Raw genomic sequence first — 975,175 nt, 5'->3', positions numbered from 1 at the left:
GTCGTTTTACTGGCTCTGTGAACACATCTCAGAATTATCTAAGAATCAAAACAGACTCCTCTAGATCTTGCTTTTCATCCCCATCTCTCTTTTCTAATACTTCATAATTCTCAAAATTCCTCTATTCTTTATTTAGACATCTATTTCTTATTTATCTTCTTAGTCTCAAACTCTTGCCCAGCTAAATTTCGTGGTTACATTCAATGAGAACAACATACAGATTTTAGATGGGGGAAGGCTTCATAACTGACACAGCTTCTGCTTGGTCCTCCAGTTATCAAACTACATAAGGTTAAGGAGTTACATATGGTTAAGGAGTTAACCTTACATAAGGTTAAGGAGTTAACTAGTCTTTCCTTACTGACATTCCTCTATAGCAAATCTTTTTCTCTGCATGCATATTGTCATCACTGTCTCATTTAATTGTTAAAGACGCTCGAGTTAATGTTTATGTGTATGTGTTTTCATAAAAGAGAATTCAGTGTTAGTAGGAAAGGTAGAGTCTTTCAATACTCATTCTTTTACAGAGTAGATGCATTTTAATTCAGATAACTGAATACCACTCAAACTCTTTGACCTCAAATCTGACAAATAATGAATCTTTAATGAGTTATTAATACTCTTTGCAAAGTTTTAAAAGGCCTTGCCAGGGACTAATAAAATTATTAAAATTTGAAAAATTAGCCCTGAACAGATGAGTGGGATATTTCACTATCTTGTCAGGTGGATAACGTACTTGCATGCTAGGCTGCAGGACTGTGCCACTTTGCAAAGGGTGGCATTTGCAAACATTTGCATGAAACTCTTAAGACCATTTATCATCCAGTGCATAATCTTTTCATGTTTCCAACCAGATTTGTCTTACTTTTAATTTTCAAAAATATAGAATAGAGGAGAAAAAAATACATAAAATCCGAAATAGTGCAACTATACAATGCTCATTACTCATTATAGAGAACACATAGTTCAAGTTTGATGGCAATAATAATTTAAGAGACTAAATATAACTGGAATTGGCTTCTTTACTATTTCAACAATACTGTAATATTTAAGTGGGCATCATTGATTTCTGCATAATTTTCCAAGTTTGAACAAGATAATAAATGTAAAAATATTTTGTAAAGAATAAAGTATTAAATAATTTTTAAATAATATGATTATTAAAGATATAAATCAGACTACTGATCATATAGCCTAAATTATAGACATGGTCTTTGAAATGCAAACTTCTATGTACACTATATATGAACATTCTACCACCATCATTTTTCATTCTGCTAAATTTAAATTAAAATTTAGTAACATACACTTGAAATATACAGTGGATATTTTCAGATTCTATTGTGTAATAAAACATATTTTCCTGGTAATAGCTAACACACATTATCCTTGTGGGAATACATAGGCAATTTCAATGATTTTTCAAGATTTGAAAAATATCAGGCTGAGGTTCCAAGACACATTTATTATGTGGATATGCTCACAAAGGTAGACATACAGGAAGTCTGAGTTCTTTGCACTGTGCTAAAGTAAGGCACATTAAGTGGTCTACAGGCTTTTTTTCCTTTCTTCTTCATATGCAGACAGTTGATTAATGATGGCACAAAAACAGTGAGAGGGACAGCATCTTAAAATAGCAGAAGAATTTTTCCCCCCAAGTTTCTCTGGCCTGTCATTTTTGTAATAGAAAAAAAGCAAATACAGTATCTCAGACTGAGCATCACTATTGTCTCTGAAGCCAACAGGCAGTTATTTATTCCAACTTGGAAATAACTACCATTATCAATCAGCCATTTAAAATTGAGCCACTTCAAACTGTTTGAAAATTGATTAAATACACATATTTCATCAGATTTTCCCTTCATATTCGATCTCCCTCTGGGCCCAGGAGATGGAAATTATTCATAATATAGTCACAGACACTTTCCTTCCATATATTTCTAGAAAATGAACTACATAAGAAAGCTATAAATATATTATAGTTATGTAATTCTGTGTCACCAGTTGTAAGACACTCCCTAATTTCAGAGATGTTAAAATGTCAAAGAATTATAACAAAGAATGCATAATATAAATATGCTATGTGTGTAAGTAAGAGTGTGTGTGAGGGAGAGGTGGAGAGAGAGGTTGAGAGGGAGAAAGATAAATTAAGACTTGACAATAGAAAAAAAATTCAATGAGTTAAAACAGTTACTTTCAGAAGTATCTATCAGTACAATTATTTAAATATTCTTTGCAAGTTTTATGCGAAAGCAAATTTCCAGGTATTTGATTTCATTTCGATTATTTTTTATCTTTTGAGACAGTCTCTCTCTCACCAGGCTGGAGTACAGTGATGTGATTCCAGCTCACTGCAACCTCCGACTCCCTGGTTCAAGTGATTCTCCTGCCTCAGCCTCCCAAGTAGCTGAGATTACAGGCACACACCACCACACCCAGCTAATTTTTGTATTTTTAGTAGAGGTGGGGTTTCACCATGTTGGCCAGGATGGTCTTGATCTCCCGACCTCGTTATCCGCCCGCCTCGGCCTCCCAAAATGCTGGGATTACAGGCATGAGCCACCGCACCCAGCCCTCATTTCAATATTAATAACTCTCATGGATTAGAATCCTTCCTACCATGATTACATTGGACCTGACCTAAAATGTGAGAGATTGAGATTGAATAAGATTCATCGATAGGCAAATGACACAGGTTGATGCCCAGGAGAGATAATGTATTTTGCAGAGTCAAAGAAGACTTTATAAACATTCCATTGATAGAGAAAAAAATTGATTAGCCATTTTGTTTGCTTCAATATAAAACTTGAAAAAATTTTCCTTACTTTCCATTTGTTTCTTACCGCCAACATACATTCCAATCTCTTTCCACTGAATGTGTTTTCTATTTTTTTCCCAAATTACCAAGTTCTAAATCTAAATTCCTTCACGAGTCCTCCATTTTTTTCTTTGTTTAAGCAGCAGGTGAGAGAGTGATTATCTTTTCTTCTTGAAAGCCATCCTTCTCAGGAATTTTATATCTGAGTTCTCTTTTCTTTTCCACCTTTCTAAAGCAGGAATCACAAATACAAGTCCCTAAGGACCAAGCAGGCGACACACAGGAGTAAGTAGGTGAAGTCTCAGCAGGCAAAACACGAGGGAGTGGTAGGGACCATGACCGACCAGAAAGCACCTGCCCTACCTAAAGAAGTAAGAGTTCATTCAATGTGGCCATTTGTTCCCACACAGGAACATGGGTCCAGTGTTCCTACGTTTTCTGGTCTTTTTAAATATCGAATCACCTATTTTAAAATGAATTTGCCTGTCATTCAAAACACATCTGCAAGTCAAATTTAGTTTTAAGGCTGCGAGTTTGTACGTAAATCTTGGTTTCATTCACTGGTCTTTCTTCCTACATATCCCCCTAAATGTAGGGAACTTATTGAGTTTCTGCTCACGTGCTCTTGGCTTTCTCTTTTAGAGTTTTCTACTTAGTCATCTCACAAACCTGTATCTATTACAAAGCTTCCATGTCTACAATCCTAGTTTTAATCTTTCTTTGGAGTTCTTTGGAACTGATTTTCCAATATATTATTGTTCACGCATGTTCTGCTCAGCATAACTCAAATGATGCTACCAAATAACTTTTATTTTTGGTTTATAGCATCACCCTGTTTCTTGTACAGCTTAAAATGCCAGTCACCTTTATCTTCTACATCTAGTCACTAAAACCTGTTCAAACATGTGTGCATATGTGTACACTGTTTTGAGAGGTAGCATTGCACAGTGTTTAAGATCAGTTATGGGAATCAAAGCACGTGTGTTCCAATCCTAATTTCCTCACTAACCATGTGGCCTTGAGTAAGTTAGTTTATCTCTCCATGCTTCACTTCACTTACTTGACCTGGAAATTGGGATAATGACAGTACATACCTCATAAGATCATGAGGATAAAACTAGTATTGACTAGATAGTAGGATACAGAATGGATGTTTTTTGTTGCCCCAGATTTCCAAGAGAAACCTGAAATCAATGTGTGCCAGACAATTTATTCAGGTCTCGCTAAGGACTGTTAGTCTAGTTTTGTGATTCTTAGCTTTTCAGCCACTTTGAAGGTATATAAAAATGCTATGGATTAATTTTAAAAGATTGGTAGGGATTTCATTAAGGAGAGAGTTTCTTATTAGCCTATAACTTAGTGTGTAATACTATGTGCTGAATGCCCTTCAAAGAGTACAACATATATGAAGCTATTTAATCCTCATAAAAATCTCCTGAGAAGTCCTTTATTAGTTCCGTTTTAGAGATGAGGAAACTAAGGCAAGTTAAGTACCTATCTAATTTAACAGAGAGCCTAAGTGAAGAAGCTGGGAGAAGAGGGCAGGTGATTTGATCCCCAGCTGCAGATTTTCATTACCATGCTGGACAGCACCTTTGGAGTTGTCAGAGGACTGCTGATTTCTTCTTCCCCTCTCCATGCAGTACTTTCCTCTTGCCTTCAACCAAAGGAGAGGGCTTTGAGAGAATCACTCTGAGAGCTTAATATGAGCCTCCTGGAAACTGGAAGATTCATGAGCTGGTATCTGACCTGCTTCTGAAGATAAGAGACTACATAATGACACTTCAACAACCTGCAAAGTAAAACAGCACATTTCCTACAGGTTGGATAGCGGCCCCACAGAAGTTATCCTTGAAGAGGACGTTCCTAGAAAGGGGTGGAGGACAAGAGCCGGATGAGGCCAGAGTGAAGAAGTCCATCATTTCTTTCTTCCCCACTTTTGAGCTTGTGATAGGCCTGGCTAGCCAAGGGAACAAGCTTTATATTTGATTAGAAATTGAAGTTTTGATATTTTTAATTGAATTATACAACAAAAATTGAGTGACTAGAAAAGTTTTGTGAGTTTTCTGGAACTTTATCCACAACCAGAGAAGCAAGTATCAACAGAGATGCTGAACAGAGCAGAGATACAATGACGTGCTGCACAATGTGACTGAGTTCATATTCATTTATCCCACAAAAATACTTAGATCCTTCTCATTACTTTCAAATCAAAAACAAAGCCTAAATCTCTTAATGTGTCATCCAGGGCTTTTCATCATTTGACCCTTATTCTAGGCCTTTTATTTTCATTTCCCATCACATACAAACCACTCCATTTATATCTTATATGTGCATATTTTTTCACACCATTAGCCCATTGTTCATGCTAGTACCTCTACCTGGGATGAACTCTATACCAGCCCACTCTCGTAATTTTTACCCATCCTTTAGGGTTTGGATAATATCCTGCCTCTTGAAGAAAGTGTCAGGCCTCTGAGCCCAAGCCTGCACGTATACACCCAGATGGCCTGAAGCAACTGAAGAATCACAGAAGAAGTGAAAATGGCCAGTTCCTGCCTTAACTGATGACATTCCACCATTGTGATTTGTTCCTGCCCCACCTTAACTGATTGATTACCTTGGTGAAATTCCTTCTCCTCGACAATAAGTCTCAGAAGCTCCCCCACCGAGCACCTTGTGACCCCTGCCCCTGCCCGCAAGAGAAAAACCCCCTTTGACTGTAATTTTCCACTACTCACCCAAATCCTGTAAAACTGCCCCACCCCTATCTTCCTTGCTGGCTCTCTTTTCAGCCTCAGCCCACCTGCACCCAGGTGATTAAAAAGCTTTATTGCGGCCAGGTGCGGTGGCTCACGCCTGTAATCCTAGCACTGTGGGAGGCCGAGGCAGGTGGATCACAAGGTCAGGAGACCGACACCATCCTGTCTAACACTATGAAAACCTGTCTCTAATAAAAATATAAAAAATTAGCCAGGCATGGTCCCTGTAGTCCCAGGTACTCGGGAGACTGAGGCAGGAGAGTGGTGTGAACCCGGGAGGTGGAGCTTGCAGCAAGCCGAGATCACACCACTGCACTCCAGCTTGGGCGAAAGAGTGAGACTCCATCTCAAAATAAATAAATAAATAAATAATAAAATAAAATAAAGCTTTATTGCTCACACAAAGCCTGTTGGTGGTCTCTTCACATGGACGCGTGTGACAGAAAGCCCTTAGGTGTTCCCTCTGGTAGGATTAATAACAGTCTGCTATCAAACATCTATTATTTCAATATCTTTTAAAATATAATTAAAATAAGTGATTTACACAACTTCTTTCATTAAATTGTGCACGAATTCCTTGAGGGCAAGATGTTGTCTTAACTTTTTTAGTATTTCATATAGTGGTGGTCCCCAACCTTTTTGGTACCAGGGACCAGTTTTATGGAAGATAATTTTTCCATGGTCTGGGCCAGGGTGGGGTGGATGGTTTTGGGAAGATATAAGTACATTACATTTATTGTGCACTTTATTTCTATTATTATTACATTGTAATATATAATGAAATAATTATGCAACTCACCATAATGTAGAATTAGTGGGAGCCCTGAGCTTGTTTCCTGCAACTAGATGGTCCCATCTGGGAGTGATGGGAGACAGTGATAGATCATTGGGCATTAGATTCTCATAAGGAGCATGTAACCTAGATCCCTCACATGCGCAGTTCTGCAATAGGATTCATGCTCCTTTGAGGATCTAATGCCACTATTGATCTGACAGGAGGTGGCACTCAGGCAGCAATGTAAGCAATGGGGAGTAGCTGTAAATACAGACGAAGCTCCACTCACTTGCCCAACATTCACCTCCTGCTGTGTAGGCCTGTTTCTAACAGGCCACAGACAAGTACCAATCTGTGGCCCAGGGGTTGAGGACCCCTCCCCCATATATACTTAACAAATAATAGGTACATAAAAGACTCAAGAGATAGTAACAAAATTAAAACTTAATGGTTATTATGACCTGAGACCTTTCTCGCCTTCAATGTACTCTGAAAACTTCTCAGGAATATTGACACCATATGGACATTTTTAGGGTGTTTGCTTGCGAAAGACACAATGATATTTATACACAGTGGCATTAAAAAAAGAAACACTTAGAGAGAAAAGAGTTCTATATGTCAGACTGGTCCTTATATTTGAATATTAAGAAATTATGGTACTAGAATGAATAGATGCCAAACAAGTAAATATAAATCATAAGTAGATACAATTGAATCATAAGTAGATAAAAAATTGCAGAACACAGTGGACTGTGAGTCCAACTCACAAACAAAGGGTCTGTGTCTATGTCTATATGAAAGGTATGTGTATTGGAGGGCAACTTCTGGATGACTTGCCTTGTAGAAATAAGAATTTATTTTGCGCTTTGCCAGATATTCAATTCAGGACTCTGGAAGCAAGCAGGAAGAGTAATCACAGATTACTGTAGGCAGCTAGCCAGCTATATTTACCCCAACACACAAAGAGGCTTTTAAACACAGTCAAGATTGGGTAGCCCTCTAAAAACGAAAAAAGACTGAGACAACTCAGCATCTGCAGAAGGTAGAGAAAATTTGTTAGGTCATTAGGTTAGGTGAAGAACTGGATATATAATCAACTTCTGTTTTTGTTTTTGTTTTTTGAGATGGAGTCTCGCTCTGTTGTCCAGGCTGGAGTGCAGTGGCATGATCTCGGCTCACTGCAACCTCTGCCTCCTGGGTTCAAGCAATTCTTGTGCCTCAGCCTCTGGAGTATCTGGGATTACAGGCGCCTGCCACAACACCTGCCTAATTTTTGATATTTTCAGCAGAGACAGGGTTTCACCATGTTGGCCAGGGTGGTCTCAAACTCCTGACCTCAGGTAATTCACCCACCTCGGCCTCCCAAAGTGCTGAGATTACAGGCGTGAGCCACCGCACCTGGCCCTATAATTAACTTCTGATATACAGCATCTGTCATCAGGCTTGGTCCAGTTGAACAGGTAGGGACATTGGCTGATATCAAGGTCCCACCAGGAAACGCGGTGTACCAGGCAACTTAGGCTGTAGAAATAGGTTGGATGTGCTATATAAGGACCAAACAAACAAACAAACCAAACAAAACAAAAACAACATCCCTCCACCATTAAATTGAGTATGGGCTATTAATAGCATTTGACATTTCAACAATGTTTTCGGCTATGTTAGCAACGATTTTTGCAATCTGCAAAGGTGGGGCCAAAAATAAAACAACCTTAAGGAAATTTCTTGACTGCTTAGGTTTTTTTCTATGGAATCTTAAATTCCTTTATTTTCTCTCAATTTTATAAGCAGGCAGCTACAAAATTAATATTAGAAAGCACTGTCTCATTTGATAGATATATAATATTGGTATGTACTTTACTGATTATCTAGTCCTCAATTATTAATTACTTCAGACAAATTACTTAATTCTTCCTATATACAGCCTCCTCGTTCATGAAATGGGGATGATAATAGTACCAAATTCAGATAGTTGTTCTAAGGTTTAAGTGAGCATACTGATGGAAAACACAAAACACAGTGTGTAATACAGAGTAGATACTCAACATGAGCTTTGAGTAATACATCACTATACAGCATGTCTATATTTACTACATAATGTTATTCTCTATACATTGAATTATATATTATATAATTATATAGTCGAACTCTTTCCTTTTATATACAGACACTAAAAGCCAGAGATATTTGTTCACTTTTCTTTTTCTTTTTTTTTTTTTTTGTCGCCCAGGCTGGAGTGCAATGGCGCAATCTCAGCTCACTGCAACCTCTGCCTCCCGGGTTCAAGTGATTCTCCTGCCTCAGCCTCCTGAGTAGCTGGGATTACAGGCGTGTGCCACCACTCCAGGCTAATTTTTGTATTTTCAGTAGAGATGGGGTTGGCCAGGCTGGTCTTGAACTCCCGACCTCAAGTGATCCTCCCGCCTCGGCTTCCCAAAGTGCTGGGATTACAGGTGTGAGCCACGGCGTCCAGCCTACATTTGTTTACTTTTCTAAGGTAACTCTGTTGTATTTAAAAGGAATGATTGCATACATTGAAAGTGAGTATAGAAGGAAATAATCTGGACTCTTGAGATGAAGCTAAGGAATCATCATTGTCTGATGTTAGTCTTCTAATCCATTGAAAAATCTTCTCATGAAAAGTGTTTTCAGAAATGGAGTACAGACCAATAAAGCTGTGGTGCTACAGCTTTCTTGATTTCCTCTTGCTATATTAAAAGGCTGAGTAATTCAATCCAGTTTAACGAGTATTGGTTACTGGGTATTTTTCAGTATCATAAACGCTGTGTTTTGCAAGTTTTTTTTTTTTTTACTCAGTAAATTATTTCGATGGAATTTTAAGTTGTCAAAAATGTTCTTTAATTGAATCTAGCAAATCTTTATTGAGTACCCCTTGTATATTGAAAAGTGGGGTGTACAAAAATTAATGATAAGCAGTCTTAATAGCAGGCAACTAATTATAATACAATATGATTGGTGCTGCTATGGAAAGAAGGGCTCTAGTATTTTGTTTACATATACTGGAAAATAAAAATGCTTGAGGAATAAATGCTTGAGGGAATAAAAATGGAAGAAGAAAACATGTATTACAGGAAAGAGCAATGAACAATGGCACCATGTTTTAAATGTACATGATGTTGGGGGAATGACTAAAATATGTAGGGTATACGTAAGCATGGTCAAAAGCTGGCTAGAGACAGGTTGATGATGGGTCTTTAGTGCTACGAACTTCATTATGAACAGTATCAGTAGCTCAATGAGGTTTATAAAGTAATGACATGATTAACTTTGTTTTTAATGATCTAATTGAGACACTGGAAGGTGATCAAGTAGAAAACAGAACAATTCTTGGCCCCCCTTTAGCAGGTATGTACTAAAAATGACAGCTAATTTGAATATTAACTTTTCAAAAATACAGATAGGAAGACAAATCTTCTACAGACCAAATCAACCGCTACTCAACTTAATGGCTTTATATCAGCTGCACCATGACCCCCTCTCATTCTCTTGGACGATGGGGGAGATGAACGCATTGGTAATGAAATACCCATCAGTCCTCAACTACATCCCTATTTTAAAACTGAATTTGCACAATAGCTTTTTGAAAGGCCTGTCACTGCTGCACTGTTGCCTCTGTCGCACTTCTCTGTGGGAGCTGACATTTTGCTGATACTTCATCGGGCTGGACCGCCTGCTGAGAGCCAGATTGGTAAGGGAAATGCATCTCACTGTGGGAAAGGATAGGAGATGTATTATTTAAATACAATTTATTTTACAGCAACTTTAAAAATCTGATTTACAATTGTTTCAGAGAGGAGGAAGTATCTTGTTGTACCTTAGCTCTTTATGTTTGGTAATATTTCAGATTTTAATTGTTTTTCTAATTTTTAAAACTTGTTTGCTGTTTTGCCTTGCTTTACACATACTCTTTTACTTCTACCTTGGATAACTGGTAACTGTCTTTTCTTTTTCTTCTTCTTCTTCTTCTTTTTTTTTTTTTTTTTTTAACAAAAGTGTGTCACTAAGGAAATACCAGCCCTCATTCGTGCTGGGTGTGGTAGAGGAAGTTGGAAAACAGCTTAGAGGTTGTTAAAGGATTCTCTAGATTGAGTCAAAACCCCAGCTATATGAATTCTAGAGTAAAAGACTGAGGAGACTGTGTTTACACATAAAGCAACTCAATACCTTCTTTTGTCTGTTTTTTGAATCTTGAATCCATTTAGCCAAACAATTGATTTTTGTCTTGAAAATAAAATAGCCTATCTAAATAGCAAATTTTTGTTGGTTGGAACTATTTATTGGTTAATTCAACCAAAAAGGTCAATCGGGTTATCTGTTTAGAAACAGTAAAATAAAACTGATACCTGAAAAGTAATAATTTCTTCATATCAATAGAGAAAGTAAAAGTTAAGAAATTGTTTGGTGTGTTCAGAATACAAATATTTGCCAGCCAATGGTATGCTGGAGCCATAACTACCGGCTCGGGAAAGCCAACTGCTACATTTTCAGGAATTTTGCAAGCCATTTGAAATCACATTGATTGCTTGAAATCACCACGGTAGGAGTATTATACCTTGGAAATCGGCAAACACTAAAACTCAGTGCTTTTATCTTTCACAGAGCCTGTTAAACATTTGCCAGCTTAGCACTGAGGAAGGCTTACACCTGTGTTCATTATGGTTTTTATGAAGTTTGATCAAATAATATTTGAAGCATGGATGTATTTGGAATTAGTATCTCCCTTCCCATGTCTTTTCTCCTTTCTGATTTTCTCTCCTTTAATAGTGAAGGGGCCTGTTTTGTAAGTGCTCCTGAAAAATAAAAGTAATCACTAAATGACTAAGGAATAGAAAATGAGGTTTCTGACGAAAGGGAAATAAAATATTAGGAGGAAACGTTACTATGTTCTTTTAGGTGTTTATTTTTCAAGAGTTTTGGTAGTGCTGATGAGCTATGGTTAATATTCACAATAGGAGAAAAAGGAGAAAATGGTCTAAAATTAAAATAGCAATAAGTTAAATATGACTGAAGGAAAAAAATATCTTCACTATTATGGGAACAGTTTAGGCCAACAGAGAATACTTTAAGAATAGATAACTATTTTTCTTGGATATTTAGTCACCAATTGGTCTAAAGATGATGCCATTTTTTTCTCTGATTCCTAAGGAAAAAGTAGTAAACTAGTAAATATGAAAAAGACAGAAATGTATAAAGGAGAAAAATATTCACCCATAGTCCCACCATCTAGAGATGGACACTGTTTAAAAACTGCTGTCCTTTCTTCTACAATTTCCCATATACATACATAGCTACATGTTCTTACAAATTTGAATCATTCTGTACATATAGCTTTTAACATCAACTCAATGTCAATTTTTCTGACATGACATATTCTTCTAAAACATGAAACTTAATGGCCTCAGAAGAGTCCAGTGATATGCTGTATAATTTGCTCAATCATTCTCCTTCTAGTGGGTATTTAGGTTGTTTCTACTTTAAGCTTTTTTTGTTGTTATAAATAATGCTGGGATAAAGAAAAGGCTGGGAGCCCTTCTCTGATTATTTGCTAAAAGGCCTGACATGTAAGATTTAACTGCCCTTCACATAGATGATGCATTCTTATCAAGGGTGTGAGAGTGCCTGTGATTCCACCCCCATGGCCATGCCACACCATACACATACTGTTTAGGAAGCAAAAACAAAAAACAGCAACAAAGTCCAATCTACCATAATCCAGAGGATTTTTTAAATACAGTGAAATAAAAGATTTAAAAAGATTTTCCCCAAGTATTTGTATTTATAACTTCCAAACAACAGGATTTATTAAAAAGCCAATATATTTAAACGTAGCTTTTTGGTCTTTCCTGCCTCTAAAATATATTACTTATATAGCCTATGAGTATTTTTACAGTTCATTATGCAGAGTAACTAGGTTTTAAAATTCTGTGAGCACCATAACGGGATATTTAGAGAAATGTTGTATGCTTTTCTTCAAATACATGCCACTTTTAAAATGCCACACACATTTTTTGTGAGGTACGCGTGAAGCATTTTTAATGAATTCTATCATTTGGCTCCATTCATTTTCCTAAATATCTTATTATGGTGATTATATAATTTGTGTTTGTGTCTGTGTGTGTAAAATCAGATAATAGCATGTAATACTAAAATTGGACTGGACTAGGAGTCAGGGAATATTTTTGCATATTGAATTCAATACATGTATCATTATCAAGTTGCCAATAAAATGTAAATAGTATTACTTATCACTAACAAATCTCTCAGGACTATCATGAAATGTTTTTCTGGGATTTGAAGTCATAAAAGGAAAGAACTGTAACATAACTATGAAAATTAATATCTTAAAGAATGAGGAGTTTATCTTTTTCTTCACTTGTTCTTAAATGGTCTATTTATATCACTTGACAACTGGAACAGTGTAAACTTTATCACTATCTGCTTAATAATTATTCCATTAAAGTTGAGTTAGACAAGAGAAAATGTCACTTCACTGTGGAAATAGCAAGTAACTACCTTTTGAATATGTAAATTCTTACCTTTAAGAGGTATTTTTTTTTTTTTGAAGCAAACAAGTAGGTTAGGGATAGCCAACTGCTTCTCCAGTAAACTATTCTACTGTTTGAAATGCTTGTCAAAAGTGCCAGAATAATGGTTCTAAAATAAAGTATCTTGCTATATACAGAAAGTCATCAAAGATCTAGTCCTGTAACTTTTGCCTGAGGGTTCTCCCTAGGGGCAGCAATATTTCCCAAAGTGATCATATGATTAGCTCAGTGCTAAATACTATCTGCTTACATTTTATATATGGTGTTTCTGATTTTATATATTTGTTGGTTAATGGAAAGGCCTAAGCACTGAAAGCTAATTCAAATCACTGTTCACACTTCATAAAATGATAATCACAAATGTTTGCTAATCTTTATTAGACAAATAAATAGTAATGTAAAAAAAAAAGTATAATTACTATCCAGCCCATAGTTTTCCTCACATTCTCAAGTCACTGTGTTTCATTGTCAATGGAGTAGAGAAGGTGATACAGGCAGGGTTAGCACAACTTACAAATAATCACAACCAGAAAAGGGTACAGCGGGATAGTAGTTCTACTGGCTCCTTGAAACTAGTTCGATGTAGCTAATCACTTTCTATCACTCTCTAATCTGCTCCCATCTGACAAGAATGATAATTCTAGTCTAATAGGTTCTTAAAGTGCCTTTCAGTATAAATTTGAATAGCATACTATGGTAGATTGCTTCCAAAAATGGCTGCAACCATATCTCTCAACTTGAAGGTCTTTTGCAATAAGCTTCTGCTACTCTTCTCTTCAGAAGGTAGAATCTCTTTCTCCTTCCCCTGAACTTGGCTTGCCCATGACTTGCTTTAACCAATAGAATGTGGTGAAAGTGACAATGTGTGGCTTCTGAGGCAAGGCTTTTCCACCTCACATAGCTTTTGCTTGCACACTTTTGGAATGCTCCTTCTTTATTGTCTTAAAACTGTCACGCTATAGGAAAGTCCAAGTTAACCTTGTGGAAATGTTTTGTAAAGGAAAGGGCAAGTTCCCTGGTTGAGCAGCCCAGCCATGCCCAGTCTGTTCTCAAATATCTACCAGCCCAAGCAGTCACATGAGTGACCCCAGGGGACACCAGCAGTATAATCGCCTCATCAAACCATAGAATTAAGGGAAATATTAAATCATTGTTTTAAGCCACAAAGTATTGGGGTAGTTTGTTACACAACAATAAATGGTGGGAACATGCATCCTAACATAGCAATATCTTGTATAGCAGGAAAAAAAAGCATTTTTAAAGTTAACAGTTTTATTAACTTTGTTGGTTATTTCGTCTAGGTTTATGACTTACATATGGTACAGGATTTTCTTGTGTAATCAGGAGTGCAGTCACAATTTCCAGTTTTTTTGTTGCACTGACCTCCATTTTCACAGGGTGCAGAGGAGAACCAGCCCTCTGGTCCCCAGAGGCCATCTGGGCAGACATAAAATAAAAAGAGAGAGAGAGAAAGAAACGTAGACTTGTAAGAAGTCTCAAAATGGTCCAAGATTTCTACTGTTGCCTAACCAAGTTGGAAAAGTGTGTGTGTGTGTGTGTGTGTGTGTGTGTGACAGAGCTGCAAAGAAAGAAATATCCTAGTAGCCTCCAAGGATTTATAACACTTCCAAAAGTATTCCCTGAAGAAATCAACATGATACTATATCTTGTCACTTTGAAAACACAGATACAGAGGTTGGCTTTTTGCTGAAAATGTGGTTTTTCAGACAGTAACAATGGAAGCAATTTTGATATATATCTTTAGCAGCAGTTGCACAGAACAAAACCTGAAAATGAGATGTAATTTGTAAAGGAAGCTCAGGAGGCGTGGCACTCAGGAAGTTGCCCTCAAATTGTTGCCTAAATCCTGTTCTCTAAGACTGCTTCTTTTGTGAGCTAAAATAATCACACCAGAGGTTTATGAACTGTGTACTTTATGAGAGTGTACAGTGCATAAGGTGGGAGAAGAGAAAGAGTGATCTGCTTTGTTGACTGTTCTTTGAACTAGCAAAGGACAGTTGATGCTGCAGGGACCACTGAGGGCTCAGTGAGAGGTTTCAGTGTGTGTTCTTCCATATAAACCACTGGAATTAGAAACCCGGTGGAAAGCATTTTTTTTTAACCCAAGGAAAAAGGTGGAACTTTCTTAAAAATATAACACTTATGAAAAGTTACATCAAATCAAGTTGGGCTGTGAAGTATCTTCTTGTCCTACAGAATTATAATATTTTCTGGGATATTCATACCCGATCTGTTGATTACTAACTCTGTTAAGCACTTTATGTAAATTAGCTCATACTTCCAAAAGAGAACCCTATGGCATAAGCAAATTTATTTCCATTTTATATGAGAAACAGAGGCTCCCACAAGTTAAGTGACTTACTCTATATCACAAAGCTTGAACCCAGATCTCCTGGCCTCTGAAACTGGTGCGCTCAGCCACTACACCCGAATTTACTCTACAATACTAGGTACTCAGCATCTTTCAGGCCAATTAATCTGCTCTTAAAGATTCACCGGGTTCAAAATTCGAAGTTCATCTGATGTGGAACTCTTCTAAAAAAAATCTTTCTTTCTTATCATGATCCAGGGGTTGTATAGTGTCAAGGGGCCAGCTGGGCCAGAGTCCTCTACATTCTGAGGTCTGCCTGCAGTGAGTGTGCAAAATACTCTAGGCTACAAACTAATCTAAACAAGGCAAAGACACCGGCTGCTTTACTTTTTCTTTCTTTTTTTTTTTTTTTTTTTTTTTTTTTTTTTTGCTATTTCACAGGTTAGTTGTAGAAACCAGCTCTTCTGTTCTTAGAAGTCATTGCTGATAAGCTAAATAAGGCCTGGTGCTGATTGCGGAAAATACTGTTCATTAGTGCCATTGAAACAATTTCCAGTCTTTAATTAACTATTCATCTGCAATCTAGACACAGGTCTGGAGTTAAGATTTTTAAAGATATGTCTGTCTCTAGGAGCACTTGGGCTACTTCACTCTTTTAAAAAAGAGAAAGAAAAACAACAGGCCTGATTTTCATCATGCACAACTCTTGGAGAGCTCTTTTTGCCTTGATTTCAACTGCCAATCATAGCAACCCCATTCACCTGCTGCAGTCTGATTCATAATTTCATTTTGTGGTTAGACAAAAATATCAGAATTGGACAAAGTTATCTGATTGAAAAATAATATGTTTTCCAGAGATTATGGTGACCTCTCTATTTTGCTGATTTACATATACTTTCAACTCATTTTCCTTCACAGTGGGAATCTCAGAAGCATTTTCCAATAAAGTATATTCAGCAGCTGCTTTAAGAAAATGTTATCAGAATAAATTAAGTTTACCCAGGTTTGTTATATGGCATTGTCTCCTCATACATTGACTTCCAGGGCATGACTTCTCCAGGAGGAAAATGAATAAGGGGTTGACTCTGGGCTTAAAAATCATTTGAAGCAGGAAGATGTTTAGAAATTGGCATGGGACCTACTCTCATACCACATTAAACCCGTTAGTGTCATGTTAGGATTCTATTTCCCCAACTTCCTTTCCCTAATGTCTAGAAAGTCACAATCCAGCTACCTAAGTAAACTCTGTCCATGAAATCTAGATGGACATCACTGTTCACCCTCTCCAGTTCTATAACCACTAGACAACCTGGAACAGAGAAACTCCCCTGTCCATCCAGCTCCAGAAAAGCCCTGCAGATCCTCTGAAGATGGCATTGCAAGGAGAAAGTGAGGATACGTGAGTGTCAAAGACCATTTTCAATCCTAGTGCCTGCCTCTGTAAGTGGCCCCAAAGACATGATGGTTTCCTTTCGAACCTATTATCTCCTTCTGATTTTACACAAGGTTGTACTAAAGAGAAAAAAATGCTGTGATATTTTCCTCTGAAATATAATAATAAGTGCTTAATGCAAAATACATGATAATACAAGAAAAATGTATAAAGAATAAAAATGCAAATTTATGTATTGATTTAAGAAAATATTTATTGAGCAATATCTGTATATCAGGACTGTTTCAGAAGTTTGGGGATACTTGGCTGAACAAAATTTTTAGATACCCTTCACTCATGGGGTTCTGCTTATAGCAGGAAAAGACAGGCAATAAATATTTGACATCATAATTAGAGTATGTGCTGTATTAGAAAATGATCAGCAGTATAAAAAAAGAAAAAAGTTTGGAAACTTACAAGTTACAGTTTTAAGTAGGGTAGTACTGACAAGATTCAGTAAAAAAGGAACATGAGACTTTTTGAAATGTGAAAGAGTTATGTAGGTACCTAGGAAAGAGCATCCCATGAATGCACAAGCCAGAGATAGTCAATACTGGCATCTTGGAATACCTTTTTCCAAATGGTATATGCATCTACACACACACACATATATACCTATATATGTTACTTGTAATTGTAATCATACTATACAATAACTTTTATATTTATAAAAAATGTAATACATACAAATTTGAAAAACCAAAACACCAATAACCATATTAAAACTTTTCAAAGTTTTTCTATGGTTAAGCATTAGCATCTTTGAATTACATTTGTTTGAATGATCAATCCTTAGATATAAAGAAAACAATTCTAATTCTGGAAGTTAGTAGTGCCTTGGGTTGATTAGTTCAGTTTAAAGAAGCAGTTGTCTAGCTTTAGTCTTTCTGAATATAATTATCTGCAGTGTGATCTTTCTTCTCTTGCTCAAGCTAACAAGGGGACAGGAAGCAGCAGAGGCTAAGAAGACTGCATTAAATAACTCTATTGCCCTATGTCTCAGTTTCCTCACCTGCATATAGGGGATTAATAGAGCTTACCCATCTTCTGAGGGCACTGGTGGATTAACTAATTAATAATCATATGATGCTGAACAAAGGCTGAGGATTATTATTAAAGAAGAAAGAAAATCTATCATCAGAGCATACCTTTCTGGCATCTGTTGCCTTGGTAACCAGATTTGCAGGTGCAACTACCATTTTTGGCACTGCATTCCAGGGTATTCTCCTCCACACACTGACATTCTGAAGTGCAGCCAGCTCCGTAGGCATCCTCGAGACAGTCTATAAGCAAATAGAGGCAAAGCGGTCACCTGAAAACCACGCTTTGTTTATTTTAAATTGTTAGTGCACAGGCATGTAGTTCTGTGGAGCCTGATTATGGGGAAAACAAGAGGATCATCCTGACTGCCAAAAAAATGAGGAAACAAATGTCTTTTAAATCAGGCAATTCATTTGCTTTTTGGCAACTGGACGTGAACAGTGAAGCCTGAACTACTTAAAAGGCTTTGGTGCTTCCGGGAGAGAAATTGCTTCTCAATGTGCTCCATTGGTGCCTATAGTTAATATTCTCCAAAGAATGCTAAGGCCTGCCAGGCCCCATATTCATCCTGCTGCAGCATGGAGATGACGGACAAGCACTTATGAGAAGGCTGGCCGTTGTTTTCATTCCCTTCCATTCTATGGTAATCAGAAATAATTTTACATCATGTAGGATAACATAAAGGTTTCATGGTGACAACAGCGTTATCTTGGCCACATCTTTGGCAAATGGTACTTGCCTTCCTTTCATTATTTTCTCTTTGCCATTGAGTGTTAGGGATGGAAGGCAGCACAGGAATTCTAATATGAAAAAGTCACACCTTTGCATTCAGGAAAACATACCCATAGTTTTCTCTTTGAGGAGTGTTACAGTAATTCAATTCCTTTTCTGAAATATCCCTCTGACATTATTTTCTCCCCTATTACAGATGTCCAAGTGACATACCAAGTAAAAAATCCTTCAAGTGGCCTCCAGGCTCAAGGTAATTGCATTGTGTGCCCACATACGCTTTGCTGTAGAAAGCTGCTTAGAGAGAACACTTGACTTTCCAGTGGATGGAAAGAGACATTAGTAGAGATCATTCAAAGTGATGGTTATGATGCCACCATGTAGGGCCATCCTAGTCCCAATTGCCAGGGATAGTACAGAGCTACCTCTAAAGTTAACAGAGTCCTTTTCAGGTTTCCCAATGTAGATAATAACTTATATGATCCTCTATCTCCTTTTCTATGGCTTCCAAGTTTTGGATCCTTTCGTACACCCACCAGGTCCCAGGGTCTCTCAGGCTGTTGCCTGCCTTAATGTAGGCCTCTTCTTGCTCATTCCTAAATCCTCACTCAAAATTGTCCTTCATGCCCTATTCTTTCTGGTTCAGCACATAGAATTATGGTTCAGAAGACAACACAGACACAGAGGAATGCTTAAATGTGACCATTTGTATATTAAGAACATATCAGTACTGGAATATATTTGGAAATACGGAAAAGTGGGGTTTGTAATGCATTGAAATGTGTCCACCAAAAATTCATATGTTGAAGTTCTAATCCTTCAGTACTTCAGAATGTAAATTTATTTGAACCTGAATCATTGCAGACATAAGTAGTTAAGATGAGGTCATACTGGAATAGGATGGCCTCTAATTCAATATGACTGCTGTCCTTATAAATAAGCAGTATTTGTATGCAGAGACATGTACCATACGAAGATTGAAGTTAAGTTGCCACAAGCCAAGGAACTACCAGAAACTAGGAGAGAGGCCTGGAACAGATCTGTCCCTAGCACCTTCAGGGGGTTGGGGACACCTTGATCTTGGACGTCTAGCTTACAGAACTACAAGGCAATGCATTTCTGTTGTTTAAGCCATTCAGTTTGTGGTACTTTGTTATGGTGGGACTAAAAAACGAATATATAGAGTTGCAAACTCAAGTTCCTGAAGACCAGGAAAGTGACATTAATAAATAAATCTTCAAGTCCAAGCAATAAGGGAGTTGCAAAGAACTAGAATGTATCATTTTTCCCTAAAGATAGTCATATTCAAAATGCTAACCACCACCACCACCACCAACACAACAAACATGTTTGCTGATTTTTTTCCTGTGCCTCAACTCCTCGCAGCATGCAAATGAATAAATATGTGCTATGCCAATATCATTAAACCCTAAAAACTTCAACTTGATGTTTCTGAAAAGTTATCCCTTTACATTTTTGACCAGATCAATAATGATTCAATTTTTTTTTGCCATAACATCTGATGTAACCTTTTTAGATATTCTAAAGTTAATACTAAAAGTGGGATGTGTCTTGTTACACTACAGGAACAATAATACAAATATTATCCTTGTTTCTAGGTCAATCTTCTTCTCTTGGCATATCCTAGGAGGTATATAACATTCTGGAACATACCATCTGCACCTCTATTGCTCATAGTTTCCCACACCTTTCCCCTTCTCTTCTATGTTGCTTGTCTAGGCCTAATGTTTCCTCATGCTCCAGGTTTAGTGTTCTATGATGACTTCACTGGATCTCTTATTGGTATATTTATAATTTATCTTTCCTATGGACATGGCTTTTATAAAATAGACGAGAATCATGGATATTCATTAAAATAAAACATAAGACTCTAAAAGGTGTCTGTTATCAAGAGATGGTTATGGTATTAAGTGGTTCTATGGTTAGAATGTTTTTGTCCTCCCAAAATTCATATGTTGAAATCCTGACTCCCAGGGCTATGGTATTAGCAGTGATTAAGTGATTATGTTGTGAGGATGGAGCTTTCATGAATAAAATTAGTGATCTTAAAAGAGACCCCAGAGAACTGCCTTGTCCCTTCCACCATGCATGAGAACACAGTGAAAAGATGCCATCTAAGAACCAACAAGTAAGCCCTCCCCAGATACCAAATCTGGTGTCTTGATCTCAGTCTTCCCAGTCTCCAGTACTGTGAGAAACAAGTATTTGTTGATTATGTACAACCTGGCTTATGGTATTCTGTTGTAGCAGCCCAGATGGACTAAAACACTGAAGTTCAATCAGGAAAGATTTTCAGAGGCATTAGTCTGTTAACAAAAAGAGAAGAGGATGTGAAATAGGTAGAGGAGCAGGGTGAAGATTTTTGCAGGCTCATAGATACTTGCACATAGCATCAAGGTGGGATGGAGAACATTCAGAGTTATCCCACTGGGAGAAATTCTAAAAGTTACTGCTGGGTTGAAGTATTTGTTAGTGATCATGTTTTCTTGCATCCTTTGAAAAATGTGATTAATAGTCAAAATGCAATATTAGAAATCTTAGAGAATGAGACTGCTTCATTCTGGAACAGAGAAATAAAAGAAACTTGTTCTGGCCCGAGGTATTCAACTTTGGTAAAGTATCAAACATCTACTTAAAGAGACTATTAACAATCCACTCCCATTAATTAAGGTAAACATTAATCAGATGTAAAACAAAATTAGAAACATTTTTCTTTCATTCATTAAAATCTAGATTCTATAAAGAGGCTAAAGGCTATAACATATTTGTCATATATATAAAACTATAGAAAACATTTTTTACTCTCTTCCTTTGTCTGACAGTAGTCTCTGCACTTTTCTGTGTCTTCACGCTTTACACACAGAGCAAATTAAGTGCCTGCAAGTTACTCAGATGACAAAACCTCCCATGGCGCCCTGGCTCACACATATGGGCGCCATACATCCTGTGGCAATGGCCATTGTTGGCACAGTTACATTTCCTTTTGCAGTTCTTCCCAAAGAACCCTTTTGGGCATCCTGGAAGGTGAGAGGACAAATGAAGAAAATATTAAACCACATGTAAAACTTGCTAGAGTTATTGTTATAGGAAGTCAGGAGACTGAGAAAGGTGAAATGTTTCCAATCTGGTTGAACTGAGGCTAGAGAGATCTTTTTAAAACCACCAAGATGATTCTGTATCCTCTGCTTAAAAATCCTACAATGACTCGTCATTGCTGTCTGGTCAAAAACACCAAACTTAATAAGACTGGGGCCCCTGAGCTTGCTGACCTCATGTTGCACTACCGTCTCCCTGTCTGCCTGTGCTCCGCTCCGCTGGCCTCTGCAGGTTTCATAGAGCATCCCATGCCTTCCTACTGCCTCTTAATCAGGAAAGCTCTTTCCTCACTCTTCTCCTGTTTTATCTCTCCACATTTTGCAGGCTTTTGCTTAAATGTGACTTCTCCATAAGTCTCTCTCTCAGGCTCATACAGTCTGCATTGTCCTCATGGTCTCACTTCCAACCACATATTAGTACTGGTAGGTAATCCCTACCAGTATTTGTAATTTATGGTTGCCTTGAACAAAATCGCAAGTTCCACATGGAAGCATCATAATAGCTTTTATTTCTTTTTTGTTATCATATCATAATGTCTGGTGCCATTCCTTGCAACCATTTAATGTAGTTTTTAAATAAATAAATGAACATTGCTCACAAAGATAAGTAACTGAAATGCCAGCAGGGACCTTACTGCATCTCAGAAAGTGAAGTAAACTTCATTTCCAGCTCCCCAATTCTATCAACTGTGAGAAGCTAATAAACTCCTCATGATTTCTGGCCATCCCTAGAGACTTACATCCTCACTGACTCTCTGCCTTCAGCTTTTGTGCATGTGCAAGCAGGTTCTTTTTTTTGTGCTTTATTAACCCATGTAGGAATTGTGGCCTCTTCACTGGTTTCCACACACACACACACACAAAATCTATGCACAGTACTCATTGGTATTTTGTGAGATTTTTATCCATCATCTCTTTTTTTCTTTTTCTCTCTACCTCCTTCCCTTTTCTTCTCTAATTTTCATCTGTCTTCCTCCCTGGTTTCCCCAAGGAGCTCTATTGTTCTTCATTTTGTTATGCAGAGAAAATAACTTCTCCTAAGCTCCTACATCTAAACCTATATACATAATTGTAACTTTTTGCTCAGTAGAAGAAAAAGGCTTTCTCTGTAAGAGGATTCGTCCTGCTTAGATCACAGTTGGAGATTTAAATATCACTTATTTCGTTGTTACACATGTCATCAGTCAAAACAATTGTACTCTTTTATATATACAGACACAGCTTTCACAGTCTTTTACTTCTTCAGAAAAAGGCCATTTTGAAAAATACACATGCAACTTTCACTTAGTTTACTTCTCATTAGAAACCCCAAGAACTTAACTGACTGGCACCAGACATTCCTTCTATCTTCACAAGTTTTCCCATGAACCCCTGGGGGGCTCTGGCAGTGCCCAGTCAGAAGATCACAGATGCCTCCATTCTGACAATTACCGATGCTGCCACATTCTTTCTCACTGGTCTCTGGGGAATAAGCTATGAAGAAACTAGAGAAGATGAACAAGCAATGGAACATACGTGTTCTGATACAAATGGAGGGAAAAAATAGCTTCTCTTTCTATCAGGATAGATACCAAGTAATTAAAAACTCAGTGGCTTACAGACCCAGGAAAATTTTCTGGCATGTTCCTAGTTTGTATAGCATAATCACTCCCGAGGGGATTACTGATACAGCTAGTTAAAATAATGATGACTGAAGAAATTGCTAACAAGTTTCAAATGCAAAATTTATCTCATTTCTTAAACTCTAACCCTCACACTTTAAAAGCTACCCAGACAACTTTGCTGTACAATTCCAACCCTAACGAGAAACAAACTGCATCTTCTATTTTGAAAACTGAGGGAAAAATGCTTTTAAAATGTCATGTATTTTTAACCAGGAATGAATGCAGCTAAGGTTCTCATGGGGGTCCCAAGGTAGTTTGCATTGCCAAAGATAAGACAAAGTCAGGCAAACAACAGTTTTCATTAGGTTGTTGGTATTTTTGTGTTTAGTGCTCTATAAAACAATAAATTGGGAAAAATGTCGGTGACTTTATATTGTAATGTAAGCAAATGTAGCTGTTGAGATAATTTCAGTAATAACTGTAATTGACATTTTATCATAATAGGCTAAATGTTATAAAATTACATTTATAAAATCTGCTCCATTCATCCCCTGCTCCCATTCCAGATGCTAATATGGAACTTGGCTTCTTATTCACCCTTTTCTTTGCTTTCAAGCCATAGGTTACTATGAAAGGGAAAAAAGGAAAGGATAAACAAAAAATGAGAGACTGGCAACAAGCATTTGTTGTGGCCTATATTATTAATTTACATTTTGTTAATGTTTGCATTTTAACAGCAACTACAGAAGGGGCAATTTTTAAACACTTAACCTGTAAAATGAAGCTAAGGAAGTTTAAATGGCTTGCACAGCGTCTGGATTATGGCGAGTCATCAATATAGACAAACCGACACTATAATTTGACACTCCCTCACAAAGTAAACTGTGATTATCATATAGTCTATAGATTTGCCAAATACTTCATTAGATCAAACAGTGTAGAGATTCTGGGGAAGAAAAATGTAAAACAAACACGTCCCAAACCATAGCTGGATGATGTAAAAAAAAAGTCATAAATCTCTCCTCCCATGTTTTAGTCTACTCATTTGACATATGAAAAATACTCCTATCTTTCCTTTCCACCAGATACAGTCTCACAATAACAAATGATCTCGATATGAAACCTTTCATAAGAAATGGGGTTCTAAAAGTGTGCTTTTAAAATTAAATAATATGTGGTCATTTTAAAATTGTTTCAATATATTTATTTGAAGAAACCTCTAAGAAATCAAAGTAGATATTTTCATTATAGACTAATAAATGTATTGGGCTAGAAGATCTACTCAACGGGAAAACTGACTTCTAGATCCCTGTTGAAAGTTCTTTTTTCATTTATTTTGCTGCATTTGAAAAGCTGGCAATCTTAAAAATATAGCCAATGAATAACTGGTCTCTGCTTATTGTAGTTTAAAGGGATTTATTCTTATTCTTCTTCTTATTATTATTATTTTTGTAGAGACTAGGACTTGCTATGTTGCCCAGGCTGGTCTCAAACTCCTGGCCTCAAGCGATCTTCCTGCCTCAGCCTCTCAGAGTGTTGAGATTACAGGCATGAGCCAGCACCCCTGGCCAATAGGGATTTTAAAGAAAATATTCCCACTCCTTCTTTTTGTTAAAAAAATATGAACAATTGTTTTTTGTTTCTCCTAAATAGATTGTTCTGTTTTCATTGTTGTAAAAGAAATAAGAGAAGGATATAGAGAAAGTACAAAGAAGATAGAAGTTCTGCTTTCAGGGGTAGACTCCCCTTTATTGCAACATATAAATATTTGAGAGATCCCCAAGGTTTTCTAAAGCCAAAGAAGATGCCATCTCATTTCTATTTTATCAGCAAGCTCATTTTCAATATTTTGGTATTAATTTTATGTCAGAGATATTTTATTCTTACGTGTTAGAGACAGATTTTTTCATTATTTTATTTTTTAGTTTTTAAATTTACTAGTGTGTAAAATATTTTTTATATTTTTATTTTTTATTTTTAAATTTTTATTTATTTTATTCTTATTTGTTTGAGATAGATTTTTTAGTTTTTTTACTATGTTAGGGATAAGTATTGGGAGATGCATATTTATCAATAAAACTTACAATATAAGGTAAATATTGACTTACTAGTGGTCATGCAATAATATTTATTTGATCCCAATTTTATGTATTTGAGTGTGCCAAGTTGCAGGTCAATATAGCTGGGAGTTTCAACACCAAGTTTTATTCATGTGTTCATTCATGCACTGGATACCTCCAGTGTGGAGAAATTCACAATGAATAAGCATGAATAGGACCTGGCCAGCAAGCTCTCAGTCTAGTAAAGAAGATAGAAAATAATCCAATGTAGAGAGAGAGAATTTTTTTTTAATCCACCAAAAACATAAATAGCTGTGTTAGACTGAGGCCATCAAATAAAGCTTCATGCAATAGGCAGAAATAGGCCTTCAAGGATGACAGTTTAGCAAAAGGCACAAAGATGAAAAATGCAGCACATTAAGTAGTGAGTGGTTTAGTATGCGGGAAATAATAGGTTAGGTGAAGCGTTAAGACTAGGACAAAAAGCCAAAAGGATTTATGAGAGTCTGATGGCCACTAGTGACTGGGTAAGATGTATACACTTTATGTGAAGGGAAAGGCACAAAGCTTTTCAGCAGCAGAGAAACATGATCAGAGGGATGCATGAGGAAGATCCTCAAAACCCTAACTAGTAATCTTGGTTAAACCATTTCACTATGTTATGACTGAAGTTTTGCATCTATATCATATAAGAGTAACAACAGCTGTGTTCCTCCCATATGTAGAGAGTTCAAAAGAAAATCTGTTCATATCATCTTCCAAGCCAATCACAAAAACTAAGACAAAACACTTATATAAATAGAACTCATAAAATGAATTTAAAAAGAGAAAGAAGAAACAAAGATAGTCAATACATTTTATCACTTGGAAGTTTGAACTCCTGAAAGCATACCTTCATTTAAAATATAGAGGAAAGGAATTTTGGGCAGTATCATTTTTAAATCTTTGAACTTACTCATGAGAGACTTGAATAAAAAAATTAAACCAGTGTCATTGGCTGTGTTTACATGTTTTTAAAAAGAAAAAGAACAAAAAAGTACACAAAACCAAGTAGCAAACAGTCAAGCAAGTCCATTTAAATTGCACTTTGTAGCACAAATCCTTTCCTTTTTTCTTCATTGGGAATAGCTTGTCAGGGCCTAATGATTTATTTAAATGGAGGGATTTTTATAGGCCTAGAATATTAGGATCCTTTATTAACTTTTACATTCCATGGATAAACAAGAGACAGCATGTTGAGTTTCCTAGGGAACATAAAATCTCCTTTTTAAATCACATATTCAGTTTAAAACTTAAAGCACTTCATAAGCATTATTTATGCCCAACAAATAAATTGTCTTCTCATACTTATCAATTGCTTACTTTATTAAAACATTTTGGGGAGAACATATGTAAAGGAGTAGTTTGGAGCACTTACCCAATTCTCAGGGTGTCACTTACTTTCATTACAAAGAATGACACGGCAACCTGCTGGGCAGGAGCATTCACTCTTTCCTTCCTGGCACTTTCCTCCATTCATGCAGTCCTTGCAGCTCAAGCTGCAATTGTGTCCAAAGATGTGATCTAAACAGACTGTAATGTGATACCATCTTAGTTCGTCCATAATTGACTACGTAACCAAAAATCAAAATAAAACCCTTAATTTCCTAAAAAAAAAAAAAAAAAAAGATCTTTGAGCATAGTTCCTAAAGAATCTTTAAAAAGGACAACAGCAAGATATAGCTTTTAAAATAAAGCTTATTTTACTTTTTCCAATTATTACATTAGAATATTGTCCCTAAGAATACTTAGAATCTTTAGGAATTTCTTTTTTAAAAAAGAAATTATCATTGATTTGAGACCAAAAAAAATTCAATGTTCCTGAAATTTTGATGCTTTTTCTTTCAGAATTTTTTATGTGTATTTTTGTTTTCTGAGTAAATCTTTTTATTAAAATTTAATACACAGAGAAGTGTACACAAATCTAAACTGTATACTTCAAACTTCTTTTCACATTGTAAATAACTCATGTAAATGCCACCCAGATCAAGGTACATAATATTACTAGCAATCCAAAATCTCAAAAGTGACTTAATAATTTTCAATCATTAATTTCATAAATTAAGCATCGTGGTGATCTCTATCACCACAGATTATTTTCCCTTTTTTGAACTTTTTATAGGTAGAATTGAAAAGTATGTACTCTTTGGTGTCAAGCTTCTTTCATTCAATATAATGTATGTGAGATCATACACATTGTGTATGCGAGAGTTTATTTTTTATGGTTATACAGTATTCCATTGTATTAATGTACCACAATGTATTTATTTATCCATTCTGTTTTTGAGGGAAATTATCATATAGAATAAAGGTGGAGAGATGTGTATTCAGTTGTTTAAGGCTCATTCCATTTTAACTTTTGTCCCTGTTTCTAGGGTAGGGACTTTAAGATGCCCTAATTGAAAACTTGGCATATTTACCAAGGCTTCTCTCCTTTGGCAGGCCTGAGCTCCATGTTCTGCCTCCCCAACATCATGAAACTGCTGATAAATGTGCTTCACTCTTCAAGCTCCTAGCAGCTATCTTTCAGATTCCTGGCACAACCCATTAATTGGCAAATGGCTTGAGGAGAAAAGCATCTGAGACCATCCTCCTTGTCTGGTCTTCTCTTCTTTGCAGATCTTGGCAACTCAAGTTCTGACTGTTGTTGTTGCCGCCCCCAACTATTTCTCTTCTGACTTTGATTAGCCAAAGCATCAGGAGTTTAATTAAGAAACATTAAAGTACTTCTATTTTTATATAGAGACACTTATTGATGATATTATGATTTGACCACTGCGTAAAAATATTTCTATTTTTCTGAATACATTCTAAAGCAATCATCAAGCTTTGATATTGTTAAAATACAATAAATAGAGGGAGAATAAAAAGAACAGCTCTGTTTTACAAAGGAAAAAAAAGAAGCAGTGGACTGGCTGCAAACAGTTACTTTTGATAGAGATTTACTTTGATCAGAAGTCGACGCTTGAGTTCTGTTGTTTAGATATATAAGAAAAACTGCTCACATTTTGAAGATTTTCTGGTCCATTTAAGCATATTAACCAATTAGTTCTCTGCATTTTAAAACCTAGAAAGGAACTACATTTTAGGGCTATTTAAGGTAAATTTTAACTATCTAAGGTGATTTCTAGTGAAATTTTAATAGAATTATAAGATTTCAATCTTTCTCCCCATTATGCTAATTTAAAGATATTTTTCTGCTCCATTTCCCTGTATTAACTTCAAGAACACCCCTCCACACTGCACTCCCACTTCTACAAGTACCTACACAGCACTCCTTTATTGTACAAAAGGAAATAAAAAAGACAAAAGATGATGGATTTCATAGGAAGCTCTGAAGAAGTGACTTTGGCCCTACTTTTCTTGCAAACTTCATGTTAAAACATATGATGGCATTAAATATTGATAGTAAAATTGTCTACAAAAATGTAGTAAATTATCTAAAAATAGAAGTAAGTATAGTAAGGTAAATTCTTTTACACACCAAAATTGTGCAAAGCAGTCAGTTCTCTATGAATATCTTTTTCCTCTTCCTCCTCATCTTCTTCATCTTTGTAGGTGGGAGGCAGAAAAGTAGCAACATAATGAAGCTGTTGAGGTGGGCTCTTGAATAGAAGACCTGGAAACCTCACAACTTCTCATTCCTCTTCTTCTTCCTCTAGCTCATCATCATCTAAAGCTAAGGCCATAGAAGAAAATGCGAGGTTTCAACTTGGTTAAAAGAAGGAAGTACTGTGCAAAGGTTGATAGAGAAATGAGAGAGTTTGAACTAGACAGCCAAGGCAGGGGGTAACAGAAAGGTAAAATGCTTTGAGATGGCCATTTCAAAAGTCTATTGTAAATGAAGGTGAGAAGCTGCCAGCACAAAGTTAAAACTGTAGCAGAGAGAACAAAAGAAAATAAGGAAAGATCTTAGTCTGTGAAGACAGAAAGGGGAAGGCAGGTTGAGTTAAGAAATATGTGGCCTCCATTGCTCCTGAAGAACAAGATGAGGCTGGAAGTAGTTTAGAAAATATATTAATACAATAAAATTCTTCAGTGACTTACAGGGGTAAGTTTTTCTGTCATTTCCAATTCTGTAGCCTTCTTCACAACTACATTCGTATGTTCCCACAGAATTAATGTAGTTGGTCACAGACTATACTGACATCCAGACACTCATCCACATCTAAGAAAATTTAAACAATATCTGCTTTTAGGCATTGAGAGATAAGATAGATCTTATGAAATAATAGACATATTGGTGTTCCTCTTGTGACCTTTATTAAACAATAACAATGTACTGCCACATAGAAAGCAAGCATAGCCCCCACATTCTTTCTCAAGTACACTTGGCCAATTATTTTTATTTCACTCATTTTCAAGTTTACTCTACTTCATCTACACAGACAAGGTATTTCTGAGACCTTGTTTGTGAGGTTTAGATGAAAAACTTAAAATAAATTCAGGCCGGGTGTGGTGGCTCACGCCTGTAATCCCAGCACTTTGGGAGGCCGAGGCGGGCAGATCACGAGGTCAGGAGATCGAGACCATCCTGGCTAACACGGTGAAACCCCGTCTCTACTAAAAAATACAAAAAATTAGCCGGGCGTGGTAGCAGGTGCCTGTAGTCCCAGCTACTTGGGAGGCTGAGGCAGGAGAATGGCGTGAACCCAGGAGGCGGAGCTTGCAGTGAGCCGAGATCCCGCCACTGCACTCCAGCCAGGGCGACAGAGCGAGACTCCTTCTCAAAAATAAATAAATAAATAATTAAATAATTAATTAATTCAGTGGTCTCAGGCTGTGTACCCTTTTGTAGAATGTTCATTCACTCTCGAATTATTCAATATATATGATAGAAAACTTATTCTAGGTACAAGTCAGTACAAGCTTTGTGGACAATTTTAGAGAAGAAAGAATTTTAGGCCTTGATTGCATGCAACTTACTAGTTTATGACCAAGTCTGAGTCCAGACTTTGGTCAATATGTTCACAATACTATAAGTTCATGTATGAGCTTCTAAGCTTTACCTCAGATTGTTGATGCCTTTTCCATTTGCATGCGTGTATGCAAGTATGTATGTTCATGCCATACAATCATCTCTTGGCTCATTCTGCTTAAGAGCAGATGGTACATGAAATTTTAAAAATGTTTTTGGCTCTGTTAATTGGATGTAATGTGGTAAATGGCAATATACGCTACCGTGTTTAGTATATATAGATATCATAGTTGTGTGTTCATTGCTGTTATCTTCATTGCAAGGTTGGGGGAGCTTGGCTATCTATCATCTTTGACAGAATTCTGAAATGTGTTTCTTTAAGCAAAGAAAAACTAATTTCTCTGAGGCATTACAGTCTTATATAAGTTGATTGTTATTAGAATAGATATCAATCTTCTAATCTTTGATGTTAAGAAAAATTTGGTTCAAAATAATGGTAATAATAATACTAAATGAAAATTTAAAGATTAAATATTTAAGGTAAACTTTTAAATTACAGCAATGGTTATATGAGCTATTCCTAACTGTATAAACAAAGTCAACAAGCTCTACTCACTAAATTCAAACTCTTATATCAAAAAAAAATATATACAAGCAAAAAATCACCTGAAAGGTAAGTGAACTAATTTTAACATGTAAGTTAAGAAATTGTAAATGACTCATTTTAAAACTTGCATTAGCTATATTAATATCAGATATGTATGGGATTCTGGTACAGATTTAGACTGTGGCTTGTGAACTGATGGTCCTTTTGCTCTCTAACTAAAAAAAAAAACAAACAAACAAACAAAAAAAACTCATTCAAAATGTCTTCCAGTAACCAGCTTTCTCATTCCAGTCAAGTTTGCCATGGGTGGTTCCTTTGACAGTGTGCCTTTCAGAATCTCTCATTTGCCTTTAATATACATTAAATTGTGTGAAAGTGATTATGGACCAATAAATATGATAACAATAATAGCTACTTTTAGTTATTTTTCTATGTCAGCCATTGCACTAGGCACTTTACATTTATTACTTTCCTTAATTTCCCCACTAATCCTATTATTGTCATCACTTTACTGATGAGCAGCTAAGGTTCATTGCAGTTAAAGTCGTCCAAGTTTATTATACGATAGTAAATGGTAGAACCACATAGAAAGTCAAGTCTCTTTAGTGTGAAAGCCTTCCCTTGCCCACCCTAGCCCTCTGCCTCAGACATTTCTCTTCCTTTATTGCCCTGTCACATCAATTATTACTTGTTAAATCTCAGGAATTTACCATCACATTCACAACCATTGGAAGTGATCTGAAAGCCTTCCTGACATCTGCATTTGTAGCCTCCTAAATAGTTGATGCAGAGCTGGGCACAGCAGGCTTCTCCATTCTCACATTCGTCAAGATCTGAAGGGGGAAAGAACACTGCTGTTATTGCAGAGATAGGAATTTAACGACCCTATAGAAGCACTGATAAGCTACACTTCTAAATTAAAACTGTTTTACTAATCATTTTCTATTTCTCAGGCCATGTAATACAAACAGCGAAGAAACCTTAACACAAAAATAAGGAGACCTACTTTTGGTTTATGTTTCTTCATGCTTCTTCTATGCCTGTTATTTATTTTAAAAGAATGTAAATAATCTCCAAATGCATTTATAGGCATAGGAAAAGTGATCTCTGCTATTTTTCTAGTTTAAACAGTAATTGGACTGAATAAACAGAGAAGTTGAAGAACAAAAAAACAGCCTAAGAAAAAAGAGCCAAAAAATTCCATTTGGTGAACATTTGACAGCTGCAAAGAGGAGACAGTCTTAGACTCCATAACATGTTTGTTCTTCCAGAACTTCAGATCAAAGAGTGTTCGCAAGCAAGTGTTCCCAACTGCCTGACTGGGAAGACAAGTGGCAACTACAGTTCTGAGAGAGGGCAGAAGACTTATTTTAAGTATTATGTTTTAAATTATAGACCATTTCAGAGCATTTGTTTGAATATTTAGATTATACTGTGACTGGGATGAGTGAGGTCTGGGGTTTTTTATTCCATCTGTGACATCATTACCCTGAAATGTCCTGTTAGGTGAGCAGTTTTCTAAGTAAGGATCTGTAAGCCTTCTTTAGCACTGTTATTTCAGAATTCTACAATCCTGAGTGCTTCTTATTAAGATATAACTGCCCTGGGGAAAATAGAAACGCACCAGAAGATGTCAAATTGTAAGTTTTCAGCCAAAGGATAACCTATTTCACCTGAGTTTTGAGGCGATCATTTCTAACATAATTGGCCAAGGAAGTAGCAACGGACACTTTGCCCTGCTTTCCTTAGGCCGAACACCTGGGAATTATTTGGTCAGGGTTTTTTTTGGCTCTAGGCCTTGGTTCAATTCAAGCCCCTCTGTTGTTGAGCTGTTAAGGTGGATGGCCTGTCAGTGCTGAGTTTACAAAATCCTACTATGCCATAACTACGTAAGCAGCCACAGATAAAAAGGGTCAATGTCTCAATTAACCCTGGAAAGGGTATCAACTCAAGAAAATGAAGACAAAAGAAAGAAAGGAAAGAAAATACAATCAATCAAGGTGAAGGGTCACCATAAAATATCTAAATGAAGGTCATTTAGACATAAAACATTCTTTTTCCCACAAAATGTCAAAAGCAGAACTACTCACAAAATTCTAAATGATATTTTTTCCTTTCTAGTATTAAACCTTCCTTTTATTAATCCTACTGATTAAATAGTATGATGTAGAGAATAAAAAACTTTTAAAAAAATTCATTTTCAAGGCTGGGCATAATAGCTCACGCCTATAATCCCAGCACTTTGGGAGACTGAGGTGGGAGGATTGCTTGAGCTGAGAAGTTCGAGGTTGCAGTGAGCCGTGATTGTACCACCTGCACTCCAGCCTGGGTGACAGGGCGAGACCCTGTCTCAAAAAACAAAAAAAACTACTCATTTCTAAAGACCAATTATTCACTAGTGTAAAGGCAATTATTCACTTGGAATGTACATATACATATTTTACTTATTTGTCTGAGAACAGATTAATGTCACAGCTGCTTCATAAAAAACAGTCATGCATGAAGGAAATCAAAGGATTTTCTTTTTATCATATATTAGTATCAACTTTGAAAAAATATATATGCGAATGTACAAAAAATGTAAAAATAAGTCAGCCAGTTAGCACATAGTTAATTAAACCTATCCAAAGGCAAAAACTTATTAGGGCTAAAACCTAGAGATGTGTTAACACAATTTGAAAGACAGGTATATAAAATGCAAGTGTCTGACTAGCAATGAAGTCACTAAATTTAACAATTGGCCAGTTATTAGAAAATATTTATTATTTAACCTTATTCAGTGACTATGTATGGGGAAGAGATACAGAAGATCAAGTTTTTCACTTTTGATGCTTTTCTGAAATCAGAGCTGAAATGTTTCAGTGTTTTGCCTGGCTGCAATTGGTCCTCTACTTTTGATTAAGGCTAAATTTTTATGTATGGATTAATTTGGGTACAATGGTAAAATATTTGGCATATTGGCCAATTTAGGAAAAATATGATCATCAGAGATGAGGACAATTAAAAGGGAAAATTAAGCATAACAAAAGAAAAGGAAATATTAAAGAATATTGAGGAAATATTAAGCATAACAAAAACAAGCAAATAAGGTATCATAATTCCTGAATGATGACAAATCACTGCTTTAGGAACTTGGAAGTATTTTCAGAATCAGGACACATAGTAACGTAGTTTAATACTTGCTATTCCTATTTACAGTAGCAAGCAAAGATCTAACAAAATAAAATTTGAAAAGAAATTTAGAAAACAGGTGATTTAACAGTTGAAGTGGCAAGACATTTTAAGAAAGGCTTGTGATGTAGGAAGAACGGGGTTTCAGATGAGTTCCAAATGAGGATGGTATACATGGGACAAACTAGAAATAGCCCCAGAGGAATGTTAATAGAAAAAGAATCCAAAATGGATCACTAAATGATAGACTGAGGGACTTGTTTTCCAATTGTGTAATGCAATGTTGCTCCTTGCTATTTGAGAACAGGGCATCTTGAGACCGATATGCTCGAAGTCTTTGGTGGTATCTGAGAAGACTTTTTAAAAATCTGAAAAACTTTTAAAAAGCCTAAAAAATAATGTTTTAGATGAAATGAAATTGAATTATTTATTTACTTATTTTTGAGACAGGGTCTTGCCCTGTCATCCAGGCTGGAGTGCAGTGGTACAATCATAGCTCACTGCAGCCTCAATATCCTGGGCTAGAGCGATCCTCTCACTTCAGTCTCCCAAGTAGCTGGGAGTGCACCACCATGCCTGGTTATTTTTTAAATATTTTATAGAGATGGAGTCTCTTGAAGTTGCTCAGGCTGGTCCCAAACTCCTGGACTCAAGCAATCCTCCCACTTCAGCCCCCAAAAGTGCCAGGATTACAGGCATGAGACTCAGTGCTTGGCTTGCATTTTCTTTTTCTTGTCGGAAAAATGAAATTAACTTGAACCATAAACAATATAACATTGTCATACTGACGGCTGAAATTTCATAAATATGCACTTTTCTACATTTTGACCCTGGCAGATGCTATTTTTTTCTAGCTGTAAATAAGAACTTTACTGAATGGTATTTTTCAAAAAATAAAGAAAACACCAAATTTAAGTCGCAAAGAAACAGTTTGGCAAAATTCCAGTTTCTCTTATCAATACTCAAAAGAGGAACAAACAGAGAGATAGAAGGAAGGAAAAGAGGGAGGGAAAAAAGAAGCAATCAAGGAAGAAAGCCCTTAATTTTTTCTATGGTTACAAATCTTATCAAGGTAGGAAATAAAAGTAAGCATATTTTTCATTAAATAATAAGAGGTGAGGAAAGCAACTGGCTTCAATATGTTACCCACTGTAGATTCTGAGAACAATATTGAAAGCAATGTTGCATAAATAAATACAATGGCATTGTTTTGAATTTATAAAACCAGAATACTGCAAAATTTCTTGAGTTTCATTCTGTGTCATCATACTGCCAAAGTAAAATGTCCTAAATATTTAAACCATTGAGTTTTTCATACTTCAAATTGTCTCTATCTAACCATATTGAGTAGTATGAAATGGTCAAAAGATTTTGTATTGTAATTTTTAACGGAGGAAATATTAAGCATAACAAAAGAAAACAAGCAAATAAGGTGTCATAATTCTTGAATGATGACAAATCACTGCCTTAGGGACTTGGAAGTGTTCTCAGAACCAGGGCACATAGTAATGTAGTTTGATACTTGCTATTCCTATTTATAGTAGATACTCCTTTTTCTCAGGAATGTTTCATTATGAAGCAAAACTAGGGTGGAATTTTAGTTTCTTCATTGTCTCAAATGATATAAACTCCAATAATATGTTGAGAAAATTAGCAATTAAAAATGGATTTGAGCTGGGAATTCCAAAGAATGAATTTTTTTAAGTTGTCTTTTAGAATATAGCTACTTGTCATATCAAAGTTGAACATACATCCCAAACATTATCAAGTTGAAAACCAGTGCAAATAATTTCGTTTCTGCTTGAGGTAGAGAACTGAGGTATGTGACAGCATTTGTTGTTGGAATTACACATTACATCACATAGTTGGATAGATCATGGAATATTTTCCTGAAATAAATCTATTAAGGGCATATATTTCATTAAAGTGTTTTAAATCTCCTTTAACTTCAAGGTAAATATCTAAATGTAATGTTGTCTTCTGACAGGTAACCCTTCTTTTACATTTATTCAGTAGCCAGAGACACTCTTCAATTTATTTGTCTTTACAGTTTGAGAGATGTGGCTCACAGTACAGCCGTAAGTACTACAGATTAAAGGGCTAAATGAATCCAGAGCAACTTTTGAATGAAATGGCATTTACCAAACATTACCTATGCATGTTTTCTCATCAGAATCAAGCTGGTGTCCATGGTTACAGGAACAACGGGGAGCACCAATTTCATGTTCACGGTGATGGGAACAAACACTATTGTTCTTTTCACAGCTATTGACAATTTCCAATTCAATCCCTTTCCAAAATGAGCAAAAGAGGATTATTAGCATAACAGACAAACCTGAATATATGTCAGTAACGGACACATTCTCTCTGTTGAGAGGATGACAAACTTTATTAGAAATCCATCAACACTCTATACACATAAAAGTAAAAGTCTGAGGGTTATTAAGCATTGTAAATGCCTATATACCACATTATATACTAATAAACATATAAATAATGTTGAGTGATACAGAAAGGTAATGATGAATACACCACTGGTTATTAAACACTTACCTTAAAGGAAACATGTTTTGGGAATTCTCAGTATTTTCAGGATATAATAGATGTAATATATATACATATATATTAAATCAATAATCAGAAATCAAATAGGTTGTTTGCTAGCTGACATTCCTGTTCTTGAGCTAATAGTATGTTATTATGCGTCCTTTTTACGGTCTATAAGCACATGAAAATACTGTTAAAAAATAACCTTGGAGCAAAGGTGTAAACATAAACCCAATGATTTAGTTGATCATATGTAACTAGGGTCATGTTGATGCACTAATGAGCTTTGATTTATACGAGAATCACTTATTACATAAACAAATTATTACTGTGAAAATCAATTTGGCTGGTACATGCTACTAATTTCAGGCATATTGGTGGGCCTGAGCCTCAGCAGATGAATGCCAATTGTCCTGAGCACACAGGCATTATAGTCTCTCATTTTCTAAGTGACAAAATAAGAATTATAAAAATGTTTAGAATCCATGTTAAAATATGGACTTTAGATACTCTGAATGCCATTTTTACCACAGAAGGTCTATGGGTCTTTATTTATGTTGTTTGAACACACCCCCTCTTACTGAGAGTGTCTACATTGATTCATTTCCTCTAAGTCTTAACTTATGAATCATTTAGAAGAAAAAAAGCTGGAGGAAAAAAAAAAAAAAAAACAAGACAAGAGTCTTTGGGATTGTAACACTCCTTGAAAGCATATGTCACCATATAAACTGCCTAGACATCCACTACAGTTCCAGAAATCATCCGGCCTACTCCCCAGCAGCCAGTCCAGGGCACAGAGCAGCCTCAGATGCTCCCAAGCACCCAGGGCACATCCCTGTCATTGTGCCCAGCCCACTGCGCCATCATCATCTTGCACTCCCCAGCTCATAACAGATGTTCAAAATAGGTTTCCAATGATTGAATAAACAAAAGAAGGATTATGCTAATCAATTTATTGTTAAAAATAAGAACCCCTTTGGGTTTAGAAACAGCTAGTTTAGGACTAAGCAAAATTAGAAAGCTAAAGGAAAGATTAGTGAAGGGAACTGATATTTTTCTTGATACATTAACATATACTCTTCAGAGAAACCTATTTCAAATGATGTCTCTGGTTGTGGTGACAGGGACACACAGATCTTTCTGATACAGAATTGAAGTTTTTTTCTGACATATGCTTGCTATTGCCATTCTTATAAAGAGACATTTTTACCTATTTATGAACCATATGTGGTATCTTAGAGTCTATCAAATTAATCTCCATCATTGCTTAGAGAGAAAAGTAAGGTCAATTGACATGAAATCACTTCAATAACATTTACGGCACTGTTGGTTGTAAAAGCCAGTCTATATTATGCAAGGTATCATATGTGCTTATTAATCTAAATATTATAAGTCATAAAAGTAACATGATTTTTGCTTAGGATCAGAAAACTGAGGTTCAGAAAAGATAAAAGACTTGCCTAAGGTAGCAGGGCTGGTAAGAATCAAAGCTTTCTAATTCAGAGATGTTTTCCTATATAATATCATTTGTAAAGAGAAAATAGCTAGGCCTGGTGGCTCACACCTCTAATCCCAGCACTTTGGGAGGCCAAGGTGTGCAGATCACTAGAGCCCAGGAGTTTGAGACAAGCTTGGGTAATATAGTGAAACCCTGTCTCTAGAAAAAAATATAAAAAATTAGTTGGGCGTGGTGGCACGTTCTTGTAGTCCCAGCTACTCAGCAAGCTGAGAGGTGGGAGGGTTGCTGGAGCTGGGGAGATCAAGGCTACAGTAAGCTGTGATCTTGCCATTGCACTCTAGCCTGGGTGACAGAACAAGCCCCTATCAAAAAAAAAAAAAAAAAAAAAAAAGGAAAGAAAAAGAGAAAATAATTTGACAAGCATGTAATCTATTTCACTGAAATGTGGTGTAATATTTTTCCTAAGAAAAGTTAGTGTGACATAATAGAAAAAGGCACAACATTTAAAGTTGGAAGATCTGACACTTTACAGCTGTGTAATCTTCAATTATTTTAAATCTCTGATCCTCAGTATTTTTCCCACTGTTAACAGAGGGATTGAGTTGCACTAAGGTTTGGAAACTAGTGGCCTGCAGTTATATGGGATTTGATTATCAAGGTGTTACAAAAGTTAAGAAAATATTAGGATTTCCACCATTTCATCACAAATTAAAGGTCTCCTATTTTTTTTTTAAAGCCAATAACCCATGTTGCATCCATTCCAAAAGATAGCTTGGGAGTTTCTTATAAACTTAAATATACACCTATCATATGACCTTGTGATTCCAGCCCTAGGTTTTTACTGAAGAGAAAAATCTTTTTTAAAACTATGTTCATATAAAAACCTGTATACAAATGTTTATAGCAGCTCTCTTCATAATTGCCAAAACCTGGAAACAACTTAAATGTCCTTCAAAGGGTGAATAATAAACCAACTATAGTATATCCATACTCATCAAAGAATAGAACTCTTCATATGAGCAACAACTTGGCTGAATCTTAATGGCATTATGTTGAATAAAAGGATACACACAGTTTAATTCCATTTATATGACATTCCCAAGAAAAGAAAATTCCAGTGAGGGAGAACACATCAAGTAGATGTCAAAGGTTAGAGACGGGGAATAAGTGACAAGCCAAGGGTAGCACCAGGGAGTTTTCTGGGGTTGACAAAACTATTCTTAATCATGATTCCAATGGTGGTTACAGAAATCTATATATTTACAATTAAAATTGATATGATTATATACTGAACATGTTAATTTTACTGTCTAAGTAAAAAATAAATTAAGAGGCAAGATAACCCTCCCTAGATTCCACATTGTTCTCCATTTACTGCCACATTGCCTAATCCTTAGCAGCACTTGATACCATTGACCATTTACTTCTCCCAACTTTTTTTTATTTTATTCTTCAGAAAATCACATTATCCAAGTTGTCCTTAAACCTTACTGGACATTCTTCTTCAGTCTTTCCTGTCTCTGTGTCACATTTTAGTTACTTAATGTTGGAGTCTACAGTCTCAGTTTCCTCCTGCTTACTCCTCCAGACACCCTCCCTTTGTAAGTGACCCCATTCTTGCTCATGGCTTAAATACTGACATTTACATCTTGACAAGCTGCTCACTCAAGCTCTGACCACCATAAACTTCTAGAATTTTCTATTTAGTTAGGAAATAGATAGAAACTACCTACATGTTATTTCTACTTGGCTCCTTAAACTTCACACAGCAGAAATAGAAGTTATGATTTAAACATACCCTATATCTCACCTCCAAACCTGTTCTTCTATTGGACTCCACATTTTGGTAAAAGACATTCGGATTCACCTGTTTCCTAAAGCCCCAAACCAAGAATTATTCTTGATTTTTCTTTTCCTCACATCCACATTAGGAATTCATCTCAGCTGTGTCTACAAAATAAATCTCAAATCTACTGCTACTAGCTTAATTAAAGCCACCACCACAGCTCACCTGAATGACTCTAATCTTGCTTTTACAGACACTCCCTACTGTCCATTCCCTAGGGAGTAGCCACAGTAGTCCTTAAACAGTGAAAATCATATGATATTACTGTTTGTTCAAAACTACCCAATGCCTTCTCGTCACATTTGGAATAAAATCCAAACCCCTTGCGACGGCCAAGTCTGATTCTTCCCTTTCCCTGCCTACTGCTCTCATTGACTGTCTCTACACCTTGTTCACTCTTTTCCAGCCTACACTGGTTTTCTGTTTCCTAAAACATCAAGCTCAGCCCTACCTTAGGGTCTTAGTTATTACTGCTCCTTTTTCTTGGATCTTCTCATTGTATATTAACACTATATAAGGTGATAGTATACATTTCTTTGATTAATTTCCTGTTTTCTATCTCCTCTATAGGAATTTAAGTTCCATAAAGGCAGGAACTTTTCCTGACTTGTTTATCATTGTATCTATAGTGTTAGGAACAGCACCTAGCACATGGTAGGTATTCAGTAAGCACTTGTTGAATAAATCAGTGGGTCTAGTACACTGGCATCACACTCCCTCTAGGTGACAGTTAGCTGGAGGCAAGCAATCAAGCAATAGCTGTCCTCTCTAGGCCCAAAACTCCCTCTCCAGTTCAAAACAGTCCTTACAATTTCCTATCTTTTATGCTTAGCCTGTCTTACACATTTATATTTATTGCCTGTCTTGTGTTGGTGTTAGAGTTTTGATCCCTGGATTAGGTTATATTTAAAATACTGAAAACTATAATAAATTTCTAATATTAATTGATTTTTTCAGGGGGGAAGAGAGGTGAAAGTATCCATTTGACAATTTTTACATAGGCTTCTCTTATTCATGCTCTTTTCCAGTGATATTGCATCAATACAGCTTTAGACTGCTGGTGGTAATTGGATTTGAATATAAATGATACCATGGTCACTTCTTTAAAGATATATGGAACTAAAAAAAGTGCAAACTCAGATCCATAACTACCTACCAGATGCAAGCTGAGATTTTGATTCTTTGATTCAGATGATAAAAAATGTTTTTATTATAGTACTTTAGAAATCATACTTAAAACATTTTTATAAGTAGCAAATATATTGTTTGCTTGCTAGATAAGATGTACATTAAATATGTGTGAAATAGTTAAACTATATTACATATTGCTTGGTAATTTGAAGGAAGTGTTCTGTATGTCAAATTTTCCAATTTCTAATTATAAGACAATGATAGCTAATTCATAGTACACTATGAAGATTCAATGGTTATACTGCAAAGTGTTTTGAGACCTGTTGAGAAAAAACTACATAAATATAAAACACTGTTCTCTAAAAAAGAAAAAAGCATCATTTCAAAACGTACTTTAGATGATGGGCACATAATTCATTGTTAAATATCATCATACTCGGCTGGGCGCAGTGGCTCACGTCTGTAATCCCAGCACTTTGGGAGGCCAAGGCGGGTGGATCACAAGGTCAGGAGATCGAGACCATCCTGGCTAACACAGTAAAACCCCGTCTCTTCTAAAAATACAAATAATTAGCCGGGCGTGGTGGTGGGTGCCTGTAGTCCCAGCTACTCTGGAGGCTGAGGCAGGAGAATGGCGTGAACCCGGGAGGCGGAGCTTGCAGTGAGCAGAGATTGTACCACCACACTCCAGCCTGGGCAACAGTGGGAGACTCCGTCTCAAAAAAAAAAAAAAAAAAAAATATATATATATATATATATATATATATATATATATATATATATATATGACATCATGGTCTAAAAGGACTTATTCCATCTATAGGTTTTGAAACAAGTCAAAAGACCAGTTTTCACTAGGAAAGGTTTGTATTTCAGTTAGTAAATATAGGTCTGGTGAGGACTGCAGAAAGAGCTTAGCCAAATATTCACAGAAGGAAAATAAATGTAAAAATAAACTTCTACCAAATGTATTCAACTTGAGAGCAAATTTCTTTCCCAAGTAAATTCTACAGAAAACTTGTATGTACCTCCTAACTTATCAATAATGACCCCCTCTTTCCTGATAACTGAGGAAGCACCAGTCAGATTACAAGAGGTTTAATTTCATACACTTGTAAAATATACTCATCCCCTAAACCTCTGGTCACATTAAAGCCAAAATACTTAAGGCAAAGAAAAATCCTTCCACACTTTTCTCGGCCTGAAAGGACTCCTTAGGGCATTAAAAAAAAAAGCCTGACTTCAGAGGAAGTTGTATCTTAATTAGTAGTCAAATTTCTCTCCCATCTTATTTAGTTTGCTCTTTAAAAGGCAAATATCACTGTAGCAAAAATGTAGTCTTTAAGCAATAAAAATATACCAACAGACCTTAAGGAGCGTAGAATTAAAGACACATAGAATTTTATGTCGGAAGGAAGAATGAGGAATTTAGTTACTCTAATAATATCTCTTCATGAAAGAGCTCAGGTAAGAAAGCTTAAATATTTATTTTATATATCACCATCTTTATTTGTTCCTTCATTAAAACTAATAAAGAGACATAACGTATATAAACACATGATGAAGCTGAAAGGATATTATATCTGAGGCAGGAAGACTCTAGGTCAAATCCTAGTTCAGTCACTTATTAATTTTCTGTCACTGAGTTCTTGACTTTGTCACTAAATGGATGATTGATTAATATGTGAAGAACTGAGAAAAGGCTCTTTGGGACTCGGACTCAAAATCAGCATTTCTGTTTTGGTTCTACCAAGTGGGAAATGCCTACCAGTCATGCAGGTAGTGATGCGGAATAGTTTGGTATATTCATATGTAGTTAAAAGGAGAGCAGTTGGATAAATTTTACATTGAGAGAAGGGCCAGAGATGGAAAGAAATACTAGAAAAATGTAGTAACACAGAAGTGAAGAGTGTTTTGAGAAGAACTCTTTTGCTCTTCTTGAACTCTTTTGTTTGTTCAAAACTACCCAATGCCTTCTTGTCACATTTGGAATAAAATTCAAACCGCTTGCGATGGCCAAGTCTAGTATAATCTGATTGTTCCCTTTCCCTGCCTACTGCTCTCATTGACTGTCTCTACACCTTGTTCATTCTTTTCCAGCCCACACTGGTTTTCTGTTTCCTGAAACATCAAGCTCAGCCCTACCTTAGGGTCTTAGTTATTACTGCTCCTTTTTCTTGGATCTTCTCATTGCATATTAACACTATATAAGATAATAGTATACATTTCTTTGATTAATTTCCTGTTTTCTATCTCCTCTGTAGGAATTTAAGTTCCATAAAGGCAGGAACTTTGCCTGACTTGAGGGTAGTCAGAAGTGTTGAAAACTACTGAGAGGTCAATTAGGATAAAATTGAAGAAGCTACCATCCAATCTGGTAGCATAGAGGTCATGGGTGACAAGTGGCAGAGTAGAGATGAAAACTTGATTAGTATGGGCTGATGAGAGAATGCAAGATGAGAAAGAGGAGACATTGGCTATAGAGTCAGACATTAGCTTTTATGAAATATGGACTCATGTGAAAGTACTTTAAAGACAGAAGATACTTGGCCATGTTGTTATGCTGATGAAAATGATGCAGAAGAAAGAACTGATAATTCAGAAAAGAGGGAAATAATTGCAAAAGCAAAGATCTTCAGATGTGAAGAGAGAATGGAACCCAAAGCTCCATGGAGAAGATGACCTTTGATAGTAATAGGGCTACCTGCTTCATATTAATAGGACTGAAGCCTTTCCATGTGAATCTATGGGAGACTTTGGTTTAATTGTTACCTTGGATGACAGTTTGCATTTATTATTTGATGACCTAAGAGATGAGATGAGGACAAAGGTCAAAAGGAGGGTGATATAAAGTTTTGGAAGAGATGTTAAACACTTATTTTGATGAGGGTAAAAGTAGACATATTCTGACAGTATGTTTGTCCACCAATGCTGCTTAATCATTTAAGATTTATGATCCTGAATTTAAAGCAAAACCAGTTAGCATGGTTATGTTTTCAACATAGTAAAATTTACCTGGTAAAGTATAGTCGTGAACTGGAAAAAGAAGGAAGAAGTCACTGAGAGAAAGATAGAGTCTGAAGATGAAGAAGAAGATGAAGAAGAAAAATGAATTGTTGATGTACCAAGACCTCTGTCTCTTGATGTACTGAGACAGAGATGGAGAAATCAGCCATAAAAATAAGAAAAAAAAATCTGCCATTTAGAAAAGGACAGAAGTAGAGATGGATGAGGATGGCAAATGTTGAGGTAGAAAACATTGAACTTGAGGAAATTTGTATCAGATAGATTAAAGCTTAGTAAAGTAGAAAGTGTGCTCATCTACAGATTAAGTAGTGGACCAGTGGGGATGACGTGTGAGGAGAACATAGTTGTAATAGCAACTATAGCTAATCGCTCAGCATATTAACATTTTAATATGTTCCTAAAAAGGGATATATTTAGTTGTATAACTGAGCCTAGGGAGGAAGATGCTAAGGTTATATGATATGGATCATGAATGTTTTGAAGAGAAGGGATAGGGAAATGAATCAGTGGAAGAAAAGACAAAGCAGGAAGCAGCTGCTCAATAGGCATAATGAAAGGAAATGAGGGAGGGAGGGGGAGGGCCAATGTGGAAGATTCTCATTAGAACATCCAATGCATGAGGCATGGTATTGCAGCTTAGAGCTGCTTCTTGTACGGTGGTTCCTTCACTCCTGCTCTTTCCTTTCTCTTGAGTTTTACAATGGAGTTATTAGTGTTCAATAAATATTGCATGGCAGAACTGATAAAGGAAGGCAGAATTTTCACAAAGATCTATGAACCCAACAAAGCCCCAAGTCAGAAAACCTGAGGCTTAATCCTTGCTAATGACACTACAGATTATTTTGCAAACCATTCTCCATTGACTCTGGGCCTCTGTTTTCTCACCTATAAAATAAAGGGGTTGGATTTTTAAGCCTCCATCCACATCCTTCTCAGGAGCTCCTGCTTTAGCAAGACACACAATGTAATTCTCTTATGTATTACTCATGTTTAATACCTGTAAAATGCCACACATTACCTGGGCTGTGACTGTTGCCAATTACTGTAACATTGTTTTCTATCAGCTCCCAGCTCAAAGCCAGTTTGGCAGGCACAAGTGAAAGATCCCATAGAGTTTACACAGCAGTGGCCACAGTAAGAAAGACCTTCAGCACACTCATTTATATCTGCAGGAAGACAGACACAACAGCTATGTCTTAGGAGCTATAATGATGACTTTTTGACAAACTACAATAATGGACCAATGCACCTGCTCCCACTTGACCCCCACCCCCAACATCCACTGTAACAGTAAGTACCACATAGGTTCCATATTCTTTATATAAAGGAGTATTTGTGAATAAGCTGACTGCTTATGACATTACCACTAGTGTTGGTCTTATGCTCTCAAACACTTCTATTAGAACCTAATAGTATCTATTAATAAGAAAAAAAGAGAAAATGAAACAAAAATGGGCCTAATCTATTCCTTATAATGCAGGGAAGAAGTCATTGTAATTTGTCTTTAGGACTATCTCTTTGATTTACATTAGTATGTGTGGCCACGGGCAAGGCAGATAAGGGGCCTTCATATTTAGCAATCCATGGTTTCTGTTATACATGTGATTGTCACAAGGGAATGCCACTTAGACACTGATACCCTCTCTCTCCTGATATCAGTAGTCAATTCTATTCAGTGTGTGTAACTTCAGTTGTGTGGCTCAGGCGATCTCTCCTTCCTCCCTTTAAGGGGATAGGTCTCACATTTTTTTAAACTGGTTCTTCCTCCATACTACATATCATCCCCACCAGGGTGCTTAAGAGAAATACTCATTCTTCTAATGTATTTGTAATAGAATAGGCAGGCAGTAATTCTGAGGATAGATTTTCTATAAATAATGTATCAGATGTTAAAATAGGAGTGTGAAAGTCAGTAGACAGATAAATATACATAACTATATCTATGTCTGCAAACATTTGTCAGTTTTCCTCAAATATTTATTTAAGATGATCCTATTCTGTGCCAGGTGCTGAGCTAGATAGGTGCTGTGGAAACAGAGGACCAAAGCAGAAATGTTCTCTGTTAGAAAAGTGTGTTTAAAAAATCCACAGAAAATATCATCTTAATTTCAACCTAAAGAAAAAAATGAAAACACAAATTTCCATTACTAATTATTTTTCGTAATTTTTATCAGTCCCATAAGTCATAATTACTTTTGTAGTTACTCCAAATAAATAGTTTCTCATTTCATGAAAATATCATGATAAAAATGGTTTCTCATTTCATGAAAATATCATGATAAAAAAAGTGATTTCTCAAAAGTTATTAAAATGAGACTTTTGACAAGACTGCCCCAGAGAAATTACTTAATGTATCAGTTCTTGTGAGGGAAGAATTTGTCACTTTCATCTTTGAATTAAAGTATGTCTGTTTTGCTAGTTCTAGGAAAGATAAATGTGTGATTTTGTATTTATAGAGTTCTTTCTTTTTTGTTTTAATTATTCCTGACTTCTGAAAACACTCATTTACATATACTTGCTTTTCAAAGGTTATCCCCACCTTCTGTAGCCTATAATAAAAAACTTCCTGTGTGGCTATAGAAGATTTTGAAATATTAATTCTGGAATTCACTTCAGAATGAGAAACAAAACGTATTAAGTCTGGAACTATCCTATGTCATTTTTTAAAATGTTACTAAGAATTTCACTGAAGTTTTATGGTATAAAAATAGCTTTCAAATGATCAAATAAGAATTTAAATGTTCCTTTTTAAGAATAAACGAAAACACCTTTTCTCCTAGCTGTTCTGACTATTCAAAACTGAATTACCACAAAATTTCAAACAATTACACAATTAATCCTTCAGTTTCAGTCTCCTACCTTCACAAATGTTTTTATCTTCAGGCAGCTGGTACCCTGCATGACAGGCACACCTGGCCGTGCCATTCTCACTCTGACATATGTGAACACATCCATTCCCACCTGTGCAGGGGTCCATTTCTGAAAGCAATTAAGCAGCAATAGTGTATAATTCATTGAGTTCAGAAAGATGTACAGAGTGAAAGGATGGACTAAGAAAGGTAAAGAGACCACTGGGACCAATGTGTTTCTCACATAAAGATGGTAAAGACTCCAGAGAGTCCTTTCCTACTTTCATGTGAAACCCATTTAAAGCAAGCCTTTTAAAAATGTTTGCACAGCTGTTATTTTTAGTTTTGTTATTTATTTGTATATAACAGTTTTACATATTTTGGGGGTACATGTGATATTTTGAAAACTGTATACAATGAATAATAACCAAATCAGGGTAATTGGGATATCCCTCACCTCAAACATTTATATTTTATTTGTTTTGGGAATATTAAAGTTCTTTTCTTCTAGCTATTTTTAAAAATGCAATAAATTATTGCTAACTATAATTTGCCTACTGTACTCTTTTACACTAGAACGTATTCCTTCTATCCAACCATGTCTTTGTACTCCGTAACCAACTTCTCTTCATCTCCCCATCCCTCTTCCCTTCCCAGTCTACCCTCTACCTCCATAAGACCCCCTTTTATAGCTCCCACATAAGAATGAGAACATGTGATATCTGTTGTTGTGAGCCTGGCTTATTTCACTTAACATAATGACCTCCAGTTCTACACATCCTGCTGCAAATGATAAGGTGGAAATTTATGCTCATGAGTTGAGAGACTTAATATTGTTAAAATCTGTATACAAGCTCAAGCTTGATTCCAATGACATTCTTCACAGAAATAAAAAAAATATAAAATATGTATAGAACCACAAATGTCCCTGAATAGCTAAAATCATCCTGAGCAAAAAGAAGAAAGCTAGAAGCATCACAAGCTCTGATTTCAAATTATACTACACAGCTATAATAACCCAAACAGCATGATATTGGCATAAAACAGACACCTAGACGAATGCAACAGAATAGAGAATCCAGAAGTAAATCCATACACTTACACTCAGTTGGTTTTTGACAAAGATATCAAGAACATGCATGGGGGAAAGGACAGTCTCTTTAATAAATGGTGCTGGATAAACTGGATATTCATATGCAGAAAAATGAAACTAGATCTTTATCTTCCACCACATGCAAAAATCAACTAACAATGGGTTAAAGACTTCATTACAAGACTTGAAACTATGAAACTACTAAAACACTAGGAAAATGCTACAGGACTTTGGTCTGAGCAAAGATTTTGGGGGGTAAGATCTCAAAAGCACAGACAACACAACAATAGACAAATGGAATTACAATAAGCTAAAAAGCTTTTGCACAGCAAAGAAAACAATCAATAAAGTGAAAAGACAACCTACAGAATGTGAGAAAATACTTACAATCTATTGGTCTGACAAGAGATTAATAACCAGCATGTGTAAGGAACTAACAAATCAATAGCAAAAAAAAACAAAAAATCAATGCAATTAAAAATGGGCAAAAGATCTGAATGGACATTTCTCAAAAGAAGATATACAAATGGCCAAGAAGTATATGAAAAACTATTCAATATCACTGATTGTGAGGGAAATACAAATGAAAATCACTAGGAGATATTACCTACCCCAGTTAGAATGGCTGTTATCAAAAAGACAAAAAGTAACAAATACTAGTGAGGATGTGGAGATAGGGGAATGCCAGTACACTGTTGGGAGGAATCTAAAGTAGTACAGTAACTATAGAAAACAGTGTAGAAGTTCCTCAATAAACTGAAAATGGAACTGCCATATGATCCAGCAATCCCACTGCTGGGTATACATACTCATAAAAAGGAAATCAGTATGCTGAAGAGGTACCAGTATTCCCACTTTTATTACAGCACTATTCACAACAGCCAAGGTATGGAATCAAACTAAGTGTCTATCAGTGGATAAAAAGACAAAGGAAATGTGGTTTACATATATAATGAAATAATATTCAGCCATAAAACCCTTTTTCATTTTGGATCTGAACCCTCAAATGTGAACAAATTAAATGTAGATCAAAGCTGAAGTGGCGTTTGCTTAATTGCACTCTTCTCCAAAGTTTATCTCCTGCCCTGTGGTACCCAAGTTAGGTAAAGAGTCAGCAGGAACTCCTTCTGACTCCTCTGCTCTTTTTCCCAGTCTTTCCCTATCTTTTCTCCTTTGCACAGCAGGATCATTCATAGATAAAATCTACTACCTTCTCTAGGTTTCCTCTGACTTTGGATAAGAGGTGACAGTGTGAGGAAAAGGAAGACTGGAGAGATGTGTGAGGGCCCTCGCTACAGCTGCTGTGGGGATAGTGATAAAGAAGTTAAAATCCCATTGGATTAAGTAAGCTAGCCTTTCTCCCCTTTACTTGTTCCTGTTTCAATGGATGTTAGTAATATTCTCTGGAAGTTCAAAGTAATGGGCGGCCACACATCCTATGAGGATTACCTCCACACACTGCTTATTTGTCAGTCATTCTAGTCTGATTCTATGAATCCAGGCTTGTCTATCTTACAGACTGCTAGAGTGGGGCAAGATAATTTCCAATCCTGCTCCTCTCCCATACTTTTAAAAAATAATGCAGGGTGTAAAAAGAAAAACAATATATATAGTCAACCTGCCCCACATTTATCCAGTTTCAACCCAACTATTATGATACATAAATGCTTTCATTAGTTTCTTGTGAATGTTTCTAGACATTCTTTATGGAAATATAAGTAATACAGAACAATATACATTGTTCTACTCCTTGCTTTTTTTGATAGAGAGGGATTGAGTTGAATCTGCAGATTAATTTGGGGAGTATTGCCATTTAAACAATAGGATGTCTGATCTATGAACATGAGATATCGTTCCATTTGTTTAGATTCTTACTTCAGAAATGTTTCCTAGTTTTCAGTATATCACTTTTGCACTTATTAAATTTGTTCTTATGCATTTTTTTCTTTTTGATGCTGTGGTAAATGGAATTGTTTCTTAATTTCACTTCTGCATGCTCTATGCTAGTATATTAAAATATAATTTTTGTGTTCATCTTGTATCATGCAAATTTGTTGAATTTTTATTAGTTCTAATAGTTTTTAAAAGTATATTTTTAAGAATTTTCTATACACAAAATCATGTCATCTGCAAACAGATATTTTATGTTTCTTTCAATAATGATGCCTGCTATTTGTTAGTTTATTTATTTATTTGTTTATTTTGACACAGGGTCTCACTCTGTTGCCCAGGCTGAAATTCAGTGGTGTGATCATGGCTCACCACAGCCTCTATCTTCAGGGCTCAAGTAATCCTCCCACCTCAGCCTCCTGAGAAGCTAGGACTACAGACATGTGTCACCATGCCCAGCTAATTTTTGTATTTTTTGTAGAGATGAGATTTCTTCATGTTGCCCAGACTGGTCTCGAACTCCTGGTCTCAAGTGAGCCACGCACTTTGGTCTCCCAGATTGCTGGGATTACAGCCATGAGCCACCCTGCCCAGCCACATGCTTTTTATTTTCTTATCTCATTGCTCTGTCTGGAACCTCCAGTACTATGTTGAATAGAAGTGATGTGAACAGACATCCTGTCTTATTCTTGATTTTAGGGGGAAAGCTTTGATTATTTCACAATTAAGTGTGATGTGAGCTGTGGGTTTTTAATAGATTCCCTTACCAGGTGAGGAAGTTCTTTTATATTTCTAGTTTTTTCAGTGATCTTATCACGAAACTTTGTTGGATTTTGTCAAGTGCTTTTTTCTGTATCTATTGAGATGATCATATGGTTTTTGTCCTTTATTCTATTGACATGGTGTATTACATTGTTTTCAGATGTTGAATGAACGTGTTTTCCTGAGATAAAATCCACCTGACCATAGTGTATAATTAATCCTTTGCATATGTTGTTAGATTTAGTTTCCTAGTATTTTGTAGAAGATTTTTACATCTATACTTATAAAAAATATTAGTCTGTAGCTTTTTTTCTTGTGATATCTTTGTATTATTTTGTATCATGGCAACTTTGGCCTAATGGAATGAGGTAGGAAGTGGTCTCTCTTCTTCTATATTTTGGAGAAATTTGTGAATAATTTATATTAATTTTTAAATATTTGGTATAATTCACTAAAACAATTTGGGCCGGGGTTTTCCTTTGTGAGAAGTTTTAAAATAATTAACCCAATCTCTACTTATGATATGTCTAATCTGAGAAACTAATTTCTCAGATTTTCTATTTCTTGAGAAGGTAGTTCCAGTAATTCATGTCATTCTAGTAATTTGTTCATCTGTTATCTAATTTGTTAACCTACAATTGCTCAAAGGATTCCTTTTTCCTCTTTTTTGTTCTGTATGGTCAGTAGAGAGGTCCTTTCATTTTTGATTTCAGTAATTTGAATCTTCCCAGTTTTTAAACACACATCTAACTTGAGGTTTTGCATTTTACTGATCTTTTCAAACAATGTAATTTTGCTATCATTGATTTTCTCTGTTGTTTTTCTGTTTTTTACTTTATTATTATCCATCTATACTAATCTTTATTATTGCTATCCTTCTACTAGTTCTAGGTTTAGTTTGATCTTGTTTCTCCAGTGTTTCAGGGTGGGAAGTGAATTGATTGATGTAGAATCCTTTTTCTTTTTTACTACAGGCATTGGCAGCTATAATTTCTCTTTATCACTGTATAGCTACATTTCATAAGTTTTGGTGAATTGGGTCTTATTTAGACTCTTCTGAAAGTGTTGTCTAATTTTTCTCATGATTTCTTCTTTGACTCATTGCTTATTTTAAAATGTGCAAGTTACTTTTCTTAGGTGTTATTTTTTTAGAGCACTTTTAGTTTTGTAGCAAAATTGCGAGGAAGGTACAGAGATTTCCCATATACCCCCTGCTGTCACACATACATACATACACACATACATAATCTTCCTTATTATCAACATTACCCAACAGTATGGTACGTTTGTTACAATTGATAAACCTACATTGATGCATTATGGTCACCCAAAGTCCTTAGTTTACATCAAGGTTCACTCTTGGTGTTGAACATACTTTGGGTTGGGATAAATATATAATGCAATGTATCCACCATCATAATATCATACAGAGTATTTTCACTATTCTGAAAATCCTCTGTTCTGCCTCTCTGTTCCAATCACTGATCTTTTTACTATCTCCACAGTTTTGCCTTTTCCATAATATAATATAGTTGGAATCATGTGATATGTAGCCTTTTCAGATTGGCTTCTGTCACTTAGTAATATGCATTTAAGATTCCTCCATGTTTTTTATAGCTTGCAGCTCGTTTCTTTTTAGGGCTGTATAATATTCCATTGTTTGGATGTACCACGGTTCATTGATATAATCACCTATTGAAGGACATCTCGATTGCTTCCAAGTTTTGGTAATTATAAGTAAAGCAGCAGTAAACATCTATGTGCAGATTCTTCTGTGGGTGTAAGTTTTCAGCTCCTTTGATTGGATATAAAGGAGCATTATTACTGGATGATTATTGCTGGATCATGTGGTAAGAATATGCTTAGTTTTGTAAGAAACCACCAAATTGTTTTTCAAAGTGCCTATATTATTTTGCATTCCCACCAGCAATGAATAAGAGTTCCAGTAGCTCCACATCCTCATCAGCTATTGATATAATCACTGTTTTGAAATTTGGCCATTCTAATAAGTGCGTAGTGGTATTTCATTGTTGTTTTAATTTGTGTTTCCCTAAAGATATGATGTGAAGCATCTTTTTATATGTTCATTTTTCATCTGTATATCTTCTTTGGTGAGGTGCTTCTTAAGATATTTAAACCATTTTTAATTGGGTTGTTTATTTGCTTATTGATGACTTTCAAGTGTCCTTTGTATATTTTAGATAAGTTTTTTAATCAGATACATCTTTTGCAAATATTTTATTTTAGTATTAGCTTATCTTCTCATTCTCTTGACATTGCCTTTTGTAGAGCAGAAAATTTCAATTTTCATACAGTCTAGCTTATCAATTATTTCTCTCATGGAAGATGTTTTGTTGTTGTATCTAAAAAGTGATTGCCAAAGCCAAGGCAATTTAGATTTTCTCCTATGTTTTCTTCAAGGAGTTTTATAGTTTTGCATTTTACATTTAGATCCATGATCTATTTTGAGTTAATTTTTGTGAAGAGTGTAAGGTCTACATCTTTTATTTTATCTGTCTTTTATTATTATTTGCATGTGAATGTCTAGTTGTTTCAGCATTATTTGTTGAAAAGACTATCTTTTTTTCATTGTATTGCCTTTGCTCATTTGTCAAAGGTCAGTTGATGTCTTTGTGTGGGTCTACGTCTGGACTCCCTGCTCTGTTTCACTGATCTATTCATCTATTCTTTTACCAATACCATGTTATCTAGAATACTGCAGCTTTATTGTAAGTCTTTAAGTTGGGTCTTGTCTTCGTCCTCCAATTTTGTTTTTCTCCTTCAATATTACATTGGGTATTTAGGGTCTTTTCCCTCTCTATATACATTTTAGAATTAGTTTTTCAATATCCATGAAATAATTTCCTGGAATTTTTATTGAGATTGCATTGGAACTTCATCAAATTGGGAAGAACTAACATCTTGACAATCTTGAGTTTTTCTATCCATGAACATAAAATATTTAATTACTTAGTTCTTTGATGTTCATCAGTTTTGTAGTTTTCTGCATGTAGATTTGGTATTATATGGTTAAATTAAAATTTCACTTGTTCATTGCTATATATAGGAAAACAATTTACTAAGCTTATTCTTCATATTCTGCAATCTTGGTATAATCACTTATTAGTTCCAGGAGAGTTTTTTACTCTTATTTTGCATTTTCAACATTGATGATCATGTCATCTGTGAATGAAGACAATTTTATTTCTTACTTTCCAATTTGTAGACTTTTTATCTGCTTTTCATGTTTTATTGCATTAGCTAGGAATTCCAGCACAATATTGCAAAGAAGTGGTGAGAGAGGATCCTTGGTTTGTTTTTGATATTAGTGAAAAAGTTTACAGTTTCTTATCATTAAGTATGATGTTAGCTGTAGGATTTTTGTAGATTGTTTTTATCAAGTTGACAAAGTTTCCCTTTATTTCTATTTTACTGAGAATTTTTATTATATTGGTTTTGTCAAATGCTTTTCCCCCAGTCTATTGATATGATCATGCAATTTTTCTTTTTTAGCCTGTCAATGTGATGGATTGCATAATTTATTTTCAGATGTTGAACCAGTCTTGCCTGCATGCAATAAATCCCACTTGATTGTGGTGTGTAATTTTTTATACATTGTTGGATTCTATTTGCTAATGTATTTTGAGGATTTTTGCATTTATGTTTATGAAAGATATTGGTCTGTTCTTTAGTTTTCTTTTCTTGTAATAATCTTATCTGGTAATGATGGTCTTATTGGAAGAATTAGGCTGTATTCCTTCTGCTAATATCTTCTGAAAAATATTAAAGATAATTTGTATAATTTCTTCTTTAAATGTTTGGTAGAACTCACTAGTGAACCCATCTGGCCTACTGCTTTCTGTTTTGGAAGGTTATTAATTGATTCAATGTTTTGCTAGACCTGGGACTATTCAGATTATCTATTTCTTCTTGTGTGAGTTTTGGCAAACTATGTCTTTCAAGGAATTGGTTCATTTCATCTAAGTTAGCAAATTTGTGCATATAAAGTTGCTCATAGTACTCTTCTTTTTTTTTTTTTTTGAGATGGAGTCTCACTCTGTCATCCAGGCTGGAGTGCAGTGGCCCAGTCTCGGGTCACTGCAAGCTCCACCTCCTGGGTTCACGCCGTTCTTCTGCCTCAGCCTCCTGAGTAGCTGGGACTACAGGGGCCCGCCACCACACCCAGCTAATTTGTGTGTGTGTGTGTGTGTGTGTGTGTGTGTGTGTGTTTTTAGTAGAGATGGGGTTTCACGGTGTTAGCCAGGATGGTCTTGATCTCCTGACCTTGTGAGCCACCCTCCTCGGCCTCCCAAAGTGCTGGGATTACAGGCGTGAGCCACCGCGCTTGGTCTGTTCATAGTATTCTTTAGTTATCCTTTTAATATTCAAGCAATATATAGTGATATCCCCTATTCCTTTTTGATAATAGTAATTGATGTCTTCTCTCTTTGTTTTTAGTTATCTTGACTAGAGCTTAGTGATTTTATTGATCTTTTCAAGAACCAGCTTTTGGTTAAATTTTTTTCTTCTATTGATTTTATGTCTTGAATTTCATTAATGACTCCTCTAACTTTTTTATTTCTATTTTTCTGCTTACTTTGGATTTAATTTGCTCTTCTTTTTCAAGTTTTCTAAAGTGGGAACTTAGATGTTCGAGTTTAGATCTTTCCTTTTTTCTAATATATGCATTCAATGCTGTAAATATCTCCCTGAGCACTGCTTTTGCTATATCCCACATGTTCTAATAAGATGTGTTATTTTACTATCCAACAGTGTAAATGTATTAAGTTGTGTTAGACTATGGATATTCAAAGTGATTATTTGTATACTTGAATTAATATTTGCCATATTTGTTGCTGTTTCCTTTTGCTGCGTTTGTTCTTTGTTCCTATGTTTGTTTTCTGCTCTTTGCCTTTTGTGGTTTTCATTGAGCATTTTACGATTCCATTTTCTCTTCTTTCTGAGCACATCAGTTATACTTCTTTCTTTTTACACTTTTTAGTGGTTGCCCTAGTTTGCAATATACATCAAATCCAAGTCCACTTTCAAATAACACTATTCTGCTTCACAGGTAGTATGAGTACCCTATAATAACAAAATAATCTTGATACTTCTTTTCCATTCTTTGTATCATTGCTATTATTCATTCCAATTACACATAAGCATATAAAAATCTATATATATATTAGAATACATAAGCAAATACACTATTGCTATTATTTCGAACAAACTATTATCTTTTAGATTAAGAAGAAGAAAAATGTTTTTATTTTACTGTTAGTTATTTTTTCCAGTGTTATTTCTTTCTTTATCATGATCCAAGTTTTTGAGCTATATTATTTTCCTTCCCTATCCTTTTCTTGCAAAGCAGGTCTAGTAGCAATAAACCACTGTAATTTTTGTTTATCTGAGAAAATCTGTATTTCTCCTTCACTTTTGTAGTGTAATTTCACAGAGTACAGAATTCTAGGTTGGCGAGATTATTTTTTTTTCCCACTCAAGACATTAAAAATTTTACCCTACTCTCCTCTTGCTTGCCTGGTTTCAGAGGAGAAGTTGGATATAATTCTTATCTTTGTTCCTCTAAAAATAAGGTGCTTTTTTCCTCTTACTTCTTTCAGAATTTTTTTTAATATTTGATTTTAGCACTTATCCTGCTTCATTTTCCCTTAGCCTTCTGGATCTGTGATTTGGTGTCTGACATTAATTTGGGAAAAATTCTAAAGCATTATTGTTTTAAATATTTCTCCTGTTTATTTCACTTTTTTTCTCCTTCTAGTGTTCTGTTTCTGTTTATGTTACACCTTTTATAGTTGTCACACACTCCCTGAATATTCTGTTCTGTTTTTTTTTGTTTTTTTTTTTTCTATTTTTTGGTTGTTCTTGAAGCAGCATCATTGTCTGGGGTAAATACCTAAGGTTCGTTGTCTCATGCCAGAGAAATCTAGGACAAGAAGTGAGTTTAACAGTGGAAGTTTAATAGGCAAAAGAAAGAGAATAGCTCTCTCTCCTGCAGAGAGAGAGGGGCTCCCAAGCGGGTCCTCCAGTTTTGTGATGAAATGCACAGGTTTTAATAGACAAGCTTGAGAAGGCGGTGCCTGATTTACATGGGGCCCAAAAGATTGGTTGGTTGGACCAGGTGTGTCATTTACATAGCACATGAAGAAGCTGGCTACCCCACCCTAATCTTTTTATCATGCAAATGAGTTCTCTACCTGGCCTGTGCCATTACATCTGTTCCTTACAGTTCACACAGTTGACAAAGGAAAGGGAAGATGGAGTCCCATGTTGAACATGCCTGGCCTCCAGGTAGCCTTTTTCTATTGTCAAAGCTGCTGGCATTTACCCGTGAAAGCTTCTAGCTTGCTTTTCTACATCTGCAGTTTGATTTTTCAGGCTGCATTTTGCTAGAAACAAAAATGATTTGAGGCTGCTTTTTGTTAAAAGGGAAGCCTTACAGAGGACTTTCTTACTGTGATGGTTAATACTGAGTGTCAACTTGATTGGATTGAAGCATGCAAAGTATTGATTCTGGGTATGTCTGTGAGGGTGTTGGTGTTGCCAAAGAGATTAACATTTGAGTCAGTGGGCTAGGAAAGGCAGACCCACCCTTAATCTGGGTGGGCACCATGTAATCTGCTGCCAGCGCAGCCAGAATGTAAAGCAGGTAGAAAAATGTGAAAAGCCTAGACTGGTTTAGCCTCCCAGCCTACATCTTTCTCCTGTGCTGCATGCTTCTGCCCTCAAACATCGGACTCCAAGTTCTGCAGCTTTGGGACTCAGACTGGCTTCCTTGCTCCTCAACTTGCAGATGGCCTATTGTGGTACCTGGTGATGGTGTGAGTTAATATCACTTAATAAACTCCCATATATATATACACACACATATATATATACACATATATATACACACACATATATATACACACATATATATACACATATATATACATATATATATATACATATATATATTTCCTATTAGTCAGTCCCTCTAGAGAACTCTGACTAATACACTTACCCTCACTGCCTAAATAATTTCTTTTTAGCTATTGTATCATCTTCATTACTTGTTGTTTTGAAGGTTTTTATTGTTATAGCCTCAGGCTCAGAGATTCTTTCCTCAGCTGTGTCCAGTCTACTAATAAGCTCATCAAAGGAATTCTTCACTTCTGTCACAGTGTGTCTGGAATTGGTGGGTTCTTGGTCTCACTGACTTCAAGAATGAAGCCACGGACCCTCGGGGTGAGTGTTACAGCTCTTAAGGTGGTGCATCTGGAGTTTGTTCCTCCTGACGTTCGGATGTGTTCGGAGTTTCTTCCTTCTGGTCGGTTTGTGGTCTCACTGGCTCAGGAGTGAAACTGCAGACCTTCGCGGTGTTACGGCTCATAAAGGCAGTGTGGACCCAAAGAGTTAGCAGCAGCAAGATTTACTGCAAAGAGCGAAAGAACAAAGCTTCCAAACTGTGGAAGGGGACCCGGGCGGGTTGCCACTGCTGGCTTGGGCAGCCTGCTTTTATTCTCTTATCTGGCCCCACCCACATCCTGCTGATTGGTAGAGCCTAGTGGTCTGTTTTGACAGGGCACTGATTGGTGCGTTTACAATCCCTGAGCTAGACACAAAAGTTCTCCACGTCCCCACCAGATTAGCTAGATACGGAGTGTGGACACAAAGGTTCTCCAAGTCCCCACCAGAGTAGCTAGATACAGTGTCGATTGGTGCATTCACAAACCCTGAGCTAGACACAGGGTGGTGATTGGTGTGTTTACTAACCTTAAGCTAGATACAGAGTGCCAATTGGTGTATTTACAATCCCTGAGCTAGACATAAAGGTTCTCCAAGGCCCCAACAGAGTAGCTAGATACAGAGTGTCGATTGGTGCATTCACAAACCCTGAGCTAGACACAGGGTGCTGATTGGTGTTTACAAACCTTGAGCTAGATACAGAGTGCCGATTGGTGTATTTACAATCCCTTAGCTAGACATAAAGGTTCTCCACGTCTCCACCAGACTCAGGAGCCCAGCTGGCTTCACCCAGTGGATCCAGCACCAGGGCTGCAGGTGGAGCTGCCTGCCAGTCCCGCACTGTGCGCCCGCACTCCTCAACCCTTGGGTGTCGATAGGACTGGGCACTGTGGAGCAGGCAGCTGCGCTCCTTGGGAGGCTCGGGCAGCACAGGAGCCCAGGGAGGGTGGGGGGTGGGGTGCGGGGGGAGGCTCAGGCATGGTGGCTGCAGGTCCAGAGCCCTGCCCCACGGGAAGGCAGCTAAGGCCCAGCGAGAAATTGAGCACAGCAGCTGCTGGCCCAGGTGCTAAATCCCTCACTGCCCGGGGCTGGTGGGGCTGGCCGCCACTCCGAGCACGGTGTCCGCCGAGCCCACACCCACCCGGAACTCACGCTGGCCCTTAAGCACCCACGCAGCCCCGGTTCCCGCTCGCGCCTCTCCCTCCACACCTGCCCACAAGCTGAGGGAGCCAGCTCTGGCCTTGGCCAGCCCAGAAAGGGGCTCCCATGGTGCAGTGGTGGGCTGAAGGGCTCCTCAAGTGCCGCCAAAGTGGGAGCCCAGGCAGAGGAGGCCCCGAGAGCGAGCGAGGGCTGTGAAGACTGCCAGCACACTGTCACCTCTCAACAGTATTTTTGATCTGTAGCATTTCTTTTTGTTTCTTTCCTAGGATTTCCATCTCTATGCTTACATTTGCCCATCTGTTCTTGCATGCTGTCTACTTTATCTGTTAGAGCCCTTAGCGTATTTTTCATTGTTGTTTAAAATTTCAGGTTTGATCATTTCAATATCCCTGCCTTACCTGGTCCTGATGCTTACTCTATTTCTTCTAATTCTTTTTTTTTTTTCCTAGTAATTTTTTCTTCATAGTCAGAAATGATTTACCATGTAAATGGAACTGCTGAAAATAGGCCTTTAGTAATATCTTGTTAAGGGATGGGGGGAAGGAAACCATTCTGTAGTCTTATGATTAGATCTCAGTGTTTCAGTGAGCCTCTGGACTGTGTCTCTGGACTATGAACCTCCCAATAGTCTCAATTTCTCAGCCCCCCTTCCTTTTCCATGAGATAGGATGGCTAGATTTGGGTATTTCCCTTCCCACATGTCAGTTAGGCTACAAAACCTCAGCAGACAAGGCTCTGTTTGAATAGCTTCTCCTGAGGGCAGGCCTTGTCAAAGAGCAGTGTACTCTGGTGTATTTCCTCTCCCTGTACTTGAAACACAAGGGAAGTCTTCCTCCAGTATTTACTATGAGAACCTGGTCATACTCTTGCAGGTTAAACTCACATACCCCACCTCTTCTTGGCAGGATTCCATTGGGATATACAAGTCTCAGATTTGTCCTCTCTGAGTCTCTAGCAATTTATCAATTATAGTTCAGGTTTTTATACCTGGCACTGGTTCCTGCAGCAGTTTTGCTTGTAAGTCTCTGCTGTGGTAAACCCATGACTCCCTGTATTAATCTTATTATCTCTCCAATATTGTGGGAAGCAGTTTGTTCTATATCCTCACCTCTCTGATGAATCCTAGAAAATTTGTTATTTTTCAGTCTGTTCTGTTTTTTTACTTGTTAGAAAACTGGATGGAGTGGTGACTTCCAAGCTCCTTATATGCAGCATTAAGAGCAGAGATTTAAAAACTGTTAAATCCTTCTCCTTGCTTCCTTACATAATATATCATGGAGATCCTTTCACTTTAGAGCATAAAGAAGACTTTATTTTAGTCTGTTTTTAGATTTGTATTACCTTCTGTTGTATGAATATATCATCATTTATTTAAACCTTCACCTTTTAATGGATATTTGGGTTGTTCCCAGTCTTTTGCTATTACAAACAGTGGTTGAAAGAATAAATATGTCTAGATGTAATTTTACATACATGGAAATATATATAAATTAAATTGCTAGGTCAAACATCAGAGGAAATACATGTTTGTAATTAGATGTTTGAAAGTTTGAATTTCTCTTGCTTGTAATTGTACATATTGACCTTTCCATTAGCAAAGTAAGAGTGTGTTCCCACATTTTGACAGATTCTGTTATTAAAATTTTATGGTTTTAAACATCTAATAAATAAAAAGATATTTCATGGTAGCTCCAACTTATAAGTCATATATTTAGAGTGACATAGAACTTATACATCTAATAGTTATTTTTATTTCCACTGTATGCCTCTTGGTGTCTTTTGCATCTTGTTTGATTGATTACATTATCTTTTTCTCTGATTTTTTGTATTAAAGGGATTAGCCCTTTTTGATATGAATTGTATTGCAAATGTATTCCTAACTTGTTCTGTTGACATTATCTTATGGTACATTTTGCTGTTGAGAAATGCTCTGTCTTTTCTTTTAGCTTTTATAGGAGGTATTCAATTTTTCTTCTAGTACATTTAAGATTTATTTATTTTTTAACATTAAAATATAATCCATTTTAGATGTATCTTGTTAGGATATAAAGTAGAGATTCAACTTAAGTTTTTCCAAGTGGCTATCCAAGTTCCCAAGAAAACTGAGATGTCATCTTTATCATATGTTAAAGTATATATATATATTCATATTAATTTTTATACTTTCTATTTTATTCCTTTATTCTTTCTCACTATTTATATCCTAATATCACATAAATTTAAATATTAGGCTTTATAAAATATTTTAATATCTGAAAGAGCTAATTTCCCTTAATTGCTCTTTTTCAAAATTATCACTTTTTGTTGTTTATTTTTATATATGATCTTTATAAAAAGTCTCTTTAGTTTGAATTTTTCAAAGGGTTTTCTTTAATGTGTTCTGTGCAACATTTTCCTATTGGCAATTACTTTTTATTTGATGGTAAATATTGTTTCCCACTTCTATACTCTTCTCTTACAATAAATTTCTGCTGATGCTTTTCAGATTCTTCAATATTAGCCTTTACTTAATAGCAGCCTTTATTTGCTAGTATATATTTACTTTATTTACTATTTCCTTTGTTAACTTTTTTTCAGGAAGTTCTGGTCAGGGTAAGGGGCCATTGTAAACTTCCAGGCTTCATAGTCTAAAAGCTCTCTCCTTCTCTATTGCCACACAGGCAGATTGCTCCTCAAATACATGGCATCTTTATGTGAATCTCTGTGTGCCTCATTTTCTGTGCTTCTCCAAATCAAAACAGGTTAAACAGGCTCTACCTTGGCCCCTTTCAGCCATCACTAGAGCAGCTGGGATGCAGGGCACAAAGTCCCTAGGCTGCACACAGCATGAGGACCCTGGGCCCACCCCATGAAACCACTTTTTCCTCCTAGGCTTCCAGGCCTGTAACAGGAGAGGCTGCCATGAAGACCTCTGACATGGCCTGAAGACATTTTCCCCATTGTCTTGGAGATTAACATTTGGCTCCTCATTACTTATGCAAATTTCTGCAGCCGGCTTGGATTTCTTTTCAGAAAATGGGATTTTCTTTTCTATCACATTGTCAGGCTGCACATTTTTCAAACTTTTATGCTCTGCTTCCCTTATAAAACTGAATGCCTTTAACTGCACCCAAGTCACCTCTTGAATGCTTTGCTGCTTAGAATTTTCTTCCACCAGATGCCCTAAATCATCTTTCTCAAGTTCAAAGTTCCATAAATCTCTAGGGCAGGGGCAAAATGCCACCAGTCTCTTTGATAAAACGTAACAAGAGTCACCTTTGCTCTGGTTCCCAACAAGTTCCTCATCTCCATCTGAGACCACTTCAGCCTGGATTTCATTGTCCATATCGTTATGAGCATTTTGGTCAAAGCCATTCGACAAGTCTCTAGGAAGTTCCAAACTGTCCCACATTTTCCTGTCTTCTTCTGAGCCCTCGAAACTGTTCCAAACTCTGCCCGTTACCCAGTTTTAAAGTGGCTTCCACATTTTTGGGTATCTTTTTAGCAGCATCCCACTACTCATACCAATTTACTGTATTAGTCCATTTTCAGGCTGCTGATAAAGACATACCTGAAACTGAACAATTTATACAGGAAAAAGAGTTTAATGGACTTACAGTTCCATGTGGCTGGGGAAGCCTCACAATCATGGCAGAAGGCAAGGAGGAGCAAGTCACGTGTTACATGTATGGCAGCAGGCAAAGAGAGAGCTTGTGCAGGGAAACTCCCCCTTATAAAACTATCAGATCTTGTGAGACTTATTCACTATTATGAGAACAGCATGGGAAAGACTTTCCCCCATGATTAAATTATCTCCCACCAGCTCCCTCCTACAACATGTGGGAATTCAAGATGAGAGATTTTGATGGGGACACAGCTATATCTGTGGCTATATCAGATAAATTAGATCTTAGAGCAAAAAAAAAAGATACCAGAAATAGGAAGGGACATTTTATAATAATAAAGGAGTCAATCAACCAATGAGAGATAACAACCCTAAATGTATGTGCACCAAAAAATAAAATAGTGAAATATGTGAGGCAAAAGCTGTTAGAAATGGAGGAGAAATAGACTAATGCACAATTATAGTTGGGGACTTCAACAGCACTCTTGTACCAATTAAAAATAGAACTAGACACAAAACTAGCATCAACAAAGAACTCAATACCGTAAGACCGTAGGATCTACTTGACATTAACTACTCTACCCAGTGATAGCAGAATACACATTCTTGTCAAATGCTCACAGAATATATACCAAGATAGACTACATCTTGAACCATAAAACAAACCTAAAAAATGTAATGGAATTAAAATCAAACCACAATGGAATCAAATGACAAATCAATAACAGAGAGATAATAGGAAAAGCTCCAAACACATGATAACTAAGCAGGAGACTTCTATGTAATTCATAAGTCAAAGAGGAAGTGTCAAGGGAAAATAAATACACTTAGCTGAATAAAAATAAAAATACAATATCAAAAATTTGAACTCACAGCTAAAACAGTGATGAGAGGAAAATGTACAGCATTAAATGTTTGCATTGAAAAAGAGGAAAAGTCTTAAATCAATAATTTTAACTTCTACTTTAAGAATTTAAAATAAGAAGAGCAAAATCAACCCAAAGAAAGCAAAACAAAGAAAATAATAAAGATAATACAAGAAATCAATAAAATTGAAAACAGAAAAGCAATACAGAACATTATTGCAATGTTGTCAATAAAATTGACAACAAAAGATTAACAATGAAAAAAAAAGAGAAGACACAAATTACCCATATCAGGAATAAAACAAGGATATTACTACGGACACCGATGATAATAAAACTATAATAAGGAACTACTACAAATAATTATACACATAAATTTGGCAACTTAGACAAAGTGGGCTAATTCCTCAAAAAACACAAGCTACCACAACTCACTCATAAGAAATAGATAATTTGTATAGCCCTGTAACTATGAAACAAATAATTCATCATTTAAATAGTCTCAAAAGAAAAATATCTAGACCCAGATGGTTTCACCGAATAATTCTACCAAATGTTTAAAGAACAAATAACAATAATTCTACAATTTCTTCCAGAAAACAGTGTAGCTAGTATTTTCCTGATACCGAAATCAGGCAAAGATATTAAGAGAGAAAGAAAGAAAAGAAAAAAGACAGACAGACAGACAGATGGACAGACAGAGAGAGAAGAAAGAAAGAAGAAAGAAATTCTTATGATGATTTGTGTATCATCAAAATACACCAATGTCACTCATGAATAAAGATGCAAAAATCCTTAACAAAATACGAATGAAACTTTTATACATATATATACTATATATGTACTATATATGTATATACTATATATATATATTTGTACAAAAAATATGCAACATGATCAAATGGAATTTATTGTACCATGCAAAACAGGTCAATATTAAAAAATCAATCAATCTAATTCACCATAATCATAGAATAAAGAAGACAATTCGTATGATAATCAATCAATGCAGAAAAAACCATTTGGCATAATTCAACACCCATTCATACTTTTTTTAAAATCTCAGAAAAAATGAGAGTATTGAAAACTTCTTCAACTTGACAAACAGTATATTCAAGAAACCTAAAGCTAACATTACAGTTGTTCCTCAACATCCATGGGAGATTGGTCCCAGGACCCCTCATGAATACAAAAATCCATGGATGCCCAAGTCCTTTATATAAAATGATGTAGTGTTTGCATATAGCCTCTGCACATTTTTTCATATACTTTAAATCATCCCTGGATTACTGATAATACCTAGTACAGTGTAAATGCTATGTAAATAATTGTTATACTGTATTCTTAGGGAATAATGACAAGAAAAAGTTCTGTATACATGTTCAGCACAGACACAACGATTAAGTTTCTTTAAAAATTTTTGTTCCATTGTTGATTAAATCCACAGATAAAATGCCACAGATATGAAGGACCATCTGTATATTCAATGGTAAAAGACCAGATTCTTTCCCTCTATGACTGACAGCAAGGCAAGAATGTTTACTCTCATGACTCTATTCAATGTAGGGTTGGAAGTTCTAGCCAGTGTATAAAGGCAAGAAAAGTAAATAAAATAACAACAGATCAGAAAAGCAACGAAATGGTTTCAATTTGCATATAATTGTCAGGAAATCTTAAGGAATTTATAAACTCCAAAACTAAAAAACGAGTTCAACAAGTTAGCAGAATAAAAGATAAACATAAAAAATCAGTTATATTCTATATATTAGTGACAAACACATGGACAGTAAAATTAAAGGGCAATAATATTTACCATAGCTCAAAAAGAGAAAAGATGTAAATCTAACAAGATATTTATAGATCTTCTATACTAAAATCTATAAAATACTGATAAACAAAATTAAAGATAGATAAATTGAGAGATATATTGTATTTGTGGCTTGGAAGACTCAGTGTAATAAAAATATGAGTATTTTCCTGAAATTGATATACAGGATTAATACAATTCTTATCAAAATCCAAGCAACATTATTTGTATATAACCAAGTTTTTCCAAAAAATATATGAAAAGGCAAAAAGTACAGTAGCTAAAACAGTTATAATAAATATGAGTAAGGTAAGATCATTTACTTGATTTCAAGACTAATCAAGTCTATGTCATATTGGTGAAGAGATATATGCATCAATCAATGGAATAAAATGGAGAGCCCATAAGAGAATTCACAGAAATATTCCCACTTGATTAATGGGAAAGGTGCAAAAGGAATTCAATAAAGAAGGATAACCTTTTCAACAAATGCATCAGCAAGAATACATCTCATACTTTACCAAAAATATTAACCAAAGATGGATCACTAACTTAAATGTAAAAGTATTAAAAACTTTTCATAGAAAAAAGCAGCTTTATTCATAACTGCTGCAACTGATATCAGTCCAAATGAAAAACGTTTAAACAAACTGTGATACATCTATATCATGGAATACTACTCAGCCATAAAAATGAACTATTGTTACATGTAAAAACCTAATAAATCTGCAGGGAATTATGCTGGATGAAAAAAATCCAGTCCATGTAGGTTACATATTGCATGATTCTATTTATATAAGATTCTTGAAATGACAAAAATTATATAAATGGGGAATACATTAGTAGCTTTCGGGGTTACGGAGGGAGTAGGGATGGAGAAAAGTGACTGTGGCTATTAAATGGCAACACGAGAGACCATTGCAATGAATGAAATATTCTGTATCTTGATTACACCAATTTCAACATCCTGTTTGTTATATTGTATTATAATTTTGCAGGATGTTAGCATTAAAGGGGATTGGGTAAATCATACATAGGCTCTCTCTATATTATTTCTTACAACTGGATGCAAATCTAAAATTATCTCACAAAAGTTTAATGAAGACAAAATAATCAGAGCCTTCAGTGACCAGTGGAAAGTAGCAAGAAGAAAATGTCACATAACTAGAAAATCTAAAGGAGAGAAGACAGAGTAAGAGAAAGAAAAAAGTGTGAATAATGATCGAACATTTTCAGGGGAGGAGCCAAGATGGCCGAATAGGAACAGCTCCAGTCTACAGCTCCCAGCGTGAGCGACACAGAAGACAGGTGATTTCTGCATTTCCATCTGAGGTACCGGGTTCATCTCACTAGGGAGTGCCAGACAGTGGGTGAAGGTCAGTGGGTGCTCTCACCGTGTGCGAGTCAAAGCAGGGTGAGGCATTGCCTCACTCAGGAAGTGCAAGGGGTCAGGGAGTTCCCTTTCCTAGTCAAAGAAAGGGGTGACAGACAGCACCTGGAAAATCGGGTCACTCCCACCCGAATACTGCGCTTTTCTGACGGGCTTAAAAAACAGCGCTATCTATGACAAACGCACAGCCAATATCATACTGAATGGGCAAAAACTGGAAGCATTCCCTTTGAAAATTGGCACAAGACAGGGATGCCCTCTCTCACTGCTCCTATTCAACATAGTGTTGGAAGTTCTGGCCGGGGCAATCAGGCAGGAGAAGGAAATAAAGGGTATTCAATTAGGAAAAGAGGAAGTCAAATTGTCCCTGTTTGCAGACGACATGATTGTTTATCTAGAAAACCCCATCGTCTCAGCCCAAAATCTCCTTAAGCTGATAAGCAACTTCAGCAAAGTCTCAGGATACAAAATCAATGTACAAAAATCACAAGCATTCTTATACACCAACAACAGACAAACAGAGAGCCAAATCATGAGTGAACTCCCATTCACAATTGCTTCAAAGAGAATAAAATACCTAGGAATCCAACTTACAAGGGATGTGAAGGACCTCTTCAAGGAGAACTACAAACCACTGCTTAAGGAAATAAAAGAGGATACAAACAAATGGAAGAACATTCCATGCTCATGGGTAGGAAGAATCAATATCGTGAAAATGGCCATACTGCCCAAGGTAATTTACAGATTCAATGCCATCCCCATCAAGCTACCAATGACTTTCTTCACAGAATTGGAAAAAACTACTTTAAAGTTCATATGGAACCAAAAAAGAGCCCGCATCGCCAAGTCAATCTTAAGCCAAAAGAACAAAGCCAGAGGCATCACACTACCTGACTTCAAACTATACTACAAGGCTACAGTAACCAAAACAGAGATATAGATCAATGGAACAGAACAGAGCCCTCAGAAATAACGCCGCATACCTACAACTATCTGATCTTTGACAAACCTGAGAAAAACAAGCAATGGGGAAAGGATTCCCTATTTAATAAATGGTGCTGGGAAAACTGGCTAGCCATATGTAGAAAGCTGAAACTGGATCCCTTCCTTACACCTTATACAAAAATCAATTCAAGATGGATTAAAGATTTAAACGTTAGACCTAAAACCATAAAAACCCTACAAGAAAACCTAGGCATTACCATTCAGGACATAGGCGTGGGCAAGGACTTCATGTCCAAAACACCAAAAGCAATGGCAACAAAAGCCAAAATTGACAAATGGGATCTAATTAAACTAAAGAGCTTCTGCAAAGCAAAAGAAACTACCATCAGAGTGAACAGGCAACCTACAACATGGGAGAAAATTTTCGCAACCTACTCATCTGACAAAGGGCTAATATCCAGAATCTACAATGAACTCAAACAAATTTACAAGAAAAAAACAAACAACCCCATCAAAAAGTGGGCGAAGGACATTAACAGACACTTCTCAAAAGAAGACATTTATGCAGCCAAAAAATACATGAAAAAATGCACATCATCACTGGCCATCAGAGAAATGCAAATCAAAACCACTATGAGATATCATCTCACACCAGTTAGAATGGCAATCATTAAAAAGTCAGGAAACAACAGGTGCTGGAGAGGATGTGGAGAAATAGGAACACTCTTACACTGTTGTTGGGACTGTAAACTAGTTCAACCATTGTGGAAGTCAGTGTGGCGATTCCTCAGGGATCTAGAACTAGAAATACCATTTGACCCAGCCATCCCATTACTGGGTATATACCCAAAGGACTATAAATCATGCTGCTATAAAGACACATGCACACGTATGTTTATTGCGGCATTATTCACAATAGCAAAGACTTGGAACCAACCCAAATGTCCAACAATGATAGACTGGATTAAGAAAATGTGGCACATATACACCATGGAATACTATGCAGCCATAAAAAATGATGAGTTCATGTCCTTTGTAGGGACATGGATGAAATTGGAAACCATCATTCTCAGTAAACTATCGCAAGAACAAAAAACCAAACACCGCATATTCTCACTCACAGGTGGGAATTGAACAATGAGATCACATGGACACAGGAAGGGGAATATCACACTCTGGGGACTGTGGTGGGGTGGGGGGAGGGGGGAGGTATAGCAGTGGGAGATATACCTAATGCTAGATGACGAGTTAGTGGGTGCAGCGCACCAGCATGGCACATGTATACATATGTAACTAACCTGCACAATGTGCACATGTACCCTAAAACTTAAAGTATAATAAAAAAAATAAAATAAAAAAATAAAAATAAAAATAAAATAAAATAAATACAAAAAAAAAACACACAAAAAAACAGTGCACCAGGAGATTATATCCCGCACATGGCTCAGAGGGTCCTACACCCACGGAGTCTCGCTGATTGCTAGCATAGCAGGCTGAGATCAAACTGCAAGGCAGCAGGGAGGCTGGGGGAGGGGCGCCCACCATTGCCCAGGTTTGCTTAGGTAAACAAAGCAGCCGGGAAGCTTGAACTGGGTGGAGCCCACCACAGCTCAAGGAGGCCTGCCTGACTCTGTAGGCTCCACCTCTGGGGGCAGGGCACAGACAAACAAAAAGACAGCAGTAACCTCTGCAGACTTAAATGTCCCTGTCTGACAGCTTTGAAGAGAGCAGTGGTTCTCCCAGCAAGCAGCTGGAGATCTGAGAACGGGCAGACTGCCTCCTTATGTGGGTCCCTGACCCCTGACCCCCGAGCAGCCTAACTGGGAGGCACCCCCCAGAAGGGGCAGACTGACACCTCACACGGCTGGGTACTCCAACAGACCTGCAGCTGAGGGTCCTCTCTCTTAGAAGGAAAACTAACAAACAGAAAGGACATCCACACCAAAAACCCATCTGTACATCACCATCATCAAAGACCAAAAGTAGATAAAACCACAAAGATGGGGAAAAAACAGAGCAGAAAAACTGGAAACTCTAAAAAGCAGAGCGCCTCTCCTCCTCCAAAGGAACACAGTTCCTCACCAGCAACGGAACAAAGCTGGACGGAGAATGACTTTGACGAGCTGAGAGAAGAAGGCTTCAGACGATCAAATTACTCCGAGCTACGGGAGGACATTCAAACCAAAGGCAAAGAAGTTGAAAACTGTGAAAAAAATTTAGAAGAATGTATAACTAGAATAACCAATACAGAGAAGTGCTTAAAGGAGCTGATGGAGCTGAAAACCAAGGCTCAAGAACTATGTGAAGAATGCAGAAGACTCAGGAGCCGATGCAATAAACTGGAAGAAAGGGTATCAGCAATGGAAGATGAAATGAATGAAATGAAGCGAGAAGGGAAGTTTAGAGAAAAAAGAATAAAAAGAAATGAACAAAGCCTCCAAGAAATGTGGGACTATGTGAAAAGACCAAATCTACGTCTGATTGGTATACCTGAAAGTGACGGGGAGAATGGAACCAAGTTGGAAAACACTCTGCAGGATATTATCCAGGAGAACTTCCCCAATCTAGCAAGGCAGGCCAACGTTCAGATTCAGGAAATACAGAGAATGCCACAAAGATACTCCTCGAGAAGAGCAACTCCAAGACACATAATTGTCAGATTCACCAAAGTTGAAATGAAGGAAAAAATGTTAAGGGCAGCCAGAGAGAAAGGCCGGGTTACCCTCAAAGGGAAGCCCATCAGACTAACAGTGGATCTCTCGGCAGAAACTCTACAAGCCAGAAGAGAGTGGGGGCCAATATTCAACATTCTTAAAGAAAAGAATTTTCAACCCAGAATTTCGTATCCAGCCAAACTAAGCTTCATAAGTGAAGGAGAAATAAAATACTTTACAGACAAGCAAATGCTGAGAGATTTTGTCACCACCAGGCCTGCCCTAAAAGAGCTCCTGAAGGAAGCGCTAAACATGGAAAGGAACAACCGGTACCAGCCGCTGCAAAATCATGCCAAAATGTAAAGACCATCGAGACTAGGAAGAAACTGCATCAACTAACGAGCAAAATAACCAGCTAACATCATAATGACAGGATCAAATTCACACATAACAATATTAACTTTCAATGTAAATGGACTAAATGCTCCAATTAAAAGACACAGACTGGCAAATTGGATAAAGAGTCAAGACCCATCAGTGTGCTGTATTCAGGAAACCCATCTCACCTGCAGAGACACACATAGGCTCAAAATAAAAGGATGGAGGAAGATCTACCAAGCAAATGGAAAACAAAAAAAGGCAGGGGTTGCAATCCTAGTCTCTGATAAAACAGACTTTAAACCAACAAAGATCAAAAGAGACAAAGAAGGCCATTACATAATGGTCAAGGGATCAATTCAACAAGAAGAGCTAACTATCCTAAATATATATGCACCCAATACAGGAGCACCAAGATTCATAAAGCAAGTCCTGAGTGACCTACAATGAGACTTAGACTCCCACACATTAATAATGGGAGACTTTAACACCCCACTGTCAATATTAGACAGATCAACGAGACAGAAAGTCAACAAGGATACCCAGGAATTGAACTCAGCTCTGCACCAAGTGGACCTAATAGACATCTACAGAAATCTCCACCCCAAATCAACAGAATATACATTTTTTTCAGCACCACACCACACCTATTCCAAAATTGACCACATACTTGGAAGTAAAGCTCTCCTCAGCAAATGTAAAAGAATAGAAATTATAACAAACTATCTCTCAGACCACAGTGCAATCAAACTAGAACTCAGGGGTAAGAAACTCACTAAAAACCGCTCAACTACATGGAAACTGAACAACCTGCTCCTGAATGACTACTGGGTACATAACGAAATGAAGGCAGAAATAAAGATGTTCTTTGAAACCAACGAGAACAAAGACACTACATGCCAGAATCTCTGGGACGTGTTCAAAGCAGTGTGTAGAGGGCAATTTATAGCACTGAATGCCCACAAGAGAAAGCAGGAAAGATCCAAAATTGACACCCTAACATCACAATTAAAAGAACTAGAAAAGCAAGAGCAAACACATTCAAAAGCTAGCAGAATGCAAGAAACAACTAAAATCAGAGCAGAAATGAAGGAAACAGAGACATAAAAACCCTTCAAAAATTAATGAATCCAGGAGCTGGTTTTTTGAAAGGATCAACAAAATGGATAAACCGCTAGCAAGACTAAGAAAAAAGGAGGGAAGAATCAAATAGACACAATAAAAAATGATAAAGGGGATATCACCACCGATCCCACAGAAATACAAACTACCATCAGAGAATATTACAAACACCTCTACACAAATATACTAGAAAATCTAGAAGAAATGGATAAATTCCTCGACACATACACTCTCCCAAGACTAAACCAGGAAGAAGTTGAATCTCTGAATAGACCAATAACAGCATCTGAAATTGTGGCAATAATCAATAGCTTACCAACCAAAAAGAGTCCAGGACCAGATGGATTCACAGCCAAATTCTACCAGAGGTACAAGGAGGAACTGGTACCATTCCTTCTGAAACTATTCCAATCAATAGAAAAAGAGGGAATCCTCCCCAACTCATTTTATGAGGCCAGCATCATTCTGATACCAAAGCCTGGCACAGACAAAACAAAAAAAGAGAATTTTAGACCAATATCCCTGATGAACATCAATGCAAAAATCCTCAATAAAATACTGGCAAACCAAATCCAGCAGCACATCAAAAAGCTTATCTACCATGATCAAGTGGGCTTCATCCCTGGGATACAAGGCTGGTTCAATATATGCAAATCAATACATGTAATCCAGCATATAAACAGAACCAAAGACAAAAACCACATGATGATCTCAATAGATGCAGAAAAGGCATGTGACAAAATTCAACAATGCTTCATGCTAAAAACACTCAATAAATTAGGTATTGATGGGATGTATTTCAAAATAATAAGAGCTATCTATGACAAACCCACAGCCAATATCATACTGAATGGGCAAAAACTGGAAACATTCCCTTTGAAAACTGGCATAAGACAGGGATGCCCTCTCTCACCACTCCTATTCAACATAGTGTTGGAAGTTCTGGCCAGGGCAATTAGGCAGGAGAAGGAAATAAAGGGTATTCAATTAGGAAAAGAGGAAGTCAAATTGTCCCTGTTTGCAGATGACATGATTGTATATCTAGAAAACCCCATCGTCTCAGCCCAAAATCTCCTTAAGCTGATAAGCAACTTCAGCAAAGTCTCAGGATACAAAATCAATGTACAAAAATCACAAGCATTCTTATACACCAACAACAGACAAACAGAGAGCCAAATCATGAGTGAATTCCCATTCACAATTGCTTCAAAGAGAATAAAATACCTAGGAATCCAACTTACAAGGGATGTGAAGGAACTCTTCAAGGAGAACTACAAACAACTGCTCAAGGAAATAAAAGAGGATACAAACAAATGGAAGAATATTCCATGCTCATGGGTAGGAAGAATCAATATCGTGAAAATGGCCATACTGCCCAAGGTAATTTACAGATTCAATGCCATCCCCATCAAGCTACCAATGACTGTCTTCACAGAATTGGAAAAAACTACTTTAAAGTTCATATGGAACCAAAAAAGAGCCCGCATTGCCAAGTCAATCCTAAGCCAAAAGAACAAAGCTGGAGGAATCACACTACCTGACTTTAAACTATACTACAAGCCTACAGTAACCAAAACAGCATGGTACTGGTACCAAAACAGAGATATAGATCAATGGAACAGAACAGAGCCCTCAGAAATAACGCCGCATATCTACAACTATCTGATCTTTGAAAAACCTGAGAAAAATGAGCAATGGGGAAAGGATTCCCTATTTAATAAATGGTTCTGGGAAAACTGGCTAGCCATATGTAGAAAGCTGAAACTGGATCCCTTCCTTACACCTTATACAAAAATCAATTCAAGATGGATTAAAGATTTAAATGTTAGACCTAAAACCATAAAAACCCTAGAAGAAAACCTAGGCATTACCATTCAGGACGTAGGCATGGGCAAGGACTCCATGTCTAAAACACCAAAAGCAATGGCAATAAATCCAAAATTGACAAATGGGATCTAATTAAACTAAAGAGCTTCTGCACAGCAAGAGAAACTACCATCAGAGTGAACAGGCAACCTACAAAATGGGAGAAAATTTTCGCAACCTACTCATCTGACAAAGGGCTAATATCCAGAATCTACAATGAACTCAAACAAATTTACAAGAAAAAAACAAACAACCCCATCAAAAAGTGGGTGAAGGACAGGAACAGACTCTTCTCAAAAGAAGACATTTATGCAGCCAAAAAACACATGAAAAAATGCTCACCATTACTGGCCATCAGAGAAATGCAAATCAAAACCACAATGAGATACCATCTCACACCACTTAGAATGGCAATCATTAAAAAGTCGGGAAACAACAGGTGCTGGAGAGGATGTGGAGAAATAGGAACACTTTTACACTGTTGGTGGGACTGTAAACTAGTTCAACCCTTGTGGAAGTCAGTGTGGCGATTCCTCAGGGATCTAGAACTAGAAATACCATTTGACCCAGGCAACCCATTACTGAGTATATACTCAAAGGACTATAAATCATGCTGCTATAAAGACACATGCACACGTATGTTTATTGCGTCACTATTCACAATAGCAAAGACTTGGAACCAACCCAAATGTCCAACAATGATAGACTGGATTAAGAAAATGTGGCACATATACACCATGGAATACTATGCAGCCATAAAAAATGATGAGTTCATGTCCTTTGTAGGGACATGGATGAAACTGGAAATCATCATTCTCAGTAAACTATCACAAGAACAAAAAACCAAACACCTCATATTCTCACTCATAGGTGGGAATTGAACAATGAGAACACATGGAAACAGGAAGGGGAACATCACACTCTGGGGACTGTTGTGGGGTGGGGGGAGGGGGGAGGGATAGCACTGGGAGATATACCTAATGCTAGATGACGAGTTAGTGGGTGCAGCGCACCAGCATGGCACATGTATACATATGTAACTAACTTGCACATTGTGCACATGTACCCTAAAACTTAAAGTATAATAATAATAAATAAATTGTAAAAATGATCAAACATTTTCTAAATTTGATAACTAAAACCACATATCCCAAAATTTCAATGAACTCAAGGAGGATAAACATGAGAAGAAAAGCACCACATTAGGCCACACACCCACAACCATCTGATCTTCGACCAACCTGACAAATACAAGCCATGGGAAAGGACCCTCTGTTCAATAAATAGTGCTGGGATAACTGGCTAGCCACATGTAGAAGATTGAAAATGGATCCTGTCTTTACACTATATACAAAAATCAACTCGAGATGGATTAAAGACTTATATGTAAAACCCAAAACTATAAGAACCCTGGAAGACAACCAAGGCAATACCATTCTGAACATAGGAACAGGTTTTCATGATGAAGGCACCAAAAGCAATTGCAAGAAAAGCCAAAATTGACAAATGGGATCTATTTCAACTAAAGAGCTTCTGCACAGCAAAAGAAAACTATGAATAGAACAAAGAGACAACCTATGGAATGGGAGAAAAGATATACACGTGGCCAAAAAGCACATGAAAAAAAGTTCAATATCACTAATCATAAGAGAAATACAAATCAAAACCACAGTGAGGCAACATTCACATCAGTCAGAATGGCTATTATTAAAAAGTCAAAAAATAACAGATGCTGGTGAGATTGTGAACCCTGGCATCAGGTTGGCGGCCATAGCCCCAAGTTCCAGACCAGCACGTACAGGTAAAGCCTTCAGGCCCACTCCAATGCCAGGCAGGACCCTACAGCCCCAGGCTCCAGGCTGGACCCCACAGCCAAAGGTTTCAGGCCTACCCTAGAGCCAGGCTAGCTCCAGTGGTTGTCTCAGGCCTCAGACTAGCATTAATGAATCTAGGCTTCAGGCCTCTGGCTATAGTACATCAGGGTTCAGGTCCACCCCAGTAGACCTTAGCACCAGGCTGGCCCCTATATTCCCAGACTCCAGAACTACCCCTGTGAACTCAGGCTCTAGGCTAGATCCAGAACTAGGCCAGCCCCTATGGACTTAGGCTCTAGGCCCGTTCCCATGGAAGCAGGCCCTGGGCCTGCCCCTATGGGCCTAGGTACCAAGCTATAATCCCAGTAACTCTAGCTTCAGGATAGTCCGTACAAATTCAGGACTTGTGAATATAGCTTCCAGGCCTGCCCCTGAGGATCCAAACTCCAATATGACCACTCCCACAGACCCAGTAAACAAGCGCACTGCAGTGGATCTCAGCCACAAGCTGAGCCCCAGTGACTCAGGATTCAAGCCCACCGCAGCAGATTCAAGCTCCAGACTCCAGAGTGGACTCAGGCTCTGGGCTCAACCCTGTGGACCCAGGCACTAAGCCTACACCTGTGGAACCAGGTGCTAAGCCTGCCAAGCTTCTGACCCTACACCAGGCCCCAAGACTCTAGCAGCAAGTCTACCCATGAACCCTGCAAGATGGTCTTCCAAGAATCTTTGGATAAACTGACTAGTGGAACTTTTCTTTCCAAAGCCTGTCTGTAAAGACTGAAATAGGTGCTTACTTTTTCATATGTGCACATACTAATTTATGTCCACATAATCATAAACATCAGGAAAACATAATACCACCAAAGGAAAAAAAGTAAAGCACCAGTAACTGACCCTTCCTTAAAAAATAGAGGTCTGTGAACTTCCTGACAAAGAATTCAAAATAATTTTAAAGAAGCCCACTTAGCTACAAAAGAACATAAATAAAAAAAAAATAAAATTAGGAAAACAATACATGTACAGAATAAAAAGTAGAACAAAGATATGCTATAAAAAATAACCAAACAAAAGTTGTGGCACTACAAATCAATGACTGAACTGAAAATTTTATACAAAGCTTCAACAGTGGACTCAATCAAGCAAAGAAAGAATCAGCAAGCTCAAAGAAAGCATATTTCAAATTACCCAGACAGGGAAATGAAAAGAAAAAAAGAATAAAAAGGTGTAAAGAAAGCCTACAGAAATTCTGAGAAAAGATCAAGTGAAACAATGTATGCATCATGGTAGTTCAAGAAGGGGCAGAGAAAGATAAAGGGGCCAGAAGAAATAATGATTAAAAAAACTCCCCATATCTGGAGATGAAAATGAATCTCCATATCCATGAAGCCCAAATAACCCAAATAGATTAAATATGGAGAGATCTTCATCAAGACACATAATAATGAAATTTTCAAAAGTCAAACATAAGACAGAAGTTAGAAAACAAGAGAAAGACAACTTGCTACATACAAGGGAAAGTTCATAAGATTATTAGCAGTTTTTTCAGCAAAAACATTACAGGTGAGGAGAGAGTGGGCTGATATATTCAATATGTTAAAATGAAAGAAAGAAAGACAAAAAGGCCTGTCAACAAAGAATACTATACCCAGCAAATCTAATTTTCAGAAATGAATGAGAGATAAGTAAGGACTTTCCAAGACAAAGAAAAGCCATGGGAGATTATTACCGCTGGAATTGTCTTACAAGAAATGCTAAAGTGAATTTTCCAAGTTAAAACAAAAGGATGTCAGCCAACAACATGAAAAATATGAAAGTATAACTCATTATAAGGTAAGAATATGGTCAAATTCAGACTACTCTGATACTGTAATGGTGGTATGTAAATAAACCTGGTGGTTTATAAATACAAAAAAAGTATTAAAATAACTGTATTTACAATAATTTGTTAATGGACAGGATAAATACAAAAAATGTAAATTGAGACATAAATAACATAAAACATGCAGGAGGAAAAGGTAAAGTGTAGTTTTTGAATGCCAATGAAATTAAATTGTTATCAGCCTAAAATAGTCTGATATAGCTATGAGATGTTTTACATAAGCCTCATGGTAACTACAAGAAAAAAAACTGTACAAAATTCACAAAAAGTTAAGAAAAAGGAAACAAATAATACCACTAGAGAAAATCACATATCACAAAGAAAGACAATAATAGAGGCAGAATGGAACTAAGTAGTCAGGACAATATTAACAAAATGGCAGTAGTAAGTCTTTACCTATCAATAATTACTTTAGATGTAAATTGATTAAATTCTCCAATCAAAAGACACAAAGTGTCTACATAAATAAAAAGATAAGATTAAATTATGTGCTGCCTACAAGAGATTAACTTGAGTTTTAAAACCCACATGTACTGAAAGTGAAGGAATGGAAAAAGACATTCTATGTAAACAAAAGAGAGGAAAGGTGGCTATTTATATCAGAGAAAATAGATGTTAAGACAAAAACTATTATGAAATACAAAGGAGGTCACGAGAGTCAACTCACTAAGATTACAGAATGATTATAAGTGTATATGCACCCAAAAAGGCACCATGTAAATGTATAGGGCAAATACTAACATGACTGCTGGGAGAAGTAGACAGTAATACAATAATGGAAGACTTCAATAGCCAACTTTCAACAATGGATAGATCATCTAGATAGAAAGTCAATAAGAAAACAGTGGGCTTGAACAATACTGTAGAGCAAATAGACCTATTAGACATATACAGAACACTTTATCCAACAGCAGCAAAACACACATTCTTTTCAGGTGCATATGGAACATTGTCCAAGTAGATCATATTAGGTCATAAAACAAGTATTAAGAAATTTAAGAAGACTGAAATCATATCCAGTATCTTTCCTGACTATAATGTTTTAAAACTTGAAAACACTAACAGGAAGAAAATTAGAAAATTCACCAAAATGTGGAAATTAAACAACACCTATCTCAACAATCAATGGGTCAAGAATAAATGAAAAGGGAAATCAAAAAATATCTTGAGATAAATGAAAATGGATACACAACTTACCAAAACATATGGCATGCAGCAAAAGCAGTGCTAAGAGATATGTTTATAGCAAAAAAGACGTACATTGAGAGAGAAAAAAGATCTCAAGAAAAAAAAAAAACTAATTTATACATCGAGGAACTAGAAAAAGAACAACAAAGTAAGCCCTAATTCACCAGCAGGAGGAAAATGAGAAAGATCAGAGTAGATATAAATAAAATTAAAACTAGGAAAACAATAGAAAAAGCTAATAAAACTAAGATTTGCTGTTTTGATAAGATGATGAACCTTTAGCTACACTAAAAAAAGAATATGTGCATAAAATTATAAATGAAAGAGACGACATTACAATTTATAGAACAGCACCATAAAGGATCATGAGACACTACTATGAAGAGTTATACTCCAATGAATGCAACATCCTAGAAGAAATGGATAAATTCCTAGAAACACAAAATCTATCAAGACTGGATCATCTCAGAAATAGAAGATCTGAACACACCAATACAGGGAAGGAGATTGAATCAGTAAATAGAAACTTTCCAAAAAAGAAAAGTCCCATATTTGATGGTTTCATTGGTATATTTTATTAAATATTTTAAAAACTGGCACCTATTCCTCTCAAATGCTTCCAAAAAGGTGAAGAGGAAGAAACACTTCCAAACTCATTTTATAAAGCCAACATCATCCTGATAGAAAAGTCAGACAAGGACACTTCAAGAAAGAAAATTACAGGGCATAAGGGCTCACACCTGTAATCCCAGCTACTGGGGAGGCTGAGGCAGGAGAATCACTTGAACCTGGGAGGCAGAGATTGCAGTGAGCTGAGATCACGGCACTGCACTCCAGTCTGGGAGACAGAGAGACTTTGTGTCACCAAACAAACAAACAAAACAAACAAACAAACAAAAATTACAGGCTAATATTCTTGATGAACATAGATGCAAATTCCTCAACATAACACTAGCAAACAAAACGTAATAGCAAATTAAAAGGATCATATGCCAATTCTGTAAAGAAAGTCATTGGTAGCTTGATGGGGATGGCATTGAATCTATAAATTACCTTGGGCAGTAGGGCCATTTTCACGATATTGATTCTTCCTACCCATGAGCATGGAATGTTCTTCCATTTGTTTGTATCCTCTTTTATTTCCTTGAGCAGTGGTTTGTAGTTCTCCTTGAAGAGGTCCTTCATGTCCCTTGTAAGTTGGATTCCTAGGTATTTTATTCTCTTTGAAGCAATTGTAAATGGGAGTTCACTCATGATTTGGCTCTCCATTTGTCTGTTATTGGTGTATAAGAATGCTTGTGATTTTTGCACACTGATTTTGTATCCTGAGACTTTGCTGAAGTTGCTTATCAGCTTAAGGAGATTTTGGGCTGAGACGATGGGGTTTTCTAGATATACAATCATGTCACCTGCAAACAGGGACAATTTGACTTCCTCTTTTCCTAATTGAATACCCTTTATTTCTTTCTCCTTCCTGATTGCCCTGGCCAGAACTTCCAACACTATGTTGAATAGGAGTGGTGAGAGAGGGCATCCCTGTCTTGTGCCAGTTTTCAAAGGGAATGCTTCCAGTTTTTGCCCATTCAGTATGATATTGGCTGTGGGTTTGTCATAAATAGCTCCTATTATTTTGAGATATGTCCCATCAATACCTAATTTATTGAGAGTTTTTAGCGTGAAGGGCTGTTGAATTTTGTCAAATGCCTTTTCTGCATCTATTGAGATCATCATGTGGTTTTTGTCTTTGGTTCTGTTTATATGCTGGATCACATTTATTGATTTGCATATGTTGAACCAGCCTTGTATCCCAGGGATGAAGCCCACCTGATCATGGTGGATAAGCTTTTTGATGTGCTGCTGGATTTGGTTTGCCAGTATTTTATTGAGGATTTTTGCATCGATGTTCATCAGGCATATTGGTCTAAAATTCTCTTTTTTTGTTGTGTCTGTGCCAGGCTTTGGTATCAGGATGAAGCTGGCCTCATAAAATGAGTTAAGGAGGATTCCCTCTTTTTCTATTGATTGTAATAGTTTCAGAAGGAATGGTACCAGTTCCTCCTTGTACCTCTGGGAGAATTTGGCTGTGAAACCATCTGGTCCTGGACTTTTGTTGGTTGGTAGGATATTAATTATTGCCTCAGTTTCAGATCTTGTTATTGGTCTATTCAGGGATTCAACTTCTTCCTGGTTTAGTCTTGGGAGGGTGTTATGTGTCGAGGAATTTATCCGTTTCTTCTAGATTTTCTAGTTTATTTGTGTAGAGGTGTTTATACTATTCTCTGATGGTAGTTTGTATTTCTGTGGGATCGGTTGTGATATCCCCTTTATCATTTTTTATTGCATCTATTTGATTCTTCTCTCTTTTTCTTTTTATTAGTCTTGCTAGCAGTCTATCAATTTTGTTGATCTTTTCAAAAAACCAGCTCCTTGATTCACTGATTTTTTGAAGGGTTTTTTGTGTCTCTATCTCCGTCAGTTCTGCTCTGATCTTAGTTATTTCTTGCGTTCTGCTAGCTTTTGAATGTGTTTGCTCTTCCTTCTCTAGTTCTTTTAATTGTGATGTTAGGGTGTCAATTTTAGATCTGTCCTGCTTTCTCTTGTGGGCATTTAGTGCTATAAATTTCCCTCTATACACCGCTTTAAATGTGTCCCAGAGATTCTAGTATGTTGTGTCTTTGTTCTCATTGGTTTCAAAGAACATCTTTATTTCCGCCTTCATTTCGTAACAGACACTTCTCAAAAGAAGACATTTATGCAGCCAAAAGACACATGAAAAAATGCTCATCATCACTGGCCATCAGAGAAACGCAAATCAAAACCACAATGAGATACCATCTCACACCAGTTAGAATGGTGATCATTAAAAAATCAGGAAACAAGAGGTGCTGGAGAAGATGTGGAGAAATAGGAACACTTTTACACTGTTGGTGGGACTGTAAACTAGTTCAACCATTGTGGAAACAGTGTGGCCATTCCTCAAGGATCTAGAACTGGAAGTACCATTTGACCTAGCCATTCCATTACTAGGTATATACCCACAGGATTATAAATCATAGCTGCTATAAAGACACATGCACACGTATGTTTATTGTGGCACTATTCACAATAGCAAAGACTTGGAACCAACCCAAATGTCCATCAATGATAGACTAGATTAAGAAAATGTGGCACATACACACCACGGAATACTATGCAGCCGTAAAAAAGGATGAGTTCGTGTCCTTTGTAGGGACATGGATGAAGCTGGAAACCATAACTCTCAGCAAAGTATCGCAAGGACAAAAAGCCAAACACAGCATATTCTCACTCATAGGTGGGAATTGAACAATGAGAACACATGGACACAGGAAGGGAAACATCACACACTGGAGCCCATTGGGGGGTGGGGGGATGGGGAGGGATACCATTAGGAGATATACCTAATGTAAATGACCAGTTAATGGGTGCAGCACACCAACATGGAACATGTATACATATGTAACAAACCTGCATGTTGTGCACATGTACCCTAGAACTTAAAGTATAATAAAAAAAAATAGGAATAGCAAAAAAAAAAAAAAAAAAAAAGGATCATACACCATGGTCAAGTAGGATTTATCCTTGGAATGCAATAATTGTTTAATATATACAAATTAACAAATGAGATATACCACATTAACACAGTGAAGGATAAAACCCATATGGTCACCTCATTGGATGAAGTAAAAACATCTGAAAAAATTCAATATCCTTTCATGAAAAAACTTCCAACAAATTATGTGTAGAAGAAATGTATCTTGACTAAGTACAGGCTATATACAACCAGCCCACAGCTAACATCAAACTAACCAATGAAAAGCTAAAGGCTTTTCCTCTAAGATCAAAAACATGATAAAGATGTTCACTTTCACCACATCTATTCAATATAGTGCTGGAATTCCTAGACAGATAAATTAGGCAAAAAAAAAAAAAAAAAGAAAGAAAGAAAAGATATCCAAAATATAAAGGAAGAAATAAAATTGTCTCTATTTGCAGATGACAAGTTCTTATATATAGGAAATCCTGCAGACTCTACCAGAAACTGCTAGAACTAAAAAACAAATTAAATAAAATTGCAGGATGCAAAATCAGCACAAAACATCAGTTGCATTTTTATACTCCAACAGCAAATTATTCAAAAAATAAATCAATCTAGCAATTCCACATATAATAGCATCAATAAAAATGAAATACTTGGCAAGAAATGTAACCAAGGAGGTGAAAGGTCTGTCCACTGAAAACTATAGAACATTGATGAAAGAAACTGAAGACAACACAAACAAATAGAAAGATATCCGGTGTTCATGGATTAAAAGAATTAATACTACTGAAATGCCCCTACTACCCAAAGAAATCTACAGATTCAATGTGGTTCCTATCAAAATTCTCATTGCATTTTAAAATATTTCCCACATTTTTAATTTTTTTATTTCCAACTTTTATTTTAAGCTCAAGGACACATGTGTAGGAAGTGCAGGTTCGTTACATAGGTAAATGTATACATACCATGGACATAGAAAGAAATCCTAAGATTCATAGAGAACCACAGAAGACCTTCAATAGCCAAAGCAATTTTGATCAAAAGGAATAAAGCTGGATATATCACACTAATTGATTTCAAAAATACTACAAATCTACACTAATCAAAACAACATGGTACTGGCATAAAATACACAAATAGACCAATGGGACAGAAAGAAAACCAATAAACTAATCCACAAATTTATGGTTAATTGATCCTTGACAAAAATGTCAAGAACACCTAATAGAGAATAGACAGTATCTTCAATAACTATCCACATGTGTACGAATGAAATTGAACCCTTATCTTACCCCATATACAAAATCAAACCAGAATGAATTAAAGGTTTAAGTATACGACCTGAACTGTAAAACTATTCAAATAAACATAGAGGAAAAGCTTCTTGACATTGGTCTGAACAATTATTTTTTGAATACGTCCTCAAAAGCACCGGCCAAAAAAGCAAAAATACACAAACAGGACTGAGTCAAACTAAAAACCTCCTGCACAGAAACAACAACACAACAACAACAACAACAACAAAACAAAACAAAACAAAAAAAACACCAATGAACAGAACGAAAAGACAACTTATGGAATGAGAGAAAATATTTGCAAATTATACTTATGATAAAAGGTTAATATCTGTCTTAGTTCATTTTCCTTGCTTATAACAGAGTACCTGAAACTGAGTGATTTATTTTTAAAAAAGGAATTTATTTATGATCCATTATTCACACTTCAGGGTATATATTCAAGGACAATTAAATCAGTATGTTGAAGAGATTACTGTACTCCCATGTTCAATGTAAGTGCCCATTGACAGATGAATGCATAAAGAAATGAATAAAGAAAAAAGACACCCACAACAGAATACTATTCAGTCTTTTAAAAGAAGAAAATCCCGTCATGAGCAGCAACACGGATGAACTTGGGGGACATTATACTAAGTGAACGTCAGGTTCAGAAATACTGTATTATCTTACTTATATGTGGAATTAAAAAATTTGAATTTGTATAAGCAGAGAGCAGAATGGTGGTTTCCAGGGCCTGGGAAGGGAGGTAAGGGAGAAATGAGATGTTGGTTGAAGATACAATATTTCTGTTAGAAAGGATAAATAATTTCTGGAGAGTTATGTTGACTACAGTCAATAATAATATATTGTAAATTTTAAAAATTGCTAAGTGAATAGATCATAAATGTTCTCATCACAAAAAAAGATAAATATTTGAGGTGATAGTTATGTTAATTAGCTTGATTTAATAATTCCACAAAATATACATGTATCAAAACCACATTGTACACTGTAAAAATACACAATTTTAATTTATCAATTATACCTTAATAAAGCCTGGGGCCTGGAGGGGGTGTAAAGACCTTTGAGTCTAATAAAAACATTGAATATTCTTTTTTTAAAAAATCAAAACTTGGCTATGATTATATTTATTTCACTTAGTCTTCATGATATATTTCTACTTTGCAAAGATTGTATTGTATGAAGAGCCAGAGAGATATTTCTGAGTTATTTATATAACAAAACATGTACCTACCTTGTAAACTATAATAGCCAATTTACATTTCTGAAATTGCAAGAAAAAAAACACAAAAAACACCTCTTTTAGAATCTGTGAAAGGTTTACACTGGAGGCAGCTAAATGTTATTTTATTAAAATCAGCAGCACAAATTTCAAGCTTAAGTCCAGAATACTTTTTTCCTAAAAGATGCCATATTACATTTTTCCTTAGCGCTGGGCACAGTGTCTCATGCCTGTAATTCCAGCAGTTTGGGAGGCCAAGGCAGGAGAAGCAGTTGAGGCCAGTAGTGTGAGACCAGCTTGGGCAATATAGTGAGACCCCATTTTTACAAAGTTTTTAAAAAACTAGCTGGGCATGGTGGCATGCACTTGTAGTCCAGCTACTCGAGGCTGAGGTAGGAGGATTGTTTGAGCCTAGGAGGGCCAGGCTGCAGTGAGTGATGATTGCCCCCTGCACTCCAGGCTGGGGGACAGTGAGAGACCTTGTCTCTAAATAAAAAAAAATTAAAAAAATTAAAATTAAACATTTCTTTAGGTTTTCCAGCAACCACTCTTTTGGAAGTTAGATGAAAGGATTGCAGATGACATGGAAAGAATCTGGCTAATTCTGACCTCAGCATGACTACCTCCCAACACACTCATGTAATGCTTTATTCAAATCACTTTCTTTAAAACATATGCTGGTAACTTCCATGCATACCTCCATAAGCCCCAGAGCATCTGAGAAGGTGTGTCACTGGTCAGAGTCTCTTGATTTCACCTCTCTAGATTCTCACTTTTTGATCTTCAAAGATGCTCTAAAGCCAGTGATTCTACTAATAAAGTTGAGGTGTCTATGTTTAACGAAGTCTTCATGTACTTAAACAATGCACATGTTCATATCTAAAGATACAGTGGCATTTTACCAGACAGAGAAAATGTTCTAGTCCTAAGAAAAAATATTTGGATATATTGCAAATAAAAATATCTACTCTAAAATCCCAATAGCTTCTTTAATTGTTGATATATGAATTATAATGGGATCTCTATCTGTGTGGTAATCCTATATATTGGGGATGTCTAGACATTGGCATTTTTCTTCTTTGGACTGATTCCTACTTCTCTTAAAGTTCAACTCAAGTGTCTTCTATTAAAAGCCTTTTCTGAACCCCCTTTCAGGTGGCATAGATGCTACCCACTGGGGTTCCTTTAATATAATATACACATCTTTACCACTGTGTTGCTATATTCTCTTTTTATGCAATTGTCTTCCCCACTAGACCATGAGCTTCTTGAGGGCAGAGACGTTTGTTTTTTTGTATCAAAGAACTCATTTCCAGCCCCAGTGCTTGGAACATAATGGGAACTTGCAGAAGTCCCTGGCATGAAGGAAATGAATGACAAAGAAATATGTGAGAGAATGGTGAGGAAGGTAAGCAGATGTTCTGTCTAGTGAAATAACAAATGAATATCCCAAGCCTGAAGAAATTCTCAAAGCAAAATTATTATAAAACAATAATTTGCCACAACTTCCTTAAAAGGAAACAGAACCCCCCAAACCTTTAGATTTTCCTTTCAAGTTTTGCTCATTACTGATATTATTCATTTCATACACACTCTATATCTATTCAAGTCCCTCAGAGAATCAAGACTTATTTCTAGCACAGCCTTATGGATCCCTTTCATCTAGTCCTAGATAAAATGCAAAAAACCTATATAGTTCATGGAGAGATGTGCAGCTGCTGTTGGAGTTTCTGTAAGCTTAATGAACTGCATGTTCACTGTAAAAGCTAATCCAAACCAACTACAGTTAGGGCCATTATGAGGCTTATACGGGTGTTCACACATGAAATACTTGCTAAGAATCTAACTGAGATTCATAATTGACAGCATCTCAGTTTTTGGGACAGTAAGATTGTATTCATTATAGTACAATATAAGACTTTGTATTGACTGACTGGAGAAACTAGCCACATTTTCCTATGCTGCTACAGTTTAGTCTAGCTGTCAATTTGGCAGTTCCTGGGTTGCAAACTGTGGACACTATTGCTTAGCATTCATGTCTGGTTCACATCCCAGCAGTGACAGTTCACCATCTACAATCATGTTTCCTAACTGCAGTCCAGCCCAGCTGCAGAGCCAATTTCCAACACCATTGCAGCCAGCTCAGACAAGAAATCTGGTTATCAAATGCCACATTCTCTGAGGTACAAGGAGACTATGTGCTTTGAGAAGCATTAATAAATGCAGTTAGAGAACCAATGGATAGAAACTAGACTTTCAAAGAAAAGTTAAGACATATTATTAAAAATTATATTCCTCAGAATTGCTATAGTAATTACCATCTAGAGGCTGGGCGCTGTGGCTCATGCCTGTAATCCCAGCACTTTGGGAGGCCGAGGCAGGCGGATCATGAGGTCAGTAGATTGAGACCATCTTGGCTAACATGGTGAAACCCTGTCTCTACTAAAAATACAAAAAAAAAGAAAAAAAAATTAGCTGGGCGTGGTGGTGGGTGCCTGTAATCCCAGCTACTAGGGAGGCTGAGGCAGGAGAATGGCATGAACCCAGGAGGTGGAACTTGCAGTGAGCTGAGATTGTGCCACTGCCCTCCAGCCTGGGCGACAGAGCAAGACTCCATCTCAACAACAAAAACAACAAAAAAATTATCATCTAGAATATTTATGTTAACATTTAATATGGTAAACTTTCAAAATGGCATAGAGAAAAGATGAAGGAAACATGAATTTGTAGCCTGATTCTGGCAAAGCCAGTAGCTCTGAGACCTTGGGACAATAACTTGACTTCCTAGGGCCTTAAGTCCTTTATCTGTAAAATAAACATAATAACAATATTTCATGGGATTATGTAAATATTAAGTGAAATAATGCAGGTAAAACAACGAATACATTGTCTGGAATATTGTAGGCACTCAATAAATGTTAGGCATTATTAGTGTAAGTATAGTAAATAGAGTAGAGAGGAATTAAAATAGATAAATAATGAGCTAGCATTAGAAAGACAGATTTTACAATTTAAGATATTTGAAGTAAAACAACTATGAGTGGCATGAAAATCTAAAGTGTATTCAGGTTTGTGTATAGCAAAACCTGAGTGGAGTTGAGGAAATTTAGAAACGAAATTCTTCTAAAAAAGGAGTTTATGTCCTTTGCAGGGGTATTGATGAAGCTGGAAACCATCATCCTCAGAAAAGTAACACAGAAACAGAAAACCAAACACTGCATGTTCTAACTCATAAGTGGGGTTGAAAAATGAGAACACATGGACACAGGGAGGGGAACATCACACACGGGGGCCTTTCTGGGGATAGGGGGAAAGGAGAGAGAGAGTGTTAGGACAAATACCTAATGCATGCAGGACTTAAAACCTAGATGATAGGTTGATGGGTGCAGCAAACCACCATGGCACATGTATACCTATGTAACAAACCTGCACGTTCAGCACATGTATCCCAGAACTTAAAATAAAAAATAAATTAATTAATTTAAGAGTTAAAAAAATTAAAAAATACTAAAGTCAGAAAAGATTTACTAGATTCCTACTATGTGCAAGATACTAAGAGAAAAAAAGCAAATAAGATATTCCTACTGCCCTCAAAAAGTTTACACGATGTGGAAAGGTGAACAAGTGTATTCATATAGGAAGAGATATAGAAGAAGATTAAGTGTTAGAAACAGAACCAGAACTAGGAATGAATAGGGTCTCAAAATCCAAAGAAAGGGACTTTCAGGAAGAAAGTCTAGGGCAAATTAGGTCAAGTGCTGAGGGGCTGAGAATCAAAAAGTGTAAACTTTTTGAGGGCAGTAGGAATATCTTATTTACTTTTTTCTCTTAGTATCTTGCACATAGTAGGAATCTAGTAAATCTTTTCTGACTTTAGTATTTTTTAATTTTTTTAACTCTTTTAAATTAATTATTTTTTATTTTAAGTTCTGGGATACATGTGCTGAACGTGCAGGTTTGTTACATAGGTATACATGTGCCATGGTGGTTTGCTGCACCCATCAACCTATCATCTAGGTTTTAAGTCCTGCATGCATTAGGTATTTGTCCTAACACTCTCTCTCTCCTTTCCCCCTATCCCCAGAAAGGCCCCCGTGTGTGATGTTCCCCTCCCTGTGTCCATGTGTTCTCATTTTTCAACCCCACTTATGAGTTAGAACATGCAGTGTTTGGTTTTCTGTTTCTGTGTTACTTTTCTGAGGATGATGGTTTCCAGCTTCATCAATACCCCTGCAAAGGACATAAACTCCTTTTTTAGAAGAATTTCATTTCTAAATTTCCTCAACTCCACTCAGGTTTTGCTATACACAAACCTGAATACACTTTAGATTTTCATGCCACTCATAGTTGTTTTACTTCAAATATCTTAAATTGTAAAATCTGTCTTTCTAATGCTAGCTCATTATTTGTTTATCTATTTTAATTCCTCTCTACTCTATTTACTATAGAGGCTAGCAGTTTATGAGTGTTTCCCTGTGCCCCGTACAGTTTCAGGCTTTTCACATTTTATTCAATACATCATTTAGGTAAGATCCGTTTACTGGATGGTAGCAGGGAACAAAAGGATAAATTTGGAAGTGATAACTTAGCTATGTTTGGAATTCTTTAACAAATAATAATAATAATAACAACAGATAATATTTATATCGTGCTTGATAGGTTCCAGGTGCTATTTGCAAGTACTTAACATGCATTCATCCATTTAATCTGATCAACAACTCAATTAGGTAGGTATAATTTTAATCTACATTTCACAGATAAGAAACTGAAAGCAGAAAATGTATTCAAGGTCCCCAAGCTAAAAAGTGGGATTTGTGGAAACAGAGAACTTCAGACTTAAGTAGTATGGCTTCAGAGCCCATTTCTTAACTCCTACACTATAATGGAGGAGGATCCTGGGCTCTCTCATGATACCCATAAAGATAGGATGGTTAAAAGACGGATTATAAAGGGTGGTGTACCCAGCTGATAAGAGCTTCAGAAGATAAGTGATAAGAAGACAGAATTAAATTGGGATGGCAGTGATGACTAAAATGGACACAAATGTAAAAGGGGAAATGAAGCTCTGCTCCTGGAAGATAGGAGAAATGACACTGTAGTAAATGTTTGAGGTTGTACAGAATTTGATTCCTAAAACTCAGTAAGCAAGCATTGAGAGCCAGCAAGGAGATCCTGAGAAGGTTGTACTGGATAGGGTATATGAATTTTGAACATCAGATTTGGTGTTATGGATATGTTTGCATTCCAATTCTGACTTTGTCAAGAAACATCTTTGTAACACTGTAGCAGAAAATACACTACTCTGTGCTTTAGGTTTCAAGCAATTTATCTTGAGTCAAGCAACTTACTAAGCTCTTTACATGCATTGTCCTACTCAAGCTTCATTCACAACCTTATGACATATGTATCATTAATATCTCCAAAATCACAGATAAAGAAATAAAGGATCAATGAGTTGAAATAGCTGCTTACCATGACAGTGAGTGGGGAATCTGGGATTCCAACCAGATCTGATTCCACAGTTCTTCATACCACTATGTCCATAATAGTTTTTTTTTTTTTTTTAAATAATCCAATATTACCAATGAGAAAAAACAGATTTTAGAATTTTGTACTCAACCTACAATTATGGAGCATTCATACAGGAAGAAAGGAGGTTGAGAACAATAGCAGCAGGGACAATAGGGGGTCAGTTATTTGAAACTGGCTATGTGTGCAGCCCCAACCTTCAGTACCCAGTTGGAGTGCTGGCTAGGGAAAACCCATTTCCAGCATTGTGCACAATGTTTTTAAGGAGGAGGCATAATGGGTGGTGGTTTTGTAACAGAAATAATCTGGAGAGAATTTGATAACAGTTTATTTCAAAAATGAGAAAAAAAATGGAAATAAGTCTTTATTGTTTAGTCTTTCCTAAATATGGATATTATTTTACAAGAGTTGTTCTTTCAATAGTGCAGGAGGAATGGTGGAGTACTGGTTTGCAACTTAGGAACTAGACTTTTCTAGAAAAGTCAAATTTTCAGGTACATATATAGATGTCAGATTTTTAATTTTTGGCTTGGAAAATGTTAAACTGTAAAATGTTCAAATTGTTTTCAATGTGTTACCATAGCTTAATATCTGCCATCAATAATTTCCATGTATTAAAGCATTTGCAGACATACTAATATTGAAAACATGCATGCCAGGAAATTCTATTAGGGCAATGGTAGATATAAATGGTTGATGTATTTGCAAAAGTACAGTAGGTCACCAAAGACCATTTGACCTTAATTCTCCAATATGTCATTTATTCTGCTTCCAGATAATTTCTGTAATTATCAAAGGATTCAGGTGAACATTTCCTTAGGTGAAATATCACAAAAATAGAAAACACAGGATTGTTTCCAGATCTGGATTAATGGGTCATCAAACCTCTACTGAGAGTCCATTATATATATTCAAAGCACATTTCTAGGTAGAAGGTTTTACCTTAAAACACTTTCTAAAAGTTACTTCTTAAAGATTTTGTCAAATCTAAGTTCATAAGAATCGTCTTTTAGACTTTCAAAATATTACATAACTCTAAGGTTAAAAAAGGATTATTAGGCTTACTTCCCACAATATACACAACGGTGCTGAGATCTGCTGGAAATCATAAAAGAATTTGAATTTAGTATTCTATTACTTCCAGTTTCTAGTCTATGCTGGCTCGACTTGGCTGCTTTTAGATTTTTGCAAAAAATATTGATGCATAAATTATGCACATAACTGTTGGACCATACAATTTTAATCACTGGCATTTGTCATTAGGAAAATAGTGTATATGGAACCAAAGATTTCACTGGAAGAATTTTCATTGTTTCTTTAAAGCAATAAAAGGTATAAATTTTAAGTACCCAACATTAGAAAATTGTTATAGTGCAATTGCAAAAACAGTGGCATGCTATATATTTATACAGTCAGCTTGAAAAATCTTGGGTTCTAGAGTTAAAAGTCCCTGGCTTCAAGTCCTGGTCTGTAACTTCCACGGCATGAAACCCTGGGCCAATTATCAAACCTGTACTGTGTTCCATTTCCCTTTTTATAAATTAGGGACAGTAACAGTATCAATCTCCTATGGTCGCTGTGAAATTTCAGTGATACAATGCATATATATGTACTTTCAGTGGTGACTAGCACAAAAATTTCTAAATAAATTTAAGCTATTATTTTAATGCCATCATTTTAAGCATCATAAAATAGAAAATTATAATGGAAAATTAAATAATGACATCACAAAATGTTTTAAAAACATTTTAATAAATCAAGTTGTAAAACAAAAGATATAGTATAATCTTATTCCATAAAAGTGTTTATACAAATAAAATACTTGAAAAAATATACACCAATATGTTAACAATTATTACTTCTGTGTGATGAGATTATGGGTGGTCTTATTATGTTTCATTTGTGTTATTTTATTATCTAATTTACCTCAAATTTCCTTCAGTGAATACTTATTACTTTTATAACAAAGTCTAAAGAGATGAAAATAAAATAAATTGCATGGCATATATTGATCAGTGCCAAAGTTAAAAGGACCTCAGCAGAAGTTGCTGCTATCAGTATGTCAATGGTTTCCAAGGCAAGAGATGCTAATGACAGCAAAAATACCACTGGGAGAAGGAGAGGTGTGGAGGGGAACTCAGTGTATTCAATATAAAGTAATGGAATTTGAGGTTGATGACATTAGGACCAAAAAATCCATTTCTACTGAAAATACAAAAGGTACAATTTCAACTTTTAAGGCCATTGCCATTGAAGTAGAGAATGATTGTTTTTAATGCTTTGAAAATACAGTGCCTTTACCTTGAGTGCAATATGTAAAGTCCTAAATAAATTTATTAATTTTCGATGCTTCCTTGGGGTTATCTTCACTTTAGTTGTTTTAGAGGTCATTTCAAGGTCTGGATAGGTTCATTCCCATTGTGGAAGGCAGAAGGACACAATTCTGGGAGAATCTTTAAGCCAAATTGCTATAGGTCTAGGATCACTTCAGTTATGAACTGCATGTCCATTGAAAATTCACAGGTTGAAACCCTAACCCTTAATGTAACGGTATTTGAAAGTGGGGCCTTGGGGAGGTAATAAGGTTTAGATGAGATTGTGTCTGGAGTTAGTTCCAGCCAGTGAGTTCATGGTCTCACAGACTTCAAGAATGCAGCCTTGGACCTTTGCGGTAAGTGTGACAGCTCTTAAAGATGGCACAACCCCAAAGAGTGAGCGGTAGCAAGGTTTGTTGTGAAGAGCGAAAGAACAAAGCTTCCACAGCGTGGAAGGGGACCAGAGCGGATTGAGGCTGATGGCTGGGGTGGCCAGCTTTTATTTCCTTACTTGTCCCCGCCCATGTTCTATTTTTGTCCTATCAGAGTGCCCTTTTTTCAATCCTTCCTGCGATTGGCTACTTTTAAGATCCTGCTGATTGGTGCATTTTACAGAGTGTTGATTGGTGCATTTTACAGAGCGCTGATTGGTGCATTTTACAATCCTCTTGTAAGACAAAAAATTTCTCCAAGTCCCCACCCGACCCAACGTCCAGCTGGCTTCACCTCTCAAGATCATGAGGTTGGGGCTGGGCGTGGTGGCTCACGCCTGTAATCCCAGCACTTTGGGAGGCCGAGGTGGGCAGATCACGAGGTCAGGAGATTGAGACCGTCCTGGCTAACATGGTGAAACCTTTCTCTACTAAAAATACAAAAAATTAGCCGGGTGTGGTTGCAGGCGCCTGTAGTCCCAGCTACTCAGGAGGCTGAGGCAGGAGAATGGCGTGAACCCTGGAGGCGGAGCTTGCAGTGAGCCGAGATCGCGCCACTGCATTCCAGCCTGGGCAACAGAGCGAGACTCCGTCTCAAAAAAAAAAAAGTGATCATGAGGTTGGGCCCCCATGATGAGATTAATGTCCTTATAAGAAGAGGAAGAAATGACAGCACTCTCTCCTTCCACCATGTGAGGACACAGGGAGAAGGTGGCTGTCTGCAAGGTAAGAGAAGTCTTCTTACCAGGAACCCTATCTGCCAGCGACTTAACCTTAACTATTTAGCCTCCAGAATTGTAAGAAATAAATGTATGTTGTTTAAACTACTCATTCCATAGTATTTTGTTAGAGTAGCCTGAAGTGACTAAGACAACATCTATACCCTCCCCTCCCCAGACGTGTGTGCATGTGTGTGTGGGCACGCATGCACACACACACACATGCACACACACATACAGGAGTACCCACACACACATATACACAGACTGTCTTCCCTAATGTACCTTCTTTAACCTCTTTGGCCTGTTAAATCCAATTAACTTCCAGAGAACACTTAATTTGATAACTGAACTAGACAATCTTTAAAATTCTATGATTCTGGGTCTCTCAACAAAGGTTGTCCAGCTGTTCTCCTTTCTACTCTCCAACTCTCAACCAGTTACCATGATCTGACATTCTAATTCTTTCAATATTCAGCTCATTAGCTCATTTATCTTATACCTTGGTTTTTCTAATGCCAGAAGTGGAAGCCTGATATTTCTTGATGATTTCCTGGGGACAACATGAAAATATTCTTGAGCCTTACACACCTGTCCATTATTTAACTTGTAATGGGCCCTCCACTTGGCTCCTACCTTCACTTCCCTCACCACTATCATCTTAACTAATCAGTCCAAAAAACTTCTCTTTATCAACTTCCTAGTCATCACAATGATACTTTTGTCATTCCGCACTCCCAAATGGGAAACCCTTAAAATCTCTCATCTTTGCTTTTAATCTCTCACTATATCTTCTAGTTTCTTCCTAAACTTAGTTATAATTAATCCTGTTACATCTTTGCTGAAACTTATTTAATCATAACTGAAACATTGCAACAGATTCCTTAATCATCAATCAATTTTCATAAAATGCCAACTTTACTGTTTCACTTCCAACCTGACAACAGAGATAAGCTTCTCTAACATTTTTTCTTCCACATCCAGTCCAAACTCAAACTGACTTCCAAGGCTTCCTAAACTTTGGTTTTTCTACTCTCCCCATCATACCTTTGCATTTATAAATTACAATTTTTATAAATTATTATATATATTTGCAAAATAAATAAGAATAAAAGTACTCTGTGCTGGTAGATATGAAAAATCTAGCCCTCTTACATGACTGTGGAACTATAAATGGGTCATCTTTTCCTGAGGACAGACTAGTAAATAATATCAGAAGCCTGAGAAATTACATGTTTTCTACTCAATAATTCCACATTTAGAAATTTATTCTAAGGAAATATCTGACCATTATTTGAGGAATATGTACTAGGACATTGATTTAAGTTTTCATTAACTGATATTGGTCAAATAAATGATGGCAATCTATACAATGGAACACTATATATACATAAAACATTGAAATAAAACTTTATAGTTTCATCTTTACATAGTAGAAGTTTTAAATATTTGAAATTTATGATTAAAGATTTCTGCATTTTAATTAATTTTAAAATTCATATTTTGGTGAATATGAAGTATTTTAAAGTAAAAATTCTATTTGGAGAAAAATGTGAAGGAAAAGACATTACACAAAAGAAAAAAACTTTAGAATGGCAAGAAAAACTTCCATCAACTATGTAAAAAAATCTAATATTAAATTGGGGAAAATATTTGAATATATTAACATTTAAGGGGTTCATTAATGTTTAGAATATATAACAAGCTTCTGTATATTAACAAAAAGCACGTCCATAAAAAATGGCAAAATGACATAAAGGGGCAATAAAATACAGAAAGTGTTCATATGGTCAAGAAATATATAAACAAATTTCAATCTCATGCATAAAAAACAAGAGGTAAATAAGAACAATAAGCAGGTATATTTGAGCCTGTTAAACTGGTGGGTCTGAGAATAAGAAGATACTTTTACAATCCTGGTGGAATGAAACGTCACTTCATGAAAACTATCCTTCTTTTGTATAACTACAAGTGGCATAAGAATGATGCCTAGTCAAGGAAACTCTAGGGTATGTAGACCATATCTTTGATAGTAACAAGGCATGAAAAGGGGGAGCAGTGATACTGAACTACAGTCCCAATGGGGATTTATAAAGGAGAGCTTTGTTGCCAGGGTGGAGACACACTGATTGGGAGAATAGAAGTAATTTGAGATAGAAAGTTGTAAATATCTGAAGAATGAGCAGCAGTAGTCCCAGAAATTCTATACAGAAGGATCTTAAAAAAAATCTGTTCAGAAAGAAGTGCAGTCTTGCAGATGCATTTTTCTTTTTCTTTTTCTTTTTTTTTTTTGAGACAGAGTCTCACTCTGTCGCCCAGGCTGGAGTGCAGTGGCGCGATCTCGGCTTACTGCAAGCTCCGCCTCCTGAGTTCACGCCATTCTCCTGCCTCAGCCTCCCGAGTAGCTGGGACTACAGGCGTGTGCCACCACACCCGGCTAATTTTTTGTATTTTTTAGTAGAGATGGGGTTTCACCATGTTAGCCAGGATGGTCTCGATCTCTGACCTCGTGATCCAAGATGCATTTTTCTAGCAAGCACAGTTTATATTTTGAATGTATGCTACAGATTAATAAAGATATCAACATTTTAAAAAACTATTTTAATTACATTTTACTTAGGACTGAGAAAAATTTATTTTCCATACTAATAAATGTATTTATCATTTGGTGGATGCCACTGGGGAGCAAACGAAGATTATGGGAGGAGGTCTAAAGCTTCCCCACCTTGCCGCCTCTACTGGGGATATGAATTTAGCCTTCCAAGTCTTTTCAGAGAATTTTAATTAATTAAATAAAAATAAAAGAGAGAAGACATATTTTTAATCCAAAACACTACCATGAATATATACAGTGTTTCTAATGAGTCTTCAGTATCAAAATACATACTGATGCTGAAGAATCATTTTGATAGTGAAGAATAAAAGCCCTCACCCATCCTGCTTAGTTTGTGCATTTACGCATTTTCCAGAAATCTTTGTTTGGGATTTTTTATAAACTCAGTGAGATACTTAAAATCACTTTAAATTCTTGAATTCTGCCATAGTTCACCACCATGAATCATATTGCTATAGTTGGGTGTCCTCCCTCCAAAGAGAATGGATACAAACTTACAGCCACCAATGGATTCAGAGAAAAAAAGGAAAGAGCTGTTAATCAAAAGCAATCCATGAAGTAGACTGCAGGGGAAAAAATATTCTTTCAAACCCACAATCTTACAAAATGGTACACAGTGTTGGCAAAAGTTTTATTGCTCTCAACATGTTGTTCCTTTGCAGCAGGTAATATGAGCTTACTGTGCCTTCCTTTCTCAGTGTTTGCCATCTCATGTCAGCTGGTGGTATGGAAGGAACCAGTGCCTGTAGTGTTCATGAGTGATCTGAATATACTTCAGCTCATAGCCCCCATTGTTAACAGAGCAAGAGCTGACAGCTTGAATGCTGGAAGAGGCAAGAACCAAAATAAAACAGATGTCAAAAAATGGGCTTGACTAGCATGCTGAGGAATCAATTGCTAATGGGTATACATTTCTGCCTATTTCCCACCTACTTCTGAAGGTCTTTGGCTAATATATTTTGACATTATCTCCCTCCCAAAAAGAGAACCATCACATACATAGTAATCTCAATCTCAGGACAAACCATATAATCATTATCTACAACATTCTCATTCTAATAAGATGCATTTCTTCCTTAGTGACAGTGTTTCTTACATTTTGAGAAAAATATCTTTTCAAAACTCAGTAATGACAGAAAAAATTTCCAGCTGCTGCTACACATTGTAGCACATATATGCCCACTACAGATATGAAAACACCCTTCACAAAGGGCTTTTATACTGCTTTATTAGAAATAATATTCATGATAAAAATAAGTTTCTAATTTTATTTTCACCGAGTTCATAGTTTCCTGCAAACAGTTGTCATTTAATAAATTCTGCTATATGATTATCCAAAGACATGGCAGTTCAAAAACTACGTTGGCGATTGGGAATAAGTACAAAGTAGTGAAATTTCTAAAACCAATTTTGAATTAGTGAAGCTAGTAAGGCACTATTAAGGAAATAAATTGTCACTGTTCTGCTTTTGTCTACATTGAATCTGTGAGTTCCACAAGGGAAGTAACCATATTTGTTTCCTCCCCACTACAGCGCTAATACCTGTCATAGTGTATATGGGTTGTATTTAGTCATGGGCCAGGTTTGCGGGTGCTCAAACTATGCAGTTGCAAAAGGACTCACACTTGGTTAAATGCTTTGCTATCACCATCTTGAAATTCTTAATAAATTTTGAACAAGGGACCCAACCATTTCATTTTTGTACTTGTCCCTATAAATTATATAGCTGGTTCCTCACTTAGTACCTGTGTGGAAAGAATAAAAAGCTAATTAACAAAAGCAGTGATTATCTAGATTTTTCACTATGAGCTCCAAAATTTTCAATCATATTTTGAGCTCTTCAAAGTTAGGCTCTATAATGTCCCTGAAAGTCAATCTAGCCTAAATATTGAAAGTCTCATCAATGACCTCTCTTTAGAAAAAAAAAGAATGAAAAGTACATATCCATATGCTATTTCAGTGTATTTCAATGTATTTTTTTCATACTTTCCTACCACTTTGTGAGGTATTCTAGATATGACTTTTAATGTAGAGAAATCAAGAACCAAAGAGATAACACAGAAATGAAATTATAATCTTATTCATTCAACATTCAAAAATATTTGTTTATGTTGTACCATGTGCTCAGGCCTGGGATAGAAGAGATAAGGAATTTAAAAAGAAACATGCAGCTCAATGGTTGTTTTAAAAAGTTGCCAATCTGCAAGGGAACAAGGTAGTGAGGAGAAGAAAGAAGACAAGAATATGACACTTTCAAACATCATTTAAACATTTGTTAAAAGGCAAAATGCATAGAACAGATGGTCAGAAGTGAAGAAAAATGGATGTTTCCACATAAGCGAAAAAGGCATGAAAATTTAGGCATCTAAGATAATAATGACATACTCCTGTATCTATAAGCTGATCACACTGTGGCTTACTTAGTTCAACTGGACAGTAAGCAATACTATAAAACTATAATAATTCAGGTAATGTGTTTTTGACATATGTATAAACAGGTTAATTGATAAATAGACTATTGCATAGACAAAATCTGGCATATAAAGAACTGAATATATTATATTGGAAGCATAAAATCACTAAAGATGAGATGGATCATTCAAGAATGGTGCTGAGATAATTGTTGAACTATCCAGAAAACATACACACACACATAATTTACATTCTTGCCTTATACCATGAACTAAAATAAATTCCAAATAATAGAAAATATTTAAATAAAGTAACACTATCGAATTACTAAATAAAATAATCTGTATTTACTTATAATCAGGATAAAGAATTCTTAAAGCTCAAATGGTAGAAAGAAATGCAAAAGGGAAGGAAATATACCATACAAAATATAAACATGGATGTATCAACGAAACGAAGATACCCCACTGACCATGATGTGACTGTTATACACTGCAAGCCTGTATCAAAATATCTCATGTACCCCATAAGTATATGCACCTACTAGGTACCCATAAAAATTAAAAAATAAAAGAAAGAATGACAATTGAAAAACAGAGCAAATATCTTCAACATACATGATAAGAAAACATTATTAACACAGAAAAATGAAAGAAATATTCAGGGAATTCAAAAAGAAGTCATGTGGTTCAATGACATATCAAATAATATATGGTAATAATGAGATGCCATTTTTTTTTTTTTTTTTTGAGACAGAGTTTGCTCTGTTGCCAGGCTGGAGTGCAGTGGCGTGATCTCAGCTCACTACAACCTCCACCCCCCAGGTTCAAGCGATTCTCCTGTCTCAGCCTCCTGAGTGGCTGGGATTACAGGCACACGCCACCATGCCAGCCGATTTTTGTATTTTTAGTAGAGAAGGGGTTTCACCATGTTGTCCAGGATGGTTTTGATCTCTCGACCTCATGATCCTCCTGCCTCAGCCCCCAAAGTGCTAGGATTACAGGTGTGAGCCACTGCGCTAGGCCGAGATGCCATTTTTAACTACTGTAATAGATATCATGATGTGTTGCTCAGATTCCATTTCAGGACTGAAATGCTCATTCCCTCAGCTGCTATGGTATGACACCTGACAGATTTCAGCTTAGTTTCTCTCTCTAGGAAATGCCATTAACTAAAGAGAGCCACAATATCCCTTACATTAGAAGAGCCTGTGTCTAATGACTGATCCAGTGCAAGAGTATATAGTCCAGCTACATTGTGCCATGGTGGGGTCAATCTGAAAAGCTGTTGCAGCTCTGAAGTTCTCACAAAATTGAATGAGGTCTGTTGCAACTGCATTTCAATTCAGCTCCTCTCTCTGCCCAATTCTGCTTCCCTGCCCCCTCACATGTGTTGTTCGCAAAAGCACACATGCTTCAGTAAACATCCTGTATGCACATCTCAGTCTGTTTCCCAGTGAGCCCTATCTGAACAGTCAGTAATAGAAGTAGGGTAAGAGAAATACAGACTTGTAATGAGATATGTTTGGTGTCAGTTGCAGCATCAAGACCAGATGCGCTGGCTGGGATTGTATGTAGTTCACTTCACTAACCTTCCTCTTGTAAATTTTCCTGAAAACTAAACCAACCAGAATCCGAGAGGTGCTGTTCCCACTAATTATTATACAAAGTAAGTGGATCTCTTGGAGAAGAGGCGCTAGCACACCACTCAATTTCTCTTTTCAGAAGAGCATTCATTCCTCAAGTGCTGGTCCTGTTGGCAGCACGCAGCTTATGGCTAAATGTTTCTCCAAGAGTTGCCTTCAGCTGAAAACAGCCTCCTCATCCAAGGTCACACCCATCCTAGGGCAGCTTGCAGGGTGTTACAAGCATATCAAGTCCTACCCCCTTTTATTCAAGGCAGGATGATTTTGAAGGAACATCCCAGCTCTCGAGTTTTTATAAAGATCAACAGAGCCCTTGTTGAAATTGTGCTGCAGTTTTATTTCTCCCCCTGCCTTGTCCTGCTTCTCTAACCCCTCACTTGTGTTATTCCCAGTAAACCTCTTGTACAAAAATTTTAGAGTCTGTTTTCTAGGAAATCCAACCTATGACACCTATCGTATTGGGGAAAATGATAAAATAAAAGACAGGAAGTCCCTGACTTACATGGTTTGATTTACAATCTTTTGGCTTGACAAGGTGATACACCTTCAGCACACTCCTTGACTTATGATGGGACTACATCTGGATAAACCCACCATAAGTTGAAAACATACAGAAATAGTCAAAAATGTACAGGGACTGTGAAAATATATCTTCAACTTACAGTATTTTCAATTTACAATGGGTTTATCCAGACATAGTCCCGTCTCAAGTTGAGGAACAAGTATAATACGCAATGTATAGGTTTTGCGTGAAGAACATAAAAAAGGCAACATAGATCATGTCTCTATGAAAAAAAATAGATTTTTCTAACATATTGATGATGAAAATTTAAATACATACTTTCTGGAGGACAATTTGTAACAGGATTATTTCTGATGTAAATAATCACAATAAACACAATCCTATGTGTGCTGATTGATTCTATGGAAATAACCCTGAAGATATTCAAAGATTTGGCTCTAAATGTGCTTATAAGTGACTGTTCATTATACAAAAGACTGAGAGAAAACAGACAAAACAGTCCACAAACAGGTCAATCATCAGTAAAATGATATAAAGTAGAATATGTCATTAAAAATGATTTTATAAAATATATAATGGCAGGAAGAGAACATATATAGCCAGTTTTCTATATCCTTGGGTTCTGCATCCAATGGAAAAAACATTTTTTAAATGGATGATTATATTTGTACTGAACATGTACAGACCTTTGTTCTTGCCATTATTCCCTGAGCAATACAGTAGAACAACTATTTACATAGCATTTACATCATATTATAAGTAATCTGGAGGTGATTTAAAGTACACGGGAGGATTGCATAGGTTATATGCAAATACGGCATCATTTTATATAAGGGACTCCAGGATCCATAATCTAGGGATATCAATATCTATGGATTATCTGTCCATAATCTAGGTATTGGATCCTAGAACCAATCCCCTGAGGATACAGAGGGACTAATGTATTAAATTTTAAAAAGAGTTTCTAAAAATCCTGTGAAGTCTGATTTCGTTTCTGTTGGAAAAGAAAAAGGATATGTTAACTCACATCCAAAACGCTTCAACTCTGACATTTTTCTTCCTTGTGGGAAGCAAATGAGATTAACAGACTGAGGACACTGTCTCCTCAAGGCTTATGTGTATTGCTTGAGAAAATGCTTAAGAAATTTAAGAAGCTTGTACATGTAAAAAGAAATTGTTAGATGTACAGTAAACATAGGGAATTCTGTATAATCTGAGTGGTCCTTTTTGAAAATTGATAATCATTCTGGTCTAAGTATTATTTTCAGAATTTTCTCTTTGAGATTGATACTTTTAGGACTCTTTAAAAAATGTATGCATTTCTACATAATATCAGGGAAATTATTATTTACAAATGTCCCAAAGTTTAAAAATACATTAAGTTGATGTCACCATGGGTCCTTAATTTGTTTGCCCTGAATAAAACCAGATAAAAAGTCAGAATTTTATCTTTATTTGAACAGTTCTTTGGACGTCCTTGCTAGAAAACTTCTGTGTTTACCAGCCCAGCTGCCAAAGAACTTCTATACCAGCTCTGGGACCCTGAGAAAAATCCCACTGTCAGGTAATGTTTATGTCAGGGACTGTGAAATGTGGCATTCTTAGGATTAGAGAATAGAGAGAAGTGGAATATTTTGATGCATCTCTTTTCCTTGGAGTCACCTGCTTTACATTTCATTACAATCTAGAAGACTGAGGTACAATGTCATCTTCTGAGAAGGGAGGAAATGCAGCCCTAGTTCGAAAGCTCTTACAATCCTATAGTGATACGGTGATGATAGACAGATAGTAGTAAAGCAAATAAGAAAGAGACCATTAGCTTGAGGTTGTCTCTGTACCCAGAGTTCTTATGTAAGCAAATCATAAGTAAACTTGGAGACATTTCTTGTAACTGATCAAAGAAAAAGCTGAACCAAGCCTCAGCTTACCGCAACAATCAACTAGCTGATATGTTAACTGTGACCTCCCATTGAACCATAGCCAAATCAGGTAAACACCTCGCTGTAGCTAATAAACCAACCAACTTCTTTGCTTTGCTTCTGTGGTCAGCCTATAAAAGCTTGCTGCTTAAGCCACTAGAGTGGAGACCATAATCTCATTTCAATTTGGTGCTTCCCAATTCATGAATTGTTCTTTACCCAAATGAACTGTTGATTCTTGTTTTGTCTCAATGTTTTCTTTTGATTGACAGCAAAAGTGCTGGAAGCACATGGTATCTTTATTAGATTTGTTTGTAGTTCTGGCCCATAGATCTATCCAGGCCCAAGTACCTTAATTGCCACCTAGTATAATGAAAAAATAATGGTTAACTCTGAGTGGTGGTGTTGATGATTTTTCCCCTGTTTAATTTTTTTTAATTTATATATTCTAAACTGTCATACATATATATAAACATACACAAACACATGTACACATATAAACACACATACATACATATTGTGTTTTAATTTTTTACTGATATATAATAGTAGTACATATTTTAGGGACACATGCAATATTTTGATACATGTATACAATGTATAATGATCAAACCAGGGTAACTGAGATATCATTCACCTCAAACATTTATCTTTTCTTTGTGTTAGGAACATTACAGTTATTCCCTTCTATTTTAATTTACAATAAATTATCATTAACTATAATTTCCCAGTTGTACTATTAAATATGAGAACTTATTCCTTCTATCTGACTGTATATTTGTATCCAATTTTAACCAACTTGTCTTCATCTGTCCAACACCTTTCCCCTCCCAGCTTCTGGTAACCACCATTTTAGTCTCTACTTTCATGAGATCCACTTTTCTTTAGCTTCCAGAAATGAGTGAGAGAATGCAATATATGTCTCTCTATGCCTGGCTTATTTCACTTAACAGAATGAAATAAGTTCCTTCCATGCTGCTGCAAATGACAGGATTCTATTCTTTTTTGTGGCTGAATGATATTCCATTGTCTATGCATACCACATTTTTTATCTATTTATTCATCGAGTGGCACTGAGGCTGATTCTATATCTTGACTATTGTGAATAGTGCTGCAGTAAACATGAGAATACAAATATCTCTTCAATATACCAATTTCCTTTTTTTGGAAGTACTCAGTAGTGGAATTACTGGATCATACAGTAGTTCTATTTCTCATTTCTTGAGGAACCTCCCTAGTGTTTTCCATGATGGCTATACTTCTTTATATTGCCAACAACACTGTATAAATGTTCCCCTTCTCCATATCCTTGCCAGCATCTGATATTTTTGTTGTTGTTGTCTTTTTGATAATAGCTTTTCTAACTGGGGTGAGATGATATCTCCTTTTCTTAATGTTTAGCATTTCCTCATAAATTTGTTGGCCATTTGTATGTCTTTTGAGAAATGTCTATTCAAGTCTTTTGACCATATTTTAATCATATTATTTGGTGTTTGCTATTGAGTTGTTTTAATACATTATATATTCTGATTATTAATCTATTTTTGGGTAGTTTGCAATTTTTCCCCATTCAGTAGGTTGTTGCTTTCCTATGTTCATTGCTTCCTTTGCTCTGCAGATGGTTTTTAGTTTGATGTAATCCAATTTGTGAATTTTGGTTTGTGTTGTCTGTGTTTTTGAGGTCTGTCCCCGAAAATCTTTGCCCTGGCCAATGACCTGTAGCATTACCCCAATGTTTTCTTCTAGTAGTATCAAGTTTCAGGTCTTAGATTTAAGTCCTTAATCCATTTGGGGTTGATTTTTGTAAATGGCAAAAGATGAGGATCTAGTTTCATTTTTCTGCATATGGATATCCAGTTTCCCAGCACCGTTTATTAAACAGGCTCTCCTTTCCCAAATGCACCTTTCTTGCAAATCAGTTGACTCTAAGTGTGGATTTATTTCTGAGTTCTCTATTCTGTTCCATTGTTCTGTATGTCTGTTTTTATGATAGTACCATGCTGTTTTGGCTATTATAGCTTTGTAGTATACTTTAAAATCAGGTAATGTGCTGCCTCCAGCTTTTGGTTTTGCTCTGTTTTTCTCAGAATTGCTTTAGCTATTCAGGGTCTTTTCTGGTTACTTGTGAATTTTATGATTATTTTTCTTATTTCTGTGAAGAATGTCAGGGGAATTTTGATAGAGACTGAATTAAATCTCTAGATCACTTTGGGTAGTACAGAGATTTTAACAATACTAATTATTTCAAGCCATGAACATGGGATGTCTTTCCAATTTTTTTGTGTCTTCTTCAATTTATTTCATCAGTGTTTTATAGTTTTCCTTGTAGAGATCTTTTATTTCTTTGGTTAAATTTATTCTTAGAGATTTTAGTTTTTGTAGCTATTGTAAATGGGATTACTTTCTTGATTTATTTTACATACTGATTGCTCTTAGTGTGTAGAATACTACTAGTTGTTTTGTACATTGATTTTATATCCTGTTAATTTCCTGAATTCATTTATCAGTCCTAAGAGCTTTTTTGCTGGAGTATTTAGATTTTTCTACATAAAAAATCATGTCATCTGCAAACTAGAATAATTTGACTTCCTCTTTGCTTATTTGGATGCCTTTTATTTCATTCTATTGCATAATTTCTCTGGCTAGGAGTTCCAGTACTATGTTAAATAAAAGTGGTGAAAGTGGGTATTCTTATTTGTTGCAGAACTTAGTGAAAGGTTTTCAATTTTTCCCATTCAGTATAACATTGGCAGTGGCTTTGTCATATATGGCCTTTACTGTGCTGCAATATTTTCTTTTTGCTTTTTGTACCCAATTTGTTAACTTTTATCATGAAGGATGTTGAATTTTATCAAATGCTTTTGCAGCATCTAGTGAAATGATAATATGGTTTTATCTTTGATTTTGTTGATGTGATGTATTGCATTTATTGATTTTTGTACGTTGAACCATCCATGCATCCCTGGGATGAATCTCACTTGATCACAGTAACGATCTTTTTAGTGTGTTGTTGAGTTTGGTTTGCTGGTATTTTGTTGGGAATCTATGTTTATCAAGGATATTGCCCATTAATTTTGTTGTTGTTGTTGCGACCTTGTCTGTTTTTAGTTATCAGGGGAATGCTGGTCTTATAGAGTAAGTTTGGAAGTCTTCCCTCCTCTTCAATTTTGTAAAATAGTTTGAGTGGTGAATTAATCATATATGGCCTTTATCAAATTGGTGTTAGTTTTATTTAAATGATTTTAGACTTTAGCAGTGAATCCATTTGGTCCTGGGCTTTTCGTTGAGGGGAGACTTTTTACTACTGTTTTGATATTGTTAGCCACTGTTGGTCTGTTCAGGTTTTCTATTTCTTCATGGTTCAATCTTAGTAGATTATAAGTGTCCAGAAATGTATCCTTTTCATTTAAGTTTTCTAATTTGTTGGCATGTATTTGTTCATAACAGTTTTTAATAATTCTTTGTATTTCTGTGGTATCAGTTGATATATCTCCTTTTTTGTTTCTGATTTAATTATTGATATCTTCTCTTTTTAAAATTAGGATAGCTAAAATTTTGTCAGTTTTGTTTGATCTTTTCATAAAAATGAACTTAGTTTCATAGAGATTTTATATTGTTTTCTATTCTCAATTTTTTATATCTGCTTTTATCTTTATTATTTCTTTTCTTCTACTAATTTTGGGTTTGGTTTATCATTACTTTTCTAGGCTTCTGAGGTGTAGGTAGGTTGTTTATGTGAAATCTTTATATTTTTCAGTATAGGCATTTATTGCTATAAACTTTTCTCATAGTACTGCTTTTGCTGGATCCCATGGGCTCTGATATATTGTGTTTCCATTTTCATTTGTTTCAAGAAATTTTTAAATTTTCTTTTTATTTTCTCCATTGAATCATTGATCATTCAGGAAGGTGCTAATTTTTATATACTTTTACAATTTCCAAATTTCCTCTTGTTATTGATTTCTAGTTTTGGATGTGTCTATAAAAATGTTTGATATGATTTTGTGTGGAGACTTGTTTTGTGGCCTAACATATGTTCTATCTTGGAGAATGATTCAGGTGCTAATAAGAAGAATGTATTCTGCAATAGTTGGATAAAATGTTTTGTAAATGTCTTTTGGGTTCATTTGGTTTAGAGTATAATTTAACTTCAATGTTTCTTGATGGTATTCTGCCTGGGTGATCTGTACATTGATGAAAGTCAAGTGTTGAAGTCCCCTACTATTATTGTGTTGCAGTCTTTCTCTCCCCATTAGATCTATTATTGCTGTATATATTTGGGTGCTCCAGTGTTGGGTGTATATATATTGTGATGTACTCCTGCTGAATTGACTCCTTTTTCATTCTATAATGACATTCTTTGCCTCTTTTTAGTTTTTGAGTTAAAATTTATTTTAGCTGATATAAATGTAGCTAGTCTTGCTCTTTTTTGATTTTAATTTACATGGAATACTTTTTCCCGTCCCTTCACTTTCAGTCTATGTGTGTCTTTAGAGGTCAAGTGAGTTTCTTGTAGACAGTGTATAGTTGAGACTTGTTTTTTAATGAATTCAGTCACTCTATTTTTTTAATTAGAGCATTCAGTTCTTCTACATTCAGTGTTATTAGGGGTTGGTAAAGGTTTACTACTACCATTTTGTTTCTTATTTTATAGTTGTTTTTTTTAACTCCTTTCTTTCTTACTACTTTCCATTGTGGCTAAGTGATTTTCTCTGGTAATATGTTTTAATTTTTTTTTTTAGTGTATGTATTACAGGTTTTTGCTTTGTAATTATTATGAGAATTAGAAAAAAACGCTATTATGAGAATTAGAAAAAACATTCTGTAGTTATAAGAAGTTATTTAAAACTGATACCAACTTAACTTATTGATTGCAAAAAAGATACAAACAAACCCTGTACGGTTTAACTTCTTTGTCTTCTCATATTTTAAATTTTTGGCGTCACCATTTACATTTTTGTATTGCCCATTTCTTTAAAAATTGTTGTAGTTACTATTATCTTAAGAGTTTTGTCTTTTAGTCTTCTTATGAAGGATGTAAGTGGTTTACATACCATAATTACAATATTAGTGTAACAATCATGTTAGCATCCTTTTCTTTCAGTTTAAAGAACTCCCTTTAGCACTTCTTGTAAGAATGTTCTGGTAGTGATAAATTCCCTTAGTTTTTGTTCGTCTGGGAAAGCATTTATATCTTCTATATTTATAAAAGATAGCTTTGCTCAATACAGTATTCACAGTTTATTTATTTTTTATTTTTTTCCTTCAGCACTCTGTATATTTTATCTAACTCCTTCCTGGCCTGTAAGATTTCTGCTGAAAAGTCTGCTACCAGGCATGCTGGATCACCCTTCTATATTATTTGCTTCTTTTCTCTTGATGCTTTCAGAATCTTCTCTTTGTCTTTGATTTTTTAGAGTCTGATTAGGATATCTCTTGGCATATGTTTATTTAGGTTGAATCTGACTGGTGACTTTTGACTTTCCTGTACCTGGATATTTATATCTTTCTCCAGGTTTGGAAATTTTTCTGTTATTATTTCTTCAAATAAACTTTCTACCCTTTTATCTTTCTCAGTTCCCTCTTTAACTCCAATAACCCAAGTATTTTATCTTCTGATTTTGTCCCATAGATCTTGTAAGCTTTTTTCATTCCTTTTCATTCTCTTTTCTCCTTTTATAGTGTATTCTTAAATAGCCTGTTTTGAGCTCACCGATTCTTTCTCCTGTTTGATCAGTTCTGCTGTTGGTGCCCTCCACTGTATTTTTTATTTCATTCATTGTATTTTGAACCTCCAAGATTTGTTTGACTTTTAAACTTATTTCAATATCTCTGTTATTTTTTTCAAAAATTGGTTTTTTGTTTGTTTGTTTGTTCTTTTTTAGTTCACTGAATTTCCTTGAAACAGCTATTTGGACTTCTTTGTCTGAGAGTTAACATATCTTCATTACTTTATGGTTGGCCTCTGATGCCTTATTTTGTCCAGTTGATAAGGTCATATTAAATGTTCTTAATTTGTGGCAATATCTCCACATTGAAAGATAAGGTATTTATTTCAGTCTTTGCAATCTGGATTTGTTTGTGTCTGTTTTTCTTCAGAAGGCCTTCTAGAAATTCTAAGCGGCCTGACTGTTATGTTCCCAGAGGCTGTGATCATTGCACCTGTCCCAACGCTAGAGGAAGTGCTATGCCCAAGTTTGCCACAAGTCTCATGAGGGCTCCAATTTTGATGGAGCTTTCTGGCTAAGCGGAGCTGGGGAAGACCCAAGGAGAGTACTGGAGCTGTGTAGACATGGCTGGGATCTGAGTCCAGGAGACTGCCTCCATGGCCCAGATGTGTATGCCTCCCCACCTGTTTCTGTACAGAGAGGACAGTCCCCCATCTTCAGCAAGAGGGTCCACAGCTGAGATTGGGCTGCTTCAGGATCTGATGTGGGACACAATCTGGAGATCCTATCTCATTGGCTTAGACAGACACACATCTCCCAGCAGGTTTCAGTGCAGATGAGATAATTCCTGAACTGAAACAAGAGAATCTGGAGCTGAGAGTGGCCTCCTTGGAGTCTGCTGTGGGGGTGTCTAGTGAGCCTGGTATCATTGACTCAGAGGGGTGTGTGTCACTTAGCAGGTTGCTGTACAGATGGGATTTTTTCCCCCACTGCAGCAAGAAGCACTAGAGCTAAGACTGGGCCCCCTTGAGACCTGCTGTGGGACAGTCACTGGAGAGCCTGTCTTGTTGGCCCAGACAGGTATCTCCTAGCAGGCCTCAGCACAGATGGGAGAGTTCCCTAACTGCACTGGAAGGGGCTAGTGCTGCAACTGGGTCCCCTTGGGATCTGCTATGCAATAAAGGTTGGAGATCCCATCAGAGAGATTCAGCAGAATTCCAGGCTGTGAGATATGGGCATCCCCTTCTAGGTCCTTGTGCAAGGACCTCTGAGCTGAGACCTCAGACAAGGAGTGTTGGAACAGAGCCACAGGGCAACTTTCAGGTTCACTGCCAAAACAAGTATCAGCAAGCCTTCCCACCAAGGCACTAGTATGTACGATTCTTTCTAGACCTCTTGGCAGATGGTTTTGGTGGCAGACTCAAGGCCAAAAGTGGCTGTAGCAAACCCCCTTGGGGGACTAGGCCATTTCTGGGCTTGAACTTGGGAGCAAGCCGGCAGATCAGCCAGCTAGGTGCTGGTCTGCCCTCTCAAAATGACCCTCCTTGGTCTTGGGCTTTACCAGGGTTTTAGAAACTCCTATCTGAATCCTAAAACTCCTGCAGAGAAACTTTTGACTATAGATAGGTACAGAATTCTTACTTTTGTCATGGAACATGAGCATGTTTTCTTCTATTCCACGATCTTGGTGACTTCACTCCCTATATTGCTTTTATGCTAAAAAAAATGGCTTAAATATAATATGAGCTCAATTAAAAAATAGCAAACCATGACATGTTTGTAGCAAAGATGACAAAGGATTGTTATGCTTGCTTTATAAAGTTACACATATTATATAATATATAATTTACATGTGAACTTTCTAAAATATGAAATTCACAATTAAGAAAAAATTAGGCAAAGTACCTTAGCAGCAAACTCATAAAAGGATATACAAATGATGAATACATTTTTAGAATTGGAACTTACTGAAACAAGTAAAAGAATATACATAATTTTACTTATCAAATTAGTAAAGACTGAAAGGGACAAAGAAAAACTTGAGGCCAGTAAGGATAAGACAGGAAGTATTATATAGTGACGATGGATCAATAAATTGTCTTAAAATTTGGAAAAACATTTTGACAATAGGTATCAACATTTTTTAAGATCCATTCTTTTAACTCTTTTAAACTTTAATCCCTTTGGTTAAAATCATCCCAAGGAAACAAAATATCTAAATGATATACACAAATTAATATTAATATCTATATTGATTAGAAGAGAATAAAAAAGATACCATGATATACATGACTATATAAATAAATACATACCAAAAGGTTTTTACCACCATTATAGTGAGTTTAATAAATAGTTTTAATGTATATTGAGAAGCATGTGTGAATGTAAAATATGTGTTCTGTGTATATATGAATATATAAAAAGGTAGCATAGTTTCAATTATGAAGAAATATGTAGACAAAACACTGGAACAAAATAAGTGCAATATTAACAATGGTTGCCCCTGAGTGGTGGGATTATGATTGCTTTATTCTATCCTTATTTACCCTTTTTTGTAATTAAAAAAAAATTCACCCTAAGGATGTAATCCTTAGAAAATCAGAAATAAAATAGTAAAAGAGCAAACAATGATTTTAAAAAATCCGTATATTATTTTCATTAAATGTGTATTATTAAGCCAAGGAAGGTACTATACAGTAATTATGCCAATATAATATTAATCAAGATATCTGGATTTTAATCCTTGTTCTGACAGTTTCTAACAATGTGACTTTGCTCTCACCTATTTACTGATTGTTTGATAATAGAGGATTTATTTAATTCCTCTGAGCTTCAGTTTTCACATCTTTAAAAGGATTATAATGAGTATTTCATGGATTGTTGGAGGGATTAAATAATTTTAAAAGGGAAAGTACCAAGCAACGTGCCTGACACCCTCTAGGTGTTTCATCAATGTTTGTTGAAGGTAAAACAGCTGGGTGGTTCCACCATTGGAAATTACATTTTTTTAAGTGTAGAAACAGCCTTACTTCACAGTTCTGGGTCATAATCTCCTACCAGACAAAAGAATATCCTAAAAATATCTGTGCCTCTGGGCAGTAACCAACTCAATGGAGCAATGCCAATGAGAATATTAGTCCTGTCTGAAACCTTTCTTCTTTTTATTTTCTTTTAGCCTTTTTTATATTGTTGTTTATTTGATTTAGAGAATGATATTTCAGCCTGAATTATTCTCCAGGATTTGTTCTTTTATTTGTTTATAGAGTAATTAACAGTGAGCTTTAATTCATTCCACATTTGAAAGGATATTGTTCTATGCCTTAAATTCATATGAAAACTTTTTTTCTTCAAAGAAGAGGAACAAAAAATAAAAAAGGAGGGACATCTGTAGTAAATTCTGGAGAAGGATGGACATTTTAGACATAGTAGTTCCAAAAAACTGCAAAGCAGAAATTAATCCCATTGCCTGTGGAGTTCTGAGGATGCGCAGGGCAGCGGATCTCATTTAGAATCCTCCTTTGCCATCTATTAAGAAGTGAGCATGGCAGAGCTGGCCATGGGGGAGACTTTTTGATTCTCAATTCCTCTGAACACTGTCAGTGTTTAATCAATAGCTAGTCTGGGCATCATTAAACATGTGCTCTCAGTTCAAGGTCCTCTGATCGGGATGGTTGCGGGAATTGCTTAGTTTTGCTGTAAAGTGCAAAAAAAGGGTGCCTACATTCAGGTTAGCCTACTTAAAAGAGATACAATTTGAAACAGTATTGCCTTAAATAAGACCTATTTTAATGGGTCACATAGAATATCAATTATTCTTGATCTCATAATTTTTGCTTCCAATGCAAGATGTATCCTACTGAATCTGAGATTCTGCACTTACTAATTTATGCTTGCTACAAGGAGAAGGGTTAGCAAATATGTCAGTCACTGGAATGAAGGAAGCCTATTCTTCCACATCTTAAATTTTGTAGTTCAATGATTCCATACAAGTTTAAATTCCTTATACCATGGGCTTAATCAACTGTGTAACAAAGGCAGGGCTGTTTCAACACTGTGGAGTAAGGCTGCAGAGGCCTAATTTTTTTTTCTTCCTAGTTTTAATCCACTGTTTTTCCTCCTAGTTTTAATACACTGTTCTGATATGTATATGATACGGCACTTAGCAAAAACTTCACTAGTCTTATGGAAATACTAAGAGATGAAATAGTGTAGTTCTTATACCACAGGGTCTCATAAAAGTTATAATGAGAAATAAGAAATATTATTAAATCTTTTTTTTTGGAAATAAGACCAGATTGAAATTAGACTGTTTTCAAACTTAAATAATTTTTTAAAATGTGAGTTGTAGAAGTCAGGTCATTCTCCATAGACAAAAGAGGCCTAATTAATTGGCTCAGTATAAAAATAAATTTACATTTGTCCCCTGAATCCAGGAGATACACTGAAATCTTGAACATTTTCCTGACATACAATATGAAAATGTTAGAAGCAGGAAATCAGTCAAACCATTCCATTGCAATGATTAAAAGTTTGAGTAACATACTATATTCACTTCTAAAATAAATGAATGTGGGCACTGGGATTATGACCAAGCAGAACAGGCCAAGACACCTTTCATGCTATTGGTTTACAATCCATGAATCTTATTTGGTGAGAACCAATATGATGAAGGTTTTAGCAAATTCAAAACCATACAATATAAAAACCTTCAAATCCAATTTTAAACAATGTCAAATACAAATAAGTCATGGAACCTGTTTTTTATTATTAATCATTGGGTTATTATTAAACAATGTAGCAAAGTTTTAGAACTTGCCCTTTGAATGCATACTGAAATTATTGTATTGACTTTGATAAAGCTAATTTTAAATGTTTGTGAAAAAATCTAACTATGAAATTTTATGTGGTCTATATAAAACCTTTTTTTTGGTAAAATAAAATGTTTATGGCTAAGTATGCATAGGAAAAGCACTGCAGTTTCTTGGCATTCAGTCCTTGATTATTATCATTACCCACAGTGCCAGAATTTTTCACTAGTTCCATCTTAATGCAATAATCTCTTTCTCAGGCTCCCTGATTCTATACATAACAAACTCATTTTCACACAACACTGCAACACACTGCAACACTTTTAACACAACACTTTATATTTCAATTGGTGTCTTTCCCTTCCTTAAAAAGCTTTAACAATAAAATCCAAGCAACCTACTTTTGCATAGTTATGGCTTTTGTTTGTTTTAGCACAACTGGATTCAATTGGTCATCTCTGCTCAAGACATATTCAGGATCTACCACTTAGAAGGTGTGTGACCTTTGCCAAGTTATTTAAACTTTCTAAGCGTCATTTTTTTCACAATGGTAAAATGGTGACAACAATATCTCCCACCTCATAGGGTTTCATAAAGTTTAAATGAAACAGTAGATGTGATGCGCTTAACACTGTGCTCCTATAGATAACAAGTACTCCATAAATATTATCCATTGTTATCATTTAACAACATCCCCACGTTCACACAGCTAGCAGGTGCAAAGCTGGGATTCTAACTTAGAGCTTCTTGGTGCTAAGGCTCATGATCTTTCCGCTATGCACTCTGTATATCGGATGTCTTAAGGGAGATTTGGATGAATGCTGGCTCCCATTCAGTTCAGTCAAATCCTCTAACACAGACCTGTAGTGCAGAATTTCTATATTGTTGATTGAAGTGAGAGCCATAAGATTTACACACCAGACACTGGGGAGACAAGGTTGACATTCCATTGTAAAAGCTTAAGATTCAGACTTGTATTCCTGCCCAGACAGAAGGCCAACCCACTGCAGTCCAGACAAAACCAGTGGGGGAGTCTACAGAATGAGCCAACTTTTTATTTTCCAAGAGGAAACAGAGAGAATCTTTGTAAACTCCCAAACTTGGGATAAAATAAGACTTAAATTACCATATCATATAGCCTGGAAGAAAGAATTTTAGCAAAGATTGCATGGCAGATGTACCCAACCATCTATCCATCTTCTTTTTTCCCTTCAAAAAGTATAAAACACACTTGAATACACTTCCCTATGATGTTTATTGGCTTAAGAGCAGTAATCTGTGGGGCTATAAACCCAAGTCTGTGATTCCACAGCTATAATATTAACCTCTGTGTAACCCCATTTCAATATCTTTAAAATGAGGATCATAGTATTTCTCCCTTTATTTGTTGTGAGGATTTGAGATAATATTTTTTTAAAGTCACGGTAATTTATTATTGCTAATGGACATAGCCAAAATTATCTGCAAACTACTGTTATCTCAATGCTAGAATGTGAATCTCTGGGTTAATTAAAGTTAAGTCTCAAGGCAGAGTACTTAGACCATGCTTGTTCAGCTTCTTATTAAGATGTCAACCCAAAGACTGAGTCTTGAGGAGACCTGCCCTCCCCAGGGAATGTTCCATATCCTAGCAGTCTTTGCCCACTCACACTAGAAGCCTGCAGGGGAAGGAGATATACAGTCCTGACAGTCAGGTCAATGGTTATATTTTTTTTATTTACGACTACTGAAGAGATGTTCCCTGAAAAGCTTTCAATGTCAGAGATGAAAATCTGCTTCCTGCTTGTCTTTGGCTCAACTTTTAATCCTAACTTGGTTTTATACTTGTTGACACCACTTCTTCCATGCCTTTTGTATTAGTCTGATTTCACACTGCTAGAAAGAACTACCCGAGACTGGGCAATTTATAAAGGAAAGAGGTTTAATGGACTCACAGTTTAGCATGGCTGGGGAAGCCTCAAGAAATTTACAATCATGGTAGAAGGTGAAGGAGAAGCAAGGCACCTTCTTCACAAGGCAGCAGGAAAGAGAATGGATGCAGAAGTAACTATCGAACACTTGGCAAAACCATCAGATCTTGTGAGAACTCACTCACTATCATGAGAACACCATGTGGGAAGCCACCACCATGATTCGATTACGTCCACTTGGTCTCTCCTTTGACAGGTGGGGATTATGGAGATTATAATTCAAGGTGAGATTTGGGTGAGGACACAACACCTAACCATATCACCTTTCAAACTAATTTTCTGAATTTATGTATACTGGTTTATGATTTGGTGTTCAGCCTGAACTTCTGAATGGTGGCCTCAGTCCTTTTATGTATGTAGTGTGTCCCTCTCCTTGCTCTTATTCTCTGATAGGAAATGATATCCAGGACTCAAACCACAGCTTTTCCCTTGACTGTCATTAATAACAGTGGCCTCTCGGCACCAGGATCTAGGCTTTATGAAGTAGCCTCTTTATGAAGTGGCCTCTCAGCAACAGGCTCTAGGCTCTGAGAAGCCCTAGGCATTCTTCCTATTCCTGTGGTGTGGTGTCCAGGGTTCGTCCTCCTGTCATGCTCTCTCTCTCTTGTGCCCTGGCAACGACAGAAAGACTCAGAATTTCAAAAGACCAATATGCAAACCACCCAACTGAATAGCAGGTTTATATCTTTGGTAAATCTCAAGGTTTTTATTTTTTATTTTATATTTTTTAGACAGAATCTTGCTCTGTTGCCCAGGCTGGAGTGCAGTGGCATGATTTTGGCTCATGGCAGCCTCTGCCTCCTGGGCTCAAGCAATTCTCCTGCCTCAGCCTCCCAAGTAGCTGGGACTACAGGTGTGCACCACCATGCCCGGCTAATTTTTGTATTTTTAGTAGAGACGGGGTTTCATCATGTTGGCCAGGCTGGTCTTGAACTCCTGACCTCATGATCTACCTGCCTCAGCCTCCCAAGGTGCTGAGATTACAGGTGTGAGCCACCGCACCCGGCCCTGAAGTTTAAACTATTGTTAATGATGTCACTTGTTGGTTTTTGCAAGGAACCAGGTGATAAATCTAAGCTTGAATTTATTTTTACTACATTTATATTCCATTTATTTCCAAAGATGATTTAAGGCAGTGTGCAGTCTAAAACATATCTACAATAGAATAACTAATGCTAAGGTTTAAAAGGAGGGGGAAAAGTACAAAAATATTCATTGAAGAAAACAAGAACCATGTTGTGAAATAGGGTCGAGATGATAGTTAAATTAGGAATATAGACTAAGTAGAATCCCTGAAGTTAAGCCTTCAACTTAGTGTAGGGTTCCTAGGAGCCAAAGCCATGTATTATATAATTCCTCTTATCAAATTAAGAGAAGTTCACAAGAGAGACAATAAGCTCCTACTTATAAACAAAGCATAACTAATTGCAAAGACCTTTATATTTTGAACACTGAAAAATAGTCATTTAATAAAGTTAAATGCTTTATTTCAGTCACATTCTAGGTATTGAGAATATAGGAGAGATTAAAGTCTAGTGCAAGAGACACACAAAAAGATAAAGCTTTATAACCCACTGGGAAAAGTTCTATGTTAGAGATACATCCTAGCTCCATGTGGTGATGTATTATAATATTTCCCAAGTGCTGTCCTGATCCAGTTTTGAATCATGGCTAAAAACCTCAATTCCCCTTCACAGGCAGTTTGCTAGACCCAACCCCAACTACTTACCTTGGTGAGAATCCAACATTCCTGGGATGCAACACACACATACCCAACTGCCAGAGTTTCCTGGATACCTAACACCCATGAATAATATCACTATCCTTGGGCTTGTGGAATTATTCCCAATCCTCAGATAGATGGTGATACTTAGCCTGCCCCTACCTTGTTACCATACATAAGCTGCCTCCTCCAGTTCTAGCTTGCTGTTACCCTAGTCCCAGGTATAACTCAATGTATAGCCCTGCATGGCAGCTCTATCTCATTTGGAGCTGTAAGTGGCAACAAGCCCTGCTTTTCGTCTGCCTGAGTGTCTTTTTGTTGTGCTCTGCCATCAAAATAATATTTAAATTTTTTAAAACAGGTGGCAAATTTGGTTTTGAGTATGTTAATAGATCTGGGAAGTCTTCTCAGGAGAGGTGAGTCCACAGTAAGCTTTGAAACACAAGTAGAAGTTAGGGACAAAGAAGTAGAGAAAGGGAGAACTTAAGAGAAGGGAGTGTTGATGTTTATCAAAACTACTGGATGAACAGATGCAGAAGCAGGTGTGTTTGGCAGATAGAACACTAAGAGGAAAAGTGTAAGGAATGTGGATCCCCTGAGTACACTTAGGGAGCTGCAAATTTTCTGGGTGTCTGAGCCTGTAGTATAAAGTATGGAGCAGAAACTTGTTACGTGCGACAGAAGTAGCCAGAAGTCAGACTCTGAATCATTTTGTAAGCCATAGTAAGGGTTTGGGGTAAATTCTAAAAGCAATTCTAAAAACAATAAGAGGTTTTAAGCATAGTAAAATAATTTTTAAATTACATCTTTGGCTCTGGAAGTAGTTTAGATAATGAGTTAAGGGGAGTAAGTATGGACGATAACCCTGGTTAAGAGGCAATTGCAAAAACATTTCTGTAAGAGATTATGAGGGCCTTAATGTAAGCAGTCATAGTGGAGATAGCTCTTGGGGAGTGTGACGGAAGAAGAGCCTATTGGTTTTACTGGAGATTAGATTTGTAAAGTCAGAGTAAGGAGATGCCATGACATTAATCTATTCATGGAGGCAGAGACCTTATGACCTAATTACCTCTTGAAGGTCCCATCTCCCAATACTATTACATTGGCAATTAAATTTCAACATGAATTTTGGCAGAGACATTCAAACCATAGTGACTCCTGGTGTACTACACTGGCCTGGAGAATAACTGGCCTGGGGTGCTGCCACTCACTAAGAAAAAAGAACAAAAGAGAAGAGAAAAGTTGGGAGCATGTGGGAATGAAGACGTGTTGAATTTTAGACTCACTAAGTTTTCCTTGCTAAGGGGACCTCCTCAAGAAGAAGCCCAGGCAGTAGCTGAGTCTGTGGGTCAACAGACAAGAAGGATTTGGTTTAGTAATTTGATTTGGACATCATTCCCTGCTAGCTACTTGTAACAGGTAAAGCTTTGCAAGTGGAAGAGATTACACAGGAGGGAGAAAAGAAAGAGCCAAATTTAGAACACTGAAAATCATTAAGATTTTGAGGATGAGTGGAGGGAAAAGACTCCATGAAAGAAGATACGCCATCACAGAGATGGGAGGGGACCAAAAGAAAGTTGTGTTCTATAATCCAAGAAAGAGAGAATGTCAAGAAGGAAGGTGCTATGGTTTGAATGTCTCTGCCAAATTTCATGTTGAAATTTAATTGCCAATGTAATCGTATTGGGAGATGGGACCTTCAAGAGGTGATTAGGTTATAAGATCTCTGCCTTCATGAATGGAATAATGCCATTATTACAGGAGTGGGCTTTGGATAAAAGGATAACTTTGGCCCCCATTCACTCTCTGCCTCACATGCCCACTTCTGCCTTCTGCCATGGGATGACCATTGCCAGATGCTGGTGCCATGCTCTTGGACTTTCCAGCCTCCAGAACTGACAGCCAAATAAACTTCTGTTCTTTTTAAATTACACCATCTCTGGTGTGTTGTTATAGCAGCAGAAAACAGACTATGATAGAAGGCAAGATCATTACTTTCAAGATATTAAGCAAAATAAGGTATGAAAAGTACTCCTTGAATTTAACAGTGTATAATTTATCAATAACCTTGGCAAAACTAGTTTTAGAGAGAAGTTTTATTTTAAGATAGAGATAAAGAAGATGGTGATAGAGGAAAAAGAAGCATGTAATGGAGCCATGTTCTAAGGAGGAGGGCAGCTGAGATCCTATCCAGAGATGGGAAGATTAGCCTGAAATTACAGCAGAGCACTTTTTCCTCAGAGTGAAGAGCAAAGTAGGCAGAGCTTAGAGTTAATTTTAAAGTTCTGGGTGGGAGTAAAAGTTGGGAGGTACCTTAGCTAAAAATTTCTATTTTCTCTGCAAAATAAAATATGTGTATTCAGTAACAGATTATGAAATCACTGAATTCTCCCCCCACCCCCCAAAAAAGATGTCTCTGTGACTTGTGTCAGAAAAATGCAAACTCTGAAATCATGCTATTCTTTTCTTGTCAGTAGCTAGAAGCTATATTGGGATACTAAATTTGGATTTAAGTTTTCTGCTCATATCTGCTATTTGCAAGCACTTATTCCTTCTGCCTCTTTTAGATGTAGGCAATACTGTTTTATGTTTAATGTCTTTCTGCACTTTGTATCCTGTAAAAATGCATAAGCTTCCTGTAGCTTGCTGCCTTCAGTGCTTTTGGAAAAAGGGAGATATAAATCTTCAACCTAGGGATAAATGAGAATGGGAGTATGTTATTATATAGTCAAAACATAGTTGTGAATATTGCTCTAAAACTCAAAAAATATCAAAAATATAAAGAAAAGGGGGGATTGTTGAAACAGTCAGTGAATGTATGCTTTTAAAATCTACTATCTTTGTCTGTTTGGCTGCTATAACAAAATACTATAGACTGGGCAGCTTATAAATATTTTTTCACAGTTCTAGAGGCTGAGAAGTCCAAGATCAAGGTACTGGCTGATTCAGTGTCTGCTAAGGGTACATCTTTTTTGTAGATTGTACCTTCTTGCTGTATCCCCATATGGTGGAAGGGGTAAACAAGCTCCCTCGGGCCTCTTTTTTATGAAGGCACTAAAGCCACTCATGAGGATTCTACCCTGGTGACTTAATCAACTCCTAAAAGTTCCCATCTCAAAATACTATAAACCTGGGGGTTAGGATTTCAACATATGAATACTAGGGTCACAAACATTCACACCATAGCAACTACTAACAAAAATGCCTAATAGAAGTAATGTGATCACCAAAGCCAATTTATACTTATGGTTTCTGACCCTTCATAATTTTACTTAGTTCTATGGCTATAGCCAAGTTCCAAGGTATGGAACTATACTAATAATATTACCTAATATTTTTTACTTGCTTGCTCTGTGTCAGGCACTGAACTAAAGATTTCACTTGCATTGTTACTTTTCCTCAACTGTCCCCTTACATATGGAGAAGCTGAGTTATTAAGCAGTTATGTCATTAGCTCAACGTCTAACACCTTGTAATATAAAAACTACATGGTAAAGTTGATCATCAGAGGAATGCAAATCAAAACTACAATGAGATATCATCTAACCCTAGTTAAAATGGCTTTTATTCAAAAGACAGGCAGTAACAAATGCTGGCGAGGATGTGGAGAAAAGGGAACCCTTGTACACTGATGGTGTAAACTATGGAGAACAGTTTGGAGGTTCCTAAAAAAAAAAAAAAAACAAAAAACACCTAAAAATTGAACTTCCATATGATCCAGCAATCCGTCTTGCTGGTATAGACCCAAAGTAAAGGAAATCAGTATATCAAAGAGCTATCTGCACTCCTATATTTGTTGCAGCCCTGTTTACAATATATACGATTTGGAAGCAACCTAAGTGTCCATCAACAGATGAATAGATAAATAAAACGTGATTCCATATACACAATGAAGTGCTCTTCAGCCATAAAAAAGAATGAGATCCAGTCATTTGCAACAATATGGATGGAACTGGAGACCACTGTGTTACGTGAAATAAACAAGGCACAAAAAGACAAATGTTGCATGTTCTCACTTATTTGTGGGATCTACAAATCAAAACAATTGAACTCACAGACATAAAGAGTAGCAGGATGGTTACCAGAGGCTGGGAAGGGTAGTTCAAGGCTGATGGGGGGAGATGGCGATGGGTGGTACAGAAAGAATGAATAAGACCTACTATTTGATAGCACAAAAGGGTGGCTCTAATCAATAATAACCTAATTGTACATGTTTAAATAACTTAAAGAGCATAATTGGATTGTTTGTCACTCAAAGGATAAATGCTTGAGAGGATGGGTGCCTCATTTTCCATGATGTGCTTATTTCACATTGCTTGCCTGTATCAAAACATCTCATGTACCCCATAAATATATACACCTACTACGTACCCACGAAATTAAAAAATAAAAAAACTAAAAAGAAATAAACAAAAACTATGTGGTAAAGCTAACATTGTTACTCTGAAAGGGGAGGAACTTTTTTCCCAAGATATACTGTTTTCAGATTAGTATCATTTTTCTCTCGATCCTAAATTCCATGGTATATTTTCATGAATGAATAATTTAAAGCTAAAGTCTTGGATTTCCAGTGGCACACAATGAAGAATCTCCCATTCTCAGTATCTCTGTATTGAACGGGTGTTCAGGTTGTGAGAAAATAATGTAGGAGTAGATACATAAATCATTAATCTAAGCCACCATTTATTGAGCATTCACTGTGTGTCAGTTACGACTTTAATCTCTTCACATGTAAGTTTATGCTATATGGTGGGTATTCTATAATGCACTATGAGATTACTTAGGGAACACAAGAAAACAAAATTAAATATTGCTTAATATTAGGGTTTTATCATTTAATGTCATATATTTTATAAAAGGAACTAGAAAAATAACTTAAAAATTATTCTGAAGGAAGACATGTAAAGATACTTGCCACATAAAGAGAAAGAAGTACAAAAAGCCAATTACCAAATGTGAAGACCACTACGCAAACATTTCATTATTTTGTTTTGTTGTAATCTCCAGTACAGAAGGTGGAGTTCATCACACCACAAGGACATTCCTTATCACTCCCTTGTCCTTTTAAGAGCCTCTCTTATTTGTTCACTTTTAACCCCAGAGCCCACTCTCAATCTTCCCAATTTCCCATGGATGATCATTATAGTATGTTACATACATTCTTCTTTATAAGGTATGTGCTCTTTCACGATGTACAACATGATTTTTGTGAATTATTATCCTGATTTTAGTAGATATAGGTATTCACATAGACATAGAGATGATATGGACTCTGAAAATCAGGGACACCCCGTAACTGGGCTAAGATCACACAACTCTTACGTGATACAGTCAGATTCAAACCTCAATCTGTCTTTATCTAAAATTGTCAGTCTTACCTTCCTGAGTCTGCAAACTGTACAAAAACTACAGAAAAAAAAGGGAAGATTTCTTAATGTGTTCCTGAAACTCAAATAGTTGTAAAAAGTTACTAAACTGGGTTAACAGTCGATGCTCTGGATGAAAAACTTAAGTTCATGATTTTTCCCTAAGGCCACAGATTGAGAATGAGACGGGCAGAGAAAAAGTGTTCCTTAAATTTAACTTTTGGGAATTAAGTTTATCATCTGCCACACAAAAGTGCTTAATCTTGAGAGGGTGATGAATCTGATAATGATGGAGAGATGCCATCAATCTGACAAACTAAACAATTTTTTTAACCTGACATGGCCCTGTTCAAGACATCAGCTGTCATCTGAAATGAATTCTGTTTCTAATTTGTCTTCATAAATAATGCAACTAATTGAAAGGTAGTTACAATGAAAGTCTTTAACCTCTTTCATATCCTATTTGAGGGCAATCTCTTTGCATTCCCTGGAAAGAATCCTTCCTCTTATCAAATAAAACTTAGACATCAGTGATCAGAACACTGAGATCAAAAACAAAAGAACTCATTGTGAAGACCACCACATCTAATAGTTTTCTCAATCTTTTTTTAAAATTAGCATTATTTTAACATGTCAAACTCATAAAAATCTGATATAAGAAAATTTATTCAAGCTCAAAGTTTTAGTAAGGACATCTTTATTTTAATCAAGCTCTTGCTGGTACACCTACCCTCTCCTTGCCACACAACTTCTGCTTAATTATCATTAAAGTATCACCATTGACTGCACCATGTCACACACTTGACCACAAACAAAATATCTAAAATCTTTAGATTATATTTTCTAGGTCATCTTTCTTCTTTTTTTTTTTTTCATTTAGTGAGACTAAAAAGGGGTCACTGGGTTCCATTGTGCAATGAATATCACATTGGACTTCTAAAAAGAGACCATTGAACAAAAACAGATCCTGATCATTCCCTGCAACTGGAAATAAAGAATTCTTGCATCAGAGACTGAAGTAATTAAAATGTTCTTTATCTAAGGTTTCTCTATGCAGACATCAGATTCCATTTGTTTATTTATGAATGCAGATGTTAATAAACCTATGTACTGAAAGCATGAAAGCAGTAAGAGAACTATGCAAGCATTAAAACTTTGAATCATTTAATTATTTCTTCCCTCTGGGAAGGCCAATTTCAGCAAATACATCAAGGGAAGAACATGATTATGAATGGAGATCTGAGCTGAGCATGTTTCATAAGGTTGTTATTAAAAATAAAAATTCAAGAAAGATTTTGTGAGGTATATCAAATTATAGCCTTACAAGTTACTTAAAATGTAAATTACACAGTTAAATACTGAAAATACGGGTAATATAAATTATTTTGGCATGTAGCCCCTGGCTCTTAAAAAACATCCTCTAATAATAAAAGCAGTTTAGTCTACATTACCATTACTTCTCATATTTAGCTATATCTACTAGCCCCTGCCTCTCAACCATGGAAAAAAACCACCATTTAACAGCTATCGAAAGACAATGTACTTTATAAAAGAGAATATCAGCAACGTTCCAAAAGCTAGAAATACTGGAACAACTTTGTTTTCCCTAACAAGCAAATCCATCTGGGTGAAGTCCTTATATTTTTTATATTCTAATAGGTTATATTTAAGTAATACAATGTGCAAGGGAATATTCTAACTATTTTGCAAGTACTATGTATAAAAATAGAAGAGCAAAATGAAGATAGACTAGAGGAAGGGTGAATAAAGGAGAACAGAGGAGAGACACAGATGATAACTCCAAGTCAGAACCCTGGTACCCAGAGTGAAAGTAACAGAGAAGCAGCAATTGAAAGTGAAAATTGCACTGTCATGAACTCAAAAGGAAGATTTAGAAAAATTAGTGGTTAACAGCTATCAAGAAGAGAACGGAAAAGATTCCACTTGAAGTTGACAATTAAAAGGTCATCAGTGTCTTTCATTTAGTCTGAAACCCAATTATACATTCATAAGTCTATATATTATGATGTATTATTAAACCAACACAAATAAAATTGCTTGATATTTCAGATAAGAGAGAATGCCTTTGGCTGTTGTAACCAGAGAAAGCATTACAGGTCATTTGACATGGAACATAGTAAGTGTAGTTTTGATAGGCAAAGACTTGGGGGTGAGCTAATTTTTAGGCTAAGAGTAAAGCAAAGTGCAGAAGCAGAAAAGGGCATGGCTTACTTAGAGAACTGAGAGTAGCCAGGTTTTGTTGGAGCATATCACAGAAATGTAGGAGAGAAGTGATAAGATTGAACTGACAAGAGATGATATAAAGTAGATTTATTTCTTCAGTAGCTACCTTAAAAATACATTGTTTTAACCCTTAGCTGTGTTTACTAAAATGTAATGTAAGAATTTCTTTTAGCAGTGCTTTCATGATTTATCTTAGTCTTTTAAAACATATTGAACAGACGAGACAGGCAGATCACATGAGGCCAGGAGTTCCAGACCAGCCTGGCCAACTTGGTGAAACCTCATCTCTACTAAAAATACAAAAAATTAGCCAGGCGTGGTGGTGCGCACCTGTAGAAAAAGTGCTTGGGAGGCTGAGGCAGGAGAATCACTTGAGCCCAGGAAGCGGAGGCTGCAGTGAGCAAAGATCACATCATTGCACTCCAACTTGGGTGACAGACAGAGACTCTCTCAAAATAAAACAAAACAAAATTGAACAGAAGTTATTTGAGGTCATAGGATCAGGAGTGAGATTAGCCAGGATTTCCTGAAGACTAAATTTTTCTTTCTCACAGTAATTTACTTACTTGATCTCTTTCTCTCTCAGACTTTCTATCTCTAAGATAGGAAATTGGACTATCATAATCCTTGGGTCCCCTCCAGATATTATTCTGTGATATGGAAAACAGTATTGTCACAAAAGCACCGAAGTTTTTTTTTTTTTTCAAGAAGAAATGCAAGTTACTCATTCATTTTTATTAAACTAGATCACAAAATTCTCACACTGCTTTTATGCTTGTACTCTATAGAGCTGAGTTATTTCAACACTTTTTAAATAAAATTAGAGCTCTATAAAATAGTTATGCCTGATTCAGTAGAATTTTTAAAATACAAGTTAGCAGATTATTTATAATGAACTAGTAATTTTAGAAACTGTAAAATTATAATACCTTAGTGATGAAGTAATTTTAAGCCCAATTGTCCAATTTCTGTTTTGCACAGGAGGCAGCCAGGGTGTAGAGAGATTAAATGACTTGCTTAAGCTCACATGCCAACTTGAATTTTATTGTGCCACAGTCCCGAGACCACATAGATGAGATTCAGTGTTCACTAATCTGAATATAAATTTCTCTGTCTTTCTGATGATTGCTAAAATCTATTTTCCATCTTTTAAACTGTTGGTCTCCACATAAAAGAAAATTTAAAAATATAAAAATTATTCCATAATATGCATGTTAAGGGAGAACACCAATAGCAAAGCAAATGTGGCAAGAATTCCACTTTTGTTTGCTTCCCCATGCTGTGTCTGCACCCTTCCATCAACAAAATGCAGCTACTTTCACTTGCTGTGATGCTCCTCATACGTGGGGCATGCTTTCAGGCTGGTTTTCCTGATGTTCTTTCAGGAGAAATGACAGTGGGTCAGGAGTCATGCTTCTCAAGGACAGGGACTGAGGTTCCTAGCCTCAAATCCCATTATAAAGAAAGCTGTTGAGAGAAGCATTCACTGCACAACTTTGCATCAGACTATATGACAGTATCATGAGACAATAACATGATATAACAATGTCATGAGATCCTTCTCCTACATACTTTTTAAGAAGTGACATCATAATGACAAAAATATATGTGGGGTATTTTGGGGGTGCCATAGACATCTTAAAGAATCTGAGCAAAGGCCCTGGCCTCCAAAGCAATGACACATTCCAAAAATTTGCTGACAAGTCCATGGGTTCAAACTGTGGTCCACTAAACAAAGATCCCCAGATTTATTGCAATCCCATTGTATCAGCAGTCCAAGCAACTTGTATGGTGAGCCACATGCCCCATGCACTCATACTTCCTGCCACCTTAGCCAGCTGCCATGGACTCCTTCCCTTACACCACTCTATGCTGCTTGATTGTTCTGACGGAGGCTGACTGTTCTGCACTGCACACACACCACTACAAGAGCACAGCCCTGAGAAAGGAGACCCTTTTGAAATGAAGTCATCTGAAACTCTGTAAGTGTCTGTGTGTGGGGAGTTTACTTTATTGTAGCTTTGATGAAGATAAAGTACAAAAAGCACCAGAGGCTCTAACTCAAAAAGTCACACTAGTCTTATCCTATGACTAATAAGCAGAATGGGGAAAAGGAAAGAAAAGAAGGAAAGGAGGAAGGAAGAAATGGAGGCACTTAATTTCAAGTAGTCTAATGTATGAAATCACAACATTTCATAACTTTATCTTCTTCTCTGTGACTCTACCGTGAATCATAATAAACTTCCATCTACTACAATCTCCCATTAAACACCAACCACCATATTCAGCTTTCTACCAGGTAAAAAATCTCAACGGAAATGTGAGATAATTCAATGGTTTTTTTTTTTTTTTTTTTTAAATCACTATTAGTGGAGAGCAGTTTGGAGATATCTCAAAGAACTAAAAGTAGGACTATCATTCGACCTAGTAATCCCATTACTGGGTATACACCCAAAGGAAACTAAATTCTCCAACCAAAAAGATATGTTCACTCGAATGTTCATTGCAGCAGTACTCACAATAGCAAAGACGTGAAATCAACCCAGATGCCCATCAGTGGTGGACTGCATAAAGAAAATGTGGTACATATACACCATGGAGTACTATGCAGCCATGTACAAGAACAAAACCATATCCTTTGCAGTAACATGGATGTAGTTGGAGGCCATTATCCTAAGTGAATTAATACAGAAACAGAGAACTAAATACCACATACTTTTCACTTATAAGTGGGAGCTAAACATTGGATGCACTTGGACATAAAGATGGGAACAATAGACATGGGGAACTAATTGTTGAGGGGAAGAGTTGAAAAACTACCTGTTGAGTACTATGGTCACTGCCTAAGTGATGGGATCAATTGCACCCCAAACCTCAGCATCACACAGTATTCCCATGTAACAAACCTGCACATACCCCATGAATCTAAAATAAAAGCTGAAATTTCAAAAATAGATAAATAAATTAATGTAAAAAAAAAACTTACCCTGTTTACAAGATAGCCTGGAATACAGACCAGCCTGAAAGTCAATTCTCTGCAATAAACCCTTTCTTTCAGAACAAATAAGCAAATAGTTATTGTTCTTAATCTTACACATTATTTATGTTTCAATACAAAGTGCTTAAGTTATTCTTGGGCTCCTTTTAAAAAGACTGCTGTAAATGTAAGCTGTATCAGCTGAAATTCTTAAGACCACCCTTTGAAACCAAAACTTCAGTGTATTAAGTGGAAAAGGCATCAAAATTTTTGCAAGGGTCAAGTGCTGGGCTTTTAGTTCAGTAACTTCTGTAGAATGGTATCAAGGGGTTAAACACTTTAAATGACGGCAATCATTAACTCTACATTTCTTAATAGCTTAATTCACTCGAGATATATATATATATATATATATATATATATATATAAAATGGGAGATTTATATGTGTTATCAGTATGCATATATAAATTTAATTTTTCCCTATGTTAAGATTCTGCATAAGGAGATCAGCATATGGAGCTGCAAGTAAGCTATTATCATAGTGCCCATGTATATGTACAATAATAATTAGCTTTAAAGGAATAGAAAGAGAAAAGATAACCTACAATATCCTTGTCAAACTCCACTTTTGACCTGATGTCCTTAAAAATTTTTGAAAATTCAAGGACAGTGATGGAAAGGAATAAGGGAAGAGCTTAATGATTTTACTAAGAAATAACTAGGAACTGCCAAATTAATTATACCTATAAATACAATTTAGTTGGTGACTAGAGTGTTTATTTTGCCTTATCACAAAGACCAGATATTGTAGATTCATATAAATCACTATTTGGCAAAAAATTTTTAAATCAGAAACAAAAATTTACCAGGTCAACTTTTACTGATAAATATCCCATCTGCATGTATCAATAATCCTGCTGCTCTTATGTATTTTGTGATTGAGAGACATTATGGTGGCAGTTTAAAGATGTTACTAGCTGGAGACTTTACAGATTGGAAATGAGGATGGAAAGGGATTCTTCCAGCTAAAACCAGTAATCCCACAAAAAGAAAGGGTTGTTTTGATTTAAACATGCGTGTATTAATGTCCCCCAACCTGTGCTTGCTGTCGATACAATCATTATGATATTGAGCTCCTTGAAGCCTAGGATATGACTTTAGTTTGTATCTTCACTTGACTTCAAGAATTTTTTTTCTTTTTCTCTCAGAACCTGTTTTCTCATATCAAAATCAGACCTACAAATAGGACTTCTTTACCTGTTTGCATTGCCTTTTTTTTTTTAATTTCTTAAAAGATAGGCTAAGAAGAAGAAGGAGGGGTATATGTTATAAAGCTAGTTGAAATTGGCTGATTTCGATTCCAAGTTTCATAATTATCGCCTACATTGTAAGATACTGACAATTTTGTATGGATGAACTAGTTAACAAACTCTATAAACAAAAAGCCAGTAATTAAATTGTGCTGTACAATGTGCTCCTTTTTTAATATAAATATTTTCAAAAGGGACCTGGAGAGGAAGTTAGAATGCAATTTTATGTGATCTGAGAATCATCACTTAATGAAAAAAGAATATTTATGTAAATTACTTCAGTTAAAACAACAAGGAGCATTTACAAGTCATACAGGAAACATAGCATTTTTAAAGTTTTTTTTCTGTTTATGAAAGTCCCATATGCTCATTTTAAGAAATTTAGAAAATTCAGAAAAATACAAACACAAAAAATAATAATCCTACTACCCACAAATAGTATTAAGAAATTTTGATGCACAATGAACATACAGAATTTCAGATTTCACATGTGTAGTTTTAACTGAGCTTGAACAGTCCTAATATATTTGGCATATAATCTGCTATAATTTTGCTGGGGCTTGAATTCTAATCGGGGGTTCTGAGTCCAGTTCTTTCCAGTCAGGGGGTTCTGAGTCCAGTTCTTTCTAGTCTAAAATGAGTGACATTGTTGCTAGTAATTATAATGGCCCAGTATCTTCACTTTATTGTAGTTCTGTGCTGTGCTTGTATATAAGCAACAACTAACAAATGTGTACTCTACTGTATATGGCAGAAATTACATGCTACAGAAATATTTACATATTTGGGGATTCAAGGTTTGCTTCTGAATGTTAATTTCTATATCTCCTTCCCCACTTTTTGTCTGGTAGTCTTTTAATAGCAAAATATATTTTTTAAAAAAATCCTAAGGGATAGAATTGTACTCAAAACTGTCAGCTTCTATAGATATTTTCACAATAGAACAACCTTTCCTTCCTGCCTCTACATGGGCAGGTCGATTTTCATTGAAAACAGCTTCAAGCTGGTTCTAATATTTACTCACTTATGCAGGTGCGTTCATCAGCATGCAGTCTCTATCCCGTATCACATTCACAGTGGAAGGTGCCCAGAGTGTTAATACAGCGCTGCTGGCAGCCTCCATTCACCACTGCACGTTCATCGACATCTAGAGGAGGAAGACAGATGGTCAGGATTACAATGTCGTTCCAATGTCAGCTTCGAAGAAGTGGCACAATATTTCTTTGATACACAGTATGTGTTATATTATACAAAGGCACCATCTCTGTTGCCACAAATCTTTGCTTGTTTGATCCATTTTGCTTCATCGTGTAAACAAGAAAATGTACCTAGAAACTTTATCGAGCTTTTTAAAGCCCATCAATGATGAGCATAGGGATTGCTCGTAATTTTCTATTCTTCAAATATTGGTTAATTAGACAGATCTGAGATGTAGGTATTTCCTTGGGGAAGGAAAACTGGAGGGGAGAATTACAATAAGCTACTCTATCAGGAGCAGCACACGCTGGTAGATAAACACCTATTATTGGTCTGGCACTGCTGAATAAAGCCAGTAATAGAGTCAAGACCTTGAATCTCCCTCTCATGTGCTATGAGGAACATCAGGGCAGAGATAGATAAATTAAAATGAAACCATGGTTTGGTGTTCTTAAAAATATACATTTGTGTCATTGATTCAACTTCTTCCTTCTCACTCAAGATGCCATTTTCTGAAATACCATGTTTATATGAGTGGTTACTTTAATTTTATAAAAAATAGCAAGTGGTCAAGATTCATGATCACCTATGTCTTATGATCAGCCAAGGTCATGATAAATGAATATGATCTTCATCTTCTGTTAGAAAAGAAAAATCAATTTCTCTCTCAGAAGCTACACTTCCTTGTACCCTGTGTAATCAGTACTTGTGTGTCTAAAATCACAAAAAGAAAATATCCATAAACCTAGGGAGGTATTTTCAGGTGGCTGGTGGATAGAGAAATTCTGAATGTTCTTGTTTGGGGATTTATTTTTAAATAAAAACCTATGGCTTTTGACAAGTTTCAAAGAAATAATCATCTTTCAGGAAGGTGGAGACTTAGCATAGGAACGCATGTGTCTAACGGATAGAATGCCTGCTAATGGATAGTATTCCCTGCTCCCAATCTCAGATATTCCAGCAAGAATATTGGGAATGAATATTCTTCACTAAAATATAGTCAGCCTACTAGACAATCAGCATTACAACGAGCAGCATTAATTCCACACGGCAAGATCCTTATTCAAGAAGACATCAAAATGGAGAAGTATTACTATTGCAATGACTCATCATAGCACCTTTTCAGGCTAAAATCCTATGATCTGTAATGAGTGCTTTGTACTGTAATAAAGACTAGAGGATATGACCTGAGGGAAGCAAAAGAGTTTTCTCTTAATTGGCATTGAATTAAGAGACAAAATATATAAAAAGAGGATATTAAGTCATCAAATAAGTCCCATATTTAAAAACTACTAGTTCACTCTATTTTACAATTTTATACAATTTAGTATTTTCCTTCAAAAAGTAGATATTCTGGTATAATTCCTGATATTTTCAAAGGAATCTTATTTTAAAGATAAGAATTACTGACTTTACAAAGTGCTAGGATTTTTATTATGTTTTGAGTCTGTGATAACCAACCTCTAGGTCTTTTTCATATGAACTAATGTTAAACCAGAATTCTCTATGTGTTACTTGTATTTTTACGCAGGGCTCAATATTTATGATGGCTAAATTTTTATCTTTCTGACTTTATGGTATTATTCTGTGGAGTTAAGATATAATTTTGAATCTTAATTTTGTCAACCCCCGAATTAGATATCCTTCCCAGGTTTTAAAATTTTAGACATAAGTAAAACTCTTAATTTTCAAGCATACTAAGCTTTAGATCACAAATGATTTTTGCCATCCTCAAGAGTTATTGCAATGTGCCATATATATTTAAATACATTGGGAAATGTCTTAAAGGATGCTACTTCTGATGGGGGAGAAAAGGTGTTCAAACGGGTTTAGTGCAGGGTGTGCATGGGGCTGTGCTGGACACAAAGATTTTAGTCATATCTATGATGTTCTAATTTTTTACAGGAAAAAGTTATCCAGTTGTTATTTATGCAATGAAAACAAATTTTAAAGAAACCAATATAGTATGACCACCTCCCTTGACCCACCCACCGAACTTCAATAGTTTTCTGACAAAAGAAACAAAGTTAGTGAAAATAAGAAAAATCACTGAGTCCATTCCAAAGGTAAGAGTGGGCATAGATTTTGAGAATGAATGTTCTTTTTAATATGTTTTAATGTGTTCATATTCTTTTTCTTTTTTTTTTTTTTTTGAGACACAGTCTCGCTGTGTCACCCAGGCTGGAGTGCAGTGGTGTGATCTTGGCTCATTGCAACCTCCACCCACCGAGTTCAAGTGATTCTTCTGTCTCAGCCTACTGAGTAGGTGGGATTACAGGTGCATGCCACCACACCTGGCTAATTTTTGTATTTTTAGTAGAGACGGGGTTTCACCATGCTGGCCAGGCTGGTCTCAAACTCCTGGCCTCAGGTGATCCACCCAGCTTGGCCTCCCAAAGTGCTGGGATTACTGCGTGAACCATTGCACGCAGCCTAACATGTTTATATTCTTAATCTGTCCTAGAATTTTAATTAAAGTACTATACTATAGTTGAAATAAGCATGCACACACACACACACACACACACACACACACACACACACCAAACTTCCTCTGTATTTTGAGTCAAATAGTCTTGGGAAAAACAGTGTTCGAACTTATTAGCCAGTTACCTTGTCTCTCTGAGACTCAGTTTCCCCATCTATAAAATGAGATGATAGTGATGGCCACATGTACTGTGCTGTGATTTTTTTCCTATTCATATGTAAGATTTTGGCATATGGTAATGCTTGAGATTATATGTAGAAATTAAATAATATTTTTATTCCACTAACTAGTAGAGCTAACAATATAAGACCATGAAGTGAGAGTGCATGGCAGGAGCAGTGAACAATATAGAAATCCAGAGGCAAGAAGTCCATTAGGCTTAGGGGAAAAATGAAAATTGAGTGCATGGAGAGCAGGGTGGACAATCCAAAAGTACAGTGGTTTATCTGAAATTTAGCATTTAGCTCTGTCAAGCTGGAGAATAAGGTCACCAAAGGGAAGTAAAATTGAAAAACAAACGTAAGTCTCCTTTTATTTAATTTGGATGGTAAAGCATTTCTCTTCTTGATTTAAAATACAATACATTTCTGGGCAGGTTGAGACATAATAGGCTGTGTTCACACCATAGCAAAGCAAACTTATTAAAAGTTAAAAAAAATCAATCATTTATAGAGTGGGACCAAATACTAAGTAATTGGTTTGACTTCTTTTTTCTTTTTGCCCTTTCAGAATACACTGAATTTACTGATTGGGCATTGTGTAATCAAAAGTCCTCAAACTTGGCAGCACATTAGAACCACTTGGTGAGCATCAAAAAATACCAGTGCCAGGGTCCCACCCTTACAGGGTCTGATTTAATTGGGCATGGCTAAGGCCTGTGTATCAAAACATTTTTAAAGCACCCTAAGTGATTCTAATGTGTAGTCAGAGTTAAGATTGCCTGGTGCAGTAAGTGTTTTAATTACCTAGGGATTTTGTTAAAATGCAGATGCTGATTTAGTAGATCTGCAACTGAGGTCTGAGATTCTGCATTTCTAACTAGATCCAAGGTAATTCTGATGTACTGGACTGTGGACCATAAATTCCAACTAGCAAGAGTGTAGAAAGTAGTCTGTTTAACCTCAATGTCACATGAATCACAAATGTCATAATTTAGCTAGATTTCTCAGTTTAATTAAATTAGACCAATTCAGTCCAAATTCCTAAATCTGTACTCAGACCAAAATATTTAAATATATATACGTATTAGAGTAAGCAAAACTATGCAATTTCAAGACAATTTTAACACGATCTGTTACGAGAAATGATCTACTTCTGTTAACCTGAAGGAAATGTTACTTCTTTTCTGATCGAATACTTCTGATATAGGATGAAACTGGGTTAAATTGCTATGATATTAGACCCTTATTCTGGAACTGTCACAAGTGATTTTCTTGGCTATCAAGATTCTGCCCAACAGAGTTAAGAATCAGAAATTTCAATATTACATTAAAATGTTATTATCAAGTATACTTCATGTGAAGAAATAATTTTTCAAAAACTCTCTGAGTTATATCTTCATGCTAGATGCTTATGGAAAGCCTTACTCTTAGAATTGGAGTTCCAGGACACTGCTGGGAATAAGGATAAAGTGGTTAGAATTTTCTCAGCATTACCACTGTGATATGGACCCAAGATTTCATGATTCTATGCTATAAAAGACTGTCAAAAAGAATAAACTATGTCTGCTATTTTTCCTTTTATGTCCTTTCTCTAAATATTTTTGCTTTATGTATCCCTCAAAACTATTTCCTCAGATGGACATACAATATAATATCTTAAAAGAATGCATATTATTAGCAAATGTATTTTGTACTTAAGAGCTCCCTGAGATTGTTTCCAAACAATCAAAATCGTTTCATTTTTTTTTTTAGATTGTGTGACCATTTAACTGAGAACCAGAGTAAGATAAATTATTCTTCCTTTGCCTTTTAATATACTACTCTCAGATACTTGTTGATTGAAAATAAAGTGCTCCTAGGGTGCTTTATGTTGGAGATTGCACTGTAGAAGTATTAGGTTTGGAAGAAATATTGAAGAGTTTCATGAAGACTCTGCTAGGTTTTCCATGTGGCCTTATTTTCCTGTGTTCTACTATAGTGGCAATCACTCTATATATCAAAATTGCTTATTTCTTCCTTAAAATTCTGCAGTGCCTGATAGAATGAATTTCTTAAGGGGTTAAAGATCCCATTGACTTAAATATTTTCTGGCATAGATTTACACCCTATACATGTCATAGGGATGAATGAATGAATGAATGAGTAGTTTGAGAGTCATCCACACCATTCAATCTTCTAATGCATCTATACTCACTGATGGAATTTCTCAGAATTGGGCTCCTTGCCTCTGTTTACCCTCTTTTCACCCTCGCAGCAGACTCTTGATATTTATTTTTGACTACTCACAAGTAGCTTGAAACATCTGGATTACAAAATAATTTCTAAATCTTCTGATGAACAACTATGAATTGTGTCTGTAGTGAGTATTGACTGGTTGCCTGTTTGGGATTCATCCATTTTCCTTCTTTCATACTAAATAAACCTGGGGGTTCCCAGGTTTTCTTTAGGGAAATTTTACCTCTTTCACTTTAGAGATATTATGTAGTTTATGTGGGATTGATAAACACTGCCCCTCTTCCAAATCCAGAATGGGCTTTATTTGGCATAATCTCATCTCTATTTACCACAGTAATTTGATCAGGTAGTCCCTTCATGAGGAATGCATGAGGCTTTCTCATGAGGAATGCATTACTTCAGATAAGATCCAGTCAGTAGGAAGCTCAACATATAGGCTGGGGATCCTGGGACATAGATGCTCTCTTGCTGTGGAAACTATAATGTATGAATGTGAGCCATTTTGCATAACCACTTTGCTTCCATGAGTGAAGCTACACTAAAGATAAAGTCAATCAATACAGGACAAAACTGAAGAACTTACAGAGAACTGGAGTTGGAGCCCTGATTAAACTCTGCCTGAAGTCCTCCCTATCTCTGAACTTCTGTTAGGTCATCCAATAACTCCCTTTAATTATTTTTTAGTTCAATGACTCTGTTGCTTGCAAACAAAATTATCTTTACTGATGCATGTGGTAAACTGGAGCAGCTTACAGTGGGAGAAAATCACCAAGTGCAGCTCAAATGTAACATCTACTTTTTAAAAAGATTTGTTGTCCTCTAGCCTGTAAAATGACTTAATCTGTATTTCATAAAGTACATAAAAGTCATACTTTCCAGTTGTTCCCTACAGAATTTATTGGAGATATTATATTCTGTCAAAATTATAATGAATTTGATGGTTCATCTTGGTTCATCTTGACTACAAATGTTTAGTGTTTATAAAATTGCCTGTACAAAGTCATGATAAACCTGACAGTGGCAGGGATGGTAAAGCTGGCTTCTTGAATGGTTTCTTCATGGTGAATGATCTCTCCTTACTTTTTTTTTAAAATCTCATCCTTTATCCTGTGTGTTTCCTTTTGTTCTTTTCTTGGCAGCTACAATCTCTGGTATCTTGAAAGTCAGATCTAATTGAATAGGAAATAAATGCATGCTGGTAACTCTGTGGATTTTATTTCCCTAATTTCTGCTATTGCTGCAAATAAAAAAAAAAGTTACCAATTTTCTAGCACAGGCATTCACCAAGCAATAACAAAAACCACTTAGTTTAGAAAAGAGGCGAATAGGACTTTTGAAGAGAATGACAGTACTGAGAAGGAACAAAGCTTAAAGGACTTATCTTTTGCTAAGGATAGGAGGAGAGTATGCACGTTCATAGAATATGCAATTAGTTTGATCTCTCTAGAGGGAGAGTTAAAGTGGAAAAAGATTTTGCTAGAGATGTGGCAGGGGCCTGATCATGGAAAGTCTTTTATACTACATTAAGGAGTTATGACTTTACTTTATATGCAGTGGGCACTAACAGAGTGAAGAATAGATAAGAGGGGTGGCAGACTGAAGGCAGAGAAGCCAACAAATAACTATTGCCAAAATCCAGATGAAAGATGATGAGGACCTAAGCTAGTAGCAGAAGAAATAGAGAGATGTGGGCAGATATAAAAGAACTTAAGAAGAATAAATCAGTATGACTTGGTTATTAAGTGAATGTGATGGAGAAGAAAGAGTCAAGGTCAATTGCCTTGAATAATTGGATAGATGGTTGTGGCATTCACCAAAATAGCACAAGAGAAGAAACACTGCATATTAGATGAATAGATCAGTTTTAGAAATAAATATTTTGATGGGCAAGTACATAAGTCAAAAGACAAATTTTGTTATCTACTTGTTATTATCTCTCACGGCCAAAAAAAAAAAAAAAGAAGAAAAAGAAAAACGCTAGTTAAGCATCCTCCAGTAAGTGAGGAAAGGAGGACACTTACCTGCTCAGGAACTATATAAAACGACAGTTTAAATACATACTGGGTCCTTTCTCTCCACCTGTGTAAATGTGGCTCTGACTAGATGATGAAATATTATCAGTTTAAAGTTTCTGGTTTTATCTCTGGCTTGCCTGATCACCAAATCCATTTTCTTTTGAATTATCAAAAGAGATGAAAAGTTGGGGATATTATTAGGCAGTTGAATATGTGGACTAAGATCAGGGGAAAAATGTGAGCTGATTTTTCAACTACCATCTATCTACAAACACAAGCCTGAAACTTAGAAGTCATCCTTGACACTTTCCCCTCCTTCATACTAACCAACCTAATACCAAATTTCACTGTATCAAAGTTACCTTCTAACACGTGTCAAATCTTTTCATTTTTAATCTCCACTGTCACCACACTAATTTAAACTATATTGATGGTTGCAGTAACCTAATTACAGCTGTCTCCATGTCCACCATGGGACCCTCCAATATCTTCTATATGCCACACCACAGTGATCTCTCTGTCTCCCTCTACTACTATATAATAAATACATATATATACACACACACTAAATATATATTTACTATATACATATAAATTTAGTATACTTTAGTACTTAGCATAAAAACATATATCTACACACACACACATATATATATTTACTTATTTATTTACTAAAATCTGGTACCAGTTGAGTCACTACATTAACACAGTTTTATATAAATATATATACAGACTATATACAGTTATATATGGTATAATAAGTATATACTATATAGTATATTACTACATATAATTATAATATATACTAGTATATAATATAGTATACTCTATTTTACTACACTGATAATTTATTTAGTATATATAGCTGTGTTAGTGGAGTGGTTCAATTGGTACCAGATTTAGTGGGCTGGGTTGACAAAGAAGAGGGAGATAAAGGAAGAAAGACAGGGAATTAAGACACGCCTAGTAATAAGTTTGACTGTTAAGGAGAGGAGGTTGTAGTTGTACAGTAAAGTGTGGTAGTGGAAGAGGGGAAGTTTTTTAAGGTGAATGACACTTGCAGAAGTTTACTCATTGAAAAGGACCAACAGAGAGATGATTTAAAGATACAAAAGAGAAAGGGAATTCTCAAATTACTGAGACTCTCAAATGATAACACATTAGTGCATTCTAAAATAAAGTATATATTGGGAAAGAATTTGCCACAGGCCCTGATTATCCCTACATATTCTTGCTGTGTATGCTAAGAATTCAAGGCTCTGATCATCTTTACCCAAGCCATTTTTCAGGGCTATAGTTCCACAGAGAAATGAGCTAACATCTCCTTTGACAATAAAGAATAGACTTGTTTCCACTAACTATAAAAGTGGTAGATGCCCTAAGCTCAGTGTTTCCCTGGTATAATGTAACTAATTGCAGGTGCAGGCATCCATAATGGGCTGTTTGTGTGTCCTTGTTGTGAGAGTTGGGGGAACACGGGGAATTAACACAAACAAACGAAGGCCTGGCTGCTTCTTTTGCCATGAGTAATAATGTCTTTTGTTTCTGACCCAGGAATCTCATGTCTTCTGTCAGCAACTGTGAAACAGTAAAAGCTTGTTAGTATAAAAGCAGGGTAAAATCTCAAACATTGCACAGTTCTTGACAGTAGTATACAGAATAGAAATCACACCCACGGGCCAGGTGGAGTGGCTCATGCCCATAATCTCAGAACTTTGGGAAGTCAAGGCGGACAATTCACCTGAGGTCAGGAGTTTAAGACCAGCCTGGGCAACATGATAAAACCCCGTCTCTACCAAAAACACAAAAATTAGCTGGGTGTGGTAGCAGAGCACATGCCTATGTAATCCTAGCTAATGGGGGGCTGAGGCAGGAGACTCGCTTGAACCCGAGAGGGGGAGGTTGCAGTGAGCTGGAATTACACCACTGCACTCCAGCCTGGGAGACAGAGTGAGACTCTGTCTCAAAAGAAAACAAAAACAAAAACAAACAACAACAACAACAACAAGAATCCAAACAAACAAACAAAAAAAACACCCATGATCATCTACTACTTGGGGTTAGAGAGAGCACGTTCACTGCAGAATGGAAGGACCTGGGGAATAGTAGAGGATGTTCCTGTCTTCTTCTTGTTCTATCAATGCTTGTTGATTCCTTGTAGCCTTGAAATTATCAGTGAAGCATAATTCTGGGCAGATCTCTGTCTTCCTGAGGATTCAACCACTTGATCCTTTGTGTTAACTCAGAATGGGGAAGGAAAAGATGTCATGCTGGTGTGTCTTTAGGTGATTTCTAAAGAACAGCAAGGACACAAATACCCAACCCAGGAAACAACAACTATTGTACTATATTCTTAGCTTGCTGAGTGCAGAGATGGTATTCATTTTTCTTACCACTGTGTTTCTAGTACCTATTTCATTGCTTGGTCCATAGTAAGTGGGACAGCCTTGGGACTTTGTACAGCTCTGGGTCACTGGGGAGCTGGGGGAGCAGGATGAGGCTCCACAAGCTGGGAATTAAAAGTCAGAAATGGTGTTCAGGAATCAACCTCTTTTTCTTCCATCTCTCCAACGGACCTTACTCCTTCTAACTGACTCCACTCCACATCCCAACCAAGCTGGTCAAACTAACTAAAATAACCTGGTTATTTCTTAACACACAGAAACCTTACAGTTTATATTATGCTTAGGAGTTTGATAAAAACTGTAATAATGATGAATGAATACTGACTCCGAAAGGCTCTAGTAATGCATTTACCTGCACAGAACTTTTTTACTCCTTTCTTTTCCCTGATTATAGAACTCCTCATATGTATGCTGGGATGAAGTGGGGGGCTATTCCCATTCCCGTGCCCCAGGACCACCACAAAGTCACAGGGCAGGCACAGGGGCCCTGGCTGAGACAACCTAAGTGTGGGTGGCAAGCCACTCAGGTGCCGAGGCAAGAGACTGAGGACACGAGCTGTTCCAGTATAATAAAATATAAAACAAGAAGAGTTATACCAGATATAGATCTCAGATATGATTATATATGAATATAATTAATCATTAGTTAGTAGTACTTATTCTTTATTCCAATATAATAATAATCCTCGCTCTATAATCATAACCTAGGAAAAACCAGGCCATACAGAGATAGGAGCTGAGGGGACATAGTGAGGAGTGACCAGAAGACAAGAGTGCGAGCCTTCTGTTATGCCCAGACAGGGCCACCAGAGGGATCCTTTGTCTAGCGGTAACGGCAGCGTCTGGGAAGACGCCCGTTGCCAGGCGGACCGTGGTCTAGCGGGAGCGTAAGTATCAAGGAAAAACACCCACTACTTAGCAAACCGGGAAAGGGAGTCTCCCTTTCCCCGGGGGAGTTTAGAAAAGACTCTACTCCTCCACCTCTTGTGGAGGGCCTGACATTAGTCAGGCTCGCCCACAGTTATCCAGAGGCCTGTCTCCCTGTGATGCTGTGCTTCAGTGGTCATGCTCCTAGTCCGCCTTCATGTTCCATCCTGTACACCTGGCTCTGCCTTCTAGATAGTAGTAGCAAATTAGTGAAAGTACTAAAAGTCTCTAATAATGGTGTAAATTGTTTCTCTCTTTGTCTCTTTCTCTGCCTCGGCTGCCAGGCAGGGAAGGGCCCCCCATCCAGTGGACACGTGACCCACATGGTCTTACCTATCATTGGAGATGGCTCACTCTCCTTATCCTGCCCCTTTGTCTTGTATCCAATAAATATCAGTGCAGTCTGGCATTTGGGGCCACTACCGGTCTCCGTGACTTGGTGGTAGTGGTCCTCTGGGCCCAGCTGCCTTTTCTTTTATCTCTTTGTCTTGTGTCTTTATTTCTACACTCTCTCATCTCCGCACACGGGGAGAGACCCACTGACCCTGTGGGGTTGGACCTACACCTGAGGACTCCATCTTTTTAGTCACATTCAGTAGATCAAGAAAGGGCATGTGACCCAAGCCAAATGAAGTAAAATTCTATCAGGGACTTTTGCTAAGGCTGTTAGGAAACAAACAAACAAACACCACTACCTTTTCTCTGGAATCATCCATTACAAGAGACAGTGAAAACTTTCAGCTTCCAGGGGATGTGTTTTCCACCATAGGATGAGTCTACCTGAGAATAAAGACAACCTAGAGAAAGGTAGAATCAGGAGATGAAAAGAGACAGCCCTCTGAAGATAGCGTTTATGTGCCTGGATACAATTCTGCCTGAAAGCTGGGTAATATCTGCATTTTTCAGTTACATATTATAATACTTCCTCCCAAAAAACAACAGCAGCAATTTAAGCTGATGTTAAGTAAATTTCACTCAGTTACAACCAAGAGTCTTGATTAATCCAGGGTTATCTCAAAAATGAGCCCACCATCCTGGATGACTCAAAGAGCATCTTTAGAGAAATGCATCTGCTATTCCATATTCCTGACATAAGACAAGCCACTGCTTTGTTCTTCCTAAAACCCTATGAGACAGGAATTATTATTCTCAGGATATCTCTAAGTCATTGTTCATGTTTATGTTGAGCCAGTAACTGTATGCTTTGGGTAATATTTTGGGAGCTCCCATATGCTATGACAACGAAAATATTTATCAGAGCAGGTAAACATTGTTGACTGTTACTCCATCAGGCCTGTCTACAGACTGTTTTATGGCCAATGGTTCTACATTCTGGGTAATCTAAGAAAGAGGAATGGCAGGTAGGGAACTGGTATGTTTTGGCTTCCTACCTTGTTTCAGACTTTAATTATTTTTGTCCCCTTTTGTCCTCCCTGAAACTTTAAAAGATAAGAATTACTATGAATTTTAAAGATAATGAAATGATTATAAGACTCCAAGAAATTAGGAGATATGCACAAGTCCTGTTAGTGATGGATCTCAGATTTGAATTAAGATAAAAAGTCAGATAACTTTGAGTCTGTGGTCAACATTCTTTTAAATAAGCATGCTGTTCATGTTTGTGACCATTGCTGATTCAATAATTTTTGCTTTGCTCAGATGAGAATAGCATAAATGGCTAGATGACAAAATGTCTATGGAAGTTCTGATAACAATTTCCTTTACACAGAACCCTTCCCCTCTCTCTCCTTCCATTTATCCCACCAAATGCCTGGTTTGTTATCTAATTCTAGCCACTAACCAATCAGGTGTCAAATGATTAACTAGACAAGAGAAACATCCTCTTCACACAGCGAGAGACAAAGAATGACTAAGATGGATGGGAGAGTTGACGGGAAGGCCGACATAACTATGATAGACCACTCCACATGATTTTACTTATATTGTCCTGTAGTTTTAGTTTGTATTTTTATGAAAAGAAATAATTTCCATGTACCAAAACAAATAGAATGATGTATACTTCTTGATTTTCATGGCTGATTTCATGATACTTCATGTTCTATAACATTTATTACATATTGTTTTTCCTTTTGGGATACTAGATTATCATTGGTGGCAGAGAGATTATAAACTGTGGAAGAGAGGTTGTCTTACGAGGACTAGGCATGTACTTCTTCTCTTCAGTAATCCATATATCCCTTTCCAACTTATGTTCATGCATTTGACTACTTACCTTTTATTTTATATTTTAAAATATTTTGCTCTGTTATTACTAGTCATACAGTCTTCTCTCTCCCCCCCTCTTTTATTTCTCTCTCTTTCCCCCTCTACCTCTACAATGTTTGGTGAATTTTATCCAAATATAAGCTTAGTATCCTTTTCAGCAAAATGTAATAATCAACTAGCTATTTTTGCAGTCAGTTAGAAATCAGAGGTCTGTATATTCTGAATGCCTAAAGACATATTATTTAGGGAAATCTGACATACTCCTCAAATTACCTTCCTATCCTGTAAGATTTCTTGTTTCTTTCACAGGTAAGAGGATAGAATTTCCAGGAAAGTGTAGGAGATATGAAACAACTATGTTTTCTTTTTTTTGTTTGTTTAAGAAAAGATAGCAATAATTTCTACTTGCTTGTTTTAAAGAAATCTTATTACTTTCCCCCCACTCTTAGATTCAAAAACACATCAGTGACCTCAGTTTTTATTGATTTTTCTCTTCACGATGAGTCATACATCCATGCTTTCTTGCATGCTACTAATTTTTCATTGGATTCCAGACACTGAATTTTACTTGTTAAACGCTGGACAGCTCTGTATTCCTCTAAATATTATTGAGCGTTGCTCACAAATGTAGTTGTTTCTTGGAAACAGTTTGATCATTTTGCATCTTGCTTTTAAGACTTGCTATATAAGACATGAATAGTTTTCAGTCAAAGGCTAATAATACCAAGGAAAGCCATTGACTATTCATTCTAGTGTTTTGTGCGTTTTAAGGTTTTCTTGTCTGGTTGATGAGAAGAGGGACGATTCCTATCCTTATGTGAGCATTATTGGCAACTGTTTGTTCTCTCTAATATTTTTGAGTGCTCCTTTCTCCAGCCTTGTGTGACTTCCTCACATGCATGTGTTGATCAGTACTCTGTTAATACTTGAGGAAAACCCTCTGCTAAGTTTTGTGTCACTATCATAGCTGCCCACAAGGTGCAGATACGAGCCTGCCTGCAGGCTAAAACACTTAAAAATGGGAAAATCACTGTACCCTCTTCTTCCAACTTGATTTCCTTCTACAATCTCTCTATTTTTGTGCTGTCAGGTAATTTAAAACAAAATAAACAACTATGTAAATATTGAGTTTATTGTTATTTGTGAGAGTTTCATTCTGATTGGAGCTTATACAGCCATTCTAAAAGTGGCACTTTCCCTTCCACTTAGATAATACCTTTGTAGTGTTGCCCCCAGATCTTCACTCTATCACATTACCAAATACATAGAATTTAGTGACTGAGAACATCAACAAAATTAGTTGTATACCAATTAAAATATATAAAATTATAAAAGTGGGACTCAATTAAAAATTCACATCATTTTCTTCTAGTAGACATAATCTGTTTTATTCTTACATCAGTGAAAAATGCCAATTGTTGATTCTTTGTAAAATTATTTTAGAGAATTAAAATATTTAAACATCCCTTATTTATCAAATGATGTTGTGATTATTGATTTCATGAGAATAGAATTTGTCTTTCATTTATTCTCAAATATTAGCTGTTACAGTGTTTCTTTAGCTCCGTCACCCAGGCTGGAGTGCAGTGGCGCGATCTCGGCTCACTGCAAGCTCCACCTCCCAGGTTCACGCCATTCTCCTGCCTCGGCCTCCTGAGTAGCTGGGACTACAGGCACCTGCCACCACACCCGGCTAATTTTTTTGTATTTTTAGTAGAGACGGGGTTTCACCGTGTTAGTCAGGATGGTCTTGATCTACTGACCTCGTGATCCGCCCACCTCGGCCTCCCAAAGTGGTGGGATTACAGGCATGAGCCACTGCGCCCGGCCTACGGTGTTTATTTTCAATGAATATTTGTTGAGTGAAAGTAAACCACTGGTTATATACTTGACGAAACAGTGAAGTTTTGACTTCATTTTGTCACTCTTTGGATATTGTCTAATTAGGGCTTCCTAGACCTTAAAATGTACCCAAACTACCTAGGAGTCTTGTTAAAATGATTATTCTGATTCTATAGGTATGGGGTAGGGCCTAAGAGTCTGCATTTCTAACAAACTCCAGGCGATGTTCATGTTGCTGGTCATGGATCACACTTTGAGTTTCAAGAGCATAATAAGTAGTACTTAAACTTGGGTGCATAAGAATAACTTGGGAAATTAGTTTAAAATGAAGATTCTTCAGACTTAAACTCCACATTTTCTGATCCAGCAGTTTCAATGTACTGGGATCTGCATTTTAGCAAGCTCTCCAGGTGATTCTGATACTGTATTCTAAGGACCACACTTAGGAAAAGATCTAAACTGTAAGATTTAAGGTAACTGTATATTAAAAGTTCCCAAATAATTAAGAAACTAAGTAGTTTTTCATTTACTTAATGCCTCAAATACAGGCTAAGGTTTAATAACAAAATAAAAAGGATGCCTGAAATTCGCTCTTTATTTATATTACAAAAGCTTGAATTTGCTTTACATGTTTGTGAAGATAAATTGTGTCACTTCTAATGCCATTTGTTTTTTTCTCCTAGTAAGAAATTTTATTAATAACACTAGAAATCTCACTGATTTATCCAGTTGCAGGCTTTGAAAGGACCTTAGAAGATAAACTACTCCAAACGATACACTATAGGAGTCGCTTCATCAACATTTTTAACAAATGGCTATTCAGACTCTGATTAAATACTTCCAGCTGTAGGGAGCTTGCTGTTTTATGTTTCCTATGTCTTCCTATCCCTCCTGCTGCTACTTCTCCTCCTCCCTCTTGTCTTTCGGTATTTATGTAACATAACCACATTACACAACATTTGAAAGGGGGTAAAATCCATAATTATATGGTTTTTGAATCAGAGAAAAAGAGATACTTTAAAACATAAAAAATTGCATATAGAAGATAGAATGAATAAAACAATGCAATATTTTGCTAATTAATTTATGTAGTAAAATTGGTGCCTCTCTTTGATTTGTACTTTATTGCTACCAAGAATAGACATTTTATGTTTGTTTACAAGTTACACAGTTAGTGAGATGTCTGTTTATGTTTTTCACCTATTATTAAATTACATTCTACTGTTCTTTTTTCTACCTTTCTTTGTCTGATGTTTACCAAAACTAAAAACACAATCTTTTTTTTCTTCTTGCCAACAGCTTTTAACCAAACCTCCAAGAAAGATCAATTTAATTGAAAGTGCACCTCTAGACTACCTAGGACTTAAGCATTTAATTAAAAATCCATTAAAATAATTGTATTCCCTTTTAATGTAGTCACTTAACCTGTAGTTAAATATGACTTCTAATATTATAAAGTAGCTCATATATAATCGGATGCTATATTGCTTAAAATAATTCCAGAAACATTAGCACTTATAAATTAAGTATAAATGTGCTGAATTCAAAACCCTAAAGTTACTGTGCACAAAAAATTGGTGCACTGATTATATTTTAATGTCCCAACTGAAACGAAACAATATTTCTTTTTCTCATTGATGTTGTTAATCTCAGTCAAAAAATTAGAACTAAAATAATGTAATCTAGAGATCTTTCCATTTCGAAGTTTAAGAATAATCTAAAATGTTTTCCTAGAATTTATTTCCTAGGGAATTAATTTATTGATGACAATATAGGTACATATAGCAAAGCAAATGAATAAAATTAGACATAAAATAAAACAGTCATGTGGCAAATGACTGAATTTTATCTCTAGACAAAAGCATGAAACCTTTTCATTTTTGAGTAGTTCAACACCAAAAGACTTAGCCCATTTCTCCATCTGACCCCAAACTTCCATTTGACAACTTACCTCTCCTTTCACCGTGGCTCCCAATTCATCATTCCCTCAAGTACTTACCTGTTTTCACCCAGCCAGGATATCATGCTGTCCCCACTGGCTCTCCAGAATCCCTTCCCCTGATCCTATTATTCAAGTACTGTGGCATTTCTGACTGATACCCACTATCCACTAGGGCCAACTTATCCATCAGGTACTGTGCCTAAAACCCACAATACTTTTAGAGGCCCACATATATGTTTTAATATCTTTAAATCAGAAGAAAAAAAATTTAAGGTTGAAAAATATTTTCATATATAATATTAACATATTCACCCTTATACCAATGCAGTTATAAATCATACATTTTAGTTTTTTACTATGGAGAAAGAGGTCCAGTAAAATGAAAGTGCCAAGTGCCCAGGGCCCACAATAATCATAATGTGGCTCTGCCATCCACTTATTCTGCTTTAACTCCAAAGACACTCATGAATTACAGCATTATTGAAGGAACTATGTATTATTTACCATTCAGCACATGTTGATTCCCTATTGAATTCTGCAGAATGACTATTCTAAGCTTTCAATATGTGCTGCCCTTAAGATACATCCTCACACACACACCCCACACACATGCACGTGTGCACAAACACAACATATACTCAGCACTAGCTTCATGAACAAGTGACTGGTGCTGGGGGCCCTGAACTTAGAAGGGCCCTGAACTTAGAAGTGTCCCATGCTCAGGGTTTGATGGCCCCTGCTCACCGTCTTGAAATATCTATTAATTTTATCTTGGAATTTCCTTTTATCTTGGAACTTCCTTTTAGTCAGGTGGGACAATGGAGCATGCACGAGGGACTTGGAGCCTCAGTTCATGCACAATTCCACCTCCTCGCATCTCTTCTCTCCTCAGGGCTGCCCATCATCCCTCTCCCCACTGCCAATCAGAGACTACTGTTGCTCTCTGCTTCCCTCACCCCTTTGTGAGGGAATGGGCACAGTTGCAAGAGGGCCAAGGTGGTGGACGTTCTCCCTGGTATTTCTGCAGATTATGGCAGCAGCCAGTCTCAGTTCAGGTCACAAAGCATTTGAAGGGTGACATAGTAGGGGTGACCCTCCCACTGACCCTCTATCGATTCAGTACTGTGTGAGTCACAGCTCAGAGGCTGCAATCCTTTGGGTTCCGTCCATCCATTGTGGGGAGAGGAACAAGCTGGTAGGGAGGGAAGATTGGCTTTTCTGCCCCAAATGAGGGCAGTGTGCTGGTGCTCAAACACTCCTGAGCCGAGTTGCAGGGCACCTGTGAGTCTCCACACCCCTTCCCACTATTAGTATCCCGATGTTCAAAGAGCACAATAACAAATGAAAAACACCATGACAGGATGAAAGAGAGAGAGAGACAATAAAATATGTTTTCTATTTTATTATCTTTAACAAATCTTTCCTGCCTTTTGAACAAGGGGACTGTAGTTCTTATTTTGTATTGGTCATCCTGAACACACTTCTCACTTTCCAGGAACTGGGAATCTTTGGATTTTTTTTTTTTTTTTCAAATGGAGTCTCACTCTGTTGCCCAGGCTGGAGTGCAGTGGTGCAAACTCGGCTCACCACAACCTCTGCCTCCCGGGTTCAAGTGATTCTCCTGCCTCAGCCTCCTGAGTAGCTGGGACTACAGGCACGTGGCATCATGCCTGGCTAGTTTTTGTATTTTTAGTAGAGATGGGGTTTCACCATGTTGCCCAGGCTGGCCTTGAACTCCTGACCTCATGATCTGCCCGCCTTGGCCTCCCAAAGTGCTGGGATTACAGGCATGAGCCACCATGCCCAGCCTCCCTTTTGATCTTATTGTAAACCTTGGCTAGGTAGTGAAGACTCTCCTAACTTCCCTCTTTGTGGCACAAAATGCCTTGTTTCCACTCATTTTCTTTTCCTTGCCATGGGTCCTAAAGTAAATTTGACAAGATTATGCCTTCCATCTGATTCCATTTCCATCCTTCAGGCTTCATAACATCAGTTACTCCCTTCAGCATATATCTTCCTCACTCCTTTACCACTGGTTATTTTTCCTTGTCTTCCATTTTGCTCACTCTGTTCCCTCATTCTGCTCCCTCCTCCAACTGCAAAAGCCAGTGGTCCCCCACTCAGTCTCTGCTCCATTGCCACCATTTTCTGCTTATGGAAAAATGGAAAGATCACTCCAGATGCAGGGTTTTAAATGAGTTAGGGCTCCTTCAGCAGTTCAGCCATCCTGGCCATTGTGCTGCTAACACTGCTTTATCGAAGGATACCTGTACCTCGCCTATTCTATCAAACTATCGACCTTTATGTCAGAGTTTCATGAACCAATGTCTGAAAGTTATTGGTTGTTTGCTGAAAACTATTAATATGTTGGCAAATTCCCATTTCCAGTGTGTTCCTAATGTCTTCAGGATGGACAGCAAACTCCTCACATCCAAGCTAGTTCTCCAGCTCTGACCCTCCTTCCAGACTAACATCTCACTACTTTGTTTTCTGTGCTCAGGGCCTGAATCAAACTGTCACTTATTATTGCAGAGGCTGTTTGCTAACTCTATGCCCTAACTCATTTAAAACCCTGCATCTGGAGTGATCTTTCCATTTTCCATAAGCAGAAATTCTACAATTTTTCATGTCCCAGCTGAGATTCTTCATCTTTCATAAAGACTTCATTAGATCTAGAAGTAAATGACCCCTGGCACTTACCATAATATCTTGGGAATAGTAGATACCCAAGAAAGATGTATTAATTAAAAATGAATAATAATATACATACTTGGTAACAAAATAACTTGCTTAACCTAAAAGAGATATAATAAAAAAAATCCACTTATCAAGAGACAAATCTTTGATCCCAAAGAGGCAGTGGTACCAAGAATATATTTGGCGGATGTTAGAAATATTTCAACAAATGTCACAGGATGGACCAAGATTTAAGTCATTCATTTTTAGAGAGTGTATCTGATTCCAAAAGGGAGAACTCTGTTAGCACCTGATGTGACAATGTTAGAAAAATACATTTTCAGGCTTATCATTTAAGAGTTTCTGACTGCAGGCAAACAAGACATAGATGAGGTTCTCAGTGAGAATTGAACAAGGAAGATAAATTTGTAAGGGCTGAAGTGCTTTAGTAAAGAAACATGCGTCTAACCCCTGTGCTCTTTCTTCCACTACTGTTCTGAACGTGATTTTGTGGATTCACAAAGGCAGCACAAATGAAAGAGATGGAAAAGTACAGGCTAGTAACATTCAAAAGGAAGCAAAAGCTGTCTGGATTCAGGCTGATAACGCTGAATTTGTATAGGGATGGATTCTCTTGAAATTTGCACTTGATGCTCAAGAGGCTGTACCAAGAATTATCAGCAATAAGAAGGCACTCTAATTTAGCTTATGAAGCAGTTATTGCTGTGGTTGAATGGACATTGATTAGAAATTGGAAGAATGTGCTGTAGTAGGTCAGAGTTTTATCATGTATGTTTCAAAAATTGGAAGTTCAACCCAAAATATAAACTATATTTAGAGGTAAACTTTAATTTATAAGATTGTACCTATTTATGATGAACCTGGCATTTGCTCTTATATAACGTTGTAGAGGAACTTGCATTCTCAGAAAAGAGAAAAAGCACAGAAGAAGCTGCTTCAGAGAAAAGGAAAATATAGACGAGAAGAACATAAAGTTACTTTAAAATACATAATAGAAGATTTATTTTACAATTAATATTCTACTCAAAATATTAAAATAAAAATGAAATATTTAAACTTTTGCAAAATATAATAATCAAATGTGGAGAAAAAAGGAATAAACAAAATAATACAAAATTACCTATTTAATAAAATTAATTAACTGTAACAAGTTAAATATATCTTAAATAACACAATTTATATTCTTTTACATGCTTATATATAAATGGTAACTTTACCCTACAGAATATTGTGCAGCAGTTTGAAAAAATAAGTTTTATTTCAATGTGCTGGAATGAACATATATCTATGTCATAATACTAAGTCAAAGAGAAAGACAGAAAAGAGTCCATGCCCAATATATGTGACATGACATAGATGACTGTGTGTGTGGATATATAGATATACATGAAAGAGAGAGAGAACCCCTTATCTGGAATGCTTGGAATCAGAAGTGTTCTGGGTTTCAACTTTTTCAAATTTTGGAAAGTTTACATTATACTTACCAGTTGAGTATCCCTAATCCAAAAATCTAAAATTGAAAATGATGCAATGAGAATTTCCTTTGAGCTTCAAAAAGTTTCAAATTTTGGAGCATTTCATATATCATATTTTCAGATTAAGGATACTTGGATAATCAACCTATGTGTGTGTGCATATACGTGTGTGTGTGTGTATGCATCTAAGTAAATGTTTTGAATCTATACACACACACATATACATATATATTTTAGAAGGAGACCACTAAGACTAAGGATGCCCACAGAAATGATAACAGCAGTTAAATCTAGGCAATGGGAAGGGTGAGCACAAAAGGCAGAAAAAGTTACTGAAGAAATAATTTCACTTCCTCTTTATTATACGTATTATAATAAGAATGCATTGCTTCTGTGCTTTTAAATTTACACGAATTGTGTCTCTAAAACTGGACATCTGAAATCACCAACGGCATGTTGATGCTAATCTCTATCAGACAGTGAATATATAACATATTCTATATATAATAACATTGCTGCAATTACGCCTTTCCAGGGTTTTCTTTAACTTCTTCACTAACTTAAGATGAGCTAGAAGCAAAGCCAATTGCCCACATTTCAGAATCTAAACTTCAGAAAAAAGCATCATTATTTACCACACAGAAAATTTTTTAATTTTTTTTTTTTTTTTTTGAGACCAAGTCTCGCTCTGTCACCTAGGCTGGAGTTTAGTGGTGTGATCTTGGCTCATTGAAACCTCTGTCTCCCGGGTTCAAGCAATTCTCCTGCCTCAACCTCCCAAGTAGCTGGGATTAGAGGCGTGTGCCACTACACCCAGGTAATATTTGTAGTTTTAGTAGAGATGGGGTTTTGCCATGTTGGCCAGGCTTGTCTCGAACTCTTGACCTCAGGTAATCTGCCCTCCTCAGCTTCCCAAAGTGCTGGGATTACAGATATAAGCCACCATGCCTGGCTAGGTTTTAATGTATTTTTAAGTACCTGCTCCAAACATGTGGTAGAGTAAGTTATATCTGATATCTACACCACCATACAAAAGTACCTCAGAGATATTGCAGGTTCAGTTCCAGACCACTGCAATAAAGTAAATATGGAAATAAAGTGAGTCACATGAATTTTTTGGTTTCCTAGAGCATTAAAGATTATATTTATACTACACTGTAGTCTACTAACTGTGCAATAGCATTATGTCTCAAAGACAATGTACATACCTTAATTAAAAATACTTTATTGCTAAAAAGTGCTAATGATCATTTGAGCTTTCTGTGAGTCATTATCTTTTTCCTAGTATAGGGTCTTGCCTTGATGTTGATGGTTGCTGACTGATCAGGGTGGTAGTTGCTGAAGTTTGGGGTGATGGTAGCAATTTCTTAAAATAAGACAACAAAAAAGTTTGTTACATCAATTGACTCTTCCTTTCATGAAATATTTCTCTGTAGCACACAATGCTGTTTGATAGCATTTTACCCACAGTAGATCTTCTTTCAAAATTGGAATCAATTCTCTCAAACCTTGCCATTGGTTTATCAACTATGTTTATGTAATATTCTAAATGCCCTGTTGTCATTTCAACAACGTCCACACTCTTTCAAGATTCCTTCTCAAGAACCCACTTTCTTTGCTTATCCGTAAGAAGCAACTCCTCATCCGTTAAAGTTTGGTCATAACATTGCAGCAGTTCAGTCACATCTTCAGGCTCCAAGTCTAATTCTAGTTCTCTTTCTATTTCCACCACATCTGCATTTACTTCCTCCATGAAGTCTTGAACTCCTCAAAGTCATCCACAACAGTTGGATGAAGTCTTGAACTCCTCAAAGTCATCTACAACTTATTCCAAGCTCCTGTTCATGTTCATATTTTGAATTCCTCCCATGATCACAAGTGTTCTTAATGGCATCTAGAATGATGAACTCTTTCCAAAAGATTTTAAATTTATTCTTCCCAGATCTATCAGAGGAATCACTACTTATGGCAGCCATCGCCTTATGAAACATACTTCTTAAATAAATAAGGATCATTGTCCCCCTTGATCCACACGCTGCAGAATGGGTGTTGTGTTAGCAGGCATAAAATCATTAATCTATTTGTACATCTCCCTCAAAGCTCTTAGCTAACCAGGTGTATTGTCAATGAGCAATAATATTTTGAAAGAAATCCCTTTTCCCTGAGAATTGTCTCAACAATGGGCTTAAAATATTTCATCAACCATACTGTAAACAGATGTGTTGTCATCAGGCTTATTTGTTCCATTTATAGAGCACAGGCAGAGTAGATTTAGCATAACTCTTAAGGACCTTAGGATTTTTGGAATGGTAAATAAGCATTGGCTTCAACTTAAAGTCACCAGCTGCATTAGCCCCTAACCAGAAACTCAGCCTGTCCTTTGAAGCTTTGAAACCAGGCATTGACATCTCTCTAGCTATGGAAGTCCTAAATGGCATGTTCTTCCAATAGAAGACTGTTGCATCCCCATTTATAATCTACTTTTTAGCATAGACACCTTTATCAATTAGCTTAGCTCTACCTTCTGGATAATTTGCTGTTGTTTCTCTGTCAGCACTTGCTACTCCACCTTGCACTTTTATGTTATGGAGACAGCCTTCCTTAAACCTCATTACCCAAGCTCTGCTGGCTTCCAACTTTTCTACTGTAGCTTCCTTACCTCTCTCAGCTTTCAAGAAATTGAAGACAGTTAAGGCTTTGCTCTGGATTAGGCTTTGGCTGGAGAGAATGTTATGACTGGTTTGATCTTCTATCCAGATCAATAAAACCTTCTTCATACAGCCTTAAGGTTTCTTATGATTCATGTTTTCATTGGAGCAGAACTTTTAATCTCCTTCAATAACTTTTTTTTTCTTTTTTGCATTCACAACTTAGCTAACTGTTTGGTACAAGAGGCTTTTGACATGCCTTTCTCACTAAGCTTCATCATTTCTAACTTTTGATTTAAAGTGAGAGACATGTGACTCTTCCTTTCACTTGAACACTTAGAGGCCATTGTAGGGTTTTTAATTGGCCTAATTTCAATATTGTTGTGTTTCAGGGTATAGGGAGGCTTGAGGAGCAGGAAAGAGATTGGGGAGCAGCGGGATGGTGACGTAGTCAGAACACACACAACATTTATTGATTAAGTTCACCATCTTATTTGGGCATAATTTGTGACGCCCCCAAACAACTATATTTATATCGAAGATCACCGATCACAAATTACAACAGACATAATAATAAAAAATGTTGAAATATGGCTAGAATTACCAAAACATGACACAGAGACATGAAGTGAGCACATGCTATTGGGAAATATATGGTGCTGATAGACTTGCTTGACATGGGGTTGCCACAAACCTTCAATTTGTAAAAACTGCAGTATCTGCAAAGCACAGTAAAGTGAAGTGCAATAAGACAAGTATGTCTGTACTTTTTTTTAGGAGGGAGTCTTTAATACTTTCATTAAGATTTTACCACAAATTCTACAGAAAATAAAAAATCCAGAAATAATTATTACATGTAATTCCAAACTGATTACTGTTGCTTCAGTTTTTTATTTTTTAACATCTGAATCACATTTGATAGTTGGCTAGTTGAACATTCTTTTAGCTATTCCACAGACAATAATTATCCTTACTTTTATTCTAAATCTTTATGCAAACCATATGGCACATTTAGAAATTTTGCAGGCTCTAATTAAAAGTGTCCATTCAAATTATACAAGGTCATCAGAGAAACCATATTGAAATCTACCCTAATATTTTAAGAAAAACTACACACAGATAGCAATATAACAGACCCACTGTCATTTAAATCTATGAAGTCTTCATATTTATTTGTAACACAAAATATCAGAAAACAAAGCACATCACTTGTTGGTTTTCGAAATATGCAAAGAAAACTAAAACGTCAGGGATTCAAGCAGGTAGGCAAAGAAAGCAGCAACTGCTCAATTACGTGTGCCAAGTTATGAGAGTCCCTCAGCTCAAAACAGCTCAATTTGCACTCACTAAATGTGTCAACCTCTTCACATGATAGGCTACTGTAGTGGATGCTATCAGATCTACCACCCGGATCTCCTTTCAGTAACGAAGGCTTCCACCCCACGTGCCAGGAGTGCCGCCAGTCTACAGCCTTTAGCTGTCACCCCTCCTTGGGGTGCTTTTGCTGAAGATAGCTCCCTTATCCAAGGACATGTTCCCTTTCTGGGACAGCACAAATCAAATGACTGGTTCATGTGGAGTATAAAAACCCAACCCCTGGTCCTATGTGAGGACTACTGTGAAGGGCTATCCCAGCTTCAGAACTTCCCCTAAGATGGGCTGAAGCTTTTGTGTGACTGCATCACCCTCCATTTTCTCCTGTCCATTCCTGTTTCCCCGCCTTTCCACCCACTGTTGTTGAGCCTAAGGGCACTCCCTATAAAATGCTGGCTCATTTATCTCCATCTCAGAGTGTGCTTCCTGGGAATCCACCTTGTGACAATTCATTTAAAAATCGGGCTTAAAACCAAATATGAAACAAAATAATTCACAATAAAAAATTTTCAAAAAAATATAGTAAAATGTTAATGTTGGAAATAATTTGGCTTCCAGTTTTATGGGAATATATAACGTATTTCTGAACATGTAACATGTTTCTGTAAAACAACATTTTACTATTAATTTCTAAGGATGAGTCTATTGGTGGAAACTATTGAATTTCTTCTCTGAGGCTCTCCTGAGATTAAAGCAAAAAAAATGTTTAATAAAGAGAGATAAAACTGTGGTAAAGAAAAGATGTTTACTAAATGCAAGTAAAATTATGGATAATTGAAAATAAGTGGAAAGATAATTAAAATGGAAGCCTGCACTCAGAAACCTGGACAAAATTCCACAGGCATTGTAACTGAAAAAGATAAAACACAGCAAAAGAGTGACAAATTATTTAGTTACATAAAACAACATCAAGAAAAGATAGTTTTTAAAAGGCAGAGCTTTAATGTGTTTTCTTAAAAATAATAATGGCAGATAAATTTCTGGTTAACTGAATCAATAAAAAACAGGTATTTACTAGTAATATGACTCTGTGAGGTTACGTGGAAGACAAAAAACATTAATGCTCAGCCCCCATCATCAACAAACTTCAAATGCAATTTACTGAAATTTCCCTAAGACAAACCTTTTCTTTTTCATTTTTTTAATTTTTAATTTTTGTGGGTACATAGTAAGTATGTATATATTTATACAGTACATGAGATGCTTTGATACAGGCATGTGATGCATAGTAATCACATCATAGAGAATGCCGTATACATCCCCTCAAGGATTTATCCTTTATGATACAAACAATCCAATTTACTCTTTCAGTTATTTTAAAACATACAACTACATTAATATTAACTGTACTTACCATGTTGTACTATCAAATACCAAATCTTTTTTACTCTATTTTTTTGCACCCATAAACCATCTCTACCTCTCTCACAACACCCACTACCCTTCTCAGCCACTGGTAACCATCTTTCTACTCTCTATGTCCATGAGTTCAATTGTTTTGATTTTTAGATCCCACAAATAAGTGAAAACATGTGATGTTTGTCTTTCTGTGCATGGTTTATTTCACTTAACGTAATGACCTCCAGTTCCATCCATGTTATTGCAAATGACAGGATTTCATTCTTTTTTATGGCTGAATAGTACTCCATTGTGTGCATGTGCCACATTTTCTTTATTCATCCATCTGTTGAGGGACACTTAGATTGTTTCCAGATTTGGGCTATTGTGAACAGTGCTGCCACAAATGTGAGAGTGCAAATATCTCTTCGATATACTGATGTCTCATTTTTTTGGTATATACCCAGTAGAGGGATTGCTGGATCATATGGTAGCTCAATTTCTAGTTTTCTGAGGCACCTCCAAACTGTCTTCCACAGTAGTTTTACTAATTCACATTCTCAACAACAGTGTATAAGAGTTCTTTTCTCCACATCTACACCAGCATTTGTTATTGTCTGTCTTTTGAATAACAGCCATTTTCACTGAGGTGAGATGATATCTCATAGTTTTGATTAGCATTTCTCTGATGATCAACCAGCTTTTTCTTAAAGAAGAAATTCTAAAATTCATAAATTTTGTATGCACTTTTAACTGAAGCTGTAATTTTTTAACCAAGTGGAAAGTTGTATAAAGAAAAGATATTCTTGCTCAGTTTCATCTAATTTTTAATTTATATTACAATGTGAAAAATGCTCTATTTTTTGTTATAATCACCTTTATTTTGATTTGCTACAAATGCTTAATAATTGTTCCATATATTTCACTCAGTATAAAGGAAAACTTTAACTGAAATTCTAAGATTCTAATAAACTCTGAACAAAATACCTTCAAGATTCTCTCAAAAGTTTCTTTAAGCAAGAGTAATAACATTTGGTATAATACTTTAAGTATAAGTACAGAAATTACAGGATAAGGATATAAAAGTTTTATTTTAAAATATATTATTTTGAGTATAAATTTTGACATTTAGTATCATTTTCTTTCCTTTAATAAAAATATATTAGAGATTTTTATAGTAGAGATTTTCAAATTTAATTGTTCAGAAATATATTTTGAGCCCAGAAAAACTTTCTATTACTTTTAAATATCCTCACATCCAAATGTATCTCTAATATTCTCATGAATATTTTCACAGAAATTTAATACATATATTTCCCATTTAAATCATACATTATCAAAATGTCATCTCAAAAGTAATGTGCTGAATCTTTCTATTATCAACCTATGAAAGATTTTCTTTTGATTAAGAGCAACATACATATTTAAAAGCTACTGTTTATTTCCTCACACCAAACTCACAAAGTTCAAGACCATAAACATACTTTCTTTTTTACATTAATGAGGTGAAAATGAATAATCTAGCAACTGGTCTTAAAAACATTTCTAAACATAGAAAGGAAGAAGCAAATGAGTTTTTAATACAGTGAATACAGTTCAGTATGCTCATTAGCATCGTATCCAAACCTCTTAGAATACTGTATTAAAAACCCTGACAATCTCCCTAAGGGATAGAGATAATAAGTCTTTTTTATATATACTCATTTCCTGAAATATTAAGGGACAGCAAAAAGGGTTAATTTACTTTCCACCTCCCCTATTCCCACCTCTTCATAAGATGAAAGACAAAGGTGACTTCGGCTGATAAATTCTTGGGTGATTCTAGCTCACTAAGATTATTTTTTTCTGATATTGTTGGTAACACTTACTGATTCTAAAATCTACTTAATATTTTCAAAAATGTCAGTGAATGAGTTCAATGAAAGAACAGGGAAGTGAAGAAGACCCAGATTACAGATTGAATACCAGGATGAAATCTAAAGAAATTACTTTATTATCTGGAGGCCATTAACTACTATTTTTTACATTAAGCAGACCCTATACACGTGCATTTTTGTTTTCAAAAAGAGAGAGAGGTGTGAATAATCTTGTCCAATCCATAATGAAAAACCTCAAATTCACTTATATATATCATTGTGTATCAGCATTAATATCCCTGTAAAGGGTGACACAGTACTCTCTTCTCCTCTAAACAAGTGATGATAGGTAGATATTATAGATAGATAGATAGACAGACAGATGGATCTCAGAATTTTAAAACTAGAACTTAAACAATCTTCTTAATCTAAGGAAATAGGTCCCTACCCTGTTCTCAAGCTTACCTCAGGCATAAACATTTTAAAATATGATTATAAAGATAACATATTACTATAGTTACAAGATGGAGACAACAGGAAATAATTTTTCAAAAGGAAATTAAATATCCCAGAAAGCCACTCTTCGGAGAGACTCTATGTTAACATCTTGGTGTATTTTTTTTTTCTAGTCTTCACACAAAAGTCTAACACTTTTTATATTTTCCCAAATTCTTTCCCCACTTAATCTAGTAAAATTCCCTTCAAGTTGTTTAGGCTTTCAAAACCTGCAGCATCACAACCACTTTGTGAGGCAAATGGATTCAAAATCCAGGGAAGGTGTGCCTAAATGTAGGTGAGGAGAGTAGATTAGATGAAGAAATGGGTGGAAAAACCGGTTTATACTTTCCAGACTCCTAGGGCCATGGTAAGAAGAAATGCATTACTATTGTGATATACTATTCTACTTGCCATAATTTTAAGTTAGAAAAGATTCCAAATGAAAATAATTTTGTGCAGAAACAAAATTCTAGGAGGCTTAGTTATTCTAAATGACTAATTCCTGGAGACGCTAAGATTGTCTTGGCATCGCTGTAGAATTTTCATAAACACAGGGACATTGACTGATTGCATCCAAAGATACATCCCAATCACTCAGAATAGAATTCACAGACCACAACAAATAGTTCATTTGACTAATATTCCTGAAGTCACTCGGCACACTACCATTTGCATATTGTAAAAGATTTAATGAAAAATTCATAGAGGACTTGATTACACTAATGACTTTAGTTATATTGGGCCTTTCTTTATAAACCTGGATAAAGTAATGTTAATAATACTAGCCTACTTCTGTGCCACGCTTTACAACACTTTCAAATGCAGCCTGTTTTTTAAACAAGTGCTGCTGGAAGGAGAATTAGCAGATAAGATATTGGTAAATGAAGGAATTAGGGTAATTTAATGCATTGGTTCAGATCTAAATTTTTTTAGCATATTAGTGTTTTGCCCAACCAAGTGCCAGCAGCTAAATGTACACTACACAACTTTAGGACTACGTACAATGCCTCCCTTACTCCATATTCTTCCTCTTAACTTGGGTTAACCAAATCCATGCTCTTGGAAGCACATACCCATTGCACTTTGTATATTTTGACCTGCCTTCCATAGCTCAAAAGCCTCAATCCTTCCTTACCCCCTTTTATCAAGCCAACTTCTCTCTCTCTTTCTTTCTCTCTCTCTCTCTCCTTTTTTTTCTTAAGGCAAAGTTCTATATTTACTGCAGAATTGATTTATTAGGATTTCATTTGTCTTTGAAATTGCAATAGTATTGTTATGAGTATGGTCATTTTAGATAGAGCTCAGGTTATAAAGTTGCATTTGTTTTTAGTATTGTGCCCTTGTTTTCATTAATGATTTTTAGGGCTGTGAGGTTTTCTAGGAACTCATATTATAGTAGAAATACCTGTACATTGTGTTTTTTGTTTGTCTAAACAAACTTATGAGGCTCATAATCTTGTGAAATGAAGCTTCATCACCGTGACTGACAATAAATGAATAAATAAACTTATGAGGTAGGCAGGGCTATTTCCTCCATTTCACAGATGAAGAAACAGGTCCAGAGAGCTTAGATGTTCATCCATCAGCACATGGCAAGTAATGGTCAGAAAGAGTCTGGAGCCCTGGCCTGCTGATTCGTATTCTAATGCTCTTGATACAGTAACACACTCAACATTGTTAATAACTATCTGCATACATTGTTTTATTAATTATGACCTGCCTTATAATGTAGTTTCACAGATTTAAATTAGTATTTCAAAATTTGATGCTTATTTTTTTTAGGTGTTCAAGACTCGTCTGCTTAGCTACTCTTATTTGTGATTCTCTTGAATGCCTTAGAACATAGTAGAAACCCTTGCTTTTATCCTCCATTCCCCACTCCCATCTTGTCCAAAACAAAAAAAAAAAAAAAAGAAAGAAAGAAAGCACAATACATCAGCTGCATTGCTGAGGGATTGAGGTCTTAAAAAGAATGCTCTAATTCACAAATAAAAATCCCATGACTGCACATTGGTCCTGGTGTCTCAGAAGACTAATGTTTGCTGGAAAGGTATTACAGGCCTTTCTACCCAAGAGATGAGAAAACGGACCTGGTTAAAATGGGCATGTGAATAATCAGATCATCCCCAAATACAGCTACATAGGATGATTCATTATAGATTCATCCATGACTATGCAGTGCACATTTACTGAACACTTTTCATGTATGACACATTTTTAGGCACTGAAACACAGAAACAAACATAACACAGCCCCTGCCCTCTAGCACAAAGGAAAAAAAGACTGGTGAGAAGTTCCACTAGAAAGGCTTGGAAGTGGTTCTCAAAATTAATGGTATCCAATTTACCTGGAGGGTTTACTAAAACCAATTGGTTAATTAAAACAAAAAGATTGTTGGGTTTCACATTCTAAGTTTCTGTTTTTTTAAGGTCAAGAGTGGGGGCTGAGATTTTGCATTTGTAACATTCTTTTATGTGATGCTAAGGCTGCTGGTTACTTAACCTTGTTAAGCTTTTATTATCTGTATAAAATGGACCTCAGTAATAGTGCCTAACCCATAAGATTGGTTTGAGGATTTAAAAAATTGATAACAAAGAGCCTAACACATAGTGAGAAGCCAATAAATGTTAGCTTCTAATATTATTTTCATTATTATTAAGGTGTTTTAGGAGGATCCTTTCAAATTATCTCTCCTAATTCAAAATATTTGAGATTTATTTACCAAAGACAAACTGATAAAAATTAAATAAAATTCTGAGAGAGTTTACTTTTAGTAATACTAAGAATTAAATCAGCAATAACCTATTCTTCCCTTATTCTGCTTTTGATACGGTGGAGACCACTGGGCATCTAAGACGAGTTGATAAGGGTGAAAGTATTATCCCGAGGAGAAGATAAAAGCAACAACAAAAAAGAGCTTGAAGTAAAATAGTCAACTTAAAAATCCTCTTGTCTGTCCTATATCCCCACTTAACACACACAAATTTCCATGCAGGAACCAGAACTCCATCTACACTTTGCCTGTCTCTGTAAAAGCCATTATTATTATAATAGCAGAATCATTAAAGAAGGAAATATTGGACTCCTTTTTTCAGTTGTAGGTCTGCTGTTTCAAAACTCAAGCTGTGTCCAGTTCTGTTACATGACAAGCCTCCTGAACATGTCCTCAGCAGGACACGACATAAGTTGAAAATAAGGTTATTGGAAAAAAAAGTACAGAAAATAATGATTGATCGCCCATGGAAAACAGCTGCTTCTTGTTAGCAGTTAAACAAGTGCTCTCTTGCTGGGTTTTGAATATATATATATATATTTTTTAGACTGAGTCTCGCTCTGTTGCCCAGGCTGGAGTGCAGTGGCACAATCTCAGCTTACCACAACCTCCACCTCCTGGGTTCAAGCGATTCTCCTGCCTCAGCCTCTCAAGTAGCTGGGATTACAGGCATCCACCACCACGCCTGGCTAATTTATTTTATTTTATTTTTTTCATATTTTTTAGTAGAGACAGAGTTTCTCCATGTTGGCCAGGCTAGTCTTGACCTCCTCACCTCAGGAGATCCGGATTACAGGCCTGAGCCACCACACCTGGCCAGGTTTTGCAGAAATCTTAATGCTAAATACAGAGACATTCCAACAAAGGCATATACGGTACGAAAAGAATACAGAAAATGCCTTTCCTTAACAAAATTTCTCTGAAACTTCAAGTACATAAAAATCTCTAAACAATTAATACCCAAGCAAGGTGAGGCCTGCCTTAGGCCAATTAAAAAAATGAAATATTTATTACAGATGGGTTCTTTACTAAACATAGGACAATACAGGAAAAAAAAAACTAAATCAAAATTACCTAAACATTAGATAGCAGAAGCAAACTAGTATAGTATCCATGTGATAGATTATTCTTTTGTTTGTTCCTTGCTAAAGGTGTGATGCCCTATTCAAGTAAACAAAGAATATGCTTTCATTGAATTTGTGAATATCTCTTCTAAGTTTAAATTTTATTAATGATGCTCTAAGCTTTAAAAAAATCAAAGAAGTCATTACATGGAAAAGATACTTGCACACACATATTTATAGCAGCACAGTTTGCAATTGCAAAAATGTGGAACTAACCAAATGCCCATCAATCAATGAGTGGATAAAGAAACTCTGGTATATATACACAGGATGAAATACTACTCGGCCATAAAAAGGAATGAATTAATGGCATCTGGAGAGACCTGGATGAGATTGGAGACTATTATTCTAAGTGAAGTAACTCAGGAATGGTAAACCAAATATTGTATTTTCTTACTCATAAGTGGGAGCTAAGTTATGAGGATGCAGAAGCATAAGAATGACAATGGACTTTGGGGACTCAGGGGGAAAGGGTGGGAAAGGGTGAGGGATAAAAGACTACAAATATGGTGCAATGTATACTGCTCGGATGATGGGTGCACCAAAATCTCAAACATCACCACTAAAGAACTTACTCATGTCACCAAACACTACCTGTTCTCCCAGTAAACTATGGAAATTAAAATAAAAATACTACGATCAATTAGGAATATAAAGATTTAAAATGTGCCATTAAATAAATTACCTAACATTTTAAAAAATCACTTTATGTTTCAGTGAACAAAAATTTACAAAAAATGGAAGCATACTTTAATTCCTGGATGACGTTTTAACTATTGTTCTTAAGGGGTTGGATTTTTTGCAGTCTCCTGGTACAGAACTCACAAATGATGAGCATCAACTGTGTATTCTTCACCACTTTAAAGATATTGCTCCAGTTGTTTTCTAGATTCTACTATAAAAAAAACTATGGCATTTTAGGCATTCTGTCTTTTCAGCCTTGCTGATTTTAGAATTTTTTCTTTATTCCTGATGTTCTGAGGTTTCACTAGAGGTGGTATGGCTTTAATTACCTCTATAACAGTTAATCTTCACTTCTAATCTGAAAGTATATATCTTTCTCTAATTCTGAAAAAAAAAAAACATTTTTAGCTGTCCTCTCTCCAAACATTCCTTCTTTGCCATTTCTCCTGTTTCTGAGACTCCTAATACCCATGTACTGTAACCCCTCAGTAGATCATCTGTGTAGCTTAACTCTTCTTCCATATTTTTATCTCTATATAATTTGGCTGTGTGCTATAAATGAAATCCTCAGCATTATCTTTTGCTAATTCTTTCTTAAGTTATATCAATACCTATATGCACAATTTTGACACTTTTGATGCCTCCTCATTTTCGATTCACAGTTGCCAGTTTTTGTTTCATTAAATTTTTAGTATTCCTTTTTCTGTCTTTTTGATGATTTTGACCGTAGTTAATTACAAGCCATTTATTACTATTATTCACTTGTTGATGAAACTAAGTTCATCTTCTAATGTTGAGGGTTTCTTTTTTAAGCTTTTTTCCTTGGCATTGATTGTTTTTTTGTTTGTTTGTTTGTTTTGTTTTTTGTTTTTTTGGGACGGAGTTTCGCTTTTGTTGCCCAGGCTGGAGTGCAATGGCATGATCTCGGCTCACTGCAACCTCCGCCTCCCGGGTTCAAGCGATTCTCCTGCCTCAGCCTCCTGAGTAGCTGGGATTACAGGTACCGCAACCACACCCAGCTAATTTTTGTATGTTAATAGAGACAGGGTTTCACCATGTTGGTCAGGCTGGTGTCAAACTCCTGAACTCAGGTGATCCACCTGCCTCGGCCTCCCAAAGTGCTGGGATTACAGGCATGAGCCACCGCGCCCAGCTGGCATTGATTGTTTTCTATGTGCCTTAGAATTTTAGTTGGCAACTTCGATTTGCATAAAAGCATTTTTTTTTCTTCTGCTCTCTCTCTGAATTCATTCCTCCCTTCTATCATTTTGCAGCTGCCTGCATCTGGACTCTCTAGGAGAGGTATTGCATGAGGCCTATGCATTCCAGAAAATGGAACTAACACAGACTGTCTTGGAACAATCGGGTGGTTTGGCCTGGTTCTGAGTCCTTCTCGCCATCCAATGTATGCAAATTAGAACAAACAGCTTAAGTCAGCCTCCTTTCCTAGCCCCTAATTCCCTGCAGTGAGTTCTGCCCTGGTACCCTGACGTTTTGGGTTGAACTGTGTCCCCCACAAATTTATACATTGAAGTTCTAACCTCTAGTATCCCATAAGGTGACATTATTTGGAAAAAGTGTCATTGCAGATGTAATTAGTTAGGATTAGGTCATATGGAAGCAAAATGAGTTCCTAATCTAATAAGTCTGCTGTCCTTCGAAAAAGAACACCATGTGAAGAGAAAGACACTCACACAGGGAGAACGCCACATAATAATGAAGTCAGAGATTGGGGTGATGTTTCTGCAAGCCAACATTCAGCACAGATTGCCAGCACAACACCAGAAGCTAGGGAAGAGGCCTGGAACAGATCCTTCCATAGCACCTTCAGGAGCATGGCCCTTCTGGAACTTTGATCTCAGACTTCTATCCACCAGAATGATGAAACAATAAATTTCGGTTGTTTAAGCCTTTATTTTGGCAACTCTAGAAAACTAACATATCTACCATATGTGGGGTTCTTTAAGTCTCTGTTAGGAGTTTTTATGCCTTGACTCTTTCCAGAAATGGAGCCCAAAATATCTGAGATTTTAGCTATGTCCGTCCACATCCACTTACAACTCCGTGATTCTGTTGCTTTTTTTGTAACATGAAAAAGTCTTTTTTTTAATCTTAATTTTTTTAGTTTGGCTTTTTAAACCTAATTTTAAAAATATATTTTACTTACCACTAACATATCTCTGGACAGAATAAAAGAGCTTAATATGGGAACTCACATTACAATAATTCCCCAAAATATCTATTTTCTAAGAATTATATAAGAAACATATATTCTTTTATAAGTGTAAAAAGGATTTTAAGGCAAAAAGACACATTTAACAATGTATATTTTGATCCATGGTTTTAACAATATTTTACAGAGGCAAGAAAAAAATATGAAGAAATGAGAAAGTGAAGAAGCAACAACAACAACAAAAAACCATCAAAAAAGGAAGTCCATATTGCTCTAAGAGGATAAGTCAGGGTTCTCTAAACACAGATTCCAAGGAGCAGGAAAAATTTTTTTTAAATCAATAATGAAAAATCGATTGCTATTTCTATTTTCCTTTGATTACTATTAATATTTTCTAATCCACTGTTATAGATATAATGGTTCCCTTAAGTCTTTCACTGGCTAGCTTTCACCCACGTCTGTTTAGAGAAAAAAACTGCAACACTAAATCAGAGCCCCTAAGAAATGGGTGTGGGTGGCACCAAGTTTCCTAGTAGGTCTTTTAGGAAGCTGGGTGGAAGGATACGCTTTGCTGCCTGGAGACCAACATTCAAATGCATTTGTGCTATTTTTTCTGATGAACAGCTTGCGCTGTTAAAATAAACTGCTAATAAAACCTTTCAATGATTCCCCATTCAGAGTATCTGCAAACATCAGCCATGGCCAATAAACCAATCAAACAGCCTAAAAAATTGTAAACAGAGTTGAAGTCAGTTTGTAACATACAATTAAAAATATCCAACAAACCTAGGATCTAGGTCATGCACATAAAAAATAGACAATAATTATATAAAGCAAGGGCAATTGAATTATCTCCCACACAATTCTTATCACATTTTTATTATACATTTTTTAAAAGCATTTCTGGTATATAAGCTAACACATTTTCAATGTAAATTCTTCATTGGAGATATTATAAATATCTTTGCACAAGATGTTTATGGGGTAGGTGTCATTGTAGAAAGAGTACTAGATTTGGAGTAAAAAACAAACTGTGGTGCCATAAGTTATTGACCATAAGAAAATTTTAATCTTTCTGAGTCCTCTTTTCCTCAGAAGTAGAAGCAGGAATAAAACCTCTTTCCTTACATGGTAGATTATGTCAATAATGAAGTGTTATTTAACAATTTATTTACATTACTATAAAAACATGGGGAGAAAAATGGCTGAAGAACAGAAAAAAAGTAAAATTCAGCAAAAACGAATTATCTCCTTGAAAAGTAAAGACACATCATGGCATCGTTATTTCAACTTGTGAAAGAATGTACACGTGTCTAGTCATAATGTGCAGGCTGACTTAAGTGCATGGCTTGGCCTCAGATACACTGGCCCTGATCTTTTTGCTTCATGTTTTCAATCACTATGGTGGAGTCAGAGGTTTGAATAATATTTGGTTCACATAAAGGGTCTGATGAACCAAACCCACACAGGTTCAACTGAATTCCTATTTATGGATATATTAGTGGGTAAAAAACCTTGGACTGTTCTTTTTTCACAGTGAATCATGTTCCTGGTGAGTAGATCTATTCAAGAAATCAAATTATAGATGGGAAAGTAGACTTTGCACTATGAACAAAGAAAGTCATGAGCCTTTACTGCCATCAAGCTGAACAAGCCCAGTGAGACTTGCGCTCCTCTGATGGGCTGGAAAGCAGACTCTTCCTTGGGCAGAATCAGAAACATTCAATCGGCCAATATTTATTTTCTATGAGCCAGCAATTTGTTGGACCTTAGGTAGTATACAGATGTATGGAAAGGACGCTGTACTCAAGGAATGCTGAGTCTAATAAGACAAACATGTGAACCCCTAACTATAATAAAAATAAGATTGAGTCTTGTGTAGATTTTATGTGAGTGTGCAGTGAGTGATGGAAAAAGAAATGAAAGGAAGCAGGCCAGGTGTGATTGCTCACGTCTGTAATGCCAGCACTTTGGGAGGCTGAGGTGGGCGGATCACCTGAGGTTGGGAGTTCGAGACCAGCCTGACCAACATGGAGAAACTCTGTGTCTACTAAAAATACAAAATTAGCCAGGCATGGTGGTGCATGCCTGTAATCCCAGCTACTTGGGAGGCTGAGGCAGGAGAATTGCTTGAACCGTGGAGGTGGAGGTTGCAGTCAGTGGAGATCACGCCATTTCTCTCCAGCCCTGGACAACAAGAGCGAAACTCCATCTCCAAAAAAAAAAAATAAAATAAAATAAAGAAAGGAAGAAATGGAAGGAAGAAGGAAGCAAACGTTGGGGCACTAGGAGTGTCAGAAGAGTAGGCATCTTCCATACATTTTCCCATTCAATGTAACCTTCCCAACAGTTCCACGAAGTAGAGATATCACCCATATATTAGCTATGGTCAATTTGTCCTCAGGAAATCTAGAGAAGATTAGCTCCAATAGTCCTTTTGCCATTAGTTGACAGGGACAGTGGATAATTAGGAAATTATACCCTCATTTGTGGGAAGCTGAGAAGTCCTGCTACAGGGCACACAGAATGGTATGAATGTCCTTGCTGCACTGATGTTTTCATTTATCCTAAGTGATAAATCAGAAATATTTGTTTTATGGAATGTAATAATTTTTTATGTTACAATATTTATAACTATAAAATTTTAATTATTTAAGCACCTCCCTTCTCCTCCCTTTATTCTCCAAAGTGTCCTAGTTTAGGCAATCAGTTTAAGTGGAGCGGTGTCCTTGTCTATGGTAAATTCCCAAGGTTTGTTGTCTCACTCCAAGGGAATCAAGGACATGGACACATGAGAAATGGGTTTAGGAGCGGAGGTTTAATAGTCAAAAGAAAAAAAAAAAGAATAGCTTTCTCTCCTGGGAGAGAGAAGTGCACCTGAATGGGGCCTCCGGCCCCAAGGAAGAGTGCACAGGATTTTATAGACAGGCTTGAGAAGGCCGTGTCAGATTTACATAGGGCCCAAAGATTGGTTGGACCAGGTTTGATGTTTACATAGTATGCGAGGAAGCTGGTCACCCTACCCTAATCTTTTATTACGCAAATAAAATCTCTACTTGGCCATCTGCCATGTTGCCTGCTCCTTACTGTGCATGTGGTTGACAAGGAAAGGGGACAATGGCGCCACCATGTTGGACATGCCTAGTCCCAGTTAGCCTTTCCTATTGGCACAGCTGCCAGCATTCAAGCAAGCTAGAAGCTTGCTTGTCTATGTCTGCAGGTTTATTTTACACACTGCTTTTTGTTATAAAAGAAATGATTTGGAGGCTGCTTTTTATTAAAAGTAAAACCTTACTGAGGACTTCCTTACCTTCACTATCTGCCTAAATCATTTCTTCTTAACTCCTATATCATTACAATTATTCTATTCGGTGATCCTGGTACTCACCTGGCCTAAGTGCACCTATGCAAAAGTGTACAGGGATACTACTTGAATCATTGCAACTGTCCTTCAAGTTCCACCCAGCCATGAGACCCAGAATTTCCTCTAGCAATATCTGACTGTAATAGGGAATTGCCAACTAGTTCTCCAAACCTTAGCAAAGATAAGAACAGACTTCAATTTTTAGCCAGGCCAAGAAACTCCAAGCAGCTACCTAGGCAGGCTTAACCTGTCATCTCACCAACCTCACCGTAAAAAGCAGGATTTTATGCCATTAAATCTCTAAAATTATTTTATTATTATTATATTTCATATTATTTACTTTCCAGAAAGAAAATAAGAATATTTCCTGAACCAAATTTTGAGAAACATTAATCAACAATGTTTTATTTATAAATGTATTCATATAAAAATGTTATAAAAATATATATATACTTAGTAACACCCTTAATAAATTGACTTCATTAAAAAGAGAAAGCTCACATTAAGTCAGGGTATGCCTAGAAAAGTTGGGTTATGTCCTCAGTTACTTAAAAAGAAATAATAATACCAATACTTGGGAATAAGTGGTTCCAAATTATAAATCAGGTGATAGATCCTCCTAAATGATTCTAAATTACTTTTCTCTGGCTTTAGAAAAAGAACAACAACCTATATATAGAGATAAATCCCCAAATTGTCTGATGCCTCATTAGTCTGAAAAGAAACGTTTTGACTCCATTATATTTAAAATAGCAAACTATAATTAGCATGAACTGAGCAACAATTTTTTTAAAAAGACATTGTAGGCTTAATCATAGAGGATATCTTCACTATAACAAGCAGGAGTGAGCCGTGCATAAAGCATAATTTGAAAAGTCCAGGTCCTACTTGGCATATGGAGATACCATATAAGCCAGTGCTTGAAATATAACAGTTGCAATTAACAGCCTGGGAGTAATATCCAAAAAAGGAAACAGATATATCAAAGTCAAAAAACAGGTCCTGTAATTATTACTTTACTTGGTGAGGAGACCAGGTAGCTCATTGCTGTCTGAGTAAGTAAGTAATTCTTCCAAGAATACTACAGGGAAACCTGTCCCTTATTGAATTGTACCCATGAGCCCAGGATGTTATTTTATCTCATTTTGTCCCCCTTCTCTCATGAAGGATTAGATAATCATTAGGGATAAAACAAGAGAACAGTGAATGGAAAGAGACAGAGAGATAATTTCAAATATGATATGTTTCTTACTTTAACCTACCTCTGGCCTAATGGTCTTTGGAAACTTAAAATAATTTTAGAGAAATCATAATGAACAAATACATTTAGAAGTCAGACATGTGATTTGGTATAATAAAATGAACAAGAATATATTATTGATGCTAATTTCAGTTCTGTAATTCTAAGTACTAATATTTGATCCAAAATGGCTATCATGACTTAAATTGTAAACTAAAAACTAAGAATGTTGCCAAATTTACTGCCAATCTGGTGTTAGATGTTTAAGCTATATAACAAAGAATGAATATTAACTAGTATTCCACTAATATGTTTAGTAGAGAAGGATGACTAGTAGCAAGTATGTGAAGTCTTTTTGTGTATATTTAAAAAAAATTTACTATGAATGCTAGTGGTCTAATTACCATAGCCTGGTTTTCTTTCATCATAGCTAATAATAAAACATTCTTGCACGTTTTAAATTTAACAAGTATATATTTTATCAAATTTTTCTCTTTGAATAGTTTTACTGGATGTAAAATAATGTTAAAATTTGAGAAAGCACAATAGTGCCATTTTGAAAATATTTTGTTTTTATTATAAATGTATCCCATGTTCAAGGTAAGAAAAAAGTATAAACAGTGCAGAGAAGAAACAACTGAAAATAAAAGTCTCCCCCTTTTAATGACCCCCTCATATTTTCCCAGACACAGAGGTTATAATACTGTTAATAACTTCCTATGAATTTATCCAGATACCTTAAAATACCAGTTCTAACACACACATACACGCAAGGGTTAATATAGTGTAGACAATTTTTCATCTGTATATAAGTAACTATTTTATTCTTTTTGATTATTACCTTATGTTTAAATTTGTTAACATTTATTATTAAGGCATGAAAGTCTAGGTAAGTAAATACCTTTGTAAACAGGTCTGAGGCACAAAGGATATCCTCCCTGATAAAGAAGCCAATGGAAAAAAGACAATTACATATCTAAGAAAATCACAGGTGATGATTTTGCTCATTGTCTTTTCTGTGAACATCATGTAGGCCAGAGGCTCTGGCTTTTTTATTTTATAGAATATAGTCATTCGAGGAAACACTATTGAGCAAGGTGTCATTCGTAAAACATTTGTGTTTTAACAAGCCAAAGGGTATTTTTATTTTTATCAACTCCTCTCATACAGAATCACTTAGAAACACTGGCATTTTCAATGAACTTCATATTCCAGGAAATGAATACAAGCCCATACTTTGAAAACAGAACAAAATGCAATTTTGTTTGTTAAATTACTCGAAATAGCAATCTAACTGGATTTTTGAGTAATTGAGCTTCCTTTTTCTTCAGCTACTAGTCTTTTAATATTAAACAGCCCCACTAACATTTTGTAGATAATCATGCCTAAAGTAGTGCTTAAAATTGGGCTGTTAATGAGAGTGCTGGCAGATCTGCGGTTCTTGCAAAATCTATTATAGATTGTTTTAAAACTTTATTAATGGTATATCAGATGGGTCCATAAAATACAGGGATGTTTCAATACAGAATATGACTTTTATTAGTTCTCCCATGAAAAACGGCATCAGTTTGATTCGAGATGGCAATAAAAAATATATAGCCTGTTCTAGGGAGCTCCATTTTCCCAGATCTTGAGATTTGTGATTAGCAGGCAAAGAATTCATATCACATAGCAGGTAAGGTAATGGACAAAGTAAGATTTACCATGCCAAAACTTTCCATAGAAAGTCAAATCCATACAACCTGGCTGATGTGGCATTCCTCCTGATATTTCCTTTAAGCGCATTCAAGGATTACATACACACATTTTTGATGCTCAGTATTAGGAACGAGATGACCCATTTATATATAATAGTTATAGTAGGTTATAGTTATATAATTATAAATATATAATATTTATATTTTATATAATATAAATATTATATACATAATAGTTATAATAGATTAGTCCGCTCAAAACTACCAGAAAATGTCTGCGAGTTCCACACCTTCTTTAAGATATCTTAAGAAAAAAAAGAAGTTAATGCCATTGTAATTTAGAATATGTTCAATTTTCTTAACTTTCTGGGTTTTTTAACAAAATAATTGCAATATCCTGTATGTTATGACAAAGATTCCTATGCTTTTAGGTTTATGTGCCAGGCATATGCTTCTGACTTTCATAACACTTACTCCCCCATCCCATTCCCACCTAAAAATACATTCCTTTTTCAAAAACAATTATTGTTTTGTTTAGTTTTAGGAACTGATGTTTATTTTTCATCAACCTGATTTCCATCTTGTTTAAAAGTCTGTAGAAAAATGGCTTAAGACATTCAGTGGTTGTTTCTACCCATTCAGTGGCCTAAGCAGTGGCAGCTGCAGACCAATTTTCCATGGTAGGCTGTGTTATGGTCTTCAATAGGGAACTGCTGAATAGGCACAGAAGGCATCTGCATGCCTTCAAACCAGACTGCAACCTCAGGTTGAGGAGCAGTAAACTCAGGAGCTGGAGCAGTCCTTTCACCCTGAAATTCCTCCTTGGTTACAGCTTTCTCAGAAGCAGACTGCCCTTCCTTTTAAGGGTCTTTGCAGAAGTAGAAATCAGACATGACCTTCCATGGGTGTTCACAGGAGACGGTGCCACACATGCACAGAACTTCCAGGCCAGCACCCACCATATCAGACCCACTCAATGAGTTCCCTTGTTGTTGCTTGGATGGCAATGTCCACACAGTGCAGAGAAGAATCTGTGTTACACAGAGCAATGGTAGGTATGTTAACATAACATGCTTCTGTGAGGGGCTGGTGGTCAGCTCTGGGATCAGTAAGCACCAGAAGACATGGCTCCCAGAAGGCTGCCTGGATTTGGATAGTAAAGGTTCCAGAAATAGAGCCATCAGCAACAGGAGTGGCTCCAGTGGCAGCAGCAAACTTCTCCACAGCCCACTGGCCAGTATTCCCTGAGGACATGACACTGATATCTGTTGTTAATGGCAACAATGGCACGAGCTGCCAGCAGAAGCTTCTCCCAGGTCTTCTTCAGATTTATGGTATAGATGCCATCGCTTTTCTTTTTGGAAATGTACTGTTGCATTTGAAAGTCAGGTTGGTGCCATCTAAGTGGGTTTCTGCTGCAAGGAATTTGAGGACATCCTTCTTCATTTGCAGGACATTAAAGACTCTGGACATGGTGAAAGTTTCCCTTTAATTACAATGGGAATCCAGAACAATGCGGTATGGGCCCCTCTCTGGGTAGCAAGGAAAGCTACTATTATCTTCTGAAGCAGAATATCATAGTTGTTTTAGGTCTATTTTTAAGAATGCATAAACTTAAACTTAGGAACTCAGACATTAGAAATTAATTATGCTTGCTGGGCATGGTGGCTCACGCCTGTAATCCTAGCACTTCAGGAGGCAGAGGCAGGTGGATTGCTTGAGCTCAGGAATTTGGACCAGACTGGGCAACATGTGAAAAACCCATCTCTACCAAAAATACAAACAATTAGCCAGGCGTAGTGGCAGGCACCTGTGGTCCCAGCTACTCTGGAGGCTGAGGTGGGAGGATCCCTTGAGCCTGGGAGGCGAAGGCTGCAGTGAGCCAAGATCGTGCCACTGCCCTTCAACCTGGGTGCAGAGTAAGACAACGTCAAAAAAAAAAAAAAAAAAAAAAAAAAAAAAAAAAGAAAAAGAAAAAGAAAGGAAAGGGAAGTTAATCATGTTTTCCAGGAGTCTCCTGAGAGAATATTTCAATCATGTCTACAGACTAATTTTTAAATTAAAATTTAATATAAAATTTGTATTGTGCTGAATTCTGAGAATACTTCCTTAGTATTTAAGAAGTGAAATACTTGATTAAAACCTTACCAAATCCCATCTCTTCCAATGGCTTTACTCTGATCTATTTTGTGCCCATTCATCCTTTCACATACCACTCAGTATAAATCTACTACATGCCAGGTCTTGTGCAAGGCAGCAGTCTGGGCTACTACACAATTAAGGAATGATCCTCACCTTCAAGACATCTATAGTCTGATGAGAAAGACAATTTAACAGATAAATGTAATACACCATCTGAAGTTCTAATAGTAAGTTTGTTCAAAGAGTTCTGGGATCACAGGGAAACAAAAGGATTAAACTTTCACTATACACTAGAGAAAAAAAAGTCCAGAAAAGTTCAGAGAGAAGATGGTTGTGAGCTGGTTATATTCCCTCCATCCCTGTCTCCCCACCTCCAACCTGCCATTAAGCGTCTCTCCCATCATTCTATCCCTTCCACTTTTAAATGATAATACCACGTGGTTGTTAAGGAGCTTTCCCATAGTAAATTTCTCTACTGTGTGATCACATTCCTTTTTTTTAAATAGGAGTTGGGGAATATCATACGTTCTGATAGTCGAAGTTACAATCAGGTTATTAATGACTTCAGAAGGAGAAATTACATTTCTACCCACCCTAAACTTCAAGATCTGTCCTAATATCTTCTGCTTTTTCTGTAGTAAGATATATTTTGAAGATCACTCCTCTGATTATTCCCTTGGCTAGGTTCCAGGTTCAATGGCATTTAGGAAGACATTAACATACCATCAACCAATTATTTCAGGGCATCAAAAAATTTCACATTTGCAAAGACCTTTGCTATTGACATCTCCTTTTCACCGTGACACTCAGTTTATTCTCAAAAAAATCCCATCTCACGCCTGTAATCCCTGCACTTTGGGAGGCAGATCACGAGGTCAGGAGATCGAGACAATCCTGGCTAACACAGTGAAACCCTGTCTCTACTAAAAATACAAAAAATTAGCCAGGCTTCATGGCAGGCGCCTGTAGTCCCAGCAACTAGGGAGGCTGAGGCAGGAGAATGGCATGAACCTGGGAGGCAGAGCTTGCAGTGAGCTGAGATCGCACCACTGCACTCCAGCCTGGGTGACAGAGCAAGACTCTGTCTCAAAAAAAAAAAAAAAAAAAAAAAAATCCTTAAGTTTGTTTGGGCATATGTGATTATTCCCTTTTTAGAGATGAGAAAACTAAGATTCTCCATGTACAGTAGCAGAGACTGGACTAGATTCTGTGGCTATTTTCTATCTCCTCATGTTTCTTTTCATGCACGTGCCCAAATTAAATTAGTTCCAGGACTGATCATTACTGCAGAAGGAGGGTTTAAAAACTCTAGTCAATATTTTTGAATATCTACAGGAAGTAATAGTCCTAGCACTCAAAGTATTAGCACTGTTTCTTTTCTTAAACGTATATCTTATATACATGCTAATATTTGACCTATGCTTTTAATTATTTAGTGATCATAGGAAGTAAATTCTTACTTTTGATTTTAATTGAAAAAAATCTTTTTGAACAGCAGTATGATTTTTCAGCTCAATAAAGGCTGAAATATCTAGCCTCAGACTTCTTTATGTGTATATGTGTGTGTGGCCAGTTGGGGATGCTCCAAGATTACCAAATATAATAATAATTATAATACCAATTATAGTTATAATGAATATTATAATAGTGAGTTAGAAAATTATTTTCTCCTAATAAATCAATGAGTGAAAAGAAAGCCTATGTTAATATGAACTATGTGTTGTTAGACTATAGTGACCGCTGAAGAAGAATTTATATAACACTATTATCAAAAACAATTTTCTTCCACAGAAAGTTGTGTAGAAGTCTACCAAGTCTCATCAAGAACAGCAGTTTCTAAAGATAAACTTTAGACAACAACCCAGTGTCCCAAATGATTAGGGGACATTTGATAAAGACCAGATAAAATGAAATAAATTATAATCTTTGCAGCAAATCATGAAAACCGGCAAAGAGAAGAACAACAGCCATGTAGAGAGGCCCTATACCTTAAAGAAACTATTGACAATAACTTTTCCATCTCTAATCTTCCACCCAATGATTTATACTCAGGCAAGTCTGAGATGTCATCTGGGAAGTTCTGGCTAGCTGCCACTGAAGACTTCTCTCAGGATGAAATGACTATGATGAATTCTCTTCAATCTAAGGGGGCCTTGTCACTTCATTTTATCTCCTTGCTGCAGACGAATAAGTAAAATCAGAAAATGACCTAATGGTTTATAGGTCTTAATGCTGCATTATCATGATTAGCCAAACAGAAATCGGAAAGTTGGTTGTCAAGCATAGAAACTGCATTAGTTGGCTTTTGTTGTAATAACAACCCAAAGGCTAAGGGGCATACAACCACCAATATCTTCCTTGCTTAGAGGTCTCAGGTTGGCTGTCGCTCTACTCAGCTCTGTACATCATTCTAGGACCCAGATAAAAGAGTAGACTCTGTCTGGGACTTGCTTTCTTTATGGCACAGGGCAAAGATGGAAGAGTTCATGCTAACCTATGGACTCACGTTTAAAACATCTGCTCAGAACTGGTGCTATATCACATTAATTGCTATGCTATTGACCCAACCAAGTCATAAGCCCAAGTCAACCAATGGATGGGAGAAATACCTTTGCCTTCAGGGGAGTACTCAAATCTACATGTATTTATAAGGGATGAAGGACACATTTTTATACGTCTCTTATGGAGCACAGGAAGCATAGCTGGGAACTGTGCTTATTGTTGATTAATTGCCTCCTATCTCCAAGTTCATTATTTTTGCCTTCACTGTGAAAATGGATCTGGGCCCTTTAATTTCCCTTTGTCAGCAGGCACTATGTTAAAACTTGCCAGTAAAGGACAACGGAAAGACATTGTAGAGTAAGCATCATCCTTCCTGGCTCCAGTGTACTTTTCTAGACAGGCTCCTGATGCAGCTTCTCTTGTTCCTGGCTCCCCTAAAGCAGACGACTTCTCTAGTCCGGCTCTTGGAGCCTGTGTAGCCTTTTCAGTGTCTGGCTCCCATAGTTCAGGTATCTTCTCCAGCAACTGGTTTTCTCAATGTGTCCAACTTTCCCAGCACCTAGCCTTTGAAATGCCTTCTCCAGCCTTTGGAAGGCCCTTTCTCCAGCACTATTCGCCGGCAGTGTGGTGGCTTCTAGGGTTTACAGCTAGGTTGCTACTTTGCACATAGCTTCTTCAAACCCATCTTCTACAACGCGGCAGCTTCTCTGGTGCTGGGCTCCTGCAGCACATGTAGTTTCTTTAGCACCTGACTTGTGCAGTCACGGGTGGCCAGCAGCATCCAATGACCAGCAACTTCCCGACTCTCCCCTTGGGCAAAAGATAATTTACCTTGAACAGTTTTCTCCCACCTCCTAGACTGTAGATTTCTGGCAAGTTCAAGAAGCCCGATTTTCAAGTCCTGCTGGTGTGGCAACACAGTGACCTCTCTGCCATTCAGTGAACCGTGGTTGCAACCTTTCTAACTAGGTCTGGATCTCAGCCCTGGGGGAGTCTCTTCTTTGGGTGAAATGGAATCAGTTCACCCCTAGAAGGTAGTAGTTGAAATCCTGTATTTTTTAGCATTCTCTTTATTTCTTATAGGCCAGTTCCTTATTACTCCAACCTCCTGTTATAGTTAATTCTTTATATTAAACTTCCCATGTTCAAATTACTGTGCAGTTCTTTCTCTCCTGATTGGACCCAGACTGATGCAGGAACTATAATATAAGCTATCACAGAGATCTAACAAATGGAATCAATGAGATGAAACTTGCTGTTTAATGGGATAAAGTAGCCTAACATATTCATTTGCACATAGGACAGGGATTCTCAAAGTCTGTTGGTTAAGGCTTCATCTTTCCTGGGCATTCCTGGGTGGTTTTTTCTCTTTGTACATCTCTGTATCTGACCACACTTGATTGCCAGGATCCTTCTTAAGCTCTATGAATACCATCAGATTATAGTCAGGCTCTTTAAGCCTCTCTGAGAACAGAATTAATTCTCCTGATTTTTCTCCACTTGATTTTGTGTTGAATTTTAAAAGACATCTAATTTTCTTTCTTTCTCCAAATTCTTGAGCTTGGCCTACTGGCTCTCTCACTTAGGCCAGTATCACATACACATTAGAAAAGACCTATGAAGAACAACATTTTAAAAAGCACCAATCCCTTAAAACTATAATTGCTACATCTCTGTTCTGATAAGCTTAATAATCTATGATAACTACGAACTTAATTATCAGAGTGTGTGAAGTATATATAGAAATCCAAGGATAAAATTTGTATAAGCAGTTCTGTTAAAATAAATATCATATATCACACAAAATCATGTAAATTTTTATCATTTAAAATTTATTTTCTGAGAACCAGCACAGCAAATGTAAACCATTTTATTGGGCAAAAAAGAACCTAACTTGCACTTTATTATTTATTTATTTATTTATTTATTTATTTATTTATTTATTTATTTTTGAGACAGAGTTTCACTCTTGTTGCCCAGGCTGGAGTGCAATGGCGTGATCTCGGCTCACTGCAACCTCTGCCTCCCGGTTCAAGCGATTTTCCTGCCTCCCTAAGTAGCTGGGATTACAGGCACCCACCACCATGCCCAGCTAATTTTCTTTCTTTTTTTTTTTTTTTTTTTTTTGTATTTTTAGTAGAGATGGGGTTTCACCATGTTGGTCAGGCTGGCCTCGAACTCCTGATCAGGTGATCCACCCACCTCAGCCTCCAAAGTGTTGGGATTACAAGCGTGAGGCACCATGCCCAGCCTGTAACTAGCACTTTAAATTAATATGTGAATATATTTTTTGCAGAAGTATTTGAGACTGCAGCTATTCCTCTCAATTGAAAAATGAGGAAGTCAAATAATTATTTGAGAAAACATATAATGTTTTATTTTCTTGTCTAAAATCTCCTCTAAACTGACTACTGATGTGGATAATTGATGACAATAAGGTCAACATGAATATATTGAATACAAGGTAGGTGTCTAACACTGGGATAGAACTGGGGAAATCTAAGAAATGTTTTTGGGAGAGACACAGAAACAAAGAAAGCCAAATGGAAAACAAGGTTACCTTAAAGCTGTGCATAAAAGGCCAAGTAGAATCCACGGCTGCTGTAATGTGTGATAAAATTTAATTGCTGCTTTTGCTTTGCTCTCTTCTAGCCTCTAATGTGATATAATCTCATATCTTACTAGATACCATAGGTTCTCTGTGTTAGCTATAAGGTTCAGAAAAGTAGTTTTTATGTGGTCATTATAACCTCTAAAAATCTTTTCCTGGCCTCTTGCACAGAATTCCAGCTTTCGAATTACACTTAAATTTGTAGATTTACGCTTGTGAATTACGGCATTTACAACCTGAAAGAGACTTTGAAGATGTTCCATTCCTAATGTCTCATTTTATAGATGGGCAAATTAAGGCCCAGAGAAGTGAAGAGATATATTCTGGGTTATAGACTTGGTGGTGAATCTGAAATCACTAAGGTTTCATAATGCCTACGTTAGTGATCTTCATACTGCCTAAAGTCATGCGGACAAAAAGAGTGAATCTGTTTTGATATCAGAGAGTACTACTTGTAAAAATGAAGACTTGAATAGCTATAACTGAAAGAAAAAGGCTGGCCAGGGGGCTGTCTTCATGCTGTGTGTTATGCTGACAATGTGTGGCTCCTCAAGATCCCCATTTTTACCTAATTTAGGAACTATTACCCATATATGGCATATTCATCCTGATATAAACAGGAGCATCTAATTAACACTCTGAGATTCTGAGTGTGTCTCTGTGTATCTTTTAAGCAAAATTTTTTTCTTTCTTTTTTTTAAGCAAACATACTTTTTTGTTTGCTTGCTTACTTATTTGTATATAAAGAAACTTTTTTTTAAAAAAAGAGTTGTTGCTCACTTCTCTTTGCAAACCATCTGGCAATTTCATTTTCCAATGACATCAAACAAAAGGGAAACAGTAAATATAGTAACAGGAGAAAAAGTAAAGACAGTTCATCTCATCAATGAAAGAAATTATTTACAACCAGATTTGAGCAGTGCTAAATATTATGCTCCAAAAGCATAAAAATAGTAATATTGAGGGGAAGTTTCCATCTTTATACTTACTTCTCATTAATTTGAAATTGACATAACTTTTGATTTAATGGGAAATAGACACCAGCATAAAAAGAAAGTCTAGGTTCATAATGAAGATAATAAGCAGATTCTGCCAGATGGCAACATCAAAACCTATGGCAGGGCACATACAGAAATCAAGTACTAATTTTCAAATAAAAAAGGATGAATAAATAGGTCTTCGTCATTTTTATATAATCATTTTTCTATAATGTCAGGAAATTTCATAAGATATATCTGGTTGGAATGTGATATTTCTGTTTAGTGCTTTTAAAGATGCACTTATTCTACATACTGCATTTGGCATTTCTGCTATCGATAATAGATTTATTATTCATCATCATCTTACTTAAAGAGACTTTGATATGTCCCCTTTCCCTTGGGTCCATTGTGTCATCAGAATTAACTGATTCTTCCCTCTTTATACAACTTATGGATATTAATAGCTAGGCAATTTCACTGGCCCATAAATGGTATCCCTGTCATTTCCATGTCTTTTTGTCTTTCTATAACATCCTATGACTCATGCCCAGAACAACTTTCAGAAATCACATTTCCACCCTATTATTCCTCTACTCAGATGTCCTCCATCAGAAACCACATTCCTATCCACTTACCTAGGGGATTTACCTATTGAGTTGAAACTGTCCTCTGTCTAGCCCCAATAAATCATCCACTAGTTCCCTGAATATACTCTCTGCCCTATCCAATAAGTTTTCTATTTCCAGAATATGCAATTAAGCCATTTCTCAAAATGCTCTCTACTAAATCCTTGAATTTTAAACATTTTGCTTTTAAAAAATTTCCAGATGAGTAGGTTGCGAAAATTTTCTCCCATTTTGTAGGTTGCCTGTTCACTCTGATGGTAGTTTCTTTTGCTGTGCAGAAGTTCTGTAGTTTAATTAGATCCCATTTGTCAATTTTGGCTTTTGTTGCCATTGCTTTTGGTGTTTTAGACATGAAGTCCTTGCCCATGTCTATGTCCTGAATGGTAGTGCCTAGGTTTTCTTCTAGGGTTTTTATGGTTTTAGGTCTAATGTTTAAGTCCTTAATCCATCTTGAATTAATTTTTGTATAAAGTGTAAGGAAGGGATCCAGTTTCAGCTTTCTACATATGGCTAGCCAGTTTTCCCAGCACCATTTATTAAATAGGGAATCCTTTCCCCATTGCTTGTTTTTCTCAGGTTTGTCAAAGATCAGATAGTTGTAGATACGTGGCATTATTTCTGAGGGCTCTGTTCTGTTCCATTGATCCATATCTCTGTTTTGGTACCAGTACCATGCTGTTTTGGTTACTGTAAGCTTGTAGTATAGTTTAAAGTCAGGTAGTGTGATGCCTCCAGCTTTGTTCTTTTGGCTTAGGATTGACTTGGTGATGTGGGCTCTTTTTTGGTTCCATATGAACTTTAAAGTAGTTTTTTCCAATTCTGTGAAGAAAGGCATTGGTAGCTTGATGGGGATGGCATTGAATCTATAAATTACCTTGGGCAGTAGGGCCATTTTCACAATATTGATTCTTCCTATCCATGAACATGGAATGTTCATCCATTTCTTTGTAAACTCTTTTATTTCATTGAGCAGTGGTTTGTAGTTCTCCTTGAAGAGGTCCTTCACGTCCCTTGTAAGTTGGATTCCTAGGTATTTTATGCTCTTTGAAGCAATTGTGAATGGGAGTTCACTCATGATTTGGCTCTCTGTTTGTCTGTTATTGGTGTATAAAAATGCTTGTGATTTTTGTACATTGATTTTCTATCCTGAGACTTTGCTGAAGTTGCTTATCAGCTTAAGGAGATTTTGGGCTGAGACAATGGAGTTTTCTAGATATACAATCATGTCATCTGCAAACAGGGACAATTTGACTTCTTCTTTTCCTAATTGAATACCCTTTATTTCCTTCTGCCTAATTGCCCTAGCCAGAACTTCCAACACTATGTTGAATAGGAGTGGTGAGAGAGGGCATCCCTGTATTGTCTGACAAAGGGCTAATATCCAGAATCTACAATGAACTCAAACAAATTTACAAGAAAAAAACAAACAACCCCATCAAAAAGTGGGCGAAGGACATGAACAGACACTTCTCAAAAGAAGACATTTATGCAGCCAAAAAACACATGAAAAAATGCTCACCATCAATGGCCATCAGAGAAATGCAAATCAAAACCACAATGAGATACCATCTCACACCACTTAGAATGGCAATCATTAAAAAGTCAGGAAACAACAGGTGCTGGAGAGGATGTGGAGAAATAGGAACACTTTTACACTGTTGGTGGGACTGTAAACTAGTTCAACCCTTGTGGAAGTCAGTGTGGCGATTCCTCAGGGATCTAGAACTAGAAATACCATTTGACTCAGCCATCCCATTACTGGGTATATACCCAAAGGACTATAAATCATGCTGCTATAAAGACACATGCATACGTATGTTTATTGTGGCACTATTCACAATAGCAAAGACTTGGAACCAACCCAAATGTCCAAAAATGATAGACTGGATTAAGAAAATGTGGCACATATACACCATGGAATACTATGCAGCCATAAAAAATGATGAGTTCATGTCCTTTGTAGGGACATGGATGAAATTGGAAATCATCATTCTCAGTAAACTATCACAAGAACAAAAAAACCAAACACCGCATATTCTCACTCATAGGTGGGAATTGAACAATGAGAACACATGGACACAGGAAGGGGAACATCACACTCTGGGGACTGTTGTGGGGTGGGGGAAGGGGGGAGGGATAGCTCTAGGAGATATACCTAATGCTAAATGATGCGTTAATGGGTGCAGCACACCAGCATGGCACATGTATACATATGTAACTAACCTGCACATTGTGCACATGTACCCTAAAACTTAAAGTATAATAATAATAAAAAAAATATTTCCAAACATGTTTGAAAAACATGTTTGGAAACTTGTGTTAAACAAAGTGAAATGGCTCCCCTTTTGCCTGATTTAAGAGAGCTTTAGCATGTAGTACTCTCCAAAATTATTTGACCATGGACCCTTTTTCATGAAGCCAATTGTTTGATACAGTGTGTTTATATGCACACACATATGAACATTTATGTATTAAAATCTTTCTATTTATCTAAATTAAAAGCTTCAGAAGAATTAAATGTATGGTTACCATATAATCCAGCAATTCAACTCTTAGGTATACACCCAAGAGAAATAAAACTTATCTACACACAAAACTTGCAGATGAATGTTTGTAGTAGCATTAGCCGTAATAGCCAAAAGGTGGAGACAACCCAAATGTCCATCAACTGACAAATGGATAAACAGAAAGTGGTATGTCTACACAATGAAATATTATTTGTCCATGAAAAGGAATGAAGTACTGATACAACATGGATGAACCTTAAAAACACTATGCTAATTGAAAGAAGCCGGTCACAAAACATTGCATATCATATAATTCCATTTATATAAAAGTATAGAGAAATCTATAGAGACAAAGAGTACATTTGTGGTTGCTTAGGGTTATGGGAGTGATGGGAGTGGAGGGAAGTGATCCTAAAATGTATAGGGATTCTTTTTGACATGATAAAAATGTTCTAAAATCTACTGTAATAATGATTGCATATATTTGTTAATATACTGAAAACTTCTGAATTTTACAATTTAAATGGATGAAATGTATGGGCTGTGAATTTTATCTCAACAAACTGGTTTCTTAAAATGTTTCAGAATTGCAGGCACCACATTTCACAGCATTTTGTATCCCTTCTCTATGGCTGTATTATAATTAGCAAATGCTTAATTATTATCTGACACATTGAGAGAATGAGCTGACAAAAGCCTTTTTACCCAGTGTGGTCACTGGATCAGCATCATCTCAAATCCCAGGAGCCTGGTAGAAATGCAGATTCTTAGGCTGATCCCACACCTGCTGAATCAGAATCTGCATTTTAACAAGATCTAAGGTGATTCATATGCACATTAAGTACTGAACTGTAGTATCTTCTAATTGTTGAGTACACTAAGCTTTTACACAGCTATTTTGCTTTCTCATGCCTTAGGGTTTTTTACAGGGATTAAATCAATTCACTTTTAATAAAGACAGCATCGAATGAATTATAATTAACCTAATTTTCCTAGCTGCAGTTTTAATTTGTTTTCCAAAGCTCAGTCAGGCCACCAAAATGTGATGATTATTTAAAATAAAAGAAGTGATATAAAAGTAAATAGACCAGTGATTTAAATACAGAAAAATAAATATAAAATAAATATATTTAAAAATAAATATAAATATGTTATATATTTATACAGAAAATTTAATTACAAAAGATTTGAATACAGAAAAATAAATATAGATATAAATATATTTTAAAATAAATACAAAAATAAATAGATAAATGATTTAAATACAGAAGCTTCCAGTTCACTTGTTCAAAATTATACAACAGATGATTTTAAATCAACTTATTTTCTCACCAATGAAAAGCAATTTATAAACAACTTTTTTCTTATTCTTGTCTACATTTTTTGATGGATTACCACAGGGGTCATCTTAGTCATGCTAAAAAATTATTAAATATACATCAAGCAGAGAAAAGACATTTTGTTTGCACATCTCATCTGGATGGTTTATGCTATTGCTGAGACCGCTATAAGATTTGAAGTGTCCCACTTCAGTAAGCTTGTCAGAACTACAGAACTTTATAACTTAGAAACATGTGTTTGATACGGCATAAAGTATATATGTATAAAATGCATTCCTTTACATGATTATTCTTGTCTCTCCTCTCTCCTGCCCTTCTCCCCGACCTCTCATGCCCACACAGACAGAGAAACCTAGGGTATCTTAGTTCTGCTCTTCTCTATCCCAACCCTGAACTGGGAGTCACTAGGACCCAGTGCCAGTCTGAGACCAACCAAAGCTAACACCTGTTCCCTTCCTATGTGTGTTCCTAGCCAGCAATGACCTCCTACAGTATGCAGTTCCCTTCAGGTGGTCTATTACTTGAGTATTTTCAAATGGCTTTATACAACATTAACTGCCTTTCTCATTCTGCAAGATAGACTTAAAAAATCATATTTGAATGACAATAATTAATTTATAATCACTCTGTGTATTTTGATAATCACAAAAGCCTGTGATTTCATACAATGTTAGAGACCTGCTATCTTCCTTATTAAAATGAGAACAACACTTTTTAGAAAAGTTCTCCAGATTCTTTTCATATATCTTTCCTATTTATAGGAAATGTGAAATATAAGACATTTGTATTTGTAATAGCATAAAGAATTCTGTATGTTTACAATATTACTATTCTTAGGAATATGCTCTTACCAATGAGATACTCATAGAGAAGATATAAAGTAAAAATACAAATAAATATGCATACTCTCAGAAGGTTGGGTTTACCAGTAATACATGTGGAATACACGCATCACATGCATCCATTGGGACAAATAAAATGAGTGCTATCCTTTTATTATGATCTAAATTAAATTCAAGGAAGTACAGACCTGGCCTGTTGACAAACTCAGAATTGGAATTAATAATAAAAACAGAAAATTAACTTGAATTTATGAACTACAGTATATAGTTTTTTTCAGAAATGAGTACCTTCATTTCTTTCTATGATATCATATGCTGAGGATGACTGGTCATCAGAAGGCCACTAAAAATACAAACACATGAAAGTCAATAGCAGCAAAATAACAAATCAACTTTAACTGACTTATTTCCTGATTAAAAATCACACATATGTATTCATAGGCTCCCTTAATAAGTCCTTATTGCAAGAAAAATAAGTCTCCATTATTTAAAAATTGATGAAGGAATTTCTTATAGCAAGAAAATTAAAAAGTCAGTCATCCGTAACTACTTTTATGATAGTAATAGAAAGGAATATGGATCTTGTAAGGGCAGGAACCAACCCTCTACATTTCAGAAGTCTAAAAGGATCATGCTTTAGAATACAGGATCACACTGATCTTTTGGTAGGTATGATTTCATAATACAAAAAATACCTACAAGGTAAACACACATCTGAAGAATTCAAGCCAGGATGCATCAGTTGGAAAATATTTCTGGGAAGTAAATATAATAATACAGTCTTTTAAAAATATCAGCTCATTTTTAAGACTACTAAACAGAAAAACTAAAAAATAATTGTGAATGAAACTAAAAGTTTTATTCTTCAGAATATAAAATATTTTATGCTTCCCAATTTACAGTAAAATTTAAGGACCATGAGCCAAATTTTGGTAAGGAGGTATCTTGCTGCTCACCACATTCAGACAGCTTCACACAGCCATTTGCCCTGATTGGCTGCTTCTGCTTCATTGTTTTTGTAGTAAGAGTGGCATGGGCTGCTGAGGCAATAAGAAGCCTTTTGATGTCTTGCTTGTCAGCCACAGACCTCTAAGACGTCTTTTTTTTTTCTTGTCTGCCTCTTTTGGCACTACCTGTAGAAGCCATAACTGCCATAAATCTGCACATCCCTAATGAAATCTGCTAAGTGAGCCAGCTCACCTTGGGGAATCTGTATGAGCTATAGTCTCTTCCAGCTCCTCTCACTTGTAGATACTCTGTTGACTACAGTTAAGTGTTAGCTGAAAGCTGAGGTATTGAAGGAATTACTCAGGATTATTGGGGGAGAAATGATGGACTTTATTTAAAAGACTGGCTTAACTATAAATAAAGTTGATTTCCATTTTCATAACAGAGTTTCAGATTTGAATTATATGTGTTTTCACTCTAGTCTAAAAGACACATATATCTAAGAATACTCTCAGAAATTTCTGTAAGGAATGTCTTGGGAACAGCAGTAGCAGCTTTGTTGTTAAAATCCCGGATGCCGTCCAGTGTCAATCAAGAGACACAAGAGACAGCAGGACAAGTCATATTGGGCAGAACTCCACTAGGGAATTTATTAAGGAAATTAAAGAAATGGAAGGTTGGTTGTTCAGTCCCAGGGCTAAGTGATTAGTGTCTGTCCCAGTTCCTTGCAGCCCATTTTGATTCAACAGTGGGTTATCTTTTTCTCCTCTTAATTCTCATAGCACTTGTGCCTGCCTTATATTTACTCCTGCTATCTTACACTATAGCTGTTTGTGTATCCATCTAATCTCCTTTATTGAACTGGAAGCTCCTGGGAGAGAAAAAGATAATATTGTACATTTTTTTAAATCTTCAACAACAAATAGCATAGGAGGAAATTAAAAAAAAACTGGAGAGAAATAAAATTTCCTAAGCATTAGGCAAATATAAAGTGCTACTATTTTGAGGGGATACAATAACAAATTCATGTTGCCTGCCTGAATTTTGAATTAATTGAGATCTAATTCAAAATAGGCATATGGAGACAAAATATCCATTTTATTTTTGTTAAAATTGAAACTGGATAAGAGAATTTAAGGGTGCAGCAACAATGGGCTTCCCAAAAATGCATGCAGAATTAGACAAACTCTCCCACTTGGTCCCAGGTGTAGATGGAAAACCTGTCTTCTTCATGTGGGGTCCTGGCATGGTGAAACTTCCATTTAAGCAGAGAAGCAGACCAGAATGGTCACTTTTTGCAGGCATTTGCAAGCCCCAAAGAGAAAATATGAATGTGAGCTAAACCCAACAGACCAATTTATTTCCCCAAACTCACCAGTGAGGTATTTTCACACCTCTTCTCTTGGTAAGAAGGGAGTGGGAGATGTGGGGTGCAGACAGAGGTCAAGAATGTTACTAATAAACAATCCCTCTTTAGGTGAGCACGAAACAGGGGAAAGAAGGTTTTCCTACCATCAAGATGCTTTCAAACTACATCTTATTTGATCTTTCAACCTATATAAGGCTAAGTATTATTACTCTGGTTTTATAGATGAAGGGAAAGCCCATAGATACTAAATAACTTGCTCTAAGTCTCACAGCTAGTAAATGTTAGAGTCAATATTTGAACCGAAAATTTGTGCTCTTTGTTTGACATGGAGCACAGTGTAAGGGTCTGATACGTGCTTGGTGAATAATAAGAAAAAAAACTCTGAATACAATTATGAATCAAGTAGATAAATCCCCCACATTTTAAGTGGTTCAAACCTTTTAAATGTAGTTATTCTGTATTGTAAATGTGTTTCTATAAATTCAAAATGGACAATCTTTAGTATATGTAGATAGACTATATTGGATTTTTTTCAAATTATTCTTCATCTGTATAAATTTCAATGGTTGGCAATTCCAATAGTTAACTACTCCAGTATTTGGCTAGCTCTTTGAGGCCAGGGAACTGCTGTTACTTTGCATGCTCCACAACACCAATAGAAAGAGGTACAGAGTTCCTTTATAAGTGACTATTAAGAGAAGCAACATGCAGAAGTAGAAAAATTCTTCATAATGATTTCAAGTTTTCTTAATAAACTCAAAATAAATATGCATGTGTATGTGTATACATATATCATATTTTATTCTTCAAGTGCCAACAGACTATATTTGGCACAATAAATGTTTTTACTAAGTTGAACAACTACACATTAGTGTGCTGTAAGTGTGTGGAGAATTACTGATTATTTAAGTGTCTCTGAACTAAGAAGAAAATAAAACACACAGGCTTAAACGGGAGCAATATAGGTGACATATAAGGAACGCTTTCCTGATCACAAGAGTTATTAAAAGATGTCCTCCCTTGGAGATCTCTAATACTAGGGTAAACAACTAGCTGGTTTAGACACCATGCTGCTTGGAGGCAAAGAGCTAGCCTGAGTGAACTCTCAAAGGATATAATATAATTACTTGACTTTCATGTAAAATATCACACAATCATTTTATATTCAGGATGCTTAATAATACTGAAACTCTGTGAAGAAATAAACCATACTCTGTACTAAAATATGGGTTGGGTATTCTCGAATTACCCAGCACAGTGCTGGACATATAGTAGTTACCCAATAAATGTTTACTGACCAGATTGATTTTTCAATGAAGAAGAATGACAAATGGGAAAAGGGGAACTGGATTCTGTTTTTTGCTTTACAAATAAATTGTCTAGGACTTGGAGGAAATCAGTCAATCTCTCAGGGTCTTAATTTCCCTCCTCTGACAATCATGGCTTCTATGAGTTGAGGGCCTCTCTACCCCCACAACACTGTGACCCCACAGTCAGACTAGTCTGCATCCGGTTCATGCTGCCCATCAACCACATCAAAGGGAAAGGACAGTGGGTAACAAATAAGAAAGTTTGGCTTCTGGTGTCATTTTGCTCATCAACTAGCACTGTTACCTTGTCCAAATCATTTAATTTCCCTGGAATTCCAACTATAGAAGCCTTTTGGAAGCTGAAATATTCTGTAATTCCACCACAGTGGCATGCTGAATTATATTCTCTGTTTATTCACTTAATCATGTCCATATGCTTTAGAAAAAAAAATCCAAAATATCATTAAAATTACTTTAAAATATTTTAACAATCAATTATTTAAACAATATGCCTTTATCAATGTATAGTATATGTTCATTTATTTCTCTCAAATAGAAGAATTTATCTCAAATGTCCAAACAATGTTCACTATCTTTCTAAGTTAATTTATTAGAATATATAGTAATATTAGTTACCATTTCATTTAGAAAACTTCTTTGACACCACAAGATTACCGTGCTTGAATAGCCACACTACTTACGTTGTGGCACCAATAATTTAGACAAGCCATATGAAGAAACTTTTCAGAAAGCTGAAAGCAAGCCAAAAGTCTTTGATTTGCTCCCTAGAAACAAAAAAATGTGATTTTTCCCTTTCAAATGACTTGTTATCAGCAAATACTTACATTAAGACCTACTGATAACCAAATAGTTTAACTAGTCAAACTTTAAGTGACAATTTCAGCATGATTAGAATCTGTAGATAAGGAAATGAATAAAATGAATAAAAGCCATATTGACTGTATGCTTGTATGTTTGAAAGGATGATGGTATTCATTCATTCAATAAGCATTTATGGAATCCCCCTATGTGCTAGACAACTGTGTGCTGGGGATGAAAAAGTGATAAGACATGGTTCTTTCCCAGGAGATATCCCCAATCTAATTGACAGTACAAATGTGTAAATAAGTACAGTGCTCTGTAAGAAGTTATGGAACAGAGGTATTAGTGTATATAACATGAAAGGGAAGAGAGTGTAACTAATGGTCCTAGAAATAAGGAACAATAGATTTAGACCTTCCACAAGGACCCCAGATGCTGGATTCAGATATGGAATATAGAAGGCTTATATGTGAAATAGCAAAAGAAGATAATACAACTATAAAAATGAGCATACATACAAAAGATAATCTATAAATTTGAGAAAAATGATATTTCTAAAACATAAAGTTAAATGGTTGAAATCTGAAGCAGTATAATCAGAATTACAGAAGAAGGGGATGTTTAGCAACATTCTGACCTCCATCCACTAGATGCCAGTGGCACCTACTCCCCTCAGTCGTGAAAATCAATAGTGTCTCCGAACATTGACAAGTGCCTCTGGGGTACAAAATCACCCCAGTTGAGAGCCACTGCCATAAAGAACATATGAGAAACAAAAATTACTGGCCTATTTCACTCACAGTTGTGGATACAACATCCTAAACAAAATAATAGAGAATTGACTTTAATAGCAAATAAAATGATACCAGTTGAATTTTTTCTGAAGTGCAATTATAGTTGCATATTTGAAAATCTATAAAAATAATCACTCACACTAGCAAATGAAAGAAGAAATTTACATCCTTTCAATAGATAAGCATATATACATATACATACAAGTATGCACATATATAGATCTATATATAGATCTGTGTGTGTGTGTGTGTGTGTGTGTGTGTATGAACCAGCAGTTTCCAATTTTTTTGGCACCAGGGACCAGTTTTGTGGAAGACAATTTTTCCACAGACCGGGGTAAGGGGGATGGTTTTAGGATGATTCAAGTGTATTACATTTATTGTGCACTTTATTTCTATTATTATTACATTGTGATAGATAACAATTATACAACTCAACATAAGGTAGAATCAGTGGGAGCCCTGAGCTTGTTTTCCTGCAACTAGACAGTCCCATCTCGGGGTGATGGAAGACAGTGACAGATTATCAAGCATTAGGTTCTTGTAAGGAACACAAAATCTAGATCCCTTGCATGTGCAGTTCACAGTAGGGTTTGCATTTCTATGAGACTCTAATGCCATGGCTGATCTGACAGAAGGTGGAGCTCAGGTGGTGATGTGAGTGATGGGGAGGAACTGTAAATACAGATTAAGCTTTGCTCACTCACCCGCCACTCACTTCCTGCTGTGTGGCCCAGTTCCTAACAGACCATGGAGCAGTACTGGTCTGTGGCCCGAGGTTTGGGGATCCTTGACACACACTATGTAAATATTTTAATATCTCCCACAGCATCCAGTGGAAGGCATTTTTTCCCTTCATTTGCTTCTTTAATCTATATCTTGTAAGAATCAATCTGCGTGTGAATCAGAAAACATTCTTTAGATTCAGTGCTATGCCTGAAAGAAGGGGATACCAGTGAAACTGAGCTAATCAAGAGCCTTCTCCACAAGTTTATACCTCTTTATAGAAAAAGTTAAAGAGTAAGATTAACTAACAAGATTGTTTATAAATGTTTAAATTCTGTCCACTTAAGGACAGACTCTAGATTTATTATTTATTATTTATTATTTTAGAGACAGGGTCTCACTCTGCTGTCCAGGCTGGAGTGCAGTGATGTGATCACAGCTCACTGCAGCCTTGAACTCCTGGACTCAAGTGATTCACCTGCCTCAGCCTCCCAAAGTGCTGGGATTATAGGCGTGAGCCACCATGCCCAGCCTAGATTTATTTAAATAGTACAACAAATGCCCATTAAAATGCTGGTCTCTATATTTTAAAAAGCAATTCAAATAACTTAAATTCAATTTATATTAATGCAAAGTAAAAGTATTTTTAAATGACTGTTTAATTCAATGCTGTAGCATTCAACTAAATGGTCTTTGAAACCAACTGACTTCTACTGTTACCAGCCAGTAAATAAACATGAATGACTCATTTCTACACTCACATGAATGTTCATTTGCAGTGTCTTTAGAATGCACTGGATTTCAAAATGATCTCTATTATATTTTATTTAATCATGTATATAAATAAACCTGAGATGATTGTATGTTCAACAATCAAGCAAGCTGAATCTCTAGCAGTACCATCTCCAGCAAATAGTCATTTAAGGAAATGAAAAGAAAAAAAAGATTCTAACATCAATGAGACTGAGAGAAGAGGTTCTTTGCAGGTAAGCTGCTCTACTTCAAACCACCATCCCTAGTCCTGGGAAAGTAGGAAGTCAGTGTTATCTCATTATATCAAACTCTGGATTCTTGATTATCATACTCTTGATTCATACAAATACTGACCTTAATTGTATTCAGTTTGTACAAATGGACTCAGCTAAATAAAACCATGGAAATCATTTCTCTAAATACCTTGTCACTTATATGAGTGACCATGAGTAACTAACTTCAGTTAAAATAGGATATAAGTGAAAGTAAATGAACCAGTGGGTGCGAAGTCTAACATGCCTTATTAGCCTAATAGCTATTATAAAAATAATTATTATACCTAACAATGGTGAATTGCTGTGATAGGTGCTTCAAATATATCTATAATAATGACAATGATGATACAGCAATAATAATACTCAGTCAAAGAGAAATAAATAGCTTGTTGCCTGTCAGATGAAGGGAGGGTTCATGAAAACACTATTCTCATAGTACAGACCATGTCGTCTTCAGTGGTCACCATCCCACTTTTACCTTGAACACAATGCAGTCCTTGACTCTTCTTCTGAGATTGAATCAGTACTGGGATCACCATTGCCAAATAATTTCATCCAGAAATAGAGATTATTGCACTTGAATGAAAAAAGAGCCTGGGTGAATTTAGGGTTTGCCTTTGTGAATTTACACTTTTCCAGGCAGAGGATGCTTCCTGAGATGAACCCTGTCCCAGGAAGGTCCAGACATAGTTGCCTTTAAACATCTGGCTCTCTACCTGGAGCCCTTCCTATTATTGCCTGCACAAGCCCTGCTGGGAGGGAATGATAAAGGGAAATTGATACATTTTCCAACCTACTCACACCTACAATTTGTCTTGCCTTTGGTAGTCTCAATGAAACCCACAACCCTAGCCTCAGGTGCCTTCAGTGGGGATATTTTTTGTTTGTTTTGTTTTCTTTTACCAACTTATTCATACATGCCCCATCAGGAATGAACTTTGTTAAGGGAAAAAAAGAATGTGATTTTTTAAGATCCGTGATAGAACATAATCAGAATAAATGCTTTTCTACTGTTATCTTAAAACAAACAAACAAAGATGCCTGACTATATAAAATTCTCAGGCATTTTAGTAATATGGCCAGATAGAAAAAATTCAGAAAGACAGTTATAAGGCATGGTAATAGTGATCCTTTTAATCTATTATGTTCCCTTTCAGAAATTAAGAGAAGGAAGCAATCTCTGTCCCCCATTACATTCCCAAGACAGGCAGCAACTAAGTTCATAAATGAGAGTACCACTTATAGTTATCATTTGAGCACCACCCTTTATGCTAAGTGCTTTAGATGCATTACCTTATTTAATTCTCACAGCAAATTTTGTGGTTTAGAAACCACCATTATTCTAAATATTATCAATGAAGGAAGAGTATTAGCAAAATAAAATAACTTGCCCATGGTAACATAAATCATAAGTGACAGAGTTAGGTCTCAAACACATGTCTCTTTGAATCCAATGCACTTACCGCATGCTATAATGCCTAAAAATACCACTTTGTAAGGCTTGGGCTTATGTTTCAATCTTTGCTTCTAATCAGTGAGCTCCTTCAGGACATAATTTATTTCTCATTAATTTTTATATCTCCAGAGCATGGAATAATGCCTGATACAGAGCAGAAACTCAATGATTGTCAAATGAATAAAATGATGAATTAATAAATGAAGGAATTAATTTTAAAAGGAAACAGAAAATTGAGGTTTGTGCAAAAAGCTAATTCTATACCAAGAATATTATTCCTGTGGTTAGTTTTGTGCCCCTCCATTTACATTGTAGCAACATATGAGTATTTTATGATAAGTATCATTTTTACTTTAGAATTAAATGAAATGCTTTAAAAAATATGTACTTTATCCAGGGATTTAAATGAATGATTGAAATTCCATAATCAGAACATGACACAACCAAACCAGCATATAATCATATGTTTCCCATAATAAGCTACTTGAAATGTTCTTAGGGTTACAATACTGTAATCTAGACATGAGAGGAAGATCTGTGCTCTTGACAACATTCAACACAGGCACTTCAACTGGCTCTGGATAAAAGACAACCTCCTCTTTTGCATTACATAGATGTTCTCTCTTCCCTTATCAGTAAGCAGACAGTCCTGTTACCTTCACATCCTTTGCCATCTTCCTCCAGCTTCTGGCCAGCTTGACATTTGCAGTAATAACTGCCAACTGTATTACAGCATCGATCTTGACAGCCACCATTGTCAATGGTACATTCATTTATATCTGCAAGTGAATAGTCAAACAGAATTAGCCTCTTGTAACTAGACATACAAAAAGAAACTTCGGTGGGTCTCTGTTAAAAATGAACCATCATAGAATGACATCATTATTTAACCTTGGATTAAATGAAATAAAATAATATTTCATTTTAATTAGAATGAATGCACTCTAATTTTGATGTGAAGAAAGAGACAAGTCATAATTTTGGTATCTGAAATATTACTTTTGAACAATAAACTAAGGTATTTTCTAGTCTTACAGATTTGGGAAGCTTATGGTACAGACCCAGAAATTTTACATAGAATCATTTGAGGATGAAATTGAGAACAATGAGAGAAACTAAACTAAGGTCAGGACACTAGGCCACCTGCTTACCCATTAAATATGTTGTTATTGGCTTCTCAAATAATTATTAGTTACCCACCACTATATATATGCCATTGTAGTGGACAGTGTGAGAAAGGTAAAAGGGTATTTCTGTGGTTTCCAAAGTTTAAAATGTAGCTGGAGTTGAGGACTAAACAGAAATGTGATTTGGTTGAGTCCATATACAGGATATGCCCACAGACCACTCCTAAACCTGTGGCCATAAGTCATCTTTATAGACAGGACTCAATTTTATGTATTTATCCAATCCAGTTAACAATTGGCGAGTATTCCAATCCATCTTCAAGTTTGATAGTGGCCTGTGAGGTGGCTTGATTACGGTTCTGCTCAAATGAGGTACCTCTTCTGCATGTTGACTAGCTAACTTGATAGATCCTTGCCTCATGAGATGAGTGTGGCTGGAAGAGGGGATGGAGTGGACAAGGGGGAGGTATGGAGGGGCAGGGAAAAATGGGAGAAAGAGGAAGAGGGAGACAGAGGGAGACAGAGAGAGACAGGGAAGGGAGAGAAGGGTTTGGTCAGGAACAGCAGAAGAAGTAAAGTAGAAGCATAAGCAAAGTCGCACCGAAGTGTGGATCCATCAGAGCAGAAAACAACTGATACTGAAGGACCAGTCAGGTAATAGGCAGACTGAGCAACAATGCATCTTGACTGAATGTAACTGATTTTGTCTGATGTCCTTGCTATGCAGCTTTGACTGTTTTGCTCAAGTTAACTTTTCATTCAAGTGTGTCTGGCTTCTCTCATTCAGCATTGTTTAGGATATACATCCATTTTGTTGCATATACTTGTAGATCACACATTCTTATTCCTGTGTATTGTTCCCTTCTGTGAATATACTACAATATTCATTTCACAAAAGATGAGCATTTAAATATTTTCTTATTTTTGGCTTTTGTGAAGAGTGCTGCTATGAACATTCTCATGCATGTCTTCAATGAGCTTACCAATGTGTTTCTGTTGGATAATACAGTTGACCCTTAAACAATACAGGTTTGAACTATACAGGTCCATTTTATATGTGGATTTTTCTAAATACAGTGGACCCTCTATATCAGCAGGTGCTGCATCCACAACCAAATGTGGATTCAAAGTACAGTATTCACAGGATGTGAAACCTGCATATGTGGAGGGCCTGTTTTTTATATACTCGAGTTCCACAGGGCCAGATGCAGGACTTGAGTATCCACAGATTTTGGCATACACAGGTGTCCTGAAACCAATATACCCCTGCAGCTACTGAGGAGCAGCTGTACATCTAAGACTGGACTTGCTGGGTCAAAAGGTCTAAGGTGTTGTTTAGTATTTATAGACAAATGGTCTTCTTAAAAGGCTATTCTAATTTACACTCCCACCAGTGGTATATTAGAGTTCAGATGCTACTCATTCTTGCCAACATTTGGGATATGCTGGGTTTTTCATTGATCTATTCTGGGAGTTTAATAATAGCATCAGCTTATGATTCTAATTTGCATTTTCCCAGTGATTAATCAGATTAAGCACATTCTCATGTATTGGCCATTTGGATAACATCTTGTTGAAATGCTTGTTCAAATAGCTTTTCCATTTGTCCAATTCTTAAAATATTCATTATTGTACTTGTGGGTCCTCAAATAGGATGCTAAGAAAAAGTGGTGGCAATGGTTATCCTTTTCTTGCTTCAAATCTCAGGAGAGGTTTTAATAGTTCAAGGTAGGTATGATGGGTACTGTAGGGTAGATACAGATAGATATAGATAAATGTTCCTTTCTAATCCTAATTTCTTTCATATTTGATTCATAAACAGGTGTAAAGTTTTATTTACCACTTTTTTGAATCTATAAAGATAATTAGATGTTTTTTCTTATTCTGTTAACATGATAAATAACAGGATTGATTTTTGCATCTCTAAAATAAACCTCGTCATGATACGCTACTTTTTTTATATATGCCTGAGTTCACTTAGGTAATACTTCATTTGGAATTTTTATGATTTTTTCCATGAGACAGATTTGCCTGTACTTTTTCTTTTTGGTAAATAGTCTTGCTTGATTTTGACACCCAGGTCATACTAGATACATCAAAAAAAAAGTTAGAAGTGTTTCCTTCTTTTCTATTGCTGAAATAATCTGTGCAAGATTGGTATAATTTATTAATAAAATGTTTGAAAGAGCTCATTTATGACACTACCTGAGGCCTGGGATTGTGGGGTGCATATGTGTGTGTGTGTGTGTGTGTGTGTGTGTGTGTGTGTGTGTGTGTGTGCAGGCTTTCAATTACAGATTCAATTTCTTTGATATAATAATATTCAGATTTTTATTTAAATATGTGGGATAAATCATGTGTTTCAAGGAATTTGTCCCTTTCGTATTAATGTTCAAATGTATTACTGTTAAGTTGCTCATAATATTCTCATACTACTGTTTTAAATGTCTGTCCAATTGTGCTGAGGTCACCCTTCCTATTCCTGAAATTCATGTGTGTCTTCTCTTTTGTTTCTTATCAGTTTTGCTAGGAATTTGTGAGTTTTATCTATCTATCTTGGCTATCTATCATCTATCTATTTTAGTCTTTTCCTAAAAAAGCCCTGTAGCTCTACTGATTTTTCAGCATTGCACATTTTTCCCACATAATTAATTTGTGCTGTGATCTTTATCATTGCCTTTATTCTACTTCCTTGGGTTTCTTTCACTGTTCTGCTTCTAAGTTCTTAGATGGAAATTTAGATAATTGATTTTCAGTCTTTCTTTTAAAAAATATTCCTGGTTATCTGTAAACATGTAACCAATCACCTTAACACTAAGTGGCTTAGAAAGACAACTTACTATTATTTTCCACCTGTCTAGGGATTCTCAGGTAATAATCAACTGGTTGGTGCTCATTTGGGGTCCTACAGAAGGTAGTAGTAAGGTGACAGCTAGAGGTAGACCTGCATGGAGGCTTTGACACTCCCATGTTGGGATTTGGGCTGAGATGGTCAGAACATCTGGGTGGCTAGTCAGATGTCTCCCCCTCTCTCCATGAAGCTCCCCACATGCCAAACTCCTGCTTTTCTCCTGCTTGGTGTCCTCAGGGTGGAGGACCGGTGGCTTACCTCCCCCAGGGAGACTATTAAAGCAGATTTAAAGACAAGTTGCAAGGTTTCTTATGATCTAGCCTTGGAAGTCACATAGCCTAACTTCTTAGACTTTTGTTAGTTAAAGCAGTCACAGGCCAGCAGAGATTCTGGAAGGGTGGAGAATTCCTCCTATCAATCAGGGAATTGAATACACTGTGTCAAAACAAGGAAAAAATTGATGGCGGCCTTGTTGGAAAGACCACATCACACTCATATGTTTGTTTCCCTAAAAATAAAAGTATTAGCTGCACACCACAGATTTTAATGTTTCATTTTAATTATCATCGACACAAACTATTTCCTAATCTACATAAATATTTCTTCTTTGGGTTATTTTGAAGTATGTTTTGGGATTTTTTTTTTACACATTTGAGGAATTTTCAATCATCTTGTTATGAAATGCTAGACTAATTCCATGGTGAACAAAGAATATACTCTGCATGATTTCAATTCTTTACAATTTGTTAAGGCTTGCTTTATATTTTAGCACATGGTCAATTCTTTTTTTTTTAAAAAAAATCTATATTTACTGGAAAATAATGTACACTCTTCAATGGTCAGATGCTATATTTTCTGTATGTACATATGTGCATGTATACAACATATACTTACATATATTATACATGTAATATTTCAAATATGTACAAATATGTAAATTTATTTGATTTGTTAATCATGATTTTCATATCTCTATATATTTAATAATTTTTTCATATGCTTGTTCTATCAGTTAGCAAGACAAGCATAGTGAAATTGCTTTATTTAATTTTACATGTGCCCTTTTCTGACTGCAATTTTTGTTTCATATAATTTGAAGCTCTATTATGAGGGGCATACAAACTTAGGATCCCCACATCTTCCTAGTAGATTAACACTTTGTTATTATAAAATGTTCCTCTTTAAATCTAGCTATGCTTTTTTCATTAAAGTTGAATTTTTGATGTTATAGCTGTATCAGTTTTCTTTTGGTTAGTTTTTTGTTGTTGTTGTTTAGTTTTATTATTATACTTTAGGTTCTAGGGTACATGTGCACAATGTGCAGATTTGTTAAATATGTATACATGTGCCTTGTTGGTGTGCTGCACCCATTAACTCGTCATTTACATTACGTATATCTCCTAATGCTTTCCCTCCCCCCTTCCCCCACCCCACAACAGGCCCTGGTGTGTGATGTCCCCTTCCTGCATCCATGTGTTCTCATTGTTCAGTTCCCACCTATGAGTGAGAACATGTGGTGTTTGGGTTTTTGTTCTTGCAATAGTTTGCTGAGAATGATGGTTTCCAGCATCATCCGTGTCCCTACAAAGGACATGAATTCATCCTTTTTTATGGCTGCATAGTATTCCATGGTGTATATGTGCCACATTTTCTTAATCCAGTCTATCATTGATGGACATTTGGGTTGGTTCCAAGTCTTTGCTATTGTGAACAGTGTCGCAATAAACATACGTGTGCATGCACGTGCCTTTATATCAGCATGATTTATAATCCTTTGGGTATATACCCAGTAATGGGATGGCTGGGTCAAATGGGATTTCTAGTTCTAGATCCTTGAGGAATTGCCACACTGTCTTCCACAATGGTTGAACTAGTTTACAGTCCCACCAACAGTGTAAAAGTGTTCCTGTTTCTCCACATCCTCTCTAGCACCTGTTGTTTCCTGACTTTTTAATGATTGCCATTCTAACTGATGTGAGATGGTATCTCATTGTGGTTTTGATTTGCATTTCTCTGATGGCCAGTGATGATGAGCATTTTTTCATGTTTCTTTTGGCTGCATAAATGTCTTCTTTTGAGAAGTGTCTGCTCATATCCTTTGCCCACTCTTTGATGGAGTTGTTTTTTTCTTGTAAATTTGTTTGAGTTCATTGTAGATTCTGGGTATTAGCCCTTTGTCAGATGAGTAGATTGCAAAAATTTTCTCCCATTCTGTAGGTTGCCTGTTCACGCTGATGGTAGTTTCTTCTGCTGTGCAGAAGCTCTTTAGTTTAATTAGATCCCATTTGTCAATTTTGGCTTTTGTTGCCATTGCTTTTGGTGTTTTAGACATGAAGTCCTTGCCCATGCCTATGTCCTGAATGGTAGTGCCTAGGTTTTCTTCTAGGGTTTTTATGGTTTTAGGTCTAACATTTCAGTCTTTAATCCATCTTGAATTAATTTTTGTATAAGGTGTAAGGAAGGGATCCAGTTTCAGCTTTCTACATATGGCTAGCCAGTTTTCCCAGCACCATTTATTAAATAGGGAATCCTTTCCCCATTTCTTGTTTTTGTCAGGTTTGTCAAAGATCAGATGGTTGTAGATGTGTGGTATTATTTCTGAGGGCTCTGTTTGGTTCCATTGGTCTATATCTCTGTTTTGGTACCAGTTCAGGCTGTTTTGGTTATTGTAGCCTTGTAGTATAGTTTGAAGTCAGGTAGCGTGATGCCTCCAGCTTTGTTCTTTTGGTTTAGGATTGTCTTGGAAATGTGGGCTCTTTTTTGGTTCCATATGAACTTTAAAGTAGTTTTTTCCAATTCTGTGAAGAAAGTCATTGGTAGCTTGATGGGGATGGCACTGAATCTATAAATTACCTTGGGCAGTATGGCCATTTTCACGATATTGATTCTTCCTATCCATGAGCATGGAATGTTCTTCCATTTGTTTGTATCCTCTTTTATTTCATTGATGACTTTGCATGTCATTTCATTTTCTAAACTTTAGTTTTTCCCTTTTTTTGTATTCATATATCTGAGAAATTCTCTCTCTATATATAAATATACCTGTATATACATTATTTTAATATATTTTAAACATCTTTGACTTTTAGCTGTAGTATCATATCATTGACGTTTAATGTAATTGCTAACATATTTGGATTAAATTTATCATTTTATTGTTTTTCTAAATTCCCCATAGATTTTATATTACTTTTATGCTCAACTCTTACTTTTCTCAAAATTTATTTTCGGTGTTCTATTTGCCCTTTTTATTAGACTGTCGGTCATATATTCCTTTGTTATTCTTTTAGTGGTAATTCTAGATATTAAAACATCTATTATTAAAATCTAATATAAATTAGTACTTTAACCGCTTCCCATATAATGCTAGAACCTTACAGTTTAACTCTTTTAAAGCTTTTCCTACCTATTATATTATTGTTATTATGTATTTTATTTTTGGATATTTAAACCCCATAAGACATCATAGTTATTATTTTATATATTCAGAAGTAATTTAGGTTTATTCACATAGTTACCTTTTCTGGCATTCTTTATTGCTTCCTTCATTTCTGTGCTTCTTTCCAGAATAATGTCCTTTGGCCTGAAAATTGCTCTTAGTATTTCTTTTCATATGGATCTGCTGGCAACATTTTTTTCATATTTAGTCAGGAAATGGCAATATCAAAAAAGGTGATTTTTTTACCTTAATTTTTAAATAAAATATGTTAGCTTTTTTTAGATTTACAGAAAAATCTTAAAGAGTACAGAGTTCACATGTACTCCAACATCCCATATTTCACTGTTTTAAACATCTTATTAGTATAGCACATTAGTTATAATTAATAACCTAATATTGATAGATTGTATTATCTAGTGCATATTTAAATAAAATTTCCTTAGCTTTGACCTAATGTTCTTTTCCTGTCCCAGGATGTCTCCCAGAATTTTATATTTAGTTGTCATGGTCCTTAGGTTCTTCTTGACTATGACAGTTTCTCAGACTTTCCTTAGTTTTGATGACTTTGATGGTTTTGAGAAATACTGGGCAGGCATCCTATAAAATGTCTCTCCATTTGGATTTTTGTAGTGTTTTTCTTATTTTAAACAGGGATTGTGGGTTATAAGGAGGAAGATTATAGAGGTAAAGTGTCTTTATTACCTCAACATGACTTAGCACTATTGATGTTGACCTCGATCCCTGGCTGATGTAGCATTTGTCAGGTTTCTCCATTCTAGAGTAACAAAGTTACACTATTTTTTTCCTCTTTCCATAGTCTTTGGAGCAAAGTCATTATGTACAGCCCACACACAGAAAGTGGAGAGAAATGCTCCCTCTTGAGGGCAGAGTATCTAAACAAATTATTTGGAACTCTTATGTAGAGATCTGCCTCTTCTCCATTTATAGTTACACCTGATGTTTTCAATAATATTTTCAGTGGAATAGAATTCTAGAGGTTTTTAAAAAGCTTATTAGCAGTGTCATTCTATCATCACTTAAATTTCCTTTTGAAAGTAATCTGATTGTTTTTCTCTGTGTGCTTTTAAGATTTTCCCTTTGATTGGTTAACGAATACAACATAACAGTTAGATTGGAAGAATAAGTTCCAGTACTTTATTGCACAGTAGGGTGACTATAGCTAACAATAAATGTATTGTATATTTGAAATGGCTATACGACAGGATTTTGAATGCTTCTATAATTAAGAAATGATAAATGTTTAAGGTGATAGATATGCTAGTTACCATGATTTTACCATTACACAATGTATATATGTATCAAAACACATTGTGCCTCATAAATATGTACAATTATGCTGTGTCAAAATTTTACTTTTGTTATTTTTCTACATATATTTTACTATGATGTACCGTGATGTTTTTCTTTGTAGTTTTCCTCCTTGCAATTTGTAGTGCATTTTGATTTTGTAGTTAGATGTCCTTCAGTTTAAAGAAATTGTCTCACCAGTATCTATTCAAATATTGCTTTTGTCTCATTTTTATTGTCCTTTCTTTCTAGTACTTCCATACACAGGCTTATGATACCTATTATCTATACATCATTTGCTTCATGCTATTTTCTATTATATTTTATTATTTTTTGTTGTTTGCTTCAGTAGAGATAGCCTACTGACCTTTCAGGTTGTCAATTCCATAATAAGTTGTTTATAATATGCCATTAATCCCATCTATTACATTTGCTATTAAAGTTATTTCCTTTTTCATTTCAACTATTTGCAGTTGATTCTTTTATAAATCCTACTTCTCCAGTAAAAATTTCCATCTTGTCACAGCTTTTCTTGTTTTTATAATTCCACTCTTCTCTGTCTTGCTTTATGATAAATACAGGAGCTGGACCCTGTAAATATTTCTCCCTTGCCAGCTTCTTGTTGAGCCTTCTTAGCAGAGGGCTCTGGAGGAAAACTGCAAGAGGAAGAAAACTCTCACTGTAGTATCAATATAATTTGTTTTTCAGGCTTGTGCATTGTGGCTGCCAGCTGGCCACTTTCTTGTCAATGGGTAGCTTCTTCACCAGTGAGCAGCTATTTTGCCAGTGGTATACAAAAAACCTAGAAGTGAATACCATTAAGCAAGTTTTACCAGTCCTCCAGTAGGCAGCTTCCCAGTGAATTTCAGTGCCACCCCAGTGGACATGTTCCTGCCCATCATCCCTGAGCAGCAGCATTTCAGAAAACTTTCCTGCCATCCAGTGAGCCATAGCCATACCCTTTCCAGTGAGATTTGACTTTCAACCTGGCCAGGGAATTGACAGGATGCTTCCAAGTTTGTTTCACTCTTGGGTACTCTCCTCCAGTCCTAGACATGGTGGCCACTTTCTACATATGCTATTCCTATATTCTTCAACATTCTGTTTACCCCTTTTAGTACTTTATCTTTAGTTCTAATTCATAATTCTTCATAGTATTTTTTTCTCTGACCAAATCAATTTGTGGTTTCTGTCTCTTATGGATTCTCACTGGTACACCTTTTCTCCAGTATCTTGATCCTTCAGATTTTGGCTTCTCTGGTAATTCTGAATTTCAGTTTATGTCTCCCCAGCCTGCTGGGACTGCTGACTGTTCAACATACCTTTTCTTCCTACTAGCAGCCACTTTCTTCCTACCTTTTCAGCCTTTTTCACTGTGTCACTCATGAATCAATCCCTTGATAAGAAAGCTCACCTCAGTGGCTTTCCTGGCTGCCACAATATTCTCTAATATCTTCAGATGTGTGGTTTTTTTAATATTACATACAACATTTCTAGTTGTTGTCAGCAAGATAATTGGTCTGCTACTACTTATCCCATCATAGCCAGAAAGAGAAGGCCTAGTCACACTATTTCTTGATCCTCTTTACTTTCCATTACAATATTCCAAAGAAAATTCCATTAACTGAAACTTTATGTGCTTGTTTATTTTGCTTACACCTGATTCTGTCAAGAAGCCAGGCATTCATGACTAATAAACGTGTAGTAATTAACAAAGAATATATGGCTTTATAATTAAGTCCTATGCTTTGTGCTGCAGAATATCATAGAGAGAAAGATCAATAAAGGCTGATTACCTAAGGGAAATTGGAGTATAAGTTTACATACAAGTTTAGATATTATTTTTTAAACTTAGTTTGTTAAAGAAGGGGACAGGTGTTGGAATAAGCCCAGTTTCAGGAATCCATATCTCCACTCTTAAGAATTTATCCAAAGATATAGTCCAAAGCAATTAAACTATGTTAGATACCTTCCATACATAATATCATGCAGGCCTCATAATGAACTGACAAGATCATATGAAGTTATTCAAAAAAGTATTGTCATTAAAAGGAAAGTGAAGAACACACACACACACACACACACACACACACACACATCAAGCAAAAACATTGGTAACAATTTAAATGTTCACCAATACGGAAATAACCAAGTAAGTTAAACGTATTACTTGAACGCAGTTATTAAAATTATAATTGCAATGACTTATGCAACAATATGAGAAACCGTTTTCCTGAAATGGATTACAAATTGTTTCTGTGTTTTAGTTGCAACTACAAAAGCTACCTATTCTTATGGAGAAAATCTGAAAAGCTTTAAGAAATAAATAATTTGATCTAGAACAATGGTAGAGTTATGTCATTTAAAGTCTTCATTTTTGTTGTTATAATATTGCTTGTGCCATCATTATTTTAAAAAAATAGGTCTGAGATTTCTGATAGGTAATTTTAAAAAGAGAATAAAACAAGAAGTTATATAATTTTCCATGACTGTTGAAAAGGAAATATTTGTTTTTCAGGAGGGACAGACTTTATGGACATTAAATTCCATAGGAATATCTTACATGAGTTTTGAATATAAGGGTCATTGGATAAAACAATGACAAAGTCTCCAAAAGAGGTTTTTCAAAAAATGTGAAATATTTCCTAATTTATTTTTTTTTTAAATAATGGTGACCTTTACTAAAACATAAGACCTAATATAACAACATACTATGGCAAAATTACTTTAATGGACAGCTAGGTTAATATAGTCCAGTCAAATTGCTTCTGCCTGGCTTTACCTGAAATAAATACAGAAATTTTAAAACAAAAGTAATGTCGGGTTTTCATAGTCCTGAAAAGGGCTTCAGAAACTAATTTATACTTTTGGATCAAATACATGTTTACTATGTCCACCAGTTTTTTCCACAACTTATTCCATCATACTGAGCAACCTGACTCATTTATTTGACTGGATCTGACTTTTACTCTTCCGAGCTGAAAGACTGCGCTTCATATCCTTAAGGATTCAAAGAGCTGTCTCAGGGAGTGCCTAGACAGAGACAGAGTGTAGTGTGAGACAGAGGCCCACCCTAGCATATAACCAATTCAGTAAGTGAAAAACTGCTTTAATGTGTTTTACATATTGGATAGCTCTCAATTTAGAATTTGTTTGAATAAAGTGGTCAGTTTGATTGATGAAAATATTTGAAAATTTCTTCCTTAGGCTGTCATATCTGGTATGGGAGAATTGAAAGCAAAGCCTTTTACTCATAAGGAATGTGAACAACTGTATCTCTGTGAGATAATATTAGAGAAAATTATCAATAAAGATACATTAAAATAATGAATATCATGTATAAGTGTCCCTTTCCACATATGTCTATTTACCTTAAACCTAACAATTATGCACATTATTAACAAATGTCAAATATCAAATTAAATTTGGCCATTATCAAATCAAACTGTAAGATCGGACAGACATTGGCAGATGTTAAGAAATAAAAGACAATTAGTGGTTTTGTTGGTCAAAATAATTAGTAAATAAAAATAACATTAAAAAGGACTTAAAATATCCTTTCTGCTTAGATGGAATTTTAGTAAAATATAAAATAGCTATGGATACTTTAAAAATATTTTTTACATTTTTGGAGCTAGAATAACACCATGGTTAAAAAGCATAAATGGAAAGGCTGATAAACTTCCCATGTAAACTTTAGACTCTATTATTCAGAGTGACCAAAACTCAAAGATAAATAAGAAATGAAGAAAACAATATTGACACACATAAGGTGAAGGGTACATATCATATATATCTATACATATATATCTATACACACATATGTAAGATTTATATTAACTATATGTATATAAGGAAAAGGTAAACATTCACAAACAGAAATTGAGTCTAATAAAAGGAAATAAATTGATTTAAAAAGTCAGAAATAAAAATGTAAAAAAGATGTCAAATGCTGTTGAATCTTATTGGTAGGTAAAAAAGTAAAACCAAAATAAAATTAATCCTATTAATTCTCTATGAAATTTATAAAGATGAAAATCAGTGCTGCTGTAAAGGCAGTAAAGGTGTGGCAAAAAGGCCATACCATACTTTGCTAACAGGAGCACAAAGTAGGAACAGTTTCTGAAATTCAAGTGGTTACAAATATCAGAATATGCATATACTTTTCTCTGCAGCAATTCTACTTTCAAGAAAATATATATTTATTTATTTATTTTAATTAATTAATTTATTTATTTATTTTTGAGACAGAGTTTCGCTCTGTCGCCCAGGCTGGAGTAGTGCAATGATGCAATCTCAGCTCACTGCAACCTCCGCCTCCCAGTTCAAGTGATTCTCCCTGCCTCAGGCTCCCAAGTAACTGGGATTACAGGTGACCACCACCACACCCAGCGAATTTTTGTAGTTTTAGCAGAGACAGGGTTTTGCCATGTTGGCCAGGCTGGTCTCGAACTCCTGACCTCAGATGATCTGCCCGCCTTGGCCTCCCAAAGTGCTAGGATTACAGGCGTGAGCAACCACACCCAGTCTCAAGAACATATCTTAAGGATATAATCACAATGTGCATAATGATTTATGTATTTTTAATATCACAGAAAAAAATAGGAGCTATCTAAATATCAGTCGAATTTTAAGTAGATTATGACACATCCAAAGAACCATTATACCATAATTAACAATTAGTCACATTCTAAAGTAATATTTATTTACCTCTGCCAATGTCTTGACATATTAAAGATGTGTTTATTACTTATATTTACATTTACGATGGTGATTCCATATGTATCTGCTTATCTATCAATATATATTTTTGGAAAAAAAATGAAAAGAGATAGTCAAATATGCTAACAGTGACTATGTTCATTTGAAAAGACTGGTCAGGCACGGTGGCTCACGCCTGTAATCCCAGCACTTTTGAGATGCCAAGGTGGGTGGATCACTTGAGACAAGGAGTTAGAGACCAGCCTGGGCAACATGATGAAACCCCACCTTTACTAAAAATACAAAAATTAGGTGGGCATGGTGGTGTATGCCTATAATCCCAGCTACTTGGGAGGCTGAGGCAGGAGAATCACTTGAACCCAGGAGGGGGAGGTTACAGTGTGCCAAGATCATGCCACTGCACTCCAGCCTGGGTGACAGAGCAAGACTCCATTCCCCAGCCCCCCTCCGCCAAAAAAAAACGACTAAGAATGGTTTTTGTTTTGTTGTTCTGTATTTGCCTGTTTCCCCAACTTCTTTGCAATAAGCATACTTTCAGGAAAAATTGCACAACAAATAAAACAAACATTTCCTAAAGTTTCATACTACCATCTTTCCTTTTTATAGACTTTCTGCCATGGTGCACAATTTTATCACTTTTGGTACAAAATCTGTATTCACCTGAATTTTAAAATATGTAGTGTGGTTTTCTAAAATGAATGATCTTCAAGATGTTGCTTGTTGAGTTGCTTTCTAAAGAGCTTAAAGCTACTCCATGATATGGAACGTCAGTATTCTATTTAGTCAATTTCTACAGCCAAAGTTGTATCAATCTATCAGTTGATTGCTCCATGCCTGACAAAACAGCAATGCACATGAAGGCTTCCGATCAGAAGAACTCTTCACATTCAAATTATAATGACAGCATTATAGAATACCGTTAGTGGAAGTTATAGAAGAGATCATGTATTCCCCTGAATACTCAACCCACACTTATACACTGAAAGTGTGATGAAAAGAAAGGATGTCACACGTCCATACCAGAAAACTGAGGAAAAACTCTTTTGGACATTGGACTGGGAAAGGATTTATGACTAAATCCTCAAAAGTAAATGCAACAAAAACAAAAGTAGACAAATTGAACTTCATTAAACCAAAAAGCTTCTGCACAGCAAAAGAAATAATCAACAGAGTAAACAGTTTACAGAATGGGAGAAAATATTTGCAAACTATGCATCCAGAAAAGGACTAATATCCAGACTCAAACAACTCAACAAGAAAACAAACAAACAAATAACCCCATTAAAAAGTGGGCAAAAAACATGAACAGACTATTTTCAAAAACAGAGATATAAGCAGCCAACAAACATATGAAAAAATGTTCAACATCATTAATCATCAGAGAAATGCAAACTAAAACCAAAATGAGATGCCATCTTATAGCAGTAAGAATAGCTACTATTAAAAAGTCAAAAATCAACAAACGTTGGTTAGGGTGCAGAGAAAAGGGAAGGCCTATACATTGTTGGTGAGAATGTAAATTAGTACAACGACTAGGGAAAACACTGATTTCTCAAAGAACTAAAAGTAGAACGACTTCAATTCTGCCACTCAAAGGAAAATAAGCCACTATATTAAAAAGACACCTGCACTTGTATGTTTGTTGCAGCACTATTCACAATAGCAAAGACATGGAATCAACCTTAGTATCCATCTAATGAATGACTGGATAAAGAAAATGTTGTATATATACCATAAAGTACTATTCAGTCATAAAAAAAGAACGAAATCATGTCCCTTGCAACAACATGGATGAAAATGGAGGCTAATATCCTGAGTGAAATAACTCAGAAACAGAAAGTCAAATACTGCAATGTTCTCACTAATAAGTGGGAGCTAAACATTGAAATCATGTCCCTTGCAACAACATGGATGAAAATGGAGGCTATTATCCTGAGCAAAATAACTCAGAAACAGAAAGTCAAATACTGCATGTTCTCACTTATAAGTGGGAGCTAAATGCTGAGCACACATGAACATACAGAGTAGAAAAATAGAAACTGGAGACTCCAAAAGGTGGGAGTGGGGATAGGAGTGGTATGGGGATGGAAAAGTTACCTGTCAGGTACAATGTTCATGATTTGGGCAATGGGTGCACTAAAAGTTCAGACTTCACCACTAAGCAATATATCCATGTAACAAAACTATACTTGTATTAACCAAATCTATAAAAATAAAAATTTAAAATTAAACCCTTTCAAGAAAACTAAATTTAACAGGCAGGCAGCTTCCCTGGATAGGTGACAATTCCAAATGGAATGGCTTTAATATGGCTTAATTAGGTCTTGATCTACTACAGCACAAATGAGCACAAAGTAAACTCCTTTATGAAATATTAGTCCCTAACTTTATAAATCTTAATTTTGTCATCTCTATAGTAAGGAGAAACAAAATAACTACTTCATAAGGCTATTGTGAGAATCAAATTAGATAATTCTTTTAAAATGCTTAGCACCGTTTCTAGCATAAACTCTATAAGCAGTAGATTTTAGTATTATAATTATTAGCTAAACACTAGCTATTGTTATCACATGCTTGAAAATTCAAACCTGGTTCACAGAAGGTGCTCAATTGCTTTCTTATTTAATTTGTACTGAACATAAATTCAGTTTTAATATGGATGGAATTACAAGTTCATAGTAACATATGCCACATTTTTGCTCCAAAACACAGAAAGCTCAAAAACAATCTTGCTTTTTCACTGACAGCACTATTACTATGCAATTTTGCTGCATGTAAGTATAAGCTGAGATTTTTAAAAAATTCACTGAATAATCCACCCAAAGATAAACTCTATTACTAGTATATTTTCACTAATCAGTTACATATTGATATTAATAAATAACAGACATATACATGCATTTCTCATTCTGTTGTTTCTCACTTAATTTAAAAAAATAGGAAAACATGGTGCATGTTTGGTGGCCTCTGGTTACTCAAGGAAAAAAAAAGAATGAAAATACAAAGTTGTTACTATCCACTGAAAATCAGTGTTTATAAGTAAACAAATTGAAAGTCGTTGACTTTGAAGATGGTTCTGAAAACCAGGTCAATACTTAGTATTTTAAGTAGCAGTTTTATAAGATATTCACTGCATGATAGATTTCAGGCTGTTTCACGTGCATGTGTCCAATGTCATTCAAGATTGTAAATAAATCTGGCCTTTCAGAAGCAAAATGAATGACAAAAATTTTCTGGCTTATAGCAAGTCTTCCAGGTTAGGCACGACAAAAGTTCAATGATATCATCAAGGCTATCAATCCATCTGTAATGGCATACTGCAGTCTCTTCAACAATTAAATATGATGTTTGTAAGAGCAGTGTTGCATTTCTGCTTGTAGGACAAAAAACACAATAGAGCTGCAAACACATAAAAGTTCTGTTTAAATTAGCTACACAAATAAGTTATTAATTTTTATTTTTAAAAAAATGTGTGGATTTGGGATCCTTAATATTTGATCATTTTCCTAAAACAGACTTCTATTTTAAGTTGTGTGATCCATTTAGTCTGTGGTTATACAATTTTAGTGATAGCTTATACTGCTTTCAGGGATGTGTCAAATAAACAGAACAGAGGTGGCACAACATAAAATGAAGAGGCAAAAGGAGAAGAGTTTCAATTTAATTCACATCCTTCTCCAAACCAAATATATTTGATTCAATTTAGCATGTATATTTTTGCTTATTTTTTTAAAAAAAGATTGGGTGTATTTGCTTTGTGAAAATTATCCAAAAAGTGCAAACACATCTTATGTATCATAGTCATTTTCAAATCAATAGACTTCATGAAGTGATGACCTAAGCTTTTTGTTGCAATTAGCTTTTCAACCAGTCAATTTCTCTTTAGGTCTCAGGCTTAATGTAATTCTCTGTAGGTTAAAGTGAGCTATGGCATTAATCAACATCTCTAGAAAATTCATATATGCCCACAAATAATTGGGAAGTGCATTTAAACAATGTTTTGGTCTTTATGCTCTCATTGTTTAGAATATAAAATTATACATGAAGTATAATAAATATATTATCTGTTCTGAAGAATTTAGATAATACTAATGGAATAACTGTTATAAATGGTTTTAATTTTAGGATTTTACTTAAAATGATGTATATGCAGTTCCATTTCAAGACCTGAGTAAGTTGTTTTATTCTTAGTCACTAGGGACAAACTGAGAGCCTCAAAAAAGAAAAATCTTGACCTTCATGAGTCTCCTAAGGCTCAACCAACTTCCTCCTTATACTATTCATCATTGATAGTGGAGATAAAGAAAGGAGGAATGGACAATCATAGTTACCAGGCAACAGAATGTTGAACTTCAGGCACTGAAGATATAGGTTTGAATTCTAGTTCTACCACTTCTGTGAGATTCTGTGCAATTCACTTCACTATTGTGAACCTCCTCTTACTCATTTGAAAAAGAGGATGATGATACTTCATAGAAATATTAAGAAATACAACTGTGATACTACCTATGAAAATACCTTGTAAATTTTGAAACCCAGCATAAGTGCACTCACAGGTACTAAACACAAATGCTTTATATTTTTTCTTTCATATTTCTACTAGTGGACTTTTAAAAGAGTTGCAGCAGAAATTCACCTAATAAAGGGTGTTATGGAAAAAATCAAGTCACATTTCGGTAGGAAAGAAACTTACATTAAACTATGGCTACTTTAAATAAGTGAAACCAGAATATTGAAAACTGAGCTATTATATGATAACGTAGCCACAAAATGAAGCCAACATTTCTAAAGATAAAATTATTTTTAAAGTACTTTTCAAAAGGTGATAAAAACACTAAAACTAAAGTTATGTTGACTTGAAGCATATGTCATCTCTCACTAGACTTGTAACAAATCAGTAAATTAACTCTAAAATGATTTACCTTCTTACTGTAGTCTTTATCTGTTAATAATTAGGTTATATTTAAAATATTTGGGGTGTTTTTTAAGCTATTTTTAACTGAAATTTTCAGTTAAATTAATAATCACATACTAACTATTGTGACATGCTCAGGGCTATGGGGTTTGGACTGCATCTGAAACTGACATTCTGTATTTACTTGGATAATTCACTTATTCTTTTTATTCTTCAGTTTCTTCATCTGTAAAATGAGTGTAATAGAAATCATACCTACTCCATAAGTTGTTGTGAAGATTAAATGAATTATTACATGTTGAATGAACAGTCTTAAAGTAAGGACTCAATAAGTATGACATTAATACTGTTATCATTGTTTCCCAAATGTTAGTTACATATGAAACTTGTTCTCTCTCTTCCTTTTTTTGTTTTCTTTTTGTCTAATTCATAGCAAGGAAGCTTTCTGTATTAGTCCGTTTTCATGCTGCTGATAAAGACATACCCGAGACTGGGCAATTTATACAGGAAGAAAGGTTTAATGGACTTAGAGTTCCACGTAGCTGGGGAGGCCTCACAATCATGGCAGAAGGAGGAGCAAGTGACGTCTTACACGGATGGTGGTGGGCAAAGAGAGAGAGCTTGTGTAGGGGAACTCCTCTTTATAAAGTCATCAGATCTCGTGAGACTTATTCACTATCACGAGAGCAGCACGGGAAAGACTTGCCCCCATGTTCAATTACATCTCACCGGGTCCCTCCCACAACACCTGGGAATTCAAGATGAAATTTGGGTGGGAACACAGCCAAACCATATCATTTTTCAAGGAAAATTGCCTTTAATTCAAATTCCTCATGAACTTTATAAATAATTCTCATTAAGTAGCTCCAAAAGCTGGGTCCACTGTGTGATGTGGTGGAAGGTTGCATGTTTGAAGAATGTACAGTCGCAGTGAATTCTCAGCTTTTCTCCATAAAGGCAAAAAGTCACAGGCACAAATTTACAACACAACTAGCAGAAATCTGATGACATAAATTCAATTAGCTCTTGTGGTCTATATTTTCCTTACCTTATCAATAACACAAATTAGTTATAATGAATAATTACAATTACCAATTATATATTGTTTCACATAATCAAAATTTGTATATTTGCTTCATATTTTCACATTTAGGGTTTCATTTGAACTTCACACATCAGGGAGGTAGAGTAGGTCTTATTATTAATAATAGTGGAATATAACTTTTCCAATTGTGGTAGCCATAATTGAGAAACTTGTATCCCACAAGAGCATTAAAAAAAAAATCACATGAGCCTCTATAGCCTGAAGTAAAAGGAGATGTCCTAAATCTATCTTTCAGCTGAATTCTCAAATCCTCCTTCATTCATGCATCATTAGAAGACAATGGTAGGAACAGATGTCACATTAGTGCGAATAATATTTGTTTTAAACATGACATTTATCTATCCTTCAACATGTCAAGGAGATACATTTTAAATTCATTTATTTATGAAGTACAAGACTCTTTATGTCCTGGAAACTTTCCTGGTCTAAGGTATGACAAGCAAACTCAACTAGTGAGTTACATTTTATAAATAAGAAAACTTAGGGTCTAAGAGATTATAGTCATTCCTTCACTTAGTAAATATTTATAAAACATCTTCATGCTGGACCCAGGTTATCCAAGGATCAACCTCACTATTATTATAAAAGATAAGCCCTCATTCTCATGCTAAGTAAGCTTACTGGCTAGTGTGGTATATACAATTCAACGAGTTGCTGTAAACCAAGCAAATGCAATATTAAAATTCAAAATCATTAAATCCAAGCTTTCTGGCTCCACAGTAGCTTTAGTCTTCCCTACTCCAAGCTACATATTTAGAAATTATTGCCCCTCATTAAAAAAAATTATTGTTTCCCCTCCCTATCTAAACAGCCATATTATTTTAATATGGTTGAAGTCATTACCCAGATGATGCAATATATATCTACCCAATCACTGGACAGTCAGCTTTTGCAATTGTGACAACTGACATGTTTATGAGCCTATTAAACATTCTCTTATTCTTACTTCATTTAATTTTCAATCATAAAAGGAAGAGCTCACTATGCAAAAACATTTTCTGTGCCTCTGAATATTGATTTCAAGAAGTGATTTTTACACACATTCATGTAACATGAAGGTTTTTACTTAAACCTGAAGGAATATCCATAAATCTTCTTAAGACTTGTTTTCTGGCATAGGAGTAGGAGAGGAGCTCTGGAGTCAGAGTGGGTTCAAATTTTGGCTTTCCCACTTATTAACTGTGTAACTGTTTCTGTTGATATTGCTCTGCAACAAATCACCCCAATATGTGGTGACTGAAAACAATGATTATTTTGTTATCTTACTGTTTCTGTGGGTCAGGACATTGGGACAGGCTGGGCTAGGCAGTACTTACTGGCTCCAGAACTCTCATGCAGTTGTAATCAGTGGCTGGAGCTGGAAGGGCAGTGAGGAATTAGAGCTTTTGAGGGCTACCCAGACTCACTCACTTACTCTTTCTCGCTCTCTCTCTCTCTCTCTCTCTCTCTCAATCTCTAGCTTCCCCTGGTGGCTTCTCATTTAGGCTACTTTGGGCTTGCTCCAAGCATAGCAGCTTGGGGCTCCAGCAGTATTCCAGTGATTAAGGTGGATGTTGTATCTTCTTTCCTGATCTAGCCATTGAAGTGACTTCTTGTCATTTCTGACACATTCTGTAGGTTTCATGCCAGTCCCAAACCAATACAATTCAAGCAGAAGACCTAGACCTCCCCTTTTACTGTGGTAATGGCAAGGTTTGAGAAGAATTTAAATAGAGAGAGAGATTGTTACAGCCATTTTTGGAAAATAAAATATGGCACAGAGAGCTTGGTCAAGTTACCTAACTTTTCTATGCCTCCATTTCCTCATCTATAAAATGGGCGTAATATATAGCACTTCATAGGATTTTCTTGAGGTTTAAAATAATTACTACAGTTTAATTGCTTAGAACCTTGCCTGACACAGAATGCCACCTCATAACCTTTAACTACCATTAATGTCTCCAAGTCTCAGAATAAATATCACCTCTTCTATAAAGCCCCCCACCACTACTCTCTGATTTTTCATTTTCTCTTCAAACTTACCATTGCTTTATGTCTTTTCTAATAGACCTTTTCCAGTTTTATTTTAATTATGTGTTCACATACCTACATCCTTCAGAGTACTGTGAACTTATCAAGAGCAGGAACTGAAATGGTTACTCAGTAATATTGGTTTGTTTATTTGGGAATGACTCAGTCCACAGTATGGACATAAACAGCAGCAACAAAAATGCAAATTAAAGAAAATTGTGAAAACAAAGTAGAACAACACAAAATAAAGAAGGTAGGATGTATACCATAGTGACTCATTTTCAGTTAGGTTTATTCTTCTATCAAAGCTTTAAAGGTTACAGTTGTTTTAATAAAGGAGATGGAATTTCCAGGTGAGACAACAGAGCTGTGAGTTGGAAAACTCTGGTCTCAAATTAACATCTAGAAAGTAGATTAAATTTGTTTGTAATAGACTAGCTAAAGTTTAACTAGCTTTCTTATTACTGTAATTTCACATTTAAAGTGTGCATAATTAAAAACATTTGCTAGAAGAAAACAGCATTTGAGAGTGAACAAAAGCTTTGAACTGGTAAGTGATGTAAATCTGTAGCATTTTATTTTTAGAAATTAATGTCAATCTAATGCAACAAAAATATATATCCTTTGATATCTATATAAATCTACAAAATCTTTAACAAGAAAGACTGCCAGCTTCTTTTACCAATAGGAATGTACCTACAAATCATAGGAGTGTCCTGCAAAATTTTAAGCAGGACTTGGTCTCCGGCTCCAAGAGTAATCATTTAAATTCAATTAAAAAAATCATAGTACATGAAAATTTCAGAAAGCCATTCGTGAATAATACAGCCCTGGAATTTGCATTTGTCTTCCTCCAACTCCCCAAGCAGAGAGATGGTTAAAAATGAATTTTGTAGTTGAACTCTAGGAATGTCAGATCTCAGAAACAACAGACAAAGAAACTCTAATTAGCTGTGATGAATGTTGATTATAAGCGTGGATATAACAATGATTACAAAAGGAAAAAAAAAATGATGCATTGGTCCCGTGTATCAAGTATAGTTGTGTAATCAGAGAAATTTAATCACAGCAGGCAAATGTGATATATTTGTATTTATACAATTTTGTGGATTCACTGGCAGAATTGTCCTCAGAAAATACAAAAGCAATAAAAGCATTCCTATTTTATATGCTTTATCTCTAAGCCATTTAATTCTTGAAGGTCTTTTTTTTCTTGGTCATTTTTTTACCTCCTCCCCAAATCCCACAGAAAACTCATTTTTGTGGGATGTCACAGCAAAATACTCAGTACTATTACCTTATTAGAGTGTTCTTTTCAGTCTGTCCCTAGTTGATTAGGATTAATAGAAGACACATATGCTCTCAGGGAAAAATAAGCTGTTTTATCTGAAATGTTTGATTATAAGACGCGGCCCTTCATTTGAGTTTCTGAAAGGGAACAGGATAGAATAGCTATGTCTAAAGATGAAGCCATGAACAGCACTAGTGCTGTCAAGTTCTGTGACATTAGCCAGAGCTTTGCTGGCTCATGAATAAGTTCTCAAATATAAGAAGTCATGTGGTCAGCTGAACTCCCATAAAAGATCTAGTAACCTGTTAGGAGGTCATAGAGTTTATCTTGAACAAGAGTCTGGCTAGGAGCTTGCTGTCTTTTGATTTTCTGATGAAGTGATGGATGAGAAGAAGAGGTCACCCAGGCAGTACAAAGCCAAACCACGCCAAAGCAAAAAACCTCACAGAAACCTTAGCTGGCCCACATTATTCGCAGCAAGAGATTTCTGCTTTGCACTGATTACTCATAAAACCTTTTTCCCTGAGCAAAATTTATTTTTTGCTACTGTTGTTCTATAATTAGGTGTTTTTGCTGGAATTAGAAGCAAACGTGAAAAAACCGTTCTCACAATGCATTTGAAAATGGCATCTGAGTTATCATTGGTGAAGCTGAATTAAACTACATAATTTATCATTATGACTGTATACCTGTGTTTGCCCTGGAAACTCCACTTAAGTATAATAAAAAAGAGAAAAAACATGAATCATTAGACGGTTACACACACACACACTCCTTATACATTAGTACTTTGTATAGTTTCTTTAACATCTGTATATAATGATTTTTCTATATTCAACCTGATAGAATGCAAATATATTCATCCATATAATAATGTTACCTAAGATATTCAGAACTCCATCATCCTACAATTTAAACTGCAGAAAAGTTTCTCTTTGATAAAAAGTGAATCTTGGTACAAATATATTGTAAATGGGAAGAAAACATACCCAATTTTCACCTTCATGTACTAAAGAATCTCAATCTGATTTCTAATTCCTTTTTGTGAGCATATTCATAAAAGAAATTAGATATCATTCTTCCTCCCCAAGACACACAAATAAACCACATCTATTTGAATAAACTTTTGTACTTGACCTGGGAGTCCAAATGCCTGTTGGGACAAGGCAGTCAACAGAAATGAGTGAAGCAGGCACTAGATGCAAATGACCAGTCTACACCATGAGTGGTGGGCAAGAGTAAGATTGTCCACAAGAAGAAAGCTGGCCTAAGATTGTCAGATCTTCTGCTATGTTAAGAGAAGCTGTAAATTTTATATAAAATCTCTTTTTTTTAAAAAAACAGGACCTTGCTCTGTTGCCCAGCCTGGAGTGCAGTGGCACAATCATGGCTCACTGCAGCCTCATCTCCAGAGCTCAAGCAGTTCCCCCACCTCAGCCTCCTGAATAGGTGGGACTACAGAAGCACCACCACATCTGACTTTTTTTTTAAGTGAAGATAAGTTCTTGCTATGTTGCCCAGGCTGGACTTGAACTCCTGGCCTCAAGTAATCCTCCTGTCTCAGCCTCTCAAAGGGCTAGGATTACAGGCGTGAGCCACCACACCTGGCCCTGAAATCTCTAGATATAATTTGGATGTGTATACCCTCCAATTCTCATGTTGCAATGTGACCTCCAATGTTGGATATGGGCCTAGTGGGTGGTGTCTGGGTCATGAGGGTAGATCCATTATGAATGGCTTGGTGGCATCTCGTTGGTAATGAGTGAGTTCTTGCTCTGGCAGTTCATGTGAGAGCTGGTTGTTTAAAAGAATCTGGGATCCCTCCCTTCTCTCTCTTGCTCCTTCTCTCACCATGTGATATGCTTGCTCCCTTTGGCCTTCTGCAGTGATTGTAAGCTTCCTGAGGCTTTCACCAGAAACACACGCTGGCACCACGCTTCTTGTATCGCCTGCAGAGCTGTGAGCCAAAATAAACCTCTTCTTTATAAATTACCCAGCCTCAGGTATTCCTTTACAGCAACATAAAATGGACTAATATGTCTGCTAATTTTTAAATGTTGGCATAATTTATACGAACCAAACAAAGCATTCTTTGGGCTGATTTGGCACACAGGCTGATAGTTTGCAAACTGTTCTGTACTACGGCTGCTGTCTGTATTATCAAGTCCAGAGGGTAAACTTCAGTGACAGGCTATGGCCAGAAAGGGGCGACAGAGGGTCACAGAACCAAACCAGGCCTATTAGATTCATACTCCCAGCTGCCACTGGGAAAACCTGTCCTGGGTATGGGGCGCTCCCAATTAAATCAAGCCAAATCAATAAGTTGGAGGTTGCTGGATACGAGGCAACAAGTAGAGAGAAATTAGGGTGAGGGGGAGATGCCAAGGAAACCAGGTTGTTTCAGAGGACACTGGTGAGCTAAGGGGCCCAAAGAAAACTGTTTTTTCAAAGACGATCAGATATCAAATAATATTCACAAAGGGAGAAATGATGAAGTTTCAGGAACAGCACTGAGAATGAATGAGCTCTTACAATGTTTATGCAAAAGTCAAAATCTTCAAGCCACCTATCTTGGCTTCTTAAAATCACCAGAATGGGCCCCAGAAAAAAAGGGCCTAATAGAACATGTGCCTCTGTGAATAATTTAACTAGTGTCACAGCAAGTACATATTTTGCTAGCTGATAAATTAATAAAGGAACAAACAAGTTTTGTAGTTTAAGAGTTGGTATAAATTATTGTGCAGAAATGGCAACTGAAATGTACAAGAGTCTTCTATAGTAATCCATACTTACTTTACTGTTATCCCTTAGATGTTTAAACATGAAGATAAAAATCAAAGCTCTCAGTTTTATGTTAATGTTTTTCAATACTCTCACCTTTAGCTGCAGAAATATGGCATACATGAAAGAAAAATGGGGCAAAACCTACTATGCCACCTTCAGAACCAACCCATTACATGTGAAGAACATTCTTTCAATAACTTGAGAACCTTCTTGAACCCCAAGTTTCGCTGCCTTGACACTTTGAGAAGGCTGGAGATGATTGCTAGCCCAGAGAACAATGCTCAAAAGTAGGTTCAGCATGAGGTCATCAGGAGGATGTGTTGGGCTGGGTAACTGTATTTAACTTAGAAGATGAGCAAGGGCAAGAACACCACCATGACCACCTCCAAGGTAGAGAAAAATAACTTTGTTTCCTGAAATAATCTGTTATTTAAAGAGCGAATGAGAACTGGGTGTCTGGATTGGGAGGCAAGGCCTGGCCAATAAAAGCAGTAAACAGAAATTGTTACTCTGTCTAGAAAATAGCACCTAGATTTTAAACCAAACTACTTTGCAAAGCCTGAACTATACAGGGAGGAAGGAAACAAAATCAGATTCCCTATGGCCCTCCTTCAGCCAGCTTTAGTTCTCTTTCACAGTTCCAGCATAATATGGTTTTAAGAGTGAATAGTATTCAACACATGCTTTGCATAAGGACTCATGCTTTCTTTACCATAATCCTGGCAGACTTTAGGGTCTACATGTTTCAAAATGGAAAATGTAGCTCAGTGAAGTTGTCATTTGCTCATGGTCACTGAATTGGTAAGCAGAAATGGCAGAGCTGAAACCCAGTAATTCTTTAGATTCTTAGTGTAATGATATTTTAACTGCACTTACATTTTTTATGCTGTGTATGTATATATTCTTTCATGTTCTCCCAACTGTTTGTTATGTTCTTTATCCTGATCAGTCTGATTTCTCTGATCCTGCTGTCATGGGGTAATTGCTCCTCTCTCAGTCGAAGACACCTAATGATGCATCATTTGCTGATCATGATATTGCAGGCCAAGGTTACGATCAACTACTAAGGGGACTTGCTGGCTTGCTTCCCATAAAGTACAGGGCAGTGTGAACCCTGAGGATCTGAGACAGGTCTCAGTTAATTTAGAAACTTTATTTTGCCAAGGTTGAGGATGTGTGCCCGTGACTCAGCATCAGGAGATCCTGATGACTGACATATGCCCACGGTGGTCAGAGCACAGTTTGGTTTTATACATTTTAGGGAGACATGAGACATTAATCATCATATGTAAGATGAACATTAGTTCAGTCCAGAAAGGCAGGACAACTCCAAGCCAAGGTGGAACAACTAAAAGTGGGGAGGGGGCTTCCAGGTCATACATAGGTAAGAGACAAATAGTTGCATTCTTTTGAGTTTCTGATTAGCCTCTCCAAAGAGGCAATTAGCTATGCATTTATCTCAGTTAGCAGAGGTGTGACTCTGAATAGATCAGGAGGCAGGTTTACCCTAAGCAGTTCCCAGCTTGACTTTCCCTTTAGCTTAGTGATTTTGGGGCCCCAAGATTTATTTTCCTTTCACAAAAAATAGGAATAACAACACAAACAAATCCTCAAAATGAAGAAAGTAAATTGTGATACTGTCACAACAATAGAACTGGAGAAAAGCTGGGGGAGTCTAGCACTGAAGACCAGAAGAGATAAAAGCTGGAGTGTTCAAATTTGAAAGAAATCAGTGAATTTCAGAGAAAGGGAAACCGACATGCACATGATAAAAATTAATTTCCATTTCTTGTTTTATATGTCCCTAAAGTAGCATCAGGGAGGAGAAGCAATTTGGCAAATGTATCTTTTGTGTTTAAACATCAATTTGATTTGTTATAGATACTTGTCTTTCAAATATTACATTTTCCATAACTAGAAAAGACTAGAAAAATAAACTTTCTAAACTGTTTATAAGCTAAATTTTATTTTGACTTTTAAAACAGAAAATTTCAGTAAGAGTAAAGATCCATAATAAAAGGAAAAAATAGACACTGTTCTTAATCTTTCATTAACTAAGACCAGGATCTTTCATAAACATAATTAACTAGAATTGGCATATGATAGATCCAAATGTAAATGATCTTCAGTAAAAAGGAGCAAGTAACCAAGAGAAATGTGACTTAGAACATACACCTACACATATAAACACACACATATAGTATTAATATAGCAGGCTAAAAATAGGAGAAGACACTTGCTTTTTGGAAGCTTGGGAAGTGAAAAGTTCCTTTCACCTTTCACCTGCAGCCTCATCTCCCACATGATAGCCACTATGGATCACGATCCATTGTCTGGTGCCCAAAAGCTAAAAGCCAACTAATTACTGCTGATGGTTGAAGAATTCTATTTGGGCAAAGGAAAGTAGTTGGATTGAGATCATTATCCAGTAGCTCACAACTCTTTAAACTGCTGGTCAACCTGCATGTCTTTGAAACTAAACATCTAAAGCCTTTTATAATTGCAGAGAAAGTTTTGGTATAAAATTCAGCTCCTGCTATGTAGGCAGATTAGTTCACTTCTGCATACATGCTAAGTGCCCATCCTTCCAATCTTCTTCCTCCAGCCCATCTCTTTCTAATACCCATTGACACTGTAAATTCCATTCCTGCTGGAGACAGCTGTGGCTATAAAACTTGACTCATGAAAATATTAGTGAACATTTCTATTTTATCTCTGTGCTTTTCTTCCAGTTTCTTTATGCAAACCAAGAACTGGCTGCTTCCTGCCTTTAAAAAGGGAAACCAAAGAATCTCCCCATTTACCTCTCTTATGGCCCTTGTGAAATATCTGTCACTTGGGAAAGTAAACACATTTACAAAATTTATCATAGGAAATCGAACCATTTGCTGAATCCCAAAATATAAGATATGCCTAAATATTTAATAGTGAATTATCTAGGCTTAGAAGTTAACTGGTTAGGGAATGGACTTTTTAGGATCTCTACTCAGCAATTTGAATTTTTCCCCAAAGTCACTAATTTAATTATTGAAACATACTCATCTTCATTGTGTATAACTCTTGTAGTGAATTGCTCATGTCTTTTCTAAAAACTGGAAATAATGTTGCTTCTTCCTCTGGCAACTTTTTAAAAATTATTTTTCTGTTTCCTGCCTCAGGCTTCATTCCTTATACCCATTACATCTATTTATATCCCCAGTAACTTCCTTTTCAAAGTCCCCTCATGTTGACAGCTATTTCCATACTTTTAAAAATACATTCTTCAAGTTACCAAGTCTCCTTATTGTGAGCCTAATGGCCTTTTCTTCACTGTAATTTACTTTGAATCACGCCAGGTGAAAAAGAAGGCTTCTGAGTTGATGCCAGATTCTTCACATGATACAAATGCTGTCTCTTTGTCTGTATGTTTTCATTCCGCCAAGCCCATTTTTTTCTTGGTTTCCAGACTAATTGTCCTTAAAAGGCATTTGCATCTTATTATTCTCTTGCTCTGTCGATAGCTCTCCCTCTATTATTGCATCAAATCTAAACTCCTTTGCTTGCCTTGCATGGTACTCCAACAGTTTGTGCACAAAGTTACTTGTTGATTGCCAAATTTAAGCAAGATTAACCTGGCAGCTTGCGTGCTGCAGCCATTTCTCATGAAGAATGAGAATATATAAAATATTAAAAGAGATGAAAAATGCCTTATTATATTTCAGTTGTGTTCATTTTTAAACTCAAATTTCAGGTTATCATACATTAGAATTTCAGTCCTGATAAAATACATTACTTAAAGGGGGAGAAAAGGCTTATGGTAGCTGAAAAGTTCATCGCCTCATTTTGCTAAGTTATTTATTATAGGTTTCCCCAGTTGCCTTATTTTTAGAAAAGATTTGTTGGCTAAGAGTGATCAGATGCAAAGCTCAAAACTACGTATACATAAGTTATATGTTATCACATATAACATAGGGAAATGGTTACCATTATGAACTCAATTTATTTGTTAATATTTCATTAATTTCACGTTAGTATTTCTTCCTCAAAGCCTAACCCACAGAGAATTTCATTACCACTACCATTCAGATATCAAATCTCTTTCTAAAACAAAGTAAAGAAAAATCTTTTATAAAAATGGATCTTTAGTTTTATAGACAAAAGAAACTGTGAAAAAGAAGATTAAATCTTCATCAGTTTAACTCACAAAGCAAACGCATAGGGAAATAGCATTATTCAACATTTAAATTGTTTTAAATCAGTCTTGGGAGTTTTTTAGTCTATCCAAGGTAAAGGAATTCTATACCCAGTTATGCTAAATTCCTAAATAGTAGATTCAAGTAAATCCTCCATTGAAAGAAATAAATCACTTCTGTGCTGAGGAAGCTCTATTAAGATACAATCTGAAAGATCTATCGAGACCTGAAGTGAAATACATACATTTTTAAAAGGATAAACATAGGGGGAAATGTCTCTAATGCTTTGTAGTGAATATATCCACCCAAATGTTCCAGAGCTCCCTGATTTATTCTCAAGTAACAACCTTGGCTCTTTAAACATTGTTTATGATGGTCAAATGAGAACATATACAGAGTTTCAATACAAGCTATCTGCCTAGTAGACTTCCTTTTGAGAGTAAAACACTCTTAAAGCATCATTTACTTTCACAAACAGCATATGCACACCATGTGGCACCCATTCTTGTTAACACCAAAGTAGCAGTTTGAGCTTAACAGCTTGGGAGCTCTGTTTATAATAATAGTAATACTCGGTGTCAAGTCCTCAGAGTTTCAGATGTCAAAGGTGATCATGAACATAAATGCAAATTCCCCAAATCTGCTCTCCTGGGAAAACGATTCTTGCCAAGGCCAAAGAAGTCAGTAGACATACAAATACTTGGTCTCCAGCTTCTAATAAGCCCAGGAATTGTCTTTCCAATTTCACTGCATCACCTTCATCTGGTTCTAATGTATACACATGTCTAGTGAATTAGTTCCCCTTGGGGGAAAATTTTGTTGTCTCAAGAGCTTGAGATTTTCAATGAAGTGCCAATGATCTGATACAAATTGTTGAATTTTTTATTATAACTGTTCCCTTCTTTTTATACGAGCCTGTTTACTTTTTGAGCACCCTGAAACCTTCTAGCATTTCAGAATAATGTTTAAAACATTGCATTATTAAGAAACTTTAAAATTACAGCTGTGAAAACAGACCTATGTCATTATAATCAGTGAGAAAGTCCCTTAACTGGGATTTCAGAATATAAAAGGAGCACCTGCAGAGAATTGGCAGGGTGAGAACCAAAGAGAAAAGAGAGAAAGAAACAGGAAAAAAAATTCATCAAGCAAAGAGAATGGGGTGTTTCTATTCTTGACAATCCATTTGAAAAAATGAAAGTGAGTCAGTATTTGAGAAGAAAACTTATTTTATGGGGGAGGGAGGGTATAGTTACTTACTGCATTAGCTTACACAATCATTTACTATATCTATTAAATCACTTATACTTTTCCATTTTAAATAGCTATTAATCTATCTGTTTTACCTATAGACTGTGAGCTCTTCTAGTGTCACAGCGTGTGTGCATCTGACAAACCAGCACCTAGTATATAGTAGATATTCAGTATTTGTAGTTGAATAAATGATAGAGACTAGAAATAATATGGAAAACATATTTTTATCAGACTAAGATACAGAAGTAGGAAAATGTTCAGCGAAGGAAAAATATTCTTCCATATAAGCATTGCATTAATGGAAAAAAGTGTTCAATATGCATTTACATGCTCTGCTAAAACAACCACAAAGAATTAGCAAATTCTGTAACACTCATTTGGGGAACCCTCATGTCTCAGGATAGCCTGTGTGTGTCCCACAGTGTGCAGTTTTTCACTGGTCATTGAATTCCCTGGGTTTTAGGAGTAAAGGAGGCAGATAATAGTATTACTGTTTCTGTGATTTGGTTTTGTAGAATGTTGTCCTGATAAGTGAGGAAGATGAGACAGGCAAAAGTCCTCCTGAAAGCATAGTTCAGATAAGTCCAACTTATCAGGAGAGAGATTTCAAAAAGGAGTTGTTGGACTGACGGACAGAGCAAGTAGTGTCCAATTTCAGTTGAGGCCCAAGCATGACCTCTTATGTCTCTTTGCCTGTCCTGGTTTGTCAAACTTCCCAGTCCTCTCAGAGTTGATAAGGCATCTTCTTCGGTTTCCTCGAGGTGTATAAACGATGGCTGCTCCTCTTACATTCTTCCATGTCTTCCACCATGAAAAACATGACCTCTTTTTAGTTTGTTCCCATTATAACATGGTCATTTATTTTCTTTTCCTTTCCTTTTAATCCAAACTTTTTTGGCTTAAACTTCTCTACTTGCCCATCAACATTTTACTTTTCTACCCACTGGGCTCTGGCTTCCAATGACCTCCTAATTGCCAGATCTATGGACACTTTTAGTACTCATTGTAATGATGTCTCTGTTGCATTTGATACTGTTGATTCCTGCTTCAATCATTATACAAAAACGCTGACAATAACAGGCTAATTATGAGCATTCATATAAGTGCTTAGGAGAACTTTTTAAAAATAGTATGGGTTCTACAAAATGTTCAATATTATTATTATTTTATTCAGTTATCTTTGGTATTCCTTTGTGTCCATCCTTTTGATTGCAGGTGTCCCTCATCTAGTGTCCTCATCACCCACACACTCTTGCTGGATAATTTTATCAGTCTTTTGATTTCAAGAACTATTGTGTTATTACTACCATATATATATATATCTTTAGCCCAGTGCTCTGCTAATCTTTATATTTATATATCTAACTTCCTGCTGTAAATCCCCATCTCGACTGGCAAATGTCTCCTGGGGGTACAGTCGTTCCTTGTTGGAAACCACTAGTTAACTCATACTTGGTTATTTGTATCTTTCCTCAGGTGACTATAGACGTCCTGTGAGCCAACACAATGTCTTCTTCATTCCTATGTTCCTCAGACACAGCACAGAGCCACACGAACGGAAGCATAAAAACAACTTACAATTCTCAATTTAGAAGATCTTACTTTAATGGGAGCTCATATTTATACTCCTCCCAAGACACACACACAATAGTCTCTGTACATACCGTTAAATTTAGTCCTTTTTTCTTTTTCAAAAAGGAAGCATCTGGAATGCTTCAATAACGAAAAAAGTACATGGTAAGTGGATGGTGACTGAAATTTTGAGATAAGGGCATACCGTTAAATTTAGAAATCAGATGAAACTTTCCTTCAGAAAAGATCTGAATAATAATATACTCTATTAAAGGAATGATTTGATGTTTTTAAAAATAATCCAGGGAAACAGAAACTTCTAAAAATTTCACAGCAGCCTAAGACTTGAAAAAAATAATAAAGTGCTAAGGCTGATATGTCTGAAGCCATCATATCTATAGCTCCATGTTACAATGGTAAATGTGCCACAGAAACAAATTTGTCTTGGGAATTTTCACAGCAAAAAATATCACAGTCTGGTGACAGTGAAATGGGAAAGGTTCCCTTGTCCCCCTGGCAGGGCGTGCGATGGGGGAGTGGCTTGCTTCTTCAGTGCCAGGCTGCTCAAACCTCTAGGGAAGCATACATACGGGCAGGTCATGGGGCTTCCACCCCACAGCAGTGTCTAGGAGTGAATGTTTGCAGCTGAAGCCCCAGTGGGCGTGTGTTACAGGGTGCTCTTTTAGTTGGCCATCTATAGGCAGCTTGTGTTAACCAGCTCAATTAGAACCCCTTCCTTATCACAAGGACAGAGGGATTCTGTATCCCGGAGTTTCTTGCCTTGGTTTACCAGAAGAATTGGATCACACATAGGCTTGGAGAATGAGTGCAAAGTTTTATTGAGTGGAAGTAGCTCTCAGCCTGATGGGGAGCCAGAAGGGAGGGGATCTTCACCTGGAGTTGGGCCACTCGGCAGCCCCAGCTCTCCTGGCCAAACTCTGCCTCTTCCAGCACCTTGATGGCCTGGCAGAGTGCCTGTGTTGGTTGGTCAGTGTGCTCTTCTGTCTATGTGCTCCCCTCAACATCCTCTCAATGTCCAGCCGCTTGTCTTCTTCCGCCAATGTGTCCCTCTCACAGTCCAGCAGCTTCTGTCTGCCTTGCTAGGGTCTCAGGTTTTTATAGGCACAGGAGGGGGGCTTGGCGGGTCAGGGTGCTCTGGGAAAATGCAACATTTGGGTTGGAAGGCAGAAGTGCCTGTCTTCACCTAGGCCCATGGGGTTGGAGCCCTAACCAGGGACCACGTCCTCCTCTCCCCAGCACTTCCCTTCCAGCCTTCCATATTATTTAAAGGGACCATGCTCTTCCCTTCCCAGCACTCCAACAGTAGATGGAGTTATAGATCACACCCTCACAAATCTGAGACATAGTTGAGGGGGTGTGGCATGTGTAATACACATTAGCTGGGGCCTTCAAATCTTTTCATGCTTCAAAAACCAGACCAAATCGGCAAATTGCAGAACACATTTAAGTTGTCCTCCTAAGCCACACCCCAGCTGATTGTGAAAGACAAAGGATCTAACTGAAAGCAGATCTTCAAAACAAGGTGATAGAATGGAAATGAGGACCAATACTAAAATAATTTGATGTCAGAATTAAAACATTTATCTTTATGGTGTGAAGCTATTTAAATGGAATATAATTTACTAAGAACACCATCAATTAAAAGATAAAAAGTCTAGAGTCTTAGAACCTCTAGGTTCCAAATGTGATATATTACTAACCTCTGACTTAATAGCCTTATAATTTTGGTTCTTCTCGAACATCTTTCATGATTCTTTCCCTTGCCTCATCCACCCCTTGCCAAAAAACCTTGGTCATACTCCCTTCTTTCTTTTATAAACTTTTCCCTTCTTCCTTTGAGTTCTTTATTTAACAAATATTTATATTCTGAACAACAGGTCATATACTTCACAGGCATTCTAAGAGTCATTAATGGCCTTGACTTCAAGGAATTAATAATGCATTGTTGGAAAAAATAAAGTACAAAATAATCATCAAACCAGGAAGAATGTGAAAGTAGTGTAAAAGGGAAAAATGTGTCCTCTCAGAGGAGGACACCAGGATTCTTAACAAGGAAGGAATCTTAGCTGAGGTGATATATTACAAGTAAAATCTGGATTGGGATAATTCAGGAAAAATGAATCAATCATTTTTTAACTTATGTGAAAGTATAAAATGCAGTGCTTGACTCATGGTATGCATTCAACAAACATGTATTTTTATTTTCTTTCTTTAGGAGTTTTATGGGCTAAATTTTTTCCTCCAAAATTCACATTTTGAAGTCCTAACCCCAGTATTTTAGAACATGACTGTATTTAGAAATACGGCCTTTAAAGAGATAATTAAAACAAAATTAGATGATATGGGTGGGTCCTAACCCAATTTCACTGGTATCCTTATGAGAAAGGGAGAATATGACACAGACAGACAGACAGAGAGGGAGGAACCTATGAAGACACTGACAGAGATGACCATCTATGGGCCAAGGAGAGAGGCCCTTGGAAGAAATCAATCCTCCCAGCAGTTTGATCTTGGACTTCTAGCCTCCAGATCATAAGGAAATAAATTTCTGTTGTTTAAGACACTCCATCTGTGTTAGTTTGTTACGGCACCTCTAGCTCACTAATCCAAGTGAATATAGGCCTAGGAAGGTAACTGGGATCTCTATTAAGAAGCTGGCATTTGGGGACTGGATTTGTTAGTTAATAGGAAGTCAAATGAGATTTTTGAGCCAAAAAAGTCCCAATGACCTAGGTTTAAATGGAAAGATTTGGCTTTTCAGTTTGGAGTGTAATGGTGTGGGAGACAGATTTGGAAGATCACTTTGGAGAGTATTGGATCATTGGATCAGCCTTAGTGCAAAATAGCAGGGACTCAAACTGACTCATTAACAGTGAAAAAGGGATTGAAGTGAAGAGCATTTAACTTGGAAACTGATTATATAATGGAGATCCAGAGAAGTAGAAAGTTCAATGGTACCAAGCGTTTAGGATGGTGGAAACATTAATAGTTAATAAGGATGTTAATATAATTTTCAAAAAGTTAAAAACATGACTCTCCTGCAAATTGAATATGTTAAAGATTTTATTCAACTTATTAACAAACCAGTAAAACACACACACACACACACACACACACACACACACACACACACACACACATAGATAATCAGGAATCCTGAAATAATTTCCTAATATATGCCAAGCTGATTCATATCATGTAAAAGGCAATACAGTGATTTGGATCATCTTTTCCATAGAGGAGAAATCAATTCTGTCTCAATGGGACAAAAGAGGAATCATTTGCATGGCTATCAGTTTTCTAACAACTTAACTTCTAAGCTTTCAGAAATGCTTAGCGCTCCACTGAAAGGATAGACACCCTATAATCTTTTTCACCCATTTCCAATCTTGGACTATTTTTTCTGACAATAAAATACAAGGGAAGTTATTTTTCATTTTAGATATGTTAAATATGCAGTGCCAAAGAAACACTCGGGAGAAAGTCCAGCATGCAATTGGAAATTCAAGGCTGCTCATCAGTGGAGTAGCAAGTCTGAAAACATTTGTCAACTCTGCTTGATCTTTCCACATACCTCATCGGTGAGTTCAGAAAATTGAGACAAAATAATAGGTTGAAATTTGAGGCAACTGTTCAGGACTCTTTACCTTTTCCTCCTCCTTGCTTGTTAACAGTCTGCTTTACTGTGATCCCTGTGTCTAACAGAACTTAAAATCTTAGTTTTGTGTTCTTGACCTGGATTCTCTCTTTTGGCTCCTTGTTCAGCTCCTTTCTGGTAGCTGAACCTCACCTTTTCTCTTTTCCTAGGCTGGCCCCTTGGGCCCAGATTTCAACTGATACTTCTGGCAGAAAATGCTTGTACCAGTCTACGCCTAACAATAAAGAACCCAGTTCCCAACTTCGACATTTGGCTGGTGCTCCGGTGACGCCTGTCCCAAAAGAGAAAAGCCAAAGAAGTAAATCTGAGTTACCTGAACAGAAATTAAAATTTCCCACATAAATAAATCTCATGATTTCCAATTTTCTCTCTTGACTTTAATTTCTGTGGCTCACTGGCATTGAGTCTTTTTTTTTTTCTTTACTATCTGCATCCTGAGTATTTCCCATATGATTTGTAAATGGCTCTAGTAACCTCTAAGTAAACAAAGTGTTCATTCATTCAGCCATTCTTTCACTCATTTATTCACTCATCAAAAATTATGAAGTGCCTTGTATGTGCTAAACATTGTGTTAGGTGCCAGAAGATATATAGATAAATAGAATATATCCTTGTCATCCGAAAAGATAACAATTGAGGGCTATATCGCAATGAACACTTGACCTTTTCTAGTGCATTCCAGGTTTGCACATGTCCGCTCAGAGGCCCTGGACATAAAGGAGCCATCTGTCAAAACAGACTAGACTGTAACCTTGAAGAGCTGGGAAACAGAGCTGAAACTCAGGAGTTCTCCTCAAGTCAAATCCAACCATTACCTTCTGGATTTTGACAAAGTTATAAAGAAACTTTTGTCTAGTAATAAATATTATCCCACAGTCTTACCTCAAATATCTCAGTTTCTACAAGGGAGTGAAGATGGTGAATTAACTGACCTGTAAGCTACTATTTTAGCCCTAAAATTATTCGCTTGCATTGAGATACGAACTTAAATATTACATTCAAAGAAAAATATCAATAGCTTTTGTTTCTCAGAAATGTTGTTGATTTACCAATTCTCTAAAGTGTTCAACTCAAATCTCTTATTTAATAATTTCAAAGCACCTTTAACAAAAATATGTTTATTCTTATTTTACAGAATTTTATTTTATCAAAGATGTGGCAAGCAACATCACAAAATTAACCAGGAAATCAAAGACAAAAAACCAGGAAAAGAGACAAAAGCATAAATGATTCTTCATATTTGATATAAGTTCATTGAAGAAATATAAATTTCTTTTCAATGAAGATAATTGGTGTGTTTCAAATAATATAAAAAAAATTGAAAGCCAGGGTCTCACACTAGTTAGATAGTATTCTGTAGAGAGATAGTATTCTTAAAGAACTAGACTGTTAACTATTGCTCACAAAATTTAAACTTTGGGAGCTCAAAGGCAGTAGAAATGCCCAATAGCTCCTTCATAGTAGACACTTATTTCTTCCAGAGTGTTTCCAATTCAAATATCTTGATGACCAAATTATATTCAAGAAAACCGGGTGACAGCTTCATTTGGAGCATCTCTGCTTCATCTGAGGCTGCTAGAGTAATGGTAGAGCACAGCCTACTGGTGTGCCCCTCTACCACACCACCCTCCCCTCCCTGAAAGAAACATACACACAATATATAACATATGTAAACATTTAACATTAAGTATTATATAATATAAAATATTTAATATATTATATATAAATATATAGTTTATATATACTTTATATTTTATATAAACAATATATTTACTATATATCTTATATATAATGTGGCTTTTGGTTGTTGTACATTTGGGGGCAAGCCAACAAAGGATTTTAGAAAAACAAATTTCTCACCATGGTAAAAAAAAATAGATTAAAAAAATCACCACTAAAACAAAAACACCTTGTTTTGTAACGAACTCTAATATAAAATGCTTTGGGCAGTAGACTCAAAAGTGGAAGAAAACCAAAATGTCCACATTTATTTGGAACAATATCCTTCTGCTTCTTTTTCTATAGGTATCTTTTAACCCTTAAATAGTTACTTATTTTTATAGATGTAATAACATCATATCATCATGGAAACACCACATTTTCAGAATTTTATTTTTTAATGATGTCCAAGTAATGGAGTTACATGGATGTCATTCTGTCCCTTAGCATGCTTGAAGACCTAGTAGGTAGCTTTAAAAAACATACATATATAATGGGGGCAGGGGACACATTTTCAAAATGTACCAAGGTCATTAATGCACCAAATGTAAATGGTCTCCCATTTATCAAATGCCCCAGAGAAATCAGGGGATAATTGAAATGATAGATGAAGAGATGAAATTCTAGGCTAATGGGTTGTATATCAATGAATCAATGTCAGATTTTTGAAAGCTTTTGGAAAATGATTCCTATTCTTTGCTTATTTTTAAAGTTTTAAAGCCTAGGAAGACAAGTAATAGGAGAACTGAAAAGCAATTAAAAAGAGATCCCATCGATCTATCAGAAATATTTCTACTATGATTTTTCTCAGAGTGATTTGCATTTCCCTACATTAATTTTAACAGAATTTATCATTATCTCTACCTTTTTGTGTAATACTTGTGCCGCCTTTCTTTCTCTTTTTGTGTAATCATCAGTTTATAAAATTACCTCACCTGGAGATCAATTCTCCTACTTCTTCCTTCTGACAAAGTTAAAGGAATTTTATGTTAACCATCATTCTAAGCAAACTATCACAAGGACAGAAAACCAAACACTGTATGTTCTCACTCATAGGTGGGCATTGAACAATGAGAACACATGGACACAGGGCGGGGAACATCACACACCGGGGCCTGTCGGGGTGTGGGGGGCTGGGGAAGGGATAGCATTAGGAGAAATACCTAATGTAAATGACCAGTTGATGAGTGCAACAAACCAACATGGCACATGTATACCTGTGTAACAAACCTGCACGTTGTGCACGTGTACCCTAGAACTTAAAGTATAATTTAAAAAAAAAAGAAATAAATAATTTAAAAAAGCTTGGTGAGGAAAACATTTTAAAATAAAATATTTTTTCAATTTGATTAAAAATGGAAACAATTTTATCGACCGTAAAAATCATGGAGACGTATTTAGGGTGGCTTAAAGTTAAACTTCCCAAGAAAAAATGAGACAAATAAGAGCTGAGCATGGTGGCATGCACCTGTAATCACCAGCCCCTCAGGAGCTGGAGGATCACCTTGAGCCCCAGAGTTCAAGTTCAGTCTGGGCAAGGTAGAGAAAACTCTATCTAAAATGAGAAAGAGAGAGGGAGAGAGAGAGAAAATAAGTGGAAACTTACTTTATAGAGCAGGTTATTTACGGTTAAATCAGGCATATGTTCTGTAGAAAACAAATGATGCTCAGAAACAAACGATCTCTGCTCCCAAAAGTGACAAAACAAACAAACAAACAAAACACTAAGATGAAAATCCAAATATTAGATAAGGGCAGATGTGTTAAAATACAAATGTAGGTGAAGCCATTAGCGGGTTTAAGGAAGCCTGCTGGAGATCAATTCTCCTACTTCTTCCTTCTGACAAAGTTAAAGGAATTTTATGTTAACCATCATTCTAAGCAAACTTTCACAAGGACAGAAAACCAAACACCGCATGTTCTCACTCATAGGTGGGAATGGAACAATGAGAACACATGGACGCAGGGCGGGGAGCATCACACACCAGGGCCTGTCAGTGAGTGTATCTTCCTAGGGCAAGTGGAGTTTTCTGTCCATGGAACAAATGTGTGTTTTGACACCTTTAATGAACAATTTAAAAAGGTGCCTATGGTAAGTGGTGTTTCCTCCAAGTCAGGCCCAGATTTTGGGGCTCAGCATGGCTATTAGAGCTGCTCAGGAACTTAAAGAGAAGCACTGATAGGTGGCTGTGGGCACAAGCCATCAGCCTTAGAGGAGGGATTCAGAGGAGGCCAGCAGTCCTAGGACAAGGTCACTATCTTGACAGCTGTTTCTACCAGGAGCAACATGAAAATGATCTTGTTAATCATTTCAATAGGCCAATGGAAATTGCCTCTCTTAGGACTTGTGCCGGGAAGCATGAGCAACCAAAGTCAGCTGAAAGGTCAGTCCGAGGATCCTGGGACTCACAAAAAAAGGGACAGCAAGAAATTCCTGGAAGAACTCTCTCAAAATTAAAAACATTTGGATTCTAAGCTCTGAACAATACTTGGGAATCTGAAATCCTGGGCACAACTCCCCAAATAAATTCTCTGAAATAACTTTAGCTTCTTCTATGCATTCCAGTTGTTAAAATATTGATATATTTTTATACTGACTGGAAAATAGTCTCTGTCCTGAGATCCCTGAGTAGCACCCACCTTCAGGGCTGCTCTCACCCGCTGTCCAGGACTTCCCAGACCTCTCCCAGTCCACCTTTGGCATGTTAATGCCTAGTAGCAGACAACCTTGAAGACACTGGCAGCTCTGGCACCTACTCTGAATTTGTGGATTTTCTGTGCTGTATGGGATATTAAATACTTTTAATATCACTTATGCGTAAATCTAACACTTAAAATGAAACACTGTTCTTTTTTTTTCCATTCCATCTTCACCATAACAGTCCTTCCTTTCATACTAGTTTTCCATACACTTCACAAAAATATAAGCTTTCCTCACCCCCCACCATCACCCTTATCTATAATGCTAACAAAATGGAATATTAACATTACTGTTTGGCATTGAATTCAAAGCTTCAATTATTGTTTCCAATTCCAGTGGCCCTTTCTGAGATTGGCACAGCATGAGATAAAGGGAATATGAGATGTGACTATAACGTGATGAAACTGATTGTCACATGTGGCTTGTGGGATTTCTCAGATTACTTTTTAGTCATGTTTTGTATTAGTCAGTGGGTAAAAACTAGCTTTCTGGGCAAAAAGATTTCCTACATCCCCCAAATAAAATATACATTCTCTTTGTCACATTCGTGAGGGCTCTTTCCATAGGAAAATTTAGTATCTCTAGAGAACTCCAGAGCCTTACTCGTCATTTTTTCTTTTGCACTGTTAATCCACCACTATCTTAAAATATTTTGCTCTAAGAGCAGGATATTTTACCTGGCATAATAGAATACTATCAATGTCTCTAGTGGTCAGCAAATACAAAATGACAAAAATAGCAGAATCACACTAAATACAGTTTTTATGAGGGCAGAATTTTTAAAGGCCAAACAAATTATACTGAGTGCCTTGTTCCTGTGGCCATCAGTTGATCCGTAACTCCAGACAGTGGCCATGAAGTACATTAAGAACAAGGCAAAAAACCCAACAAGAGATTCTGCATGGATACTTCAACATAACCATTTACCCCAAGGTTTTTTTATTGGGATGCACTTTTTGCCTTTCTTCTGCTTAGCTTAGAAATGAATGGTATAGTGTTTTGGGGTGTGTTTGAGAGGATGCTGAGTGCTTCCTGAAAGTTTATCACAAAATTTTGTTAATGGCACAGACAAAGGAAGACAGGAGGTTTGTGTTTGAGTTTCACTTTACTGTTTGAACAAAAACCCAGTATCCTAAGAAAGTAAAATCTGGTGTTTTTATGCTGTTGATCCAACCTCTTCAAAGTAATTTCCCCTAATGCAAATTGTCCATGTATAGTTAGAAATTAGAATCAAGGTAAGAACTACTGCAGGCAGCTACTTAATCCTGGTGTGTTTATGTAGATATATACTATATCCACATGAAGAAAATTAGGTGATCTTCATAATGATGTGTTAGAGATATTTCAAATATTTTTCCTCTGATTTACATAGAAAAAATAACATTTGAGCATAAAACACTATATATTTTTTGTCTTACCAATATGAGGTCATACTGTACCTTCTCTTTTATGAACTACTTTATGTTTTAACTTAATAATATTCTATGAATATTTTCAGGTTATTGACATTCTAAAATCAGTTTTAATAATTGTTATGTAATGCTTGGTTTTTAGAGAGAGTTTCCTCTTTATGAAGCTTAGTTTATTTTTACACTATTACCAATAATATTACTATTAACATCCTTCTAGTTATTTAATAAATATTTGTGCTAATAATTCATGCCTATAGTATGACTCCATAATGTTGCTGAAAACTATCTTGCACAACTGAAGCTACCCTGTCATTTGTACGGCAGTCTAAAGTTTCTGTCTACAAAGGAGACATTGAAAGCATATTCTGAAATTGGTACAATAGTGATTTTAATGTTTTTCTCTACTTGGAGAGTTATTTCAAAATATCTGCCATGTATACCCTGAATTAGACATGAATATCACAATATTTTGCATTTTTAAGAAGTATTTTGATTTTTAGATTTCAAACTGGTTCTTTTGACGAGAGAGAGTGTAGTGTACTCTCTGTAAAATTTAAATCCTGGATAGTACAACACAAATCACAGGGGATGATCAATTATTCAATAAATTTTATTTTAATAAATATTTAGTAATTTGAGGGAAAACCCATTTAGAGCCTCACCTCACATCATTTACCAAAACAGATTTGGCTGGACTATACTTAAATATTTTTTTAAAACAAACTATTGAAAAACTGAAGTTGGATATTCATCAAATCTCTGAAGAGAAGAAGAGTTTTTATAATTACTGTAGAAGAGAAAAATCACAAAGAGGACAAGCAATGACACTGTGCTCATAAATTGTTTTTTAAGCTTTTGCATGTTATAAAAACATAGATAAAATGAAAGAATGAACTGTAATGTTTGAAAATATGTAAAAATAACAGATTGCCATCCTTGTTAAAGAGAACACAATTATTAATGGGAGAATAACTAAGAACAATCTAGAAAGGGGTAATTTAAATCCATAAAAGTTGGCAATTTCCAACTAGTCAATATTTTAAAAACATCATCCTTATTAGAAATCAAACAAAAGCAAATTAATACTATGATTGTGTAGCATGTTTTTACCCTATAAAATGTGAGTTAATTTAAAATATAAGTTAAGGGACAATGAAGCCAGCTTTTTTTTGTCAGGTATCGCTAATAGAGGTAAAATATGTATCTAGGCCAGGCTTGGTGGCTCATGCCTGCAATCCCAGCACTTTGAGAGGCCAAGGTGGGCGGATCATGAGGTCAGGAGATCGAGACCATCCTGGCTAATATGGTGAAACCCCATATCTACTAAAAATACAAAAAATTAGCCAGGCGTGGTGGCGGGCACCTGTAGTCCCAGCTACATGGGAGGCTGAGGCAGGAGAATGGCGTGAACCTGGGAGGCGGAGCTTGCAGTTAGCCGAGATTGTGCCACTGCACTGCAGCCTGGGCAACAGAGGGAGACTCTGTCTCAGAAAAAAAAAAAAAAAAAAAAAAGTGTCTAATGTATTGGAAAGAAATATGTCAATATGAATCAAATGCTGTAAGAAACATACATACCATCTATTAATTGAAAAATTAATAACAACACAAATAGCTTGCTTTTAGTTTAAGTTTGAGGTAGCAGACACTATACATAGGCATCATTGACTCCATCATATGCCAATGTCAAACTATTCACAAGAATTTTTACTGTTAAGGCCAAAAAATGATACCAGATCCTATCTCAGCACAACATTCAGGAAAGCCACATCCAATCCATCAATATTGTATAAACTTGCGTACACTAATGTTGAATGATGTTTCAGAAACTATGAAATCTCACACATATGCATGTATATGAATATAAAATCACATTACATGAAAACAAACATGTTTCTGTATTTGTCTAGAAAAGTGTGCCTAGCACACAGCATATAGCACTCACACAATAAGTACTTGTTGTGTGAGTGAAATATAAATATATAACAATATATAGAACTCCCCTCACCCAAAAAAAAAGAGTCAGGAAAGAAATGCAACAAAATGTCAATGCGTTTGTTTTCTGGGATTATGGGTAACTATTTTTCATGTTCCTAATGTCCTTACATATATATTTTTTACTTAAATGGATTTAAGTAAAATTATGATTACAATAAATATATATTTTAGACTCTGTCCTACCACAGTTTGAACACTTCCAGGTTGTTCTATTTAACACTGTGGTTAGTTCTAATCCTGAGAATGCTCCTTACGGAAGCATAGGAAAGGTCATTTTATGACATTATTTAGGAGGGAGGAAAAAAGCAAAGATTTCTGGAAGGAACTCATGGAAGAGATGGTGCTTAAGAGATGGATTTACACAATATTCTCCTAATAGTTGTACTGATATGCAATGACCTACCTAGAACACTTAAGCATCAAAGCCCAGAGATGGAAATGCATCAACATCTGGGATCAATGACAGATTTGCTGAAGTTTGTCCAGTATATTTGGTGGAAATCCAGATTGAGAAGGCTCCACTAAATTTGATGAGTGCATGAGAAACCATCGGGAGCATCTGAGCTGGGGAGCTGCATGAGCTCAATGCCAATGCGTTTGATAGTATTCTCACCTCCACTCAGAAGTTGCCTTCAGGTTGCTCTTTGAAGGGCTTTAAACGATAATTGACTTCTATTTTATTCCATTGGTACTCCTCTCTTTGCCATGTAACAACCTGGTTATTCTGAACTGATATGTCAATAAGTTTCCCCTTTCACATAACAAGCACATTTTCATGAAGGCCTTCTGGGAATAATATCTAACTCAAGAAGAACAGAGGGATTTTATGTGCTAGCTTTGATGGATTGGATGTGGCTTTCCTAAACGTTGTGCTGAGACAGGATCTGGTATCATTTTTAGTCTTAACAGTAAAAATTCTGTGAATAGTTTGACATTGGCATAGGATGGAGTCAATGATAGCATATGCATAGTGTCTGCCATCCCAACCTTAACCCAAAAACAAGACAATTACTGCAGACAACAGAGGAGAAACACCACACACAACAAATCACATCATGTATGTAACTGACAGTGGGCTGGTAACACACAACAGCTACCAAGCAAATAGGAATGGCATATATGCTTGGAAAAGATTAAAAAAAAAAAAAAAAGCAAATCCCAGATATTCAAAATCCTTCACAGCAGTCTCTCAACATTCATCCCTGGGCTGGTGCTGATCTGTGACCAAGTTTTTGCATGCATTTGCACCATAATGGAAAAAAAAATGAAAAAATATGATTTTTTTTCATAAAGTTTAACTTTTCCTCAACTGAAAGACTTTTAATTTTAAAATTGTATGGCTAATTCTTTTGAGTACTAAAATGACCTTCTATATAAAATGATGGTAAACACGGATGAAATTTTTCCAGTACATTCACATATTTGTTTCCTTGTTAAAAAAAAAAAAAGGTGGAGTCTTGTAAAATCTAAAAGTCTCAGAAACTCTTCTCTAGTGTAAAGTTGTCCAGATGGCCTATCAGAGTTTGCATTTTTACATAATATCACATTTTTAACTATGAAAACAGAAGATAAATCTTTCCGCTATCTCCTCTTTATTAGAAAAAATACTGAACATAATTTCCTTCTTCTTGAAAACTCAGAGGCCACTGTTATGCTCCTTTATTGTACCCTAGTGTAAAGATAAGAAACTTCTTATGTCTATTTTAAATGAACCCAGGCTACCCTATGTCTTGAATTCTTCTGCAGGATTATTCTCCTAATTTTACGTTCTTATCCTTTAGTTTTATCAACTATGAATGCATCAGGTTGGAGCTGGTAGCAGTTCCTTTGCTCTGGCTTCTTCCTCTCCCTGCCACAATTTTGTTGAAAACTGGGCAACACACTTGATGGATGAGAACAAAGTTCAGAATTTTAAGTATCTGACCACTGAAACATCTAATTTTGTTTGGGAGGCAATTACTGGAGACAGAATCTATTGACAACCATTCCCATCCCCTGTCTGCTTTTTTTTTTTTTTTTTTTTTTTTGACGGAGTCTTGCTCTGTCACCCAGGCTGGAGTGCAGTGGCAGGATCTTGGCTCACTGCAAGCTCCGCCTCCCGGGTTCACACCATTCTCCTGCCTCAGCCTCCCAAGTAGCTGAGACTGTAGGCGCCTGTCACCATGCCCAGCTAATTTTGTTTTTGTATTTTTAGTAGAGACTGGGTTTCACCGTGTTAGCCAGGATGGTCTAGATCTCCTGACCTCGTGATCCGCCCACCTTGGCCTCCCAAAGTGCTGGGATTACAGGCGTGAGCCACCATGCCCAGACCCCTGTCTGCTTTTTTACTCTACAGAGCCCTGAAAGGTTTTTTTGCAGCTAGCAGTGGCCATGTGAAATGGTGCCAACTTATGGAATCTAAACAGAAGTCTTTATAAGATTTCTGGGGACATTTCCTAAGACAGGCATTGGGCCATCCTCCTTCCTGCTTCATCTTTAGTAGATATAGATGTGATGTGTGGAGGTGCATAAACCATTTTGAAATCATAGATGAAAAGTATGATATGAAATGAACATTCTATGGATCCTGGAGTGGGAAAATTAAAAGAGCCTGGGCACCTGGAGGCATTTTTGAGTCATTTTGCCAGCCCTGCATGTGTACTTCCCACAAAACCACTTGGAATGGGAAACAAATAAACTGCTAATTGTTTAAGCTTCTCCTGGTTATTTGCAGTTAAACATATTCTATACCATACCTCAGTATACCCCATTTCTCTACATGTAGGTTCCATTGAATTTGTTCTACCTTTAAATATTCCCCAAGGAGATTTCAGAATTACAAAATACAGCCAAGGTCACTTCCAAATTGCTGAAGAAAGTTTCATATGAACAGAGGGAAAATGTATAACCAAAGTACATTAGTAACTTGTACCTCAATTTTCTTTGGAAGAATGAAAAGGATATATAATATAAGGAAATATTCCGAAGGACACAAGCCGAGAGAGAGAGAGAAAGGGCCTTGTGTTACTATAAAATGATTCATTCCTGTTCTTTTACTGTTTCAACAGTCAAACCAACAAATACACCTTCTGATGTCAAATTTATTGTGGATATATTTTGAAAATTTCTTCTCTGGTGCATCTTTAAATAACAAGTCATATACTATGGAAAAAAGTTGTCAGTAATTATCAAAAAGCTCAGAGGCACTTGTTCAGCAGCCAAGAATGAGAAATTCAAGCAAACGGCAGAGAGCTTCATAATGGATTTAATAACTAACAATTTGGTGCAAATCGAAATCAAACGTCCCATCTACAGGATGTTTATCATTGATTTTTCTCCTTTCATTTCAATAAGATGTTAAAAAGTCTGTGTTAAATAACTTTAGACAGCGAAGAGCTCATCTGCGTTGATTTTTTTTAAAAAGAGCTCATGTGAATAAAATAAAACAGAAATGTTTGTGTCAGCTTCTCTTCATTTTTCAATTTATTACCTGATGACTCATGGAGAGCACCAAAAGCAGAGTGCTGTGATCCATGAATGTAGATTTCACAAATAATTGAAAGTGTACACTAACATTTCCCCATTCTAACAGTGAAGGCCTAGGCCATCTTTAGCCTTTTGGAGGAATTCTTTTACTCCTCAGAGGAAAGCTGCCTGCATTGGGTGAAAAGATGGAACCTGCATATCCTGAGTAAAATTAAGAATCTAGCTCATTCAGAAGTCAAACTTAGAAGCAGAAAGAAAGTTTTAAAATATTAGAAAATAGAGGGAAGAAAACCCAGACATAAATCTGTCAGCCTATTAAAAACATAATTACTATACACATTTTATGTATTTTTAATGGTAAAATTTTCCTTTGCTTCTTTTACAAGTGCATTGTGTGTATGTAATTATATATTCTGGTTTTTTAACTGACTTTTTGTAAGGAATTTCATGTTGTCACAGTCATTATGATCATCATTTTAAGAGACTATATTATAATTCATATTTAGTATAGTACAATTTTCTTACTTTTCTTTGGGCATTTAAGTTGTTTCTAATACCATAATATGTTGTTTAAAATGCTACACTAAAAAATTATCATGTTCTCTATTTTAGATTCTTTCTTTAGGATATATTTTCCAAGGTGAGATTACTGGGTTAAAGGGTATGAAGACTTTCATGACACATTATACGCACTGCCAACTTGTTTTATAAAATGGTTGTAAAAATCATGCTCCACCAGAAATACATGAAAACTATTTGTTAAGAATTTATACTGACAGAGGGAATATGACATTCCAGGCTGAAGTAGGTGGGAGCCACTTAAATATCTATTTCTACAATAATATTTCTTTTCCACAGAGTATTCCTAGGAATACTCATTTCTATTGTTGCTTTCTGAAGACGATGTTGGTGATCAAATATTATGAAAGCACATATTCACTGTCTTAGTCCATTTGGGCTACTATAACAAAATGCCATAAACTGGGTAGCTTATAAGAACAGATATTTATTTCTCACAATTCTGGAAGCTGGGAAGTCCCAGATCAAGCAACCAGCTTGTTTTCTGATTCATAAATGGTGCCTTCTTGCTGTGTAAGAGGGTCATGGCAGCTCCTAGGACCTCTTTTACTAGGGCATTAATTCCATTAATGAGGGCAGAACCCTAATCACCCAACCACCTCCTAAAAGACCCCATCTCTTAATACTAACAATTTGGGGATTAGGATTTCAACATATGAATCTGGGGAGGACACAAACATTTAGACCATAGCACTCACTAACCTGTCTCTAAGATATTCCCTTTACACAGTAATATATTCAAAGTTCTGGGATATGCTGCCAGAAAGACAATTCTTTAGCCACTTTTCCCGAACATACCTCCCACTTAGTGTCCCTGCCTTTTGATGGCACCTGCTCTCATCTTACTTTGTAAATATGCTCTAACAAACATAAGAAAAGGATAATGTGCACATTCTATGCAGTTGTTAGTTAGGCACACAATAATCCCTCCCCATGCCCAAATCTGAATCAATTCCAGAAATTTCCTGCTGCAAAATGATGGCAGGAATAGCCTAAGGCCAAGTGCCTAGATATTAGATCTGGATTAGCCCAAACCTAGTCTGTATGGCCCCAAGGTTTAAGATTCCCTCAAGAATTTGGGGAGGGCTAGAAAGAGAAGAAGTATATAGTTATCTCTAGCCAGCTGAGGTTCTGCTTACAAGAAGAATTCTTCTCTTTTTCTTCCCTCATTTTTTCTCTGATTTGTTTAAACCATTCCTGGTTTATGTGATTCTTCTTTTGTAATGAAGCTGCTGTTGTATCACAAATAAGGGCGGAACCATAGGAAAAGGAGAAGTGCTAGTGTAACAGCAACTTTGATAGAATATTCCACATTAACCACTTGCCACAGGGTAGAGTAACAGTCAATAGCACCACTTGCTATTAATAGTAGTATCAACTACACTTATTCCAGGTTAAGAAAAGGTTTAAACCATTTCCTTAAAAGATAAGTTGGCAGTTTCTCTGAATTTTAATTCCATTTGGTATTACCCCACTAACAACAGATAAAAACCACTTCAGGTAGTAATCTTAAATCACTTGTTAACAAGGTGTCCTTGAGGTTTACAACACTAACTGACAGAGGCACTTAATAAAAGTTTGGCAACTAAATGAACTACAATGAACAAAGATAAACAGATCAAGTCTTAGGCCTCTAGAGCAGAAAATAGAAATGGCAGCAGGAACAGAACTAAAGCAACAGAACTGAGCTCACACAGAAGAACAATAGAAACTAAATAAGTTAAACTATTGATATCATCTATAAGTTTGATAATTTGTTCTAGGCGAGAACATGAAACTCTGATATGTGAATAGGATTCAAATCTAACATGAAGATTTACTGGAGTATCAGAGATATATGTGAATAGCACTCAAATCTAACATGAAGATTTACTGGAGTATCAGAGAGATGCAGTCAAAAATATTATTTGGCAACATAAATCTAAAAACCTGTCAACTTTATCATGTCACTCTCTAATAAATGATCTAGTTGAAAAAAAGAATAAAAGAACACAGCTCAAATTCAACAGCAATATTATCGATGTGGTTAAAACTGTGGACTCAGAATCCGGAAAGATTTGGATTCAAGTCCTGATCCTATCATTTACACACTTCCAGGCTTTGAGGAGGACACTTATTTGCTATAGCATACAGTTTTTTCATATGTAAAATATTACCTCAAAGAGTCATTGAGATAATGAAGCATTTAGCACAATGCCTAGGTCGTAATAAATATTCTATAACTATTAACTATTAGTAAAGTATTAACGGATTTTATTTGTGAGCCTCAGTGACAAAATACAGGACCAACTTGGACTGAGACCCACCTTAATTAATAGCTACAGAAAAGAACTGCTGAATTACATTTTGGGCTGAAGCCCAGAGAGACTGAGTGGTTTTCTGAACTGCTGGAACCCAAGAATTTCAATTCTTAATCTGTGTTCTCTTGACATGACCCAGCACTCCTGTGCCTCTGGGTGTTGCAACTGTGCTAGACCTGACTTCTAATGATAGGAGAAATTTCATCAATGTCATCTCAGAGCCATACTTAAGACAGCAAGGCTGGATCACCAATATATAATAAAATCTTTAATGAAATCAGTCCTCCAGGATTAAAGTGCTATTTCCCAATTTTCTCACACCAGACTTAAGTTGGGAAGGGACTACCACACAACATCAAAGGAAAAGTTGGTGTAATGAGCTGATAAGGGATGTACACCCAGAGAAATGGCAGTGCCTTACTGAAAAGACTTCTTACACTTTTCTATTTGATTACCAAAACTTGGTGGCTATGATACAAAAATTAAAGCAGTTCTCACTCTGTATTAGATAAATTTCCTTTATGGGTATTTTCCCTTTGCTTTTTTTTTTTTTTTTTAAAGGAAGGAATAAACTAAGGCTATATTCTTAGAGTTCTAAATCATTAAACATATAACACAGTATCAGACCTTCTTTCCTCCACGTGACTCTTGGAATAAAGTCATTAAGTCAAGATAAAACATCCTGTTTCAAGGATAACAGTCTTGGGGAAGGACCCAGTGAAAAGTTGGCTCTACCCAACACCACCAAAGTCTGGAGATGTGCCTTATAAAAAGTCTATGTCCTGTTTCCTGAAATGCCATAGGTAATATTACATTTCTGCCATTAATGTTATGACCTGGGGTCCAAACCTACTGTTTATTCCATTTCTCCTATAAATATAGAAAATTAGATGCAAAGAGCTGAGCAGTGATACAGGAGGAGTCAATTTCATTATATTCTATTCAACCACATTCATCCACAGTACTCAAATATTATGAGAGGAGACCTGGTGCCAGGAGTACAGGAATGGGGAGCCAGTGATTGGAATCTTCTTAATCTTACTCTTTTGCCCATCAACCAAAAAAAATTGTTTTCTTTTTAAAACATTCACCATTAAAGAATGTTTAATGGAGTCAAACCATATGTGAAGGCTGGAAAAACTGTAATAGACTGTAATCTTTGACATTTTCCACATAAGTCATTCTGCAACATCTGTTCACTGTGGGAATTCCCAAGATGTCAATAATTAAAAATGAGTTCCATATATGAGACTGAAAGGCAGACAGATAGAAAGAGGAGATAAATCAGATATGTAATACCCAAATAAGGATTGTTCTTACTGATCAAAACATGGGAAAATGGAACATTGAGAGAATCTCAAGCTGAAAGGCTACAAGGCCTTGGCCATAATATGTATGACAAGTTGATGGGCAACTTTTCCTGTTGTCCTGGAATCTATGACAAACCCCAAATGCTGAGGCCAAATAGACATCAAGTATTCTGTGTTCTAGAAAGACCTGCCAACGATGAGGGCCAGAGCTTATTAAAAGGGTGTCATGTTAGCACTGCTACACTGGTCATCCCAATCTGTATAACCAGAAGGCTAAGGCTAGAGTGAAGTAGCCTGCATTTCTACCATTTTATAGGGCAATACTGTGGGAGCTGAGAGACTTCCAGAAAATAGCATCCTGGCTGTCTTGTCAGTGCCTCCCCAACACTGCGGGCTGGCAGTTGAGAGAATCCCATCCATAGAGTTCACCACTTAGCAGGAATTAAGGGAAATGTGAGGGTCAAAATTGTCTAGCAGAAGCCAGAATCTATGTCAAGGAACTATGCTTTGAGGAATTCTCACAGTAATCTCCAAAATACATGAAAAGCCAGGGGAGGGGCTCCTACCACATAATTCCTGCTTCTCCTACTACTAACTATGGTGTCCATCATATCTATGTGGCAGAAGCCCCAAATCTGGCCTCCTCATAGGACTCTTGCCTTTTTCCCACAGGTTCTAAATGTCTATCTCAGTACCAGAAGAATCTCAACTTCAAAGAGGATTGAAAGAGAACTCACTTTCTTCTTCATTTAATTAAACTAATTCATTACTTTATTTTTGAGATGGAGTCTCACTCTGTCGCCCAGGCTGGAGTGAAGTGGCATGATCTCGGTTCCTGGGTTCAAGCGATTCTCCTGCCTCAGCCTCCTGAGTAGCTGGGATTACAGGTGTGTGCCACCATGCCCAGACAATTTTTGAATTTTTAGTAAAGACGGGGCTTCGCCAAGTTGGCCAGGGTGGTCTCGAACTCCTGACCTCAGGTGATCCACCGGCCTCGGTCCCCCAAAGTGCTGGGATTATAGGCATGAGCCACTGCACCAGGCCTCACTTTCTTCTTTAAAGCAGTTCCCTCAAGTCTAGGGTCAAAACTAAACTAGGAAGAAGAGAAGAGACAAGATGAGAGTTTTAAATGAGATTGGGGCAAGTATTCAAAAACTGAGCAGGGACTGGAAAAATATAGAAATTGACTGAGATCACACTATAGCTAATACTTACTGAATGCTTACTATATACTAGGCACTGTTTTAATTGATTTAAATAATTTATTGCAACTTTACAACAGCCCTTTAAAGTAAGTACTATCATTCCCATTTTAGAGATGTGGAATGATACACAAAAGGTTAAGTAACTTTTCTGAGGTCACGCAACCAGCACGTGGTAGAAGCAGGTGGCTCAGGTCCTCACTATTAATACCATTTCCTTCTACTTCTCACAATTAAGAGGCTACAGAGACACAAAATGTGCTTTAAGGAGAAACAAAACCATTTCATATTCCTATCCCACTGCTCAATAAACTGGTTACATATCCGTATGAGACACATAAGAAATGTTGACTGAAATGAGTTAATTCTGAAGGGACTAGGATAGATGGGACCATCTATCCCTTATACATATATATTTCTAGATATAAAACAATATTACTGGCCTTATTTTTTATATTACCCTAATTGAAAATAATATAAGGAAAATGTAAACACAGACATGAATGTAGCTTAACGTTTAGGAATTTTCTAAGAAGAAATTGAGTTATTTCACCTAATTTTCAACTGACAAACCAGTGTTCATTACTAATCTATACATCACTGCTTGAGCTGGGAAGAAATGGTCCAGTTTCTAAGCATGAAGATATGTTTTTAAAATATTATTTCCAACATCTTTTATATTTAAAATTAGATACAATGAATTCATTTCTAGCAATTTTATATAGAGGGTGAGGCAGCCCAAAAAGCCTGTGAAGTCTCTGGTTTGGGGAATTTTGTCCAACCCCCTGCAACTCAGTCACAGTTAGGATCACAGAAAAGTAGAGTCTTCTGAAGAATATTCTCGTCCATCTTATTTATCACTACAGGCAATCTCTCTATTGAACTTAGATGAGTAAAGTTTTAATTGCTTGATCTTTCCTTCAGTAACTATTGTTGAGCCTTTATTTGTGGGTTATATTCAATTTCTTATAGATTTTTTTCTTGCCTATAATCTAAAAATAAATACATACATATAAAACCTAAGACTTCTCTTTATCGTTGTTTGTTTCCCTTTCTTATTAACTGGGGAGCCTGTATTTCCTTTTGCCTTGCTCTTGTTTCAAATGTGTTTTAAAAGGTTTTCTCCTTCTCCTTGGTGACCTGCTCTAATTGGAACTCATTTTGTGTCTTGGCCTTCTGACTGCCCTGCAGGCTTCTGCTGTTCTCTTCCTCTCGTCCTTGCAGATCTGCCCTTGTTCAACAGATAATTGCTTTTTGCATTTCAGATATTAAAAACAGACTATACCTTACAGATGGTGGACTCCTATGGTTTCCTTATCTTTCTTTTCATCAGCATGGTTATCTCTATGATTTGCTTTTAATACTGTCATACTTTTTACTTTTAAAGAAATTCCCGGAACTCTCTTGCATCACTTTTCCTCTGAGAGGCAGTGTCCATGGGACAGTCTCCTCAATATGCTAAGCTCTATCATGTGTCTGTTTTATCCCTCTCTGAATTCTGCTTCTTTATTCCTTTGCCTTCCCTAGTATCTGCTATTTCCCCACTATTAGTGACTGATAAGGTGGCTCAGTACTATAATTACTCTACTTGCCATGTATTGAATTACTGGTGGGCTGGTAGCCTCTTTCATTTCAGGCCATTGCTGTGACTTCAAGCAAATATTATTCCCATTGTAATGAGCGTTAAGAAAATAAACCTAGAGGTATATAATCCAAAACACTCTTTTCCCAATGGCTGTATTTTCTGAAATTCTGTTATTTTCCTCACATAAATGTTCTTCTATTACATAAGAGTCTCTCTTCTTTACTCTAGTTCAGCTAAATATTTTATTTTTATTTACATATTTATAAAGGGCTATAGGCACACACACAGCACTTTCAGAGCAGTAAAGAGAACCAAAATCAAAACATGATCTTCACCCCAAGAGCTTAAAATCTATTTTCATATTTCCAGTATTTTTCAGAACTGCCCTAAAATGAGTCTTTTAGGAGAAAGCTTGAATATACAATTGTATTTGCAATATCTGCAGAACCTAGACAACTCAGAAATAAATTTACTTTATCCCAGGCACAGCTATCGGGGTTGTAAATATGTAAATAGGTTCCGGCCTTTCACACCTGAATGAATGGATTGTATACTGCAGAAACCTGCTTGGCTTGAGAGATTTAATTAAGACAGGAATGCAAGAGTTTTCTTGGGACAAACAGAATTACAGCATTTCATAGATAATATGGAAAAATTTATGAGCATATCACAGTCACCAAATTTAACATTAGTTAGTTGGATTTTCCTGTTGTTATGTCTAGATGACTTTTGAATACAGCTTTGAGCAAAAATCATGATAGTGATGAAATTCTTCACAGAAGGGAATGGTAGTTCAAATCAGGAATCTTTGAACAAACTAGCAATTGAGTCCTAGGATTAAATACCCAGTGTTTATTACTAGAAACTTTCCTGAAGCCTCTCAGAGCTAAAAATACCTTCAAAGAAAATTTCTTACAGACGTATGCACTAAAACTAAGAGAATTAAGAACTACAAGCTCCCTGAGGGTAGGAAACATTTTCTATTTCAGTAGGGACAATGTTTTGGTCACTGTTGAATGCCTCCCCCTCTCATTTTCTGTGTGGCTATCAAATAATTTGTGACCTATACCCTACACCACTTGCCTGCCTTGTGTGCCCCAGACACCTGTAATTCCCTAGCATGAAAATCATGCTGCCTTTAGGTACTTCAATTACATCTCTGTCTTCACCACATGACTATAAATTCTTTGATGGTGTCTTTGATCCCTGTATCCACAGGGCACTGCACAGTGCCCAAATGCTGGTTGATTAAATAAATGAATTAAAGGATAGATAGATGGAATTAATTGAACTGAACTAATCATAAATGGTAATTTTATGTTCTGAGCTTAATCACTCTTCACTCTAACTCTCTCAGGAAATCTGTTCATGTTCCTCATTTCTTTTCTCCCTAAACATACAAGCATCTATCCAATGATTTTAAAGGTGCTGTACTGATTACAAATCCTACTTTTGCTCCCAAAATGAATATTTTAAAAGTCCTTCTGTGTCTGCATTGACAAATATTTTATTTTACACCATGAGCCACTGCAACACCATTGAATACTAAAGATAAACAGAAAGGCAACTTTACTATTTGATTATGTACTAATTATCCAGTCGCCTGTCTTCTTTTTATATGAACATGTCTTTTATCAAAAGAGATTCATCTTTCAAATTAAAGTATTTCTTAAATCATATTAAAGTATTTCAGAGGTTAAAAGAGGAATCACTTAATTCCATTTTGCATTTAGAGAATGTTTGTATTAATAGCAATGTTATTAATAGCATTCTTCTATGTCCCCATGTCAGGCGTATGAGATGCATGAGATATAAGAGACTAAGAACAAAGGAAGAGTCAGGCCCCCTTGGATCTTACAAATCCAGTGGTCATGGACAGCGAGATGATGCTCTTGGGGTTTCCCATACAGTCAGGGGCAGAGCAGTTTTCATGCCTCTCTTCCTGTGCCTCCCTGGTGACTGGGACACTGTTTCACCAGCCCCTCAATGTCTATGTATGCCGCCACCTCCAGGCTACTGCCTTCTGCCACACACCAAATCTTGCATAAAAAGGAAAATTAAGCTTTCATTCAACAAATAAGTTTTGAGTAACTGTGAAGGTAAAATAAAGAATGCTAGAGGCATACAGCAGTTTTTCATCAGTCTTTTAATGTTTTCCTGTCAAGCTACAGGACAGAAAGTTAAGGGGATCAGGAAATAGAGGTTTGTCAGGAAGAATACAACTGAAGTCAGAAATCAGAACCAACTACTAAAAACAATTAAATCAGAATGTTTTGTGTTATAAGGAAAATCATTCATGCTTAGTCTTCTCTTAGGAGAATAATCACAAATTTAAGCTAAGACAGAGATAGACGGTGAAAGGAAGACATATTTTCTATTTTTCCCCCTTGGGGCATATATATGAATTTCCTTGTCCAAAATTAATAGTATTTAAAAAGTAGCAAGTGAGTTTTGTTTGCAAAACTGTAATTTGCAAACGGAAGCAGTTATAGTAATACAAAGGCATTTATTGGCTAATCTAGATAATTGAATCACAGTTTAATTTAAAAATTATATATATATATATATCTCTCTCCATTTTCTTACCGAGCATAACTCTTTTCTCCTTAAATATAGGGCACATTGTCCTTTCAGTCATTAAGAAACTAAAACTTACAGATGTGCTCTTGGTGTTTTGCAAGGGCAATTCACCAAAAGTCTTGAAGAAATAAAGCAGTGACCTGTGGTGAAGTGTCAGCTTTTAATACAAGACCGAGTTGCCATAATAGGGAAATTTATCTTGCTTTAAATTATAGATTATCATGGATTCATTCTCATCAAATGACATAAAACACTATCCACAACTCTCCTCATAAAACATTCCCACAAGCTGTGGGAAATACAGCTGGAATGAAATCAGTTACTAGCTTCCTTTTATTCCATCTCTAAAACTCCATGAAAAGGTCAGATTTTTGACGTCCATCCTAATTTAACACAGTGCATGTGAAGTGTGGGAAAAAAAAAAAAGCTTCCTTTGGACCTTCCAATCTACAAGATGAGAGGGCTCACAAATTCAATGATGGTATTACAGTTTTCCCTATAAAGTTCCTGGTTTGAATTCTGCCCAAGTCATCAGTTGTTGGAATTGCTACCAATCAGTGAATGCAGGAAAACATCTAAGAAAAGTAATCACCTCTTTCATTGCAAAAGTATTGGCACAACAGACTACCTTAATGGCAAGAAAAGAGTCAACATGGGCCAAAGAAAAAAAATTAATCTTTCAGAATTATTTCCTTTTGCAATATTCTGTGATGGTAGAATGCTGCACATATGTAATAATTAGTTAACTCTAGTATTTCTATTTAGAAACCTGAGTTCAACCACTTGAATATAAACACTTATCTAATTCTCATGTTGCAAAACACTCAGGAAAGGGGCGGTTCTGTATATCAAACAAACAAGAAACTTAATACATGTGGACCTGACCTAAAATGCCAAAAGTAATCAAGACATAAACATACATATATACATACAAACTAAAAACTCCATGTTCCAAAATTTCTATGGAACTACAAAACACTCCAAATAGCGCAATCTAAAGCAACAAAGAACAAAATTGGAGGCTTCACACTACCTGATTTTCCAATACACTGTAAAGCTATAGTAACCCAAACTGCATGGTACTGGCATACAAACTGACACATAGACAAATGGAACAGAATGAAGAGCCCAGAAATAAATCCATGCATTTACACTCAACTGATTTTTTATAAAGGACATGAGAACACACAGTAGGGAAAGGACAGTCTTTTCAATAAACAGTGTTGGGGAAACTGGATATCCACATGCAGAAGAATGAAATTAGGCCCTTATCTCACAGCAGAGACAAAAATCCACTCAAAATGGATTAAAGACGTAATAGTAAGACCTGATACTACAAAACTACTTGAAGAAAATATAGGGAGAAAACTCTATGACATTGGTCTGGGCAATGACTTTTTGTATATGACCCCAAAAGCACAGGCAACAAACGTAAAAACAAACAAAAATAATTACCTCAAACTAAAATGCTTCTGTATAGCCAAGGAAACAATTAATAAAGAGACAACCCAAATAATGGAATACATTTTTTTCAAATTATACAACTAATAAGTGGTTAATATCTAAAATCTATCAGGAACTCAAACAACTCTACAGAAAGAAAACAAGTAACTTCATTAAAAAATGGGCAAGGGTCCTGAATAGACATTTCTCCAAAGAAGACATACAAATAACCAGGAGGTATATGAAAATATGCTTAACATTGCCAATCATCAGAGAAATAGAAATCAAAACCACAGTAAGTTATCACCTCACACCTGTTAAAATGACTATTATCAAAAGACAAAAGATAAGTTTTGACAAGAATGTGGAGAAAATGAAACTCTCACATATTGTTGGTGAAAATGTATTTGAAACCATTATGGAAACCTGTATGGAAGTTTCTCAAAAAATTAAAAATACAATTATCATATTATCATATGATCCAGCAGTTCCTGCTGGGTATATATCCAAATGAAATGAAATCAGTCTGCCAAAGAGATATCTGCACTCTTATGTTCATTGTAGCACTATTCATAATAGCCAAGATAGGAAATCAACTGAAGTGTCCATCAATGAATGAATAAGGAAAATGTGGTACATATACACAGTGGAATACTATTCGGCCTTAAAACAGAAATTCTGTCATTTGCAACAACATGGATGAACCTGGAGGATATTATGTTAAGTGAAATAAACCAAGCACAGAAAAACAAATACTTCATGATCTCACTCATATGTGGAATCTAAAAAATTTGACCTCGTAGATGTAGAGAGTAGAATGATGGTTACCAAGGGTTAGGGGGAGGGGTGAGGTGGGTGGCAGGCTGGGGAGATGTTGGTTGTAGGATACAAAATTTTAGTTAGACAGGAGGAATAAGTTCAAGGGATTAATTGCACAACATGGTGACTATTGTTAATACGGTACTATATTCTTTAAAATTCTAAGAGAATAGAGGTAAAGTGTTCTCATCACGAAAATGATAACTACGTGCATAATACATAGTTAGCTAGGTTTAGTCATTCTACAATGTGTATATATTTCAAAACATCATGCTTTATATAATAAATACATACAGTTTTATCTGTCAATGTTAGAAAATGAAATAAAGTGAAATTTTAAAAAAGAAAACTCCATGAAGTTTGGGGACAGAGATGTTACTTCCAGTTATGGTAAACAAAATTTTAATAAAGATATAAAATATAGATTAGGCTTTCAATGGGACTAGAATGGTGCTATTTGTGGTTGTAGGAAATGACGGGTAAAGAGGACATTATAGGTAAAAGTAACCATACAGCTACTATGTATTTATGAAGCAGGACAAAAATTATGAATGTTTAAATTTCCTCAGTCTCCTACCACTTCACTTTATCCTTCTTCATCTTTTTTTTTCTCCCAAACTCTGAATAGAATTTTCCAACTACAGGATATTAATTTAATAGAAAAAAAGAAGAGAAGAGACAGGAAAGGATGTGTAAAATCCAGGAGCACTGGTCATAGGGAAGCACGTTTCTCAAAAGCCCTGCAAAGGGGGCTCTTGAGCAGCATGAATCTTGCAGGTAGTAGTCACTCATTTCCACAAGTCCTGTGAGGTTTCATCTCTCTTACAGAGCAGAAAGCTGAGGCTACAAGAAATGGTAAACTTGTGAAGGTTATCCAGCTGGTAAGCAACAGGACTCAAGCACAGGTTAAGCTGATTCTAACCCTGTGATCTTCCCTACACCAAATGCTTTGCATTTACACAGGAAGGAAAGTGTGTGGTGTGTTCTGTGGCTGGAACATCAGGTAGAGAGGAAAGCAGGAGTGTGACTGAGAATGGGTTAGCAGCAAAGGGTCAGAATATCTCAGTAGGAGTAAAAGAAGACAGTTTTTCAGGTATAAATCAAGTAACTGATCTTTCTCCTACATTCTTGGAAAGGAAGAGAATAAGATGTCCAGAACATAGCAACAGGAAGTGACATAGAAAATGGTGTACACTCAAGTAACACAATGGAGAAACCAAATGAAGATTTCTGATATTCTAATGGCATATAAACATTTTGGATTCATGCTTCAAAGCTAGGGATAAATACTCTGTGGTATACTAGCCTAGGCTCCACTGTTGCTGGTTCTCAGATGCAGCCTCCACATTCCCATAGAGATCCCAAGGCTATCTGTCTGGGACCTGCTTTTCCAGTTAAAAAACAGGAAAATGGCATCTGCCCAATGTTGAAGCTTCAAGTACTATAGACACATTAGGACTTAAATATTCTCTTTTCTTTTATGTAAACAGGAGAATCAGAGAAGATGGAAGGAGTGAAAGAAGACACTGAAAAACACAATACTAAAGAAGCCCATTACAGCAACTTCCTAAAGCACTTTGTAAAAGGCACAAATATGTCTAGAATATTTTTCCTAATATTTATGGGAAATTAAAAAAAATATTAATTAGGAATCAGGAGAGTAATCTTTGCAGTAAAACGACCTCATTTCTACCTCAATAACTATTGTCACTCTAAAAATGAGAGAAGAAAACATTTGGGCATGTTTTGGTGATATTTATTGCTTCTGTCTTTACCTGTCATTTTCAAACTCATCTTTTCTGACTTAATGACTTAACTTTGCTTATGGCAAAGGCTCAATACACCTTTTATTTCAGCTGAGATTCTGTGCTTAAAAAGAGACCTAAGCAAAACATTTTACAGACTATTCCTGAGAGAGCTCAGAATTAAATTCTTAAATGTTCTACCATAATGAAATTTTGTGTAATCAGCAGGGAAGTAGCTGTTGGCCATTTATCAGTTTTTCCAGTTGCATTTTTTATGCATGAAAAGCATAATTAGAAGCTCCACAGGTTGAAAGCCTTATATAATAATAGTACATTTTATCAGAATGGTGCTTTTTAACTTGGAAATTTTAGAGCATTTTACAGTGATGATCTATTAGTAATAATAGCTATCACATCTTTGTATATTTAAATATGGACCTGTATGTAGAACAGAGAATGTACTTATAAAACTAACTAGACTTGCCTAGACCTTGTACATATGATCTCAATGACTCTAAGTATATGCAAATAGTCCATCATCTATATTTTATGTATTACAGGATATCCAGGGATGGGAAAACGTGCACTGGATAAAAATCTCGGAAATAATTAAAACTACATTTTCAGTTTTACAAGGACATTCATGTATAGTTCATCTTTTAATCTTAATAATGGCTTTTGTCCCATTTTAGAGATGTGGTAATTCAGACCAGAAATATAATGGCTTTGCCTGAAGTTTCCTATCTGGTGACTCACTCACAACTGAGGCCCACACCTTCCTGAGTCCAGGGACTGTTCTCCTCATACATAGTTACACGCAGGGACTTCCCTATGGAATTTCTGGGTGTTGAAGCAGGTCATCTTACTTTTAAGTCAGTTTGCTAACCTGTATAATGAAATAGTAGTTCTAAAAAAATCTTCTCTCACAGCTGCAAATCTCTACAAATTGTCTAAATTCCCCTCTAAATAGGAGAAAAAGAGCCTCAGTTGCAACGTAAACAAAATTTGTGCTCTGTGAGGGAAAAGAAATGTGACTTTTATAAAAAGTCTTATCACTTTAAAAAATGCTGACATCCCTGAAGATAGATTGCTGGGGCTCTCTTCTCTCCTTGCTTCTCCTCTTTCTCCCTCCCCACCCTTCTCTTTTTTCTTGTTAATTTTTTATTCTTAACATGGAGAAAAAAACTTGCCTCTCTTAGGCAGTATTTGCAGTCATGATATTTTTATATTGTAGTATCATTTAAGTTGGGTCATAACCTACTACGGCTTATGAAGATAATTTAGTGAGCTGTACCAGTATTTTGAAAAATGAAATAGACCCGAATACAACAGACTGTAATAGAAAATATTGGAACACATTCTATTTAAAAAATTAGTCAAATTTGGAAGAAAGAAGTTAAAAAGTTGGGCAGTATATCTTTCTATATCACCCATGGGCATTACTGGCTCATATGGCCCATTATTGTTACAACCAAGAATTATTCAGGGAAATGAACTTAGTTTGACTCACTACTAATAAAGAATCCAAGATTTAGTAAAAATGCATGTTAAATTATACATTTTTATTAAGTATAGATGCAAATTATTTCTGTCCAGTAAATAGATAACACTAAATTTTATGGTTAATTGTCCTTTAGTACATTAATCAGTTTTCTATCTAACCTAGTAATCTTAATATCTTTTCATTAAATTGTTCATAAACATCTAGCACTTCAAATAATCTTATAATCTTAAAATCCTATTGGATGTCTTATTAGTAAGTTAAATAAAATTCTGGATGTGCTCATTTTACTTTTCTATGATGTATTAGTCAGGGTTTTCTAGAGAAATATGACTAATAGAATACATATAGGTATGAGAAGAGGATATTTATAATGAGAATTGACTGATGAGATTATGGAGCCTGAGAAATCCCGTAATATGTTGTCTACACGCTGGAGAATCAGAAAAGCCAATAGTGTAATTCACCTTCAAGGCTAAAGGCTTGAGAATGAAGGAGTGCAGGGGAAGTGGTGGGGGCACTGGTGTAAGTCCCAGAGTCCAAAGGCCTGAGAACTAAGAGCTCTGGTGTCCAAAGGCAGGAGAAGATGAATCTTCCAACTGAAGAAGAGAGAGAAAGGGAGAGAATAAACCCTTTCTCTGCCTTTTTGTTTTACCTGTTCCCTCAATGGATTGGCTGAATAATGCCTGCCTACACTGGTGAGAGCAAATATTCTTGAATCTAGTGAGTAGTCTACTGATTCAAATGCTAATCTCTTCCAGAAGCACCCTTACAGACAGACCCAGACACAATGTTTCACCAGCTACCTAGGCATCCCTTAATCCAGTCAAGTTGAAGCATAAGCATCACCTATAAGAATATTTTAACTTTTTAATATTATACTTTGACAATCCTATATAATACTAGGTAAGTATTGTTTGATAAAACTGGTTTCAATTATCATGTATATATGGATATATAATAAGTAACACTGTAAACTGTATTTCATATTGTGGATCATGCTCAAAAGTGTTTGAAAGTCAATGAATTAAAAAATGTATCCAATGACCTCTTTGAAATCTCCTATATTTTTCCAATTCAAATGATCCTGCTTTATTGCTTTTCTTTATTTTTAAACCTACACTTCAAACAACCAATTTCTTTTTATGTTTCTCTAAGAATTACCTGCAAGAAGTCTAAATTCTAGGAGTAATTTTTAAACTAACTGAGGTGTCAGAGGACTGAGAGCAAATCTCTTCCTGGGGTGGATAGTCCCCTGGGGTGTGAATTGGTGGTTAGGTCTGCAGCAGCAGACTGTCAATTGCTGAAAGGAAGCTCTGCTTCATGGCCAGCTGATTTGCAGAGAGAGACTTGGAAAATGTCAGAAAAAGGGTAAAAGCACAGAGATTACAAACCCAAAATAAACACAGTGTTGGCATGAGGCATTTATTGACTTAGCACAAAATATCATGTGGCATTTTACAATAACAGCAAGATAACTACGTGGGAATTCAATTCATAAGTAACTGCAATCCCAGTAATAAGGACAGAGAAATCAGGGCACAACCGGGCTACATTACAGCCACAGCAAGATGCCTGGCTCAGAATTTCCTCATTCAGACTTGGTTTCCATCTGCCTGTTGGCATCATTTTAACTTTGGCTTCTACATAAAGGCTTTATTGTGGCTTCTCCACTGGAAATACAGTTTCCCTTCTTTGATTCTCCACCAAAACAAGGGGGATGCAATAGGCTGGTGAAAGTTTGGTTGGAAACTCTGTGGCTTTTTCAACTATAATTTATTTTGAGAATCTGCAATGATGGAAATTACATTGTTCTCCCAAAGGAGAAATAAAATAACGTAGCGAATTTTGACTGGGAATATAATGGATGCTTTAGAATTTGCTCTAGTCTAAGTGATTAAATGGAATTGTTTTGTGTATATTCATCTAACATTTCAACTGAAATCTGTTATTGTTCAAGAAATACTCATTCACACTTTTTTCATGTAGTAGCACAGAATGCTTGTAACTGCTATGGGGCAGATTCTAAATCTGAAAATTCGGTACACTGGACAGATACTATTTGCAAAATTCATCAGCAGCATGAACCTTTTATGTTATCAGGAAACAATAAAGGGCATAATTGTCAAGGAATAAAACTTGATCTACTAGATACAAATTACCCTGTTAATAGGAACTATGTATTACTGTCAGTATTTAACAGTGGAGATGGCATTCTAACACATATTTGCTTTGTTTTTTCACTAACTAGTTATAGGACCTTTCATTGGTCAGGTCAACCTCCTCACTTCAGTTACCTCAATTCACAAATGAGACAAACAGTACTAAATTTCATAATGAGACAAACAATAATGCAAAGTAAGTGACAAAATATAGCAATGTATTTTATGTTATAATATGCTGAAAAATATGAAATTCTAATCCATTGGATCTTAAAAATCAATGTCAGTATTTAATGTTTTAATAAATTTATGATTTATAATATTAACCATCAAGATTATAAAGAATACACATGGAAAAGTTATTAGCATAACAATATAAAATTTTAGAAAAGCTATTGATCTCTCAAGAGTCATTAAAAATTAGACTGCTATTTAGAAGTTAAAGGACTCAAGGTCAAATTTAATAAAACATTCATCTAAGCAAGTAAAAAAAGCCTATTTATGAGTTCCCAAAGTCAAACATTCTAAAAGGAGAGAAGTGACAAGCCTAGTGGCAAAATGGAGTCTCTTCTAAAAACCTGGGAGCTTTTGTAGTTTTCACAGGTCAGAAAATGAGATTATATGAGATGGCTGAAGATCATTTGAGTGCAGAGAATTTTACATAATATCTTTCATTATTGAAAAAACTTAAAAATTATATATTATATCCAATTTATTACCTAATGGCCTGGGGAAGAGACATAGACAGTTAGCACTCTAACAAGCCACTCCTTAACTATGGAAACAACCAATATAATGGAATTAATGCTCTCAGGTGGCAAGCAATGGCTTGGAACTTTATAACCTACAGAAACAACCAAGTTTTTACTTCTCTGAAGACAGAGATTCCATTAGGTCAACAAAGCATGACTTCTACAGATGCCCCATGACTGTGTTCTGTGGCATCAGCCACATACTGATTTATGTATAGTAGAATGTTTTACTATAAAAATAAGGATATTCTATAATGCTTAAAAATATGGAATTTGGCAGAGTAGTAGCTCAGATCCTGGTTCCCAAGTTTGCCATGAATTAGTTATAGTTCTAGATTAATGAATAACCTCTCTGTACCAAGTTATAAATGAGAAACGCTGAGTTGTGATGGCAGTCCAAAAGCCAAGAAAGCATATACATCAATACATCTGCAGATAATAGTTTGATCTAGATGGGGTTAAAGTGCTAAGAAAAAAGGGGGGTTTACAGCAACATCTTTAAAAATTAATGTAAATATTTCTCTGAAAATAATGGTGCTTAAAAGAACAATTGTAACATCTTTGGCTGTAGCCCTTTAAAAATAAATCATTAATATACTAGTAACAAGCAGGTTTAATTTGTTTCTTAAAGCAGAAGAGAGAGATCCTTTCTTAGAAGTTGCTGTTTTTATTCTTGCGTTTTGTAAAGATAAGTATCGAAACCACATTTAAGGCTACCCCATCATAATTAATAATATTTATAAAATTTCTTATGCGTGACTACAGAAAAGGAAGCACTATAGCCTTATCTATTTTACATATGTCAAAAGTAAAAATTCAAAAGGAGTAACTTCCTTATGATCATTTAGCTTATGAATACTAGAACCAGCATTCCAGCTCAAATTTTATTCAAAAGTGAACATCCTTTCAAAAGACTCTTGTATATATTAATCTGATTATTGAAGTCAAACTATATTTAACTTCTATGATATTTCAGGGGTATATGGTAATATATAAACTTCCTGACTTCCAGATATTTCAGATATTTTTTACCTTATCTCAAAGGCAGAATATGCATGTTTTGAAAATACTACACCAAGCCTGATGAGGCAGAGTTACTAACATTATACAAGAATGTGTCAACGGCCAGATGTACCTAAAAGAAAATTTTAATTTAATGACAATGAGTTTCTTCCAGTTTATTCATCTCTGAAGATAGGAGCAAGGTCTTTCTTGTTTCATTGTTCCCCTTCTACAATAACCAGAAAGGATATCAATTATTTTTGCCAGACAGGCTGTCACTGCCCCTGGTAAGTAAATACATTTTTAGAAGGTTTCATCTGAAAGGAAGTAAAATATATGTCACTTTCCTAATCAGCTGTCAGGAATCTTTTATTCTAACAAGTCTTCAGAGAGTAAGATATAATTGCCATTTTAAAGGAGTGATGGAAATTTTCTGTGTTTTCTGAGAAAATTATTCAAGAAAAGATAGTCTTCAAACATGTGACAATTGGGACAAACTATTTTTCCTCTCCCAAAGAAGAATAAAGGGAAATAAAAAACTTAAAGGAAGTGTCTAATTTTAGACTAAGATGTGATAAAAGTGGTAAGTGGTAAATCAATAAGCATCTGTGATTTGGTGAATAAAAAAGAGACTACCAGCTAGGCATGGTGGCTCATGCCTGTAATCTCAGCACTTTGGGAGGCCGAGATGGGTGGATCACTTGAGGTCAGGAATTCGAGACCATCCTGGCTAACACGGTGAAACCCCATCTCTACTAAAAATACGAAAATAAAAATAAAAATAAAAAAACATTAGCTGGGCACAGTGGCAGGCGCCTGTAGTCCCAGCTACTTGGGAGGCTGAGGCAGGAGAATGGCGTGAACCCAGGAGGCAGAGCTTGCAGTGAGCCGAGATCGAGCCACTGCACTCCAGCCTGGGCAATGAGCGAGATTCCGTCTCAAAAAAAAAAAAAAAAAAAAAGGAAAAAAAAAAGAAAAAAGAAATTGCCATTAGGCCAGGTGCAATGGCTCATGCCTGTAATCCCAGCACTTTGGGAGGCCAAGGCAGGAGGATCACCTGAGCTTGGGAGTTCAAGACCAGCCTGCCCAATATGGAGAAACCCCATCTCTACTAAAAATACAAAATTAGTTGGGCTTGGTGACGCATGCTTGTAATCCCAGCTACTCCGGAGGCTGAAGCAGGAGAATCGCTTGTACCTGGGAGGCGGAGGTTGCAGTGAGCAGAGATCGCGCCACTGTACTCTAGCCTGAGAGACAAGAGTGAAACTCTGTCTCAAATAAATAAATAAATAAATAAATAAATAAATAAATAAATGCCATTATCTGATTCCCATTCATAATTTGACTGTAAAATAAAACTCAAAGTTCACTATGATCTTAGTTTCTTTTTAGTAATTTAAACTATTTTAATGGGAGAGTAAATTTTTATACGGATCAATGCCTATGAAACTATAGAATGTTTGTTTCCTCTCTCTTCTAAATCCTTGCATGGCAGTGAACAATGGCTGATAAGCAGTTAGAACTCAATCCTCTCAGGAAAGGGGGCTCAGGACAAATACAATTATATTCGTTTGACATATTTATTTCTAAAAACCAGAAATAAATATATATGTGTGTGTGTATATATATATATATATATATATATATACACACACACATATATTTTTTGCTATGGGCAGTTGGTTTTTTGGATTTACCCAGTTTAATCATTTATCCTGTTCTGTTCTTGACAGTCACAGCTGTCAAAAATCCTCTTAAAATTGTCAGTCTTGGGTCAAAATGAAAATCTCTAGATTAGTGAAAAAAGTTAAAGTTTATATTTTAAAAGGGAAGAGGAAATCATGAATATTCTTGGGTCATGCTGTCAATATATTTAAAGGACATTAAATTCTTAGTGGAATCCAACAAGAAAAGGACAATGCTAAGATACCTAAAAACTAGGCTAAAAACTTTGTTTTAGAAAAACAAACTCCATGCTTCAAAGAGTTAATATTACATATATACACTCACACTACTTATACACATAAGTCTCCTAATGCATTACTTCCTACTTCCTAACAGATTATGATAATGGAGTAAAATAGTTTGATGAATAAGCTTTCAGTAATATTAATGAGAATTCTTAAAAAAATAAAGACTTTGTCTTTATTGACATTTTACACAGTTTGGCTTGTTAAGTGGCTGTAGAAATCAAATAAGGATTAAAAGAGGAAGGACTGACAATCTCATTGCAGATCAAGCAATTATATTGCTATTTTCGGGAATCCAGTGACAACAATTATTTCTTTACCTTAGCATATTGCCCCATGGTGTAGCTCACATATGGGACATAAATAGTCAGTGGTGTTATAATTTCATGTTTCCAGTTGTTAGAATGCTCACAGTTTTGGAGACTTTTGATTGCATGGTTCTTCTGTGAAGACAACAATGCCTTATAATCTAGTCTACTGGCTGAACACAAAAAATAGTAAGCACTAAGAAAAAAGTAACACCACAGTGGATTTTGTCACTAACCTTGCACATTCAAAGTGAACAAATACCTTTTTAGTGTAATCAGCATGTTCAGCTGGAAAGCTAGTTTTCAGTTTCATTAGCATTTTTAAAGCTTACACCAAGTAGCACTAATGGCAAATTGATGATTCTGTGTAATGGAGACTGCCTATAATTATATTTTAATCAGTAAATAACATTTAACAGCATTTTCTAACCTGATAAACGACCTTCAGTTAGTTGAGGAAGTCTTCACAGACAAGCTCATTGAAAGACAGCACTTAGCAATAGCAAATCAAATGCAGCCCTTCAATGAAGTTGTTAGACACACAACATCAGCAACTGCTGCCACACCGAGGGTTTGTTAAAAATCGATTCATTCTAGTGATCAAAGCTGAAAAATCGTTCCAACGCCTGCTTCATATCAATAGACAATTTTGTGCAGTACATCACACACACAAAAATAAGGTCTAGTAGAAGTAGAATGCATCAGAAATCTAGCTTCCAAAACAATATTTAAAATGGATTTCTTTGGGATGACAAAGGATGGGCTTAAATAGAATACAGTGTCAAGAAGAAAGGCTGAGACTTTTAACATAATAAAAACAATCAATGAAGTTCTTTTTCTAGTATCAATGTGCAAAAGAAAATGCAGGGGTCTGATTTTTTTAAATGGGGATGTGATGCACACCTCGATATGGCTTTGTATTTTAATGTCTTATCAAGGAATACTTTTATTCTGACTTCTGAGCATGTTTATATATGTGACTGTGTATGTATAGACACACACACATACATAAAATATCAATAAATTAACTACTTCATGGCTGATTATTTTCCTTTATTTCTTATATAAAACAAAGTTCAAATTGTTGAAACTGCCTAGATGTAGCCACATGAAAAGACAAATTAATTTTACAATGCAGTAAGGAGAAGTACATCAGATGTTCAAGTCTGTCATCTTTTAACTATAAGGTAAAAAACAGGTATCTTATACATTTATGTAGAAAATATTCCCCAGTTATTACTGTAAAAGCTTCAACTAAAATGAAACTACACATAGCTATTCCAGTAAGAATTGAGCAATCAGTCATAATTACAGCCAAAATAAACGAATTGGAAAATAGCTGTTTAAAGAGGTCATACATAGTCTAAGTTTTAATTTGAAATTAATACCAGCATGGCGTGCCTGGTAACAATTTCTTATTAAAATTGAATAAAGGCAGTGCCTGGAAGTAAATGTTTTCTATTTCATGGCTTCATCCTCCTGACCACTGGAAAGAATTTGAAGAGGATGGGAGACATGGTTATGGTGCTCTGTGGTCTCTTTCCAATTACAGGATAAAGGAGATTGCGTATGTTAATAATGGTATGGTAAGAGGTAGAGAAATCCTGAGGTTAATGCTGCTATCTTCCTCCCAGAACATCCTGTCTACAGATAGGCAAAACCCCATTATTTCAAAGCCTAGATATAAGCAGTTATGATCTATTTGTGAATATTTCAGGAGAGTCTACCCTTTGAGAAATATGTGTTCCTCTAAATCAAAGAGCACCTGGGCCCCCAACCCCTATAAGGTACCTTTACATTAAAGTTCATCCCAACACAGAGCACTGGCCATGCCTTAAGCTGTTACAGTTGGTGCATAATTATACTTCATGCCTCTTGTTTACTGTCTTTCCCATGGAATAAATCCTAACCATAACTAACTCTTTTCTAAAGCTCTGCATCTCATATTTCTAATAATGGGATACCCAAAACATGATTCTTGGAATTATGTATCTCATATTAATCTTAGATTGGATGTATCATAGAAACCATATTCCAATGAGTATTTTTCAACCCCCTGATTCGTTTAAAAATAGTTGATATCCACTCTACAATATATTAACCAGAATATGTGGTACATGATTTTCTCTTTCAATGTGGTCAATTAGCTGTTTCTAACTTCTGCTGCCTTGTCTTCAGCACTTACTGTGTTGTACTTCTATCTGTTTGTTGGTGGGTTTCTTTGTTTGAGTAGTCTCTGACTTTACTTCAATGTCATGAGCAGACAAAAGACAGAAGTTGTACCTATTGGTCATCAGAACATCAGCAGCCAGGGTAGAGTTTACACATAATAGGCACTCAGTAAATATTTGTTGAGTTAATAAATGACTTTACCTTCTCAAATCTACTTCCACAGTGCAAAAAGTCTATATGTTTATTCTATGGTGGTTCATCATAACTCTCCCTTCCTCTTTTGATGACCTTCCTCCAGCAATTTATGAGCCCCTCCGGATCTGCACCTCCTTTGGAACATTCTATTTATATTATCTGTCTTTCACTCTGACTTATCAACAATCTCCACCCCCAGCTTACTTTCCCAAGGTTACAACATAGTGTAGCCCTGCATGTATTTATCTCATTTGTGTCCAGAAATAGTGCTGAAATCATTGGAATGGTATAATAATGATAATAAAACTTACCACAAAAAAAAGAATGGCTCATGCAGGTAATCCCAGAACTTTGGGAGGCCAAGGCAGGCAGATCACTTGAGGTCAGGAGTTTGAGACCAGCCTGGCCAACATGATGAAACCCCATCTCTACTAAAAATACAAAAATTAGCTGGGCATGGTGGCACACACCTGTAGCCTCAGCTACTTGGGAGGCTGAAGTGAGAGAATCGCTTGAACCCAGGAGGCAGAGGTTGTAGCCTGGGCGACAGAGGGAAACTCTGTCTCAAAAAATAAAAAGAGAGAAAGAGGGAATAGGGAAAGGATCATCTCTGAAGGCTCTGAATGGCAGCTCTCATTACAATTTCGGAAATTCTTTTGAACAGATAGAGAAAATGTTAAAGAGAAGTAGAAGTCAAAACTCAGAATGGACATAGAAGGGGGAAAGGCCAGAAAAAAGCCAAGTTGCCTGACAAAAACATAAAAAGATTTGGTCCTTGTAGAATCAGAGAGTGTGGATGATTGAGGTGCGATATGAGGCTAAAAACCAAGGGATTACTTAAAACCTTACCAAGTGTTAAACTAAATTTGGACTGAAGACACACCCATATTTGAGCCCACACGTAACAAACTGCAACCTAACTTAGTACAGAAATTAACTGGAAGTCTAACGCAGCAGTATACTTTTTTTTTTTTTTTTTTTTTGAGAATGGAGTCTCACTCTGTCACCCAGGCTGGAGTGCAGTGGCGTGATCTCAGCTCACTACACAGCAGTATGCTTTTAAAATAAATAGCTGAGTCTCAGCCAATCACAGTAGCCAAGCTTCAGTCAATCACAGGTGGCCAACCAATCAGGCCACGGCCAAGTGAGACAAATGCAAATCCCAACCAATCAAGCTGTTTCTGTATTTAACTTCCATTTTCTGTCCACATTGTGGAGTGGAGCTTTCTGAACCTCTTCTGATTCTTAGGGCTATGTACTTCATGGATTGTTCCTTGCTCAGTTAAACTGTTAGATTTAATTTGTCTAAAGTTTCTACTTTAACACAACAGAGCTGTAGATCCCACACACACAGAACAGCAAAAGGGAAAAAAAGGATGCCTGGGGAGAGAGAAGAAAACAGAGTATTAGATCTTGGAGATTATCTGATGAACCTCCCTCACTTTTGGAGATGTCCTTCTTGGAAATTAGCTAAACCACACAAGTTAGCATATGTGCTGGGACAGGACTGTTCCTTGCCTCAACTCTGCTGCTAGAATGGATACGATGGTCAGGGGTGAAGCAAAAAGATATCCTCAGATTAAATGATTTTTGAAAAGATGAATGGGCCCTTAGAAGAATAGATGATGGTTTGTGATAAGGTCTGTTTGGCTGTGGTGGACCTCTAACCTCCTCTTCTGTGATAAAAGTTAATCTTTGGACAATTAATAGCAATTTAGTTCCTTTTGTAGGATCTCTTTAGGCAAATGGAGGGCACTCAGAAAGCCTATGCATTTTGCTGTTTTCAAGTGCTTTCAGCACTAGAAAGTAATCAATATACCAAAAATATGTAAACCAATATATAAATTTTGGGGTGATATTTTACTAAATCCTTCAAAGGCTAGCTTTGTTTAATGAGCAATGTAAGCATAATTGTTAAGAACAAGTACATTACGTGAATGTGGCATCAAAGTTTTTTTTTTTTTTTTTTTGAGACAGAGTCTCATTCTGTTGCCCAGGCTGAAGTGCAGTCATATGACCTCGGCTCACTGCAACCACCGCCTCCTGGGTTCACATGATTCTCCTGCCTCAGTCTACCCAAGTAGCTGGGATTATAGGCATGTGCCACCACACCCAGCTACATTTTGTACTTTCGGTAGAGATGGTGTTTCACCATGTTGGCCAGGCTGGTCTTGAACTCCTGACCTCAGGTGATCCACCCACCTCGGTCTCCCAAAGTGCTGGGATTACAGGCATGAGCCACCGCACCTGGTCAAAGTTTTTCAATAAACCAATCATGGTTTAAAAAATCTTTTTCAGAAATTTGAAATTTTGAAGTATATTATGTTAAATTAAGTAATGGATATTTGTGAAATGTCTGAGTCATTTCGAAGTAAGTTAAAATACTGAAACAGTAATTGCTGAACAAGTTTTAAGTATATAATTTTCAGCATCTTGTTTTTTTATGATATAGAAAAGTTAAATATATTTCAGTCTGTTAGCAAACATGAAAAATTGTTCTAGGAGGAAGCACATATTTTTAGAAATTATAAAATGTATATTCATAAAATGTTCATATATGAAAATTCAAAATTGCTTTACTTCCTGGGTTTTCACTATAAATTAACATTACTAAGAGTTACAAATTCTAATCAACAGGTATGGTCATTAAAATTAGAAACAATATAAGGGAAACAACTCTACATGTGAGGAAAGTGAGATATGTTTTTGGTAAGTGAGGCTATGAGGTTTGGAAGATGTGTTTTTGTTAAGAGAAAACAAGAGTATTTTTTTGTCCTAAATTAGATTCACTGGTTGTTCTAAAATGAGAAAGAGAAAAAGTATAGAACAAATAACAAATAACTAAATAACAAAATTATAGAAAAAAAGTATGAAGGGATATAAGAAGGCTGCAGAAATTTTCTGAAAGTGTAATCTTTTGAAAGGAATTTTATGTGTGATCAAGCTGGCTATAATAGTAGAAAGAAACTATTGATGAGTTTTCTAAAAATTGAGCATTAATATAAAAAGGACACTGATGCAAAATTAGAATTTGGTCTCCTGTGCTAAAACAAGTTTTTGGAGTACTGATCTGCTCTTAATAGGAAATTGTGAGAATTTTTTCTTTATCTTTTAAGTAATTGGCCTAGAAAACAAAGATTCTGGGGTTTATCAAGATGATTTCCTGTGCTTAGTGTTGTCTCTATTAAAAACTTAAGGTTTATCCTATAACTATGAAACTTCCTGTGATTGCCTTTGAAATATTTAATTATCACTGGTTAAATAAATGACTATTATTTCATAGTAACCTGTAATGCTATTTTAATCAAATGTTTAAAGCTTTGATATTTTTGACAAACTCCTTCAAATAAAATTTTAAATTCTCTTCTTGATCTCAAATTAACTTTGGGATTTTCCCAATAAGCCCTTGGAACTTCTCAAAGAGATTTGTCTCTCTCCTTATAAAAAGAGAGGTGTTAACTAGTTGGGCTTACTTGGTATATTAAACTATACGAAAAGCATTGTCAACTAATAAGTGATACTAAACTTTGCGTTATATTTGTATAGATGTGTGAGTAGTATGTGTTCTCGAAATTGTATGAAATTTCTAAAAATCTGATCATACCATTGTACTGGGTAAGAATTCCTAGAACCTAATGAAGAAACTAATTTTATAAAACTGCTAACCAAATGTCAAGCAGAACAAGAATTCATTGAAACCAAGGAAATGCTTTGGCAGATTTTCATGCTAAGTCAGCCAGTACTGAAATTGTTAATATATACAATTAGAATGAACTCCATAAGACTGATACAAATTGAAATCCTATTTAAAAAATCCTAACAGAGAGGCCATTAGACTGAGACAGTCCCGGTGCTTTAGGTTCCTATGGAAGCAAACCAGAGCCCAGTATAAATAGTAAAATGAAACTAGAAACTTTACCAATCAGAAACTGCTATCCAATCTCTGACTAGGATCTTGCCACTCTAAGCCAATCAAGCACATTTTATTTGTCTTCCCTCAACATAAAGCTCCTTGCCCATGCTGCTGCAGTGAAGCACTCTGAAAATCTTTTTATTCTGAGTACTATATAATTCATGAATTATCCTTTGCTCAAATAAACTCTATTATATTCATTTTGTCTAAAGTTTTTCTTTTATCAGTTTTGATGTATAAGTGAGATTCAAAGGAGATCTCTGATGATCCCTAGTAAGACTAAGTGACCAGGTGAGGTGCCCTGGGAATCCACCGTGCTCACTGCTCTCTTGTTTGTAACTGAAGGCAGTGGTAGACTGAGTTACACTGATTGTGTTTTGAACTCTCTGGACTTCATCTGACCAATTCTTAGAATGGACAGGGTCCAGAATCAGATTGGATTCAATGATTAACTGGATGAAATTCAGTTAAAGGCCTTGAAAAGGTATTTTTTGATAACAGGTTTTTCTGAATCAAAGGAGTCTGATACTCTACTTTCTGGGACTCCAACAAATATTATGTATAAGAATTATAGACCCATAATTTGTATATTTTTAGAAAAATGGATTAAGCTTATCAAAGATAATTTAGAATTAGAGTATCAGAGTAGCCACAATAAGAAGGTTTTTATTATTATTATTATTATACTTTAAGTTTTAGGGTACATGTGCACAATGTGCAGGTTAGTTACATATGCATACATGTGACAAGCTGGTGCACTGCACCCACTAACCCGTCATCTAGTATTAGGTATATCTCCCAATGCTATCCCTACCCCCTACCCCACCCCACAACAGTCCCCAGAGTGTGATGTTCCCCTTCCTGTGTCCATGTGTTCTCATTGTTCAATTCCCACCTATGAGTGAGAATATACGGTGTTTGGTTTTTTGTTCTTGCGATAGTTTACTGAGAATGATGATTTCTAATTTCATCCATGTCCCTACAAAGGACATGAACTCATCATTTTTTATGACTGCATAGTATTCCATGGTGTATATGTGCCACATTTTCCTAATCCAGTCCATCATTGTTGGTTTTGTTGTTGTTTAGAGATAGAACTTCATTCTGTTGCACAGGCTGGAGTGCAGTGATGTGATGTCAGCTCACTGCAACCTCTGTCTCCCAGGTTCAAGATATTCTCCTGCCTCAGCCTCCCAAGTAGCTGGGATTACAGGTGTGTGCTACCATGCCCAGATAATTTTTGTATTTTTAGTAGAGATGGGGTTTTGCCATGTTGGCCAGGCTAGTCTCAAACTCCTGGCCTCAAGTGATCTGCTGGCCTTGACCTCCCAATATGCTGGGATTATAGGTGTGAGCCACTGTGCCCAGCCAAGAAGGTCTTAACCTAGGTAAAACTGGTCACTTGTGGGGCACATTAAAAAAGAAAGGATCCAAAACTCCTCAAAAGCAATGTGATATATTTTTCAATTGGTACGCAGAAACGTCTACCAGATTAAATGAATCAAAAATTGCCTTTCTAAAATCTTCCTTCTCTAAGGCAAATGAAAAGCTTAAGCAACAAACTGAAAACATTACATAAAAGGACTGTACCTTGACTGAATTAACCCTGACTATTCATTCACTTTGTCCTTACCTATATATTCTGAGTCCACTAACCCTTTTGCTCAACTACCTTTTTACCCTGAAGATAATGGCCAAAAGGAAGTCAAACAAATGCCTTACAAAGTGAAATCTTCTGATCAGTCAGGCCTGCCTTCTGTAACCACCTTTACTCCATGTTCTAAAACTGAGCTTACAGCCATGGCAAAAGACTTCCCTAACCCAGAGGAAAACCTCTAGAAATTTACTGAAAAAGTCAGAATCCTTATTGGAGCATATGATCCAGGAATCCCTGATCTTTATCAATTTATTCATATGATATTGGGACCCTGTGAAACTCACAAACAGATGGTAGAAGTGGAATCGGAAAAACTCAAGAATATTAAAGACCCCTAGAATATCTCCTTGAGAGGAGGGCCAAAAGGAGCTGGAAATAATTGCTGAAAATCTTTTATATTCAGTTCCTAAGAATTTTCCAGATTGATTGGTCCATCATACAATCTTATAGAAAAAAAAAAACAGGATGAACAAGTTTGAACTGGTTTCAGATTACAGTCTGTTTAGAAATAATATTTATTTAACATTCCAGGGGGCCAGGGGGCCAGGGGGCCAGGGGGCCAGGTGTGGTGGCTCATACTTGTAATCCCAGCACTTGGGAAGGCCGAAGCCAGTGAGTTGCTTGAGCCCAAAAGTTCAAGACTATCCTGGGCAATCTGGTGAAACCCCATCTCTACAAAAACTACAAAAAATAGCTGGGCCTAGTGGCATGCACCTGTAGTCCTATCTACTTGGGAGGCTAAGGCAGGAGGACTGCTTGAGCCCAGGAGACAGAGGTTGCAGTGAACTGAGATCGAGCCACTGTACTCCAGGCTGGGTGACAGAGTGAGACCCTGTCTCAAAACCAACCAACCAAACAAAACACATTCACACACACACACACACACACACCACACACACACACACACACACACACACATACTCTTCAGGCTTGAAATACAACAAGGGATGTTTTCTACAAGGATTGAAATAGCCTTAATTGCTCTGTTCATAAATGGACTTTGCCCTGAATTTAGTGGCTTAATTAGAAAACATAAACCAGGATGGGAAATTATATATATATGATTGAATTAGTGTCCCTAGCTGAACATTTTGTACCCTAGCCGAACATTTTGAGAAGATTCTAGAATAAGGGAATAATCAAAAGGCAAATAGGCTCATGTCTTTACAGTTACAACAACTACAGGAACCAAGAGGATTTCTTTGTGTGCATTGTAAATCAAAATCAAGAGGTCCCAAACTTAAGAAACCTGTGGATTGAGATGTCTTTACTGTAAACAGCCATGCCACTGGAACAGAAACTGTCCACTCTGACACTAGCCATCTGATACACCCATTTATTTTTGCCGAGACTTTCTCTACTTCAGGAAGCCCCCTGGGGTTTGACTCCCAGAATAATCACCAACACTGATAGGGCTTCAAGAAATTCTCCCCTAAACTGCCTCGCATAATACCTCTGAATGAACAAAACAAAACTAAGATTAAGATTAATGGGGGAATATTGTACATTATTGATAGAAAATTTATCTACTTTAAACCCCATCCTCATAAATCAATGAATCCCTCAAAGTAAAGAGAATGTTTCTGTGGTGGGGTTTGAAATCAAGTGCAATAGGTCCCTATGTCTGAACCTGTCCAATTGACACTTGGACCATTTTCAGAAGAACATATCTTCTTACTACATGATACTGCCTCAATGCATCTACTGGGACAAGACTTGCTCTCGAAATCAAGTAGTCACATAAAATTTTCTTCAGAAGGAGATAGAATCTTCAAATTTCCTAACTCTTCTAAACCTGAATTTTTCTGTTTCCTATAGGCATAACATGTAGGTAACATGGAAGCTCAAACCTATATAAACCCTGACCTTTCTGAAGTACCTAAGTATTTGTGGGCTTCTTCAACTGAAACAGGAAAAATTAAAGGTGCTGAACTTATAAAAATCCTAGTAGATTATTGTAAGCCCCTACCTAAATTGCCTCAATGCCCACTAAAACCAGTAGCTATTTAGTAGTTCTCACCATCATAAAGGACTTAAATAAAGACTTACGATTTCTTGCACTAGCCCTTATAACACTCCACTCCTACCAGTTAAAAACTCAATGGATGAAATTGTTCAAGATTTCCATATAGTAAATAAGATTGTAATACCAAGATTTCCAGTGGTTCCAAACTCTATTTTTTTTGTCTAATGTAACCACACATTCGAAATGTTTGACAGTAGTGAGTCTTTGCTCAGCCTTCTTTAGTACTCCAGTTGATAGAGTCAGTACTTACGTGTCTTTACTTGGGAAAATCAACAGTGTATTTTGATTGTAATGCTACAGGGGTTTACTGAAGTGCCATCCTATTTTTCTCAGATATTGCATCAGGATTTGGCAAACTTAAATTCCCTAGGAATTCTACTCTTGTTGTTGTTTTTTTGTTTTTCTTTTTGAGACGGAGTCTTTCTCTGTAGCCCAGGCTGGAGTGCAGTGGCACCATCTTGGCTCACTGCAAGCTCCTCCTCCTGGGTTCATGCCATTCTCCTGCCTCAGCCTCCTGAGTAGCTGGGACTACAGGTGGCCGCCACCACGCCCGGCTAATGTTTTGTACTTTTAGTAGAGACAGGGTTTCACTGTGTTAGCCAGGGTGATCTCGATCTCCTGACCTCGTGATCCACCCACCTCGGCCTCCCAAATCATGCTGGGATTACAGGCATGAGCCACCGTGCCCAGCCAGGAATTCTACTCTTAATGAATAAGTAGATGATCTACTGCTGTGCTCTCTTACTAAAGAAGGTCCAGGAATAGATTCAACTTACTTACTACAACAACTAGCTTACAAAGGGCATAAGGCTTCTATGGGAAAGCTACAGTTTTCCAGAAAAAAAAAGGTTCATTATTTGGGAAATAATCTGACTGCAGAAGGAACTCCCTCTCACTTGAAAGTTTCCTAAGAACCATGACTAAAAGACAATTAAGCGTTTCTTTGGACTTGTAGGTATTGTAAGTCTTGGGTCCAAATTTTTTTGTTTGGCACCTCCCTTTTATTAATTTACAAAATACTTTGTCCCAGAGTCTTTACCTTGGGAGAACAACCATGAGCAGGCCTTCAGCCAATAAAAACTGGCCCTACAACAACTTCTCATCTCAGAACTCTCAAATTACATCAAACCTTTCACCTTGCTTATTTATGAACCTGACAGCCAACTTTAGGAGTTCTTGCTAAAAACATGGAGGAAAACACAGACCCATCCATCATTTATTATAGCCTGCAATTAGACTCAGCAGCTATTGATTAAAGGCAGTAGCAGCAGCAGTCAGATTGGTAGAGGTTTCACCAGAGCTAGTTTTAGGACATAAACTTTATTTTCAAGCTCCACATGTTGTGGAAAGACCATTAAATTTCATTCAAACTCAAGATTTCTCAACAAGCAGACTAACATCTTGAGAAATTATTCTTCTGCCTCTTCATAGTCTCCATCTAAAATACTGCAAACTACTTAATCCTGCTACTTTACCATCCTTTTCTAGTGATGATGAGGACCACAATGGTGTAAATGTGAAATCATAGCTATTGACCCCTCACACTGATTTATAGGATGCTCCATTATATAGTTCTGGTCTAATACTTTTTTTTGATGGATCTTAAGCCAAAAATTCAGAAGGAAAATACCAAGCAGTATGTGCTATGACAACTCAATATAAACTAATAGAAAAGGAAACTCTTCCCCAATTTAAGTCAGCCCAACCAGCAGAATTGTATGTTTTTATTTAGGCCTGTGAAACATCTAAGGGCAAAACAGTCAACATTTATACATATAGTAGACATACCTTTGGGGTGGTCCGTAATGTTGTCATATTATGGAAACAAAGAAGATTCCTCACTTCTAGTAGGACCTCAATAAAAAAAAAGTGACCCCAAGTGAATGAGCTTCTTTCTGCTGCTTTGTGGCCCTCACAAGTTACTATTATTAAAATTGAAGCTCACACTCATAAAACTGACCCTGAATATGGAGAAACTGCCCTAGTGAATTTCCATGATAAGTTAGCTATTTCTGAAAGTGTTTGTATATGCCATTTAAATGAATTTCATAAGATTGATTCAAATAACCTATGATAATGTATTTAATAAACAATGTCCTGCACCTAAATTAGAAAAGCAAAGTTGGCACCTAAAAAATACAAACGCAGTACTAAATATGGACTCACTGAGGGCCCAGACAACTGCCTGGTCCTCCCTGAGTCCTTAAAATCACTGCAATTAAAGGCTCTATACTCCACAACTCACCATAGTGTAGACAAAATGGTACAAATTATGAAAAAGTATTGCTGAAGTGATTGTTGCAAAAACAGTTTATAACCAATGTCTGATTTGTCAGATTCATAATCCTGGAAAAACAATTAAGGTTTCTGGCACTATACTACAATCACCTGCTGGACCACTGGAACACCTCCAAGTACACTTCATTCAGCTGCCACCCTCAATGAGTTATCAGTATGTTCATATAATTGTATGCCTGTTCTTGGGATAGATTGAGGCCTTTCCCTGCAGGAAGGTCAATGACACAAAAGAAGCAAAAAAATTACTAGAGAATGCATTTCCCTTATGGAGTGCCCCTGGAAAGATTTTCAGTGATAGAGAAACTCATTTTATTGGACAAATTATTAAACAACTAAATTAAGATGTACAAAATGGCACTAGCATTATCCTTATCATCCCAAGTCTTCTGCAAAGGTTGAATAAACAAATGGTATCCTAAAACTAAAATCGGCTAACAGAATCTATTAGATTTCCTTGGCAAAAAGCATTACTACTAGCTTTAATGGCAATTAGATATACCCCTACTGAAAATCAAAGCACAGGTTGACACCTTATGAAATAGTAAGTGAAAGACCTATGCCCTTAACAATTAAACCTGAAGTATCTTGAAACCTCTGGTATAATTCAGTATTGCAAGGCCTTGATACATATCAAAGTATACTTCCACCAGGTAAAAGAAAGCCTACCATGACCCATTGATCAATCAATAGATTTTCCATGACCTACAACCTAGAGATTGGGTCTTTTGGAAATGATACCAAGGGAAGGCTTCCCTTGAGCTTCACTGGAAGGGAGCATATTATGTTCTTCTCACCACTCACACTGCAACAAAGCTTCAAGGCCTTAAGTCTTAAATTCATGTTTTTCAACTTAACTCAGACTTTTGGAAATGTACACCAGCTGACGATGTTTCACTAAAACTCACCATGAAAATCTCTCCCCAGAAGTAGATGGTACCTTGAATGAAGACTATTTTCCTAAGATCATGGATCAAGAATCTCCTCTCCCTATTATTAAGCCCCTATTTTTTTCTCTCCTATTTCTTGTTCTTCCTTTCTATCTGTGGGTGGCAAAATTATGTCATAATTGGAATATCACAGTCAATAGCTTCTGGAGGAAATTTAATAAAATGCTGGATTTGCCATGCTAAGCCAAAATCCTCCTATGATTTTAGAGATCCTTTAGTTCACATTGTGACTGAATTTCTAGACCCATTTATTCTTTTTTTTTTTTTTGAAAAGGAGAAAGAAAATGTTTATTATTTTTAAATTATATTATCTCCATATAAAATCCAATAAGTTTGGTGTACAAACTTTTATTATTAATAAAATACTTCAGCAGACCCATTTATTCTTATACTTGTTTTAATCTAACCCAACCATGGACTAGGATGGCCAATGTCCAAGTTAGTTGGCTATATTATATGGAGGCTACCTGGTTAAAAAACAACAACAAAAAAAGGACTTTAATAGACTCTTTTGCAAGAATTTGTATACACCTATGTATTTTTGCAGACTTCCAGTATGTGGTAACTCAGTATCAGACTCTTGGTTAGAAATGATCAGTGCCTCCATTGTAACTAATACCTCCACAAATAAAATTACCCAAGGAGAAGCCTTATATGCACCCCTGTGGTACATCTTTATCTGTGGAGGTTATTTAACTCTCAGCCATATGCTTGGGCCACCCCATGCCTTGACAGAGAATGAAAGGCCAATGCACACTAAGTATTTTAATAGTATCATTGTCATACTACAACCAATCAGAAGCTAAACACGGATCCACCCCTCTAAAACTACATCATAGATTAAAAAGAAACTTACAGCAGATGTCAACCCTACCAGGTGGGCATCATTTTTTAGGTATCTTTCCCTGTGGCTTGGGGTGAATGCAAATAACATGATGATCAGAAATTTGTCTTTGACATAAGTTACTATAGCTGACTCTACATCTAAGGCTATGTTTGCCCAAGAAAAATCTCTAAATTATCTTACTTAAGTTGTTTTAGATAATCAGATTGCATTGGACCATCTATTGGCTGAAAAAGGAGAAGTCAGTGCAATAACTAACATATCCTGTTATATCTGAATAAATACCTCTTGTATTGCAGAAACTCAATTACAATAAGTTAACAGGCCACATGGCTAAAACAAGTTGAATCCCTCTCTGGTTGATTCTTTGACTTATTTTATTTTAGCTGGTTTGGTTCATTAGGAACTAAAGAGAATATGTTGGCATCTTGATATTATCCTCCTGACAGTCATCATTACAATCACCTTTGTGCACTGTATTCTCTCAAGAGTCTTAAACACATGTCCACAGCCATCGATGGTACATCAGATGGTCTCACTGCAATTAGAGTACAAAAATGAAATAAAAGGAACCTTTCTTTAACAAGCCTGACGTCATGACTTACAAGTTCCTCACTGAGAAAAAGACAACCCAGCCACGATGGCAGCAGGGAGTGGTGCTTATGCCTATATTTTGGTCAGTCTCATAAATGAGAAGATGAAAAAAGGGGGAATTGTTTCTTTTTTAAAAAAAATCCTAATATAGAAACCATTACACTGAGACAGCCCCAGTGCTTTAGGTTCCTATAAGCAAACCAGAGCCCAATGTAAAGACTATAATGAAACTAGAGACATTATCAATCAGGAACTACTGTCTAACCTCTGACTAGTGTCTTTCTACTCTAAACTAATCTAGTATATTTTACTTGTTTTCCCTCCATGTGAAGAAAGCTCACTACCCGCATGGCTGTAGCAGAGTACTCCGAATCTCTTTTGATTCTGAGCACTACCCAATTCATAAATTGTTCTTTGCTCAAATACACCTATTAAATTTATTTTGTCTAAATTTTTATTTTAACATTACCTAAGATAACTTACTTAAGAGTGCTATGCACCTGAATTGGAGAAACAAAACTGATACTTAGAAGGATGTAAATTCAATGTTCAGCATGGACTTATGGAAAGTCTGGATGTCGGCCTGGTCTTTTCTGAGTCCTTACAGCTTCCATTGTTAAAAGTTCTGCCCTCTATAACTCGTCATGGAGTAGACAAAATGATACAAATTACGAAAAAATATTGGTGTGGTGACTGTTATAAAATTACTGAAATAATTCATAACCAATGTTTGGTTTGTCAAACTCATAATTCTGAAAAGACAATCAAAACCACAGGGGGCACATTTCTGCTACCTAATGGGCCATTTCAACATTTATAGAGATTCCATTTAATTGCTACTTCAGTGGGATATGAATTTTTTTTTTTTTTTTTTTTTTGAGATGGAGTCTCACTCTGTCGCCCAGGCTGGAGGCATGATCTCGGCTCACTGCAAGCTCTGCCTCTTGGGTTCACACCATTCTCCTGCCTCAGCCTCCTGAGTAGCTGGGACTACAGGCGCCTGCCACCACGCCCGGCTAATTTTTTGTATTTTTAGTAGAGACGGGGTTTCACTGTGTTAGCCAGCATGGTCTCGATCTCCTGACCTCGTGATCTGCCTGCCTCGGCCTCCCAAAGTGCTGGGATTACAGGTGTGAGCCACTGCACCCGGCCCTGTATTTTTTTAAATAGTTTATGTTCCCTAGTTGGAACTGTCAACGCAGGAAGTCCAATACTATAAGAGTAGCTAAAAGGATATTCAAAAATGTGTTTCCCTTATGGGGCATTCCTGGCAAAATCTCCAGCAGTAGAGGTATCCATTTTACTGGATAATTTATAAAGCAATTAAATAAGGTGGTATGAACACAATGGAATTACCATCATCTCTTTCACCCTCAGTCTTCTAGAAAGGTTGAAAGAACAAATGGTATCTTAAAACTGAAACTGGCAAAGTTAACTGAATTGATTAGATTGCCTTGGCTAAAGGTATTAATATTGGCCTTGATGGCAATCAGATCCACCCTCAGAGGAAAACATAAGTTGACCTCTCATGAAATAGTCACTGAAAGGCCTCTGTCCTTAATGATGGGACCTCATGTATCTCTTGGTCTCCTAAACCCTGATATGACTAAATGCTCTAAGGCTTTAATGCATTTTGCAAAAGTGTATTTTCACCGGGTAAAGGAAGCTTTTTATAATACACCAACTGAGAACAATCAAATCTTTGAAGATCTAGAACCTAGAGATTGGGGCTTCTGGAAATGACCTCAAAGAAAGACTGCCCTTGAACTCCATTGAAAGGGATCATACCAACTTCTTTTCACCGCCCTCACTGCAGCAAAACTTTGGGGGCTCAAACCTTGGGTCCACATCTTACAACTGAAAATGACCCTCCAGACTCTTAGAGCTGCACACTCATTGGAGACTTTTAGGGAAAGCCGACCAGGGAAGTTTCTCTGCAGAAGCAAATGGCATCCTAGATATGAATGGCTTTCCAAAGATTACAGACAAAGGCTTCTTTTCTATGCCATTATGAAAGGACTACCCTTTTTCTTTTTTCCTCATTTGCTGCTGTCCTAATCTTTTCCTTTTCTCTGCAGAAAAATCTGTGGAACCACAATTTGTGGATGAATTTTTTTTTTTTTTTTAGTTAAGGTTTATGTTCTAGCAAAAAACTGGAGCAATTGTTGGGTTTGTAAAGATAATCTAGTTTCCAATGAGGAAAGACTCCAATGAGGTTACTGAGGGCTCACTCTTGGGTAGTAGTGGAGTACCGGTAGTACGGAATTTGAAACTAATCTGTAAACTGGAAAAAAATCTTGGACTTTGTGGCCAACAAGGCCTCCTAGGGGTTCATACTGATAGAAGTCACTCTCTGAATGGTGGATAAAAACATACATGTTCAGCAAAAAGCACTTAATGAAACATCATGCAGTTTTAGATTTCCTTTTTTGTCATGCTGGGGGCTTGTGTAAGGTATTGAACAAAACTGAATGCTGTATCTATATTTCCCCTTATTTTGCTACTACAGAAAGCATAATTTAAAAGTTGGCTGAAACCTCTGTTTTTTAAAACCCTGACATCAAATAATCAAGGAAATTTCTCAAGAGATAAGAACACACAATGTGTTTATAGGAACCACTAATAGTTGGTTTGTAGACATCCTAAGTGGTGAGTGGCAAGCTTGGCTTTTCCAAGGTTTTCTAATGTTTATATCTTCTAGTGGGTCTCCAGGTGACTATAACTTAAAATAACTGGTTAATGACAAAACTGTATTCCTCTTAAATCAGACCATTCCACAGTGGACTGTGGTCTTTAATCACCATCACATCCTGAACACCGACTATGATCAATTGGACTCAAATACTACTGAACTTTCTATATTAGCTGAACTTCAATGTGCTTGATTTTGATCAGTTCAGTTTGTAGGGGCTTCTGTTGTGCAGTATACTTAAGTCTTTTGGTATTATTATCCTAATGATCATTATATAATAGTCCCCATGATGTGTGGTCTCCTCTCAAGTATTAAATTTTTGTATGCAGCCATCTAGCAATCCTTGAATAGTCTCACTTTGATTAGATCATCAAGATCATAAAGAATTATTGAACTCACTTGGAAATTCCGTACTGAGACCAAATAAGTCAATTTATGATGGTAAGAGAGAGTAGAATCCATGTCCAAGGTTTTGGTCAAATCTCTCAAAATTGAGAGGCTGACCAAAAGGGGAAGATTCTTCAACTAAATTTGGCCTGTGAATGCCTCTGTACTTGACTCTTCACATAATAAAATGCAACCTAACAGCACTGAAACTAACTTGAAGCCTAACACAGCAGTATACTTTTGTAATAACTAGCTGGATCTCAGTCAGTCCCAGTAGCCAAGCTTCAGTCAATCACAGATGGCCAACTGATCAGACCACGGTGAGGCGAGACAAATGCAAATCAAAACCAAGCAAGCTGTTTCTGTACTTCACCTCCATTTTTTATCCACAAATGCTGCCTGCCCACACTGAACTGTACCTTGCTCAGTTAAACTCTGCTATATTTTTCTAAAGTTTTTACTTTAATACAACAGAGCTACAGATCTCCCTTCCCCGCACAGAACAGCAGAGTGGGTGGGGAAGATACACAAGGAGAGAGTAGAGTACAAACAGAGTACAAGATCTTGGAGATCATCTGGTGCACCTCCCTCACTTTTATAGTTGAGCTTCCTGGAAATTAGCTGAATCACACAAGTCAGTATATGTGCAAAGACAGGAGCATAGAACTCTCATCTCAACTCTGGAATACCTTCTACTGTACCTCTGGGTCTCTAGTTTAAGAGGCTTGCTTGCCCTCAATGCTTAACATTTTCCTGAAGAATGATGGAGAGAATATTTTTGACAGTCTCTTTGCTACAAGAGCAATTCATATGAGATAAGAAGAAAATTATTTCCTACTTCCCTGACGAGATTTTTAAATAGTCATGGATCACAAAACCATGCCCAAAAGGCCTTTCTAAAACTGTAAAGAGGTAAAAAAAAGACTGCTACTGACAGGTTGAAGTAATGTTTTTGAATGAACACATCAGTTTTCTAGACTTTGGCATAATGAAATATATACTAGATGAGTTATTTAGAAAAATGTGGCAACTTCACTCGGTTGAAGTTTCCTTAAATAAACGGAGAAGCATATCATCTACCTGAAAGTGTAACTAAAGATTAAAGTAAAAACCCACATAAAATGTTTGAAGGCATCCTTAATACATAGTGTGCTCTTATAATATTAGTTTTTGTTTCCAAATGAATGCATATTATTTTACAGTACTCTGGGCTCTCTATACAGTGAGCTTATTTAGTAGATTAATATTTGCCTTGGAAGACTTTTGTCCTTAAAGAGATCATAGATTTTTAAATTAAAAAAAATTAATGATTATGGGTACATAGTAGTTGTATATGTTTTTGGCATACATGTAGTGTTTTGATACAGGCATATAATGTGCAATAATCAAGTAAATTGGAGTATTCATCACAACCATTTATTATGTATGTGTGTTAGGAACATTCCAATTCTACTCTTTCAGTTATTTTTAAATATATAATAAATATGCTTAACTATAGTGGCCCTATTGTGCTACAAAATACTAGACCTTATTCATTCTACATAATTGTATACCTGTACCCATTAACTATCCCCACTTTACCTTTCCTCCCTACTACCCTTCCTAGCCTCTTGTAACCACCACTCTACTATCTCCATGAGTTCAAAATTTTTTAGCTCCCACATGAGTGAGAATATACAATATTTATCTTTCTGTGCCTGATTTATTTCACTAAACATACTGTCTTCCTGTTCTGTATAAATAAAAGGACTTCATCTTTATGGCTAAATAATACTCCTTTGTGTAAATGTACCATATTTCCTTTATCCATCAATCCATTGATGGACATTTAGGTTAATTCCATGTCTTGGCTATTGTGAATGGTGCTGCAATATATATGGGAAGAAGATAACTCTTTGATATACTTTTTTATATATATATATATACCGAGAACTGGGATTGTTGGATCATACGGTAGTTCTATTTTTAGTTTTTTGGGGGAACTCCATATTCTTCCCCCTAGTGGTTGTGCTAATTCACATTACCATTATATTTATATCAATTTTATCAGCATGAGCTCTTGAAGCAAAAAACAAAATTCCTTAAATCTTAAACAACGTATTTTACCTAGTGCAACTCTCTCTCCAATATATACTGAAATGCCTCAAGAAGTAAAGTGGCTCATCTATTATCATACAGTCAATAAGAGGCAGAGATAGCACTTGAACCTAATATTTTAAGTTCAAGTACAGAGTTCTACATTGCCCCAGTTAAATTAACAAGGTCTCTGCACTCCAGCCTGGGCGACAGAACGAGATTCCGTCTCAAAAAATAATAATAATAATAATAATTAACAAGGTCTCAGTTCCTTTACTATTAAAAAAGATAAAAAGAGAAAAAAGGAATGTGCCAATGTCATGATTCCTTCCAGTATAAAAATGCTAGAACTTGAATAAAAGAAAATCAACATTTTTTAAGCACCTAGCAAGTACCAGGCCCTGTGCAGATTATTTGGAGGATAATTTTACTCCTGTATATGAGTGTGATCCTACTGCTTACTTATATGAGAAATGCAACTATAAATTGCATCATATTTCTTACAGGAAACTTGAGCTGTTTTTAAATCTATATAAATCCCAGCATTAAATGATTAGGAGAACAATGTGGCAACATGAAAAAAATTCTGATAGTATGATATTAAGTGAAAAATTAATATATACTATTGCATATTCTCTACAATTAGAACTCTGGGTACTGACATAGGAATTTCTTGGGTACAGAAGCAAGTCTTCACCCTCATCTCAGTATGCTTGTGCCTATTCCAAGAAGCATATGTTACATTAAAAAACATTCAGTTAAATAGAAAAGAAAATGAGGCTGTTCCTAGTAAAAGTCTGAACAAATACACAAAAATTATAGTGGTTGTTCCTGGAATATCGTAGTATGTTATATATGAATTTTCCTTCTGTTTTTACCTTTTCACTAAATTGGAGGTATAAGAAAAGACTGCTCTTAATTGCTGACTTTCAATTCAACCTATTGAAGGGTTGAAAAGAATGAGGTGTGATGTTTCCAATTCCATATTTTCTTAGAGAGAATATGTCAGTTTTCCTTAACTTTCTAACTGAAAGAAATTAGTCAGGAGCAGGGAGAGTCTATGCTTTTCTAATATGTACTTCTTTCCTATACTACATTATTGTGCATCAATTTTTATTTTTCAAGAATCACAGTGTCAATCAGGAAAGGACACAGCCAACTGAAAATAATGTTATCCTGTAGAAAATGGAATGACATTCATTAAAATGGTCACAGTGACAGATAATGCATGTTTTAACATTTCTTCACCATTTATTTTTAGATTTTTTTTCCATTCAAATGTAAGAAAACAACAATAGAATGAGACAGGAACAAGAAATGTTATAACCAAGCAGAGCCCTAGCCTAGCTCACTATGTCTGCTTCCTCTGGGTACATTCAGACAATACAAAAACATCGTACTGCATGGAAAATCTTATGGCATTAGTAAGAAAAATTATCCAGAACAGACAAAAGAATGGCAGCAAGCCCTTTCAGTGTCACACTGGAGCACTATCAGGCCTGTACAAAGGTGATTTAAGTCTCTAGGGTAGTGTCTCTCAACTTGAGAACCACTGATATTTTGGCCGGGATAATTTTTTCTGGGGGTATGAGAGGAGGCAGAAATAACTGATATTTTTATATTATAGGATGTTTAGCAGCATCCTTAGACTGTATGCTGGATGATGGTCGCACCCTCCAGGTGCCAAGACCAAAAATGTCACCAGACTTTGCCAAAAAACCCTAAGGGGAAAAATTACCTGGGTTCCCAAGAACCAGAAAATACATCATTGTTTTACTTACCATTTACTATTGGTAAGTACCCAGAGTTGTTCTGGGTACTTTTAACTTGTATATTTTTGTCTGGTAGTGATACAAACCATTTCCTCTCTGGTTGAAAATATATGTTCAAAGGTTATGATTTTATTATCCTGTGGGACATTAATGAGCATTTTCTCTAACTCAGCAAACATATTTCATCACACTTTTCCAAACTAACTATACAAATATCTGCTTTTCAAAGTCTCTTTAAAACTGAGTCACCATACTGAGGGTTCTCATCAATGGGTTAAATAAGCTGTGAAATATCCTCACTTGATATTTGTAGGAATCATTTACTTTTCTTAATTTTTAAAAGTATATTTTGACAGCATTCTTCATCTTTAAGAGAAAAATGCATGTCATTCTTACATAAGCCAGAGTTACTAATGTGCCCCGACTGCTCCACCAAAAACAATAAAAGGGTTTTTATTTTTTTGCTTTATAAATGATAAGAATTGCATGTTTGTATATGGAGAGATAATCTATCTAAATTCCATTTAATTACATTAGAAACAAATAGGATTAACTATACAATTACTTTCCCTTGTAAAGGACAAAAGCAACCAGTTCAAAAGAGCTTTGTTTTAATGAAGAAAGAAAATCAGGAAATATACGCCATTATTGCATAATTTAAAAAGTAACCACCATTCCCTAACCCCCGCCACCAACCAATACAGACACACAAATTCATGCAGACATGCACATGAGCTCATGCAGAACTGCAGGTCCATGGCTAATTTCTTCCTAAGGCAGTCACAAAACAGCCACAGGGAGGTCAATAGGAGATATTAGCTTCCACAGTTGGACCTTGTAAATCTCACAATTTTGAAACTGGAGGTGAAGGAAAGGATTGCTCTTTATAGTAATGTAGGACTATGGCATCTAATGTTTTTCCATTACTCACTAATCTCCTTTATAAGAAAGAGAACAGGCCTCTGGCTTAGGCAGACAAAGTGCCTGGCTGGGAATTTATAGCTTAGCTTTTATTTTTCAGGTGTTTACTTCCTAGTTATCTTTTACTTATGACAAATAATTCTGGCCTTTCATTTTCCTTTTAATGAATTTCAAATAAAAAAAGGATAAATAATAGTACAAATGGTAGAAGGATATGAAAAAAACATTATGAATGTGTTGAGTAAACAACGAAAATTTGGGGAACACTCTGCTAGATGAAACTGATATTTGCAATAGAACTCGGTCTATAATTGCTGACCCCAAGCTATCTTTTAATGAATTGTTAAGGACAAACTCCTCCAGGAGGAGGTATAAGGCTAACTAGTAAAAAGTGATCACGAAATTGAGGGTTAAGAGACCTTTATTCAAGCACTGGACATGTCATTAGCTGGCTGTGAAATCTTGAGTGTGTAAACCTGATAAAATACAATTTCATGATTTCTAAAACTCCAAATGAATGATTTCTAAGGGTCCTTTTAACTTTAAAGTGCAGAGATTGGCTACTATGATCCACACTGATCTCTCCCTCATCTATACTCCTATTTTACATAATAGAGTTTAGCACTGATTTATTTTTAATTATTTCATAACTGCCAGTTTTGCCTTTCTATCAAGACTGTAGGATGGCTGAAGAGAGGAATCACCTCAAATCTTTTCTGTAACTTAAAGAATGGTTTATTTAATGCTGTCCAAGTAGTAACACTCAATAACTGTGGGATCACTTGGTAATTGGCCAGCTTTTAGCTTTCAGCAGAAATTTAATTTGTTTTCATAGAAAATAAAGTGGCAACCATATAAATTGTTTAAAACTTGGAGAATTGTTTTAGTTAACTCTCTATTTTGTGAGTAGTTTATTGTATAAGAATGCTATGGTTTGAATGTTTGTGTTGCCCCCAAAATTTGTATATTGAAATCCTAACCTCCAAGTTGATGGCATTAGGAGGGGAGGCCTTTGGGAGGTGATTAAGTCACGGGCACAGACACCTCAAGAATGGAATTAGTGCCACTATAAAAGAGGCCTGAAGGAGTTGCTTGCCCTCTCTATCACGTAAGGACAAAGTGAGAAGATATTATCTAGGAACCATGAAACAGGCCCTCATTGAACAATGAATCTGCTGGTGCCTTGTTCTTAGAAATCCCAGCCTCCAGAGTTGTGAGAAAAAAATTATATAAGCTATCCAATTTATGGTATTGTGTTTGGTTTAGTAGCAGCCTAAAAGTACTAAGTCAAAACACATGGTGATGTATTAAAACTGCTCTAAAATACATAAACTTAAGCTACTAACCAAAACCTAGCAAATTCATAAGAGAATTGATAAAGATGAATTTGGTAAACTTGTAATCTATAAAAAATTATCTAAATAACTAAAGTACTCTAGAACTATGCTCTACAATATAGTAGCCACTGATCACACGCTGCTATATAAATTTAAAAATTTAGTTCATTGGCCATTTTTCAAGTGCCTTGTGGCTAATGTCTGTCAAATTAGTGCAGATTGTAGGTCATTTCTGTCAACACAGAAAAATCTACCAGACAGCACTTCTTTAGAATGTCCAGGGAGAAGCTCTTTCATTGAGATAATTCAAAGAAAACCATGTTTATCCAATGCATTTTCCAAAAAAGGAAAAGCCTTGGCGAAGAATTTGGTTTATTCTTCTCAGAACCTAACAAAATGGGGAAATGTCCTTGATTAATTTTGTGTGTTTATAAATTAAGGTACCTTAAGTGGAACAAAGAAATACCATTTATAAATAGAAAATGTATTACAAATATGAAAGTCAATTAAGGAAATACAAAATAAATCTTTGGAAATGACTTTCATATTTTTCTCACAGCCTACCAAAATCCATGGCCAGGAGATATGTAATATATACTTGGCAGAACTTGCCTTTATAGCTTAATTTTCTGTGCCAAAGATACAGGCCTTCAGAATTCTTGTTGAGAAAATAAAAAGTAATTGTGAAATGGTTCCTCTGGCCTAAGGGATGACAACATACATCAACACCATTATACCCTCCCTACCCACCCACAAAAGTTTTTAAAGAGTATAGAACAAACAAACAAGCAAATACAACCTTAACCAACACCAGCTCAACAGATATAGTCTATAAATTAATTATCAGCAAAGGTACAAAGTATGCAATAAAGTACTTAACAATATACATTTTATTTACCTCAGTTTCTCTACTTCTCTACATCTTACCAGATGGGTTATTTGAAAGAACTCCAATCTCCTACACAAAAAAGCAGGACTCTGGCAGATTGCTAACTAGAGATTTTTGGCCCTATAGGCAAGCATCTGTGAGTGGGGCTGTGTGGGAAACAAAAATATGTTGGAAAAAGAGTTGATAGATGCCCCAGCATAAATGAGGACCCAGCAAAATCCATACTCCTGTCATGGCATCTCTGTCCATCCATTTCTGTTAGTTACCAAGGAACTAGCCCAGAGCAAGGGCAAATGGACCACAATAGCTGGAGAAGTGGGAGAAAAGGAGGTATACCTTGAAGGAGTAAACAGTTTTGGATTTGTACAATGTTTTAAAATCATTAACAGAGACATCAAATCATTAGCTGTCAACCTGGTTCAACTTACTTAGAATACGTGTTTTTTTTTTTTTAATCCCATTGGAACAGAAATGCAATATAATCATGAATTTCATCTCTTATTCTTTATGTCTATAATAAATTTTGTTTTTTCTCTGGAAGTCCTGCATAAACATAAATGGTATTCCCTCTAAATTGCAGTTATTCTCACAGCCTCTGAAACCAAGTATGGGTCGCCTTCCCGTTCTGCACCAGGTCTCACCCACGCTTGATTTCATGGGCCAGGAGAGCACATCTGGCAGATCTAACAGAGGTCTGAAGTCAGGACAGTTAGCTAGAAGGTGATAAAGGAGTAAAGCAAGAGAAGATACAATAAAATCTGTTGTATAAATAACATTTTATGTAAGAACCAGCAAATATAACTCAGGGGAAGACATTTTCAGTGCAATTTTCCATTCGGATTATCTGTACTGTATCCAAGATAATATGTAGCGACAGGTAAACATTCAACAATTCTTTCAAAATCTATTTTGTATATATTTCTTTACTGTCAATTTTCGATCATCTGGAAAATTCAACTATACAGTCTCACCCAGTGTACTTTACACCAATCGTTCTGGACTTAAATGTCTTTCTCCATCATCAAATTGTATTGACAAAGTATGCAGTTCAAGAAAGCCCTTCTAGTTTTTATGAGGTACCAAAAGGAAAATACATAAAATTACAATCTAAGATACCCTGACAACACAAAAATCCACAGAATTCTTTCTTGATACCTAAAACTTCGTATGACAAATTTGGTTTTATAAAATGTAGAGCTTTCAAAAAAAAAGCATACCATAACATTTTAAGAAATTCTAAAGTCTTGAGTAATTTGTTAATTTAGGATCTATAAATTTGTATCACAATTTTCCAACATTAAAAGAAAAATGAAAGCTAAGTAACAGACAAACCATGTTGGCATGATACTTTTAAATTTGCAAAATGCAATTATTGTCCATATAAGATTACCAAATAAAAACAAAATCAGAGTCATAGCATAGCAGAACTGAAAAATACCTCGAAATAAGCTCATAGCCTAATCCCAATAATTTAGAAATGGCAAAACAGGAGTTCTTGACCTTCATTTTAACCTGAGTTTGGAAATGCATCACTAGAGGTTGCAGGAATCAGTGACTTGCGTCAGCTCAATGTGACCAAGCTCTATGCCTCCACATATCCTCCAACAAAAATGAGAAGCTAAGGACATTTCATGACTGATCCTGAGAGTGGCCCAGAAACCTCTTTGCTCCATTGCCTCCCTGCACCTGTTCAGTTCCATTTCTACCTGGTTCCCTGCTCAGCTTCATCTCATTGCCATCAACCCTTGCATCAACACTTAAACTTGGTGTTGCCATTCTGTACCCTAGCTTTACTCTTCAGTGATCTTTTTTTCCTTCCTGAGACAGAAAGACTCATCTTGTCTGGGCCCCCCTATTTACCATAATCACCATGCCTCCCCCTCCCACCTACCTCACGAGCTCAGATCTTGGTGTCCACACGGAGCCTCTCTAGTATGCCAGCCTTGACAGACAGCACCATTGTTAACAATTTCCAGTTCTTTACAAGGTCATTGGATTTAACTCTTCAAAGCACTGTGCTTTAATTTCCGAGTGGCACTTTACCAACATTAACTTCTTTGTGGAAAGTTTTACATCAAGGTAGCATTTGCTCAAAGGGCATGGGCCACATAATAGGGACCTTCCAAGGGACCTTCATTAATGCATAGTGTGGGGTAGAGGAGTGGAACTAGTGATACAACAGATGAAAAGGAACTTTCCAAGTGGGCAATTAAAACAGGGCATTCCAAAGAGAAAGAGAGAAAGAGAAAGAAGGGTGAGCAAGTAAGAAGTATGGAAGATCCAGGAACTCCTGGAAGTTCATTATCACCAGAGAACAGGTAAAAGGGGGGACCTGGTGAGAGATCCAGAAAACTGAGGAAAGATCGGACTTGCAGGGACCATGTTGTCAAAGGCCATGCGTGAGTGCCAGGGAATTTGGATGTTTTCTCGGTAAGTGGTGAGACAGCAGAGGCTAGTTAGAAAGCTGTTGCCATTTTCATGTGAAAAATGAGAGTATAAAATCAGACTTGTGGCAGTGAAGATAAAAACAAACAAACAAACAAAAAACAACAACAACAAAAAACAATGAACACCAATAGAATTTGAGGATTGGATGTTGAGGAAGAATGCACGAGGACTCATGGGTTTCCAGCCCCCTGAACGTGGTGGTTATGACACCATTTACTCAGAGGTAAGGAGAAATCATAAAGAGATTTAAAGAAGGTAGGAAATTAGCTCAATTTTAACCATGGTAAATTTGAAGTAAATAGACTTGAAGATCCTAGATTTTAAAACCAAAAAATATAGTCAGGACAGCACAAGGACAGCATGCAGAGACAGAGTAATGACTGGAGGACTGAAAACCAAGTACTCCAATTGAAGGAGAAAGTTAAGGGGAAAATATCAAGAGAAAGAGCATGCTAACTTTTACACAGACCATGGGATGTCATATTACCCTACAGAAATATTTTAAAGCTTACAAAGTTTTTTGATGTTTTATCAGATCTCAATTTATAACTATAGTTGACAGTGACATAGAAGACATTTGCCTTTTTGCTATTTTAAATGCAAACTTCAGCCTAGCTTATTGTAATACTGCAGTTATTTCCAGCCACACACATGCAGATTCACAAGTGAAATAAATGCTTTAATACAGTATTTATATTGATTTCTATGTAGTACAATTGCTTTGAGGATCTCTACTAATCATTGACTTTACTTTACACTAAGGCTTCATGTAAAAATTGCTTTTCATACATTAACCCTAGAAAATTCTTCCTTGAAATCAATTAGGGAAATACATTCATAAAGCTCATCAAATGCATACACATCACAGAAAAAGAAGGTTATCCCTTGTTCTTGTTTACTCACCATCTTTACTTCAGGATACAGCACTTTGCTCATAATCAGAATTAGGTTTTAGTGTAATCCTTGATAAATATAACAACTGAGCAGATATAGTGGCTTGCCTGGGGCTCAATCCTCCTGTCTTCATTGCTATTCACTGTACTGCTCAGTCTAGATGCAGATCAGTCCCATCAGTTTCTGTATCATGCTTTGGACTCCTAACATTATTTCCAAGGAAGTTTGCTACAACCTTTTTTAAGAGCAGGTGGCCACTACGCAGAAAGACAGAGCTTTAATATAATCTCCCCCATCCACATAAAAGACACCACAGGGAGCTGTCAGTACGTGAAAAGTAATCAGTCACATAATCTTTATTAAACACAGCACATACCTCACCTCAAAGGACAGGAATCCTTAAACAAAAAAGGCCTGTTGTTGCAGATTACTTTAGATTTAGCCTCAGGATCAAAGCAAGGGTAATTTTATTTAATTTTATTTTTTAAATCCTGAGCCTTTACGTAGAGCGTTTTCCTTAGATGGATTTTTTTTTTTTTTAATCTCAATACCGATTCTTCCCTCTTAAAGGCTTGGGTTGAAATGCACAGTCTCACCACGCAGAGATGGTTTTATTGAACCATTTTTCTGGATTCTCTAGAATAAATCAACTCTTATAACTGTAACTCCAAAGATTTCATGTCATCTTAAATTTTTGTATGCCTGAGTATATTCTTTACTCTACCAGTAATTACTTTTTTAAAAAAGAAAGAAATATTATCTACTAGATGGCTTCACCCAGTCTGGGACATTAATATTTCACTTCAGGTACAGAATCAGATTACTCTCCCCACTCACAGTCAGGTCTTGATTTGGGATGACAGTGTGGAGAAATCAAGACACTGTTTTTAATTAGCCACTTTTGCGGGTCAACAAATGAAGAGTTCCATTATTTCTGTCTTTTGTGAGAAGCTCTGATTCAAACACTTGTTCACTTTGGAAAATATCAGTGAGAAAGGAGCTTTTCTATAACAAGCCACATTGCAGTAGCATCAATATAGAAGCTACATTTCTATCCATCCCAGATTACTCTAGAGCCTGGTAAATCCCCCAACTCCAGTCATTAACAGTTTTGTCTCCTATATAAAACAGTGCAACTGGACAAATGGTTTGCATACAATCAGATGTGTTTTTCCATTTCCTGAGAATAATATATTTAAGAATGAGTATTAGAGGATACCATAGCCTCTTGTTCCTTTGAAAAGTCTCACTGACTTCTAAAAAATATCCTTTCAACTCCAGCTATAAGTGAGTTAAAAATAACCCCACTGGTGAAAGAAAGTGAAAATTACAAAGCTCTAGTTATAAATATTTTTCTTTTAAATAGATAATATAAAAATGCATTTGATACATGACAATTCTTATAGCATTATTTTATATCTAGCTATCCCTCCATTGGAGTATTAGTTACTTGGTTCAAAATAATGTGTTGCCACTGGTGCTATTTTGCTCTCTACAAGTATGTTTAAAAATTAGGAGCCCCATCAGAAAATTAGGACATTTTTCTCCTATCCAATCAAACAAGAAGGTAAACAGTTTTTCCACATTGAGGCATTGTCAGTATATCAGCTCTGGCTGGAGGCCCCTGTACAAACCCAACCTTACTATATCATATGCACAAACCTTATTATTTCAAACCATTCCTCCAAATCTCTAACCGTTAAAGCACTGAGTGGTCCTAAATCCTGGCTATGTATTAGACTCTTCCGTAAAGTTTTTTTTTAAAATACAGACACTTATAAACTGTGATGTAATTGTGCTGGGATAGGACTTAAGCATCGACACTTTTATAAGCTCTCCAAGTGATCTAAGGTGCAGCCAGGTTGAGAATCACTGCCGTAAGGAAATGTCTTAGTAGTTGTATCATCCAATTTCACCCAACTGTAGAGCTAACCACTTTCCCTTCACAAACATGGAATCAGAGATCAAATCATGACAGTTTTCAATATATTTCTATCAAATAATTTGAACAATCTCACAGTACTTTCTACATTCAAACAGAACAGTACTTTATATTTTGCATATTCAAAACAGCATATTTGAAAGAAAGTGGTGAAAAAAACAGTAACAAGAAGAAATAAATGTCCACTACACACGCCCTCAAATAGTTAAGTAATGTGATTTCCCCAGCCAGATTTCTACAATCCTTCCTCCCATGCATACTGGCATACTATTCCCCACCGTTACTCATCACCGATTAAAACAAAATAAAACAAAAGCCGATAAGCCGGGGCGTGGTGGCTCAGTCCTGTAACCCCAGCACTTTGGAGGCTGAGGTGGGTGGACTGCTTGAGCACAGGAGTTTGAGAACAGCCTGGGCAACATGGTGAAACCTCATCTCTACCAATAAACAAATAAATAAATAGCCAGGCATGGTTGTGCACACCTGTGGTCCCAGCTACTCCCAGAGGCTAAGGTGGGAGGATCACTTGAGCCCGAGAGGCGGAGGTTGCAGTGAGCCAAGATCGTGCCACTGCACTCCAACCTGGGTGACAGAGTGAGACCTCATCTCAAAAAACAGAACAAAACGAAACACCATAAAATTAAAAATTAAAAATAGAGACACCCATGTTGTCTGGATAAAGATAAAACCAGGGGATAATGGGCTGGACATGGTGGCTCAGGCCTGTAATCCCAGCACTTCCAGAGGCCGAGGCGGGTGGATCACCTGAGGTCAGGAGTTCCAGACTAGCCTGGCCAACATTGTGAAACCCCATCTCTACTAGAAATACAAAAATTAGTTGGGTGTGGTGGGGTATGCCTGTGATCCTAGCTACTCAGGAGTCTGAGGCAGGAGAATCGCTTCAGCCAGGGAGGTGGAGGTTGCAGTGAGCCAAGATCATGCCACCGCACCCCAGCCTGGGCAACAGACCGAGACTCCATCTCAAAAAAAAAAAAAAAACAAACAAAAAAACAAAAACAAAAACAAAACAAAAAAAAACATGGGATAACGTGCATTAGAGATGTGGGGTGGGTGAATCCAATAGGATCTCCTAATGAACCACAGCACCTCATATCCACGTCCTTTGCAATGTGACTTTACCACGCTGCCCATTGAGAAGTAGACTGTATTTCTCTGTCCATTGAAAATGGACTGGCCTTATAATTTGCTTTCATGGAGAGAATGCTATAGAATTGCCATTGTGTGACTTCTCAAGGTAAGCCTTAAGAGACATGCAGCTTTTGTTTTGTCCTTGTGGAATGCTCCCATTATCAATTGAAAAAACATACTCCAGCCTACTGAAAAATGAGAGGGAATGCAGGGGAGAACTCGGGCACCACAGCCAACAGCCAGCATCAACTGCCAGGCCTGTCAGTGAGGTCATTTGGTATTACCCAGCCCCAGCTGAGCTGTCAAATGTCTACAGTTATGTGAATGAACTCAGGCAGGATCAACAGCAAGACCAGCAAAAGAATCTGCTGGCTGAGCCCCAGCCCAGACTGCAGAATCATGAGCAAATAAACAGTTGCTATTTTATGCCAGTAAGGGTTGAGGTGCTTTGTTATATACAAAGAGATAATTCATACAGAAATTTATGTAATATTTCAAAAGAACTAATAACTACTGTCCTTACTTTGATATACACATACTACATGCAATTTATAAATAGCAAATTTTTGAAGTCTTAGCTTCATAAAGTATTTTTCAATTCAACCTCTCCCCCAATAAACTTCACAAAAGTAATACATTTGCTTTTCATTTTACTCCATGATTAGGTGTAGGATAAAAGTAAGTGCCATAGCTATCTCTACAAAAGTCAGGAAACAAATTAGCCTAAACTTGCTTTATAATAACAATGTTTATAGAATTCACTTTATTTCTCCTAGAGAACAAGGTATAAAAAGAAAAATTCCAGGAGGGATTATAACAAAAGTTTTCAAGCTTGGTTACCTTTGATAACTTTTACTTACAAACCACTTCACTAAATATTCCACCTAATGGAAAACCCCCTCAAAAACCTTTCTGCAAAAATGGTGGTAACTAGGATATTTGCAAATATTCTGTAAGAATCTTCTTTGAGCATGAATTTAGGCTATGGCTGAAGGGAAATATGGCTTTGTGGCTTCGTTTTTCTATTTTTTGGTCTTGCACTTTTTTGTGTGATTTGGGGATAGTTTTCTCATACTGTAATAGTTTTCTATTGACTGTATTACTATTCTATTGCTGCTCTAACAAGTTACACTTAAACAAATTTATTCCCTTACATTTCTGGAAGGCAGACATCTGAAATTAGTTTCACTGAGCTAAACACAAACTGTTAGAAGGGCCACTCTCCCTCTGGAACTCTAGAGAAGAATCCTTTTCCTTTCCTTTTCCAGCCTCTAGAATTGCATTCCTTGCACTCCTTGGCTCATAGACTCTGCCTTCAGCTTTAAAGCCAGCAGCACAGCATCTCCAAATCTGTTTGCTTCCAACATCACACCACTTTCTCCTCTTCTGTAGTCTAATCTCCCTCTGCCAACCCTTTTAAGGACATCTATAATCATCTCACTGGGCCCACCTGGATAGTCCAGGATAATCTTCCCATCTCCAGATTTTTTAATGACATCTGCAAAGTCCCCTTTGTCATGTAAGGTAACATCTTCACACAGTCAGGGAATTTGAATATGGATTTAGGGAGGCATTATTTAGCCTACCACACTGCCTTTAGTTGTTTACTGTTTGCCACTAAGGTCAAGATTCCCCAAGTAATTTCTGTGTTGAGCTAGCTCAATTGAGGAAAAGTAATGAAAATTCTTTGTTTACACATCTTCTACAATATACACTAAACTTTCTGCTTAAACCAAGCAATAATTAAATCATCAATTAAGCTTGGCTTAAGCCAAAATCTGACTGGTTAAAAACTATAGCAAAACTGGTCATAAGGTGGAGCTGTTCATTTTTCCAGCATTTTATTCTACTTAAGAACATGAATGTCATCATTTATTTGCCAGGTTGAATAAAAATTTCATCCAAAATGGTTGTTTCAAAGAATGCTGGGTAAATATTGCTTTCTGTTTAAACTTGAACACAAACACAACTTAGTGGCTTCCTATTTAACTTTAACTATCATTTTAAAAATGTATTCTTAACCTAACACAGTTTAATTTTATTAGCAGCATAAAAACAAATGTACACTATAGTTCTTCCACTGACAATGTTGCCTACTTGAAGGCATCATAAAGTTATAAGCATAGATTTATAATTCATACATTATTTAAAAAGAAGATACCCTTAATACTTTTTATCTGCAAAAGAAAGTAATATATTTCAATTGACATTATTGTTATTAGAATGATTCAAGTATGTGATGCAGAGTATTTAGACAATATAACTAGAATATAATATTTACATGTATGAAATCTCATTGACTCAGACAATAAGTAATAAACTACTTCTAATCTGTGCTAAAGGGACTATTTTATAGGGTAAATCAAATAAAGAAAACAAAGCAGTAAATGCAAATACTTGTTAAGATGATAGGGAATCAGATGTGCATTAAAACATCACATTATAGAATAGATAAGACAAATTTAAGAACATAATCTGAAGTACAACATTCAAAAGCAATAGCATGCAAATTAACTATTTTCATTTTATGAGAGCTCAGACATTATTTTTCAGGTTATAAAAGTAAATGATAAATTATTGTAATGGTTTAAGAAGTTTGAGAAAGTAACATCCAAAGTTAAAATACTGTTAACCAAAGGTCAGAACTGATAAAACAATAGTAGTTGACTATACAGCACATTTTGCATTTAAAAAAATATTGAGCAGTTTTCTCTTACTAGTGAGAGAAGAAAATTTCCTAATCTTTATTCCATTCCTTCCCAAAATCTTACTAAAATGAAAATATGGAAATCCAGTACAAACACAGCAGTGTACAGAGAAAAGGAAATGAAATATCAGAAGATAAGGGATAAACTTTTGAAAGAGGATAGCAGATGGAAGTGGAGTTACTGAGTTAGCAAAACCAAGAAACTTCACTGCTTAGGTAAGTAAAGTGGGTTTACCAGGAGGATGGAAGCCAGATTCATATGCCATATCCCTGCCAGGCTTAGAAATTATTTTTCAGGGACCCCTGAAGTCTAGGATGAAGGGTGGGACAGAGCAGGAGTATTTTTGTTTTAAAGTCCATATAAGAGAATACAGACTATCAGAACCCCTGGCTCACTCAGTCAGCTGAACTACTCTCCCTACATAAAGTTTGCTTTCTGGAAAGGTTTAAGGACCCTAGCTAAAGGTGAGGATGAAGTACTACACTAAAAACAGGGGTTAAATATACTCTCCATATTGAATGAGAATGGAGAATTCTTTTCTGGGGAAAATAAGTGGCCCAAGAAAAAAAACCTACAGATTCTGACTGACATTTGCATGTACTCCCTGAAAAAAAAAAATAGCTAGTCCCTGTTCATTTACCCAAAGATGACTCTCTTCTCTCTCTCTCTCTCTCTCTCACACACACACACACACACACACACACACACACACAACTTCCCATCAGCCTTTTGTGTACTTCATTTTCAAATGTAAGTGGACAGTCAAGGATTACATTTGAGAAATGCCTCTACTATGAGAGAAAGACTAAAATAAACAGTGAAAAAAAAATGATAAAAATAGAAAACCTAAATAAGTGTGTTTGTGGTGGGGGGAGGTGGTATTTGTGTATGTGTACTTTCAGAGATAAAAGAAGATACTGTAGATATTATACCTATGTAATTTCATCAGAAAATACAAAATCTTTTAGAAAACAGGAAAGAACATTTAGACATTTAAAATGATTGTTTAAAAATAATCCAATATAAAGGTTGAATAAATCTCTCAGAGTAAAAAAATTAAACAAATGGATGGAGAATAAGAGACTAAAAATACACATATAGTAGAGAATCAATCTAGGAGAATCAACATTGATCAGTGAAGTTTTCAGAAAGATAAAAGAGAGAAAGCAGGGTCAGAAATGACCCAAGAAATCAGACTACAATTTTCCAGTACTGAAGGGCATACACTTCTGGATTAAAAGAGTCATCCAAACACATAGCACAAATAAATGAAAAAAGGCCCACACCAAGACACAACATTATGAAATTTCAGAACACCAGGTAGAAATAAAAAATTGTAAAACCCTTAGAAAATAACCAGATACAATAGACTGAGAATCCAAATGTTATCAGACTTCTCAAACTGGAAGGAAGACAAGAATAGAATGGAGTATTATAGCTTTCAAAATTTCAGGGGGTTATTTTTTTTCAACCTAGAATTCTATAACAAGCTATATGATCAATCACATGTGAGGGTATAAAAAAGAGTTTTTGAGATAGTCAAGATTTCAAGGAATTTGCCCTTCAATCACTCTTTCTCAAGTAACAGACATGAGATTCATAAAACAATATGAAAGAGGCAGAGGCAATTCCCACTGTGATGATGAAGAGAAATCTTTTTTTTTTTTTTTTTTTTTTTTGAGACGGAGTCTCGCTCTGTCGCCCAGGCTGGAGTGCAGTGGCGCGATCTTGGCTCGCTGCAAGCTCCACCTCCCGGGTTCACGCCATTCTCCTGCCTCAGCCTCCCAAGTAGCTGGGACTACAAGTGCCCACCACCACGCCTGGCTAATTTTTTGTATTTTTAGTAGAGACAGGGTTTCACCATGTTAGCCAAGATGGTCTTGATCTCCTGACCTCGTGATCTGCCCACCTCAGCCTCCCAAAGCACTGGGATTATAGGCGTGAGCTACCGCGCCCGGCCAAGAGAAATCTTAAGTAACAACTGTGATTCAGACGTGAGGGAAACCAACTTCACTGGAGTAGTGTCTGATAGGCCCTAAGGAGCTGTCTTTAAAGAGAAAATAGGACTGCTAGATTCCTTCACGAATTTGACCCTGTTGAGATGAATCTATAAGTTCAGAAAGTTTGCACTGAGTTAGTGATGTTTACATAGGAAAATAAACAAATGAAAAAAATTGTTGGCTCCACAGAAAAGTCAGAAAAGAAATTTAATCATGGTACACTGAATGGTTTATCTTTGATCGGTGATTATATAGTTACAAACTATTGAATGTGAATTTAATAAAAATATGTGCCACAAGATTTGGAAGGATGGGATAGAGGAAAAACGTATATAACAAGGTGTGGAGGAAGACATGAAGTAAGGAAAAGCACTCATCATTTCTTGTAGGAAGATGGTAGACCATAATTGAAACTGAAATATCAGAAAACTGCCTTGTGGTCATTACTGGCACAAACTATGAAACTACATATGAGAAGAAACAACTATGAAAGAGTTGAAATTAGGTTCAGTCTAGGAAATAGGGAGAGAGGAATGGGAGTGGTGGGTAAGAAGATAGCTTTTCAAAAATGATAATAAGTCTTGTATTACTCTTTGACTTTAAAAACTATGAACATGTACCACATTCATAAAACGCAATGACAAGTTTACAGAAAGCACACATATAGTAAAAATCTTATAGTCCACTAATGGTTAACTCTTTTTGCTGCTTGTGTTCAAGAGAGTAATACAAACATGTTTTGGTATTACATACCAAATGTTACTCTATTCATTTGATTTCTAGCATTTCTATGACTGAAATTGCAATTTGTAGGGGCTTCACGGTGGCTCTAAGATAATTCCAAAGCTTTCAGTATAAATTGGTCCTCTTAAACGCTGTGCATAAATTTTTCTCCAACTCAAGCTACCAAATGGCAATCAAAATGAAATACAAACAGGATGTTAACATTGCTTTATTTACATGCTGAGCATAGAGAAAATAATAGTAAAATACTACCACCACTCATATCCTCAGAGGAAACAGCATCTCATTAGGACAATTACATGTTGTCAATGCTATAACTCAAATGAAAAAACAAATGCTTATGTATGTTATGTCTAGGTACTATGCTAGGTAAACAGGAAATATGAAGATGCATAAGAAACAGTCACTTCATTCAAGGAGTTTATAATCAAAGAAATTAAAACACTGAAGGCTCTCTTAACTAACCTACATTTATCTGATACACTGAACTAATCTTTACTTAGCATTTCCTTTGTTAAATATGACTAATGTCCACAGCATGTTGAACACTCACACTAGTGACTACATTTTCACCATGAGCTTCTTCACTCAATTGGGTTGTATGCCTAGTCAGTTGTGTTTGCTCTCAAACTCAACTGTCCTTTGTACATTTAATTATAATGATATAAATTTGATTAAATATTATAAAAATCAGTAAGACTTGAGTGTTAAATTAAAAACGAGTAGTTGAAAGTTTTGAGAATCAGACTCATGGTGGAAAGTTGAAAAAGCCTTGTTGAATTAGGTATTAAAAAAAAGCATAAAAACCTAGAAGGATTTTTCACAGATAACTTTGCAAGTATGTTTATATTCTCACTTATTTTCCAAGAACATGAAACTAGAGATGGGAGAAACACATAATGGATGTCATTTATACTAAAAATACAACAAAAAAATGTCCAAGAGAAAACCAATTATCAAAGAAAAAGTCCTGACTATTAATCAAAAGATAGGTTATCTAAAGTATATTTATATATACTCAGTTAAAATAAATGCTTAAGGTTATATGTATTAATGACTTTTGGATTCTATACTGTTACCAATGTGTCCATTTACCAGCTAACTACTGGTGCTGCTTATATTGAATAAGAGAGTTTCCCCTCTTTGCAACAGTCACTTGGGTTTCAGGAGATATATTTATAATAGGATCCCTTGGAGTAGTGATGAATATGTTGTTCCAGTCCCATTTATTCTCCCAACATCTTCAGCTGTAATCAAAACTAACTGATAATGTGCACTTCCAAGATTATTGGCTATGCTTGGCAAAGTAACTGGCCCAATTTTAAGGATTTCACATAATTTCTCAATCTTTTGACAACTATTTTCTAAATTATTGAATTATTAGCACAGGAAACAGTAAATCTTACTAGAGAAAAAAACAATGATTCTCAAGAAAAGACACATAAAATAGAATATTAGAATCTCAGGCTGGAAAGGACCTCAGATGTCATACGACCTAATAAGCTATCCAATTCATTAAAAATGTAGATAAACCCAATGCTGAAAACAGAAGGAGGAGAACAGTTCTAAGTATTCATGCTGGTAGTTATTACATCCTGATTGCAATAAAAAATATGCCATCTCATATTAGGTCAGAGGTTTTTGTTTCAGTCGTCATGAAGTGAGGTTTCAAACTGCAATATGTCCCATGTAATAACTTGTTTTTCACTGAAATGATTCAAAAATGAAAATTAAAATATAAATTATGGATGTTTAGATTTTACTTGGGGTTTTATTTAACTGTTTATAATTAAATTAGAATACAGTGATTCAGATGACTCCTATTACTTATATTTTAGGAACCTCATAACCCAGCGCCATAACATGTAACAAAAATCCTTCACTTTTATAGAATATATCTCAGAAAACTTTATAATATATAATTTCCATTTTCTACAGATTTTCAGTATATAGTCTCACATGGTTAAATACAGAATAGATTGGCTTAAACTGTTTGATGAATTATGGATTGAACCTGAAGTACTATTACAATTGTCATAAAAGAATTTGTTTGGCATCATGAAATCCAGACATTGGTCTAAGACACACATAGTTGCCTTTTCAGGATCTAAAAATATACCCTCATTATTGGTCTTTCCTCTCTTCATGGAGATCCAGTCCCCTCTCCATCCCCAACTTATTGTTCTAGATTTTTCTTTCTACTTTTTTTCCCATAAGTGTTGACTAATAGAGCTAACCTGCAGTATCACAATTCTCTAATGTGGGGTCACATGAAATAGTCGTTTTAAAAAATCTCAACCTGGAGAAGATGCAGTATATTAAATATATATATTTTTAAATTTCTATACATTTTACAGTCTGTGTATTGGATTAGAATAGAGACAATTTCTTTTTAAATGAGAAAAATTTATATTTATATCTTATAACCTAGGACATTTTATAACCTTGTACAAATTTTTTGAAGTATAGAAAAATAAATAAAATTGTAAAATCTCAAGTTATAAGGAAATTTAAAAATCATCTGGTATTATCACTTACACTTTGAACTCTCTTTACAGTTCTCTCACCAAGAAGTTGTTCACTGATATCAATATTCCCCCAAACTAAGAAATTTTACCTTCTGATGCAGCCCCATTGTGTGTGTGTATGTATATATATATATATACACAATAGTTATATATATATATACACACACAATAGTTATATATATATATAACTATTACAGAGTTATTGTGAGTGACAAAAGTCTGTCTTCTTGCCTTTTTGTTTTGTTTTTTCTGTACCTAGAGACCACTTGTGTCTTCAGCAAGGCTAAAAATTCTTCATGTCATTAATGAATGCCATCTCTGTAGCCAAACATTTATTTCCCAAACTTTCTCTCTTCATTGTCCCAGCCACTTAATGAAAGAAGCAATGAAACCTCCAACAATGCTTCCCAAATCCAGTTTTCTGCCTAAGTCTTTAAAAATACCAAAGATACTTTCTTAGAGTTTGCATATATCATTAAGACCTATCCGCCCAACTACATAAAATATGAATCTCAGCAAAGACTACCTCATGTTACCTTTTTCCCTTTGCATGTAATTATAATGAGCTAGTGTTGTTCTGCATCTATGTCTCATTCAAAAGAGACTTTCCAATTACAATAACCTGTTACTAGCTTTGAGAAGATATCAAAACGACATGCTTTTAAATTCTAGAGTATGCCATTCATAATTTAGCAGTTGGTATTTCCACCAAGATATGTAAAGACAAACAGATAACCACTTCTAATGTTGTTTACCATGTGATCAATATAGATGGTTACCAGTGCATGATACTAACAAAGCCGGTTCTGATAATAGAAAATATTCTAACAAGCTGAAATACATGATTGTAAAAAACAAGAATTAGTTGTTTTACAATAGAATTTATCTTGTTCATTGCCATAAGAGTTTTGCATAGAAAATTGTTAAAGTTCCTGGGTTAAGAATTAAGTCTAAAATATTATGATCTTACCAAACATGAATATTCCATTTTAGTAGAATCATATTTATTTAAATAAAGGCAGAAAAAGTTGTATTCTAAAGAAAAATATGTTACTATTCTGATCTTACAATAATAATGTTTTAGTAAATTGTCTCTAAACTGTAAAATACTTAAAGTATTCAAATGTTACTATTAATTTTTCTCAAACTCAACATCTCCTTATGTAGGCTAGTCTGTCTTGCCTATTTGAGTGACTTTGTTTTACATCTTGAATCAGTTTGCATTTAAATCTTTTATCCTACTAAAATTCAAAGTGAATTTGTTTATTGAAGGTTCAAGGTACAGCAACTTGCTCTCCAGATTTTGTGCAGGTTTTGTCATGATTAATTTGCTTCAGGCTTTTTGCTTCGTTTTGTTTTGCTGATTTGGCATCACTTTCTAATTCCTACCTCTTCAGAATGCACTCTATTCTGTCCTGTGTGGATCGATCTACAGAAAGCGCACACCCTAGCAACTGCTCAGGTTTTCCACCTCTCACTGCATAAATTGTTGAAGCAAAACACGTATAAGTTGGAAAAATTGATGGAAAAAATCTTGTATTTTTTCTCCTCTCATCCATAAAATAACAAAAGAGGTATTCAGCCAGAAATGCTTCAGAGTAAGTATATCAAGGAGAGGCACAAAAAATATATCTCATTATAAGGAAAGTGATAAAACCTATTTGATGAAATTACATATCACCTGTTGTGCAGATGTGCCAGTGGTCTAGAAAACAAGAAGTGTGTACAACTATGGTCACAAAGAAAACCTGGAACTCTGTCCAAAAACAAATTAACTTATAATAACTTATCAGTAAAGTCTCCAGTTATTCCTTAGTAATCTTATATTCTTCTACCTAAACTTTTCATTGAGTGAAATGGATTATAACATCATGATGGCAATTCCCATTTGGAGTTGAGCATGAAATCCAAATATCGTAAGAAATTTTACATTTTTGAGAGCAGAAGAAAGTTTTTACTACTCAAAAATGTTTCCATTTCTTTGTATTATTTATGAGAATTATTTCCTTGTTTAAGTGTGGATATGACATTGATTTCAGCATTACTTTTAAAAGACACAATTCAACAATCCCTTTTAGGAGGCTTTAAGAAGAATGTGCAAATGTGGTTCTGCTCTCACATAAAATGTAGGGAAAGGGATCTACTTCAAATTATAAGCATAATATGTTTATGCTGTGCAGCACATAGTGAAAACAAACAATAATATGAGTTTATTGGCATGTGAACCAAGCTACTTGAAACAGATGACAAAATTCACACTACCAAAGCAGTATAGACAGTATAGTTCAGTGTTTAAAGATGAACTTCCATATATAGACCAGAATTTGAATTCTATATCTGCCTCACCCTAGTAGGTTAAATTTAGAAAAGTCACTAAATCTCCCTCCATAAGACTCCGTTTTCCCATTATGAACTGTTAATAACAAAATATACCTCATGTTATTATGAAGACTAAATGATATCACTTTATCTTTCATTTGATCAATATATATATATTATTATATATAGCAGGCAGTATTCTAGGCACTAGGGATACAGCAGCAAAATACAACAGAACTAAAATGAAAGACATAGACCACTGAGGAGGAAATATTTGTGTTGAGACAATGAAGGATTAAAAAAAACTTCCGAGCAAAAGCCTTCTAGAGAGAGAGACAAGAAAGTGCAATGGGCCTGTTTCAGAAGGGGTCTATGAAGATGAAAAACAGAAAGGAGGCCAGTGTAACTGGCAGACAGTAGGGAGTGAGGACAACTTTGGGGCAACAAATAGGACAAATTCTATAGGGCTTTCTTGCTTGGTTGGTTATAATTTATTAGGACCTGCACATTTACTGGCACATAATAAGTTAATACCTTTCAGGTATGAAAATTAATATCATTTTTAAAATAACTTTCAGAGCCATCTATTTTACCCATCCCCCTCATCTTTTCTCTCTCCAGGGTTAAAACTACTCGACCCTTAGCATCAATTCTACCTCAATCTGTAGGATCAATCTTGAAATTGAAGAAGGGGTGTATAACAGCTAGAGAACATAAAACGTCAATACTGGTGACACTTTGTTGGGGCTATAGATTCTGACTGCGGGTGGCAGCATTCCACTCAAGTATCCAGATTGGACCAGTCATACCTCATCCCCAGGAGCAGACCATCCCAGCCACACTGTGGCTAGATAAGATCTCCTCCCGCCACAAGAAACAAAGCCACATATGTCTTGCTGGAGAAGAACAGGGTCAGGGTTAGGTATCTAAAACACTGAACATTTTTCTAAAAGGTACTGAATCATCAAAAAAAGATCATTCAAATTGAAAGTATCAGTGATATCATATGCTGACAAATGTAAAGTTTGTTTCCTAGTCCGTCTATTTCACATTCAAAAGTAGCTCATTGATTCTTGAAAAGAAAAATATCAGAAAAAATCTGTAAATACACTGATAATTGCTTTCTAACACACACATCTTTAAAATTATTTTAATCTGTGTGCATATTATATAACAAAATGAAAATATCACATAAATGTGATTAAACAGAATTTTGTATTGAGAATTCAAAACCAAAAGGCAAAACATGTTAAAGTACTGCAAGCACATAATTTGTTTTGCGAATATTCAGATTTGAATATTAGCTGCTTATTTGTAATAAAAAGGTTTCAAAATTACTTAGGTTTAGAAACAACAAAAATAACATGATTTAACTGTAAAGGCTTTAGACATATAAACTTAATATATAAAAATAGGTAAAAGATTTCTTAAAGGTTAAAAAATTATTTCGTTTGATTTCTCTAAACAATCCAATACATCCTTTCTTCACTCATCTGTAATATTGATATAATTGTTTCAGTTTTTATTTTCATTTTCATAGCTTCTTTCCTCTGAAGTAATCCTTTTCTGGGAGACGGAAGATAACCTAATAGATTTTTCTATCTTTAATTTTGTAGGCTCTGTGAATTTTTAATGCTAATGCTTTAAAGAATTCCTCTTATTTAAATAAGATATTTGATAAAAAGTATTCCAGATAATCTTCCCACTAAATCTTTAACAGCAAAGCATAAAAAAACTTATTACCATATGCTCTTTAATGCCTAAAGCAAAGATCTCTTATGGAATCGAGAATCATAATGAGGTCAATCTCAGTTCCATCAATGTTATGTTCTATTAAAATCAAATCCAATCACATTCCTTATTTCAACCCAGCATGGCTTGGCTTTGAGGTATGTTCAGAAATGCACTTAAATTAGAAGAAAAACATTAACATTTTATCGTGTGAATACCACTAATGGCACAAGAAGATTAATACCACAATCTTCACAAGAAGATTAGTAGTAACACATTCTGGAGACTTCCTCTACTGAAAATGTACCTTTAATAATATTCTCACACACTTAACTGTAACTGTGGGAGTTATGGTTTCAACTGACGAAGTTCAGGAACTCATGCTTAAAAAAAAAAAAAAATGAAAAACAACTCCCACCAAAACAGGTGGCATTTATTCTCTCTATAAATGAAAACCCCTAACCAGTTCTACTTGACATCTTACCAGACAATGATTCTTCATTTACATCGTCTCCAATTAAGTAAAATAAAGTGGGGTCATTCTTAGGTGAGTGGTAAATCATACTAGATAAATTATGAGCTATAACTAATTGTCTTAATTCTAGGAATGCTTTCTTTGATGGGGGTAGGTTCTTTATTGCCTAGTAGGAAATTACACAAATTCATTACAATTCTACTACTATTCTCTGTACTTTATCTGTCTAGACATACAGCTCACAAAGCTCAAAATATCCAGTTATGATAATCTTTCAATTTGAAGTCTAAAGAAGGCTGGTCTCACAGTAAACAGCTTCAGAGTTAACCCCATTCCACACACTAATAGTAAATCACTGAGAACAAGGAAATAATAAAAGATAGTCCTTAATTTATGGCAGAAGTGTATTCCTTTATACTTTATTTCCTTAGAATGAATTTAATTTCTTGAGTGCTTAAATTATAAGCAGAACTCTTCTAGACATGTCAGATATAGAAGCCATGGCCTCATGAAGATTATAATATATAGATATATCTAAGGACCAGGAATGCATGGAATTAAAGACCTTTTAAGCAGTAAATTCTCTCAAAGGTCATGACGAATGAGTCTGTAGTACCTTTCCTTAAACCACAATTAATTAATTGTGGTGAGCTAATTAATATTCTGGTGAGACTAGACTCTAGAAGCCTGACTCTCAGCCATTTCTCACCCTAAATATGAAACAGAAAAGTTGCATGTAGGTAGATGTTATGATATAAAATGTGCATGCATCTGTTAAAAGATAAACTGACACATTAAAATTTAAAAATTTATTTGAACAGACAGCAATTCATGAATTGGGTTTGGTGCTCCACCAAAGGAGTCCTAGGGGAAGGCTTTTATAGGGTGAATACTGAAGCAAGGCAAAAAAAATCATTTGCTTGGTTAAAGTTTGATCAGTTGCCCTATTTGGATTATCCCAGTAGAAAGTTCAAGACAATATAACTAATGTCTACTTGGGTCCCTGTGATTACATGAACTTAATTTTCATTTTCTTTTAAATTAAGAGTTAGGTTTCTGTTTCCTAAAGTAGGAACCTAGGTTGTTAAAGACACCTCCATCTAATAGCCTCCAATTTAATTATTTTAGCATATTGATACTATGGCAATTCAAAATGTGGAAAATACTCAGGGAAGGGCCATCTTATCACTTTGAATTTAAATCACTGGTGAATTGCCTGTTCCTGGAGTCTTAACCTCTAACAATTTAAGACCAGCAGGTGTACCTTACTCCAAATTACATGAAAACAAAGGTGCTACTCATGCACATACATTCCTTCCCAAGTCTGAAAAAGCCCTCACCATCCTCCAGCTTTCTAGAGCTGTGAGCGCAAAAGCTCAGCACATAACTAGACCCTTCTACAATACATGTTGTCACCATTTTAGCTGAAGCCAGGTACTCTCTGCTCTCTGTGCATCAATTCTAGACTCTTTTTTAGGAATATTGTCCCCACAGATGAGTCATAGATCTGGTAGTCACGCATTTGCCATGAGGCTCCATATCTGCTTTATCCTCTGGTAACAAGTGAAAGTACTGAAAGGGAAGGCAGTAGGAAGAGGAAAAGCAAGAAAGGCAGAATTAGGGAACTCAAGCGACTGAAGAAACTTCAGGTATTGACCCCTAAGTTTTGGCATCAGCCACAAACTCTTAAAAAGCGTTTTTAAACCACTGGTTCCTTGCTATAAGGATTACTCTATAATGTTTGAAAAATATAGCATATTGCATCTAGTACAACGGAAAATTTTCTAAAACTACCATTTTAAGGGGTTCAGAGTATAAATAATAAATTAGGTTTATTGTTATTAGTACACATGTGGTGTACGAAATCTTGCCAACCCGGAGTTCTTTATTCTAAAGTCAAATATGGTATATGTGAATTCACTATGAAATACTTGGTTAGTAACGATGAGAAATGGTTCAAATATGCTTAAATGCCTAGTCTTTACAGTTGGAGATAATTGAAACAAGAGCTATTGACTCTCATTTCTAAAAATGATGAAAGACAGAGAACAAATAAGAGGTCTGCATCTCTCACACTCTCCCCATGAAGTCTTGAAGGAAAAAATACACACACACACACACACACAGAGAGAGAGAGAGAGAGAGAGACAGAAAGAGAGAAAGGGAAAGATAGACACATCCACACACACACATAGACATAGAGAATAGACCTGCTAGCCTCAGAGGCATACATACAATGTTACGCTTGGGAAAAAGCAACGTGTGAGACTTGTGTCAAGAGCACAGACAAAGGGCTTTGGAAAAAGCCTGGGACAAAGGGTCAACAACTCTGAGTGATTCAGTCAGAACTCATTAAATGTTGAGCTGGTGGCTAAAAGAGCCGTAACTAACACAAAGCAGAGCACATTTAAGAGTATTGTTTTAAGACAGTGAATGAATACGTTAAATTTACACAATGGGCAAGGGATTGGTAAATGGAAATTCTTAAATATAGTAAATATTTTTACTAATTTTAAGGCCTACAAAATTGTAACAATGTGATGTATATTGTGTGCTGCCTTAATTGTTTTATTTTCACCTTCATAAAATATTTATATAAGTGCATTCAGCGGTTTACTCCTTACCTCTATCTCCTGATCCTATTCTTTCTCATTAGACATCAAATAATTCAAAGACTAAGTTGGCTATTCAGAGGTTTTCAAAAACCTAATCATTATGACAAATACATCTCACATATTTTCTGCTTTGTAATTTATTATTATTGTTTTTGTTAAATTACTTCTGAAAGTCAAATATTCTGTGAAAGTTTTCCTGAGGTATTAAAAAAAAAAAAAACTTCTACGCCTAACCCTTCACTTGCCACTATATTTAAGACATTCATTTATATTATTTTTACCCAGCAGAACATTTATAACCTGTTATTATTTCCTCAATTTCATAAATGGCCAGTTCATATTTTTGTAACTCCACCATATTTTTTGCCTTAATTCAAGGTAGCCTTTGTTAACCTAATGATATTGACAATTTCCAAGTTAATGTCACAAATCTTATGGTACTAAATAACACATTTTAATATCAATGGATAGTTTTCTAGCCACTAATGTGACAAGGCTACAAATTCAATGCTCTGTATTATTTTTGTCCTATGGTGTTTTTACATACCATCAATTATAATGTCAGCTTAGAAAATTTTGTAAGACTAAGAGTGAAATCACTTGTTAAAGACTTCATGAGTCTTAGTGTTTCCAAAGTTTTGTGCCTTGCCATTGTTCATATCCTAGCCCAGACATTTACAATCTAAAAAAGTATTTACAGGGCAAGATCAAGAAAACACATAACCTTTAATGATATATTTATAAAAAAAAAAAAAAAAAAAAAAAAAACTCCACGTAAGTTGAATCAGGCACAATTGATATATACATTAATATGCTCAATTGTCAAAGGGTCAACATTTACTCAAGGCCATCTAAGTAACTGATGGAAATTAAAATAAATGAAAGTTATATATAGCCAAGCATTGCTTAATGATGGAATACATTCTGAGAAATGCATTGTGGGGTGATTGTGTCACTGTGCAAAATTATACAGTGTTGCTATGGTTTGGCTGTGCACCCCCCCAAATTTCATCTTGTATTTTAGTTCCCATAATCCCCAGGTGTCATGAAGGGGACCTGGTGGGAGGTAATTGAATCATGGGAGCAGTTACTTCTATGTTGTTCTCGTGATAGTGAGTGAGTTGTCATGAGATGTGATGGTTTTGTAAGGTGCTTTTCTCCCTTTGCTTGGCACTTCTCTCTCCTGCTGACGTGAAGAAGGACGTGTTTGCTTCCCCTTCTGCCATAATTGTAAGATTCCTGGGGTCTCCCCAGCCAAAGGAACCATAAATCGATTAAACCTCTTTCCTTTATAAATTACCCAGTCTCAGGCATTTCTTTATTGCAGCATGAGAACGAACTAATACAAGTGTACTTACAGAAACCTAGATCATATAACCTACTATATATCTGGGCTATATGGTATAGCTTATTGCTGCTAGGCTACAAACCTGTTCCTCATGTGACAGTACTGAATACTATCGGCAACTGTAACACAATGGTAAGAATATGTGTATCTAACCATAGAAAAGGTACAGTAAAAAAGAGGGTATTATAATATTATGAGACCACTGTGGTATATGTAACCCATCATTGACCAAAATGTCATTATGTGGTATGACTGTAGTTAGAACCATATAGAAGGTACCTTTTTGGATTGGCTTCTTTCACTTAGCAATATGCATTTAAATTTTCTGTATGTCTTTTCATGACTTGATAGCAATTTCTTTTTAGCACTAAATACGTACTACATGTATTAGGGAGCGTACTATAATTCCAACTACATGACATTTTGAGAAAGGCAAAACTATGAGGACAGTAAACATATTAGTGGTTTCCAAGGATTCTGGGTAGTGAGAAATGAATAGGCAGAGTACAGAGGATTTTTAGGGCAGTGAAAGTACTCTATGTAATACTACAATGGTAGATACCTGTCACTATTCACTTGTTCAACCCACTGAATGTACAACACCAAGAGTGAAACCTTATGTAAACTATAGACTTTGGGTGATAATGGTGTATCAGTGTAGGTGCTTTAATTGTAAAAAATGTACCACTCTGGTGGAGGATGTAGATAATGGACAAAGCTATGCATGCATAGTGGCAGGGGATTTAAGATAAATCTCTGTACCTTCTGCTCAATTTTTCTGTGACTCTAAAACTGCTCTTAAAACCTATAATATATACATAAAAGAAAAAAGAGCAAAGAAATGTTACACAGAACATGTTTTCTAAATCCTAAAATGCACATTCCATATCCCAAAATGACATGGAAATACAGATACATATATACCCACATCCACATTACACACTTCTATATTATTCTCAAATTAATTAAATGTTCCTTGCATTATTTTATAATATAGTGTGTTTGGGATGGAAGATGGAATGGAACCCTTCAATACAGTAAACCATTATTTGCTGAAATTTTAGGTAACACCTAAATTTAGGTAATACCTAAGTCTTCAAAGAGCCATAAAGCTTTGCAAATTTTATTGATTTCTTTGATATAAATTGTAAGTTATTCTATATTGTGTCAGGCAATTCTCAAATGGTTCTAGTTGACTCTGCAATGAGCCACTACATGGTCCAAAGCCCTGTAAGGAATATATCACATCCTTAACCTCAAGCAATAAAGCTCAATCTGTCTTGTTTTAAATTAAACACTCCATAAGTAATTGTACTCAAGATTTGAAAAGTTTTTGCTTCCTTAAACAGCATGAGTGTGCACTAATAGCATTGCCTTTTATAATTCTGAGAATAAAAACCATTTTGGGAACCTGAGAAGAAAGGTAGCCTTCAAGGTGTAGGCCTCAAAGCAAGGAATGAAAACATAAAAGCTGTTATGGTCTGCTTTAGACATCTTAGAATAGAGAATAATGGTCTCAGCTCCTGTCCTCATTCCTCCTGTGATCAGAGCTCCATTTACAGTTAATGGGGACTCCTTCTATAGGAGGCCTTTTAGAGGACGTGTGGATTCTGAACAGAATCACAGAACTGAAAAGTTCCACTGAATGTAGCCTCTGGGCTGCTCACCACTTGCAGGTTCATAGACAAAGGAGAAAAGAGAAATGATACAATCAGCAGGTATTCCAAGGAGCAAGCAGTCTCGAGATGGTATGCAAGTGGCACTACGCAATCCACAAAAATACAATCCCTGTGTCTTAAGGTTCAAGGGCTGGCTACGTTGCTTACTAGCTGCATTAACTTGAAAAAGTTTCTTAGTCTCTCTGAACCTTTCTTTACCTGAAAAAATTATGAGGATAATTCCTGCACTGTATGTCTATGGTGATTTTTATGTGTGAAAAAGTCTATAAGACACCAATGACAGCAGTGGGTTCCTTGAAAATGCTCATTAAGTGGTAATTGTAAGATGATGATGGCAATGACGGCAATGAAGGGGATGCTTGCATGTGATGGCCACTCTTACTAGGACTATTCATAGTCCAGTACGTTATGCTGTTTCCTGCTTCAGAGCTTTCACACACTGTTTCCTATGTTCTTTACCAAAATAACACCTCATCAGTCTGAGAAATTAGCCAAATCATTCATACATCCAGGAAGACTTTCCTGGACTCATCTAATTCAGTTCCCATTTTCTACTCCGCACATCAGTCAGAGCATAAGGTGGGTGGCTGGGTGAAAGCCACCTGGAGCAGTTGAGTTCTAACATGGGATTAAAAGATTCTTGAGTTCCCACATATTCCAGACAGTGTGCTAATGAACAACAATAGATAGAAGGATAAAGAAGACATGGTTACAGGCCATAGTAATGCTCCCATTCTAGACTTAGAGCTACACCAAAATTTTGGCAAGAGCTATAACAGAAGTATATATAAAATTCTGTGTGAGCACAGGAGAAAGAAATTAAATCCTAGGAAGACCAAAAAAGAAGTTTTATGGAACATTTCAGTTATGAAATAACATCTAAATTCGACCTTAAAGGGTGAGCACATGAAGTTCTCTAAAAGGATCTTACCATAACAGCTTGTCATTATCTTTAAATGAAAACCACCTCTAAGGAGTAATGGGGACTCAGACAGCTCCCACTGAAATGGCAATAGATTATTCCACTTGTGAGAAAATAAATGACAAAGAAGCAGAAGGAAGGAGCTTATATTTAGCTTTTCTTTTGTCTCAAGGATGGTTTTTAACCAAAGCAAGTCTCAATAATGTGAGCATAGAAGGCAATTTGGGGTGCTAATACCAGCTCAGGTGGTGGTCAGGTCACATTTGCTTCTCAGTGCTGGGATTGTTGGGTGGTTAAATGAATTGATGATTGCAAATTGCTTTGAAAATACAAAATGCTGAATAAATGCCATGCATTACTGTTGTTCAATATACTCACGGGACAAACTTATCTTCAAACAAAAGGGTCTCTGAAAGATGGACTATGTTTAAAGACATTTAGAAGCGGTCTTTTTAATAGCAAAGATAAAATTTTTAGCTAGATTTATTCTAAAGCCATCATAATGCCTAAGGATAATCTTTTTAAAATGCCATTATAACAGAATAAATCTGAAATTGCTCATAAATGCCACTTACAGAAAACTTGAAAAAAAAATTTAACTAAAACAGTTTTGTCTTCTCACTTAAAAATAAATTATAAGACAAAGAAAGCCTCCCATGGGAATGGTAGCTATGACAGCTGACAGCAAATAAGAAGAAACAAATTAAAGCTACATAACCTATATAAAAATATAGACAGATCTATTTTCAAAGGTTGGTAGAAGAACCTATTAGAAAAAACTCACATTTAATTCAAAGAATCAATCAATCCTTACTTCAAATTGTTTTCATCAATGTTAGTAAGTCTCCACCAAGCCTATCCAACACTTTTTAGAGAATTAAATGGAAATGAGATGTTATATAGTAAAAATAATATTGGTAATAATATTGATAATACCTCACATTGCTCTCATATTTCCTAGTTTATACAGTAAATGTAATTATTTAATACTCAAAACACTGTGAATTGGATAGGACAGGTGTTATCTTTCTAAAATAAAATTAAATAAGCAATCGAGACTAAGAAAGGTTACATGACTAGAAAGTATGGAGTCCCAGAGTTGGCAGGCATCAGAATCCAGGAGATATTTCTAGACTAGTGACCTAGTGACATTATTTTCAAACACTGAGAAAATTGTGCAAAAGCTTTATTCACATACAAACAAAGTTTAATGACAGGCTTTGAAAGAAATGGCCAAAACATAAATCTCTTTTGATATCACTATAGAATATTTATAGTACTTAATTTTTAAATGAAAAAAATAAGAAAAACGTATTTACATAATAAAACATAGAGATAACAATGAATCAGAACAGACTTTCTCAAAATGTGTTCTTTGGACTACTCACGCCATAAGATGCTGGTAAGCGATCCATGTGAAAAAGGTTATATGGTCAAACATATTTTGGAAATGCTCAGGTCTCCCCCTCTTTTTGACTCTCAGTCTATACTAATACGCCAAACTCCTGATAAGTTCTGCAGCAAGAAACCTGTTTGTTTAATCCCATGCTTCTCAAAATTCACATATTCTCTACCTGTGCTTGTTAAACTGGCGTTTACATTCACTCAAGTTAAACAGAGACTACAATAGTCTACGTGACAGAAATACCTGAACTGCAAGCTAAAGTATGGTACATACTTCTGGAGTGACAATTTTAATTGTTATTTTATTAAATAATTAAATATGTAAAACATTATTTTTAAATTAAACAAAGAAAAGGTTATTACTTCAAAGCACTTTTGCTTTTGGAAGGCTGCTGTACCCCACACCCAGATTCCACTTCTTTTCGCCACAAATAAAACTTTCATTGAAAATTTTTTAGAATAAATGGGATCCTGAAATCCTGAGAAAACTGGCAGTTTATACACCTTCTTAGGTTTGAATATGGCCATTAAAAATAACCAGAAAAGGAGAAAAAACAGTCTTTGTTAAAGCTTGTTTGCCCACTGTTATCTTCTGCAGAAATCACGTATAATTCACTGTCATTGTGAATGCAAACTGCAGTTATAGTTGTCCATATTTAAACAACTTCAGGTGTGAATCTTTTCCATCCATTTTAGGGTAAGCATTTAATTATGTCAACTAGTAACTTGCTTAGAGTTTGAGATGAATTAGCAACCACATTAAAAATAAGTTTTCATAATCCCTAATAAACTGGTCGAAAATCTAAATATTTAGAGCCATGGATCCCTTTCTTTCTGAAAGGCTTTGTATTTGAAGATAGACAAGGTATGGTTTATATGATGCTTTTCATGTCTCCAGTTTGAAAGTTTTGAGGCTGGGATTGTCCTGAACTAATAGTGGGTAAAAAAGAAAAGGGAATACAATTAAAATGCGCTAAATGCACTAACATGAGGTCCAGATACCTGCACCCTGGTTCCTATTTTGCCATAAACTAGCTGCCATTTAATTTGCTGGTTCTCAGTATCTTTAGCTGAAACATAACAATATTTGCTGAGATGATCATTCAATTTATTCCAGCCCTAAAGCTTTTAATAGTGAAGATTTGGAGTCAGACTGGAATCAAACACTGCTCCCTTACTCATTAGCTATATTTTCCTCTCAAACATGATATTTAAGCCAACCTGGGACTGACTTTGCTGTCATAGTAAAATGGGGATAATAATATAACCTTTTTCATAGTGTTTTGGTGAATAATGACATCATCAAAACACATAAAATGCTTTTCCTGACATACATGTAGCACTCAAAACACGTCAGCTATTGTTGTAATTAGGACTTAAGAAATCTCTAGTAACATATCTTCTTTTCCTTATAAATTAAAGAGGGGAAATTCTATGACAAGATATATATTATTAATCAAACAAAAATCATACAATTCTATGCTTCTCTTTATATTATTATGATAGCATTATAATTCCTTTCTATATTGGTTAAATGGGATAAGAGTACTGGTACAAGAACTTAACAAATATAGATTTTTGCTAATTAAATTCATGATCTGTCTCAAATTAGTTAATTTAAGCAATTTATTCATCAAGCTACTGTCCCTTTTTTTTTTTTTTTTTGAGACAGAGTCTCACTCTGTTGCCCAGGCCAGAGTACAGTGGCACGATCTTGGCTCACTGCAACCTCTGCCTCCCAGGTTCAAGCAATCCTCCTGTCTCAGCCCCCTTAGTAGCTGGGATTACAGGCATGCGCCACTATGCCCTGCTAATTTTTGTATTTTTAGTAGAGACAGGGTTTCACCATGTTGGCCAGGCTGGTCTCGAACTCCTGACCTCAAGTGATCCACCTGCCTTGGCCTCTCAAAGTGCTGGGATTACAGGCATGAGCCACAGTGCCCAGCCAAGCTACTGTCTTTAGATTTTCTGAAAATCCAAGATTTACCAATGAAAATGAAAGACTTCAGAATTTTCAAAAGGGTTTATGCTAATGGTCAGCTTTCTTTAGATGTTCTGTATTTTAATTGCTGTGAGAGTATGCTCTTATCATTGACATCTTGATACTTACTTAGAGTGTACTGTTCTCTAAGTATAATATAATGCAGTTTATTCCATCTAATTTATTCTACTATACCTATTTCAGACTTTCATAGTGAGTTTTAGAGATATGTGTCTAATTTCCCCCTTATCATTAATTAAAGATTACATCACAGAATGTTGGGATGTTCTACAAAAGTAAAGATCATTTCTGAAGGCTGGAACACGCATATGCACACTCATACACACACACATTCATATATACACATATACATATCAAATCTAGAGACTCATTAACTAAGACCTAGGTTTTTCCAATAAATGATCCTCAAAATAGTAAATGGTGTCTCACACACACTAGGCACCCAGTAACCAACCAGTAGTTGAACTTATATTGTGGGAAGGGGCAAATATTTTTAAAAGAGGCACCAAATCAATAAAACTAAAGAAGTGGTGGCTGGCAGGCAAGAAAAAGGATAATAAAAATATAGTGTATGTAGAGATTAGAAAAAAAAAATGAGTGGGGCCTGCTAATTGCTGATAAGGAGATAGAAAAAAATACTGATAAATTATTAATGTGTGGCTTGTGATTTCACACACAAACTATAACCTTTAGGGCCTCAATCAATCTGAAAGAAATTGTTTAACATTAATAAATACATAAATGTAAGAATTAAAAGGAGGGATACAAGTCTTGTTTTGAGCAACAAAAGATTCTATAATAGGAGGAAGGCAGGGGATTTACTTTTTCACAGATAAAATTTTTGTATGGCCTGAACTTTAACTATATGTGATAATTTTTTCCTTTCCATTCCTTTTCCTTTTCCTTTCCTTTCCTCTCTTCTCTTTCTCTTTAGTTATTTTAAACTTGCTAACAAAACCTAGTTTTCAAAAAGAAATAAAATATTTTTAGGTGTTACTGTCCTCATTAGCTGGTTTCTTTAAACAAATACATTTACTTCAATAAATATGGAAAATGTTAAATTCGGGGGTGTTAAATTCAGGGATGAAGTCTGTCATGGATAGACAAAAACTGAATCCAATTAGTCTCTTTCACAAAATAACTGACAGAGGGAATAGGAGAAATCAATAATTTTAGTACCTTATTGTGAGCATTTAAGTCAACTTCTTGGGAGTTTAGGCAACTGCAAAGTTGGTTTGTAAGGCCTCCCTCACTTTTAACACCAAGTGCAAGTTTGGGGATTCCCAAAGCCATTCTTATGATAAATAATTTGCTAGAAGGACTCATAGAACTCATAGAAACTATTATACGTATGGTTACAGTTTATTACAGGGAAAGGATACAGTTCAATATCAGCCAAGGGATGAAGGGCAAAGGGCAGAGTCTGGGGAAGTACCAAATCTGGAGTTGCCATGTTTCTCTCCCCACAAAGTCAGGATGTATTACTTTCCTGGCATTGAAGTGTGACAGCTGACAGAGTATTGCCAGCCAAGAAAGCTTACCCAAGTCTCAACATTAAGAGTTTTTATTGGGGCTTCATTGTATGATTGCCTGATTATCCACATGGTTGATTTCAATTTCCAGGTTGACTGATACCTCGTGACTCAAAGCTGCCATCCTAAACCACCTGTCTTTTTCATAGCACATTTATGACCACAAATTAAATAATAAATATAAAAGTACTTCAAAATATTCTAATTATACCACAGAGAAAACATTTATATTAGCTTTTTTCCTATAGATTTTCTTTTAAAAATATCAGACAAGTTGTAACCAAAAAAAAAAAAAAAAAAGGAGGCGTTATGGCATAATGTAATTCAATTATACTTTAAAAAGCAGAACTTATTTTAAATTGTTCACGCGTGACAAGATGACATTTTTGTAATAAAATATTAATGTTAAAAATTAATAAGTAAAATGTCAGTGAAATCCATTACAATATGATGACACAAAATAACAAAAGCTATTTTTATTATACCTAGCACAATATCTTTTAAGTCCAAAGAAAGAAACAACATTATTGTACAAGATGTAATGACTTCAGCTTCTATCACATCTTTTGATTGTTCATCAAGAGGCTGCCTTTGGCTATTTATACTCTATTTGTACTGTGGGGAAACTGTTAATTTTTAGGAAGGAGAAGGTTGATCTGTCTGAGAAGAGGTAATATAAAAAAGGGAGAAATTTCAATTTAAAAATTTAGCAGGAATCACAGAAGAGTACATTGCCTTGAACCATGATATAACTACAAGTTTCAAGTCATCCATAAATGTATTTATGCCATGTGGTACATATACACTAGGAATACTATAAAGCCTTTAAAAAGACAAAATTACGTCTTTTGCAGCAACATGGATGCAGCTGGAGGCCATTATCCTAAGCTAATTAATACAGGGACAGAAAAACAAATACTACATGTTCTCATTTACAAATGGGAATCAAGCATTGAGTACACATAGACATAAAGATGAGAAAAACAGACACTGGGGAGTACTGGAGGGAGAAGGTAGAGAAGGGGGCAAGGGCTGAAAAACTACCTCTTGGGTACTATGCTCACTACCTGGATGATGGGATCATTTGTACCCCAAACCTCAGCATCACAGAATATACCCATGTAATATACCTGCATATATACCCCTTGGATCTAAAAGAAAAGTTGAAATTTTTTTAAATGTATTTTTCCCTGGTTAATAACATTCTGTTAGAGCTAGCAACTTTGCATTATCATTCCTTCCTTTAACCTGCATAGAAATCTAGTCAATGCTACAGATGATAACAGCTTACAATAGAATCTCTAAATGGAGAAGTGCCCTAGGGTGAGATATAAATAAAATGCATGGCAGAGTGGGAGAGAATACATGCATGTCTGCTTGGGGAAAAAGAAAAAAAAAATCCAGCAATGAAATGAAATGAAAGACACTCAGTGGGCTGGTAGTGCTATCATTGCACCTTTAGATATGCGTTGTCTGAAGTAGCATATAGAAAGGAACGGCTTCAGAGCTAGGGCTTTTTAAGGTCTTTGTCCACTCATGGGTCCAAGACATGAAGACAACACCAACCTAGACAACACCTGTCCAAAAAATGACAGCATAAGACCCAAGCTTATATCTAGACTTTGAATTCCAAACAACACAAAGACTAAGGATTCTTGTCCATTAATAATGATTACTTGGAACCCTAGGCCACCCTGGGTACTGCTGTTTCTGAGACTAGGGTTTTCTTTGTTCCTTCAATTTTCTAAAACACAGCCATAACTTCCCAACAGATTCCAGCAGCATTCTCACTTTTGCTTAAGCAAACTAAAAGTGGTGTCTCATGCCTGAAATCTAAGACCCCTGGCTAAAACAGCTTCTGTATACAAGAATTACAGACAACCACAGTGCTGACATCTTTGGTCAAGAACCTGTTAAGCTAACCAATGCAATTTTCTTCACGTACTTAACAAGAATCTCAGTTCTGTAAGAGATCTAAAAGGTATATGAAGACATGGCTTCTGTCTCCAGTAAACTTTAAATATAGCCAAGGAGACAGAAATCACACATGAGGAATAATCACAGAATTATGAATAACTAAGTTACTAAGGTAAAAAAACAAATCCAATTTTCTGTGCAATAGCAGGTCTGGAAAGGGAGAGAACAAAATAGAATTTCAAAGACTTTCAAAAAGAAGAGCAGGATCGAGTATGGACTATAATCTAAACAAATGGTCCCTCTCATTAGAAGTATATAGAAATGAATTTCACTGAAGAAAAATACCGGTACATACACTTAAACAAAACTAATAAATTCCCATGATAAATGGCTTTAGAGGTATATAATGAAGTAGAAAAAAAAAGAGTTTCCATTGATAAAGACACATTATTAACACACTGGCAGTATTCAGGTTTGCTAAAAATGTTCCACATTGAAAATGCTACCTCTGCTTATCATCAGGCATACCTACCTTGTCCAAAGGGCTTTTCCCATCTTCAGAAAACAGATGAGCCTGAGGATAGCGTGGAAAGGCTACAGGACAGATCCACAGGAATGAGAAGACGGAAAAGAGGACCTACAAGAGAGGAGTAAAAGCGATGAGCTCGTTAAATGTAAGAAAAGAGAAGAGATATAAAAACAGCTTTAAAAAGTGGCATTTCAAATATTTCAGAAGAGATTTGCCATTGATCCAAAATATCAAGTCACAAATAATGACAAACGAAAACAATGAGTATTTACTTTTAAACCATTATGTCCTGCTTTTTGAAGGTAAATAAAGCCTCTTAATTTTCCAAGAGTTTTTTTTTTTTTTTTTTTTTTTTTTGCATACAATTTGTTTTAACTTTCCCCTCAGACATACTTTTCTATAACTCAGGGATTTTAAGTATGGCTTGATTGAAGGATGGGACCACTTACTGGGGCATCAATTTACAAAGGTTAAGAACAGAACGGTAAATCTGGGGAGATTGAGGAAATGTTACTTAACAGGTTTCCTCTAAACCTAAATATTGTATATGATTAAGACATACATCGATAAACAGAACTACTATACAATTTATCATCTGACCTAGGTATTCTTTTGAAAGTTATAGGGGTGATACAGTTTGTCTCTATCCCCACCCAAATCTCATCTTGAATTGTAGTTCCCATAATCCCCATGTGTCATGGGAAGGACCCAGTGGGAGGTAACTGAATCATAATGGCAATTACCCCTATGCTGTTCTTGTGATAGTGAGTTCTCACAAGATCTGATGGTTTTATAAGAGGCTTTTTTCCCCCTTTGCTCAGCACTTCTTTCTCCTGCCACCATATGAAGAAGGACATGTTTGCTTCCCCTTCTGCCATGATTTTAAGTTTCCTGAGGCCTCTCCAGCCACGCTGAACTGTGAGTCAATTAAACTTCTTTCCTTTATAAATTACCCAGTCTTGGTATGTCTTTATTAGCAGAATGAGAATGGACTAATACAAGGTATATTATTAATAATTGTATTAGGACAAGGCGCAGACCACATAAGCATATAGTCACCTTATTGATAAGCCTCTCAGAGAAGAAGGGGGAGTAAGACTCCCAAAAAAGCATTCTAAGAGTAACAGTAGTTAGGACAGGTATTTTTTAGATGATTATTGTGCAAGTCTGGGGTGGGAGCTACATTGCTGGGGAAGAAAGGTACTTGTTCTTGAAGCCAGTCTATGTATGCCTTCCCTTCCCCCACCACAGCCGTCCCTGTCAAAATGTGTTGACCACATATTTCAAGAGTATTGACTTTGAGGGACACCAAAAATTATTAGTCTGAATTTACAATATAAAAAATAAATAATGAATATTAAAAAGAAATTCTAGAAAGGCAAGATATTGTTTTCTTTAAATTTCCCATGTGCATAACTAAGCTTTTTTTCTTCTCACAAATATTTCTTCTTGAAATCCTTCTTCAACTGTGTGCTCACTGAGATTTTATCAGAAGTGTGACACCCCCATTTCATTATGCTCTTAAATCCTGAAGCTACTGAAGAAAGCCCCTTACATATTCACAGCTATACCAAGCAAGGCGGAGCCAGGAGGCTCTGGATATGGTCCACGTTACCTTAACCAAAGAAAACATTTGACACTCACCTGATTCAAACACAGTGAACTGAGGTCGATGTGGGAGTTAGTGGTGGGATGTACTGAATCATCCAGTTTGATTACATTTAGCTGCTGATGCTAGGTAATTTCCAAACCACAACTGGAGTTGTTCTTTCTAGATTTAGCCAGAGACAAAGAGACTGTGTGTGTGGAAACATGTAATTCGCCCCCATAGATAACGAAGGACTCAAAGGTCAATTTGACAGCAAAAGAAATCTCTGAGGAGAAAGTGTAAACTCCACTTGGCTCTAAAGCAAGGAAGCGATCCCCCTGTGGTGAGGAGATCAAGATGTGATGAGACTTGCTTTTCTCATCTCTCCCCTGTGAAGAGGGAAGCAAATGAGTAATAATGGGAGCGTGCCTGATGATTACGGTGGCAATCACCTGAGCGGTAAGCAAACAAACGTGCTTCCAGCCAGAAGAAGGCACATGGCAGGGAGACCTCCGGTGCCAGAAGCCTTCAATTTCACTCACTAATAGCTCTGTAGAAAATCCAAATCAGGAATGGTAGAGGTTGGGTTGCTGGCTTGTGCCCTCCCTTGGTGACAGCTCCGGGCAATTTTACCATCCAGCTGTTCTGTTTTTCAAAACTAAAGTAATTGGAATTGAACTACAGAGCTTTGCTAAAACCCTAGCAATTAACAGTGCGATTTCCCAAATTGCACTGTAATGGGAAAGTGTCCGTCAATCAACCCAGTGAAATAACACATTTTCTCACCAGATGTGAGATTTAATATCTTCATAACTCTCTGGATTTACCACTTATGAATTGTCAGCCTCACCTCGAGCATTGAGAATTAATGGACTACATCCCTGCTATGTAGGTATAGTTTACAGCTGTAAAATATCCCCACCTTCATTTCAGATATATTTACCAAAATGATTTTCTTTAAGATGTAATCAGAAAACATGCTAGATGGGAAAATTTCATTTCTACTTACTATGTTATATTATCATTGTCTAGATAAATACAATTCCCAGAGTCTCAGCCTAGCACACTCTTGTGACAGGAATAACCAGTTTATCATCAGCAGTGAACAATAAATTGCAGTGTGAAGATGCAGCAGCTTTAAGCTTTAAACTTTAGAATATCCTCTATGGTTTTCTGGATAAAGACTGAAAATATTCTAAGTTTCTAAATGTGTCATACATGTACAGTTTCTGCTGACCATCTTGGACTGAAATAATAATTAAAATAACCCCATATATGTTCATTTTGTCACTATGATTATCAGGTAGGTCAGTTCTCATTTTAACTTTCACTCCAATCAAACATCTGAGCCATGGCAAGGATGAAGTTGCCTCCTGAAAGCAATCTGGGAGTATTCCTGTGATGCCAGAACCTCAAACCTCCCAAGTTTGGAAACTCATTCTTGCTTCTACCCACAGAGGGGGACTATTGTTAACAGTGAAAGTCACTTTACAGGTCTCAAATGGACTTAACTCATTTAACAAATTATTCTTTGCTGTGTTTTGGGGCCTTTGTAGTAGTAATATAAGCACAGTGTCAAGGAGAAAAAGAGAAGGAGCCAGGAGAAGCTTCAGATTTGGGCATGGACAGTTGTAGTGGCATTTAGGGAAGGTTCCCTAGAGGAGACCATGTCTGAGACTGACTTTATATCACAAGGGAAATATGCTGTCAGATATTGAGGTTGTCCAAATTATTAGAGTTATGTTAGAATAAAAACTCAGAGAATGTCCACATTATAAGGATATTTAGAGACCATCCATTTCATTTCTTAATTTAATAGATTCATAAAATATTCAACAAAAACTGTCAGTCATACTACTACATCAGCTGATTCAACTCACTTGGCATACATGTTATCCTAAGTAGTCTGTCATTCATTCTCAACTAATATCATTTCATTCTCCTTCCCATATTAGTTGGCTTTAGAATATGACAGTTTTTTAGGGAGAGGGGCAAAAGAGAATATTAGAGGACATGAAGAGATCACCTTGTCTAAATAATAAAGAAATTTGATATATCTCTGTATGATTTATTATATCAGAGATTAAACTCACAAAGCAATAATTACATATTAAGAAAAATTCATAGCCCATAAAGCCAGACTGATGAAATACAACTGAGATTGGTAAAAATCAATTTAAATGATTATATGAATCCCCAACAATATAGAAATAAATTATATTTAATAAATAGTGTTGGGCCAATGTGATAGCAGTATGGAAAAAATTACCTTAGAGTCATTTCTCATACCCCAAATTGTACTGTATTCCAGCTGAGTGAGAGTAAAACGTTTTATTAAAAACTAGAGAATAAAGAACAGGTCTTCTCCAGCGGTGGAGAGGAGATAAATTCCTGATACTAAAGAAATGGAGTGATTAGGATCTGAACAGAGACAAGATGGATAAGTACAGATATGGAAAACTAAAGCATCCAAACTGTAACATGTAAAAAAAAAAAAAAAGCAACATGAGACCATGCAATAAATACATCATTAAAATATACTGTTATATACATACATATATATAGTACATATATACATATGGATGTATATACACACACATCTATTTTTGCTTCCTGTTTTTGTGACTATTCTCTGTTAGGCCTAGAGGTCTTAGTTCCCAAGGGAAGAATGCTTCCATGAGGAGACCCAGCAATGATTCCACTGAACTGGAAGTTAAGACTGCTGCCTGGCCACTCTGTACTCTTCCTGCCTTTGAATTAACAGACAAAGAAGAGAGTTGACAAGGGGGATTGATCCTGACTATAAAAAGGAAATTGGACTATTAATCCACAATGGAGATAAGGAAGAGTATGTCTGGAATACAGGAGATCCTCTAGGGCCTTTCTTAGTATTACTATGCCTTATAATTAAAGCCAATGGAAAAACACAGCAATCTCATTCAAGCAGGACTAGTAATGGCTCAGACCCTCTAGGAATGAAGATTTGGGTTTACCGCACGAGGGTACTTTCTGAAGGCAAAGGGAATACAGAATAGTTTGGAAAACGGTCGTTATAAATACCAGTGACCAGTAACAGAAGCCAGGAATGTAATTGTCATGAGTATTTCCTCCTTATTTTGCCATGAATGCATTTGTATGCCAGATATATAAGAGATATACGAGAGGAAAGGAAGTAAAAATGTTTTCTTTCCTCTCTTGTTCCCCCATCAACTAAAATATGATTTATTGAATTTATATTATAGTATTTTAGTACTCTTAATTTTCTATAATAGTCTTTAAGTCATAGGATATCAAACAAAGAGTAAACACCATTCAAGTACTTTACTTTCTCATCTAGGAATCGAATTTTCAGTTGTATTCAGGATAGTTGTGTCATGTTAGACAGAATATAGCCTTGTTGTCATATTTCAAAGATTAGGTATGGTTTAAGAAGATCTGTATGGGTGCCTAGTTGATGAAAGGTGGACTTGTGATAACTAATTTTATGTGTGAATTTGACAAATCTCTCAGCTTAAACAATTTCTGGGTGTGTCTGTGAGGGTGCTTCAGGATGAGATTAGCATTTGAATTGGTGGACTCAGTAAAGTGGATTGCCCTTCCTAAAGCAGGTGGCATCATCCAATCCACTGAGAGCCTCAACAGCACAGAAGGTAGAGGAAGGAGGAAGTCACCCCTTTTTGCTTCCTGCCTGGTTGAAATGTAACATCTCATCATCAACCCTGGGACTGGGAATTACACTATCACCTCCCCTGGTTCTCAGGCCTTTGGGATGGGACTAAATTGTACCACTGGCATTCCTGGGTGTCCAGGTTCCAGTGATTACATTATGGAACTTCTCAGCCTCCATAATCACATAAGCCAATGCCTCATAATAAATCTCCTTTTGTAATAACTTACTGATTCTGTTTCTCTGGAGAATCCTGACCAATACACACACTGACATAACCAAAGCAACAGTCAGGCAGCACTTTGCAGAGGCTGCTGCCCCCTTCACTTTGCAGAGGCTGCTGCCCCCTTTCTCTGGTGCCTGGCCCTCCAGGTTGTTGTTGCTCCCACTACCATCTGTTGTCAAACACCTAGTCAGTTACACTCACTTATTTTGCCAGTTTGGAAAACTAGGAAAAGCCCATTTATTCGGAATTTGAGTTTGGGATCTATGATTTCTCTATTACTGAAGTCATTAAAAAGTTGTTTGTTCTTTCTAAAAGGCAATCTGGAAATATTTAACAAGAGTTGAAAAGCTATTAGTATTATTTTATATAATAATTTCACTTTAGGGATTTTATTTCAAAGAGAACCAACATGTACCCACTCCCCCCTTAAAAAAATTTACTCATAATAGAGAAAAAAGCAGGAAAAATGTAAATACCCAACAGCACAGAAATATCCAGGTAAACTAAGACACAACAACAGAAGAAACTTCTACGTAGCTATAACAAATGAAAGTAGGTTAGGTGCCTAGTTTGATGAGAATGCACAAAAACAGTTAATGAGAAAAGTTACAACAAGTAAGAAAAACTCCTTAAAGGTCTAGGGATATACAGACAGAGATACGAAGTGAATGTGAAGTGATGTTGACTGAGTTCAATATGTATGAAATATGTTTCACATAAAGGTGTTTAAATCATAATAAAAATGTCTAAAAGGAGGCTATACCTGTGTGCAGCTCCTTATGTTCGTTTGGGGGATTGACCCACATAATTTAAAAAGGTAGTTTTGACTACTTGTTTCTTGAAGACACCCCTTTTAGAGTCCACATAATCCTTTTTGTTTGTTTCTTTTCACTATTTCCACAGCCTGAGAATCAAAAACTTCTTCCCTTCATCAAATCAAAATCTCTTGAGTTTGTTGAAAATGTGTCTTCTCAATTCCTTTAAAATTGGAAAAGATGCAATAACCAATCTACATTCATGTAAAGATATTGCTTATCTTAGAAGCCAGTAACCAAATTCCAATATTCAATGTCTTTACAAGTCAGGGAAGCAGGGGTATATAATGGTTCAAGGCACAGGCTTTGGAACAAGACACACCTGGGTTTAAATCCTGCCTCCAAATCCAAGCCACTTAGCCTTTCTGATTCTCAGCTATCCTGTGTGTTAACAAAGGGGATAATGTTTTTTGTTTCATTAGGAATGTTAGGAATGTAAAGGATCTAATAATTCTGAATTGCTTGGTGTAGCATGTAACCCATAACAAGTTATTATGGCAGTAGTGGTTATTTTTATCAAATCATTCAAGCCGTAGCCTTGCTTTCCTATGAATATTCTGATAAGTCTTAGTTTTCTTACTACAATAATTCTTTTGTCTTCTTAGGGCCTTCTCTAGATTTTTCTTTTTTCCTCCTGCTTTCAAAGGGTGACTTTCACGATAGGGTGGCAAGCATTCTGTAATATTAGCGTCCAACACTGTTAGCATTCTGAAAAGTGAGGCAAAGATTCCATAATAATAACTGTTATGATGAAGGTATGAAAGACCTTAACTTTCAGGAATCTGTTTTACAGAAATGATAAATATTCTAAAGTCTGACTCTGAAGTGGGCTAAAAGAAAATCTAGACCCTGGAAACCATGGTATAACCAGAATTTTTAAATAGATCTTTATCATCACATTAACAAATCAAGTAGGCTATAATTTTGTCCACATACATTCTTTACCTTCTAAGTATTTGGAAAGAAAAGTAACTAGAAAATATAATGTGATATAAAAATATAAGTGCAAAATTATCAATTAAATTTATGTATTTACTTACCATTTATCAAATTCCTGTTTTTAGTGAACTCACAGTAGCCTAACATTTTTTCTTTAATGTTTTAATAAGTAACATACATTACTTTTGCATATGAACTTAAAAATCATTTGATAGATCAATTTTTTCTGTATTAAGAAAAATTAAATGATTATAAAGACTCCAATTGACATTAACTTCCAGTGACTAGAAGAGAGTTGTGACATCTCGTATCACTAACAAGGGTAAGAAGACCCAAGGCCCTTTGGAGGTAAACTTGCTTCTTACATCAAAATGGAAGTATTGGAAGTATCATAGAGATTTTCCCTAAAATTGAAAGGCATGTCCACTTAAATTTTAAAATAATGATAAAAACAACAATGGAGACATTCTGGTTCTTTTCAGTTAATCTTCAGTTTTGTTTGGAGATTTTAACAGAAAATTTTTAGAAGATTAATTTAAGTTTTGTTAGATTTGTGACTGGGAGTAGGGGTGAGTGTTTCCTCCCAAAACAGTGTACTCACCGACAGAGACTTACAGGAGGTAAAATACACTCATTACTACTAAGAGTCAGAAACATGATCGAACACTTAAAAAATATGTGAAACCAGGTATATTTGATACACAAACTAACAACATATTTGTTCTGTGACTGAGTAAAAAATAAAAAGTGACAAAATTTATTTTTGGCAATTGAAAAAAGAAGAGGGAGAATGAGTGCCATCTTGTGGAGAGACCTACACCTACCACGTCCAAGTTCTCTGCCCTAAGCTTTGATTTCTTTTTTTCCATACAAAGCCCATCAAAGTACAAAGATTTTTCCAGACAGACTTTCCTTTGTCTCTACCTACCCTTCTCTTTTCTTCATATAAAGGAAATGCTTTATTTTGTCCAATGGATAGTGCATTGTGAGCTGGGTCAAGGCAAAGGAATACCCCAGGAAAAATCAATACTGTGTCTGACCATTTTAAGGAAGAATTATTCAGAGGGATGTAAAGACATTTTACAATCTAGTATACAATTACCAAAGGAGCAATATTCATTTGAAAAAGGACTGTTCATAAAGGTGAGCAAATAACTTATACACGTGACAATCTGGGTCCCTCAAGAATCTCATCTGTCCTATCACCAGAGAAATTGAGGCAGATTTAGCATTTCCATTTCATAATCATGGGTTCATCAAATAGATGTATTCAAAGCCCCATTCATTTAGCTTGTATTGGCCATATTTAACCTGACGGCTCCATTAGAAAGGAGTTTACTTTGAGTATAAAAGATCATCTGCTAAATCACATAGAAATAATAACTATTTGATTATACTGGTGATAATACTAATGATAATAATAGCAACTATGGTTTATTGAGTACATCGTGACAGGTGATTGAGAGATTATAAGGACCTTCTTAACAACCTTGCAAGATAAATATTACATTATTTTACAATTAAGGAAGTTGAATCTCAGAGAAGTTAGGCAAATTGCTCAAGATCAGAAAGCTAGAAGGAGCAAAGTTGGTTGCAATTTAAATTAAAGGTCAAGACTTTCCTTGACACCAAGTTTACTTTCAGGTCTGAAATTTTTGAGACTTCAGAAGTAACTTCAGTCACAAACATACCATTTTGAAAAATGAAAGCCTTCCAAAATATGGCCTTAAATCCCATTTTAATTATTCTGGCTATGTGCCACTTTCCCAACATCCCAGCCAGGACTAGGATTATGAAAATCACTGTATGCTCCACTGAAAAACAGTTTCATTAGCATAGAATTCAATCTCGTTGTTCTTTGGCAGGAGACAAAAATTACCCTCAATTGTAAAAGCTTGTTAACTAAAGAATGCTTTTCAGTTAACTATATCTTTTCAGCATTCAATAAATGGTAGTTAACTATGAACCATAAAATGATTCAATATTAACCCCTACCTCAAAGCAGAATTTTCCATGTTTCAAATTCTGTATCTGATCATGAAACTATTTTTCATAAGAACAGAAATACCTATATATTAAAATATATATATAAAATTAATTTTCAGTAACAAATTGAAAATGTATAATTCTAGTTCTTTCACCTTTGCTGAAAATATATGTGAAGCCTTGTTTTTGTGGTTGTCATTGTGTCTTTTTTTACATGTGCAATCATCTACCTTAGCAATTTTTAATAATAGAGCACAGTTAGGTAATTAGCATAGGAAATTATTAAAATTATAAATATTATTTATAGCAACAGCATATTTTCTGTTGTTTCTTTACACCAAAGCAAGATAGAAGGATCTCCTTTGAAAAAAAAAAATCTGTAGATACCAGGAAAATGTTAAATTTTGTCTCAAGGTATAGATACCAATACAGACAAATTAGATAATACATTTTTTTAAATTCACACTCTTTTTATTTTATAGTTTTGACCATTTAAACAATTTATTCAGGAATTTCCTGGTGCTTCTTTTTCTCATCTGATTGGCATAGTGATCTTTAACATTTTAGAGTACTGGTTTTCAACTGGTGAGTTACAGACCACTGTAGATATGTGGAATGATTTGTAAGGAATCTAGAATTCCAGTGTGTGAATGTATTTGATAGGTTGGATATATGGTAGGTTATACACTCTAATACATAAACCATACATAGGTAGATACAAATGTTTATAAAATGCATGTTGTTGTTTTAATACAGTGGAAATTCATTTTAAGGTGTATTAGCCTCATCATCATTATTCTGCATATTTTTAGTTAACTACGATTAAACATACAACTATCACAGATGGAGTCAGGTTGAGAAACACTGTACAGGGATGACAGATTTTCTTTTTCCTTGGTGGATATCATTTCAATGTCACCTAGAAAAAGCAAACACATCAGGCTGCCCAGGTATAACTTGATAAAAATAAAAGAGAACAGAAAGAAATGTCATGTATCACCAACTAGAGTGGCACTGCCTCATTTTCTTTTCTATTTCTTCTTCTGAGATGACTCTAAGATCCAGCCAGCTCAAATATCACAATCTAGCTAGTCAAATGTGGTAGTAGTCATTATGGATTAAAATACTCAAGGACTAAGTAGTCCCAATATTTTTTCCATTGCCTTCACACAATGCCCCAAATTAATATTTGGAAGCATTTTAAAATAAAAAAAGAAAAACACCCATATTATCCCCAACTTTTTTCTCCTTCACCCTTTTTGTGAAATCATGGACTTTCAGTTGTTTTCTCCCATTATTCAGGAAGTGATCAGTGAGAAAGTGCCAGAAGAACCAGAGCAGCGGCCACAGTTTGGTTCCGGCAGGAAGGCATAACTGAGCAGCCTGGGCATTTTCAACCAAGGTGCAGAGACCACTGTGCCTTCCTGCTACCATGTGAAACTTCAAAAAGAATCATTTCAACGTAAAAGTTCAGTTGGTGGCTCTGTAGTGAAATAAATTATTTCAGCTGTTACATTTTTGAAGTTACTCTATCAGAATTTTAAATTCTTTTCCATACATCCCCTAAGGGCATGTGAGCTGAACCAAGCCTTCTTTCTGTTTTATGATTTCTAGGCTGACAGGAGTTCACAGCAAAAATAACTTCCGAACATCAATCAAGCTCTGTCCGTCTGCTCTTTCATTCGACATCCTTCGTTTTCATTGTGATAATTTACTCTTTTTACATTTAAAACATGACACCCAATACAAATCACTCATTAAGAAGTTCATACGCAATGCAAACCTTATGAAATGTAGAAAATAGTAGAAACTGGAGGAAAAAAATGAAAGAGCGTAATATACATTCAGTGGAATTATCTCTTATTGTACTTAAAGGGAATAAATACAATTCCAGGATGCTTTTGTACTCTTATTTTAAATAAAGTAAATAAAATGTCTTTAACCAATGTGAAAGGGAGAGAGGAGCCATATTACCAAACAGAATGATCTGGCATAAAAATGGAAAATACTAGGCCGGGTGCAGATGCTCATGCCTGTAATCCCAGCACTTTGGGAGGCCGAGGCGGGTGGATCACCTGAGGTTGGGAATTTGACACCAGCCTGACCAACATGGAGAAACCCCATCTCTACTAAAAGTACAAAATTAGCCAGGCGTGATGGCGCATGCCTGTAATCCCAGCTGCTCAGGAGGCTGAGGCAGGAGAATTGCTTGAACCCGGGAGGCGGAGGTTGCGGTGAGCTGAGATCGTGCCATTGCACTCCAGCCTGGGCAACAAGAGTGAAACTCCATCTCAAAAAAAAAAAAAAAAAAAAAAGGAAAGGAAGAATGTCATAATCTTCTTAAGATTTTCCTAGGTATTTCATAAAATTCCTTAATCTGAAACTTTGGTAGAGAGCCAAAGTGAAGTGGTTACTTCTTGAAACAAAATATTTATCAAACTTCAGGTTGTAACCCATTACTGGGTTATAAAATCAAACTAATGGCATAAGTTAATAAAATGAAATAGAATAAGACAGATCAGAAAATATAGGAGGACATTGCACATAGCAAAGGTAAAATTTGGCGCTTTTTTCCAGCTAAGAATGTGTGTGTGCTAGCTAGCAATATAAAATGCAATATTTACTATGTAACAGATCAAAATGTTTGAAAACTGCACTAGTATATTTTACATCATCATAAAGGTACATAGCAAGCCAGGTTATAGTGACAAAACAATATCTACACCTTCTCTGTCTATACTCAGAAGATAATGATTTGCAAGGTGTTTGGAAATCCTTCTATACCAATATCATTGTAAATCTTGCATAGTGTATATTACTGAATCCAAAGAAAATGTGCAAAACCCAGCCAGGCACTTTAAGAAACAGATTAGTTAAGAATCTTAACTCTTTACTCTTATTTTAGCTAATATATCTCTGGTTATTAAAATATAAATCAGTGTTGCCAACAGACTTAATTAAGATCACATTTGATATGAAAAGGAAAACACAGCATGTTTTCATGGCCACAAGCACACTTCCCATCTTTGTACATTCTCAACAATAGTTAGAGGGTTTCCATTCATCAAAAAGTCTTAACAATCTGCACTGGGAGCCAGTTAACAATCACCAGACCACCCATGTTTCTCAACATGCATGGAATCTAAATTATTCTAGTTTTTAACAAAATATTTGGTTTAATAATGACAATGATGAAAAATAATATGATATGCAGCAAAATTAATAATGGCAACATTTGTTGGGTACAGCCACATTTATAATGCCTGTAACACTAGGGACTATAAATATATCCCATTTAATTTTCGAAACAACACTGTTTAGCAAACTCTATACCTTATATTATATGAAAAAAATGCTCAGAAAAATTTAATAATTAGTGGGAATGTTTCAGGATTTAAACTCAAAAGCCAATGTTCATCTCATTACCTCTTAGGAAAATGAGAACTAACTTAGAAGCTGTTCCTTCCTATAGATTAATATTCTAGGTTTCTTAGTATCTTAGGGGGAAAAGAAGAAAAGAAGGAATAAGGGAGGGAGGGAGGGAGGGAGAGGGAGGGAAGGAGAGGAAAGGAGAGAGAAAGCAAGAAAGATGTACGATTTTATGAAACTATGGTGAAATGTCAGAACCTGAGGGTATGTATTTTTTATAATCACTAATAAAACAATGAATATGTAATCTTTATTTGCTATAGCTCTATTTCAAATATGGATCTTGGTAAATGATAAGTAACTACAAATATTCACAAAACAATAAAATGTTCATTCATAATTATCTTCCAGAAGAGAAAACAGAAGAAAAAAGTGAGGGGAGAAAATGGTTAAGGAGGAAGGGAAACTGCAGGTCAAAAAGCTTTCTCAACAGTGTTGAGAAGGGACTGAGAACCCCACCAGCTATTTTCATCCCAGACCTCTAGCACTCACATGGCCTGAGCTATGATTAGTAGAGCTATTCCTCTACATTCAAGCTTTAATTCATGTGGATGAAGAGGTAAAAGGTAGCCTGGTATGAAGGAGATTGTGTTGGCTGAGAGGTGAAATCAATCTGGGTTCACAATCGGTTGTACTTTTCTCTGGCCGTGGGACTTCAGGAAAGTTAATTGAGTATGAATTAAATGCAGAAATTTTTGAGGAAGTGCCTAGATAATTGTTTGGCATTTAAACACTCACAAACTGGTAGCTTTTATTAATTAAAAGAGAGTTAATAGATAATTTAAATCATTAAAAAGATTTACTAACTCAAAAGCTGTTCCTATATATTAATATTCTAGGTTTCTTAGTGCCTTAGGGAAAAAAGAAGGAAAGAAGGAAGGAAAGAAAGAAGGAATAAAGAAAGGGAGGGAGGGAGGGAGGATGGAAGAAAATGTATTAACTCCTAATATCTAATCTAAAGATTAGTTGATTGCAACCTACCAAACAGCATTTTCCACAGTTTTCTTATCCCTACCTCACTGTCATTATATTTGCCAGTCTAAGTACCTCCTATATTATGGTTTTCCTAATATTTTTTCTTTAAAACAACATTAGTTTTACTTGCATAATTGTTTTTATCATAAATAGGAAACCAGGCATAAAATGTGAAAGATATTTTTTAAAAGAAATATGTAACCATGAAAATAAAAAACAAATTGTTCATCCACATTAATGCTGTAAATCATAAAGAGCCATACTTGAGGAAATTCTATTTGGCAGATTCAGGGAGAAAAGCCATGAATGCAGTAGAAAAACATAGTTTATTTCAACAAATACTGGAACCACCGGATATACAGTCATACCTTGCTTTATTGCATTTTGCTTTATTGTGCTTCACAGATACTGTATTTTTTACAAATTGAAGATTGAAGATTCATGGCAACCCTGCGTCAAGCAAGTCTATGGGTGTTAGTTTTTCAACTACATGTGCTCACATTGTGTCACATTTTGTTAATTCTCATAATATTTCAAACTTTTTCATTATTATTATATCTGTTACAGTGATCTGTGATCAGTGATCTTTAATGTTACTATTGTAATTGTTTTGGAGCAACACAAACTATGCCCATATAAGGTGGTGAATTTCATCAACAAATGTGGTATGTGTGTTCCAATCACTCTATTGACTTGTTGTTCCCCTTTTTCTTTTCCTTTCCTCAGGCCTCCATATCCCCTGAGACCCAGCAATATTGAAATTGGGCCAACTAATAATCCTACATTTAAGTGAATGTAGGATTAAACATTTAAGTGAAAGGAAGAGCCTCATGTCTCTCACCTTAAATCAAAAGCTAGAAATGATTAAGTTTAATGAGGAAGGCAAGTCAAAAGCAAAGACAGACTAAAAGCTAAGCCTCTTATGCCAAACGGCTAAGTTAAGAATGCAAAGGAAAAGTTTTTGAAGGAAATTTAAAGTGCTGCTCTGGTGAACATGCAAATGATAAGAAAATGAAACAACCTTATTGCTGATATGAAGAACATTTTAGTGATTTGGATATAAGATCAAACCACCCATAACATTCCTTCAAGCCAAAGCCCAATCCAGAGCAAGGCTCTAACTCCCTTCAATTCTACGAAGGCTGAGAAAGGTGAAAAAAATTGCAGGAGAAAAGGTGGAAGCCAGTAGAGGTTGGTTCATGAGGTTTAAAGAAAGAAGATGTTTCCATAACATAAAAGTGTCAGGTGAAGCAGCAAATGCTGACATAGAAGCTGCAGCAAGTTATCCAGAAGATATAGCTAAGATTTTGCTGAAGGTTGCTACACTAAACGAGATTTTTCAATATAGATAAAACAGCCTTCTTTTAGAAAAAGATGCCATTTAGGACTCTCATAGCTAGAGAAGAGAAGTCAATGCCTGGATTCAAAGCTTCAAACAACAGACTGAGTTTCTCAGGAGGGGCTAATAAAGCTGGTGACTTTTAAGTTGGAGCCAGTGCTCATTTGCCATTCCACAAATCCTAGAGCCCTTAAGAATTATGCTAAATCTACGCCTATGTTCTAGAAATGAAACAACAAAGCCTTGTTGACAGCAATCTGTTTACAATTGGGTTTACTGAATATTTTAAGCCCACTATGGCAACATACTACTCAGAAAAAAAAAAGATTTCTTTCAAAATATTACTCCTTATTAACAATTCACCTGGTCACCCATGAGCTCCAAAAATAAAATGTACAAGGATATTAATGTCATTTTCTTGCCTGCTAACACACCATCCATTCTGCAGTCGATGGATCGAGGAGAAATTTTGACTTTTAAGACTTATTATGCTGCCAGTGATAATGATCCTTCCGAGGAATCTGGGCAAAGTAACTTTAAGACCTTCTGGAAAGTATTCACATTCCAGATGCCATTAAGAACATTCGTGATTCATGAGAAAAGGTCAAAATATCAACATTAATAAGAATCTGGAAAAGGTTGATTACAACCCTCATCAACGACTTTGAGGGGTTCAAGACTTCAGTGGACGAAATAAAATAACTTTTATATGTACTGAGAAACCAAAAAATTAGCATGATTAGCTTTATTGTGATATTCACATTACTATGGTTGCCTGGACCTAAACTTGCAAAATAATTTGAACCCCTACCTTATGCAAAACTTAACTCAAAATGGATTAAAGATTTAAATATAAGAGTAAAAACTATAAAGCTCTTGGAAGAAAATATAAATGTAAATCTCTGTGAACTTGGACTATGCAATGGTTTCTTAGACCTGACACCAAAAACACAAGACACCAAAGCAAAAAAAAAAAAAAGATAAACTGAACATATCCAAAATTTAAACCTTCTGTGCATTGAGGGATACTATAAAGAAAGTGAAAAGACAACCTATAGAATGGGAGAAAATATTTGCAAGTCATATATCTGATAAGGGTCCAGTGTCCAAAATATATAAAGAATATTTACAACTTATGATTAAAAAGACAAAAAACCTAATTTTTAAAATGAGCACAGAATTTGAATAGACATTTCTCCAAATAAAGTATGCAACTGACCCATAGGTACATAAAAAGATACACAACATTATTAGTCATTCAGAAAATGTAAATCAAAAGTACAATAGATATCACCTCACATCCACTATAATGGATACAATTTTTTTAAGTGGACAATAAGTGTTGATGAAGTAGAGATTTGGGAACATTCATACATTGCTGATGGGACTGTAAATAATGTGGCCACTGCAGAAAGCAGTTTGTCTGCTCCTCAGGCAGTTAAGCAGAGTAATCACATGACCTAGCATTTTTACAACTAGGCATCTACCCAAGAAAATTAGAAACAAATGCTCACAAAAAAATTTGTACACAAACGTTCATGGCAGTGTTATTCATAATAGCCATAAATTAGAAACAGCCCAAATGATCATCAACTGGTGATCAAATAAAATGTCTACCAACTGATGAATGGATAAACAAAATGTGGTATACTCACACGATGTAATGTTATTCAGCCATGAAAAAGAATGAAATTCTGACACATGCAACAATGGAGGTAAACCCTAGAAACACTATGCTAAGTGAAGAAGCCAGGCAAAAGAAGGACACATATTGTATGATTCCGTTTATATGAAATATCCAAACTAAGTAAATCCATAAATCTATAGATTAGTGGTTGCCTGGAGTTGGAGGGAGGTGAGAGTGGGGAAAAATTGCAAATGGCTATGGAATTTTTTTGGAGGGGATAAAAATATCCTAGAACTAGATGGTGGTGATGTTTGCACCATTTTGGAACTATACTAAAAATAATTGAATTGTATACTTTCAAAATGGTAAATTTTATCGCATATAAATTATATCTCAGTTTAAAAAAAATCAGTTTGGGAGGGAAGGAAGGGGAAAGGAAGAGAATCTTGGAAAGCGAATAGTTTGAACAAGAGGCTATAGCGTTCATTAATTCATTCAATGAACCTATTAAGCACCTACTACATGTCAGGCATTTTGATAGTCACTGGGGATATTGAACAGTGGTAAAAAGGCAGTTACTATAAAATTTTAGTGTTGTCATAGAGATCCTGAAATTTAAAACAGTAATGTTTATTAAATGACCAAGATAATTTAAAGAACTTAATAAAAACCTGCCAGAGATGAACAATACACTACATGTGCCTGGGGCTAGCGAGGTCACTAGGTTAAAAAATACATTAAAAAACATTAGTATGGTGAGATTGTGTTTAAAATTTTTCTTTTTAAAAATGTATTATCATTTTCTTATATCATTTTTATAAGCTTTTTAAAAGATGGAAACTAACCTATACATTGTATACATACAACCCTTCCTGAAGCTTTCCTCCAGTGCATTCACCTCTCTGTGGCTTGACTTGTTCCTTCCTTCATGTTGAATGCCAATGCTCAAAGAGGGAGAAAATCAGGGTCGGAGGGTCCTTAACCTTTCTGCCCCACTCCACACATTTTATAGAATAGTTACTGTCTCTTAGGCCACTTAAATAGACAACCTAAAAATGGTCTAGCCAGGTAGAAATATATGTGTGCATATTCTAACATTTAAATTTTTTCCCTCAGTTGCCAGTTGGAATGCTTGTTTCTGGCTTCCTCAAATTGACTTTATTTTTTCCTTTCCCTCTTAAAGAATGTTTCTTAGAGAGAAAAGATAGGGACCATTTTATTTACTGTTGCTTGGCTACAAGAACACTGTATTATGTGATCAGCATTTAGTTATGCACAATTGGTACAAAAGCATCTGTTTTAGCTGCTTAGCAATTGCTCCTAATAACAGAAGTCACTATTGTTCTACAGATAAAAGTGTCTCTCCATCAGTCCAGAGATTCTCTGCTGAAATGCATCTATGAGATAGTTCGTAAAAGGATTATTAGGAAAAATGCTTTAATGCAATATATATTTCAAAAAGATTATAATCATCACCATCATCATCATTCTCTCCTTGAGGAAACATCTGTATACCTACAGATACTTATTTAACGTTAACCATGATGAAATAGATCACTGAAGTTATATATGAGGAAAAGTCAAACAGTTGAGTATTATGCTAGTAGTAAAACTAACAGCAGAAAATAAAAGTCTAGGTTGAGACTAAACTCAAACTGCCTATGTGGTTAATACAACATTCTTGTCCTTAGGTCACTAAAAAGCCAGAACAAAATTTAAAAATATATACATATAAGATGTAAGCTACTGCCAGATGTATAATAATGCTTTATTAATACAACTAACTTTGTTTTTATTCCTCCTCTAGAATGCTTATACTTACATGGATAAATTAGGATGAATATAATTGCACCTTTTGTAGTTCAGTGTGGCAAAGCAAGGAAAAATAGATTTCTACCACATTTTCCTCCTGGGAATTGTATATAGTGTTAAATCATGAAGAGGGGAATGAATATTAACATGAGGATTATAGAAGAAGTGGAAAGTGGAAGTCACCAAATATTGGAGGATCTGAAATCCATGGTAAACGTTACCACTGGCTTTGCTGGGTACTCCCAGCAAACTTAGGCTACCCCATGCTTGCCTTTCCTCTAATACAGAATTGGTTAAGCATAATCTACCTAACCTATTTTAAATTTGCTACGAGGATTTAATTAGATAAACTACATAAAAGCATGTTATAAAACAACAGCAAAAAAAACAAATACAAGCTAACTGGTCATGATATGTGTGAACTGAAAATAAGGGAAAAATCTATTTTCATGTTTCACTCTATTAATTGTAAAACTTATGTTAGATGAGGTCCACAATTTCTGTCTGGTTTAGTTTTTGCTATGTCCCTAATACCCAGAATGGTTCCTGGCACAGAGTATGCACTCAATAACAATTTGCTGATCTATGAATGCGTTGATATGTAAAATATACATTACTTTCCCTTTCATCTTTTCCTAGAATATATATATATATATATATGATACAAAAGTATCACATATTTTTATTTCTATTCTCTATACAGGATAGAATATAAGTGTTTCTGAATTTAATCAATTGCCTGAAAGCAATAAAAGAGCACATTTTCAGTACAGAGGAAAGAAATTTAATGTCATGCATAAATTAGTACTGACTGAACACATGTTACACTAACAAGAAGGGAGGGTTCGAGATATTTTCTAATGATTTCTCTTAATTTATGTATTAGGGTTGACTCTGAACCTGAAATCAGCAGGCAGGGAGAGAAAACTTAGTAATATCTGGAATCTCTACACCTTAAACAACATGCTCTGCTTTTTCTAACAGCTTATTGGAATCACACAAAATGAGTATAACCAGGGTTATGAAAAATTTTTAAAAGGCTTTTCCAGAAAAGGGGGTGTCTGTGAAAGAATTATAATGATAGACACATTCTTGAGAAAGGGAAGCATCTTTATTTAAAAACCATATATAAAAATATATTAGGCATCCCCACGTGCCAATCACATTTCAAAAGAGTTTTTCATGTTACCACACATAAAAATTATATCAGGTAGGCATTTCATTTCAATTTTATACAGGAGATGACAGAGTGACTAACTTATACAAGGTCTCATAACTAGAAAGCAATGGAGCTGGATTTGAATGCCAGACTTTGGCTCTACCTCCCATGCTCCTTCCTCTGCATTTCACCTGCCTATTTATTCGGGGAGAAGGGAACCAGAGCAAATCACCAAGTCACAGCTACCGTGGGAATTATCCCATGTCCAGACAAGTTAGGAACCTTGCATGGACACCACTAATTTTATGGGCCAATGGGGAGCCTGGCTGATTTTGAAGCCAACTTCCAGCTAGATGGGGTAAACCATGGTGCATAAACTTCCTATAAAGGTACAGATTGGTGTTCGATTGCTGCAGGTTATTTTAAGTGCATTATGATATTAAGCTTCTCAAATTGTACCTGGGCTAGTATGGACCCATTCAGTTCCCAGGCTATGAAATTTCCCACTTATCAGGAGAAAGGGAGGTACCGAAACATGACCAAGGAATTTGAAATTAAGTGCAGCTGAAGACACTTCTATTTGGTAAATGAGTAATGGAGCACAAGAGTTTAAGCCAGGAATTGGGAAGCATTTCCCAATGTGTATATCCGGGTATACACAGGTATATAAAAACACACTTCAGTAGGCTACAGATGATGCATAGGAAGAAGCGGGGGCAGGGGGCAAGGAAAGCATTAATGGAGGAAAAAAAAGAAACCTACAGACAGGGGTAGTAGTATCTACCCAGGGAGCAAGGAGCACTTTGTGAGCAGCAAAAGTGACGGGGTGAATGAGGACAAAAGGTGTTAGGAGGACTTGTGCCACAGCTACTGATGTTGAATTTAACCCTTGGTGTTGGGGGTGAGGAGATGAGGGGAAGAACAAAAAAAGGATAAAACCTTGGTTTCCAAAAGACCTTTTTGACATCCAGATATGGTAACAGTGACCTCTGTCTCTGCAGGTATGTGTGGAGGTTCCTGGACTTCCCAGGACTTCTTTGGCAGACAATCCTTACAAATTGCCCTAGTGGTAGACAATCAGCTGTCTGGTTCTTTCTGTGAGGGCTTGTGCTTTTTCTGTGGCCCTCTCAAAGATGCTACTACCTAAGGAGGTAGAAATATGTGGGTATAAAATGAGCCAGGCCTGGCTAGAGTTTAGATCCAGGTTCCTGCACTTGCTGTATGAGCTAAGGCACTTCCCTGGAGCTCAGAATCCTCCTTGTTAAGATGGGGAGATACACATATCTCTGCAGGTCATGAGTATTAAGAAGATAATTCCTATAAAGTGTTTGATACAGTGCCATCTCACACTTGGTATGAGATGTTCCCTATATGGTAGCTCCAAAATTATCTTCACCACAATTATTATTAACTATCAGTAGCTTTAAACGTTGGCTGCATTTTAGAATTACAGGAGGGACAAGAGCTAAATAATGTCAATAACCTGGCACCATCCCAGACAATTTGGGTATTAATCTCTAGAAATCTGGAGCATAGAAATGTTTTATTTAAAAGTCTCCCAGGTGACTCTAACATTTAGTCCTTGCTGCCACTGTTCTATCTTTAGTCCACACCTTACCTGATTGCTACAGCTCTTACTCCTTCTGGAAGGCCTGCCCTTGAAACTGACAGGGGTACCATTTCTGCTTTCAGAGGCAAATTTACCAGGAGGCTTCTGAAACTTACAGTTCAGTCCTCCTCACTTCTGAGCCCCATCCAAGGCCCTGAAACTAATTATGTATTCATAATTTTGTATTACTTTTACTAAAGTCTTTTGCATTGTATTGGCTTCAGGCTCCATGAAACCTGAATGTCTAAAGCCTTGTACCACTTCCCCTGAAGCAAGCAGAGAGCCCAAAATGCTTAACCTGTGCCTGGATTGAATGTGCTATTGAAACTTGGCATTAACTGGGCTGTGTCGGCCTTCCCCTAAATATTTGAAAAGTCGACATTACCTTGAATTCTTATTAGCTCTTACTGAGTCCTTTGTCTCTTTAAATGCACTCTTCTTTTTATTTTTAGCCTGATAAACAGCTGGCCCAGCTGAATGAACTATATCAACCACCAGCTGAGAGCTAGCCTGGTCACCCCATATTTGTAGATTATACCCCCCACTGGGCATCTGGGAACATTTGGAGGACATGTGTAGCAAATTGACTACCACTTCTGGGTCTTTTCCAAAACTCAGGGTATGAATTAACATTTCCTAAAAATAATGCTATTCAGTGACCTCCAGTCCAGCATCTTATTTTCTTATCCCAATAAAAATAATCATAATTCTTTTTTACAAGTAATTTTTCACTATCTACCTAGAATCCAAAATTATCCTATTTCTCTCAATCTTCTGATCCCCGGAAAGCTTAATTATCTTGTTGCAATTAATATTTCTGAGAGAAACTTCTATCTCAAATTTATTACATGAACAATTCACTTATCTCATAAATGCCATTTTGAAAGAGGCACTGTTCTTACCATTGTTACAGAATACAGGGTTTATCTCTATATAAAGTAGTATGTTTTTCAGTATGGTCCTCGAGGAAGAAAAAAAAAATAAAACCTCATCACCTAAATTATTCTGTTATTTCAAAGGCTGACAGTTCAATTCTCTGTAGAGAGACATAGGGTCAAGCTGCACAAGCAAAAGTAGCAGCTTCCAACATAGCATAATTTGTGGGGACAGACGGGAAGAGGGGCAACAAATCATTCCACTGGCTTCCATGGGGACAAACACGTTTATCTGCTGATGCCTTGAATTGTGCATACGTGTTTTTTCAAGGATACAAATATTCATTACAGGAGAGTATCCTTTTATTTTGGAAGCAAAAATTAATAAGCAGAAAGTAGGGAACCTAAAGAACAGGCTCCAAAACAGGTTAAGAGTTAATAGTATCACAAAGGTTAGCAGAGGTATGAAAGTAGGCTTTCTGTATCCTAGCAAAAACAATATTGGGAAAGCAAGGGAATTAATCAGATTAGACAGTGGTTTGGCAAAGTGTCACTATAAATACTTTCATATTTTTTGTCGTTGGAATAGAACATGTTTTGATGACATTCTTAAGAAATAGGCAGTAATTTTAAAAATATAAAACATTAAAAATAGATTTTTAAGGTAATTCCAAAGTGTTACTATAAATGGATGTCTGGTTTTTTACTAAATCATTCTGTGTTTAAACTATTGATATCGTAGTAACTCAGAGCAAATATACCTGTCATTTCATTAAGAAATTTATCCTTAAGGAACAAGTAAATCAGAACTGGACATTGAAATAAAAATGAATACATAAATAATGAAAAATATAAATTTGAATATAAAATAAAAAGATTTACCAATTTAAATTATCTGTCCCATCTTCTTTTTTCTCCAGAATATATCTTTTTGAACAATTATTTATGTCATGTTTTGGCCGGGTGCAGTGGCTCATGCCTATAATCTTAGCACTTTGGGGGGCCAAGGCAGGCAGATAACCTGAGGTTAGGAGTTTGAAACCAGCCTGGCCAACATGATGAAATCCCATCTTTACTAAAAAATACAAACATTAGCCAGGCGTGGTGGCGGGCACCTGTAATCCCAGCTTCTTGGGAGGCTGAGGCAGGAGAATCATTTGAACCCTGTAGGAAGAGGCTGCAGTGAGCCAAGATCGTGCCACTACACTCCAGCCTGTGCAACAAAGCCGAGACTCCATCTCAAAAAAAAAAGAATAATTATTTACGTAATGTTTTTAATATTTTCATTTCATTTGTTATTGTCTTGACTTTCCTTTAGCCAATAGTGTTGCTTTTTCTTTGACTTAAAAGGTTTTCAATATCTGGGGAGCCACTAAATGTCATAGAGAGTATCTGATTGTCTACGCCTAACAAGTATATGACTGCATCTTTAGAAAATGGCATTCAGAGTTTTGCTGAGTCTTGCTGAAATTTGCTGACTTATTTAATTTGCAAACAAATGTTTTTATCTACCTTGAAAGGCCTAATTGACAAAAGTGCAGAATTAGCCCACTAAAAATAAAACTTTTTGTTTTTTTTGGAAAATCTCCTTTTGTAGCTTTTTGCTGCTTATCACCAGGTGACCAAATTATGCACTTACGTGGAAAAGTAGTTTAAATATGGTGCCAGCTGTGGCATATGACTGCCTCAGGCAGTTAGAAATGTTTCCACTGATACCTCTGAGAGAGAAAATCATCACTCAATCTAACCATAAAAGCTACATAGAGACAAAAATCAATCATTCTAAAAGAGCAAAGAAAAATATCATGTATCATAAATATACACTGGCAGGTATACATTAATAATAGGTACTGTACATATTTATATTTCTTAGATTTATCAACTATTATATCTCCAAAGAGCATGCACATGATATGTATACGTATGATGAGGATATGTATTAACAAATAACAAAACATTCTAATACTAAGACATAATTAAGTAAAAAATATATAATTTTATATTTTAAACTGTCTTGTAGATGAGAATAACAGAGATGGAGGCATACGAAGTTGATGCTAAAATGCATATTATTATAACACCGTGTGTGAGTCTGCATTTTAATGAGATCACTGATGACTCAGAAATGTTTTACAAATTGGCTCCAGTCTACAAGTCTTTAAAATTTATGATTATATTCACTTTATTCTGTGTACCTAGGTACTGTTTCAACATTTTAGATGTTTGTTCTTCAGGGGATACAGATTTTAGATTTCTGCAAAGTTAAACTTGCTTATTTCCATTACTCTCAACTTGTAAATCATAAATAAGCTCTCAAAAATATTTTAAACTTAAATAAAAAGTACTAAGTCATTTGAAATCTGTATTTCTTTGATTTCAAATTTCAACAATACCTGATTCCTCATTTTTTGTGTTGCACTAAATAATGTAATTTTTAAATCCTCAAGCTATTTGTCTGTAATTTAAGAAAGTTAAAATGAAAATACACAGACTTTATAAATGCTTATAATGTTAAGAAGGAAATCGTACTTTATAGTAAAAGGTCATTCTTAGATGACCAACACCAAGGAGAAAAGGAAACGCATAATAAATATGTACACATATTTCTAGGTGGTATAAATTTTTGGCCTATAACTTTTTTCCTCTAATTATTCAAAACCCAGGTTTAGCTTATTGCTGTCAATTAGTAGATGAGCAAACAAGAACAATGAAAACACAACAGAGCATTATTTCCAGCCAGAGTTGACCTTACTTTCTTAGAGTTATCCAGGAACATGCGACACCCACACGGAAGAAACTATAAGATCAGAAGGATCTCTTTTCATGATCATAGACTATGTTGTAGAATAGGCATTTTTATCAAGCATGATAAAATCTGTCCTCAAAAGTACTTCTAAGGGCAAGCTGTGTCCCCTCCTTGTGGCCTTCACACAATTAACGTTCTGCACAGCTGAAAGAAGAAAATGAGTTGAGGAAGCAGAGGCACAAGATCATTCTAGGTGAGTTTTATTGCCCCAAACATAGATATTTTACAAGCTACCTTACATTCATTCTGAATGGGGTGATCACTCCTTATTTATGGGGAGGAAAAAGGCAAATTGAAACACCTTCCCACAAAAAAGGAATATTTTATTGGTTTCAATAAACTCACTCAAAGACTAATACTGAAAATCTTCTCACTTATTTTAGAGATTTCTCTTCAAAGAAAGCCACAATAAATAGTGTCCATAATTTTCAATGTTTAAAAATAGTTACTTCTGCTAAGAAGCAATGGAAATGCATCAGTCAGACTTGAGAGAATAAAACTACTATACAGTATTGCTTACTCTTTATCATTAGCATTGGGCACTCTTATAGTTTGCTATTATTCCATATTTCCTTATCTGTTAAGTATGGTTCATTGGTGATAACCTGAGAGATTTCCTTTAAACTACACCCCTAAAAGATAGGTAGGATTAATCATTTTAGTACTTCTCTGTTCTACCTTCCAACACACCCACCTCCTCAACCATCCTTGTCATTCTCAGTGTCTCATAGTTCATGAGGAAAAAATAGATGCAAAAGAGCAGGAACATTTCCATTTTCTCATTATTAAACCTGCTAGGTATTCTGCATCTGTGCCCACATTATTTGCCTTCCTTCTGTGGAAGACACACCTTGCCCCTGCTTGGATGAAAGTCTGAGCCCTTTAGCTGGGCTCATCATGTTTTCTACCCAAACACACCTCTTGGGAACATTACTGCTGAAATCATCTCCTCTCCATCTATCATCATTGTTTTTTATTTTTTCTTTTAAGCTGGAATTTTTCCATTAGCATCAAAACATGTTCAAAGGTCTCTTTTTTAGAAAACCTATTTCTAGTCCTCTCATTCTTCCTTCTTGACCACTGCCCTTCTCTGTTCCACCTTCTCAATAACACCTATCAAAAGAGTGTTCTATCCTTGCATTTGCATTATATTGCCTCCCATTCACTCTCCTGTAATCAGGTTTCAGTTCCCTCCACTCCACTGAACCTACTTTTACCAAGCCCTCATAGTCAGCAGCAGCCAATACTGTTGGCCATCTTCTCTTTATTGAAATATTTTTTTCTGTTGGTTTCTATGACAGAATAATCTTCTGATTTTTCTCCTATCTCAGTGCTTAATGAAAAGTCATCCTTAAACTCAACAAGTAGGGATAAAAATGCATTTGTAGTTGTGTGGCCCTTGCTGAACTTTCCTCTTCTGTCAGAGCTTTAGGTGTCAGACTGCCCCTAGTCTTGGTACTTCACCTGGTTCCTTCTTCCTTTATTCTTTCTGCTGAGGTGATGTCAGCAGAGGTGATGTCAATGAAGCCTATCTTTTGGTGTCTCCTAAATTTATAACTTCAAATTTAAAGTTTAAAATTTTTAAATTTAAGCTTTTATAAGTCTAAATTTAAAACTTCTCAATAGAGAAGTTTTGTCCTCTCTTTTTATTATGTTTAAAAAGCCACACACCTTCTTCATGGTAGATATCAAGACATCAGTGAAACATCCTGTGTTGCAGTGGTCTTTAATCTCCAAATTACACAAAGATTACAAGGGACATGACTATTATTGCATTCATTCATATTCTCATAAATTGAGCTACTAAGACGTAAAAGGTACATGTAAAGACAGATGAACTTTGCCTCTGACACTTCAGAATATAAAGCATATAGTCCTAGAAAGGGGGTAAAATAGTTTCCATTTTTGTTTCTTAAACAGAAGGAAATAAAAACACAAAGAATCTCAAGTAAAAATACTTAGCATCTGTCAAATTCCAGTCACAAAGGTAATAATCTTGCTAGGCAAAGTAATTTTATCCTTGACCTTGATCCAAGCTTTAAATCTAGTCCAAAGCTACTGATGAATAGCATTTCAAAAGTTTTCCAGGATAATTAATATGAACAGTCCATTTTAAGACTCATCTTAAAGAACAATATCATACTAGAATAATAACTTGATTTTCCCCTTCTTTAAAGAATTTCACAGATAAAGGGCATTTGGGTCTCCCTTTCATAATTATCATATAAGCATTGGAACTATGAATAGCATCCTCCATTCAAGTGTCTCAAATGCCTTATCCTCATTAAGTTTGATCAATTGTGATATTTAAGCCTTGACCCTGAACTTGGTGTGTGTGTGTGTGTATGTGTGTGTGTGTGTGTGTGTGTGTGTGTGTGTGTGTGTGTGTGTGTATGGCTGTATTCATTAGTCAGTTTAATAGATTTTCTGTAAGTCACACATATCTTGGAAGAGGAAATGAAGATTGGAGGTTTTTACTTGTGGTAACTCAAAATATTGAAAAAATTAAACAACCAGAATATAAACTCATAAATATTGAAAAACACCCAAACATGAATAAATTAAGCTATTCTCAAGGTAAAAAGAATTAAATTCAAAATATAAGAGTGAAAAAGACTAAGTGATAGTTTCTTGCTTAATAAAGCCCACTACAAAGTAAACATTAGTTTCTACTTCTTTCCTTAGAAAGAATATTTTTGAAGGGACACTAGAGCATTAGTGTTCTCAATTTAGAACTTTTCTTCTCAAATCAGTAAGAAAAATAACTAATAATTTTTCAAAAAGTATACAAATCATTTGTTCATGAAAAAGGATAAACATTAAAACTTCTTAATGTTTCAGACAAAGATAACAGAATTAAATGAAACACTGGGGTAAGCATTTCATTTAATACTACATTGATTTCTAATATTTTACTGCTCATAGTATATATTAGTAAAACACTTATAACAGTTATATGCATGCAAAACACAAAGAGAAAAACAGTACATTCCCTTCCCTTCAGGAGCATGTTACGGCCAATATATAGCATGACCATTGATCAAAACTGCTTTGTAGCTCTATTCTGGAAATATGTAGATTCCCTCCAGTGCATTAGTACTAGTTGTTCATGCTTTATATAGATCATAACATATATAACACAGTATTTGCAGAAAAATAAATCTGAAAGAATATATGATAAAATATTTACAATGATTATTACTATGAGCTTGAACTTTCCCCTATATCACTGATGGATTTATAGTGTGTATAAGAAACAAACATTACTTTCATAAGCAGAAAAAATAATAAAAGTTTTTATTTATTGAAGTGGATAATCTGAATTGTTCAGATATTCTCTGGCCAGGCAATTTGGATAAATTTATCTGTTAGTATTTGGTATACAGTGAAAACTTCTCACAGTTTTTTTTCATAAATATAGTATATGTGTGATTTTGCAGTATTGGAGTTAAAGATTTATTAAGATCTCATTTTCATGAAGAATATATTCATCTGAAAAAAAACCTGCCATCCAAAAGGAAAATCCTGAGAGATAACATTGCCAAAGTCAAAGAGCATATGTGAAGTATGCATTCTCTAGCCAAACTGAAACCTATCCAAGCTGTGGTCTTTGTCATAGTTATATCGCAGCAGAAAAACTTGAGATGTAAAGCTGTTCTCTAGTTTCCTATTTCTTCTGGAATAAAATCAGGGGTGACCTGCCAACCCTCTCCTTTATCAGTAGAGGCAGCAACACAATAAAGTTACAAAATTAGTAAATGTAGGGATGCCTATCATCATCTTAAGAAGAGCTGCCATTTCATAAAAAGAATATACCATAGGCTTCAAACCTCAGAAACATGGACATTTCCCTTAAAGACATAATTTTGTTAACTAAGACCATAATTAGCTGCAATGTAGGAACATAAAATTTGCATGATGCAAGTGTGCTTATATATCACTTTTATTTATATTAAAATTTAGAAAATATATTTTTATTCTGTTTTGGTATTATTATAAGGGAAATCATAATAAAAGCTTCCATCATTAGTAGTAGATTTGTTGAGTCAGAGAATACAGTTAAAATAGGAAAATGTGAAATATGGCCGGGCACGGTGGCTCACACCTGTAGTCTCAGCACTTTGGGAGGCCGAGGCAGGCGGATCATAAAGTCAGGAGATTGAGACCATCCTGGCTAACACGATGAAACCCCGTCTCTACTAAAAATACAAAAAATTAGCCGGGCGTGGTGGCGGGCGCCTGTAGTCCCAGCTACTCGGGAGGCTGAGGCAGGAGAATGGCATGAACCCGGGAGTCGGAGCTTGCAGTGAGCCGAGATCACACCACTGCACTCCAGCCTGGGCGACAGAGCGAGACTCTGTCTCAAAAAAATAAATAAATAAAAAATAAATAAATAAAAGGAACCATGAAATAGTAACCCTTAATAAAAGGAACTGCACACATTTATGTTGAGCCATAGGAAATTTCTATTTTGTAGCTCAAAATTGGTAGCATATCTGCAATTTTAAAAGGCTTATCTTCATAGGGTGAATGGTTCAGGTAGAATGTCCCCCATGTGGGGGCAGAAGGAGGAGCTGGACACACAGGAAGTAAACATGTTGAGCCACATTTGACATGCTTAGGAATCTGGACTTAACTTTCTCTCCACATCAGCATGTCTCATACATTAAGTGCATACCAATCACTGGGGCATTTTGTTAAAATACAGGTTCTGATCCAGTAGGTGTGAGATGGGGCCTGAGATTCTGCGTTTCTAATAAGCTCCCAAAGGATGTCCCCTCTACTGGTCCTAAGACTGCATGTAAGGTAGCAAGACACTAGGGCAGCGAGTCTCAAAATTTCTTGCGAGAATCACCTGGGAAACTTGTTGAAATGCAGATTTGTCAGCATTTTACTGATTCTATAGTTGTAGAGTAGGTCTAAGGACCTACTTTTCTGTGAGTACTGAGTAGTATTGAAGGAGGTGGTCCTTCACTTAGGAGCACACTGAAAAGTGGGGAGTAGGAAGGTGTTCATCCTTGCATTTATAAAAGTCAAAGAGATGTCAAGATGAAGGGAAACTGAGGAGTACTGATGATTATTTCTTTTTAAAAAGGCAAATAAAAATATTAAGATCATGTGGCAATGTATGAGGAGAACCTCTTAGAAAAAAAAATGTTCAGAATAGTAAGAGATTAACACCTCTACACTGCATCAGTAACTCTGACTGCTTTCAAGTACACATAATTTCATGATTCTTCCTTATGGCTGAATCTCTGCCACTGAAATGAATGTGCCAACTTATACTTCAAGACTGGCCTAGTGATCTATGCCAAGGATTCCACTACTAATTATAGCTCATAGTTCTTGGAAAGAAAATATGAGATAAGTGTAAATTTCTGTATGATAAAATGAAGGCACAGATGCTTCTGTATCCCTCATTTAATACTGCTGAGTGTGCTCTCACCAAAGATGAATACTCCTTAGAGTCACATAAAATATCTGCATATTATATGTACTGTACACTCATTTTAGGTTGCCTAAATAAGTTTAGGTTGCTCAATAGATATTATACATATGCTGAATGAGAAAACTTTATGTTACTGTTCTCTAACTTTGAATAAACATTTGTAGCATCAAAACAATACCACTGCGATTCTAAAGACTGAACCTAAATGTGTCTTCCTCTGTAAAGTTCCAGAACAATACCATGCCCAGGAAAGACATGAAGCCAGGCAAGTGTGGGTGAATACCTGTTGCTAAATAAACCTGGTGGCTGTAACGAATCAAGTTCAACAAAGAATTAATGAATACCCTAATTGATGCAGTAATTACCAAGAGGTCAAGCCAAGGTAAGATTTGATAAAATTTAGGCTTTTCAGTGTTCCATATTTTTGAATACACAAACATAAAGTTAGGGAGTTAAATTGACTATTCTTCCAAATCCTAGATTTTATATATTACCTTTATTGAAGTAGAGCTGGGAAGGAAAATATAGTAGCATAAAGAGATTTTGCTATTTAATTTAGCATTGCTTTCATTTTTTATAACTCAGCAATGTAACTTTACCATCACAAAAAAATTTAAAAATGAATAGACTTTTTACAATCAGAGTTAGAAATCACAAGCTGGTAACTCTTAAAAGCCTAGCTAGTGAATTCAAACATAATGAGAACAAACCCCATCTTGAGCTATTTCCTTGACTTTTTTCCCCTTAATATTGTAGTTCTGCCTAAAATGACTTTAAAGGGCTATAACACTTCATGGCAGATTGTATTTTTCAAAGCTAACTGCAACAATATTTTACATCCCACACTCTTTTCTCTAATATGATCCCGACACTCCACCAACAAGAAGTGGAACTTAATTTCTCTCTTGATGTATCTGGCTTGGCCTTAGTGACTTGCTTGACAAATAGAATGTGACAGAAGGAATGTTTTGGAATTTCTAAGGCTAGGTCACAGGAAGCCTCACAGCTTCTACCTGGGTCTCTTGCAATATTTGCTCTTGGGAGACTCTCTCAAAACCCAACTGCCAGGCTCTGAGAAGGCCAAGCCCCATGGAAAGGCCATGCATAGACACTCCAGCTGACTACCCAAACTGACACACGCTTCAACCCCTCCCCTCATACACCTTTCTCCTATGAGCTTTTGAAAAGCATTAGTGACCAGGCCCTCATCTACTTGTCAATTAAATCAGAATCTCTGAGTGAGGGGCCCATGCATAATGTTTATAAAATAATTCCAAAATGATTGTGACTGCAACCTGCAGTGAGGGTTGAAAAGCACTCAATTAGCACAGGACCACTCTCAGATGACAATAATCAGCTTCCTTACACTCTTTCTGTGCCGTCAAACCTGAAAAGCAACTTAACATTCAAGCAGATATTTGCAAATGGTACATGTAAGTATACCATTCTTGATTTAAATAAACTAGAAAATCTGGTTTAAGTAATATTCCTTGAGTCACATATTTTTGTTTTCTGTGCTTGTCCAATTAATAAGCCTATTATTTGCAGTGCAGCAGCTACAAAAATATAACAGAAATTCCAAGAAAGATATCACTCATTTTATCACACTGCTCCATAGATTATAATCTAGTGGGCAGAAATGTTCATAAATAACTATTTGAAACATTAGGCAAATAATACTGTACTTGAAATATGTGGTTCACAACAGAAATAGTGGTTATCTTTAGGGATGGCTTTGTGGGCTTGCAACCAGTGCAGTGGCAAATGGGCTTAATATTCTCCTCTGTGGTAATCTTGAAATTGAGTTTGTGCTTTGTAAGTAAAGTCCAAGGGGCCAATGGAGTATGCATGCAACAGAAGCTTGGAGTTCTGGCACACAATTTGTAGCACCTCCCATAGACGAATTCTTCCTTCTTCCTCTCAGCCTCACCTCCAGCCCACTACCCTAGACACAGGGTGGCAGCGTCTAGGTCTGGTGAAGAAGGAGGACCTGGATGTGGGTACAGGAAGGCTGATCAGGCATGCATCACAGTCAGGTGGCCTGGCAGTTCCATGATGCAGCCAGCAGTCAACTCTTGTCCACCCCGAATCCAGATGTCTAGTGCCCTAGCTGGCAATCCCTTGGAAATCACCTGTCCATTAACTATGGGAAGAGGAGACTGACTTTCTCACCTTCAAGTGTAGGCTTACACTTTTTTTCACTTAGTTTTACAAATTACATAGATGAGCCTAGTGATCTTTGTTTCTGGAGGAAAGAGGCTTATACCAACTCTTTGTGAGAAAATACTGAAGCACCTACTCAGACAAGTCTATATGCAACAGCATTTTGTTTCAATTACATATGTGTGATGCGTTAGATAATAGCATAAAATTGGACTAATCGCTCAGTCACGTTTCTCAACAGAGGTGAGAAAACAAAACTGGATGTACATTAACTGGATGGCAAACAAGTGATGAGAAAGTACAAATCGGGTAGGAGAAAAATGGATAAAGAAATAACTTCTGTTGTTTGGAAACTTACAAACTCCTTTTAAATGGAAATCTGACCTTTTTCTTTTTGCAGCCAGGATAAAAAAAAATCCCAGGCAAACAATAAATCTAAAACAATTCAAAAATCATAGAAAAATTTCTTGTGATTAAAAAAGCTGTTACAAGAGTAATAGAATTTGGTATCTAATTTCTGGTCTTAAGACTGTCCATGTTGTGACAAATCACCCTGTTATATATAGGAAGATTCCCAAGATTAGCATTTACCTTTATCAAAGGGCAAAAAGAACTTTGAGGTCATAACTGAAGTGAGATTCATCCTTGGAAGAAAGAGTATTAAGTATTTGGAATTATATATACATTTTGTCCCAAGATGAAGTTTGGTGTTATGGAACTTTTATTATCTTTGGAAACATTTCCAAAGTTTTTGTGACTTAAAGATACTCATTACAAGACAGTTTCACTTACCAAGACAACATTAAATTGAGGTTTCAGCATACCAAAATATTTCATTAACATTATATCACAGAAGTCTGGATTACATTATTTTTTCCTCAGCTCTCTTGACAAGTTCCCACTTTTTAAATAGTTGTCATTTGTGGTATTAATTTGGAAAGGCAAATACAGCAGGAAAAAAGTTAAGAAACATAAGTTGTATGTTTCTTAGTATCACAGCCAATAAACTGTCTCAAAAACAGACTGGCAGGCATTCTGAGGTGCTACTAAAACAAGAGGCAGTGAAACATGAGAAACCATACAAAGGATGACGAAACAGAAGAGGAAAAAACATTTATTGGTTTTCTCATTCTCACTCCTCAATATGAATGGCAAGTAAAGACAGATAAATGCCTTCTGGGACACATTTCCTAATACGCAACAGAAATCTGTCCCTAAGCAAAGAGATGGCTGCACTTGTCATTGATTAATTAGCTTATAAATCCTGGGAGGATAACCTGTATATTCAAGGACTGCTAAGGACTATAGAAGACAGTGAAGAAAAAATTCAGAGAACACAAGATTGTAAAAAGAAAGAATGCAAAGAGGCTCAAAGTTCCTCTGTTTATCTTCATATCAAATATGAGAATGAGGACTGAAAACTGAAAGAAATTTTCAAGGTTATTCTCTCCCTCTAGCCACTGAGATAGCTCCCTGTAGCCTGCATAATTGCTCTCCCTAAAAAGTGGGGCCAGAATAGGAAAGTTCTTTAGAAATCTTTTATCAGTGCCATCTCATCCAGTGGAAAGATTGTCAACACTTCAAGAACATATTACCTCTAATGAGCTGGGGCACCTCCAACTAGTCTCTAGTTTCCCTTTCTTGGAGGTGTAACATTTGATAACATAGCATGGGATTTCCAGTCAGTTCTGCCACATGCTAATTGGATGACCTTGGACAAGATACCATATTTTGTAAAACCTAAACCATCATTGAATTTAAGATACACTAATATTTTTTCTGTCACTCAGAAAAATCAAACAAAACTGCCAGTTATCTTCATGAGACACATCAATATTAAGAAGCAGTCCAATTTCAAAGATGTTAAAATGTGAAAAATGTGCATCTCAAAATTGATGAAGTATGATTCTTAATTTTCTAAGCCACAACTTCCTCACCTGTAATATGTGGACAGAAGCTAATTTACATTTTTGAGGATTTAATGAGATGAAGCAGGCTGCATAGCAGCTGCATCATAACATTTCAATCAGGTTTAACTGTTGTTGTTGCTATTATTTTTTCTTGAATCTAGTTAGACCCAATGTTTTAAAGAATCTATCCAATAGGTGAGGCAGAATCAATCTACCCTGATCACAATAGACTAGGAACAATCTTGTGAGAATTTCTACTAGCAATCCAGTAAGCATACATAATCTCTCAAGAAAGCCTGTGTTGCAGAACTGCCAGCATGAAGTGTCACAAGCAGAATCCCCAGAAGTGTTTCTGATCACCTCTTGGCTCTCCCACAGGGTCCTCCTTTAAAAAATGCAGCCAGCTGAGCCCCTCTCTGGAGCTCAGAGATGATCATAGCCAAAGGTAGTATGACTGCAGGTCATGATTAATATTGATTCTTTCTTTTTTATGTGGTACAATTGTTCTGTGTGTTCTTTATATGAAACTCTTCTCTTTCCACTTGTGTATAATGTGAAAAGGGAATGTGGGGAGGGGTTGAAAATGCATGAAATTTTATAAAAGTTTTTTTTTTAATTTTGACTAACAGTCAAATTAAATCAGCTAAGTGAATCTATACTGCAGGCACAAAGGAGAGAAACCAGTGTTATTTTCCTGTGAGTGAAACACTAGAGAATCCATGCCTTTGAAATGTACTTGTAAGAAGCATGATTGGTATCAGCTGTGAGGACAGAGTCACCAATATAGAAATAATGAGAAGGAGAGGCCTGCAGGCAGAAACACCATGAAGAGTATGATGAGTATGTGCATGACTGAAGATCAATATGTTCAGAAGATGATGGAATGGGTTTCAATGAGGAGAAAGAATTGATTGAGATAGCTCAAGTGTGTGCAGGAAGACCAAGAAGGACTGAGAATCTGACACCTGTCAACATTGACCTGAATGACATGGTGGCCTCCCTGTTACACGTTGGCTGCTTTTCTGTGTAGGTTAAAGATAAAGCATGATATGAGTACAAATGAATAAATGTGTTCTTATTTTAAGGATCAAAAACTTTACATCTTCAAAATTATTTTCAAACGCTTAATTCTCCTAAAATTACTTCTAATGAGATGGCAAATTTGTCTAAGGCCTGTAGCATAGTGCCTAGTGCATGGACAAGCCTTGGAAAAATGTTTAAGTTTGCCATTTCTTTTACAGTTTAATCCAAAAAAAGTCATAGTAGACTTGAACTATGTCCATAGTAACATCACTATTACATATTCTTCTTACTATCAAAAGCCTCCGGCCTTATTGTGAAGAACTACATGCTTATTTCTTTGAGACCATTAAAAGAAGTGAATATCTCTTGTTGTACCAATGGGCTTGGAGACCCGCTTGGAAAAACTTCTTGATCTAGAAACTACTAGTGTAGACTAGTCAAGTGCCCAACCTATTTTATAGGATGGCTATTTTCCTTCCCTTGATTTTATTATCATACTTTCCCCTAACTGTACATTATACTCCTTATTAAAAATATTTCTGCCAAAGCAATCATAACTCATTAGGAAACTTCCATCTTTTTCCTTGCCTTCCATATTTATACTTAGATCTAGAACCCTAACATGATCATGTAGTAACATTTTAGATAGCTTTTGAAAGTAATTATTTTTCATAATCATCAACTTCCCAAAATCCCTAAATACATCTTTAAACATTTCATCATTGAACTAACAGATTAAACAACATATTTACAATCTTTAGGCATGTTCTTATGACATTGCAAGGATCAACTCTAAATTTCTACTCTAAACTTTTCAGGGAAGAGCTGTGTTAACTTAATGAGGCTTTGCTTGCACTGTGCAAAATGAACAAGTATTGGTCTCCACTGGGAAGATATGAATTATTATTTCAACAAATATATATAATCCCTGACTCTATACAGCTTAAAGTCTAGAGTCTGCTCCAAATAAGTTCACCAACAATTTAAACATAGTATAATAAGTGCTGTGATAGGAATATCCACAGCAATATGTTAGAAGTAACATATCGAAAGGGCACTTCAGCCAGAGTAGTGGTTTAAGGAGAGATTCTCAGAAGTGGCATTCTCTACACTGAGGCTTGCACTAATCATAGGGTGAAGAACACGAGCCTTCCAAAGTACCACTTTGGGTTTTCTGGTTTTCCAGATCATTCATTGTGCCAATCCTCTCCACTGCCTTCTTACTTGAGGAAGAGGTGCCCTCGAAATGTCAGCCAGTGTTCTGGATTTAACTTTTCCTAGTGTCTTATTTATTACTCTTTTGATTAAAAATAAGAGAATCACTTCAACCTTGTTTAATCAAAGAAGATGTACAGGGAAGATGATGGGATAATGATAGAAATCTAGTAGAAGGGAGAAACCTTAGAAGAAGCTCAGAGCAGAAACAGGAAAGCCAGCAGGAATGTGGGCAATATCTGCCTCTCTCTGTCCTTTCCTGTCCGTCAGTCCCTGATTTCTTTATGCCCCTCTTGCTTTTTCTTTTTTCCGCTATTCTAATTGCTGTGATGGGCATACACACAGTGCATTCAGAGCCTGAGTACATACGGCTACATTTTATGTCACCCACAGAAATAAATAAACTTCTCAGGCCCAATAAGAAATTTCTAGGAAAGAGATTCTGCCAGTCAGTATCTGCTGTAGTCAATAGAGTATTGTCATAAAGCAGAAAAGAGGTTCACTGGCTCAACTGAGTAAAATGAGCACATCTCATTGATGAAACTGTGACCTGATAGACCCTTCAAAGAAGTCTACTCCACTCTATCTTCAGGAACATTGCTTTTCATCATTCTACTGGCCTTTATTTCTATCTTTTAAGGATTTCAAGCTTGCAAAATCATGAAATTCATCTTTTTCCCTTAAATAACATTTCACTTCTGCCTCAAATTCCAATACAAACTCTTTTTAACAATTTTTCTTTATCCTTCTCTATTTCCATATCAGTCAAGCAATTTTCACACTGCAAAAACATGTATTTGTTATCACAGAATCCTTCTTTTTCCACCCTAAAACTTCCCCTTCTTTTGGGTGTTGGAACGCTGTGTTAAGGTATTTCCACTCTTCCTTCCCCTTTTATTCCCTTACCTTTTTCCCATTGATCTAATGTAGGCATCTCTTTATTTAAGATAAATTAAGCTTGGTTCTTGGCCTCAAATACTTTTCTCTTGGAAAAAAAAATGAATTTAATTCAATGACATTAATCACCCAAATCTATAAACCTCAACCAATGATTCCTCTGTGCTCCTAGACCCATATCTGAACTTTTATTATTTATTTTTTTCTCATTAACTCCTCACAGCCAGTCACTCACCATGTCTGGCTGATTCTTTCTTTGAAATGTCTTTTCAGATTTTTTTCAACCCACCTTGAGAACCCTAGTCTAGTTTTCTCATTATTGCACACCTGGAGAACAAAACAGTCATCTTTCTGGCCTTTGTGCTTTCATCTCTGTTGTGATAATTCTTTAAAAAACATTCTTATCTTATATTCAACTATTTCTCTGGCTCAAGAACTTACCACAAAAAATTATTGCTTCGCGAAATAAAGCCAAACTCTAAAGAAAGCATAGAAAACTGTACATTACTTGGTTCATTTTATCAGATAAATGATCCTCAATTTCATTCCTCTTAACCCAGCAAGGCCAGACTTTTGATGTCTCAAGGGTCTTTCCCATCTTTGCTGAGAGTCTTGTTTCACCCAACTACCACATCTTTTACATGTCTTTTAAATTCCATTTTGCTCATCCAAATCCATCATATTTTTTAGGACCTGTCTTGCTTCACCCTACAAGGATCATTCCCAAAGCCCCCTATCATGTTTCTTATACTGTGTTGTTAAAATATTGTTTTATGGATATTTTTAAATGTTTACTTCCTCAATTAGATTTAAAAACCATGAGTGAGAAGACACAAACACTCTGCATAGAGTCAGGCATGCAGTATACCAGTGGCTATAAACAGGCAGCCTATGGGCCAAAACAGATCCACTGAGATGCTACGTATCTCATAAACATTTAAATATCCAGAGATTTCACCTAAAATATGGTATCCTAGCTTCTCCAAAAAATAGAAATGCATTCTGTGATAGGCAGAATAATTGCCTTAAATGCTTAAAATGTCCACATCCTACTCTTTAGGACCTGTGAATATGGTATGTTACATGGTGTTATGGTAAATTGTATGTGTCAACTTGACTGGGATAAGGGATACTTAGATAGCTGGTAAAACATTATTTCTAGGTATGTCTGTGAGGGTACTCCTGGAAGATAGTAAGTTAATCAGTGGCCTAAATAAAGAAGATCGCCTTCACCAATGTGGATGGGCATCATTTAACAAACTGAGGGCCTGAGTAGAACAAAAAAAGTGGAAAAGGCATATTCACTCTCTTTTTTTGAGCTGGGACATCCATTCTCTCTTTCCCTTGAGCACCAGTGCTCCTGCCTCTTGGGCTTTCAGACTTGGGACAGGATTTACACCATCAGCTCCTGATTCTGAGGCTTCCATATTTGGACTGAATAACACCCCTGGCTTTACTGGTTCTCCAGCTTGCAAACAAGAGAATCTCTCAGCCTCCATAACCAAGTAAGAGAATTCCTATAATAAATCTCTTCTGATATAGATTTATACAGATCCTATTGGTTCTGTGTCTTTAGAAAATGCTAACACACATGGCAAAGAGAAATTAAGGTTGTTAATAAACTGACTTTAAAATAACAAGGTTATCCTGGATTACTCAGGTAGGCCCAATGTAATAGCACAAGGGTCCTTTACATGTGGAAGGGGGAGGCAGAAGAATCAGTGTCAGGTGATGCAGGGTCAAAGACTTCACACACCATGTTTGACTTAGAAGATGGAGGGGTACAAGAGCCAAGGAATGTGGACAGCCTCTAGAAGATGTACAAGGTAAGGAAATGATTTTCCCTCAGAGCCTCCAGGAAGAATGTGGCCCTGCCAACACCTTGGCTTCAGCTCACTGAGACCCATTTCACACTTCTCACTTTTGAGAACTATGAGATAATAAACTGGTGTTTTGTTTTGTGTAGCCATCAAAGTTGTGGAAATTTATCATAGCAGCAATGGGAAACAAATATGCATGCACGCATTAGGCCCCTGTTGCTGCACAGCATCCTTGGGAGCTGAGTGGTAGGCGCACATTTTCTACTTCAAAACAGTTATCACTCTTCCTACTTTTGACATCATAAGCATTTGACTTCATGACACCTAAAACAGTCATTCAATAACTAGATGACCATAAGAATTACTAACGCTATTATGTATAATATTAAATGCTATGTTTCATCAAATAAAAGCATTGAGAAAATGTGTTCATGATTGAATAAAATTGTAGAATATAATGTCCACAAAATATAGCCTACAAAATCGTAGTTTAAGGTCTGCCTGCAGCTTTAAGTGATAATAGTGTTGCTGAGTAGAAATATTTCGATGCACTGTGGCAGGATGTTAGTGGTGCTAGATAATTTTATTAATGCAGAATGTACAAGCATTATATGGCATCCTAAACTGGAAACTGAAAGAAAAGTTGATCGTCAACACAGTTATCCATAGACAATTGAGCTAATTAAGCATGTGTTCTTCATCCTGTTATTTAAGAACATCTGATAGTAAGTATTGCGTAAAATGAACAATTCCATATGTCCAATACCGTTCATTTATATGTGCCTTACAAGCTTGAAAAGATACTACAGAGTGCTCTTTTCCCTGACCAAATTCAGATGTTTAAAGCTTTTTTTTTTTTTTTTACAATCACAGAACTGCTTTGTTTTAGCTTGAAAGCTTTGGAGAATATTTCTGTTGTAGCTAGTGAAATGATCATTTCAGAATTATTGTGACTTAGAAACAGGTAAAAGGACATTTCGGCTGCAATGATTTTTTTTTTCTTTTTTGAGACCGAATTTTGCTCTTGTTGCCCAGGCTGTAGCACAATGGCACGATCTCGGCTTACTGCAACCTGTGCCTCCCGGGCTCAAGTGATTCTCCTGCCTCAGCCCCCCAAGTAGCTGGAATCACGCCCAGCTATTTTTTGTATTTTTAGTAGAGATGAGGTTTCCTCATGTTGCCCAGGCTGCTCTCGAACTCCTGATAGGTGATCCTCCCGCCTTGGCCTCCCAAAGTGCTCGGATTACAGGTGTAAGCCACCGCGCCCAGCAGGCTGCAATGATTTAAAAACAAAACAGACTCAAAGAAGTAAGACTGGAAACCAATAGGATTCTGCTTTTGTAAGCTGAATGAAACCACTGGATCCCTGTAACCCCAGAAAAGGCTTTCACATCTATGTCTTAGTCACTCAGGATGTGCCACTAGAGATAGGACTAAGCCCAGATGCTGCTCCATCACTGAACTTTTGGATAAAAACTCAGGCAACAATCACCATTCAGACTCTTCTGAACAGTTTAAAGGCAAATTACATTTCAGAAAGAGTACTATTTTGTACAACACCTCAGAATGTAATTTCATAAAACTGTTTTAGCACTTCCTTTCCTCTACAACAATTATTCTCTTGAAAAGATGTATGATTTTTTTTTCTTGAGATAACGATTATGGAAGCCTAATAGATGTCATCATGACGAAATTCCATCCTAATTTCCTCATTCAGTAGTTTAGTCTTAAATTGCCACAGACTTGTTATTCTGTTTCTGAATCTCTCCCTTAGAATGGCTGCCAATCAAGTTAATCTACTCAATATGAAGTTTCTATGATGAAAATCCAACTTGTTCTTTAGCTAAAGGAATCCGCACTGGTGAACTTACCAAGTCAAATATGAACCCAAACAAATGATAGAAATTTGAAAACTCACTGTTTCATAGACCTTTGGTTTTAAATTGAATAAAATATCCCAAGACCTGTTCATGGAGTTCTGTGAGTTTTTCTCCCTGCTGTGAATTCACTTTCTTAAATGGCTACTTTTGAAGCCATTAGCCTTTTTAGTAATTAAATTTGAGTCACCAAGGGAGACTCCAAATTCAAGTACAGAACTAATATTCACTGAATCACTGCTATTTGGCAAGCATTTTCCTAGTCACTTTAAATATGCTTTTTATTTAACAACTTTGATATGTATGTATTATTTTCTCCCATCTGAAGATTAAAAAACCAAGGCCCAAAGAAATCACACAAGCCAACAGGTATATAGAAAGCCATTCTGACTCCATGTTCCTTCCATTATCACTAGTGTAAACCCCTCAGACTATCCACTTTTATATGGATGGTGCTGCAAAGAGCCTCAGCCAATTCTAGCATCTGGACCTTTCAAATTCCTCCCACAAGCTAATGTTGCATTTGTTTCTGCGATTTTCTGTTGGTACATGAAATATTTTATATTATAAACATTTTATATTACAAACAATTTAAAACACAGTTTTACATACAATAATACACTCTCATTTATTAGCTTCAAATAAATACTGCCTGATGTCATTTTCAGAATGAGAGGCCATCATGGATTCAATTTTTTTTTAAGCCTTTACCCATAGCTGAGATTTCTGTATCTTTTTCAAACTACATGCTCATGGTTACTCCATGTTTCTTTCTTTAATATGGTTTTACTTTCAGAGGATTCCAAAAGGTTCAATTCTTAGGAACAATATAGTATAGTTGGGTAATTAATTAGAAATACTGAAATAAGCCTTTTATACTTTCTAATTTCTTTTTATTCACAAGCATGATTTCTTTGACATGCACATACTCTTTTTAAAAAATTATTTAACAATTTTCTTAAAACTTTATTACAATATCTTATAGTTCATGTTTAGTAAAAAAAAAAAAAAAAAGAGAGAGAACAAAAAAGATAAGAAAAATTTAAAATCTCATCACCAAAAAATTACTGTTAATATCATATGCATATCCTGGTAATCCTTCTTCCATATAGATAAATACTTTTTTAGAACAAAATATATAATATGATCTTGTATTCTCCTTTTCCACTTAATTTATCAGAGACCATTTTCCATGTAATTAAATATTATTTTACATCACCATTTAAGTGTCTTAGTATTTTCTCATTTTAATAAAGCATAATTCAATTTCTATTAACCGGCTATTGTTGAAGATAAAGGTGTTACCAACTTTTTGCCATTATAAAATGGAATTGCTGATGCTTCATATGAAAGACACACTCCCAACAGCACTCATGGAAACGATTAATATATTCCACACGCTAACAAAGACTGTCTATTATATTTGTTTAAAAATATTTGTCAGTGTGATCATCCAAACGGTAGTTTATTTATTTAATTCACTTGTCCCACGTGCTCTCCTCTTGCTGACCTATACTTGCAACAGTGACCTACACCTCAGAGCAACAAAAGTGATTTGTGGTAAATCACGACCAAAATACATTTATCAGCCCTTCCCAGTCCTCAAAGTGGAGTGATAATGGGACTAGCAGCCCCGCTGACTCAATGAGGTAGACAGATTAAAAGAAAAAAAAGCACTTAGAAAAACAGATACTTTACGGGGAAAGGACGCACATATGGCTAAGTGCACACCATGCAGCCATCTCTCTCTCCTTTCTTTTACTGAACGGTGCTTTTACTGAATTGACAAAGAGGGCACTGGGTTCATAAATAGACTCTAACAGCACTTTCAGAGCACTTCGGTTCAATTATCATGAATTAACTTTAAAAACAGCATTAACTTTTCAGCATATACAATGCACCCAAGAAGAACAACATAGTTAGGAGTTCGTTCTCTCTCATTGAACTTTTCCCTTTTTATGCTCGAAACCAGTAAGTAGCCTTCAAGAAAAGGCTTCTTGTTCCACTGATAGGTTGTCACTTAGTCGTCAAAACTGTGTAGTGTGCCCAAGACTGTCTCTGGCTTGAAATGGCTGCTTGATTAGACAGCGAGGATTTACAAGGGAAGAGTACAGTCCATTTCTGGACAGAAATGTAGATAAAGAAGTATGAGAGAATAATCAGTTCCCCCGCAACTTCACCTTGATGCTGTGGGTGTTCAGATCTACAGGTTTGAATCTTTAATCACTCATCTGAAGATGATCAGTGATCAGTTTATAATCCACAATTATAGTTTAGCAATTTATACTTTAATAATTCTGGAGTCAAAAAATTGTGCATTTCATTCACAGGCCACCTTCTCGTCATCAATATACTTCAGAAAAGATGGTAATTATGTTAAGCCAATTATTTAATTAAAGGGAATTATACCAGAATCAGTTAAGAAGCTTTTCTTAAACTATTCATCTCTGTATTTTTTACTATTTCACCCAGACTTTCTAGTGTTATCTAGCAACTGCTGACACAAGTATCTGTTCCCCTATGATATGAAGTGGCACTCCTCTACTGTGGTGAAACAGATAAGAATGTGTATTAAAGTATCATGGCAAAGGAACTCAGTTGTTTCATGTATCATTCCAACCAGACTCTAGCAAGAGGCAATGCCAATAAATACTTATTAAGCATTTATTGTGTGTCAGGCATTAGGATAGGTGATGTTATTTAATTTATTACTCACAACTATCCTGTCATGTGATTAACCTAATTTCAAAGATGAGGAAAGAGAACAGAGTTCAGCAATGTTTCCAAAGACAGATGATTAACAAGAGGCAACACGGTACCCAATGCATGTCTCCTGAGTCTAATATCAAGTATTAAGTTAGTTTTATGCTACAGAATATAATTTTCTAGTTGCCGTTTAGATCCACTAGATAGAAGTGCCTTCCCAATTTGAAGATAAATTACTTCTTTACAGTTCTTTCATTTCTAATATGCCTTAATATCAGCCAATCAAAGCACATCTTATTTTAACATTCCCTCAAGATTGGTGAGAATTTATGTGTGTGGGAGGGGAGGGGGTGGTGTTTCTGGAGGTCCTGCAATACCAGGTCAATGCATGGAGTGGACAGGACAAGCTCCTATTCCTTCTCTCTGTTCCAAAAATCCATTAAATATATTGTCCTCAGATAAAGGAGATCTCAGATATTAAACTGATAAAGATAGATATTACACTTGATCTTAGTCAAAAGGTTGAGAAGTGATTGATGAGGAATCTTATATTGGTGATATTTTAGATAGTATCTGGAAGATAACAATCATTTTACTGAGATTTAAAAGATGCCTGACTCATTCTAGGAGTCCATCGGCAATATATGCAACCTCGGCTTTTAGGTAGTAATATATCTGTAGATGCAAATCTCATCATTTGAATAGACAGTTAACTTCATTTTTATCAGGTGACAATTTTTAACTGAGTCCATAAATTCCACAGACACATCTACAATGCCTATACACACTAAACTTTTCAATAAAGCTCTGATTACGAAAATTCTCCACTTTAATCCTGTGCTCTACTCTTTAAATTTGAAGATTCAATATTTTTAAAAAATCTCATTTAGGAGTGATGCCCCTTTTCCATCAAGAAGAAAGTTGCAAAGGTAGGAAATAGCAGGATGAGAAATAAGACTTAATCTCTATATAACACTTAGCCAATAATCAATAGATTACAACTGCAGAATTTTTAAAAAGCAAGGGTACCAATTAATTAGTATATATAATTCATCATTTTAAAGTTTGTCCCTAGTTTAGCAAAAGCTAGTATTAATTTCTCAGCTATCTTTATTCCATTTTGGTAATTTATTACATGCTACACAAAGAGATCCCAAACAACTGCATACAGGACATTTTACCAACCTGTATTAGATTTGGCTTCTGCTGAATAGGACAATGCTTTATGCTTTAAAATAAAAAAGTGTCCCTCAGAAGCACACTTAATAGGGCAGAGATTCTTTTAATTGTAATTATTATTACTAAGAACATATCTTGAGGAAACAACTATCCCTAGTGATAAGTAGGACAGGATTCATTTATTATATGTCCTACCTTGTAGGTCCTTGAGCTCAGGAAAATGAACAAAGAAACTTTCAAACCTTGTTTCAATAAAATGTTATGAACAAAGTTTGCTATAATAAATTTTGATATTAACATGCAAGGTAAAACTCTGTAGAGCAAGACAAATATAATATATTCTTATGAAATCAATAATTACAGTAACATCCTAAAATCTATTTTAAATAACTTTTAATTTTGCTAAACTAATTCAGGATACACTCAATGTCTTCTCTTGCACTTGTCTGATCCCAGGTTTGCACATCGCTTTCTTCAAATTGGGCTTTCCACCTTCTACCCCTAAAATTTAAATATTTTTTTCATTCATTTTTCAGTTATAGTTTTTTTCTACATCTCTAGAACATGATATTTTGAATTAGTATATTCTCCACTTAGGGTCTCTTAAATTTTCTGTTAAAAGTTCATGTATATGGACCAGGCACAGTGGCTCGTGCCCATAATCCCAGCACTCTGGGAGGCCGAGGTGGGCGGATGGCTTGAGCCCAGGAGTTCGAGACCAGCATGAACAATATGGCAAAACCCCATCTCTACAAAAAAATGCAAAAATTGGCCAGGCATGATGGCACATGCCTGTAGTCCCAGCTACTCTGAAGGCTGAGGCAGGAAGATCGATTGAGCCTGGGAGGTCAAAGCTGCATGAGCCATGATCATGCCATTGTACTCAACCCTGGATGACAAAATGAGACCTTGTCTCAAAAACAAAAAGAAAAGTTCATGCATATGATTAAGATGAAGCACAGCACACTCAATCAGTTTTCTCTCACAGAGAGGAAAGTTTATCTTCAGTTCCAACTGTTAGGCATGAGGAGAATCAGATGTGAATGGTAAGAAAAGGTCTTTGTTCATGTGCAATGAAGTAAAATGTTTAACATCACTAAAAGCCACCCTCTCTAATCTTCTCAAGACAAAATTTCTGCCACACTCACTCAATACTTTATAAATTACTTATAGCACATATCATACCAGACATTGTTGCTTGAAATAAAAGAAATGGTCTCAGATGACAGAAAGCATATTCAATTCATCTTGGAATCATAGTTTTTAATAGGTGGCCTAAATTATTAGTTGCGGTTTAACTAAATTATTTTTCTCAGATATTTACTCATAAAAAATAATAAAAAAAATCTTCTGGCTTTTGCTTAAAGAACAAGCTTGTGGCAAGATAGTAATGTGAACAGCATTAATACTATCAGGAAAAATTGGGAAATGCTTTGAGAAATGCAAAAGCACTGCTGGATGTACTGTCTAGTATGCCTTTCTTGGTTACCTCTGCCTTCCATTGTCTTTGAGCTATTTTATAACCCTGTAAATTGTAGAAAACTGATAATAATGCAAATTACTCCTCTCTGTAGAAATGCTAATGGACTGAGTCCTGAGGAATGCAATTCTTTATTGCCTTGTGGACACAGCAGTTTTGCATGTATTTGTACATTCATTTCAGCTTTCCTTATTGCTCATATATATCTTTAAATTCATCTGAATTAATTGTAACATCTTACTGGTTATCTCATTAATTAATGAGTCAAAATCTTGGGCATATGTCCATTTTATATTTGCATGTACTGTAATTTTATTTTTAAATTATCTTTTAACAATACACTTCTAATTTTGTTCCTAGCCACATAATTCAAGTTAAGTGTTTCCATAAACTTCATAAGTAGACTTAGAGACTTTATTCACTTTTTCAGGGAATAGTGAACATATGAGGCTCTTAAATAGTACCAGATTATAATTATTTAATCTACCCTATAAAAGGAAATTTATAAAATATTGGAATAAAGTATCCTTTTAAATGTATTATTTTAGCTACAAATGAGAACATAAGAATCAGTATTTTTAAACCATAACCATCAATAAGAGAGGACAGGCCAGGCACAGGGGCTCACGCCTGTAATCCCAGCACTTTAGGAGGCTGAGACAGGAGAATCACTTGAGCCCAGAAGTTTGTGACCAGCCTGAGCAACATAGCAAGACCCCTTATTTCAAAAAAAAAAAAAAAAATTAAATTAAATAAATTAGTTGGGTGTGGTGGTGTGTACCTGTAGTCAGAGCTGCTTGGGAAGCTGAGGCAGCAGTATTGCTTAAGCCTAGGAGTTAAAGGCTACAATGAGCTATGATCTTGCCACAGCTACTCCAGCGTGGGCAACAGAGCAAGACCTTGTCTGTTAAAAAAAGAGAGGCCAGGCCAGGAGCAGTGGCTCACACTTACAATCCCAGCACTTCAGGAGGCTGAGGCGGGCGAATCACCTGAGGTCAGGAGCTTGGGACCAGCCTGGCCAACATGGTGAAACCCCGTCTCTACTAAAAATACAAAAAAACCCACCAAAAAACCCTTAGTTGGGCATAGTGTGGCGTGCCTGTAATCCCAGCTATTCAGGAGGCTGAGGCAGAATTGCTTGAACCCAGGAGGCAGAAGTTGAAGTGAGCCAAGATCACGCCACTGCACTCCAGCCTGGGTGACAAGAGTGAAACTCCATCTCAAAAAAAAAGACAGAATTCTACTCCAATTCATGTTTGCTGAAAGGACATTCAGACATTTTCCAGATTCATCTCTTCTACTCCATCTAAACACTAAACAGGCCTGTACATTGTTCTCTTCTTATCTTCCTTCTGTAAATGAAGAAGTCTTTTAAAATTTTGTTTTATATACTGTTTTTAATAAAGAAAAGTAGAATTCTTAGGTGTCTGGCACTAATGGTCTACCTGTGAAAATCTTCATTTTGAGAAAGAATCAGCATGATAAGAGACAAATCTCTCTTTTAGAGATCTCCTGTATAATAAAATGTTAATCAGCAGACTCCAAAACCATTCGCCACACAATTAGGTTGATCATGATATCCTGGAAAATTTACAAAGACAGAAAGTAATACTCTGTTCACTATTGCTTGGAGGATACTCTCTTTGAGGCAGTTAACATGTTCTACAGAAGGTGCTGGAACTAGTGTGCATGCATGTGTGTGTCTGTGCATGTGCATGTGTGCAAGATACTCATAGTTATTTTCTCAGGTCCTGTTTTGCCACACTGGAAATAAACTAATCATTGGGAATTGCTTAAAACTGAAACGTACTCTGCAATTTTATAAAGCACCCAGAGCACAGAAAAGGTGCTGCACAAATTCTTTTTCCAATTTGCTTCATTAAGCCAATAAACCATAATGGTCCTTCAGGAGAAATCAAACTTTATTGGACGTAGCCAACCAGACTGAAGACAAGAGGGGCTTATAAGTGTGCCTGAAGTATTGGCATATTTTCACTCTGCAAATACCTACAAAAAGTTTTCAAATTTATGTAAAGCTTCTAGCACAGACATATAAATATTGAACCACAGAACTCGCTGTTTCTACATTTTATTACTTGTTTCATCAAAAGGAGTTTTTGAAGGTCTCTTCATCTAATCCCAAGACAATAAAATTACCACAATTAATCTTTACACTAATAAATTGTTTCGATGTATATGTGTGAGTGACCCAGGGAACCACAATTAAAAAACAAATTTGATGAATGGTTAGCTTTTCGGTAGTCAAACATTAAAGCCAAATGGTAGTGTTAACCTGTTTCATTGTTTAATAATAAATCTTAGACTATAACGTGAAAAAAAAAACAGTAACCCTGAATGAAAATTGGCAGGTCATAAAATATTAGAGGCATAATTTCATCTCTAGATAGCATTTCTAAGCAAACAAAGAATGTTCTCTTTCACCATGACGTGGAAAAGGAGTCTCATTATCTCATGCATTCTGCTTTAGATGGACAATCTCTCTGAACAGCTGAGTCATGAGACATTTCAAAGAGGCAGATGAGCTTATTATCCAAAACTTAGAGAAGGCGATAATGACTCGAGATGAATGTACTGGGCTTCATTTTCTGGGATTACCAACTTTAATTAATAGAAATTATCCAGCAGAACAAATAGCTAACTAATGCAAAAGAATGCACCTAAAAAAAACATAAGACAATGAATTCAGTCCTTGCTCACTATCTAAGCATAGATAATTATAAAATGGAGATAGGGGTTATAGGCTTTGGCCTAATATATTTTGTAAGAAATGGACTTGTACTCAGCTAATTAATATAAGCAAGTTCAATACTGTATTGCAAAAATTATGTGAGGTTTAATGAAAATAATTTCAATATTTCCTGATTGCTATGTGTTTGACAGAAAAAATAAACATATGTAGTTATCCTAGTCAGTAACAAAATAATCTCTATTTTTATTTTAAATGATGTCTTTGAGCTCAGAAGTTGTGTTTGCTGACCCGTACCCCTACTTGAGATAGACTTTCTTTCCTGATCAATAAGGAGTGACATCAAAGAGCATAGAAGATTTAGAGAAAGAAGAAGACATAAAATTAACTATTCCTTCTTTGATCTTGTAGTTTCCTGATAATTATCAAGTAAGAGGGCACTGTTACTTTGTTCTTATAACAAAGAGAACCACTTATAAAGGTCAGCAAAAGGATGGACAAGTTACATACTGAAAAAAAAGTGAGAAAGTTAAATTAAGAAATGATTTAAAAGTACACATTTCAACTGATGAAAAGAAGAAAGAGTCCAAAGGCAATAATGTTATGTGAGTTGTTTTAAAACAACTCAAATGAATCAGAGAATCATGCTGTTTCAGGCACGATTCTAATCACTGTTTTTAGGACATTTATGAAAGAGCTCTTTTAATGTTTATAGAAGATATACATTTGAACTGAATTTCAGTATCAAAATCCACATGGTTTGTATATACTTCACAACATAACCTAAACAAACATTGCTTTAGTAAAACGAAATAAAAATAAAGTGTCTCCAAAGAGTTTTATTTTGGTCGAGTAAAAGAGATGATAGTCTTCCACATCAAATTCATATTAAGAAATGTTACTTTCAAAAATGTATAGTGGTTTCTGTAAATCTAATGAAAATATCTACTCCAGACTAACTGAAAGATTAATAAAATCAACAGTGTTTTCAGTCCTATACAGCGAATATTTATCACACGATTGGAGATGCATTTTCGTTCACAGAAATACTGTAAAACTAGTTAATTGACCTCCTGGCATTGCCAATGAGAAGATTTCATTCATAAGCCCAATTCATTTAATTATTTGTACTTAAAATTGAATTAGAGTTTATTTCCTAGTTCCACCACAATAAAAAGGGAATTGAATATACAACTAAATCAAACTGAACTCTGTTGGCATATATAATTAATTAGCTTAGAAATTATTGCCAAGATGGTTACTTAAACCCAATATAAAAAAGTTACCAAAAATGATAACATAAGGATATAATAATTTCATTAGTGTTGAAAATTTGTGATGAACTCAAAGCCCATGCCATAAAATTACCCATTACTTTTCCTTAAAAAACAATTTGTAGTTCAATAGTTAACTCTACTTGGATTTTAACAACCTAAAAAACAAAAATAAAATGAACCTTCTCCTAAGTTCCAAACAACACAGAGTTAATAATGTTCTAATTTAAGTAGGGGAAAATGAGATTCAATCTCATCCGTTACTTTTTAGGAGTTTTGAGCTTGTTTATTGACTGCTATAAATTCTGACTGGAATCCTTACAGATGTAATCATCATGCGACTAATAGAAGCATCAGGTTTTCTTCAGAATGAGAATTTTTCATTTAAAATAAAACTTTATCAAGTCAGTGGTGTTCAAGCCACTAATAAGCTAGTTTGGCAAACAGCTATATTACTCATTTACAATATATTACGGTAAATAAGCTCCAATATAGACTTCTTAAAACTATTTTATTTTTAATAATACACATTCAATATAGAAAATTTTTAAAACATAGAAAATTGTTTAAAAAGCAAATCTCATCACCCAGTGATAATCACTGTTCACATATGACCATTGAAGAGAGCAATTTAAATTGTTTCATTTTGAATAACATCATTTTGGGGATGGTAAGCAGTTTTTGAGTCTAGAAATTTCCCTTAAGGGAATTTTCCTTCTACAAAGGGCCACTTTTGCAAATCTTTTAGTTAATCAGGCATTTGGCTGGTACTTTTACTGGGAAAACTTGCTTCAGATTGAGGTGTTAGTGGTTTTTTGCAGTGTTATAAATTGGCTCTTTTGGTAGGATTGTCATTTACAGAGTTAGAAAATATTTTGTTCCTCAAATCCACATTTGGATTACCCTATGATAAAATTCATTTTTATTCTTCAGTGCATGCTGTGCTATCATATAAGCATTTGGTCACTAAAAAATTAAGAATTCACTCATGGCAGAAGGACATGTCACCCTAATCAAACCTTAACTTTATAATCCAGGGGATCACAACCTGGATGGGGCTGCATCCACAGTAAAATATTTAAAACTGAATGATGTAGGCTTTGCAAAGAGTAGCATAAATATTATAATTATGGAGGTTATGGGAATCCATGCATTTTCCTTATGAGAGAAAATATCCTATGCAGGAGATAAATGTTTCCACCATCCTGCATCCTGGATCAGGATATTCATGGGCGCTGGACTTCAGGCACATAAATGTCTTCCTCCTCTCTCTGTAACTGTAGTACATTTGGGTTCAGACTTTAGATATGAACCTTTCTAGAAACTGTTTCTGGAAGTTGAACTAGTTTAGTATATGGGGACCTCGTGAGAAAGCAGATATGAGGTAATATTTAGGCTTTAAATACAAGGAGCCGCCATTGATAGAAACAAATTTGTGCTGTAGTTCTACTATTCCCAGGCCTTATTAAAATCTGGAATGATTATGTTGTGGGTATTGGTGAGAGTCGGGACCCAACTCCAAGACTAGAGGAGCAGAACTGGTAACAATAACCAGTAGATGGCAGCGAGTCTCTGAAGACTGGAGAACTCACAAGGTCCATCAACAGTGAGGTCAAGACACAATGTCCACAACAAAGGCCAAAGAAGAACCTGTTACAGAGCGTGGGTAGACTGCCCTATGAGAAACTCTTAAAGATAACTCAGAGACCTTTAAGGGCCCTTCTGGCAGGTTGGCTGGTGTGTAGAAATAACATATAATCACATTATAAAGACCTAGGCAAGTGAGGCTGATGGCATATGAGAATGCATGTATAAATGTGTCGTATTTACTTTCAGTTTTACATTCTGCTTTTTCTTTTCACGCCATAAGATTAGTTTCTATATGTGTAACTGAATTGTCATTGAATATATAATTGTCATATATATATAAATATACAATGTCACATTTGATACATATATACATCAATATCATATACATGTTGAGCATCTCTAATTCAAAAATCCAAAATGTCCCCAAATCCAAACCTTTATGAGCACTGACCTTGTGCCACAAGTAAAAAATTCCACACCTGATCTCATGTGATGTGTCTCATTGAAAACACAGGTGCACAACACACAGTTTATTCAGTGTCCCCAAGGGGGTTACAATACAGTGTACAGTAACCTTTTAATCAAAACACATCATTGCAGATGAAGACTGAAAGGCTACCCTTGTTTGCCATCACTGTTGTTTAACAGCTGATAAGGTATTTTGGTGATGCTACTGTGCTGCTTAGTTACCCTGAACACATTATTTTTTCACTTGTATTAATGGTATGCTATATGTTTTACTGTTAAATATTTAATGGGTTAATAAGTGTAAGAAAATGATTGCTTATCTGAAGATGAATTAAGAATCATGAATTACAGTGATGCCAAAAAACCTGGGTGGCCGAGACAGTGACGTTGCTTTCTGTTGGTTAACTGTATACAAATTTTGTTTCATGCACACATTTTTTGAAATATCACATAAAATTGCCTTCAGCTATGTGTATAAAATATATAGGAAACATAAATAATTTTTGTGTTTAGATTTGGTTTCTATCCCCAAGGTACCTCATTATGTATATACAAATATTTCAAAATCCAAAAAATCTGAAATCAGAGGCATTTCTGGCCCCAAGCATTCTGGATAAGAGATACTCAACCTATATATGACATATAAATATATGTGAATATATAACATGAATACATGTATGAAGATATAACTGTCATAAATATATGTTTTTATTGGTTGTGTAACATTACTTTGTACGGATATTCTGAATACTGCAATTTAATCATTTCTCTTATTGCAGACTTAAATTATTTTTTCCTATTAAATAATTTGGCTATATATATATCTTTGAACATAAATACTCTGCAACATCTGTGATTATTTTCCTAACTGAATCAGCATTACCAACTCTGCCTAAGAGGGGTACTCTAAGTCTATATGTAGGACAGGAAATACTGATATCGAAGGAGAAAAAAAAAGTAGTATGCTGTGCATCATAGGGCCTGAAGGGGAAACAGGCATTGAGGCAACTCCTTAATCTCTCATAGCATGGAATGGTATTTTATTTCTGTTCCTGACTTTCAGTCTTCTGTATTCTCCTGGATTTCTCTGCAGAGCCACTTTATTTGCTTACCTATGATTCTTGTTTCCTCAAATCCAGTTTTTGTGTAGATTCAGCTTCCTTGCACTAACTCAAGACCCAGATTAAGACCAACTTTCTTCTCCCTCCACCTAACTGGAATAGGTTCATATTACTTAGTCAAGAGCTCACACTAAAATATCCAGGTAGTATGCTGGTATTATTTGAGTTCACTACTAGTCCAATCATTTGTGGGCGTGGTCTTGTCTTTTAAGGCTGTTGCTACCAGCTGCTGTGACTCATTATAAATCTGCTAAAATGGAAATTGGATTGAATGTTTACAATATTATATCTTCATATGTTGGGGAATGATATTTCTTCATTTGTTTGAGTCTGAATAAATCTACAACAATTTCTGGAGGATATTTATTACTTATTGAATATTAGGGATAATCCTGGATTTTTCCTGTAATTTAGAAGCGATTCATATCTTCTAGTGGTTGTAGATGTGTGGTCTTCTGAGTTCTCCATTTTGTTCCATTGGTCTATGTGTCTGTTTTTTGTACCAGTACCATGCTGTTTTGGTTACTGTAGCCTTGTAGTATAGTTTGAAGTCTGGCAGCGTGATGCCTCCAGCTTTGTTCTTTTTGCTTAGAATTGTCTTGGTTATATGAGCTCTTTTTTCATTCCATATGAATTTTAAAATAGTTTAATTCTGTGAAGAATGTCAATGGTAGTTTAATGGAAATAGCATTTAATCCATAAATTGCTTTGGGCAGTATGACAATTTTCACAATATTGATTCTTCTATCCATGAGCATGGAATGTTTTTCCATTTGTTTGTGTCATCTCTGATTTCTTTGAATAGTGGTTTGTAGTTCTCCTTGAAGAAGTCCTTCACTTCCACTGTTAGCTGTATTCCTAGGTATTTTATTATTTCATGGCAACTGTGAATGGGAGTTCATTCTTGATTTGGCTTTTGGCTTGCCTGTTGGTGCATAGAAATGCTAGCAATTTTTGCACATTGATTTTGTATCCTGAGACTTTGCTGAAGTTGCTTATCAGCTTAAGAAGCTTTTGAGCTGAGACAATGCTGGTTTTCTAGGTATCGGATCTTGTAATCTGCAAACAAAGACAGTTTGACTTCCTCTCTTTACGTTTGAATATCCTTTCTTTTGCTTGCCTGATAGCCCCGACCAGAACTTTCTATACTGTGTTGAATAGGAGTGGTGAGAGGTGGCACATTCTTGTCTTGTGCTGGCTTTCAGGGGAATGCTTCCAGATTTTGCCCATTCAGCATGATATTGGCTGTGCGTTTGTCATATATGGCTCTTATTATTTTGAGGTATGTCCCTTCAATACCTAGTTTCCTGAGAGTTTTTAACATGAAGGATGTTGAATTTTATCAGAGGCCTTTTCTGCATCTATTGAGAAAATCATGTGTTTTTTAGTCTTAGTTCTGTTTATGTGATCACTCACAGTTATTGATTTGTGTATGTTGAGCCAACCTTGCTTCCTGGGGAATGAAGTCTACTTATTTGTGATGGATAAGCTTCTTGATGTGCTTCTGGATTCAATTTGCCAGTATTTTATTGAGAATTTTTGCATCAATGTTCATCAAGGATATCGGCCTGAAGTTCTTTTTTGTTGTTGTATCTCTGCCAGGTTTTAGAATTTTTATGTTGATTCTATTACATCTTCTGGATAAAGAATCATGTTTATTTTCACAAAATGATAATCATATAACTCCTTTTCAATAATTTTATGTCCATTCTGGCCTCCCATCAGAACTCTACAATTGGATAACCAGCTTGTCACTTGAATCTCTACTTAAGGGCTTAATAAATGTATTAATCTTAAACCACATTTTCTCATCCCTAAGCATTTCCTTTCTCATTAAATGATACCACTATCCATCAAATTTCTTAGCCAAAACCACAGGAGTTATCCTTGATTCCTCTTTGATTCTTCACATCTTCAAATCAATCAGTCTGACCTGTTTTTTATCCTCCATAATATATCCCAGTTGAAACATTCCCACCCTTTCTGCTCTGCCCATGCCACACCAAGCCACATTTATTTCTCCTTTGAACTACTATAATAACCTCCTTACTGGCTTCTCTCTCTTTTGTACCCTTCATGCCCCACAATAAAATGGAGCAACCAAGGTTACCTTTCCAAAATGTAAACCCAGATCAAGCCAAACTCCTTCCTAACATCCTCAAATAACATCTCATTTTTCCACACTGGAGAAAACAAAATCTAATGTCCATAAACAGGCAAAGCTATGAGCTGTAAGGCACCAGAACTCTCCTCTGTAGCAAAAATATCTTAAGAGCATAGATCTCTCAGTCTAGGAGAAGGAGGAAATGGACAGAATTCTGGTATACCCTCAGTGTCCTCATTCCTGATGTTCCTGATGCCAGATATACCTCCTAATTCATACATCATATTATTCGGTTACTTAGGCTAACACAATCTTCACTGCTGCTGGAGCTACTCTGAATTGGGTTTCTCTTATTTGTAATGGAATTTCAACCATTCTAAATGATATGTTCTGTTTGGGGCTGAATTTTTAAAACTAGAAGAAGAAAGCCCTTTCCTTCTTTCTTCTTGAGTAATTTCTAACAAGTATTAGTTTTTCTTTAAAACACAATAGATAAGAAGGTTTTTGGAAACATGGCAGAGTAGGAAGCACCTGAAGTCTGTCTCCTCACCTAGACAAAAACGGTACTGGCAGAATCTGTTTGATGTAACTGTTAGAACTCAGGTGTATACTGAAGGCTTGCAACTTCCAGGGTAAGGCTGAAACCAAAAACTGAGGTAAATTTAGGTCAATTTCATCTATTACCATAGTAGCCACTACTCATCCACTTACCCCTTAGCCCTCTGGCAGGAAACTGTGCATGTGCTCCAGGAGCAGCTTGTATACCACTTGCAGGAGCCAGGGTGGGCACAAAACATCCTGTCCTCCAAATACCATGGATTTGTGCTCTGATCACTAATTGCTGCTTCTGATCACAGAGCCGCACACAAAGAGGCAGTGGCTATTGTTGTTGCAGTTACCCTTTGTTGCAAGTTGCTCCTCGTTTGGTTGAAGTGATTTGCATGAAATTTAAAAAGGCAGTGCCAGTGTCTTTTTTCCTTCTAATTTTTCCCTTTGCCCCCTTTTGAGAGCCATACATTAAAGACTAGGACATTCAAAAGCAGTCACATGTACAGGGGGAATCAGAAAGTTACTGCACTTGTCCAGGGGGAGGCACAGGCTGAGAAAAGACCTGAGAAGACCTTCACTTTACACACTTGTAAAGTGTGTATGCTTGGCACAGAAACAGCCTACACCAATAAAAAAAAATAAGTAAACAACAACAAAACAAATAAAAACCAGCAAACCCTGGGGAAGGAGGATAATCTGATATCCAGAGTTATCATACTACTATACTCAAATATTTAGTTTTCTACAAGGCATACAAAGTATGGCCAATTCAAATAAATGAATAAACAAATAGAAATTGCCCCTAAAAAAAAAACTGATGGCAGATCTATCAGAAAAAGTCTTTAAAACAACTGTCTTAAAGATGTTCAGAGAAGTAAAGGAGATGTGGAGAATGTCAAGAAAATGATGTATCAACAAAATGGAAATATCAATAAAAAGACAGAAAATCTAAAAAGAAAGAAAAAGTTCTAGAGGTTAAAAGTACAATAACTGAAATGAAAAACTCCTTAAAGGTATTTAAAGACATATTTGAGCAGGCAGAATAAAGAATCAATAAACTTGAAAATAGGACAATGGAAAATATTAAGTCTGAGGAAAAGAAATAAAAAGATTGCAGAAAAATGAACAGAGCCTTTCAGTCTTGTGGAACACATCAAGTGGACCAACATATGCATTGTGGGAGTTTCAGAAGGAGAAGAGAGAGAAAAATGGTAAGGGAAACTATTTTTAAAAATAATGGTCAAAATCTTAAATTTGATTAAGGACATGGATATAAATATCCAAGAAGTTCAACAAACTCAAACAAAAAGAACTCAAAGAGAACCACACTGAGACACATTATAATTAAACTGTCAAAAACCAGAGACAAAGAGCAAATTTTGAAAGCAGGTTAGTCTTTTACATGACTAATAATATATAAAAGATGCTCAATAAGTTTATAAAAATTACTTATTAAAACATTTGAGAGCCAGAAATCAGTGGGCTTATATATTCAAAGGGCCAAAGGGGGAAAAAAAACATTCAACCAAGAATACTATATTTATCAAAACTGTTCTTCAAAAGTGAGGGAGAAGCTAAGACACTCTCAGATAAAAAACGGTGAGGTAGTTTGTTACCGCTAGACCTGCTCTGCAGGAAATGCTAAAAGGAGATGGCAAGTTGAAATGAAAGAACAGTAGAGAGTAACTGGAAACTTTATGAAGCAAACAAATCTAATTACAGGTAAATTATTGCAATTATAAAAGCTCTATATGGTGTATCCATTTCTAGTACTGGTTCTTGTCCGAAAATTGGGTCCAGAAATTACTTCTGGCAACCTAGTGACTAACTAGGTGACAGAAGTGTAGTAGCAATAAAAGTAACAAAGTAATGAGAAAATGAACTATAAGCATCTTCAGGACTGATAGCAGGGACAGCTAATAATAGTATGGCAACAATAATGCCAGAAGTTTGGGGATGGCAATGCCTACAGCTGGGGTATAGGAAGAGAGAAAAACTAATAGATTATTTTTTCTGTGAGGCTGCCATATTTTTTATTGTTTTTGAACTGTGAGGTGGAAATAGATGCTTTCTACAATTTGATTTGTGTGTGTGTGTGTGTATGTGTGTGTCCTATGGTGACATTTTATGATATATCATATATTTATGACAGTTTTTCTTTTTATCTTTTTATATTTCTAGAGATGGGCTTTCACTATGTTGCTCAGTTGATTTTATATTTCTAGAGATGGGCTTTCACTATTTTGGTCTTGAACTACAGGCTGCAAATGATTTTCCTGCCTTGGTCTTCTGGAGTACTAGGATTACAGTCATTAACCACCATGTCCAGCCACAGTTTTTCTTTAAAAATGTTTTTCCCTGTCATTAATTTTTAAAATTTTAGGTTTTTTTGATGAAAAAATTTGAAACTTTCTTTAATTTACAAATTTAAAATTGTATACATTTATGGTGTATAATATGATGTTTTGAAATATGTATACATTGTGAAATGGCTAAATCAAGCTAATTAACATATTTATTACCTACTGTACCTAATTTTTTATGGTGAGAATACTTAAAATCTACTTGTCAACAATTTTCAAGTAGATAATACATTGTATTAACTGTAGTCACCGTGTAGTATAATAGATCTCTTGAACTTATTTCTCCTATATAATTGAAATTTTGTATCTTTTATTCAACATCTACTCAACCTGTACCTACTCCCAAGTGTTGGTAACCACCATTCTATTCTCTGCTTCTGTGAGTTTGAATTATTATTATTATTATTATTTTAGATTCAGGGAGTACATGTGTGTTTGTTACATAGATATATTGCATAATGCTGGGCTTTAGGCCTCTATTGAACCCATCATCCAAATAATAAACATAGTACCCAATATGCAGAAAACCTAACAGAGGTAGAGGTGAGGCAGATCACAAGAAGGATTAGAACTTGAACCAAAAGGATCAGGAAGCTGATCAAGGAAAATAGGTTCAGATTGAAATAGATGAAAAACACCGACAATAAATGGAATGGCTCAATAAACTTGAATTTCTATTTTTACAAAAAATTACTGACATTATTCTAAGTTCCAAGTGGATAACTTCCAGAACAGTTGAAGTCCTAGCAAAATTGTTTCCATAAGAATAAATACTTCTACATTAGGATTCTATACATTCCTGCTATTCAGATTGCTATTCACAGGTTAATAATTTCAACCAAAGGAAACCGAAAGGGTAACAATGTGTATGTTATAAAAAATAATGTTTAAATATGGTTTTAGACAATTTAACATATTCAGAGGCACATTCAATAAATTACCTCTTCATAAATATTAGGAGTATTAAATACTAAAATGTAATCATTTTTAATAAGAATCCCAGTTCTGGACTTTAAGAATTAGGATGGCTTGACTGACACAAAACAGCCTGGGTTGTAATTATTGTGTCCTTTGATGTTGCATTCACATATTAATTCTATGAGGCTGTTCATCTGATTCTTGGGTTTAAATGACAACAAAAAGAATTTAGGGTAATGATGAAAAAATCTTTTTTGACAGTTCAAGTTATTAAACACTGAAATAAGTTTAAAAAAAGAGATTACTGAATCATTTTCTCTCAAAGCCTAAAAGAAAGCATAGATTCCCATCTCACTGGGATGACTTAATAATAGCAGCTTTTATGGGAGGCAGATGGAGACGCTGAATAACTGCCAAATTCTTTCAAATTTGATGATTCAAATCCCAAACAGTTTGAAAAAGTCTTTCAATTGTGTGACAAAGTTCTTCATAGGCACCAGAAATCTATGTCTGAAAGCCACTGTAGGGTATTGGTGCTCATCACTTTGTATTTTCATTTATAACTCAGAGCTATATTTGTGCGGTGAAGAAATGAGGAAGTAAAAAGGAACAAAAGAAAAAAAGAATAAAAAGATATTTATTACTTTTTTCAAATTTATCTACTTGGACCTACACATAATCAGATTTGGAAATAGTATTTCATAAGCACAAATTACAAATATATAGGATTCTGTATTTCTGCCTGTGGTATACAGGCTATCCTTCACTGTATTCTTCTACATCAAACACTACTGGTATAATTTTACTTTGGCACAAGCTTTCTTTGAATTAAATAATGATCAATAGATATATAATTTGGGGAGAGAGAAGGAACTCTATAAATAACTGCCAAAAATAATAAAATATCTTAACCTGACCTTACAACATGGATACTTAATAATTTCAGATTAAGTCCCAGAAAACTTCCTTAAGTGAAATCATCATACTCTAAAAAAATTTAAAATTATTTTAGTAAGGAACTGATGTATATGTTTACTTTAATTACTTATAAGCATCCCATGTATATTTTTAAAATAAAATTTGAAATAATTATTTTACTGGTTTATGGAGCATATTAGATTCTTCTAACAACAATTTTTTTTTCTTAGCTCTGGCATCTTTTTTGTACACACTAAGTGCTTGGAAAATTTATTGTTAAAAAGCTATCACATCCATATCTGAGATTTTGATCTTATCAATTTATTCGTTAATTAGGGGAAGATAAAATCCAAGTTTAATAATACCAATAAAATGATTAAAAACTGAATTGCTTTGTGACTTAAATATTAAGCTGAGTCACAAAGACAATATAAATGCAAAAGCAAAAACTGAAAGAAAAGGGATTTCTAATAAAAAATAATTTCAGGTTCTTAGTGAAGTTACGTAATGAATTACAAATGATGTATTGCTTTTCGGAAAAACAGGAAGAAAAGAAAGAGAGAAGGAAGGAAGAAAAGAGAGAAAGAGAAGGAAGGGAGGAAGTGGGGAAGGGAGGAAGGGAGGAAGTGGGGAAGGGAGGGAAGGGAAGAAGGGAGGAAGTCAGGAAGGGAGGGAAGGGAGGGAAAGAGGGAGGGAGGAGGAAGAAGGAAAGGAAGGAAGAAAGACGATGCATCTTAAATCACTGAAGTTTTCGGTACAAGAAATATATAATTTGTTTAGCAACTTTAATATATACTGTCATCTCAGATGGCTTCTTGGAAGCAAACAAATGACTTGTAAATCTTAAGTACACAAAGCTGCCTGTGAACATGCAATTGCAGTGACAATACATAAAACACCACAGAGTAAATGGTGCATCACTCTGATTCAGTGCTTGCTGTCATTTTCACAAAGATACATACACAACCAAAGCCAATGTACAAGTGATTCTGGAAGAATATTGAAGAGGCTCTGAGCAAATATACACAGCTATATAAATCCACTCTCATCCGTGGATAATTTAGAAGCAGAAATAAACCATGTTATTATAACACAATGTAGCTACTCTTGCTACCATAAAGACAATAAACATCAAAAAGACACTTTGAATGGTACTATGAAGTCATAATGGAAATGACTTTCATATGGAAAATGCTCAGGCACTGTTTTCAAAGATTAATTCACTTGAAATTGATTTATTTAAAACCATTTCCAATTCCTGCATCCTGACATGCTTGGTTCTTGGTCATTAAGCAATGAACCCTTTTGATGTTAGCCCACATAATCACATTAGCGAAACTGAAATGTACAGCAAAGAATCTTACTAAAAAGTGTAACTGCCAAGAGACAATGGAAATTAAAAGCATTTCTACCCAATCACTAAAAATTATATTCTCAGTAATTCCCTGGGTTAAAATGCCCAAAACTACAATATCTCTGTGCCAGTATTTAAAATGAAGCAAACAGCATTCTATTACCACTGGCTGGTAATGCACACAGAAGTCTATTGTTAAGTAAGAGAAATTGATTAATATGAATAAACTTGATTCAACTCTGTGGAATATTATCTCAGAATTATAGCAGTGGCCAAGAGTAGGATTTCAGGATCAGGGCAGCATAGGTGTCTCTGTTTTGCCACTTCCTCATTGTGTGACTTCTTGGAAAAGTTACATAAATCATTGTAAGTCTCAGTTTTTTTTCCTCCTTAAAATTAGAGATAATTGTTGTGTCTACATTGTAGGCTTGATGAGAGAATTAAAATTAATAATTTGTATGGAGCGCTGTATGGAGCGCTGATGGCAGAGCCTGGCCTAAAGAAAGCACCCAATTAAAAAGTTAAAATATTATGATTATTATTATAAACCCAATTTTTCTATCAGACAGAATAAGTAACAAAATTTCAGTAACAATATAAGAACTGAAACGCAAAGTTCCACAGATAATTTTTTAGTTTCTTTCTTCAAGAGTTCTTCAATAATCTAGGGGCAAAATTATCTTACAGAAAGCAAAACGAGGTGAGTGAGGGAAAAAGAAAAAAAACTAGTGAGGAAAGAAATATTGACCAAGCATCTGTGTCCTATGTAATAGCCCCCGTATCAGGCACTCATGCATCACCTTGTTTAATTTTTGGAGCAATCTGATATTTGTAGCATGCATAAGGAGCCTCCAAGAAAGGAAACCAGAATTTTAACCAATGTCCCTTATTCTATCCCATGATGCTTCCAGGAAAGAAAATATAAATATTTAATACTGATGTAACAATAAGTAATAAGGAGTGGGGCAGGAAAGTGCTGAGTAGAGAAGGGTGGGATCCCTGGTGAGGCCTCCACCCTTGGGCTTGTGCCCCTGGACCTAAGTGAGAATGGGCACTCCTGTTTTCATGCCCAAATGTTGCAATTTCCAAGAAAACTCTGGTCTACAAAGCCCCTCATCCTGTGCCCATATAAACCTGATACCTTAGTGGGCACAGATACAAGCAGTTGAACATTGAAAGGAACACAGGAACAGACCGACAGGCAGACCAGTGACAGCAGAATGATGCAGCAGAGAAAGAGAAGAGTAGCGACGTCTGGATGCTGAAGGGAACTCGGCCGGGGGTGATCAGAGAAGAGTCCAGCCGCTTGGGTGGCCCAACTCCAGGGGAAGACTACCTTCCCACTCCATAACCCTTCAAGCTCCCCATCCAACTCACTAAGAGCCACCTCCACCACTCAATACAACCTTGCACTCATCCTTTGAACCCAGGTGTAATACAATTTTCCAGTACACTGGGCAAGAGCTCGGGATACAGAAAGCTGTCACGCTGGCCCTCTGCCCTTGCAATAAGGCAGAGGGTCTGTTGTGCTGATTAACACAAGTCATCTGCAGACAGCAAAGTTCAAAGATCCCACTGTAACACATGCCCACTTGGGCTTCAGGAGTCGCAGACACCCACCCCTAGATGCTGTCGTGGGGTTGGAGCCCAAAAGCACTCCCCCATAGCCTCTGCACCTGCCCATCTGCATGCTCCCCTAGGGGTTTGAGCACGGAGATGACGAAAGCAGCAAGCCACACCCCTGTCACACATTGTGCAAGGGGGATAAGGGAACTCTCCTGTTTCATAAGGACTATATCAAACGAATTTTTGAAATTCACAAATCTTACATGCAATAACAAAGATCAATCTATCCCCTGATGTAGTCATAATTTTAATCAACATTAAAGGTATTGCCTAAATAATTAACTACAAGGTTGTAAAGGAAAGCTCAACTTGTAATAGCATTATATTCTGGGAAGAAATGTTTAGCAGCAACAACAACCAAAAGGTAGAAAGGGTATGCTAGATCAGTGTTCCATTGAGTGTCGTCCATGGAACATGGGCATGAATTACTTGGTGTGCCTTCTGAGGCAGATTTGCCAACAAGATAGTCAAGCTTAAGCTTCTAGGATACTTAACTGTGACACTGTACCTAATTTTATCCTTGTGATCTTGTGTTATTTTTCTTTTAGAACGACCCCCCAAACTGGATTGGGTCCTAGACCTACAAAACTTAAATTTTTCTCCTCTGCCTGTTAAAATGCAGATTCATGGGTCCCATGTCAGATATTAATCAGGATCTCTGGCAGTGGAGCCTAAAATATCTTCATTTTTAAATAGGAGACCCCAAGTGATTTTATAGTAACATTACATCTTTTAAAAAATTACTGACACAAAAATGTACATATTTATGGGGTACAACGTCATATTTCAATGCATGTAGGAATATTACATCTTGAGATTCAGTGTTCTAGAGACATACTATGAATTACAGAATACTGAACTTTGGATATTTATTTAATTGCCAACTCTCCATTATTCACATTTCAGCAATGTAAATAAACCCTCACATCAACTTTCATTTACATATCACTTTTTCTCGAACTACTGACCTCAAGTGATCCACCCGCCTCAGCCTCCCAAAGTGCTAGGATTACAGGCGAGAGCCACCATGCCCAGCCTACATACCACTCTTTGTATTGGTATTTATATTTGACTAAGAGTTTGCTTGTTGTCATGGGTTTGATTTGTGCCCCCATAAAAGACATGTTCACCCAGAACCTGTGAATATGACCTTATTTGGAAAAAGGATCATTGCAGATGTAATTAAGTTATAAGGTATAATGGGAGTGGTGGGAACATTGTCTTTTTGGTTAGGAAAGACAGAGGAGAATGTAAACATTGAATAATATTAGATGCTAAATTTAAAAATATTAGAATAAATATGTTTTAAAAATTTAGGAATCATTAATAAAAAAACAAGATAAAAAATCCAAATCACAAAAAAGGATAAAATATTTTTAAATGGCCAATTTTTAAAAAAATCAATAATAACTTGAATCAAGCAAGAACAACAAAGATGGCAACCAGAAAACATAAAACAGGATATTATAATTTTTTTAAAAAAGTAATAAATTCATCTATGTGCTGATTGTAAAGGTAGAGATGAAACAAAATGGCACAGAAAGGTTGAAATAAAAGGATAGAAAAGATACATCAGACAAATGTGGAAAGAAATAAAAAGGAAATATAGCAATACAGTCATCCCTTGGTATCCACATGGGATTGATTCCAGGACCCTCTTGGCTACCTATAATTATCCACAGATGCTCAAGTCCCTTATATAAAATGGCACAGTATTTGCATATAACCTAGGCACATTCTCCCATATAGTTTAAATCATCTCTAGATTCCTTATAATAGATAATACAATATAAATGCTGATATAGTTTAGCTATGTCCCCACCCAAATTTCATCTTGAATTCCCATGTGTTGTGGGAGAGACCACTGGGAGGTAATTGAATCATGGGTGCAGGTATTTTCTGTGCTGTTCTCACAATAGTGAATAAGTCTCATGAGATCTGATGATTTTTAAAGCGAGAGTTTCCCTGCACAAGCTTCTTCCGTTGTCTGTCATCATGGGAGATGTGCCTTTGACATTCCACCATGATTGTGAGGCCTCCTCAGCCACATGGAACTGTAAGTCCATTAAAACCTCTTTTTCTTCCCAGTCTCGGGTATGTCTTTATCAGCAGCATGAAAACAGACTAATACAGATGCTATTTAAATAATTGTTATGCTATATTGTTATTTGTTATATTTAACAAATAAAATACTATAATATTTAATATTGTAATATTTGCAATACTATAGTTTTAATAATTATTACAAAATAAAAATAGAATAAAATATAATTTTGAAATATTTTTAAAATATTCTTTAATATTTAATAGTTTTTATATAGTTTAATAGTTTTAAAATATTTTTTTATTTGAGGTTGGTTGGATGAGGAACCTGTAGATAGGAAGGGATGACTGTACTAACAGTAAATTCAAGAACAAGAAAAGATATGTAACAATTAAATATACGATTGACCAAAAATATATACAATTAACTTTTTTACACCAAATAATGTAGAATTGAAATATGCAAAACTAGGTATACAAGAAAGATTTAACAAATTCACAGTAATACTAGGGGATTATAACCCATACTTGTCAGAAAGCGACAGATCAAGTAGACAAAAAATAAGCAAACAAAGAATAAATTTGAATATGAGGTAACCTATCAAATACGATGAAATGCACACACACCACACTTCTTTGAAACCAAGAAACACAATACCACATAATATTTGCAAAAATTCACTGTGTATTTGGCCATTAAAACATCAAATAATTTCCCAAAGTAGAAAATCTCTGTAACTTTAAACTTTAATGCAGCAACACTAGACATTTTTAATAAAAGAATGACCCCCAGTAGGACTATTTACTTAAGAAAATGCCAAATAATAATAAATAAATTATAAACTTTTAGAAGAGAACAGAATAAAAGTAGCATGAAATGTAGCCAAAGTTATAGTCACAGGAAAATATTTAGATGTACAAGAATTTATTAAGGGAAATATTCCCATATCTTGTGTAAATTGACACCTGACTTCAAAATATATTTTGAATCTACTCATTCACAGTAATACTTGAATGAGTGGATACATAACTAAATATTAAATAAATGATCTATACAGACTTCTCTTATATAATCATTGATAAAAAGCACTGTACTGGGAGCCTAAAAACCTTGATTCTAGACTTGATTCATATTAATAACTTAGACTATATGACTGAACCTGTTACCTTTTCTGTATCTCAGATTCCATATCTGTAAAAGAGGGGTGTCAAAATACATCTTCTTTAGGTTTTTTTTCCAAATGTTAATATCTATATATAGTTGTTATATGTTCCATTAAATAATTTTTTAAATGATTAATAATTATACACTTTATTAAAATATGCCTGTTGCATTGTTTCATATTGTCATATAACAAAGTGAAACTTGGTCTGTGTTTGTGTGTAAATATGTTTGTTTCTACATTGGTCAGTGAAGAGATTTTGTGTGTGTGTGCGTGTGTGTGTGTGTGTGTGTGTGTGTGTGTGTGTGTGTGTGTGAGATGGAGTCTCACTTTGCTGACAAGGCTGGAGTGCAGTGGTGCAATTCTGGCTCACTGCAACCTCCACCTCCCGGGTTCAAGGGATTCTTCTGCCTCAGCCTCCCGAGTAGCTGGGACTATAGGCGCATGTCACCATGCCCAGCCAATTTTTGTACTTTTAGGAGAGACAGGGTTTGACCATATTGGCAAGGCTGGTATCAAACTCCTGACCTTGTGATCTGCCCGCCTCAGCCTCCCAAAGCACAGGAATTATAGGTGTGAGCCCTGCGCCTGGCTAGAGATTTTTAAGACTTCAATTGTCAAATGTAAATCACAGGTTAAACTAACTTAAAAAAGGGAAGATATGGTATTTTTAAATTCCTATGGCTCAAAATATCACTGTTCTCTGAAAGTTATCTAGACCTCAAGAATGAAAAACACAAACACGTGTACTGTCACTATGACAAAGGTGTCAAAAACATTTCCAATGTCAACTATATCACTTTTCCTTCTTTTCAAATTGATTAATTTGATTTTCTAAGTAGTGATATCTCTCTAATCTAACTAGATCACTTATTAGTAAGCTGTTTGGACTACCTTGATGCATTTTTCTTCAGTTCAGTTTAGCCATGGAAGACAGTCACACTTCTTCCCAACATGGCGTATGTGATGTCCAAACCCTCTACTGTTTCCTATGCAAAGTGGCTCTGGCTAACAAACACCTCTTGCTTCATGGCCAGAATTAGCTTCCTCCCTCCTTGTAATGATCATGAAATTAACCCTCATCCTGATTTCAATTCTCAACTTCCACCTCAAACCCTACCATCATCACCACCATCTTCCATCTTTTTTTGTGTGTGTGTGTCCTCAAGAAGAGGGGAAGATAGGACTGGAAAAAAATTGGAACACTTTCTTGGAAATTACCATGGTGGAAAGATACTGTAGAATATGAATTATTATAGTCACAAGCAACAGAAATAACCTCTCTGTTAAATATGGAACTGCTTTTGATCCTTTTATGGCCATTATATTTGTATTATTACCACTTAAGTTTTTATTTATTTATTTATTTTTTTTTTGAGACAGAGTCTCACTCTGTCGCCCAGGCTGGTGTGCAGTGGTGCAATCTCGGCTCACTGGAAACTCTGCCTCCTGGGTTCACGCCATTCTCCTGCCTCAGCCTCCCAAGTAGCTGGGACTACAGGTGCCCGCCACCACGCCCAGCTGATTTTTTTTGTATTTTTAGTAGAGACGGGGTTTCACCATGTTAGCCAGGCTGGTCTCAAACTCCTGACCTCGTGATCCGCCTGCCTCAGGCTCCCAAAGTGCTATATTAAACTAAATATTTAAAGTTTTATGTCATTGTGGCCATTCCTATTTTTTCAAACAAAATGAGTTCATTTACATTAATTACATATGCCAATCAAGTATAATTATGTAATATTTTCAAGAGTCAACAAATAAAAATTTAATCTTGTCTGAATCAGATATCACTAGATATTTTGAAGATGTAGATTTTTAGTAAGAAATAGTTTAGCAAAATGCGGAGAATGTTGAATCAGCATCATCTTTTAGTTTGCTAATAATAAAGTAATTATCTTATGGTTGGTAATTTAATTAGCACTTACTTTTTCAGTATCTACCACTGGTATTCAGTGACTAACTTAATAATATCAAGAAAACAATAAAAGTAATGCCACAACAGCAGAAAAGACAATAGGCTGTATTAGAAAAATATTTTAAAATTCATATTTTAATTTTAATAAAATCTAAATCAGTTTTGCAAGGATGTACAAGTAAAGTTAATGCTGCTGGGGAAAGATAATTATGGGTAGGCTATTCAAGAAAATGTCAGCTCTACGTTTTCCTTCACGTTAAAGATAATATTTCTGGCATTTTTTTTCTACCTCATTCATTCACCAGCAAACATTTATTGAATGATTTACTGAATGTATTGGGAATTACACTTGGTTAGTGGATTTCAAAGCCTTTTAGCAGTGAAACTATTACTGTGCAGATCAATGTATACAACAAGTAAAATTGGACCTACTTTAACCCTGAAACCAAGACAGCTGGACCCCAGGAGAAAGTCCGTGAAAACCTTTAAGGCTCCAAGGAATACACTTTATAAGCAATGAACTTGGTGTATGAAGACAAAGAGGAGCAGATCTCTGCCTTTCAGAAACATTTAACAAATAATAATATTAACATAATCCAATGATTCACTCATTTGTTCATTCAACAAATATATTTAAATGCCTACCATAAGTCAGCCATTATTTTCAATCTGAGGATATATCAGTAAACAAATTTGTTGCAGTCATGGCGTTTATGCTGCAGTGAATGAGAGTGGACAAAAACCAGCAAAACAATGACTCACATGAAGCAATAAGTGTGATGAAGAAAATTAAAGAGGATCAGAGGAAAATAAAGAGGAGTCTACTTTAGATAAGTGACCTTCAAGTAACAGCTTGCATTGAAGAAGATAGTGAACCATTTGGACATCAGTGGAAAGAACAATCCAGGTGGAGGAATCTGCAGGAGCACAAGTGGTGAGGCAAGAGTTTAAATGATGCAGTAAAAAAGAGCAGGGTTGCCAATAAGGATGGAGTGGGGAAACAAAGGGAGAATGGTGGGAAATCAGGTCGGCAAGATAGCCAAGGTCTGGATCATGCAGGATTATAAAGGCAACAATAAGTAGAGGTACCCCTCACTTTCCAAACTTTCTCGCTATAAAGTTAGAATGAAATACTTTTAAATAGCAAAAGATAATAATTTAAATTCTATGGCTAAGTATTATAGGAACCCATTGGAATGTTGAGAGCAGGAAAATGACAAAGTCTAATGTGCCAAACACTTCTGTGATTATCTTAATGTTCCCAATAACCCTAAGTAACCCTGTTTGATCCCTGTTTTATAGATGTAGATAAGGGAAAGAGTGGTTTACCCAAAGACACAAATCTTTTCAATTAGATGAAGAATTCAAACCCAAAGTTCAATCTCTAAACAGCTCTAACACCTAAATTAAGACAACATAACTGTTAAAACTGTTAAAATGCTATGCAAAATACACATACACAATGTATTGAGAGGAAATAGTGTTCAGTTGCCCCTGAGATGTCAGGTAGAAATGCTTCCTAAAGTAGTTGATATTTTATATTAGCTGTAGAGGATAAGTAGGAGTTCCTCAGGAGGGCAAAAAAGAACAGAACATTGTGAGTAAAGGAGGCAGTTAGAATAAAGTCATGGAATGGTAAAACATTTAGAAACTTTGAAGGGTAATTCATTTAGAAACTCACTCACTATTTTGTGTGGTCTGACCATGAGTTCTAAGGCAGGGGCATGGAAAGAGATGAGACAAAAAAGATTTTTGCTCAGGTGGCCCCACTACACCATGCTACAGGGTTTATATTGAAGTGCAAGACATGGGAGCCACTGAAGAGTTTTAAGAAAGACAATATCATGAACAGGTAAAATCTTTAGAAAGATCACTTTGACCTGACCAGAATGCAGATGGATGGAGGGTGGTGAGGTGCCATTACAGGAAGAAGGGGCCAGTGGGAGTTATTACCATAGTTTTATTCAAGTGAGAAATAAAGAGAATTTGAACAAAGGCAGAGGGAGATGGAGACATACTGTATAATGAAAATGGCTTGGTTACTAATTGGTAGTTGTTTGAGAAATAAAGCAAGAATGACTCTGAGCAGGCCACTTAATCACTTTTGTCTCCTCTCATTTATATAATGGCAATAATAATAGTGTTTATATATTAGTGTTCTGTGAGGATTAAATTAATAGTGACTGTTTATTGAGTTTCCACCATGTATTAGACTACACTTGGTACATATATTATCATGGATGAATGGCAGTGCCAATACCCAAGATAAGAATTACCAGAGGAAGAATAAATCTGCAGGGGAAGGGAAAGGATAAGTTTACTTTTAGATGTGATGAATCTGTGGAGCTATTCAGTGGACAGTAGGATAACACATGGATCGGGAGGGCTATCCGGCTGCCGATCTATGAAACAGGGACACATTAAGGTAGTGAGAGAATGAGCAGCATGGCCAGAAAAGAGTGTCAAGGTGAAACCCTGAGAAATACCATCACTTTGGTGTGGGCATTAGAGATTGACAGGAATGGCTGGAAAAGTAAGAGGAATACCATGAGAAAAGTATGTACCAGAAATTAAGAAAGTAGGGAGGTTCAGGTAAAAAGAGGGTCCACAGCATAAGTCCCAGGGACAGGTCAAGTGCAGTGCAATCTAGTGATGAGGAGTGGAAGCATAATTTGGAGAAGCTGAAGAGCAAATAGTAGCTGAGGAAGAAAAGGCAAAAAGGCAACATCTGCAAATAGGTCTTCCAATGAGGATGCCTGGAAGGAAAAGAGTGAGATCCACATGGTGATATCTAAAGTCATAAGGTTGAAGATGTGAGACTCGAGCATGTGACAGGTACTAGGGAATGAGCCAGCAGTGACAGAGTAAAACATGCAAGCAAGGGAGAGAGAGATAACTCTGGCACATGCCTTAGGCCTCAGAGGAGAGGGAGATGCTGGGATCAAGACGAGAGGTGGAAGATGAACCTTGAAAGGAAACGAGGCATGTTTTCTGAGACTGGGTGTAATTTTTAAAAGCCAAAAAAAAAAAATAGCCATAACATTTTCTCTCCAGAGAAAATTCTAGGCAGGTGCTTCCTTTATTTCTCACAATGTTGTGACAATACTCATCATAAAGTAGCTAATGAAAGACTGAATAAAACAGAAAAGGCGGATCAGTTAGAAACAAAATTATATGTAGTCCTTTTCACTTGCTTGTTTTGAATCTCTAAATAGGCTACATGTGCCGCAGTTTCTTCATCTATAAAATGGGGACAATAATATCTACCTCACAGTATTGTTGTGCCAGTTACTGGCAATATAAAGAGGGTGTCTAGAATAACATATGGTGAATATTCAGTAAATAAATGGTGCTTAAAATTACTTGAGCCCTCACAACAACCCTATGAATTAGTATACATGGAGAACAAAGGCACAAAGAGCTGAAGTGACCTGCCTGAGATCATTCAGCTGGTTTGTGGGAGCTACAAATTAGATCCAGCAGGCCAGTGCCAGGGTCCACTCTCTTAGCCATGACAAGAACTCCCTCCTTGACTAAATCATCCTACCCTTGATATTGAATCAAGTTCCTCTTAGTAATTTCTCATCCACTGACTCCCTCACTCTGCTCGTTGGCTATAAATCCCCAGCAGTCTTTGCTGTGTTCAGAGCTGGGTTAAATCTCTCCTATCACAAGAATCTTAAAGTCTTCCTTACCATTGTTAATAAATGTCGGGTGCAAAGTTTTTCTTTTACAATCACTGTGCTGTATTACCTATGAAACATGATTAAACAGGAATTGCATTGTAATGCCATTAAACTCAATAGAAATGCGACATAACACAGCAGTTAGGGGTAAGCGCCTAGAGCAGGCCTTTGTAGGTTTGAATGTGGCTCTGCTACTTCCTAGTAAAGCTTTAGGAAAGTTTTATGAACTTAGGAAAGTTGCCTATGTTCTCTGCTTTGCTGGCCTGTAAAATGAAGGTAACAATAGTACCTACTTCACAGATAATTTTGTCAAAATTAAATGTAGGCATCATATATTAAGTTCTTTAAAGTTATTAGCTATTTTTTAGCTATCATCAAGAAACATATTGCTATACAATATTAAATGAAGTAAACCCTGATCACTCTATTTAATTCTGCATACTATCCTCAAATTCCAGCAACTCCAAGTCCCCATTATCATGCTGTATATTTCTGTAGCACTTACCATTTAGCCTACTGTATAATTTACTTATGTTTATTGTTATTTTTTGCCTCTTCTTTCAGAATGTAAATTTCCCAAGAGGAAGAATTTACTATGCCCTACCTATGGGAGGCACTCAAGCAGTATTTGTTGATTGGATTAATTTAATATTGGTGTTTAAGGAAAAGCAGGTGAAGGAAATGACAGAAGACATGAGTAGATTCTGAAGAGTATTTCACACTGTCAGGGATGAAGCAATAGCTCACGTGCATACTCAATTTTCCTTTCAACTATTGACTTTCTTTTCCCTAGACAGAGATGTGTCAGTTGTAGGGTTATTTTCTGACTTGATAGTAGAATGAATAATTGACCAAAGAAATAAAAGAAAGGAGGAGGAGAGAGGTGTATCTGAGAAAGACTAAGTGAGAGTGGGTGGGTGTGTGGCAGGATTAGGTTGGAGGATTAAAAGTCAGAGGGGTCGGGTGCAAGAGATCATGTCTGTAATCCCAACGGTTTGGGAGGCCAAGACAGGAGGATTGCTTAAGGCCAGGAGTTTGAGTTGAGCCTCAGCAACATAGTAAGACCCCATTTCAACAAAGAAAAAATTAAAAATATTAGTCGAGAGTAGTTGAATGTATCTGTAGTCCCAGCTACTAGGGAGGCTGAGGCAGGAGGATCACTTGAGCCCAGAGGGTTGAGGCTGTGGTGAGCCATGATTATGCCACTGCGTGCCACCTTGAGTGACAGAGTGAAGTCCTGTATTAAAAAAAATAAATGAAATAAAATAAAATAAAAGTCAGAAGGAAGCCTAGGAGTGGTCAGGAGTTCTTGGCCGCAACAGTTCCTTTATGGCTGCCAGATCCCATGATCTAACTATTATGGTGCCTAAAAGGCACAAAAGGGGAAAAGACTAGGGCAGAACATGCGGACATGATTTAATGAGTGATAAATTTTCCTGATATATCTATAGTGTTTCTCAACTTTTTTCATTATCACTACTAAGTAGCCTACTTACACATTTTTCCCTAACTGTTCCCACCCCTCCCCCTATGAAATTCTATGAAAGACAGATATACTATAGCTCTCTTCATATTAATGGGTAGCACTGACCTTTGGAGGGCCACTATCTATTGTAATACCTAAGATTTTTCCTTCACCCACTAAGTAGCAACGTTCTGCTTCCTTGAAAACAATATTGCCCCCATTAAGAAAGCATGCTTTAGAGCCACAGGTTTTTAAAATAGGTATCATTTGTTTTAATTTATAGATTAAATCAGCGTTTCTCAACCTCAGTAGCATTGACATTTTGGATCTGATAATTCTGTATTGTGGAGAATTTGCCCTGTACATTGTGAGATGCTGAGCAGTATTCCTGGTCTTTATCCCCTAGATGCTACAGTAGCACACCTGCCTTGGTCAGGCAAACAAAAATATCTCTAGACATTGTCAAATATCCCCCCTTTACAGGTGGAGGTGGGATAAAATTGTCCCTGGTGGAGAACTCCTGGGTTAAATGAATGAACATAAATGAATTCCATTATTTTCCCAAGGACACAGCAAAATAAGAAAACTCTCCACTATAGACTAGTAGTTTTTCTATTGCTCAAAATTTTCCTCAAGAAGAATAAATACTGGGCCATCCATAGCAAAAGTCTCAGAGAAATGTTTTATCTTGCCAAATGATTATTTTCTATAAAGCTAATAATCTTCCGTTTTATAACTCAGTACAAGTCATCTTGTTTTTCTCATAAATTTTATTCTGAATACCTGGCCTGGCTTTTAATAAAAAGGTTAAAAAAAAATATATATATATATATACACACACACACACACACACACACACATTTGAATGTTATATATAAATAAATGTATGTATTTGAATGTTATATTTAAATGTATACATATTTGAGTATATATATATTTGAATATTTTTATTACAATCTTCCATCTATATTTATGTCTTTTAAGTAAACTATGTAAAATTTCCAAGATTTCAGTAGACTAAATATACTAAAATTATACCTTTTACTCAGAGAAAGCAAATATGAAAAAATGAGAATTTACAGTAGCTATAATATGTAAGAAAACAAATCTATGAAGACAGCTGATAATTATTCTTTGCTGTGTTTCATGTTATAGATATATCTATCATGCTATAGAATTACAAACAGCTCTGCAGTTAACTATTATTATCTCCATTTCACAGATAGGAAAATCGTTCAGAGATGATAAAATAAATTGCCTAGGATCTGTCACACAGAAGGTGGCAGGATTTTGATTGAATTCAGCCTTATTCAGCTCCAAAAATTTCTGCTCAGTCCATACCAGACTTTTTGACTCAGTTTTCCTCCTAAATATTTTTTTTCTTTTTCTTCACTGTAATACATTCCACAAATGATGGAAAAGAACTTCATGTTACCTGTAAAGGATGTTTTGAAGAGCTGAGGCCTCCTTTCAACATGAGAGATGCCAGTTTATTGATGCTTTAGATAAATCTCTCTTATGTTAAATCTACTAAAGCAAGCAAAAGGCAAAGACCAACCTTATCTCCATCAACAATAAATCTCCAGGGTAGTCTTTTATAACTTTTGATGTTTAATACTAAAGCAAAACAGGGTCTATGTCTTTTTATAAGTTCTACACATCCAGAGAACCATTAAAATCAGCACCATGACTCAGATTTTACTTAAGCATAAACAAACAAACTTGTCCCAGCCTGGTGACAAGTTTTAAGCCCAATCCTAGCTCTTCAACAATTAGCAGTGTGATGTTGACCAACGGCTTTTTCTTCCTGAGCCATAAGCAAAACAAAATGGATTCCAGCAGATTGCCAGACTCAAAGGCTTTCAGAGTTATTTGAAACCTGAGAAAAACTGGAGAGTCAAGTCTTTTTAAAATACGTTTACATTTAATTTTTTCTTTAAACAAAATGAGGTGGAGCTGAACGTTTGGGCCCTTGAGTTGAGCTTAGGCAAAAGACCTCTGAATTAGGTATCTGGAAGGTCCCTTCCAAGTTTGGTATTCTATTAATTGAGTTTTGTTTTTTTGTTTTTTTTTTTCTCTTAAGAAGCTTATGTTGGGGCCAGGCATGGTGGCTCACACCTGTCATCGCAGCACTTTGAGAGGCCAAGTCGGGCAGATCACTTGAGGTCAGGAGTTCAAGACCAGCCTGGCCACATGGTGAAACCCCATCTCTACTAAAAATACAAAAATATTAGCCAGGCATGGTAGTGCAACATCTGCAATCCCAGCTACTCAGGAGGCTGAGGCAGGAGAATTGCTTGAACCCAGGAGCCGGAGGTTGCAGTGAGCTGAGACCGTGCCACTGCACTCCAGCCTGGGCAAAAGAGCAACACTCTGTCTCAAAAAAACAAAAACAAACAAACAAAAAAAGGAAGCTTATGTTCTAACCAAAAGCATAAGTGTAAAAATGTCCTTTATTTGATTAAAGGAACGTACACTTGTCAGTCTGAATTGTGCTGTAGTGTGGTATTAATTACATGATCTAAAGTCTTAGTACCTAGAGTATTGTGGCCTCTTAGACCTGAGGGTTTGTCAGAAATACTTCATCCCCAAGCCACAGTCTGCATTATAACAAGATTATCTGGTGATTTTAATGTACATTAAAGCTCGAGAAGCCAGGTCAAATTAGTGTTTCTCCAAGTTTGGATTGCTTACAAAAGACTCACCTTAGTGGGGCACATAATAAAGACGCAGATACTAGAGCCTACTAAAGAGTCACCAAATCAGGATCTCTGAATATGGAGTCAGGAATCATTATTAATAAGCAGCCCAGATGATGCTCACACACAATAATATTTGAGAAACACCATTTAACATAGTTCAGAGATCTGAGAGTCTCTTGGTAAGTTAGAAAAAGACACAGAAAAGGCTATGAGTTTTTAAATAGAATATTGAATATTGGAATATTGCTTTCAACATTCAAGAAACTAGGGCCACTTGGAGCTAATTATCAAAAACAAGCAATTAAGTAGAGGTTCGCTGCAGGGGAGGGTGGTTGCCTGAATCACTTGGATACAGTTTGTCCCAGAAGTTAATAAGAAGGACTCCCAGGGGAGTTATAAAAGACAATATTTCAACTTGAGACCTGGAAGATAAGACCACTGAAAGAAACCTTCCAGTGACCAGAGATATATTTATCTTCCTGCCTGAGGCACTCACCAATTATGTGCACTATAAATGCAAGTTGGCCTTCCTGCTAGAAGAAGCTCAAGGGTCGAGGAATGTCTTTCTATGTTCTGGTTTATTAGAAACAAGTTCTTAGAAAAACTTGTGAGCAAAAACTCACAAGCAAAATGGGAAAGAAAAAAAAAACTCCAGGGATATAGTATGGAATTAAAACAAGCATCCAAGTTCTGGAGAGTAGAAGATTATGAAAAAGAGGAAAAAAAAAAAGATAAATTCTACACACCCTCTACTCCAGTGTGGTTCATGAACCAGCAGCATCAGCTTTTCCTGTGAGCTTATTTGGAATGTAAACTCTCAGGCCCCCACTTAAAGACACCCCAGAAAATGAATCTGCATCTTAGGAAGATCCAATGGTGATCTGTATGTGCTACATCATATCAGTGGTTCTCGAAATTGGTTGCAAATTATAATCACCTTAGAATCTTTTAAAAAATTGAATTCCTAAAATTTTGTACTCCAGAATCTCTGGGAATGGATCTCAGCCATCAGCAGTTCTCTAAAGTCCTCTATATGTAGCTAAGGTTAAAGACCACTGTTCTATTATTTATCTTTGGATTCATGAAGTTACATTACAGGTATAAGACTTTCTCAAAGAAGGTTGCCACTTACCTTTTTGATTAAATTATAACATTCTATGTGACAAAAAACTTGAAGTTACTAGATCAACAGAATACTGGGAGATGGTCTAGCGAACTGCTGTTAAATACAGGGAAGGCATCACGTATTGATGTATATTTGACAGCTAATAGAGAAGTTTGCTCTCTTCCTGCCCAAATGTATCAAACCCACCTGATACTCACTCATCAATTCTGCTAACCCTCTGAGAATAAGTGGAAAAACCTAAAGAAGTCTAAAATGCCCCTCTAACCGCTTAAGTATTGTGAGAATATGCAGTATTTGCATCTCTTCTTGTAGTTAAAGGTCATGACATTATAAGACAACCAAGGATTTGAGATGTGAGTGTGTTTTAATAATCACATAATCTTGAGTCTAAGTTAAAAGGTCTCTGTTCAAATCTACAACACACATTTTAACTACGTGTACAATGAACACACACTGACACTTTTACGGGTGGGAAAGCATCTTTTAAACATGTGAATTCTTGTGGTAATTCCAGTGTCTTCTTATAGTAGAAGCAACTTATAATTCAAATATTTGAGATCATAAAATAGACATTCAGCAGGATCGCTTAAACTGTAATATAGAAGAGAAGGGAAAAAAGCTCAAATAAAACAATACAATGGGATGTTATGAATACATATATAGCCCGGAAAGAATAATTTGGAGGAAGAACTCATCCATTCTCAGTCATAACTAACTTGAAGTTATGGCTTAAGTCTGATACAATACTTAAAACTTTAAAGAGAGTGAATATTTATACAATATGAATAATTAATAAAATTGGGTTCAAAACAATATATTTAGTAAACAAATTCTCATTGGTTTCTCTAAGACATTGGTTAGAACTCATGACAATACAGTAATAACAAGGCAGGCCACCGTGAAAAAAATGCTGTGTGACATGTAGAAGACATGAACTGAAATCTGCAAACCTGAGGGGAGAGCATGGAGAGAGCATGTGTGTAAGAATTAAGACACTGCAACACATTTTGCTTGTGGTCCTGACAATACAATAAATTTTTAAAATAAAAAATAAATAATTATAAAAGAATAAAGATAGATACAAAAAGTTTTAGTACACAGCAGACTGAACTGGAATCAACTATTTATTATATTACTCAACAAATATATTGAACAATAATTAGATATTGCACTATGCACTGAGGCTACAGACAGATGAAAGATGGCTAAACAAGAGTTTATGTAAATACTGCTTTCCTAATAGTGAAGAGAAAATGAACTCAGAAACATACAGAAAGTCTTTAACTACCTGGATATTCTCACACAGTTAAGAGTAGGGGATATGATAAATGTTCTACTTGACTAGTTGACAATCTCTCAGGAGGTTGAAAAAGCAATGAAATGACAGGTTTCTCTCTCAACACCATTCTGCCTCAATGGAAGAAATGGCTGATTAAGGAAATCATTGAGACCTTGGGAAAAAATGACACCATTATACAGGATATTAAGTAGTTGTGTATAACATCAAGAAAGTAAAGTTCAAAAATCGCAGGGAAAAAAAAACAGAAAAAAAATGTCAAGGGAAAGATTTAAGATTTTCCAGACCATGTCTTGAGTACTGAAATAGGCATATTCCTATCAAGAGATGGTATACATGTCACAAAATGAATAAGAACATACAAGACAAGAAATTCAACAAACAAATTAAAATCCTGAAATACTAAAATACTGAAAACCAAAATTTGATGGAGAAAAAGAAAAGTACCTAGCAGAAAGCCCATGGGACATTAGGGATGAAAATGAACGTGGGAAAAACAACAAGAAACAATTAATTGCTTAGGGATTCTCTATATTGTGATCAAAATGTCCTTCTTAATATGCAAAGCTGGTAAGTAACATATCTGAGGAAAGTTCTTAAAGGGCTCACCATCCCTCCCCAGTTCCCTTTATTCAGAATATATGGATACTTGTATTATCCCTGAATATGCTGTGATGTCAGTTCCATTCTCTCTGAAAAAGAGAAATTGGTGCCTATCATATTTAACTATGAGATGCACCTTCATCAAAAATGCTTAACAACTTTGCTTTAAGGAGAGTGTCTTTTTATCTATCCATACTTGATTAACCCACACAAAAGCCAATCTACTATATATTTTTTCCCAGATAGGATTTACATGCACTTCAGAAAATATTTTGAGAAATGTTACTGTAAGAGATGAAGGAAACCAGGCATTTTAAATTCAGTTACAATTGAAATATGAAAAGAAATTGAACTTATATTAGCTTCTAAGAGTAGAGTAGGCAGAATGAGTTTTTACAGCTTTCATTTGAAAGGAATAACACATTGAGTTGTCATTCCTTAAAATTATTCACTCACCTGTCTGTAGCCTTTTATATGAATTGGCAATACATATTAAACCATCTAAATTTTAATATATTTTAAAGTGTGACACTACATATTTAGAGTAAAATAGCCACATTTCATCCCAATTTAATAGTAAAAGGTAAAAAAAAATTGTTCTCTGCAATATGTAGAGGTCGCCTCACAATAATGGTAAGTGAAATACCAACTTTTAGATTCTATAGATCAATTCCTAAAATGTACATCATTCAGAATTGATCATCCTCTTACATAAAATGGTAAATAGTATTTTATTATCGTTTAACTTCAGTAGTGTCCAGTGCCACTAGAAAAATATTTTAATCTTACTTTCAACCATGCATTCACAAATTCCAAAAATGATTCCTCTAAACTTCAAATATGTTTGGCTGACCAACGTTCTTTTAAACAATAAAATTTACATTCAGTCTACTTACATTAGTAACTGTTTCATTTGGCAACTAATTGACTAAATTCAACTCTCTTCCTATCACTGTCAAGATAAAAAGTATCGGAATTTTCCTTGAAAATTTTTAGAGAAAATAAAATCCTAAGAACATCTAAGACAGCAAAAGGAAAAATGCATGACATCATGCACATAGTTTATTTTAAATTCTACCTGCACTACTTTTGTTCGTCTGTTTGTTTTTTTGAGACACAGTCTCACTCTGTAGCCCAGAGATCTTGGCTTACTGCAAGCTCCGCCTCCTGGGTTCACGCCATTCTCCTGCCTCTGCCTCCTGAGTAGCTGGGACTATAGGCACACGCCACCACCCCCGGCTAATTTTTTTTTTTTTTTTTTTTTTTTTTTTTTTTTTTTTTGGATTTTTAGTAGAGACGGGGTTTCACCGTCTTAGCCAGGATGGTCTCGATCTCCTGACCTCGTGATCGCCCGCCTCGGCCTCCCAAAGCGCTGGGATTACAGGCGTGAGCCACAGCGCCTGGCCTGCACTAGTGTTTTCAAAGCTGAACTACTATAACTTCTATTTATAACAATATGTGTATATTTAATGATAAGTTTAAAATGTAACCCCAAATGAAATTTTAAAAGATTTTTTAAGAAAAAATAAATTGATCTGCATGTACCCCATTCTTAGATTTACTTAGACCAGTGGTAGATCATTTAAATATCCTCAGAGGACAAATCAAGTAAATTCTGACAGACATTTTTCCCCAAGATTAAATAGTATTTAGCAACCAGAGACATTTTTTTAACTCCCTCAAAAAAAAAAAAAAAAAAAAAAATACGATTCCATTCTTTTTGAAACCTGAGGGGGTTTGGTTTCGTTTTGCTTTGGGTTTTTTTGTGAGTGTGCATCTTTAATTTTTTCACTTTTAATAAATATGGCTACAGATACCTTCCTTTCAAACTCTCTATAAGAAAAAGAACAGTGCAAGAACAATAAATATAATAATGGGAAACTAATCAGGGAGATTAGGAGGACATGGTAAATGGGAGATTTGCCATATAATTTATATAATGACATCTACTATTTGGCGCTAACCCTTTCCTATTGAGGGCTGTGGAGCAATGTTGTCAAATCCTCTGATTTTTCTAAAAAAAAATTACCAATATTTATATGAATTATTCTGGCTTTCAAGTCTTTGCTACTTTGGGTCATGGGGCTTCTCTGCCTTCTGGGCACAGGCTGGGATGGCACAGCCTGGCCCTTAGTGATGAGACAGGGTCATGTGACTAATTCTGGTCAATGATTTGTAAATTAGATCTTAATTGTGAATGTACAACCTTCTAAAGTTTCTTCCTCTCAGCTATGGTAACTGATATTCCAGGCCAGTCGCTGCTTTATCAAGCCAGATCTAAAGTGAAGACAATTCAGTGCAATTGTCCTCACATAATAAATGTATAACATGAGTAAGAAATAAAATGTTATTTTAAACTGCTGAGATGTGTGTGGGTATGTGTTATTGTAAAACACTTATCCTGGCTGATAAGCATTTTAACTTAACTAAAAACAAAAATATAACACTATGTGTGCTAACACAAACCCACACACCAATGTGGATTTGAATGTACCCAAGGACTGTCACTCTAAATCACAATGAGTATACTTAATACGAGAGCTTTTGTCCTTTGCATTCAATAAACAAAAAGTAAAATATTAGACTGCCACATAGAACATATAATCCTGGCATTAATTTTTGAAGAAAGTGGGGGAAGAGGAGAGTAGAAGAATGAGAGGAAGGAAGAAGAGGAAGAAGAGAATAACAGAATGAAACAGAGTATATACAATTTTTAAAAATGTAATAAGGTGATTAGACATGGTGAGTATTCTAAAACAGTCAACTCTGTTCAGAAGTCCATGTGGACACCCATCTTACCTTCCATAATTCCCTTTTCCAAATATACCTAGAGCCTTTCTGAAGCTTTCTAGATCCCCTCACAGCCTAGGTTTTAAACGTTTCTGCCCCTCCACTAAAGCCTTAGTTCACCTTTGAGCAATTCACAAGACCTGTTAGCAATTTACAATACCTTTATATTGTTTAGAGTCAATATATTCATGGCTATCAATATATTGCTCCTTTTTTACAACAGTATTTTCAAATATTGCCTGTCTGTACAGAACATGAACAAAAGTTATTTGAAAAGAAATTTGGGTCTGGCGTGGTGGCTCACGCCTGTAATCCCAACACTTTGGGAAGCTGAGGCAGGCAGATGCCTTGAGCCCAGGAGTCTGAGACCAGCCTGGACAACATGGCAAAACTCCATCTCTACTAAAAATACAAAAATTAACCAGAGGTGCTGGCATGTGCCTGTAGCCCCCGATACTTGGGCGGCTAAGAGGCAGGATAATCCCTCGAGTCCAGAAGATGGAACTTACAGTGAGCCGAGACAGCACCACAGCACTTTAGCCTGGGTGTGGGAGAGAAACCCAGTCTCCAAAACAATAACAACAACAATGGAATTTGGAGGAAAGAGGCTTTATTCCAGTGAAGTCTGCAAACCCAAAAGAGGCAGCAGCCATCAGGGAAAGAGGAAGGTACATTCTAGAGAACATAGAGAGGGTTCCAGTTTTACAGCAAATGTTCCTGCCCAGATTCCCAATCCGTTGAAACTCACTTAGTTCTGATTGGTCAATATAGCTGAGCTCTGATTGGCAGTGACCTGTGATTGGTTGGTTTGTGAGCCCCAAACCAGAAGTCTCTGTGAGATGTTTCTTTCAAATGCCCCAGTGTATGTGTGTTGAGGGAGGAAGGAGGGGGGTGTTCCAGCCACAGTTTATCTTGGTATCAACAGGAATTGGTTTGGCTTGATTGTATCTGGCTTCTGAACAAGCTTGAATGTTTTAGAATATTCACCAGGTCCAATCACCTTAATAAATTTTTTATTTTGTGCACTTTGTTTCATTCTGTTATTCTTCTTTTCTTCCTTTTCTCTCTTCCTCTCTTTTGCTCCTTCTCTTCCCCTTCCTTCTTAAAAAATGAATGCCAGGATTATATGTTCCATGTGGCAAGCTAATACAGGAAGTCCTGTGGTACTTTTACAACACGGTTCTAAGAATCCAGAGTATGTCACCACTCCCTCAGCAAGCTGTGGCCACCTGGTTCTGTTTTAACTTTTAGGGGGTTTATTTTGTCTGTCAGTCAGGGACACACTTTAACAAAATTCTTCAACTGGAGAAGCAGAAGTCTATAGCTCAGTCATTGAAGGTACAGATTCTAGAGGTAGACTGAGTTCAAATACTTATAGTGTGTGGCATTGGGAAAGTAATGATATGCTACTTTACCCATGTATTCTCATCTGCAAATTAAAGAAAATAAGAATATATACCCTATCAGGTTCTCTTAAGCACTTAGAACAGTGCCTGGCACATAATAGGTGCCATATACGTGTTTGTTAAGTAAATGAGTAAATAAATAAATAAATAAATAAATAAATAAATAAATAAATGTGGGGAATATTAGGCTTCAGATTGCTGTGAAATATTGCCCAAGAGTTGGCAGGGCAAGAGCAGTGTGGGCAAAAAAGGTTTCAGTAACTGTCAACATTCTTCAAGTCTCACCATGTACTACTTTCATAGCCTGATATTCAACTTATTCATTATTATCAGCAATAAGAGTCAGGGTCCCTGCTGCTGCTGCTGTTACTGCTGCTGGTGGTGGTGTGTAATCTTAGTGAATATTCCTACATCAAGCTTACATGATTGGTGGTAAGAACTGAATTGCTGACAGCCATTTTCATTACATTACAACAGGTTAAAAACAGTATTTAACAATAATACCTGAAAGGAGGGGGAAAAAAAAACCTACTCAGAAGCTAAACAAGACTGTCTGTTGCTTGCTATTGTCAATATACTTGAAAAGCTATAGCTCAACCCTCCAAAAGCCTCGCCTCAGAGCTTAAGCTCCAGTGAAAAGAAAAAACATGTCATTTCAGCAAGTCTTTGCTCTTAACTTAGAAAATGACTTGGCTTTTCAGCTTATCTCTTTTTATATAGTCAAGCATAAAATTTATGGGATACATTTCATCAAAAGACTGCTTCTTCATAAAATATTTTTCCCAGTATATTTTGTATCACACAATACTCCATAAAAGTGCAAATTTGTGTTGACTGTTTCTATACCCAGTTGTATTTACAGACTTCCAGTAGGAAATCATCAACAAAAAGCAACTCAAGAAGCTGCCCACTTGCTCCTTGCTCTTCCCCAAATGCCTTTGTTTCTCAGTGTGCTTGTTGCTGTTGTTTGGTATACTGATTATGGTTGTTTATATACTGTGGGTATCCATAAAGGGTGGTTCAGAAATTTATGAAATAAATCTGCGCTTTCAAATCATACCTTTTATTGGTTCTCTCTTTTTCAAGCGGAGGATGGAGTGGTATACAAACCAACTTAGAGGAATGCTTGATTTTTCTTACAGATTTCAAAAATTTTTTTCCAAGATTAAGAGTATCGAGGGGGTAATCTCAAGAAACATTTTATAAATATTGAAGGAAACAGTTCTCAGTCTATAGAAATTATCAGAATTGAAAATGACTTCAGAAGTTCAAAACAGAAACCTCTGAAACAAATTACAAAATAGTCATTCAGTATATTACATTTTATGAAGATGTCTTTCATACCCATATATGAATCTTATTTATATCCTGGAATAAACAATGTCTCATTGTAAAATTTACTACTTTATATCTTTTGCTTTAATTTCCTCCAGTCTTGACCTTATTGGCAATGTCTGAGGTGACCTGTAGGCTTGAAAATCTATTCATATTTCTTCAAAATACTGTATTTTGAAACAAAAAAACAGTAACTTCAGTGTGCTAACTACTTCTGATCCTTACAATACCACAGTTGTTTCTCTTTGCTTTATGAAATAGATTTCCATTTAGTGTCTGAAATCTTTACAAATGTCTTTAAAGAAGAAACTCCTTAGAGATTAAAAACATGGGAAATATGTTTTTGATGATAAACACTAAATTATATAATCACCAATGTAATGGTTTTCTATTCATATGAAACGCTGTATGAAATATTAAAAAAGCTAAACATTTTCTTATTTTTCTATACTCCTTTATGTTAATCAATATCCAAATCAAAGACCTTTCATGTTACCAATCAAAACTCAAATGTAAAAAAAAAGTGCATTGAAAAGTTGTATTAACTGATTAAGAGACTTGTAATACATTTTTGGTATTAGATGTTAACTATAATTTTTATGCAGAATATCACATTTTATGTGTACAAACAAGAACCTCTTTTGGCTAAAAGGCATTCACTCTCTCATTCAACATTCAACAGGAGAGCCCTATTAATTATTCCTCCAAACTGCAAATACATTCATTTGAATGAGAGAAATCAGAAGCCCCATGGGGTTCCAAAATAAAGGCTATTTTCCTTACAACAGAAGTAGATGTTTAAAGAAGTGATTCTAGAACTACGTGTGTGAGGAAAAAATGATATGCAGGGGTTGAATTCCCATTTCGCCCCCAATCTCCTTCCTTTTTAAAAGTCTAATAAATTCAATTGTTTAAAGGGAGAGTCAGAAGAAACTTACAGAAAGCTTGGAAATGTATTTGGACTTTTCTTTAGTGGTTAAGCAATAACTATTACAGAGGCAAATGTTTCATTTCCCATTATATCCTTTCGCAAACAGTCACCTGCAGAGCTGCACAGAATAATAAGGTCCCAGCATGAAGACTAGGCACACACAGATCTCTCACTAGCCATAGAGTGAGATCAAGTCCTGTGGCCTCTGGAGATCAGTCTAAGCATTTATCCTTGCCAAAACTAAGGCAAAACAGCAAGAATAACTGTGAGAACCAAAAAGAAAAGCAAGCTAGCAGTTGGCATGAAAATAGGTGTAAGAAAAGGGCATTAGAATAAGAGTGCCACCAGTTATTGCATATCAAGTATTTAATACTGTCTCTGGCTCTAGATATGGAAGAAGTAGGGTCAGATGAAACACAGAGAACCTGAAACATAAGATCCGAGAGTTCTTGGAATATTTACAGCATATAGAACTCATGCATTCATTCAACATATTATTTAGTGCTTACCAATGTACAGAGTGCACAGATGGCAAAGGTAAAACAGAAATAGTTCCATAACTCAAAGAACTAACAATCAGTTGAGAAAGTTGAGCCAGTAAAGGGACACTTAAAATATAGCCCAATACTATTTATAGTGAAATAAAGTAGAAGATGCTTAAAGAGTCCAATGTATCAAACTGAGATTACTGAAAGTTCTTTTGAAAGAATCAAGTTATCTTGAATAACTAAAAGATAACTGCAGTTTTAATAAAATGTTGATTTGCTACAAAAATAATTGTAGTAGAATTTAACCAAACCACAAAGTGGCCTGAGGGCAGGACAGTATGGGGAGAGGTAACTAATGTTAAGACATGAAGGTGAAAATACCTACAGCTCATCTGAGAACTTTTAGAGATTTTGATATGTCTGTACACAGGATGAAAACAAAAAGAAGCTTGAGAGATCATTAGGGTCAGATTGTGAAAGGTTTGGTGAACCAAGCCCAGAAGTTTGCATTTTATTCTGCAGATTACTCGGAATCATTGAGATATTTTAGACAGGGGAGTGATATGCATAGATCTGTGTTTCAGAGCAATCCTTCTGGCAGGCTCAGGAAGAATAGATGGAAGAGGAAGGGAATGATCTACAGAGTGACAAGAGGCCAGTGCACAGAGAAGACGAGAGCTTAAACTAAGGCAATGTCAGTGAGAGTGGAGAAGAAGTAACAGATTCATGATATGTTTAGGAAACTGAATCAATAGGGTTTGGTGATGAATTGGATAAGGAAAGGAATGAGCCTCATATGGCTATTGGATTTCTTATTAGGATGTGTCATTCGCATAGTATAATATATAGGAGGAGGAGCACATTAGAATGGAGGCAAATAAAAAATTGATTTAGAAGTCCCTGTAGGATATTAAAAAAGACCTATCTGGTAAAGAGCATTTAGATACAGAGATTTAAAGTCCATAGAAATAGTCTGAGTTAAAGATATGCATTTGGTTGGCATTATAAACCCTGGATTTATATAAAAACATGACAGAGAATATGAACATAAGAAAAGCAGATGGCCTAAAATTGAGACAAATGAAACAAGACCATTTGAAGACAGATGCTTGTGTCTGGGATGCAGGGATATAGGTATATCATGAAGCCAGCTCTAAGATCAAAATGGCACGAAAGGGTAAAACACAGCAATACGGTATGATGCATAGATACCTAGGTATATATTCACATTAAAACTTGCACATAAATGTTTATAGCATCATTGTTCATAGTAACCAAAAAGTGAAAACAACCCAAATGTCTATCAACTGATATACTGACAAGTAAAATGTGGTGTTTCCATACAATGGAATATTAAAGGAATGAAGTATTGAAACCCATGCTACAATATGGATGAACCTGGAAACATTTTGCTAAGTGAAAGACGTCAGTCACATTCATAAGATTCCATTTATACAACACACCCAGAATAGGCAAATCTATAAAAATAGAAAGAAGTTTTGTGGTTGCCTAGAGCTGGGGGGATGGAGGAAGCGGAGAGTGAAGGCTAAAGAACATACAAGGTTTCTTCTTGGGATGATGAAAATATTCTAAAATTGATTGTGGTGATGTTTATACAACTATGAAAATACCAAAAGTGATTGAATTGCACACTTCAAATGAATAAACTGTATGATATTTGAATTATATCGCAATAAAGCTGTTAAAAATGGCATGAAAGGACACTTGAAAACATAGATATGATAAATGCTAGTAAATAGGCTTCAAAGTTATTAAAATTTCTCAAAAGTTTATCTAAAGAAATATTATCTTTCCACTGCAATACATATTAGAAGGCCATCAGTAGCAGGTAAATATCAGAGGTAGGGAAATAAAGGAGCCTAATCGGTCCAGTGAAGATTCCCTACCTCTTTAGTGAAAGCAAAATTCAAAGAGTAGGACAGAAGCTACTTGAAGATGCATTTATGTAGTACAAGTAACATTTTTAATCAACTTAGGTTATTTCACATGTAAATGTAAAACATTTCACAGATTAGCCTTTGCATGTTTGTATATACTATCTTATGTGGAGAAAACCCACACTAGGAGACTGTTCATTTCTTAGGCTCCCTATCATGTCCTTTCTTCCTTCACAACTCTATTGCTGCTGAAAGGAATGAAGAAAACGTGATCAATTCCTAGTGAAACAGGCCTAGTTTACAAATTTACTTTTCAAGATTTTTGTAAGGAAAATTATGAAGCATTTAACAGAGTTGCCAGTCAAACAGCTTTCTTTTTTGGCTCTGTCCAGTTGCTTCACTCTTCTCCTTTCCCAAAAGAACTTGGTTCCTCCTCACATCTCCATAACTTTACTCATGATCACCATCCCCTCCACATGTCCTCCCTCCCCTGCTCCCTCCCTCTCCATATTCCACAGCTCTTAAGGAGCCAACTAACAAAGTTCATCCCATCTCTTAAGTTTAGGGCCCACAGAAATTTCTCCTTTTACCAAACTTCTGTTGCACATATAGGTATAATCTCACAACTTGGTGTTCTCTAACTTAATGTGTATGTTCTGCCTTCTTAATCAGAAAGTAAGTGACTCAACAGAGGACAGCATGTTTCTCTATGTTCTCTATGGTGTCTAGCACAATGTTGCCAAAGTAACATACTCTCATTAAATACCTGCTGACTGCATAAAACAAAAGAACATGTAAAGAATTATTAATGTTCCAAAATTATTTCCTAAACATGTTAAAAATCATTGATAAATGTATCAGAATGCATTCTTTCTCTGCGCTTGATGAAAAGTTTCATAACCCTAATATGTGCTGAGAGTTTGTCAAGTTCTATGTACACATTATCTGAGTATAGTCCTATAACAGTCCTAGGAGGTGGTTACTCATTATCTTCACCCTGCAGATGAAAAAAGTATTGTTTAATAATTTGTTCAAGTTCACAAGGGTTTCCCCTGATTAAATCAAATAAATTTGTTAGAATATTTGTTCTTTGTGCCTTCCAATTTTGGCCGAAGCATTTCTAATGAAATACTGAAAGATACAATGGTTCAGAGTCAGGAAAACCTGCATTTAAATAATAAGCTCTCAGAATCACAGTTAACTCAAATATATATAATGGGGTTGATAATGCCTGATTCTCAATGGCATGAGAAATTTAATTCATGTGAAAGCTCCCAGCAAGGGCGAGAAAATAACATTATTTAATTCTCAATCTGCTTGAATAATAATTATTTCTAGAAGTTTACCATTATTTTAGAAGGGAACATATTAGCAATTCTAGAGGTGTTAAGGCATTTTCCAAAATATTAATGCAGATGGATATTTGCTATAATCCTACAATTTTATGCTTTTCTTCAGATAGGCGACAAGTCATAAGACTTGCTAATTATGCCATCTTGTTCTTATCAAAGGCCAAATTGTGGATTCTACCAGTAACATTACATATCACGCCTGATTTGCTCCTAAATGAAGAGTAGCTCTCAGTTTCTTCAGCAAGTAACCCAAAGTGGGAACTTGAAAATCACGAGATAAGGCAAAGTATGTAAAAGTTTTTTTTTTTTAGTGGGCATGGGTTTATATGTGTGTGCCAGCGCATACTCAAGAGTGGTGAAGGACAAAATAAAGAAGGATGAGAAAACAAAGATGCTAATCTAGAACAGTTCTTTAAGGCATTCTTCTTTGGCACTGCATTCTTGTATAAGAACTATCCCTCACTAACTAAATTCTATGCTTGTTTATTCCCCTTTGGAAAAAATCATAAGAACAGGCCTACCAATAAAGTGTAAAATATGAGTAATAGTTATCCTTCCTAAGTATAATAAGTCTTGTAGAGCAATGACAGTGAAACACACTCAGCTATGTGTATAACCAGCCTACTCCTTGAATCTGGGGAAGAAGCCCAGTACCTCCTAGAAAAGATCTCCAAACTCACAGAAGGAAATTCCCTATAAACCTGGTTGCATTGTTTTCATAGGGGCCAGACCAATCCTGCTGATATGTAAGTGAGTGAATTTTGTTTTTATGGTAGGTTTGACAAATACTTATTGATTGATCACTACATCAGAGTACCATGTGGATATGTCAGTGCACAAATAAAAAGTTATTTCCCTCATGAAGCTTATAGTATAGTTGAGAAAACAGAAAGTATAGGGCAATCATATAATTTATTATTGAAAATCAGACACTTTGAGAGTGAAAGGAGGCTCTATGAACAGTTAACCTGGAACAAAACTGCCTGGGGCAAACTGAAATGTATATTCAAATACCCTAAAGATAAAGAAATGCATATAATAATTTTACACAAAAAATGGCAAAAAGAGTGTACAATCATAACAACTTTACTCTTTTTCACGGGTTTTTTAAAGTTTTGCTTCCCTAGCACTGTATGAAATTTCGGCCAGTCTCATGACTTCTCCTATGTTCTTTAGTCACAAGAACAGTTCTGTACAGTAATTCAAATATCCTCTCCTGCATAATAATTAAAGCTCCCAACTTCATTTCCCTTAAAACAGTGGTTCTCAATTTCGGAAGGGCAGTGGTAAAAAAAAAAAAAGAGAGAGAGATTTTGCCCTCAAAGCCATCAGGGAATATCTGGAGACATTTTTAATTGTCACAACTAGGGACAGGAGATGCCACAAGCATGGTGAGACACCAGAGATGATGCTAAGCATCCTGTAATGTACAGGACAGCCACCTATAAAAATGAATCATCTGTTCCAAAATCTCAGTAATGTAGAGCTTGAAAAACCCTGCTGTAAGGCAACTGTTCTCTCCTAGTTGGAGCTTACTTTAGGCCTAAAAATCTGCAAAGGCAACAGGGGGGAAGTAAGATCCCTCTTTCTCCCTTAACTTCATTCCTCCAGCAGTAGTTCCTCTTTTGATTTAGACCTAGAGGAATAAGGGTCTAGGAATCAAGGGCATATACTTATACCTGTTAATTATAATCTGGAATTTTTCTTTTTTGGATGCAGTGGACACACAATTGCTGTCAGTTTTAGTGTTGTTAGTTGTGTTGTTTTAAACAACACCAGGGTAATAATTAGCAGTGTACAATGCCTCTCCGGGTCAAAAGACTGGGAAGTGTTGATTAAATTTAGAAAAGAGGAAGTTCTTGATGACCTGAGTTGGAACTGTGTAAAGTTAGAACTGAGAGAGTCATAAGCAAAAGCCAAATTAAAGAATGAATAGTAGACAAATCATAAGAAAAGTGTTTCTATAGGCTCATTTTTCTAAACATTTGGCTCATGTTGGCACAGGAGAAGCTGCCTACATGATAAAATTAGAGAGAAACAGCCTGAAATATATGTCAGTAGAATAAATTATTGGTGTTCTGAGCTTTGCCTTATGAAGGCTCTCCATTAAAAAGTAAGTTAGTTAGCTGACAAGCCATCATCTGAAAGCCCATTAATATATTTGCAGTGACTAGTTTATCAATTCCTTGGTGAAAGTCTGGGACCAGGACAAGCTCACTGTGAAGTGCATTAAGAGTGTGAGTATATGCAAGCAAGCCCAGACATTAGTGGGAGAGGAAGATGTGGAATAAAAAGAAAACAAAATATGTAACACTAAATATAGTCTGAGAGGATTGTGTTGGAGATAGTATAGAGATTCCAAGGACCTGGGGAGAGAAGACAAGAAAGCTTCTTTGCAGGACACCTGTGGTAGCAAATCCCCAAACTTTGACAGATTTTACCCCAGATTCCCTTCATATTATATACAACCCTTCTTGAGAGAAGTAAAAGCAGAAGTCCCGGGATTTGCCAGATTCTGTGGCCTGTACACCTGGTAGGCAAGACTGGCTCAGCGTGTGGCTGGTCTCTTGCAGAGGTCATCAGAATTATCCATACATGATCAAAACTTTTCACTGGCTAGCTGAGCAAAGACCATTGTCTGCCAGCAGCATCAAGTTCCTAACCCTGCCTGGGGCCTTGGCCACTCAGGCACTTAAATGTTGATATCAAATAATCCCACCAAACCTCACCCCCCAACCCCTGCCATCCTGCTGCTATAGCATGATCTATCCTATCCTATGTGGCTACGTACATGTGCCAAGGGTAGGGGAGTCTTTATAATATGGATTCCTGAGTCATCTCATTTCTGCTATTTCATTTTTAGTAAGACTGGATTGGAACAAAGTGTCTTAGTCAGCTCCAGCTGCTGTAACAAATTACCACACACTGGGTGGCTTAAACAACAGAAATTTATTTTCTCACAATTGTGGAGGCCAGGAAGCCCAAGATCAGGGTGCTGGCCTGTTCATTTCCTGGTAAGGGCTCTCTTTCTGGCTTGCAGGTGGCCACCTTCTTGCTGTCCTCATCTTCACATGGCCTTCTCTAGAGGCATGTGTGTGGAGAGAGAGATAACTTTCTCTCTCCTTCTCTTCTTATAAGGACACTAATCCTATCAAATTAGGATTCCAACAATTTAACCTTAACTACCTCCTAAAAACTTTCTCAAAATACAGTCACATTGAAAGTTAGAGCTTCAACATGTGAACTGAGGGGGAACAATTCAGTTCATAACATTCTGCCCTCACCCCCATAATTTGTATTCTGATATGCAAAATACATTCATTCCACCCCAAGAGACCCCAAAGTCTTAACTCACTTCAGCATCAATTCTAAAGTCTAAAATCCAAAGTCTCATCTAAATATCTCCTAAGTCAGATATGGGTGGGGTTGGAAGTATGATTCATCCTCATGCAAAATTCTGCTCCAGCTGTAAATCTGTGAAACCTGATAAGTTATGTGCTTCCAAAAGACAATAGTGGGACAGTCATAGGATAGACATTCCTATTCTAAAAGGAATAAACCGGAAGGAAGAAAGTGGTGACAAGATCCAAGCAAATCCTAAATCTCTCAAGGAAAACTCCATAAAAATCTAAAGCCTTGATAGTAATCTTGTTCTTTGGCTTAATGTTCTGCCTTCTGGACTCACTAGGGTGCTGGGTGAGGCTTCCAGACCCACCAGGATAGCATGTCCTGCTCCTAAGGCTCTGCCAGGTTGAGATCAAACTCCCATGGCTCCAGGCGACCCTGCCCCGATGACTCTGGTAGGAGGCCATCTGGGTTATTAAAGACAAGTCAGTGGCTCTGGTTACCTTTGAATTGCCTTTGGATTCTTCTTCCCTTTTGTTGAAGAATTGATACATTCCCAGGCGAGGAGCATTATCATCCTGTCCTGTAGAATGTAAGAAGTATTATGGTCTTCCTTGATTTCATTATGTCTCCATTCCCATCACTTGAAACTGGCAGTGTCTCTGTTCATATAATCCCATAATTTCTTTAGCGGTAGTCCAGCCACATCCTTGATGTTTTCTTCTGAACAGGCTTTCTCAATTTTTACATTATGGATAGGATAGAATTTTCCAAATCTTTAAGGTTTAATTTTCTTTTGCTTAACAATTCCTTCTTCAATACACCTCTCTTATTTTGCATTTTACTATAAGCAGTAAGGAGGGCCCAAGCCACACTTTCAATACTTTGCTTAGAAATCTCCTCTGATAAATATTCAATTTCATCACTGGCAAGTTCCACCTTTCAAAAAAACCACTAGAACAAAGCTCAGCCAAGTTCTTTGCCACCTTTATCACAAGGATTGCCTTTCTTCCAGGTTCCAATAAGTTTTTTTCTATCTGAGATCTCACTAGAATGGCCTGTAAGGTCCATATTTCTATCATTTGTTCATGATTATTTGTGTATTCTCTAAGAACATGGAAGCTTCTCTCCATATTTCCTTTTTTTCCTTGATGTTTCACCAGAATCACCTTTAACATCCGTATTTCCAGAGTGTACCTCAAAACTCTTCTAGCCTACCATTACCCAGATCCAAAGCTGCTTTCATATTTTTAGGTATTTGTTACAGCAGCAACCCTGCTTTTTGGTGCCAAAATCTGTCTTAGTTTGGGCTGTCATAACAAAATACCATAGCTCGAGTGGCCTACACAACAGAAATTTATTTATTTTCTCACCGTTCTGGAGGCTGGAATTGCAAGATCGGAATGGCAGCATGGTTGGATTTTGAATGTGAGGGCTGTCTTCTAGGCTTGCAGGCAACCACTTTCTTGCTGCATCCTCACATGGCCTTTTCTCAGTGTGCACAGGTGTGGAGAAAGAGACAGAGAAAGAGAACGCTTTTTGTCTTCTTATAAAGGCCACCAATTGCATTGGATTAGAATGAACCTTTATGAGCTCATTTAAACTTATCTCCTAAAATCCCTACCTTCAAAAACAGACACATTGGAGCTTAGGAATTCAATGTATGAATTTGAAGAAGGGAGACAATTCAGTCCACAGAACCAAGGAATCTGCATTTTCTGCCAGCATCCAAGATTAGTCTAAGGTATGTGGTTTAAGGACTTGGCTTTGAGAGGCCCTGCTTCAGAACACATTCCCATGCATCCTTCCTAAAATGAATACAGACTGAATTGTAATTGAATGTAGTTCTAAAATACACAATACAATACCATATAAATAACTACTACTGCATGTCAGGGCTGGTAAGAATATTATGCATTACAAGCCGTCATACATATGAGAAAACTGAAGCCTGTGATGCTGAGTAACTAAAGAATGTTTTCCTTGAGTAGATATTTAGATAACCTTTGAGAAGCATTGAGATGTGGTAAAATTTTTTTAAAGTTACTAAATAAGACAAACATACTTCCAAACATTTACTTAAGGAAACATGAGATAAAGTTCAGTAGAAACTGTTGCTAACTAAATGCAAATAGTTGGTTAGTGTGTACAGCAATTATCTCTTACTCAAAGAATTACATATCAAATCCTGCATACATCATTTCATTTGTGAAGGAAAACAAATTCTCTTAAATCCACCACCAAGTTATCCAACACAAATTGTCCAAACATTTTGCCAGTGGGCTAAAAGCCAGCTGACACACTTCCACTCACACCATCCAACCATCCACATTACTCTGTACAACGTGCTGGGCCATTATCACAAATGTTTGTGTCATCTATTAACGATATTATCATATGTTATCTTCTTCCCTCTGAACGTATTACCAAGTCAACCATTTAAAATATGAATAGATCTTCTGTGTTTTCTGTTGTTTGTTTTCCAGAAGAAAAACAACATTGTGAATTGTGTCTTGGTAGCCTTCAAAACTAAGCAGAATTGCAGGAGGAATGCTATTTGCCACTGAGCAGCCCAGCCATGATTGGATTCAATGGGTGATGAAGGGTACTTTGAAGCACTTAGCTTGCCTCCATAATGTGAAATCTATGGAAACCTCTGGAAATAAGTATATTTCTATGTAAAGATATATATTTTTTGAAATTTCCATCTAGCTCAAACTGGGCCAAAGATAGTGTTTTTGATTTGCAACAAAAGATAATTTCTGTGGGGGAAAAATTTTCTAGTTCTATGGATTCTTGAAGAAAAAGGAAACTTGAACTGAGGAGTGCCGAGAATGAAGAGAGGATCATCTAAATTAATTTACCATTAACTATGAGAGCATGCTTCTCAAAGCGTTACACATATATATCTTTATTATAAATAACTGGAGATGCTTTTGAAAAAAACACAAATTTCAGGACCTTTATTTTCAGGATTTAGATTTCAGAATGCTTCACCAAACTCCAAAATCTCAAAAATCAGAGCCTGGACTGAACATTTTCTAAATAGCCCTCCAACTGACTTTTATGCACATGAGAGCTTTACCCAACTGTTGAGGGGATTGAGGGGCATAGAATGAAAGGAATATAAATTAACATCTTATTTTATCATATCATCCATGATTCTGTAGCCCAAGAAAACCCGAGAGAAGTCAATGTAATGCATGAACTCCTACAAAAGTAAAAATAATAATGTTTAGTTTAGATCCTATTACCTACCTCAACTTAGATTCTATATTTCTTTTCTTTCTAGCCCCCTGGTGGCTCTTGTTCATCATGTTGCCTTTTCAACCATCAAATGATTCTCCAGGTTGGATCCTAGCTCACTATTAGGCTCCAAATGGGTTGAATATCAACACAGGAAGTTTGTCCTCAAAAGACAAGACAGAGTCAGTTTCACTGTTTTTCTTCCTCTGTGTACCCTCTCTTTCTCTCACATAGAGAAGAGAGTAAAGCACAGTGCGTCTATTTTCACTTTTACTTATGACTACAGGCTGGTTGCTAGTGGATTGGTGAGTTGCTAAAATAACTAAAAAATAACTTGTCAACAGATCAGTATTCTTCTAAGTGGCCTAGTTGCCTTTCAACATTCAACACCTGGCAACACTGAAAAGCTCTTACATACCTTATTTATTCTATTCTAAAATGTACTTTTTTCACATTTTGACATCTCTGAAATCAAAGCACATCTTACAATTGAAATTATCTTTAAAAATTAGGGGTATTTTCTGGCAGCTGCAAAGGATGTTATCACTATTTTCCCAATCCTTCTCCCTGTGCGGAAAGTGCTGTTCCTTTTCTCCATCCTTCTCTTTGCAAACCAAAGAGCTCTTGGACTGTAAACTCAGGTGTTTTATGCCAAGCAGAATCCAGTATATTTCTTTGCACCATTGGTTGGCTCTGATATTTGCCAGCTGAAATAGTATAACCATTATAGATTCTTTAAGTTGGACTTTAAAGAGCTCTTTCAGTGCATATACAGTGATAAAGAAGTCTTAGTTGTTACACTTTTCTTTCTTAGTGATACCTAAAATAATGGTGTGTCTTACATTTAATGGCATGTTAGATCAGTTGAAATTTAGAGGACAGTGACAAATTTTACAAATGGAAAGGTGAATCTGTGAGATAAGAGGAGCAAGGGATCTTTGGTCCTCTTATGTGGGCTATGCCCCTCCCCCACCAACGAACATTTAAGATACTTAAATTTAAATTTTTCATCTTGCTTCTGCTAGTATAATACCTGAGGACTCCCCTAGAAGCTATTGCCACTTCTCACCTAGAGACTGACCTTGCTTTCATTTCTGTGTTATTGTTTCTATGGCCACTAATCCAATCATGCCACTTCTGTATTCATCAATGCAGCCCTCACAGAAAAAGAACTATCTGTTTCCACCTGTGTGGCAGCTCGCCTATTACATTCTCCAAATGCTGCCATTGCTGGTTTTGTTTTTTCCAGTTGTCTCTCTTGAGAAAACTGGACACATTTCTTCAGAGTTCAGTTGGAGGATATTTTGAGAGGCACCATCCAGAATCACACCAAAACATCTGTCAACTCTGAAAATTAACACATTTTTAAAAACAAAGGTCAGGTCTAATTTTTTAGAAGAAACTACTACAGTGGTAGAAGTAATTCCATAGCACTTTAGGATTATTTCATCATAGTCCAACAAAATTAAAGGTTTTGATTTAGTGCAAGATGGTACTCTGTGCAACCATAGTCTGAACAAATCTGGTTTCCAATTTCAGTTCAAAAATTATCTTGGCCACCCCCACTTAAGCATCTTCCACACACACAAAAATGGCTCTCCAGGGAATACTTGGATGACTCCTTTATTGTCCTGATTGATTCCCATTAGACTTTAAAATTGGTATAGCACTGTAGCATGACTACAGTTAATAATAATATATTATATAATTTCAAATAACTAAAGGAGGATATTGAATGCTCCCAACACCAAGAAATGATAAATGTCTGATATGGTGAATATACTAATTCCCCTAATTTGATCACAATACATTACATGTATTGAAACATCACTATGTATCCCATAAATATGTACAATATTATATGTGAATTTTAAAACTTTCTTAAAAATTAATAATTGGAGAATTTAGCCCATTTACATTTCAAGTTAATATTTTTATGTGTGAATTTGATCCTGTCATTATGATGTTAGCTGGTTATTTTGCTCATTAGTTGATGCAGTTTCTTCCTCGCATCGATGGTCTTTACAATTTGGCATGTTTTTGCGGTGGCTGGTACTGGTTGCTCCTTTCCATGTTTAGTGCTTCCTTCAGGAGCTCTTTTAGGGCAGGCCTGGTGGTGACAAAATCTCTCAGCATTTGCTTGTCTGTAAAGGATTGTATTTCTCCTTCTCTTTTGAAGCTTAGTTTGGCTGGATATGAAATTCTGGGTTGAAAATTCATTTCTTTAAGAATGTGAAATATTGGCCCCCACTCTATTCTGGCTTGTAGAGTTTCTGTGGAGGGATCAGCTCTTAGTCTGATGGGCTTCCCTTTGTGGGTAACCTGACCTTTCTCTCTGGCTGCCCTTAACATTTTTTCCTTCATTTCAACTTTGGTGAATCTGACAATTATGTGTCTTGGAGTTGCTCTTCTCGAGGAGTATCTTTGTGGCGTTCTCTGTATTTCCTGAATTTCAATGTTGGCCTGCCTTGCTATGTTGGGGAAGTTCACCTGGATAATATCCTGCAGAGTGTTTTCCAACTTGGTTAAATAAAAATGTACAAAGAAAAGAAAAGAGATGATGGGGTTGGGCAAGGGACTTGCAGTTTTGAAAGACATATCACCCATTCACCATATATGGACTTTAATCAAACAAACACATTATAAAGTACATTTATGACTCTTATGAAATGATTGGAAATTTTAACAACTACTGAATATTTGATAATATTAAAGAATAACTGCTGATTTAAAAAAAATAAGATAAAGGTCAAGTATATATTTTATCTTAGTATAAGTTCCCTGTCAATTTTGAAAACTTCCAGGAAGAAGACTCTTCTAGCCAGAGAATCTGATTCTAAATCATTTCCACCTGTCTTCCCAGAAGACCCCTAAGGTCCACAGGCTGACATACCTCCCTGTCTTAGTCAACTCAGGCTGCTATAACAAAATACCATAAACTGGGTGGCTTATAAACAATATATTTTTTTTTCTCACAGTTCTGAAGACTGGGAAGTCCAAGATCAAGGTGCTGGAAGATTCAGCGTCTAGTCAGTGCTGGCCTTCTCAAAGATGACGCCTATGGTTGTGACTGTGTCCTCACATGGTAGAAAGGGAAACAGCTCTTTGGGGCCTCTTTCCCGAGGGCACAAATCCCATCCATGGAGACACAAACATTCAGACTATACCACTCCTTAAACAAGTATCTCAGCAGTACATAGGCAGATGGATCTTGCCCAGCACTAGCCATTCTGTACTTGTATATCTGTCTGTTAGTTGTTTACCTGGCTGTCTTCTCCTCTGGACTGCAAGCTCTTGTAAGCTATGGTTTATGGCTATTCACTTATAATCTCCTCAACATCTAATAAAGTCCTGGTCCCCAGGTGACTATAAATACTGCTTGCTGAGCATATTAACAAATGATTATGATTACTATAAACACATAGACTATTAGAGCTAGAATATTAAATATTGTTTAGCACAAAAATCTTATTGAATATCAGAAAAACTGTCAACTCTCTTGATCATGTTCCTAATAAACAGCAGAACCACAAAGACTCAGACTAGGGTCTACTGATAACAATTATTTGACTATTTCCATTATAACCACAATGATTTGGTGCCCTGTCATTCACAATTTTATTAAGATACTTCTATGTATAAATGAGGGCATTAAAGCAATACGTGTATTACTCTTTCGTCTTGCAGTAACGAAAGACCAAGACCTAAAAGACCCACAGGTTGTCTCACTTAAACAATCAGAAGCAAATAACTGATTAACTCTTTACAGAACTTCTATTTTTACATTGTTACTATAACAAAGCAAATACATGATTTTGTATAATGTAAGCTTTAGTCCAAGTAAGAAACAGGCAGGACACAATTTTGTCTCTAAATTGAAATTAACATGTATCTTATTTGCCTCGACTTTAAAGCAAAGGATTATAATGACCAACTCCAAGATTTCCAGCCAGAAGGAAACCTACAAAGAATGAGATGACAATACCCACATATTGTTCAGTGTTACAGATCCTTATCAGTTTTTCAATAGGATGTGGTAACAGTAATTCTGGAATGCTGAAGCTAAGCACCAACTTTTACAATAAATGTTTACAGAGCTTCATTATCAAATTCTAAATATTATCACCATCGCTTTATAATTGCATATAGTACAAATAATGATAGCCACAATTTTCAATCATTGTGCAATTTAGAGAGAAAAGAAACACTTTACTACAGACAAGAACATTTCCTCCCTGAGGTTCCATATAGCAAAGAATTAAAATAAAACTGCTGATGGTTAGATATTCTCTAACTGGCTGCTATTCATATAATAGAAAACCTTCAAAATGCAACTCCACTGTTTCTGCCCCATATTCACCTGATTTCTTCTAAAGGCACCAGTTGAGTTTATCTGACAGTAAGTACTGATTTGCAAGGAGGTGGGGGAGGAAGGCAAGACATTATGGTACTAACATTAAAGTCCCAGCCTTCTCCCAAACTGCATAAGGCCCTGATTTCTTTGCACAATAAAATGTGCAAAGACATATCAGGATCACTCATTTCAGCTCCATTACTGGTAACTGATCACACTGCCCAGAGGAAATCAGTATGCTTGCTTTTCATGAGCCAGACTGGACAAAGGTCACTATTCACAACTCTCCTTTATAATGAACTAATTATAAAAACAATAGGTATTCGATGAAAAGCATGGCCAAGGAAACATGCTTGTCCTTATTCTTTTGAACTTTCAACTGTACAGAGATACAAAACTAACTTTTCTCTGCTAACTCATATTACAACAAAATCTTTTTCGTAACCTTCATTTCAAATTCTCTTCCAAAAATTGATTATAAAATTGTTCATCTCATTCTCTCCAATACAACAGATGCCCACGCCAAACATTAATAGAAGTGTCCACCCCCTCAAAAGTGTTCTAAGGGAGCCTCCCTCTAATTGGTTTGCACGTCTTGCAAAGAAAATGCCAGCATACATGTATAAACAGACTGACAGGTTGTCTGATTCCACTGTGACTCTTACAAGTCCCTGTGTTCTGTGAGCTTCCAGAACGTCTTCCGGCAATGCTCATTAGCAAAACACAGCTGATACCTCGCCAAAGGTAATTGGTTGGGGGTAGGGTGAGTAGGAAAGGATATACATCCTTTTTCTCCCTAGATCCCAAAGTCCAAAAACTATAAAATCCTATATATACTTTAACATTAAAATACCCAGAATCATGAAAACACACACACACACACACACACACACACACACACACACACACACACAGCAGAAACTTCTCTTCACTAAGAAGTTTGTCAATCTGGTTCATACTCCATCAGTGAAAGTTTCAGATCTCATATCCTGCCTAGAGTCATATCAAAGATTAGAGCCAACACATATTGGCACTATTCAAGGTACTGACTACAGATATTAACCCATAGTCAAGGATGACCTTTCCTGACAGATTTTAATATACTGACTTCTTACAGACTTTACACAGTCTTAATATACTATCTGTTACCCTATCCCCAAAGGTTGTGATTCATTTAGTTACAACCACTTTAAAATGAATCCAGTACATATTGCAATATGTTCAGAAGTGGCTTATGGCAAAAGGGATTGTATAATTATTCCCTCCCAGCTATTCAGTTTTGCTGACAGTAGGTAATAACTGTGTAGACCTACACCCTACATAACACTACGGGGCCTTTCAAAGCAACAGATTTTGAAAAAAAATAAAATAATTGCCGAAAATGGCAGCAGCCACCACCAAGCACAGAACACTTAAAACACAGTTTGAGTTTTGTCAGGAGGGGTGTGGGGATGAGGTAGAGAAAAAGAAATATGTATGTGGATTTGTATTTGTTGTGCACCTATATGATTAAAAGGATAATTCTGCAGTGATTCTCTGAATTCCTATGAAAATTTCTACAATTGTATTTCCTTTTAAAGAATACATTAGATCATAAAATCTCATCTAGAAAGAGACGGTATATATTAGATTGCTACTTACATAGCCCTGCTCTTCCCTTTTACCCTCCCACACTGTGACTACCAAGGTTACAAACAAGTCCAAAGAAATGTTGAGAAACAGGCTAAAAACCTGTCCTGCAAGCCCCCAGAGATAAGTGGTAGACTCATTACTCACAGCTGTACCTTCTCACTCTGGCTCTCCTTGCCAGGAAGCTTTTATAAGCACTTCACTCTTTTATACCCCAAAAAATAATCAACTAAAAATAACCTAAGTGATGATATATAAATTATTGGGGACAAATCATCTAAGAGTAGTGGACTCAGAGGGAGCTCCTGACCCTATGAAAGAGGTAGTTGGAAAAGAAAAGAAAAGAAAGGAGGTTTCTTCTACAGCTGAAAAGCTATTATAAGGGATATTAAAGATGAATAAAATACGACACAGAAAAAAGAATTTAATCTGTAAACTTCCCATGCAATAAGATAGTACTGACAAGATCTCAGCCCCTCTACTTATCATCACATTAATACATCTCTATACGCATTGGTGCCACAGCAATCTCCATTGTGTCTGTGTCTTGGAAGGCACCGCATAATACTGCTTTCTTCCTTCTGTGACGCTTCCTCTAATGACCAAGCAGGATGGGTCAGAGGGAAAGATTTTAAGGCAAAGATATCATCTGAGTCCTCTTACCATGAATAAAGATGAGAAGACTCTAATACCACGAAGGGAAAAGTGAAGCTGGTAGAAATACATCATGTGTTGGAGAAAAGGCGATTTAGAGTTATGCTGACCGTCACTGGCCCAGATAACATTAGCTTATTTTGTTATCTCTAACTTCCTTCAATTTCTCTGCATCTACAGGATCTCTGTAACTATTTCCTCTCTTTATTGCGTGACTCTTGTTCTGAAATCATTTCTTTATTTTTATGCTTAGATATATGTTGGAATGAGGCAGGGCATAAATTCATGGAGTCATTTAAGACATTAAGTTGAGGAATCTCATAAATATAAACTAAATACATGATTGTCAAATTCTAAGTATATTTATAGCAAATGAGGACAACATATAGCTCTATGCTTCCTAGTAGCCAATGTGAAACAGGAAATATGACATATTACTTACCATTCATTATGTAATGTATCTATACATTATATATGTAATAAACTATGAGCACTATTTTAAGTGCATTCTGGACTGAATGTCTGTATCCTCCCAAAGTTCATATGTTGAAATCCTAACGTACAATGTGATAGTATTTGGAGTTAAGACCTTTGGGAGGAAATTAGTTCATGAGGGTAGAACCTTCCTGAATGGAATAATGCCCTTTTAAGAAGAGACAAAGAGCTTGCTCTTGCCCTCTGTCTCTTCCATGTAAGGATACAACCAAAAGATCACCTTCTGCAAACCAGGAAGAGTGCCTTTACTGACATGGATCTACCAACACCTTGATCTTGAACTCCTCAGCCTCCAAAACTGTGAGAAATAAAGTTCTAGTGTTTACAAACCACCCAGTCTATGACATTTTATTATAGCAGCCCAAAATAACTAAAACAGTTAGGGAAGACAAATCTTTTACACACAGTATTCTAAGATGAGTTTATCGTGCATTTTTATGTAAGGATGACCAAAATATAAAAATTATGGGCAAAGTCTTCTCACAGGTTGCTAATAAATGTTGCAGAACCTTTATATAGACATAACTTAATATAATTCTCAGTGAAGTTAAAAGCATAATGTTAAAGCATGGAGCAAAATCGTTTCCACAAGGTCTGTATATATGGCTATCTGGTGGTCTAACTTTACCTAGGCTTGAGAATCCAGAAGAAAGTATGTTCGGCACCTCAACATTCGCATCCAAGAACAGTCCAAATGTGATAAGAGACTGAATACACGGAAGAATCTCAGAGGGAAAGCCAACAGGCCTCCCAAACTGAGGATAGTGTTGTCAGTAGATCTCTCCTTGGAGAAAAGTAGAGAAAGCCAAGATCAGAAGGCCACATATAAAAAAAAAAAGTCAGGGTCAAGAAATTACCAACTGGGAAGGGTCTAGACAAGCAAGAGTTGACACTGAGAAGCAAGCTAATGCATCAGAGTATAAATGGGAGAAGGAGATCCCAGAAAAAGGACACAAGTGATAACCAATCCCTTAAGTCATTCATTTTATTTAAGCCTTAGGGAATCTCTCTGGATTGATGATTAAACATAGTAAAATATCATCTAGATTTTTGTTTTTGGTAAAAAAAAAAAAAAAAAGGCAATTTAAGACTAAAGTCACAAGGAGTGAATGTTTGAATCACACAGACATTCTGTATGGAAGTAACATACCTTTTTCTGTAAGGACCAGATATGAAAGTGGGAGGATGATATTTTCTTTTGAAAATTAGTGTATGTTTTGTATTCTTATCCTGAAATTGGAAAGCCATCCAGAAGGCATTTGGAGCACTGTGGTGGTATTTAAAAATCAATGTCACAAAACTTCTGCATCAATTTCACAACGTGAGCTCTCAGAAGTTATTCAGGGTCATGGACTGTGGTCTCCACAAGGGCTTGGCAGAGAGGATGGATGGGAGTTGAAACCCATTCATGAGTCTTCATGAGTCTCTGTTTCAAGATCATGGGTGCCCTGAAGAAGGGGGACCTTTTTCCTATTGCTGCAAATGCTCCAACAAGATTGGCAGAGGCTCTGGGGGCCACAAAGGAAGAGCCAAACCAGAATTCAGACAGAGGCAAGGGTTTGGCAGGAAAGGGCAAGTGATCCACCAGGGACGGATATACAAAAGAAAAAATTCCCAGAAGAGCCAGCAGTAGCTGCAGAGCTGCATAGAAAGAAGCCGTATTGGTGAGCACCATAATTTAGCACCATTCCCACATGAAAACTGAAACTATAAGCAATGGGGGCTGTTACAAGCCACTGGAGACAGAGCTGTCACAATGATTGCTGTACACAAATATAGAAATTTCAATTCTGATTGCATGAGAAATATTGTAGTAGTGACTAATAGCAAATTATAGAAGCCACTTAACAATACCTGTTTTACTTGTAACCTACCATAGCAACTATTAACAGCAACTGTGATAACAATGTGCTCACTAAGAATTAAGAACATTCAAATCTGGAAGAGACAAAGAAGTAAAAAAAGTAGTTTATAGAGCATCTGAAAGCCTGAATAGGCACAGGTGTGACAACTGGAAGTCAATTCTAAGTGAAGAAAGAATGGTTGATAACTGCTGGAGATGTCAAGGATATTTCAGATATGTACACCAAATTCCTTGAAAGCTTTACTCAAATACACTCCAATAAGTACTCAGAACCTGCTTGATGCTAGATTAATGAAAGTTATGATTAAGCAAGAAATTATTCAGGAAGAGATACTGTCAGAGAACTGAAAAAAAAAAAACAACTTTAGTTTTCAAAGATTGAATATAGAAATGCTTAGGAGGGCTTTGGAGCAGTCAGATCTTAGTTTAAATTCTGCCTCTGCCCTTTAGTAACATGTATCTTTGAGTAAGTCACTGAGCATTTTTTAATAATAAGTAAAAAACTGTGGAACTATCAAGTATCCCTTTACTCTCTTAAAAATTATTGAAGAACCCAAAGAGTTTCTGTATACATGGGTTGTAATTGTCTATATATATACAGCTCTGTCAGCCAGGCTGGAGTGCAGTGGTATGATCTCAGCTCACTGCAACCTCCGCCTCCTGGATTCAAGTGATTCTCCTGCCTCAGCCTCCCGAGTAGCTGGGACTACAGGCGCATGCCACCATGCCCAGCTAATTTTTGTATTTTTAGTAGAGATGGGGTTTTACCATTTTGGCCAGGCTGGTCTTGAACTCCTGACCTCGGGTGATCCACCCGCCTTGGACTTTCAAAGTGCTGGGATTACAGGCATGAGCCTCTGCACCTGACCAGTATTCACTATACTAAACATTTAATAATATGAGAATTATTTTTTTTAGATGGAATCTCACTCTGTCACCCAGGCTGGAGTGGAGTGGTGCAATCTCAGCTCACTGCAACCTCCGCCTCCTGAGTTTGAGTGACTCTCCTGCCTCAGCCTCCTGAGTAGCTGGGACTACAGGTGCGCCACCATGCCCAGCTAATTTTTGTATTTTTGGTAGAGATGGGGTTTCACCATGTTGGCCAGAATGGTCTCGATCTCTTGACCACATGATCCGCCCACCTCGGCCTCCCAAAGTGCTGGGATTACAGGTGTGAGCCACCGCACCAACTGAGAATAGAAAAAAAAAAAAAAAAAAAAAAAATATATATATATATATATATATATATATATACTCATTGATTCATATAAACATAACAATAATAAACCCATGACATGTTAACATAAGATATTTTTACGTAAAATACCTATATTCAAAAATAGTGAGAATCACGTCATGTTTATGTTTACAAATCTCTTTAATGTTGTGAATTAATAGAAGACAGCTGGATGCTTCTGCGTTCAATCTGTTACAATAGGTTATTTTGGTTGAAGTATATGAGGAAAATCTGGCTACACACAGATATGTTGTTGTGGAAACAAGAAATATTTTAATAGCCTTTTAAGACAGTTATGGATATTCTTCGATACCGAATCAAAATTTGATAGGTGGTAGTGTCTTAAAGGTTAGTTGCAATGTGGAATCTGAAGCCAGATCAGTGAACTTTGTGTGGTCTGCTACATTGAAGTCCACTGGTCTGCCTTGCACTTGAAATGGGTCTTTTATCAGTGCAGCAGAAGTGTTTCTGTAAACATCCCACTTTGCCACACGGAATATTAAAAAGTGATATATTCAAGAGTCATGATTTAATATAATTAGTACTTTTTACTGTTCCTTCAAAGACATTTGAAAGTGAAACTGGCAATTTATTTTTTTTACTATGAGTGTGTGGCAATGAATAATACAATGACTGTGAGTACAATTTCAGGCCACTGCCCCTTCACATTTGTGCTAAGATGAATTTAACTCACTATTGTTTTATACAATCAGTGCAATTGTCACCACAGTGAAAAAGGTCAATATTAAGGCTTTAGTATTATTATGAAAACAATTTACCTTCACAGGATACCTGAAAGTGCCTTGTTGACACTAGGGGTCAACAGACCACACTTTAAGGACTGTTGCTTATTAATTCAGAAACAACAAAGTTCGGAAAGACTACCAGAAAAAAAAAAATCTGAACACCTGTTCTACACAAAATACTATTTTTTAAAAAAAGTGATATTGCCCTTACCTGCAAAAAACCCATAGTCAAATTATGCTGATGAAACAGATGCAAAGAGATAATTCTTAAATGAAGTATTATAACTGCTATCACACTACACAGATAGAGGCAAAAAATAGAGGCAGGATTCTCCTCCCAGGGACTAAGGATATAAAAATGAAATTTATCTTTAAAATATTTTACATAATATATTAATGTGAAATAAAACATGTTCATTATATAAAACTTAAAAAATTATTAAAAAGACAAAAAGAAATTACAATAAGTAGGACCCCAATCAGATTTAACTACAGCTAATAGTTTGACATAATTGATTCTTGTTCTTTTCCATAAACATACACAAATCTTTACTTGTAGATTTGTGATCTTATTATATATATGTAGTTCTGTATGCAGTTTTTAACTTGACATTAACTATGAAGATTTTCCATATAACTTGAGCAAATCTCAGACATACGACTTTTTACAACATTGTGCTATCAGATGGATAAATCATAATTCACTTAACCATCCTTCTATACTGTATTTTGTCTTTCAGGTAGTATGTGTTGTTCTTACAATTTAATATAAACTTAAATCTGTTTCTGCATGTTGGCTTATTTCTCTTCAGGATTTTCCTGAAGTGGAGTCATTAGGTAAAAGGTAAGAATTTTCAGATTTTTTCCATATAAAGCCGAATTTATTTCAAGGAAGGTTATGCTTATCCAGTTGAAGACGCAAAACAAACACGTCTTCCTCCCTTCTCAAGAGTTTCCATTAAAAAGACAAAGTATTTTTGAAAAAATGAAACCATAACATTTTTGAATGTAGAAGAAAAGGTGCCAACATGCTTCATATGAGGAGTATGGAATTTCAGGAATTTCTGAAACATAGAAATCAGAAGTAATTTGGTATAGAATAAAACAGGCCATAAAAAACTACAGTAAGGGAGCTCTGTAGAAGCTTCAAGTTCAAAGTGAGTGAGTACAAGTTCAGAATGGAGCCAAGATAAGCATATGAGTAGATTACTTAAAGCACTATTATTTAGAATGGCTGGACAAGGTATCCCCTTTTCCTCTCCTGCAGATGGAGGCTAGTGACTTTTTTTTTTCTCTCAAGATTAAGGCCAAAGAACATTTCTCCTAAGAAAATGGGTCATCTCCCAGTGGAGAGTTACATGTATGAGTGTTGAAGCCTGAGAGAAAGAAGCCTAACAGCACTTAAGAGAATGTCAAACCTCCACATTATGTGGCAAAAAAGGATACAACACTGGACTAAGAAATTAAATTTACTAAGATTTTCCACTCTCAAAGTAAAGTCCTCCTGACTTGACAATGGAGAGCGTCATGGGACAGCTCACTTTTGGCCCATCAGCACCACTGTGCGGTGCCTCCTGTCAATATGGTGTGCCCTTTACAGTTTTGAAATTAGAATCTGACATTTAATTTTAAATTAAATATCATAATTTAAATAATTAAATTTATTTCATGACCCATTGATAGGTTTTGATTCAGAGTTTATAAACAGTGGATTTAATGGTAGAATAAAACAACTGAAAACTAAGCACATGGTCTGTAGAACAGAAGTAAAGTCTCACAGAATAAAAAGCAACAAAAACATAGATAAAGAGTATAAATTTAGGTCACAGATGAAAAATCCAGGAAGCCCAACATCCATGCAGTAGGAACAAAATGGAGAGAAGAAAGAAATAATGGAAACAATAAAAGAAAGCAAAACAGAAAGACACATACTTTTAAATGGGAATGGTTCAAGTAGGGCTGAGCAAGATAAATAAAATTTAAAAAACAAAACCAGAGACATATGCTTACAAACTTCCTGATGAGATTTCAGAATTCCAAAATAAAGAAAGGACATTAAAAGCATCTAGAGAAAATAAACCAATTACATACAAACCAACAGGATCCATATGTGCATCTAACATCATACTCCTCATTATCTTCAGTTTCTCACTAGCAATATATACACAAAAATATGAAAAAGCAAGATTTTTTAAATCTTAAAGAAAAACACTGAATTTATAATTTTATACCCTGCCAAACTAGGGTAAGAGGAAAATAAAATCATTTTTGCAAATGCAAGCAAATAGAAAATTTAGCACTCAAACATTCCATGTGAAAGAAATTACTAGACCAGATTTTCCATCAAAATAAAAAAAAACTCCAATAATGATAATGACATAGAGTACAAGAAATACAGGCAGCCAATGGAAAAATAAATACAGAAAATGGTAAATAAATGAGGGAGAATCAATGACAACTTGATGATTGGAAGAGTATCCTTTCAGCAATAAAGTTTGTAGACAAAGAATGTAACTTTTCTATGGGTCCAACTACACTATGCTTTACCATGATACATGTGTACAGAATTATAATATTTTAATAATGTTTGCTGGTTTTCAGTTTTTACTATCAATCTACTAGCAATGCACAAAATAACTACAGTTACAGAATTTGACAAATGCAATAATAATGTATCACATTTTATAAAATGGAGGATGAAAAAGAGGGGGAAAGGTAATGAAGCCTATTAATTCCTTTCCTTTGAGTTCTGATAAAAAATATTATATGTATATAGATACACCTACACATAGGCATATATATACGTACATGCATATATACATCATATATATATATATGTAGGTAATAAATCAAGAAATCTAGAATAATTAGAAAAATAAAAGCTTACAAAGATTGGCAGGAAGTTAGGGTGTTTTAAACCTTTCATTTTTCATAAGTTGAAAGTACTACTTCAAGTTGACAAGCAAAAGTACATGAGGGTTTTAAGATTTTAATATTCATCACCAGAACAAAACTAAAACTACTGTTAACAATTGTTGTCTCTGCAAGTGAGATAGGAAAGAAAAGGAATTTTATCTTAATGTTTAACCTTCTCTATTGTTTGATGTTCTTTTTTTTTTAGTTTTATTATTATTGAACTTTAAGTTTTAGGGTACATGTGCACAATTTGCAGGTTTGTTACATATGTATACATGTGCCATGTTGGTGTGCTGTACCCATTAACTCGTCATTTAGCATTAGGTATATCTCCTAATGCTATCCCTCCCCCGTCCCCCCACCCCACAACAGTCCCCGGAGTGTGATGTTCCCCTTCCTGTGTCCATGTGTTCTCATTGTTCAATTCCCACCTATGAATGAGAACACATGGTGTTTGGTTTTTTGTCCTTGCGATAGTTTGCTGAGAATGATGGTTTCCAGTTTCATCCATGTCCCTATAAAGGACATGAATTCATCATTTTTTATGGCTGCATAGTATTCCATGGTGCATATGTGCCATATTTTCTTAATCCAGTCTATTGTTGTTGGATATTTGGGTTGGTTCCAAGTCTTTGCTATTGTGAATAGTGCCGCAATAAACATACATGTGCATGTGTCTTTATAGCAGCATGATTTATAATCCTTTGGATATATACCCAGTAATGGGATGGCTGGGTCAAATGGTATTTCTAGTTCTAGATCCCTGAGTAATCGCCACACTGACTTCCACAATGGTTGAACTAGTTTACAGTCCCACCAACAGTGTAAAAGTGTTCCTATTTCTCCACATCCTCTCCAGCACCTGTTGTTTCCTGAGTTTTTAATGATCACCATTCTAACTAGTGTGAGATGGTATCTCATTGTGGTTTTGATTTGCATTTTATCATATGTAAACATATATATATAAGACACATATATATGTGCTTTTTAAAGAGACTTCTCACCATTTTACCCTATCCTTCCCAAAATTATTTTTAAAAATAGTTTTGCTCAATCTATACAAAGAAAAATTTCATTTTTATTTGAATGGTTCCAAATATCTTAAGTGCCCTTAAATTTCATTTGTAAAATATCTATTTATACCATTGGCCCATATGAATTTTACTTTTACTGATTTATAAGAATTATTTGTATACTAAGACAATCAAACCTCTGCTTGTTTTATTTGTGGCAAACCTACTCACTGATTCATTAACCTTGTAATATTATTTCTAGGGTATCTTTTTTACTTTTAAAAAAATCTTTTTTACTTTTACTTTTTTACTTTTCCTTTTATGTATATTCTCAGCCTTGTATATTCTCAGCCTTAGCTTTATACGCACAACTGTTATGCACCCTGCACTTTCATACATTATATATTGATATCCTCGAAATACCCTTCCTATACTTGAATTTGCATTTTATATGGTAGATAATTAAGGATGAATTTGAACCATTTTATGGAAAATTTCCAGGCCCCTAACAGGCTACCTTGAGAGGTAGAGCAGAATGCAGAAGCCAAGACTTTTGTAATGACATTACATTTAGGCAGAATTGCAGTCAAATTCAGAACCCTTTCTCTCTCACCCTGTATGAGGGTGAAGGGGGGTCTCCCAAGAGCCTCTGGGTGCCTGGGGTCTTCTAGCTGCTTACTCAAGCAGGACCACTGATTATATCACAATATGCAAGTTTTCTACCACCATTTTCATGTTGTTTCTTTCTCCATTTTCATTGTGAGCAAGCACTATGAGGCCCCATGCAGTGCAAGAATGCAATAGAAGAGGAGCCCTCAACTGTCCTGTATGACAGGTGCTGGGAGAAAAGCTCACAGAACACCAGTTGCCTCAACTTATGATGATAGAGGTAGACAGCCCACCTTTCCTTCTCTCCTGTTCTGGGCACCAAGCAGGTCCTGGCAAGGAAGTTTAAAGACTGAGTGCTATCTGACTTCTCCCTGTGTGAAATGAGGGTGCAATCATGGGACAGGAAGAGTAGATGCTTGTCTTAATGTGTTCAATCCAAGGGGAAAATGAGAATGACCGGGGGACATAAAGACAGCCTCCAAATAATCTTAGAACTTGTAAAAGCTCTTAAAAGTCCTCTAGATTTCCCTCACCCAAGACGGGGAGGGAATGCAGAAAACATATTGGAATTTTAAAATTGTTTTTCAGCTTTCTAAAAAAAGAAGATACCCCTCCCAAAATAAGCAGGCTTACTTATATTGGGGCATTTAAATTTCAAATACATTTTTAATAATTATTACCTACTAATCTAAGCAAGATTTCATCATGCATACTAATGATTTCCCTATTTGAAAATTCTTCCTGAACCTGGGATATAAGTTAAATATTCATTCATGTACATGTTCTTCCTAGATTCTTTAAAGTTTTTTTATTTATTTAAATTTTTCTGTTTAATCCATGTAGAATTCATTTTGACATATATTATGCAAATATGCTATCATTAGATTTTTCTTTATATAAACCAGTTTTCACAGTTATCATTTATTGAACAATTTATATCCTTCCTGTTCTGTTATAGTTAACAAGAATGCTAACTTATTGGTGTATTTATGGGAATATGTTTTTATTAGTAATAAAAGTACTAGAAGATTCTAGTCATCTGAAAAGCTAAATAATTTATCAGAATGTTGTTGGTTAGAGATGAAATAAGAATGAAAGATGATAAATGTTCTTAAGGATATTTCATCTAGGCCTTGATAAAAGATGAGAAAATAACCTCACAACAAAGCACAACAGACCTTCATAGTAACTGAAACTAAATGTCTGTCTCCCCTGATAGAAATGGATGTTGATCATAGTTTTGTATCCTGATAAATTTCCTCAATTTTAGGTATGTCAGTGCTATCATCACCATATTCTATGGTCTCTATATATATTCTGTTAATTCCATTAGATTGGAGAATATTTCACTGAGGGCCACTTTAATGAACACTCTTAATTCAGTTATTTTCTTTGACTGTACAGGCATGTAATCATATTTTTTTCAAATAATAGTGTTAATTTCCTTTTCAAAATGTGTAAGTTTATTTCAGAACATATGTTATTAGCTAGAACTTTCAGAACAGTGTTTAAATTAAAATAGTGTACAATAATGAGGATCCTCAACTTATCTCAACTACATCTAATAAAGTCACCAGCATTTTATTTTTAAAACTTAATACATTTATTCCAAATTTAATTGTATTCTAAAATAATAATGAATATAAATTTTTGTAGCATCATCAGACTTAATGATGTGGTGTTAGGTTAATACAGTTTCTAATGTGTGACTCTCCTTGCTTCTTTATATAACTTTACTAAAGTGTGGTAAATAATTCTGTGAACTGCTATTTTTTTATTTGTCAATATTTTATTTTGGATTTTTGCTTTTGTATCAGATGAGTGCTTCCAAGTGTTAAACCAAATTAATTTTAAAAACCTGTAACAGTGGCATGTTGTGTGTGTGTGTGTGTGTGTGTGTGTGTGTGTGTGTGTTGTGTTATCTCAGTTAACAGAAAGAACACAGGTGATATCACGACTGGTTCAGCAGGCCAATCATAATCATCAGTAATCTAAGCTCTTTTTTTCTTTCTCCTTCATCATTTTTAACCACAAAGAATTTTGTTTCTTTCCCTCTTGCCACCTCATGTTATGAAATGACTGCAGCCACTCCAGACAACAAGCCCTTGTCTTCTACCTGATCCTTGTATTAGGACACCAATTCTGTTTTCTCTAGTGCTTCCCAGTAGAGATCCCCTTAAGCGCAATTGGCCAGAATTGAGTCAATCAGCCATACCCAAGCTCTAAGGAGGGTTTGGAAGATGAACTGATAGAAAAGAGGAACAAGATTGTCATTCTTAGAATTAGACCAATCATGATTCATCACCTTAAGCTGGGGAGACTGCAGCCAGCACAAAGAAAATGAGGATTCACTAAGCAAAGAAGGGGATGTGGTAGAGATAGCTCAAAGATCAAATTAATATATCTGCCACCAAATCTATTCTATTTTGTCAGACATATAGTGTTTTTGTAATAAATTTATCATATTCAGTGAGCAAAGTTAATACTGGCTCCCTAAAATGGGATGTGCAATATTCTCAATTTTTCATGCTCTGGAAGGGTACAGAGAAGCATTCCTTCTCTAAAAATCTGAAGGAACTCAGGTAAAATCACTTTATTTCAGAAACTTTTATGCAAGGAATAATCTTTTATTATGTACTATTCATTAGAATTGTTGTTCTAGCTATCTTTGATTTGTACTAGAGAACGTTTTGAAAATTTGTATGTTTTCATTTCAGAAATGTTTAATTTCATTTATGTTTTCAAATATAATAGTTTGAAGTTTAAATATTAAAATTTTAAAAACATTGCATTTACAGTCTGTATACCCTTTCTAATTTAACATTAGTTATCTTTTATTCTTAATTTTAAACATTGTTTTAAAGAACGTTATTAAATTTTTTGTTTTTTCTAATTTATTGATTTCTGCCTTCAGCTATTTTACCTAATTTGTTTGCATTGTTTTATTTGTTCTATATTTGTGACTTCAATCTTTAATTAATATGTTTTAATTTTAATGTTTAATAATGAAAGGACATAAAGCTAAGAGTTTTCCCTTATGTTCTGCTTTGGCTGCATCACTTAACATACAATAATTCTAGTTTCCATTTTCTCACTTAGGATATGGATTTTTAGTATTGGAGATTTTTTTTCTCTGAAAGAAGTCACTAATTTCTAGGCTATTTGCCTTCCTTAACATTCGTTCAATGAATATTTACGTTAAAGAATGCACCCTGTATGATTTCAAGTTTAAAAGGATTTTGTAAATCAGTGTTTCTCAATTATTTAAAAGAGGGTGAGGTTTTTGAAAGATTGAGAGTTCAATTTTATGTCTACTATTTTAACCAGGCTAATTTTTCCTAGTTGTGTTATTTTATTTTACTTAGTCTTTTATTGACTAAATAGGATAACAAATTCTTCCAAGACATTTATTTTTTATCAGTTTTGCTTCTAATTCTAACAATGTCTGCCTCATTTTTATTTCTGTTATAAGTTCACTGAGATTTTAATGCTCCTTTAAATAAAAAAAAAAACAAAATCTTTCTGGAAAATACATTTTTATAAAATTCATATAACCATTTATGTTATTTTTCTGTTTGTGTTTCTCTGGGTATTTCCCCTGACTATTTGTTCTTTTAAAGTTCTCTGTTCTTGGGCATGAAGGAAACAGTGAGACTTTAATTTTTAATGAAATGTGAAAGTCTTATGTGCTAACAGAGGAGTTTATTCATTTTAATTGGCAGAATTATTATATTTGTCTTCCATTATACAGTTTTATGCTGTTTTATAATGCTTCCTTTGATTTATAACTGTTTATATTTTATATGGTCTAGTAATTTGCAAGGTGTGAAGAATAACTCCAATAGTGGTTATGTTTACATTTTTAAACTATAAATACCAAACTATCAATAACCTCCCCCTCCAAATTGGAGATTTTTTATTCCCTATCATTAAAGATAAGGAAACTAGAAAAATTTTACCTCTCCGTATCCTCTACCTTATACTTTCTGATCTTTAGTTAATATAATCTATGGGTTTAATTAATTTTCAACTAAATTATTGTGTTTCCATTGTCCACAGCATTTTAAGAATATTAGCTCTTCCACTGAATTTTATCATCAAATTTAACACAGTAATTTTTATTAGATTTGTCTTTATTTAACTCTACTTTTTCTACTTCTCTTTTAATAAAGATTTCCTCATTTTTATTTTTATATTTTTTAAGACAGAGTCTTGCTCTGTCACCAAGGCTAGAGTACAGAGGCCTGAACACAGCTCATTGCATCCTCAACCTCCTGTGCTAAAGTGGTCCTCCCACCTCCGCCTCCTGAGTACTTGGGACCACAGGCACACCACCACCATACCCCGCTAATTTTAAAAAAAAATTTTGTAGTGATGGGGGTCTCACCATGTGGCCCAGGCTAGTCTCAAACTCCTAGACTCAAGCAATCCTACCACCTCAGCCTCCCAAGTGTTGGAACTGGAGGTGTGAGCCAACACACCTGGCCCATTTCTGTATTTTTAACATTTCAACTTTTGGTCATCTCAATTGGGAGTCTCATTTTTTTTTTTCAAAAAAGCTATTGTAATTTGTCTTTTCAATTCAAAAATTTTACTAGCTAATAGCAAGATATACATCTTTTCAACATTTTGTGAATTGCACTGAGTCCCATCCAAATTAATTTTCTTATTTTTTCACTTTACCAATTATTACTAATTGCTCCCAATATTCTGGGAATAGATTGATTTTATGTCTTGGCATTTAATGTTATGAGTTGTTCCACCACCACCCCCATCCTAGTGAAAATTTTAATGGGAATTTAAGGGTTGCTCACAAGATGTCATTTTATCCTAGAACTTGAATATTTGTTTGTTATTTGACAATTGATCCTGATGCTAAACATTTACTTTTTGGTTCAGAAAATAATTCTCAGAAAAGAGAAGAAAGTAACATAGAAAGCAAGTAAGAAATAGCAAAGAAAGAAAATCAAACCTTATTGAATTTGCATGGCAGTTCAACACAGCATGAATGTGGTGAGCACGGTTAGGAAGGAAACTTGTAAAGTTACCAGTTTGTTGGCTTAGAAAATGTTTGAGCTCAGTAACGTGAACTACAGCAAACTGAAGTTTCTAAGACACAATAGCCCATTTTCAATTCTTACCCATTAAGTCCAAATTCCAACCCCATTCTTTCAAAGCTTTGTTTAGTGAGTATGATTATAAAAGCATGTACAACTTGCTGTATCCTTACTTCAAAAGTTAACTCAAACTCATCTGGTCACTAACAGAAGAAACTCAAAGGTCTTATGGTCTCTTATGGTTTGATAGAGCATAAGCTTGCTGGTTGCCAGTGTCTATTTAATATATTTTCCTAAACTGTGTGGATAATGAAATAAGATATTCAGGGGAATTAAATGTTAATTATGTATACGCGTTTGTAAATATGCTCAGTGATTTGAACTGATTCATTATATGAGCTTAAATTATTATTACAACAGTGAATGTCAACCATTCATGATACATTATCTTCATCACAAAGTATCAACAACCAAATTCAACCATGTGCTCCCCAAAAATTAATGACCACTATAGAATTATTCTCAATTTGCTCTTAAATAATTCCAGAAAAGTTCTTCTGACGCTGTAAACATCCCCCAAAATACATCTTCCCAGTTTCTCTTCTATCTAAATAACTCAAGAGAAATTTCAGATAATAATAAAGAATTTGAGCGTAGTAACTGTTAAGTATTGCTGGGCGCAGAGCCACGCAGTGGCTCGCCTGTAATCCCAGCACTTTGGGAGCCCGAAGCAGGTGGATCACGACATCAAGAGATCGAGATCATCCTAGCCAACATGGTGAAACCCCATCTCTACTAAAATACAAAAAATTTAGCCAGGCTTGGTGACAAGCTCCTGTAGTACCAACTACTCAGGAGGCTGAGGCAGAGGAATCTCTTGAACCCGGGAGGCGGAGGTTGCAGCGAGCCGAGATAACGCCACTGCGCTCCAGCCTGGTGACAGAGCAAGACTCTGTCAAAAAAAAAAAAAAAAAAGGATTTGTCCAAGGTCACAAAGCTAATAAGAGGCAAAGATAAAATCCAAAATAAATGTACCTGATACCAAAACCTATTTTCTTTCTGTTGTGATTTTGACCACCTCCTCTATGTAAATAATAATATCAACCATTTATTAAGTATTCACTATACTTTATTCATATTATCACATGTATGTCTCAAAACAAACCTTCCAGATAGGTTTTATTCTTCCAAGTTGCAGAGAGGAAATTGAGGCTCAGAAAAATTTAAATGTATTGTATTAGTACCTCATGAGAGAATGAAAAATGTATATCACTTCAAATCACTGCATCTGTGGGCCCAGGCAACAAGCATGAAATCTGTCTTGAAAAATCTTTGAAGAACAGCATGATTATTTTGGAGAGTTCTGGGTATTAAAAAATCAAGTCAGAATTCTTATTTTAAAAGGCAAAAAAAGCAAAGACAGCTCTCCCAGTAACAGGGACTAAGCCAGGATGGACAGAAGAAGATGTATACTTGAATTATTCTGGGGTAGCTCGCCGTTTGGAAGTCAGAGTAGGAACCAGAAACGCATCGGCACTTCCCACTTATAAATACTGCAAATCATTCCTCTCTATGGCTGTCTTCTCAGCTGCCCTCAGCATTTTGGGAAGGGGAAGGTCTCGATGAGCCAGTTATCATTTTGCTCAGGGCTAAGCGTGAGCTCTTTATGGCCCTATCTACTTGTCCACTGGCTGTGATGTGCGCCAACTTTGCTCATGTGAAACACAAAGACTCCCATGATTCAATTAAAGAGCAGCCCCTTAAAAAGAAGATAGGATTAAGTCCATACTACTACGAGAAATGGCTCAGTGAGAAACTGTCACATCTTTTACTGGATATAAGAAAAAATAACAATGTTAACCTAACTAAAGGGTAAAATATGTTTTGTTTTTCTAAAAACTATATGTCTTAAGTTACATCTTTGCAGTTTAATTTGAAATGCATTTGTGGGTTACTGATTATTTAATCTGTACATGTAAATAATTTAGTCCTACATTCTCTAAGCATGTTTTTGGTTAATCAGATTTGAGGTCAGCATTACTCAAATACCTGTTTACCTCTAAATTACCAAAATTGATTTCAGCTGATCTAGTTGGATTACATAGAATCCCTTTCATTTTAGCTGGCTGCAGAAGAACATCATTATTTTCTCAAATATTCTATCCCATACATCGATTAAATTTATGTTGTATTCAATCTTATTCCCAAATATGTCACATGCTCCACCAACTCTGAGATCTCATCAAAAAAGCTACATACTCCATGACATTGCCACCGCCAATATGCAGATGCAACAGCTACACCTGTCATATTCTATGGGCACAAACTCTGTCTTAAACCCTTTTAATGATGGGAGCACTTTAAAAGAAAGAACAATTAATACAATATCAAATATCTGGATTTCTCAGTTGGCACCTGAACTTCCTGATTTTGTGACATTGGGTTGGAATCTTAGCCTCTCAGTTCTGTGACGGAAAAGAAAAATGTATAAACCAGTACTTGCCTACCACACAGAGTTGTTGTGGTGATCAAAAGACACCACGTAAAGCATATGTACAGATGTAATCAGTACACTAGTTATAGTATGGAAAAATTGGAACCAACCTAAATATATTCAATAAGAAGTGAATGGTCTTCTAAATGTTATTAACATTCATATTACGAATTATGTTTATTAAGAGACTGTCATTAAATTGAATATGTTATGACATAATATTTTAAAAAGATACAATACTTCTGATTAAGTTAAAATATATTTTTTAAATCCTGACAGAAAACACCTCATAATGTTAACAGTAGCAATCATTGGACAGTAAAATAATTGCTGAGTTTAAAAAATCATAATTTTCTTTATTTTATTGTTCTAAAATACATTTTTATAATAGTAACAGCATTTAAAACATGTGTAAAATACTCTGTACACCATAATATGCCACTAACGTATATGTCAATTAATATAACTATTTGAACAAATATAAAGGAAACATAATAAATTTATTTTCTGTTAATTTACCAATTTAGCTTATGTCCAAATATAAGTTTGAATTTCTTAACAACCTAGATGAAAAAAGTGCTAATATTCTACTATTGCACTTCAAGATATCAAAACATTAATAGATATCAAGCATAAGATAAGTAAAATATAAAATAAAGGTCTAGCTCACTTAATGAACTCAAATGTTAGCATATAATTCTGTTGACAAAATGACTATTCAAAATAAAAGCTAACTGAACATGGTGGTCATGATTATCTAGTACTATTTGTTAGAATTTTATTTTCTTAAAGAAAATATTTTATGCTCCAAAAATAATCTTCATTAGCTGATCATTAGTATTTTAAAGTTTTAAATATAATACAAATTCACTAAAAAATTAGTAATAACTCGACTATATGATGATTGCAAATAATTTAAAATATTGAGTTGTGAAATATTTCTGTAGAAGATGTATATCAAATATATTGGTTAAACAGATAATTTAAAAACTAATTTGACAGAATACTCAAATTTAATATATTTCCAATATCTGTTCAATGAGCTATTATTCACCATGGGAGTCAGATAATAAAAGCATAGGAGGTAATTCTTGACCTCTAAAACTTTTGATTTATACTATTCACATGATTACAGTCTAATTTTCCTATGATAAATATTTAAAATGTCATAGCTACATAATAAGGTAAATTTTGAAACTATTATATTCTATTAAGGCATCAAAAATTATCTGTGTATGTGTATATATGTGTTTTTATCTGCACATATTTGGTTTTTGTAAATTAAATGAAACATGTTCCAAATATTCTATTCCATTAGTCAAATTGAGATAAGAAAGTCTAAACAACCCTGAGATATATTTTCATTCCTCTTCACCATAAAGGAATGTGAGCCTTGTTCAAACTCATAAACCCAGTAAATGGCAGTCTGCCTGAAGTCAGAGCCAACTCACTTTCTACTATATCATATAACTTTTGCAATTACCACAAAAAAAATAATCACTCTCAGAATATCCTTACTCCCTCTGCAAAAAGGAACTCTCTCATGGTAAATAAAATAATAAATTAATATCAACAATTCTAAAATAAGTATTTTTCCACATTTTAACATCTCTAATGTTGAGATGTATCTAAAAATTGATGACACATTTAAAAATCAAGGGCATCTTATATCAGCAATTAAGCTATCTGTAGTAAAAGACTAATGTCTGATTGTATGTTTACCCTGATTCTTGGGTAGTTCTATCCTGTTCAATAAGAGTTTACTGATCATGTATGTGGATTTCTGAGAAAGGCAAATTGCTGTCAATCCTTCTAAACACTTCCTCTCAAATTCTTTTGATAGGTGTTCTAAGCATCTATGAACCACATTTTCAGTAGCACTGTCAGAGTGAATGAAATATTGTAATAACATTTATTGCATATAATTTAGAATCCCTTTTCATCAATATTTTATTATATATAATTCTGAATCATGATTAACCAATATATTTTCTTAAAGTGGGCCAAGTCATAAAATTGAATATTTCACTTTCTTTGCCAGAAAGAAATTAAATGGCTAAGGGCAGGATCAAGAGGAAGGAGAAAAGGGATTGGATAACCCATCCATTGGAAACATGATTCATGAATAATTAAGAATTATCTAGGTCAGTCAAATTAAGTATTTCTTGCTTCCGAGTATAGTCATTTGGTATCTCCTGATATTCTGGCTTACTCTGGTCCTTGAGTTACTTTGTCAATGATGGAAAATGTGCTTCTCTTTTATAGTAAAGCATATGTGTGATAAATGATTTGGTCACCCTTAAAAATAAGTTGTAACTGATGTTCTAAACCTAATGGTAAAGCTGAATAACTTATGGCATGAAAAAAATATGCTCTATTTCATTCGATGCTAAACAACCCAATTAAAAAAAAAGATTCTGCAAGTAAAAAGTGAAATATGATAAATCCAGACAGGAAATGTATTTATGAATAAGGAGAGAAGCAGATTAATACCATTAGCCTAAGTAAAACCCAAGCCTGGCTTATCCATTATAAGAACTTCAGCTTAAATTATTATTCTTCTATCACACCTTTTTACTATGACAACTTCTTACAAATGGTGTGTTTTTAAAATTCCTTTGTGTTAGAAGAGTCTCAAAATACAGTGCAGGTACTCGCTATTGAAATACTTCAGGGCTCAGAAACTGGTGTGAATGGAGATTTATCTGCTTTCTCAAAGGAATCTTCTTGTTCACTGCTGTAGCCCCTAGGTACTCTGTAGACGCCCAATCCATATTTGTTTACTTCAGAATGAATAACAAAGAGAGTCACCTTCAAGGAAGGAAAAGAGCACACTGTATCCTGATTGCTCCATTTCTATACAAGTGAGGCTTGCATCAATCACAACAAAATAAAATAATTCACCCCTTCCAGTCCAGGTAGGAGCAAGAAAGGGGAGATGAAAATGCAATCCTGGCAACTTGATCAAAACAAAGACGGGTTTTCCTACAGCATGTCTCCCACCACATGAGCCACATGAGCCTCCAAGGTTGAGTAATAAACTCCTATGTATTACAGAAGACATGCATTGATTGACTGGGCTGGCTAGAAGGAATCCCAGCTAGAAACACAGTCTAGTTTGCCTCACAGTTAGGAATGTGCTCTGGAGCCTCATTATTTAATTAAGAGTAGAAATTAAAACAGCACTAAATGCAATGAAGCAGCACAATTTGCAAGGGCTCTGAATTTATGGTTTCCATTAATTAACAAAAAGTAGTGTAGGCAAGTGAAATCAAGTGATCTGCTCAGCTATTAGAATTTTGAAAGTTAATTAATATAACAGCACAGATCATTGAACTTAGAAATTATGAGTAACATATAGAATTTTAAAGAGTATCATGATGTTTTATAATTACAGGATACTCCTCTGCTCCTTCAAATTGTATTCTTTTGAAGCTTGGTTCCTTAACTCAATTCAAGATCAGATATGGCTAAATGCATAAAAAGAAAAAACAATTAGAAAACTTGTGAATTCAATTCTGCAAACACTTCTAATAATTGATTTGCTTATTTACTTAATCAGCTGTGATTATTACAGACCATTAGCGGCCATTAATAAATAAAACTATTTGCATTTCACTAGTGTGTTTGAATTTCAGGCTTCTCAAATTTCTCTCAAGGGAATTTCCTATGACCATAGTTTAAAACACAGTTGGGCATATTCTCATTTCTCCTCTGGAATTGAGGTAAAACATGAGGAGAATTGGAGGCAGTGCAAATGGTCACCACTGCCATTATGTAATTTCTACATAACCTGTGCTCCTCATTGGGTTTCTCTTTAACAGCTCTAGAGCACTGAGGGATAATGTTCTTCATCTAAGTGATGAGCTGTGTAAATAAAAGTCAAGTCTTGCCATTCACATCCAAATTTAAGCTTGTTAAAAATAGATACGTGTTGTAACTTGGATTGCTTTTTCTCTGATGTCTTTATAGGTTCCTATTACAGCTCAGCACGTTTAAAATTACAGAGAAAAAAAATGGCATTTATAGTTAGGGCATCAATGATCTAAAATAAATTTTATCTGTATAAGCATAGATTCATATTTACTTCACAATTAGAATAATTATCATCTACTGCATCCCTAATATGTGCCTGATAATTTACTAGTGCTTTACATAGATTATCTTATCATTGCTGAAAAGAATCTTGAAAGGTAAGTCCTCATTTTATAAAAATGGAAGCTGTTATGGGCTGAATTTTGTCCCCCTCCAATTTATATATTGAAGTTTTAATCTTCAGTATTTTAGACTAAGTATTTGGAATTACTATTAGCAGACAGAGCCTTTAGAGAGATAATTAAGGCTAAAGGAGATTATAAGGGTGAGCTCTAATCTGATTGTTCTAAAAGAAAAAAAGAGATCAGGACATAGACAACACACAGATCAGGGAGGACCACATGAGGATACAATGAGAGGATGGCCATCTGCAAATTAAAGGGAGGGGCCTCAGCAAAAATCAAAGCTGCCAACACCTCCATCTTGTAGTTGCAGTCTCCAGAACTGTGACACAATAAATTCCTGTTGTTTAAGCCAGCCAGCTTACGGTATTTTGTTATACCAACAAAATACCCAGCAAACCAATACGAAAACAATGATGTTGAGATAGCAACTCTCCATTCTAATACCTGAGTATTTCACTCACTCTGTCTTACTAACATTACTAATGTATAAAATATCTAAAAAATGGGTGAGAAATACGTAAATCCATGCCTCTCTGCTCAAAGAAAATTCTTTCCACCACTCCAGTGATTTAAAAAGAAAAAAAAATGTTGTCAAGAGAAACATATAAAATCAGAACAGTAAAACATAAAAATACTCCTATGTTGAACAAAACATGAGTGAAGATCAGGTACCCATTGCCATACCCACTGGGCCACTGACACCTGATACTGCCCTTTCTCTGCCCTAGTAGCTAAAGAAGGACTCAGCTGAGAAATCACTGCAGTAGACAGTGCTACTGCTCTTAAGGAAGTTTGTCCACTCCAAGATTTGGGCTTTTGAATATTAAAAACTTCTTCCAACAACATATATTTTCATCCCAACCAGTAAAAATATAAGTAAAATCCTATCAGTAGCCCCAATTTTCTAAGAGTGAGAGCTGTCCAAAGTTATAATACACTCCTGTGAAGGGGGTAAGTTTCCTGTTCAAGCATAGGTCAGATGATGGATCACCCAGCAAGGTTGTTGTTGACTTAAAATCTCATCTGTGCTAGCATTTAAAAACTGCTTTGTGGAATTCTATGATCTTACAGAGCCACTTGCAAACAAGAAAAAGGGGTCAATGGAGTGTACAGTTGCTGAGTACTAAGCAACGTTGATTATGCATCTTTATGCATTTTACTTGTAGCTAAAATTGTATGGTTGGGAGATAATTCCTAAGAGCTGGCAAAGGGCAGCAGAAAACAATTAGCGTTTTTAACAGCTTTATTGAGGTGAAACTGATATACAGGAAACCACAGATATTTGTAGTGTATAATTTGATAAGTTTTGACGTATGTACATGCCCATGAAACAGCCACCAAAATCAACATAATGAATATATTCATTATTCCAAATAGTCTCCTAGATACCCTTCATAATTTTGCCCTCCAGCCCTTCCCAGCCTCCACACCTTGCCACCCCATAAGCACCACCAAACAAAAACTGACCTATTTTCTGTGACTAAATATTTATTTACATTTCCTATAATTCTACAAAAATGGAATTATTCACTATGTTCTTTCTGTCTGGCTTTTTGAGATAATTGTTTTGAGACTCATCCATGTTGTGTGTATACATAGTATATTCCTTTTTTATTGCTGAGTAGTATTTCATTGTATGGAGATATCACAGATTGTTTATCAATTCACTTGTTCATGAACATTAGTGTTTTTTTTTCCAATTACGGCTATTACAAATAAAGCTGCTATGAACATTCATGTACAAATCTTTGTACAAATGTATGCTTCCATTTCTCCTGGGTGTTTACCCAGGAGAGAAATGGCAGAGCAACATAAGCATGTGCTTCAATTCTTAAGAAACTGCCAAACTGTTTGCAAAGTGGTTTTACCGTTTTACATTTCCACAAGCAGAGTATGAAAGTTCTAGTCTCTCTATATTCTTGCCAATATGATCAGCTTTTCAAATTGTAGACATTCCAGTAGACGTGTAGCTATATTTCCTTAGTGTTTTAAATTGCATTTCTTCAAAGCCTTAAAATGTTGAGCACCTTTTCACACGCTTATTTGCCATCAAATATCTTCTTTCGTGATATGCCTATTTTTTTATTGACACATAATGATTGTATATATTTATGGGTTACATATGACATTTTGATACCTATATACAACGTGTAATGATCAAATTGGAGTAATTGGGATATCACCTCAAACATTTACCATCTCTTCATGTTGGGAACATTCCAAATCTTCTCTTCTCACTATTTGGAAATATACAATAAGTTATTTTTAAGTAGTCCTCCTACTGTGCTATTGAACACCACTAGAACTTACTCCTTCTATTTAACTGTATTGTTGTACCTAAAAACCAATCTCTTTTCATCCTCTATTTCCCACTACTCTTCCCAAGTCTAGTAACCACAATCCTACTCTCTACCTCCATATGATCCACATTTTTAGCTCCCACATATCAGCGAGAACATGTGATATTTGCTTTTCTGTGCCTGGCTTATTTTACTTAAAGTAATGTCCTCTAAGCTCATCCATGTTGCTGCAAATGACAGGATTTCATTATTTTTTAATTTTTGCCTATTTTTGAAATTGAGTTGTTTTCTTTTTGAATTCTGATGGTTCTTCATGTGTCCAGAATACATATCCTTTATCAGATGTATGCTTTGTAAAATTATCCCATTTTGTAGCTTATTTTTATTCCCTTAACAATCTATTTCCAAGAGCAGAAATTTTTAATTTTGGCCAAGTTTTATCAATTTGCTTTAAGGATTGTACTTTTGACATCACATGTAAGAAATCTTTGCCTAGCCCAATATCACAAAGATTCTTTTATGTCTCCTTCAAAAAACTTTCATAGTTTTTGTTTTACATTTAGATCTATGATCTGTTTTAAATTACATATTTTCTGTTGCATTCCTTTTTGCTGCCTATGGACATCCAATAATTTTAGCATCATTTGTTGAAAAACAACAGCAGAACTACCCACTGAATTGGCTTTGCAGCTTTGTAGAAATTCAGCAGTCTATGTGTGCATGAGTAAGTCTATTTCTGGGCTCTCTTCTTCTGTTCCATTGATATATTTATCTATTGTTATGCCAACACCGTACTTTCTTGATTGTTGTAGATTTGTAAGCTTTGATATCAGGTAATGTTAGTGCTCTAACGTGTCTCCTACTGCAAAGTTGTTTTGACTATTCTGGGTCCTTTACATTTCCACATGATTTTTAGAATAAGTTAATCAATTTCTACCAAAAAATTAGATGCTGAGTTTTTGGGTAGGACTGTATTAAATCTACAATTTGGGGAGAAATGGCTTTTAACAATATTGTATCTTCTAACCCATGATCCTGACATATATTCCCCGTGGACTTAGGGCTTTATTTCTGTCAGTAGTGTTTTGCAATTTTCAGCATACAATTCTTTCAAATATTTTATCAGATTTATCCCAAACTATTCCATACCTTTTCTCTCTATTGTGATATTGCTTTGTGAGTTTAAATATTATTTGTTGCTAGTATATAAAAATATATTTAATTTTTAATATTTGTCTTATGTCTTGCCAACATGCTAAATTTATTAGTCCCAGTATCTTTTTTACAGATTTTATCAGATTTTTGACAATCAGCCATCTGCAAATAAAGACAGTTTTACTTCTTTTCCAATCAAAACAACTTTAATTTCTTTTTTTTGCCTAATTTTACTTGCCAGAACCTCTGTATAATGTTTAATAGAAGTAGTGAGAGTATACATTCTTCTCTTGTTCCTCATTATACTAGGAAAAATTCACTATTTTCACCATTAATTATGATATCAGCTATAAGGGTTTTTTTGTAGATGCCCTGTAACAAGTTGAGGAGCTTCTCTTCTATTCCTACTTAGCTCAGACTTTCTGTCAAAAGGAATACTAGTGGATAAAGAAACTGTGTGGGGTGTGTGTGTGTGTATATATATATATATATATATATATATATACATACATATATGATGGACTACTACTCAGCCATAAAAATGAATGAATTGACAGCATTAGCAGCGACCTGGATGAGATTGGAGACTATTATTCTAAGTGAAGCAACTCAAGAATGGAAAACCTAATATCATATGTTCTTAATGATATGTGAGAGATAAACTATAAGGATGCAAAGGCTAAGAATGATACAATGGACTTTGGGGACTTGGGGGGAAGAGTGGGAGGGGAGTGAGGGATCAAAGACTACAAATATAGTGCAGTGTATACCTCTTGGGTGATGGGTGCACCAAAATCTCACAAATCACCACTAAAGAACTTACTCATGTAACCAAATACCACCTGTACCCCAATAACTTATGGAAAAATAATTTTAAAAATAAATACAATTTTAAAAGAATACTAAATTTGTCAAATGCTTTTTATGTACCTATTGAGATGATCAAATGTTTTCTTTCTTTTATTTAACTTTTAAGTTCATGGGTACATGTGCAAAATGTACAGGTTTATTACATAGGTAAACATGTGTCATAAGGGTTGTACAGATTACTTCACCACCCAGGTATTAAGCCTTGTACTCATTAGTTGTTTTTCCTGATCCTCTCCCTCCTCGCCCCCTCCACCCTCTTATAGGCCCCAGAGTGTGTTTTTCCCCTCTATGTGTCCATGTGTTCACATCATTTAGCTTCCACTTGTAAGTAGGAACAGGAACATTTATTTTGTTTTCCGTTCCTGTGTCAGTTTGCTAAGGATAATGGCCTCCAGCCCCATCCATGTCCCCGCAAAGGACATGATCTCATTCTTTTTTATGTTTTTTTTAAAATTTGTTAATTAGTTAGTTCATAACCATATTACACTACATTCCTGGGATAAACCTCATTTGGTCATTACGCATTATCCTTTGTACACATTGTTTGATTTTCTAAAATATTTATTTAGAGATTTTACATTAATATTAATGAAGGATATTGGGCTACAGTTAGTTTTTCCTCTTGGAATTTTTTTATCTAGTTTTGGTACCATGACAATGCTGGTCACATGATTTGGGAAGTATTTTCTTAAATTTTACAAAAGAGTTTTTATAGAATTGATATTATTTCCTCCTTAAATGTTTAGTAGAATTTACCAGCGAAGCCTTATAGGTCTGGAGTTTTCTTTGTTGGACATTTTGAACTACAAATGCAATTTGTTTATATATAAGTACACTGCTATTCAGGTTATTGATTTCTTATTGAATGAGCTTTGGTAATTTGTGTCTTTCAATGAATATGCTCATTACATCTAAGTTGTTGAATTTCTTGGCATAAAATTATTCACAGTATTTTTTTTTTTTTTTTTGAGACAGAGTTTCACTCTTGTTGCTCAGGCTGGAACGCAATGGCACAATTTCAACTCACTGCAACCTCTGCCTCCCAGGTTCAAGCAATTCTCTTGCCTCAACCTCCCGAGTAGCTGGAATTACAGGTGTGTGCCATCATGCCCGGCTTTTTTTTTTTTTTTTTTAATGTATTAGTAGAGACGGGGGTTTCACCATGTTGGTCAGGCTGGTCTTGAACTCTTGACCTCAGGTAATCCTCCCGCCTCGGCCTCCCAAAGTGCTGGGATTACAGGCATGAGCCACCACACCCACCCCACAATATTTTCTTGTCTTTTTAGTAGGTGTAGAATCTACAGTAATGTCACCTTTCTCATTTTGATTGTGGCAATTTACATCTTCACTCTCTTGTTTTCTTATCAGTCTGGCTAGAGATTGATCAATTTCATTAATCTTCTCAAAGACCCAGTTTTTTGTTTCATTGATCTTATCTATTTTCCTGTTTGCTGTTTTACTGATTTTTTCTCTGATATTTAGTATTTCCTTTTTTCTGCTTAGTTTTAATTTGTACTTATCTTCTGGTTGCTTAGAGTGGAAGCTGAGGTCACTAATTAGAGATCTTTATTCATTTCCAATATAAGCATTTAGTGCTAAAAATTTCCCCCAAAGTACTGCTTTAGCAGCATCTCACAAAGTCTGATTATGTTGTATATCCATTTGTATTTAGTTCAAACTACTTTTTATTTTCCATTTTTGATTCCTTATTTGACCCATGGGTTATTTAGAAGTGTGTTATAATTGGTTTTCAAATATTTAAGGAATTTTTTCAAATATCTTTCTGTTACTAATTTTACATTATTTCCATTGTGGTCTGAGAATATATTTGTATGAATTTGGATCATTTTAAATTTATTGAGATTTGTTTTATGGCCCAGTAGGGTTTACCTCTGTAGTTATTCTGAGTCATCTGAAAAGTTCAGTTACTTGGTTACAGTTTGGTCCCTTCTGGTTTTCTTTTATAACTTATTAGATAGGTTCAAAGCACTACTAGGGCTATTTATTCCTGTTGGGGCAATGGAAAACTTCCCTTTCACCCTCTGAAGGTTTGCTGAAAATCAACTGACAAGACACAAATTAATAGGATAAAATGCTTACAAATTTATTTAACCATAATTTTATGCGACAGAAAAGCCTTCAGAATGAAGGCCCAAGACACAGGAGAAGCTGTTCATTTTTCTGCATAGGTTCAGCCAAGTATGAACAGCTGTGTAGAAATATAATTGGACACAAAGGATATGAGCCAATGTTTATAGATGGAGGGGAAATCCCAGCAAGGCCTATCTATTTAGATTCCTCTTGGGGACTCTCTCTGAAGCATTTCTTCCTTCTGGGTATGGGGAAGGACCCATTCTGAAATGGGGATCCTATGGCTTACAATCAAACATGGTAGGCCAGATAATTTCTTTATGACCAGCTTTTACACAGAAAGGTGGAGGGAAAGTTACAGTAACGTTTATTTTGAGGTTTTATGAATAGCTTTGGGAAAAGGGGCTCTGGTGTCTCTGACTTGCCTTGGAGAAGAGGGATTCTGGTTTGTTTGGCTAGCCTCAAGGGAGAATGAGAGACAGGAGAACAAGAGGAGTTCAGAGAGAAACTTTGCTTCTGAGACTTCTTCTGATGCCTTCATTTGGAGGTATCATTTTCTAGCCCCAACCTCCCCACTACTGAGTATTCTCCCGATCACTCACTAATTATAAATTTTTCAGTCTGGCTAGTAGGAGCAGACACTTTACCCTGTGAGTGTCAGACACTATTCCTTTTAATCCTTTCAAATTATTCTTCTCCCAGTGACTTTGATGGTCAGTACGGAGACCCGAGGGGGATCCTCTGAAGATCTCCAGCATTCTCTCACTGTGTAGTTGTCTCTCCTTTCTAGTACTCTGTCGTGGAAACTCTAGAATACTGAGTTTCCCCAGACTCTCAGCTCTGTCTTCTCAAATCAGGGAGTCTGACAGGTGCTGGCTGGGTTCACCCTCCCAGTACAATAGCCTAGAAACTCTCTTAAGACTGTAACCTGGGACAATCATAGGCAATACCTCATTTGCCTTCTGTCTCACAGGTTACTAAGTTTCGTGGCCTGATGCCTTTTGTCTTAAAATCTATTGTTTCATATATTCTGTCTACTTTGAAGGGGTTGTTTCACATAATACCCTAAATCTAGTTTCTGCTACTGTACTGTGACCAGAAGTGGAAATCTCTACAATTAATGTTTGTTTTTGTTTGTTTTAAGTTCTAGGGTACATGTGCACAACGTGCAGGTTTGTTACATAGGTATACATGTGCCATGTTGGTTTGCTGCACCCATCAACTTGTCATTTACATTCTCCTAATGCTATCCCTCCCCCAACTACCCCCTCTCAACAGGCCCCAGTGTGTGATGTTCCCAGCCCTGCATCCAAGCATTGTTCAATTCCCACCTATGAGTGAGAACATGTGGTGTTTGGTTTTCTGTCCTTGTGATAGCTTGCTGAGAATGGTTCCTAGCTTCATCCATGTCCCTGCAAAGGACATGAACTCATCCTTTTTTTATGGCTGCATACTATTCCATGGTGTATATGTGCCACATTTTCTTAATCCAGTGTATCATTGATGGACATTTGGGTTGGTTCCAAGTCTTTGTTATTGTGAATAGTGCCACAATAAACATACATGTGCATGTGTCTTTATAGTAGCATGATTTATAATCCTTTGGGTATATACCCAATAATGGGATTGCTGGGTCAAACAGTATTTCTAGTTCTAGATCCTTCCATAATGGTTGAACTAATTTACACTCCCACCAACAGTAATTAAAATGCATTTACCTACTAAGAGTTATTTATAATAGTGTTATTTATTGTATGAATAATACTGATAGTTTTAAATTTTGATAGATAAAACTGTTAGACCAAACTGCACCATTTTGTAAGCTCCCTGCTATTTTTTATACCTTGGTCAAAGTGAAATATTTCACAGGGGTTCGAGTCATGAGAAAGATCCTGCCTAACCACCTGACCACAAGGTGGACAAAGGCCGAACTAAAGAAACATCCCTATCATATCTTGCTGGACAAAGGCTTGGAGCACCAGGATGGCATCCCCCTGGAACAAGGGCCAGAACCGCCTCATCATGGGAACATCTTATCAATATCCTGCCGGGCAGCCCATACCAATAAGTACCCCCAGCCTGTAACCAACTGTGGGCTCTGGCATTAGGCTGGTGCTCCACTTCTGTAGGTTTTATGCTGAGCATAAAGCCTGCATTTGCTGTTAAGCCGCCCTCTTTCTGTGTGTTGGTGTGTGTGTGTGTGTGTGTGTCTTTAACACTCACCTTCCCTTCAAAACCTAACAAAAATCAAATAAAAAGGGATTATTTTGAGCTTGAAACATTACTAAGGTTTCACTAGTGAGAGGTAATACCTTAAACAGTTAACAGCTTAAACTCAGTTTTGCCAACTGAAAAAATAACAAGATTAGAGATCATCATCAAATCTGCTCCTACTAAACTCGAAAACTGTATACTTCTGAGAAGGGCAGAAATAGAGAGAGGGGTAGAAAATGTTGACAAGGGACAAAATAAAGCGCATGAGTATCTGAAGAAAAAGAAGAGGTGGTGGGAAGTGGGAAAGGTGCCTAGAGAAGAAAGCAGCAGAGCACCCTGGCTACACAATTATATCTTCTGCCTTCATGAATTATTAAAAATCATCTCCATGCTGCTTCTGCCATAGTCACAGGTTGTCAACACCACTGTTAGAACACTAGTTATAATTTGGAAGTTGGCATATATCACCTTTCAGGACCGTTTAATCTCCCTGTTATATCCAAATCCATACTTCATTGCTGAGTGTCTTTCTCTTCAGTATAATGTACATCATCTTTTTGGTCAGAGAAGAAAAACGAAAGGATTTGAAAAAAAATAAAAGAACCTATAAACCTATAAGTTTGTATAGAGAAAAAGAGGGTCTGACAGATTGATTAGTTGAATTTCTGTAAATATATTCTAGCTTTCTTTGTCACTATTTACAAGTACAATGTAATATTTTTGAAAATTCTCATAAAAATAATCCTTGTTTCTTCCTTCTGATATGGTCTTAGATTATCAAGGATTGATATTTTTTAAAGTGGTATATCACAGTTTGTATATCTACTGAAAACCATTGTTATATACCTACTGAATCAATGAAAAATACCAACTCATCATATTTTACAATGTTCCTTCCATCTAGAAAAACAAATTCATTTTAGAATTTAGAACAAGGAAAACATCTATCTTTCTTACAAATGTGAATGTTTATTTTCATTAGATAATGAACATAATCCACCATGTTTAATGCTTTTCCTTTGCTGCTGGAAGCTCAGAACAAGCATAATACTTAATAGAGGAAAATACATAGAATTCATGCCTCCTCACCTGCTCCTCTTCTAGACATCATTAATCACACATGACAAGCTTTCCTAGCTGAACCTACTTGGACTCAAGATCTTTCTCAACATGATATTCCAGGTATCCGCAACCAGTTGAGCAGGTATCCACAACCAATGGAGAATTTACATATGACATGAGATGGCGTTAACTATCCTAGATGATAGCTATATCTGCTACCCATCCTGCAAAAAATTTATTGAATTTTTCCTATGTGTATTTGATAAACATATTGACATGTGTCTTTTAGTGTAAGTATAATCAAATTATTTTTGGAAATTAAGGGATCTCACAGCTCTCATGACTACAAGAAGGTTTGAGTATACTTGGAAATGTACATAAAGCAGTCCCTGAGGATAATTAGTATTTTATAAAAAGCTAACTGATAGAAAATGCAAATACAATGAAGTCTAAGCTTTCTATGTAAGTAGTAAAATTAAAATTTTTGACAGGTAAAACTGAAAATTATGAAAATAATTACCCTTTAACACACACACACACACATACATACACATGTATATTAGTTATAATTGCAGCTGTGCAATTACAGTTTTTGAAGCAAAAAAGATTGGATCAAATAAGCATGTCAGGCATAAGAGGCAGTATAATTTTTTTCTAATAAAGCTGATTGTTAAAACTATACAGCTTAATTCCCAGCTATACAAATAGGATAGAATAGGATCTAAGAAGTGGTGCCAGTACACAAACTAGTTTCCCTGGTCTACAACAAGATATGTACATAAACAAAAGTAGGTGGTTTAGAAACTTTTACAGCAATTGCTATATCTACAGAAATTTACAAAAATATCAGTCTAGGAGGGCAGCACAAGATGGCAAAATAGAAGCCTATACCATTCGTTCCCCCATCCCCCACAGGAAGACCAAATTTTAACAACTATCTGCACACAGAAAAGCACCATCACAGGACCCAAAAATAAGTGAGCTATCACAATACCTGGTTTTACTTCACGTCGTGGAAAGAGGCATTTAAGAAGGTAGGAGAGACAGGCTTGAATCGCAGACGCCACCCCTCTCCCACCTCCCAGCAGCAGCCCTGTAGCACAGAGAGAGTCTGTGCTCTTGGGGAAGGGAGAGCGCACTGAATGGGGGACTTACATTGAACTCAGTGCTGCTGTTTCACGCAGACAGCAAAACCATGCTGGGCTCAGCCAGGGCCTGAACAAGGAGGGAACATTCGAACACACCCTAGCCAGAAGAAAGTTGCCCTTCCCAGGCATATGAACTTGAGTTTCTTGGTAAGCCTTGCCAACATGGGCCAAAGCATTCTGGGGTCATAGGTAAGCTCAAAAGGCAGTCTAGGACACAAATACTATATAGTACTATATAGAATTATAATTCCTAGGCAACTCCTAGTGCTGGGCTGGGCTTAGAACCAGTGGACTAGGGTAGCACATGACCTAGGAAGACTCCAGCCAGGGTGGCCAAGGGAGTGCTTGTGCCACCTCTCCTTCAACCCCAGGCAGTGCAGCTGGAAGCTACAAAAGTGACTCCTTCCTTCTGCTTAATGAGAGGAGAATGAAGAATAAAGATGACTTTGTCTTGCATCTTGGGTACCAGCTCAGCCATAGGAGGATAGGGCACTGGGCAGAGTCATGAGGCCTCCAATCCAGGCCCCAGCTTACAGATGACATTTCTAGAAACACTATGGGACAGAAGGGAACCCACTGCCTTGAAGGGAAGGACCCAGTCCTGGTGAGATTCATCACCTGCTGACTAAGGAGCCCTTGGGCTCTGAATAACCGGTGGCAATACCAAGGTAATATACTATGGGCCTTGGGCTCTGAGATGTGCTGGCTTTAGATGCCATGCAGTACATTCCCAGCTGTGGTGGCTATAGTGAAGTAAAAGGGACTTTGTCTTACACCTTATGTACCAGCTTGGCCATAGTGAGGTAGAGCAACAAGCAGGCTTTTGGAGTCCCCAAGTCCAGACCTAGGCTCTTGGAACAATTTCTGGATGAGCCCAGGCCAGAGGGGAGCCCAGTGCCCTGAAGGACGAGTTCCAGGTCTGGAAGCAATCACTACAGGCTGACTGAAGAGCCCTTGGACTTTAAGTGAACATCAGCAGTGGCCTGGCAGAACCCCCTGTGGGCTGTGGTGATAGTGGCCACAGGGAGAGGCTCTCTGCCTATTGAAAGGTAAAGGAACAGCAGGAAAATCTTTGTATTGTGGTATGAGTACCAGGTTAGCCACAGTAGAATAGAACATAAGCTAAATTTCTAAGGTTTTTGACTCTAATCTCTAGCTCCCAGATAGTATCTATGGACCTTCCTGGGCCATAGGAGAACTCACTGTCCTGAAAGGAAGGACATAAACCTGGCTGGCTTTGCTACCTGCTGATCATAGGACCTTAGTCACATCAAAGAGCAAAATCATGCTGGGCTCAGCCAGCGCCTGGGAAGGGAGGGTGCATGTGGATCCACCCTAGGGTACTGATTGAACATAGGTGGTAGCCAGGCAGTGGTTACAGTAGGCCTTGCGTGACAGCCAGTGCTGTGCTGGCTTCAGGTCTGACCAAACACAGTCCAAATGGTGGTGGCCATATGGTGCTTGCATGACCACACCCCTAGTTCCAGATGGCTTAGCCAGAGAAATTCCAAATGTATGGGAGGAATTAAAGGAAAAGAATAATAGTCTCTGCCTGGTAATCCAGAGAATTCTTCTGAATCTTATCCAAGACCACCAAGGTGATACTTCTATGAGTCTACAAAAACCACAGTATTATTGGGCTTAGGGCCCAAGTCTCTTCAAATACCTGGAAAGCCATACCAAGAAGGACAGATGAAAATAAGCCCAGACTGCAAACACTATAATAAATATCTTCAATGTTCAGACACCAAAGAACATCTATAAGCATCAAGAACATCCAGGAAAACATGGCTTCACCAAATGAGCTAAAGAAGGCACCAGGGACCAATCCTGGAGAAACAGAGATATGTGACCTTTCAGACAGAGAACTCAAAATAGCTATTTGAAAAAACTCAAAGAAATTCAAAATCACACAGAGAAGGAATTCAGAATTGTATCAGATAAAATTAACAAAGAGATTGAAACAATTAAAAAGAATTAAGAAGGAATGCTAGAGTTGAAAAATGGAACTGACATGCTGAAGAATACATCAGAGACTCTTAATAGCAGAATTGATAAAGCAGAAGAACTAATGAGCATGAAGACCAGCTATTTGAAAGTACAGTCAGAGGAGACAAAAAAGAAAAAAAGAATTAAAAACACATCAATATGGCACATGTATACATATGTAACAAACCTGCACATTGTGCACATGTAGCCTAGAACTTAAATAACAAAAAAAACAAAAAGTCACACCTGCATGATCTAGAAAATAGCCTCAAATAACCAAATCTAAGAGTTATTTGATACAACAAGGAGGTAGAGAAAGATATGGGGTAGAAAGTTTATTAAAAGGGGTAATAATGGAGAACTTCCCAAACCTAGGGAAAGATATCAATATCAAAGTAGAAGAAGGTTATAGAACACCAGGCAGATTTAACCCAAAGAAGACTACCTCAAGACATTTAATAATGAAAGTCCCAAAGGTTAAGCATAAAGAAAAGATCCTAAAAGCAGTGAGAGAAAAGAAACAAATAACGTAAAATGGAGTGCCAATACATGTGACAGGAGACTTTTCAGTGGAAACCTTAAGACCAGGAAAGAGTGGCGTGACATATTTAAACTGTTGCAGGAAAATAACTTTTACTGTATATAGTATATCCAGAGAAAATAACCTTTAATAATGAAGGAGAAATAAAGACCTTCCCAGACAAACAAAAGCTGAGGGATTTCATCAATACAAGACCTATCCTACAAGAAATGCTAAAGAAAGTTCTTCATTCTGTAATAAAAGGATGTTAATCAACAAGAAGAAATCATCTGAACGTACAAAACTCATTGGTAATAGTAAACATACAGAAAAACACAGATTATTATCACACTGTAATTATGGTATGTAAACCACTCTTAAGTAGAAAGACTAGATGATGAACCAATAAAAAAAAATAACTACAACAATTTTTCAAGACGTAGTGCAATAAGACAGAAACAGAAACAACAAAAAGTTAAAAAGTAGGGAAAAAAGTTAAAGTGTAGCATTTTATTAGTTTTTCTTTTGTGTGTTTATGTGATCAGTGTTAAGTGGTCATCAGTTTAAAATCATAGGTTACAGGACAGTATTTGCAAGCCTAATGGTAACCTCAAATCAAAAACGATGCAATAGACAAGCAAAAAATTAAAGAAATTATATCATACAACCAGAGAAAATCACCTTCACTAAAAGTAAGACAGGGAAAGAAGAAAGAGAAGACCACAAAAAAAAAAAAAAAAAAAAGAAAACAAATAACAAAATGGCAAGGCAAGGTAACTCCCTACTTATCAATAATAACATTGAAGGTAAATGGGCTAAACTCTCCAATCAAAAGCTGTAGAATGGCTGAATGAAGAAACAAGATCCAATGATCCGTTGTCTACAAGAAATACACTTTACCTCTAAAGATACACACAGGTTAAAAATTAAAGAAATGAAAAAAGATATTCCATGACAATGCAATCCAAAAAGGACAAAAATAGCTATACTTATATCAGACAAAATAGATTTCAAGACAACTGTGAGACAAAGAAGGTCATTATATAATAATAAAGGGGTCAATTAAGCAGGAGGATATAATAATTTTAAATATATATGCACCCAACAATGGGGCACACAGATATATAAAGCAAATATTATTAGCACTAAAGAGAGAGATAGACCTCGATACAATAACAGCTGGAGACTCCAACACTCCACTTTCAGCATTGGACAGATCTTCTAGACAGAAAATCAACGAAGAAACAGTAGACTTAATCTGCAGTATAGAACAAATGGTTCTAACAGATATTAATAGAATGTGTCATGCAACCACTACAGAAGTCACATTCTTCTCCTCAGCATATCGATCATGCTCAAGGACAGACTGTATGTTAGGTCACAAAATAAGTCTTAAAACATTCAAAAAAACTGAAGTAATGTCAAACATCTTCTCTGACCATAATGGAATAAAACTAGAAATCAATAATGAGGAATTTTGCAAACCATGCAAATACATGGAAATTAAACAATATGCTCCAGAATGACTAGTGGATCAAGGAAGAAATTAAGAAAATTGAAAAAGTTATTGAAATAAATGGTAACAGAAGTATCAAAAACCAAAACCTATGGGATACAGTGAAAGAAGTAGTAAAAGGGAAATTTATAGCTATTAGTGCCCACATCAAAAAAGAAGAAAACATTCAAATAGATAACCTAAAAATGCATCTTAAAGAATTAAAAATAACAAAAGCAAGCTGAACTCACAATTTGTAAAAGAAAAGAAATAATAAAAATTAGAGCAGAAATAAACGTATTTGAAATGAATAACACAATATAAAAGATCAATGAAACAAAAAGTTGGTGTTTTGAAAAGATCAAAATTGGCCGGGCACGGTGGCTCATGCCTCTAAATCCCAGCACTTTGGGAGGCCGAGGCAGGTGGATCACCTGAGGTCAGGAGTTCAAGACCAGCCTGGCCAACATGGTGAAACCCCATCTCTACTAAAAATACAAAAATTAGCCAGGCGTGCCAGTGGGCACCTGTAATCCCAACTACTCGGGAGGCTGAAGCAGGAGAATCGCTTGAACCAGGGAGGCAGAGATTGCAGTGAGCTGAGACCATGCCATCGCACTCCAGCCTGGGCAACAGAGAAAGACTCCATCTCCAAAAACAAAAAAAAAAAAAAAAAAGAAAGATCAAGATTGACAAACTATTAGTCAGACTAAGAAAAACAATGGAAAAGACCCACATAAATAAAATCAGAGATGAAAAAGAAGACATTACAACTGATACTGCAGAAATTCAAAGTATCATTAGTGGCTACTATGGCAACTATATGCCAATAAATTGGAAAATCTCCAGGAAATGGATAAATTCCTAGAGACATACAACCTATCAAGATTGAACCATGAAGAAATCCAAAACCTGAACAGACCAGTAACGAGATTGAAGTCATAATAAAAAGTCTTCTAGTAATGAAAAGCCCAAGACCTGATGGCTTCACTGCTGAACTCTGCCAAACATTTAAAGAATACCAATCCCACTCAAACTGTTCTGAAAAACAAAGCAGGAAAGAATGCTTCCAAACTAATTCTATGAGGCCACTCTTACCTTGGTACCAAAACCAGATAAAGATACAGCAAAAAAAAAGAAAACTACAAGCCAAAATTTCTGATGAATAGTAATGCAAAAATCCTCAACAAAATACTAGAAACCAAATTCATCAAAACATTAGAAAAATCATTTATCATGACCAAGTGGGACTTACCCCAGGGACATAAGGATGATTGAACATATGCAATTCAATCAATGTGATACATCATATCAACAGAATGAAGGACAAAAACCATATGATCATTTCAATTGATGCTGAAAGCAGTTGATAAAATTCAACATCCTTCATGATAAAAGCCCTCAAAAATAAAAAACTGGGTATAGGAGAAACATACCTCAACATAATAAAAGTCATATATGAAAGACCCACAGCTATTATCACACTGAATGAGGAAAAATTGAAAGTCTTTCCTTCAAGAACTGGAATATGAAAAGAATGCTCACTTTTGACAACTGTTAGTCAACATATTACTGGAAGTTCTAACTAAAGCAATCAGACAAGAGAAGGAAATAAGAACATCTAAGTTGTAAAGGAAGAAGTTAAATGATCCCTGTTTGCAGATATAATCTTACATTTGGAAAAAATCTAAAAATCCCGCAAAAAAACCATTGGAACTGATAAAAAATTCAGCAAAGTTGCAGGATACAAAATCAATATACAAAAATTAGTAAAATTTCTATATGCCAACAGTGAACAATGTAAAAAGGAAATAAAAAAGTAATTCAATTTACAGTAGCCACAAATAAAATTAAATACCTAGGAATTAAGTTAAGCAAAAAAGTGAAGGATCTCTACAATGAAAACCGTGAAAGGCTGATGAAAGAAGTTGAAGAGTTCACCAAAAATTGGAAAGATATTCTATATTTATGGATCAGAAGAATCAATACTGTTAAAATATCCATACTACCCAAAGCAATCTACAGATCCAATGCAATTTCTATGAAAATACCAATAACATTCTTCACAAGAGAAATAGAAAAAACAATCCTAAGACTAATATGGAATCACAAAAGACCCAGAATGGCCAAAGCAAAAAGAACATGACTGAAGGAATCACATTACCTGACCTCAAATTATACTACAGAGATATAGTAACCCCAAACAGCATGGTATTGGCATAAAAACAGACAAATGGACAAATGGAACAGAATAGAGAACCCAGAAACGAATCCACACACCTACAGTTAACTCATTTTTGACAAAGGTGCCAAGAACATACATTGGGAATAAGACAGCCTTTTTAATAAATGCTGGGAAAACTGGATATCCATAAGGAGAAGAACAAAATTACACTGATATCTCTCACAATATACAAAAATCAAATTAAAATGATTTAAAGACATAAATCCAAGACCTCAAGTTATGAAACTACTACAAGAAAACATTGGAAAACTCTCCAGGACATTGGTCTGGCCAAACATTTTTTGAGAAATATCCTACAAGCACAGGCAACCAAATCGGAAATGAGTAAATGGGATCACATCAAATTCAAAAGCCTCTGCACAGTCCAAAAAACCATCAACAAAGTGAAGACACAATCCACAGAATGGAAGAAAATATGTGCAAACTACCCCTCTGACAAGGGATCAATAACCAGAATATGTAAGGAGCTCAAACATCTCAACAGGAAAAAATCTAAAAATTTGATTTAAAAATGGGCATAAGATTTGAATAGACATTTCTCAAAAGAAGACATACAAGTTACAAAGAGGCCTATGAAAAGGTTCTCAACATCATTGATCTTCAGAGAAGTACAAATCAAAACTCCAATGAGATATCATCTCACCCCAGTTAAAATGGCTTTTATCCAAAAGACAAGCAATAAAAAATACTGGCAAGGATGTGGAGAAAAGGGAACCCTCATACACTGTTGGTGAGAATGTAAATTAGTACAACCATTATGAAGAACAGTTTGGAGGTTCCTCAAAAAACTAAAAATAGAGCTACCATATGCTCCAGCAATCCCACTGCTGGGTATATATCCAAAAGAAAGAAAATCAGTATATCAAAGAGGTATCTGCACACCCATGTTTGTTTTAGCACTGTTCACAGTAACCAAAATTTGGAAGCAACCTAAGTGTCCATCAACATATGAATGGAAAAAGAAAATGTGATGCTTATACACAATGGAGTACTATTCAGCCATTAAAAAGGAATCAGATCCTGTCATTTGTGTCAACATGGATGCAACTGGATATCACTATGTTAAGTGAAATAAGCCAGGCACAGAAAGACAAACACGTTCTCACTTATTTGTGGGATCTAAAAATCAAAACAATTGAACTCATGGACATAAAGAGTAGAAGGATGGTTACCAGAGGCTGGGAAGAGTAGTGGGGGACTGGTGGGGGAAGGTGGGGATGGCTAAAGGGTGAAAAATAGTTAAAATGAATAAGACCTAGTATTTGATAGCACAAAGAGTGACTATAGTCAATAATTATTTAATTGTATATTTTAAAAGAACAAAAAAAGAGTATAATTGGATTGTTTGTAACACAAAGGATAAATGCATGAAGGAATGGAGATCCCATTTTCCATGATGTGATTACTATGTATTGCATGCCTGTATCATAATATCTGATGTACCCCATAAATACATACATCTACTATGTAACCACAAAAAAAATTATAAATTTTTGAAATATGTATAAAATGGTTTAAGTAAAACACAAAGAACAACAACAAAAAAAAAACCCTGGTCTTTTACCACTAAATTTTTGAGAAACACTGACATTCCTTTAGATGTGCAAAGGAAGAACAAAAGTCATATATTTGCGAAACATTTAAAGAATTCCCTCACTTTGTGAAAATTATCAAAATTTTTTCTTGTCTAAGATGTCTTATTTACAATACAGCGATCATAATGGCACCTACCTAATATGATTGCTATCACTACGGAATAAAATAATCTAGGCCTGTGGTCACCTGGACACAGGGCAACCAAGAAGAAACACTACATTTCCCTGCCATCCTTGAAATTAGATATGGCCAAGTGACTAAGTACTCAACAATGGCATATGAGCAAAAGTGATATGTGTAACTTCCAGTTTTGACCCTTACAGGGAAGAAAACTAAGACTCCGAGAAGTGCATGCAAGAGAGTGATAGTTCTTGAATTGTACCAATGAGTCAAACACTAGGAAAGCAAAGCAACAGCATGGAAGGAGCCTAGGCCTCAGAACTGTGCGGAGCCAAGCCATTCTATCAGTTTACACTTTAAAAATAAAAAATAAACTTCTAGCTTATCTAAACTCCTATTATTGTGATCCTTTGCCACACTCAGCCAAACCAATATTCCAACTGAGACTGCATAGAAAGCACTTGGAACAATACTCAGCATAGGGTATGCATTAAATAATTGATAACTATTATTATGTATTATTATTGATTTGGCATTCAAAACTTTCACTTTAAAAGCATTATCTTTGATAATCCATGATGGTTTTCTTCTTCAAATGATAACTAGTATAACTCTGTTAGACCACTGTTTATTAATAATTTTGAGAAAGGCTCAAATGGTTCTCCAGGACCACTTTTTTGAACTTTATAAAATCCCATTTCTTTTATGTGATTACTACTTTCATTCAGAAATAATTTGCATTTTACTAATCAATATATCCACATCTAACATGCTGATTAGAAAAGCATGTTATACTGATATACGAACAGAAAGGGAGTTGACACAATGGGGTAGAATCAGAACAGATATCTGACTGAAGATATGTTTGAGTGGGGATACATTTTATAAGTAGTAGGTTCATTAATGGATAGTTCATATAACCACAGTTCTTTACTAATTGATAAACTTCTATAAAAATACTATCCTTCTAATCAATTATTTGGTTCTTAGACATAGTTTGAGAAAAACAGGATAAATTTTTTATTCTATTCATCAGTTTTCAAAATTCTATTTAACAACAACACGTTCAAACAAGCTGAAGACATTCTTGTATCTCTGGCTTCTAAATTCACCTACAATTCTCATAACATAAAACTTGTTTTAATAAGAATTTTTTTAATCTGGCAGCAATTAACCATCAGAGCAGATATGATATTTTTAGAACTGATAGGGACACATGTCTTTCTTGAGCAAGTCTTTATTTTTTTGGTAAAAAAAGAATACAGACAGGTTCTCAACTCAAATTAAAAAAAAAAAAAATTCCCACCATAGTGACTCCTTACAATTCCTGATCATTTTCTCGATGTTGAAAGAGTCTAATATATTCTTATAGTTCTGATGACATCTGTTTGACAGTAGCAGTTCCCCTCCGTGAGGAATTACCTCAGTCTATTTCAAAAATGCCTTTATGAGTGGTGGTATTTGAGCCTGGTGGCAACAACCTAACGGTCATTATACTCCTGTAAAAATGTTAGCTAGATCATATCATTTCTCAGTTCACAGTCCTCCAATGACTTCCTATGCCACTCAAGGGAGAAGCAAAAATTTTTAGAGAGGCCTTAAAGGCCCCCACAATGACCCCACCTCTTCACCCCCATCCCTTCTGCTCTATAGATACTAGCCTGTGCTGTTACTAAGTCAACCACAGACACTCCTGCTTCTGAGCCTTCGCATTGGTTGTTCCCTCCTTCTAGAACACTGTCTCACTCCAAGCCACATGGATTATTCCCTTCCTTCTTTGGGTGTCTTGTCACATTTTACCATCTCAGCGATACCTTTTCTGACCATCATCATTCAAATGGCAAACTTTCACTCACTCTCACCTGTATTCCTCTTGCCCAGGCCTACTTTATTTTTCTTCATAATGCTTATAACCAACTCGTACTAGCAATCTTACTGGTGTATCATTTATTTTTGGTCTCTCCATACTTGGATATGTGCTATTATAGAGCCAGGAATTTGCATGTTTTGTCACTTGCTGTATCCCCAGCACCTAGATCAACACTTGACACGAAGATGGTTTATCAGGCTGTTTGACTGAATGCATGAATAACTTGTTCCCACTCCTCAAGAGACTAGCAGCAGCACTACTTCAGCAACCCTGTTTGGTTTCTGAATTAAAATAATTAGATATATGACATGATGCCACATAATTAACTCAAAAACAAGACACCATGGGAAATGTGAAGGACTAAATATACAGATAGAAAACAGGTAGTCCAACTCTAATGTCTGCTTATCTGTTTTTGACTTCAGTTTTACACAGAATTTTCCAAACAGAAGTTTATTTAATCTTTCTTAGCACCTAGATTGTGACAGGAAAATACATACAAAATGGCCCCAAAGAAACAACAAACAAAATCCTATCTAAATAAAGAGTACTTTAGGAAGATTAATTACTGTTAAAAACAAATTAGAATAACTCATCATGTTTCTGACCCTCCTGCTTTTGGTAACCTCAAATATTCAAAACAAAGTCTGAGTTGAAAGCCCCAAAAAATGTGTCAGCTGTGAGCTTAGAGAAAACTGCTTAGTAAGGAACAGACATTTTTCTCTTTAAATGTGTTCCTCAAAGTGATTTCTGTAGAATCATGAGATATTAATAGATGACAACAAAGAAAGGGTTCTGGTGTCAAGTGTTAGTTTAAATAAGGTTTGTTACATTAAAACTTCTGAAAGTCTTGAATATATCTTGTAAGAGTATAAATTTGCCACAGGAGAAGTGCCATAGGCAGCATTTCCCAATCTGTTTTTGACAGTAAGCATTACCACCACCACCCACCATTTTTCCCAGAGCAACTATGGCCAATATACATTAGGAAACCAACGACTCTCAAACTTGAGCCCATAGACTAAGAATTGCAGGTGAAATTCAATAACTGATTTAGTAAACTTTGGTTGGTTGGGTTTCTCTTTTCTCCTGGAAACCTTCAGTTCTTGGAGTGCAACAGCTGCATAGACACAAAGGAAGAAAAAGGGAAAGCTATATAAAGAAACGTAATAGCTGTTGACAAGACAACAGAATGCCCAGCAAGGACAGCAAAATTACCTTGTTTACTTTCTTTAAGGGCAAGGTAAATCCAATGCAATGCACTTCAAAGGTTCCTTACAACATCATGGCATGATAACAAAGCAGAAATTGTTTATAACATAGATAAAAGTTGCATTACATTTAGAATATGTTGTGTAAAATGGTATATTAGTTTCCTAGGGTTTCCACAACAAAAGTGCTGCAAACTGGGAGGCTTAAGACAGCAGAAATTTATTCTCTCACAGTTCTGGTAGCTAGAAGTCCAAAACCAAGGCATCAGCAGGGTTGGTTCCTTCCGGAGCCTCTGAGAGAAAACCTTTTCCATGCCTCTATCCTAGCTTCTGATGATTGCTAGCAATCTTAGGCATTCCTTGGCCTGTATATACATCACTCCAATCTGTCCCTTTCTTCACATGTCACTCTCCTCTGTCTGTGTCTGTATCCAAATTTCCCTGTTCCTACTGATCACTGAATTAGTACTCACTCTAATAAGGTATGACCTCATTTTAATTTGAATACATCTGCAAACACCTCATTTCCAAATAAGTCACAGGTTCTGGGTAGACATGAAGTTTGTGGAAACACTATTCAACTCAGTACAGAGGTAAAATGTAAGCCATATGTTTTAAAACTATTTCCACAAAATGATTATCCATTGTAAAGTATTTTTTTTTAGATAAAGAAGGAATAATGTAATAGCAAGTAAATGCATTTTTTTTTTTTTGACAGACTCTCACTCTGCTGCCAGGCTGGAATGCGGTGGCATGATCTCGGCTCACTGCAACCTCTGTCTTCCAGGTTCAAGTGATTCTCCTGCCTCAGCCTCCAATTAGCTGGGATTACTGTGCCCGCCACCACAGCCAGCTAATTTTTGTTTTTTTAATAGAGACAGGGTTTCACCATGTTGGCCAGGCTGGTCTCGAACTCCTGACCTCAGGTGATCCACCCACCTCAGTCTACCAAACTGCTGGGATTACAGGAGCAAGCCACCACACCCGGCCAGACAGCTTATTTTTTTAAAGTGTTTTAGTAAAAAAAGGTATTCTGTGACAATGTGAAAAATTATCCCTGAAATTGTTTTAGATGTTATGATTCCCTATAAAATATTCCCAAAGTAGACACATGTGTGTTAGTAAACACTCAGCAAAAGACAGATAAAAGAAAAGCTAATCTTGAAACTAAAACATTGTTCTATCTCCGTGGACACTCCTTTGAAAAACACTGCATTTTATATTCTATGCAACCTCAGAGAGTGGCACCCATATACAATAAAATAAAATCTGATTTCATCCTACCCACAGTAACACAGAAAATGAATGTGTCATAATCTTCACTAGCTCCACCAAGATTTTATTAAGTGATTTTACTCCTGATGTTCTCACATCTCTTCATTTATCTTTCTCTTAAGTTATGATTAATTCTACTACTAAATGAAGGGTCAAAAAGTATAGGAAGACTTAAATGCTGAGTTAATCCATATACCCATTTGCTTTAGCAAAGGACAAAGTTGAGTGGTAGGTGCTTTTAATGATTCTCATGAGGCTACTATGATGGCCTTTCAGACTCAATCATTTGCCTCAATGCACACCAAAACACTCCTCATTTCTCAGAGAATCTTTAAAAAATTAAGTGAAATCCCCTGGAAGGGAACTCAATCAAAATGAAGTATCTGTAATTGGTAATAAAAGAAGGATCACCATATCATGAGCCAGAGAACTAACCTCATTTGAATTAGACTTTGACTCCTTATTAAGATGGAATTTTGAGTGCAAGTATAAACACTCATTCCCTCCCCTTCAGATCCAAAGCAATGAAACATGCACACATATACACATACAGACAGATATTTATATATTTATGTATATTATGTATAATATTGAAAAAGACAACTGAACTCAGAAACAAGATCAACATTCTATAACAGAAATGCAAAACAGCAGTATAACTTACTAGGCTCTTGGACTGGAAATAAGAAATTTCAAAATGGGGTGAGGGAGGAGAATAACAGGAACTCAAAGTGCTCCGTCTGTGTCAAGAGATAGGGGCTAGACTCAGGATGTAAAACCAGAGGTTGGGTTTAGTTTCCCTGATTTATGAGAGGAGCCTCGACAAAAAATAGTAACTATTACCCAGGGCTGAGACTATGTCAAGCTGCAGTCAGGGCAGCAATTGGAGCCAAGATTACTTCTCGTTCTGGGTCCTGTTATTCTCTGAGTTAGCCACAAGACTTGTAAAATATCAGTACCCCTGCCAGACTGGAGACCCAAAATGCCAGTGCATGGCCTAGTTCTGAATAGAGAGGAGCTGGATGCAGGTAATGGTAAAACTAGTAGGCAATATATAGAACCTCCAGGAGAAAAGAAATACAAAACAAACAAGAGCAACAAGAACCACAACTAAAAATCTGTTACTCAAAAGGAATTAGCAAACAAAAATTTAATCTCATATGAGGAAAATGCCACAAAATACAGCTCACATTCTAAACAATTGAGAGAGTTCATTTTGGGGAAATGCAAATAATAAAAATCTGAAAACAATGTACAAATAACTGTATAAAATACTTGTAGAAATAAATAGAAATAACATAATTCAAGTATAAAAGACTGTAAATTATTATTATAAACTGAGAATGTGGTTATGATGGAGTTATAAATGCTAGAAAGAAAATTACCATAACTAAAATTAAAACTGGAAAAGAGACTAATCCTGAGCTGAACACAGCTAAAGAAAAAATTACTGAACTGAAAGATTATACCAGAGAAACAAGTAAATGACAACTATGTAAGAGAATTTTAGGTAACATGCGGATTAGCTTGAGAGGCTTTCTATTTTACTCAGGATAAGAGAGTCAACATTGCAGTAGCAAATATTCCCAAATATCAGTATCTTCATAGAAGTTTACCATTCATTCAGGCCCTCTGTCGTAATTGCTAAAGCAGAAGAAAAGAGAGACTAGAGAGTTGCGCAGGGGCTTTTCCTTGCTTCAACTTGGCAATAACACACATCACTTCTCTCACATTTTATTGTCCATAATTAGTTACATAGCTCTGCTTAACTGCAAGGGCCTAAGAGGTATAGTCACACATATGTCCTTGAAGGAATAACTATTCCAATATTGGTGAGCACTACTAATGTCTCTCTGCTCCCACACATCACTAACAGGAGTTCCAGAAGTAGCAAGTTGAGAGAATGGTGAAAAACCAATATTTTTAAAAAGAATCATAATGATGCCTAAGAATTTTTAAGAACTGAAATAAAATGTGGCCGGGCACGGTGGTTCACGCCTGTAATCCCAGCACTTTGGGAGGCTGAAGCGTGCAGATTTTGAGGTCAGGAGTTCAAGACCAGCCTGGCCAACATGGTGAAACAACATCTCTACTAAAAATACAAAAATTAGCTGGGCATGGTGGCACACGCCTGTAACCCCACCTACTCAGGAGGCTGAGGTAGGAGAATCGCTTGAACCTGGGAGGCAGAGTTTGCAGTGAGCCAAGATCACCCTACTGCACTCCAGCCTTGGGGACAGAGCAAGACTCTGTCTCAAAAAAAAAAAAAAGAAAAAGAAAAAGAAAAAGAAAAAGAAAAATGTATTCTCAGACAGAAAGCAAAAGCTGGAAGAAAGCCAGATAAATTAAAAGTAAATTCATATTTAAATGCATTACAATAAAACTAGAATGCATTAAGGATAAAGAGAAAACTTTAAAAGCCTCCTAAGACAAAAGATAAATTATCTATTGGCAACTGATGCTTAAACTGGCAGCATATATCTCATCAACTACAACAGCAGCCAGAATATTCAAAAATGCTGAGAAGTAGTAACTAACAGTCTAAAATTTTCTGCCCCCAGCTAAACTAAGTTTCATCAGTGATGATAAGACAAAGAACCCTCCATACATGCAACTAAGGAGTGTTCACTGGCAATAGATACTCCCTGCAAGAATTACTAAAGGACATTCTTCAGGAAGAAAAAAAAAAAAACCATGGAAAGAAGAAGTAAAAAAAAAAACACGGAAAGAAGAAATGAAATGTATAAAACAGTGACAAAAGTAATTATAAAATCTACTGGTAATTCTTTTTTTTTTTTTTTTTTTTTTTGAGATGGAGTCTCGCTCTGTCGCCCAGGCTGGAGTGCAATGGCAGTATCTCAGCTCACTGCAACCTCCTCCTGGGTTGAAGTGATTCTCCTCCCTCAGCCTCCTGAGTAGCTGTGATTACAGGCACGTGCCATCATGCCCAGATAATTTTTTTTGTATTTTTTAGTAGAGATAGGGTTTCACCATGTTGGTCAGGCTGGTGTTGAACTCCTGACCTTGTGATCCGCCCACCTCGGCCTCCCAAAGTACTGGGATTATAGGCATGAGCCACCATGCCCGGCCAAAATCTACTGGTAATTCTTACTAGACACTGAGTGTAAAAAAACTAATTCACAGCACTTTAAAAATATATGTAGAAGAAAAATTGCAGACATTAGTAAGATAGTAAGAGAAGAGCAGTGAGGCTGGATGTTGTTCTGGAGGAAGATAGAAATGTTAAAGAAGTTTAGACTTTTCCAGAACCAAATATGAAATTAAGTATGCATATTGAGTTAAAGGCTTTCACGTAATATCCCCCAAATCCTATTTTTAAGTCTCTATAACAACGACGACAAAGCAAAAACAAATGGGGTCACTGTAATAGTTTCCTTTTGGTTTAAGCAATATCAAGTGTGTACAGACTGGTTTGGCTGATTGATAATAAGTGTTCAATTCTAGGTGCTGAAAAATGAAAAATAAGTACGACTGTACTCTCAGCAACGATCCTTGCAAAGTTAATATTACTAGGTGGTCTATAGAGTAATGAAAATAGTACACTGTGAGTTCAAAGGAAGGAGACAGCATTCAGTCATGGAAATCAAATAATGTAGGTGGTATCTGATTGAGAATGGAAGGGTAATGAAGACATATGTCAGAAGGCAGGGTGAAGGAAAAAGTCATTTCACAAGAAAAAAGGTGTTAGTCAAGGCAGTGCATTAGGCAGACAAAGGTAGGGCAGAGGAAGCAGTCTTTTCCAGGCACAGGCAATTAAGGAGTGCACTGCCTGCAGATAATCCAAAACCATTCATAAGGCTGATAATATGTTCATTAGCTTTTTATGATCACCACATACCCACCAAATTTCAATGACAAAACATCCTAAAAATATTTTACTGGTCTAATGTCTAAACAACTATATAGTTATTATTGAGTTTAATACTACACATGAGTTCCAAATTGGCAATTATGCACCCTTTCATAAACATGGTATTCTGCATGGAAGTTTGGAGAACAACCAACATACAATTAACTTCCACTTATTTCTAATAGATAAGACCTAATCTCTAATAGATAAGAACTAAACTACACATACTCATTACAAGTGTAATTTTTTTTTTTTAAGACAATGTCTCCCTCTGTTTCCCAGGCTAGAGTGCCATGGTACAATCTCAGCTCACTGCAACCTCTGTTTCTCGGGTTCAAGCAATTCCCTTGCCTCAGCCTCCTGAGTACCTGGGATTACAGGTGTGCACCACCATGCCTGGCTAATTTTTTTGTATTTTTAGAAGAGACAGGGTTTCGCCATGTTGGCCAGCCTGGTCTCAAACTCCTGACCACAAGTGATCCACCCACCTCAGCCTCCCAAAGTGCTGGGACCACAGGCGTAAGCCACCATGCCCAGCCAACAAGTGTAATTTTTATAATAGTTCAGAGTCATCTGAGTTTGCTTTGGCTGCAATTTGTGTCTCTAACACATGTAGTACTATCTGTTTCAAAATAAGCAATAGTAGTGCAGTCTTTGTAAAGAAGAATCAGAACTTAAATTACCTTAATTCTGTCATCCTATGAGCCTACTTGGAATTTTATTTGTATTTAAATCAATGAAACAGTACAAATTCTAAGGTGTAACATTTTCATTTGCTTACTATTAATTTTATTGCATTTGTAGAACAATTTATAATATTTGAATTAAACCTTAAAATTAAAATGTACTCTAATTTCATTGTTGTTTTGAACCTAAAGAACAAATCAAAAAGTAATAATATTACTGATATTACCCTATTACTAAAAAGTAATCTTGTTATATAGAAGAGAGGATATTTAAAAAAATCTGCTCTATCAAATATGCTAGGTGCACAAGCTAGAAATATAGGAAGTCATAGCTGTGTGTAATACAGCAAGTCACATTTACTTCAAAAGCTTCAAAAAGCCAAAGCTTTACAATTCAAACTTGGATTTCATAATGTATCTATATAAAATAAAAAATAATCTGAATAAGTGAAAAGTACCGCATTTACTCTTGCTGTAATTTTAATACATTTCCCCTATCTTCCCAAAATAGTGAGTAAATAGAGTTATAATGAAAATTTTTTATGAGATTCCTCAGGATTCCTCTGTGATGGTAATCAAATAGAAAGTTATATAAAGGCAGCACTACTGGGCCTCCTTAGGAAACAATGACCACTGGAGTGCCCTTCAATCTTCCCTCCACCTTTTCTTTTCCTGTTTCTACCACTTCACCCTAATTGAAGCCCACATTACACTATTGTCATAACTCACTACCTGGTTTCTTTTCTTCTATCTCTTTACTTATTGTACCCACCCACAATATTGGTGTTTTCTCACACACACAAGAGTCTCTCCTTCTAGAGCCTACAGAACCAGGCCTCCATGATGTGCTCACAAAATAATTTTATTGCCAGCCAAACTATGATGGCTCTGAAATCTGTTTTTCACCCACAGTAAATGCCTGACCATAGACCAGAAGAGACATGCTTTCTCCTGCATTTAGAGTTTTGGCTCTCACAGCTCATTCAAACCACAGTGCCCTTCCCTTACTTTCTTGTGTTTAAATCTGACTTGTTCCTGAAGCACCTAATCATGCATTTCTTTATAAAGCCTTCCTAGTTTATCTAGCAATAATTAATTTTCCTCCCCTTCATTCCCACGGTCTGTTACCTACTGGGTAAATGTGTTTGTGCTAATTGGCCTCTGAGCCTCAGATTCCTAATCTGTAAAATGGACGTAACAATGATACTGATCTCAGAATCACGAGGGTAAAATGAGATGACGCAGTGCTTTTCAAACTATACAACATTAATGTTTCACTTCTTTAACTTGCAATTCTGATTTGCACAAAAGTTAATGCCTGTCTTCCCCAAGGTATAGACCCATCTACCTTATATCCCTTTTTCCCTAGCACTTACTCCTTCACCAGGACTTGTGTATGGCCAATGGGAAGAAATCAGTTTTCTAATGAGAAATAAAATGTGGTTCATTACACTCTCAGGTTCTTAAAATCTAATTATGCAATATAGCCCTAATAAATTTAAAATCACTGTTCTTAAATTCATGGAATTTTATCTTACCATCTTCCATTTTTTTTCTCTCAACCAAAAGTTTTAGAAGTACAAAGGCCAATACTAGGAAGCAGCTTCCTAAAATAAGAAAAAATATATGAGGCTGCCAAATCAAAATATCCCCAACTTTACCCATTGGGATTGTCTATGAAAGACTATTAATCTTTTTTGGCCTTTCCAAACTTTAGTTTTAAACAACTATTGCTGCTTTATATTTGATTCCCTCTTGAGCTATATAAAACCCCAGTACAGACTGAGGATAAAGTTTATAATAACAATCATTGATTATCATGGAAACGGAAACTTCAATCTAAGAAGAAAACTGCTCATCCTCAAAATGAAAATTCAGTCCAGAGTCTGAAATTAATTTGTCTCAATGTGCAACTGTGATGGTTAGTGGAAGCACGTGGCACAGTGCGAAAGCTTCTCCTCCTTGCTGAAGTTAAACAAACAAATGTTCAAATTTACACACAATTCCTAACTTGAGACGTGGCCTTGAGCAAGCTGCTTAATTTCTCTAAATCCCAAATCCCAATTCCTCTTTAACAAACAGAACAAAAAACAACACCTCTAAGATGGTGTAATCACTAAGGAAAGTAACGTAATTCAAACACTTAGAACCATGTCTAACACAGATGTGTTCCATAAATAATTATCATTATCATTAATAATTCTGAATTATGTTGAAAAATAATTTTTATAGTGGTTTTGTGTTTTCTAAAGTAACTGTTATTTTACTTTACAAGTTAATTCTTCTTTTACTTTTTCAATTGAAGAATGATATTCAAACAAAGTATACAAACTATCAACGTGCAGTGGGATCAATTTCCACAGTATAAATGTGTCAGGTAACCTTTAGCTAGAGCAAGAAAGAGAATGTTACTCACGTAGCGGAAGCCCCTACTTTGCCCCACTTTCAAGTACTATCCCAAGGGTAATCACTACCCTATTGTTTTAGAACACACACTAGTTTTGCCTGTTTTTGAACTTTATGTGAGTAAAATCATACTGTATGTACTTTTTTGTGTCTGGCTTCTTTTATTCAACATTTTGTTTCTGAGATTCATTCATATTGTGTGTAAATTAATAACTTTTAATGTGATGTTTTCAATTATATACTCATAAAACTAAAATATGTTAAATAATATTTCTCTGAAAATATAGTTATTAATTCTGTATTACTTAGCCTTACCTAGCTGGGTAATATGCAACAAACATGTCCATCAAATGTTAGGTTTGTACTAGCATTCTTTGACTTTCACATAAAATAAATTTAAAAAAAATAATTTGTGGTACCATTTCTTGCTGCTTCTAATATTCAGTACCCTGTATACTGGGACCATCTAAAGGAAGATGGGAAGTCATGAAACAGAAGAACATGGCAAAGAACTCCATATGAACAGTAATTACTGTTCAAGTACATCTGAACTGTCATGAGCAATAAGACCTTTGGGTTTTGTTCTGCCAGGCATAACAAGTACCTCCAATGTCACCAGTTTCCAAATTTGACTCTGACATGGGACAGAGGAGACTGGTGACAGATGGGCAAAATTTAGCATGTGGCTTGGACAGTCTTCGGGATGGAAGTCTTGTTATCTGTAACTGGCTGCCAAGTCCTGCATGTTACTTTGTAACAGACACCACTGGGAAACTTTGTAGCTTCAGCCAAAAACACAGACTTAAGAGAACCAGATTTCTTCACTGTTAGTATTTGTAACATTTCACCCACATTGGGCTCCTCTGCAATAATGAAATAGTCACCAGTATGAATCTGAATGAGAAAAAAAGCATTTTGACACAACAGACTGATTTTTTTTTTTTACTTAGGATAGTAGCTTATTAGACATGAAATTGGCCATTTCTAAATCAACTCTTCTTTGGTTTAGTGAGGTATTTCAAATTAATTGGCCTTTAGGCCAAATCTTGCTCCAAACATCTTATAATAATCAGTTTTAAAGAACAATAAGAACCCTTAAGGTTGGATGTGTAAAATATGTTCTCTAATTGTTATTTATCAATGTATCTAACCTAAATTTAAACAGAAAGCAATTTTTTATAAATGGTGGGTTACTACAGAGTCACATATAATAATTAATAATTAATAATCCGTGAATAAATTAACCTTACTGCTGCAGCTCTGGGGCCCTTCCATTCAGTTCAGAGCAAGTAGATATGCTGCAAAATGTTTCCTGATTGCTTAATACAAACACAGACATTTTAAGATTAGCATTTTGGATTATTTATCCTCTACCTTCTACCAGTTTGTCTATATAAGAGTTGTTTACTGTAGTCCCAGCTACTCGGGAGGCTGAGGCAGGAGAATGGCGTGAACCCGGAAGGCGGAGCTTGCAGTGAGCGGAGATCGCGCCACAGCACTCCCGCCTGGGCGACAGAACGAGACTCCGTCTCAGAAAAAAAAAAAAAAAAAAAGAGTTGTTTACATAGTTAGAAATGTTTCCTAAATACTGGTTGAGAAAATACTTTTAGAAAACATAATAAATGGACTAGCAAAATGTTTTACATAGTAATTTTATTAATACTTACAATAATGCTAGAATAGATTTTCATTTTATGATAAAGCCTTTTATGGATTTAATAACTGACTTTCCACTACTTTAGAGAACAGTTGATCCACTTAAGACAATCTACTCATTAGCTCATCCTTCAGTCATACTCTTCCTAACTTTCAAATATTCTCCTCCCTCCAAATTCTACTTATTTTGTCACATGTTCAGCTGAAAATAGCAACAGTATTATTACAATGCTTTAAACAAATAATGAAAGTTCAGAGGTAGGCAGTTGAACTCACAGATTCAACTACTAAATGAAGACAACAGGGATACCGGCACTTTCTATGTTTGTGCCCTGCTTTTCTAGCTATGTGAACCAGTTATGGCCAGTGACATCTAAAAGGACGTCAGTCATGATGGGCTTTGTTTTTAACCCAAGGAAAAATGTGATACCTAAAAGGCGTGGCAGCCATTTTGCAACCATGATTTTAAAATGCCTTAAATAACTAAGAGTTTATTTACCTCCCATAGCCGGAAGTATGAGGGATTTGTACTCATTAATTCAACTTCTAAATGAAACAACAAACAGATGAAAGCAAAGATGACCAGATTGGCTAAGCCGACAATGTGTGTTCATGTTTACCAAGAATGTAAAGGCTTTTCCAAGAACTACCATAGCCCTTGGACCTTAGACCTCATTGGTCAGAATGGGAACTCATGGCTGAGAAAGTAAGGAACAGGAAGGTCATAAAAGTCTTACATTGTCTTCAGCTAAACAATGGAAGAAAACAGATAACGGGTAAGCACCTAACATGTTTGTCACTGTTCCTTTAAAACCATGCTTCCCATAATAACAATGTTCAAGCAAAGATTATGTAAACCCAACTAACCTATAACATAGTATCAGCCCTCTTTTGATACCAATATTTGGTGTATATTTCAAATACATGTCAGTTAAGCATTTCATAAATATTTTGTGTTTATTATGCCAGGATTGGCACACTAATGCACTAACACCAGAATAGCTCATTATACATTGCATCAGTATTTTATAGATAGCTTACATTTCACAGGGCCCTAGAATTACCGCCACCATCTCAGTTTCTCTCTGAATCCCTAGGGCCAACTCATATGGAGAATGAATCTTTAAAATCTCTTGAGCTTGCTGCATTCTTGTGCCACACCCTGAAGGCAATTCAAAAGGTCCCTGAAGTTAACTCGCAGTTCAGCAGTTCAGCAGCAACCAGCCAGTGAAAGCTGTCATGTGAGACTGGTAGCCCTCAGCATCCTCTGGAGATGGCTGGATTGACATGAATCCACTACCTGCTAGAATAATCTAATTATGCCTAAAGGTTTTCACTGAAAAGGCTTTACTCCAGGTCCCTGTCACTCTCCCTGTGGGTGAAGTCAGCTATCCAATGACTTTCAAACACTCTCTGCATGTGGCTTTGTAACACATGAAGAAGTTCCTGAAATGTCAATCCTAAGGGACAAGTGTTCGTGTCACTAAAGCAATACATCATAACCTCTGCACTTTCTGGATCTTTCAGACAAAAGCCAAAAGCTATGAAGGCCACGAGGAAATTATTCTTGCTATCTAAGAGTTGGTATTTCCAAAGAAAAATATATTTATTTTAGGAGAGTTATGGGGATGAATTTGCACTATAGTAGTTCCTGCAAAGCCTGTCCTATGAATAAAAAGCCTTCAGTTCCTGAAGTCTGAAAAATCTGGTAACATTCAGAGCATATGGATTTAAAAAGGAAAAAAAGTTGAAGTGTGACATTTCTTTTAACCCACAATTTTACAGCTGGAAGAAATCTTTTCCACTCTTAGATGGCATAATGTGAAAATCTAACCAACCAAGCTTAAGGTCTCTAAATTCACCACTTTTATTCTACTACCAAATTCCAAGATTTATTAAACATCTCCTCTCACACTACTCTGGGTTTTATGAGCAAACCAGATTTGACCTTTAAAATAGTAGAAGCATCTGGATTATTTCAACTGATTTTCCTACTGGCAGTTTTTTAGGTCCTTATTATATTTCTACTTTCTATCTGACTCCACATACAAAATATAGAGGAGAAAAGTCTAAAAATATTTCTAATTTTTAATACTTTAAGGTTTAATTAAACAATATTTCTAATTTTTACTACTTTAAGGTTTGCTTAATTAAAATTATCTGACGATAAGTATTGATGCATTACCATACTAGACATCAAAATGCTTCTTTATACACAGCTGCTGAATTAACTTCACTAGACCTGATTTCAATTCATATTTCACAATCTCCATCCCTCTCTAAAATGCTCTTTTATACCCCAGCAGCTGTTCTAAGAGCATAATACCTTGCTGGTCCAAACTCAGATCATTAAGATCAAAGATATAGAAAGGGAAGCATGATTGAGGTCCAATGTTATAACTTTTAATGATATACATTCTGGATTTTTTATCTCAATATCTCAAAGGGAATCTTCTTAATGGGGTTCCATAATCATAATAGGTCCATGGGAATGCAAAAGAGCTCCAGGGCACTACTGGAAAGTTCATCTTAGAGTCATAAGGACATCTTTGCTATGAATAGGTGAGATAACACTATAACTTTGGGAAAGAAGCACCTCTCTCTGAAACAGGGTAACATTTACTGGATCAATTAAAAATCAGTTGTCATACTAGGTCATCTATTTTTTTCTGGTCCCACATTTTCTGAAAATAAAATAGGAAAATTAATGCTAACTACTGCAGTTCGTACTTGGGATTCTTGTTATAAATAAGTAAAAAATATGATTGCATCACATTTTGTGAAGCCACTATACTGCAGCGTTGTCCATGTGTATGCATCATTGTAAGAAACAGAGGATTAGGAAATTATGTAAAAGTACCAACAAGTAGTAAAAGCTAAAATCTTGTCTCTATTAACTATTTACTAATATTGCCTCAGGCAAATTTTTGTTTTATATTTAGTGTATTAACAGCAATCATTTTCATCTATTCATCCAGCCAATCATTTACTCATTGGGCAAACATGGTAGAGCTGTTGTTTTCAGCACAGTGCTGAGCAATGAAAACACTAGATGTAAGATGATTCCACTGTGCGATAGTCTGCTACCAACAAAGAATTTCTGAGCGTGGTTCTTGACAAGAACATGACTAGCATAGACAGAAAATACATTTATCCTGTCATCCTCATTAAAGTTCACTAACTTCTCTTGTAAAATAAGGACAAATGCACTTTACCTAACTTGCGAATACTTAGGAATATTTTTCCAGACAAGTAAATTACCTATATTTATATTGCCTGATGAATAAAGACTAATACTTATTTCGAGTTTATTATATTCTGAACACACCTGTTTAAGTCTCTTACATGCATTATCTCATATAGTCTTCATAATGCTTTATAAAGGAAGTAGTATTTTTATCCCTACTTTATAAAATACACCACAGAGAAAAATTCAGAGATTTGGTAGCTTGCCTAAGTGGTAAATATTTGTACCTAGGCCCGTCTGACTCCGAAGCTGAGTTTCTTAAACGTGTATATAAACGAATTTCAAACTTGCTGCATGTCTAAGCAAAACCTGCCTCAGTGTTTGCACATATCCATGTTAGCATTCAAAGCATACATTTAGAAGGCATAGAATTGCAGAATTGGGGGAAAACTTAGACACCATGTAGTCCAATCTAGCCATTTACAGTTAAAAGGTAGACCTTAAAATTAGGAGAAAAAATACCTATTGAGTGAAAAACTAAAAGGAGTAAGGAAAAAGCTGAATAAGGCAAAGGAAGTGAGGAATCCTACATTATTCATCTTTGTACTCCTAGTACTTAATACAATCCTTAGCAAATAGTTAAAACTCAACATATGTTTGGTCAATTGGATTATGTTACATGTTATAAGTTTTTTAAACTCATCTCTTAAAGCTCAAGGGCACAGGACACTTTCAATTGCTTAAGGTTTATAATGTATTAAAAATGAAGCAATGAAAAAACTGTGATATATTTTATATGTTCAATCCTGTTAGTTAATGTTTGTAATTATCCATATAACTTCATTTGGATATAAGGCCTAAAGTATGCCTTCTACCCAAGGTGTAAGAGTGAAATACTTTGAGATCCTATCTCGGGTAAGCCTTACAATTCTATGGTCTGAATATATTATTACCCCCAATTACAAACAAACAGTTTAGGCAACTCTTACTATGTTCACACATTTGAAAGTGATGCGACACTTTATATTCTATGTCCTTAGACTTTTAAAAATCCAAGAGTGCTTATGTAATACTTTTACAAATTACCAAATAAAATACACAAAATAATTTCAGAGACATTAAATTATTAAATTGTCAGTATATCAAACCAACAAAAATTTGAAGTTTTATTTAAAAATTTCTTCCCTAGAGTGTTCTACTAAGTTCACCAATTTTAATGAATATATTCAGAAACTGTGTAAGGATTATCCTTTTAAAATGCACTTAACCGAAATAGCACTAAATTATATGTGGATGCTTAGAGTTTCCTCATGTGTTGATTACCAGGATGCATGTTAGATTTTTCAGGAATTAGATTTGATACTATCTCCTTATTATGCAAAACCATGGAAAACATTTAATTAAAACTTAATTAAAGTCTCCATGATGCCTCAACCCTATGGAGTCCATTTTTCAACAACAAGCAGCAAAGAAAGCCTCCAGGACAGTTTTTGAAAAATGATGTATAGGAACTCACTTTTCTCAGATCCTGTATCCTCACAAATAACTTTTTCATTTGCATCAGCCTATAAAGTGACAGATTAATACTAAAACTGGTAATTATCAATTATAAATAAATACAGAGATTTAGATCAGTTACTAATACTTCATTTCTTCTAGAGCTTTTATATATCATTTCAAAACATGAGAAAATTCTTATAGTATTATGTCTGTCATGTAGTAGGCTTCCAATAAGTATTTAATAAAATGAATGTTAACTATGTATATATTAAAAACTCTAATACCCTGATACAATGTCTTTCCTAAAATATTTATAGTTAAATATTTGAACTAGTAGTTTTCATTGTGATTAGAGTAATTTTGTTTACATAGATATACTTTGTGTAATAGGATAAGTTATAGTATAAAGTGACCTATGTGGAGGAGAAAATCCTCAAATATAGCCTTATTCTGTAACTTCTAAGAAGATAATTCAGTCTTCTCACATAGTTTTAACTCACATCAGAAAACAAGAGCGCATAAAAACATTCATACTCGGCAATAAAAAGAAATGAACTGCTGATACATGCAACATCATGGATGAACCTCAAAAAACGTTCTGCAGGAAAGAAGCCAGACACAATAGAGAGAATATGTGATGATGGCACTTACATGGCATTCCGGAAGAGGAATAACTAAACTATGGTGATAGAAATCAGAGCAGTGGTTCCCTGGGTAGCCATGAAGGGGGTCAGGGGTGGGGCTTCAATTCAGGGGATGATGTAATAGAGCAGGAGAAACCCTGTGGTGATGAGATGTTCTATATTTTGATAAGGGTGTAAGTTACAAAGGTGTATGCACATTTCAAAATTTTTAAACTGCACACGATGATCTGTGCATGTTACTGTAAGTCATGCTTCATTTTGAAAAAAATTAATGTGTACCAGACATAATTCATCTTATGGAAATCAGTCCTCCAAATATGACACTGTTGTAATTTTTGGAACTCCTCTTTTGGAATTGCATTCCGAGATGAGAATATATTTCTTTGATATCAGTAGCATAAAATCATCTAAAGGTAAAATTGTTCAGGGTCAAGTCTGTACGTTCCAAGTGGTTAAGCTAGAAAAGACTATTTATGCTCGTCATGCTGAAGTAGTGACTAATTTAATGAGACTAATTTTTCTCACAAACTGATTATTCACACACAAACACAAACAGTTAAAAACTAATTGGTATGGTAAATCTAAGTTAAGCTTTCCAAAAAAACTTATTGGTTAAATGTGGAATCCCTGAAATAAGTGTCAAAGTCTCCCTATGACAATACTTTAAAGGGAGCAACTTTAATCACATGTATAAGAGATGCTAAAATATAATGGAATAGATAAGGTAATTACACCTATTTTGTTCTGCACACACACACATATACATCATTATGACTTAAAATAAGATTTACACTAGAAAATAGCTCATTTTTTCTTCATTATAGAATGTCTGTAAGACACAGATATTCTCAGATAAAATTGTAATTTGCAATTATGCTCAAATTTATTCCCTAACAGGAAAAAGATCTTTGCTCTTTATTAAATTTTATTTACCATCTAATATGTATGATGCAGTGATCACATATGTCTCCCTATTGCTCCTTCCCAATGAGACTGCAACAGGATAGACTGAATCTTTAACACACCACATGGGATGGCAATCTCCAGTATCATGCTCTTATTTTATTCCATTATTGGAATGGAGAGCATAAATTCTCATAATACAGAACTCGTAGGAAAATAGAAGAATCAACTGCCAGAATGACCAGAGTCCAGCCCTCAAAAAAGAATTGGGTATTTAAACTTAAATGGGTTATATCCAACAAGTAATCCTATGTAGATCTATGAAACCTGAGTTTACTGCCTTATGATAAAATTTTTTGGTCAAAAAATCTCAAATTTAAAAATCTATTTTTGTGTAATAAACAGTATATCTGAAGTTCTAGTTCCTCATCAGGTGCCCTAAAACCCAAGCCAGGGTTCTTATTTCTTTGTCCTAAATATGAGAGGTTTGAATTAGATGTCCTCCAAACTTCCCGCCAATGCTGTCACCATATTTTTCTATGAATCTATTTGATACAAGTGAGATAGTAGCCAAAAACCAACTAAAGTTACTGTAGCTATTGCCTTAGAGACACATGAAACATGACCAAAAAAGTTAATGAAATGTAGGTGTACGATCTTGAGTTCTCCCTTCACGAAATCACAATAGTCTGCACAGATAACTTCAGAGAACAAGTAAATGTTTTCTGAGGATTCCAAAATAACTTTAGGATAATTCTGTTCAGTGAGCTATTATATCTGTTATTTTAAATGTGTGTAGCATTTCATCATCATTAAATGCACTACTAATAGATTCGTTATATGTTAATCAACCATGCTACTTAGAACACTTGGGCATTTCAGAGATTAGGAAAGGGGTTAAAAAAAATCCTTTCCTAAGAATATGAAAGTACTAAGTACTAATGTAAACATCAGAAATCTGAATTGTTGGTCTGCTTCTGTCCAATGGGAGATGAACAACTGTGAATGTAAAACTGTTTGAATTTACATTTCTAGTTGTTCATCTCCCAGTGCCTAGAGATTATCCTGTTCATATATCTATTGAAAACCAACTCAGAAAGATGAAAAGTTATACTATTTTTACAACCTTTCAGAGAGAGTCCACAAACTGCCTTAATAATTCACTCTAAAAATGTAACCACTTTTATTGTCAAGAAATTATTTTCTATGTCAAACATAAATTATATTACCCAAGAGCCTCCTCCTGGTGAAGTTAAGCCATCCCAGATCACTTTTCCTGTGGGTCTTCTTTTCTAATACCTCCTGTAGTAGCATCCTGTTTTAATCTTTGTGATTATTCTTCAAGGTTTTTAAGACCAGACACCATATTCTAATGATTAGCCTAGGGGCTGGCAAATTACAATCCACAAGCCAAATCTACCTGTATTTCTAAGTAAGGTTTTATTGAAACACAGCCATGATCATTCATTTATGTATTTATGTATTGTCTAAGGTGGCTTATGTTCTTATAACAAAGATAATATGCCCTGCAAAGCAAACAGATATTTCCTGTCTCTTTACAAAAAATCTTGCAGATCCCTGATCTAGTCAATGAAGTAACTTGAAATGTACAATTACTTCAGGTTTCATTTTACTTGTGTAAATACAGGGCCTGAGCAGTTTTATCATACACTTTCCAACAATTTCAGATCCTCTTTGGTGTAACATAACATCTTAAAATATTGGTTCACGGCAAATGTGTAAGAGTATCATATAAGACGCCCAATATAAGTTGATCAGTTTCAACTCCAAGCAGAGAAATCATTTTCAGCAAAAAGTGTTAAATCTTCCTCCACAATCAGGGTATGTATAGGAACACAGAGAGCCTCAGAATTCTCTCAGTAAAGGGACAGTGAAGCTGCCCATTCATAGCACTGTATCACCTCCCAATAATCTGATACATTCTCTTTCCTTAGCTTAATGGTGTACTGTGCAGATCTGAGGAGACCATACCAAATGCTTCCAGAGCCGGAAAGCCATATAAAATAGTGGAGCCTGCTGGTGTGAGACTATAGGGCATGGTGGGGTCTGTGGAGACCCTGAGCGCATTCAACTGCCCAAATGTATTAGCACTGATCTCCAAAGGGCTGCTGTGCAGTAATATGGGCCCAGAGTAGACAAATGTTTTTCAAGGGAAACTGAACAGCAAGATTCAAATTTCTTAGTACACTGTTAGTGACAACACTGTAAAGGCTGAAAAACTGAACCTGTGGCCACTTAAAGTTGCAAAAATCTTTAGGATGTACTTGTCACTTGAGAATATGTCTGTGGAGGAGAACTGACCATAGTTAAATCTTCTGGTTTAGAAATGAAGAAACTAAAGCACAGGAAAATTAAATTACTAGTCTAAGACTGTACTGAGTGTAGCTAGTCTGGGGCTAAAATTCTAGTGGAGTTCTGCTTTCAGCATACCACTCCGTAAATGCTTCTTCATTTGGAGGGATTCAAGGGATCCACTGAGAATCTGATAAGACCTAAGGATTCTTTCAGAGAAAAATATACGTAAGTGCAAATTCACCAAAAAATTGACTTGTAATGTAAAGGATTTCATACAGTCATGGAGCTTATCCATGCGCATCCCCTTTTCAGGGATTTCTGGACACAAGGTTTAGTATTTTTTAATTATTCAATATGAAGAATTCATAATAATCCAATTATGTCAGACAAAAAAAAGTCAGAAGCTTTACAACATTCGAGATAGGCTTCATTTACTACTTCCATCCATTTGTTTGACCATTATGTCACCTAATTATACCAGAGCAAATTTGTCAGACAGAACATGTTCCCAAACTAATAACACTGGTTTTATAACATTCTTTTTTTTTTTTTAATGTTTTTTTTTTTTTATTATACTCTAAGTTTTAGGGTACATGTGCACATTGTGCAGGTTAGTTACATATGTATACATGTGCCATGCTGGTGCGCTGCACCCACTAACGTGTCATCTAGCATTAGGTATATCTCCCAATGCTATCCCTCCCCCCTCCCCCGACCCCACCACAGTCCCCAGAGTGTGATATTCCCCTTCCTGTGTCCATGTGATCTCATTGTTCAATTCCCACCTATGAGTGAGAATATGCGGTGTTTGGTTTTTTGTTCTTGTGATAGTTTACTGAGAATGATGGTTTCCAATTTCATCCATGTCCCTACAAAGGACATGAACTCATCATTTTTTATGGCTCCATAGTATTCCATGGTGTATATGTGCCACATTTTCTTAATCCAGTCTATCATTGTTGGACATTTGGGTTGGTTCCAAGTCTTTGCTATTGTGAATAGTGCTGCAATAAACATACGTGTGCATGTGTCTTTATAGCAGCATGATTTATAGTCCTTTGGGTATATACCCAGTAATGGGATGGCTGGGTCAAATGGTATTTCTAGTTCTAGATCCCTGAGGAATCGCCACACTGACTTCCACAATGGTTGAACTAGTTTACAGTCCCACCAACAGTGTAAAAGTGTTCCTATTTCTCCACATCCTCTCCAGCACCTGTTGTTTCCTGACTTTTTAATGATTGCCATTCTAACTGGTGTGAGATGATATCTCATAGTGGTTTTGATTTGCATTTCTCTGATGGCCAGTGATGATGAGCATTTCTTCATGTGTTTTTTGGCTGCATAAATGTCTTCTTTTGAGAAGTGTCTGTTCATGTCCTTCGCCCACTTTTTGATGGGGTTGTTTGTTTTTTTCTTGCAAATTTGTTTGAGTTCATTGTAGATTCTGGATATTAGCCCTTTGTCAGATGAGTAGGTTGCAAAAATTTTCTCCCATGTTGTAGGTTGCCTGTTCACTCTGATGGTAGTTTCTTTTGCTGTGCAGAAGCTCTTTAGTTTAATTAGATCCCATTTGTCAATTTTGGCTTTTGTTGCCATTGCTTTTGGTGTTTTGGACATGAAGTCCTTGCCCACGCCTATGTCCTGAATGGTAATGCCTAGGTTTTCTTCTAGGGTTTTTATGGTTTTAGGTCTAACGTTTAAATCTTTAATCCATCTTGAATTGATTTTTGTATAAGGTGTAAGGAAGGGATCCAGTTTCAGCTTTCTACATATGGCTAGCCAGTTTTCCCAGAACCATTTATTAAATAGGGAATCCTTTCCCCATTGCTTGTTTTTCTCAGGTTTGTCAAAGATCAGATAGTTGTAGATATGCGGCATTATTTCTGAGGGCTCTGTTCTGTTCCATTGATCTATATCTCTGTTTTGGTACCAGTACCATGCTGTTTTGGTTACTGTAGCCTTGTAGTATAGTTTGAAGTCAGGTAGTGTGATGCCTCCAGCTTTGTTCTTTTGGCTTAGGATTGACTTGGCGATGCGGGCTCTTTTTTGGTTCCATATGAACTTGAAAGTAGTTTTTTCCAATTCTGTGAAGAAAGTCATTGGTAGCTTGATGGGGATGGCATTGAATCTGTAAATTACCTTGGGCAGTATGGCCATTTTCACGATATTGATTCTTCCTACCCATGAGCATGGAATGTTCTTCCATTTGTTTGTGTCCTCTTTTATTTCATTGAGCAGTGGTTTGTAGTTCTCCTTGAAGAGGTCCTTCACATCCCTTGTAAGTTGGATTCCTAGGTATTTTATTCTCTTTGAAGCAATTGTGAATGGGAGTTCACCCATGATTTGGCTCTCTGTTTGTCTGTTGTTGGTGTATAAGAATGCTTGTGATTTTTGTACATTGATTTTGTATCCTGAGACTTTGCTGAAGTTGCTTATCAGCTTAAGGAGATTTTGGGCTGAGACGATGGGGTTTTCTAGATAAACAATCATGTCGTCTGCAAACAGGGACAATTTGACTTCCTCTTTTCCTAATTGAATACCCTTTATTTCCTTCTCCTGCCTGATTGCCCTGCCTGATTGCCCTGGCCAGCAACAAAGATCAAAAGAGACAAAGAAGGCCATTACATAATGGTAAAGGGATCAATTCAACAAGAGGAGCTAACTATCCTAAATATTTATGCACCCAATACAGGAGCACCCAGATTCATAAAGCAAGTCCTCAGTGACCTACAAAGAGACTTAGACTCCCACACATTAATAATGGGAGACTTTAACACCCCACTGTCAACATTAGACAGATCAACGAGACAGAAAGTCAACAAGGATACCCAGGAATTGAACTCAGCTCTGCACCAAGCAGACCTAATAGACATCTACAGAACTCTCCACCCCAAATCAACAGAATATACATTTTTTTCAGCACCACACCACACCTATTCCAAAATTGACCACATAGTTGGAAGTAAAGCTCTCCTCAGCAAATGTAAAAGAACAGAAATTATAACAAACTATCTCTCAGACCACAGTGCAATCAAACTAGAACTCAGGATTAAGAATCTCACTCAAAGCCGCTCAACTACATGGAAACTGAACAACCTGCTCCTGAATGACTACTGGGTACATAACGAAATGAAGGCAGAAATAAAGATGTTCTTTGAAACCAACGAGAACAAAGACACCACATACCAGAATCTCTGGGACGCATTCAAAGCAGTGTGTAGAGGGAAATTTATAGCACTAAATGCCTACAAGAGAAAGCAGGAAGGATCCAAAATTGACACCCTAACATCACAATTAAAAGAACTAGAAAAGCAAGAGCAAACACATTCAAAAGCTAGCAGAAGGCAAGAAATAACTAAAATCAGAGCAGAACTGAAGGAAATAGAGACATAAAAAACCCTTCAAAAAATCAATGAATCCAGGAGCTGGTTTTTTGAAAGGATCAACAAAATTGATAGACCGCTAGCAAGACTAATAAAGAAAAAAAGAGAGAAGAATCAAATAGACACAATAAAAAATGATAAAGGGGATATCACCACTGATCCCACAGAAATACAAACTACCATCAGAGAATACTACAAACACCTCTACGCAAATAAACTAGAAAATCTAGAAGAAATGGATACATTCCTTGACACATACACTCTCCCAAGACTAAACCAGGAAGAAGTTGAATCTCTGAATAGACCAATAACAGGCTCTGAAATTGTGGCAATAATCAATAGTTTACCAACCAAAAAGAGTCCAGGACCAGATGGATTCACAGCCGAATTCTACCAGAGGTACAAGGAGGAACTGGTACCATTCCTTCTGAAGCTATTCCAATCAATAGAAAAAGAGGGAATCCTCCCTAACTCATTTTATGAGGCCAGCATCATTCTGATACCAAAGCCGGGCAGAGACACAACCAAAAAAGAGAATTTTAGACCAATATCCTTGATGAACATTGATGCAAAAATCCTCAATAAAATACTGGCAAACCGAATCCAGCAGCACATCAAAAAGCTTATCCACCATGATCAAGTGGGCTTCATCCCTGGGATGCAAGGCTGGTTCAATATACGCAAATCAATAAATGTAATCCAGCATATAAACAGAGCCAAAGACAAAAACCACATGATTATCTCAATAGATGCAGAAAAAGCCTTTGACAAAATTCAACAACCCTTCATGCTAAAAACTCTCAATAAATTAGGTATTGATGGGACGTATTTCAGAATAATAAGAGCTATCTATAACATTCTTTGTTTAATTTAAAATGATCAGTTCTTTCCTTCAACTCAATTATAGTATCATTTAGAATAAATTATCATTTGATTTCAACCATCCCAAAATATATGAAGAAAATCTCTTTTCTTGGACACTGATTTGCACTTATTCTCAAAAGCATCTTGCTCACTAGCTTCCTCCAGGAGAAGTCAGCACCTCTCCCTTATTTTCAGAACAACTTGTATACTGCTCTTGTTACCTTTTTGGGGATTTTTGCTTATGTATCTCCTCTCCAACTATACTCTTAGTCTTTTGAAGATGGAGCAGAAACTTAATTAAGCTCTGAGCACAATGCCTGCCACATAAGTACCATCCTATTAATGTTGGATGAGTTAACATTGTCCTCACAAGAATTTCACCAGGTCTAGGGTAAGTTGCAGGTGCCATTTAAAAATTATTTCAAGATTTAATCAAAGTATAAGTAGTATTTTGGTATTTTCTCTCTTTTATAACTTTTAATTTTTCTACAAAGGAAATAAGAAGTGAATGATGACTAATTTGAAAAAAAAATCTTTAAGCAAATAGTGTGGGGAAATAGCATAGAGGAAAGAAGGTTATAAAACTGTTCCAAAAGGCTGTCTGACAGAATATAAGTTAATCATGGAACAAAATTTCTATTGTCATTAATCTTGCCTGAGATTTCCCAACTTCCCTTAGGATGGCAGATGGAGAGGTAACACACAAACCAATTCGTCTATTATTTCACACAAGGGACTCAACTGAGTACTTACTCTAAATTTTGAAAAATATCTTATATTCTGTAAAATAATGAATAGATATAAAGGAAATTATGTTAAAAGTAAAAAGTCATAGATTAGACAAAATAAGAAAAATATGAATTTTTTTCAACCCATGATAAATATGCACAGTTTTGTATATTCCCCTGAATTTGCTTTTTAGAAGTTTACTTTGGTAAGGTGGAAAATTTTAGAGGAAATGATGCTTGGTTTATTGGCAAATTCAATATGGTTATTAAGTATTATACAAAGCACTGTTCTATAGGGAAGACACAAGGGTCTAACAAAAAGAAGGCAGAGTAAACAAAAAAAGTCTTTGTATATTTTTCTTCCCTATAGCACACAGAGGAAGTATAGGTCTTCCCTATAGCACACAGAGGAAGTAAACTAAAGTTAGCTCATTAGAAGGGCTAACATTGGGAAAATCTTGGATAATTTGAGCATCAAAATAAGTAACAAAAGTAAACACTTATAGCACAGTGAATAAGTATTCATTTGTCCACCCTGATACAAATAAATAAATAAGGAAAGTCATTCCTTGCAATAAAAATCCAACTTCTAAATTTAGAAGGAATAATTTAATTAGAAAAATCAACATTTGACAAGAATTATCAATAAATACTATAATCAGTAGGTAAAAGTTGGATAGGAAACATTATTCCCATTGTCTCAAAGTATCTCCACACTAAATACTTACTAATTACAAAAGGAAAACAATAACTTTACAATGGAGAAATCTGTGGTGAAGCCACCTTAACCAAGTGATAAAGTTAATATCACTGGAAATGAAATTTGACTTCATGTGTTTCCTGACACGATGTGCTGAAAACACAGCATCATTTTTTTTTGTTTTCTCCTGTCAAAAGTCTATAACACAAATTGATTCATAAGGAATAATCAGCCAAACACCAGATGAGGGACTTTCTACAAAATAATGGCCAAATTATTAAAATATATCAATAATTAAAATAAAAGCTTTGTTTCCAAATTAATGACGGAGTATTTCACGTTACAAAGACCAACAAGGCATGACAACAGAAAAAAAAGGCTGGGCGCGGTGGCTCACGCCTGTAATCCCAGCACTTTGGAGAGGCCAAGGCAGGCAAATCACCTGAGGTCAGGAGTTCAAGACCAGCCTGGCCAACATGGTGAAACCCCATATCTACTAAAAATACAAAACTTAGCAGGCATGGTGGAGGATGCCTGTAATCTCAACTACTTGGGAGGCTGAGGCAGAGGAATCGCTTGAACCAGAGAGGTGGAGATTGCAGAGAGCTGAGATGGCACCACTGCACTCCAGCCTGGGTGACAGAGCAAGATTCCATCTCAAAAGAAAAAAAAAAAAGAAAATACAGGATCTGAGATTTTCTTTTCCTACAAAGGACATGTGGCCAATTGGTAAAATCTGAATACGTTCTACAGACTACAGTATTATGTACATATTAATTTTTTGATTTTGACAATTATCATATGGTTATGAAAAAAATTGTTCTTAAGAAACACCTATTAAAATGTTTAGGGACATCAGGCCTGCAATTAACTCTTAACAGTTAAGATTATATAAAATATATAAATGTATACATATGTGTGTCTGTGTGCATGTACATATGTGCACATACATCTGCTTCAGTTTTAATCAGTGGTTCTCTTTGATCTTAACCCAATTTGAAGAAAATATACAAAGACTTTTTTTGTTTACTCTGCCTTCTTTTTGTTAGTACCTCAGAAGTATTCAGCATGGGAAAAGAAGAGCAATTCAAGCATAATGCAAACCAACCATTTGGGTCTCCAGTACTATAAATAATCCTGAGTTACTACAGGCAGACCGTAAATTTGGTCTGTATAAAACCTTCCTCACTTTCCATTCCAACCCACAGCTACTTTTCCACAAGAGAAAGAAATCTATATACTATGTGCATAGCTATAGATATATGGATATTTTAAGCCAACTTACAAAGGCAAAAATCCTTACCCCAATCCTACCAGTCACTTCAAACAAAGCAAGACAACATGCAATAAAATAACAAATGCAAGATATAGTTATCATTTTGAGAGTACCCAATCTCCCCCACCCATGATTCCCTATGAACACTGTGGTCTCCCTTTGGATGAAATTCTCCATTTGGGATTATCTTAATAGTTAGGACCTACCTTGTACTATTGCCTCCCACTGAGGACAGAAAAGGACAGAGCTTCTCTCTGTTTCACTCACTCCCTGTTAGCCTATCAGCCACTTGCTTCTGGCAGCTTGAAACGTGAAGTTGTTTCTGGAGGCCAGATTCCTTGCAGCAGCAATAGAATTCTGCTATGACTGTGGCCCCTGCTTCCCCCAGAACTCTCTGGCATCTGTAAATTTTCTGTATCAGACTCCACATTCCCATCAACTTGTATTCCCCTTTCTTCCTCCACTAGCCTTCCAGTAAAGTCTTCTGGGGTTTAAAATAACCAATCAGTTTCTCTCTCTTGGAATCAAAAATCCCAACTGACAAAAAAGTTATTAGAATTTATAAAATCTCAATGTAAAATAAGTTTTGCTAACTCTACTAATAGGAACCCAATAGGGGTCTGTTTACATGTGAGCAAATCTCTTTGGGGCACTTGCAAGTGTGGAGAGAAGATTGGCTTCACATTTGGTCATGGCCTCTCTGGCTATTTAGAGATAGGCTTCCATACAGATTAATTCCTACAAGAGGCAATTAAAGCTAAGTTCCTTTGATGTGCTGGAAGTTGAGATAAAAACGAAAAACTACCTGACTCTCAATAAATTTGCTAAAACATTTTAATTGAACATGTGGCTATTTCCAGAGGCTGTCCAGCTGGTAGAGGCTCTTTACCTACAAAAGCACAATCACTGTTTGGCAACCTGCATACTGTCTCTAAAATAGCATCCTCCAACACCTCCTCCATAAATAAAATTTATTCCCCTATGGATTATTTTTTCTTCCACAAAGAAAAGTCTTTGTTTTCAAAAAGAAATTGGATTCCATACTAAAAATTTTAGTCCATTTTTCTTTATGAATTTAGATTGGAGAGCAATTGAAAATGCCTCTGATTAAAATGGAAGTTATCATTTTCTCTTTAGCTGCAAATAATATCAAAATACATTCAATGATTAGGAAGTACAGTAACAAGCCTCCTGTCATGATGGTAAAGCAGGAACATCACTTCAGTAATATAAAATTCTTAAAACTGTGACAGGGTCCAAAGGCATTCGTTTTACATAGATCACACAAGCCCTTGTTCATGCTCAGATGTGCAAATATAACTGTGTCTATAACTTGGATCCAAATTTATTTAGGTTATAACCTGTATAGAATATTATTTCATGATACTTATGTTATAAAAATTGTTCTCTATACCCATCTACACATTTGAAGAGTTCATACTTTCTAAAAGGAATTTACTTTGTCGAGTTCTTTTCCCCAAAATACTAATCTGAGTCAAGTCAACTCCTGTGTAATCTTTTAATGACTCACCACTGCTTAGAGGATAAATTCAGACACCTTGGTATGATATACAAGGCACTTGTAATCTGTTTGCTGTTAACTTTTGCATGTTGTTCTCCCACCATTTCCTTTCCTACACTCTTGCCTCTTTCCACCCTCAAATCTTCACACACTGCTCTCTTCCTACCTCAGTGTCTTTGCACACCCTCTCCCAGCTCTTTGAATGCCTCTGGCTTCTTTCTATCTGTTCAAAGTCAACTCATGAGTCAAGATCTAACACTTGTGTGAAATTGTCCAAGAAGCACAGAGGAGAATCTAGGTAAATGATGGAAGTGAAAATTTATCCACAGTAAATAGTAACTTAATGAGAATGATTATTTAGAATATGCCATGTACCAAGCACTATTCTGGGTTGTGAATATGACATTGAAAAAAAAATTCTGCCTTCAGAGATCTGACGTTGTAGTAGGTGATGACAAAAATAAATACATAAATAAATAAAATAAGTAAGTAAACAGTGTAGTCTGCTAGAAAGCGGTGTCAGAGAGGGGAAAAATGCTAAACAAGGCAGGGAGGATAGAGAGGGCCAAGAAAACAAGTTGTGAGTTTAAAGATAGGCAAGATACTTTCATGGGAATGAGACACTAAAGGATGGAGGGATCCCATTGTGCAGATATCTAACAGAAAGGTACAGGCATGACAACAGTTGAACAAGAGCTAGTGCAAAGGCCTGAGGCAGGAACATGCCCAGCACATATGAGAAACGGCGAAGAGTCCAGTGTAGTTGGAAAGGAAAGAGGGAAGTGTGGAAGTCTGAGGAGGTGAGTTCAGAGAGATAAAGGGTAATGGAGGAAGATCATGTAGATTCTCATAAGCAGTGGATAAGTGGGGAGCCACTGAAGCTTTTAATCAAAGGAAGAACACACTCTGCCTACGCTGTCATCAGATCATTCTGGCTGCTTTGTAAGAAGAGAAAAAAAAAAGCAAAGGTGAAAGGAGGGAACCAGTTAAGAAGCTACTATAATACTCAAAGCAAAAGATGATGGTAACTTGAATGAAGCTAGAGCAATGGAAGTGGTAAAAAGTGACAGGTTCTGGACATAATCTGATCATAAAACCAAGGAATTTTTTGAAAGATTAGGCATGGGGTATAAAAGAAAGAGAGAAGTCAAGGATGATACCCAGATTTTTGGCCTGGGCAACGGGAAGAAAAGTACTTGCATAAGAAGAGGCAACCCCTGACAATAGTTAAGTTCAAGATGAAGATGAGGAGCTCAGTTTTGGACATGCTCAGTCCTCTTTAAAAAGCCAGATGACTGGGGAAATGGTCTTTGAAGGCTATTTTTTTTCAGTTCTAAAAATACGTGGGCCTGAGAAAATGCTAAGTACCATACACTCTCTGGTATCAAACAGCTTTTCATACATGTACCATCACTCCCACCTTGTTAAAAGGAGGCAAACTTTATACAGTTAAAACCATTCAAGAACAAAATTAAGGGTGGGTGGTAAATATATAAGGCACTAATTTGGATATCAAAATAAAAGACAAATTTGGGGGATCTTGGGAAGTAAAGACACCATTAACTTTTATCTAATGATAAAAAGCTTTCTAGTTAGCTCTTCCACTTACATACATGAAAAGCAGGATTCCAGATTTTTAAACATAATTGAGATTATGATAGAAAATATGATTCAAATATGCTCATAAAAACCTTTTTTCAACAACGATAACATATTTTCATTGAGCAATGTGAAACCCATGGGCAAAGAAAGGATCCCAGAAACCCTTTTTCAGAACACACTGTAGCTTACATGGGGAATAAATATTATAATTCAGATAGAAATACATGTACCACACATTTGTTTTCTGCTCCACCAGGTGATTTACACCTGTATTAATGATGGACTGCCCAGACAATCCCCCTCTACTTGCCTCTCAATCAACAAAGCTGTCATCACCTGAAGAGTCGGATCATACAACTACTTATTTGAGAAGCACTGTGTCCTTTCTTAAAATGGTAAATTATCATAAATATGATATTCTCTGCTTTTTTCAAGTCTCTAAATATATTTTATGGTTAAACACTTAAATTGGAAAATATTTACACATAAAAATTTTAGGGAGTATAAATTAAAACTAAACGTTAAGGCATATACAATGCCCCACCTTTCAAATGCTGTCAGGCCAGGCAGTCATGAGTAGAGTGGAGGAGGGTGGAAATTGTAGAAACTAATAGGCTGTATCAGTAACCAAAACTTTTTCCTAACATGCGACCTTATAAACCTTTGAATTTTGATGGATTTTACCATATAGATTAAATCATGGATAAACTGACTTCTCCTTTATTACTTTTACCATCCCAATCCATTTTACCATCAAATTTCAAAGTCCAAGACCTGTTAGGAGGGGAAAAATGGCTAAGTGCATATAAATATCCTGATTCGTATCTACTTTAAGGACACAATGGGCTATGTCAATTGAAATCAACAGTTGTCACTCCTCCCTCATCAACCAGCACATGCATACACACACACACACACACACACACACAAACACACACACAAGTATCCACACCCCTCTGCAGCCTCTGGTTGCATGGATCAGGAAGCATATGGGAAGCGCTTCCTATGAATCTGCTGAAACTCTACCACAGCCAATAAAAAATTAAAATATGTGTCCCCCAGGACTGAAAAGCAGAATGAGAGCTGGAAAGACATCATTATTAATGCAAGGAGCAAAGCACAACGCCAGGTTTGAGGTGGGTTCTTTTTTAATATAAAGTGACATTTCCTATAACCTCTGGACCATAAGCCTGCATGTCTGATATAGATAATTTCTTCAGAAATTGAGAACACCAAATTTGTGTGGGATAGCAGTAAATTGGGGTCAAAAATGAGGGACGGTTTCAAGTTCCTGTTTGTCTCTGCATCACTTCTGCAATGTTCCGATTATATTTTCATGCATTGGCCTGTAGTTGGGTATTAATAGAATGTTTTGACAATTACGTATAAAAGATGCAAAAGCAGCACCCATAGTCTGACTGATGAATATTGTCTTTTCAAACTCTGTCAGCTTTCCTAAGCTTGGAAACAGCACAAGATTACTGTGAAGGAAAACAGATTCAGGTCAGCAACCCTGAATATAAAAGCTCCACTTGCAATATATTTGTAATAGTGAGAAAAGCAATTGCCCATGAATTCTTGGTGAACCAAAAGCAATTAGATTTACAAAAAAGAGAACTGTTAGAAATAAGTTTTCCATAAAAAAAGCACAGACACTATTCCCATTACTGAAGTCCATCAGAACTGATAGTGTTTGTAACTGAATATTCCAAACGTGTTAAAAATAAACAGCATCATTTTTATTCAAGGTGACTAAGAAATAAAGTTGGTGTTTTCAACTTTGTTGATATTTGTGGCTGGGGCCTGTAGGAATGCATTTAAGAGGTGAATTCAAAATCTGTCAGACAAGGTAGTGTTTAAATCTCTCAACAAAATGAAATCTAATACTGTTCCTTTAATGCGAGCTGGGAAAGAGTGTGAGTAACAGTTTAATCAACCCCCAGCAGCTAAATGGATAGATGAGAGTAGACTGGGGAAGCAGAGCTGCATAAAACAGAGAAGAGCAAGGAAAAAACAAGTAATATCTTGTATTACAGATAGTGCTTTTCTTCTAGGCTCACAACACACTTCAAATGAATTCTCTAATTAATCCTGATAATATTTTATGAGGGATTGAGCGGGGATGGTTTATTGCCTACTGTATATAAGGAAAACAAGAAGACTAAATCTCAGCCTGTTTAAGGTCACATAGGTGAGAAAGCCAGGAACACAATTCAGATTTCCTGGCTCATTCTCGTCCGTTCAGACTGTAACCGATCTGTGCACTCCTGTGTTCTTTAGGTGGGGGTTTTGAGGTGAAAGGGTATTAAAAACACACCAAAATCTCACAAATGGACCTAACTGGGAGGGGGTGTTCTAGCATTCAGTGCATAGAGGCCAGAAATGCTGCTGAACATAATGCGCAGGATAGCCCCCGCAACAAAGAATTATCTGGCTCAAAATGTCAACAGTGCTGCTGTTGAGAAACCCTGATTTACAGAGAAAATATTTGATTTCTGCTACCCGTGTTTTATTTTGCATCATACTTTTAAAAACAGGCAAATCTTTAACTATTCTTTAGATATATTAGTCAACATAATGCAGGACAAATTCCCTGAACATTTTGGTAACTCTAATCTTCGTGCAAAGAGAGCTATAATTCAGTCAGCTAATGTTATCACACTCAAAAAAAAAAAACCCACAAAATGTATTTATTGAATCACACAAAGAAATTAAGAAAATGATTACCAATTATCTTGGCAAGAATTCCTTAATTAATTGCCAGCACTAATACCATGTTATCTTCCCCATTATTAAAACAATGTGACTTCTATTAAAAACTATTCATTAAAGATTCATTCCTTTCTTATTGCATCCTGCTGTTTCATATCTTATGTTGCTAAAGGGCTGCTTCCTACAGGATGAAGTACTGCTGTGCAGAGAAGCAGCTCCAACTATAGAATTTATGTTGAGAGATGTTATGCTTCTGAATGTTCTCTCTAAAATATCATAAAGATATTATTTGTAAAAGCAAACAAAGCTGATGTATAAAGGTCAGGAGTGTCTGTGTGGTTACACACCCACTTAAACACTAAGATGTTAGTATTTCCTGCAAGTATTCCATTCTCTTGAGGATACTAAGCACTAAGCACAGGAACTGCCATTTTTATGGAACAGTAAGGTGAAAACACCAAGAGCTCGTTAGAATGAGAAACCTGTACCTTCCAAAAGTAACTTGCATATTTCCTCTCAGACTTATAGCAGTGATTCTCAGTGAGGAGAATTTTGCACCCTCTCCCCCAGTGGACTTCTGGCAATATCTAGAGACATTTTTAGTCTTCACAATGGAGAGGGAGTGCTCTAGCATTCCACACACAGAGGCTAGAAATTCTGCTGACCATAATGCAAAGGACAGCCCCCGCCCTTCCCCAACAGAGAATTATCTGGTTCAAAATGTCAATAGTGCTGCTGTTGAGTAAACCTGATTTACAGGGAAAATATTTGATTTCTGCTACCAGTCACCACTGTTGCTTTTAGCAAACTCAGTCACAGCTGCAAAAGTACTTAAGTTGATACTTAGGTAACACTGCTAAAATAATTAGAACCTAGGGATTCTCTTCTACATTTCTCCCCATAAATGAGCTGAATAAAGAGTGGAGTAATTAGCTAACCAAAGATTTATATAATTGCCACTAAATGCCCCCACTCTCAACCTCTCCCCAAACCCACCTCTAATGCTAAGAATGGCCAACATTTTGAGTTAGAAAAGAGAAAAATCCTATATGTCTGACATATTTGAATTGAAGCCAAGGAGACAAAACCAAACCTTAGTCTGCAACTTCCCTTGGGAAATCTTTGTTCATTTTAATACTTGTTCAGTCAGCTGTCTGACTCAATGACAAGGTTTTTATCTCTAATGTGAGTGGCTTTGAAGGCTACTTGCATTATCCATTCCTCAGCAACTGCTGCTGAAACCGCAACATTGCAAACTGATAATTAAATCCAGCTGCCTCTACTATGAATTCAATCATATCAACATTAGCAGCATTCTTAGGGGTTGTTGGTGGATTTCTTTTTCCATTTCTAGACAACATAATTAACTTCACTAGCCTTCTTAAACAAAACTCAGAGCTAAAGAATACTATGAATTAAACTACTATAAATACTTTTCATGCAAAGGAATGCAGTTGGATCATTAGGATGTTGAATCAGTGCCAATGCATTGCTTGTGTTTAGCCATTTGACCTAATACACTTCAATATTACACTCAACATTTAGTAGAGTTTCAAATTTCACTTGCAAAAGCTCATGTTAACTGACAATTTATCACTCATGAAAAATTAACTCCAGCGCCTGTAAACAAGATGTAAGCCAACTCGTCAAACATTGAAATGTACCCACTAAAAAATACCAAAGTGCTTTCATAGTGTTTGGATTAAGAATGCAAAGGAAATATGTCCTAATCCACTATAAGATAATCTGTCACAGTTCAAATATTTCTAAATTATCTGATTTTTAAATTACAATGTCACCCATAGAAATACTTAGCTCAAAATACACTTTAAGCCACTTAATTCGTATGACATTAATAGCAAGAAAAATTTTCTTAATAACATGTTTACTTGCACAGGTCTAACAGTTGTTTTACAGAACAAAAGTTTTAAAACAAATACTACAAGTATTGTTTATTCAACAGCCAGTGACTATATTAATTTTACATTGCTGTTGTAGCAAATCACCACAAACTTAGTGGCTTAAAATAACAAAAGTATATTATCTTATAGCTCTTTAGGTAAGAAATCCTAAATGGGTCTCACTGAGCTAAAATCAACCTGTCTGCAGGGAAGGCAGAGTTTCCTTATGGAGGCTCTAAAGGAGAATTTGTTTTTCAGTTGTTTTTTTCCCAGCTTCTATTGCTTGCCTGTGTTCTTTGGTGCCAGTTATTCTCTTCCTTCATCTTCAAAGTCAGCAACACAACATCTTCCTATCACCCTCTTTGTGGGTGATATGGGAAAAATTCTCCACTTTTAAAGATTCAAATTATTAGATTGTATGCACTCAGATACTTTAGGAAAATCTCCTTATCTCAAGGTCCTTAAACTTAATCACGTCTGCAATGTGATTATCCAAGGTAAGATATTCTTTTGCTATCCAAGGTAAGATATTCAAAGCTTCTGAGGATTGGGATAGGGACACTTTGGGAAGCTATAAATGACAGTTCGCCTACCACAGTGACTCTTCACTGAATTTTTTTTCCATTAAAACACATTATCAAATCAAAAATACATGTTCTTGGATATGAGAAAAATTACCTTTAAGAATTTAATGCTTTTTCTTTTACTCATATACTATGAAGGAAAAACTTATCTTTCATAGGAAGCACTGGCAATGATATTTAAAGTACTTACAGCATAATTGAATTTAATGTTAAAAGTGTCCTAGAAGGAAACTGTAATGAACATAGGTTTGATCTGGAGTCACACAGGACAATCTGCTGCACATACTTATGCCATGACAGGGGATGTGAGTTCTATAGACTCACAGCATAAACAGAACTTTGGTAACCTCAGAAAGCTTGATGGCAAACTTTATGTCCAATAATCACCCCTTATTTATTTGGAGAATATCCTTTGATGTTATAGGCTAATATTTATACTTCTCAATAAATGAAACAAATATGGCTTGTTATTGTGTATACATGGTCAGTCAGAGTCTGTTAAAATAATCATTTTTTAGGCACCATTGGTAGGAGGCGCTTTTACCTGGTCTGCCTACTCTGGACACAGGAATTATGAATATCAGGATTTTAGTCTATCAGTTAACACATTTTCCTTAGCAATTTCCAAAAGAACTTTGTAGGGTTAAGAATAGACTTACTGAAAATGACTAAATCTACAGAAGGCAATGGACTATCAATAGTTTACCTAAATGGAATATATGCTTACAATAACTAGGAATGACACAAATATGAACTGTAACGTGGCTCATTCATTAAAAAATATTCACTGAATGCTTCCTATATGCAAGGTACTCTTCTAAGCCCTGAGGTATCAGAAGTGAGCAAAAAAGACAAAAATTCCTATCCCTAAGACGTTTCCATTCTGTTGGGGTAAACAGTCAATAAACAAGATACACAGTATAAGAGACAGTGTTAAGTGCTCAGGAAGTAATAAAGTTGCATGGAGGACAAGAGTTGTGAGCAGTGGCAGAGATGGGGAAGTAACGTTTTGATAAAAAGCTTGGGCAAGCCCCACAGAGAAGGTAACAGTTCAGCTATGGATATCAGGCATTACCTCATTATGCAAGCCTAGCTCAGGGGACACACTTCTGTCCAGGATCTGCTCTGATTCCTATTTATCTATTGACATTTTGGTTAGGTATCATCTGCTGTTGGTCTTCTGAATCCCATTTTTTATTCTTTGAGACAGAGTCTTACTCTATCACCCAGGCTGGAGTTCAATGACATGATCTCGGCTCACCGCAACCTCCACCTGGGTTCAAGCAATTCTCCTGCCTCAGTGTCCCGAGTAGTTGGGATTGCAGGCATGCACCATCATGCCCGGCTAATATTTGTGTACTTAGTAGAGACAGGGTTTCACTATTTTGGCCAGGCTGGTCTCGAACTCCTGACTTCAAGTGATCCACCCACCTCGGACTCCCAAGTGCTGGGATTACAGGCATGAGCCACCGCAGCCTCTGAATCCCATATTTTAGCATGTCCAATATTCACCTTGGTTTGGTCATTCATCTGGGTGATATGTAGCACTAATTCCTGAGACTTTTCCCTCCATATTAATGTTTTTCCAAAGCTTAGGCTTTAAGGCCCACTGTGTACCAATAACTCTGGCTATTTCTATATCTATTTACCAGAACTTAGATATGTCCAAGTCTAGATGTTTGGAGGAAGCACAACTCTCCTCCACTGAATGTGCTACAAAATACCTATAATCTTTTAAAATCATTTTATTGGCAATGAGAGGGTTGTGTTTTAACAGCATGGGGCATGACATTGAGATTTATTCTAAATCATAAGAAGAATATTCACTATCTCTGAAAGACAGCACAGATTTATAGCAGATTCTCTGTAAATACTTGAATATGTTGCTTCTTGTGTACCAGGTGTTTTGCTTTCAGCATCATCTTCATTTTAACCTTACAAGGTGAGACTTACAGTCTCCATTTAAATGTGACAAAACAGGTTGAGAAAGGTTAAGTAATCTTCCTAAGATTGCATAGCTGATAGGCACAAAGGCAGGAAGTCTGCAAAACTCTTGAGTCCTCCTCCCCAGCAAGCTGCATCTGGGACTAGTGGCTAAATCATGCCCTCCTGACTTCCTGCATGTTTTTGTGATCTAACTGATTAATCTATATTATAATTGGATGTTAAAATGGTAGTGCATTAAGACAAAAGGTAAAATCGGTTTTATTTGGAATCCTTTGGGAATGAAGCAACCTAGCTCAAAAAAAAATTAAGGTATACAAACAGGTTCTAAACTTTCATACCCTAAATATAACATTTAATAAAAACACTTCTAAAATATTCCATAAATGTCCCTTGCCTCTTATTCACTACTCGGGATCATCATTGGGGTCATTAATTATTCATCATGTTCAATATGTATGTAGATATAGATCCACATATAGTTTGGATAACCAGGTCTATAAAAAGTCCACTCAATCCTAGGTAACTTTATGATTGACTTATCTCATTCACATTAAGATGAACAAAGAATATAACTGGCTGCTAGGCATTATAGCATGACTACCTTTCTGCCAAATCACTTTGATGGTGGTGGTGATAATGATGGTAGTGATGTGGTGGTTGTTTATTGGGTGCTTGCTACATGTGAAGCACTGGATCAAGTAATTTGTATAGATCCTCATTTAACCATTCCATTACCCTATCAGGTAAGAACTGTTCCTCTTATTCATTGTACAGACTGAAGAAATTAAGGTACGGAGAGAATAAATAACTTCCAAAGTCACCAACTGGAAATCTGAGGACTCAGCTAAAACATCACAAAGTCTAATTCCAGAACAATTTTAACGACTACACTCTACTGCCTTGAATCAGAGGATGACACAGCCGTTATATGTAATACTCATCTTCCAGAAAATAATTATCTTCTATTGCCAGCTTTTCACCAGCATTCAGAGTGGCAAAGAACATTAGCTAATGTTGGTTTACTAATGAAACCAATCAAAGACAAGTCCTCCGGGACTTGTACTCAACCGGAGAGACACAGAATGCCGTAGTGAAGGGATTGGACTCTGCAATCAGGCTGTCTGAAACTGAATCCAGGCTTTTCTACTTACTACCTGTCTGACCTTGGGCAACTGGCATAACTACTCTGTGCCTCAGCTTTAAGTAGTGATAGTATCTACTTTGTGGATACATTACAGAGATTAAATAAGCAGTTTATATAAAAAAAAAACTTGGAATAGTGCCTGGCAAATATTAAGTGCTCAGTAAATAATTTATTAAAGTCTCATCTGCATTAATAAGGACTAAGACACACAGTCATTTAAAGACTCATGCATTACTATTGTGGGGATGCTTTTCTCCATCAAACTCAGCAAGTGGAAATTCCAGCAGAACAGAATGAAGTCAAGAGTATAGCCTTTATTGGCATTCCAGGAAGCCTCAACTTAGAGTCAAGCAACCTGGGATCCAATTTCAGCTGTCACTAACCAGAATTAAAGCTGGCACTCGAATGTGCCAGAAGACGCTGAGATTGTCAGTAGGTTTGCCCCTGTGTCTTGGGCACATGTGCCTATCTGGAAACTAGAAAATGACAACATTCAAAAAATTAACATGTCCCTCTTGATTAGTCTGTTCTCAGCATTTTATAATAACATGCCAGTTATTCAGAATAGTTAATAAAATATATATTCTAGGTAGTTTAATCTTGGCACCAAAACTTTTACTTCATATATTTACAAGAAGTTTCCCAAAACTGGTTACGTAATTTCCTGAGTTAGTGAACAAAATGTAGTAAAGATCTGGTCACAAACTATGAATTCTTCAGTGTCAAGTATACACCATCAGGAAAGCAAAGACATACAAGACATGATCTCAAGCTCAAAGTGTTGTCAGGATGACAAGATTCAGACCACTAGAATACTGACCACAGATATGGGAGGGTAGATTAGCTCAGGCTCCCACAACAAAATACCACAGTCTAGGTGGCTGAGACAAAAGAAATTTATATCTCACAGTTCTGGAGGCTGAGACGTCCAAGATCACGGTGGCAGCAAGGCAGGTTTCATTCTGAGGCCTCTTCTCTTGACTTGCCAGTAGCCACCATCCTGCCTCACAAACCTCTTCTTTGTTGCACATGAAGAGAACAAGCTTTCTGGTGTCTCTTCTTATAAGGACACTAATCCTAGCCTATCAGGACCCACTCTTATCACCTCATTTAAACTTACCTCCTTTTAGGTCCTGTTTCCAAATGTAGTCACGATAGAGGTGAGGTCTTCAATGTATAAATTGGGGAAGACACAATTCAGTCCATAGCAGGGGCCAAATAACAGAAATGAAAATGCAATAGGAGTTACAAAGACTAAAACTAATAGTGAGTTGGTGAAGAGTTGATTTCACAGAAAAAAAAAACTGTACTAAGATGGGCCTGAAAAATCTTACAGCCTATAAACCTGAACTCATTCCCTAATCTCAAGATGCTGTTTAGGAGGATCCTGGAGCCAAATTTGGACTCCACCAGAAGGAATTCTATGAATTGTATTAATGTCTGCTAAGGGAGAGAAAGCAGAAATGGAGAAAAGTCCAGCTCTCCCCTCTTCAGCCAGCTCTGCTTCCTCCTGCACTTCTGCTCCCTAAATCTGTTCCACTATCTATCCATCTCTTGTTTTCTCTCATCTTCGTCTTTCCTCAGCTTTTCTCACTTTTCTCAGGTTTTCCAGCAAGGCCATCAAAGCTTTCCTTTCTTTTGATGAATAAAATAACTAAACACTGTGTCCCATTCAACCCTAAAGTTTTAACTACTCTCAGCTTCTGTAACAGGTAGTTCTTCACACCTGTTTTTAATATTTAAAAACCCAATTGTTTATCACTGTGGTCATCAGCACACCTACTAGTTAGGTTTACTTAGGATTAGTCCTCAATAAGATCTGCCTGTATTAATGCCTGCCTCTCTCAGACCCACAGAATCTATAGATTTGGGAGGAAAAAGAGAACTCAGAAATTGAGTTTAATTTCTTCTTTGTACAAAGGAGCATGACAATGCGCAGGAAATTTAGTCACTTTCCTAGGGAAAGCATAAAGATTTTAACATAGAAACAGGTCTTCAGCCTAGAACTTCTAAACACATTCTCTTTTGAAGGAGTTGTTCCATATCCTCCAACAAAACCCCTTTGTCGACAACAGGGTATATCATCCTGCTGGTCTGTCCAGTCTACATTTCTTTTGCCTTCTCTTCCACTCACTCCATTCCTAGAAAGTTTCTAGGATGCTCTTGCCATTAAGTTGTAAATTTATTAGGTTCATTTCTTAATGCTTCTTAAATCTCTAAAGCATTCTCATCCAAGCCTTGCATGGCATATGTGCCTACTCCTCAGCTCCTCAACACCTGGTATGAATCAGATTGTACTAATAGTCGAAGAATCCTTCAATAAATCCTGTACTGTCTGCTACAATGCAGTAGGGCATATTGAATTTCTGAGGCCTATAAAATAGAGGTACTAATGTTTCATACATAAATGATAGCTAGTGTTTTCATTAATTCATATCAGTACTTAAAGGTACTGTTTGTTTCTTCTAGTTAATACTAATATTTGTTGGATGCTCCTGAAAATAATAATAATAGCTATCATTATTGGGTACTGTATTAGCTCATTCTCACACTGCTATAAAGAACTGCCCGATACTGGGTGATTTATAAAGAAAAAAGCTTTCATTGACTCACAGTTCCGCACAGCTGGGGAGGCCTCAAGCAGCATACAATCATGGCAAAAGGAGAAGCAGGCACATCTTACATGGCAGCAGGTGAGAGACAGAGATCTCATCAGATCTCATGAGAACTCACTCATTATCATGAGAACAGCATGGGGGAAACTGCCCCCAGGATCCAGTCACCTCCCTCCCTCAAAACGTGGGGATTACATGCCCCTCCCTCAATTTGTGGGGATTACAATTTGAGATGAGATTTGGGTGGGGACACAGAGCCAAACCATATCAGGTACTTACTATCTGCCTGACACTGAAGCAGGTGCTCCCCAGACAGTATCTTATTTATTCCTTTCCACAATCCTGAAACTAGACATTACTGCCTCCATTTTACAGATGGGAGAAAAGTAGTAGCCATTCAAAAAGTGAACAATCCCTTGGAGTCATTTTGTGAATGAAGTCATCGATTTCTTAAACTCATTTAAACCATTTCACATCATAAAGATATCCCTCACTGCTTATTCCATACACATTCTACCATACTCAGATTCACTGGTGAAAAAAACAACAGCCCTCTTCATTCCAAAATGTGTAGTATATTCAGTTCTATCCATTTGAGACACAGAGGATGCAACTGCCATGCAGTTCAGGCAGGTTTTCTGGGAAAAGCCTTGATTTTTATGTCCTCAGTCCCCTTGTGACCAAAGAAGCTCAACAAATTGCAGGGATGCCTCAGAGATGCTTCCTGGGCCTTGCTAAAGGCTTCTCTTTGGCTGAAACACACTGGCCCAGACCAGGGTTGAATCTATAACTGAGCATTTCATTAGTACTAGCTTCTAACTGCCTTAACTGTCCAAGACAAATTTACATAATTACATGACTGCTGAATATATACTTGAAAGGCCTTCAAAGAAAACAGTTTACTCTCTATAAACATCAGTTTTCACACCTCAAAACCATTTCCTAGACCCTTTATTCCAAATAAAAATTGCCTGAAAAATGTATACAGGACATTTAAGTGGTTCTTGTTGAGACTTGCAATGAGATGTTTATGACTATTTATAAACTTCTGCCATCAGAAATCTCTGTGACACTATGGTATCTCACTCACTCTCTTCCATTTTGATTAGGAGAAAAATGCAAACTGCTTTCTTCTCTGCTCCACTTTTGCAAGGTTAGCTAGCACTTTGAGCCAGTAGCAATTGAAAACTAGTAGCTAGAAAGTAATTTACTTCTTTGAGTCTCACTCTTCAGAGCCAGTACAATCTGAGCACATTTTTGCACCAAAGACATTAAGGGAGAATTCCTTTTCAAGTGGTTATTCTTGAATTCATTTACTTTTGACACACACAATGAAATCCCAATTCTCCAGCAGGCAGCAGTGCCTTTGTTTGCTATTTTGTGCACTGTCTATCTCCCTGCATCTTTGAATGGACAGCTGCAGAAGTTTCAGAAACTTGTGAGTGCTTCTTCAAGATGGACTATTACCACCGGAACTTAACTGGCTGATGATTTTTCAATCACCATTTTTCCGTTTCCTTTTTAAAGAGAGTGAAAAATGACAGAAGATCCTCACTTGTAAACAGGTCCCATAAAGCATTTGAATCTGTGGCAAGTGCACTTTCAAGCAATAAAACTATTTCTGATAAATGGCACTATGATTTATAACGTGAAAAAAAAACCCTGAAACAGCTCTTCCAGTCTATAGAAGATATTCCTGTTGGCTGGGTGTCATTTTAAAAGCCAGAAACAAGAGAAAAGGTGAATTTGCATTATCCAGTGAAACATGGGACCTCTAACAAGATGAATGACAGGAGCACTCTGGGACAGGAAATATAACAGTGTCAATTGCAAATTCCAATTCACACAGCCTCAGGTCAAAGAGGCACAAAAATGATAAGATCATGGGATCTCCATTTGAGTCTCATTACCCACACTTATACTGACCTTGGGCAATTTATTTAATTGCCCCTTGCCTCCACCTTCTCATCTCTGAAATAGGAATGATGAACAAATACATTTTTCATAGAGCTGCTATAAGGAGTAAATACACTAATATCACACTCAGTATCTCTTTTCCATTTGATTAGAAGAAAAATGCTCTCTTTGATTAGAAGAAAAATGCACTACTGTCTTCTAAAACACTATCATATTGTGTGGCACCTAGTAAACAACTGATATATTTTAACTATTATACATGAAATTGGAGGCTACGTGGGGGTTTAGATTAAAATAAACTACAGCAATGGGCTGGCTCTATTATATCTGTTCTTAAGCTTATGCCTGGTACTCACCCATTTAAATACAGAAAATATAAAACCACTCAGCATGATTTTAATCAATCCTTTTGCAATTGCATCCAGCCAGGAAAAATAGCTTTGAAGAACCACAAACAAAATTGGCAGACTTTTTCCTTTCATATCCTTGACTAACTTTTTCAAATAAATCTCTTGGTTCATCTTTTTAAAACATCTCACCTTCAAAATATGTCTGCTTCCCTCTTGTTTTCAAATATAAAATTATGTTTGCAGTGTTGGATAAGTCATGTTTTCCATACACCATAGAATTCAAGAAATACTTCAATTACAGAACTTTGGCATACATTCAAATTGTCAACAGTTAACTAGCAAACGTTTTATACATATGCCTCTTTGTGGCAAGACCTCCAAAAGGGGCAGAACTGAAAATAATGAATGCTGCAGGGTGGTCAGAACAGAGATGCTTTCCAAAGTCTGTGCCTGAGAATACAGACACACACATTCAAAACATACAGGCATTTTGTAAGCAACTGTGGAGCAGGGGCATCTGGTAGACCAGAGTCCTCTACTCAAACCAGCTCAGGAAATGAAAATATCTTTCCAAACACCAGTGTGCCGGAAGACGTAATGTGAAAAGGACACATCTAGACTATGAAACAATGACATCAAAGGCAAATTTATACTAAGAAGATTTGCATCCAACTATTTTCAGTCTGAAATAAGGCAACGTGGAAAAAGATCTCATTTTCATATGCCCATTACAATTCCATCTAAGTACCAAGATCATTTTTGGAAGAATACAAAAGAACCATAAGCCATAAATACATATTATTCCCTTCTTTCAACCCAATAGTTTCACTCTAAAATCAGTAAAAAGAAATTAGGCAAGCATCTGAGATTCTCACTCTCAGTTTTTACTCAACAATAAATACACACTGAGGTCCACAGCGAAGGAAGCATCATCCAGAATTACCATTTAGTAACCTACTAGATCTACATTATAAAACTTAGTTATATTCTGCTTAAAATGTTTATAGGCAAAAGGAAAATCAGACTTCTTCTTCTTTTTTTTTTGTTTAAAGTTCCAACTTGAAAAACTGTCCCTGACAACTGCTGAAAACATGCAAGAATTGTTAACAAAAAAAAAAAAAAATACAGTCTTAATTCAATGCAAAGTAACTTCACAACTGCTGGCTACAGGGGTTAGGAATTAGGTAAGAGAAACAGGTCAAGTGGAGTGAGAATGCGAACACAGGGAAGTCATGCTAGAGAAGGCGGCAGGAGCGCTTCTGTAATCCTCCTCCAAGCTGCTAAAGCCAAGCACATGGTGTCAAAACAGGCTTTTTCTTGTTGTGAGAAAACAAAAGTTGCAGAGTAGACAAAGAAACAAGACAACAACATTGGAAGTCTTCCAACAGCAAATTATTAATGCCTTCTCTTTGAGAAATTGCAAGCAGACAGAAAAAGGTCTAACCTGAAGAGAAGGATCAAAGTCTGATACAAAAGCTTTGATGCCCAAGTTGCTCTGTAGCCCCAAAGCACTGTGGAGCCATGAATGCAGCTGGGAAGATTGTTAACTCCGAAAAAATTTTGGAATAAATTGGTTACTTAATCTCTGGGAGGATACAGGAGTGAGATTAGGTAGTGATTAGTTTCCTCTGAAATTTAGTGATGGCATTTAATTTGAAGCTAAATATTTATATTTCTTCAGGGTTTTTGTTTTGTTTTGTGCTCTTGAGCTTTGGTATTTTTAAAAACATATGCCAATGTTAGTCACTGGTTTATATAAATGTTTTATTTAAATAAAAAGGTTTATTTCTCAAAAGTTAACGTTATTGATTGAGTTTGGTGGTATGATGTGAAACTAAGCTATCTATCCCTGGAAAAAGCCCAGCTGAGCTGCTCAGACAGTCACAGCCCTACAGTCCTGTTCATTGTGAGACAACAACCCAAACCACCGATATGATGGCTCAAGGAAAAATAAAATGCCTTTTAAGCCCACCTTTACAGTCTGAAACTTAAAGCTGCACGATAATCAATAAACAAGTTAAATGAAATTCTGATTAATCCATTAATTCACTCATTCAACACACATATTTAAAGCTCAGTTTGTTTTAGGTCCCTTGCCAGGGGCTAGAGATGGAGATGCTAAGATTCAGTCCTGCCCTCAAAATCACAATCCAGAGATCATAGACCCTTAGACTTTGAAGAGGTCTTAAAAGTTATTTTTTTCCTACTATTCATTCTAATATTGCAACCTCCTTTAAGCCACTCCTACCACGTGGTCATTCATAATCTGGCTGTACATCTTCAGTGAAGAAAAGAAACCAACTTCCTTAGGAAGAAAGTTATTTTTTTGGTTTAAAAAGGGTACAAATAAAGTAGGGCTCAATATCATCCCAATAAATAAATAAATAAACAAATAAATTGAAGAAGTAGCCACATTAATTAAGCCTCCGAAACTGAATTCCATCCATTTTCTTTTCGCTCAGCAAAAATGGTTTTATAACCAGGTAAATGGTCCATATGCAGTCATGTTGTTAATGGTTAGATATCAAAATACTGCCTTTAATGTAAAGGGCTGCTTTAAATCACAATATTGAGTCTCACTTATTGATCCCCAGATGATTCTCACAGGCAGTATGTTACAAAAGAGATAAACTGCAGCCAGAAGAACCATCATGCAGTTGAAACACAGAAATGTCTTAGAAGCCTGTTTTCTGTCCAACCTGATTACTTTTTTCCAGGACTTAACAGGGCCAAGATAGGATACACTACATTTCCACATAACAGGTAGGAAAACATGACAATATCTTTTTAAACAGGAAAATTTTTTAGTATAGTAACAATGGACTTTTGGGTCCACAGTATAGTATGGTATATGGTATAGTATAGTATAGTATATGGACCTTTGGGTCCATAGTATAGTAACAATGGGAACCATCTTGCCTTGATTTTTGAAAAGTTGTTTGCTTGCTGTCATCACTACTTTTCTTGAATTTAATCTTTATTATTCCCTTGTAGTAAAACACAATTGATCCAGAATGTCTGAAGAATATTCCTATTCTCTGAAAAATACGATAACCTTAAGGTCACAAATATTTTAGAAGTACTTCAAAATATTTTAAAAGGTAATAAAATATTTACTCCTAGCTTATGCCAAACAAAATAATAAAGCTTCAGAAGGCATTTAACCATTTCTGTTAACCATCAAGAAAATTTCTTATAACCATTAAGAGCACCTCACTTTTGTGATCAAAAGATCTAGGCAAGTGTCTGGCACAATGATTTGTTAAATTAATGAATAAACTGAATGCATTGATGTATAAATAAATGAGCATGTAGCATCTTCAAAGAGCAGTAGAGCTACCCTTTGTTCAAGTATAATCTTGTCAGTGACTAAGCAGTCCATTCCTAGTTTATTTTGTCTACTTCATTAAAGGCTTCTTCATTCCTTTTTAGTACATAAGTGACTCTGAATCATGCAAAACATCACCTATAATTTCATGTTTATTAAACTATTAGATTTTTCCAGCTTTAATTTTTTGTTACATAACTAACTTTTCTTGTTTGTTAATTAGCCATGAAAAAGGATTCTTCACCCTAAAGTATAGTATTTTCCCTAATGTATATATAAAATTTTAATCACAGCTTGTGATAAAAAAACTATTGAGAAATTACTCACAGAAAATACTTCATCCTTCTTTAATTGTCCATAGTCATAAAATAAAACTATCTAAATGAGAAAAATATCAAAACAGAGACTTTGAATCACATTTTTCAAGATATGACAAATATATCAACTTTTATATTTCTTATATTGGCACATTTTGTCTTAGTTTTTATTTCTATTCATTTCCTTGAATATAAACTCTCTGCGTGATTTGCTTCCTTTCAATTTTAATGTCCATCTTGCTCATTCCTTTTCTTGTATCCTTTTGCAACATGACTTTCTCTATAGGTGCCATCCACATTTATCCATAATTCCCTAAATTAACAATGAAGTCACCATTGGGTTTACCTGATGTTCAGAATTCTCTCGAACCCACTGCCAATCATATATTTATGTAGTCAAGCTATCTGAGGTTTTCGTTGTATGTTTTTGTTTCTGTGTAAATGGAGATTATCACAGCCGATGCTTTATCTGAGTAGTCCTTCCTTAGTATATGCAAGTAACTCCAGAGCAGCTGCAACCATATGCTTTATCTACTCTACTTACCCACATTAGAATTAAGATGAAGAACAGAATTTCTTTACTAAACTCCAAGTAGATAGACAAGGAGCCACAACAACTTGTACACAGGGAAAAAAATAGTTTTATTTTTCTCTTCAGGGTATTCTTGACACACTTTTCAGCCAGCTGTAATGTATTCTTGCTTAATTCACAGATTTATTTTGACCCCTCTCCAAGGTTGATGTAATATAAGCATCTCAACATTGCAGCAATTGCAGTATCCGGGAGAAGATTACTTGTGATAAATGAAAGCTAAGCAGGGGTCACTAGAACTTGCAACAGAACAAAACATATCATCTTTTCTGTCAAAATGTAAAAAAATAGCCTTTAGTTAAGTTACATAACTACATTTCCAGTTGTTAAATATTCTTTAGCATATAGTCTGAGAACCATTTTTAAACCATTACAATGACTTCAACAAATGTTCACTCAAGATGCAGGCAGGATCTTAAAACTTCAGATCTCATGTGCTTTATTCTCCTACTCCCCCACACCCCCCTATCTCCAGTGTTCTTCAGCAATAACAGATTATAATAACAATGTTTTTTGCTTGTCTTCTGTGGTTTGCCATCGGATTCAATAAATGGGTGTGTTAAGCCATTACTTTCAAACTATTGAGGCAGTCCAGACACTGTTGTTCTTCACCAATAATGAGGAAAGCCCTCATCTAGTATCATCCTGAACAGGTGATCAGCCACAGAGTGCTACTTAATTTTCTCTGCGTTCCATACTCACAAGGAAACAAAACAGAGACTCAAAGCACTTTAATCTTGAAGGAGAAGAAAAACGTGTAGGGACTTTCATTCTGTGAGAGTTTGGATCAACTGAGAAATTAGAGGGAAGAGTTCCCAAAAGAGACAACCCTCACTTCTGACACCAACTGCAAGATTGGGCATTCCCAAAACAGCCCTCAATTTCAATAATTTGCTAGACAGACTCATAGAACTCACTAAAAGGTCATATTAAAATCCTCCAAGGGAAGAAGTGCATAGGGTAGAATACAGCAACTACCAAAAGTGGAACTTCCATCATCCTGTCCGTCTGTCCCATGGAGACAGAATGCATTACTTTTTTGGTAACAATATGTGACAGTATGCATAGACTATTGCCAACCAGCAAACTTTACCCAAACTCTATTGTTGAGTTTTTGCTGAGGCTCCATTACATACGCATGATTGATTGACTATTGATGTGGTTTATTTCAGTCTCCATTTCTGGCAATCAGGGCATGAGCCAAAGCCCTACCCTCAATCACAGTGTTGGTCTTTCTGGCATAGCAAGACCCAATATAAGACTATAAGTGTGTGTCGAGCCCCCACCACAAATAATATTATTAGAATATCTGTTGATCTAATGTCTCCAGGCAAACAAAGATGCTCTTATCAGGTATGATGTCCAAAGGCTTAGAGATTACTTCCTAGAATCTAGGTCAAAGAGAACTATTTTGGAGTAAAGTTAAATTCTACTGCACACCTTCATTTTCTCTTAAGACTTTTATTTAGGATGCTTATCTTAATGGTAAACACACTTGTTATGATTGTAACTATGGCCTTAGGAATTTGGAAGGTCAAAGGAGACCTATTTAATAAAACGGATGTTAAGAAAGCTAGTTTATAGGAGGATATGTGTGGGGGCAAAGGAAGGAGTGATGATGAGTATGAAATGCAGAAAGATGCTTGGTCAGAGATCCAGACCTTGGCATTATGTCCTTGGGGCAAATACAGCAGGAGCTCTCAGGTTGACTGGCAATTACAAAGGAATGGACTGCCACCAACCTCTAGCACCTGCCTGGGAGGGGACAGACACAGCCAGTTCTGAGCCTCAAGATAGAAACAACATGAACAGCAGCCTGCACACCACATGTAGAGAGATTCCTAAAGCTCCCCTACCCAGCAGGATCTCCCTCCTGATGACTGCCAGAGCTCTGTCACCATGCAGGTAAAGTTTTGTGTTTTCAGAGGCCCCCATTAAAACGCAAATATGTTCAACCAGTAGTATCTATGAATGCTTTAGTTTGAAGTTGCTTATTGGGAAAAGTGATGGAAGTAAAGTTTTATTGGTGAAGGGAAGGAAGAACAAAAATATGAATTATGAAAACTGTATGAGAACACAAATGGAGAAAGATGAGAAAGGCATCCCCAACTCCACTCTGCTTCCTCTGTTTCTCAGCCAGAACAGTGCACAGGATGGTAAATAAAATAAAATTTTTTTAAAAAGGCAAGGAAGGGCCCATTGCAAGCCCTGTTTATCCCTAGGTAGCTGTGGGACAAAACCATAAATCATTAGAGTTAAAGATCTTAGTTGAAGTCTTGGCTCAGCTACTCACAAGCTGTGACTTGGCCAAATCAATTAAGCTTTCTGGGTCTCTGTTACCTCATCTCTAATTTGAGAATATGAGCTCCCTCACAGAGTGGGTGTGAGCTTAAATGAGGTAACATACAGGAAAGCACCTTGTTAAATGTTTTTTTTTTAACTACTATACATATATGTTACTATTAGTTGAGCATTTTGAAAAAAATTTATAATTATATATGCATATAATAATTTAAGAGCTATGATATATAATGTGTATATTACATATAATATGTATAGGTGTGTGTGTGTGTGTGTGTATTCTCCAGAGCATGTTGGTCCTATATGAAATAATAATACTCAAGATATCCCCATTAGAAAGGCTACAGAGTCAAATGGGTTTGAATACACAGAAATCTATATGCCCTTCTATGGGAGTAAAAATATACATTAGCATATTAAAGACTCTGGAAAGTCCTTACAAGAATGAATAGTATGTTAGGTTACTTAACAAAGCATTTTCCAAACTTATTTGAACACAAAAACTTTACTTCATGTAACACTTCTTAAAATACAACGGAAGCAGCGATCCAGAGAATAAATTTTGAGAAATATAGTACATTAGAGCAGATTATTCATGTTCAAAAATATATAATAATAATGCATCATGTCCTGCACATCCAACTTTTTACTGTTCTTGACCAATAGAGTGTCCAGCTCCTGTTGAGACCGAGATCCTAACCTGTGCAGCTACATTTGTACCTTTAATATCTTTTGAGTTTCTCTATTCTCTTGACTGTCACTACTCTCCTCCCTTTGTCTTATGTAGGATTCAATTTTTGGCTTTGTCTTCTCTGTTCTTCTAATTTGCCTCTCTCAGGAAGTGTATTATTAAATTACCCTCAAAAAAGTCTGACCAGGTTATCTGGGTTCCTAGGACCCTCCTATCTGAAAAATAACCCATTGGTGGCAGGCCCATCAGCTGCTTCCTCCTATCTTCTACCTCTACCCTTCAAATGCCAGACTCACCAGACTGACCTGAGAGCAGAGAACTTTGGGAGCAAGTTTCATCTTCTTTACCCAACATAAAATACTCTAATCACTTAAGGGAATTTTAATGATTGATTATCATGTTCGTAGTTTCTAACATTGACTAGCCTAAACTCCAATAGAGAATAGTAGAATGTTCCATTATAGCTACAACCATTATTAGTAGGCTTTTATGAAAAAATAAGGAATTTAGTTACAAAAATAACTAATAAGTGAAATTACCCCTACCAAACCAAGTGATAAATCACAATGGTCTTTGTTGTTGGTAATATTGTTAGTGTATTTCTGGTGCACAATACCCAGAAATAAATAAGAATGAGTAAAATTGCACAAGCACACAAGTGCACACAGGTATCATATACTTCAAATTCAAATGGCAAGGAAGATATATTATTACAAGAAATAGCAAGTGCAGAATATTGGCTTCTGCAGTAAAAGCACATTACCTTTCTTACTCAGAATTTCATTTCAAACTTTTTATCAAGTTCCTTTAAGAGAAAATGAGATTTAAATTTGCAGTTGACAAACTAAAAAGGGTATTTTAAAATCTTATTTTGTACCTCATAGAACAGGAGAAGTTTGATTTTTGAACACCAAAAAAACAAGCAAGAAAAGAAAAACTGTTGGCTGCAAGCAACAACATTGCACTTTCTGAGGTTTCAGTTACCCGCAGTCAACTGAGGTCTGAAAATATTAAATGGAAAATTCCAAAAATAAACAATTTATAAATTTTAAATTACACAGCATTCTGAGTAGCATGATGAAATCACATGCCAGTCCTCTTCATTCTGCTTGAGACAGGAATCATCCAGTGTATCCACACGATATTTACTACCTGTCCATTGGTCACTTAATAGGCATCTCTCCTAACAGATCTTCTGTCATGGTATCTCAGTGCTTGTGTTCAAGTAACCCTTCTTTTACTTAATAATGTCCCCAAGGTGCAAGAGTAGTGATGCTGGCAATTTAAATATGCTGAAGTGACATCATAAAGTGCTTCATCTAAGTAAAAGGTGAGATTTTTTGACTTAAGGAAAGAAAGAAAAATCATATACCGAGGTTGCTAAGATCTACAGTAAGAATGAATCTTCTGTGAAACTAGGAAGAAGGAAGAAGAAATTTGTGCTAGTTTTGTTCTTGCACCTCTAACTGCAAAAGCTAAGGCCACAGTCATTCATCTCACTTCATCTTAGCACATAAGCATTTTATCATTTTACATCATCGCAGGAAGTGAAAGGGTAAGTGCAGTATAATATTTAATCCCAAATATCTTTCAGAGATATTTAGAAACAGAGACCACAATCACATAACTTTTATTCTGGTATATTAATTGTTGTATTTTAATATGTTATTTTTAATCTCTTACTGTACCTAATTTATAAATTAAACTTTATCCTAGGTATGCATCATTTATAGGAAAAAACATAGTGTGTGTGTGTGTGTGTGTGTATATATATATATATATATATAGGGTTCAGTACTATCGGTGGTTTCAGGCACCCACTGAGGGTCTTGGAATGTATCCCCCTTGAATAAGGAGTGACTACTATACATGCTAGATTTGGCCATTTGAATTATATAACATTTTCTTTTCCTTTGGGACTTCATCCCCTTTCTATTCTATTACAGCTACATCTTTAAAATATACTTAAAATCTTCAGTGGCATTACACATACAAGGAGTTGAGATCCAAACTATTTGGCATGGCAATAATGTGTGTCATAATATTAACATCCAGCTATATGAGCCACAACTTGGCAAGTCCCGTTCCCCACCACGACCTCGTTCCTGTGTCAAGCTGAATGTATTCCTGAAATGCCATTCATCACTTTACAATTTGTTTTCCTGTCCCCATAACGGGAATTTAGGCTTTTCAATACTGGAGTTAGGTACACCTTACACAGGTCCTAAATAATCACTCAATGATGTGTATGTATAATGAGCAAAAGTTTAAATGAAGATAATCATTTAGCTCATACTTTCTACAGGAATACTGTTTCCTAAGAATACTGACTGGGTTCAAACACTAAAAATAAAGTATAAAATCTCTTATATCCCTTTCAGAGAAATGATATCAGTTTTGTTTTTCATAACAAACACGTTCTTCCATGTTAATGAAACAGCATTGCACAGTGGTTGCAAGGATGAACTTGGGAGCCAGATTGCCTGACTTCACACCTTGGCTTCATCATTTGCCACCTGTATGATCTCAGATAAGTTACTTAACTTCTCTTCACCTCAGCATGTCATCTGTAAAAGAAGACTATTAACAGCACTTACATTATGGGTTGTTCTAAATATTAAATAAGCCAACGTGTAAAGCGCTTAGGACAGTACTTAGCATGTAGAAAGCATGATTTATGAGTTAGCTACTAGTGTCACTATCATCCACATTAAACATGTTCTAGTTCACCACCCATTATACTGTGTAGAATCAAATTACCCTGGATAGTGCTAGGTCATTCTCTAAAGTTATCATATTTGCAATATCAGGGAATTCTCATGAAGTCTTTTTTAAACTACTTCTCATGGTGCTAACACTGGCCATGCAAAGTATACCTAAAAGAGTGTGTTAGTAAAAACACTTCCAAAGCTTCTATTTTCAAATCAATGTCAGGGAAGTAAATCTTCTGCGTAGATTCTAAATGACAGGATGCTCCTTTACTGGGCACACAGGAAGATGTCAGATAGTTACTACTCCACTTCCTCATAAACAGTCTATCCATCCCTTTTTTATGTTTGCTCCAATTCCCATCAATCTGCCATACTTTCTGTCAAGTTACATAAAGCAGAATATAGTTGCCTTATTATAGACTTGCTACAACCCTGATAGGAGCTCTAATCCAATGCATCCTTATGTGATGAACAAAGTAACACTGGATTTAACACTGTCAGCTCACGCTAAGAACATATATCAATATATCTAGATGATACAGGTTGAGTATCCCTTATCCAAAATGCTTGGGATCAGAAGTGTTTCCAATTTCAGATTTTGGGGGGATTTTAGAGCATTTACATATACATAATGAAATATATTTTCTAGGATTTTGGAATATTTACACATACATAATTATCTTGGGATGGGGATGAATATTTATACATACATAATGAAATATCAAGTCTAAACATAAAATTCATTTATGTTTTATATACACCTTATACATGTAATCTGAAGGTAATTTTACATAAGATTTTCAATAACTTTTTGGATTAAAAAAGTTTGTGTACATTGAACTATCACAAAGCAAAGTGTCACTATCTCAACCACTCTTGGGGACAATCTGTGGTTGTTTGGCACCATCATCATTCCTGACTGAATTTATACGCTACCCATAAGTAATTTTCTTAAATTATTCACACATAAGTACTTAACAGTAAAAAATACAACATATCATTAATAAAGTGAAAAAATAATGGGTTCAGTGTAACTTGTGGCATCATGTCAGTACTCAAAAAGTTTCAGATTTTGGGGCATTAGAGATTTCAGATTTTCTAATTAGAAATGTTCAACCTGGGCCGGGCACGGTGGCTCACTTCTGTAATCCCAGCACTTTGGGAGGCCGAAGTGGAAGGATCATGAGGTCAGGAGTTCGAGACCAGCCTGGCCAACATGGTGAAACCCAGTCTCTACTAAAAATGCAAAAATTGGCCAGGTGTGGTGGCGCACCTATATTCCCAGCTACTCAGGAGGCTGAGGCAGGAGAGTCACTTGAACCTGGGAGGTGGAGGTTGCAGGGAGCCGAGATTGCACCACTGTACTCCAGCCTGGGCAACAGAGTGAGACTCCACCTCAAAAAAAAAAAAGAAAGAAAGAAATGTTCAACCTGTTAAAAGCTGCATTTCACTTCATAGTATCTCCTAGTAACGCTCATTTAGGATTGCAGATTCATAAGCTTGTTCAATTAATGATTTTTGCATTTTTTCTAAATTAACTCTCCTTCTCACACTAATATTATAATTCAATTAAAGTAAGCCATCAAGTTTTCTTAGCATAATTTGCTCTTTATAAACCCCCTGCCATTTTCTTCCCATTTTCATTGTTTCAATAGGCCAACTGCTGAAATGAAGCTGCGAATAAGGAGAATATGTTTTCTCAACATCCTATATCTGTTTGCCATAACAAATTACCATAAAGCGAGTGGGTTAAGCAACAGAAATATACTGTCTCACAGTTCTGAAGGCTAGAAGTCTAAAATCAAGGTGTCAGCATGGTTGGTCCTTTCTGAGCACTATGAGGGAAAATTTTCCATTCCTATCACCTAGCTTCTGGTGGTTTGATGGCAATCTTTGGCATTCCTTGGTTTGCGGCTGCATCATCCTGATCTGTGCCTTCATCTTCTCATGGCATTCTCGCTGTCGGCATGCCTCTGTATCCAAATTTTCCCTCCTTATAAGGAGACCAGTCATACTGGATTCAGGGCCCACCCTACTCCAGTACAACCTCATCTTAAGTAATTATATCTTCCACAACTCTGTTTCCAAATGAGGTCACATTCTGAGGTACTGGGGGTTAGGACTTCAACATATGAATTTTGGGGGAACAGGACTCAACCCATAACACATCCCAAATTAACAGTGCTCTTGGAGACATGTCATTTTAAGAAGATCCTTTGACCAAACATTCTTTCTGCACAGAACAGATGGATCCTGCAGAAAGCCTACTAGATTCCTTGACTAGAACCTACTGGTTGGCTCAAAGTCATACTTGTGACCCAAAACTCAAGGTTTGTTCAGATTTCCCACACAGTGGGAAACAAAGCAGCAGTGGGGTCCTTCTTCTCTTACTTTCTGTACTTCATTTGTGATTCTCAGAGAATTTGCAATGAACAAGAAGCAATGCTTAGATAATGCTTTCTAGCTTAGAAGTCACATGTGGTATCTCATACAACCCTCATAAATAACGATCTGGAAGACAGAAGATTATGTCAGAAATTATTATAAAGTCATCATGGATGGCTTTGCAGGCTCTGGGGCCCGAATATATTGATATGGATCCAGATCCCTTTCTTTCTAGCTGTTTGACTGTGAACAATTTGCATGCCTTGGGTGGGTACAAAAGCGGGGCAAGTAAGAATATTCATCACATAAACTAGCTGTAACAATAATGTATTACAGGCAAATCATTTAAAATAGTATCTGGTACATAGTCAGTGCTCAGAAAAATTAAAGCTATTATTTTATAAATGATGATACTGAAGCTAGGGATATAAAATAACTTCTCCAAGATAATGCAGGTGGTCATTGGTGAGACCCGAACTCAACCCCAGAACTCCTGAGGACTTTTCATGTCATCAGACAGCATTCCAGCAATATCCCATTTTTAATGTACATAAGTATCACGCTTTGAAGTAACAGAGACATTTGGGGACTCTGCCATAGGCATAAGAGTAGAGTACCAAACAGTACTGTTTGGTGTGGTTTAGCTCTATGTCCTCACCCAAATCTCACCTTGAATTGTAATAATCCCCATGTGTCAAGGGCAGGATCAGGTGGAGATAATTGAATCATGGGGGGCGGTTTCTGCCATGTTGTTCTCGTGATAGTGAGTGAGTTCTCAGAAGATCTGATGGTTCCATAAGGGGCTTCCCCTTCACTCAGCACTCATTTTCTCTCCTGCTGCTCTGTGAAGAAGTGCCTTCTGCCATGATTGTAAGTTTCCTGAAGCCTCCCAGCCATGCGGAGTTGTGAGTCAATTAAACCTCTTTTCTTTTTAAATTACCCGGTTTCGGGTATTTCTTCACAGCAGCATGAGAATGAACAAATACACTGTTGAATGCTCAAGATACTCCAACTGCAGGACTTCCTGTTCAGAGAACTGGACTTAGGGAAGGAAAGTCCTTGCAGAATCCCTCAGGCACCTCTGCATAATGTTCTGAAATAGCTGGTCTGGCTGGACCAAGAAAGGCTAAGGAATTGCTGGCCTTGGACTTTAAAAAAGTTCTATTTTTATTATTTTTTTTTTTTGTCAAGCCCCACATGAATCTCCTAGTGCAGTCAAGAGAACTACTACTAGTATTATTAGTGTTATTTTTTTTTTTTTTGAGACGGAGTTTCGCTCTTGTTACCCATGATGGAGTGCAGTGGCACGATTTCGGCTCACTGCAACCCCTGCCTTCCAGTTCCAAGTGATTCTCCTGCCTCAGCCTCCTTAGTAGCTGGGATTACAGGCGCCCGCCACCGCGTCTGGCTAATTTTTGTATTTTTAGTAAAGACGGGGTTTTACCACATTGGTCAGGCTGGTCTCGAACTCCTGACCTCATGATCTGCCCGCCTCTGCCTCCCAAAGTGCTGGGATTACAGGTGTGAGCTACTGCACCCAGCCAGTATTATTGTTATTATTCCTTGAACTGGATGAGCTATTTTATGTCTCTGGGCAATATACCATTCTCTCTTACCAATTTCATATTCTTGTTCTGCTCATGTTTAGGAATTACTTGTAGTTTGTATTTTCAAATCTTTTGAGAAACCTTCTATCACCTCCCAATACGACATAGATGAACTCTCTCCATCATACTATTTGTGGGCTATATCATAATCACTGGTTTCCTGCTCTCTATTTCCCACTACATTAAGGATACCTTATTTGTTTTGGTCTCTGAAGTACCTAGCACACAGCCTGGTATATAAATATTTAATAACTAATTGGAAGACTAATAGGAAGATTGAATAGATGAATAAAAAATTACAATAAAGAATAAAAGAAAAAAAGAAACAAGACCTCAGAGTCTTAGAATCCAACCATTAGGCACATTGTTTTTTTTTTTTTGAGACGGAATCGCTCTGTTGCCCAAGCTGGAGTGCAGTGGCGCAATCTCTGGTCACTGCAAGCTCCGCCTCCTGGGTTCACGCCATTCTCCTGCCTCAGCCTCCCAAGTAGCTGGGACTACAGGCGCCCACCACCACGCCCAGCTAATTTTTTTGTATTTTTACTAGAGACAGGGTTTCACCATGTAAGCCAGGGTGGTCTCAATCTCCTGACTTCGTGATCCACCCACCTCGGCCTCCCAAAGTGTTGGAATTACAGGCGTGAGCCACCACGCCTGGCCAGGCACATTATTATTTAACTTGACTTCTGAAGAGAGAAAAGGAAAACTGAATAAGTGATGAGAAGAGGTGTGACTTTGTGTGTGATATTAACCAGTTAATGAAGCTCCACGTTGTTCTGCCTGGATCCGTAAAAATAAAAAAGAAAATTTCACCACCAGCCATCTAGCCTGATTTGCATGTGTTCAAATCTTCAAAGTATTTCTTTTGATTCCTTTAATCAATAGCTATTTTAGAAAGCTCTTCATTACTTCCTAATTGTCCAAATTCATTTTCTTCATTTTTCCTTATTAGAGGCAGATTTTTCAAATGAGTTAAGCAGATCAGCAATTTTAGAATCATTATTAACTTCAAGCACTTATCTCAGTTATTAGCATGGCCCTTCTCTCTCTAGGACTAGAGTCTTTTCTCCATTTTTAAAAGGCCATCCGGTTTATTTTCCAGACTTCTTTTTTCTATGTATCTCAAATAAAGTCAAGTTTACCCAATAATAAGAGCAATCCATGTTTACAATAATCCTGACCCTAGATAATTTAATGTGACACATCCCTGGATTTGGATGAAGATGCAGTGATTCCTCATTATATTAGCATATTAAAAATAAGTAAATAATTGGGATTTACCTAGATTTTAATCCATCCCAACCAAATAAACTAGTAAAGCCATTACCATGGTCCATAAAACATCTTACAAATAATTTAAAGGAATATTTTGATGCTTAAGTGCAGCATATTAAAATGAAAAATACACATATGCATTCACACTAACAATCCCACTGCTAGAAATTTGTCTCACAAAATGTAAAACACCACATTATTGCAACATTGATTATTGTGCGAAAAAACTGAAAACAAAATACATATCCATCAATAAATAGGTGGTCAAAAATCTGTGGTACATTGATATGAAATGTGCATCTGTTTGTATATGATTACATAGGCTCAGAGAAAGATACAAGAGTGTTCAACAGGTTGGTTACTGGGCATAGGAGAAGTTTGAGGGGAAAAGAAGGGAAGAAAAGGGAAGGTAAGAAAAAAAACATGAACATTCATGACAAAACAGTATATAGGATATGAACTAATTTATGTAATATTTTATGTGTGTATGAATATAAATGGGCATAAAAGGATGACCACCACAGTTATCTGAAAGTGATAGGACTGTACATTTTTACTGTCTTTTATTGCATATAATAGGCTTTTTCATAATTTAAAATTGTTTGATTTAAATTATTTTTATTGCCTCAATTATTATTTATATGATTTGAAACACAAAATTAAAATTATTCTCATTGTGATTATATATACTATGTGTGTGTGTGTATATATATATACACACATAAATACACATACACACACACAGACATACACATATATATATATATATACAGAGAGAGAGAACGAGACCAGACCGAGGATTATGTACTCATATATCAGAACTCAAATCCAGCCACTGAAATAAGAGCTAGGTTATAGGCAGTACCACCAGACTATAATCAACTTGTTTGATAGACTACATATTCTAACAACTATAATAATTTTTTAAAGTCTTTGCTGATTTTAATTTTTAATTTTCTTTCAAGATTCAACTAATGTCATTTCTTAACTCGGTTCCTCACTTGTTTCCCAAATGTTTGAATGATTTCCTAAGAAGTCTTCAAAATTCATTCATAAAAACCTCTGAAATTTACATACTTTTTGATATCTCATTTTGACAGGTGAAATGCAATACCATGTAGGAAATGTCTGAATTCCTATTGTTGTAATATATCCCTCAGAATGTATCACCAATTTCTTTTGTATATCATCGATTTCTTTTTAAATTCAATAGGAGAGCTACACTAAAAGAAGAAATATTGCCAAAATCTAAAGGTAAACACACTTGGGCAACAACAATATGCAAAATGCAATGCAGAGTCCTGAAAGGTGTTTTGTATCATTGGTCTTCTCTCATGACTTCCGGAATTTTAGGGTATACAAACAAACTTGGGGAAAAGAAACACTAATATGTCTCGAATAATCTAGTATTTTCACCAACCCAAAACTGAAAAATAAGAATACTAGCTACCTGAATTTCAAAAAACATTTTAATTACTTTGGTACACAAAGTGTTAAGAAATGGAATAATGAAAATATCTGACTACTAGTGTAGGAAATAAAGAATAAATAAATCCAGGTATAATTTCTAGGCCTTTATCATTACCATATGCCTCTTTAATTACCTTTCCCCTCCAGGACTTGATATTTTGCAAGATGTGCTCTACCAAAACAAATGAATTTATAAAGTAATAATTAATTTTTTAAAGTCCTAATGAATCAGTGATATGTGTAATTGCCCATTACAGCTATTGATCAAGATAAGGGAACCAGTGTTGCACATGTAGTTGAAATACTTTATTTAAAGGCAAACAATTTGTTAACATGGATCAATGTATGATTTTTGTTAGCTTCTTAAAAATAATGAAAATAGTGGAAAGTATACCTTAGAGCTCAAAGCATCCACTAACCTCTTTCAGAATCAGTATTCCATAGTCAAAGAATAAATTGAGGTTAAAAATCAGCTTTATTTTAATTCACAATTTTGTTTAAAAAAAAAAAGCAAAAACTAGCAAGCAACCCAAAGAGATTATCAGGATTAATTTAGAAGAATAGCTCTGAGGTCACCATGGAAAACCTGAGTCTTAACCTTATGCCAAGGGCAGAGGAGACAAATGGACATGAGTGATGAGCTCTCAGCAACCTTCCAATTTCACTTACAAAGATTCAAGTAATGGATACGAGAAAGCAAACATGTCAGCAGAAGATAATGAAAGCAATATTTTGGTTAGCTTTTCGTATCTATTTCTTTAACTTCTATAAGATAGGTTTTATTTTGTTTTTCCTGCTCTGAAAAGATAAATACAGATGTATTCTCATTCTCTGGAGACTAGAATCTGATGAGTAAGTCAAAACAAAGCCTTTTGAAATCACCCAGTCTTATGACAGATGCAGTAAAGGATAAATTATTGGCCATCCGGGAAACTTCCTGCACAAGAAACACCTTAAATGTACCTGTCCACAATTGACAGTTGATAAAGTTCCAACCTTGAAAACTAGGTTATGAAGTATTGGAACTTTGATAATCATGCAAGTTTCAGGTATTTTGTTTTTGTTTTTTAAATAAATGGCATGAACGTAGTAAATCTACTAATAAGTTAGTTTACTTATAAATTTACTAATAAATTTATTGTTAATAAATTCATTGAATTTATTAACAACAACTTCATGTTAATTATATTTTGTGCATTCACATACCACAGAGATCTCAGAGAAACCGTACCAGCAATTTCAAACTATGGCTCCATGAAGGATCTAACATCTGAGGTCAGAATGAGGTTTACTTATTATTAAGCTTCCATTTCCTTTACAAAATGAAGTGTTTTGTACTTACTGCTCCCCTTTGAACTCTAATGGTGAATCGTTAAAACTAAACTACAAAGCATATTTTGTGATGCCTGATTACACTATAAGCTAGAGGTTTTCCTCAGTGGCTAATTTTAAATGCTCACCAACCCCGCCAAGGACCTAACCATTAGTCTGAATTGACAAATTTGGCTGGCCCCTAAAAGCAAAGCAAACAGCACCAAATCATAATAAAATTGTCTTGTTGGTGACTCACTGTTATTGACAGTGGGGTCCATGAAATCCCTCTGAACACTGGCACTACTGGCCTTCACCATCTGAGCATTTTCTTCCATTGAAACAAGTTCCCACTGCAGCGATAGCTAAAAGAAGGTTGAATGAGGAGTGGGGAGAATAGAGTTGAGAGAAAGAAAAAAAATCATCACTATAGGCACCAATCTAGAAATTTCCACCAACACTTCCACAGCAAGGTTAAACAATGTTTTCATTATGAGTTAAGGCCTTACTGTCTAAAACCTTGCAGAACTCTGTGCGGAAGCAACTGTATCACCTCCAAGCTTGTAAAAATGCAGAACTCAGGCCCACCCCAGACCTAATATGGAGTCCATATTTTAACAAGATTCCAGATGATCTGTATTCACATTCAAATTTCAGAAATATTGGTCTAAAAAAATTCTATGTATAATAATGTGTAGTCAAAACAATCTAAAAATCAAACAAAAAATGCTAATAAGGACTAATAGGTGTCATACAACAATATAAAGAATTCATCTCGGCCGGGCGCGGTGGCTCACGCCTGTAATCCCAGCACTTTGGGAGGCCGAGGTGGGCGGATCACGAGGTCAGGAGATCGAGACCATCCTGGCTAACACGGTGAAACCCCGTCTCTACTAAAAATACAAAAAATTAGCCGGGCGTGGTAGCGGGCGCCTGTAGTCCCAGCTACTCGGGAGGCTGAGGCAGGAGAATGGCGTGAACCCGGGAAGCGGAGCTTGCAGTGAGCCGAGATCGCGCCACTGCACTCCAGCCTGGGCAACAGAGCGAGACTCCGTCTCAAAAAAAAAAAAAAAAAAGAATTCATCTCATAGTCATTAATTTCCAGGAGTTTATAACATAGTTAAGATGACATCATGGGAAGATGTTTTCACTGAGGTTTAACCAGTTTAAGCTAATAACACCGTGAACAGATGTTTTCAATAAGCTTAAAGCAGTGGCCGTGGCCTAGCACTGCATGCAAATACACAGTGACCCTTGGTGCACCCCTCACCACTAAACCTGCTTAACATGGGAAGCCTGTGATAACTTCACTAAGATGTTTCAAGGGCAGAAAGCACACTGGGGAAGGAAACAGGACGCCAACAAACTCCCCAAGGTACAGAATAGCAAGAGAGATGAATTGTTGTGCTGTGGTGCTGCATTGATTGCAACACACTGAAGCATTTTAAGTGACTTTGCAATAACCATAAATACATAATATAGGTAAAGGAGTTTGCTAAACTGAACCATTTCTCCTGGTGTGAATAAACTATATAATGCCACTAGTTCTGCTACTTGAGTGCTGTCAAACACACTCCAAAGGTTCTGAAATACTCTCACCAGAGGTTTGTTAAAGGATTGCATACCTCATCTTAAAAAGTAAACTGCCTCCAGTGTTCTGCAATTAATCATGACAAGCGTAAGTTGAGAAATCCCATTTAGATTTAGTACGATGATTTCCCTCCAGACTTTTGAATCAACTGTGGATTACAAATTTGATGATATGGGAAAGGGGCAAACAGAAAAAGGAGATGGAAGTCAAGGTGTAAACTGTCTGGTTTTAAATCAACTGTCTTTTAAATAAAGAGAGAATATAAAGCAGCACTTTCATGGGTCCTGCGTTGTGACCTATCATTAGAAACACTTAACAGAAAAGTTTTTTGTGCATTTTTGCACATCATGTGTGAATTTTCAGTTCAAAGAGATGCTCTGAATCTGCAGTGATACTAAAGATGCGGAAAAACTTGACAAGTATGATTGAAGTCAAAAACAAAGTGAAATCATTCCTTCTCGTAACAGAGTTAGACAAGAAGAATTATAATTTACAGTGTAGGCATCCCAGTTCATCATCCCACTGGTTCCAAACAGGGCAGCACCAGTAGACAGGCTGCTGCTCCATGTTGTACACCTGTCCATAGATGGTGTAGTACCGGGCCTAACAAATACAGGGATCTAAATTAGGGAGATATAGTGCTCCCTCTTAAGGCAGAGCTATCTCAAATCCATTAGAAATTTCTCTCTCCAATTCAAATCCTGCCATATATATTTGTGTTTATAGACAGAGAGATAGGTGTATGTGTATATATAGATAAATGTACCAATGTGCATATAGTGTATAATTTGTACATATTATACACACACACACACATACATACCTCACTCCATATGCAATTCAGATTCATTATAGGTATAGGTTAATGAAAACCAAGAGGGACCCCCATATCCCATGGTATAAAATATCCTAAGGATTGCTCAAGCTATCAAGAATAAAACCCAAAATTATGATAAGAATAATGAAATCTTGAAAGATAATGAGGTACATGCTTTTCAATTTGATATTGAAAGCTCCTCATAGGTTGGCTCCACTACGGCATGCACTCTCAACCGTATTAATATCACCCACAAGAAGGTGACAATTAGTTATTGTTATGAGTGGGGGATGAAAAGAATCTTAGTTGATACAATGGTGTGTGACCTTACAAAGGAACACAGTACATAAATGGATATAAAGAATATGTGTAATGTTAAAATTTCATGGTGCAGAAGGAAGCTTCAGGGAAAAAAATTGTTTAAAAAGGCTCTTTAGGGGGGAATACTAAACCAAAGTTTGAAAACACTGAGTTATTTTTGCTGACCTATCAGCAGATCATAATACCAAATATCTCCAGACAGGCTGATTTCCTTTCTGTCAAGTTGATGTCATTTTTAAATTTTTTTTTATTCCAAAAGTACTAACATATTCTCTCCCTTTCATATGCCACCCCTATATTTCTAGTCCAAATTGCTTTCATTATTCAAGGTCAATTTCAAGTTCCACTTCCTCTAACTTCTCTTTTCCTACCAAGCCAATGTAGATTGCTCTTTCTCTTTTCTCAAAAATTGGACTCACTGGCTGTACCATTTTTATGACAATTATTCACCATCTAGAATTGTAACCTAATATTTTGTTCACGCGTCTCTTCAATCAGGACTTAAGTATAAGTTTGTATACTTACATGCAAACAAAACAGATATGAGCATGGCAAAGATGCTGAACATCTTCAAACACTGCCTCTACTCCAAACTCAGTATCATACACAGAATGTGCAAAACTACTAATCTCTTAAGAATAAAACTATAAAACCTGTTTTACTAATTTATATTTGTTTTCCCAAGTATCTATAAGGTAATGAATTTTATTTGATTCGGTCCATTACCAACAAAGATTAAAACTCATGGGGGGGAGTACAAAAAGTCTAAATAAAAAGCCATTTTCAAAACAAGTACTCTAATGAACACGTCATATACCCTATAAATAGGATTTCCATTCTAATTTCTTTGAAAATAAATTTTTCTGCTACAGCATTATACTATCTAACACATATTGAGTACCTACTGTGTACCAAGCATTGTGCCACGTGTTAAATCTTATCTATGAAGATTTAATCAATTAATCTTCATAATAGCCATGTACAGCATTTTTTTTAACACTACAACTAAGACACAGAGAAATGTAGGAACTTAGCCTAAGGCCACACAGCTGTGAAGAGCCAGGGGAAATTTTCTGATTTAAACACCATTAAAAGTTCTGAGTTGGCCTAGTGTAGTTGCTCATACCTATAACCCCAGCAAAGGCTGGGAGGATCATCTGAAGCCAGGAGTTCGAAATGAGCCTGGACAATATAGCAAGACCCCTGTCTCTACAAAAATAAAAATTAAAAAATTAACTGCGCACAGTGGCACACACCTTTAGTCCCGGCTACTCAGGAAGCTGAGGTGGAAGGATCACTTGAGCCCAGGTGTTTGAGACTGCAGTGAGCTATGATTATGGCACCATACTCCAGCCTGGGTAACAGAGCAAGGCCCTATCTCTAAAAATACCCCACAAAATTCCTGAGTTTAGACGAAAAACAAAAACTATTCATCTAAAGGTTCAACATACACCCCCCCACACACACACAATGCATATGTAAACATCCACAATTATAAATTATTTAGTCTTATATTTTATTTAGTCCTATATTATTAGTGATCCAATATTTTTATACAATGGCAAACCCAGTTATTTATAAATGTCCCCAACTTTGTGTTAGCAATAATAGTAGTAATTATAAATTCTTTGTCAATCTGAAACCACACCTTTTTTTAACATTAAGTATCCTGAATTTTGATCCTTAACCCATCATCAACTATTTGTGTTAAGAGGTTCTTAGATATTTTGTAAAACTATTTCAAAACTTTGAAGGGAAAAAAAAGTCTGCATGAAGCCTTGACGCCTAGAAAGCATTGTGGACACTTGCTTTTTCTCTCCTCTTCTAGCCCGCCGAGTTAATCCTAATTCAAAGGCCATAAAAAAGTTAAAGAAGCTCTAGGTTTCAAAGTGTTACAAGAGTACCAAGGGCAGGTCAGACATTGGTTCACAACTGTAGATCCCCTGGATCCAAGTCGTGCTAAATTTAGCAAACCAACACAATATTCCTTGTTTCTGTCAGTTTTCTGATCTTTAGCTTTCAATGGTACACCATGCCATGAGGTAAAATTAGTGGCATCTAACCCAAAATACCTCAGACATAAATGAGGTCTAAAGTAATAATATATCTTGTCTCTGAAGAAAAATATATAACTCTAAATGTTCTTGGTGGCCACATCTTATGCACATTTACTTAATGAGCATAAAATTTATTGGATGAATATGTAGGTGCATTTGAGGTGTTTGGTGTTGATTTTCAATAATCAAAGAGTACAGAAGCACTCTTACCTTCTTTCATAGCTCACATACCAACTTGAGCCAGTACAGCCTTGTTTGCAGAGCTTGACAATGTGTGTGAATGCCCAAACACATGGGTGTGCAAGTCCAACCACAGTCACTTGCTGTTCTTCACAAACACTTGGCCTTGAATAAAAGAAGAATAGCAATCTAATCAAAATATATACGTTTACATATGGAGCATTGATTTCTCCATTTTCCACAAAAAGCTTGACATGTCATGAAAAATACATAAAGTAAGAAAGAAAAATACAAGCAATACAAAAACAACACCAGGACCAGGAAAAAGAAAAATCAGAATAAATTTTAAAGACCAGAAGAAATTTAGAAGATAGATATAAACATCATAAATTCCCAAAAAGTTAGAAAAATTGAGTTGTAAATTAAGTTCTGAGTGCTTTGGTAGCCAAAATTTTAAAAGAAAAAAAAATTGCAGGATTCTCAGTACTCATGAAGAAAAAGCAAGCCAGTTCATCAAGAGAAGTTAAATTTTTTCTGGAAATTAATTCTGAACAATATTTTCAATCTGCATGTTTAATTGGGTTTCTCGAGTAATTCTTGTTTAAACACAAGTATTTTTCCACCACCATCATTATATTAATATTTCCTTACAGAAAGCTTGTACAGATTTACAGGAATTTAGACCCACTATCTTTAATTTTTCAGTGAGTAAGGCTAACACTAATAGCCTGGAATGCCAGAATTCAATTTTTTTAATAATCTTTTGTGATTTGAGGAATGCTTTACTTAGTGATGAATGATTTACTAGTTCATATGAATTGTTTTACATGTGAAAACAACACTAATTGTAATAGCCAGTTGGGCCAACCACTCATGCTTTTCCTGCATTCAAGATCACTTACGTGCCATGCACGGACCCTGCTAGGAATATAAAAGATGATGCAGACTTTGATGTTCCTGCCTTCAAGAAGCTCACAGTCTGGCATAGTCTCCATATTCATAATCTTCTGAAAACAGAAATGAGCTCTGATTCAGAAGCTCTAGTCATCCCCAAAATAGCTCTGTGAACTTGTCCAGTGACACAATAATAATACCGATAAACGTCTTAGTACTTTTCACACTACATATCTTTTACATCACACTCTGTGACTGCATTCCCTTTTTGTTAACACTGTTTTCTGTGCCTCTAAATCTCACCATCTGATTTCACAACCTAATTCTCACTTCTAGATATATTTCTGAAAGCTGATTGTTTGGACCATTAACCTCACCTAAATTAAGTGAAGTTCAAGTTGAACTTTATTTATGAGTTTGCATAGCACATTTTAATACTTTAGGTAAATACAGTACTGTAATAAAACAAGGAATGTAAAAACTGCTCATAAGACAGGCATCCATAAAATCATCAAGCATTGTACAATGGTCCTAAAGAAAACCATAGCTTTTAAAATTTCCATATTAGATTATCTGTAAACTGATATACCTACACCTTCAATGTGCTATATTTTTTTGTGAGGCAACAGCATTAATTAGAAAGAGCTAACAGCATCTTTGGGTTTTTTGTTGTTGTTGTTGTTTGTTTTTTGTTTTGTCAATCATTTGAATTCTTACACCATATCCAACCTTGAACTCCACATTGCAATCTTCATCTATCCAACCATCCATCCATCCATCCATCCACCCCTACCCATCCATCTATCCATCCAACAAATACTTACTGTATGCCTATGTGTGTAAAGCATTGTGCCAGAAGCTTTCCCCACATGTGATTTGAGTATACATTGTTTACTTAGGAGGTACAGAAAACACTGGTCAGAGAGTGATGAAATTAGACAAAGAAGGAGAATTAGCAAATAAAAGATGCATTATCAAGCCAGCCAACATTGGAGATGTTGGAGGGTGAGGGAACCTGGGCATTTACACATTAATTTCTGTCAGTGATTGGTTAAAAGCTACTTCCTCCCTAGTATTTCAGGCCCAAAGCACAGCAGAGAGAGTCAGCTTCCAGAAACCAAAGTAAGTCCTCAAGCAAAGAAATGCAATGCTGGGAGCTGGAAGCCTGTCAGGTGTGCAGCAGTAAAGGAGAGGGCACCTGGGTGCAGCACTGACGGTTTCAGCTGCGGGTGGTACAAATGAAAGAACTAACACAAGAACAGAAAATCAAACACTGCATGTTCTCACTCATAAGTGGGAGATGAACAATGAGAACACATGGACACAGGGAGGCAAGCATCACACACTGCGGCCTGTCGGGGAGTGTGGGGCTGGGGGAGGAATAGCATTAGGAGAAATACCTAATGTAGGTGATGGGTTGATGGGTGCAGCAAACCACCATGGCACGTGTATATCTATGCAACAAAACTGCATGTTCTGCACATGTACCCCAGAATTTAAAGTATAATTAAGAAAAAAGGAGAAAAAAAGAAAATCCATATTCTCTTTGATTTGACAATCTAAATAGAAGAGAGAGAAAATAAAAAAACACCTAAATAGATATAAAATGTGGCATGCTAAGATGGAAGCAATTAAGGTGCTAGAATAGAGATAAGAGAAGCTTACGTAGATTCATTAATTAGGAAAGTCTCCAGTGAAGAGGTGACACTGTGACCCGAAGGATGAAAAGAAGGCAACCATGGAAGAGCCAGGGATGCTACTCAGACAGAAGGAATAGAATGAGCAGAGGTTCTAAAAAGGGAAAAAAGCTTGGCCTCCTGCAGATCTGAAGGAAGGACAAAGTGGCTGGAATGATGAGATGCTTGGTGTGATAGGAAGGGCCTTCCAGGCCAAGGAGTTTTTATCTTATTCTTAGTGCATAGGAAGCCACAGAGACTTTTAGAGTACTCATTTCTGGACACGTCTCCTATAGCCAGGATCTGGAAATGGATATATTATACTCTCCCTCTCTCTCTTTGATACCAACTGCAGCAAAGCTTTACAAGACTCAGCTGCCACAATACCACCATCCCCTTACTCCCCTTCCTGACTCCCAAAAGACTGCAGTCAGGGAGGGAACAAACCTTGGGCACCAGGATATTTCAGAAAGAATTCGTGTTAACATCCCTCATCGGAATCTCCTATCCTTTGAAGTCCTAAATGCCTCTCTTATTATGAGGGGATATAAACCCTCACCCCTAGCTGTTCCATGACCTATTCCCTATAGGCCACCATTGCATGCATGAGTTAAACTTTTCTCCTATTAATTTGTTTGTTGTCAATTAATTCAAAGGCCCCCAACTATTCAGACCTAAGTTGATACAGGGAAAGTTTTCCCTCCAACACAGAGAAGAACCAGGTTATTATCTCATACCAGTTAAAATGGCTACTAGTAAAAAGTAAAAAACAGAGGCTGGCAAAGTTGCAGAGAAAAAGGAATGCTTATATTCTGTTGCTGGGAGTTTAATTAGTTCATCCATTGTGGAATACAGTGTGGTGATTCCTCAAAGACCTAAAAACAGAAATACAATTTGACCCAGCAATTCCATTACTGGGTATATACCCAAAGGAATACAAATCATTCTATTATAAAGACACATGCATGTGTATGTTCATTGCAACACTATTCACAATAGCAAAGACATGGCATCGACCTAAATGCCCATCAATGATAGACTGAATAAAGAAAATATGGTACATATACATCATGGAATACTATGCAGCCATAAAAAAAGAATGAGATCATGTCCTTTGCAGGAACATGGCTGAAGCTGGAGGCCGTTATCCTTAGCAAACTAATGCAGGAACAGAAAACCAAATACCATATGTTCTCACATACGAATGGGAGCTAAATGATGAGAACACATGGACACATAGCAGGGAAAAACACACACTGGGGATCCCTGGGAATCGGAGGGTGGAGGCTGGGAAGGATGGAGAGGAACAGGAAAAATAACTAATAGGTACTAGGCTAAATATGTGTGATGAAATAATGTGTACAACAAAACCCTATGACACAAGTTTACCTGTATAACAAACAAGCATATATACCCCTGAACTTAAAATAAAAGTTAAAAGAAAAACTGGGTATTACTGATTTCTAATTAGGTAACACAGATGTCAAAGACTATTATCTGGATAATATTGATTCTTCAAAATCAATTAAAATAAAAAAAATCTATCACTCAATATACAGAAAAATCATGTAGTTGTGTGTTTAAAACTTTTGTATACATGTGTACTTAATATGTACTCTTTAATAGGAACATGGATATGTGAACTTGTGTGTACACATACATACACATATTCAAGCTTGTACATTTTGTTGATAAGTCTTTATACTTACCAAATGTTTTTCTCTGCCTTGTTTTGGATCCTGATAAATGCTGGAACATATATATCGGTATACATACATTGGAAAAATTTTGGAATATATATTTTGAAATTTCCCACTAATTATTTTTGGACTTTACTCATTACAATTCTGGCAACTTAATTCTTTACATATTTTGAGGCAATTTTGTTAAGGATTTACAAGTTGATGATTATTGTATATACTTGGTGAATTGCTCTTTTATCATTATGTAATGTTTCTGCTAACGCATTATAACATACTTTGTACTGTTTTATCATAAAATCTATTTGTCTGATATTAACATTTTTATATCCTCTTTCATTTGGTTAGAATTTCTTAGTTATATTTGGTCCTGTTACCTTAAATCTTGCTAGTTTTTTGAGTCAATAGTTGCATTTTTTAAAAATCTAATTTGTTAACTTCCATCTTTTAATAGGTAAACAGAGTTGCACACATTTTCATTACAAGTATAACTGTACCTATTTCATCATCTCATTTTGTAGTTTCTGTTTACTAGCAGTTTGTATTTTTTCTTCTTTCTTATGTCTACTTGATGGAAAATATTTTCTATATTCCATTTTCCAGAAGTTATTTGGACGAGTTCTAAATTATATTTCTAATATTTTACTTTTTTGTATTTTATACCTAAATACATGCTATTTTTTTGATGGAATAGAAAGTTATTCATTGTGATATAATGAAAAACTTGGTCTTTGTCCCATGTTCCTGGCATGGGGCTCCTAAAACCCTTGAAATATCCTGAGTGATATGCTAATGTGGTAACTAATTGTTTGTTACGCTAATGACATATCCCTGTGGTCCCTGGATAGCCTGATGATGGGAGCCATTCACCCGAAAGACCAACCATATGATTAGCAGGTTAGAACTTTACTACCTGACCTCCAGGGAGGGTAAAGGAACTAGAGATTGTGTTCAATCATGTGGCCAGTGATTCAACCAATCTTGCCTATGTAATGAAACCCCAGTAAAAACTCTGGACACTGAGGCTCAGCGGAGCTTGCTGGTTAGTAAACACACTGATGTGCTGGGAGGATGACATGTCCTGACTCCACAAGGAGAGGACACAGAAGCTCTGTCTTCCACTCAGACCTTGCCCTGCACATCTTTTCATTTGGCTGTTCATCAGTATGTGTATCCTTTACAATAAAACTATAATCCCAAATATAATGCATTTCTTAATTCTGTGAGTAATAACAAGTAATAATAAAATATTGATAATGGCAAATTATTAGAATTTTCAAGCTTGAGAAGGTCATGAAAAGCACCAAATTTATTTACAGTTAGTCAGAAGCATGGGTAGCCTGGGCTCCCCCTGAGACTTGCAGTCGTCACCTGAAGTGGGAACAGTCTGGTGGAGGACTGTGCCTTTAATCTATTAGATCTGTGCTAATGCCAGGGTAGTTTGTGTCAGATTTGAATTGCAGTATACCCAGTATATGTCAGACAGTTGTGTTAAAACAGAGTATTCATTAGGTTTATTCCTTTGAACAAGAAAAAAAAATATATAGCATGTTTCATCTACCAAATGACACACTGAGACTTTTTAACAGTCAATAATTAAATCATCAATCTATCTTGCCAAATTCCCTGTTCATCTTTCTTACAATGCACACATCTCATATTTTATTTTATTTATATATATATGTGTGTGTGTGTGTGTGTGTGTGTGTGTGTGTGTCCTTTCATTTATTTCTTTCAGGATTTAACATTTGTTTGATTTTTTAATAATTTTAAATATTTTTATTTCTGCTGGAATTGATAGTCTGATCTATGATTTTGATAACTGCCTTCCTTGGAATTAGTTTTATTTGTTTTGAATTTTGGTTGGCAGGCCCTATCTTGATTGGAAAGTTCCTCACTCTTTCTCTCCTTATCTATCTAGTGTAACGGGATTTTCAGGAGATATTTTCTTGTTGACTTTGTTTTTCTTGTTTGTTTGTGTGTGTGCTTTTTTGTTTGTTTGTTTTATGTTTTTGTTTTTTGGGGTTTTTTTGTTTTTTGTTTTTTGTTTTGAGACAGAGTCTAGCTCTGTCACCCAGGATGGAGTGTAGTGGCACAATCTCGGCTCACTGCAACCTTTATCCCCTGGGTTCAAGTGATTCTCCCACCTCAGCCTCCCAAGTAGCAAGTAGCCGGGAATTACAGGTGTGCACCACCACACCTGGCTAATTTTTATTTTTAGTAGAAACAAGGTTCACCACGTTGGCCAGCCTGGTCTTGAACTGCTGATCTCAGGTGATTTGCCTGCCTCAGTCTCTCAAAGTGCTGGGATTACAGTCGTGAGCCACCATGCCTGGCCGGTTTTTTTGCTGTTGTTTTGTTGTTGTTGTTGTTGTTTTTGATGCAGAGTCTCACTCTGTTGCCCAGGCTAGAGTGCAGTGACACAGTCTCGGCTCACTGCAACCTCTGCCTCCTGGATTCAAGCAGTGATCATGGCTCAGCCTCCTGAGTAGCTGGGATTACAGGCATGTGCCATCATGCCCAGCTAATTTTTGTATTTTCAGTAGAGACAGGGTTTCACCACATTGGCCAGGCTGGTCTTGAACTCCTGACCTCAGGTGATCCACCCACCTCAGCCTCTCAAAGTGCTGATATTACAGGCGTGAGCCACCACGCCCTGCCAAAGCCACTGTGCCTGGCCAATTGACTTTGAATTGTGTCTAGAGACTAGAAATAAAAAGTAAAGGCACTAAACACTCCAAAGAGAGTCACCAAAAAAAGCTGTAAGACATCTCCCCACATGATGTTTTTAAATACTGGAAAACCAGCCTTACTACTATCAACATCCATTTCTCCTTAATTCTTTCTCCCTTTAAAATAAAAGACTTGGGAAAGGAGGAGAGGGAATAAATATGTTGACCTTGAGCCACAGGGCTGCTAGATCAAGCAATCACAGATCCAACCAAAGAAGTGTTAGGCATGTGGACCACTGGCAGGAGTCAAATGGAGAGTGGACTTCCCCTCTCTGTGATGATCCTCAGAGACAGACTGAGTTGAGGCAAATACTTACCCCAAGAAACCTGGCACAGCACCTAAGATAAAGGGCAACAACTTCAGACAAAACCAGACCGAATCCAAGCAACATCAGGCACCATTTCCATCACTAACAAAATTAGTGTCCTTCACCTTCTTCCCTACCTATCTCAACCCAGAAGCAGCTAGGGCTGTTAGAGGAAATAAGAGAAAAAGGGGGCATCTTGGAACCAGACCACAACCAGCCTGTGCCCTCAGTCTTACTGATTCCTTCCAGCTACCAGGGCTCTAGTTCTAGTGTGTGATGGCAGAAAAAAAAAGCCAGATTTTGAAAATATAAGTTTTAAACTATGCTAAAATAAGTTAGTAAGTTTATGTGACTGAAAAACTTTGGAATCTATTAGTGATATGTTGTAAGGATGGAAGAAAAAAAATAAACAGTTCCATGTTATATCCCAGCACAATGAGACTTCTTCTAAGCCAGTATCACTAGTTGACGTATAGTTCCCTCCACTTGGCGTGTGGAGTGCCCAATCCAGAACCAGGTGTCAGCTTCCTGGAATTCAGTGTCCCAAGCACCAGTTGAAGGGAAGCTGAGATGGGTAGGAAGGGACAGTTTCTAGTTTCATGGTGTGAGTTTGGGTTTTTTTGTTTGTTTGCATGTTTGTTTTTGAGACAGGGTCTCATGCTGTCAGCGCTCCCAGGCTGGAGTGCAGTGGTATGATCACGGTTCACACCAGCCTCAACAAGCCAGGCTCAAGAGATCCTCCCACCTCAGCTTCCCATGTAGCTGGGACTACAGGTGCACACCACCACACCCGGCTAATTTTTGTATTTTTTGTAGAGGTAGGGTTTTGCCATGTTGCCCAGGCCGATCTCAGACTTCTGGGCTTAATCAATCCACCTGTGTCAGCCTCCCAAAGTGCTGGGATTACAGGCATGAGCTACTGTAACCAGCCATGAGTTTGGTTTTAAGGCACTATTATGCTTCTCCAACACGTCAAGCCTCACCATTTAAATCAAAGCCTCCTCTGCTTCCAGACCCAGCACTTAGCAAGCCCACACACATCCCAACTCACCACTGCTTGGCATTTCTGAATATTTTCGGTTCAACTAAAGGTCTAATTTTAAATTTTCACACAATAATGTGGTTTTATTATGTTTTAAAAATACTTTATCCGTCTTTAATAGGTATTTTGAGCAGTAAAGCCTCAAAATATGAACTTACAATATCATATTGACCAAAAGTCCTGATGTCCTTTTTATAAACTCTTAAATATCATCTTTTTCCTCCAACCTCCTCTAAAACATTAATGCTTCCCACATCTAGCACAGAGAGGGTATTCAGTAAATAACACCTGAATAAATGAATGTATGACTTTGCCTGAAAAGGGCTCTAGTAATGAACATAACACAAATAACTGAACATATATAAAGCATTTAGCACACAGCTAGCACTTAATAAATGCTTAGGAAATATTAACTATATTTTTTAAACTCATAAGGTCTGAGGCTAGGTTTCTAAAAAAAAAAACAAAAAAAAAACAAAACAAAAATTCTATAGAATTTAACTTCTACACCACTGCGGATTTATAGTGCAGTGAAACAAATGAAAGTAAATAATGTGTCCTTTTTAGAAATCAGAAACTAATATGACACTTCCTAATGAAAACACTAATTAAAATTAATAAAAGACACTATACTGCAGTGGCAGCTATCTGACCCTCTGTCCCCTCAGGTATGGATAAGCTTCTACTCTCCAGGATTATGACATAATTTGAGAACAGGTAACAACTTCTCTGTTCCTTAAGCTATTAGTATTCTACAGTCAACAAACAAAAGTGTGATGATCTGAAGGGTACCTTGAGGTATTAAATCAAAATTCAGGGTTAAAAATGAATCCACCCTTATGTTTCAAAAGTTTATTCCTATATGCGACTTCCCTCTTTGTTCTAATGTGCTAGATCCCACCACAACTGCAAATTAATTTTTTCTGGTCCCTAAATGAATTACACATAACTGTTTCTAAAAATGACTACAGACATGAAAGTCATTTTCACTTAATAACTATTAATCTCATATTTCTTGGTGTCACTTTAGTATGAAATGCAAACAAAAATTATGCTAAACATTGCAAATTTATGGCAAACACCAGGGCTTGATTTATATTATTATAGATGGTTTATCACCAGAAGCAATCTAAACAAAATTCCATCAGCTAGATGTTATAATTTGTATTTATTTCTCCCAGAACTAAATGGTTCTTCAATTTCAGAACTATCATTAATTTCTCATAAATGCAAATCTTTATTTCTTATCTTAATCTACAATGATTTCTCTAAGTCTTCAGATTAGGTTTTACATAAAATATTCAAATAACAATTATAAATGATACTTTGTTTTCCCTGGGCAATCTATTAGCTATGATGCAGAAACTAAAAGGAATGGGTGGTCTATATTGATCAAGGATACAATGGGCTAATACCGTACCCCTCTTTTCTTTTAAATGATCACCTCACAATTCCAAATCAAACCATAAGAAAAACATTTTTAGTGTTTGTGAATATCTTTAAATTGCTTTGCCCACCTCCTTAATTATCTCTTTTATTATATTTTCTTTCAGGATCTCTGAGAAGACCTAAGGCACTGCACTGATCTTAATCAAGAGGTAGCAGCAACTATTTATTCTTCACTTGCTTTTTATTGCCATCTCAAAGCAGAAACACTTGTGAGTCTTCCCCTGCCCACATATACTCGAGAGCAAAGGAGACAAATAACTCTGACCACTCAGACCATGCTCCAGGATCAGACTGCAGCAGATGGTTCTCCTGCTTCTTAGTCCACCATCACCTGACCTCCCAAAGCTCCATAATATCTTTCTGATTTGAGGACTTCACTACCAGAAATTATCCACCATTCAAAACCTTCCAGCCCTCTATCCTCTAAAAATTAGAAGATAGAATAACGGTTTTTACAGAATTCTAACCTAAGCAGCCTTGTGTGCCATTTGTCAGATCTGTCTGGCTAACATCTATTTGGCCTAAGCCATTCATCATCATTTTGTCTTTACTGTTCATCTCTTTAGCTTATCATAGGAAGTCTCTTATGAATATGTTATTGTTTTACAACGGAAAACACTGGTTGATTTGGTTTCTGTGTTTTTATAGTGCTAATGTATGTTCAATATCAAGTCATAGATAATGACACCAAGTAGCTCAGAAACAATGGAAATCAGCCAGGCATGGTGGCTCACACCCATAATCTCAGCATATTGGGAGGCCAAAGTGAGAAGATCACTTGAGGCCAGGAGTTTGAGGGCAGCCTGGGCAACATAGGGAAACTCTATCTCTACAAGAAATTAAAAATTAGCTGGGCCTGGTAGAGTCCACCTGTAGTCCCAGCCATTGCTCGAGCCCAGGAGATTGAGGCTGCAGTGAGCCAAAATTGTGCCACTGTACTCCAGCCCAGGTGGCAGTTTTGTAAGAAACAAAAGAAAGGAAAAGAAAAATAATGGAAATCACACTGCTTTGAAGATACTTTGATGAAGAACTTATTAATTAATTCACAATTCTTTCTGAGACATCTACAATGTATAAGCAATTATATTAGGGGCCTAGAATACAAGGAAATATTATTTTCATATTAACATAAGTTTTGTAAAATTTGAAAATATAAGATATATTTTACTATTTAAGAGGTCTCCCCCTATCAGATTTTATAAGACTTGGGCTCCATAAAACTAGGATTTACTTTACCCCAGAGATGAAAGTCCTGTACACTGAAAACCATAAAACATTGATGAAAAAAATGAGGAAGACACAAATAAGTAGAAAGATATAATGTGCTCATGGATAGGAAGAGTTAGTATTGTCAAAACAACCATACTATCCAAAGCAATCTGCACATTTGATGCAATCCCTATCAAAATTCCAATAACATGTTTCACAGAAACAGAAAAAAAATTGCAAAATTTCTATGGAACCACAAAAGACCCTGAATAGCCAAAGCAATCTTGAGCAAAAAGAACAAAGCCAGAAGCATCACACTACCTGACTTCAAGACATACTTCAAAGCTATAATAATTAAAACATGATGCTACTAGACTAAAAACAGATACATAGACCAATGAACAAAACAGAGAACCCAGAGATAAATCCAAGCATTTACAGTCAATTTATTTTTGACAAAGATGCCAAGAACACATAATGAGGAAAAGACTGTCTCTTTGATAAATGGTGTTGGAAAAGCTGGATATCCACATGTAGAAGAATAAAATTAGACTCTTATAACAGACCAGAAACAAAAATTAACTCAAAAACTTTAAGACTCAAATTAGACTCTTATATCAGACAAGAAACAAAAATTAACTCAAAAACTTTAATACTCAAATGTAAAATCTGAAACCGTAAAACTACTATAAGAAAACATAAGGGAAAAGCTCCGTGACATTGATCTAGGCAATGATTTCTTGGATGAACCCAAAAGCCCAGGCAACAAAAGCCAAGCATAGATAAATGAAATTACATCAAACTAAAAAGTTTCTGGACAACTAAAGAAACAATCAACAGACCGAAAAGAAAACCTACAGGATGGGAGAAAATATTTGCAAACCGCACGTGATAAGGGGTTAATATCCAAAACATGAGGAACTCTAACAACTCAACAGTAGAAAACAAATCAGTTTAAAAATGGGCAAGTGATCTGAATAAACACTTCTCAAAAGAAGACATATAAATGGCTAACAGGTACATGAAAAAATTGTCAATATCACTAATCATGAGAGAAATGCAAATTAAAGCCACAATGAGATAGCACCTCATTCCTATTAGAATGGCTACTATCAAGAAGATGAAAGGTTTTTAAAGTGTTGGAGAGGATGTGGAGAAAAGGTACTCTTGCACACTGTTGCTAGCAATGTAATTTAGTATAGCCTATATGGAAAAAGTCTAGAGGTTCCTCAAAAAGTTAAATATAAAATCAACATATAAGCCGCAATTTCACTTCTGGATGTATATCCAAAAGTACTAAAAGTAGGATTTCATAGCAAAGACTTCGAACCAACCCAAATGTCCAACAATGATAGACTGGATTAAGAAAATGTGGCACAGATACACCATGGAATAATATGCAGCCATAAAAAATGATGAGTTCATGTCCTTTGTAGGGACATGGATGAAATTGGAAATCATCATTCTCAGTAAACTATCGCAAGAACAAAAAACCAAACACCGCATATTCTCACTCATAGGTGGGAATTGAACAATGAGATCACATGGACACAGGAAGGGGAACATCACATTCTGGGGACTGTTGTGGGGTGGGGGGAGGAGGGAGGGATAGCATTGGGAGATATACCTAATGCTAGATGACAAGTTAGTGGGTGCAGCGCACCAGCATGGCACATGTATACATATGTAACTAACCTGCATAATGTGCACATGTACCCTAAAACTTAAAGTATAATAATAAAAGAAAAAAAAAACTTAAAAAAAAAAACAAAAGACTAAAAGTAGGATTTCAAAAAATATTTATACATCCATGTTTATTGCAGCATTATTCATAATAGCCAAGATATGGAATCAACCTATATGTCCATCAGTGGATAAATGGATAAAGAAAATCTAGTATATATACACAATGAAATATTACTAAATATTACTTAGCCTTAAAAAAGAAGAAAATCCTGTCACCTGTGACAACATAGATAAACCTGGAAATAAGTGAAATAAGCCAGGCACAGAAAGACAAATGCTGCATGATTTCATTTACATGTGGAATGTAAACAATTGAACTCATAGTAGAGAGGAGAATGATGGTTACCAGGGGTTAAAGGATTGGGGGTGGGGATCGGAAGATGTTGGTCAAAGGATACAAAATTTTATTTAGATAGGAGGAATAAGTTCAAGAGATCTATTGTACAACAAGGTAACTATAGTAAAAAACAGTGTATTATATTCTTAAAAAATATTATGGTAGATTTTAAGTGTTCTCACCACACCCAAAAAATGAAAAGTCTTTAAGGTAACATATACCTCGATTAGCCCAGTTTACCAACATTCCACAATGTATACATATTTCAAAACACGTTGTACTTTTATTAAGAAATAAAACAACTTCAATTAAGAAGTAAATCCAAAAAAATTCAAAAGTTAAAAAAAAAAAAACACTGTGCTGGAATTAACCCTTAATGTCCAAGAAAAAATTGTACAACTATAGACTAGGTGTCACATGATCCATTAATTTACTAATTGGACATAATTGGCACCAAAGTGTACCCAAATAAATCTCTGACATAAAGTCTTATTTTAAAAAGGCATGCTAAAGTCACCCTGCCTTTAATGTTTTAATGTCTGGGTCAGATAAACTTCTTTCCAGGAACTTGGATGTCTTCTGTAAAATCTTCCTTGTACAGATGAAAACAGTTCAGCCTTCTTTCATCAAAGATAATTGGCCTCAACATTCAGCATCTTTTCATTTATCAAAATTAAATTAATGTCAGTACTGAGGTATTAAAGTAATATACTCTTAGACTGGGGATATGGAGTGGAAGGAAATAGAGAAGACTGATAATTGTCTTCAGTTACCACGTGACATCACCTTTCCAAGGTCAAAAAGTGTAGGACAAAGATAAGGTAAATTTCAGATAAAGGCTATATAATAGATGTTTTATCCATTGAGAAACTATTCAAATAAGTTATTAGGAAAGCTATTGTATCCCTCCAAGAAAACACTTAAAAACAGAGCATATTTTAAAATTTTCCTCTATTTCAAATGAGAATTCATCCTCCAATATTTTTTTTCCAAATTTACTTTTTCAAAAAGTAATAATAGTTTTTACATAGTAAGGGAATCTCCTAGATCAGTGGTTCTCAAAGTGTGGTTCCTGGACTAGCAGCATCAGCAACACCTGAGAACTTGTTAGAAATGCAAATTTGGGGCCCCACCTTCATGTACTGAATCGGAAACTAGAGATGTAATCCAGCAATCTGGGTTTAACTGGCCCTCCAAGTGATTCTAATACATGCTACAGTTTGAGAACTACACCCTAGAGATCTACTGAAGATAAGCCAGGTCAGAAGCACACACATCCTCCCACTGTGATCATAAATCTGCCCCTGACCACCACATCATCTTACCTGTGTGATCACAACATGTAAAGGGGTTGGGGAGAGGGAGAGGGTAGAGGTGAAAGAGAAGCGACATTAAGCAGAACAGAGAGAAGGGGAAGAAGGCAAGCAGAAACAGAGGAGAGAGAGGAATCAAGAGAATTAGCTGATTTCTATAAATATAAGAATTTTATTTCACTCTAAAAAGATCAACAAAAGCCAGACCCAATTTTGTCTACAGTGGCAGACTCACTGTTGTTAAATTTGCAATTTGTGAATTACCTATTTATTGTAACTGACACAGAGAAAGTCTATAATCATAGCTCAATGTTCCTAATGATTCTCAAACTGATAAGTATCTGATAATCTGAGGAGCTTGACAAATCTACCAATACCCATACCCACCTTCTACCAAAGTTGAACAACCTTTACTCAATGAGTCTACCCAACTCAGAGTCTCAGAGACTGTTGCTACATTCCTGAAACCTGCCTCTAAAGAACATTAGATAAATAATACAATCAGAAACTTTTTTTTTTTTTTGAGACGGAGTCTCATTCTGTTGCCCAGGCTGGAGTGTAGTGGCGCGATCTTGGCTCACTGCAACCTCCGCCTCCCAGGTTCAAGCGATTCTCATGCCTCAGCCTCCCAACTAGCTGGGATTACAGGTGCATCCCACCGCATCTGGCTAATATTTGTAAAATCAGAAACTTTTTAAGTCAAGTTCCCGGTTTACTAGATTATAAATGAGATAAAATATTGAATTAAGGAAAAACAATAATGTCAAAAGGACTATTCCAATGAAAGCTCATTGTAAAAACAGCAAGAAAGAAAAGTCATGTTGCTCAGATTTCAACACACAAATAATATTATGAGAAATACTAGCATGAGAAACTTTGCATAATAGAAGTTACATACAAAATTCTGCTTTTGATTAAAGATGATATTAAGTAGGTAAACATAATATGTAATCATTGGACAATCATTCATTAGAACCTACCCATTATTTAATTCCCATGACTGGACAAACAGCATGACCCTACTTCCACCTCCAAGACTTAATATTAATAATCTCTTTATAAATCTACCTTTCCATACATTGTGTTTCCTGGGGACAAAGGCCATTTCTATTAGTCTTTAATCCACAGTATTCTGCACAGTATCTAATACATGCTTGGTACTTAATAAACATACACTGAATAAAGGAGTATTGTGGTTACTTATCCAACATAGAAGGACATGGCTTTCCTGGGCCACCATGGCTTAGGGACACTGCATGGCATCCCTAGTCAGTTCACATGATAAGAACCATCACTGAAACAGGGCTCCAAGAGTTCTACTGAACTAAGAGTGGTTCATAGGCTCCAAAGAAATAATCAGTAAAAGTATCAGGGGTCACTGGGGAAGGAAGACTTTAATCCTACCCCCTACAATTTCCACCAGACTCTCCAAAACTACCCCAAATAAACATAAGCAGACCAAAGAAGTTCTAGGATAAACATCTTGTCTCCCTTTCCAAACATGCTGCCACCCTACTAACCCTTCATACCTAGATGCTTGGGGGCACCAAGGACAAGCATAAATAAATGCATTCAGTCCTTTTAATACCCACCAAGTTTCAGGAAGAAAGAAACACTGTTGAAGGTTTAATGCTCTATCTACAGATGTTCTTGGTATTTTTTCTCTCTCCCTGCCTCTGTTCCTGGCCTAGCGGTCCACCACCTTCACATCATATCAGATCCTAACCTGCTGCTGTGCTGGAGCGTGAATCTCAAGACACATGCTGATTAACTCAATTTGTTTCCTATTTCTGACCCCATCCAGTCAGCCATCCAAGATCCTCTGTATCAGCCAGCTATCTTGTTCTCTTTTCAGAGGAGCAAATGCCCCCACAATCTTCTCCCCCAGGCACAGAGCAGAAGCCCTCCCCAGCTAATCTCCAGGCTTCCACACTCTGGGGATGACAATGAAGAAAGAGAGAGGCCCCAGACAGCGTGTTCAATCAAGTTCAAAGACAGGCCTTTTCCCCAGGGCCACCTCCAATATTGTAAAAGGGAACAATGATTGCAAACTGGGTCACGCTGCAAAATATGCAACTTTTAAATTGACAAAATATGGTCATAAGCAAATATGTAATACCTACAAAATAAATAAGCATTAAAAAAAACACCAAGAGAACTTGGAACCAAATGCTATCAAGTTTTCTTCTGCATGCAGGATTTCAAATCTTTGCTTGTTTGTTTTATACCTCCTTCATTTATTTTACAAATTTTCCATGGTGAGTTTGCATACTTACATAATTGGGAAAATTATCATTTTAAAAAAATGCATAATTCGGTGGGGCTGAATCTCAAGTTTAGTCTTCAGTTAAGTTAGTCTGAGTCTGAATGGCTGTGAAGATTTTTATCTGGTTTAAAGTTATTAAAAACAAAAAGTGGAAGGAAGCTGATATCATAGAAATACATATTTTTTAAAATCCCACATACTTAACAGCATATGTGATTTGCCCTAGATGCTTATGTATTTCTTAGTATACTCATATTGTCTTCTCTCCAAGTTCAGAGTTGCTCCATAATAGCTGACCCAGTCACTGTAATCTTGAGACATTTTCAAGAATTGGCTGTTGAAAATCAAATTTCTTCCAAATATGCAACCCTCAGTCTTTTTTATTTTTGCACACCCCCCTCCTATGTGGCTTTTTCTCTCTTAGATTGGATACTAAAGTTTTGTGAAGAAGGCAGAGAAGAGAAGTAATGCTTACAAAGCATCTACTATGTGCTAGCACTGTGTTTGGTACTTTAGATATATGATTATGGTTTAACGTATTTAGAAGGGTCCAGAACTCAGGTATAATGCCTCTTAAAGGGAAACTCCCTAAACAGCTAGCTCCTCTATGCTTCTATTCTATTTTTTTAGACAGAAAATCTTGCATATTTCAAGCATGCCTGATTCTATGTCATATGTCTGAGTAATACTAGCAGAAATAATTAATAAAAGGAAGGAAAAAAGAGAGGAAGGGAAGAAGGGAACGAGAGAGAGAGAAAAATAATCTATCATGCCTAGTCTTCCAATACACATACGCACACACACACACAAATATATATATTCACAAACATATATATACATATATATCAAATAAATGCATCAGCTGTGGATGGATTTAATTGTTATTCTGTTCCTTTTTCTAACAACTGTCAGAGATAATGAGAGACTCTACTCAAAGGCCAATTTCAAAGTACAAAAAAAGGATTCCTGGCCACCCTTCTTTTAAGCCAAAAAAAAATAGTGGTACTATAATTTATTTCTTTATGAAATCTACAATTCTTACCCACAGTGATCACAATTTTTTCTGAATTCCCATTTCATTTAGGGCCTAATCTATATCACTTAGCAATCAATTATATGCTATTCCTGGCTTTTCTTGCTCTCTTATTTTCCTGTGTTATAATGCTCCCTTTTCTGTACCAATACAAGGTCTTTGAGGACAGAAGCCACATCTTAGTATCTTCCATTATGTCCGGCTCCTAAACATCCACATAGGTACTGAATAAATTGTTATGTGAACCCTAACCTTAGAAATACTTGTATCCTCTGTAAAGCTACATGGCATGTTGTTTCTTCCACTGTTGCCACGTTGTGTGTCAGCTCTGTGGGCACCAGTCTGTCTGTTCACGATGCTGATAACACCTTAGGGGGAGAGCCAGTGTCCTTTCCATCTCTGCAACCTCCTCAGGGCTTCACAGTGCAACTGGTACATCATAGGTATTTGAAATATATTGGTTATTTTAAATTAAGAATGGAATTCTGATGTATCCCCAAGTGATCTAAGTATAAGCAAGGTTTTCTTTTTTTTCTTTTTCTTTTTTTTTTTTTTTTTTTGAGATGGAGTTTTGCTCTTGTTGCCTAGGCTGGAGTGCAATGGCTCGATCTCGGCTCACTGCAACCTCTGCCTCCCGGGTTCAAGCGATTCTCCTGCTTCAGCCTCCCAAGTAGCTGGGATTACAGGCATGGGCCACAATGCCCAGCTAATTTTGTATTTTTAGTAGAGACGGGGTTTCTCCATGTTGGTCAGGCTTGTCTCGAACTCCTGACCTCAAATGATCCACCCACCTCGGCCTCCCAAAATGCTGGGAGCCACTGCACCCAGCCAGTATAAGCAAGGTTTTCTAAGGACAACGAGAAGGCTAGGAAATTCACTACCTTTTTACATCAGATTTTTAAACATTAATACACACTTTTAAAGGACACATAACTTCATGGAAAAAGCACAGATGTTATAGTCAGAGAGTCCTAGTTGAAATCAAACCTACCACCACTTTCTATGATGAAGATTTATTTTCAGATGTTTACTTTAGCAGCAAAAGTACTTTTGTGATCTTTAAAATTGTAATTACTGAAACAACACATGAATTAAAGATTTAAACAACGTAAGAAGTTATTGAACAAAACTTGAAAAATCTTTCTACTTTGTCCTTCCTTCTGCTCAACCATCTCAAAATAACCACTGTCAGCCATCTAGTGTACTCAACTCTGCTTCTCTTTATCTGCATTTATATCAGTGCAAATATATTTATATATGTATTACCATACTCTTGTGTTTGTTACATAAATAGGCCCATATTATATATATTGTTTTATTATATTTTTAAAATGAATTTTTATCTCATTAATACTCAATTTCTATCTTATGTTTTAATAGCACTAACACTTTCTAGTTACGTGACTTCAAAAATGACAATAAATGCTCCAAGTCTCAGTTTCTTCATCAATAAATTGAAGATGGTGTCTACTTCATAGAGTTGGGGTAAAGATTAAATAAAATAATGTATGCCAATCACCAAAATTGTTGGTGCTGAGTAAAATATAACCATTATTGTGATAGTGGTGGTGGTTGTCGTTACCATCGAGCCATGCAAATTAGATGATGAAATTCCTAGCTTCCTCTCAAGCCTAATCAATAGTTGGATTTTAGGGAATCAAGAAGAGTAACTCCAAAATCCTCAATGTCATAATTCACTGTTTGAAGGAGGACTCTATTCCTCACTTATGAAACTTAAAAAGTCACTGGGACTCCTTGGGAACCTTGGTTTGCTCATGGTGCTCTGTTCCCTAAGGGCTACAGAAATGGAAGCATAAGAAGACATATCTCCCTCCTAATTGCCTTCCAAGGAATCAGTGTGAGTTCAGCTTTTCACATCCGCAGCATTAACCAGAGCCAAATATATAAAGACCTGTTCACAGCAGTAGCTGCCTGACATTAGATTGTGACGAAAAACAATATCCACTGGCTGCTGTAGTCTACAGCTGTTCTCCCTACCACATCTGCCTTCCTGCTACAAGAAACTGTGCACCACACATCTATCAACTCTGTATTTAAGACAGCGTTTCAATGCATTCATTTTAAATCAGATCTGAAATGCTGATCAAAACTGTTTGAAGTTTTCCAGATGCAAGTACATTTATCTACAGCACTTCTGAAAGAAGGAGAAAAGCTCAAAGCCTGTCAAAGTTAATTAGATTCATACAAAAAGCTTAACAGTCCTATGCAATGTTTTTATTCTGTTACACATAAATGTACAATAATTCCGTGAACACTGGGTTTAATTGCTCATAATATTGTAATTAAGGTTACGCTTTGTATGAATATCAACTCATCATTTACTGTGACTACAGTCCTATTTAAATGATGAAGTCAATTTGACAGTGCATTCTTGAAAAGAAAGCCTTTTAAGAGTTTTGCTCTTATGTGTTCTGGAATACTAATGGAGGTTAATTGTCAAAACAAGCCTAATACAGACTTCAGAATTATCTTCACATTTTAGTGATAGAGCAATGTAACCACAGTTCTATGTGGCCTGCTGACCTAATGCCATGAATAACATAATGGCCATTACAAGTCTGCATGTCTGTCTCTGGAAAACCAGAGAGCTCCTTTTTAATATTTACATTTTAAGTGTGCCCTTTAAACAGACACCCTTTAACTACTGTATTTGTGATTCAGATGATCAGATAATTAGATGTAAGATTAGATGCGCCAGAAGAGATGGCTGCCTCAATTAATCTTACAGTCTGTGCCTCTGCAAATCACTGCTTGGTGTGTAAGAGAAAATATCAAATTAAGTTTTCAGAAGCAGGGAAATTTCACGTCTGCAGTCATTTTAATTCCATCTGAGGCAAGGATATAATTTATTACTGTATTCAGAAGTCACATTCCCTTTTTCCAAAACACCAATTTTAATTAGAGAACAGAGCCCCAAAAGAGTAGAAATAGGAAAGAAATAAATAAAAGTCTTCAAGTGTCCCTCAGTGATCACTACGATACTCCTAAAGACAATATCTGTTCTGAAGTCTGTCTTTGCCCTGAGTAAATACTGAAAGACTAGATATAGTGAGGCTTTTCCTTTCACGTGGCCCTCACCACTGGCTTTGTAAAGAGCACTGCGACATCCCTCATCTGGCAAATACTCCAACTGCTTTTCTTCCCTTTGCTATTGGTTTTCAGGTTCAAATTTCACAAATCACTATGTCTTCACAAATGATCTGGTAATTGGTCTCATAAACTACAAGAAGATCCAAAAAATCTCATATTGCCAACTATATGTACTTTTTATAAACAGAATTTTTAACAGAATAGAAACATGAAATAAAAATAGATCTATAAACTAGAAAACAGATGGCAACAAAAGATACCAGTAATTATCCCTAGGTGCTATTAAGAGGGAAGTGCAAAATAACTAGCCCATTTTGGATTCTTTTAAGATTTCTGAAAGCTACAGTGCAGGGGTAAAATAAAGACTTACAGCTTCTACTTAAGTCACTGGGTCTTTAAAGAAAGGGGGTGGGTGGAGCTGCGTTTAAGTATTCTAGTTCACAACTCCTAGATGTGAAATCAGATGCTTGAATCCTATGCCAAGACATTACCATGAGAAATCGGACCCCAAGTTGGGGTTAAGTTAATTTAAAAAGTCACCATATTTACTTGTTCAACAAATAATTATGAAATACAAGAAAGCTTTCAAAAAGAAAGAAGCATCTGCAAAGTAATTCCTAGGGGTAAGGAATCTCAATAAATAACAAGAAAGGAGGAATAGCTTGTCATAAACTTATTTAATATTCGTCTGATCTCCGAATACAAGGGTGACAACACATGGAGACATGCTAAGATCTTCAAGAAAACCCAAAAGACAAATCTGTTCATATCAAACCGGAACCAGCATTAATAGGCTTGACCCCATTTATTACCTGATATACAACTAGAGTATGTTTTGCATATTTGTATCTAAGATTCACTTCTGCAGGACGGACAGCCCAACCCCTTATTTTTCCCCTTTCAGTCCTCACAATAGTTATGGTCTAAATATGTGCTAAGGATTTCATACATATGGATAGATTCTATTACCCAAACTGGATGGTAAGCATTTTAAGGGCCGGGGGATATCTTTTGCGTGTTTTTATTTACCTTCATTACTTTACCTTGCACAGAACCAGGCACAAAGCAGGGACTGAACTGAGGAGATGAAAGGAAGGATGTGAAGGCAGAAAGAAAAACAGTCATAAGAGAAGCAAGCTTTGATTCCAAGGAGTTGCTTCACAATATCCTTTTCCTTCTCTCCAGTTTTTGTCAATGGCCTCAATATTCAACCAATCATTCTATTGTCTTTGTGTTACCTCTGATTCTCCCTCTACACCCACCCAGGTCTTTCATCACTAGTTATCTCTCATAATTCCCTTCTTTTCTTAGTTTCCTTAGCAGCTTACTTCATTTTCTTACTGGCTTACCTAGAACAAGCAGTTATTACCTCTTCTCTAAGCTAATTCAGTAGCTCCTAACTGGTCTTTTTGTGTTATCTCCTCCCAAAAGTTTATCTCCTAAAGTTCTAATGGTGTTCTTTCCTCTTCAGAAGCCTTTGTTGACTTTGAGAAAGCACCAAACACACATTATGTATTCCAGCTTATATGTACTACCATGTACGCTTTTCCGTGCCCAGGGTTCCCTTTCCTCCTCCCATCATCATTGGTCAAAAACCTCATATCTCCTTTAAGGCCCAAACCAACTGCCTTCTCTACAGGAAAGCTTTATATGTTCTCCCATAGTCCAAACTCATTTCTGCCTGTTCTTTTCTCTTATAAAAATGCCTGTGTACCTCTCAAGCAGCCCTTACCAGATCTGTTACCATCAAAATCTCTCTGTGGATATTGCAAGCACCTTTTTAAAAATGCGCCACATATTGTTTAACTTTGTACTTCATGCCTTTTTCACAGCAGTTGCTTAGTGAACATTTATTTAATTATACCCATTTGCACTCTGAACTTTATAACACATACTCAGCGCCAACAAATCTCCATAATTTCAGAGAATCATACCATAAGAATTGATTCTAGGAGACCACTGATTTTATCCTTCTAGCTGAAAGCACATAAATATCTCAGTCAGTTAAGAGTCTATCACTCTTTAATACTCTTCTAGATAATAATTCAAAATGTTTTAAACACAATATTTACATTTTATACCTATTTTCCAGCCACCAAACCTAAACAGTTTCATAATCACTTAACTGTTTCCTACAAACATAGCAAACTTACATTTTAATTCCTCTTTTTTTTTAATTCACAATGAGTTCTGCTTGTGTAGGCAGTTCCTCCCATGATTCTTTCACATTTTGATGTGTATTAGCACTTCCACTCTTCCATTGTCCTTGAGATGATTTTGTTGTTGTTGTTTTTGTTTAGGCCTAGGAGCAATTACTTGCTGTTCCTCTTGCTTTCTAACATGGTCCAGTAAATTCTTTGTAGCCACTGCTTGTCTACTGCTTTCCCCATAACCTTTGCCAACAGCTTTCTAAGGACTTTGCCTGTAATGCATTCAGAGGCCAGGTGTGCTTGCAACTCCTCCTCCCCTCTTTTAAGGATACGGGGTCTTTTGCAGGTAACTCTTCACAATGTTTAACAATACTACCAAAATATGATTTCTGATATCCAACCTTACTTTCTCACACTGCAGTTTAAGTACATTTTCCCCTCCTTTCTATTCTTGGAGACTGTGGAGCAGAGTGATTTTTCTCTGTATAATTAGAAGGGGGAAACCTTTAAGGTAAGTCCCAAGAAACTCTTTTGGTGCTATTTTTTCTCTTACACAATATTGCCTTTCATGTGATTTATCCATCAGAAAAATTTGTCTCTGCCAATGCCATCCTATTTATTTTATCCTGGCTGCAAAATTAAATTTTGTAAGCTGATCGTTTCTGTCTTAAAAGTTTAGGCAGGACTGAAATATTCAACTTTAAGTTTGGTAACTTGAGGTTGCTAATCTAACCTCCCACACAACATGGTAGTGTGGTCTACTCCCTTTAAGATAGGTGAAATCCCCTTCAACAGGGAAATCCAAAAAAGCTTATTAGCTTAGAGGACTTACATGTATTAACAGCACACATGAAGTGTCCAATTAGTGCTGTGGTCTCACATTATAAACCAAACAAGCCGTAATACAGAGTTCACTTACCTTAGTCTATAGATTCTGCCCAGACAACCCTAGATACTGTATAGGCCTCATGAAACATGCACATAAGACAGACAGAAGGTCAGAGGAGGAACTCAGAGAAGTCCATGAGAAATATTATAGAAGATCTATAACCAGGCCTAGATGCCTCCTTGCCTTATGTAACTTGTGACTTGAACACGGCATGGCTACAAAACGTTCCTTTTAGACCAGTGGACTATTCAGCTCTCTTCCCTTCATTTGGGGAACAAGAAAAATTTATTTAGGACTGGCATTTTTCTCAATAGATTATTTAGAATAGAGTGAGAAGAAACTTTGTTGATAACTGCTATAAATTAACAAAGCAGAAAAACAAATAAAAGTCCTAATGGGCAGAGCTTAAGACCTGCTTATAGCTCCTGAGCTCCATTAAAATGAAGTAGTATACATGTTTTATTCACTTGCTGCATCTTGATCATAGCCGCCCTCTGAGGATGAACTCCTATCATCAATTCACCTTCTCAATAAAGAACACCACCAGTTTGATAGACTTAAGCTCCTGAAAAATACCTGCTTTATCTTCTGCAAGTAAGCAAAGGAATGACTCCCTAGCTTAACGTTGCTCTCAAACATCAAACTGCCCACTCACCTCATTTGAATGTCCATCCAAGTGGAAAGCCCCGCCTCACATACTCCACTTAATACACCATCTCACATCCGCTGCCGAATTGGCACTTTCAAAGGTACCAACTGAACACTTATTTAGATGCCTAATTTCCTTTAGCTTTTCAAATCACTCAAATATGTAAAAAACTTGAGTATACTTTTATATTTTCATAACCAACCCCAGACATACTGTTCATCATTTCATAAAAAATATTAAGGCCAGGAGCAGTGGCTCACAACTGTAATCCCAGCACTTTGGGAGGCCGAGGCGGGCGGATGACCTGAGGTCAGGAGTTCAAGACCAGCCTGGTCAACATGGCGAAACCCCGTCTGTACTAAAAAATACAAATATTAGCTGGGCGTGGTAGCAGGTGCTTGTTACCAGCTACTCAGGAGACTGAGGCAGGGAGAATTGCTTGAACCCAGGAGGAGGAGGTTGTAGTGAGCCAAGATCGTACTACTGCACTCCAGCCTGGGTGACAGGGTGACACTCTATCTCAAAAAACAACAGAAAAAAAACCACTAACAGATAAAAATAAAAGATATCATGATTTCTCCAAAGGTGATAAGGCAAAGGATATCTCAGTGAAGTAATTATTTTCTACTTACTTGCCATATAGCAATTTGTGAGACAGGTCTAGAGGAAACTGTACATATACACATAGGATTTCTTTTTTCCATTTTAGGTACAGCTATTATAGATGTTAATAAGAAAAATATTAACCACTTGAAACAACCTAACACATTGCTGGTGGTATTTTGTATTGGTATATGTTTGCAGAAGGACAATTTGAATACAGATGTAGATACATACACAAACCATAAAAATTTGACTCTGTAATTCCACTTCCAGTAATTCATCCTCAAGAAATTATAAAACTTCCACTCAAAAACGGAGATGTAAAAATGTTCATTGTATTTTATAATAGTAAAAAAATAGAAACAACTCAAAATACCAATGATAGGAATGCATCAATAAATTATAGTACAACTCTAAGATAAAATACTTTGCAACCCTTAAAGAGCATATTTTCAAATAATATCTGACATTGAAAAATGACAATGATTAAAAGTTACATAAAAGCAATAAATATAAAAAAGTAGTTAAATATCACAAGTTTTTTTTTAAAGAAGGAAAAAGAAAATATGTGTTTTCTATTACTCATAAAAATTCTAGGTGGATATTCGCTCAACCAAATATTAACAATTGTAATCACTAAAAAGTAGGTTTATAAGTGATTTACATTTCCTTATTTATAATTTATATTCTAATTGGTCAATATGAATGTGTTTTATTTTATTAATTTTAATCAACTATTATCCCATCTCCCTAACCCTTGACACTGAGACTCCTGTACCTGTTTACATGCAGACTTTGGGAGACCCTGCAGGAAGTACGCCCAGGAAACTGCTCTCCGTTAGTGCTTATTGTCCTGTTATGAACCACTTCCATGCTCAAAAGTGTCCTGATTTACATAACAAGTTAATGGTGACCCTACCTAAATGAATTTGTAGGATTATAGACATAAAAGTCTGAAGAAAGGTAAAAAAAAAAAATTCTCAAATCTATGACCAGTCTTCTTTGATCCAAAGATTTACTAAAGCTCTACTTTAATTACAGAAGAGGGCTTGACAGAAAGGCCTTATCTCAATTTATATATATTTGGCCATTTCAGGACAGATTAAAGACGGCTTTTTATCCACCTCAAATTGTCTTTAACCCTAATACAGGAACCAGATACGACCTAAGATGCATGATAAAAATATGAACATTTAATTATTGACGTATATAAAACTTGCATTTTTTACACTGGAAGAATCAGGGTTATCAGAAACAGTTTTCCCGTATTTTTAAGCAAAATAACTTTTTTTACTGTTTGTCACATAAAGACTTTTGCAGAAACTCAACATATAAAAGTAAGTAAAACTGAGCTGCTTAATTTTGCCCCTCAAATACCTTAACGCCAAACTACCCATCCAGCCAAGCACCCCTAACAAACTCAGAGCCTCAAGAAACATGATATAGAAACACTTTATGGAGGAGGTCAACTTTACTAGTTTCCTAGCTGATTTCTAAAGCCTACTGTTCCTGCTAAAACTTACAACCTTAAAATAGTCCTATTCCTGCCTCTACGCCTTTCTAACTAGACCCTATTACCCAGCTCCCCTCAAACTCTGGCTGAGAGAAGCAACGTGAAATAACATTACTGAAGAACAGAGTGTACTTCCAATAGTTTAGGTTCTCTCAACTATACTTTGGATCAACTCAGAGCACATGAAGTTCACATACACAGATGACATTAGCCTACCATTTCTCTTTGCTGAACTGACACTTCATAACCTTTATACTTCTTTCCCAAAGTTTCATTATAAAAGAGCATTTGCTTTAAAATATTTATTAAAGAAATTGCTATTAAATCGGTGCTGATCATTTATGAACCTATGTGATTAATCTCCATTACAAATCCGTACTAGGAAAAATTCCTCCTGAGGAACTGATTTACTTTCTTCTCTTAGATAATAATAGTAATGTAACTGATCATATCTTCTTTGTCATCTTGGTTGCAAAAATCCTCAGAACCAAATTTGAAGTTCAATGGTAATATATACGTTAAACCTTTGGATGACATACTTGGGTTCTGCTTCTCCACAATGCCACTTTTATATTTATATTTACAATTTATCTTTTCATTATAGGTATTCTCATTGTAAATGCCTTGAATTTTCTAACAGAATACTGTTCATGATCTATTAACTAGCACTATAATTATATGAGTCCAAATCTGTAAATCTAGCTAATAATATTATGATCAAGGTAATATTGTTCCATCATGTCCACAACAATATTATTAGGTGTTGTTGGACAGCTTTTGAAAATATCAAGCTCCCATGAAGATAACCAAAAATGGTTCTATCACAAAATATGCACGTTATCTCAGTTACGTGAAATTAGTAATTAGTCTAGGATTGGAAACCTCCAACTGGGGCTTTCTTACTAGCTTCTGACATTTTGAGATTCAATCCCCTCTCACTTATTGTTCTAACCTTTCCAATCTGTAGATTGTCTTTCTCTTTAACCATAAATCTAATCTAAAAACAATCATTTAGGCTTACTGTGTGCCAGTTACGATTCTAAGTATCTTACATGCAACATATCACTAAATTTTCACAACCAGTGTTATCCAGTTTTAAAGATGAGAATAGTATGGTGAAGTGAAGTTAAATATCTTATCAAGGTCACACAGCATTAAGTGGCAAAGTCACAACGTGAACCCAGGGAGTCTATTTGCAGGGTTCATACTCTTCACTGCTGTTGTATATTACTTCTCTTGATTAGGATATGAAATACTAAGCTTGAATTCTACTCTAAGGGCTTAAGTAAAATATTAATAAAACAGCTCCTCTAGCAGGATTTAACTATATTTTGAAAAGATGATACTGGCCAAAGTTCTGAAAATAATTTTAATGGCTTCCCAAATAGGGCAGCATGTCATTTTCTCGAGCTGTCTTAAGTGTGAGGCTGCCTTAAGATAAGAATGGGGAAGACATTCTAAAGGTTCCTTCTTGCTCTGTCACTGTAAATTTTTCACTTTTGCATGAAAAGAGTTTTTTGCAAATGATGGGCAATTCTCAGGTCTCTATATCTTTAATTCCAGTCCTATGTAATTGTTGCAAATAAGCAAATATGGTTACTGTAGCAGATTATAAAATATTATTACTATTCATATGCCATTTTTGTGCAGGGGGCTACAGTAACAATAAAAAGCAATAAAATGGAGAAGGAATAGTCTCAACAGGTAAAATTCTTCTGAACATATTTTCTGCAACTGGGGAAAATACACCAGCACCCAAAGGAATATGGGAAACTTTACACTACATTTAAGCACAAGCACATTTTCTACTTCTTAATTTAAAAAAGTAAAGGACAGCATTAAAATGCGCATAAAAATAAACAAGCTATTTATTTACTTCTACTAATTAACATCTCTTGAGATCTCCAGGGTCTCTTAACATCTCTGGGACCTCTCTCAAAGGATGTTCTCTCTGGCAGGAGAAACAGTGATTCAAAAACTTGCTAAGTCCAGAGGGAAAAATGTCAGAGAAGAAAAGACACCCTAAAAACAAACATGTTAATTAAAAACAGGAGAAAAACATCAGCATCTTCTACCTCTACCCACTATTCCTGGGAGGACAGGGGAAATCGTCTTTCTGCTTAAAATTTTTAAAGAGCCAAATTAGTATTAATCCTCCAGAAAGAGTCAACATTTGCTCCACACAGTCATTACCTCAAAATGAAAGCAAAAGAGTAGGAGTAGAAATTTCCAATTGCTCAGATTTAAAATATATGAGATTTAGTGAAGGACATCCCCAAAAGAAAGTCTGAAGATTACCTTGTTTGTCTTGTTTTGTTTTTTTTCAGTAGTCTCAATCAAAAAGGAATAACCTAAGAGAGGTGAGAGGCATCCAAAAAGGAATGGTCAAGGATGGGGGAAGAAGACCAGGCAGGAACAGCAGGTGAGGTTGCGGGAGGCAGTGATTTGATTATTCACCAAAACACAATCTAACTAGAAGTATGATTATTCCTGGTTGAAAATTGAAAATGTGGGGAAGAAGAAAAGAATAGAAAAGGAAAGGGAAGAATCAATGAAGAAGAGTAGGAAAAAATAAAAGACCAAAAGAAAATTAAAGGTGAACAAATTAAGTCCCAAAAACACATTTTATGGTAAAATTCTAGATTTCTCCTTAGTTTTTCTTATAAAATATATTTATATTTAAAATTCAGAAGCAATATTACAAGTTTAATATAATATAAAAGGCATAGTCTTAGGAGGCAGACAACCATGAGATCAAGTCCAGCCTCTATCACTGATTAGCTGTATGGCCTTAAAAAATTACTTAACAGTGCTGAACTTTGGTTTTCCCATATAAAATGTTTATAATAAAAGTAATCAAATGATTACTATTTATCTATAAATTTATTTTAATATACATATTTATAATAGAAATAATAGTAAGTTTTCTACAATTTTATCTGCATAAAATAATTTTTCCTATTATCATATCAACATAGTTTCCATATTGCTAAGACTTCACAAGGACAACTTGGACAACTTTCAGTGCCTACAAAAATTCTATCAAATGGATGTACCTTGTCTTACATATTCATGCAATTAGTTTTCCCCATATTTTGGATTATTCCTTTAGATGAGAAGAGCTTCCCCAAAAAATGAGTGCTGACTCAAAAAGGGGCATGAATGCTGCTCTTCTCTTTTAAACATAAGAAGAAAAAAAACCCAATATCTAATTCTGCTCTTCCTAATCAAGGTTGTCTGATGAAGCCAGGGTTACTATTTACCATGATCTATAACAATGTTTTAGTTTATGTCATTTTTTAATCTTTACAGAGGCTCCTATGCTCTTCAAAAATTATCCTGAGTGAATTCCAGATTCTAGATCAATAGTTACTTTATGAACCTTCCCAGCACTCTCACCTTGCTTCACAGATAAACATACTTGCACATACACTATAAGGATGGAATTTCTCTACAGAACTATTTTCAGCCCCTATCTGCAATCACTTGGCTGTTCAATCAATATAAAGTGAAAAATTGCAGCCCAGTGTATTCAGCCGAAATTCAACTATGAGATGTTTATACATAGCAGCTTGTATATTATTTAATCGAGACTTTTATGACAACTTTTCCATTGCGGTATATGATGAATGCAATCAATCAGCAAATATACACAGACCGATCATCTAACCACTTTGAATTGTCTAAAAACTTGGTTGAAGTGCATAGACAAGTAAGAGCTATAATCAATGAAATTGGTAATGCTGGAGGGAAATCAGACTTCGATGCTTTCAGTATGCAAATGCGAAACGTGACTTCCTATATACTTTGTACTGTCCCTGTAGGCCTGCCATACTAACTTTTTAAGTCAAAAGTTCACTTGATATTTTTTAAAGAAGCTGTCGCTTTTCATATTAATATCTGCTACTTTATATTACTAGCATTCACCTACAAAGATTACATCTACCTTCTGTCATATATAAATCTCATACTAATAACTTCTTGAGTAAATAGCATTGGGAGTGTATTACTCTGGGTTTAACCACAAACTTTTGAAAGGTCGTGATATGAAAGATAGAACTCAAAAGACAAACATAAAACAATGTTCAAGATTTATAAAATTGTTGTTCCCATCTGGATTTTGCATTTTATGAAGCACATCAAGATACTCGGCAGGTGGAATATAATCCCATTTTATAGATGAAAGATGAATAATATATAAAATGTAGTTAAGCATGTATTTTAGGGCCCAATTAAATAATAAACCAAAGTACTTTACAATAGAGAAAACCGATATAAAACAAAAAATATACAATTCATTTTTGTAGATATCATGAATGGAAAACATAAGTCAGAGACCTATATACTCATAATGATACAAAAGTCCAGTATTCCGGAAGGAACATGGCCTAGTGGAAAATGTCCAGGATTTGGAATCAGAAGATCTTAAGTTTGTATGTGGACTCCATAAATAACCATGTGACTTGATCAAGTTCAAAGTTATCCTTACTTCTCTGATGGTTCCTGATCAGTACAATGGGATTGTATTTCTCTACCTCACTGAGTTTTGTGATAATTAAATAGTGTTTATGAATGCACTTGGTAAATCATAAAGCAATATATGGATTCTAATCATAAATTATATTTCTTTGACTTTCTCCAAATGCCATCAGCATTTCTACTTTAGAAATCAATTTTTTCCTGTATCTCTTTACAGTCCAGCTCTGAACTAATGGTTCGCAAATGTCACACAGTTTTCCTTTGTTCCCCAACTTTAAAGATGTAGCTGTCAATTAAGGGAGACCACAGTTTCATTCATGCAGGTGCTTTCTATAGATTTGTAGTTTAAATTGTGGATTCTTTCTATGAATTTGTTTCCTCAACAAACATTTTCAGAGGCACTGAGCACAGAGAGATAATCAAGACAAAAATTCTTCACCTTCATGGCGTTTCCCCATCTGATAAAGGTAATATCTAAATTGTCATGCATTTATCAACAAACCTGATAATGAATGGATATGCAAGCAAGTACTATGGGTGCACAGAAAAGAAAGCATTTAAATTTTTCCTAGGGGGTCACAGAAACCTTCACAAAGAAAAGGGCCCTTGAAGAATGAGTCCCTAATATCCCCATTCACAATGGCCTTGCCACACTTTCAGAACATTTAATAATTAGCAATAATTATATGAATTTATACAATCTTTTCCCTCATTAAGGTCAAGAGCCTTTAAGCTTAAGTCTCCTTAAAATATACATAGTCACTTGCATCTAGGACTACCAGAAAAGAAGTAAATAGATGTTTGTACACAGTTAAACACACCACCCTTACCCCATAAGGAGGCAAAGTGGTATCTGCCATATGTGGGCTTTAGAACTAGACCCAGTCGGTCTTAACTTCCTAACCTGCAGGTCATATGACCTTGGACAATTCATGTTACCTCACTGAAGCTGAGTTTTCATATCACAAAAATGGAGTAGTAATTGTGAGGTGCCTGGTATATCACAGAAGCTGGTTAAATGTGTGTCCCTTTCCCCCAAAGCTACCTGAGTTTTCCTCTCCAACAGCACTTACCTCCATGCACTTAACTGCCTGATTCCTTCCTCAAATGTAAGCTCTCTGCAAGACAGGGCATGCTTCTTATTCATCTTCACAGTCTAGCACCTGGGGTGATGCCTGCTATTCCATGATTAATATGTCATCGACACTTAAATAGGTGCAGAACAGCCATTTCCAAAAGAAATAGATCATTTCAGGGAGAATATGCAAAGCAATATAGCAATATTAAATTCATTCATTTATTCCATATGTATTTATTAGCAACTACAACATGCTAGGTACTAAATGCTGCAGATGCATCAGTGAACAAAATGGACAAAACGTCCTGCCTTCATGAAGCTTACATCCAAATGCAGGAAATGGACAATAAATAAATAAATCAGCAAAATATACACTAGTGAGATCACTGTTAAGTGTTGTAGAAAAACTGACTAGAGAAGAGGAAAGGGAGGGCCAAGATCTTGGAGAATTAAAAGCTTTACTGATAAAGTGACAATTGAGTATAGACCTGAACAAGGTAAGAGAGTGGGCCATATATCTGTCTAGAGGAAAAGCATTCTAATTAGGGAGGAAGGAAAAGGAAACTCCAGAGTCCTGAAGCAGGAGAATTCCTTGCGAGGAGCTGAGTGTGACTTCAGTAGGCTGAACCTGCCAGAGAGTGGTCAGAGAGGAGTTCAGAGAGATCAGTTGGGGATAGGATGGGGACTTGACCAAATAGGGCCTGCAGGCCATGGTGAAGACACTGGTTTTTACTCTGAGTGAAGTGGCAGCTGATAGGGGGTTTTGAAAAGAGGCTGACGTAATCTGACTTACACTTTAACAGAATCGCTTCAGAGCCAGGGTAGGGAAACGGTACAAGAGAAACCAGGGGGGCCAGTTAAGGAACCGTCCAATAACCCCAGGTAGGAAATAAAGATGGCTTGGAACAAGGTTACTACAGTAAAGCTGCCAAGTAGTGTCAAAGTCTGGATACCTTTTTAAGGTAGAGCTCATGGGTTTGGAATGAAGTGTTACCTCACACACTCCACAATTCACCTAACAAAGGTATATGTTTCATTTTAATAATATCTGATTCTTTCTTTACATACACACACACACACACACACACACACACACACACACACACACACACGTTTTCCAGGGATCTGAAATACACAAATTTTTAAAATTTGATAAGCCAGTTCCCATAGCAACCAAAAATTAGTGTTTTGAAGGACATAAAAAGGATATTCTGGCTGGAAACAATAGTTTTTGACCACTGAGAAAAATAAAACCAAAATGAAAGCATAGTAACCCAAGATGGCATTCTTTTAAAGGCCCCAAGTTTCTTCTCTTTCACAGTATTAATGCTAACCTATGCACCCTATCCAGTTGCTAAGGAAATGTTAAATTCTAAGAAGAGTGCAGAGCACAGAGGGGTGCCACCGGGGAAGCCTCCACCCAGCGCCTGTGATTGCCCAGCTGGGCCTTAGCTCTTCACGAGGGTGAGTCAAGAATGCAATTGTCCCAGGCATTGGCCATGCTCTTTGGGGCAATCCCATTTCCTAACACAGTGCAGTGCATTTTCACAGCACCCCTTCATCTCTTTCAGAATTCAAACACACATCAATAGAGTTAAATTTCCATACTTTCACTTCACATAGTTGAAAAAAAAAAAAAAAAAAAAACCTTCACATAAGAATCAAGTCTCCCCTGATTTTCCTCAGGAAGAACTCTATTAAGAACGTTCTCAAATGAACTACCTTCCAGGAATTACCAGTAATTGTGCATGCCAGCCCCTCCTGTTCTTTACTAAACTTGTTCTTTCTTCCAGCCAACTCCTTTCTCTGTTCCCTTCTGTATGACTCCAAAAAGAATATTAGAAACTCTAAAAAACTGTAATATTCATAAACTAGCAACAAAAATGAAACAGACTACATCAGCTCTAAAACTGCTGAAAAAGCAGCATCCACAACTTAACAGGTATGCTTTGACCAGTCACAGACTGAGACTTCTGAGTTTTTAACTGTTAAGTCTATAATTTGCCTAATTAACTAGATTTTTTAAAGCATTTATCAAAGAGAAACTTAGAGTTAAATCTAAGTTAGAGTTAAATCTATTTTTTTGAAATGCTGTCTTCTAAAATTCCTTGACACAAATTCATGAAATTCTTCTTTCTAGTACAGTTCCATTTTTAACTCTCTTCATTGGCTTTCCAGCTCCTGTCTGCTGCTCTATGCTCTCTAAAATTTCTCTTTAAAAATTGTTAATCTTCATCATTTCATGGTGGTCCCTCTCAAATGAACTACCTTCCAGGAATTACCAGTAATTGTGCATGCCAGCACCTCCTGTTCTTTACCAAACTTGTTTCTTCTTCCAGCCAACTCCTTTCTCTGTTCCCATTTCCAGCACTGCAATCTCATCAACTGGTAGCATTTCAACATATCTCCTTGATTCTAGTTTCTCTCTTGCCTTCCCTGAGCCCCAATCCACCCTACTTATGGTCCTCAGAGTGATTTCTTTCGTATCTTTCTTCTATCTCTGCATTCTAAGAACAACAGCCTACAACAAGGGAATCCTTCTGCCCACTTCTGGCCTTAAGGAGAATGAGACAGAATATCAAATTCATTGATGCCCAGTATCATTTAGCCAGCCAAAAGGACAGCACCCCGATATTCCAGCCCATTCAAACTTCTTTTAGGTCCTAGAAAGTACCAGGTTCTTTCATAACCCCAAAGCCTTCACCCATGCTGTTTCCTCTCCTTAGAGAACTCTTCTCCCCTGTCCCCTGCACATGGCCAATCTCAACCTACCTTCCAGTTCCCAGCTTTGCCATCACTTTTGCCCCCAAGAAGATGCTCTGACCTCACTGGACAAAGTTGTAGACCTGTATTCTCCCTTTCAGAGAATGGTTCCTTTTTTAAAAAATAGCTTATCTCTCTCACTGTCATGCAAGCTCTTTCTGACAAGTGCCCTACCTGTCCTGACCCCACTATAATTCCAACTTCAGCCAGTGGTATATTGTCTCGTACATAGTAGGTGCTCAAAGCATATTTTTGAAAAATGAATGAAGGAAACTGAAACAAATTTTCCGTGATCTAGCTTCATAATCCTTCCAATATACTATTCTGCCTTTGAAAGAGAAAGCATCCAAATGAAAGTTGTTGCCAAAATGAAAGTTGTTGCCAGAAGCAGCACAGAGAATAGCTCAGTCAGCATGACTGCAGAGTAAGAGCCTACCTGTAGGGGGTTTCCCTTACTCAGAAGGGTCCCTGAACTGTGGTTTGACCTGCTGTGGACTGAGATGTGGACTGAGAAGTGGACTGAGATGACTTCAGATACTTCATGTCAACATCATGTGCTGTCTCTCACCCAGGGATCCTACCAAATTTAACACAGACCAATACACTTCTCAGAGGATCTCAGGCACAAAGAAGTAGGGTTCCTCTCCTACCTTCTTTTCAAGGTCAGCCAGAACAAAAGGATGGAAGAGTAATGGCCACCTTTCTCTGTATACAGTCTCAGAGTATAGTTCCTGGAGAGTTTATTCAGTTCATGGTCCACTGTCAGACAGGATATACTGAGGATATTTGATGCATACATGAAGGGTTCTTTCAATTCATTGCCTGGTTCCCTTCCCTGTGCTGGTTCTTTCCTCACTTACATAAAATACCTCAGATTCACTCATACTTTATAACCACCAATTATCAGACCACTGTATCCGGACCCTGGACCCATCCTACCAAGGTGACCAGCAAACTCTCCTAACAAAAAAAGAAAAGATACATTTTATCTCTTGCTTGTCTTTCCCTTCCTTCAACATTCAATACAGCTCACTTTCCAAATTCTGACTTGGCTTTTATGACGCTCCTCATAGTTGTCCTCCTCTAACCCTTTGACAACACTTATTCTGTATTCTTCACTGTTTCTTTATTTATTTGGCCAAATTTACCGTAATCGTTTAAATAATACAGTAAAGCTAAGCTAAATCTGTTTAACTTTTACTACAGGCCAGTCCTATAATATATACTTTAAGATATTAACTCATTTGGTTCACAACTAGCCTATGACTAAAATATGTGTCATCTCCATGTTACAGATGAGGAAACTGAAGGACAGAGAGAATTGATAGCATGACCTAATAAGAGGTATAACTAGGATTTGAATCCAGACAGCAGAGCCCATTGCTTCACTACTATTCTATACTGAGTCTTAAAATGATGGTGGTCCTCAAGGGTCCCTCTGAATCCACAGATATTACCTGGGGGTTCTTACTCCCTTCTCTGGTTTTCATACTTGTATATTCAGATACCTCCCAAATCTATTGTTCTAGTCACTGCTTTCGTTAAGCTCAAGTTCTACATATCCAACTGAACACATACAGAATAAATTCATCATCTTTGAAATATCCTCTCAATCTTCTTTTCTTTGGAAACTTCTTCATTTGCAGAAGACATTACCATGCACCCAGTAACCTAACCCAGAGATAATGATGTCATGTTTCCTCACCCACTCTCTTACCTCCCACATCCAACAATCAGCAAGTTCACCAGATCAACTTCTTCCTCTTTAATACTTTAGCTCAGATCCTGATCTTGTCTCCGTACAACTTAGGGCCTCTTCACATAGCACTAGACTGATTTCTCTGAACCATAGTTATTCTATTCATGGCTTCTCTGACAGTATTTCCAATGAATGACTCATCTTTGCTTAAGGATAAAATCCCAATTCCTCAGCATGACACAGGATGCCTCCTTGATAGGCCCTGAATACTTGCTTGTCAGCCCTTTTTCCACTTCCTACCCTAATCTCCATGACACTAAACACAGCATGCTCATTGTCTAACCCCTGAACCTTTGTACATGCAGCTCCTCTATCTGAAACATACTGCATCACCCCCCTTTCCTTAGCCACCCACTTTCTCTCTACATGTCCACTTTGGAATCTCTACAGCCAGATAGCTTTTCTTACTTCCCATGTGCTCCTATAGCCCCTAAACCTCACTTCACTCTTTGTACCCACCATGCTGAATTGTAATTAACTATTTATATTTTTTAGATCAATTGACTGGACTTTTTTTGAGTACAGAGAGCACATCTTACACGTCTTTGCAGTAAATAACTATCTAATACAAGACCCACACAAAAAGGTGCTCAATAAATCTTTGTAAACTGACATAGCAAATAAAAACTCAGCTTTTGGAAGTTGGCCCTCCCTTTCTCCTGAATTAAGTAGGCTGATGAATACAAAGCTAACTGCATTTCAAGTGAAAGAAACAGATGGCTTTAAATCACATCAGCTCCAGCCAGGGAATATAGAGTATAGGTACACTTTTCCTTTCAAAACACCCTTAAACTTTCCCGCTCATTATTGATTCTTTCTCCTTTAAAAAATCAAGTTTTCTTTCAAATGTATAGAGAAGAATAATGAAAGTTACATGGCATAAAGATAGCCAAAGTACAGTAGTGCCTCATTGATGTAGCATCAATGAGCTGATTCACATAAAATAATTTTCTGGATTAATATGTATTTTGCCTTAAAGCAGCAGATTAATGTGTGTGCATGTTGTTATACTTACTGGAAGAAAATCAGTCTTAAGTATGTTATATACTTCTCTACCTTGATAATCAAATAATCTTTTTAAATGTGCACACAGATTGTAACTGAAGGTAATTTTTTAAAAGTAAACCATGGCCCTATTTTGTTAAAACGTAAACGTATACATTTATGTTTACATTTGTATTTATATTATGTAGTTCTTCTAAAATGTTAACAGTTAATATCTCTGGCTGTAAAATTATGAGATTTTTTTATTTTGTTATTTTATCTGACCTATATTCTCTAATCATTCTAAAATAAAATGTATAAATTGTTATAAAAATGTTTTTAAAATTAAGACTATATTCATTTTAATATTTTATTGACAAGATAAATCTACCATGATGAAGCTCCATATTTATTATATTGATAAAGTTAGAAACTATACAGTGTAAAAGATGTTTTTAGTGAACCAATCCAGAATATTATGCTTTCAGATTTCTTGGGAATATATTCTCTAAGCCCCTCTATCAGTTTACAGCCATACCTTCTTTTTCGTTATCAATTCCTACTTCTAGAAGCCCTCTTTTCCCTTTTTCAAATATTGTATTTGTAAATTGGCTGAATTCATTTTGTAAAATAGAGTGATCCTTTCTTGGGATCTTGAAGTGTAATGTTAAGCATTTGTAGAATACAGACACTGTGACATCTGTTTTCAATTTTTATTTATGGTAATAGTTATGAGTATATTTGGACTTTGGAATATGGTTCAGCTCCTAGCTTCACAATAATGAGCACTGTGACCTTGGACAAGTGATTCAATTTTTATAAGCCTCAGTTTTCTCCTCTATAAATAAGGAGAGCAATAACCATTGCAGAGGGTTATAATGATTAAATGAGATAATGAGGACAGTACTCAGAATTAAAAAAACATAGCAAGTACCCAGTAAGTGGTAGCTGTTGTTACTTATGTTGTTATTATGGTTTACTTATTGCTTCTCAGTTATTTCTCAGACATAGTCATCCCTTGGCATCCCAGGGAACTGGTTCCATGACTCCCATGGATACCGAAATCTGCAAATGTTTCAGTCCCCTATACAAAATGGTGCAATATTTGCATACAACATAGGTACATCCTCCTGTGTCCTCTAAATCATCTTTAGATTACTTATAATACATAAAACAATGTAAATGCTATGTAAACACTTGTTATTCTGTAGTTTTTAAATTTTATTGTTTTTTTAATTGGGTTTCCTTTCTGATTATTTCTCATCTGCAGTTGGTTATATTCATGGGATGTAGAGTCCACAGATACAAAGAGCCAACTGTATAAAGGTTGTCAGATAACTGAGTTCTAGGTAAGCAAAGTATTTTTATATGTAAGCAACTGGTTACAGAAGAGTCACCTAGAAAGCCAAGTCAGGATAATCTTACCCTTAGGAGTAGAAAAACCAGATGATAAATGTGTTAAAGTTTTTAGCAATTTACAGTTCAACTAATACCCAGTAAATTATCTGAGAAAATAATTTTGAGTGGATGCTACATATACAAGGAGAAACATGACATAAGACTACAGCTCTGAACCACTAACTATAAATCTGAAGAAGCCACGCTTATGATCTACTTGTTTTGAATACGCTTATGTCTGTTAATTTGGAGCAAGGTTACAAGATTGGAAACCATGTGGTAGAAAGAGGTCTTCTTATCTGATCAGAAATCTTTAAACATAGGAAATGTTTTATCTTTTATTTCACCATCACTGGAATACTAAATAATAGTGGCCCGGATAGAAGTATACAATGAAACATTTTACTGAAATACAAATGAACCATAATGGTTCTTAGGGGAAATAAAGCTTAGTTGCACTGGTGGCTCAAAAGAGGTCTTACAAAGTTGTCTTCAAGTGGCATTTGTCAATAACACATTACAGGTTAACAACTTTTTTCAAAGTATTTTTTCTAAGAAAAAAGTAATAGATGTTCATTACAGAAAAGTTAGCAAAAACATAACTGTAGATGAGAGAATAAAAATTATACATAACTCACCACCAGGAGATAAACATTATTAAGATATTTTGATACATTTCCTTCCTTTTGTGCTTATTGTCTTTATATTTATACATTTATATATAAAATCATGCTGTTATAGGCATTTGTATCCTGCCTCTTTTTTGACTTATTATAATATAAGCATTTTATAGGGCATTAAAATTCTTCGTAAGCATCGTTTTAAAAAGCTGCATAAATGTTCCATTGTAAGGCTATACCATAATTTACCTAGATGTTTCCTCATTCTTGAATATTTAGGCTATGTCCAAATTTTGTTGTTGTTGCTCACACACAGAAATTTTAAAGATGTTTTTCAAAAGAAAACAAGTTTATTTCGTAGGCAAATGATGTACTCAGTGAAACAGACAGTGATGATACGTTGGTGCAGTGGATTCACTGCTAGCCTCAGGTTCAATCAGAACAGGCATTTATCTGTCCTTCAAGCAATAATTCATTTTAATTCAGGCTTTCCATTCCTAGCTGCTTCCTCACAAATGTGTTTTCCATCTCACACAATTGCAAAGACTGAGCCATAAAGCTCACTTTTTTGACAGGTGGCATTTAATTTGTCTGTAGGTCAAAAGCCCTACTATCTCTTGTTGCCAGACTGAATAGAGGCAGGGAGACTCACTTACAATCCTCCCCATGTGTAATCCTTCTCCTTTGTGAGAATATTTACCTCTTCTTCCAGTTCAATTATTGGCCAGTCTGTCAGATGCAAAGATGCCTTCCCTGAGTTTCTGGGGTTCTTTAGAATTAACTTTTATTCCCAGTCCCTTACGACTCTTGAAGTATCTGTCTCCACAGGGACCAAAACTCCCTATCAAAGGACTCCACCCCACCGTAAGAAGGGCTCTATTTCCTTCAGAACAGGCCTCTTTCTCTACACTAGAAAGTCATGAGAGAAACATAAATGTTCCACCTATGTCATTAGATGAAGAGCTTAAACACTGAGATAATAGAAGTAGTAACAGCAAGAAGCAAAGCCTCGGCGAGGCTATTAATAATGCAACGTGTGATCATGCAGATTTCACATACAAAAGAGAATATTATAAGCATATTTAATATGAAATACAAAAACTAAAGGAGAGTGAGCTAGGCACTTCAGTTGACTTTTCTTGGAACCTAATAATTTATCAATCTAAATATATAGAGAGCTATCACAAATGCAATCTAAAGTAAAAGTATAACAGCTTATTAGGGTCAAAATAGGGACTTCAAAAGAAAAATAGAATAAAATTTATCGAAAAAATAAAACAGGAAAGTTTGTGAAGCAGAAGAGAGTGAAAGACTTCACTCTCGGCCAGGCACGGTGGCTCACGCCTGTAATCCCAGCACTTTGGGAGGCTGAGGTGGGCAGATCACGAGGTCAGGAGTTCGAGACCATCCTGGCTAACATGGTGAAACCCCATCTCTACTAAAAATACAAAAAATTAGCCAGGCATGGTGGTGCATGCCTATAATCCCAGCTACTCAGGAGGCTGAGGCAGTAGAATTGCTTGAACCTGAGAGGTGGAGGTTGCAGTGAGCCAAGATCGTGCCATTGCACTCCAGCCTGGGTGACAGAGGGAGACTCTGTCTCAAAAAAAAAATAAATAAAGAGACTTCACTCTCCAGCTGACTAACCATAATCAGACCATTTTACACTTCAAAAGATTAGCACACTCTCTGGAGGTAGACATCATAAGAAGTAACGAAGAGTGGGACTAATAAAGGCTTATTCCCACTGCAAATAAAATGCAATTGGATTAAATAAATATCTAAATTATAGCACATGGTATTTTTTGCTTTATCTCTATCCCTAAATAATAACATTTCAATATCAGAGGCATAGTACAATTGCACAGTCTTTGTTGTTCAGATAAAATAAATGCAATAATATAGACAGTCCTTGTAATGCTGCCTGGCATCGAGATCCAATAGATGTCAACTGGCTCTGTTTATTTTATACAGAAGCTTATACAGGGCTTTTATACAGGGCTTAATAGAATGACAACAGAACTTGTTTTTATGCATTACACTTAATGAATCATCTAATTTTTATTTTCTTATCATTAAAATAGGAACTTTATTTTTCTTTTTATTGACTTAGGGAGAGACAAGTACAGATTTCTTACATGCATATATTTAAATAGTGGTGGAGACGGGGCTGTCAGTGTATCCATCACTGGAAGAGTGAACATTGTACCCAACAGATAATTTTTCAACTCTCACCCACCACCCACCCTCTCACCTTTTGTAGTCTCCAGTGTCTATTATTCTACTCTCTATGTCAATGTTTACCTTTTGTTTAGCTCCCACTTACAAGTGAAAACATGTGGTATTTCAATTTCTGTTTCTGAGTTATTCACTTAGGATAATGGCCTCCAGTTCTATGTGAATGTTTACCTTTTGTTTAGCTCCCACTTGTAAGTGAAAACATGTGGTGTTTCAATTTCTGTTTCTGAGTTATTCCATCCATGCTCCTGCAACAGACATGATTTTGATTCTTTTTTATGTCTGAGTAGTATTCCACGGTGTACACATACATATATATGTGTGTATATAATAAATATATATATATATTTCAATCACATTTTACTCAAGTATCCATTGATGGACGCTTATGTTGGTTCTATTACTTTGCTATCATGAACAGTGCTGTGATAATCATAAAAGGGCAGGTGGTATTTTATAATGATTTCTCTTTGTGTATATACCCAGTAGCCAGACTGCTAGATTGAATGGTAGTTTTATTTTTAGTTCTTTTAAGACATCTCTATATTGTTTTACATAAAGGTTGTACTAATTTACATTCTCACCAACAATGTAAATTGTTGTATGTGTTCTCTTTTTTCCACATCCTTGCCATCACCTGTTGCTTTTAAACTTTGTAATAAAAGCCATCCTGACTGGTGTAAGATGTTAACGTCTTTTAATGATGAAAGACAATTTATTTTTCTTTTAATTATGCTTTTGACAAGGTATGTTATAAAATATTGAAATTTCAAAGACATTCATCAATATTATGATAAATCTCTTTTTTTTTTTAAGAACACATAAAGCTGAACCTCCCTTGCTTTATACCAATCAACATCCAGAATTTAAACAAACAAAAACAGGTAGGTGCTTCTTTGCTTAAAACTAGTTTATCTGCCAGGCGCAGTGGCTCACACCTGCAATCCCAGCACTCAGGGAGGCCGAGGCAGGCAGATCGCTTGAGCGCAGGAGTTCAAGACCAGCCTGGGCAGCATGGCAAAACTCTGTCTCTACAAAAAAGAAATACAAAAATTAGCCGGGCATGGTAGTGTGCACCTGTGGTCCCAGCTATTCGGAAGGCTGAGGTGGGAGGATTGCTTGAGCCCAGGACATCAAGCCTTCAGTGAGCCGTGATTGTGCCACTGCACTCCAGTCTGGGTGACAGAGCAAGACCCTGTCTCAAAAAAAAGTGATTTCTCATTTTATAAAAGAATTCTGTTCAAAGTAGCAAACTCTTAAAAATCTAAATTACTGTTTAAAGAGCAGTATATTATTCAAATATTATATTGACAAACACAGATTAGAATTATCTAAATCCCTGGGGCCAAATTGTTTGGCATTCAGAATTTTTCAGATCTTAGAGAGGCAATATGATACATATATGTCCAGAAGTGTCTGGAGAGTCACACGCTAATCAAACTCATTAATATTTTTTCAGGGAATCCTAACAATTTTCATATTAAATATAAATAAGGTCTACAATTAAACTCATACCAGATCACTGTAGATTTTGCAACCAAATTAGTTTGTGCAACAAATAACAATAAAAAGTACCTGCCAGTGTTTGGAGCTTTTGGATTTCAAAATTATGGATAAGGGATTATGAAATTATTTTTTATTTGAACACATACTGTCAGGTAAATCAGTCTACTATATAAATTTAAGTAGAATAAAATAATCTAAGAAAGAAAAAGTGTAGCTTGTATGCTGATGTCACGTAGATAAAACATCACTGGAAATAGAAATAACTTTTATGAAAACCGAAAGACAAAAATCTGGTGAACAAAAAACTGATAAGTATTTAAGATAATGCATATGTTAATTGGCTTGATTTAGCTTTTCCACAATGTGTACATATTTCAAAATATCATGTTATACACCATAGACATACACAATTTTTATTCATCAATTAAAAAAATTTAGAAATAACAAATGTTTGCAAGGATGTGGAGTAATTGGAATCTTTGTGCATTGCTGTGAGAATATGAAATGGTACAGCTACTATGGTAAACAGTATGGAAGTTCCTTTAAATTAAAAATAGAACTACCATATGATCCCATAATCCAACTTCTGGGTATATATCCAGAGGAATTAAAAAAAAATTTAAAGTATAGGATCTGGAAGAGATATTTGCACACCAATAGCCAAGAGTAGTAAGCAACCCAAATGTCCATCAGTGAATGAATAGATACAGAAAATGTAGTATTTACATTCAATGAAATATTATCCAGCCTTAAAAAAGAAGGACCCAGGGGACAAAATTATCTGTATACCAAACCCCCATGACACACAGTATACCTTTATAACAAACCTGCACATGTACCCCTGAACCTAAACGTTGAAAAAAATTCAAAAAATAAGGAAATCTTACCACATGAAACAACAATGATGAACCTTGTGGACATCATGCTAAGTGAAATAAGCCAGTAATAATAAAGACAAATCTATATGATTCCACTAAGATGTGGTATCTAAAATAGTTAAACTCAGTTAGAAACTAGAATGGTGGTTGCAAGGGGCTGGGAGAGGGGAAGATAGGGAGTTGCTCAAGGGCTATAGAGTTTCAGTTTTGCAAGAGAAAAAGTTCTCAAGATCTGCTACACGCCAATACAAATAGTTAACATTAATGAACTGTACATTTTTCAGCGGTTACAATGGTAAATTTTATGTCTTTTTTTATACAATTAAAAAAATTAAAGATGGTGAAACTGAAGCATGTGTCCCCTAAAACAAAAAGGATTTCAGGGGCCTCTAGGGCAGATGTAGCCTGTAAAATGACCGTCTTGGTGTAAGGTACCTTCAAATCTGCTCTGATTATTTTCTATCCCCATCCAAAATCTTCTGGCCATGAGGCCAAAGCCACTTTTTTTTTTTTCCAGACAGAGTTTTGCTCTTGTTGCCCAGGCTGGAGTACAATGGCACAATCTCACTCACTGAAACCTCTGCCTCCCAGATTCAAGCGATTCTCCTACCTCAGCTTCCCAAGTAGTTGGGATTACAGGCATGCGTCACCATGCCCAGCTAATTTTTTGTATTTTTAGTAGAGATGGGGTTTCTCCATGTTGGTCAGGCTGGTCTCAAACTCCCAACCTCAGGTGATCTGCACCCCCTCGGCCTCCCAAAGTGCTGGGATTACAGGCATGAGTCACCGTGCCCAGCCAAAGCCGCATTTTTTAAGGCAAAGTAGAGCCTTTAAACGGAACATACGTTATGGGCAAAACCCATAAGAGGCATTTCCAGAAACTGACAACCACAGAAACATATTTTACCTCATGCTGCATGTTTATAAGTGTATAGAAAACACATGATTTTAAAAAGGGTAAGTGAATGCATACTCCCAGTTATTACTGTTTTTGTATAATCTGCATCCTATTATCACTGTCACATCCCAGGATTAAAAGTAGATCATTTACCCTCTCCCCATAACAATTTCTAGTGCAATAATCTTGGGTCTTTCTGGTTTTCAATACACTTTGATGGTATAAACCTTCAGGCCAATTTGATGTTAGTTTTTACTTCTTTCTCTGTTTTCTCATAGAAAATTAAATATTTTCTTGATAATATTTGGGTATAATGATAGGGTGTCATTATTATCAACCAGAAATAGTCTTCAAAGAAAAAATATTATTTAATCACCTCTTACCAGGACGGGCTTAACCAAAACTGGAGCAAAACAAAAGACTGTTACGTTGGGTTGACAATCCTCTACATTTAAATGATAAATGTTAATAACTGTATATAACAGTAGTATTGGAAACAGACTGTAAGTAAGGCTAATTAATCCTTGAAGACATGTATTTTAGAACAAAAACAATGTCATGAAACATATACCAAAGTTTTAGCAGACAAATGAGAACACTGAGTCCAGAAGGTGTGTTGTAGTCTCATTAGCTAACGTGTAGCAAAGCCAGAATAAGAACTTCTAATGCTTACAATTAATTTAAGTTTGGGATAGATAGTTTTTTAATGGGACGGGGGTCAGTGTGGGGAGTGGAGAAACACAAACAGAAGGTAGATTCTCAGTGACAAATTTTAATTCTTTTCCCTCAATTAAATTAGAATCTAGCTAAAGAAATAATGTGGGCAATGAAATAAAAGTTGACAGAAAATGTTGAAAGGGACTTTAAGAGACCCTAGGATTTAGATGAGGGAAAAGAGGGAGAGAGCTTTCTGATGGGATTGAAATTGGGCAATGCAACAACCTATCTTCAGGCATACTTAGCCACTACAAGGAATTCCTCAGTTATTCAAAGAACCAAAAAATATTTAGAGCCTTTACAACCATCACTAGGTCATTAGAGTAGACTATGAGCTCTCTGGTCCTTAAATTTTAATGAGCCTGAGCCCTTTAAATGTGGCACTGAGAGCAACTTTAGATACAAAACAATTAAAATGTTAATGAGATTTCTACTGCAAATAGATTTATGAAGGGTGGAGGGGACACTGACTGTGTTGCTTACTGGCCCAGACTTGTGACTGTTAGTTAAATTCAAGCAAGATTTGCTTTACAAAAGATGTTAGGCATACCTTTCAATGGCTGATGCCTATGATATTTCTCATAGCAAAATTCATTTCAGTATTGCATATAACATGCCTAAAGCCCAGTACAAATATTATTATGTTATCACATAATTGATCAATGTGTATTGCTGGGTCTTGAGTTTTCTACTTGTTTTGTTTTACATGTGGTATTCCAGTACATTTAAAAGAAACTCATATACATTTTTGCTCATCTCCATACATACAGGGTTCAAAAGTTCAAAAGATAAGAAGTAGTTCTCAGCATGAGTAAACCATTAAATGCATTGAAAAATGAATTTTTGATGTGAAGATACATTCCCAGTTTATTCATGCTGAGAATTTTTTTCTTATCTTTTGGACTTTGTAAGCTGGAACAGCAAATTTTATTTAAACTTCATAATAAATAAGCAATATAATTTGACTTATTTTATTATCATGTTCTTTTCTCCAGCTTTATTGAGGTATGATTGACAAATAAAACTGCACAAATTTAAGGTGTATAACATGATGATCTGATATACATGTACACTGCATTGTCAAATGATTACCACAATCAAGTTAGTTGGCACATCTATCATCTCACCTAGTTACCTCTCTTCCCCCATGGTGAGAACATTTAAGATCTCTCTTAGCAAATTTCAAGTACACAATACAGTATTGCTAACTACAGACTATGCCGTACATTAGATCCCCACATATACTTTTGTTTATAACAAAAGCCTTCACAGCATAACAAAAATCTGCAGGTTCGGCAACTTAATATTAGTATTTTGCCCTTCAGAAAGGAAAAACTATTCAAAATTCAGTTACTTTCTCTTGCTTGGCATCCACTACATTCACTCATGAAAATAGTTTTCATAATAATTCAGAGAAACAAAACCTCAAGTCTCCTGGGATTGCTTCTTCTCTCAAGAGTAAAACTCACTAAAGCTCAGAATTACTGTCAATTCTTAATTAACCATATCAGTGAGGAGGAACATTAAACACCACTGAAAACTGTCCACTGAAGAATGACAGAAAACATTTTCCAGATCATCAGTTGACAAGCCACATAATTTATATACTACAAGGAGTTGATTTAACAGAATCGTCTGGAAGTGCCTTTACTAATTCCAAACACGTTTTCGCTGTTATCACATGGTTATCACAAATAGATTTTTTAAAAGAAACTATAGATCTCCAGATACCTATGTCAGACAAAAATATCAGTTAAGATTGCTGAAACAGACAAACATGTAATTAATCCTATCTGAGGGACCTGGAAGTATTTGTGAAATAGGTGACTTTTGTGCTGGGCCTTAGAGATTGGCCTGGAAGAGAAGAGAAGGCAGGGAGTTTGCTGAGAGGAAAGGCACCATGGCAGAAAAATGTGAAGGGCATTTGGGGACGCTAGGTATTTGGAGAGGAAAGAGCTGCAAATGCATGGAGCCAATGATGGTGACAAAAGATGCCACAGTGTATATTGGCCCCAGGAGACACTGCCCTTCCAACAACCTCCAAGGCCTTGCACGCTCTGCTCTCTTCCTACAATGAATGCACTTCTGACCCCAATCCTACCTTGCCTACAAATGCCACCACTTCCAGAAAGCTTCCCATGATTTCCTCTCACAAATTTATTTTCTCCTTTCTTAAAGTACTACTTGAGTTTTAACTCCTTTAAGGTACTTGACTATCCTATCAACAAAGAACATAATACTTGCTTATAAGCTCCCTGGGGGTGGAGACTCTATCTTACCCACCTCTACAGAAGAACCTAGAAAAATGCCTTGATGATTGTGAATTGATCCTGAATTGTGCCCCATCTGTAATTAATTCTGCTGGAGTAGCAGGACTTTCTTTCTACAGTCATTTCTGGCCATAGTAATAATGAGCTCAGAATGATGGCAGATACAGAGTAAATGTTTAGCCAGGCAAAAACACAGCCTGTCAATATAAGAGCACTCCACAGGAGTTTCCACTTCTTGTCATCATGACCAAAAGTGATGGCTATGACAGCGAAGTTCTCAACTAGAATGATGTTCTTCCAGTGATGTTCTATTTATGTAGCTCTAAGTCAATCATTTTTTAGTAGTGACACTTTTAACTATACAAGTTTCTACTTTATTTAACTTCCCTGAGGCCTTCCATAGCATATACCACTCTTTCTTTCCTTCCTCTCAGGCAGTTTCTTAACTTCCTCCTTAGGCCCTTTTTCATCTGTCCTCTGTTCTTATATTAAAATATCCAGGTTTCCTTCCTCAATAATCTTTTTTCCTCACTTTTTTATATACACTTGTTTCCTACCACTTCAACAGCCAAATATAGCTCCAGCCCAGATCACCTTCCTGAGCCTCAGGCCCCTTTAGTGGATTTCTCTAGAACGTCTCCAGCTGAGATCCCACAGACACAGAAATGCCCACATAGTCAGTCACTGCTGAATTCATCATCTTCTTCTCCCATAAGGCTCCTTTCTCTTGTGTTTCTGATATTCTCCATTACCCAGAGGCCCCATCAAGTCTGTCTTTCTCTCTTACCTCCATGCATTCATCAACTCCTATTGCTATTTATCTTTCAGATCTGTTCCCTTGTTTTATTACCACCACTATTTCTTTTGGTTATTAGACTCACACCGCTTCTCTCTGGACTCAACAGCCCTAAACTTATCTTTTACTGTAGCCTCATACAGATTATTCTCCCCAGTCATACTGTTAAGAACATGATTTATGGTTTTCCTAATGGGGAGATCTTGCTGCCTTCTTGCACATATTCTTTTCACCAACTGGAAACGACCACCACCATCACCATCTTTACCACTCATCCAACCTCTACTCAGAGTCAATAACTTGAAAACCTACCCTGAGGTCCTGTATTCTTTCTTCTTATAGTTGGGTTACATGTACCATCTCTGCCAATTTTGTATTGGTAGGCTCTAGTCTGTGTGCTGATCTCCCTCCTGATCTATGAGTTGCTTAAAGAAAGGAATCACCTTACTTCCTTCTGTATCCCCAATGCCTAGCAAAGTACTTGACAATGAATAAATCTTTGCTAAATGGAAATAAAAAGAAAAGAAATCAACTACATATTCAGCAACTGGGTTAGTAATTTGATTTCAGCATCAGTGGAGAAAAGACAAGTGCTTGGAATTTGAACACAGCCCCTTAAGTAAGCTCATTAAACCTTTGTGTTCGTCTAGTTTTAATATGTTCCTATCTATTTTAAAAGAATGGGAAAATCAAGCACTGGATTCAACAAAAGAGAAAAAATACTAGATTTAAGCCATAGCAAAACCTATGCTACTAAAATGGGAAAGCAACATGTTAGGGATGTTGGGAGACAATTCTTCAAGGTCTCTTGCATTTCTGCTTGTGAAAAAGCCTTGACAGCTTTTTTCTGGAAGGATGTTTCTATAAAAAACAATCTTGGAAGATGAAGAGAGTGTCTTCTGCCAGAACTGAGGGCAGAGTTGCTTCCTGAGCAAGATAATAAAGTTCATTCTCCCTCTAACGGCAAGGGTTGGCAGGTTTGCTAGCAGTCCCCTTAGAAGACTGAAGGTTGTCTAAGCTCCAGGTTCCCTATCTGTGACACAAACTCATGGTATGCACAGTATCCATTGGAGCCACTCCTCATTGCCTTCATGGAACTTAGCAAGGAGGCAAGGGCAAGATAACTGATGCAAACATGAAGCTCATGCTGCCTGCTACAGACTAAGGAACTAATAAAGTCATTTGTCTTTGCCCAGGAATCTCATGTCTTCTAGCAGCAACTATGAACTGTGGCAGACTAACTCATTATCTTGAAGGTAAAGTAAAATCTTAGACGCATCACAGATCTTGAGTAGCAGAAGGGGACTACAGGCAAATTTAAAAAAACAAAAAGCAAAAAATAAATAAATAATAAATAAAAATAACTATGTACTCAATAAATGTTTATAAAATTAAATAATACCAAAAAGATAAGGCCTTGAATACAGTGTGGTAATTAAGTGCTCAGATTCTAGAGTCAGACAGCCTGGGTTTATACCCTAGCTTTATTACTTATTAATTACATGACCTCTCCCCTGAGCTTCATACTGTTATATGTAGTTTCTCCAGAAAACCTTAACTTCCCTGGACTTCAATTTCTTCATCATAAATGTTGATACAAACATTACCTTCTGATAGGGTTGCTGTAAGAATTAAATGAGTTAAAATATGCAAAGTACTTAAATTATTCCTGGCACATAATAAGTGCTATTTAAGAACAATATTATGAATCCCTGAGCTGATTTCATGGATAATCAGAGTTCTTAAGAAAGGAAATGATGTCACTAGATCTTTGCTTTAAAAACCAATCTAGATAAAAACTAAGTAGTATATATAATAAAATAAAGAGGATTGAGAGGATATGAAAGAGAAGATCAACAAAGAGATAACTGTAGTAGCCTAGGAGTAAAAATAGCATAACAGGCTTAAGTGTTGGCATCAGGAATAGGAACTAATTCAACAGATATTTTGTTGTAGGTGTTGACAGAATTTGGCAACTGATAGGAATATAAATATTAACTTATATTTATCGAATTGCCATAAACAAAAGCCTTTTCACAACCATCTTACCTAAAGCTCATAATAAAACAACAATGTAAACTGGGAGACAAGTAACAGAGATTTAAAAAAAATTCAAATAAGACAAAGGAGAAGACAGACAAAGTACCTGAGAAGAAGATATAGAAGGAGACAATAATGACTAGAGATGATCTAAGAACATTTTGAGTCTGAAATCCATGGAGATGATAAATCTATAGTTGAAAATGCAAGTCTATAGCTCCAAAGAGACTGGGGCTGGATGTACAGATCTGGGTCTCATAAAAATAGCACATATGATGGAAGCCAGTGGGAAGAGATAAACCAGTTAATGTATAAAGAATGGAAAGAGAAATAAAGATAGAAGGGGAGAATGCAGGCACCAATGGAGGAGGAGAACTACAGATGATACTACATGTACAAAGGAAAAGTACGAGATGTAAAAAAAGTAGAAAATAGGAATTAGTAATGTCACATGCTACAGAAAAATAAGGGTTAGGCAAATTCTGAAAAGAGGGTAGCCTCTGAAAAGGACATTCAGCAGAGGAGGCCACAGTGCAATGGGTTAAATGACTGATGATTAGAAAAAAACAAAGGAAGCAGCATTAATGAGCTGTTTTTCAGCAATGGAAGGTGAAGGAGAGAAGAAGCAAAGTCAACACAGACCTGTATATAGACAAAACATCTTATAGACATACAGTAGAGACAGATGTAGAATGCAAGACTTGAATATGATTGGAAAAAGAGAAAAAACAGTAGAATGGAAAGAGATGGGAATGAATGATAAAAAAAGAAATGACAGAGAAAATATTTTTTAAATGGGATCTGGAACATACAGGGAGGGATTACCTTGAAACAAGAGTGGTAAATGTATTTCTATGAAACACAGAAGAAAGAAGAAAAGTAAACATATGTAAATAATATTAAAACTGAGGACAGGGACACTGAGAAAATCCATATAATAAAATGTCAATATCATCAATAAAGTATGAACTGGAATTGACTACTAAAACTAAAGGGCAAAGGTTTGAATCTACTTGGGGAGAATAGGAGCAAGAGCAGCTACTGCTGAATTTAGGTAAACAGATCCAGACTGAGTAAAAAGATCAGAGTCTCATAGTTTGAGAGCATATGAAGGAAAAGCCAAAGGTAAAGGGAACAGCACGGAGTATGGTGATTATGAACAGAGCTCTGGAGCTAGACAGGATGGGTCTATACCCCATTCTACCACTTCTCAGCTATGAAACTTCATGATAGTTGCCTAACCTCTTGATATGGTTTGGCTGTGTGTCTCCACCCAAATCTCATCTCAAATTGTAATCCACATGTGTCGAGAGAGGGACTTGGTGGGAGGTGACTAGATCATGAGGGTTGTTCCTCCATGCTGTTCTCATGACAGTGAGAGTTCTCATGAGATCTGATGGTTTTAAAGTGTTTGACAGTTTTCTACTTGCTCTCTCTCTCCTGCCACCATGTAAGATGTGCCTTGGTTCCCCTTCACTTTCTGCCATGATTGTAAGTTTCCTGAGGTCTCCCCAGCCATACAGAACTGTGAGTCAATTAAACCTCTCTCCTTTATAAATCACCCAGTCTCAGGTCATTCTTTACAGCAATGTGAAAACAGACGAATACAGAAAACTGGTACCAGGATAGTGGGGTACTGCTATAAAAATAGCCTGAAAATGCGGAAGCAACTTTGGAACTGAGTAACAGGCAGAGCTTAGAATAGTTTGGAGGGCTCAGAAGAAGACAGGAAAATCTGGGAAAGTTTGAAACTTCCTAGAGACTTGTTGAATGGTCTTATCCAAAATGCTGATAGTGATATGGACAATGAAGTCCAGGCTGAGGTGGTCTCAGATGGAGATGAGGAACTTATTGGGAACTGGAGCACAGGTCACTCTTGCTATGCTTTAGCTTGCTATGCTTTAGCAAAAATGCTCAAATCTCTGGGGCATTTTGCCCTTGCCCTAGATATCTGTGGAACTTTGAACTTGAGAGAGATGATTTAAGGTATCTGGCAGAAGAAATTTCTAAGCAGCAAAGTGTTCAAGATATAACCTGGCTTTTTCTAAAAGCTTACAGTCATATGCATTCACAAAGAGATGATCTGAAATCAGAACTTATGTTTAAAAGGGAACCACAGCATATAAATTTGGAAAATCTGCAGACCAACCACAAGTAGAACAGAGAAACCCATTTTCTAGGGAGAAATTCAAGCTGTGGCTGCAGAAATTTGCATAAGTAAAGTGAAGCAGAAAATGTCTCCAGGGCATTGCAGAGATGTTTATGGCAGCCCCTCCTATCACAGGCCCAGAGGTCAAGGAGGGAAGAATGGTTTCCTGGGCCAGGACCAGGGCCCTGCTGCTCTGTGCATCCTTGAGACACAGAGCTCTGAGTCCCAGCCACTCCTGCTCCAGCCATGGGTAAAAGGGACCAAGGTACAGCTTGTGCCATGGTTTTAGAGAATGCAAGCCCCAAGCCTTGGAAGCTTCCACATGGTGTTGGGCCTGAGGGTGCACAGAAGAGTTGATGTTTGGGAACCTCTGCCTGGATTTCAGAGGATGTATGGAAACACTTGGATGTCCAGGCAGAAGTCTGCTACAGGGGCACAGCCCTCATGGAGAACCTCCATTAGGGGAGTCAAGAGGGAAAATGTGGGGTTGGTGCCCCCACACAGAGTCCCTACTGGGGCACTGCTTAGTGGAGCTTTGAGAAGAGGGCCACTGTCCTCCAGACCCTAGAATGGTGCATCACCAACAGCATGCACCATGCACCTGGAAAGACTGCAGGCACTCACACCAGCCCATGAAAGCAGCCACAGGGGCTGCACCCTGCAGAGCCACAGAGGCAGAGCTGCCCAAGGCCTTGGGAGCCCATCTCTTGTGTCAGCATGCTCTGGATATGAGACATGGAGTTAAAGGAGATGATTTTGGAGCTTTAAAATTTAACAACTGCTTTTTTGGGTTTTGGATATGCATGAGGCCTGTAATCCTTTGTTTTGGCCAACTTCTCCCATTTGAAATGGGAACATTTACCCAATGCCTACACCCCCACTGTATCTTGGAAGTAACTAACTTGCCTTTGACTTTACAGGCTCATATGTGGAAGGAACTGCCTTGTGTCAGGTGAGACTTTAAACTTGGACTTCTGAATTAATGTTGGAGTGAGTTTAGATTTTGAGGGACTGTTGGGAAAGCAAGATTATGTTTTGAAATGTAAGAAGGACATGAGATTTGTGAGGGAACAGGGGCAGAATTATACAGTTTGGCTTTATGTCCCCACCCAAATCTCATCTCAAATTGTCATCCCCATGTGTTGAGGGATGGACCTGGTGGGACGTGATTAGATCATGGGAGCAGTTTCCTCCATGCTGTTCTCATGATAGTGAGTGAGTTCTCATGAGATCTGATAATTTAAGTGTTTGGCAGTTCCCGCCTTGTTCTCTCTCTCTCTCTCTCCTGACACCATGTAAGACATGCCTTTCTTCCCCTTCACCTTCTGCCATGATTGTAAGTTTCCTGAGGTCACCCCAGCCATGCAGAACTTTGAGTCAATTAAACCTCTTTCCTTTATACATTACCCAGTCTCAGGTAGTTCTCTACAGTAGTGTGAAAATGGACTAATACACCTCTCTGTGCCTCAGTGACCTCATCTGAAAAAGATGATGGTGTTATCTACCTCATATGATTGTTGTTAGGATTGAAGATATTAATATACAAACTGCTAAAAAATGTTTTACCCATAGAGAATGCACACAGCCTTCTCTTCTCAAATTCATTTTCTGCTCATTTAATGTGCCTGACCTCAAAAGAAAAAAACTCTTTTCCAATTAATTTAAATTAATGAGTAAACCCAGACTATGTTTAAATTATTTCTAAGTTTAAGGGGATTATTGGCCTGGTGTGGTGGCTCATGCCTGTAATCCCAGCACTTTGGGAGGCTGAGGTGGGCGGATCACTTGAGGTCAGGAATTCAAGACCAGCCTGACCAACATGTAAACCCTGTCTCTACTAAAAATACAAAAAATAGCTGAATGTGGTTGGCATGTGCCTGTAGTCTCAGCTACTCAAGAGGCTGAGGCATGAGAATCGCTTGAACCCAGGAGGCAGAGGTTGCTGTGAGCCCAGATCACACCACTGTACTCCAGCCTGGCTGACAGAGTGAGACTCTGTTTCAAAAGCAACTAAGTAAGTAAGTAAATAAATAAGGGATTATTATTAGCCCCACATATCTCTAGTTCACTCATGATATGGTCTGAATGTTTGTTTCCTCCTGAAATTCCTGTGCTGAAACCCTAACTCCCAATGTGATGGTAGTAGGAAATGTGGCCTTTGAGAAGTGATTACATCACGAGGGTAGAGCCCTCATGACTGAAATTAATGTATGCCCAAGGGAGCTCCTTTACCCCTTGCACCACCTGAGGACAAACCTATATCTGTGAACCAGTAAACAGGTTCTACAAGACATCAGATCTATGAAAATCCAAGATTCTGAGAAATCTTGGATTTCTCAATCACCAGAACCATAAGAAATAAATGTTTGTTGTTTAAAACCCACCTAGTTTATGGTATTTTGTTACACCAGCCCGAACGAACTAAGACAGCTCAATTTCAGGCTGTATAATATCAAAAGTTTAAATAATAATAATAAAAAGAAACAAATTCCAGCATGTGTGGGGGACAACAGACAACTCTGTCATCTCTCCTTCACTATTCCAAATTATTATCATAGATTATTGACTGGCTCTATTTCCAAATCCATTGGTTCTTCATAAAATCTAAGTCACTGTCACTCTCTCTCTGACTGACCCTAAGTTTCCACATTAACTACAGAAGCCTGTATTAAGCCTGTAACTAAGAGGTGAAACATAGTTCTATGTATGTGTGTCATGGGAGAGGGGTAGACAGTTTCATATCAGCCATACTTGGGATCTGTATGTCAAAACTGCCTGTACTATCTTAGGGGATGGAAGTGAAATGTCCTACACAGTTTAGACTACTGCTGAGTCACAAAGTGGCCATGTTGTTTAAAAATTCCCACCAGATATCAGAGAAATCCAAGTATCACATGTCCCAGGAGCTTAAGCTACTTCATCTTCCTTTATTCATTTATGCCTGCTATGATATCTGCAACACTCCCATGTTTACTACTTTTCATTAGGATGCATAAAATAATTATGCAAGTGTTTACAAGAGTACATTACAAAAGATAAATTTTAATAGAGTGCATTACAGCCAATCATTTTCCTTTGATGTCTCAAAGATCCAGAGTAGAGTTTATTTCCTCCTATTTAATCCTTCAGAAAACATTTGCAGAATACCATTAACATAAGTAAACTCTTCAATATCCCTTTATCAAAATGCCGTTACCAGTTACAACTCTCTAATTTTTAATGCACTTGCCTCAGATAACTACTCCCACTGTATAATATCCAGTTTAAACCTACCCCCTCATTTTAATACTCAAGTACTTACAGCCATGAGAGAGGAGGATAATTTCCTATGAAGAGTCTCAATAAGGAGGAGATAAATCAGATCTTCCTTGTGAGGAACTATCCTACCCATAGCAGCACAATTAGCATGCCAACCTCTCTCCATACCCACCACAGAATGCCAACAGAACCATATAACTATGGCAACAATCAAAAAAGGTGGCACAGGTATCTCAACCACTAGGTAGAAGGTACCAGCTCTACTCCCACTGAAAACGCATTGAAGTGATTAAAAAGAACTTCTTAAAAACAGAGGCTGGGCCTGAGCGTTCTTAAATGGACTGCATGTGTTAAGAACTTCAGCTCTGGAATCCAACTGCCTAGGCCCAGATCTTCTGAATTTCTGGAATGTAACTTAACCTTACTGTGTCTCTTTCTTTGTCATAAAATGGTATGATAATGTGCCTACCTCATAGGGCATTTCCAGGATTAAATGAAATAATACATGTAAAGTAGCTAGAAATTTGCCTGGCATGTAAGAATTCAAACGGATTAATTGTTGCCTGTGATTTCTAATGCCTCTGTACGTAATAGGTACTTAGGCACTCTTCCAAATGCTGATTTTATGAATCTGCCTAATATTAGTTATTCAAGATTTCCTAAATGTGGTAAGACAAGGTCATCAGACAGATCAATTATCATTAGAGTTGGAATATTCATATTTCATCTTTTGCTTTCTTAAAAAAAATTTCTTTGGAAATGAGCTTACCTTCAGAGGAATACACCATAAACACAATGACTGCTGGTTAGCTGCACAGTTGTTTCTTATTTTCACTTGTCACCCCAGCTCCAAAATTTTCTCAAGTACAAGTTTAGCTACATCAAACTTTTACCTGTGTTAATGACCTATAAGTGCCAGTCAGTAAGATGATGCATTCTCATTAGTGGTCTTCACCTCATTAGAAGCCTGCTCTCACTGATAATGGACATCAGAGGTCAATACAAATCTCAGGAAGAATTCTCTTTAATTTAATAGATAGGCAGGTATGCGGAAGCCAAGTGCTATCTATATGTGGCTACATTTCACATGCCTACAACAATTGCAAAGGCATCTGAAGAAACCTAGCACTAAATCCCAACACGATTCCTGCTGAAGAAACCACCATTATGTCTAATACCAAGGAGAACTACAAAATTTGGATTTTTCCCATCAAGATTTCAGAAAGTACATCCTGGAAAACATCCTCAATGACATCCTGGAAAAAGCATCTGTATTAAACACTTAAGAATTCATATATTTTTTAATATCTGATCTCATCTCACTTGATAAATAAATGAGCTGCAGTAGCAGTATCCTTAAAAGAAAAAAAAATGCAGTGTCATCCCTCCAGCCTTTTCAACAAAAGAGTCAATATTGAAACCTGAGGTAAAACAGCCAAACAAGGTCAAAAGTGATGTAGGTATTTCTGTTATTTCTCAGTTCCTCTCCAAAGGGACTGTTCTGTCTCAGTGTGCATGGGTGATTTCGTGGCTAATTAGCCAACCTAGGATCCACTTAAATAAAGGCACTTGTAAAGGTAAGAGCATGGCTACTCTGCAAGCTTTCTAAAAGACAGTTTCTAAGAAGTGCAGGCTTACGCATGCACAAGCTATCCAAAGTCGGATGTGTTTTCTGAGATAAACTGAAGAAGAAAAGTCTAAATCAACCTTCTCTTCAAAATAAACAAGACACATCAATTCAAGAGAAATCACATACCCAGAAACGTGGCATTTTTGCCAAATACATATCTACAAACTATGTAGGCAAGAAGTTCTGAGATGCCACTGACACCCTGGCCATGTGTCAAGATTGAATCTCACATGAAAGAAATGAAATATGGAAATGTAATTTGAACCCTGAAATCGAATTTTTCTTACAGGAAAAAGTAAAGCCTCAGAGATCTATGGATGGCTTTGTGTACTTATCTAAGCCATTTTTCTATAATAAAGTATTCACATTTCAGAAAGGCAAAGGTGAAGCAGAGTAGGAGCAAAATGGCAAAAATGTTTACATGTTCAAAATATTCTGGTGTCTATTCATAACCGCCCAGGAGCAGAAATCGAAAAGCAGAATTAGATCTGTTTTCTCTCTCAGGTGGTTCGATGATGATTCCGCTGAGGCTACAGAATTCAGGTGAAACTTCTCCAGCCAGTCAAGAGGACTAGGCAATTTGTAAAGACTTAGACTTCCCGTGAGCTCCTCGCTAATGGTTGACACGGTGACAAGAATTATCTCCTAGCTTTCATGATTTCTAATCCGGAATGAAACCATGCCCATCCTGAGACGATGCGTTTGAGTCACCTTCCTACTAACTCTTCAGTTCTCTAATAAGGGGACTAGCAGCTAAGTGGCCGAGCACTCAATCCTTCATATACTCATCTCCCCAGCTCCTCACTTCGGCAGACGAGCCAGGATTTGCCTCTGGTCAAACCTGTGGAATAAACCACTCCGTCCGACTCGGCGATACTTCCCCCAAAAAAAGAAAGAATACATGTGCACGAACTCATTGGTCTCTACAAAGAAAAAAATGTCAAACTCGGTGTTCGACAGGATTTCATTCACAACCCTGTCACAAAGTGGTAGTCATTAGCCAATTACTCTTAAAACAGAAAAATAACGAAAACACACACATACCACGCGCGCACACACCCAAACCTGGGGGCGGGGGACAAAAATCTGTCAGGCGCTGAGGAAGTACCGGGTGGAGAGCACACCCGCCCCGGTCGCGGTCTCCGCTCCCGGGCTGGCGCTCCCCAAGGACTAGCTGGGGACTGCGTTCCGCCGCGCTCCGCCCGGGACAGCCCGCAGCCCCCGCAGGTGTCTGTCCCCACCTCCTGCCCCCCATCCCTTCCCGGGCTCGGGCCGCGGTGTCCGCACCAGGTCCGAGGTGGGGCGGGGCATACTGTTGTCTGCTCTCTCCAAGCGTTCCGGAGCGCGCGGGCGCCACTTACATGCCCAGCCGGAGCTGTAGGGCGCTTCCTGGCGGCCAGCCGGCAACCGCCCAGGCAGAAGCACCAGAGCCACAGTCGCGAGGACATCTCGGCGAGGCTGATCCGCCCTGGCCGCCGCCCGGGCTGCGCGCGGTGCGCCGTTCCGGCTCCGCAAGTCCGAACCCGGCGCAGAAGTTGGGCTTGTCGGGCAGAAGTTGGTGCAGGGCTCGTGAGGCTGGCGCGGCGCGTCTGTCTGCGGAGGGAACGGCAGCAGCTTGGCCCCAACAGGCGTCACAGGCGTCTGGGAGCGCGAGGAGCGGCCGGGCGAGCCCCAGAGGCTCGGTGGCCGCTGAGCTGCATGCCCCTGCTCCGCCGGGAGCAACTGAAACCGAGTGAGCCCAGTGGCCCAGCAGCCCCCGCAGCCCCGGTGCCATGGAAACGCGCTCGCCGCCCTCCCGCCCCAGCCCCTCCGGAGCGCTTAAAGAGACAGCCCCGCCGCCACCACGGGCTTGAGGCGCTGCTGGGCGTCCCCCACGCCCTGCGCCCTCCTCGACCCCTCCTCTTCACCCAGCCGCGGCGGGGGCTGGGCGCTGGGGGCTGGAAGGGCAGCTGGGACGCAAAATAAGGGGCTTCGCTCAGTACTCAGCCTAACTCTGCTCCCACCTCTTCCTACCCGCCCCCCTCCCAGCATACACACTCAAATCCCGCCAAAGAGCCCAAGCAGTCCTGGCTTTTCCTCTCAAACATCAGCCTGCTCAGAACCAAACCAGTTGTGCACGAGCAGAGACCAAAAGAAGGCTGACTTTTGATTCTCTTGTTCTGCTTGGTCCCCACCCCGAGTCTGGGGAGTCGGTTAGAGCACTAGGCTGAGGGAGGTGTGTTTGAAGTGGGAACCAATTGTCAGTTGATTGAGTCAAATCTGCCAAATCGACAGTTGCAGGACATATCGCCGGCTCATCCAGAAATCCTCCTCACTCAAAACGGGGTCATCTCTCTTCGTTTTATTTGGCTATCATCTCACCCCCTTTAGGCACCAGAGTTATAAGGAGGAGCCAACGCTTTTACAAACTTAATCCCTCCTTTCCTTCAAACCAGCTCCTTTCCCCCAAATATAAGGAGGAACAGCCAGTCGCGAGCACCATGGCCCCTCCAGAGACGAACAGCGTCCGCTCCTGCTCGGAGCGGGAAGCTCTCTGGCTGCGGTGCTGGCCAGCGCAGCCTGGGACGCACGGCCAAGCGCGATGCAGTCGCCAGCAGCTCAGGCCGTAGGCTGTGCCTCTGCCCGGTGCCAGCTGTTGTCTGGAAGGCCACAAACCTCTGGAGTCTGTTTCGTGAAAATAAAAATCTATGGTGCATCGTGCCCTCCAACAAAGGACAGCCCAGGCTCCGAAGCCATAATCTGCTGTTTATCCCTGAAAAAAAAAAAAAAAAAAAAAAATCAATCTGCAGTGGGACGACTTTTTTCTTTGATTCCTAAACTTACCAAAAGTGGCTCTCCAGTGACTCATTCATAGTTAAATACTGTACTTAAAGTGGTACCACCTGATTTCCTCAGTTCTGGGAGCCCTAAAAGGACCTTTCCCAAATGGTTATGTGGGCTCCCTCTTGTCCTGAATATTTGAAATAACCATCTGGCTCTTAGTTTCAGTGTTTTGAGCCTTTGTTCCCTTTGTTTTTTTTTTGTTTTTTGTTTTTTTTTTTGACGGAGTTTGGCTCTGTTGCCCAGGCTGGAGTGCAATGGCGAGATCTCGGCTCACTGCAATCTCCGCCTCCTGGGTTCAAGCGATTCTCCTGCCTCAGCCTCCTGAGTAGCTGGGACTACAGGCGCGCGCCACCACGCGCAGCTAATTTTTTGTATTTTCAGTAGAAACGGAGTTTCACCATGTTGGCCAGGATGGTCTCCTGACCTCGTTATCTGCCCTCCTCGGCCTCCCAAAGTGCTGGGATTACAGGCGGAGCCACCGCGCCCGGCCCATTTGGGCTTTTACAGAAGGGATTGAGAAGCAAACTTTTGTCGTTTCTCTGAAAAGGAAAAAAAGGTGGAGGTGAGATAAAACCAAACTACTCCTGAATTCTTCAGCATTCTGTGACTTTGCTCTCCTTGAGCTTCAGAGTTTGGAATTCATGCCACCCTATAGTATTTTCTATTTCTCTGAGACATATCTGTATCTTTTACTCCTTTTAAAATTGAAGTTTAATTTAGTAAACTGAAAAGCCACAAGTACAAGTACGTAACTAGACATCTTTATCCTTTGACAAACATCTTTAACAAACATAATTTTTGAGCTTTCCACAATAGAAATCATTACTTAACCCCCCTTATTTCATTTTTTTAAAAAAAGGATTCATTCTGACTTCTCTTTCTAAATGCCAGATATACATCAACCAGGCCTTCTCTAACCCCAGAGACAGTGGACTTGGTGATAGTGGTGATTATATCTACTGTAGAGTTGCATTGTAACTTGGCTAACTCTAATTAGTTCTGATATTAACAGGCCTAGCATAGGCTGAGAAAACACGTTGACAATTTAAAAATATATTTTTAACTCTTACTTCTAACTTCTACTCAACCTCTTGGCCACCTTTTTTAACAAGTAACAAAGTTGATTGCTTAATTTCACCTCCTCTTTTTTTTCTTCCCTCTTCTAGTGAGATGCTAATGAACAGTGAAATGACCAAGGCAGTCAGGGCACTGTGGGGGAACAAGGAAAGAAAAGAAACTGGATAACACACAAAAATGGTGGCTTCTGAACTGATGGTACTAACTATATAAGGTGGGGCTGTTTTTCTCCCCATCTGGATATAGCTATAGGTAAAAAAATATAATAATAATCCTCTCCATTGATTCGATTTTTTGTTTGTCTTTTGGATGAAATGTAAAGACTCCAGATTGTTTCAATACAGTTTGATCTTAATTATTTTAATAAAAATGTATAGCATACCAAGAGATGACAGTAAAGATTAATTGTACCCCAAAATTTCCTTTGACTTGCTAAGCTTTTATTTGCTTCTGAACTAATTTTAACTCTGCTTGGATGTATCCCAACCAATTTCATTCCCTCCTGGAATGTAAAAAGTTTCTAAACATTCTCTTTCATAATATCGCTGAAAGTCTTGCATAAATAATAGATCACATTTATTACAAGACTAAATTTTATGTAAGCCACAGCTAATATTCAGAACTATTTTAAAAGCTAAAGAATAATAGAAATACAAGAATGTATGTAAATCATCTGATCGCATAGTTGTTTAGTGAAGGACAGCTTAGGTACATGGGAAGTAACTAAGCCCATTGAAAATCATAAATTAGAAAAGTTTCCTTTTATATACATTAGTTTCAAAGCACATTTTTACTATAGATGAATATTTAAAGCACTTAGGATGCTACAGCATAAATATGATTAGTGTACATTTCAGAAAGTGAGATTTATTTCAAATTATTCTAGCATGGATAATAATATGAACACAATGTCATGTAAGCAACAGCATTAAATGAAATATACTTTTCTAACACAAGTGTTAAAATTTTGCCATGAACTTGAAAACACTGATTTGAAATCAGCTCCCCTTCTGCAGTATATTCATACAATTTTGAAATAACTGGTTATTTGGTTTGATTGGTTGGGTATGCTATATCTTTAAAACAAAAAAGTATTATGAAACCTGTTAGTTATAATCTTCCATATTAAAAGAACAATGCAGTTTGGTGTTTGGAGGTTGTTATGGACACCCAAAATGAAGGCAGACACAGACAAAACAATTAACTCCACCTTTATTGTCAAAGGAAAATAAATTTTAAATTTAACCGAGCAAGAGAATGAGCCAGTTACACAAAAACCAATTTTAAAAATAAGAGAATAAAAAGTTTTGTGTTGATGATATCCCTTGCTTGGACATAAATATTACAGAAAAAATCCAGAAACATTATCAATTGAGTTTTATTTTTGTGAATGATCTTGCACAATCTCAATCTAGAGAGATTCTTAAAAATGAGTTAGAAATTGCAGACAAACATTCTATCTAAAAGGAGTCCTAAAGATTTTGAGGGAGTCCTTCAGTGGGAGTTCCACATGCCACTTCACTCTCCCTCCAGACCTGTATCAAAGGAGTAATAAATCTAACCAGCTTCTCTCCTGTTAGGAAGGGGTGGGGTAAGCCAATTTAATGCTTTATGTATGCTGGTTGTAAAAGGGGATGCTTACCTATAAAGAAATAAATTTCGACCAGATGTTCTAAAAATCTTCTTGAGTTCCTGCTTGAAGCTTTACAGCTACCAAATACTTTATCTTCTCAGCTATCTTCTTCTAATTTGTTGATCCATGGCAATTCAACAAGCAGGCTGCTACAAAAACCTTCCAGCCAAAGCTTTTCAGTCCTGCTCTCCTGCACACAAAAACTTCCAGTGTCTATATGGGGACAGGAAAAGAGTACAGGCCACTTCATTCAGCAGGTGTTGAAGGTTGAAAAAGGAGGACGTCAGAAAGCAATTCTTTAAAGGGCAGCTTCTGTCACCTGAAAGTGTAATAAATTCCCATTATAAAAATGCCTACAAGCACTAATGAGACATGCACATTGAAATCTTGATGTCAGACAAAATAGAACGAAATTCACCCAGGAACCAACTGAGACTGTCCCACCAAGATGTGAATAATCGTTCTCCCTTTGGCATAATCTGCCACTAAATTTTGCCCCTCCAAATCCATAGTTTTCTCTCTCTCTCTTTTTATGGAAAATAATAAATTCTTTATAAAACTCATGAAATATATGGCTGGTGATTTATACATAATTTCTCAGCACTCCAATACTCATTGGTCATAAAGACTTACCAATCAGATTTGAGTTAAATGGAATGATCAGATCTGGAATTATATGTATTTATTAGAACAGAATTGGAAGATTAGCCCAAATACACATTTTTTTAGAAACTGTACTTTGCACAGCTAATGCTTTTTTGGGTGTATGGGGTAAAAAGTATGTAACTTTAAATTTATAATCTTAACCATTTTTAAGTGTATAGTTCACTACTGTTAAGTATATTGTTGTGCAACAGATCTCTAGAACTCTTTTATCTTGCAAACTGAAACTCTATATCCATAAATACTAATTCTCCCTCTCCCTTCCTCCCAGCCCTTGGCAACCGCCTTTCTATTTTCTGTTTCTGTGTTCACTATTTTAAATACTTCATATGAATAGAATCATAGAGTATTTGTTCTTTTATGACTGGCTTATTTTGCTTAGCATAATATCCTTGAGGTTCATCCATATTGTGGCATTTGACAGGATTTCCTCCTTTTTAAGGCTTTATAATATTCCATTGTATGTATATAAATTTTCTTTATCCATTAATCTGTCAATGAACATTTGGGTTGTTTCCACCTCTTGGCTATTGTAAATAATGCTGCAATAAACATGGGTGTTCAAATATCTCTTTGAGATCTTGCTTTTAATTATTCTGGCTATATACCCAAAAGTGGTATGCTGGAACATATGGTAGTTCTATTTTTAACTTTTTGAGGAAACTTCATACACTTTTCCATAACGGTTATACTAATTTACCAACAGTGTGCAAAGGCTTTCTTTTCTCCATATCCTTTCCAATATTTGTTATATTTTACCTTTTTGATAATAGTCATTCTAATAGGTATGAGGTGATATCTCATTGTGGTTGTAATTTGAATTTATCTAATGATTAGTGATATTGAGTAACTTTTCATACATCTGTTGGACATTTTTATGTCTTCTTGGGAAAATGCCTATTCAGGTCCTTTGCCTATTTTTAAAAAATGGGTTATTTGTTTTCTTCCTATTGAGTCGTTTGAGTTTCTTTTATAAACACACCTAAGAGATACTGCAAGTTCAATTCCAGACCACCAGAATAATATGAATACCCCAATAAAGTGAATCACATGAATTTTTTGGTTTTCCAGTACATATAAAAATTACATTTACACTATACTGTAGACTATTAAGTGTGCAATAGCATTATGTCTAAAAAAAAGGTACATACTTTAATCTAAAAATACTGCTAAAAATGCTAACAATTAACTGAGCCTTCAGCAAGTCATACTCTTTTTGCTGGTGGAGGCTCTTGCCTCAATGTTAGTGACAGCTGACTGATTAGAGTGGTCATTGCTATAGGTTGGGGTGGCTGTGGACATTTCTTAAAATAAGACAACAATAAAGTTTGCCCCATTGATTGACTCTTTCACAAAAGATTTTTCTGTAGCACGCAATGCTGTTTGACAGCATTTTCTTAGAGCAGAACTTCTTTCCAAAGTGGAGTCAATTCTGTCAGATGCTGTGGCTGCCTCATCAACTAAGCTATGTAATAATCTAAATCTTTTGTTGTCATTTCAACAATGTTCAAAGTATCGTCATCAGGAGTAGTTTCCATCTGAATAAAATCACTTTCATTGCTCATCTATAAATGCCAACTCTTTAATGTTTGATCGTGAGAATTCAGTATTTCAATCACATCTTCAGATTCCACTTTGAATTCTAGTTCACTTGCTATTTCCACTACATCTGCAGTTCCTTCCTCCACTGAAATCCTGAACCCCTCAAAGTCATCCATGAGGGTTGGAATAAACTGCTTCCAAACTTCTTTTAATGTTGCTATTTTGACCTCCTCCCATGAATCATGAATGTTCTTAATTATATCTAGAATGGTGAATTCTTTCCAGAAGGTTTTCCATTTTCTTTGCCTGTATACATCAGAAGAATCACTACTTATGGCAGCTATCATCTTACAAAATGAATTTTTGCCACTATAAAAATGTGTAAGCCCAGATTGTGGCTTAGGCTGTAACTCACAAGCCCAAAATGATGGTGCTTGAAAGTTCATTATTTTATATTTTCATACAAACATAGTGCACATTTGCACCTGGAGTATTTTCTATAGTTTTGTTTGTGTGTTTGTTCAGCAGATGAAACAGGCAGCTTCAGCTTATTATACAACTATGGAGCATAGTATCCAAAGTATAGGCAGCATACTATCAAGAAAGTCAAAAGACAACTCACAGAAAGGGATAAAATATTTATGTCATATATCTGAGAAAAGATTAGTATTCAGCATATGTAAAGAGCACTTACAACTCAACAATTTTTAAAAATGGGAAAATGATTTAGATAGACATTTCTTTTAGAAGATATATAAAAGGTCAATAAACACGTGAAAAGAGGCTCAACATCATTAATCATTAGGGAAATGCCATTCAAAACCATAATGAAATGCTACTTCACACCTACTGTGATGCTATAATACAATCAAAGGCACAACAACAAATGTTGGCAATGATATGGAAAATTGGAATCTTCATATATTGCTGGTAAGAATGCTGTGATACTGCCACCTTGAAAAATAGCTTGGTAGTTCTTCCAAACATCAAACATGAAGTTGCCATATGACCCAACAATCTCACTGCTAGGCCAAGAGAATTAAAAACATGTCCACACAAAGACTTGTACAATAATGTTCATAGCAGCATTATTTATAATAGCCAAAAATTGGAGACAACTTCAGTGTTCATCAATTGATGAATGGATAAACAAAATGTGGTACATCTATACAGTAGAATATTACATAGCCATAAATAAAAAGGAATGAAGTACTGATACATGCTACAACATGGGTGAACCTTGAAAACCTTATGCTAAGTAAAAGAGGTCAGACAAAATGGGCCACATAGTGACTTATAAATCTATGGTATATGAAAGGTCTAGAATAGACAAATTCATAGAGACAGAAAGTGAATTGGTGGTTTTGAGGGGCTGGGGGCAGGAAAAAATAGGGAGTGACTGTTAATGTGTACAGGGTTTCTTTTGGGGGTGATGACATGTTATGGAATTAGATAGTGGTGATGGTTCTGGAATTAGTATTTTCACACAACTTCGTGAAAATATTGAAAAGCACTTTAAAAGGATAAATTTTGTGGTATGTAAATTATATCTCTTTATTTTAAAAAAAAAAAAAAAAAAAAAAAGCACAGTCTGCAGACCGGTAGCAAACTGCAAAGTGTTTTATACTGGTCCTCAACAAGATGAGAAGCTTGTGCCAGAATGAAAGCAGACTAAAGCACTAAGCACATTAGTTTAGCAGACTCTTATGACAAGATTTTTTCAATGGAGTATGCAGTCCATTGACTTTGATTCTGAGGTAAGCTCCTTATCACTCTGTGGACCAGGTAATGAAGAGTTTAAAAACCAGCCACTTTGAGCAAAGCTTCTATAATCTAAATGCCTCACTTTGAGAGTGAACTTGCCATTGGTTACATGACACACTATTGAATAAATCAAGATATTCATAATTTTTAAGGAAAACATTCCAAATTTATATCTTATCTATTGATTGCACATAGTAACGTAACTTCAGTTCCATTCATCATGCCTCTGTGTGTCATGCAGAGAGTTAGGTAATAGAAATAAAAAAGACAGAGAAGCAGAAGAAAGAGGAGGAGACTAGGAAGTTGAGAAGAAGGAAAGGTGAAGGAGGAGGAAGAAGAATCTAAATAAATACTAAGACAGATGCTGCATGCTCAAAGAGTTTACTCTATCCCAGACGAGTCAGCCATGTGACTTGTCCAATGTGATTAGTAACACGAGAGAAGTAGGTATAAAATGCAGATAACTGAGGCGTTACTTTGGGGAAGCGTATGCTTTCTATATGTCAAGAAATTCTTCCTCAAGCTGTATATGAGGTGAGTCATAAAGAATGAATAGGAGTTCAGTAGGCATACATGTCTGAACATTAAAGAACAGAACTAGAGTTATTTTAACAAAAAGGCTATTTGTATAAACTGGTATTTGTCAAAGTGTGGTCCCCAAACCAGCAGCATCAGCATTGCCTCAGGACTTGTCAGAAATAATTCTCAGGCCCGTCCAATACTACTGAACCAGACAGTCTGAGGGTGGGGGTTTGTGTTTTGACAAGCCCTTCAAGTGATTATGATGCATACAAAAGTTTGAAACCATTGTTTTAGAGAAATATGGCAAATAGTTTAAAAAATAGATGCTAAATCTTAAAAGAAAAAACAAAACATAGAGTTCCAATTTAACACAGTAAATCGACCACACAGTTTTATCTTTTCTACCTCCTAAACCTCACTAACTGAAGATTAAAGAAATGTTTTAGGTTCTCATCCAACCAAGTCAAACGGAAGAGGAGAAAACACTACCAACTGTTTCAAAATAGTTTGGAAGATAGAAGCCTGATGCAGGATTCCTAACTGCCTTCACAGATAGAAGTCACAAAAGTTACAGGGTTAGTACCTCCAGAAGGCAATGTCTGTAAGAAGAGAAGTGAGTCCACCCACCAGAGAAGATGGCTGAGGGACTTAGTGCTTGAAGGCAATAAGCATCCTGGAAGATGACATTGATGTGGGAGCCTAAAATGAGGGATCTGGCTGTAAAATACATAGAGTAGTTGACTCCCTGATGTTCTCTTCTCCTTCTGCCTCTCAGGAGACAGGGGATATGTTCTCTGGAGAAACTGAGCTGCAGGGGTCCAGCTTTGACAGAGATGAATCAGAGGGCTGAGCACAAGAGAATTAGGTAAAAGTCTGCAGAATGAACTGAGGGGCTCTCACGGCTCATCTCACGTGTGTTTCCCAGAAAACTTGTATCTAAGTATATGTCTTGCACCATGAGGGAGGTTGGAGGATTGTCTTCTGAAGATCCCAATGAAAGGACCAGTAACTGATAACCTTCAAGTGAAGTCCACCACTTGACTACTCTCATCCACAAAGCAGCTTCCTTTGAATATAATCTTTTTAGTGCTTACTCTTAAATATAATCAGCCAAGAATCACCAGACATGAAGAAAGTTTCCAGTTTATAGAGACCTGCATGTAAAGAACAGATATAAAGAATGTGAGAAAAGAAATGCATTCTCCTTACCCCAATTATCTTCAGAAGGACAAGAGGATACTTTACATTTACATAAACAAAATTGTTTAGCTATGAAAAAGGAACATTAAGTAAATGAGAGATAGGTATTTGACATTAAAAACAAGATAACTACAGTGAAAAAAATATTCAACAGAAAGGTAAGAAATAAATCAAGAAAATCTCTCAGAAGAGAGAGAGAAAATAGAAAAGAAAAGGAAATGAAATCAGTACATTAATCTAGGAGAACTAGAAAGAGAGGAAAGGAGAAAACAAAATAAGGAAATTATCAAAGAAATACTTCAAGAACTGAAAGACATATCTCTAAACTGAAAGGGCCCACAGAGTACCTGGGACAACAAGACTCACCTCATCATGAAATTTCAGAACAGACAGGACATAAAGAAAATTCTAAAAGGGGCAAAGGTAGCACACATACAAAAGATATCATTCAGAATATCATTGGGCTTTTGGAAAAGAAACATCAAAATGATATAGAATAGGGAAGCAATAACTTCAAAATATAGAGAGAAACAATTTTTAACCTACTATTCCATACTCAGCTGAACTATCAATCAAAGGTAAAAGTAAAACCTTTTCCAGACATATAAAAACTAAAAAAACTGAGCCCCACCATACCCTTTCCTGGAAGCTACTGGAGGAAATGCCTCAGCAAAATGAGGAAGTGAATTAAGAAAGAAGAACATATGAACACCAGAAAACAGGCAAAGGGAATTTGCAGGAAATTGGCAAAGGGAATTGTACAATCCAAGCAGTGAGCCAGAACTAAAACGTGTTCCATTAAATGAGAATGAGTAGGGAGTAGAGGATGAATATCTCCAAATAATAAAAGGAGGTAGGTCATTTAGTGTGTTTGGGAGTCACAGAATTTATTTCTGTGCATGGAACATTTGAGGGGAAAATGAACTACTTATATATGAGAAAACACAAGACAATTATTAACTATAGAAAAAATCAAAGTTCATATGAGAAAATACATCTTCTAAGACATTATTTGGCTTAGCTGTAAACAATATTCCACATATAAAATAATGCAAATATTCATACAGACATAATTGAAAGCACAGAGGAGAGGAAGAAGGTTTAGGAAGTGGGGATATAGCAGATCCAAAACAGGGAGAAAGTTAATGAATACAGCTTAATGTTGATAAGTTACGAAGTAGCAGAATGGGATATTCTATCAGATGGTGGTATATGTGTGGAAAAACAAAGTAAAGTTATAGGACAGAAAAAGAAGAGAAAAGCAGACTGTTTTGTAATGTGATGAAGCTTTCTCTGAGCAGATACATGCATTCTTAGAAGAAAACAGCCATGCCAAATCTGGGGAATAAATATTCCAGGCAGCAGTAATAACAAGTGTTTTAAAATTTTGAAACAGAAATAAATTTGGTGTGTTTCAGAGAGGACAAGAAGACTAGTAAGCACTGAGCAAACAGGAACAATAAAAGAAACATAACTACATAGGAGGAAAAAAATGAGCTTCAAGATTGAGATATATCTAAGAAGATTCTATGATTCATAGAAAAACAAAACAATATACATCTGAAATCCATACCATGGATTCTCCTGTTCCACATTACACTGTGTCTTAACTTCTTTACCACTTTTGTAGCACCAATCATTAACACCACAAGGTCCTGTACTGTAGTAAACACTCGGCAAAAAGTTATTTCGCTAATATATCTGAATCTATTGCTTGTCAAGGAATTAGTTCATTACCACATAAATCATGCCTCCTCCCATTTCTATCTGTGCTACTCCATTTTGCATTTCTCAATGTAATCTTCATCCTCCTGATTTCCTATTTGCATTTTAAATAGTAGTGACTTATAATATTTCACATTTTCTGAAAACAGAAGGCTCTTGTGTAGAAATTATAATTAGGCTGGCTGGGCAATGTTCTATTATTAGTAAGAATTGTGATTTTTTAAGAGTTGTGGGTTAATTGCTAATAACTGTATGCAGTGTTTTCCCTCAAGATGTTTTCTATTACAGTAATTAACTGAGCAGCTGGGAGAGCAGACATTAACCATTTATCTTCACAGTAGCCCTCACTTGGGACTCTCCCAAAACCTTTGCACATGGCTTTATTTGTTGTTTGATAGGTAATTTAAGAGAGAAGGATAAATGATATAGGATGTTCATACTTTGGGATAGACAGCAAGTTTAAAACTTTTTTTGGAAGAATTCTTTCTCATGTATGTGATAGACTCTGAGAACCACAGAGTGTATTTTAGGTAAGTAGGCTTCTTGGGCTAGTTTTTAATGGGCATGCTTCTTTTAATATCCTCATATAATGAAATTCTAGCACAGTGTGTGCCTCAGAAGCCTGAGTTACTCTGAAGACACCACTGGTTTATCTGCTTACAAGTAGATTGGATCAGTGAAAGCTGATTAATACTAAAAAGTTTGTTCCATAAAACTTTAGGAGCCACTTTGCCTGATGGCCCTATTCTTTTTCATGATACCAGAATCCCATCAGATTATTAACTCAGCCCTGCTACTTGATTTCAGTATGCTGCATCTCCCTCTGAGAATCTTGGTGCTTCCATGCCTGAATTCCTGCTTACTACCTGCTATAGCCCCATTCTTAATACTCTGTGGAAAATGTGATGCTTGACCCCAGCTTCTCCTTACCAACTCCGCTGTTGTTAAATGGACTCTAGCACTGCCAAGTTCCTTTCTATAGAATGCAAAAACCTGTATCTTTTCTTAATACAAGGGCATGCATTTTCTTTTAAGGGGTATTTTATTTAATATTGTTTTAAAAAGCAATGTCCAAACCACAAGCAGCACTTAGTACAGAAGAAAACAAAGTGAAGGTAGACTTTTAGAAGATTGTTAGGTACGTAAGAATGTTTTATCTTCCTTCCTGTTGAATAAAATAATACATTTTCTACTATTCAGATATCATCCCTTTTTTTAACCCCATTTTTCCAGAGGCAAGAATTTTCTTTCTTCTTAAGATTACTCCTTTTCTTTAAGTCCAGAAAAGCTCTGGGTTTATACTGTCATGAGCATTTGGTTGTAAAAACCGCACTAGAAAGAAAGCTATCTGATTTTCTGTAATTTCACAGAAGCCACACAAAAAAGAACATGCCAGCGCCTCTGGTAAATGAGGCTGGCTGCACTTTCCCTCCCACTCTGAAAATTTCAGGTATGGGACTCTGAGCCTCTATGCTATGGTTGGTGGTGGCTTGGCACAACTTGTTGGGGCCACTCAGTCAGCATCAGTGGTCAAAAGGAAGATTCACCTATCGGAGACCATGCTCATGAGTCTAAAATTGTCAAGTCTCAAGCCTATTTTGTATTTTGAAGAGTGAGACATCCTGAATATTTGAAGGCAAACAAAACTGTAGTACATGTGAGGGGAACTTTCCATACAGATTCGATACTAGAAAACTCACCAAGAGCCTGAGCCATTGGCTGGAACAACCTGGAAACAGTTGGCAAGACAACCAAAGTTACTAGGATGTGGAGTCTGGATTAGATACAAAGGAGTGTGAGTCTGTGGTCCTCAGGGTCAGTGAGAGCTTCAAGCAAAAATAAAGCAATATCCTGTATACTTTCTTGGAAAGGAAATTTCTCTGACCACTTAGATGTGAATGAGGAAGCTCTGGGGCATCCTGCTTCTTCCTCTAGAAAACCTGGACTCCATGGACTCACTCTCTCTGTACACCATTCAGACCTAAACGATGCTATCTGCTTAATTATTTATAAACAGTGCCTTGAAGGGAAATACTTTAATGAATCTTTTTTGATTGACTGGTTGTTGAACCAGTTTTGGAAAAGCCCCGCAAAGCATGACTCAAAATATAAATTGAATTTAGAAAATATCAGCTTACATATTCCAAAAAATGATAAGCACTTCTTAACTTGCCCTCACAATTTTTCCTCATGGCAAACCCTTTTCCAATACCCTCCCAGCAGTAACTAATATGGGAAGGTTAAAAAAAAACCCAACATTTTCTGCCCACCTAACAATGAAATTCACATGATAAAATTTGAGTTGCTTATTTCACATTCATATCCAAATGTTTTAATTTTACTGTCCACTACCCCCATCCAAATTTATTTTGAGCTCCTTGAGATGGAAAATATGTCTCTTAACCATTTATCTTCATAGGAGCCCAGACACTGTTTGGTGAGGCCATGTTGAATGATTGAAGTGCTTTAATTAAAACCAAATATCTTAGGCTGGGTGCGGTGGCTCACGCCTGTAATCCCATCACTTTGGAAGGCTGAGGTGGGCGGATCACGAGGTCAGGAGATCAAGCCCATCCTGGCTAACGCTACTGAAAATACAAAAAAATTAGCCAGGCGTGGTGGCGGGCACCTGTAGTCCCAGCTATTCGGGAGGCTGAGGCAGGAGAATGGCGTGAACCCGGGAGGTGGAGCTTGCAGTGAGCCGAGATCACGCCACTGCACTCCAGCCTGGGCGACAGAGGGAGACTCTGCCAAAAAACAAACAAACAAACAAACAAAAAACCAAATATCCTAAAGGCCAACTAAAAACTAACAAAAAAGCTAACTTATATTGCCATTAATACCTTGATTAACAGAAAAAAAAAAAGTAAGATAATAACAATACCTCTTTCGGTTAAAGTATAAACACCATCCCATCTAAGAAATTAAAACCAAGGACAAGCCTTGGCATTTGGCAAGTTCTTTATAAGCAAAGAAACACATAAGGTTTTGCTGTAATTCAAGAGCCAATCTTGTCAGCGCTTTAAAGAGAGTAGAAATTAAGCTACATTAAAGCTTCTCTTGGCCCAGTTATAGAATGAGAACAAGCATCTATGGAATGGTTCCAGGATAGGTTTCAAATCAGTTTGAATCCAACTATTGGGTCCTTATTAGGACTTCAGGGGACAGCCAAGAATTGCATTTAATTCATTATCTTGTTCTGAAAGTGCTACAGTGACTGCTACACAAATTGAAAGCAGCATTTACACAAGCTAATACGTATGGTATCTTTCCAATTTATCTTTTAGGCATTATCACTTCCCAATGTACCTCCTTGAAAGTTTGACATGTGGCCTGAATTCTCATTTTGTAGGATGATAGCTATTCACCCTGAAGAGAACATTGAAGAAAATGGCCCTGCATTAAAGTGCTAAGAATGCTACCTGAAATACATTTTAAAAGATTTGAAAATAGCTACAGCCTGTGGCAGAAATTGTGTTAAGAACATACCTTCTAAGCAGTTCATTCTCTCTAGATTAAGCTGCAGCATTCTTGAGTTAATTCATTGCTGTTTAGCTCATGTTAGGCAATCTGGTGTAAATTCACAATGGAATTATTGTCCCCCTTTTTGAAACACTCAAGGAAACCAATTTTTATTCTTCACTGTTCTTGAAAAGAGAGAAAATTTAAACAATATATGTTTGTCCCTGTGATGTCAAAATAAATATGTTGAAATTCAAGATAGGAAAATGTTCCTTTAGTAAACCAGGAGGGATGAAGCAGGAAGAAATGTTGCCCACATATAGAGTGACTTCGAATAGATCATTGATCTCACTGCTTAGCATCCCCTTTTATAGTAAGTATTAACAAAACTCTGCGTAGATATGAAATTGGCAGTATAATCCTAGAGTGTTTTATGTAACTAGACACTAGCAACTGAGAATACTGTATTGACTCTCAGATTTCAGGCAATAGCCCTCCAAGAAACTCATATTAATGCTGTATATTGATATGGAACCTTTCTTCCAAAAGTACAAAGCACTTCCTTAAAATTGCCTTGCTGGGTTTTATAACAACTCAATGATGAGACTGAGACCATGGTGTGTAACTGAGATAATACATTAAGTTTTCTCATTTTCAATCTAGTATTTCAAACACTTAATCATTGGTTGTCCTTTCAGTCTCCAAAAATGCCAGAAATTATCCATTCTATACAAGATTTGAAAAAGGTTATATTTCAGAGAAGGTTCTTTTAGAGTCTATAAACCATTAAATAAAAGTGTAAAAATCAATTGTATGAGACTATAAGTGACTTTCTTTTTCAGTTAAGGTTTCTGTCTATTTTTCCATCCCAAAGAAAAATAACATGAATGTTAGAAAATATCAATAAAATAGATATTTTCAGTAACTGTACAAAATATTTCAAAAGTTAAGCACACTCTTTACTAATTGAGAATGCTTGAGTAACCTTTTAACTGCAGAAAGCTTTCACTGGTCTTTTAAAAATGTAAGGATTAGCCATATTAGGAAATATTTAAGAACATTTTGATGCAGATATCAAATGAAAAAATAGGGTTTTTTTAGAAAGTAATTATGTCTTATTTTCTTATGTTACTTCTAGTCTCTGACTTAACAACATGTAGTGCCTAAATTACAAAATCTGCTACCAGATGTAATAAATGCCCAAAGAAATGAACACTATAAGATCAAAGCTCTATACAGGTGCAAAGTAAAGAGAGGCTTGGTGGTCCAAAAGCAAGTTATACAAGTCAAGGCCTCGACCATTAATTTGACTTCCTGTTTTGTTGAATCTAATATGATGAGCTAAAGCCTAACCCAATGCATTGCCCTTCTCTGTTCTTTTTAGAGCACCTCTTCCCCTCTTAATCACTCGATCCTTTGAAGATATATATATCAATGAGAAGGAAAATCCTTTCCTAAAGCTAGCAGCTCACAGTTAGCATCTCATTGAAATTTCACAAGGAGGAGCACTGAGCATGTGTTTTTGCCCTCTGCTTTGATAAGCTGCATGATGGCTTTACCCAACACCCACTGTTACAATTGTATTTGCCCTTTGGATTAAAAACATAGTGAAGGAGAAAAATATATGTTTCATTTAGGTTTAAATGATCTCAAACCAGCAAAATCATGTGCCATCTTTGCCTTTTCTAGATTCCATATACTTTCTCTTTCATTTGGAGCAATAATGTGTTTGGTTAATAACCTGTTTTCTGCTGCTAAGGGAGCTGAAGTGCCATTAACACATATTAAAGTACCATTGATTCCATTAGTGCCGACAAGCACTAAATCCCAATTTCTTCTTAAATAAGCATTAAAACAAATGCAGATGTCCTTTATTAACAAGTAACATGCTGAGCAACCCTTATTGCAATTGTTTAATATATGAGAGATGTCTTAAAGACCAAGTTAGAATCTCAAGGAGCTGAAATGCTAGAGCTTGGGTACAATGAAAAACAAGTGAAGGAATGAATATGAATTTCCTCCATGTATAGGAGCCTATCCAAAGTGCCATTTTTTACATCTCTCAGATTAGAAACATAATCACTTTTCACTTTCATATGCTTTCACATTCATATATTATAACACAAGTAATACCACATCAGTAAATAGATACAAGTTATAGAGTTACAATAAACTGATTTATGAATGGGGAACCTAGACCCAGGAGATGGGCATGGCTTAGATGGACTCTCCTCTGTGGCCTCTATATGTGATCACCATGATTAGATGTTCCCACAGCATAGTCAAACACTTGCCTAGGAAGGAATCATATAGAAAAAACAACTATGACCCTGGGCATCAGACCTTCTTAAAAATGTGAGTATTCTAAGACCTTTTCTTATCCTAGGAGAACTTAGAATCTTCCAATTAAACCATAGAGCCAAATTTGTGGCAAAAACAAATATGTTTCAACTTTACAGTATTAGTTTCATTCCTAAGCACTGGTTTATTTCTTTATTTCTTTCCTGTTTGTTTTTCATCTCTTCTATACCTATTTCTACTGTGGATTGTGTTATTTATATATATTCCTTGTGATCTGTTTTTAATATTTTTTCAAATGAAGGTAATGAGACAAAAGTGAGAGATATTGACTCATTTTGTTTGCTTCTGTACTTGCAGAGCCTAGAATAGTGTCTGATACATAGGCGGCATCTTGGTAAATATTTGTTGAATAAATGAAAATATGGTAGGTGACAAGTAGGTAGGTATGTAGACAGAAGACATAGCACAGGAAGGAAAGGAAGGAAGGAAGGAGAAAGGAGGTGAATATTTTGGAAAAAAAATGGAGGGGAAGAGAGAAGAAAAGAAATGAGAAAAAATATTGGTATCCAAAATGAGGAATTAATTAGGGGGATATTGGTATTTGTCATAACAGGAATGAACACGTGCTTACCTCAAATGTGCCCAAATATGTAAGATTGCTTTCAACATGTCAACAATCCATCAAATGTTTATCAAATACTTATGTGTACAACAATGCTAAATGCTGGGATGATTAAAAACTACATGGCATGATCTCAGCCCACAAGATGCTTACAATAGATTTAGACATATGTAAAGGCTCACAACTGTGGAAATTTTGCCATATTTAAATAGCTTTGACTAAGTAGAAGAAATAACTATGCAAGCTAATGAGTACCCTTCTATAGTTCCATGGATGCTAACAGAAGACAGGTGACTCTTTGTCAGAGACAAGGAACTGTATTACTAACAACCAAAACAAAAGCAGGAGTACCAGCATATTTGTATTGGTTCTGTAAGTTCCTATAGTCCTTCAATAGGGATATATGGAGGGCCAGGAAGCCCCTAAACATGGAGTAGGATGTACCACAGGAGTTCCATGAGCTTAGGGAATCTGTCATTTTTTAGAAGCAGTAAGCAAGCTGCTCTTTGTCTGGAAGGTAAACAGCTGCATTGTATGAGACCTGTGATTATTTACCTTGCTTTCCATGTTTGCCACTCTCAGGATTCCCAGTCCAGTAAAAAAAGCAAGGCCATAATGGAGGATACATCTGTTATAGTGTACAGTTGTAGAGATCAAACTGTGTTGCACTACAATGTCTGATTAGGAAATAAGCTGTGATTGTGTATGTGCTGTGGGAGCTAGCAGATAACTGAAAGGTGATTGGCCAAATAGAAGAATCATAGCAGAAAGTTATCAGCACATTCATCATATAGAATAAATAGCCTTAGATAACTTGAAGCACATGGTAATGTCCTCACCCCTTTCCCCAAAGTGTCTATTATGGACGGTTTGCACATGCAGAGGCATGTATAGAAGTCACTGTAGTATAGTTAATAAGGAGTGTGACTTCAGGTGTTAGCCTGGGGTTGCAGGGGACTGGGAACTTTGTAGGGGTAGACAGGATAGGCTACTTAATTAAAAAAACACATAGCAAAAGTTGAGTTCATTTCCTAGTTGTTCAAAGAAATGTTCACATTGTAAACTAGTTGACGAATAGGGCTAAAGGCTTAATATTAACATCTATGTCCACAATATAATGTTGTCATATCAAACCTCCCAGGTGGCTTGTGTGGGCATTCTCTGGAAAGTTCTGAGACTGTCAGAATCTGCCTTCCTTCTTAAAGAGTGTATTTTGAAAACGTTTTGAGTATATTCTCTTTAGGAAAAAAAATGTAGCTCATTATATTTGGTTTTTACATGCAGCAATTTTCTGAAGAATTTTGTTTTGTTGGACAGCAGGGAGGTTGGAAACAGAAGGACACTAATGAAATTTAAAAAGAACATCTTTTTATCTCTCAGGGTTTTAGCTGCTTTTGTTTCTTGTTTATCTCCTGAAGTTCTAACTTCCTCTTTTTGATATAGAAATCTTAATTTCATTCATTGCAATATCAAAAGCAAAACATAAACCATGCACTTTTAGATGAGGAATAAGGATCAGGCTAAATAAACTCCTGTATATACTGCCTTGATGTGTTAATGATCTATAGTCAATAGCATGCTATTCATTTTGCTTTAAAAAATTATAGCTTTATACAGAAATTCAGGTGGAGAAACACAAAAACTTGCTATAAATGTACCAGGTTTGTTTTGTGTTTCTGCACAGGTATTTCTAGGTCCAAAATATTTTCATGAGTGCATTTTTACTTTTGTAGAGCTGCACGTGTCATTCTATCACTCTGTAGCTACAGGGAGATATCATAAATGAGTCCTTAGGGTTTCCTCTGGGTTATGTCTCCTCCTGTTCATTGCTGCCATCAGGTTATTAGAGTTGAATGAACTGAGCATTTGTTTTGGTTTGATTTTTAAGATAAAATAATTACAAATCTTCAAGACATCTCACAAATACAATTTGACAAATATGTCAGTATTTGTTTATAAGATGTTAGAGGGCTTTGTTCATTTAGCTGTAAAATAACTAAATCTAAGAATAAACATTCCAAAACATGTAAACAAGAAGCTAAATATCAGAAATATGAAATTAGCTTCCCATTTCAAACTCATAAGTTTGCTTTGATCTTGAATTTCATTCAAAAGCGCCTTGAATGTCTCAACATGGCCATAGTACCAATGACAATTCTAGCATTGATTTACTACTCACTATTTAGCCAAGAGTCACAAGGTCTTAAATTGCCTTAATTTGCTTAAATTTTAGAGCACTTTCTTTCTTGTTTTCCTCCAACTGAAGCATCCTGAAGTGGAATGTCGTATACAATAGGATGAAGACCTTCGAAAAACATGTAGCATAAGAGAAGAGTACAATTGCTTTGGGACATGTAGCCAAAAATTTCTTGCCAAGGCCAATGTTGAGAAGCATATTTCCCAAGTTGTCCTCCAAAACCTTTATAGTTTAAAGTCTTACATTTAAATCTTTAATCCATATAAAGTAAATTTTTGTATATCGTAAAAGGTAGGGGTTCAACTTTAATCTTCTTCATATGGCTAGCCAATTATCCAGGCACCATTTATTGATAGTGCTTTCCTTTCCCCATTGCTTGTTTTTGTCAGACATGTCAAAGACCAGATGGTTGTAAGTGTATGGCTTTATTTCTGAATTGTCTCTTCTTGTCCATTGGTCCACGTGTCTGTTTTTGTACCAGTACCAAGCTGTTTTTATGACTGGAGTTTTATAGTATAGTTTGAAGTCAGGTAGTATGATACCTCTGGCTTTGTTTTTTTGCTTAGGAATGCTTTGGCTATTCAGGTTTCTTTTTGGTTCCATACTAATTTTGGTATAGTTTTTTTCTAATTCTGTGAAGAATGACATTGATAGTCAGATAGGAATAGGATTGAATCTGTTAATTGCAAGTGGGACCTAATTAAACTAAAGAGCTTCTGCACAGCAAAAGAAACTATCAACAAAGTAAACAGACAACCTACAGAATGGGAGATTTTTGCAAACTGTGCATCTGATAAAGTGCTATTATCCAGAATCTATAGGGAACTTAAATCAACAAACAAAACACAGATAACCCCATTAAAAAATGGGCAAGGAACATAAACAGACACTGCTCAAAAGAAGACATACAAAGTGGCCAAAAACATTTGAAAAAATGCTCAACATCACTAATCATCAGAGAAATGCAAAGCAAAACCACAAGGAATATCATCTCACACCAATTAGAATGGCTATTATTGAAAAGTCAAAAAACAATAGATGCTGGCCAGGCTGCAAAGAAAAGGGAACACATATACTATTGGTGGGAATTTAAATTAGTCCAAGCACTAGAGAAAGCAGTCTGAAGAGTTCTCAAATAACTCACAAAAGAGCTACCATTTGGCCCAGTAATCTCATTAATGGGTAAATACTCAAAAGAAAATAAATAATTCTACCAAAAAATTACATGCATTCATATGTTCATCACTCCACTATTCACAATAGCAAAGATATGGAATCAACTCAGGTGCCCAAAAGTAGTATACTGGATAAAGCAAATGTGGTACATATACACCATAGAATACTATGCAGCCATAAAAAAGAATGAATTCATGTCATAAGCAGCAATAGGGTTGGAGCTGGAGGCCATAGTTCTAAGCAAATTAATGCAGGAACAGAAAACTAAATACCACATGTTCTCAGTTATAAGTGGGAGCTAAGCACTAAGTACACATGGATATAAATATGAGAACAACCGATTCTGTGGATTACTATACAGTGGGATTGGGTTAAAAATCTCCCTATTGAGCACTATGCTTACCACCAGGGTGACAAGATTCATATTCCAAACCTCAGCATTACACAATATTCTCATGTAAAAAATTGACCCAGTATCCCCAGTATCAAAAATAAAAGTTAAATTTTTAAAAAGTGAACATTGCAAATATTTTCCACTGATAATTTTTTCTCACTAAATTTTATTAAAATACAAGTTCAGATGATTGATTTTCTCAAACACTAGTTAGAAGTCAGAGTAGCAAAATTTTGTGTAGGAAAAGTCTTTTTTCTTTTTTTCTTTTTTTTTTTTTGCATAGGGTTGGGAGAAGTAGATAAGCCTAGATGTGAAATAGAGAGGCTATGCACTAGGACCTTTGAAAGCCATTTTGTTCATGTAAGATTGTAGAGATGATACATATGTATTGGAAGAGGTGACTGTGGCATAATTTGTTCTTATTAATTTCACAGGTTTGAAAAGATTTGTTGACATTTATGATCCAGTTCTACTCACCAGTATTTATCACCTTTGTCTGCAATAAGTATGCTTGCAATCACAGATACTTCATGTAGCATGCCTTGGATAGTTGTCTACTTCTCTCCTTTAAGATAATTTTAAGGCTTTTCAACTTTTAAAAACTGTTGATATTATTATAAGGAACCTAAGTTTTTGATGACAATAAAAGTTGGAAAGAGAAGACCCTCAAAAAATTAAAATTAAAACTACTATATGATTTAGCAATTCCACTACTGGGTGTATATCCAAAGGATGTAAAATGAGTATGTCAAAGAGATACCTACGCTCTGATGTTCATTGCAGCATTATTCACTATAGCCAAGACATGGAATCTATCTAAGTGGCCACCGACAAATGAATGAATTAAAAAAAGGTGGAACATATACACAATGGAATAGTATTTAGCTTTAAAAAAGAGGCAAAGAAGAGAGATCTCTACTTTGGCGTCAGAACGTTAAAAAATGCATCAAACAGTTATCAGTATTGTATTTAGTACACCAGAGTCTCTGCAGGATACCTAATATTCACCTAAGGAATTGAGTTGTAAGTTTTGTCACAATTAGAAATAGGCTTTCCCTATTGTAGGTTTACTTGGTTTTCAACATAGTTAACTTTCCGCTTTATAGGATAGCCCTGCATTGGGCACCAGCACCCAAAAGGTAAATAAAGAAATGCAGAAGCCTGGTGAAATGAAAAAGAACCAAGTGTAAAATTACTTTTCTCATCACAGTTCTTCCAAGGGTAGGGCCTGTTTCTATTCCTCATAGTTTTTACCTGGAAACTTAGCATTATGCTTATTAGAGATCAGAAAAGGAAGGTTTTCTCCTCAGGGCATGAACCAAAGATGCCTATTAAGCTTTAACTGTGAAATATTTTAAAAGAAGCTAATATTAGCATCAGCACTCTACGGTCACCAAAACTAATAAAATTATTCTGAGGATAAAAAGTAATACTGATCATGCTCCATAAAGTGGATAGTGTATCTATGTGACCTGACTGCTATAATTAAATAGTTACACAGACATGCACACTAATTGATTAATAATATAAGGCCCAGTTTTAATGGCATAAGTATCCTTATGCTAACTGAGCTTCCTGATATGTGTCTCAGGCATTTATTAGCATGAAGAAAGATATTGCCAACTATATAAGGATGAGAAAATAGGGCCACTGTAAATTCAGAATAAAGAATTAAGGTGTCTAGATCTGGCTTACTGCCAGCATCCTGTGAGACTTCTGACCAGCAGCAAGTCCTTTGACATACTTCTTTACCGTTCTTCCTCTTGTCCAAGGTGCCTTGCACAAAGTGTGCCTGTACCTTTATTTGCTTGAATATAATGTCAAATATAATAAAGTCCAAACTAAAAATTAGAAATCTTTGGTTCCTAATCTACCTTTTGCCTATAGCTGTGTGAGCCTAGAAAAATTATTTAATTTCTCTTTCCTTTAGTTTTCTCCTCTATACAGGTTGGACTAGATGAACTCTGAGGACCTTTCTAGTTCTAATATGAGATGAACTATCCTATGGAGGGGTACCTATTCAAGTAGACCTCTGCTCTATTTGCCTCCAAGCTTTCATTATTTTAACACTGTGGGTTTTTTCTTTTCTCCTTCTACTATGTGCTTTGGATGGAGCAGTCTCTACCCCTGGTGCCAGAGTGGGGTGTGTGGTCAATGCTGGCCCATGAGAGCATTGAATTTGTCTGGCCACAGTCACATGGAAACCATTGTCATATGATCCAGCTGAAGCCAATAAAATACAATGATAGCTTGGATTGCTGGTACAATCAGTGCTTAGGATGCTATGAGACTGGACATGGTGAGACTAACTTAGAAAGCCAATAAGCAGAAGGCTGAGCAAAGAGAGAGAAAAATCAAGTGTTGACATTACTTGATCACCTGGATCAAACTCACCCAGTGGCAATACAACCTGTAAACTTTTTCATTATGTGAACCAATGAGTTCTTTTGAGGTTTATGTCCATTTAGGTAAATTTTTGGTCAGTGGCAATGGAAAAAGTACTAACTGTTAATACCTGCAAATGTGCTACATTGTGTTTCAAAACCTTTTGTTACCTAAAAAATTTGGTTGTGACATAGGACATATCTAATGGATCACCTGCCTCATGCATCTGGTACTACAAAAACAAGGCCTCTATAAAATGGAAGAAAAGTTAGCCTTGAATTTGTGTTTTATTAATTCATTGAATATAAATTATCAATCCTTATCCAAAACTAAAGAAGAGAAAAGTCATATGATGCATCTCTACAATAGGCTAGTTCTCCAACCTGATCTGATAGAGTTTTTTTTTCTTTTTTTTTTTTTTTTAGACAGGGTCTTGTTCTCTCACTCAGGTTGGAGTGCAGTGGCACAATTTTAGCTCTCTGCAGCCTCAAACTCCTGGACTCGAGGGATCCTCCTGCCTCAGTCTCTCCAGTAATTGGGACTACAAATGTGGGCCACCATGTCCAGCTAATTTTTTTTTTTTTTTCAGAGATGAAGTCTTCCTTTGCTGCCCAGGCTGGTCTGGAATTCCTTGCTTCAAGCGATCCTCCCACCTCGACTTCCTAAAGAACTGGGATTACAGGCACAAGCCTGCCCCACTCTGCAACCCGGTGTAGAGACCGCTACATCAAAAGCACATAGTAGGAGGGAAGAAAAAACCCACAGAGTTACAATAATGAAAGTCTGGAGGCAAATAGAGTAGAAGTCTACTTGAATAGGTATCCCTCCGTAGGATAGTTCATCACATATTAGAACTAGAAAGGTCCTTGAAGTTTATATAGTGGCTGGGCTAATCTGTTAGATTTTCAAAGTCCACCAAGATCAGTTAAACAATTGCTGAGCTAAAGAAAAGAGCTTACAATTCATTGAGTATCTTTGACATCCCATGCAGTTATTGAAATAAATATTTGTATGCTACTTCATGTCTTTTTCCTGATGCCCTTCTCTGTTCCTCTTTCAGATGCAATTGAGCAAAATCCATTTTTTCAGCAAGATATATGCCTGTATTTCCCAATGCATACCACCTAGAGCACTAGTTTATGAGAAAATTCATGAACAGTTTTCTCACTGAGTCCAAAGGTCTGGGAGAACAAGTTTAAAATCTCTCTCTCTCCAGGAAATTTACATGAATATTAAGATATCAAATTCTCTGATTATTTCTTTTTCATATTATTTAATGCAGCATTTCCCAAACTATTTAGATAAAAGCCATTTCATGACCCCTTACAATACCTACAAATATATGAGAGAGTAGCATTCCACAGAACCTACTTTGGGAAATATTCATTTAGCTCATGGTCTCAAAACTCTTCAAAAAAAATTGTAAATATAAACAGAGCTCAGAATCAAGCACTTAAACTTTCCCTTTTATTGCACCTCTATCTTACTTGCCCACCTTCCAATTCCAGTAGAAGGTTGAGCCATATAAAGTTATCCATATTTGATGGTTTTGACCCACATCCCAACTCATCCCCTGCACTGGATGTTTTTCCTTTGCCTCTCCAAGTCCACTACTCTTATCTACCCTACTCTGTGTCTGTGAGGCTGAGATTCATAGTCTGAATCAGTGGAATTCCTTGCTCTCTAGCTTCAGGTTAGGGTTGCCCAGTGAGAGTCACTGGGATATGGGCAGGCAGGCGGGAGGGAGGTCCGATATCTCATGCCACAACTTTCGCTTTGCCTCAAGTTGCCTAGGGTTATATAAAAAGTTCACACTCTCAGCAGCCCTCTGTTTTCACAATACTTTCTCTAGTACAAGGTTTCTAAACCTTCACACTATTGACATCTTGAGCCGGATAGTTGTTCATTGTATGCATCTGTTTAGCAACATTCCTGGCCTCTCCGCACAAGGTGCCAACAAGATCCACTCAGTCAGGGCAATCCAAAATGTTTCCAGACATTGCCAGATGTCCCCCAAGGAGCAAAATCTCCTCCTACCCACCACCCCACCATTGAAAACAACTGACAGCAACTCCTTCCAGGTTCCAGGTTTATTACTAAGTGCCCCCCTTGGCGCCTTAGACTTAGGGTTAGTAACATGCCTCTCATTGCTACCACGGCAGTGTTTATCTATTCCTGGTTGGTTCCCTTTGTTTTGTAAATAGTCCTTTATTAAAATTCTTTTCAGTTCCCTCATTTGAATGTGCTATATATTTGCTGTAGGGACATTGACTGATATATGCTCCATTCTTCCCCAATCCCACTAAACTGTTGACTGGCTACCACTTAATAACTTGATCACTTTCTTTAAATCTTTACACAAGTCCTATTTATAAGAGAAATGGAGTATTAATTGAGAGTCCACTGCATGTCAAATATGCTGACTGGTATTTACATATTGCAGTAAACAGAAGTTGATTGCATCCTGCTCCATCCCAGCATCCATTTTCTCCTTCCAAAAAGCACCCTAATTTGGGTTCAAGTATCCACCACTCCCATTCCATACATAAAATATGCCCTTCAGGCAGAGCGCACCCCACTGCTAGCTTCAGAGGCTGATTGTTCTAAGGGTAATCCCATTGTCCTCGTAAGTGACTGGCTTGGGAGCCCAACCATGGACCACCTAGTGAAAGATGTTACTTAGGCCATAGACTTGGCTCACTAACGGGCATGCATTACAATTTGGTCAAGTGACCAAATTGGCATGAAGTTAGGTTTCATGGGAGTTCTGGGAAAGACATTTTCTCATTTCAAAAAGAAAGCCACCCCAAATGGCCTTTTTTCCTCTGAATTTTCTTTGTGCATTTTAAGTCCTAAAGCTCTTGTAGCCATGTCAGTACTTGTATGAGGAAGAAGCCAGCTCAGGCAGGAAGGCAAAATATAAAGAATCCCAAAGAAGGAGAGCCACCAATTCAACCATATCTGACCACTGACAAACATCTACACTTTCTCAATTTTGTTATCCAATGTATTTCTTCATTTTGAAGGAAATTTGAGTTGGGATTTCTACCACTTGTTACTAAAAGTTTTCTAGCTAAGACATTCATTCAATTGATTCAACAATTGCATATTTTGTGCTTACTAACAACTAGACTCTGCTTTAGGCATTGGAGCTGCTGCAATGACCCCAAAAGACCAAAAGTGACAAGCAGAGTTATGTGTTTAATTTTCAGATCATCTCTAAGAGCTAGATGTAAGTGTCAAATGCTGATAGAATTCTCAGCTGAGAGATATTAAGTGACTTGTTTAAAGAGACCCAAGTAGAAACTGTTGGAACCAGACTAGGCTGGTCTGATGACATGGCCTTTCTATTTCACTCCTCTCAATTAGAATCAGCTATATCAAATCTCCCATCTGTCACTTAATCTAGACCAGTGACCGGATAGACAAGACATAAATTTGGTAAAATTTGATAAGGAGGAGGCAGTTAGGTAGTCCAAGAGTCTGGAATAGTCTCCATGAGTTTAAGGGAGAACAACAATGGACTTGGAGTTGCCCTCCACTGATGACTTGCCCTTCTTTGGCTCTTGCTGATTTGCAGAGCCCTCAAAGTGTTGCCCATATTCTCCAACCTGTAGCCTCAGAGCAATCCTAATGGCTCTCAACTGAGCTAACTTCTGCTTTCTTTGTAGGAGCCTAGAGAACATCTGCATCCTTCTGTACATGTCCTGATCCCACGTTTACTCTATCCCTACATTCCAATTGGAGGCCAGTGTAAAGCTCTGTTTTCAGATTTCCCCTCGATGACTACCACTCTACCAGATGCCCTCCTGGGTTTGCAACCCAGAGAAAGGAAAGCACACACACCTGTCTGATCAGTTACCTCCCTTCATGTCTTAGCTCTTTCTTCCTCCCACTCACATAGGGTAGCACAGGCAGGATTTATACTTCTTCATGTTTTTCAGATGTCGTTCCTATTTTACAACCCTGACTCTGACCTTTTACTGGGACCATAGGATGGACTGGGTGCAGAGATAGAAGCCACTTGGTTAATAACATTCCTTATGAAGCATTCCAGAAATAGTGACCCTATTTCATTACAAATACCAGCACAATTACTAGGTGGAATTGTTTTGGAATCAAATAAAATTACATAAAAGCTGTTGCTAAGATGTAAAGAACCATACAAATGTAAGATATCATAGTGTTATGCAGTCACAAGGAAACAATCCATTTAGCCATATATTCTAATTTCAATATATCTTTGTACTGAAGTAAATTATAAAGTTAAATTAAAAATGCCAACTGCATACTATTACAATATGAAGCAAGATATCCATCAATAGATTATACTGTAAGTTGTTAGCAAATCTCAGACTCATCAAATAATACTTTCAGGTGAGGTAGCCTTACAGCTTCACAATCAGTGGATCTCAGCCCTAACTGTAAAAGAGAATCACCTGGGCAGGACTGGAATAATTACAGGTGTCCAGGCTGTACCTTAAAACCAAATAAATTATAATTAATTTTTGAGAGCAATAAAATTACATGAAAGAAACAGAAGAAGATAATAGTTATTGATATAAAATTAAAAATTTTAAAGTTGGAGCTTCTCTGGAACATCAGGACCTCAATATAGATGAGTAAACTAAAGTTAAGAAAAACTGAGACTATTCAGACAACCTATAATCATATTTTCAAAGCTAGAGAAATAAAAAGTGATTTTATTTAGATATCATTTTATTTTTAGAGAGAGAAATATGAAGATTTGCCAGATTTGTCCAAAGTCTTCTTCCACCTAAGACCCCTGAATTACACCAGGACTTTCAAATATAGGGATGGCATTTCCTTCCAGAATTCTCTGCCCTCTGAGTCAAGCATTTCAGCATCAGCACCTGCTTCTCTGCCCATTGCCCAAGTGATAGCACGACTTCAGAGAAATGCGAAGTACTTCTTACTCACACTTAAATTGGCCTAAAACACCAGCTTGATCAGAAACACAGATGCCTGAAATAGAAATAGTCCTGTCTCTCTGGTTCCCAGGGCCAGAAGACAAATGGGATGGGGGCCAGAGCCACAAAGGAGGTGCTGTTGGAGCCGGCATCCCAGCGGCAAAGTGAGTCATCACTGTCATTCAAGATGTGTCCAAAAGCAACCAGAGCTTAGGGGAAGAGGAGTTTTTTGGTGTGTGTGTGTGTGTGTGTGTGTATGTGTGTGTTTTCTGAGACTCTACAAAGATGGTGGTGACAGCAGCTGTGCTTCCTCCCCTTAGAAAGTCATTTTAGCATTAGATTTTCCCTAAGGAGGAAGCAGATGGAGAGAAGCTTGACTTGCATATATGTGGCTGCTGCTGGCATTCCTGCTGCTGCTCCTGACCCTGGATTTTTTGGAGAAATAGGCCTTTGGAGGAGGGAGGGAATAATTATTCAAGAGGCTCTTTTCATACCTGCTGAATTAAAGCCCCAAGGGCAAATTAATGTTAGGCGTTAACTGTATAGTCTCTGAAATTCTCCTAAAGATGGTAGCAATAGGCTATTATTTTTTGTAAAGTGATATTAACTCCTGATCTTTTAGTAAACATGGCAGGCACAATGGGTGACAGGCAAGGTAGCTACGCAGATGAATAGCACAGAATTCCCCAGAATGGTTATAGTCAAGTTCTTTAGCAGGACGGTGGATTGAATCCTAGGCTGTTTTTACATAGTCACCAACATATTTTCCTTTTGCACATAGTCTATTTCCCACCTTCACCCTACAGAGAAGCACCTGCTCCGTGCTGAGTATATTACCCAGAAGGGCAATGTAATTGGGTGAAAGCAAAGACATAAAAAAAAGAGTCTGCCTTTTTTTCTGACTTCACTTCCAAAGATTTAAGCCTTGAGGACATACTGAACTCCTATAATGGATAAAACATTTGCTTGAAAGATTCTCCTTTTCTGAAGCAGAGAGGAGAGATGAAAGGGGAGAGAATGAGAGCAGAGAGTTTAGTGAGAAAGAAAAGAGTGGGCCAAACCTGTTAAAGCCAGGCAAAATAAAAAACATTTTCAGGAAAGGGCAACCATGACATTGTTTAGGCACCTGGAAGCTGAAAGGGAGCTGAATTTTCATACTCAGACTACATACTCCCAAGATAATGCAAGCAGTTTCTCCTACTGGCAATTGCATCTGAAGAGAGTTTTCCTTTATGAGCAGTCAGCATTTTATCAGGTGACCACAAAGAAGTTGACATCTGTCCTGACGCAAAGACTTGGCTTCATCCTTTTTATGTACCTCATATGGACATACTTTTGTTACACCCCAAAGAATGAGAGTGGCCACTGGTACCTAGGAGGTCCTCACATCTACTGTGTATCGATAGTTGGGAGAACAAAACAAAAACTTGTCAAGATTCTCCCTGAGGGAGGAGACTGATAAACATATCCCATTACAGATGTTACAGAGGGAATGATATAAGCATAAATAGAGCCAAATAGGAAAGAAAAAGAAAGGGTCATTTATGTTTCTAGGACAAGAAAAGAAATTGTGTCTTTGAGTAGGTGACACTGGGCACCAGTTTAGAAAGATGACTGAGTAGAAGACTTCCAGGTGGAGGGTTCAACAAGGAAAGCATAGCATCCGGGGAAGCAGAAGAGCAAAAGTTGTTAAGACATAAAACTCAAAGAAAATGCAATATAGAAACAGTAATTAATCACATCAAATGCATAGGAATCTTTCTAAGAGTTTACTGGACAATGGAAGTGTTCATTAGAGTTAGCCATTAGGAGAAGATTGGTGATTCTGATCAGAGCAAAGTCAGTGGATGGTTAAGTTCCGAGATAGATTATGCTAAACGGAAGAGTGGACTAGAAGGGGAGAAGTGACAGCATACATGAAGAGCAGTGGTTTTCAAAAGTGTTCCCTCTGATCAGCAGCATCAGTATCACCTGGAAATTTGATAGAGATGCAAATTCATGCCCCCTCAACTCCCACTCAGATGTACTGAACCAGAAGATAAGGAATGGCGTCAGAAATCTGTGTTTCACAAGTCATCCAAATGACTTTGATGCTTGCTATAGTTTGAGAACCATTGCTGTAGACTGTTCTTGTGATGAACTTGAAATGTTTATTTAATAATACCAGTGAGGACTTTAAGCAAGGACTTTTAAGTCCAGGAAATTCCTAAGAACAGGTGACTAAGAGGTTGAGAGAACAGCTCCAGATCCAGATAAGGTAACTCAAAAGAATGTCAAGATTACAGACTTAAAATTTGTTACCTTAACTGAATGAATTTTGCACCTTTTTTGGAAACAAGTATTTGACCGTCTATATAAAGCCCTCTAGGTGGAGTGGAGGTAGAGGGGAAGTGAGAGGATAGGAAGAGAGAGAGAGAGAATGAAACCAACAAGCATGCATATTTTTGTTCTTTAGAGAGTTGATTTATTTGTGGAGTTGAAAAGTCTATCAGGCCTTTTCGTGGCCTTGAAAATGTCCCTAAAGACTTTTATTTCCCACTTAATGTCTTCTCCCACTCCCCAAGCTATCTACCAATGACAGTTTAACATCCCAGACACTTTGATATTCAATCCATTCTTAGAACCTGGCAAGAAGCCCTTCCCCTGGGCCCTGTGCTTTAGTGCCCCACTCTGGCCCTCCTCTGAACACATCCATGGGTAAAGGATTGACCTGCTTCTAGCATCATGAGCTGGGTACCTGAGATTCTACAGGTCCCTGCTCCAATGGCTTCAAGTTTGACTCAAACATCTGTACCACCTCTTCCTTGGGTCCCACCTCCCAAAGGCAGGGAGAGGAGTGGCCAGTGGGTGGCTGTTCACTCTTAGTATCGATTGAACTTATGCTTATACAGCCTGTTCACAACATGAATGTGAGAGTCCTGGGAAATAAAAGGAAACAACCAGTTATAAAAAGAGATGGGCAGCTAGCTGAAGAGCACAGGCATGGAGGCCAGGGGCCATGCGGCTGGCTCCTCCTCACAAGGAAAGCTGAGAATTATAATTCTAACTGTCCTTCTAGATCATAATGAAGGTATGTTTGTCAAAATAGGAAGACAGAACATATTTTAATCAATAATAAATTAATTTATAATTTGTAAACACTTAAATGGTTTGTTAATGGTTTCTTGATTCGCACTCTTGCCTCAGGCCCCACAAATGTTACCGGTAGGCCTGCTAACTAGTCATAAATATTGTGGTCATGATAAAAAATATTTTGTATCACAAAGTTAATATGTTGGCCTTCTTATTTATGAATAAACCTCTGGTGAATTTTCTAATTGTAAACCACTTCCTTGGCATTCAGTCAACAGAATTCCCTACACCTGTATTCTTGAGAACTCGATCCAAACCATAGAGACCACATCAAGTTGATGGTGCTCATGTGATTGATCTAAGTACCAGCTGACATTCTGGGTGATATTAGTATATTTTATACAAGAGGAATAAAAAAGAAGGATAGAAAAAAGGAATATATTGAAGAGCTGAAGCCCCATATAAAGAACTTTAATTTTTAACACATAAAAAAGAAGAATGCCAGCCATTACTCAGCTTCATTTTAAAGGTTTAGAATTAATGGCAAAAAAGCAAAAATCTGTTGCATCAATTTGGAAAAAGCTGTTTTCAAATACTAAGTGTCCCTTAAGTACAATTATGGAAAATTGGAATAGAAAGTCTGTATATTGCACAAATAGAAAATAACGCGGGAGGCATAAAAGATACGTGTTGGAATCTATCTAAGCTCTAAAAATCAGGAATACCCTACTGAAGCTATTCTTAAGTACTTACTGGAGACCATTTAAAGTGACTAAAGCTGACAATGCAAGTGGGGACTGTGGTGCATTTAAGGCCAACTGCATATGGAATTGCTCCAAGGCCTGAGGCAGGTGGTAATGGAGATCAGTGACAACTCCCACCATCAGAGGCAGATAATCTGCATATTATCCCCAGGGACTCTCCAAACAGAGACAGTTTTTAACAGGAATTGTTTATTACAAAGGCAGGCAATTTTAATACCTTCCAAAGTTGAAAGGAAGAACTTAGAACATGTAGCATGTCAGAAGAGTATGTTGGTCTTTGGCATACACAGCTTAAAAACATAATTTTTCCATTGAGCTGAAAATCACAAGAAAGGTTTTAGATCATGGTTCAGTTTCTTGCAGATAAATATTTGAGTTCTAGTGGCTGCAGATTGAAGGAATACCATTCATACTTATCAAATGTAATTTTTAGAAAGATCTCAAGTATTATCTACCACATCTTTTGCCAATTTCATCTGAGGGAGTCAATAGGAAGTAGGGAAGAAAAAAAGTGGTAAATAGAAAAGGGGGAAGTACAGATGGTAAGGTAACACTAATAATATCTAAATTTGGATGTAATTCTTCCCTATTTAAAGAATTTTTCCGAACTCTGTTATTTGCTTGTTATAACCAGCCCATAAGTTTGGTATTATACATTCATTTTACTGAAGAAAAAAAAAAAACTGGATATAGAATTAAATGACTTATCCAAGATCACACAGAAGAGCTTTGAAGTTTGGGCCAGGATCAACAACGTAATTCCCAGTTCTGTAGCCATAATACTAGTGATTATATTTATGCTGCTGCCGCTGACATTTAACATATTTTGATTGCTATGTATTCAGCATTGTATCACGTAATCCTGCAAGCCAATGAGTTTGGATTAGTTATTGTCTTGCTAAATGAGACTTGGGGATAGAAGCTAAGTAACTTGGCCAAGTCACACAGTTAGAAAAGTGTCAAGAAGACCCAACTAACCACTTCTGTCTGCCATTGCTCTTAATAATTACGCTCTGTGTGTGGTGCAGACAGGTAAAATTCACCTGCTCATCTTTTGTTTTCAAACATAATGAAGAAACAAGCCATGATTGTCTTTTTCTGTTCTTTCACTTTAGTATTCTTTCATGCCCCTCTTCCTTCATTCCACACAAGTCAACCTTAAGTCTTTTTAAAATTAAAAAAAAAAAACTTTTTTAGTGCACTTGGGTTAAACACTAACTTCTTCACATCCTCAAGTAAATTTTCAATCATCCTTCCATTGGTCCACATTTCCCTCCAATATAGAAATTTTTTATATCCCAAGCAGTTAAATATTGGATCCTTTTAAGAATGTATTTTCCCATTCCATTCTATGTGCGCTCTTTGAGCTATCAGTCTGGGATAGAATCTGTCAGTTCCTTCATAGATATTTATAGTCTCTCCTTCTTCCATACAAACAGAACATTGGTTTTTCAACCAAATAAAACTATATTTTCCCAGCACCCTCAAGGTAGTGGTGGTCATTAGGCACATTTCTGGGTAACAAAATATAAGCGGAAGATAACTTGGCTATCTGGGAGAGTCTTGTCTTTCCTGATAAGTATCATCTTTTCTCCCTGTTGCTTTCTTCTTCTTGCATCTGTAATACTCAGGGAAGGCTAGGGGTCGAGCATCTTGGATCTATGAGATGACTGGGTAGATGAAAGTCACATATCAAAAACAGAGGAGCAGAAGGAGAGACCCATCTAAACCCTGATAGCAGCAAGAGTCACTGTAACAGTCCTGGATGTCTGGCTGATCCCTGGGTTATTTTCTATGAGAGCAAAATAAACCCTTATTTGGATAATCAACTATGATCTGTTTTATGTAGGTGAAAAGAATTTTATTGGACACACTGTGTTAATGCTGAGATAATAGTGTAACCAATGACACTCGTACAAGAACAAATCTAACAGCAACAAAATCAGCAATAATTATATTAGAAGAGTACACACTGAGGTTTCAGGGTTGTGAGTTTATATTTCAAAAATGTGAAACAGAAGCTGCTTTCCATGGGCTCTTGGAAAAGCGAAACATTAAGTGGCAAGAGATATAATCAATAGAGAAAGCAAAGTGATATTAAATGAAAATACAAGTTTTAAAAACTGATGTAAAAGTATAGTATACGGCCGGGTGCGGTGGCTGACGCCTGTAATCCCAGCACTTTGGGAGGCCAAGGTGGGAGGATCACCTGAGGTCAGGAGTTCGAGACCAGCCTGGCCAACGTGGTGAAACCCCATTCTACAAAAAATGCAAAAATTCACTGGGTGTGGTGGCTGGCGCCTGTAATTCCAGCTACTCGGGAGGCTGAGGTAGGAGAATTGCTTGAACCCAGGAGATGGAGGCTGCAGTGAGCCAAGATCATGCCACTGCACTCCAGCATGGGTGACAAGAGTGAGACTGTGACTCAAAAAAAAAAAAAAACAAAAGAAAAGAAAAAGAAAGTATAGTATACATGTTTATTTCTGTCATATGCAATTTTCTATGCACTTTTAACCCTGTGTGGTGCTAAAGCAAATATCAATGACCTAAATTATCTAGGTAGAACTCTGTTTAAGGCAAAATTGTACATTTGAAAAATGCTTTCATTGATGTCCCTTATTTTTTGCTACTGCTCTGCTGAATTCTAATATCCTCAGCCCTCTCCAAACCCTCATGATCTCTGAGGTAGTGTCTCATATTGTGTCCTCTGGCATAGCCTAAGACCACCCCCAAAACTCATTTGCCATGTTTTTCAAACTTTTAGGACATATATACTGAATTATACTAATATGTTAACTAAAAGATATGTCCCACTTCCACTTTATATAAAATACCCATAAAAACTTAACACAATTTTCTGGTAGGCCTTAAAGGCATGACTAATCACAGGAGTTTTCGGCACCATGGCACCGCAATGGGCCTTTCAGCTCTCCTTAAATGACCCTCTATAGGGAGCTGCCTATCCCTTTTGTAGAGTTAGCACTGTCTCCAGGAAAGGAAACCATCATACAGGCGATGGTTAAAAACAAAAACGAAACCAAAACAACAACAAAAAACCCAACAGTCATCACTGACCCCTGTCCCTTAGCAAATTCTTTCAGGATATATAATAAGCCAAAGGTGCCCTTTGCTGAATTTTTACTACTGAGCTCTGCATGGTTCTCCAGTGAGTACTGTGTAACTACAAAACAACCTTACTTTGGTTTTATAGCATCTAATCCCAAGCTTAGAAAGCCAGCAGTTTCTGTAATTCAATGCACCATTTTCCTTTACTAAATTTTGCATTGTGTTATTACACTTGTTTGTTGAGTCCCTTAGGATATATGGATTAAAATGGCTATTAGAGTAACTTTCATTTCTATTTAATTGAAAGTTGCTGGTCGGACAAGTGTTCTATGTAATTGTTCACATGGGATGTTAAAAAAAAAAAATCCATACTGTATTTTCCCAGACCTAAGCAGATCTGTAGGATTTTCTTCAACTTTGATATGTACTTTTTCCCCAAGCCAACTCTGAACTAAATGACCTCACCAGTTTAGTTAAGCTCTAACCTGGAAAAGGTTTTGCTCTTGAGATTCTTTTGTGAGTTTAAGCCTTTCTTTTCAAATTGATTGGTGGATGAGAAATTTGAACATTCAAGTCTCTATGAGGAATGATTTTTTTTAAATCAAATAACTCTAATTTCATATGGCTCTTTGTAATAACTTTTTATAATGTCATTCATTCTATCCATTGTTCCCACTTGTTTTCCATTTAGAGAATGAAATTCAGCATTTGTTAAAATGAAGTACCCGATAAACAATTATACTTAATGTGTATTTTCTCTTTTTCTGTCTCTTAGTGTATTGAAGTTATGGATTCAGACAGAATCTCTTTGCGAATGTGGACAGCAGACTGCACTCTGTCTTTTCATGCTGTCATATTCCTTTGTTGATATCTCTGTTTTAAGATGAGTTTGCCCCATGCATCACCAATTGTCTTTTGTTTTCACCCTGTAGGGAAGACTGGGCTAATCCATATGTCACTATGAAACTTCAGGCCTCTCTGTTTGACAGGTAGCAAGCCTGACAGCAATCTATTGAAAATGCATTTTAGACAGCAATCTATTGAAAATGCATTTTAGGCAATCATTTTTCCAGTCTAATTTACTCTTAATAAAATGACTTTGAAGACAAGAGGTCCACTCTGTGTTGGTTTGTTTCTTTCAGATAATTACATTTTGAGAAAGACACACTGACAGTTTTCACAAATACAAGATGATGAAATTCCCTTGGGAATGAAATGAGATAGCTTCACAATAAATAGCATCTTTTAGCCTAAGTGATCCCAAAGCACTTTGGCAACTGTGGACATTCATGTGACTCCCCAGGCGAAGAGAAGCAGCCAGACGTTTATCCAAGTCCTACAGCAAGACACATTCTATTCCATGCAATGGAAAAACACAGCACTAACCCTCCCCCCATGCACACACATCTTTACAAAATAAGGAATATTTCTGTATTGTATGTATATGTATGTGTATGTTACAATTGCTGGCAAAAGACTACAAATACATATGCATACAAAATATAAAACTGTATACATAAAAGCAATAGCATCAAACTATTTTTAACATGGCTTCATTTTAAAAATTCACTTGATGCTGCACATTTATTCAGAAATTGTTTTTTCTCCCTCCAAAGAAAATAATAATAATAGTTAATATCTACTGTCCCTTTATCCACATTCTGTTACCCTCGATAAGTCATTAATCAGATCTCCAAATTGAAAGAACAACTCCTTATAGAATTTACCTCACATAACATTTTGATTACATTTTGCCAAATGGATACATAATCATCCAGTAAAGAGTGTTAATTTATAAGGTGGGTGGTATTTTTTAAGCCATTACAATTTTGCTAAAATTTTAAAAACCCTCAAAGATTCTTAAACTGTATCATCAGGACCATCAGCTATTAATTATGTTGATTGAACAAAAACTGTCTATTCTACACTTAAAACATAATACAAAGAAGATACATTTGTTTTAATAACTTAAATGTTCATCTATGTTATTTTTGCTATATCAATAATAATTAGATTTTAAAATGGAAGAAAAATACAATTACATTTTAAAATTGGGAAAGAATGGTTAATTTTACTTCTCTGTTTAGCTAGGATACTGAATTCATAGATTCATTTTTACTTATATTAATTATCATTTTGATAAAAGACAGCAATGGTATTGTTATTCTTGCCAAAATGAAGTTCAGTAACAGAACCTTAACACTGAGAAAAGAACAGTGAAGCAAACATGACTGAGTGAAAATGACTGAGTCCCTGGGAATATTCGTGTCCCTCATTTAGCTCTTTAGCACGATTCTAAAGAGGAAAAAATAAAGACCTTTTCCCAGGAAAGGTTTCTCTCTCTCTCTCTCTCTCTCTCTCTCTCTCTCTCTCTCTCTCCTTCCCTCTCTCTCTCTGCCAATAAAAAGCAACACCACCACAGATTCTGGGAAGTTGGTGTATGAATTTTCATTTGTTGAACTTGCACCGGAGGCTGTGCTAGTCTCAGAATAGTGGAAGGTTTGGATTTCTCCCCCTCAAAATTCGAACTAATATTTAAAATATAATGTTTTGGTGCCATCTGGTGTATAAATTGCAGGTTTGCAGCTTCACTTAAGCATCTAATAAAATGCTTCTGAGGAAGGACAAAAGAAAAAGCCAGAAGAATGAAGAAATTATTAATCTTCACGTGTCACAAATAATGTGAAGCCAGTCACAAGATATGCTGGGAATTAGTGGTTACGAGATGGAGGAGAGGCAGAAGTCAAGGTGGAGGGACGAGGGAATGGGAGCAAGTGGTGTTGAAGCCAAACTAGCAAGAGCTCAAACAAGGACAGAGCAGCAGTATGGGCCTCATGTATCAGGAGGGCCACACATTGTTGTCTGAGTCAAGGTCACAAGCCTAAAGCATCTGAGCCACCTGAAGTCTATCTGGGCAGCTGGACTCCTTCTGGGATCCGTGGAAAGGTGGGAAAGGTCAAATCTTAGGGGCCAAAGGTCATTTCCAGCAAATGACTCTGGACAGCAGCAATTGGTCAGAGTCCGTGAAGACTCAGTTTTCCCAGTGGAAAATAATTGAGGCAGAAATTGAAAAATTGGGGTAGAGTATTGGCAGGAACTGAGTTGAAGGGTCAAAGCTAAAATTCCATTGCCAAAAATCTCTGGGGATTCAAAAGTACCTCAACTCAAAATTCATGTGCTTTCCCGTCATCAATCAAACCCTAAAACAAATAAACAATTAAACAAATAAACAAACTGTTCCTAGTCTTCCTTTTTCAAAGATGGCAAACTATCCAGTTTCCAAGCCAGAAAAATACAGTCTCTTCATGGCATTGCCATTTCTCATGTCCCATATCTAGCCAATCCCAAAGTCTTGTTGATTTCTCCCCTTAAATAAGTTTTGAATCTGCCCATCTCCCATCACTGACACCACCTGGTTTAAGCAACAACTCTTTCACCTGGTTGACAACTTCCTGATTTCTCCACCACCTTCCACTTCTCCTACTTCTAACCTGCTCTCCATAGCATGGTCAGGGCTGTAGTTTCAAAATGCAATCTGATTATGGTGCCACTCTTACTTAAAATGTTTCTGTCACAACCCCCCTCCCTTAGGATAAATGCCAAATTCTAACATGTACTGCAAGTCTCCACATGATCAGGCCTCTATTTTTCTAGTCTGTACTCTGCCTTGCCCCTGTGCACTCAGCTCTAATCACTGTGGCTTTCTTCACAGCCCTTTCTTCCTACTGCAGGATCTTTGCATATGCTACTTCTGCAGCCTAGGCCTTCCTCTCTTCCCACTGCATCTAGTTAACTCCTATTCATCTTTCAGAACTCAGCTCTAGATCCATGATTCTCCCTTGCCTTTTTAAGTAAAAGCCCCAATCTTAAATTTTAATAGCTCCAAATTGTTGCGGGAAGTCAGGGACCCTGAACGGAGGGACCAGCTGAAGCCATGGCAGAAGAACACAAATTGTGAAGATTTCGTGGACATTTATTAGTTCCCCAAATTAATACTTTTATAATTTCTTATGCCTGTCTTTACTGCAATCTCTGAACATAAATTGTGAAGATTTCATGGATACTTATCACTTTCCCAATCAATACCCTTGTGATTTCCTATGACTGTTTTTACTTTAATCTCTTAATGCCATCATCTTCGTAAGCTGAGGAGGATGTATGTCACCTGAGGACCCTGTGTTGATTGCGTTAACTGCACAAATTGTTTGTAAAGCATGTGTGTTTGAACAATATGAAATCTGGGCACCTTGAAAAAAGAACAGGATAACAGCAATGTTCAGGGAACAAGAGAGATAACCTTAAACTCTGACCCCCTGTGAGCCAGGTGGAACAGGGCCATATTTCTCTTCTTTCAAAAGCAAATGGGAGAAATATTGCTGAATTCTTTTTCTCAGCAAGGAATATCCCTGAGAAAGAGAATGCATCCCTGAGGGTAGGCCTCTAAAATGGCCACTTTGGGGGTGGCTGTCTTTTACGGTCGCAGCTAGCTATAGGGATGAAATAAGCCCCAGTCTCCTGTTGCGCTCCCAGGCTTATTAGGACGAGGAAATTACCACCTAATACATTTTGGTCAGACCAGTTGTCTGCTCTCAAACCCTGTCCTGATAAGATGTTATCAATGACAATGCCTGCCCGAAACTTCTTTAGCAATTTTAATTTCACCCCGGTCCTGTAGTCCTGTGATCTCGCCCTGCCTCCATTTACCTTGTGATATCTTATTACCTTGCGAAGCATGTGATCTCTGTGACCCACACCCTATTCGTACACTCCCTCCCCTTTTGAAAATCACTAATAAAAACTTGCCAGTTTTGCGGCTTGGGGGGCATCACAGAACCTGCTGACATGTGATGTCTCGCCTGGACACCTAGCTTTAAAATTTCTCTCTTTTGTACTCTGTCCCTCTATTTCTCAGACTGGCCAACACTTAGGGAAAATAGAAAAGAACCTACGTGAAATATCGGGGGTGAATTTCACCCAATGTCTGGCTGAATTTCCCCCCATACCAAATTTCTCTCATTTGGGCAAAAATCACTCTTGCAATTTTATTCTTAGAAATCATTTGAATATTTATCTCCCCCACCAGAATGTAATTCTTATGAAGACAGAGACTACCTATATTTTGGTTCATTATTATATATCCTGGGACTAACACAGTGCCTGAATTAATAAATACCTGATAAGAAGGAAGAGAGATAGGAAGAAAACAAGGAAAGAATGAAATGTCAGGAAATTATAAAAACTGTTACAATAGTAAAAGCTAATTTTTTCTAAAACTCAATATATAATTAAAAGTTTTCTTAAGAAGATCATCCTGAACCTTCTTTATAATCCAATATATATTGTAAATGCCCTTCTATAATCCTAACAGCTAAAGGCTCATGTAATGTAGTAGTTAGGCATGGCGCTGCTCAGGCCAGACAGCCAGAGGTCCAGTCACAGCTCCTGTGCTTACCAGCTGGAGATCTCAGCCAACTTACCTTCTCCTTTCTAATGCTCAATTCCTTATGCATAAAAGAGGAATAATAGTTCCTGCCTTACAGAGTTGAGAGAAACAAATCAGGTAGCTCAAATGAAGTATTCAGTAAATTCTCAAGCAATACCAGCTTTTATCATCCTCCATGAGTGAACCCTGTTGTAACACCCTATCACTCATGGCCATCAAATCCAGACACATTTCCTTTGCCTCTGCTTTCCCATTCCTTCCCACTTCCTGCCATCTGGGCCCATCACTGCGAAAACACTCCTCACCCTCAAAGACTTCATTCAAATGCTGCCTTCTCTAGAAAGGCTTCCATGCCCCTTTGTAAAAACTCATATATATATTTAGTTAGTATATCCTATGTTGCCCCATTCATACTTGATGAACTCATGCATAACACTTATAATAGGTATATATAACAAGCACCAAATCGTCTAACTTCTGCCTTTACAAATTTTATTTTAAAAAATCATTTAATTACCTACAGTACAAGATACCTAATTTTGGAACTAGATTCATGTCTTTTTGTGCAATTTTCTCAATCCTGTTACTTCCAACTATCGTAATAGTCATGACAATTATTTAGCATTCACCATGTGGCCACATGGTGCTATTTTAAACTCTACCCTAGGGGACTGTGTGGGAAAGTCAAAGGACGGCAAGCAGTAGAGTCTGTGTACTGTGAAGAAAAAAGAAAGGAAAACAGGGATGGAGGAGCAAGTGGCTGGCTGGAGGACAACACATTGCTTGCATCACTGGGAGAGTCCCAGTGCTGGCTTTTGAAGGACACGCAAAAAAAAAAAAACAAACAAAAAAAAACAAATGGGGCTGGATGCGATGGCTCACACCTGTAATCCCAGCACTTTGGGAGGTCGAAGCGGGCGGACCACAAGGTCAGGAGATCGAGACCATCCTGGCTAACGTGGTGAAAACCCGTCTCCACTAAAAATACAAAAAATTAGCCAGGCGTGGTGGCGGGCACCTGAAGTCCCAGTTACTTCCCTTCATGTACACTTGAATTTGTAATCTGAAATGAACACCTGCTACCACTGAAACTTAATAGCTATGTTCAACATTCTGCATTGCACACAGTAGCCTACCATAAATATTTTGGTTTGGGTTTTTTTGCTTGCTTGCTTTTTGTTTTGAGAGAGGTTGATATTACTTGCAATATCGCAGGGGGTGTACAACCCCTGTGAACCCGGCAGGCGGAGGTTGCAGTGAGCCGAGATCGCGCCACTGCACAGCCTGGGCGACAGAGCAAGACTCCGTCTCAAAAACAAAACAAAACAAAAAATTGGCGAGGGTATAGTGAATTTTTATCACCCGCCATGCTCGGTGATCACAATGCCATCTTACAACAGTACCAAAGAAGTGATAACTTTTCTTTCCCTCCTTTCCCACTAGAAGAAGATTCAGATGAGACAGAGAAGAATTTCTCACTTTAAATCAAATTTGGAGTTTTTATTGTTACATGAGAGCAGACTATTTTCAGAACTGAGGTAGTGTTTACAACCTTGAATATCTGAAAGTCTTTTAAATATCCAATATGTAGCAGAAAATTCACCAGTCAGCTTGTATTTCCAACCAGCAGCAGGGAAAGTACTTTCCTACTGAATAAATTTTAAAAGGACAGTGGAAGATAAAAATAAAGATGCTTTCTGATTATATCTCATGAGTGCTGCTTGTTCAACCTGTTATTTACTTTAATTCTCATAATACTATAAGATAATCTTAGTACAACTAAGTACCATTCCCATCTTAAAGATGAGAAACGAATGCATTGAGGGTTTAGGTAAGTTTGGATTCATCATATAAACTCAGTATTTGAGCTCACCTTATGCTTAGCCACTCCACCATAGGTGCTCCAATATATTATAATCTTATGCAAGCACATTAAACTTTTTAAGTTTATTCTTTATATTTACAGTTTCTCTTCTTCTCTTAAATGGGAGTCTACATCAGAGCTCATTTTATTGATTCACTGAAGTTTTTGGCAGCTCCCTGAAAACTGGCTGGGATCCCTCCTCCCTAGAGCACCATGAAGCCAATTTCCCCCTCTCCAGCCCATGGAAGGGCTGCCAGAAGGCTGTGGGTAAAGATTTCTATTTCTCTGGACCCCACAAAATTATCTTTCTTTCTAAACCTTGGAAAATCCCTTTTCAGTCTGGGGAACAGTGTGTCTTTCTGTAATTCCTTACCTTTAAGTAGACTGGGACCAGAGCTTCTTTGTATTAAAAAGTTGAATTTCCAGATTTACTTTAAAAAAAAAAATGGAAGCTTGAATTCCCTGGCTCCTATCTCATAGAACAAAAGCTGGAGCAGGGTAAGAGACACCTTTTTTACCCAGACCACCGCCCTCCAACTCACCACAGACCCCTTCAGCTCACCACTCCTGTTATTTTATCTGCCAGACTCCTCTAAATGTTTGGATTTCTGAAACTTGGCTTGGATTTTAGAAACCAAAGGCGGGAAGGTTTGTTGTGACTCCTTTGGAAAATGCCATAATTTTCCCCAGAAGGGATGAAGCACAATAAGCTATCTGCTGTTCTGGATGACAAAGGGGGACAAAAAACAGGACAAGATGGGGAAAAGGGGGCCGGGCACAGTGGCTCATGCCTATAATCCCAACACTTTGGGAGGCCAAGATCGGTGGGTCACTTGAGACCAGGAGTTCGAGACCAGCCTGAGCAACAGAGGGAAACCCCATCTCTACCACAAAAAAAGTGAAAAAAAAAAAATCACGAAGTGTGGTGGTGTGCATCTGTGGTCCCAGCTACTCCAGAGGCTGAGGTGGAAGGATCATTTGGGCCCAAGAGGTCGAGGCTGCAGTGAGCTGTGATTGTGCCACTGCACTTCAGCCTGGGTAACAGATGAGGTCCTGTCTCAAAAAAGCGGGGGAGAGGCGGAGAAAGAAAACCCTCAAAATTTGATCCACCTGCTAACTTTTTCTAGTAAAGAAAATTCACTTCCCTTCATGTACACCTGAATTTGTAATCTGAAATGCACACCTGCTACCACTGAAACTTAATAGCTATGTTCAACATTCTGCATTGCACACAGTAGCCTACCATAAATATTTTGGTTTGAGTTTTTTTGCTTGTTTGTTTTTTGTTTTGAGAGAGGTTGATATTACTCCCAATATCGCAGGGGGTGTACAGCCCCTGTGATATTGTTTTGTTACTTTTAACGTCACAGGGGGTGTATACTCTGTGATATTATTCATAAATTCTAAGGAGATATTACTTCAAAGTGGATGTGCACATGGTGTACACCCACTGTGATATTTGTAATATTTTAGGTAGTTATTACTTCTAATATCACAGTGGATGTACACCCTGTGATATTTTTCATAATGTTTTAGGGAGATATTACTTCTAATATCACAGTGGTTTTACTCCATTCGTGTACAGCCTGTGATATTATTTGTAATATCCAAGGGAGATATTACTCCTAATATCACACAGTGGGTGTACACCTTGTGATATTATTTATAATATTCTAGGAAGATATTACTCCTAATATCACAGTAGGTGTACACACTGTGATATTATTTGTAATATCCTAGGGGTGATGTAACTCCTATTGTCACAGTGGATGTACATCCTGTGGTATTTTTGGTAATATCCTAGGAGGATGTTACTCCTAATGTTACAGGGGGTGTACACCCTGTGATATTATTTGTAATATACTAAGGGGATGTTACTTCTAATGTGTGCACCCTGATATTATTTGTAATATCCTAAGGGGATGTTACTGCTAATGTCACAAGGGGTGTACACTCTGTGATATTATTTGTGATGTCCTAGACAGACGTTACCCCTAAAGTCACAGAGGGTGTACACCCTGTGGTATTACTCATAATATCCTAGGGGAATGTTACTCCTAATGTCACAAGGAGTGTACACCCTGTTATATTATTCAGAGTATCCTACTGGGATGTTACTCCTAATGTCACAGGGGGTGTACTCCCGTGATATTATTCATAATATCCTAGCGGATGTAACTCCTAATGTCACGGGGGTATACACCTTGTGAAATTATTTGTAATATCCTATAAAGATGTTACTCCTCATGTGACAGGGGGTGTACACACAGTGATATCATTCATAATACCTTAGGGGGATGTTACTCCAAATGTCACAGAGGGTGTACACCCTGAGATATTATTCATAATATTTTTAGGGGATGTTACTCCTAATGTCACAGGGGGTGTTCACACTGTGATATTATTCATAATATCCTAGGGGAATGTTACACGTAATGTCATAGGGGCTGTACACCCTGTGGTATTGTTCGTAATATCCTAGGGGGATGTTACTACTAATGTCACAGGGAATGTCCACTCTGTGATATTATTCCTAACATCCTAGGGGGATGTTACTCTTGATGTCACATGGGGTGTACACCATGTGTGTACACCCCCTGTGGTATTATTTGTAATATCCTAGTGGGATTTTACCTTTAATGTCACAGAAACTGTGCTCCATGAGTGTACACCTTCTGTGATATTATTTGTAATGTCCTAAGGAGATGTTACACCTAATGTCACAGGGATGTACACCATGTGTGTCCACAACCTGTGATATTATTCGTAATATCCTAGGGGGATGTTACTCCTAATGTAACTTGGGGTGTACATGCCTTGGGGTGTATACAATGTGTGTACACCCCCTGTGATATAATTTGCAATAACCTGTGGGGGTTTTACTTTTAATGTCACAGGGGTTTTATACCTTGTGTGTACAACCTTTGTGATATTATTTGTAATACGCTGGGGGATATTGTTCCTAATATTTTGGTAGATGTTACTCCTATGAAACAGGGGGTGTATACCATGTGTGTACACCACAGGGGGTAATATCATTCCTAATATCTTAGGGCAATGTTACTCCTAATGTCACAGGGCTTGTACACCATGTGTGTGCAACCCCTGTGATATTATTCATAATATACTAGAGGGATGTTAATGTTAATGTAACTTGGGGTGTACAACATGTGTGTACACCACCTGTGATATTATTCCTAATATCCTAAAGGGATGTTACTCCTAATGTCCCAGGGGTTGTACACCCTGTGATATTATTCATAATATGCTAGGAAGATGTTTCTCCTAATGCCACAGGGGGTGTACACCATGTGTGTACACCACCTGTCATATTATTCATAATATCCCAGTGGGATGTTACTCCTAATATCACAGTGGGTGTACACACTGTGTGTACACCCTGAAATATTATTCGTAGTATCTTAGGCAGATATTACTCCTAATAGAATAGTGGGTGTCAACCCTGGATTATTTTTCATAATATTCTGGGGAGACATTACTCTTAATATTACAGTGGGTTTACACCTTGGGATATTATTTGTAATATCTTGCAGAGATATTACTACTGATATCATGGTGAATGTACACCCTGGGATATTATTTGTAATATCTTAGGGAGATATTACTTCTAATATCACAGTGGGTGTAAATTCTGGGATAGTATTCGTAATAACCTGGGGAGATATTACTCCAATATCACAGTGGGTGTGTACCCAAATATATTATTCGTAATATCCTGGGGAGATATTAGTCCTAATACCTCAGTGGGTGTACACCCTGGAATATTGTTCATGATATCCTGGGGAGATATTTCTCCTTATATCACAGTGGGTGTACACCATATGGGTACACCCTAGGATATCATTCATAATATCCTGGGGAGATATTAGTCTCTCAATATCACAGTAAGTGTACACCATGTGTGTACACACTGGGATATCATTCGTAATATCCAGGGTAGATATTATTCCTCTAATATTACATTGGGTGTACACTATGTGCGTACAACCTGGATATTGTTCGAAATATCCTGGGGAGATACTACTTTCCTAATACCACAGTGGGTGTACAACATTTGTTTACAACCTGGGATATTATTCGTAATAACCTGCAGAGATATTACTCTCCTAATATCAAAGAGGGTGTGCACCATATGTGTACACCCTGGGATATTATTTGCAATATTTTGGGGAGATATTACTCTCCTAATATCACAGTGTGTTTACACTTTGTTTGTACATCCTGAGATATTATGTGTAATATCCTGGGGAGATATTTCTCTCCTAATATCAAAGTAGGTGTTCACCATGTTTGTACACCCTGGAACATTATTAGGAATATCTCAGGGAGTTATTACTCTCCTAATATCACAGTGGGTTTACACCATGTGTGTACATTCTGGGATATTATTTGTAATATTATGGGGAGATATTACTCTCCTAATATAACAGTGAGTGTACACGATGTGTGTACAACCTGGGATATTATTCAAAATATCATGGGGAGATTATAGTTTCCTAATATCACAGTGTGTGTACACCATGTGTGTACACCTTGGAATATTACTGGTAATATTCAGGAGAGATATTACCCTCCTAATATCACAGTGTGTGATATTACACCCCATATCGCAGAGGGTGTACACTCTTTCTTTGATGTTGTTCCTAATATCCGGGGGGAAACATGATATTACTCCTAATATCGCCAGGGTTGTACACCCCCCTTGTAATATTGTTCCTAATATCTAGGGGGAGAGAGAATGATAATACTTAAGATATCGCAGGGGGTGTACATTCCCCAGTGATATTGTTCCTAATAGCCAAAGGGGAGAGGATGACATTACTCCCAATATCGCAGGTGGTGTACACCCCTTCTGTGACATTGTTCCTAATATCCAGGTGGGGAGTGGATGATATTACTCCCTATATCGCAGGGGATATACAACCCCTTTGTGATATTGTTCCAAATATCCAGGGGGTGAGAGGATGATATTACTCCCGATATCGCAGTTGATGTACAGCCTTTCTGTGATGTTATTCCTAATATCTATGAGAGGAGAGGATAATATTACTTTCAGTATCACAGTGGGTGTCCAGCTTCCTTGTGATATTGTTCCTAATTTCCAGGGGAAAAATGATGATATTACTGTCAATATCCCAGAAGGTGTACACTCCCCCTGTGATATTGTTCCTAATATTTAGGGGGAAAGAGAAAAATATTACTCCCAAGATCCCAGGGGTGTACAACCTTGTGATATAGTACCTAATATCCAGGTGGAGAGAGGATGATATTACTCAAAATATAACAGGGCGTGTAGACCCCTCCTGTGATATTGTTCCTAATATCCAGGTGGAAAAATGATATTACTCCCAATATCACAGGGGGTAGACACCCCCGTTGTGATACTGTTTCTAATATTCAGAGGGGAGAAAATATAATATTACTCTGAATATATCAGGGAGTGTACACACCCCCTTTGATATTGTTCCTAATATCCTGGGGGAAAGAAAATGATGTTACTCCAAAATTCGCATAGGGTGTACATCACCCCTGTGATATTGTTCCTAATATCCAGGTGGGGAGAGGATGATATTACACCCAATTTCGCAGGGGGTGTACACCCCCACAGTGATATTGTTCCTAATCTCCATGGAGGGAGAGGATGATATTACTCTTAGTATCACAGGGGCTGTATATCTCTCCTGTGATATTGTTTCTAACATCCTGGAAGGGACAGGTTGATATTACTCCCAATATCGCAGGGGATGTACACCCACCCTGTGGTACAGTTCCTAATATCCAGTGGGGGAGAGGATGATATTACTCCCAATATCACAGTGGGTGTATACCCCCCAGTGATGTTTTTTCTAATATCCAGGGGAAAAAAGGATGATATTACTTTCAATATCACAGGGGTTGTGCACCCTCCGTGATATTTTTCCTAATATCCAAGGGGGGAGAGGATGACGCTACTCCCTATATCACAGGCAGTGTACACCCACCCTGTGATATTGTTCCTAATTTCCAGGGAGTGAGAGGGTGACATTACTCCCAATATCCCAGTGAATGTACACCTTTTCTGTGATATTGTTCCTAATATCCAGGGAGGCAGAGGGTGATATTACTCCCAATATTGCAGGGGTTGTACACCTCCCCTAGGGTATTGTTCCTAATATGCATCAGAGGAGAGGATGATACTACATTCAATATCACAGGCTGTGTACACCCCTCCCCCACCGTGATATTTTTCCTAATATCTATGGGAAGAGGATATTACTCCCATATCGCAGGTTGTGTACACCACCTTTGTGATATTGTTCCTAATATTTAGGGGAAAAGAGGATGACATTACTCTCAATATTGCAGGAGTTGTACACCCGTCCTGTGATATTGTCCCTAATATCCAGTGAGGGAGAGGATGATATTACTCCCAATATCACAGGAGGTGTACACCCCCTCTGTGATGTTTTTCCTAACATTCAGGGAAAAGAGGATGATATTACTCTCAATATTTCATGGGGTGTACACCCCTCCGTGATATTGTTCCAAATATCCAGGGGGATAGAGGATGATATTACTCCCAATACTGCAGGGGATGTACACCCCCCCGTTATATCATTTTTAATATTGAAAGGTGAGAGGATGATATGACTCCCCATATCGCAGAGGGTTTACGCCACCCCTGTGATATGGTTTCTAACGTCCAGGGCGGAAAATGATGTTATTACTCCCAATGTCGCAGAGGATGTACACGCCCCTGTAATATTGTTTTTAATATTTAGAAAAAGAGAGGATGATATGACTCCCAAAATTTCAGGGGGTGTACACCCCTTAAACGATATTGTTCTTAATTTCCAGTGAAGGAGAGGGTGACATTACTCCCAGTATCGTAGGGGGTGTACACCCTTCTGTAATATTTTTCTTAATATTTAAAGGTTGAGAGGATATTACTCTCAATATCACAGGGGCTGTACAACCCCTGTGATATTGTTTCTAATATCCAGGTGGGGAGAAAATGATATTACTCAAAATATCACAGGGGGTGTACACCTCTCCTGTTATATTGTTCTTAATACCCAGCTTGAGAGAAAATAATATTACTCCCAATATCGCACTGGGTAGACACCTTTTCTGTGATATTATTCCTAATATCCAAGGGAGAAAAAGAGGATATTGCTTCCAATAAATCAGGGAGTGTACACCCCCCCTTTGATATTGTTCCTAATATCCTGGGGGAAAGAAAATGATATTACTCCCTTTATCGCATGGGGTGTACACCTCCCCTGTGATATTGTTCGTAATATCCAGGTGGGAGAAGATGACATTACGCCCAATTTCACAGGATGTGTACACCCTCACAGTAACATTGTTTCTAATCTCCAGGGGGGAGAGGATGATATTACTCCGAATATCGCAGAAAGTTTATATCTATGCTGTGATATTGTTCCTAATATTAACGGGGTGGGGGGGGGAGAGAATATTACTCCCAATATCGCATGGGCTGTACTCTCAACCCGTGATATTGTTCCTAGTATGCAGGGGTAAAGAGAGTAATATCACACCCAATATCACCGGCGGTGTACAACTCCCGGTGATATCACAGCAGGTGTACATCCCCCTGTGATTTTATCCAAATATCCAAGGAGGAAGAGGATGATTTACTCCCAATATCGCAAGGAGTGTACACACACTCTGTCATATTGTTACTAACATTCACGGGGGGAGAGAATATTACTCCCAATACTGCACAGGGTGTACACCTTCCTGTGATATTGTCCACAGGGGGTGGACATCCCCCGTGTGATATTGTTCCTAATATCCAGGCGGGTCAGGATGACATTCCTCCCAATATCGTAGGGACTGTACACCCCACCTGTGATATTGTTCCTAATATCCAAGGGGAAGGGGATGATATTATTCCCAATATCTCAGGGGGTGTACACCTCCCCCCCACCGTGTTATTGTTTCTAAAATTCAGGTGGGGAATGGATGATATTACTTCAAATGTCTTAGGGGTGTACACGTCCTGCATGATATTGTTTCTAACATCCACAAGAGGAGAGAATGATATTACTCCCAATATAGAAGGGGGTGTACACCCACACTGTAATATTGTTTTTAATATCCAGGGCTTTTAATATTGTTTTTAATATCCAGGGAATAATATTATTCCCAATATCGCAGGGGGTGTATGCCCCCGCTGTGATATTGTTTCTAATATCCAACTGGAGAGAGGATAATATTGATTCCAATATCACAAGGGGTGTACACTTTCCCTGTGATATTGTTCCTAATATCTGCGGGGGGGGGGGGAGTGATATTACTCCCAATATCGCAGGGATGTACATTCCCCCTGTGATATTGTTTCTGATATCCAGGTGGGGTAAAGGATGATATTACTCCCAAATTCGCAGGAGGTGCACACACCCCCTGTGATATTGTTTCTAATATTCTGGTAGGTAGAGAATGATATTACTCCTAATATATCAGGGTTGTCTACCCCCTCTGTGATATTGTTCCTAATATACAGGGGAAAAGAGGATGATATTAATCCCACCTCCAGACATCAGGCGATTATTCCACCTCAGCTTCACAAATAGCTGGGACTACAGGTGCACGCCACTATGCCCGGCTAATTTTTGTAATATTTTTCATAGAGACAGGGTTTTGTCATGGTGCCCAGGCTGTTCTGGAACTCCTGGGCTTAAGAAATCCACGGCCTTAGCCTCCCGAAATGCTGGGATTACAAGCGTGAGCCACTGTGCCCACACTGTGCCTGACCTTCCATAAATACTTACTCAATCAAGTTGTGTTACTGTTTTTAAGTAGATTAATACAAAAATGTTTGAGATCAGCATCTATGCCTAACAGAGACAATAATTTGTTCAGTAGGTTTTATTTGCACTCCCATCCTTTGGAATTGCAAAGTATACAAGTAAGAAAGATACAATTGATTCATGACTAAATAATTAGTTCTTTGGGCCCCAAACATTATTAAAAATGGAGTTATTAGAAAGCTGGCACTCTATCCCAGATGTGTCAGCTATATAGATCAAATACACACAAAGTAACAAAGGATTCTTCAGAGTTACCTGGATAAATTCAGTAACCCGTATTTCCTCTGGGTAACAATGCTTTGACTTGTCAGTAAAAGGAGGGTGTATGGTCTTTGGCTAAATTTTCAAAGTAATTGCATGTCTACCCAACCAGAGAAAGAGTACGTGGTATCGAGGAAGTCCCTAAAATAAGGATAGCTCAATAATATGAGGATGTTTGAAATGATTAATTGCCCTCCCAGCTAATGATAAGCCATTTCTTTAAGAATTCTCTCTAATGCTGGCTTTTGCTACTAGGCTAGCCCAGCTGAAAATGTTCTGCCAGCTTTCTAAACACTCTTCTTCTCCTTTATTTACTTTTCCCGTAAGACTAAGTACTTCAAAGACTGAGTCAGTATTAGGCCTATAATAACAAATACTGGATCCATTATGTTTTCAAATATCATTTGCTATTTGAAAGACTAGATCCTTTCATAGAAGTTGTGCTGGCTTATCAGCTGGGTTCAGCAAATACAGTGGTAGGTAATAGGAACTGGCAATCCTTAATTATCTATAGCATGCTAAATATTTTGCATGTGTTTTAAATATCTTTATTCAAATATCAATTCTTATAACAACCTATGTATTATAAAGGTGAAATCAGAGCTCAAAAAAGTGAAGTGACTTGTTCTAAGTCACATAGTAATTGAACTATGTGTTAAAAGCATCTCATGTGCTTTTAACTCATGGTCTAATCCACAATGTAGTCCTGAACTCAAGGCCTCATTGGTACCTTTAAAACACTCTAGGGAGGCCTAGAGAAGAGTCATGGCATCAAGATTTTGGATGAAGGGGCAGGAAGATACTTTGTTATTGTACTTGTTAGAAAAAAAGAAATATAATCTGAAATGCAAAATCCGGATGATTAATCACAGTCAGAGAAGGTAATCTCCACATCCTCTACATTAGCTTCAAGCTGCACCCTTGCCTATGGCTGTATTTTTGAGGGCTGGAAGTATACATGAGGTGCTTTTATCTAAAAATTTTAAAACTCATAATTAGCATCTACTGATTATACCTTATAGCATACATGACCCATCTGTCATTTTATCTTAACTCAGACATGAGAATTACAAAGGCCTAGAAAGGAAGGGGGGAAAGAAAAAGAAACAAGGAAAGAAAAGAAAATGAAGTCTAACTTTTCCTACAAAATTGTGGAAAATAACAATTGCAGTGTCTCACTCAAGAAAGAGTGATTTAAAATTATGTATTTATGACAATTTTTTTTTCTTTTTGAGAAGGAGTCTCACTCTATTGCCAGGCTGGAGTGCAGTGGCACGATCTTGGCTCACAACAACCTCCACCTCCCAGGTTCAAGCAATTCTTGTGCCTCAGCTTCCCGAGTAGCTGAGATTACAGGCACGTGCTACTACACCCAGCTAATTTTTTGTATTTTTAGTAGGGATGGGGTTTCACCATGTTGGCCAGGATGCTCTCGATCTCCTGACCCTGTGATCCACCCACCTCAGCCCCTCCCAAAGTGCTGTGATTACAGGCGTGAGCCACCGTGCCTGACCATATGAGGACTTTAAATTTGGGAATAGGGAGAAAAAATGTCTCAGTTGATATTCACATTTGAGTGTTGAAGTATTTCAAAGTTTAGGGATAGTCCCTGGAGTAGGTGGGTAGGTTTGCCTTTCACGTGCACATCTGCCTTGGGCATTCACGAATTGAGGATATTGAAAGCCAAAGAAGGCTGGGTAAATATCCATGTCCAAATTTTGCCCAGACTAGATAAACAATTGTTTCTCTCCAGACCAAAAAATAATATTAATAAAAAAAAAATTCCTCAAAATGGGTATCTCTAACCACCTGTTACCAGGTCAGCTGGAAGTGCTTATTAAAAATACAGCTATCTGAGCTACATCCTTTATGTTCTGCATCTGAATCTCTGTGGGAATTATCCACAAAACTGCACTCTTAACCAGAACCTCTCAAGTTATGCATACTAAATCCTGATAATCTCTGGAAGAGAGAATATTTAGTATATTTATTGACTAGAATGGCTTGTCTCAAATCATATTCTAACAGATGACAAAAATTAGTGATAACTCATGTTCAACTGCATTTTCAAAATACACATGTAAGAAAAATACTGAACAGTTATTCATCATTGTTACATGGCAGGTTGTCCATAAGGAACACAGTGCTACATATGAGAACATAGTAAAGCTTGTGAGCAATCATGTGTAGGCAGATGTGAGGAGGCGGACCTGCAGATTAATGTTAGGCACCATTTGCTCACTAACCATTACAATGTACCCATCTGTTTATGGTCCGTTATATATTTGAACCAGCCCCAATACAAGCTCCTTAGTCAAGTCTTGACCATCCAAGATCAAAAATAACAACTAGTGCTTATAGAGCAATTCTTATACAACAAACACTATGCTTTCTACCCTTGAGCTCACATAATTCCATAGCAACCCCCTGAGGTAGATTTCAGCATTAGCCCCATTTGATAAGCAAAAAACCCCTAGAAATTAGTAAAGTTAAATCACTGTATATAATCAGACAGTCTAAAAACTTTCACACCCTGAACTCAAATAAAGTTCTGCTGGATTCTTATCTAAAAATGAATTTTCTCCTAAAAATAATTTCTCCCTCCTCTAAATCACCCTAAGCCTTATACCACTGCTGAAATTTCACCATTCAGAATTCCTTTTTTTTGTAGTGGGGGCAGGGGGAGGGATTGCTAATCAAAACATCATTAATTCTCCTTTTACATTAAAATACTGATAGGTAGGGGATACTAGGTGTCAGTTCTTCAAACTTACTGTGGTTAAGAATCAGCAATGAGTACTGTTAAAAATTGCTGAACTACATGAAAAGAAAGAGCCTCAACAGGAGACTGTGGTTGGGGTGCACTGTCATGCTCAAATGAGCAGGACTGAAACTGGTGGAAGAGTAAATCCCTCTTATTTCTGGGAGATTTGAGGTTCCTGAGTGCTTGGTGACCAGGCACATGGGGCTGTCCAGAGGTGAGGATGCTAATCTGTAAATATGCACCCTGTCATTCGCCTAGAGTTGGTCCTAGTTGCATTAATGTACTACTTTCAAGCATATGAGCAAAAGAGTTATGCTTGAAGCCCAGCTCTGCCATATGCCAGGTGGGTTAAAATTGGCCCAAATCTGTTCCTATTGTTGGAACTCTTGCCCAGCAGTCATGCTTCTTAATGTCTGGGGCCATTGTGATCAGTCTTAAGAGAGCACATGGTCCCGTAATGTGTAAGACATTATTGAAGTAAACTGGTCCCATCTTAAGCCTGGCTCATTAAAAAAAAGTTCACTAAGATTTTATTGATTGGAACCCATTCATTCTTTCAATGTTATCTCTTATAGCTGCCTAATTGTATCTATCCTGTATTTCTCCCAGTCGCCATATCCTATAACCTAAAATAAACAGCAGTAGGAGAGGCTTCTGATATTTATCTTTTCATAGCCTCATTGTTCTCAATGCCACATTATCAAAAATTAAATAAACAAACCAAGCCATAGCCTACAACTAGTTCTAGATTTTTTAAGTTATTTAACCTTTAATTAACTGGAAAATCAAGTTGCCTAAGCTAAGTTTCCTGTATCTTATATAAAAGCCACAATACAATGGAGCTAAGAAAAATACAGAATGTCGGCCGGGCACGGTGGCTTACGCCTGTAATCCCAGTACTCTGGGAGGCCGAGGAGGGCGGATCACGAGGTCAGGAGATCGAGACCGTCCTGGCTAACACGGTGAAACCCCATCTCTACTAAAAGTACAAAAAATTAGCCGGGCGTGGTGTCGGGCGCCTGTAGTCCCAGCTACTCGGGAGGCTGAGGCAGGAGAATGGCGTGAACCCGGGAGGCAGAGGTTGCAGTGAGCCAAGATCGCGCCGCTGCACTCCAGCCTGGGTGACAGAGGGAGACTCCGTTTGGAAAAAAAAAAAAAAAAAAGGAAGAAAGAAAGAAAAATACAGAATGTCATATTACTGTTCTAAAGAATTAGCAGAGAACATAGAAAAAGTTCAGGTTTTAGGGTCGGATGGCCTGGCTTGAGCCCTATTTCGCCATTAACTTACTAGATGCATGACCTTGGTTAAAGCCTCCATTTCTATATCTGAGTTTACTTATCCCACCACTCAGCATGTGATTTTTAAATATGCTAATCTATATTAAATGTTTATTATAAAGTCTACCACAGAGTAAATACTCAATAAATGGTGGCAAATAGTGTTAACAAATTTTAAAAATGGCTCTGTTTCTTTCTCCTATCCTTCCCAGAGTTAAGTACCTTTAGCTACTTACCAGAAAGAATTATGGATAAGTCCTAACAGTCTCATTTATCTACGATGTCTTTATAAAAGGCTTTCAGTAATAAAAATGATTCATTTTTTAAAAAATGAGAGAATAGGAAGAAAATTGTCCTAGCAAACTCGTCTAGTCTTTCTCCATTTCCTCTTCCATAAAAAGGAGTGAGAACACCTATCAGGGTTGTGTAGATACAATTGGCTCATATATGTAAAAATAATTCATAAATTATATGAGACAGTATAAGTTTAAGATTTTTATTTTTTCTTTGGGATAAAAGTTACTGAAGAAGTAAAAAGAAAAGTAGTTTTAAAAATGAGAAAAAAGAACACTCATTAACTGTCTCATCAAAAATATCATTTCTGTCTAATTTTATCCTTATTACTGAAGGTCGATCTATACCTGTATCAACTTTCTTTAAAATTTATCAATGGCAGTGATAAATTATGAGATTAAAAATATATTAACTACTGAGAAAGATGAAACCGTTATCATTTTATTGTCTCATTTCTTTATAATATAGTTTCCCAGGTAATTTTGAGGAAAAGAAAATCACCTAAACCGCCAAAGGGTCTTGCCTGCCAGCTGCTATAGTTACATTTTGGAGTAGACATTTGACTAGCATTCAGCCTCCAAAAGAGTCAGTGGCATCTGCAGTATATTCTAGAATTAGTATTTTAAAATAATGTGTACTGTTGCTTAGTGTTTTATATGGGATAGAGACATTTATGTCCAAGAGATATTATAGAAGCACTGATTGGACTTCTAAAATAAACATCAGTAGGTGAGGTTTCTGATATTGCCTTTTCATAGTTTCATTGCTCCGAATGCCACAGTATATAACACTGTCAAAAATTAAACAAAACAATTATTTAACTAGGCTTTGCATATGTAGTGAAACCTGGCAAAGTGAACATATCTATAAAAAATTGATTATGTGTTTATGTGTGTCAGTATATGTGTGTGTGTGTAGCTAAGACTCATTACAAAAGGCTATCTTGGGGTATATGTAGAATATAGGTGGTTTTTCTAGGTAGGTCTTGGGTAGGACTCACTTTGCAAAGCTGATGATACTATGATAGCCTATACTTAAGACTTGAATGTTTATGTATTGTAGTTTATTTATTCAGTGGATTTGTTTAAACTCTCACTCCTTCTTTATAAAAAGAACAGTTTTCCTGGGGGAGAAAGAATATTATTAGCATAAAAATTAGAAGGTGTAATGAGCTAAAAATAGCACAGTGGTTAAAAGAGTGGGTTCTAAGATCATACCACCTGGGTCTCAGTCATGCTCTGCATGTGGTAGATGTGTGACTTTAGGCAAGTTTCTTCACTATGTTGTGCCTCAGCTCTCTTATCTTTAAACTCTGGTTGCATGTACACACAAACTTTTATTGAATGCTGAAGTTTAATATTTAAACTGAGTGATTAAAGCTAAGAAACATTGAGGAAATAATAAGACTCAGTAGAATAATTTATATATGTGCATAAACTTTTTGTGCAACCAATGTGATGTATTTTTGCTTTCTGGTAAGAAGGCAATAGTTTATTCTACTTTGCTAAAAGTAGGATTTTCAGCTGGTGTCAACTTTAGTCCTAGAATAATTTATTTTAGGAGTGAAGGTAAAGTTAATATCCAGTGGTGGCATGCTTAGTTTACCAGTGTGTTCGTATACAAAATGTTTATTATAGTAAGCTTTCAGAAGTAAATCTCAAGTCAGAGTTAATTCTTTCCTCTATATTTGCATTTTCTTCTTTCTGTACCATTTAGTGAATGCTATAAGTCAAATGGCTTAAGTTGTTGATATCCCTTTTAAAACATCATCTATAATGTAACAAAGTTATTTTCTTCTTATTGGTTTCACAAATATCTACATTAAATGAAAGGTAAGCTCCTATGTATTGTCTCTGTGTGCTCTATACTATCTGGGAATTGTGTTACATTTCCCAGGCACTTTTTCCTTTAAGGTGTTAACAGTCTACTCCCAGATTGGGCAAACTCCTGCCCATGGGCCAAATCTGGCCCACTGCCTTCAGGCTAAGTGGTCTTTATTAAATTGTTAGAAAAAAAATCAGAAGAAGAAAAATATTTCATGACACTTAAAATTACATGAAATGCACAATTCAGTATCCCTAAGTAAGTTATTATTGGAACACAGCCATGCTTATTCCTTTACATATTGTCTATTGTCTATGTATGCTTTGGTATGACAACAGCAAGATGAATAGTTACAACAGATATTTCTGTTGAGCCATATTTGGCTCACAAGACCTAAAATAAGAAAATGCTGCTCATCCCCTATCTAGCTTAAACATATCCCAGAAAGAATGGAAGATTAGCATTCCATCAAAATCATAGTAAAGGTTCTACCAAGCTGAGAATATGCTGGTATTTATTTGATGACTGTGGAATATTCTTCCATTTCAAGACAAGATAGGAAAAAATAAAAAAAGACCAGTTCTTTTTTTTTTCTACTCTTCTATTTCAAGACAAGATAGAAGAAAAAAAAAAAGTTCAACTAAGAAACTTCACTTAACTGTTTCTCATCTTAAGTATTTTTCCATTAGTTTGACCCAAATAAGTGTAAACATATTTGGTTACTGTATTCTAAATCCTACATGGACACAAGTGAGAAATTCAAGCAATAGAGACAAAACCCTAAACCTGCCCCATATTCCAGGCAGTTGTTGACATGTTAATGTCTGTCGGGCTCACACCTCTTCTGGGAAGGTGGAGGAGGAAACTCCTCCTGCAGGAGGAACTGCCATGTTGGTTACCAGTTAACATTCATTAACTCACCTCCTCCTATTCCAGGCGTTACTCTCAGTATTGAGGATACAGATATGAGAGGGAAAGTAATGTCTTCGCTCCCATGGAACTTAAAACACAATGGAGGAGACAAAAATAAACGAATACATAAGGAAATGTTGAACAGTGCTATGAAAACATAGGCATAAAAAAATGTACAGTTTCACTTACCTGAGGTACATAGAGTAGTCAAATTTATAGAGACAGAAACAGAATAGTGGTTGCCAGGGGCTTGGGAGAACAAAAGAGTTGTTTAATGGATATGAAACTTCAGTTTTGCAAGACGAAGAGTTCTGGAGATGGATGGTGGTGACAGTTGAACAATAATATCAATGCACTTAATACCACTAAGCCGGACACTTAAAAATAGTGAAGATGATAACTTTTGTGTTATGTATATTTGACCACAATAAAAACACTGGAAAAAAATGCTAGAGATAAAGAGATTGTTCTTAAAGCTTCCATAATAGGGAGGGGAGAAAAAGATCACCTACAAAACAACAACAACAACAAAATCATCCAATTTCTCAAAAGGAACATTGGATGCTAGAAAAGAATAAAGAAAAACTGTATTCAAAATTCTGTGCTAAAATTATTTTCAACTTAGTCTTCTATACTCAAATTATTAACTCTTTGTGGAGGTAGAATAAGTTCTTTTCAGACAAAAAAAAAACATACATGCATGCAGGCGTACATATCGTAAGGTATAATTATGGTCAATGGCTAAGTGGCTGTGATTTATTTTAATGAATTTTCAGTTTTTAAAGTATTTTGAATAGGTAATTTATTCACATGGTTCGAAAATCAGAATGTCTAAAAAGCTATATGGCAAAACCCCTCCTCTTGTGCTAACCTCCGTGTCTATTCTCAGTTTGTTCCCACTGCTCCTTCCCAGAAGTAACCACACTATTGTTGGATCTCAGGCATATTTCTAGAGTATTTCTGTACATACATATGCAAATTTAAAGATACTTTTTTTTCCTCCCTCTCCCCTTCCCTCAAATAGTTGGTTTAAATAGGGTAGGTAGGCAAGGACTCTCTAAGGCATAACAGGAAGATGCAGCCATGTGAAGATTTAGGAGAAGAACATTCCAGGCAAAGAATGAAACAAGAGGCTCCAAGACAGGAACAGATACCATGAGTTTAAGGATCAGATGGAAGACCAAAGTGCTCTATGTAGCAGGGATCTAGGGGAGGGAACGGGAGGAGAAAAGGGAGAAAGGGAGAAGGGGAGGAAAGGGCCAGTGACTCATCCTAGAATGTTAGTTGATAGATGTCCAACCATGTGTTCATTGAGAAACTGCCTGCCATGGTAGCCATCCCTGCCCCTACCCCATAAGGATCATATAATACTTTGACCTCAAAAAGCATCCCATTGACCACCATTCATGCCAGGAAAAGATCTGCTACAGAAAACCCCCACCCCTACTGCTGAACATTCCTTTCACTTTTGAAGTGGCCCCAAACCACTTACTTGCTCCCTTGAAGCTAACCAGGGAATGCCAAATGTGCCTGAAGACCAAAGAGAAAGTTGCTTCTGTTTCCAAAAGTCTCACCTTAATAAAATGTTTCCCAATCAGAGATTCTTTGTATTTCCTCTTTTTACCCTATAAAACTTACTTTCCTTTCTACCACCTTAGAATTCCTGCTGCAAAGTGATAACAGATGGATTCCCTTGCCTAGTTTATGAACAAACAATTGCTGCTAATTTTGTCTCTGACACAGTTTTGTCTTTGACATCATGAAACCATTAGTTACACTTTTGGTCTAAGTATGGGTCCCCACCTTACCCCAGCTCCTAAGACAGTGATGGAACAGGAGCGGGAGAAATCAACCAATGCCACTTTAATTTCTTTTATTTTATGTATTTCTCATGCTTTTAAAAATCTATCTTCCAGTACTATTTTCAAATACTTATTTGATTTTAGCTCCAAAATTGGCATTTAGAGGAGTTTTTTCAAACTAAAAACCTCTATTTTGTCCAATATATGACTAGAAATAAATTTTCAAAACTTTCCACTGCTTTATTTAAATAGTTCTCAGATGTGATTTCCATAAAGTAACATTATGACTCAGCATGCATATTTAGATAAATTATGATGATTTCTTTAAAAATTCTAATTACAGTTTAAATAACCTAATTGCTATTCAAAATCAGGCACATTATATACCCAATTCAATGTACTTTTTAAAAACATTGCCAAGGATTATAATAAATTATAATGTATAGTGCATAATTTCACCTTAATTATGCCCTTCTGTGATTGGTTTTCAGATTCACTATATCTGTTATCTTTATAAACCATCTTATTCTGCCACAGTATTTTTTACTTTATAAAAAGGTAATGCTTAAAAAGATGAGACTTGGAATTTTTAAATGTTTTTATTACAAAAGTAATGCATACTTAAAAAATGTAAAACAATATGGAAGTGGGTAACGTAGGTGACATTTGTCCCTTTCTCCACCAATGTGATTCCCATGAAGTAATCAAGATATGATATGCATGTGTATATGTACATTCTTATGTGTGTTTTTTAAAAAGTCAGGAGTAGGGCTCTGAAAGCATAGCCAACCGCAAAATTAGAGGGTACACAGTACACACAAGACTTCCCTCACTTTTGACACCAACTCTGTAAGGATACCAAAACCACTCTCAGTTTCAATAATTCTCTGGAAGAACTCACTGAAAGCTATTATACTCATGGTTATGGTTTATTACTAGGAAAATATGTAGTTTAAAGTCACCCAAGGGACAAAACTTATAGGACAAAGTCCAAGGAAGTACCAAACATAGGGTCTCAATTGTCATCTCCCCATGGATTCAGGAGGCATTACTTTCCCAGCATTGATGTGTGACATAAATGTGAAGCATTGCCAACCAGGGAAATTCACCCATGTCTCACTATTCAGTTTTGATCGGAGTCCTGTTACGTAGGCACGATTGATAGATTCATTGCCCATGTGATTGATCTCAGCTTCCAGATTGTGTTACATATCATGACACAAGACCCCTACTCTGAATATACACATTGCTAGGTTTTCTGGTGTGGCCAGCCCCCACTCTACATCAGGCTATTAGACTATCTGCTGGGTGAAATTCCAGGCAAAAGAATTTCCTATCAGGCCTGATATTAGAGATTACTTCCCAGAAGCCGAGGTCAAAGGTCAGATTTCCTTTCGGGCAAGGTTAAATTCTTTACTACACAGGTTTTCAAGTGAAGAAACCATTAGAGGAGTAAAATCATCCATACTGAGTATTTTCCATTGATTTCAGACATTATTCCACGATTTTTAAGAGGAGGGAACCAGTCATTGTCTTCTTGACACCATTCAGAGTATCAGAGGTGTTAAGGGAGAATAGATACTATTCATTTTATGTTTTTGTTGTTTCTCACTATAGTTCTCTATTTCACTTGATTCCCTTTCTCTCCTGCTCTGCCTTCCCCAATCCACTGCTGTTAGATTTGGTTACTAAAACATCACTGCAAGTTAGGAATCAACCTCTACAAATGCCCATGGAGGTATATAAAGGAGGGAAGCTTCTCTTTGACACTGATTGAACATTGACATACCTTATTTGCATATTAAGATAAAAGAGTATCTTTCTTTTCCAGAAAGGAAGTATGTTCCTTTCCTTCTCCCCTGACTCCCCACTTCTCTCCTGAAATGTATGGACCTCTCGGCAATTCTTTCATTTTCCCATTTTTGGTAGAACATGCAGAGAAATAGCTCTCTGCCACAGTAAAGTCAACAGTGTGTGCATGTTGAAACTTGGCACTGACTCTTAGTCTCAGAGCCAAGTAAACAATACAGAGTGCTAGTGATGGTGGTACTTTAAAGTATATCGCCTCATCTAAAGGAGCAGTGGCTACTTAGCCCTAGCTGATGGTTACATAGTGAGAATGAGAAAGCGGTTTCCCAAAAAAGGTAGAAAATCTGAATCACTCTATTTATTCATTCACTTATTCAGGTGAGATTCACATAGCATAAAATTAATCATTTTGAAGTGAAAAATCAGCAGCATTTAGTACATTCACAGCGTTGTGCAACCACCACTAGCACCTAGTTTCAAAACATTTCCACCACTGCAAAATAAAATCCCATACTCACTGAGCGGATCCTCCCCATCCCCTCTTCTGGCAACCACTCTGGAAACTACCAATCTACTTTCTATTTCTATGGATTTACCTATTCTGGATATTTCATAGAAATAGAATCATACAATATGTGACCTTTTGTGTCTGGCTTTTGAAATCACTTCATTTAAAATATGGTCACTGCTAAAAAACAATTAACAACAACACTGAGTTAGCTAAATATACACATTTTAGGGTGGATATGGCCCCCTTTCTGCTAGCCAATAGTCTCTGCCCTGATCCAAAGAGCGGTAGAAGGGGCCATAGCTAGAAGTTTTATTAAGAGAAATGGGCCTGCCAAAGATGTTCTGTAGGAGATCAAGGAGTTGAGGCAGGTCACCATCGATTCATAAATCCAAATGAGGACACAGAATCCTGTAAAGAGAACACCTAAAAACATGGTTTAGAAGGGCAAGCCAAGTCCAGTATTCCAAAAAGTGCTAAAAATTACAGAATACAGAAAAGCACTGTAATGTGGGCAATCAAGTAGACTCCAGACTTGAAAAGCATACAGGAAAAATGGAAAGTTGTGGGGCAAAATTAAAATGTTAGGCATGACACCAATTGGAGTTCAACTTGATGCACAGGTTTGCTTTGATACTCAATATTTTAGTGTCAGTTACTCCATCAGAAAAATAAGTATAATCACCTATTGTGCTAGATTGTTATTAGAATTATAGACATTGTTTTTACAATATCTAGTAAAAAGATAAAACTCATTAAGTAGGAATTATTATAATGAGGACAATATCAACAGGGTTTACACGACTAATCTTAGGAAAGACATTTGCCCTCTGGACAGCTTTTCTATTTCCTACTGGGTAAAGGTGGAATATAATGCACAGGTAAGTCAGATACTCAGAGGGTTTAGTAACTCCTCATGGATACACCCTTATAGGGACAGAGATGTGTCTTACAAAAGTATACAAAGTAGCATTGCCACCAGCTTAGGGAGAATGACCATGGACCTTTAAATTAAATCTAAAATAATTTACTCCCTGGAAAGGATGACAGATGGACAGTGTAGCCCTCTGTAATCCTTTTTAGTTGTAAAAATGGCAGTTAGTGAAGAGATTAAGCCTGTCAATGTCACACTGCCAAATGGACATATCTTAAATTTAGAAGGACAACTTCTGTATCAGACTAAGTAGGTCAGATTTTTCTACCTTTTTCCTAAAGTCATCTTTGCTATGCAGAAGGAGAAGATTCAGAGGGGTTTGTTGGTTTGACAATGCTTATATGTAATTTTTTCAAATACTTTTAGTAATTAACACAACTTTCAAGAGTAAGAGAAAAATAAGTCAATACTTTCCATAACACAATCAACATTTTAGTCTATTTAAACCCAATTTTGCATCATAAAGAAAGAGACTTAAACGCGTAAGACCAAGTCTTAGCTATTATATAATCTTAAATAATGTCCATATTTTTGAAAGGCAATGAGCTCTGCACAATGTGAACATTAATGAAGAATAGGACCATCTTTTATTCCTTAAAACTATTTTCTCAATAGCTTTGTATGTATTAATGATAAAAAGTTTAACATCCTTTCAAAAATGAAATGTCTCTGTAAGTAATTGAGTTAGTCAAGGGGAAAAAGGTCTTATTTTTTGGAACTCAATATATGAAAGTAAAGAAAATTAAGTCTGAAACTGACATTTGTCTCCTAAAAATGAAATGAATGGATTTTCCATATGAAGTCTTTTCCCTGGGGTTATTAATGGTCCTTGACTTGAGTGGAAGTAAGTGTGACATTGACAAGAAAGATGTGAAGCCTTTGAGATAAATTTGGATCCAATAATTTTAGGAAGTAAGCAGTGAGGGGTGTGCCTGGTCCTACTATACCCTGGGCCTCAGAAAGTTAATAAGCCTATTGACTTGGGCAGGGGTAGGGCCAGAATTATGGAGAGTGGACCCTTAGTTTGGAATTGATTGATTGATAGCTTGGTTAAGCTAGTATTTGACATGGGAGAAGGGAGTAGAAACCATTTAAATCAGTGTTTCCAAAAATATAGCACTTACTACTGGTGGTAAACAGATCAAGTTAGGTCAAATATGCATTATATATTAGTGTTTTTAACTACTCTATGACAAGTAATACTGATTTTCCATTTATAATGTGATATATAATTTTCTTTTTATGTGGATTTAGTTAAATGAAAAAAGTGTTTAATTCAAAAAACAATTAATGGTAAAATTTTATGTAACATGACAAAAATTATGAAGGTTGTATATAAGTGACTAATTTGTAGAAAATTAATTTCAACTAAAAAAGCAGATAAATTCCTTAAACACATATAATCCTTAGGGACACTGGGCATTGGAGTTGACATTCTGAGGCTCTTGGCTAAAGACCTGTTAGAGCCTGGTACAGTGGCTCACACCTGTAATCCCAGCACTTTAAGAGATCAAGGTGGGAGAGAGGATCACTTGATGCCAGGAATTCAAGGTTACAGTGAGCTGTGATTGCATCACTGCACTCTAACCTGGGTAACAGAGCAAGACCCGGTTTCTTAAAATTAAACAAACAAACAAACAAAAAAGACCTATTGTAACTACCAGATTTGGGGGGCAGGGTCTGGATTTTAGTTTTTTTCTCACTGTGTTTTTCATGTTAAATCCTGTGAACATAGCCTAACAGATAGTAAACAGAAAAAGACACTATTTCACTAGTATCCAGGATGAAGATGAATAATGCAAAGAATAAAAAAAGATCAACCCAACTGTGAGGACTTTGAGTAGAAAGAGTTATAATAAAAGTTGGTTACTATATGAAATACAGATATTATATTTACTTGGTGTATTTATGCCATTATTTAGAATAGTACCTAAAGTAAAAAAATTTGTCTCCCAATTAAAAACTATTTTAAATTTAATTTGATTTAATTATATTAATCTTAGTGCAAGAACGAATTCACTTGGTTTCAGACACCCACAATATAATAGGACTTTCAAAAGCTGGCTGAGGGCATGGGCATAAAGGAAGGAGAGCATGAATGTAGTGGTATATAGCATGCAGGTCCATGATGGAGGTAGAGTGCAAAGCTGGATCTGAGCTTCCTGACAGGCAAAACAAGTACAGACATGTAATTAGTTACAACAGGGATCAATAACTATGGCTCTTGGGTCAAATCTGTTCTGTCACCTGTTTTTGTAAATAAATTTTTACTGGAACACAGCGATGTTCATTCATTTCTATATTGTCTATGGCTGCTTCTCCATTACAATGGCAGAACTGAATAGTTACTACAGAGGCTGTACGATCTGCAAAGCTGAAAATACCTACTACCTCACCTTTACAGAAAAATTTGCCAACCACTAAGTTACATTACAGTATCTAGAAGTTTTTTTCTTTTCTTTTTTTTTTTTTTGAAACGGAGTCTGGAGTGCAGTGGCGCAATCTCGGCTCATTGCAGCCTCCGCCTCCCAGATTCAAGCCATTCTCCTGCCTCAGCCTTCCGAGTAGCTGGGATTACAGGCACGCGACCCCACGCCCAGCTAATTTTTGTATTTTTAGTAGAGACGGGGTTTCGCCATGTTGGCCAGGATAGTTTTGATCTCCTGACCTAGTGATCCTCCCGCCTCGGGCTCCCGAAGTGCTGGGATTACAGATGTGAGTCACCACGCCGGGCCTCTAAAAGATTTTTAAACCTTCATTGATTCAGAAAAAAACACAACTTTTCAAAATTACTAAAAGCCATCGATATTGATTAAAATATTTATAAATATTGCTATGTTTGCCATTAATGTTTATTTCATATTTCTGTACTAATGGATAGCAGAGATAGGTAAGATTGTAAATTTCCATTTACCAAAGCCCATCTCTTATTAGAAATAAAACACTGTATGTTCAATACTTCCCTAAAATATTCTTAAAAAGAGAGCTTCTATAGGCCCAAATCTAAAATAAATTGATTACCTAGCAGCTATGTCTTCCACAAGATTTTTATGTACCTTTTAAGGTGCATCACATTAATCATTAATTTCAGGAGAAAAGAAATCTCTCAATAAAGGACATTTCCTTATGCTCAATCTTTCGTAACGATAAATAGCAACTGTTATATAATAGACTTTAGGCCAATACACTGAAAGAAATGGATGAGAATGTCAATAAAGCTCCTTTAAAAATCTTTCTATCCACTTAGATTTCAGAGAAGGCAGGAAAAGAAGTAAAGGGAGGCAGGCCCACCTATGAATAATGATGAATGTTCATTCTTAGCTTTGACTCCTAGGAACCTAAATTTGAAGCCCATCTTACTACTTCCATTCCCACTTATTTAAGAGTGAACCTGATACATGTTGGATAATCTGATTCTCTCTCCACGGAATTGAGAAGAGACTTGGGAAGTTGGCGCTGAGGCACATCAATGGTAGTACTCAGAAGTGCTGGACTGAGGAAGGTGCCTCAATATCTGCTGCTGAATGAGACACCTGGAGCTGCCTCACTGATGCCTGAGTGTTCAGATCTTCCTTAGATCCAATGAAATTTTCCACATTTTCCTAATTCCTATTACCTGTATTGAGCAGAACTTTAATTAATCCGTGTAGTATCTTTTCAAATACTTGTGGATAGCTATCATATCCTTCCAAACTTCCCTTCTTCACATGAAATATCCTTACTTTATTCAGTCTCTCCTCAAAATAATATTACTTGAGGGAAAAAATCCCAATAACAAATAAATTTTTTAAAATAAACTTTAATCCCAAACCAAACTCTAACCTTAAAATCTGGCATCCAGAACTTCATACAATGCTTCTGGCATGGTGTGATTAACTCAGAGTAAGACAGGACTATCATCTCCCTTATTCTAAACACTATACTTCTACTAATACAGCCATTAGTCATCCTTAGCTGGAAATTATTTATAGACACATTATACTATCAACCCTATATTTAATTAAATCAATCATCTTTTCATAATTAAAGCTGACAATCATGTCATCATTTTTAGGCCAAGGTAAATAAACATATTTATTACTAGCATATTTGATTGTATTAATTGATTCATGCTTCCAGTTTACCAAAGTATTTTTAGATTAATAACAAATATAAGTAATTATATAGTTCTTTATATTAATCATAAGTTATTTTATAGTTCCTATGTGCTAGAAAACATGTTAAGCATTTTACACATTTTATATCATTTCATTTTCACGACAGCCCTAGGAAACATTTGATTATTTGTCTCCAGCTTCCTTCATTCCCCACTCCCCACCAGGGAAAGTGTCTTTCAGTTGAAGCTTGTTTTCTTAGTGGAGGTGAATAGCAATCTTGCCATAATGGAATCGCATAAATAATTATGTATAAAGAAATAAAAAAATATTTTAAAAAACGTGCTTGTGTTCACACTGTGTACAAACAGATAAGAAAAAGAACGGATAGGAAGGTCATAATGGAAAGAATAATGAGGTTGAGATGGATAGGAAGGTCGTAATGAAAAGAATAATGAGGTTAGGTAACTCGACCCAAGTTACAGAACAAGTGGGAAAGCTGGATTTTAAAACCCAATCAGTCTCCAAAACCTACGTATTTAACTACTATGTTCTGGTGCCTCCAACATTTAACCAAATAATTACTTCCTAAATTATCATTTTTCGTGATCATCAAATCTTCTAAACAGATTTTCTATATCTTCGTTTCTATCATTGCTTTAAAAGGAAATACTGCATAGAAGAGCCAGTGGCAATCTGCTAGAAACTTTAAGTCTGTTTTTTTTTTTTTCTATTAATCTGGTCCTTTTTCTATAGCAAATTTAATTTATTGAACTATTATATACCCTATATTTCTCAAATTTTTCTTTAAAGATGAAATAATTCCATATCAAATCTTTGTTTATATGCAGCTACATTATGCCTATATTTTTTCCTTGAAAGGGCAGTCAAGCTAGTCTGTCAACAAAAGGAAAGTTGTATAGCCTTTTTGGAAAACAATTCAGAAGTATATACCAAGGCTCACAAAAATGTCCTTATTCAATCATCCTACTAAATCTCCCTTCAAAATAGATACTAAGGAAATAATTTTTTTGTAAATAAATATTTCCTAGATTTTGGACACTTTTATACTTCTTATATTTCTGCGTTCCATGTTATTTAGAAAGGTAAAAAAGCAAACAGTAAAAATAGAATTACAAATAATAGCACAAAACAAACTACTTCAATGACTTTTAAATGATGTTTTTGAAAAATGTATATTTATTGACATAGGCAAAATGCTCATGACAAATGAAATATAATGATGCAAATGTATACAGTGTGATCTAATTTTATAGCTACATTTAACATGTATTATATGTATGTGTAATAAGTAACTACAGCCTATGCTTCATTCTTCTGGATTTCCCTACTGAGCATTAAAATCTTTTGCCAGGAATTGTCACCACTACTTTTCATCAGGCACTATTCTCAGGTGGCTAACTAATGTTCTGAGGAAAGCCTACAAGCCCTCAATAGCTCCCAAAACTAAGCCCTTCCTCCCCTAAAATTTTCTAGATATCTATTTTTATGTATTTTTTTCATGATGATGTGTTGTCTGGACCCTACAGTTTAAGCTATTGAAAAGTTTAGAAAATCACTGTGTCCCAAAAATGTCTGAACTCTCAAACATTTGTTATGAGGCATGCCAGTGAAATTGTAATATATATTTCCACAGGATTTGCACTCACTCACTGGAAACTGAGAATCTCATATATTATATGGTATTGGTCAAGAAACAATATAGAGGTTCTATCACCAAGACATTTGTTCACATGCCTCAAAGATATTGCCTGATATAATTATATCATATATTTAAGTGTGCTTTTCCCAATAATCTATAACACTAATCATTTTTTTCATGAGCCATTGGAAGGCAGCAAGAATCACTAGGATTCCTTAGCGCATCTTTTAAATTTCATAGAGCTCATAGAAATAATAAACACCATCTTAATCTTTTCTTTCTTAGCCTTAGAAATATGAAATATCCTGCTGTGTATACTTGTATAGGTTGTTTACTGCTTGACAGCACAACATCTAAGGGAGTGTTATTTACTTCCTAATTATTATACATTTGTATAAAATGCTTCAATATAAATAAATTATTGAATGAGGAAAGTTATTTTATGTTCTTTTATGAAGTACAGAAGCTGAAGTAAGGGGGTGACTTTGTCTAATTTGCAAAAAAAAAAAATAAAATGAAGGTATTATATGAAGTCTCAGCAGCCCTAACACTAATTGCAGTCACTTTCAAGTTCAACACTGAATGGTTCTAGCTAATACTTGGGTAACTAACAGAGGCTGGGTTGATGTTGAATGATACTGCCAGCCAAGAAGGGGGAAAAGAATAAGAGAAGAATTACACTTCAGATTTGGAAATATGAGACTAGAACTCAAGACAAAAGGGCTGGAAGACTAGACAGTTGAATTTATGAAAGTGCATGAGACTGTCCAAATACATGTGAGCCAAGAATATACTCACGGGTAAGAAAATCAGTAACCCAGCCCTGAACAGGCAGAAAGTGGGAAAGTAGTCAAAAATACCTATAGAAAATGGTTAGAATACTAAGAGAATTAAAGGAAATATTATCACAGAGACAGAAAACTCTTAAGAGAAATAGGTGGTCAATATGATCAAAAGAAAAGATACATCACAGCATTATCTTTGATAAATAGACGCTCTTGGTACCTGCAACAAGAGTAAATTCTAGGGTCGGAATCGTATGGGAATCAGATTGCAAAGAGTTGAGGAGAGAATGGAAGGTAAGTAACTAGAGGTAATAAAGGTAGACTAGACACTTAAATCTGATTTTGAATGAAGAACAGAGATTATTATTTCAAGTGCAAATTCTTATAGAAAAAAATGCTACATTAGAAATTAATTTCCTAGGTCAGTCTATAGTATTTATTTAGTCTATAATGAAAGCCATAAACTGCAGATTGATAATTAATATTAGAGGAAAGAAATGCTGTTTGCAACACTTGTAATAAAACAAAATTTAAAAATAATATACTTCAATAACAAACTGCTTTTTTTCTAGGTCTCGAAGGCTGGTAGCTGAGGAAAATAGACTTAAGTAAAGGATTACAAGTTGGCAGATAGTTTTAATGTAAGGATTCTAATATGAACTACCAGGAATGTTTAAGGTCTTACATTTTTTTGTTTCATTTGGTCTAATTTTACTTCAAAACAAATAATTATGCTTTACTTTGACTCTTCTATGTCACTGGCATTAATCTTATAGTTTTCAGCTCTGTTTGCAGTCTCTTTTTAGGTATTTGCGAACAAGAGAAAGAAAGAGAAAAGAAATTGTAGTTTTAAAAAGTGTATATAGAAGCCAATCTCAATTTTAGTGTGAAGAGAAGTATCTGTGATTCAAAGGCATTTATTTTTTAAAGTATATTCTGGGCCGGGCACGGTGGCTCACACCTGTAATCCCAGCACTTTGGGAGGCCGAGGCAGGCGGATCAGGAGGTCAGGAGATCGAGACCATCCTGGCTAACATGGTGAAACCCCGTCTCTACTAAAAATACAAAAATTAGCCGGGCGTGGTGGTGTCTGTAGTCCCAGCTACTCAGGAGGCTGAGGCAGAAGAATGGTGGGTGAACCCAGGAGGCAGAGCTTGCAGTAAGCCCAGATTGTGCCACTGCACTCCAGCCTGGGCGACAGAGCAAGACTCCGTCTCCAAAAAATAAATAAATAAATAAATAAATAAATAATAAATAAATAAAGTATATTCATACACAATGTGACCAAACCTTGAAAGAGTCTATCCCAATTTTTAATTTAAAGTAAAAGGGCAAAAGAATCAAAATGGTGAGAGAAGTCCAAAGTTCCAAGGGGTCAACAGTGAAAAATCAGTGAGAAGAAAATTAGGGCTATATTCAATTGACCAATAAATTAAATTTATTTTCCAAGAAAGATGAGTTTTATAAGCTCTTACCATGAGATTGTCATAAAATACTTCAATTGCCCACTGGGAAAGGTGATGAAACCTAGTTAGCTACATTGTCATAGACAGAAAAGTCAACTGTCTAAGGGAACTTCTTGTTGGACCTTAATGGTTTTACAGCTGCAGGAAAACTGGACTCATTTAAATAAAAAATTGAGCATAGATAGTAGTATATGGAAGACCATATATATAAGGCATTACAAAGAAAACAAAAAAGCTGACCAAAGTGAATTATTTAAAATCTGCAAAAACTGTATTCTGTGAATATCTCAATCTGAAAGGATGTAGTGGGCCTGAAAATGTTAACATCAACAGTTGCTACAGGGTGTATAACAGAAATATTAAGCTAACAATTAAAAATAGTCTGCCTTACTATTCCTACCCACCCTCCACTGGAAAAAGACACCTTCAGGCCCAGATTCCTTCACAGTTGAATTCTACCTGCTGTTTAAGGAACAAATAATGTCAGTTCTACACAAACTCTCAGAAAATAAAAGAGAAAATACATTTCAATTCATTTTAGAAGAGCAGCATTGTGCTAATCCTAAAACCAAGCAAACACATGATAGAAAAAAGTCACATACTACTAACTTTCATGAAAATAGATGTAAAAATCTTTAACAAATATTAGCAAATTGAGTCAAGCAATATATAAAGTGATACTATATCTTGACCACTGGTGTCTATTTTAGGAATGCACAATATTAACAATCTAACAACAACCATATGATCATCTCAATAGATACAGAAAAAGCATTTTACAAAATTAAAACCTATTCTTGATAAAACTTTCTACCAAGCCAAGAGAAAAGGGAACTTTTTTAATCTAACATAATATTTAATTGTGAAAGATTAAATACTTTTTCCCTAAGATCAGGAACAAGGCAGGCTATTCACTCTTATCCTTATATTCCACACTGTAGTTGAAGTTCTAGGCAAGGCAATTATATTTTTAAAATATTTTCAATTTCTAATTGTTCTTTACATACATATATATATATAAAATAATTGATTTCTGTATTAACCTAGTTTCCTTTGATACAAGGTTCTTGATGCAACAGCATCAAAAATGATAAAATACCTAGGGATAAATTTAACAATAATGTGTAAAACATGTACATTAAAAATTACAAAACATTTCTTACAGAAATTAAAGAACCCCTACTTACATGGGAAAATGTATTATGTTTATAGATTGAGAAAGCTCAATATCATTAGTGTGGATTCTCCCTAAATTGACCTACAAGCTTAACACAGCCTCAAACAAAATCCTACCAGGCTTTTTGTTGTTGAAATTGATAGGTTGATTCTATAACTAATATAGAAACACAATGAAGAACAAAGTTAGAAAACTTCCACTGGTATAAAAATAAAAATATAAATCAATAAAACAGATGAAATCCATAAATACAACCACACATATATGGACAATTGATTGTTGACAGAGATACATAGGCAATTCAAAAGGGAAAGGATAACATTTTCAACAAATGGTGCTGAACAACTAGAAATTTATGTGTAAAAAAGAAACATTGATTATTACTTCACAGCATATACAAAAATTATTCTGAAACAGGTATCATAAACCTAAACCTAAGAAAGAAATCTATCAAACTTCTAGATGAAAATGTGAGAGAAAATATTTGTAGCATTAGTTTAGGAAAATATTTTTTACTTAAGACACCAAAAGCACTGATATGGTTTGGATTTGTGTTCCCATCCAAATCTCATGTTGAAATGTAATTCCCAGTGCTGGACCTGGGGCCAGGTGGGAGGTGATTGGATCATGGGGGTGGATTCTTCATGAATGGTTTAGCACCATCTCTTTAGTGCTGTTGTTGTGATAGAGTTCTCATGAGATCTGGTTGTTTAAAAGAGTGTGGCACCTCCTCCTCTCTATCCTCCTCCTGCTCCCATCATGTAAGACAAGCCTACTTGCCCTTCACCTTCTACCATAATTGTAAGTTTCCTAAGGCCTCCCTAGAAGCAGAAGCCACAATGCTTCCTGTACAGCTTGCAGAACCATGAGCCAATCAAATCTCTTTTCTTCATAGATTACCCAGTCTCCGGTATTTCTATGTAGCAGTGACAGAATGGACTAATACAGAAAATGGTACCATGGAGTGGGGCATTGCTATAAAGATATCTGAAAATGTGGAAGCAGCTTTGGAACTGAGTAACAAGAGAGGTTGGAACAGTTTGGAGGGCTCAGAAGAAGACAGGAAGATGAAGGAAAGTTTGGAACTTCCTAGAGACTTGTCAAATTGTTATGACCAAAATGCTATAGCGATATAGACACTGAAGTCCAGGCTGAAGAAGTCTCAGATGGAGATGAGGAACTTATTGGGAACTGGAGCAAAGGTCACTTTTGTTATGTGTTAGCAAAGAGGTTGGCTGCATTGTGCCCGGGGCCTAGGGAACTGTGGAACTTTGAATTTGAGAGTGATGATTTATGGTATCTGGCAGAAGAAATTTCTAAGCAGTAAAGTGTTCAACATGTGGCCTGGCTGTTTCTAACGACCTATGCTCATTAACCTGCAAAGAAATAATCTGAAACTGGAACTTATATTTAAAAGGGAAGCAGAGTGTAAACGTTTGGAAAATTTGTAGCCTGGCCATGTAGTAGAAAAATACATTTTCAAAAATTCAAGAAGCCTGCAGAAATTTGCATCATTAAAAGGAAGGCAAATGCCGATAGCCAAGACAATGGGAAAAAGCCCTTGATGGCATTTCAAAAACCGCTGCAGCAGCCCCTCCCACCACAGGCCTGGAGCCCTAGGAAGGAAAAATGGTTTTGTGGGCCAGGCCCAGGGCCCTACCGCCCTGAGAAGCCTTGAGACACTGCTCCCTGCATCCCAGGTGCTCCAGCTCCATCCGTGGTTAAAAGGGGACCAGGTATAGTATGGGCTGCTTTTTCAGAGGGGGCAATCTATAAGCCTTGGTGGCTTCCACATGGTGTTAAGCCCGTGGGTGCATAGAGTGCAAGAGTTGAAGCTGGGGCACCTCTGCCTATATTTCATAGGATGTATGGAAAATCTTGGATATCCAGACAGAAGCTGCTGCAGGGACAGAGCCCTCATGGAGGACATATACTAAAGCAGTGCAGAGGGGAAATGTGGGGTTGGAGCCCTCATACAGGGTCCCCACTGGGGCACTGCCTGCTGGAGCTGTGAGAAGACAGCCACTGTCCTCCAGACCTCAGGATTGTAGATCCACTAACAGCTTGCACCATGTGTCTGGAAAACCTACAGACACTCAACACTAGTCTGTGAGAGCAGCCATGGGGGCTGAACACTGTCAAGCCACAGGGGAGGAGCTGTTCAAGGCTTTCAGGGTTCACCCCTTGCACCAGTATGCCCTAGATGTGAGACATGGAGTCAAAGGAGATTATTTTGGAGCCTTAAGATTTAATGACTGCTCTTCTGAGTTTTGGACTTGCACGGAGACTGTAGCCTCTCCCTTTTGGCCAATTTCTCCCTTTTGGAATGGCAGCATTTACCCAATGCCTATACCTCCATTGTGCCTTGGAAGTAGCTAACTTGTTTTTGATTTTACAGGCTCATAGGCAGAAGGAACTAGTCCTGTCTCACATGAGAATTTGGACCACAGACTTTCGAGTTAATGATGGAATGAGTTAAGACTTTGTGGGATTGTTGGGAAGGCAGGATTGTATTTTGAAATGTGAGAAGGCCATGAGATTTGGGAAAGGCCAGGGTAGAATATGGTTTGGATCTCTGTCCCCACCCAAACCTCATGTCCACGTGTAATCTCCAGTGCTAGAGCTGGGGCTTAGTGGGAGGTGACTGGATCATGAGAGTGGATCTTTCATGAATGGGTTAGCACCATCCGTTTGGTGCTGTTCTTGTGATAGAGTTCTCACGAGATTTGGTTGTTTAAAAGTGTGTGGCACCTCCCTGCTCTGTCTTCCTCTTGCTCCCACCATGTAATATGAGCCTGCTTGTCCTTCACCTTCCACCATGATTGTAAATTTCCTGAGGCGTCCCCAGAAGCAGAAGCTACCATGCTTCCTGTAGAGCTTGCAGAACCATGAGCCAATTAACCTCTTTTCTTTATAAATTACCCCAGTCTCAGGTACTTATTTGTAGTAGTGTAAGAATGAACTAATATAAACACAAACGAAAAAGACAAAAAAAATTGATATTTTAAACTTAATAAAAATTTAAAACTTTTGCTTTATAAAAAATACAAGAAAAATTCTTATCCAGACGAAATGGCATAGACTTCTTTCTCTCTGCTCCCCTCTGCTAAATATAATCATAATCCTTGCAATACCACAAGAGACAAGAGATCACCAAAGAAAAAATCTAAAAGGTCAAAAGAGGAACTAGTGTGAGATCCTAGGACCAGAATAATGACACAAGGGAAAGGCATGTTACCTCCCTTCACCCCACAGAAGAAGGCAACCCAGACCTGGTGTTTCCCAAACCTCAACCTAGCGACAGAAGGTAGTCCAGGTAGGACCATTCTATCTCTACAATAAAAGAGTAGTCCTCTGAGGACACTAGATAAGCATGGCACCACTGGCAAAGGGATGGGTCCCAGGGCCCAGTTCAAAACAATCATCCAGGGAAGCACTCTCTGTCCCTTACAAACCCAAGACTTCCCTCCTGCAACTAGATATACCAGAGTGGCAGTGGCATCAGCAATAAGACCTCTGTCACAACAAATCCTCTTTGTCCTCAAAGACCTGAGACTCCCCTTCTGCACCAAGAGACATCAGGCTTCCCAGCATGAGAAAACTTTTACACCCCATCAGCACCAGCAGAGACCAGTGGCAACCCCAGGCAAACCAAGAACAAAATAACATCACAAAGGCTCTAAAAATTAAACTTTCATTGGAAATACAGACCACAAAAGTAGGCCACAAACTTCACACTGAACCTAAGCAGTGTGACTGCCTGCTAAAAGAGAAAAAGAGAGAGAGAGAGAGAATTGAATTAAAATGTAACATACCAAAATATGTAGAATGTAGTTAATGCAGGGTTGAAAGAAAAATTTATTCCCCCAAATATTTACACTGGAAATAGGGAAAGGTCTCAAATCATTAATCTAAGTCTCTACTTCAAGAAATTAGAAAAACATGGTTTAAAAAAAATAGTTAAAAAGAATAAGACCTACTATTTGATAGCACAACAAGGTGACTATATTCAATAATAATTTAATTATATAGTTTAAAATAACTAAATAGTATAATTAGATTGTTTGTAATCCAAAAGATAAATGCTTGAGGAGATGGATACCCTATTCTTCATGATGTGATTATTAGGAATTGCATGTCTGTATCAAAACATCTCATGTACCTCATAAGATTATACACCTACTATAAACTCACAAAAATTAAAAATTAAAAAAAGAAATTAGAAAAACAAAAGCAAACTAAACCCAAAGATAAAATGATGGGAATATTAAAGATATGATCAGAAATCAAGAAAATTGGCAATAGAAAACCAATAGAAAAAAAATTCAGTAAAGCACAAGCCAATAAAATTGATAAAACTCTAGCGAGACTAGCAATAATGAAAAGAGAAAACACAAATCACTACTATGAGGCATGAAACAAGATATATCACTACAGGTCCTGAAGCCATTAAAAAACACAATAAGGGAAAACTACACACAACTTTACACTGATAAATTTTAAAATTTAGAAGAAATGGACCAATTTCTCAAAAGTTACTAGCTGCCAAACTTCAACCAAGATGAAATAGTTTGATTTGTACTATAACTAAAGAAATGAATTAGTAATTAAAAGGTTCACAAAGAGGCCGGGCGCAGTGGCTCATGCCTGTAATCCCAGCACTTTGGGAGGCTGAGGCAGGCAGATCACCTGAGGTCAGGAGTTCGAGATCGGCCTGACCAATATGGAGAAACCCTGTCTCTATTAAAAATACAAAATTAGCTGGGCATGGTGGTGCATGCCTCTAATCCCAGCTACTCGGGAGGCTAAGGCAGGAGAATTGCTTGAACCTGGAAGGTGGAAGTTGCGGTGAGCCGAGATAGCGCCATTGCACTCCAGCCTGGGCAACAAGAGCAAAACTCCGTCTCAAAAAAAAAAAAAAAAAAAAAAAGGTTCACAAAGAAAGAAATCTCCAGGCCCCCACATGGTTTCACTAGAGAATTCTATCAAACATTTCAAAAAGAATTATTGCTAATTTTACATAACCTCTTTCAAAAAACAAGAAAAGAGAGAACACTTCCCATATTATGGGAACAGCCTATATTATGAAGCCCATATTACCTTAATACTCAAACCAGAAAAAGTACAAAAAAGAAAACTACAGGCCAAAATTTGTTATAAACTTAGATGAAAAAGTCCTTACCTACCTATTAGCAAATCGAATAAAACAACATATAAAAAGAATTACTCACCATGACGAAATTAAATTGATTCCAGGTACTCAAGTTTACTTCTGTGTTTGAAAATCAATCAATGCAACTGATCATATCAACAGTATAAAGAAAAACATATATAGTCTTATTAATTGATTTAGAGAAGGCATTTGAGTTTGAAAAACTCTCATGCAGTTAGGGACAAAGGAGAATTAATTCAACTTCATTGAGAGCATCTACAAATAGTCCACAGCTAACATCTTACTTGATGAGACTGCTTGTAGAGAAGGCTAGGATGTTCACTCTTACCACTCTATTTCAACATTACTGGAAGTTCGAATCACTGAAATAAGTCAACAAGAAATAAAAGACATACAGATTGGAAAAGAAGAGATTAAACTGCCTCAATTTGCAGATGACATGATCATCTACATGACTGTCTGGAACTAATAAATGAGTTCAGCAAGGTCATAGAATGAAAGATAAACACAAAAATATCAATTACTTTTCTAACAATAAACATGTTAAAACCAAAATTAAAACCACAATGCCATTTATTATTGCTCCAAAAAATGTAATACTTAGAAATATTAATACAGTTTGGATAATTTACCCCCACCCAAGTCTTATGTTGAAATGTAATCCCCAGTGTTGGAGGTGGGACCTGGTGGAGGGTATTTGAATCATCGGGTTGAATCCCTCATGAATAGCTTGGGTCACTGCCTTTGTGAACTCACTCTGAGTTCACAGGAAATCTGGTTATTTAAGAGTGTGGCACCTCCCCTACCCCACCATGCTCTGGTTTTCCACATGTGATATGTGAGTTCCCACTTTGTCTTCTTCCATTAGTAAAAGCTTCCTGAGGCCTCACCAGAAGCCATGTTTCCCGTACAGCCTGCAGCACCATGAGCCAATTAAACCTCATTTGTCTACAAATTATCTAGTCTCAGGTATTTCTTTACAGCAATGCAAAAACAGCCTAATATGTATAGATATGTACTTAAAACATGCACATAGTCTATATACTAAAAAATTACAAAATACTGATGAAAGAAATCAAAGAATTAAATAAATAGAAGAACACTGTTTTCATGACTTTGACGATTCAATACAGTATAGTATAGAAGTCCCTTCTCAAATTTGTCTATAGATTTAATGAAATTTCTGTCAAAATCCTAGCACATTTACAGAAGGTAGTCCAGGTAGGACCATTCGGTCTCTACACTAAAAGCTTATAAAAGACTGATAAAAGCTTATTTTAAAATTTATATGAAAAGGCACAACCTTAGAATTGATAACACAATCTTGACAAAGAATAAAATAAGAAGAATCATACTATCAAATATTAAGGTATACCATATAACTATAGTACTCAATACAATGCAATATTGGTGGAGGAAAAGACACATAGATCAATAAAATGCTATATGAGAATCCAGAAATGTACCCATACATATATGATTAACTAACTGATTTTTGACAAAGGGGCAGAAGCAATTAAATCTTGAAAGCATAGCCTTTTCACCAAATAGTGCTTGAGCAACTGAACATCCATAGGGGAAAAAGTCAATCTCAAACAGTCTCACAGCTCATATAAAAACTAACTCACAATGGTGCATCGATTTAAATGTAAAACATAAAACTATAATTTAAAAATATATTACGTACGTTAATATAATAGAAACTATGTTTTACAAAATAAACAGAAGAAAATCTTTGGGATCTAGCACTAGCAAAGAGTTCTTAAACTTGACAACAAAGGAATGAATCCCAAAAGGAAAAATCCGTAAGTTGGACTTCAAGAAAATTTAAAATTTTTGCTCTGGAAAAAAACTATGTGAAGAGAATGAAAAGACAATCTACAACGCAAGAAAAAAGCATCTGCAAATCATATAGGCTAGAAAGGGCTAGTATCTCATATATGTGTGTGTGTGTATATATGTATATGTGTGTGTATATATATACATATATATACATATATATGTGTGTGTATATATAATACATATATATACATATATGTGTATGTGTGTATATATATATATATAACTCAATGGTAAACCACTAATCCAATTAGAAATGAACAAATGACATGATCAGACATTTACTAAAGACAATATACAGATGACAAATACAAACATGAAAAGATGTTCAACATCATTAGCCATCAGGAAACTAAACATTAAAACCACAAACCACAGTGCAATATCACTACACGTCTATGAGAATGGCTAAAATACAACATAGTGACAACACTAAATGCAGCAAGAATGCAGAGAAACCGTTATCACTCATGCATTGCGGGTGGGAATATAAAATGGTGCAACCATTCTGAAAGGTAATTTGGCTGTTTCTTATAAAACTAAACATATAATTACAGAAATTGCACTCTAGGGCATTTATTCCAGAGAAATAAAAACTTATGTTCATACAAAAACCTGTACAATATTTGTATGAATGTTCACAGCAGCTATATTCCTAACAGCCAAAAACTGGAAGCAACCCAGGTGTCCTTCAATGGGTGAATGGTTAAACGAACTGTGGTACATATATCACAGAATACTACTCATCAATAAAAGGGAAGGAACTGTAGTTAGATAATGTTTAGATAATTATGCTGAGTTCATCTCAAAAGACTACATATTATATAATTCTATCTATATGCCATTTTTAAATGACAAATTTTAAGTGGTTTTCATGTGTTAGGTGTCAGACAGAGGGAGTCAAATGTAGGTGGTTATAAAAGCGCAATACTAGGAATCCTAGTGGTGATGAAAGTGCTCTGTATCTTGACTCTGGTGGGGGATACCTGAGGCTACCTGAATCTCCACATGTATTATAATGTTATAGAACTAAATACACACACACACTAATGAGCACAAGTTTTTTTAAAGAGAAAAAAAGATGAGCTTTTAAAATTTTTGGAATAAATTCATCTTTTCATAAGTTTTTGTTGTTGTTGTTGTTGTTGTTGTTTCAGATGGAGTCTCGCTGTGTCGCCCAGGCTGGAGTGCAGTGGCACGATCTCAGCTCACTGCAACCTCCGCGTCCCGGGTTCAAGAGACTCTCCAGCCTCAGCCTCCCGAGTAGCTGGGCTTACAGGCGCGCGCCACCACACCCGGATAATTTCTTGTATTTTTAGTAGAGACAGAGTTTCGCTATGTTGGCCAGGCTAACTTTCAACGCCTAGCCTAGAGTGCTCCACCGGCCTTGGACTCCCAAAGTTCTGGGACTACAGACATGAGCCACCGCGCCCAGCCACCTTTTCATAGGTTTAAGAGAGAAGGTAATTGTGCAAAATATGGAAAAGCAAGTCACAGAATGTGAGAAAATATTTACAAAACTCAGAACATTGCTGAGCTCTTCCCCTTCCACTAATCAATCCTTCTTCTTTCCACCAACGATACTTCCTGGTCTTGTAAATTCCAAGATTCTCTGCTGTGCTGCACTCATTTGGTATTTAATGTACACTACTCGTTTGTGATCCATTCGTGCACATGTGTATGGCACATCTCCCCAGTGAGGCTGCACGCCTAATATGCCCCATAATGCCTACTAGAGTGAATTCATCTGTTTAATGTTCAAGGTAAAATCTGGTTATTCTAAACCAAGGAAATTTTTTCTTTTTTCCATATTTATTTATCTTCCCTCTATTTCTTTTTTTAAGATAGACAATTCTTTCAAAATTGTATATTTACAGAAGAACTGAGATAATCGTACAGATAGTTTTCATATCCCCACCACCCAGTTTCTTCTGTTATTAACAGCTTACATTAGTATGGTACACTTGTTACAATTGATGAACCAATATTGATACATTATTATTAACTAAGAGTCCATTGTTTTTTCAGAGTTCTTTATTTTTTACTTACCATCTTTCCCTGTACATGGGTCCTATGCAGTATATCACATTACATTTACCAGTTATGTCTTTTTAGTTTCTTCTTTGCTGTGACAATTTTTTAGACTTTCCCAATAAAACCTTTTTAGAAACTTTAAGATTTTTTTCTTGAGAATTATCTGGGATAGGTACTTTCTTAAACCTTTTATCTTTGCTGACGGTATCATAATTCTAATGAGGTTAAAAAATGAAGTAAGAAACTCACATGGCTCATCAGACTGTGTCTTTTCACCCTACATAGTCATTCTCTAAAATACCTAAGGGAAAGAAGCTGGTGAATAGAAATCTATTTCCAGACATACTTTTAAGGACACTGACTTAATCATTCCTCCCACTCTCCATTTCTACATTTAGGGTCACCACATTTGGTTGGGCAGATTGTTCACGGCACCAAGGCACTCAGCCAAAGGGTGGGATAAAATCCACACCACACTCTACTCCCCAAGCTATATACCCATGGATTGTCTCTCCTGTAGGAACTGCTTATGACTAATTTACACAGAGGTGCCATTTGAGCTGGGGAGGTTGGGGTTTCTAAATATAGATAATTCTACTGCCCATTTGTCTTTTAAATTTATAATTCTTCTCTGATGCTCAAGTTAATATCATTTTATCCCTTACCTGAACCATTGCAATTACCTTCTCATTGCAATGAATACATACAAAACACTTTAGCATAACATAAAACATCTTCAGCTATCTGTCCTCAGCTTACCTTATTGGCTTCATCTACCTTTGCTATCCAGCATACAGCCTATTATCTAGCTACATGGGGCTATCTGAACATAAGCTCTTTTGTGCCTGTAGAAAATGGGGCAAAAGAAGCCCAAAACAGATCTCGAGAATTCGAGGTCAGAGAACTGTGACCCAGTTCCTAGATGAAGCCAAGGGAAGCATCAAGACTCTAACATAAAAATGGATGTTCAGTGTGTCTAAGCAGATGGGGCAGTATACAGCCATACAAAAACAGCAGAATGTTTGAGAAGGTATTGGAAATATCTAAGAGAGAGGCAGACTCAAAAGAACCCTTTGCTTAGAAACAAGAGCTGATTCAGCAGTGACCTGTGGGGGCCAATGTTCAAAGAAGAAAAAAATCTCAGCTGAAGACAATAACGCAGAGGGCTAGATGAACCCTTCCTTCTGCAGATTCCTCACCACAACTAAACCCTGTAACTCAGACCTACCCAGGTCAGGGGGAAAAGAGGTACTAAAGTGACTGAGATTGAGTTTTTGCCACCAAATGAAATGGAGGTCTGAGTTCATAAACCCAACTACAAACAATTACTAAATATTTCCCAGTATTTATTAATGTGTCTGATACATAGGATGCTCTCAAAGAATGTTTATTGAAAGAATGAACAAAACTCCTAATAATTATTTTAGGCCATCTCCAAGTCCTAAAATCCTGTCGTTTCCCACTAGGTGGCGACCATTAGCTGGAGTTCTTTACTTCCTGTGTCGTTACAGGATGATTTTCCCCAGTGACCCATGGATTCTAGTTTGTAGTTGGCAGAGGTCTTTCAGACAATTTTATTGGAATCTTTTTGATTTCTTCATATGTGAAACTGGGATTTTTGTCTCTAATCTTTCCCAGGCTGCCTCTGTAACTGCTGGGGAAGAAAGACGGAAGAATTGCTGCAGTTCATTTAAATACCAGAGCAACCACAGTAAACACGTCCCTTTCCCTCTCTTAAAAATGTTCTTTGGACATAGCCTGTGCAGGATTTTTCTCCCCTCTGCAAACATTTCTCAGGTCTGTCTCTCCTCCATGTTCCCCACCCCTGTTTAACTATGAGAAGTATTACTCCTTTTTAATTTATTTTTAAAAATTTCTAATTGCCTGAACATAAGAAAACAACTAGAAAAACTTACTTAGAAAACAAGCTTCTCAAGATGTAATTTAAAAATTAGAACATTGTCATATACTCACCCTCTCAAAAACAAAATTTACAGAAAATCTCAGTTACTTGAAAGTGAATAGTGAAGGGACTAGAAAAATTAGTAAAAACTACTGTAAAGGAGGGAGTAAAAAAAAAGTTTAAACGTGTTTCATTCTGACCTGAGACCTGAGAAAACATGTAGAGGACACCACTGAATCACCTCAATGAGCTTTGTGGAATTTTGTTTTTTCTGGGGTTTCTAGTCCTCATTCTAGTGTACACACTCTGCTGAGGCATCATCTCGGGCAGTTTTTGTCACGCGCCAATCCCAATACTGGAAGGCTTTTTCCTGCTGATTTCCCAGCCTATCTCTTCAGGAGGCTCTGGCCTCACTCACTCCTCAGGTGTGGCTTTGTGGACCCAGTGACTTGCTATAAATTTCCATCTGGATGTCTCCCAGAAAACCCAGATTCAAGAGGTCCAAAGCCTGATTTCACCACCACCCCCTGTAGGTCCCTTATCTGAAACAATGATATCACCATCCACTCAGGACAGAAACCTGGGAATTCCCCCAAAATCTTCCTTTTTCCTCACCCCAAACCGAATCCATCACCCAGTCCTGTCATTTGTATCTCTTGTCTCTATCCTTTCTGCTGTATTCCTAATGCAGGTTGAGTATCACTTATTCAAAATGCTTGGGACTAGACGTGTTTAAAATTTGGGATTTTTTCAGATTTTGGAATGTTTGCATATACATGATGGAATACCTTGGGGATGGAATTCAAGTCTAAACATGAAATTCACCTGCATTTTGTATACACCTTATACACATAACCTGAAAGTAATTTCATACAATATTTTTATTAATTGTGGGGCTTTATGGAGAACCTGCCTTTGGCACATTGGGCCTTCACATGTGACATTTTATTACCCTCTGTGGACTTGTTGTGGGGGGTACTCAGGGCACGGTGGAAAGGATATATCACAGCTGTATGTGGTGCACCTGCATTTTGACCACAACCTGTTACATGAGATCAAGTGTAAAATGTTTCACTTGTGTCATATTGGCACTCAAAACATTTCAAATTTTGGAGCATTTCAGATTTTGGGTTTTCAGATTAGGGTTGTGCAACCTGTATCCCTCTCTTGGTTTAAGACCTAATCAGCTCTCACTTGAATTGCTTCAGGATCTTAACAAATTTAATCGCCTCACCACCCTCCAAGTCATCACCTCATGGTCCCCAGATTGGTCTTTCCAGAACACAAATGTGATCAGGCATCTAATTCCTCTGCTTAAAACTCTATTCTATCTCTAGAATAAAAGTCCACACTCTTCCAGAAAACCCCGAGTCAGCCCCTGAGTACTTCTCTATCATCCACCACTGCTACTGACCTGAACCCTGCATTCCACCCGTCAAAACTACTTACATCCACAAAGGGGCCCTACCCTTGTGTGTCCCTATGCCTTTATTAACGCTCATGTTGCACCCTTTCTCTGGAATATCCTTCTGTCTCCCTCTTCTCCCATATTTATCTAGAAATCTACAAAACTTCTGCTTATTTTTCAGGACCCAGATCATCCCCCAAATTAATCATTCCTTCCTCCTGGTATATTATATGTAAATCTACTATAATGGCATTATAGTTTAATGCCAGTACTGTTAGCTTTCTAACAGCAGGGACTACTCCTTATCTTTGCATTCTTTAGTGCCAGGCATTCTCCCTAGCCCTGGGACTCAGTGCTCAGAATATCTCAAACAATGAATGAATGAAGAGGCAGAATATTGATTATCAAAATTTACTGATTATTTAATGAGACAAGCACTGTGCTAAAAACTTTATAAACATTATTTCATTTAATTCTTTCAGCAGTCCAATGAGGTAAGTTCTATCATTATTCTATTTTGCAGATGATATGTTTTAAGAAGTTACCAAATATATGCAAAATCACTATATGCAAATTAGGGGCTGAGATTCGTCACCTAGTTTGCCTGACCAGAGTTCAATTTCTTAAACTCAAATATCTATACTGCTTCTTCAAAGACTGAACACAATGAAATACTGCTCTAACTTTCAAAAAAAATTGTTTTAAAGAACATCATGACTTCTACAAACTTACTGGTTGTGAGTTTGATGCTGATTCCAGGACGAAAAAGTAAGAGCGAACCTCAGACATGGTTTATGAGTACTTAGTAAGAGAAGTCAAGTACCACTGGGCATTACTAGGATGCAAAATGGTTTGTTTATCTAAGAACAGTTTCCTTCCCTTCTGAGAGGCAGGATGACTTGACTATAAAACCAGGGAAATAAAATAGCTGAGTACAGGTGTGTGATTCTCTAATATCCTTCTTAGCCCTGCCCAACTGTGTATTAGTCATGCCATTTTGGGTGTTGACCCCAGCTTCAGAGCTGAGGTCTAAATCAGTGTTTCTCCAAGCACAAGTATGTAGGACTACCATCTGTACTGCTTGATAACAATTGATTTCCAATCTTCATGCCCAGAGAGTCTGAATCCATAGATCTGGAGGTCCGGGAATCTGCCCCCAGTTGCCTCTGATACAGACAGACTAGAAACATGTGTCCAAACCAATCGCAAGTACCCATCCCTTTGCCAGGAATCTTGGTTTAAGCCAACTAGTTCAGGTGTTTTCCTGGTAATGATTACTGGTCTAGGTATAGTTGCTTGGGTGACCAACCATCTGGGTTTGCCCAGGACTTTCTTGGTTTTAGTGCTGAACGTCCCACATCCCAAGAAATCTCTCACTCCTAAGCAAATCAGGATGGTCCACTCTAGGAGGATGTCCTAATAAGGTTGAAAGAATAGTCTTTCATTTACACTTTCTCTCATTGTCACCCTCCCTCTGGACAAAAACAAGAAACCATGTTATCCTCCCTGCTATTGGCAGCCATCTTACAACCACAAAGGAAGTTGACCTGAGGACAACACATGGGAAAAGGCAGAGCCAAATTACAAACAGCAAAACAGAGTCATGGCTGTGGTTGTATCATACTTGGAGCCCTTCCTACCTCTATGCACTCATAAATGTCCTTATTGTTTACTCCAGGTTGATTTAGCATTCCATCCTTGCAAGCAAAACTATCCTAACTAATGCACTTTGGCAAATCAGGATGTTAAAAAGAAATAGGACAAAGTCTCTTAAACAAAATGAAGATGTGGGCTCAAAAACAGAACGGTAGAGTGAATATGTCACTTTTGATTGTGGATAAAGAATTTCTCTGGGTTCTGTATTACCGAAGGTTATGTGGAAAATTATGTTGAGAACCTGAATCAGTATATAAAATATTCTGTGAAAGCTGACACAATGGCCTAAATCTAGCAAGATGAAATTTAAGAGCCCTACTTTTAGACTCCAAACAGTAATTAATTTCACAAGTTCAAGATAGTGGGAACATGGCTTAAGAACAGCAAGTGTGAAAGATTTAGGGATTTTGTTTGACTGTAAGCGCAATATAAGCCAACAGTGTGATGCAGTTGCCAAAAATGCTAATGCGATTTTAGGCTGCCTTACTAGAAGTGTAACAAAGATTTCCCCCAGGCCACACCAGCCGCAATAACCTTTAAAAACAGGGGCTTTCTGCTTCTTAAACCACACGTATTCTCCCATTCAATGCATGGGACTTCTAGTTACCCTCCCTGCACCACCTCTTTCTGGGGAATTCTTTCTTTTTTTTTTGAGACGGAGTCTCGCTCTCTTGCTCAGGCTGGAGTGCAGTGGCACGATCTTGGCTCACTGCAACCTCTGCCTCCCAGGTTCAAGCGATTCTCCTGCCTCAGCCTCTTGAGTAGCTGGGACTACAGGCACATGCCACCACACTCAGCTAATTTTTGTATTTTTAGTAGAGACGGGGTTTCACTATATTTACCAGGCTGGTCTCAAACTCCTGACCTTGTGATCCACCTGCCTTGGCCTCCCAAAGAGCTGGGATTACAGGCGTGAGCCACTGAGCCCGGCCTGGGAATTCTTTAAGGTTCTCTTACTGTGAACTTGTCCCTCTACTTTCTTTTGGAAATGACTCAACACAGAATTAATTTAGCTGCCTGCTTTCTGCATTCTGAAGTACAAGCTGCTAAACACTGAGGAAAAGCTGATAAATAATAGCACTGCAAGCTCATTTTCACCATTCTCAGCTAGGCTCTCCAAACTCTCCAGTAATCTCCCATTTGCTTTGGGAGACAGAAGGATCACTTGAGGCCAGGAGTTTGAGACCAGCCTGGGCAATATAGCAACACCCCATCTCTATGAAAAAAAATAAAAATCCAGGTATGGTGACCCGTGCCTACAGTCCTAACTACTTGGGAAGCTGAGATGGGAGGATCACTTGAGCCTAGGAATTTGAGGTTATAGTGAGGTGTAATTTTGCCACTGCACTCCAACCTGGACAACAGAGCAATGCCCTGTCTCTCAAAATAATAATAATAATCTTTCATTGTCCCAAGACAGGACTCTGTACCCTTCTCTAATAAACTTTACTCCTCTCCCCAAGATGTAGAAACCTGGCCTCTTTCTTTTAGAAAATATAATGTGAATTAACATAGCCCTTGCCCTCATCTGCTCCCTTGGGACCTCAGTCCCATGATTTTCTGGACACCTGCATGGATTATCTACTTCAAACTGAGAGACACTGAGACATGTGGAGGCCAATAAGCATCTTCAACTGGGCATCCTCTGAGTTCCTCCATGTTTTCCATGAATCCCTTTGGTCCCAAGGCTTCTGTCATTTAAGTACAAGGAACCAAAGTGCCGAGGTCCTCTAGGTGCCAAGTAGGCCTGTGTTTCAACTAACTGTGTGGCCTGGAGCCAGCTGCTGCCTCCATATCTCACACACAACAGCTCCTTCACGTTTTGTTTGTGGCCTTCTTTCAGAGGGGTTATAAATTCATATATCTTATTTTTTTTTTCCATCTTCACCTTTATTCTCCCCTTATCCCAACTAAAACTTCCTTCTCCATCATTTCACCAAAGAAGCTCTCCTGGAAGCTGGATCATATAACCAGCTGCTCTGGGGTCTGTTTCTCCAATCCACCCATTATGCCCAGTCACACTGGCAGCCCAGCCATGAACATACCCCAGGTCCAAGATTAGTCTTTCTCATATGGAAAAATTAGAGGTCAATGAACAGGAAGTTATATCCTTGGCTTTTCAGATCTGGGTTCTCTTCCCTGGTCTCCCAGTTCAGTGGAAGGGCTCTCTCCTCCTATCTTCATCACTACTCTGTGTCTGACACCTCTCATCACTTCAGAGCTTGTTTCTTTCTAGAATCCCCTGCCTCTTTCTTTTAAGACTTTCTTCTTTTTGGCATGGATACACACTAAAACCTTTCAAACCCCTCTTAAAACATAATAGAACAAGAAATTTAAAGAAGAAAAAAATACAAAACGTTTAACCCAGTGACATAACTAATAAAAATGTTCCCAGAGTAAAATCTAATGTGAACCCTCCTCTAAAAATGAGCTCACATCTTTCTTTCTTCTTTAAGTATTGTAAGTGGGATTGGCAAAGCAGAGACCAGCTTTTTTTCTTTTATTTTCTTTTTGGAGGAATTTGATGTGAACTGGGCAGTGAGATGAGCAGAGATAGAGGACAAGTACTTATTTTCCTTCTTTTCCTCCTTCTACAGTATTGAGATTGAATTACAAAAGAAGAGACTGTAGGGTCAGTTTCCTGACCCCGTGTGTTTTCACAGAGCCATCCCAGGTGCTCAAGGCCATTTCAGCCTGCTCTTGGGCTGCAGCTTAAGGTGGGCTCTGAGCCAGCCAAGGTTGGACAGCCCCTCTGTCTGCTCCTGCAGTGGCATAATACTGACACATCTTTGTCCTCTTCAGTTCCGGCCCCTCAGTCTCCACCGAAGAGCCAGCCCTTACCCCAACCTCCAACAAGCAGAATACACACATCGAGGCCCCTGACTCACAGCTTCTCTGCCATCAGCTTAGTGTTGCTAATGTCTCCCCATCATAGCCCTCACCTTATGAGCTCTCATACAGCTTCTCCGTGCTCCCCACCTCTCCTCAACTGCACCATGTGCCGTCCACTTCCCACCCTGCTCTACTGTCACATCGCATCCCCAGTGAACACCTTGTTGCTAAATTCATTTATTATCCTCCAGTCCCTTTATTACTTGGAATCTCTACATATTTATTGTTGGGCTTCATTTATTATTTCTTGAAATTTGTCTTCCCCTGTTCCGATGAAACCACTCGTCTTAGCCCTTCTTTCTGCCTCACAGTCTATTTAGTCTGTCTCCTTAGTTACCATAATTTATTCCCCTAAGTATTAGTGTTGCCCAAGATTCTGGTGTTTCTCCTTTAATTTTTTTCACTCTTCACTCCATCCTCAAGTGATTATACCCACTGCCATGCTCTCAACCACCATCTATAGACTGTCAACTTCCAAAGCTACATTTTTAATACCAATCTCTCTTCTGAGTTCCAAACCCATCTTCCTCCTAAATATATGTTGGATATCTAGTAAGAGACTTCAAATCCAACATATTGAAAATTGAACCCATCTTCACCCTTCCTTCATCCCAATGCCCGGCCTTCCCCTCATTGTCAACAGCACCAAATGCTCAGAACTGGGGGCCATCTAAAACATCCCCCTTTTCATCAATCACCCATATCTTTTCTGTAGGTTAAAACCTCATATCTTCTCTAGATGCCTGACTTCCAGTGATTTAGTCCAGGACCTTATCATTGTCTAGATGATGGCAATATCTTCCTGAAAGATTTCCTTACTTCTAATGCCCCCAGACTGAACTCCACTACCTATCTCCCCTTCTCACTATTATCAAAATATTTTTTCTAATAACATGATAATCTTATTATCTTGCTAAAATCTTTTAGTAGTGGCTTCTCGCTGACTTCAGGGCAAATGTCAAATCCCTTATCCTGTTTTATATGGAAATGAGACCCTTTTTATCAGCATTCTCAAACTCAGTCCACATGATATTTAAGAGAGTGATTTACAGTTCTCAGACTATCCTGCCATCATGAAAGAATAAATACAAGAAGAAACAGAAGAGAGAAAAGCCTTCCTTCCTTTAAAAAAATCAGTTTAAGCCCAAATCTCATGGTTAACTGTGTACCCACATGTTTCTCTCAACACTAGCTTGTGTAGTCCCTAAAAGCGGTAACAATTTTCTTTCATATTTTTTATCTCTAATGTTCAGCTTGATATATTGTTCAATAAATGGATGAAAGCAAAGGCAAAAACAAAAGGAAAAAGAGTGAGAGAGAGGAAAAGAAAAGGAAAAGAGTGCAGGAGAGAGAAAGAGTGGAGAAATGAAAAAAGAGAATAGAGAGAAAAAGGAAATGGAGGGACAGAGGAAGGGAAGAAAGAAGGAAGGAAAGAAGAACAAACAATTCTTAATGAAATTGTTTTATGATCACTTTCAAACCATGTTCTGCTCTTGGTCTGTCTCTGCCTGTCTTACAAACACACGCAGCCCCTAACAGCTTACCATACAATTTTTTAATCAAGCAATCTAATAAAATCATTTCTATTTGAAAGACAGAAAGAATATTTGACCTAAAGCATCCAAGAATCTTGTTGGAGAGCAAGCATCTGTAGACAGCTGGGGATTTTTTTTTTTTTTTTTTTTTTTTTGGAGAAAAGGAAAAAATGTTAGAAATTGAGGAGAATTATTAAATTTTCATCTCATTAATATTTAACCCTAGGTAAATCTTTAGCAAGCAGGAGAGGGAATATTAAAGTTCCCCTATATTCTAATTGAAAACTATAATTATGTTAGACTCCCAACTTAGGCAAAACTAGGGCCTGGAGTAATAACTGCTGCAAGAGTAAGCAACATTAGAGCCCTTCTTCCTGTTTTCTTATCTGTATGAGACACCATTTGATGGCCCTCTCCCTTTGCCTCGGGCGCTTCACCTTTCCCCCAGCTGATAGGATAGATAGGATGTAAGACAAGGTGCTGTGGATAATGAGCTGATAAGGTAAGGCTGTATATGGGGAAGGCATTTCAATGCCATGGTGTTCAGGAAAACACCCCAGTCCTAAAAGGACTGTCATAAGATGCCACCAGTTCATAAAAAGATCAGAGGGACTTCCCAGGACAACTTTCCACAGGATAAGGTGAAAAGACTTGAGAACAAGATGATGTGTATGCTCTCCCCATAGCAGTTATATAATTTGGGAGCTCACAGGCTGATGATGAAAGGAAAAGTTTTTTTGTCCTTTGAAAGCCTTGGCCAGCAGTGTACACTTTCATGAGATTTGGTTTGTTGCATTCCATATCTTTTGACCTATGAGGAAGAAATAGGGAGAAAAAAGTGCAGGAATGCTTCAATGAATTGCAATCAATGTGATATAACATGGATGCATGCTGCAAATTGCATGTGAGTGAAGTAAAGGAGGTGAAAGGTTCGCAGGAGCCAGAGAATCTTCATTGGGATGGTGAGGATTTTGGACTTGACCCCCCACAGGTAATGAGTGCCCATTCATTGAAAGATTTTAAGTTAAAAAATGAAAGAGATCTGGTTTTAGGTAGAAGAGAGAGAATGAAGACCAGGAAGTCAGGTCAGAAGTTTTGGAAATAATCTAGAATAGATATGATACAGTCCAAACTTCGTCAACAGAAGTGAAGAGCTGTGGTAAAACGGGCAAATGAGAGAGAGAGGAACTGAGAAAAAATGGGAAGTGGTCATAGGAAACATTTGCCCTAGCTCACACGACTCCAATTCCAGACTGCCTAATTTGACCAGCTGTTCCACAACCTGACAAACACACAGGAAAGGACATTTTTTATACTCTTGACAGATCTTAGCATTTAAAGCAGAACTCACCAACATTGCCCATTGGCAGTGCCTATGGTGCCTTTTAACATGAATGATTCCCGGAGCTGTGCTCGCTTCTCGTTACTGATTTTGTTGGTACCCTTGGAAAACTAAATCACTGCTTTAACATAAAATTGCATCAATAAATCCATGCTCCAGACACTAAAACGATGTCCATTTCTTAACACTTGCATTTTTAAAAGTGCCCAGACGCAAAAAGCAACATACATGTATAGTCAAAGATTTGAAATGTACCTCTTATTTTATTTATAATATTCCATTGACCGCTTATAATACATTTTCTTCTGAATATAATTAAAGTAAGTCTGTAAAGAATAATGAAAAACATAAACTTAGCAAATAAAACAAATGATTTTAGATAAAATAACACACTCGTTCAGTCATTCTCAAACCTAATATTCATTAAAATTACATCTGGTGAGTGTTAAACATTTACTCCCTGGGGCCCATCTCTAGAGATTCTTATTTATTAGAATTAAAGAAAGAGTCAGAATCTGAATTCTACTTAGCTTTCCCAGGCAATTCTGACATGGATGATCCATGAACCATGCTTTGAGAATGTACACTATCTCTTTTGTACAGTACTTGTTCCACAGCATATCAGCAAAATGTATCAGACTTTTCCCTCATTGACAAAGATTTTTGCCTCTTCTCTTACTAAATATAAGAGATTCACACTGTAAAACTTTTATCCAAGAAGGAACACAGGAGTTCAACATAAAAATGAAAGAAACTTCAGATACTTTTAAAAATACGATGGGCAATGTCCTATGCTGTGGGTCCAGTGGAAAATGGTGGCTGGGTCCCCAGTGCATGAGATGGGGAGAGTATCTCTGCAATACACATTCTCTCTGGGGAACTGAGCAATCCAGGCCACACAGGAACTACTTGACCCTTCCAAATGCTGGATCTGATTTGGGAAGTAGTAGGGAGACTGTGAGAAGGAGTGGCAGCAGGAAGTGCTTTATGCATGCTTCCAGACCCTGGCACCCATAAAAGAAGGATGTTCCTGATCCTAACTCATAGCAGGCTACACAGAAATCTGCCAGTCAGCATGGGCAGCAGTCACTAGTTTGGAGAACCTCAGGGACAGAGATTTGCAATCTAGTCTCAAGTGGAGGAGGAGCCCACATGGCCAGATCTGAGAGGTGACTGTGGCAAGGGCTTAAGCCATGGGTGTGAGAGTTGGGTGCCTCCACTTCCTGGGACAGAGCTGGGAGGGGTATGGCCTGGGAGCTGTGGTTTTCATCCCAGGCAGGGAGTTTTGTGGTCTGGGACACTTTCATGATCTGAGGACAGACTGCTTGAGTCTTGGCTGAGTGTTTCAGCTTGCTGCTTTTAGTAGGGCATGGGAGGGAGCCCCACCAGGTTCAGAGCATAGAAGGGGTATGGGTCCCACTACTGCCTGCTTGCCTGGGAAACCTAGCCACCCCTCTTTCTCCCACTGGTTCTTTGGAGTGGAAGAAGTTGTTCCATTTCTCACTGAAGCATTGCCTCAGTGGCCTGAGAACTGCCTTCTGACTCCAACTCCCTCAGGCCCCAGTGCTTGTGCTCAGCTTTTGGGAGCCTGAGCACAGACTTGCCCAACCCAGCCCTACCTGGCATTTATTTTCTTCCTCATCCACCTAGAAGGCAGAGCATGAGACTAGGACCCCTGGGAGTGTCACGTCCCAGCACGTACCCTGGAACATCTGAGTACTTCTCCTGGTTAACAAAAGTCAAGCATAATAAACATTGCTGCCACAACTATAGCTGGCTCCCACCTGCAAGAGCCACCTACTTGCTAGGAGGTCAGCCTACACAACATCTGCTGATACAAGTGCTCAGGAAAGAGACAAACTTTGCACAACCTTTGCTACCATCATCCACACTGCCTGAGTTACTTAGGAAGCCCACTCACCAGCCCAGTACATTACTACTACAACTGACATTTGGGAAAGCCACCACACTAAGGCTATTTATAACCAAGGAGATCATATAGTCTATGCCACTCCCCCATGACCCCTGTCATGGCTGATGCTTGTGCCTACCATTGGGGGACCCAATGGCAGATTGCTTGGTCCAGACCTACTACGTTTTGCTCCCTCCCCAACCCAGAGCTGAGCATGGTGCCCAGGCTACTGTGTGTTCCACGGGCCAGCCCATTGCCTGAGGCACAAGAGAGTTTCTCCTGCTAAACAAATATCAAGCATAGATGGTATTGCTACCACCACAGCTAGCACTTACTGGCAAGCCCTGACTGCTGGCCTGAAAATCAAATTGCACAACTGAATACAAACTCTTCTGACATAAATTGCACAGTTCTTGGGAAGAAGATAAGATTCTTGAGATCTCTGCCACCCCACTTCTGCAGGAGGCTGTGAGCCTACTCATATGCCCAATACACTACTACAACCAGCATTTGAGAAAACCACAACATTAAAGTTATCTATAACCAAGGAATTCATACAGAGATTTTGCCACTGAGAGCACCCAGAAGCAAAGCCAAATGACCTTAGTTAATTAGTCAATATTCATTATAGTAATACTGCTCAAAGGGGAAAAATTCCCATCTAAATGGGAGTAAATTCAAAGATAAGAAGTGATAATTTCTCCAGATGAGAAGGAACAGTGTAAAAATTCTGGAAGTGTACTAGCCCATTCTCACAGTGCTCTAAAGAAATACCTGAGACTGGGTAATTTATTAAAAAAAGAGGTTTAATTAGCTCATGGTTCTGCAAACTGTAGAGGAAGCATGGCTGAGGAGGCCTCAGGAAACTTACAACCATGGCGGAAAGCAAAGGTAAAGAGGCACATCTTACATGGTCAGTGTCGTAGGAAGAAAGAGGAGGGGGAGATGCTACACACTTTTAAACAACCAGATCTTGGGAGTACTCACTGACTATCATGAGAACAGCAAGGGGGAAGTCAGCTTCCATGATCCAATCACCTCCTACCAGGTCCCTCCTCTGACATTGGGAATGACAATTTGACATGAGATTGGAGCAGGGACACAAATCCAAACCATATCATTCAGCCCCTGGCCCCTCCCAAATCTCATGTCCTTCTCATATTTCAAAGTACAATCATCCCTTCCTAACAGTCCCCCAAAGTCTTAACTCATTTCATCATTAACTCATAAGTTCACAGTCCAAAGTGTCATCTGAGACAAGGCAAGTCCTTTCCACCTAGCCTGTAAAATCAAAAACAAGTTAGTTACTTCCAAGATAAAATGGGGGGTACAGGTATTGGCTAAATACCCCTGTTCCAAAAGGGAGAAATCAGCAGAAACAAAGGGGCTACAGGCCCCATGCAAGTCTGAAACCCAGCAGGGCAGTCATTAAATCTTAAAGCTCTAAAATAATATCCTTTGACTCCATGTCTCATATCCAGGCCACAGTGATGCAAGGGGTGGGCTCCCAAAACACTGGGCAGATCCTCCCCTGTGGCTCTCCAGGGCTCAGCTCACATGGCTGCTCTCACAGGATGGTATTGAGTGCCTGCAGCTTTTCCACAAATACAGTGCAAGCTGTCAATGGATCTACCATTCTGGGGTCTAGAGGACAATGGCCCTCTTCTCACAGCTTCAATAGGCAGTGCCCTGGGGGGATTCTGTGTAGGGGCTCCAATCCCACATTTCCCCTCTGCATTGCCCTAATAGAGGTTCTCCATGAGGGCTCTGCTCCTGCAGCAGACTTCTGCCTGGACATCCAGGTGTTTTCATACATCCTCTCAAATCTAGGCAGAGGCTCCCAAGCCTCAGCTCTTGTACTCTGCACACCCACAGGCTTAACACCACATGGAAGCTGCCAAAGCTTATGGCTTGCACCTTCTGGAGCAGAGGCCTGAGATGTATCTGGGGCCCTTTTAGCCATGGCTGGAGCTGGAGCAGCTGGGATGCAGGGAGCAGTGTCTCAAGACTGTGCAGGTCAGCAGGGTCCTGGGCCTGGCCCACAAATCCATTTTCCCTCCTAGGTCTCTGGGCCTGTAATGGGAGGGGCTGCCATGAAGGTTTTTGAAATGGCTTAGAGGCATTTTCCCCATTGCTTTGGCTTTTAACATTTGACTCCTCTGTACTTATGCAAATTTCTGCAGACTTCTTGAATTCCTCTCCTGAAAATTGGTTTTTCTTTTCTACCACATGGCCAGGCTGCAAATTTTCCAAACTCCTATGCACTGCTTCCCTTTTAAATGCAAGTTCCAGTTTCAGATGATCTCTTTGTTCACACATATGAGCATATGCTGTTAGAAGCAGCCAGGCCACCTCTTGAATGCTTTGCTGCTTAGAAATTCTTTCCGCCAGATATGCTAAATCATCACTCTCAAGGTCAAAGTTTCACAGATCCTTAAGGCAGGGGAACAATGCCTCCAACCTCTTTATTAAAGCATAACAAAAGTGACTTCTGCTCTAGTTCCCAATAAGTTCTTCATCTATATCTGAGACCATCTCAGCCTGGACTCATTGTTCATATCGCTATCAGCATTTTGGTCATATCAATTTAACAAGTCTCTAGTAAGCTCCAAACTTTCCCTCATCTTTCTGTCTTCTGAGCCCTCCAAACTGTTCCAACCTCTGCCCACTACCCAGTTCCAAAGTTGTTTCTACAGTTTCAGGTATCTTTATAGCAATGCCCAACTCCTCAATACCAATTTTCTGTATTAGTTCATTCTTACACTGCTATAAAGAAATACCTGAGATTGGGTAATTAATAAAGAAAAGAGGTTTAATTGGCTCACAGCTCCACAGGCTGTATAGGAACCAGGGCTGAGGTGGCCTCAGGAAACTTAAGCATGGTGGAAGATGAAGAAGAAGTAGGCACATCTTACATAGCTGAAGCAGGAGAAAGAGAGAAAAGATAGAGGTGCTACACACTTTTAAACAATCAGATCTTGTGAGAACTCACTCACAAGTGTTCAGCAAGGAAGAGTTCTGCCCTCATGATTCAATCAACTTCTACCAGCCCCTCTTCCAACACTGGGGATTACAATTAAACATGAGATTTGGATGGGAACAAAAATCCAAACTATATCAGGAAGTATAAGAAAACAGGGTGTTACAGCACCCCAAAAGGATCACACTAACTCTCTAGCATTGGACCCTAACCAAAATAAAATTTTTGGAATACTAGATAAAGAAGTCAAAATACTGATTTTAAAGAAGGTCAATGACATCCAAGACAAATTTGAAAACAAATACAAAGACATCAGAAAATTAATTCTGATATGAATGAGAAATTTACCAAAAGGCAGGTATTTTTATTGAAAACAAACAAACCAACATAACTTTTGGAAATGAAACATTCATTGAAGGAATTACAAACTATAGGTGAAAACTTCAATAGTCAACTAGACTAAGAAGAAGCAATAATCTCAGAAATTGAAAACAGTTCTTCTGAATGAATCCAGTGAGACAAAAAAAAAAGAAAGAAAAAGAACTAAAAGATGAACAAAGGCTTCAAGAAATATGGGACTATGTAAAACATCTGGACCTAAAAAAATCACAGGTATTCCCAAGGGACAAGAAAAGGTAAAATGCTTGAAAAACCTATTTGAGGAAATATTGAGGAAAACTTGTCTAGTCCAGCAAAATATTTAGTCATTCAGATAGTAAAGGCTCAACAAACTCCAGAAAAATATATTACAAAAGGACCTCACCATGACATATAGTCATCACACTATCTAAGGTCAAAATGAAATAAAAAATTCTAAATTCAGCAAAAGTATCTAGTCACCTATAAAGGTAACCCCATTATACTAAGAAAAGATTTCTCAGCAGAAATCTTACAAACCAGAAGAGACTGGATTATATGTTCAAAGTGATTTATGTATAAAACTGTCAACCTTGAATTTTGCATTCTGCTAGAATAAGCTTTATACATGAAGGAGAAATACAGCCTTTTTCAGAAAAGAAAATGCTCAGGAAATTCATCATCACTTGACTGGCCCTACAAGAAATGTTCAAGGTTGTTCTAAACATGGAAACAAAAGGACAATACTCGCTATCATAAAAACAAATAAAAGTATAAAACCTACAGATCTTATAAAACAATTACAAAAATGAAGTGGCAAAGAACTAAATAAAAATTAGTGGTATGAAAAACAAATCCTAACATGTCAATATCAACTTTAAATGTAAGTGGATTAAATGTACCATTTAAAAAGATATAGATTGGCGGAATGAATAAAATAATATGATCTAGATTACAGAGTAGGCAAAGCAACATGGCTGAATGGAAGCCTATAGTGATTATCCTTTCTGCTGGAGACTTAAACACCCCATTTTCAGCATTAGACAGATAATCCAGACAGAAAATCAACAAGGAAACATTGGACTTAATCTATGCAATAGACCAAATGGGCCTAAAACATATTTATAGAACTTTTCTTCAACTGCTGCAGAATATACATTGTTCTCCTTAGAACATGAATCATTTTAAAGGATAGACCATATGTTAGGTCACAAAACAACTCTTAAAAAATTCAAAGAAATTGAAATTATATTAAGTGTCTTCTCTGATCACAATGGAACAAAACTAGAAATCAATAACAAGAGGAATTTTGGAAACTATACAAACATATGGAAATTAAACAGTATGCTCCTGAATGACCGGTGGTTTGATGAAGAAACCTAGAGGGAAATTAAAAAATTTATTCAAACAAATGAAAATGGAAATAAAACATACCAAAACCTATGGAATAGAGTGAAACTTATGGGATAACAGGAAAGTTTATAGCTATACAAGCCTATTTCAGAGAAGCAGAAAAATTCTAATAATCAAACTAATGATGTATCTTAAAGAATTATAAAAGCAAGAACAAACTGAACTCAAAATTAGTAGTAGGAAAGACATATTAAAGATCAGACGTATTAAAGATCAGTAGGAAAGACATATTAAATACATATTGAAGACATAAAATTGAGAAAAAATACAAAAGTTCAACAAAATAAAACTGCGTTTGCTGAAAAGATAATCAAAATTGTCAAGCCTTTAGACAGAATAACTTAAGAAAAAAGAAAGAAGACCCAAATAAATAAAGTCAGAGATAAAAAGGAGACATTACAACTGACAACACAAAATATAAAAAATAATTGCTATCATGAACAACTATATGCCAATAAATTAGAAAACCTAGAAGAAAAAGACGAATTCCTAGACACATACAATCTACCAAGATTGAACCATGAAGAAATAAAAAACCTGAACAGACCAATAATAGGTAATGCAATTGAAGTCATAATAAAAAGTCTCCCAGCAGAGAAAAACGCAAGAACTGATGGCTTCACTACTGAATTTTACCAAACCAGTAGTTTAAAAAAGACTTAATACCAATCCTACTCAAACTATTCAAAAAAATAGAGGCAGAGGGAATACCTCCAAACTCATTATTTGAGGCTGGTATTACCCTGATACTCAAACTAAACAAAAACATTAAAAAAAAAACAAATTACAGGCCAATATTCCTAATGAACATTGATACAAAAATTCTCATCAAAATACTTGCAATTCAAGTTCAATAACACATTAAAAAGATCATTTATCATGACCAAGTGAGATTTATCACAGGGATGCAATGATGGTTCAACACATAAAAGTCAATCAATGGGATACATCATATCAATATCAACAGAATGAAGAACAAAAAGTATATCATCATTTCGGCTGATGCTGAAAAAGCATTTGATAAAATTCAAGATTGCTTCATAATAAAAACTATTTGAAAAAACTGATATAGAATGAACACACCTCAACATAATAAAAGCCATATATGGAAACCCACAGCTAGTATTATATTGAATAGGAAAAAAACTGAAAGCCTTTCCTCTAAGATCTCAAATATGACAAGAGGGCCCACTGTGACCACTGTTATTCAACATAGCAGTGAAAGTTGTAGCTAGAGCAATCAGACAAGAGAAGGAAATAAAGGGCATCCAAGCTGGAAAGGAAGAAGTCAGATTTTTCTTGTTTGTGAATGATATGATGTTATATCTGGGACTCCACAAAAAAACTATTAAAATTGATAAACAAATTCAGCGAAGTGTTAGGATACAAAATCAACATGCAAAAATCAGTAGCATTTTGATATTACAAGAGTGAACAATCTAAAAAGAAATCAAGAAAGTAATCCCATTTGCAATAGCTACAAATAAAATAAAATGCCTAGTTAAACACCTTAACTGAACTAAAGAAGTAAAAGATCCCTACAATGAAAACTATGAAACATCAATACAAGAAATTGAAGAGGATGCAAAAAAGAAAGATATTTCATGTTCACAGACTGAAAAAAAACAATATTGCTAAAAATTTCCATGCTACTGAAAGCAATCTGCAGGTTCAATGCAATTCCAATGAAAATAGCAATTAGATTCTTCACAGAAACAGAAAAAATAATCCCAATATTTATATGGAACCACAAAAGACCCAAAATAGCCAAAGACATCCTCAGCAAAAAGATAAAACCTGAAAGAATCACATTACCTGACTTCAAATTATACTACAGAACTATAGTAACCAAAACAGAATGTTACTGGCATAAAAACAGACACACAGACCAATGGAACAAAGTAGATAACCCAGAAACAAATTCATACCTTCAGAATGAACTCATTTTCAACAAAGGTGCCAGGAACACACACTGGGGAAAAGACAGTCTCTTTAATAAATGCTGGTGGGGAAACTGGATATCCATATGCAGAAGAATGAAACTAAACCCCTATCTCTTGCCATATTCAAAAATCAAATCAAAATGGATTAAGGACTTAAATCTAAAACCTGAAACCATGAAACTACTACAAAAAAACATTGGGGGAACTCTCCATGATATTGGTCTGGTCAAAGATTTCTTGAGTAATACCTCATATGCACAGGCTACCAAAGCAAAAATTGACAAATTAGATCACATCAATTTAAAAAGCTGCTGGCCAGGTATGGTGGCTCCCGCCTGTAATCCCAGCAGTTTGGGAGGCTGAAGTGGGTGGATCACCTGAGGTCAAGAGTTTGTGACCTGACTGGCCAACATGGTGAAACCCCATCTCTACTAAAAATACAAAAATTAGCCAGGCATGGTGGTAAGTGCCTGTAATCCCAGCTACTCGGGAGGCTGAGGCAGAAGAATCACTTGAATCCAGGAGGCAGAGGTTGCAGTGAGCTGAAATCATGCCATTGCACTCCAGCCTGGGAGACAAGAGTGAGACTCCATCTCAAAAAATAAATAAATAAAATAAAATAAATAAAAAGCTTCTATACCACAAGGGAAAATATCAACAAAGTGAACAGACAACCCACAGAATGGGAGAAAATACTTGCAAACTATTAAACTTACAAGAGATTAATAACTAGAATACATAAGGAGCTCAAACAACTCAATAGGAAAAAAATCCAATAATCCAATTTTTAAAATGAGACAAAGATGTGAATAGACATTTCTCAAAAGAAGACATACAAATGGCCAACAGGTATATGAAAATGTGCTCAATACCATTGATCATCAGAGAAATGCAAATAAGAACCACAATAAGATATCACTTCACCCCAGTTAAACAGGCTTTTATCCAAAAGACAGGCAATAATGAATGCTAGTGAGGATGTGGAGAAAAGGGAACCCTCATACACTGTTAGTAGGAATGTAATTTAATACAGCCACTATAGAGAAAAGTATAAGCATTCCTCAAAAAAGTAAAAATTTACCTACCATATAATCTAGCAATCCCACTGCTAGGTATATACCCAAAATAATGGATATCAGTATATCAAAAAGAGATCTACACTCCCATGTTTATTCCAGCACTATTCACAATAGCCAAGATATGGAGGCAACCCAAATGTCCATCAGCATACAAACGCATAAAGAAAAAATGGTACATATACGTAACAGAGTGCTATTCAGCCATAAAAAAAAGAGACCCTGTCATTTGCAACAACATGGTTGGAACAGAGAACATTATGTCCAGTTAAATAAGAAAGGCACAGAAAGACAAACTTTACATCTTCTCACTCATTTGTAGGAGCTAAAAATTAAAAGAATTGAACTCATGAAGATAGAGAATAGAAAAATGGTGCTAGAGGCTGGGAATAGTAGGGGAGAAGGATGGTGTCGGGGGGGAAGTGGGTATAGTTAATAGGTACAAAAACATAGTTAGATACAATGAATGTGATCTAGTATTTGATAACACAGCAAGGGGTCTTTAGTCAACAATAATTTATTGTATAATTTAAAGTAACTAAAAGAACATAATTGGAATGTTTGTAACACAATGAAATAATAAATGCTTGAGGTGATGGATACCCCATTTACCCTAATATGATTATTACACATTATGCCTGTAGCAAATTTTATACACACACACACACACACACACACACACACACACACACACACACACCTGCTAGGTACGCATGAAAGTTAAAAAATAAAAATAATATGGTCTAACTATATGCTTCTTACAAGAAACTCATTTTACTGATAAAGACACTTACAGACTGAAGATAAAGGGGTGAGAAAAGATATTCCACAAAACAGAAACCAAAGCCTGGCAGAAGCAGCTATTCTTACGTCAGATAAAACAGACTTTAAATCAACAACAGTCAAAAAAAATTATATAATGATAAAGGGATCAATTCAACAAGAAGATATAACAATCCTAAATATATATGCATCCAACACCAGAGCATCCACATTCATAAAACAAATACTACTAGACCTAAGAAAAGAGATAGACAGCAATACAATAATAGTGGAGAACTTCAACATCAAACTGACAACACTAGACTTGGACTTTAGACCAAATGGACTGAACATACACAGTACATTCTACACAACAACCAAAGAATATAATTCTCATCAGCACATGGAGAATTCTTCAAGATAGGCCACATGTCAGGCCACAAAACAAGTTTCAACAAAGTTTAAAATATCAAAATTTTATCAAATAACTTCTCAGACTACAGTGGAATAAAACTAGAAATCAATTCCAAGAGGAACTCTCAAAAGTATGCAAATACACAGAAATTAAACAACACGTTTCTGAAAAATCTTTGGGTCCACAAAGAAATTAAGGTAAAAACTAAAATTTTTTTGAAATAAATGAAAATGGAGACACAACATAACAAAGCCTCTGGATACAGCAAAACCTCTCTCTTAGCAAAAGCAGTGCTAAGAGAGAAATTTATAGTGTTAAAGTTCTATGAAGCCAGTATTGCCATGATACCAAAGCTGGGCAAGAACACAAGAACAATAAAACCATAGGCCAATATCCCTGATGATCATAGATGTAAAAATCCTCAAAAAAAAAAAAAATACTAGCAAGCCAAATCCAAGAGTACATTAAAAAGATAAGACAACACCATTTAGTGGATTTTATTGCAGGGATGCAAGAATGGTTCAATGTACCCAAATCAATAAATGTGATTCACCACATAAACAAAATTAAAAACAAAAATTATATGATTATCTCAATAGATGTAAAAAAGCATTTGATAAAATTCAGCATCTCTTCATGATAAAACCCTCAATAAATGAAATGGAAGGAACATACATCAATATAATAAAACCTGTCTTTGACCAACCCACAGGCAACAACATACTGAATGGGAAAAAGTTGAAAGCGTTTCTCCCTAAGAGCTGAAACAAGACAAGAACAAGACAAAAAGGTCTACTTTCTCCACTCCTATTCAACATGTACTGGAACATCAAGTGGGACTTAATTAAACTAAAAAAATTCCACAAATCTAAAAAACAATCAGCAGAATGTACAGACAATCTGCAGATGAGAGAAAATATTTGCAAGATATGCATTTGATAAGGCACTAATATCCAGAATCTACAAGAAACCCAAACAACTCAACAATGAAAATAACAATAATAATAAAATAGTCCCACTAAAAAGTGGGCAAAGAGCATGAACAGACATTTCTCAAAAGAAGACATACAGTTGGCCAATGAACATATGAAAAATAGGTTCAACATTACTAATCATGGGAGAAATTTAGATTAAAACCACAATGAGATACCATCTTACATAAGTCAAAATGTCTTCTATTAAAAAATCAAAAAACGAAAGACATTGGAAAAGATGTGGAGTAAAGTGAATGCTTATACACTGTTCGTAGGAATGTAAGTTTGCATAATGTCTATGGAAAACAGCATGGAGACTTCTCAAAAACCTAAATGTAGAACTACCATTGGATCCAGCAATCCCAGTACTGGATATCTATCCAAATGAAAAGAAGTTATTATGTAAAAAAGACACGTGCTCTCATACATTTATCACAGCACTATTCACAATGGCAAAGATATGATCTCAACCTAAGTGTTCGTCAATGAATGACTAACTAAAGAAAATGTGGTATATATTTATACCATGGTGACATAGTTTGGCTGTGTCCCCACCCAAATCTCATCATGAATTGTAGTTCCCATAATCCCCACATGTCATGGGAGGGACCTGGTAGGAGGTAATTGAATCATGGGGACAGTTTCCCCCATGCTATTCTTGTGACAGTGAGTAAGTTCTCACAAGATCTTATGGTTTTATAAGGGGCTTCCCTTTTCACTTGGCTTTCATTTTGCTCCTTCTGGCTACCATGTGAAGAAGGCAATGTGTTTCCTTCCCCTTCCACCATGATTGTAAGTTTCCTGAGGCCTCACCAGCCCTGTGGAACTGTGAGTCAATTAAGCCTCTTTCCTTTTTTGGGGGGCTCTGTCATCCAGGCTGGAGTGCAGTGGCACGATCTCGGCTCACTGCAAGCTCTGCCTCCTGGGTTCACGCCATTCTCCTGCCTCAGCCTCCCGAGTGGCCAGGACTACAAGCACCCGCCACCACGCCCAGCTAATTTTTTGTATTTTTAGTAGAGACGGGTTTTCACCGTGTTAGCCAGGATGGTCTCAATCTCCTGACCCCATGATCTGCCTGCCTCGGCCTCCCAAAGTGCTGGGATTACAGGTGTGAGCCACCGTGCCTGGCCAGCATCTTTCCTTTATAAATTACCCAGTCTCAGGCAGTTCTTTGTGGCAGCAGGAGAATGGACTAATACACATGGAATGCTACCAAGACATAAGAAAGAATGAAATCATGTCTTTTGCAGCAACATGGATGAAACTGGAGGCCATTATCTTAAGTGAAAGAACTCAAAAACAAAGTCAAATGCTGCTTGTTCTCTCTTGTAAGTGGGAGCTGATAATGTGTACACATGGACGTAGTGTGGAATAATAGACATTGGAGGCTGGGGAAGGCTGGGAAGGTGGGAAGGGGATGAGGGATGAGAAATTACTTAATGGATACAATGTACCCTATTCAGGTGATGGCTACACTAAAAGCCCAGACTTCAGCACTACACAATATATATGCATAACTAAACTACACTTGTATCCCCAAACGTATGCAAATTTTAAGAGGAGAAAAATAGTTTAAAAATCAGGCTCACCAAAATTGTAAAGCAAAATCTTCTGATGTTTGATTTACTTTGAAGGAGAAATTGGAAAGCACAGCAGACTAATTAGAGATCAGGAAGTCCTAACCTAAGGTTATTCTAATGCTAACTTACCTGATTGTGAGCTGTCTCATTACAGCTAGTTGGGATTTGCAGAAACAGTGCTCTGTGCTCATGGGAATTACAAGAATGAGGCATTTACTGTCAGATTTAGTTCAAGATCCAATAGGTAACAAGTTATTATTTATGACTAGAGTCCAGGGCAGAAACAGGCCAGGAACCGGACGAAATGGTCGGAGATACAGACAAGTAAGAGGGAAACAAAGCACAAGGGAGTTGTAACAAACTAAATTGTTCTCCAGGTGATTCTATGTGAATCCAAGATTGAAATCCACTCCTCTAAATAGCTCCTTCTCCCAACTCATCATGTTGATTGGCCCAGTTGTAAGGGAAAAGGCTCAAATTCCAGTACCTTTGGGCAACACCTATTGATGTTCCAAGACTCAGCTTTAATATTATGTCCTTGATGGTACCCATTCCATCCTCATTCCTGTGGGCTCTATTATGCACTATGTGCATACAATTTTATTATAACACTGGTAATTTCCATATACTTATTTTTCTCCTCCACTGGGGTCCCAAAGGGCATGATTTGTATGTCTTTGTAGCCCCATTCCACTTGGCATATAGTCTGACAGGTGACAAATCCTCAATAAATGTTTATTAAATTATTAAGAATTTATAAATATGTATTTATTCTTAAATATATATTTAACCAGCCCATGTGGCTCATTTTATATATGTTTTGGACATTTATAAAAGGAAGAAAATGAACTATATTTTCTCTAAATCTTAAACCCTTTAAAATCTAAAATTCTGCGATTTCTGTCTCCCTGCATCATATAAAAATTATATATATGATGACAGAAATAATACTTTAGGTCTGTACTTCCCAAACATTAACATTCATGCTTCTCACCTGGGGATCTTGCTAAAATGCAAATCATGATTTGGTAGCTCTTGGAGTAGGCCTGAGATTCTGCATTTTTAGTAGGCTCCAAGGTCTTTCTGGTACCATCTGGTCAAGGACAGCACTTTGAGCAGCACAATTTTAGGAGATGGAGACTGATCCTGGCCCTCATGTCACATATTATAAGGCAGATGATATGATTTGGCTCAGTATCCCCACACAAGTTTTATCCTGGATTGTAATTCCCACATGTTGACAGAGGGGCCTGGTGGGAGGTGATTGAATCATGGGGCAGACTTCCCCCTTGCTTTTCTCATGATAGTGAAAGTGAGTGAGTTATCACGAGATCTGGTGGTTGTTTCAAAGTGTGTTGCACTTCCCCCTTCGCTCTCCTGCTCTGCCATGGTAAGACCTGCTCAATTCCCCTTTGCATTCTGCCATGAGTTTCCTGAGGCCTCCTAGCTAGGTCTCCTACCTTAACAGGAAGCCTGTAGGCTACTGCAGAACTGTGAGTCAATTAAACCTCTTTTCTTTATAAATAACCCAGTCTCAAGGTAGCTCTTTATAGCGGTGTGAAAACAGACTAATACAGCAGATAATGTAAACCTGAGCATCAGACTGCCTGGTTCAGATCCTGGTCCTGACACTTTTCTAAGACATTGGACAAGTCGTTTTCTAACATATTTGTACCTGAACTTCCTTATCTGTAATAGACCGATGATAGGGCTTTCGTAAAATGAACAAGTTAATTTATGTGCAATCCTTATTATGATGCTGCACTCATAATAAATGCAATATATATGAATACTACAGTTTCACTCTGTATAAGTCTACTTGTTTTAGTGGTTATCAGTTCCATATGTTCAAGAGCCCTAATTTTTTAAAAAAATCTTGAAAATTGTACAGAGAAGATGTATTTCCTTAGATTGAGAAAGCAAATGTAGGTTTCATAAGCCAAGAGACAAAATTAGAAGAAAGAAAAAAATTAACTTGTCATTTGTCTAGTAACATCTTTTCCTGCCTTCGCATGTCACAACTGCTCTGTGATAACTTTGAAAATACGTAGTACGTGTACCATTTCAGAAAAGGTAAAATTCTGGCATTAAAATTCATAACAAAAAGATACTCCAGCTAGAATATATGAATTGAAACTCAGTGCAGCATAAACATTAGCACATACAAAAAATACTTTTAACAATAGGATGCAGAACTCCTTTCCTGACACTAACATATCAGTTCTTCCACAAGCCAATTGCTTTTTAATGACAAATGTTAAACTCCTAGGGAGTTGTTAGAATGCAGAAAAGACAGCCCCAACCTAAAATAATAGCAAGTATAGGACTCAGCTTCAGAAAAGAAGAAAAAGATAAGGATCAGCAAGCAGAAAAAATCCCCAAACCAGAAAATCTAACATTATTAGGAGTATTGTGTCACTTTAAGAAGGAAAAAGGGAAAAAAGATAAAAGATGTCCCCAAAAAATCTTTTTGAGTTCCTAGTATCTGCCAAGTGTTTCAAATATATTTGAGTCGTAAATATCCAGTAACACTCTGTGGAAGGTGTTACAAATCTCATTTCACAGATGAGAATCTGAGAGTCAGAAGGTTATGCTTGCCAGACCTAGTTTTGACAGAGCTGGGATTTGAATCTGTTAGTGGATACTGTATGACTATATGATACTATGTAATTATATATGACTCTAGTTAGTTCCATCTCCTCAAACTTTGAAAGAACCTTCAGATATTTTTATTTTGAGATAATTTTACTCTTACTAATTTTATTTTTTTAATTTTTAATTTTTGTGAGTACATAGTAGGTGAATATATTTATGGGTTATGAGCCTCCAGATTTGATCCTGTTCAAGTTCAAATCAAGCTTAAAGTCATATAATAAATAATAAGCCAGAACAAAATGAAGTAGAAATGCATATGTTGTGCCAAAGATACATTCCATCGTTTAATAGTTTTCATTGAAAGAGTAAATCCTGGGACTCAAACAAGTTTGTCAGGCTTGTTACTAGCCTGTGGGCTTGGTTTACATTTCCCGTGGATACCAGCCAGATGGAACATGGTATGTACTTTCCTGTCTTTTGTATATTTGGGGAAGAATGTCTGCCCCATTAGGTAGCTCAAAGTACAAAACCTACAGTAGCCTGAGATCTACCCCTGGCTTCTTCACTGAAAATTCTAATCCTTGAGTTGCCATTGCTCTTTTGACTCATGATTCCATCGAAACTCTGAGCACTTGGTAAGTGAAGCAGGTTAGTGGGAAAAATTAATTCAGGGTCTTGAAAGATGGTTGATTTAATACAATAAATTTAGTTAACCTAAAGTTCAACCCATTTACTTATTCATTTCTAAACAAAACAGAATAGAAAATGTAGCCTATTGGCTTAATTTACATCTCACTATGCTATAAGATTCTTTTTATATCCCAGTTTATATAAATTCATTAATTATATCACCTACTTTTAATACTGAACCCAATATGTTCCTCTTATTGGACCATAAAGGAAAAAAACATAGCTCTATTTAAATTTTCAGAGTCTATTTTTCACACCAAAAAATGTCCAATTATTTCTTATTTAATTATAAGTTCCTGTATTAGAAGAGAGAAGATCTTTAATAATGATACTGCTAAGGGGTTCAGTTAACTTGGCAACATTTTAACATTGTGACCTTTCCTAAACAGAAAGCTATCTAAATTTTTTTAATTTTGTCTTTATATTTTCACAGAATATATGAGTAAAAGGAAACTAAAAGTCACATTCTATAATAACTAGTCTTAGTATGTGAAGAAATTCTAAATATGCTGTAAAGAAGACTTGAAATTGCAAAATGATTGCAAATTATGTTTTCTTTTAACATGGCCTAGGAGTAAGGTATTTTAATAAAGAAATGATTATCATTGATAGAGTATATAGATTAAATATTATCAAAAAATTAGCATTTCCTGAATACTGAAATGATTTGGAAAATAAAATGTAATCTTTCTTTGATAAGTAAGAAAGTATTTTAAAATCTTAAATGTTTTCTGGGGTCAGCACAATAAATATCATTTAACGTGAGTTATCTCACTACTGCCAACATACAGACATCTTTATTTAGAGGAATGCCAGGTTAAAGAGGAACTAATAGGCTGGGCACAGTGGCTCATGCCTGTAATCCCTGCACTTTGGGAGGCTAAGGCAGGTGGATCACCTGAGGTCGGGAGTTCAAGACCAGCCTGGTCAACATAATGAAACCCTGTCTCTACTAAAAATACAAAAAATTAGCTGGGCGTGGTGGTGCACACCTGTAATCCCAGCTACTCATGAGGCTGAGGCAGGAGAATTGCTTGAACCTGGGAGGCAGAGATTTCAATGAGCTGAGATCATGCCGCTGTACTCCAGCCTGGGCAACAAGAGTGAAACTCCGTCCCAAAAAGAAAAAGGAAAAAAAAAAGAGGAACTAATAAACAATATTTGACTAACTATGTGTAACTAACGTAGAACACTTTTAAAAATATGTCCCTCTCTTTTATATTTACATAAACTTCCAATTGTGCAGCTAATCAAAGTGCAATTGTATATAATTATTTTGCTCCCTGCATATTTTCACTACAAAAGTGAGATTTGACAAACAAACATATTCCTTTCTGAAATCCTCATATGACGTTAGGAGCCAAACAAATTAAGAGCCATGTTTCAAATACGCAAAAGCAAATGTAAGAGACTTAATGTCTTCTCTTAAAATGATTCTCAATCTGTTTAAGCAAAGAAAACTTCCCACTCAACTGTAATTGTTAAGAAATTAACCAATTTTAAAATATAAACTAGCAACAAAAACAGACCCAGCTTTTAAAACTATTTAAAGCCATTGAGTCTCGAGAGAAATGTGCTTTTGCAATATCACAAGAGGAAACTTTTTAATTTTGAGGACTTGGAAAGTTTATCTAGTAACTAATATTGATCTATTGACTATAAAGTACAGCTGTTGTATAAATTGACCTTACTAATGTACTTGGTGGCATTCATTGAATGCATTAACACCAACGAGGCATTGAAGTAAAAATACTGACTGGAATATGTGCATCCATTTGGTTCATGATAAAAACTGACACATTCCTAACATTTTAGTCCTAGTGAAATTTCTAAAATGTTAATTTCCTTTTTATTAAAAAATAATTGGATGGGAAACTAATTTGAGGGTAGGGAATAATAAGAACATTCTGCACAAAAAATGCATCAAAAGGAAAGACTATTAAAAACCTACAGCTTCTTGATTATAGAACAATGTTGACAAAAATCAGAACTGCTGCAGAATCATGGCAGAATTTCATAACACCAGTTATCCGAGAAGTAGTTATATAACTGTGTTCTCTGTGATGTCTATATAATTTATATGTGTACTAGCTATGGTTCCATCATCTGTATTGTTACATAAGCTTCCTATTTCTATCTTGGTTTCCTAAAGCCCAACTTTGAAATATATATTTATTAAAATATGGTTATTTTAAAAATTATCTTGTAAGAATATAATGATCAGCTTGAAAAGTTGTATTAGTTAATATTCAAACATTAAAAATAAAACATACTAATATTATATTTTTCTTTTTATTTTCTGTTCTTAATTTTAAAGTAGATAATTCATTCACATGCTACAAGATTCAGAAGCTAATAATATTTTAGGAACTTTTATATATTATTGGGAGACATGACTATGCCCTAAGCAAGTTCTAAAACTAGTGAGTTTTTATTAATAACATGTCTTGCTCCTCTTCCACATCCTGTTACAATATTTCAGCTCTCTAGTTTTAACTCTGTATATGCATCTTCAATATTCTGAGGCATTGCTTGAACCGATAAGCAGAATTTCGTTCTGACATGATTTATAAATGGGGGAGCATTTCAATTTATATTTATAGACGTATGCCATCCTTTATTCTCATGCATTACCTCTTCTGGCCACAAAATGATTATCAAAATAAGTTGCTTCCTGCCAGGCACGGTGGCTCATGCCTGTAATCCCAGCACTTTGGGAGGCTGAGGCAGGTGGGTCGCCTGAGGTCAGGAGTTTGAGACCAGCCTGGCCAACATGGTGAGACTCTGTCTCTACTAAAAATCCAAAAAATTAGCCAGGCATGGTGGCGGGCACCTGTAATCTCAGCTACTCAAGTGGCTGAGGCAAGAGAATGGCTTGAACCCAGGAGGCAGAAGTTACAGTGATCTGAGATTGTGCCACTGCACTCCAGCCTGGGTGAAGGAGTGAAACTGTCTCAAAAATAAAATAAATAAGTTGCTTCCCATCTCTTACAGGGAATAGGGATAAAGAATTTGATATAAAATAGGCAGTGAGCGGTTTGTTGAGGAAGGTATAATAATATTGAAAAATATACCTAGTTTTAAGGTTTTTAGAATAACAAAAATTTGCTTTTCAAAATTTTTAAGAAAAAAGCATACCATAAAGAAACAAATTAAAGATAAATTTAGAAGCACTAAATCTGGCATACTGTCCAAACCCACACTGTTTTAGATAAACAAATTTAGGCCCAGAGAAATTGAGCAGCTTCCTCAAGATCGTCTATTCAATTAATCATAGATCTGAGACTACAATACAGTCTCCGGACCCCCAATTCTGATCTCATTTTGCTGCCAGCATCATCCCTATTGATGCACATTGCCCTTGAATGTCCTGCAATGATGGTATATATTCAAATTACAAGTAGAGGATTCCCTCAAATCTTTATGGGAATAAATAAATAAATAGAGTTATGGAGGAGTTAGTATATCATGGATGATATACTCAGAATAATTTTTTAATTGGGGATGTTTGGGGGCTACTATCAAAATTTCCCCCCCAGATATCCCCTCTCCACTGTATTGAAACTGAACTCTCTAAAGTGATGGTCACATGCAATAAATTGACCTCAAGTTTGACTGTCTTTCAAGGCTGGCAAGCCCCATCACCTGCATTCTGTGATACCTTGTCTTGCCATCCTTTTGGATTCTCTTTTTAGCCTCACTTCCTCTGCTTCCATAATTATAGCTTTTACCTAAGGCCTTCTGCTACACTCTTGAACTTCTCTCTCACTGTGATCCATCCATTTTCACTAGGTCTCTGTAGATGCTTTCAAAATTTTAATCTGCTCTTTTGTTGACTTTCATCCTATGTGATATTCCCAACTGCCCATGGAGAATCTCCATTTGAACACCCTGAGCAAGTATCTCAAATTCAACTTGTCTAATAACGAGTTTATTTTTTCCTCTAAAAAAGATCTCTCTCCTAAATCCTGTGTTTCTGTTGTGCTCTCAATAAATTATGATCAAAACCTTGCAGTCTTCTTTGATCCTTTATCTGTTTACAATACATATCTCATACCTAAACTTAGTGAACTTTTTCAGTTTACCTCATAAACCTCTTTTTTCTCCTACTTCAGTTGTCTCTTATCTATATTATCTAATTTTGAGTTATTACATAAACACTTGATATTTTCTCTCTTGTCCCCTAACTCCACCTTGATCAATAGACTCATTTACATTACCTTCAGATGAATCTTTGTAAAGGGTATTTTAAATCCCTTGACATTCTTCTACTCAAACCCTTCAAATTCCCCCACTCTATATCCAAAGTCTTTAGTCTGACATTGAAAGCCATACACAGCCAACTATTTTCTCATCTTCCATCAACACTGCACAACTAACACTAAATAAAAGTGATCCTATTACAGATTTAGTCCTGAATCACTTTCTCTTACTCATGTCAATTTATTCATTCTGGACTGTTTTCATCCTTGCAGCTTTTACCCCTGCAATTAAACCTCCTTACACTTGATACTGGTCATTCCTTTGCATTTCAACTCTTTAACTGCTTCTCTTCATGCCTTTCTCCTTGACTGCTATCTTTAACCATGGAAAATAAATGTTCTTCTTTATTACAAAACGTTATGTATTAGTTCATTCTCATACTGCTAATAAAGACATACCTAAGACTGGGTAGTTTATAAAGCAAAGAGTTTTGACTCACAGTTCCACATGACTGCGAAGCCACACAATTATGGCAGAAGGCAGGAAAGAGAGCGTGTGCAGGGGAACTCCCCTTTATAAAACCATCAGATCTCGTGAGACTTACTCACTATCCCAAGAATGGCATGGGAAAGACCCACCCTGATGATTGAATTACTTCCCATGACACGTAGAAATTATGGGAGCTACAATTCAAGATGAGATTTGGGTGAGGACACAGCCAAACCATATCACATTAAAACTTGCCACAGAACTTCCACACTCTTTTCTCCACTATCTACTCTAAGACTTTCTCTGTTTACTCAGAAACTTTCTAGACAATTTCTTCTGGCCATGACCCCTCATCACTGGACATATAAGTATGCAATGTTCCTTTTGTAGGCTCAAGCATCTCTATGTTTGATTTGTGTTAACTAATTAACACAAGCCTAGAATGTTTTTCCCAACTTTCTTTGGTGACTGCATTTCAGCTTCACTTCGATACTCATTAAGAGTACCTAAGCATTACCCACAAAAACACTTCCTCTGAAATTCTATAGCAGCCCTGTTAAATAGAAATAAAATGTAAGCCACAAATGTAGAACAGGAATCGAATTTAACACTCTTAGAAACCACATTATAAAAGTAAAACTTAATAAATGAAATTAATTTTAGGTTATATTTTACCCAAAATATTATTTAAATATGAAATTAACGTTAATGAGATGTTTTTACATCTCTTTTTTATTGAGCGATTTTTTTTATTATACTTTAAGTTCTAGGATATATATGCACAATGTGCAGGTTTGTTACACATGTATACACGTGCCACGTTGGTGTGCTGCACTCATTAATTCATCATTTACATTAAGTATTTCTCCTAATGCTATCCCTCCCCAATCCCCCCACCCCACGACAGGCCCTGGTGTGTGATGTTCCCCACCCCATGTCCAGGTGTTCTCAATGTTCAATTCCCACCTATGAGTGAAAACATGCAGTGTTTAGTTTTCTGTCCTTGTGATAGTTTGCTCAGAATGATGGTTTCCAGCTTCATCCATGTCCCTACACAGGACATGAACTCATCCTTTTTTATGGCTGCATAGTATTCCATGGTGTATATGTGCCACATTTTGTTAATCCAGTCTATCATTGATGGACATTTGGGTTGGTTCCAAGTCTTTGCTATTGCGAATAGTGCCACAATAAACATATGTGTGCATGTGTCTTTATAGTAGCATGATTTATAATCCTTTGGGTATATACCCAGTAATGGGATTGCTGGGTGAAATGGTATTTCTAGTTCTAGATCCTTGAGGAATCGCCACACTGTCTTCCACAATGGTTGAACTAGTTTACACTCCCACCAACAGGGTAAAAGCATTCCTATTTCTCCACATCCTCTCCAGCACCTGTTGTTTCCTGACTTTTTAATGATTGCCATTCTAACTGGTGTGAGATGGTATCTCATTGTGGTTTTGATTTGCATTTCTCTGATGACCATTTTATCATGTGTCTGTTGGCTGCATAAATGTCTTCTTTTGAGAAGTGTCTATTCATATCCTTTGCCCACTTCGTGATGGGGTTGTTTGATTTTTTCTTGTAAATTTGTTTAAGTTCATTGTAGATTCTGGATATTAGCCCTTTGTCAGATGGGTAGATTGCAAAAATTTTCTCCCATTCTGTAGGTTGCCTGTTCACTCTGATGGTAGTTTCTTTTGCTGTGCAGAAACTCTTTAGTTTAATTAGATCCCATTTGCCTATTTTGGCTTTTGTTGCCATTGCTTTTGGTGTTTTAGTCATGAAGTCCTTGCCCATGACTATGTCCTGAATGGTACTGCCTAGGTTTTCTTCCAGGGTTTTTATGGTTTTAGGTCTAACATTTAAGTCTTTAATCCATCTTGAATTACTTTTTGTATAAGGTGTAAGGAAGGGATCCAGTTTCAGCTTTCTACATATGGCTAGCCAGTTTTCCCAGCATCATTTATTAAATAGGGAATCCTTTCCCCATTTCTTGTTTTTGTCAGGTTTGTTAAAGATCAGATGGTTGTAGATGTAGATGTGTGGCATAACTTCTGAGGCCTCTGTTCTGTTCCATTGGTCTATATCTCTGTTTTGGTACCAGTACAATGCTGTTTTGGGTTACTGTAGCCTTGTAGTATAGTTTGAAGTCAGGCAGCGTGATGCCTCCAGCTTTGTTCTTTTGGCTTAGGATTGTCTTGGCAATGCAGGCTCTTTTTTGGTTCCATATGAACTTTAAAGTAGTTTTTTTCAATTCTGTGAAGAAAGTCATTGGTAGCTTGATGGGGATGGCATTGAATGCATAAATTACCTTGGGCAGTGTGGCCATTTTCACGACATTGATTATTCCTATCCATGAGCATGGAATTTTCTTCCATTTGTTTGTGTCCTCTTTTATTTTGTTGAGCAGTGTTTTGTAGTTCTCCTCGAAGAGGTCTTTCACATCCCTTGTAAGTTGGATTCCTAGGTATTTTATTCTCTTTGTAGCAATTGTGAATGGGAGTTCACTCACGATTTGGCTCTCTGTCTGTTATTGGTGTATAAGAATGCTTGTGATTTTTGCACATTGATTTTATATCCTGAGACTTTGTTGAAGTTGCTTATCACCTTAAGGAGATTTTGAGCTGAGACGATGGGGTTTTCTAAATGTACAATCATGTCATCTGCAAACAGGGACAATTTGACTTCCTTTTTACCTAATTGAATACACTTTATTTCTTTCTCTTGCCTGATTGCCCTCGCCAGAACTTCCAACACTATGTTGAATAGGAGTGGTGAGAGAGGGCATCCCTGTCTTGTGCCAGTTTTCAAAGGGAATGCCTCCAGTTTTTGCCCATTCTGCATGATACTGGCTGTGGGTTTATCATAAATAGCTCTTATTATTTGGAGATACATTCCATCAATACCTAGTTTATTCAGAGTTTTTAGCATGAAGCGCTGTTGAATTTTGTCAAAGGCATTTTCTGTATCTATTGAGATAATCATGTGGTTTTTGTCTTTGGTTCTGTTTATGTGATGGATTATGTTTATTGATTTGCGTATGTTGAACCAGCCTTGCAACCCAGGGATGAAGTCATCTTGATCTTGGTGGATAAGCTTTTTGATGTGCTGCTGGATTCGGTTTGCCAGTATTTTATTGAAGATTTTTGCATTGATGTTCATCAGGGATATTGTTCTGAAATTCTCTTTTTTTTGTTGTGTCTGTGCCAGGCTTTGGTATCAGGATGATGCTGGCCTCATAAAATGAGTTAAGGAGGATTCTCTCTTTTTCTATTGATTGGAATAGTTTCAGAAGGAATGGTACCAGCTCCTGTTTGTACCTCTGGTAGAATTTGGCTATGAATCTGTCTGGTCCTGGACTTTTTTTTAGTTGGTAGGCTATTAATTATTAGCTCAATTTCAGAGCCTGTTACTGGTCTACTCAGGGATTCAACTTCTTCCTGGTTTAGTCTTGGAAGGGTGTATGTGTCCAGGAATTTATCCATTTCTTCTAGATTTTCTAGTTTATTTGCGTAGAGGTGTTTATAGTATTCTCTGATGGTAGTTTGTGTTTCTGTGGGATCGGTGATGATATCCCCTTTATCATTTTTTATTGCGTCTATTTGATTCTTCTCTCTTTTCTTCTTTATTAGTCTTGCTAGCAGTCTATCAATTTTGTTGATCTTTTCAAAAAACCACCTCCTGGATTTACTGATTTTTTGAAGGGATTTTTGTGTCTCTAACTCCTTCAGTTCGGCTCTGATCTTAGTTATTTCTTGCCTTCTGCTAGCTTTTGAATGTGTTTGCTCTTGCTTCTCTAGTTCTTTTAATTGTGATTTTAGGGTGTCAATTTTAGATCTTTCCTGCTTTCTCTTGTGGGCATTTAGTGCTATAAATTTCCCTCTACGCACTGCTTTAAATGTGTCCCAGAGATTCTGGTACATTGTGTCTTTGTTCTCGTTGGTTTCAAAGAACATCTTTATTTCTGCCTTCATTTTGTTATTTACCCAGTAGTCATTCAGGAGCAGGTTGTTCAGTTTCCATGTACTTGTGCGGTTTTGAGTGAGTTTCTTAATCCTGAGTTCTAATTTGATTGCACTGTGGTCTGAGAGATAGTTTGTTATAATGTCTGTTCTTTTACATTTGCTGAGGAGAGCTTTACTTCCAAGTATGTGGTCAATTTTGGAATAGGTGTGGTGTGGTGCTGAAAAAAATGTATATTCTGTTGATTTGGGGTGGAGAGTTCTGTAGATGTCTATTAGGTCCGCTTGGTGCAGAGCTGAGTTCAATTCCTGGGTATCCTTGTTGACTTTCTGTCTCGTTGATCTGTCTAATGTTGACAGTAGGGTGTTAAAGTCTCCCATTATTAACGTGTGGGAGTCCAAGTCTCTTTGCAGGTCTCTCAGGACTTGCTTTATGTATCTGGGTGCTCCTGTATTGGGTGCATATATGTTTAGGATAGTTAGCTCTTCTTGTTGAATTGATCCCTTTACCATCATGTAATGGCCTTCTTTGTCTCTTTCGATCTTTGTTGGTTTAAACTCTATTTTATCAGAGACTAGGAATGCAACCCCTGCTTTTTTTTGCTTTCCATTTGCTTGGTAAATCTTCCTTCATCCCTTTATTTTGAGCCTATATGTGTCTCTGCACGTGAGATGGGTCTCCTGAATACAGCACACTGATGAGTCTTGACTCTTTATCCAATTTGCTAGTCTGTGTCTTTTAATTGGGGGCATTTAACCCATTTACATTTAAAGTTAATATTGTTATGTGTGAATTTGATCCTGTCATTATGATGTTAGCTGGTTATTTTGCTCATTAGTTGATGCAGTTTCTTCCTCGCATCGATGGTCTTTGCAATTTGGCATGTTTTTGCAGTGTCTGGTACCAGTTATTCCTTTCCATGTCTAGTGCTTCCTTCAGGAGCTCTTGTAAGGCAGGCCTGGTGGTGACAAAATCTCTAAGCATTTGCTTGTCTGTAGAGGATTTTATTTCTCCTTCACTTATGAAGCTTAGTTTGGCTGGATATGAAATTCTGGGTTGAAAATTCTTTTCTTAAAGAATGTGGAATATTGGCCCCCACTCTCTTCTGGCTTGTAGGGTTTCTGCTGAGAGATCTGCTGTTAGTCTGATGGACTTCCCTTTGTGGGTAACCCCACCTTTCTCTCTGGCTGCCCTTAGCATTTTTTCCTTCATTTCAACCTTGGTGAATCTGACAATTATGTGTCTTGGAGTTGCTCTTCTTGATGAGTATCTTTGTGGCATTCTCTGTATTTCCTGAATTTGAATGTTGGCCTGCCTTGCTAGGTTGGGGAAATTCTCCGGATAATATCCTGAAGAGTGTTTTCCAGCTTGGTTCCATTCTCCCCAACACTTTCTGGTGCACCAATAAAATGTAGATTTGGTCTTTTCACATAGTCCCATATTTCTTGGAGGCTTTGTTCGTTTCTTTTTACTCCTTTTTCTCTAAACTTCTCTTCTCACTTAATTTCATTAAGTTGAACTTCAATTACCAATACCCTTTCTTCCACTTGAAGGAATCAGCTACTGAAGCTTGTGCCTGTGTCACATAGTTTTCATGCCATGGTTTTCAGCTCCATCAGGTCATTTAAGGTCTTCTCTACACTGTTTACTCTACTTAGCCATTCATCTAATCTTTTTTTCAAGCTTTTTAGCTTCCTTGCGATGGGTTCAAACATTCTCCTTTAGCTCAGAGAAGTTTGTTATTACCAACTTTCTGAAGCCTACTTCTGTCAACTCATCAAAGTCATTCTCTGTCCTGCTTCGTTCTGTTGCTGGTGAGGAGTTGCGATCCTTTGGAGGAGAAAGGGTGCTCTGGTTTTTAGAATTTTCAGCCTTTCTGCTCCGGTTTCTCCCCATCTTTGTGGTTTTATCTACCTTTGGTCTTTGATGATGGTGACCCACAGATGATGTTTTGTTGTGGATGTCCTTTTTGTTGATGTTTATGATATTCCTTTCTGTTTGTAAGTTTTCCTTCTAACAGTCAGGTCCCTCAGCTGCAGGTCTGTTGGAGTTTGTTGGAGGTCCACTCTAGACCCTGTTTTCCTGAGTTTCACCAGTAGAGGCTGCAGAACAGCAAATATTGCAGAACAGCAAATATTGCTGCCTGATCCTTCCTCTGGAAGCTTCATTTCAGAGGGGCACCCAGCTGTATGAGGTGTCAGTCGGCCCCTACTGGGAGGTATCTCCAAGTTAGGCTACACAGGGATCAGGGACCCACTTGAGGAGGTGGTCTGTCCGTTCTCAGAGCTCAAACACCATGCTGGGAGAATCACTGCTCTCTTCAGAGGTGTCAGATGGGGACTTTTAAGTCTGTGGAAGATTCTGCTGCCTTTTGTTCAGCTATGTCCTGCCCCCAGAGGTGGAGTCTACAGAGGCAGGCAGGCCTCCTTGAGCTGCCATGGGTTCCACCCAGTTTGAACTTCCCAGCCGCTTTGTTTATCTACTCAAGCCTCAGCAATGGCAGACACCCCTCCCCCCAGCCAGGCTTGCCACCTCGCGGTTCGATCTTGGACTAGCAGTGAGCAAGGTTCCATGGGCGTGGGACCCGCTGAGCTATGCGTGGGATATAATCTCCTGGTGTGCTGTTTGCTAAGACCATTGGAAAAGCGCAGTGTTTAGGTGGCAGTGTCCTGATTCTCCCAGTATGGTCTGTCACAGCTTCCCTTGGCTAGGAAAGGGAAATCCCCTGACCCCTTGCACTTCCCCAGTGAGGTGATGCCCCGCTCTTTGGCTCACCCTCCATGGGCTGCACCCACTTTCTGACAAGTCCCAATTAGATGAACCAGGTACCTCAGTTGGAAATGCAGAAATCACCCATCTTCTGCATCAATCACGCTGGGAGCTGCAGACCAGACTGTTCCTATTCAGCCATCTTGGAATGGGCCCCATCTTTTTTTCATTCTAATGTCTGGTGTATATTTTGTATTTATGACAAATCTCAATTCAGACTAGTCACATTTCAAATGCTCATAGCAACAGGTGGCTTATGGCTACAATAATGGACAGTAAGGTCTATGGCAATTGTTAATTGGTTTGGTATTTTGCATATGCTGGTTTGAAATGTTAATGACTTTTAGTGAATAGATGACTAGATTCTAGACTGTCAGCTGCTAGAGTATGGGAATAGCTAGAGCCGGAATATAAGTATTCAGTGCTTGACACAAACAATCTAACAGTAAATAAGCATTATGTTAAAAAGACTATTATAATACTGTGATAAGGGTGACAATAGAGATGGGATCACAGTGCTAGAGTGGCTCCATAGCTCTCTACTCCTCCCCCATACCTCTCAAACATGACTCCATTAAGTTGTACCCAAGTGTAAAGGGCTGGCAAAGGAATCGTGACCAACTCAACATTCCACTGGAGTCTATATGATCAAACAGAAAACTGTTTATTATGAATGGAGGATATGGGCAAAATCACATCTGCTCCAGCTGCCAGAAGTTTTGCTGAAGGCAATCACCCCCTGGTGCCATGCTTCTTGAGGTTATCTACTGGGATATCTAGAGCCTATTGTTCAAAGAATGCAGTCTTGCAAGCCTGCTGTTAGTCAAACTGCTGACCTACAATCACCCCCCTTCTTGCTATCTCTTTCACCTAATAAATACAGAAGGCTGAAAAAGCTCAGGGCCTTTGTTCACTAGAAGCAAGGAGCCCCCTGACCCCCTTCTTCCAAATATACACTTTTGTCTTTATCTTCATTCCCACATTCATCATCCTTTGTTCAGTCCACCAGGAATTGAGGTCGGCGACACCCAAGGAAAAAAGTAAGGCACTAGCCCAATAATTTTACAAAGTATTAATATATATGTATATAATACTTGCTAAAAATGAGAGGAGTATAAATATCTCAGAACTAAGGCAAACTCATCCAGTATGCAAATAAAATTTAAAATGAGACCTGAAAGGAATGTAAGAAAAGAGAAAACAGGAGAAGAAAAGAGTGTTCTAGGCAAAAAGAGCAGACTGTGTAAGGACCATGAGGTAGAAAAAAAATCAAATAAGGACCTTGAGAAGCTCCATAGAGCCTAAGGCCTGAGCATGACATTGGCATAATACACAGGGTTGCATTTAAAACTTGAAGAAAGTCAAAAGCCGTGAAAAGGTAGTCCATTTGCTTATTTTTGCTTTTGTTGCCTGAACTTTTAATATAATATCCAAAACATGGTTGCAAGGCCAATATCACAGAGATTTTCCTATGTTTTCTTCTAGTAGTTTTATGGTTTCAGGGATTACATTTATGTCCTTAACTTGTTTTGGGCTGATTTTTGTGTATGGTGTGAGGTAAGGGTCTAGTTTCTTTCTTTTGCATGTGAATATCCAGTTTTCTAAACAGCATTTATTGAAAAAACTATTCTTTCCCCATTGTGTCTTCTTGCAGAGCTTGTCAAAAATTAGTTGCCCATATATGCTAGGGTTTATTTCCGGCCTCTCTATTCCGTCCAGTTAGTCTGTGTGTCTGTTTTAATGTCAACATCATACTGTTTTGGTTACTATAGCTTAGTAATATAATTTGAAATCAGAAAGTATGATGACTCCATCCTTGTTTTTCTTTATGGAAATTGTTTTCAGGGCCTTTTGTGGTTTCATACAAATTTTAGAATTGATTTTTTTATTTCTACGAAAAATGCACTTGAAATTTTGATAGAGGTTGCTTTGAGTCTGTATAATGCTTTAGGTAGTATGGACATTTTAACAATATTAATACTTCCTGTCCACGAGCATAGGGTATCTTTCTATTTCTGTGTGTCTTCTTAAACTTCTTTCATCAATATTTTACAGCTTTTAGCATGCAGATATTACACTTTCTTGGTTAAATTTATATCTAAGCATCTTAATTTTTTGATGCTATTGCAAGTGAGATTATTTACTTGATTTCTTTTATGGACAGATTATTATTAATGAAAAGAAATTCAATTTTTTTGTATGTTGATTCTGCATCCTGCTACTTTTAGGGTTTTCTACATGTGTCATTGACAAAAAGGGATAGTTTTACTTTTTCCTTTCCAATTTGGATGTCTTTTTTTTTTTCCTGTCTTATTGTTCTTGCTAATATTTCAGCCCTTTGTTGAATAGAAGTGGCAAGAATGGGCACCCTTGCCTCCTTGCCTGGTCCCTGATTTTAAAAGAAAAGCTTTCAGTTTTTCCTATTGATTAGATTAGCTGTGTGATTTTCATAAATGGCCTTTAGTATGTTGAAGAAAAAATTTCTAGCTATATTTTGTTTAGAGTTTATATCATGAAAGAACATTAAACTTCTTTGAACTACATCAAACTGAAAAGCTTCTGTACAGCAAAGGAAACAATCAACAAAAGGAAAAGTCAGCCTATTGATCAGGAGGAACTATTTTCAAACAGTATATCTGATAAAAGATTAATAAAGACATAGGGAATTCACACAGCTCAATCTCTCTCTCTCTCTCTCTCTCTCTCTCTCTCTCTCTCACACACACACACACACACACACACAGAGATAATAGAATTTAAAAATATGCAAAGAACCTGAAAAGACATTTTCCCAAAAAAGACGCAAAAACAGCCAACACACATATAAAAAGGTGCTTGACATCTCTTATCATCAGGGAATGCCAATCAAAATCATAATGAGATATCACCTCACACCTGTTAGGATAGCTATGATCAAAAAGACAAGAGATAATACATATTGGCAAGGGTGTGGAAAAAAGGGAACGTCTGTGCACTGTTGATGTGAATGTAAATTGGTACAGCCATTATAGAAAACAATATAGAAGTTCCTCAAAAAATTGAATATTGAATCACATGACCAAGCAATCCCTCTGCTGTGTATATACCCATAGGAAGTGAAATCAGCACCTTGTAGTGATATCCACACTCCCATGTTCATAACAGCATTATTCAGAATAGCCAAGTTATAGAAACAACCTAAGTGTTCATCAACGTATAAATGGATAAAGAAATTGTAATTTATAAATACAAGGGAATATTAATCTGACTTAAAAATGGAGGAGATAGGCAACAACATGGACGAACATGGAGGACTTTATGCTAAGTGAAATAACCCAGACAGGCAAATATTACATGACCACACTTACATGTGGAATCTAAAAGTAAATTAAATACATAGAAACAGAAAGTAGAATAGTGCTTACCAGGTGTAAAGGAGGACAAGGAAATGGGGAGATGTGGGTCAAAAGGGTACAAAGTTGCTGTTATACAGGAGGAAGAGTCTAGAGATCTAATGTACAGAAGAAAAGACTGTAGTTAGTAATATGGTATTGTATACTGAAAGTTTATTACCACACATGCGCACGTGCACGCGTGCACGCGTGCACACACACACACACACACACACAACTGAACAGTAATAGATATGTTAATTCACTTACCTGTAGCAATCATTTTAATATGTGTATATATATATAATATTGTACATCATAAATGTGCACAATACAAAAAGCAGTGAAAATGGTGAAAATGTGCTTGTGCCTGTCAGGAATCTCCTGTGAATGGACATGTCACAAATTTAGGGGCTAAGATTTTAAAAAGCATCAAGGTCCTGTCTTAATGAGTTTTCTCCAGGTTTTACACTCTTCCCAATTCCATAATCTTTGGGAGATATGACAGAACTAAAAGCTTCTGCATTCTCTTCCCCAAAATAGGGTTTTATGAGATGACATCTGAGGGAGAGTGAAGTTAGTCACACTTGATGGATATTTGAGAAGTCAGAAGTGTTACAGTATCATGTTTAATCACAAGAAGTTCCTCAATTAATTGTCTTGCTAGTAAGCACTAAATGAAAATAGCTGAAGATCTAGTCCTATATTGCAGAAATCTATGTACTAAAATATGAACAGGAAGCCTAAGAATAGAGCTACAGACAAATAAAACATCTGTATGAAAGTTCTAAATTTCCAAATTTCCAATTAATTAAATGTAACAGAAAAAAAGTCATGGCCATGTTGCTACAATTATTTATTTTTAATTTGCATCTCCTACACTCCCAAAGTCAATGGAAAAATATCTAACGGCTACAGTGGTGTGATCACAGAAAAAAAAGCAGTTTCCATTTTTGAGTTTCTGCTTCCTATTATTCAGACGCACTTTGGAATTTTTTCTCCACAATTTAAATCTTGGTTGCTGCCCTGTTACTTAGCCAACATTGCATGATTTTAATTGAGTGTGGCTGTATCTCAGAGGGAAAGGGCACCAAATTTGTAAAGCAAACATCATACCAGCATGGCTCAAGGCTTGCTATTTGTTCTCCTGGCTGATTTACAATTTCCAGATATATAAGAAACTGAATCATTATGGAATCAAAGTCCCTATTAAAATGCTGTGTTTATCACATGAATCAGCAAGATGCAGTAAGTTAATATTGGCTTCCCAACACAATGAATCAATGGAGTATTTTGAAGTTATATATTTAATTTCTTGTTCAGTTGTATTGTGGGTTTATTCAAGGGTTGCATAATCACTCAATGAGCCTACTATTCTGGGTCCAGAACTCCTGGGATACTCTCCAAAACAGTGTTCTCCTTCATCAAGATAGTTTATTACTAGTATGTTATATAACCTAACAGCCTAAGTAATTATTGAAACAACATTTTTCTCCATGAAATTTAAAATCTACCAAACTTCAAAGTCAAAATAAGTAACTCATTTTTTCCTATAAATACAATAGACTAGAACTAGCCACAACTCCAATAGAGTCAACAATGACAATAAGGACATAAAAGAATAAACTGAGCACCATTGGTGATACAGCTACTCAAAAGCCTTTTCTTCTTTGCTTTGCCAACAAGGCGCCGATTTTTTTGACTTGATAATGAGCCTTAAAGTCCATGCCCTTCTAGATTTTCTTGCAGCTGGGGGTGACCATGTGTTTACACAGTAAGACAGTTTGAATTCTTAGTGAGGTTTCCAGTAAAGCTATTGTTTTCCCGAACGTTAAAAAAAAAGAAAAAAAGAAAAGAAAAGAAAACACAAGAAAAGAAAAGAAAAAAAAGGGAGAGAGGGATAAAGGGAGAGAGAGAAAGAAAAGACTTTATCTTTTTTTCCTGCCTGGCACTGAGAAGTAGGGGCTGGCTGTGAAACAGCTATTCTATAACATTGAGATGGAGCAACAAATAGAATGATCTGCATCCTTAATGATGATCCTTTTGAGCAGCTGTGCCTGGGTTCTGGACATCCTCCTTGCAGATATCTTATTATTTAAGAAGAAGAACCCCCTTTATGTTCACGGAAGAGTGGTCAGAATTTTGTGACATGTGGCTGAAAGAAATACAAGTGATATATAGTTGACCCTTGAACAACACAAGTTCGAACTGCACAAGTTGAATTATGTGCAGATTTTCTTTTGCCTCTGCTGCTCCTGAGACAGCAAGACCAACCCCTCCTTTTCATCCTCCTCCTCAGCCTACTCAACATGAAGATGGTGAGGCTGAAGACCTTGATGATGATCCACTTCCACTTAATAAATAGTAAAAATATTTTTTCTTTATGACTTCCTTAACAACATTTTCTTTCTCTAGCTTACTTTATTGTAAGAATATGGTGTATAATACATATAATATAAAAAACATGTTAATCAACTGTTTATGTTATCAGTAAGGCTTCTGGTCAACAGTAGGCTCTTAGTAGTTAAGTTTCTTGGGAGTCAAAATTATATGCAAATTTTCAGTGCATGGAACGTCAGTGACCCTAACCCTCATGTTGTTCAACAGTCAACAGTAATACCTGCTCTATGTGTCCAGTGCCTTTGTGTTGCACCAGCTCAGGGAAAATCATTTACTTGTGTCTGGTACAACCCAGTGGGCCTGTAGCTCCCACACACTACATGTGTCCTGGGGATTTAAAGATTCATGAAGTATGGATTCTCCCTCTCAGGAACTTAGAACCTAATAAGTAGAGACAAATTTGTAAATAGTTACAATATAATGCTACCTGGGAAGTCAGGGTTTCATAAAGTGTGCTCCCTGGGACAGCACTTAAGTTAAATTTGCCTATGATCACACAAGTTTGGGAAACTTACTGTATCTTAAAGGCTCTGACGTGTCCTGTAGCAAGTAGTCTTTTTAACTTTCTTTGACCTACTGTTTCTTCAAACTATATAATAATAAAACCATTTTCCCCCTGAGGCAGTGCCTCTTACTGTTCAAAGAAACATATTTGAGGAAATGTTTTATTTAGTGATTTAACACAGTTATAACTTCAGTGTTATGGCAAATGTTATCTGTGGAAATAATTCAGTCATCTTTTAATTATTCACAAATTAGTCCCACTGCTGTGGGTTGAATTGTGTAACCCCAAAATACATGTTGAAGTTTTAACCTCCCATATCTTGAAAGTAACCTTATTTGGCAATAGGGTCTTTACAGATGTAATTAAGAGATAAACTAAGAAGAAGTCATACTGGACTAGAGTGTGCTCTAAATCCAATCATAGGGGCTTTTATAAGAAAATCACTGGTGTCCTTAGAACAGAGGACACAGAGGCACACAGAGCAGAATGCCATGTGATGACAGAGGCGAGATCTGAGCGATGTGGCTGCAAGCCAAGGAACACTAGGATTGCTGGCCACAACCAGAAGCCAGGAGAGAGCCAGAGAATAGATTCTCTACCTGAGCCCCCGAAAGGAACCAGCCTGGATGACATCTTGATTTGGACTTACAGTCTGCAAAGCTATGTGGGAATAAATTTCTGTTGTTTTAAGCCACTTAGTTTGTGGTACATTGTTATCTCAGCCCTAAGAAACTGACACAATATCCTACTTCCTATTTGGCTTCTCTCAATTCTATTTGTACTTGAAACTTTTCGTGGTACTTTCTCTCCAAGTCTAGCAGCTGCAGGATGGGAAAGGAATGGCTTGAAGTCCAGAAGAATTTGAGCCCTGGCTCAGCCTGTTTTTAACTCCTTGAATTCAGGCCAGTTACTCAGATGGTCTGAGTCTGTTTTCTCAGCTATAAAATAGAGATTAAAAACTTTCATTCATTCTTTAATTCATCCATTCATCTGACAAGTATTGATTGAATAGTAACTGTTTGTCAAGCACAGTGTGAGGCTTGGGGATTTATTTTTTTTGAGGATTAAACGAGATGAATGTGAATATACTTTAACATTTGTACCTCAAAATACAAACCAAGGTACTATTATAAGTAGGATTAGATGTATTGATGAGAATCAAAGTTCTCGTTCCCTCTGGTCAAACTGGTAAATATTTGGTTAAAAAAATGGTTGCTGGTATTTCAAAGGACTGGAAGGAGAAACCCTTGGATGATCATAAGAGGGAACAGGATATGAGAAATTCATGAATTTATTCATTACTCATTCAACAAAGCAGACCTGGTTATATTCCTCAGAGTTTAGCCAAAGCCCACCATCATGTATTGTCATTGAGATGGTTGATAATTGTGTTTTTTTTCTCCAAAAAGAGACAATATGAACAGTCATGTTTACTCATTAAGTAGTAGATATAAAAAATAATCTTGGTATATCAAGGAGAAGGTAAAGTAGCTACTGGTGTTACATTGGCAAAACATGTAATAGAACAGAAGAGAAAAAATTATATGAAATATCTTGTAAGTCATGCAGCTGAATATTTGAAAGTTCAAGTCACTGGTACCTACATGTGCACAAATAAAAGTGTAAAAAACCCTCCTTAGGAAATCTTTCAGGAGTTATCTTCTGATTTCTCTTGAGACCACCCGGCCATTTGAAAGACTACTCCCTCCACAGTTAGAAGGCTTGACTTTCCAACTCTCATAAAGTGAGCAGCCGGCCAGGCGCGGTGGCTCACTCCTGTAATCCCAGCGCTTTGGGAGGCCGAGACGGGCGGATCACGAGGTCAGGAGATCGAGACCATCTTGGCTAACACGGTGAAACCCGTCTCTACCAAAAGTACAAAAAATTAGCCAGGCGTGGTGGCGGGCGCCTGTAGTCCCAGCTACTCGGGAGGCTGAGGCAGGAGAATGGCGTGAACCCGGGAGTAGGAGCTTGCAGTGAGCCGGAGATCGCGCCACTGCACTCCAGCCTGGGTGACAGAGCAAGACTCCGTCTCAAAAAAAAAAAAAAAAAAAAAAAAAAAATGAGCAGCCAAGAATAAGTGCTGCCCCATTAAAACTTTATGAAGTGACGTAGAGCCTGTTTTTTTTTTTTTTTTTTTTTTTTTTTTTTTTTTTTTCAGAAATCAGCTATGCAGCTACTCCGTAGTAAAATTCCCATGCGAAGGTACATTACTACTGGTCTTCTAAAAAAGACTGCTGGAGTGTGGAAAGAGTCACAGAGAATGAGCTCTGGACACACACCTTGAGCAGCTGGATCCACTGGCTTAACTCTTGGACTTCCAGCCTCATGAGTCAATAAATTCCCCTCTCCCTTTTTCCCCCAAAGTTAAAAAAAAAAAAAGACACAAGAACAAATACTAAAATAATGATAGTATGTGTTTGTGTAAATAATACACAAAGCTTTAAGGTTGCTTTTTAAATATTGTTTGTAATAAAAAGACATCCAGCTATTACAGAACTTAGTGTATTAAGATTTTAATATCACAACCTACTTTTTTTATGATATAAACTTTATTTTTTTTTTAAAAGCTTGGCAATGATCTGTTCAGGAATCAAGGAAGAGTAATCATACCTCCAAATCTTGCCAGCAGTAATTCAAAATAAACTACCTAATCAGCAAGAGGAGATTTGTTTCATGGACTCTGAGGGAATTCTGGCAAACAAGTCTCATAAGTTTAATCAGCATCAAAAAATTGTAAGGGAAATATAGTAGCATGAATAATATTTAACTCTATCTATTCTGAACCATCTCACAATTGTATTCATAAGTTGTCCTAAAACCATCCATAGCTGTGAAGCTTTTCTGCTATCATATCCCAAACACCAGACCCTTCTCTTTAACACCTCCATGATAGTCCTTACAGGGTTGACTGGTTGAGCTAAAACTGAAGTGGGTTAATATGGTTTGACGGTGGGAAAGATATTATAGAACTGAGCAGTAAGAGACAATTTAAGAGCTAGTATGTTCTACTTAGAGATGACAAAGGTACATAAGGGAATATGATCAATTGGAGAAAACATGAGAATGCCGGGCACAGTGGCTCAATCAAGCCTGTAATCCCAGAACTTTGGGAGGATGAGGCAAGTGGATCCCTTGAGCTCAGGAGTTTGAAACCAGCCTGGGCAATATGGTAAAACTTTGTCTTTGCAAAAAAGTATAAAAATTAGCCAGGCGTGGGGGTGCGCACCTATAGCCCCAGCTACTTAGTGGCTAAGGCATGAGGATTGCTTGTACACAGGAGGTGGAGGACACAGTGAGCTGAGATCATGCCACTGCACTCCAGCCTGGGTGATCAAGTGAGATCCTATCACAAAAACAAAAACAAACACATGAGGAATTATTAGATCTAGAAGGATCTAGAAGATTTTGTGTGTTCACATGCACACATAGATATTCAGCTAAAAAGAGATACATAAAAAATAATAAGATCATGTCTTTTGCAGGAACATGGATGGAGCTGGAGGCTATTATCCTTAGCAAGCTAATGCAGGAACAGAAAACCAAATACCGCGTGTTCTCACTTATAAGTGGGAGTTAAATGATAAGGACCTATCAACACAAACAAGGAAATAACAGACACTGGGGTCTACTTAAGGGGGAGGGTGGGAGGAGGGAGAGAAGCAGAAAAGATAACTATTGGGTACTGGGCTTAATACCTGGGTGATGAAATAACGTGTACAACAAACCCCCATGAAACATGTTTACCTATGTAACAAACCTTCACAGGTACGCCAAAACCTAAAATAAAAGTTAAAAAATGGTTAAAAGAAAGTTAAAAAAAGTTTAAAAAGTTAAAAAAATCTAAAACATAAAAAAGAGATACAAATATCACAAACTAATTTTTCATTTCAAACCCTTAACTTCAATTATAAAATGTTAGTGTTGAAAAAAACACAAGAGATGATCTAATTCATTTTTCTCATTTCACAAGTGAGTAAACAAGGACAGGAAAGGCGAGATTACTCATTCAAGGCCACCAAGTGTGCAGAGTTGGTTGGACTTAGGCAGGCTAGATCCTGAAGAGTCCATGAATAGGAAGAGAGCCTTGACGTGGGTAAGCTTATGTTTCTGGAGAAAGTCCTTCCCCATTTCCTGTCTTCTTCCTGTAGGCCAGGTACTTGTCAGCTTGTATATCACCAGCCCTTAGGTTCTCTACCCATATGCTCTTAATGACAGTCCAAAGGGTCCACATTTGTTTGTTTACTAGAAAGCAGATGGCCAACTAACAGGAAACCCTAGAAAACCTTTACTTATCTATGTACATCCAACATTTGCAAAGATGTGTTCCCTTTGTTTACAGTATTTGATTGCTTGATGAGAATCCAGAGGTATTTCATTCCCTTTCATTAGTATTTCCTTCTTGTACACTTAAAATTCTGCATTGTCCAAGAAGAAATGTACTTTAAAATGTACATGAAAAGAACTGAGGTTTGTTTAATTTAATGAACGGAGGTTCATTTGATTTAAATGTCACCATTAAGGTGGGTTTGTTTTCTAAGTGTTTCTTTTTTTTCTATCTATTGCTCATAGCTATTTTTTTTTTAAAGTAAAGGATTTTTGAACTCAGCGTCATCAATATGATAAAATAAGGACACCAGCACAGGGCTGGTGTGTTTTGAGGCCCCTGGCTTGAGAGGTGTCTTGTCGTCTTACTTTTTCTCCCGAGGCTTGGGCTTTGAAGAGAACAAAGTAGTTCTGGAGTTTCTCTCCCTTCCCCAGAGTCATTATTATCTGAAGAGCAAAGAAAATAAAGGAGAATGTTGCTTCACCGCAGCACTTCTCAATCTTTCATGCTTGTTTCATCTTGTGGTAGTGGTGGCAACGTTCCAGGCTATGGGGAAAATAGGCTCTTATATGGTGTGCTTAAGCAAAGAGTAATTCATTAATACTAACACAGATGAGTACATAGGAAATAAAAGAAATAAACAAAAGGAAGACGCCCTTTAGGCCTGCTAGCAACAATAAAGCCACTATTTCCTGCAGAACCACTCCTAAGAAACAGCATTCTCTCTCAGGTACCTTGTCCCTAGAATTTCACACCCTCTATTGCTTTTTTTTCCCAGCCTCAGTGTAATCCTAAGTGAACTATAATCTTAAGTCACAACAGAAGATTAGAATAAGATGTATGTAATATATGTTATTTACTGAACTCACATCAGCTATAATTGCTTTATGGAGATTCTCAAATTTGAAACATGTTCAGCTTTTCAGGCTTGCATTACAAATTCAATATAAAAATTCCTATTTGGTGATTTTTATTCAGTCAGTCTTTAAGGAGAGAAGATTAGCAGCAGCTGCTTTTTTTTTCTTTCTCAGATACCTGACGGTTACCCTTTCCACACAAAACTTTTCTTTAATTTTAACATTCTTTAAGTGGAAATCTTTCTAAAGTGCATGTAATAAGTTTCCATGACCCTACCAGTAGGGAAAACAAAATGTAATTTAATTCTTCACTCTTCTCAGGATTATTAAAGCAGGTCCTGGTTCTCCATATGAAGACATTTCTTTGTCACAGAGCAGCATGGCCGTTGATAAGTGAATTGGGGCCAGACAAGCAGTTGCTAGGTAGAAGAGATCTTTCTGAGTCTCTGAGCCACTGGTCATCAAATACTTGGCATCAGGTCAGGACGGACAAGTGGAGCCCTGATATGGCTGTTCTCAGAAGTTCTGGGAAGGAGTCCTATTTAACTCCTCCAGAGCAAAGGCTTGGCGTGTGACCACAGCTACACCCAGAATTACAGATGGGGCTGTCTCATGATTCTGTGGTAAGTTTGCTTCTTTACTTGGCTGCTGCTGCGCAGTATGTCATTTACTACCCACAAGCAGTGAAAGAGGACTTCTCCTGGCTCCTTTTTAAGTGTGTGCATACAATGCAAAACCAAGTCTTCTGAGTGCCAAGTATAACTGGATAAAGGATAATGAATGAAATAAGATAATCTATTTTCTAAAAATACCTGAATAATACAACCCAAAGAATGTGCTCTACTTTCAAGCTTATGGAAATTCCAAGTAAATGTAATAATCCCCACCCTTGAGTTAAATGGGTAAAGTTACAAACATATTTTAAAGTACTAAAAACTGATCCAAACTTAATCAAAGCACTGATTGCTTTATGGTTTGGGGCAAAGGATTAATCTTTGAAGAATACAGATACTATAAATAATTAAAATCTTTACAAGGCAGATACTAATTTAAATTTCTTCATATTTGTGGGTATAGTTCTCTAGAAATATATTTTGTTGACAGACATTGATACTGATACCAATATCAGTAAGAAAATATTTATAAGAAAACATAAACAAAGGAAATTTGTTCATAACATTTACAAATGTTATAATTCACACTATCAAACCTTCCTTTCCCAAGTTCTGGAATTACATACTAGCTCCAATTTTATTTTTTCAATATTATGTGCATTTTACAATTTTTTTTTTTACCATTTTCCTATCTTGGCTCCTTTTTTCCTAATGAATGAAGCTCATATGCCTTATCTTAGTGTTGTTAACCTTATCCATTCTTTGGCCCTAACTTATGTTTCTAACTTAATTTCTAATCCTCATTTTACAAAACCAAAATTCTTGTATTATTAGACCTTTCATCATTTGTTGAGGAAGCTTTGCACTGTCCTTGCACCATTTCTAATGTCACCTTCTATATGGAGCCTCTGTGACCCCTCCAGGCAAAAGGGATTGGTCCTTTATCCAAATTTCCATAGCCCTTTGTACTTCCCATGTGGCATCCATCATGTATTGTGCTATGTTATTATCTGCACACATCCTATCTCATTAGATTGTAGCAGAATATGGGCCATTTGCCCACATGGATGAGTATCATTCATGTTACCTAGCATAGTGCCTTCTATATACAAAATGCAAGATAATAGGATGATATTATATATGTATTGAGTCAGATCCCTTTCAGTTGCAAAATAACAGAAATGCAGTCCAAGACGGCTTAGTCTCTAAAAAGGGAATTTACTGGATCATATAAATGCATAGTTTAGGGATGCAGTTGATCTCAAGTATAAAAAGATTGAGGAGCTCAAAGAATGTCCTTATAGTTCCCTCTCTCTTCATGTCTCTACTCTTTCTATACCCATTTCACTTCATTGTTCAAGGAGGTATTTTTCACATGGTGGTCAAGAAAGGCAAAAGCAGCCTCGTCTCTCATATTCCAAGAAAGACAGTCATTGGCTTTGCTTGGCTTTCATGTAGTCACACCAGATAAAGAATGAGAGCCTAATTTCTCATGAAATACAAATACAAATGATAATAGTTTATAGTTTATAGTTTTTGTAGTAAAAAACTATAAAATTACACTATAAATTACAGATTAAATTAACTTTTTAAGGACCTTCACAGATTAACGTAAGAGTTACCTTTACAATTTTTTAAATCTCAGTGAAAATATCAAATCAACGAACATGTATTGTATGGCTTTGTATTATGTTCAAGGGGTACAACCGATAGAAAAGCTGACATTTCAACCACTGAGGAATCACGGTCTAGTTGGTGGCTGACAAAATGTAAGGCATAACAAATGAATGAATATAAGAAATGATATTGTCCAAGTGTTAAATATTTCAGCACAGATTATAACCTTAATAGTAACTCAAGAAAGAAAGAATGATTGTGGAATAGAATAATCGTTGAAGATTTTGTGGAGACAGCGAAAGCTGTTTTGATTAAAGAAGGATGAATTGTTTTTGAATTGTTGGAAAAGGGTGGGAAGAAAATATGATTGAAGGAAGGAAAGAGAATGAAATCGTTTAGAGGTAAGCATTCTATCTGCAGAGACTTAATTGTAGACTCACTTATAACGGATAATTTAAGTTGAGAGTAAGATTAGATGGTGGAAGTAGGTTAGCTTAAAGAAGGCTTTGAATCCTGGGTTCATGAGTTTAAATTTGATCTCGTTATTACAACTTTATTGTATGCAGGTTTTAAAAAAATGGAAATGGCAATTCAGCTGCAGGTGATGATGTGAAAGGAGGACAGAAGCTATAATATTTCTGCTGTGAAATAGGGGCCACTACTTACATTTATACAGGTTGTGCAGTGCACAACCCTACTGGGCACCAATCACATTGCAGTTGAATGGTGTCTCCTAATATTGTGCAGTGCCTGAATTTTTAAACAATATATGGCCCATCCATATGACTTTCAAGAAAAAAAGAACACACCAATTTGACCAATGTGGAAGATAAGCAGATGCTATGTAGAAGTTGGAGAGAAGGTTGAAGAGGAAAGTGAAGACTAGATTATAGAATACCTTGAATGTTAGGCTAAGAAATATGAACTTTATCTTGTGTTTAATGCAGGGCAGAGTTTGGGAAAGCCACTGGGAAATTGTGAATAGAATAGCAAAGTTACAATTAGTGTTTCAAGAAAATTAAATTTGGCTACAGTATTCAGGATAGATTCTAGGGACAGAAATTGGCAAAGTAGAGAACTGTTAGAAGATTGTTAGAGTAGTGCAGAAAAAAGTGGGCCATAGGCACAAGAGTGATTTGAAGGGTATTTTGAAGAAATAGAAGGAGAAAGAAAGGCAAAAAGGGTGAATGTCTTACAAAAGAAACACATAACCTGGGACTTATTATCATTATTGAGGTAGAGAGTAAAGGACAAAATTATATATTTTTTCAAATCATTCTCAGTGACTATGCTGCTGGAAGTTATATAACTCTTTACATTTTGCAGCGTTTTCAAATATATTATCCATTTGGATATAGATAATTTTTGAAATCATGAAGTAAAGCAATTTCCTAAGCTTATACAAAAGGTTCACATATCTAAAAAATAGAAATTGTTATCACGTACAATAGAATATTGTAACGACAGACTTACCTATGTTTATCTAGATGAGAAAAAAAATGAATGGGCAGTGATCCCAGCGTGTCTAAAACCCACCTTTTTATAAGCCCTGGATTTTATGCCTTGTAACACTCCAGGGAGCTGTTCCTTGTCATTCCTTTTCCCATCACTAATCTTCACCTCAGCACTTTCTAAAAGCTTTCTTTGACTCTATTTCCATCCTATGTCATCTCTTCACTTCCCATCAATCTAAGCTGCTGACAGAGTAGTGTATGTTTCATGTCTCTATCTCCTCTCCACTAAGTCACTTCTCAACCCTTTCCATCTCTGCAATTGCTCTTCCTGAATATAACATGAATCTTCTGTTTGCTATGTCTGTTGAACACTTTTCAATATTTACCACGTATAACCTCTCTGCAGTGAATGATACAATTTTCCTTTGTCTCATTTTTAAAACTCCTACCTTGACTTCCTGGTCTCATTCTGCCTTATTTTGCCTCTGTGCCATTAACTTTCTTGTCTTTTCACGTTAACAATTTTCCAGAGCTCCATTCTTCACCATCTACTCTTCTTATTATGCATACTTTTTCTGAGAAATTTTATCCACTCTCTCTAAAGCTTATATACTACTAGCTCTCAATTCTATATCTTTAATCCAGATCAAAAGCCATGATGTATAATTGGATACCCTGTACCTGCTTCATAAAACATGCCTAGCACCTAACTTCTTAGATGTGCCTCAAATCTGTTCTTCCTTCCATACTCTCTCTAGAAAGTATGGAGCCACCATTCATGCAAGGATCTAAAGTAGAAAACAGAAAGCTGTCTTTGATCCTTTCTTTCATTTTTATCCTCCACATGATGGTCAATTTTATGTGTCAATTTGACTGAGTCACAGGTCAGTCAGATATTTGATTAAACATTTCTCTGGGTGTGTTTCTGCCTGACTCTCTTCAAACTGGAATATCAGTGTTCACACAAGACATCACTCTTCTGCCTTCACACTTAGACTCGGACAGGAACTTGTATTATCAGCCCTCCTGATTCTCAAGCCTTTGAGCTCAGACTGGAACTATACCATCCGCTCTCTTGGGTATCCGGCTTGCAGACTGCAGATCTTGGGCATTTCTGCCTCCATAGTCCCATGAGCCAATTCCTTCTAGTAAATGTATTTCAATAAGGAAAAATATATATCCTATTTCTTCTATTTCTTTGGAAAACCCAGACTAACACAGATTTTGGTATCAAGAGTGATTGTAGAGGCATTGAATTTTAAGAATGAGTTTTCTGAATTGGCTCTGGGTTTTCTGGAGTTGGCTCTTGCTATGACCTGAATGTATCACCCCAAAATATTGAAACTTAATCCTCAGTGTAATAGTATCAAGAGATAGGGACTTGAAAAAAGTGATTAAGTCATGAGGGCTCCACCCCCATCAATAGGATTAGTGCCCTCATGATAAGAACTGAAAGGCACGTTTTCTCCTATGTTATGTTAAGATGCAGCAAGAAGATGCCATCTTTAAAGTAGAGAGAAAGCTGTCACAAGAAACTGAATCTGTTGGTGCCTTGGTTTTGGACTTCCCAGACTACAGAACTGTGAGCAATAAATTTCTGTTGTTTATGAATTACCCATTCTAAGGTATTTTGTTGTAGCAGCCTGAATGAACTAAAACAGCTCTCTAATATTGTTAGATTTAAATATTTTAATGACCATGTCCAGTAGTAAAGTAATCGATGATCGTTCACATGATCTCGCAACAGAGATACGCAACATACCTCCATTGGATACTCATAGTCAACTACTCATAAGAAGCAAGGAGCTAGGTGACTGTGTATATGATGCTTACAAACATTTTGGAAATCTAACAGATATAATAAGGCTAACTGATTGTTCCTAATGCAGCTGGACAAAGTGGTGAAAGAAAATGATGAGCTCAGGGATTCCAATTCTCAACTCAGGTGCATTTATATGATCTGAAAAGCATCTATGTGTGCCCAAAGGAGACTCTTATCTCACAGTTCCAGGGCTCAGATTACTGAAAATCAAATGCAGAATTTCATCCTGTGATTGGCTAAATTACAACACAAGTTGAACTCCCAGTCTTGAATGGTGTCAACTCTTAAAGTGAGGGCATTGATTAGGAAAAACAGGGGTTCTATCAGTTGGAATATGCATATGTGGAAAGAAGAGCCTAATGAAGCTGGGGACATTGAGTCCCTAAATTCTGATGAATCTTCTCTTCAGAAGACTGTAAAAACAGCTTCTCTAGTAGAAGTAGCTTCCCTACCCTCAGGGGTTAGTGACTCCCACCCCTCGTATTTTTGGCCTTTCCACCTGAATCTGAGGGGATCAATCCTGCATTGCCTAAGGAAACTGAGGTGGCCTCCGCTGCAACAGCTACCATGAAAGATAATACTGACTCTCCTCAGGACCCCACCAACACCCCACTTTGCTTCTAGACTAGACTCAAGTCCTAGTAAGTCCCTAATAGAAAAATATAAGCTGTATCTCATGAGGAAGTATGCTACATTCCAAAAGAACTATTTTATATTTACACAACAAAAATCTGGGGAACATGTGTAGAATGAATATTGAGGAAGTGGGATAATGATAATAGAAACATAAAGTTGGATCAGTATGAACTTATTTTGGTCTCACTAAGCAGAGATTCTCCATTTAATATTGCAGCTCATGGAGTGAGGAAAGGCTCTACCACCAGTGTGTCCGGTTGGTTGTCTAAAACATGGACCAAAATGGGACCCATCATGAGTGAAATAGAAATGCCAGACCTGCCTTAGTTTAATGTATTAGAAGGAATTCAAATGCTTAGGGAGATTGAAATGGTAGAGTGAATTTGTCATTTAATACCTACTCACCCACTTGGAAGGGTCCAGAAGACAAAACTTTCACCACTACTCTGAGAAATAATTTCATAAAAGGAGCCCTGACATCCTGAAAGAGCTCTGTAATCATTCTTCTCTGTAGGCTGAACACTATAGTGGGGACTGTGGTCACTAAATTGAAAAATATAAATGCAACAGGAATAATTGAATCCCAGGGTGGCAGGGGCAAAGTGACAGCACTCAACCACAAAAGGCAAAGTGGATATGGTTACTGTAATGAACAGCAGAGTCAAAGCAGCAATCAGAATAGTCTGACTCGCACAGAATGTGACATTGGATAGTTAATCATGATGTTCCTAAAAATAAAATAGGAAACATACGAAATTATTGTTTGATCTGTATAAGCCAAAAAGTTTTAGGTCAGGTGGACAAGAATCTACCTGACTAATAAAAGGAAAACTGCCAAAAATTTATACTGTTAATCTTTCTCCCAGCCTTCCCCAAAGGGATCTATAGTCTTTTATTAGGGTAACTATTCACTGAGGAGAAGGAAATAATCAGACCTTTGGGGACTACTGGACAGTGGCTCTGAACTGACAATAATTGTAGAAGACTCAAACATCACTGTGGTCCACCAGTCACATTAGAGGCCAATAGATGTCAGGTAATCAATAAACTTTGGCTCAGGTTCATCTGAGTCTTCTCCTCTGTCAACTGATCATAGGGAACTCTCTAGGATGCCACAGATATAGAGTAGGAGAGAGAAGGTAATGTGTCAGTTTGATTACATTGGCCTGCTTTCATTATGGAATGGGCAGCATTTTGTTCTTAGTGGAATAAAAACTTATTCTGGGTATAATTTTTTTCTTGCTTGCATGCAATGCTTCTGCTAAAACAGCAATTCATGAACTTAAAGAATGCCTTGCCCATCATAATGATCTTCCACACAGCGTTTCTTATAATCAAGAAACTCAGTTCACAGGAAATGAAGTGTGGCAATGACCCATGTTCATGAAATTTACTGGTCTTATCATGTTTCCCACCATTCTGAAGCAGTTTGTTTGACAGAACAGTGGAATGGCCTTTTGAAGAATCAGTAATAGTAATAGTTAGGTGGCAGTAACTTGCAGGGATGCAGCAAGATTTTCCAAAACGTTGTATATAATCTGAATCAGCTTCTCCCATAGCCAGGATTCCAAAGTCTGGGAATCAAGTGGTGGAAAGGAAGTGGCACCACTCGCCATTATCACTATTGGACTATTGGCAAAATGTTTGCTTCCTGTTCCCACCCTTATGCTCTGCTGGCCTAAAGGTCTTGGTTCCAAAGGGAGAAAATTTTCCACGAGGAAACAAAGTAATGATTCCATTGAACTGGAAGTTAGGACTGCTCTCTGGCCAGTTTAAACTCCTTATGCATCTGAACCAACAGTATAAGAAGGGAGTTTTTAGGCTGGCTGGGGTGATTGATCTTAACTACCAAGGGGAATTAGAATACTTCACAATGGAGGTAAAAGTAAGAGAATGTCTGGAATATTGGAGATCCCTTGGGGCGTCTCTTAGAATTACTATGACTTGTGATTTAGGTTAATGGAAAACTACAATAACCCAGTCCAGGCAAGACTTCTAATGAATCAGACCTTTCAGAAATGAAGGTTTGGGCCACTCTACCAGGTAAAGGACCATGATCAGCCTTGACGTTTGCTGAAAGCAAATAAAAAATACAGAATTGATAATGGAAGTAGTCATAAAAACAAGCAATGACCACATGACCAGTTACAGACATGAGGACTGAAATTGTCCTTATGAGTGTTTCTACTTCTTTTGTTATGAATATGTTTGTGTGTATGAATATGCATGTATACATAAACATGGACATATATACACACACATACATATATACTAAACATCTTTATTTTCTTCTGTCTCTTATTCCTTTATCATGTAACATAAGTTGAATTGACTTTATGTCATAGTATTTAAGTATTTTTGATACATTAATATAAGTATACATTATATTAATGTATTTAAGTTATGCAATACCAGGAGAAAAATAAACATCACTCAAGGACTTTACCTCCTCTTCTGGGGAAGAGGTTAGCACGCTTTTGGTTGTACACATGATAGTTGTATCATGTAAATTGAATTATAACCTTGTTATTATCTATATTTGGAGATTAACTATGTTTAAGGAGATCCCTATGGGTGCCATATTGACAACGAGTGAACTTGTGATGATTTATTTTATGTGTCAACTTGGCTAGGCCACAGGCTTCCCAGATATTTGGTTAAACATGTTTCTAGGTGTGTCAGTTTCTGGATGAGATTAACATTAGAATTGGCAAACTGGTAAACATTAGAATTGGCAAAAGCAGACTGCCCTCCCCAGTGTTTGTGGGGCTCATCCAAGTTGTACAAGAACTGAATAGGATTGAAGACCCAGTGAGAAATTCTTTCTCACTGCCTGACTTCTTCAAACAGACATCAATCTTCAGACAGATATTGGTCTTCTCTAGCATTTGGACTTGGACTCAGACTGGATCTTACACCATCATCTCTCCTAGTTTTCAGTCCTGTAGGTTTGAACTGGAAGTAAAATATCATCTCTACTGTGTCTCCGACCTTCCAAGTGCAGATCTTGGATTTCTCATCTTCCATAATTGCATGAGCCAATTCCTTAGATTGTTTCTGTTTCTCTGGAAAACACCGACTAATACATTCCATACAACGAATCATCAATTCAATTCTACCTGGAGTTTTTCTCTCACATTTCATCTCAATTCTCACTGCCACCATCCTTATTAGTCATTTACAGTATAAGTTTAATGACGTTCTAATACCCCTCTCTCTCTCTCTGGTTTTGCCACTCTCAGATCTGGTGTTCACACTACTCTCAAGGGAAAGATTCTAAATTAAAGACATTATGTCCCTCCCTGTTTAATATTCATCAATAACTTCCCAATGCTTTAAAGAAAAAATATATACTTATTAGGATGACTTCCATAAACTATATGTTCTTTATTATCTGGCCTTCTTTACTTGCCATAATTGTTTTGAGATACATTCATGTTATTTTGTGTATGAATATGTTCATCCTTTTTTATTGCTAAGTAATATTCCATTGTGTAGCTATACCAAACTTTGTTTATTGATTCACCTGATGAAGGACTTTTGGGTTATTTTAAGTTTTTGGCTATTACAAACAAAGTTGCTATAAATATTTGCATACAGTCTTTTCACGGGCATAAATCTTTGTTTTTTGTGTAAATACCTAGAAGAGAAATGGCTAGGGCACATGGTAGGTATACTTCTTAAGAAACTTGGCTGAGTGCAGTGGCTTATGCCTGTAATCCTAGCACTTTGGGAGGCCGAGGCGGGTGGATCATTTGAGGATGGGAGCTCAAGACCAGCCTGGCCAACATGGCAAAACCCCGTCTCTACTAAAAATACAAAAAGTAGTTGGGCATGGTGGCACACGCCTGGAATCCCAGCTACTTGGGAGGCCGAGGCAGGAGAATTGCTTGAGACTGAAAGACAGAAGTTGCAGTGAGCCAAGATTGTGTCACTGCACTCTAGCCTGGGTGACAGAGCGAGACTGTCTCAAACAAAAGAAAGAAAAGAAACTGCTATTTTCCAAATTTGTTGCCATCATGTTACATAACCACCAACAGTGTATGAGAGTTCCAGTTGCTCCACATCTTCACTAGCACTTGGTATGGTTTGAATATATTGGGACTCATTTAATGGCCAATAATGTGGTCCATCTTGGTAAAGGATCCATGTGCATTTTAAAAGAATGTGCATTCTGCTGTTGAGAAGAATGTTCTACAAATCTGAATTAGGTCATGTTAAGTGATAGTGTTGTCCAGGTCTTTTATATCCTTACAGATTTTCTGGCTGTGTGTTTTACTAGGTAGAGAGAAGAATGTTATAAGCTTCAACTGTAACTGTGGATTCAACTATAAGCTTCAACTCTTAGTTCTATTGGTTTTTCCATCATTTATTCAGGAGTCCTGCTATTAGATGTATACACTTCTAGTATTATTATGTTCTTTTGATAAATTGACCCCTTTACTGTTAGGAAATGACCTTCTTTATTCCTGATAATATTATTTTCTCTGCAATCTACCTTGATATTAATATAGCCACTCCATGTTTCTTTGAATTTGTGTTATCATGTGCCATTTTTTCCTTTTCTTTTGGAAACATTTAAAAACTTAAAAATTTTTAAAGTAATGTTAGACTTCCAGAAAAATTGCAGAAATAGTACAGTTTCTGTACACCCTTCCTCCAGCTTCCCCTAATGCAAAATGCCTCTTTGTTCTCCCAGGTTGTGTCCTCTATTAGAGAGATTGCCATGCTCCACCTGGATTCCCCCATCTAAATGCTGCATCCTCCTCTCCAGGAAATAGGTAGAAAACAAACATAAGCCTTGCTGCTTTTGTTTCCTGTCTCTTTAGGATTACTTTTGCTTTTTGTCTAATGTTTGAAATCATTGTTTCATATGTTTGGTACAGTTTTTTAGTTGTTCCAGGCTGTGGTGTAAATCTGGTCTCCCTATACAGTATTTTGAACCTACTTTTATCTCAGCATTCAACATATTATTGAGTATTCATTGAAAGCATTGGTTTAGTGGATAATGTAAGCACTACATGCATATTCACTTGAACACCTTTACCATTTTCCTGCACACAGGCTTTCAGTATGCTTTCATTCTCAACAGCCAGTAACAGGCTTTTTTTGGGGGACTACCCTCAGTCTGCTTGTACATAAATGGTAGGGAAGTTTCTGGGAATTTACTCCCCTTGCCCTATCCCTTAATCAATGACTTCATGGAACAAGAATATAAATACTGCAGCTTCCTTGCTCCCAATGGAACCAACTCTGAGGTATGATCTATACTTTCTCTACAGCTCTTCTGAGAGATTGAGCAAAAGTTACTTTCTAAGGGATTTTGCTTGTTTGCCATCCCTCCCACTACCTTACTGTTTTTTCAAATATGAATTCCTCTTAATAATCCTTTTTCACATTAACCCTTTCTTTCGGGTCCATTTCTGAGGATCCCACACTAGCATAACCAGTTGAAATTGCCGGTTAATATTCTACTCTTTATACCATAACTTAACTATTCTTCAACAGTTCAACCTTTAGGTTGTTTGTATTTATTTTTCCTACAATAGCTAGATTTGTAATGATAATCTTTGCATGAAAAATGTTTCTCTGGGATCCAGATTACTTTCTATGGATAGATTTCTAGAAGGGAAATTACTAAATAAGAGCCTGAATGAATATTTTATGGTCTTGATCATATTGCCAATTTGCTTTCCAGAAAATGTGTATCAATTTATAGTTCTCTTTGCAGCATATCTTTTAAAATTTTTTACCATATTGAATTAATTTTAATATGAACTTTTTTAAAACTTTGCTAATTTTATTAATGATAAAAGATTATTAGTAGTGTTTCCATTTCTTTAATTGCTAATGAGATTGAAAACTTTCTTACAAAGTTTTCAGTTGTTTCTACTCTATGAATTATCTGTTTATGAACTTTGTAATTCTTTAATTATCTTAGTGTTTTCAACAATGTACAGTTATTTAATTGAAAGTTGTAATTTATGCAATCTATTTAATCTGTATAAATATTTCCCTATGCGTTTGCTTTTAAATTTTTTAGTATTGTTTGAAATTCAACAGTTTAATTTTCAAGTAGTCCAATCTGTTTGCTTTCCCTTGCCATTTTTTCTAATGCTTCTCTACTTAGAAAGTTGTACTACATTTTAAATCAGATAAATGTTATCCTATATTTTCCTCTAGATTTTTTTCTTCTTATCTCTCTTTCTAACATTTATCTTATGAATTCCTCTGCTTTTTATTTTGACATATGGCAGGGGTGAAAAATAGATTCCATCTTGTGTGCCAAGTTGATTCATTTACTCAGTAAAAATTTATTCAGTGTTTACTATGTACCAGGCACAGTGCTAGACATGATTAGTAAAAGAAAATGTTGAGATGTCTATTTTTTAAAGTGTTTTAAAGAGATTTTTTAGATGTTGTTTGTGAAGCTTTTTAAATTTCTCAAACAAAAAGAAATACAAATACAACACATCATGCTAGTCACATCTGAGATCAACTAGAAAGCACACTTAGTTGATGGAAGAGAAAGAGGATGGGAGAAATGTGTGCAATGGCAGTTCCAGTGCTGGGGATCTTGTCCTCCTTTGATATGGTGTGATATCAACTCACTCCTCTTAGAAAACAGATCTTATGATCACAGATATGCTCAACAATGTTAAAGACTGCGAATGAGTAGAAAGCATCATTATCCTGAAGAGAATAAATTGATTATCATGGGTTACTAAAAAATACTCACCTTTTTTCCCTCTCTTCATCTAATTACCTAAAAGTAGTAAGATATAATAAAAGTTTTTCTATAAATATTTTAACATTCTTGTGATTATATTGTTTATACCACTTTACATTCTAAATCCATTTAACATTATGAAATATTTGCATATGTCATAAACTACTTAGTAAGCATCACATCTAACAATTAACATAAAAAGAATTTTAATGGACCAATTACTCTTTTCAAAGAAGAAATAGTTTCTCTTCTTAAATATTATGCATAGGTATTGTCTTGCAGATTCTCTATTGGGGATATTATTATAAACTCATGCCCATTTTTTGAGTGTACCCATTTAATCAAAGTAAATTAATACAAGCACACAAGACCTTAGGCCCTCAAACAAATTTCTTGTTCAGTTATCTAGGCAATCTTTTCAAATTCCTTCTTTTTAGTAACTCTTCAGATCATTTGTTCAATAATTTATTGAGCCTTTAATATGGAAAATGAACTACTGTGTGATAGGATATTGCCATAAGAAATAATGGTCCATACATTCTAATGACTGAGGCAGACCCTTCTTTGCTTCTTAGAATCTATTCTTAAATGTAACTCTTCACATCTTCAACCTATCTCTCTCCACTGGTTCCTTTCCAAACACTGTTAAGTATATGCTATCCAAACAAGCCAAAAACCAAAAATCAAATGAAGCCAAGACTCAAAACCAAAAAGCAAACTTTATTTTAACCTGGTTTCTTCTATTGAAGCTACACCCAATTTAATCTCCCTTCTCAGCCAAACATATTAACACCAAAGTTCACCCTTACCACACCTCTTTTCATATTTACTTTTACCCATTTATCTGCCATACTCTTGCAATTTTCTACCTCATCCCTACTCTGTTAACTCTATGGCCTGTTTGGCTTTATTTTACTTGCCCTCTCAGTAGTCCTATCAGTAACACTCCCCTCTCTTGAAGAACTCTCTTCTGGATTCCTTTGGTTTCCTGGTCACTTTTCTCACATAATTTTTCTCGACCAACAATTCCTCCTGTTACCTTACTAGTCATTTGAATGTATAGTAGAAGCAATTAATGTTACTTACGCAACTCACTCGATTAGAGGAGGCTCTCCTCTTCTCTGCAAATCAGATCAACAGAAGCCTCCCTGTCCTTCCCCTCCACACTTCAGGGCTGAAGACTGGCACATAAGCTAATCTCGAGTAGGTATGTACATGTCAATTGAGCTGTGTGCTTAGCAGAGACAAGTGGTTTATTCTAAGACTGTTTATGCAATTCTTGCTGTTTTCATTATGTAATTTAACCAAATATTATGCAAACTAAGAAATATGAGGCTAAAAAAGAGTTATTTCTATGAAAATTAAGGTGAATGCTTTGGAAAAGCTCCATGATGGCTGATAGCTTAAAGAAAAATTGCAGTCAAATTAGGTGAGCACCAAGACCAAGAAAAAAAAAATCCTTTACATTTAGATGTATTTTACATTGACATTACCTTACCATCCACCACTCAATGAAGCTGAAACTGGAAACTGTGAATGGTGTTCTATGGCTAAAAGACAAACCTAAGCCCTAACCAACAACAGGTCCACCCGTAAAGCAGAGGCCTTGGGTCCCACATTAAAAGAGAATTCAGTGAAAGTACAGTGATATGTTTCTTATTTTATTCTTTATTATTTTTATTCTTATTTATTTATTTTGAGACAGGGTCTCGCTCTGTCACCCAGGCTGAAGAGCAGTGGCACCATCAGGGCTCACTGCAGCCTGGACCTCCCTGGTTCAAGTGATCCTCCCGTCTCATTGTTCTGAGTAGCTGGGATTACAGGTGTGAACCACAATGCCTGGCTAATTTTTGTATTTTTTTGTAGATACGGGGTTTTGCAATGTTGCTCAGGCTGGTCTCCAATTCCTGGGCTCAAGCAGTCTGCCCGCTTTGGCCTCCCAAAGTGCTGGGATTACAGGCATGAGCCACTGCGTACGGCCCATTTATATGTTTTAAGGTGTCTTTGCATCACTTTTATAATTTTTGGCTTTAACTGACTTCACTGATTAACCGATCACTTGTCTCAATTACCTCAAGAGGCCACCTTCTCTAGAAATATCTTGATTGCATCCTTAGGCCTATTCTTTTCCTGTTCTGCTCTTTCCCTGAGCAATTAAATTTCCAACCAGAGCTTCAATATAGTCTTTAAACAAATTAATACAAAGTCCGCAAGCTCTTTGAAATGAGGATCCCTCGTTTATTCATCACTGCATCACCCATCTTGCACTCTGTCCTTGCACTGTGCCTTGCACACAGTAACTATTTTTAAAAATGTTGAGATTTAAACTGTATTTAAGAATTAGTTATAAATTACAACCCAAGAATTAGAAGTCAGTCTTGAATGAATGTGTCACAAGAACATTTCTTTGTTTTGCAATCATAATTTACCCCTTCTCAGCAACTAAAGAAGCTCGCTTGACAAGTATAATTGGAAAATTATCATTTTAAATTGGGTAGCTGAAGCTTAATTTTAAAAAGTAAATGGTAGTTTTTCTGAAAAGTATGAAACTTTCTGAAGGTAAGCAAATGGTCCAATCCATTTTAGGTGGACAATGACAAGTACCACTACGGCACTGAGTTTTACGTAAAGTGAGAAGTTTCGCTTCTCAAGTGTTGTGGATTAATTTCTTAGGCAATTTTCTCTGAGCATTGCAGGAGAGCTATGGTTATCCTTTCCATTTTACAGATGAAAGAATTAATGGTCCTAACAGTTACTTACTCTTGACCTTCAAGATCATTTGTAACTTCAATGGAATTTGTGCCTTGATGCTACACATCTTGAGTCATCTTCTAAATTCTTCTAAGGCTCGTTAGAATTGTGCAGGAGAATCAGGGACAAACTAGCAAAAAGTCAAGCCACAGTTGTCACTTATCTACTCTGCAGGCAGTCTAGAATTATGCCATTGGAGTTCAGTCTTTTCATTTAATAGTTTCTCTCAAAATTGTTGGGTAGAAGACTAAGTTAGTAATTCAGTTTTAATATCTTCCTGTTAGTTAACATACCCAGTTTTCTTTCCTCTGATTAAGCAGCTAAAGGAAAGGAAGAGTCATTTTAGATTAGGCTACTTTGTCTTGAAGAAGGCAAGTCCAAGTTTGTGTATATGAGTGGGTGAGGTTGGGAGAGAAAGGCATAGTCATAGTCTAGGATTCTGGAAAACCAAGGGGGATAACTAAAATTTTGGATGCCAGGAGCTGAAGAGTTGAACTAGAGAGCAGAGTGATCCAAGACAAATGTTTCCATTTCACAATTTTAATTTGGGCAGAATTTAATGCTGTGATAACTCAATTCTTCTTATATTTTGTTTGAAAATTTGTTCCACTTTATTTCTAACTAAAATTATTGGTAGTCATTTTGTTCTGACTCAAAATATTCCTGAAAACTATAGTTTAAATAGCATTTATGAAGCAGATTATTATTTCCCTTAGGAATAATTCTAAAATTAAACGTTGAATTTCTGACCCAGAACTTGGCATTGGATACTTTATAAATATGACCAGCCACCCTCATCACAATTAAAAAATTACTATATGTTATAACATATTAAAATTGTAATGCCAATTTTATAAAATGGTCATGAGTAAACTAAGTATAGCTTTCATAAAAATCAATCCAATAAATTATAATATTTTGGGGGAGGGGACATTAAAAAATGTCATGTTTTACTGGCCACTGATCTTTTCTGTGGTATCTCTGCTTATCTAAAGTCTTTGACTATTAAAGGCAGTGAGTTGGTGAGAAGCTGGATGAGCCATTGGAAGATTTAGGAAGTTCACTTCTGAGGCTCACATATGCTCCCTTTCCATTCTTTCTAACTTCCTATGAAATTAAACTGAAAAAAAAATGTGGTAGTTAGCTCATTATATGCTAGCTGTAACAAACATTAAGCAACATATTCATAATGATTTCGTATACTGCCTTAGAATTTGGAAAAGTTTAGGGTTGGCTAGATATCCTGCTTTAGAATGTTGTTAGAGGTTTGAAATGATAGTTCCTCTTCCTTTAGACTAGCTACACATCCTGTGGCAAATAGGGACTTCTAAATCACGTCCATTATTAGTAGTCTGTATTCAAAAGGTATTTATTTATTTTTATTTTATTTTATTTATTTTTTTTTTGAGATGGAGTCTCGCTCTGTTGCCAGGCTGGAGTGCAATGGCGCAATCTCAGCTCACTGCAACCTCCGCCTCCCAGGTTCAAGCGATTCTCCTGCCTCAGCCTCCCGAGCAGCTGGGACTACAGGCACACGCCACCATGCCCAGCTAATTTTTGTATTTTTAGTAGAGACAGGGTTTCACCATGTTGGCCAGGATGGTCTCGATCTCATGACCTCGTGATCCGCCTGCCTCAGCCTCCCAAAGTGCTGGGATTACAGGCGTGAGCCACCGCACCCGGCCTCAGAAGGTATTTCTTAGTGATATTGATGGTAAGGTTTCTCTCATTGAAAAGCATTTTTATAAATAAGAACAAATCATCTACTTTCTCCTCTGCCCTCCTCTTCAGATATAGTTGAAAATTACAAAGGTGGCAACGTAGTGACAGATGTAAACAAGGCATAAAGATACATTGAGTGGGGTTCAGTTACTCAGTTATGCATTCAACCACAGACCTACTTTTTAGTTTGTTAATCTTCTAACAATTACTACTAGGTCATTATCAAAATCCTATGAAAAAGGAGTCTCAAAACATCTTTCACAAAATGTTCAAAAAGACATAATACCTTGAATGCAGCTTTCTTTACCTCTCAAAACAGGTCAGGTAAAAGTGGCAATCAGCAAGGCAAGTGTATTCATTAGGGGACAGCAAACTGATGAAATGGCAAAAAGGTGAAGACATCATAGAGTGAAGATTGTTTTATAGGATAAATAACTTTTGTAATTGTCAGATGAAAAGATTAAAATTAGTTTATTAATACTGAAAAGCTATTTTAAATTTTATTTACTATTCATCACCTTTTCTTAGGTGATGATTTCTCCTACAAATTACAAAATATTGAGTTCCATTTGTAGTAAAGAAATTTAAATAAAAGATTTAGATAATAGAAATTATTTACTCTAGGATCCTAAATATTATTAATTTAAAATCTTACTTTTAGAAATTATACGTCAGCTGTCTCTCTCAACTTTTTATTTTTTCCTTCCCTTATTTTGAAAATGAACAAATTTGATTAAAATGACAAATTCACTTAAGTTAGAGAGAATTAATATTCCCAAATGTTATATTTGCCCTTCTCAAATGTAAGACCTTGAGTATCTTTAAGTTAATTTCTTCCTGCCTCAGAAATAAAATACTAAATCAGTAAAATTCTTCAGGGTTTATAATTTAAAGTTAAATATATTGTTAAATATATGGAATATAGAAATATAATTATATATACTATTTTTAAAATAACAAAGAAGCAAAAATAAAATAGAATGAACAACACACCTTCCAAGACCAGTATAAACAGCTGTTATGTTATAATTGCTACCCAAAGGCAATGTTATGTAAATTCATTTTATAGGCCTTGGATAGCTTCCTCATGTTGGCCGCTCAAAAGCTCTATACTGACATTTTCAGGAAACTAGCAGCATACTTTACCTTGGAAATGTAATATTATAAAAATACCACCATTAGTAATTTTATGTACTTCTACATACCCTTCTTGAATTTGAAATAATGGATAAGTTCAGGTAATAATTTTTGCTGTCTTTCAAATTTTATGACTAAAATATTGAGTTGTGTTTTATGGCCTGCATTTATTATGTTCTGTAGAGTCAGCCAGCAGCTTTAGGCAAAGAATATCTTTGGAGTCTGGAATCAGATGCAAAGGAATCAGAGGTTTAAGATGAATCATACATTCAGGAAACATAAGAATTTTCCAAAGATTCTAAAATACATATTGTACAATATATGAGCAATAATTTTCCAACCCTCTATACAACTTCTTTTTCTTTTGTGGCTAGGATAATTTTCTCTTCAAATATGGGGCAAGATTATTGCCATAAACTTTATTTATTTATATATTTATTTATTTTGAGACAGAGTCTCACCTCTGTCGCCCAGGCTGGAGTGCAGTGGTGTGATCTTGGCTCACTGCAACCTCTACCTACCAGGCTCAAGGGATCCTCCCAACTCAGTTTCCCGAGTAGCTGGGACTATAGGTGCACGCCACCATGCCCAGCTAAATTTTTATATATTTTTTTTTTTGTAGAGGAGGGGTTTTGCTATGTTGCCCAGGCTGGTCTCATACTCCCAAACTTAAGCGATCTGTTCGCATTAACCTCCCAGAAGTGCTGGGATTACAGGAGTGAGCCACCATGCCCAGCCTAAATTTGGATAGTGTTTTTGGAGGAAGAGTTTGTTTAACAAAGTACTCTGACAACAGTAAGGAATGTTTAGTTATGAGGAATTTTAAAGAGATTCCAGTAATTATCCAATGTTAATTTCTGAGAGTCAAACTAAAAAAGAGGAATTTAAAGTGGTAGATTTAATAATAAGGAAGATTATGTAGTATTTACACAACAAAACTCCCAAACTCCTTTAGACTGTTTTCTTTTACAATCAGATTCTCATGTTAATGGAGATATAATTTCTTACTGTAACTTGTTTAATAGAATGAGAACATTGTTTCTATTGAAGAAAAAGACATAGAGCAGGGTTTGGATCTGGATTCTAATCTTGCTGAGTAACTAACTTTATGCAAGACCTAAAAGGTCCTAGAGCTGTCATAGTCACTTTGATAAACTTTGGCTTCTTTACCAACATGAAAGTCTAACACCCTGGCTGTGATCAGTGAGACAGTGTATCTGCACACGAAAGCATTTTGAATAATTTAACGCAAGTTATTATTTATTAAGGAAAAGCACATGCAAGACACACTTTATTTTTACAGTGGTATAAATGCCACAGGGTAGCATCGTTATAAATTCAGTTTATTTTAGGGCTTTAGCAACCTATAATTTCAGAGTCCACCTAAAAAAACTTTTGCACCAGGAACTGTCTTTCTGTTGCATTTAGCTAAAGAGATTTACCCCCATTTTGAGCACTCAGGCCCATTAGCAATGGTAACGACTAAAGTCCAGTTAGAATATAAAAATTATGCAGTGTATCATAAATTACACCACACTATACAGACAGATAAAATTTACTTTTCTTAGAATTCAGGTCAACAGCAGAAACAAAAATTATCATTTGTGCATAACCTTAATTATTCCCCTCAAGTACACAGAAAAAATAAATGCAGTATACATTTCTTCGAAGAGGTTTGTGGTTACTACCTTTCCTGTGCTGTACTAGTTTTTACATAGGGAACCTTTGTTGCCCTTTAAAATGTAATTTAGAAATGTAACTGATGTGTTTTGCCACCAATAAAACAAATACATATGACAAAATGAATGGATACTCATTTCAGTCTGTACGATTTGTTTTTAAATTATTCTATTTGCAGCTAGAGGAGAAATGTGAGACCATTTCTTTCCTCTCTGCCAATGGCAAGCCGATTTCCCCAGCCCACGTGGACAATTGAACATTAAGTCTAGCGTGCTTCCAGTCTCCCGACTCCTGCCGGGCCATCTGTGGGCACACACACATCTAGGCTAGTACACTGGATGGGGTAAGGCAGTCGACATGGCATCTCTGGTTTGACTACCGGGATTGTGCTATGTAGCTATCCCATGTGTCTGCCGCATCAGTTTATTGGACAGGGAAAGAAAGTGTACTCAGCAGAGTGCACACAGTTACTGCCATCCATTCTTTCGTTCATACACACATTTTACTCCGCTCTCCACGTGCGTTCCGAACGAGAACTGGAACACACACACACACACACACACACACACACACGTGTTCACCGAACCTCACCCAGACTCAGGCCCGGACAAGTCCCCCGCCCACCCAAAGCTCCCCGCCCTTCGCCCTTCCGCCTGCCTCTTCCCACCCTCTCCGACTCCACGTGGGCGCACCCCGGCGCCAGGCGGCCGCGCTGCCCACAGAGCCCCTAGCCGGCCCCGGCACTGGGAGGGAAGGTGCGGCCCTGGGGTCGGACGGACAAAGCCGGCATCCAATCGAGCCCGGCACTGCCTCCCCGAAGGGAGGGAGCGTCTGCTCGGACGGGCCCAATGAGCAAGGAGGCCGAGTGGGACTTCCTCCCGGAATCCCGTTGGCCAGAATAGCCGGGCCGTGGGTGACACGTAAGTTGGGCAGGAGGTGGCGGGGCGGCAGAGGCACCAGCCGACCCGTCAGTGACACCGCTGTGCCGTCCCCAAAACCAGCCGAGACAGCTGGCCCCCACCCTTCCACCCATTGGGCAGGCCGCACGGGGGCGCGGCCCGGAGTCCTGGTCCCTTTGTTGGGCGCGCACCCCCTCCCTTAGGTGGCAACAAAGTCGTGCAGTGGGAGCCGCCGCGATAGGGCGGGGAGTGGCCAGGGCGGGACTCCAAGAACTGCCCGGGGGCAGCGGGGCCAAAAAGTGGGAAGAAGGAAAAAAGGCAGGAGGCATCTGGGGACAGGCGCGAGGGCAGCCGGCTCTGAAGTATGCGGAGGGCCTCCTCCCGGCCCCGGGCATTCGCGGAGAACGAGCCTCGCAGAAGTTTGGCTGCAGCTGCCCGGGCGGCGTCGATGGCTGCGCGCCCCGCGCCGCGCGGGGGCTGAGCGGGCGCCACTTCCCCTCCGGGCCGGCTTTTGTGTCTGGCATCTCCTCCTCATGCTGCGTCTGGCCACCTACTGCGGCGGCCGCTGCTGAGACGCTCGCTCGGACCAAGGGGAGGAGACGGCGGGGGCGGCCGCGGCTTTGGGTCCAGGCGGGACTATGGGAAACGGGATGTGCTCCCGAAAGCAGAAGCGGATTTTCCAGACGCTGCTGCTGCTGACCGTCGTGTTCGGCTTTCTCTACGGCGCGATGCTCTACTACGAGCTGCAGACGCAGCTGCGGAAAGCCGAGGCGGTGGCGCTCAAGTACCAGCAGCACCAGGAGTCCCTCTCCGCCCAGTTACAAGGTACGGCTAACGGGACGCGCGCAGCCGGTGGCCAACTTTGCCCCGCGCCTCCACCCGGGCAGGAAAAGTGGCTTTGGTGAGCTATTGGCACTGTGGTTGCCACCTCTGACCTTCAGGGACGTCAGAGGTGAGCGTTTCAGGACTGCCGGCACCAGAGTGTCAGGGGAGATGACATTCTCATCCTCCCGCTTCTTCCTCCCAGCGGTTAGGTTTAGAACTTCGTAGCACCAGCCCATCGTCCCGCTGGGCGTTTGGTGGGCGGGTGCACAGATAGTCCTTTACCCGAGCTCTTGTCAAAGGCCCAGCTGCAATCGGGGCAGGGAAACTGGTAGCCCTCCGCCGCTTCTGCCAGCCCTGCTCTGAGGAGCATTGTTCCGTGGATTCTAGGTATTTGCTTTCTTGTTGACTTTGTCAGTTGCTTAAAAAATGAAGAGTTTGGCAGAGATTTCTCAAACTGTGCTGTTTTTCAAGGGAAAATTAAGCCATGACCCAGCAGCTTAATTAAAGTCATGGCCCAGTCGAATGGAAGGAACCTAGATCTGGACCTGCTAGTTTCTTATTTCTTATTCTTTTAATTTAATAGGATGTCTTTAGAGATGCTGGATGTGTGGGAAAAGTCCACACTACATACCATTCACCATCCTGCAGTAGTTTATTTCTTTAAAAACAGGTTTACTTGTCTTCCTAAGTAGCTTTTACTTCATCACAGAGATGCATGTATGTTACAGTTAGCTTCGGGAAGCCAAAGAGGAGAAACACAGGTTTTCACTTTGCCATGCACAGCAAACCCAACTTGAGCAAGACCTGTAGAAGAACTTAAAGTTTCTATCCTATTTTAGAATCTAATTTAATGTAATTTTCACAAACATAATTTACTTTAAATGTAAATTCAGAATTTGAATTTGAATTTACTTTTAACGTAAATTCAAAGTCAGCACCATGTCCTCTTGTTAAGGACGTATCCTATACATATTTTTTTTGCAAGCTTTTACTTGTGGTTAGTTTTCAATACTTATGCAGCTTTCTCCCCAACCAAAAAATAATAATAAATAGCTGTAAGTGGTGAAATGTTGGCAGACTTTGCTGATGATGCAAATATAGCTTGTTTAATATTGCTAGGTAGATAGATGCAAGCTAGAGGGATGTTTCTGTGTATGTGTGTGCAGATATGAAACAGATGCCTCTTCTTTGCTTCAGTTATTTTGAGTGTTTTCTAGTAAAAAATTTAAGATGAGAGAAAATGATACACATCCGATTGTTTGGACTTAACTTGCTCTTCCCAACTTAGAAGAAAGAAAAGTATTTTTAGCTTACTGACGCTGCATAGCCACAGGCAATGAAAATATATGGCTCGGCTTGGTTCAAAAGTAAAACCCGTTTTGATACGCTCTTAGGTTCACAAAATTTTCTTTAAACTCATTGAAATTTACCCATGAGTTATTGTTGGTATGAGAATATGGATATTTGTTTACTTATTTATTTACAAGGTATCAGTTGCTTCCCTGTGAAGTTCCATGGAGTCAGACCAAGGGAAAAATTTACCGTCTAATAGTATAACAGGACTAGATTTTCATAAACATGGCTGGAAGGGGCATGTATGGTGGATTATATGAGGTTGTGTGTGCCTTGGTCTCTTAGGAGTCCCATGAGGGCAAAGGCTGTCATTTTCACCATTACCTCCTCAGCACCACACTGTGCCTGACACTCATTAGGGGAATCAATGCATGTTTATTCAAACAACAAACAAAAATTATTCTGAACTGTGGCGAGTAAGTTCATCCCAGGCACTTTTGTCTTTCTGAGACTTTGCTTCTGTGTCTTTGCTTTTTGAAAGCCAAATAAAACAAGAAAATATTTTGTTCAAGTAGCTCCTTTGCCTCAACGGCCTATGATGGACGATGGATATTGTTGACTGAGGCCCTAATTTCTGAATAATGGCCTTTATTTGCAGTATTTCATTTTGAAATTTTAGAAATTTCTTTTCTAATTTGCCTTTTCTTTTTTTAGTGGTGGTGGTGGTAGTGGGGAAGAGAGGTGGTAAATGGTAATACAGGATCATTAAAATATACAACTTTTGTTTTGCAGCAGATGGAAATGTTCTACCTAATTTGAATAAGTGGCTTCAAAGTCCCTTTCTTAATTTATTCTTTTGTCATTTCCTCTCTAATTATGGTGCTACAAAACTTGCAGTATAATTGTGCATGAATAATTATTTCACAAGCAGGCTAAAGTATTTTTTTGTTTGTTTTTGTTTTTTGTGGATTCACTTTTGACTTCAGTAGCATTTATTTTGGATTTCCCATGTGTAAGCCATTTAATGTACATTTTCTGGTGGTATGCAACTTTTGCTTCCCTTTTCCAAGACAAATGACATTTTACTCAACAGCACTGTGTACCACCTGCATAGATGGGCTTTTAGGACATCAGGCTCTCCAGTCTTAATACTTGTTTAGTTAGGTGGGATTGCTTGACCTGGCTTGGATTAAGATCAGAATTAATGACTTTAAAAAGAGTGGTCTTTTTAAAAATGACTCTTGAAAAAATTTCAGTAGTTTAGACCTATAATCTGATGATGTGCGTTCGTTAAGTGAGCGTATTTAGGTCACCTTCAGTTTAAGAATAGATTATACTCCATAGATTCCTTTGAAAGTGGGTTACTTGTAACCCCAAGTTAACAAGTTTTATTGTAGAAGAGCCCCATAACTAGAAGATGGTGGGGATGGCATGCAGAAAGGTCAGAGACTAGGCAAACCCCTTCCACTATAAAAATATCTATGTCTGCCTGTTTATCTATCCCTCTTAGCAATCAGTCATCTATTTATCTCCCATACTGGCACCTTAATTATACTGAGGAGTGGGACAGAGGTCACATACTGGTGGCAAAGGTAATAACAATCTTTGGCCAGCACAGTGTTTATATAACCTTTAAAGTTTTTAAACTGCTTTCAAGTGAGCCATGCTCCATTGTCTGTATCTATAGGCAGTGTTTCTCAGTCTAGACTGCCCATTAGTATCACCTGGTGGCTCCCAGACCAATTAAATAACAGTCTATGGGGGGTGGAACCCAGGCTTCAAAAGTCTTTAAAGCTCCCCTGGTGATTCCTGTGTGCAGCCAAGGTTGAGAGCCACACCTCTATAAAAAATCTTAAAACTGAGCCTTTCCGTGCATTTACTTTACTTGTTTGGCCCCAGAGACACTTGAATTTTTTATCTGAGTATGTGATTAAAAGCAGACTGGTTTCTAGACTGTAATTCAGTTCTAGTTCTACAACCTTTTGTGTGAACCTTGACGTTTTTCTTATTTATAAAGTGGAGATTAGAATAACCTATTTTATAGAGGTATTGTGAGGATTAATGAAGATGATAGACTGTAGAGCTCTTAGCACATACTTGGCATATAGTAGGTACTGCTCGTTAAAAGTTAGCTGTTATCAGAATCCCTCTTTGAGGTAAGCTGCTTTATCCCTTTTACTCTTGCCAGGTTTGTCATGGGTAATTTCAAATTTTGAAATTGGCAGAATTTGTTTATGTAGCTAACCACCTCCTTTTATTGTACCTTAAATGAACATCAAGGAATATGCAAACATCCAGTGTACTTTAATCAGAAGAAAGGACCTTCCTTGACAATTTAAACTTGGACTGCGGTTACTGATTAACTCTGTTCTGGATCATATCAGATTAGGAGAGGGTGTGACTGCTAAGGTAATAATTATGTGCTGTGAGATCTGGGAGAGAGATATAACTATTTAAATTTTTATAAAAGGCATTTAGTGTAGAGGCAAAGAGCCTGACATTCCTAAAACACAGTATTGCAATGCTTTTGGACTTCCAGGGATAAGGAGAAACCATCCAGAAAAAGTTTATGTAAGGTTTATATGTTCCTATTCCAGATGAATATGTTACAACTATTTAAAATTTTAAAAAAAGGTCACAAATGTGACGTGTAGAAGTGCAGAGTTACAAGTGTGGATTTCTCACATGCATATATTGAGTTGTGGTGAAGTCTGGGCTTTCAGTGCACCCAAAGAATGGACATGTTTACCCCACAGGAAAATTTCCAACTCTCACCCCCTGCTAGCCTCCCACCTTTTGTAGTCTCCACTTCCACTCTCTATGTCCATGTGTGCCCGTTGTATAGCTCCCACTTGTAAATGAGAACATGCTATCTTCGACTTTTCTTTTTCTGAGTTATTTCCCTTAGGATAATGGCCTCCAGGTCCATCCATGTTGCTGCAAAAGACATGATTTCATTCCTTGTTACGGCTGAGTAGTATTCCATGGTGTATATATACCACATTTTCTTTACCAGTTCTCTGTTGATGGACGCTTAGGTTGATTCCATATCTTTGCTGTTGTGAATAGTGCTGCAATAAACATACAAGTGCAGGTATCTTTTTTGTATAATTATTTATTTCCCTTTGGGTATATACCTAGTATTGGGATTGCTGGAGTGAATGGTAGCTCTATTTTTAGTTCTTTGAGAAATCCTGATACTGTTTTCCAGAAAGGTTGTGCTAGTTTACATTCCTACCAACAGTGTATAAGCATTCCCGTTTCTTTGCATGTTTGCCAACATTTGTTGTTTTTTGACTTTTTAATAAAAGCCGTTCTGACTAGTGTAAGATGGTATCTCACTGTGATTTTAACTTGCATTTCTCTCATGCTTAGTGATGTTGAGCATTTTTTCCTATGTGTGTTGTCTTCTTGTCTAGCTTCCTGTTAAAAATGTCTTTTCATGTCCTCTGCTCAGTTTTTAATTTTTTTTTTTCTTGTCAAGCTGCTTGAGTTCCTTGTAGCTTCTGGATATTAGCCCTTTATCAGGTGCATACTTTGCAGATATTTTTTCCTATTTTGTAGGCTGTTTACTGTGTTGTTTCTTTCGGTGTGCAGACATTTGTTATTTAAGTGTTTTTTGCATTGGGCTCCTCTAACACTCAGGATGGCCCACTGGCCTAAGCATGAATACATCTTGTCATTGGTTACTTCTTTGCTTTCAACCTTCCCTAAATCTACTTTTAGAAAGGAAACATTGGCCAGGCACCCTGTCTCTCGCCTGTAATCCCAGCACTTTGGGAGACTGAGGCGGGTGGATCACTTGAGATCAGGAGTTTGAGACCAGCCTGGCCAACATGGCTAAACCTCATCTCTACTAAAAATACAAAAATTAGCCAGGTGTGGTGGCACATGCTTATAATCCCAGCTACTCAGGAGGCTGAGGCATGAGAATTGCTTGAACCTGGGAGACAGAGGTTGCAGTGAGCCCAGTCACCCCCCTGCACTCCAGCCTGGGCAACAGAGCGAGACTCTGTCTCAAAAAAAAAAAAAAAAAGAGAGAAACATCTTCAGCACAGAACCAGGCTTTTTTTATTCCTTCATCTCCAGCGTCTGGTGCCTGGTAGTACCTATGTAGTACTTTTTCTTGGCCTATTAATGTGCATATATATGGTGGTATTGTGCGCAGTGAGGTATAATAGATACAGGCTGAGGCGTCAGAGCACTTGGATTTGATTTTCTGCTATCTTATTTTGCTAGCTGTGTGGTCATGGGCAAGTTATTTAACCTTTCTGTGACTCAATCTATTCATATGTAATAATCAGGATAATAGTGCTTACAAAAGGTTATCTTGAGAATCAATAGTGTTAGCTGATGTGCAGTGCTTAGAAGGGTGTAGCTTGCATTTTGGATGATTGAGGAAACATATACAACAGAGTGGTTCATAGACCTCAGCAATTTAGACCACAAGTGTGGGCAATGTGTGGTAGGTGTACTAATTTTCAAGTGCAGCGTTAGAACTTAAAACATGAACTAGACATTGTCTATTAAATGGACATCTTCACTGAAGTACAACTTAGAGTTAAATGAAGAGACTATCATTTTTGCTTGATCCTGTACCATTTAGAATATGGAACAAAAATACTCTTAAGTTCAGTAATTTTTATTTGTGTGTAAATTCCTTCCCTGAATAAAAGATAAAAGCTTCCAAATACCTTTTGAAGCTCTAATTCAGTGAAGCATTCTTTTGAATATGTATGATTTGCACATAATCTATAATCGATTTCACACGTTGTGCCCACCTTAGTCATCCCTCTAATATGTAACATGCCAACTCTAATGAGAGTACTGGTGTCCAGGTAAATAATTGGTTGCTGTGTAAGAGAATTACTTGTTATCTGGGAGCCTTTAGTTTAAGTTCCAAGTAGATTGGAAGCCTTGCCTTGATTTCTTTTTATTCTTTCTTTTCTTAGGAAGGACAGTTTCCAAAAGGGCTGGGGTACAATACCACATTACTGTGGCTGAAGGAATAAGTGAATTGGAGTTGGGGAAATGAATACTGACTAAATATGGTGTGAATCAAAAAGCAAAGGATTGGAGAGAAACCAGAAGAGGGCAGGGAAAGAAAAGGGGACACATATCACCTGGTGACTTTTCAAAGTACTGAGGAAGAGTTTTGTTCACATCTTTATGTCCTAAAAGAAAAGCAGCAGGAAATGGTGACTGGAGAGCTGGTTGGGGCATCAGATGTGGTTTCAGTGCAACTCAGGCATTTACCAGCAGGGTGACCTTGAGCAGGCAAATAACCTCTCTGAACTTCAGCCTCTTCGTGTTTTAATTTGGGTTAGCAATGTCTAACTTGCAAACTTGTATGGATTAGAAATAGTGCATCTGAAGTGACGAGTATGAGTCCTGGAGAATATTACTACTACCATTTATTAGGTGACCAGAACTACTGTTGTTGAATTAACATTGGGCTTCTTTTTATTTTGCCCAGCCTTTACTACATCTAGTAGGTAAGAGTGTTATTAGTGCTGGCCTAAAAGTGGCTCCTTTCACTATGTGCCCTACTTGGCTGAAACTTTTTGATTAAGATATTCTCACTCTGTCTTTTCTACCCTTTTGAGCCGTTCTTGGGGTGGAAAAAACCTGAAAATGCTTTACATGATAGCAACTAAGAGTTGTTGTTTTTCATTTTGACAGCCAATGGTTCTTCTTTTATCATTAAGGACAAAGTGGTTTTGCTACTTTTGCCAGTAGATGGTTTATGGGTTTTATAGCTTTATTTTGAAGTGAAAGTTATATATCATATAGCTTTATTATAAAAGAAAAATGATAAACTATATTTTCTTTTTAGCCAGTGTTCTTTGGAGTGAATTTTAGTAGAATTTTGAAAACTTATTTGAGAAAATTAAATTATTTTTAATCCATAACATTTATTGAGTACCTACCATGTTCGGGTTCAATGCTAAGCTTATTACATGCATTATGTCATTTAACTGTGACACTAGCACTTTAATCTGAATGAGCAATCTGAGGCTTAGAGAGGTTAATTAACTTGCCAGTGTCAAGATCTAGCCTGATGAAACTAAGCTTAGAAACCTAATGTAACTTTTTCCATAGTGCATCATTGCCCTCAAAATTATTTTAGTGTCTCTCATGACAGTATTAATGGTTTTAAGAAAGTAGGTTAGGTGGGTCATATGGGGATTCATGATAAAATTTAGAATCAGAAATAACGGGTGTACTATTTGATGCAGCATTTCCAGGGTACAAGAAATTTGCTGCTGGTATGAAAGATGATTTTGGTTGATACTAGAGTTGATTTTATGTGGCATGTAGATGTTGCCTGAAATGACAGTGAATCATATAATGAAAAACTTATTTCCTTTCAATGCTTTCCTGACAAGTAATGGAGAAATTCTCAGTCTGATGCTAGAATCTCTCTCCTAGAGAGTTGCTTCTCTGTTTTTCCAAAGAGAATAGACGTTAGGCAGCCAACAACTTGATAGCTAGAATTTGATAATTGTTTTGTTGTATTATTGTATTTAATTTTAAAATTAAATCTATTACCAATCATTAATGCTATGTAAATCAGATTTTTCATTTATAAAGTAGTGGTGTAAAAGTTTCCTGTTTAAAGTTTATTTTAAGGAAAAATAAACTTATTTAAGTGATTATTTGGTGGATTCAAAAAAACTGTACAGGTTTTGCATGAGTGTAGTAAGAACTCGCCTGAGGGGTGCCTGCATGTCTGAAGTTTAGGAATGCATTGACTGATCAAGTTGGATACAGACACTGAATTTTACAGTTAGTTAACTGAATTCTAAGGTGGATAAGTCACTTACCAGGTAGCTTAAGCTAAGCTGAGAGCCCACATACTCTGACTCTCAGTACAAGATAATACCCCTTCACTGCTCTGTGCTGTCTCTGTAGACTAGGACCCTCTTCTCTGTGAGAAGAAATGGGCATTGCTATTTTTAAACAGTGCTGTGTATTTCTGAATGGTATATTTGTGTTCTTTGTTTTTATTGGCCCATGAGTGCATATGCAGAAGACATGTCAGTCATTGTCCTTCACTGATAAGCTTTACTAAATAGGCTCATAGCCCGGAGGGACATGGGCATGAAATAAATTGCTCTCTATAGCCGTATGACATTTTAAAAAATACTGCTTTAACTATTTTTCATACATAAAATGTCACAATATGATAGTGAATAGAAAATTAAGATGTGCTGTCATTCTGAAGGATAGGCATTATAGAACATTGAAATGATATTATTTGCTTTTCTTTGGGAGTGCATGAAGTTAAAAAAATTATAATCATTTTAGGAGAGTCAGACATTTCATTTTCCAGTTCACATCTCATTTAAAATGCCTCCTTTAATTGGAATCTTTGTTACAAACAGAAAAAATAATCTGCAAATCAAGATATTTAGGACAGCTTTGACATTGCTTATGTGTTCTCTTGATAATAGCTATGATGCTGTCAAATAAATATTATAAACAGATTAAAATTTGGCAGTTGATAATTGATTAATTTGGTTTAGAGAAGTTTATCAAGTTTTATATTAGTGAGATTTATTAATAAATAATATTAATATTAGAAATCTATGATGCTTGCCCTTCTGCATTAGTAGCTCAATCTTTTAACAGACAGAAAATGTTTTAAATTATTTTATATTTTATTTAGAGGTTTGGATGCTATAAAACAAGTTAAATTGTATTGATGTCAAACATCACTTTTATTAAAATATGAAAAATAATTTTTTTTACTGTATAGGCGGTCATCACCTCAAAATCTAGATGCCATCCAAATTTGATCCAGGTGTGGGTGAGGCCCCTTAGGTATCCATACAATCTTTAACTATAATTCTTCAAGTATGCTTCCTCTTTATCTGTAGATCTGTGAAACCAGAGTCAAATTACCTGCCCTCAACACAGCCAACATATGGTGGTAGGACAGGCATAAAATACCTAGATATTCCTGTTTAAAAAAAAGGCAGAAATGTGAGAAAAATAGGAGTCACCTGTCAATAGGAATTTGAAGTCTGTTGAGGCAAGTGCTCCTGTAGTAGGTCTCAAAGCCTGGGAATAGTTCTCCAGGGCTCTTGACTGTACCATTTGGTTTCTTGGTTCCACTCTGAGTCATCTTTCCTTTTTCGTGAAAGGTGGCATATGTTTGCAGCTGAGTGGTTTTCTCAGCCTGCTTCCTACCGGTAGAATTTTAAGGACCCGTGGCCTTTTTAAATTTAGTACTGCTTCTACCCCTTTTGGTCCAAATAGGCAGTGGTTCTGCTGATACAATCTTCTCAAAAAGTTTGTGGGTCTCCTGTGAAACTTCTTTGAATTTTCTCCATTAGCCAAAAGCCACATTCATATATCTCTTGGAGATAAGTCTTCTCTACTTTGGGCTTGTGCCAAGATCGGGGAGAGACAATGCATGCCCTTAAATTTCCCAAAGGCTCATTATGAGGCTCTGAGGAACCCTTAGGAGGTTCTGTCATCTGATGAAATAGTACTCTGAGATATCACTTTTGATCATTCCAAGATTTTAACAAACCGATTTTATAAGACACCCTCCGCTTTTGTCTTTAGACCATGTTTTTCTGATAGTGTCCTGGAATTGATCTTATCTTAAAAGCTGTTTCTTAATTTCAACATTATTTGCTGTCTAGAGAAGCTAAGAATTTTCGTAACTATCAAGTCCTGCCTCCTTTTTGTTTAGCAGTACTTCCCCCAATGTATCTCTTTCTTCTCATAGTTTACCATAAGACAGTAAGAAGAAACCAGGTGACATCTTCAGCACTTTGCTGGTAAATGTCCTTAACTGGATAAGTCAGTTCATCTGGCACATTTTTTTTTTTTTAATTTCCATGTAACTATAAGTGACTGCTGGTCACATTAACTACACCTAAGTGTGGTTATTGCTAAACTTTAGCCACTACATAATTTTTAGTTTCCATAAACATTTTCTCACTTTCATTTAAGCCCTTCCATCAGCCTTCTTAAATTCCAAAATTCTATGTAGAGTGTGTTCGAGGCACATTCTCACTAACACTTTTCTTAAGGTCCACTACACAGTTCCAAAGCTACTTCCACCTTTAGATTTTTATGACAGCACCCCATTTCAAAATCTATATTAGTTATCTTGTTGCATAGCAAATTATCTCAAAACTTAACTGTTGTAGAACAATGAACATTATCTCACAACTTCTGTGGGAAAGGAATCTGGGCTTAACTGGGTGACTCTGCCATGGTCACTCACAAGGTTGCAGTCAAGCTGCTGATCAGTGTTTAGTCATTTTAAAACTTGATTGGGATTAAAGGATCTACTTCAAAATTCACTCAGGTGGTTGTTGATAGGCCTTAGAAAATCCATTTCCAATCACACTCATCTGGGGCCTGCCACAGGAATACGTCACGATATCATAACTGGTTACCCCCAGGGCAAGTGTATTAGTCTGTTCTCACATTGCTAGAAAGAACTACCTGAGACTGGCTGGTTTATATAGAAAATAGGCTTAGTTGACTCACAATTCCACAGGCTATATAGGAAGCATGGCTGGGAGGCCTCAGGAAACTTACAATGATGGCAGAGGGCAAAGGGGAAGCAAGCATGTCTTACTCTGGTGGAGCAGGAGAGAGAGGGTGAAGGGGGAGGTGCCATACACCTTTAAACCATCAGTTCTTGTGAGAACTCAGTCACTATCATGAGAACAGCAAGGGGGAAATCCACCCCGATGATCCAGTCACCTCCCACCAGGCCTCTCCTGCAACATTGGGAATTACAACTCAGAGCCAAACCATATCAGCAAGAGATCCAAGAGATTGATAAACAGTGTAAGCACTGAAGATAAAAGTGAAGGTGTTTTAATAACCTAATCTTGGAAGTGGTATCTCATCACTTCTGCCATATTATCTTCATTAGAATTGAATCTCTACATTCAGCACATGCTGAATTCAGCACAAGGGAAGGGCTTAGTGAGATTGTGAATTACAGAAAGTGGAGATCATTGGGGGCAGCCTTCGTAGCAGCCTACCATAAGGTGAGTATAGTTGTTTGAGTATTATTATTGTCATTGTTGGCAACATCATTATTCCCAAAGTTGTCATAAGCTAACATTCATTGAGCACTTGCTGGGTACCAACCACTGTGCTAAATCATTTTTCTTGCATTATCTGACTCAATACTTTTGTAAAAATGTTTTACTACATTCTAAAATGTGACTTACCATTAAATTGGAAATATATTAGCAAGAAGTGGCATTTAAAATTATAGCTTCACAGGGAAATTACCTGGTATTTAAACCGTTTGACCTGGGAAAATTAAAAATCCACGTGACTCTTTGAATAAACCCAGTCAGTAGTTCATTAAGTAAAATACCCAAGTGGAAGACATCATGTCCTTGGGAAGTTTCAAAACCCATTGATAATATGCGAACTGTTTCTTTGGCAAGTAGATATGAATGCACTGCAGCATGTTCTTTTGACTTTATAGACTGCAGTCCTTGGTGAAGTTTTATTTGATAGGAGATTTTTTTGATACTTTTACTGGTCTTAGTAAGATATTTTTGATTTAAAGAAAGCATTAATTGTAACTGGTAATTTCAACTTGTTCATTCACTCCTACTTTGAAAGTCATTTAAAAATTGCAATATATGAGTATTCTTTTGTGATATTAATAAAGTCAAAAGTAGAATATAAGAATACGTTATGAAAAGGTCATTAAGTGTGTTCTGAACAGTTATAATTCCACATTCATAGTATGTCTTCATTCACCTAAACATAGTTTAGTTATTACAAATACATGAGAAAAATATTCTTTTTATTTGACTTCCATTGTACTTTCCAAAACATATTTCTATAAGAGATTGGATTGGGAAGTGGATAGATTATATTTTGTCAAAATGTGTTTGAGGCTGTATTTCATTCAAGAATTAAAGATTGTTCTGCTCTTGTCAGTGAGAAGTTGTTGTTGAATTTCTGTAGAACCAGTGTTTCTCTTCCTGCCCCATTGCTGTGTGTATGGGTGCCAGGTTTCTGCCATGATGTTCACTGGCATTCTAAGTTGCTGTGAACTCCTGCTCTTGGTGGTATTCATATTGACACCGTCACCCTCTCTGTAACATGTATTCTCTTCTCTACTTTCTCTTTGACAAAACCAAAATGAGGAAAATTCCCTGCATGTTCTATAATGTATTGATAAAGTGCCTTGTCGTTCTTAGAGAGACTTACATACTGTTCTTTCTCTCGTATCTTTTGCACTGAGTTCGAGCAGGGTCCATGTGAACTGAGCCTAGAGTATGCTCCCTTATGTTGAAACTGTCCAAGGGAGCAGAAGCTACTAGTTACCTAGAATGGTAGTATTTGTGAGTACATATGTGGCCCTTTATAGGGAGACTCTAAGATGTCTTCATCTAAGGGTCTCACAGTAACAATATTTTGAGGAGGGGCTGAGCTTTAAAGAAAGTCGGCTTTGTCTTTACTGTTGGCTTCCAGCTGTTCTTAGAACTGCCTCCTATCCAGCACCAGCTCATTGCCTAAGACCACACTGAATGTTTTTCCTGTGATCCTGTCTTCCTTAAGGGTAGCATTTTCAAGTTGGGATCCTTGGCGGGGGTGGTTCATGAACGTCCTGAAGATATATGTCAATTTTGTATATGTGTCTTTTTCCAAGACAGAAGCCATAGCGTTAATCAGTTCCTCAAAACATCATTGACCTGAAAAAGGTTAAGAACCACTGCTTTAGGGCAAATTCCTCCTGAGGTCTTTTCAAGTCCATCTTGGAATTTGACCTCCCTTAGTCCCACTCCATGAACCCCCTCTAGACATGACTGTAAGTGGCAGAGTTTGTAATGGAGTAGTCAGTGTGTTTGCTGCTGTTCCCCTTAAGCCCTGACTATTAACCCTCTTACCCTCCCATCTCCAAATTAAAGAATAATTCTGATTGGAGACTTAAATGGCTTTTAATAAATTGCATTCCTAGAATCCATTAGTAATTTCTTAGTAAAATAAAAAGGTCTTGCAATTACATGAGAAATGTGTACTTTCTGAATTGCCTTGTATTCATGATATTATTTGATGCTGAAAACAACCCTGTGTTACAGAGTAATAACTCTGTGTTATTACCATTATACTGTGTTATTACCATTTTAAATTTAAGGAAGCAGAAGTCACACAGCAAGACAGTGACACATGTGGGATTAATGCTCAGTTTACTTGAATCCTAACTCCGGGCTCTTACTCACACAATCCTGTTTCCAAGGCTTCCTTATCCTGGAGCTAAACATAGGTTTAACAGGACTTACAAAACTGAGTTTCTGACTTTGCCACCTCTGAGGGCACTCTACCTTTTTTTAGATTCTGCCAAACAGCTAAGAATATTCCCAGTCCATCTGCTACCCCTTACCCCCTTCCCAACCCTGCCTACTATGTCCATGGAAGATGCTGATGGCTGCTCATGCTACTAATTTCTGCTTCACCTCTGCAGCTTTCCGCTGTCAGTCTCACATGTGCTGGAGGATCTAGGCAGGCTCCATAAGGATTGGGTCCCAGGGTGACAAGGGTGATAGTCACTGGGGAGAATTCAGCTTCACTACCCTTTCTCTTTGTTAATATCTCTGGCACATTGTCCTTGATCCAGAATTAGGGGATTGGGCTGTCCCTTCCCTTAGTATGATTTCTTTTCAGACTTGTCTGCATTCTGGGGTGTAAGTAGGACTTCATCTCATGCTGGAATCCTGCTAACATTCACCACAGGCTGCTACCTGGTAGCATCTTTAGCTTGTCTTGACTTCACAGTGGGGTGGTTTGATGCTCACTACTCAACTGAGTCTCCAGCTGTGTGTTTTAGATTCCAGGTGTCAAAGTCAAATCACTCCTATAAATAAATCAGAGCTTGGTAAAAGCAGTAAAGAAAGTTCTTAGAGCCCAGGTTGCACATACCAGCATATAGGTATGTTTTGGTTTAGCCCACACAGTGCTTTGAAAAATTTCACAGTAGTTTATGTATGGAAAAAGAAAAATATTTTATATAAACATCTAGATTTCCAACGTTGTGGGGAAAGTCCTATTGCAACACTGGACCTGCATTTCTGTGTCAGGTGAGTGACTTGCTGCCTATTTGGAATGGGGCGTGTGGGCTTCAGTTGGCCAAAACTCCCACTGCCATTGATTTGGTCATTTATGTTAATGGCCTGGCCTATAGAAGCACCTAAGTTTGAAATTCTTTATCTTGACTAACATTTTTAGTTTATCAATGAAGAAAGTAAGCCTTAAAGAGATGGAATGACTTGGCGACTGCGCTGTCTAATACGGTGGCCACTAGGGTCCTGTGTAGAAATGTGGCTCCCAGTGTGACTGAGGAGCTGAATCTTAAATTTTATTTAATTTTCATGAATTTAAATATCAATTTTAAAACTATAGCATCAGGAAGTATTTTTCTGTTAAACACAACTCTCATTTTAATTGTGTTGTGTCTTACAAGATATTATTGATATATTACAGTGCACAATTACTTTCTACTTTTTAAAATGGGGCTACCAGATATTTAAGAGTTACAGACATTTCAGAGTGCGTTTCTGTTGGACAGCAGTGACCTGACAGAAGTCTCCCAGCTTGTTAATGGCAGGTCTGGAATTTGTCAGAAGATCTCCGCAGCTCTAATCATATTTTTTTTCTCCATTATTAAAATGTTACCCAACTGTTCTTCTAATTCTTGAAACTTTTTGTTATTATATACTTCCATAGGAATTAGTTTTTCCTCATTTTTACGTAGCACATGACAGAAAAGAGATTTTATGTAAAGGAAAATTTAGCATCATGTATTAGCAACAATAATACAAAGGTAATTTTAGAGATTAATTTTAAACTTAATATTCATGACAAAGATTTTTTTTTACTTTAAGTGACTGACAATTTTCTCTGAAATATCTATTTAAGAAAACAATTTCAGCATGTTCAAAATGACATTGTGTTTGATTTTGGAGCAGGTATATATTAAAATATAGTGTAAAATTAATGATATATTTTATTGTAGCTTTAAAACTAGACAGAAATTACTATTACATTTAATATATTGAGTTCTTATATTTTATACCTAAGAAATCTTTCCCTTTTTTAAATTTTGTATTTTTAGTTATCTAAATGATAAGATAAAAAGATTAAAACCCTGAACAAAGTATTGGGCATGTGTATAGCGCAACCAAATATAACAATTTAGATAAAATAAAATTGTTTTTGACATTTTACTTATTCAACTTTGAATTGTAACTTACATACATAAAAGTGCACAAATTATAAGCAAACAGCTTGATGAGACTTCACAAACACAACTGTATAACCAGCAATGAGATCAAAACACATGGCAAGACCAGCACCCCAGAAGCTCTCTTGCACTCATCTCATTCAAAAATTGTCTTCCAACCTCAAAGAATAAGCACCATGGTTTAGTTTCACCTGTTTTTGTACTTTGTGTAAATAAAATCAAACAATATATGCTCTTGTGTCTGGCTTCTTTTGCTTAACATTGTGAGATCCATCCAGACTGTTACATGTAGTTGTAGATTGCTCATTTCTATTACTATGTTATTACCATTGTGTAAGCCTATCAAAACTTACCCAATTTACTGCTGATGGATATTTGGATATTGATTGCTGCCACTATGAATGCTCTAGTTCTTTTAACTCTTTTTTTTAAGGGACTAGCAGCTTTTTGATATGATTGATGACTATTTTAAGCTAATGCAACATAAGGACTATTTTGAGTGCATTTACAAAATTTATTATTGCTCCTTTCCTAGTGTTACTTAATATCCTCATACAACCCAACTATAATTCCTGATCTGTTAGTACAAATTTTAAAATATGACCAAAAGTAAAAACAACTGAAACTTAAATGTTCAAAACACAAGCATTTGTAGCATTGTTAAGCCAGGGGATAAGCTGCACAGAGGACTGCTTAGACGTATAAGCTGGCTTGTCTGTTCTTTGTTAACCATTATTCATGCTTACTGGGCATGTGCTTTTTCTCTTTCTATATTCTAAAGGGGTCATTTTAAAAATGATTATTTATTTATAAAAATACAATAACAACAGACCCACCAATTACCTTTTGTTAAATCAGTTTCCTGAAACAAGTTAACAAAACCCTGGTTTAGAAATGCTACCTCTGGAAAAATGCTGGTTGAGAAATTCTACCACTGGAAAAATTCAGAATATAACTGAGCAGTTGAGAGGAATATTACAGAGTTAATGTAAATATCTAGTGAGTCGTTAAACTAGCTGTAAAAGTGTTTCTAAGTTAAAATTTTATGATTTTTAAATTCTGATGTGCTAGCTGAAGTGAACAGTGATGAGAATAAGAATTACATATAGTGACTCATATTCAGCAATTTATTACATACATTGTTTTCTCAGTAGTCTTGCTTTATTATAGATAAATGGCAAAAGGGCAGTGGTGATCTTTGATGTATAAAAATGTAATTGATTTTACTTTTATTACTTGTGATAATTTAAAGTTTGCTACCATACAAATTATGATAGAAAAAATTAACAAAATATTTGTGTAAACAAAAATATGTCCTATTTAATTTTTTATTAAAATAACAATGTTCTAAATTACTTAAGAACATAAAAAGGAAAGGTCTATTCATTATATTCAAATAATTAACAGGGGATTCCTATCTAGTAATTGAGGGAGACCCTAAAAATATTGGTATTCAAAAGTAGTAAGTTGTACCTAGTGACATTTTTTAAATTCAAGATTCATACTGGTTTCACCTCCCAATACTAGTTATACTTGTGAAGTTTGGAGGTAAACTGCTCAAAAATAAATAAATAAATAAATAAATATATCTAGAGTATATCATACATTTTAGGGAGGTGTGTTACATTCAGTTCATTTGAAAGACTGTAAATTGTAGAAACATTTAAGGATACCAAATTATAAGTTGAGTTTAAGTGTAGCTTATTCTGTATATTATAGTTTATTTTTGGAAATAAGGCCTTAGCAATAGAATGAATTTCTTTCTGTGACAACTTAAATCTTTATTAAAAAAATTCTCATTCTGTTTTCTGAAATACAATATAGCCAAAGAAAATTATTATTAGTTGAGGAGAGGTAAATTTAAAAGGTTTAGTTTGATGCAACTCGTGTTACATGAGTAGCCATATAAAGATATAGAGTCAATATATTAGTTTTTGTTGTGTGTCAATTTCAGAATCTTAGTGGCCTACAACAACAAACTTGGAATAATGAATATAATTGTGTTCACAGGTCTGCAGTTTGGCTGTGGTTTGGTGATGGTGGGCAGGGCTTGGCTGGGGCTGATTTGCCTGGGCCTGGACACCAGGTCTTTGATCAGTTTCAGGTCAGCTCCACATGCCTCCATTTTACAACCTGGGCTGAAAGGATTGCATTACCTGGAGATGCTCTTCAGATGGTGGGTCATAGGAACCACAAAAGGGCAAGTGTTAACACTTGGGAACAGGCACACCATTATTTCTGTCCACATTCCATTGGCCAAACGTTAATGGGATGGTGAAGAATGCTCTGCCCCTCCGAGTGGTAAGCACTGCAGAATGCATGGCAGAATGTGGATGTATCATTACAGTAGTGAGGGATGAAGAATTTGGCATGATGAGTTCATCTACCACAGTCAACTTCAAAATAGGTACAGTGTGAAATAAAAGAAGAAAACTTCCTTATTTGAAGAATCATTTTATAGTGATACAGACTTTTAAAATATTAACATCAACATAATTTTAGTCACATTTGTGTACTTTTAGGCGGAGGGTATGAGTTAATAATGAATAAGCACTTAGCATAAATTCTAAACAAAAGGCAATAAGTAAATCTGTCCTTTAATTCAGCAAACTTCCTGAAGCACCTAGTGTCCATAACTTTCTGGGATAATATAAATTTGGTTATTCAAGTGCTGCTATCAAGTAATAGAATGTAAATAAAGTAGTCTGTTAAAAACTTTCATACTGGATTTTTATGACTATTCTTTCAGTGACATAGAACAAGTAGAACATTTTTACTTAAGTATTTTGACATTTAATATGTTGATTTTAGCAGCAAAAGATGATATGATTAACCATTTTATTGATTGATTGATTGATTGATTGATTGAGATGGAGTCTCACTCTGTTGCCCAGGCTGGAGTGTAGTGGTGCAATCTTGGCTCACTGCAACCTCTGCCTCCCAGGTTCAAGCAATTCTTCTGCCTCAGCCTCCTGAGTAGCTGGGACTACAGGTGTGCGCCACGACGCCCAGCTAATTTTGTATTTTTAGTAGAGACGGAGTTTCACCATGTTGGCCAGGATGGTCTCAATCTCTTGACCTCGTGATCCTCCCGCCTTGGCCTCCCAAAGTGCTGGGATTACAGGCGTGAGCCACCATGCCCGGCCAGGATTTATTTTTTTAGGTACTAATTTATGTGGATTAAAAACAAAGAAACAAAACAAACAAACAAAAAACAGAACAAGTTAGAGCATGGCCCCACAGATAGGCTTGAGCATTTTAAATTTTATGTAAACTTCTGGTGAACATATGTAATGCTTTACTTTTAAAAAATTACCATATTCACTTAGATTCTTTTATTTAAAAATTAAGTGAAAAATATGTCAGTAATATTTAATGATTTAGCACCTACTGTGGCAACTATAAATGTTCATACCCAAGACTTTGGGAAAAGGTTGTGGAAAATTTATAAAGGCAGATGTCGTCTCTCTGTTTTTAAGAATGTATCTGATTGTAAGCATTTCTTTTAAACACTCTTTTCAAGTTGCACATTCATTAATTTCTTCCATTTAATGTGAGGTTTGTGTGTGTATATATGTATGTATGTGTATATTATTATATATGTATGTTTGTGTATATGTGAGAGTGAGCAAGTGACTAGTCACTTATTATATTGGCCTTTAGAAGATCACCAAATAGCAATTTGTTTATATTTCATCTTTTAAAATTTGATTCTCTATGTCCCCTTAAGAATGTCAGAAACTGAAAACTGGTCTTTAGGTCCACCAAACATAGACTTGATTTGTCAGTGGCTGTTTCCCATGAGTCGTCTTGACATGCTTTTTATGCATATGATAGAAGAAGCAATGAGAAAAGCAGGTGTGTTTTGACATGATCTTTTTGTGAACAGGGCTTGCTCAGAATATTTCCAGAGTAGGAACTTGTAGATTCTTGTTAAGGCCTGATAAATGAAGCTCTAAAGGCTCTATAAAACTAGTGAATGCTGTAATCCCAGCACTTTGGGAGGCCGAGGCAGGCGGATCACGAGGTCAGGAGATCGAGACCATCCCGGCTAAAACGGTGAAACCCCGTCTCTACTAAAAATACAAAAAAAATTAGCCGGGCGTAGTGGCGGGTGCCTGTAGTCCCAGCTACTTGGGAGGCTGAGGCAGGAGAATGGCGTGAACCCGGGAGGCGGAGCTTGCAGTGAGCCGAGATCCCGCCACTGCACTCCAGCCTGGGCGACAGAGCGAGACTCCGTCTCAAAAAAAAAAAAAAAAAAAAAAAAAAAACTAGTGAATGTCCGCCAATTACCAGTGTATTTGTTTTCTAACTTAAAGAAATACTTCTTGTCATTAACTTTGTCCCTTTAGAAATATGTTTATGTGGAAAGAATATTAGTTTTATTTTTGTTTTTTCTCATCTCTGTTTTATTAATTTTTTTTTTAACTTCACTGGTTGATTGCTTAAGCACTTACTTTAACAGTCTGGTTGGCATCAATCAGAACAAAAGGAACATTTCTACTGACTACTTAATTCTTTCATAAAAGTCCTCCTTTCTAGGCTCCACAGCATTTTAATGACAAGAGTTATAATTTTTAACTATAACACCTACAAATTATTTCTTGAATTTTGATTTATGTCTCACTAGATCACATCTAATTTCCTCTCTGTCTGGGACTATTCCAGTGGTAACTGGGTCACTCAAAAAACAGAACCTATTGGCATGATGTGGGCCACATGGATAAGTTTTTCATATAATTGTGTTTACTGTTTTCCAAATACATATCTAGGATCTTCCCAAGTTGTAATATTTCTAATGTCCTTGTCTGCGTTACTAGATATGACAGCTATATCTCTTGGCTTCACTAATGTAGTAGGTTGTCACTTGGTTTTCCTGCTTTCACCCCAATCTTCCACATAGTAGCCCAGTAGGTTACAAAGATGATTCTTTGTAACATATAAATTAAGTAATGTTACTTCCCATCTCTCTTTGAAGGAAATTTTAACTCTTCTCTTACTACTTTGTTATACTTCTGTAACAAGATTGCTGTGATGTGGGCTTTTTAGCTGTTCTCAAGCTCACGCCTTTCTCATGATCTTTATAACTGCCCTTATTTTTGTCTGGAATGTACTTCCTTGATGTCTGTTCATCACTGGTTCCTCTTTATTCAGGCCTCTGCTCAGATTTCAACTATTTAGAAAGGCTTTTTCCTGAAAAGTTGACTAGTTATTTGTCATGTAACAAATAACTCCAAAAACCTAGCACCTTAAATCAACAAACATAAACACTTCATATTTCACACAGTTTCCTGAGAGTCATGAATCCAGAAGCAGCTTATCTGGATGGTTCTAGTCCTAGGTTTCTCAGGAAGTTGTAATCAAGCTGCAGTCTCCAGGGAGGATCCACTCCCAAGCTCATTCACGTGGCTGTTCCTCACTGTTGTCCAGATACCTGTTTCTCTCTGTGTGCGCCCCTCCTCGGGTTGCCTACATGTCCTCATAACATGGCAGCTGGCTTCCCACAGAATGAGGAATCCCAGACAGGAGGAGCCCAACATGGAAGCCACAGACTTTTTTATAACCTCATCTTGGTGGTGACATAACACCACTTGGGACATAGGCTGTTAGTCAGCCAGCCCCATTATGGTACCATGTAGAAGGGGAGTACACAGGATGTGAGTACCAGGTGCTAGAGGTCACTGGGGACAATCTGGAAGGTTAGCTCCTACAGTAGCCCTGCCATCCCTGGAGATCTCACAGCTGCTTTTAAGAAGCCGATGCCTTCTATGTTTTCACCTCTGAACAATCTATAGAAGTTATACCTCTTCCTTTGTGTATAAGAAAATACCCTATATAAGCAGAAAAATGATAATAGTCCATCCACCCAAGTACTGTCTATCCCATTATCCTACATTATTTTCATATTTGCACTTATTAGCTGAAATCTCATTTTGTATTTCCTTGTTTATTATATATCTTGTTTGTCTGTCTTCCACCATGCGATTGTAAGGACCTTTAATACAAAAACTGGTATTTCATGTCCATGCCCACTATTCTAATCCTTGAACTTAAAACAGTGCCTGAAATATAGTAGGTAATCAATTATTTGATAAATGGATAAAATAGTTGGCCTTTTCAAGCCCCAGAAGTTTTATTTTAGACATTTTATATGGCTGTGTTTCCACATGCATTCCTGTATTCTAAAAGAGTTTACTAAACATGAATGTTATTACTTTAACTCATATTTACTGGTTTATCTTATATAGAAAGGCACTATGCTAGATACTCTGAAGTTACAAACACAAAGAAGACACGGTCCCTACCGTCAAGAAGTCCTATTGGTAAGGAATGGCAGACTATGATACGGATCATATGAGAACAAGTAAAATTGCAAGGCTGGGGAAGTGTGAAACTTGGAGAAGGCTACACAGTAGAATGCCTTCTTGATATTTTAGGGTTAGTGCAGTTATTATTTTGTCCTGGAATACTGTGTTCCTTTTAACATCCTCAGAATATAAGAAAGAAGGCAACCATATTTTTTTAGCAACAACAAAAAAATTAGGAAGCCTGGTCTACGTAAGTATTATAGAAATGGTAAATTATTTAATCATATATTTTTAACAACCACCTCACTGAAATGACTAAAAATACATGAAACTGTGTTTCATTACATATGATCATCATATATAGAGCAGTTTGCTCATACATTAAATAGCTCTAGATCAGTGTGTCTTTAGAATAAGTTCTCTGAGTAGTGATTGTTTTTTATAGTATTATTTGCTGTTGTTAGCTTCTTACTGTAATAATTCTGCCTTCCTCTCATTAAAGTTGCTTCATCTAATTTTTCTGTGGACTTGAAAGCCAAATAACCAACCTGGATAAAATTATATATAAAAAGAATATAAAAGACACCCACCCCCTCCAAAAAGTTTTCTTTTCAATTAAGTTTTAGGGAGGTTTTATTTTTAGTCTAGCTATTTATGGCCCATTTTTACATCTGTCTGATATTCCCCTATGCTTTTAACAACTTTTCTTAACAGAGTGTTATTTTACTTAAGTTTTCTGTTGAACTTTTTGCCTCTGTTCAATATACTGTAGTTGGCTTTGGAGTCAGAATGCCTCATAGCTCTGCCAAGTTTTAGTTTTATGTCCTCAGGCAAGTTGTTGAATCTTTCAGAACCTTTTTTTTTTTTTTTTTAAATCACATCTTCTTTACAAAGTTGGTATACAAAGTCAATGAATATGTTAAAGGCTAGGATGTTACTTGGCAGTCTGTTTCCTTCCCCAGTCATTCACCAGGTTGAATTGACTTCCCACCCCATCACTGAGTGACCAGTGACAAATGCCTTGGTGAACAGCATCCGTAATGAATACCAGTTTCATAGAAATGTCACAGTATATCTCCTGCAATGTAGGGCTGGCCCAAGACCACTCCTGCAGGCACTTTTGTTTCCTCAGATCATCAGTGCAATTTGGGGCGTGATCCACGTTGAGTTTCACCACAGAGTGGTACCAGAATTTGGCCCTATGGGAAATCCAGAGTCCAAGACTGGCCATAAAATTAAACTTTTTCTCTAGGTATCCTTCCGAGATTTGACGCCCAGAAGCAGATTTAAGTGCTATGTTGTATTTCACTCCCTGCCTGGAGTTCACAACAGGGAAACTCCGTCACAGGCGTTTCAGCCTTTGAAAAGAGTAAGATGATGGGAGTTTCATAGGGGGATGTATCAGTTACTGTGGATACTTAAAGTTAACAAAACATTCAGAGTAAGGAATTTTTTAATTAAAGTAAGTTCTACAGCATCCATGAATTACCTACATTTTTCCACTCCCTCACATACTTTCTCAAGTTACCCACCCTTGTGACTCATTCAGTAGCAAAATCAGTGAAGTCGGCATTCTCTTTTAGTCATCAAGCAAAAATGGGTCATCTCCCTGGCCTACTAGATTGTCTGGTTTGCCCCAGAAAATCTCTTTTCAGTTTGGCCCTCTTTCTGTTGCCATGTTTCCTTGCTTTTCCTGGAGGTAGGGGGGCGCCGGGGAAAGTGGGGGACAGTTTCCACCTATCATCAAGAACTTGCCATGACAGCCAGCTTCTTCACTCCAGGTTGCTCTCTTCTTAATGTTATATTTATTGTATTCATTCATCATTCCTGCCTAGAGAGCAGTGCTAAGATTCTGTCCTTGTCTTCTTTTAAATTCAGCTGAAATTCATTATCTGTTATGTGCCATGCACTGAATTAGGCCCTTAATTTAACATTATGGATTTAAAAAAATGAGGCTAAGAAAGGTTATGTGTCCAAAGTGACAAGGTAGTAAAAGATAGAAGGAACTTGAATGCAAATCTGTTGACTCAAAATTCAGTTTTCTCTCTACTTTAGCATGACTCCCCTTTCCTCCATGCATGCCAAGAGGTTAAAAATCACTGACGATGGGATGCGAGCTGGAAGCCTTCATTAAGTCATGCTTGAGCCTGTGCCACTGATATCCTCCCTCCCAGGCTCAGGTGACTGCTGTAATCAGTGTGCCCCAGGTACTATTCTCTGGGTCCAGTTTGACTGTGAATTTCCAGCCACTGGCTTGTAGAATAGACAAAAAAGCTATCACCTTTGAATTAAAAAGGACTAATCTTAGAATAGATTTAGCAAGTTAGAGTAGAAAACCCCCACTAACAAAGAAGAGCGAACTTATTATTAAAGGTATAGAAGTTGAGGAACTCACCTCTGACTTGTTTTTTAAGATATGGATTTGATCTTTAATCACAAAGGCATTACATTGAATAAATAACCTTTCCCTTTCAAGCTAAAAAGCAACAACCCTCTTCTAGAAAGTTCACAGAATTTAATATTTCTTTCTTTTTTGTTTGAACTTCTTTAATAACCTTAATGAAAATTAAGGTAGTTTCCATGGGTTGAAACCATTGGCAATTATTGATTAATTGTATTATTGGAAGAGAATAGTAAAAACAATTCATTTGGGTTTTATAATGTATAATTTTACTTTACCTTTGAGTCTGTGTTTCACCAGATAGAAAATTACTTTAGAGACTTTAATGATGCCACAGTGTGAACACCCATCTCAGGAAGATGAAGAAACTATGTATTTTCCCAATTTGGAATGGTGTAGACCTGAGTTCAGGTCTATAAAATTTGGATTTTTTGTTTGTTTGTTTGTTTTGTTTTTGAGACGGAGTCTCGCTCTGTTGCCCAGGCTGGAGTGCAGTGGTGCAATCTCGGCTTACTGCAACCTCTGCCTCCCGGGTTCAAGTGATTCTCCTGCCTTAGCCTCCTGAGTAGCTAGGACTACAGGTGCGTGCCACCACGCCAGTCTAATTTTTTGTATTTGTAGTAGAAATGGGGTTTCACCATGTTAGCCAGGATGGTCTCCATCTCCTGACCTCGTGATCCGCCCACCTAGGCCTCCCAAAGTGCTGGGATTACAGGCATGAGCCACTGCACCAGGCCTGGATTTTATAGTTAAATACCTGGATGACCTTTGGTAAGTTACCTAGCTACTTGGCCTTTGTCGTTGCCTAGTAAAGTAAGGATTATGTTTCTGGAGTTATGTGTGTAATGGTAAGTTACAACTTCTAGGAAAACAAGTTAGAGTATTTACCTTACTAATGGTGAATTAGTAGCACCATCTTTCTATACAAAGACTTCATAGTTGAAAATTAACTATATTAATGATTTTATGTAACACTAAGGAAATAAAAATAGAAGTGACATAAATCACTAATGATCCGCTTTTAAGATTTCCTTTAAGGAAATTTAGTTTAGCATATTACAAGATATTTTTAACAGGCATTTTTATTTCTCTTATGCAGTATATTTTGAATGCTCTTTGAAAGGCTGCTGTTTCCATAGTTAATTCATTTTATTCAAAGACAGAACATCAAAGCAGCAAAACTCAATTAAGTGGAATAGTCAGGAAATGAAATATTCTGGTGAATTTAGGTGGCAATGTTAAATAGAAAGCTTATTACCTTCTCTACCCATATGGCTTCTGGTCTCTGTATTTAAATCATTCCACTGAATTTGAGTTTTTATTGAAATCTCTGCTAATTTTTTTCCTAGAAAAATGAAGGAAAATCAATTAAAGAAACTTCTTGTTTCAAATTATATTATTGAAAAGCATTTCAAACTGTATTAATTGCTTGACTTCATTGGTAAAAATGTTCATCATTGGAAACATCAGTTCTCTTCCAGTACTGGCAATACAGATCAGATAGGAAGATTCAACTAAATGTGTATTGTCCCTTGGACCTAGCAATGTTCCGGCCATATGAGTACATTTTTATCTTTCGCTTTCTTCCAAAAATTGAGTGTGAAATAAAACTCCATTTATTTTAAATGAGCATCATTTAGTGAAAAGAAAATCAGCATATTAATTGATATGATATAAACTTAAAAAAATAGTTTGTGTAGCAATTTTAAAAGTGCAGGCCGGGCATGGTGGCTCACACCTGTAATCCCAGCAGTTTGAGAGGCCGAGGTGAGCAGATCACCATCAGGATTTCAAGACCAGCCTAGCCAACATGGTGAAACCCCATCTCTACTAATAATACAAAAATTAGTCGGACATGGTGGCATTCTCCTGTAATCCCAGCTACTCAGGAGGCTGAGGCAGGAGAATCGCTTGAACCCGGCAGGTAGAGGTTGCGGTGAGCCGAGATCGTGCCATTGAGCTTCAGCCTGGGCAACAAGAGTGAAACTCTGTCTCAAAAAAAAAAAAAAAATAAAATAAAATAAAATAAATTAAAGTGCAGAAAAGTTTTAAGAGGTAAAATAAGGCATTCACAATTGACAAAGGAATCTCTATAAAATTTTAGTGTTTATTCTTTATTTACAGAATCAATGGCAAATGGGTATGCAACTCTTTTTTAAAATCTAAGTTGTTTTGTTTTGCTTTTTATGTATTCTTATTTCCATTTTAAATTTTAGAGAAATAAGAAAAAAATAGATGAACAGATATGAAACTTCCCTTTTTAGTATTAAAAAAAAACTATCCTTAAGTTAACATTGCGGTATCTTACTGGATATGCAGAAAAAAAGAACAAATTGTTTTTAAACATATTTTTATCCTGCAAGAAGTTGACGTATAAACAGTAAGTTGCATACCTGTTTTTTAAAATTCAGAAAAAAATTGCTTTAAATAATGTGACTATTCAGAAGCCACATTTTAAGAGATTTTTTTTTTAATTTTATTTTCTTACACAAAGTGTTGAATGAGCAGTATTTGTCACAGTGATTTTTGTGTTGGTTTGCTTTCAGTTATTTTCGTCACAATAGGGAATGGAAGCCTAACAGAAAAATGCATCCATGAATTTTCAATATTTGTTTTATCTTACATAGATTACTTACTAATCTATGTTTTGTTGAAATCTTGTGAAAGTTATTTTAATTCTGTAGTGCAGTAGTATCACATATATATTTTCATCAAATATATAGTGATATTGTATACATTAATTTAAATTCAGAATGAGAAATTAAGCTCCTAGCATTTTTTAATTTTTGAGTTCTGAAGTTAAAAATGTGTAAAATTATTTTGTATATTCCTAGTGAAACACCAGCCCAGAAAATATTAATATACTCTGGTTATATTTTGTTTCTGTTCAGATTCATTAAAAAAAACTCTGAAAGAAAAGATGATGGAAATACTTTCTGCCCCACACAATAAATATCAGGTATATTTTGCATATCGATAATACAGGGTTGTTGTTCTTTCTGCCTTATGGGAATTTTTAATGAATCCTGGCCTTGTTTTTATTTTTCGAATGGCTGTGTTGTATTCTCTGATGCATTTAATATGGGGATGATTTGCTGGCTTCTGTCCGTACTTTGGCAACTACGTTCATTCATTTATTCATTCATTCATTTATATTTCCTATAATTACTTTTATTAACTCTACTATAACATTTAGTGTGTTTCAGTTTAGAAAAATATTGATTTTTAAATAAACAATGAAAAACAAAATACACAGAATAAAATACGCCGTTCTATCTCATGTATTTTTTTTTGTAAAAAGATAGTTTTGTGTGTGTGTGTGTTTTTTTTTTTTTAATTAAAGGCAACTACTTTTAGATCAGAAGAGTTTTTGTTGGTTTTTGCTCTTTTTGTATTGTGGTGTGTGTGTGTGCGTGTGTGTTTGGTGGCCCCTGAGGAAAAGCTAATAACCTCTCTATTTTTTGTTTGCCTACATATACTGCTAATTATGTATCCATTTAGATAGCTGCTTAATGTGTATTCCTAAGTTTGTTGCTTTGAGTCAAGGGCTAGTATTCTTCATTCATAAATTTGTGGTATGGAAGAGATGGACTAGTTGTAAGTATGGTAGTTTTTATTCCATCATTGAATAACTAATAAAGTAGTCACAAAATTATGCTCATTAGGAGTGGCATTTAATAGTGGGCACTTTAAATTTTTAAACAAAAAATTTACCCAGTGTGTTTTCAAGATTCTAAAGCAAAAGTGAAAGAACTAAGCATGAATACTGACTAAAAACTGTCTTAATTATCTTAGTTACTTTTATTAATGCAGGTTTATGGAGGGTAGGAGGATAGGTTGTATAAAGGATTTAAAAGTAAATTTCAAGATACTAGTGTGTTTATCCTACTGTCTTGAATCACACTCACAAGAACTACCATGTTAAGTGATTTATTTTTCTTATGAAATAACTCTTCAGAAATTCAGAACATTGAAAGAAGACCATACTAAATCACCAAAAAAGTTTAATGTTTTGTAAGTTAATGCATTTTAAGCATTGTGCATGTAAGATAAACTAAGGCTACAAAAAGGTCACTAGATCTTCTAATGAATAGATACTAGTAATTTTAAATCAGCACCTCACTTGTTCACCGACAAAGTACATGTGAATTGGATGTATAAGTTATTTGTATATAAACTGTAAAGGACTATAAAAGTATAGTTTGTTATGATTGATACTAAAGTAGGTATTAAAGGACACTTTTTTTCTGAATATATGAACACTCATCTACAAGTATACTTTACCTCATAGTGACAGGTTATCTGCAAGGTGATAAAAGATAGAACCAAGATCTTTAGTGGAATAACTGTTCTCCCTGAGAAGTTCTTATTTACATTTTGTCAATGAAAAAATAACAGCAAATAAAGGTAAAATGTCTACTATTCTAATGGGTCTTACTTGAAAAGGATAGTTATAGTTTTATTCTCTATTGCTTGAAAATGAATATGTAATATAATAATAAACATCAGCTACTCATGTTGAAATTACTATGAACACTGAATTATTGGTGGAATCTGGAACTAGTGAGGTTATTCTGTGCCTGAACTTCCTGTTTTCACCTACTTCCCAATTACTTGCAGCTGTCAAAATAATTTTAATCATTTTCAGATACTTTGCAGAAAAAAAAAAAGATCTTAAGCCCTTCGGCCCTAATCAAGGGCCATAAGTCCTTCAGCTAAAAAGATGTTACCCCTTCTCTTCTTGTCTTCTTTTGTATCCCTGCTGAGTCCTTCTGTCTAGTCAGGTCAGTATTCTTTCTGAACATCACTATTATGTTCTAAGATCTTAAACATTTATTCAGGTCACTCACAATTCTGATTCTGTATCCTTGTCTTCTAAACCAGATCAGAGAATCAGAGGATGTTAGAGCAGAAAGAGGCTTTAGAAATCAGTTGATAAGCTCTTTTATTTTACTAATGATGAAATATTAGTTATGAAATACTTTTCAGATTAAAAATTAAACCAGATCTCTGGACCCCTTGCCTCTGGCCAGTTTTTCTATGACATGTTGTTTACAGAAACATGCAAGCAGACATGCAGAGCTCTGCTGAGTCCATGGAGGAACCTAAAGGTTGGATTCTTCCACCTCTGTGTCCAGGTTGTCCACCAAATATGCTTGTTTATTTCCCAGTATGTGGAAGAGTTATTATGGGAAAAGTGAATGGAAAGTCATATACAAGACAAGGAAAACCAAGCAAGCATCTCATTAGACCCATTTGCAATTAGAGTGGCAGTTGTATGCATTTACTGCCTTATTATTTATTCAGTGTCAGAAAAGGATAATGTGTTCGCATTTTACACAGTCATACATACAGAAAAAGAGAGCCTCACTGTAGGACACCTTAAGCATGGGGCAGGGTCTTAGTTTATGTATAATATTTTTCAAGTTATTGAAAATCATAGGTGACAGATAAAAAATAGTCTTCTTTTGCCAAAAGGCTTTTCCTGAAAAATCAGAACCTTTCTTAGCATTGTGCTAAACTGAATCTTTCCTCTCTTACTTAAACTTAAGTCACTGAGAGTATTCAAAACCAATTTAAAATGAATTATGTATAGCTGATGCCACTACTCTTCTCCTTTACTATAAACATGAATATTTAAAATCACAGAATTTTAACATCAGGAGGACATTGGTGACTTAACTCTACAACAGCTTCATTTTATTACTGAGGAAAAAGAAGGTGAAGTTTCTTAGTTGTGAACAGTGAATTTGTTAGTGTCAGGCAGCCAGGAGGTCAGGGTTCTTAGGCCTGTGTTATTTTCCCCAAACTACTTGAAAAATCCTCATTAAATTATCTCTTGGCACCATCTGTTTCTCTTTGTCTTTTTTTCTCTCCTTTTTTTTTTTCCCTTCTGGGATAAACCATCTCAGTCCTATTTAAGTTATATTCGGTAGCTTTAATCTAAATTCTATGAATAAGGTTGAAAAGAAAAATCTGGACGTCTAATTAGAATACTTATATGTATCATCAAAGATTTCTTTTTCTTTGTTTTCTTTAGCATCCAGTCATGCACCTTTCCACAGATCTGGACTGTTTATTGATTTTACTGTGCTTCTTTAAAAATTTCTCATGAAGCCAGGCATGGATTTTGCCTGTAGTCCCAGCGACTCAGGAGGGCGAGGTGGGAGGATCATTTCAGGCCAGGAGTTTGAGACCAGCCTGGGCAACGTAGCGAGACCCTGTCTCTTAAAAAAAAAAAAAAAATCCCCAAGTATTTTGTTAAACAGTACAGATGTATTCTCTGATTTTCATGTAAAAACTTAGAGGTTGCCAATGAATTCCTATGCATATATTGGTGTAAGTCAGGCTATCAAATTCAACTCTTCTTATAACGGACTCAAAAGTTTATCTTGGTATGTAACCATTAACACTTTTCTTATGTAAATTTCATGAAATAATTGATAGGAAAAGTACACTGTTAATATGTGCTGTCTTGGATTTATTTGTTTGTGTAATTCAGTCATTTAACAAACATTCAGCAGGTAACCACATTGTACCAGACTCGAGATGACAATTTGCAGATCATAAAGAAGCTGAATTTCTCATAAGTAGCCCCACAGTGTAGTAGTGGGAGTGACAAATCTCTACCTAAAGTATTATAAAAAGACTGTGGACAGAGATATGCCTATGGCCTGTGGGAGAATATCCCATAGGATATTTAAACTGGACATCCAGGGACATCCACACTGCCTGGGGAAGCCTCCTGGGACCATGGTGAAGGCAAATGCCAATCTCACCTTTACCATCTTGGGTGATATTATGATGCAGGGTGGTATAGTGGAAGTATCTCAAGGCCTGCTTGCCAGAATAAACTTTCACAAAATCCTCCAAATCCTCTTTATGTCACATCATCCTCAGAAGTATCCTGCTATCCACCTAAAACCCACAGTCCCATAAATACTATGCCGCTTCTTTTTTTTTCCTTCAACTTTTAGGCTCGGGGGTACATGTGCAGGATGTGCAGGTTTGTTACATGGGTAAACGTGTGCCATGGTGGTTTGCTGCACAGATCAACTCATCACCTGGGCATTAAGTCCAGTATCCATTAGCTATGCTTCCTGATGCTCTCCCACCCCCCTCCCCCACTCCCCTGCCCTTTCTTAAAGGATGAAGAAAGGATAACTCTTATATTTGACCTTTGAGGGTCTCACCCAGTGATCTCAGCCTTCTACTCTTGAAGGCTTTTACATGCTATGCAGTGATAGTGATTAAAATATTCCCTCTTCCCCCAAATCAGGCAATGCCCAATATCTCAGTGGGGAAGATACCCTATTCAGAGTCACATGTATTCTTCATAGCACATCAGGAAAATATTCATTTTCTGTAGCCAGTATGAAGAAAGGAAGTATATGGGGAAATCTCTGTACCTTTCTTTCAATTTTGCTATGAACCTAAAAGTGCTATTAAAAAAATAAAATCTTAAAAAAAGTATACTTTCACTTTCATCCCAAAGGAGAGCTTGAAGTATCTGAAAGTGAAAAGAAAGTGTAGGATATCACTAAGAATTCTAGTCAAACTGGGGAAGCAGATTTTAGATGTCTAGTGTTGACCTTATCCCCAGTGTTGACTTTGTCTTCATGGTCTTTAGGAGTAACATCTTTTTAAGTTTCCTCAGTGGCAAATGTAAGAAGTTAAGTAGTTTGGTGGTGTTGGGAAATACAATTCTAGGAAGAGTTAGAGGTGGCAGTGGTGGGTGGGCAGGGGTTATTTTGGAGGAGAACTTGTGTTAGGCCTTAGACATGCAGGTGGTGGTGGAAGCAGGATTCCAGCTGTGACCTCTAGCTACCAGCAACTTGCTTCTTAGATTAAATGATCTAAGCTTCTGTTTTGATCTTGATAACTCTATCAAGCATTAGACATATCTAAAATGGAAGGCACGGTGGACTCTCACTCCCTCCGCCTTGGAGCTGGATCCACATTTTATACAGTAGCTAAGCCGGAAATACCGGCACCATCCTTAGAGCTACTTTCATAGTACACTTTGAATCAATCTCTCAGGCATTTTGATTCTATTTCCTAAATATAGTTTGCTTCAGTGCATTCCTCGCCCTCTGTCAATGATTACCACGTGTGCCTGAATATGAGGTGAGGTTCCCCTTTTCCTGCAAAATTACTCCTCAGAGAAGAGGGAGTCTTGAGGTGGAGTCAATGCAAAGCCTCTGCTATTACTGGGTGCTTTCTCCAAGGCTTTATTTTAAATAGAGCATTTGTGAGGAAGACACATTAGCCCCACATGACCCTGTTTAATGCGGTTAGGTATTATGGAGGGCACCTGACAAAATCTTTTTAAAAAAGGGTATGGCAGCTTTGAAAATAGTGTAGGAATTTATTCTTAGGAATGTGTCCTCACAGTTGTAAATGCAAAGTATCTTTATAAACAAACCTTTCCACTAAAAAAAAAAAAAGCCCCAATACATTCAAATTAGGGATATAGAAAGCATGAATGTGTTCCTACATTACAAATGGAAATGGCAACTATCCTGATTTTTACCAAATCCTATCTGAGGCTTAGGACAAGATTTCCAGTGATGGCACCAGACAGAGATTCCACTAATGCTTTACCTCGGGTGATGATGGCTATGCTTGGGAAAACTGTCAGAAGCTAAAAACCTAACTTGAGTTGACACAGACACAGATGTCAGACATGCATGTGTAGAGTTTGGACCAAAGTGTTTTGGGAGATGTGGATGTAGAAAAAAAGTGACATATGTAAATTTCTTGCATATTTCACTATTTTATTTATGTAACTAAAAATAACAAATGCATGATGTGATATAAACAGGTAGCTCTTTCATACAGTCTGTAAATTTTTGGTAAATGTTATTGAATTATACATTCACAAAAGTACACGAATCATAAGTAAACAGCTCAATGAATTTTCACAAAGCAAACAGTGTAGCCAGCTCTCAGACCAAGAATCAGAACACCACCAGCATGAGAATCAGAACATCACTGGCACTCAAAAATGCTCCCTCTTACTCTCTTCCAGTTATTGCCCGACCGCTGCCCCCATGTGCACAGTGTGAATAGTATCTTGTCTTCTATCATCAGAGATTAGTTTCACTCGTGCCTGTTTTTGAACTTTTTATAAATGTAATCATTCAGTAAGTACCACTTTGCTGTCTGGCTCCTTTCCTCATATTATGTTTGTGAAATTCATCTATGAATTATTTAGTTTGTTCACATTGCTGAATGATATTTTGCATTTTGAACAACCACAGCTTATCCGTTCTACTATGATAGATGTGGTTTCAGTTTGGGGCTGTTATGAGTAATGCTGCAATTAAAACTCTCCTATATGACTTTTGGTGAATAAATGTCAAGTACTGGGTTGGGTACATACCTAGGAGTGGGATTTATAGGTCTTAGGATATGCCTTCATCAGCTTTAGTTAACACTATCAGTTTTCTAAAATGGTTGTACCTTTTTCACATCCATTAGCAAAGTAGAAGAGTTCCTTCCTCCACATTCTTGCCAACTATTGGTATTTTGTGTCTTTTTCTATATTAGCTGTTTTGATGGGAGAATGGTAGTACTGCACTATGATTATAATTTGCATTTCCCTGATAACTAATTTAGTTGAGCACTTTTTCATATATTTCGTGGCCAGTAGGATATATTTAAGTGGCTGTTCCTATTCTTTGCCCCATTTTTTTTTTTTGCTTCTCTAAAATCTTGTATATTTGGCAAAAAAAAAATCAACTCTTTAATATGCTTGCTTTATTGGCAAAACTGAAGGTCATGTTATATTCAAACAATATGTAAGTTTAACCTCCATCATACTTTTTTTAGGTTGCTGCGATGACCTGCTAATGAATCCATTAACCTCTACTCTTTCTCAGATGCTCTATCTTCTACACATACAAAGTTAATTTTACAATCATGCAGATGTGATGAAGTTCTTTTTAGCCCTATCTCATTCATTCTTCCCTGCTGTTATTATCCACCTTTCCATCAATCCTATGCTAAACATAGTATTGACAAAACTCCCCTAGAAAAGCTCATGGGGAGTGGGTGAGGCACTCTTACTAAACTTTCAGATTGCCAGTAAATTCGGATTCAGTAGATTTGAGTTGGGCCCTGGGAATCTGTGCTAGTAACAAGCACTCCACATTCTTATTTTAGGAAAGTTTGAGGAATACCGCGGATTATTTTTGATTTTGTTTCATTGTTCCCACACATTCCCTATCCACTGTCTGGATTTTTCTCTATCCTTCCTGCATTGTCATCTGTCAACACCCAATCAAATGTAACCTCTGGGAGTCTAACTGGACTCTTCCAGGCTGAGCACATCACTCTATAATCATATCTTACTTCTGATCTTCCTCACAAAACTATGATGTCATTGGCCTTCCCCATCTCAGCTGATAACATGCAGTAGTTTGATCTTGAGTATAAATGTAGAATCTGAATATTATATGGCCTCCACAGCACGCACACTGGTCCTCTTCTTCCATTACCCTCATGCCTCAATTACTGCAGAACTAGTTTCCCTGCTTGCATCTTGTACCCATGCAGTCTGACTAGAGGGATCAATATTTAAAACCTAAGTCAACATCATTTCTGCTCAGATCTCTGCACTGGAGCTGGCATGGTGGTATGCACCTGTAGTCCCACCTACTTGGGAGGCTGAGGCTAAAGCCTAAGAGTTCATGTCCAGCCTAGGCAACATAGTGAGACCCCATCTCTAAGAAAAAAAAAAAAAACTCTCTAATGGTTCCCAATTTCTCCAAGAGTAAAATCCCAAGTTCTCAGTGGGCTCTGTGACCATTGCACTCTGCCCCTTCCCCTTCCCTTATGCTTTGACTTTCCGGGCTCACCCTGCCTCAGTCACTCTAGACTGCCTGTTTCTCTGAGGACATCCCAGTGTGCTTGCACTGTACAGCTTTCCTATGGGTTACTCCCTCTATTTTGGAAGAGTCTCCCCCTAGATATCTGTAGTACTGACTGACCCCTTCAGTCTTTCAAGTCTTGTCTCACATGTCCCCACTGAAATATCCTTCTCAGTGAGGCCTGCCCTCATCACTCTATTTTAAAATGCAGCCTGGCCCATTCTCCCCACGCCTCCAGTCTCTTTCGATCTCTTTTACTCTACTTCTTTAGCAATAATTACCTGCTAGCATATTATTTATTCTATTTATTATTTATCATCTATATCTCTCTGTGAGAATAAAATCCTCCTAAAGGCAAATTGTTTTTTATGTTTTACTTACAGTATGTCCCCATATATCTGAACAGTGCTTGGCATATAGTAGGGGCCCAATTAATATTTGTTTGATTTGTTGAATGAAATATTTGGGATGCAGTAGTAACCTTAAATAAGACTAAGAGATCTTAAATAGCATCTTTTTACAAGACTTACTTTTATGAACCTTTTCCAAGATATGTTGCATATTTTAATTTTGAAGTAGAACTTGAAATTGGAAGTTTGAATGAAGGTGAGTTAACTTGTGTGTACTGCTACATTGATTTGAAGGAGAAGACAGTGGTAGTTAGGTGCATTCCAACCTAGTTGAGGGTATTCTCTGCAATATGACATAAAACTTTTAGGGGTTAATACTTGAGTATTGGATTTTAGGTTGTTTCCTTTTTGCTAGCATTACTTGCAGCGTCCGTAAAGGCAAGTTCCTATTAAAAAATCAGACAACTTATGGAAATTAGATGTCTTTTAGGTTTGTTTCAAGCACATCAATTTTGAAAACTATTCATAGTTGCATTTTAAGAGCAGTGTGCTTTTGCATATTTTATCCATCTTAAGGGCATTCTTACACATGTTTGCATCAATTTTGGGAGCAAGAAACAACCCCCTCTTCTCTCGCTTCCCCTCTGCCTCTCTTTTTCTCTTGTGCATAATTTTCTGAAATACTATGATGCTGTCCAGCTGCAATCTGATTGCTAGATAAGAGGAATAGTACTATACAGGTTCTATTTATAGATATCTAATTTTAGAATAACTTTTATTTCTATTACTGTGAGTCCTTAAGTTTCCAATATATATGTATATACACTTATACATGTCTTTGAGAATATAGTATTTGCTTTGTAGAGTGCAGCCTTTTTATGGAAGAGGAGGATATTATTCCTCTCAGCTCTCAAAGAGATTCTGTTTAAGAATCTGCTGACTCAGCAGTTCATTATGTCATCCTAGCCTGGCTAACCTTTGGTGATCTCTAATTGTCTTATGTTTTACCTGTCTTAGCCTCTTCTCACAACGTGTATTTATTTGTTATAAGCTTTTGTATAAGAGTAACTCCTATACTTTGGTGTTTCCCGAGGTGCCTAGGCCATTGCTGGGTTATAACATAATAGCTCAGGGCAGCTAAGAGAAGAATCCTTTCATGAGAAGTGAATAGACTTCATCTGATAATGAGAATGATTATTAGTAGCTCAGCACTTGAAAGAATGCCAAAAAGAACAGCATGAAGAAATGTATGTTAAGTCAGCTCATATAATACTTATTTGAAAAAGCCAAATCTCAATTAGTGGCATGAGGAAAAGCCTGGGTATAGTTTTATCCACAAAAGAAAAGGCAGTTAAGCACCAATTCAAGTCATGGTTAAAATTTCCATATAAGCTACTTTACAAACCGTATGCATTAGCAAACTTAAAAATGGACACTTGTGTGAACTATTACAGTAACTTTATTGTACAGTAAAAAAATACTGCAATTGCCAGGCAGTAAAAAAATAGTTAATCTGAATGTTCTTTTTTTTCTCAGCATTCTGAAAGTGTCCGTATTTCAGGACTATTATTTAACTAATGCTAATAGTGTGAGCCTACACACCAACATATAAATTTAATCTCTATTCTGTTATCTATCTCTTTTCTGGGACATGTGGTACTAATGAGCCTACATATTTGGGAATTTAGTTAAAGTGCTGGGGCATAGAAGATGGCAGGGAAAGGTGGAAGAGAATGAAATCTCTTCCAAGTGCATTCAATCATTGAACAAGTGCTGTCGAATATCACTAGATATTAGGAACTGAGGGATTGAGACTGAAGTGGTAGTGAGGGGCTAGGATATAGATGAAAAGGAAAAAGGTGGCTAGTCCCAACCTTCAAGGTACTTAGTTGTTCATTACTTCACTCACTCACTCATTAATTTATTCAAGAAGTATCTATTGAATGCCTTGCTCTGTGTCCCCACCCAAATCTCATCTAGAATTGTAATCCCCATGTGTCGAGGGAGGGACCTGGTGGGAGGTGAGTGGATCATGGGGGTGGTTTCCCCATGCTGTTCTCGTAATAGTGAGGGAGTTCTTACAAGATCTGATGGTTTAAAAGTGGCACTTGCCCCTTGTAAGAGGTGCCTTGCTTCCCCTTCATCTTCCACCATGATTGTAAATTTCCTGAGGCCTCCCTAGCCATGCGGAACTGTGAGTCAGTTAAACCTCTTTTGTTCATAAGTTACCCAGTCTCAGGTAGTATCTGTATAGCAGTATGAGAATAGACTAATACATGACTACAATTCAGTGTACCAGGGTGTATTATTTCATTTTCATGCTGCTGATAAAGACATACCCAAGACTGGGCAGTTTACAAAAGAAAGAGGTTTATTGGACTTACAGTTCCACAAGTCTGGGAAGTCCTCACAATCATGGTGGAAGGTGAAAGGCATGTCTCACATGGCAGCAGACAGGAGAACTTGTGCAGGGAAACTCCTTTTTTTAAAACCATCAGCTCTCGTTAGACTTATTCACCGTCATGAGAACAGCACAGGAAAGACCTGCCACATGATTTGGTTACCTCCCACCGGGTCCCCCCCTCAACATATGGGAATTCAAGATGAGATTTGGGTGGGGGACACAGCCAAACCATATCATTCCACCCCTGACCCCTCCCACATCTCATGCCCTCACATTTCAAAACCAATTATGCTTTCCCGACAGTCCCCCAAAGTCTTATCTCATTTCAGCATTAACTCAAAAGTCCACAGTCCAAAGTCTTATCTGAGACAAGGCAAGTCCTTTCTGTTTATGAAGTTGTAAAATCAAAAGCAAGTTAATTACTTCCTAGATACAATGAGGGTACAAGCATTGAGTAAATACAGTCATTCCAAATAGGAGAAATTGGCCAAAACACAAGGGCTGGGGGCCCCACGCAAGACCAAAATCCAGCAGGACAGTCAAACCTTAAAGCTCTGGAACTATCTCCTTTGATTCCATGTCTCATATCCAGGTCATGCTGATGCAAGAGGTGGGTTCACATGGTCTTGGGCAGCTCCGCCCCTTTGGCTTTGCAGGGTACAGCCTCCCTCCCAGCTGCTTTCATGGGCTCGTGTTGAGTGTCTGTGGCTTTTCCAGGTGCATGGTGCAAGCTGTTAGTGGATCTGCCATTCTGGGGTCCAGAGGACAGTGGCCCCCTTCTCCCCAGTAGGGACTCTGTTTGGGAGCTCCAACTCCACATTTCTCTTCCACACTGACCTAGCAGAGGTTCTCCATGAGTGCCCTCCCCCTGAGCAAACTTCTGCCTGGGCATCCAGGCATTTCCATACATCTTCTGAAATCTAGGTGGAGGTTCCCAAACCTCAATTCTTGACTTCTGTGCACCCACAGGCTCAGCACCGTGTGGAAGCTGCCAAGGCTTGGGACTTGCACCTTCTGAAGCCATAGCCCAAGCTCTATGTTGGTGCCTTTCAGCCATGGCTGGAGCATCTGGGACACAGGGCACCAAGTCCCTAGGATGCACACAGCACAGGGACCCTGGGCCTGGCCCATGAAACCACTTTTTCCTCCTAGGCCTCTGGGCCTGTGATAGGAGGGGCTGCTGTGAAGACCTCTGACATGCCCTGGAGACATTTTCCGAATTGTCTTGGTCGTTAACATTTGGCTCCTAGTTACTTACGCAAATTTCTGCAGCCAGCTTGGATTTCTTTTCAGAAAATGGGATTTTCTTTTCTGTCACATTCATCAGGCTGCAAATTTTCTGAACTTTTATGCTCTGCTTCCCTTTTAATACTGAATGCCTTTAACAGCACCTGAGTCACCTCTTTTTTTTTTTTTTTTGAGACAGAGTCTTGCTCTGTCGCCCAGGCTGGAGTGCAGTGGCATGATCTCTGCTCACTGCAAGCTCCGCCTCCTGGGTTCACACCATTCTCCTGCCTCAGCCTCCCGAGTAGCTGGGACTACAGGTACCTGCCATCACGCCCAGCTAATGTTTTTTTTGTATTTTTAGTAGAGACGGGGTTTTACCATGTTAGCCAGGATGGTCTTGATCTCCTGACCTCATGATCCCTCCACCTCGGCCTCCCAAAGTGCTGGGATTACAGGCGTGAGCCACCGCGCCCGGCCCTGAGTCACCTCTTGAATGCTTTGCTGCTTAGAAATTTCTTCCACCAGATCCCTAAATCATCTTTCTCAAGTTCAAAGTTCCACAGATCTCTAGGTCAGAAGCAAAATGCCGTCAGTCTCTTTGCTAAAATATAACAGAAGCCACCTTTGCTCCAGTTGCCAACAAGTTTCTCATCTCCATTTGAGACCAGCTCAGACTGGATTTCAGTGTCCATATCATTATCAGCATTTTGCTTAAAGCCATTCAGCAAGTCTCTAGGGAGTTCCAAACTGTCCCACATCTTTCTGTCTTCTTCTGAGCCTCCAAGCTGTTACAGCCTCTGCTTGTTACCCAGTTCCAAAGTCATTTCTACATTTTTGGGTATCTTTTCAGCAGCACCCCACTCTACTGGTACCAATTTACTGTGTTAGTTTGTTTTCATGCTGCTGAAAAAAACATACTCCAGACTGGGCAATTTACAAAAGAAAGCAGTTTATTGGACTTACAGTTCCACATGGCTTGGGAGGCCTTACAATCATGGCGGAAGGTGAAAGTTACGTCTCACATGGCAGCAGACAAAAGAAGAGAATTTGCGCAGGGAAACTCCCCTTTTTAAAACCATCAGATCTCATGAGACTTATTCACTCTCATGAGAACAGTACAGGAAAAACCTGCCCCATGATTAAATTATCTCCCACTGGGTCCCTCCCACCACATGTGAGAATTCAAGATGAGATTTGGGTGGGGACACAGCCAAAGCATATCACAGGGATACGATAATGAGATAAAGTAATTCAGAAATTCTCGCCCTCAATCGAGGTTCTGTTCTTTTGTGATAGACAGGGAATTAATAAGTAAAAATTATTATTTTACTTATTTATAACAGTAATAAAAATTATTATTTTATAATTAATAAATTATGTTTAATTAATAAGTAAAAACAAAGCATGATGATCAGCACTAAAGAGAAAAATAATGTAGGAAAGGAGACGAAGTATTGAGGGCAGAAAGCTAGTTGCAATTTTAGACAGGATGTTCTGGGTGTGAACGCATCTTTCTAGTGAGGATCTGAAGGAAGTAAGGGAGCTAGTTGCTCAGATACCTGGAGCAAGAGCAGTGAGGCTCAAGGAAAGGCAGTAGGAGGGGCTGAGGGGAAAGTGTGCCTGGCATGTTCAAGCCTAACAGAGAGGCTGCTGGGGTCGGGCAGGATGAACGATGGGGTAAGGCCCTGTGAGGGCCTTGTGGGGTTTCACTCCCGATGTGGTGAGAAGCCACTGGGAGGTTTTGCCCCCCCAGGCCTGGGCCTTGAATGTGTGGGAAAGGGCTTATTAAAAATTAAATTCAGCCATAAATTATGAAGCAGACTCAAAAGATTGAATTTTATTGAAGGAATGAAACTGGAATTGAGTGAGAAGTAAAATCTGGGTTTCATGGTTTGGGAGTCATCTGTGAGAGGTTGTAGTTAAATTTTGAAGATGGATGCAGAACTCTGAGGAGACGTTTTTGAAGGAAACGAGAGGAGGAACCAAAGTCTGTGCCCTAGCGATGTCCTTCCCTACTTCTGGGCACTGGAGGGAGAGTCCTGTGTCAGCCTTAAAATGGTAATAGTGGTCCACCTCCTTTTTCTTTTTATTTCTTTCTTTTATGGGGGTTGTTTTCTAGGAGATCTCCAGTATTCTGTCTTAGACTTCTTGTAAGGTAAAATTATGGAAGAAGGAAGGAAAAGTAATTGAAAGAATGCATGATGTTGACTTTGTGTTGACCCATCAACTTGTTCTTTTATGGAGGAATGGGATGGGCAGGTGGCTGGCTTCCACCCCACCTCTGGTGATTTAGAATTACAACCAAAAACTGTCACATAAAGGCTCTTAATTTCTATGACATTAGCCCCAAAGAAACCCTCAAAAGTATTGAAGTCTGAGACGTATATTAATTTCAATTTATTCTCCTTTTTGTGTCATCTTTCTTAGTATTAAGCTTAAACATTCTTCAATCACAATTATCAAAAGCATACTTTGTTCATTTTAATTTTTGTTTTATATATAAGAAGATAGAGGTACTTGCAAATCTCAATGTTTTCACAAGTTGAATTGTGTGACTTTCATACCAAGCTTCTGTTGTTTGTTGTTTGTTTTTTAAAAATAAAACATTATGTTATAGTCGGGACCAAAAACAAAATTTCACAGGCTATTTCTTCTGCCAAAGAAACATTGCCCTCTCTTGGTTTAAGATGTCAAAACACTTAGCAGTGTTTTCTGCCTAATTTTGGAGTGTTGCTTTCTGATTATGAATTGGAGCAGTTTGCCTTGAAATTGCATAGATATGCATTTTGCCCATAAGTGAATGTATACAGCTGATTTCTCGTGTGACTTTCAAATGGAAGTCAGAGTTAAAATGGAAAATTGCTGTAGGAAGCTGGCACGTTTTTAAACTCCTGAGTGCTTTTGGGGGGAATAGAACCTCTTTCCATTCCTGGTTGCATGGAAAATATTAAACCCCTTTTAAGTAAGCAGGAGATGAGATGAGTATTATGGATTTTCATCTTTTTCTCCTGAGTTCTTGGATTCAAATCCTATTCCTGTTGCAGTGTTATTCTGCATTAAAGATCTTGACTGCTGAGATTGAACCATTATTTTCATACTTATTTTTCCTTAAACTTGTTTGGTGCTATGAGAATATTCAATATATAGCTTTTTGTTGCAGAGATTTTAGCAGCATTAGTTCATCTTGACTGATGCCCTTGACTTCAGAGTATAAATAGAAAAATAGAGATAGGTGACAAGGATTGATTAGCTATCCTCATTCTAAGTGAAACAGTAAACCTAGCTAGATAAATCACAGCTCAAAAGCCTGGAGAATGCATGGTAAAAGAAAGAAAGGTAGTGCGTATGTGTGTGTATGTGCTTAATAGTGAAGTTTTCTAAAAGAGGTACAAGCACAGAAATTCTATATGGTCTGTTCTACTGTCTTTCCGTTTTTATTTTCAAAAACTTAAGGGTTTAAATAACATATGGAATTATTATTTGCTTTTTCTTTTATTTAAAGAAATTTTTTAAGTAAAAGAAAACTGAGACCAATGTCATTGCCTTTTTAAGTCAGATATATGTGTGTGTATACATCTGTGTGTGTGAGAGAGAGTGTGTGTGTGAGAGAGTGTGTGTATGTGTATATATATATATATGCACATATATGCATATACACATACATATGATTACTTTGTTATTAGACTTTAACTGTAGGGTTGGAAGGGCTCAGGGGAGATCGCCTGATTTTTTTCTCTGGCACTTTTAAGCTATTTAAGCATTTTAATAGTGTTTACTCTGTGCCAGGCAGTATTCTAAGCACTTGATATATATGAACTCATTTAACTCTGACATTCAGCCAAAGAGATACATCTATTATTATCCCCACAAACCGTACAAGGAAACTGAAGTTCACAGAAGTTCAGCAGCTCACCTCATGAGAAATGAAGCTGGGATTTTAACCCAGGCATCAAGGCTGTGTCTTCAGCCCTTATATTAGCACCTGCCTCTCTCCCTCTCCTCCTCTTCTTTCTAGATTTTTCAGTTCGAAGGGCCAGTTTTCACTCTGACTTCCCTTTACCTGATGTGGTTTCTTCAGCCTATAGTTTGAGCCTTTTTCAGTTTGTTTTCCTTTATTCTTTTCTTGAGCCTGGTGAAGAACAACCCTTCTCCATGTCTCCATCCGTCACCGCTGCTCCATTCTTTCACCCTCCTCCTCCTCGGTGATATTCTCCAGCCTTCAAACCATTTCTGAATTCTTAAGTTACATTACATCAGGATTAGAAGCTGCTGTTATAACGACGGCTTGTCCAGTTCTGAGTAAGATAGTATTAATAGCACAATTACCTCATAGTTTCTACATATATATACTCTATTCCTGTTTGCCACATCTTTTTTCTCCTGTATTTGCAAAAATACATTCTTCTTGCGTTAACAGTTTGCTATTATGATGCCATGCATGTAATCATGAGTATTTCTCAGCTTTTCTAAGACCTTTGAATTTTAACAATAATTCGCAAACACGCTTGCCTTTCTGTGGACATTTTATGGGATTTATTCAGGTTATTTATGAAAGTTTATAACTGTGTCCTATGATCTCCTGGCTCTTGAGACACACTGCTGTTAATATGTCAAATATGTAAATTTCCATTTAGTGTGGAACTGTCAAAGACAGTTGTATGATTCAGTTTGATAAATGGGTACTTTGGGCCAGCTGTCAGGGTATTATCTTCCTGACTGAATCCAAGGGAAGAGAATAAAGAATGGAATACCATCCTGCACCCAGCACTCTTCACCCATATCCCCCACACTCCCTCTCTACTTGGTTTCATCTAGCAGAGCCTCCATTCTCTTACTGAAGATGAAATCATGCTGATGAGTTCTGTCCTTCCTAAGCCAAAGATAATTATGACCTGATTATCTGGTACCACACAATATTAAGTTTGCAAAAGTGAGTTTACCCTGATTGCTGCTGCATTGTATTAAGTAAACAGCAATTCCACCAGATTGTAATTTGTAAATTCAGCTTTTTTCCCCTCTATCCTTGACCTTCTACAATAATGTTTAATATTTAGTCTGAGGTGACTGGGGTGGGTGATGAACAGTCTGCCTTGTATGTTTTTCTTGACTATGCTGCTAGGTTTTATTATTATTATTATTATTATTATTATTATTATTATTATTATTATTATAGGTGTTGCTAGGTTAGAATTGTTTCCGCCTATACTGGGGACTTTGCTGCTGTAGGATCTTGGATAGTTCACCTGTTCCTTTCTTTGAAAGTTTTGCATGATTGCTGAAATTCAGTCTATAATATGTCCATTAGTGCAATCAGATTCACTTTTAACTGGCATATTTATGCCCTTATAACTTTCTACCCAGACGGTGAGAACTTTGGCCAGTGGATTGGCGGTGAAGGGAGTGTTTTTCCTTCCAGCTGGGGAGCTTACGTGTTCCTGAGCATCCTATTCTTGCCTCTGTTTTATCATGATAGTATTGTAATTTAGCTCTTTCCCTATATGTTTCCCCCACCTCAGTGAAATTCTCAAAGACTGTGAGTGCACAGTTCAGGGCCTGGCTTCGTGATGTTCTATAGGGCTAATCTTACACTTTCCTTTCTTTATTCCAAACTTAATTTAAGATGGGGCTATTAGTAGTAATCCAAGGAACCTCTTAGTTTTGAAAGGATTTTAGTAATTGTCCAAGGGGCTTACACTCCATACATGTATATGTTTGAAAAAAAATTACTTTTTAGCAGTGGACTTGGAACCAAACTTTTTGGAACACAACTATTTTTATCCCAGTTTTACACTTCTGTCCAGGTACATGGTAGAGATGCCATAGATATAGAGTTATATTGAATTCCTTTATAATAATAATGCAGGGGGAAAGGATCATCTGGTGAATGGAAAAGGAACCCTGGTAGAGGAAGGGGATGGGGCAGGGATTATTGCAATGACTGCCTACGGATGAGGGAAAAGTTGAGATTGGGGTATGCATGTCATCAGAGGACCACACCATACAAATTTGAGTGGTCACAGGCATTCTAGGAGTTAGAGACGGAGATGTTAGCAGAGGTGTGAATAGAGGTAGGGTCTATCGTGATAGTAGATGGAGTCCTGAGAATGGAAGTTTTATATGGGATGACAAGAAAAGACACAGTGTGGGGAGAAGCTATAGAACGCAGGAGATGATGGCCAACCTGAAAAGAGGACAATGGTGGTTGTTGGCCATCATAACAATGGAGAAAGGGCAAGAAGAGAGGCAGGGAATCCCTTAAGCAGCAAGGGATTGCTGCAGGGATGGGGAAAGGGAGTTTTCTGGGACCCTGATGACTTTGGCAGCAGCCAGTAGTGTTGGGGCTGTTCTGTGAATTGTATATGGTCAACCAGTGATTGATGCTTAAATTGTATGTAGTCACGGGGAGCTTGTGACTGGCCAAAGAATGGAGTAACACGTTTGGCTTAGCCTGCCAAGAATGAGATCATATTTGACCATAATGCTGAACAAACAGGATTCAAAGGGTAGATCAGAATTTTAATTTACTCTGTTCTCTCCCTCGGTGCCTATTCAAACCATTTTGTGGAGCTGAGTTTTCTGTTCCTGGATGAAATCTTAGACAAACTTGTTTGCTTCACTAACTTCTCTCAGATTAAAAGCAAAAAATAGTTCAAAACTTGTATTCATAAACACACAGTCTTGGTTCATTAATTGTTATGTCTGGTCTAGTCCAGGACAGTTAATTCAAAGGTAAGGCTTCTCCCTCCTGTCCAGCTTCTGCTTGCTGTAGGTGTGGAGCCTGCAGTGGGAAGGAGTGTTGTGGTATGCCTCTTCTCCCTTGTTGTCTGCCAGACATGTCTGCTCTTCCTCCCCTGCTCACCAGGCGACTCTGGATTCTTCAGAGTAGACTGGGTGGGGAGGGAGGATAAAGGGCAGAAAGGTCTTACAGAACCGAACATCGGTTTGCCGCTGGTTTCTTCTGGCTGTGGCTGATGGTGAACCTGACTAGTTCTTTTGTGGACCCTTTTATAAATTCTTTGGAGAGTCCCTTCCTTCTCTATTTCTGTGCTTCTCTAGTCTGTTTTCCTTGACGTGGGAGGAGGGAGGAGATACACCTCCTCTTTCATTCCAGTGGTATGCTGCTGAGGTCTCCTTATGGATCCAGGCAGCCTTAATTCAGATGCAGATCATGTTGACTTTGTAGTACTTATGGAATATTTAGGAGAAAATACCCTTCTAGAGTCAGAGAGAAGCCAGAGGTGGAAGTGTAGATGTGGGGGTAACTGCTTTGCAGATGATGGTTAAAAGTCAGGAGATTGAGCAAGGTTGCCCAGGAAGACAGGAGGAAAAAGATCTCAAAAAGACACTTGCATTTAAGAGGCCTAGAAGGAAATGGAGCTGGCAAAGAAGGTGGAAGCATCATTCAGAGTACTGGCTTTAGAAAAGGGCAGGCTGGATGGGAGCCAGCCCAGAATAATGCCTATTAGTATGTCTGTTCTTTACCTGGAAAGGGGAACTTAAAACACATATGTTTTTATTTAAATTGTGTAAAGACTCTACACTGTTTTCTTCCTGTTTTAAAAATTGATGTTAATTTTAGTTTTAAATTTCTAATTCTTTGAAGACAAAAATGTTAACTTTTTTTCCAGTTGTATATGAACACAGATCAAGATTAGAGAAATCCTTGCAAAAAGAAAGACTTGAACATAAAAAAGCAAAGGAAGGTAAGTAAATACATAATTTGTGTTCTGTGTTTTTCCAGTACTCTTCTTTGACGTATCATATACTTGGTTTACAATTTTTTTTTGGCTAAGATCGTTCTCAAATCAACCCAAAGTCAGATAGGTGGACAGAGAAAGACATGTCAAGTAATATATTATGCATTGTGCAATAATCCCTATACAAGATTGGATTTAGAATACTGTATTCAGTTTATGCCACCTTGTGATAGCTCATATATTGGTTACACTTATTATTTCAGGAATAACATATAATTTTTCATCTGCATATTAAACGGGTATATTACTTACACCTGGAACTTCTGTCCACAGATATTGAGGGGGCTGGGGTTGGGGGGGAAGTAACAGGATGCATTGTCCAGAATATGACAAATTTTATACACATACATATATATTTATACCGTAATGAATTGATCCCATTGTCCATTATATTTTAAGTTATGCACCTGTTTTTACCTTGTGAAAGTTTTTATTGACACATCAGTTGATTCAGTTTGAAAGTTTACATTTAGGACAGCCACTGGGCAATGCTGTCAATTTTTATCAGAATTTTTCCATAAAACACAGGCCTTATACAGCTGATGATTTGAAGTTATCTGCATTCTGATATTTATTTATTCATGTTTTATGATAAATCTTGAAATTTAAATTACGTGTTCTGTCTGCCTACCTTGGTAGGAAGGAAGAGGATAGCAGAGGAGGGGCAGTATTGGTTAGGATGTTTTACTGACCCTTGGATTGAGCCTGTGTGAAGAATAGAAGTTCAGCATCATTAAATGCTTTGATAAGATTTGGAGTCTCCTTGCCTTCAAATGCAGAGTGATTTTATAGAGCCATCTAGTGGATAATAAGGTTTTCAAAGCATTAAAGATGGCTTGGCTGGCTTGATTTCTGTTTTCAGGAACTGAATGATTTTAGTGTGCCATCTAGTGGATAGCAATAAATCACCTTTGTCTTCAGATGTGCTCCATTTTTTCCCTCCTAAATTTCAAGGAGAGTTAATCAGAGATATTCTAAAAGCACTTTTAATCAATTGGCTATAATTTGGATTTTGTGGATGCAAGATTTACAGCTGTAAGGTAAAGAGGAAGCTGTATGTTTTTTCCAATTCTTTCTAAAGCAATGAGAGCCAAAATAAAGTATGTAAATCACCAAGTAGATTGTTTTAAACCTAAAACACTTTTGTAAGCATGAGTGAAGTTTGCCTTTATTTCTTTAGATGTTTAAAATCTGTGTAGTGAATTATCACTGTTTTTTTCCATCTTGTATTTTCTAGATTTTCTTGTTTATAAGTTAGAAGCACAAGAAACATTAAATAAAGGAAGGGTAAGTTTTGTTTTTTTTGTTGTGGTTGTTTGTTTTCCTTAATTTGTTTTCATAAAACTTGAAAGAGAGAGAAATACAGTTGCGAACTCTTTTACTTTTTGATCCCTGGGATTATAGGACTGACACCCCCTTTTTTTTTTTTTGGCTGCCAAAAAATTCTAAGAGGAAGACTTTAAACTTACCTTTACTTATCACATTGTTGATAATAGGGATAAACTGGGAATAACCTTAATGTTCAACTATAAAAAGAAGATTATTTCATTTATTTGTTTGCAGTCTCTCTTTTTTATAGAATGTAAGATTTATTTTGGTTTGCCTTCACATGTGTAACATGCAACACAGGACCTGGCCTAGAGTTTTCATTTAAGAACATTTGTGGAATGGGTGAAGGGATGAATGATACTGGCATTTAAAAATATTTTACTTGAAGGCAGCATGCTCGTTAAGAGTCATCACCACTCCCTAATCTCAAGTACCCAGGGACACAGACACTGCGGAAGGCCGCAGGGTCCTCTGCCTAGGAAAACCAGAGACCTTTGTTCACTTGTTTATCTGCTGACCTTCCCTCCACTATTGTCCTATGACCCTGCCAAATCCCCCTCTGCGAGAAACACCCAAGAATGATCAATAAAAAAATAAAAATTAAATAAATAAATAAATAAAAATATTTTAAAGTCCAAATTAACTGGATAAAAGCTACTCTTTTCTTACTCTAAGAAAAGTATATAAGCATTAATTGAAAAACATTGATATTTTGGGGTATTAAAACTAAGAAGAAGCCAAGTGAGTTGGCTCACATCTGTAATCCCAAAACTTTGGGAGGCTGAGGCAGGAGGATTGCCTGAGGCCAGGAGTTTGAGACCAGCCCGTGCAAAATAGCAAGACTTCAAAGTACAAAATATTAGCTGGGCGTGATGGTACACATGCCTCTATTCCCAGCTACTTGAGAGCTGAGGCAGAAGATCACTTGAGCCTAGGAGTTTAAAGCTTCAATGAGCTATGATCCCACCACTCTACTCCAGCCTGGACAACAGGGCAGACCCTATCTCAAAATAAAAAAACTGAGAAGAGTCACTTCTTTGGATAGCCCAGGAGGCCATCAGCTTTCAACTCTTGCTTGCTTTTAACAGCACTAACCAAAGCTGTGTGCACTTGTAATTTCCTTACAAATTAAAGCAGTAAAGTGAGGAAGCAAAAATGCAGTTCATTTTAGAAGTTTTTAATAAAAATATGAAAAAAAATGCATGAGTGTATACTTGTGCTGGCAGGGTAAAGTGAGGGATATGGTACCTAAACATAAACAACATAGCATAGAGAGGGAAAAGAATCAGGTGTGTTTTGCATACTGACTGGTTATGGCTGCCCGGGACTATTGGGTCCATATGTGAAGATACCCCACAGGAACACAAAGATATACCCCTGGAACCTGGAGCTCAGGACACGCAGTTCAGCCAGAGACTTAGGCTCAAGTTTCAATCCTGGCTCTGCTACTTAATGAAATATTTGCTCTTGGCAGGTTCCTAATCTTTACTCAGTTTCTCACTCTGCAAAATAGAGCCTCACTGGGGTAAAATCATGTATATAGAATTTCTTACCCGCTGAAGTTCAGGGAAAGAAAGTGCCTTTTCTCTTCCCCCTTTAAGCCATGCTCAGCTTGTGAGGCCCGCTCCTCATCGGTTTATTTCTTCTTCCCTCTTACCTCAAGCACCCAGCGCATATATTAGCCCTGCGCGGTGACTCTGTGTCTCAGGACAAGTTCGTATGTCTGGGCTCCAGTTCTTCTGAATATGAAAGTGGAAGGAAATCATCTCTAAGGGCTCTTTCAAGCTACTGTTTTATGATTTCATATCCTGCTTTTTTACTCTAAAATCTAGCAAACTAAGGGGAATGTTAAAACTTCATTTCTGTGTTAAATCGATGGCTCCAGCGACATCTTGGTTCAAATGTAGAATTCATTTTACTGTACACAAGTGAAATAAATAAAGTTATATTTTAAAGTGCTTTAAGCTGTATTTAACAAGAGAGCCATATTTATCTTTGTGTTTTCTTTTTTTTTTTTGATTTACAGCAAGATTCCAATAGCAGATACAGTGCACTGAATGTCCAACATCAGATGTTGAAAGTGAGTAATCTAAAGTTGTTATTTATGAATAAAAGAAAGGATTAACTAATACTTGAACTGACTAATGGCCTTTAAAGTGATTAAAGAAAGTTTACAGAAGTTGATTTGTATTGTAATATGGCATTTTAAAATCTTATTTGGCTAAAAATTATATATAGTTGTAATGGCTTGTCGTATTTATCACTCGATTACATAGAACATTTTAATTATTACACATTTTCTTGCAAATCAGGCTCTCGGTTACCTCATTTTTAATTTTCTTCTTCTCTCTATCCATTAGGGTTTTATGTTCATTTACTTTCTCACAGTGGTTTTCCTTAGACATTTTCTTTTATCTTACACAGATTGGAGGCTGTAGAACTATTAAAATGCTTCCTTCTTGTTACTAATATTTAATAAATGTCCTTTTACTTACCACAGGAACACAAATTATTATTTAAAGATTCTGCTTCCTTGGTCCTTGAGTAAAACTCATTATTCTGTGTCAGGAAGAGGATCATTGTTTCTGTCAAGCTGGAAGAGACGGGCAGCATGCAGTTATGCCCTTCTCGCAGGATGCAGATCATGCCGGCATCTCCACCCCACCGTGCCTCCCCCTCGCTTTCTGTTTGCTATTGTCTTTCCCTCTGATATCAGTAGGGCATGCACTTTTTATTGAAACCGGAATCTTTTCTTATTATCAAGAGAGCAGTAAATGAATTAAAGCAAACCATGCTTTCACATTAAGCACTTGGAGACTGTAGTGTTTATCTAGATCATGATTACATTGTAGGATTATAATCGGAAATAAGGTAAATAAAAGTCAATTCTCTAAACAGTTGATTACTATTCCCAAAGGGAAAAGTCTCATTTACTCTCTCTCTTTTAAACTGAGTTACCAGAAAGGCTGAAATACCAAAGAAGGAAAATTAAATGCATTGCTGGGAAAACATCAGATCGAAAGAGGAAATCCATAATACCCAGGGAGGGATAATTTTGCCATTAGCTTTACCTTGTTTCCACAGTAATATGTGTCCCTGGGAATTTTCCCACATTTTTTCCCTTTCCATCTCTCATGCTAACTTCTTAAAAATTAAGGGGAAAATTATTTTTGGCTGTGATCCCAACTGTTCATTTGAAATCCAGGGGAAATGGAGGGAAGCTGCACAAATTAAAGCAACTTGAGAAAAACAAAGCCTATTTCTTCATGTGTTTGTGCTTGCTTGCTTTCATTTGTTTTTGTTTACTGTGCTGTCAAGAAATAGACTCTCATATAATTCAGAGAATGTATATTTCTACTCAAGTTTTCATCTTTGCAGAGCCAACACGAGGAGCTAAAGAAACAGCACAGTGACTTGGAAGAGGAACATCGCAAACAAGGGGAAGACTTCAGTAGAACATTTAATGACCATAAGCAAAAATACTTGCAGCTCCAGCAAGAAAAAGAACAAGAACTTTCTAAGCTAAAAGGTATTTGGAAATCTGATTAGCCAGTTTATCTCTAAATAAGTACTGATATTAATGTTTCAGTGCAACTGTAGACTGTTGTTTTGAGTGGTGATCGATTTACATTTATCATGTGGTCCTTTACCAGTCACTTTTTCTTTGTAATGTTTCACATGTATCTTCATCTATTTGGGTTGGTTTAGGGAAGCAGAATAGAATATGTCGTGTGTTCTGTTGTATCGTAGTGTATTCTCTTGTATCTCAGTGGGGCACATGGCCCTGTTGGGCAAGACGATTCTTCTCTTAACTGGGTTGCGAGACAGATAGCATCTCTGATCCTTACCTACTAAATGCTATAATGCTTCTCAGTTATTGCCACAATCAAAAATTGCTCCATATATTTCTAAAAATCTCCAAGGGAGCAGAGACTTGCTGTTGATCGCCAGTAGTAACTGAAAAAAGCTCAAGTTCTATAGTCAGACTGCCCAGGTGAATCTTGGCTTCTTCACTAGCTATGTGACCATGGGTAAGTTGTGTGACAACTGTGGGCTTCATTGTCTTATCTGTGAAATTGAGATAATCATAAAAATATCAACCTTGTAGAATTGGTGTGAGAAATAATTTACATAAAGCATGTAGAGTAGTTGCTCATAAATTTGCTACCCATCAACATCTGTGTCAGGTATTTTCATAGTAATATGAAACAAAATATGTCACTTTTCTGAGTGCATGTGAGTCCTGGAGAAAGAAACCAGTGCATTCTGCAATCAAATATTTAGGTGAACTCCAGATTAATCACAAGACACACGTCTTCCCCATTTCAACCGGGGACGGTGGCTCACGCCTGTAATCCTAGCACTTTGGGAGGCCAAGGTGGGTGGATCACTTGAGGTCAGGAGTTCGAGACCAGCCTGGCCAAAATGGCGAAACCCCATCTCTACTAAAAATACAAAAATTAGCCGGGCATCGTGGCACATGCCTGTAATCTCAGCCATTCGGGAGGCCAAGGCAAGAGACTCGCTTGAACCCGGGAGACGGAGGTTCTTACAGTGAGCCAAGATCGCACTAAAATTAAATGCATTGCTGGGGCACTGCATTGCTGGGGCATTGCACTGCACTCCAGCCTGGGTGACAGAGAGAGACTCTGTCAAAAAAAAAAAATAGGTGCTAAATAAGTTTAAAGTGAGATAATTGGTTTTAAGAGGCATATGGTGCATGCAAAAACAGTGGTCAAGCCCAAATCAAGTTTGTAGTCTAGTTCACTGTACTGACCCCAACAGTTTCCTGGTTTTGGTAATGTACTGTATTTGTATAAGATGTCATCATGATGGGAAGCTGGGTGTTGTGTCCTTAGGACCACTCTATATGTTTTTTGCAACATTTCTCTATAATATAGCATTTCAAAAAAAGTAAGTTACAACAAAAAGTCATGCAGGAGTTAAATAGTCTTGAGGCAGTACTACAAAGGGTTAAGGGTCTATACTTTCTGATTATTTTATTTTTATATATTTTTAAAATTTTAAATTATTTTTAAAAATTTGACTGAAATGCTGAAGCTTTGTTTTTAATTTGTGAAGAGACTCAAATCTGAGTACACCTACGCATTATATTTTATTCCTAAGGGTATGCTTATTGACATTAACATCTCATTTTTAATTCCTAGGTAACAAAAATTCCTTATCTTTTGTCTGTCATGCAAAAGTTGTTTAAAAGCATTTAAAGTACTGAACCAGAGTGGATTGAGATGTCCAGCTAAAACCATGCTACATCCCAATACAATATCATTTTTGTTGATTTTGAATATTATATTGTCTGAGTTCAAAATAAATTCTAAAATAAGTTATAGGTGGCTTTAGATATGAAAATAATAGAAACAGAATCCTGAAAGTTTCAAGGCTTTATGTGTGATCCTTCTTTTTCTAAAATAGAGACTGTATACAATTTGAGAGAAGAGAATAGACAACTAAGGAAAGCACACCAAGACATACATACACAGCTTCAAGATGTCAAGGTAAAAGAAAACCAAACGTTTCACTATTTAGTGTTTGCCTGCTTTATTTGGTAGAATGACTTTAAAAAGTCATTCCCTAATTGGCCTGCTTTACAAATCCACGTTGTTATTGTGGGCTTTGCATTAACTAGAGTGTACCTAATATTTTTACCACTTCAGCATTGTAAGCTAAAAGATGGTCTGAAAATCTGAATATTCTCATTAGTACTGAAATTATTCTCATGCTAGTTACATATTAATAAGCTTTTTATTTATAAAAGTTTACTAATAATGAGAAATTTGTTTCTTTGGTTTTGATTTCATTGTAAATAAATGATTATGATATTTGGGTAGCACGTTTTAGATTTTGGAATACTACATAAAGCGTAGTGTTCTCTCTACGATGATTTTTAAACTTAACACATGCTGCTACAACAACAAATAAACAAGCAAGTAACATTTGGGTAGCCATATCACGATCAGCCAAAGAAGAATTTGTCGTAGAATGTTAAAGCTCAACATGTAAAATTCTTTTTTGTGTAGCAACAGCATAAGAATTTACTCTCCGAGCATGAACAACTTGTAGTGACTTTGGAAGACCACAAGAGTGCACTAGCTGCTGCACAGGTTAGAAGGGTAGCAGCCTCTGTGGGTTCTTTTACAAGTCTGCTTAACATTTCTCAATTCCTTTATGCATGTAGTCTCTTACAAGCCAATCTTCAGTGAGTTCCTTAGGACAGAGCTATCCTAATCCTGAGGATCATGCATGCTTTCAAAATTCAATCAGTAAGATATTAAACTTTTGATTATTTTTTGCACTGGTTGTGCGGTACATAAATGATCATTTCTTTCCACTCTCGTCCCTACATGCAGTAGTCTAATACTTGTTTAAATCACAGAAATGATCTCACATATATAGTCTTTTGCAACTATCTGATCTGTGTTGACTCTTGGTGTAGTATCTGTAGGATTTTATGCTGCTAGCTACCTAAAACTATTGTCAGACTTTTTCTTCTGTGTCTGCCTTGCTCCCAGAATTCCAGCCTACACACCCTCCTTTTGGAACGAGGCTTATGTGTTGTTGGTCAAATTACAGAAAAGTAGAAGAGTCAACAGAGAAGGAAAAACAAGAGTCATAAGCTCCATTTGTTCAAACCTAGAACAGCTCCTGGCACAAGGCAGGCCCTCAGTATATATTTACTGAATGAACAGGGGAACAAATACAAGTGTTGGAGAGCTTATTAAAGCGATTTCATGCTAAGTGTTATGCAGATTTCTAGCAGAAGGAAGGAAACAGGAATGGCTAGTTTAGTTGCTGTTGTAAACTAGATCTTCACTTTTATTCTTACTGGAGGAATTATGATAAAAGAACAAAGGTAAACGATCTATGCTCATCAGGAAACCCATGTTGGTTTTCTTTTCTTTATAAAATTATTAAAAGGTATAATTTTCTGTCCCTGACCCATCTCAGAGGCTGTAGCATCTGTGTTTGTGAGATTCCTTTTCTAAACAGTCATTGATTAGGTGTCTCCTCCTAAGCTGTAGCTGTGTAGTGATTTTTTACATGTGTATAAATGAAATTGACGTCAGGGATCATTTCATTTCACGTCTTCTTTATAAAAATTTTTGTCAAGTATTATTTTATATGAGGCTGTTCTTCATACTATAAATGTGACAAACTGATTTGAGTGCTCTGTGTGCTGTAACGGCCATAAATGTAAGACTGAGCAACAATTTGAAAATCCATAGAAAGATAAGTAAAATCATTTATTTGATGACCAAAACCAAATTCTGGAGTAGAACTCTGACAGTATTACTCACAGGGTTTTATAATAGAAAAAAAAATTTTGGCCGGGCACCGTGGCTCATGCCTGTAATCCCAGCACTTTGGGAGGCCGAGGCGGGTGGATCACCTGAGGTCAGGAGTTTGAGACCAGCCTGGCCAACATGGTGAAACCCCTTCTCTACTAAAAATACAAAAATTAGCCAGGCGTGGTGGTGTGCACCTGTAATCCCAGCTACCCAGGAGGCTGAGGCAGGAGAGTCACTGGAACCCAGCGGGGCGGAGGCTGCAGTGAGCCGAGATTGCACCACTGCACTCCAGCCTGGGTGACAGAGCAAGACTCCATCTCAAAAAAAAAAAAAAAATTTTTTTTTTCTTAATATATAGTTATAATTTTCTATTTATTGAAATATCTTTTTTGGCGAGGATGCTCAAGGTTTGTCCTGCCTTAAAAAAAAGTGTCAGAACTAGGTGCAATCCTTAATTAGAGCCATATGTGTTAGTTACTTTGGGCTGCTATAACAAAACACCCTAGACTGGGTGTCTTATAAACTATGGAAATGTATTTCTCACAGTTCTGGAGACTGGAAGTCCTAGATCAGGGTGCCAGCATGGTCAGATTCTGGTAAGGGCCCTCTTCTTCCAGGTTGCAGACTGTTGAATTCTCCTTGTATCTTCACATAGCAGAAAGAGACCAAGAAAGCTCTCCTGGATCCCTTTGCAAGGGCACTAATCCCATTCTGTAGGGCTTCACCCTTACGACCTAATTACCTCCCAAAGGCCCTGCCTCCTGATCCATCACATTGGAGGTTAGGATTTTAACATATGAATTTTGAGAGGACACAAACATTCAGTCTGTAATACTGTATTAAGACTTTCCCCAAATCTCCTTTTAAAAAAAATGCTGTTTCAGGCACCTGCATTTCTCATGTAAATCATCTTAGGAGATTCTGCCTTGACAACCTGATTTTTAAATGTAGTTGAGTATTTTATTTAATCCTCACAACCTTGTGAGTTATATAATATTGTACCCTTTTATAACTAAATAAACTGAGATGAAAAGGGAAGTAAAGTAGCTGGCCCAAAATCAATGACCAGAACCAAGGTTGAAGCTCAGGTTATCCTGACTTTGAAATCACGCTTAACTCTTAAGTGATATTTTTTGAGACTTCCTGCATCACAGGTACCTGGGCCTTGTCCTAGACCTGTTGAATTATAATTTCAAGAGTAGGGGACCAGGAGCCTACATTTTTAATATGGTCCCTAATTGTGCAACACACAATTACTGCCTTCAAAGATTATGTGTCTAGGAGAAAGAAGGAGTAGAATTGAGTTTTGTGTATTGCTCCATATTTATCTTAAAATATTAAAAGCATTGCTATGTGTATGTCATTTATTTTTTACCTCCAAAGTTGGTTTGCAAATATTTAGATTTCTCAGATAAAGGCCATTGCTAGTCATATGGTGCACCTTTGTACAAAATTATTAAAAGGCAGTGCCCTGGGAATTATTTAGCAAGCAAACTTCATTACCCTAGTGTACACTAGAAAGAAGCAAAAAAAGCACCTCACTCTTGGGGTGGAAGAGCAGTGTGCCATGGTGCATAGCTATGGCAGCAGGAATGCTGGTGGGTTCTGGCTCCACTCACCTGCTGCGCCCCACACACTGCGGAGCTGGCCCTGTCTGGGAAGCTTGTTGAGAAAAAGACTTCTGTGTTCTCTGCATGTGTTTATATGTCTGTTTACACACACAACATTTCTGTTTTCAGGATAACAGTGTTGGTGTATAGAATGAGCAAAGTATACACAATGCCTCTTGATTTTGTTAATTAAAGTAATTGATTTTTTTCTAATTTTCTAGCTCCTTGTATTAAAAATATTACACAGACATCCACACATCCCACCCCATGTACACACAGGTGCAGCTGTATGAGCAGATTCTAGTCCTGTACCTGTGTTAGTACCTTTGTCACTTTAGAAGAAAAGATCATTCACAATCAAGGATAAAAAAATCCAGTCTATATCACAGCTGTGCCACTGTTTTCCAGAAACCACAGAGCACAGTGTAGGAAACATTCTAGCCAATTAGGGATTCTATTTGAGCACAAATTAACTGAGGGGGAAAATGGTAGCCTGAGTATTTATATGTGTGTGTGTTTGTGTGTGTGTGTGTGTGTGTATGTGTATTTAAAATTTATTTTAAACCTATGACTCCTTTCTACTGAAAGATTTTATTCAGATCATATTGGTAAAAGGTATTTGCACTTGTATTTTTATAATTATATGAGTTTTTAATGGATTTTTTAATATGATAAAACATCACAGAACGGTCTTTTAATAGTGATATTTATATTAGTAAGTTATTTACAAAAGTTCTGACTTCAGTGTAGTATGGGAAACTAACATCTGTCTTAGATATTTTTTCTGTTTCCTTCAGCTCTGTTTCTAATTTGCATGCGCTCAAAAATGATTAAGCATGCCCAAGTAAGAATAGTGAATGCATGGAAACAATCTGTATGTTTTTCTAACTTGTATTTAGGTACAATATTTTTGTCTAGTTTTACAGTGTACCCAAATGCCCATCTATGAATGGGCATTCATAGATTCCCTCCTCAAATTGTGCAATTTATATGCAGACTCAAGTTGCAGAATATAAACAACTGAAAGATACTCTGAATAGGATTCCAAGCCTTCGAAAACCTGATCCAGCAGAACAGCAAAATGTGACCCAGGTGGCACATTCTCCACAAGGTTACAACACAGCAAGGGAGAAGCCAACCCGAGAGGTGCAGGAGGTAAGGGGCGTGAACTGGTAATCTATGGTTAGGTCACTTTCTCTGTCAAGTTGCCAAGAGGGGACCTGCTTTTAATATTGCCAACTTTTCTGGGAGAGCAGTAGTTCTCAAATTTTAGTATATCAGAATTGCCAGTAGGGCGTGATAAAACACAGATTACTGGGTCCCAGGCCCAGAGTTTCTGATTTAGTTAATTTGGAGTGAGGCCTAAAGATTTGCATTTCTAACTGATTTAGCTGGTCTGAGTAGCAAACTTTGAGAACTGCTGCTAGTATTTTCTTTCTTTTTTTCTCTGAGACAGTGTCATGCTACGTCGTCCAGGCTGGAGTGCAGTGGCACAATCTTAGCTCACTGCAACCTCCGCTTCCCGGGTTCAAGCAATTCTCCCTGCCTCAGCCTCCCGAGTAGCTGGGATTATAGGCGCCCGCCACCACGCCTGGCTAATTTTTGTATTTTCAGTAGAGACAGGGTTTCGCTATGTTGGCCAGGCTGGTCTTGAACTCCTGACCTCAGGTGATCCGCCCGCCTTGGCTTCCCAAAGTGCTGGGATTATAGGCGTGAGCCACCACACCTGGCCGCTGCTAGTATGTCTGAGAAAGGCTTTAATGGCTTTGTCTTTATTCATGTAGGTTTATTTGTCTTCAAGGAGTTGTAGTATCTGAGTTTTTCAAGGTTGGGGATTTTGCGGGGGTTAGGGTGAGAACGTTAAATGATCATGAGGATTTTATGTGACAGTCAACCCACTCAAATATTAAAGTTAATAATATATTTTAACTTGGAGCAGTGCTAGGTCTACACAGAGCATGTCAAAATTTGAATTAAATGACCTGTTTGACACTCCTACGGGTATGAGTGCTAGTCAAATAATACACCTTTTTATATTCTTGTTCTTTATAAAAATTAAGCCTTAAGAATATCTCATAAGTGAGACATCAGAAGTAGTTACCATTACCACTAATTTCTACAAAGGTTGTTTTTTTTTTTTCCAATCATCTGTAATAAAAAAATAGGCAATATGGTTATCTTTCTGACAAAGTGGTTGTTTTAAACTTTTAAGTTCAGGGGTACATGAGCAAGTTTGTTACGTAGGTAAACTGTGTCATGGGAGTTTGTTGTAAAGATTATCTTATCACCCAGCTATTTAGCCTAGTACCCATTAGCTATATTCCTGCTCCTCTCCCTCCACCTTCTGATAGGCCGTACAGTGTGTTGTTCCCCTCTATGTGCTTATGTGTCTCATCATTTAGCTCCCACTTATAAGTGAGAACATGTAGTATTTGACTTTCTGTTCCTGTGTTGGTTTGCTACAGATGATGGCCCCCAGCTCCATCCATGCCCCTGCAAAGGACATGATCTTGTTCTTTTTTTATGACTGCATAGTATTCCATGGTGTTTATGTATCACATTTTTCTTTATCAAAGTCTATAATTGGTGGGCATTTAGGTTGATTCCATGTCTTTGCTATTGTGAATAGTGTTGCAGTGAATGTGTCTTTATAATGGAATGATTTCTATTCCTCTGGGCATATACCCAGTAATGGGATTTTGCTGAGTCAAATGGTATTTATATCTTTAGGTCTTGGAGCAGTCTCCACACTGTCTTTCATGATGGTTGAACTAATCTGCACTCCCACCAACAGTGTATAACCATTCCTTTTTCTTCACAACCTCGCCAGAATCTGTTATTTTTGACTTTTTAATAATAGCTCTTCTGACTGGTGTGAGATAATATCTCATTGTGGTTTTGATTTGCATTTCTCTAATGATCAGTGATGCTGAGTTGTTTTTTTTTTTTTTTTGTATGATTGTTGGCCACATATATGTTTGTGTTAGTCCGTTTTCATGCTGCTCATAAAGACATACCCTAGACTGGTTGATTTAAAAAAGAAAGAAGTTTAATTGGACTTACAATTCCACATGGCTGGGGAAGCCTCACAATCATGGTGGAAGGCCAGGAGGAGCAAGTCCCATCTTCCATGGATGGCAGCAGGCAGAGAGAGAGAGCTTGTGCAGGGTAACTCCTCTTTTTAAAACGATCAGATCTTGTGAAACTTGTTCACTATTGTGAGAGCAGCACGGGAAAGACTTGACCCCATGATTGAGTTACCTCTAACCGGGTTCTTCCCACAACACGTGGGAATTCAAGATGAGATTTTGGTGGGGACACAGCCAAACCATATCAGTGTCTTCTTTTGATGTGTGTGTTCATGTCCTTTGCTCACAAAGTGGTTTTTAACATTAAAGAGAAGACTGAGAAAACTTTCCTCCAAGTTATGGGAATAATTAAGTTGATATGAGTAGACTTCATATATGAGCCTCTTCACTCTGTTCAGGGTATTCCTTCAACAGACAGGTTCAGTATCTTCATGGACTCTTATTCTTTCTCAGGCTCTTATGTTAATAACTAAAGAGAGCATGACCAGATCACTGGCCTGGCAGTTGGTTCTATTTTCTGCCCTTGTCAGACTGCCAGTTTACTGGATTAATCTTCCAGTGACTCAGATCTTCAGTTTTTCCATCTCTGAGGTGGAGATAGGAGTTATCTGCACTAACCTTCCTCACTAGGATATTGTGAAGATAAATGACAAGTGTTTGAAAGTACTTAGAGCTCTTTAGAGAAATATTTTTCTGTAAAGCCAGGGCAGTATTATGTCAAACTTGCCAGATATGTGAGGATGTCGGTGGAATGTGCAACTCCAGTTGTCCTCAAATGTCTGAGAAAGGACTTTTCTCCCCAGTTTATTAATACAGTCCAATTTCTCAGATTTGATAATTATATCTCTGCTAATTTAAGAATAGGATTTCACATTTATTTCAATTTTGGGAGAGCAGTCTAACCAAAGAAGATTTTTTTTTCTGAAGGTTAAAGAGAAAAAAAGAGTGACGTTTGTTTCTGTTGATATACTATATTCTCTTTCTTCCTCACTTTCTAGGTAGTGCAGATCATATAGAGATCGCTGAAACTTATAGGGAGAACTGATTTGAGTCAACTAATTTTAGAGGAGGGTTATTCTGAAAAAGCCATTTCTTCTTTTTCTGCTCAGGGTTTTCAATATTAGCAATAAAAAATGTTTACAAAAGAGTCCTGCTGGTTTACAAATAATTACTACTTTAATACATTAAAAATATTTTATTGTATCTTGTTTAACAGGCACTGTGTTGAACTAACATGGATGTTCATTAGTAATGGCATTCTTTTTTTTTTTTTTTTTTTTTTTTTTTTTTTTTTTGAGACGGAGTCTTGCTCTGTCGCCCAGGCTGGAGTGCAGTGGCGCAATCTCGGCTCACTGCAAGCTCCGCCTCCCGGGTTCACGCCATTCTCCTGCCTCAGCCTCCCGCGTAGCTGGGACTACAGGCGCCCGCCACCACGCCCGGCTAATTTTTTGTGTTTTTTTAGTAGAGACGGGGTTTCACTGTGTTAGCCAGGATGGTCTCGATCTCCTGACCTCGTGATCCACCCGCCTCGACCTCCCAAAGTGCTGGGATTACAGGCGTGAGCCACCGCGCCCGGCCAATGGCATTCTTTTTTAAATTAGTAAACCAAACTAGTAAAAACTAAACCCAACTCCTCAATTTTATTTCATCCTTCTCTTTTCAAATAATTACTGAAAACAAAATTTACATTGAAGAAAATTATGTAAACATTTCATCACTTGAAGTTTGAGGTTTTGTTCCTTTTTATTCTAAGGGAAAATAGGAATTAGAGTACTTCTGAGATATTGGTTACTTGGAGGTTTTATTTTCCAGGTTATTTACTGTATTCTTCACAGATGAAGTTTTGCTTATATTATGTCTATTTTATAAGTGAGATTACACAGTAAGAAACTTAAGTGACTCCATTGCAGCCATAAAGCCAGGACTATATATATTTCTAGACACCTTCTTCTGTTGTAGCCCCATGCCCCATAGACATGGAAATCAAGAAATTACATCATTACTTTTGAAATTGGAAGAGTGTCATTCCCAGTGATGTGCTTGGCCTAGGTGTCTCGAAATAATGATGTGTGGCAGAACCATGAAGCAGTTCCTGGAAGAGCAGAAGACACAAAACTCTATGCTCCCACCCATAAGGAGGCAGAATTTCAGGCTCCCCCAGAGCCAATCCAACAAGAAGTGGAACGCAGAGAACCTGAGGAGCATCAGGTGGAAGAGGAGCACAGAAAGGCCCTGGAGGAGGAAGAAATGGAGCAGGTCGGGCAAGCAGAACATCTTGAGGAGGAACACGATCCATCACCAGAGGAGCAGGATCGGGAGTGGAAAGAGCAGCATGAGCAACGAGAAGCAGCCAACCTCCTGGAAGGGCACGCGCGTGCTGAGGTATGAAGTCACCCGCTTCTGGTATGGTGTACTGGGATGGAAAACCTGGCTTTATTTTTACATATTAAGGTAATATATCACAATCTCTAAAATAGAAATGTGAGTGATTCTACTAAACATTATATGCTCATATTTAAGTTTTCTCTTGTAATGTTAATAGCATAGCTATTCGCATACCTCAGAAAGATGATTGGTGATGAGAGAGCACAGCTGTTGTATGTGTGCATTCTTCTTTTTGTCAGTTGTACACAGTCAGAGATTCATTCTCACATCACCTTAATAGAGTAGAACAGGTGAGTACCTGATGGGGCACCTTCCCAGCTTGTACCCAAGTTTTGTCTTGAGCATCTTGAGGCAGAGAAAAATCTCATTTTCTATGATCAGGCGTCCTCCTCTCCCTGTTCATTTATTGTCAGTATGTTGCCTTTTGTATTCACCTTCAAGGTGGTTATTTAATTATCAAAAATCTGATTTTACTACTTGGAGATATTCTACTAGGTGAGCATATCTAAACAGCCTCTGCTCAGGATCCCTTACTGGACACGCCACTTACACGTAAGACTTTTCCCTTTCTTAAAAAAAAATGGCCAGGATTATTATAAATGATGCTTTAAAAGAAAACTCTACCCTTTCTTCTTTTAAACCAACAGTTAGTGCAGCTAGATGCCTTTCTTTTACTGTCTCTAAACTGAGTCTCAATAGTAGGTTACCTGGCCTTTACATGGGTGTGGATCACCTTCTATTTATAACTCTGAAGTTTTATTCGGCCTCAGATTTTCTGAGACTTCAAGCCGCTTGAGGCTTTAGGCTAAGCAGGTGTGAAGACCTCTGTAGTTGCCCTCTTAGGTAGTTGCAAACTTAACCTCAGAAAGCTTCTTCCAGTCTTGTGTCCTTCCCCAATAGGGGAAGTAATTCCCCACCAGCTTTACTTCCCAACCCTCTACCTCTTTCCTTAAGTGAGAATTGTGTGTGCTTTTGTTAGTTGGGGTATGGCAGGGAGGATGGGTAGTAGCTCAATGGGGTACAGACACTTTTTATTGATGCATAATATATGTATATATTTTCAGAGTATGGGCGATATTTTGAAACATTCATATAATGTATAATGATCAAATCTAGATAACCCATCACATCAAACCTAGATAACCCATCACATCAAACATTTATCTCTTTTTTATTTTGGGAGCATTCAAATTCTTCTAGCTGTTTTGAAATATAAGATAGATTATTGTTAATCGTAGTCACCCTACTGAACTACCAAACATTAGGTCTTATTCCTTCTCTCTAACTATATGTTTGTACCATTCATCAGTCTCTCTTCATCCCCCTTCCCAGCTTCTAGTAACCACCAATCCACTCTATCTTATCAATATCGCTTTTTTAAGCTCCTACATGAATGAGAATATGCAATGTATGTCTTTCTGTGCTTGAAGTTTTTCACTTAACATAATGGCCTCCAGTTCCATCCATGTCACTGCGTATGACAAGATTTCATTCTTTTTTATGACTGTGTATATGTACCACATTTTCTTTATCCATTCATCCGTTGATGGATGCTTAGGTTGATTTCATGTTTTAGCCATTGTGAGTAATGCTGCAATAAACCTGAGAGTGCAAGTATCTCTTCAATATAGCAATTTCCTTTCTTTTGGATATGTGCCCAGTAATAGGATAGCTGGATCATATGGTGGTTCTATTTTTAGCTTTTTGAGGAACCTCCATACTGTTTTTCATATTGGCTATACTAATTTACATTCTCACCAACAGCGTACGAGGGTTCCCCTTTCTCCACATCCTCACTAGCGTTTGTTGTTGCCTTTTTGATAAAAGCCATTATAACTGGGGTGAGATAATATCTCAGGGAAGCAGAGTTTTAAGAATTGCTGTATCAGATTTCCCTTTAATCAGAAGGCACCATCTTCTCAGCCATTCTTAGTTTCTTTGAAAAAAAATTGAATATCTGCTTTTCCACTATTACCTGGAATGTGGCTTTTTTTTTTTTTTTTTTTGGCTATGCTTAGCCTGGGATTGGTATATACATTACTAGAGTTAATTAGCATCCCTCGGTCTTTAACTGTTCATGGAAAAAGCCTTAGGCGTAGCATAAGGTCACAGATTGCCCAGTTAATGTGAAGTTACCAAAGTTACCAACTACTTGTTTATATCAGAGCCTTGTGAACATAAATTTTACAGTTTGAAACTGTTATCTTCGGTTGTCCCTTCTGTTCCATTTGAGAAGGGAGCACATTGAAAATCTGCCTTAATAGCAGTAGTTGGAAATATCAGCTGCTAAAAAAGCCAAGGGTGATTCAGAGAAAGTTGGGAAATAGGAGTTTTTGGACTTCATGTATAATCACAGTTCACCTGACAAATAGTCGTTAATAAACCAGCTCTGCCTCCTGAGTTTGTCAGGAGAAACAAATGAAGAGAAAACCCAGAGGAGCTAACCCCTCTTGCTCTGCACCAACTCTTTTTCACCCTAGGTGTACCCTTCAGCCAAGCCAATGATCAAATTCCAATCACCCTATGAGGAACAGTTGGAACAGCAGAGACTGGCAGTGCAGCAGGTGGAGGAGGCCCAGCAGCTGCGGGAACACCAGGAAGCTTTGCACCAGCAGAGGCTGCAGGGGCACTTACTACGGCAGCAGGAACAGCAGCAGCAGCAGGTGGCAAGAGAGATGGCCCTGCAGAGGCAGGCTGAGCTTGAGGAGGGCCGGCCGCAGCACCAGGAGCAGCTCCGGTAGCCTTCCCCTTCCTTAATGAACGAAGACAGCCCCTGCTCCAGTTTTCATACGCAAATTAAAAACAGTTTTGTGCATTTGTGATTCATGAAGTTAAGGGGCTCATATTGCTCAAATAGCCAAGGCAGGACAGCTACTTGAAAATTAAATACCAAATATTTAATTTTAAAAATAATATTTTTTTTCTGCTCAAAAGTGGTAGGTTAGGTCTCCAAATAGCCTTGCAGGCTTTGTGCCAACTTTATTTTATTTTATCTTTAAAAGATATTTTATCTTTTTAAGATACCTTTTGAAAGTGTATCTGGAATTTTTATTATACCTAATTGCATACATAAGAGGTTTTTAAAAATTTTTCATGGCTTCTTAAAAATGTTGAGAAACATTACTTATTACTGTCTTTAAAGATAAATGACCTATGTCAAACTGTGCCTCTGAATTTTGTCCCACTGGATTTATCATGTTTGTGTCTCTTGTAGGCAGCAAGCTCATTATGATGCTATGGATAATGATATCGTTCAGGGAGCAGAGGACCAGGGAATCCAAGGAGAGGAAGGAGGTGGTGAGACTTCCTAGATGATGAATGTTTTAATAAATTACTTGATAACATTGTATATTATCAGTGAGCCAATATTATATAACATCAATGAGCTGTATGCATACCTAAGTGCAAAGGAGGTTTGTGAATCATGTCTTTTTCTTAATCCTCTTAAACAGTACATGCTGGTAGTGAAAAATGCTCAAGATAATCTGTTTCCTCTCTATCATTTTCCCTGTAGTTTAAGCTTTTTATATACTAAATATTTATAATATTTCTGACAAATTATTATAGGATTATTATGCTTTGGGAAACATCTGCATTTTCTCCTTACCTTGGAAGTCCTCACATCATTGCCTTAAAATGTTTTCAAATTAAGTCAATAGTAGCTTTCATTTATGATAAGCACTTAATATGTAATTTATCAAATATTGCTTACTGTTATAATAGAACCAGAATGTAACTTACTGTCTCTCTGGCACCACTAACACTTAGATGTGTATCTTTTTCTAAAAAGTCAGAAAGAAAGTGATTACATACAACCTCCCTCAATAGCCCGTTGTGATATCTTACAGCTCTTACAGTCAAGAAATTGTTTTCCTTATGTCCGCCATGTGGCACTTTAAGCTTTTTTGTTCTCATATCAGTAAGACTAGAGAATGGCTTGTCCTCTTCTCTATGTAGTAAACCCCTTTGTGCACTTGAAGGCTGATGGTAAGTTACCCCGTATCATCATTTTCTCTAGGCTTAGTACACTCCATATACTTAAACTTTCCTCTTCTATCTTACTTGTTTTAAAAAGTGATTTGTTCTTCTCTTTTTGTGCTCATACAATTCTCTTTATCTAAATATTTTTTCAAAAAGCAGCAAGTAAATGTCTGAGTATGAATGTGTGCTGTTTCTGGGCTGTGGCGGTCATCATCATTACTGTGATGACATCAGAAAACATGTGATGGGCTATATTTGTTTCTGAGCTCCACAGATGGGGCAGTTCTTCCTTGCATTTCCTGAAACTATCAATTTCTTCTTTTGGAGCCCAGCTACTTCCTCTGATATTATCAAACATTAGTTGATTTCTTCAGCAGTGTCCAATCAACTGGGCTTTCTTTTATTGAGAGAGTTTTGATTGTTGTTGTTTTCTTGCATATGGGGGAAAAATTACAGCTCCTGTGAAAAATATTTATTTTAGAAGAAAAGTGTCTGACCCATATCATCTCTCTAGACACACAGTCTGTGAAGAGAACATAACCTTATTCAGAAAAGCCAGGACATAGGCCTTATGTTGAGTTAACAGAGGTGGAGGTATTGTAGTCTGTAGAAAAGTCCACTGGTGGCTTTTCTTTGAGTTGAAAGGGAAATCCTGTTTGATTCATTTTGGGCTGATTTTAGTTCCTTTGATTTGCTAGCCTATGAAAGAGACAACCAGCACCAAGATGAAGCAGAAGGAGATCCAGGTAATAGACATGAGCCTCGTGAACAAGGACCCCGAGAAGCCGACCCAGAATCTGAGGCAGATGTAAGTATCCTCTCTTCTGCCCCTGACACATGTAAACTCATAAGGTGGGAAAGAGAGTTGAAAACTTGCCTGATGCCAGCCTTCAGCCCCAGATATTTCTGTTATATCCTCAGCCCAGAAGGAAAATGGCTTGCATAATTATATATGGGCAGTGTTTTTAACTGTAAACCATGGTGTACGTGTATGTGATGAGCTGGTTTAAAAGTTGCTCTGGGGGAAAAAAAAAAACAAAACCAGGATTTTTTTTTTCTGATGACTTTTAGATTAATAAAACTAAAACCTAGAAAAGCAAAACTGAGAGACACTGAAATATGTAGTAACTCTGAAAGCTAGGAGGAATAAAAGGCAAGTGTGGAAGTTGGAGATGGGACCAGAGAAAGGAAACTAACCCTTCCTGAGCATGTTGAGCAGTCTGCTAGAGTGTTAGGTATTTGTGTGACTCTCTGTAATCTCTTAGCAGTCTAGTGACCATTTTAATAAATATATGGATAAGGATATGTGGTCTGAGACATGAAGAGTTGTTCAGGTATGCAATGGTACAGAAAATTTATAATATAAGTAGGTAGACATCTAATAACCAGCATTGTTGTTTGTGTTTACCAAAAAAGACTGAGACCTCTAGTTCAGCTGGGTGGGCTAGATCCTTGGCCCTGCCTACAAGTGAAGCAAGCAAATGTTTAGTGAGTCTGTTCCTGCGTGTATGCGTAGATGATTTTTACAGCTTATTTTAGCTGCCCTGTCATCTCTTGCTAATAGATCAACTACCATGTTTATAACAGTCGGTCTGTGCTATGTCACATGAGCCCTGATTAAAAGGAGGACCCATGTCCTTGCTAATCATCAAGAAAGTCATCCTGCTAGCTACTTAAAGCCCTTTTGCTGGAAACAGCTTTTCCACTTAACTTGCACTGAGATGTGGCAGAACACCTTTCCCTGGCATTCCTTGCATCAAGATTTCTGAAAATATGCTCCAGGGAACCTAGTCCTGAAATATTTTCAGGAAAAGGCTAATACTTGAGAGCAGAAACATATGAGAGAGCAAGAGACTATCCAGGAGAGAGCAAGAAAGCAAGTGTACAAAGGCCTGCAAATGTGCATGGGGTGGGAGGAAGGGCATTTCAGTCACTTGTTTGGGAACTGCTGTAGGCTTTGATTTCTTGACTATATGATCCTTTACTTTCCTGTCATCTGTTTGTTTGTTTTGGGGAACATGCTGGGAAACATTGGCCTTTGTACCATTCTTCCTTTTAATTAGAAATGGTTAATCCCACTTGTTCCTCTCTTTCTGTTTTATTTGAACGTAACAACTGTGCCTGCTAATTCATACCTGTTACGTGGTCGGAGTTGAGCTAGTCAATTTTATGAACGTTTGCAAAAGATATTTGGTACTTTTTTCTGAAAAGAATATGTTACATTTTTCCTGTAATTCCATACAAATTTTTGATAGTGCACTAAAGAAAATCCATATGACAAGAGATTGTGGAGTAATTAGAGTTTAGTGTGAAGGTGGTAATTTGGTAGTCTCTACGTTCCCAAGAATAGTGTCATTTGCACTGGAGTAACATTCATGGCCAGGGATGTGCAGATAATAGATCAGCTGAGATGGCAGTGAACTCTCAAACATGTTCAAGACTCCTAAGTGAATTGAAGTAGAATCTTGTCTGGAGAATACTGATAGAGACCAAATCCTACTCTGTGGCTTTACTGTCTCTTAGAAGCATTTACAGCTTAGTAAGTGTCCTATTGATGACCTGCGAGTGATTGGGGAAGCTCATGACAAGCATCACTGTTCCTCTCCATCTCAGGCTCTAAAATCTAAATCTTTATTAGGATGTGTATTATTTGGAAGGTGCTTTGGGAGCTTAAGTGGAAAATTGAAATAATTCTAAAGTTGATAATATGAAGGGCCTTTGTTGAGCACAGTAATTTGGGAGATGAGTTGGGAGGACATTTTTCATAATATATTGCCCTATTGGGCAGTTGGGTAGCTCAGCCCTTTTTAACTCCCATCCCTCGCCAGTTCAGCATCTCTCTGTTTCATGGGAATGATTGTTAATAAAGAAATTGGATCCATACTAGAAAATGACCATTTCCTTTTGAATTAGCCTTTTTCTTGTCTCCTTTTCGTATCCTTTTTATGGGTCCTTTCTGGTATGGGCCTTCTTTCCCATCAACAACTTTTCACCTGCTGACATGTTAAAAATTGCTTGCACAGGGAAGTTACTATAAAAATCAACATAGCAAAAAGAGTTAATTGCCCATCTAAATCCCCCACCTAAATTAGTATTTTTTTTGTCACTTGGTCCTCTGACTTTTATTAATTATTTTCTTGTTTATTCAGTTCTGTTCACATTACTTGTGTCAGTAGAGTTTTGAGAACTATTTTGAAATCACTTGCAGGAAAGAAGTGCTATTTGAACCTCATTCTGATTCATCAAGCCTCTGACAAGTAAAGCAGGAGTTTTCTCTTTTGACAGTGTGATGCTTGATTCTTGTGAGTCTTGGCAAGGATAGATCTGAACAATTGAGGGAAGGACAATTTCATTTTCTGCCAGTGGGCAGCCTTTTCAAATGAAATTAAACTTGATCCTCAGTTTTGAAGTGATAGTTGCTTTTTATTAAAATTTTACAGAGGGCAGCTGTAGAAGATATAAACCCAGCAGATGACCCTAATAATCAAGGTGAGGATGAATTTGAAGAAGCCGAGCAAGTGAGAGAAGAAAATTTGCCAGATGAAAATGAAGAGCAAAAACAAAGTAATCAAAAGCAAGAGAATACAGAAGTGGAGGAACATTTGGTGGTAAGCAGATGCCACGAGGAAGGGTGGATTTAACTGGGCTATTTTAAGAAACATCTGGTTTATGTAAAAGGTTAGTCATATTCCACATTGACGGAAGGTTTGCCACTTCGGTGGTTTTTAGGCCACTTTATGACATGATATGCCTGTACTCTGAGAGAGAGGGTAACGGACATCCTGGGCTTTGTATTGGGAATGATTACTCATCATTTCCTGGCCACAGACGCTTTGAAAGTGCCCTTTTCATGGTGGCATGCTTGTTCTTTGTCCCAGAGTACTGTGTAAAAGGCATCTCTGATGTACAGTAACATGAACCTGCCCTTTTGTTTCCAACAGATGGCAGGAAATCCAGACCAGCAGGAGGACAATGTTGATGAACAGTACCAGGAAGAGGCAGAAGAGGAGGTAGTAAGGATTGAATCCCAGAGACTGATCAGATTGGTCTGTCACACACACTAACCTTAAACAAACCTCAGCAGTATTGACTTTGACATGCCTTCCACAGAAATGTTCAGAAAAATTTAAGCAGGATAAGAAAGGGTGGTTTAAAGCAAAAATGGATCATGGCACTGGAGACATTTGGTTAGAAGATAACAAAAGCAGGGTAATAGAATCCATCTCTTTGGTTCTCACCTGAAATTTTGAATTAAGAAGGCATTTGGCTTTCCAGGAATGGTGGACTTAGATTTGTGCAATCTTTTGTAAGAATATTTTCTCCTCTCTCCCTCTGCACATTGAGGGAATCTGGACTGCCCCTGTAACTTTCTCTTCAGGCATCTCCCCAGTGCCTACCTCACAGGAATACCCCATAGTGTCTATCGGAATCCACTTAACACCCTCCAAACATTTTTGTAAATTTTACAGTCTCTCCTTCTGGCCTCTTCCTTCTTAAGAATTCAGTATCTTAATTAAATTTAACAATAAAAGAGGAGGAAAAAGATGTAAAGAGCTCAGCTGAATAAAATGCATTTGGATAGAGTTTCTTAATATTTTAGTTTGCTTTTCATTGTAAACTTCGGGCATCTTGTTGTTAATTAGATATAAGTAGCGTTTATTGTGGTGCTGCTTACGGTGTAGTTGATTATTGTGGTGCTGCATGTGGTGTAATTGGTGAATGCTGCTTGTTGTAGCCGTTTTATCACAGCATTCCGCTGCATAAACAACTGCAATATTTAAGAGTCTGATACAAATTAGGCCAAGACCCTGTATTTAGTCTCATTATGGACCAGTAAGTAGTTCCCAAATTAAAACCCTGGTTCAGAGCTGCTTCTCAGCCAGGTGTCTTGCAAATGTGTGGTTTTATCCCTATGGGGAACCCCATGGGAGGATGGACATATGGCAGACTGAACAGACACACCCCATCACTGGAGATCCTGTGCAGAAATCATGAGCTGTGCTCTCACACACACAGTTCCCTCGACTAGGTCTGCTTTCTTGTTCTTACTGATTTTGTAAGCTTTTCAGAGCTGATGATAAAATTTGTGCTTATACCAGGAAAACAGAAAAGGATGTTGCTCTTTAAGGTCACTGGCAACATTTCTAATAACATGCACTTTAACTGGCTTGATCTTTTTGTTCTTTGGTTTCTCATCCTAATCAAGACCCTTGGCTGTCTTGTCAGAAAGAGAGCAGCAGAGAAAATAGTGACCTTGAATATTAAGACATTGGGCAAGAAAAAGATATTCATCCAGGCTTCTCATATAACAGGATGTCTAGACTAATACCACTTTGTTTTATTATGTCCAATACTAGGAATCTTTGAGGGATTAAAAGAGAAAAGTTCACCTTGGCTTCTTTTTTAAAAATTCAGAAGATTAAACATAAAATTTTAACCAGTGTTTACTGATTCCTTTTCAATTTTATATTATGATCAGTTAAGGTACAGGAGAGAAATCCTGAGATCCAAGAGGAATCAAGAGTAGAAAGAGAAGAAAGAGGCAAGAGGAAAGGAGAAATGGTGCTAAGACAGAGGAGGTTGCCCTGGCTGAGTGCTGCCTAAACTCAGCAACTGCTCCTCATCCCACCAGTCATCCCCTTCAGATCTGCTGGACTGACAGGACTCTTCCTCTTGCTGCACCTGGCCCCAGGTCCTAATTCGGTTTACCTGGTTCCCTGCCAAAAATTCTTAAAGCAGTGTTCAGGCCTCCTCCAGCATGTGCTCCAGGTTACCACCCCATCACTGAGAACTGTTGCTCCATGTGCTCTTAGTGGAAGTCCCACGTGCCTTTTTTTCTTCCCAGTGTAAACTTTCCTCTCTGCCCCCGAGTGTCCCTTGTTCATGTTGTGTTGTATTTTTGTGTGTGGTTATGAGATGATTAATGTTTGCATCTTCCCACCTCTGTCCATCGTTCCCAGGTCTTCCCTTGAGAGAGGAGAAGAGTGGTTCCCAAATACCATTTAAGCACTAGTGATAGAGACAAAGTTCTTGTCAGACTATGGCAAAATGAGAAAAATAAAGGGGAACATAGAATATGGAAACACATACTGCATTGTTTATAAGTGCATATGTGTATGAAACCTCATTGGTGGAAGCACTCTGAAAAACCATGAAATGTTGTGGAACTGTGCATTATTGTTGTTGTTGTTTTTTTTTTTTTAATCTCCATTTAACCTTAGAGTCTTGCAGCTGCCCCAGCTAACCACTAGAATGCAAGGCCTGTGGCTGCCATCGCTTCCCTTCCTCTCCAGCGCACAAACTTATTTCTGTCAGCATTTCCTCCTGGGGAAGAATTGCCTCTTGCCTGGGCCACACCTGTTCAGAGGTATAGCCCATCAAACTTACAGACTTGGCCTCTAAGAGGACCCAAAAGAAGTATGATTTTAGGAAATTTATACTACTCTGCCTTCTTTTATCTTAGTGCAGTAGTGTTATCTTTCTAAGACTTACAAGCATTTCTTGTTTCTTGTTTGGGATTGTTTGAATGGAAGGCATGATCCCTTCCTTACGTTGCTTACATTCCAAACGTTTTATCGCCTTGTAAGCAAACAAGACAATTTATGGCATTGCCAAAAAGTGCCGTGTAAGCTTTAAAATTACTTACATGTTCAAAAATATATAGATTAAATGACCAAGAAATCAGAATACTTTAATTTCCCTCAGTGTAACTGAAAACTGATTAATCTGAACATGCAGAAGAGAATAAGTACAAGGCATTTGTTCACCTTCACTGGCCAAATATGTACGTACACCTACATGAGACTACCAGCCTGTGAATCACCGTGTCAAGAAGCTTTTCTTTTTTTTTTGTTTTTTGTTTTTTGTTTTTTGAGACAGAGTCTGACTGTCACCCAGGCTGGAGTGCAATGAGGTGATCTCGGCTCACTGCAACCTCCGCCTTCCGGGTTCAAGCAATTCTCCTGCCTCAGCCTCCCGAGTAGCTGGCATTACAGACTTCTGCCACCATACCCGGCTAATTTTTGTATTTTTAGTAGAGATGGGATTTCACCATGCTGGCCAGGCTAGTCTTGAACTCCTGACCTCAGGTGATCCTCCCACCTCTGCCTCCCAAAGTGCTGGGATTACAGGTGTGAGCCACCATGCCTGGCCAAGAAGCTTTTCGATTGGAAGAAACTCTCTTGTTAAAGCAGGGTGTTCGTCACTATAGCTAATGTTGCTGAAGGCCTTTTGTTCATCACATTCTATCTATCTCTTTGGATCCTACTGTTCTTACCTACTTGAGGCTCAGCTCTCTGCCCTGGCACACCCATAATATCTTCAATGTGTAAAAGAAAGGTGTTAATAGACACCAAGAGAGGATATCTAGCCAAAGCCCATTTCAGACTCTTCTCAGTGGACCTGTTTTATTTTGGATTTGGCCGTTTATTAAACTTTGTGTCATCAGATAAGGCTCATTTCTAAAATGCCTAGAACATATTTCAGTAGATAAAAATGAGTAACAAGAAGCATTGTTTGGGAAATCTGACAAAGCATTGTGACAGCTTTAGCAGGTTGCTAAGAGGGCCAGTTGTGGGAGACATAATCTGTATGTCTACATTATAAAAGAATATCATTTGGCTTCTGCTTATTATTCTAGTCATATTTTAAAGATCAGTTAGAACCTCCATATCATTTTGTTCCTTTACATTACTGAGAAGCATTACTTAAAGGCATTACTGCCTTTCAGATGAGTTTGCATTGCTTTTGCCCCAAATATCAGTAATATATTACTAGAATAATAATGTGTATTTAACTAAGAGTTTGTTCTCTATATGTGTGGAAAATTACAAAATTTTCATTTGTGGGTTCCCTAAAGAGTCGTTGAAATCAGTGGTCTCTAAATAAGATTATATTGACAACTGGTAAACAAGCTAAATTTTCTATAGCCCATCTCCAGAGACTAATGAGATAACCTAGCATCCATTACTCAAGGAAATAGTTCTTTGTCTTTGCTGTGAATAAGGATCACCTTGAAGAGTTTGTGGCATACACAGATTTCTGGACCAGACCCTTACCCTTGAGATTTTGATCTTATCTGTTATGGAACCTAGGAAGCAGAGTTCTTCATAAGTGCCCCTTCACCCGCCCACCACCAGCTGATTCTGACGGCTCAGGATCATACTGTTTAGAGAAATAGTCCTAGGGCAGACAGTTGTGGATGGCATCTGGGAAGTCTGAAACTCCTATCTGTGTATATATGCCCATTTGCTAAAGACTTTCTAACCAAAGTCTTAAAAGGGTCCATGACTCCCCAACCACACATACATACAGGAAATTAAGGATCATTGATTTTTCACCCAATGCTATTATTTTACATACAAGAAATTTGGGCTTCAGAGGGATTAGTTAAAAATTGGAAGGTTGCATAGCTTTTATTTATTGTTAGAAACATGATTAGAGCTCACCTAGGTCTGATTTTAAAGGCTACCGTAATTAAGTGTACCATGCACAGTAACTATATAGTTGATGTGGGGAAGTTCTTTATAGAAATTAGTGAATATAGACAGAACAATGGAAATACAAAGTGACCATTTTTTTTTGTAACCCCTAATTGAAGCAATTGATCTAAGCAACAGTCATCAATGAATGATGTTACTAGATGAACAGAGGTCAGGGAACTTTACCATGAAGGGATCAGGCTGTCACCACCTGAGCTCACTGGCCAACCTTAGCCTTACTAAAAGTGGGACAAATAAATGTGTGTGCCTCCTGATGTGATTTAAAAAATATGTGTGAAATATACACCATCACCTCTGAAATACCCTTATTTTTAAAATCGAACCTGAGTTCATTCAAACTTTTATGCTAACTTCCATTTATAGGAAATGTTGAGACTAGAGAAATGAGTTAAGTGATATAAAGAAGCAAATAAATTCAGAATGTGGGTCATTTTACAGTACTGCAAATCCATAGCAGTAGGGAAAAAAGGGGAGTGAATCCCATGTTATGTGTTCTTTTCCTTTAAATCATGATTAGAATATACCAACTGTAAACAGGCATTAGGACAATGATAAAAATGTAAGTATGGATGAGACATCAGATGCTACTATGGAATTATTTTATCAGGTGTGATAATCACAGTATGATTATATAAGTTGTTTATTGTTTTTAGATATATATACTGTGATACGTGAAGGTAAAATTACATATCTTGAATTTTTAAGAATAATTCACTGTAAAAAATAGAAAAGTGATAGATGATGCAGGTGTGGCAATATTGAAATAGCTTTTGAACATTGGAGGTGGCTCTAAGGGGTTTATTGAATGATTTTCTTCGTTTGCATGTGCTTAAAGATTTTCATAACAAAAACAATTGACCTTATGATTTATACAGTCAGAAAAGTTGCAGAGCCAAGTCTTTAGTCCAGGTCTTTCTGACTCCATAGTATATGTTAGGAGTTGGCAAACTACAGGCTGCAGCCTGGTTCATAAGTAAAGTTTTATTGGAACACAAACATGTCTGCTTGTTTACGTATTGTCTATAGTTTTTTGTTTTCTTTTTTTTTTTTTGTGCTACATAGAGTGGTCAAGTTGTATTGTGAGAGACCTTATGGCTAAGAAAGCCTAAGTATTTGCTATCTGGCCCTTCACACAAAAAGTTTGCTGATCTCTGATTTAGATATTCTTCCTGCCATACGGCATAGACTCAAGGCTGTTTTTTCCCCCAGTCTCAACTACAACATTTTAATGTTTATAAATAATATATTTTCATTATTAAGGCTGTAAAAGACATGTCTTTGTTAATCAAAATTGACAGGGACACTTCAGCAATTTAATGACGTTTCAATTAGTCAGACCTTAAGATAGGCCTGAAGTAAGTACTTCATTGTTTTCATCCCAATGTCCTGTGGAATGTCACTATGAGGTTCTACGACTATGGGCAGAGGAGATGTTATGGACCACTGATAGAACCATAAGGTGAGACAAGATAGGTCTTTAGCTCATTCCACCAGGAAATATGAATACAATAGATATTCGATGCCTTTGTCCTCAAAATGTATTTATTTTGAGGTTAGTTTAGAGGCTGTGGGTCAAACTGGCGTTGGACTGGTTAGAAGAGGTTCACAATGGTTTGGCTCTGCCCAGGGTATCTTTGAAGAGTCACCTTTGTAGGCTCTCGACAGGCCAAGTTTTGTCCAAAGCTCTTCTGTGAGGCTGCAGTTCATTCTTGTCTCACCTGGGCTGTACACCTTCAGGCAGCACGTAATTTGTTTCTTCTGAATTATAGCATCTGTATACTTTTCTTCCGTTGTTCATTTCTTAGATTTTTCCACAGTCTCCTCCACTCCCCCCACCAAAATAAGTGATTTTTGTGTTATTCAAGGATCTTATTCTCTGATCCTAGAAAAGATCGGACTTTCTTTGGTATTAGGAGACTGCATTATACTTAACCGATGTTCAGCAGTTTTTTTGAAATGCATTCAAGTGACTTAAACATTTTGGCATATGTATGGTTTTCAAAATAGTTAACAAGTTAGAAAATGCCCTACCCTGTATTTCTGTGAGATATGATCATTAAATAGAGACTATTTAGCACAAATATTTGGATGCTTGCTTTAGTTTACATTTTGAGATAAATATTGGGATCATTTACACAGTAATAATAGTGCACATGAATGAAAACTACTTAAAACAGAAAGGTTGTATTAGAACACTAAAGAGAGAGAGGAATTTTTGAGGCAGTTCAATAGACTATTTCATAAAGAAATTGAAATGATTGTATTTTATTTTCTAGATATCTTAGCCAGAGAAATATATTCTTAAGTATAGAATAGATACATAAAATTTCTACTATATTGTATGTAGGCAGCGGTGTCTATCCTTTGTGCCTTTACAGAGGATTTACAGAGGCCACAGGTTGGACAAGCTTGATCTAGATAGTGACTTGAATAAGACAGGCAGTTCCTGCCTCCATAGAACTTACATTGTGTCACAGCTCTCAAATTTCTACAGTTCTCCCATATACAGAAATGGGAATTTTAATTTTATTATTTTATTTTTGGGGAGACAGGGTCTTGCTGAGTCATCGAGGCTGTTGTGCAGTGACACAAACATAGCTTACTGCAACTTTGACCTCCAGAGCTCAATCGATCCTCTGCCTCAGCCTCCCGAGTAGCTGAGACTACAGGCGTGCACCACTAGGCCCAGCTAATTTTATAAATTTTTCTTTTTTGTAGAGACAGGGTCTCACTTTGTTTCCCAGGACTCAAATTCCTGGGCTCAAGTGATCCTCTTGCCTCAGTCCCACAAAGTGCTGGGATTACAGGTGTGAGCCACCACGCCTGGCCAGAATTTTTGATTTTACAAGCTAAATGTCTTCAGATGTTTTATATTTGGAATTTTAACCATTATTCAGATAAACCAGAAATTCAAACAGAAAAGTCCTACATTCAGGATCAATCACATTGATTTTTGTAATAGGTGTATTATACATTTCTTTTTTTTATTATTATTATACTTTAAGTTTTAGGGTACATGTGCACATTGTGCAGGTTAGTTACATATGTATACATGTGCCATGCTGGTGCACTGCACCCACTAACTCGTCATCTAGCATTAGGTATATTTCCCAATGCTATCCCTCGCCCCTCCCTCCACCCCACCACAGTCCCCAGAGTGTAATATTCCCCTTCCTGTGTCCATGTGATCTCATTGTTCAATTCCCACCTATGAGTGAGAATATGCGGTGTTTGGTTTTTTGTTCTTGCGATAGTTTACTGAGAATGATGTTTTCCAATTTCATCCATGTCCCTACAAAGGACATGAACTCATACTTTTTTATGGCTGCATAGTATTCCATGGTGTATATGTGCCACATTTTCTTAATCCAGTCTATCATTGTTGGACATTTGGGTTGGTTCCAAGTCTTTGCTATTGTGAATAATGCCACAATAAACATACATGTGCATGTGTCTTTATAGCAGCATGATTTATAATCCTTTGGGTATATACCCAGTAAGGGGATGGCTGGGTCAAATGGTATTTCCAGTTCTAGATCCCTGAGGAATCGCCACACTGACTTCCACAATGGTTGAACTAGTTTACAGTCCCACCAACAGTGTAAAAGCGTTCCTATTTCTCCACATCCTCTCCAGCACCTGTTGTTTCCTGACTTTTTAATGATTGCCATTCTAACTGGTGTGAGATGGTATCTCATTGTGGTTTTGATTTGCATTTCTCTGATGGCCAGTGATGATGAGCATTTTTTCATGTGTTTTTTGTCTGCATAAATGTCTTCTTTTGAGAAGTGTCTGTTCATGTCCTTCGCCCACTTTTTGATGGGGTTGTTTGTTTTTTTCTTGTAAATTTGTTTGAGTTCATTGTAGATTCTGGATATTAGCCATTTGTCAGATGAGTAGGTTGTGAAAATTTTCTCCCATTTTGTAGGTTTCCTGTTCACTCTGATGGTAGTTTGTTTTGCTGTGCAGAAGCTCTTTAGTTTAATTAGATCCCATTTGTCAATTTTGTCTTTTGTTGCCATTGCTTTTGGTGTTTTAGACATGAAGTCCTTGCCCATGCCTATGTCCTGAATGGTAATGCCTAGGTTTTCTTCCAGGGTTTTTATGGTTTTAGGTCTAACGTTTAAGTCTTTAATCCATCTTGACTTGATTTTTGTATAAGGTGTAAGGAAGTGATCCAGTTTCAGCTTTCTACATATGGCTAGCCAGTTTTCCCAGCACCATTTATTAAATAGGGAATCCTTTCCCCATTGCTTGTTTTTCTCAGGTTTGTCAAAGATCAGATAGTTGTAGATATGCGACGTTATTTCTGAGGGCTCTGTTCTGTTCCATTGATCTATATCTCTCTTTTGGTACCAGTACCATGCTGTTTTGGTTACTGTAGCCTTGTAGTATAGTTTGAAGTCAGGTAGTGTGATGCCTCCGGCTTTGTTCTTTTGGCTTAGGATTGACTTGGCGATGCGGGCTCTTTTTTGGTTCCATATGAACTTTAAAGTAGTTTTTTCCAATTCTGTGAAGAAAGGCATTGGTAGCTTGATGGGGATGGCATTGAATCTATAAATTACCTTGGGCAGTATGGCCATTTTCATGATATTGATTCTTCCTACCCATGAGCATGGAATGTTCTTCCATTTGTTTGTATCCTCTTTTATTTTCTTGAGCAGTGGTTTGTAGTTCTCCTTGAAGAGGTCCTTCACATCCCTTGTAAGTTGGATTCCTGGGTATTTTATTCTCTTTGAAGCAATTGTGAATGGGAGTTCACTCATGATTTGGCTCTCTGTTTGTCTGTTGCTGGTGTGTAAGAATGCTTGTGATTTTTGTACATTGATTTTGTATCCTGAGACTTTGCTGAAGTTGCTTATCAGCTTAAGGAGATTTTGGGCTGAGACAGTGGGGTTTTCTAGATATACAATCATGTCGTCTGCAAACAGGGACAATTTGACTTCCTCTTTTCCTAATTGAATAGCCTTTATTTCCTTCTCCTGCCTAATTGCCCTGGCCAGAACTTCCAACACTATGTTGAATAGGAGTGGTGAGAGAGGGCATCCCTGTCTTGTGCCAGTTTTCAGAGGGAATGCTTCCAGTTTTTGCCCATTCAGTATGATATTGGCTGTGGGTTTGTCATAGATAGCTCTTATTATTTTGAAATACGTCCCATCAATACCTAATTTATTGAGAGTTTTTAGTATGAAGGGTTGTTGAATTTTGTCAAAGGCTTTTTCTGCATCTATTGAGATAATCATGTGGTTTTTGTCTTTGGCTCTGTTTATATGCTGGATTACATTTATTGATTTGCGTATATTGAACCAGCCTTGCATCCCAGGGATGAAGCCCACTTGATCATGGTGGATAAGCTTTTTGATGTGCTGCTGTATTCGTTTTGCCAGTATTTTATTGAGGATTTTTGCATCAATGTTCATCAAGGATATTGGTCTAAAATTCTTTTTTTTTGTTGTGTCTCTGCCTGGCTTTGTATCAGAATGATGCTGGCCTCATAAAATGAGTTAGGGAGGATTCCCTCTTTTTCTATTGATTGGAATAGTTTCAGAAGGAATGGTACCAGTTCCTCCTTGTACCTCTGGTAGAATTCGGCTGTGAATCCATCTGGTCCTGGACTCTTTTTGGTTGGTAAGCTATTGATTATTGCCACAATTTCAGCTCCTGTTATTGGTCTATTCAGAGATTCAACTTCTTCCTGGTTTAGTCTTGGGAGAGTGTATGTGTCGAGGAATTTATCCATTTCTTCTAGATTTTCTAGTATATTTGTGTAGAGGTGTTTGTAGTATTCTCTGATGGTAGTTTGTATTTCTGTGGGATCGGTGGTGATATCCCCTTTATCATTTTTTATTGCATCTATTAGATTCTTCTCTCTTTTTTTCTTTATTAGTCTTGCTAGCGGTCTATCAATTTTGTTGATCCTTTCAAAAAACCAGCTCCTGGATTCATTAATTTTTTGAAGGGTTTTTTGTGTCTCTTTTTCCTTCAGTTCTGCTCTGATTTTAGTTATTTCTTGCCTTCTGCTAGCTTTTGAATGTGTTTGCTCTTGCTTTTCTAGTTCTTTTAATTGTGATGTTAGGGTGTCAATTTTGGATCTTTCCTGCTTTCTCTTGTGGGCATTCAGTGCTATAAATTTCCCTCTACACACTGCTTTGAATGCGTCCCAGAGATTCTGGTATGTTGTGTCTTTGTTCTCGTTGGTTTGAAAGAACATCTTTATTTCTGCCTTCATTTCGTTATGTACCCAGTAGTCATTCAGGAGCAGGTTGTTCAGTTTCCATGTAGTTGAGCGGTTTTGAGTGAGATTCTTAATCCTGAGTTCTAGTTTGATTGCACTGTGGTCTGAGAGAAGTTTGTTATAATTTCTGTTCTTTTACATTTGCTGAGGAGAGCTTTACTTCCCAGTATGTGGTCAATTTTGGAATAGGTGTGGTGTGGTGCTGAAAAAAATGTATATTCTGTTGATTTGGGGTGGAGAGTTCTGTAGATGTCTATTAGGTTCGCTTGGTGCAGAGCTGAGTTCAATTCCTGGGTATCCTTGTTGACTTTCTGTCTCGTTGATCTGTCTAATGTTGACAGTGGGGTGTTAAAGTCTCCCATTATTAATGCGTGGGAGTCTAAGTCTCTTTGTAGGTCACTCAGGATTTGCTTTATGAATCTTGGTGCTCCTGTATTGGGTGCATATATATTTAGGATAGTTAGCTCTTCTTGTTGAATTGATCCCTTGACCATTATGTAATGGCCTTCTTTGTCTCTTTTGATCTTTGTTGGTTTAAAGTCTGTTTTATCAGAGACTCGGATTGCAACCCCTGCCTTTTTTTGTTTTCCATTTGCTTGGTAGATCTTCCTCCATCCTTTTATTTTGAGCCTATGTGTGTCTCTGCACGTGAGATGGGTTTCCTGAATACAGCACACTGATGGGTCTTGACTCTTCATCCAATTTGCCAGTCTGTGTCTTTTAATTGGAGCATTTAGTCCATTTACATTTAAAGTTAATATTGTTATGTGTGAATTTCATCCTGTCATTATGATGTTAGCTGGTTATTTTGCTCGTTAGTTGATGCAGTTTCTTCCTAGTCTTGATGGTCTTTACAATTTGGCATGATTTTGCAGTGGCTGGTTCCGGTTGTTCCTTTCCATGTTTAGCGCTTCCTTTAGGAGCTCTTGTAGGGCAGGCCTGGTGGTGACAAAATCTCTCAGCATTTGCTTGTCTGTAAAGGATTTTATTTCTCCTTCGCTTATGAAGCTTAGTTTGGCTGGATATGAAATTCTGGGTTGAAAATTTTTGTCTTTAAGAATGTTGAATATTGGCCCCCACTCTCTTCTGGCTTGTAGAGTTTCTGCCGAGAGATCCGCTGTTAGTCTGATGGGCTTCCCTTTGAGGGTAACCCGACCTTTCTCTCTGGCTGCCCTTAACATTTTTTCCTTCATTTCAACTTTGGTGAATCTGACAATTATGTGTCTTGGAGTTGGTCTTCTCGAGGAGTATCTTTGTGGCGTTCTCTGTATTTCCTGAATCTGAACGTTGGCCTGCCTTGCTAGATTGGGGAAGTTCTCCTGGATAATATCCTGCAGAGTGTTTTCCAACTTGGTTCCATTCTCCCCATCACTTTCAGGTACACCATTCAGACGTAGATTTGGTCTTTTCACATAGTCCCATATTTGTTGGAGGCTTTGCTCATTTCTTTTTATTCTTTTTTCTCTAAACTTCTCTTCTCGCTTCATTTCATTCATTTCATCTTCCATCGCTGATACCCTTTCTTACAGTTGATTGCATCGGCTCCTGAGGCTTCTGCATTCTTCATGTAGTTCTCGAGCCTTGGTTTTCAGCTCCATCAGCTCCTTTAAGCACTTCTCTGTATTGGTTATTCTAGTTATACATTCTTCTAAATTTTTTTCAAAGTTTTCAACTTCTTTGCCTTTGGTTTGAATGTCCTCCCGTAGCTCAGAGTAATTTGATCGTCTGAAGCCTTCTCTCAGCTCGTCAATGTCATTCTCCATCCAGCTTTGTTCTGTTGCTGGTGAGGAACTGTGTTCCTTTGGAGGAGGAGAGGCGCTTTGCTTTTTAGTTTCCAATTTTTCTGTTCTGTTTTTTCCCCATCTTTGTGGTTTTATCTGCTTTTGGTCTTTGATGATGGTGATGTACAGATGGGTTTTTGGTGTGGATGTCCTTTCTGTTTGTTAGTTTTCCTTCTAACAGACAGGACCCTCAGCTGCAGGTCTGTTGGAATACCCTGCCTTGTGAGGTGTCAGTGTGCTCCTGCTGGGGGGTGCCTCCCAGTTAGGCTGCTCAGGGGTAAGGGGTCAGGGACCCACTTGAGGAGGCAGTCTGCCCGTTCTCAGATCTCCAGCTGCGTGCTGGGAGAACCACTGCTCTCTTCCAAGCTGTCAGACAGGGACATTTAAGTCTGCAGAGGTTACTGCTGTCTTTTTGTTTGTCTGTGCCCTGCCCCCAGAGGTGGAGCCTACAGAGGCAGGCAGGCCTCCTTGAGCTGTGGTGGGCTCCGCCCAGTTGGAGCTTCCCCACTGCTTTGTTTACCTAATCAAGCCTGGGCAATGGCGGGCGCCCCTCCCCCAGCCTTGCTGCCGCCTTGCAGTTTGATCTCAGACTGCTGTGCTGGCAATCAGCGAGATTCTGTGGGCGTAGGACCCTCCAAGCCAGGTGCGGGATATAATCTCGTGGTGCGCCGTTTTTTAATCCCGTCGGAAAAGCGCAGTATTTGGGTGGGAGTGACGCGATTTTCCAGGTGCCGTCCGTCACCCCTTTCTTTGACTCGGAAAGGGAACTCCCCGACCCTTTGAGCTTCCCAAGTGAGACAATGCCTCGCCCTGCTTTGGCTCGCGCATGGTGCGCGCACCCACTGACCTGCACCCACTGTCTGGCACTCCCTAGTGAGAGGAACCTGGTACCTCAGATGGAAATGCAGAAATCACTGTCTTCTGCGTCGCTCACACTGGGAGCTGTAGACCGGAGCTGTTCCTATTCGGCCATCTTGGCTCCTCCCTTATACATTTCTTCACACCTAGTAGATAAATCCTTGACATATTTTTTCAATTGTATATTTACTTTAATTTTGCTTCTGCTATTTTGAGTGAACTTTTTGGAAATCAAAATATATTATTGCAAGTCTTTAAATGATAACAGTGTCAAAATATATTATCGCAAGTGCTTGAAAGACAAAAGTGTTTAAATGATATCTGTGGTTTGTTTTAGGTTCAGGAAGATTTGACTGAAGAGAAAAAAAGGGAACTGGAGCATAATGCTGAAGAGACCTATGGTGAAAATGATGAAAATGTATGACCGGGATACATATTTCTATTGAGCACTTGAGTGTTTGTGGGTGTGCATGTGTATAGGAGAGATATATGTATTTGGGATACGTACCAGTGGGTAATGGTACCTCTGAGTTACCACTGAATTTAACAGGCCCACCTGAAATTAGGAAAAGTTGTGACAACATGAAAAGTAGGAGAGACAGCAGCACTGTTGCTTACATATCATTTTTCTTCCTTTTTTTTCCTCCAAAAATGAGTAATTTTTCATCCTGTTTTTAGAGAGAATTATTTATCACTAACTCTATACTATCTCTTAGTTTTTCTTTTTTCTTTTAATTTTAAGACTGATGATAAAAATAATGATGGAGAAGAGCAAGAAGTTCGAGATGACAACCGCCCCAAAGGCCGAGAGGAACACTACGAGGAGGAAGAAGAGGAGGAAGAAGACGGGGCTGCAGTTGCTGAGAAATCACATCGAAGAGCTGAAATGTAGCGGCACCCAATTTCTAGACAACGCTCAGCCAACGGATTCTTTTCAAGCTGCTCAAACATAAATCTGCCTACTGAACTCTAGGATATTTAATTACAAAAATTAAGAACTTAGACTTTTTTAAAACTTTTGTATTAGAAATGCGCATACATTTATATGAATATATTTTGATAACGTAGGTCTAGAGCTTCTTTTATATTCAAGCTAAACATGAAAAAGAAGAAAAACAATAAAGTAAACCTGAGCCCCCACGTCCCAATTTTTTTAATAGATTATGTGATGTTGGAAAGCTCATTGATTTTGTATATGTTTCAGCGTGTTACCTTTCTGGCTTCCAGTTCCCAGGTGTTCTTTGTTTGCCTTTGATAAAATACAGGATTTAAGAACAGAGAGTACTGCAAAATGCCATGCAGACTTTAAAGAGAATGGCCTGTTTACTAATTGCTGCCCTTCTGATGTCTTTATGTATAGCTCTGATAGAATTTTCACCAGTCTATGTATCTCTGGAGTGAGATCTATGTACAAAGTGACATACAATTGGAAATCCATTTTTGTTGTAAAGACATTGTTTTTCAGACTTTTCAGATCAATTAGAAAAATGTCATTGCTTTAAAATCATAGCTGTTCTGTTTAAGAGGAATTGAATTTAAAAATGAGAGAGTATTAAAACTCATGTGGCAGTATCCTGGTCTTAATCAGGTATTGCAGTGTTCAAACAAGGTATGGACACATCAACATATTCACCTTTTGGAAGGACTAGTGACTTGGTTAAAAACTAATGAGTGTTTGCGTGTGGTGTTTCTATGCGAGCACCCATTCTCAATTTTTTTTTTTTTTTTTTGTTTGAAGCCATTGATTGATATTCTTGTTTCAGTGTCTGGTTCCCTATAAGTAATATATATTTCCTCTTTAAGCTCTGTGCCTCAATATGCAATCACTTTGATAATAAGTATAAATATGAAGACATACCAAACTGCAAATAGGATTATTTTTCAAAACTATATGGTGAAACATATGGTGATATGATAGACTTATGGTTTTTCTGTTTGCTGGGATTGGGTCTGCTTTTTGCCTATGTGTAAGGCATTTTAATCATTGTGAATATAATAGATTCCTTAAAATAAGAAAATTAAAAATCAGAAACTTCCCTTGGAGTAGAGACATTTCAGTTGCAAGCATAAAGATTTTTAAATATATAACACTAGGTTATATAATTCATATATGTGTGGTTTTGTATTAATAATCAAATTAATAAAAACATTTCATTTTCTACCATTGTATGAACGTAATTTTATTTTTTAATAACCACACTCATAGATGGTTTTGATTGTTCCAGTTGAGTGATTGTGTATGTACGCATAGGAATGTTTTGTTCAGTTGTACTTTGTATTTCCAATAATCAGAAATCTTACCTTTATGTATAAAAACCCATTATGTAATGTAAAATGTATAATATTGTACATAATATTCAGAATACAATTATTTTGGTAAATTAGCTTGTATTTTTAATGTCCCAGTTGCAGTATTTAATTATTTGAACCATACTGAAAGTTGGTAATAGTCAATAAAGCTAAAAAAAAAAAGTGGCAAATCTTTTAAACTATGTGGTCTCTTATTAGTTTATGACCTTCTAACATTCTTCACTTCTTTTTCATAAAAAGAAAAATTTTAAGAGATACCAATATAAATTAATGAATTATAAAGTGCCTTTTCCCACCTGCTTCTGTTTTCTGTATCTTTCTCTACTTGGATTGGCATGTGATTTTCCCTTCTTTTTCTAAAGAAAGAGCTAAAGATGTTTATTTTATTTGAGCTAGCTCTGAGGGAAGAAAAAAGAAATGGGGCAGAATGTATGAGAGTGTCATGTGCATGCACACACAAAAAATAAATGAAAAACTTTAAATCCCCTTAGGAAAGCAACAATCACAAACCATTCTACTCTCTGTATAGCACCAAGTTACAGAGCCATTCTAACTAATGTGTAGAGGAGAACTAATCAGCCTGAGCTGATCTACGTTAATGAGGTGACAAGAAATAAAATGTCACCAGTATTTATTCTGCCAGTCTGTGACTTTGGTGCAACCAATAAATCAAAGGATTTGGTACCAAGAGTATAGTCGGGGTGGGGGGTGGGGGTTGTGGGAGGAAGGCACGTTTATTGGCAATGAGTATAACGGGGCACAACAAAACTAGTACACATGCAATGACTGGTTATTTGCAAGAGTGATTGGGAAGAGTTCTAGGAGTAAAAGCATAATCTTAGCCACATGTGCCAGTGACTTAATTTTACAAAGGAAAACTTGACGTGTATTGAATGCCCTCATAGTGTAAGAAGTATGTGAATAGGATCCACTTCAATCCCCACAGTATTCCTGTAAGGTTGATGGAATCCGCTTCTCACAACTGAAGAACCTTGTCTTCCAAAGCACTTAACATTTAACTTCTTTTAATGCTTAGTTTTGTTTTTAGTTCTATTACATTGTAGTACATCTATACTATGTCATCTTACACAGCCATTAAAAAGAGTGAGTTAATTCTATTTCTCAATCACCTTCTGTGGTTTCTGTTTTACTGTTTTCTCCTAGTTTTTTCCTAGCATACTGACTACATTATCTTTTTTTACAGGTTCTTCTTATGCCTGCTCTTTCAATATTAGTGTTCCTCAGGTTTTGTACTAGAGGTATTTTTTCTGTTCAATCCTCTTCCCATCTATGTGTTATACAAATGTCTTGAATCCATTTCCTTAGCCTAGCTTTCTGTGTCCCATCCTATGTAAAATATGTAAGTTTCAAAACTGAATTTACCTTGTTAAAACCTGCTTCTCTTTCTAGGCTTTCTGTCTCAACTCATGACGTTTCCCAAAACAAAAACATGTTGTTTGTCCTTGATTCTGTCTTCTCTCCTTTTGACTGCTACCAAAAATATCCTCAGATTTGCCCACTTCTCTCCATACTCACTATTCTGGTTCAGACCCCTGTTACCTTTCACATGGACTAATATAACTGTTCTCTAACTCATTTCTTCATTTACTCTCTACTGCCAATCCCTAAAATCTGTACCAGTGTGATTTTTCTAAGGATACCACACCTACCCCATTATAAAATTTAACAAATTGCTATTGCTCATAGGAAAAAATCCAAACTAATTAACATAACCTACATAATTCTTTATGATCTGGCCCCATCTTATCCCTTCTAATACTGAATCATAATAAATGTGATTAATCTTTGTCAAGCACATTCCTCTCCTAATGTCTTGGTGTCTGACCTTAACCCATGTGTGGATGGGAAATTGACTTTTGCAGTGTTCGTAATACTATCCCATCTCCTTGGACAAAGTGCTTGATAGAGGACAGGCACTTGACCTCAAATACATCAATTTTGATTCCTTCCCTGGAATTTTTTGTTGGAAGCCAATCCCTCCATGGAGTTTCTACGCAGCTTGTGACAGTTTTTATCCTAGACTGTGTTTTCAATGATACCTGCACAGCAAAAAGCCTTGGAAGCTAGAGATAGTATCTCCTTCTGGGTTGGAGGGCAGATTTGTTTCTTGACTTGAATAATAAAGATGATGTCTTCCTTTGAGAAAAAGTTTAGACAGGTTTGACAGCAGCTTCTTTGTAAGATGAGGGTTTCCTAAGATCAGAGATCCTCAGCTATGACAGATGCCCACTGTGTGTGCAACATCCACTTGGGCTGCTCTGCATGGACCTCATGGCACCTGGAGACTAAGGGGAACTGATGTGAACATGAAGCTCACGACTGCTGCTGGATCATTAGAAATGGAGTCCTTTGTCTCTGACCCAGCAGTGTAGTTCCTTCTGCCAACATCCATGAAACTGCAGCAGGCAAACTTGTTAGTTGTAAGGTGGATAAAATCTCATACGCTGCACAATCATTGGCATTTTTGCAGGCTGTGGCAAATAGAAGAGAGCAGCTCTGTTTTCTCTCCCAATGGTAAAACTACTATGTCATGAATTCAGTGCTTCTGGTGTTCATTTACTTCGTTGTGTGGAAAAAAAATAGTCTATAAAAGTAGACAACAAATTTTACCTATAAAGATATGCAAAAGTTAGAGGCAGAGATGACGAGAGAGTTGTGGCATTTTTTCCAGTCCCTATATCTTGCCATCCCTGATGCCAGCCAAGTCTCTCTATAGGTTAGTTAATGATCTGATAAAATCTACTGTTTCATTTGACCTAGTTGCATTTCTGTCACTTGCCACCTGAAGATTTTGGACTCATAGCTGAATTACATTCAGTTCCTTTAAATCATCATGTTCTCTTATATCATGGTATATTTGCCACCTACCCTCCCCGGAAACACTGTTCAACCCTTATTTGCTCTTCTCTCTTTTGCCTGGCTGGTTGCTTTGGGTCTCATCTTAGATACCAATTCCTCTGGGAAGAGTCTACCTCCCACTCTTCTGACTCCTGAGTCTGGGATGCATACCCTTCTGTTCTATAGCACCCATGTTATCCATATCATATCACAGTGCATGGAAGCAGTCTATACATTTGTCTATACTCTCCTTGACATGTATATTCTGGAAGTAGAGACCATATTTCTCTTGTCATTATTGTATCCCAAGCACTGGCATATAGTAAATTTTCAATAAATATTTTTTAAATTGATAGCTTAGAGTCCTCATCTGTAAAAAGGAAATATTGATTATTTCAAGACCATATGACACATATTAATAAATGGCAGAGCTAGGAATTCTTCCCAGCTCAGTCTGATTCCACTGTTAATTTCAAATATATCAAGGATTGTTTGGATCATTGTCCATTGTCACATTCTGAGTTTCATATATTAAGAAGGTATATATTAAATTCTGCAATAACAAGTACTAAGAGGGTCGAAAAATGAATGAAGTCTCAGCCACAGGCTCTGGAGGAGGAACCAAGATATTGGAATTACTTGATCTAAGAAAGAGATAGTCAAAGAAAGAAATAACATTGTATGTCTCTTCTTTGAAGCATCAATTGTAGCATAAAGAATAAAGAATTTCTTGAGAAACCAGTGAATGAATCTGTGAAATCTAGAGAGGTTTTCAGATTAGAATATATTTAATAATTAATTGTGATTGCTAAGAGGCCTGCCTAAGCTGAGGAATAGATGCTATATCTGTAACACGTTCCTTGGGTCTTGTGACTGTGATAGGAGGGCCAGTTGTTATTGGAATAGGATATGTGCTCATCCACTGGTTGGCCTTTTGTCTCCACACTATCACTTCTGCCCCTCGTTTGTAGCAGGTCCTGTAACCACAGGAGTAGGCCAAAACCTGATCTTCTAGACCCCATCTTCTAGACCCCATCTTCTAGACCATAGTGATTGATGGAGGAAAGCAAGCATGTCCCAAAGTAGCCCTTCAATTTCTCAGTCTGAGATTTCTGCACTGAGGCTGAATAAGAGAAATGCTGTCTAGATGCTTTGGAGATGGCGTGAAACACATACACCAGGAGATTGCAGGAGTCATAGTCCTCATCATGTGGAGAAAACCAAGTTGCAGCAGACAAGAATGATGCCAATACATAAAAAGGAGTAGGAATGGAGGGAAGGAGGAGACAGGAGAAGGCAGGAAAAGGAGAGAGTCAGAGAAAGGCACAAAGAAAGTAAATGGTGTTCAAATTCCCATGTTCTGCCTTCCTATGATTTTATTTGCCAGAAAATCTCCCTCCCCTTTATATCTTAACTAGTTTGAGGATCTTAAACTGACCAAACTAAAGAAAACTGGCTTACTTCAGCATTATACATTTTATGAAGCAGAACAATATTAGCGTGACAAAGGAAATATTTTGATTAACTTTTAGTCCTTTGGCCTCAAATGTAGTAAGTTTTAATAAATAATGACATGGTTTTTAAAAAAAAAATCTTTTTTCTTCTTGGATCTGTCTTTGAGGCCCAGAGGATCTGTGATAAAAGCTTAAGGATTATCGTTAATGAAGTTATGAGTACTCTTGTATCCCCATTGTTTCGTCTACATCAAAAATTGGCAAACAACTTCTGTAAAAGGCAGACAGTGAATCTCTTAGTCTTTTCAGGCCGTGGAGCCTTTTTTGAAATTACTCGGTTCTGCCTTTGTACTGTGAAAGCAGTCAGAAACAATAGGTAAAGGAATGAGCATGGCTGTGTGCCAATAAAACTTTATTTACATAAACAGAAAGCAGGTCAGGTTTGGTCCTCAGACTGTAAACACCTGGTCTACATGGTCCAAATATTTGTCGTAAAAACAGTTATTTCTACACACAATAGAAGATTTTGAGATCATCAGCTATTAAGGCTTTCTGGTTCTTTGTTATAATCCCTTCTATTTTAAATTGGCAAGCACTCAACATTATCTTTGTTGCTACATTTGTACACTATTTTAAATAATTGGAAATGAAATCCTTTTGTCCTTTACCATCTTGGCTGACCTTGTTCTCCCCATTCCCTGTATGTTACTAATGGAGCTTGAAATTCAGTGTCATTTCTGTTTATCTGTTATTAACGCATACATAGCATGTCTCATAAAGTACATATCTTTTAAAGAACTAGTTCATTGGAACATGGGCTTGTACGAGATGAGATGATATCTTTTGATCTGGTGTGTCCTTTCTTCTTTCAAAATTTAAAGTATGGATACCAATTACAATAGCTGTGTATTAATACATTAAATTCAAATTTGTGGTCTTAGCTCTGAGTGTTTTGGGTTCTGTGGGTATCTAATTCCTGTTAAGTTTATATACCCTAGTATAATTAGACTCTATTTCATAAAGAGAGTCAAAATACATTTTATATTCTGTAAAACCTGGTCAATTATCTTCTGTAATGGTTTTAAAATTGGTTCACAAAATCTTTGATAGTCTTCCCTTCAAGAGATAGAGCCTAGTTCCCTTTCCCTTGAGCATAGGCTAGACTTAGTTTCTGGCTTCAAACAAATAAAACTGAAGGAAAGTGACCATGTATGACTCAGAGATTCAGTCATAAAAGCCAGTTTAGTTTCCTCCATGTTATCTCTCTTGGATCACTGACTCTGAAGGAAGCCAGCTACCATGTTATAAGGCTATTCAAACAGCCTTGTAATGTGACCTTCATTCATGTGGCAAGGAATTGAGGCCTTTGGCCAACAGCCTGTGAGGAGCTGAGGCTTCCTGCCAACAGCCACGAGTGAGCATGGAGCAGATCCTCCAGCCCCAGTCAAGCCTTCAGATGACTGCAACATGACTGCAACCCTTTTAGAAACCCTGAGCCAGAACCACCTAGATGAGTTATCCTAGACTTCTGGCCCACACAAACTATGTGAAAATAAATGTTTATTCTTTTAGGTTTGGGAGTAATTGGTTACACAACAATAGATAACTGATATATCTTCTAGGCAGAGTTTATGACTCAAAAGGGAGAGGTCAGGGGTAAAGATGATCTGCAGCTGCATGGTGTTACTGGGCAGCCAGCCAGCTGCTCTGCTGGAAGACAGGTTTAGATGTGTTGGTGAAGGAAGATGGAATTCAGCTTAATGAGCTGAATAAATTTAAGCCAATTTATATGTTCAAAATTATTAGATAATATTTTGGCAGATATTAGTAACCTTTCAACCTTGGCTACAAACCTGGAGAGTTTTAAAATAATGATGCCTGGATCCCATTCCCAGAGACTCTGAATTAATTGCTCTGCGTTGCAGTCTGAGCATCAGGATTTTTAAATTTCCCTAGGTGATTTTAACGTGCAGCCAAGATTGAGAACTACTGCTTTGTAAGTTAGGAGTTGGAAAGAGTAAGCTTCCCACCTCAACATTTCTCTACCAGATGGCAAATTACAATGAAAGCAAGTCTCAGACCAAATCTGCAAAGCAAATATTTACAGGCAAGTCGAAACAGACATCTAAACTTTTCTTAAGGCCCAATGAAATTATAGTTCCCAATCTTTTCAGGCTTTCTAGACAGGCATGAGGCATGAAGGATTTGCTCAGGACAAATCCTATAATATTTTAGGAGCAGAATTCTGTTAAACCTGTAGTTACATCCTGTGCCCAAGCCTTCCCTTAAGAGGCATATGTTCTTCTGCAATGGGTGTTGGAGTTATCAGATCCTCATACCTCTTTGTGAGAGGGTAGAGGTGCCTGTACCATAATTCCTACAACTCATTCACATATTTTGAACACTATTTCCCCAATGAAAAGAAGTCTTTAATATCCATAATGCTGGCCAACGAAACACTTAATGCTGAATTGAGATAAAGATAGTGGAAGCATTTATGGTAGCAGCCTTCAGAATGTGGACTTCGATGAGAGCACCAGTTTCTCAACCCTGGCTGTGTATTACATTTTTAAAAAAGACCTCCAGACCTCACCCCAGTCTAATTAAATCAGAAGCTCTGAGAGCAGAGCTTGACATTAATATTTTTTAAAAGCTTCTCAACAAATTATGATTGATAGGGGTAATAGTTATGAGAAGATTGGGACTCTGAAGGGATAGAACACACAGGAGAATTTTTTGGGGTAGTAAAATGGTGTTTGGGTTGTGGGGGTAGTTATACAAATCTATACATGTATTGAAATTCATTGAACTGTACAACAAAAGAAATAAAATATACTATACAACAAAAGAATACTGTACAACAAAATAAAATATTAAACTGTACAACAAATAAAATATTGATTTTATTGTATGATAATTTAAAAATAAAATAGTATAACTGCTAAAATATTTTTGAAAGCCCTCTGATGATCTTAATGTAGAGCCAGGATTGAGTCACTGTACTAGATTAAGAGCTGGTCAACCATTGCTGGGATGTGTATTCATAATTAGGCACCACCAATATTAACCTCCTAAGTTGACTATCCTCTAACCACTAACCACACACATGCCCATACCCTTGTTTGTAGACACGCCACATTGTCTATGGTGAAGTAGTTTTTTAATAATTACAAATATATAAAAGTGAGATACAGCTGTCTTTCACAGATTAGATTCACACTGAGGAATTTTAGAGTATGGCAATGGGAAATTGCATGAGTCAGTAGTTTTATTCATCTCTGCTCTTAGAGAAAAAACTACTAGTGTAGTTGCTCTCCCTCAAAACAATGTTTCTCAAACCTATTAACTCTGGCTTTTATAGAATAATGCAGAATCCCAATAGGAGAGCTGTTTGGCAGTTTAATTAGTTTTATTTCTAAGTGAGACCACAGGAAGAAATAAATGTATCATGAAACAGTGTGTATGAATATATGTGTATATATTGTATAAATAAAATAAAAGTTTCAAGAAACATAGGCAGGCCTTTCCTATTTTATTGTGCTTCAGTGGAGTGCTGATCATGATATCATGATGAATATATATCATCAGGGGATGGTGAGCCAATTACAGTTGACTGGACAATAGAACCAGGTTCTACTCTGGAATAATAGACCCAGGCATTTATGCTTCTCCCTGCTGTGACATAAGGAGACAGATAGGAATTTGACCCATGGCTATACCATTCAAATGCTTTCGAAGCTTTATTCTGCATCCCTACTTTGGAGTGGGTGTTAACAGCACCTGGGAGTTTCTGCTATCCTCCCTTTTTATAGCATCTTGGCTTCCATTTCCTCAGAGCTGTAAGAAGGCATATGGGCACAGTCAAGGTTAATAGAATGGAGACTCTGATTCCCATCCTTCTCCTCTGCTTTTTCCTTTTTTAGCCCCACACCTGGAAATATTCCTGGTTTTTGAGGACAGAACAGCTGAATTAATAAATGCCTGTTTGTATGCACATAGAACAGAGGAATATATGCACTTTAATCCTTTTGGTATTTCCCTGTGGCCTGTGCTCAGCTCTTGAATTGATGTGTGCTACCTATGGATAGATAAGCTTGGCTTTGCTTCCTTCCTCCTCACTCTACCATTCATTCTCCTTGCACTATCAGGCTGGTGACATCAAGATGCTGTGAGCCACAGTTCAGTGTGGAGGATCAACTAGCCACCAGCAAACATCGCATAGTTTCATGACATTATGTATTTTTAAAATATTTGATGTCATAAGGATAATAAGACAAAGTCTACATTATGCCAGGGATTGACTTCTGGGAGGAATCTTAATGCTAATTCAGGTTTCTTGATATCTTAGAAAAGCAGACATTCTATGGCTTGATAGTACTACTGATTTTATATGATATCTACGATAGAGAGAATTTTCTCATTTAGCATAGACTGTTCAATAGCCATTAAAGAATGTCATAGGCATTACTAATGGAAACTGAATAGTATAGTATGAATTTGATGTGTAGCTGAGACTCTGATATGAACGTATGATCAGTTTTAATGAAGAAGTAACTGAGCTGAGTATCATCCATATACAGAACCGATGAATTAAGAGGGACTACAACATTTACTTGTACATGTTTCCCAGCCCGACATTTGAAAAGGAATCATGAGATTTTATACTGCCTCTTTAAGCACATTTTTTTTCAGGTTAGAAACTATGATCATATCTTTACCTTACATAAGAAAAATTAATAAACTGTCATTTGTATTTTTATGACTAGAATAAAGAACTAGTCAGCACCTTCAACTCACACTCCTCTCTCATTTCTTTTTCTCTGTTATTTCCCTAAGGATACAGTTCTGGTGTATCTTTAAATCTGTAAGTGATACCAAAGAGCCAGAAGCTTTTCCAGTGATTCAAACACACTTAAGTCCCAAATGCAAAATTTGGAAAAAAATTCCAAAGGTAAATATTACTTTTGTACCAACTGAAAATCACATATTTCTTCCTGTTGCTTGGAAATACCCTTAGCCTCTTAAGTGGTATTTCTTAGAAAACCAAGAAATTGCTATAATTAAAACATAACTTATAGCTCTAGATTCCAATTAACATTGTCATTATTTAAAGTATCTTTGAGTTATATTTTCAGAATTTAATGCAGTTGCCAAGTCGCGTTAAAAGCAAAATGTAAATATGAGTAATATTTTTTGTCCTTGTTTCAAAGTAAACATTCTCAAGGTGACAAAAAAGGAAGCGTTGCTGTGAGCAAATAAAACAAATTATTAAGCCGTTTTGTATAATTACAAAACGGCTTAATATAATTAGAATTGACTTTAGTAATTTTTTTCATCAACTTAAAAATATCTGACAAATTTATTATTCACAGTTAATTAATGAATAGTTCAGATGTAGCTTTTGAAATTATTTCCAAAGCTATTGTATTATCTTCATGAATAACCAAGAAGGCAAGGAAGGTTACCTGCTTTGAAAAGACCATGGGAGTAGGTTTGAATTGTCCTTTACCAAGGGCTCTATGAAATTAATTGTACAATATGAGAATCTTAAAACATTACCTATGAGGTAGAAATAAAATAAACCATAATAGATGTTAACAGAGAAAATACAACTCTAGTTTCTTATCACTATATAGCAATAATAATTAACTGGTAGAGATTAAGCTTATTTAAAAGCTTAAGGAAGATATTTAAATACAGCTTTGAAAAGTGATCATTTCAGATAAATTAAAAAATATATATTTAAAAATCAAGAATAATATTTACAGGATATTTTTTCTTGCTGATGTCTAGGCAATTGAAGTATCAGCAAATTTCTATCTAACAATGAGCGAATATTAGAATTTTACATTAGTGTCTACATTAGTTTCCTAGGGCTGCCTGGGAAACTTATCACAAACTTGGTGGCTTAAAACAATAAGAATTTATACTCTTACGGTTCTGGGGACTAGAAGCCTGAAATCAATGTGTGAGCAAGATTGATTCAGTTTGGAGGACTGAAGGGAGAATGTGTCCCATGCCTCTCTTCTGGCACTGGTAGTTACTGACAACACTTAATGTTCCTTGACTTGCAGCTGAATCACTTCAATCTCTGTCTCTATTATCATGTGGTGTTCTCTCTGGATGCCTCTGTGTCTCTGTGTTGGCACAGAGCCTTCTTTTTTTTTAGACGAAGTCTCGCTCTGTCACCAAGCTGGAGTGCAGTAGCGTGATCTTGGCTCACTGCAACCTCCACCTCCTGGGTTCAAGCAATTCTCTACCTCAGCCTCCCGAGTAGCTGGGATTACAGGCATCCGCCACCACACCTGGTGAATTTTTGTATTTTTAGTAGGGACGGGGTTTCACCATGTTGCCAGACTGGTCTTGAACTCCTGACCTCGTGATCCACCCACCTCAGCCTCCCAAAGTGCTGGGATTACAGGCTTGAGCCACCGCACCCAGCTGAGCCTTCTAATTAGCACAGCAGTCATTGGGTTTAGGGTCCAGTTGAATCCAGTATGATGTCATCTTAACTAATTACATCTGCAGATACCCTATTTCCAAATAAGATCATATTTTGAGTGTCTGGGTGAACACAAATTTTGGGGGACACTATTCAACACAGCACAATGTTGTATCTTTTGCAAAGAAAAATTGCGTAAAAAACCTGCCCAAAATACATTTTTGGTGTTCATATTGTGAACTGGTAGTTAAGCAATTACATTTAGGAAGTACATTGTTTAATTTTTGTTAAATTTTATCAAACTAAAGAATTGGGGAATAATAATAATTGCTATTTTAGAAAATGTTTGCATAGTCTTCATATACCTTAGCAGAAAGAATCAACAAATATTTATTGAACATTTACTATGCCCAAGGCACTTCATAGAATATTGGTCTTTCATTTATCTAAAACAAGATTACTATTGATAGAAATATTTATCATATTCATTTTTGATTGATTGCAATACCCAAAGAAGGGCACAAGATATTGAAAACAGAAACACAAACAAGAAATAGTACTTTTCCTCAAAAGCTTTAAAATAAAAATATACTACATTTTTATAAAATATAAAGAGAAAGAGGCAGTTGGTGAGGAAAAGACAAACTGCTACTTATTAGCCAGATAACCATGGGCAGGTTAGTAAATTTCTCTGCATCTTTGTTCCCTCATCTATAAATGGGGTCGGTAATATTTCTATCTATCTCAGATCATTGCTAGAAGGATTAAATGAGTATATGCATGAAATGTGTTTAGAATGGTACCTAGATGCATAAACCTTTGTGTGATAGCTATTGCTACAAGGAAAATTAATGCATATAGATATTTAATAACGGTGTGGGACAATATTAAAAGTCTTTTTAAATTGAAATAATCTCCAGAAAATGGTTTCCAATAAACACTGGGTAACTTGGTAGTTATGAACAAGTTATTTGAGATAGCAATTGCTTTTTTTATTGGCAGATATTTGTCTATTTCAATTTAATGATTGGTTTTTACTTGGAGAATGTAATTATTTATTCTGGTGTTGAGTTTGCTGTTAAATGTAAATCAGGTGGAAAAACCTAAAATATTTGAAGAATTTGAATGCTATTGGTGTGTTTTTGACCTATGTGGGTTTGAACGGTTCCCCCTGTGAGGTCCTGTGACAATGGTTATGAAACTCTCTCTCTTGCACCCCATAGGAAAAGATATATAGAAAGAGATGGAATACTCACCTTGAACATATCTTGGTCTCATGTTCGTTCCTGTCTCCAAAGAGACTGTTGCCGCTGTTGACTTCTCAGGACAACCACACTTCCTTGGATATCTACTGCCACAGACAAAACCATACCACGGACAGCAGTTGAATTACTCTGATTCTGATGTTTTCTTTCCCCAAACCAACCAAGTCTAGTGTGGGAATTGAATGGAGCCTGGATAATCACAAAGCTTCTATGAGTACAACTTCACTACTGGCTACTGAGCAGTACTTTTTTTTTTTTTTTTTCGACATGGATGAATGATATTTTAAGGGGGCTAATAGGCTGTAGCTAGTGGGAGGAAATACATTTGGGTAATTAAGGTGAGGACATGAAGAAACCTGCTGGCTACAGGTTGCAGCTGTATTCCACCCAGTGTATTTGTTATGGTTCAGCTGAGTTGGGAAACCTGTGATAGGCCTGGTTCCACCACTCACTGTTCCACAGCTACAATTTAACAATGTTCTCAACCTGAAAAAGGTACAGTGTACACTGCATTCTTCTTCCCACATGCCTCAATGTGTCTTCATTTTCTTCTACCCCATCTGCTTCCTGTAAGTTACTTTTACAGTTGCTACCCAAAAAGGGAGAAGAATAAATTTTTGTAAATTTAAACTAATGTCAGATATTAAGTATTAAGTAGGAAATCTGTAAAATAGTATTTCCCTGGGAAGTTGGTAAGTGCTACAGGAGAAACGCTTCCACAGAAAAGTAAGGCTGGGAAATGTTAGGTGATATTATGCTAAACTAAAATTGGGAGGGTGACCACGTGATTTATTGTTCAAACTGGGATAATTTAGAGAGAGAAAAAGGGAGCACCATTGATATTATGCCAGGGGAAGCATTAATCAGATTGTTCCAGGCAACTATGGAAGTATGGTCACCCAATTCATTGTATGTCATGTTAGAATCTTTAAAATGATAATAAACATTTGCTTGGGAAGAAAATAGTATATAGTATCTCCCCAAAATATACGTGGAATATGTCGAAGGTCTGTGTTTAAAAGTGTTTGTGAAATGTTGGTTTTAGATATGTACTTAGAAATCATGGATTTCGTACATTCTCCCTCATTTCAAATTTTAAAGGAAACCACATAAAAACAAAAAGAAGGCATTATCATTTCCATATAAATTCAAATGTTTATGGATGATGTTAGATTCTTTAATGAGGACCTTAATTGTGTAATATACATCCTTGGGATTAAAGGTTTTTAAGGATGACTGATATCTCATTAACTTTTTAATAATGTTATAATACCACAGAAGAAAACTAGGTCTGCCCCTAAAGATCATTAGAACAGTCTGCCTATTTTGCCTACATCTTCATCATGAGGACTTTTGATTTTAAGAGTCTTTAATGGTTGTCTCAGGAAAATGCTTTATCGTAAGTCTTATTCATTTATGGACATCAGATTATTTAAGTACAGATTCCCCTGTTGCTGGGGAATGTTTCCTACTTTGTAAAATGATAATGAGAGTTTAATGGTTCACTTCACCCTCGAGGAAAAGTGGTTTCCAGCACATTTGAGATATAGAGACTTTGCTTTCTCTGGAAAGACAAAAACCAAAATTGACCTCAGTTTTCAAGCGTTAATCCTCCAATGGTTAATAGGATATTATTCTTAGCATTCCTTAATCTGTTTTCAAGAGGCCCCAAACTCACTGATTAAAATCTAGCGAGGGAAAGAAAAGAGATGAGAATCGTGAAATAAAGCGTGAAGACGACAGGACACCGTAAGTTAACAGTCGTTAATAGACTTGTGTTATTTGCTGATCTAAAGCACTGGCGTAAATCAGGGTAGGTTAACGAAGGTCAAGGTGGTGAAAGATAGGAGGGTGAGAAAAGGTACAGGTTGCTTGGGTGGAGTAAATGTTAAAAGGAAAGCTCAATTTACCTTAGAATAACAGCTGGAACATTGTAGGCACTCAACAAACCAGTCACTATTCAATGAGTAGTTGTTAAATGAGTGAATGGCTCACAGTAACCAGATCTGAAATGCTGTTTCAATATAGAGATAAAATGATAATTTAGAACAATTTTTTTAAATCATAAAACAAAAGAGGAGAAAAGTGTAGATACTCTTCCTTTTCTCTTGAGCAAATCATTGAGATTCAGATTCTAATTTTAGTATATAATATTTGCTCTGCCCTCCTCACTTGACTGTTTGAGGGTATAGTTAATGTGGATGTCTTATGCAATCATACTGGATTATTATCCTTTGAGGGAATATCAATAATTTCCTTTAGAAAGTTTTTTCTTACCGAACAAGTGACCAAGTATCTACATACGGAGAAGATGCAATGTGGAGATACTTGGCTGCTGCACATGTATATACTACTAATGGAACAGCATGGATCAGTGATTCTGAATGTCTTAATGTGCATTAGATTCACCTGGGCAGCTGTTACAGCCCACCTGTGTCTGTTCCCTTGCTCCAAGAAATTCTGATCTAATTAGTCTGGATGAGGCTCAGGAATTGGTATGTTTTTAAAGCTCCCCAGATGATTCTATATGTTGGTAGAATTGAGAACTACTATTATAGACCAAAGTTGGGGGTGAGGAGAAAGGAAACAGGGAGGGAGATAGAGCCTACAATTTTTCCTATATTAATTTAGTGAATATTTCATGAATATTATTTATCTGCCAGACACTGTGCTAGGCACTAGGCATATATTAATGACTAATGTCAACAAAATTCCTACCTTCCTTGACCTTACATTCTAGTTGAAAAAGGCAATAAACAAATACGTACTTTATTGATTTTTTCCAGCTTTATTAACATTTAATTGAGAAACATTTTATATAGTGTACAATGTGATGTTTTGATATGTGTATACATTGTACAATAATTGAATTAAGCTAATTAACAGATACTTCACCTCACATACTTATCATTTTTTGTGGTGAGAACATTTTAAGTCTACTGTCTTAGCAATTTTCAAGTGCACATTAACTATAGTTACCATGCTATACAATAGATCTCCAGAACTTACACTCCTCTTGTCTGACTGAAACTTTGTAACTTTGATCGACATATCCACATCACCCCCTTTCTCCCAATCCAACCCCTGGGTACTCACCATTTCACTCTCTGCTAAAGTTCAACTTTTTGGTTCCATATATAAGTGAAATCATGCAGTGTTTGTCTCTCTGTGCCTAATGTCCTCCAAGTTCGTTCATGTCGTTCAAATGGCAGGATTTCCTTACTGTTTAATAGCTGAGTAGTATTCCATTGTATATATAGAGCACATTTTCTTCATCTGTTCATACATTGATGGACACTTAGGTTGATTCCATATTTTGGTTATTGTAAATAGTGCTTGCAATGAACATGGGAGTGCAGATATCTCTTTGACATGCTGACTTCGTTTCCTTTGAATATATATCTAGAAGTAGAAATGTTAGATCATATGGTAGTTCTATTTTTAGTTTTATAGGAACCTCTATGCTGTTTTCTATATGGCCGTACTAATTTATATTTTCATTAACAGTGTACCAGCGTTTCCTTATCTCCACATCCTCAACAACACTTACCTTTTGTCTTTTAGACAACAGCCGTTTTAACAGATGTGAGGTGATATCTCATTGTGGTTTTAATTGGCATTTCCCTGATGTTTAGTGATGTTGAGCATTTTTTATATTCCCACTGGCCATATGTATGTCTTCTTTTATATTTAATTGATTTGAAGACATATATATATTTCATAATTTAATACCTGTAAAATAATTATACATTTTACATTGAATGTGATAAAGTATTGCAACATTTAGTTATTAGACAATTTTTTCTTAGTGGTAAATAGAATAATGGTACACATTACATCTATGAGATCTTAGATTCAATGAAATATAATTTCAGATAGAATCAAGGAAATTAACCTCTTCATAGTAAACAAGGCTTCAAATCACACAATCCATAAGTTACAAATCTCAATTAACAAAGCAATTGTTAACAAATTGCTACCCTGAATAAACACTGCAATTCCTTCATAAAGGTTTTACTTCCCTGGACCAACACTGTAACTTTTCTACAGATCCTACATATTTAATTGAACAAATACCATGAATCTTTAAAGTGTATGTTATTAGTTTTCAGACACAATTCTCCATGAGTCTGTTATGTTTCTCCACATTTTGAGAAGTGAGGTGCTGACTGCCCTTTGTATCAACTACCTATTCAAGGATGTTTGTGTAACCAACAGTCTTGGAAGACTGAGATAGTATCCTCCCACAGAGCAAAGGGCAGGCATGCTTATTGCCCATTGTAAAAGACTCAGGTCCATCAGGAAATATTCCCATGTAACAAATCTGCACACGTACCCTCTGTATCTAAAATAAAAGATGAAATTTAAAAAAATACTCATGTTTGCTAAACTCTGCTGCATGTTCAGGTACTATCTAACCCTTTTCACATTGCCCTTTGGGAACTAGCTACAAAGTAGCAACATAATGCCCCTATTATAGTGGGTATGGTTGAAGGGTTGGGTAATAAATAAACTCTTGGCCCAGGTCCTGCCTCATAGTGATCAAGAGAACCACAAGTGGTCATTTTCCCACTCCTAAATGAATAATTATAATAGACATACAGAGTAGTTGGCAAATCCTCCACAGTGATTCCTTGGTCTGTGGAGTAAGAGTTAAAACTGCTCCCCCACCCATCCCAAAACAGTAAATTACTACAATTTTTATGTCCCACTGGGGACTAGCAGGGATTAGAGTTGCCCTTAACTACCTAAAGAACGCAGAATTGGTGATTCCTACCATATTCTCTTTAAACCAGACAAATCCCGAAGGATGAGAGTGAACTGTGCTAAATGTGTTATCTTTGCCAGAGCAGAATTACTGGCCTGAGGTGTGTTGTATGCTGCCAGTGACCTGGTGATACATTGTTTTCCAGCCCTATCTGGAAGACAATCAGAAATAGTTTGCATTCACTTGGGATGGAGAAGAGTATATATTTTTTCTCTTACTCTGGAGCTATCTTACCTTTACCTTCTGTCATAATATAGTTAAAGGAACCTGGACTATTGAGATGAACAGCAGAACATCACATTGGTCCATCCAATCAATGATATGTCAGTTGGACCAGCTGAGCAACAATTGACAAGTACATTAAAGGCTTTGTTAAGGTGCTTCATTCCAGAAAGGGGAGAAATAAACCCTATGATGATTTAGAGACTTGTCCTTATCAATATAGACTATAATACTCCCGTGGTCTGAAGCATGTTGGGGTATCCTCTCAGAAGTAGAGAACAAGTTATGACATGTTGTACCTCACGCCATTTAGAAGAAATTACAAGGACGGATAGACTACTTCAGGTTATCAAAGCAGTATATTCCCAGGCTGGAAAAATGATTCTAACTGATTTACTAGGTGATAACAAAGGCTGCCAACATTGATTGAGAAATGCCATAAGAAAGGTTTCTACAGCAGACGCACCCGAGTACAAAGAACTTGGCTGCTTGAGCTACATCACCCAGAAGGCTCTTTAGTATTAGACGTATCATCTGTGGGCAAAGATGCATGAATTTCTGGAAATCTTCTCTTAGGAAAAATTTATCTTAAAAATATGAGTACTAGGAGGAAGAGAGGTATGCAGAAAAACAAAAGAAGGACGAGTATCTAATACTTAGATGTTTCTAAGTATTATTTTTATTACAAAAGAGTCAAAACAGCTTAAATACCAAGGAAAAGAATGGTTAAGCAAATTACTTTATATTCAGACTTTGGAATACTATATAGAAGTAACAATGATGTTTAGGAAAAAATGCTCCTGTGTGTGTAACACTCTATGTATACAGTGGGAACATAAATCATTAACATAATCATATTTATGATGGCACAGATACATCCAACATTTATTAATTTGGTAAATAGTGTATTGAGAACACAGTGTCTAGACACTGTCAATACAATGTCCATGAGAGCAGAGCTTTTTCATACTGTTTTCCATATTCCCAAAACCTTAGTGTCTGACATATTTTTAGGATCTCAATAAATATTTATTAAGTGATTTCATTGAGTCTTTATGACAGCATATGAGACAGTTTTTAAATATCCCTAATTTTCTTTAAAATGCTTTATCATAGATAATGAGATATAAATGTGTGTATATTAGTTTTTATATATAACCCAAAGACATTTAGTCAACAATTCAAGTATTCTAATCGAAATTCTCATTCAGAGGTGATTAGTTAATATTGAAAGGCATTGATTAGGAATCTAGACTTCAGATGTGTCTATACCAGTGTTTCAGGTATCACTGTATGATTTTTCATTATTGAGTTCATTAATTATGACAGGGATATTTAGTGGAGATTTCTTGTTGAAATGAGTGATATTCTAAATATGTTGACTAGGAATTATTTTATACATACCTACAAACTTGCTTGAATGGTATATTTAAATCTAGGAAGCCCAATAACCTAATACCTTTGGATCAATACTTTAGATTTCATTATCTGTTCCAACTATGATAGCTGATCTTCACCTTGGAATATCGTTAACAGCGTAGTCTCTGAGTAACACTTCCAAGAAAACTTCTGTGGGATTACGTAAAGACAAAGAACTGGCATGCCTGATTGCCACGGAATGCTTGTATGTTTGGCAGAAATCAGTCTGAGCCTTGCTTTCATTGCTATGGGTCCCCTGACAGAGAAGTAGCAGCGGAGGAGTCCTAATTATTGCAGGTCACCACTATTCACCAAAAAGAACCTGGTAATTGTGAAGGCCAGTATTCGCTTAGGTTCAACAGGGATTGATAAATACCATTGTTATCCCATTTTATATATGAGAAATCTAAGGCTTGGGGAAATAAGTAATTTATCAATGTGATAAAAACTAGATAGAGACAGAACTGGAATGGAAATCTGAGTATTATTCTAATATCCCTTTCCATGCACTTAAAGCAGGTGAAAAAAAAAGAAAATACCAAAATGTATTATTTTAACCATGGGAGAGAAAATAAACCCCCTAAGCAAAAATTGTACATTAAGAAAAAAATAAAATAAAAATTACTAATCGTCTGTGGGATTATGAGCAACTGTTTTTCTTCCTACTTTTCTGTATTATACAAAATTTCTGCATCTAGTATGTATACATTTATAAAGAAAAAAAGTCCAAAAGGTTATTTGATTTCTTTTTTAAACATTTCTGGCTGAAGCAAACCATTCTCTGAATGTTTCTCAAAATAGGATATGTAGAGATAAAAATACCTTCGTAGGCCAAACAAAATTCATCATGTGTCATATCCCTAAAATATATTTATGCTGTTGATACAGAAGTTTTGACACACAAAGAATCTCAGCCAATGCATTATTTTCCTATTATGTGTATTTTTAAATTTTCTATAATCGATTTTGTAACAGAATATTGGTTTTATTGACTAAAATAAAGTGTTGTCATTATTTCAAAGCCATATCAGAAGAAACGTTGAAAAGGAATAGAAATATATCAAACCTTTATGTTCTACTTTAACTTTCCCTTTGCATAGCTTATGTCAATATAATAATAAAATGCATTGCAAGCCTTGCTAAGCATACCCTGGATGAAAGAGGAGGTTTTATTTATGTTTCCTGGTTAGTAATGGGAGAGCTCTAGTATGCTTCACTTGTATACTGTCTGAGTTTTGTAAGCTGATGAATTGGAATATGATAAATACCTATATGACTGACTCTATGGATGAACAACTTTAGTTTAGTGATACTCTTTTTCCAAAATTGTTTTCAGTAGAGCAATTGTTCCCTGAGTTTTGTATTAAGTTACTTTTCAATGGGTAAGATATTTTAGAATGTTGGTTTTTGGCGGTGCTAAGAAAAAAAGTAAGCCAATTTGATAGAAGGATTTTGTTTCTAAAGTAAGAGGTGCAGGATAACAAACTCTTTGCCTCTCTGACTCTTCTATCTACACTTACATATGTGTATAATTTTTATGTTTAAGTAATACGTGTGATCGTTTTTATTTCAGTAAGTATGATGCCTAAATTTTGAGACATATTCTGATCTTGGTAACAAAAAACAAAACTAACAATGCTATCATGTCAGTTGCTAGAATTGCATTATACTATCCAGGCAATGTCATCTGGATTATCTGTATTTCTTCAATACAAAAGTAAAACAATACATTGCTATGTTATTGACCTAATATATTAACAAATGTATGAAGACTGTGTGTGTGTGGTGGGATGTGGGGGGCACTGGACCAGCTCATTTAAAGCTGACAGAGAAATGGATAAAATTTATTTGAGCGCTGCCAAGCAAAGAGACTAGCCTCGGGCGTTCTAAGTCACTAGTGAAGAGGGGAGGTCTGGCTAAGATGGATCACTGATCTCCACCAGAGGTTAGATTCCAAAGATTTTTTTAAGCCACCTGTTCTAGAACATAGAAATACAAGACACGGAAGAGGCAGTCTTTGGTCTAAGTGAAAAATGTGTACTCGACTGCCTAGGATTCTAAACAACTTTTCATCACTTAAATATAGCATCCTGTTTTGAAACTCTTCTACATAAAGCAAACATTATCTTATAAATATTGTCATAGAACACTTAGGGTCCATTGAAATGCTGCCTTAACACTTTTCCAATGTAAAAACAAACAAAACATTTTATTTTATGGTATAAGTTTTTATATTATATTGAAATTTGGCCAATTTTTGCTTAAAAAATTATAGAAAAAAGTCACTTGATTTTTTTAATTTTTAATTTTAATTTTTGTGGGTACATAGTAAGTGTACCTATTTATGAGGTACATGAGATGTTTTGATACAGTCATGCAGTGCATGATAATCACATCATGTATAATGTGGGTATCCATCCCCTCAAACATTTATCTTTTGTGCTACAAACAATCTCTTAGTGATTTCGAAATTATACTCTTAGTGATTTCAAAATGTACAATTAAATTATTACTGGCTATTGTCACCTTGTCGTGCTATCAAACACTAGGTCTTATTCATTCTTTCAATTATATTTTGTACCCATTGACCATCCCCACCCCACCCCCAGTGCCCCACTACCTTTCCTAGCCTCTGGTAACCAACCCTCCACTCTCTATCTTCAAGAGTTCAATTGTTTTGATTTTTAGAGCCCACTAATAAGTGAAAACATGTGATATTTGTCTTTCTGTGCCCAGCTATTTCATTTAGCAGAAGGATCTCCAGTTCCATCCAAGTTATTGCAAATGACTAGATCTCATTCTTTTTATGGCTGAATAGTACTCTGTTGTGTATAAGTACCAGATTTTTTTTTATCCGCTCATGTGTTGATGAACACCTTACGTTGTTTCCGAATCATGACTATTGAGAATAGTGCTGCAACAAACATGGGGGTGCAGATATCTCTTCAGTATACTGATTTCCTTTCTTTTGGGAATATATCCAGCAGTGGGATTGCTGGATCATATGGTAGCTCTATTTTTAGTTTTTGAGAAGCCTTCAAACGGTTCTCCATAGTGGTTGTACTAATTTACCTTCCCACCAACAGTGGAATTCATTATTGCCTGTCTTTTGGATAAAAGCCATTTTAACTAGGGTGAGATGATATCTCATTGTAGTTTTGATTTGCATTTCTCTGATGATCAGTGATGTCAAACACCTTTTCATATGCCTGTTTCCTATTTGTATGTCTTCTTTTGAGAAATGTTTGTTCAGATCTTTTGCCCATTTTAAAATCAGATTATTAGATTTTTTCCTATATGGTTGTTTGAGCTCCTTACATATGCTGGTTATTATTCCCCTGTCAGATGGTAGTTGACAAATATTTTTTCCCATCTGTGTGTTGTCTCTTCACTTCATTGATTATTTCCTTCAATCAGAAGCTTTTTAACCTGATGCCATCCCGTTTGTCCATTTTTGCTTTGGTTGCCTGGGCTTCTGGGGTATTACTCAAGAAATTTTTCTCCCAGATCAATGTCCTGGAGAATTTCCCCAATGTTTTCCTAAAGCAGTTTCATAGCATAAGTCCTAGATTTAAATGATTCATTTTAATATAATTTTTGTATATGGTGAGAGATAGGGGTCTATTTTTATTGTTCTATATATGAATATCCAATGTTCCCAGCACCATTTACTTAAGAGACTGTCTTTTCCCCAGTGTGTATTCTTGGCACTTTTCTTGAAAATGAGTTCACTGTAATACGTGGATTTGCTTTTGGGTTCTCTATTTTGTTGTACTTGTCTATGTGTTTGTCTTTATATCAGGACCATGCTGTTTTGGTTACTATAGCTCTGTAGTACAATTTGAAGTCAGGTAATGTGATTTCTTCAGTTTTGTTCTTTTGGCTTAAGATAGCTTTTAGGATTGTTTTTTTCTATTCCTGTGAAGAATGCCATTGGTATTTTGATAGAGATTGCAGTGAGTCTGTAGTGTTCTTTGGGTAGTGTGGACATTTTAACAATATTGATTCTTTCAATCCATGACTCTGAAATATCTTTCCATTTTTGGTGTCCTCCTCAATTCCTTTCATGGGTGTTTTACAGTTTTCATTACAGAGATCTTCCACTCCTTTGGTTAAGTTAATTCCTAGGTATTTAATTTTATGTGTGGCCATGGTAAATATAATTTTTTATATTTCATTTTCAGAGGGTTCACTGTTGGCATATATAAATTATATGGCTTTTTGAATGCGATTTTGTATCCTGTAACTAATGAATTTAACAGTTCTAATAGGTTTTGTGGAGTCCTTAGGTTTTTCCAAATAAAATATTATATCATCTACAAACAAGGATAATTTGACTTCTTTCTTCTTAATTTGGATTCACTTTATTTCTTTCTCTTGTCTGATTGCTCTAGCTAGGACTTTTAGTACTATGTTGAATGGTAATGGTGAAAGTGGGCATTCTTGTCATGTTCCAGATATTAGACGTAAGGCTTTCAGTTTTTCCCCATTTGGTATGATACTAGCTGTGGGTCTGTAGTATATGGCTTTTTAAATGTTGAGGTATGTTACTTCAATACTGAATTTTTCGAGGTTTTTTTTTTAATCATGAAGGGATATTAAATTTTATCAAATGTTATTTCAGCATCAGTTAAAATGATTTTTGTTCTTTATTCTACTGATAGGATGTATTGCATTGATTGATTTGCTTATGTTGAAACATCCTTGCATCCCAGGGATAAATCCCACTTGGTCATGGTGAATGATCATTTTAATGTATTGTTGAATTTGGTTTGCTATGATTTTTTGAGGATGTTTGTGTCAATATTCATCAGAGATACTGGCCTGTAGTTGTTTTTGTTTTGTTTTGTGTTTTTATGTGTCTTTGTCTCATTTTTGTATTAGGGCAATACCGGCCTCATAGAATGAGTTTGGAAGTATTTCCTCCCCTTCTATTTCTTAGAATGGTTTAAGTGGGATTGGTATTGTTTCTACTTTAAAATTCAGCAGTGAAGGCATGGGATTTTTCAGCAGTGAAGGCTTTTATTTACTGGGAGACTTTTTATTAGGGCTTCTATCTCACTACTTGTTATTGGTCTGTTCAGGTTTTGAATTTAAACCTTGGTAGGTTGTACATGTCTAGGAATTTGTCCATTCTATCTAGATTTTCCAATTTATTGTTACGTAGTTGCTCATGGTAGCCAATAATGATCCTTTGAGTTTCTGTGCTGACAGTTAAAATGTCCCTTTTCATCTGTAAATTTATTTCTTTGGGTCTTCTATCTTTTTTCTTAGTCTGGCTAAAGGTTTGTCAATTTTGTTTAGTTTTTAAAAAAGCACATTTTTATTTCATTGACTGTATTATTTTCTTCATTTCAATTTCATTTATTTCTGCTCTAATCTTTATTATTTATTTTCTTCTACTAATTTTGGATTTGGTTTGCTCTTGCTTTTCTAATTTTTTAAGAGGCATCATTAGGTTGTACTTAAAATCTTTCTTCTTTTTTGTTGTAGACACTTATAGCTATAAAATCCCCTCTTAGTACTGCTTTTGCTGTATCCCATAAGTTTTGGTATGTTGTGTTTCTTCTATCATTTGTTTCAAGAAATTTTTCAATTTCCTTCTTAATTTCTTCATTTACCCACTTGTCATTCAGGAGCATATTGTTTCATTTCCATGTATTTGTATAGTTTCCACAATTCGTCTTGTTATTGATTTCTAGTTTTAGTCCATTGTGGTTAGAAAAGATGTTTGGTATTATTTCAATTTTTTCAAATGTTTTAAGATTTGTTTTGTAACCTAACATATGATCTATCCTTAAGAATGATCCACATGCTGAGGAAAAGAATGCACGTTCTGCAGCCATTGGATGAAATGTTCTGCTAATATCTATTAGGTTCATTTGGCCTATAGTGCAGATGAAGCACAACATTTCTTTGTTTTTTCTGTCTGAAAGATCTGTCCAATGCTGGAAGTAGGGTGTTGAAGTCTCCAGTTATTACTGTATCCGAGTTTATCTCTTGCTTTAGCTCTAATAAATATTATTATATTTCAGGGTGCTCCAGTGTTGGGTGTGTATATATTTACAATGATCATATCATCTTGCTGAATTGACACCATTATCATTATATAGTGACCTTCTTTTTCTCTTCTTATAGTTTTTGTCTTGAAATCTGTTTTGTCTGTTGTAAGTATAGCTACTCCTGCTCTTTTTTGGTTTTCTTTGGCATGGAATATCTTTTTTCATTCCTTTATTTTCAGTCTATGTGTGTTGTTATTGGTGAAGTGAATTTCTTCTAGGCAACAGATCATTGAGTCTTATTATTGTATACATTCTGCCACTCTATGTCCTTTGATTAGAGAGTTTAGTCCATTTACATTCAATGTGATTGATAATAGGGACTTACTCTGGCATTTTGTCATTTTGTTTTCTAGTTGTTTTGTGATCATCTCTTCCTTCTTCTTTCCTTCCTATCTCCCTTCTAGTGAAGGTTATTTTCTCTGTTGATATGATTTTGTTTCTTGCTTTTTATTTTGTGTTTGTGTATCTATTGTACATTTTTTGTCTTCAAGGTCTGCTATAACCACTCCCTGGCTATGGCCTATGTTTACTCAAGGCCCTGGGACTCTACAATCAGCAGATGGCAAAGCCAGTCAGGCGTGTTTCCTTTTTTTCTGGGTGGGAAGTTCCTCCAGGCCCCAAGTGGGTCCAGACGGTTCATCCAAGAGCCACTGACTGGGGTCAAAATCTTTACAAGTATACCTGATATTCTATTGTACTGCAGCTGAGCTGGCACTCAAATTACAAGATGCTGTCCTTCCCACTCTTTCTTCTCCTTTCCAAAGGCAGAGGAGCCTCACCCCATGGTCACCACCACTGCAAGCCCATAGGGAATACTGACAGACTACTGCTGACGTTCCCTTAAGGCTTAAGGGCTCTTCGGTCAGCTTGTGGTGAATTTTGCCTGGCCTAGCTAGCACTCACCCTTCAGGGCAGTGGGCTCCTATCTGGCCCAGGGCAGGTCCAGGAAGCCTGTCCAAAAGCCAAATCATGTAATTTGGGACCCCAAGTGCCTGGTTGGTGCTCTACTCCACTGTGGACCAGATGATACCTGAAGTCAGCAAGTCTCAGAGGCTCACCCAAGGCCTTCAACATCATATCTGGTTATCACTGCTGGCTATTCAGGACCCAAGGGCTCTTCAGTTAGCAGGTGAATGCTGCCAGGACTGGGCTGTTTCCTTAAGGCAGGAGGTTCCCTTCTGGCACAGGGTGTGTCTAGAAATGTCATCTGGGAGCTAGGGCATGGAAAGGGGACCTCACAACTCTGATCAATGTCCTATCCTGCTGCAACTGAGCTGGTATCCAAGATGCAAAACAAATTGCTCCCCGTTCTGCTCCCTCCTTTCCTCAAGTGGAGGAAGTGGTCTCTTTTGGAGCCATAAGCAGTGTAGCCTGGGGTTGATGGAGGGGAGAGGCCAGCACTCCTTTAGTTGCCCTGGCTCATGTCTTAGTAGGTCATGTGTTCCCAGTCCACTGGCTATGGGCCGTGTTCAGCACTAGGACTCACTTAGGAGTTGTAGTCCTGTGGCATAGACTGCCTTTCGAGTTTATTTAGGGTCCCAGTGTACTTTAGTCTGCAGTGGCAAGGCTTGTGAGAACTCAAGTTTGGACCACTAGGATCACTGATTTCCCTCTGGCTAGGGCTAGTTTAAATGCTCCTTCCATGGGCGGGCATCAGCTGAGTTTGGTCCAATTTTGTTTTCTGCTATAACAGGGCAGCACTGAGTTCAATGTCTCACCATTGCTGTGCTCTCCCTCTCCCCAGCATACAGAAATGCTCTCCAGATACTTTTGCTGGGGGGTATGGGAGGGGTTGTGTTGGTGATTCGAGACTGTTTTTTCTACTTCTTCAGTGCCTCTTTCAGCAATATGAAGTTAAAGCCAGGTACTGTGAGTACTCACCTGCATTTTGCTTATATGAAGGTGCTTTTTTCTGTGTAGATAGCTGTTATATTGATGTCCTTGTTGGCAGGTGGAGATCAGTGGAGCCATCTATTTTGCCATCTTGCTCCTCCTCTCCTTGCTTTGATCTTTTAGACATAAATTTATCCCATTAGTTTTCATACCAACAATAAAAATGTACTTTGTTTTCTGTCTTATTAAAGTTGGTAGAAATTTCAAATTACACATAATTTGTGTCTTGAGCTTTCTGTTAGTAAAATTAATAACAACATTTTAAAAATGTTTATAAGTTTCTTTAGTTTACTTTCAAATTAGTTTTATGTGTGTGTGAATTGCATTATTTGTTTTAAACAAAGATAAATCTTCTGGTTCCCAAGCATTTAAGTGTATTGTGTCATAATTAGTAGTTGCATTTTTTTCTGAGTATGTTTTAAATCTTTGAGGGGAGAAATTATTTAAAAATTTTCTAACCTCTAGAATGCTAGAGTCCTGTACATAGCTGAACTTTAATATTATTAAATTGAATTGAATTTACACATTTAAAAAGGAAGAAATGAGGAGTAATAAGAAAGACAGAGAGAGAGGATGGAGAGACACAGAAAAGAAACCGAGGTATTTAACAGGGAAGGAAATGCCCTTTTAGAAAAGATCAAAGGACCTGGATAATTTTGCTTGTTCAATAAATTTCCATGTCATAGGATTCACCTGTAAAAACAAGAAGAAGAAGGAGAAGGAGAAGAAGAGGAAGAGGAAGAGGAAGAAGAAGAAGAAGAAGAAGAAGAAGAAGAAGAGGGAGACAGGCTTCTAGTGTAGGCAAAGTTAACAAAAGCAAAAATAACTTGGGATAACAAAGAATTTCTTGACCAGAAAAACTGTTATATGAAAGCACAAAACAAATAAAATTTCATTGTTCTCTGTCCTTTTGACATTCATTGTCAAATAATTTCACCAGATGGAAGTATTTAACCATGCTTCAAATGCAGGGAGAGGAAAGAACAAAGGAGGATTTAGAGGAGAGGGCAATTAAAACGGAACTTGAAGAATATTTTGGATTTGGGCCCTCAAAGTAAAAGGGGAAGGAGAAGGAATAACAGAAACAAAGGGCACAGAACCCTGAGGGTTTAAATTGGGAGCAGCTCATACACAGGAGAGCCACAACTTAAAACTAGGCCTGGGTTCAAACTTGCGTCTATCAGACCAATGTGAATTCTTTTTGGAACTCCAAACTTGGTGCTTAAATGCTCAAAATTTAGCCATAAGACATTTTTCCTGCATCCTGTAGAATCAGGACATGAAAGGTAAATAGGCATTTCTTTGTATAGAATTTCTAAAGGGATAGAATAGAAAAGTTGAGCAGAAGAGACTTCCATAATTGTAATGACCTTTAGTGACCATCTGGTTCTCCCCTCTCCCATTAAAATGTGCCCATTAGAATCCTGAGAGCTTAGAAAACATGAACAAAACAAGCAGCTAGTTAGTGCCAGAGCTGCCTGCCATGTAGTCCAGGAATCTTTCTTTAGGGAGAAGCAGGTCCCAGATTGTGGAAGGCAGACGGGCTAGATTTAAACCCCGTTTCCGTCTCTCATTACTATGTGAACTAAGTTGCAGCCAGAGATAAATTTATTTGCCTCATGGGTTTGTTTGGATGACAAAATACTATAATATAGCGGTTAAGAACATGATAAATTTCTTAAACATTCTGTCTTGATACCCTCATATCTAATTGGAAGACAGTAAGTGCCTATTCATAGCTTTGATGTAAGGATTAAATTGAATAAGCCCTTAAAAAACTGTTAATCCATGGAAGTGTTTAGGGCAGCGACTGACACACAGTTACTGCTCCCTAGACACTTGTTAGTAGAACCATCATCATGAATGGAACAGGATCTACGGGTTCGAATCCTCCTTCCATCACATCTTATCTATGTGTCCTTGGCAAACTTTTCTGTGCCTCAGTTTCTTCATCTACAAAATGCAATTAAAAAATACCAGCTTAATAGGGTTATTGTGACAAACAAAGAAAGAACCTAGGAAATGTTTGATATATACTGTGCACTCTTTAAGTCAGCTAGCTGTTTTTCATTATATGAGAACCGCCAAAAGATTGGTTCGTGGTTGTTATTTTGTTTATTTATTTATTTTGAGATGGAGTCTCACTCTGTCGCCCAGGCTGGAGTGCAATAACACAGTCTCGGCTCACTGCAACCTCTGCCTCCTGGGTTCAAGCGATTCTCCTGCCCCAGCCTCCTGAGTAGCTGGGATTACAGGCACCCGCCATCACGCCTGTCTAACTTTTGCATTTTTAGTAGAGACGGGGTTTCACCATGTTGGCCAGGCTGATCTCAAACTCCTGACCTCGTGATCTGCCCACCTTGGTCTCCCAAAGTGCTGGTATTACAGGCGTGAGCCAGCACACCCGGCCCATGGTTGTTATTTTACATGCAAGGGATATAATTTTACGGAATCTACACAAAACTATAGAATGACATGTTTAGAATGTTTTAATGTAAACATGGAGATGAACAAAGGAAAAAAGTCAACACGCAAAAATCTAAGTGAGGAATGATGAAAATTCCAACTATTGACTGTGTTTAGAGAGATGGCATTTTTTGAAAACATTATATAGATATATTTCAAATTCTAGTCAACAGTTATTGCTTATTCTGGAGAACTAAGATTGCTTCTCTTTGACCTAAAGCCCTTCTATCATTAAAGCTGAAGCAATCTTAGCTTTAGGAAGAATATAGAAAATCCAAAGAACAAAAAAGTAATTGCTTTTTAGAGTATAGAGTAATTTTTAAATATAATGATATATTTTTATATAAGATTTAAGGAAAAAGGTAGATTTTTAAAAATTAAATGTATTTTTTAAGATTAAAAATGCATGTACAAGTATTTATAGTATTCACATGGTTCAAAATTCAAGAAGTATAAAAGAATATCTGGTGAAAATTCTCCTTTCCTCTTCTGAACTTTATTCACCTACTTTTCTGCACAGACAACCAATGTTATTGGAGAATCAGGAGAATATTCTGTTGTATGAATTCACTACAATTTTTATTTAACTAATCTCGTATTGATGGACATTTGATTTATCCAGTCTTTCACTATTACAAACAGTCTCACAATGAATAACCTCATAAAAAGGCCATTTTGTGAGAACATGATTTTATTTGTAGTATAAGTTCCTAAAGTTGGGCTTGCTGTTTAAGGCCATGTGTATTTAAAATTTGTTAAATATTGCCAAATTACCCTTCATAGAGGTGGCAATAATTTACACTCCCAACTGGAAATATATCAGAATTCTTCAAACTAGACTTTTTAGCATCTGTTAAAATTCTGGAAAGGGGAGGGGTGAGGACAATGGAATTATCACTAGCACTCAAACAGAATATCAGGTCTGGCGCTCACTCCTGACCATTTTCTGCCGAGATGACAAGTCTCCAGAGAGTCCCCAGTTTGACATGGCTCTGCATTCCACATGGCATGGTAGCAGGGGCAGTGAGAGGTTTCTGGGATATGGATTTGAGGGTGGCTTTGAAGGGTGGAAGAAGCACCTGAGAATTTCTGGGCCTACAAAAGGCTTGGAAATGCTGAGAGGGGCAGTGAAAGAGAAGAAAACTGGGTTTAGGACCAGGAGGTCACAGAGGGCAGAGACCTTGCAATCAGCAGGGGTAGCCAAATCTGATATTATCAGTAGCAAATTATACCCCCAATACCAGATGTGACCTTATAGATAGCTGTGTAGAATGTCTTTTCCTGAGCCAAGCAAGGGAGAGAGAGAGAGAGGTTGTAGCGGGATGAGACACCCTGGCCAAAGACCAACTAGGGCTGACATTCATCTCTTTTCTAATGTCAGAATAGTATATAAACTTGTATCATACCTGGGGGTAGAACAAGGACCCTGTGCTCTCTTGTTTCACCATCTCCTCTTGGATATGTTTTTTTTCCCCCCAATTTGTCCAATGCCTTTACCTTGGATCTCTTATTTTTCTGTTGCCTTAGGTAATTTACTCCTAGTTGCAAACCATAAAATCTTATGTAAGCATAATGTAAACATAAAGAGACTCATAAAACATGGGGAAACTCACAGGAACTTCAGGGAACTAGGCCGAGATATAAAACCAGCAGCAATGCAGCCAGCAGAGAAGTCCAGTGGAAACCACAGTCACCGTGGCTTATCAGTAGATTCCTGATGCTAGGCAGGGGAGGCTAGAAACTGCCACAGCTATTCCAGAAGAACCAGGGGCCTCTGCCACCACACCTGCCCATCTGGAAATACTTGTCCTTGTGACTGCCAGCTGCCTTTGTTGCTCACTTTCACATTCAACTCACACAAGACTTGATGGGACCAGGCCACATGTAGAGCTCTACTTGGAAACGTGCCTGGAAAATGGCTTTGTTAGGTTTTTCATCTACGGTACAAGAGGACTAACATAATACGTGTCAGAATGAATGTTGCATGAAGCAAATGAGGGTATCTATTTCACTCCATGTTTCAACTGTGTCCTTTACATTGAAGAGTGCCACATATATATGTGCTGAGCCTCCGATCTGTATTTTCAACTTCCTGCTAGACAGAGAAAACGACTTGCTCATAGTGTGGAAGCAACATCTCTTTTAAAATAACATTTTTTTTAAGGGATTCTTTCTCCTAAACGAACCTTGTCCTTTATATTTAGCATCCTTGGCTGAGGTCCCTAGATACATGTTCTCGCCACCCTGTCTTCTGAGTTGTTATCTTGAACAGGTCCCCCAGGTGTGCAATCTTCCTACTGAGTACCAGTGGCATGATTATTGTGCTTCAGCTGCAAATTAGTGAAAGAATAAACAATTTTTAAAGGAAATTTTGATTCCGAACCAGCATGTTAAACACAAGATGATTGACTGTGCAATGCTCTCCTTCCCACTAAACACAGATGTATTTCTTGCCGTGTTTTTTCCGTGTAGGTGGATTTACAACTTGGAAATCTCTTGATAACACACACAGCAGCGACTGTCACCTGATAGATCACTTTTCTAGAATACCGTGTTCACAGTCTTGTTCTATAAATCGTTTCTTGGTTTACCATGTAACTTTGCTTCTTATTCCGTTTCATCACTCTTTTCATTCATAAGTGTACAAACATTCCTTCTATCCGTCGTTTACTGTTCTGCTGTCTTATCTGGTACAAACAAGATTATCTGCCTCACCCTAATTTTAATGGTGAACTTTAGATAGTAGAATTACTCATTTATATGTATCTGAGCCTCAGATCTGTGTTTTCAGCTTCCTGCTTCTGAACTTCATTCAGTGGTTCAGTTGCTCCAAAGTAATTTTTACAAACACATTTTTATGCACAAAAGGGAGAAAGTGAACACATGCTGCAGTAAAAGGAATCTTGAATAATTGGTGAGTAAATGTGAGCTTTGCTCTCGTCCCGAGGGCTAGACTGTACATTTCCGGAGTCAGTGTGCTGAAAAACATGATTAAGAGAACCAACAGGCAGGGTTTTCATCTGAGCATATATGGAAATGCTTTTAGATGCAAGAAATTTAGCAGCTTGCTTTAGCGAATGCTATGAGTATCTTTGTCTCTTAAGAGACTGTAGTCTTTCAAAACACCAAATAAGGCTAAATCAGAGGTTTAGGGGACACAAAGTAAAGGCTAGTAGTGGTGATTATAAAAGGTTGACTTTTCCCTCTTTATATTTCACCTTATGTCCTTTAAAGAAAACAGTTTGTATCTTTTCTTATTGCCTGTAGTTTTTGAAAGCTTATTTAAACAACTCCATTGGCATGTTGCCTGTATGAGATCTTCAAGTGAAATAATACTTTATGAAACGCAGACACACTCCCTTTTAAAAGTTTTGTTGGCTAAAACGTGCTTCTGTTTTGCCTATTTAGTAAACTCTGTGAGAAATTATTTAAGGTTTTGGGGCATTAGGAATGGGGCATTATTTCATTTTCATGAAACAAGTCTTTTAAAATAATAGACCATGAGTAATTTCCACTTATTTTTTTTTAAGTTCTCTAGAAAATGCCCCTTTCTCCTTATGCATAAAAATTTGTTGTTTAAAGCTACAAGGGTGAATGATTTTATTTTCGCTCGGAATTGCTTCTTTAAAAACCAGATATTGATTATTTTGTTTGACATAAAGTCATTTTTAAAAAATTTGTTCCTTCTTTTTCTTGAAGATGAGCATTTTAAATGTATGCTCCTGCACTTTCTGATAAATTGCTGCCTGCTTAAATTCTCCACATCATTTCAGATTTTTTTTCGTGTTTGGCAATAATGAGATAGGAAAGGAGTTTGAAGAAGTGAATACGAAAAAGACTTCTCTTGTGTCGAATTTTAATATTTTTTTTCCTAAGAGTTTTGAGTAAAGCCATTTTGCACAAAACACTACTACTGAGAATAAAGAAGTTGTAGAAGAGATTTTTAGTTAAAGAAGGCTTTTCACTTAACGAAACAATGGCAACCTGTATCCATCTTGTATTTATTGAGGAATAATAGAAAACATTATTTCTCTCTAACACAAAAGAGCACTTTAAATTGACTGTTTGATAAAACAGTTATGCATTTAATTATAAATGTTTGCTTCATACACTGCATAATTATATATTTCCAAAGTTATTAACTCTCAGCCCCACTTAGAGGGGAGAAACAGAGATTTAGGGTGCATCTCCTGCACCTACCCATAACCTTCTCCTCTCCAACCCATACTTTGTAAGTGCTCTTCGCTAGCTTATGGGTTCACGTATGGTCACATATCTAATTTTTAAAAATGCAATCATTTGTACTCTTCAAATAATAGATTTCTAAAAGGTTTGTTATCCCTTTCTGTTCCCTAAATCTATCAAGACCTGGCTCACTCAATTCAAGAAAGCGAATCTTTCTTTCAAATGCCTCAAGGAAAAGCAATGGTAGGAACAGATCAATCCATTAAATAGTTGGCCCCAATTTGAGGATACCGTTACTTCTGGTGTTGTCACACTATGTCACTGTTAAAACTAGTTATCTGCAACATAATACATCCTTGTCCACTCCTACAACAATGCTTGTGTTAATCAGACCCATGCCTAGAGAGAGTTGTACCATTTTGGGCTTCCAAGATTAAAATTATTTTATTTTTACTTTGAAGTAAAAGTTGTTGGTATCCTATATACCCTTTACGAGGCTGGTGTGCCTACCCCACAGCTGGTGTGTACTGACTGCTAAGAGCTCATAGTCTTAGTCTTCTTTAAGTACTGACTTTGGGGAAACAAGAGCTTCTTGTTTGGGAAGTTACACTTGAACCTTCTTGCACCTTTTTTTTTTTTTTTTTTTTTTGAGATAGAGTCTCACTGTCTCCCAGGCTGGAGTGCAGTGGCACGATCTCTGCTCACTACAAGCTCTGCCTCCCGGGTTCATGCCATTCTCCTGCCTCAGCCTCCCAAGTAGCTGGGACTACAGGCACCCGCCACCACGCTTGGCTAATTTTTTTTTTGTATTTTTTTAGTAGAGACGGGGTTTCACTGTGTTAGCCAGGATGGTCTCGATCTCCTGACCTCGTGATCCACCTGCCTCGGCCTCTCAAAGTGCTGGGATTACAGGCATGAGCCACCGTGCCCGGCCCTAACACTTGCACCTTTCAACCTGGGAAAAACCCACAGTGTATCACTGGCTGATATTAGAATGAGGAAGACCAGCCCCCTTGCCTCAAGATGGGCCAATTCTGCGGCTGACACAAAGCCTAGAACATAGCAGAGATTCAATAAATACGTATTGAATGATTGAATAAATAGGTAGACACTTGAATATACATTATGGTACATACAAAGCAAATATTTTCTGAGAATATATTAATATTTTCTTTTTTGGTTTCTAAGTTGTAAATCATGGTAAAAAAGATTTTCCCACTTAAAACTAATAAAGGATTTTGCTCATGGCTTCTTCAACTACTTTTTAAGATTTTTTTCTTATGATCAATACACACTTGAGTTTTTCACTATTGTGGCTAACACAGGTCATTGCACCACCTTAGTTTTATATTTATTTAGGCTGTTGTGTCCTCCAAATTTGGAGCCAGCTTGTGCGCAACTTAAATTGACAGCTTTTTTTTTTTTTTTGGTCCTGGAGTTGGAATGGGAGCAGTAGTGGCTGGCAGCAGATATGGTTCCTCATATCAAAATTCCTCCAGAAAAGAATAGAATTTAGGTGAAGATCAATTTGAGCCTAAAGTGATCCCAAATTTTAAGAAGGGGAGGGAGGCCAAAGTAGGAACTTTTTAGGTAGAGGGAATAGCATTATATTGGCTCTGAGTTGGGGAGGAGCTACAAATAGTTGAGAAGCCAAAAAAAAGGCCACAGCTCTTAGTGGAGATGATAAGAAGCTTGAGATGAAACTTGTAAAACAAGCAGGGGTCAAATTATACAAAACCAAAGTCTGGAGCTTACATGAGCCTATTTGAATCTTGTAAAGATCATTCTAGCTGTTTTGCAAAGAATGCACTAGAGTAAGAAGAGATTAATGGCCTGAACCAGGGAAGCTGCAGTGGGAGCAGAGGATGAGTGGAAGAGATAAATTGCTAAGACTTGACAACCAATTGGTTGCTGTGGACAAGGAAGAAGGAGTAGTAAAAGGTAACAGATTTGGACTATGAAATGGCCATAAAAACAAAGGCAGGAGAAAAAGCAGTATAAAAGGAAAGCTAGTAAGTACATTTTTGGGCACATGATGTTTGTGGGGCCTGTAAAATATCCGGGCAATTTGAAATGTGTTGCTACAATTCAGAAGGAGAAGACAGAAATTTGGGAGCCACCTGATAGATATTATCCCATGCTAGCAATGAGGTGGAATGAGTTCCACCAAAGAGAGAGAGTGTAGAGGAAAGAGAGAGAAGTCTTCAAACATATTCTTTGGAATCTTTTGTAAGCAATTGTAGATTGGGGTTTCTGTGCCATGTCTTATGTGAGTAAGTGATAATGTCTGAATACTTACTTTCCAGCTTTCTAATTTAAGCAGAAGAATGAAATAATTGTTTTAGGGTGCTTGCAATTTGGAACACTATTAGAAATTAAATAGTATGTTTATGAGATGTGAATCTTTTGAGAAATGCAGAAAGTAGGTCAGATAAAATAAATGTTGCTACAAATAAGCACATCCAATAGGCAATTCCAAAGCATCCTGATTTTGTATAGCAAGCCATCAACCTTCTAATACTTTTGGCAAGAGGAGAGGAGGTTATGGCCAAATGAAAATTGTAAAGAACAGATGGCTGTCCTCAGGTGACAAATGTTTAACATGAGGCATGCAGACATTTCTCAGTAGGTTGCAAAGACCTTAATGACTGAAAATTTATTTTCGCTTTCTCTGCTTTAATGAAAGGGAGTACAAACTTCCCAGCCTTCTCAGGCAGTTTATTGTTGTACCTATGCCGTTGAAGACAAAACATTGACCTGTGCTATCTTGACAAGGTGGAAGACAGCTGCAAGGCAGAGTTACCAAACTTTCTCTGTTCAGGTGGCCCTTGGTGTATATTATTCCACAGCATCCCAGGCCAAAAGAAATATCTGACACTTCAGTACAGTAAATAGTTAGGTCCAAACAACTTAATAAGTATTTATGTCCTAGCAAATTATTAATAGTAGCGGCTTAAAATAATCCACATAAATTTAGAGAGAAAATATTTTATGTCATTTTTGAATAATCACAATTACTTCCTAATGAGAAGAGTGCACTCATTAGGCACTGCACAGCTTCTCAAACCTCGGAGTCAGTTTGGACACCACTACCCTCACTTCCTGTTCCACATTACTTTTTGTGCAGTCCTTGCTTTTTATTACATAATCTGTGAAAAACCCAGCTTCTAAAAGATATGATGGCATGCAGGGGAATGGTATACAATCTGCGAATTACCTTCAGCTTGTAATTAATTCATGGAACATCTGACAGGTGCTAAAGACCACTGTGTTTCCCTTAAAAATATAAAGCATCTCACAGTACTCTATGGATTTTCTGCATCACCTTGAGGTGCTTTGGCACATAGTTGGAAAACTGTAGCTTTACAGCATTTGAAGGTAATCAGAAATCAGAATGGGATCAGGGAACAGACGGACATTTAGGAGATAATCTCTTTGACTAACCATTTGAATTCCTCACTATAAAAACCTAAGTTTTTTGAGGTCTTAAGAGGCCTTATCATTTGTTCCCCGTTATGCATCAACATTCGTTTGCATGATGTCCTTTCTAAATAATGGAATTAGTTTTCAGGATAAAGCTATAACCTTTTTTCCCAAGATACCATCAGATTTCTTGAGTTAAAAAAAAAAAAAGGTTAGGATATGTTCCTACTTCAGTGGGCAGAATCTCAAAATAATGTAGGTCTGGCAGGGTGTGATTTGTTTTCCTCTTGGAGTACATTGAACTGTTTCTTTGACACTTTGTTAAAGGACACAGTGTCGGAGCTATTATCTATTAGAGGGGACAGGAAATGACTCTGCATATAATCACTAGCAAGCCTAGGTATTTTATTAGACACAAATGAAATATTAGATTCCTACATCACCTTAATTGTGTTCCAAATTGATCTCAAAATTAAATCCTTGTTTCCTCTCTCTTACTGCTTAACTTGCATTTATTTTTTTTACCGCTATGACAACATATTCATTGTAAGTTACAATTTATCAGCTGTCTATAACGTAACTGTTGAGTAGAACAAGATTACCTTCAGCTCCTAGGACAATTATGAAGAAAACTTATCTCTCTTTTCCCGTTTTTCACAGAATCAACCTGATTCTAGAATATGTCATTTGTGAAAGGAAGAAGAAGAAAAGAAAATTACTGTACTTTTTTTTCTAGTGCTTATTGTGTTCTATGCAGTTTACCTGCCTTCATGAATTTGGAGCTCACAAAAACTCTTGTCCAGTAGATTTTTGTTTTTTTCTGATGTGTAAAACATTCCTTGGAATCAGTAATTGTTAGGGTAAGAATTCAAATCCTGCCATCCATGTTCTTTTTACTATATACTATCTCCTCTCTCTAGGACATTAGGACAATGCAACCAGACAAAGCAAAGTCCACATCTTATCTGTGTCCCTCCATTTCAGTATCATGAAAACAGGATCAAGCCAAGTTAGAGTTAGCATTAGAGCCATCGATGGGGAATGTCCCACCAGCTAATGTGCAGAGAAATCGTTCATGGTGTGTTTCCTTAGATTCCTGAGTTGAGATCATGAGGCTTACAAACCCTTAAAAACTTTACCAAGAAGTCCAAAGAAATATGGTCCCAAGAAACTTTGGTACTGGGAGAGACCTCAGAGATTAGTTAGTTTAATTCCATATTATAGATAAGGAAAGAAGGACCAGAGTAGTTTAGTCACCATATCAAATTACTGAGGAGCTGCTTTAGAACCCAGTCACCTGACACCAAATCTAGAGTTGCTTCTATTATGTCACAAAGCCTTTTTTCTATCATGTGCTTTTTTCTTCATTAAACAATGCAACAACATGTATTCATTACAGAAACTTCTCTGAAGACTTCTGCTAAATGTCTTTCTATCCACATATATTCATATACATGTTTTCTTTTTAATTTTTATGGGTACATAGTGTACATATTTATGGGGTACATGAAATAATTTAATACAGACATACCATGTGTAATAATTACATCAGAGTAAATGGGGTATCCATCACCTCAAGCATTTATCATTTGTATTACAAACATTTCCATTCTATTTTTTAAATTATTTTAAAATGTACAATAAATTATTGTTTGCTCAACCTGTTGTGCACTCAAATACTCGTTCTTCTTTATTCTATTTAACTATATTTTTGTACCCCTTAACGATCCCCGTTTCCTGCCCGCGCATCCTTCCTAGCCTCTGGTAACCATCGTTCTACTTTATCTCCATGAGTTCAATGTTTTAAATTTTAGTTCCCACAGTAAGTGAGAACACAAAAAGCATGTGTTTCTGGGTCTGGGTTATTTTATTTAATATAATATCCTCCAGTTTCATCCATGTTATTGCAAATGACTGCGTCTCATTCTTTTAATGGCAGAATAATACTACCTTGGGAATATGTATGTGTACCACATTTTCTTTATCCATTCATCTGTTGATGAATACTTAGGTTGCTTTCAAATCTTGGCTATTGTGAGTAGTGCTGCAATAAACACAGGAGTGTAGATATCTCTTTGATATATTAATGTCCTTTATTTTGGGTATATACCCAGCAGTGGGATTGCCAGATCATATGGTAGTTCTATTTTTAGTTTTTTGAGAGACCTCCATACTATTGTCTATAGTGGCTGTACTAATTTACATTTCACCAACAGTGTGCAAGAAGCCTCTTTTCTCCACATCCTCATCAGCATTTAATATTGCCTGTCTTTTGAATAAAACCAGTTTTAACTGTGGTGAGGTGCTATCTCATTGTAGTTTTCATTTGCATTTTTCCAGTGATCAGTGATGTTGAGCATGTTTTCATGTATCTGTTTGCCATTTGTAGGTCTTCTTTTGAGAAGTGTCTATTCAGATTTTTGCCCATTCATAGATTATTAGATTTTTTCCTATAGAGTTGTTTGAGCTCCTTGTATATTCTGGTTATTAATTCCTTGCTAGATGGATAGTTTGAAAATATTTTCTCCAATTCTATGGATTATCTCTTCACTTTTGTATTGTTTCCTTTGCTGTGCAGAAACTTATGAACTTGATGTGATCCCATTTGCCTGTTTTTGCTTTGGTTGCCTGTTCTTGTGGGGTATTACACAATAAACCTTTGACCAGACCAATTTCTCGGAAACTTCCCCAGTGTTTTCTTTTGGCAGTTTCATAGTTTAAGGTCTTATATTTAAGTCATTAATCTATTTTTATTTGATTTTTGTATTTGATGAGAGGGGTCTAGTGTCATTCTTCTGCATATGGATATCAGTTTTTTAAAACACCATTTATTGAAGAGACTGTCCTTTCCCCAATGTGTGTTCTTGGCACCATTGTCTAAAATGAGTTCATTGTAGGTATATGGATTTATTTCTGTGTTCTCTATTCTGTTCCACTGGTTTATGTGTCTGTTTTTATGCCAGGTCCATGTTGTTTTTGTTATTATAGCGCTGTAATATAATTTGAAGTCAAGTAATGTGATTACTCCAGTTTTGAACTTTTTGCTCAAGATAGCTCTGGCTATTCTGGGTCTTTTGTGCTTCCATATAAATTTTAGGATTATTTTCTCTATTTCTGTGAAGAATGTCACTGGAATTTTTTATAGAGATTGCATTGAATCTGTAGATTGCTTTAGGAAGTATAGACTTTTAACAATATTAATTTTTAGAATCCATGAACATAAAATATGTTTCCATTTTTTGTGTCCTCTTTAATTTATTGTATCAATGTTTTATAGTTTTCATTGTAGAAACTTTTAAAATTTCTTTGGTTTGGTTTATTCCTAGGTATTTTATTTGTAGCTATTACAAATGGGATTACTTTCTTGAATTCTTTGTCAGATTGTTTGCTGTTGGCATATAGAAATGCTACCTATTTTTGTATGTTGATTTTGTATCCTGCAACTTTACTGAATTTATTTATGGGTTCTAATAGTTTCTGGTGGAGTCTTTAGGTTTTTTCAAATATAGGATCATATAACCTGCAAACAAGGATAATTTAAATTCTTCCTTTTCATTTTGGATGCCCTTTATTTCTTTCTCTTTTCTGATTGCTTTAGTTAGGACTTCCAGTAATATGTTGAATAACATTGGTGAAAGTGGGCATCCTCATTGTGTTGCATATATTAGAGGAAAGGCTTTCAGTTATTCCTCATTCAGTATTATACTAATTGTGGATCTCTCATGTATGGCTTTTGTTGTATTGAGGTATGCTTCTTCTATACTAAGTTTTTTTGGTATCAGGGTAATACTGGCCTCACAGAATGAGTTTGGAAGTATTCCCCCATCTTCTATACTTCAGAATAGTTGAAGTAGGATTAATACTATTTCTTTTTTAAATGGTTGATAAAATTCAGCAGTGAAGCCATTGGGTCCCAGGCTTTTCTTTGCTGGGAGACTTTTTTTATTAAAACTTAGCTGTCATCCCTTATTATTGGTCTATTCAGATTTTGGGTTTTTTCATGGTTCAACCTTGGTAGGTTGCAAGTGTCTAGGAGTTTATCCATTTATTCTAGGTTTTCCAATTTATTGACATTTAGTTACTCATAGTAGCCTCTAATGATCCTTTGAATTTCTCTGCTATCATTTGTGATGTGCCCTTTTTTTAAGAAGAACAATCTCTGATGTTATTTATTTGAGTCTTCACTCTTTTTTCTTAGTCTGGCTGAAGTTTTGTGGATTTTATTCCTCTTTTCAAAGCTCCAATATTTGTTTCATTAATCTTTTGTATTGTTTCCTCATTCCAATCCATTTGTTTCTGCTCTGATCTTTATTATTTCTTCTCCTAATTGGGGGTTTGGTTTGCTCTTGCTTTGCTAGTTGTTTAAGACGCATTATTATATTGTTTTTTTTTTTTTTGAGGCTTTTCATTTTTTAAGTTATAAACTTAGTTTCAGGAACCTAAGGAATCTAGTTTGTGCTCTTTTCTACTGTGACTGAGCTGGCACCCAAGCCACGAGACAAAGTTCTTCCCACTCTTACTTCACTTTCCTTAAGCAGAAGGAGTCTCTCCTCATGGCCACTACCACCCCAGGCTCACAGTGAGTACTGCTTAGCTACCACTGATGTTCACTCAAGGCTCAAGGGCTCTTCAGTAAGCCTGTGGTAAAGGCTGCCAGGCGTAGGGCTCTACTTTCAGGGAAGTCGGCTCCCCTCTGGCCCAGAGTGGGTCCAGATATGCCTTCCAGGAGCCAAAGCCTAGAATAAGGGACTCAGGAACCCACTCCTTGCTTTAACCCACTGTGGCCCGGCTGGTACCCAAGCTGCAAGACAAAGTCCCCTTTACCCATCCCTCTTCTTCCTCAAGCAGAAAGAGTCTCTCCCCATGATGATCACAGCTGAGGATGTTCTGAGTCACAGCTGAAGCCAGAATGGTACTGGATCTCACCCAAGGCCTGCAGCAAGTACTACCTGGCTACTGTTGATGTTTATTCAAAGCCCAAGTACTCTTTAGTCAACAGTTGATGGATCCTACCAGAACTGGTTCCTTCCCTGGGCCAGAAGGAAACCCCAGAAAGCAATGGATTCTCTTCTGGCCCAATGTATGTTTAGACATGACATCTGGGAGCTAGGGCTGGAATGTGGGCCTCAGGACTCTGCCTGGTGCCCTATCCAGCTGTGGCTGAGCTGGTATCCAAGTTTTAAAAGAAAGTCCTTTTTACTCTTCCTTCTCCTCTCTTCAAACAGAGGGAAGGAGTCTCTTCCAGAACTGCAAACCGCACTGCCTGGGGTTGGGGGAGGGGTGACACAAGCACTCCATTTTCCACCCCAGGTAATGTATCACTAGGTCATGTGCATCCCAGGTCCACTGGATCCAAGCCTTGCAAGCACCAAGACTTGCAATCCCTGTAGCCTACACTGCCTTTCATGTGCATTTAGAACCCCATAGCACTTCAGTCTGCAGAGGTTCGGCTAGTTGGAACTCAGGTTCTAACTGCTGAGATGGATGATTTCTCTCTGGTGGGGATGGTCTAAATGCTCCCTCCATAGGTGCTGGCTGAATTCTACCCTGTGTTGCCTTCCACTGTGACAGGCAATGCTAAGTTCAATGCAAAGTCCTAAAATCACTGTGCTTTCCCTACCCCAAGCACACAGATTCTCTCTCCACACCAGGTGTCTGCTGCTGGAAAATGGGAGAGGGGCAGTGTCAGCAATTCAAGATTGTCTTTCCTACCACTTCACTGTCTCTTCCTTTGGTATGATGTTACAACCAGGTTCTATGATTGCTCATCTGATTTTTGGTTCTTATCGAGGGGCTTTCTTGTGTGGATAGCTGTTCAGTGTGGTGTTCCTGTAGGGGGAGTGATCACTGGAGGGTTCTATTTGGCCATCTTGCTCTGTGTGATACATCCCATATACATTTTTAAAATGTGATTCTACTACATATGGTAGTTAGCAATTTTTTTGGTCATTAGCAAATTTTTATTCAATATTTTTAAAGTAAGTACCTTTTCACATAAATAAATGTCTATATCATAATTTTTGATATAATAGCATAGTAGGATATATGAAAAACCTTGTGTGGATGTTTATTTTCTTCCTAATTTGTTGCCATTATAAATATTCTTCCCACAAACCTCTCATTATGTACAAGATATACAGCTATTATATACTGTATTGTATATATTATATACAGTCTCATATACTGTACATATACAGCTATCTATTTGCATACTGTCCAATTAATTTCTCAGGATATATTCCTAGAAGTACAATTCCAGGAATAAAGCATGTGTATTTCTCAGGACTCTCTAGAGAAACAACCAATACACACGCATATATATGGACACACACATATGCTCAAATGTATGCACACAATTTGTGCGTGTACATAGAATGCATATACATCATGTGTTTATATATGTATGTAAAGAGATTTATTATAAATAATTGGCTTATGCAATTATGGCAGCTGACAAGTCCCAAAATTTTCATGATGATTCAGCATGTTGGAGATCCAGAAGAGCCAGTAGTGTAGGTTCTAGGCTGAATCTGACAGCCTGAGAACCAGGAGAGCCAGTGTAGTTCCATCTGAAGGCTCAAGATTCATTAAGAGTAGATGCTTCAGTTTGAGTCCAAAGGCAGGAAAAAAACTGATGTTCCAGTTTGAAGGTGATTAGGCCAAAGGAATTCTTTCCTTTTCAGAGGAAGATCAGCTTTCTTGTTCTAGTCAGACCTTCCACTGATTGGATGAGGCCCACACACATTGAGGATGGCAACCTGCTTTACTCAGTTTAGCAATTTAAATGTTAATCTCATCCAGAACCACCCTCACTGAAACATCTAGAATAATGTTTGTTCAAACATCTGAGCAACCTGTGGCCCAGTCAAATTGACACATGAAATGAACCATCACAGCATGTGAACAATTTTAAAGTTTCTGATTTGTATTTCCAAGTTGGCTTCTGGAAATTCTGTACTAATCCAAAAGGCACACACCAGCAGTGGAGTGTGTCCACTGTCCCTCATCCTTGCCAACACTAATCTTATCTAATTCTTTGTCAATATATAACCAGTCCTCATTATTCATAAATTCTGTATTCTTGAATTTGCCTACTCATTAAGATGTATTTGAAACCCTGAAGCACTTTCCTGGTCATTCATGAGCATTCATGAATGAATAAGTTGGGCAAAAAATTTGACACATATCCAGCTAAAGCTGAACAAGGCAACACTCTGCCTTCTTGTTTCAACTTTCTTATTGTAAACAGGCATCGCTTTTAGGTCAATTTAGTGCCAAAATTTTTGCATTTTTGTGCTTTTGCTAGTGGTTTTGCTGTTTAAAATGGTCCCCAATCCCAGTGCTAAAGTGCTGTCTAGTGTTCCTATCTGTAAGAAAGCTGTAATGTGTCTTCTGGAGAAAATACGTATGTCCAATAAGCTTCATTCAGGGCTGAGTTATAGTGCTGTTGAACATGTGGTTAATGTTAATAAGTCAACGCTATGCTACATCCAGAAAAAGCAAGTGAAAATTTGTTCCTCTGTATGTGAGCAGCTCTGGAAAAATGCTCAAGTAACATCTATAGTCCAGGCTGATGACATGGAAAAGATGGAAAAGCAGCGAACTTTGTAGATTTATAAGATGACAAGTAAAAAAAGGAATAGTAGGTAGCCTTGTTGTGATGCCAAATGCCAAAGAAATTTATGTTCATGTCACCCAGGATTAGGAAAATGTTAAACCCTTCTCAGTTACTGTATATAATGAAATTAAATTATATTAATATATTAATCATTTGACAAAAATGTTGTCACTGAAATCTTACAGGAGTCTTATCCTATATTTCTTTTAAAAGCAATGACTCAGTACTCACTACTGTAGTATTCTCAACAACTTTATAGGACATAATTACTGTGACTAATGAGATCAACTACATGTGAAATGTGATTTCTTCTTGTTTTAAGTTGCATATCTTTATTATTGTTAAAATTGGACTTTTCATGTTTATTAACTGTTTTTCCTTTTTCGTCAAGGGGCGGTATAGTGTAGCAGTTAAGATGTGTACGCTGTCTGACATGATTTCTTAGCTCCTTACTTCTTTGATATCAAGAAATCTGTGTTCCAAGCATTTTCTGCCACATACGTTATTGCTTTTACTTTCTGAGTTTTTCTTTTCACATGCAAAATGAAGGTGTGATTATTTTTAATTCCAACATTGTGGGTTTTATGATCTGTAAAATGAGCCTGATATATATAAGATCAACTCTAAATTTATTCCCACCACATACATTTTGTGAATCAGTGACTATTATCACCTTTCCCAGAAGCAGAACATAATTAATGGGATGCTATTACGTGATATCTACTATCTGTGATTCTGTCTTGAAGGACTCATGTGTCTGAAGAATTTTGGAGTGATTATATTCCTAGGAGTTGTTTTCTGGATATATAAATAATATTTAAATTGTTAGGCTAGCCTAGTTTCCTAATGTTATGTTGACTCAGATTAGCAAATGAAACTGGGATTCATCTCACCAGGTAACTATTCCAATTTTTGTTCTATATTATAGAATGGATTTGGACTTGATTTTCTCGTGTTCTTTATGTCTTCACTTGCCTTTAATTATTCAGAGATAATTATCCTGAAGATGAATCGGTATGTTTACTTCTTAACATAGTTGACGATCACATAATCACTGCTAATAAGTAAAGTAATTTTTGGTAATTTTAGCTAAAGAAAAATACACTCATCAAACTTGTACTTAAGATGGCCAATTTACAGCTAAAGTCAAAAGAACATTTAATGTGTAGTGTGCAGAAGAAATAAAGTTAGCAGTACAAAGCCATTCATAACTATTTTCTGAAGGTGTTAATGTTTAAATCTGGCCTTCTGTATCTTTCCATATAACAAAATGTTCCAGCTGTTATTCAAACTTGCTTTGTTAAATTCCAGCCCAGAATCTATACTCACTAGATTATGCTAAGATATATCGAGCCCATCGCAACACATGAGTCGCCAGAAGTAGCCAATCCAGAATTACAACATTTTCTTAGGATTTTTTTTAGAATTATTAATGAAGCTTTTATTTAAATGGTCAGATATCATTGAGAAAAACATACATTCTAGGAGAGGAATTATGCATCTGTATGTACTAAACTGTATCATTTCTGGATGCCCAGTATTTTTTGAACTCCTTGTCTATATTTGGATAATTCTCCACACTTAAAGTTTTGCTTTTTCAAAGGAGGATCCAGAAAATTCACTTTTCTAGACTCCTTTGCTTCTCAGCTGAGGACATAGCATTCACTCTCTAGAAGACTGATTCAAAAGTAAGCAACCTGGAAGTGTAGCATCCATTTTTCTGGAAAGTGTGTTAGCTGGAATAGCAACTTTTGGTGGTAGAAATTTCTTTGTTGGACCAAATCTCTGTGTGCTCTTTGGATGGTCAGTTCTGTTTCCTTAGCTCCATTTATATTCTTTAACAAATTCCTTCCTACTTAGATTAGGCAGGATATACTTTTTGTTTTGCAAATTAATAAAAATAAATGGAGGATTTTCTTTTTTTTTTTCTTTTCTTTTTTTTTTTTTTTGAGACACAGTCTGACTCTATTACCCAGGCTGGAGTGTAGTGGCCCTATCTCAGCTCACTGCAATTTCTGCCTTCCAGGCTCAAGCCATCCTCCCTCCTCAGCCTCCCAAGTAGCTGAGACTACAGGTACATGGCACCACACCTGGATAATTTTTGTATTTTTTGAAGAGACAGTTTTACCATGTTGCCCAGTCTGGTCTCTAACTCATGAGCTCAAGCGATCCACCCACCTCAGCACCCCAAAGTGCTGGGATTACAGACATGAGCCACTGTGACTGGCCAAAGATTTTTAATCAAAATAATATACATATAGCTTTCTAAAAATAAAAGGTTATAATAAACATCAGATACATTCCCACGTTTCTTCATTTCCAGTGCCATTACCCAGAGACATAACAAATTTAGTTGAGTCTTCTGACATTTCTCCCTCTTCCATATCTAAATTATATATGTACATCACTTTTTCTTGATTTATCACATGTAGATTTACTTATTGACTTACAAATTTCTCTCTTTTGCACTAACCTGTCTTCCTTTCCTCTACCTTCTCAATATCTTATAAAACATTTGCTTAAGTTATTGTCAGTATTTACTATGTACATATTGTTTGTTAATGAGTTAAGTAATATACCATTATTGTATTTTACTTTTTTGCAGTCTTTTGCTACTCTTGGAATTCATAACTGCTTTATTCTCTTTCTTGTTTTGTCTGAATTTCCATATACCTTTACAAATCCTGTCGTATCAACCAAACTCACCACTATTATTTCCTCAAATGTACAAATAACTATAATAATTTATAAAGCTTACCTCTTGTTATGAACAAAATGTTTATGTCCTCCCAAAATACATATATTGAAACCTAATTGTCAATGTGAGGCTATTTGGAGGTAAGACCTTTGAGAGATGAATAGTTCATTTGGGCAGAGGGAGCCCTCCTGAATGGGATTAGTGCTCATATAAAAGAGACCCCAGTGACCTCCTCTTCGCTTTCCACCAAGTGAGGTTATCATTGATGAATCAGGAAGACAGCCTTAACCAGACACTGGATCTACCACAGCGTTGATCTTAAACTTTCCACCCTCTAGAGAAATAAATTTCTCTTGTTTGCAAGCCACCTAGTCTATGGCATTTTTTGTTATAGCAGCCCAAATAAACTAAGATATCCCTGGAGTCCTTGTTCTTCCTGCTTTGACCCATACTGGTTACTTTCTAGCCTAAGTCATGGCTGTCCTGGTAAAATTCCACTGTGTAGCTCTCTGTGTTTGGTTCTCTATGTTCTAGATACCAATCTACCTTTTTCTTGTTTTTCTACCACAGTTTGCTAGGACACATCTTATAGTTACTTCTTGAACACGTACATATGGGATTTTGAGTCCTTGCACTTTTGCCAATTCTTTATTCAATTCTCAATACTTGATCATTTGGGCATAAAATTGAATATATTTTTTCCCATATGATTTTTCTATGAGCAGCAAGTCTCCTTTTCATAAAAAGAATCAATTTCTCTTGTTAATTGTCTTTCAATCTTTTATTTCACACAAATCAATTATTAACTCTTGAACATAATCAAGTGGGTATAACAGATGTCTACATTTTTAGTGAGCATTTTTATATCTAAGTATATTTTGCCACCATTAAAAGGAGCTAAATATTTTACTATGTCAAATTTATGAAATATTCTATATATCACCAAAATAATGTGAATATCAATTGATAGCTTTTTGGCTATCTTCTTCAAGACCCAAGAGAATTTAGTGAACTATGAGAAAACTTGGACTTATGATTTGATAGCTATTCCCAGCTGGGAGGATGAAAACTGTTTTGAATATTGTCATTTCTAACAAAATCTACCAGAGAAATCCTGAGATTTACAGGTGTTATGAAGACTTCTTTGATGCTTTAGTTTATTGCCAGAAATTCTGGCATCTCGATTTTACTCTCCTTCTCTATTTTTTCCTCAATATCTTACACAGGCATTGAATTATGTGTATTATCACCACCTCTTCCACTTGATGGTGAACTTTAGGAGAATCGGATATTTGATAATTTATCTTTGTATTTACCTGAGTGGCTACCATTTTACTTTGCTCAGAGAAGGTGTTTAATCAATGTCTATAGAGTTAAGTCATTAAGCGAATCTTTGGTTGACCAGGTTCAACAATGTGATAGTACTGTCCCAGTGAAAAAATAAAGAATGGAAGTTGCATGGAAAAAGATATTGATGTAAACAATGGGACAAAAATAGACACAGAGCATGGGTAAATATAAGAATACATCTTTTAATAAATTCATCTGAAAATTTTACAATAATGTAATGCCTTCAAGGTCTTTGGCAGACACTTTTAAATAAGACAAGAAGGATATTGATTTTTAACCAACAAGGGATTTGATTAGTGCCCTGTTCTTGTTAAGATTAGGGCAATATCTTAAATTCAAAAAAATTTCTCCCATAAAAACCTTTTTAAAGAAACATATAGGCCTTTTGAAGCTCATCCATGCAAATACTTGAGGTTGAGATGCATTCACAGGTTGGAAAGTTAACTTTTTAATGGCTAGGGAAAAGATGAAAAAAAAGAATGAAGAAATCTGAGTAGAACTAAGTATGTTAATTAGAGGAGAAAGTTAAAAAAACAGAGTGCAAGGATCACCTAGGTGTTGGGATTAGCATCAGGATCAACCATGCAGAGGAATTTAATTCATCTGGGAAATCCAACTGAGATTTGACAGCTCTCTCATTATCTCATTGTGTTTGCTCATCCAGCAAAGGTACTGGTTCATTATAATTTTTTATAACACTGAGGTGAAGCATCATAAGATTTAACTCTAGACATAATACCTACTCAAATTGCTGTATTTCCTGGCTTACATCTTTCTCTTAATCTTCTTGCCTACTAGGCAAAATTCAAGTTCCCTGAGGGCAGGATTTACATGCGCGCGTGCGCGCAGAGCATTTATTTATTTACTCCAAGCCAAACTGTATCCAACTTTATTAAAGTTATTTTTCATAAACAATCATGGTATTTCAGGTAGAACATGGGCAGACAATCATTAACAGTATGCAACAACTTTCAAACTCCCTTCTTCAATGGGCTACCAAAATCAGAAAGCTACTATAAAATGCAATGAAGTCTTTATATGATGCTCTAAACAGGAAAAGTTTAGAGTGAGGGTTGACATCTCCCATTTAGCATGTTGTTTAACAACTTTTCCCAAGCTGACCCTCACTTTCCGGAAGTGAAATGAAAATGGCAGAATTTCTCTGAAGACCTACAGTCTAGAAATGGAATTGCTGCTCTTTTGCGGGCAGCAGATTGCTTGCTGCTCTTTTGTGGGCAAGTCCAGATTGCTTGACATACTGGTAACCAATTATTGAGGGTCAGGTACCAAAAGGTGACTGGATTTAAGGGAGTTAAGCCTATGCTTCGAAGGTGGAAAGGGAGAAAAAACATTAAAATGAATTTGTTTTTCTACACCACGAGCATTTGTGCTAAGTTGGATATGTGTGTCAATGCCAGAGAATCTCTTCTGGGAGCTAAGAGGAAGTCTCAAAACTAGAAGGGAAAGGTGTTTTCCCCACATCAATCCAGCTTCAGTGACATTCTATTAGTGACATATGACCCTTTCCAAAAAACAATAAAGTGTTCTGTGAGCTAACAGCATAGCTTAAATTCTACATTTTTATAAAACTTGATAAAAAATAGTACTTCAAATTGTACAGTCACCAGAAGTCCAGAGTTATCAAAAAATGCACACACTTCACTTGTCATCTCAGAACACCTTTAACTTTCTGTGCTTGGTCTGTTTTGACATCTTTGTTTATTGCAAAGTTATTTCCATCCTTGCCGACATAAGTTTTTCTCTTTTTCTCTTTATATAAACATTCTCCCTTCTTTGTAGGGGCCTTTTCTGGCTTGGGCTCTAGCTTTGGAGAAGGAGGTCTAGCAGACAATCTTGTGGATCTTTTCTGTGGTCTGTTCTTAACCTTGTTTCATCCTTCAGCCTTTTTCTTGGGCATGGTGTCAACAGCTGCGAGTTGTAGGTACTGGCTGCAGGGATGCAGCTATACATGAGCTTTGTTGGGTCCAGGGGTCATTCTCACCTTTTCACACTGCTCACATGGCATTGAAAAGTATCCTTTGATGTTGATTAAGGTGGGATGTTTTTTCTATTCCTCACAGATTTTCTATTTGGTTATTTACAAGTTGTTATTATGTAGATCTGAAGTTCAGTGGTTATAAATATTTGTTAGAAGGAACTGTCCTGAACTGAACTGTTTAGAAGGAAACACTGAATGTTGTCCCTGGATCAATTAGTTCAGTTGGAGGACCATGGCAGTAAAGAAGGGTCCAGTTGCTATTACAGCCACTGGTTTGTTTTCCCCTCACAACAAAAATATTTTTGTGCTGACATAAAACTTACCCTAATCTCAATTAGATGGGATGCAAATGTGTGTGAATGAGTCACAGCCATTTATCAACGAGTCTGAATAAGCAGCTTAGTATCATGACTCTGGGTCAATAATATAATGTTTATAGAGAGACAACACATTATCAAAGTCAGTCACACTTATTGAGCAATAAGGTGAAGTTTAAAACTGAATAAGAAATTCCTAACTCCTTCTTTCATCTATTAGCTGCTCCTAAATGTTCCAAATTTAGAAACTAAAATCTATTTTGTGTATTCTTAAAAGTTTACTATGTTCCCCAAACCCCCAGGTTTTAGCTAACAGAGCCAACTGAGAGGCAGATATATTGACTTATTAATAAATTATCATGATTAATAAATCAAAATTATTTATTATTTTAAAAACTCTTGTCACACTACTCTGTGAAAATTATAAGGCAAAACTGACTTTGGAGAACTACTTAAGCCTTTCTTTCTAATTTCTCTGCCCCAGTAAGCATGTTGTAAGGTTTCGACTTGGTAGTAAATTAATGATTGACATTGAAATAACAATCTTTATAAATTAGGTACTGAAATAAATGAATGAAAAAAATAGCACTGTAGTCTAAATGATATCAGTAATTTTCAAATTTAGACTATTAAATTTTAGAATGATCAAGAAAATAAAAGCTCATTTTCTTTTTAATGATGATTCCTTTTAAGAAAATAAATGCTCTTCATAGAAAATTAGAAAAAATAAAATGATAAAGAATAAAACTAAATGGCCTACTTATATTCTGTGATAAGAATATAACTCAGTGTAATTTTTATTCTAAATTGATGAATTATAATTGTATGTATTTATGGGGTACAAAGTGATGTTATGATTTTTAAATACAATGTGGACCAGCGTGGGTTTCCTGGGAAGTGTCTCAGAATGCTGGGGAAGCTGGATGTGCATCTCCAGTTCTCTTTTCCTCTTGGAGGATACATAGGCTTACGGGAATCCTCCCCATGTGGCCTTGTGCCTATCTGGGGGAGAGGGAGGAGTGGTATCATCAAAGTGAAACTTTCTGATGCAACTTTCATCCAGTTCTGTGGTCCATGCAGGTGTCCACATGGACATTATATATATGAAATATATATATAAATATATAAGAATATATATTTACATGAGTATATATAAATATATTTTTAATGTTTTTAAAATAAAAATGTAAATATCTATTCGTAAATATTGTCAATTATTCTGTGAAGATGTTATACCAAGAAGATTAAACTTGAGCAAGATGGCAGAATAGGAAGTCTTAGGCTTCACTACTTCCTCCCAACAGAAAGTTTAACTAACAACTATCCACAGACAAGAACATCTTTGTGAAAACCCCAATGCTTGAGAACAAGCCTTGACCAAATGTTTTAAATAGTTAAGTCACTTTGAGTCTTTTAATGTGGAAAATCTTTCTTCCACTCCACTCTGTTTTCATATATGGAGATGTGCCCTTTATCAGCATTCAGATATCAGGATTTGGTTTGGATTTCATTTATTGATGTGTCATTCTGCTCAACTAGCAATGTGCTTTGAATATGATGTTCATATAAATAATTAAGATATAAATTACATATGATAGAATAATCTTGTAAGTGGGCATTCTTTTTGATGATAAGCTAAAGCGTTTCGTAAAGATAATGAATAAACTTCCCTCCAAAAATTAGTAATGTTTCAAGGATGTTAGATTTTGTTAGGATTCAAAATACAAGAGGGAGAAAGATGTTTGGCTTCTGAGCAGGAACCTTTGCAGTACGAGCATGAAAAGATAGAATTAAATATGAGTGATGCTGAGGAAGGCAAGAAGATTTTTGTTTAGAAGTGTCCCCAGTGTCACACCATGGAAAAGAGGGGCAAGCACAAGACTGGGCCATATCTCCATGATTTCTGGGCAGAAGACAGGTCAGGCTGCTGCGTTCTCTTATACAGATGCCAGCAAAAACAAAGACATCAGCTGGGGAGAGGAGACACTGATGTAGTATTTGGAGAATCCAAAGAAGTACATCTCTGGAACAAAAATGATCTTCTCTGGCATTTAGAAAAAGACAGAAAGAGTAGACTTGATAGCTTATCTCAAAAAAGTTACTGATGTGTAATAATTGGCCATTGCTTTATCTATTACAAAAAAGAAATGTCTCGTGATTTTTTTATGTGTACCATAATTTAACTGATCTCATACACCAGAATCCAGATCATAAATGACTGACAGGATATTTTTGTTGGGGAGTCCTGATTTAAGTAAGACTGGCTTGTGGTTAAATAAACACGATAAGTTTTTTAAAAATTGGTAACAATTCTAATCAGTAAATGCTGTCACTGTTTTCTCTCAGCCAAATCCACATACAAGGGACATACCTCAATCTAATAAAAGCCATCTATGACAAACCCACAGCCAACAAAATACTGAATGGGGAAAAGTTTAAAGCATTCCCTCTGAGAACTGGAACAAGAGAAGGATGCCACTCTCACCACTTCCCTTTAACATAGTACTGGAAGTCCTAGCCAGAGCAATCAGACAAGAGAAAGAAAGAAAGGGCATTCAAATTGATAAAAAAGATTGTTTTTATCAATCCTTTTTTGCTATATGGCCAAATTGTTGCTGTTTGCTGATGATAAGATAGTATAACTAGAAAACCCTAAAGACTTCTCCAAAAAGCTCCTAGAACTGATAAAAGAATTCAGCAGTTTCCAGATACAAAATTAATGTACACACAGTAGCTCTCCTATACACCAACAGCAACCAAGCCAAAAATCAAATCAAGAACTCAACTCTCTTTACAATGGCTGATATATATATATATAATGTATGTATATATATGCACACATATATATGTGTATATATATGCACACATATATATGTGTATATATATGCACACATATATATGTGTATATATATGCACATATATATGTGTATATATATGCACATATATATGTGTATATATGTGTCATATATATTTGTATGTGTGTGTATATATGTGTGTATTATATATATACACATATATACGTATATATATGTGCATATACACACACACACACACACACACACATATATATGTATGAATATACCTAACCATGGAGGTGAAAGACCTCTACAAGGAAAACTACAAAAACACTGCTGAAAGAAATCATAGATGACACAAACAAATGGAAACACATCCCATGCTCATAGATAGTTAGAATCAATATTATGAAAATGACCATACTGCCAAAAGCAATCTTCAAATTCAGTGCAATTCCTGTCAAAATACCACCATCCTTCTTTACAGAACTAGGAAAAACAATCCTAAAATTCATATGAAACCAAAAAAGAGCCCTCATAGCCAAAGCAAGACTAAGCAAAAAGAACAAATCTGGAGGCATCATATTACCTGATTTTAAACTATACTATAAGGCCATAGTCACCAAAATAGCATGGTACTGGTATAAAAATAGTCACATAGACCAATGGAAAAGAATAGAGAACCCAGAAATAAAGCCAAATACTTACAGCCAACTGATCTTCAACAAAGCAAACAAAAACATAAAGTGGGGAAAGGGCCGGGTCTAGTGGCTCACACCTGTGATCCTAACACTTTGGGAGGCAGAGGTGGGTGGATTGTCTGAGTTTGAGACCAGCCTGGCCAACATGGTGAAACCTCATCTCTACTAAAAATACAAAAAATTAGCCAGGTGTGGTGGTGCATGCCTGTAATCCCAGCTACGCAGGAGGCTGAGGCAGGAGAATTGCTTAAACTCAGGAGGCAGAGGTTGCAGTGAGACGAGATCGTGCCATTGCACTCCAGCCTGGGCGACAGAGTGAGACTCTGTCTCAAAAAAAAAATAAAATAAAATAAAAAATAAAGTGGGGAAAGGACACCCTGTTCAATAAATGGTGCTGGGATAATTGGTAAGCCACATGCAGGAGAATGAAACTAGATACTCATCTCTCATCTTATACAAAAATCAACTCAAAATGGATCAAGGACTTAAATCTAACACCTGAAACTATAAATATTCTAGAAGATAACATCAGAAAAACCCTTCTAGACATTGGCTTAGGCAAGGATTTCATGGCCAAGAACCCAAAAATAAAGACACAATAAAGACAAAGATAAATAGCTGGGACTCAATTAACCTAAAGAGCTTCTGCACAGCAAAAGCAACAGTCAGCAGAGTAAACAGACAACCCATAGAGTGGGAGAAAATCTTCACAATCTATAAATCTGACAAAGGACTAATATCCAGAATCTACAACAAACTCAAGCAAATTAGCAAGAATAAAAACAAGCAATCCCATCAAACAGTGGGCTAATGACACGAATAGATAATTCTCAAAAGAAGATATACAAATGGCCAACAAACATATCAAAAAATGCTCAATATCAATAATGATCAGGAAATGCAAATCAAAACCACAATGTGCTACCACCTTATTGCTGCCAGAATGGCCATTATCAAAAAATAAAAAACTAATAGATGTTGGCACGGATGTAGTGAACAGGGAACACTTCTACACTGTTGGTGGGAATGTAAACTAGTATAACACTGTGGAAAGCAGTGTGAAGATTCCTCTAAAGAGCTAAAAGTAGGAGTACCATTTGATCCAGCAATCCCCGTAATGGGTATCTAGCCAGAGGAAAAGAAGTCTTTATATGAAAAAGATATTTACACACTCATGTTTATAGCAGCTCAATTCACAATTGCAAAAATGTGGAACCAACCCAACTGCCCATCAACCAAAGAACGGATAAAGAAACTCTGGTATAGATATACGATGGAATACTACCCAGCCATAAAAAGGAATGAATTAATAGCATCTGCAGTAACCTGGGTAGGACTGGAGACTATTATTCTAAGTGAAGTAACTCAGGAATGGAAAATCAAACATCCTATGTTCTCACTCATAAATGAAAGCTAAGCTGAGGATGCAAAGGCATAAGAATGACACGGTAGACTTTGGGGACTCAGGGGGAAAGGATGGGAAGGTGATGAGGGATAAAAGACTACAAATTGGGTTCAAGATATACTGCTTATGTGATGGATGCACAAAATCTCACAGATCACCACTAAAGAACTTACTCATGTAACCAAATACCACCTGTTCCCCAAAAAACCTATGGAAATTTTTTTTTAAACTTAGTTTAGGCTAAAAACCTCTTTGAAGTTGTTTCGAATATCAGATATAACAATCCAATGCACCTCAGCATGGGCTGGTTTTTTTTCTTAGAGGCTACCGCATACTCATGGATTTAGCATTTCAATGAGTGGAAGCGAGGACTCTGCATTCATAAGAATAAGCTTTGCCAATTGCCCTGGGCTTTGAAGAAACGCTGTCTCCACCATTTTTTTTTTAAACATATATAACCACTTATAAAAATATAAAAAAAGTAAATTCTATTAATCTTTTCTCCTTCTAAAGATATGATTAGACCTAATTAGTACTGTTCAACTTTTCACAGAGATGGGGAAATGTCATCTGACAACCTATTGGAGATTGGTTTTATATTTAGATTTCTATTAGTCATAGAAATCTAAATATGATAAAAATATAGTAAATGATATTAAATATATTCTAATAAATATAGATAAATTAATATATTATATATAAACATATGATAATAATATATAACTGAATATATTTAAATACTGGGGAAATTCATTCACAGTCTCAGAACAAAGCATGATTTACTTGGGTTTTAATTTGTGTTCATCAGCTTGTTAAAGGCAAGGGCTGACGATAAGGTAGCAATGTCTGCTTTATATTTTTGACTTTCATGCCAATCTAATTAGAATTATCTGAATCTAAAATGCTACATTTTATTTATTGAAAGGCATTTTAATGTGGTTTATGTATAATATCACATAAAGAATATTTAACACTTCTCCCATTTTACAGACAATCTATAAGGTCAGATGCCTTTAAAAGTCAGTGTGACAAGAAATAGCAGCATGTTAAACTTTGCTTTTGAGCTCTTTACTAAGTCAGACTAATTTATAATTTAGAATTGTCTTTTAACAGCTATTCAGAAGCATAGAAAATGGTAGAACTGTGTATGTGTGATTGGTAATAGTGATTTTCAACTCATTAGAAGGAATGAAGTAGAGGAGATACACACAAATTTATGAATTATGTGTGACCATAAGACTTAAAATAATTTTTTAAAAAATCACGATTTTAAAAATATATAAAATGCCATATGAAATGACTTCAATAGGTTAGAATAGACTTATGTCTAAGATGAGGGGAGCTGAATGAGACTTTAAATAAATTTTAAAATTAATCTTCTTAGCAGAAATGCCAGTTATTGAAAATTATTTATCATAGGCAGGTATCTGATGCCTCTTGGTTAGTAATTTTTTCAAAATTATGACTCTCCTCAAAAACAGTCATACAGCTTAATGACAGTTTCCCCTTGTTTAAAGGTATGTTTCTATTTCATTTCTCTAGCAATTTTTAATAGCTTTACTGCAGATCTTTGGGCATACTTTAGAAGGTATGCCATTCTCTATTGCCCTGACAATTGGATGATACATTTCTGTCAATTCCAGAGATTAAAAAATACTAGTATCTTTTAAATTTGTTTTAAATTTGATAGACAGTGAGGACCAAGGAGTGGATGAAGTCCTTACTTGGTAATAAAGAGGATTTACTTCATGGCAATTTTGGTGATATTATGAAACCAATAGAAATTATGATGTCTGAGGTAAGGCTGTCTTTGCTTAAGATTATAAGGGTTAACAATTTCTCTGCTTCATTGCTAAAGATAAACACCTCCTGGGAGTAAGTGCTATTTTGCTTCACATAAACACAAGTGCACATTTACAATCTGTCTTTTTCAGAATATGGGCATCACCTATGCTGAGTGTTGGCCCACAGCTGGGATTAGAATGACACAAAATTATTTAGTCCATTTTACAAGTGTAACTTTTTTTCTGGGTGGTTTGGTTTGTCTGTTTTATAAGTATCACCTTGGCTCTTTTCATTTTTAGGAGTACGTCAGTTTTACAGTTAATATATAAAACTTTAAATGCCATATTCAGGGGACATTTATAAGAGTGTTCCCTGCTGTCTACATCATTTTCCACCAATCATCAAAACTTGACAGGTAGCCTTGTGATGAATACTTTAAAAGACTGAGAACATTATCTTTCACTAAGAAATGCTACCTGTGGGATGAATCAGATATTGAATAAAAGCCAAAGCTTTTAGGAATACTATTAATGTCCTGGGTATGCCAAAATATCTTGGTTGGCATATTAATGAAAAAATTGTTGACTGTGGATTTCCAATTCTGATTTCTTTTTGAGATTTTGCTTTACCTCATCTCAATAACAATAGTAATAACAATGGTAATGAGAGCTAACCTAAATTAAACATGTACTATATGGCTGTTTATTTGATAAGGATACACTATCTTATGAGGTAGATAGTGCTGTTCTTTTCATTTCATGTGAAGAAACTGATACTCTGTGTATCAGTTTTCTATTTATTCATAACAAATCACTACATATTTAACAGCTTAAAATAACAGCCATTTAATAGCTCATAGTTCTGTAGGGCAGAAGTCCAGGGGCCACATGGCTTGGTTCTCTTCTTAGGATCTCACAATGCAAAAATCAAGATGTCAGCTGGGCTGCGTTCTCATCTGGAGCCTCTGGGGAAGAATCTACTTCCAAGCTCTTTCAGGTTGTTGGCAGAATCTAGTTCCTGGAGACTGTGGAACCGAAGTCCCCAGTTCCTTGCTGGCTATCAGCTGGGGGTCACTCTGCTCCCAGAAGTTGCCCACATGCCCTTGCCATGTGGCCCTTCCATCTTTAAAGAAGACAGCAGAAATGTCTCTTGACAAAGAAATCTCTGATTTGTTTGTCTCGGACCTCTAGACCCAGACTTAAAAGGCTCATGTGGTAAGTCAGGTTCATCCTTTCTTAGAGTCAATTATGCAATATTAAACCATGGGAGTGGTTATTCTATAACATTCACAGTTCACATCCACACGCAAGGAGCAGAACATTATACAGGGAGTGGTTCACTGCAGGTGATGTAATAATTCTGCCTGCTACACTCTGATGGCATAAATAACTTTCCTAGGCAACACATCCAAAATTTACTGACATTTGAACCGATGGCTGACACTGGAGCTTTGCCTGTTTTGCCACATGGACCGCACGTATTGAATTTAAAGCTACAGATTAAGTAGAGAATGTCAGGCCATTATATTAGTATTAAATGATGTTCCTTGGAATTCTGGGGTGGTCCTCAATAGAACATAACATCTTTTGCCTCATTCTAAACTCATATTTGTTTTGTTTCTTTAATGTTATCACCACGATACATGTATTTAGTTTAAAAATCATCACCATGAAGCTTATTTTTACTTTTTATTTTGGAATAAACTTCACTTCCATAAAAGCTACAAAACTTAAAAGTCCCATATACCTATTACAAGATTCCTCAGTTATTAACATTGTGTTACATTTAACTTACCATTTTCTCTATATGTGCATATTATTTTTAATAGATTTGTGATATGATTTACATTATCATAAAGTTCACCTGTTAAAAGTTCATAATTCAATGATTTTTAGTACATTTGTAGTGCAACCATCACTTTAATCTAAGTTTAGATTACTTCCATCACCCCCTAAAGAAACGTTACACCCATTATTGGTTATTCTCCTCCTTCCTCCACTTAGCTCTAGCTAACTACAGTCTACTCTCCATGTCTGTAGATTTGCTGATTGTGGCCATTTCATATAGATAGATTTATACAATATGTGGTTCTTTGTGCCTGGCTTCAATCACTTATCATAATGTTTTCAGGTTCATCCATGTTGTAGCACCTATCCATACTTAATTCCTTTTAATGGGGACATGATTTTCCATTGTATAGATATACTACATTTTGCATATCCTTTTATCTGTTGTTGGACATTTGAGTTGTATGTACTTTTTGTCTATTTTAAATATTCAATATTTTTTGAATTCAATATTTTACTTTTTTATTAAATATTCAAATTGTTTGCCCATTTTAAAATACTGTTATTTCTATGTAAGTTATGAGATTTTTATATATGTGACAGTTCTTCTTAACAATTAAAAAATATACATATTTTTAATTGACTCACAATAATCATTTAGATTTATGAAGCATACCGTGATATTTTGATATTTGTATAAAATAAATAATAGTTGAATCAGGGTAATTAGAGTATCTACCACCTCAAACATTTATCATTTCTTAGTGTAGGAAACATTCAAAATTCTCTCTTCTATTTGAAAAAATACAATGAATTATTGTTTATTATAGTCACCCTACATTGCTATAGAATACTAGAACTTATTCCTCCTATCTACCTATAATTTTGTATTCATTATCCAAACTCTTCCTATCCTCTCTTCTTCCTATCCTTCCTAGACTCTAGTAGCCACTATTCTACTTTCTACTTCTATAAGAGCAACCCTTTTTTAGTTTTCACATGTGAGTGAGACCATACAGTATTTGTCTTCCTGTGCCTGACTTATTTTACTTAATATAATGTCCTCCACGCTCTTCCAGGGTTCAGCAAATGATGGGATCTCATTCATTTTTAAGGCTGTATAGTATTCCATATGTCTATTACAATTTCTTGATTCATCTGTGGATGGACACATAGGTTGATTCCATATCTTAGCTATTGTGAATAGTGCTGCAATAAACAAGAGAGTGCAAATATCCCTTCAGCATACTTCTTTCTTTTCCTTTGGATATGTACCCAGTTGCGGGATTTCTGGATTATACAGTTCTAGTTTTAGCTTTTAGAGGAAACTCAACACTGTTTTCATTAATGGCTGTACTAATTTACATTCCCACTTACAGTGTATGAGTTCCCTTTTCTTTACATCCTCAACAACATTTGTCTTTTGTCTTCTTGCTAATAGCCATTCTAACTGGGGTGATATAATATTTCATTATGGTTTCCATTTGCATTTCCCTGATGATTAGAGATTTTAGGCATTTTTTTATGAATCTGTTGGCTATTTGTAAGTCTTCATTTGAAAAATGTCTACTTAGATCTTTTGCCCAATTTTAAAAAGGATCATTTGGTTTTGTGCTATTGAGTTCCAGTACATAGCCTGGATATTAATCCCTTATGCAATGAATGTTTTGCAAATATTTTTCTCCCATTCTTCAGGTCATCTCTTCACTCTGTTGATTGTTTACTTTACTGTGTACAAGCTTTTTAGTTAGAAATAATCTCATTTGTCTATTTTTGCTTTTGTTGCCTGTGCTTTTGAGGTCTTCACCATAAAATGTTTGCCTAGACATATGTCTGGGAGGATTTCTCCTATGTTTTCCTCAAGCACTTTAACAGATTCAGGTCTTGCATTTTGATCTTGATTTTTTTTAGCTGATTTTGTGTATGGTGATAGGGGTCTAGTTTCATTTTTTCTGCATGTGGATATTCTGATTTCCCAGCACCATTTATTGAAAAGGTTGGCCTTTTCCCAATAAGAATTCTTGGCACCATTAGTTGGCTGTAGATTTATGGATTAATTTCTGGGTTCTGTATTCTGTTTCATTGGTTAAGTGCCTGTTTTTATGCCAGTACTATGCTGTTTTGGTTACTACAGCTTTGTAGTACATTTTGAAATTAGTTAGTGTGATGCTTCTAGCTTTGTTCCTTTTTTTCAAGACTTTTTGGCTATTTAAGGTATCTTGTGGTTCCACACAAATTTTAGAAATTTGTTTCTATTTCTGTGAAAAATGTCATTGGTATTTTTATAGGGCTTGGATTAAATCTGTAAAATGCTTTGGGTAGTATGGTCATTTAACAATATTAATTCTTCTGATTCATGAGCATGGGATATGTCTTTCCATTTGTTTGTATCTTCTTCAATTCCTTTCATTAGTGTTTTGTAGTTTTTCTAGTAGACGTCTTTCACCTCCTTGGTTAAATTTATTCCTGAGTATTTTTTTTTATTGCTATTGTCAATGGGATTGCCTTCTTGATTTCTTTTTCAGCTAGTTTCTTGTTCATGTATATTGAAATACTACATATTTTTGTATGTTTATTTGCGTCCTGCAACTTTTCTGAATTCTTTTATAATTCTGAGAGGTTTTTTTTTTTTGTAGAGTTTTTAGGTTTTTCTGTATATAAGATCATGTCATCTTCAAACAGACATAATTTGACTTTCTCCTTTCCAATTTGAATGTCCTTTGTTTTTTCCTCTTGCCTAATTGTTCTGGCTAGGACTTCCAGTTCTGTGTTGAATAAGAGCAGTGAAAGTGGATATCGTTGTCTTTTTCCAGTTTTTGTTTGTTTTTTTTTTTTTTTAGACAAGGTCTTGCTCTGTTGCCCAGCTTGGAGTCACAGCTCACTGGAGCCTCGACCTCCCAGCCTCATGCGATCCTCTGTCAGCCTCTTGAGTAGCTGGGACTACACGTGTGCACCACAATAGACGGGTTTTTTTTATTTATTTCTCATAGAGACAGGGTCTCATCATGTTGCCCTGGCTAATCTTGAATCCTGGGCTCAAGCCATCCTCTCTCCTCAGCCTCCAAGGTGTTGAGATTACAGGGATGAGCCACTGCACCTGGCCCTCATTTCAGTTCTCAAAGGGAGAACATTCAGCTTTTTCTTGTGTAGTGTAATATTGGTTGTCCTTTTGTCACATATGGCCTTTATTGTGTTTGGGTATATTTCTTTTATCCCTAATTCATTGAGAGTTTCTATAAAGAATGGATGTTGAATTTTATCAAATAGTTTTTCTGTATCTATTGAAACAATCATGTGATTTTTGTCCTTCATTTTGTCGATGTGATATACCACATTTACTGATTTGCAAATGTTTAACCGTCCTTGCATCCTTGGGATAAATCTCACTTGATTATGGTGTATAATCTTTTTCATGTGCTGTTGGTTTCAGTTTTATGCAATAGTTCTTTGTGTATTGATAGTGCCCTTTGAAGCACATTTTAAAATTTTGAGGAAGTCCAATTTACCTACTTTTCCCCTGTTTGTTTTTTTGTTTTTTGTTTTGTTTTGTTTTGTTTTTGTGTGTGTGTGTATTAGGTGTCATGCCTAAGAAAACATTACCTAACTTAAGGTCATAAAAATTTACACCTTCACAGTGCATTATAGTTTAGCTCTTAAATTTAGGTCTTTGGTCCATTGTGAGTTAATTTCATTTATTGTGTGAGGTAAAAGTCCAACTTCATTCTTTGGCAAGTGAATATTTAGTTGTCTTAGCACTATATGTTGAAAAGACTGTTCCCCACCACCTCCATTAAATTACTTGGCCCCCTTGTGGTTAGCCCATTGCCTATAAATGCCAATATTTATTTCTGGACCCTAAGTTCTACCATTGGCCTATATGTCTGCTATTATGATAGAACCACATGTTCTTAATTACATACATAGTTTTATAATAAGTTTTAAATGGGGACGTGCGTATCTTCCGACTTTGTTCTTTATCAAGATTGTTTTGGTCATTCTAAGTCTCTTGTATTTCCAGAAGAATTTTAACATTAGCTTGTTAATTGCTGCAAAAAAAAAAAGAATAAAAAAAGCAGTCAGCTAAGATTTTGATTGGAATTGATTCTGTAGAATAGTTTAGAGAGGTTTGCCGTCTTAATTTTAAGTATTTTGATTCATAAACACGATATGTCTTTTCACTTATTTAGATGTCCTTTAATTCCTTTCAACAATGTTTTATAGTTTTCAGTGTACAAGTCTGGTGTTTCTTTTGCTGCTTTTGTCCCTGAAATTTTTTTTCTTTTTGATGCTATTGCAAATGAAATTGTTTTCTTAATTTAATTTTCAAATTGTTAATTACTAATGCATATAAATATCACTGATTTTTGTATGTTGATCTTGTATACCATAACTTTGTTGAATTCATTTATTAGCTCAAATAATTTTTAGTATATTCATTAGAATTTTCTATACAGAAAATTATTATATATTGTTCTATATTTCTGTACAGAATATTATCTGCAAATAGAAATAGCTTTACTTCTTACTTTTTCTCTAGAAAAACCTAATTGACCTCGCTAGAATCCTCCAATAATGCTTTTATATCAAACTTTTTTTCTTCTGGTCCAAATTCAATCCAAGATTATGTGCTGTGTTTACTTATAATTGCTTTTTAGTCACTGCCAATAGATAATTTTCCTCAGTATTGGTTAATTTTTTTTTTTTTTGTCTTTTATGACTTTGATATTTTTGAATAGTACAGGCTGGTTGTTTGGTAAGATGTTCCTCAATATGGCCTTCTCTGTTGTTTTCTCACGATTAGATTCAGGTAATATTTTGTGGTAAAAATTTTATAAAAATGATTTTGTGTTCTCAGGGAGGTACATGATATTGCTTTGCTTCATTTCTTGCAGTGTGAATTCTTTTAGTTATCATTCCTTCCAATTATACTAGTTGGCCTTTTATTTTAGTGTTCAGATTTCTCTTCTTCTCCACTTAAAAAATCATGCAGGAAATGGAACACAATATTGGAGGAATATTGGACTTGTGAGTTGGGGTGCAGCTGTGGAGGTTAAATGTACTTTCGTCTCAGACCACACACATTTTAAAGTGAACCTGCCTGGGACTGTTCTTCACCATTTCCTGGGAAGTCTTTATTGCGTGATTCACTGTTTCTTGGTATATATGAGATATTTTCTGTTTGTCCCCTTGGGTCTATTTTCAAACTTTTCTCACCCTTCCTTTTGCCCAGGGTACTGACTTCTATGGTTTCTTGTTGGGTTATGTCAATGATGGATGCTGGCTGGAGCTGGCAGCTTCGAAAAGAGTAAGTTTGAGGCACTTATTCTTCTAGCTTGTGCCCTGAGAAGTGACTACAGGTTGACTGTGTCCAATGCTAAAGGCCACATCTCTTGCCCGGTAGACTTTACTGGAAAACTCACGTATTTGGTAATTGCTCCTGTTCCTGTTTTTTAGGACTAATGATTGTAATAGCTTCACACAGTTGCTAGCCTCAGGCTACCCTATTATTCCTTTATCAAACTTACCTTTTCACCCAGTTTGTAAGATCTCCATGAGTGTAAGATCTCAGTTTGACAAATATGCCATTTATCTTTTTTCTTTATTTACATTCTTATTTTATTTTGGTGGAGATCATCATTAAATTCACCCACAGCTTTCTGTGAAAAGATACATGGATAGTACAATTTTTGATACCTCAAGTCAGAAAATTTCTTTGTTTAACCCTCATTTCTGATTAATTTGGGCTGGGCGAAGAATTCTAAGTTGAATATATTTTTCCTCTTAAATTTTTGAAGAGGTGTTTTCCATTTTCCTCTACCTTCTTGTGTTGTTATTAATAAGACCAATGCCAGGCTGATTTCTGACCTTTTTAATAAAATAATGATTTTTTTTCTGTAGCGCTTTCATGTTTACTTCTTTGCTCGGTGTTCTGGAATTTCTTAAGTCTCTACTTCGTGTGGATCTTTTTTCCTTCACTATGTTGGAAACTCAGGAGATGCATTCTATCTGGAAATTTTGTGTTACATTTTCTATTTCTGAGTATTGCTGTTTTGAACATTAGACTTCTTATACCCATACTCTAATTTTCAAATTTCTCCATAGTTTTATTTTTTTTTAAAAAAAGCTAGATCCTAAAAAATGTCCTTAATTCTATCTTCCAGAATTCGTATTAAAATTTTTATTTTTGGTATATTTATACATACATACACATATATTGTGTATTTGGTTAATTACGTATGTCAAATTGATTGAGCTATTGGTTGGCCAGATATTTAGTTAAACGTTATTTCTGGGTTATCCATAAGGGTATTTCTTGATGAGATTAATTTTCAAATTAATATACTAAGTAAAGCAGATTGTCCTCCCCAGTGTAAGTGGGTCTTGTCCAATGTGTGGAAGGCCTGAATAGAGTAAAATGCTAAGTAAGAGAGAATTTGCTCTCTTTGCCTAACGGGGTTTGAGCTGGGACATTGGTCTTCTGCCTTCAAACTTGGACTTGAGCTAAAACTTACACCATCAGCTCTCCTGGTTCTCAGACCTTTGATTTGAACTGGGACTATACTACTGGCTTTCCTAGGTCTCCGGCTTGCCAAGTGCAGATCCTGAAAATTCTCAGCCTTCCAGCCTTTGTATTTGTGTGTGCCAATTTCTCATAGTAAATATCTTCGTGTGTGTGTGTGTGTATCTCCTGTTGGTTTCTCTGAAGAACCCAAACCAATACAGATTTTTATATGTGCATATTTTTCATTTCTAAAGCTCTTTTATTATTTTCTCAATATCTCTTTGTGGTAGCTTGTTGCTCTTATTTTATAAACACTTATTTTATATCTCTGTGGGAGTTAATTATACATTTTTTCCTTTTATATTTTATTCTATTCCCTGAATTGTCTCTTTCTCCTAGAATTTCATTGTTTGTTTTGGCTTTTTTATTTTGCATCAGAGGCATAAATACCTGATGAGCCTTTAACGTCTGCTCATATTTAAGAAATAATCACTAGAATATTGATTAGAAGTTCTGCACGTATAGGTGGGACTTATCTACGTGTGAGCTTACTATAAGGTGCATCAGAAGCTCTCCAAAAGTGAGTATTGATAGGTCTTTTTTGTTAGGCTACTGAGTTTCCCCAGAAGGGAATCTTTATTGCTGTGCTCTTGGAGATGAGGCTTATTTCTGGTATTTTGAGAGCCATGCAAATGAAACGGGTTAGAGGGTGTCATGGACTGAATGTTTGTGTCTCCTCTATATTTATATGCTCACCAGAAACCAACCATTCTGAACTTTGATCTTGGACTTCTAGCCTCCAAAACTGTAAGAAAATTAATTTCTGTTATTTAAGCCACCTATTCTGTGGCGTTTTTTTATGGCAGCCTGAGCAGACTAATATGGTGTGTATCTATGTCTTTCTCTTAGTACCACTCTTCTTAATATAATGTTTTCATGCCTCATATGTTGCCTTGGTTGTACACGATGTCCTTGGATCTGTTGTCTTATCTCTACAAGGCTGAACCTTGAATTTTCTGCCAAGGAAAAGAAGGGAGTATACGTCTGGTTATGCAGTATATACATTTGGTGTGAAGGTCTAAGTGCCACATCTAAATGCTTTCCACAGATCCACCTGTTTTTAGCCCCACTCTGAACACTTCCCATCAGGCAGATGACTCCAATTCCTGCATGTCTGGGGTTTTACAGATTGAGTTACCTTGTTTCTTGGAAAATTTGTTGCCATCTTTTTCTATTGTTGTTTCCTCTCCTGTCTCTTTCCTTGGAAATGTATGTCTTTGAAATGTTCTAGTTGTTGTTTTCCTGATTGTCATTTTATAATAGTCATTTTAATGAGGTCCTTTGGACACCAAAATATCATGGAGTTGATTAATTCCACTAGTTCTCCCACCCTAGAGAGCCATTTTTTTCAGACCACATCTGCAATAGATTGCAGAATGAACAGCAGGGACAGAGGAAGAGATCAAACTGGCTGGAACACCTAGAGCAGGGGAGGGAAGTAGGAAGCCTGTGCCCCATGATAAAGCCAATATTTAGAAACCAGACTCTTATGGAAATCAGTTGGCCAGACAGTGTTAAGAAACAGTGATAAAGAACAAACGAGGGCTTCCAGCTGTCTCTGAGCCATAGTGAATGACTTCCCCCAACCTTCCTCCTGCCTAATAGCAGAGAGGGCGGGGGAAACCACAAAGAAGCTGGAGGAAACCGCAAAGAAGCTGGATGTAAGCAGATGATGTCTCTTTTCCAAGTCACATGAGAACTAGACAGCCTACAAAGGGGAAAAGGGAAAGAGGAACATTATATTAGATAAAGAGGCAGAATTTTAGGAATAATTGATACTGACTCTTTAAATGCCAAAATGAGACTGCTTAAAGAATAAAAATGGATTAAAGGGCTATGCACTCTGTACAAAATGTATTTAAGAGGATCACTAAGATGATGAACCAACTGAAGTAACAGTATCAGCAAGTTGAACACAGGAAACTGGGTGGAGGCCAGTTTTAAAAACATTTTTTCCAAAGCATTAACTAAACCGCAACATTTCGCTCTTTCTTTCTGACTGCAGTTGTGCTGTAATGGCATCATCCATTATTGCATTAAGTATTATGGACATACGGGGACTATGAGATATTTAGCAAAAACTTTTTTAAACCTCAATTTATAGCCTCTGGTTGGGTGACCTTGGGAAAGCGAGTAAAGTTATTATTTAGCTACATTTCTTTCAATCAAGAGAATAACATCTGCCTTGCAAGTTGTTATGCTGTTATGCAGATCAGAGAAATTGTCTTAGAACCATGCCTAGCTCTCATTAATGACAATTGTTGATAATTCAGTACAAAGACAAAACACAATAAAACTGAACATGTAAGCACAAAATAACTAGGAGAGGTTAACTTATTAGCAAGAAAAGAATTTGAGAAATTTGTTACAAACCTGGAAGTGCTAAGTTAACTTATCACAAGTGGAGCATCTACAACCAAAAGGCAGCAGGGACAATTTCAGCAGTTTGCTCAAGCCAGAAAGGAGACTGATATGTCACACTTCTTTTGCATCATGCATTAGGAGATTCTGTGCTATGAGCTTTGCAAGTCAGATTTTGTATGATGGGCAGAAAGGGAGATATCAAGTTTGAAACTTTTCTCTTTGTTGTGGCCTTTAAATACTGCCGGGGTATGGCTCGTTAAAAGAAGATGAAGCAAAGTCTAGAAATATAAGTTTTACATTTTAATCACATAGGAAGCTCGATGCAGAGATTTTCAGAGGACATTTTTCAAATCATGAACTTCTTAGAATTAAAGGCCTCTAAAGAAACCAACTTTTCAGATCCTTTATGACTCACAAGATTGAATTTTCTACTCATATGTCAAGACACTGAACACATTTGTCTTAAAACTTCAGGGAGAGAAAACAAGTTTATTATTGATTTGTTCAAGGAGGTGGTAGTGCAGATACAAGCGGGTTATGTGTGTAGTGTGGGTGCCAGTGTGGTCTGCACCTGAGTGCCCTGCTGGAGCTAAAACATGACCAGTCATGTCTGGAGGACACGTGAGACTGGTTCACCAGAAATCTATTTATATTAGGAATGAAGCACCTCCTAGGACGTAAATCATCCTAAAGGGAAGAGGAATCAGATATATGGGGCTGGTTCAATGGCAAAGACTATGTCACCTGACAGGTAATTTTGAGGATAGCATGGTTTATGTTACTTAGATTCTCAGCCTCCCAACCTTCTTCCAATTTTCTGGCGTTCGTATACATTTTAGGAATTGTGATAGTTTTAGGTGTCAACTTGACAGAGTTAAGCAATACTCAGATATCTGGTAAAGTATTATTTCTGGATATTTCTGTGAGAGTGTTTCTAGAAGAGTTTGGCATTTGAATCAGTGGGCTGAGTAAGGAAGAGCCACGCTTACCCAGTGTGGGTGGGCACCATCCATTCAGTTGAAGACACAGATAGAACAAAAAAGGAGAAAAGAAAAAAGGCAAATACTTTCTCTCTCCTTTCTAGAGCTGCAGTTCTCTTCTTCTTCTGCCCTTGGACACCAGAACTCCAGATTCTCTAGCCTTCAGCCTGGAACTAAGAGTTATACCAGCATACCCCTAGGCTCTTAGACCTTCGGACTCAGATTTAGCTATGCCACTGGCTTCCTTGGCTCTCCAACTTGCAGATAGCATATTGTGAGAATTCTCAGCTTCCACGGTTGCATGAGCCAATTCTCATAATAAATCCCCTCTCTATCTATCTATCTATCTATCTATCTATCTATCTATCTATCTATCTATCTATCTATCCTATTAGTTCTGTTTCTCTGGAGAAGATTAATTCAGGTATTATAAATAATTTTTGTCATAAACCTATAATAACAGCTCTTTAAATTATTTGGAAAGAATCAGCCCTTTCTATTTACCTGTGTTTCATAGCATAACATCAAAGAGTGAGAGTTGGGGAGTGTGCACTCAAACCCCATCTACCCATCTCCACTTCTGCATGAAATATAGAATGTCTTTCCTAATCTGAGGACTCCAGGGAACCAAGATCCCTTTGGCCTTTCAAGGATCTTAGAGGATGGCAGCAGTGACCATCAAGAGCTGGGTCAGCATTGAGCCTTGGATGTTCACAGATGTAAGACACATTCATGTGACTACACAGATACAACACAGGCCTCAGAAATGAGAAAAGAAGAACATGGTTAACATTCATTCATTCAGCAAGTAATTGTTGACGAATTGACTAAATTGCTAGAATGCTTGGATGCTGTCTAATGAGACAACTTTGCAAAGGCCTAGAGATTCTTCAACAGACCATTTGAAGGAAGGTCATTGCCTATGAAATATGAACTACCTTTCTTAATGTCACCTCCATGAAGGCAGGGGTTTTATCCATTTTAATCACTACTCTAAACCCAGAGACTACAATGGGAACACATCCATGATAAGATCTACTAAATACTTATCAAATTTGTTGAATGACTATGATTTCATTTACTATTCTGGGCAGATTGTTCAATAAAACATGGTTTAATGGTTAATTTTGTGTTTCAACTTGGCTGAGCCATGGAGGTGCCCAGATATTTGGGTGAACATTGTTCTGAGTATGTCTGTGAGGGTATTTCTGAAAAGACTAACATTTGAATTGGTGGACCAAGTAGAGCAGATTGCCTTGCCCATTGTGTGTAGGCTTCATCCAATGTGTTAGAGGCCTGAGTATAACAAAAATGCTGAGTAAGGGAGAATTCACTCTGCCTGACTGTCTTGGAGCTGAAACATCAGTCTTCTCCTGCCTTTGAATTCAGACTAGAACTATAATATTGGCTCTCCTGGGTCTCCAGCTTGCTGACTGCAGATCATGAGACCTCTCAGGCTTCATAACCTGTGAGACAATTCCTTATTTTTAAAATATATTTATATATATATATATATAATATATTTATATATAAATATAATATATATAAATATATATATAAATATATATATAATATATATAAATATATATAAATTTATATTTATATATAAATATATAAAATATAATATATATAATATATATATTTATATATAATATATTAGATATTATATATAAATATATATAATATATTATATATTATATATAAATATACATATTTATATATATAATTTATGCTACATATATATGTAACACAAACATATATATTTGCATGATATATAAATGACATATTATGTATTCTATAACTATATATTACATACTTATTAGCATAATCTATATGTAATCCATGAGTTTTAGTCTGGGTTCCCCAGAGGAACAGACTGATAGGATATATATATATATATATGTGTGTGTGTGTATACATCCCCACAGCCCCCCACACACATATTCCATGTATATTATACACACATACATATATAATACATATACACCATTATATAAAATACCTTATATATAATCCATGTATATTATATACACACATATATTAAATACATTTGTTCTCTTCAGCCTTTCTTATGTTTAACTTGCTTTTATTTTTCTACCTTCCTGAAGAAGAAACTTAGATTATTGATTTTAGATATTGTTTTTCTTTTAATACAAGCATTGAACACTACAAATTTCCCTCTAGTGCTGCTTTAGCTGCCTCCCACACACAATCTTGAGAAATTAAATTAATATGAGTAAATATCTATATTCGTGACTCTAGTTATAAAAAGAGAAAAAAGAGGAAGAAAAAATACCATATTTATTTGAACAGCTTGCTCATTGTAGTTAATAACTTACTGATAAAAGAGAAAAGGAATCAGTGAGCAGTATTACTGACACATCAGTAAACACTGATAGCACCACAACCTAGAGCATGGGTTTTTTTTCCAGGACACTTCTGATACCATCATTATCTTGCAGAAGCAGTTATTTTAGAGCCAAGTCCCTATAAAACCAATTAAAGAGTGTAAATATGGTTGATGTTTAGGAAGTCTTCCATTGGCCACTCTGGTCCATTTTCCAGATTATGACATTTGTATCTGGGTGGTAGTGGTAATAATGGCAGTGTTGCTGGATCAGAAAGGAAAAAGAAAGAAATGGATCCATAATTGTAGTAAATATTTATTGAATAAACATTAACTATTTACTTAATAACAGGGAAGAAAAGGAATTAAGTCATGAAACTTCCTTTTATTGTGTAATTACTTTACTTCCTTGCAGCTGGACATTGTGCGGGAAAAATACTTTTTGCAGTATCTTCACAACCCAGCAGCCACAATGACCTTTTAAAACATAAGTCAAATCCTGTCACTCTTCTGCGCAAAACCCTCCAATCACTTCTACCTTACTCAGAGTGAAAGCCAGAATCATTACAATGGCTTAAAAGATCCTGGATAATCTGGCCCTCCATTGCCTGTGGGGTTTCATCCTCAGTTATTCTTTCCTTATTCACTCTGCTCCCAACAGTAACCGCTTTGCATTTCCTCCAACATTGCGGAAATCTCCCCAAACAAGGACTATTATACTTGCTGTTCTCTGTGCCTGGGTCAGTTTCCCTCCAGATATTCATATTGCTTGCTTCCTTACCTCCTTCAAGGCTTTGCTCAAAAGTCTTCTTCTAATGGACTCCTCCCTGACCACCCCACTTGAAATTGAAACGTGTAGACAACAACCCAGATTCCACTTTAGTGCTTTATTTTTTTATTTAAGACTTATTCTCTAATATGCTATGAGCTACACTTCCTTAGTTTATTGTCTCTTTCTGTCTCCACTAAAATAGAAATTTCATGGAGGCAGCGGCTGTTGTCTATTTTGTTCCCTGCTGTATCAACAGCATGTAGAACAATTCCTAGTACATAGAAGGAATTCAGTATACTTTTGATGAATGAGCAAATAATTGAATGAATACTACGAAGATTTGTCTAGAAGCTGGGTGTGTTGAAATTGCTTGTCACAAAGCCAATAGCATCAAAAACCTTTTATAAATCACCTGAATGTGAAACGTTTTTACTAGCTGTTACTCTTTGGAAATTTGAGTGTGTGGTGAGTGTTACTTGCAAATTCTATAGCTCTTTATTTCTCTAAGTCATATTTCTGCATGGAGTCCCTATTTGGTCAACAAAACGGGAGATAACTCAATATTATTAATCACTGGCTGCTTTGTCCTTTGTCAGGTTTGCGTACAGGTCCTGGGAAGCTAATGAGGTCCACAAAATTTGGCAAGGTCCCTCTGGTTTCTTTCCCCTGGCATGATCACTGATACACTTGCATGTTGCCTTGGAGGCAATCTGCTCTTCTGCATCTCTGCCAAGGTTTGACAAGCTGTGTCCTTGCCAAGGCTCAGAGCCTTGTCGTCTTGAGTCTAGGCTTCCTAGGTTCATCATGGCACTGTGCTTCCTGCAATCTTGCTACCCTCCATGATTTTAGCAAGCGAACGGGATATAAATTCCGAATTCTCACAAAACCTGCAATTACCTTCTCATTTGGAATCCAGGGACTCTCTTTCTCCCAAGGGCTGCTACCAACTTCTCTTCTCTGAAAGAATCCTTCGTAATCTCTGCTTGAAAGCCTTTAAAAAAGGTAATGTTGGTCTCTCTCATGCAGGATGGGAAAAAGACGCTGAAACAGTCAGATTTTCTCTTTGAAAAAACATTTTAAAGAAAATATTTTTAAAATATATGTTTCAAAACATATTCAAAACCTAAGAAATAATTTTCTTAGTGAATTTTGCTACGGGATAGTTGTGAGGTGAGTTTAGGGGCTTTGCTAAGGGATAAATGAAAAGCCTACCAGGGTACACTTCTTGAAATAAAAAACAACATTAGGGTTTTTTAATTGTTGTTGGTTGGTTGGTTGGTTGGTTTTAAGAGACAGGGTCTCCCTGTGTCACCTAAACCTGACTACAATGGCCTGTTGATGACTCCCTGCAGCCTCAAACTTCAGCTCAAGCAATCCTCCTGCCTCAGTCTCCCATGTATAGAGGACTACAGGCACATGCTGTCACAGCTAGCTAATTTTTTTAAATTATCTTTTATAGAGACTGAGTCTCACTTTGTTGCCCAGGCTGGTCTCGAACAACTGGCTTCAAGCAGTCCTTCTGCCTAAGCCTACCAATATTCTGTGGATACAGGTATTAGCCTCTGTGCCCAGCCAATATTAGGTTTTAAATAATAATAATGGCTTAACAAATCTAATTTATACAAAGTTTTTTTGGAAAACATAGAATGAAAGATAATAATGCAGACAAAAGTTACATTGTAGCAGAAAAACAGATATTTGTAGCATGAAAGTAAATGTATTTTAATGGGAAAAATATTGGTAAAGTTTTTTAAGGTTAATAATTTGCTAGATCATGTGCAAATGGGAAATATTTTTTACATTATATCCACAAGTGTGTTTTTTAGAATACTCTAAAATATGAAATACAATGGAAAAAGTTGATACTCTTTGTGGACTTTTTTGTTTTAATATCTGTATATTCAGCTGTTTCCCAATTCATTATGAATTCTCAGTCTTTGTTTTAGTTTTGTTCCAGTCGTTGAACTGAGCTTGAATGAAGTTGAAGTAGCAGAACATAGATTCCATCACAGACTCTTACTCTGGAGCTTCCTGGCTTGACTATTAGAAATAGAGCTCCCACATACTTGTTTCAAGACGGTTCTTTGACTCAGTGTGATGGATAATTTTATATGTCAACTTGGCTAGACTATGGTGACCAGTTGTTTAGTAAACACTAGTCTAGTTGTTTCTATAAAGGTATTTTTTTAGACAAAATTAGCATCTACAGCGAGTAGAGCAGATGACTCTCCATAATGTGGGAGGGCCTCATCCAATCATTTGAAGGACTTAAGAGCAAAGACTGAGGTTTCTCAGAGAGGAAGGAATCCTGCCTCCAGGCTACGACATAAAAATTCTGCCTGAGTTTCCAGAACTTTGGACTCAAGACTGCAACATCAACCCTTACTTGAATCTCCAGCCTCCTGACTTGCCCTGCACATTTCAGACTTTCTGTCCCCTACAATAATTATTTGAGAGAGCCAATTTCTTAATGCAATTTTTCTCTCAATCTCAATAGATAGATAGATAGATCCTCTTGGTTCCATTTCTCTGGAGAGCCCCAACTCATACATTCGATGTGGTACATTTGAAATGATACTATGATTAAGTGTCAAAGTGGGCTTTGCATTTGATGCCAGTGTGCAAACTGTTGATTACCAGCTTACAGCAAAATAATGCCAAAAAAGTATAGAAAATGGGAGTAAACATTTAGAAACCATTATCACAATTGACATACCACGGTATCCAAGCTCATGATCACTGAACTCATCATGTTTGATAGGACATAGATCAGTATGGATACTGTTGAACTTGCATTTATGAGGGGGATTTGTGTGTGGTTCACCTGTGTACTAGTCATGTGTGATATTTTAAAGTTATTCTGTTAATTAGAACCCACAATTATTTTAAAATCTGAGAATAGATAAGCATTAAATATTTGTAATGTGTTGTTTTACTTTTTAATTCAAAATTTAAAGTTTTGCAATGTAACATTGTTAGCTATGTTTCAGAAGTAAAATTCGTATTATTTGTATTTAATTCCAATTTGCATATGGCCTTTTTCTAAGTGTAGTTCATTTGATTTTTTTTTTAATCAGGAGAAAGAACTTCTTTCTGAATGTGGCAATTAAATGTGTGATTCCAAGAATGGAAGATCAAAGGAATCCATACTAGTTTTAGCTGGAAATCTGATGCCTCAGGTAGAGAGTTTAGTTTTGTGGTTGCCGCTGATAGAGAAATGTGTTAATACCACAGTGTGATACTTTAGGAGATGCGCTGGCTAATGAAGTAATAACATGAACACTTAAGCAGAACTTGCATTCATAACATAAAGAAACGGTCAAATCTAAAATAATTCTTCCAAAGAAAAAATATTGAAATAAAAGGCCAGCAGAAGTAGATGTTCACTATTTCACATATAAACATTAGTGCTTTACAGGTTACCTGTAATGTAATAATACATACAGATGCTGAATCTTAAACAAAAGAATGTATAAAAGATTTTTACTTGGAAACTTTGGTATATTTTGCAGCAGAGAAGGTAGCTTAAGTACCTTACAATGATATCACAGCTTGATGTATTCTGGAACTGGTGAATGATACGGAAAACCAAGTCAGAATAAAGAAAGCTAGCAAAGTATTTTTCATCACAATGTGATAAATGCACAGATATTGCTAACATGACAGTTCTTTCATAGTATGTGATTTAAATATGATGGTGATTATTCTGTCAACAAATGTGGTCCAGAGCTTAAGTTTAGTATGGGAAAAAATTCTGACAGTATAGTTTTAATGGCAGGAAAATAATCTGGAGTAGCTACCTAGATCAAGGAGCTTGTCCCAACATGTAGATTAACTCACTGTTTCCAACATTGATAAAGTCTTGCCTTTAGGAAAATAAGGGGATAAAAAGTAAGCTAAACTGAATAGCAAGATAAGTAGTAAAAATTATGAATTATATAAAGGCAAATACTATAAATTTAGGAATATTTCCCTTTTATATAATAAAGAAACTGGTTGTAAACAACAACTAGGTATGCTGACATAGACGGTTATCAAGAGGAAAAACTCTATCAAGAACAAACTCTTCATATTTCTACAATATGCTTTTTTTTCTTTTTTTTCTGAGACAAGGCCTCTCTTTGTCACCCAGGCTGGAGTGCAGTGGTGTGATCATGGCTTATTGCAACCTCAAGCTCCCAGGCAGAAGCCATCCTCCTGCTTCAGCCCCACAAGTAGCTGGGACTACAGGTGCATGCAACCATGCCTGGCTAATTTTTTTTTTTTTTTTGTATTTTTTGTAGAGACAGGGTTTCTTCATGCTGCCCAGGCTGGTCTCGAACACCTGGGCTCAAGCAGTCCTCCTGTCTCAGCCTCCCAAAGTGCTGTTGTGAGCCACCAGGCCCAGCCTCTACAATATTGGAGCAGTTTGTTATGAACTTTTTAAAGATCTTCCACAAGATGCTTGACTTGTTTATTTTTCTTATATCGGTGGCGTTTTTAATGATCTTTAATTTTTTTCATGCAAGAAAAGAATGTAACACATTTCCCAATGGAAGATAAGAAGAAGGGATAAAATGAAAGTCAGAAGCTTGGAAGAACAGTTTGTATTGACTGTTATTGCATGTCTCACAATTGAGCAGTTATGTATGAAGCAGGTGATCTTGATGAAGCACATCAGCTAGATGAAATTCCCATAGGATATTTTTGGAGAGAGAAAGTGAGGCATGGGGTGAGTTTGCTTTAGAATATGGATATGCATCTATTACATAGGCAATTACTACCATTCTTTTGTTCTTCCTTACTTGGCTCCCCTGTTTAATTTCTCAAAAGATTAAAGATAGCATGAATAAAGCATATGTAATGAGTATTAATTATTTTGCTCTACTAAAAGCATTCCTTTTTTGGCATTCTTCTTTTTTGATAAATCCAATTTTCTTTTCCTTTTCTTTTTTTTTTTTTTTTTTTTGAGATGGAGTCTCACTCTGTTACCCAGGCTGGAGTGCAGTGGCGCAATATCGTCTCACTGCAACCTCTGCCTCCCAGGTTCAAGCAATTCTCCTGCCTCGGCCTCCCAAGTGGCTGAGATTACAGGTGCCCGCCACCATGCCTGGCTAATTTTTTTGTATTTTTAGTAGAGATGGGGTTTCACCATGTTGGCCAAGCTGGTCTCAAACTCCTGACCTCAGGTGATCCATCTGCCTCGGCCTCCCAAAGTGCTGGGATTATGGGCATGAGCCACCACGTCCAGCCTGTAAACACATTCTGCCATATGTGCCTAGAATCCCTGATGATCATGATGGTGATGATAATGATGATGGTGATGTTTATGTTACTGGTGTAGATCACTCTAATTTAAAAATCTACAATATGTGTCTCTTTTGTCCTCTTCTTGGAACAGCAAACTTTACATTCAAGGGCACCATTTGACTCTGTCACTGGAAGTGAGGCATTTAATCTTTTGAGATATCTTGGTATAATGCCACAAAAGCTTTTAAAATGGCATTTTTGTGGAGAAAGATGCTCTGGCTCATCAACAACTACAGTTATGTACAAATTATTGTCCCAAATTACTCCTTTTTACTTTTCTTGTTCTCCAATCTGAGACCTGCAGGAAAAAAAAAAACTGATTCATTTACTCATTTAGCAAACCTGTACAAACCTTTGAAGGATTATACTGTCAATAAATGTGGTTCTCTCTAGTCCTTACTTTTTGGAACAAAGAAGAAATAGTCGCCTGCTCTCTTGATCAGTTCAGATATATGGGGTCAGATCCTAGCTTAATAATATGTACCAGACATGTCAGAAATACTGATATTTAGTGAATCTGAAACAAGTAATAGTTGTAAATTTTTGTTGAGTTCTGTAGGTTAGAGAATGGCAAGGTCTATCTCCACATTTTATCTTGAGTCAGCACCACACACAGTTGTCTCTTTCTCTCCTGCCTCCCCCTAGTAGCCCTAGTATGTAATGCATCTCTCCAGGTATTTGCACTTTTGTAGGCTTAAAAGACTTTTACTATTGAGATGATTCAAGTAGGAAATGGCAGTGTCAGGGCTTTATATATCTGGGATGACATTGATGACTTTGTCTAAGGCCTCAGGTACAGTGAAAGAGACTATTTTGGGCAACACTCTTGCCTTACCAGCAGCATGTGACCAGCTACCTACTGGGTCTATTGTATCCACCCTGACTGATCAAAATGTAGTTGGGGCTTCTGGAGAATGACTTTAATAGGGTCACGGTAGAGTCATACTGAAAGTTGTGAAAACTAGAAGTGTGTAGCTAGATCTCTGGTTTTGTAGTTGTAAGACCTGAGATTGAGCTAGCTCCAACACTTACTAGCTGGATGATATCAGGGAAGTCACTCTAACCTCTCTGAGTCTGTTTCCTGAACCATATAAGGGAAATAATATCACTTCATGGACACATTTTGATGATTACATGCAATAATACAAGAAGAAATTTTTACACAGTGTATTCAAATACCTAACTGCACATTAATAGGTCCTCTACATTATACTCACATGTTTATCTTGCAGTTTATTCCTAAGCCTGCTGGATTAATTAGTAGCTCTCAATAGGAAATGGCCTTATTTGAACTTACTTATGATTTTCTAGACCTTTCCTGACATTTCTAAAATTTTCTTGAATCTCTTTGTCATGTTCTCCAAGGAGACTCATTTCACATTTAATTTGAATGCTTTCCAGTGCATCTGCCTTTTCTCTGCTCAGGAGTCTGCTCTTGCAGTGAGCTGGTTGCTTATGTACACAGCTTCAGGCTGCCCAGGCTCAGGCTTCACTCACACCTTTCAACATGGCCCTGATCCGCCTGAGGAATCTGCTCTCTTCCCGTCTCCCTGACCTGTCTCTGGGTCTAATTTACTTTCTTCTCGCCAGCTGGTTAGAAAATACTATATACATTCTTCTTTCAGGAAAGAGGGACAGAGTCTCCTACTGGAGGAGTTTAGGTCTCTCCTGAGCAAGTTTTCACAGACTTACTACACAATCCTCTCCAGCTGTCCAGACATGCCCCTCACACACCAGCGGTTTTACCCCCACTTCCACCTACTGAAGTTTTATATTCAGACTATATTGCTGAACCTGATCTATTGTACCAGGCTTTTTTTCTCAAGTATGTGGATTGTTCTCTCAGGGTACCCACTGGGACTCTCGCTAGTCTATTGTTTCTTGTCACTCCATACACACTAGATTCAGATTGTCTTCTTTGAGTCTCCTGGACTGTGTGTAAATCAGAGATTGTGCCTAGGCACTGGTGAATATGCCAATAAACTGCTTATACCAAAGTACCACAACCTTTCTTAAGCCCTCTCATTCACTATAAATAATTTGGGTAAGAATAACTAAATTGCTTTTAAAACAAGTGTCTTTACTTAAGTCCTCCCATTCACTATAAATAATTTGGGTAAGAATAACTGAATTGCTTTAAAAACAAGTGTTACATATAACTAGATAAGCAGCATCAGAACATGTAACTCCTCAAAAAAAAAAAACCTCTTTTTCATATTAATACCCGTCCTGATGGATTGGCCGCTTATCATTATAAAATATCATTATTTATTTCTAGTAACAATTTGTCATTAAATTTGTCTATTTTTCATATACTCAGTATAGTCATTCCAGCTCTTTTTTGGTCATTGCCTGCATATCACATCTTTTTCTATGGTTTTACAGACATACCTCAGAGATATTGCAGGCTGGGTTCCAGAACACTACAATAAAGTGAATATCGCTGTAAAACGAATCACATGAATTTTTTGTTTCCCAGTGCATGTAAGTTATGTTTACACCATACTGTAGTCTATTAAGTATGCAGTAGCATTATGTCTAAAAAATGCATACTTTAATTTAAAAATACTTTATTGCTAAAAAATGCTAACAATTATCTGAGCCTCAGTGAGTCATAATGTTTTTGCTGGTGAAAGATCTTGTCTTCATATAAATCTTTTTAGATATGTACCATATCTTAAATAGAATGAAAGTAAAACATTGTTTTTAAATACTAGCTAAATACCATTGCCTGCTTGAGCCTATTAGTCTGAAATTTTACTCTCTCTTAAAATATATTAGTTTTAACAATGTAATGAAGATATCTCAACACTAAAGACTATTCTTGACTCACCAAAAGAAATCAATTAAAAAGGAGAAAGTTCTACCCACTTAATTCAGTGTTATCTAATGCGCTACTCGAAATTCCCTGTACACAGTCCACGTTTTTCAAAATGCTCTACCAGTGAGAGCTGGCCAATTTTTCTACTCTTTTTAGAGACACATATTTTCAACATAGAAAATACTTGGGGCTCATCTCATTGAGCATAGCCAAGCAGCTAAGGATGTGGAACTACATATGGTGGTGGTTCTAAATTGGTGCCTAAACAGTCCAACAGTGTGAAACAGGGAACAACCATCACATTAAAAGGAGCACTGAGTTCTTTTAGTCACCATATATTTCTTTAGAGCAAAGTAGAAATCTTATTTGTATGTCTAGACTAATTCTTTTTTTGACATTCGAATCAGTCACTGAACAAAGTCACTCTTTTAGTTGTCACAATGGTTGATTTACAGAATGTTAGTGTTACAAAGTTTATTGGAAGACATTGAAATTGAACTTTACATTTTCTATATGAGAAAACTGAATACAGATAGGTGAAATCAATCCCTTGGGCTCTCCCTGCTACTTCATGGCAAAACCAGGCTCTAGAGCCCCGCCTAGTGGCTTTTCCTCTACACCAGTGGTTCCCCCACTGGGTTGTGCATCAGAATCACCTGAAGAGGCCAGGCCCAGTGGCTTGCATCTGTAATCCCAGCACTTTGGGAGGCTGAGGCGGGCAGATCATGAGGTCAGGAGTTCGAGACCAACCTGGCCAATATGGTGAAACCCCCATCTCTACTAAAAATACAAAAATTAGCCAGGCATGATGGGACATGCCTGTAGTCCCAGCTACTTGGGAGGCCGAGGCAGAAGAATCACTTGAACCCAGGAGGTGGAGGTTGCAGTCAGCCGAGATTGTGCCACTGCACTCCAGCTTGGGCAACAGAGTGAGACTCCATTTCAAAAAAAAAAAAAAAAATCACCTGAAGGGTCTAGCAAAAAAAAAAAATAGTGACACTTGAGCCTCATTCTAGACGAATTAAATCAGAATCTCTGGGGTGTGGGTATAGGGCATTGTACTTTTAAAAGCTCCTCAGATGATTCTAATATGAAGCCAGGGCTGAGTCGCATTTTATGCCACTCTCTTGCAGAGTAAAAATATTTACAAATATTAGCTGATGGATTCAGTTTTTTTGCCTTTGCTCTCTAAGTATTGATGCTGAAGCATCTATTGCCTTAGGGTGTGATAGAGAGAAAGCCAAGGGCAAAAAAGTCATTGTTCACCTTTGATTTTCAAAATAGACTTTAAAAAGTGTTTAGCAAAAAGAATTTGAAAGCTAGACTTTCAATGGCAAGGGCAAGGCTCTTGAGAGAGAAAAGGCTTTTCTAAATTCCAAAATCTTTCTTTCTAGTATCAAAAGTCAGAAGCTGTTGGACTCAGACGTGGAGTACAAGTGAACCACATAAGAGGAAAATATCGGGCTACGTTGAAAGAGGCATCTCCAAGTACACAGAAATGAGGGTAAAACATTAATGATGACTACTCTTTTAGAGAAAACTGGAAGCAAACAAAAGATGCGTGTCTTAGGCTGGCTACCTGATGTAGAGAAACAGAAACAATAGGAAAGAGAGAGGAGAGAGAGAGAGAGAGAGACAGAGAGAGAAAAATTTTTAAGGAATTGACTCAAGTGATCATGGAGGCTTGCAAATTCAAAATCTACAGGGTCAGTTTATAGGCTGGAGACCCAGGGCAGAGCCAATGTTGCAGTTCCAGTCCAAAGGCCAACTTCTAGAAAGATTTATTCATGTAGGAGGAAGAGGGTGCCGGGGGAGTCTTATTCCATTCAGGTCTTTAACTGATTGGATGAGGCTTACCTACATTACATAGAGCAATCTGTTTTACTCAAAGTTCACCGATTTAAATGTAACCCTCATCCAAAAAATATCCTCACAGAAACTTTCAGAATAATGTTTGATCAAATTTCTGGGTACAGTTACCCTACCAAGTTGATACATAAAATTAACCATCACACCTAGCATATGCCCAGTTGTGCTTCTGTTACCTGTGACAAATCCATACGGGTCTGCAGCAACCTCAATTCTTGCCTCCTCAGAAGAAAGAATTGAACTGAGGGGCATGAGGCAGAAGAAGAGATGGAGGCCAGTTTTACAGCAGGCGTGGAAGTTTATTAAAAAGCTTTAGAGCAAGAATGAAAAGAAAGTAAAGTACTCCAAGTAGGCATTTTGGAAGTCAAGTGTGGAATTTAACCTTTTGACTTGGAGTTTTATATGCCGGCATACTTCTAGTGTCTTGCATCCCATTTCCTTTGATTCTTCTCTTAGGGTAATCTGCCTGCATGCATGGTGGCCTGCTAGTACTTGAGAGGTGAGCATGAGCAGTGTGTTTACTGGAGTTATACACATACTCGTCTGAGGTGTTCTTCCCTCTTCCAGTGAAATGTCCCCAGAAGGTCATATACCAGTTAAACCCCACCATTTTGCCTCTTAATACACATGCTCAAGCCCACTCACACAATTCCTGAAATCTTATTGGGAAGCTGCCCATCACCAGTTACAGGCATTTTTGTCTATTGGGAAACTGCCTTGCCCTGGCTCTGGCTACAACCAATTATTATTTTAGAGAGGTAGTGTGACAATCACCTGACACCTCACCATCACCTGATGGTTGCCTGACATTCCTGGTGGAGTAGGGGGAGGCGTCTCCTGCCCCACTCATACCTGGGTAGCTACGTACTGTAACACTTCTGCCAAACCTATCTCTTACTCTCTCCTTTCTGTTGTGCCCCAGCCAAAATTCAAGGAGGAAGAATATCTGCTCGTAGATGGATTTTAGGGTCAAAATGTAAAATGATTTATAGGAGACAACTTTATATACCAGAGGGACAACATGAGGATCCACACACCCTAAAGCTTTATTTATTGTTAGAATTTTTTTTAAGTGGGAAGAGAAGCTACATATAGAATAGCACAGGATCGAAAAAGGTTACCCCAGCGTCTTGAATATTGTAGCTGCTAAATAAATGTTAGTTCCCGTGGAAAAAATATTTATCTATCAAAATATAGATATCTGTAAAAAATGAAGTTTCTGATTCATATCTAATGGTTCGCCTGCTGTTATAGCTTTTAAATCAGAGCTAGATTATGTAATGCCTTTTGTGTAGTTGGAAGAGCTTGGGAGAGTTAAGTATGGGGAAAAGCATGGGCAGAGATGAGCAGATACTATCCGTCAAAGTTTTGAGTACTAGAACAATAACGCATAATAAAATAAATTTTCTCTGTACAAATTTATGTTCTTTCACCTGTGAGTTATTTTCTGTGTTTACGCATGGTAATTTACTGAGAAAAAATGACATCAAGACTTCTTAAAATGTGTTATGGATGGATAATGATTTTAAAAGCAGAGAAAATATATGTAATCATTGAACGGGTGTCTGCTTGCAAAAAGAAGTAAATAAACATTTAAAAACAATTCATCAGAATGAGTTTTACTTCTAAAATATGGTGGACAATATACTCTGTGGATACTTAGTACAAATTCATTTGAAAGGCATCTTAGGTCTTTTACTCAGTGATCAACTGCTGTGTCTTTATTTTTATTTTAGAAAGCCAAAAAGAGAGAGACTATAATTACTCCGAATAATACAGACCAATATTCAGCTATTCATTGCATTTTATAGCTCTGTGTGACAATAAATATATGTTTATATTAGTTCCTTATTTTAATCCTTCATTTGGGCAACAAGGGATTGCTATATTATTAGCTTTTTGTGTAATGTGATCTGCATAGGGAACATCTTTTACCTATCTAAGACCATACTGGCAATAGATTGAGAATCCAGATGACTGGAATCTATGAGACTTATTCAAGATATTGCTTTGATGGTTTATAGTGGGTTTTGACTTAGGTCAAATAAGATACAATGTTCAATTTGAAACTATCAGCATATTTGTATTTCATATGTAACCACATACTCTAATATTGAGAGTAACTTGAGATTAGCATGATGTTTTAGCCACAGGACTCTGGAATACCAAAATCCTTCTCTAGAAAAATACCTCTCACAATTTTCTGGAAAGAGATAAGTGATGATGACAATGACCAGCTAAACAAAATAACACTTTATTAAAAATTGAGTCTTTGCTACTCCAAAAGCCACTGACAAAGTCTGGTAAATTGTGCTGGGATTCAACAGAACTCATGCCTAAGTGATATACAAGAGTGACCATCATCCTGTTGAGCTGACATTTAGAAAGAATCACTCCTATAGAACAAAAGCTGTATCTGCTAGCTCTGAAAGACATGGAGGCAAGGAAGCAGAAAAGAGTTTTTGCTCCATTTGCCCAGCACTGAGTTAGCCTAGACCACTTGCTGTAGACCTTCAAAGATCAAGGCAAGGTCTCCTGCTGTGCAGGAGGGTGGAAGAAAAAAAAAAGTGTGTGTGTGTGTGTGTGTGTGTGTGTGTGTGTGTGTGAAAGAGAGAGAGAGAGTCAGAGATAGACAGAAAGCTGGTACCCTTACCACTTTTCAAGTGTGGAAGAAGGAAAACTGGGGAAAGCAAAATCAAAGCCCTCTTGAAAACTCCAGCTGTAGAAAACTCAGCATGTCAGCAATCAGTGGCCAAGCAGTTCAGCTCTAGCTCCTTAGATGGAAGGAGAAGGAGAGGAAGGATAGAACTGCTGACTAGTGAACTGATTTGGTCATGGGAAGTGGGTAGAAAAGAAGCCCAGAACAACCTCAGGGCTAACATCTGTCCCATAGATAAGTTCATGATTCCATGAGATTTTTGGTTTTCACAAAGTATTTTTTCAGCCATATAATGTTTATTTCTTTAGACTCATGACATACATTTTTTTAAAGTTTTCCAGCTCCAGAAATATAATTTCAAGGAGTATACATCCAAAGTTCACTCACCTACTCAATACTTATTGAGAATAACCCTGAGGTTTTTGAGGGGTATAAAGAAGAACTAAGGTGAATCTGCCCTTGAAGAAACTTGCATTTTAGTAGTCATTGTCAAAAATAACTAGCATACAAACTATTAAGTAAAAATTGCCATAAAATATATATAGCTCAAGGACACTGAGAGCTTAGAGAAAAATGAAGATTTTTTAAGCAACAAATTTCAGTATGATTTGTATAAACTCGTATAATCAGTTTTGAAATGACCATTTAGAAATTATAAACAGAATGCATATAATACTTCTTTTGAAGAGACAAAAAAGCAGAAAGCAAATATACACCTGAATGATTCAAATATTGATGCATGTGGTCCAAAGCTCTAAAACTAATTAGATATTTGGTTTCATGATTGCAATTAGCCTTTAAAAAAATAGGCATCTATTAACATAGTTTGGCATTATAATGACAAACAATTAGTGATAATTGTTCTATTCTGGAAAGAAATAATAAATGGAAGTAGTTGGCTTCTAAATAAATTAAAAAGTAAGCTTGCTAACCTAATTTTTAAAATGTGGTATGGGGAATTTATTTTAGGAATCTTCCACTTTGGATGTACAAAGAACTTGAAGAAAATAAAATTCTTTTTCTTGCTTTGGTTATTTCTCATTAGCTTTCCCTTACCTTTCCTCCACCCTCCTAACCCCACAGACTCTTACGTTACCCATTTACATTTCCACTTGAATATTAGAGAAAATATCAGAGTATTTTCAAGAGGCTGGAAGCTGAGAAAAATTCCTTATAAGATGGAATTAATTATAATCACTTGAGAGATTTGAATAATTAGTTGAAAGTTACAGAGGGCAGATATCAGCTCAATATAAGGAAGAACTCCCTGAAGATTAGGAAGAATTAAAAACCATTTTCTTAGATGTTTCCAATACCTCAGTTTATTCAAAGGCGAATTGGAAAGTCCTTTACTGGATATTGTAGAGCTGATTGATGTAAGCATTCACTGGGACTAGTGAGGAGCTAGGCTTGTTGATATGTAAGTTTTCTTTATGAACTGAAAGGCTTTCTGTCACTGAAATTATTTTCTAACAAAGGAGTTATTCACATTATGTTTCTGTCTCAGAAAATTGAGTCCCCTACACAATTTATTCCCTGAAATTGTTTTGAACTGACCCATCCAGATAATCCTGCACCTGGTAGACATGGGACATTCAGGGGAAGAATGAACTTGGGACACAAAATTAGATATGAGATACTAAGTTGCACATGCTCATTCTTTTTATACCTATTACCTCCAGTGTATTGGAGAATAATTAAATATTTCAGAAGGGTGGATGTAACTATAAGTTTTAGGATGAGAGCTTGGTGTCATTCAGTTGAGTTAAATAGAATGTGGTCCGATGTCAGCCATCTTTGGCACTTATGCACAAAATTTCCACAAATATAGTTTGATTGTTGATAAAAATCCCTGAATTCTCCAACGCTGTACATCTTCTGGTATGCTAAAACCAAGGAGAGAGTGGCTCAGATCTCTGTGCATTATAGAAGATGCAAGAAAGTACTACAAAGGTCAAGTGAGCAGATATACTAGAAACTACAGCAATGCAATTATTGGATATGTCATTATGGGTCACCACTGATGACTGGTAGAACTACCGCCACTACAGTGAGTAGACAGATGCAACTTTGGGGTTTGATGTTATTTAGTTTATAGGTCTTCTAATCAGTCCCACTCTGGCATAGACAGATATTACCAACTTCGGCCAAACTGCTCATAGAACCTGTACAGGACATCAGATTGCAACATCAACACATATCTTCAGATTAGCATGATCTACATCTTGAGACACTTACCAGTGAGCCTAGCCTTCCTCATAGCTAAGCAACCCAGCACTTGTTATCCTTGTATAAAACCCATGATTTTCTTGTCAGTTAGCATGTTTTTGCCTGCAAGAAACAGATAACCCAACATAAAGTAGCTTAAACAATAAAATGATTTGTTGGCTGTCATAACTCTCCAATTTCCTATGCCCTTATAACGTCGATTTCCAACACTGTTGCCCTAAAGTTTTCAATATATTTCACCTAAGCTTTTTTTTTTCAACTTTTATTTTAGATTCAGGCAGTACATATACAGGTTTGTTACCTGGGTATATTAGATGATGCTGAAGTTTGAATTATTCCATCACCCAGGTGCTGAGTATAGTACCCAATAGTTAGTTTTTGAGTCCTTTTCCCCTTCTCTTCCTCCCACCTTTAGTAGTCCTCAGTGTCTCTTGTTGCCATCTTTATGTCCATGAGACCCAATGTTTAGCTCCCACTTATAACTAAGAACATGTGGTATCCATTTCACCTAAACTTTTGAAGTTGTATCCTACCCGATAATTCTGCCACTCATTAATAATTTCCTACAATAGCCATTTATTCATTCATTCAACATTTCAAGTGCCTGCTATCCTGTTCTGGGGGGAAAATACATCATTGAATGAGTTATGTTGCAGTCCCTAAATTTAAGGAGGTGTGTTAGTAGGGAGAGGGTAGGCTATGGTGCAACATCAAATGATAACAGAGGTTTACTCTCTGACTATCCATCTTTTATAGAATGACCGTGGCTCTGCTCCATGCCAGGTTTACCTCAGGACCTAGGCAGATAGGCCTTGATCGGGAAATTTGCCCACTGGTATGGCACAAGGAAAGAAAGTGTGACAAGGCACAAACTGTTTCTCAAATTTTCTGCCTGCAAGTGACCTATATCACATTCATTTACATTTCATTCCTCAAAGCAAGTTGCTTGACATAACTGACTTCAATAGTGAGGGAATCATACACCTCTTCCAAGGAAGGCACATGGATATTGGTGAAGAGTAGTGCAATCAACCATGTGACATTAAAATTTAGAGCAGAGATCAGTACTACAGCCTGCCACATCATTTTGTAAATAAAGTTTTACTGAGACACAGACACACCCATACATTTACATATTATCAATGGCTGCTTTTGCACTACAATGGCAGGGTTGAGTAGTTGTGACAGAGACCATATAGCCCAGAAAGCCTGAAATGTTTACCATCTGGTCCTTTACAGAAAATATTTTCCTACCTTGATTTAGAAAAGCAAAAAGATATAAAATAAACTGCAATATTTAATCATGCATGTCCTGTGTTTATTAGCTTTTAGCAACAATGATGATTGCTTTCTTTCTATACAGACTGCATTAGGATACAAGGCATATTTTTGAAAAAATATTGGTTTCTGGTGATAAGCAATCTTCTGGTAGCTTCAAGATTCCATCCAGCATTTTTAAGTTTGGCAAACAGGAGAATACTCTAAAGCAAAAGTTAAAAAAAAAAAAACTATATTGAACAAAAGCATTTTATTTCACTTATTCTCTTTATAAGTGAATGGACTTTGCCTATTGTTATAAGGAAGATGAATGGCTATCACTTCATTCTGTGTTGCTTATCTTTGCAGTGGAGCTAAAATAAAATATTATTCATATTAATTGACCTGATGACCTTGCCATAGCTTGCCCTTTCAGGGATCTAATAGATCTTTCAGCAGGTGGTAAATATTGATCAGAGAAATGGGACTGTCTACAATCTGTTTTTATAAGAGAATTTCATTCCAGTTTTTACAGTCTTATAAGGGAAAAAAAATCAATGAGTGGATTTAGCCAACTAACCATGAGAGAAAGAATGAGATCATGATATATATGCTCATTACAAAGTTAAAAGTTTAGAAAGAGAGAGAAAGTAAAGCAAGCCCACAATATTCAGTGATAGTTAAAGAAGAATTCTGGCTGATAAATATAAAAGAGGGAGTGGGAAATAATATTATGCTGTTATTTTTTCCTGAAAGCGAGCACTTCTAAAGCTCCTATTTCAAATTCAGGGAGTCACTTCTATGTTCAGAAACAGATCCTTCAGTTCAATCCAGTTAACAGTGGTCATGTACATAGCGGCATTAAAAAGCAGCATTTTCTTTAGAATGACAGCTTTTCTAGATCTGGGAATTCTGAGGGCTCTGGCTGGGAGAAATCTATGGCATTTGAATTTGCCTGCATGAAAGATACTGAAACCTTTTAGCAGATATGCTAAGTCAGCTAATGATGGAACTGACCTCCTTGAAAGCCCCCATTGGCTGCATGATTTTCTTAACATGAATTGCTTCCTATGCATCTCTTTAAATCCTCACAACAACTCTGTCAGATTGGTTTTTATCCCTCATTTTAAGTAACTTATTCAAAATCATAAGGCCTGTAGGTGACAAAGCAAATATTAAAATCTATGTCTTCTGGCTTCAAAATTCATACTTAGCTGGCAAGAATTTCTAGCCACTGATTTTTTTTTTAAGTTAAGCAGTAATGAACTAATATCATGTTTGACTCCTAGAGAATGATAGAGAAGTTTGCCTGTAGGTGTCCCAGAAATGGGGCCACCTTCTAACCTACTGGGATTTACATTATTAGCTCTGTCATTAAGTCCTTTCTCTTTTGAATTGTGCTGTCTTCTTATTGGTGGATCTGAAACAAAGGAGGAAGGGAAAGCAGTCACAATTCTAGGTGATAATGGTCAAGAAAAGCTTGTACTTTAAATAATTCTGAGCATGGTGTGTAAAAAGAGTCATCTGAAGCTCTGGCCCAAATCCTCAACACAGATACCCAGTGACAAAATGAAAGCTGTTATAATCTTCAAGGTGTGGATTTTTGGCTGGGTAACTGAATCCATGTTTGAATGAACTTCTGATTCCAACTTAGTTCCTTAGCATGAGTGGATGCTTAAACCTTTTCTTCATACTCTAAAATGACCCCATCATTCTATTCAATGTAACCCTGCACTACCTAAGTTAATATAACCTGGCTTTTTCTAACTTGAAAGTCAGCGTATATACACCTTGGACTCAATCCAATAGAGTTAATACTGGAAAAACAGAAGAACCTCATTATATCCCTCATTCCTACATAACTCTATACCACATCATGAATTTTGTAGACGGAATTACAGTAAGACCTCAGGGCATATCCAATTTCAGACAATTCATCTTAATACTATTATTGTAAGGCATTCTTTGAAGAGAGGCAAGTGGCTGAGTTGGGACCAAAATGCTTTATAAAACCCCACATATGAATTAACAAAACTGAAATACAATACTATTAAATTATCCTTATGACTAGGACTGTGCTTTCTTATGAATGATGTTGAAATGTCCAGCTAAACCTCCTTTGATTATAGGAAATATAATTTTAAACCTCCAAAATATTATTATGGTTAAATATTAGCTCAATATTACAGCAACTGTGCTGCTAGTTTTCACTGTTATGTGAAAGCAATTTAAGAATTTATTATCATCACAGACATGAAATTTTGCTTCCAGACTCCAGTCATAGGGCAGACAACTGGAGTAATGAGATTTATGTAACAACAGAGATTATAATTTCTATTTTGACAAATTTTCATTGTACGTCAGGCGTTGAAGAGTCTAACATCATATAGGCTTCTGGAATACAGTTGCTGTTCATGGGAAAAGAGCAGTGTGAGAAAAGAAGATGGTGAAAACTACGTCTTTTACTGAAATTGAAGTAAACAAAAGATTGTAATCATAGGATATAAATGGACCCTGGAGATGATATAACTCTTTGTTTGACAGATTCGCCTGGGAGGGGAGATGACCTCAGTCATGGGTGGAAATACAGGTTGTAGAATTCAGTTGCTTGTTTTTATCCTTTTAATTCCCCTAAGTACACTAATTAGTGGTACTGGGAATTAGCTGGAGATAAATAAGTGGGCATATTACTGGGTGCACACTTCAAGGTTTAGGTTCCATTATTATCATTAGGAATGTTCCCAGTTGTGACAAAGTAATAAAAATGGTTTCTTCTTGGCAGGTTTTTGAGCTCTTTCAAGCACTGGAGTAAATTGAATTCTTCGTATTCACTTAATGTTGCCCTTGGGGCCCAAAGAGTGAAAGTAAAACCAGAGAATAAACAATTTATAAAATTGTCACATAGAACTTAATAAAATATATATGTATGTATAATTTTTTAAAAGACATAATATCTATTAAGCATGTGGGAGAAAATGTGGAATTTGAAAGTCTAAAATTAAACAACTTTGTATAGGTAAAGTCATTACAGAAGGAGCCTAAAAATCTGCACAGTAACTATAAATTAACCAAGAGAAAAGAGTATATTAAGAAAAAATTGTTAAAAGATGAAGAAAGATTAGTTCAAAAGTCTTTAGGTGAGATCAGAAGCATGAAGTGTTCAACATAGAGTAGATTCTATAAGTATTTGCTGGGTAAATTTGAGCAAGAGAGGGACAATATTTTAAAATATAGTTAAAAGTATAATATTCAATGAAGTGCAAAAGATGACTTAGTGTGTCTGCGGCCTTACTGCTTCCTGTAATTTTGGTGGAACTCACAAGGGTTCCTCTTGAGAATAAGGGATTCCAGTGGAGTGCACCGTAAACTGGAGAATCCAGTAAGAGTCTCAATGTGGTTTTCGGCCAAGGATAAATGCTGTATCTGAGGTATCCTTGGTAACTGTTTGAAAGATATGAGATGGTTTTTGCTCATATTTAAAATTCTGCAGCTGGATACAAAAGATAAACATCTTGTTACTTGTCTCCTAAAGAGAATGGTTAACTACTAAATCTAACATAGGACTAGCATGCCTTATGTAGACAATAACCCCTCAACAGAGTAACAGTGATGTTACTGTCATGATGGTCACATGCAAACTATGTGACAAATATGGTTTGCAAAAAAAGGAGAAATATTTATATTAGAATATTAAGAGAAAATAAGCAAGATATATGAGACCATAAGTTTGTGGAGCACAGGAATCTGTTTTCTTTTCCAATGAATGTGCTTGGTACCTGACTTGGCCCATGGTGGATTCTTGATATGTTCTGAATAAAAGGATGAATAGCTGCATATCATCGCAGCAATATAAAAGTGGACACACACAAAAATAACAACTTGTGAAAAATACTGCCTCTAAGTAGTGAGATTATAGTTATTTTTCTTACTACCTTTCTGTAATTTAAAAACTTCTATATTGAGAAAAGAGCATTTTAAATCAGAAAAGAGGCATTTTTAATATAAAAGAAAACTAAAAATATCCTTAGAAACAGTAAAATGTGTTAGGCATTTAAATTTAATACATTTTCCTGATAGATAATGCTTCTCAGTGTGTTTGCCTTAAAACTATAACTGTACATGACTGTGCAAATAGAGAAAATAATTCAAAATCTATCACTGACATCTTGCCTTAAGGAAAAATTCCTTTATGTATAAGTTACGATTTAATATCATGAGATAAATACAGGGTACATATTTATGGGCCTTGGGCCCCACAAAGACACTTGGTAAATGGTCATTGCTAATGGGAAAGAGGGTGCTGTAAAGAGAGAACTGCAACAGAGAATCATTAGGAAAAAAAATCCCTTTGAACCAACCAGATTTCATTGTAAATTTTTTGAATTTATTATTTTTATTTTTCTTGTTTCCTTTCAGTCCCTCTCCATATGTACATTTTATATAGCTCTCATCTTATCTTTGATAACTTTTGGCTTCTGCTTATTTCCAGAATTCATACAGACTTCAGGAGCACTTCAGTAGTATGACAATTTCTCATTGAAAAACCAGCCCAAGAAGTTCCTGCCCCCTGCCTCTCTCCCCGTTCTCCTCTGAAATCTGTTATTTTCTTGTTTACCAGTCATGCTCTCACTTTTTTATGGGTATCCTTTCATCCTTTCAGTATCTCAGATTCACCACATCACAGATTGCCCCAGTCAATAGGAAATGTTAGGGGAGAGAAGGGAGGCAAAGCAAGTGGATGGTGACACAACTTTCTCTGTCCTGGCACTTCCTGTCTGCCAGCCTGTTTGCCTCTTGTGTACAGCTATAATGGCCTCTTTCTGTGACCTTCTCTCAGCCAATGCTCAGAATTATATATTAACTTGGTCTAGAAATTACCTTTCCTTTTTGTGGATGCTCAATTTCCTTCATCTAATTCACTCCTGAGGACCTCTGTTGGCCCCTCTCATTGCCACCAAAGCTCACTCCACCTACGCATTCTGCCTGCTGAAGCAAATAGCAGCTCCCTGTAAAAGGGGTTCTCTAGCAATCCCTGAGCAGAAAGAGATTATTTTTAACAATATGAGTTTGGAATCCTTGAAAGACCAAAGAGTCTATATATATATATTTTATTTTTAGTTTATTTCTGTCTTTAATCTGATAACCAGCCTCCACTCCAATAACAGAATGTTACCCTAAAGGTTACTACTGTCAACTACCTTGTAAAGTCTTTCCCCATAGGTGTTCAGTAAATATGACTAACTAAAAATTAATTTCTTAAACCATAATGTATATGTCAGGTAATTGCATTTTCTAGTTTATAACACAAGGAAAATGGCAAACTTTTCTGCTCATACAAATAACTTTCCTAAAAATTGGTAATAAAATATTAATTTTAAAAATAGATGTTTCCCTCTAAAGTATGACATTCTGATATATAAATTTCTCTTTTGGCCTTGCCGTATGTGCCACTTTAGTGCAAAGTGTCATCTTTAAGACCTGACCACAGGGGGCCAGGTGCAGTATGTACAGCCAATGATCACATGTATCCAAATAGAAAAGACTTAACTTTAACCTGTTCACTAGACATGCTACAGAGCAGATACCTTGGCAATCTTATGGCACTTAAGTCCACCAGTGAATTATCCACTAACCAGAGGGTTTCAACTCGAATTAGTCTTCTAAGAATTCTGTTAAAATTTTCAACTTGGTAAGGATCCCCCAAACCCTGAAATGAAATGTTCAAATTCTGAGGAAAAACAAATAAAAGAAAAAAGTGAGGTTTTTGTCAACTTTAGTTATTCATTTAAAATGTATTGTATATATTAATTATACATACAAACACAATTATGTTGTAGCAATTTCCAAGGTAGGGAGGGTGAAGACCTTAATCAGAATTAGTGAGCAGCATACAGAGTTTGGGAGTGTTCCATGGGTGTATGGAGGAAGAAGGACCGGATTCTCAAGCAGATTCTGAGATTTTCTAGGGGTGTAGAATGGAAAGGATAAATTTCTGACTGCTTTACACGATCAGTAATCATTAGCCTCACTTGGAAATTCTCAGAAATCACATTTATAAAATTTTCAGAGTAAGATAACATCATTTGGAAGATGAAACCTATGATTTTGTTTAAAGTAACTAGAGATGCATACCTAAAAATGATTTGGTGTGCTTCAAAGATACTGAATATTTTATTTTCACTTTTAATATCAGGCAACTTTGGTGTAAAATACATTGCTACCACTCTCAGTGGTCGCATTGCTCTTGTAAACTGCATTCCTAAAAGTCAACTTAATTTTTTTATTTCCATATTTTGCCATCAATTTCTGTCAATAAAAATATTGAATAGAATGACAACCCCTTTTTTAAAAATTTGAGGCCAGATAATTTGCTGTTTTTAAGGAAATATAGACATTATCTTTAGAAAGGTTATTAACATCTTGATATTTTTAGATATTATACTTTATAAAATTTGATACTTGAAATTTTATTTTCCAAAAGCACACAAGGTCTTTATTTTAAAATAAAACTTGAGAAATGATAAAAGTTTATGTGTATCACCTATGCATTAAAATCATCTCCTCAGAAAAGTTTTTAAAAAAATGTACCACTATTTCCCAGCTAAGTTTTCTATGATAGTTTAGAGTTTATTTAGCCATTCTCTTACAGTATAGTTATTGAAAGGACAATTAATTTTTCTATGATAGTTTATTAGCAAGGCTCCATTGACCTTAAAGTATACCCAAGGTTAAAATTGCAAGTATAAAGAAGGAATGAATATAGACACCAAAATGACTACCGCTAAAGAGAGTCTGGGAATGGATGTCAAAGGCTTAGATGTATTGTTTAAATCTTTTAAATAAATAAGCAGATGTGTTGTTTATATTTGTACTAGATTGTATCCATTCATTATATATGAATAACTTAAAATTAATTTGAAAAGAAAGAGCCATACTGGGACATAGTCTTCTATTTTCTTATCTTTCCCTGAAAAATTGCATAACTTTGGGTAAGTCAGTTCTCTTCCTGGACTTCCTTTTCCTTTCTGAAACTAAGAAATTTAAACCAGACCCTATGTGAAGCTCCTTCTCATCCCCTAATTTCGTAATTCTATGGTATGTAAGTCTGTGAAGCAAAGGAGGCATCACGAGTCCTCAACAAGGAGTTTTAGGCTCTGTTTCACTTCTGGAAGACTTCTTAGACTTTTCAAGTATAATTTTATCCCTTTAAAATACAAAAATATTAGCCTCTCACTCTGTTATGAGGAAGTTGACTTATTCTTTTATTGCCAGAAACACTTGCCCCAGTTAAATCTTCAATCCTCTGCCTAAGCATGACTTGATCCAGTTGGAGTTAGGAGCTTGAGTAGTCACAGCCCCACAGCTTTGTAGTGGTCAGGTTGACTAACTGCGGGGGATGTTTCAATGCTAGTGGCTCAGTCAGCAGGGTGATTTTCAGCACCAAGAAATGAAAATCTGGCTCCCTCACTGGTGAAAAATTTGATTTATTCCAGGATAGCTTTGTTTGAGCTGGCTGCTCAAAAGTTTCATCCTGATGCATCGTTCAAAGGATTCCAGATTGCATTGTAAACTCATTGATATGGATTATTGTCCAACATTTGACATTTTTATTATTAACAACAATTTTGTTCTTCTCAAATATTTTAAACTTATTCTCAAAGTTCAGCAATATCAGCTTAAAATGAAGGTTAGAAAATATGTAACATATTATGATGAAAAGAAGGGGGAAAAAGAAACAGAGAAGCCTAAACACTGGGAGTTTTACAGAAAGCTCTGAAGAGATGCTAAAAGTTGTGTTATTTATTCCCTTTAAAAAAAAAGATGTCACAATTTAATCAATGGAAAAATAGGCTTTTTTTTTTTTTTAAATGAAAAAGGTCTCACCTTGCAGTCTTCCCAGTTTTCTTGTAGCCATGTTTCCCATTTGTTTTTTTCAAGAACTCTTTTCCTTGGGAGCAAGGCACACTCTACCTGTCTGAAAAGTTGCTCTTCTTCAGAGATTCCTAGATAAGAACCACAAGTTGAGATTTTGGAAGTATGTTTAGGGGGCAGGACTGGTATCTTCACTTGCTATTGGCCAGTTGTTTGAAACTCCCACTAGATATCACAACTTGGGGAAGCATGATTTGACCCACATAGTATGAGCAGTAATAAAATGATTTAACCCACTCCTGTCTTCCTAACCTGGTTGGGGGAAAGGTTGAAGACAGGAAAAGATCCAGGACTTCACCACATTTTTCATTTTCTAATAGTTGAAAATCATTTTTTTTTTAATTTTGCCAACTAACTTTCCTCTCATTTCTTCTAAGGAAAATTGAGCTAAACCTCTTATTTGACAACACTAAATCAGATTCACAGTTATGACAATAATAAATTAATCAAAATATGACTATTAAATATCTAAACCACTCAGTTTTCTCACTATCCTTCTGCTATAGGAGCCTGTGGCTGTGTGTGAGGGGCTTACTACCGAGCCCTCTCAAAACAAGATGAGTAATACAAAAAAGGGGAAATATGAAACAAATCAGCAACTTTATTTCTTTTTCATCTTCTTTGCTTAAAAAGCAAAGGAAAGTTTTTTTTTAAACTATATTAAGGCTATAATATAGGTTATAAGGTTATTAGGTTATTTAAATTGTTCTTTTTTTTTTTTTTTTTTTTGAGACGGAGTCTTGCTCTGTCTCCCAGGTTGGAGTGTAGTGGCGCTATCTTGGTTCACTGCAAGCTCCGCCCCCTGGGTTTACGCCATTCTCCTGTCTCAGCCTCCTGAGTAGCTGGGACTACAGGCGCCCGCCACCACGCCTGGCTAATTTTTTGTATTTTCAGTAGAGATGGGATTTCACTGTGTTAGCCAGGATGGTCTCGATCTCCTGACCTCGTGATCCACCTGCCTCGGCCTCCCAAAGTGCTGGGATTACAGGCGTGAACCACCGCGCCAGGCCTAAATTGTCCTTTTTTATACTATCCATGGTCTAAGTTACTGCAGATGACCTTTAGCTTAAAATTTCACTCATAGATTTATTTTTAATTCAGATTTAGCACATCACTATGAAAATGTGACAGTTAAAATATAAAATATCTCTATTTTTTATACCTTAAATTCTGGGCATATATTTCAAGGTTCACAGATAATTTAATTGCTTTCTAGAACTATTAAAAGGAGAAGGGAGTTACTTCTATTAATGGTAGAAAAAAAGCCAACAAGTAGAATTAACTTTTTTTTTTTTTTTTTTTAGATGGAGTTTTGCTCTGTTGCCTAGGCTGGAGTGCAGTGGCACCATCTCAGCTCACTGCAACCTCCACCTACTGGGTTCAAGCGATTCTTCTGCCTCAGCCTCCTGAGTAGCTGGGATTACAGGCATGTGCCACCACGCCCGGCTGATTTTTGTATTTTTAGTAGAGATGGGGTTTCACCGTGTTGGCCAGGCTGGTCTTAAACTCCTGACCTCAGATGATCCACCCACCTCAGCCTCCCAAAGTGCTGGGATTACAGGCTTGAGCCACCACTACTGGCCTAGAATTAACTTTTAACCATACATAAATATTTCTAGCCCAGTCAAGTGAGAACAATCACTAGTATAGTGATTTAATCTTCATATAATTTTCTCTTTGGGGATTGTGAAGTCATTCCTGATTTTCTTTCTCTTTTGTGTCTCAATTCAGTTAGTCACCTTATCCTAGCAGTTTTCCCTTTGAGAATCTGTCCCTTCATTTTCAATGTCCAGGTTCTCATGTCTTCCTACTTAAACTGTAATTATTTTCTCTTGAATCTTCTTGCCTGCAACATTCTCTCCTCCAATATAAACAACAAACGTTACCATACAACCTTCCTAAAACACAGCTTTTACCCCAGGACTCACTACTGAAAACATGTCGGAAATTTCTTCTTGCCTACAAATCCTAGCTTGTCAGATAAGGCTTTCCATAATCTTAACTCAACTTCCATTTCTGAACTCATTTCTCACTATTTTCCAACATTATCATCCTTCAAATAAGGTTTGCACACAACTTTCAGGGTTAGGGAAAGAATGTCCTGTTTGCAGTCTGAAGTTGGCTGGTAGGTAAATGTGGGACTCCAGATGACTAATTTTAATATCCTGATCTTCAGTTTTTCATGTCTGCAAAAATAGGGGGAAGACCTAAATCAAGGGCTGACCACGAACTGAATTTGGTGAGAAAACATGTTTGTTTGGCATGTATGGTGCTTTACAAAAATACTGATTTCTAGTACTTTAAGGACAATATAGGCTTTTTTTATTGCCATAGGCCCCTACACTCTCTCGTGCTTCCCTCTGATATTATGTCAACTTCACTCTGATATTATGTCAACCAGGCCCCTGAAAGCAACCCTACACTAAATTACTTCAATTCCCTACCAGCTCTATCATGGTGTATTTCTATGAGTCACATCTGGTATCATTTGCATGCACTTTCTCCACTCTGTGTTTCTGGAATGCGTGACTCCCCTCATTTCAAAGGTAAAAGAATAAAGGAAAAAGGACACTGAGGACATCAAAAGACAAACTTTGCTTTTGTGGCCTGTGGGCTTTTGTGGACTATGATAGAAAGTAGTAAGTTCATTTGTGAAGAGTTTATGGAAGGCAATAAGAGGGAGTCCAGTATTTTATTATTTCGGCACGAACATCAGTTCTTACACCGGGGGCAGGTGGAGGCCAGGGTGTAGACTTCCCTTTCAGTCATTTCTCTCATAATGAACTCTGCTGTTATCACCCAGGAAATCCTTTGACCCAGAATGAGGCAGTATCTCAACCGACTTACAAATAAAATATCCTTATGTTACGAAATGTTCTTCTTCATTGATAAGGATGCTTGGATTTAAAAATCATAGAAGTGGAAAACTGGAGCAATCACCTAATTGAGCAGGGAGACCCTCAGGCTGTATTGTCTTTCACCCACCCCCACTTCAAATTTGGCAGCTTTCTCTGTACATCAGATAACCCAGAGTTATTAAACTCTTCCCTGTATTGTTTGTTTGAGTGTTATTGATCTTCTGCTCTTTTAATTATTTCTTTTTAAAGTAGCTTTCAAAGCTTTCTTTGAAGTTGGGGGCCGAAGTTCACTTCCACTGTGAGGAGTTGAATTAAATTGGATTTTTCTTTTTTTTCTCAGACTTGGTTGGTAATTGAAGATATATCTTAGCAGCTGAACTACAGTCTGGAATATCTGACAGTTCAGGGATGTTGACTTTCACTTGCTCCCTCTCAGCCTGTTCTTTGTCCCCTCACTGGATTTGTAACACATAATAGCAGTCACTGAACTAACTTCCCGGGATATTTTTGAATGGAAAGAATCTATTCTTTAAAAGAATTCTGCCACCAGTTTACTTTTTTGCTTTATTTAATTGTGAAAATTTAAGTCAGTCTTGATCTGGCAATTGAAGCCTTAGGCAATTGCTGTTTATCACACACCAGATAACCTTTCCTGTCTTATGAGCTCTTTCTGAATGTACAATTGAGGCAATTGAGATAAACCGAAGTAGCTTTGATGGGTGTTTCCAGATCTAATCTAGAAGGAGGGTAATTCTTCTCAAAGTGCTTTTGAAAAGCATTTGTTCTCCACGTCACAAAACAAACTTAAACAAAATTAAGAGCAATGAAGGAGGGACATCTATTTCTCCCTGGTTTGAGGAGATGGGATTTTTTCAAATGTTTTCCATCCCCTAGATCACGCTCTGGTCCTTTTATGACTAGTCACTTACAAGAGATTGGGTGTTGTTAATGACCTACAGAAGGAAAATGTGCTTTTATCTCTGCAGAGCAATGATGTCCTCTGCATGAATGGCCACCATGGTCATTACATTGGATTGGTTTTGCTGAGTGATGACCTCAGCACATAACCTGGCCACTTAAGTCAGGGAGAGAAGGAGAACTTTGGACATTCTCTGCACAAGCTCATTTTCAGTTTACCCTCACATTTTATTTCCTTGTCATCTCTAGTTTCTGTAGTTCTCTCTAAACCCTGACCCAGCACTTGTGCTCAGAATACGATTTCTTTTTGCCTTATGATGGCTGCCACAATTATCAACCATCTGCCTCTGCACTCACACACTCATGCCAGCATTTTTACTTATCAGTCTATTCACTTCCTATTCAAATTTCTTTCTTCTCTCCCTTTCTTCATACCTCTTAAACCAGTGTTTCTCATAGTATGGCCTTCAAATCATCTACAACAGAATTCCCTGTGATAATTTTTTACAAATCTGGATTCTGGGCGCCATCCCTTACATCAGATTCAGTGGGCGTAGGGCCCAGGAATCTGACTTTTCACACACCTCAAGATGATTTGTTCACACACTAAAGCTTAAGGACTAAAATCCTTCCTGCTTTAGCCTGTGACGTAGCTCTCTCTTCCTTTTGCTGGAGGACTCCTGACACATGTGACACACTCAGCCACCACTTCTCTTGGTGTCCTTCCTTCCTAATTCTTCACAATTTCTCACTCTTGGGAAAAAAAAAAAAATCTTCCCAAGGTCCCGAAAGGACAACTCTGATTTATCCCTAGTAGTACTATCTACTCACATTTTAAAAATAGGAGTCAGTGCTTGGCTGCAAATAGAGCTGACAAAGTTGAAGCATAAGAACATATTTTACTCAAAGTATAAGAAAATTACGCTATTTTAGTTCCCCTTCTTTTGCCAACTGAGTTTGAGTGAAAGAAGACAAGCATCATGTGGGGATCCACTGAGAGGGAAAATGAGCAGATGAATAGACCTAAAGCCACTTTTCCTAAATCAACAGTAAAATTGTGCAATATACAATATTACTGCAAATCTGCTAATATAGATGGAAGATAGCGAAGATTTGATGTTTCCTGGAGACTAAACACTCACTGAAGCAGGAATTATGTCTAATATTATTTCATTGGCTTTTGTGGATGCAAAAAAAGACATGAGAAATGCATGGCCTCTGTTCTTACAGAATTTATAATCTATTGAAAGTTGCTTATTGAAATCAAACATTATGTATATCAAGGACTGCAGATGGCGGTTATTCAGATTGTTATACTATTACCCTTGTAAAACCTGATAGAATAAAATAATAATAGCAAAACATAGTTATTCCAGCAAATTTAAAGTGCTGTGTGAAAATGTTAAATGAGACTACCTGGTTTATTTAGTGTGATGGTTAATTTTAGATATCAACTTGACTGAATTAAGGGATACCCAGACAACAGGTGAAACATTACTCCTGGATATGTCTGTGTATTAGTCAGGGTTCTCCTGAGAAACAGAACCAATATGAGATAGATAGATAGATAGATAGATAGATAGATAGATAGATAGATAGATAGATAAAAGGGGGGTCATTATGGGAATTGGCTCACATAATGATAGAGGCTGAGATGTCCCACCATATGCTATCTGCAAGCTGGAGAACCCATGAAGCCAGTGGTGTAACTCAGTCTGAGTCTGAAGGTCTAAGAACCGGGAGAGCTGATGGTGTCACTCAGTCTGAGGATGAAGACCTGAGAACACCTGAGAATCTGGCGGCCTGCTGATATAAGTCCTAGAGTCCAAAAGCCAGAGATCTTCGAATTCTTATGTCCAAGGGCAGGAGAAGATTAGTGTCCCACCTCCAAAAGAGAAAGCAAATTCATTGTTTCTCTGCATTTTTGTTCCCCCTAGGTCCTCAACCACTTAGATAGTGCCCACCCACACTGGGTGAGGCAGATCTTCCTTACTCAATCCACTGATTCAAATGCCAATCTCTTCCAGAAATGCCCTTACAGACTTTCCCAGAAATAATGCTTTACCAGTTTATCTAGTTATTCTTAAATGCAATCAATTTAACACCTAAAATTATCCATCACAGCCTGTGAGGGCATTTCTGGAAGAGATGAGCATTTGAATCAGCAGGCTGAGCAATGATTTGCCCTCACCAATGTGGGCAGGCATCATGCAACCCATTGAGGCCCCTGATAACCCTGATGGAGTGACACTATCATCTCTCCTGATTTTCAGATCTTCAGACACAGACCAAATTTTACCACTGGCCTCCCTGTTTCTCCAGCTTACAGACGGCATATTGTAGGACTTCTCAGTCTCTATAATCATGTGATTCCTATAATAAGTCTCATCTCTCTATCTATCTATCATCTATCTCTTTAGATATATATATATCTCTCTCGATGTATAGATTTATATATATAGAGAGATGTATATGTTGAGAGAGAGAGAGGTGTATTTTATTGGTTCCATTTCTCTGGAGAACACTGATGAACACATTTAGATTCTATTTTGATGTTGTTGGAAAAAAACAATATAGAATTAAGTCAATGTAAAGTCATCAGTTGAAATGACAGTGTTATTTGTTATCATAAAAAATAGTAAATAAATTTCCAACAACGATTATTGGTTACATATATTTAATATATTTAATGATATTAATATGATGGAAAAGTATGCAAGCTTTAAAAAGTATGTTTTGGGTAATGTTTAATGGCATGGAAGAAATGCTGACAATATCATTCTGTTAAGTGAAAAAACTTAAGAAATAAAAATTACATATATGTATGTGTGTGTAAGAAGTAAATGGAAATAAAAGTCACGGTGGTTAATCTGGACAGTCAGTTACAGGTTCTTCTTTATCTTTCAATATTTTCCAATATTTATTACTGAATGTTAGTTATTTATATAATCAGTTATAAGAATATACCTTCAAAGGTGGCTTCACTTATCAACAATTCTATGGTCTTGAAAAAGGAAAATTTTACCTCCAAATGGTGTCTTTTTTTTTTCTTCAAGTAATGTCTTTTAATCCACAAAAAATTCTATTCAGAGGATGTACACGAAAAAGGCACACATTTATTCTTTTACCTTCTCTTACTCTTGGGCAACGCAGTTGACTTCCTTGAACGTCATGTCTACCTTGTGCCAAGTGAGGTACTTACAAGAATCTGATGGAAGCTTTAAAACAAGAGAGAAGAGAAACACTATATCATCTGGCAATATGTAGTTCTTTTGCTTCCGTGTGTAAAAGTAATGCAAATCCATGCCAAACACTTAGCCAAATTGAACTCCAAATATCTAATGGTGTGCTCATGGAAATCATCTTATCCAATCTAAATTATGTGTTCTTATTCAATTTTGCATCCCCAACACCTGCAGCTGTTTTACATTTGATGGTAAATGACAGCATGAATAAATATATGTACCCATTCATGATCCCCTTTAGACCAATTTATATAAATCATCCTTTAATATTTTTTAATATCTCACGAGCAGTCTCATTCCATTTATAACAGTTCTAATTGTTAAAATGTCTTCATTACATGGACCCTGCTTATTACATAATCCCTCTAACTTGCTCCAATTGTACAAGTTCTATTTTTTCAAGGCTGCACAGAGAATCCTTCCACGTATGCTTACTGTTTTAAATGTTTAATTATAGTTGTCATTCTCTTCCTAAGTCATTCAATTATTACTCATAGATAATGGTCTATAAATTAGTAAATATTTTGGTGGTTATTCTTGGAAAGAGTTTCAACTTACTGACATTGCTCTGAAAATGTGTAGATCAAACTGAATGAAATATTTCAGGTAAAGCTATCTTTTTCTGGACAGTATATTACTGACTAGAACATGTACCAAGATCACATTTGGGGCAATTTTAATTGTTTACTAACACTGAGGTTGTAGTCAATCAAAGTTCCAGTGTTTTATATAACTTGTTATTATTTCAAGGTTAACACAAACAAAAGGCACATTACTTGAAAAGAATATTATATTAAATATTTACACCATAGATTCATTCTTCTGTTAGCCAAAGTTAAACATGTGTACAAACAAACTCAGAATATTTAGTTTAAAAAATGTTAAGTATTTGGAACAAATACTCTGTTCTTTAGAGCAGAATTTGGCAAGTGCTGCCCCAAAATAAGTTGAGAAGAGCTGGCTTTTTAATAATAATTTAACTTTGATATTTTAGCTGCATTACTTACTCACTGAATGACCTTGGCCTTGCTCCAATAAATATCCCAATATCTTCATTTAAAAAATAGAACTAGTAACAAAAGCTGTCTACCTTGTTATCAGTAACACTAAAAAGTTAACTTATGCTTGAGCAATTCTTGGAGATATTCTGAGGATTTGTTAATGTGCTTTCAAGAAATGAAATCATCCTTTTGTACTATTCTTTTAGGAAAACAATAAACACAAAACATTTTAGATTACTAAGGAATATAGCCTACAACCTACTCTTGGCTGTTTGGTTTATATAATTATGGAAGCCTCTTTCCCAACACCTTATGTGAGTTTGGAATTTTTCTTTTCTTGCTTCTATTATAGAATAAAAATGTCTTGGAAGTTAAGTTACCTAGGACTGCCACACCCACTGCCTCTGTGTTATTTTATGAGGCTTGTGCTGGGAAAAGAAAAATTGTTCTAAGCTAAAGCTGTATTTGAGAGGAAAGTTTTCATTTTTCACCAGACATCTACTTTTGTACAAAAACCCGTTTATTTTTTAAGGAGCTAAGTGGTTGATTTTGGAACTTCTGACATTGTAGGAAAATGAGCTGCTGCATGTTTTTATGTATTTCTGTGTAAGGTTGTCAGAGTGGTGCAGCTGTGTGACAGTTGTTTCTTCCTAAAGGAAGAGCGAATATTTGTGTCTTGCCATGTAATTTTTCCTTTTTTTAATTCTGATGGGCCAATTGATTAATATATTGTTCAATAAACATTTTTTGATGCTAGCATGCTTCATCGCATTTTATTCAAAAATATATATTTTACCACATTATATGTCAGGCATTCTGTTAAACACTGGGGATAGAAAGTTGAATAAAACATGATAATTGTGCTTGAAAAACTAATTTTCTGTAATTTGGCAGGTAGACATTTGAATAACTCACCTTAAGCCAGAGGGATGGCTAGAATAATTATGTATGAAGGGAAGGGGGAAAAGGCGTGTATGATTCCAGTTAGATAGCTTAGAGAGAATGTCTTAGAAGTGGTGAGTTCAGGAAAAAAGAAAAATGTATCTTGCAGACAAAGGAAATTCCAGAAAGAAAGGAAAGGAAATCGCAGAATAGAGACAGAATTTGCACTCAGCAGGAGAAAGGAAGGAGTGCCATTTTGGCTTTAATGGTCATTATCTTTTCTACTCATCTTCTCCTCCTTTTTGATCTTCCTTCCTCCAATCCAACTTCTTTCTTTTTTACTCTTTGAATTGGAACTGAGAGTGTCAACTTTTCATTTCTCCTCTCACAATTACAAGGGTAGGGATAAACAGCTAATATACTTATTTTGAAACGTTGAATATCAAATAAAATATGTTCTATAAAATTATCATCAGGTAAAGAGTTAATTAAAAATATTTACCAAGGATGATATTCCAGAATCCAAACGTGGGTGGAATGTTCTTCTCCTTGATGGAGCTGACCCAGTGTGGGTCTCACTTGGATCAGAGTAGTATGATGAATTAGATGGACAAATCTCTTGACTACTTGTGTTTTGACCTGAGGAGCTGAGTAAAAGAAAACACTTAAAGTGTTCATATATGTGTTTTACAGCTTTTTAATGTAAATATCCTTGTTTAAAACGACAACAGACTGGGCACAGTGGCTCACATCTGTAATCCCAGCACTTTGGGAGGCCGAGGCCGGGGGATCACTGGAGGTCAGAAGTTCGACACCAGCCTGGCCAACATGGTGAAACCCCATCTCTACTAAAAGCATAAAAATGTGCTGGGTGTGGTGGTGTGTGTGCCTGTAATCACAGCTACTTGGGAGGCTGAGGCAGGAGAATCTCTTGAACCCGAAAGGCGGAGGTTGCAGTGAGCTGAGATAATGCCACTGCACTCCAGCCTGGGCAACAGAGACTCAGTCTAAAAGAAAAAAAAAAAAACACCAAAAAAAAACACAACCAACAACAAATTATAAGCATAAAGTTTTCCCCTAAAAGAAAGATAATACCGTAGATTTTAGAAGGATTTTTACCTCTTTTCATAGTTCTAAGCAAATTTTTATGGCTAATGGTCTCTTAAGACAAATTCTCCTCAAAGGTAAGGGTGGCTGCATAGACTGTGTGTCTTTGAAAAAGGCATCTAATAGTATACATGAAAACACACACACACACACGCTTATAAGATACCAAGGAGTACAGCCCTTATGTTGATGTTGGAACATCATTCCTAGTAGAGCTACAGCTGCAGATCTGGCACTTATAGCCATCCTTAAAATCTCTGCATGATTCTGGAACTTAAATTTTCCCGATATTTTCCCCAAGCCTATTATATTTCCTTAGATTAGTGGCAAATGACTTAAAAAGTCAGATTCTTTAATCAATTTTACTCACTTTGGAATGCCACTCAACCCTTTCATATAACAACAGTCCAATTCTCCTTGTATTCCTATATTTACACCACTGAGATGTAAAATATATTTTATACTAATTCTCTGGTTTATTATTCATTGTTATTCTTACACTTTTCCCTTTCTCCTTAGAAATAGTGATAAGTTTCTTTTTCTGTAATTGATGCTGTACGTTATGTTAAGCCAATAATTTTAAAATATTTTAATCTAAATTTTTTTTGTGTGTGAAGTAAAACTAGAAATGACATCTTTCTATAGTTACGGTCTCTTTTTTTCTCTTGGTAGATTATTTTTCAGTCGCCAAGAATCTTAAGAGAAAGTATTCTATATTTTTAGCACATTTATTATGACTCTAATAGCAATTTCACTGATAGGAAACTACACACTTCTTGTTTATTAAGGTTGCCTTCATGAAGTACAATGTAGAAACATCTTTCATTTTTCACTTATTAACTGAGCTAGTACAGTAGAAGAGCACAACGATTATATTCTAAAATAGCATCGTTCTTTAAAAAGTTTCATATTCTAAAATATCATTACTGTGCCATTAATTTTTTTAAAAAATGACCTATGATCAAGAAGAAAATTATTTCTCTGTCTGCCGCTAAATTCAAAAGTCAAGAATTTGGTCTTAATTATGTAAAAAAATCAAAACATATATGCTTCTCATTTCTGTCTCATTTGAGCAATTCTTTAACGGTTTGGATATTATTTCTTGAAATTATCAAAAAGCATCGTGTCATAAAAACAAATTAACAAACATTAGAGAAACAAACTCAAAATTTCTGAATTTTATTATTCCTAAAGCAGATAAATCCTGCCATCTAAACCTGGAGTTTTAGCCAGTAATTATGAGAAAAAATTGAGGGGAAAGAGAATATTATATCAGAGGATTAACAGGAGTGAAAGTTTAACTGACTTTTGGGTTCATTTGTCTTTACTAAAATATGCTAGCCATTTTATGCCAGAATAAAATAAGAAAAATAAGGACAATGAATATGGATAAATCTTTCTTCAGTGACTTGTGTCTTGTGATTACAAACTCCAACGATGGTTACACAATGAGGGGTTGGGTTAATAGAATAACTTGGAAGTCTCCCTCTAAAGTATGAGACATGGTTTTATCTTGCTTATATAATCTCCTTAAAGTAGGACACAAGGAAAATAAAGTTCACATAATTACAAGATCTGATAAGAAAGATCCAGTTGATTGGGTTTTTATTGTACCTTCTTGTGTAGTTTTGCAAGACTAAGCCTAACAACCTCAAGGTAAAATTAAGTTTTAAAGTAGAAGTGAAAATTATCTCATCATCTTAGTTTACATTAGATTTCTTTCTGGTTTAAACTAGAACTCTTTATGGCATTATCCCAGTAATGACCAGGCATTTATTAATAATAGAAGGTAATTAAAACTTTAGTAATACAAGTAAGTAGGCAGCTAACACCCTTACCATCTTTCTCTCTCTGTCTCTTCCTCTCCTTCCTCCCCTCTCTCCCTCTCTCTCTTTCTTCTCTCTCTCTCTCTCAATGCATTTCATTTTTTTCAGAATGGACAGAAAAATGAATTGAAGAATGGTTGTGTTTCAGCTAAGAAAATTCCAATCAATAGACGACTAGTCGGATTGTCTTTGAGTGTGAAATCTGCTTGTGGGCCCCAAAGTCTGGATCCTTTTCTCACATTCTTGTATTACTCCAGACACCACACCAGGGTACAGTGATAAAGGGCAGTGTGCTGGGAGGAGCTTGTGTTAAAAACCTCTGGGACATTCTCAGAATCTTAGTTCTGTCACTTCTGTTATAAATTCCATATGGGATTTTTCTTCAGTCTGCTCCTTTGGAGAAATCTCAGCAAAACAAGATCATTTCTGATCATTTAGTTTTAAAAATAAAACAAAACATAGGGTACCCTCCAGGTTAGGTTATATAACTCACTCAAACTTCTCCATCTACAACTGCCTTAATGTGCACATCATTGAAGTCAAAATGGCAAGAACTGCAAGTCCTAGGAGTTTGAAAACCAGTGACTACTATGACCCTCGTCAAGGCATTTAGCATAATCTCTGCTCCTCAGTTCTGTATCTTTAATATTCAGATGATAATGTGGACTGTGCCTCAGGGATAAGGTGTTTTGTTTTGTAATATTACTGCTATAATGACAAGTGCTGCTATTACTAAAATTATACTTTTACAGTTTACATTTATTGACATTTGCTATGTGGTAGGCATTATACTAAGAGATTTACATGAATTAACACATTTAATCATTCCAATCACCTAGTGAAATGAATAACATTATTTCAACTTTAAAGATGAGGAAATTTAGGCACAGAGAGAGAGGGTAACTTGCTCAAGTTACATTAGTAAATGACCAGTGATCTTAACTGCTAGAATTCATACAAGATGCAGATAAACTACTGTCATTTCTTAAATTACTGAAGAGATCTATCACCATTAGGGTGCAGTTGTTATTAAGAAAAATCATTAATATTGATTTTTCTTATTTTAATTACTTCACTTAAACACATATAATTGTACTAGTTAATAGAACATGTAAATTCAAGCAGTTATTATTTATTGAAAACAAAAGTTAAGCCTTCAGTAGTAGAACCTATGAGAACGCCATTCCAGATAACATCAAACTTTTTTTTTAAATGCTCCCATCTCCCCTTCCCAAAAGAAAATAAAACCAGACAAATGCAGTTTAGTTGGTATATTGGTTTACTTATTTTTAATCTTTCTGCCTGCAGTGAACAAAGTTATCATAAATTACAAATCTAAACCTTTATGAAAGAGGAATTAATTTTATTAATGTTCCAATATAAAGCTGCCATGGAGAAGGTACCATGGCTAAAACTGTACAGCATTTGTCAACCATGATTTATAGTGTCTTTAAAATAGCTGGCGTTATCTGAATTGGCCATCTAGTCTTGGTTGAAAAAAGGTGTAGAATGGATAACAAAAAGGATCAGGTGAGCTGAGACTGCTGGATGAACAACAATAATATAATGTATCAATTCGTGAGCCCTTTCAGCAGAAGATTGCAATGTTCTTTACAATCACAACTTTATAAGCCTCATACATTGTCTGCAGCAACGGTTACTATCTGTTTGATTAAAATGTCAAGTTGGTGATTATGTAACTTTGTAAGGCGAGTGAAGGAGGAAGTGACAGATGGCCCACTTTCTAAGGTGAAGTTGAGCTCTTAGGTTGCATAAAGATATGTTGAGCACACATCATACACAGGCCATGGCTCCTTTAAGACATGTAGGGTTGTCAAAATAGTATAGCATGTGACTCAGTTTCTAAATGTTCCATTTATATTCATTGCTTCAACATGAGGGCTTTGTATTTAGAAGGAAGGAAAGCATGTTCAACTTTATTTTTCAGTTAGCAAAGGGCACTCTTTCCAATCTCTCAGCCTCCTTCTCCTTCTAAAAAAATATTGAGCTGGAGTCTCAAATTCAGTGGGATCTCACCAAAGCCAGGTACTTCTGAGGCATGGGCTAGAATAGAATTACTATGAACTCTATAGCATTAAATTTGAATGAAAGGAAATGTGAATTCAGCCTCTTTGATTTCTCAGACCATTTTTTAAAATATTTAAAACCCAGAATTTCTGTCCTCTCTATGCTTGTGTTTTGTTTGTAAAATGGGTCATGATTGTACTCTTTACATGCCAGACATGGTAATGAGAAAATTGAAAGAATTCTCAATGGAGTTATCATAAAGTCAGGAAGATATTTGATATTATAAGTTGTCAATTTCTACACTGGCAAATTTGCTAGATTTTTTAATTTGAAGATTATTACTATATACTGATAGCTTTAAATTAAGTTGCTGGAAGTAAACATGTAAATTGAGTAAATAATTATTTATCAGTGAACTATTCTGAAAAGCTAGGTGTTTTAGAGATATTCCAAAAATATTTCACTTATCCCAAAGCCTAGAATTTCAACGGATGTGTCCTAAATGATTTAGATTGTTGATTCTAAAAGCATACAATAATAAATTTCAATTTTGAAAAATTCACAATTGCAATTGCTTTTTCTCTACCTCAGTCTGAATGAGTCAGATTTTATGTGACCCAATTTTTATTCTCATAAATTTTGCAGGTCTCTATTATTTTAGCCCCATAAATATTCTTATAAACATTTATAGGCCACCAAACTAAGGTACAACAAAAGTAAAAGAACAAACACCTATAATACTTCTCTAGAGGTAAAACTTGTAAACTTCAGTAGCTACTAGTGGGTTCACTGACATTTATAGAAGCAAAAGATATATTCAAATAACAGAACCAATGAAGATAGGCTGAACTATCTCTATGTTCCCTCTATGAAATTATATTTAGAAACTTTTAGAGCTATATTGTAACAACATTTATAGCTGCAGCTTAGGTGGTTTTCAATACTTGATGAATATCTACTATTCCCTATGTTGTTACAGCTTTGCAAATTTAACCACATACAGCACTATGAGCTAGAAGAATATAGATACTAAAAGAAAATATGTGATTGAGGTAGATCTTGCTAGCAGAAATAAAACTATAAAATGCCAAATGAAATGACAGTGTTTTAGGAAGGTGGGATGAATAAGATTCTTGTTTCATGATTTGCAGAAATGTGATTGAAGAAATACTGTCATCAAAGAAACTTTTCTTTTCTCCTTCCCGCCTTCCGTCCCTCCCTCCCTCCCTTCCTTCCTTCCTTCATTCCTCCCTCCCTTCCTTCCTGCCTCCCTCCCCTCCCTCTCTCCTTCCCTCCTTCCTTCCTTCCTTCTTCCCCTCCCCTCCCTCCTCCCCTCCCCCCTCCCCTCCCTCCTCCCCTCCCCCCTCCCCTCCCTCCTCTCCTCCCCTCCTGTCCCCTCCTTCCTCCCTCCCTCCCTCCCTCCTTCCTTCCTTCCTTCCTTCCTTCCTTCCTTCCTTCCTTCCTTCCTTCTTTTGCCTTTCACAATTTGAAGATTAAAGTTTAAGTTGTATCCTGGGTGTAGGCTGGGTGTGGTGGCTCGCCCCTGTAATCCCAGCACTTTGGGAGGCTGAGGTGGGTGGATTGTCTGAACTCACGAGGTCAAGAACTGCCTGACAACATGGTGAAACCCCGTCTCTACTAAAAATACAAAAATTATCCAGGTGCAGTGGTGCAGGCCTGTTGTCCAAGTTACTCAGGAGGCTGAGGCATGAGAATCTCTTGAACCTGGGAGACAGAGGTTGCAGTGAGCCGAGATTGCACCACTGCACTCCAGCCTGGGCGATAGAGTGAGACTGTGTATCCAAAAATAAAAAATAAAATTAAATAAATAAATAAAAATAAGTTGTATCCTGGGTATCACTCTTTTAGGCTGTCTCTAAAATCATTTTATAAAGATTTACTAGTTGAAAAATAACAATGCTGATAGTAAAGATCATTTTATATTGAACAAATAAACCTTTTGTTATAGTGTACTAAAAGAGTTTTATTAAGTAGAGAAAAAATGAAGTTTACAATTCTGCACGGAACTACTACCCATTTTAAACTATTGTTTTGTATGCTAATTTCTCGAAATTAATACACATTTAATTTTCAATGTTAAAATCAAGTATCTTGACACTGTTTGAGATATACAGAATTGGCTAAACAATAGAATTTCTATCACTCCTTTGATATTCTAATCCCTTACCTAAACACAATTCATATCTTAATTATAGGTAGTAAATGGAAGCTATAAATAAGTTTTGTACACTTTTATGAAACCACGATGTACTTAGTCTTGAAAATTGAAGATGCAAATATCAGTTTTTAAAAAGTGAGAGCCAGGTTATATACTAATATAAAATATAAAAACAAAAAAAATTTTCAAGAAGCATGCAAATCTCCAACTGTATATTGTTTAATTATCAGCATGTTTGAGAAACACTTACGAGACAGCTGTGAAATTTAGGAGTGAGGAAACAAACATTGGGTTTGGGCCTCTATTTAATCTAATTTGTGGCTTTAATGAGCTGGTATAAGTCATGTTTTTATGATAGTAATTTCTTTTAAACTGAAACACTAATAGATATTGCCTTTCAGCTATCTTGCCTATTTTTTTCATGAAAATCACAAATGCTTTCTTGAAGAGTCCTGTGTCTCTTAGACATACCATTACTAAAGGAGTAAGCCCACCTCTCTCCATCACAACAATGATCACAGAAACTGCATTGCATTTGTAACCAGGTATTAGGGGAGACGGTGGCAGTTGAGTTTGCTTCTCTCTTAAGGCAACCATAATCAGTAATGTAGGCTGCATGACTTTATGTCTCTAAAGGAAATTTAATCTGGTAACACTATCTACGTTTGTTTGGCTTTTTTCTCTAGCTCAACTAATGATGAAGTTTACTTTTAATTTAATTTTCTTACCTTTCAGACATGTCTTGCAGGTGCAAAAAGTCCTCTTGCCTTCATAAAGCTATTTTTCTGAAGACATTTTTCATCATTTTCCCTGGAGGGGATATGAGAGCTGTCCACTAAGAATCTGCAGCCTCTTTTGGGGGTCTTCCACGGATTCACTGTGACCAAGGAAACAAGCTGTTACCTAGCAACACGGCCCTTCAGGAGGTATTGTTACCAATCTCTTAGAGCTCATCAAAGGAATTCCTGTGCTCCTGGAGCAGCTTTAACAGGGATCATTGTTTCTAGGGAGTTGTCTAAACTGTGATATAACTGAACCTCAACTACAGAAACATAAATGTTAGCAGAGGGGATAAATGTCCATAGCATCCCTGGAAGGTTCGCTGTCTTCGGGTTCCATTATTTTTTGAATTGTTTGCACTGGCTTGGGTTTCTTGAAGTTATACTTGTGCAATATATCCCCCAGTATTTGGTTTCTTGCTTCTCTTCTGTAGAAAAAGAAGCAAAATGGAAGATATCCAATTCTTGCTTGAAGTTTGCTCAAATAAAACTCCTGTGATTTGAAGACTGGGAATTCTGCCTTGTTCATAACAAGAAATAAATAATAGATATTTATTTCAAAGCAAATTTTTTACAACTTTTCAGGAAAAAAAGGAGTATATGTGTACTTACTTATTGATCCAACTATCCTGCTCTGAGTGTCTGCTGTGTACATAGATAGCACTGTGAATTTTTAACTTCATGAGCTGATAAAACGAATGTCCTCTAAACTTGAAAGTTGTATGTCTCCTTTCCCAAAAATAGAAGAATGTAGCTGTGTTTTTGTGTACTAAGAAATTGCTGTCTGCCAAAATCATAGTAAACTCTCCCATAGTCTTTACTGCTTCAGAGACTGGTCTCAAACTCCTGACCTCATGTAATCCACCTGCCTCGGCCTCTCAAAGTGCTGGGATTATAGGTGTGAGCCACCATGCCTGGCCTAAGTTAGTATAATTTTTAAAAATTTTCAAATGCCTAAAATATTACATCTAAACTTTCTGGATACTTTTCCCGTGATAGGGACAGAGATGACAAATGTTAGACATTTTCCTTTCTTTTCTTCTCTCTCTCTCTCTCTCTCTCGTGTGTGTGTGTGTGTGTGTGTATGCCTATAAACTACAGAACCAATGTCATACATTTTCTTTACTCTTATCTTTTTTAAGCATCCTGGGAACTTTCCCAAGTCCAAAAATTCTAGGCCAAGATTATCCAAAAATGAATAAAACACAACTAAACTTACCTTTTTAGCTTTATAACTCACAACAATTGATCCAGACTCCTAACTGCTTTGGGCAAAAGCTATGTAATACTCCAGCGACTCAACTCTGACTTTGCTTAGAATTATCTTGGGTGCTTTTAAAAAAATCCAGTGTCCAGGCCCTTCCTCAACTAAACAAATAATATCTGAAAGTGGGTGGGGCCCAGGCATTCATATTTTAAAATGTTCCTATTATACACTCTCAACTCCTCACTTACCTGTACCTACTTCTGTGAAGCAAAATGTGGTTCAAGAAAAACACACCATTAGGCCGGGCACGGTGGCTTATGCCTGTAATCCTAGTACTTCGGGAGGCCGAGGCGGGTGCATCACTTGAGGTCAGGAGATCGAGACGATCCTGGCCAACATGGTGAAACCCCGTCTCTACTAAAAATACAAAAATTAGCTGGACATGGTGGCAGGTGCTTGTAGTCCCAGCTACTCGGGAGGCTGAGGCAGGAGAATTGCTTGAACCAGGGAGTCAGTGATTGCAGTGAGCCGAGATAGTGCTACTGCACTCCAGCCTGGTGACAGAGCAAGACTCTGTCTCAAAAAAAAAAAAAAAAAAAAAAAAGAAAGAAAGAAAGAAAAAGAAAAAAAGATAAACGCACCATTATGCTGACTGGTCTCACTCCAAAATGTATAACCACTCACCTCAAGGTGTTGTCTGGCAGTCACACTAAATTCTCAGAACCATTCTCCAACCTGCCCCATCCCACCCAGTCTAGTAGATGATTTTCAGTTGTTCTTCCTTTTTTTCTAATTTCCCTTATTTCTGCCTCCAACCTACTCTCGCCTAAACAATGAGAAAAGGATTTCCACAGGGTACTATCATGCATGTATCCACCTACTCACATCTAGCTGCCCACTTACTCTACTTTCCCCTCTAACAAGTAGGCCTTATCAGTGCTTCCATCTTCATTTGTGGACTGGGGTCTGTCACTTCATCTCTACTTAAAGTCATTAAACCAAAAAGTCTCTTCCTTCTCCATCATTAATATCTCTTCTTTACTGCATCATTCCCACAGCATATAAGCCTGCTGTAACTTTCCCATTGAAAACAAAAACAAAAGATACCTTCTCTTGTCCCGCTTCTCCTTTCAGCTTTCATCCCAATAGATTGCTTTCATGTCTTACAGCATATGAGAAAAGCATTAAAAGTGCTGTCTATGTTTGCTGCCTCCAATTCTTCTCTTCTGAGTCTCTCTTGAACTCACTCAAATATCTTCAGTTCATTGCTCCACTGAAATTACAGTTGGCAAGGTCATTAATGATTTTCAGGTTACTAAATTCAACGGTCAATTCCTAGTCCTTATATCCTTTACTTGAAAAGTACGGTTACTCTCTCCTTTCAGCACTCTCTTCATTTGGCTTCTAGGACTCTACACCTCACCAGCTGTCTTTTTACTTCATAGTCCCTTTTGCTGTTCCCTGCTCATCCCCCACCAGCTCCTAACCTCAGTATGCCCAGAGCTCAGCCTCTAAACATCTTTCTCTCTCAACTCAGTCTTATTTGGATAATGATCTTATGCAGTCTCATGGCCTTAAAAACCATCTATATGCTAATGACTCCAAAATTTATAACTCCATCCTAGATTTCTCTCTCTCTTGAATCTCAGACTCATATATTCACCTGCCTACTTGAAATTCCTCTTATATGTCTTAGATGCATCTCAATCTTAATCTTCCAGAAATATACCTTTAAACCTCCTGTCCAAATCAGCTGCTTTCGTATCTTCTGTCTATTCAAGCCAAAAATCTTGGAATTATCCTCAACTACTCTCTTTCTTTCAAATCCCACATCCAATCCCTCATGAAATCCTATGAGCTCTACTTTCAAAATGTATTCAGAATCTGATCACCTTCCTTCCCTTCATGGCTAGCCTGTTATGAGACCCCTACATTTATTAGTATCATTACAGCTGCTGCTTTACTGGTCTTCTGCTTCAGGATACCACCCTACAGCCTATACTCCATAGCACTCACAGCGATTCTGTTAAACGCAAGTCACTCTTCTGATTAAAATGCTTCAATGGTACCCCAACACACAAAGAAAGAACAGTATCCATACAATGGACTACAAAGCAACAATGTGTCTGATTTTTTAAAAAAATAATATCTATCTCAAAATTGTAAGTTACTTTTGAAACAACCACAAAACAATCAAGGTTTAAATTGACTAAAGTTCTTGCACAACTTCCAAATTGACTAATATCAGTTAAGAAAAGCTAAGCAGTTGGTACATGTTGTTAGACAATTAAAAATACTTTTTTTTGTTTCTCTTAGGTCTTAGGATCTGTTAAAATAAGGAATTTGGAACATGAGCTGTTAAAAAATAAAGGCTACCATTTACAAATACCTCTTGCAGAGTATGTTCTTAATATTGTGCAATCAAATCAAAATATGGAACTTGTGGACGTGACCTACCTAGCAGTCTCCTAATATTATACTTCCTTCAAAAACGATACAAAACAAAAAAGAAAGGAAAGTATATCTACAGAAAAACCAAGCACTCAGTAGATCTTGAGAACAGAGACTAGTAAAACTTCAAAATAACCATGAATTTAAACGTTTGGTATGTCTCGCATGCACCAGCTTCAGCCTTATCCCACAGTAAGACTAGGGCAAACCAAGGAAAACTGTGGGGAGGACAGGAAAGGAAAGAGGCCTAAAGTCGATCTAAAACTATCAGAAAGTACCATGAAAGTGTTCAGGCAAATCAGAGCATGAGCTACAGGGAAGAGACTTCAAAGTATGCAAGATGTGAAAGCACAGGCTTGATATAAAGGGGCCTTTTTTGAAACACAGCTTTTGGGAGAGAATAAAGGCAAGAAAAATAGTGAGACATACCCTTTGGCAACTAGGAGGTTTTGATGGTTAATTTTAGGTGTCGACCTGACTGGATTAAGGAATATTTTGACAACTGGTAATGCCTTACTTCTGGGTGTGTCTGTAAGGGTGTTTCCTGAGAAGATTGTCATGTGAGTTGGTAGACTAAGTGGGGAAGATCCACCCTCAATATGATGGGCACCATCTAATCAGCTGGGGTCCCAGATAGAACACAAATGCTGAGGAAAGGCAAATTCTGTCTGGCTTTAAGTGGGTACACTCTTCTGCCCTTGGACATCAGAACTCCACTTTGGATTCCAGGATTTACACCAGTGATTTCCTGGGTTTTCAGGTCTTGGGCCTGGACAGTTACACTATTGGCCTCCCTGATTCTGAGGCTTTTAGACTTGAACTGAGCCAGGCTACCTCCGTCCCCATGTCTCCAGTTTGCTGGTGGCTAGTTGTGGGACTTCTTAGCTTCCATACTTTCTTAAGCCAATTCCCCTAACACATCACCTCTTAGGTATCTATATCTGCTTATGTATATGTACATATCCTACTGATTCTGTCTCTGGAGAACCCTGCCTAATGCAGAGGTGAAGAGGAAAAGAAGAGAAAGGAAAATCTTGAGGTCTTATAAGGCAAAGTAGAAAAAACTATGTTAGAGGACTCACAAACCCTCCTGTGTTAGGCAGGATAATGGCTCCCCAAAGATGTCCACATCTTAATACCTGGAAACTGTGACTGTGTTACCCTGCACAGCAAATGAGAAGTAAGGTAGCCAACGGAATTAGAGTTGCTAGCCAGCTGACTTTAAAATACGAAGATTTTCCTGAATTTTCCAGGTGGGCCCAGTGTAATCACAAGTGTCCTTAAATGTGTAAAAGGGAGAAAGAAGAGTCAGTGTCAGAGTGATGTAATGGAGGAAAACTCAATTGGTCATTGCTAACTTTAAGAGGGAAGGATGCCATGAGCCAAGGAATGCAGGAAACCTCTAGAAACTGGAAAAGGCAAGAAAATGCCTTTCTTCTGAGCCCCCGGACCCTCTCAACACTTCAGAGTTATGCTTTTATGAGCTTTGTAAATGGGCTTCTGCATAAGGGTTAGATTGACAATAGCCTGTTAGTCATCAGCAATTCCCATGGAAATGGAAACCAACGGTTGAGGGTCGGGGAAGGGAAGATTCAGAACATGGCATCAAAAAAGGGCAGATTGGTTTGCAGAATAGGGTGGTGAGAAGCACGGGGCACTGGGAAAGTGAAGCGCACATGAAGAGGCTATGAGATGGTGCTCAATAATGAGTACCTACAAAGCAAGGTTACAGGGGTGGCCTTAAATACCTCTAGCAAAATCTTAAACACATATAATATATAATTTTCTAAACTTTCCAATTTTTCTGTGATCACTACGTGCTGCTTTTGTAGTCTGTTTGAAATAAAGTAGTTTTACAGAGCAGTGGCAAATCTAGTTTTATGCCAAGCAGACTAATTAGACAACAGCTTTGGTTTGGGGGGCAGGTGCCAGGTGCTCTGAAATGTTCAACTTCATGTTTCTCCCAATTCCAAGTCTCAGTCTGTTTTGAGATCCTGATAGCAGTAAAATGATTCTTACTTATCCTGACTGGACAGATGGTAGTGAAGGTGCTATGTAAGAAACCAAATATTATTGTTCCTGGGACTAAGATTTTACCATCAACTTAATATGCATTTTCTGAGTAACTACAAGGTACCAGACATCGTATTGGGTCTTGAGAACAGAGTGGAGAACACACAGAAGCAACCTCTATCTTCCTGGCACTATGTACAGATCAGGCATCTAATGCTAACTTACATCAAATTCACAACTAATTGATTAAAGCTGTTATGTCTATTATGATGTAGGTATACCGGGTGTTTATTTAAGAGCTTATTGTAGGAAAAGGGCCTAATCTAATTTAGATGTTTAAGAAATGACTTCTCCAAACAAATGACTAGTTAATTCATTTTCTTCTACTCTTTCTTCACATTGGTCATTACCTACTACCAAGTAACTGACAGCCATAGTAGATTCCCTGTCTATATTGTTCACCACTTGGTATCTCTCGTGTCAAACACAGAGTCTGGTATATCATAAGAATGAATGAAGTATTAGTTAAATAAGTGCGTAAAAGTACAACTATCTAAAGTCATCCTGCTGACATGGAAGATGGAAACAGTTCACAGCTGAGAAATGATTCTTTTTTTTTCTTTTTTTGAGATGGAGTTTCACTCTTGTTGCCCAGGCTGGAGTGCAATGGCACGATCTCGGCTCACGGCAACCTCTGCCTCCCAAGTTCAAGCGATTCTCCTGCCTCAGCCTCCCGAGTAGCTGGGATTACAGGCATGTGTCACCACGCCTGGCTAATTTTGTATTTTTTAATAGAGACGGGGTTTCTCCATGTTGGTTAGGCTGGTCTCGGTCTCCCAACCTCAGGTGATCTGCCCGCCTTGGCCTCCCAAAGTGCTGGGATTACAGGCATGAGCCACTGCACCTGGCAGGAGAAATGATTCTTAAGCTGGAGAACACTTCACAGAGTTAACTATTGGGAAATGTTTGTGTGTTTATGTATGAATTGTTTATGGAAAACATTTCAAGAGGTTTCTTTCAGTGGAAATTTATTTCAGTTCCCTCTTGACCTGGCAGCTTCAGAAGAAGAAGTGAGATTTTCCTGTAACAGTATGAAGAATAACTGGTTGGGAAACAAGACACAAACTGAGAAAAATTCCATGGTATGTTCGTAACATAGATGTATGGATCCTGCCTTATATTCCAATCTTCGGGGAGAAAATAATCAAGGAAAAAGCTTTTATTTTCTTCTTGGAAGATTAAATTGGAGATAAAGTTTTTCCCTTTTTTCCCCCAGGGTATGAATAGTTATGTTCTTGGTCTAACAGAGTTTTGAGTACCTGGCCCAAGGCCTGGCACATAATAGCCATTCAGTGGTAGAGTGAAACCAATGAAGCAGAAATGCTTGGGGAGATTGACTTTTCTAATCAGAGGAGAAGAAGATCTTACCTCCAAGGGTAAACAGGCAGGCTAAGGGCTTTAGCAGCACTCATTAAAAAGCAGGCTAAGGAAGGACTACACCTACTAGAAAAAAAAAAGAAATTTCTATTAGTTTGAGGTTTCAAATCCCCCCAAACCAAGACCAGTATCATGGTAAAGGCTAGGTTGGGGCCCTGGACAGAGTATGAGAATGTGCAGGTGGCATCCCTGAGGATTCAGAGCTTCAGTGGACCATGAGTGTTCCAGCTGCATAACTCACTGAATTGTCTTGCCAGTTTCTACACTGGCTTGACTGGGCATAATTCAAAAAGGAAAAGCTCATATTCATTCCATTCTTCTGGAGCTCTGTGATAGCATTTAATAACACCCGAATGGGAAGTCTTCCACATATAGTTACGATATTTCTTCATGTAATTGGTAAAAGATACAGGGTCTAATTGTTCTGTAACACTCATACCCATTTTATCTAGATGTTCAGTGGATCTATAAATCTCCCCCTGGTATTCATCATAGTAACTATAGCAAAACCTTCAGGTCATTAAAAAATGCCTTATAGTTTAGGCAGTAGAAGGAAGGCTGGCATCAAAATATTTTGATCAAAAAAGATGACAATGTAAAGGTTCAGTTGCAGCAGACAGTTTTTGGAAAGTAACTGGTAAAGCATTTACCATATCCTGAATTTGCACTCTGCAAACTTGTGCACATATATTCCACTTTCAGAATAGTTTTGCAAATTGTACACAAACAAACAAAAAAGGTGGAAGATTTTTAATAAAGAAATTGCATTTATAGATGATCTGTATTAGAATATAATAGATTTCCAGTTATAGTCAATTACTACCCGTGTTGTACAACAGATGCCTTCTATTTTAGTTGCTAATAAAGGGCTACACAACTCAGAAAAAAAAAAGCAGGCTAAGAGAAATTAAAACTTAAACTGGAAGAAATTGTTAGGTAATCATAAATTGTTATTAAGTAAATATTGTTACTAGGTAATTGATACCAGGTTATAACAACTGATGGAAAGTATGAGGTGGACCAAGTGCTTATCATTTTACATTTTTAAAATATCCTTTCTTTATATGAAATTTTCTAACATAAATAATTATATATACATATATTTGCATGTGCATGTTTATATATGTATGTATAAAATATAGTCACAGATTTTTCAAGATTTAACTCAATTAACTTATTACAAATTCACTGTAGAAAAGCAGTAGTTTCCAATTTGAGTATTTTATAACTATGCAAAATTTTAGAAAATCAATTGACATCAAATTTACAGTTTCTTATTTTCCAAATAAGGTCACTAAAACAATAGAAATATTATATATTTCATCATCCACTTCTAAAATGAAAAGATATATTAGTTAATCCAAATACAAAAAAACCCACTGTTAAAATAAAGGCTAATCGTTTAAAGTAGCACAATGTCTCATCATGAAACTCGACTATGTTTTCTTTGTGTTCCTTGTTTTCCCTTGGTTTTGCCAATGCTAACTTGTGGACCAGCCTTTGGGGCTTTGGGAGTCACAGCTCTGGAGTCCATTCTAGAAAAGAAACAGGCTGCTGAAGTAGCAACATTCTATTTATTTAGCAGATTTATCATCCTTGAAACCCACAGAGGGCAAAAAGGCACATCATACTAATGTAACTCATGTGTTGTGGTATGACAACATCATGTGTACACAAAGGATTTATGTGAGATAGGAAAAACAGTTTTCTTGCTTTCAGATAAGTAATGGCATAAATTAACAACAGGTCTACTGTGAAGACTTAAAATGTGAATACAGAATGGTTTTGTTAAAAGGTGCTGGAGAATAAACTAAAGGATTTTTAGGGTTGCCCAAATCTGATGTTACAGCACTGCTGATTCTTGGAATCTTAAAATTTTTCTTATACAGATATAATCTTGTTGAGCTTAACACAAGCTAATTGATACTTTCTAAAGATTTTGCTATCTACAGCGGAAATGGCAACTAGCCAAATGCCAACAAAACTCACTTTTTAAATTTTTTATTTGCAAAAAATATGATGCAATATTTGCTAAGGGTTTCATTTTGTTTTGCCAAAGGCTGTTTAAATCTCTGATGCTTCCCAGCCTTCTTTACAGGAAGGGAGCTTAATAAATGTTCAACATGTAGTGAAGCTGCTCTCTATTCTATACTTCTCTGTTGTTTTGTTTTGTTTTGTTTTTTCTTTTGTTTTTTGAGACAGACTCTCTCTCTGTCGCCAGGCTGGAGTGCAGTGGCACGATCTTGGCTCACTGCAACCTCCACCTCTTGGGTTCAAGCGATTCTCCTGCCTCAGTCTCCTGAGTAGCTGGTACTACAGGCACGTGCCACCATGCCCAGCTAATTTTTTTTGTATTTTTAGTAGAGACAAGGTTTCACCATGTTGGCCAGGCTGGTCTCAATCTGTTGACCTTGTGATCTGCCTGCCTCAGCCTCCCAAAGTGCTGGGATTACAGACGTGAGCCACCACACCCGGCCTACTTTAGACTTCTTTTATTGCACTCTAGTTTGAATCTCCAAATTCTAGTCAATAATACTGATGTTCGCCTATATCATATCAACCTTCAAAAAACATTTATTCCTAGAAACTCATCACGTTTTTGTTACTTTCCTTTTTGAAGTCAGTTAACCTGTCATTACCAGAAAAATCACTGCTAAGTGCTTATTGATAATCCCTAACAATGAGACTCCATTTGTGACTTTATTGTGTTGGATGTTCTTCAGATTACCCACCTGCTTTATATTTTAATGTGAGCTATCTGGGCTGATAGAAACCAATCTAAAGGCGAACAAGTAATTTCACTGAATCTGAAATCATTTTAATTACCTGAAACTAACTGGCAGCTCTGAGAGAAATGAATAAAAAAGATTATTATGATAAATACTAAACAAAACCCCAAAATTGTATTTTAAATAATTTTTTATTATTTTCTTCAGCGAATTACAAGGTTCGCTGTTCACTCTATTTCCATTGGCAAAATTTGATAACATAAATAAGATAAAGGAGGCCAAAATACCGAACGGTCATTGCTCATTAAATTACAAGATAAATCAATTTTTATAAAGAGTTTTCATCTCAGTCTAAATAAAACTATGTTCAGGTTGATTAAAAATTCCATCACCATTCACAGGCCTTTTAGCATTTTAGCTTCTACTGTGTGTGCTAGGCACTGTGCTAAGTGGTAGAAATACAATAGTGAACAGGTCAGATTTATTCAAGGAAGAAATATGGTGAAGGTGAAAGAAAGAGTAGGAAATTATTAATTAGCATGAAAAGTGTTACAATAAAAGTAACTAGAATGGTATGGAATCCCTTAGAAGGCACACTTGATCAGCTGAGGTAGAAGAGAATCAGAGAAGGCTTTCAAGAAGAACTGTTATCCAGTCTGACACCTGGAGGTTAAGTAGGAGTGAGAGAGGCAAAGAAAGGGAAACAGGAGAAAGGACGATACAGGCAAAAGGCAAAGGCTGGAGGTGAGAGAGAGCATTGCAGTTTGAGTACCTTTGGTAGTTTAGGGTGGCTAGGGCTTAGAATGAAAAAGAGAGTAACAGAGATGAGGCTGAAGACACAAGCAGAAATCTTTGAAGATTTTATATGTAGGGTGACAATATAAGTTATCATCTGAACCAAGACCCTTTTGAGAGTTAAGGGGGTGCTAGCAGAAGATCCTGGAGCTAAAATCGTAAACTTAATTGTCTCAGGCAAATCGAGATACATGCCACTTTATGAATAAGTTTAACTTGATTTTTATATAAATGAGAACTATTAGGGGGTTTTAATAATGAGAATGAATGATGTGATCAAAGTTGTGCTTTACCAAGATCACCTGACTGCATTGCAGAAAATGGATTGAAGGGAGGAGAACTTGAGGCTGGAGGCAACTTAGGAGAGTCTTGCAAAAGTCTGATAATTATACCAAGAGGATACAGCACAGGGGAATTTGAGAGACTCTTTAGAAGTTATTACTGGCATAACTAATTGGACATGGAGAACTAAGGGGGAGGAAAAATCAAAGATGTCATTTCAGATTTCTGACATTGACAACCAGGAAAATGGTAGTACCATGCACTGCGATGGGGCAGGAAAACATTTGCTTTAGAACATGTTGGGCTTGAGGACCCTCAAGAACAGCCAGATAGAACTATCAGGCAAAAGTGCTGTATTATGTGTTTGGAACCCAGAAGAGAGAGAGAGAGAAATTAGGGACAGATGTTTTAGCGGTTTCAAAAGATTTTTGAAAATTGAAACCATGGGACTGGATCAGATTGCTTGCAGAAAATGTGAAGAGTAAGGAAAGAAGAGAGGTCAGGACCAAATTGTGAGGAATACTAACCTTTAACGGATAAAGAGGAGACTAAAAAGAGAGCCATAAACAAGACTGTGAATGACTTGAGAGATAGAAACAAACCAAGTAGGATGCCTCAGATACCAGAGGAAGGGTGTTACAGGAAAGCATCAAAAGCTGCAGGAGGCATTAATATGAGGTGACTGCCTCTAGTGATCTTGTAAGAGCAAATGTAATGACATTAATGCAGAAGCCAGAATGCAATTTCCAAAACATGTGTGTCTTGTCTCATTCTGTTTCCCCTTTCTGTAACTCTTTTGACACTTTAACATTTTACTTCACTCAGTCCTTTTGGTCCTTCAAGGTAATTAGACCACATTGCTCCCTTATTGTTTTGTGCTTATCTTCATTGTATCCCCGTATTGTAGGTTTGTTGAAATAATAATTTGTTAGTTTTCCCAATAGGCAGTGGGCCTCAGAAGACAAAAAATATTCATGATTATATCCCCAAGTCTTAGCATAGGACTTGCCATAGATGTGAGCTATTTAGTAAATGTTTATTGAATTAATCCAAAAGGAGGCAACTATTCCTGAAGGTCTATAATTCAATGTGAAGTGGTAGTTCAGAAAGAAATCGCTCTAACATAAAAAAACAAGTAAAAACAAATTTTATTATAACTACACCCATTTAACTATATCTACCAACTAACTCTTCTACATTTAGTTCTTGTATTTGCTTTCCAGCTCTTTGAGTTTATTTGTAATAAGAGAGCTATTTCATTAAATCTGTATATTCAGAATTATAAGTGAAAAAGGCTCGCAATTTCAAATTTACTCACTATTTATTTCCTGGGTATCTGTTAGTACAGGGTAAGTTTTGTTGAGATGTAATATTGTTTTATTGCACTTAAAGAGATCTACTAAATGCTTATCTTTCAAAAGTTGTAATAATTAGATTTTTTCAATTTTCATGCATCATAGACAAAAGTATGATGTCATATTTATCAAAAAAGGCAATGAAATGTCATTGAGATATTTATAGGGCAATCAGTTACCTGTCAACAAAGTATAATTCAAATCTCATTTTGACTTTTGTCTGTGAAACTATTATGACTAAATAGAGAATTAAATATATTTTGTCTATGTGCTTTTTTGTAAGTTAAATCAAAGGTAGAAGGAAAAGAGCAAGAAGAAAAAAGTCTTACAATTTAAGTCCGAATCCTATTCACCTCCAATAAAAGTAATTTTTCAACCACATTAGAAGAATAAAAAGATGTATTTTTAAAAATTTAAATACAAGGATATTAGCAAAAGTCATCTAACTTTAAAATAATAATTTAGATGCCAATCACATGGATGTAAACTAATAAAGTAAATAAACAAATTACTGAGAAGTGGAGATTCTTCCATCCAATCCTCTTTCCTCCTTTCTTCTTTCCTTCCACAGGATTTACTGTATGAAGAAGTGAAATAAAATAGCTGAGTTAGTTTTGGGCAATGTTTCCACTCTTCCGGGAAGAATGAAGTACATATGCAAGTATGAACTACAAAATATTTATTGTGTAATTCACATAAGTTATATGTACCTTAAGGACAGTTTTTTTTGCTGATTTTTTGCACGAGGGAGCCCCACATTCTCATCCTGTGCCCGGCCCCACAAACTATGACCTACAGGAAGAGTATGGTGTCCTGAAAGTGAAGAAAGTGCTTTCCAGATGGGGGAAAAGGTCTGTCAACTGTGTCAAATGCTGGTGAGACTTGAGAGAGATGAAGACTCAAAATTTATCATTGTTTTTGGCATGGAGACTATCTAATTAAGCTAATTCTATCAGCTTAGATGGTAAAGTATATGTGCATAATAGTTTAACTCTCATAAAAATAAGGGAGGAGGTATTATACATTCACTTTTACCTGTGACATTTTCATTTAAAGATACCGGTTTTATTTATTCTAACTATATCTGATGTACAAATAAATTAACTTTTGTTTAATGACAAAATAGAATCACCCTAGAACTGAAATAATTTAATAACTATAATTATACTTTGTTTATGTATTCTGTTGTGGCAGGTAAACATACTATTTTATTTTTCTTTCTCTTTTTCTTCTTTTCTTTCTGTTTTTATTTTTCTCCTTTACTTTGAAGATGCCTACACTAAAAGGATTGAATTATTAGATCAAATCTGGCACTAAAAATAATAGTTCATCAAAGAAAATCTATATTTTCCTACTTTGTTTGCAACATGAAGAGAGAGAGATGAAGTACAATGATTTGCCCACCTCCATGTTATTATTTACATAAAAATAAAAATTTCTAGTTTAATCATATAGTAGCTCAAGTCAGCCACTAGATGGCAGATGTTACCATATTCAAGAAACCCTTTCCTTACAGAAAACTGTTTATAAGCTCGTTTAGAATAACAAGTTGAGGAGAAAAAAAAATTTGATTGATTCATCCTCTCCATCCTTCCTGCTCTTGAAGAATTCATTTTGGGGCCTGATTTCTATGACAGTTTTCCTTGCTTAGAGATGGAAGGATTAAACCTTTCCCCTATATATAAGATGGATGATTCTGAAAGTAATTCTGGAGTCTTACCAACTCCATAAAATATAAAGTAGAATCACAAAACTGGATAATAAATTGCATTTAAATGACTATGAAGATGAATGGCAATGTTGCACTGGAACGTTTTCAACCAAGACCAAATGGATAACCCCACTGATGCTTCTTATATCTTACAAGGAAGGAAATGACATACAGATCAAAAAGCAAAACTAGGTATTTACTTCTGTGTTGTACTAGTTACATTACATTTTAAAAATGTTGACATATTGTTTGTTCATTTGATCACAATGTTGGTTACTTATTCCTTCCTTATATGGCAATATGTAAGCAACATCAGCTTGTAAAATGGGAATCTTTTTAAGCTTATAAATACCCTAAAGCATAAAAAACATTGATCTTTCTCCTTTTTTTTAGAGACAGGGTCTCACTCTGTCACCCAGGCTGCAATGCAGTGGCAAAAGCACAACTCACTGCAGGCTCCAACTCTTGAGTTCAAGCAATCTTCCCTCCTCAGCCTACCAACTATCTGGGATTACAAACATGCTGATCTTTCCTAATAATAATTAAGGGCATTCTTGCTGTTTGATAATTTTGTGAATTTTTTTATTAAAGTAGCTGTTGATATCTTGCAATATTTCATACCCGATAACTTTTTGTGGGGGAAGATGGGTAAAAATTAAAAGAATGGGAATTGATTAGCATGAAGAAATTTTGGAACTTAAAGAATCAGGGTCAGAAAATAAACCAAATTTCCTCCCCGAACTCTCCATCACTCCTGAGACACATGCCACGACAGGCTCTCTCCTTGGTTTTCCTTTCATCTCTCTACCTGCTCCTTCTCAGTCTGTTCCTTGAGGTCCTCTTCTGCCTGTTTCTTAAATTCTTTTGCTCTCAGCTCTTTTGCTTCTCACACTTTACTATTGCTGTATGCACTCTTGAAGGATAATTTAATTCTTTCATCTACAGTGAATACACTGGTCTCTCTTCAAATCCTAGGAGTTCATATGGCTATAGCTGGGCTCTGGCATTAGACTGCCTGGGTTTGAATGCTAGTTCCACCATTTAATCATAGGTGATCTTGATAAATTACTTAACTTCATTGTCTTAGTTTACTGTCCTGTAATTTGAGAATGTTAATAGTCCTGCTATCTTGTTAGGTTAGACTAAAGCAATTTTCATAATGCATTTACCACAGTATCTGGCAAAAAGTGAAAACCTAATACATGATTCCATGTAGGGCTCTTTCTTAGAAAATAGAGCCAGGCCTACTGGATGTCTCCACTCAGATGTCTTATAAAAACCTGAAGATGATATATCCAAATCTTTTGAATCAATACCTTACTTACCTATCCCCAAATCAGTTCTCTTTCCTAAATTCCCTGTTCAAGTTAGTGGCAACAATAGTAGGTAATTTTGTCTCTCTAATCTCTCATATTTATTTAGTCCCTACATCCTGTTGACTCTACCTGGTAAGTATCACCTAGGCTTATCTTCTTCAGTTAATTCCTATTCCTTAAGATTGTTTAAATCCATTCATTAAATGAGTGAATGTATTGTCAACTGTAATGGGATCTGTAGACATGCTAGTGAAAAAGGCAGTGAGGCCCTGTTCTCCCTGGATTTATAGACTACTGAAAAGAAGGCTGACATAAAACAGAGAAATTACAAATAACTCTTACCTTAATTTGTCTCCTCAGCAATTCCTCACCTAGATTGTTAACATTATTTTTCATTCTCTCTTCTTTCTACCATATCTGTCAAAAATTGCCAGAATTTTCTCCTTAAAACCAAATCTAAATCTTAAAATACTATCCAAAATACTCAACAGCCCAGTTTTAAAATTATAGACATGATCAAATCATATCCATTTAAGTTATTAAGTTATTCAAAGATAGCCTAGTATTAGGAAATCCATTATTATAAGTCATTAAATTACCAAGCTAAAGAGAAAAATTATTTGATTATCTTCATTAATGCAGTGGATGCATTAGACAAAATGTAACACCCATTCATGTTAAAAATAATCAGTAAATTTTCTTAGCATATTAAAATATATTTACATCATCCCAAAAGCTTTGGAAACTTTAATGTTTAATATTTAACATTATAATATTTATTCTTGAAAGGCAGGAACAAAGCAAAGATACCTACTATATCCACAACATTTAGCATATTGCAGACACTAACTGTATTAGTATACAAGGGCTGCCATAACAAAATACCTTAAACTGGGTGCTTAAACAATCGAATTTATTTTCTCACATTTCAGGATACTGGAAGATCAAGGTGCCAGCAGGGTGGGTGCCTGGCAAAGGCTCTCCCCTTGGGTTGCAGGTGGCTATCATCTCACTGTGTGTTCCCATGACCTCATCTTTGTGTGCATGAGGGGAGAGAGGGGTGTGTGTGTGTGTGTGTGTGTGTGTGTGTGTTGTGTGTGTGTTTGTTGGGGGAGTGAAGGGGGATGCTAGATAGTATATTTCTCTGGTGTCTCCTCTCATAAAGACACTAATTTTATTGGATTTGGGCTCAACTCTTGTGGCTTCATTTAATCTTAATTGCTTCCTTACTCCAAATAGAGCAACACTGAGGGTTAGGGCTTTAATATATAAATTTTGGAAGGAAACAAACATTCAGTGTTTTTGTACGTTGATACATTAACCAATGTAATCATCAAGCATGAAAAAGCAACTAATGGGCATCAGTTTGGGAAACAGAGGTAAAACTATTTATTTAGAGGACATGTGATTATATATCTGGAAAGCTCAAAAGAATCCATGGGGAAATATAACAAACAATAAGAGAATTCGATAAAATAATGTTATAAAATGGCACGTAAAAATCAATAGCATATATAAGTATATATGTATACATATATATAAACAAAAACAGTGAGAATATATAAATGAATAATAGATCTCATTTGTGATAGAAAATAGAGAAAAAAGAAGAAAGCACCTTGGCATCAACTTAATCAGAAGTGTCTAATATTTATAAGAGCAAAACTATAATGTGCTTTTGAAAGAACTAGTCACAAATAAATGAAAAGAAATACCATCATCTGGGAGAGAGAGAAGGAAATATCATAAAGACGTTAGTTCCTCTTACTTACTTAATACATTAAATTTGATCTTAGTTCAATGTCTCCAGGCTTTTTTCTAGAGTTAAACAAATTGATTATAAAGTTCATTAGGAATTTAAAAACAAGTAAGAATAACCAGATAAACTCTAAAAAAGAAAAGCAATGTTCAGGACAACAGCTGGAAGGAAAAACTATATCAGATTTCTTTAGAAAGTACTATTAAAAACTTTATTATTTAAACAGTTTGATATTAGCACATGAATAGGCAGACAAACTAATGAAAAGGTAGAAAGTTCAGAAACAAGATACAATCACATGTGACCATTTAGTATGCTTTATAGGTAGCATCTCAAATTGCTGGGTAGAAGATGGACAGTTAAATAAACATTGCTGAGATAACTGGATAGCCATATGGAGAAAGATAAAATTGGATCCATTTCTTACACCATAATCCAGGATAAATTCCCAATGGATCAGATATTTAAATCAAGGCTTTAAAAAGGAACTGTACATGTATTTTTAAAAAGCAGTTATGAATTCTTCTATATTCTGAAAATGGGGAAACATTGCTTAATATGACTCAAAATCTAGAAGACACAAGAGAAATAACATATATTTTGTTATATAATTTTTAAAATTTTTCACTGTAAAAATATAACATAAGCAAAGAAATAAATACAAATCATAGCATGGGAACAAATATCTTGCAAACTATACCAGAAAAGTTAGTAATACTAATACCCAATACAAAGATATTCATAAAACATAAAAAGTTTTAAAGATTGAGAAGAAAAATGCCAGGAATTCTATAGTAGAATGGACTGGTCTGCAGAAAATTGATGATAATAAAAAAAAGGATTTTTTTTTTTTTGAGATGGAGTCTTGCTCTGTCACCCAAGCTGGAGGGCAGTGGTGCAGTCTCGGCTCACTGCAACCTCTGCCTCCTCCTGGGTTCAAGCAATTCTCCTGCCTCAGCCTCCTGAGTAGCTGGGATTACAGGCATTTGCTACTATGCCCAGCTAATTTTTTTTTTTTTTGTAGTTTTAGTAGAGACAGGGTTTCCCCATGTTGGCCAGGCTGGTTTCGAACTCCTGACCTCAAATGATCCACCGACCTCGGCCTCCCAAAGTGTTAGGATTACAGGTGTGAGCCACCGTGCCTGGCCAATTGTTGTTAACCATATGAAAAGTTGCCCAACTTCACCCATGAAGGGATAGTTATTGACTCAGGGTGATGGTTACATGGATGTTCATTACCTACTTGCATACGCACATCTGATTGTGTCACTCATCTAGTTGTGAGCTGCAGATGGCTTCTCAAAACCTGTAAGATAAAATTCTAACAACTTAGCACAGCATTTAAGAATTTTTAGTCAGTATTCTGCCAAGCTGGTTAGCCTAATCCCTCACTGTTACCCAACTCCACATTATGCTGTGATCACATCAAAAGTTCTGTTATTCCACAAATTTGTCGTGTATTTTTTTCATACCATGCCTTTGCACCATGCTATTTCCTCTGTCCATGATGTCCTCTCCTTTCTTTTCTGCTTGGGAAAATCCTGTGAGTCTTTGACTCGAATGTCCAACTTTCATGTGAAGCATTTTGCTTGCTCCTTTGAGTTTCCACAACACTTTATTCAGGCTTTGATTAAAGCACTTCTTACGCAGTTGTGTAGCAATCGGCTTTTATGTATGCCTCCACCATGGAGAGAGGTATTTTTCTTGCCCCAATCTCCCTAGCCAATTTCCAGTGCCAAGCAAGCTGCCTGGCCACAAAGAGACATATAATAAATTTGTTGAATACAATAATTTTTATGCAGTTGCCAAAGAGACGTCAGCATTTCCTATACAAATCTTCTTTCAGGAAGATGTCAAGGGGAATGGAGGCTGGAAAGCGGATTCTTACAGATTATGTTTACTTGACAGCCTGAGTTTTGGCTGTTAGTCAGGACTCTTTTGGTTACAGGACAAAAATTCAACTTGAATCAGCTCTGAAATTGGCAATTTATTTGCTTCTAAAACCACACCTTGGAAATGGATTTGGTTTCAGAAGCAGTAATTTTTCTCTCTCTCTCATTCTGACACACACACACACACACACACACACACACACACAAGCACACCTCTGCTTATTGCTGATTGCTGCCTTCATCATCTTAAGCCTATGATCTCCACAAGGCAACAACTGGCAACAGATAACTCTAGGGTCATATGCTTGCAGCATTTGCAACTAATAAGGAACAGAGCTACTTCCTGTCAGCTGTGGTTTAAAAAATTCCATCAAACTACTCCAACTGCCCTGAGTCATGCAAGTATCGCTAGGCTATTTTCCATGGCAAATAAGGTGGAGTATAGGATTGACCTCAGTCTGGTACCATGCCTGTTCTGGGAATGGGATAAAGTGATTGGCAGCTTCCATCAGAACTATATTTTGGAGTGCAAGAGGAGCAGCTTCCGAAGAGAATAAAGACTTCTTCTTGCCTACAGAGGGATAATTCTCCACTATAGATATGAAGAAATGGACAAGATGAAAATGTTGGAAGAAATATTATGTAATTTTTATGATTAAACCTTTCATATTCCTGATATATAAATATTGTAATTCAAACACATTTTAAAAGTTTATCAATCAAAATAAAAAACTGCTCAGGAATCTCATTTGTACTCTTTCATCTTTTGTTTTCTTTCCTCTAATTATTCTTTAAATAAGGATCTACCTAAAGAGTACAATTCTCTAACATGAGCTTTCTAAATTTCATAAATTTTATTCTTCGTCTCTTATATTTATTCTTTTACTGTGCCTATTTCTGCTAAAATCAAAGAATATTCAAAAAGAAAAGAAAAAACTGAAGAGAAAAAGTTTTTCTTATCTATGAATGAGTTACTGCTCAAGGATATTTTGAGAGTGGAAAAAAATGGAGCAAGCATGTCCATGTTCGGTCTTAACCGAATTTTCTAAGGGTACTTGTGAAGTTGTTAAAGGTCTATATCCAGAAACTTGGGCTAGCTGGCAAGTATCACCACCCCACTCTGGGAACAATGTGACTGCAGGTAGAAAGGGTGATTGTAAGGTGTTACCATGCTGGCTTGGTAGCCCCAACAAGCAGCTTTTTCTTGGACTAATATGATCTGCGTACATTTGAGTGCCCATTATGTGCAAAGAATTGTCCTACAAACTGTGGATGGATAAGAGAAATTCCTGATGAGATTAACCCTACATAGAAAGAGAAATATGAAAAACTGTGGGGTAGGATTTTAAAATAACAACTGTTCTTTTGCAAATTAAATACTTTAATGTAAAGACACATTTTACTTAGCCTGTCTGTATTTTCTGCGTTTTTTTTTTACAATAAACATATTTCAAGGTTCATAAAATATAATGAAATAAATAAGTTATTCTAAAATATTAAAGGATACACCTCCTCTGGCATCAAATAAGTTCAAATCCCATTTCTGCCAGTCACCAGTTGTGTGAACTTGGGCAAGTTGTTTAATCTACCCAATAACACTGTGAATATTACAGAAGATAAAATGTAATAAAGTGGTTGATACTGTGCCTGGAATGTAGAAGTTGGATGAAATAGATTATGTTCATCGTTCTTCTTATTAATGTGAAAGACAATCTTAGTTGAAGTCTAGAAAAAAATAAAATCTAGAAACAGGTGGTAACTGACCCAGTTTATTCTTTCCCAATATTTGCTCAAGTATGAATTCTCTAGGCTCTGTCAGCTTTATACTCAACTCACTCAGAAAGCACCTCAGAGTTCACTGTCAGGGGGTGTCCAGGGCTTGGGTTGCTGTTGCCTCATGTTTTATTTCTAGTAGCAGGAGCTGGCTAAAACTTCAGCCCTGTTTCTAATTAGAGCTTTAGAACTAAGTGACATTTGCCATCATGTGAGTCCAACCTTGGGATTACTGTGGTCAGTATGTTTCCCTCTAATTCAATCTCAAGGAGGGAATAAAATGGTAGTTTTTCTTTTACTCCTTGTTTTGGCAACTTTATTTTTCAATTAAAGGTTATTCAAGGTGAAAGTGGTGAATAGTGACAGCTTCTTGTTTGCCTCTCCTTTGTTCTTCCCTCCCACACACCTAATTCTGGATGGGCTTTTGGCAGTTTCTTCCACACAGTGGGGAAGTCAACTGCTGACTCTTCCCAATGTTTACTGACTGCTAAACCAGGCTTTCTTTTGAGAGGAACCTCTTTATTTCTTTCTCATGACCAAAATCTATTTATACAAACAAAATACATCTATTTTTATCCAACTTAAATGTTCTCAGCCAGTTTAGTCAAACTCTTTTGACCTAAGTTTGTTTTTCCCAGGCTCACTATTTGAATAGTTTTAGAGACAGAAGTTATATCCTTGCATATAGCAATGCAGTTGTAGTGGGGCGGGGTGGGGGGAAAACACACAGCACAATTCTCACTAATGGAGCTGTTGGAAAACAGAATTGATGGCTCTCTAAATATGGAAGCTACTACTACTTGTTCTTAATACAGTTCTACAACCGGTTCATTTAATAAGGACTTATTGTGTGCCATACAGGGCACATGAATAATTTATGTATTCCTCTTAACAACCCTATGAGTTGTTATTATTTTCCATCCCATTTTACAGATGAGGAAACTGTGGTTTAGAGTGGTTAACTAATTGGGCCAATTCTACCCAGATAGTGAGTGATTAAGTCTGGGACATGCTAATTAAATTGTTAAGGTTAATAGATTCTATAATTTCCTCATGTCAGGCAGAAATATAACCATTGAATCAAATATTTTCAATGTTTATTCACAAAAGTGTGAATTGAGCTCTAAAACCTATTTGCAATAAATGAACAACAAAAGGGTTTATCAATCAATTGAAAGTATGTTGCTTTTTAAGCGTAATCTATGTTGCCTGCTGTTATAAGGTTGTGGGCTTCTCAGATCTCTACAGCATTTTAGAACTCAAAGGGATTTAGAATCCATTTACTTCAGTGTTTGTTCCTACAATGCTCAGATGCTGTCTAGTTTCTCAATGAGTGTCTTGGAGGAAGGGGTTGGGTTATTTGGCACACCTGGGGTTGTCTGGCAGAATAATTAATCCCATTTATAATACAATGTATAGATCATTTTCAGCTGTGACTGTTCTGTAACTAGTTGGTAAGAAACTGCTAGTTCAGTAAACTTATTGAAGCATTGACTAAACTGATTGTCTGAATGTTTAAATGTTAGACCAGTTTTAGTGATAGCATTGGTTGTATGACTTGACAAGGAAGGAAAATATGTCAGTTTTCCTGAGATTTATGTCCAGGATGTACAAACAACTTGAATTTTCTCAGATGCTCTTAATTTCCAATTTTCAGTTATTTTCTCTCCATAGTCCATTGAAATGTCCCCTAAATTCTAGTTTATAGAAATTAATAACTGAATGAATTAAGTCAGCAAACATTACAATATCAACTAGCTACAAAAGATGACACAACACAAAAGATGTGGAATCATAAACCTGGGGCTATCTGGCTGCATAAAAGTTATAATTACTAATAAAAATGCATATATGTCTAACATATATGAGGCACAACTCTTTATGAATACGGTACTTTCCAGTCATAAAGTTTTATAAAACCATGATAATAAAAATGCAAGTGTAATTGAGATTGCAAAGAAAACTAATACAGTACAAGGTGTATGATGGGATAATCATTATGTTCACTATAGGCCATTACTTTGTCTATGGTAGGAAGAAGTTTGAATTATATTCAGAAGGATTTAGTGATGCTTTAATATATCATGCACCTAGGCAGAAATAAGTTTCAATTATTTCTGCAAATATATACGTGTATAAATACATACATAACCACTAGAGGCAGTAGTTGTTGGAGTGTAAATTCTAGGGATTGACTGCCTGGCTTCAAATCCTGACTCTGCCACTTATTCATGCATAGCTTGGGCAAATTACTTAATTTCTCTGTTCCTCATTTTCCTCATCTGTAAAATGGAGATAACAATAAAATCTAAATCCTGTAGTTGATATGAGGATTAAGGGACTCAAAATAGTATGAATATTTATTGAGTTCCTGCTGTGTGCCAAGCACTATTCTATATCCTGGAGATATGGAGGTGAATAAGACAGGGCCCCTGCCCTCACCTGTTAAGACAACCAGTAAGCACACAGTATGAATAAGATAACTGAAGATTCTGAGTAAGTGCCAAGAAGACAATGGAAGCATCTTTTTAGAATGACTGAACTCATAATATAGCTTGAGGATATGACTGCTTAAAATATAAGTAATATAAGCATGCATATGTACAAGTATCTAGGATTTACAGTTGGCTTTTGGCACCTACTCACTAACGAACTTGTGGAATGGCTTTGCTGGATATATCTAACTAATATTTTGGTTTCTGTTCAATACAGGCTGCTCATCTCTTCTTTTCTGTGCTCTCCAAGATCTGTTGCACCTTCTTCCCTGTAAGCAGCCCATTGATTTTTAGGGCTGTGACTTTCCTAACCCCTTGCCTTCACTGTGAATTACCCTACATTATCCTGCTGAGAAGACATCAGAGTACTGCTAAGGAAGCTTTGCTTCACTCTCAATATGTTCTGTAAAAAATGCCTACAATTAAGAGCTGTATTAACAGAGAATGTCTTTTCTCAGTATTTGCATCATGCTGCAGCTCTTACAGTCCATCTCTGCCTTTCTCTCCCTGGCCTCCACTGACATTTTGCACATTGTCTTCTCAGCTGTCATGATGGATTATTTAGCTTAATTTGTCTGGAAGAGTGACTGTCTTATGGGGGTTTGTATTGAAAGCAGATTTCCCTCATTATTCAGAAATGAGAATGCCATGACACTTCGTAGGTAACACCAGTAGTCTTCCCTTGGCTGGCAGGAGTCAGGAAGTTTACTGTTTAACCTTTTCGTGCCCACTTTTACGTAGGCAACAAGAAAATATAGGATAGTTTCTAGTGTAAAGTGGGTATAACAGATTGAACCATAATAGCCAATTACTGAAAAAATAGTTCTTTGTTAGGTCATTTATAATAAATTTTAGGTTGAAAATATCTTCTCATGGGATAGAAGTCTCTGATATTGAAATATTGTTATGCATGTAGCACTTATAAGAGCTGTTTACTGAAATAATTTCTAAGTATTTTTCAGAATTGGTGTTGAATTACAAAGACTGAGTCAGTGAGAATGGAAGTACATTTGCTAGGCCTACTTTAATATCAATAGAATTGATGCATGGGGCAAGCAGAGGGAACATTCAAGAATTTTCCTTTGCTATACAACCCTTCTCAAGAGAATAAATTATTATAGTTTTCTTTTTAATGTAAGCTGGACCTTCAATGAGGAATATTTCTTCAGGTTTTTGTTTGTTTTGTTGCTTTTTTTTCAACTTTAACACACTTTTATAAAGACCATTCATTGCCTGTGAGATTGCAGCATAGGAACTGTGTATCTCAAAAGGCCATATTAAGCACCTAGTTATAAATACTTGTCCATATTGAGCCTCAGAAAATGATACCCTGAAGTGAAGGATTCAGATGTCTTTTGCCCCTCATTCTCCCTCAAGGTGAACCATAAAAACTGGAATTCCTCTTCCCTAAGGTGGGTCATACAAACCATATCTGCTTTTCCTCAAAGCCAAAAATAAAAGCTAGAATGATTAGTCTAACCTTGTCCTGCCTTTCTATCTAGGAGCTGGCCATAAAGACATTCTCTGACCTCCCCTTATTTGATAGTAGGTCATCAAACCCTAATTCCAGAAGGAGTCATGCCCCATACCCAGGAGGAAGAAATGCCACACAGAGAGGCCAAGAAGAATCAGAATAGACAGTTCTTATGGGTTTCCACACGCAGTCCATTACTATTAGATAATTCTTCCTTTGTCCGATCACATTTCTACACAACTGTCCACTCCATTGAATCTAAGCATAAAGATGGATAGTTTTCCCTGGTTCTTTGAGCCTTCTTTCAGAAGGCTTCTCTGTCACGTAAAAGCATGATTAAATATTTGTCATGCTTTTTTCTCGTTAGCCTACCTTTTGTTATAGGAGTGTTGGCCATGACCCTTATGACGGATGGGGAAAGACATCACATCCTTCCTCTCCTACTTGCAGAAATATGAATACTCAAGGTTAATGTCAAGGCAAGAAATCTATTTATCAATTATTTAATTAAAGTAACACAAATTATATCTTTAAACCATGATTTAAAAATTTAGCTAGCATTTATTTTGCCATGTTCTGTTGTAATCACATTTGTGGTGTTATTTTATTATCACAGTTTCTATCAATTAAGTATTATCTTATCAATTTTTAACATGGTTAAACTGAGGCATAGAGAGATTTCAGCAACAAAATTCTTAATCGTTATGTTCATCATTAGCACCATAAGGATTTCTAAGCAGGTAAAATTCAGGAAAAAGGTGCAAATTTGAATTAATAATTATGTAAGTGGGAGATTTTATTGTAATTAGCATTACCTTCAATGTCAAGTAATTCAAGGTTTAAAATAGAGCCTTCTAATTTTGTAAAGACATGATTTAGTAGGAAAGGAATTTGTCATTTGGGTAAAAGACTATTGCAGATGTTCATTGTATTTTGAAGGAATAGTTGCTATGAAAACATCTTTATTGACAACCACCACAGTCAGCAGTAACATATCCTTTTTCATTTCGGATTCGTTTTGTTACTAAAGGACGTTTGTTCCACTTCGCATCTGAATTGACAAGGAATGGACTCTTCAGCTCTGACAGGCAAGTGAGAAACCATTGGCTGACAGGATCAACAAAGAGACCAAGACAAAAACAAAACAAAACAAAACAAAAAAATCCACAGGAGTGGAGCTTAAAAATATATTTGTTTGAAACCCAGTCTCAGTAATGTCTTTATTTTACAATAGGAACTCAACTCTTAAGTTAAGGTTGCTACTCTTTTTCTTCTATAGCATATTATATCTATCTTTGCTGAAATAATGGCAAAGAGATGCTGGAGTGCATGTCAGAATGGTGAGGGAATGAGGAGTCATTGACTGCAGTCGTTTTCCAACTAAAGTAATAACAAAATGTAGGCTTCAGGGAAAAAAAGATACTTGAAAAGTTTAGATGAACTTTTTAAACCTAGAGCAGATAATTAGCAATGACCTTTTATTGCCTTTATTTCCTGGCAAGCACCTGTAATCCCAGTTACTCGGGAGACTGAGGCAGGAGAATCCCTTGAACCCGAGATCATGCCACTGCACTCCAGCCTGGGAGACCGAATGAGACTCTGTCTCAAAAAACAAAAAGTTTCCTTTGTTTTTATTAATTCAAAATTTCCTGAATTATAAAGACTTTTAAAACTTCATAATTGTTATATGTTCTACATGACTGTATTCAAGAATAATTTAGGAAAACATTATTGAGAAGATTTGTTAAAGCTTAATTTGGGAAAGTTGGGCATAGTGACATGTACCTGTAATCCCAGCTACTCAGGAGGCTGAGGCAGGAGGATTGCTTGAGGAGTCCAGGAGTTCAAGGCCAGCCTGGGCAACACAGCAAAACTCCATCTCTTAAAAAAAAAAAGTTTAGTATGGGTAGATATATTTAATATCTATCCCCTAAGGGCAACATAAATATTTTGGCTCCTTATGTCAAGGATTTCTGCATCAAATCTGCTTGTCTTCATTGCTAAAATAATACATTAGAATCATTCTGTGCTATACAATCACCATAGACTTACAACTAAAAACACAGCTTTATCATTTACTAGATATTTACTTTTAGAAACAAGATGAAAGGTGGAAACCTCACTCCTGAAAGCTTGGCTACTACCACACCTCAATTCAAAGGACCAATTGTGTCCTGACCTACAGGGAAGAGGAGGGCCTTGTAAGACTCAGGCAGGAATTGTAATATTCATGGAAGAGAAAGAAGACTTTATGTTATGAAGTAGAAAGAAGGAGGCAGACCTTATATTTGAAAAGGTTCAGAGGATGTCACCCCAAAATATGTCACTCTGGCCTAAGGACTATTTTGAGTCAAAGGCAATTAAACAAAACAAAACAAAACAAAACAAAACAAAACAAAACACAAGAAGACACGAGAAAAACTCTCTGTTATCCTCCCCCTCTATCAGGAAGGGCAGGATGATTCTATATCACCAGAAACAGCTATAAAGTCTACCAGCCCAAGGAAGGCACCAGAGAGGAATCTACATAGTATATAAAACAAACCTACTAACTAGACCTCATCCTCCATTAACTTTTCTTTTCTTTCTTTCTTCTTTCTTTTCTTTCTTTCTTTCTCTCTCTCTCTCTCTCTTTCTTTCTTTTTTTTTTTTTTTTTGAGACAGAGTCTCACTCTGTCACCCAGGCTGGAGTGCAGTGGCATGATCTTGATGATCTTGGCTCACTGCAACCTGTGCCTCCCAGGTTCAAGCAATTCTCCCGCCTCATCCTCCGGAGTAGCGGGTATACAGGTGCATCCCACCATGCCCAGCTAATATTTTGTGTTTTTAGTAGACACAGGCTTTCACCATGTTGGCTGGAGTGGTCTTGAACTCCTGACCACGGGTGATCCACTCGCCTCGGTCTCCCGAAGTGCTGGGATTACAGACGTGAGACACCGTGCCCAACATCTTCCATTAACTTTTCCCAAAAATTTACCTTCCCACAATTTGCTGCCCCTAGAAGCCCAAAGTTCCTTTCCTTTGTCCTGACACTTCTCAACATATTTATTATTCCTTGTTCAGATTGTTATATAACTCTAAGGTCTAACCACTCATTTGAGTTATACATTAGTGACAGTTCCCATTCTTATGCATTGTGCCTATGTTAATAAACTTGTTTTTATCTTGTTTAATCCGTCTTTTGTCAGTCTAAATTGCAGAGCTCCAGCCAATAGATCTAAGATGGGTGGAGAAACAAAGAATTTTTTCTTCCCCTATATAATCATAAATTCATAAACTTCAAAAATGTGATTTGAAATGCATGCTGAGACCATGCATTTAAAAAAGGTTTCATCTTTGGTTTTTGTGCAGCAAAATATAAAGGATCTATCATTTATTAAATGCCTAACAATTTTTCTCTAACCTGTGGGTTTTATGAAGCTTTTCTCCATCTAATATTGGCTGTCTTCTTTATCATTAACCTATTGTAAAGCTCAAGAGTTTATGTTTGTCACTAACATTTTAATTTATTAATAATTTCAAAAATAAAACTGTGCCTTACATGCTAAATGTTAGTTTAATAGAAAGAGATATGTAAAATGAATAGTTTCTATATGAATAAATTGGAACTAATGCAGACAATTACAGAAGTTTTTATTGAATATTACATCCTGCTTACTAATATGTGTTGAATCAACATATGTAGCCAGAAAAATGAAGAAAAGAGATTACATTTAAAATATCAAAATGTCAAAAATATATGCTTTCTGTTTTTGTGAGCTCTTCCTCTCCTTCCCATTACTGGAAGGAGTTAAATGTTTCTACTGTATTTCTTTCACACTACTGCGAAGAAACACTACCGATAAGGTTTTAGACTATATCCTTGCAGATATGTTTCCATGTATTCATAAGTGGGTATGTAGACATTCTTTATATAGAGATAGGGATATTTTTCTATATATTTATGCTTTTTAAATTTATTGTTGACATTATTTGATGTCAATACCCTAGAGATTTATGCTTTTTAAATTTATTGTTGACATTATTTGATGTCAATACACTAGAGAGTTATGCTTTTTAAATTTATTGTTGACATTATTTGATGTCAATACACTAGAGATTTAAGTGACCATTTTTAATGACTAAACATATGGAGGTACAATACATTATTTAACCAGGTCTTTCTTAATAGATGTTTATGGAATTTCATCCTTTTTTTTGTACTGAGAACAATTAGTGAACTTACTTTACATACATCTTTGCATAATTACCTAAATACTTTCTTATAATAAATTGTAAATAAATTGGGATTAAAAAGATAGATTTTAAAAAGTGTACTTTTTAGAAACCAAGTGTGTACCTTTAAATTGTCTTCTAGAAAATCCACATCAATTTATACCTTTACTATTAATGAGGACAATTTGTTTGCACATACCTTCAGCATCACTGAAATTTATATATCTTTTTATTTTTCCTAGCAAATCTCTCTTCAGAAGTCTGGAAAAGCAGAAAGAGAAGAATGAAGAAATGTCCACAAAACTGCTCCTATCCTTTACACCACATAGGACCAAACTCTTACCTTTCATCAGTTTTCAGTTTGTACATTAATGTATCCTGGTGAAGTTCCTCAACCACTTCTGCAACATTCAATTTTAATTTATATTTGCCCACATCATTTCATTTGTGATTTGGACACATGCAGGCTACTGAATATAATGGATACAAATCTCTCACTGATTCCCTTGAGCTATTTCATAGTTCTGCTTTCACAGGCAGGAGACAGTGAAGAAATAATGATTCAGTTATTTCTTAAAGATTTCACAATTCTACATTCAATAAAGAATATGTGAATTCCTGGAAGTTATGGTATTTGTGAAATATTTAACATCAGTTCCCATGGAAAGCGTGGACACATCAACAAGCCCCAGTCTCTTAGAATTTCATTCTGCTAGTTCACTGAATTCCCAAATGGGATTTGAGCATCACCATGGGAGTTGCAGGTAATGTTAGCAGAAAAGGTATAAAAATATTCTATAATAAAGTTTAACTGCTGACTAAAATGGCAGCTATGTTTTTCAGTTTGGAAGATCAATAAAGAGGAGGCTTGGTGGATACAATCTTGCTTATCTCTCTATCTGGATTATGAATGTGAAAGGATATTACTAAAATCAAAAGCATAAAAAGCAATATGATGTGACACCTTGAATTTGTTTACTTACTGAATCATAGTGATGGATTTCCTAATGTCGAACCATGAGATGCCATAGATTTTAAGGTATAGAGAAAAAAATGAATTAATAAAATGATATGACTGGAATATATTTAAATCTTAAGAACTTATTGCTAAACAGAAGAAATTATTATCTCAAAAATGTTAGCCAGGATATGAAACGCTGAAAATCTGAAACCATTGCTGTAAACCCAAGTGTTGGCTACTGTGAAGGTGGGGAGTTTGCTCAGGATGGAAGAGCAGGGGCCAGTGGAAATGTCTCCTTTTTAAAGGGGCAGGAGGAATGGCAAATTAAATACTCGAGTGGTTACACTTACTTATTAATTTTTATGTGTTAATAAAGACACATAAATAAAGACACATAAATTATATGTGATTTTTAGAATAGTTTATATTGTTAGAATAAGTTTATAGTTAGGGCTATGGGGAATCATAAAATAACATTAATTCAAAAACCAAAAGAGAAACAACAGAACTAGCAAAAAGCTTAATATTATTAGCAAGAATATAAAGAGAGGTAAAAATCGAAAAAAGGAATAAACGGTAAATAGCAAATAAAGTGAGAACAACACCGAAATATTAATCTTCACACTGAATTCAAATGAACCAAATTTTCCTGTTATGAAACAAGGAATATCAAATTGGGTTTTTAAAAAATACAGACATGTGCTGTCTATAAGAAACACACTTGAAAAATGAAGGCAAATGTTGAAAAGAAAAGGATGTGCAGAATTATAAAGTCAAATCCAAATTTTAAAAAGGAGGATTGACAATATCAATATATATAAAATGAATAAAAATTTATAACAAATGCATGATAAAAGCTGTAGTTCAAGGAGTTTATAACTCACCAGGGACACAGCATCAAATATACATATACAAAAAAATCCTCCAGAAACAAAAGTAATTTAATCAAGTAAGGATGCAATACATTAATAATGGAATCAGCAGACCCCTTTTCAAATATTTAAAAACATATATTTTTAAGTATTTGTATTCTACTAACTGAGAAAATGTTATTTTCTTATGTTATCAGACCATATACAATTGTGAATCATGTGCTGTACCTCAAAGAAGCCCACAGAAATCATTTTCTCCAGTACAGCAATTAAAAGTAGGAATCAACAGCAAAATCAAGATTAAAAAAACCAAAACCTCTCTTCTTAACAACCACTAGATCAAAGTAGAAATCAGATAACTATTAACGGCAAATTACCTTGCAATTAATTTTATGAGCACTTTACTTCAAATATGGAGTTGTGGCCTTGAAATTCTTACATAAACAACAACAAAAAAGCCTGAAATTTAGCAATTAAGAATTCAACTTACGGAAGTGGGAGGGGACCAAATTCTGTTATTCTAAGAGCTGAGCTATTTTAGGCTTCTGACTTATCTAATATATTTAAGGCCATACTACACAGAAATCATGGGGAGGCCTGGCAAGGATTCAGGTCTATTTTTGACAATTTCCATGTCATAGGCAGGAGCATTAATCTGGCAGCTCTTGCTCTGTGGGGCTCATGGGTAGATCCTCAGCCACAAATGCAGAAGAAGGTGGAAACTGTTAGGCATCAGCCTACCACATTGGCTGCTCATGAACAACTAGGAGCATCAGCCTCCTTCTTGGTTCTTCTCAAGACTTCCTGCAAGCCTTGCAGGTGGGTAGGCGGGGATCTGAAAGAAGCATCTTCACCCAAGAGTGGCGCTCCGGGCTCAGCGATTCTTAGCAAGCTGATGGCTCTCATTTTGGGCAGTAATGACCATGGTGCAGGTTACACCTTACCAAAGCCCACCAGGAGCCAGCCCAGTCCCACTTTACTGGCCAGATCACGGCCTGGTTTGTCCTTCTCCTCCATCCCCACAAGAGGGTCACCTTCTCCTAATTTGCACAGAGGTGCAGCAGGGCCATAAATAGAATGGAGATGGTGATAGTCAAAGACTGCAGGTCATAAGCCGTTTCCTTTCTGGGCCCAGGTGGGAGCTTAGGGAAGCCATCCAGATGACGCAATGATGAGCTGAGGCGATGGTCAGGGGTCTGATCTGTCCTTCCACAGGAAGGTGGGAATGGAAGGAACACATGTCTTTTAGAGTTAGACGCTAGGAAACCACAAAAGCAAGGTGTTAGCACTTCCTCCTGTTCTCCCCCTTGC

At 36.6% G+C, this 975,175-nt stretch overlaps 1 protein-coding gene, 1 long non-coding RNA gene, 1 other non-coding gene and 6 pseudogenes across 10 annotated transcripts, besides 25 other annotated features; 2 read left to right on the top strand and 7 right to left on the bottom strand.

The window, feature by feature from the left end:
- Positions 1–8,561: 8,561 nt before the first annotated feature.
- Positions 8,562–589,639, bottom strand: EGFEM1P (EGF like and EMI domain containing 1, pseudogene; annotated as a pseudogene). Its single transcript, NR_021485.2, has 16 exons — positions 589,134–589,639; positions 529,722–529,856; positions 524,985–525,090; positions 319,521–319,625; positions 193,789–193,911; positions 129,775–129,897; positions 46,840–46,959; positions 44,999–45,146; positions 36,123–36,260; positions 31,510–31,632; positions 29,322–29,442; positions 28,759–28,953; positions 26,676–26,807; positions 17,834–17,968; positions 14,236–14,358; positions 8,562–10,083 (listed from the first exon to the last, which is right to left on the bottom strand). The product of NR_021485.2 is annotated as an EGF like and EMI domain containing 1, pseudogene (transcript).
- Positions 26,407–26,996: an enhancer, noted in NCBI's record as "OCT4-NANOG hESC enhancer chr3:168529953-168530542 (GRCh37/hg19 assembly coordinates)". NCBI's record gives its function as "activates a minimal SCP1, AML or CMV promoter by ChIP-STARR-seq in naive H9 embryonic stem cells {active_cell/tissue: H9 hESC(naive)}" and the evidence as "EXISTENCE:reporter gene assay evidence [ECO:0000049][PMID:30033119]".
- Positions 31,254–31,849: an enhancer, noted in NCBI's record as "OCT4-NANOG hESC enhancer chr3:168525100-168525695 (GRCh37/hg19 assembly coordinates)". NCBI's record gives its function as "activates a minimal SCP1, AML or CMV promoter by ChIP-STARR-seq in naive H9 embryonic stem cells {active_cell/tissue: H9 hESC(naive)}" and the evidence as "EXISTENCE:reporter gene assay evidence [ECO:0000049][PMID:30033119]".
- RPSAP33 (ribosomal protein SA pseudogene 33) lies at positions 171,790–172,677 on the bottom strand (annotated as a pseudogene).
- On the top strand, positions 219,842–229,723 carry LOC105374200 (uncharacterized). The gene is made up of 3 exons (XR_001741015.2): positions 219,842–225,847; positions 229,146–229,284; positions 229,511–229,723. It is a non-coding gene; the product is annotated as an uncharacterized LOC105374200 (long non-coding RNA).
- Positions 221,461–222,077: an enhancer, noted in NCBI's record as "H3K4me1 hESC enhancer chr3:168334872-168335488 (GRCh37/hg19 assembly coordinates)". NCBI's record gives its function as "activates a minimal SCP1, AML or CMV promoter by ChIP-STARR-seq in naive H9 embryonic stem cells {active_cell/tissue: H9 hESC(naive)}" and the evidence as "EXISTENCE:reporter gene assay evidence [ECO:0000049][PMID:30033119]".
- On the bottom strand, positions 287,212–287,307 carry MIR551B (microRNA 551b). The gene has a single exon (NR_030294.1). It is a non-coding gene; the product is annotated as a microRNA 551b (primary transcript).
- Positions 324,447–324,963: an enhancer, noted in NCBI's record as "OCT4-NANOG hESC enhancer chr3:168231986-168232502 (GRCh37/hg19 assembly coordinates)". NCBI's record gives its function as "activates a minimal SCP1, AML or CMV promoter by ChIP-STARR-seq in naive H9 embryonic stem cells {active_cell/tissue: H9 hESC(naive)}" and the evidence as "EXISTENCE:reporter gene assay evidence [ECO:0000049][PMID:30033119]".
- Positions 362,223–362,423: a silencer, noted in NCBI's record as "peak4911 fragment used in MPRA reporter construct". NCBI's record gives its function as "represses an SCP1 promoter by STARR-seq MPRAs in K562 erythroleukemia cells {active_cell/tissue: K562}" and the evidence as "EXISTENCE:reporter gene assay evidence [ECO:0000049][PMID:32103011]".
- On the bottom strand, positions 363,773–363,963 carry RNU2-20P (RNA, U2 small nuclear 20, pseudogene; annotated as a pseudogene).
- Positions 453,569–454,068: an enhancer, noted in NCBI's record as "H3K27ac hESC enhancer chr3:168102881-168103380 (GRCh37/hg19 assembly coordinates)". NCBI's record gives its function as "activates a minimal SCP1, AML or CMV promoter by ChIP-STARR-seq in primed H9 embryonic stem cells {active_cell/tissue: H9 hESC(primed)}" and the evidence as "EXISTENCE:reporter gene assay evidence [ECO:0000049][PMID:30033119]".
- Positions 563,053–563,554: an enhancer, noted in NCBI's record as "NANOG hESC enhancer chr3:167993395-167993896 (GRCh37/hg19 assembly coordinates)". NCBI's record gives its function as "activates a minimal SCP1, AML or CMV promoter by ChIP-STARR-seq in primed H9 embryonic stem cells {active_cell/tissue: H9 hESC(primed)}" and the evidence as "EXISTENCE:reporter gene assay evidence [ECO:0000049][PMID:30033119]".
- Positions 563,146–563,440: a silencer, noted in NCBI's record as "tiled region #1003; K562 Repressive non-DNase unmatched - State 24:Quies". NCBI's record gives its function as "represses a minimal TATA promoter and a strong SV40 promoter by Sharpr-MPRA in K562 cells {active_cell/tissue: K562}" and the evidence as "EXISTENCE:reporter gene assay evidence [ECO:0000049][PMID:27701403]".
- Positions 564,719–564,848: an enhancer, noted in NCBI's record as "active region_20779". NCBI's record gives its function as "activates an Ori minimal core promoter by ATAC-STARR-seq in GM12878 lymphoblastoid cells {active_cell/tissue: GM12878}" and the evidence as "EXISTENCE:reporter gene assay evidence [ECO:0000049][PMID:35858748]".
- Positions 564,889–565,018: an enhancer, noted in NCBI's record as "active region_20778". NCBI's record gives its function as "activates an Ori minimal core promoter by ATAC-STARR-seq in GM12878 lymphoblastoid cells {active_cell/tissue: GM12878}" and the evidence as "EXISTENCE:reporter gene assay evidence [ECO:0000049][PMID:35858748]".
- Positions 566,351–566,886: an enhancer, noted in NCBI's record as "OCT4-NANOG hESC enhancer chr3:167990063-167990598 (GRCh37/hg19 assembly coordinates)". NCBI's record gives its function as "activates a minimal SCP1, AML or CMV promoter by ChIP-STARR-seq in naive H9 embryonic stem cells {active_cell/tissue: H9 hESC(naive)}" and the evidence as "EXISTENCE:reporter gene assay evidence [ECO:0000049][PMID:30033119]".
- Positions 588,761–589,090: a silencer, noted in NCBI's record as "silent region_14871". NCBI's record gives its function as "represses an Ori minimal core promoter by ATAC-STARR-seq in GM12878 lymphoblastoid cells {active_cell/tissue: GM12878}" and the evidence as "EXISTENCE:reporter gene assay evidence [ECO:0000049][PMID:35858748]".
- Positions 589,221–589,420: an enhancer, noted in NCBI's record as "active region_20777". NCBI's record gives its function as "activates an Ori minimal core promoter by ATAC-STARR-seq in GM12878 lymphoblastoid cells {active_cell/tissue: GM12878}" and the evidence as "EXISTENCE:reporter gene assay evidence [ECO:0000049][PMID:35858748]".
- Positions 589,761–589,850: a silencer, noted in NCBI's record as "silent region_14870". NCBI's record gives its function as "represses an Ori minimal core promoter by ATAC-STARR-seq in GM12878 lymphoblastoid cells {active_cell/tissue: GM12878}" and the evidence as "EXISTENCE:reporter gene assay evidence [ECO:0000049][PMID:35858748]".
- Positions 625,009–625,128: an enhancer, noted in NCBI's record as "active region_20776". NCBI's record gives its function as "activates an Ori minimal core promoter by ATAC-STARR-seq in GM12878 lymphoblastoid cells {active_cell/tissue: GM12878}" and the evidence as "EXISTENCE:reporter gene assay evidence [ECO:0000049][PMID:35858748]".
- Positions 697,467–697,586: an enhancer, noted in NCBI's record as "active region_20775". NCBI's record gives its function as "activates an Ori minimal core promoter by ATAC-STARR-seq in GM12878 lymphoblastoid cells {active_cell/tissue: GM12878}" and the evidence as "EXISTENCE:reporter gene assay evidence [ECO:0000049][PMID:35858748]".
- Positions 720,886–721,180: a silencer, noted in NCBI's record as "tiled region #6960; K562 Repressive non-DNase unmatched - State 5:Enh". NCBI's record gives its function as "represses a minimal TATA promoter and a strong SV40 promoter by Sharpr-MPRA in K562 cells {active_cell/tissue: K562}" and the evidence as "EXISTENCE:reporter gene assay evidence [ECO:0000049][PMID:27701403]".
- Positions 722,432–722,932: a transcriptional cis regulatory region, noted in NCBI's record as "candidate enhancer chr3.4789 targeted for multiplex CRISPR interference". NCBI's record gives its function as "positively regulates GOLIM4 gene expression with high confidence in K562 cells {active_cell/tissue: K562}" and the evidence as "EXISTENCE:mutant phenotype evidence [ECO:0000015][PMID:30612741]".
- Positions 742,462–742,511: an enhancer, noted in NCBI's record as "active region_20774". NCBI's record gives its function as "activates an Ori minimal core promoter by ATAC-STARR-seq in GM12878 lymphoblastoid cells {active_cell/tissue: GM12878}" and the evidence as "EXISTENCE:reporter gene assay evidence [ECO:0000049][PMID:35858748]".
- Positions 742,709–743,210: an enhancer, noted in NCBI's record as "H3K27ac hESC enhancer chr3:167813739-167814240 (GRCh37/hg19 assembly coordinates)". NCBI's record gives its function as "activates a minimal SCP1, AML or CMV promoter by ChIP-STARR-seq in naive H9 embryonic stem cells {active_cell/tissue: H9 hESC(naive)}" and the evidence as "EXISTENCE:reporter gene assay evidence [ECO:0000049][PMID:30033119]".
- Positions 742,882–743,121: a silencer, noted in NCBI's record as "silent region_14869". NCBI's record gives its function as "represses an Ori minimal core promoter by ATAC-STARR-seq in GM12878 lymphoblastoid cells {active_cell/tissue: GM12878}" and the evidence as "EXISTENCE:reporter gene assay evidence [ECO:0000049][PMID:35858748]".
- On the top strand, positions 743,237–830,472 carry GOLIM4 (golgi integral membrane protein 4). 5 transcript variants are annotated; one of them, NM_014498.5, is made up of 16 exons: positions 743,237–744,062; positions 790,796–790,870; positions 792,162–792,211; positions 794,280–794,333; positions 795,632–795,782; positions 797,687–797,769; positions 798,292–798,375; positions 802,167–802,325; positions 806,309–806,641; positions 809,125–809,381; positions 809,859–809,938; positions 811,324–811,433; positions 814,066–814,233; positions 814,567–814,635; positions 828,338–828,418; positions 828,743–830,472. In NM_014498.5, exons 1-16 carry the CDS (start codon positions 743,876–743,878, stop codon positions 828,890–828,892), a joined length of 2,091 nt encoding a protein of 696 aa, NP_055313.1. In that variant the 5' UTR covers positions 743,237–743,875; the 3' UTR covers positions 828,893–830,472. The 5 variants fall into 5 exon arrangements, with proteins under 5 accessions (NP_055313.1, XP_005247421.1, NP_001295084.1 ...); XM_005247364.4 differs by having other exon boundaries at positions 809,859–809,941; XM_047447978.1 differs by lacking the exon at positions 743,237–744,062 and adding an exon at positions 744,335–744,449 and having other exon boundaries at positions 809,859–809,941.
- Positions 743,412–743,461: a silencer, noted in NCBI's record as "silent region_14868". NCBI's record gives its function as "represses an Ori minimal core promoter by ATAC-STARR-seq in GM12878 lymphoblastoid cells {active_cell/tissue: GM12878}" and the evidence as "EXISTENCE:reporter gene assay evidence [ECO:0000049][PMID:35858748]".
- Positions 756,662–757,275: an enhancer, noted in NCBI's record as "NANOG hESC enhancer chr3:167799674-167800287 (GRCh37/hg19 assembly coordinates)". NCBI's record gives its function as "activates a minimal SCP1, AML or CMV promoter by ChIP-STARR-seq in naive H9 embryonic stem cells {active_cell/tissue: H9 hESC(naive)}" and the evidence as "EXISTENCE:reporter gene assay evidence [ECO:0000049][PMID:30033119]".
- Positions 777,387–777,436: an enhancer, noted in NCBI's record as "active region_20773". NCBI's record gives its function as "activates an Ori minimal core promoter by ATAC-STARR-seq in GM12878 lymphoblastoid cells {active_cell/tissue: GM12878}" and the evidence as "EXISTENCE:reporter gene assay evidence [ECO:0000049][PMID:35858748]".
- Positions 827,402–827,913: an enhancer, noted in NCBI's record as "NANOG-H3K27ac-H3K4me1 hESC enhancer chr3:167729036-167729547 (GRCh37/hg19 assembly coordinates)". NCBI's record gives its function as "activates a minimal SCP1, AML or CMV promoter by ChIP-STARR-seq in naive and primed H9 embryonic stem cells {active_cell/tissue: H9 hESC(naive and primed)}" and the evidence as "EXISTENCE:reporter gene assay evidence [ECO:0000049][PMID:30033119]".
- HMGN2P26 (high mobility group nucleosomal binding domain 2 pseudogene 26) lies at positions 880,079–880,417 on the bottom strand (annotated as a pseudogene).
- Positions 915,150–943,213, bottom strand: LRRC77P (leucine rich repeat containing 77, pseudogene; annotated as a pseudogene). 2 transcript variants are annotated; one of them, NR_033843.2, is made up of 8 exons: positions 943,077–943,213; positions 935,711–935,855; positions 933,106–933,298; positions 926,257–926,375; positions 923,958–924,100; positions 918,370–918,596; positions 917,125–917,217; positions 915,150–916,772 (listed from the first exon to the last, which is right to left on the bottom strand). The product of NR_033843.2 is annotated as a leucine rich repeat containing 77, pseudogene, transcript variant 1 (transcript). The 2 variants fall into 2 exon arrangements; NR_145443.1 differs by lacking the exon at positions 918,370–918,596 and having other exon boundaries at positions 933,209–933,298.
- On the bottom strand, positions 950,283–950,748 carry MEMO1P3 (MEMO1 pseudogene 3; annotated as a pseudogene).

Source organism: Homo sapiens, chromosome 3 (assembly GCF_000001405.40).
Source record: "Homo sapiens chromosome 3, GRCh38.p14 Primary Assembly".
In the NCBI taxonomy this organism is placed as follows: Eukaryota; Metazoa; Chordata; class Mammalia; order Primates; family Hominidae; genus Homo; species Homo sapiens.
Note: the sequence above shows the minus strand (reverse complement) of the source record. Positions and strands in the feature narration are given on the sequence as shown.

Bases quoted from the DNA above. Each gene is read 5' to 3' on its own strand.
- GOLIM4 (XM_005247364.4), top strand. From the start codon at position 743,876: ATGGGAAACGGGATGTGCTCCCGAAAGCAGAAGCGGATTTTCCAGACG. The intron at 790,871-792,161 runs GTAAGTAAATAC...TGTATTTTCTAG, and splicing joins ACATAAAAAAGCAAAGGAAG to ATTTTCTTGTTTATAAGTTA. The intron at 797,770-798,291 runs GTAAAAGAAAAC...TTTTTTGTGTAG, and splicing joins CACAGCTTCAAGATGTCAAG to CAACAGCATAAGAATTTACT.